Raw genomic sequence first — 996,231 nt, 5'->3', positions numbered from 1 at the left:
CACACCACTTAGCTAGTCTGGACCTCAGGGTTCCTGTGCCCCTCATACCCCAACTTGGAGGGCTGACATCAAAGAGTAAACTGAAGAAATCAAGTACCTCTCTTTTTTCATCTGCACTATGGAAGTGTAACAACTAGACGTGTAACCAGCAAAAGGGTTTGGCCATTTCTTTATAGAAAGGAGTCAAAATAATAATGAGATGTGACAGAAAGAGAGCAAGACTTTACTACTTGTGTTAGCAAGGGGAAGAATGGGTGAAATTTTTAAAAATTTCCACTCTTCCCTTTGTGGAGGGAAGATAGAGATTTTTAAGGAGAGAGGGGTTTGGAATGTAGGAGAGGAAGTGGGTGTGAGGTGGCACGGTTTGTTTTAATGGCTTATTGTGAATTGTTGTTTTATTTGGTGAAGGCCCTGGTGTCATTTTGGGCTTTAATTAGGTTACAAATTAATTGCAGTCAATTTTATGGTCAATTTTTTTTTTTCTTGGAGATGGGGTCTCACTCTGTCTCCCAGGCTGGAGTGCAGTGGTGTGATCTTGGCTCAATGCAGCCTTGATCTCTCAGGCTCAGGTGATCCTCTCCTACCTCAGCCTCCCTAGTAGCTAGGACCACAGGCATGCACCACCCAGCACAGCTAACTTGTTGTTTTTTTTTTTTGGTGGAGATGGGGTTTCACCATGTTGCCCAGACTGGTCTCAAATTCCTGGGCTCAAGCAGTCCTCCCACCTCGGCCTCACAAAGTGCTGGGATTACAGGTGTGAGCCTTTGCATCTGGCCTGTAGTCAGTTTTTAGCTGGGAGTGAGTTTCAGCCTTGACTGGGGAGAGAATTTTGGAGGTGTCTGGTTTGTGTTAGGATTTGGCCTTTGACATTTTAATGGAAATATATGACTAGATATGTGAGTATGGCATGTACTTAACAAGGTTGTAAGTAAATAAATATGCATAAGGCATGGGAGTATAGTATGGGAAAGAAGGGGAGTGGCGGTTTATAGTGTATTTTGAGGCTGTATTTTAAGGCAAAAGGAAGCAGATATATAGTTTGTCTAAAGTTATATTTTGAGATTGGGGGAAGGGAAGAAAGAAAACATTTTGAGGTTGTAAAACACATTTGTAGTTTATTTTCAAGTTATATTTTGAGACTGGGGAGAAAGTTGGAAAGGAAAAAATGTTTTAAAATGCAGTTTGAAGTTAAGCTGTTTGGTTGTAATTTTTATTGTCAAATTTTATTTTATTTGTATGGAAAATGGCTGCCATAATTGTTTTGGCTATTTTTTTGTTGAGAAGGGGCATAGTTTGGGGGTATTAGAATGGAATTGATTTATTTGGATTTGGAAATATTTATGAGTATTTGGGCCTATAGACAATATTTATTGGAGTGTTTAGAAAGTTTTGGGGAAAGTCTGTCTTACAGTTTTACATAGAGGGTATAATAGTAGTAAGTTTTATAACACAGGGATATATCTACCCCTGTAGGCCGGGCCAATGTTATCAGTAGTTTTTGTCACTAAGATGGTCCTGACCTGAATTAGAATGTCCTCTGTTGATTTAGTGACAATGTAGGGTCACACATAGATTTAATTTTTTGGTGTATATTTTGTAGGGTTATTTGAGGCATTTTTGAATTTTTAATTCTGTAGGGTTTTTATTGTTAATTGTAATTGGATGTGATGACAGGTTGGCTAATATATATATTTAATAGGCTGTAAATAGGGATATGAATATGAAGGTGGCTTTAAGTCTTGTTTAGTTTTTGAGGGTGGATTAGTTTAGTTAGTTGTTTTAGTTAGAAGGTAGTATTGTACATGGGCTAGGCCTTTTTATGTGATGAAGGCAGAAAAAAGTTTAGTAAGAGACTTTTTTAGGAAATAGAAAAGCAAAGATTAATGTTGGAAACTATTTGGATGTTAAAGTACTTTGAGTTATAGAGGAGGAAGGCAGTAGCAATTTGACGTTTTCTTTGTGTTATAAGGAATAAGCTTCAGTTTGTAAGGCCTCAGGAAAGAGGTAGTAGTAATTTTACTGAGTTTAAGTTAGAAAAATGAAAGAAAAAAATTGAAAATATTAGTTTGGAAATTTGTACTCTAGAAAGAATTCAGGATTTAGTTAAAATTATAGAAAATAATGAAAACTCAAAAACAGTGGATAGGACTAGAATTTAATTACAGGTGTATTATAGTTAGGTTTTTTTGAAACTTTTTTTAGTTTTTGTTTTTATTAAAGACTATAATAGGACAAATTTATAGGCAAAATAAGTTTTAGTTTTATTATATTTGGCTTGAGTGTTTGTATAAAGTCAGTAAGAATAATTATTTGTCATATAGGCTTTTTTAAAAATTGGCTTTGTTGGAACTTTGTTATTGGGAAATTTAGGTTAGCTCTTTTGAAGTTTTGAGTCCAGTCATGGGTTTATTTGTGTCTTTAAATATTTGTATTAAATGGGCAAATTTTTTATTTTGAGGTCTCAAGAAAACCTGGGGCTGTGGTTCCTGTTAGAAAGTGACACTTTTTATTTGTTATAGGTTAAGAATGTTGTATAGACACTGTATAGACAAGGTATGAAGTTAGTTTTTTAAGGCGCTTTTATTGGCTTTATACGTTAATTTTGATATTTTAAAGTAGTTTGTAAATATGTTTTTTAAATTAAAATTTTGGTAAAATAGTGTTTTTAATTGTGTTATAAAAGAAAATAGATTTTTATTGATTTATGTAAATAATAATATTGTTATAAATTAAGTATATTTATAAATGGTTTGTAAATTTTGGAGAGATTAGATAGAGAAAAATATGTCTTAAATTTTCTTTATAGGAGTGTATTTTATCTGACTGTTGAAAGTTGTCAATAGCTAAAAAGAAAAAGTTTTTTGGACTTTGTAAAACAGAAGAATTGACAGTGTTTTAAATAAAAAGTTATAAAAATATTTTTATTAGTATAGTTTATGTAATTAATTTCTGTTTTGTTTCATATGTATGAACACAGTAGGTTTTATGGGAGTCCTGAAATTTTTTTTATTTTACTGGCATAATTTTTAAAGTTATTAGATATTTGTATTTAAGAGTATTTATTAGAGTTTTATAGTTGATTATAAAATTGTTTTGAAAACAAAGCAATTGTGGATGACAAAACTTTTAAAGTAATCATGGTTAAAGCTTGGTTACTTTTGTGGCACATAATAACTTAATATAATTATTATCGATATATATTGAAACAGAATTATAGGAATTTTATATAGTTTTGGAATATATATTGACAATATATTTATGTAAATATAGCTTAAACAAGAAAGTCAAACACTATTTTATCCTTAACAATTTTTTTGTATAATTTTAATACATTAAATGTCAAATTTATTTTCTTTGACTTTAAGGGACTTAATATTTAAAGAGTTGATTAGATTATAAAAAGGCTTAAAACCAGGTATGACAGCTTGCCCCTGTTGTCTCAGCACTTTGGGAGGCTAAGGTGGGAAGAGTGCTTGAGCCCAGGAATTTAAGACCAGCCTGGGAAACATGGGGAAACCTCGTCTCTATAAAAAATAAAAAAATTAGCCAAGTGTAGTTGTGCACATCTGTAGTCCCAGCTACTGGGGAGGCTGAGGTGGGAGGATCGCTCTTAAGCCTGGTAGATGGAGGTTGTAGTGAGCCATAACTGTGCCACTGTACTCCAGCCTAGGCGACAGAGTGAGACACTGTCTCAAAAAAAAAAAAAAGAAAAGAAAAGAAAAGAAAAAAGGCTTAATTTAGAATTTGACTTTGAAAAGTTTGTCAAGTATTCAAGGCTTAAATACTTGATATTATAAAATAAATAAAATTTTAGGTTATTGTCAGTTATTTAGTTCAAGTGATAAATAAAAAAAAATGTAAGGCAAAAATCTCTACTCATTGATAGAGGGAGACTGTTTTTTAAATGGGATCCAATAAAAACAGCATGAGGCCAGCATGTCTCTTTTTTTTCTTCTTTTTTTGTTGCTTATTTAAAAGGCAAATAAAAATCTTTTATTGTTTTTAATATTATATGAAAGTGTTGTTTAAAAGAGAAAGGTAAATTTTACTTTTGTATTAGTGTATTATTAATGTTAAACTCAATTTTTAATAAAACTTTGTTTATTTAATTATAATGACTATAAGGTAAAATTTTTATAAAATTTTTATAACTATAATTTTTTGTTAAAAAGTAGATTAATTTTTTGAGAAAATCCTGTTATTTAGACACACGGTCCCATATTTTGGCCCTGGATTAGTATATTTTTATTTTAATGTTTAACCTATGGAGAAACTAAATAATTCCCTTTAAATTTTAGTCAACTTGTTTATGCTTATAGAACTTTTAAAATAAGATGAACTCTTTACAAATTTTTTATATTTGTTTAAATTTTAAATTTTGCTTTGTTAAGGTAATTTTTAAAACTCTTTGGATTAGACAAAATTATATTTTTTAACAAAAATCATATATATATATATATATTTTTTTTTTGAGATGAAGTTTTGCTCTTGCTGCCCAGGCTGGAGTGCAATGGCACATTCTTGGCTCTCTGCAGTCTCCGGCTCCCAGGTTCAAGTGATCCTCCTGCCTCAGCATCCCGAGTAGCTGGGATTACAGGCGCCCGCCACCACGCCTGGCTAATTTTGTATTTTTAGTAGAAACGGGGTTTCTCCGTGTTGGTCAGGCTGGTCTCGAACTCCCAACCTCAGGTGATTCACCTGCCTCGGCCTCTCAAAGTGCTGGGATTACAGGCATGAACCACTGCTCCCAGCCAAAAAATCGTATTTTTATACCATTTATAAGTTTTTACTAACAGCAGATTTAATTTTTTAAATATATTTTTTGTATATTTTGTATGTAAAACTGTTTTTTAGTAGTTTTAGCTTTTTTTTTAAACAGTCTTGCTCTGTCGCCCAGGCTGGAGTGCAGTGGCACCATCTCGGCTCACTGCAATCTTCGCCTCCTGGGTTCAAGCGATTCTCCTGCCTCAGCCTCCTGAGTAGCTGGGATTACAGGCATATGCCACCACACCTGGCTAATTTTCGTATTTTTAGTAGAGACGGGGTTTCACCATGTTGGTCAGGCTGGTCTCGAACTCCAGACCTCGTGATCCATCCACCTCGGCCTCCCAAAGTGCTGGCATTATAGGTGAGAGCCACTGCGCCCAGCCAAGTTTTAGCATTTTATAGATGAGAACCATTCTACAATTTTGGAATATGTTTTTCACATAATAATTTTTTTAATTGGAAATGGCACAGGCATTTAATAAGCATCTATAATGATTTTAAGATTTTAAATTATATACAAAGTTTACTTATAAGCATTTATCTCATACATACTCAATTTTTTATTTTAATTGTTTATTTAGATTACTTTTGAAAACAGATATTATATAGGGATGGTCATGATTTAAAGTTGTTTTTTCTTAACTATTTCAAAGTTTATGAACGTAAGGTGTTTAATTAAGAATTTAAACGTTAAACACATGGACATTTTGTTGATCACTTAGAAGATTTAGTTGTTTTTATTAAATATTAAATGTTTTATTTATTAAAAATTATATAAGCAAAAATATTTTGGTTTTGGGTGGGTTTATACTTTTATAATTTTTATGCCAAATTTTGACATCTAATAATATTTGGCAGAGATGAATATGAAACCATTTAATCAATAAACTCAAACAAAAATGTGCGTTAATAGTTTTTTAAACATTTTAAATGTTATTTTATTAATAATTTTTAAGGCCGGCTTATTTATCAAAGGTGCATGTGAACTTGAAAAGCATTTGGGCTTAATTTTATTTTTTTGAGACAGGATCTCACTCTGTCACCCAGGCTGCAGTGCAATGGTGTGATCATGGCTCACTGCAGCCTCAGCCTCCCCAGGCTCAAGCGATCCTCTCACCTCAGCCTCCAGAGTAGCTGGGGCTACAGGCATCATCACTATACTCAGCTAGTTTTTATATTTTTTTAAGAGACAGGGTTTCGCCCTGTTGCCCAGGCTGGTCTCAAACTCCTGGGTTCAAGCAATCCACCTTCCTCAGCCTCCCAAAGTGCTGAGATTACTGGAATGAGCCACTTCACCCAGCCGGGATTAATTTATGAGTATTCATTTACCTACATGTCAGTTTGATAGTATGTTAGACACAAGACAGAATGTAACTATTATGAGTATATTATGTATCCATAGCTAAACATGTATACATACATACACAAAGATTCAATAGCTTTTACCTTGGAGCTCTAGTCATGAGACAGCACCACCAACTCACTGACATATAAAAGATAGCTGACTCTTAAGTTATTTTTTTGATAAAATTGGAACCTGTTCACATGGCTAAACTTGGTTTGCCCTGCTAGGTAATCTAAGCAAGGCTGTGAACCAAAATTTGGGGTAAAGTAGTCTTTATGGCAGTTTGGTTTAACAAAACCTTTTTAAAATATGTACTTTAAATGAGTTTTAATGTTTATATTGTAGTTAGGCCGTAAATAATGAGTCTTCTCTCAGTACTAGTAGTTTAGTAACAGTAGATTTAAAGTAGGCAGGAGAAAGGAAGATAGAGTTTTATAAGACTCTATTTATAGTGTAGGTTAACTCTTTGAGCTTTGAATTTTTTTGTTGTAATTTGTCTATCAGTTTAAAATGCAGAGAAATGGGCCATAATATGTAACCACTTGGAGTTTCAAAGAGAACGACAAAATTAGAGGCCAGGATGTTGGAAACTGTTTTTCCCTTTCAAGGCTAGACCCCTAGATTGAACAGAACAAGGGAAAGAGAAAAGAAAGGAGTGGAGAGGAAAGAGGTCAAGTTTTACAGGAGAGCCTGTGAACCTTTCAGCTACTGTAGGTGTGGGGTCAGTACCCCCAACCCACCCTCATTTATCTCCCATCAGGGAGAGCCTTAGCACCCCAGACCTACATGGTGTGGGACAAATCTCTCCCACCTCCACAAGTCACCAGTCAAGGTGAGCCATTTCCAGCCAGAGGGAGTTGAGGGTGTTTTGGGCCCAGAGGAGTAAGGCTGTGGGTAGCTTCCAAGACAATCAGGAGGATGAAGTTGGAAGAAGGGGAGAGAGAGAGATGAGGGCCCATACACACACAAATATCACAAAACGGCCCCCTAGGTGACAGAGTTGGATGTGAGCAAAGCCCTGAGGATGCCACAAATACAAACAAATACAAATGTATACAAATGGCTTGCTTCCAAACAAATCCCCATACGGGTCTGGTTAGAGTTCCAAATTTCATATCTTAATTTTAACCGGTCCTCCTAGATGATTGAGTCGATGTGAGCAAAGCCCTGAGTGTGTCACAAGTACAAATGCATAAAAATGCCCAAATGGTGATGCCAGCAGCTAAGTCTAAACAGAGCAGAGCCCCAGCAACACCCCAAAAGAGGCAGAGGAAGGTTGGGTGCACACCAACAACTCACTCAGTTCCAGTTTGTCAACTTCTTCAAAATGTCACTTTCTTTTTATCAGCAAAGCATTGGAAGCAGCAGATGCCATGGCAGGAAAAGAAAGGGAGGTTCCCTGAAACAAAGGTGTCTAGGCAGCTGCTGGGAGCTCCCCTAATGTTCTGGCCACAGGGTCAGCTAGCCACGAGCAGCTGGCACTCACAGGAGGCTCCAAGCCCTGTCTGACAGGGGATCAGTCTGTCAGGCCCAGGGCCTCCTGGGAACGCACAGTGCTCTCCATCCTGGCCACCAAAAATTGTATCCGGCAAAAGGGGTCCACGGTTTGTTGTTTGTAAAAAGAAGTCAAAATAATAATGAGGTGTGATAGAAAGAGAGCAAGACTTTATTATCTGTGTTAGCAAGGATAAGAGCAGGTGGGATTCTTTCCAAAAATGTCCACTTTCCCTTGGTGGAGGGAGCACAGGATTTTTTTTTTTTTTTTTTTTTTTTTTTTTTTTTGTAGAGAGGAGTTTGGAATGCAGGAGAAGAAGGGGGCTAGGAGTTGGCAGGTGGTGCGATCTGCTCCATTTGCTTATTTTTAATTATTGTTTTATTTGGTGAAGGGGCCAATGCCATTTTGGGCCCAAATAGGTTATAAATTACTTAGTCAATCTTTTGGTCAATCTCTATCTGGGAGTGAGTTTCTGCCTTTACTGGGGAGAGATTTTTAAAAGTGTCTGGTCCATATCAGGATCTGGCCTCTGAAGCATTTAAGGAAATATATGACCAGATATGTGAGTGTGTCATGCACTTAAGAAGCATTTAAGTAAATAAATATGCAGAAGGCATGGGAGTATAGTATAGGAAAAGAAAGGGAGTGGAGGTTTATAGTACATTTTGAGGCTGTATTTTAAGGTGAAAGGAAGCACATATGTATTTTGTCTCAAAGTTATATCTTGAGATCGGGGAGAACAGAGGAAGGAAAATATTTTGAGGGTATAAAACACATGTGTAGTTTATTTTAGAACTGTATCTTGAGACTGGGGAGAAAAGTGGAAAGGAAAAAAGGGTTTAAAACCCAGTTTGAAGCTAAGCTGTTTCGTTTGTAGAGACAGGAGTTTCACCATGTTGCCCAGGCTGGTCTCGAACTCCTAAACTCAAGTGATTGGCCCGCCTGAGCCTTCTAAAGTGTTAGGATTATAGGCGTGAGCCACTGCATCTGGCCTATTTGTTTCCATTGCCAAGCAATTTATTTGAAGAGCCATTGCACTAGTTTGATGTATAGTGCAGTGGGCTTCTTTGATAAAATGAAATTTACATTTTTCTCTACCATTTCACTGTGTCTCCTGCTTCAGTCCTTGCCAAAAAAAATCTCACATCCAATAAAATAAAACAATTTAAAAAACACAAAAATCCTGAATTAGTGAGCTTTGAAGGAGAAGAAGTAGACTACACATCAGTTAAGAATCTTGCTTCTGTATTACTCAAGTTGTCTTGGATCCAGTCTGGAGTAGGGAGAATTTAATGGTTTAAGTCCTGAACCAAAGAAATGATCTAGCCTGAAAGTTTAGAGAAAAGGGTAGCTTTGGAGTCAATTTTTTGATTTTTAAAAAATTCACTGAAATTTAAATCTCCAATGGACAAATTCAAGATCTCGTTAATGGTTATTTTGGTTATTCTTTTTGTTTGTTTGCTTGTTTTGGTTTGGTTTGGTTTTTTGAGATGGAGTCTCACTCTGTTGCTCAGGCTGGAGGGCAGTGGTGCGATCACAGCTCACTGCAACCTCCACCTCCTGGGATCAAGTGATTCTCCTGAGTAGCTGGGATTACAGCTGCACGCCACCACACCCAGCTAATTTTTTTGTATTTTTAGTAGAGATGGTTTCACTGTGTTGCCCAGGCTGGTCTAGAACTCCTGAGTTCAGGCAATCCACCTGCCTCATCCTCCCAAAGTGCTAGCAGGCCTGAGCCACTGTACCCGGCATTAATGGTTATTCTTAAATGGTTTCTAAAAATAAAATTCCTACTTTACAATTAAATAAATTATTTTCTCAGTTAAAAAAAGCTGATATGTTAATGGGGAGAAAAGGGCAGTTCTGATTTATGTTTCAGTGTAGACAGCTTCACACTCGAACAGACACAAAATGCTTCCTGTTATATATCATTTATCAATACTGAACTCAATTTAGATACAAAAGGAAGTAAATGCTACATAAGACTAATCTCAAGGAGATTTATTTCCAATTCATGGGAAACAACCCAACAGCTAGAGTTGTTCCTATGATCTCCTCTCTTCTAAACAACTGCTAGAAGATCTTGGTTAATTTTTAGTGGCACTCTAAATCAAATGTAATTGTGATTCTGTGAAAGGATTTTTTTTTTAGAGTTAGAAATACATTTGCAGCATATTAGAGAAAATGACAAAGATTATTTATGTCACAGAGGTACTTCCTTTGGAATATCTACTAGTTTTATTTTTACCTTTGACTTTTATGATGGTATTATATTATCCATCATCTGGCATTTAAAGATAATAACATTTTCTGATACAAGTTGATAAGTGCACTGTCCAGGATTTTCAGACAACTAAAAATATAACTTTATAATGTAAAGATGGTTATCAATTTTGACAAAAAGATGCAGAAAAAAGTGCTAGAATTCAGCAAATGCTGCAATTTGCTTCAAATATAGATGTTGTGCTGATGATGACTTACCTATTGCTTTAAAATGTATTCTGCTTACTACCAAGTGCAAGTTTTGATTTTTGAAAAAAAAAAAAAAGATGTTAAAGAGTAGAGAGAAATTATGAACCCAAAGGATTAGGGACTGGAAAAAATTATGATAAAACGAAGCTAAATAAATAGGAATTTTAATGAAAATAAATGTGATGAAATAGTACTGAGATTTTTTAGCAATGGATATTTTATGCAATGATATTACTCCATCGTTACTACTTATACTAGTAAATGAAGTAGTAAACATACTCCATTCTAGAAAAGTGCTGATTATATAAAATGTGTTTTGCTATATTAACATCTTTTTGGAAAATGTAAACTTTTCTATATGACCTAAGAAGAGAAACTGAAGTAAACGCTGTTTGTATTTAATGAAGAAAGCAATAAAAACTTTGCATCAATTCCTAGCAAGTGTCAGGGCTTTGCTATAAAGAATGTGGTTATTAACATTTAAGATATATCACAATCTATAATTGGTTTAGAGGAAAATGTTTATTGATTGTGTAAATGATTACTTTTAACAATTCAACCATGACTTAAAACAAGAGAAAATATTTGGAAAGCATATATTTGACAAAAGACTTGTATTCAGAATATGTAATCAATTCACACAACTCAGTAATAAGAAGACAGAAATCCTGATTTCAAAACATGCAAAAGATTTGACCAGGCATATCACCAAAGAAGCTACAGGATGACAAATAAACACATGAAAAGGTGCTCAAAATCATTAGTATCAGAGAAAGACAAAGCTACAATGAAACACCACTAAATGTTTCTTAGAATCATTAAAATTTAAAAGGCTAATCATACTAAGTGTTGATAAAGATATGGGGCAACTGGAACTCCTATACATGGCTGCTAGAAACAGTTTGGTAGTTTCTTAAAAAGTTAAACATACATCTGCAGCCATTCCATTCCTAGGTATTCACCTAAGAGAAATGAAAGCATATGTCCATACAAAGACAAAGAACAAGAATATGCATACCATCTATTTGCCATAATCCCAAACTGTAACAAACTACATGTCTACCAACAGATGAATGGATAAACGAATTGTGATTACTTCCAAGCAATACAGAAGAGTGAAGCATGTGTACACGGATGCATTTCTTTTTTTCTTTTCTTTTTCTTCTTCTTCTTCTTTTTTTTTTTTTTTTTTTTTTTTTGACAGGGTCTTGCTCTGTCACCCAAGCTGGAGTACAGTGGCACAATCTCGACTCACTGCAGCCTCTGCCTCCAGGGTTCAAGTGAGTCTCCTGCCTTAGCCTCCCAAGTAGCTGAGACCACAGGCACGCACCACCATGCCTGGCTAAGTTTTGTATTTTTTAGTAGAGATGGGGTTTCACCATGTTGCCCAGGCTGGTCTGGAACTCCTGGGCTCAAGTGATCTGCCCACCTCAGCCTCCCAAAGTGCTGCCTCCCAAAGTGGGCCATAGTGTCCACCCAAACATGGATGTATTTCAAAGTCATTCTAAGTGAAAGAAGTCAGGCAAAAAAAGAATAAAAAGTAAAATCTATGAGTCTATTTATAAATAATTCTAGGAACTGCAAACTAATCTGTAGAGACACAAAGCACATCAGTGGTTACCTGGGGATGAGGATGGAGAGAAGGATTCCCAAATAGATTAGAGTTCTTATTAAGGGGCTCATTAAGGGGCTCCCAAATAGATTAGAATGATGGAAATATTTGCTATTTTAATTGTGGTAATGATTTCATTTGTGTGTATATATGTCAAAACTCATCAATATGTGCACTTTAAATGTGTGCTGCTTATTGGATGTCAATTATACCTCAATAAAGCTTTCAAATAATAAAAATAGAAACCATTTTTTAAATGAACCATTTAAATACAAATGAACTTATTTAGAACGCAAGAGTCAAAGTAACTCTAGTTTTTTTTTTTTAGTTTCCTCCCAAAATGAGAGTATTTGGTCTAAGATATAAGAAGAGTGACTCAGTATTGTCATCACTGATGAGCAAGAGATATTTATTACAAAGAAGGAACCAGGGATTGTATAAAATAGGGTATATCTGTCCCATTCAAGAATTTTTAGCAGCTAGTGATAAAATATTTATGACACACAAAACTGTTTGGGCTAATGTTCCATTTAAAATTACTTACTAGATATATTTATAAACTATTAACTACTTAAGCTTATAATTAATCATTTTGCCTGTGCTTTAGACCTATTTCCAACTGCTCTGGCATATTTCTGCTTGGATATTACACAATCACCTTAAACTCAACATGCAGTGGCTGTGGAGAAATTCAGAGTGCCAGCTCTCACTCACGTAGACCTGGGCTCAAATCCTGATTATACCACTTATGCTGTAATCTCTTGGGAAACTTCTCTAAATGGGAATAATATGAACAGTCCCTATTTCATAGGGTTGTATAAGGCTTAAATCAGATCAATATAAAATACTTGGCAGAAGGTAAGTACTTTATAAATATTTCCTGTATTATTAAAAACCAAAATTATTTTTCTCCAGAAAATAAGCCCTCTTTTTTATTGGCACATTTTTTCCATAGGTCTACAAATATTTCAATATCCTAGGCTAGAAAATCTTGAGAAAATATTTGACATTGTATTTTCTTCATTATCTGTATTCACTTAAGCACCAACTCTTCATTAAAATATCATTTATTATTTTTTATTTCTAATAAATTCCCAGTTCAATTGGTCTCTCCAGGCCATTTTCACTTCATTACTCATGTAGTAATTCAGTAAACCTTAGCCAAACTAGATACCAGCCAGAAGTCTTAGACAAGTTACTTAACCTCTCTAAGCCTCAGTTTTCTCCACCACAAATTGGGGATTACAATATCTATCTCACAGAGTTAATGTGAAGATTAAACAATATGACGCACTAAAAATCCTCTTTACTGTGCATGATACAAGAGTAATTGCCTTATAAGAGTAATTACTTACAAATGAAAGTAAGCTTTTACTATTTCCTAATTGGCTTTTTTTTTTTTTTTGAGACAGGGTCTCACTTTGTTGCCCAGGGTGGAGTGCAGTGGCACTCACTGCAACCTCTTCCTCCTGGGCTCAAGCGATCCTCCTGCCTCACCCTCCTGAGTAGCTGAGACTATAGGCGCACACCACCACTCCTGACTAATTTTTGTACTTTTTTGTAGAGATGGGTTTTGCTATGTTGCCCAGACTCATCTCAAATTCCTGAGCTCTAGCGATCCACCTGCCTCGGCCTCCCAAAGTGCCGGGATATTACAGGTGTTGAGCCACCGCACCCCACCTACTATTTCCTAATTTTCTATTTGATATCTACAACTAAGGATAATTTTAGCTTTTTCAGTTGCCACATCTCACAGGATCATTGGTTCATCGATCTTACAGTCCCACAAAATCCTTTAAACATTTCTATACATGCACTGGGCTATAGTTATTCCACTTACCACCCTTTCCTCTACTTCCATAGTTAGTGTATTATAGGTGATTCTCCACACTCACTGAACTTGAAATCCTTTGGAATGTGTTTTTAAAATACTGGTATCAGCTCAGATTGCACCCCAGGCCAATTAAATAAAAGTCTCCCCAGATAATTTTAATATGCAACTGGCACTGAGAACTACAATTGTGCTTTGTTTGACTTTTGTTTTGTTGTTCTTGTTTTGCTTTGTTTTGTTTGAGATCTAATTGTATAGCTTTGTTTCAATTTCTGATGATCATTTTGGATCTTGATTTTACCATGAGATGCTGGCTACTCCTTGCTACTAGCGAGTTTCTGCAAATTTGAGCATCATGCCAGCAATATCCTGAACCAAATCATTTGGTGAAAAGAAGAGAGAGAGCGAGAGAGAGAGTAACTTACATCTGGAGAATTTTCCATAACGTGGCATTAATTCATTAATCAGCACTTTGGGGAATATCATTAATAAAGTACTCTAATTACAAATCAATGTAATTGCACTTGATGATACTTCTTAATCTGCAACATCATTCCTTCTATATCTTCTACAAAGGAAGAGAACCTGTCAAAGGACTTCCTAACATCAAGATATATATATTATAATTCTATCTAAAAATATGAGCTTTTTCTGGCTTGATTAAAAAATAATAAACCTATTCAGTTTCCTCCTCATCACAAGTTTCCATTCTTAGTGCTTAAAGACTCAATAATTCACCCTAGAGACTTACTGGGAGTCATATCAAGTTCTCAATCCCACAGTTTGCAGCATTCTTTTTTTTAAAAAAAAAAAATTGGAGGTTTGATTTTTCTTTTTTTTATTATTATACTTCAAGTTTTAGGGTACATGTGCACAATGTGCACGTTAGTTACATATGTATACATGTGCCATGCTGGTGTGCCATGTGGTGTGGTTTTGAGAAAACCACTTAAAAATGTAAAAACTGTTCTTAGCTGATAGGCCTTATAAAAAACAGATGGCTAGATGGAATTCCCATGTTTGTTATAGTTCACTAACCTTACTGTAGAGGTGTCAAAGTGTACAATACACACTACACTCAATAATAAGGAAAAATTGTTTTTTTCTCTTTCTTAGAAAACCTTGAATTGACTTTAAATGGTGGATACAAATTTTTCAGCCTCCAAAGAGTAACCTTAGCTTTAGAAGTCTCTCTATAGGAAATGTAGAACAAGTTTTCAATAGCTATCCTGGAGCACATTCTGGAAACTCCCTCTGGTGCTATTCTGTTATATATATATATGTATATATTTTTATTATACTTTAAGTTCTAGGGTACATGTGCACAACATGCAGGTTTCTTACATATGCATACATGTGCCATGTTGGTGTGCTGCACTCGTTAACTCATCATTTACATTAGGTATATCTCCTAATGCTATCCCTCCCCCCTACCACCACCCCACAACAAGCCCCAGCGTGTGATGTTCCCCTTCCTGTGTCCAAGTGTTCTCATTGTTCAATTCCCACCTATGAGTGAGAACATGCGGTGTTTGGTTTTTTGTCCTTCCGATAGTTTGCTGAGAATGATGGTTTCCAGCTTCATCCATGTCCCTACAAAGGACATGAACTCATCATTTTGTATGGCTGCATAGTATTCCATGGTGTATATGTGCCACATTTTCTTAATCCAGTCTATCATTGTTGGACATTTGGGTTGGCTCCAAGTCTTTGCTATTGTGAGTAGTGCCTCAATAAACATACGTATGCATGTGTCTTTATAGCAGCATGATTTATATTCCTTTGGGTATATAACCGGTAGTGGGACGGCTGGGTCAAATGGTATTTCTAGTTCTAGATCCCTGAGGAATCACCACACTATCTTCCACAATGGTTGAACTAGTTTACAGTCCCACCAACAGTGTAAAAGTGTTCCTATTTACAAGGAGGAGCTGGTACCATTCCTTCTGTAACTATTCCAATCAATAGAAAAAGAGGGAATCCTCCCTAACTCATTTTATGAGGCCAGCATCATCCTGATACCAAAACCTGGCAGAGACACAACAAAAAAAGAGAATTTTAGACCAATATCCCTGATGAACATCAATGCAAAAATCCTCAATAAAATACTGGCAAACTGAATCCAGCAGCACATCAAAAAGCTTATCCATCATGATCAAGTGGACTTCATCCCTGGGATGCAAGGCTGGTTCAACATACACAAATCAATAAACGTAATCCAGTATATAAACAGAACCAAAGACAAAAACCACATGATTTTCTCAATAGATGCAGAAAAGGCCTTCGACAAGATTCAACAGCCCTTCATGCTAAAAACTCTCAATAAATTAGGTATTGATGGGACGTATCTCAAAATAATAAGAGCTATTTATGACAAACCCACAGTCAATATCATACTGAATGGGCAAAAACTGGAAGCATTCCCTTTGAAAACTGGCACAAGACAGGGATGCCCTCTCTCACCACTCCTAATCAACATAGTGTTGGAAGTTCTGGCCAGGGCAATCAGGCAGGAGAAAGAAATAAAAGGTATTCAGTTAGGAAAAGAGGAAGTCAAATTGTCCCTGTTTGCAGATGACATGATTGTATATCTAGAAAACCTCATCATCTCAGCCCAAAATCTCCTTAAGCTGATAAGCAACTTCAGCAAAGTCTCAGGATACAAAATCAGTGTACAAAAATCACAAGCATTCCTATACACCAATAATAGACAAACAGAGAGCCAAATCATGAGTAAACTCCCATTCACAATTGTTTCAAAGAGAATAAAATACCTAGGAATCCAACTCACAAGGGATGTGAAGGACCTCTTCAAGGAGAACTACAAACCACTGCTCAACGAAATAAAAGAGGACACAAACAAATGGAAGAATATTCCATGCTCATGGATAGGAAGAAACAATATTGTGAAAATGGCCATACCGCCCAAGGTAATTTATAGATTCAATGCCATCCCTGTCAAGCTACCAATGACTTTCTTCACAGAATTGGAAAAAACTACTTTAAAGTTCATATGGAACCAAAAAAGAGCCCGCATTGCCAAGTCAATCCTAAGCCCAAAAGAACAAAGCTGGAGGCATCACGCTACCTGACTTCAAACTATACTACAAGGCTACAGTAACCAAAACAGCATGGTACTGGTACCAAAACAGAGATATAGACCAATGGAACAGAATAGAGGCCTCAGAAATAACACCACACATCTACAACCATCTGATCTTTGACAAACCTGACAAAAACAAGAAATGGGGAAAGGATGCCCTATTCAATAAATGGTGCTGGGAAAACTGGCTTAGCCATATGTAGAAAGCTGAAACTGGATCCGTTCCTTACACCTTATACAAAAATTAATTCAAGGTGGATTAAAGACTTAAACGTTAGACCTAAAACCATAAAAACCCTAGAAGAAAACTTAGGCAATACCATTCAGGACATAGGCATGGGCAGGGACTTCATGACTAAAACATCAAAAACAATGGCAACAAAAGCCAAAATTGACAAACAGGATCTAATTAAACTAAAGAGCTTCTGCACAGCAAAAGAAAGTACCATCAGAGTGAACAGGAAACCTACAGGATGGGAGAGAATTTTTGCAATCTACTCATCTGACAAAGGGCTAATATCCAGAATCTACAAAGAACTCAAACAAATTGACAAGAAAAAAACAAACAACCCCATGAAAAAGGGGGTGAATGATATGAACAGACACTTCTCAAAAGAAGACATTTATGCAGCCAACATACACATGAAAAAATGCTCATCGTCAGTGGCCATCAGAGAAATGCAAATCAAAACCACAATGAGATATCATCTCACACCAGTTAGAATGGTGCTGTTCTTTAAAGGGTTATTTTCTATCCAAGCTGGCCTCTCAATTCCAAACTCATCTTCCACAATGTGACTTTCTCCTGTCTCAGGAGGAATTTCCTGTCTTCCGAGGCATCTTCTAGTATCTTACAATCTCTTCCACCAGCAATCCCCAAAATCTGGACAAATGGATCTTCATAATTTCTCTTGGGAAGCCTCAGTCTAATAGGATTTCTTGTGGCCTATTCGACATCCTAGAATTCTTGAGAAGAGTATGTAAATACTACTGTGCACCAGTGAATTTCCTCTGTGGAATTATTCTATATTTTAATGTGCATCATTAACCATCTACTGTGAATTTGGAAAAGTCAAATAATAACAAAAATTTAAAATATAATATAGATTGTAAAGTGAGCATTTTCTCTCAGGTGATGAATTTATTTTCAGCCCAGCATGGTGGCTCACGCCTGTAATCCCAGCACTTTGGGAGGCCAAGGTGGGCGGATCACATGAGGCCAGGAGTTCAGGACCAGATTGGCCAACATGGTGAAACCTCATCTCTACTAAAAAATACAAAAATTAGCCTGGCATGGTGCTGCACACCTGTAGTCTCAGCTACTTGGGAGGCCGAGGCAGGAGAATCACTGGAACCCGGGAGGCGGAGGTTGCAGTGAGCCGAGATCAAACCACTGCACTCCAGACTGGGCAACATAGTGAAACTGTAAAAAAATTATTTTCTTTTCAGTGGAATTTTCCAACTTAAATAGTATTATATTATCTTGCTTTCTAATATTTTACTTCAGAATAACACATTATTATAGTCCACTGGTTTGCTTTCCATATTCCTTTTCTTAAAAAAACACAAAGCTATGTTTAAAGAACATATGAATTTTAAGGGCCAATAAAATGACCTATTAAATTTATATTAATATACATAATTTGAATATGTATGTTCAAAGTAACTGTTTTTGCTTGATGATGTGTGATGTAGAAAGAAACCCACAAAGTAACTGTTTTGCATTTATCATTTCAAATTAACTAACATTTGTGATTACCCATTTTGTACACAGTGCTGTGCTAGATGTCGTGATACTATTGATACTGTCCCAACCCTTTGCAGATCCCTGTCTGGTTGTTATAACCTACAAAATGCAATATGGAAGAAGGTTATTGACTTTGATATCAGATAGAGTGGAGCTCTTCTTAGCTACCATTTACAAACTATGATCTTGGACAAAGTAGCTGTTATTATTATCAGACTGATAGTGGAAAGTGCCGCAATGTGCAATATGTAAACTACAGATAAATGACTAGGTCTGACTGTGGTGAGGATAGACTTAAAATACTTGATAAGTAAATGGAATTAGAGACGGACTTTTTAGGATGGGTAGGAGAGCAGAAGGAGGAGCCCTGGAGGGGCCAGAAAAAAAAAAAGGATATTTCTTGATTTTAAAATAAAACACCCCCAGCTTTTTTTTTTTTGAGACAGAGTCTCACTCTGTTGCCCAAGCTGGAGTGCAGTGGCACAAACACTGCTCACTGCAGCCTGGACCTCCCAGGCTCAAGTGATCCCCCCACCGCAGCCTCCTGAGTAGCTGGGTCCATAGGCACGTGCCACCATGCCCAGCTACTTTTTTTTTTGTAGAGTTGAGCAACATCTCTTGCCCATGTTGCCCAGGCTGGTAAACCCCTAATTTAAAAGTATCTGTGCCTGATTATTTGACTTAAACATTTAATTAATACAAATGTCATTTTTATTGATACATGTAAATGTGCCTTTTTTGTTTATATTTTATAAAATACTCAAGTGAATATGTTGTGACAATGTTACACAATCTAATATATACCAAAATACATACTTTTAAACTCAGTTGTTCTACGGAGCTAACCAAAAATGATTTTTAAAGTAAATAATCAAGGAATTTTACATATAAGACCCACTTTATCCAATAAAAGTTTAAACTTTATACTAAACTTGTATTAAATTCTTGCAAATCCTTAAGTCTGTTTTGTTGACTCCTCTCAAACTGGGTTTAATTCTGTTTTAAGCATAATACTTCACAATGCAACAAATAGTTTAGATACCAGGGAAATTCTTGTTCACCATTGGACACAATCTCTCTAGAAATGTTATTCCTGAATAAACATAGTGATTTTTTCAAATGTTCCTTTATCATGTTTCTAGAAGTTAAATGCATTAAGATTTTTGCCAGTCAGGGGACTCATGTTTTTAAAAGTAAGGCCAGGCCTACTTGTACCAGTCGAGTCTAGACCAGTGGTGCACTCTGTGTGAGTGTTTATGTTTGTGTGTGTGTGTGTGAGAGAGAGAGAGAGAGAGAGAGAGAGTGAGAGAGAGAAGGGGACATGGAAGTTGTACTCCAGGGGTTGCTGAAGACTATCCACTGAGGTTTAGCAAGAAAATGTAAGAACTTTTGTTTATATTTATTTTTTAATTCTATTGTGTATGTGTACATACTTTGTTAGAATGATAATATATGTATACAATTTACAAATAAATTAAACATCATATCTTGGGGAAGGCACTCAATTATTTTTAACTGTTAAGGGTATGCAAGCAATTAAAATATTTGAAAACATTGGTCTGAAAGCAAAATCAAGAAGTATCCTTTTTCTTCCGGCCCTGCCAGAGCTCCTTTTTCTGTAGTCCTACCCATCTTTAGAGGTCCCTCTCTAATTCCATTTCTTTATCAAGTATTTTGAAGTCTATCCTCACCGCAGTTAAATATTTTCAAAATATATTTGAAAACATCAGCCCCACTTTTTCACACATCCCAGAGTGCCAGTATCAGTTCCAAGAGAACCTGAATTTTCTCATTCTGGGCCTGTGAGTACCACCTAGTACTCTTGTCAAAAGGCTACTACAACCCTACAATATTGCATAGGGAGAATCAGTTCCCTTTGATTTTTGCACTCTGGGCACTATGTCGGGGTTAGTTATAAAGCAGGAGTAATCCAAATCCACAATGTCATTTAGTGTATCTTCCATCAGAGAATAGATGCAATTATAAGTCAGATTTGGATTTTACACTTGCTTCACAATTGAAGATTTAAAAAAAATAAAAAGAGCAAAAGTGTTCCATATCCCTTGGCTCCAGTACTATTTTGATTTATCAGCTTGAGATTGACAATAGCAAATAATTAATAGTGACTTCATAATGAAATTAAATGTCATCTATTGAATTATTTCAGATCTCACAGAAAACATAGTGGATAATGGCATAAAGTGCCCGTTATGGCTCCAGAAGATAAAGAACTTATTCTCCAATGTAGAAACTATTAACTTTCTTCATGTGAAGCTCCAGAACCCCCTTGGCCCCTCCGAAAAAAAGGGCTCAATGAGGGAACCTCTCAGTTAAAGGAATGAAGAGCGCTTTGGTTGATTATTTTTCTGAGTAAATTTTGTTTAATTTAAAAATGCTTTTTGTCCAACTTTTATATTAAAAATAACTTTGGATGCTATTGTGCACTTCATTACAGTAAAGATGATTAAATCTCCTTTTTTTCCTAATAAAGGATTTATATGGACGCAGAGTTGTCATTCTTCACACCAACTTTCAATTTCTAGAAGTGTGCAATGGAAGATTAAACAGTGTGTACTGACCTCAAGTAAACACTGACCTCAAGTAAACACTTGACATTTAGGAATTATTTTCACAAAATACTTAGGTTGGCATCATGTGCTTGCCATCTACCACTTTCTCTGAAAATAGGGCACTGTTAGGCCGTTTTGGTTAAACTGAAGACTCTGGTCAATTGGGGGTTGGGTCATCTATTAGTTTTGGTTTTACTTTAAGCACTCCTTTGGGTGGCCAGTCCCTCAAAAATACATCTCAGGAGAATAAATTATTTAGCCCAATGAAACAGGTTATACTCTTTCTGCTTCTGTTCTCTGACTTTTTCTTTGGAAATTTAGCATTAAAGATTACGAGGCAATTTTCTCATATTCTTTTAACCAGAAAAGATAGGAATTCTTTAATATAAAAAAATAGAGAACACGCCTACAGCCACAAGTGTTTGGAAATTCTAGGGACAAAGGAAACTAATTTTCTTCTTGATTTCAAATTTCTCCCAACACATGCTGTCAACTTTGTTTTACATAATAAGCCCACTGCTTGAGTATACATAATCTCAAAGATGAAAGGGTTTATCATCTACTCTTCACTGAGTGAGACACACAGTAATGGTTTACAGTTGGTTCTCAGTAGTGGTGGGCCATGACACTTGCCTCTCGTCTTTTTAGAAAGAAGCATTTGTTCTTTAAAAGGTAAACTTTAAGGTTGTAATTTCAATATTGGTTATGGCACTGTTCGAGAGTTGGCTGACATTAGTCTTTCCTAAAATTTTCTTGAAGAGTAAACCAAACCTCAGCCTGGATAAATCACCTAATAGTATTTTCTTAGAAGAGTGGCACTAGTATGACAACATGAGAATAGCAGTATAAGAACAGAGGTGTTTAACAGCAATTTTGAGCAATAATATAAAATATTATCCATGCGTGATGGCTCATGCCTGTAATCCCAGCTTGTTGGGAGATGGAGACAGAAGGATCACTTGAAGCCAGAAGTTCAAGATCAGCCTGGGCAACATCAGTGAGACTCCATTTCTACCTGAAAACCCTTGTTTTGTTTTAAATTAAAATATATACATTGCATGTATTTTGTACAGCCTATAAATAACAGCTCTCTGTATAAGATGGCCTTCCACAAAAACATAATTATATGTGAGAATTTCATTATTTGGGGACGTAAATATCTTGCCTTTAAGTTACTTGAAGTTTCTTGTTTTTTGGTAACACAGAGAGCATCTTAGGAGATAGAAGTAAAATGCTGTCAAACTGCAGTGTATGGCAGTGTTAAGGATTTGGAATGGGATAGAAAGTCCTAAGTTAGAAAACAGGCTTTGGAGTTTCGTGAGCCTTGCTTTATTTAAGGATAACAGTCTCTAGTACACAGGTTTGTTGTAAAGACAAAAGGGAAACATGTATAGAAAACTTTGCCCAGCACCTGGCACATCAGTAAGTCCTCTAATGGAAAGGGTTACTAGCAGTGAGGCTGTGCTAAACTGTCAACAGTGTTAAAACAGGATTGTACTCTCTTCCTGAGAGTAAGAGAAAGATGGTGAGGAATTAGCAGTAGTGTTTGTATTTTGAAAAAAGTACAAATCTTTTTTCAATCTCCCTTTCAAATGTTTACTGTCTTCTTAGTACTTGTGTTCACCCCCATAGTTCAGAAAGGGAGCAAACCATTCTCATGAGTTAAAATGTTTCATTATCACCAATGATCCCATGGAACCTCTGAGGAAAATAAGTCATGCTGATCAAGTGTATTTGATTATTTTAGAATCAGTCACAAAATTCGGCTCCTACTACTTTCCAATCTATGTTTGCTGTGTCCAGGATTCAATCAGGCTATTGCATGCTCTTGCATGACTCAACATGCAATTAGAAAGAGACCTAGACTATTTATCTTCGCAAAGAAAATGTCTTTGCTTCTATCTCTACCAAGTCATTTCACAAATCTTCATTCAAAATGTATGTCTATGCTTTTGCAGTTGTAGTAAAATAGTCAATTAACCAAACTTTTATTTGCATATAATCTGTCAGGGTAGACTTACCTCTGAATACTCCAGAGTCTGTTTGCTCTAATAATGATAAAAGTATTTTTTCATATACCCCAAATAATTCAGTATCTAAATAAGGCCATTATGCCAAAAAGATAAATATTCTGAATTGAGGTAGCTTTATAATCTCTTTCATATATGAAATGAAACTAAATCCTGTCCTATTAGAGACAAACATAAACAGAAAACACTAAAACAGGAGGAGTTGCAGTAAATAAGGAGAAATATTCAAACATGAAGCATGTTTTGTCATGAGGCAACTCAGTTGACAACCTCATGCTTTGTCATGAGGCAACTCAGTTGACATTTGTGACTGAAAGTCCATAACCTGATTGGTTCTAAGTCTTTGGTGGCAGCTAGAATGAGTTAGAGGACTAGTCTTCAGGTGCACTGGCACCGATCAGGGACTCAGTCATGCCTCACTTTGTTGCCTTTGGACCAGATTAAAAAACAGTGCAGAATATTAACAGTTGTTTCTTGCTTTAGCTTAATGATGTAACAGAATTTGCTAGTGCCTGCTGGTCAGCTGGCTGCCATTTGTTTCTGGGTCACTATCAAGATTCAGATTAATTAGGTCACATGTGATGATAAACCAGTTAACTATCCCCAAATTTCTCTTTGTTCAATCTTAATTATCACAAAGTGAACACTTGTATAGGCCTTTCATATATTATAGAATATAGAAGACTCTTTGTTCAATCTTAATTATCACAAAAGTGAACACTTGTATAGGCCTTTCATGTATTATAGAATATAGAAGAAAATAGCACCAAATCAGGTTTTTGCAGACACATTTTTACCAGGTCCCACATTAAGAAAAACATTTTATAACACAATTTGGTACATGCAAATTTATAGATACATATACACATACATATGTATGCATGCACACGTAAATGTGTAATGTGAAACAAATATTTCATGAAACAGTATTCACTCTTACTAGGGGCAATGCACTCCAGTGTTTTCTGATCTATTTTATTTTTTTCTAAATTGTTGGGACCTACTAACAGATTGTGACCTGCAGTTTGAAAAACCCCTTCTAATGAGAGTCCCTAGAGCTTGCTCCCCTACCTGAGAATCTGCTGAGTTTGTCACTGTCAGTGCACAAGGTAAAACCTTTCTGTTCTGCTAAACTTTTGTATAATTTCTGTATGTCAGGAACCAGTAAGAAACACATTTTTATTACTATCACAATGTAAACATGTTCAGGGTACTAGGCCTAAAGACTGTTTAATTGTATTGAAATAATTACACCAATACTTCTTGACTATCTTCTGATGAACTAGTTAAACATACTGTAAGCAATGGGAAAAAAGGGGGGAACTTCAAATACTTAAAAAATACAATTTTAATATTATTTCTGTTGCTTCCAGAATAACACCTGCAAATACTGTAGTGAGGGCAAAAGTACAGTGCTTGCCACCTGGAGGAAGGGATGCTAGTTCCCTATCTGATGTCAGTTTAACACAGCAGTAAAAGGTGCACGATTCCCATTTTGTCCAATCGTGGGCAGGCTCTGTAGTGGAGGCTTTTGTTTGTTTGTTTTTTAGCTTTCTAGTTGCCTTTTAGTCTTGCAAGCTATTTGCAGTCCATGGTTGGAAATAGGTTTTCTATTTAGCTGTGTGTGCAGTTAGCGATCAGAATCAGGGGGAGCTTCTGTTTGCCACAGCAGAAACGTGGAGAGGCAGATGTGGCATGCCTGACGGAGCTTGGACTAAGAAAACCTAGGTTTGCAGGTTCCACTCCATGTATAACACGTTCCCTTGTGAAGAAAAGCATTTAACATCTCTGAACCCCTGTTTACTATCAAACATACATGGTTCCTATTGAATACCAGGCATGGTGCCAGGTTTTGGAAGATAACAATTACTAAAAAATAGTTCATACCCCTAAAGTGGAGATGATAATGCTGTAATATATGATTATGAGAAGTGCAGTATTTTTATCAGCATTATAAGAGAGAAGAAACAGGAAATATCCAGCACTATGTGTCACCTTTGTTAGAATTACTTCGCTGTGTTAGAATTGTTTATTTTTTGGATTTGAAGCTGTTTTGTTATGAAATATTACATACCTTTTGAAAAGTGCAAAAACATATATGTTCAGCTAAGTGAATTATTAAAAAGCATTCATGTAACTCTTACCCAGATATAGAAATGGAATATTGCCATCACCCCGGAAATCCCCAGATGCTCCACTGAATCACAACCTCTTCCTCCCTAAGGCATTCCCACATTCTTGACTTGTACAGTTTTCACTTTGTTGCTGTTCATATATATATATATGCATACTTTTGTAGTTTATATATATATAAATAAACTACAAAAGTATGCATCCAAAACATTATTGTTTCATTTAGTCTGGTTTTGAACTTTATGTTATTCTATTCTAGCCTGTTCCTTCTACTCATCATTCCATTATTTCAACTATCCACATTGTAAATATGAGTTGTAGTTAATTACTTTCCATTGCTGTGTACCATTCAGTTAAATAAATATGTCAGATTTTCTTTTTTAAATCCACCCTATTATTAATAGACGTTTGGCTACTACACAAAATGCTGCTTTGGAAATTCTTATGTATATCTTTTGATACAAGTAAGTCCGCATTTCTATAGAGTAGATACGTAGGGAAAGAAAACAACTGGGTATTCAACTGGGTCATACGACTTATGTATCTTCATTCCTTCTAGATCACGCCTGTTTTTCAAAGTGGTTGTGCCAGTGTACACTCTAATTAGCAATGAATGACACTTGTTTTTGCACCACTTTCAGTTATTGTCAGACTATTAATTTTAGCTACTCAAGTGGGTATTTAGTATCTCACGTTAGTTTAAATCACATATTCCCCGATTACTAATACGGTTGAACACTTTTATCAGCCATTTGCTTTTCTTCCTATGTGAAGAAAGATTTTCTTCTTATGTGTTTAAGATTTTGGACCTTTTATTATTTAGTTGTCTGTCTTTTTTATAATGCTCTGGATCTAATCTCTTTGTCAGTATATGTAATATAAATGCTATGCAAATAACTTCTACCACTCCGTATCTTGTCTTTTAGTCTCTTATTAATGTATTTTGGTGTACAGTTCATAATTTTAATATTAGTCCACTGTATTGTTCATTTTCTTTACATTAGTGTTTTTCTTTGTTCCAACATTTACTGAGAAAACCATCTTTTCCCTCATTAAACTCCAATGCTATGTCTGATAAATCAAGTGTTCATATACATGTAGGTGTGTAGTTCTCTTTATGGTTCCAGAGACCTATGTGTCTATCATTGCAACAAACCCACAAATCTATATCCTTACTGATTTTTATTGGCTAATTTAATAAGTTACTGGAAAATGTATGTTACAATATAATTATGGATTTGTCCATTTCACTTTGTAACTTTATCAATTTTTGCATCCGTATATTTTGAGGCTAACTTATTAGATACATACAATTTTTTATTTGTTATACATTCTTTGTGAATTGAACTTATCAAAGTGAAATGTCTACTTTTATTTCTAGTAATAGTATGTCTAAGTATCTACTTTGTTTGATATTAATGAGGTAAGGCCACCATTTATTAGATTCTTATTCAGTTTATCATTTTATATACATTTGTTTTTATATCTTCTATGTCTTTATTTCTTAGATGTACTTTTCTGCAAGTAGCATCTAGTTGTGATTTCATGAAAATCTTTGGCTTTTAAGGGGATCACTTTGTTTATATTTAATTCAATTACTGATTCATTAGTTTACACCAGTTACATCACCTCAGTTCTAGTCCATTTACTGTTGCTGTAAAGGAATACCTAAGTCTAGGTAGCTTATAAAGAAAAGAGGTTTATTTGGCTTATGTTTCTGCTGGCTGGAAGGTTCAATATTGGGCATCTGGTGAGGGCCTCAGGCTATTTCTACTCATGGTGGAAGGCAAAGGGGAGCCCGTATGTGCAGAGATCACACAGCGGGAGAGAAAGCAAGAGGGGTAGGGGAAGTGCCAGGCTCTTCTTAACAATCAGCTCTTACAGGAACTAATAGAGTGAGAACTCATCCCCCACTCCCAGGGAAGTCACTAATCTATTTATGAGGGATCTGCTCCCATGGCCCAAACACCACCCATTAGGCCCTGTCTCTCAACACTACCACACTGGTGATCAAATTTTAACATGAGATTTGGGGGGACAAGTATCCAAAGCATAGCAGCCTCTGTGCCCCAAAGCCACCCTTCACTGCCATGCTTGTGACATTAGAAAATTTTTTCTCTGACAACTGGCAGACAGAGTGCTACACTTTATCAGCAAAGGCCACTGGAAAGACAAAGGAGGATGAAGAGGTCAAAAACATGTAACACCTCCCCGGGAATAGCTTTCTCTAGAACTTAAGGGGAGGCTTCCCAGTAAGACCCGTTACTGAGGCACCTTACCAAACTTGTCTGCCATCCTGTGAGCCATGCCCACAACCTTTCCAATGAGACTGGATTTAAGCCCTAGGGAAAAGGGAGAGTGTCCAGATATTTTTGCATTTTGAATGACCGGCCTCTAGTCCTAGAGGTAAAGGATATTCCCTTCATCTACTCTTCTGACTTTCTTTACAGTTCCTTTTACCCTTCAGTAGGTACTCCCTATTCAGTAGTTAAATATTCTTTATATTAAACCTTCCCTGTTCAAAATACAGTGTCGTTCCTTTCTCCTGATTGGATACAGGATTTAATCTTCTATTTGTTTTCTATTTGCCCATCTTGTTACTCCAAAGTTTTTGATATTCCATTTCAGCAACTTTATTAGTTTGGTACTTATACATATTTTTGTTGCTCTTAATGGTGACCCTAATTATTATAACATGCTTCCTTGACTTATAAAACTTGATACTTTTTTCCTTTTCCTGGAAAATATAAGGTCATTAGAAAAATTTAATTCCATTTAATTTCCTCCAAACTTTCATGTTAATTATTATGTATTTTAACCCTATATAATTTTTAATCATCATAAGATTTCACTATCATGGCCAGGCACGGTGGCTATAATCCCAGCACTTTGGGAGGCCGAGGTGGGTGGATTACCTGAGGTCAGGAGTTTGAGACCAGCCTGGCCAACATGGTGAAACCCCATCTTTACAAAAATTAGCCAGGCATGGTGGCACTTGCCTGTAATCCCAGCTACTTGGGAGGCTGAGGCAGGAAAATCACTTGAACTCAGGAGGCAGAGGTTGCAGTGAGCTGAGATCGTGCCACCACACTCCAGCCTGGGAGACAGAGTGAGACTTCGTCTCAAAAAAAAAATGAAGTCATTATTACTATTTTATACTCTCAATGTTCATTTAGATATACCTAGAAATTTTCCTTTACATTGTTCTTATTTCTTCCTACACTTTAGAGCATCTGTGGTTATTTTACTCTGGCCTGAAGAACATTCTTTGTATTTCTGTGAGTGTGGATCTGTTGGTGACAGATGACTCATCCTTCATTTGTCTTACTGTGATTTGATTTTACTTACATTGCTGAAAGGTATTTTCTTCTGGTAGAGAATTTTAGATTGTTAGTCTTTTTTTTTTTTATCTCTGATGTTACTGTTTCATAGTCTTTTGGTTTTCATTGTTTCTGTTAAGTAGCCAGCTGTAGGGCTTTTGAGTTGACTGTATTTTTTTGCCCTATGACTATTTTAAGATTTTTCTTCTTTGGTTGTGTGGGTTTTCACCTCGATGTGGCAAAATACGAATTAATTTTAATTTATTTGACTTCAGAGTCATTGAACTTCGTAAATATTTGGCTTGATGTTTTTTGTAAGATTTGGAAACATTCACAGCTAATTTCTCTCCAGATATTGCTCTTGTTCTATTTTCTGTCTTTATTTCTTCTAGGACTCCAATTACATGTATGTTAGATACTTTTACTATGTTCCCTGTTTTTCTTACCTTCTCTTTTGCAATTTCCATCCATGCACTTCTTTGTGCTTCATTCTAAATATTTTTCCTGACTGATCATCCAGTTTACTACTTCTTTCTTCAGACTCATCTTGTCTGCAGTTAAACCCATCTAATGAGTCCTTAATTTTAGTTTTTTTTAATTTTCTGTTATAATTTTTCACTTCTCTGACAAAATTCTCAGTTTTGTCTTTTATCTCCTTGAATATGTTAAGGATAGTTATTTTGAAGCTTATGTCAGATAATGCTATTAACTTCTTCCCCTGTGGTTATGTTTCCATTTTTTATTGTTTGTCTTGTTTTTATTTCTGTTGTCTTGTCTCTTTGTGTGTTTGGTTATTTTTGCTTGTGTGCAGAACATTGTATACAAAAAAACTATAAAAAATAATGTGCATCTAGAAAAATATTATCTTCCCCCAGAATGGAGATAAATTTGCTTCTGTAGGCAGCTAAAGACACTAGGAATATGGTATCGCTGTAGTCCAATTTCAAAAATTTGGATAATTTTCACTTGAGCCTTACTTCTGTAAACTATCCCTGTGAGGCTGAACCTGAAGTTTCATAGGGTAAAGAAACTGTGGTACATATACACCATGGAATACTATGCAGCCATAAAAAAGAACAAGTCTTTTGTGGGAACACAGATGGAGCTGGAGGCCATTATCCTTAGCAACTAATCCAGGAACAGAAAACCAAATACGGTATATTCTCACATATAAGTGAGAGCTAAATGATGAGAACTTATGAACACAAAGAAGGAAACAACAGACACTGGGGTCTACTTAAGGGTAAAGCATGAAAGGAGGGAGAGGAGCAGAAAAAATAACTATTGGGTACTAGGCTTAGTACCTGGGTGACAAAATAATCCGTACAACAAACCCCCATTACATGAGTTTACCCATATAACAAACCTGCACATGCACCCTTGAACCTAAAATAAAAGTTAAGAGAAAAAAAAGAAATTGTCTTTAGTTTGCCAGTGAAAGCACTATAAGGCAAGCAAGTTGCCTAGTGTGTAAAATGTAAGAAGGCACGCACTCTCAAGCTTGTGCACTTGCAGGACTGGCTTCTGACAGTGATTTCCTTCTTCAGCTTTGCATGCTGAGAGTCTTGCTTGCCTCACCCTAGTTCTGACCCTGTACTTTGTTTTCATTCTTGAGTTGTTTCCGCTGGGTATGGAATTCTTACTCAGAAGTTTTGTTCTTTCCATTCATTGAAAGAATATTATTTTATTGTCTTCTGGTTTTTCTTACAGCTGTGAAAGGTATTGGAAACAACCCATATAATTGTTTTCATTGAAGGCAGTATTTCTTCTCTGGATGCTGTAAGATTTTTCTCTTTGTCTTTGCCACTATATGCGGCTTCATTATTGTATATTTAAGTGTGGGTTTAAAAAAATTATGCTGCTCATGGTGCTTTAGACTTGTTAAATTTATGAATCTCTGTTTTTCACCACCAATTTTGAAAATTCTGTGCCATTATCTCTTCAAAGTTGCTTATATTCAATTATCTTTTTTTTCTTTTCTTCTGAGAATTTAACTAAGTAGTCATATATGGCTTTACAACCAGAACACATTCTGAGAAATTCCCCATTAGGCTATTTCATCACTCTACAAATATTATAGAGTGTACTTACACAAACCTAGTTTATATAAGCCTACTACCACCTAGGCTATATGGTATAGCTTTCTGTTCCTAAGCTATAAAACTGCAAAACATGCTACTTTACTGAATACTGTAGGCAATTTTAACACAATGATATTTGTGTATATAAGCATATCTAAACATAGAAAAGATATAGTGAAAATACACATTATAATCTTATGAGACCATCATTGGATAGGAGGTCCATCCTTGACCAAAATGTTGTTAGGCATTTCATGATTATACATTAGACAATCTCTCTCCTTTATGTGTCTTGTCATTACTTCCTCTATTTTCCATGATTTTGTTCCCCTGTGCTTAACTTTGATATTTTTCTGTTCTATTTTCTAGTTCACTAATTTTATTTTTTGTTATATCTAATCTGCTTTCTAATGCTTTCAAGTTCTTAATTTTTGTTATTGTATGTTTAAATTCTATATTTTTTATTTAATTCTGTTTTAAATCTTTGATATAACTTCTTATGGTTTCTAGTTTTCTGCTGAAATCATCAAACATGGTCTTTATATTTGAAATAAACATAAAACGAGCATTGTAGACATTATGGTTTTTCAGTCTTTATCTGATAATTCTAGCATTTGGAGTCCTCTTGGTTTTCTTTCTGCTATTTCACTTATCTGACTTGTGTCATTACATGGCTTACTGTCTTTAATGATGTGCTAGTCATTCTATTTGAAAATATGTCTAAAAGAAAATTTTGAAGACTTAGAGAATTCTATGTTCCTTCAGACATTTTTTATTCTTTCTCTCAGGTGTCTGAAGGCACTCACTATCAATAATACCCTTTATCTTTTTTAAGCCTCAGGATTTGGGAGAACACCTAGATGACCTAAAACCAGGCATTTTTCCATGTGAGGGCCGGTTTATTTTTGTTATATTCTTACACAAAGAGGAATCCCAGAATAAGGAAGGAGTGGTAAGAGTCTCCACATCTACTGAGCTCTGGACTCTGAAAAATTGGCATCAAATCACAGGCCCATAGTTCTGAATTTCTTCCACTACCTAGATATCAGCCTAGTAGTTCATCACTATCCGATTAAATCTTCAGTGCTTCTAAGAAGAATTTTTCAAAAGTGTCCTCTGGCTTACTTGAGCTATGTTCAGCAATAACTTCATCTGTCATTACCAGAAGTAGAATTAGACTAGTTGGATGGTTGATTTATTTACTTATTTATTTTTAAGTGACCTAAATAACACATACTTTGTTTCAGGCACTATTACTCTTTGCAAATACTAACTCACTGAATTCTGATAACAACCCTAAAAGATTATTATTATCATTGAAGTTTACAAATGAAGAAACAAGGCTCAGAGAGTTTAAATAATTTCCCCCAAGGTCCACAGCAAACAAGTTGTAACACTAAGATTCTAAGTGAGGCAATCTTTCTCTAGAGCCTACACTCCTAACCACTGTGTTTGGCTTCTCCAGAAATTCGTTATCTGTACAGATCTTATTTCCCAAGAGTTATTTGAGTCTATAGTCAACTTCTCAAAAGGATGTATCTTAAGATACTGCAAGGTATCTTTAAGTACAGAACTCTGTCACTTCTTTTAGATACAACCTCAGCCCTTGAGTATCCCATTCCAGTCTCCAACACTGCTCAGTTTGCTGGTACAACAAGCAGAATTCTTCAGCATACTAGATTTTAATTACTAGAAAGAGGAGCTGTGAAGACAGACTTCACTTGATTTGCAATTGTGCTTGGGTGTATCCTATTTTAGGCTTAGAGAGATAGAAATTTTACAAATGCCATGAATGTCTTAGCTGATAAATCCTCAGGAAGGTTCAATGCCTTCTCTATTTCCCAACACTACAACTTTGTTTTTTTTTCAGTCTAAGTTAGTATCAGTAGGAGACTTAAAATTTCAATGAACGGTCATTTGAGTCCAGTGGCATTTTTAGAGTCAGGATACTTTCAAATGTGTATTTTTGGAGAATTATTTGTATGAAACATAGAGGAATTAAAAACAGTGGAAAAATAATTCCTTGGTTTATATTGAGGAGCTAAATATAACCACAGAGTTGGCAGGACATGCTTTTTGTACATTGTTAGTTCCTAGGACTAATTTCAATTTTTGACACTCAATAGAATATGTACACAGTAATAGCTTTCATTTGGTATCTGAATTTTCCCTTCTGTGTTTTAAATGTTGAAAAATAAATATTAAACGTCCCTGTTTGACAGCTTTGAAGAGAGTAGTGGTTCTCCCAGCACAGAGTTTGAGATCTGAGAACGGACAGACTGCCTCCTCAAGTGGGTCCCTGACCCCTGAGTAGCCTAACTGGGAGGCACCTCCCAGTAGGGAGGCGACTGACACCTCATAAGGCTGGGTGCCCCTCTGAGATGAAGCTTCCAGAGGAAGGATTAGGCAGCAACATTTGCTGTTCTGCAGCCTCCACTGGTAATACCCAGCCAAACAGGGTCTGGAGTGGACCTCCAGCAAACTCCAACAGACCTGCAGCTGAGGGTTCTGACTGTTAGAAGGAAAACTAACAAACAGAATGGACATCCACGCCAAAACCCCACCTGTACGTCACCATCATCAAAGACCAAAGGAAGATAAAACCACAAAGATGGGGAGAAACCAGAGCAGAAAAGCTGAAAATTCTAAAAATCAGAGCACCTCTTCTCCTCCAAAGGAATGCAGCTCCTTGCCAGCAACGGAACAAAGCTGGATGGAGAATGACTTTGACAAGTCAAGAGAGGAAGGCTTCAGATGATCGGTAATAACAAACTTCTCCGAGCTAAAGGAGGATGTTCAAACACATCGCAAAAAGGCTAAAAACCTTGAAAAAGGAGTAGACGAATGGCTAACTAGAATAAACAGTGTAGAGAAGTCCTTAAATGACCTGATGGAGCTGAAAACCAAGGCACGAGAACTATGTGACAAATGCACAAGCTTCAGTAGCCAATTTGATCAAATGGAAGAAAGGGTATCAGTGATTGAAGATAAAATGAGTGAAATGAAGTGAGAAGTTTAGAGAAAAAAGGGTAAAAAGAAACGAACAAAGTCTCCAAGAAACATGGGACTATGTGAAAAGACCAAATCTACGTCTGATTGGTGTACCTGAAAGTGATGGGGAGAATGGAACCAAGTTGGAAGACACTCTTCAGGATATCATCCAGGAGAACTCCCCCAACCTAGTGAGGCAGGCCAACATTCAAATTCAGGAAACACAGAGAATGCCACAAAGATACTCCTTGAGAAGAGCAACTCCAAGACAGATAATTGTCAGATTGACCAAAGTTGAAGTGAAGGAAAAAATATTAAGGGCAGCCAGAGAGAAAGGTCGGGTTACCCACAAAGGGAAGCCCATCAGACTAACAGCTGATCTCTCGGCAGAAACTCTACAAGCCAGAAGAGAGCGGGGGCCAATATTCAACATTCTTAAAGAAAAGAATTTTCAACCCAGAATTTCTTGTCCAGCCAAACTAAGCTTCATAAGTGATGGAGAAATAAAATACTTTACAGACAAATGCTGAGAGATTTTGTCACCACCAGGCCTGCCTTACAAGAGCTCCTGAAGGAAACACTAAACATGGAAAGGAACAACTGGTACCAGCCACTGCAAAAACATGCCAAATTGTAAAGACCATCAATACTAGGAAGAAACCGCATCAACTAATGAGCAAAATAACCAGCTAACATCATAATGACAGGATCAAATTCACACATAACAATATTAACCTTAAATGTAAATGGGCTAAATGCTCCAATTAAAAGACACAGACTGGCAAATTGGATAAAGAGTCAAGACCCATCAGTGTGCTGTATTCAGGAAACCCATCTCATGTGCAGAGACACACATAGACTCAAAATAAAGGGATGGAGGAAGATCTACCAAGCAAATGGAAAACATTTGCAATCCTAGGGGTTGCAATCCTAGTCTCTGATAAAACAGACTTTAAACCAACAAAGATCAAAAGAGACAAAGAAGGCCATTACACAATGGTAAAGGGATCAATTCAACAAGAAGAGCTAACTATCTTAAATATATATGCACCCACTACAGGAGCACCCAGATTCATAAAGCAAATCCTTAGAGACCTACAAAGAGACTTAGACTCCCACAAGATAATAATGGGAGACTTTACCACCCCACTGTCAACACTAGACAGATCAATAAGGCAGAAAGTTAACAAGGATATCCAGGAATTGAACTCAGCTCTGCACCAAGCAGAACTAATAGACATCAACAGAACTCTCCACCCCAAAACAGCAAATATACATTCTTCTCAGCACCACATCACACTTATTGCAAAATTGACCACATAGTTGGAAGTAAAGCACTCCTCAGCAAATGTAAAACAACAGAAATTAGAACAAACTGTCTCTCAGACCACAGGGAATCCAAACTAGAACTCAGGATTAAGAAAATCACTCAAAACTGCTCAACTACATGGAAACTGAACAATGTGCTCCCAATTGACTACTGGCTACATAACAAAATGAAGGCAGAAATAAATATGTTCTTTGAAACCAATGAGAAAAAGACACAACATACCAGAATCTCTGGGACACATTTAAAGCAGTGTGTAGAGGGAAATTTATAGCACTAAATGCCCACAAGAGAAAGCAGGAAAGATCTAAAATTGACACCCTAACATCACAATTAAAAGAACTAGAGAAACAAGAGCAAACACATTCAAAAGCTAACAGAAGGCAAGAAATAACTAAAATCAGAGCAGAACTGAAGGAGAGAGACACACAAAAAACCCTTCAAAAAATCAATGCATCCAAGAGCTGGTTTTCGAAAACATCAACAAAATTGATAGACCACTAGCAAGACTAATAAAGAAGAAAAGAGAGAAGAATCAAATAGACGCAATAAAAAATGATAAAGGGGATATCACCACCAATCCCACAGAAATACAAACTACCATCAGAGAATACTATAAACACCTCTATTCAAATAAACTAGAAAATCTAGAAGAAATGGATAAATTCCTGGACACATACACCCTCCCAAGACTAAACCAGGAAGAATTGGAACCCCTGAATAGACCAATAACAGGTTCTGAAATTGAGGCAATGATTAATAGCCTACCAACCAAAAAAAGTCCAGGACCAGACGGATTCACACCCGAATTCTACCAAAGGTTCAAAGAGGAGCTGGTTTCATTCCTTCTGAAACTATTCTAATCAATAGAAAAAGAGGGAATCCTCCCTAATTCATTTTATGAGGCCAACATCATCCTGATACCAAAACCTGGCAGAGACACAACAAAAAAAGAGAATTTTAGACCAATATCCCTGATGAACATTGATGCAAAAATCCTCAATAAGATACTGGCAAACCAAACCCAGCAGGACATTAAAAAGCTTATCCACCACGATCAAGTTGGCTTCATCCCTGGGATGCAAGGCTGGTTGAACATATGCAAATCAGTAAACGTAATCCATCATATAAACACAACCAAAGACAAAAACCACATGATTATCTCAATAGACGCAGAAAAGGCCTTTGACAAAATTCAACAGTACTTCATGCTAAAAACTCAAGAAACTAGATATTGATGGGACGTATCTCAAAATAATAAGAGCTATTTATGACAAACCCACAGCCAGTATCATACTGACTGGGTAAAAACTGGAAGCATTCCCTTTGAAAACTGGCACAAGACAGGGATGCCTTCTCTCACCACTCCTATTCAACATAGTGTTGGAAGTTCTGGCCAGGGCAATCAGGCAGGAGAAAGAAATAAAGGGTATTCAATTAGGAAAAGAGGAAGTCAAATTGTCCCTGTTTGCAGATGACATGATTGCATATTTAGAAAACCCCATCGTCTCAGCCCAAAACCTCCTTAAGCTAATAAGCAACTTCAGCAAAGTCTCAGGATACAAAATCAATGTACAAAAATCACAAGCATTCCTATACACCAATAATAGACAAACAGAGAGCCAAATCATGAGTAAACTCCCATTCACAATTGCTTCAATGAGAATAAAATACCTAGGAATCCAACTCACAAGGGATGTGAAGGACCTCTTCAAGGAGAGCTACAAACCACTGCTCAACGAAATAAAAGAGGACACAAACAAATGGAAGAACATTCCATGCTCATGGATAGGAAGAAACAATATTGTGAAAATGGCCATACCGCCCAAGGTAATTTATAGATTCAATGCCATCCCCGTCAAGCTACCGATGACTTTCTTCACAGAATTGGAAAAAACTACTTTAAAGTTCATATGGAACCAAAAAAGAACCCACATTGCCAAGTCAATCCTAAGCCCAAAGAACAAAGCTGGAGGCATCACGCTACCTGACTTCAAACTATACTACAAGGCTACAGTAACCAAAACAGCATGGTACTGGTACCAAAACAGAGATATAGACCAATGGAACAGAATAGAGCCCTCGGAAATAATACCACTCATCTACAACCATCTGATCTTTGACAAACCTGACAAAAACAAGAAATGGGGAAAGGATGCCCTATTTAATAAATGGTGCTGGGAAAACTGGCTTAGCCATATGTAGAAAGCTGAAACTGGATCCCTTCCTTACACCTTATACAAAAATCAATTCAAGGTGGATTAAAGACTTAAATGTAAGACCTAAAACCATAAAAACCCTAGAAGAAAATCTAGGCAATACCATTCACAACAGGCATGGGCAAGGACTTCATGACTAAAACACCAAAAGCAATGGCAACAAAAGCCACAATTGACAAATGGGATCTAATTAAACTAAAGAGCTTCTGCACAGCAAAAGAAACTACCATCAGAGTGAACAGGCAACCTACAGAATGGGAGAAAATTTTTACAATCTACCCATCTGACAAAGGGCTAATATCCAGAATCTACAAAGAACTTGAACAGATTTACAAGAAAAAATCAAACAACCCCATCAAAAAGTGGGCAAAGGATATGAACAGACACTTCTCAAAAGAATACATTTATGCAGCCAACAGACACATGAAAAAATGCTCATCATCACTGGCCATCAGAGAAATGCAAATCAAAACCACAATGAGATACCATCTCACATCAGTTAGAATGGTGATCTTTAAAAAGTCAGGAAACAATGGGTGCTGGAGAGGTTGTGGAGGAAAAGGAACACTTTTACACTGTTGGTGGGACTGTAAACTAGTTCAACCATTGTGGAAGACAGTGTGGCGATTCCTCAAGGATCTAGAACTAGAAATACCATTTGACCCAGCCATCCCATTCCTGGGCATATACCCAAAGGATTATAAATCATGTTGCTATAAAGACACATGCACACGTATGTTTATAGTGGCACTATTCACAATAGCAAAGACTTGGGACCAACCCAAATGTCCAACAATGATAGACTGGATTAAGAAAATGTGACACATATACACCATGGAATACTATGCAGCCATAAAAAATGATGAGTTCCTGTCCTTTGTAGGGACATGGATGAAGCTGGAAACCATCATTCTGAGCAAACTATCACAAGGACAGAAAACCAAACACCACATTTTCTCACTCATAGGTGGGAATTGAACAATGAGAGTGCTTGGACACAGGGTGGGGGATGTCACACACCGGGGCCTGCTGGGGGGTGGGGAGACGAGGGAGGGATAGCATTAGGAGATATACCTAATGTCAATGACGAGTTAACGGGTGCAGCACACCAACATGGTGCATGTATATATATGTAACAAACCTGCACATTGTGCACATATATCCTAGAATTTAAAGTAAAATAATAATAAAAAAGAAAAAAGAAAAATAAATATTAATCCCTCCTCATGGTAGCTTACATTAATATTCTTTCTAATTAAAAATTCATTCTTAAACACATCACAATCACTAATTGCTTCCCATTGTCTCTTTTTCGCCTTTAATGTCCACAGACCACTGAACAGAGAGTAGAAGCAGCTAAGATTTATTGTTTACTGTAAGTCTGGCACAATACAGGTTTTGTACTACTGTCCCTAGGCTCTGTCATATTTTAAACACTCCTTTCTCTACGCTATTTCTAGTGTTGAATTTTTCACATTGCATTATTATTTAGCTAGGTATCTTACTGTCTCCACTACTTGGACAAGTTCCTTAAGAGTAGGATCTATTCATTTGTTATCTTGATTCCATAGTGTTGAGTACTAGTATCATGACCAAAATCTAAACGTAGATATGTCTCTTTCTTCTATTCTGTACTCATTACAGAATGGGTCATGCTAAGGGGGGCTATTATTTTGTTGTTCAGAGTAGAATCCTCTTTTGAATTTGATGTCGATAGTATGAAATAAGGAAGAGTCTTATGTCACATGACTATGCACCAACCATTTTGCATATATTGATTATGCTCCTCTTCATAAGATGCAGATTATTATGATCATGTTACAGAGAGAGACATTGAAACCCAGAGAGGTTAAGTACAATTTCTCAGGTCATGCAGATTCTGAGTGGCAGAGACAGAATTCAAACCCAATTAGTCAGGCTCTTGAGTCTATATATTTGACCATTAACATACTGACCGTTTACATTGTTTAAAAAGGTAAGAAAATACTATAACAAATACCTATACACTTACCACTCAAGATAAGAAACAAAACATGACTATGTACTGATCAGATTCTCCTCCATCTGCTTCCTCTCCCCAGAGGTAACCATTCTCCTGCATTTGGTAGTTATCATGCCTAGGCACAACATTAGGAATATCCATATGTTTCTAAACAAAATACAAGATTGTTTTCCATGTTGTTGTGCTTATATAAATGACATTCCTCAGCAAATATTTAAGTTTCTGATAATCTACAATACTATGTGCCAACAACTCTTTTTAAGTGCAGAGAAAACAGCAGTGACAAAACAAAATCTCTGCTCTCATGAAATTTAGTTCTTGAGTGAGGAGACAGACAAAAAAGCATAAACAAAACATATAAGATGATAATAAGTAAAACAAAATAATGTATAGTAGAGGATAAAGGGTGATGGGGTATGGAAGAAAATGAAGGCCTCTTTTACCAGACATCTTTAGGCAGGTATGTGAAAGGAATGAGAGAATGATACCTTACTTTAAAAAAAACAAAACAAAACAAAAAAAAGACTCTTGCTTATGTGAAGAAGAGATGGCACTGGGCCAAGAGTAGAAACAGGGAGCTCTGTTGCAAAAGGTTTAGACAAAAGATAATGATGGCTTGGAATTTAAGGAGGAGGTGAGAAGTAGTCAGATTCTGCTTGTATTTTTGAAGGTAGTATTTATATATAAAAGAAATGATCCGTAGTTTTCTTTTCTTGTACTGGCCTTATGTTTTTGGAATCAAGATTTCACTGGACTTATAAAATGATCTAGGCAGCTTTTGTTCCACCCTTGGGACCATTTGTATTACATAGGTGCTAACCTTCCCTGATGTGTTGGTGGAATTCACTGTAGAGCCATTCAGGCCTAACAGAATTTGATGACGGTTGAGGTGGGGGGAAAAATGGAGGTTTTTTGCTACCATTTCCATTTTTTTTTAATTCTTAGTGTTTTCTTCAAATTCCCAAATTTTAACTTCAGCATCTTATTTCTCTTTGAATTTTTTCAACTCATCTAAGTTTTCAAATTAGTCAGTATATACTTGTTTATAATATTATGCCTGCATTACTATACCTTTTCTCATTCTGCATTTTATTTATTTTCATTTTCTTTTTTGTTTACTAAGTCTTACATGACTATCTTATTAAAGTTTTTGAAGAACAAGTTCTGGGGTTTTAAAAATCTTCACTAATCTTATTGTCATTGTCATTTTTTGTTTATTTCATAGTTTTCTGCATGTGGCATAAGTAGTATTTTCTTACTTTTTGTTTTTCTGGGTGTTCTCTAACACTTCTCCACTTCCCCATAGTGCTATATTGGATACTTAGCTAATATATTCACATGGTTCGAAAGCCCAAAAGCATAAAACCTTTTACAGTGGAAACTTGTCCTCTCATATTAGTTCCCATATGTTCAGTTCCTACCCATAGATGAGTACTGTTTATGGTTTCATATGCATCATTCCAGAATTTTTTATGTATATACTAATGGATTCAAACGTGGTTTAATTTTCCTACTTTTCTTATGAAAGGTTGCATATCATAAATGCTCATCTGTACCTTTCTTGTTCACTTAATAATATATTTTATAGATTTTCCATAACAGAACCTAAAATGTTCTGTAACTTTTCTTTTACAATTGCATATAATTATATGTATTTTATTCACTCATTCTCCTTTTGATAGTCCTTTGGTTTCTTTTTATCTTTTGTCAATATAAATGATGCTTGTAACAGACACCACTTAAATCTTTTCAGCCTCACCAGGCCCTTTTTTGTTGCCCTGCCCCCATTCTATCACTGCCACCTGCAGCTGTGATGACAAGCCCAGCAGGGTAAGGGCTAAGGTTCACTTCAACCAGACAGTTGCCCAAGACATGTGACATTCGCTTCCTGCCTTAGGGTGCCTCTGTTGCTACTGAGGCTTGAGAAGTCCTAGGACATGCTTGCCCACACATTCAACCAGAATTGCAGGAAAGTGCATCTTAGAGAAACAAGAGAGTGAATCTTAGAATGATGGGAGCCGGCAGAAAAATGATTCACCCTTTCTTTCTCCCTCCATCCCATAGACTGTCCTTAAATGCAATAGTTCATAGGCTCTTAGAATCCTGCCAGATCAAGCCATGAATTATGCTTGGTAGCAGGTTGTAGCCGTCTCAGTAATATACCTTGTGTTGGCTCCCCCTATTTTCCCACCTGTTTCCCCTCGTTCCTTCACTCCTGCTTTCTTGGGCTTGAACTCTCAGCTAAAGTAGCAAGACATAAATGTGTTTGCCTTAGGCTCTGTACTCTGGAGAACTCAGGCCAAGACAGCTGGAATTAGGGAAAACCTTTGAAAGCAGATGCCTCAGGATAAGATTTTGGAGTTGTGTTTCTCTCCAGCCTGATGCCAATGGGGACCGTGTTACTAGCGGTAAGTGGGGGTGGCGATAACTCCTGCTTGAAATAGTATCAGAATCACTAAGGATTTCATCAGGGGCTAATTGAGATGAGATGCAGGGGAAACTGAGGCACTGCCATGTACTGTGGCTATAGCACATCTCATGCCTCAGAGGATATGGTGATAATTATAAGCATAGGATGGTGAAGGAGGCTGGACTGTTAATGGCACTGGAAAACCCAAATAAGGTCATATTGAGCCAATTGCCTCTATGATCATCTGAGAGGCACCATGCTGTTTATTCAGCTGTTGTTTCTCTATGCCAACCTTATTTTTCAACACTTTGCTATGTGATGCTCTACAAGCCTGTTTTGGCAGCTGGCTACCTGTTATGTTTTCCCAGAAGGAAACACTAGAGGGAGACTGAAAGCCTGAAGGAGAAACAATTAGCTCTTTCCTGATGTATGTTCTTTAACTGCCAACATAACCCCTTCAGAGATACCAGCTTCCAGTGCTCCTTCTTAGGGGCCTGAGTTCCTGCTACATGGAGGCTCTCCAAGAGTCTAGGTTTCAACAAATTCAACCTCTTCTCTTTGTTTCCCAGCCCTTGGAATGGTAGCTTCTTTCTGTCCTATTCTTTCTATGTTATCTCAGTGTATTCCTTTTGCATTTTTAGTCTTTTAATATCTGTTTAGCTAATTCCTTTAATATACTGTTTCTGTTATCTGACTGGGTTGAGTCTAATATATTGAAATGGACATCCATTCCAGAGATTACAGATGTAATGTGTTACCTTGCACATCTGCAAGTGGTTCCAAGTTTACTTGATTGGTTGACAGAACTTGGGTTCCATCATGGCCCACATTCATTGAGATAGAGATGGATCTTTCCCTGTGTAAGGCAGAGGAAGAAATTTAAAGGTTTAGAATGGGGATGTTGGAATTGATTTATCATAAGTGACTTGTACACTAACCCCATGGCCCATTCTCACTACATCATCCTAGGTACCTCGAAAACGCTTCATTCACTAGGGCATTAAGAAACACATTAATAAGAGGGCACCAGAATCCTTATTGTCCTCTATAGGCCAGGAAGGTTGATGCAAGATGCTGGCACTGCAATTGGTCCCCTGATTTCAATGGAGAAGCTAAGATCCTGGCATACCAGAGCCAAGTGGTAGTACTCACCTGCCAAAGACAATGAGGACACATTTATAGTAAAGAGTGTAAGGAATAAAGGGGTAATCAGAATGTTTGGCCATCAGCTAGGAAAGTGAACTCGATAGACATTATAGTAAAATGTTACTTGATCCTTATAACAGGATTTAAAAAAAATCTAGGTCTCATGGCCAGAAAGTGGACTTGAGTCACCACAATGGAGAATCAAAGCCTCTTGTCTAGCTTGAATATCTAAACCGATTCACAAACTCAAATCCCTTTCATTGAAGAGGAGGGTAGGCCCCTTGAGAAAGGACCCTGCAATTCAGCCACAAGAATATACTATAAATCTTCTTCCAAGTTTTTACTTAAAGAGACTTTGCTTTCACTTACTATAATGACTGTGCTAAATAGAAAGGAAATACTCAGACCTTGGCTGATACAGCTTATTGCTCTACTCCTGCAGCCACATGGCAGACTGTGCTGAAAACCAGGCCCTGGATCTGATTTTAAGGGTGGCAGTGCTTCAAAGGAAAATGACTGTGCAAACTTGACAGATTTCCTATGTAAAGATAGGACCTCGATATAAAACAAAATAGGGCTCTGAGATCTGGAACTAGGGCATTTAGATAGATGAGCCTGAGAATCTTTAATGCCTAAATTCTTCTACACCCTCTGGCAAGCAAAAGCAGACCCTTCCACTTTCCAGGGAGAGAGGCCTTCCTGTACTTGGAGACTATGTAATGATCTCAGCTGTAGCAAGTGTCTCATAAAATGGTGCCTTTTACTAACATACTGATTCTACCCTTCATTAATCCGGGCTCACCTGGAGTATGACCCCCATAACTAGGGTCATATTTTAGCCAAAGTTGAATAAGGAAATACCCTGCTCCAAAAAGAAGTAGCTTACATGTCAAGGAAATTTAATTGTGTGGATGATATGCACAATCATGAACCAGAGGAACATGAGAGGGACCACATCTGGAGAACACTGAACTGGGAAGGAGTGTGAAATATAAGGCTAGATAGGAGAGAATTTACTGATGGAGACACTCATCTATGACTCAGGATTCAGTATTTTGGCAAAGACACCTGGAACCAGTCTTCATAGTCTGCTGGGATGGCCTTTTGAAATTTGGATAGAGCAGTAGCTTATAGTAAATGAAGTGAAGATGCCAGAATTTTTTTTGGCATAAGAGTGGGAAAGAGTTCAGAAGGCTCAAGGATATGGAAATGTTAGAAAGGATTTACTGTATAATACCTGAGGACCCAACTGGTCCCACAGGATATTCCCTTTCTAAAGGCAACAAACAATGTACCCATGAAGGTGTCATCAACATCTTCAAGAAGTTTCATGTTGGCTGTCTTGTAGAGGCTGGAGCTGATGGTGTGTGATGCTGCCATGGAGTTGTGATTTTGGGAATTCATGAGTATGAACGGATTCATGAGTATGAAGTGGCAGAAGCCAGGTGGCAACACTGAATCATCAGAGGCAAGCTGGATCTAATTGCCATAACGAGTAAGGTCAACATATGTTACAGTTTGCACAGGACTGTTTTTGCCTGTTGTCCCAGCATATTATTACTAGTGCCAGCTTTCACTCTCAAAAGTGTCCTGGTTTTCACAATCAATCTTTGGTTATCCTAGTTATAAACAGAAAAAATGGAGTGGCAATTAAGGTGACTTGATCCATAGGGATTTGGGGTGATGGCCATTAGATCATGGTGTTTCTACGGTCAAAACAAAAGAACAATGGAGTAAGGTGTTACCTGATTTGTATAACAGTGACAACAACAATGCTTTTTAAAAATGAAAGCTGGTGAGTACTGGGCTGATGTCAGCCATTATAATAGAAAATTGCAATATCTCATTCGCTTTTCAGATCTAAGCCAGTTTATAGTCTGAGAGCCAACTGATTGAAGCACCCGATGTGTACCCTTGAGGAAGTACCCTGTAATGTCATCATAGGTATATATTTGTCCATTCATTTCCCAAAGGAATCTGTGAATTTTTTTCCAGGATAACTGCCAACTGGAGAAAGGAAAACATACAGGCTTTTGGAGGGCCAGGGAAAAAGTAAAATTTATGCAAGTAGTTGATAAATGGAGTCCCGGCCCAAGCCCATCTTACAGTGGATCCAGTGGGTCCACAGATTCATCTTGTGGTTATTTTCCTGATCCTGAATATACAGCTGAAATAAAAATTCTTGACACAAACAGAACTTTAACATTTGACCTTATAAAGTAAAGTCCAAAATGTTAGGAGTAGCAAGTGTAAGTCCCTGAAACTGCTACCCATTCTTGGCCAAGATAATAAATGAGAAGCAATACCAATGGAGAGGAACTGCAGAGATTAGTGCCAGTGTAAAAGATTTAAAGTATGTAGGGACGGTGGTCTCCTCACATCAAGGTTTAATTCTTGCTCCTGCAAAAACCACATGGATAATGAGGGGTAATATTGGAATACCATAAATATGAACAGGTTGTAGCCCCAATTGCAGCTGCCGTGCCAAATGTGGTATCTTTATTGGAACAGATCAACATAGTCACTCGTATTTAATATCCAACTATTAATTGGGTAAATGTGTTTTGCTCAATCTCAATCAGTAGAAAGAATCAAAAGGAGTTTGCTTTTATACAGTAACAAAGTTATTGTCTTGACCCAGAGCTCTGTTACATTTCTTGCTCTCTGTCATAATGTGTCTGCATACTATTGATTTTCTTGTTATTTCGTGGAACATCACTGGCCTACTATATTGATAACATCATGTTATTCGGATCTTGTGAGCAAGAAGTGGTAAGTACCCTAGATGATTCCCTAGTACTAAATGATAGGAGATAAGCCCCATGAAGATTCAGAGGCCTGCCATATTGTTTTCTGGAGTCACGGGAGTGGGCAATACTGAGATATCCTCCCCTAAGATGAAGAATATGTTGTTGCACTTGACACCTCCTGCCACAAGAAAAGAAGCAGTATGCTTAGTAGACCTCTTTGAGCTTCAGAGGAAATATGTACTGCAATACAGAATACTGCTTTAACTCATCTATTTAGTCACTCAGAAGGCTTCCATTTTCGAAGAGACTCACAGCAACAGAGGGCTGTGTAACAGGTCCAGGCTAAGATGCAAGCTTCTTTGCCACTCAGGTCATATGATTTAGTCATTTACAGTTTTCACTATACAAGTCTTTTACATCTTTTGACAGACTTACCTTAAGTATTTCCATTTTTTATGTTATTTTGAATGGTATTTTATTTTCAATTTCTAGTTGTACACAACAGGTGTATAGAAATACAGTTTAGTTTTGCATGTTATATTATACTCTGCAATCTTGCTAAATTCACTTTTTTAGTTGATTGGAGGCCAAATATTAAAATTTTACCCCCTTGTCAGGTGTATATTTTTGTATTGCTATAAATATTCTAGAGGTTTATTCTGAGATCCAATTAACTTACTTGAAAACAATTTGATTCTTTTATGATTTGTTTCACAGATCCAGAGTAGTGCTTAATTGTATTATTCTCAACTACTGAGGCAAGGCTTTCCTGAAGTTATTGCCCATTGCTCTGTGAATTATGTTTTATTCCAGTCTGCCTGGTGCAAACAAGCACTATTGCCAGCCCTTTGTGAGTGCCAGGAACTGTTCTCTAATGCTTTTACTTGATTTTTACCCTAACCTTGGATAATTCTTCACTTTGATGCACTGATGAGTAGTCTGCTGAATGCTTGAAGGGGATTTTGCAGGTGTCCCGAGTTCTGTCTTTGTGCAACTCTCTCATCTCTAGTACTATGGTCTGCAAACCCTAGAGGTCTGGGTCTACTCAGACAACTTCATCTCTTCAACTCATAGCATCCACCAGGACATGCCTTGGTTTCCCTCCTGGTGTTATGACCTAGAAACTCTCCCAGGGATGGAAGTTGGGGGCAAGCCTAGAGCCACCTCATTTGTGTTCGGTCTCGGAAGCTTTCTATATATACTCTGAATCATTGTACTCATATATCTAGTTTGTCAAATTATCAGAAACCTAAATCAAAGCCTAGGAACAAAACTTGCCAGAGAGAAAATGTTAAGGTAGGGGAAATTTGCTTGTGGTAATTAAGGTCTTGCCATTTGTTGTCTTTTCCTCCCTTTCCCACCATTTCATTTGCTCAGTGCCTTCACATATTTTGTCTCCTTGTTATTAAAAATTGCTTTCAAGAAGGGATCCAAAACTCATTAACTAGGGTAATTTTCATGTTAACAAGGATGAGTGCTTTCATCTAAAGAAATAAAGTTCTAGTAATGGTTTTAAACATTTTTTTTAAATCTGGGTTTTTTTAGGGCTTTGCTAAAATTCTATCTGAATAGGAGCCAACCTGCGCTCAAGTGGGAAAGATAGATTCAACTAATTGAGCAGATTTGTTTTTAGATAGAGAATATACAGATATACGGCTCATCAGCTTGTCTCCATCTTGAATTTAGAACCATGGAGTAATATCTAGAGGAGACCCTAACGTTTACCTGTAATTTTCCTTCAAGCTCTTCTCTAAAACTGTTCTCTCTCTCTCTCTCTCTCTCTCATCTGTTTGGGATGCTGATAATGTTGCAGTGAATACACTTGGTTGACCAGACCTCCATGTCCAATTGATTCATTTACATGTAACCAGTCAAGGTAGAGACACAGGTATTATCTAGCAATTCTCTCACTCACAAGCTCCTCAATTCCTTCATTTATCCAACTTCTCAATGTCACCTCTACATTTCATTTTAAACATAGTTCTCTGAGCATCTGAGCAAAAAAAAAAAAAAAATCTGTGGAGTGTGGATGTTATTTTTATCAATTTTCTTCTTCTCTAGTATTTGCAGCTCTAGCAGAAATTGCTTACTATATGCTAGAGAAAAAGTACAGGGATGATAAAATAATCCCTTCTCCCTCCTTGGGGGATTCATATAAGACGATAATTTTGTGAAGTTGGCAGAGACTCCGTGAAAATTTCTTAGCCCTGAAGATATGTGTAATTCTTAGACCTAGTAAACAAAGTCATTCATAACTCACATGTACACCATTTAATAGGACTGCCAAGGAGTGCTTGCCTGGTTATGAATTTATGTGTACAAATGACAGATACATAACACAATTTCTTAAAGGAGGAAAATGCGCAAAGAATTTTGTATTCTCAGTTGGTAAATGGAGAAAAGCACCTTAAAGGGGAATATCAAGAAAGTTGTAGTGTAGATTGCAATGTAAATCGTCATTAAAATATTGCTAACCAATGTATATTATTCATTTATTCATTTGTAAAACATACATTCATCAAAGTTTTCAAGACCTTTGCACTTACTCTTCTTTCTCCCTAGCATACTCCTCTTCAAGTTTCTTTGTATAGCTGGCTCATTCTCTTTTCCAGCAGTTGTCAGCTTGAAGCCCCCCCTACTTAGAAAAGGCTTTCCTGGCCATCCAATCTAAAGTAGCCTACCCTGGTTACCTTGTATCTCCTCATCTGTTTTATTTCCATTATAGGGTTCATCACAGTCTTTAATGATCTTGTTTATTTATATTTTTACTTAATTTTAACATTTGTCTTCCTGACAACAACTTTGGTTTATGAGGTTAGGACTTGTAAAAAAATCTTGTTCATCTCTGCGACCTAGAGCCTAGAAGAGTCCAGTACCTGGGAGAATCACCATAAAGGCCAGGTGAATAAGTTGTAAGAGTGAAACATACAGTGGGCACCTACCATGTGCTATCACCTAGCAAAGTGCTTCCAATTTACTCAAAGTCTTGTATGTGACACAGGCTTGTTAATAGTAAATATTAGCAATACAATAAGTTTTACAGAGATATGTGCAGGGCATTTTGAGAGCACATAGAAAGAGGTTGCCTAACTCAGGGTTTCTTAACCTATTTATATTTTGGGCCAGATAATTCTTTGTTACGGGAGGCTGTCCTGTATATTGTAGGATGTTTAACAGCATCCACGCCTCCTGTACAATAGAAATAGATGGCATAGCATTTCTTCCCCTCAATTGCAAAAACTAAAAGTTTCTCCAGACACTGCCAATGGGAGCAATATTGCCCCCAATTGATAATTCACTCTCCCTCCTAATCCAATCTGTATACCAAACATTTGAAGAAAATTTAAACTTATTTTCCTGATTATCTGCTCATAATATAAAATTTGAAAGATACATACAGAACCAAAGAAAAAAATGTATAATCCTAATTGGTTACCTCTTGAGATAACCATTATTTAAACATAGTTACATATTTCTTTCAACTCATTTAGCACTGTATTTTTGCCTTTCCATGGATGAGGTCATGTTTTACATATTTACCATTATGTAATATAACTTTGGCCTAACATTGTTCACCTGTAATTTAAAAAATCTTCATGTAAATTATTTTAAGGACTACATGATATTGGATAGTGTGATTATATTATAGCTGATATAACTACCCTTAATATTAGATGTTTAGGTGTTTTCAGTTCATCAGAAACTTTATACCAACTTACTCTACCACCTATGTTATGAAAAATTACAGATTTCACTGTAAAATCACTAATATGATTATTATAACCTTTGAAATATTTGCAAATTTAATGGACAAAAAATGTCTCATTTGTGTTCATGTTTGCATTTTTTGTTAATGAAATCAAATCTTGTTAATACTTTGTATTAATTACTTTGTATTAGTACAATTAATACTTTATATTAATACTCTCTATTCATGCTTTGTATGTTAATATCCTTTGTACGTTTATGCAAAAGAATCTTTATGTTTTTCTTATCTACTGATAAAAACACTTTATATGTAAAATTATTGCTATATTTATATAAACTTATAAAGTCATATATTACAGATTTTTTCAAATTGGTTATTTAACATTTATATGATTTATGATTTGGAGATTTGTTCCCTTCAAACCTCATGTTAATGTGATACCCTATGTTGGAGGTGGGGCCTGGTAGGAGATGTTTGGTTCATGGAGGAGGATCCCCCATGAATAACTTGGTGCCCTCCTCATGATAATGAGTGAGTTCTCAGCTGTTAGTTCATGCAAGAGCTGGTTGTTTAAAGGAGGCTGGCACCTCCTCGTCTCACTTTTGCTCTTTTTTTTGCCATGTGACACACCTGCTCCTCCTTCACCTTCCACTATGGAAGCTTCCTGGGGTCTCACCAGAAGCAGGTGCTGGTGACATCCTTGTACAGCCTACAGAACTGTGAGCCAAATAAACCTCTTTTCTTTATAAATTACCCAGTCTTAGGTATTACTTTATGGCAACGCAAAACAGACCAACAGAATGGTATTTTTAAAATACATTTTTAATTTTAAAATACTTAAATGTTTTGGTCTTCTTGTTTATGATTTCTTCCAATGATTTCAGGCTTAAAAGTCCTCTGCATTCAAAGGAGTCAGTAAATATTTATTTATATTTTCTTCTCTCTTAAAACATTACATTATAAATACACACTTTACTCTGATATTCCTGGAATTTACTTTGGTATGTAGTGGAGTAATATCCAGCTAAACCTTGATTTTCTTCCAAATAGCCAGCTAATTGTTCATGATATTTTTGTTGAATAATCTTTGCCTCCCCTACTAATTTGTGTTGCTTGTTTTATAGTATGTTTGCATGCATACTTGTAACTGCTGTTACAAACTAGTGACAGTATGATGAGAGAATTAATGGAGCTTTGTAATATATCATATATAACTTTGCTGTGGTATAATTTACATACAATAAAATGCATTCATTTAAAATGTACAGATTAAAAAAGTTGACAAATGTATACACCCATGAAACCAATACCACAATCAAAATATACAACATTTCTGTCATCCTAAAAGATTCCCTTGTGCCCCTTCCAGTCAATCCCCAGCCTGCACTCCTAATCCTAGACAATTACTGACTTGCTTTCTATCACTATAGATTAGATTTACTATTTCTAGAATTTCATGTAAATGGAATAATACATTATGTGTATGTTTGCATGCACCTCAATCCAAGAGATTCTTCCATGTTATTGTGAATATCAGTAATGAATTCCTTGTAATTGTTGAGAAGTTCTATATTGTGTTGATACATAACACATTGTATGAATACATGGTGAATGTTTATCATTCACCAATCAAAGAACATTTGGGTTTTTTCCAGCATGAAACTATGATCGATGCACAATCATGAGCACATTTTGTGAACATATATGTTTATTTTGGGAAAATATCTAAGACTGGAATTGCTGGGTCATATGGTTAACTGTATCTTTAACTTTGGAAGAAACTGCAAAGTATTTTTCCCATGGTTGTACCATTTTCTATTCCTACCACTAATATGTGAGAGTTCCAGTTCTTTTTCATCCTTGCGAACACTTGACATAGTCAGTCTTTTTGATTATACTTATTGCATTGCCATTTTAATTTGTAGAAGTATCTCATGGATATTTTAATTTGCAGTCCTTTGAAGACTAATGATGTTGAATAACTTTTCATGTGGTTTAATATCTTTGGTGAAATGTCCAAATTGTTTACCTTGCTTTCACTAAGTTCTTTGTCTTCTCTTTATTATAATATGTGAGTTCTTTATATGCTCTGTTTGCAAGCTCTTTATCAGATTCATGTATTGTGAATATTTTCTCCCAGTGTATAGTTTACCTTTTTGTTTTCTTAATGATGTCTCTTCAACACCAGAAGGTTTTAATTTTGTTGAAGTCCAATTTGTCAGTTTACTTTTTCTAAGAAATATTTTTCTGCCATAATATCACACAAGTTTTCTCTTATTTTCTCTGTGTTTCATTTTGAGTTTACTTTTTACTATGCTGTGATGAAGTACAGGCTATATATAATTTATTTTTTCCATATAGATATCTAACTATTCTAATGCTATTGCTTGGGGAAAAAAAACCCTACCCTTTTCTTATCGAAATATCCGACATATTAGTTGAAAATCAATTGACCACATATGTGGGCCAATTTCTGGATTCTCAATTCATTTCCATAGATATATATATGTTTATTCTTATGTTTATAACACACTGTCCTGATTAATATGCCTTTACAATAAGTCTTGAGAACATGTAAGCCCTTCTTAATTTTTTTTCAAAATTGTTTTGGCTCTTCCAGTTTCTTTGGATTTTCATATAAATTTTAACATGACCTTGTCGATTTCTATGTAAAAGTCTACATGGATTTCGATTGAGATTGCATTGATCAATTAGGGAAAAACTGACAATAACATTGAATCTTCTGATCCAAGTAGATAGAAGAGTAACCCTACCTAAAATGTGTGTGACCAGTAGTGTTTTGGATTTCAGATTTTTTTAGATTTTGGAATATTTGCATACACATAATGAGATATTTAGGGGATGAGATCCAAGTTTAAACAAGAAATTTGTTTATATTTCATATATACCTTATACACATAGCCTGAAAGTAATTTTATGTAATATTTTAAATAACTTTGTTCATGAAACAACATTTGTTTACATTGGACGATAGAAGGCAAAAGTGTCACTATCGCAGCCACCCATGTAAAAAATCCGTGGTTGTTTGACATCACCATCTGTCCTTACTCTGAATGCATATGCTACTGATAAGCAATCATTTCTTACACTTATTTACACATAGGTACTTAACAGTAAAAAATATGCCATACCATCAATACAGTGAAAAAATAATGTGTTCAGGGTTACTAAGCAGCACAGAACATCCCCAGAATACCTGTGTCAGCTGGTAAGCAACAGCAGCAAACAACAGCAGCATTTTCGTTTCCACCTATAATACTGTGTTTTGATTAAAAAGTTACTGTACACTTTATTTTATTTTGGTGAGTGAGGAGAAATAGCAGAAGCTGTTGAGGGACCAGAAAGTGGGTCCTGTAGGTATCAGGAGGCATTTTGCTAAATGGCTTTTTAAGATGTTTCCTCCAGAGTTCCTATGCCTCATTAACAACGGTTTTTAACTTAGAAGTCTCCCTTTGATTTTATAAACTGACATGATTTATTGTTCTGTTACGGATACACACTGCTCTAGTCCTTCAGTAAACCCATCACACATTTTCACCATGCCACCTATAGGCACTTTTTCTGCAGTGTTAAAATGTCATCTTCATTCTCTCTAATGTCACAATCATCACAATCACCTTGACTCAAAACCATTTTGGCTGTTTCACCATCAATCAATGGATGAACAACTGAAGCCTCATTATGGACGTTAAAGACTTCTTCCCTCTCTACTTCTCCCGGCTTACTGCTTAACCCTGCAGGGGTATTTTTTTGGCATAGTGAAGAAGATCAGACATCACTTTTTCTCACTTGACATACAGAATCCTTCAAAGTCACCACCTTTTTCGTCACCGTTGCTTAACACAGTCACAGGCCACAGGTTGTGCCTAGCATGCACAAACTGTGCCTTTAGTCATTGTGTCCCAAGTGTTGGCAACAGCATATACAGCATCCTTCATGCCAAACTCCTTTGCAAACCCTCCATACTTCTGCTTCTCTTCACTGCTGGTAGCATGCTGTCCAGGCAAGCTAAATAAACTGTGCATTGTGTGCCTGCGTTTGGACTATAATCCCATCACATGAGGTCAGGTGTAGAATTTTCCACTTGTGGCATCATCTCAGTGCTCAAAAAGTTTTGGATTTCAGAGCATTTTAGATTTTGAATTTTTGGATTAGGTATGCTCAATCTGTAGTATATCTCTCCAATTGTTTTCTTCTATCTAAGTTTTTTTTGCAGTGTTTTGTAGTTTTTAGTGTACATGTTTCTCACACATATTGTTACATTTATTCCTAACTATTTTGCTTTTTTGAGGATATTATAACTGATATTTTTTCATTTTAATTTGTGTTGCTAGTGTAAAAATACAACTGATTCTTACATACTGACCTTGAATCTATGATTATGCTATACTCACTTATTACTTCTAGTAGCTTTTCTGTCAATTCCATAGAATTTTCAACACTCACAGTCATTTCATCTGTGAATAAAGACAATTATGCTCTTTCCTTTTCAGTCTGTATAACTTGTTTTTTTCTTTTTCTTTTTCTTTCTTTCTTTCTTCTTCTTCTTCTTTTTTTTTTTTTTTTTTTTTTTTTTTTTTTTTTTTTTTTGCTTTGTGGCACTGGCTAAGATCTCCAGTACAATGTTGAATAGAAGAGGTGAAAGTGAACATTGTCGCTTTGTTCCCAAGGGTACTACTGCAGCAATGGCTCATAATAATAAAAACAAGAACAACAATGATTATATTTTCAAAAATTTATCTAGACTTTACACTGTGCCCAGTAGACATTCTTTTATGCACCTCTATATGTATCAGCTCATTAATCCTCACAACAACTCTTTATGTGTCATTATCATTCCCATTTTACAAATAAAGAAATCAGGCTGCAGAGAGGTTAACTAATTTGCTCAAGGTTACAAGCCAATAAGCTGAAGTATCATAATTTGGAAATCAAGGATTCTGAACTGACCCTACACCTGATGTCTACCACTGTATTTCATAGTTGCAGGGTAACAGAGCAGAAGATAGAATGGACGTGGATGAATACTTGGGTTTGAATTCATCTCTGCATTAGTTTGGTTTAGGACCCTCTCCTTTTAAAAAGGTAATACGATTTCTATCACAGGGATATTAGGCGAACAAAGTGAATTTCACATAAGAAAGTATGCTGTACATCACAGATGCTAAGAGTTTTTTTTACTCTATTTTGTCTATTTTTAACTTAATGTTGCTTTTCTCTGGTAGAATTTAAAAATGCACAAGGTTTCTGATCCATGTTTTTGCAAATTTTCCTGACCACCACTGCCTTATTCTGTCTTCTACTTTTGGCCTTTTCCCCTCCCCGAAATAACATTACTTAACACCAACTTGAACAGAAAGCACACACAGCAGAAAGGAACACTGTAAGAAGGGCGCAGTCATCAGTTTTGTTATGTCCGTGAGAGTTGCAAATAGTGTAAGTGTTTTGTGCAAATTTTGTGCAGGGCACTTTCGAGGCACTTTTATTGTTTTGTAAAGGATCACTCCAATGCTTTTCAAGAATATTTTTAGTAATATTAAATATAGTGAATAGAAGAGAGGCCAAATGTCAAGCAATTAAAGTGGTGGGCTGTGGAGGCAGAATGTCTGTGTTCAAGCCTTCCTGTGTCACATTTGCTAACTATGGAAATTTGGACAAGTTGTTCTGTTCAATCTGGCTCTATTTTGGTTTCCTTTTCAATAACTGGAGACATTACTGGCTTTTAACTCTTTGGATTTTTATGACTATTAATTGTCATATGTAAGTGCTCAGTAAGAGTTAGCTTTTGCAATTTAGGTCCATCTTTGAAAAGTTTTCTTATTACTTAATAGCATCATAACAATTCCAAGTAGACAAATAATATTACTCTGTTAATAGAGCGTTTCCTCCTTGTTTTTTTCCCAAGCATGCTTCAGTTTTGCTTGAGTTAATTCTACAGTTTTGTCTAAGACTTTATAATCTTCAGGCTGTGAAACAGTCAGAAAATTTGCCTATATATTAGAAACAAAAGAAATATAAATCTTGTTATTGTTTGCACATGTCTGTGCACTATAAAACAAGGTGACACCAGTTGGGTTGACAAAAATTTAGTTCAGCAATGGAAAGAGAGAATCCTTGTTGACTTCACAAAGTTGCAAATCAAGACAATTTAATTGACTCTTTCTTTCCTTAAAACAAGTCCATTGACTAGTGTAGTAGGATTAGTATAGTGCACACTTTGCATTCCTATCCCAAAAAGTGTTATTATCATCTTAACCTCCCTTTAAAAACATTTATTTCTTCCTGCAACTTTTCCTACCTCAACTCCCTTCTTTCATTTTTCTTCACAATGTAAACATTTGTTGGTCCAGGTAATGTTAAGTTTTTCTTAGTGATTTGACTGTGTCACTACAGGATAAAGAAGCAAACATCTTTCAGTTCTCTGATAGCATGTCAAATTATTTTTAGAAAGCAAATTGAAAATTGGCAAGAGAAAAGAACTGGAATGACAGCAGTATTTTCAAGGCTCAAAACCTCTAGGTACCAGGAAAGCAGAAAGCTGATTTGACTGTATTAGCACCCACCTGGATGTTCTTGATAAATAATTCACAACTAATTTGCCTGTTCAAAAGATTAAAAATGGATTTGAAGGGCCATTTTCACTCAGTCTTCCTGGTGTTGATCTAAGCAGTAAAGACAATAATGAAAAATCTCTCAAGAGATTATGCTCCAAAGGAGGGATCTGGGGAGCCGGCATGAGGCCAGTATTTGTCCGTTACTATAAAAGCATTTCCAAAACTGAGCGATAGAGTGTTGCAACTGTTCCCAATTTCCCCCTTGATGTGCTTGGTATAAAATTGCTCTCTGTACTTTCAGCCAAAAGATGTGTGCATCTGCCTCTCAAAGATTAGACTGTGTCTGTTGACAAGAAATAGGCATTGGGGAAGAATATTGGATGTTAAAGGCATGTTTTCTTTTCATGAGGTGTTAAGGGAATGACATTAAATTAGCATTCTCCTGCTTTGTGTTAAGCCATAGAGTAAATTTTTGCTCTTCAACATCAATTTCAGGAGACAAGATGCCTTGATTAATAGAGGAGGGTGTAAGATCAAAAGAAAAACTGTTCTCCAGGCCCACTTCCAACCTGGAGCCATAATAGTCATAAAGCAATACTTGATCCAAAACCATATACTGACACCAAACAACCATGAACTTCCCACTATAGATATATTCCTCAACAGAGATTTCCATATTTCTTTCCATTCCCAGCTAGCATTCCTATGTAATCTCGATCAAAGAAGACAATTAATGCTGAAGTTTATTAATAAGACATTTCAGTCAATAATTCCTCTTATATTGGATGTGCTTTTAAATTATTCCAATGATGTAAACTTTTTGATTTGTCCTGACTTTTGATTTTTTTCTGCTTTCTAATTATCTATTACCTTGATTTTTTTTCTGTAGTCTAAGTACAGGGGAAAAGAGGAATACCGCATAAACTATTGTGAATATTTTATTCATATTTCTAAACATAAGAATTGAGAAATAATTGTTAATTATATATAAGCATTAATAAAGAAAATTTAATATTTAACAAAATACTTATTAATGGTGACTCTAATGTCCTCCCACTGGAGAAAAGAATGAACAAAATAAATAGCAGGCAGTGTCTGCAAATTTAAATAAAGCTATTTTTGGACAAATTCACTGAAATTTGTTTAATTACCTTCACTTCAGAATTATGCAGGTGAGAAAAACATTCCTACTATGTATTTATAACATACATAACTCACTGGGATAATAGAGTATCAGGAATGTATATTCTGAAGATAATGTGATCAGGTTGAAGTGTTTCTCAGGTAATACATTTTCTGCTTAATTTTATTAAAATGTATAGGCATTGTGTTAAGGAGCAAGTTTATATATTTAATTATTATCATTTAAAAGTTTTATCATTCCTAAAATTCTACTTAAAAGTTGAATACCAATGATCTAACAAATTAAATTGCATAATTAAATTTGAGATCACAGAGTGGATATATGGAAGAATAAATTCTGGAACATATTGTTCTTCTTTTTGTGAATTTTTATTTTGACTAGTATCACATTTTTTGACCCATTAAATGTTGTTCACCAAACTACTCTGTTTTAAAAAATTTATTGACAAATAATATTGATACATATTTATAGAGTACATGTGATATTCTGTAACATATGCAGAATGTATAATGATTAAGTTAGGGTATTTAGAATATCTATCACCTCAATATTTGTGATTTCTACATGTTGGGAACATTTCAAGTCCTTTCTTCTAGCTATTTTGAAATATTCAATACATTTTTGTTAGCTATAGTGACCCTACTCTGCTATCAAACATTAGAATTTATTCCTTCTAACTGTATGTTTGTACCCATTAGCCAGTCTCTCCTAATCCCACATCATACTCACACACGTTCTTCCCAGCCTCAGGTAACTATTATTCTACTCTCTGCCTGCATGAGATCAGCTTTTTAAGCTCCCACATATGAGCAAAACCATGTGATATTTGTCCTTCTATGACTGTGTTACTTCACTTAACATAATGACATCTAGTTCCATCTATGTTTCTGCAAATGACAGGATTTCATTATTTTTATGGCTAAATAATATTCCATTGTATATAGATATATCACATTTCTTTATGCATTCATCTGTTGATGGACACTGAGGTTGATTACATATCTTTGCTATTGTGAGTAGATCTGCAATAAGCACAGGGGTGCAGGTATCTTTTTGATATATTGGTCTCCTATCCTTTGGATAAATACCCAGTAGTGAAATTGCTGGGTAGTATGGTAGTTCTATTTTTAGTTTTTTGAAATGTCTTCATGCTATTTTGCATAATGGATGTACTAATTTACATTCTTACCAACAGTGTATAACAGTTTCCTTTTCTCCACATCCTCACCAGCATCTGTTATTTTTTGTCTTTTTAATGACAAGTTATTCTATTTTTATGATTTGAATATTGCTATATAAGGCTTTTTATGTTTCCATTCATCAAAACATATGTTATTCGTTTTCATTCATTTTATCCATTTCTGGGTAATTTTGGGAACAGCACATAGATGGATTTATTTTTATCAACGCTGAGCAACCCTTTTAGAAAATAACTTTGATGATTTTTATGATTACTGGCGTATTTGTTCTTGTGTTTGCCACATTATTTTGTGTTTTTTATCTGTCATACTTGTTCTTTGCTTATTTTTTCTAGTTTTCTTGTTTTCTCTTCAACTGGTCAAAATTTTGTTCCTTCCTCTGCTCTACTTGTTCAATAGAAATTGTGTATTGTATTTCTACTTTTTTACTCTTTTTCTTTTTTTGGAAGATAGGGTCTCACTCTGTTGCCTAGGCTGCAGTGCAGTGGTACGATCACAGCTCTCTGCAGCCTGCTTAAGCTATTCTCCCACCTCAGCCTCCTGAGTAGCTGGGACCACAGGCGCGAGCCACCACTCCTGGCTGATTTTTGCATTTTTGGTAGAGACTGGGTTTTGCCGTGTTGCCCAGGCTGGTCTTGAACTCCAATGCTCAAGCAACCCTCCCGCGTTGGCCTCCCAAAGTGCTGGGATTACAGGCATGAGCCACTGCACTGGGCATTACTTTTTCACTCTTGACTCTTAAAATTTTAATATTTATCCATATATTTGCATTTTAAAAACAAAATTCTGGGTTAATCAGTCTCTCTCTTTCTGAAGAAGAAAATCGTCTTTGCACAGTTTAATATCTTTCAAGCTTTCCCCCAACTCCCATATAATTTTTGCCTATAATTATAGACACATCATGTACTAAATATAAAAATATTATTTTATTTTTGTTTACAAACAACATCTATTTGCATTTTCCAATACAGTTTCCTGATTCTTTGTTCACTTTGATTCTTGTACATCACTACTTCTTTCTAATTATATAAATCTATTTATTTATTTGACTGAAAAATAGATTTTTAAAATTCTTCCGAGTTTTAATTATGTTCTTTATTTTAGATGTGTATGTATGCCTACAAACATCTTCATAAATTATAACTTGTCTAGGGAGTTATAGTACAGTTATTTATTTTTTAGAAATGTAAAGATATTAATCCATTTCCTAAGGCATTATTTTTGCTGATAAAAATTTACAATTAATCTGATTTCTGTTTTTGTTTTATCTGAATTTTCTCTTTATCCAAATGTTCTGCATTTTTACTACAATATGTCTAGATATGAATTTTTGAAGTATATTTATCCCATGTGACACATAGTAGAATTTATCAATCTGAAAACTCCTTTCCTTAATACTGAGAAATTCCAGGTATTAATTATTGTGCTTTTGCTTTGCACCCATTTTCCCCATTTCTCATTTTGGAGCTCCTATTAGATTATGCCAGGCCCATGGCTTCAGCTGCTTGCAGATAGTTTTTGTCAGGTTTTGCTTTGTTTTGCCATTTTGGGGATGATATCTTGGTTTTTGGACCATATATTCCCCTTCTTGTTTTTGAATATGGCCATGTGATTTTTCAACATAGAACATATATCTTACCTGTGATTTATGTGTGTATTTGAGCAGAAGATGAGAGTTTAACATTGGCTCAATTTACTATCTTGACCTGGAGGTCATCAGAACTTACTGAAACAGGAAAGATAAAAAGAAACAGCCTAAGTAGATACATGAAAATACAATATAGTAAACTCTTGTAAACACTTAACCCCAATCCACATTTCTTTCTCTTTTGCCTTAAAATGAGAAGCCAAATTTGAGTTAAGCTACTCTGTTAGTTACCTTTGTGTTACATGAAGTTGATTTCATAGGCTTCCATTTCCTAGCCTGAATTGGAGGAAAAGAGAAACTTCTTCTAATTCTCCCCAAGCAAAATACAGTCCATGACTCAACCTTCATTTCCCCTGAGTTTGTAACCCTTCTTAGATCTGCCAAAGAAGAAAAAGAAAATTTTCCCATACCATTGGCCGGTGGAACCAAGTGGCTCTGAACAAGACAAACACAGAGTAAAAAAAATGGTCTTTGATGCAGCAGAAAGTGGGAAATAGGAAGAGTATACAGACCAGAGGAAGAAAATATTTACCACTTCATAAGCCATGGCCAGATGAAAGACTTTTGAATTATTTCCTTACTTTTGGATCCTTCCAGGTAGGCTGGTCATAGTAGTAGCTGTTGCCATGACAACCGACAGATTAATATTAGAGTTCTCCAAATCATGAGGCCCTTATATTGTCAATAACAAAGCTTGAAGGAAGCAACTTTTAGTCTTTTAATTACTTTAAAATTTGTAACATTTTTCTGATATTGTTCCATGGGCATCGTGATCCCAAATGATTTTTATTTCTATCTGTCACAGTTCACTGAGTCAAGCTTAAATAATTAACTCTAAGATAGAAATAAAAATATTTAGATACAAAAAAGTTGGGTGACTGGCCTGAATACAAGAAGGGAGTTAGTGGCTGATCCCAGAATGAGGCTGATAGCATTTAGAAATTCTCCATTCCCAACCTCAGCAGTTCTGCATGTAACACTAATGTGTCATTCTAGTTAAATGCATTTTTTAAAATGACCCCTGAAATCAGCAAAATCAAACTTCTAAAATAGGGTCTTTCTTGGCAGAAGAAAAACATATGATTTGTCACCTGATCTTTTATTCAGATTATTTAAGCAATAACTAAATAATGTCCTAGACTGCACTGAATTAGGTGTACATTGAAAATCCTAGCAACATATTCCACAAAAACAATTCTTGTTCAGATGAGGGAAGCCTTAGCATGGAATATAAAATCCAAGACCTTATTCTAGTCTGATGTCTACCTAGATGAGAAATTGAAGACTAGAAATTGTAAATGACTTATTCAAGGTCACACAATTTGTGAGCACAGCCAAGAACAGAAACTCTGTTCTCCTAACTCCCAGCGCAGGGCTCCTTCAACGGTATCACACTCAATATAATCATTTCTCCCCCTAATACGACTGCCAGAGCTTGACAGATTATTAGATAGGTGGGAGTGAGTAATTTACTGTGGTAGTCATCCTCTTCTTGTTATTGTCATATGTGAAACAGAAAGTGAAATTTCTGCTATGCTAAAAGTAGCTTAGTAAAATTGAACTTTCAGTTAACAACATTTTACATGGGCCTGGTTTCTTTGCGGCAAGTGATTTCACTATCCTAAAATTCAGATTGTTGAATAAATAGAGAATCAAATATTGGAGTGAACTTAAACATTGTTTATGATAAGGTGAAGTGAAAATCCACGATCACAGCCAAAATGATCACCTCTGTCTAAATGACTTTGAATAGCAGCAGAACAATCAACCCTACTTGGAAATGGCTTGTTTGGCAGCAGAAGACTAGGCTTGCAGCAGTTCAAGTCTGTGGTCTGACTCTGGTCCTGGTGATCTTCTCATACAGATAATATTTTGTTTCCTAAAGACCACCGAAAGGTGAAAGACATGCAGCCCACCAGCCATTCATCATTTTAGCAGCTATTGTTTTTTCCATTGCTCGCTTTCAGTAAACATTAAAAAACAAAAACAAATAGTTTTTTTCATTCCACTGTGATCACCTGATGAGTCGTGGCACATTGAGAAAGGAAAGATGTCACGAATGTTTAATCAGCAGTGATTTAAACAAGGGACATGTTTGAGGGAATTAACAAAATCAGCATGCTCATTGCTCCAGGGTGATTTTTCTTGCTGGTAGGACTAAATGAAAATCAGAACTCAAAGCAGTGGAAGTCTTTCAGGTCCAATTCATGCTGCCAGAGTTAAAAGGCTGCCAGGATGGAAGGCTGAATCGCTCCCGATTCCAGTTACAGCTGTGTTTTTCATACGTATAATGAATTTCTTGATTCCAATGTTTAAAAAATTCACATCTTCTGGAGCTTTATTCTTATCTCCTATCCTCCATCTCTTTTCTTTCCCCCATCCCTACTTCATTCCTAGGAATTGATTGCAAAGCATTTAAAGGCATTTGGAATCACATCATTTCAGAATGTCCTAATTTAGCCTGATGTAAATGTCCTGAGGTAAAATATTCTGAAGGAGGGTTGAATCAATGAGTGGCCATTCTTCTTAGTGAAGCCATCAAAGACAAGCGGGCCAGAAAAAGTGTTTAAAACTATTAAGACAAAATGTATTTGGGAAAAACTAGAAAGTTAAAGCATAGGTTTAAAAAAATCAATGGTGAAAGTGCAGGCACAGGAGAAATGAATTAACCACCATTCATGGAAGACAGGGTGCAGGATTTTAATGACTGAAAATTTGGTGTGAATTAATGGTGTAGTGTTGCAAACTTAGGCTGCATGATCAGAATGCATGGTGTCCAAGACGAGGGTGGAAAAGGTTTGATTTCTCCCTGCAGTAATTATATAATATCTAGATTATCATAAGTAGTCCTGAGGGTCAAATTCTCATGTAATTAATGTTTCTGACTGGTGTTCTTGGTCCCTTCTATGCTACACTTAATTTTCACAATGTGTGCCTCAACCTATCTCCCAAGAATTAGTGGTACTAAATGCTCATGGAAAAAGTGTTGAATACCATATAAAGGAGAATCTAGTGGCAGAAGAGTAGGCTATGAGAATGCAATTCAAAATTACAGCTGGACAATTGCCTTGCAAGTAAGTGCCTTCTTCAAACAACACTAAGATTTTGGTGAAGTGAAGCTAATCTTTAGTATTTTGCCTAGGCCTTCAGACATGACTTCAGATCACATGGACACAAAATAAGCAATATTCATTTTCTTATTATGATGGAAACCAAATGGACTAACAAAGAGATATGTCACAGCCTATTGACTGGAAAGCTGATTTCTTTTGGTATGTGTGGGCAATCTTGACTGTGTATGTACTGTGTTAAATAAGTTATGCTCAAACATTTGTCAAAACCACTATGCTGTTTGAGTAAAAGACGCTAAGCTCAGTGACATTTCTAGACCTGAATATTTTGGCTTGGGAGAGAGAGGATGGGGTGTCCCCTGGCAGCTGTTGAGAGCTCTTTGCTTCATGTGTACATAGTGCCTGCTTCGTAAAATCCCAGTCCTCTAGGAAGAAAACAGGATAAGTTGAGGTGACTTGACAGCATCCAGAAGGTAATTTAGGTTTGTACCATCTTTTGAGTAGATTTAGAAAGACAGACAAGCTTGTTCACTACCAGTGGTAGTAAAGAAAATCCCCCAACCCCTCAGTTCAGCCTGTTGAAGATTTTCTTCCTAGAGCTAAGGCAATTGTGCTAAGGCAATTTAGTGTAAAGATTAAAGAGCTGAACTTTGGCACCTAATTTGCTTGAGTTGAAGCCTGCCTCTGTTACTAGTTAACTGTATGGACAATGATCCTTGATGTCTCAGTTCCCTTGTCTGTGAAATAGTAATGATAAATGACAACCCTATCTACTTCTTAGGGCTGTTTTGAAGACTAAAGAGTTAATGTAAGATGAGCATGGTGCAGTGCGCCCATAGTCCAAGCTATTAGGTAGGCTGAGGCAGAGGGATTGCTTAAGTCTAGGCATTTGAGGCTGCATTGCACTATGATTGTGCCTGTGAATGGCTACTGCCCTCCAGCCTGAGCAACCATAGTAAGACTCCATCCCTATAAACTACAAAAAAAAAAAAAAAAAAAAAAAGGACTATAGATAAGGTACCTGGTGCATAGTAAATACTATGTAAGTATTTGTCACAGAAATATAAATAGGTGGTATCTACATCCAGAACCAGTGATCTTTAAAAATGCAGTTTGTAGCTTTCTATAGAGTTACATTCTAGCAGTGTTAACATGAACACATCAGAAGGAAACCCAATTTATAGGCTGTTTTCTATTAAAGCTGACCTTTTGCAAGGTGAACTGTTAAACTTTGGAAGGGGAGGAGAAGTTGCTTGCAACTGCATCATTCTTAAATGATACTCTGTGTAACTTAGTTAAGGGTGGGAAGAGGGAAATTTCTTAAGGCAGAGTAAAGGGGTGGTGGGGTGGTCACAGAGGCCAAACAGGCAAGAGAAAATGTGACATTTGGAGACCTTCAAATCATTCAGGATAGGGGTAATGAGAAAGTAAGCGGCAAGCGATGAAGCTGGGCGGAAAAGGGGCAGTCTATGAAGAGCTTGTTGGCCTTGCTAAGAAAAATGGATTTATACATTCTGAGGGCTGTGAAGGCCATTTGTATGTTTTAAACAGGTGGATGACTTAAATCAGGTTTGCCTTTTAGAAGGACAACTTTCACTACAATGTGGAGAATGGGGGCAGTACTAAGCAAGCAAGCATCATAGTAAAGAGACCAGGAGAGAACAGGAAGCTGTTCCAGTAATTCAGCAAAAATTTGGCAGATGTTGACCAAGTAGTAGCAGTGGTGATAAAAAGAAGTGGAGAGAATCAAGAGATATTTAAGAGGTAGTTCTCAGTTTGATTATTGGGTATGGGAGACACTGAATTAAAGATGACTCCCTAGTGTCTGTCTTGGGCAGTGATGCAGGTGGAGATGCATCCAAGAGAAGAGAATATAAGAAGGGAAGGCACATTTGGGGAGGGGGATAAAGATGTGTTGGGTTTTAGAAATGCTGATTTGAGGTGTGGGATATGTAAGTGGAGATGTCTGGTAGACTTTAAAAAATATACACCTGGAGGTCTGAAGGACTGGAACTCCAGATCTGGATATTAATTGGATATATGGATGTTAGTAGGAGCCACTGGAGCAGATGAAGTAGTATAGGGAGCACTTGTAGAATGAAGAGAGAAGAAACAATGGAGTAGATCCCCAAGGAACATCAACTTCTAAGAGGTTATCAGAAGAAAAAAGGAATTTGGGAAGCACATCTTGACACAGGAAAGCTAGCTCTAGCTGAGTACAGAATCACAGAAACCAAGGACACTATTGCAAGAAGTGGGAACCAGTGACAGACAGCCCCAAGAGGTCAAGCAAGATAAAGGCTAAAACGGGCACATTGTATTTAGTGAACGTTAAAAGGCAGCAATGGCTTGGCCCTCAAGTTTCTTACAATTCACATGGAAATATCTGGGAGCCTGGCATAACAAATACATGGGAAGATTTAATAGAAGTATATGAACATGTAAATTTTGCTGTTAGCATGTGTACACACAAGAATTAAAATAATCTGGCCATGCGCGGTGGCTCATGCCTGTAATCCCAGCACTTTGGGAGGCCACGGCAGATGGATCACCTGAGTTCAGGAGTCTGAGACCAGCCTGGCCAACATGGTGAAACCTCGTCTCTACGAACAATAAAAAATTAGCTGGGCATAGTGGCTGGCACTTGTAATTCCAGCTACTCGGGAGGCTGAGGCAGGAGAATCGCTTGAACCCGGGAGGCGGAAGTTGCAGTGAGCCAAGATCGCACCATTGCACTCCAGCTTGGGTGACAGAGCGAGACTCTGTCTCAAAAACAAATAATAAAAAAATTAAAATAATCTGAGTCACTTTCTATATAACTATTATAGAAAGACTTAGAAATAAATTTTTTGCAGGGTTTTTTGTTTGATTGTTTTGAGACAGGATCTCACTATGTTGCACAGGCTGGTCCTGAACTCCTGGGCTCAAGCAATCCTTGGCCTCCCAGCACAGCTAGGATTACAGGTGCCCTCCACCACATCCCACAAAGTTTTTTTTTTTTTTTTTTTTCCAAAGTCCTTTTTTTTTTCTTTTTATTATTATTATTATTATTATTATTATACTTTAGGCTCTATGGTACATGTGCGCAACGTGCAGGTAAGTTACATATGTATACATGTGCCATGCTGGTGCGCTGCACCCACCAACTCGTCATCTAGCATTAGGTATATCTCCCAATGCTATCCCTCTCCCCTCCCCCCACCCCACAACAGTCCCAGAAGTGTGATGTTCCCCTTCCTGTGTCCATGTGTTCTCATTGTTCAGTTCCCACCTATGAGTGAGAATATGCGGTGTTTGGTTTTTTGTTCTTGCGATAGTTTACTGAGAATGATGATTTCCAATTTCATCCATGTCCCTACAAAGGACGTGAACTCATCATTTTTTATGGCTGCATAGTATTCCATGGTGTATATGTGCCACATTTTCTTAATCCAGTCTATCATTCTTGGACATTTGGGTTGGTTCCAAGTCTTTGCTATTGTGAATAATGCCGCAATAAACATACGTGTGCATGTGTCTTTATAGCAGCATGATTTATAGTCCTTTGGGTATATACCCAGTAATGGGATGGCTGGGTCAAATGGAATTTCTAGTTCTAGATTCCCCGAGGAATCGCCACACTGACTTCCACAAGGGTTGAACTAGTTTACAGTCCCACCAACAGTGTAAAAGTGTTCCTATTTCTCCACATCCTCTCCAGCACCTGTTGTTTCCTGACTTTTTAATGATTGCCATTCTAACTGGTGTGAGATGGTATCTCATTGTGGTTTTGATTTGCATTTCTCTGATGGCCAGTGATGGTGAGCATTTTTTCATGTGTTTTTTGGCTGCATAAATGTCTTCTTTTGAGAAGTGTCTGTTCATGTCCTTCGCCCACTTTTTGATGGGGTTGTTTGTTTTTTTCTTGTAAATTTGTTGGAGTTCATTGTAGATTCTGGATATTAGCCCTTTGTCAGATGAGTAGGTTGCGAAAATTTTCTCCCATTTTGTAGGTTGCCTGTTCACTCTGATGGTAGTTTCCTTTGCTGTGCAGAAGCTCTTGAGTTTAATTAGATCCCATTTGTCAATTTTGGCTTTTGTTGCCATTGCTTTTGGTGTTTTAGACATGAAGTCCTTGCCCATGCCTATGTCCTGAATGGTATTGCCTAGGTTTTCTTCTAGGGTTTTTATGGTTTTAGGTCTAACATTTAAGTCTTTAATCCATCTTGAATTGATTTTTGTATAAGGTGTAAGGAAGGGATCCAGTTTCAGCTTTCTACATATGGCTAGCCAGTTTCCCCAGCACCATTTATTAAATAGGGAATCCTTTCCCCATTTCTTGTTTTTGTCAGGTTTGTCAAAGATCAGATAGTTGTAGATATGTGGCATTATTTCTGATGGCTCTGTTCTGTTCCATTGATCTATATCTCTGTTTTGGTACCAGTACCATGCTGTTTTGGTTACTGTAGCCTTGTAGTATAGTTTGAAGTCAGGTAGCGTGATGCCTCCAGCTTTGTTCTTTTGGCTTAGGGTTGACTTGGCGATGCGGGCTCTTTTTTGATTCCATATGAACTTTAAAGTAGTTTTTTCCAATTCTGTGAAGAAAGTCATTGGTAACTTGATGGGGATGGCATTGAATCTGTAAATTACCTTGGGAAGGATGGCCATTTTCATGATATTGATTCTTCCTACCCATGAGCATGGAATGTTCTTCCATTTGTTTGTATCCTCTTTTATTTCCTTGAGCAGTGGTTTGTAGTTCTCCTTGAAGAGGTCCTTCACATCCCTTGTAAGTTGGATTCCTAGGTATTTTATTCTCTTTGAAGCAATTGTGAATGGGAGTTCACTCATGATTTGGCTCTCTGTTTGTCTGTTATTGGTGTATAAGAATGCTTGTGATTTTTGTACATTGATTTTGTATCCTGAGACTTTGCTGAAGTTGCTTATCAGCTTAAGGAGATTTTGGGCTGAGACAATGGGGTTTTCTAGATATACTATCATGTCATCTGCAAACAGGGACAATTTGACTTCTTCTTTTCCTAATTGAATACCCTTGATTTCTTTCTCTTGACTAATTGCCCTGGCCAGAACTTCCAACACTATGTTGAATAGAAGTGGTGAGAGAGGGCATCCCTGTCTTGTGCCAGTTTTCAAAGGGAATGCTTCCAGTTTTTGCCCATTCAGTATGATATTGGCTGTGGGTTTGTCATAAATAGCTCTTATTATTTTGAGATACGACCCATCAATACCTAATTTATTGAGAGTTTTTAGCATGAAGGGCTGTTGAATTTTGTCAAAGGCCTTTTCTGCATCTATTGAGATAATCATGTGGTTTTTGTCTTTGGTTCTGTTTATATGCTGGATTACATTTATTGATTTGCGTATATTGAACCAGGCTTGCATCCCAGGGATGAAGCCCTCTTGATCATGGTGGACAAGCTTTTTGATGTGCTGCTGGATTCTGTTTGCCAGTATTTTATTGAGGATTTTTGCATCAATGTTCATCAAGGATATTGGTCTAAAATTCTCTTTTTTTGTTGTGTCTCTGCCAGGCTTTGGTATCAGGATGATGCTGGCCTCATAAAATGAGTTAGGGAGGATTCCCTCTTTTTCTATTGATTGGAATAGTTTCAGAAGGAATGGTACCAGCTCCTCCTTGTACCTCTGGTAGAATTCGGCTGTGAACCCATCTGGTCCTGGACTTTTTTTGGTTGGTAAGCTATTGATTATTGCCACAATTTCAGCCCCTGTTATTGGTCTATTCAGAGATTCAACTTCTTCCTGGTTTAGTCTTGGGAGGGTGTATGTGTTGAGGAATTTATCCATTTCTTCTAGATTTTCTAGTTTATTTGCGTAGAGGTGTTTGTAATATTCTCTGATGGTAGTTTGTATTTCTGTGGGATCGGTGGTGATATCCCCTTTATCATTTTTTATTGCATCTATTTGATTCTTCTCTCTTTTTTTCTTTACTAATCTTGCTAGCGGTCTATCAATTTTGTTGATCCTTTCAAAAAACCAGCTCCTGGATTCATTTATTTTTTGAAGGGTTTTTTGTGTCTCTATTTCCTTCAGTTCTGCTCCGATTTTAGTTATTTCTTGCCTTCTGCTAGCTTTTAAATGTGTTTGCTCTTGCTTTTCTAGTTCTTTTAATTGTGATGTTAGGGTGTCAATTTTGGATCTTTCCTGCTTTCTCTTGTGGGCATTTAGTGCTATAAATTTCCCTCTACACACTGCTTTGAATGCATCCCAGAGATTCTGGTATGTTGTGTCTTGGTTCTCGTTGGTTTTAAAGAACATCTTTATTTCTGCCTTCATTTCGTTATGTACCCAGTAGTCATTCAGGAGCAGGTTGTTCAGTTTCCATGTAGTTGAGGGTTTTTGAGTGAGATTCTTAATCCTGAGTTCTAGCTTGATTGCACTGTGATCTGAGAGATAGTTTGTTATAATTTCTGTTCTTTTACATTTATTGAGGAGAGCTTTACTTCCAAGTATATGGTCAATTTTGGAATAGGTGTGGTGTGGTGCTGAAAAAAATGTATATTCTGTTGATTTGGGGTGGAGAGTTCTGTAGATGTCTATTAGGTCTGCTTGGTGCAGAGCTGAGTTCAATTCCTGGGTATCCTTGTTGATTTTCTGTCTCGTTGATCTGTCTAATGTTGACAGTGGGGTGTTAAAGTCTCCCATTATTATTGTGTGGGAGTCTAAGTCTCTTTGTAGGTCACTCAGGACTTGCTTTATGAATCTGGGTGCTCCTGTATTGGGTGCATATATATTTAGGATAGTTAGCTCTTCTCGTTGAATTAATCCCTTTACCATTATGCAATGGCCTTCTTTGTCTCGTTTGATCTTTGTTGGTTTAAAGTCTGTTTTATCAGAGACTAGGATTGCAACCCCTGCCTTTTTTTGTTTTCCATTTGCTTGGTAGATCTTCCTCCATCCTTTTATTTTGAGCCTATGTGTGTCTCTGCATGTGAGATGGGTTTCCTGAATACAGCACAGTGATGGGTCTTGAGTCTTTATCCAATTTGCCAGTCTGTGTCTTTTAATTGGAGCATTTAGTCCATTTACATTTAAAGTTAATATTGTTATGTGTGAATCTGATCCTGTCATTATGATGTTAGCTGGTTATTTTGCTCGTTAGTTGATGCAGTCTCTTCCTAGTCTCGATGGTCTTTACATTTCGGTATGATTTTGCAGTGGCTGGTACCGGTTGTGCCTTTCCATGTTTAGCGCTTCCTTCAGGAGCTCTTTTAGGGCAAGCCTGGTGGTGACAAAATCTCTCAGCATTTGCTTGTCTGTAAAGTATTTTATTTCTCCTTCACTTATGAAGCTTAGTTTGGCAGGATATGAAATTCTGGGTTGAAAATTCTTTTCTTTAAGAATGTTGAATATTGGCCCCCACTCTCTTCTGGCTTGTAGGGTTTCTGCGGAGAGATCCGCTGTTAGTCTGATGGGCTTCCCTTTGATGGTAACCCGACCTTTCTCTCTGGCTGCCCTTAACATTTTTTCCTTCATTTCAACTTTGGTGAATCTGACAATTATGTGTCTTGGAGTTGCTCTTCTCGAGGAGTATCTTTATGGCATTCTCTGTATTTCCTGAATCTGAATGTTGGCCTGCCTTGCTAGATTGGGGAAGTTCTCCTGGATAATATCCTGCAGAGTGTTTTCCAACTTGTTTCCATTCTCCCCATCACTTTCAGGTACACCAATCAGACGTAGATTTGGTCTTTTCACATAGTCCCACATTTCTTGGAGGCTTTGCTCGTTTCTTTTTATTCTTTTTTCTCTAAACTTCCCTTCTCCCTTCATTTCATTCATTTCATCTTCCAGGGCTGATACCCTTTCTTCCATTTGATCGCATCGGCTCCTGAGGCTTCTGCATTCTTCACGTAGTTCTCGAGCCTTGGTTTTCAGCTCCATCAGCTCCTTTAAGCACTTCTCTGTATTGGTTATTCTAGTTATACATTCTTCTAAATTTTTTTCAAAGTTTTCAACTTCTTTGCCTTTGGTTTGAATATCCTCCCGTAGCTCGGAGTAATTTGATCGTCTGAAGCCTTCTTCTCTCAGCTCGTCAAAGTCATTCTCCGTCCAGCTTTGTTCCGTTGCTGGTGAGGAACTGCATTCCTTTGAAGGAGGAGAGGTACTCTGCTTTTTAGAGTTTCCAGTTTTTCTGCTCTGTTTTTTCCCCATCTTTGTGGTTTTATCTACTTTTGGTCTTTGATGATGGTGATGTACAGATGGGTTTTTGGTGTGGATGTCCTTTCTGTTAGTTTTCCTTCTAACAGACAGGACCCTCAGCTGCAGGTCTGTTGGAGTACCTGGCCGGCCGTGTGAGGTGTCAGTCTGCCCCTGCTGGGGGGTGCCTCCCAGTTAGGCTGCTCGGGGGTCAGGGGTCAGGGACGCACTTGAGGAGGCAGTCAGCCCGTTCTCAGATCTCCAGTTGCGTGCTGGGAGAACTACTGCTCTCCTCAAAGCTGTCACACAGGGACATTTAAGTCTGCAGAGGTTACTGCTGTCTTTTTGTTTGTCTGTGCCCTGCCCCCAGAGGTGGAGCCTACAGAGGCAGGCAGGCCTCCTTGAGCTGTGGTGGGCTCCACCCAGTTCAAGCTTCCAGGCTGCTTTGTTTACCTAAGCGAGCCTGGGCAATGGCGGGCGCCCCTCCCCCAGCCTCGCTGCCGACTTGCCGTTTGATCTCAGACTGCTGCGCTAGCAATCAGCGAGACTCCGTGGGCGTAGGACCCTCTGAGCCAGGTGAGGGCTATACTCTCCTGGGGCACCGTTTCCTAAGCCCGTCGGAAAAGCACAGTATTCGGGTGGGAGTGGCCCGATTTTCCAGGTGCCGTCTGTCACCCCTGGAAAGGGAACTCCCTGACCCCTTGCGCTTCCCGAGTGAGGCAATGCCTCGCCCCTGCTTCGGCTGGCGCACGGTGCACTCACCCACTGACCTGCGCCCACTGTCTGGCACTCCCTAGTGAGATGAACACGGTACCTCAGATGGAAATGCAGAAATCACCCATCTTCTGTGTCGCTCGCGCTGGGAGCTTTAGACCGGAGCTGTTCCTATTCGGCCATCTTGGCTCCTCTCCAATCCCACAAAGTTTTATCAGAGGAAAAATTTGGCTCAGTAGAAGAAACTCCCACAGGAGAAATGGAAAATCAATCCTGTTTCTATAAAGTTTTGTGGGGTTGCTCTGAATTCTCCTCTCATATTTCATATGTTCAAGGTAAGTTTCAAAACTGTGGATATTTTATAGTAGCAATATATCATATCTGTGACATTTTGTATTCATTGACATATAGTATGCAAGAGTTTTCTCGCTATGGTCACTGTTGGTTTCATTTTGTGTATTGCATTTAGGCTTAAGGTTTTTTGTTTTGTGTTGTTTTTTTCACACGGGAAGAATAGGAAAGTAAAATTTACTGGGCTGGGGTCTTAGTCCCACCATATCTTTGTAGAGTAGGCTTTATTATTCTCATTTTACAAGTGAAGAGGGTGAGGTTTATAGAGATAATTAACTTGCGTAAGATCATAATGAAGCCCAACTCTTCCTAACACAGGTTACTATGTTGCCTCTTCTCTGCCATTCTTCATATTTGGAAAATTGTCACTAAAATACTAGTGATATTCCTATCATTTCTTCCTAATAGGTTTCTGATAATATGTGTTCATTCAAATGGCACCTATATGTGTAGATTCCAAATCTTTGCATACAATACTTCTCTGAAAGAAAATGAACTTCGGAGTCCTTTACCTGATGACACTCTAAGCAATTATAATAACTATTATTATTACCATCACCATCACCACTATCATACTGGCAAGTTGACTCAGATACTCGTAAATCATAAAGAAAAGCCCTTTCTAAGTGGCTTAAAAATGAAAAAGGATGACCTTACAAGAAAAAGTAGTCTTTGTGCTATAATCTCAGTAATCCAAGATGCATATTTATTCCTCAAATACTACCCACACCTTCATGTATATTTACTGATGCTTAAAATTCTATGAACAAGGAGTAAAGTCTTTCATTTCACAAGAAAGACGAGACTTAAAGGACGCATACCATTTGAAAGAAGGAAATTTGACAAATAAAATGAACTCCAAGGTCGAAATCACTGGTCTAGTTAGATCTGGGTGGCAGAGAATAGATAGAGAACAGAAATCCCTTTACGACTTGAGTGTCAGGAGTTAAAGGACACAACAAAAGGGGGAAGAATGAGAGGCCAAGGTGACCATAATTTGCAGCTTCATACCTTTGCTTAAAAGCATCCCCTAGACCCAGCACTTTGGGAGGCCGAGGTGGGAGGATCATGAGGTCAGGAGTTTGAGACCAGCCTGGCCAACACGGTGAAACCCCGTCTATACTAAAAATACAAAAACTAGCCAGTCGTGATGGTGGGTGCCTGTAATCCCAGCTACTCAGGAGGCTGAGGCAGGAGAATTGCTTGAACCTGGGAGGCAGAGGTTGCAGTGAGCCGAGATTGCACCACTGCACTCCAGCCTGGGCAACAGAGCAAGACACTGTCTAAAAAAAAAAAAAAAAAAAGCATCCCACACTTTCTAAAAAGTAAAGATAGTGTTTCTCTTTAATTCTAAAACTCTACATACTGTTTTCTTTAGAAGCTTGTCTCGGCCTTCTACTTCTAGATTTATTACGCAGTTTCTTGCTTGTTGGCATGTGCTTCAGTATGTTTATCTTTATTGATGGTTTTAAATTATAAGTGCTTTGAGGCCAGAATCTAACTACCTTGCTTACCATAGCAGAATACTATTGGTACATGTCTGCTAAACAAAGAATAAATATCATCTGATGTGGGAGGTAAAAATCAGGAGCATTTGTCTTTTAATTACCTCTTAATATGTTTCAAGGGTTGAGAATGTAATGCTACCATTTTAAGCTCCTTCGAGTAAGGGTGCTATCTACATAAATCTAAGGAGAAAAGAAACACAAAAAAGCGAAGAGGCCAAAAAAGAGCTCAGATGGCTGGGACAAGTGTTGCTGCGACCCAAATTCCTTCTAAGTAGGAAACACAGAAATTTTTTTTTTTATTTTAATCTCTTGAACTGACAAGGTATGGGCTTTTTCTATTTAAAGACTTTTCTGTTTCTAGAATCTTTGATGCTCACACTTCATGTATTCCCTTCTGAATATTGAACACTTTTATTTATCCTTTTGACATTCTCTTTCTAGTGATTAATTCAAAAAGTTTCATTTGAAATGCCCCTGAATAAAATCATCTGAATATTGTAAGGGGTGATTTTTGATCAGAACATATCAGAACGTATTTTTACATTTTTAAAGCCTAGAGACACCTTGATAGGACATCCTTAGATTTCTGACAAAGTACTGGAGATATCTCCATTTGTCTTGGTCAGTTGAACTCAGTACTAGGTTTGATCAGCCATGAGAGAGAGAGATTTATTTAAGAGAGTGATGAAAAGAGATGTTATCTTGTTTAGGGATTTTTTTAATGCTATAAATTTGTCCAAGTACTTTTCTTGGGATAATACTCCCAAATAGGGCTGCTAAGGAAATTCACATAGAATATAATGAAGAGTACATAGTGGCCATGTTCTAAGCTTATTGTCAGCCTTCCTGATGTTCTAAGCTTACTGTCAGTCTTCCTCTTCCATTTCCTTCCCCTTCTCCACCCTTTCACTCCTTCTCCCATTTTTCCTGACCAATACCTTCTCTATAATTGGTACAAAAGATCAATATTGAAAGTGGTCAATAGTAGCACTTGATAGAAAATGAGGTGAGGGAACAGTTTAAGATCATGTAAGTGGGATGTGAGAGAAAGTCTTCAAAAATTCAAAGATTTAAGATCAATCCAATGTTGTTTGGTACATCTTGGAGGAGAGAGGTCTCTAACAATTTTTTTTTTGAGACGGAGTTTCCCTCTTGTTGTCCAGGCTGGAGTGCAATGGTGCAATCTTGGCTCACTGCAACCTCTGCCTCCCGGGTTCAAGCAGTTCTCCTGCCTCAGCCCCCCGAGTAGCTGGTATGCGCCACCACACCCGGCTAATTTTGTATTTTTAGTAGAGATGGGGTTTCTCCATGTTAGTCAGGCTGGTCTTGAACTCCCGACCTCAGGTGATCCGCCCACCTTGGCGTTCCAAAGTGCTGGGATTATAGGCATAAGCCACTGCACCCAGCCAACAATTTTTACATTTTTTTAAATTGAATTTTTATTATCAATGTGGCCTGCTTTAAGTTAGTCAGGTATTGAACAAGGGTGGTGAAAGTTGTTCTTGTACATTCAAATTAAATACTTGTTTCCTTCTTTCCCTGTTTTTAGCCATATATTTAATTAGAAATCATCTTGTTGCCTAATTGATGAACCCAGATTTGAACTTAACCTGTAAAATACCTAAGTTAAGAAAATAATGTGAGATCATATACTTTAATAAATTCCAATTAAATTCTCTGAGTTTAAAGGCTCCTACAACAGTTATAATCTTTAGCACAGAGAAGAGAAATGAAATAGTGGATCTTAAACACAGGCATAGAAATAACTGATCTGACATAAGACATATAAATTTTCTAAGGCTGACAAGTATTTTTGATCAAAAATCAGGAAAAGGTTAGGCAAACAGTAGCTCATGCCTGTAATCCCAGCATTTTGGGAGGTCCAAGTGGGAAGATCGCTTGAGGTTGGGAGTTCACAACCAGCCTGGGCAACATACTGAGACCCCATCTCTACACAAATAGAATCAGGAAAAAATAAAAGATGAGAGAAGATAAAATACAGAAGGTCATCTGGACCATGAAAAGAATAAAATTCCTTTGAGAAAAACACTCTATTAAGACAGTGCAAAATAAATTCATGAATTGAACAGCTGCGCTTTACTTCTGAAAGATTCCATTGAGAATTTATTAGCATGCATCCATCTCATCTAAAAGCCTGGAGTTTAATTACACAAAATTATTAAAAAGAGAAAACTTGCGTTTTTTCTCTTCTTTTTAATGAGAGAAAAACAAATGCTTAAGTGGATCTATTCTAAGTCTTCCACAAACTGAACTGGGGACATCATTTATTAAAATAGTTTTGGTCTGTATCTATAGCCTATGCTCAAGAGCCAATCCTTACCTTTGAGGAAAGAAAATACATGGTAGGAAAATAGGTTAAAGTATGAGGGTAATCTATAACCCCCTATCTCTACACCACTCATAGTTAACAAAATATTGCCTTCACAGTGCTGAAGTTTCAGTCAGGCCAGGATCTATGTCACCCACAGTGAATATAAAAGGTAGATGAAAATTATTCTTTATTACCCTCCCAAAATAAAAGAGCATAAAATAGCAAGACTATGACATTGAAACTTCAGAGCTTAATCAGAAGCAAAGCCTATGAATGAGATGGGTCATGCTTCCAAAAGCTGTCAAGAAGAAAAGTCTTGCAGTGGCTCAGGATTAGTAGAGCTGTCCAGGGTCCTGACCCCATTCACCACCATCTCTTGCCCTGTCTCCTTCCCTGTGTTTCTGTTTTAAACACTAATCATCTTGACCTTTAACATTCTTTGATAAATGATGACACCTCTTATCTACTATTTCAGAATGCTTCAAGACCTTCCAATACAACCTTACCTTAGAAAATCTTTGTAGGTGCAGGTTGTTGTCTCTACAAACACCAAGAACAGGGAGCCTGGAACACTCTGGTTTAAGTGCATGCATTGTTAACCCTGGAAAGATTTAATATCATTCATTTTTTTCTAAGGACCAATTAATTTATTTACTTTTTTCTTTTGAGACAGAGTCTCACTCTGTTGCTCACTGCAACCTCTGCCTCCTGGGTTCAAGAGATTATCCTGCCTCAGCCTCCTGAGTGGTGGGGATTACAGGTGCACACCACCGTGTCTGGCTAATTTTTTGTATTTTTCGTAGAGATGGGGGTTCACCATGTTGGTCAGGCTGGTCTCGAACCCTGACCTCAAGTGATCTGCCAGCCTTGGCCTCCCAAAGTACTGGGATTACAGGCATGAGCCACTGCCCCCAGCCCAATTTATTTGCATTTAAATTATACTTCTCAAATTGGACTTCTTGGTTATAAAAATATCCATGATTTGATAGCCGTATGACCCTGTGACTACCAGCACAATTAGCTATTAAAAGATGAGGCAATACAACATACTTACAGAAACAAGATCAAGGTAAAAAGCCAATATAGCCATGACCTGGTCAATATTTATCACAAATGTGTTCACACCCTGGAGCACATACTGCTAAAAGGTAAAACTAGTTGGATATTAGTGTTGCACAGTCTGGTTACCAGGAATTATTACTACAGTGTTTTCTGCTTTAAAGAAAGACCTAAAAATATGCCCTGTGACTCTTTATCAGGTAAGAATATCAATTGTCTGATGTGATTTAATATCTATCATTTACAAATTTATTATGTCTTTCTCTTGAAATCACAAATGCTCAAAAAACTTCCTATTCATGTAATTCGTGTAAAATATGATGGCTTATGATTGGACACTTTGTTTTTACTCTGAGAAGTTAGATTATTATTGAAAATAATATAAATCCATATGGCTAATTTGCCAAAAGCTGTGTTTTAAATCCAGTAAATGTGTTTTTAAATAATGCAGCTTCTGACCTGCTTAGTATTCAAAACCAAAAACCGAAATTCTGCCACCCTCTTTGCAGTCTATTGATTTGAGAACTACAGCTGCTGAAATTAAACTTTATTGTTAGCATAGAGCTTTCAGCTGAGGAAGCAATTTCAAATTGGTTTCTTTTCTTGCCCAGCTTAATATTAAGTAAATATGTGCCTATAAGTGTCCCTGGCTAGATTATTGCCTAAAGTGGTGCATGCAACTTTGCAGGTGCAGCTCTAAGAAATGAAAATCTACTTTGGTGATGAATCTTCCTATCCAATGGTAAACACATGTTTTAAAATTGAATGCATGGTTATCCCCAGAGTACAAGAATGTTTTCAAAGTTAGACCTTTTTTGTTTAACATACTTTTTAATTTAGTGCTCCAAGCTATAGAGATACAGAAATGAAATGGCCACAGTCCCTGTTCTGGAAGAACACCCTATTTAAAAAGAAGATAGAAACCATGAAAATAAATAACAGAGATTTGCACAGTGTACAATGGTAAAGGCCTCTTGTTTATGAGTGGAGGGGGGCAGTAATTTTAGGGACTAGGGAATGAAAATTACCCCCGAGGAAATCAAATAGGGACTGACGAGACAAATGCCTTTGCTTTATTTTTTTAAATAGCAAGTTCAATTTCCTGGTTCAAGAAATAGCTTCTATTCTCTAAAAATAATAAAATAATGTTCCCCTGCTGGCATAAACACTAACGGAAGTAGCGGAAATAATAACCCATCATTTTATAGACATTCTGAAAGACAAGGGAAAATGATGAATAGAAGAATACTATGAAAAGCTATGAATTTTGAATAACAAGATCAGTAACGATATTACCTATTTTGATTTCAAATCTATAGGCAGTGAAATTTTGGAAACTTGAGGAAAGGAACACAATATCTTTTCATGAATGTCTTATCTTTTAAAGAATACTGTGCCTTTCAAAGTTATGCCTTGCAATAGGATGAAAAAAATTAGAAATTTGTCTCAGAAATCAATAAAACTTTACTTAGTTTGATACTGTGCCAATTTAAGCTTACAACTGAATAGAATCAGATTTCACTTCCTAATAAAGAAAGCTATAGCTGCTACTCTACGTACATATATATCTCTACCAAAAAAACCCAACCCTCCACATCACGTCAATTTGCCTACTCTGATGCATTTTTGTGTCATAAAGAGATGAGACTGATAGTTTTGAGTGAAAGTCTTTGTAGAAATCACTTTTATCAATTGACTATGAAGAATAAGGAAAACCAGTCCAAACTATATATCCTGTATCTATATAACACAAACATGAGTGACAATTGGTCACTTTACCTTATGATTAAACAAAGGAAAAAGACTTATTTAGATAATTCAGTTCAAATAGATTTGGGAGGCTATGGTTTGGTTCCAGGAAACCAAATATAACACTCAAGAATACAGGGTAAGAAAGGAAAACCACTGTGCTGCCCACAAGCCAAGGAGACAAAGCTGTAAATGGTGACCAAGCTCAGGGACACGTTCATCTCCTAAAAAGAATCCATCAGCCAAGACTTATACATATTCTTATATACACAGTGCAACCATCACCATCACTACCACCACCACCACAACTAATGCTTACTGGGCATTTACTATGTGCCAGGTATTATTCTAAATGATACATCTTCGTTATTTTAGTACATGCCTGCAACAACCCCATATGAGGAATGTCTTTCCATATTTCACCAAATCTAAGACACCATTGATGATTAGACATGATTTTTTTTGTATATTGCTAAGAAAGTAAAAGCACAAACTATGATTGGCTTTCCATTTTAAGCCACATTTAGATTTTAGAGCTAAACTATGAAATTATGTGCACTTAGGATTCAATGAAATTCAATAACATTGCCCTTATTTTACAAAGGAGCACACTACAGCTCAGAGGGGTTAAGTTAACTTTCCCAAGGTCACTCACATTCAAGCAAGATAAAGAAAGTGGAGGAGACAGGGTATGAATCTGGGTCCAACAGACCCAGGTTCCCTCACCAGTGCCACCCTCTATTTTTATGATCTAGAACAACCAACATTTGCTTTCTCATCTTTTGAAGCAAGAATTTTAGCTTTGAAGTAGATTATTTCTAAGATCCCTTCCAGCTTCCAGTGGTTGAATTCTCAGGTTTTTATCTTCACAAACAGGCAGTGATTTGGAATTTAATGAGAAAAAGACATGATAATTAAGACATGATAATTCACAGCATAGTTTTATGACTGTGGAAATGAGAACAGGCCCTGCAAAAGAAATCAGACTTGGGGCAACATAGTGGAAGTAGCAGTGCTTTTTGAATCTGAAAGCCCTGATTTCCAGTACCAATACCAATGCACATTCTTTTTAAGCTATGTAATACAGGATGAGATGCTTACCCTCTTTGAACTGGAGTTTCTTTATCAAAAAATAAAAATATGCCTATTTCAAAGGGATGTTGTGAAGATGAGCTATTATAGTGAAAGTGAATCCCTTGTTATGAAACAATTGTTCCATAACGGCTAGTTGCCCATGTGCCCAAAATATTACTCTAAATTAAAAGTGTGGTCTGGCCGAGGCAGGCGGATCATGAGGTCAAGAGATCCAGACCATCCTGGCCAACATGGTGAAACCTGTCTCTACTAAAAATACAAAAGTTAGCTGGGCATGGTGGAGTGTGCCTGTAATCCCAGCTACTCAGGAGGCTGAGGCAGGAGAATCGCTTGAACTAGGGAGTCAGGGGGTGCAGTGAGCTGAGATCGCGCCACTGCACTCCATCCTGGTGACAGAGCGAGACTATATCTCAAAAATAAATAAATAAATAAATAAAGTGTAGTCCACTCTTGGGCACTGTATATTTTTGGGCTCTATGTATTCTCTTCTTACAAATGTCATAGGACAATGGTACTGGAAAGTTGAAAAGAGTGGGGAAAATTGTGCAAGGTATTACTAAGAGACAGGCATTTTGTATGTAACAGTTGTAGATATTTGTTATTCCCCACCTCACCCAGTATCCATTCCCCCTTCTTCTGGAGAAGTGCTATGGAAAGTACTGTCTTTTCCATTTTGTCCAAAATTCATGGACAAAATCCATTGTCCATGGATTTTTGAATTGAATTGACTGGACACCTAACTCCACAGAGGGGCATGAGATTCAGGCTTGGAAAATCAAATATTTCATCAGATCTCATGAGATTCAATTTGTGAAGTTTTGCTGCACCTGTTGAGAGGAAGCATGTGCTCTTTCCTGCTGGACTTGAACCTTGAAATTTGAAGTTGTGGATGGCCATCTTGCTATCCTGAGAGTGTAAGAAATAACACAACATGGTTGAGAACAGAGTTGAGAGATGGGAAGAGACAGTGTCCTGATGACATCACCCCATAAGCTAGTAAGTTCCTTTTTTGTGTGTATGAACTAAGTTCTCCCCTTCTTTCTTTCCCTGTTTGTTTGTTTGTTTGTTTGTTTCTTTCTTTCTTTCTCTCTTTCTTTCTTTCTTCTAATACTGTAAATTCCTCTCTTGTTTAAATCTATTTGGGTTAGGTTGTCTGTTACTTGCAACCCTGAAATATTCTAGGTAACCCCAAATAAGATAATGTCATTTGCTTTCTTGAGGGAATTTGACTTGGGAAGAGAAACTACTACTAATTTTATTACCTAATTCTCTTCCTGCAACTGGGCAGAGTCAAGAGCAACACTGCCATTTTGCAAGCTGCCTCATTTGCAAGACTGAGTGACAGAAAGTCAGGTATGACAGAAAAGGGCCACTACATCTCTCTTAGTTCCCAAAGTGCGAACAATCCATACCTACATTGCTCCTAAAGTCACTACTTGTTTGTCTTCCTAGACACAACCTTTAATAATCAAAGATCATATTCATTCTAGAGATTGCTTTTAGATTTTTCTCTCTAAATCTTTTAGTAGAACCAGTAAAATCTAACTCTAAAATAGATTGGTGTAAGTTCCATTTCCTCTCTTCTTTATAATTGCACTGATGAAGGGGTCAATGCAAATGAAAAGCAGGCTGCAGGAGAAGGAAGGGAAGCTATGAGGCCTGAGCCAGCTAAATACAGATCAGAGAAAGAATTCCAGGGTGGAGAAAATTGGGTATGCAGTAACTTGGAGTTACTCTTTTCAAGTCAGGACATTCATTAAGTGCTGCTCTAAATCCTATATGCAATTTGGATAAAGTCCAAAAGTATATCCAATTCACATTCCTTAGATGGTATTTACAGCTTTCCATCATCTCAGGCAAAACCAGTTTTCTGGCCTCCTTCTTCCCTTCTTTCCCGTACTAATCAACTATTTCAGCTAGACTTATCCACTCCAATCTCTTGAACACATTCAATAGATTTCATTGCTGTGGCTTTGATCTTGCCATTTCCTCTCCTAAGGAAACCTTTCATCTGCTTTCAACTTTCCTAAGTCCCACAGGAATCAAATCCATTTCCTCTTGTCTTACAAAGCTTTCTCTAACCTCTTTAGCTGAAAAGCATTTTTCTTTACTCTTAACACTGAGAGCATTTACTGTCTATCCCTCATTTGGCTTGCATTTATATACTGCCTTGCACCATTAGCTGTCCTTTAATGTATATGCATTTCATTTCTCCAATTAGATTGTTTGAGGTTAAGCATGACTATCCTTATGTTTCATAGCAAACCCATTAGTACCTGGTAAGTGATTTGTACAAAGTAAGTGTTCAAAAAATAACTTGTTTGTAGATTGAGAATTGAGTCTAGGCAAAATGCTGCCCTGTGCATGTTTTTGCTTACAATTTCTCTTGAGAACAGTGTTAGTAACCGGGTGACAAATCTGAAAGAGGCAAAAATGTAGTGGTTTGGGAAGAAATGGCAAATGGATAAATGTCAAATGGGAGGAGATAAAGAAAGAGACCAGGTCAGTAGATCTGAAATGAAACACATATGATAGAAGACATGGAGATTGTATAGAAGCTTCATTCCCAAGACTTCTGCAAATAGTACCTACACAAACTTCAATCAGCTTCAGCAAGATCAGCCCCAATACATACATATAGGAAGTTGTTTAGTTCAAGTTCCCTGTCCTTTAAATGATACTGAAGCATCTCTTTGCAGCTAGGCAGTGATAATAAAATTCCAAGAGGAGAATAATAATTCAACATGCACAAAAGAAAGCATGAGATCAACATTACAGAAAGAAAGCCTAGAATTTCAGGCACAAGTACTGCACAGAGTGGTGAATAGAACTGGATTTAAAATATAGCTGTGTGATTTGGGATCATTTACTTAGCACTTTTGAGGATCAGTTCCCTTCGGTGTAAAATGGCAGTAAGCTTACTCTGACAGAGACTGCTAGCAGCCTAGCCAATGTACATTCTCCCCACTGCCCCTCTCCTTTCTTGCTAGCAGAATCTCTGTATTGTTGGAAGCAACAATGCAGTAAAAGGGCATTTCCTATCCTTACAGATAAGGGTGAGATCACAGTTCAGAAGTCACTGTACTGAGCTTTTTGGAAATCTCTTTAAAAGAGAGCTGACTCAGCTAGGAGGTGTGCCCTTCTGCATTTAACCTCCTTCTTCCTCCTTCCACCTGGAACATGGATATGACAGCTGGAGCTATGGTGGCCATCCTGCCACCACAAGGCAATCATGAGGCTAGAAGCCATTCACTAAGTCTAATAAACAGAGAGATGAAAGAAACCTGGGTAACTGATGGCCGTAGAGCTGGCCTGGGATTGACTAACTTTGGATTTTTTCAAATGTGAGAGAAAAATAAATTTCTTTCTTGTTTAGTCTATTGTTCTTCCGTCTCTTTTACCAATAACCAAATGCAATTCCTACTTCCTAGAATTGCTATGTACATTACATGAAACAATATTTATGAAGAGTCCATATATGTGCTATTATCTTTTCTTTATATCATTTATGAAAGACTTAATCATGGAATAAACAAGTAATGTTTGGAATATCAATTCAGATTAAAACACTGCCATTTTAGCTCATTTTTTTCACCTGCATATAACGATGATAAATATCTCAAGATATTATTATTCCATATGTGCATATCATGAATTATTGCAAACTCTCCTCTTGTTCTGCTTGCACTCCCTTTGGATCAGGTGTGTATGGACTTACTGTTTTTCTACTCTGCACCTTTTATCCTGTTACTTTTCACACACAAAAGGTCCTCACTCTATTGTCTGTCTACCCAAAGCCTGTTCATTCTTCAAATTTCATCTGATTTCCTCAGTCCGTATTAACCACTCCCCATAAATGCTGCTTACAGTGATTCTTCCCCACTTGAACTCCCTTGTCAATTATCTATACTAAATTATTTGGCACGGAATAATTTCCTTCTTATCTTCCTTTTAGTTGTCTGATATGCGTAAGTCTTATCCTCTGTACAGAACTGTTACCTCCTTGAGAGAAGTAACATATTATTTAAGGAACATTCAGTAATATCAACAGACATGAGGCAGATAAAGATATCCTTTTTGTTGGTTTAAACTCAGCATAACTCAGGATCCCTCTCCTGTCCTCCAATCTCCAGTAGAATCTAGCACAGAATGGGACACAGAGAAGATGCCTAATTAGTACATGCTTCACATAATTGAAAACTCTTGCCATGTTTAGGTCATGATGCCAGCATAAAAAAACATTCAACTGATATTTAATCAAGAATTTTCATCTGAAAATTTTAAGTGCCTGCCCAATGAACCTAATGTTCTGGGACAAACCAGTACAACGGAAAAGAACACACAGCTAGCCAGAGACAAAATGGAAAAATACCAGGCCGGTCAAGAACCATTTCCAAGTTCTCTGTTTCCTTCCCTGACCAAAGAATTTATTCAATCTAATCAAAGCAGCACTTCAGCTGAATGCCAGTGAGTTTCTTTCCACCTGAGAGAGGCAAAAGCTGAGTTTACCACCTTAGAGGAAGCCTATATTGACATGTTTTAAATTGCCCCTTAGACTATCTCGTACAGAACAATTATCATTTCCACCTATCACTTCTTTGGAAGTGATATTTTCATGTTAAGTCAGAGGTTAAATATAACAGTTAATTTAATTTGTAATTTCCCATTTCTTTTAGAGCCTTGAAACAGAAATTGCTTTTATTAAAGTATGAGTTTTGGGGTGGAGGGAAGGGGGAGGGATAGCATTAGGAGATATACCTAATGCTAAATGACGAGTTAATGGGTGCAGCACACCAGCATGGCACATGTATACATATGTAACTAATCTGCACATTGTGCACATGTACCCTAAAACTTAAAGTATAATAATAATAAAAAAAGAAAAAAAAAGAAAGTCACAACAAAATCAGGTGGCAGAGTTTGAAACTTAAGTGTACAAAAAATAAAAAGAGTCAAAAGGTAAGAAACTCATTTCTACATTTGAGAATTAAAGCAAGTTGCCAGAAAACTAAAATGCAACTGGTAATAATTTGATGAGTATTTTAAGGGAGTACAGCAATTGCCCATTAATAAAGGTGGAGCATCCAGAAAAGCATCTTTTTTTTTTTAAATTATACAACGAATATGTGCTTACTGTAGAAAAACTAGAAAACACAGATGAGGAAAGAGAAAACAGGGAAGAAATATTTTTAAATCACCCAAGAACCCAGCACCCTGGAATACAAAAGCAACTATTGACATCTGGGAGAATAACCATTAAGAATATGTATATTGTCAACAGGATAATGAGTTTCATTCTTCTTTTTCTGCCACAGTTGAGGCAAAGGCCAGTTGAGGACAAAGAGGACTAATTACTTCACACTCTGACTTTCAGTCCCTGGGGCCAGACTTCTTCCTGCAGACTTGCTGGGAAGTACCAGTACAATATCAGGCACTAATGCCACTTCCAACCCACCTATCAGTTTACATAGGATGAAGGGGAAAGGCAGAAGGATGTTGACTATTGTTGGGAATATACTGTTTTGGTTCTTCTTTCTTCCTTCCTTCCTTCCTTCCCTCCCTTCCCTCTCCTCCTCTCCCCTCCCCTCCTCTCTCCTCCCCTCCCCTCTCTTCCATTCCCCTCCCCTCCCCTCCCATCCCCTCTCCTCTCCTCTCCTCTCTCTTCCTCCTCCTCCTTCTCCTCCCTCCTCCTTCCTCCCTCCTCCTCCTCCTCCTTCTTCTTCTTCTTCCTCTTCTTCTTCTGCAGGAGATTTCTTTCTCTTCCCTGAAGCAGAATGAGAGGACTTCAAAAGAATCCCCCTTAAATATTAGGGTGCCTGTAAGGCAGGGTACCAGCATCTTTTTCTCCAGTTGGATGCTGGCTCGGGGCAGATTCTTGTACATGCACCCTATATAGTAGCAGAGCATGGCAAGAGAGTTCTTGGGAAGAGAGTTGTGGCTCTGAGAATCTGGGAATATGGGAGCGTAATTTTAAGCGCTTCTTTATGTCTGTGAGGGTAAGAACGTTTGCTCTTCCATATGTCCCCCACGGCTTGGGCATGTATAGCAGCAGGGCATGGTGAGAGAGCTCTTAGGAAGGGATTTGGGGTGCTGAGAATCTAGGGACATGGTGGAGTGATTTTAAGCACTTCTTTATGTCTATGGAGATAAGAATGTTTGCTCCTTCTATGTGACCCCTGAAATTGGGGAATGTACTTGTTCTGGAGAGTTCTGAAAGTAGGAGACCCTCTTTGGAAGGCCATGTAAGCAATGCTTGAGTGTAAGGTACTTGGGAAGAATAGTGATCCAATTCCTACCCCATTCCTGTTTTCTAGATGCCTTGTAAGGCATAAAAGACCCTCACAATTTTCCTGACTCCACATAAATGAGCATGGGCATTAAAAGATGGGAAACTTGAAGCTGCCCAGATGTGTATATGTGTGTTCTGATAACATGTAGGTTGTTCACACCAACTCTCCTGTTGAAAAAAAACTAGGAATACTGGATGAAACATTTTTTAAAAAACCTCAAGAGCACATAAAAGCCAATAAGATGTAAATAGTTACCAGGTTAAAATTTAAGTACAAGAAGCAACCAACTAGAAAGCCAAAGATAAAATCTTTTGTCTTGAGGACATTTGCTTAAACAGAAGAAAATGAGCTGCAGCTTTCACTGCCTGAATGCCACAGGGAAGTAGATGGGGCACCTAGAACCTATCCATCTCTCTACAAAACTGGAATCCCAAAGTAGTACACACTTAGCATAAAGATAAATTAGAAAAGATTATCAAACAACTATGCCTACTATAGTTAAAGAAATTAAAAACAAACCTGAAAATATCGGCAAGAAACAGATAATTAAAGTGAACTAGTAGATTTGAAAAAAAAAATAGGTATATTTAACAGGAGACCAGACACAGTTGAGGAGAAAATTACTAAACTAGAAGTTGGGTCAAAGAAGTTATTCAAAATGCAAAGCAGAGACAGCAAAAGATGGAGAATATAGAGGAGAGGTAACGAGTCATAGGAAAAAAACAGAGATGGTTAAATATGTATTTAACTGGAGTTCTGAAGGACAGAGAATAAGACAAAGGCATATTTGGATAGATAGCATCTGAAATTTTTCTAGAGATGAAAGATACCAATCAACCCACTCTAGAAGTCCAGTAATTCTTAAATGGACTAAATAAAAAGAAAATTATATCTAAACACACCAGAGTAAAATTGCAGAAACCCAAGCAAGGTAAATCTTAAAACAGACAAATTTTAAAAAGGAAAATTACTGACAGACTTCTCAAGAATAAAAGTGAAAGCCAGAAGACAGAAGAATGACCTATCCAATGTGCTACAAGAAAGTAACTATCAACAGATTTTACACACAGCAAAATGATCTTTCGAGAATGAAGGTAAAATAAAGACATTTTTGGTCCAATGAAAACTGAGAGAGTGTGTGACTAGTAGAACCTGTCAAAAGAAAATTCTAAAGGAGTATTTAAGGCAGAAGGAAAATAATCCCAGAGAAAGAGTCTATAATCCAAGAAGAGATGAAGAGCAAAGAAAGTGTTAAATATGGGATTGATCCAAATGACCATTGAATGTTATAAACGACAGTAATAATGTTATGAAGTATGAATAAAATGATGTCATTAAAATACATGAAAACAATCAAATAAACTTATGGGAGAGCTAAATGGAATTGAAGTATTTTAAGATCAATGACAAAAGTAAAGGTATTTATTAGCCTGATATTTGTATAATTAAAGTACATATGCTACAACAAATCTAGCATAACAACTAAATGAATAGAAACAAAGTAAATAACATTACACATTTGTAGAAGAAAAATCAAGTCCATATAAGGCAATGCAGAGAGAAAAATAGACTAGGTGGGACAAATTGTTTAAAACAATAAAGTAGATACAAAACTAAATGCATCAGTAAACGCTTTAAATAAAGGACAAAGATAGCCAAAAAATTTCAATTATATGCTGTTTACTAGGCATAGAGCTAAAACACAAAAATATAGAAAGGTTAAAAGGATTGAAAAAAAGATGTAGTTAAATACTATAACTCCCCCATCAAAAGCTGGTATTACAAGATAATATTATACAAAATGGATTTCAAGACAAAAAATACTAGAGATTCAGATAATTATATAAAAATATAACTATTCCAAATTTGTATAAAATATATAATATGGTATCAAAAATCATGAATCAAAAATTGATAAACATATAAGAAAAATAGATAAATTTATGACCATAGTGGAAGTTTTCTAACACTCTTAAAAATTTTTTTTTCAACAAAGAGGCAAGAGTTCAGCACAGAAATAGAAAAGTTGAACAATAAAATTTACACCCTTGACCTAACGGTTATATACAGAACACAGCATCAATATCTGCTGAATACGTGTTCCTTTTAAAACACAGGAAAGTTTATGAAATTGATTCCTGAGCCATCAAGTCTCAAAGGATTGAAATCATATAGTATATATTCTCTGGCTATCTTGCAATTCAGCTAGAAGTAAAAACCAAGAAGATAACTATAAAATCCCTGTATGTTTGGAAATTTTAAAAAATATGTGTCTAAAACAACTATATTGGTTAAACAGGAAATCATAATGAAAAGTAGAAAATATTTTGGACTTAGTGATAATAAAAATATTACATATCAAAAATTGTAGAATATAGCCAAAGCAGTACTAAGAGGAAATTTATACTCTTACAAGCAAATATTAGAGAAAAAAAATTGGCGAACACTGAGCTAAATACCCAGCTGAAGACGTTTAGAAAAGATCAAAATAAAACTCAAAGGGAGCAGAAAGCAGAAATAGAATGAAGAGCAGAAATTTATGAGATTGTAAATAAACATACAGTAGAAAGGAACAACGAAGCCAAAGCTGTTTTCTGAGAATAATAATTAGATTATAAAACTGTGAAAATGATCAAGAAATTAGTAGTGAAGGTACTGTTAATCATATCAGGAACAATCTCAGGAATGAAAAGGTGAGTATCACTACAGATGCCTTAGACATCTTTAAAAGATAATAAATTGAATTCAACAGGCAATTCTATGACAAAATTGGTAAGTTCCCACATGAAAATAGAACTAGCCAAAACAGACTCAAGAAGTCGAAATCTTGAATAGTTCTGTAACTATTAAATGAATTGAATCTGTAGTCAAATTTCCTACACAGACCAACAAAAATTTGTCAGGGCCAAATAGTTTCATTGTTGAGTTCTTTCAAATACTCAAAGAATAAATAGTCCATTTTTCTATAAACACTAACAGAGAACAGAAAAAGAAGAAACACTTCCCAACTCATTTTGTCAGCAAAACCTTAATACTAGAATCTAAAAGGATGAGAAAAAATTACAGACCAATTTCACTCATGAACAATACGCAAAACTCCTAAGCAAAAAACAGGTGTTAGCAAACCAAATCTGGCATTATGTAAAACAATATTATACCATCATACCAAGAAACAAGAAAATCATTTAATACTATTTAACATTATTTCATGATGAAAATTCTTAGCAATCTAAAAATAAAAGGGGACTTTGTCAATCTACTGAAGGTTATCTACAAAAATGCCTACTGAATGTATCATACTTAATAGTAACACATGAAAAGCTTTGCTTTGAAATTAGAAATGAGACAGAGATGCACACTATCACTACTTCCATCCTACATTGTAATAAAGGTCTTCAATATCACAGTAAAAATGAAAATTATGTAATAGTGAAAAGACTAGGAGAGATAATAAAAATGGTCATTTTCACAGATGAAATTTCTGTATACATAGAAAATATCAAAGAAACTATACATAAACTCTTAGAATTCCTAATAGAATTTAACGAGGTTGCTGTATGCACAATATGCAAAACTAAATCATTGTAAGTAATAACAATTAAGATTGACATTAAGAACAAAAAGTAAAATTTTCCAAATTTTTGAGTACTCAGAAATAAGCTCAACTAAAAGACATGTAACTCCTCTAAAGTCTTAACCACTTAAGAGATAGGAGAGTATCTTGATGTCTTTGGAAGAGAGAAGAACTTATTTATATATAAATAGCAACAACTATAAAGGAAAATAATTTAAATACAACTATATTAAAAGAATTTATATTACCGATATGCTATAAAAACAATGACAAGATGAGTGCAGTATAGGAAAATATGATTGCAACACAGATCACTGACAAAGGTACAGGTAAAACTGTAGTGTTCATTTAAACAATTGATTCAAAATTTTAATTTCTTTTTAAATAGAGATGGTTATGTTGCCCAGGCTGGTTTTGAAATCCTGGCTTCAAGTGATCCTCTTGTCTCGGCCTCACAAAGTGGGATTACAGGTGGGACTCAATTTTTTGTTTGTTTGTTTTATTTATACGTTTATTTTTAATTATACTTTAAGTTCTAGGGTACATGTGCACAATGTGCAGGTTTATTACATATGTATACATGTGCCATGTTGGTGTGCCGCACCCATTAACTCATCATTTACATTAGGTATATCTCCTAATGCTATCCCTCCCCCTCCCCCACCCCACCACAAGCCCCAGTGTGTGATGTTCCCCACCCTGTGTCCAAGTATTCTCATTGTTCAATTCCCACCTATGAGTAAGAACATGTGGTGTCTGGTTTTCTGTCCTTGCGATAGTTTGCTCAGAATGATGGTTTCCAGCTTCATCTATGTCCCTACAAAGGACATGAACTCATCCTTTTTAATGGCTGCATAGTATTCCATGGTGTATATGTGCCACATTTTCTTAATCCAGTCTATCATTGATGGACATTTGGGTTGGTTCCAAGTCTTTGCTATTGTGAATAGTGCTGCAATAAACATACATGTGCATGTGTCTTTATAGCAGCATGATTTATAGTCCTTTGGGTATATACCCAGTAATAGGATGGCTGGGTCAAATGATATTTCTAGTTCTAGATCCTTAAGGAATCGCCACACTGTCTTCCACAATGATTGAACTAGTTTACAGTCCCACCAACAGTGTAAAAGTGTTCCTATTTCTCCACATCCTCTCCAGCACCTGTTGTTTCCTGACTTTTTAATGATTGCCATTCTAACTGGTGTGAGATGGTATCTCATTGTGGTTTTGATTTGCATTTCTCTGATGGCCAGTGATGATGAGCATTTTTTCATGTGTCTGTTGGCTGCATAAATGTCTTCTTTTGAGAAGTGTCTGTTCATATCCTTTGCCCGCTTTTTGATGGAGTTGTTTGAGTTTTTCTTGTAAATCTGTTTAAGTTCTTTGTAGATTCTGGATATTAGCCCTTTGTCAGATGGGTAGATTGCAAAAATTTTCTCCCATTCTGTAGGTTGCCTGTTTACTCTGATGGTAGTTTCTTTTGCTGTGCAGAAGCTCTTTAGTTTAATGAGATCCCATTTGTGAATTTTGGCTTCTCTTGCCATTGCTTTTGGTGTTTTAGTCATGAAGTCTTTGCCCATGCCTATGGCCTGAATGGTATTGCCTAGATTTTCTTCTAGGGTTTTTATGGTTTTAGGTCTAACATTTTAGTCTTTAATCCATCATGAATTAATTTTTGTATAAGGTGTAAGGTAGGGATCCAGTTTCAGCTTTCTACATATGGCTAGCCAGTTTTCCCAGCACCATTTATTAAATAGGGAATCCTTTCCCCATTTCTTGTTTTTGTCAGGTTTGTCAAAGATCAGATGGTTGTAGATGTGTGGTATCATATCTGAGGGCTCTGTTCTGTTCCATTGGTCTATATATCTGTTTTGGTACCAGTACCATGCTGTTTTGGTTACTGTAGCCTTGTATAGTTTGAAGTCAGGTAGTGTGATGCCTCCAGCTTTGTTCTTTTGGCTTAGGATTGTCTTGGTAATGTGGGTTCTTTTTTGGTTCCATATGAACTTTAAAGTAGTTTTTTCCAATTCTGTGAAGAAAGTCTTTGGTAGGTTGATGGGGATGGCATTGAATCTATAAATTACCTTGGGCAGTATGGCCATTTTCACGATATTGATTCTTCCTATCCATGAGCATGGAATGTTCTTCCATTTGTTTGTGTCCTCTTTTATTTCGTTGAGCAGTGGTTTGTAGTTCTCCTTGAAGAGGTCCTTCAGATCCCTTGTGAGTTGGATTCCTAGGTATTTTATTCTCTTTGAAACAATTGTGAATGGGAATGGGAGTTCACTCATGATTTGGCTCTCTGTTTGTCTGTTATTGGTGTATAAGAATGCTTGTGATTTTTGTACATTGATTTTGTATCCTGAGACTTTGCTGAAGTTGCTTATCAGCTTAAGGAGATTTTGGGTGAGACGATGGGGTTTTCTAAATATACAATCATGTCATCTGCAAACAGGGACAATTTGACTTCCTCTTTCCCTGATTGAATACATTTTATTTCTTTCTCCTGCCTGATTGCCCTGGCCAGAACTTCCAACACTATGTTGAATAGGACTGGTGAGAGAGGGCATCCCTGTCTTGTGCCAGTTTTCAAAGGGAATGCTTCCAGTTTTTGCCCATTCAGTATGATATTGGCTGTGGGTTTGTCATAAATAGCTCTTATTATTTTGAGATATGTCCCATCAATACCTAGTTTATTGAGAGTTTTTAGTATGAAGGGCTGTTGAATTTTATCGAAGGCCTTTTCTGCATCTATTGAGATAATCATGTGGTTTTTGTCTTTGGTTGTGTTTATATGATGGATTATGTTTATTGATTTAAGTATGTTGAACTAGCCTTGCATCCCAGGGATGAAGCCAACTTCATCATGGTGGATAAGCTTTTTGATGTGCTGCTGGATTCAGTTTACCAGTATTTTATTAAGGATTTCTGCATCAGTGTTCATCAGGGATATTGGTCTAAAATTCTCTTTGTGTGTGTGTGTCTCTGCCAGACTTTGGTATCAGGATGATGCTGGCCTCATAAAATGCTGGCCTCCATAAAAGGATTCCCTCTTTTTCTATTGATTGGAATAGTTTCAGAAGGAATGGTACTAGCTCCTCTTTGTACCTCTGGTAGAATTCGGCTGTGAATCTGTCTGGTCCTGGACTTTTTTTAGTTGGTAGGCTATTAATTATTGCTTCAATTTCAGAGTCTGTTATTTGCCTATTCAGGGATTCAACTTCTTCCTGATTTAGTCTTGGGAGGGTGTATGTGTCCAGGAATTTATCCATTTCTTCTAGATTTTCTAGTTTATTTGTGTAAAGGTGTTTATAGTATTCTCTGATGGTAGTTTGTATTTCTGTGGGATCGGTGGTGATATCCCGTTTGTCATTTTTATTGTGTCTACTTGATTCTTCTCTCTTTTCTTCTTTATTAGTCTTGCTAGTGGTCTATCAATTTTGTTGATCTTTTCAAAAAACCAGCTCCTGGATTCATCGATTTTTTGAAGGGTTTTTTGTGTGTCTATTTCCTTCAGTTCTGCTCTGATCTTAGTTATTTCTTGCCTTCTGCTAGCTTTTGAATGTGTTTGTTCTTGCTTCTCTAGTTCTTTTAATTGTGATGTTAGGGTGTCAATTTTAGGTCTTTCCTGCTTTCTCTTGTGGGCATTTAGTACTATAAATTTCCCTCTACACACTGCTTTAAATGTGTCTCAGAGATTCTGGCATGTTGTGTCTTTGTTCTCACTGGTTTCAAAGAACATTTTTATTTCTGCCTTCATTTCGTTATGTACCCAGTAGTCATTCGGGAAGAGGTAGTTCAGTTTCCATGTAGTTGAGCAGTTTCAGTGAGTTTCTTAATCCTGAGTTCTAGTTTGATTGCACTGTGGTCTGAAAGTTTGTTATAATTTCTGTTCTTTTACATTTGCTAAGGAGTGCTTTACTTCCCACTATTTGGTCAGTTTTGGAATAAGTGCGATGTGGTGCTGAGAAGGTATATTCTGTTGATCTGGGGTGGAGAGTTCTGCTGATGTCTATTAGGTCTGCTTGGTGCAGAGCTGAGTTCAATTCCTGGATATCCTTGTTAACTTTCTGTCTTGTTGATCTGTCTAATGTTGACAGTGGGGTGTTAAAGTCTCCCATTATTATTGTGGGAGGGACTCAAATTTTTTAATCAGGCACATACTATGTGCCAAGCACTAGTGTAGGCAATGGGAAAATATTCCAGTAGAGATATGGACAATAAAGTAGATAAATGGCACTAAAATATGTGTAGCATGTTAGACAAGCACCTAGGAGAAAAACAACAAAGACATATCCTGCTTGCCACTGATGAACATGTATGCTGTTTATATCCCTTATAGCCACCCAGTCCATCAACTGCTGTTTGTTACGGCATCCCAAACAGTCTAAGACATGCTACCACCCCACAACAATTTCTTTCCCACCACTCTTTTTCACATCCTCCTTTCAGATCATCTCAGAGTAAACTGGGACACCCTGCTTCAGCGTCAGGCTCAATCCCAGCCCCAGCAAGGACACTACACATTTCCAGAAAGAATACACACATTTATTTGCTGAGTATCTAGAACTTGTAAGAGAAATGCATGAGAATTTTCCTTCCACAACCCCTCGAATTCAGCACCCTCCACTGCTGATGGCAACACCAAAAATCAGTTCTTATCTCTTTCCATATAGTCTCAGGAATGAAGTGTAAGGTGAGGAATTGCATTAACTTTACAATTTATTTTCAGTCAACTGCAGAGGGGCTTTATGCAGCCCACTCATATCTCCTAGATATGCATCATATCTAGGAGAACTCCAGACTTACCTTCTGCCGTGAGCTCACGGATCCCACTGTGAAGACTTGGGCCAAAGAGAGTCATAACCTTGATAATGACGTTGCCATAATCCAGAGCAGGTCCAGCTGGGTTTGGGACTGGTGAGTCTCTGACATGAGACTGGGAATAACACCTTTATTTTCAACCTTTGTTCGATATTTTGATATTTTGAATAAAATATTGCTTTCATAAGTAAAACAGACTTTTGTCTATGTGAATCCCTCCAATTTCTTGGTAAACCAGAACATACAATTTGATAACAAAAAATGGGGTCAGGGTGGCAGGGAGGACCAAAGAATGAGCACAAATACTGCTGAAGCCTGAAAGGAGGGGCCAGACATTATTGAGGCAAGAAAATGTTCAGTAGAGAAAGCCTGGGGGCTTGAACTTAAACTTTGCTTAATACACTTCTCTCCTGGGTCCCGGCAATGTTTTCCATCTTTCTAGCTAGAAGTCACTCTTTCCTCTCCACAATATTTTCCAAACAGCTTCCACTCATGACTTCAAAATGAAGGCAAATGAGTGAGGTGGGTAGCATGGAAAGTTGAAACAATTGGGAACATCTTGTGTTTCCTTTCATTGCTGCCAAATACGGGTCTCATTCTACTTCATTCATGGACAGGATCAAGGTCACTGCAGTAGATGCTGGCAACTTCCAGCCTGAATATTCTGGATTTTGATAATTTCTCATAATAATCCCAGTATTCCCTGAAGCAAGAAAAAGTGAGAATAATTCTGATTCCTATTTATGAAAATCAAAAACTTTGAAAACTTGGTACCCCTCCCTCTTCCATTAATGTAAATACATGCATCAAGGTCATTGAAAACCTAACACAGCATGTCTATATCTATTCTTTCGTACCACTGAGCTGATTTTGATTTGTTTTCCTCTGTCTGCAAGATCATTACTATCCTGCTGTATAATTAAATTGTTGCAGATTAGCATCAGGCTTTCTCACAATGATTCACCTACAGGGAGTGGACATTCAGCAGTAACAATTATTGGTGTGCATTTCTCCTTAACTTCTGTGGAGTGTTTTACTTATTTTGGAAAGTATAGTCTCGTCTTGATAACTTTTATTAAATCCTCCTCTTAAATCTCTTTTTGCCCCTTTATCATAGGTACCAAAAATAAAAACCCAATTTTTGGAATGGATGAGCTAGCTTATGGCAATCTTTCTCTGTATGATTGTCCCAAATCTTTGATCTCTGCAGTCCTTTCATTTGGAGTTTTTATATAAAACTGTCATTGACCTTGGAATTGCCAGCTGTCCTCTTGAAATATGAGGCTGGTAATGATGAAACACAGCATTGATAATAACAAATGGTAGTTCATATTTCAGCTGAGTTGTGTTTTTATGCTCTGCTATTAGACTCAAAGTATTCAGTATGAAGAGAAAATATTAAAATGTGATTCAGCTGGCTGATCTCTTTTTTTGCTACCAAGCAGGATATCTGGAATTGAAACCTATATCTAGTCTGCTCATGAATCAGGACAGTTCTGGCATTGGAAGTAGGCAACACTTTTAAACTGAAGATTTGAAAGTTCTTATTTGGGGAGATTAGATTTCTTTCTAGGATGGAGATAATTTTATCATGACTCTCAGTTCTGTCACAGACTGTAGAGTAAATGCACAAAAACCTGGATTTTTCATAGTTTGGGATGAAAAGTAAGCCAAATCAGGGCCCTACGAATAGCAAACCAGGTATTATACAAAATAATAAAAGAAACTAGGACTTAAATCAAATCATTTCAACTCTAAAAGAGAACAATTCTTCATACAATTTTGAAATTCTGATCTTTGGTCAATTTTTGTCTTTTTAAAGCACATCCTTATGTAAACCTCTCCCCACCTTCCCACCCTCAGTCATTAAGAGATCTTCATACTTCCTTGAAAAGAATTTTTATGGCATGGATATAAAGAGAAATTATAAATGTTTAATTTTTCTTTTTTTAACTTTCAAAAAGAGAATGCTGAGAATCAAAGAAGTCCCTAAAAACAGGACACAGCCTTTAAACCATAACCACTGTGGTGGACGCGAGAGCACCCCCACAGCTCCCTCCAATGCACACTTGTTGCCCCAGCAGACGGGGATGCCATTGGCAGAGACTCCTCAGCTGTCAGCTTCTTCAGAGACAGCCTGGTTGCAGAGAGCTAGCAGCCTCACCCAAGGTTGTGATATTTACAAGATGACCCACATCCAATGGCTGATAAAGGAGGGAGTGTAAAGACTTGGCCCCTTTGGCCCAACTCAGTACCACTACACAGGATCATTTTAGTTCCAGAGCTCCCTGTGCAGTCAGTCAAGCTGTGGTAAGGCTGCATCACAGTTAGACTTCTCTTTCTGTCCAAATCCTACCTCTTTCCCTTCTTGCCACAGTTATGGATCCCAAAGGAACACTCCTAATAAACATTCTGCCCACTAACTCAGTTTCAAACCTTACCTGCAAAAGGGATAAAATTGAGAAGAGCAGATGATGCTGGCCCTGGAAATTTCTGATGAGACTATCTTGGTCAGGAAAAGAGAGGAAAGCCTGGTGTGTGTGTGTATGTGTGTGTGTGTGTGTGTGTGTGTGTATGTGTGTGTTAGCAGGGGGATGAAGGAATGTCATGGTTAATTTTGTGTCAACTTGGCTGAGCCATGGGATATCTGAATATTTGGTAAAACATTCTGGGTGTTTCTGCGAGTGTTTTTGAATGAGAAAACGTTTAAATTGTTACACCAACTTCAGCAGATTACCCTCCCTAATATGGGTGACCTCAAGCAATCAATTAGAGGCCTGAACAGAACAAAATGATTGAGTCTCTTCCAAATAAGAGAGAATTTATTCTATTCGACTGCATTTATACTGACATTGGCTTTTTTCTTGCCTCTGGACTCAAACTGAAACATCAGTTCTTCCTGGGCCTCCAACCTGCAGGTCTTTGGAGAACTACATCATTGGCTGTCTCAGTTCTCAAGCCTTCAGGCTTGGACTAGCACTAAATCACTGGCTCTCCTGGCTCTCCAGCTTGCTGACTCACCCTGCAGAGCTTGAGCCCAAACTTGAGGCTTGCCAGTCTAATAAGTTTTATATTATATACGTATACACAGACACACATCTTATTGGCTCTGTTCCTCTGGAGAACCCTATCTTATATAGGGAAAAATAATCTTAGAGAACCTTGGAGGAGGTGCAATTACAAAGACCCAAAACTAGACAGCCAGATGGAAAAAGAAGTCAACATCCACAGATACTTGAGCACCTATGGGTCACCAGTGGGAAGTCCCATGAAGCAGAGCCATGCCTATAAACCATTCCTTTTTCCTTTGAATGACCTCTATTCTCTTTTGTGTACAGGAGCTTTGTGAGCTATATTTCTCACTGCAGTCAGGAGAGAGACCTTCATTGATACCTCCTTTGGAGCATCCTCTATGTTCACCCACAGGTATCCCCTTTCCAGTAGTCTAAGTCTTCAATACATTCTCCCCATTAGGGAAGAGTTTTCAACAGTAGTAATGTGGGAATGACTTAAAAATGGGGAAACCCACCTCTTGTTAGGCTTCTGTATCTGTCTCTTCCTTAAAAATAAGTGACCTCCTGCTTCAGTCTGCTTTGTGCTGCTGTAGCAGAATGCCACAGATTGGGTAATTTATAAAGAAAAGAACTTCTCACAGTTCTGGAGGTTGGGAAGTCCAATATCAAGATGCTCATATTGATGAGGGCCTTTGTGCTGCACCATCCCATGGCAAAAGGCAGGAAGGCAAGAGAGAGCGACAGTGAGAGAGCAAAAGGGAGCCAAATTTACTTTTATAACAAGCCAATGTTGCAATAACTAGCCCACTTCTGCAATAATGACACTAATTCATTCATGAGGTCAGAACCCTCAATACCTAATCACCTCTTATTAGGCCCCACCTCCCAACACTGCTGCATTGGGGATTAAGTTTCCAACACATGAGCCTCGGGGACACATTTAAGCCACAGTGCCTCCTTACCACAGGATCAAATGACTCGCTTGCTCCAAAGACAAACACTAATGTGTTAGCATTAGACTAACACTAATGTTTAGTGCTTGCTCCAGAGAAAACACTAATGTTTTTCCCAGAGGTACTCTTATCCAGAGAAAAAAGCTACATAGCTTTGGTCTGAAATAGGCAATAAAATTATTATGCTGGTTTCTGATACTCAGAACAAGGAAAACAGAAAGAAAAATATGTATTTCTCTTCCTTGTGTATTCGTATGCCTAGTGACTTTGAGCCAGAATACCTAAATATTAACAAGACAACTGTCTTAGAAATGGCTCAAGAAATAGGAACACTTTACAGAGTAACAGGGAGAAGGGAGGGAATGAACTTTTCTTTTTTTTTTTTCTTTATTATTATTATTATTATTATTATTATTATTATACTTTAGGTTTTATGGTACATGTGTGCAATGTGCAGGTAAGTTACATATGTATACATGTGCCATGCTGGTGCGCTGCACCCACCAACTCGTCATCTAGCATTAGGTATATCTCCCAATGCCATCCCTCCCCCCTCCCCCCACCCCACAACAGTCCCCAAAGTGTGATGTTCCCCTTCCTGTGTCCATGTGTTCTCATTGTTCAATTCCCACCTATGAGTGAGAATATGCGGTGTTTGGTTTTTTGTTCTTGCGATAGTTTACTGAGAATGATGATTTCCAATTTCATCCATGTCCCTACAAAGGACATGAACTCATCATTTTTTATGGCTGCATAGTATTCCATGGTGTATATGTGCCACATTTTCTTAATCCAGTCTATCATTGTTGGACATTTGGGTTGGTTCCAAGTCTTTGCTATTGTGAATAATGCCGCAATAAACATACGTGTGCATGTGTCTTTATAGCAGCATGATTTATAGTCCTTTGGGTATATACCCAGTAATGGGATGGCTGGGTTGAATGGAATTTCTAGTTCTAGATCCCTGAGGTATCGCCACACTGACTTCCACAAGGGTTGAACTAGTTTACAGTCCCACCAACAGTGTAAAAGTGTTCCTATTTCTCCACATCCTCTCCAGCACCTGTTGTTTCCTGACTTTTTAATGATTGCCATTCTAACTGGTGTGAGATGGTATCTCATTGTGGTTTTGATTTGCATTTCTCTGATGGCCAGTGATGGTGAGCATTTTTTCATGTGTTTTTTGGCTGCATAAATGTCTTCTTTCGAGAAGTGTCTGTTCATGTCCTTCGCCCACTTTTTGATGGGGTTGTTTGTTTTTTTCTTGTAAATTTGTTGGAGTTCGGGAATGAACTTTTCTATCAGAAAGTCCTATTAAGCCCTGAAGTTTGCATTGAAGATATATTAGGTTACATTACACAATGTTCCTACAAGAAGAAAATTGCTTCTGAAAGAAAAAAGCAGCAGAAAAGGAAAAATTTAGAGGCAAATCCTTTTTATTTCAGCAAACAAATGAAACAGATGGAGAAAGAATTTGTAAAAAGGATTTCTCATTACAAAAATTTTATTTAGACTTTTTGTTCTTGTTGTGAATCCCAAATCCTAGCTCAACCATACTTGCTGTTGAACAACAAATACTCAACTAATGTATTGATGCTCTCATTATGTTTTTGGTGGTGATGATAACAGTGATAGCAAACATTTTTTATGATAACTAACATTTTTTATGTGTCAGGAATTATTCTAACTGAATAAGAAGCATGACACGCCTTACATTTGTTTATGCAGCAGAAGTAGGATGCAATTTTTTTTCAGCACTTAAGGTACAATGGTAAACAAATGAACCATTTGATTTTGTATTTCATTAAGGTCCCCTTAAATTTTACCAATTTCTCTGTGCTATACCCACTATACCTATCTTTTATGGCACTTACTATAGAATAAAATTTAGTTATTGCTCAGAAAATCTAGTCCATTTATTAAATATGCCCACATTTTTCTTCTGGCAGCTTGCTAGTTGTTTAAATTCAATTCAACAGGCAATTATTTGTACCTGTGATAGAGAGATGCTGTGAACAGAAAAAAGGCATGGGAAAGGCAATCCTTCATCAAGAGATTTGCAGTCTATTTTAGAGAGACAGGACATGATCCTTTGGGTAGTGAGTGATCCAAGAGAGGATATCATTAAATGCCACAGTGCCCTAGGAGTTCTGCTAAGGGGAAAGACCAATAAGGACTGAAGCCAAGAGAAGAGAATAGGGGATGAGACTTGATCAGCACCAAAAATGGGTACATGGAAGAAAGGTGACTGGATAGGCAGTCAGGAGAAACCATTTGCAATGAGCCCTGTGTGGTTGGAGCACAGAATTTGTCCTTTCTGTGAGAATAAAAAAAACCTTTCTTGGGGAATTCTAACTCTTCACATCTCAAGACATCAGATCATTAAAAATAACAATTGATATAACCATTACTTACAATTCAAAACAATGAGAAAAAATATAGTATGGATTATCCCCCAAATTTAAGGGAAAACATATCAACTCAGATTAAACTTTTGTGTTGCAATAACCCACTAATATTTTAAATATTGAAGATGTAGAAATACATTTTTTAAAGTTATTTTAATTTCTGCTGTTGTTTAATCAAGGGTTGAAGAAGCCCGGAATCATAGGCAGTTAATTGCTTCCTCCTTTCCGTTTTCATAGGATTTTGTACTTACATTTTTTTCATACTCATTACATTTTGCAATAAGTTTGTTTTTAACTGGCATCCACTTAACCATGTTGCCAAAATAGATGATGCTCTCCATTCCTTCTATAAAACGTGCTGACTGAGGCTCACAGCGCTTACTGTTTAAGGATTCTACTCTTCAATGTGCCCTCACACTGCTCACACCAGTCGAGCTGTTTGCTGAGCAAGAGTCACTTGGGCTAGTCCCCAAAATCCTTGAATCCAACTGTACTTGTTATCACACTTATGTATTTGAAATATTATATTAATAAAATAAAGATAAAAGGAAGCCATTTCTATGAAAAAAGATTGCATGATTTAGAAACTACTAATGAAACCAAGCCACTAAAAACCCTGTTGAAATAGATATAAGTAATACAGCCGTAAAGAACTGAGCAACGAAATCAGACAGGATTATGCACTTAGATTGATAGCTGTGCCTTATTGCTGTCTGCTTTAAATAATTTGAAACTGAATGTGGTTTAAACACCAATTGATGGGCCCATACTTTTGTGACTCTCCATCAAAATATTGGTGAATATACATTGGTTTATATTAAGTGAGAAAAAATAATTATGATTTTAAGACTCCCTGTTTTAGTCTATTTTGTTTCTATTCACTGAGCAATGAGTTCCAATTACAAATAAGAAGAAATTTATGATATGGTTTGACTGTGTTCTCACCCAAATCTGATTTTGAATTGTAGTTCCCATAATCCCCACGTGTTGTGGGAAGGACCAGATGGAGACAATTGAATCATGGGGGTGGTTTCCCCCATCCTTTTCTCATGACAGTGAGTGAGTTCTCATGAGATCTGATGGTTTTTTAAGGAGTTCCCCCGACTTTGCTGGGCACTCATTCTTCTCTTTGCTGTCTCCATGTGAAGAAGGGTGTATTTGCTTCCCCTTCCAGCATGATTGTAAGTTTCCTGAGGCCTCCCCAGCCCTGCAGAACTGTGAGTCAATTAAACCTCTTTCCTTTATAAATTACTCAGTCTCAGATATGTCCTCTTAGCAGTGGGAGAACAAACTAGTACAATTTATTATCTTGTTATTATTTGTTTACAAGCTTCTGTGTGGCCTACAAGCACCGGAGGTTGCAAGTTCTGAAATGTCAGTGGTTTCAGTGCCAGAAAACTAGTGACAATAAGCTAGAGATTTCAGCGGGCTGCAGAGGACCATGATAATCAGCAGTTTATAGTTCTGGAATGTCATGAAAAATGTTACAATAAAATTTTTGTCAAGTAAAAGCATTAAATAAGCCTACCATGTGTTATCATTGACATTTTATGGCCAATGATAGCTCTCCAAAAAACTAGAATAGTCAGTTAATAGACATTCTTTCAAATGTAGTGTTATTTAGTAGCATCCAAAACTCACTTCATTGTCCTTATTTTGCCCATTTTGTCTTGAGTACATCAAGTCTTCATTAGCAGTCTGTGCTAATTCAAAGACTAGAACTTCTGAGCTCTTGTGAGTGATAACTGTTTCATGCAGTATTTCTACAGCTTGAGTAATGCATATTCTCATTTTTAAGTAAAGGCACTCTCACAGAGATTCCCGCCCCCTGGCCTGTGTAGTCTTACATCATTTTATTATAATATAAAATAAATATTCACATATTTTATTTGAATGTAAAAGAAGTATATGCTTCTATCCAACTAAAAAGCAAATTTACAAATTAAATACTAACAACATTGCAACACCATTAAAATTCAAATTAACAGCATTAATTTAATGTGATACATGATGTTTACTGGAACTACATTACTGATGTCGGGTTTAATACATAAGGATGCAGCCTCAGGTCAAAGTCTATAAATAGTTTTTATAGTTTCATTTTGATAACAGTAATGTAAGAAAGAAATGTGTTCCCCTAAGTATGATTTTGTTTACTGGTTTAGAATAAATGGCTTTCCAATAGAATCGAAAGTCTTCCAGTGAATATCGATTCTAGAGTAATTTTCTTGAAGTGTCAACTTTGTAAATTGTTTAAAAATAATTTACAAAATTGACATTGTGGCCTTTAAAATATGTGTATGGGTATTTAATTTAATTATTAAAATAATGAATACTTCGTAGTATACTTATTGTTAATGAATTATTCCTACTTAGTATCTGAACAGTAGACCCACTTGCAAAATAAGGATGATACTGGATGCAACAGATAGGTTGCCTTCTCCTTTTTTAAGTCTGAATGCCTACACCATCATATTCCATGTGATGACCCAATCCTTCCACTACTTTCCTCTGTTTTTATAACTTTGGAACCTTTGGCCACTCAGCGCTCCACAATGTCATTTGATGCAAACACAATCATAAATATAAACACAAGCTCAGGCATTAAGATTACAATGCATAATCAATTATAAGGTAATAAATCTGATAAGCCAGAATACATTTACATTAATTTTTAAGTTTATCAATGAAATAAAAACATAAAGTTAAAAAGCTTTTTCCAAAAATCAAAATTCTGTAGAACACCCTTGTGCACTTCCAGAGCTCCACACACTAGTTTTTGAAACTCTAGTCCAGGGCCTAGTGAAGGGAAGAAGCATAATGAAATACAAAGGATTTGAGGTATTCATTTATTAAAAAAAATTTTTCACACATTTGTAGCAGGATTTGAGGTGTTTGGAAACTTCCTAGAATAAAACATCAATTGTCCATCACTTTTAATTTCTTTTAAAAATAAGAACAAATTTGTAAGAGGGGTGTGGTGTAAGCATGGAAAATAAATATAGGGAGAAAGAGAGTTTCCTATGGCAAAGACTTTAAATGAAGAGGAAGTCCAGAGTCAAAGATCAAACATATATTTAAAAGAATGCACAAATAATGTATTTTAAAGACCCAACTGATGGGAGAAGTTAACAGGTATGCCCAGCAGGGTCTAGGTGCTTAGCAGTTCAGGCTGAAGGTTGTCAGACAGGGAAGAATTACCATGGCTCACGGCTCTCTGTGAATATTTCTAGGTCAGTGTTTCCACTCCCAGGTATTAAGGTTAGGCATTGATGCCACATCTGTTTTCCTCTTTGGGCCACTTCATCGACGGCTGGAATATGGCCTCATATGGCCTCATTGCCTCATTCTTCTCTGTGACTCTACTACCGTTCACAGTTTCAGGTACACAGGAGGGACCAAGTAAAAGATAGAGAATGAAGTAAGTATTTCTGAGGTGGAAAGATCTTAAGGACCTTCTAGGCCAGGGTTTTGCAACTTCCAAGCTACAGATAAGGAAGGTAAAGTTTTACCTGTCTAGCAAGAGCTTCTACCATATTGTAGAGGGAAGAATATATTAATAACATTTATTGAGCATTTACTCTTAAGGTCTTTCTTAATCATAAAGACCCAGGTCTTTATGATTCTTGAGACTGAATTGTTAACCATTTTGATATAATATCTTCAAACAGGTCTTAAAGTCTAGTCAAGTTACTAACGCTTAAAAGCCTAACTTAAAAAAAAATCTACAAGATGGGCATTATGGCAGAGATGAATAGCTGTCCACCCAAATTCTTACTCCCCTTTGCATAATATAGAGTTGTTGCTGGAAAGTAGCAAAGTGCCTGCCTGGCAACAGACTGCATTTCTCACCCCACCTTGCATCTACGTGAGGCCATGTGAGAGAGGAATTTGCATGCAAGTCTGTGTGATACTTACGGGCCAGGGCTTTAAAGAGCATTGCACCTTCTCCAGGTTCTCTTTCTCCTTTTCTCAACTAAATTCAAATGATGGTAATTTGATCCTAGGGCAGATGTCTCCAAACTTTTTCTGTAAAAGGCCAGGTAGTAAATAGTTCAGGCTTTGCAGCTCATAATATCTCTATTGCAGCTATTCAAATCTACCATTGTAATGCAATAGCAGCATAGACCATACATAAATTAATGGCCATAGCTATGTTCCCATAAGATTTTTTTCACAAAAATAGGCCACAGGCCAGATTTAGCCACAAGCTATAATTTGCCAACCTATGCAGTAAAGGATGATGCAGCCACCATATTGAGGGAAGCCAAATATCTGTATCATTGCATGGAAGAGAGTCTCCTGACAAACAGGAAATCCACTTTGGATAGCTACTTGCATGATAAATACATTTCTATTTAGTTTGAGTTAATATATGTTTCTTAAAAGAAAAGCTATTTGTTGCAGCACCTAGTGTCATCCCATCTAACAAAAACTGGCAAGTTGAAGTGTGATGCCGCCGTTATGCTAAAACTAAAATATATGGTACTGGCGTGGAGGGAGGACTGTAGGCACTAAGGAAATATATCTAATGCTAGAATAACAGATATATGAAATGGCAAAACATTTAGCAAAACCATCATCTGCAATCTCTTGGAAGGAAGATGAAATGCCTACTGGGTCTGTAACTCTTGGTGTGGGGGATCTGGGGAGAAAGAGGTTTGAAAAAAGCCAGAATATTAGTGTGTGTCGGCAATTGCTTGGCTGCTGCATTTAGTAAGATATTGCAAGAAAATGATGAGCTCAGGAAAAGACTGTCGATTAGAGAGCAAGAAATAAAAGGGAATGGAAAGAGTCCAGAAATGTAAAGTTTTCCAGTGTCGAAGAATGCTTCTGGACTTTAAGCAACAGGAAATAACCTGGGCATTGTGGCTCATACCTGTAATCCCAGCACTTTGGGGGGCTGAGGCAGGAGGGTAGCTTGAGTCCAAGAGTTCAAAGCCAGCCTGGGCAACATAATGAGACCCCATGTCTACAAAAAATAAAAAAATTAGTCAGACATGGTGGTGAGTGCTTTTAGTCCCAGCTACTCCAGAGGCTGAGATGGGAGGATTGTTTGAGCCCAGGAGATCAAAGCTGTGGTGAGCCTTGATCAAGCCACTGCACTCCAACCTGAGTGACAGAGTGAGACCTTGTCAAAAAACAAGATAAAAAAAATTCAAGGAGGCCTTGAATGACAAAAGTCCAGCCGTGGGACTCCTCAAATAAAGTGATTCAACCCTAGAGCAAAGGTAAAATTGAGAGTGTTGCCCTCTCACCTTAACCTGTGGCTTTTGAGAGTCTCATTAAATTGGGAGATAAATGCCTATGGGAAAGAGAGCAAAGAAACAAAGTGGAATTAAGAGCTATCTATAGGAAAGAACTCAGGTGTGATTACACATGGAAATAACTGGAAGCAAATAAACTAAGGTCTAAGTTTCTGAGAGACCTGTATTGTCAAAGGTAGATTGTATTATTACCCCCCCACCTTTTAAACCTCTATCCACTGCCTTAAGATTTGCAATGTTTCCTTGAGGAAGAATCTACTTCCCTGCTCCACTGATATCAGACTTTTGCCAATGGACTGCAAGAAGCAGCAATGAATGTCACCCTGTTCTTTCATATATCCTGGAAGCCATTACATGGCTCTGCTAATTCTAACAGGAGCTGATCTTTCAGTACCGATCCTAGAATGAAGAAGTCACCTAGAACAAAATGCTGACAAGCTACAGCTATTTAGTGTGAGCAAGAAATTAAGCCTTTATTTTGTAAGCCACTGATATTTCAGTATTATTTATTAACACAGTAAAACCTAGAAAGAGCTAACTCATATCTAAAGAGATGATACCCCTGACCCGAAACTGATTGTTTGAGCTTAAAAAGAAGTCAGACCCCTAAATTGCATGAACAGGAAGAGGGCCGTGAAAGCTGAACAGCCCCCAAGAATGGCATATTCCCCAGCACTTATTTCAGATGTGGCCCCGGAAGGTAAGAAGCAGAGAAAGAGCCTGGAAGAGATCCAAAGGTGAACATGGGAGTTCCTCCTTGAGAGCAGAACTGGGGTCTAATTAAGGAACTTCCCTCATTTCCAAGGTACACATTCTTGACAATGCCTTCCCAGTAGGATTTCATCCCTGCTGTTGTGCTGCATCGGCTATGTATTTCCCATTCCTTCTTCATCCAAAAGAGATCTGTCCCTGCTCTATCATTCCATATTTTCTTTTTCAGTTAATTTGTGGCCAGACCAAAAGAAGATCTTTTGGCCTGGGTGAAGAGGACAATAATCATCAAGAGATCATAGAGGTTGAGCTGTTGCAGAAAGCAGATGGTACTTATGCTTAATTCCCTTAAGGAGGAGTGAATGTGTCTTTTGGGTGCAAAGAAGGGTGAACACATATGTAGTGCTAGAGGGGCAGGCTGTGCAGAGAGTTCGCTGAAGGCAGAAGTCTGTGCTTCCTTTTCCAGAGCATGGATACATCTCCAGGAAGGCACACTATTTTCTCAGCCCTTCTTACATCAAGGTGTGTTGAGTGCCTAGTTACCACCAAAGAAATGCTTGTGAAAATCATGTGTGTCATTTCTGGGCCAGGCTTGTAGGAAATGGATGTGTCTTGTTTTCTTCTTCTTTTCCTTTCTGTTGCCTAGAAGTAGAGAATAATTATAAGGACTTGGAGGATGATGGGACCGAAGGATAGATGAGCTGTCTGCTGATCAGGAACTCTGCCTTATATTGATACACGAGTGAGAAATAAGCTTCTATTGTATTTAAGCCAATTTTCATTTTAAGTCTATTTTTATAGTACCTGGTGTTACTGTAACTAATACAGAGATTATAGTAGTTCTAAGCTTCTATATTAGCTGAAGGATTAAATGAGCTAAAGCACTTAGTACAGTCAAGGCATATATTAATTATTCAATAAATATACATTCATTTGATCTCTCAGTGCAGTAATTGAATACTGTTTTATATTCTGCTACCATACTTCTGCTTGCTTTTATTTCTAGTATATGTGTCAGAAAATATGTGCTCCATTTTGGCTGCCTTACAGGGATCCTCCCTGCCCAAGTAAGAATGCACTAAAAGCGTATAAAAATTAGCCTTGGCTATTTGCTTTTGTCTCTGGCATTCATCCAGAATATACCCCAGTGTATTCATTTCCACACACAAATCTTTATTGTTATCTTCCTTCACAACCCCCACTGGGTACTCCACAGCTCCATTCTTGATTTTTACTTCCAATTCTGATCTTTCATGCTGGACATGTATTATGACTCTTGGACACAGTGATATTGGCTTTCTGGCACCATGCGCCTCCACTCTGGCTCCGTCCAACACTCTATCCCTGCTTCCCGTATCCATGTTGAATCCCTTGGAAAAAGGAGGTGTTTTTGTTTCAATTGATTTAAAACTGGCTCCCTCCTACCTTCAGGTAAAGACTGATAAATTCAGGGACATCATGTAGCTTCATGGATCATGCCCTTGTTCAGGCAACTTAGGTGCACACTTCACCTAGTGCCACTACTGTACAAATGAATAACCACCCTCTGCTGGGCTTTATATTAGAAAGCCTGTCAAGATATCACGAGACTAATGGAGTTCTTTATTCATTACCTTTATTCATTCTCCTCAGCCTTTTCCACGTAAACATGTTAGCCACTTGAGAGCAGAGACTTTGGCTTGTTTTTTCTTAGCTTCTAGAAAAAAGCCTGTCACATAAATATTTGTAAAATAAGTCACTGAAGAGCCATGTATCCCACATCCTTTCTCCATGAAATTCTGCCACCAGCACTGCTTAGACTTTCTTCAAGTCTCCACTTTACCCCTCTCCTATTCACTAAAGGCTATGTAAATTTGCAACAAAGAGGCAGGGGATCTTCTTCTCTCTAGTGGAATGAAGTAGGCAGCTGAGCTCACCTGATTTAGCACCTGGGTCTTAGCAGCAGACATAGTCACTCTTATTGCTCAGAACCAAGGCCTTCTGCAAGTTCAAAGGGACTACCATGTTGTGGTGGTAGTTCCTCAAGCCCTCTACAACCTCCCACAGCACCTTAGGGTTCTGTGAAAATTACTGTGGTCTAACATGCTTACCGTTCAAAATAACTAGATACTCTTACTAATCCCTATTACGGACCAGTTCCGTAAAATTTGGGCTTGACGAAGTAAGACTTTCAGAAAATCTACAACTTTGGGCAAAGCAAAAAGGGTAATAAGTAACAATGGCTTCAGAGAAACATCTCAACCAGTTCAAGTATTTAATGATAATTTTCAGCTTGTCCAATATCCCTGTCATCTTCTAATCAGTCATAAATGGGATGTTCCATGACTTGATAACTTTCTAGACGGGAACGTTTCTTTTTCTTTTTTTTTTTTTCCTTTTTTTTGAGACAGGGTCTTGCACTGTCACCTAGACTGGAGTGCAGGGGCGCAGCCATGGCTCCCGGCAGTCTTTTGCTCCCAGGCTCAAGCTATCCTTGCACCACAGCCTCCTGCGTAGCAGCTGGGACTACAGGTGCACGCCAGCGCATCTGGTTAATTTCTTAATTTTGGTAGAGACGGCAGGGGGTTGGCTCATGTTGCTCAGGCTGGTCTCAAACCCCTGGGCTTAAGCAATCCTCCTACCTCAGCCTCCCAAAATGCTGAGATTACAGGCATGAGCCACCATGCCAGGCCGGAAAGGTTTCCTTATGCATATGACCTCCAATAAACTCTTGGTTCATGGGCTGCTTATTGTGGTGCCACCTCCTGGCCAAATCTGAGAATGTGGAAGATAATCCAATGATGTCAAAGAAAGTGACATTTTAATATGAAAGTGCCCAATTTTAATATGAAAGTGCCCTACAAAATCAAGAACTCCAAGTTATTCCAAAACTGTCCTAGTTACAGGTGGTTTCTGGGGTTTTCTGGTCATTTATCTTTCATTTCACTAAACCAGTGATTCTCAAAGTGTATTCCACAGACCAGCATCATTATCTAGGAGCCTGTTAGAAAATCACATTTTGGGGCCTCACCACAAACCTACTGAATCAGAAATCCTGGTGGCAGGGGACAGTAATCTGAGCTTTTAAAGCCCTCCATGTGATTCTTTTACATGCTCAAGTTTGAGAGCCAGTGTTATAACCAGACTATTCTTGAGATCTTTATGTGGAAAAAGGGTTTTCCTGGCACGCAGACATCACAGTTATTGAAAATCTCATTTATCTCGGCTCCAAACCCTACCTACTCAGACCCAACCTGGTTCTTCATTAACCTCGATGATACCTTAAACGTCATTGTAGGAAAGCATATTCTTTCAGAAGCAGACCCAAGTTTGGGTAGGTTTTGTTTTTTATGATTTTTCTAGAAGGCAATCACAGCCCAGGCCAATTACTCTATATGAGAACAAGTGGTATTAGGCATCACAGCCACCTTTGAAACATGTGGTGATCTGCTTAAGTGACCCTGCATGGTGCTCCTAGGCAACCATGAATAGCCAAGGGAAATCTACAGACTCAATTCATGGCAGTTGAAATGGACCACTTAAGCTAATTACATGTATTACATGCTGGACAAAGACCTGCATGACCTTCTTCTGAAAACCAGAATGTCAGAGGACAGAAGAAACTTGCAACCCCAGGAAATCCTCTGACACCAGCGTAGCTAGGGAAGATGATATGCCGTGGCAGCAGCAGAAATCCAGTTCTACACAGGGATAGTCATTGGGTCACGAAGTGTTGATGAGCTCTACAGCCAGACCAGATAGGCCTAAGGCATAAAAACCATTTCGGTGGCCACTCATTTGATTTGAAATCCTCCAGCACAGCCCTGTCTGCCATATCCATCATGGGTCAAGGAACCACTGAACTTGCTCACCAGTGCAAATGTGTCTGCAACATCATCACCCTTCATTTTTAGCCTTAGTTTTTTTCCCCCAGCCACAACTGCATCTCATAGGTGAGAACCCCTCTTTCAGCAATGACACATTTATTTTTCTGCCTTACCTCTGCCATTCCTTGTCCAACACAACACCAGCCATTTTTATTTTGTCCACATTCTATCTCTTGGTGCTTAATTACCTGAATCACATCTGTGGACCTTTGTTTATACTCTTAGTACTAATTTATTTTTCAAATATTGATTGAATACCTAGAATGTATCAGGCATTGAGAATACAGCAATAAATGTAATTCTCCCTGCTTACTGCCCCATCCCAGTTTTGAGCCCATTTGTTGAGCATTTACTATGCACCAGGGAGCAAGCTGAGTGCCAGGGAGCAAGCTGATAGATTTCTGTATACTTATATACATTTTCTCACTTAACATAAGAGATATGTAAAAGTAATATTCCATTTTACAGGTAAAGCAATTAAGATTCGAATATGTATTTTTTTCTAAGGTCACACAGCTGGTAATTTGAGGATGTTGGATTTGAACCAAGGTCAATGTTTATGAATGCCATAAAATATTGTATTGGCTGTTCTAACAGAGCCATTCTACTCCTTAGTGATGAGAATGAAGTTCTGTTTCTTTCTCCAGAATAGTTACTTCACCCTATCATGAGGCCTTTAAATGGGCTTAAGTTAGCTGTGTAACCATGCATTAGATGAACAAAAGCCCATTGGCTTATATGGCTGAAATTTCTTCAGCTTAGTCTTATGTCATTCATTCTGATCAGTAACTCAGTTAATTTTGTTCTCTAGCTTCTGTTTAAATATATATCCTCCGACAACCCCTTTGAATAACGTAATTTGTCTAGACCAGTATTTTCTCTGAGATCTTGACATTTGTCCTCAGGCATCACATACCTTGATGGTGGCTAAGTCACGTTGTCAGACCCGCAGTATTGTGGGAATGACTAGCTTGACCAATTCTTTGAACAGCTTCCCCACCAAGGAAGGTGCTGATCAAACAAAAAATTTATATAGTTTACCATTTGGAAAAAAAAGTAGTTGTGTTGAAACGCTCTGAAGGAGTTAAACTTTGCTTAGATTTCTTCTATGACAGTCACATCAGATAGTCCTCTGAGACAGGCTTTCACATGACCAGTGTGGAGATGTCAGCCATTCCCTCTCCGGACCGCTGTTCTTTATACAAATTCTACTAAATCGTGAGTGTGTGTGTGTGTGTTTTAACTCTGTGGTCACACAGAACAAATCTACTCCTTCTCGCATATCACCGTTACTCAAATATTTTTGTCCTTTGGTTCTTGCTGTGCAAAATTATCCCCTTCACCTCCAAGTCTTCTCTGGCTAAACCTCTGGGGAGATTCATTCAACTTTTTCTTTTGTCAGGGTTTCCAGACTCATAAGTATTTGGGTCATTAACTTTTAAATACTCTCTAGTTTGTCTAAATATCTCCTCAGGTAAGTATGATGTCCAGAATAGCACACACTCTTCTTGGACTTCAAAATGCTTCTTTCTTTTAAAAAATGATTATGAAACACTCCAGACAAAATACATAAAGAATATTACAACAAACACCTATGTACCTATTAACTAGGTCAAACAGAATATTATCAAACAAATACAGTCTTCTATATGGCCTCCCTTTAGCCTCCTCTTCCGGTCCTCCAGAGTTAATCACTGTAGAATACTACTGTTATCATGAACAGAATGATAATCACTGTTTACCATTCCAATATATTTTTTATGCCACCAAATACCAGTTTTAATTATCCTTTATGGTACCGTGCTATCTGAAGCTGATAACTATTAATCTTGTTTTATAAACCTTCCAGAAGAAAGTTAGTGTAAGTAGTAGCTCTTAATCTTTGTTTTCCAGCTTTTCACTATCATTTCTCTCAATGATTTCTTAATGTTTAACCTTAATTCTAACTAGGATCAACTAATTCAATTAAATCTAGGGGTAACATTCGTGGAAATAGAGAACATTTTCTCTCCATATCTGACGTGGCCCCTTCAATATAATTTGAAGACTTGTTTAAAATCTGTGAGAATATCTCTTCACCAGTGTGGATAGGTATACAATTACTTTATATTTTCTTTGTGAAAAGTTTGAGCCATAAGAACTGTAATCACTTCCTATATCAAAGGTGATATTTGTTTGGTAGTCTGAGCCTCTCTCGGGAAGATTAGATTTATTTCCTCACATCTCTGTGGTTCTGAAAGTCTGTTAATAGGTTAATCTCCAAGTGGGATCTCACGGATATTTACATCAGCTTTCTTGAGGAAACTTAAGTGATTGCATATATAACGTATTGTTTGTTACAAAGCTAGTAGGAATTGACCAAATTTTCTCCATACTAGAGACTGTCGATTCTACTGAAATGTCAAATTCTTCAAAGAACTTGATCAGTAAAATAGAATACCTAGGGAGGTGGTAAGTATCTCAACATCTGTCTTTAACACTGCAGCTTCAAGGATATTCTGAACACATGTTTTAGAAGCAAATATTCTCCATTTTCTGCCGCTTAAAATGAATCCTTCAATGAAATAATGTTTGATTTCAATACTCTTGCAACTGAAATAAAACTAATTCTAAAAGTGTTTTTTTTCTTCCATTCATTAAAGAAAAATGGTTTTACTCTCTGCTGCCAGGTGAATTCTATCTTCATTAGCCAGAAGGCAACAGATAACTAACATTTGGCAAATTATACAAAGAACAGCGTTAAATATAGATTATACCTTCAAGAAAGATTGTATCTGAACCTTTAATATTAAATATCCTGGAAAACGCACAAATCTCTGTAGTCATCAAAATGGGATGCTACTTAAATGAATTATATAGCTTCAGTATTAATTTAAAAAAAGTTGTGCTCTTGTCTAAAAGAGGAGCCTATGAAACAGAATGAAATAGTTCTGGAAAAATTGGATTAAATTAGCTGGAATCCAAAACTCAAATAATATAGTTGAATAACTATAATTTTTCCCTTTTTTCAGAAAATCGTAAATATTCAGAAAAATAATTAACCAACTTCCATATACCCATCATCAAAAATCAACAAATGCTGTTAACATTTTAACATTTTTGCTTCTGTCTTTTAAATTTAATAAAGGAAATAGAATATTTCTTTCTTTTTTTTTTTTTTTTTTTTTTTTTGAGATGGAGTCTTGCTCTGTCACCCAGGCTGGAGTGCAGTGGTGTGATCTCGGCTCACTGCAAGCTCCACCTCCTGGGTTCACACCATTCTCCGGCTCAGCCTCCTGAGTAGCTGGGACTACAGGTGCCCGCCACTACGCCCGGCTAATTTTTTGCATTTTTAGTAGAGACAGGGTTTCATCATGTTAGCCAGGATGGTCTCAATCTCCTGACCTCTTGATCCATCCACCTCAGCCTCCCAAAGTGCTGGGATTACAGGCAAGAGCCACAGCACCCGGCCATGGAAATAAAATATTTCAAATGAAGTTAGAACTTCCTTTGTCTCCCTCCTCAGTCCTAATCTTCTCTCTTCCTTCCCAGAGGCAACTCCTACATCAATGAGCACGAATGTAATGTGTCATTTACGTGCTCTTTTTATTTGTTTTAATTTAAGTACTCTCATATGGTATCTCTCATTTCTGAATCACTTTTATTCACCATCATGTTATTAAGGACAACCATATTCTACATCATTCACTTTAACTGCTATAAAATATTTCATTTCATAACACAATTTACATATTCACTGATGGGAAGTTAGGTCATTTCTAATAGTATGCTATTTTAAACATTGCTGCAGTTGGCATCTTTTACATATCTTCTTGTGCACATGTGTTGGAGTTTCTCTAGAAATACATACTGTAAGGCGGGAATGTTTTAAGTTGTGCTAGATATTACGAAAATACTTTCCACATTAGCTGTATCAATTACTAAAAGTAAAATCCTAAGCACCCCCCACCAGCCATCAGAATGGACCCTCTGTTTGCCAGGGGGACCCCAGAGAAACCTTAAAAACTGAGTTCCCAGCCACGATGGGACAGGAGGTCCGACATACCTGATTATATCCCCTCCATTTTGCAGTTTAGACGCAACAGCTGACCAGCATTGATATTAAAATAGAGATCATAAGACTGATAGAACAGACTCTATGGCAATAAGATACCAAATTATACAGCCCCTAAAGCCACGTCGGACAACGCAACCCCACACTTAAAGAATACACTGTGTTCTAATTGCTACAAGGTTTTTCTTTTTCTCCAGCAGCTAAACAAGCACTGGCCTTGAGATGAGCAATATTAAAACAATTGCATGGGTGGACATGGTGACTCATGCCTGTAATCCCAGTGCTTTGGAAGGCTTAGGTGGGAGGATCACTCAGGGGGCCAGGAGTTTGAGGCTGTTGTGAGCTATGATTGAGTCCCTGCCTCCAGCCTGGTGACAGAGTTAAGACGTTGTCTCAAAAAAAAAAAAACCCAAAAAACAAACAAATAAACAAAAAACCATTGCAGCTCATCCACTGCTGCCAGGCACTGACTAATTGACTCCCTGTTCCACAATCCATAACTACAGCTTTGATTGGATAAGAGACTGATTTCAGTAACTTTCTCCTGATAGGAAACCACCGACCATGAACTGGTTCTGGCTGGTTTACAGAGTCTGTTCACTTGAGTGCCATTGTGTCCCTGCTTCCCCTTTGGACATATAGGGCCTAATTATAATGCATTTTAATGTTAAGCCTCCACCCCAAAGTGAACATGGGACTCATGTAACATGTATATTGATTCGGTACATGTGTGTCAGGCTCCCCTTTGTGAATGTTCATTGCTCCTCCTATAATCTGTTGAATATGTATGTTTAGCCAACCTGTTTGGCATAAAGCTCCTTCCCCAATCCCTCCTCCTTTGAAGTGCCTTCTAACAATCTCTGTCAGAGGCTACACTTCCCAGCCTGTCAGAATTGCTACCCTGCAGGCTGTAGCCCTTTATCAAAAAATTAAGTCATGGGTTGGGCTCAGTGGCTCATGCCTGTAATCCCAGCACTTTCAAGGAACAAGGCAGGAGGATTGCCTGAGGTCAGGAGTTCAAGACCAGCCTGGGCAACATAGCAAGACCTGTATCCCTAAAAAATTTTTTTCAAGTATCCAGGTGTGGTGGCCTATGCCTGTAGTCCCAGTGACTCAAGAGGCTGAGGTGGAAGGATCACTTGAGCCCAGGAGTTTGAGGCTGCAGTGAGCTAGGATGGCAACGCTGCACTCCAGCATGGGTGACAGAGTGAGATCTTGTCTTTTAAAACGAAAAAGAAAAAAGAAAGTCTCCTTTCTAAATTTATAAATTGTGTAATTCTTCAGTAGACACTTACATAACACAATTTACTTACTCACCAATGGGAAGTTAGGTCGCTTCTAATAGTATGCTATCTTAAACACTGCTGCAGTTGACATCTTTTACGTATCTTCTTATGCACATGTGCTGGAGTTTTTTCTAGAAATACATACCGTGAGGCGGGTACATTTTAAGTTGTACTAGATATTACCAAAATACTCTGTGCATCAGCTGTACCACTTACAACTCTACCACAGGGTTCTTGTCTTTCTGTCTCCTATTCAGCATGTAGCATTGCAATGTAGTAAATATTTGTCATTTGTTTTGGCTACCCAGCACGCTGATCATGCTTTCCATATTTGGAGAATCTCTTATTATGAGTCCCCACCTTCCACTGCAGACATGAGTCCCTTCCCTACACTCTCTAGGCTTCACCAGTCAGATTCACCCAAATCAGATCATGAATGGAAAGCCAGTGACTTATCAGGATGCAGGTGCTCCTTGGAGGCCACTCTTGGCAGTAGCTGCTTCCATTTTTCGGAGGCCTCAGAGACGAGAGATTCCAGAAGCAACATTCTAGTATTGGTGCTGGTACTGGTGACACAAATAGTGGTCGTTAGTCAGGATTTCTGACAGTTGTGGAGTTTCAGTGGTGTTGAATGATGTTATTTGGGGTGTAGTTCCTCGTCTTCCCATAGACTCTGTGAGTTTTCTAATAGACAGTTGAGTGCAGCTCTAAAGAGGGAGAATTCTGGAAATGGGCTGCCTATGTTGAAGCCATTGTTTCTTGACAAATTAGCTCCATAACCTTGGGCAAATTAACCTCTCAGAGACTCTGCTTCCTCCTCTATTACAAGTGGGAAATAATTGTACCTGTCTTATAGGCTTTTGTGAGGAGTAAATGAGCAAATATCTGTAAAGCACTTGAAACTGTGGCTGGCACACAGTCAGCAATCGGTAACTGTTAGCTGGTAGGATTTTATACATTGATTTTCTGTTTAAACTAACTGTGGTTGGTTTCTGTAGTTTGCAATGTCCAGTCCATTCAGATATTTTTATTTTTCCTAATTTGATGGATGAGAAGTGGTATCTTGTGGCTTTTATTCCATTTCTCTCAATACTAGTGAATCTAGTCACTTTTTCATAGGTCTATGGGTCATTTTAATTTTGTGTTCTGTGAATTGCTTGCAAACTGCCTTTGTGCATTTTCTTTTATTATACTTTAGGTTCTGGGATACATGTGCAGAAAGTGCAGGTTTGTTACATAAGTATACACGTGCCTTGGATGTTTGCTGCACCCGTTATCTACATTAGCTATGTCTCCTAATGCTATCTCTCCTCTAGCTCCCCACCCCCGACAGGCCCTGGTGTGTGATGTTCCCCTCCCAATACCATGCAGCCGTAAAAAACGGATTAGTTTATGTCCTTTGCAGGGACATGGATGAAGCTGGAAACCATCATTCTCAGCAGACTAACACAGGAACAGAAAACCAAACACCGCATGTTCTCACTCATAAGTCGGAGTTGAACAATGAGAATGCCTTTGTGCATTTTCTATCGGGTTCTTTTTCTAATTGAATTGTATACTGTCTTTGCATATTCTGTATACTAAACCTTTGTATTATGTGTCACAAATATATTCTCCCAACCTGTCACTTGCCTTTAACTTTGTTTATAGTGTCTTTTATCATGCTGAAGTTTTAAATTTTGATAGGATCTAATTTATTAGGCTTTTCCTTTATCAGTTAGGCTTTTTGTGCCTCATTGAAATTCCTTTCGATCCTGAAGTCATAAATATATTATCCTATTTTTTTCCTAAGAGGTTTAAAGTATTCTCTTACATATTTCAGTGTTTATACTATATAGGCCATGATTAAAAAATAAATTAAGAAAAATATTACAGCAATAGTAGCTTTCCATTATTTCCTGGCTGCTAGCTTACCAACAATGAATGTACCACAGTTTTCTATTTAGAAATTGCAGAGCCAGCCAGGTGTGGTGGCTTACGCCTGTAATCCTAGCACTTTGGGAAGCTGAGGCAGGCAGATCACCTGAGGTCAGGTATTCGAGACCAACATGGTGAAACCCTGTCTTTCCTAAAAATACAAGAATTAGCCGGGCATGGTGGCACATGCCTGTAAGCCCAGCTACTCAGGAGGCTGAGGCAGGAGAATCGCTTGAACCCGGGAGGCGGAGGATGCAGTGAGCCAAGATTGTGCTACTGCACTCCAGCCTGGGTGACAGAGTGAGACTCCGTCTCAAAGAAACAAAAAAAGAAATTGCAGAGCCACGTCACCAAGACACCAGAAGCAAAGAGGCAGATTACCAAAAAAGACCAATAACACAAACTAACTAGCCTAGATTTTTAGAGTCTGAACAAAGTTCCTAGTAGACACATTATCTTGCCCTTATTAAGCCCTTTCCAATCATATGCAAATACTCCCCACATACATGTTGGACATATTTATTAAACTAGAGGTCAGCAATACAGGAGATAGCCCTTATGTCATACTAACATTAGTTTTAATTTCCCTTAAGGGAATTCCAGGCTGATAGCGTTAAACACAGAATGAAGGGGCAGTGTAGAAAACTCTTTGGGAGCTCAAAGCTGAGAAGAGCCTTGCTCCAGACCTACTCATGTTCAGTGTGATGATGCTCTCCAGCCACTCCATCAGTGCTCTCAGCTGAGACTCAAAATGGATGTATCATTTTAAATTAATCACTTCCAAACTTCTTTCTCTGTTTTGGATCAGAATAGAAGTTGGTCTTGCAGATCCTCTCTACCACTCAAATATTAAAGACTATTTTCACTTGCTTCCACATCTGCCCCCTAGGAGTCCATATACAGTTGAATTTTATGCATATATTAGACAAATACTCATTTACTTAAAACTAGATTAGTTTTGCTTGATGTTGAAATTGGTGCTGGCGCCGTAGTGTAGTCAGAGTGGCACAGCTGAAACTCTTAGGGACCTCTGCAATTACATTGTGCCCATCTGACCTGGGCTTGAAGTCCATAGACATTTGAGATTTATGTTTATGAGTTAAAGCTTTGGTTTTCAAACTCTAAGGTCCATAAGAACTAGCTGGGGAGAGCTTGTAAAAGCTTAGATTTGGAGCCTCATTTCAAGAGATTCTGATTCAGTAGATCTGGCATGAAGCCCAGACATGAGCATTTTTACATGCACTCCTTAAGAAAATGGTCCATGAATCTTTCCTTGAGAAAATATAGGTTATGGTATTTCATCTCTAGGAATCTTCTGTTGCATTCTAAACAGCCAGAGCAATATATACATATTAATGTATAATGTATAACACATTATATTAATACATTAAGTGAATCAATTACTAGTTTCACTTGCCACCTAAGATCCTTGGGGGAGAGAGATCTGGGGGAAAAAAGTATCTTGTGTTGAAATGCAAGGCAGATAGGGATAGATTTAAGTTTAAAGCAAGCATCATCCAGAAACAAAAAGCCCTGGTGGATCAGAAAGGTGAACGTACCAGGAAGTGCACAAGAAACATGGACTCTGCACATAGCAGTAGGAATGTGTTGCTGGGCAGGACTCACTGGCTAATTCAGCCTTCCAGGATATGCCTGTGACTGTGGCTTGTTCCTAGACCCTTTTCTCAAACTGCATTCTCCCCCTAGCTGATTTAACTTCAAATGGGTGAATTTTATGGTATGCGAATTATATCTCAATAAAGTTGTTTGTTGTTTTTTATTTTAATATAGAGTGTATAGCAAATGACAAAATTAGTGAACTCACCAAGACAGGTTAATAGAAAATATTCAAAATAGAGCACAAGGAGAATTTCTTTAAATAACAGGATAACAGAAGAGAGTATAAGAATTACATGAAAGTAAGCCAGAAACCCTAACATAAATGTAATTGGAGTCCCATAAGGAGGGAAGAGAGGGACTGTGGCAGTAGTAATATATAGAGAAATAACCATTGCACAATTTCTGGAACTGGTAAAAAGTATTAGTCCATAGATTTAAGAATCTCAGTAATGAATAAAACCTTGTATTTGCTTGCACAACAGGGTGACAATGGTAAAAAGTAATTTAATTGCACATTTAAAAATAACTAAAAGAGTATAATTGGATTGTTTGTAACACAAAGGATAAGTGCTTGAGGTGATGGATACACCACACACCCTGATGTGATTGTTACGCATTGCAAGCCTGTATCAAATATCTAAGGGAATTCATAAATATATATACCTTCTACATACCCACACAGTTTTTTTAAATTAAGAAAAAGATGGAATCTCAGTGAATCCAAACCAGTAAGAATACAAAGAAAACTACATCTTGGCACATCATCATCCAACTGCTTGCCTGGATTTTGCACGTTGGTTTGAGAAGCAATGGAAGGGAGAAGAAAAAGTGTTGAGAGAGGCTAGACCAAGTGTTGGCATTGCTCTCAGGACTAGTGACAGACATGGTATCCACTAAATTTAAATAGGGATTAGAGAAATTGGAGCTGAATTGCAGAGCACTTGCAAAGCCAGATTGGCACCTGTCTAGAGGTCCTCTAGCACAGCCCAGCCTCGAAAACCTTATGGATAGGTGTTCATCCTGATTGCACTTTAACAATGTTAGAATCTGTACTCATTGATTTGAATCAATCACAGAGGCTTCTAGTAATAGAATGATAAGTCAAGGTGGGGAAGAATGACCATCTCAGGAATGTTACCTGATGTAAAACAATGAAATAAAGAGCTTCCTTGGCAGTGGAGGACAATGTGATTTAGAACCACACACAGCAGGGTTTGGCTTCTAGCTCTATCACTGACTGGTCGGTCATGTGACCCTGGGGCTTTCAAGCTTTAGTGTTTATTTATTTATTTATTTATTTATTTTAGCAAATAGAGATAATAATATTTACTATATTGGTAATAATATCATCTTGCAAAATCCTTAAGAAGATTTCAGAACACATATATATAATAAATGAAAATATATATAATCCTGGCATATTGGGGTGGTTTACATTAGTTTGCCTTAAACTAGAAAGTGAGGAGATTCAAATTCCTAGGCCCCATTTTCTGCCACCATATCATGATGCCAGAGCTCTTAGTATACCATCCCAGAGTTAATGAAAATTATCATTATTTTAAAATAGAAATTTATAGTGGCTTATTTGGCATTCATCTAACTCTCCAGAGAGATAACTTTTTTTCCAGTTAATTCAAAATTGTTCGCTCTATCACTATAGTCTTGCTTAACAGTGTTATTTCAAAGGAAAATTTTAGCTTTGGGCACACCCAGCAGATTAGACCAAATGCATGTTGAAAAATTATTTCCAAGGACCTTTTTTCAAAGGAGCAAAAATAAATGCTGAAAACAGGTAATGTAGAATGGATTGACTCCTTGAGTTTTCATAAATACAATAGAACTTGATCATCACTTATTACCCCTTCAGTTTGTGGCATGAATTTGTTTCAGTTTGTTCCCTATGACTTTTGCTTCTAAAATCAGATTTAGGGAGTAATAATTTTCTATATTCAGCAGAAATTCAAATTTACTGCTTGTGATAGTTGAACTTTTTTCATTATAAATAATTTTCAGGTGTTTCTTTCAGAGTTCTGGATATTTTGGCATATATTTTGCACTTCCTTACAAGGGAATTCAAATCTGAATAAATTTCTTTTTAGTCTTATTATAAAGATGACTCAAAGACAGCTTCAGGTGGAATTATTCTTGTGACATTTCCTGTCAGATGCACTCACTCTCCTATGGATATATTGCTATAGTTGAGAATGTGTTTCCCACAATGTAAATTTCCTTCTATACATTTCTGTTAATAAGGTTATCAAAAATTTAAAAGATTGTTAGAGGTAAATATATATGTGTATCTAAATATGTATGTATCTTTAAATATATACATCTAAATATATATCTCTCTAAGAGGAGCTTTTTGGGTAAATACATATATAAATATATGCATATCTTTGTTAAATATATATAGAGAGGAGCTTTCATGTTTTCTAGATTTAGGAAAGCAGCATTGAGTCCTTAAGCTCAATCAAACAATTATTTTCTCAAATCTCCTCGGTATTATTTGATTCAAAAACTCTCACTTCATTGTGTATTACTACAACTGGTCATATTATTTAATCTATGAAAGTATTCTCTCTCTCTCTCTCTCTTTTTTTCTTGATACAGGGACTTAACAGGAACTTAATGTTGCTCTCTTGCCCAGGCTGAAGTACAGTGGTGTGATCACAGCTTACTGCAGCCGTGACCTCCTGGTCTCAAGCGATCCTTTTACCTCAGCCTCCCAAGTAGCTGGGACACAGCCTTCCAAGTAGCTGGGACCAGCTAATTTTTTTATTTTTTGTAGAGTCGGGGTTTCACCCTGTTGCCCAGGCTGGTCTCGAACTCCTGAGCTCAAGTCATCTACACCCACCTCAGCATCCCAAAGTGCTGGGATTACAGGTGTGAGCCACTGCGCCTGGCCAACAGTATTTTCTACAGTGAATAAATATTTAAAAATGCAGTTCTTATCTAGTTGGGTGATTTTTAAGATTCTTAATATTGAAGGAATAAGGATCACCTTTTTTCTTTGTGATCAACATGGAAGATTCCATTATAATGTGTGATTCAGCAAACATATTAACCATAATGATGCTTAATAGTTACTCAGTACCTTCCTTCTAGGGAAGTTTCCAACCACTTTAGAAAGTTAAAAGAAGTGATAAACAAACCTCAGAGATCCCAGTATTCACTCCTCAAGTGCCATTGCCCCTAGGGTGAAATTGCCATTGCTTAATAGTGTAGAGTGATATTTCATGCATTTAGAGGAAGTAAGCAAGAAAGAAGAGGCCAAGTCACATTTCCAGGCAACTGAATAAAAATTCCTTATATTTCAGAAATGTACCCAAAATCTCTGGACCACCTCTTGCTATGACTCAGGTCTCTGTCCTTTGTGTCCAATTAAAATGGCACGGATACTTGAGCTGGCAGAATGTTAAACCTTTATGTAAGCTAGACTTTATCTAGGACGGGAAAGCTGAAACCTGGACTTTGGGCCCATATCCACACTAGCAAAGCAAAATGGAGGGAATTTAATTCAAAACATGGAAGAAAAAATAATTTGAATATTTCAGAACAAATTTCCTAAGTAAACAGTATTTTTGTCTTTGATTAGTTATGAAGAAAGAATGGTCTTTCAGTATAAATTGAAATTACAATGCAATACCACAACATGCTCACTGTGTCAGACAGAATCCAAGATGACCCCCAGTGAACCCTGCCTCCTGGTGTTTATGCCTTTGTGTAATTGCCTCGCCTTGACTTCAGGCGGGACTTGTGATGTGCCTCTAACTGATAGAATATGGCAAAGATGATGGGATGTCACTCCTATTTAATGTAATCTTATATAAGACTCTGTATTAGCATACTGAAGCTAGAGACTCTTGTGAGCTTGATGAAGTGAGCAGCCATTTTAAGGGAGCCCATGTGGGAAGGAGTTGAAGGTGGCATCTAGAAGCTGTGGGCAGCTTCTGGGAACTGAACTCAGCATCCTGCCAATAGCTCACAAAAAAACTAGGGCCATCAGTCATACTGCAGGAAGGAAATAAATTCTATCAGCAACCTGAATAAACCTGGAAGCAGATTCTGGCCCAGTCAAGCCTCCAAATCAGAACTCAGCCCAGCCCACATCTATATAGTAGCCTTGGAAGACTGTGAGCAGAGGACCCAGTTAGATTGTACTTTTAATAAACAGAAACTGTGATATAATAAATGTGTATTGTTTCAAGCCTCTAAGTTTGTGGTAATTTATTATATAGCTATAGAAAAGTAATACACTCACTAAAATGGCAAAAAAGAAACAGACGATACCAAGTGTTAGGAAGGATGTAAAATAATTGGAATTTTCATGCACCGTGAAAGAGGGTAGAAATTGGTTTAGTTACTTCAGAAAACTATTTGGCAACATCTGTCAAAAAATAATACACACACACACACACACACACACACACACACACACGCATAGTAAATGCTCACTTAACATCACTGATAGGTTCTTAGAAACTGTGACTTTAAGTGAAATGACATATAACAAAACCAATTTCACCGTAGGCTAATTGATATAAGCAAAAGTTAAGTTCCTGCCACATATTTCTGGTCACAAAAACATCATTAAATTTCTAAACAAAGACCCAAGACATTTTCAATATTAAACATTGAAATAAGTGGGAGCTATACATACATTTAAGAAAGATTAATAAAAACAAGAGAATTATTTACCTAACTTTTGGTGAATCAGTGACTGTTGGAAGTTTTAGTGGTGGTGGGTCAAATCAAGGACCCACCACCTCTTTGCAAAGTAAAAATAATAATAGCACATCCATGTAGTTCAAAAACAGACAATAACAAACATGGCAGGCTCACTGAGCACTTTTATACCACATCCTTTATTGCCATGCATTTGTATGATTATCATATACTTGACAAATTTTTATTTGACAACAATTTGTATCCATTCAATTCAGTCATTCATTTTCCAATCACTATTCCAGGTCAGGGTCATGGGTGGCCAGAGCTCATCCCTGCAACTCAGGGTGCAGGTGGGAGCCAACCCTGGACAGAACACCATTCCATTGCAGGGCACACACTCTCTCTCTCTTTCTCTCTTTTTCTCTCTCTCTCTCTCTCTCTCACACACACACACACACACACACACACGCTTACCCAGACTGGTACTATGTAGAAACACTGGTTCACCAAATGTACACATCTTTGGGATGTGGGGGGAAATCAGAGTACCTGGAGAATACCCAGACAAATATAAAGAGAACATGCAGACTTCACACAGACAGTGGCCCCAACCAGGAATCTACTTTTTTTCTCATCAACATTATAACAAAACGCCTGTAATCCCAACACTTTGGGATGCTGAGGTGGGTGGAGCACTTGAGTTCAGGAATTCGAGACCAGCCTGGACAACATGGTGAAACCCCATCTCTACTAAAAATACAAAAATTAGCCAGGCATGATGGCATGCACCTGCAATCCCAGCTACTCAGGAGGTTGAGGCAGGAGAATTGCTTGAACCTGGGAGGTAGAGGTTGCAGTGAGCCAAGGTCATACCACTGCACTCCAGCCTGGGTGACACAGAGAGACTCTGTGTCAAAAAAAATTGTAACAAAATGATGTAGAATGAAACAACATTATTCGAGAACCCACTCGTTGTGTGTGTGTGTGTGTGTGTGTGTGTCCATCCTATGACTCAGCAATCTTAGCCTAGGTATATGACTAAAATAAATGCACATGTTTACAAAAAGACATGTTCAAAAATGTCCTTAGTTACACTATTTGCAATAGTCCCAGACTGGAAACAACCCAATATCTATCATCAGTAAAATGAAGAACGAATTGTAGTTTGTGTATAAACACAATGCTATGCAGCAAAGAAATAAATGAGCCACAAGTTCACACAACATGGAACTTACAAACACAACGTGGCAAGAAGGAAGTTAGTAGTTTATATAGTTTATATAAAGTTCATAAACAGGCAATACTAACCTATCCTGTTAGAAGTCAGGGTGGTAGTTATTCTTGTCAGGGCAGCGATTGGATGAGTGTAAGAGTGGCTTCTGGGAAGCTGGTGATGTTACCCACTATTTCTTGATGTGGATGCTGCAACACATGGGTGGTTTACTTTTTGATAATTCGTCAAGTTATACACTTATTGTGCGTGTACTTTTATGTGTGACTATTATACTTTAAAAGTTTACCTAGACAGGGCACTGTGGCTCACGCATGTAACCCCAGCATTTTGGGAGGCCAAGGTGGGTGGATCACCTGAGGTCGGGAGTTCGAGAGCAGCTTGACCAACATGCAGAAACCCCATCTCTACTAAAAATACAAAATTAGCTGGGTGTGGTGGTGCATGCCTGTAGTCCCAGCTACTCCGGAGGCTGAGGCAGGAGAATCACTTCAACCCAGGAAACGGAGGTTGCAGTGAGCCAAGATTGCGCCACTGCACTCCAGCCTGGCAACAGAGCATGACTCCGTCTCAAAAACAAGTTTACCAAAGGAGAATTTTTCCTCTATATAGACCCCCTTTACCTCTTATGCCTCCATTTTTCCTGCCCCTTTGTACTTTGGTTGCAGAAGAAGAAACAGAAAGAGAAAAAATTAAAGCAGTGAATAAGTGGTAAAACCAGGAAACAAACCCATGTCCATGCTTTTCTAATCGAACACTTCAGGCTCTTTCATGCACAAATATATATATATATATATACATGCACATATATATGAACTGATAGAGAGTAGGTTGTATAAACCATGCCTTTTAACCCTCAATGCTTCAGTGTGTTTTTCCTCAGAAAATATATTCTTACGTAACCACAGTACAATTAACAAATTCCAGAAACTTAACATGAATGCAATAATTTAATATGCAGTTCATATTCCAATTTTGTCAATTTTCTCAATAATGGGCTTTACAGCATGTTTTCCTTCTTCCCCATTTATGTATGTATTATCAATATAAACGAATGGTTTTTTAATGACTGATAGCACATTATTTTCTTTAATTATTTTGATGATCAATTTCCCCAAATTTGGCTAGTGGAAGTCCCTTCAAGCTGCCTCTGTGTCCTTTTGACAAGGCTCATAATTACTTCCTTACCTTCTCACATAAGATGTACCAGGCTTACATTTTATTTTCTCTGCCCTAGTCCTGAAATCAGCCATCTCGCCAAAGTATCCTGGTTCCTTTTAGTGGAAAATGATATTAGAAACTAAAATTGGGACACTAGGTATGTTCATTTTTACTGGGGTATCTTGAGTTTAGCCTTTTCAAAGAACAGATATATATATATATATATATATATATATACACACACAGATATATATCTGGCTATATATATCTGGCTATATCTATCTATCTACCTATATCTATATATATATCTGGCTATATCTATCTATCTATCTATACATATGTGGCTATATCTATCTATCTATCTATCTATATATATATCTGGCTATATCTATCTATCTAGCTATATATATCTCTATATATCTCTATATATCGATATACATAGATATATAGATATATATAGATATCTATCTCTATATAGAGATATATCTATGTATATCGATATATAGATATATAGAGATATATATATAGCCAGATATAAATATATATATATATATACACACTATGGTTGGAATGTCCAAATTTCATGTTGAAACTTAATCCCCAGTGCAACAGTATTAAGAGGGAGGGCTTTATGAGATGATTAGGCCATGAGGGCACTGCCCTTATGGATGATATTCGTGCTCTTGTAAAAAGGCTTGAGGGAGCAAGCTTGTACCTGTTGCCCTTTTTGCCCTTCTGCCATGTGTAGATACCGCATTCCTCCCTTCCTTCAGGTGAGGATGCAATAAGAAGGCGCCATCTTGGAAGAGAGAGCAAGCCCTCACCAGACACCAGATCTGCGGGAGACTTAATCTTGGACTTCCTAGCCTCCAGAACTGTAAGAAATAAATTTCTATTATTCATAAATTGCCCAGTTTAAGATATTTCTGTTATAGCAGCCCAAACAGACTAAGACATTATATATATAAAATTCTGAAAGAGCAAAATTAAACAAACACACAGGGCTCCCTGTCAGTTATACCGAAAGCTGTCTGAATTCTTAACCTTGACCCCAGCATACCCAGCCAGGTCTTTCTTTCATACAAAAATACATTTATATATTTTTTTTGTAGTTTATGAAGCACTTTCACGGACGTTAGCCCCTTTGATACTCATAACAACCTTCGGAGAGAGCCAGAGCATTATCATTATCATCAATATACTTAGAAGTTAAATGACTATTTCAGGCTGCCATTGCTAATAAGGATCTAAAATTCCATGCCTGGTGTTGTTGATGTTGCTTCTCACTTTCTTCTCAGAAAAGTTCACTGGTGTCCTTGAATGTAGCTGGACATTTCTCTCAGTACTGACAATATAGAGGGAAGTAAGGGGTTTCCTCCACATCTATATGATGACCAAATTCCCAGCTTACCCCACACCTATACACGTACTGTTTGAGAAAACTAAGCTTTCTATTTCCAAGCTTCTATTGAATAATATAGCCTCTCCCCTTAATTTCTGTCCAAAATACTGTGGTAAGCAAGTAACACTTTGAAATTTATCATTTTGAAGACAGTCATACCACTCTAGAGCTAATGAAAGTATGGCATAAATGTAAATGCAGTCTCCATCTTTACAAAATATTATAAAAAAGATTCCATGTTTAATCATTTATGAACTTAAAAAAGCCCTGCCAAAAATGCAAGTTATGAGAATGTTACTTCTTGAAGGTAGTTTGAGATACTTGAAAACAGTAATTTCAGAGCATAGAGTTCTTACAGAGTACATGTATCTATCTTATCTAATAACATCCTCTCTATACAAGTCATGTTGAATGAATTCAGTCCTATATCCATGTTTAGCTATAATTTTGTAACTCTGACATGCATAGAAAAGACAGAATTTTATGTGACAGTTGTGAAAAGTCATGGCTTTTTTACATTTGCATCACATTTCTCCTAGGAGGAGATCTTCCATGAGCATCGAAAATTGATTTGATTTACCTAAATAAATGGGACAACCACAAAAACCCTCAAAGCTTCTCATACAGGATAGCTTTGCTATAGGAGGCTTATGGCTGTCCTCCTCTGAGGAAAAAATCCCATACCCTTTATAATTGTAATAGCTTTGCTCCATTAGGTTTTCCTGATTTATGATATTATAAGCTGTTGGACATTCTTCCCCCCTTCTATACTAGAGTTAGTGTGTGTCACCATTTCTTGATTCTGTACCTATGGCAGACATTGCTAATCAATTTTTTTTTCTGACTTTCTTCTACCATCTGTCATCCTTTCCATCATTGTTAGTTGGCATGTAGTCTCTTAGTTTATAGAGGGAGTTTAGTTCAACAGAAAAAGCATGGTATTGGAAGTCCAGAAGCCTGGATTATGTCTCAACTTCACCTGAAAATGTCTGTGTCACTTTGAACTAGTGACTTCACTCCTCTGGGTTTCAGTTATCTATCATCATCATTATCATCATTGTCATCATCATCATCAACATCATCATCATCATCATGATTCTTGAAGTTCTTCAAGCTCTGAAATTCTGGCTTCTATTTCAGGTACAAAGATATGTAGTAGTTAAACAGTAGCTAGTTTAGTAAGAGGAGTCCCTTTACTCTTCCTGATTCTTATATGTATGCACATAATATGGGGCTCAAATAAAGCCAACTATTATAACGCCAACTTAAAAAGAACAGACCATCTAAGTAGCAACTTCATTCATTTATTTATTCAACAAATATTTATTGAGCTCTTCCCATGAGCCAGCTACTCTTCTAGGCACCACAGATCCAGCAGTAAACACCATCGAAGGACCTTGTTCTTCTGATATTTTCATTTTAGAATGTGTGGAGGGACAAACAATAAATACATAAATGAATTAAAAGAAAAATACAGTCTCAAATCGTGAAAAATTCTATGAAAAAAGTAAAACAATAATGGAATGGAGAGCTGTCAGGAAGGTGGGCAGGTACTTTAGGATGAATCATCAAGGATGACTTCTTTGGGGAGGTGACAGCTAAGCTGAAACCTCTGGCCGGTCATCCAAAGACTTTGTGGCAGAGCTTTCAGGCGAAGGAACAGCATGTATAGAGAAAGGTTTTCTAAGACGGCTTTGCTGGAGGAAGAGAACGAATGCCAGTGTCTTTGGAGCACAGGGAATGGTGGAAGGCTTATTGCAGGTGAGGTCAGAGAGACCAGACAGGCAGATGAGGATCCATCTGGATAGGAGAATGCCTTTTCTGCAGGAGGAGGGAGTACAGCTCACAGGGCAGGGTTTTTCTTCTCTTGAGAGAGCCAAGTGTGGGATCAAATGACACCAATAGTCTGACAGACTGGGCCAATCATTGATTTAGTTTTCTTTCCCCAGATATCCTCAATCCAGTTGAAAATTCCTGTTTTAGTCCAAGGCAGTGACTATATTTTTCCTCTGAAAAGATCAATTGCATTCAGCAGAGAAAACCTCATCCTTTCCCAGAAGAGTGGATCCTGAAAGACAGTAATCGAGAGAGAGAGAGAGAGAGAACACCAACATGATAGATGATAAAGAATTAAATCATGCAGCTAACTTGCTGGGAGGGTGGGAAAGGCACTTTACCTCTCTTGACATCTGTTTTGACAACTGTAAAATGAAGGCTTTGACGAGATAATCTTGGTAGTTTTTTGCCCACTCTAAAGTGGAATTGTTTATTTGTAGCTCTAAAATATATTTTTTAAATCACTTTTCCTGCTATTTAAATAATCTATGCCATATTAGATCTAACATACATTTTTCCAAACATACTACACTTTACCCTTCTATCCCCAATCCCATACCTAAGCAGTTTATATAATTTAGACGATTTATTTCCATTATTTCCATATGATTTTCATATGACTTATTTTCATGTGAAAATTAAATTTTATTGTGTTTTATTGTGTTCATTGCAAACTATATCATGAACAGGATAAACTGACAGCTGAATCCTGTAGTACTCCACCAGGCACCAATATTGGGGGTCACTTATCTAATCAGATGAGACTCTACGTATCTCTTTTAGTACTAGTATCTTAAATCATGCAAATTCTACTTTTTTTCTTTTATAAAACTCAAGATAATAGTTATCAGTTTCCAAATATTTAGGAACTCTCATATTTTGCAAGATTCCTTAAAGATCTGTCATCTAATCCACAGTACTAGTACTTTGAGAATTAATTCCATGAGTCCCAGTGGGTTAAACTTACTTGAAAGTAAGCTCTCTCTGATAACTCTTAATCTAGGCGGGATTTCAGTTCTTTCCAATTTCCAGTCTGGTTGTCAATATCCATCACAGAGAATATAAAGTAAAATCAATCTATTCTTATTCTTCTCCTTAAGCTAGCTTTAATGAGTGCTCTGTGTTATTTTTTATAAGCTTCCATTATTTATGGCCATTTGCCTTTCTGGTAATGTAATTTGGTCTATGCTGTTCTGTGTTTTTTTTGAGACGGAGTCTCACTCTGTTGCGCAGGCTGGAGTACAGTGGCCCAATCTCGGCTCATTGCAAGCTCTGCCTCCTGGGTTCACGCCATTCTCCTGCCTCAGCCTCCCAAGTAGCTGGGACTACAGGTGCCCGCCACCATATCCGGCTAAATTTTTCTATTTTTAGTAGAGACAGGGTTTCACCGTGTTAGCCAGGATGGTCTCGATCTCCTGACCGCATCATCTGCCCGCCTTGGCCTCCCAAAGTGCTGGGATTACAGGCGTGAGCCACTGCGCCCAGCCCAGATTATTATTTAAAAATAATAATTATTATAATGTGCCAGGGTGTAGTTGTCATTATGGTTCTTGTGTTTGTGGTTTACTTAACTTTTGGATTTATGGGTTTACGGGTTTACAGTTTTCATGAAATTTGGAAAGTTTTCTACCATTTTTTTCAAATATTCTTCTTTCTTCCATCTCCTTATCTTTGGAGATACATATATTAAACTGCTTAAAGTTGTCTTACAATACACTGAAGCTATGTTCCCTTTCTAAACTTTTTTCTTTCTGTGTTTTTCACTTTGAATAGTTTCCATTGCTTTATGTTTTAAAATTCATTAAACTTTTCTTCTGCAGTGTCTGATCTACTATTAATTAATCCTATCCAGGGCATTTTTTATTTCAGACATTGTATTTTTGTCTCTAGAAATTTGGTTTGGGTCTTTTTTATACCTTGCATGTGCCTACTAAATGTCTTGAACACAAGGAATACTGTTGCATTAACTTTTAAGGTCCTTGTCTGCTAATTCTAACATCTGTGTCAGTCCTGGGTCAGTTTCAGTTATTAATTTTCCTCCTCAATGTGGGTTATATTTTCCCACTTTGTCATGACTAGTATTATTTATTTATTTATTTATTTACTTACTTATTTGAGACAGAGTCTCCACTCTGTTGCCAAGGCTAGAGTGCACTGGTGCGATCTCGGCTCACTGCAACCTCCACCTCCCGGGTTCAAGCAATTCTCCTGCCTCCGCCTCCCGAGTAGCTGGGACTACAGGGGCGTGCCACCACACCCGGCTAATTTTTTATATTTTTAGTAGAGATGGGGTTTCACCGTGTTAGCCAGGATGGTCTCGATCTCCTGACCTTGTGATCTGCTCACCTCGGCCTCCCAAAGTGCTGGGATTACAGGTGTGAGCCACCACACCTGGCCCAGGCCTAGTAATTATTTATTGACTGCCAGACATTAAGAATTTTACCTTGTTGGGAGCTGGATATTTTTGTATACTTATAGCTAGTTCTTGAGCCTGATTCTGGGAAGCAGCTAAGTTACTCGTAAAGAGTTTGATCCCTCGGGTCTGGTTTTTAAGATTTGTTAGACAGCGCCAGAATATCTTTTAATCCAGAGCTGATTATTTCTCACTGCAGAAGCAAACCTTCCTGAGTATTCTACTAACATCCTGTGAATTGTAAAGTCTTCCATTCTGGCTGATGGAAATAAGCACTATTCCCAGCCCAATGTTAGCACTGGGCAGTATTACCTCTAATCCTTTTGAATGGTTCTTTCCTCAGCCTCTGGTAATGTCATCACAAATATGTACTGATCAGTACTCTGCTGCATACTAGAGGGGAACCCTCTGCAGACCTCCAGAGTTCAATCTCTGTGCAGATCTCTCTTGTCTGGTATTCTGTCTTATGAACTCCAGGCATCTTCTGTCTCCCAGATCCTGAAATCTGTTTCCTCAGTTCAGAGTTGACCTGATTTCCCCTTCCCTGCGCTGGAGACTGGAAACTTTCTCAAGGAAATAATCTGGAGCAATTATATGGCTTGGTTCATTTTTTACCTATCTCTCTTGAATTACTGTCATTAGCTGCCTGATGTCCAATTTCTTAAAAACAGCTTTTTCATTGATTTTGCCCATTCGTTAGGTTTTTTAAAGGGAGAGAGTAATTCCAGTCCCTGTACTCCATCCTTTCTTTCATATTTTAAAAATGTTCTTTTCACATTTTAGCTAATTAGAGGAGTTTCTCCACAGTCACATTGGTCTTTTTTAGATGCCTCCCACTTATCTTCCTCATTTACAGTAAAACATTTGTGCAAATGCTCATTCTAACATTTACTCTAACTTCGTTGTAAATCTCAGTATTATACCCCTAAACTATCTTCCATTTAGATTCACAGGCATTTTGGCAGTATTTACTGTCCTCTGAATTTTCATTTGCTTGACCACATATCCTTGTACTCAGGCAGGGCCACGTGACTAGCTCTAATGAATAGGCTACGAATGGAAGTGACATTGTTGCTTTTGGGTCAAAGAGTTTCAAAAAAAAGAGTAAGTTCTCCATTCACTCCCTCTGCTGTTAAAGGGAAGGCTAAAACCACAAGGTAAGATAGCAGCATTAAGTGATTTTGGACGTTCCTTCAATCTGGGTCCTAGAGTAGAGCTTCCTACCAACCTGCCATTCAACATGCAGTGTAACTGCGAATAAACATTTGTTGTGTGAAAACCACTGAGATTTGGGTATTAATTTGTTAACCTGCTTCATCTGACTAACACATTCCAAAATAACATACATATTTTCTACAAACAAATACATTTTCTTAATATTTAAGTTGTGGTAATAATATTTCAAAGAAATGTCAACCACTGGGAAATAGCAATAATTTCTTAAAACCTCTCCAAAATAACTTTGGAGGAAAGAAAACAATGTTATTACTAACTATTTAGAAAATAGAGTAGTCTCCCACTCCACCTTATCCATGGTTTTACATGGTTTCAGCTACCCACAGTCAACCTAAGTCTGAAAATATTAAATGAAAAATCTCAGAAATAAACAATGAATGTTTTAAATTGTGCACCATTCTGAGCAGTGTGATGAAATCTTGGGCCATCCCACTAAGTCCTGCCCAGGATGTGAATCATCCTTTGTCTGGGATATCCACACTTAGGCGCTACCTGCCCATTAGTTACTTAGTAGCCCTCTGAGTTATCAGATTGACTGTTTCAGTATTGCAGTGTTGTGTTCAAGTAACCTTTATTTTGCTTAATACTGGCTCCAAAGTAAAGAGTAGTGATGTTAACATATTGCTATAATGGTTCTGTTTTATTATTAGTTATTGTTGTTAGTCTCTTGTCGTGCCTAATTTATAAATTAAACTTTATCCTAGGCATGTATACAAAAAAAAGTAGTATATATATGTTCGGTACATATAAGGTATAGCTATATATGGTTTGTTACTGTCTGCAGTTTTAGGCATCACTAGGGGTTTTGAAACATATCCCCCACAGATAAGGGAATGTGCTGTAATGACAATGAGAACACTTCATATAATAAATATGGGATGCTGCAAGATATGTATGCAAAAGATTAATGGCTGATTGAATTTAATACCAGAAAATGCACCAAGACCAAATAGAACTTATTCCAAGAATGACTTAATGTAAGGAAATCTACTAATATAAAACATTTACACCAAAGGCTTAAAGAAGAAAAATAATCTCCGCAGATGCTAAAAAAAAGATTTGATCTGATTTTCTTTCTAAAAAAAGACTCTTAGCAAGTAAGGACTAGGAAGGTGCTTCTTTAAAATTATAATGAAAGTATACCTCAAACCAACTACCAATATCATGCTTTAATGGCCAAACACAGAGCTTTGTCACTTACAGTAATGAGAAGACAAAGACTTCCTCTATCAGCACTCTTATTTACCATTTTTCCTGTGAATTTTGGCCAATATAAGACAATAAAAAGTAAGAAAGCAGAACTGTCATCATTTGGATCATCTGTTACCTAGAAAACTCAAGAGTCATCTGAAAATGTTTTACAAGCAATAAAAAGTTCAATAATGTGACTATAAATAAATAAAAATTAGATTTTCATATGGCAGAAAAGTCCAACTTTGAGCAACAAAAGCAAATTGTCAGATCACTTACAAACAGGCCTCTGAGACAGCATTTATTGAGGAGACTCATAGCGACTGAAGCGATAGCATGACATCTGAGTTTTATATTGCACTATCACATTCTGAAAAAGCACATAGAGATTTATGTGATTGGCCAGGAGTCAGACACTAGGAGAGATATCATGGCACCAGGGAAAGACCAGTTGCTCACCAAGCATGATCGAGATTATGACAGAAAGACTGTTTTTCATCCCTTTGCTATCACCTCAGCATTCATGGGTTGAGGAGCATCAGTCCTTCCGTTGATATTTTTGGGGACTATGACAGAGTATATTTCCCAGAAATTGTTACGGCAACATTTCTGATTCTATATGTTCTTCTAGAACCTTAACATACCTCATCAAGTGTAGAGTCTTGAACTACGCTGTGCTTGTGGCTTCTCCAACCAACAGAATACAGAGGGAGTGCTGCCATGTGATTTTCAAGGCTAGTTCGTAAATAGAACACAGCTTCCATCTGGCTCTTTCTTTCTGGGAGGCTTGCATTGGGGAAACCAGCCATCATGCCGTGAGGAAACCTAGACTAGCCCATGTGGAGAGACGACATGTAAAGGCCAATGTGGAGAAGAACTCAGGCCCCTTAGCTAACTGCAAACGTGAACTGCCATGCATGAAAGTTAATGAGGTTTCAGATGATTTCAGTTTCCAGCCTTTGGGTCTTCCAGCTTAGCCCCAGGCATCAAGGAGCAGACAGAAGCTATGTCCTACCAAAATTCCTGGTTCATGGGCATAATAAATGGTTGTTTTATGCCACTAAGTGTTGGGTTAATTTGTTATGCAATCATAGAAACTAGAACCGAGATAAGAGTTTAAGTCTTGCATTTGTAGGTTATATTACCAGTGGCCTGATCTGCCGCCTCAATATTATGCCAGGATTGATTTTAATGCTTGGCTTTATCCAAGTTCTGTGGAGTTCTGCAGAAGACCAATCCTCTTACAGCCAGACTGCAGGAGAACAGTCAAATTAACCTTTGCTTCTGAACCAAATAGAAAATATAATGGAAAAGATTACATTCATAAAAACAGCCAATAAAATATCTAGAAATTAACAAGAAATGTGTAGGACCTAAATAAAGAAAATGAATTTTTTTTTCTGAAGAACATAAAAGAAGGCTGATCTAGAAGGAAATGTTCAATATTGAAAATACGTCAATTTTCACATATTAGTATATAGAATTAATGAGATTCTAATGAAAAATCTAAAATTATTTAAAAAAATTATACTTTAAGTCATAGGATACATGTGCAGAACGTGCAGGTTTCTTACATAGGTATACATGTGCCATGGTGGTTTGCTGCATCTATCAACCCGTCATCTAGGTTTGAAGCCCCTCATGCATTAGGTATTTGTCCTAATGCTGTCTCTTCCCTTGCTCCCTATCCCCTGACAGGCCCCGGTGTGTGATATTCCCCTCCCTGTGTCCATGTGTTCTCATTGTTCAATTCTCACTTAGGAGTGAGAACATGCGGTGTTTGGTTTTCTGTTCCTGTGTTAGTTTGCTATGATGTTGGTTTCCATTTACACATTAATTATAAAATTCATCTGGAAAAATAAAAAGAGGATTTTATAAAATTTTTGAAAAAGATTCAGGGTTCAATCAGGACACAGAAACAAAACAATAATTTAAACAATGAAAGTTTAATATTAAGAATTATTAGGCCAGACACAGTGGCTTCTGCCTGTAATCTCAGTACTTTGGGAGGCTGAGGTGGGAGGACTGTTTGAGGCCAGGAGTTCCAGACCAACCTGCGCAACATAGTGAGACCTCATCTCTACAAAAAAATTTTTTTAAAAAATTATCTGGGTGTGGTGGCATGTGCCTGTGGTCCCAGCTACTCAGGAGATTGAGGTGGGAGGATCACGAGCTCAGGAGGTTGAGGCTGCAGTGAACCATGATCATGCCACTGCACTCCAGCCTGGGCGAGAGTGAGACCCTGTCTCACAAAAATTACAACAACAACAACAAAAAGAATTATTAACCATAAAGGGGGATTGGAGTAATAAGGGGTTAGCTAGTAAGAAGTAAAGCAAGCTAGAAAATATAAGAATAGTATATATAGGACGGGCGCTGTGGCTCACACCTGTAATCTCAGCACTTTGGGAGGCTGACATGGGTGGATCACCTGAGGTCAGGAATTTAAGACCAGCCTGGCCAACATGGTGAAACCCTGTCTTTACTAAAAAATACAAAAAATTACCTGGGCATGGTGGTGCACACCGGTAATCCCAGCTACTCAGGAGGCTGAGGCAGGAGAATCGCTTGAACCCGGGAGGGAGCCAGGATCGCGTCGCTGCACTCCAATCTGGGTGACAGAGTGAGACTTCGCCTAAAAAAAAAAAAAAAGGCAAGCACATATAATAGGCAGCCATGGATTCTAAGGCTGCTAGAAGAAAGAGCTCCCTCCACTCCCCACTTTACCCCAGATCCAGACCTTGTGGATGGCACGATTGTGGCTAACTAAATGACAGAGAAATCACTGTGGTACTGCACTAGTGGACTTGCTTGAAATGTGTATTCCATAGTGCTGGGGGAAAGTGCTGGCCGCTGGGTGCTACTGACCACTGTGCCCTGCAAGAGGCAGGCTGGAGAAGCCATGCAGAGAAAGCCATGCTTGCACACCAGAACCAAGAAAGAAGTCACCTTCCTCTTGCAATTACTCTTTATTGTCTTTTATGGACAAAGATTAACATCACACCCAGCTGGCAAAGAAAAATAGTTAAAGGACTCAGCTCAATTTTCCCAGAGCATTCAGTGAAGGGTAAATTTGGAGCCAAGAGACAATAAATTGATTAGTTGCACAGAAGATGATTTGAATCACTAATATCCAATATTAAAATAAACTTTAAAACTATATTAATAAAAACAACATGGGAGTGGCACAAGACTAAAGAAATTGATAAATAGAATGAGGGACTAAAAAGATATGTAAAATCTGCAGAATGTATACACACATATGTATACATATATATATCCATACACATATATAAACTTAATGTATGAAAGAAGTAGCACTTGGAATCCCAGCACTTTGGGAGGTTGAGTTGGGTGGATCATGATGTCAGGAGTTCGAGACCAGCCTGACCAACATGGTGAAACCCCATCTCTACCAAAAATACAGAAATTAGCCAGGCGTGGTGGCATGCGCCTATAATCCCAGCTACTTGGGAGGCTGAGGCAGGAGAATTGTTTGAACCTAGGAGGCAGAGGTTGCAGTAAGCCAAGATCTTGCCAGTGCACTCCAGCCTGGGCAACACAGCAAGACTCCGTCTTGTGGGGGTGAAAAGAAGAAGTAGCACTTGAAATCACTGAGAGAGTAAATTACTTTTTAAGCAAATTAATATAAGGTGAGACTCTCACTTCACATCAAACACCAAAGCAAATTTCAGATTTATTGAAAAATTAAATTTCAGAAAGCATGATCTTCCAATTATTGTTGCATCAGTTTTCCTGGTCTCACCAGTTCAGCACAGACACTGGTACCATCCCACTTGCTGACATCTATGACAACAAGTAAAACTCTGATAGAGAAAAGTGTCCTCTTTCAATTCATTTGAAGGAGCTTACCCTGGAAATCAAGGAGCTTAATCTGGAAATTAACAGCTCTTAATCTGGAAATCAAGTCAGCTCTGGAAACCGGAAGAAAGTTCCAAAAAGACACATCCAGATTGACAGGGAAACAAGAAAGATACAGAGGGGATATAGTAGGATAACCGCAATGCTGGGCTGTAATATCAGCAAACCACTGCAGAGAAGTAGGTGCTTTGTGGTCTATAATAATGCTAAATATATCATATATGAAAATATAGAATGGTAGCTGAAAGAATGAAAAGATCATGCCAATAGAAACACCGTAATGTTTGTGAACAACAGGAATTATTTACTTCCTCCCAAGGCAATCCCAGTAGATAAAGCAAGAGATTTTGCAAGAGAGAATGGTCTGTCACTCACTGAGATAACCACTCTAAACTGCAGATGGTTAGAGCTGCTTTACAGGAAATCCTTTCAGAGATATATCATATTTTTTCTCAGAAACAAATGAAAAATGTTAAAATGATCTGTATCTAAACAATATTACCTTAATTATGTTTCACCATCCACTAATAAAAAGTCAAATATGCAATACGGTCATAACGTATAAAGCAATTCTCATCTACCCCAGAATGCTGAGTACGGTCTGATTTGCAGATCATATACTTAGATATTTGACGTACAAATCAGACCAGGTCACATATTTATGTGAGTTTCTTTAGTGAATTGAATTCGTTTTTTAAGCTATTCACATGGCTTTAAAAATCAATTCAATTTACCAAAGAAACTCATTAAGAACTGCTCAAAAATAGGATTAAATATTTGTGCAAACTCAGAGAACACAAAGCCACAAAGCCTTCCTAAACTTAACAGCAAATAAAAAAAAATTAAAGATTGATATATTACCAAAAAATTTTAAATCCTTCTATGAAAAGACACCATAAATAGAATTTAAGGGCAAATTTTAGAAGAAAAATTTGCAAAATTCATGATAAATTTTGACAACTATGATTATATAAAGAATTCTTGGCTACATGAGGTGGCTCACACCTGCAATCCCAGCACTTTGGGAGGCTAAGACAGGCAGATCACTGGAGCCCAGGAGTTCAAGACCACTCTGAGCAACATGGTGAAACTCTGTCTCTACAAAAAATGCAAAAGTCAGTCAGACATGGTGCCTCATGCCTGTGGTCCCAGCTCCTCAGGAGGATGAGGTGGGAGGATCACCTGAGCCCTTGGAGGTCAAGGCTGCAGTGAGCTGTGATTGCGCCACAGCACTCCAATCTGGGCAACAGAGTGAAATCCTGTCCCCAAAAATAAGAGAAATGAAAAAACAAAATATATTGGATAAAAATATATCAAAGATTTTAAAAATAAATCTGAGTAGGCAATAAATATGCTATTAATAGATCATTAATACAATGATGATTATTTTAACACAGAATAAAAAAGATTCTTTCTATCAAATTGGCTAATATATTTTTAATCAAATTGAATGTCTCAGAATTATGCATACCTTTTCATCTAGCAATTTCACTTCTATAACTTTATCTTAAGGCAGTGACAATGGATATTCACAAAAGTATACAGCCAAAATTGTTGAATTATGTTGTGTTAAGTAGAATTATTAACTACTATTGATATTATATTGTGTTAAGTGTTATAACATTATATTGTGTTATATTGTGTTAAGTAGAATTATGCTGTCATAATTCTAATAACAGAATTATTTATAATAGCCTGTAAATGGAAACACCTTAGAAGTTCAACAATAGGGAACTGGTGAAGTAAATTTTTGCAAATTCCTACAATAAGAGAAATACTATAATGTAATAGTTGAGAACACAGACTCTAGTTTTAAATTATCTGGATTCAAATCTGAATCTTTTAATTCTTACCTTTAGAGCCTTGGCCAAGTTATTTCCCCTAAATCTCCATATAAATGAGGATCCTGACAGTACTTAGCATGGAGATTGTCATGAGCATTAAATGAGATAATCCAACTATGCACTTATTATATAGTATCTAGCACATAGTGCCAATGAAAATTAACTATCAGTATTTTCCTTTAATAGACTATCACATAAACACTAAAATAATGTCTCAGTAGACCATGTAATAAAATGTAAAAATGTTTATGATCTATGGTGAATGGGAGAAAGCAGAGTATAAAATTTTATGTAAAGTATAATACAAATTATTTAATAAGAGAAACACAATACACGTATTTAAAAGCCAGGAAGATATACATCAAAATGTTAACATTGTTGTCTCTGGATTACTATTTTCTCTTTTGTAAGTTTCTCAGTTTTCTACATTTCTCTGCAGTGAACAGCTATTTTGTAATAAAAAACAATTAGTATATAAAAAAGTAATCATGGCAGATTATGTCCAGTTTTCTCCTCCTTGGCTATCACAAAATATTGGACATCATTTTATTCTTCCAAAATTGTAGTGCTTCTACTTTTTCAACACATTTTTTCTTATAGGCTGTGAGTAGATCCAAAGTAGCATTTTCCCTTCTCTTCTTTCCTTGCCTTTGGCAGATAGAATTATCAGGAAGGCTTGTCAAGAATGCATTTTTCTGCTGATAGCTGATTTAATGCCAGTATCTCATTTAAAGTGATGTTTTAATTTTTTTCTTGGAGCACTGATAGGATTAAGGGTGCAGACATATTGACCCTCTGTTGATTTGCCAATATCCAAAAGAAACTTTTTTCCTCTGTTAGAAATGAAAAGTCGACATAGAATTTATTGGTGTGTTATTGGTTAGAGTATTAACTATTGTAAGTTGCTTAAGCAACGAATACATAATAATGTTAATAATAATGACTTATTGTAGAGGAAATTTACAACTAAAAAACCAAAAAAAAATAATACTGATAATGATAAAATGGTAATATTTTAATTGCCAAACACATAATAGACAATCAATAAATATTTGTCCAATAAAATGGAACTGAAAGAGGTATCAGGCACGATGTACAAAATTTTTATATTGAACTTAAGTTGTTTTTAAATATCGAAAATCTTTTATATTTCTTTATTTTGAAAGAAAGGTTTTAATAATGTTTTTGCCTAGGGGATTTGGGAACCCATATTTTAACTGTCACTGGGCTAGTGTTATTCAGGCCATCTTTTACAATAGCTGTTAGTGACAGGGTTTTTTTTGTTTTCTTTTTTTTTTGGAGACGGAATCTTGCTCTGTCACCCAGGCTGGAGTGCAGTGGCGCAATCTCAGCTCACTGCAACCTCCGCCTCCCAGGTTCAAGCGATTCTCCTGCCTCAGCCTCCTGAGTAGCTGGGACTACAGGCATGCGCGACCACACCCAGCTAATTTTTGTATTTTTAGTAGAGATGGGGTTTCACCATGTTGGCCAGGCTGGTGTCGAACTCCTGACTTCAGGTGATCCACCTGCCTTGGCCTCCGAAAGTGCTGGAATTACAGGCGTGAGCCACCGCGCCCACCCTTTTTCTTTTTTTAATAATAAATGTCCCTGAATCTGTTGCTCATCCTACAAGAGTCCCGGTCTCCACCATTCATTCTCATACAGCCTGATTCACACTCCCTTTCACTCATAGAATCCCTGTTTCTATCACCATCCATCTACATCAGTCAGGATTAAGTTTGCTTCAATATATTAAATGGCAAAAACCACAATGACTTTTGCACTGACCTAATACCAGAAAGCAATAACACTGGCCATTTCAGGGAAGTTTAAGTTAAGGAATCTGAAGGTAGACAGTTCATGACCCGTAAAGGAATTCCACAAGGTCTTCAGAAGACTAAGGTCCTTCTAAGTCAAAAGTCTGCCACCCCTAGAAGGTGTTCTTGACTTTGTGATCCAAGATGGCTGATGGAGCTCAACCAGCACAGCCATGTGCATGGTGGCTCTGTTGTCTTCTTCCTGTCTGGAAACTTTTTGGAGGTGCCTCATAGCACTTCCTTTATATCTGTGTTAATTGTCTATTGCTGTGTATCAAATTACTCCAAAACTTAGCAGCTTAAAACAACAAATGCTTATTATCTCACTGTTTCTGTGGGCCAGGAATTCAGGTGCAACTTAATTGGGTGCTCTTGGCTCAGGGTGTCCCGCACGGTTGCAATGAAAGTGTTGACAGGGTCTACAGTCATCTGAAAGCTCACCCGGGAAGGATATGTTTCTAAGATCACTCACAAAGCTGTTGGCAAGCCTCCGGTCCCCACTGGCTCTTGTGTGGATACATCAATTTCTTGCCACGTAGGTTTCTCCATGGAGCAGATCACAACATGGCAGCTGGCTTTCCTCATAATAAGAACAAAAGAAAGTACCCCAAGATGAAGCCAAAGTCTCTTTGTCACCTAATCTTGGAAATGACATCCCTCACTTTAGTCCTATTCTATTCATTAGAAATGAGTCACTAGGTCCAGCCCATATTCAAGAAGAGGATTTGCCCAAGCAGGTGAGTATCAGGAGAGAGAGGTCATTGGGGATCATTTCAGAAGCTGCCTGTAATGAAATCTCATTACACAAAACATAGGCACATATACTGAAGGGAAACTGAGAAATATAGTTTTTTGTTATGTAGTAATCTGCTTAGCTAAAACTCAGAATTCTTTTATAAAAGAGAAAAAAGGAATAACTATTTGGTGGCAATTAGCATTTTATGTCATCCTCACTGATGTTTTACTCTTCACCCCACAATCTCCCATTTTTCTCCTGCCCTTCTTCCTGTTCTTTGTACTAGAGTTTTCATCCTAAACACTTTGTTCAACAGACTCCATATTTTCCATTGTTATATAAGAATATTGGATCAAAACCATCATTTTCTTGACACAGTTAGCAGATGCTCTGGAATTAGGAGTTTCACTCATTTTACTCACTAAGCCTCTCTTCTTCTAAGTCTAACCTAATGTCAAGACAATAAGCTCTTTCTAAACTGGGTATGGTGGCTCACACCTGTAATCCCAGCACTTTGGGAGTCTGAGGCAGGTCTACCAAAAATACAAAAAAATTAGCTGGATGTGGTGGTGTGTGCCTGTGATCTCAGCTACTCAGAAAGCTGAGGTGGGAGGATTGCTTGGGCCTGGCTGGTGGAGGTTGCAGTGAGCTGAGATCACACCACTGCACTCCAACCTGGGTGACATAGCAAGACCCAATCTCAAAAAAAAAAAAAAAAAAAAAAAGGTTGCAGAAAGGCATATCAAGAAGTACTCTTGGGTAGGAATTGGGGAACTTGAACTCTAGTCAGCTTTGCTCCTTACAAACTACCATGGAACCTTACAAAATCACAAAGTCCCCTGAGACTCAATTTCTCAACTGTGATTTTAAGGCCAAGTTATGACATGATCACAGTGAAGTTCCTCAGTGGTGGAAGAGATGGAAGGAGCATGCCTGGCAGCTCTCTTAAGTGACAAGCACTGACAATTCAGTAGCTTGAATTCAGGTGAGATACACTCCTAGCCCAGCAGCTGATAAAGTTAAGGAGTAGCAGACTCCCGAATCTTATTGCCTGGGTGGGATGCATCTCACTGCCATACGATTCTTTTAAACCATAGGCCTCCCCAACTTAGTGGCCATCAATGGCTTCCCATTATTTATTCATTCACTTATTTAACAAGTTTGTATTCAGCACTTGCCATGTACCAGAGTCTTTGCTGGGTGCCTAGGGAGAGGAAGGTGAACAAGACTGACATAGTTCCTGCCTCACAGAATTTGAGTTTAATGGGGAAATCACACAATTGAAGAAGCAATAACAACAATAAACATGACATGTGTTTGATAAAAGATATCACGTGAGCACTTAATAGAAGTATCTAAGCTGCTCTGGGAGGATCAGAGGAAAATTACTAGAGGAAATAAAGTCCAAACTTCTTCTTTGCTTCCAAACCCTTCATGTTTTTATGTCACCTACATTTTTTTAATGTACATTTTCTCCTTCTCCTTAAATACCTTTCTCTCCAACCAAAATGCACTCCATTCTGTGCTGAATACACTCTACACTGTTATAAAAATCACTATCTTCCTTCGGATTAGGAAGACGCATACCCTGGAACCCTTCTCTCCTTCCTATTGCAGGGCCACAGATAAATATTTTCAAATATTTCCACACTGAGAGCTTTTCACTATTCCCTATCAATGAAATTTTGGGGCCAACTGGCTTGTGTCCTTTAAACCCATTTCAAGTTCTTTTGCTCAGCCACCACTGCACAGCAGTCTATAATCTAAAAGTAACTTATTGGACTTGTTCAAAGGTACAATCATTTGCTCCAAGGAAGTTCATCAGTGGCCCCCTCAAGAATTCTGGAGATGTTTAAAATCCACTGAGATAGAAAAGTATGCTGGAGGATTTGAAACATATTCTAATAATAGTATCTAGGTCCCTTGTAATGTCAGGCATTGATGCATAAAATAGATTGAGTCCAACCATGCCCATTATGCACTTGCGCTACACACCATTAATGATGGGAAAGAACTCGAACCAAGCATTTTCAGCACTACCTCAACAAGCCATTCCACCAGGAAATAATCTCTTTCAGTCACTGTGAAGTCATTTCAAGTATTTCCATCACTCCTATTTCAGCCAAATGTTTATGTTCTTCCAACAGTACAATCCTTTCTGACAAGAGCTTGAGATACAAATCGATATTTGGAGGATTAGACAGGACAGTGGTTGAACTCTGTTCCTAGATTGGATTCTGCAAGCTATTTGCTACATGACCTATCACAAGTCACCTGCCCACCCACAGTTGCTTTTCCCATTATGAACTAGAAATTGATGACTCAAGGGATGTGTGTGCCTAAAAGAGTGTCTTTGAAATCCATGCAATGCTTGAAGAGGTTGTTACGTAATTCAAGTTCATTACTAATGATATTAATCAGTCCCTTTTCCTGTTACATTATTCATACCAATTAATTAATATAATTAGTAGTACTCAACAATTTTGTCTTTCACAATGAGCACAGCACCTCTGCCGTCTTTATTCTTTTTTTCTTACTTGCATTCAGCCTTTCACTTAGTGATAATCAGCCATATATACTTTACTCATGGAGAAAGCAACACATTAATCATCACCAGTGGCCGGGTGTGGTGGCTCATGCCTGTAATCCCAGCACTTTGGGAGGCCAAGGCGGGCAGATCACTTGAGGTTAGGAGTTCGAGACCAGCCTGGCCAACATGGTGAAACCCCATCTCTACTAAAAATACAAAAATTAACCTGGTGTGGTGACGCACACCTGTAATCCCAGCTACTCAGCAGGCTAAGGCATGAGAATTGCTTGAACCTGGGAGGCAGAGGTTGCAGTGAGCCCAGATTGCACCACTGCACTCCAGCCTGGGCAACAGAGTGAGACTCCATCTCAAATAAAAAAAAATCATCACCAGTTATTAAATGAATTCATTTTGGAAAAAAAAATCCTCCCCAAACAATCTTTACTCTCTGCCATGGCTTAATGTATTGGCTGTTGATAATTGTTGCCATTTTTGTTTATAAAAGCTGAGCATTTGGAAGCCAACAACATTTGATCATCTTTTTCATGCCTTATGCAACAATTCATTCACCTTGAAATCATTAGGATTAGTGTCAGTGATGGACTGAAAATTCTCTAGTGCAAGACTGAGGCATAGACATAGCCTGAGGCAGTTTCAAAATTTGACATGAAATTTACATCCAACTGTGGCACCATCAGTTAGCTGAGAGTTAGAAAAATATTCAGCCAGCCTAAGACAAAAATCATATCGAAGGTAAAACCTACTTTGAATGCCACCCTTCTTGCTGTTACTGCTGTTTTTTTTTTTTTTTTTTTTAGAGAGAGACAGGGTCTTGCATTGTCACCCAGGCTGGAGTACAGTGGTGTGATCATAACTCACTGCAGCCTTGAACTCCTGGGATCAAGGGATCTTCCTGCCTCAGCTTGCAAGTAGCGGGACTACATGTGTGCGCCACCACACCCAGCTAATTTTTTAAAACATTGTTTTTGTAGAGATAGGGTTTCACCATCTTGCCCAGGCTGGTCTCAAACCACTGGGCTCACGTGATCCTCCTGTCTCAGCCTCCCAAAGTGCTGGGATTACAGGTGTGAGCCACCACACCCAGCCTTTTTTTTAAGGGAGCAATTTGTTTAAAATTTTATTATATTATTTTTAGAGACAGGGTCTTGCTGTGTTACCTATGCTGGAGTGCAATCCTAGCTCACTGGAACTCAAATTCCTGGGCTCAAGCAATTTCAAGGCCTTACCCTCCTCAGTAGCTAGGACTACAGGTCTGCACCACCACACCTGGCTTCTGTCCTCTACTTTTATCATATCCCAGTATTCTCATGCTGCCCAAAGTTCCAAATTTCTCCCCAGCTCTATCCCTGGCTTGCCCTTTTCTCTTTCCCTATGGAGGTTCTTATATTCCAATATTACCTAGAATCCTAGAATCTCAGAGTTTAAAGGGAACTCATCTGGCTCAAACTTTTCTCCAGTACATCAATTCTGCCTGCAACATTTGTCAGAATATTTTCTAGCTGAAATCTTATAAGAAATTCATGACCTCTGGAAGTAGTCCATTTCATTGTAAAATATTTAATCAATTAAAATAATGTTTTCTATTGAATCAATATCTTTTAACTGTCTATTTCCACTTGTGGCATTTTATTCATTTGTGTGTTTATTGAGGAGGGAACAATTTGGAAGAATCTTTCATGGTAACTCTAAGGCTTTCCAGAAGAGAGGGTGGGGTGACCAACCCCATGTGAACAGAGAAAGCAGAAAGAGCAGTGCCTGAAAACACACAGAAATCCTAGTTGCAAGTAGTTTGGGGTAGATAGGTTTACCCCTCTGCTATGGTATATAAATGTTTATGTCCTCCCAAATTCATAAGTCGAAATTTTAACCCCAAGGGTAATGGTGCTGGAAGGCGGGGGCCTTTGGGAGATTATTAGATTCTTAGGGCAGAGACCTCATGAGGGTATTAGTGCCCTTATAAAAGAGGTCCAAGGGAGCTCATTTTCCCCTTCCACCATGTGAGGACACACCAAGAAGGTGCCATCTATGAACCAGAAAATAAGCCTTCACCAGAAACAGAATCTGTCAATACCTTGATCTTGAACTTCCCAGCCTCCAGAACCATAAGAAATGCATTTCTGTTGATTATAAGCCACCCAGTCTATGTTATTTTGTTAAATCAGCCTGAATGGACTAAGACACCCCGATTGTCTGTCTCTTTTCTGCTCTGGGGAATCCTTCCTCCTTTACCAACCACCCCCTTCTCTGGGGTTTTGTGTTACCAGATATCAGCTCTTACGTCTTCTGTCTGTCATCCCTCTCATATCCTTTCAATCATGCTTGAGTCTTCCCCAATATAGATGCCTTCCATCAATCCTGCCTGGCCTCAAATTGCCACCTTCCTTTTCCATCCTTCATAAATAATTCATGAAAGAGTAGTGGCTCCTTAAGGTGTGGCTCATGAACAACTCACACTACTGTCCTTGTTTAAAATGCAGCCTTCTGAACTTCAACTCCAGAACTAATTAATCAAAATCTATGTGGCAATCTGTACTTTCTTTCTTTTAAAACAACATTACTTGAAAGTTTGAGAAACACTGAAGCACCCAATACTCCCAGTCTCCTCAGGTCACTTTAAATAAGCTCCTGCACCCTGTCTTTTCTAAAACTAGTCTCAAAAGTTATGAACTCCATACTGATAAATCCCACAGCCTCTTATCTGCAGCAATTTCCCCTTCTTAAAGTTCCATCCTCTTGTTTCCTGAAATCACCAATGTTTGGAGATTTCCCTCTTTACTTTTGTCTCTTCTTTCTCTGTCCTTTTCTCTGACACTCATTTGTTCATGCTTTAAATTAAGTTGCTTCCCAGGCGTTTATCCATGACCCCTTTCCCAACAGGCATGTGCTTCCTGAGGAGTTCTCCCAAATCGTGACTCCAACTACTATCTATATATCTGTGTTCCCCAAATGCCCAAATTGTGCACCACCTCTATTTCAAGTTTTCTACTTGTCATAACAAATCATCAAAGTCAACATTTTAGAAATAAATTATTTTCTGGATCCCTTTCCCAAACTGATTATCCATTTTTGGGTTAATAACATAGTGAGGATGTTTTCCACCCTAACAGAAAACCCAGACTCAATTGGTTTGAACAATAAAGAAAATGTATTACTTCACATAATCAGCATTCTCGAAATAAGCCACTGCCTTGATTAGTTGATTCAGGAGGATAAATGACATCAGGCAAGATGCAGCTTCTTTTTCTTTTCACTTTCTGCCATTTTCAGCCCATCGGTTTACCCTCAGGCTAGCCTCTCGTGAGATGGCTGCTGCAGTTCCAGGCATCACATCCAGACAAGGCAGTGTCCATTGGAAGAAGAGAGGGGATATTTCTTTTCCTGTGTCTTTTCATATCAGCAAGGAAATCCTTTCCCAGGAACCCTCTAGAAGACTTCTCCTCTCATTCCATTGGCCAGAATTGTGTTAAGTGCACTTTGCAAAACCATCTACTGTAAAATGGAAAGGCTTATCCACTGTGATAAGCCTGCCTCTCTTGCACCATATGGTTGCCTTGAGAAAGGAGAGTGTCTGAGTAGAGTCAGGGTTCTGTTCAAAAAGAGAGAAGGTAGTTGAATTCATTATGATTAGATGTGGCTGATATTAACAAAGACCTAATTCAATCGTGGATTATATATACAAAGAAATTCTGAGGCAGACAATCTAGGACAATTGTCTTAGCTCCATGAATAAAGACAGAATTGTGCTCCTTATCAGTTTTCTGTTCTTCTGTATGAGGCTTCCAAGTCACAGTCCAGCCCATTGCACCTGCTAGGCTGTGACATGAAAGTAGGATTAAGGAAATGAGAGAGAAGGGCTCAATTCTTTATTTTAAGGAGGCTTCCTGGATATCCCAGTCAAGATTTCTGCTTATATTGCAAAGGAGGCTGGTTAATGCCATTTTTCGCTTGATACATTGTTCAGGACCTTGTTCCCAAGGAACAAGGTCTGTTGGGAGATAACCAGCAAATCTGCTATGGGGTGAATGATTGTACAGGTAGCTAATAATGTCTGCTATTCTCAAAATTCCCCCAAGCCATCCAAGCTGGAAGCCAAATGCCTTTAATTGTTTTCTCATATCATTTGACATATTCAGTAGGAGACTGAGCCCCAATGATTTAGTCTGCAAAAGATTTAACAAGCCTTTTCTTTTATCTCAATTCCCACTGCTCCTGCCTTAGATCAGATCTTTTGATATCTGGAATCTTATAACAGCATCTGACCAGTCTTCCGTCTCTAGACATTTATTATTTCACTCTGTTCCTCACACTGCCTTTGGGTTCTTCCTGAGACACAACCCTGATTTACTAAAATAACTACAAAAACACTCTATTGTTCACTGAATAAAGTTAAACTGCTTTGTATGTCAATCAAAACTCTCAATACTCTGACCTCAACCAACCTCCCACTGTTCCCCACACTTTAGTCACACCAGGTGAAATCCTTTTAGACCCACCCATGTAACAATGATTTGTTTAGTGATTTTTGTTTTTATTATATATTACAGTATGCTGTTAATATATCATTTTCCTTTGCTGCAAATGCTGCCAAGTGCTTTCAGTCAATGAGATTTCAATGTGCTTTCCTAAGTTGTGTCTACTTTGCATTGTGTATGGTTTATGCCATCATGGCCTCTCTTGTCATTTATTTTCATGATCTGGCAAAGAGTTTGGACCTATGATGGCTAACTGAAGGTATACACATTAAATTCTTGGACTGAACTCAAAGGAACAAAGGGAAAAATGGCTACCTGGACTTAAAATGAAGATTCCAAGGAGGGTCAAGGCAACTTCAAGGAGATCATGGAAAAATAAAGAGTGGCAATCATCAGATAATTAGGGAGAATTGATGAAAGCCCCTTGACATTTGAAAAGCGTTATAAATGTTACTGAAGATCAAAAGGATTAACCAGCTAGTATTTAAGTTAGAAGATGTTTAGTCTGGACACACATCATAACTCCAGGTATTGAAGACATTTAAGAAGAAATAGCAAGAGCATGATACTGAAAACATAGTTCCCCAAATTTCTAAAATCCCATTTATACTTATTTAGGTAGTACTTTTCTTTTCTTTTTTTTTTTTTTGAGACCGAGTCTTGTTCTGTTGCCCAGGCTGGAGTGCAGTGGCACGATCTCGGCTCACTGCAAGATCCATCTCCCGGGTTCACGCCATTCTCCTGCCTCAGCCTCCCCAGTAGCTGGGACTACAGGCACCCGCCACCATGCCTGGCTAATTTTTTGTATTTTTAGTAGAGACAGGGTTTCACCATGTTAGCCAGGATGGTCTCTATCTCCTGACCTTGTGATCCACCTACCTCGGCATCCCAAAGTGTTGGGATTACAGGCGTGAGCCACAGCGCCCAGCCTTTAGATAGTACTTTCATTTCTAGAAATACATCTCATCTTCATGTACTTACAGGCAGAAACTGATTTATCATGAATCTAATCAAGCTTAAGGATAAGGACCCCTATCAGGACAGGTCCTCTCTGAGGTTCATGGAGGGGCTGTAGCTATACTTTGATGTGGCTGTATAGATAATTTTTTTAGAAAAAATAATTTTAAAGTGACAGAAAATTATAAAAATAGATGCATTATTACTATGTAATCCAGAGAACCAAACAGTTTTGACAATTATCCCAATAATGTGCTTATAGCAAGGTGAGTCCACTTAGGGTCATGTGCTGCATTTACTTTTTGGTCTGTTTACATTCCATCAATCTGGAACAGTGTTTTAGTCTCCCCTTGACTTTTATGACCTCAATGTTTTTGAAAATTACAGGCTGGTTATTTTTAAAATTGTCTCTCAATTTAGGTTCATCTGCTGTTTCCTCAGGATTCGATTCAGCTTATGCATTTTTAGCAGGATCACAGAAGTAATGCTGTGGTCTCATTGCATTTTCTCGGGTGGTACATAATTTTCATTTGTCCTGTTAATGTTATATTAACTTTGATTGTGATTGAGGTGGTGTTTGTTGGGTGTCTGTAGTTTAAAGTTACTCTTTCTCCCTTTGTAATTTAAGTACTTTGTGAGGAGATTCTTTTGTTGTTGTTTAAATATTTTGGGTTTGTTTGTTTGTTTGTTTGTTTTGAGACTGGGTCTCACCCTGTCACCCAGGCTGGAATGCAGTGGCACCATCAGCTCATTGTAACCTTGAACTTCTGAGTAGCTGGGACTACAGGTGCATGTCACCATGCCCAGCTAATTTTTTGCTTTTTAGAGATGAGGGTCTCACTATGTTGCCCAGGCTGGTCTTGAACTGTGAGGAGGTATTTTGAGATTAACTGAATATTCCAATCCTTATCAAACATTTACCCACTAGTTTTAGCATTCACTAATGACTTGAATTATTACTGTAATGGTTGCCAAAAAATGATTTGCTAATTCCCTCATTCCATCTACATTTATTATTTGATATTCTATTGTAAGTAAAAGATTTTCCTTCTCTGAATTTATTTATGAATTTATTCACATATCAGTGTGGATTCATGATTCTTATTTTATTCAATGAGTGATAATGTGTTATTATTATTTTTTATTTTGATCTCAAATTGTCCCAGATTTGGCCAGCATGAACCCTTTCAAGTTAGCTTCTCTGAATTTTGTCATGTCCCTATCTTTGATCACATTTTGCTTTCCAAAATAACACAATGTCCAGGTTTGTTTTCCCTGCTTCAAATCTGAAATGGCATTGAGAAACCAAGAGCTGGGCATGAAGTGTGCTCATTCCTCTGGCCCTCTTGTTCCTATTCTCAGGCCCTCTCAGTGCAGAAACTAGGGAATATATGCATCTATACATATGTACATCTGTATTTGTGTTCATACCTTTCTACATAGGAATTCACACTGATACCTCCAATTGCAAGTCAATACTTCAAGGTTCATTTTAGTTGTCTCCTTAGCATATTATAACTCCATTGTCTGACAGCAAGAAACTTGCCTACCAAAACCTCAATTTATTTACCTGTTAGATCAATTCTCCCTTTATGTTGTCAATCTTCTCCCCCACCTTCACCCCAGCTACCTAGATGCCTACCTCGGCCCATGCCCAGACACCCCCCAACCCATGCACTGGATTTCTTCTCACCTTATTTGGGCTCTGACACACTACTCTGGGCAACAACTACCACCACCCCAGCCCATCCTACCCCAAGCAGACTTCCTCTTTACCACTCTTGACTCCAACACCATGCATTGGGCTTCATGGATAAACTTTTCATCCTTCTTGAGTTCAACATCCCACATTTATCCATTTCCTCTCCCCCTGCCCCCCCAACAGATGCCCTCTTCTTTCTCCCCATTTGGACTTTGTTACCCCATGCTGGGCATCTGCTGCCACCACTACCCCCTAAGAAACACATGCCTTGCTTGGTCCTGACTAATGGTTTTTGGACTAAATTATATAGGAAACAGGAGAGGGAGGGAGAGAATTAGGGAAGGAAGGAAGGGAGGAAGGGAGGGATTTTTATGCTTTTATAAATAAGGGTATTGGTGTTGTCATAAATTTGGAAAAGCAAGATATTTTTAACCATGAGATTATTTAAGGATACTGTTTCTTCCCACTTCTGCCTCCCCTCTGTCACATGAGCCCTTGTGTTGGGCGGCATTGGAGTGACCATAAGCATTTTGGCGATGCAGACAGAAAGTTGGGTTGGAGTTATAGTTTGGATATAGTGGAATACATTTGTATGGAATACATATCATATTCATATTTAACTATTTTGCTGAATGAAAAGCCTTCATGTGTGACTTTAACAACATGAAACAAATCTGTTCAACTGTAACCTGCACAACGCAACATTTTCAATGGAAGGTTGTGACAACACAACTCTTAGAAAGGTGAGGACCAAGATCTTATTAAGATCATTAATAAGTTCGCAGACTGTGAGCCATGTACAGCTCATTCCTTGATCTTGCTGGAGATTAATCCTGCCCCATGGTTCCTGAGGTTGTGGATTACTTTGATATTTTGTGAGAGATGTATGTTTTCTGGCTCATCTCCCAAGTGGATTATTTAAACACATATACCAACCTGGATTTTTTTTTCTAGATGTAATATTCTGATTTGCCCATATATAAAGCTATTCAAGGTTTGCAACAAAGATACAAAGATGATGCAAAAAGTTTATTGAACAGTTAATGAAGCTCAAAAATCATATTTAACCATAATTTCTCAGTCACTTATGAACATTTCAATAGAACAAATGATAATTTATAGATTCCTGATATGGATGTATATGAAAAGTACCTCCTTTTAGCATGTATAAGTCTATTTATTAAAGAAATATTAAAAAGTTCAGATAATGAAATAGGAAATTGATTTAAAAAGAGTGATAAAATCTATAGAAATTATTCTGACACTGAAAAGCAATTCATTCAGAAGAGATAAATTTTGAATAAAACTAATAAAAAGGCTTGTGGATATTGTTTGATAACCCAATTAATGAAGAAGAGTAAAGCATGTGAATATAATGAAAAAATATTAAATTTCTTGCTGATTTGACACAAAATAACTGACATCAAGGTAGATACAATAAAACACATGATATGCCACCATAATGAAAACATTAATGACAACAGGCTAATGATGTCATTAATTCAAAGAGAATTGAAATTAATCACTGCCAAAAAAAAAACCTTGTAATGGCCTGAAATCTTATAGCTTATGTATAAAAGACACTTGATAGATGTTTCCCCAAATTAATAATACTCCTAAAAATTTACATGGCATTGCTAACAAAGAGTTTGAAATTGATATACATTTTTCCAAACAGGTAATAATAAAAATCAATATTTGCCAATCGTAATAGAGAAAGCAATGTTATCTTTCTTTTTAAATACATATTATATGGTAAAACTGTTGCCATATAAAGAGGCTAGCAAAGAGTAAAAGCCCCCCAAAACTGTTGGGAAAAAAGCATTATAGAGTTTTGTTAGGTAGATAATTAATTCAATATTATTTTATTTTTCTGGATTTTGTGAAGTTTCTGATATTTGTCAGCTTTTACATTTGTAAATTGTTGTGTTCTACTTTCTTATTCTAAATAAACCTTCACTTTAATATTTAATGCTTTTTTTTTATTGTTTTTATTAATGAAGTCCCCCCAAAAACAGAATCTCCAGGCCCTATATTGTCTGGATTTGCACCTTATGCTATTTATAGTATTTAAGCAGGCTTCCAAGCCTTAACTTATGCTGTTCCCTGTGTCAAGATCTGCCACTACCCCCTTTTGTTACTTATTATTTAAGATATAATTCACAGATAGCCTCCTCTGTGAAAACTTTCAGTCCCATTCCCACCCATCCTCTAGACAGGGCTTTCAGAGTGTTTATATAACTTCTTGCTTTTTTTTCTTTTTTTTTTGAGATGGAGTCTCGCTCTGTCTCTCAGGCTGGAGTACAGTGGCATGATCTCAGCTCACGGCAACCTCCGCCTCCCAGGTTCAAGAGATTCTCCTACCTCAGCCTCCCCTAGCTGGAATTACAGGCACATGCCACCACGCCCAGCTAATTTTTGTTTTTTCAGTAGAGATGGGGTTTCACCATGTTGGCCAGGCTGGTTTCTAACTCCTGACCTCAAGTGATCTGCCAGCCTCAGCTTCTCAAAGTCCGGAGATTACAGGTGTGAGCCATCATGCCCGGCCTATATACCTTATTTCTAATAAGATATATAATCATATCCCTTTTATCCTCCAATGAATGTGAACTCCTTGAAGGCAGGACAGTGCAACATCATCCCTAGCTCTCGGTTTTATGTCTGTTGGTAAGAATTACTAAATACTGGTGACTGAATGAATTTGTAAATGAGTTGCAATGTTACAAAATAGGGTGAAATTTTATGACTCACAACTGTCAATTACCAGAGATAATATGGTGCTTTCTTTTTATCATGTTACTTAGATTTCTAGGTCTTTTCCTGAGCTCTTTTGTGCCTGTAATCCAACTCTTATGGCGGGTCTTCTGTTGGTGGAGAAACACTTGTGCTTTCTAAAGCTGTTGTTAGAGTGTCTTTTACAAATAAGAAATTTACAGGGTGAGGGGGTGCAGAGAGAAAGCAGGGTCCACAATGCTCAGGAGAGCTTATCCTTTCTTAGTATTGTGGACAGAGGAACAGAAGCTTCTGAAAAGAATTTCTTTTCATTTCCTGATCTGTACAACAATCTATTAACTTTTCTTCCTTCGTATACAATGAGCTTTTTTTTTCCTGCTTACGTTACCCTTCCTCTGGGATATTTCATTTCCTCTCTAATATTTAGCATGTTCCCTTTGCCTGTTTCAGCTCACTTGCACTGTTTAATATCCATGTGCATGTAACTGCAGAAGCCACTTGTCAGGCTGGCCTGCCACTGATATTCCTGTTTGTTCTCATCATAGGCTCATGTCCAAGCAGACTCATGCAAAGACATATCTGTTTTTGGTCAGGTCTTTGATGCATATTGTGTCCTAGATTGGATGTGTCATCACACCCAGGATTCACCTGTCCATCACCTTCTGCCATGCATTGCAAAATTAATCAGAGCCTCCATCATTCATAAACAACATGCTCTCTGCATCTGAACTTTGTTTGTCAAAAGGGGGCAGCCTTATTATCATTGAGTAGTTTCATTAATGCCTTGTGCTTGCACTCAGTATTCATTCATGCATCCATTTATTCATCAATTATAATTGGGCACTTTGTACGTGTTAGCAACTATTAAGATATTGGGGATACAAAAATTCATAAGATTAGGTCTTTCCCCTCAAGAGCTTCATCTGTAATTATAGAGGTATGCAAAGCAGAGGGATTTTGGTGTCAGAAAATCTTGGGTTTGTATCCTGACTCTGCCCTCAACCAGTTATGAGAGAGTTTTACCTGTTTGATCTTAAGTTTTGTCATATGTACAATGGGGAAAATAATATCCACATTCCAATGTTGTCATTTGGATTAAATGATATAATTTTCAAAGCTTGATTAAATGGTAGATTAGAGAATTAAATGGTAGATTAAGCCATGCAGACGTTCCAGGCTATTTCAGTTGGAAACACACATTTTTCCTTTCAAGGAAATGTAAGGACTGGGGCTACCAAGAAGCACCAGAGACAAGAGAAGGTGTCCCAGTGCCAGACCCCAGAGCAGCACCAAGAGAGGCGAGCACAACATAGTGTGTCCGGAATTGGTGGGTTCTTGGTCTCACTGACTTGAAGAATGAAGCCGCGGACCCTCGCGGTGAGTGTTACAGCTCTTAAGGTGGCGCGTCTGCAGTTTGTTCCTTCTGATGTTCGGATGTGTTCGGAGTTTCTTCCTTCTGGTGGGTTCGTAGTCTCGCTGGCTCAGGAGTGAAGCTGCAGACCTTTGCGGTGATTGTTACAGCTCTTAAGACAGCGCGACTGGAGTTGTTCATTCCTCCTGGTGGGCTCGTGGTCTCGCTGGGTTCAGGAGTGAGGCTGCAGATCTTCGCGGTGAGTGTTACAGCTCATAAAAGCAGCGTGGACCCAAAGAGTGAGCGGTAGCAAGATTTATTGCAAAGAGCAAAAGAACAAAGCTTCCACAGTGTGGAAGGGGACCCCAGCGTGTTGCCACTGCTGGCTCAGGCAGCCTGCTTTTATTCTCTTATCTGGCCCCACCCACATCCTGCTGATTGGTAGAGCCGAGTGGCCTGTTTTGACACGGCGCTGATTGGTGCGTTTACAATCCCTGAGCTAGATACAAAGGTCCTCCATGTCCCCATCAGATTAGATACAGTTTCGACACACAGGTTCTCCAAGGCCCCACCAGAGCAGCTAGATACAGAGTGTCCATTGGTGCACTCACAAACCTTGAGCTAAACACAGGGTGCTGATTGGTGTGTTTACAAATCTTGAGCTAGATACAAAGTGCCGATTGGTGTATTTACAATCCCTGAGCTAGACATAAAGGTTCTCCAAGGACCCACCAGAGCAGCTAGATACAGAGTGTCCATTGGTGCACTCACAAACCTTGAGCTAAACACAGGGTGTTGATTGGTGTGTTTACAAACCTTGAGCTAGATATAAAGACTCTCCACGTCCTCACCAGACTCAGGAGCCCAGCTGGCTTCACCTAGTGGATCCCGCACCGAGCTGCAGGTGGAGCTGCCTGCCAGTCCCGCGCCGTGTGCTCGCACTCCTCAGCCCTTGGGTGGTCGACGGGACTGGGCTCCGTGGAGCAGGGGGCGGTGCTCGTTGGGGAGGCTCGGGCTGCACAGGGACCCACGGAGGTGGGGGAAGGCTCAGGCATGGTGGGCTGCAGTCCCGAGGCCTGCCCCATGGGAAGACAGCTAAGGCCCGGCGAGAAATTGAGCGCAGCGCCAGTGGGCTGGCACTACTGGGGGACCCAGTACACGCTCTGCAGCTGCTGGCCGGGGTGCTAAGTCCCTCATTGCCCGGGGCCGGCAGGGCCGGCTGGCTGCTCCTAGTGCGGGGCCCGCCAAGCTCACACCCACCCGGAACTCCAGCTGGCCTGCAAGCACCGCAAGCAACCCCGGTTCCCGCTCGCGCCTCTCCCTCCACACCTCCCTGCAAGCTGAGGGAGTGGGCTCCGGCCTTGGCCAGCCCAGAAAGGGTCTCCCACAGTGCAGCGGTGGGCTGAAGGGCTCCTCAAGTGCCATCAGAATGGTAGCCCAGGCAGAGGAGGCGCCGAGAGCGAGCGAGGGCTGTGAGGACTGCCAGCACGCTGTCACCTGTCAATAGGATGGAAACACCTCCTTCTTTCTTCCTAACCCTGCCTGGCATCAGTCCCCAGGCCCAGACTGGCAGCAGTAGTGGCCAGCACTCAATAGTAACCCTGATTGGGAGAAGCATCAAAGACAGAGAAGCAGTGACAGCAACCCCCAGCCCCAGAGCAGCAGCAGTGTTGACAGCACCCAAGAAGCGACAATTCCGGAAGTAGAGGTTCCTCAGATACCTGGCTTCTAGGCACTTAGTTCAGCAAAACTGACCTTGACATCAGCTCTTGACTGCAATGATCTATCCCTTGATTAAAAACAAAACAAAACAAAACAAAACAAAAAAACACAAAAGAGTCCCGTGTTGGAAAACAGGTGGGAACCTGGATTCCAGAATGATTCTTCTGGGTCCAGCCAGGAACTTTTGGTTTCACTGAATTTTTATGTTTCCTGTAACCACACACCACTGTCTTTCCCAGTTTTGTGGTTAGAGAGACACCCATTTCCATGTGCAGAACTGCAAGCCTAATGTATTGAGTGCTTTCCATATGCCAGATGCCCTTTACATGTATGTGTATATACACTGCATCCTCACAATTCTTTAGGTGAGTGTTATTATCCCCACTTTACAAATGAGGACAGAACCCATGATCAGAGAAAATGTAAGAGGCTTCTTCATGACCACACAGGGGAAGGTTTGGTTTTCAACCTGAATGCCTTACTTACACAGCCAGGTTGCTTCCATTCCCACTTCGTAGGTGCTCAGCTCTTATGGAATGAATTTTGAATGTATCTTGGGTCTGCTTCCCTCTTCACAGTGCCCAGGAGATTCAAATATGGGCACTTAAGGTTTTCGTGGCTATTACTTACTTTGTCGTCTTGCGAGGAGGGCAACAGAACTGTGGATTGTGCCCTGGGGAATTGTTGAAAGTGCTGTTCAACGACCTTGCTTCACTTCAGATAACTTTCTCTTTTATTGTGTGTGTGAACGTCTGTGCACACATCTATAAGTGTATCTGACTTGCTGCCTGAAGTAATGTTTCACAGAGGGGACTGGGATTTCTTCTTCACAAGCGGAAACAGTAAAACATTCCTCTCAATGTTTTCATCAAGAACCTTTCCTGAATGAATCCACTATGTTGTTCATCGTAACACAATGGCTATGTAGAATGCTTTATTTATTTATTTACTTATTGAGACAGGGTCTTGCTCTGTCACCAAGGCTGGAGTGCAGTGGCGCAATCACTGCTCACTGCAGCCTCAACCTTCCAGGCTCAAGCAATCCTTCCACCTCAGCCTCCTGAGTAGCTAGGACTACAGGTACACACCACCACACCCAGCTAATTTTTATAGAGACAAGGTTTTAGACAGGCGAGATGGCTTATGCCTGTAATCTCCGCACTTTGGGAGGCTGAGGTGGGTGGATCGCCTAAGGTCAAGAGTTCGAGACCAGCCTGGCCAACCAACATGGTGAAACCCCATCTCTACTAAAAATACAAAAATTAGCTGGGCGTGGTGGTACATGCCTGTAATCCCAGCTACTCGGGAGGCTGAGGCAAGAGAATTGCCTGAACCTTGGAGGTGGAAGTTGCAGTGAGCCAAGATCTCATCGTTGCACTCCAGCCTGGGCGACAAGAGCGAAATGCCGTCTCCAAAAAAAAAAAAGAAAAAAAGATTTTGCCATGTTGCCCAGGCTGGTCTTGAACTCCTTGGGGTCAAGTGATTCACCTACCTTGGCCTCCCAAAGTGCTGGGTTTACAGGTGTGAGCCATCATGCCTGGTCTAGAATGCTTTATTTTAATATGTATTTAATGTTTCATTCTGCTTTACATTTTTAAACATATGCTGTCTCCCTAACTAGATTAAACAGTTCTATAATAAGAACCATTATTTCAGTGCCGTTGGTACCCATACCGAATCCTGCAGGTGATCATTAAATATTATTGCTTTTGAAGTACCACGTGTGTGTTGAGGAGGGGTGGGGGATGGAGGAGAGGAAGCAGTGAGAGGAGCTGGGCTTTTTAAATAAAAGTCACTTGGAAACCTAACCTGTATTTCCCAGGGCCACATAAGCCTTGGGGAGGCTAGGCAGGCAACAGACCAAGAGATTTTTCACAAGAATGCCCGATCTGGCTCCTCTTAGGAAGCTCCAGCCCCCTACCAGGACTTTTGGAGTCACTGAGGAAATCCTCAGAAGGCTCCCAGAGTTAATCCTCCTGGCTGTGACATGGGAGTCTTTCCCCTCCCTTCCTCCCACCGTACTTGCTCAGATATCAGCTGGTTGTGCAGATATCCAGCAACCAGGTGGCCACGGTCTTACCTCTGTCACACATATCACACTGGCCAAGGGAATCCTACATGGCTGATCTCAACGGCATTTCCAGTGTGTAACTGCTGCAACATGTGCTGACTGCCTTCAAGCTGAACTGAGGAATTTACCCCACCCATCTCTTGGGTTATGTTCCATTACAGGCCACGGAGCCACCCTGCCTTGCCTGTGTCTTATAATACAGACGATCAGCTTCTTATCGAACATATTCCTCCCTGGATAAAACCAGGGCCATAGAGAAATCTGAGCATATAAACCTTGTTAACCTCAGAATTACCCCTCCCCTCTGACAATGACCCATTGTCCTTGGACCAAGCTTACACACTTCAACCTTCTTTGGGTCAATTCCCTCCCATAAAGTTCCATCATTCTTCTTGCAAATAACTCCTTAGCAGGCAGGACGGCCCTGCTGATCCTCTAGACATGTTAGTGGAATATTAGGATTTGCAGTGGCCTACTTGACCCTAGTCTCACTCTAGAGTACTGCTATACATTGCTTTACATCGGCTCCCTTTGGTCATTTCGAACAGTGTTCTAATGAATTTCTCTGTACCCCATCATCCCCACCCTCAACTCCCTTTAGCCACATTAGAGTTATAAGTGGGTTTGGAATCTTGTCAGGTTCTATCAAAGAGTTTAGAAAGCTAGTTCGTTTCTAAGCTTTTATTTTTAAAAGTAGTCCTTAAATTATTTATTTAAATAAAGTAATTTCAAGTAGTCTTTAAATTAAATTATTTAAGCAACTAATCCTTGATGGAAAATCCATTAAACTATTTTATCCTAAGTACAAGTAAAATTAGTTATTAGTAAGGGTTATCCCATTTAAGAAAAAGTTACTGAAGAGTTGGAGACTTGGCAGTCAGCCAGGATGAAGTAGTACTTTTTTTTTTGGAGACAGAGTCTCACTCTGCCGCCCAGGCTAGAGTGCAGGGGTGCGATCTTGGCTCACCACAACCTCCGCCTCCTGGGTTCAAGCAATTCTCCTGACTCAGCCTCCTGTGTAGCTGGGATTACAGGTGCCCGCCATCATGCCCGGCTAATTTTTGTATTTTTAGTAGAGATGGGGTTTCACCATGTTGGCCAGGCTCGTCTCGAACTCCTGACCTCAAGTGATCCACCTGCCTCGGCCTCCCAAATTGCTGGGATTACAGGCATGAGCCACTGCGCCGGGCCCAAGCAGTACATTTTAAAACTCTTATTTTTTTTTTTCTCTTAGAATAGAGTCTACATTACCCATTTCTAAAGTCTACAGATTTCTCAAAGGTCCTTCTAAGGGATTGGGGTTATTCTCATTGAGATCAAAATGAAAATTTGAGGGACGTAATTGCCTTTGAATATTTAAAAAATGTCTACATCAGGAACTCTACTGGGAGACAAACTAAATTTCTGTCACTTTTTCTATACCTTTTATATCCCCACCCACCAAAGAAAGAAAAAAAACATATTTAGAATTGTGTTTAATTGATTCAAGCTTGTTTGTTTGTTAATTTGGGGAATTTGAGAAGTTTGCTTCAATTTTTGACTTTTGAAGTATGAAACTGGAATCTTGAATGTATAATCTTAGTTGTTATAACACAGCTAATCTTGGTTAAGCTGGTAATGTGTTGCTTAGACAAAGACAACTTAATCTTCTTATTCTTTATCCCCAAGGAGATTATGCATATGTAATCAGAAAAATCCTGTCTAAAAACTGAACTAGGAGTCTTCAAGCTTTATGATATTGTGAACTTTCCCTAAACTCTGACACTGTCTGTAGCAGCTCTCTTAATTTGGATCTTGTCTATATGAAGTAACTGTATAGATGTGAATTGTGATATTCTGCATAAGTTTTTTCTTTAACTAATTTGACTTAGTTTTATTTAACCAAATGAAACAAACCAAGAGAAAAATATTCAGGTGACAGTCCTTGTTTCAGCAGCTTAGAAGAGATAACCCTATTGGACAGAAAATAAGAGTGATTGTCACATGGTCCTAAACTTTGGTGACTTTGCAAAGCTCCTAAACCTTGGTGACTGTGCATAGCAGTAGAAAGCAGGCAACTCGGCCAGGCATGATAGCTCATGCCTATAATCCCAGCACTTTGGGAGGCCAAGGCAGGCAGATCATCTGAGGTCAAGAGTTCGAGACCAGCCTGGGCAACATGGTGAAACCCTGTTTCTACTAAAAATACAAAAATTAGCTGAGTGTGGTGGTGCATGCCTGTAATCCCAGCTATTTGGGAGGCTGAGGCACGAAAATCACTAGAACCCGGGAGGCAGAGGTTGCAGTGAGCTGAGATTGCGCTACTGCACTCCAGCCTGGGCGACAAAGTGAGACTCTATCTCAAAAAAGAAAGAAAGAAAGAAAGAAAGAAAGAAAACAGGCAAGTGAAGGTCAGATGGTCACTCAATGAGTCAGACGTAGGGAGATGGAGGCTCACTGACAGCAGCTAATAAACACAAGAACTGAGGCTGCTTGGTAGAGTGTGTCATTGCATTAAATAATTATTTTAAATAATTAATGCAAATTAAACTATGCCTGCTTTTTAGAGAAACCGAGAGATGTTAAAATAGCACTCGCCTGCCATCCCCATCAATGATTATCGTCCCCATCAATGATTATCCTCCCCAGACTGAGACAAGAGACAGGAATCTGCCATGACCCAAGTCTGTCTCAGATCCCTTATGAGCACCTAGCCATATTTAAAAGTTCACTGTGGCCCCTACAGTGCAAATAAATTATTTTATCTGCTGCTCAACCAAAGAAAACCTGGCAGTGTTGAGCTTCGTAAGAGATGGTTGGCTAATCTGCATCAGGTGCCTTCCTGGGGAGTTTTCAAATGCAATTTTGAACACCTCCATTTTGTCTTGAGCTGATTTTAGAATACTATTCCTGAGTAATTTGCTATCCCAATATACAAACATCACTACTATTTACCTCTGTCCCTGCTCCCTTCATCTCTAAGAAAAAAAAATCTGTGATTTCACTTCTCTGTTCCATACATACTTGTTTTAAAATATTGGACTAGAAGATGGCTGCTTAGAAGCATTTCGAGCATGCTTCATTCACCTAGAACCAAAATAGTGTATAGACAAACACATTTTGAATACATTATCCAAAGGGGAACACCAGAGTTCAACAGAAAAGTGAAAGGAAACTCTAAAACTGAGAAAAGGGAAGGAAACTGTCAGCTCGTGTGGCCAAGACTGACCAGGAGCCAGAAGTAAGTCCCCAATATGAAAGAGGGTGAGTGTTTTATGTGGTCCACTTTCCCTCCGGAGAATCATACAATCCAGGCCACAGGTGTGTGCCTTGACCCTTTGAGGACTGGGAAGTAAGTGTGGCATGAGCTCCAGCCACCAACACTAGAACTTGGCACCATGCCAGGATCTGAGCAGGATGAGAGTTGCCATGGAGGCTTGGTCTTGAGCTGGGCAGGGCCATTTTCACCCCAGGGCTGAGATGTGGACTAGGCAGGAACTGCCTGGTCTGACTGAATAGCTGCAACAGCTGCAATAGGGGAGGTATTCCCTCTGGGACTAAGGCATAAAAGGAACATCAGCCGAAGCTGTGGCCACTGAGACCACCCCCACACTCCCTGTGGTAGGACTTCAGTGTGGCAGCAGTCACTTCTCAGCCAAGCACCCTTCAGCCAAACATTTATGCCTGACCTCTGTCCTCCTGGGTGACAGAGGTTAGGCATAAACCCCCTACCACCACCATCTTGGCTGGCTCCTGCCTACCAACACCACCTACTGACCTGGAGGCCAGCCCATACAGCTAATTGCAACCCCTGCCAATACAAGAACACAGCACTTGGAGACTAAAAAATTATCTCACCACCACTGCTACTGCTATCACCCATGCCACCCTGGTTGCCAGGAGTTCAAGAACATGCTCACTCACCCAATATACCACTGGTACAACCAACATCCAAAAAAGCTATGAAGAGGCTCAAGACTTGACCTGTCTAAAACCGCCAGCACAGGTGCCAGCATATGCCAGGTCACAAAGATAGACATGCTTAACCCACCACCATTACCACTGAAACCTAAAGAAGGGCTCACTGGCAGCACCACTTCCAGTCGCCAGCACAACTTCACCACAGCCTCCACCAACAGCTTCACCCTAATACACAGAGGAAACCACAGATACCACTAACATTATTTATAGCCAAATAAATCATACAGAGTCTTCAGCATTGCACACACCCAGAAGCAAAACCAAAGGGCCCTACCCAACCATCATCATAGTCGTATCTTCAGGAAAAAAGTCCTCCCCAACAAACTAAATCCAAAAATAAGAAGAAGCGACTGTTACACCAGATGCTCAGAGGTCAATATAAAGACACAGAAACATGAAAAAGCAAGGTAATATGATGCTTTCAAAGGAACACAATAATTCTTCAACAATAGCTCAAAACCAAAAAGAAATCCTCAAAATCTCAGATAAAGAATTTGAAATACTGGTTTTAAAGACACTCAATGAAATGCAAGAAAAATCTGAAAACCAGTACAAACAACTCAGAAAACCAATACAGGATATGAATGAGAGAATTACCAAAGAGATAGGTATCTTAAACAAACAAACAAACAAGCAATCAAACAGAAATTCTGAATCTGAAAAATTCATTGACGGAAATACAAAATACATCTGAAAGTGTCAATGATACAATAGACCAAGCAGAAGAAAGAATTCAGAACTTGAAGAAATTTCTTTTGAAATAATCCAGTCAGACAAAAATAAAGAAAAAATAATGAACAAAGCCTTTAAGACATTTTGGACTGCATAAAGTAATTGACTTCATGAATTACCAGTATTCCCAAAGGTGAAGAGGGATTTAAAAAACAAACAAACAAACAAAAACTTAGAAAAGCCATTTAACAAAATGGCAGATGAAAATTTCCAAAGTCTAGCACGTTATTTAGACATCCAGGTACAGAGGTTTAGCAATCCATAGGAAAATGCATTGCAAAAAGGACTTAGCCATGAATTACTAAAAACAGACTGTCTAAAGTCAAAGTGAAAGAACAAATTCAGCAAAAGAAATAATCAACAGAGTGAACAGACCACCTATGAGATGACAGAAAATATCTACAAACTGTGCATCTGATAGAGGGCTAATATTTAGAATATACAAATAAGTCAAACAACTCAATAACAACAACAAAACCCCCACAAATGATTCCATTAAAAAGTGGGCAAAGGACATGAATAGACATTTTTCAAAAGAAGACATGCAAATCACCAACAGGTATATGAAAAATGCTCAACATCACTAATCATCAGAGAATTGCAAATTGGAACCACAATGAGATATCATCTTACCCAAGTCTGAATTGCTATTATTAAAAAGTCAAAAAATAACAGATGTTGGCAAGGATGTGGAGAAAAGAGAACTCATATACACTGTTGGTGGGACCTCTATGGCAAACAATATGAGGATTTATCAAATAACTAAAAATAGAACTATCATATCCGCAATGAAACTACCACATATCCACAATAGAACTACCAGATCCAGCAATCCCACTGATAGGTATCTATCCAAAGGAAAATAAATCAGTATATCAAAAATATACCTGCACGTGTATGTTTATTGCAGCACTATTCACAATAGGAAAGATATGGAATTAACCTAAGTGTCCATCAACAGATGATTGGATATATCACTCATCACTACATACACACAAAGGAATACTATTCAGCCATAAAAAGAACAAAATCATGTCCTTTGTATCAACATGGATGGAATTATAGGTTATTATCTTAAGTGAAACAAATGAGACGCAGAAATACAAATATTGCATATTCTCACTCATAGGTAGAAGTTAAAAATTGTGTATACACGGATGCAGAGAGTAGAATGATAGACAATGGAGACTTGGAAGGGTGAGGGGATGTATAATGAGAAATTACTTAACAGGCACAATGTGTATTATTTGGATAATGGATACTCTAAAAGCCTTGAGTTGACCACTAAGCAATCTATGCATGTAACAAAATTGCACTTGTACCCCATAAATTTATACAAATAAAAATAAATAAGTAAAATAAAATATGGGACTAAGTTGGAGGGAGGAAGAAAGTGGGATGTGTTTTTTCTCCAGAACTCTTCTCAGCTGGACTTTGGCTCTATCACCCCATTGGTACCCACACCCCTGTTTACAGTATTCATGCACTATACATTTCATGGTCCTGCTCAATTTTATGTAGTTGAAAACCAAATTCCAGCTTCTCTAGGCTGAGGCTCTGTTGTCACCTTCACAGTGAGGCCTGCCCTGACCATGCTATTTAAAACTGTACTGTCAGCCGGGCATGGTGGCTCATGCCTGTAATCCCAGCAACTTGGGAGGCCAAGGCAGGCAGATTACCTGAGGTCAGGAGTTCAAGACCAGCCTGGCCAGCATTGCGAAACTCTATCTCTACTAAAAATGCAAAAAAAATTAGCCGGGCATGGTGGTGGGTGCCTGTAATTCCAGCTACATGAGAGGCTGAGGCAGGAGAATCAGTTGAACCCGGAGGCAGAGGTTGCGATGAGCTGAGGTTGTGCCTTTGCACTCCAGCCTGGGTGACAGAGCAAGACTCTGTCTCAATACATACATACATACATGCATACATACATACATACATACATACATAACATAAAATAAAATGGTACTGTCACCTGTCAATATTCCCAATGCCTCTAGCCTGGCTCTCCTTTTTTCTTTTTCTCATAGCACTACCACCGTCTCACTTTTTTGGACTGTTTTATTCTGACACATCTGACTTTTTAATTATGTTTATTGTTCATTGCCTGTTACTTCCTATTAGCAGGTAAACTCCACAATGCAGGGATCTTTATCAGTCTGTCTAGAGATGCATCTTAATCACCTAAACAGTGCCTGGACCATGGTAGGTGTTTAATACATAATTGCTGAATGAACATGTGAGGCTTCTGCATCTGAATGCCCTGGGGAGAAATAGTGTGAGGAGCAATTACTGGCTTAAAGCAGATCTTACATTTGTCTAAATTCCCTCACTTTATCATCATTAAAAACAGGCCACGGGTAATTAGTAAAATTTCCAAAAACTGCTCATCATTTACTAGACCTGCGTGAAAAAAAGCACAATGTCCAAAACAGTTGACCATTTGATAACAGATCATAAACCCGTTACTGCAAATACATATGGAACAGAAATTTGTATGACAGAAATGTCTAAATCTAGCCAATGGCCCATTTATTTTAAATTAGTTCCTTATCCACAAAATCCTATTACAGCAAAGTGATTTAAAGAGATTCTTCGTCTTCTCTTTAATGTGACTTAACCTGGGTATTAAGAAGATCTCAATTAAATAGTTTGATGAGGAATCTACATTTTCTAGACCACAAGAGTCATTTAAAACAAATGACACTTTAAAAAAACTCTGCTATTATCAAAATCTCAATAACGTCTGCCATTTCCTAAAGTGTGTTTAGTATTGATGTAGACAAGGCTCAAATTTTTTGCTTCCTTAATTTTTATCTGCAAGGGCCCCCAAAAGGCAAAAATACTCATTTTAAAAGTCTTAAAGAGTTATTTAAAACATCAACCCACATTTTTCTTAACAGCATTTGAAACTTACCACTGCCTACTCACTTCAGGTGTAACCATGATGTACCTGATGGAATTGAACATTAGCAAATCAATGAAGTGCCATTTCAGCACTGTGGGTCACATTTTTCTCTTTTTATTAAAATTCCAGTTTGTCCAGAGTCTCATTTTTTCATGTTCAGCCATTGTAATTTGTACAGCTGATTTGAGCCACAAAGGTACGAAGATGGTATTTTTCTGAGACAAAAAATGCCCCACATGCCATAACAGTTTTGGGAATCAGACATACATTGACTAGAATCCTGGATCCATCCCTCCCCAGCTGAGCTTGACTTTGGGTACGGTCTCTGACTATCCTGAGACTCAGTCTCTTCATCCATAAAATGAACCTGTTAATATCTACTTAGCAGTATCGCCATGGCTAAACTTCCAATACAATGTCTGGCATGTAGAAGCTGTATATCCACTTTCTTTATAGGTCTTGATTCTTGCTTGAGATCCTGGAAGTAATCTTAATATTTTAGGAGACCGAAAAATCACTATTGGGTCTTTGCTTAATCAAAGCAAACAGTTCCAACTGTTACGAGTTGAACTGTGTCCCTCAAAAAGATGTTGAAGTCTTAACTTAGTACCTGTGAACGTGATCTTATTTGGATTTAGGGTCTTTGCAGATGATCAAGTTAAGATGAGGTGATCAGGATGGGCCCTAATCCAATATGGCTATGTCCTAATAAAAAGGAGCAATTGGATACATATACACTCCCAGGGAGAGCACCGTGTGAAGATGAAGGCAGAGATCAGGGTGATGCACCCACTCATCAAGGAATGCCAAAGATTGCCAGAAAACCACCAGAAGCTAAGACAGAGCACGGAACAGATTGTCCCTCACAGCACCTTGATCTTGGACTTCCAGCCTCAAAAACCATGAGACACTAAACTTCTGTTGTTTAAGCTACCCAGTTTGCGCTTTGTTATGGCAACCCTAGCAAACAAATCCAGAGATTCAGGTCATACATTGGATGTTTAGGGAGGAGGGAAGCAGCTTGTATGTAGCTCTTGCATTGTTGCCACATCGATGTGTCCAACTTCTAGGTCTGGGAGGGAAAGCAGAATCTGGAATGTATATTTCATTTGGCAATCTAAACATACCTGGTTGCCTGGCCTCGGGGTGGAGAGAAGGAGAGGCAGAGAGATGCAGAGAGAGGGATGGGGAGAATGAAGAATAAGGAAAGGAACAAGGAGGAGGATAGGGAGGGGGAGAAAGAAAAAGTAAGCTGAAGATCAGCAAACTTGTCAAAATGTTGCCAAGAAGAGGGTGGTGGCAAAGAGGCTTTAAAGTTCTTTCCCCTTCTCAGCTTTAGGCAAATAAATCTTGCCAACATCAGGGCAGGTTTTTTTTTTTCCCTCTTTACCCAAAGAAAGCAAGCTTTAAGCATTCACCCTTCCCACTAGCTGTGTAAACTGAGCTGCACCAGCTGCAGCTGAGCAATTGTTACGGAGCTAGCTCCTCCTGGCCAGCCTTAGCCTGCAAAGCACCAAGGGTGGCTAGAGGGAGATTGATATGGTTTGGCTGTGTCCCCACCCAAGTCTCATCTTGAAGGTAGCTCCTACAATTCCCATGTATTGTGGGAGGGACCAGGTGGGAGATAACTGAATCATGGGGGAGTTTTCCCCAATACTGTTCTCGTTGTAGTGAATAAGTCTCATGAGATCTGACAGTTTTATAAGTGGTTTTCCCGTTCACTTGGCTCTCATTCTTTCTTGCCTGCTGCCATGTAAGATGTGCCTTTCGCCTTCTGCCACGATCGTGAGGCCTCCCCAGCCATGTGAAACTGTGAGTCCATTAAACCTCTTTTTCTTTATAAATTACCCAGTCTCAGGTATGTCTTTATCAGCAGCGTGAAAATGGACTAATACAGAGATTCTCACTTCCCACCTCTCCACCCCACAGCAGGCCCCACTCAAGCCCTTCTGTGTCTAATAGGGCAGTAGAACCATTAGCTGTTAGCGCTTATTCTTGAATCAACTAAAGTAGTGCTGGAATGCTTCCACATGCCATACACACACACACAAACTTGGGTCTCTAAACAATGTAGTTACCAATAGTCATCATTTATTTTCTACCTAGTGTGTGTCAAGCACTGTGGAAAACATTTAGCACATGCATTATTTCACAGGCATTCATTCAACAATAAATAAAAGCCTACTGGCCAGACACAGTGGTTCACGCCTACAGTCCCAGCATTTTGGCGAGGCCGAGACGGGAGGATTACTTGAGCCTAGGAGTTTGAGATCAGTGTAGGCAGTATAGTGAGACCTCGTCTCTACAAAAAATTAAAAAATTAGCTGGGCATGGTGACATGCACCTATAATCCCAACTGCTACTTGAGAAGCTGAGGTGGGAGGATTGTTTGAGCCTAGGAGGTAGAGGCTGCAGTGAGCCATCCGTGCATCACTGCACTCCAGCCTGGGTGACAGAGTGAGACCCTGGTCTCAAAAAAGTAAAGTAAAATAAAAGCCTATTATATAGAAGTCACTAAACTGGATGCTGGAAATGCAATGATGAACAAGACAGATACAATCCCTGCCTATGATAGACACTATTTTTCACTTACCAAATACCCTACCTTTTCCCCCCAATTATACTGTGCAAAATCTCACTCTCCCAGCTCCCCCTGCAGCTTGAAATTCTAAGCAAGACATTTATGTCCACAGATATATGAATGCTTTCCTGCTAAAATTAGAGAGATATGGTTATCTTAATCCCTTTCCCTTTCTTCCAGCTTGGTTTAGATGTGATGGCTGGAGCTGCAGTAGCCATCTTAAACCCATGAAGTAAATAAAGATCAAAAGAGTCAAAGAGATATCCTAATACAGTTGAGCTTCTGAGACATTGCCAGTAACCAAGACCTCTGAACTTTTTGTTTAGAAGGGGAAGGTGAATGTTTGTATGTTTAAACCACTGTTAGCCAGGCTTTCTGTTATTTGTAGCTGAATGTACTTCAAAATTGATACAACTGTCTTAATGAAGTTTATATCTATCTGGGGAGACAAACATGACCAATTTACTTCACAATAGTTATTTAATTAGGATTGTGACAAGTGCTGCAAAGAAGTACAGGACAGTAGGAACATGGACAACAGGTACGTCCAACTCCAAAGTCCATGCTGCCTAGAAACAGACTTGGATATAATCAAGATTCTGCCGCTTACTTGTTATAAGACTTTGGCCAAATAACTTTACTAAGCCTCAGTTACCCCTGTATTCTGTGAAATAGGAACTATGATTATCTCTTATAGATTTGTCATGAGGATTAAATCATAAAATGCAGATAAAATGGTTTGTAGGTTCCTAGGCACATAGTAAGCACTCAGTAATAAGTCATCATTATTGTGTTATTATATTATGTATCACATGTGTTAATATCACATATGTATATTAACATATGATTATGGTATCAGAATTCTAAAATGACCCCAGGAATCCCACTCCCTCATGTACAAGCCTTGTATAATCTTCTCCCCTGAGTGTTTGCAGAACTTGTGAATATGACAGTAGAACTCTCCTGTGATTATATTACCTAATATGGCAAGTGGGAGATTATTCACAGTGGGCCTGATCTAATCAGGTGGGTCTAATAATATCTCCAGATATTTACAGAGAAAAAAAGCCAGAGATGTGCTCCTACTGGCTTGAAAGAAGTAGTACTATGTTGTGAATTACTTACTGTGGCCACTTGACAAAGAACTAAATACAGCCACAGGAACCCAGAGTGGTTGCTGGCCTGCAGCTAGCAAGAAAATAGGTAACTTATCTCAGTCTGTGGCAGCAAGGAAATTATGTGCTAACAACATGAGAGCTTGTCAGAGGACCTGAACCTTAGATGACATAGCAGCTCCAGTCGACACCTTAATTTCAGCCTGGAGAGACCCTGAGCAGAGAACCCACCTGAGCTTGACCTACAGAACACAGGAAATAACCAGTTTGTCTTGTTTTATGGCGCTGTCTGTGGTAATTTGTGATACAGCTATACAAAATGAATATGTGTATATATATAATTATAGTATGTGGACTGATACATAGTGATGTGTCACCTATTGACAGGGATACTTTCTGAGAAGTGCATCATTAGGCTACTTCATCATTGTGTGAACACACGAAACTCGATGGTATAGCCTGCTATACACCTAGTCTATATTGCATAGCCTATTGCTCCCAGGCTATAAACCTGCACAGCATGTTACCATACTGAATACTATAAGCAATTATACAACAATGGTAAGTATTTGTATATCTAAACATATCTCTACTTTAAAAAGGTACAGTAAAAATATGGCATAAGAGATAAAAAATAGTACTGTAGAGGCAAAGGAAAACCTTTCTGCCCTCTGAAGTTTCACTGAAAATCAACGGACAAAAGGAAGATTCATATGAGAAAAGGGCATACAAATGTATTCTAATGTGCATAATACAGGGGAATTGCATGAGAATGATTATCCAATAACCCAATAAGATTCAGGTCTTTATATAACCTTCTCCATAAGAGAAGAAGAGGTGGGGGAAATGTGGTAATTGAGGAATTATAAATGATTTTTAGGGGGAAGTGAATAGACTTGGAGAACATACAATGGTCTTGGACAAAGTCTGTCAGGCTTGGAGAACAGATCATGGTTTGTGAAAAATGTCTCTCCAGATGTGTTGACAGACTTTAGTCTTTTTTCCTGCAATATGAGCTAAGTTAATGACAACTCAGGGAAGGAAACACACGTAATTGTTTTCTTCTTTAGTGGATCTGGACTTTAGGCAGATAAAGAAGTATCAGTGTAAAGCTTTTTCCAGCGCCTGTCGGTCTCCAGTGACTTTTAATTTAAAATAATCAGCATACCAGGGTGCCATATTTTGAGGCAAAAATCTCTGGTCTTCAGTACACCTGAATAGGGCAGTGACTATGAATGAAGCTTGCCAGGCTGGAAGCCCCTCTGGGTGAGTCAGCGAGTCAGTGGTGAGAGTTTATAAACACTGCACATTTAGGCTACATTTAATTTATTTTTAATTTCTTTCTTCAATAATAACCTTAGCCTACTGTAACTTCATAGACTTTAATTTTATAAACTTTGTTAAATTTTTTTTACTTTTTTGTAATAACACTTAGCTGAAAACACAAACATGTATAGCTATACAAAAATATTTTGTCCTTCATATATGTTATTGTATAAACTTTTTCTATTTAACAAAATTTTTAAACTTTCAAATCTTTTTGTTAAAAACAAAGACCACAAACACACATTATCCTAAGCTCACACAGGGTCAGGATCATCAATCTCACTGTCTTCTCTCTCTCCATCTTATACCACTGGAAGGTCTACAGGGGCAGTAATATGCATGGAGCTGTCATCTCCATACATGTTATTATTATCAATGCCTTCTTCTGGAATACCTTCTGAAGGACCTGCCTGAGACTGTTTTACAGTTAACTTTTTAATGTAAGTAGAAAGAGTACACTCTAAAATAACAATAAAAAGTATAGTAAATACATAAGCCAGTAACATTTGTTTATTATTATCAAATATTATGCACTATACATACTTTTATGTTATAACTTTTTTGTTTGTTTGTTTTTGAGATGGAGTCTTGCTCTGTCGCCCAGGCTGGGGTGCAATGGCTCAATCTCGGCTCACTGCAACTCCCGCCTCCTGGGTTCAAGTGATTCTCCTGCCTCAGCCTCCCGAGTAGCTGGGATTACAGATGCCCACCACCATGCCTGGCTAATATTTTGTATTTTTTAGTAGATATGGGGTTTCACCCTGATGGCCAGGCTGGTCTCGAAGTCCTGACCTCGTGATTCACCCTCCTTGGCCTCCCAAAGTGCTGGGATTACAGGTGTGAGCCACCGTGTGCAGACTTTATATGACTGGCAGCACAGTAGGTTTGTTTGCAAAGCATCACCATAAACCCATAAGCAATGTATTGCACTAAAACATTTGATGGTTACAATGTCACTAGGCAATAGGAATTTTTCAGCTCCATTATAATCTTACAGGACTATCATAGTTTATGTGATCCATCACTGAGCGAAAAGTTGTTCTTCAGTGCATGACTGTATTACATAAAAATATATTGCATCAGGGTAAAGTCAAAGATGCTTTCTCAAAGAGATCCAAAAAGAGAGAGAATTGAGAATAATCTAATGCATGAGAAATGTATTTCCCTCCTGAATTACAGTCCTTAAGTGAGCACAGCAGGTTCAGGGGTGGCTTGAATTTACATGGACATTCAAGCACTCTTGTTTCTCTCATTTTGTTACCCTGGCAACCCCCCAGAAGGAGCCCTGTCCTCATCTGTGTGGTCAAAAATGAATCCTGGATATATTAGGGTGTAAGAGAAACCAGATTCAGAGCATCAGTTTCATTTTAAGCAAAGGATCCAGGAGTTGTACTGTATTCACATTCCCTTTTTGAGAATATAGTCCCATGACTGTATCTAGTCTCAGAGGAGTTAGGAAAATGCAATCTTAGAGTGGCATGCAGCATATGCCCAGAAGAAAAGGAGAGAAGATTTTGGTCGACAATTAGCAGTTTCCACCACAAGGATTATGAAATAGTGGTAATCACTATGATATCCTGCCAAATTACTCTCCAACCTTGCTTTCCTACTGAGGACTTTGTTTTCATTACTTCGGAGAGGGCCAAATTTAATTGCAGAGGAGACACCTCACTATTTTGTAATGCTGAGTCACTCATTCATGAGGCAATGTTGACCTCTGCCTGGAATAGAGGTAACATTAACAATGAGTGTAATGCTTGCTGCTAATTATTGCAGTTCATGATCAAAATGTACTTTTCCTAATGCTTTGCAAACAGGTACAAATACGTTCCAATCAACAGATTTTTGTCCACCTACTCATCTTCACCTGTGACATAGTACTGGGGAGTTGAGGGATAATTAGAAAACAGAATAAAGATCTCTTCCTACACACAGCCCAACATTTCCCTATCCATCATCTCTTCCCCTTTAGAGGATTGCAGGAGAAGGCAGTGTAGAAGGATATGGGCCATTTTTGCTGTGATTCAGTCATCAGGCCAAGAGGGATGTATGCTGCTAGACAGTGCCTTTCTTGTGGCAAGAAAGTACATGAGGGCAGCTTCAGATTTTCTCTGAGGATTAAGTTGAGCAAAATGCCCCTCTGCTGAGATTTCCTCAGAGACTGCAAGAGGATGCATGTTTTACAGGGATACAGATAGGAGAGCACATTTATTTTGTTGACTAAGTAGTCACTCAATAAATGTTTACTGAAGTCAACGATAGTATATACACACACAAGGTCATCCATGTTAAGAGAAAAGGAAAACATTCTCAGAACTCTTCAGAATTCCTTCCATAGAATCTTACTCATTGTTGATTTCTTCTCTTAAGCCGGAGCTCGGCTTCAGGAGTACTTTTCAAAATATCATGTATTTTGCTAACTCTATATAACTCCATGTGTCATTTCATCCAGAAAACTTGTTTCTAATGCTTTTTTCTCTGGACTCTAAGCTGGTTGATGCCACCAGGCCTTGGGAAAAAGCCTGCCTTCTGATAGGATTGCTATTGAGTAGCAAAAATTCTTGGATTCTGATAACATCTTTCATGCAGAAACTCAAAGCATCTCCCAAATTATAAGCTCATTCTTTTACACTGTTCTACACTCTCACAGTGAGTAGAATGTTTGGGTTTTTTTTTTTTCCTTCCAAATATATTTCTCAAGTAGCAGAATCCACTTCATTTCAAATTAAACCACCCAAATTAATGGTCCAATTCCCCATATACTAGGTTTAATCTCTGCACAGGCAGAAAGCTGGTCTTTGTAACTCCTGACTAGGACAGTCTAGTTTCTAGTGCTGGTTCTGTCATTTAGATTATGTAAGAACAGGCATCATAAATCTATGGAACGACTTAAAGTATAGCTAATCAACTGGCCAGATAACCTAAGAGGGGTAGGGTCTAAGGTAGAATAAGGAAGAAGTAAGGAATATAACTCTGTTACTCCTGTGTCCTTTCTACATTTCTCAATCGCAAGGGTGAGGAATGGATCTGTGCTTTATTAAAATAATTGACAATGATTCAGGCTAGGGGCATGGCTGCCAGCAGCATTAGGCCTTCATCTCACCAGACACATACAAAGAAGAAATAACTTTTGGAAACACAAGTTGCAGGTACTACCAGGATTATAGAAGGCATACTCTTTTCCAATACAGTTTGAGATTTCATCCAGATCTCTGGTGAGCTACCAAGGTAGGTCTACTGGAAAACTACACCAACTAGCAACACCTTGAATTTGTGTGGCCATTTGTGTTCTTCACAGCATGTTCACATCTTTTATCTCAGGTGTTCTCACAGCAGCTCATGGGAATAGTAACAGGAGCTCTATTATTGAGCATTTACTATGTGCCAAGTGTACACATATTCCCTCATTGACTCTTCACAACAATCCTGAGTGTTAGGTTCTATCACTAGCCCCATTTTACAGATGAGGCTTAGAGAGGTTGAGGTGACACAGTGGTAAATGATAGAACCAGCACTAGAAACCGAGACTGTCCAGAGCCCAGATGCTAAATCATTATATTATATGGGCTCAATGGCTTTTAGAGAATTTGAGTGACTAGGATCCAGTAGCACTGGAGTTAAGACCTATTTGTTCTGCTTTTTCCTTATTCCAGCATTCTACTGTTTGGGAGAGCTCTTAGGCTTTGTGTTTAGATGACCTTCTTTGTCTGAGTCCACTGTGGCTGTGATTTTTTTTCCTGTAGTTGCTCAGGAATCAACATTTTCCAAGGTCAAGCTCAGGATTTGAAACATTTAATTTCCTGCAAGTTGACATTTTACCATTTCATTTTACCATTTCATAGTCCCAAAGCCTCCTGCAGCTTTTAAAGGAGTAATTTCAGATATCCACTCCCACAGCTCTAAGAACAACTCATTTCAATCTTGGGACATTGACCAGAATTCAGGGAAACTAGCATGATCCTTCCACTCTGACGTTTCATTCCATCTATGTCCAAAGCTGTGTCTACAAGGCATCACCTATGAGGTAAGAGGTGGGGAAAATTTTAGTTTTCCAGATGAAACCCTTTACCTGATATTTTGTGTTGGGAAGACAAAATGCTAAGATAACTAATGCTTCTTTCTTTTCTTTTCTTTTTTTTTTTTTTTTGAGATGGAGTTCCGCTCTTGTCGCCCAGTCGGGAGTGCAATGGCATGATCTTGGCTCACCGCAACCTCTGCCTCCCGGGTTCAGGCAATTCTCCCAGCCCAGCCTCCCAAGTACTGGAATTACAGGTGCCCGCCACCACTCCCAGCTAATTTTTGTATTTTTAGTAGAGATGGGGTTTCACCATGTTGGCCAGACTGGTCTTGAACTCCTGACCTCAGGCGATCTGCCCGTCTTGTCTCCCAAAGTGCTGGGATTACAGGCGTGAGCCACCGTGACCGACCAACTAATGTTTCTTTATTCATTGGGCTATTTGGGGATCATGCAATTAGTGGAAAAATATATTCCATAAGGTTTTGTCACTAAGGAATAGTAGTGTAAACCCATCCAATCTAATCATAATAAAAATTATTCAGTAGATCTGAAATAAGTCCCATAAGCCCAGGAAAAAGAGAAGTCTTAATTATTTTTACCAAAGAACGGCTTTGGAAGATTAATGTTAGAGTAGGGCCTAATACGGTTTTTTGATAACACACAAGTATTTATAAAGTAAAAACAACAGACTGGGCGCAGTGGCTCATGCCTGTAATCCTAACACTTTGGGAGGCCAAGGTGGGCAGATCACTTGAGGTCAGGAGTTTGAGACCAGCCTGGCCAACATGCTAAAACCCCACCTCTACTAAAACAAAAAAACAAAACAAAACAAAACAATACAAATAAACAAAAATTAGCCGGGCATGGTGGTGTACACCTGTAATCCCAGTTACTCGGGAGGCTGGGGCAGGAGAATTGCTTTAACCCAGGAAGTGGAGGTTACAGTGAGCCAAGGTCACGCCGCTGCACTCCAGCCTGGATGACAGAGTGAAAACTCTGTCTCCAACAAAAACAAACAAACAAACAAAACAAATATAAGATAAATATTTTTAGCAACTTAACTTGAAAGTCAACAAAATCACAGCAATCTTCTAGAGACTTGTTCTTTAAATTTTTTTAAAAATATTTGTGGGTACACAGTATGTGTATGTATTTATGCGGTACATGAGCTATTTTGGTACAGGCATGTAATGTGTAATAATCACATTATGGAAAATGGGGTATCCATCCCCTCAAGCATTTATCCTTTGTTTACAAACAATTTTATTATACTCTTTTAGTTATTTTTAAATGTACAATTAAATTATTATTGACTGTAATTATCCTGTTGTACTATTCAATACTAGGTCTTATTTATTCTTTTTATTTTTTGGTACCCATTAACCATCCCCACTTCTCCCAACCCCCGCTACCCTTCCCAGCCTCTAATAACCACCCTTGTATTCGCTATCTCCATGTGTTCAATTGTTTTGATTTTTAGATCCCACAAATAAGTGAGAACATGTAATGTTTGTCTTTCTGTGCCTGGCTTATTTTGCTTAACATAATGACCTCCAGTTCTATCTATGTTGTTGCAAATGACAGGACCTCATTCTTGTTTATGGCTGAATAGTACTCCATTGTGTATATGTACCACATTTTCTTCATCCATTCATCTGCTGATGAACACTTAGGTTGTTTCCAAGTTTTGGCTATTGTGAACAATGCTGCAATAAACATGGGAGTGCAGACACTTCTTTGATATGCTGATTTCTTTTCATTTGGGTATATTATATACCAAGTATTGGGATTGCTGGATCATATGGTAGTTCTATTTTCAGTTTTATGAGGAACCTCCAAACTGTTAGAGACTTATTCTTGATGACTGTTGATTAAAGACCATCTTGAAAGGATGTTAAAGGGGTTACTGGGCTGAATATTTATTTTCCCTAGTTTCTTAAATTCTGTATCTTTACCTATTGGTGATTTTGTTTTGAACTGGCCAAAATCTAGAGTTTTCAAGAGGTAATCTTGTACAAGATATTTAAAATTAAATGTAATGATGTTGATCTGTTCTGTTAAACACAAGTTCAGTGATTCCCCTTTAAAAAATGCATAAAACCCATGAGTCAAAGCCAATAATAAGTCTAGAGACTATTCTAGAGAAAAGTAAGGCTATTTTTTTTTTTTTACGGTGGCAAAGTGTTAAGCATTATTGGCACATTTAAATTTCTTTAGCTACTTCATAAAATTATCAGTAGTTAGCTCTCTTCAATATACTTGATATAGAATGGGATGGAAAGAAGAACAAAGTTAAGGTTTAGTGAGCAATGTCTGTATATTGAGAAATCATATTAAAAAGCATAAAGAGCTTTATGATAGATGAGCAAAAGATTTGAAAATCTGTTGCCTTCCTCCATTATCTGCTATTATCTCCACATACTACACATACTACAGCTCACATAGAGCAGAACCATCCCTCAACCTGTACTATTCACTTATGGACTACAGTGTATGAAAGAAATTAAACTCCTCACACATTACCCTATTTCTCTAATTCTCTGTAATTTTTGATCTCTTTGAAAACACATCTTAGACTTTCCCTGATGTAATGCTTCAGCTAATTGATTTAGATTGACATCCTTGCCCCAGCCCAAAGGAATCAACTGTTTTGGTGTGCGTCATTCAGGCAGCTTGCTTCTTGGAAGTCTGATGTCCAATCTATTGATAGTATTGAAAATCATGGAATAGAAAAACAAATAAGTCCTTTGGACAAGAAAGCATCAGCAAGAAACTTCCTTCCAGCTCCCTTACTCCTGTGATGAGGGGATGGGGCTACTGCTGCTAAAACACTGGGCAATGTATAGTAATATTTGACTCATAAGGTTTTCATGAAAACCACTCTTCCTCGGTCAAGTTTAGACAGGTTCAGCATCGGGGAACACCAAATACTATTAAAGTCTCCTAAGATTCTGCTGTCCCCTAGTCCCTTGTTTCCATTTTTCCTAGGACTCCAAGTGGCCAAAACAAGTTTATAAAGGAGGTGGTATTCCTGTTTACTTTAATATTATGTTTCATAGCCCCTTTTACATTAACCTTTCCAACAATACTTCAAAGTAGATAATGCTCTGCTTATTTTACAGATAATAAAACAAACCCTCTGAAAACAGGAAATTTGCCAGAAGCTGGCAAGCTGGGAAGACATAAAACCAGGATTTCAGCCAGGTGAGTTTGCCTCCGGAGTCTAAGACTTTCCCACTGGCTCTTCCCTCTTCTTTCTTCTATGTCATATTGGCTCTCTTCTGCTGCTGCCTAAGCAAAGGATTAGCATTTAACAGGGGTTGGGAGGGATGCCAAGATGAGAACACCACCAAGTGGAGAGAACAGAGCTGCTTGCCCAAGGACTCTCCCATATGCCAAGTCAGCTCAATGAGCTGGGAGGCAGAGTGTGCAATGGAAAAGCAACAGGTCTTCAACACTAAGCAGCATACAAATTCCATCTCCACTATTACTGAGTGGTATCTACTGCCAGGATCGGTGTGGTTGCATGTGACATCAGCCTCCCAGGAGACCACATCATCTGTGGATCACAGCCTTTCCACTAAATCACTACCTTTCTCCAAAGTGTGTGTTCCTGACTCCTGGTCTACACTCCAAGTCTATCTTGGAGCTGAACCCTTTTCTGCAACCAAGGCTGGTTATCAGATGGCCTTGACCCTCTTCTCCTAGTCCTGATGGGCCTGAGAAGTCTTCATGGTAGTATCTGACTACCAATCTACTTCGTTTTCATTTTTGGTCAAGATTAGAGCTGCGCTTTCCGTGTCTTGAACTTCCTGATTTAGACTGCAGATTATTCTTAGTTTCCTCCAACCTTGCTCCTATAGCAGTAGCTTACTCCAGTCTAGCAAGAAACTACCAGCCTGTGACATGGCTGTGGCTCCAAGATCATTTCACAGGTAGCCCTAGGGCACTTGCTAGCTTACTGGGCATTGAAAGGGGCTTGAACTCACCTGGGTGGATCACCACTTTCCTCTCTAGAGTGGTGAGGACAAAGTGGAGATTTTCCAAAACAAATAGATAAACCACTACTCTCCTAGGAAACGCCTTTTTTCCCGTCCTGTGGTCATTCAATGCCTGCATTTTAACAGGAAGTACCAGATTTTCTGAATGTTTGGGAAGAAAAGGAGAAAAGAGGGTAGATTGAGAGTATCACTACAATCCTATAGAATAGATTCCACTTCACGGGCTATGATTTCTGGAATCAGCTTCTCTCTTGACAGTAGAGTTCCTATTACATCTTCAAAGAAATATATTAGTTACTAAATCCTTTAAAACATTTTATTATGAAAAATTTTAAACATTTACAAAAGTGGATAGAATAGTATAATGAAGCATCATGTAGCCATCACCAGCTTCGACAATTGAAAACTCATGGCTAATCTTCTTTTGTCTATACCCCATTTGCTTCTCCCATGTCCTGGATTATTTTTATACAAATTCCAGAGTTTACATCACTTTATCCATGAATATTTTATATATATCTTTTAACTATAAGGATTCTTTCTTCAAAAAAAACCTCACAATGCCGTTATCACACCCCCAAATTAATAATTCGATATTATCAAATATTATCCAATATTCAGCCTTCAGATTTTTCTGTTTCCCAAGAGATCATTGTTTTTTTACAATTGCTTTGTTCTAATCAGAAACCAAAATGCATACATTACACGTTAGTATGTCACTAAAGTTCCCATTGATATATACGCACCTTTTTCTTCTTTGTTTTTCTCATAATTTGTTGAAAAAAGTAGATAATCTGTCCTGTAAAATTTCCAACATTCTGAATTTTTCTGATTGCCTTCCTGTGATATCCTGTCTCCTGTATTTCCTATAAAATTGATAGAGGGCTCAATAAGAATCTTGCTCAATCCTCTTTTTTTTTTTTTTAAAGAGACTGGGTTGCTCCGTGTTTCCTAGGATGGAGTACAGTGGTTATTTACAGGTGTGATCATTCATAGCTCACTGTGGCCTTGAACTCCTCCTGGCCTCAAGCAATCCTGCCTCAGCTTCCTGTGTAGCCAATTTTCTATAAAAATATTTAATAGTTTGTGTTGTATATTTTCTTTCGCATTACATGATGAGGCATAGAGTGTATGATTGTTTCCCTACTTGTAATGTTAAATTTGATCAGTGTGTTCTGGTATTGTCAGCTTGATCCATTCTTTATATAATTTCTCATTAAGTTTTTTATCTAATGGTTTAGAAGCCATTGAGGGTCATTGCCCAAATTCTTTATTTCATTATGGATTGCAAAATGGTGACATGTAAATTCTATTATGCCTTCTGCATTTATTAGCTGCAACTCTTTAAAACAAAAACAAAAACAAACCAAAAAGCCTTCCCTTATCAACTATTTGGTGATGCTGAAATATGGTTCTTATGGGAAAAGTATGATAAATGGTTGATTCTGTCTCCCTTCACCCTCCTTTTTGTTACCAGTTTCCAAAAGGTGAGTAGTGAGCATTTTTAAGTATCATTATAAATACATGTATTTTTAAACATATTTAATTTCTTTTATCATACTGAATGCTAATATTTCTGTATAGATAGCATTCTTTAAATCATAGTATGGATATGTAAATACAAGTAATGGAAGGCCAGCGCAGTGGCTCATGCCTGTAATCCCAGCACCTTGGGAGGCCAAGGTGGGAGGATCACTTGAGCCCAGGAGTTCCAGGCTGCAGTGAGCTAGGATTGTGTCACTATACTCCAGCCTGGGTGACAAAGCAAGACCCTGCTTCTAAAAAAAAATAAATAAAAAGTTAAACATTAAACAGAGCAAAAAGGACTGTTTAGAGCTGCCCAGGAAGAAAGGAGACCCATTCAGGGAGCAGTGGAAGGCTGATGAGTAATGGGCAGACTAAAGAGAATACAGAACCACGGAGCCAGAACTGGGCAACTGCAGTAAGAGTACTTTTAGTTGGAACTAAACAGGTAGTTCTGGGAGCTGGTGAGGAAGGCAGAGTGAACCCAGGATCAAAGGGAGAAATATGAGCCAGCAAACCCAACAGGGAACCTTGAGAGACAGTTTTTGAATGAGAGTAAGGAGTTAAACTAAACAGCAACCTAATTTAAGCAAAAACTGCTGTGCATCTGTACATTGGCAAACTGAATTAGTGTAAATGCAAAGATAGTCTCATCTCTATTGTTATGCAGTCCTGCTGGGCATGTATTACACTTCAGAGATGCTCACAGAAGAGCGAGGTAACACAAAGATGGGGAAGAAGAAGGAGGAAAGGCCTTGGGTTTAAGAATGTAATCTCTGGAGAAGAAGTCTTTCAGTGCTCCTTTTTTCTCAGGCAGCAACTCCAAGACACTAGAAAACTTCTTTGGAGACTGTCTGAGGTCTGTACTATCCTTACAGAAAGCCATAGTTGATGTAAATATTTTTGTATTCTGTCTTAGGCTAATATAACAAAGTATATTACTTACGAATGATTGTAAAGATTTTTATCATTAATTTTAAAGGAAGGTATAATAAAATCTTCAGAGATTATAAAGCAAGAGAGGATCTTAAAGGTCATATAGTTGTAGTCTTAAATGAAAATATTAAGACAAAATCCTCATTCCATTTTTAAAAAGTTGACATTTAGATGAACAAATTCAACAGAATGCCAAGCTCTTTTGCCTCCTGGGCATAAAAGAAATACTAGCTTGGTGAAAGAGTTTTAGCAATAAAAAGTAACAAGAAAAACAAACATAACTCACAACCATTATAAATTTTCCTTGCAATGGGCATTCTCATGTTTTATGAAATTAGAGATTGCTTACACTATTTCCATTTTTAGAATTGGTAGTTTCAAGCCAGGCTTTAAAATATTAGCACTGAGAACAGGATTTAGCATGAATACAGAAGTATTTTTTAACGGCGATAGAAACTCAAATGTAAATTTGGGTAAGATCATATTTCCTTGATATTTTTCTTTATTAAACATAGCTTCACTTATCTATCCTTAAATAGAAGATAGAAATTTTGTGTTTTTAAAAACTGCTACTTTTTGGGCTTCTATTATTCTTTCTTTTATTGTAAAAGTAATATAAACACCTCTAAAAAACAAAGATTACCAGACATAGTATGTTTCCACTTAAAATGCTGTGACCATGTGTGGCCTGCATTATGACAAATGGTCATAGCCTTAATTTCAGCGGGTGTTTTCCACTTTCAGCAACTAAAGAAAGCACCTTTTTCAAAATTGTCCCCCAAAAGTCACATTTAATGGTTAAAACTGTTACTTTCGAAAGTATTTTCACTTTCTTAAGGTAATCTTCATCAGAAAGACTGAGTATTTTAGGGCAAGTTCATGCATGATGTTGGAGCTTACTCCTCACCAGTGTTTCTTTCTAGATATGTGATCCATGTTCTCTAAGGAAAGGCTAGATGAGCATCAATAAATACAAATGTAAATCTGAAAATAAACATCTAAACATAACACATTATTCAAAATAATGTATATGGGACAACTATTTTAAGGAATATCTCTTAGGGAAATATCACCTACTTAAAATTTGTGCATGTGTGTGTTCATCCCTAGATGATACCAGAATAACCATTAAAGTGTCATCTTTTTTGGTTTGTTTTCTTGAGATGGGGTCTTGTTCTGTCGCCCAGGCTGTAGTGCAGTGGCATGATCACTGCAGCTTTGACCTCTTGGGCTTAAGCTATCCTTCCACCTCAGCCTCTCAAGTAGCTGGGACTATATGGGTACAGCACCATGCCCAGCTAATTAAAATTTTTTTTTTTTTTTGCAGAGACAGGGTTTCTCTATGTTGCCCAGGCTGGTGTTGAACTCCTGGCCTCAAGTGATCTTTCCACCTCAGCTTCTCAAAGTGCTGGAATTACAGGCATAAGCCACCATGCCTGGCTGCATGTCATCTTCTGAGGTATTATTTTGAGAACATAAATAAAGAATTCCACAATCAGTTTCTTTTCAAAATTTGGGTTTAAGATCCTCTTCTCCCCTACAATAATTTTAAAATATAATTATAATATGCTGTACAGACACTTATGGGTTTAAATGAACCAGATGCTATGTCCTTGCATTGTATGTTAGAACACTAAACCAATAATATAAAATGTTTATTTAAACCACAGTAAGATACAAATTCTGAATGCATCGTTGTGGTTATTTTAGCAGAAATAATATTTTAACTATTTCATGGGAATGGTGCACCTCAATAGCCAATAATTTTGAAGTCATTATCACATGTAAATAAATGTGACTTATTTACATATGAAATATCTTAAAGATATGACATATCAATAGAAGATCTGACTCCAAAAATAGTTACAGAAATTTCATCAGCTAGGCTTGAAAACATGTCTTATTATGTAGTCATGCTTCTGAAGACCTGAGTTATTCTGTAACCAACACCCATCTCCCTAGACTGTCCTAACCAAAGGAGCCAGCATTCGTTGGAAATTGTTTACTCTTGGGAAAGACTGTAACATTCTTTGTCAAAGTGAAAAGATGTGGAAAAATTGACTGATCTGATTTAGATAAGAATTATTAATTGTTTTAAATTACCCTCCCCTCTTTACTTTTGTGGAGTGAAGCAAAATATGTAGACAAAGATAGAGTAAGGGGTGTGTGTGTGTGTGTTCCTAAAAGGTTACTTTAAACTGTAGATAAGGTTAACCTTCTAAAGAGAGTATCTCTGTGCTTCTCCATGGATCAGTGATATGGTCATTTTTGACCTCTTGCAGCACAGCTCCAGTAATAAAAAAATTCAAGTTAGACTTGCCATTCATTCCAAAGCAAAACTCACTTTCAGATCATTATCAGAACAAAAGCTCAGTAAACAAACTTTTGAACCGTGAAACAAATAACTCCCAGGCGGTCAGGCAATTCCAGCATTCATTTTGGAAAAAGGAAATGTTGCCATAGAAGTAAGCCTGTGTCAACATCCAGTTCTATTAGCTCCTTTCCCTCCTCACCTTAGAAGTAGTATGATAGCCAAGGCAGTTCCTAGATGCCAATAAACATTTGTTGTTGTTGTTTATAATGTAGTCATAATTACTTCCAAATAGATATCGAATATCGTCATATAACTAAGTATGGCTTGAGGGATGTGGAAGGAAGAGAAGCAGAGGAAATGTGTTTCTATTGTCTACCTTGTAGGAGTGGAACATGGGGTTTTGTCTGGTTGCACATTTTAACTCCAATCAGCTAGCAGAATCACCTTCTCCCAGTCTGGCCATGCTTGAGGGTTTCTGTCCAACATTGAGGATTTAGCTGACATAGAAAGCATGGAAATGAGTTCATCCCTTTCAGCCTGGATTCACTGCACCATAGGGACAGCTCTTCAGTTACCCATTACAGAGGTTCAAATGATACTCCATCAGCTGGTGCAATGAAGAGGGAAAGTAAAATCAGGAAATGCAAAATTGAATGGGCTACCACTTTACACAATTTCTGACTTTGTTTTATAGGTTATTTTATTACCATCTATACTTGTTTCGAGGCATTGGAAAACTAAGTACTATGTTACATAACTGTTTACATGTGATTTGACGATAAAGATGGAGCTGTTAAATAAATACTGCAGTGTTTTGTTTTTAATACCACCTGTGTATACTAATGATTATATATTTATAATTTAGTCTTTCAGACAAGGCATGGTGTCTCATGCCTGTATTCCTAGCACTTTGGGAGGCCAAGGTGGACGGATAGCTTGAGCTCAGGAGTTTGAGATCAGCCTGGGCAACATGGTGAAACCCCATCTCTACCAAAAATACAAAAAAATTAGCTGGGCGTGGTGTTGTGTGCCTGTGGTCCCAGCTACTCGGGAGGCTGAAGTGAGAGGATCACTTGAGCCTCGGAGGTGGAGGTTACAGTGAGCTGAGGTCATGCCAGTGCACTCCAGCCTGGGCTACAGAGTGAGACCCCATCTCAAAAAAAAAAAAAAAAGTCTTTTCTCCCTAAAAGCTAGAATTTATAATTCTTTTGTATTCATAAAGCACCTGTTCCAGCACTGGATACCTTATAGACCTATGGTTCCTTGATTACAATGTATTTGTTTAAAATTTTGAACGGTAGCTATCTTTATAATTATATTATTAGAAAACTTGTATATCTCAGAAGTTGATTCTAGTAGAACAATATTTAATTTAAAAAACTATTAACAGTTAATTTATGGCATACTTATTATGTTCCACAAAGTAATTACTATTATTATCCCCATTTTACAGTCAAGAAAACTGAGGCTCAACAAGATTACTTGAATTTGCACAGATTATAAGTGATGAAACTGGGGCTCCAGCAAAGTTCTGTCTGATTCTATGCTGCTAACCACTACACTATGTTGTCTCTCATATTTATACATTTGATGTGAGCCTTCTATACTTAAGTTTCTATTCCCTGACTTTAAGTTTTTCCAATTTAAAAAAGGGGGTGATGTGTTGCAGGAAAGGATTTGTATGAGAAAGAAGTGAGGTTGTCCTTGATCCCTTGAATTCATTTGCTCGCCAATGAGGGGTGGAGTGTTTTCTGTCTTTGTTACTGTCTGCAGTTTCAATGAAAAGAAAGTCTTCTCATCAGTGATATCAGAGTGTACCAAGAAAGATCAGGTTGCTGATTTTCAGAATGATCCAGGTCCCAGTAAATACCATGATTTTTATCAGATTAAGAAGTCAGGCAGTCTACTAATATCCTCGTCAGAATCAAATCCAATTCCAAGGTTGCAAATAGAGCTATAAGAAAGAAAAAAAAAAAAGAGAGATGTAATATTGTGGCTGCTAATTTTTGTCCTTTTCACTGTGGACGTGAATATTTTGTTTAAATATTTAGTTGGGCAACAGTAGCTTCAGAGAATTCTGCGAGATGGGGTTTGTCTCTAGAGGCCCCTTCAGTATTAGCTGGCTCCCTATTTGCTGGTTGGGCTGTGTCTTCCTGCTCCCTGTCCAGGGATCCTCCCATTCCCTTCTTGTAAGTCTGTCTTCTGAAAAACAACTCCATATCTGATTTCCACTATCTTTCTAGTCTCCTGGCAATTTTTACCTGCTGAGCTGGTTATTAGTTTGTTACAATGCAATGACCCCATCTCTGATTATGTCATGACTGATGCTAGTACATTAACATGTTACATACTCCAGGTATGGTTTAATGTGGATTTCATGGACACCATGTCTTGACTCAAAGATTCTCTTTCTACGAGAGAGAAGTGTAATCATAATAGAAAGTGTATTTTATTATAAAATGGAATAAAAAAACAATACCACAGTGGATTAACACCCTGTGGTACTGGGGTATTAAATTTAGAGGCAGGACAAAAATTATTGCTCAGAAAAGAACATGTCAAATAATTGGGATTATTAAAGAGATCACATGCAAAAACCATAATAACACTTAAGTCTCCTGACTCCAATCTGTACTTTAGTTAACAGATTCCCCCTGTGTAAAGAATATATGCGGCTGGGCGCGGTGTCTCACGCCTGTAATCCCAGCACTCTGGGAGGCTGAGGCGGGTGGATCACGAGGTCAGGAGTTTGAGACCAGCCTGACCAACATTGTGAAACCCCATCTCTACTAAAAACACAAAAATTATCCGGGGGTGGTGGCGCATGCCTGTAATCCCAAATACTCAGGAGGCTGAGGCAAGAGAATTGCTTGAACCCAGGAGGTGGCAGTTGCAGTGACCTAAGATCGCTCCACTGCACTCCAGCCGGGGCAACAGAGTGAGACTGAGTCTCAAAAAAAAAAAAAAAATGCTGGCCAGGCGCAGTGGCTCACCTGTAATCCCAGAACTTTGGGAGGCCAAGGAGGATGAATAGCTGGAGCTCAGGAGTTCAGGACCAGTCTGGGCAACATGGCAAAACCTTGTCTCTATCAAAGATACAAAAAATTTGCTGGGATTGGTGGCACATGCCTGTGGTCCTAGCTACTCGGAGGATCTCTTGAGCCTGAGAGACGGAGGTTGCAATGAGCTGAGATTGTGCCACTGCACTGCAGCCTGGGTGACAGAGTGAGACCCCCATCTCAAAAAAAAAAAAAAAAAGAATATATGCTACAGTGTAAAAGGTTATCCTCCCTCGCTTTGTGTCTCAATAAATCTAGAGCTGTAGCATAATCATGAACAAGACGTTTTTATTCTTGGTTTAGTAGATATAGCTTAATAAATTATATTCTTATGAATAACTATTGGAGCAGTGAAAATTGCTAGTCGTCTTCCATTTCAACTGAAAGCCTTCCTCTGAACAAGTTGTTAGAACATGTTCAGAGATGCCTATCATGAGAACATATAATAGGATAAATTGACTGTGGGAGAAGAAGGCAGGGATTAGTCACTCACAGGTTGGCAGCATAAAGACAAGGTAAAGAGCTGCACACCAGGCTGACAACCATAAGATGAACCAGCATCCTGCCTTGGTTTGAGTGGGTGCTTATTTCTTAATGACTTTATGAATTTTCCAGACATTGATAATAATGCTACAAAAGCAAAGAAAGAGGTTAAGTATGTAAGTTATAAAAGAGATTTAAAGAGTTTCTCTATTTGGGGTATATTCCTTTAGGATTTGTTTCCCAATAGAGAAAACAATGGTTAATTGGATAAAATATAAAACTATGGGCAAGTAAATACTGAACATGTCAAGTATCAAATGCTAACTCAATGAGCACACTCTTGTCTTGTTATGTAACTGCTTGAATATCTCAAAAATACCCGCTGTAGGGTAAATTCTTAATATATAACTATCCTGAGTTTTAAAGTATCCAATGATAATCAATAAATCTGTTACCTATAGGATTACATGATTTACTTAGTGCTTCTGAGGCAAATCTCATACTAACAAGTATTTTATCACTAACAATCTCACCAGTCTCCCAGAATATCCCACGCCTGCATGGGCTACTGTGGGTATGACTTTGTAGGAAGTTGAGTGAATTAGAAGTGATGTTAGCTACCCAAGAAAGGAAAGAGTCAGTCTGAGGCTGAACGAGTTTGGAAGCAGCAATGAATATTCGAAAAGGAAAATATCATTTTCTCTCTGGAATAGACATAGTAGAAGTGGATAAATGCAGAAGTGGCTACTCTTAAAATCCCAATCCATCCAGGCTTTGCAAAATCTGAATAAGGTCAAATCCCCCCAAGATTACTGATGTGTATAATCTGAAGAAGGGATGGTCAGAAAGGACATACTCAGAGGACTGAATAAAGATAAATTATATGATGATCTTTTCTGTTACAGTCCTTTCTTTTCCTGTTCTTATCCTTGGTTAACACAACAGAGTGGGCTTCTAAGTCTTGCTGGCAGCACCAGCCAGTATCCAATTCATTGCCCATTATTTGCAGAAGGCATAAAGATTTTTTCCACAATGCATATAAGCCCAATATACAGAACCCTTGAAGTATTTCTCCTTGCTCCTAACATGTTAGCCTAATTACAACTTTCTCGTTAAGGGTTGTTTCAAAATATACATACCTATCTGAATATTTCTGGTATTTTAGTATTTTTTTTTTTTAATAGAGACAGGGTCTTGCTGTATTACCCAGCCCGGTCTTGAACTCCTGGGCTCAAGTGATCTGCTCATCTCAGCCTCCCAAAGTGCTGGGATTACAGGTGTGAGCCACCATGCCCAGACTATTTCTGGTATTTTATATTATGTTCTTAATACTTTTTTTTTTGAAATTAACAGAAAAGTTTCTAAAATGCAGTGGTTAATCTCTCTGACCTCATTATTCTGTCCCCATAATGTGCATCACAATAAAAATGACTGACAAAGGACTTTGAATACAAGTAAATATAGAAGCTGTATGCAAATATGCCTGTGGAATCAAGAGAAAAAGAAGAAGCTCTTAGGAATTGTTTATGCTTTCTTTCATCTGAAGTGCCATTTTCTTTGTACATCAGATAACATATTGATTTTAGTGTACTTCAATTCTCAATTTTCCATAAACCATAAAAACCTTAATGATTTCTCCAAAGCTCAAGTGAGAAACAATCAATTAATTTTCCCAGCAGTTCAACTCTGTCAAAATTAAAGTGCTATTTTAATGAATTTTTCAGACATTTAGGCTCTACACAGCAGCAGTTTAATGCCAAAAAGTCTTTCTTTGACCATTGCAAGAAAAGTTTAAATATATACCAATTAAACAGAAAGTTCAAATGTTTTAACCTTTATAATAGACATGAAAATGCAAGTCACTTTACATGGCATATTCCTAGAGTTTAACCTAATGCTGAGTCTACAGCAGCTCTGAACAGAACTGTTGCAGAATCATCCACAATGTAACACTGAAATGCATCAGCTACTACCCATGTGATGCCATTCCTCCATGTTGTGATTTGAGGGAACACACACACACACACACACACACACACACACACACACGATTGTCCTGCTTCCCTCCATAGGTCTGATACCTAAAAATTCCCACTGCCAATACCACCTCTTTGAAATGAGCCGTTTTTCAAAAGGCCATAGTAAAATAGTAAAAATTCTCAAAGGGAAAAGAGGATAGGAAATTAACATGCTTTCATTTGCACAATAATGACCAATAATACATTATCACACATTAATGTATTGGATTACTTAACTTGCACTTAGAAAGCAGAGATTACAATTGGGACAGGTGCAGTTTGGAATGGTGGAAAGCAGGTGGCAAGGTCTGTATCTTGAAGTGACAACAGGGAAGTCTCCAGGGAGAAAGAACAAATAGCAGTGATGGAAAAGAAGGTTCTGAGAAGGGTAAGGATTTGCAAAGGCTGGAAGTAACTTCAAAGTAAAGTTTATTTCAGGCTGCTCTGAATATGTGAAGAAGAATAAAACACTGGAATATTAATTGAGCTGTGAAATGAATTAAAAATAGAACTAAATTGCAGACAGATAGGAAACTCTAAGTTTCATTTGTAGAATATGGATTGCGCTTTCAATAAAAGTTCAGTGATGTTGCTTGCTTGATACAATCTGCTTCATCTGGAGCATGAGAGAATCCACAGTGATTCTGAGAGGATACCTTCATGGCATTTCATTTAGGGCGTGTTCAGGCTTTTCTGGTCTATTTTTGGTTTGTTTTTTATTTTCCTGGTTTGTTTGTTTGTTTCACTTAGATTATAATGTAAAATTTACTAATGACTTAGTGAATTTAGGGAAGCTGTCTCAAAGCTTCATTATCTTGTTTATAATATTCTCTTTGCACAAGACTGGATCTGTTACAGTTCCTTTATGAGGAGGAGGCACTTTCACACACAACCATTAAACAGTCTAATTTGCCATTTGGCCTGTTTCCTGTTAGATTTCAAGGTGGCTGTAGACAGTCACATTTCTTGGTGCTCATCTAATCTACTCTTTCTTACAATTTTGAGTTAATTCCTTTGTCTACCTGTTAATCATTTATAGGCATTTCCATAGGATAGGTCTTTTTGAATCTTCCACAGGACTGACTGCAAAGTGCAGTGCTAGAGGACCTTCTGAGTCAAGCCCTGGGACTTCTTCACCTACAGAAAGCAGGTTGGCATTCTTTCTTGGAAGCTGACCTGCCTCACGGTTGCTGTAATAGAAAGAGCGGGCTATTATCATTTGAACTGAGTGCAGTTATTCCTCCATCATTTCCACCATTTCCTCCATTCCTCCATCATTTCCACCATTTCCTCCATCATTTCCACCATCATTTCCAGCCACACCTAAAGCTCAGGCAACTGTGCGGGTGGGCAAACAGAAGGAGCTGATTATCGTTCATGACATAAATAAAAACCAAGAGGCAACCTAGTCACCAAGTGCAGGAAAGAAAATCATATCATAAATCTCATAAGTTATTTTCCATTTACATAACCAGTAGCAAATATCACTTGTAGTGCTTAAATAATGTAAATATAAACTAGGAGAGACTCTTTTCATGGATCTTAATGAAACATCATATATAATAAGTATGGAATAAAAAGGATCATTGAACAGATTTTAAAAAGTCAAAGATAATATAAACAAATGCTCATACATGCATAATACATATGTGTTAGGCACTTTATGTTCATTGCCGAGACTGAAGTTTGCAGGTTGTAAAAATAAATAAGCTTACAAATCCCTAAGGGGTATTAAAAAAATCTTTTGGTACATCAGACAAACTGATCTGAGGTTGATGTTCCTGGGGATTTCAATAGATTGGATGGTCTGGCCCCATAACCAGTGCGGAGCTGAATGTTACTTAGTGATAAGTTAAAGGGAAAATAGATCCATCTTTACAAAATGCTTTTGTTCATACTCTTTACTGAGACACCCTGCAATTATGATATAATCTATTTGTTTCATTCCAGATGTTCAGTCACTGTTACTTTGAAATAGGCTGGTGAACATTATTGTATGTTTCTTACACGGGGCAAAGGAAAATTTTAGAAAACCACAGCATTTGTAAATGGTTACATTGACAGAAGCAAGAATGAAACTCAAACTTCTCTACTTCAATTTCTTAGCCTATTTACTACAGAATCAGTGATAGATATACCAATTCTAGAGTAGTCTAGAAAAACCTCAGTCTGCGTTTTTTTCTCTATTGTTTTTAAAAACAATATTTACTAAAATTTTTGTATTAAAATGTAATATTGCTTTTTAAGAAAAATATTAACATGTATAAAAAGAGAAGAATAAAACTCACAAATAATGTTAATAGACAGGATACATTCTGATGCATCTCTTCCCTTCTAAGAAAAGTTTGGTTCATACTATATATATATTGGTTTTTGTTAATCTAGGAGGTCATCTTTATTAACATCCATCAATACTTTATGCACTATTACAAAATAAACAAAAAATTATGCCAGTACTATGACACAATGCTTAACTACTAAGAATTATTATTTTATACTTGTTGAAAGAAATCCTTTAGACATAGGTTTTATCAAATATCTTTACTTACACAATAAAAAATAAGTGAAACTAATTGTCTAGGTATTACTAAAACTTTTTCATGTTCAAACTTTAATTCTTATGATTCACTCTATGATTCAGACTTTTCAATGTTTGTGGTTTTCCACACAATATCTTCTGTTTCAACTAGGGTATTGGCAAGACAGGATTTCTTGAAAGAGTGTTCTGTTATTGTTTCTAAACTTGGCTTCAAGCTGACCTCACCCCACCTGCAAGTCTTAATACACCTGGACATGCCATGGAATGACAAGAAATATTCAGATTTTAGATATGTAAAAATATTAAAACTATGCCTCTTAGAATCTGTGAAGTATGGTATATGTAACCCTTTTTTGTGCTAAATGTTATAACATGAGAATTTACTACTATCTTTTAAATTATGATGTTTAAATGCTCTACAATAGTCAATTTAACTTATTTAAGCAAACCTCTATTATTGAACATTTAGAACCTTTCCAGCTTTCTGCTGTTATAAATAAACGTATGATAAACATCTTCAAGCATAAACCTTTGGTCACATCTTTGATTCTTTCTTTTTTTTTTTTTTTTTGAGATGGAGTCTCGCTCTGTCACCAGGCTGGAGTGCAGTGGTGTGATCTCAGCTCACTGCAACCTCCACCTCCTGGGTTCAAGTGATTCTCCTGCCTCAGACTCCCAAGTGGCTGGGACTACAGGTGTGCACCACCATGCCCAGCTAATTTTTTGTATTTTTAGTAGAGACAGGGCTTCATCACGTTGGCCAGGATGGTCTCGATCTCCTGATGTCGTGATCCACCTGGCTCAGCCTAGGTAAAATGATACGTGGTTTGCAGTTTCTATATATTGCCAGATTGCTTCCTAAAATGATTGAATCAATCAATAACCAGTAGAATATGTATGCACAAAATATTTTCTAACCAGTAGTTTTCACTACTCCTCAGCATATATACAAATTAAGTGTTGATTCTTGACGAGCTTACACTTCCCTTTCATTTCTTCCTTTACTTTTATTTATCACCTCCAGCATGATAAATAATTCCTTTTCCTGTTTGGTATTTACTCCTTTAATGATCCTATGAATTTCCACCAAGAAAACTCTTAGTCATTGCTTCCCCAGTCTATACTAGATATAACCAGCCACCTTAATTTTCCTCTGAAGTCAGTTTTCTGAATCACTTCATTGCTCTAATTTTTTTAGATACTCAAGGGACTAAACCTGAATTTATTATTAGCAGCTTTTTGTCATGAAGGTAGGAACCTTCTATTTAATTTTCCTGATGAAATGCTTATTTATGTCTAGTCTTCTATTCAATTAGTCATTTTTGCTCTTGTTCGGGATAATGAAGTCATTGCTCTCCATTCTGACCTGAAAGGTTTCTTTTAGAAATATTGTCAGGCCATGTAATAAGCAAGATTTCCATCTCTAGTATATTTATGGGCCAAGTCTTTCTGATCACAGGAGGTTTATGTAGGAAATTAAAACTATTTTTAATATTCATCCTTTCAGCAAGCATCCACTGGGCTCACACTATTTATAAGGTGCAATGCTTAATGCCTGTGATAATACCAAGGTACGTAAGGCACATACCTGGCCCTATAATAATATGTCAAATTTATTTATATATGATGCATAAATATGTCTTTACGCATCAGACTTGGGTCTAAATGCTTGCATGCACTAACTCGTCTAATCCACCCAACAATGATATGAGATTGGTCCTATTATTAGCCCCATTTTACAGATAAGGAAACAAAGACAGGAAGAAGCCCAGGATCACCCAGACGGAGAATTTGAGATTTGAACCTAGACTGTCTGACTCCAGAATCAGGTTACTTACTACATACTTTCCTATAGAGCTTAGAGAATAGTAGGATAGACCGGATTTACACATAAGATTCACTCAAATACTTTAAACAAGGACATGGTAGTGCAAGGGGCAGAGGAAATGGGTGAAATCAAGATGCAAAGAAGAGGTAGAATAAGTTTGTTGTGTAGAAATGAAAGTGAGTAGAAGTAAAAGTTTGTTGGGGAGAAATGCAAGTGAGTAGTTCAATGTGGGGTGGAAAGATAATAAACTTAAGAGTCCAACACCCTACACTCAAATTCTGGCTCCAGCACATATTAGTTGTAAGGCAACTTCTCTTAGCCTCAGGCACTCAACTTATTTTAGTCCTAATGAGCAAAGGTATAAAGTGTAGAAACACATGACACGTTTAAGGAATTGAAGTAATATAGGGTAGAGCAGGTGTAAGGGGATATTAGGGACAGTTCAAGGAAGGAAGGAAGAAAGGACGTGTGTGCTCGTGCACAATAATTGTGGCAGAAGACAGAATAGGTATGAGGAATTCTTGGAAGACTTGAAGACAACAGAAAATGGATTGTCATTTTACTTAAAGGAAAACAAGTACAACAACAATAAGGTTGACTGCAGTGCAGTTTGGAGTAAGAATAGACTGAAGAAGTGAACCTGGAAGAGGCTATCGGGATTGTCCAGGTAAAAGATAAGGTCAATAATCAGGGCAATGCCATGGAAAAGAATGAGAGAGATTCCAAAATTATTTCAAAGGTAGATTTGAAAGAATTTGATAGCCAATTGGGGATTTGGGACTGAGTCAAAATGTTCCTCATGTTTTTGCCTCAGGGACCTACAATGATGAAAATGCCTTTGCAGAGAGAAACTGCAGTTAGTTTAGGTGTGAATCAAGAGTTGAAAACTTGGATGTCAGGGGTATAGTTGACTTTCTGAAAAGTTTGAATGCAAAGACAAAGAGAGAGTGGAGAGTTTGAGTGTCAGTAATTCTAAAGCTCAATTAGGAAAGTGAATTTCTTTAGGATTAATCCTTTTCTTTCTTTAGCAGAACCCAAAGTTAATTGTATATTATGGAGTCTTCCTCTCATGCTTATCAGAAACCTTCATTTTTTTTTTCTGGATTAAGTATTTCTTTGAGAACTTGATGAAAGTTATGAACTTCTTTTATCCTCAAGTTTGTGTGTGTGTATTGGGGTGATCATAAACAGACACAGAAAATGTTGCATACAATTTTAGGGAGTTCTGTATTTTTAGAAGCTCATGAATCCCAAGAATCTACTCTGCATAACTTCTCTTTTAAAACAATGTATTAATTTTTTTCTACCTATAATTAGCTGCACATCAGGTGCTGTGCTAAGTGCCCTACTTATATTAGCTCATTTAATCCTCCCCACGGCATTTCCATGTGGGCATTACATTTCAAACATGGGTGACATGGAGTTAGACTTGCCCAGGGTCACAGAGCTAGTGTGTGGTATAACCAAGATTTGAACTTAGGTCTCCATATTATGGTTATCCAAAGAAACAGAACCCATAAGATGCATATAAATATGGAAAGGAATTTATCATAAGGAATTGGCCCACATGATTAGGGAGGCTGACAAGCCTCAAGCTCTGCAGGGTGAGTGGGCAAGCTAAAGACTCAGGAGAGCTGATACTGCGTTTCCAGTCTGAGCCCAAAGGCCTGAGAACCAAGAGTGCCAATGGAGCAGCCCCAGTCCAAAGGCAACAGGTATGAGATCCAGGAAAAGCCGACATGTCAGTTCATGTCTGAATGCATGATAAAGCATATGGCCCTATCAGGCAGGAGGAATTCTCTTTTACTTGGAGGAGGGTCAACCCTTTTGTTCTACTTAGGCCTTCAACTGATTGGATGAGGCCCACTGACTGCCCATCCAACATTGGGTAGGGCCATCTATTTTACTCCCTCTACTGATTTGACTGACATGTTTACCCCAAACACCCACATGGACCCACTAAAAATAAAGTTTGACCAAATATCTGGGTGCCTGCTGGATCAGTGAAATTGACACGTGAAATCAATCATCACAATCTCTCTGGCCCCAATTGCAGTGCCCTATACTGTCATTTTTTAAAACACACTCTAATATTTTTTCCCAGGTGAACTTGCTGTTTGCTTTCAAACACACCTTACTTAAATTATCCATGTTAGAGCTGCTTCTTTTCTTATGCTTCCTCTTTCTCCCATTACGTTCTCCTAACTGAAGATTTTAAAGTAAAAACAACTTGAGTTCATTCTCTTTGTTTTCTCCTCTCTTTATTTCTTCCTCAAGATGATAAACTGTCCAAGGAAGTTTCTTTTATTTTGAATGTTGAAAGAGGATTTGTCAGGTAAAAGTGAATCTACAGATACCCACTAGGAGTGCATATCAGGTGTTAAAATAGTTTTCAAATTCACTGTATGCAATGGAAAATAAGTGCTGTTTTTTGGGAGCACTATTGAAAATTTCAGGTGCCTGCTTAGTATGCAGTGTGTGTGTTCATAAAAAGTCAATGCACGATTTAAAAAAATATATTGTGGATGTTTTTAGGCCCTGGAGCAAATCCAAAATAACAGCTGGGATTTTACTTCTCCTGGGGGACTCCTCAAACTCATGAAATTCAGTCCCAAGAAGTCATAACACTCTGTTAGTATGAAAGCCCTGTGAGCAGGAGATTGGAAGCTCAGCTGTCAGAGTACAAAGGAAATGAAAGGGAAGTTGCTCTTTCTCTCTATCACACACATTTTCAGCTCTTCAATAGACTGAATGTATCCATGCAAGCTTGAAAAAGATGATCAAACAATGAAATTAAAGCTTTTAGTTTACAGGGTTTTTTTCCTTTCTTTCCTACCAGGTGAGGGAGGTACTAGGGTAGGAGATTATGTCTTCTTGCCCCTTTATTTTGAAAATTTTAAATTGAGAAGGAGCTCAAGTGAGGCCACATTTAAGAGTATGTCTCTTGGCCTGTGTAATCAACTATGCACACTGGTTAAGGTAAAACAAATTAAACTAAATTTTGAACTCTATAAACCTGGGCTGCAAAACCTTTCGAGCTACACGAATAACTAGGAAGAATTTGTGTTCAAATAAGGCCCACAAATTCTTAATATAAGTGAGATGATGTCTATAAACAGTGGCTGTAGTTGTAGCTTCAGTCTTTAAAGGACATTGATTTTCAAATTCAGTAAAGGAGAAAAAGAATATACCTTATGTCCTACTGGCTGGTAGATATCTTCCTCATAAAGCTCCAAATAGTGCTATGATTTCCTTGGAATAGATTTTTATAAATGGTGCTTTGAACGTAAGATGATTTTAGACAATAAAACCAAGTATTTCAGACTTAAGTTTTTTTTTCTTTTTTTTCTTATACTTTAAGTTTTGGGGTACATGTGCAGAATGTGTAGTTTTGTCACATAGGTATACACGTGGCATGGTGGTTTGCTGCACCCATCCCGCCGTCACCTACATTAGGTATGTCTCCTAATGTTATCCCTCCCCTAGCCCCCCACCCCCGACAGGCCCCGGTGTGTGGTGTTCCCCTCCTTATGTCCATGTGCTCTCATTGTCCAACTCCCACTTACGAGTGAGAACATGCAGTGCTTGGTTTTCTGTTCTTGTGATAGTTTGCTGAGAATGATGGTTTCCAGCTTCATCCATCTCCCTGCAAAGGACATGAACTCATCCTTTTTTATGGCTGCATAGTATTCCATGGTGTATATATGCCACATTTTCTTTATCCAGTCTATTATTGATGGACATTTGGGTTGGTTCCAAGTCTTCTCTATTGTGAATAGTGCCACAATAAACATACGTGTGCATGTGTCTTTACAGTAGAATGAGTTATAAACCTTTGGGTATATACCCAGTAATGGGATGGCTGGGTCAAATAGTATTTCTAGTTCAATGATTTCATTCTTTTTTTCTGCTCTGATATTATAGAGTGATCTCAACGGTATCATGAAAAGCAGTCATTAAAGGGCTATTTCCCTGTGGTGATGTGCTATGTGTGGCTGAAGTGAGGTTAAATACCATCATCATCAACTAACATTGATTGAATGCTTACTGTCCCTGGCTCTGGGGATGCAGAGAGGTAAGCCATGGTTCCCCTTGAGAGAACTTAGGGCCTCGTTGATAACTTAAGTGTACGTACAATGATGATACAAGACATTGGATATTGGTGAACAAGTGTTTAGACAATAAGTATTTTGTGGTGGGAAGGATACGAATTTATCCTTAAGAGGTTCTTTAACCAATCTCACTTGTATAATACATAAAATAATATCTGATCCTTACACACAGAAGAATGCATTAACTTGATCTTCCCTACTAAACTATAATTTTCTTTTTCTTTTTCTTTTTTTTTTTAGACAGGGTCCAGCTTTGTTGCCCAGGCTGGAATGCAGTAGCACAATCACAGCTCACTGGGCCCAAGTGATCCTCCCACCTCAGCCTCTCGAGTAGCTGGGATCACAGATGTGCATCACCATGCCTGGCTAATTAATTTTTTTTCTTTTTCTTTTTCTTTTGGTAGAGATAGGATCTTGCCATGTTGCTCAGGCAGATCTCAAACTCTCGGGCTCCAGTGATTCTCCTGCCTCGGCCTCCCAAAGTGTTGGGATTACAGGCATGAGCATAATTTTCTTTTTGTGTCCTTAGCTTTTAGCCCAGAGTCTACCACATTGTAGGAATTTTGCCTATGTGACTTAAAATACTATTAACAGGTGTAAGCTGGAACTTCCTCTCCACTATAATCCATCACTCACCTTGGCAGGACAAGTGTACTGCTGATTGCACTATAACTGTATGAGTATGATTCAGTCCACACAAGGCATTTATTGCCTGGCTTTTCCAGAACGATACTTTTTAGACCCACTATGGATATATAAATGTTATATAAGCTGCTGTAAAATGTTGTGGTCATTTCTTTGTTGTCAAAACCTAGGTCTTTGCTTGTATACATACATCAAATGTCTTGGTTATGGCCTGATTGGCCTTGTCCCTTTGGGGAATCAATGGCAAATGCCTTTCTCTACATAAAATTGGCAGGACTAGACCTTGAAACAAGGTTAGGAGCAGACCAAAGTACCCAAGGAGTCTTGTTCATTTTAGGATGAAGGGTGGGCCATTTAAAGGCGACAGGTGTGACGTTCATATTGATTTTCTGGATTTTACTTCTCAAAGAGTCTGGAAAGAAGATTTGAACAGCTCAGACGGGATTTCTACTGACAACCCCCTGGGATGGTTTGACTCTGCCCTTCATTTAGCCCTTCAATTCCTCTATCCTTGAAGCTTCTGGACCTGAGCCTCTCCATTGCTTAGGAGAGATAGCCATTTGCTTTGGCAGCTGGGCAGTTCTGTAATGACAGACAGCCACCCAGGCCAGGGACAGCAGCAGAGGCAAACGTCCTCACCCGATAAGACCACTTATGCAGTGGCAAAGGAAAAGAAGATTCTATCTTTCAGCCTTTTCTAATTAATACATTTCTCTGGCAGTATTACTATGTTTCCAAGAGAAGAGGGAGAGAAGGCCAGTGTGAGCCAATGTCCTCAATTCGGGAGAGCAAACTGCAGTTCCTTCAGAGGCCAAAATAAACTGCAGGACACCGAGTCATTCATAGCAGTGCAGTGGTTGGGCTCCAACAACCACAAACCAGCAGTTACAGCCTCAGGGGCCCTAAATTCTTCGGTCCACATCAGATACTCCGGAGGGAGAGACAGGTATTTTCTAGCCAGCCCCCAGCCTTGAGGCAGAGGCAGATGTCATACTCGGACAGTCACCGAGTGTCACCTGGAACACTGTCAGAAGCCCCTCCTAGCATTACCGTTTTGAAACCACAAGCAAGAGTCCCATGTCTGGGCAGAATCTTCCAGGCTGTATCATAAAGCTGTCTCCCTCCCACCTGACTCATTTTTCCACCGATTTTCTATGAGCCTATGACAAGGGGAAGAAACTAATCATAAAACCTGATCATAAAGCCCTTCCTGTGCTTGAAGACAGCGATTACATATTCACTCAGCCAAGGTCTCCCCGCATCATTTAAAACAAAAGAGAGTCTCCATTCACGCCCTCCCCACCCTGCCAGGAAACGTATTGCTGGGACCAGCGCTGACCATCCCAAAAGTTGCTATTTCCCTCAGTTGAGGGCGAAGTTAGCAAATCCGTAGCTGCAAGTCTCAACTTGGGGGAGGGGGCGGCAGCCAGGGCGTAGGGAGAGCGGCGCGGAGGAGGGACTAGAGGGAAGGACACTGCCCCTTACTCCATCGAGGTCGTCGCCTAAGCCGGAGGAGCAGCCAGTTTGGGCTCGGGGAGGGAGGCGGAGAGAGGGAGTGGTGGCCGCGGTGGAGCGGCGTGGGCTCCGCACCAGCGGCTCGGTGCCAGGCTCGGTACCTGGCAGGCCGGGCGCGCCTCGCAGGCCGCCCGGGGCGCGGAGGGTGTGAGCGCGCGCGCCCCCTCCGTGCCCGCTCAGCCTCGCGCGCGTCTCGGGGGAGGCTCCGCCGAAAGGCGCCCGGGGAGCCCGCAGCCTCAGTCTTGCCGCCGGCGGAGCTTTGTGCGGCGGCGGCTCCGAGTCCCACCTGCTGGCGGCGGAGAGACAAGGAAGGGGAAGAACGAGGAGGAGGAGGAGGAGGGGAAAGAGGCGGCGGCGCCAGCCCACTCCTCTCGCCGGCGCCCACTCCCGGGGGCTCCGCAGCCCCCCGCTCTCGGCCTGCACCAGCTCCCCGCCCCCGGCCCGGCCCGGCCTCCCGGCCACACCGCGGCAGCCGCCGCTGCAGCCCCCAGCCTTGCCCGGCGGGGCCCGGCCCGGCCCGGCCGCCGCCGCCGCCGCCGCCGCCGCCGCCCGGAGCCGCCGGCGAGTTTGAGGGGAGCGCGGGGCGCGCGGCGCCGCCTCGATGTGCCCAGGAGCCGCCTCGGCGCCCCAGCCCCGCTGAACAGCCCCGGCGCGGCTGCTCGAGAGGACGAGCGAGGAGGCGCGGCGAGCCCCGGAGAAAGACAGCCAGCGAGAAAGAGCGAGCCCGAGAGCGAGCGCAGGGAGCGACACCATGCCCGGCTGGAAGAAGAATATCCCCATCTGCTTGCAGGCAGAGGAGCAGGAGAGAGGTGAGCCAGGCAGCGGGGCCGGGGAGGGAGGGCAGGGGTCCGGGCCGGGGCCGCCCGGTGCCTCCCTCTCCCCGGCTCCCTCCCGACCCGTCCACCCGCCGACGGGGGAGGGGCGCCGCGCCCTCAGGGCCCGCGGGCGAATCCAGGTGGCGTCTTGCGAACTCTGATTCATTTTTTTGGGGGGGGGACGGGCTGGGGGGGGGGGGGCAGGGGGAGAGGGGAGGGGTGGTGCTGCAGCAGGGAACTTTTCGCTTGGGGAAAGATTTTTCTGGCGAGGATGTAGGGGAAACTCCAGCTTCTGCGGGGCCCGCTCGCACGTGGAGCTCCGAGCGGCCGTCTGTGGGGTGGGTGCTGGGGGGTGATGGTGGGCAGGGAGGGGGGTTCCTGCAGTGCTTTAAGTGACTTTTCAAACTTTCCTCCACCTCCCGCGGCCACCCTCGCGTTGTCCCCGCCTCTGGCTGGACTGCGTCGGCATTGCCAACCCAAAGTTGCTGGAGATACATAAAGAAGGAGGAGAAGGAAGAGCTTAGGGGAGGCAAGGGGGCGCTGCCGCAGGTCTCTAGAGGGGGAGAGGAGGGGAAAGATTGTCCCCTCGATCAGGGTCTGGGGCTGGGAGTGACTGCTTGGAGATGAGTTATGCCCCAGCGCAGTCCCCGCTGTCAGTTTAATACCGCAGGACTGCGGGCTTTTCTTAATTACTATTTTCTTTGCAAAAGGCGGCTGTCTGTGCCTGGTGCCTTGCAGACCTTTTGTGCTTCAGCTTGACAAGTGTGCTGGACACTTTGCTTTTAAGTGACTTGCGGAGAGGAAAGTTGAAGGCCTTTTGCACCTTAAAGGCTTAGTTCTGTTGAGGTCATGTCATGGTGTTTGGATGGTGCAGAGGTTGGCCAGGGAGTTCAGCTTGGTAACCTGGATATGATGTACAGAGTGCACCAGAATTTCCTATACAGGCCCCATGGGGCTAGAGGGGTGTGCACGGTGGCTCTGCTAGCATCCAGAGGAACGCTGGCTGGCAAGGTCCACCAGGGTTTATCCCTTTGCTTCTTCTATCCTGTCCTGTCCTGGCTTCGAGGAAGGTGCTTTAGAACTGGATAGATTTCAGGATGCAGGGGCTGCATGGGCTACAGCCAGTGCTGAGGTTAAGCGGCGCAGCGTGGGTAGGTGGGCGAGGAAAGCAGGAGGAGGCCAGTCTGGTGTGTGGAGAAGGCAGAGTTGTCAAGGGGGCTTAATCCAGCAGTTTGGTGAGCTGGTATGGACGGTGGCTTGGTTATTGGGTATGTTAAAAGTTTCAAGCTTTTGAATAACACTACTGAAGAACCAATGTACAATTTCCAATTTTTCTCTAGGTGGCACAACCTGTCTTTGGCTTGTATCCTGTTTAATGACTCAGGGAATTCATCCCTTTTTAAGCACTTCCTTATTAGATATGTGCATTCATTTTCCAGCACACTTTCTGGCAGGTGACCTTACCTGTACCCATTCAAAAGGCACCCCTGCTTTCGGAATGCTTCTGCTTCTCCCTTTAGTAAATCATATCTTTAAAGTTGCAAGTAGCAGTACCAATAATTTATAACCAGGTAAAAGCACTACATGAAAGCATTCTGTCAAGCATGGAGTGACTGTCCTATCAACTAAATGTCACAATGTACTTGGCATTAAATGTATCAGTTTGCTTAAAAAAAAAAAAAAATCACCATGCTTCCGACAAGTTTTATCAGAATGCTGAAGTGGGTAGATTTTTGGATTGTGACAAAATGTACTTGTATGTCTTTTGGAAATATACGGTAACATTGAAAGATGATTGTCTAATCTGCTTGGTGGAGATAAGACTGAAATTCCTCCAGAGCATAAAAATCTGAGTAAGAAATTGAGTATTCTGCCTTATCTCCCCCAATAGGAGAAAACGAAAAATGTTTGTTACTTTTTGCCTTTTTTCACTTTAAAGGTTTCTTCTTTCTCGCTTTAATTATGAGATGCTTTTCTAAATAATTAGTATATATTTTTGTTTGTTTGGTTGTAGCATTTCTTTTTGAAGTCCTGCTTCTTTTGGAATGGACAAATATATGGTTTTGTTTCTTTCACAATTTCCTGTCTAACTGGTGTTTGTGTTTCAATTGTGTGTGTGTGTGTGTGTGTGTATATATATATATAAATACGTATATTAAATAGATATTTAAATAAACTGAGCTGCCTATGTGACTTTTAATGCATATATCAGAGGACATTGCTTGAGCTTGGCTTATCCTTTTGGATGAATTTCAGTGTAAAGAGATGAGAGATGTTTCCTATTTGTATTTCAGGTCAGATTGTGTTAAGCTTTTCCCTTGACCCTTGAAATTCTAAGTGAGTCAAATAACGTTGAATTGGATTCTTTTAAATATAAACAAAAAGATTGAACTGTCAGGTTGGTCAGGAAAATAATGAACATGGAACAAATACATTTTAAATTTTGTCTTGGGTTAATATTAACCTAAAGGTCAATTTCTAATATCTTACTATTAAATTCTAAGGTTGGTTGTGCTCATCTAAACCACTGCTCTTTCCACATTCCCCACAACCCCAATATACATGTAAACATTCTAAAACCCATTATGGAGACTACTCTAGCATAACATTTTTTTCATGTAGATTTGATTTAGTAAAATCTCTTCTTGAGATGTAACGCAAATTAATACAAGATGCTAGCTTCTTTGAGGACCGCATATTTGAAGGAGTAGGTATCTTAGCCTTATTCCTAAAAAAGAAGAAAAACATGCCAATCTCAATTCAAAGACTGAGGGAACATGCTTTTGTGTTATTGCCACATACAAAAAGAGGCTTGGTTGTTCTATATAATTTCATGTCGTATCTACACACCATTCATTAGTTGGGTTCATCTCGAAGGCCTGTGTCAAGGTGATTTGAGTAAGCCATTGCTATGGCATGCAATGTTGAGCAGAGAAACTGTAACATATGGGTTGTTGCAGTAAATGCAGTCACTTCCAAAATGACACGTTAAGACTCACCCATGTACGCTGACATACTATTAAAATTCAGAACACATTTCTCCATCCTCCCCACTACCCCTCATTTTCTGCCTGATCTGCTAAACCCAATCCATTTAGAAGCCACTTAATACACTTTGGGGTAAATGTTTTAGGAGAAGAGAAATGTTTCTGAAAACTGTCCTGTTTGATATCTCTTCCAATCAAATTAAATTAAGTAATGTATTCATTGTTTTACATCTGCTTATTAGCTGATCATGTGTAATAGGAATGTAGTTGTTGAGAAAATTCTTAGTATAAAGAGGTAGATGCTTCTGTAATTAATGATGCTTTTCTTTTGCCGGTACCATACCTTCTTACTTGTGTGCCTTTGATTAGTAAATGTTTATTGTGTTTAATAATGTGTAGTTAGGATAGAAAATCAAACATAATGCTTGGATAGATTATCTGTTTCTGCAAACATACTTTTTGGCATTTTTATTATTGAGGAAAAGAGAAAAATATTAATTTGTATTTTCTCATTTCCTTTGCTTTTATATTTAGATTTAACAAATATATCTAATCTAATTATATAGGTGTGTTAAGTGCATTTCACATTAGCATATACATTCACCAGGGGAAAACACATACATTTTTTATAGCACTTCACTCCCTTGCCTTTTTGTTCTTCTTACAAGTTTTGGAGGTCTACAAATGAAACTGAGAACTTCTCTTTAGATTTCTGTTTTAGAAATTATTATTTCTTGACAGGGTCTCACTTTGTCACCCAGGCTGGAGTGCAGTGATGCAATCACTGCACACCGTAGCCTCTACCTCCTGGGCTCAAGAGATCCTCCTGCCTCAGCCTCCCGAGTAGCTGGGACTACAGGCTTGTACAACCATGGCTGGCTAGTTTTTTAAATTTTATTTTTTTTTGGATATTTGGACCCCTTTAGATATAAATAAAGAGCTTTTATAAAATATCTATGAGAAAGCACAGGGAGCTTAAGGAGTAGACCTTTGCTACAACCTTGGCCTGTTTCATTTCCCAAATCACCCATATCGAGGAGATCTGGTGACCCTACCCACAACCTCCTTAACAAAAAGTCCAATTTGGAATTTGACTTTTTCCCAAGGAACAAAGTAGGGAAAAGAGAAGAAAGCAAAGACATCTAGGGCCTGCTTTGTTTCAGGCACCGTGTTAGATGTTTCCCATGCATTATTTGGTACAGCCCTTATAACATGCCTGTAAGGTAAGTGTTATTATTCGTCACCCTGTCAGATGGGGAAACTGAGGTTCAGAGAGCTAATGAATTTGCCAGAACTTATAAAGCCAAGACTTAGGGCATTTATTTCTAAAGAGATATTTGAAAAGAAGTCAAGTTACACTTCCTGAGGTGAAGTTTGTAGAATTTTATTAACATTGTAACATCTTTCCCTTTTAGACAAAATTCTAATAAACTGCCATCAAATCTTTCATTAGGAATTCATTAGAGAGTTTTCTTAGTTATGTATACTGGGTAAACACTTCTACAGTATATTTTGGACTTTTGACAAGGTTTTTGCAAGGTAGATGTGTTAATTGACTCCAACAATAAGGATTGGAACCTCAACATATTTTTAAGTTGAATTATTTGACTACATTTTAAGTAACTCATTTAAGTGAATGGGTTTTTCCACCAAAGACTTGCCATTATTACATATTTTTTCCTTTTTTTCAAAGCGTATTTGCCATGAAGGCAAGCATTAACAAGAATTGAGTGTTCTTCCTTACTGTGAAAAACTGGGAAATGATTGTATTGTTAATAGCCACTGTATATTTGTCCTTTGCCAACATTTTATTTAATTAAAGCCAAAATCTGAACTCTGGCTACCTAACAGACAGCCCAGTGGTCAAACAAAGAGGCTTCAGTTAATACTTTCTTCTGCAGCAACCTGATTGGTTTTGTTCATGAAGAAAAAGAAATTTCAACTGATATTAGTAAAAGAATTTGAGAATTGAACCTTATGGGTTTTAAAACTGTTATATTAAATGCTGCAGATGGCAAACTATTAAAGGCATTTAGGATTTGATTCATTTATTTTCAATTAAATTATAATAGTAGTTAGTAATACAAAATACAAGAGTGATAGTGATACAAAGTAACATGTCTAACAGAGAGAACAATTCAAATGCAAAGCCAAATGCTGGGTTTGAATCTCTTGTTTTATCTTTTATTAAAGTTCATTTCTTCTGAAATTGAAAAGATTCTTAAATATAAATATAAAAAATCTACTCATTCAAATTTTCTTATTCAAGAAGCCTACTTGTTTAGGTATGTCAGTGGCCAAAGGGTGCTATCAGCTTTATGGGAAAATTAGTGTTCTTCAAGTATATCTGCATATTAAAAGCACCTGATTTAATTTCTTACCACCTTTCATTTCAACAGTGACTAAACTTTAAGCACCAAGTGAGGTGATGAATAGAATGTAAAGAATATATGGTTCATATACTAGATAGATTCCTTAAGTGTCAGCACAGTAGTTGATAGGAGATATTTGAGGTCCAGATGACACTGGGTTTAAATTCACTCCAGCAGTTACTAACTCTAGGGGCTTTTTAACTTTTTAAAGCCCTTGTTTTCTCTACTTTAAGATGAGGACAAGAAATATCTATGTCATGTGAGGATTAAATGAAATTAACAAATATGGAGGAATGTATGATAGTACCTTGCAGATGGTTTGGAGTTCAGTAATGGCAACTACCATTTTAATGGTATATTTATATAGGTCTGTTAACACCTTAGGATATCCTGATGATGAAACAATCAATCAATAATTTTTATTCTTTAAAAACCTCATAAAACATTTTTTGAAAGTCTAATGTTTTGTGAAAAACTACACTGAAACATAGAACTTGATGCAGCCAAGGTCTTTGATGTATTCTAGCCCAGCTCTCACGAAAACAAAGAATCTAGTGTAGAGAGAGAAATGTGCCCAAGACCACATTTCATACCCTTAGCAAATGTTTATTGAGTACCAACTGCGAAAGTGCCATGATGGGATGAGAAAATAATGGTTTCCATTTTAAAGGAGATTATTAAGTATGGTTGTAGAGTCATGGGCTATGACAGATAACTCCAGGACAGCTTCTCTACTCTTGTACAGATTAATGCAGAGGGAGCAGAGAAGAGGGGTTGATTGTGCTGGGGGGGTGGGTGGGAAGAAAGAAGTTTCTGAAGACAGCTGTCAGAGGAGGTGGCATAGAGGAAGTGTTAAAAGACTTGAAGGAAGGGGAGGAGATTAGAGAGTTGGGAGGGGATAGAAGGAAAGGAATTTCAGGCAAGGAACATGGTATGTTCCAAAGCATTGTGCAATCAGACATTCCGGGAACCATGACTGGGTTCTTAAAGGGGATGGAATGTAGAGTATAAACATACTTATGAGCATAGAATATAAATATTCATTTCCCCCATGGGATGAGGAATGGAGCTGGATGGGAGCATTAGACTAGAAAGGGCCAGATTGGAAAGGGCTTTGTATGCCAGATTAAAGAGTTTGATTGTATCTGGCAGGTGATAAAGAATTGATAGGCTTCCAACAGAGGAGTGTTAGGATCAGATTTTTGTCTTAGAAAGCTCATCTTGGCAGCATGGAGGAAACATTTGAAAAGGGAAGGACTTGGAAGGGAGCGAAACAGGTGGGAGGCTACTGCTCTGTTTCAGGCCATGCAGCTACTCAGGAGATGGACTTGGTGACCAGGTAAATGTAGGAAGCGTGAAGAGTGTAGATCTCTGGTTCAAGTACTGATTAGAATCAGAATTGTATCTTGAGACCCAGTATCTTGATACAGAGCCTGGTGTTCTATCACATATTGCCTTTTTTATTGCCTCACTCCCCCCCCATCAATGTAGGGGAAAAAGTAAACATAATGTGGTAGAATAATATAAAAATATAGAACCACCAAAGTGATGGACTACCAGACTGTGCCATGATGATAGCTTATTGTACAATAGCTTTTTTTATTTATATACAATTTATATTACCTACTCTTAAAGGTAAAATAATTATTCTGTACATTTATCTCCTAAAACTAATTTAGAATTTTACATGAGTTTTTAAGCTGAAAGAGAGGGAATGGTTGTACCGTATTTATTTTTTAGATTTATCTTCCCTGGTAATGCAATTGGGTAGGGTTTTAAATTTATTATTTTCTGAAAACAACTAAGTACTCTGTGAATAAAGTTTTAATATACTTCTTGTACTATACTCAAAATCAGAAAGCCAGAGTTTAAGTCCTCTGTCTCTTAGCCATTTTCTCTGGCTATGTGGCCTAGGTATAGACTGACCATCTTGACAGTGGCTTTCTCATCTGTAAAGTAAGGATGATTCTTGGCATACTGATCTTCGGGGGTTATACTTAGAGGTAAAAGCTATTAATGTAATGTTATTATATCACAAAGGCCAGAAGTTGGTGAAAGACAGAGGGTCTTCAGGTACATTTGTCTATTAGCAGGCCATCTCTGGATGGAGGCATTATTTGGATAACTTGTGTTTCATAAATTAGAAATTTTTATTAAAAAATTTCAATCCATAGTCTTCCAAAATGAAGTTCAAACATGAGGTTCCCCTTTGGACTCCCATTTGTAACAAAATAACTCAAGTAATGCAACAGAGTTACAATGCATACAATGTTGCAGTTATCCAAGGCAGCCTCATTTCTGGCTGCAGCTGGAGAAGTCCAGCTCAAATACTGAGTGGGCTCTGCCACTCCCTGGTGTTACTTATCTGCTTCTTTCAGTCCAGGCTTCTGACAACCCAATATCCAAAAGATCATTATTCTCAATTAAAATGATGTTTGGAACCTTTTGAAGGGAGAAAAAATTCTTGCAGCTCTCCACTGCCAACATCTTTTTTTTTTTTTTTTGAGACAGAGTTTCCTTCTTGTTGCCTAGGCTGGAGTGCAATGGTGCAGTTCCTGGCTCACTGCAACCTCCACCTCCTGGGTTCAAGAGGTTCTCATGTCTCAGCCTCCTGAGTAGCTGGGATTACAGGTGTGCACCACCACACCTGACTAATTTTTTTGTATTTTTAATGCAGACGGGGTTTCACCATGTTGGCCAGGCTGGTCTCGAACTCCTGACCTCAGGTGATCTGCCTGCCTTGGCTTCCCAAAGTGCTGGGATTACAGATGTGAGCCACTACACCCGGCCAACATCATTTGTTTTTATTATACTACTTAAATATGTACTAACATATAACTACATGTAGACTCCTGTTGCTTATAGCTCTCATACAACCACAAAGCCAAAACAGATTTTACAAAAGAAAAACAAAACTACCCCCAAAATCAGTTATATGCAAATTAACAACATTGATTTCATATGACTTGATATTATTTGCCTGAAACTAAATTCCCTCTTGCAGTGTGAATATGGTAGTTGCTGCTGTGGAAAGTAATAACACCACTTTTTTCTAGTCAAACTCTTAGGGAATCTTGGTTTAACAGTCTTATATCACTTTGTCTTTCCTAGGCATGAACACGTCATTTACATTTGAAGTCCTCTATTCTCATTGGTGTATTATGAACCATTTTGATCTTAAATACAAAACCCAATATTAGCACTGAAAGTGGTGGCAGTATTAGGTTACATGCAGATCTACATTTGTTCTTCTTACACTCTTTGTAATGAAGGGCTGTTGATATGGGGTTCCATAGCACCATGCTCTGGGTGAAAGTCACTACCTAAGTTTGACTGCACCTGTTCTTATCCTCTTGAATGAGATGAACTCACTAGTCACAGACTTGGATGTGGCAATGTGAAATTGCTACAGTATTTCCAAATACCCACCCTCATTTTCAGTACTTGTGTAACCTTGGGCAGGTAATAAACAGTTTCTTGACTGGCATGGTCCATAGAGCACATTTTGAATAGTACTGGTTTAGAGTATATTTATATAGCTGGGGTTGGAGATAATGGTTCAGATGGATGGGCGTGTGTGTATGTGTGCCTACAAATTTACACACTACTTTTAAGATATACAAATGAAACATAATTTGTTTCCCATAACTGCTTTTACCTTGCCTTCAAGTTTCGACTCCTACTGAAAAGGAAAACATTTGATCTTGTCAGTTAAGAACACGTTAGTCTCTAGTTTAAAAAATCATTTTGGGTTCTCTAATTTCTCAAGGGTTTTCCCTTCCTTTGTTCCCAAGATGACATTTGAGTGAAGGGGAAAGGTTAGTATTCTTATTGCCATGGGTGAAGGGCATTTCATTCACTGTGTGACCCTCACTGTGTCTACTGCTCTGGACTTGGCACATTTGGTGGCTGGTCGTTGTGCCCTGGTATCCACTGAAATGAGACTGTTCCTATTTGGTCTTTGAATGTCATCTTGGCAGCTCATTTGGACTTCCTGGACCTCACCATTGTGTCTAGTTGTGAGATCCTTGTGGTTTGTGACCTTCTACCGAGGCCTTTTCTAGGTACTTGTCCTATCAGCATTTCTGTATCTTTCCTGGTAGCCAGAGAGTGCTTAACTGTTTTCTCTGAATCATGATGGAGTTAGTGCGATCTTGGGAGGTGTGCTCAGTTCCACCTGTCTTAGTCACCTTCTGCAGATGTTACCACTCTATGGTCCAATGCCATATTGAATGTGGCATGTGCCACATAGGGGACCTTCATGCTAGGTGATAAGGGTCATTGGCCACAATGTTCTCTAAATCCCTCAAAGATACACAGACGTTAGTTTTTCTTTCCTTTTGTGCTCGTCAAGGAGTTTTGAATCCTTGAGAGTATCAGACGCTTACATCTGATCTTTTGCTCCTCCTTTCCTTTTTTCTCTTTCTCTGCTGTTCCATATCTGAAGTGGTTTAAGTTTCTTGAAAACTTAAAACTGTAAGGGGCAGGGATCAGGAGAGTGACTGTATGATAAAGGGGAAAAGAAGAATCCTATTCCTTTGCCAGGTGGACTCTTCTTATGACTTGAACATCAGCAAAGAAAGAAATAGAAATGGTCAAACAGCTTAGAGATGACATCGCTCGAGGCTGACAAGTAGTTTTGAACAGCACCTTCTACTAGTCTTACTTGCACAAAAACTTTTCTCACTTAATAGTTTTACTAGAAATCTGCCCTTTGTATTTTATTGGAAAACGTATGAACACAAGAACTGACGTATTTCTTCTCATAGTCAGTAGTGTAATTGCAGTGTGAATTTCCTATTAGGTGTTGATGTATTGTTAAGGTATACTTTGTATTTTGAGTAAAGATGTTTAGAATAGATCACTACATATACTCAAGACTTCTTGTGTGAATTTATGTTAGAACTAATAAATCTTTTCCTTTTACTGTTGAAGTGTTTCTCACTTTCATTTATTGTCTGAATATAGACAATTGAAAATCTGATACACAATTTGACATCACAAATTACTAGGATTTTTGTCTTTTTAAGGCACAGTTCATCATTTGAGAAAGGTACTGAATGTAGTTTTCACCTGTTGGTACATTAAAAAAGCAATGATGATAAAACAGTAGAAAATAACATAGTAACGTGATAAGTATTTATTTGTTTATTCTGGTATATAATCTGTGAATGGTTTCCTTCCTTCATATCTTCTGATGTCTGATATTTATATCTACTATTACTGATACTCACAAATTCCATTGCAAACCACTGAGAGGAATATACTAATATCCTCATGAAATCAAACTTTGATAGTTATAAGGATTTTCACATTGTCCTCTTCATGTCAGGATTGTTGATTTAAAAAAGTGGCATTTAGAATTGCATTTTACAGATGAATTCAAGTGTTTCTTTTTACATGTATAATTTTCTAGTATGCGCAGAGCACATTTTCATTAAATGAAAACCTTGAACAAGGCAATATAAGTTTAGTTTCTTTGTTACCATTTCACATTTTCTCCCTATAATTTTAGTTATGAGAATGAAAATTTGCCAGGCTAGAATCAGACACCTGTAGTGCTGCATCTGCTGAGAAGGCGCCTCATCTGGCTTTGTTAGTGAGCCTGAATGCTGATATACATATAAGATACCTGCCACCAAAGGGTAGCCCTGTTTTTTTTGTTGTTGTTGTTACTGCTCACAGTAATATAAAATTATGAGAATAGCATTGGCTCTATACTCAATAACTGCATTTACTCAGACCCCTACCCTCCCAGGCCCTAATGATCACACCGGAAAAAGAAGGAAGGGCGGTGTATTAGTCTTCCCAGGTTTCCACAGTAAAGCACTATATGCTTAAACAACAGAAGTTTATTTTTTTTTTACATTCTTGGAGGGTAGAAATTCATTATCAAGGTGCCAGGGTTCCTGGAGGGCTTTACCTTTGGGTTGCAGATGACTATCTTCTTGTTGTGTGCTCACATGGCCTTTTCTTGGTAGGTGTAGTGCAGAGAGAGCGGGGAGGGAAGTGAAAGCTCTCTGGTGTCTCTTCTTATAAGGACACTAATCCTGTCAGATCAGGGCACACACTTATGACTTCATTTAGCCTTCATTACTTCCTTAGAGACCTTTAATGTCCAAATGCAACCACCCGGGGGGTTAGGGATTCAATGTATGAATTTGGGGGCCACATAAACATTCAGTCCGGCCAGGCATGGTGGCTCACGCCTGTAATTCCAGCACTTTCGGAGGCCAAGGCGGGCATATCACTTGAGGTCAGGAGTTCGAAAGAAACCAGCCTGGCCAAGATGGTGAAACCCTGTCTCTACTAAACATACAAAAATTAGCCAGGCATGGTGTTGGGCACCTGTAGTACCAGCTACTTGGGAGATTGAGGCAGGAGAATTGCTTGAACCCGGGAGGCGGAGGTTGCAGTGAGCCGAGAACATGCCATTGCACTTCAGCCTTGGTGACAGTGTGAGACTCCATCTCAAAACAAACAAAACAAAACAAAACCAAAAAAACCATTCAGTCTATAACAGGAAGATTATTCAGTGGCATATGTAATGCTCTTATAAATTTCATTGTTTAGAAATTGATCCTTTTGAACAGATGATGATGGGCTGGTTTTAAAATATGGCTTTCAAAATTTTGGGGGAGAGTTTTCCCCTTGAGTGTCTATGTCTCCTCCATTTGAACTGGGCAGGCTTGTGGCTGATTAACAGGTAGAAAATGCTGGAGGTGACACTGTATGACTTCTGAGGCTGGTATGCAAAAGTCAAAGCAGCTTCCCCCTTGCTAGCTGGAACACTTGTTCCTGGAATCCTGAGCTACCATGCGGCTCTGATACTTCCAACTACACTGAAGCCACAATGCTGTGAGGAAGCCAGTTTACATGGAGAGGACATGTGTAGGTGCTCTGGTTGACAGTCGTGGTCTTCCAGTTTTCCTAGACCAGGCACCAGACAAGTGGTTAAATGAGCCTTCAGATGATTTTAAGCCCCGGTTTTTGAGCCACCACAAGCTTTGAGTCTTCATAGCTAAGGCTCCAGACATCAGGCAATAGATGCTAGATATGTTCACTGTGTCCTGTCTGAATTCATGACCATGGAATTTATATGCAAAATGAAATCATTCTTAAAAGGAAGCTATGTTTTGGGATAATTCATTACACAGCAAGAGTAACTGGAATAGACATGGTATGGCTCCTTTTTGGATCCCTTATGCCCCCCTTCTACTATACTATCAAGAACTCATTGTCTGTTATCAGCAAAATCCCTTATATCCTCAGCCCCTTCCATTAACTTCCTCCTCACTTTCTTGCTGTAACTGAAACTTAGCTCCCCCTTAGAGAGATCATTCTTGGTGATTTCAATATTCATATGAATTGTCCTTCCAATTTCTTGGTTTCTCAGTTCTATGTTGTCCTGTCATTCAGTTGTTATATCTGGCTATACCTGGGCTCCTCACTTCCGTAGACATACCCCAGACCAGCTGTCCTCAAAGTGTGGCCCAGTGGCTTCTGGGGGTCTGTAGATACTTTCTGAAGGTCTGTGAGACCAAAACTATTCTCATAATCATATAAAAACATTATTTACCTTTTGGACTTTTATTCTGTTATGAGTGCATACTAGTTTTTCAGAGGCCACTAAAGGAATTTGTACTTATATATACTTCCATTTTAAACTTTTCTGTTTTAATTTCTAATATGGTAAATATTGAGAGGCATGACCAAAAACTTTTGGGAGTCCTCAGTAACTTTTAACAATGTAAAGCAGTGCTGAGACCAAAATGTCTGAGAGCTGCTGCCCTCGACTTTACCATTACCAATAACTACAACCCTGTCTTGTGTCATTTGCAAGCATCCTGTTCTTATGTCACTTAGAAAGTAGAAGAAATTAGGAGACAACTTCTGCTTCACCTGTGGCCATATAGTCTGTCTTCACTGCTGTGAAGCCTAACGGTGTACTCTTACCCAAGGTTAACCCTCCACTTGTGCACCACATCCCATTCCCTCTGGCCCACTCCAGGAGCGGCTCCAGCATACTCTCCCCTCTCTCCAGCATGACCGGAGTCTCTGTCTCTACTGGATTATTTCCAGCATAAAAACATGAAGTTATTTCATCCACTTTAAAAGCAGGCTTCTCTTTATCTGCAATTTTCCTAGTTACTGCTCCAGTTTTTTGCTTCCCTTAATAGCAAAATTCCATGAGAGATTTGCCTGTATTAACTCCATAGTAGTTATTATTGTCTCTTGAACCTAGTCCAGTTAGGTTTTTGTGCCCTATTCTATTTCCTATGAAGAGAACCAATAACCTCTACATTGGTAAACCTAGTAGCCATTTTCCAATCACGTATTACTTGACTAGTCGGCAACATTTGAGATAATTAGTCCCCTACTGGAAGTACTTTATTCAGTTGGCCTCTGGTCTATCACGTTATCCTGCTTTTCCTCCTCCTTACTGGCCACTCCCTCTTGGTCTCTGTTGGTGTTTTTTCCCTCATGTCCCTGATTTCTACATATTGGAGTACCATAGGGTTTGACTTTTTTCTTTTTTTTTCAATACTAAGTCTTGCTGTGTCACCCGGTCTGGAGTGCAGTGGTGCAGTCTTGGCTCACTGCAGCCTCTGCCTCCCGGGTTCAAGCAATTCTCCTGTCTCAGCCTTTTGAGTACCTGGGATTACAGGTGCGCACCACCATGGCTGACTAATTTTTGTATTTTTAGTAGAAACGGGTTTTGCCATTTTGGCCAGGCTAGTCTTGAACTGCTGGCCTCAAATGATCTGCCCACTTTGGCCTTCCAAAGTGCTGGGATTACAGGTGTGAGCCACTGCACCTGGCCCCCAGCTGTAGTGTTTTTATTTTTATTTTTTCAGCACATGACAAACTATTTATTTTACTCATTTATTTGTATATTGTATATGCCTGTGTTTATTGTTAATGGAAGCCACTTGAAAGCAGGAATTTCTATCTGTTTCATTACTGCTGTATCCTCAACACACAGAAGAGTGCTTGGCTCGTAGTAGGTGCTTAGTAAATATCTGTTAAATAAATTAAGTCTCTCAGGTTGTGTTACTAAGAGAGTAAGAGAAATGATTTGCAGATGATGATATAGTTGTGTTCACTTTTAGATTTCCATTGCTTTTAGGGTTTACATTTGAGCTTTAAGCATCTTGATTTCAGGGGAAGAAGAATCAGGAACAATTTATATTCCATATTTTGCCTGGTCTTCCCATTGTGGATGAAGAAGAATTGGGGACCTAAATAAACTTTACCTCCTCTCCTGCCACAAATAGGTAGATGGCCGGTAAGCAGTGAATTTCTCTTTCACCACTGGAAATCTATGGAGTGGTCCGTGAAAACTGCCTTTTAATGTCTAAATTTTCAAATTATTTCTGCTAAAATATACCTCTGTTGAGGATACACATGATTTTTAAAAATGTTTTAATTGTTTAATTTTTATTTATATTTATTTATTTTTTTGAGATGGAGTCTCTGTCTGTCTCCCAGGCTGGAGTGCAGTGGTGCGATCTCGGCTCACTGCAACCTCCACTTCCCAGGTTCAAGTGATTCTCCTGCCTCAGCCTCCTGAGTAGCTGGGATTACAGGTGCACACCACCATGCCTGGCTAATTTTTTGTATTTTTTTTTGTTAGTAGAGACGAGGTTTTGCCATGTTGGTCTTGAACTACTGATCTCAGGTGATACACCTGCCTTGACCTCCCAAAGTGTTGGGATTACAGGCATGAGCCACCACACCTGGCCCGAGGATACACGTGATGTTTTAAAGCAGAAAAACAGTAGAGGAATGTTTTGCAGTGAAAATCTTTGTCTCGATATTTATTCTGACATATGATTTTTGTGTTAGCAATCGTGTCATAATCTTATTTGTGTCCACATTGCCTGCAATGTGTACAGGTGCAAGACATGGTGTAGATGTTTAATATTTGTTAAGTGAATGAATAAATGGGATAAAATGAGTTTACATTTTAGAAAATAAGGCAGGAAAGAGATATTCTATACTTCTATATTCCCAAGGCATCTGCTTGGTTTCTCTCCTTATCCCCCAGCTTTGGAATATCAGAATAACAATTTTATGACTTTACTACATTTTTAAAAATGCCTGGCACAGCATTCCTCAGGCGTTCATTAAATACTTGTTGACTGAGTGATCTACCCCTTCCTCCTGCAGACTATTTAACCTAAGGGAGACTCCTGAATGAATCAAAGGCCCCTCATGGATTCCTCATCATGGAACAAGTCAGTTAGATCTGGGATATATGCAGTGGATGAAGAATGAATATTCACTCATATAATTTTTTCCTTCTGTTATGGGAAAACAATCTAGGAAGCTTGATTTTAGGATAGAGATTTGGGCTTTAAGAATCTGAATTGGATTCTTTTTTTTTTTAGGTTTTTAAAAATAAATTTATTGCATATATGTATATTTTAATTATTATTATACTTTAAGTTTTAGGGTACATGCGCAGAATGTGCAGGTTAGTTGCATATGTATACATGTGCCATGCTGGTGTGCTGCACCCATTAACTCGTCATTTAGCATTAGGTATATCTCCTAATGCTATCCCTCCCCCCTCCCCTCACCCCACAACAGTCCCCAGAGTGTGATGTTCCCCTTCCTGTGTCCATGTGTTCTCATTGTTCAATTCCCATCTATGAGTGAGAACATGCAGTGTTTGGCTTTTTGTCCTTGCAATAGTTTACTGAGAATGATGATTTCCAGTTTCATCCATGTCCCTACAAAGGACATGAACTCATCATTTTTTATGGCTGCATAGTATTCCATGGTGTATATGTGCCACATTTTCTTAATCCAGTCTGTCATCGTTGGACATTTGGGTTGGTTCCAAGTCTTTGCTATTGTGAATAGTGAATAAACATATGTGTGCATGTGTCTTTATAGCAGCATGATTTATAGTCCTTTGGGTATATACCCAGTAATGGGATGGCTGGGTCAAATGGTATTTCTAGTTCTAGATCCCTGAGGAATCGCCACACTGACTTCCACAATGGTTGAACTAGTTTACAGTCCCACCAACAGTGTCAAAGTGTTCCTATTTCTCCACATCCTCTCCAGCACCTGTTGTTTCCTGACTTTTTAATGATTGCCATTCTAACTGGTGTGAGATGGTATCTCATTGTGGTTTTGATTTGCATTTCTCTGATGGCCAGTGATGATGAGCATTTTTTCATGTGTCTTTTGGCTGCATAAATGTCTTCTTTGAGAAGTGTCTGCTCATATCCTTTGCCTACTTTTTGATGGGGTTGTTTGTTTTTTTCTTGTAAATTTGTTGGAGTTCATTGTAGATTCTGGATATTAGCCCTTTGTCAGATGAGTAGGTTGCAAAAATTTTCTCCCATTTTGTAGGTTGCCTGTTCACTCTGATGGTAGTTTCTTTTGCTGTGCAGAAGTTCTTTAGTTTAATGAGATCCCATTTGTGAATTTTGGCTTCTGTTGCCATTGCTTTTGGTGTTTTAGACATGGAGTCCTTGCCCATGCCTATGTCCTGAATGGTAATGCCTAGGTTTTCTTCTAGGGTTTTTATGGTTTTAGGTCTAACATTTAAGTCTTTAATCCATCTTGAATTAATTTTTGTATAAGGTGTAAGGAAGGGATCCAGTTTCAGCTTTCTCCATATGGCTAGCCAGTTTTCCCAGCACCATTTATTAAATAGGGAATCCTTTCCCCATTGCTTGTTTTTCTCAGGTTTGTCAAGGATCAGATAGTTGTAGATATGCAGCGTTATTTCTGAGGGCTCTGTTCTGATTCTAGTCTAACTCATACACTAAGTGGTCCTATAGATTTGAACATACTATTTGACTTCTCAAGTTCTTCCTTAATAAAATAACCATAGTAATACCTACTCTTCAGGGTTGTTGTAAAGATTTCCTTCCTTCCTTCCTTCCTTCCTTCCTTCCTTCCTTCCTTCCTTCCTTCCTCCCTTCCTCCCTTCCTCCCTTCCTCCCTTCCTCCCTTCCTCCCTTCCTCCCTCCCTCCCTCCCTCCTTTCCTTCATTTTTGAGACAGAGTCTGCTCTGTTGCCCACGCTGGAGTGCAGTGGCATGATCTTGGCTCACTGCAAGCTCTGCCTCCCAGGTTTGCGCCATTCTCCTGCCTCAGCATCCTGAGTAGCTGGGACTACAGGCACCCACCACCACATCCAGCTAATTTTTTTGTATTTTTAGTAGAAACGGGGTTTCACTGTATTAGCCAGGATGGTCTCCATCTCCTGACCTTGTGATCCGCCTGCCTCGGCCTCCCAAAATGCTGGGATTACAGGCATGAGTCACCGCGCCCCGCCTGTTGTAAAGATTTTAAGACTACCTGTAAAAATACCTGTCAAGAGTGGGCCACCAGTAATGATAGCTATATATAGAATAGTAAAATTTAGACAATAATGTAGTAATTACAAGATCCTATACAAAACATTGTCCAGGTTTTGTTGTTATTATACATGATGCGGTTACCTGAGGGTCATTTTAGAAGGTGAGTTCCAGGATGTTTGGGGATCCCTGTGTCTCATGAAGATGGTTGAGGGAGGGGGACATTTGCCAGTTTCTCATGGTAAAATAAATATTTGGTAACACAATAACTTCTTGTTAAAAATATTTGAAAAAATGATTATGAATATAACCCAGAAATTTATCTAGGCTAATCTGTGTCAGACTTAAGGCCTCCAAACATGTCATAGAATAATACATACCTGGATAAAGGATTGATTTTAAAGAATATGCCTCCATTTGCTTTGTTGCTGATATGTGGTTCAGCCTGACATCAGACTCTTTAAGTCACAATTTTCCAGTTCTCTTCCTGTCAGTGATTTCATTTGATGAATAGCTTTGTGCAATTTGAGGCTTTCAATATATGTTAAATCAAGACAATAAAGATACTAACTAAACTATTTTCTTTCAGTATAGAGAACCTGCGAAGATGTGATGACCTGGATTTTGTTTCAACAGTTCAACTAATAGCTGATGAATAAAAACAAACAAACAAACAAACAAAAAACAAAAAACAGCAAAGCTTCTTTCTGGTCTGAAGTTGTGGCAAACCTAACCTGGGATCTGACGGGATGCGTTTTGCCAGCTCAGGTCTCCTCTGCTACTGGAAACTTGCATTATTTACAGCCATTAGGAGCTCCCTGGCTTCCATTCCACTCATGACTAGCTTTACCTCTTTGACCCCACTGTATTATTGTCTAGCCCAGTTCAGCTGAATCTTTCAACACAAAACATACAGGCAACCTCTTCCTGGGGAACTTCCTTTGTTATTGAGGTCTCTGCTGATGGCTTTTTCCATTTGATACTCAGTCTCAGTCACAGTAGGATTACGGAATCTTTTGCCAGAGTATCAATCTACATGGGTGCTACACATTACTGAAAAAAATTAGGAACGTGGTGCTAGTTAATTCAAGTCTTCGTGTAAAACTCCTTCTATCATAGTGGACATTTAAAAAAATCTCTCTGCAAAGTGCATTGGCCCTACCTCTAGTAGATGAATGTTGAACAAGTAGCCTATCTAGGAAGCAAGTGACTAGCATCCATGGGCATCCCACAGGTTATAGTCCAGCCCCGATCTTGGTGGTTGGGATTGATGTTGCTGCCAAGTCCTTCCGTTTCATGTTCGGGCTCTGCCTATGTTCCTGGTGTCTGGTACATGATTTTTCAGGATGCTGACATTTACTTCTTGCCCACACCACCATATACCCTAAGTCTTGCCAACATCTTTGAATGTCTTCTGCTGGTCTGTCTCTCCTCTGTTGTTCTTTTACTATGTCCCAAGTGCATGCTTTGTTCAGTATCTGTCTAAGTCTCAGGATACTGATTTTAGCTTTTTACTAGGTCCTGACATTCCCCTAGCTTTCTCTTACCTTTCTGGACATGCCAGACAAACTCTGACCTTAGGTTCTGTGAAAACTGGTACCTGCAGAATTCCCCAGTGTTTGTTTATATGAAAGTTCATTGTGCCTTTTGATTGCGGATGAGTTGAGGAAAAGGGGTAAAGCAGTGGGCAGAGGTTGCAACATTTATTTGATTATAGGACACCTTTGCTACTGGAGCATCTTGTAGAGTAATGTAGTTCAGAACACGCGTGGAGAAATGCTGCCAAATAAGAGTAGTAGTGACATTTGGGACTTGAAAAAAATCTTAAGAGCAGGTATAATTCCCTCAACAACAGAAGAACATCAGTGCTTTAGAATGTTTGATTTTGAACTTTCTTGATGTTTTCTCTGCAGTTCTGTAGTGTTACTCTAATTAAAATATTTCCTCTCAACTCTGCTCTTTTTTCTCCAATTGAGCAAATTTGGCATTTATTGAGGCCCTACTACATGTCATATGCTGTTCTAGTTGCTGGAAACACAAATGTGAATATGGTAGGCCTGCCCTTAAACAATGAATTACAGTGTAAAATGAACCTTTTATAAAGCTGGTCCTATATCAAGCCAATTATTTTGTTTTTCTTCATTTCAGGCCTAAGATGGCTTTATTTTCTTTCCACTCCAAATAATAAAGAATCCCCTTAGGGTAAAGAAGGAATTTCTGAGCATGTTATAAAAAAATAGAAAATAGGATAAATTGCGTGAAGATTTAATATTTCTATACATCAAAACCTACCATAAACAAAATTAAAAGGCAAATAGTAAACTTGGAAGAACATTTGTAACATAAAAGACAAAAGTTTAATATCATAATAAAATAAGCACATAGTAGCTGTTAGTAAATCATTGCTGAATGAATGAATACATATATGAATTCAAAGCAATGAAAAAAATCACCCCAGGAAAAGATGTAAACATTTGACATAGGACAAGTCACCAAAAAAAAAAAAAAAAAAAGAAATTCAAATACACAAAAAAGCAAAGAAATGCCAATTAAAACAAAACAACTTTTTTTTTTTTACCAATTATTTGTTAATTTGACAAATACTAAGCATCCATTATCACCATACTGTTAATTGTTTTATAAATTATGCTATTTCACCTAATTTAAGCGACAGTTCATCTCAAATAGGTATTTTTATCCTCATTTTATCAATGAGCAAAGGGCTTAAAGAAGCTAAGTCTTTTTTTTTTTTTTTTAATTGTACTTTAAGTTCTGGGATACATGTGGAGAACATGCAGGTTTGTTACATAGGTATACGTGTGCCATGGTGGTTTGCTGCACCTATCAACCCATCATCTAGGTTTTAAGCCCCATTTGCATAAGGTATTTGTCCTAACGCTCTCCTTCGCCATCCCCCTCAACCCCTGACAGGCCCTGGTGTGTGAAGTTCCCCTCCCTACATCCATATATTCTCATTGTTCAACTCCCACTTGTGAGTGAGAACATGTGGTGTTTGGTTTTCTGTTCCTGTGTTAGTTTGCAGAGAATGATGGCTTCCAGCTTCATCCATGGCCCTGCAAAGGACATGAACTCATTCTTTTTTATGGCTGCATAGTATTCCATGGTGTATATGTGCCAAAATAAGCTAAGTCTTATAGTTAAGATGTTGGAGGCAAGATTTGGGCTTAGACCTGTCCTCAGTCTATGGTTTTACCTCCTATGGTATTCTCTTAGCATGAAAAATATCATGAAGGATATTTGATGACATGGGAAATTGTTTATGAAACAGAATTAAGTAAAAACAATTACAAAACAGTATGCATATATGATCCCACGTATGTTCTAAGAATGGTATATGGTTCTGAGTGCAATGGCTTGTGTCTGTAATCCTAGCACTGTATAAGGCTGAGGTGAGAGGATTGCTTGAGGCTGGGTGTTGAGACCAGCCTGGGCAACATAGTGAGACCCTGTCTCTACAAAAAATAAAAAAAATTAGCCAGGTGTGGGGGTACATGTCTGTATTAGTCCATTTCATGCTGCTGATAAAGACATACCTAAGACTAAGAAGAAAAAAAGGTTTAATGGACTTACAGTTCCACGTGGCTGGGGAGGCCTCAGGATCATGGTGGAAGGCAAGGAGGAGCACGTCACGTCTTACATGGATGGTGGCAGGCAAAGAGAGAACTTGTGTGGGGAAACTTTCATTTTAAAAACTGTTAGGTATCGTGAGACTTATTCACTATCATGAGAACAGCACAGGAAAGACCCACCCCCATGATTCAATTACCTCCCTCTGGGTTTCTCCCATGACACATGGGAATTGTGGGAGTTACAACTCAGGATGAAATTTGAGTGGGGACACAGCTAAACCATATCAGTGCCTTTAGTCCCAGCTATTTGGGAGCTGAAGTGGAAGGATTGCTTAAGTCTGGGAGGCCAAGGATGCAGTGAGCCATGATTGAACAACTGCACTCTAGCCTTCATGACAGAGCAGTATTTCATCTCTAAAAAAAAAAAGTGTGTGTGTGTGTGTGTATGTTTACATATATAAAATTTTAAAAAAGGTATATGCATAGTGCAAAATTTGCAAAGATGTGTACTAAAGTGTGAATGGTGCATATCTGTAACTTTTGAGAGTTTGGCTGACTTTTCTTTCTTCCTAATCTGTACTTCCTAATGTTTCTACAATGTATATGTTGTTATAAGCAACAGTATTTTAAAAATCTTGTCACATTTGTGTGTGTGTGTGTGATCTGAGTGTATGTAAACATGGCAGTATTTTGAAATCTATGTGAAAGAGTTAACAGGAATACCTTTTTATTTTTCCCCAAAATAAGACTAGAGGAAGCGCATGCAGGGAATAGAACAGTGTGTTCTGTGGGCCCAGGGAATACAGAGTGAATAAATAAATTGATAAATGATATGACCAGGTGACTAAGAACCACAAATATAAATGTCCAATACATATTTGGGGAAATAATATTAGCAATTAAAGACTTACAAATAAAACCATATGAAATAACTGTTTTTTACTTATGTGATTAGAAAAGCTTTATAAAAAAGATACTGTCCAGTGCTTTTACAAGGTGTGCTGAAACAGGTAGTGCTTTGGAGAAAGCAATTTGATGATAGGTATAGGATGTCTAAAAATTATTTATACAAACCATGACTCAGTAATTCGACTTCTGGAACTTGATCCCAATTAAATAATCCTAAATACTGAAAAAGCTTTTCCACAAAGATATAATATGGCATTGCCCATAATTGTGAAAAATTGAAAGCAACCTAAATGTGCAGTGCTTCGGTAATGGGGTAATGGCAATCAGTAATCAATTACAGAATTTATTAATTATTCAGCAAATATTAATTCAGTGCCTAAACTGTGCAGGCATTGTTTGGATGCTGAGGAGACAGCAGTGAACAAAATAGACAAAATCTCTTCCCCAAATGATTTTTTAAAAGATTTGCATAACATGGGAAATGCTGACTTTAAATTTTGGGTATAAAAAATAGAATGTTAAATTGTATATATATTGACCTCAATTGTGTGAAATAAAACGGAAAAAAGCTTGAAAGGAGATACGGAAAATATTAAGTTATCTTGCAATTGGATTATGGATAAATTTTAAAAAAACATTATTTTTTGCTGTGTCTCAAATTTTCTATAATAAGAATGTGTTTTTTAAGTTAGTAAAGTGTACATTAAACTTAATTATCATTATTTACTATATGTTTGCAACATTCTCTTTAAATAGGAAAATTGGAACTTATATCCAAGCAACCATGACAATTTAATATAATTAAAACTACCAGAATTTGTGATTTTATTGAGCCTCTAAAACATCTTTGGTTTTACTGATATGTTTAAAACTGTTAAGACGCTGCTTTCATTAAAACACTTCTATAGTAAATGGTAATTGTGTATTGAACAGATAAAAACTTACACTCAACAGATCAAAAAGTCCAACACAATGTCAGTTTGATTAGGTAAATGCAAATTTAATAGCCTAGAAATCCTTTTGACTTCTTATTTTACATACCATAAAGAGTACAGTAATATATAATTCAAGTTCTAAAAATGGCTACGTAGGATAATAGTGCTTTTTTCCCTTTTCCTCTTTTAAAGTAGGAGGAGGGAATTTAAATTTCCACTGAAGCACTATTTTCTAGAGTGAAGGATCCCACTACTGTGATTCTAAGTAAACTTTATGTTCCATACTTACGTGTAAATTTATTTTGTGTAATTGGCTTGTGTTTTGAAATGTTTTAGATAGATTCTCTTAAGTTTAGGGATTGTTTTTTACTTTGTGCTTGAAAATAGGTTTGAATTAAAAATAAAGATATTTTAAATTTAATTTTAAATTAGAAAAGATTTCAGTAACAGCTTAAAATGTTGAACATAGGTCAGAAAGTTTTGTTTTGATTATGCCAGAGGTTGTTATTATGTTCTATGTAAATATACTGTAAGATTTAAAATCCAGGACTCAAAATTATTAAAATTAAGATGAAATTCAGTCATGTCAGTGTTACTAGTAGAGCAAAAAGCCCAGCTAGAGAACTGAAGCAATGTCAGGAATGTTGTATGGAAGGGAATCGCCGTGAATTAGGTACTATCAGAATCCTTTTTTTTCACATGAGATTTGATCATGGAGATCTTTGGATTTTCCTAAGGTCACGTGGCAGGCAGAGGGGAGGGGTCCTCCTGCCTCCAGCAGCTGCTGCCCTTTGCTTCAGATGACACAGGCTTCTGCCCACTCCATAGGGGCAGGAGGTGAAGAATTATTGGCTTTGACTTTGAGGCTGAACTCAGTCGGGAAGTGGGGGTCAACTGAAGAGGGCTCAGGTTGTTTTCTTTCCAGTTTTATCAGAAAATAAAATGGCAGCTGTATTCTCTGTGAGATGCTCTTCTCTTTAAGGTGCTTAGTAAAGCCAGTCTCATCTCACTACTTTGATGATGTGCTTCAGACATCAAAATTTGCACCCCCAAATTGGGAAGGTTTGTTCTATGTGTTTCAGGTGAATTTTCCCCTTCTAAGGAATCCGCCTTCTCAGGCCCAGCCAGTGCAGATGCAGTCAGTCTCTTTAACTGTTGCGGGTCTGATCACCCTCATGACATGTAGTTGAAGTATTGACAGCCCCAGCCCTGTCACCAGCATTTGACTGGTGTTGGAGATCATGGACAAAACACTTAAGTCAGTTTGAGGTTTACCATGTGCTGGCCCAGCTTCCAGGGTGGTCTGGACTGCCCCACTGCCACTCCAAGCATCTTTTTATTCAGTCTTTTTCTTAAGGTAGCTGCAACTGTGAGTTGAAACTTCAGACTAATTCCCTAGTGTGCTCAGAATCCCATTAAGTCTCACACTGGCTTACTCAGGTATTTACTCCCAGTGTACCATTTGCCTTCCTCAGGCCAAGACAGTGTGCAAGTGACTTTGTTTCCCATCCATGAACTAAATGGAAAGACATGTCCTTCATTATAGCCCTTACAGGAAAGTTGCCTCCTGTAACAGACATGCTATTGGGTTGGAGGAGCAACATAGCACAGATGTTCTTGAGTAATAAATACAGGATTTCCAGCTAATTTATTTGAGCTCTAAGTAACAGGGTGATCAGGATTCTCCTGCTTTCTTAAAACTCAGCAAAAGTTCATGTAGAATTTCTCTCTGTCTCTGTGTCTCCCTCCCTCCCTATCCTTATCCCTATTTCTTTACTGATCAACAGGATTTTGCTGACTAATTACTTCATTGAAAAAATCAGAGAATAAAGTTGCCCACTCTTCCCAGTTTAAACACATGTTGATTATCTTTTTCTAAACATGATTTTGAATCCCATCTCCAATGTGCTGTGTTACATTTTCTGCAGCTTAGCTCAAGTAGGGTTGAGCGCATACACTCTGGAGATGACCTACTTCCATTCAAATTTTGGCTCTGCCATTTATTAGCTATGTGAACTTAGGTGCATCTTTTACGGCCTCTGTGCCTCAGTCTGCTAATATGTACAATGGAGATTAGTGATCATACCTTCTTTGGGTTATTGTGAGGATTAAATAAACTGACATACATAAAGCATTCTGTGCATAGTTAAGTACTCGATAAGAATTACTATAGTGCTGGCTATTTCAGTCTCTCCTTCTGGATTAGTACATTGCAAAAGCATTGAAAAACATGTACCCAGAGCATATATTTTGTACAATTCTTTTTTTTTATGTAGAACAGTATATGACAGGACTCTGGATTAGAATGTGTTTAAATTATAAAATGGAAACATTATGACGGTCACTAGAGGAGAATTAGAAGTAGCTGGTGTCAGCTTGAGCGCAGCAGAATGAGATAAAAAGCAATTGTTATACATAATACACCCTGGGAATCAACAGGAATTTTACAGTAATTATGATTATGACAACAGTTGTACTAGATTTTCACAGTAGCTTTTTCTTTCAAAGATTTTTAAGGGAAATGTACAGCCACTTAGAAAAATCTGTAAGAAAAAATTTTTAGCACTTTTATTTTCTATAGAAGGTGAGAGTGAGCAAGAAAATGTTTCAGTAGTTTCCCCAGGGAATAATACCAGATCAATAACTGGTAAATCCAAGCAGCTTAATTTCTGATTTGCTTCTTTAGTATCTACAAATCCTGGTTCTCTCAAGATGGGAGCAATTTGCATATTAAATTTAGGGGGAAAAGTTCTTGGGATTAAATCCCTTAGGTGAATGTAACATGATTTTCTTTTGCAAAGATATTTAACTGGTGGAAGAAATGCCCCTACTCCTCTATATCCCCCCAGGAATGAGCTGGTAGAAATAGCTCTTGGGAGAAACTGGAAGCATTATTAGCTTTTCTCTAAGCATTAGTGTGGTTTTCTAGTTCTTTTAGAACTGAATATTCAGAATTAATAGGCACCTATCTTAAGATTAAAACTCATGGCGCTATTATAAAAGGTTCTCTCAGGGTCAGCTTTACCTATGGGTGGAATGGGCCCTAGATAAGTTATTCCAATTCAGCAGCTGAGAAATGCCTTTGGATTTCCTCTAAATAGCTTCTTTATCTATTCACTGTTTGAAATTCCACATTAGAGATTCTCCTTTTTTTTTTTTTTTAAAAAAACTTCAAGTTTCAAATCTTTTGTACAAATGCAAATATCTCAGCATAACTAAGTAATAAATGTATTGAGTAACATGTTAGTAATGTGCAGTACCTTATAGTAATGTGTTAGTGAGTCTATAAACTTTTTTTGTGGATTATGGGGTTTTTCTCTGGCCTTAAATAGTACTGATGAGGGAGAAAGCAACATGATTCTTGGTTATTGGGAGAAGGGGTGGGAGAATAAGATGATGATGATGCCCCAACTGTGAGAATGGGGGGTGTAGAAGAAAAGCTGGGTGATGGAAGCCAAACGCCACTTAATTATCTCTTTTGCTCTGGGCTAAGCCTTCTTTCTTGATCTTTGAGAAAATGGGGACAAAATCTTTGACTTTATATCTGAAGACTTTTGGTTGTATCTTTAGGAGGGGCTGATTGATACATTTTGCTTTTGGTTAAGAGCTATACATCACTTTTGCGGTCTCAGAAGAAAAATGATATTTGGGGGCTGAACGGTTATAGTTTTAATGAAACTGGGAAGACTTTAAGATCCTTCCCAAGTCCTAATAACAGACTTTAGGACTTTTTCCAGAATTTAGCGATTCCTTCTATCAGCAGGCTCCAGAAGACAATTCTGTGTAATAAAGATGAATACTTAATTCGTGGCTTTCAGGAGGATGAAAACCAAAGGAAGAGTAGGTGCTACATCAGTTTCAATGATGGCAGTAGAACTGCAAGGGCTCCCCAGAGGACCTCACTCTCGCCTGCAGTCCCTCGTACCTGCAGAGCCAGCCTTGGCCTTTGTCAGTGAACAGCACACACCTGCCAGCCCTTATCTACTCACACTCTCCAGGCCATTTAGAGCCAGGGCTGCAGGCAGATGGCACCACCCTGGGATCCTTTGTCATTCCAAATTGTGCTGTCATGTGGACAAGTGCATTTGTCCCATGTGAAGCTCTTCTCTGCTTACTCGGTTGCAACTTGCACGGAAGATGTATTATGCTCCTGTTCCTCTGGACACTCATACTTAGAGTCTAACCCTTGTGCTTAACTCTGTCCCAGCTCCCACTGCTCTGGCTTTGCCCTTATCCTGATGACTCATAGTCATGATACACACCCATCCATCAGAGCTGTCCCTTCAGTCTCTGCTTCTAATCTGGTACTATTCTAATTGTTCTCACCACTAAATTGTCCTCAGTCCTGGCCTCTTGATGATGGGCAACCTGGCCCTCTCAAGGAGCTTTGTTTCTGAAGACTAAAAATGTAAAGATATTTAAATTCAAATACCAGATAAGAGACTGAAAATTTAGGACACATAAGCAATAAGACATGAACAAGTTAAGAAAAAAAATGCCTGGCAGAGAAATAAGGATATTTGTATCCTGTGAGTTGAAATAGAATGAAATTACAGGGATTGTGGATATCCTTTGACCTTCTGCTGAAAAAAATATGAAAAGAGATTGTGGAACATTTCATACTTCAAAGGTATGAAGTTGATTTATTTTATTACCTTATATAGAAAAAGGGGTCTCATTTTATGATGGCTTCATGAGCAACACCCAGCGTTACAAGCATATGCCTACAAAATCAGTAGGCAATTGTCTTAGTTTGTTTTCTGTTGCTATAACAGAATCCCCAACCTGAGTAGTTTATAAAGAAAAGAGATGTATTTGGCTTACAGTTCTGGAGGCTGGGAAGTTCAAGATGGAGAGGCTGCATCTGATGAGAGTCATCCCACGGGAGAAGGCATCACGTGGTGAGCTGCACTAGACGGGAGAGGGAAGGGGGCTGAATGCATCCTTTCTATCAGGAACCCACCCCTGCAATAACTCAGTCCTGCTGTAACAGCATTAATTCATTCATGAAGGTGAGGCCCTCATGGCTTAATCTCCCCTTAAAGATCCCGCCTCTTAGCACTGTTAGAATGGGGATTAAGTCTCTAACACATAAAATTTGGGAGACACATTCTCAAATTCCCAAACCATAGCAGCAGTAAGTGAATAATCATGTGGTTAACATTACTATGGGTTTGTATATGCCATCAAGGAACTTACAGCCTATACAAATGCAGCATTAAAACATATGAAACAATTTCTAATTACTGGTTTTTTGGTGTGTGCTGTGGCTTTTCTTTCATAAAATTTCTTCTAAAACAGAGCTCCGCCCCCCTCCAAAAAAAGTTGTCAAATTTATTTACAATACTTAGGAATGGGTCTAGAGTGATACCAAGACATACTTGTCTGCTAGATGAACGATTTTGAAGCATTTACTGATGTCTGATTTTGCTGAGGATCACCCACTCCTTTTTTGATTGAAGAAATTTAAGGAAATTATGTCTTCCTTTCTGTCTCCTTTGTAGTTGAAATTAGAGGAAACCAAGCGCATTGGATTTAGTAGTGTAGTAATGATGACGATTATAAATAATAATAAAAGTAACTGTAGTAGAGTTCTCCAGAGAAACAGAACCATCTCTCTCTCTTCTCTCTCTCTCCATATATATGTGTATATACACACACACATGTAAATATATATGTGTATACATGTGTGTATATACACACACATACACATGTGTATATATATACATATACACATATAAATATATATGTGTATATGTATATAAATATATATACTTGTATATATATTTATGTGTATATATGTGTATATATACACGTATATATGTATATATGTATATATGTATATATATACACGTATATATGTATATATACACACATGTATATATGTATGTATGTATATATGTATATATGTGTGTACATATACATGTATATATACATGTATATATACACACATATGTATGTGTATATATACACCCGTATATAAGTGTATGTGTACATATATATGTGTATATATATATAGAGAGAGAGAGATTGATTTTAAGGAAGTAGTTTACAGGATTGATTATGGAGATGAGTCCAAAAATCCAATAAGGCAGGCCTGCAGGGTGGATACTTAGGGAAGAGCTGAAGTCTGAGTCCAAAGGCAGTCTGCTGGTGGAATTCCTCCTTGCTTTTGGGGGAGGTCAGTTTTTGTTCCATTAAGACGTTTAACTGATTGGGTGAGGCCCACCCACATCAGGCAGGGTAATCTACTTTACTCAGTCCACCAATTTAAATGCAAATCTTAGCCCCTGCCCAAAACCACCTTCATAAAAACATCCAGGAAAACTGTTTGACTGAGTATCTGGGCACTGTGGTCCAGCCAAATTGACTCAGAGCTAACCATGACAGTAAGCAACCTTTATTGAGCACATTCTGACTGCCAGGCCCTGTGCAACATTCTTTTCAAACATAATTTCATTCGATTTTTTAATTATCTCTGTCAGTTGGGTGTCTCCATTCCCTAGCTGAGGAAACCTTAGGAATGAAGTGGATTTGTTACCCACTCAAGGTCACACAGGAAGGAAGTGTGGGGCTGGGATTCGTGTTTCTTACCTCCCTGTCTAAACATGTAAACGACAAATTAGGTGTCCCTTCATGGGACACCTAAGTGGAGTCTCAAAGAACTCTCTGTGACTACAAGTTGTTTATTTACTGAACTCGTGGCTTATTTCCACTACAGTGATTTTAATAGGGATTTATGTCTTTGTGGGAAGAATTCTAGGACAAGGCTCAGAAAGATCACTTGAAAATGTTATTGTTAGACTAAGAAACAGAACTTAAAACATATGCTCCTTGTGTCTGAGTTTGAGACAGATACTTTCTCTTATTGAGTGGAAGATTACTTCAGAAACTTGCTGGAGTAGGACCTGCCCACAAGCTGCCCGAGCTCACTCATGACACTTTGCTGGGGGGGTGGGGGTGGGTAGTGTGAGGGATCTGCAGGCACTATAATTATCTCTCTACTCTCTGGAACTCAGCTAATAACCAGAAAGTATGTGAAAAAGGCATAGAGGCTTTTGTGCTCTTACCTAAAACACTAGTTTCTAAGATGAGAGCAGTGTAGAGGCTGTCAGTTAGAAAGTGGGGCTGGAGGAAAGATTTTTCAATTAGAAAGGGGGAGGAGAGCGAACAGCTTAAGAGTAGTTAGAAATAATACCTGGTTGACTAGACTAGGTGGAAAAAGAAGCTTAATAAAAAGCAAACACAAACCTAAAATATATGCCACAACGGAGGTCCATTTAGTATAAATTTAAAACATCTTTTCCTACCGAAGACCATTTGACACAATTGGATAATTGTTATTTATAATGAGTCACCAGGAGTACAAATCAGGTTTTGAGCACTCAAGAAGGCCTAGAACTGTGCATGCAAGGATCCCTTGGAAAATCAGTAAGATGTTTTGGTGCTTAAAGGTTTTCATTTATCTAGAAAGAAGTCTCCTCATAATGTTTCAGGCAGCTAGGGTTCTGGGTAGGTGTCTTTATGAAGCAGTCATTATTATTATGAGACTCTTTTGAATTCCACCTGGTGGTACAGAACCAATGTTGCAGTACTCTTTCTGGAAATGGAGCTTTTGGCCTTAATTGACTTTTGACTAGCACCCATACTGGCTATCGTTTAAATAGAGTTAGAGAGCCCAGCTGTGCAGAGTTCTTTCCAGTGTTAGAACCAAAATTCCTACTGACTGTGTGGCTAGTCTGACTGCCTTTTATCCTATCTGAAACAAATTTATTTTCATCTCATATACTTTTAATGGAAGAGTCACTATTTAGAAATTTTTTGTGTGTGCCCATTTCTGATAGTATGTGGAATGTGAAAAAGACTCAGGGCCTGTTTTCTTTTACCTAAACATGTTCCTCAGATGTCTGAGGATAAGCATGGTATTTAAGCAGTAATTGAATTCAAGTGTTATATTTGCCAGTTGTGCTTTGGTGAAATTCCCAAATAGTCAAAAATATAATATTCCACCTGACCACAAATATAAATCTGTCTCACTCCTGGTTTTCAGTAAGTTTGTTTATAACTTAGATTTTCAGGACCTCTGTATTTTTCATTTAAAAATTGTTTTGGGAATAAATGCTAAGTGTGTGTGTGTGTGTATTATTTGTGACTATTTCTTATTGCATATAGGGATTTGGGAATGAGTTTGGTCATATTGCTGTGGTACATATTTAGGCCTTGCCGAGTACTTTAGGGCATGTGTATAGTATTGATCTGTAGTGAGTACAGAGTCATGCTACGCTAAGTTATTGATTGATCATATTTTTTAAAGTCAATTGTAGATCATCTAAGATAAAATGTATATTTGTGGCAATTGAACTAATTATGAGGGGAAAAATTCCTTTTTGATTTGTGTAGAATCTGCCTTTGCTTGGATGGAATGGGCAGATGCCTGAGTGATAAAATTTCTGGAATTTCTTCCTCAAACCTTTTCTTTCACAATCACGTTTTGAGGTTAAATTTGAAATGCTTTAGTTAAGAAAGCACATGTTAAGCTTATACAAATGTAAACATCATTAGTTTTTAAAAGGGGCTCTGAGAGGCACTAACTCAAAGGCAGTTAGTAGACATTAGACAAAAACAAACAAACAAACAAACCCAAACATTTCACTGGTGTACTAAGTTTTAAAACTCCTGTGGAAGTTCTCAGATGATTTTATGTTAATGTACATTGTGAAACTGTGAGGAGGGGGTGTACTGCTTTAGTAGTCAAGTGTTTTTATTGCAAGCCACAAACACCAATTGGAATTCAGTTTAAAAGAGAGAATTTATTATAAGAATTCAGAGATACCTTGTGGAATGTGGCAGTGGGAATGGAGCTGGTTCACAGGAATGGATGGGCTGGAAAACCGTCAGGATCCTGCCCACGTCCTTATTGGGGCTTCTGCCAGTGTTTCTGCTCAATTTCTTCCCTTTCTCCATTGTCTGCCTTCTATGGACTCTCCTTGGAAGTCCCCTGCTTTTAGTAACAACATAGGAAGCTTTAAAAGTCATTGGTTAGTCCTTCACAAGCTGATTCAGTATTGGATAGTCAGACAACAGTTATAGACATCAGATAGCCAGTGTAGATCATATAGATGACTTATGTATGTCATCAGCTTGAATATTTGAAGTTGATAAGTAGTTTTCACCAATTTCAGTATATTTAGGATAATGCATAGTTTGAAGTAGTTTTAGTCCTGTTAATCACACCCCCCCTCCCTGGGATTAAAAGTTTTTTAAAAGAAAATTCTGTGTTAAGTTGAAGCACGGTCTACTTTCAAGTAATCTAGACCAAACACACTGTAGTCTAGGTTAATGTCCCACTGACAGACTAAATGTAATACAGAATAAAGTTTATAACCTTAACATTTTGCTTGAGAACAAATGATTGAATAAACTTTTCTGGTTATAACCCATGACAAATGGAATTATGCTTTTAATGATTTAGGACTTAGATTTAGTCCTTTTTTAATATAAAGAAAGGATAAATACCTAATTTAACTGTTTTTGCTTGAAATACAGCTCATTTTCTTCATGTCTGCTTTTGCTTCAGTATGATGAACATCATAACTCCTCTTCATCAAAATGCTGTAAAGTTCTATTTATTCAAAATCTAAAAGCTTAAATAATTTATTTTTTTATAGCAATGTATGTAGAATTTGAAATGCTTTAGTTGAGAAAGCATTTTCAAAGAATGCCCTCCAGGCACTTCAAGAATTGGCTTCTGATTCTCCAAAGGAAGATTACATTATGTTAGTATAGCCTTAGTATTTAAGTATTATTATCATTATTATTATTATTATTATTATTATTTTTTTTTTTTGAGGCAGAGTCTTGCTCTGTCGCCCAGGCTGGAGTACAGTGGCCCAATCTCGGCTCACTGGAAGGTCCGCCTCCCAGGTTCACGCCATTCTTCTGCCTCAGCCTCCCGATTAGCTGGGACCACAGGTGCCTGCCACCACGCCCGGCTAATTTTTTGTATTTTTAGTAGAGAAGGGGTTTCACCGTGTTAGCCAGGATGGTCTTGATCTGACCTCGTGATCCACCCGCCTTGGCCTCCCAAAGTGCTGGGATTGCAGGCGTGAGCCACTGCGCCCGGCCTGAGTATTATATTTTTATTCAGAGATCACTGGTGCAGTATTTAAGTATATATGCGTATTCCCCAAACCATACTTACACACTTGTCAGAGACTCACACAGGTTTTTCATGCTTCAAGAAATAGATACAATGTTTCTGGTATGTTTATATCTTTGAATTCATATTTTTATAATTTTGAAGAAGTACAGGGGCAGGAGGTGGTTGAGAGGCAACTTGGAGATGTTGTGGAGAAGTCAAGTCTTCAGGACTTGATGTGATAAGTAGAAAGAGTCCTAGAAGCCCTGGATGGGTAGGTTTAGTAATTTGAAGCTGCCAGAGGAGTGGAGGATTTTAGGGGCCAGCAGTGTATTAAAGAGATTTAATTATGAAGCCACAACAAGGAGGGCTAGGAAGGTACAAAAGTGTTGACATCCTTATTCTGGCTGGGTGCGGTGGCTCATGCCTGTAATCCCAGCACTTTGGGAGGCAGAGGCGGGTGGATCACTTGAGGTCAGGGGTTTGAAGCCAGCCTGGCCAACATGATGAAACCCTGTCTCTACTAAAAATACAAAAAAAAAAAAAAATTAGCCAGGCATAGTGGTGGGCATCTGTAATCCCAGCTACTTGGGAGGCTGAGGTAGGAGAATCTCTTGAGCTCGGGAGGCAGAGGTTGCAGTGAGCCAAGATCTCATTGCACTCCAGCCTGGGTGACAGAGCGAGACTCAGTCTAAAAAAAAAAAAAAAAAAGACATCATTATTCTGTATTATTATTTATGATTATACTCATTTAGAAGCAGTTAAGGTAAGTAGGAAAGAACTGTGATCTATTCTCAGAATGGTTACCCTCATAGAGGTAAAAGTTATCGTGAAATGCAAACTCAGCTACTAAGTTTTTTTGTCGATGAGTTCAAGGTAATTTTAAGACTCTGGATATATCACCTACCCAACCCAAGCCTCTGGTTGCAATGGTGAAACAATGGTGATGAACCTGATGTCATCCCACTGTAAATATTAAACAATTTTAATGTAAATTTTAGATGAAGAGAAGTCATATTTACATCAGCCTTCCAGTGCATGTTGCAACTGATTTATTTATTCAGTGATACTTTTTTAGAATGTATTTTGTGGGGGAACTGGGTGCTGCTCTAGTGCTGAGGGTGTAGCATTGTTCCTCATTTTTTAGCACTTACTCTGTTGGGAAGGAGGTACAGCACTAAGAAGTTAAAAATGCACGTGAATAGATAATTTGTCAGGATGAGATAAATGATGTGTAGAATATAAAGACTAGGTTAGGGAATAATAGTGGAGGAGAGGCTATTTTAGATATGGTGGTTAGAGAAGTTAGTTTCCAATTTCCAAGTGGAATCTAATTTATTCTCTCTCTCTTTTGTTTTTATGTATTTTTGATGTCTTCTTGGCAGCCTCATATCATTGCTAACCTCTCCACTCCATGGAATCACATTTTCCTGCAAACGCATCATGAGCACTTATTTAAATACCTAATCATTGGCAGAAATGCAGCTGTGTTCATCATTGCCAATTCTGATTTGTATGATGTTCCCATCCAAACATACCTCAGGGTACATTTGCACATCTAATTACAACATTAAAACTAATAATAGCCTGATAAAATACTACTCAGACAAATGTCTAAGTAAACAGCTGGCTGTTTCATTGTGTCCTGAAGGACAGGCAGATTCAGACTTTGTTCCCTAACTTGAGGGACTGAATTCCAAACTGCGAACCCTCCTCCATGCACACCCTGCTGTGGGGGGCTGAGGCAGGGGGTGTCTAATTCAAAGGGATATCCTCAGATAAAAGAGCTTCTGCGAAGCCCAAGCTTTATGGAACTGCATGGAGGAAACACATTTTTTTTTCTACTTTATCCAGTGGTAGGCTGGTACTAAATTCAAATCAGACAAAAGTACAACAGAATACTTGTATGAGATGTTTTTAAATTCCAACTTTCCACAGCACCCAGAAACTTAATACCTAAACTTTCCAAGGAAATCAGGCTGAGGAATAATTTAATGATGCTTTTCACATATTTGAAGGGGTCATGTTGTTATCACATGGAAAGTAATGGCAAGCTCCATTTGCTGGAGTGAATGGATTTGTGCTTTTTTTTGAGAAAGTTCGAATTTGGAAAAATTGTTTTTTTTGTTATTGGCACGTTAGGCCTTCCTATTACCCAAACCAGCAAAGGCGGAATGCAGTCATGTGCCGCATAATGAGGTTTTGGTCAGTGACAGACCGCATGAACAATGGTGGTCCCACAAGGTCATAATGGAGCTGAAAAATTCCTGTCGCCTAGGGCTGTTGTAGCTGTCAGAGCATCATAGCACAGTGGATTACTCGTGTGTTTGTTGTGATGCTGGTGTAAACAAACCTACTGCTCTGCCAGTTGTGTTAAAAATGTACAGTCATGTTCTAGGCCTTCACATTCACTCATCATTTACTCACTGAGTCACCTGGCTCAAGGCCCAGTCCTGCAAGCGCCATTCATGGCAAGTGCCTTACACAGGTGTTCCTTTTTTTTTTATCTTTTTATTCTATTAATATTGTAACTTTTCTATGTTTAGATACACAAATACTTAGCTTTATGTTACAGTTGCTTACAGTATTCTATACAGTAACAGCTTGTATGGGTTTGTAGCCTAGGTGTGTAGCAGGCCATACCATCTAGGTTTATGTAAATGCACTCTATGATGTTTGCACAACAATGCATTTCTTAGAACATATCCCTGTCGTTAAGCCATGCAAACTATGATTAGGAAATAGAAGTCATTCATTCGTCCCCTGGTGAGTTTCAGTACAGGAAGCAGGCTATGACTCTAACCCAGTTCTAGGTAAAGGGAATTTTTCCTTTAAGATTGACATGTGCCCTCCAGCAGGTTCCTTTTGCCCAGGTGGTTTGAAGCTAATAATTAAGTTCTTTGTTGGTTCTTGAAACATTGACTGAAAAGTTTGCCTTGCCTGAAAACATATAGGAAAAGTTTTGAATTAAGAGTGTTGTCCTTTATTGGAATGTGTTATTGAGAGGGGTCTTACAATCTTTTGTTTACAGCCTTTAAGTAACAATTTAAGTTTTTCGTCAGCCTTTATAGATTAGGCTTAGAACTCCTGAGGGGTAAGCACGGATTAAAATAAATCTCCAAGTTGCTTTCTATCTTTTCCTGGCTCTATTATGTGCTACTCTTTTCAGATTCAACAAACATTTAAGATGGCAGGAACACTGTGCCTGATATTTTTACATATATTAATTCAGTTAAAGTAATTCTCACAACAATGTACGAAGCAGGTATCATTGCTTGTGTTATAGATATGAGACAGCCAATGGTTCAAGAGGTGAAGTTACTCTTTGAAAGTTGCTCAGCTAGGATGGGGTGGGTGAGAGAACTTGGTACCAGGATTTGGACAACTTGGATTCTGTCTTAGAATTCCATTGATGAGCTCTAAATCTCAAGCCAGTTTTCAATCTTGTTTTAGACTCCAGTTTGGTCATTTGTAGAGTGAAGGGGTTAGAATGAGAAGATTGGAATACATTTCTTTGCTACTTCTGTGATGTGTGACCTAGGGGAAACTTGAGAGAGGTCCATACTTAATGAACATTAGTTTTTGTGCACACTGTGAGAACTCCTTGTGTAGGTATATAGATGTATATTATTACTGGGATGAGAATTTTGGGTGTGGACAGAAAATAAAACCTGACATCTCTATATGACCTAATGATAAAATATGCAGAGCAAGTGGAGTAGAATTCTCTTACAGCCATTTCTTAATTTGACTTTTTTTATATATGTACATGTACTCTTTGATCCCAGATCTCCTACCACCCATCATATTGGAAATTTCTGGGTTTATGTCTCCTCCTGAATCTCACTATGTTTGATTATATATAGCTAGGAATAATTAGGCGGCAAGAAAGAGGTTTCTTTATTTTTCTTGAAAAGTGAGTTCTCAGCCTAGGAAAAACTGTCTGGATCTGAGCTGTCCAACCCATACCCATTGCTACTACCTACATATTGCTATTAAGAAATTGAAATGTGACTAGTTTGAACTGACATGTGCTGTACATATGAAATGCACATTGGATTTCAAAGACTAGTAAGAAAAAATAATGTAAATTATTTAAATAATCATTTTTATATTGGTTACCTGTTAAAATGATAATATTTTGGAAATGTTAAATAAAATATTAAAACTAATCTGCTTCTTGTTATCTTTTTTTTCTTTTAAGAAGTAGCAATCCAGTCACTACTTCTTTTTTTTTATTTATTATTATTATACTTTAGGTTCTTGTTATCTTTTTAATGTAGCTCCTGAAATATTTAAAATTACACATGTTGCTTCCATTTGAACCTTTCATTTTATTTCGATGTGACAGTTCTGATTGAGATCTGTGCTTTTAAACCAGAGGCAATTCCCCAACATCTTGCACCCCCAAGGTGTATTTGGTAATGGCTAGAGACATTTTTGGTTGTCACAACTGAGCGTGTGACTGCATTTAGTGGGTAGCAGCCAGAGATGCTATTAAATGTCCTATAGTGCAAAGGAAAGTCCCTTTCCCCATCAACAAAGAATTATCTGGTCCAAAATGTCAGTAGTGCTGAGGTTGAGAATTCCTGGTATAGATATTCAGAAAGAAGTAGGGGAAAAGATTAGGAACGAAAACTCCTTTTAGGTTAATTTGATTTGAAATATTAGAATGAATAAGTATTTAACAACATTAAAGAGGGTCTATTATTGTAGGTAAGAGTAAGGAAATTAGAGACAGTTAGGGAAGAAGCATAAAGGCAATAGATTTTCCTAGGCATTTTAACAAATATTTGTTGAGTGACTACACATCCTTTCTGGAACAAGATGAGGGGAGAATAAATGTATATATACAAACATACACAAATATTGAATTCTGTTCATGTGCAAAGCTTCTACAGGGAAAAGAAAAATAAATAACTATGATTTCCTGTCTTCAAAAAGCCTGCAGGCTAGTAGGAGATGGCATGAGAAATATACTATCTTCTAAGACAACAAAAAGCCTATAGATTTCAAAGGAAAATATACCATGTCTGGTGGGGAAAATTAGGAAAGGCTTTATGGAGAGCATCCTGTCTGAAGTGTATCCCTAAATGTGGACAGGACAGCAGTCCATGGAGATGTTGGAAGGGCATACAAGACAAAGGGAACAGCATGGCCCAAGGCACGGAGGAAGGAAGATACAGAGTATGTTTGGAGTCTTTAATAATCAAGTTGATGAAAGGGTAGAATCTCAATGGGAAGCAGTTGGAAACGGACTAAAAAATGAAAACCCCAAACAAAAGAAGACAAAAAAAAAACAAATAAGATTAAGATTATTTATAATAGATGGGGAGATTAAAAAAAAGGAGAGATGAGAGAGGCAAAGCGCGTAGGAATAGACATTTGATTTGATGTAGGTAAATAAAAAAGAGGAAGGAATAAAAGATAATCCTGAGGTTTTCAACATGGTTGTCTGAAGACATTAATAAGGACAGAGAGAGAGGTCAGGTAAATGGAAAGATGATGGGTTCAGGATTGCCTTGTGGAGTGTGCGGTAAATTATCCAGGTAATAAGGAGGTGGAGAAAGCCCCTGAGATTTGAATCTGGAGGTCAAGAGAGTGATAAGGATTAGAAATATTGGAGTCAACTCAAGAAGAGCAATTTCTGACATTTTGAGAATGGGTAATAGCAGAAGATGGTGTCTAGTGAAGAAGGGCAGGATATGCCCTTAGGTGTGACTGTCTTCTGGTGATAAAAAAGAGGTAGAGAAGTCAGTGAAAGTATGAGGATGTGGCAGAAGATACAGGAACAGGATTTTGTGTAGTTTAGCATCACAGAAGTTAAGAGAAGTTTGCTTTGAGAAGGCTTCTACAGTGTAGAGGATGAATCTGAAAGTATTTAGTCTTTGACTTTCACCATTAGAAGGTTTTTGGTAGCTTCTAGTAACTGGGATGCAGTGCAGATTTTAAGAAATGAGGGAGTGGACAAGCAGCTTCCTGTCAGCCCAGACTGTCTCAGAAGCCTCTGTTGGGAGACTAAGCACTAATTTTGTGACATTCTTTCTCTTGAATCATTTATTCCTCCAAGAGATATTCATTGAGCGTGTATCTATTACTTTACCTGTCGCGAGGTGAGCGGTTATATAGGTACAAAGAAATTGAGATTATAATCCCTATCATCTCCAGCTCTGGGCTTAAGAAAACAGCTAACCTAGCAGTTGCTTGAAAAAAATGACAGGAAGAAATTTTTAGTAATTAGGCTTCTAACTAACTTTGTTGCTGTCCATATTTCTTCTCCTTCAAACCTCTGAGAATCTAAGAGCTGCCACCCTAAGTACTTGCCCTACTTGCCCTTATGCAGCTTGGGCTAAAGAGAATGTTTTTGGTAAAACAAATAAACTAGAAATGATAGGGGGTTAAAATTAAATAAACTCACCCTAGCACTTTTTCACAGTTGGAAGCAAGGTAATTTAATTTATTTTTATCTGCTGTTTTCAGAAGGTTTGGTGAAACCTGAGGCTTAACTGCTTCATTTTAATATGTATTATTGAGGGAGTATGGGAAACAGTGAAACAAATTTTTATGAATCAGGGAGAGAAAATAATACTTTAAAAGTACAATTCCAGATTGGAAACTTTTTTCTATCTGACTATAAAAAGCCGTGTTAAGTGGCTATTTTTGGTCTTTCTTGTACAGACCTCATTGCCTGAGTTATGGTGCCGCAGAGAGATGGGTGCTTCTCAATCTGTGCTGCACGGGGATGTATCTGCGTTTTGCCTTAAAATTTACCTCCCTGTGCATGTCTTTATTGATAATAACGTATATTTCCCTATGGCAATAATTTTCTGATGTCTTAGGGAATGTTTATAGTAAGATTCTAGGTAGATTTTGATTTTTTCAATATTATTATTATTATTACTTTTTGAGACAGAGTCTCACTCTGTTACCCAGGCTGGAGTGCAGTGGGGCGATCTCGGCTCACCACAAGCTCTGCCTCCTGGATTCATGCCATTCTCCTGCCTCAGCCTCCCCAGCAGCTGGAACTACAGGCGCCTGCCACCATGCCCGGCTAATTTTTTTTTTGTATTTTTAGTAGAGATGGGGTTTCACCATGTTAGCCAGGATGATCTCCATCTCCTGACCTCGTGATCCGCCTGCCTCGGTCCTCCCAAAGTGCTGGGATTACAGGCGTGAGCCACCGCGCCCGGCCGATTTTTTTCAATATTATTTTTATTGGAAATCAGTAGATAAAAACATCTAAGCAATTCCTATTTGAAGAACTTGAATGTCTTCAAATACAAAAATACAAAAAAATGCTAAAATAGAAACACCATTGCTAGATATTGCCTGCAGTATCACTAGTTAAGGTTTCCATCAGCATGACTAGCACATGTCCGTTATTGCTTTTGCAGGATTTTTATTCCAAAAATAGTTGGAAAAGTCAAAGCAATGTTATATCGTTGCCAAGATTTTGGTTTAATAATAAAAATGTATCAACTTCTGGATTTACCAAAAGTTCATTATTTGGCTTTTTTTTTTTTTTTGAGTCAGGGTCTTGCTCTGTTGCCTAGGCTAGAGGGCAATAGCACAGTCATAGCGTATTGCAACCTCAAAATCCTGGGCTCAGGTCATCCTCCCACCTCAGCCTCCTAAGTACTTGGGACTACAGGCATGTGCCACTATGCTTGACCAGTTTTAAAAAATTTTTTGGCCAGGCACAATGGCTCACGCCTGTAATCCTGGCACTTTGGGAATCTGAGGCAGATGGATCACTTGAGCCCAGGAGTTCAAGACTAGCCTGGGCAATGAGGCAAAACCTCATCTCTACAAAACAACGATAACAACAACAACATAACTCCAAAAAATTAGCTAGGCATGCTAGCTACTTTGGAGGCTGAGGTGGGAGGATTGCTTGAGCTTGAGAGGTGGAGCTTGCAGTGAGCTGAGATTATGCTGCTGCACTCCAGCCTGGGTGACAGAGCAAGACCCTATCTAAAAATTTTTTTAATTTATTTTTTTTGTAGAGACAGTCTCACTATTTTGCCCAGGCTGGTCTTGAACCCCTGGCCTCAAGTGATTCTCCAACCTCAGCTTCATCTCTATCAAATTTTATGTAAACGTATTAAATATTGAAGCCCAAGACTTCATGTTTATAAAATTATAATACTGATGAATCTTATTGTTGACTTCACAGTGGCTAAGTCTCTAGTGCTTAGATGCTGCAGTAAATAACAATTATAAAAATTTGAGAAATTTTATAACCAATGTTCTCCACAAATGCTCCTGACTAATTAATTTAAAAATTGATTTGTAAAGTGCTGGTATGGTAAAATGTAAAAAGTACTTTCCTAGGACTGTGGTACACAGTTACCACAGGGATTCCCCTGAGTGCTCCTTGCTGTCTGATTTTGAGGTCTATTACTTCTTAAATCATTGCCACTAAAAACGTAAAGAAAAAGGAGGAGGGAATCACAGCATTTAATCTTATTAGTAAAGGATATTGAAGAGGCAGAGGCTATTGAATAAAAAGCATTCTTAAAACTATTCATAAACGTCTATAGGACGTGCTAGCTATATTCTGCATTATACTAAATTATATGGGCACGGATGCTGTTTCCTTTTCCAGCAATCTTTTCACAATTTCTACTTATATGAATGCTGAAAATTGCTAATATAATTACAGGTATCCATTCAATCCAAAATATGCTCATGAAGAAACTACTAAAAATACATCTATTTAAAAGTGGTTCTATTCAAACACTGTTCTTTAATTTTAATGTTCAGTTTTTAAAAAGCAGTATTTGAAACCTCCGGGTTTGGTGGTTGATGTGAGCACAAACCTCAGTTCTCCCAAAATTCCCAGTGGAATTGCTAAAAGGATATAACAGGAGGGGAAATCAGTATTAATAAGAGAAACCAGGGATGGAGACAGTCCCTTTGGCTGAAAGTGAGGGGAATTTTGGATAGGGGTTCCTCAGTGGATCCAGATTGAAGGACATCCAAGAATGCCTCCCTCTGGAAGATATTGTTGGGTCCAGAAAATATCCAGGTGACCAGAGAGACATAGTGTTTGGAGGTGAGGGTGGATTGAGGGTCAGCTAGTGAGTATGTATGTTACCTACACATCTGGAGATTGAGTTGCCTCCTGGGTCCACCCACATCCATCTGCCCTCTTCCAATTCCTTCCCCTCACTAGACTTAAATGATCTTTTCAAGAGGCATATCTGGTCATGTGTTTCCTTTGCTTAAATGCTTCTAAAGGTTTCAACTGTTTTTTTAAGGTCTGGGCAGATGTCCAGAATGTGGACCCCTCCATCTCTCCAGACTCTTGTCATGCCGTGCCTTCTGGGTTGCAGCCAGAGTGACCTTATGTGCACCACTGGCCCTGAACTAGTTCTATTGCCTTGACATTCTTCTTGCCCCCTTTTCTAGTTAATTCCTAATTGTTATGAAAACTTTGACTCCTTCCTTGTTTCCTTAGAGATCATCAAAGATCTATGCTTTCATGCACTCTGTGCTTCTAATCATAGTCAGTTTGATGCTGATTTATTTAGTATTTGTCTTGCCTATTAGGCTATGAACTCTACAGGGACAGGATGGTATCTGGTTTTGCATGTCATTATAGCCTAAGTATTTAACATGGCATTTTGCCCATATTAGACACTCAGTAAGTAACATTTATGGAATGAATGAATGGATGGACGGACTGGTAGGTGGCTGCATTTGGATTTCAACAGCTACATAAGGTACCTCTAACATTTGCTTCCTGCACAGACAACTATCACAAGCCAATGACCACGTGTGGTGATAGGAAAGTGCTGCAGGTTGCTCCCAGTATAGGTGCCACATCAGGCAGAGGTTTTGGAAAACTGAGCACTTCCCAAGGAATAGCATCCACATTGGAAGTTCAGGTGCTCACTGGTTGCTTTACTGTCCCTGCAAGCTGTTGGATGTCCTTACTGATAAGATATCTCCCTCTCCTCCCTGCTGTCCTTTCAATCCAGACAAGAATGTTTGTTTAAGAAAGATCTGTTGCCTTGTGTGGTGGAGTGTGCATGTAGTCCCAGCTACTCAGGTGGCTGGGGTGGGAGGATCACTTGAGCCCTGGAGGTCGAGGCTGTAGTGAGCTGTGATTGCGCCACTGCACTCCAGGCTGAATGACAGAGTGATACCCAGTTTTAAACAACAACAACAAAAAACTACAAACACACAACCAAGCAAAGATTTGGATGGGAATTCACAACAAATTCTGCACAACTCTATTAGGAAATTATTTTGTCATAAAATAAGGCTCTCTGATGGGTTCTTAAAGAGATTATATTATTCAAAAGAAAGGGATCACCATTTTTCTGGGGCTTCTGAGGAGTTGTTTCCTCTGTAATAGATTGACCATGAGATATGAGATCATCTTAGAAAATATGTTTTTCTGCTTTCAACAGCACTTGAGGGCATGTTAACATGTGGGAGACTACAGTCAGCTAAACAGGCCATCAGGATAATGAAGAAGAGGAAGGATTACAGAGAGCCGAAAAGCTGGAAAGCCAGCTTCAATCGAAATAATGACAGGAGCTAACATTTATTGATTACTTACTAGGTAACAGGCATTGTTCTAAGGGCCTACGTGTTTTAACTCAATCCTTAGGACAACCTTATGAGGGAGGAGATACTGTTATTAACCTCATTTAGGAAACCTTTGTAGGGGAGTGAATAGAAAATGGGACACTATGGAAGTCAAAAATAATGAAGTAGAAAATAAGCCTGAGAAAAAATTTTCCCAACAAAAGGATGAAAATGTAGAACATGAGAACTATGGGGAAAATTATAGCAGCTTTTAATGGTGTTATCTATGAATGGTGAGATTAGGCATGACATTTATTTTCTTCTTTATGTTTTTCAATGTTTTAAAATAAGAACTTTTTTTAAAAATGCTTTTTTTTAACAAAGAGCATAGTTGACAGAGAGCATCTAAGGTTTTCAATAAATAATCTTAAGTAATTCAATGAAAATTAAATTGCATTACAGGCAGTATTCAGGGAGTAGACAAGAGTGAAGCAGCCCCGACAGGGAGTTAATCTCCTAGTTGGGAAAATAGAGCAGAGAGATTCATGCTGCTGAAGAAGCACTGTGACTATGCACTTTCACTCCTCCAACTCAAAAAGAAGAAGAAGAAAAAAAGCCCGAGGAGAATGAACACCACTGGCTAGTTAGGAGTATTTTGAGAATTCACTTCAAAGTACTGAGAAAGCACTGTTATACATGATAATTAAAAGTTAGTTAATAATTTATGCTTTTAATTTTAATAAATTATTTATTTGTTTTAAATATATTGTGCCTCGTTGCCTGGATCCTGTTATCTTCCATTTATCCACCCTTGGGGTAAACCTAGCTGAGGACCCTTGCCGTCATGACCCAAGATACCATCTGGTGGCAGATGTAGGAATTGCGAGTTAAACCCTGGGGAGATAGAAACCTGGGGCAATAGTCTACCCTTAGAAATTCAAGTCCATGAGGAGATACTAAAGGTAATGAACATATGAAAGGACTGACTCTGTAATGCACGTTTATTTATTCTATCTCATATTTCTATGGAAACAGAAGGCCAAAGTGTAAGCTTGCCTGGAAGACAAAATAATTTTAAATTCAAATAGAGAATTTAAAGTTTCTTGTTTTCTGTTTTAAATAAGTTTTCTGTTTTCCAAATTGCAGATTTTTTCATAGGCTGTGTGATTGTTCTTTTTGCTTATTCTTTGTGTGTGTGTTTTTGAGACGGAGTCTCGCTCTGTCACCCAGGCTGGAGTGCGGTGGCGCAATCTCAGCTTACTGCAACCTCCACCTCCCAGGTTCAAGCCATTATTCTGCCTCAGCCTCCCAAGTAGCTGGGATTACAGGCACTTGCCGCCACAGCTGGCTAATTTGTTTGTATTTTTAGTAGAGACGAGGTTTCGCCCTGTTGGCCAGGCTGATCTCTAACTCCTGACCTCAAGTGATCCGCCTGCCTTGGCCCCCCAAAGTGCTGGTATTACAGGGCATGAGCCACTGTGCCTGGCCCTTTTTGCTTATTCCTACACAGAGGATTTTATGCTAATAGTTGAGTAGAGATGAGTCCTTTCAAAAATTGGCATAAGTTTTCAGCCAAGTCTTTTGAAGGGATCTCCTGGACTAAATGAAAGAAAAACAAATGGCAGTGAGAAAAATCTCATGATTTCTTTAAATTGAGATAAGTTTTTAAACATTATTAGTGGGGGAATTACTGACTAAGAATAATTATGACAAACATATTATTGTAAAGATCTTTTGACTAAAATATATGTGTATATATCTTTTTTTGTCATTGTACCAGGAATTAAATAAAATTAAATATGGAAGAGTAGCCGTTTGTATTAGTGATCTTTTGTAAGTTTCTAAGAGAGTTTAGAATTCCATATGTGAAATGATCACGGTCGTAATAGTTTTCCTATCTACAATTTATAATTTAGACTTTGCATTTGGAACACAAATAAGATGGTAGGATTTTTTTTTTTTAGTAGTCACTTTATTACATAGGCAGGCCTTGACTTACAAATAGGTCCAGTGAATGGCCAAATGGCCTTTAGGATCAGAAAACCAGTAAGTCCTATTTCAGACATGCTGCCTTTGCCCGGATTTCCCCCCCTTTCTCCTTCATTTTCTTTCATTGCTCTGATTTAAAACACTCTCCCTCTTCATACTCAATTGATTTTGTTGTGTTTCCCCCAGTGTCTATGGCTGCAAGTCTGTCCTCCCTCCTTAGATCCTTGCCCGTGTTCTTCCTAACGTGGACCCCAGCCAGAACTCCTTAGGGTCAGTTTCCTCTTCAGAAATGCACACGAATCTGCAGTCTGTTGGGCATCTTGATTATTTGTTTGTGTTTCATCTTTCTCAAGAGTCATAGAAAGTAAAGAAAAAGAGGGTGATGAGTGATGGAAGGAAAACATTTTTTCTTTTTGATAATTTGTAACTATTTGTTAAAAAAGGATTCAAAGATCCCCAAGTGTGAACAGTCTCAAAAGGGCTTTTTGCTGGCTGCAGGGACCTGAGAATTGAAAAACAGCTGTGAAACTTTGAACCCTGACTGGAAGGTCCTGGTATTAACTGTGGCAAGAAAACAGGGGAGCTAATCTGTAATCTCCTTAGATGGAAGGAAGGAAGGAAAGAAAGAGAAAAGAGAAAAAAAAATCAAAGATAAGCAAAGAAAAAAGAAGAGAAAATATAAAAGAGGGAACTAGCTTTGAGTCCCCACGGAGACATATACTGGCAGGAGACACTGTGCCTCTGGTTTGATCTTGCCCCCTAGCTCCTGGTCCGCTGGAGCCTGGGACATTGGAATCTGCCACTATTAGTGTGAGGGTGACAGGGAGGGAGGAAAGGGTGAGAGTGGAAGTTTTGGATTCCACTGCTTAATCTGTAGATTCAATGTAATGCCAATAAAATCCCAGCAGACATTTTTTAGTAGAAATTGACAAACTGATGATAAATTTCATATGGAAATGCAAAGGACTTAGAATAGCAAAAACAACTGAAAAAAAAAAAGAACAAAGGTAACTGATTTAGCGTATATTATAAAGCTGCAATAATCAAGACAGTATGGTATCAGCATCAAGAAGACAAATAAATCAGGGGAACAGAATGGAGAATCCAGAAATAAACCCACACATTTACGGGTAACTACTTTTTGATAAAAGTGCAAAGGTAATTCAGTGGAGAAAGGATTATCTTTTTAACAAATGGTGTGGAAACAAATTAGAGATCCCTATGGAAAGTATGTGCTTCCATTTATCTTTTATATCTTATTAAAAAGTTAACTCAAAGTGTATCATAGACTTAAATGTAAAACCTGAAACTGTAATAATTCTGTAACAAAACTAGAGAACTCCTTTATGACTTTGGGTTAGGCAAAAATTTCATAGATAATTTATCCCAAAACATAATCTAAACACACACAAATTAATGAATTAGACTTTCTCAACACTAAAAATTACAACTTTTTGAAAGATATGCCACCGCCTGAGAGGAAATAATTGTGAAACATATGTCTGATCCTGTATCTAGATATATAAAGAACTCTCAAAACTCAGTAATAATAAATAAACCAAAATTTTAAAAGTGGGCAAAAGATTTGAACAGGTACTTAAGCAAAGAATATATATGGGTAACAAACACATAAAAAGGTGCTCAACACACATGAGCATAAACATGGGAACAACAGGCACTATAAACTACTAGAGGTGGGAGGGAGGGAGGGGAGTGTGGGTGGAAAACTACCTATTGGGTACTATGCTCACTACCTGGATGACAGGATCCATACCTCAAACCTCAGCACCACGTAGTACACCCATGTAACAAACCTGCACCTGTACCCCTTGTATCTAAAATAAATGTTGAAATAAAAAAAAGATACTCAACATTATTAGTCATTAGGGAAATGCAGGTTAAACTCACAATGAGCTACCTATACAAATCTATTCAAATTGTTAAAATTAAAATGATTGACCTCACTAAGGGTTGGCAAGGACAGGAAGGAACTAGAATTCCCAAACATTGTAGATGGGAATGTAAAATGGTACAAGCACTGTGGAAAACAACGTAGTAGTTTCTGGAATAGTTAAAATTTTACCTACTAAATCATCAAACCATTCCACTCATAGGTATATGAAAGGAAAATAAAAGCATGTGTACATAAAAATACATGTACATAAATGTTAATGTCAACCTTATTTGTAAGAGTTGAAACTGCAAACAACCCAAATGTCTAGCAATAGGTGAATGCATAAATAAACTGCGGTGTAACTGTTGATAGGATGTAAACTTGTACAGCCACTATAAAGAACGGTATGGAGTTTCCTCAGAAAATTGCAAAAAGAACTACCATATGATCCAGCAACCCCACTATTGGATATATATCCAAAGGAGAGGAAATCAGTATATGGAAGAGATAGAGTATATGGAAGAGATCAGCATATGAGAGAACACTCCCACGTTGATTGCAGCATTATTCACAATAGCTAAGATGGGGAATCAACCTAAGTATCTATCAACAGATGAATGGATGAAGAAAATGTGGTACATATACACAATGGAATACTATTGAGCCATAAAACGAATAAAATGCTGTCTTTCACAGCAACATGGATGAGTCTGGAGGATATCATGTTGAGTGAAATAAGCCAGGACCAGAAAAATAAATACAGCATGTTCTCACTCATATGCAGAAACTAAAAAAGTTGATCTCGTAGAAGTAGATACTAGAATAGTGGTTATTAGAGATTGGGAAGGAAAAGGGAATGGGGGGATAAGGAGAGATTGGTTAAAGGATATAAAATTACACCTAGGAGAAAGTATAAATAGGAGGAATAAATTCTAGTGTTCTGTAGCACAGTAGGATGGATATAATTGACAATAGTTTATTATATATCTTTGGATAGCTAGAAGAGAGGATTTGGAATGTTTCTTGCACAAGAAAATGATACGTGTTTGATGGATATTAATTGCTCTGATTTGATCATTATACATTGTATGTATCAAAACATTACTATGTACCCCATAAATATGTACAATTATTATGTGTCAATTAAATAAAAAATAAATTGTAGTATATCCATACAACAAACACTACTCAGTAATTAAAAAATTAACTATTGATATATGATACAACAGAGATGAATCTGAAAATAATTATGCTGAATTAAACAAGGTTGACCTCCTCAAAAAGAATGTTTACTGCATGATCTCATTTGTCTAAAATTTCAAGAAATGCAAACAGATCTTTTTGTTGTTGTTGGGGGACAGGAAGAAGGAGGGATGGAAGGTGGGATGTGGTGGGAGAAAAGAGACCAACAAAAAGTAAATAAGGAAATTTTTGAGAGTGATGAAGCACATATTTTACATATGGATATCCAATTCCATCTTGATTGTGGTGATGGTTTCTTGGGTGTATATATGTCAAAGAGCTTATCAAATTGTATATTTTATTTTATTTCATATTTTTTTGAGACACGGTCTTGCTCTGTCATCCAGACTGGAGTGCAGTGGTGCAATCATAGCTCACTGCAGCCTTGAACTCCTGGGCTGAAGCAATCTTCCTGTCTCAGCTCCCAGAGTATCTGGGACTACAAGTGCACACCATCACGCCTGGCTAAATTTTTATGTTTGTAGAGATGGGGTTTCACCATGCTGCCCAGGCTGGTCTCGAACTCCTGGACTAAAGTGATTCTCCCACCTTGGTTTCCCAAAGTACTGGGATTATAGGTGTGAGCTACTTCACTGGGCCCAGATTATGTATTTTAAGTATGTGGAGTTTATTTTATGTCAACAATACTTTGTATAGTTGAAAAATAAAAGAATTATATTATGTTTAAATCACTAGTATGGGCTTACTCTTATTGGTTTAAAATGTGCTTTTCTTGCCTATAATCCTAGCACTTTGGGAGGCCAAGGTGGGAAGATTGCTTGAGACCAGGAGTTCAAGACCAGCCTGGGCAACTTAGAGAGATCCCATCTCTACAAAACATTTTTAAAAATTTGCCAGACCACCTGTACCTTTAGTCTCAGCTGCTCAGGAGGCTGAGGTGGGAGAATCACTTGAGCCCAGGAGTCCAAGGCTGCAGTGAGCTATGATTGCACCACTGCACTCCAGCCTGGGCAAGAGAGCAAGACCTTGTCTCTGAATGAATGAATGAGTGCTTAACTGTCTGTTTTTCATTTAACACTTTGTGACAGTTTAAGTTGACAATTCCTTTAGTGTTAGTGATATTTAAATGTTTTTAGACATTAGATGTTTGTTATATGCAGACTTAAAAAATGATGCAAATGTCGAAGGACCAAAATTTCATGAGACAGACTGTGAAATAAAGCAAGATCAATGATTCATTAAATCAAAACTTTCTCTGCACAACATAATAAAAAGTGGAGTGTGATGTTCTGCTTTGTAGTAGTATTGAAAACTGTTTTCTACATTTATTCATTTGTTCCTCAAGTATATATTAAGTGCCTCTTTTCACTTAATATTTAAAGTGCAAAAAAAGAAGTTACTAAAAAAGGAAACTTCTAGAGGGGTTCATATTTTGATTACAAAGCTGAGATTTATGTACATAATTAACAACTAAAGGAAGTCTTTAGCTGAGTTCAAGAGTATGGTTGTTAATGTTTGTTTCTTATAAGTCTTAATTTTTGAGGTATTAATTGAGAGATCCAAATTCCTTCTGCAGAAATAATGATTTCTCTTATTTCGGGTTTTTACATTAATCTTTCGTGTGTGTGTGTGCCTGTGTGTATGCGTGCGTGTGTATATATATTATAAATCTACTGTTTATTTTAGTAATTACATATAGGGATTATAGGATAAATTCTACATTTATTCTCTTTTTTAATAGTTTACCTAAGACTTGATTTGAAAATTGCTAATGCTGTTTCTGGCCTAGTCATCCTCATTTGGAATTATGGCAGTAATGTTCAGTAATATTAACAATTTTTCTAGATATTATCTCTCTGGCTGGGAAGATTTTCCATAGATGATTCATGTAAAGCTTAGAAACTGAAGGTACTTTCTGAAGAAGCATTTACCTTTTTTACTACTCTTATTTTAAGTGACTTTACAGTGACTATTTTTCACGATGTACATCTTTAACATACTGCCCTTCCTTCCTTCATATTGCATCCTTTTGTATTACAGTTCTGTGTAGTCAGGGCCAGCCATGGGGCTGAGCCTCTGTGCACTTACAACTCCCAGGCGAGCTGGTTGAGAAGGAAGCGTCCGTATTTATATCTTGGCACCACGCAGGCCTCCTGAGGTCCTAACTATGGCTGTTTGCATTGTGCAGCTGCTAAGCAGATTCTTGGACTGCCTGTTTCTCCTGTAGACGCATATTCGTGCGTGTGTATTGTGCCAGCTGTGGGTAAAATTGTGAAGTAGGAAGTTTGCCTTTTGCACCTGAATGATCATTTTGGCAGTCATTTCTGTCTCCAACTCAAGGCTCGTTTTTACTCCTTTCTCAACCCACAGTTTTTGTGCTCTGTTGTTCTTATTAAAACCTGCTTTGTGAAAAAACCTGTTATCAGCCTCATTTAATAATGTGAATTTAAGTCAACTTCTCCTTGAAGTATATGCATTTTAAACTTTATCCCTGAGAGTGGTGTGAAAAGCTTTTCTTTTCTAGCTGGATTTTAGGCTTTGGGAAACAAGTAGAGAGAAAGAGGGTGGGAGAAGGGAGTACTTACTTGATGCATCTGAAATCATGCTGTGGGTCCGTGGTTTTCCAACTGTTTTTAGTCACGTATCCCGTTATGCTGAAGCTCAGTATCTAAGATTGGTTTTACAAAATGGAGCTGACTGGCTGAGACAGAAATGGAGGGTTCAGAGGCCCATTTATTCACCCTTCCTTTTCCTGGGGCTCCCCACCAGAGACCATCCAAGAGACCTCTGTGGATCACAGTTTAAAAGCCAACTATGGACTTCTGGTTTCTGCCTGGTTTGTAGGAACCTGACGCAAGAAGTAATATCCAACATCTTAACTTTTCTTGAACCCATCAGAGAGCTGATGTTTCAGGGAAACAAACTAGCCTAAAATCCAAGGAAAACCAGGCACCTCCAAAGAAAGACTGAGCACAGGCCTGGGCTATCTGCTGCAGAATTCAAGAGGAAGGCAGAGCTGCCATAGACACAGGTAAACTGAATTCAGATAAAATTGCTAACAGATTGCTAAAGGCGCATGTGTGAGAGGGTGAGTGTGTAGGACCAAGGGGAGTCGCAGACACAAGGGACATCAGTGCCCACTTGGAGGTGCTCCTCCATGAGCTTCCCTGGGAGCTCACAAGAAAGGTTGGAGGCAGAGAGGGAGATCTGGGAAAGCCTGTCTTGCTGGTGTAGGCCTGGAGGAGGGGAGGAAACAGTCTTGGGCCCAGACTTTTGGGGGTCTTCTACCACCACACAGGGGACAGAACCCACTGAGAAAGGCCAGCCCTGAGATAGAGAGAGCCAGGGCTTTCCTAAAGCTGAAGTGAGACCAGGACAACAGAGGACACCAACCAGCCACACCTCGGCCAAACTTAAATCCTCATGTTCAACTCACTCAGTATTTCAGGTATCTGTTGCAGTGCAACAAACCACCTCAGAATTTAGTAGCCTAACACATAAGCAATTATTATCTCTCAGAATTCTGCAACCGGAGCCATCTGGGATGTTCTGTGATTCTACGTGGTATCCGGGATGTTCTGTGATCCTATGTGGTATCTGCTGGTGCCAAAAAAGCCCCAATGGCTTCTCTGTTTATATAACGGGCACCCCAGTGGGGCTGGCTGGAATAGCTGCAGGCTGTTTTGGGGATGCTTTTTCCCTGCCTCTGTCTTTGGCTTTCTTGGTTGCTTCTTCCAAGAGCAAAAGCAGAAGCTTCCTAGCCTCTTAAGGGCTAGACCTGGAGCTGGCCAACACCATGTTACTTCCAGTGCATTCTCTTGGTCAAGACAAATTACAGGGCCAGCCCAGAGACAAGGGAAAGAGAGTCCGCCTTTTGATTGGTAGAACAGCATGCACATATAGGGAAGGGGAAAATCATTTGCAGCCTCCTTTGTAGATTATCTACCATATTTAATTTGCCACACTTTATTTTTCCTGCCTCTGTCTTTGGCTTTCTTGTTCTCCTCTATCTATTAATAGTCTCTTCCTAATTCTCCACCCATTAAAATACACCTAATTCTTCAAGGTCCAACCCAATGCCGCTACCTTCATGAAAAGGCTGGGTATATAATTTATCATTTAAAAGGGATGCTTTAAGAGTAAAAGGGGCCACCGAAAGGTCAACAGGCATAAACTGGGATGGTTCCTGGCAAATGGGGACATATAATAACTATTCATGAGTCTCTCCCTGATTCTTCTATTCAGGAACAATCTTTCCCTTCTGCTGAATTTGTTCTTATCTCTGATGGTACACATTTTATTCTTCCTAGTATTTTGAGTGCAAATAACTGTCAAAGCTCTCCTAAAATGTAAATTCCTAGAAAGCAGATTCACTGTCTTATTTGCCTTTCCCAGAGCCCTTGGCATAGTGCAGTTGAGTAAGCGCTCAATTATGAATTGGACAAGAGGGTGGAAGACAGAAGCACCAGCTCTGATGTTCTTAGGTTATTCAAAATGTCTTATAGAATTGAATAGCTCCACTGGATCTAAGTACTAGTAATTATACATCTTTTACTAACCTTTGATTGAACATCTAGGCAATGCAGTTCCTTCATCTCAAACAGGGGGATATCATACTTGTGTTACATATGTTATAGGGATATTATAAAAGGCAAAGGAAATGTTGTAAGCACAAACATTTTGAAATATTATGTAAAAACACTTCTACAGATACAAGATGATATTATTTCAATTTATTTATTTCTAAAAACGGCTCCAATTGAGCAGTCTGGATAATTTCTTCATCCATCGCTTTTTTAGTGGAAGTTCAGACTTTAATTCTCTTTTTCCAAAATTCTTAACTCTAGTTAAGATAAAGTAGGGGGACAGTAGGTCAGAAGTAACTAGATACAAGTCTCAGCCCAGCCATTTCCGTCGACTGCTGAGCATGTGAGCACTGAGCGTCTTTGAGTCTGTTTTCATATCTTTAAAATGAAATAACACCTACTCAGTCCAAGGGTTTAGTGTGAGACTCAAATTGAATACATATGAAAAATCCTTCTAAAATAAGAATAAAGGGTCTTATTTATTCTTATAAATAAAGGTCATGATATTAGTGATTATTTCAGAATTATCTGTTCTATGGTTTTTTGCCTGGTATTTGGTTGTCTATCTATTGTCGTGTGTTTTTATATGAATTTGGAGCTGGAATTTTTGTGTCTCAGTGCTTCAAATTCTCAAGTGTCTGGAATTTCTATCTTTTTTAGAGAAAGAAACCATTTTATTTCTTACATTTTACACAAGCACAGGCTGTGAAGCAGAGTGTTTTTTCTCTTTCTCTCTCAAAGAACAGTGTCAGTGCATCTTAAGCAAATATATAGACAGCTAAAACTACTGCAGTACAAATGACATGAAGGACTTCAGGCATCCTCATAACCCAGAGTTACATGGTTTCAGATTAAGTAAATGCTATTGTGTCCTTAAATCCTTGCTTCAGCCACCTGAGAGGTCTGCAGAAGCAGATGACAGTGAAGGTGCTGGAGGTGGGGCCAAAGCTAGGACTTGTCATTAACCAGCAGGGCCATTTCTACTTCACACTCTATTCTAATGCTACTTTCTTGTTGTCTGTCATGTGGGGATAATATTTCTGATTTCATGCCAACTGCTCTATTGTCAGCTGCTGGGGATTCTGCTGAGTGATGCATCATGTATCCCTCCTCCTGTAGAAATTCAAGGGAAATTGCTCTCTCACCATCACAACATGGTTGAAGCCCTTAAGCCGGATTGTTTACACTCTGCCTCCATCCTAGGATTATTTGTTTCCTTCCTTGCATCGCTTTGGGTATTTGATGCTCTATTCGAATCATTCATTTTCCCTCCCTCCTCACTCTCTCCATTTCAGATGCTCAACATGGAATTCCTGTCAGAAGTCTTTTTAGAGTGCTTCTCCAAAGCTCTGAGGACTTCTGAATTATAAGAGTTCATGAGGCCCAAGTTGTAGTGAAGATGCCAGTCTGTCTGCTGTAGCAGGATTTATTTTAAGGCATCTCTGAAGCTTTTTGTTTTATTCTACTCAGAGTCAAGAGAACCCCTCTTGGGGACAGTGAAATATACTCAGGCACATTTCTCCTGAGCACATGTTTATATTTTAGCGTGAAAGAGCCCCCTAAGCTTGCTAAGAATTTATATAGCAAAGATTGCAATTTCTCAAGTCCCTTGTAAAGCCATTATGGTTCATATGACCTCTGGGATAATGCACATCTTAATGTGCTGCAGAATATCAGCGTACACATTTCTTGATCAGAGTAGGACTCTACTTAGAATTTCTGATGTGTATATGCACATGTCTTCCTCGCTTTTTTTCTCTCTCAAGTAATAGGACCTATACCCTTCAAAAAGTCATAGTGTCTTAGAAGGTGCTATTTTAGTTGTGTAGTAGAGATTCTTTCTGCTATTCACTAGGAGAAGTGAATATTTGTTTTTCCATTTATTTATTTCTTCACTTATTTTACACTTAAAACATTTAACCATTATGGGAGGAAATCTTTCTAGAATAAATGTTTTTCCACTTTTTAAACACACTAAAAGTGGTTTGATTTTTTTTGATGACTCAGTTCTTAATTTCTGACTGCAACTTTTCTGAAATTGATGTCAGCAGAATAGTTATCTACTGCATATTAATAGGTATCTTTAGAAAAACAGTTTTCTGTGATAAAGTAAATTGGATAAATACTAGGTAAACAAAATTAGGCAGCTTTCTTTTTCTTTCCAGATTATTTTGAGCCTTTACCATGTGAATGTGTATTTTGAGTCTCTGCAGGGGGTTATGGAATGGAATTTTTCTCAAATATAATGGACCACAGAACCCCCTTTGTGTTACATTTATTATAATTCCTAAAGAAAATCTTTAGAACTTTTTGGAAAAAAGTTGCTTTAGTGTGATAGCCTCTCAGAATATCAATATGTATGGGATTATTTGCCTCTGTTTTCAATTACCCCAGACTGCTGCTGAATTTTTGTCTCCTTTTAAAATACATTTTCCACATATTCTTGTTTTCTGCGGTTTTCATTTGTCATGGTGAGTGCTTTGGTTTCTCCTATCTGCCTGATACCATCCCCTTAGCCCACACCAGTTATGATACAGGTGCTCATATAATTTATCATTCAAACCGGAATACTTTTGGAAGTGAAAGAGAACTTTGTTAATAGTTATGCTGGAGTAGTAGCTGTAAACTGTGACCCTCCAGGGCAAACTGGAATTGTCACAGCTAATATAAAATCTAATACAAACTAATATAAATAGTAGAAGCATTTTATTGGCTCACATAAATGAAAAGTTTAGAGGCTGACTGGGTGCTATTGTGGCTTGATCAGGGATCTGGATTCATTTACCTGTCTCCATGTGTACAGATTATCTTTGGGCTGGTCTGCATCATGATACAAAATAATTGCAGTATTTTTAAGTTTTACGTCTTGACAGCCAGTTTGCACAGTTTGTCATCAGAAAAGAGAACATCTTTGTCCCAGAATTCTTAGTAGAAATCTTGAGCTTGTGCTGATTGGACAAACTCCTAAACCAATCGCCAAGGCCTGAAGAATTCAACTACTTATTGGTTTGGATATATTGCAGCAATTAGTGCGGAATGGAGATGGGATTACTCTGCTATTACCATGGTTGACAGAAAATATCCCTGGAGGTGGGACTCTATCCCATCCAGATAAAATGGCTGCTACATGTTGGAGGCTGGGTAGAATGGATATTGGGCAGACAACCGCATTCTCTAATATACATCCCTTCTTTATTTGTTTCCTCAGCTCTGTAGGAGACTTGGCAACCAGCTATCCAAGTTAATTAGAATTCTCTGTAAAATAACAACAAGTGTTCAAAAGGCCCTCCTGTAATGAATGTGCATGAATACTGGATTTGTCACATCTGTTTGGGATATTCAGAGGTTTTCTGCTTTGTTCCTAATTTTCAATTGTGTTCTAGATAGATGAGGCCAAATGACTGAGCAGTAGATAGATGAGGTAATTAAGAAGGATTTGGCCAATAAATTACTGAGAAAATATTAAGAAATACATCCTCTAATCAGGTTGTTTTTGACCATTTTATTACACAAGTAATATATGTTCATTGTTTAAAAAATAGAAAGATAGATAACCTATTTGAAGATAATGAAGAGCATTTGTAATCTCATAGCTCTGACTTAAAACCCAGATTAATTTTTAACCCCCTTCTGAAATAAAAATTGCCTATTTTTATGTAAGTATTTCTGTATGGAAATGGCAAGTCTATTGTGTCTTTGAAAATTAGAAACAGCAATATTTATTTTGTGCTGCACCTGATATTTTCTTTCCTCAACAAATGTTACCCAAATTATGTGATTTGGTAATTTATAATATTGCCTGACTGATATTTCAGCTACCTGTTTTTTCCTTCTGTGAAATGCAGATTGAAAATAATAGGTTTTCTCAAAAAGGTGAAAATGTTTCTTTTAGACATAAATTATTTTCTATTTACAAAGCTGTTATATTTATTCAGCACATCTCAAAGGAAAATTGTTTTCAAAAATGACTGTTTTCAGAGACACATTTCTTCATCATTCCATCAGAACCTTATAATGAATTTGATGCAAATTGCTTTTGAGGGGTTTATCTCTCAGTCCTAAATATATAGGAGCATGTTAGGAATTGCGTGTCTGTAAATTTGGGATTCTAGGTGTGATGCCTGAAAAGAGACTGGTATAGCTGAGGATGGCTATGCAGTCTGTGATAAGAAAACAATTCACAGCCCTAGCTGGCTTCTGCTTCTCATGCTGTCTCTTTACCTTAGCAGTTCTGAGTCTCACCTTGCTTATCTGCAAACTGAGGATAATGCCATTTAAACTTGAAGGTTTGTTTCAAGAATTAAATAAATCATGGCATATGAAGCTCTTGTTACAAGATAGGGAGTTAATAAATATGCTGTTGCTCTTAATGGGCAGGTCCTAAGTGATGGCTTAGAAACCTAAGATTGGAAGGCATGTTGGAGATCTTCTGTCTCAACCTCCTAACAATGCAAAAGTTTGTCCTGGAACACTCCTGGAAGATGGATCTTTAGGCTCTCATTAGATAACCCGGGGATCCCACTGTCTCAGAAGGCAGTCTGTGCATATTTTTGGTCAGTTCTAATTCTTAATGATAATAACACACATTTTATTTGTGGTTTACGAAATGCTTTAACATTCATTATTTTAACTGACCTGTATCATAATTCTGTAGGGTTGGTAGAACTTTTGGAAGCTTTCCTTATGATGAATACAAATCTTCTCTCCTACAGCTTGTACTTATTGATCCGCAGAGATATATGGAACAAATTTCACTGTGATAGTCTTTCAGATTTTATCCATTCAACAACTGTTTATTGTATGACTACTATGTGCCACTCACTTTTCTAGGCAACAGACATAGAGTGGTGAGGGTAAAACAGTCTTGTCCCTGCCTTCCTGCAACTTGCAGTCTAGTACAGAGATCTGTAGACTACAGCCTTCAGTTCAAATCCAGCTCACTGTCTGTTTTTGTAAATAAAGTTTTATTAGAACACAGCAAGGCCTGTTCTTTTGCTTTTGTTCTACAACAGCAGAGTTGAGTAGTTGCAATAGAGAACTTAAAGCCTAAAATATTTACTGTCTGGCCCTTTAAAGAAAAATGTTGCTGACCCCTTGCCTGGTGGATAAGGTAAATATTAAATTCTCAAATATGTGAATAAATATGTGATTTCAAATTTCTGTAGTGCAAGATGCTATGAAAGAATAAGAAGGAGAACCTCATTTAGACTGGGCAGTAAGTGAAACCTTCTTGAGAAAGTAGGATTTAAGTTGGGCCCTGAAGGACAAAAAAAAAAAAATGATCAGAGGATATGGGTGTGAGGATTAAATATGTAGAGGGACGACCTGCATGGAGTTCTGCAGAAGGAAAAGAACATGGCGTATCTGAATAAATACAGGAAGGCCAGTGGAGCTGCAACCGAGGGAGGAGTGAAGGTGAGTGGTTTGAGGTTCAGGTAGAGAGGTAGCAGGGGCCAGGTCAAGCATGGCCTTCTAAAAACAGTGTTCTTTTTCTAGGGTCACTGGGACAATACTGAAGCATTTTAAGTAGATTTACATTTTATATCAATTATGGGGAGATGGGGAGGAGTGGTTGCATTGGCTATTTGGTGGACTGGTTGCTTCCATGTGTTGAGTAAAGAGGGCATGGAATCTGGGATGACTTCCAGTTATCTAGTTTAAGCAGTGGGGTGAATGGAGATGTCGTTTATGAGATGGGAACTCCGGAGGAGAAGCAGAATTCGTAGGTGATGATGATGATTTCAGTTTTGGAGATGTTGAGTTTGAGGTGCCAATGAGATAGCTAAGTACAAATGTCAAGAAGACAGTTGGATGTGGCACTCTGGAGCTTGGAGGAAAGATATGGGTAGTAGGTATAATTTAAAAGTCATCAGTATTTACAGTTCTTTGAAGCCATGTTGGTAAGTGAGATTGCCTAGGGAGACGAGTACAGGGAGGAAGGTACTAGGCCCCAGTCCTGAGAACTCAAGCATTTATAGTTTGGGAGGAGGAGGAGTGGAAGCCTCCAAAGGAGACTGAGAAGGAGCAGCCAGAGGAGTAGGCAGAAACCTAGGAGAGTTGGGTGTTCCTGCACTGGGGGGAGACAGTGTTTCTGGAAGGAGGGCTGGTTTTATATGTCCATGCTGCTGCTCAGGACTTGTGGTATGGGGCTCGGTGTCCCCACTTTCTGCACTCAGATCTTGTTGACAGCTCTTGGGTTAGCTACAAGGAGGAAGTGAACACAACCTCACTGGCCTATTCTTTCAAAGTTTTTTCTTCTGGCTAATCATCTTGATTTCTTTCTGTTCTTTCTCGTATCTGGTTTTGAAACTCTAACATTCTTGTCACTCTCCCTAAGTATATTCTAGCATGTCAATGGCCTTCTTAAAAGTGGCATCTAAAACTGAACTCATTACTTCCTGGTATAGTCATAGTTGTACGTAATAAAAAAGGACTACTGTGTTTTCTTGCCATAGTCATTATTATTTTTTTAAAATGTGAGTTCAGATTGCTTTGGCTTTTGGGAGAAGCTGTATATAATACTGTTAACTCAGATTTAGCTTGAAGGCAAGTAAAACACCTATGTCTTTCTAAACACGAATTGCTATTAGGTCAGATCTTATACTTGTGCAGTCAATTGTTTGAACACAGAAACAGAGAATTCAATTTAATCCACTATGTGTTGGCTCATTCATTTAAATTTTTTTCTTTTATATTACCTATCCTCTTAGCTTTGTATTACTCATCAATTTCATAAATATATATCCTTTTATCTTCATCTGAATCACTGATTAAAACCTATAGAAAATTAGAGCTTGGAGACAGTCCCATGGTATACCTATAGAAACCTTGCCTAAATTGACACCAAATCATTAAGAAACACCCTCTTAGGATAGTGGTTCAGCTGCCTAGAAATACGCCCTTGCATTCATTACACCTCTCTCTTTAGTAAAAGCTTAATGTGGAGATGTTATTTGAAAGTCAAAAGAGAAGTAATTGGGATGAGAACTGTTGAAATGCTGCTGTATATGTTGGGCCCTGATATTTGTTATATTAGCTAGAATTTCTTCAGTATGGACTCCAGGTGCAGCTTATACTATCTTAAAGAGAGTAGCTATTGATTTCCCACACTCATGTATCTGTCCTTTTACTATATTTAAAAATGCACAGACTTTATTGAGTAGCTCTCATTGAGTCCTGTGATTTGTCTTGGATGAGGATTAACAGGTTGTAGTCTATTTCAATAATATGTTCAGGAGCAATGAAGGACTTTCACAATGTTGAGCAGTCTATGGTCAGTCTTTGAATCCACAAACAGAAACCATTTTGGGGCCAACTATAATTCAGCATGGACTGCAGGTGTTAACACTTCTTTAAAGTCTGCATCATGCTAAATCACTCTGAGAATGATAGTGGGTAAAAATGTGCTCTTTGTAGATAAAATTTTATTCCTAAATAATAAAAGATAGTACTGCTTCCTAGCTGTTTTGCTTTTTAACAGCACTAAATAACTCAATACAGCCTTCAGATGAGTTGCATGCGTGGCCTCCTGTCAGTTAATTGAAAGATAAGCATCTTCCTCCATGTTGTTAGCAAAGCAGGTGAAACCAGTGGCTAATTACCCTCAAAAAGAAAGCTAAATAATCCCCTCTTAAAATCTTCAGCAATTACATATACAATATCAAATACATTACTTTTTTTGCTTGATTCCCAGGGGAAACAATTTGTAGCTAATTCAGTTGGGGGACACAAGAGGATGCGGTTTTCTAAAATAAAAATCATGATTAAAATAGCCAGCTGGTCTTGATCCTGCACTTAAAATATTTCATACCAAAGTCATTGCTATCCTATTTTGATATAAAACTCCCATGTCTCAATTGCTTAGGCCCTTGAAACAAATACACGATTAATTCTTGAAACACATTTTATCTCACATTTGCAGGTTTTCTTATAGTGTACTTTTGTGTCAAGGTGAAATGACTTTTTTTCCTGGAGAATGCAAGGGATCAGGTACTTTAATTTTTATAACTATAATGTGCACATATTGTTAGTGAAAGCATATGGATTTAAAAACAATATTACTAAGGGCAATTTACATTTGTAGATTCTTCTAGAATCTTTTGCTGTTATTAGTTACAAAATTAATAGCATCTATAGTTTCTTTAGCACTTACTGTTTGAACACTGTGCTAGCACTTCCTGTATATCACACAGTCCCTTGAAAGGAAGGCATTATCATTTCAGTTTTCCAGGTGAGAAACCTGAGGGGTAGGGATGTTAAGTAACTTGCTGAAGGTCACCTATCTAGTATGTTGCATTGATGGATTTCAGATCCCCTCCTTTCTAATTCCAGAGTCTGGGCTCATAACCACTGTGCCCGACTGCTATTTTATAATCTCTAATTTTATGTGTCTTTTATTGTACATTAAATAACATTCTTTTTTGAGAGTAAGCAGAATGTAAATAATGATATATTGAGTGGCCTTCTGTTAAAGTGAATTCATAGCCTTACTGTTGGAAGTCTTTAAGATAAACCTTTACATGCAATATGGTGGATGGATTTGAGACTTGCTTATCCAAACTCCACATTTTTTTCCCCAAAGAATGAGCTATTTCTGCAGGTTTTCTTTCAGTTTTTAATTTCATTTTTCTGGGTATAAACTGTACTTTGAGCATGAACGAGGCAGTACCCCCTTTTCCTCCCATCTCCTGTGCACATATGAAAGTTGTTAGCATTTAGACTGGCACTAACTTTTCAATGACTAGAGTGGGATTTGATGGTATTCTGTCATTTGTCAAAAAGAAAAGTTTAAATACATGTATATTATCCTATGTCATAGAAGCTTTTATTATGATTGATTCCTTCTGAAGCAGTATACTGTGCAGATGTTTTATTCATGAGTTGTTATTTCTGCAAAAACTCTGTGGGTTCCTATTTCATTTTCCTCAGCTGAATATGCCATGATTTTTTGTTGTTGTTGTTAAATTTATCCTTATACAGGCAATATTATTTCAGAGATGTTGATGCACATTGTAGGCCTAGAACACAGCTGTTTGTAAAATTTAATGATTGTGGACTGCAGTTAAATTCCCACAAGTTGATAGTATAGATATCAAAGGCATTGATTATGCAAGAAAATTATCTTTGATTTGTGTGGCAAGACTGCTGTCACACCATGACCATGATTTTCCTGTGGCGGCAGGGATGTTGGTGGGGATGGCATTGGAAATAAGTGACATATGACTGATAATAGTAACAAGAGGAACAACAGATGTGTAGTGAACTCATCTGTCTAACAAACTCTTAGACATTGTATATTTATTAAAACAACAATTACATGTGAAAGTCTCAACACCAACATCATATTTGCCCATCACTCTTTTTTTTTCTTCCTTTTTCTTTGATTTGCCTCATTCTTTGTTTTTTTGGGGGGGTGATGAGGGGAGTTATTTCTTTGCATTAGCTTTCTGCCCATATTAGAAATGCAATGGATTATTAAAAATTATTGAAGAGAAAGGCAGATTGTATCTATTCATAATACATATTGTGGATATTACTTTTCTGAATAAATGCTGAGTTAGAGTCCTTTATCCCCCCGATATGAATCTTGTTGCCCTGAATTTTGGGAGATACATATTGAACACTGGTACGGAGTGTTCTTTTTTACTTCTTGTGTATTTGAGTGGTTGTGTATGTCTGACAACAGGAAGAAAATCATAATGATGTAATGAGTTATTTAAGGCATTTTTTTATCCCTCTACCCCGTGCCCATCACCACTGTGCTCTCCTCTCTAGTGAAAGTTGTTAGCATTTAGACTGGCACCAACTTTTCAATGAATAGAGTGGGATTTGATGGTATTCTGTCTTTTGTCAAAAAGAAAAGTTTAAATACATGTATATTATCCTATGTTATGGAAGCTTTTATTATGATTGATTTTGTTCTGTAGTTTTATTTCCCATTCTAGACATTCAAGGGAAACTGAAGGTGAGCAGTGATTGGCCAAACTCTACTTAAGCTCTGAATTCATCAGAACTAGAGGAAACATTGCCCATGCACGTATTTGCTGTACAAAGGCAACAGATTGACTTTATGACTTTGTTCATGGGTAAACGGAAAAGCAACGCACACACCATGATCAAACAAAAGCCCTTTTTTGTTGCTTATCTCTGCCTTGGGCCAAATTATTTCCTCCATCCCTCCCTTTGGAGCCTGCTCCCTTCTGTCCTTAGGTTTGTGCCAGCCAGTAGCCTCGTAGGTGCACTAGAAATTACCCTCAGATGAAGGACGTCAATGTGGCTTTTAAAATGTTTATTTTTTATTTTTTTGAGACAAGGTCTTGCTTTGTTGCCTAGGCTGGAGTGCAGTGGCATGATCACAGCTCACTGTAGCCTTGACTTCCCAGACTTCAGTGATGTCTCACTTCAACCCCTCCCCCACACACCTTTATACCACTCTGGTAGCTGGGACTATAGATGTGCACCACCACACCCAGCTAATGATTTTAATTTTTTGTAGAGACAGGGTCTCACTATGTTGCCCTGGCTGGTCTTGAACTCCTAGGCTCAAGTGATCCTCCTGCCTCAGCCTCACAAAGTGCTGGTATTACAGGCTTGAGCTACCATGCCTCGCCTGGCTTTTTTGTTTAATGTTGGTGCCTAGCAGCCTACTTGACTGGACACAGGCAGCTGTTGGGAAAGTGGTTTTTCACTTGCCTTTGGTGCTTGTATTTTTTTCTGACTTGTTTCTGGATGTCTCTTTCTACCCCTTTCCCTATATATTTATTTACCCTTACTGTGTCAGGTCCTTAAGAAAACTGGTGCTGTCTTTCCCGTTAAGATGTATTAAAAGCATTAGGCATGGCACATGTATACGTATGTAACTTACCTGCATGTTGCGCACATGTACCATAGAGCCTAAAGTATAATAATAATAATAATAATAATAATAATAAAAAGAAAAAAAATAAATAAAATAATAAAAAATAAAATAAAAAAACCAAAAAAAAAAAAAAAAAAAGATGTATTAAAAGCATTGATGCTACCTAATCCAGTCCTCACCTTTGAAAAGGCGAGGAGCTGGTATGTGGATATTATGCATGGAAGTCCAGGGCAATGGAGGTTTAAGGTTTAACAGGCAATTAGATGATTGGATTCCTTTTCTGTACTTGGTCAAAGAGTCTTATATAAATGTGATGTAAGTCACTAGTCTTTACCATTGGTGTAGTTGTTAAGTATACTTTCAGGTCTTCCTTGTTCTGTTTTAATGCTGATGTACCATTTACTAACTCTGTGACTCTGGGCAAGATGGATAATCTTTTTGTGTGGCAGTTTTCTTGGCTGGGTTTGATAATGATACCTACCTCCCAGGAAGGTCGTGAGGAATCTCTTCTTCCACATGTGAGAATGCCTAGCGCAGTGCCTGGCACTCAGTGAGCACTCAGCAACGACAAGTGCAATCACACAGCAGTGGCTGTGGTTGGTGTTCCACAGGCTGCCTGTGTTTGAATCCTGGCTCTGATACTTCTAGTCCTGGTAGCTTGACTTCATTTTTCTCTTACTATAAATTTCTATGCAAATAGTACCTTCCTCATAAGATTTTTGTGAGTTGTAAAGAGATCACCCAAGTTAAGTGCTTAGCACAATGCCTGGCCAAGTATAAGCACACAGTGAATGTCAGATGATATTATCATTGTAGTGGATTTCCTTACTGTCTTTATATTTCAGAATTTTGCTAGTGGCATAGTTTTTGACATATCAACAACATATCTGTGATGGCTGGAAGATGTTATCACTATATTCTTCCTTTTCTATGCTCCAAATTTAGATTAGCTGTGGAAGAAGGGATGGAAAATTAGTTTTTAAAATGTTTGAGGTTGTTTTCTAAGGTATTTGAATGTTATGAAGGGGAGAGGGCAGCAAGTTGTAAATTTTCTATGTGGTCTGAAGGCTACTTTCTACCTCCTGCTTATCACTGCTTTGGTCAGATCCTTATAGAAAGGTAGAAGTTCTTTCATATTTCCTGCCCACAGTGACAAAAGTTGATGTTTTATTTTTGTCTTTTTTTTTTAAGTTAATGCAACAAAGTTCATCTTACGACTTTTGAAAAATGCTCTCATGCACTGGAAGATGGATTTCCCCATTGCTTTTATTTCTTTTATAGTGTATTAAATTTTTTGCTTTTTCTGTTATGCATACATTTCAGTATTTGTTCATGATTGTGCCTTATCTTAGATAAGCTTGACCAAATAAGTCATATACTCTATATTTATTCAGTTTTCTCAAAATGAATTTCATTCCCAACTCTATAATACTTTTATTTCCCTTTAAACTTTAAAAAAAGTTATTTGTAATGGGTTTTGCTGTCATATGGTGCTCAACATTTAACTCATGTTTTTTTCTGTGGTGTCCCAATAAGATTATTTTTTTCACTCTTTTCTTTAATTCCCATCCAACCAGGGTCATGGATGGATTGCCTTTCAGCATGTTGTACTTCCTTCCTTTCTATACTCTCCTCCTTTTCATGGCTAGCCTTGTTGATGATTTTGTAACAATGGAACTCTATCTCTTTCCTGGAGTCCTCATCAAACTAGGTCTTCATCAAGCTCTGAGGGGTATGATTTTAATCATTGAATAATTTCTTAATTTAATCCAACTCAATTTGCCATCCAGGCGATTTTCCAGACTTAGAATCTCAAATCCTTCACCTACCAAGTTCTCAGGGTGACTGTTACAACTGGGGCCTGTCCAGTAAAAATGTAGTATCTGCAATGTGCTATATAATTGAAAGCTAGTGAGTAACCGGCTGGTGCTTTTCAGCCAATTAAGAGATTTTAAGTGTCGTACTGTACTCATTTTGTGGTACAAAATGGTCACCCAAAGAGATCAGGTCCTAATTCATGTAAATTGTAAATTTTACCCTATTTAGATAACCAGTCTTTGCAGATTAGTAGTTAAGGATCTTGAGATGAGATTACCCTGGACTACCAGGTAAGCCCCTAAATGCCATCACAAATGTCCTTATGAGAGAGAGTCACAGAGGAGAAGGTGATGTGAAGACGGAGGCATCGGTTAGAATGATGCAGCCAAAAGCCCAGGAATGCCAGGGCAGCTACTAGGAGCTGAAAGAAGTTGAAAGGGCACCTGGAAGAAACGTGGCCCAGTGTGATTCCAGGCTTCTAGTCTCCAAAACTGTGAGAGAATAAACTTGTTTTAAGCTACCACATTTGTGGTAACTTATTATAGTAGCATCAGGAAATTAATGCATGTCTACTTTCTTTTGATAATTTCATTTAAAAATAGATGGGAGAAAGAGGGAAAATGGTAGGAATTTTTTAAATTTATTTTTATTAATTTATTTTTATTTATTTATTCATTTATTTTTGGAGATGGAATCTCGCTCTGTCGCCCAGGCTGCAGTGCAATGGCGCATCTTGGCTCACTGCAACCTCCACCTCCTGGGTTCAAGCAATTCTCCTGCCTCAGCCTCCCAAGTAGCTGGGACTACAGGTGCACACTGCCAAGCCTGGCTAATTTTTTATATTTTCAGTAGAGATGGGATTTCACCATGTTGCTCAGGCTGGTCTCGAACTCCTGAGCTCAGGCAATCTGCCTGCTTCAGCCTCCCAAAGTGCTGGAATTACAGGCATGAGCCACCACGCCTGGCCAGAATGATCATTTTTAAGATGTCAAAATGTATTACAGAATTAACAGTGTAGAATTACGTAATCAGGAAGTTAATTGGAAAAGTATTAATACTATAAATGAAAAAACATAATAGTCTAAGTACAACAATTTATCCATTCCTTTAGCAATAGTTGGACACTTAGAATGTAAAACTGTTCAAACAAATTGGTATATTGGAGTTTGGGTAGAAAGAAGGACGTTGGAAAAGGAGGAAAAGAGGGTGAGATGATATATTAATATAAATTACTGAAAGGTGGTGTTCACATTGAGAATTTTTTCTTTAAGTTGCATGTTTAGGGTTTTAGTGCTCAGGAGGAAAGAAGGCCAGTGTTGCCCTTCCAGACCATCGCTGCCATTTCCCTGTAATACATCATGTGTAGAGGAACCTAATGTCTGCCGTTACTCAGCCAGGGGAAATAGAAGGCATAAAGCAAGGAAAATCCAAGGTGCTGCTGGGAGGCGGAGAGGCATGAGTGGTGGTTGACTCTTCTCCAAATACCCTTCCCTTATGGCAAAAAGCCAACTGTGATTCTGATTTCACCCTGATAAGTACAAAGGACTTCTTTACTTAGAGAAGTCTCTGAAGTTAAATATTAAAAGCAAAGGAAAGAAAGGAAAGAAAAAAATAAAAGTAGATAAAGAAAAGGAAAGAAGAAAACCATGGTGTAATTCTACTGGATATGTCTGGGTTCTCTTAGAAATGATTGCATGATTATCTAAAAATGAGAAAAGAAAATAGATGTCCTGAATCATGAACCCAATTAATCATATGTGGCTGTTATAAGAAAGGGAAATAATGGTTTTTGTTTCTTTAGATGGATTAGAGAATTTTAATGTGCTTTGTTGTATGAATTGCCTTGTGGAAAAGGCCAGTATTATCTCCTGTTTAGCATAACAGAACCTTTGTGAGAAGTTGAGGAAGTTTGCGGAATCAGTGTGAGATAATGCACTACACCAGCATTCTGTGTTCCGTTACCAGTGTGCGGTGTTTACCACCTATTCTACTGGTATAATTTGTGGCAGTGTGTCACTTACATCGTTTAATATTTAGGTCAGTGAATTTCAACATGAAGATTTGCCAATTCAAATATGTTGCTTCAGGTTGTCTTCAGTTTTTGACAGATTGTACAATTCACAAACACTACGTTTTGAGTGGGAAAAAATAGTTGTGCTACAATTCTTTTGAATAAAAATTAGTTGCATCTATCATTGCTCTAATAATAGCGAAAGTACTGCATTTCTTACAATTGAGTTTGAATCTAATATTGTTTATTCAATATACAGTACTTTCAGGACTCTAATCCTCACATTTTTCTCTGGATTTACAACTGGGTGCGTATTTTCATCGGGATTTTTTTTTTCCTTTTTCCATGTGCAAAGCTCTCTATGTTGTGTTGTATTCAGCTTGGTTTTACATCTGAGTGAACATACTCTTCTTCTGGGTGGAACAATGTTTAAATGACTGGTAGGGACAATGGAAGGTTGGGACCTGTCAGGTGTGATATGCTGGACACGCTCATGGAATGTCTGCAGATAGAAAGGAGGAACCGGGCTGGCTGGTTGTGCAGACTTGTGAAAAGCCAAGGGTGTCTATGAGAGAGTCACAGACTCCAAGGCTGCTATATATACAGTGGGATGCAGGTGAGACAAGAGTGAGTGGTGGGGTCTTTGGGGGTCTTGAGAGAACACACGCGTACTCCATCCTGTGACAGCTGCTGTTTAGCTTCAATCTCTAGTTACCATGTAGGGATGCAGGCACAGAGTTGCTGGGTCTTCCTTTTCAAGAGAAAACACAGAGAAAGCCTTTAGGTAGTATCCTGATTATTATGTTTGGATAATTAATTGAAAACATTTAAAAAGACTACAGAGGATCACATGATGTGAGCCAAATAATGCATGTCTGGGTCTGTCAGCTTGTGACCTCTGGTCTACGCTGGTTGAATGTACTGATAAATGTTCTGTAACCCCAGGGTCTCACAGAAAATATTTATTGCCTTGCATCCATTGCCTTCTTGTCAGTGATGTGCATGGATCCTTATGCTTTTTTCCCCTCTTTCTTTTACTCCTGGAGCCTATGAACAGAATTTAGATAGCCCACAAGCTCTCAGTATAATTTATGTGGGGAAGCACGGGTGGAGGGTTGGCCCTTTTAAGGCAAAGAGCTGAGCTAGAGCAAATCTGGAGAGCCAATCAGAACTCTTTCCAAAAATATCTGGTAGGACCAGAGCTAGTATAAACAAGTATAGTAAGACAGGGATAAGTTGAACTGGCCTGGAAGCATTTTACAAAAGCACAGATTCGGACAGTCTGACATAATTGCTAAGTGAAGATGGTTTCAGAAATATAGGTAGTCTGATTTCTACCCACTAGGATAAGTTGCCAGATAAAATACAGGATACTCAGTTAAATTAGAATTTCAGATAAATAACAAATAATGTTTTAGGATAAGGATATCTTATGGAATATGTTACCCAAATATTGCATGGGGCATCCTTATCCTGAAACATTTTTCATTGTTTATCTAAAATTCAAATTGAACCTGACATCTTACTTTTTTTTGTATTTGCTAAATCTGACAGCCCTATATCATGAACTTGGGGAAAATTCAGAGTCAAGCCACAATATCCCAAATCTATATGCCAGAAAACAGAGAAGAATTGTAACAGCTCCTTTCAGCAGTGTTTGCACTGGTTGTCTGCTGTTGAAGTGTCCTCGTGGACTTGCTGATGTTGAAGTATCCTCATGAACTTGCTGAATTTTAAAATCCTCTTTACTAGATCTGCTGCAGGTGAGGAGACAGAACAATCTAAATTAGAGTGCAAAGCTAACATGGATGGAAGTTTATAGAGTACAGTTCAATTGCCTCTCCATAATTAATTGAAAGCTCTCCAAAGGGATGGCATTTGAAAGATGTTTTGGAGGCAGATAGAAATTGTTGGTTAGACACATTAGCAGACACACAATAAGAGTAAGTGATTAGATAGTAGTAGCGGCTAATGACTGGCTTCAAGCTTCTTATTCTTTTCCTCTCTTTATTTTTTCTTTTGGGTGTTTTCTCAAGTTTTTTCTTCATTCTTATTCCATTTTTTGTTGTGTAAAGTCTGTTTTATATTGTCATTGGTGAGAACTTAATTTATTTTAAAGCACTTTTTAATTTTACTACCTACTTTTCTTATTCTCCTGTTATTCTTCTTATTTTTTGAGATAGGGTTTCACTTTGTTTGTTTCCCTGGCTGGTCTTGAACTCCTGGGCTCAAGCGATCCTCTCACCTCAGCCTTCCAAGTAGCCAGAATTACAGACATGTGCTATGGCTCCCAGCTTTCCTGTCCTTATTTAATGGAGACAATGTGTTCTTGAATCTTGGTGGGAGCAGCAAACACATATGCACTATGTATGACATGCCTCATTGTAAAAATACTCAAGAGGATGATTTTGTAATTTTGTATTAAATTCTTAGGGAAATGTCACTCTTATGCTGCAGATTTGGTGAGAGGTTTCATTTTTTAAAATTGTTCAGTAAATGTAGAACTCACCAGGTCCGGTGTTGGAGAATAGCTGAAACTTAAGCATGACCCTTTTCTCTATTAGTCTTTCTGTCCAGTGGTTGCCAAATGCATCTTCTGAGGTCTTCAGCTGGATGCTGTGTGGGGAACTCATGCCCCAGTTCCTGAGAAATGACAAGTCAGTGCTGGTTCTCCCTTCTTTATTTTAAGTGAGCAGCCTCTAGCACATCTTTCTGGAAGTGTAGAAGGTTTTCCTCAGGTTTGGACCGAGATGTGGGGATGGTAAGAACTTCTTTCAGTAGGTAGATTTTCACGTGAATAAGTGAAAGGGTGAGGGGGATCCACATAATTCCTAAATATTCAGGAAAGTGGAAACAATGGGGTATGGTTTTTGGTAAAATTCCAATCTCACATCACTCTGTCTTCCAGGATGGGTCAATCTCTATCTTCCCGGCACCAGTTGCTTCATTTTCTCTACATGCCATTTTTACCCCTGTGGTCTGGGAGAGGGGCTTCAATGGGTTTGGCCTGGGTTTCTCTATTCCCTTGTGTAGCAAAGGAGCGATTGATGAAGTGAAGATAATTGTGGTGTAGAAGAGGTGATTCTCTGGGGCTGCTCTTTAGACTCCAAGGCCCTTAGGCAACGGAGACAGTCAGAGTGTCTCAGTTCTGCTGTGTTGGCTCAGGTGTTGGCTGCCTCTAGAACCTTTTTGTGCAGTCAGGCACTTTGTCTTTTTTTTTTTAATTGTGAAAGAGTTTCAAATTGTTAGTTCGCATTTTTAATAGCTTTATTGAAATATAATCTACATAACACACAATTCAGTCATTTAAAGTGTGCAAGCCAATGACTTCATTATATTCACAGAATTATGCAATCATTATCACATCAATTTTAGAATATTTTCATCATTCTAAAAAGAAAACCTTGTATCCATTAAGTAGTCACTCCTTATTTTCCCCTCCCCACTCTAAAAGTCTCTACCCCTAGACAACTACTGATCTACTTTCTGTCTCGGTAGATATGCCTATTCTGGGCATGTCATATAAATGGATTCATACAATATGTGGTCTTTTGTAACTGGCTTCTTTCACTTAGTGTTATGTTTCATTTTTATTCCCAAAGAATATTCCATTGTATGTATATACCACATTTTATGTTTTATTTATCCATTCATCGGTTGACGGACATTTGGGTTGTTCCTACATTTTTGCTATTATGAATAATGCAGGTATAGATATTCATGTATGAGATTTTATGTGGACATATGTTTTCATTTCTCTTGGGTTATATACCTAGGAGTGAAATTGCAGTATCATGTGGTAGCTGTATTTAACCTCATGAAGAATGGCCAAACTGTTTTCCAAAGCAGCTGTACCACTTTACCTTCTTACCAGCAATGTATAAGTTTCTCCATGTCCAACACTTGTATTAAGTTTTTATTATCCACCATCCTAGTAGATGTGAACTAGTACTTCATTGTTGCTTTGATTTGCGTTTCCTTGATAAATAATGATGTAAAGCATCTTTTCATGTCCCCATTTGCCATTTATGAATTTTCTTTGGAGAAATGTCTGTTGAGATTATTTACTCATTTTTATTATTTGTCTTCTTGTTATTGAGTGTTAATAGTTCTTTGTACATTCTAGATGTAAGTCCAATATCAGATATATGGTTTTCAAAACTTTTCTGCTATTCTTTGGATGTCGTTTTCACCTTATTGATGGTATTCTTTGAAGAATAAGTTTTAAATTTTGATGAAGTTCATTTTATTTGTTGTTTCTTTTGTCACTTGTATTTTTGGTGTCATATCTAATAAGGTTTTGCCTAACCTAGTGTCACAATGATTTATTGTTATAATTTCTTCCATAAGTTTTATAGTTTTAGCTCTTACATGTAGATATGATCCATTTTGAGTCATTTTTTTTTTTTGTAGATGGCATGAAAAAGGGGTAGGTCAAACTTTATTCTTGCATATAAATATCCAGTTGTACTAGAACCATTTGTTGAAATTACTGTTTTTTCCCCATTGAGATGTCTCGGCATCCTTATTGAAAATAAATTTATCATAAACGTAAGGGTTTATTTCTGGACTCATAATTCTACTTCATTAATCTACATGTCTGTCCTTTTGTCAGCACTCCACTGTCTTAATTATTGTAGATTTGCAGTATGTTTTGAAATCAGGAATTCTAAATCCTCCAGCTTTTTTCTTTGTTTTGAAGATTATTTTGGCTATTTTGAGTCCCTTGAAATTCCATATAAATTTTAAAATCAGCTTGTCATTTTCTGCAAAATAGAGATGAAATTTTGATAGTGATTATTTTAAATCTGTAGATTAATTTTGAGACTACTACCATCTTAATATTAAGTCTTCTGTTTCATTAGCAGAAGACTTTCTATTTTTTAGATCTTTGTTCATTTCATTCAACATTTTATAGTATTCAGAATGTAGATTTCACACATTTTGTTAAATTTATTTCTAAGTAATTTATTTCCTTTAGAGGCTGTAGTAAATGGAATTGTTTTCTTCATTCCATTTTCAGATTCCTCATTGCAAGTATATACTCTTTCATCATGTATGGTGTTAGCTATGAGGTTGAGATGTTAGCTATTAGGTTGAGAAATTCTTCTCTATTCCTGGTTTATTGAGTGTTTTTTTTTTTATCATGAAAGGTATTTTGTGTTGTCAGATACTTTTTCTGCATCTATTGACATTATCATGTGATTTATTTTATTGATATAATATATTACCTTAATTGATTTTCAGATATTGAATCAACTTTGCATTTCTATGATAAATTCCCCTTGGTCATGGTACAATAATTTTTACGTGGTCTTAGAGTCTTTTTGCTAGTGTTTTGTTACAGAGTTTTGCATAAGGGATAATTGTCTATAGCTTTTTTTTTCCCACTTGTCTGGTTTTGATATCAGGGCAATACTGGCCTCAGGAAATGTGTTGTGTTGTGTTCCTTCCTTTGCTATTCTTTGTGAAAGTTTGTGAAGAATTAGTATTAATTCCTCTTTAAATGTTTGGTAAAACTCACTGACCTAGCCATTTAAGCCTGGGCTTTTCTTTGGGGGAGGTTTAAAAATTACAATTTAATTGCTTTAGTTGTTATAGATCCATTCAGATTTTCTATTTCTTCTTGGATCAGTTTTGGTAGTATGTATCTTTCTAAGAATTTGTCCATTTAATCTAAATTATCCAATTTGTTGGCATAGTATTTTTATAGCATTCCTTTATAGTCCTTTTTATTCCTGTAAGATTGGTAGAAATGTCTCCTTGTTCAGTCTTGATTTTTTTTTTTTTTGAGACAGACTCATGCTGTCACCCAGGCTGGTGTGCAGTGGCATGATCTCGGCTCACTGCAACCTCTGCCTCCAGGGTTCAAGTGATTCTCCTGGCTCAGCCTCCCGAGTAGCTGGGATTATGGGCGTGCACCACTATGCCCAGCTAATTTTTGTATTTTTAGTAGAGATGGGGTTTCACCATGTTGGCCAGGCTGGTCTCAAACTCCTGACCTCAGGTGATCCACCTACCTCGGCCTCCTAAAGTGCTGGGATTACAGGCGTGAGCCACTGTGCTTGGCCTGATCAGTCCTGATTTTAGCAATTTGAGTCTTTTTTTTTTTTTCTTGGTCAATGTAGCCTAAAGTTCATAAATTTTGTTGGTCTTTTCAAAGCTCAAACTTTTAGCTTTTTGGTTTTTACTCTTTTTAAAATTATTTTCATTTTATTAATGTTCTAATTTTTATAAATTTCTTCCTTCTGATTGTTGTAGGTTTAGTTTCCTTTTCTTTTTCCAGTGTCTTAAAGTAGAAGGTTAGGTTATTGATTTGAAATATTTCTCCTTTGTGATATAGGTGTTTCTAGCTATGAATTTCCCTCTAAGCACTGATTTTGCTATATCTCATAGTTTTTGGTATATTTTAATTTTCATTAATTTCAAGATATTTCCTAATTTCCTTTGTGATTTTTTTTTTTTTTTTTTTTTTGAGACAGGGTCTTGTTCTGTTGTCCAGGCTGGAGTGCAGGAACACCATCTCAGCTCACTGCAATGTCCACCTCCTGGGCTCAAGAGATCCTCCCACCTCAGCCTCCCAAGTAACTGGGACCACAGGCGCGCGCCACCACACCCTGCTAATTTTTTGTATTTTTGGAATACACAGGGTTTCACCATGTTGCCCAGGGTGGTCTCAAACCCCTGAGCTGAAGCAGCCTGCCTGCCTTGGCCTCCCAAAGTGCTGGGATTATAGGTGAGAGCCACCACACCTGGCCTTTTTTTGACCCATTGGTTATTTGGAAGTATGTTTTTAAAATTTCCACATATTTGTGAATTTCCCAAATTTCTTTCTGTTGTTGATTTCTAATTTTGTTCCACTGTGGTCAGAAAATATGCTTTGTATAATTTCAATTCTTTAAAATATATTTTTAGGATTGTTTTATGGCCTACCATATGGTCTAGCCTGGAGAATGCTCTGTGTGCACTTGAGAAGAATGCAACTCTGTAATTGTTGGGCAGAGTGTTCTATAGATACATGTTAGGTCTAGTTAGTTTATAGCACATGTCTTATCTTTTTAAATAGATTTACCAAGCTTTGTAATCAAGACTTGTTGATAATTAAATACCTCTGAAAAAGCCACCTACCTATTTGGCTCTACATTTTCTTCCTGAATTGACATGGTTCCAAACACACTGATATTGGAATTGTATTTAAAAAAAAAAAAAAAATTTTTTTTTAAACCTTCACATTGTTTTTCTAGGGTACAGGTATTTAGCTTCCAGTGGGAAATGTGATTGCCAAATGCAGCCTGCTTCTTCATGTTCTGTTACTGAATTATCTTAAAATCAATACAATTACTGCTTCTCTAAGAATTGTGCTGCACATGGAGGATAAATTCACAGTTTTAAAGGAGATTCACAAATTTTGACGTTCAGAAATTATGCTTTAATTTTTTGCAATTGTTTCTGGATATCTGCATTTGGAGGCTATAGCCCTTCCTCTGAATAGGATTCGAGATTCAACGGAGTGCAATCTATGCCTATTAAGGAAACATACCCAGAACATTCTTGGAAATGTGAAGATTGTAAAAGTATCTCAGCACTACCATGAAATGCCTGTCTATTTAAGTCATATTTTGAGTGGTGTTTCAATGTGTCCTCTTCTGTGAAAGCATTTTCTCTTTTATGAAACTACTAAAATTGAAGCCATTAGTGTTGTAAATCTGGAATCCAAGTTGAGATGGCGTCTGGCTGAATACACTCTAGAGGATAAAAAAATTGTTCAGTTTGACAAATGACAGGGTTTTCACTGATATAGTTTACTATTGATTAAAATATACTTATTGCTAATTATATTTTTGGGTGGACTAAATTTTTTTTACACTGCTTTTATATCACCATTAAATATCCAGCTGTCTCTATTTCAACACTGTTATTAATAAATCATTTGGCTTTCATAATGTAAATGTGTGAATATGTTGCACATTATTGAAAAATTGGCTGTGCCCAAGTTTTCTCTATGTTTTCTTGTATTCTTTTACTCAGAAATAATGGATGTTTGCAGACATGAATAAAGTATTTTGATTATTCTGTATTTTACTTTGACCATTGTCATACTTATGTATAACTACTTGATTTTTCCTTACTCAGCTATAGGGAAGAAATATTTCTTTCCTCTCCTGCCTGCTATGGGAATGCCTTATTCTCCTGAATTTGCAAATGAAGCTGTGTCTCTAATCATTACTAATTTGATTTTTTCCTATTTTAGGTTATTATGTTGAGTTTACATAACTTAAGTTAAAAGCTGATAATTCATTAAATAGTATATCCTTTTTTTTTGAGGCGGAGTCTCCCTGTGTTGCCCATGCTTGAGTGCAGTGGCGTGATCTCAGCTCACTGCAAGTTCTGCCTCCCGGGTTCATGCCATTCTCCTGTCTCAGCCTCCCGAGTAGCTGGCACTACAAGCGCCCACCACCACGCCTGGCTAATTTTTTGGTATTTTTAGTAGAGATGGGATTTCACCATGTTAGCCAGGGTGGTCTTGTCTCCTGACCTCGTGATCCGCCCGCCTCGGCGTCCCAAAGTGCTGGGATAACAGGTAGTTTGTCCTTTTTTTTTTTGAGACGGAATTTCGCTCTTGTTGCACAGGCTGGAGCGTAATGGCGCTATCTCGGCTCACCGCAACCTCCACCTCCCAGGTTCAAGCCTCCCAAGTAGCAGGGATTACAGGCATGCGCCAACACGCCCGGCTAATTTTGTATTTTTAGTAGAGACAGGGTTCCTCCATGCTGGTCAGACTGGTCTCGAATTCCTGACTTCAGGTGATCCACTCACCTCAGCCTCCCAAAGTGCTGGGATTACAGGCCTGAGCCACCGCGCCCTGCCAAGTAGTTTGTCCTTTAAGCAGACCTCCCTCCTAGACTGTTGTATGTTATAGTTAGATACATTTGATTGCTTAGTGAGAAGAACAGATATGTGTGTGTAAAATGGGAATAAACTGCCTTCCTCAGGTTGTTGTGAGCATTACATGAGCCTCATGGCTAGAAAGCGACTAGTAATGTGCTTGGTATACAGAATACTCAACACTTGTTTGCTTCCTTCTTCCCTCTTTTCTCTCTTTTCCATTGGTAGATGAGTGCCTTAATATTAGTAGCTTTATATTAATTACCTATGTATTTTTCAAATCGGAGCCAGAGCTGGAACCTAGTCAGTGTTAAATACATTAAATACATTACTACTTAATTAAATGTCTCTTGAATAACTGGATAAATGAACAAACCATACTATTTATCAGAATTTGAAACAAGAACCAAAATTTCTAAAACATAGAACCAAACTCAAGCAGATACCATTTAAAAATGTAAGTTCTAGAACATCAGAGAAGTAGCAGAAAGCTATGCATATAGTGAGTGCCTAGTAAAAACCTTTCCCTGATACTCAGAACAAATCCCACCTCCCTAGATCTCTAACTTTTTGGAATTTGAGACAGTATTTTCTTCATCCTTCTTATGTACCATCCCTTTTAATGAATTATATTTAATATGTTGCTAGTCAGGAATATCCACCTTATAGGAATCTTAGAACTAGCATTAACGCTTTCATTTATTTTAATTCTGTGAAATCTTAACAAGCAACACTGAATTGTCTATTTGTAGTATTATCATTTTTCCTTGGAATTTATAATTCCTTTTAAATCATTTACAGTTTTCTTCCCTGCCTCCCACTTTGCAGCAGTCAATAGAGCTGATTGTATTTATTTCTGCAGTTGTAACTCAAATTCCATTAAAGGTTTTGGTGCCATCAGCCAGATCATGTTGGAGCCAGGGATTCCATTTCCTATAAACAACTTAATATCTTCCATTATTTTTCTTCCTTGTGTACTGACAGTGTTTATTGTTGTTCCAAAGCCAATTTGAAGCTTAACTTTAGAAACATTATATATTAATCTGACCATATTTGGCTTTAAAAAAGTCTCTATGAGTGAGATAAAGATTTTCTGTTTAATGATGATTAATAACCTATTTGGATGGATTCATCTGAGGAACTGAAGATAATTTTGCCATCAGGCCACTTGTATATGGGCACAAACCAGATGGGTCTTACTCCAATCTCTGAAGGCACAGACCAGACGCCCCCTTAATTGCTTAGGGAAGAATTGTACAGCCATGGCTTCTTCCCAAGGACACAGTGATCTTCACTGTGATAACTCCCAAATTTGATGCTTTTCAACAAGGCAAGAAACCTCACCACATTCATTCAGTAAAAAGTTCCTATGCTGTGCCGCAATTGGCTACCCAGAGTAGCAACAAAGAAGAAGGTGTCCAGTGAATAAGCTTGGATTTTAATTGTGAAGCTGCAGCAAGTTTACACACAAGAGTATCAGATTAACACAGAAATTTGGAAATGTTAGAACTTTGGTTGGAAATTTCCTGTGACCCTTGGGAATGACAGCTTTAGAGCCAGGATTGTGTGATTCACAGTATAGTCTTCCACAATCTCCTGTCTCTTTTGTAAGGTGTCCTATGAGACTAATAATATCTTTCTTAAGGGACTGTTGAGAAGGTGGAATTTTGCACTCGTCTATAGTAAATGCTCAGCAAGTGGTAATTAAGAAGAAACTATGTTTCTGGAAATATTTGTAGATGTAAGTTATGATCAGCATTTAGCTTGCCTATCCATTGTTCTGGTTCAAAGAGTTTTGCATGTTAGCCGATCTCAAAACTAAACATCTTCCATTATAAAGCCATCAAATCATTCTTTCTTTATTGAGAGTTTATCAATAAGCATTTAACTTAATTAACTCCCTCTTGAATAACTGGATAAATGAACAAACCATATTATATATCAGAATTTGAAACAAGAACTGAAAACTCCTAAAACATGGAACCAAACTCAACCAGGTATCATTTAAAAATACAGGTTCTTAGCTGGGTGCGGTGGCTCACACCTGTAATCCCAGCACTTTGGGAGGCTGAGGCGGGGATCACTTGAGTCCAGGAGTTCAAGGCCAGCCTGTGCAACATGGGAAACCCCGTCTCTACAAAAAATTCAAAAATTACCCAGGTGTGGTGGTGGATGCCTGTAGTCCCAGCTACTCTGGAGGCTGAAGTGGGAGAATCACTTGAGCCCAGGAGGCAGAGGTGCAGTGAGCTGAGATTGTGCCACTGCACTCCAGCCTGGATGACAGAGTAAAATTTCCATCTAAAAAAAAAGAAAAAGAAAAAAGAATTTCTGGAATATCAAAGAAGTAGCACAAGGCTACGTGAATGCCTAGTAAATATTTGCATGTTTATCTGTTTATTTATTTATTATTATTATTTTTGAGACAGGGTTTCACTCCCATCACCCAGGCTGTATATTTGCCTATTTATTGATCAAGGAATAAGTGGCACCATTAGATTAAAAGAAAGAATTAACTAGCACTATTATTTTACACTATCAAGAAAGATTATTGTTTGGAGTCCTTTCTTAATTACTTATTGATTTGAAGAATTTGCTACTAGAAGAAACTCTTAAGTTTATTTATTGTTTCTCTTGTCACTTGTTTCTTTTGTCCTCATCTCTAGTTTTATAAATGAGGAAACAGAGACCTTGGGGGCTAAATGACTTGACCTTAGGTAACTACCTATTGACTGAGGCAGACCTGGAAATCAGGCTACATTTACTGAGGGCGCAAAGAAGGGGAAGTGTTCATTCCGTGGCCTTCCCAGGGTTTTGCACGTGTTCTTGTAGTGCTGTTGACCGGGCATTCCTGAAAGCATTGGTTGATAAGAGTGACAGAGAAGAGAGGGGCCGAGAAGGGATGTTTTGTAACTTGCTAATTTTCACTGGACTCAGGGAGAATCGGAAATGAGTGAGTACTACTCTTTGGTGACACACTGTGGCCTTAAGACTCTCTTAATGAAAGGTCAGCTTAGCAAGCTGTTGAAAAAACCAGGCTCAAGTAATGCTCCTTTGGAAAAGATATTGATTGGGGTGGAATACTTGCAGTTGGACTCCAAAGATGACCTGTGGTGTTGATGTGGGTAGATTTTCTCTCTGGCAGACATATCTCTGTTCCTTTACATTTGTAAGGCGAGACACTACTCTGCACTCTTGCTCTCCAGACAGCAGAGAAGCTTAGCATTCTACACTGTCTGAGACTTGTGTGGAAGGAGAGAGAATGAGTAGGTTGATAAGAAGGCAAGGTCTAAAGGACCTCTGCTGTCAGAAAAGTAAAAGCCTGGATTCCCATCTCTCATTGTACTTTATCTCAAGAATTATTACCATCTATCAGTATCATTGGTTCTTTCAACAAGTACTGGCTGAGTATTCATTACCAGTCAGGCACTGTTCTAGGTGTTTGGGGTATCACAGTGAGCAAACCAACAATAACTCTTGTCTTCATAGAACTTACATTCTGGTAGCAGGAGACAATGAATTATGTTTCACCCTCCCAACCTGCTCCGTTGATATCCTGTCTCTAGGTTCTTATTCCTCACCCTTTCCTAGAAAGCTCCAGGAGTTCAGCTCTATTCCCATGTATTTCACCTTCTTCTGACCCCTGATTAGGCTTTATTTTAAGAAAGAAGGCACACATACTCTTGCTGAATCCTGTATTTGCCCAACGGACCCTAAACAGGTAAAGTTCTTATGTACTGTCTCTTTAGATTTATATGATGTCTCTGAGCTTCTTAGAATTTCTATTAGGAATTCCAAGTGTCTCCAAATGGTTTTTAGATAAGAATTTTGCCACACAAGTGTAACACTTGCTTGGATTGTGATGTGCATTCAGAAGGAGCATAGGAATCAAGATTTGTGATTGAATTAAGTAATGTATTAGATTTAGGTCCATTAGGGGCAGGGCATTCTAGGCTGGAGAACAGCATATCTCAAGGGCAAAAATCAGGATGAGAAAAAGTAAGCAGCACATTTTAAAAAAGATGACCCTGAATTTTAGACACAAAACTACTAAGTACTTTTAATCAGAATGAAATCAATAACTGTTACTGCCTGTTGACCAGAGGCACATGAATTACAGTGATGGAGTTGTTTTTCACTGTCCTTAGTGAAGGATCTACAAATGACATGCCATCTTGATAAAACAAACCAAGATTTTGACGTACAGTGCTGTTTTAGGGCAGGATGAGATGTCTCAGAGGTAGTAGGTGTTACTGAAAACATCTTTTGTCTTTGAAAACCTGAGTGGCAGTGCTCATTTTTCCACTTTAACATGATGAGAGAAAAATTTAATCTTTAATGATCAGTCCTTATTTCTCTAACTGTTCCCAATAGAAGGGTGATTTAGCTTCACATTTGAAGCTAAATCCAGGAAGTTGAAATTGGATCAGATACAATCAAGGTGTAAATCAAAATGTCTTAGAGCTCTATGATAGAAGGAAATTTAAACAGTAAAAATTTTGTTTTAAAAATAATTCCTGAGGTGTTTAATTATAGTAGGACATTGCTGATATCACTTATTTAATTTATTTATTTATTGTGTAGGTTCATTATGTTTAGATTTTGAACAGCTTTAATTGCCTTCTTGTGAAATATTTTCCAATGGTGGCTGCCACAATATATCTCATACTACAAGCTCGTCTTACAATATAAATTGACATTCTTTCCATCGATTGGTTGGGCCTATGCCTTTCCTCTTTGAACTTGGGCTGCCTTTGTGACTGCCTTGACCAGTAGTTGGAAGCGATACTATATGACTTCTAAAGCTAAGTCATAAAAATGCCATGTACTTCTTCTACCTTATTCTTTAGGCATGCTGCTTGGAAACCAGCCAGCATGCTGTGAGAAAATGTGTATGTATATGGGCTGATGTCCCAAACCAAGGTCCTACCTAGCAGCAAGCATCAACTCAAAGAGTGAGTAAGCTTTCAGATGATTCTAAGGCATAGAACTACCTCCTCCCCACTGTCTTTTAGCCGCCCCAGCTGACAATATGTGGATTAGAGAGGAGCCCTGCCTGGATTGCAGATTCATGAGTAAAATAAAATGATTGCTGTAGTTTAAAACCAAGTTTGGGATGGTTTATTTCACAGCAGTAGGTAACCAGAATGCATGGCTAGCATATCCAGACATAAATAAGCCTTATTAATAACATCTCTATAAGAGGGGCTACTTACTTTGACTGAGCACACTAGGGAAGAATATCTTGACTCTAATAGCCAAAGTTCATGGGATCTAGTCAACAGATAATATGATCTGGATGGGTTTTTAGTGTGGTCGAGAGTGAGACTATCTACACAGCTCTCTCACCTTCTAGTTCCTGGGCAAGTTACTTAGTTTTTTCATCTATAAAATGGGGATAATCGCAATATAATTACCTCATAGAGTTGTTATGAGGATTAAATGAGTTAGTACCCGTAAAGCTCTTAGAAGAATACCTGGCACACAGTAAACACTCAATAAATGTAAGATACTTCAGCATCATTATGCCTCTGATGTTTTATGAAGACAATCTAAAGATTTGTTGAGAGCAATCAACCCACAACTGATTATGATTACCTTGTAGCTTTCTACATGTTCTTACATATGATAAATTGGACAGGCTGTACAGCATGGCTTTTGAGACTAGTTCCAGATTTATCTTCGTCAGATGCTCTGATGAGAGTCTTTAATCAGTGGGGTCAGGGAAGTAATTCTGGTCCAGACTGGATTTTTTCTGTGCTTTTGCAGTTGCTGGGAGGTCTAGGTTTTGCTGTTTCCTCATTATAACTATGTCTTCCTCTTTGCTTATGCTCTTGAAATACAGTCTTTAAGTATAGACTAGAGGCTTAATTTGTCTGTGGATTTCTAAGTGTGGCTTTGCTTCTCCCGGGTTTGTTCTGCAAATTGCTGGCTGTGGTCACAAAATGCTGTATCTCTAACCTGAACATCCCCATCTTTGTTTTCTTTGCTATGATCGACATCTTCTGTGTGCTGCAAAGATAGGAGTCGGGTTTTAAACCTCCCTTGGTGGGAAGAGGTGCTTCCTGCCTGAAGTCAGATTTGAAAATAGATATGCCATTGTGCAAAAACAGACACCAGGATAATTCCTGGGCAATGCTGTTAAGTATACCCTCAGTCTCAGCAGCCAAGGGCAATACTACTTAATTACTTCATGCACAGTACCCTGTAGGTTACACAGATGATACTGGCTGATGAAGTGTATGCATAAAATTTAACTTATTGGGCTTTTATTTCAGGTGTTTTCTGAATTATTTCGAAAACATAGATACAACTCTATCAAATATATATAAAACACAGGGAAAATATTTAAAACTTTGTTGATTTTATTATTAAGGTACAGTATATAAAAAAGCTTTATCAAGATGCAGTTATTAAAATAATTACCTAAAGTACTTTATTTTAGTGAAGAAAACTTGCTAGTAAATTGGGATTTAAAAAAAAATATTGCTAAGAGTTAAAATTACTTAAACATGTCCATTCATTGTCAGTAAGATTACAACTGGTCTTGTCATTAAATGTTAATAATATTTTGATTTCTTAATAATAACAATACCTTATATTTATATGGCATTTTATAAGAACAGAGCACTTCAACACAGCTGAGTAGGAAAATTATAGTTTTTGTTATTAGTCTATTAATTTATAGAGAAAACTGCTCCAGCCAAAGCTGGAAAAGGAGTAAATTAGAATTCCACTTGGCTATAAATAACAGGACTCAAAGAATGTTTCTTTTTCTTTTGTAACAAAATGTCAAGAGAAAGGCAGTCCAGTGTTGGGGTAGCACTGCCATAATGCCATAAGGGACCCAAGTGCATATAGGTTTTGTGCTCATGGATATAAGATGATGGCTGTAACTTCAGGCATGACATCTACATTTCGGGAAGGAAAAAGGGGGAGGGAAAGGTGCCAGAAGCTAATGAAAGCTGATTTTGTTCCTTTTTATCAAGAAAACTGTAGCTTTTCTAGTAGCCCTATTCATTAAACTTCTGCTTACATCTTATAACTCATATGGCCCCTACTAACTTCAAAGGGATTGTGTTAGGAATTGTTGCATAACCTATTATTCTTCCTTAGCAGCTGAAAACCACCAATATTTATTATTTAAAAGTTCCTGCAGGTCAGAAATCCAGTAACAGCTTAGCTGGGTGCCTGTGTCTCAAGGTCTCTCACAAGACTACAATCAAGGCATCAGTTGGGGCTGTAGTTTCATTTGAAGACTTGACTGGGGGCGAACCCACTTCTAAGCTCACTCATGTTGTTGTTGGAAGAATTCAATTTCTAAAGATTGTTGGACTGAGAGCTGCAGTTTCTCACTTGCTGTTGGGTAAAGTTCCCCGTTTCTTACCATGAGGGCCTCTTCCACAAGGCAGATCATAACATGGTAGATGATTTCCCTCCCAATGAGCAACAGAATGAGAGAGAACAGATTAAATGAAACCCAGTTTATTTCAGCCTAAGCTTGGAGGCAACGTTACAACACTTTTGCCCTGTTCTATTTGTTATAGGTGTCACTAGGTCCAGCCCACGCTGAACCGGAGGGGAATATATAAGGACATGAATATCAGGAGGTGGGGAACGTTAAGAGCCATCCTAGAAGTTGCCTACCACAGGAGTCTAGGAAGGTGAATGATTTTAATTTTTATGTTCCCATCACACACAAAATTAAGAAGGAGACATTGGATATTGGGTATGCTGTTAGCCATTGCTATCTCAGAGAGTGAATACAGAGTACAGAGTTTGGAGACAGAAATAACTGGATATCAGTGCTAGATCTGCTAACTATTAAATGAGTTAATTAACATCTTTGACCTTCTGTTTTCTCAACAAAGTCACAGAGTTACTATCCAAATTAAATGAGATAAGACAGTATAACAGTGTTCTTTGTAAGTTCTCAATGAAAGGTGGCTCTCCCGTTACTATGTAGTGGAGCTGCAACTAGAATTCAGTTTCCTCAAAGGTAACAGCAGTGATTTTTCTCAGTGTAACACAATGTAGCCCAGACATATGAATTCTAAAATTGAGAGTGTAGAAACCTAACATGTAGGCATTTTGCTTTCTCATTTAGAAACTACTTTCTTTTCCAGTAGGCTGTCTCACCATGTAGGCAAATGTGAAGGACTCATGTACAGCAAAGCTGAGTCTTCCTGCAACTGTGCTGTTAGAATACCTACACCAATTGAACAGTGTGACTTCCTTTATTTTTGAAAAATTGTAGTTTTTGTTTATCCTTTTAAGTAGAGGCTTTATCTTTATAAACTGTCTTTGGGTTAGATAAAGGTGTATCAGAACCTTGCTCTAAAGCTACATTTTTTCTTTTCTGCTTTTCAACCTAAAGTCTAAGTTACAGTTTTGGTAATACATAGGAACTTATTCTTTAGAATTCCTTTATGTCACTTTGATTACACTGAATAATCTATCTCTATAATTCAGCATATTATTACAACAGGATCAGTTGCTTAATATTATAGTCATTTATATTTGTCCAGTTATTCTTTCAAAAATATATTTTGAGCACTTGCTTTATGCAAGGAACCAAGGAAGTTGCTATGAGGGAGATAGACGTAAAAATGTAGTTTTGAAATTAAGGAATTTACAATGAGAAAAGAGAAGTAACACGTGAACACAAATAATTATAAGAAGGTAGTTCTTTAAAAAGTTATAATAAGTATTAAGTATTAAGGAGAATTCGAGAGAGGAATGGATCACTTCCAGCTTGTAGATCATAAGGAAGATTGCTCTATTGCATGGCCAACTCCTGATTAGAGATTATGCACATTAAGCTCTTGAAAGAGACTTGCTGACATTGTCACCTTCTCCGCTTAAGTGCTTGGTTGACATAAATAGGAGCTTTGATTACTATAATTCAATTGGAATAGAAGGCCTTTTAAATCAAAATACTTAACCTCTCTGCCCTAGGAAAAGTAGGAAACAGCACATTTGCAGAAGGGATTCAGCTCTGTTATACATGGGTCCTTTAGTTGTCTAGTGGTAATTTGGCCAATGCTCAAAACATGGAAATGGAGAACAAGTCACAAGAGCAGAGGAAGATGAAAGATGCTGAGTAGACACAGTAACATGGATAAACTGAATAATCAAAACTACATCCAGTGTGGATTTGTAATAGAGGCACTATTGCATGCTGGTGAAAAAGCTGGCTCTGGAGTCAGCCTGCCTGGGGTCATCAAACTGTGGTTCTGATGCTTGGCCAAGTTAGTTTCTTCTTCTCTCAGTTTTCTCATTTATATAATAAGGATAATATTTTATTTCACAGAGTTGTTGTAAGAATTAAATGAGGTAATACATATTAATATATTTTTTTTTGAGACGGAGTCTCACTCTGTCGCCAGGCTGAAGTGCAGTGGTGTGATCTTGGCTCACTGCAACCTCTGCCTCCTGGGTTCAAGCGATTCTCCTGCCTCAGCCTCCCAAGTAGCTGGGACTACAGATGTGCACCACCATGCCCAGCTAATTTTTGTATTTTTAGTAGAGACGGGGTTTCACCATGTTGGCCAGGATGGTCTCAATCTCTTGACCTCGTGACTCGCCTGCCTCAGCCTCCCAAAGTGCTGGGATTACAGGTGTGAACCACCACGCCTAGCCACATATGAATTCTTAAAAGAGCATCTGGTGAATGGTGAGCTCTGAATATATGTAAGCAATCATTGCTGTTTGAAGTGTAGTAAATTTCCAGAATGCTAGTCACTCACATTCAAATAGAAGTACAAAATACTTTTTCAGAGGCAAAGAGATGAACTGTTTGTAGCATTTCATGTCCCCATAGATAACTGAGAATTAAACAGACTTAGCGCGTGGTACCAGATTGTGAGTCTTCTGTTCTGGCTGTCTGAAGTCTTATGAAAGGAGTGCTGCAGAAGCCTCACTGGCATTCTCCTAACATAATCATTGTAGTGTGTATTTGCTTCCTAGGGCTATACAAACTGGGTGGCCTAAAACAACAGACATTTATTATCCTTCAGTTCTGGAGGTTAGAAGTTCAAAATCAAGGTGACAGCAGGGCCAGGTTCCCTCTGATACTCTTAGTAGAGTCCTCCCTTGCCTCTTTCTAGCTTCTAAGGTTGGCCATCCACCCCTGGTGGTCCTTGGCTTGCAGCTGAATCACTGCAGTTTCTGCCTCTCATCACATGGCATTCTCCCTGTGTGTCTGTTTTCATATGTCATTTTCCTTTTTTAAGGACACCTGTCATGTTAGATTAGGGCTTACTAATGACTTCGTCTTACTTGATTACATCTGCAAAGACTCTATTTCCAAATAAAGTCACCTTCACATCATAGATACAGGTACGCATCTTTCTGGGGGATACAACTTAACCCATAACATAGTGTCTCTCAAAACTGAGGTTTGTTCAATGTGGGTTCATGGCCATAATATGAATAACAACAACAACAACAAAACCCTGAGGCTTGGAGCCCTCAGAGGGGTTGAGAGGTGTTTTGACAGGTTCATGAAGACAGCAGCTGTAGTGCTCTAACTTTTTAATGGTGGCTCATATGGGCTATTACCGTATAAACTAGGGAAGCCAACTCATTTTCACTCCTGCATTCACTCATTGAGTTTTTTTTTTTTCACCTTGCCAAAATGTGTGAATTCATATAAGAGCAAAAGTAATTTCAGAATTATCTAGTGGTAATGGTACTTGCAGGATGACAGGGGCTTTTTTTTTTTTAAAGGAGAAGTTTTGTGGCTTGGGGATATTATATAAATCCTCAAGTGGGGTCATGGGGATCAAAATGTTTGGGATTTATTGCTATACAGGAAGAAAAGTGTATTTTCTGTTTAATTCTTTGGAAAGGTCACACATGGGATCCCAGCGGGTTTAGTAAATCATATATCCTAGGGGAGGAACCCAGATGGTGTGGAGCTACTGACCTAGCACAGAGACTGGGGCATGCTGCTGGAGGCGTAAAGCTTGGCTGGCCTCTGTGGGCTTGGGCTGTGGCTGTGTCACGGTCTACCACTTTGCCATTTGTCTCTGTGGATCCTGAAAGCTGAAGATAAAAATTTTAAAGGCTTAGCTGCCTGTAATTTAAGAAAGAACTTGGTTAGAAGTCAGATCAAGTGAAAGAAAATGAAATGTCATTGCACAAGAGGAAAATGACCAATTTGGTGGAAATGGGGCATTTTTTAAAATAGTTTTTTTGTTTGTTTGTTTTCCATTAGTTATTTTTATCTACTTTTTGTCTTAGCTTTTGATGCCAATACTTCTTTTTTTGGCTGAAATCTAGTAACTTTTAATGTTTGGGACGAAAAGAAGACAGCTAATCTGAGACCAATGAAAGAAAGGAATGCAGAAGCCTGATGCCTGGGCACCATCATCTATGCATTAGCATTTCCTCCTTGGGAAAAATATTGGCAGTTTGAAGGAGACTTGAGATGTTAACATAGGTACTTAAGACAGAGGCTGAGCAGGGGGAGAGCGTGGTCATTTCAAATTATATGGTCAAAAATAGGTAAATCAAAGTTACATGCTTTCGATTTGATGTATGTGCTTTTCATTTTGGTTTATGATTCAAACCACTTACAGTTGATCTCTGTAGAAGTGCTTTTAAGTCAAACTTTCAAAAATATTAGGGAATAGTGCTTTTTAGTTATTTTTTAGTATAATAAAAAACCATTCCTTGCTTCTATGTGTGACTCTGCACTTTACATATCAAAAAGTAATCTTAAAAATTCCCAGAGTTGAGTCTATTTATTGACTCTTGTTGAGATAGTTTCTGGGTTTGGATTTAAAGTCTAAAATGTGAAACTTTATGAAAAGTAGAGCCCAGGGCCAGGTGTGGTGGTTCAGATCTGTAATCCAAGCACTTTGGAAGGCCAAGGTGGGAGCTTTGCTTGAGCTCAAGAGTTTGAGATCACTCTTGGCAACATAGTGAGACTCCATCTCTACAAAAAATAAAAATTAAAAAATGTAGCCAGTTATGGTAGTGTGCACGTGTAGTCTTAGCCACTCAGGGGGCTGGGGTGGGAGGATCACTTGAGCCTAGGAGTTCAAGGCTGTAGAGAGCTATGATTGTGCCACTGTACTCCAAACTGGGTGGAAGAGCAAGATCCAAAAAAAAAAAAAAAAAAGTGCTCAGCTTTAGAACTGACTATAGTAATAAAAAGAAGACATTCTTTAGTGACATAAAACTTGGGTGTTATATCTTACATTGGCTATTGTTCTTACATGCAACAACATAACAATGAGAAAAACAAGCCAGATACAAAAAAGTATGTATTGTTTGATTCCCATTTATATAAACTTGAGAATGGGCAAAACTAATCTATGGTGTTAAAAGTCAGAATTGTGTACCTCAGGGAGAGGTAAACACTGAGAAGGGGCACCATAGGGTCTGCCAGCTTCTGGTAGTATGCCAGTTCCTAATCTAGGGACTGATAACTTGAGTGTGTTCATCAAACTCTTCACCTAATCATTTGTACACTTTTCTGTGACCTTTATGTTACATTTTAAAAGAAGTTAAAGAGTTATGTTATAGAACTTAATGTGCATTCTTTAGAACAATTTTATCCTAAAGAAATGTAAATTTATAGTCAGTTCTAGAGCTTATGATGTGTCTTTTTGAAAGTTTGACCTAATCTTAATCATGGCAGATTTGGGAATGCTAATGTTTATATATATACTTTCATAATTACACCAAAATTGATGAATCTTTCTCTGGGAGCTATCCATTGATGTTCCTTGTAATTAGCAACCTGCTTCTGTTTCCGAAATTGTATTTTCAATCATATAAGTGTGTTCAAAGGCCTCAGCGGGGACCAGAATTAGCTACAATTTATATTCAGTTCAGAACATAGAATTTGTTTCTCAAATTTCTCATTAGCTTGGCAGTTTATAAACTTGGATGTGTGTATGTAAGTTTTAGGAATCTGAGGACTGGACAAAAAAGAGAGACAAAGAGAATATTAAGGCAGTAAAGAAGAGTTTGGAAGAGTAGAGATAAGTAGAAATAATGACATTAGAAGGCAGAAGTCTTCAGATAGTCATTCAGAAGCAAGATGATGAAATACTCTTTTGGCCAGACACATTATACTTATTCAACCTTTGTATTTAGCTTAAATTGTTGGTTGAATGGACTCAGCTGTTCACACTGTAGAAGTAGTGGTAGTGGTAGTACCATAAGGAGTGTAGATTTTGCTTTAAATATCACTCATTTAAAATACTTTTGTTCTTTGCTAGGTGATGTGATATGATATACATGTCACATTTCTTGTCATGCATGAACCTACCCTTTAGTTGGAGAAACAAGGCATTTGGAGGTGAAATGTTTAAATGAAAATATATGTACAAGATAAACACACACAGTAACAGTAACAATATTTGATACATTTTGCATTTGTTTGTATGCCAGCCAAATAATAAAGACCAGCTTTCTAACAGAAAAATGACAAAGGACTGGATTGGACAGTCTGTGAGGAGAGATATATAAATCACCAATACATACATGAAAATATGTTCAGTATCACCGGTAATCAAAGGATCACAAATTAAAATTTCACCTATCAAATTGGCCAAATTGAGAAAAACTGATAATAGCCAATGTTGATTAAGTTTTAAGGAAATTAGGAGTGGCAATGGGCATAATCTTTCCAATGGGAAATTAAGCAATGCATATCAAAATTTAAAATGTGCATACTCTGTGACCAAAGGCAGATACAGGGTTTGTGGAGCCCAAGCCTGTGCAACTGGGAAAGGGAGAGAGTTCTTTTAAAAAAGGATCCCAAAGTTATAAATACAAAATTAGGTATGATATTAAATATTTAGTTCGAATGAGAAAAACATCACAACAAATTTTTATGAAATTGGTAAATACTATAAACATCACAAAATCCATCTCTATGAGGCAAACTTGAATCAGTCTGGCTCCAGGGCATGGCTCTTAACAGCTGTGCTCTGACTGCCTCAGAATGTATCATTCATCTATGTCCATTGACTACTAAAGACCAAAACACATTTGCAACTTCTTGCCACCTCTGCTGCTAGCGCCCTGGTCCAAACCTCCATCGTGTCTCTCTTGGATCATGGGAATACTCTCCTAACTGGTCTCTGTATTTTGCCCTTGAACAGAATGCATGTATTATGTTTTTAACATTTTTTAGTAATTGACTTTATGACACTCCCCTATTTTATTTATTATATTATTTTGGTTACTCTTTGATTGCCTTTTCATGTGACAATGGTTTTGTACTATTTTCTACAAAGAGACAGGAAAGATAAGTCCTCTAGCGTGGTAGGTGGAAATCTGTTTTTTATTGTTAATAGTTGCATAAAATCTGAAAATTCTCACGCACACAAATTTGCTATTTGTAGCACTGCCACAGGTTTGTTGCATTTGTAATTGCATATACTGCATTATTGAATATGTTTCTGACAGGAGAGAGCTTTCGTTTAGTCTAGCCACTGATGAAAACTGAATCCTTTGTTTACAATTTTGGATACCTGATGATTGGAAGAATTTTCTACAGACTAGCTTGTGGCTCTATACATTTTACATCCTGTTTCTCCTTCACTACTCATATATTTCTGGTGCCAGGCTTGGCAAGAGGTGTTTTCGTTGTGGTGTGACCTCTGACCTTGCAGGGTGAGATGGAATGAGGGGCAGTAGGAATATTCCTGCCTTTTTTTCTAGTCTGGAACAGCTATCAATACCTATCCCTGGAGGTGACCCCAAATCCATATAAAAAAGCCACTAAACCAAAATAAAGTAAAATTCCAAAGTCAGTTTGACCCGCCAGATTCCAAAAATGTCCATGGCTCCTTCAGTGCAGTCAATTTAAGGGGATGTTTGATGAGAGGAAAATTGCAATGGATGGCAACAGCAGTCATAACAGATCCAGTTAAAATATTTTATTTTTACAAATTTTACAAAAGCAGAGCCATTGAACACATTTTGAGGATCCCTTTTATGTCTTGGAAGAAGCTTTAGGAAATGAGGGACCCTGAAAATTACACTTAATTAGGCACTTAATATATGTGCCTCTGTCTATGACCTGGATACTTCTAAGAATTTATCATAAGGAAAATGTGCAGTAAAAATCAATAATAGCAAACATTTGTTGAACGCTTACTGTACACCAGACATCTTGCTAAGAACTTCGTTTTGAATTTTTATGAGCATTTTATTTTTATATTATATTTAAAAATTCCAGAGAACAATATCTGTGTTTAAATGAGAATTTTAGTTTAGACAATGTCAAAATTATGATCATTTTTACTTCATCTTTTCACTTCAACTTTTATATGGATTTATGCAATTTATACAACAACTACATAGTGAATGCTAGGCAGTGTTCTAGATGTTGAAATTCCTGCCTTCATGAAGCTTACATTCTAGTTGGACAAGACACTTAATAAATAAGTTAACAAATAAGATAAATAAGTCTGTTATCATGTTGGATGGTTATAAGTACTAAGGAGAAACAAGATAGCAAGCAAGGAGGTAAGAAATATGTATGTGTATGGAGCGGGGGTTGAGATTTTAGATGGATCATTTCACAGAGAAGGTAATACTTAAGTAAAGACCAGGCCAGGTGCAGTGGCTCATGCCTGTAATCCCAGCGCTTTGGGAGGCTGAGGCGGGAGGATCACCTGAGGTCGGGAGTTCAAGACCAGCCTGGCCAACATGGAGAAACCCCATCTCTACTAAAAATACAAAAATCAGTTGGGCGTGATGGCAGGCACCTGTACCCAGCTACTCAGGAGGCTAAGGCAGGCAGAATGGCTTGAACCGGGGAGGCAGAGGTTGCAGTGAGCTGAGATCATGCCATTACACCACTCCAGTCTGGGCAACAAAGTGAGACTCTGACTCAAAAAAAAAAAAAGGAAAAGAAAAGAAAAGCCTTCTAACTGTGCATTCTAGGAAAACTCTAGAGTTCAATATTCAATATGCTGAAGGGTCTTCTTATATAATTTTAATGCCTGGATTACATTAGGATGATAGTAAAGAGAAGCTACAACCATCACATAGCTGATGCACTTTTACCTGATATGTACTCTTGGTAAAGGCAATATGGTACCTACAAAATTACTTTAGGGTCATGTTATATGTGGTCTTTTACTGGATGGCATTGGAATGAATTACCATTTGAGGTAACAGAATTATCTTTCCTAGAGCTCTTTAAAAATAGGATAAACACTGGCAGAGTTGTGATGCTTTGATTTAGGCCGATAGAGGTCAGATTTTTTGATATACATAGGTATTTTGATTTAGTAAGATGAATTTATTCAGAATTCAAAGATCTTTTCAAAATACACTCCTATATGGAGGCGGTAGGATCTGAACCAGGGGAATTACAAATGGTTTTAACAGGCTGAAAGAGGGGTTTTGAAGTACATTTTCCTTCCAAAAAAAAAAAAAAAGAATGAGAAAGGAAAAAAGGGAAAAAATAACCATTGTCCTGTCAAAGGAGAAAAAAGTTAAAGAAAAAAACCTACCCCAGTCCCCTGAATAACCTACATAATGTGGGGGTTTTTTTGTATTAAGGAATGTTTTTAATATTTAAAAAATACTTTTCAACCATGGTTCTACTGAAAAAATAACAGTTTTACATGACATATAGATTTATAAAAATTACATGTTACTGTGTTTATAGAAAAAAATGGTGGCTGTATTTTAAAAAGACATTGAAGCAACTCTTGTGTGAAAATACACAGGTGGTGTTGAAATAGAAACAAGCCTAGGCACTAGGGTTCCTAAGGTCTGCTTTCATCTCAGCCTCTCATTTGTTATGTTACATTTCAGGGCTATCATTAATACGGCCATTGTATCCCATTTTTCTTTCATCTTCTCTTCTCACCCCAGACCCTGTTTGGGGGCCAGGAATTCCTTTGAGAATCTGAAGGCAGCCCTGAAAGCTCTCCTCTAAATAATGTGCAAATACACAACAGATTTGCATGTACGTTTAGGGGTTTCATGGTTTCTGGAAAGCATCTTTGGACCTTAGCTGAGTGTGCATGAATTAGAATGCATTAGTAAGAACATGGGGCTGCAAAATAGACCATATGAACAATGGTTAGAGCATTTCATTGTGATGAGCTAGAAAAACAAAAGCTTAAGGACAGGTCATTAATGTTAACTGTCACACATATCTGAAGAGCTGTTATGTGGAAGGAAGAAGTTTATTTGGGGTTGTTTTAGAGCTAGGTGGTCCACCACTGTAGCTGCTGGTCACATGTGACTATTTAAATGAAAATTAAATAAAATAAAAAATTCAGCTTTCCACTCATAGTAGCCACATTTCAAGTGCTCAGTGGTCACATGGCTGTGGAATTGGGCTGTTTTATCTTTGTAAGAAGTTCTGTTGGGCAAAACTGCTCTAAAGTTTTGAACTTTCAACAGAGTGAATTATGGCAAGGCAGATTTCAGCTCATTTCTAACAAAAGTGTTCTATTAATTTTAACTGTTCAGTGCCAGTGCTGTTGAACCAGCTGCCTCAAAGAATAATAAGCTTTCTGTCATTTGAAGTACTCAGACAGAGACTAGATTCCTACTTTTTGGAGTGATGTAGAAGAGTTTCCTACCCAGAACCTTAGGGTGTTTTAAGTGGGAAGAAGACTCAGCAATTCAATGTTTCTTTTACTGCAGATGAAGACACAGACTCAGAGTCAGACAGTTTTGCCCAAAGAGCCACAACTGGTTAGTGGCAAATGCTAGGTGTCCTCAGGAATCCTAGCTTAGTACTTTTCCCATTCCACCCATTGACTAATGTTTTAACAACAAGGTCCTCACGGTTCTTGTTGAGCAACACATTTCCACTTCTGGCATTCACCAGATTTTCCACTTATTCTCTCCCACTCTTCTGCAGTGAAAACTATACTGCAGCCAAGCTGAACTGGCTATATTGAAACACGTTATTCTCATTCCTCCCTCTGAGTCTTTGCTGTTGCTGTGCCCTTTATCAAAGTGACATTTCTCTACAAACTTAATTCGACTTATTTTCTAACTTCTCCTCAGGTCCCAGAATATTCAAACCCATACCATCTCTTCTCTTTGCTAAACTACCTTGTTAAAATGTACTCAAACATTTATACTCTCTATGATTATTATATTTTATCTTATCACTTTGATGAGCTTCTTAAAGACTGTGATTACTATTTTCATGCATATATCCTTTTTCTGTCTCCCTCACTAGCATGTAAGTTCCTCAAGGGTAGGGACTATAGCTGTCTTTTTCACCATACCTTACTATCCAGTTGCTATCCAGCAAGTGTCTTAGCACCATAATAGGTACTCAACAATTATTTATTGAATGAGTGAATCAATTGTTGTCTTCCCAAACATGCTATTATGCTAAGTTTGCCATGAATTCTCAATAAATACTTTTCTAAGCAAACATTTCTGTTTCTATAAAATAAGTATTAAAAATAGGAATATGAAAAAAACAAAGTGAGGCACTCCAGCACGTAAAGTGCTTGGGAGTCCTCACTCCCTTCCAAACCTGAGCAAACTAAAACTTGATAAGTTTTCCTGGAACTATCAGCAATCTCAGGGCAAATCGCTTGCCACCCGAAAATCTGAAGAAATAGGTAAATTCAGACAGTCACAGCTAAGATTTGCTTACCTACAGCAGAAGCAACTGGAACCATAGACTAGAAGGGCCATTTAAATAGTAATTTTGATGAATTGCTGGAGGGTAAGTGTTGACTAGCTTGAGAGTGGAACTCCTAGGCACAGTAGTCTTAGAGAAGGTCTCACACGTACATGGATTTTACTTCCCAGAACCCCATCAGGTTTTCACAGCAAAGAGCCAAGATAGACCCTGTCCTGGCTCTGGCAAGGGGAAGGGGAAAGTAATGACTTTGAAGTGCGCTCAGAATGTTCTCTATGATAAAGACTTACTCTCCAAGGAAAAGGGCTTTACCAGAGTCTTATCCCATCTGGGGAGAAGATAGTTCTCTGACTCAAGGCACCTCTAGATTCCTCTGTCAACTAAGGAAAGAGGAAAAAGGTTAAGAAACATTTGTAAAGGTCACAGTACAGCAACATAGGCCCACCAAAAGATTGAGATGTAATCCTAAGAAAATGGAGTGCTTCCCTTCCCCACTCTTTACCACCACAGCAACAGGGCTCCTTATAATAACAGTGGATTACAGCTGAAAGAGCTGCAAGATGCGGACAGACACTGTCTGGCCAAGGAGAGGGGGTCTCAGAAAAGTCCAAAGACAACAGGAGAGATGAAAAAAAAAAAAAAAGACACTAAAGGACTTTGAAACCTCTGACAACCACATCTATAGCAAACATATACAACCCAATCTTAGACAGATAAGCCTCAAGCTGAAGTCCTTTTTGCCTCATTTCCTGTTATCTGATACATCATGTCTAGCTTTCAACAGAAAATTACACAGATGAGGCTGGGCGCATGGCTCATGCCTATAATTCTAGCACTTTGGGAAGCCAAGGTGGACAGATGACTTGAGCCTAGAAGTTCAAGAGCAGCCTGGGCAACATGGTAAAACCCCATCTATACAAAAAATACGAAGATTAGCCTGGCATGGTGGTGCATGGCTGTAGTCCCAGCTACTTAGGAGGCTGAGGTGGGAGCATCACTTGAGCCCAGGAGGTCAAGACTGCAGTGAGCTGTGATCACATCATTGCATTCCAGCTTGGCAACAGAGTAAGTAAGACCCTGTCTCAACAAAGCATGCTAACAGGCAAGGAAAAACAGTCTGTAGATACAAAGCAAGCATCAGAACCAGACTCGGATGTGACGCAGATTTTGGAATTATCACACAGGGAATTTCAGTAGCTATGATTCATGTGTTAAGGGCTCTAATAGAAAAAGTAGATAACATGCAAGAACAGAGGGGTGATGTAAGCGGAGCGATGACAGAGCTAAGAAAAGATCAAAAGGAAAAGCTAGAAATTAGAAACACAGTAACAGAAATGAAGAATGCCTCTGAAGTGTCACTCAGAAGACTTAACACAATTTTTAAAAGTCTCAGTGATCTTGAAGATAGGTCAATAGAAACTTCCCAAACTGAAATGCAAAAATAAAGATGGGAAAAAAAAGAGCCAGGCATGGTGGCTCACGCCTGTGATCCCAGCACTTTGGGAGGCCGAGGCAGGAGGATTGCTTGAGCCCAAGAGTTCCAGACCAGCCTGGGCAACATAGTGAGACCCTGTTTCTACAAAAAATAAAAAAATTAGCCAGGCATGGTGGCATATGCCTGTGGTCCCAGCTACTTGAGATGGTAAAAGGCTAAGGTGGGAGGATTGGGAGGATCACTTGAACCTGGGAGGTGGAGGCTGCAGTTAGCTATTAATGTGCCACTGCACTCTGGCTGCTTGATAGAGTGAGACTGTGTCTCAAAAACCAACCAAACAAAAAACAGAAGATGCAAGAACTCAGAACTTTGGCACAATTTCAAAAGGTGAAACATACATGTACAGGTAATTGAAAGATCAGAAGGAGAAATAACAGAGAATGGAACAAGAGAAATATTTGAAGTAATAATGACTGATAATTTTCCAAAATTAATGACAGACATCTAACCTAAATTCAGATCCAGGAAGCTCAGAGAACACAAAGTGGAATAAATTCCACAAAGTCTATACTTACATATATGATATTCAACTTCGGAATGTGAAAAGGCAATCTTGAAAGAAGCCCTGGGGTTGTGGGGATCACCATACCTATAGAGAAACAAGAATAAGAATTACAGTGGACTTCTCATCATAAACTATGCAAGCGAAGAAAAATACTTAAAGAGTTGAAAGAAAAATAAACCCTCACCAACTTTGACTTCTAAATCCATAAAAATTATCCTTCACATGTGAAGGAGAAATAAAGACTTTCTCACATAAACAAAACTGAGGGGATTTATTACTAGCGCAGCATACCTATTCTTTATAAAATGTTAAAAGAAGTTCTTCAGAGAAAAGAATAATGATAGTTCAGCAACTTAGATCAACATTAAGGAAAGAACATCAGAGAAGGAATAAATTAAGGTAAAGTAAAATCTTTTGCTTTTCTCATTAATTGAGCTAAAATAAAACTTTGTTTAAACTAATAATTGTAACAGTGTATTAGATAATTATAGCATATGGTTAAGTGAAATGAATGACAACAATGTCATAAGAGGTTGGAGGGAGGAATTGGAAATACTCTCTTATAAGTTATCTGAACTACACATGAAATGGTATAGTATTAGTTGAAACTGAACTTAGATTAGTTTAAAATGCATATTGCAAACTCTAGAACCACCACTAAAAAAGTTAAAAGAAATATAATTGAGATGCTCGGAGGGTAGATACCATGTTATATAAAATGCTCAATTAAAACAGGAGAAAGAAGAACAAGAGGGGAGAATTAAAGCAAGAGAAGGCAAAATGAGAAAAAATATATAATACATAGGAAACCTAGAGTCTTAGGCAAATCCTTATTGTCTACAAGAAGCCCACTTTAAATATAAAGCATCAGGTTAAGAGTAAAGGGATGGAGAATTATACAGTATATTAACACCAATCTAAAGAAAGCTGGAGTCACTATCTTAATTTTAGACAAAGCAGACTTCAATACAAGGGAAATTATCAGGAATAAATAGGGACATTAAGACTGATGAAAGTATCAGTTCTCCAGGAAGACATAATCATAAAACCATATGCACCAAACAACAGAGAATCAGAATACATGAGGCAAAAACTGATGAACTTGCAAAGAGGCACAATTTCAAAATAACAAATTGACTATTGTAGCTGGGGACTTCAACACCCCTCTTTCACTAGTTGATAGATCAAGCTAGCAGAAAATCAGTAAGGGCATAGTTGACTTGAATAGCATTATCAGTCAGCTTGATCTAATTGACATGTATAAAACACTCCATCCAACAATAGCAGAATCCACATTTTCAAGCTTGCATGGAAATTTACCAAGATAGATCACATCCTGGGCCATAAAACATACCTTAACAAATTTTAAAGAATAGAAATTATACAAAGTATGTACTCAGACTGCAGTGAAATTAAACTATAAGTCAATAACAGAAAGATATTTGGAAAATGCCAAAATATTTACAGATTAAACAGCACCCTTCACAATAACACATGAATTGAAGAGGTCACAAGATAAATTTAAGAGTATTTTGAATAGCCTGTAGTCTCAACTACTTGGGAGGCTGAGGCAGGAGGATTTCTTGAGCCCAGGAGTTTGAGTCTAGCCTGAACAACATAGTGAGACCCAGTTACTTAAAAATATTTTTGAATAAAATAAAATTTAAAATATAACTTATAAAAATTGTGATTTTAACTCCTGTCTCGCCATATACTAGCAGTAGCAGTGCAACTGTGAATAACTTACTTAAATGGCTGTGCTTATTTTCGTAAAATAATTTTAGTATTTAAAACTTCACCTAAAATAAGTTCTAATATTCTATTGCATGGTATGGTGACTAGAGTTAACAATAACATGTTGCATATATTTTGAAGTAGCTAGAAAAGAGGATTTTGAAAGTTCTCATCACAAAGAAATGACACATATTTGAGGTGATAGATATGCTAATTACCCTGGTTTTGTTGTTACACAATGTATACATGTATCAAAACATCACATTGTACCACATAAATGTGTACAGTTATTATTTGTCAATTAAAAGCAAAATAAAACAAAAACAAACACAAAAAATTGTGGGATGCAAGGAAAGCAATGCTTAGAGAACAGCTGATACCACTAAATGCTTACATTAGAAAAGAAGAAACAATGAAACAACAAAAATATCTTTCAATAGGTAAATGAATAAACAAATTGTGGTATATCTATACAAAAAATAAATAAATGGAGGAGAAGAAGCAGTCTCTTCTACAGAATTCCAAATAATTGATGCAGATACTTCACCCTCAAGAAAGTGGTAATTTTCCACTCCTTAAGTGTAGGTTATACATGGTGACTTTGTTTCAGAGTATAGTGTGGAAAGGGCAAGGAAGTGACTTTATGGTAGTTACTCACAGCCAGATGATCAAGACATCAGCAGTGATAAGTACTATTGCTATTATGTATGATGTGATAAAGATAACACTTCACCTCTGTGGTCTTCCTTCCCAAAATACATAACTCCAGTCTCATAATGAGAAAAACATCAGACAAATTTTAATTGATGGCATTTTACAAAGATAAATACTCCTCAAATCTGTTAAGGTTATTAAAACCAAGGGAAATCTCAGAAATTGTTAGAGCCAAGAGGACCCTAAGGAAACATGACAGCTAATGAAATATGTTTTCTTGGATGGGGTCCTGGAACAGAAAATAATATTAGGTAAAATGAAGACAATTGAATAAAGTATGGACTTTAGTTAATAATGATGTATCAATATCGGTCCTTTAGTTGTAGCAAATGTGCACTTAGAACGTGCAGTAATAGGGGAAACTCTCTGGGGTGATGTAAGCGGAGTGATGAAACAAATAGGTGAAACTGTAATCTTTGTAATTTTTGTAATTTTTCTATAAATCTAAAACTGCTGAAATACATTTTATTTTAGAAAAATCAATGTAAGTATACCTACTCATGTGTTCATTTGTAGAATTATTAGCTGAACCATTTTTTCCAGTTTCAATAATTTCTGCTGAATAAAACTTTTGGTATTTATGCTACTCAGTTTATTTCTGGAATACAGAAATTCTTTGATTTCTCCTTATAAATATATGCAAGAACAAAAGTGTCCTTTAGTTGTTAGAATCTTATATAGTCCATATATTCTTCAGCACCCATGTTATTCATTGTCTTTTTACATCCTGCTATTTAAGGACAAAATACATAGAGTCACAAATGGAAAGTAAAGAAGAACCATCTCTTTCATCTCCTCCTCATTTTGTCGTCACAGTATGAAGTGTCAGTATGGAGAAGGCATTGCTTTGAAAGCAGACTGTCTGGCAGAAACTGCAAAACTGCATTTTGCAATAGTGTCATCCAAACTCTGGGGAATTCTGTTATTCAGAAGCCTCTGTGGTTCATTCATGCATTAAGAGGATGAGCCTTGCTGCTTTCTCATCGACAGAAGAGAATGTTGCCATGACAGCTGTTAGGAGATGAGGAGATGTGTAAAGGGCATCCATAATGAAAAGAGAAAATAGCCTGGCTTCTTAGGTCTCACTGATGATGCATGGAGTGGCATGTGTGGATTCTCAAAATGAACCTTGAAAATCCGTTAGTCCCATTTTAGTAATAATATCACACACACACACACACACACACATACAGTTTCTTTTCCAGTAGCCTAAGAAGCATGTAGTATTAAACCTACCTAAGCATGTAGTATTAAAGCCTAAGAAGCAAGAAGTATTAAACCTCAACTAAAACCCACTCATAGATACCTCCTTTTCCATCTTTGGAGTGTAGACTGAAGATCTACCATATTGAAGTTTTAAAACATTTGTTTTGTTAGTGATTATTATGAGGGAAAATATTTTCCAAAAAGGCAGAATCTTTTTAGAAAATGTCCTAAAACCAGAAAAGATGTTAGAGAGTAATCAGAGAGCTTAAGTAGATTTCATCTCTTTATTCCCAGAGAGAAAAATATATTTTCTTTATCTAAAGATGTTGAAGTAATATTTACTGATTGAAGGATATGATATCTTGCATTTTCTTCAAAATAATATGGGAATGGGGAATTTTTTAGGGCCATAGGCCAAAAAAGATTGGTAAGGAGTCGATTATAGAATATTATTATGGACTGAATTGTGCCCCCTGCCCCTGCTCCCAAAATTCATCTGTTAAACTAACCCCCAGTACCTCAGAATGTGACTGTATTTGAAGACAGGGTCTTTGAAGAGGTGCTTAAGTTAAAAATGAAGCCTTTAGGGTATTCTCTAATTTGGTCTGTTATCCTCATGAGAAGAGGAAATTTGGACACACAAAGAGACACCAGAAACATCCATGTAAAGAGGAAAGACCATATGAGGACATACTGAGAAGGCATTCATCTGCACACCAAGAAAAGAGGCCTCGGAAGAAACCACCCCTGCCTGCCAATCCCTTGATCTTAGGCTTATAGCGTCCAGAACTGTGAGAAAATAAATTTCTGTGGTTTAAGCCACCAGTCTGTGGTAATTTGTTATGGCAACCAGAGCAAACTCATACAAATACCTATCACATAATCGGAGTATGTGTTATCTACTCCCTGGGGAAGGTTTAGTTGTTTTGGGAGCCTCATGATGGAGAGCAAAATAAGAAATGGCGGAATCAGGGAAAACTGGCCGGGAGAGGGTAGGTGTTAGCCTGGTGAAAAGCCAGTGGAAAGAGAACTTTAAGTAGAAGAAGGAGAATGTACAGAGGCCTGGATATAGGGGCATGGCATGTTTGGGAAAGTAAAAGTAGCTCAATAGGGATGAATTCTAGGGTGTGAGTGAATGGGGGACTAGTGAGATTAGGCATTAGGGCAGTAAGCTTTTATTACCATTCATATGCGTACCCACACATCACATATCTATACACACACATGTGTTTATACTCATTTTGTTTACTGTCAGTATCTCTCCTCTAGAACATAAGTTCTTTGATGCCCTTTCTGTCTCTTTTGTTAACTGGTATATTTCTGGCTACTTAGAATAGTACCTGGCACACAGAAGGTATTCAACAAAAAAATTGCTAAATAAATAAATGAGTAAACTGCATGATTTATTCTTTAGAAAAATCACTTTGGCAACACTGTGGGAAACATTTGGAATGTGGCCTCAAGCAAGGCTGTTAGGAGATTGTTGCAATAGTCCTGCTGAAGTTGACAGTGGAGGTGTAGGTGAGAAGACTCAGCTAACGGGTGAGTTACTCAGGAGGTAGAACTAAGAGAACTTGTAATGTGATTGCCTATAGATCTTAAAGGAGAATGGTCACTCCCAGGTTCCTGGTGTAGGCACTGACAGAAAGATAGGGTTATTTTCTGAGGTAAGAAACATACAAAGAAAAGTAGACTTTGGGTGTGGGTTGGAGATACTGAGTTCAGTGTTGGTCATGTTTAGCTTCAGGTAGCAGAATGACATCCAAATCCAGATGTCTACTTGGTGGTGACTGAGAGGGGGCTGTCTAGGCTGTATCTTCAACTTAGAGGTGAACCTAAAGCTGTAGAAATGGATGCTGTTGTTCAAGTAGAAGGTGTAGACGCAGAAGATGAGAACAAGGAGTATTGAGAGAAGAAAATAGAAACAGGAAATCAAAATAAGCAGTGAGAAGTTTACTGCATTTCCAAAAAACTCTTGAATTCCTTGATGTTATGTTTGTCATTACATTATAGAACTTTAAAACAAATACGTAGTTCAGATTCTAGCTCTGAAGCTGTAGTCTTGGTAACTTAACCTCCTTATTCCTTCTTTTTCTTCATCTCTAAGATGGGTCCAATTATAATCCCTACCTTTATTATAGATTTGTTGTGAGGGCTAGATGAAATATATGTAAAGCCTTTAGTATTATAATGTGCATTCAATAATTGTTCACTCATTTTTAATTATTAAGTTTAAACTTTCATTATTTTTATTTTTTTGAGACAGCATCTCACTCTTGCTCAGGCTGGAGTGCAGTGGTGCAGTCATGGCTCACTGCAGCCTTGACTTCCTGGGCTCAGGTGATCCTCCCATCTCAGCCTCCCAGATAGCTGGGACTATAGGTGCATGCCACCACACCTGGCTAATTTTTTTGTTTGTTTGTTTGTAGAGGTGGGGTCCCACCTCTACAAACAAACAGTGTTGCTCACGCTGATCTCAAACTCTGGGCTCAAGCAGCTCACCCACCTTGGCCTCCCAAAGTTCTAGGATTACATGTGTGAGCCACTGTGCCTGGCCTAAACATTTATTATTAAGTTTGATTATAAACTTAGTAAGTTTCCAATTACGAACATTTGTGCTTGCAGCTTTTTAGATCAACCATGGATCTCTAGATGTGGATTGTTAAGTGTAACAGAGAACTTTTTAATGCTATGTTTGTGAATATGTATGTATATAATTATTAAAATACACATTAAACTTTAATTAATATTAAGTTATTAATATACTTACATATTACTGGTTACAAACGTAAGGCAACACTTAAAAACTTCAGAGTAAAGTTAAGTGTGCTATTGACTAAGTCTTACTTGTTTAATCAGGATCCTACTCTTTTTTGTTTTCAGACGGATCTTTATTTAGCACCTTGAATATTTAAAAGTCCTGGACCCCTGCACATTTACTGGCTCATTAAAATGTATGTTTGCAGTTTTTTATCTGTCGTCTTCTTTAATTGATGTCTTAATGCCATGGCTTCATAGGGGGTGCCCAGTTCTTACTGCTTCCTGCCTGTTTTTGTTGCAGAGAGACCACTTTCGCTTTTTAATATTATTTGGTTTAAGTTGCACTGTTTAGCAATAAGACAGGCACGTTGCAAAGGCCTCATGAGTCAGGGCCTGTAAAAGACTCCCCACTTACTATCTTCTCCTAATCAGAAAAGGCCTCTCCACTTGACCCATTTTTCCTGTCTCAATTCCTTTCCCCTTTGAAGTTCAATATGGAAGTTTCTTTGCATAAAATTGTTTACGATAATATATTAATCCTGTTAGTAGGTTTCCATCCATTTCAAAAACTTCCCTCTCCTGAAGATTTCCTCTTATTATTAAAGGAAATAGGCTGTTTTCTTTCTAAACTTTAAAACTGTTAGCTTGGGCTATGCTTGCATCACCACTACCACAGCCATGGTAAAAATAGAAAGATTTTAATATCCCAAAGAGAGGAAGAAATATAGAACTATAAATATATATATGCTATTTGGGTAAGGCTGACTTCAAGGGTAGGCTCTCAGGCAAAACTGGCCTATTTATGGATGACCTTTCTGATTCAAAACATCGTTCTCTACACTACTAGGCTACTTTTTAAAAAGTTTTTATGGCAACGCTGCATAGAAATCCACCCTTTTGAAATACATTAGAGTAAGCAAACAACGTTTTTTAGCAGTGTATTTGTTCGTTTGATCAATATTCGGCTGTTAATCAATGACTATTTTCTGGATGCCAGGCATGAATGGCGGTAGTGCTAGCATTCAGAAATGCACAGAGTAAACCTGCACTTGCCCTCATGGAGCTTAGAATTTAGTGAGGACACAGACGCTAAACAAATGCCTATGTAAGTATTCAATAAATATTTGATGAACAAATGAGCTTTAAAAAAATTGGGGCCAAGGGTATTCCCAAGAGAAAGAGAAAGGCAGCTGATTAAAACCAAAAAAATCCTTCTGAACTTCCCAAACCCATGGCCTTCTATAACTTGGTCTGTAACATCAACAGATACAGGTTAAACTGGTTTTTGTAGTTTTTCCTTAAACTTAACTACTTTTCATAACATTGTTTCTGGAGCAAGCTGCTTATAAAATTCCAAATAACAAACTCTAAATGGTCATTTGGAAACATATTTGTAGGTGGGGCTTGCTTTTTTCCATGTAAAGTCATTCATCCTTTTTTTTCCTACCCAAATTCCCTGCCTCCTACTTCCCTAGCACTGTTTGTTGCTCAGTTTTTTCTTTGAAAACTCTGTTTTCTTGGTATTCCTGACACCCGTCTCCCCTGGTGTTCCTGTTCTGTTTGCTCCTCCTCCGTCTCTGCTCTTCAGGAACATGAGCAACAAACAGTGCCAAGTGCTGGTATTGCAAAAGGGAATATTGTATATGCTGGTTCAGAGTTTAGTTTGTATGGAAAATATTTTTTCTAAATTCTTCTAAAATATTCATAAACCTGTTATTTTTCAACAGGCCACAAAATAGGTATATCTTATGGACACACAGATGGAATGTTGCACCACTTCTCATTAAACTCCAACCTTGATCACTTTTCTAGATTTCTCTATTTCTCAGGCCCCTTTCCTTACAGGGGAGGGAGCTGACTATTGATTAAGAGGGAGTCAGAGTAGCCAGGGAAGGAGGAGGGAGGAAGACTTCAGGTGAAGTTCCTAAAAGCTCGCATTTCATTTGCAGTCTCTACTAGGGTTTCTCAGCCTTGGCACTACTGACATTTTGGTCTGAGTAATCTTGGCTGTGGGGGCTGTTCTGAGTATTATAGGATGTTTAGCAGCTTCCCTGGCCTTTCTTCACTAGATGCCCCCAATCGTGTCAACTAAAAATGTCTGAAGACATTGTCAGATATCCCCTGAGGGGCAAAATAATTCCCCAAGTTGTAGCTGAGGACCCTTGCTTTATACTCCTTCCCTAAGCAATCCCATCCACAATCTTTGAATTAATTATGACCTGTATGTTAACATGCTCATGAACCCAGTTCAGACCTAATTTCTGAGCACCAGTGGTATGTCTTCTTGGATCTTTCAAAGAGATTGCAAAGCTAAAAAAAGTCCAAATGCTGATCTTACCACACTGCTGCTCTCGATGTTTCCTATCTCTTGATAAGGCACCTCCATCTACCTGTCTCCTTCACTCCATGTATCTAGTCAATTGCTAAGTGCTGTTGGTTTTGCGTTCCAACCCTACCCCAGATCCCTTCCCTTCTCTCGGTATGTACAGCTCGCACCACTTCAGGTCAAACCATCATCATCTAATGCCTGGACAATTGGTGAGCCCCACCCTAAACTTCAGGAACTTTTGCTTCCATACAATTCATTCCCCACATGACTCAGAGGGTCTTGTCAAACAGTAAATGTCAACAAGCCACTTGCATGTGCTTCCATCTGTTTTCAGGTTAAGGACCCAAATCCTTAACAAGACTAGATAATCTGTGTGAGGTGGCCGCTTACCTTCCTTCTGTTTCCTAAACATACCATATATTTCTTCCTACGTCCATGTCTCTGCACATGACTAGAATATTCCCAGTTACCTCCTCCCGATCACCATCCGAGCTATTTTCTACACTTAAGGATATATATATATTTTTTTCTCTCCTCATTTGAAATTTTATATTATAATGCTACTATAATGAAGATGGTGACATCAGTTTCATATTTTTGTGTATGCATGCTTATATTAAGCTAATTAAACATGACAGCATGAATATCTATGTACATACTTTTCTAAAAATGATCATGTATTTGTAAAAATATTAAACTAGCCTAAAATATTTAAAAAAATTAAAAATTAAACTTGCCTAAGAAGAAAGTGGAAAGAGATACATATATATTTGAAGCTGCTTTTTAAAATGATATTTTCTATTTATCAATTTTTGGTGCCTGTTTTCTGGGTTTTGTTGTTGTTTTTCTTTACAATGTATCAAGATATTTGAAAAAATACTCTGGCAAGAAATTGTACTGTATCATAAAGATTGAAATGGAGATAATTTGTGGCTACCGAGCCAGAAATGTGTATGAGTCATAAATTAAACCTGACAAACCTGTCATAAAATATAAGTTTTAATAGATGCATAATCTGTGCTTTCGTGACTGTGTCAGAATCAATAATACATCACCCGCTTTTTTTTTTAGATTGGCTCACATAATGCAAAACTGTGAAAGTAAACACATTTTTTAGTTCGTGAGCAAAATTGTAAAATGTAAATGTGGCTTAAGCAAAAAAACCAACAAAACTATAAATTAGTTTAAATTACAGAATATGGAATATGAAAGTTATTGTTTAAAAAGGAAATAATCCATTAAAAAATTAGGAGATAAATGACACATTGGAGAAAGATGGTTAACTATATAACAGGCAAAGAGTTAATTTCTTTGATATACAGGCACTCTTACATATAAATATTTTAAAAAGTATACCAATTAAAAAATGGGGAAAGAACACAGACTAAGATTTTTAAAAGAGGATTCAGATGGCAAAGACCTATTTAAGACGTTGTTCATCCATCTAGGAATAAATTATAACTCGAAAGAAAGTTTTATCTATTACGTAGGAAGTTATTTTAAAAAGTAACAATAACAATAGTTACCTGATGCTGGAGAGTGTTTGGGGTACTGGGCACTCATTCTCTGCAGATGGGACTCTGGAAGCCCCTTTTGTAATATGCATCAAAAGCCCTAAACTGTATTTCCCATTCTAGCAATTTGTCCTAAGGAAATAACCAGTTACAAGTATGATGATTTTGACACCAGAAAGTTTATCTCAGTATTGTTTGTAATACCTAAATACATAGAAGCAATATAAGTATCCATCAATAATAGATGGTAGTACAGTTTATCCACACAGTGGAATATTATGCACTTCGAAAATGATATCTAAAATTTATTCACATGAAGATCTATTTATGCTAGATTGTTAGGTCAAAAATGTAGAATATACCTAGGACCCAAATCTTGGTTCCTAATACCATTCTCCAATAAAAGAAACCAGGGCTCCTTGGAGAAATAGCTGATTCTAGTGCTGGCACAGGAAACATAGAGGATGAGGAGCATTTTTTTTTATTCCCACAAAGTAAGAAAGTCTTCAAAATCGAAAAATGCTGGGTATGGTGGCCCACGCTTCTAATCCCAGCACTTAGGGGGGCCAAGATGGGAGGATCGCTTGGGTCAGGAGTTCAAGACCAGCCTGGGCCACATGGTGGGATTCCATCTCTATAAAAAATGAGCCAGGTGTCGTGGTGTTTGCCTGTACTACTAGCTACTCAGGAGGCTGAGGTGGGAGGATCACTTGAGCCCAGAAGTTCCATGCTATAATGAGCCATGATTGTGCCACTGCACTCTAGTGTGGGTGACAGAGTGAGACCTGTCTAAGTAAATTAATAAATAAGCAAGCAAAATCCATGTATTTCATTCAAAGAGACACAAGAACCAACTGAAGAGCTCCCAATGACCAAAGATGGGGCAATCTGAGCAATGAAACAATTTTATAATCATAATCCAAGATATATAATAAATATTTATGAGTGTGTACTAAAATACATAATTGAATAAACAAATAAATGAGGACTAGAGACAAATCACCCAAGCAGAAAAGTTCCAGATAATTTATGCAGATACTGCACTTTCAAGGTGATGGAATATAAATCTCCACTTCTTAAGTGTGGTTTACACGTAGTGACTTCCTTCCAAAGAGTAGAGTATGGAAAGAGGAGAAAAATAAGTTTACAGTGAAGAAATCTGACATATACTCCCTCAGCCATGTGATCAAGGTCAATATCAACAGTGATAATTAATGTTGATAGTAGATGCTCTTAATGTGATGTGATGAAAATGGCACTTTACCTCTGTGGTCTTACTCTTCAGAACCTATGACCACAGTCTAATCATGAGACAAACATCTAACAAGTCCCAATGGAGGGACATTTGCAAAATGCCTGATCTGTAACCCTCAAAACTTCAAGGTCATCAAGTCATCAAGAACAAGAGAAGTCTAAGACACTGCCATAGCCAAGAGTCGCATAAGGAGACATGGTGACTAAGTACAGAGTGTAAAGCTGGATGAGACGCTGGAACAGAAAAAAAAAAAAATATATATATATATATACACACACATACACATATATATATATACATATATACACATATATACATATATACACATATATACATATACATATATACACATATATACATATATACACATATATACATATACATATATACACATATATACATATATATACATATATATTAGATTAAAGCTAAGAAAATCTGAATAAAGTATGGCCTCTGGTTAACAATAATGTATCAATATTGGTTATTTAATTATAATTGTGACAAGTCTGAGATCAAGGTGTTTGGCAGGTTTGGTTCCTTCTGAGAACCACAAAGGAAGGCTATGTTCCAGGCCTCTCTCCTTGGCTTATAGATGGCCATCTTCTCCTTGTGTCTTCATGTATCTTCTCTCCATATGTATCTGTATTGATATCCTCTTTTTAGGACACCAGTCATATTGGATTGGGAACTTTCCTAGTGACCGTATTTTAATTGAATTACCTCTTTAAAGACCCTATCTCAAATATGGTTATAGTCTGAGGTCCTGCACATTAGGGTTTCAACATATGAATTTTGTGGGGGACACAGTTCAGCCCTTGGCACCAGGTTTCTTACTATCAGAGAAAGAAGTTAAAAATAAGCAACAGAGGAAGGCTAGTCAGAGGTATCAGTGGGGACTCATGTTTAGTTTAATACATATATACAGATAGATAACAGAAATAAATATAGATATGTTATGTCAGCTAATATATATGCACATATTGCACAGCTCTGTATGCCAAGGAGGCCTTGATGCAGTGACATCCCAGTAGTAGTGACAAACATGCCTAGTGCCCAGATCGTTTCTAAATACCATTCTCTAATAAAAGGAGAAATAACTGCTTCTAGCACTGGGACAGGGAAAATAGGACATTATCCTGGGAGAAAATTTAAGGAGAAATGGGATATGTACATAGCCTCAATGTATCTTCTTCTCCTAAACATTTATTAATTGTGTGGTGGCTTTAACATCTTTCTACACTCATTTATATGCCTCTCTCCAAGAGGTGGAGCTCAATTCTCTGTCCCTTAAGTGTGTACTTAGTGATTCACTCTTCTAGAAAGAGAAACGGAGGAACTGTACAGTGGAGAAACCTGGCAGATACCACCTTAACCAGCTGATCAAGTTTAACATCTCCAGTGATAAATCCTGCTGATATCATCTATTCCTGGTATATTGAAATGAGAGGGTGATTTACCTCACCACACTCCGAAGTCTATAACCCCAGCCTATTAATGAAAATAGCAACAGTGAAAACCCCAATTGAGGGACCTCCAATGGAATACCTGATAATTTGCTTCAAAAGTTTCAAGGTCATAACAAAAAAGGAAAGACCAGAAGACACTAAATAGACCTGATGACTAATGCGACATGCTGTCCAGGAGTGGAAAAGGACATTGGTGGGAAAATTGGCAAAATCCAAAAAAAGCCGAGTTTGGTTAATAGTATTATAGCAATGTTAATTTCTTAGCTTTGATACTGTTACTTAAAATGGCAATATTAGAGGAAGCTGCTTGAAGGGCATATGGAAATTCTTTGTACTATCTGCACAACTAACTTGTAAATCCAAACTTATTTTAAAATAAATAGGTTTTAAAATGTAGGATATATAATAGCATTAATTCACTCGAAAGTTCTTCTGTGTGCTAAGAATACTCAATGAATAAAACAGGTAATATGCTTTCACTTGTAGAGTTTTCATTTTATCACCAATCGATCCTTTTTAGTTAGATAATGTAGTATAGGCCGGGTGCAGTGGCTCACGCCTGTAATCCCAGCACTTTGGGAGGCTGAGGCGGGTGGATCACTTGAGGTCAGGAGTTCAAGACCAACCTGGCCAACATGGAGGAACCCCGTCTCTAATAAAAATACAAATTTATCCGGGCATGGTGATGCACGCCTGTAATCCCAGCTACTGGAGAAGCTAAGGCAAGGGAATCTCTTGAACCTAGGAGGTGGAGGTTGCAGTGAGCCGAGATTGCACCACTGCACTCCAGCCTGGGCGACAAGAGTGAGACTCTGACTCAAAAAAAAAAAAAATAAGTAATATATACTATAATATATATTTTGTTTATAAGTTTCAGTTGGATGATAAATGGAAATATTTGGATGAAGGTGCTATTATTTAAAAGAGGAAGTATATAATTTAGATGAGAATATGGAGTTTTAGAGATAGAAAGGTCTTGCAGAGATTATCTCTTTTAAATCAGTGGTTCTCCGTGTGCACTTCAGGGCCTACGAACTGGTTAGAGGTGCAAATTTTCAGGCTGAAACCCAGTTTTAGCAAATTAAAAACTTTGTATATCAGGCTCAGCAATCTGTGTTTTAACAAGCCCTCAAGGTGATTCCACTGCTGCAGTCCCAGTATCCTCATAGGTGAAACAATAATAATACCAGCCTCTGATGGTTTATATATAATGTGTGTAATGCAAACCAATTTAGCAATTTGCATGACACATTTTCATTGTAAGTTGTTCATGAAAAGGTATCAATTAAGACTAGATATCACCACCCCCTTAAATGTCTTCATGGCTAACTCCTTCGTCTCCTTTGGGGCTTTGCTCAAGTGGCACTTTATCAATGAGGCCTTCTGCAGCCACCCTCTTTGCAAATGCAACTTGCCTTTCTTCCTTTAGTCCTTCTTCCTGGAACTTGCAATCTTCTTTTCTCCTCCCCTCCTTCCACCCCCACTGCCTTCCCCATAGCACGTATCTCCTTCTAATAAATTATATATTTTATATACTCATTATGTGCTTTTTAAATGTCTGTCTCCCTCTGCCAGATTGTAACTTATCAAGGGAAGGGAATCTCTGCATTCACTGATGCAAGTCAAGTGCTAAAATCAGTGCCTGGCACATAGTAGGCACTTAACAAATGTTTGTTCCACATCGAATGGTTGATATTACTGTCCGATGAAAGTGGATTACAAATTATTCTTTAGGCACTTTTGGAGTTCTGCATATTTAATTTGACTTAGGACAAGTTTCTTTAATTAGGCTGTGTTTTTGGTACTGACTGATGGTCTCCCCACCCCAGAACCACCAGCTTACTGGTGTGGTTGAGACAGGGATGGGGTCCCAGGACACTTGGCCACAACCAGACATTCATCTTTCTTCTAGGGATCTAGTCCTAAGTGGCTGGATTCTAGGATAAATTTCACACACAAAAGGACTGTGTAGCTAAAAGAGTTAGAAACTCATTTCTCTATACCATTTAGTACAAATGAATTTGTTTTCCCAAATATTGCTGAACTCTGCAGCAGTTTTTTATCGGTGAGAATGGCAGTTAAGATTTACAAAGTTGTTCTTAGAAGATGGAACCTAATAGCGATGTCATGAGGAAAAGAATTAGGAGAAGGGAAGAGATGAGACAGAAGGGATTTAGATGGACCAGGCAGATCCACTGATAGTGGGAAAATAAAAGTATGAGAGGTGATAAAGGCACAGTCCACATGAAGAGACAGCCTTGAAACCCAGTATGAGAAATGCAAACTCTGTGCAGGGGAGTCAGTGGAGAATTCTCAGAGAAATGTTGTAACAGCTGCAAACAAGATGGGTTTTGGCAGTATTTTTTAACAGTTTTGGGGGGTCGGAAAGAACTGTTGAAATCTGCTAAACAAGAGACCAGATTTTGAGTATGAAGTTTTGCTAGAGGAGCTGAGAAAGACCATATCCTTATTATTTAGGTTATCGATGGTGTGTGTGTGTGTCTGACACACTCTTTCTTTGGCTTGTCATTTAGTAGCTGATACAGAGTTACTCAGTGTTATTCAGTTTTGTCTACTTTTTTTTTCACATTTTTCCTAATATTTTATAGTGCTGCCTCTTTAATCTGTCATCCCTGGTGAGAACAGGAGTCTTCATAAGAAACCACTAATACCCGTGAGCATCAGAGCAGTAACAGAATTATATCCATACTTTGGTGATAGCATTTCTAAAAGCCTGCCTTCTCTATTATTTTGCTGAGCAGAATTTAAATTTTCCAGATGTCTCAAGGATAACCGTTGTGAGCATTGTGATTTACACTAAAAACAAACAACAACAACACGCCTCTCTAAGCTTTAGTTTCCTTGTCTTAAAATGGAGATGAGACATTGCCACCCAATTCACAGGTTGCTGCCAGGATCAAGTGAGATAATTCTTATGGGGTGCTGCCTCTGTGCCTGGCTAAGTAGTAAATCCTGAATGAATGATGGCTGCTAGAGTCATCATTACCATCATCATCCTCTGGCCTCTCCAGCTGTTTACCTCTGCCTGCTTTATCCTTTTCCTTCATAGCCTTTGCATAATCATAGTTTTTGTCTCACCTGGGTTGTATTTGTCCTTTTCACGCGTGTGACAAATGGTAGACACTCAATAAATATTGATAAAATGAATCTTTGAATACATTATTATTTTGTTCTTGTTTTAAATGAAAAGACATTCTCCATTTGTTGCTGGCTGAATGATTTCTTTGGATATATATGGTACAATTTCTATGTTTAAAAAATTTACTTCAGTATAACATTTCCCTTCTGATTTGGGTTGCAGCTATACACAACAAACTTTGGAATTTAAATATCTATGTGTGGCGTAGTCAAGCTATATAGCCTATTTTTAAAAGTCCTCATGTAGCTCTAATCGTAAACTTGAATAATTTTGCAAGTGTGCACAATAAAAATGGACTAAAAACAGAATATGTTTACTCATCAGAATCATGTTCCTTTCAGTATTCTAGGCCTGGATCATGTATGCAATTTATGAAATCATTCATCCAGCAGCAAATAGAGAATGTTTTTAATGAGAAGTCAAATCAGATTGAATTGTGGTCATGAAAGACGTTGAATATATTGAGTCATAGAAATTTGAACTCTATTGAGATGAAATATCATGTTTTGTGTTAAAAAAAGTAAATGTTTTCTGCCATTCATATTTTGTTCTTAAGTCCTATTTTACCATAGCTAAGAGCAAGGTAATATGATCAATAAGGAGAAAAATGAACAAATTCTGGTGGTGGTGTTTATACTTTTGTTATAAAAAGAGATTATTGTTTACTCTTTAATTGGGTCTCAAGCCATTTGTAAACAATACTGCATGTGATTTTTATTTATAATCTCAAGTTATAAAACTCTTGACATTTATAATGGAGAAACTTAGTGCTTTAATGACATAATCTATTTATATTTATATTTTACCAGGATCTCTGATAACCTCAAAATATAAGATCCAAAGAATACTTTTCAGTCTTCCTCTTGTTTAGTCTCTCACCAGCATTCTATCTGATGGCCACTCCCTTCTTGAAACTGGCTCTTCTCTTGACTCTGGCACATGGTTTTCCCTCAAATGTTCTGGCTGCTCCTTCTCTGACTGCTCTGCTCAGCTGTTCATCTGGCAGTCCCTCAAGGCTCTATCCCGGTGCTTCTTTCTTTTCCCCTTCCCTCCTCTGACCTTTCTTTCCTTCCCTGCTTCTTCACTGCCCTCTCCTCTTCTCACTTTCCACTCTTTCTAAAGCATCTTGTCTATGCCTCAATCTATCATCAATTTCGTGCAATATGCTATTAATTTCAAAATTAGAATCTTCAGCTTAGGTATCTCCTCTGAACACCAAACTTGACTATCCAAATGTCTTCCCTTTGCCTCTAGGGTGCCTCCATTGCCAATTTAAAACCCTCTTCCTCATCATCACTGTCCATCAGGTCTGTAACCTAGAAACCTAGGAGACAACCTGATAACACCTCTCTTTTACTTACCCTTTCAAGTCTACCCAGTCACCTGTTTATGTTACTCCCTGATGGCTGTCAAACCTGTCCAAGTCTCTTCTTCACTTATGTACCTCTCCAGATACGCAAGGCTAAGCCAGCAGAGTCTTGCAAGTGGACTACAACTAGGATTGCTGTTAGGGACTAGAATAATCTCCCGACTAGTTTTTCACATCCTCACTTAACCATTGTCCACATTGCAGCCAGAGCAATCTTTTTAAACAGTAATTTGATTGTGTACTGTTCCCCTTTTTAAGTAAAAATCCTTAACAAGGCCACACGTTCCTGTATGGTCTGGCTCCCACTGACCCCTCCAACCTCATGTCACAAGATGTTTCTCCCCATGGTCTCTGTTACAGCCACATGTTCATTCTTTCTGTTCTCGGAAATGTGCCCTGTTGCCTCCTGCCACAGGGCTGCTATTTGCTCTGCCTGAAATGTTCTTCTTATTCCCCAGCCCATACTTCACTCCGCTTAGTTAACTACTTCTCATCCTTAAGTTCTCAGTTTAAATCCTCAAAGAAATTAATACCACTTAAATATTGTTAATATCAGTAAAATATTACTATATCACAAGATTTTATATTCTGTTATTAATACAGTTGAGTCTTCATTATGTTTTTATCAGACTTCATAGCATTTAACACAGATAAAATTCAGCCTTATTTATAAGTTTATTTGATTAAGATTTGCGGAACTATAAGCTCTTTGACAGTGAGATCATGATTTTTTGTTCATTGTTTTCCTTCCATTGCCTAAAATGGTGCTTGTATAAAGTAGATCTAGATAAATGAAGGTCACATGACTAAATGAAAGCCAAAAATATTAAAACATTTGCAGATTTGTCTTCCAGATGGCAGATTTGAGCTGGTTGATCTTTCGTTGCAACACATCATAGCACTTTCTTCAGAAGCAGCTTTTATCCTATAGGATGAATGTAATGACCAACCTATACATTGGCCACTGTCTCAAATATATAGAAATGAATGACCATGTACTTTTTAATATTCAATAGTTTTTTCCTAATAAATGTAATAAAATTGAATATTAATGTTTCAAATTTTTGGCTATAACCTGGTTTACCTTGTGATGTAGTATTGACACACACAGACACACGCACACATGCACAAACTTTAGGAATTAATATTTTCCATTGCTACATGCAGTATATTCTACTGGTTTCTATTCTGTTATCTTCTGATCTTTTCTATTTTATGCTATTCTATTTTATTTATTAATATAGGTTAGAACTCATTTAATCTCACAGCTGTGAAAAATTTATTTTAGAAAATATTTTAGGGCTGTGACTTTTAATAGATATAAATGTTAAAACTGAGTAATAAATTGATTAAAAGTAGATATAGGTTTTCTAATTTAAAAATATTATTTTGACTACAAAAACAATGTTTTTGAGGGGCTAGAATACTTATTTAGAATATAGGAAAGTTAATACACTAAACTGTATTACAATTGTAAATTGTACATTAGTATAAATTGTACACTAGCTAGCATTTTGAAATACTAATTTTGAGAACTATTAGCTGTTTTGGAATTCCGTTTATTTTTGTATCTAAAATCATGGAGTGCAACATGGTCATTAAATTTGGCTTTCAGTCTATAAGTCAGGAAGATCACAAAGTTTTTGATAATTATTTGATGGAGTTTTGAATAGAGGAAAACAAATATGAGAGTGGGAACATTGAAAGGAAGTAGTGGCCGGGCGTGGTGGCTCACGCCTATAATCCCAGCACTATGGGAGGCCAAAATGGGCGGATCACGAGGTCAGGAGATTGAGACCATCCTGGCTAACATGGTGAAACCCCATCTCTACTGAAAATACAAAAATACAAAAAATTAGCCGGGCGTGGTGGCGGGTGCCTGTAATCCCAGCTACTCGGTGGGGGGAGGGGGCGCTGAGGCAGGAGAATGGCATGAAACTGGGAGGCGCAGCTTGCAGTGAGCCGAGATCACGCCACTGCACTCCAGCCTGGGCGACTGAGTGACACTCCGTCTCAAAAAAAAAAAAAAAAAAAAGGAAGTAGCGTGCAATGTTATCAGTTCATAATCTTAGATTTATAGCCAACTTTTGAGGGGTGCTTAAAACACCAGATCAGTGATATGCCATGGCCCATCAGAAAGAAGAGGGTGATTACTTTTAATGCACTTTTATGTCTACTTTTTAAAATAAGACAATTTGTCATCAAGACAGTTTAATAAGACAAATCATTCTTTTAGAAAAGATTTTAAAAGAAAGAGAAAATAGATACTTTTTTAATTCATCTGTAATTCATCCTTTATCTATTTCCTGTGACCATTAGTTGTTGGGCCTGCCAAGTCTCATCTTAGCCACAGATTTGTATTCACATCATGCAGGCTATCGGAGCTAATTATACACAGACCTCTCATTTGACTTCTCAGCTTAGTTGTTCAGAGTAAAACTGCAGAATAATGGCTTACTCCCAATCAGAAGAATGACACCTTTATAGAAAACTCTCAAAATTTTTTCTCTAGGAATCAGGTGCAACTAGGTTAACATACATCCCTCTGCCCAACAGCTTCTTTTTTTTAATAGTGAATAATCGAAAATTATTATATAGGATTCCCATAATGTGTTCGAGTTATTTTCTTAAGTATCCGAAGCTTCATGTACAAAACATCTTCAACAAAATTTCAGCAATTGCTTGCTTTTTGATTAGTTTAAATTAGTTTTATTAGGTAATTTGGTAGGAAAAATGGGAAATAATGGCTAATTGGAGGTAAGGTTCTTTTGCTCCTTAATTTCTTCTCTGTTTCAGTTCCACTATATGCTTTTAGTTTAGACTTTTAGCTGTAACACATCTTTAGTAATTTATAACCAAGATTCTCTAACATTGGTTTAAAATGAGAGTGAAAGGAGGTGTAAAATAAAACTCTACAATTTGTTTGACATACAACAAATTTCATAAAATAAAATTCTACAACTTCATTTTTCTGTGGTAGGAAGTTAGGAATTTGTTCCTAATGCAAATCGAAGAAAAGATAGAATCTCTGTAGGGGTCTTTCTTTTCTCTTTCTTTCTCTTCTTCCATTTACCTATGTATCCTTCGGAACCCAGCTCAAAGCCTCCATCCGAAGTTTTCTTCATTTTCCCAGGTAAAGTTAGTCCTTCCTTGCCTCATGTTTCCTGTGTGCCATATTTATTCCTCTGTTCCTGCATCCTGCCTTACAGTAGCTCATCTTGCCACATATCTGTCTCCCGTCCTTGGACTCTGAGCTTCTTCAAGACAGAAGAAGCAGCTCATAATCTTCTATGAGCCAGCCCATGAGCTTCATCACTCATTCATCTTGAGTATCTTTTTGTATAACACAGTCCTTAAGACACAGTATCTTCCCAATAACATCTGATGACTGAATAATAAATTTCCATGTTAAGAATTCTGAAGCATATTCGTGCCTCAGCTCATTTAGCTAAATGAAGTGGAGAAGAATGAACAGAAGAAAGAACAAATGGATATCTAACAAACTCAGTGTCTGAGAAGGTTGCTAAAAAATATTTAAGGAGGGACTCTAAAAGTCCATGCTCCTCCAGAAGGATATATAATGGCAGTTTAAAGTATTAAAATATTTCTAGTAAATTAAAATTAAATCATTCTTTGAATGTAAACTTTCTTTAAACCCTGGCCTTGGAAATAAACACATCATCCGGTTTTAGGTTTTCAGCTTTCTCTGCTACAGTGGGAACAGCTTGTATATCTTGATGTGATCTGACATGCCGAGCAGATGAACCCACTTTATAAAGGAGTCTGATAAGCAGCGAGGTCCTGCATCCTCAAGGATGGCTCTGAAAATAACTAAATATGTGATGGAGGAGGCAGGAAAAAGATAGTGCAGGAGCAACTCCCCTTCATGCACTGGAAGATGGTTCCTTCATTTCAGCTGCAAATGTTGCTTAAAGAGCCTGTCACTATTTGTGGTTTTGTGTCTTGTACTTGGTTATTGATCAGGTTGGTAAATCTAAGGAATCCTGCAGAAATAGCCTGTCGCAGGAGAAGTTTTACTGTTGAAAAGATGCTGAACAGTGGCTAAAATTTTGGTTAGAATTCTTGTTCACAATGCCTCGTTGATGGTATTGCGGAAGCAGCCATCAAATCAGAGCATTAATCTTTTCTATGCCAGAAGTCACCCATCTGCCACCTGCTCAGAAGAGTACAAAAATTATTGTCACATCCACAAGCTAAACACATGAAGCAGCATGTACCGTATCAACTGTTTTCATCTCCTTCAAAGTTCTTACTCTTTTTACATATTCTCTCCCACCAGCATTCGGGATTAATCAGCAACAATCACAGTGATTAAGGAGAAACCAAGGGACTGGAAAATGAGCGTCATCTTCTAAATAGTTTCACATTTATAATGTAAGGGCTGAGCATATCCTTATGGCTACTATGATGAGAGGGGTCTGGGAGGGATGATTAATATGCAGACCACACCAGTCCTCATTCAGTAGATCTTACAGGAAGTAGAAGTAGAATCTCTGGGAACAGGATGATTCATCACCATATGTGGGCTGAAAGGGGACAGGTGAAAGTATTTGCTACCTACACTTTCAGCAGAAAGCGCCAGCCATTGTATGATAAAAGCGAGGAGATGAGCTTCCTGTCTGCCTCTCTCTAAGTGCGGAGATGAGCTTCCTGCCTCCCTCAGGTGATGGGGATATGGGGATGAGAACTTCTGCTTAGCACGTTTTTTTTTTTTTTTTTTTTTTCAGAAGGAGTTTTGCTCTTGTTGCCTAGGCTGGAGTGCAGTGGTGTGATGTTGGCTCACCGCAACCTCTGCCTCCTGGGGTCGAGCAATTCTCCTGCCTCAGCCTCCCAAGTAGCTGGGATTACAGGTGCCAACCACCACATCTGGCTAATTTTTTTTTACTTTTAGTAGAGACAGCGTTTCATCATGTTGGCCAGCTGGTCTTGAACCCCTGGCTTCAGGTGATCCACCCACCTCTGTCTCCCAAAGTGCTGGGATTACAGGCATAAACCACCATGGCCAGCCCAAGCATTGGTTTTTAAAGGGACATATTGACAACACCTGGGATGTGTTTGCAGCACAGCCTTCCAAACCTACTGACAAAGAAGCTCTGGCAAGGGGGCCCTGCAATCTGTGTTTTAGCCAGTCTTCCATTCTGATGCTAGCTAAAATTTGAGAATAACTATATTAAAGTATATGAAGAATAATACACTCCTGGTACCACTGTTTGAAAGTCATTGTAATATATTTAGCTTAACTCTTGTTTAAAATTGATGTTCATCATTTAGGGAATATATTTGAATATATTTGTAATAGAAAAATGTCAATATTTAGAACCACAACTGCTACCTAGGGATTGTTGATCATTTTTAAGGAAAGTCTGCAATCTCAGGACCTCTACTGGGTTTAGGTTATCTAAAGCTGGGCCTGGAATTGATCTGATAAGACAGGCCTGGAGAGAAGTGAATTGCCCTAAATAAAAGAGTAAAATAATTTAGAATTTTCTTGCACATTGTGGGAAGTGGAGGGGGAAAGAAGAGCAAGCAAATAGTGAGGGACCCAGGTGGAATGGCCATGTCAGAATTCTTGAAAAGGAAAGAAATAGAAAGGTCTTTTAAGAAAACGTTTAGTTGTTGACTGGGCAGTAACCTCTCTTGCTCACCAGCAAGCTTAGTGCTAAGTGCAAGAGCTGTAAATAACTGTGTAGCAGGAAGAAGGAAGGGGAGGAATTGAGGAATTGGGCATTTGAGCCTTTGCTGAGGTTCATGAAAAGAACAGCTGCTCAGTGTTGAGCTATGGATGAGAATTTAGCAGAAGTGGGAAATAGAGGCCACAGCAGCTGAGACTCCAACATTTGCTAAAATATTGAGGAGGATATTGGATTTTTTCATAGGATGCGGAATGGAGATTTGAGCCAAACTTCTCCTTTAAAGGATTCCATGGTTGACGAGGACACCTGGGCTCAGATATACTTTAGATATTTGTCTTCCCAAATCTCGTGTTGAAATGTAATCCCCAGTGTGAGAGGTGGGAACTGATGGGAGGTGTGTGGGTCATGGGAGCAGATCCCTCATGGCTTGGCAGTCCTTGCAATAGTAAGTGAGTTCTCACAAGATGTGGTTGTTTCAAAGTATGTGGCACCTCCCACCCCCTCCCACTCTCCTGCTTCCGCTCTTGCCATGTGAGAGGACTTCTCCCCTTGCTATGATTGTAAGCTTCCTGAGGCCTGCCCAGAAGCTGCGCAGATGGCAGCACCATGCTTCCTGCACAGGCTGCCAAATCGTGAGCCAATTAAACACTCTTTTCTTCATAAATTACTCAGCCTCAGATAATTCTTTATAGCAACACAGGAACAGGTTAGTGCAGGCTCTGTGTTTATTACAGCAGTTACATAAATGTTTTTTAGTGAAACTAAAAAACTACCTGTTGGGTACTGTGCTTATTAACTGGGTGACAAAATAATCTGTACACCAAACCGCCATGACACACAATTTACCTATATAACAACCCTGCACATGGACTCCTGAACCTAACATAAAGGTTTTTTTAAAAAGTAAATAAGATATTAAAAAAAGAAAACAAAAGAGAATGGCAATTCCATATTAAAAACCTGCATAATTTAGGCTGGGCATGGTGGCTCACACCTGTAATCCCAGCACTTTGGGAGGCCAAGGTGGGTGGGTCACATGAGGCCGGGAGTTTGAGACCAGCCTGGCCAACAAGACAAAACCCTGTCTCTACTAAAAATACAAAAATTAGCTGGGCGTGGTGGCACATGCCTGTAATCCCAGCTACTCGGGAGGCTGAGGCACAAGAATTGCCTGAACCTGGGTGGCGGAGGTTGCAGTGAGCCAAGATCGTGCCACTGTACTCTAGCCTGGGCAACAAAGTGAGACTCTGTCTCAAAAAACAAAACAAAGCAAACAAACAAAACACCTGCATAATTTACCTTTTAAACTTTTGGTGAGGAAAGGGTGTGAAATGGCCCAGTAGCAGTCCTCTGAGTGACTTCCTGGGCTCTGCATTACATCAGGCTGTTCCCTTTCCCTTTCAGACCTTATGTGTTACCTTCCTGTTTTCACCCCTACCCTCTTTCCATCAGCTCCTCAGGATGCAGGACTTTCTCACACATCTCAGAGTTCCTTAAGTGCCTTCTTTCCCTCAGAATGGCACCCCCACCTCCCCACCCCCACTTTTTCTTCACTGCTGCAGTGAATATACTGGCATTCTGTTCAGCAAAGTGCCCTATCAAAAATGTAAAATGCTCTAACTAAGGTGGATCAGTATTCTATCAACTTGAATTTCAAGCCATATGTCACATTTACTTAAAAGGACATATAACCTTTTACACTGAAAAGATAGACTTTTTGTAGCAGCCTCAGGATCAGGCTATCAGTCACGCTGTAACTCTATAAAGGAGGAAACCAAGTCATGCACAAGTCACAGAATCATAGCGTATGAGAGCTGGGAGGACCTGTGAGATTATAGAGTCCCTTTATTAGCAGATCAAAAGCCTGAAGGGTAAATGAGATACCCCAGCTAAAATGAGTACTGTTTCACAACACAACAACCTCTGAAAGTCCTTCCTGTCAACAACATTAGAGAAAGGCATCAGATCCTGTACCCACTGAAGTTTTATTTGGAAAAATTCGTGCTAATGTAAGTCATTATAGTAACCTTTGCAAACCCTGGCAGTTACAATTATTGATTATTTCAGGACATCGGTGAAAGATTGGAGATGATAGATTTAAAGAATATTGTTTTTTCTTACCTGGGTCAAGTGAATCTTAAGAAAATACTTAACCTATGAGGATGTTATATAGGACTCTGCTGCCTGCTTCTGACTGATACAGAGGGAACTTAGCAACTAAGAATATATTGAGTCAAACATATTGAATCAAATTCTCACACCGTTGTAGTACATTCTTAGTTACATTGCATTTTTAGGGACCACAGGACATCCTTTTAATTAAAAAACAAACACACCTGAAAACTTTCCAACTATTCTATGGTCCAGAGATTTAAAAGATTATTGTGGTACCTATCAAATGAAATTTCACAAGCAGAATGATCTGTAAATGTACTTACTGCAATGCTGCTTTCCTTGAAAAAATTGAATAGAGGCATGCATACTGCCTTTCTTTCCTTTTGTGTTTGTTATCAACTGAAGCAATTTCACAGAAAAGAGAAACATGAAACTGTATTTTTAATGCCGTCTTTTAAATAAGGATGTCTTTAGTGCCTATATCCATTTAAATAGAAAAAAATTAATTTATAAATATCAGTTATGTTGTTACATACACTGTAGTTGCCCACATCACTCAAATATCCTCTCAACAGAAACTTCTTCCTTGACAGTGCTCTCTCTGCTCATCCCAAGTGGGCATTTGTTCCTGGAATTTCTCAAGCTTTCCCATCTCTGGCTCTCTGGAGAGGTGCTAGGACCCCTGCTGTTCAAGACCCTTACTACATATAAGCTGCACCATTCTTTCTTTGGGTTAACCCCTTCAGCTGAGGAGTTAACCAGAAAAATTCAAGATTAGTTCATTAGAAGATGAGGATTAGAAGATGAATAGATTCTAGATAAGATTAGAAGACAAAATTAGCAACACAGGAATCTCCCAAATTTTTACATTTGTGCCTCTTTTAATCCACTGGGGCTATGAGAATACTGCAGACTGGGTGGCTTAAACAACCAATATTTAACTCTCAACAGTTCTGGAGCCTGGAAAGTCCAAGATCAATGTGGCAGCAGATGCAGTGTTTGGTGAGGGCCCGCCTTCTGGTTTGCAGATGGCCGTCTTCTCCTATCCTCACAGAGTAGAGACCGGAGAGAGAAGTAGCAAGCTCTCTGCTGTTTCTTCTTATAAAGGCACAGTCCTATTCACGAGGGTTCTACTCTCATGACCTGATCACCTCCCAAAAGCTCCGCCTCCTAATACCATGCCATTAGGGGTTAGGATTTCAACGTATGAATTTTGAGGGGACACAAACATGCAGTCCATTACACTGCCCCCTCTTTACCAAGTCACAGGCTCACAATGCACCACTTACAATTGAAGTCTTCAGTATCATAGCACATACTGCTTATTCTGAAACGCCCTTCCTCCCAACTAACCAGTGCTGCATGAAGTGAAGGATGTCAGGTGCGATTAGTAACAGATGCTCTGAGATATCACACCCACAGACTATTTAAAATATACCTTATTGTTCAGTTCACGTGTAAAGTCAAAGTTAGGGTGCCCCTTTACTGACCTTGGTCATTTGTATATATGGGAGAGGAAGTGGATCAAAGAAAGTGGGAAGAACAGAAGTAGCAATGTTATGCTTGGCAGTCATCTACACACAAATGTAGTTTTGTGAATGAAGAAAACCTCACATTACTTAGCATAAGTGAAGACACTGGGCAGCCAGGAAAAAAAAATAAGAACAGAAAAATTGAAAAGGGATGGGAAAAGAAAGAAAAACCACTTAATTTGGAATTCATCTCTGATCCTCTAGTGGCTGCCACAACTAGCTTGGAGACCTTGCATAAATTCCTCAACGTTGATGGAATGCATTTATCTTATCAGAAAACAATGAACGCAACAATACCTATCTATAGTCATTGTGAGGATTAAATGAATTAGTGCGTGCAGAGCACCTAGAACTGTGCCTGTAAGTGCTCTATGAAAGCTAGCAGATATGATAACATTCCCTGCTTTCAGAGTAGAAATTCTGTTTTATTGATTCCTCTATGGGTAGTGCCTGCAACAGGGCCTAGGTTAAGATGTGACATGTAGTTAATTTTCAATAAATGTTTGCTGTGCAATTGGATGAATGTCAAAGCTGAAGAGATCTGATAAATTTACAGATATGGATTGTAAACAATCCTCCACTGAATAGTACTAGATATTTCAGAACAATGAATAATTCAGGAGGATCATGATTATGTTACTGGCTGCCATTTAATTGTACATCCTTTTAATTATCAGTATATTTATGATCCTGTTTTGGATATCTCAGGGGTGATATGAAATGAAAATCAAAAGGTGGGAAGATGTAATGGGAAGGAAGAAATGAGCAAGGATTTTCAGGCATCAAATGACATCTGTAGCAGCTCCTCACGGTAAAGCCACATGAGTTGAAGGAATGTATAGCTTTGAAGTAGAGAAAGCTTTAGGGGACCAGCTCTTTTGTGGATTAGATTTATGCTGTGTAGCTCAGGACCAAAGCACAGCATTAACTGGAGACAAGATTTAGATTCATTGTAAAGAAGACATTTCAGAAATGGCAACAGTGACCTTATAAAAGGGGTGAGTCATTGGAACTGTTAAACAGAGACTAAATAACCACATGTCATTCATGCTATTGATAAGATTCCAGTGTGTCCTAGAAGACTGAAATTGTAACCTCCATGGGGTGTTTCAATACTGATTTTTAAGGTGGGGAAATGAATCTACAGATTTGGGTTACAGTCTAGGCTCTGCCACTTAGGAAGTGTAACCCTGGGCAAGTCACTGCTCTCAGGGCCTCTTAAACCACCTGCCCTGAATGGAGTTTTTTTTTTTTTTAATCACATGAATTAATGTACAGTCTCATTGAACATGTTGTTAAGGCCTACTTGCTTTTACTATTTTTCATTTCCTGCACATTCATCAAGTGCTCTATTCGTTGGAGATTGTGTTTAGCATTGTGATTTATTTTAATAAAATGCATATTGTTTTCTTTAGGAGCTTTTTTGATGGAAATTCTTATTCAACTAAAAAAACTGATATCAGAAATGGAAAATTTTACTAAATAAAATATATTAAATTTATAGCTAACTTTTTTCCACAAAGAATTTAAAGCAGGTTATTTTTCTGATGAAAACACACCCTGTAGGGTTATTAGAAGACATTCTCCTGTTGAATTTTAGATTGTTGGAATTTAGTGGGTGAAATTTATGAACCGTTACTCATGCTGATAAGGACAAGATTCTCATCAAAACTTTCTATAATTTGCTTTTTAACTTTGTAGAAAATGAATCAATAGTCTGTGATGACCTGATGATTTTCCTGCTTTCAAGGACCATTCAAATAGCTTGGATTAATTTTGCTAGAAAATCCTCAAGCAGTTAATTTTTAATAGAAACTAATGAGAATTTTATCCTGAAAACCATGTTCTTTCATTTTAATACATAGTATATGGTTGGCTGCCTTTACTGATGCACTGCCACCTTTAGGAGAATAATATCAAGAAGCAGTCTACAAGGTGCTGATTGGTATAATTTTGTCATTCTTTTGGGCATAGGTGGCCGTGACTAGGTTGGGAGTGCAGTGGGGTTTGGAGGAAAGGAAAGGGATCAGATAGTAACACTCACTAAGCGCACCTACTATATGCCAGAATTCTCATTTAATTTCACAGTGCATATTATCCCTATTATCTTGGTGATGAGATTGAAGTTCTAAGAAGTTGATTGACATGCCCAAGATCCCAAATTTAATAAGCAATAGGAGTGTGATGTGTATCTTCATTTCTGTTATTTGAATGACCAGTGCCTCTTGCTGGCATGGGCCTCCTCTCACCATGATGAGCTCCAAACGCACACACATGTACACAGGTTGTTATCATTGTTATCCTCACCTTTGTTGTGGTGCCATTGAAGAGATGATTAAAAAAAAACGTAAAAGGTATACATAGTCTGATTTTTTTCTACTAATGAGATTTTGCTGTTTCATATTATACCTTTCAGAAATTAACTATATAATTTCTAAATACAATATAACTAAATACAATAAATTAACTATATAATTTCTAAATACAATATAAATAAATTATATTGTATTTTTTGAAAGATATCAAGAAAACAAAAGAAATGTTAGTCTCTTGTAACCATATGGCATCTTGTTTCACTTTATTATAGTGAAAAGAGGTAGTGTTATATGCACATTTTGTTTTTTATAAAGGCATCTAAAAATAACATTGGAGAATGTATACTGGTATTTTTGAAGTTTTTGAATGAAGTATAGTTACAGTTTTAATGAGAGAGAGTGGAATACATTTGTGAACTCTAAGTTATTTCCCTTGATACCTAGAGAACTCCATGGTTTCATGGGAAATACTTTTTTTTTTTTTGGCAGACGAAATCTTTAATGTTTTTAAGTAAAAGATGGCATGACTCTTTTGTAGCTAGAATGAAAATTATGCTGAATGGACTCTTTCTACAGCCCATGCCCCAGTTGGAATGATAGCATACAGGATGTAAATTGTGTATGTCTCACTCTTGGCTCTGACCTCAGGGCCTAACTTTTACTTAGTTACTGTGTTTGCCAGGATATGTATTGAATTTATCTAGTTTTATATACTTACCTCTCCTGCTACTTTGATAACAATTTGAGGGCAGGAACGTATTCATTTTTAGATCCCTAGAGCCTAGGATGTACAGAGTCTCTAATAAATGTTTGTTGATTAACTGTTTTTGTTTTTGAGACAGGGTATTGCTCTGTCGCCCAGGCTAGTGTGCTGTGATGTGATCGTAGCTCACTGCAGCCCTGAACTCCTGGTCTCGATCCTCCACCTCAGCCTCCCCAAAGTGCCAGGATTACAGGCATGAGCCACCATGCCCAGCCAATTAACTGTATCACACCTGATGACTTATTCCCATCTTCTCAGATAAAGCTGGTCTTAACTAAGGGAACTGCTCTGAGCTTTGGAACTAGTATAGGGCAGATGAATTTCAAAGTCTCTACCTCTCCTGTGATTTGATCTACCAACTTGCCTCTGATACCTCCACTATACCCCCTTTTTCCTCCAGCTGCTTTACCTGCTCCCTGGTGTTGAAATTCTGCTTTCTCTCTCTCTTTTGTTTTTTTCTTTTGAGACAGAGTCTTGCTCTGTTGCCCAGGTGGGAGTGCAATGGCACCATCTTGGCTCACTGTAGCCTCCACCTCCCAGATTCAAGCAATTCTCCTGCCTCAGCCTCCAGAGTAGCTGGGACTACAGGCGTGCACCACCACGCCTGGCTAATTTTTGTATTTTTAGTGGAGATGGGGTTTCACCATGTTGGCCAGGATGGTCTTGATCTCCTGACCTCGTGATCTGCCCGCCTTAGCCTCCCAAAGTGCTGGGATTACAGGCATGAGCCACCATGCCTGGCCTGAAACTCTGCTTTCTCTGGAAGATACCGCTTCTCTGGCAAACCTTTCTAGTGGAGGCCCTGCCTTCTCTTAGTTCTCTAGGTTCTTGGGGGCTGATATTGAATCTGCAGAATTCCTTACATATCCCTTGAACCCTTCTAGATTAGTGCTGCCAACAGAAATATAATTCTGGCCTCCATATGTCACTTAAAATTTTCTATTGGCGATATTAAAACATAAAAATAAACAGGTGAAATTAATTTTAATTATGTGTTTTGTTTAGCCTAACACATCAAAAATTATTATTATCGTTATTATTGTTGAAACGGAGTCTCGCTCTGTCACCAGGCTGGATTGCAGTGGCATGATCTCGGCTCACTGTGGCCTCACCTCCCGGGTTCAAGCGATTCTCCTGCCTCAGCCTCCCAAGTAGCTGGGACTACAGGCGCGTGTCACCATGCCCAGCTAATTTTTGTATTTTTAGTAGAGATAGTGCTTCACCATGTTGGCCAAGATGGTCTTGATCTCTTGACCTTGTAATCCACCTGCCTTGGCCTCCCAAAGTGCTGGGATTACAGGTGTGAGCCACTGTGCCCGGCCAAAAATTATTTTAACATGAAACGAATATAAAAATTAACAGGTTGTGTTTTATTCTTTTATTTATACTGAATCTTTGAAATCTGGTATTTATTTTATACTTCAATAATATGTTTCAATTCAGACTAGCTTATAAGTTCAAGTGCTCAATTGTCCCTTATGTCTAATTGTTACTATATTGAACACCTGGTTTAAATCATGTTTCCTCTGCAATTTCTCAATATTTCAGAGCCTTTCCCTTATAGCACCTGTTGGTTGTAATCTTTGCTATGACCAATAAGATAATTTTTCACTTTTGTCAATTATTGTAGCATCAACTGCCCCTTTCTCTGCCATCATCTTTGAAAACTCTAATATCTATTGAGAGATTGTGATCTCTCAGTGTCTTATCACATCTCCACTTTACCTATCACCATAATTTCATTTCCACTCTAAAATCTCTTAAGCCCCATAATTCTTTCCTCTGACTGTGATGAATAGCATTCTGTTATTATCTATTCTCACACCCTTTCTCCATTTTTTTTGAATTTGGGGGTAATCATTTTTACAGTTATTTTAGGTATGAGATTGTGTATTACTTAATTAAATTGTTGTGCCTACCAGATCTCAGAAAAACTACCATTGATCCATATGTCAAATATTTATTAAACATCAGCTATTTATTTGTTATGCGCTTTTCTAGGTGCTGAGGATAAAGCAGTGGACACACAACACAGACCCTTGCTCTCATGGAGCTTACGTTCTACTGGCGGAGCAGATGAGAAAAGCCATTGTCACATGTAGTATGTCAATCAATGATAAATGCCATGGAGTAAAATAAAGCCGAGAAAAGTGACCAAGTGTCAAGGGTAGAGTTTAAAATTAGAGAATATGGCCAACAAGGATCAGCAGAGAAATTACATTTATGCACAGCACTGGAGGAAGTTAGGCAGTGAGCCACTCAGGTATCTCGGGGAGGAATGTTTCAGGTAGAGGGAACAGCAAGTGCGAAGACCTCAAATCTACCTTCAAGCTTTTGCTAATATGAGAAGCCAGTAGAGAAAAATCGTCCAGAGAAAAAAGTGATAATTGGTTTTTCCTCCAAATAGATGATTAATGGAAGCAGTAATAAAACAGGAAATGGCAGAAGCCACCAAGCTCAGCTCCACTCACTGATAAGAAAATTGACACTCAGAACAGTTTTGTGGCTTTCCCAAGGTCAAGCTCTAAAATGGGAGGTTTGACCCTGGACCCAGGTATCCTGCCTCTAGGCCTGCCATTTTTTTGTTCATGCTGAATACGCATGCTAATTTTGTGGTTACCCTGGTGGCATGGTGTAACACTTTAATGCAGTTCTAATGCTAAATTCCCCTAAGAGTTAGACAGATTCCCCAGGTTAATTAAGTACAGAGACCCCAGCAAGAACACCCTTACTACAGATGCCAGTCACAAGTTCAGGGGTGCCCAGGCCACCTGCATTTCTGACTAACTACAAATTCGGGGTTTCCTTCAGGTTTGATAATTCACTAGAATGACTGACAGAACTCAGGAAAGCACTGTGCTTAGGGCTACATTTTTATTATAAAGCATACAAATCAGAACCAATAAAATGAAGAGACATATAGGACCAGGTCTGGAAGAGTCTAGAACACAGAACTTTCATGTATTCTCTCCATGCTTTCTTTTTTTGGAGACAGGGTCTTGCTCTGTTACCCAGGCTGGAGTACAGTGGTATGATCACGGCTCACTGAAGCCTCTACCTCCTGGGCTCAAGTGATCCTCCTGCCTCAGCCTCCCGAATAGCTGGGACTACAGGTGAATGCCACCATGCTCAGCTGATTTTTGTTTTTCTGTTTTTTATAGAGACAAGGTCTCACTATGTTGCCCAGGCTGGTCTCAAACTTCTGGGCTCAAGAGATCCTCTTGCCTTGGCCTCCCAAAGTTCTGAGATTACAGGCCTGAGCCTAGGGGCCCAGCTTATTCTCCTTTTAGGATCAGGACACACTGCCCCCTGGGCACATCAGTGTGTTCACCTACCTACCAGAGAGCTCACTGGAGACTTGGTGTTCAGAGTTTTTGTTGTTGTTGTTTGTTTGTTTCATTACATGGTATTAAAGCAGACTAAATATGGCCTGAGAAGGTCTCTGTACTTCTATATTTGAGTCCTTGTGGATGAACTGTAACCTATCTTAATAGTCAGACAAAATTGAAAACCTAACTTAATAGTATGCACCTTTAACAATAACTGAGTGTTGGCCAATCCCAGCAGCCATACTTCAACCACTCATAGACTGCTGAATGTTTAAACTGTGTTCAAATAAGGCAAAGGCAGAGCTGTAACCAATCTCACTGTTTCTGTACCTCACTTGCGATTCTTGTACGTCACTTTATCTTTTTTGTCTATAAATTTGTTCTGACCACGAGGCACCCCTGGAGTCTCTGTGAATCTGCCATGATTCTGAGGGCTGCCCAATTTGCGAGTCATTCATTGCTCAATTAAACTCCTTTAAATTTAATTTGGCTGAAGTTCTTTTATCAATGGCCATGATTGATTGAATCATTAGCCACATGACTGAACTCAATCATTAGACCTTTTCCTCTCCCCAGAAGTAGGGCTAATATCACCTGACTCAAAGCCCCAACCCTTTAATCACATAATTGGTCTTTCTAGCTTGGCAGCCCCCATCCTGAAATTATCTAGGGTCCTACCATGAGTAGCTTCATTAGCTACTCATTTAGCTACTCATATTATGGAACCTACGTGTGGTCTGAGAATCTACCAGAAAAAATGGAGACTTCTATCAATTTAGAAATTCCAAGGGCTTAGAAGCTTTCATCCCAGGAACCTGGGATGAGGACCAGACACATTCTTTATTTATACAACAAACAGAAATTTAAAAACTATTTGGCTTATAAATTTTATTATAGGAAAGCTGACCCAGAGATAGGAATATAGCAACTAATTGAGGCCAAAAAGTCCTATGAAGAAAATCTTCACAGTCAAAGCTCAAGTTCATCTCTTTGTTAGAGAGGTAGCTGCTGAGGATATAAGAGAACAATAAATGAAACATGTTTAACTCATGTTTCTGATTCAAGCCTGTTCTGGAGGACATGGCATTGTAGACACATTTAAATCACTGAGGATAAAGTTGATGTCACCCATTCCTTGGCTTGAGGGCTTTGGCAATTCCCCTTTCATTACCTCATAGAAGAAGGAAGATCTTTGCTAATGAAGTTCTTTCTGGTGTCTCCTGGGCAGAGGGTAAATCTCACAACAGATATTTGTTCAGTTGCTTACTGTGTCTCCTCCTTCATCGTCCACGATCCCTGTAGGATTTTTCAAGTTTAAACAAGCACTTACTTGTGTTTGATATCTAGTTAAAAAGCTAAATAAATAGCTTGGTTGGAAAAGAAGAAAAACATTGCACAGAGAGTTAAATATTCCGTGGTAGACAGAACTTGATTGTTTCACGAGTATTTTTCACTTGCTATTTTTACTGTTAAAAATTTATTGAAATATTTTAAAAATTCTTTCAAGTGTTTATTCAGCAAACCTGTTTTTTGTGTATTTGGCATATGAAGGGCATTGTGTGAAACCATGCTAACAAACAGGACCAGGACTGCATCGCCCCTTTCAGATCTGCAGCTAAATGATTACTGTACAGTGTGGTAAGTTTAAGTGATGTAGTTATTTCTCATGTATTGTGGAAGCACAGAAGAGAACTTAAACGAACCCCAGGGAGTAGAGATACTAGGTCAGGGAAAGTTTCTTGGAGGAGATAATGTCTGAACTAAAGTGTTTAAGGATGAATAGATGTTTTTCTGGGCAAGGGCATAATGAAAGATTTTTCCAGGCAGTCAGTAAGACATGAGCAGAGACCTGGAGGTGAGATGTTGCATGATGTGCTTGAGAAACATAAGCAGTTCTGTGGAATGTCACGTGAGTTGTAAGAAACGACCTGAAAAAAAGAAGTGATCACATCATGTGCCATGTTAGTAGACCTTGGAGGTCTTTTCAAAAAGGAGATCAAGAACAACAAGAAAGTACTATTAAAACAAGGTGCTCTCATGGGAATATGAATTGTGAGAGAACATGTTTTGTACACTTTAGGAGAATGAGTAATACTGCTGTGGGAGGATGGTAGAGTTAGGAATTAAAAAAAGAGATTCTGTTAGAGGTAACAAGGTAAAGGTTATCAAAAAACAACTTATTCTAGGAAAAAAGGGTTCACTGAGTACTATTATGTAAATCTAATACTTAGATCTGGGCTATAGCTTAATATTATGCAGAATAGAGGCTGCTTAGTGACATGTTTAGATCCCTATTCAAATATTTGCAAGTTTAGAAGGAAAGCAAATTCCAGCTTGAGATGAATAAACATTATTGTACTATATATGTAGGTGGTTTATTTATGGGTATGAATGTACATTTATGTATCTATTCACTAAAATATAAGCTCCCTGAGGGCAGAGATGTGGCTTTTTTCATTTCATTTCATTATTGTGTCCTTAGAGCCTAGAAGAATGACTGGTATATAGTAGCCCCTCAATTAAACTTTGTTGGATGAACTAAATATGAATAACATGTATACCCTGGTTAAACTACATAGGGGAAAAAGCTTAATAATAGATATTCTGCATTTAGTATAGTAAATACATTTCAAAATCTACAAAATGTTAAGCTAATATTACCCAAAGACTAGAGTTATGTTTTAGAAAAATGTCAGCAGTGGTTTCCATATAAGACAATTTATTTTTAGCTTAATTGTGCAGAAGTGATCTCATCTTTTATTCTGGATTTCTCTAGAGAATTAATGTGTTGATGATCCTGAACCTCTATGCAGCTCCTCTGGGAAGAGGTAAATACTTAGTCATGCCTTTATATTGGGATAAAACTTGGAAAAGTGGTGCCAGCCTCAGTTTGTGTTGACTGTATTCAAGAAAGAAGTTACATTATATCAGCAAGAGTTAGTTTGCTTTGGAAATTTGTGCTCAGCCAGTAAGTCCAGTATCCAGAAGAAAAATTAGGCTAAAGGCTGAAAGATGTTACACATATGAAAGATTGTTAATAAAATGGAACTCGTTACCTATAGGAATAATATCATTCCTTGCTAGTTTCATTGCCATTAAAATACACTGATATTGGGCCAGGCACGGTGGCTCACGCCTGTAATCCCAGCACTTTGGGAGGTCCAGGCAGGTGGATCACGAGGTCAGGAGTTCAAGACTAGCCTGGCCAAGATGGTGAAACCCCGTCTCTACTAAAAACACAAAAATTAGCTGGGCGTGGTGGCAGGCACCTGCAATCCTAGCTACTTGGGAGGCTGAGGCAGGAGAATTGCTTGAACCCAGACAGCAGAGGTTGCAGTGAGCGGAGATCACGCCACTGCACTCCAGCCTGGGCAATAGAGTGACACTCCATCTCAAAAAAACAAAAAAACAAAAACAAAAAACATTGTTAATCTATGTCTTTCCCTCTATTTTAGCTCCTTGGTTTTTGTTTTTGTTTTTGTTTTTATATATAATCCTATCCTTCTGCTCACTTGACTAAGAGACTCAATTCAGGGTTGATGTCCAATTACGTGACCTATTCGCTTAAGTCTCAGAGCCTGGCACAGAGGAGCCCTCAACAAATACTTCTTTCAGTGAATCCCTTGTGTAATGTTAAAATATTGAAGCAGTTGGTGTATGATCATGATGATTTCTTTGCAGGTTAGGAATTAGTTCATAGAGTGATAGGGTTTCTAGTTTATTAACTTTCTCGAATGACTAATGGAGTAAAATCAGTTAGGTATTAATAAACAGTTCAGCTAATGGGATGAATGTCTGTGGTTGCAACTTTTGTTGCTCCTGGATGGAAGAACTTCATGAGGCTTTCTTTGGGGTGGTAGCTCATAACTGAGATACATGATACACTTAATTTTTGGGTCCTACCACCTTTTTCAAATATGTGGCCAGGAGCCTTTATGTTTATTTAATATTGCTGGGTTGTAGTTAATAAGAATAGATCTTTGATGGAGATATGAAAGGAAATATTTAATGGCTTATTACCTGTAAAAATACATATGTTTTTACGACTATTCAAAAGAATTTTACTTTTATTCTACCATAATCTTAATTTTCAATGTGTGTGATAATGCTTAGCCACAAACCATACAGATTTTTTTTTTTTTCTTTTTTATTATTATTATTATACTTTATACTCTATGGTACCTGTGCACAATGTGCAGGTAAGTTACATATGTATACATGTGCCATGCTGGTTTGGTTGTAAGAAGCCTTCAAAAATTGGCACATAACCCATAGCCAATATTGGGGCCATATAAAAATTTAACAAAATATTAAAAAGAGAAGTCCCGAAATTTCACAGTGATTCAGCAGAGTTAAGAAAGACATTTTTGGATAGTGTTAAAAAAAATCACGGAATCTTGAGTCATAATGTTTCTTCTCTGGTATTTTATCTAATATTCTCAGATTTCTAATTTCTGGGGTTGAATTTATCCCCTCTCATTTCTCTTGTGTCCCTTTATTTAAAAGAGGATTTACATAATGGTTGCTCTCACTATTTTCTACACCTGAGACAGTTTTTCCAAACTCACAAAAGGACAATTATGCCTATTATTTTTGCTTAGAGATTTAAATAGTGCGTGTAGATTTTAACATCTCTCGTATTTATTAGATGACTACAATCTATTTCTCCTTTGTTTTTCTCTATCCATCTTCCTCAACAAGCATGCCCTAGTTTCCCTTTCTTCATTATTCTACTCATTGCTTAATCACCTGCCAGAGTGATATTCTTTGTTATTCTTCTTCTGATAATTCCAAGGATGTCAGGGACCTCCTAATCACGCAATGTTCATTCTTTTTCCTTGATGAGATAGTTGGCATTGATGGTCGTCCCTCTGCAGTATTTCAGTGCTCCCTCTGCCTCAGGGCATCCCTGTGACACGGGCTGGTCAGCATCATGCTCTCTGACTGCGTCTCCTTTCCCTCTCTTCCTCTAGTCCTTAAAGTTAGCAATTTTAAGATTCAGTTCTTAGCCGTTTGCTTTTCCCTTTTATTTTCTTTCTTGTGAAGAGGCTTTAATTCTGTCCTCTTAACAGTCAATATCTAGTTGAAGACAGTAAGTTTGGAAAGCAACAGGGCAGAACAAAGTGTAGAGATAGGTGGGGAGTGCATTGCATTTTAAAAAATATTTTGCTCTTTGATGAGTTAGGAGAGGATCCCACCTAACCATCTAAACTGCTCTAAATTAGACTAGAATCCTGGAGCCAGGATAGATCAGGCACACGTATCTTCCCTTTGCTTTAAGTCTGAGATTCAGTCTGCTCCCTGGTAAACAGAGAGTGAGGCTAAGAGCTCTCTAAATCACGTGTTTGGTCAACACATGAGTCTAGATAGAACTCTTCTCCCTCTAGGATGAAAACAGAGTAAATCCTAAATTTGGGGCTCATAAAATAACAGGGCAGGTTAAGGGAAAGAGTCATCAAGCTTAAGGATTAGAAAAAGATTGTACATCTGAACATACATATTCTTTTGCAGGAAATAACATGCTATTTCAGATAAACTTCAGACATTCTAAATTGACTAGTGAGGGGAGAGTCTCCATGAAAGAGTATAAAGGCCAAAAGAAAGTATGCATTGAGGTAAAAAAAAAAAAAAGAAAGAGAGAGAGAGACAGAGAGAGAACCTGGGTAACTGGGCAACGTGAGCAAAAGATGGCAAGGGAAAAAATAAGCCAACCAAATGAAATGGCGAATTAAAATTTACATTGGAGTGTTTAAGGAACAGAATTGGCATAATGAAAAATATAGTCAATCATAAGTAAGATACTCATAAAACAGGCTTCTGGAACACAGAGAAAAAACGCACTGAGATAAGGAAGGCAGATGAGCAGGTGACAGAAGGGAAGGACTGAGCTCAAAGGTCCACTTATGTCATGATGTAGGAATACAAATGCGAATAAGACAAGTTTCTTGTTTTCAGTATCCTCATAATGTAGTCAGATACATAGATGTAGAGGAGGCTTCTTGGTAGACATAAGATTTCAGTTGTGCTTAGAACAGGTAATACTTGAGCAGGCAAATACGAAGGAGGAAAGGTATTCTAGGAGAGTGACAGGTTGGATTAGGATGGAGAGAGATGAGAGTGTAAGGTATTCATTTATGATTCAAAAATATTTTGCATCATCTTCCATATGTGAACCTCCAATTTTGGTTTGAACAGTGAGTAAGACAGAAATGATCTGTTCCTTTACTGAGCTTGTGTTCAAGAGGGAGGAAGCCAGACAATATACAGGGGAATGATTACATACATAAGGTAATTTTATATCATGATATGTCTTGTGAAGGAACCAAGTCATATATGGTAGAGAGAAACTGGAGTTGGGGGATTCCCCAGTTAGGTAGGGTGGTCAGGGTGGCTTCTCTGAAGTGATGTTTGAGGTGAGACATGAATGATAGGATGAAACCAGCCATGCAGAGTTAGAAGAGCCTTTAGAGAGAAGCAAAGAAAGGCATTGAGGTGCAGGGCATGTTCAGGAAGTGATCTATAGCCTCACATATGTGGTTAGAGCTGTAGCTAAACTTCTAATCTGGGTTCTTATTTTCACACAAAGACTGGAAGAAGCATTTGGAGAGAGTACTAGTCTTGGGAGTTAGAATGAGGCTTGGTTCTGTTCTCAGCTCTACCAGTAACTATCTTGAGAACTTTGGGCAAGTTATTTAACCTTTCATGACTTCAGTTCTCTGGTCCATGACATGAGGGTAATGGTCTGTAGACGTACACTTGCACTTGGGTAAACATACCATCTTTCCCTGGGGATACACAGTGGTGTCCCAGTAGATGTCAACCCAGAGCCACAGTATAGATAGATACTGTGCGGCTTCCTGGACTATTAATTTCACTAAGGGTTTGGGAAAATGTATATGTCAATAATATTCTGCACTAGAATACAAATTCCTCTTGCATTTTTAAGATTAAAAAGTCAAATGCCAAGATATTTCATGCTTTTGACAAGCTACTTCAGACACTATTTCCACACTCATAAAAATGCTTCCTACATGAATTTCAGTGGAAAACTTTCAAAAGCATTAATGTAGACAATCTCTAAGGTATTTTTTAGCCATGGGCTTGTGATCCATGATTCACTTAAAGGCTCTTCATTCTTGAATTATTTATTGTTAACCTTTTTTTTAAATGAATGAATGATCCAAAGTAGATTATTTTATGTTGCTTTTAATTAAAGGAAACTCCTTGTCAATTCAAAGAAAGGGCTTTAAAAGTAAAGTACTTCTAAGTGTTCTGGAGAGTATTAAACACAAAGGTTAGAGAGAGGGAAAAGAATCTTATAAATTAATTGTGATAAATATTGTTTTCCCTTCCCAACAATAATCACAGATGCTTGACTCCCCGACTGGGTCTTAGAGGATATATGCTCTCCTTCTGATCAGAATTTACATTTTAAAATATACCTGTGTTAAAAGCACGTTTTCTTTTCTCCTAATTCGGAGTTCAAGCAATATTTACCAGAGGTTTATATGGGGATACTTTAACTGTAAGTAAGAGAAAACACCACTAAAACTGGCATAAGCAATAAACAGGGATGTGATCAAACACAATTGAAGTCCAGAGCACAGACAGTGCCTTGCTCCATTTCTCTGGGACCTCAGCTCTGCTCTATTCTGTGTCTCCATTTTTCTTAAATTGGCTTCCACTCTGGTCACAAGATAATTGCTACCAGCAGCAGCAATTGTCCCTAATTGCAGTGGGAGAAAGAACATCTTCTCCAATCAGAGACTAAAAATCTTTTCTTTCCTTCAATCTGACTAACATAGGTCATGTACTCACTCCTGAACCATTATCACCAAGGCTAATGAAATGATCATGATAAAAGTAGGCTATCTGGACTTAGCACTGGGTTTGGGAATAGGATTGTTCCCCCTGAGAATGATAGGCTGCACTGGAGAGAGGAAGCCTGAACTAAATCATGTCTCCATTAGAAAAGAGGAAGAGGGAGGGTGGATACGAGGTGGGTAACCCCTCTTACATGTTAAGTCTATAGAAACAACTAGAGATATTTTATTCATGAGTCCTAATTTGTTCCTTGCTGGCTGCACCCAAGTTCTATGGAGTGGCAGTTTCCTTCTTGAGGCTGGAAACAGAGAGGGACTGAAATTTTTCACTTAGAAAATATTGACGGTGTTCCTACTGTTTCAAAAACTGAAACCCATGGGCTGGTCACAGAAATGAATGATAAGGCAGGGATGACGAAGAGCATAGGGACATGTCTTATTGATCTTATTTATCTTCAATCAATATGTGTTCTATTATAAGCTCTAGAAGAGTGGGAACATTTTTTGCTGCTTTGTTGGCTGTGTATGTCTAACATCTGACACATTGCCTGACACGCACTGAGTATACCACACATATTTATTAAAGTAATATTTCTTGGAGCCAAAATCATTAATGATTCTTGAAAGGACAATGCAATAATAAAGGCATGTATAACAGTAGCTCACAGGCTTGAATACTTGGATGGCTCTGTAAGGTAAGAAATCTGAAGAGGTCAATTAATTCCTTCTCACTTGGAGGGTATGGACAAGTAATAAAGGATTTTTGATGTCAGAAAAGCTATGAAACTATGATATAATGTAACAAGTTGGAGTGGTGTCTATGTCGTAGAAGCCATTTCACTCACTAAGAATACTTAGCGTAGCACCTAACACATAGTGCACATCTAATAAATCATTGATGAATGAATGATGAGCTTTCTAATTAGATTTGGGAGAATATTGTGATTAGATTAAGTAGTTCAGATCCTACTGTGCCTGCATGCTTTTATTTTTTTCTTTGCTCTTAGTGGTATGATTTATGATATTATTAGTGCTTTGTTATTTTAACAGAGAGTTATATTTCTAGTGGAAAAATGTGGCCTAGTGAAATGTGCTTTGTCTCACTATTCCATGGTGAATGAGAGTCAGCTTGTGTGTAGCACACAGCATAGACTGGGCACCTCACAAATTGCCTTCTTTAGTGTCTGAAGGAAAATAACTTGAAGGCCTACTAACCAAATATGCAAATTGAAGACTAAAATCACATAGCATAACTTGACAGCACATTTAGAAAGGACTTGAAAGACCATCCAGCCTAACCCTTCTGTTCCATAGCTGGGAAAACCTGAAGCCACACTTGCAGGGCAGTGGTCTGTCATTTCAGTGACGGTAAATGATAGAGGCAGAACTCGAACTCAGGTTTCTCAGCTTCACTGCAGTACTTCCACCAGGCGAGGAATTAAGGATAATTGAGAACAGCAGGCTTATTTTAAAAGTTTCATTTTAGGCGGTAGCTAGCTTCGAGCTATGGGGGTATCATAAGTCCTGAATTGGCCTTTGTTTCGCTAATGGGCTATTTGGAACAGGGAGAAAAAATTTAAAGTAATCTCTCCTTAGGTGGTGGAGAACATTATTACATGTAAAAAACTGAAGTTATTGTCAGAGGAACTGGTAACATTGACTGTAGAACACTGAGAATTTTAAACAAAAGCCTCCTCAGTGACTGCTGAAGTACATTGTGGGGTAATGACTTTGCTAACATTGAGGAAAGAAGCACTCCTCGCAGAATGTTTCAGTCGCCTGTGTTGAGGAAAGTCTATCCATTCACCTCTTAGTATGTCTATTATCATTAGTCTTGGATTAAAATATCTAATAAACATCTTATTTATTAATCAGAATTCATTCTTTCATACTGTTTCTTTTCATTTTTCCAAAATTTTCTTAAACAGGTATTACTTGCCGGGCGCAGTGGCTCATGCCTGTAATCCCAGCACTTTGGAAGGCCAGGGTGGGTGGATCACCTGAGGTCAGGAGTTTGAGACCAGCCTGACCAATGTGGAGAAACCCTGTCTCTACTAAAAATAGAAAATTAGCCGGGTGTGGTGGCGCATACCTGTAATCCCAGCTACTTGGGAGGCTGAGGTAGGAGAATCCCTTGAACCCGGGAGGTGGAGGTTGCAGTGAGCCAAGATCACGCCATTGCACTCCAGCCTGGGAGTGAAACTCCATCTGAAAAAACAAACAAACAAAAAAACAGGTATTACTATAATCTAGTGTATTGTAGTAGATTATAGTATAATCTATATTCGTAGTATATTCTCCAGGTTTGGAAATTCCTGACATTCTGTGTTTGTTTGTTTTCTTTACTGAGTGACAAGATATGGTAAGAAATTCCTGACATTCTGTATCCCTCTACATGACTTCAGACAAATGAGAACTACATTTGTGTTCATTCCCTCCATGTTGTATTGTACTTCTCATAGGCCATACATACTTGAGCATGTGTTTTTATGCCCTTTTGCCTTTTTCAGCATACTTATCAATTGCCCAGCTTAACTCCTGGAATGGTTGGGGAGTGCATGCTGCTTTGCAGTCTGCCTGAACCCCGTTTCACTGGTACTTCCTTATTCGCTTTCACTTCTGGGCATGAGTGTGTATGTATAGATCTTTATCTTCTCTGACGTTGTATATGGGAGGGTGATTTTAAAAATTCTTTTGGCGTTGTTTCTTAAAACTTATCTGCAGAGTCCTGTGGAATTACTTACTTATACTCTCTTCCTATGAATCTTATCTCAAGTGCCCCAATTCTGTTAGAAGAGCCAGAGTCTCATCATTTGTTTTAAAGTGATATGTCACTAATATAATTTACTTATATTTTGAATGAATAAATTCTTATCTTGCTCTCTTAATTTTTTTTCTTTTTTGAGACGGAGTCTTGCTCTGTCGCCCAGGCTGGAGTGCAGTGGCACGATCTTGGCTCACTGCAAGCTCTGCCTCCCGGCTTCACGCCATTCTCCTGCCTCAGCCTCCTGAGTAGCTGGGACTACAGGCGCCCGCCACCAGGCCCGGCTAATTTTTTTGTATTTTTTAATAGAGACGGGGTTTCACTGTGTTAGCCAGGATGGTCTCGATCTCCTGACCTCGTGATCCACCCGCCTCGTGATCCACCCACCTCGGCCTCCCAAAGTGCTGGGATTACAGGCGTAAGCCACCGTGCCCGGCCACTCTATTAATTTTTATCTGGCTTCTCTTATGAGTGAGGCATCGTTTGTTTTGTGGTACCTCTCAATGTTCTCTCAGTTAGCCAGTTCAGAACAAGATAACTCTTAAAATCAGCTAACCAGTGCATTTCCATACCAAGTTTTAAGGAATTATACTATAATATGTTGATATATCCAGAGAAGACAACAGGAATTCAGAGAATGTGATTGCCTCTTTCAGCTAATGATGTGACTCTAAGGAAGTTGCACAGACACATCTCTGTCTCTCTACCTGCAGCATGGGCCCCATCATATGTATCAATAGTTTTTCCTAGCATTTCCCCTAGATTTTAAATGGAATTTGTTTAATGTATAGTGCATTCAACAGATAGTTATTATGTACCCACTGTGTGCCAGGCTCTTTGCATTGTGTTGATATTGACAGATATGATGATATAGACTTAAATATAGTGTAATATGATGTAGACTTAAATACAGTGTGAATTAAAATTGTTTCAGTGCTTTCTGTGTTCCAGGCATTGTGTTAAAATGTGCCAAAAAATTGGCTGGGCACGGTGGCTCATGCCTGTAATCCCAGCACTTTGGGAAGCCGAGGGGGGTGAATCACCTGCTGCCAGGAGTCCGAGACCAGCCTGGCCAACATGGCGAAACCCCATCTCTACTAAAAATATAAAAATTAGCTGGATGTGGTGGCACATACATGTAATCCCAGCTACTCGGGAGGCTGAGGCAGGAGAATCACTTGAACCTGGGAGGCGGAGGCTGCAGTGAGCTGAGATCACGCCATTGCACTCCAGCCTGGGCAACAAGAGCGAAACTGCATCTCAAGAAAGAAAGAAAAAAAAATATGCTGAAAAATTATCTCATTTAATCCTTTTGAAAGCTCAAGGAGTATAAATACAACAATTACTCCCATTTTATAGATGAGGAATTGAAACTTAGGGTAAGGGATCTTCCCAAGATTTCTCGGCAAGCAGATAGCAGAGCTGGGATTTCAACCAGGTCTTTCTGAATCTGGAACTGGGTTCTTACTCTGTACTGACTCAAAAGTACAAGTGGGTTTGAGGATTTGGTGTGGCAACCTTTATCTGATGATTTCTACTTTCTTTTTTCTGAGATCTTCTGCTTAGAGTTGAGTAGGGGTGTATAAAGGGGTTAGAAGTTTGTGAAGAGTTGAGAACTCTTGTTGAGTAGGAGGGTGAGGTGATGGTGGAAAGTGAATGGGTGTGTTAAGCATTCCCAAGGAATCAGTTGATGCTCTGGACTATGACTTAGTGAGATATCTAACTGCCAAATAATGTGCAGTATGGCAAGACAAGTTTTTTGTCTGTTTTTGAGACAGGGTCTCACTCTGTTGCCCAGATGGAGTGCAGTGGTATGATCTCAGCTCACTGCAGCCTCGACTTTCCCAGTTCAAGTGATCCTCCCGCTTTGGCTTCCTCAAATGCTGGGATTACAGGAATGTGCCACTGTGTCAGCCTAAGACAAGTTTTTTAAAAAGGAAGTCATACAACCTGATAACGATTTATATCAATTGGAATTAGGTTCAGCTGCTTGTAAACCCAAGCTACTAGTCATTTAAGATAGAGGTGCATTTTTCTCTCATAGAAAATAAATGTTGAGGTAGGTAGCGAAGGGCTTGTATGATATTCATACAGTCATCAGTGGCTCAGCTTTACCTGCAGCACGGACTCAATCATATATATCAATATTTTTTTCTAGGGGTTTTCCCTAGATCTTAAATGGAATTTGTTTAATGTATAGTGCATTCAGCACATATTTATTATATGCCCACTGTGTGCCAGGCTCAGAGGGAGATCCTGTCTTTTTGATCTACTTTTCTTAGGCCAGGCTTTCTATCCTCAAGACCACCTCATATTCACAAGATAATTGCTGGAGTTCTGGCCGTCATACCCACATTCCAGATAGCCAGAGGGAGAAAAGGAGGAAGGGTAAAAGCTGTCAACTGAGTCAGTTCCCTTTGAAGTATTTTCCCAGAAGCCTATCAATGACTTTTGCTAAAATCTGTTTGGATACTCTTAAGCACAAAGGAATTCAGGAATTATGGGTTTGGTTTTTATTTTCTTAACTCAAGCACATTGCTGCCTATAACTATATAAGGGCCTGCTTTTTAAGAAAAAGAATGGATATTTTGTAAATACTTGCAGTCTGCAACACTTTCCTACTCAGAATCTGTTGTACATCCAACATTTGGAAATGTATGGGTACATTGTGAAACTTTCTTACAAGCTTAGGGTGTAAATAGCTGCCACTGATTTCTCTTTAAGATGACAGAGAACACAGAGTCCTGGTTTTATAGAAGGAGGGTGAAGGGCAATGATGCTTCCTCTCTACCTCCTCACTCCCACCCCAGGGCAAGCCTTGCACCATGTAAATTGCTTTGGGGGTTACTGATGTGTTCTAGAGCCAGGGAAGCTGGATATATTAAAAAAGTGTTTACTGCTGATTGTTTTGTGTACTTATTAATTGGTTTTCCTCATTCTTTCCCAAAGAGAATTTCACAGTTGTTGGCTCTTCTTATAAACCGTTGGTTTCTAAATGAAATATAAACCAGCTACATCCTTTATAAATAGATAAGGTAAAATAAACACTTTTGAAACAAGCATGATTTATTTCATATTAATAATTTTTCATGTCTCTGCTTATGGAAGCACATTACCCTTTTTCTAATCCTCTTTCCTTGCAGATAGAAGGCAGGTGGGAAAATGAGCAGCAGCCTCCGTAGCTACTTTTTAGTGACAATTAGGAGAAGTTAAAGATTAGGAGAAGTTAAAGATGGCCTGAATTCATAAAGTCATGTAAAAGAGGAACATTCAGAGTGGAGGGAAAAATAATGCCTTTAGATCTATAGAACTGATTCTTCAATCATTTACGTGCTTCCTATTGGAGATTCCAGTTTCTCTGGATGGTTTTAAGCAGATTAAGATGGAACCATTCTTCCTGATTTGTGTGTTCAGTCCTAGCTCTTAGCTAGTTCATGTTTAACTTAGTATAGTGTTCTACCCCCAGTGTACAAATGAGTGATTGGGTGCAGTCAGTGATGTCAGGCCACCTGTGGGTGCCCCATCCCTACTACGCTCTGAGTTCAAAAGCAGGAGCCTGCAGTACTAGGAGAAATCCATGCATGGGGCCCAGAAATGGGAAGGTGGATTCACCTGGGAAATATTTTAATAGAAGTAAAGAACAAGGCCAAGAAATTGCTCAGGAGCCTGGCTAGGAGGTAGCTCAGACACCTTTCAATGATCCAGATAAGGCTTTTGTTCTTGTATACTGATCTTATGTATTGACATGTCAGGAGCCAGGAGCAGTCCCTTTCCTGTGTATTTTGTGTGGAATCTTGCATGGGGCTTTAGGCAGTTGACACACGTTGGGTTTATGGAAAATAGTTTTCTTTGCTATTTTGTGTCTGCCAGGACAACATATTAGGTCGGAGGCTATCATAGCATTTTCTTTGCTGTTGTAAACAGTTCTCTGAGCCGAAGGGCTTCTGAAGTCATCTATTATGTCCCTCTAGGTGAGAAGTGCTGTCTCATGACTGGTAACAGTGGTTCACGTATCACCTGCCTCTAATGGTAACATCAGGACCTCTCATTTCCCAGTAGTGACTTTAATTTCCTGTCATCATTTCCTAGATGGTTGTGTTCAGAGGCTGAGTTGTGCCATGGCACATGAAAGAGAATGACAGGATGCATCCTCATTTCATGTTACAATTTGCCAGAAGATCATTAGAGAAGTCCGTTTATGCCTTACTGCAGATGAACGGATCACGTGATTGCGTTCCCATTATTTGGTACTGGGATTGAGGTATTAGGGAGGTGGAGAGTATTAAACTCAAAATAAGTAGAAGTCTTAGTGGGGCAGTAGTGGTCCTCATGGACACGATAAGCCGAGTAGAGATCCCCCCAAGATGATAAAGTTTTAAGGAAAGCCTTTTGGGGTATGGGCCTGATTTATGTCTGAGTTACATAACTTTCTTTCCTAGACACATAAAAATATTAAGAGTAATCAGTGACCTGATAGGGGAGAGGTTATTCTTCACCAGACATCAAAAGGTCCCCTTAGTTCTTGGGTTCCTTCCATAACTTCCTTGATGGTCCTTTTCCCTCCGGTCACTGGACAGTGCTTACTACTCTTTGGGCTTTTGGGACATGAATATGACATGTGTCTTGTCATCGTGTCTCTCACAACATCCAGCTGCTTGAAGGAGATAGAAGGCATGTGTGTGGATATAATCAGGTGGTTGTTTTTTAATCAGGTTGATGGCAAGGACCAGGGGTGACTGCAAAGGAGTGATTATACCAGTGGGCCAGGAGACATTAAGCTGGGTAGGCGGGATAAGTAAAAGCATGAGGAGGTACAGAGAAAGCCACTGGCATACTCTGTTAATTAGGTGGAAGAGAACCTTGCTCAACAATGCTGGACAGCTGAGGTTTTATTATTTAATACACGTTTGTCAAAGTCAGGCATTTTTTGGGTAGTTTTTTTCTTGACTCATCCTAATTCTTGATAATCTCTATGTGTTTTATTATTCAAATTGACTTATTGCCAAAATTAAATTTATTAACAACCTATTCTTTACATACATTTTCTTGATATACCTTTAAATATTCTATTGGGTTTATGTTATTGATAATTATTTTCTTTTTAAATATTTCTGGTTAATCTGCCCTTCTTAGCCCTTCTTATATGAATTGATTATATAATATATTCAATGTACAAATAAGTACATCTAGAAATATTTTAACTTTACCAAGGTAAAAATTTGCTTCAGGCATTTTGTATGTAAGGCATTTAACAAAAATTTATAATATTGCCTTAACATGTCTCCAGCTCTTTATTTGAGTGTCTGCTTTATCCTACTTTAGTGAAGGTGCAAGTGAATATTATACATTGTGACACATTTTTCTGGCTTACCTCACTTCCTTATCCCTCCCATTGGAATAGATAATTGAGGTAATTATCTGGGGGAAAAAAGTCAAGCCCCAAACCAAATTCTTGCTTCATTTCATTGGTGTCATTGAGGTGCCTCCCTTTATGTCATTAGGAAGCAGACAACAGTCTATTTATGTAAGCCAAAAATAAGGGAGAATGATGTAATGATGAATGCAAACCAGTCCCTGTGTAGTCTAGAAAAGGAAATGGAGTTGCAGAGAAAGAATTTGCAATTTTTCCCCAGCACTGCTCAGAGGGAAGATGTTTTGATTATTAATGAATCCACCTTGCTCTTTACATAAAACATCCCCAAAGTAGAGAAGGGCAGTTCCTTGGGGTACCTTGTTCAGATTCCCTAAGGAGTATAATAATCTTAGCTCTGTTCTGTTCTCACCAAGCAAACTGCCAGTTGCTAACTCTGCTTTCAGGTGAACACCCTCCCCCTTTCCCAACCCTAAAGAAGGACAGGTCCCATGCAGATGTGTCCCTAGTTCTTGGGTCAAAAACTGTCTTCCACTTAAAAAATTGATAATTTGGGATTTACATAGATTTCCTTCTTATTAGACTATGGTAAATCCATTCTTTCATACCTGTCACAGCCTGGGGGAACCTAACAAAACTGCTTTTCTGAAACTGCAGAAAGTTATGGTGTTATAAAATGACAGCCCTTTGTGGGACTGAAGCTCAAATGACCTCTGGCCCCACTCATTTCTGAACCATTCATGATGAATGTTCAGTACTTGTGCATTAATTTTTTCTTATTCATTTTAAGGTTATTTCAAGGCATAAAGAAATCTTAAATGAAAATATAATTTTTCTTTTTTCTTTTTTATTTTTTTTATTTTTTATTTTTTTATTCTTTTTATTATTATTATTATTATTATTATTATTATTATACTTTAGGCTCTATGGTACATGTGTGCAACGTGCAGGTAAGTTACATATGTATACATGTGCCATGCTGGTGCGTTGCACCCACCAACTCGTCATCTAGCATTAGGTATATCTCGCAGTGCTATCCCTCCCCCCTCCCCCCACCCCACAACAGTCCCTGAAGTGTGATGTTCCCCTTCCTGTGACCATGTGTTCTCATTGTTCAATTCCCACCTATGAGTGAGAATATGCGGTGTTTGGTTTTTTGTCCTTGCGATAGTTTACTGAGAATGATGATTTCCAATTTCATCCATGTCCCTACAAAGGATATGAACTCATCATTTTTTATGGCTGCATAGTATTCCATGGTGTATATGTGCCACATTTTCTTAATCCAGTCTATCATTGTTGGACATTTGGGTTGGTTCCAAGTCTTTGCTATTGTGAATAATGCTGCAATAAACATACATGTGCATGTGTCTTTATAGCAGCATGATTTACAGTCCTTTGGGTTCATGTACCCTTAGTTTTCATTTTATATTTTCATAAAATGTTTTTAATGTTGTAGAATTAATGATATTCTTGGAGTTTTGGAGAAAGTTGCCAAATGAAGATTGGTATTTGAACTTAGGCTTAATGTTCTCTTTTGGTTTATTTTGATGATATTACTCTTTCATGGGGGCAGCTAACATAAATAACAGGGAGCTCTTGTAAATGTGAGAAAGAAGGATAATTTTTCTTCTGGAGAAGAAAACTTCCTGTTGATATGGTTTTTTTGAATACAGGTTGTTTGAAAATATTTTAATGTCCTAAAACTTTGGGATTTGGGAGACTTAGGAGTAAGTACAGAACAAAAGGGAGTACATTTGGGAATATCATTGGTTGGGGTGATCATTAGTTTTATATGTCAGCCTGCCTGGCCACAGGGTGTTGAGATATCTGGTCACACATTATTCTAGTGTTCTATGAGGGTGTTTTGGATGAAGTTAACATTTGAATTGGCTGACTGAGTAAATAAGATGGCTCTCCCTAATGTGGTGGGCGTCATCCAATCAGTTGAGGGCCTGAGTAGAATAAAAAGGTTGACTCTTCTACAGTAAAAGAGAATACCTCTTGCCTAACTGCCTTCAAACTAGAACATCACCTTTTTTTTTTCTACCTTTGGACTCCATTGGCTCCTCTTGGGTCTTAAGCCTGCAGGCCTTTAAACTTAAACTACACCATTGGTTCTCCTGGATCTCAGGCTTTTGGACTCAAACTGTAATGAATCATTGGCTCCTCTAAGTCTGCAGCTCACCAACTTACCTTGCAGATCTTGGGACTGCATAGCCTGTCCATAACTAATGTGATGGGCTTCATCCACTCAGTTGAGGGCCAATTCTTATGTGTCAGCCAATTTCTTATAAGTCTCTCTCTTTCTCTCTCTCTCCGTGTGTGTGTGTGTGTGTGTGTGTTTATACATCTCTTATTGGTTCTCTTTGGAAAACTCTAACTGATACACTAGGACTCAGTAGTTTTGGTCCAGAGATATAAAGAGATAGATGGTGGAGTGTAATCATTTTGTAAATTATGAACACTAGAGGGAACATTATATAAAATGACTTAATTTGTCCAGTTTAATGTTCTCTAGAATATCTGATTTAAACAGAATGATGCTGAGAAAACAGAGGAAATTAAAATAATGTTTTTAAAGTGTCTCAGAACATTCTTTAAATGTCTAGTGATTGAAATTAATGCAGTAAATTTCCCCTCTGGCATATTTTAGGTGTTGGATAAATAATAATGAAAATGAAGCACTACACTTGGCATATGATAAAAGGAAATTATTTCTTTACCTTCTGTTTATCAATTAACGTCATACACAAATTAAAATATGAAAAATACACAGTTTTAAACTCTAATTTATTCTTTATACACATTGTGGCATAGTTTTCTCATAAACAAGAATAGATGCTCTTTGATAAGGCTTTTTCTCTCTATCTCTGCTAATCAGCAGTTCATTCCTGGATTGAGGGAAGTGCACTCACGCTATGTAAGATGGACTGTATTTGAAATAAATGTATTAGGCAAGTGTAGAGATTATTGGTTACCGAGTTTTGTTGTTTTTGTTATTGATTAGAGTGGCAGCATGTGAACATATTTTAAATTAGGGCTATGCTGATAAAAGTATAGAAAGGTTAAAAACAAGCATAGCTACAATATGCAGTGAAGAACTTAAAATACTCTTTAAATATATGGGATGCAATTTTAAGATTATGGTAGATGGAGAAAACCCTCTTTACATTAAATTTAGTAAATCTGAGAAATGTGTTGGAGATCACCAGAAAATAGATAATAAAATTTGGAACATTTGTAAGGAAACAAATATTTTCTAGCTTAACCAGACAAACAAAAAAGTCTAATCTTATTTATTTTATAAAGATGTATTCCTAGTGCTATGTGATGTTTATCTTATATTGAACACAGTTAATTTTAACAAAGCAATGGAAATACAAGTGATTTTGTTTTAGAATATCAGGCCTCTAGGTAGGGTAAATGCCTTTCAATCCTAGGCAAAAGAGTATAATACAAGAAATTTGTTTTGTATCAAGGTTTTTTTTTTTTTTTTTCCTATTAGAGGCTTCAGTTCCTGGACTTCCTTGGCTGTTTTTTTCTTATTGTGCCTCCTTTAACATTTTTGCAAAAAGTGGAGAAGAAAAAATATTTGAATAATCGTTTTTTTAACCCCTCTAAGAAACCTGTTGGAATGTGAGATTTTGAAGTAATGGTAGATACATTTTGCATTTTAAGAAACAGTACTTCTAATATTTTTTATTTGGAGGTTTTATTTGGGTTTTCTTTTTTTAAACATGAAAGGCACTTTACAGCACACTGGTGGCTTCTGAAGGGGGTTGCTGGAAGGCGAAGTGCTGAGACTGTTGTCTGTACAAACTCAGGACTTCCCAGGAGAGCTGAATTCTACATGCCTAAACCTGATTAGGCATAAACTGTGTGTGGGCGGAAGGGAGCATGAACACCAGGTTCTTCTCTCAAATTCTGCAGATAGGAGCATCCCAGCCCCTTAGGGCTTGGCTTTCCTGCTGTACTCCAGTCTCAGAGAGTTGATGTACAGATACCTCCGTGTTATTTGCAGGGGCCACAACCTAAAATAGCATGTGGGACTTTTTGTCCACTAATTTTGAATTTAAAAAAAAAATACTTACCATTTTCCTTTTTATTAGGCTTTCTGTCACAATCATTTTATATTTAGGGCAGAGGTGGGCATACTTAGGACCCATAGGCTCCACAATATGCACCATTCTGTGTGTGCCCACACATGCGTGCATGCACATGCCGAGTGCCACTAGCCCACCCGCCCTTGCCCCCAACAAAAGCATGCTTCAGCCCCTCTCAAGGACCAGCCAGGTGCCTTCTGGCATGATCAGTTTCTCACAGAGACCTCCTGTGAGAAGAATATTCTGAATGCACTTCCTCTCCCTTTGCTTCCAATTTTGGCTGAGTGTTAATAGGTGCTCAGCAACCTGAGGGGTGAACTATATTTTCTTCCTCGTCTCATCCCCAATGTCTAACTCAGTGTCTGGCTGTCACTCATTAGGTTTGTTTAGGCAGCAGCAGGAAGTAATCCTGAAAGCAATTCTGAAAAGTCAGGCTTGAGGCCTCACAAGTTCATTACCCAGCATACAAGACATAGGCCTCACCCTGTTTAATATCTTTCTTCTCAACAGATAGCCTCACGGGCAGAAGCTACACAGTTGGTAGATCTGTGCCAAATCTGGAATTTGCAGTGGCTGATGACAGACAGCAGTGTCTATTCCATCACTCTGCTTGATTCCCACCCACGTCTGATGGCTGCTGAGAACACACTCTGTGTGATTCCACCCTGTTTCCGTCTCACTCGCCTTTGTCACGATACACTCTTCTTTTCTAAAGCTAGCTGGCTCTTTGTCTAGACAGCTCCCTTCCCCATCTCCAGATGGCTTTGTCTGGGAAGCCTACAGACTTTTCCACTACCACCCCAAGATGCAGAGGCAATTAAGTCAGACTAACTCTCATGGTGTTACTCCAGTTAATAGGCATTTACCAAGCAGGTCGGCATTTTCTAGAAAGAAAATGACAACATTTTCCTCACTTAGTGAATTCTCTGGGACGTTTATTCCTTTTAGACTTAAAACTCTTCACTTGGAACATGTCAGAAGGGGCATCTCAAAAGCAGGATTCCAGTCTCCTAAGTTTTCTTTTGGACTTTCTGTCCAATATGTGGACTTCATTTGCCTGCAGAAGACTGGGATTTTAGGAAATGAATTCCCTCAAGATCAGGTAAATTGGGAGACACAAAACTGGGCCGTCCAGAAACATGATTTATGTCCATAAAATAGAGAAGCTTGTTGCTTTCTGGGGTTTAGTCTTTTTTGCGAGGGGAGGCGGGGTCACTCTGTGTTGCCCATGCTGGACTCAAACTCCTGGACTCAAGTGATCCTCTTGCATCAGCCTTCTGAGGTAGCTGGGACTGTGGGAATGCATTACCATGCCTGGCTTAGTCTGATTTAATTCAGCTCCCTGATTAGACTCATCTACAGTATCTTGATATTTGTTTTTCTCCTGCCAAGGTACATGCAGATTCTTTGATTTTCAGGTTTCGGATTCTTGATCTTTAAAACTTTATGTACTCTGAACCACCAAACCCCTCACCAGAGAAACGCCAAACAGGGAAGGCTAAGAGCCAGTTTTTCCTTTTTTATATAGTTTAAAGTAGACTCAAATGTATCCCTATAATAATGCTTATTTCTTTCTGATATGCTTTCTTAAAACCTGAGAGAATGAGGTAGAATTGAAACTAACACACTAGGAATGGCTAATCCACTGTAGTCATTACTGATGTGCTAGTGTTTTGGCAGTTTTTAATTATGGTAATATCTACATCACAGTTATGATTAGCAAAATGAAGCAGAAAAGATGATGCAAGTAAAATTTGCAATAACACAATTCATATCCATTACATGTTTTTTTCTAGACAACCTGAATGAATAAAAGATGTAAATGCCCAATTGAAGAGTATTTATAAACTCTACCTATATTGTTAACAACAACAAAATAGGTAGAAAACCTGGAATAATTTATCTTAATCCTGGGGCTGGCATTATTGATTATGTGCCTACCCCCCGTTTTGAGTTAGATATCTTAGGTCAAATTAAAAACGATTACCTTCCCAGAGTTTGCTATTTGCACATGAGAAAAGTGGTTAAAATTTACAGATAAAGAAAATGTCTCCTTTTTTCTTATAGTATCCTTCTATAGTCTATAGAGCATTCCTCATTGGTTAAACAGGGATAGTGTAATTCTGATCTCATAGGATTGTTATAAGAATTTAATGACTTTAACAAGAGTATATTATTACACATGGTGCAGTAACTATTGGCAATTATCATTATGAAGTCCAGGCTAGTGGTGATACTTCAAAATCGGTATTTAAATACTTCTTTGATGACAGGAATGAAAAGGAATTCTCTACTAACAGACTATTTTTAACATTAAATGATATAAACAGTATAATATTTTAATGTCCTTCCATTTTCATTTATCTTAAGTTAGAAGCTTCAGATTTATGACTTGATTGACCTCCTGATATAATTAAATAGAAAAACATTCCTCTTTAGACTGAAGACATTTAATTTCTATTTCCAGCTCCAGGAAGCAGCTGATTATGTTGTCACATTATTATTTTAAAGAGCAGTTTAATATAAAGTATGCCAAAGCTGTTGTTATTTTAACAAAATCACAAAATAATTCTCCAACAATGACAAACAATGCCTTCCTGAAGCCTAGTTCATTTAGTTGTGTGTATGGGAGAATGTTTTAAGGTTAATTTCAGTTGGAAGATCTTTGATGCGTTATTGCTGCTGAAAACCAGATGTTTTACTAGAAGATTACTGAGGGTTTTTTGTTGTTGTTTTGTTTTTTTCTGAGGCTGTGATACCTGTTGCTAAGATATTCAGGCTTGTGTCATCTCTGGTGGTATTTTCTAAACTGTGTTCGGTAAGACATTAATCTTGCAAAATGCTCCAATAAACAGGGACATTGTGATTAGATAAGTTTACTGCACATTCTGTGCCTACTTTGGGAAGTCCACATTGCATGTGAGCTAATTAAAAGCTTTGAGAAGTTTTGGAGTAAAGAAATACATGGATAAAGAGTATTACTTGTTATGGTATTTTGGAGTTTCAAGCACTTGTTTCAGGTACGAAAGCAGATCCAAAGCTGCTTTTTGAGGCCAATTTTTGCCCTAGATGCTGTGGCCGCTGACTTGTATGGAAACCTCTTATCCAGGTGAAGACTGTAGGCAGTTTTTCAGCTTCTATAATGGAGTGTTAATTTTGCACGTTCATGTTTGGTATTTGAAGTTCTTTCAGGCATGAACACATGGTACCTGCATTATGAGTTTTTTCATTAGAGTTTAAACTTGAGGTAACTTCCATCTATATCCTGTAACAGCCACAGCTGAGTAGAGAAAGAAAATAATAGTCATGCCTTTTCTATTAATTTAGATTCTGCTCATAAATTAATGATCATGGTTCATGAGAGAGATATATTTCTTGACTTCTTCGGTTGTAGCCCCCACAAAAATACCCTCACTAGATGACATTAATGTTATTTTCTTAAATTTTATTGAAGATATAAGTAATACATAACATTGTTAGGATTTTTTTTTAGTCTTCTATTTCATATTTTTGTTGAAGACATATTACTAAATGTGCCTTATTTAAATTCCCCTTATTAATACTTCTTGATAAAGTCTGTTTGAAATATAGTAATAAAATATTTGTTTTTCCCTTAAAAAGTATTTTATCCTATCAGATATGAATCAAATATAATTGAATATTTTTTCATGTTTTTTCTTTTTGCCTAGGCTTCCAGGAAGATCAAAGTCACATTTAATACACATCATACATCATAGTAATATCTACACGTATTTTTTTAGAAAACAGGCTTCTATATTTCTTCAATTCCTTTGGTACTCAAATTTTGTAGTGAAAGTGAAATACTTAATATTTAAAGCCTGTGTCCAGAAAATTAATCTTGAAACCATTTGAATGGATACATTTATTCATAGATGTAACGTTATATGTGTGTTAGATTTCACACTGGCCTTCAGAGCTTCCTAATCCAGTAATAGCTTTGTAATATATACATAGAAATTATGGTTAAAAAAGAAATACTCCTATGTTTTATAAAATTAAGTATACCAACATTTTGGAATGTTATTTAAGCTGATCATTTTTTAAAAGTTGTAAGCTGATCATTTTTTAAAAGTTGTAATCATTACAAAGTAAAACTAAAATGTAATGAAACGTAGATGCTGGCTATGAAATCCAGAGATGTAGGTAATATTATTTTATTTTAAAAATGTAGATCGATTTAATTACTTTTTCTAGAGTAAGCTAAAGATGCAGGTTTATTCAGTGAAAACCAGAGATATAGTTATTGTAGGCAACGTATCTCAGATGCTGGTGCCAGGAATTGATGGCAGCTGGTTGCACACTGTGTTCACTCCAGTGTTGCTCAGTGCATTGAACTAAGCATTGTTAATGAGGGACAAGACATTGAACATGCCAATAAAGTAACATCAGTAAAACATTTTAATATATATTCTTGTATGTTTTTGGACACCCTCTATATTTTCATTAATTTTGCATGATAAGAAAGGAAGAAAAATGAGCCCTAATGATCTGTGGTTATATTTTATTATATCCAATTCCATCTACATACTATTTTCTTGATTCTAGGAGAGCACCAGGAACTGCTCTTACAATTATCCCAAATAAAGTTCTCACATAGTAGGAGTCATTTCTTCAAACCTTCTCTCTCCCAAAATACACTCCCTTTTTTTCTTAGTTACATGGAGCCATGATACAATAATTATAAACAAAGGGTATGCCTAGAGAGTAGAATGCCAGGGGAAGAGAATGATGACTGAACTCCAATCTTAAAAGGCAATTTTGTGGAAAGGGTTAGTGGACTGACTGTGTATACTTTGCAATAAAACTGGAGCCAATGGATTAAAGCCTTCAGAACATAGATTTCCGCCTTTAAAAAAAATTTCTGAGAGTTATAAGTGTTAAAAGCATAATCAAGCATTTTGTAGAATTTCCCCCCAGTGGATATATTTAAGTAGAGCTTCAAAGCCAGTTTCCAGATGTTAAAGCACCTGTTTATGGGATCTCAAAGCTCCAGTTTCTCCCACTGTTGTAGAACCTGATAAATCACCATGCTCTGAGTTTTGCATAATTTGCTTCTCTACCCATCTCCAGGGAGAACCCCTTGAGGGTAACAACCATATATTACTTATTTTTGTATCCCCATCCATTAGCACAATGCTTGGCACATAGTAGATGCTTAATAAATGTTTACTGAATAGATGAAGGTATGAATGGCTGCAGTTGAAATAATGGTTGAAAAATGTTTTCTTCATGTTGTAGAACCTGTCCTTCAAATTGAAGTCTGACCTGGAGATCCAGTATGTAAAAGTGATAAAGATGGAGCTATTCTGGTTAAGTGGAATTCTAGGGCCTGGGGACCTACCCTCTGAGTCCTTGAAGCACCTTTGAAGAACTTCTAGGGACACAGTTTTAGAATCACTGGTCTACAAAGTCAAGCTTAGAAAACATTTTTGATTTGCTTTTTGATTTCTAATTTTTTGATTCTCAGTCTCTTCATTTCAAGTTTCCTGGGTTTCATTTTTACCTATTTCTTTTCCTTGTCCTCAAAATGTTTTTGAGGTTAAGAGAAGGTGTGCTAAATAGGAAGGGCCTGTGCTTATGTTCACCCTGAGACCCAACTTCATAGGTTCTTAAGCTGGAAAGGTTGTATGACTGACACATTCTGCAGCTCTTGCTTAAAGATTTCTGCTGCAGCCTTTTGGTTTCAATACAGTTTTGGTGGTCATACCATGGCTTCAGTGTCCTGGCTTCGGGCCCTGATTATGGGTGAACCAGGAGTTTTGCAAGCCCATGGTCACTCCCCAAACGTAGAATTACATTTTATAGAATGCAGGAGAAGAAAGTAAAGGGAAGGCCCATCCCTGAAGATAGATATAGGCCCTCAGCCCTGCTTCATCTTTTTTACTTAGGCAGAGAGAGAATGAGAACTGGGGAGAAAGGCTAGTGATGAAGTAGTCATTAAACTGGCCAGAAAGACAGAAGGAAGGACAATAATGAATGCTAGGAAGAGATGTGTCCTGAGCCTAAGTCTTGCTTCCAAACAAGGGAAATTCATATTTCATGTGCTTCTATGTCTGAAATTGTATGTACTACCTGTATAGTCATTAGTGATAGTGCTCTTCAACCTTGAAAGTCCATTAAAAGAAGACTTTGATTAAATGCACTGACCAGAGACAGAAGAGTATTGTGATTCATTATAATCTGCTTAAATGAGATAAAAAACTTAAGTTGTGGGAATGAGATAGTTTGGATGCTATCCAAAATAGCATGAAAGGCCTTTAATCCAGTTTTCAGTAGATTTGACATTATTATGGCAGTAACTTGGAACTATTTTATTGTGTTCAGCCAGTTAACTAAAGATGATAGTTTAGACATATTAGAAGAGAAACAGCTAGGGTAAAGAGAAAGAGAAGGTAGGGGAGGGGCTAAAGAGAAAGAAAAGGAGTCAAAAGATGTTTTAGAAGAAGATCATCTAAACCTTGTTCTCACACACCCTGTCTCCACCTCCATTACAGCGGCTTTCATATAATTACTTATATAACTCAATGAGGACATTCTTTAGGCACTTAGTAAATTCTAATTGGCTGTAAGTAGGAAAGAAGTAAAAGAGTAGAGTGTGAAGGCAGCAAGGTCAGGGAAGAAGCCTTAAACTGACCGCGTGAGCTGATAATGAAAACATCTTTGTTGAAATGTTCTATATACAGGATTTACGTTGAAACTAGTTTTGCATATGGAATGATTTTTCAAAACCCTTTTCAGTCTTGAACGGGTAAATAACCTATTTGTTTGAGCCATCCTGAATTTAGCATTCACCCCAAGCTCTCTGCTCCACCTGCATTACTTGGTCTTTGGCATATGACCTTCTCTCATTATTCATAGAGAATATTGGAAGGGTATGATGACTGGTGTGAAAGAGGCCATTTGAGATAGAGGTGAGGAAAGTACTAGGAGCTCACGTCACTAGGATCTAATGCATCATAATGTACTAACGTGGCAAAATAGCAAAACAAAGACATGAATGGTAACAAGGATAGAGAGAAGGAAGGAGATTTTTCAAAGAGATTAAAAACAGAGTGAATTAGCAAGAAAAAATTTAAAATAAGTAATAAATGGTATTATCAGAAACGTAAAGAGAGCATAATAACAAAAATATTGAGGAATATGCTGAAAAGGAAGAAAGAGGTATTTGGTGCTGGATGCAGTGTGAAGTCTAAGCTCCTCCATTGAGGGATAGAGTTACTATGTCTGAGGCAGTCTTGGTGGCAGTGCAGGCTTCCTTTGTTTGGCTCCTCTTAAATCCAAGGGTTGTTTTCAGATCAGAAGTTCAAGGTAGTCATTCTCCAGGCAGACATCTTGCTTCCACTACTCTTAGATCTGCAATGAAGACATTTTTATGGCTAAAAATTATTGCAGCTACCATCATCAAAAGAGTATCCCTGAAGATATACAGACCTCTTCCAGCAAAAAGTTCCATATCATTTTTTTCCCTCTGGTCTAGGAACATAACATCTTCCATTAAAATATCTCCTATATCCTACATACTATACACTCCAATCTCACTCCTCATAGACAAACTCTGTGCAAAAGGGTGTTTAATATGCAACACTGTTTCTTCAGATCATATTTGTTCCTCAATTTATTTTAATACAGTGTCTACGCCATTACCATTCTGAAACCATTCTAACAAAGGTCACCCATGACAGCTAACCTGTTAAGGGCCAGATTTTACATGAATCATTTTCAGCACTTGTCCTTTTTTACCTCTCTGTAGAAAGGGGTGCCTCTTTCTTGAAATCCTCTCCTTCCCTGATTTCTGTGACAGAGACTTTCCTGGACTTTTTGCTGTTCTCTGGCTAGGCCTGCATCAGATCGTCATTGACTTTCAGCCTGCCACCCACACCCTGCCTGGTCTTCTGCCCTCCTGCCAAAAAAGCTGTGTTCTGCACTCCCTTATTCATCTCATCTTGTTGGTTTTGAGATGGAATGTCATCAGCATCTGTATTTTCAGCCAAGACAAGGATATTTAGAAGCCATAAAAATGGAAATCATATCTTCCATTTGATGTAATTCAAAATAAAAACAATATGGAGCCATTAAAATAAGTTTAAGGAAGTTTAACAAAGTTCTTAAAATTTCCATGATGCTGATACTTCTTTGGAAAAATAATACCTTTATTATTTATTTTTCACTTTGGGTAACCCAATTTTGCTAATGCCCTAATCTCTGTCATCTTGAAGGGTAATCCAACATTGTTCTTGTCACTTTGCATATCTTCTTCTTAGGTTGGCATGACCCTTTCTCCTTGTTCCAGCCACCCTCCCCTCAAATAATTCAGAAAAATGAATGGAACTTGTTGTTGTGCAATTGATGTAGGAATCTCCTTCTGTTTTACTTTTCTACCTGTTTTCTCCCCTTTCTTTGTTGTTATTTGAAGTTTCTCATCATATTTCCAACCTCATCTAGTCTTTCTTCACAGTACCCCCTTCTATCGTCATCTCAGTGGTACAGCATTTGAAATTACTGGAATATGACAAGTGCTGCTGACCCCATGTCTTTGGAATGCTGACCCCCCACTTCCTGGAACACTCTTGCTCCTCCCTTTACCTGACTAACCCCTGGTCACCACACAGATCTCAGCTTGCCTCTGTTTCCTCCTGGGAACCTTTCCTGGCCCTTTAGCTAAGGTGAGGTTCATTTGCTGAATGTAACCCAGTCCTTCTTATCTCTTCCTTGTTATGCTTAATGTACCTGTTGTGGCTTGTATTCATAAAATACATATGAGCAGAGGCCATTTATGTCTTGTTCAATGCTATATTTCCAATGCCTAATGTTCTATTACTATAAGTAATGTTGAGTTGAACAGATGAGATAGAAGTACTAAATTGGCAAAAGCTTACTTTATTTTCCCCGACCCAGTTCAAATGTCATCTTTCTTTAAAGTTCTCCTCCCCACTAGCAAAAATGTACTTCTCTCATAGAACTTACACATTCCATCATGATTGTTTAAAAGCCAACTAGCAAAAAATGACAAGATTTTGAAAGACAAGAAAAGACTGAGTAACTGTCCCAGAATGGAGGCGATTAAAGAGACATGATGACAAAGTGCAATGTGGGATCCTGGAGTGAATCCTGGAACAGAAGGACCATAGTAGAAAAACTGGTGAAACAAAGTTTGTAGTTTAGTTAATAGTACTGTACCAAGGTCAGTTCCTTAGTTGTGGTCATTGGTGTGAAGGTTATGTGAGATATTGACATTAAGGCAAGCTGGGGGAAAGGTCTACAGGAACCTTTTCTACAATTTTCAATTTTTTTCTCAAGGTTTAAAATTACTTTAAAATAGCAAAGACTTGGAACCAACCCAGATGTCCAACAATGATAGACTGGATTAAGAAAATGTGGCACATATACACCATGGAATACTATGCAGCCATAAAAAATGATGAGTTCACGTCCTTTGTAGGGACATGGATGAAACTGGAAATCATCATTCTCAGTAAACTATCGCAAGAACAAAAAACCAAACACCGCATATTCTCACTCATAGGTGGGAATTGAACAATGAGAACACATGGACACAGGAAGGGGAACATCACACTTCGGGGACTGTTGTGGGGTGGGGGGAGGGGGGAGGGATAGCACTGCGAGATATACCTAATGCTAGATGACGAGTTGGTGGGTGCAACGCACCAGCATGGCACATGTATACATATGTAACTTACCTGCACATTGCACACATGTACCATAAAACCTAAAGTATAATAATGATAATAATAATAATAATAATAAAAGAAAAAAAAAATTACTTTAAAATAAAAAGTTAAAAAGAAAAGCCAACTAGGAGCTTTCTATAGACAAAGTATATCTTAAGAATGTAGATTTCTAGCCCCTAACGGTGTCCAGTCTAGTAGGTGCTCAATAAACACCAAAGTAATTTACCCTTGCTTGCTCCCATTTTGGTTATTTGCAGTCTGTGTTTGCGCCTTCCCGTTCTGGTCTTACCTAGCAACAGCTTGGCTCCTTTAGGGATGACCTAGTCCCAGAGTGCGTATGCTTGAGAGGCCAGTATCCTGCCTTTCTGTGGCAATGATGCTGTACTACATACATCGTATGAATTGGTAACTTGCTTTCATCAGTACTGAGGGTAATAAGGAAGATATATAAAATAATGAGAGAAAGTGGGAAATCTGGTCTCTTTTCTACCTTATTTTATTTGTTTTTTTGAGACAGGGTCTCACTTGGTTGCCCAGGCTGAGTTCAGTGGTGCACTCACAACTCACTGCAGCCTCAGCTCCCTGGGCTCAGGTGATTCTCCCACTCAGCCTCCCAAGTAGCTGGGACTACAAGTGTGTGCCACCATGCCCAGCTATTTTTTTTGTTTGTTTTTGTAGAGATGAGGTCTTGCTATGTTGCCCAGGCTGGTCTTGAATTCCTGGTCTCAAGCCTAGCCTCATGTGATCCTCCCACCTCAGTCTCCCAAAGTGCTGGGATTACAGGTATGAGCCATTGCACTGGCCCTACCTTGATTTTAAATGATACAAGTTTTGCCTTTGAAATTAAAATTTTTATTAATATTTGCGTGCCTAGATAGTCCAGTCAGATTTTCAATCAAGCATCCTTTTTTTCTTATGATTTAATACATCCCTTTTTTTGTTTTACACATCGAGAACTGACCACCTTTTTACTAATAGCATCTCTTCTCAAATTTTGTGCAGAAAATGTTCCTTTAAAATGTCTTAAAGATATAGAAGGATATATTTATCCTATTACATTGTGGTAGAAATCGAAAACACTATGGCTTTTATTAAGATAACTTGCAAAAGTTGAAAAAATCATTTTAAAAACCTGAGAAACTCTTGTAAAATCCTCACTGAGCATTGCCAAGAGCATTCTAAACTTAGTCTGTCACTTTAAAATGACTATATAATAACACATGTAATTAATATGAGCTATAATAAGACCTTCTAATCAGCTGAAAATTCAAGAAAGGTTTTTTAAAGGTTGAATCCTTTATATAAATTTTGGGTTGATGTGTAGTTATTTTCCCCTTGCTCATAAAACCTTTGATTTGCAATTATTTCCTATTGAAAACACAGAATATTTCATTTCAATCGTACCTGAATTGTCATTTGCTCTCATAAACCATGTATTCCTAACAACAGAGTTAAGATTATCTTAGCAAAGAAAAGTCCCTCTTGTCTGTTTCTCAGTATCATCCCCTGGGGCTTTCTGCCCTGCCCAACTACTGACCTATGTAATTTCATGGCATCTATCATCTCTGTATCTAGGCACTAGGCACTTACACCTCACAAACACAAACATCCACATATGGAAAGTGAGGAGCTTGGAGCAGAGATTTCCTACAGTGAACATTTTTACAAAACAAGAACCAGGCAACTTGCCACATTCATGTTCCTTCAACTTATAGTAATGGGTAACTGGATGGGGCAATTTGAACTAGAATTTAAAGTAAAAAGGAAACACAAACAGCCTCCATTTGTTTATATATTGCAATTTTGAAAATGTTTACTGAATACCCAAATGCTATCTACTTTGTGAGGTATCACAAATGCTTTTACAGAGTCAACATGCATAGAGACTCAGCAATATTCTTGTATGTAAGGACTTGGGATGGTGAAATCTCCTTTGTTGAGGACACCACAGCACCACAGAAGTAGCCAATCTTTTAAACTCTCTTTTGCTTTACCAATGAAAAGACAAACAGAAACCAAGCTTACTTTTTTTTTTTTGAGATGGAGTCTCGTTCTGTCACCAGGCTGGAGTGCAGTGGCGCAATCTTGGCTCACTGCAACCTCTGCCTCCTGGGTTCAAGCAATTCTTCTGCCTCAGCCCCCCAAGTAGCTGGGACTACAGGCACCTGCCACCATGCCCAGCTAATTTTTGTATTTTTAATAGAAGATGAGGTTTCACTATGCTGGCCAGGATGGTCTTGATCTCTTGACCGCTTGATCCGCCCGCCTTGGCCTCCCAAAGTGCTGGGATTGCAGGCATGAGCCACTGCGCCCGGCCCAATCTTAACATTTTAACAAGCTTTCTATTTAAAGGAATGGGGCTTTCATAAGCAAAGAACTAATATATGATGAACCCTCCAATTAGATATGTCTTTTAGACACAGTCTCAGAATATAAATTCCCAGAATTTCATACACATTTCTAACCTTTATTTTTTTAATTCATAATTGAACACACCATCAGCCAACTTTCTGATCAATTGATTTTCCATCTGTGATCCTTGCTTCTTATCATTTGGACTAATTAATACTTACATTACTTCCATTTTTCCATGCAGTTCTTGGCCAGTGGGCAGGGCAGCACCACCATGCAGGGGTTTGAAATATTTGTTCAATAACTGATGTGCAGAAGTCTGGGTTATAGAAAGGTTGAAAACGTCTCTACTAAGATTATACTACAGTGCCCTCTAGCCTATATAGCAGGGAGAAAAATGTTTCCCCTTCCTGCTGTTCATTTCTAGTGGCACATTACAGTATTTGTTATATAAAGGGTATGAACCTACTATTAAATACCATACTTCCTAAAATGCAGACATAAAGTTGCTTTCTTATAGTAGACATAAAGTTACTCTCTTAAAGAGTCAGTGCCTTCTTGCTGAAGAAATATCCAGTATCCTAAAGTGTCAACAGGTGCAGAAACACTGCACTGCTGTGTCTAGAGACTTTCTGTTGAAAACCTTTGCTTGGCTGAGTAAAAGTAGAGAAGAGTTTAATTTCTACTTCTCTTCCTCATCCTCCATCAGAAGGCAGCAATCCATAAACCCTGTTCTTGAGTGTGGCAAGTGCAGATGCCTTTGGTGATATCTAATTATCCTTGATCTCTAAGTCTTTATTGTCTATTGTTAATATTCTTTCCCTTCATATCATTTTGGGGAAGAACAATATCTATAGATTTAAGCCTTTCTGTGTCTATGTTGTTTTACATTCAACAAATAGACTTTAAAGAGAAAATGTAGTGTTTCCTAAAATCTTTCTTTGATTATTTGATATCTGTGGTTTTCTTTCCTACCTCACCTTCAAACAGAAGCCTTGAAATACTAAAAACTTAACCTCAAGAATTTCATTAGGCAAAGCTCACAATATTTTTTTTTTTTGGAGATTTTCTTTAAAAAATAATTTATCTTTCTTCAGAATCTTCAAATTGTAAAAGTGGGTGAAGAGTAGGACATAATTTATTCTACTGTGTTGGTAAATAACCTTGAAAGTTTACTTAAAAGGCAGTCTCTTTCCTGATTATACAAAACATTTAATGGGAGGAAAAAAGCACTCTTGAAGTATTGCCATACATAGACTTTTAAACTTACAAAAAAAAATACTGCAGCACATTTACACTCTGCCATAAAGTACTATAATGAATAATTAAAACAACTAGAATTGTCAAAATAAATAACTATGGATTGCGGTGCAGTGCTCTAAATTTTTTTAATGCTTTTTTGCATGTTGATTTACATAGCATAGTAATAAGCCAAGGATTTCCCAGTCATTAAATGTGAATTAACAAGGAAGTATTTTAATGGGTATTTTTGTCTTATTTCAGAATTTGACTGGTTGTTTAATTCTATACCCTTCTCTTGCATTTACTCTAAAAAAAACTTTATTTGTATAAATAATGTATTTAAAAGTAAACAAATCAGAACTCCATGGTCTGAAAAACAGAATTTAGCAACTAATTTGTCACGTAGATGTGAAGCTTTCCCTAGTACCTCACTTCCAAGCACTGAAGAAATGAACATTTCATGCAGAACATGTATCTTTACTGTTCAATAATTCAAAAGCGCTAACAACAATATGCATTTAAGGGTCTTTATATTTCATTTTGAAATATAAGCTCTTAAAACAACAACATCAGTATTTCTGTGTCTATATGCAAATATATTAAATGATGTCTAAGTGAATTTTCCCAGAAGATTGTTACTATTTCCCATATTAAGTCATTGGTGTGAAAAATTCCGGTTCACTTTCGTCTCTCCCTGTATCTCTTTTGCAATATTACGAAGTGGCCTTACTTGGTAACCTCAACTTTGAGCTGATGAATGAAACTGGCAGTTTTCACGAGTTGTCTCCTAGTCCTGGAGCAAAGGACTGAGTATAGGAGGAAGACTGCTGAATGATATCTGGGAGACTGCTCAGCTGATCTGAGATTTGAAGCTGGTGGTGTTCACATACTTCTGCACCATCCCAGAATCTTTACCTGAAACCATCCCTCAGGCCAGCTATTTCTTGGAGGTCTATGACTAATGTCACATTGTGAAGGAACAAAAGTTTTTAATCCATGTTTGTGGTATGATTGGCATTCTCATTTAACCTCATAATATATTAATATGATCAAATTTTGCTAAATATGTGAACCTAAATCCAAAACAGTGAATTGTTGAGAGTGGGAAAGAAGGCTGGGGAGGTGGGAGAGACGGAGAGATTCTAACACTTGTTGAATACCTACTAAGTGCCAGGTGCTTGCTGTGTATCATCTCATTGAATCATTGCAACACCATTGTAAAGAACTAGTTCCCCAGTTTTGCATGTGAAAAATATTAATTGCTTTCCCAGTGTTACCCTTGCCCAGTGAATCATGGGTCTTAATTCTCCGCCAAGTATTTCTGACTGCAAAGCTCATGTTTTCTGCCCATATGCACATGATCTGAAGGATCAACTCAGCAAGAAATACTTAAAGTTTTTTGTTGCTGAATGTATTATGATTTTGAGAAGGCTTTATGTATGCCGTTGCTTCCCAAACATTACAATACAGTTGTGGAATGCTCAGTGGAACTTTAGTTCATTATGGCAGTGAGAAGGTAACAAGGAAATAAGAGCAGGTCTTTGCCCTTCCTGTTGCTCCGTGTCTCTTGCCTGATGCCAGGTTTCCCTCAGACCGGATATAAGACTTTGACCTGTGGTTTAGGTGTCATTTGCAGAACAGTAAGTCTCAGGTAGAGTCTTAGTTCCTGATTGTAAAAGTCAATCCAGGTTTATTAAGGCTACTGTACATCCCAGCTTTCCTGACATAGCCTTGAATTGAAGGGCTTTTATTCTTCATCATAGAAACGATCTCTTAATGTGTGCCGTCTTCCCTTGTAAGACTATTTGATACCTTTGCAAAAAAGAAAGCCTCTTGTCAAAACATATAATGTGATTTTTCTATTTGGAGGGTCTCAGGAAGCATAAGCAGAACTGAGTGAAATATGGAGGGCCTCCCTTTCCACCAGATGTGTCCACACGGAGTGATTGAGTGGTATGCCCTGTGGCAGCAAGAGTGACAAGTCTTAGGCCTACTTCTGCTTTCACTTTTTCTTTTGTCTGTTGCTTAAAATAACTGAGCTTTATATTTTGTTCCCCTCATCATGTGAAATTGCAGATGTTTACTGGTTTCCTTCTTTCTTTTGATGAACTAACTCCCCCTCTAATGGATGGTTTTTGTTTTCAAAACAAAGCTCTACATTTCAGTTTGAATAGCTCCCTCTGATATACTAAAGTTGTTCTTTTACCCATGTAATCAAGATTTCCTTTCATTTTAAACTTAAAAATAATTTAGAAGATGTGAGTGATAAATTTCCGTGCAGCTGATTTAAATATTCTGGTTCATTTTCATTCATGTATCTCTACTCCCATGGGAGAAATGTCAAATTAGGGAAATAGCAGTGCATTCCCTTCCTACTTTCAAAAAAGTGCATTCCTTTCCTACTTTCAAAAAACATGCAGGATTTAAGAGCGAAGACCGAAAGTATTTTGTCTTAGCTTTTAGCTTAGAAACTGCTAGTTGCCTACCCAATATCCATTCTCCATTTACTCCTAGAAACCTGATATTTTTCCAGTTGGCAATGTGCCCAGATACACACTGTTATTTCGTAGCTTCCCATGGGTGGTCAATGAGATTAGGTAGAAGTCCTTGAATGTGCTTTCAGGAAGGCGATGTGAAGCAGGCTGACTCAGTTGAGGGGAAATCTTTTTGGCCCTTCCCTTCTTCCTCCTCTTTTTGCCTGAAATGTAATATCTGAAGCACTATAGCCACCTTAGGCCTTGCAGATAGAAACTATGTAGAAAGATAGGCTCCAGAGTTCCTGATGACTTTGGACCTGCTATAGCAGTGTATGTGTCTGTTTTAGTCAGTTCAGGCTAAGACTGGGTGGCTTAAGCAAAAGATACTTACTTTTCACAGTTCCGGAGGCTAGGAAGTCCAAGATCAAGATGCTGGTGGATTTGGTGTCCAGTGAGGGCTGTTTCCTGCTTCATAGATGTGATGGCAGTGTTTGCCCTGTGTCCTAACATAGTAGAAGGAGAGAGTGAGCTCTCTGGGGTCTCTTTTGTAAGGGTGGGGGTTAGGATTTCAACTTTTGCATTTTGGAGGGGTACAGACATTCATAACAAATGCTTACATCTCTACTTCCTTTATCTGAAGAGGAAACAAACCTGTCTTGTTTAAGCCACGTATTGGCTTAAATATAATAGTTTCTATTATATACAGACAAGCCTAATCATACCTGATACTATTTTCTTTACCTTTCCCATGGCTGTAATACAAAAACGTCTACTCCTGCTTCACCAATCTCTTTACTTCTCCCAACTCTAATTTCCTCCTTTTCCACTTATTTCTAACATTCAAGAGGACATTTTCAGGCAGGAAGTGCCTGCCTAAAAATCACATATGCTATCCTGCCCAAGAATGGAGAATGTATTCACAGCTATTTCTGCTAGCATTCAAGAGGACATTTTCAGGCAGGAAGTGCCTGCCTGAAAATCACGTATATAGACTGGTCCTGCCCAAGAATGGAGAATGTATTCACAGCTATTTCTGCTGTTCCTTTCTTTGTTCTCCTATGAATATGGAGATCTTCAAAGAGGCCCAGAGACATTTCACGGCAGCACTCATTGCAGTAGTTGTGGGACAGAGAAGTATAGGACAGAGTAGTTCTTCTGCATGCATGAGCAATTGAAGTCTAGTATCTACCCCATAGCAAAAGATGAGTTGTATGAGGTTAGAATCTCACATGGGTTGGATGCAGTGGCTTATGCTTGTAATCCCAGTGCTTTGGGAGGCCAAGGTGGGAGGATTGCATTAGGCCAGGAGTTTTCAACCAGCCTGGACAATGTAGCAAGACCTCATCTGTATAAAAAATTAAAAAAAAAAATAGCCTGGTATGGTGGCGTGAATTTGTAATCCTAGCTACTCAGGAGGCTGAGGTTGGGGGATCACTTGAGTTCAGGAGCTCGAGGATGTACTGAGCTATGATCGTGCCACTGCATTCCTGCCTGGGTGACAGAGCAGGACCCTGACTCAAAAAAAAAAAATTTTTTTCACATGGGACAGGAACACAGTTTCTTTCCAATGATGTCTACAGGAAGTACGTTCTGTCCTGACAGCAGCATTTCACTGAATGAGTGTTTCATTGACTAGTGAATGAGAGAGCTCCCTTTAAGCCTTTATTGGACCTGGGTACTCTTACTTGCCTTCCTGCAACTTTCTATGGGACTGCTAATGTCAAAGAAGAGTGATCCAAGAAGCAATATGGACATAAATTGAGAAATTACAGTGAGTTACTCAGGCAGAAACACAAAGAGAAGTTCTAGGGATACAACATCAGAAAAACAAGACAACCTGATCCCTTTCTATGCTACATGCCCCTGCTGTAAGAAGACACTGATGCTGTCACGTGAATGCTCTTTCATAATGCTCAGTTTCTCCTTGCTACTGCCAGGATCCTTGGTGTTGAGGCCTTACATAAACTTTCCTGTTCAACAACTCAATCCCTATCAGCACAGGCTGCTATCCCTCTAGGCATCAAAGCACTTGGCATGTTTTTAGAGAATAATTTCAAGGTAGTTATAATTGTTGCTAATAAACACACTACATTGGGCACAAGCTGGACTAGGAAAGAGTGTCATAAAAAGAAATCTGTAATGATAAGGGATTGTAAATTGCTAACAAATATCCTAACAAAATAAAGCTTTTATTAAAATTAAGAATCTCTTTCTCATATGAAAGAACTGGGAAGGATTATTTTAGCTTTACTTGGCATAGGCTCTTCATGATAAGAGGAGTATATATATATATGCATTTTGAGGGCAACATCCAGAGCTTGGAAAAGGTCCAGAGAAGAGCAAATGCAATTATCAATAGGTTGGAAAATTGGCCCTTTAACAAAAGGTTAAAGGAGTTGGATGCATTTATCCTGGAGTAGAAGCAATTGAATAACTGTTAAAGAGCTGTTATTAAGGAGGACACTGACCAGTGTTCTCTCTCCCCATCGAGGACGCAAATAAAAGGAATTGTTTAAACTGGAAGAGAAGAGAGGGATTTAGATTAAATATTAGGAAACATTTCTTAGGAGTGAGCATCATTAAAGAAAAAAATGCCATAAGCTATAACCAGTTCCTGAGGAAGGCTAAGGACTCTGTGTCTCGGGATATTAGTGTAGTGGGCACAACACAGGCTTTGAACTCAGACAGAACTGCTTTTGAATCTCAGTTCTTGCCTCAGCTAACATAAATAAAAGAATCTTAAAAATTCCTCCACTTTGTAGATTTTTTGGGAAATGTGGAACATAGTATTTGGACACGCATTTAGGTGATAAAGGTGATAAATAAACATTATTTTTCCCTTTAACTACTGTACTATTGTTTGAGATTTTAGCAGTACACAGGTTAGGCAATGTATTCTTGTCAGTACTGATTATTTTTCTTTGTTTTGCAAGGATTTGGCTTTTATTTTTTATTGAAAAATGGATCCCAGCAATTTGTGGCGGATTATTATTACTTGGTTTTACAAAGCCATAACTGGTGTGTATGCATGTGTTTGGATTCACACTTACATCTTGAACAAGGAATCATTAGAAAGGTATTTCAAAATCACAGTAAAAAAATACATATTAGAATTCACAAAAAGAAATCACTGGTCTAAACATGGTATGCCTGAGGCATAGCCTTAATTTCCCCTGTTTTGCCATAATTGGATCTGTTACCTGATGTACTGTCATTTCATCAACTGTTTGTGAAAATCTCTATTTAGAGAAAACCCTTGTCTGTTTAGCTCATCCGCCACCATCATGACTGCCTCCCATGCATTTGTAAGTTGGTCTTTGAAGCATATGTTCTGAAGCGGCTGATTGCCTTCCTCAGCTGTAACCTCTGGGTCTTAATTAAGGGAACATTGTATTTTTCTGACCTAAATGGTATTATAGCATGTGCAGTTGTTAAACTAGTGGAGTTTTCTGTATTTTCAGAGGCTAATAAGGAGGCAGAAACTCTGAAAGTTGCTCTGTCTTGATTCTCACCTCCATGGAAGACTCCAAAACTGTGACCTTAAGCTTTCTCCCTAAGTAGGGGAGTGTGATTCTCAGCTCTTGGGGCAGGGCTTTAGGGCACTTTCAGTGAGTGCTTATAGCTCTTTCATGAAAGAGCATTGACACATACCAAGTGCCTCCTGGGTGCTGGGTGCCCATCTAAGTGCTTCCCATGCATTGATTCATGCCATCTTCCCAACAACACTGTGAATTTCTAACTGTTTATTATTGCTCACATTTTATAGATAAGAAAATGGAATCACAGCAAATATAAGCAGCATGCCCAGGAGCATGCAGCTGGCAAACAGCTGAGCTAGCACTTGGACTCAGGCAAACCAGCTCCCTAGCCTGCACGTGTAACCACTGTGTGACACTGCCTCTCAGAGCAGCTTCCTGTTGCCTTTGGAACAGGTCTTCAGAAGAGTGTCTGGAAAATGCCTTGACACATTCTAATTATTTGTTCCTTTATCATGGGAATGTTTTTGAAATCTTGGAACCAGAAAACTGCCAAGCTATCTTCTTAATTCTTGTTTCGTGACACTTAACTTTGAATACAGAATTTATTATGGCTGGTTAACTTAGAACTCTCTTGATTCTAAAAACAGCTTCCTGACTTATTCTTCAGTCTGCCAGAGCTGTTCTTTGCAGCAGTATTTTAACCCCTTCACATCTTTCTTTATGTCACCATGACATTAACTTATACCACAACCACGCCTCTGGAAGGGGTAGCCATTCACATGCAAAAGCATATCACAGATGACACCTTAGAAGCCCTTCTTGACTGGATTCACAAAACACTGACAAAAACCCTCTGTTCTACATCCAATGGGGCATCCAGGCCCACCAAAGATTTTTTTTTTTTTTTTCAAATTCCTCAGAGGTAACATTCTCACAGTCACTCTGACTTTGACTTTCAGTTCCCATTGAAGTGTTGATCTCCCTTGCCATTTGCTTCCCTATGCTCCATAGTGACCCATACCTGGCTTCCTTCTCCCCCTAGACTTCCCTGTGGATTGCACACACACAAGGTATTTTTAGGTATAACAGACTTTATTGAATGTTTGGGGCAACAGGAATCAGTTAGCAGTTACATCACCACAACACAACCTCAAACTGAATTTAGAATTTTCTGTTTCTAAATGTCCTCCAGCCAACCCATCACAGAATTCTCTTAGGTCACCCTTGTAGCAAGCTCCAGTTTCTTGCAGCTTCACCCTGCTCCAGTTCTAGCTATACTTTAAATACAGTTTTTCTTGCATTTTATGCACAGTTGTCTAGCTGACAACTCCTTATTTGACTTCATGCCTGCCTTTGTCTAAAAATTGGTTAATGTCTTGCTAAACAAAATGACCATTGATTCTTTACCAGTATAGCAGAACTGGCAGTGACTTTTTTCTCAATGACAGGAATTTTTACTTTCCCCTCTGATAAAAGAAGTGGCCATAGTCAGTTTGAGTTTTAAACACATTTATTCTTTAGGCTAAACTAGTAACAAAAATGTATTAGTGTTGCTTTTTAAAATATGATAAGAAACACAGTGTACTATGGAGTGTATATAACTTCCTCATCTTCTGGTAAATGAACATTAATATGAAAGTAAACCAGTACCACTGGTTACATTAACTGCAGGAGGTAGTGGTGGGTCTGCGACCAGCTTTACCTTTGGGGAGAAATTCTTGAATAAGGCAATGATTGCTAATCAAATCTCATTTCTGCTTGTTAATGGTGCCCAGTAGAGAACATTACCCATACCTCAGTACAGGGCTCAGGTAGAAACAAAGGGAGAGAATGGATCCAGACTAAGTGAGGCTGTGACAGTTGACTACTATAAGGGTGCATTAGTCTGTTCTCATACTGCTATAAGAGATACCTGAGGCTGGGTAATTTATAAAGAAAAAGAGGTTTAATGGACTGACAGTTTCACATGGCTGGGAGGCCTCACAATCATGGTGGAAGGCAAAGGAGGAGCAAAGGCATATCTTACATGGCGGTAGGCAAGAGAGCGTGTGCAGGGGAACCGCCCTTTATGAAACCATCAGATATTGTGAGACTTATTCACTATCATGAGAACAGCATGGGAAAAACCCACCCCCTTGATTCAGTTACCTCCCACCAGGTCCTTCCCATGACATGTGGGGATTATAGGAGCTACAATTTAAGATGAGATTTGGGTGGGGACACAGCCAAACCATATCAAAGGGCATCTGAACAATCCACAGACCTATCCCAAGAATGGGTATGGTGAAGGCAGTTCATGGTAACAGAGGCTGACAATCTGGCGCATGGTACCTGAGGCTGACAATCTGGCACATTGGGAGTTCCAGGTGGAGCACAGAGTGCAAAGTCAGGCATAGCTAATCCACAGCAGAAGCACCTGCTTCTTCACAGCAGCATGGCAACCACTGACTGGAGAATGGCAGCAAGACCCTGAGAGAGGGGCTTAGATGGGTCTGTGGCTAGGGTTCTAGTCCTACAAGGAGTCAAAGTTATTGGCCACCATGTCCACAAAGATTATGGAAAAAAATGTTTCAACACAGTAACTGGAAAAATTGCCATTGGAAGGCCTGAGGGACCTCTACTGCTTGTCCCTTGCAGGGTCTGATTGACAGCACAATTTAATTCCCAGGTCTGTGTATGGGAGGCAGTTTGTGTCTTCTGATCTAATTCTTGCCATTTTCATGATTAGCTCAGGAGCCTTGGCAGTCCTGGGCATATGAGGACCTTGGAAGGCAAAGTCAGGGAAATGTGGCAGGGCCGGTGATCATAGAACATCATTCAGCACACGCGGGATACAGAAGACCTTGCCTTTCCTCCTGGGGCATAGGCAGCTAGAAAGAGCATTGTTTCTATTCTTATAATGCAAAAATTAAAAAGTGTATTAAACTATAAGTTATGAATTGTCTGGAACTCATAGGGGACCTTGGTTGTAGGATAACCAACTGACTCAGAATCTAAGAAGAGAATGGGGCCTCCAGAAAGAGACAAGACACACATGCTGGCTTGGTAGGGGGTAGACGCTAGTTGGTAAATTGATGGAGGCAGAGAGTGAACCGATAGGAAACTGAAGAACCTGAGGAGAGACAGAACTGTGGGAGTGCATGTACTCTCTAGGGCTTTCCTCCATGAATCCCAATGGATGCTTACAGGAGATATTGGAGAAAGACTTTTAAATGTGTCCTTTCTGGATAAAATAAAACAGGAAAGGGAGGTACTTTAGTTGAAAGGCTGGACCTTATGGATGAGGAATCAAGGCATGTGGACTTTTGAGGGATGAACATGCCAGGCAGAAGGAGCAGCAAGTGCACAGGCCCTGAGTTGGGAGTGGCCTGGCTGGTGAGAGGAGTAGAAAGGAGACCAGTGTGGCTGGAGCTGGATGATCAGGGAGGAGAGGAATAGAGATGAAGCTAGAGCGGGATCAGGGGCTGGGTTGTGTAGGGTCTTTGGGATGACTGAATGACAGATTTTGGCTTTTGATTTGAGTAAGATGCTGAAACCATTGGAGGGTTTTGAATAAGAGGTGATTTAACATGACCTTTCATTTAAAATGATCTTGAAAATATTTGGCAATTTCCAATGAGGTTCAACGTACATTAACCCTTTGACTGTGCAGTCACATTGCTGGGTATTTATCCTAGAGAAATGAGAATGTATGTTTGCACAAAATCTTATGTATTCATGTTCATAAAAGCTTTATTTGTAATAGTCCCAAATCAGAAATAACCCCCAATGTCTTTCAGTGCTCAATGGGTAAATGGAAAAACAAACTTTGGTATATCAGTACGATGGAAAACTACTCAAGAATAAAAACAGCCATGCGCAGTTGCTCACACCTGTATTCCCAGCACTTTGGGAGGCCAAGGCAGGAGGATTGTTTGAGCCTAGGAGTTCTAGATTAGCTTGGGCAACATGGAGAGACCCCACCTCTAGCAGGAAAAAAATTAGTCGGGTGTGGTGGTGTATACCTGTAGTTCACGCTACTTAGGAGGCTGAGGTGGGAGGATCTCTTGAGCCTGGGAGGCTGTGTGAACCATGATAGCACCACTGTACTCAGCCTGGGCAACAGAGCAAGACTCTTTCTCAAAAAATAATAAAAATGAAGAAATATCAAATACATTTGACAGCTTGCATGGATCTCAAGGACATTATGCTACTGAAAAAAAATTTCCAAAAGGTTTTATACTGTATGGTTCCACTTATATAACATGTTCAAAATGGAAAAATCATAGTGATGGAGAACAGATCCTCCTGCCTTGGCCTCCCAAAATGCAGGTATTGCAAGTGTGAGCTACCACATCCATTCCAGTTTTGTATCCTGATTGTAATAATGATTGCACAAATCCATATGTGTGATAACATTTCATAGCAAAAATGTGTATATATATGTGTATATATATATAAGTGAGTACATGAAAAGAGTGGTAGACTCCTAAAAAGGTCTTTCGTTTAGTTAAAGTGTTGTACCAATGCCAGTTTCCTTGTTGTGTGATGTACTATGGTTATGTAACTTGCTCTCATTGGTGAGACCTGGGAGAAGGATACACAGAATTTCTCTGTATTGTTTTTGCAATTTTCTTATGAGTCTAAAATTATTTCTAAATAAAACATTTTTTAAAAAAGGATCTCTCTGGAAGTTATGTTGAATCAACACTGAAGGGACAAAGGGGAAGCAGGGAGACCAATTAGGAGGCTGCTGTAGTCATCTAGGTAAGAAATGATGGTGGCTGGGGCCAAGGTGGAATTGGTGATGGAATTCCTACCTGTCCCTTCCAGGCTATGCAATGGGACCACTTTAAGAAGAGCCAGAGTCTCCAGCTGTCACTGCCCTGTCACCATCTCTACTGTCATCTCTGGACCCCATATTTCACCTGTGCTCACCCTGACACCACTTCTGCCCTTGTGTCTCCTCACAGCAAATGTGGGTGCTACTTCCCCTGAGATGCCATGAGTTTCTTTTTCCTTATTGCCAGGATTGCCCTGAGCCATCACAGGCCCTTGATTTTTACTATCTAAGCTGTATTTCCTCTGCCCATCCATTAGGAAGAAGATTGCTGTCTGGTTTGAACTGGAATTTCTCACTATGTCCCACTGGAGGTATGTCATAGTCTGCTCTTCTCACTCTTCTGTCCCAGGAAACATGGTGGAATTCTCTTAAGAGGCTTTGAATTCCTTTTCCTCCTTATAGGGGAAGAATTTGCCTCAGTCGTATTTTCTAACGGCGTCTCCTCATCTCTCAGCTCTTTCTCAAGGTACTTTCCCATGTGAGAGAAGGAAGGAAATCTCCATGTCAAAGCATTTTTCTTCCTACTGATTTAATTTTATGGTTTTTATCCTTGTTGTCTTTAAGGAGCATGGCTACCTCAGTGCTCTGTGGAGGGAAACACCAAACAGAGGCTCAGTCCTCCCAGTGTTTAGCCCCTGTGATGAGGAGGATGCAGCTACTCCTCTTCTACTTTTGATTCTTTGGTCATCATTCTAAAATCACCACATCAGCCCACATCCTTCTGGTGCAACCTTCAGAAGGGAGAGAAATCCTTTCTTGTTACTTCCTGACTGCAGCCAGGCCATCCACTGTCCCATCCTTCTGAAAGTATGTGCTTTGTGGCCACTCAGATATGAACATTTTCCCAGGGGTAGCTGCTCTGCTAGGTTCTTGATACGCAAAACTTGAGCCCTTGAGAGGTTCTGGACCATTGAGTCCCAACTGCAACCTACTTAATATTTCATAGTAAGGCTATGCAAGGCCTTGTATGAATTTTAATCATTCTTGATATTATCTCCAAAATGGTTGGGACTTTTGCTAGTGCTTTTCTAAATATGGACTAAATCTTCATGGTGGAAAAAAATATAAAAGCTTTACCTTGCTTTGAGATCTTTTCACTTTTACTTCATTAAAACAAATTCCTTATTGAAGTATACATGACTTCTAGTTACTTTATAACAATTATAAAATTGCTGTTTAAATGAACTATGTAATTTTAGAATAACATTAAAATATAGCAACACTTTACTACTTTCCCCATTTCCTTTTCAAATCCGTATGTTCTCTGTGATGTTAAGTCTCGGAGGAAGACCTTATAAAGTCATTGAGCATCCACTGGTGATCCTGCAAGATAAAAGATCCACAGCCTGTGTTTCAGTTCTGGCACGGATGAAGTTCTTTCTAGACACAGCACACCTGTTACCCTGTCACATTCTCTGCCCTCTTGCTAAAATTTTTCTTTAGGCAGATAATTTCTTTTTCAGATCTAAAGATGGTTAACCCATCAATATGTATTATAAACTCATTTGTACTCCAGTTATAATTATTTACATTTATTAAAATTTTATCTATTCTTCTTTCCCCTAATTTTATATTCCCTGATGCTAACTATTTGATACTGAGCAGAGAATAGTATTTAGTTGCAGGTGTAGTACTTCCGAATGTTGTGTCATCTTTCTCCGACACCCAGACTAACAAGTAAGTTCTTTAACAGCATTACTCAGCATTATCCAGTTTTGACTTGTGTTCACCTCTGTTCATGTTAACAGCATCAGTGTTTTCACAGGCAATTTTTTTAACCTAAATTATAGTTAAAATCGGTTTTACCTAAAAGTTTTAATTTGAGTTGGGTTTGCATTCAATAAGATTAAGCTTAGATTTCTAATCATCATAAGGTAAAATATGTTTGTGGATCAAGCATTGCCTTTGGAGCAAAATTGACCTGGATCGAAAATTTACTTCGCCACCAAATGGCAATGTTCATGAGCATTTTAAATTCTCTGAGCTGGCCGGGTGTGGTGGCTCACAAGTGTAATCGCAACATTTTGGGAGGCTGAGGTGGGAACATTGCTTGAGCCCAGGAGTTCAAGACCAGACTGAGTAACATAGTGAGACCCTGTCTCTACTAAAAATGTAAATATTAGCCAGGCATGGTGGCACATACCTGTAGTCCCAGCTATTGGGTGGCTGCTGGGAGGACAGTTTGAGAGCCTGGGAGGTCAAGGCTACATTGAGCCGTGATTACACCACCGCATTCCATCCTGGTTGACAAAGTGAGACCCTGTGAGATTAAAAAAAAAAAAAGAAACAGTAGCTGAGCCTCCGTTTACCTCTCTATGAAATTTAATCTAAAGGCCATATATGTAAAATAGTACAATGCATGGCATATATTAGGCACTCAATAAGTGGCAGTTATTATTACTATTAGAAATGTAGCTCCAAATTCAAATTCAATGATGGGAAATATAGCAGGTTAGTACAGTGTAACACATGATGACATTTGTGTTACACATTTAAGCCTTAAAATTATGCAGATAGAATAAACTATGAGCTTAAGAAAATTGATATTAACTTTGATCAAAATTTGGAAGTCAATTAGCTGTTTATCCTGATCAAGGAATGAATTTTACCTTACGCCACTGATTATTTGGCATATTTACTTTGACTTTTATAAACAAATCTTAAAATATTCAACATATATAACCTTAATAATGTGCAATGTTGGATTATAGTTCTCCAAAAGTCTTTGAAATTATTATTATTTTGTTGTTTTTGAGACAGAGTTTCACTCTTGTTGCCCAGGCTGGAGTGCAATGGCGTGATCTTGGCTCATGGCAACCTCTGCCTCCCAGGTTCAAGTGATTCTCCTGCCTTAGCCTCCCGAGTAGCTGGTATTATAGGCCCCCACCACCACACCTGGCTAATTTTTTGTATTTTTAGTACAGATGGGGTTTCACTATGTTGGCCAGGCTGGTCTCAAACTCCTGACCTCAGGTGAGCCACCTGCCTCGGCCTCCCAAGGTGTTGGGATTACAGGCGTGAGCTGCCGCACCTGGCCTGAAATTATTTTTAAAAAGGAATGTGTGTACCACATCCGTGCACAGACAAACAACTAGACTTACAATAGAGAAAGGTGGCAGATAGGAAAAATAAATTTGAGACTGGACTCTGGCACTGACTTTATTTCTATGGACAAATCATGTAACTTCTTAGAGCTTCAGTTTTTTGTAGTTCAACTCTGTCTTCTAGCATTGCTTCTTTATTAATGTCCCATTATGATTATAAAAGGCCAAAATGTTTATTTAAATGTAGTCTTCAAATATTTTTAGGGCACTCTTACTCAGATTTGAATTTATTTATTTTTATTTATTTATTCAATGATATTTGATTTATTTAAATGTGGCTTTTCACATTTGATGATAGCAACTATGTTCAGTAGAAAAACATAAAGTCACAATATTTTAGCTCCTATTAGCAAAAATAGGAATTTGAAATTCTCTAGATCTGTGGTTCCTAACCCTGACTACACATTCCTGTAACCTAAACAGGCTTTGAAAATGTCAGTTCTGGCAGGGCAAGGTGACTCATGCCTGTAATTCCAGCACTTTTGGAGGCCGAGGCAGGCAGATCATCTGAGGTCAGGAGTTTGAGACCAGCCTGGCCAACATGGCAAACACCGTCTCTACTAAAAATAATATGAAAATTAGCTGTGCGTGGTGGCACGTGCCTGTAGTCCCAGCTACTCGGGAGCCTGAAGCACAAGAATTGCTTGAACCCAGGAGGCGTAGGTTACAGTGAGCTGAGATCGTGCCACTGTACTCCAGCCTGGGCAACAGAGAGAGACTCTATCTTAATAAAAGTCAGTTCTTGGCTAGGCCCTGTGGCTCATGCCTGTAATCCTAGCACTTTGGGAGGCTGAGGTAAGATGATTGCTTGAGTCTAAGAGTTTGAGACCAGCTGGGGCAGCATATTGAGACCCCATCTCTACAAAAAAAATGAAAAAATATTAGCTGGGTGTGATGGTGTGCGCCTGTGTTTCCAGCTACTCAGGAGGCTGAGGTGGGAGGATCACTTGAGCCCCAGATCGAGGTTGCAGTAAGCGGTGATTGCACTACTGCACTCCAGCCTGGGCAACAGAGAAAGACCCTGTCTCAAAAAAAAAAAAAAAGTCATTTCTTAGGTTTGTGCCCCTGACCAGTTGAATCAGAATCACTGGGGGTAGAACTTGATTTCTGTGTTTGTTAAAAGCTTTTTGAAACCTAGATGATTTTGATGCACACCAAGGACAGACAGCTGCTGATCTGGGCCTATTGTTATCTAAATTTAATTTATATTTAACTACAGTAGCATTTTTTTCTCTTTTGGTGGAGGGTGCATCTAGGAATAAATATCTTCTCTGGCTAAGGAAAAGCACTTTTAATATGGGAGCCACCTCTCTGTTTCTTTTTGCCTATTGAACTTCAAAGTTTTTAAAGAAAAGTATAAGCTTATAATCATTTCTTAGAGGTTAGTTTCTTAAGAGATTTTGTATTTTAGAATAGAAATACATGAGACATACTCTAAACACTGTCAAAGCATGTATAGAATGTTCAAATTACTTAAAAGGTCAAATAAATATCTGTTGTAAATATTCTTGACCTCTAGAAAAGAAAACACAAAAGACCTAGATGGAGATATCTATAGTTTATGATTATGTCACTAGAAATGATAACAGTACTAACTAACATTAATAGGCTGCTTATATGCCAGGCAGTATTTTAGGTGCCTTAAGGCAGACACTCATTCAATCCTCATAACAACCTGTAAAGTGGGTACATTATTAATCCCATTTTACCCCTGAGGATGTTGAGGCACAGGGAGAAAATTTGCATTTATAAATATTTTGTAAATATTATAATTAGGCATTATGATTTGAACATTAATCCTTCTTTTTCAAACATTTCTATGCTTCAGCAGTCTTTCTTATTTCCTAGTACTGCTATATTTTGAAAAGCTAACTTTCATTAAAATATGTTTTACTCCTAAGGCAAAGCCAGAAGGCGAAGTCTTCAAACAACTTTATCTGCTACACTGACACAAATAGTAAAGCCAGAAAAACAAAGCATAAGATCAAGTGGTTCATGCACCACAGTTTTAATTGCTTTACTTTCTTGATTCCCCAACTTTCCAGATTTGAAATTCATTTATCTAAAGAGTGATACTGGGAGATGGTGAGATAGAGTAAAAAGGGCACATGGAGACATAGACCTCTAGTGTAGCTCTCACTTAGGTGTGTGATCTTGCAAAAATCCCCATGCCTGTTGAGACTTCATTTATATGCTATAAAATACGGGTAGCAATAGTAATAACAGTAATTAACAACAGTAATATCAGTATCTGCCATCACTTCTTCACGGTATTGTTGTCATGGTCAAATAAGGTATTTGTTAGAGAGTGCTTTTTGTGGTATAATGATATATAGATATTAATCTTTAAAATTAATTTTATCTTGCTCTTATTGTTACTGTTATTATCTTATTTTTGCTTAGTACTGTCACCAACTAAAAGTGGTTCCACGTGTCCAGAGTTGGTAGAGGATGGATGAATGGGTGCTGGAGATGGGAGCCCAGCTCAGGAGTCTCCTCTTATGGGTCGTTAGGAGATTTTACATTTGGGAATATAAGAGCATTTTCAACAGGGAAACCGCTCAGTTAGATTTGCTTTCGAAAAGAAAATTTTAACTGCAGAGAGAGAAGAGATGGGGCAGGTTGTAACTGGGCTTCAGGGATAAGCAGAAATTGAAATCTAGGAACATTCCAAGATACGAGATCATTGTTAATTTATCAATTATAATGCACAGTTTTTCACTTTTAAAATTAGTCATTTTATTCTGTTTCTCATGAGCATTTTTACCTTAAAAGCCTCGATTATACAGGATTTGGGGATAATCTTTTTTTGTTGGTTTGTTTTGTTTTTTGACATGGTCTCACTCTGTCGCCCAGGCTGAAGTACAGTGACATGATCTCTGCTCACTGCAACCTCCGACTCCCGGGTTCAAATGATCCTCCTGCCTCAGCCTCCCAACTAGCTGGGACTACAGGCATGCCCCACCATGCCTGGCTAATTTTTTTGTATTTTTAGTAGAGATGGGGTTTCACCATGTTGGCCAGGCTGGTCTCGAACTCCTGACCTCAAGTGATCCACCCAACTTGGTTTCCCAAAGTGCTGGGATTACAGGCATGAACCACTGCGCCCATAAATTTTTCATAGCTTGGATATACTGTATAATGTATTGGAGGATTTTTAACTTAGAGTCACATATGATAGCTTAATTTTTGTATAACTGAATTCCATGTAGCTCTTGAATCTCCATTTCCCCATTTCCTTGTAATTTGCCCATTCAAGGTAACAAGGTCAGTTCCAGGCTGACTCACTCTTCTTTCACAGAAAGATAGAGGCTTTTAGAGTTCTTCTTCCTCCTGGGTGGCAAGGCGGCTTGGTGATTATGCAGCCTTGAGGCTTTGGAGGAGAGACATTGGCAGGCTCACCAGCTGTATCTGGTTCTTCTTGATGTTGCTGAGCTATTTCATCCCACCTGGTCTTCAGACACGAGCCCCTGCCCTCACCGCGTCTGCTACTTAAGTGTCCGTGATCTATGATCTGATCTTAGCGTAGGCCTGTCTCTGCTGACTTCACCATCACGTTGGCTTTTTCCTGGTGCTGTTTTTTCTCTGAGAGTCAGGTACGCCCTCCATCTACTCCTGGCTTTGTTCTACTCACAGCCTTTGCTACAGATTTTTTTTTTGTCTCAGACCATCCTGAGAGAATAGCACATTGGCTGGCAGCCCTCAGCTCCTTTCTAAGCCTCTCTGAAGGGGCCATGGGACGTTCCAGCTCCCCTCCCTGCTCTGCAGGTGCCAAGGGGAACTGGTGTGAAGCGCACTGGGGGCAGCTTGTCCTCTCTGTTGAGACTCGCCCGCTGGCATTTCTTCTCTGTGGCAGCCTTCTTTCATGGGTGTGAGGCATCATTGAGAGTTTCGGTTGAACAGGAATCATGAGTCTCCTCAGCTTATGGGTGCTGAGTCTCTCTGGAAAGTTTCTGCCTCCCCTTCTGGGGTTTTGATCTCAGCAAGATCCACCAGGCTAATTGGAGAAATGGATAGTCAATTCTTCAGGCTCATTTTGCTATTTAAATAATATCTTTGGAGTTCAGCAGAAAACCTCTAAGTGCCCAGCTCTTACAAGGGAAAATCAAGGTTTTCATGGTCCTTATAGAAACAGTTCTACTTTGAAGTCCAAGGTGGGCAAAAGCTTCTTTTTTCTTTCCTGGCCCTGTCCTCTCCTTTAAGAAATGGTTGCCTCAGCTTCAAAGAGTGGAGAATTTTGAGACAAAATTGCCAGGAATTATATATATTTTAGATGACATTTCAAAATATTATTCTACACCTGTATAAGTCATATTTTTTTTGTTCTTTTCTGTTTTATATATTGTTTCTTTCTGCTTTGCCTTTCTGCCCAAGAAATTGTTTGTGGCTAATCATTGGGTACGTCTTGTATCCAAGACTAAACTTTATGTGAAACTTGCAACTTCTCTTTTTATAATCCATTTACATTTTTTTCTGTTAAAGCTTTCATTCCTTGTAACTTCTACATTTCATTATCGTTCATTTCCAATTGGTGTCAGTTCTGCTGAATAGTAATATCTTAAGCTGCATCCCCCATTCAAGGAAGTTTCTTTCCTTGACATCCTGTTCGTGCGTATTACAATTCTCTTTCCTTTAAGATAAATGTATCATTTATCCTAAGAAGATTCTAGAGAGTAATAGTCTCGTTTTCTAGCCATAGCCTTCTGTACCAATTACAGGTCCTCAATGATACGCTTTACGTAATTATTAGAGGCTGGAGAGAGACAATTACTCAAATAGCTCTCTATTCCCTTATGGCTGGCAAGAGTTCTAACACAGCAGCGGGAAGTGCGGATCTCAGTTCCCTGTTGCTAGCAAAAGCACTAAGTGGTCTCACTGAAATTATTAACAAAATACATAGGTTAAGCATGCAGCCTTGTGCTCTGCATTTCCCCATTTCTGTGCTCTCAAAACTGCTATTGTAATGTTAAACAAAAGGCACTCACATATGGCTTGAGTAAAAACCTGATCAATTTGTTGCCGGAATGCCTTGGAGAGCTAACATTTAGTAAGTGTAATTTTTCTGCTCACACTTGCATGTGCACTGGCATGATCACCCTCTCTAATTCAGTGATAGGAATAGTAGCTAATATTTTTGAACAATGTGCCAGGCATTATGCTAATGACTTTGCATGCATTATCTCATTTGATCTTTATAATGCTGTGAAGTAGATGCCCATTTTGCAGATGTAAAAACAAATTTATAGAAGTTGAACAACTTGACCAAGGTCCCACAGCTGGAAAGCAACAGAACTGAAACCTGATCTGCCCTCTTCTCCACTATGTAGTATGGTGTCCAAACGGGGATGTCTTTGTGAAATGGGACACTGTTGCTATTTACATCGGGATGACAGTTATAAATCAGGGCTTTACTATGCAAACCAGGACGTATGTTCACCCTAACTATAAACCCTCTCAATGGAGAGCTTTTGATCATTGAGACACTAAAGGAGGAACCTGGGGGTCCTTTTTAGGTCCTTTCCCCAGGTTTGGAAAGTCCTTAGTCTCTAATCAGATTCAATTTTTACTCAAAAGCGGCAGCCTTCCATGAATGTGTCTACTGATGTAATACAATGTAAACACCGTCAGGGCTGTACCCCAGTCCCTCTCTGTTTATATTATGGAGTTTTCATTTGTTTGTTCAATGTAGATTTATTGAGCACCATGAGTTGGGTATTTTGATGGGTACTTTGAAAATGAAGATGAAAAAACATGACCCATGCCCTCAAATAATTTATAATCTAGTGTGAAGACTAAGGCCAAAAATTAGGGAATGGGCAGTACTAAAGGGAAAGGGGTGCACAGTTGCAAAGGGATCACAACTGGAGAAGTGTGAAAGGGGAAGATGAGGGAGCCCCAAAGGAGAGTGGCGTTATGGGTTTTCATGTGGGAAGAGACCAGAGAGACATTAACTGGTAGTTGCAGTTGTCCTATGATGAGGGCTGTTGCTGTGAGGATGGAGTGGAGAGAATAGAAATGAACAAAGCAGAGTGGGCAGTAGACTCATAACTTGGTGATGGATGTAATGTGAGGGGTGGGAGGGAAAGACCTTTCCTCCCAGTTTCGTTTCTTACTTTGCTTGTGTGGTTTTTCTTCCCCAATTCTGGAGCCAGAACCCACTAAAAGTGTCTCTTTGGTTATGAACCTTGCAAAGAACGGCAGAGTAGACCAAGTATTTAAAGCAGCCTTGGCTGCCTTGTCTGTGAAGAGGAGATAATAATCCTTCTGGCCCACAGGGCTATTGTGAAGCTAAAAGGAGACCATGGGGAAGGCGCTTTTGGAACTGAAAAGCAAAATGTGAAATAAGCAGAATGCTATTATTGTGATTAATATTAATACTTATAATATTTGGTTTGGACTTGAAATAAAACGATGATGATGTCAGTGGTGGTAGTACTCGCAGATAATACTTTATTTGTATGACTGCGTATCCCTTAATATGTTCCTAACACAGCTTCTGATGTACTGATTCATTTAATTCTCACAATAGTCTCATTTTACAGATAAGGGAACTGAGGCACAGAGAAGTTTTAAGCAATTACTCAAGATCACAGCTATTTAATTGGCTAAAATTGGCTTCGGTTCAGCTCGGCTGGCTCCTCTTACCTCTTTTTTCTCCTATTCCACACTTGTCAGATCTCAAGTACAAAACAGATATTAGTTTGCATCCAGTTTTTCTCTGGTGATCTTGGAGTCTTCTGTCTGTGTACACTGTTCTGTCTACCAGCTTTCTAGGCAAAGTCCCCTTTTAAAATTATCCCTAGCATTGCATTGGCTCAGATCCTGTAACATCGTGTTGATGGAAGAGTGGTCTTTTTTTGTGTGTGTGTGATGGCACACTGTGTGTTTACATGGGGCACGGGCAATAGGGCTCAAGGGTTTAGTCTCTGTTGAATGTTTAATGACAGAGGAACTAAGTGGTTGCCTATTCATGTGATAGAAGCCCTAAGAAGAGAAAGATGGAGGTGGGAGGGAAGAGAAAGAAGCAAGTACACAGTAGAGAGGAACATACAGAACAGGGAATAGGAAAAAGTGAAATAATAGGAACTAGAAATAGGAATTAGATGCCACCTGTCTGAATGAAAGAAAATTTTCAGGTACTTGGTTTGTGCCAGGCATTCTGTTAAACCCTTTCATATTAATTATCTCAGTTATTTTGACAACTACTCCATTCCTTGTGGAAGAAAATGCAGTCTGGCCATTTTGTTACAGCTGAGTTCTTTTTCTTTTTATGTGTCTTTTTATTCCCGACAGCCCACAGCCACATATTGTGATTTCAGGTTTTTCTTCTTGCCTAGTCCAAGGGTCTTGGGTAGATAACTTAGATAACTTTGCTGGGAATTTTCAAGCTGCTCAGCCTTCCACAGCCTTGAGCTTGACCCTTTCCCCCTCCTTTGTAATAATGTCTGTGGGTTTCATTTCTGCAATCCTTGGATTGTTTTAATAAGACCTTCAAAGGCTGTAAAAGCTCAATGGTGCATGTGATGGATGAAGCTGGAGAGGTAATAAAAAAAAAAAGTTACCCATTCCTACCAGGTCTCAGGAAAGAAAGAATGTGAATAATGGGTTAAGTAGAGCTCTTAAGTTATAAAAGTCATAATTATATATGCATGTAATTTTTAGCACAGAGATTTATTAATTTGCATTCAGATCATTAGAGCCAATTAGCAGCATCAGCTTCTCCAGCTATGCTTTAAGCCTTTTACCCTTTACTTCCCTTGTGAACCTCACATCGCGTCTTTAAAGACTGAGGCTTAAAACCGACCTCTGGTATTAGCATCCAGAAAAAAAGGAAGCTCTACACTGCCACGCTCCAATACCATACACAAAACCTTTTTCTCTTTTTTCTCTCTTTTTCTGTAGCGTTTCTGTCCACTGGGCCTTTTTCGTTAAAGGAACTCTGTTTACCATTCATTACCATTTGGAGCAATATGTGCAGAAATTAATAAATGAAAGGAAAAAAGTGAAAACTCCCTTTAGTCCTCCTTTTATTACTTACCTGAGACACCTGGTATTTGAAAGAAAGGGGGAAAAAAAAAACAGAAGAGTAACAGAAATTCTACCTGAAGACCTGACTTCAAGTATTGAGCTGCTGACTGGTGAGAACTAGAGATATTTTCCTCATTCACCTCACCACTTACTTGGAAATTGTGTTTCTAGGGAACACAGATTAAATGAACCTTAGGAAACATTAACAAAAGTATGTTTGATTTTTAAGGGTCTGCCTATATAAATGTACAGGTCGGTTAATCAGTTCAGCAGTCTTTGAGGATTCATTTGACTAATCTTTGGTTAATATTAATTGCTTATACATATCATGTCATGTTCCCACTATTTATTTTCCATGGCTGGTGTTTTCCTCCTGTGCCTTTGCTCTATTCCAATTATATTATAAAATCCAATTATAAGTTGGAAACAATGTAGTCTGTGTTTCTTAGTACTAGCCATTGAATCCTTATAAATAATTTTAGAATAAATAAAGAGTCCATCACTCTGTCTTCATCCTCTGGTTATGCCTGCAATCTCTCTGCTCCCATACCCACATGTTGAGGATGGACAGGGATCTCCCAATCATGATATTGACCAATGTGAGTGTTGACCGATGAACTCAACATCAAGGCGTTTTACCTCTACTACATCCTGCATTTAGCATGGTGTATTTCTTTTGAATCCATTGTTAATTTCCTGTCACTTTAATTAACATGGCTATATCTGACATTATCCTAAAATTTTCACCCATCCCCCCAACTCCCTTTTTTTTTTTAGCAGATCTTACCACCCACAATCCTAGTGAGGTTCTTGGGCTCCATCTGCTCCTTCCTTTGTGCACTCAGTTCTCTTAAACACATCAGTCCTTTGCTCCTTCCCTTCTTTGCATGGCTGGTCATTCTACATCTGGCTGTCATGGGCTGACCTCTGCTGAACCTCAAGCTATCTGGTCTTGTACAAATTACCTACTCTCTGTGCCTCATCATCAGCTACCCTCATTTCTTTCTCACCCCTGCACAATATTAATCACTTGCATTTCTCCCAGTAGGCCTTAGCGTGAACACTGCCTACTGTGTTTAGACACTTCAACCTCTGCTTAATTGGGTTCACTCTTTCTTACACTGCAGTTGACTCTGGCATCTGGACCTTAGACATGCTGGCCATAGGCTCCCATACCCTCCTTGCGTACCTTTATTATAGTGCTAGTTATACTGTATTTCAATTGCCTATAAGCTCTGCCTTATCTACTCTTATACTGTTGTACCTACAGCAGTGACTGGCACATACGGTTTAAGAAATTTAAAAAATATGCACTGCAAGTTGAGCCATGAAAAAATGAGGAGTGAATGAATGAATCTTATAACTAGTTGCCATTCAATTCATTCTGCCTTGACAGTGCCTCTTAACTCTGTTACTATCTTTGTCTTCCCTCCTTTGCTGTTCAGCTTCCTCCAGCTGAAGCTTTTGTTTATTTTTGGAGAGGCGATTCTGAGTGCAGTTTGGAGAGTGGCTTCACATATGGTCTTTGGAGTCTTGCTGCCTTGGTTTGTAGCCTGTGTGGCTTGGTTTGCTCACTATGTGGCCTTGTCCAAATTACATAGTCTCTGTGCCTTATTTATTTATTTAACCTATAAATGAATGATAGAAATAATACCCCCTTCCACAGGGTTGTTGTGTGGATTCATTGAGGGAGTTCCTGTGTAGCACTAAGCACCTAGTATGTAGTAAATTATAATTATATATAAAGTATTTGAACTGTTGCCTCCACTTTTTTTATTTTTCCTTTTTGCAAGCTACTTCAGACTTGCAAATAAAAATAGAGATTAACACAGCAAACACCTATGAGTGTAGCCCCAGTTTAAGAACAAAAATAACAAGATAGCAAAAGCCACCTGAGGACACTTTCCTATATTACCTTTTTCACTTTCCTTCCCTCCTTTCATTGTATTTATCATTCATATACATATTGTATACATTTCTGTGTAGCTGGGAATCATAAACATTATGTAGTATGCAATGCGTTATGCTGCTTCATCTCCCTGCCCCTAGCTACCAATCCCTCAATGCCCCCCTTAAATCAGTGTCCATATTGTCTCTGTTTCTGTAAGTCGTTCACCATCTGTTCCTGAATCCCTGTTACATAGATTCTCACCTCCTACAAGCTGTTGTTCCAACGTTACCTTCTCAGTAAGGCCTTCTCTGGACATTCTAAAATTGCATCACCTCTATTCCTCTTCCCTTCTTCATTTTTCTCCGCGATACTTCTTCCTCTATAACATATTATATATTCTTCCTTGTTTATCTTATTCTGTAGTTTACCAGCTAACAATGTAAGCTCCATGAGGTCAGGGATTTTTATCTGCATTGTTTTCTGCTATTTCCCTGCTGCCTAAAACGGAGTCTGATAAATAGTAGGTGCTTTGTAGCATTGGTTTAATGAATGTTGAATATGTAGAATATGTCCCACCTCCTCAGTGTGGCTTTCACATTGACCTTTATTTTCTCCCCTACCTGTCCCCTGCCTCTGCAGTCTCCCTTCTCCACCCTAACATCATCACTCCAATCTGCCCTCCATTTTCTCCTCTCCCAGGCTTTGGTTCCAGTTATTTCTTCTTCCTGGAGTACCTCCCCTCTCACACTCATTTCTGCTTATAAAAGCTCTTCTTTTTCTTCAAGCTTAGCTCAAATCCTACCTCTTCCAAAAAGCCTTCTCGGTTCCCCTAGTTGAAATAAGTCTTCTTCCCTCTTCCAGGTTCCTTTAGCACTTACTATCTCTCTTATAATTTGTTTCATAGTCATTCTTATTTCAGGTTTCATAGTCATTCTTATTTCAGGTTTATTTGTGTGTGTATGTCCTGCAGGAACATGGAGTGTAGAAATCTGACTTCCATCCCACTCCGTAGCACCCAGCCCAGTCCTCAGCCCATCTATTCAGTGGGTGCTCAGTCTGTCTTTGTTTAATCGGTTGAATTTGAATGTGAGAAGGGACTTCAGAACAGCCATTCATATCCCTTTGTAAAGAGTTCTGAACCCTTGCTTAATCATTGTTGACTGACTCCTCTACATGGCAAAGCAGAGGAAACCTTATGTCTTTCTTGAGTTAAAATTACCATACCTTGTTATAATTCTCCATTTCTGTAATGTTGGCCTACAGTACAGAATGATCAAATTATTTTAATTCCACATCACTTCTTTCATTTTCCATCCATTGTTTCTGTTGTGACTACTTTCACTCATTTTTTAATTTTATTTTTAACTTACAATGAATTTATAAGCATAGTCCCATTCCATTTTCTAATCTGACTTTCTGCCAGATATGTTTTATGTGTGGGTTAAGAGGAAAGAATGAATATGTGGGGTATATGTGGAATGCTATTTTCTACCTCACAGACTTGGAAAGACATTTCCCATTATAAAAAATGTGCAAATTAGAGAATTTCCAGAAATATAAGTGTGTGTTCTGTGAGCAATAATGCTAAGTAAGAGGTAATCTGTAATTAACTTTTGATTTTTGGCTGCAATCACTTTTGTGGAGAAAGATCACTGATTATGGCTGTGTTTAATAAGGTGAAATAGAATCTTAAAATTGTATGAGATGTTAGATATTACCTATTCCAGAATTTCTTTATTGTATGAGAACAATTACACTCTTTTCTGACAAAAATTTAATAACACTGCCTTTTAGTGACTTAAAATGCATTTTACCAACAATATCAACATACATGGATTTTCAAAAATCAATAGTTTAACACCCTGACTGAAATACAAAAGATATATAAAAATATACATATGTCAGTATCAATATATAAATGCTTAAAGCATGACTTCTTTGGAAGACCTAATGAAATAGTTAGATGTGTGCACATGTGTATAGAATTATCATGAATGGGGCAGCCTCAAATGCTGTCAGTTACAGGTGTGTTGTATTGGCAGCTCAGATACTGTAATTGACCTTATATTAATGCTATGATTTTCCCAGATGGTAACCCATCATTGATAAAGTTCCAAATGAAGCAAGCTCACTCATACACACACAGTTACACAGATATGCATATTAAGGCTGCATTCCTGGAAAATCAATATATATTAAAATAGCACAAAACAAAAAAATACTTGGGGTTTACATGTACAAAAGCTGTTAATATGTAGGCTCAGATAATTTTAGAAAGAGTTTATCTAATACGTGAATGAATGGTGGAACATCTGGTAAATGTTCATGCAGAACATGAAAAAGTTTTTCCTTTGACGGAATTGTCCCACTCATTTCCACCTCTGTGACTGAACTTTGCGTACTAAATGCCCACAATAGTGGTCCACAATCATTGTGATCCTGCCTCCCCATAAATGGACACATTGCTCCCTGGTGGTTGCTGCCCCAGTTGTGCATCTCTATCCTAGTCCTACCACCTCCTTAAGGAATTTGAGAACCAGAAAAGTTTGTTACCTGAAACCAGTCACTCAACTAGTTAAGATTCATGCAGCTCATGAGCTGCATGACAGCTTTGCTATGTCTGTAGCTGCTATATTCATCAGATCTATTGTCAAAAAAATCTAGACGGATGATAATTATGAGGAAATGTGGAATAAGACTGCCTGGGGTTTTAACCTATCATTTACTAGGTTTAGGCCAGTAATATGTGCTAGTTAACCTTTCTTAGCCTCAGTTTTTCCACTAAGAGTAGTAGTACCTAACTCATAGGGTTGTCTTGATGATTAAATTAGAAAATGAGTATGAAGTGCTTGGAATAGAATAAGCATTTGTTAAAGGAGAGCTATGAAGATGATTATAACAATAATCATGACAACCATGAATGACAGTAAAGAGTTATACTTGAGATAAAATTCAAGTTCTTTATTTTAAATTTTATTTCTAACTTAACTATAAATTTTTTTTCTTCAAGCCGCCAAATTTTGTAGTTTTCATTCCAGTTTGATCCTCATTATCGCTCTTGCAGATTTTTTTGTTTTAAGTGCTCATACTTTTCCTGTTGTCTAATAGTAAAATTTAAATTGCCTAACAGTTGAAATCTTTTCTTCACTCTGAAGATTTGCATATGTGGCTTTAAATGAAGTTATACCAATAAAATCCTTTTTACATTGGTAGAGGATAAATAACTAAATTTAATTGTACCACTATTTTTGAATAAGATATTTCCCTTACTTTTGCAGAGGCTGTATTCCCAGAATTTAGCTGCTTTAATGATTTCTTTAGTAGCACACAAATTCTATATTAATCTCTCAGCAGTTTTCTGAGTTAAGTGCATTTTTATGCTTGGCAGGATTAGGGTAGTCTAGGAAAACTGGTTTTCTTTTCTTATTACTATTTCTGTTTAATTTGTAACCAGTTAAAGCACCACAATATGTTGGATGATTGATCTTAGTAAAACTGCAAAGTTAAGGGATAATCGGCAGATTTTGGTTAAGCAATGAAGTCTTCTACCACCTTTCAACAGCCTTGAAGACAACTTCATTATTAAAATGTACATATAAGCAAAATTCTGGATATGCATGGAATTTAATTACTGGCTGAGTGGCAGTGATACCAGGCTTTATTTTTATGGTGAATGTTTGTGAAGCAGCCTGTGGAATGATGGAGACCTAGCAACCACAAAGGAACTTGCATGAAGATGGGATTTTGCAGCTATATAACCTCATCCAGGTCATTTCCTGTTCACTTAACAGGGAACATCAGTGCAGACATCCAATTGTTCAATACAATCAAGAATCATTACTGGAAACCTAGCTCAAATTTAGGTATTTTGATGGTGAAAGGGACTTCTTTCTGATGATGGCAGTGCAGGATGTGAACCAATTATTTCCTAAAGAAACTGAGGTCCCATTTTGTAACAATGTGTTTATTACCAACTTTATTTTTAGGATAAGACTGTTAAAGTTCATGAGATAATGAATGAACAAGACAAGGTGACCTAACAATGATATATTATCACTCTTTATTTAATAATTGCATCATTTTACAAATGCTTATTAAATGCCTACATTGTATGAGGCACTATGCTAGGTGAAGAAAATATAAGACATGGTTCCTATCTTTATGCGTCTTACTACCAATTCTGATGGGTTTGACTTTTATAGCACACATACAGAGTATGTATACATGAAATGTAATATATCTTAGAATGTACAAAAGCTGCTAATGTGTAAGCTCAGATAATTTTAGAAAGAGTATAACACCTGAATGAATGGTGGAACATTTGATACATCATGCAGAACATGGAACAGTTTTTCCTACTGGGGAACAGTAATCCCTAGTGTTGGAGGTGGGGCCTGGTGGGAGGTGATTGGATCGTGGGGGAAAAATTCTCATGAATGGTTTAGCACCATCTCAGTGCTAATCTCGTGATAGTGAGTGAGTGAATTATCACAAGATCTGGTTGTTTAAAAGTGTGTAGCACCTGTTGCCTCTCTCTCTCTTCCTTCTGCTCCGGCCATGTGAAGTGCTAGCTCCCCCTTCGCCTTCTTCCATGATTGTAAGTTTCCTGAGGCCTCCCCAGAAGCAGAAGCTGCTATGCTTTCTGTACATCCTGCATAACCATAAGCCAGTTAAACCTCTTTTCTTTATAAATTACTGTCTCAGTTATTTCTTTATAGCAATGCAAGAATGGACTAATACAACATATCATGAAACATAAGTCTTCAGAAGTTAAAAAAAAATCTAAAACCTGCCAGATATAAAAGAATCAGCACTGTGGTACATGAACTATATATTAATGGAAGCGATGCATAATCATAAGATTGTCGTCAACAGACACTTGTTGTGCAACAATTATGTAAATGTACCGGGGCAGAATTGATGGATAAGTCCAAAGCCCTGGCCTGAGAAACAAATACACATTCCATTTTAAAAGATGCTGGATATATTTTCTTCTGGAAAGGATTGGTACTTTGACTAATAGCTCTCAGGTCTTACTTTTGCAATCACACAGTAATAGCACTTAAATTTGCCAAAAGAATAACTGATGAACCTGTATCTTAAAACAGCACGTATCTCCACCAGATCACATGGTGATGAAGACAGATGTCCTTCAAGAATCTTAAGAGACCCTTTGTAGCAGAACTTGTTTTTGCCAGAAGGGAGTTAGGAAAGATTTCAGTATATCTTTTGGCAGTGATGATAAGATGTAGAGAAACGTAATTGAATTTTACAAGGGAAAACTCAGCTGCAACGATCTGCTCAGTGGGAAAGATCAAAATTATGCCATTATCAACACCATCTTTCATCTGTAAAACTATAGGAAATACATGAACATGATAAAAATCCTTTTATCAAAAGGATTTTATGTTTATGACAGTGCTTTGAAAGCGAAGGCAAGATTTTTCAAGAGATCTCTGTTTTGCAGAGGAGTCATAGCACCAGGGACTTGTGGTAAGCTGGAAGAAAATGCAAACAATATAATAACTTTGACTATAACTAAAAGATTTTAGTATTCAGAATATAAATAGTCACCAGGTTTTTCTAGATGAGTATTCCATAGTCAAATTATATACTGATGGGTGAAAAATAGAATGCAAATTGAGAATGTCTGCATACCCTTTCGAGATCTGTAGGAGATGTAGAGTATTATGATAGTATCAAGACTTAAAGTACGCCGGCTGTTCGAACTTCTGCAACTCCTAGACATCTTTAGGATGAACATTTGAATTCTAAATCAATTTTACCAGCATCACTATGGCAGACTTTATTTTCCAAAGATGAATGGAACAGTATCTCTCACCTCACATGCTCTTCGACAGTGTGACTTTGCCACTTCCCCATCAGGAGGTAAAGTCTAATTCCTTTCCTTTTGAGTCCCCTCCTCTTGTGACTGCCTTGACAAATAGAAGTGTGCTGGAATTATCGCTGCATGGCTTCCTAGGTGGGTCATAAATGGTAGTGTGTCTTCCCCCTTCTTTATTGGGATACTTGCCCTAGGGCTTGAGCTACCAAGTAACAAATCTGATTGCCTTGAGGCCACCATATTGTAAGGAAGCCAAGACAGAAGGAGAGGCCACCTGTAGGTACTCTATTGAGTAGGCCAAGTCTTTGAGTCTTATCAGCCCAGGCAACAGACATGATTTAGTGAAAAGGATTGCCAGATAATTCCAACTCAGCCATAAGTCACTCTTCAATTCTTCCCTGATGAAGTCTCAGATTTTGGAACAGGAAGAACACGTGTCCTCTGTGTCCTGTCCAATTTCCTGACCCACTGTGTCTGTGAGCGTAATAATATCATTGTTATTAAGTTTTGGGATAGTTTATTTCACAGCATAGTAAACTGGACAAATTGATAAGGTAAACTTGACATTATAATGACAGAGCATTATTGTCAGCTCCAAAGGCCTCAACAAAGCCTTTCCTTTTCTGTAAAAGCAGTATTTATTGAAAAATTTAGAGAATAAATTTGCACATTTAGAGTAGGCACCATTATAGCAACTGCCACTTTGAAGCACCAGATGTTTTATATATATTTTACTGTTACTGGTTGGTGCCTGGTACCCCCTTTTGTAGTAGATACAAATCCCTGGCTTCCTGGAATATATCCAGATTTTTAGCTGGAAGAAACACAAACCTTGCCTTATCAGCCAGGAAGAGATTTTATTATAGGATAAATAAATAAATTCTGTAGCTCACAGAATTGTCAGGGAGGATTGGAATTTAAATATATAGGAACAGTTGAGTGTAAACTTATAGGAACAATCCTAGAACCATGCATTACAACTGGTCTGATGAGGAAAACTGCAACCTGTGCTGTTGCCTGATGAACATAAAGGAAATCCCTGTACTGACTGTCCCTGATTGTTGGATGCCTCTGCTGCCACCAATGCCAGCAAAATATTTAGGACTCCCCCTAAAGCTTGTCTTCTTAGATTTCTTGCTTCCAAACCAAAGATTCAGGAGCAACTGACTAACTGGCAAAACCTCGTGCAGGTGCCTGTATCCTAGCTGGAAGGGAATCTTGGAACTTGAGTTTTCTAGATTCTGCTGTTATGAAGCCAGATCAAGAAGGCTGCAAATTTCCCAAATATAGCAAGGGTGTGAAAAGGTGCTGGGTACCTTGAAAACTTGAGAGTTATATATGAGCTGGGATATATTAAAAGAAGACAAACAGAAGTCTGGCTGGCCACAACAATGAAGATGGTGCCCAAAAGCAAAACTAGAGTCAGCTGATAGAGTACTCGGGTCTGCCTCCAGGCTGAGATGTTAAACTCTGTACCAGTTTATATAGGTCAAGAAAAACCACTTGCCCCAGCACAACCTTACTCAATCTTATTTTAGTTTCAAGTCTCTCTCAACAAAATCCCTACCTGGCATAATATGGAGATTGGGGAAAATATTATCAGAAGAGATGAAATAAATCAGCTTAACTCTGCAGTCTTTACCCTTTAGGCTGAGCATGGAGTAGGCATCCACTGCCCATCAGTTCCTGTCTCTTGGCCTAGTATGATCTTGAACTGAGAATGATGAAGATGAAGAAGATGATGATACCAACATTTATTGAGTTTTTGTTATATGCCAGGTATTTCATTAAGCACTTCATAGGTATTATTTTATAATCTTACACATCCCTATAAGGTAGGTAATATTATCCTGTTTTACAGATGAGGAAACTGAGGCACAAACTGCCCGTAAAACTAATAAGTTGCAGTACTGGAATATGGATCTAGGTAGTCTGATACTAAATCTTCTTTCTTATGCATTGATAGAGATTTTAGTAGGTTTCTTGGTATTTGTGCTGTTCTATGTCTGAGTGAATGCTAGAAATATATAACTGGGAAAAAATAGTGTTCTAAAACAATTATCACGTATTTTCATCAGGTGATTATGTTTGAAAAGGTAGAAACAGGCAAGAAAATAGCAGCATTGCCTAATCCTTCAACAGTCTGCACTCCAGACCCTAATTCCTAAGCAAAAGCCAGAAGACCCCTCTTCCCAACCTACACCAATTCTAATAGCAGGGTTCCAACCTCTAACTTTGTTTAATCCTCACATCAGTGCTGAGAGATTCATTATTAACACTTTCATTTACTCATGAAAAAAATAAGTCTCAGAAGGGTCATATACTATGGTCAAGGTCACACAGGCTATAAATGGTAAAAATTAGGCTTTGAGTGCAAATCTCACATTCTCAACTACTGCGAGAGCTATAATGTTAGTTTCCAGTGCAATGCAGTAGTTCAGCACAGTGAGATAAGGCCATAAAGCAACGTGGCAGGGAGACCAAATTGGCATGTAGCCTTTGAAATGGAGTGGCCCTTTAGTGAAGTAGTAACATACAAAGGCCATGACTGTAAATCCTAGCATTGACGAACAGTTTACATCCTGTTGTTCATGTACCAGTCTTTCCAGTATGATAGTACTTGTTACCAATAATCCTATCAGAAGCATGAACCCAGTCTCTACCTCCTTTTCATCTTCATGTCCATGCTCAAATTTGGTGAAGTTCACACAAGAAATAATTTCTGTATTTAGATTAGGTGCATTCAGAATGAATAGAAATAACACTTCAAAACTAGAACTAAAGAATACAACTGACTTCAGTCTAACAGTTTAAGCTTTTATACTACATCAAACTATATTGATATTCTCTCTCTTTGCACCAAGGGATGTTCTGTGGAGAAACAGCATTGCTCTCTAAGAGATTACATTACAAAACTGGGGAGTATGTCAACACATAACATTACCAAACATTTCTTAAACCTTTTTTTTTCAACCCTGATTTACATCTTGGGATAAAATTAAGTTCACAAATATTCATTCTGTTTAGTAATAACTTTATCATTTTTCTCTTAAAAATGCCTCCCTTCAGCTATACCCATAGACCTGGAATTTGGCAAGTATATGCATATTTGCACCAACTGTCTCATGGTATGTTTATTTCTGTCATATGCTTATGATTCCTTCTCCAGCTGCAGAGTCTGCTGATCATTTTAAAACGATGGTTCTCAAACCAGGAGATTTTGTCACCCAGAGGACATTTGACAATGTCTGGAGATATTTTTGGTTGTCACAATGGGGAAGGTGTTACTGGCATCTAATGGGTAGAGGTCAGGGATGATGCTGAATGTTCTGCAACACACCAGACAGCCCCAAACATCCAAGAATTATCTGGCCCATAATGCCAGACCATGGAGCTTGAGAACCCTGCCTTTAGATGTGTCTCTCTGCATCTTGTCTTACTCTGTGTGTTGTCATCAGCCACAGTTAAAGAACCTGGATTTAGTGCAAAGGGAAAATTATACATTTTGTTTTTCCAAATGCTGCCTCATGATACTTGGAATTTTTGTCTTGTATCTTTACAAGATACCTGAGCTTAAGTGCCTTCATCACTGCCCCAAATTGCTGCTTATGGCACACAGTCCATCATCCTATATGGTGCTTTTGTATTTTAATCATTGGTTTGTACTCGTCTTCAATGACACATATCTGTCACTTTTCATTTCACTCAACTTTTTGCCATTTTCTTTGCCATTTATGCTCATCACCTTGACACTTACCCACAGTCTGGAATACTTTATGGCTTCCTCAGCCAGATTATTTACATGTTAAACATGTTAATTAAGGTCAGCTGCAACAGAGACCTGTTAACTCCTTTTCATTTAGAAGAATTATACTTTTATCTTTGATTCTTGTTTATAGTTTTGAACTGATTTTCTTCCCTTGACAAAACATTTCACCAATCACCATGCAATTCACTTGGAAAGGTATGTCACAAGTTCCTCTTGGCCATAAACTGATTTTAGCCTCTTGAATTCTAGTAGATGCGTGAAGCAGTATTTCCCCCAACAGAAGCCACAGTTGCCTTTCTACCCAGCAGTGGTGCTTACTTATGTGGTCAGGAGTTGATTCAATTCAAGAAATATTGAGTACCTATTAAGTACAGGTCAGTATGCCAGGCTGTCAGGGAATACTAGATGAATAGAAATAGCCCTTGCTAAGCATCTTAAAACCTAGTTAGGGGGATAAGATATGTACATACATAACTGCAATCCACTGTAGAAAGATGTACGAGAGATGCAGAGTTTCTATGGTGTGTCTAGAGCACTGTACTTGTAGAGTCTACTTGCCAGCCATGCATGAAAGTTCAGGTTACTGACCTAGACCTCTGCAGCCATATTCTGTATTAGAATTATTCTAAACATCCTCCAGACTCCTTGCGAAACATAACTTTGTAAATGACAACTTGTACATTTTGTCCTCATATTTCACTATTTTATCCTAAAGTTCTTTGAGACTCTCAAGTGTATTCCAACCACTCCTGGGGATTTATTGATGTCCAATATGTGAATTAGACCCAGAACATCATGGATTCTTCACATTAATTTGCCTTCTCTGCTTATTTTAGCTTTCAGGTTTCCTTAATAATGGCCACAGTAAGGACTCAAATACAAATTTTAATCTTTGTATTCTTTAGTTTTACCATTTTGAGGGGCAGATGATTGCCTTCTCTTCCCTCCACCCCAACTATATTTTGTAGATTTTTCTATTCTTGGAGTGGCATGGTAGAAAAATTAGAAGCTTTGGAGTAAAAAATCTCTGGATATGAATCCCTGCTGTCATTTTGTGTCTCTGTGAGTAACATTCTTAAGTTCATGGGGCTACAATTTCCTCATCTGTCCAGACAGGATAATAACATCTACATTTTGTAGTTTTGAGAGGATTCGTTGAGATGATGCATAAAATGCCTGCCAAAAAGATGCCTCATTGAGTCTTTCCGCTACCTGTTTATCTTCCTGACTTAGATAATATTTCTAAGGGGACTGTCTTTCTTCTCCTCTATCTCAGTGGTGGCTTCTGTTGCTTCACTGTTTGCCAGTACAAATTTCCCCTGTCACTCTCTGTTTTATCTGGTCAACAGCATACATTTCCCCCTTGGTCTTCTGATAAGGTATGTTTAATGTAAAATTTTAACTAGTGGTTCTGTATTTTACCAGCTTCTTTTGCTTAAATTTGAGTGAACCACATGCTGAATTTTTAAGCAGCTTTCCTTCTATAGCCCATAAGTGAGATTAAGTATGTGATACCTATTGTTATTCCATCTTTTACCATCGTTGCTTCCCAATTGCTATTCCCATATTTACATCAGAATAAAGTGTCATATTTTTCCCTTCATATAGAACTGAAAATTTAGTGTTGTTTAATACCAAACAAATACTCTTCTGCACGTCTTTCTATAGAAGATTTTTGTTCCCTGCTCAACAGTCTGTATTTGGCTGCAAGGACATTCACTGAGTACCTGTCGTACATGACTCGCTCATAACCCTACAGAAAGTTGTGAAGTATCTTTATCAGTAATAAAGTTCTTTCAACTGACATGTAGTTTTCTGGTGCATTTATTTTTAATTAAAAGCACCTTAGAAAAATGGGTGTTTTTTAAATGCCATTTTCCAAACAGATAACATTATCAATCATAATTATTTTCAAAGAATGGGATTTAATAATTTTGTTTTTATTATATATTAGATGTTGACAAGATAATTATATCACATGTAAGGTATAAAGAATAAAATAGCACTGTGTATCTACCAACCAGTTAAGAAACAAACATAACAAGTATATTTGAAATCTTTCGTAGGACCCTCGCCTACACTTTGCCTGTCCTAACCCTGCCTAATGACAACTCCTAGATGCTTAAATTATAGATTTTTAAATTTAAAGTGAAAATGATGCTAATTTTTAAAGTTTCACGCTTTTCTGGTATTAGGTCATTTCAGTCAAGAGTCACCAGTTTCTGTCCAGGAACATTAAATTTTGGTCATGGGCTTTTAATAAAATATGAGATTGGGCACTATGGCTCACACCTGTAATCCCAACACTTTGGGAAGCTGAGGCGGGCAGATCACCTGAGGTCAGGAGTTCGAGACCAGCCTGGCCAACATGGTGAAACACCATCTCTACTAAAAATACAAAAATTAGCCAGGTGTGGTAGCTTGCGCCTGCAATCTCAGCTACTCGAGAAGCTGAAGCAGGAGAATCACTTGAACCTGGGAGGTGGAGGTTGCAGGGAGCCGAGATTGTGCCACTGCACTCCAGCCTGGGTGACAGAGTGAGAGTCTGTCTCGATATAAAAAATAAATAAAATATACAATATGAAATAACTGCCCTATTCTTTCTTTTAAAAAATTGACAGATAAAATTGTGTATACTTACCGTGTACGACATGATATTTTGAAGTATATATACATTGTGGGATGACTAAATCTAGCTAATATGTGCATTACGTCACATTATTGTTTTTGTGGTGAGAACACTTTACATCTTTCTCTTTTACTCATTTTTCAAGAGTACAGTATATATATTTTTAAATTTTTGTGGCTACATAGTAGGTATGTATATATTTGTGTGGTACATGAGATGTTTTGATACAGGCATGCAATGCATAATAATCACATCATGGAAAATGGCATATCCATACCTTCAAGCATTTATCCTTTGAGTTACCAACAACCCAATTACACTCCAAGTTACTTGAAAATGTTCATTTAGGTTATTATTGACTGTAGTCACCCTGTTGTGCTATCAATTAGTAGGTCTTATTCATTCTTTCTGACTATAAGAGTAGAATATATTATTGACTATAGTCACCATGTTCTACAGTTGACCTGACAATTGACCCTGTCACCCACGCTGGAGTGCAGTGGTGCGATCATAGCTCACCGCAGTCTTGAACTTCTGGGCTCAAGTGATTCTCTTGCCTTAGCCTCCCAAGTAAGTGGGACTACAGGCATGCACCACTACACTTGGCTAATTTTTTATTTTTTATTTTTTTTAAGATAGGGTGTCACTGTGCCACCCAGGCTGGTCATGAACACCTGGCCTCAAGCAATTCTCCCATCCTGAAGTGCTGGGATTATAGGCATGAGCCACCGTGCCCAGCCTGCCCTTAAAAAGCAAATCATTTAAGAGTAGGTGGTTCTCTAATTTGTTATAGGCTTTTCTTCATATGATGATAGGTTTTTAAATCTGTGTTTCAAAGCCATCAAATTGGGGACATCAATAAAAGTCGCAGCCGTGGTTTGGGTGGTCCAGAAAGACCAGGAAAAGTAAGGCTTTGGTTGTTTGTCTTCTTGCTTTACACAGACCCCTGGGTGAAAGTTATGAGGTTAATCTCAATTTTCTTCTGTATGTTGACTGAAAGAAATGGAGAGTTACATATAGAAGGAAAAGATTAAATTTAGGAAAAGGAAAAAAGTGAGTTTGGAAAATGAGCAGAAATAGGAAAATTACAGAAGAGAGATAATCTAAAAATATAGGAAGAAAAGCATACAGATTTGTATTTGCATTTGTATGTTTTGCTTTAAAACATTAAATCGTGCGGGGAAAAGATTATTTGTTTCACTCTGAAGATTACAAGAAGATAGAGATAGAAAAAGCTGAGGGGGGAGATAATGAGAATGTGGGTGGATAGATGAATGAATGGGTGGGAGGGTGGATGGATGGATGGATGGATGGATGGATGGATGGATGGAGTAATGAACAGAATGTGTTGTTGACCTTTTAAAACAGTACATGTCAAAATTTTGGAGGTCCCTTTGCAGCTAGAAAAGAACATATTTCTATCCATGCAAAAAAAACTACCACAAAGATCTTCTAGCTCTATTTAGATAGTCTATCTTATTGTCTTCTTACTCTTAAGGAAAGCGTTTACCTCATTGTCTAAAGAAAAAAGTTATAATCTTGAGAAAAAGAATAAGATTCTGTGATTAGGAACTGTTCTTTTTTACATCAGGAATTTCATCATAGTAAATCTTGATTTAGTCCAAAGATACAAATACTTAAGAATATACAGCCAACTCTGTTTCTGCTGGTAAAAATAGAGGTAGAATCAACATCAACTTTTTCATATTGGATTTTAGAGCAATAGTCTTGCCATGCTTCCTTGAGCGAAAATACTGAAAGTCAGATTTTCAACTTGATGCTGGGCTTTCATCTTATAGTTCCCTTATCCAGATGTTTAATCATTCTCTTACTCATTTAACACAGCAGATAGTTACTTCTAATTTAAAAATTAACTATAGGTCTGGGACATATACAAACAATGCTGCTTCTTGGTCACTGACTTTTTAAGGGAACATTTAAATTTTTCAGTTCTGCAGTTCGAACTGCATCCTAACACATTTCATTAGAAGAGCGATCTGTATAGCACTAAGATGGTCAACAGTTCCAGCCAGTGGACTACGTATTTCAAGAAATATGCCAGAGATAAGAGATTTGAACTACAAAAGCCTTTGAGGCAGCAATAATTTTCTGGATTTGATTTGCAGAGTAACAGGGAGTTTGATAAAGGTCGGCATTTTCTAAAATGCTATAAGCAGGTCTTATATTTTATTTTTTAGAGACAGGGTCTCTTTCTGTCACCCAGGCTAGAGTGATCATAGCTCACTGCAACCTTGAGCTACTAAACTCAAGTGATCCTTCTGCCTCAGCCTCTCAAGTGGCTGGGACCACAGACCCGCATCACCATACCCAGCTATTTTTTTTTTTTATTTTTAATAGAAATGAGGTCTCACTGTGTTGCCCAGGCTGGTCTCGAACTTACAGGCTCAAGCAATCCTACCGCCTCAGCCTCCTGAAGTGTTGGGATTACAGGTGTGAGCCACCACACCCAGCCCTAAACAGACCTTTAAAAATTATTTTATGTGGTCAGATCATATTATTGATGACTGATCTTTGTGGACCTAGTGTAGAGCTCAATTCAAGAATATTTATGGAGTGTCAAGTTAGTAAGTATAATGATTTATAAAATAGTTTCTGATATTTGGAGTTTATAGACTGTTTGGATGGATAGGACATGTACTCAAAAATCATGGTGTAGATAGAGGACGTGAAGAGTATTTTAAAGAAGAAAAAGAGAAAAAAAAATTGAGTGTCATTACTTTTGGCAGAGGTGGAAGATAAGCCATGAGATCCACTCGGTATCCACACATGTGAAGTGCTTAGAGGGCTCCTGGTTGAAGATACTCTCTGTCAATGGTGGCGATGCTTCATGTGATTAAGCAAGATCTTGCCAAGTTTTGGAGAGGGAAGGGCATGCCAGTTGAAAGGAACAGCAGTTTCTGCTCAAAACCTTCTAGTGGTGGCACAGCTCTCTCAGAATAAAATTCAGAGGACTTACCCTGGCTTACTGGGCTCTCAGTACAATTCAGTGTGGTCCTTGGATCTCTGCTCCTCTGAGAACTGCTATGGGTGTGTGAGGAGACAGGTTCAGAAGCTTTTTGTGGCAGTAGTTATTGCACTGACATTTTAATTGCATTTTATAAAATTATCGATCTGCAGTAGATCCTGAAAAACAGCCAATTCTTTCACACAGAGCATATGAGGAAGACTGCCCTGTATGATATTCCCACTGCATCTTCTGCTCTCCTTTCCTATCATTTTTACCCTTATTCCCACTGGTGCACCACCTGGCCTCTTAGTTATTCCTTGAACACTCCAAGCATACACTTCTCAGAACATTTACACCGAATTTTTCCTTTTGCTTCTCTGCTAGGAAAGCACTTCCTCCATATAAATGCACCTTTCTCTCCCTCCCTTCCTCCAGATCTCTGTTCAAATGTCATCTTATCAGAAATACTTTCTCTGATGACTAAACACACTTACTCACCACTCGTCTTACCTTGCTTTATCTTGCTTCTTACAAGTTATTAAGTACTAATATATTTATAGATTTATTTATTTATTGCCTGTCTTACCCTATTAGAAATCAACTTCAAAAGAACAGGAACTTATTTATCTTCAATGTTCTATATTCTTAGCACCTAGGACAGTGTGTGACACATAGTTGGCTTTAATAGATATTTGCTTTATGCCTGCATGAATGGATAAATGGCAGGAACAATGAATTCCAGTGGGGCTTAAAAATGTAGGTACACTTTAGGGAATCGTAAGTAATTTGGCATAGAAAAAGAGATAAGGAGTTTCAGTCAGCCTTAGTTTCAGTTAGTTTAAGTGGGCAAAGCCATATTTTGGTCCTAGACTTCAACGCATATGAGCCAAGAACATTCTTCCTTTTTCTGAACCTAATCAGATGCTATGTTACCATCAAACTTTACATGTGCTTGTTTTGTCTCGGTGTTTCAGTCATAGTACAACATTTCATATTTTAAGTTTCATCATTATATCATTTAAGAGTTTGCTAACAATACTGTGGTTCAATTCCCCTGAAACTGCAGCACATTGGAAATTCTTATGGATATGGGAAGAGAAGAGTAATGCTGCCTTAACTACATAGAGAGATGGAATCCAGATTGCATTCTCTCTGCCAGTACAGCAGGGCCCTTAGGCATGGAAATTTATAGATGGGATTCATCCCTTGGAGGGTGATAAAGCTCTGTGGGGGAGGGACTTTGATAGCTGGAAAGGTCGATTTTCCTAGACTACTGAGAGATCCTACAAAATGAGACAAGACAGCCAGAAGAGAAATCTGTGTCCTCCACCCAGCCATGCTCTTCACCCTGTGGGCACTGTGCTGTTTCTTTCCTAGGGGCTTTCAGAGCACCTTGGTGTCACAAAGAAGAAAACAGTCCCATTCATGGGTAGCGAGGAATCTATTTTCTCCTTTTGTTGTGGCCTAGTGTACAGAGAGCTTACATAATTAATGTGCCCCAGAAAGCTGTTTAAATTAATTATGAAACTGGCATCCAAGAAGTATTCCATGGGAGGAAGTACTTTAGGTGTTTTAAGCTAGGGGCTGGGAGTCCCAGGTTCTTTTTTTCCTCACCATTAGGATTTTGTGACCTAAGGCAATTCACTTAATGTTCCTCTAAAGTACCTATAAGATACTTTATTGATCCATATTTTATTCATACTTTCCACTTCAGAATCTTAGGAAAACCTCAGTAGAGCCACTCTAGGAGTCATTGAGTGAACACTAGTAATGCCCTTTGTGATCCTCCATAGAAAATTGCTTAACAGGACCTAGTTACATATATTTGTTCTAACATCCCAAAGTAGATATTTCCTAGCACTAATCATTATTCTTTAATGTGTCCAGTTAAATCCACACATATGGCTAATTTTTTTTAATTGAAGACTGCATGAGACCTGAGACCTAAATGATCAGTTCTTGTGACTAGACTGAGTACTAATTCAGGTAGGAAATTGTTAAATCATTTCCAAGTTACAGCATTACTATGGTAGAACAAATTGCGTTTTGCATGAAAGATATCAATAAGGACTTACATAGGACTTATGTCTTTTCCACTTATTCTTTTCTTACCATTTGTGCTAGAGAATTTTGACCAATTTTAGGATGCAAGAGGAGCCTGTTTTCAGAAGTGAAATAGATTAGAAAATTATAGTTTTTATTTTATTCATATCAATTTGTTGTTTGTGAGAGGTGCTGCAAAATAGTGTGAACTATTATTTTATTGATGAAGACAATACTCATGTAAACTTCAGTGGTAACCAGAAAACTAGATTTTTCTTTAGAAGAAAGAAACAGTTCTTTGTTCTCCATGGCCATGTGGGATTTCTGTATTCAGCTTTTAGCCGCACATCAATATGCATATCTCTATAAAACTGTTCTACTTTTGTAAGCAAAAGAGCATAGGGGCTATAAAATCTTTCTGAACAAGACAGTGCAGAACTGTGCAAGTTGCCTTCGTTTGTGTAAATCTCATTGAAAAGCTGCAGGAAATTTTTTATTATTCCCGGAGAGCATCTTGCATTTTTTTCTGCTGCACACCAGCAGCTGTCCAGCAGATGGCACTGTGTGGTAACCAGATGACAGTTGCCTTTGCAAATGTGGCTGTTCGCATTTCTGGCATGTATATTTATAAATACTCATTCTGTTAACATTACAGCGTAGGGTATGACACTTTTTTGAAATACAAGGTATTAAATGCCAATGATTTATAAATGTGTATCATATGCTAGAATATTATTATGTATCATTACCCTCTAGAAGAGGTATAGTAAAACTGTTAATGTTTCCTTAAGGACCTTTTTATTTTTCTGACGATAAATATTGGAGTTCACTTAATAGCTTATCCTAATAAGGTAGAGATATATCAGCAAATCGTCTCCACACTGATACTATCCTGGGTAGCCCTCCCCTTTTTTGTGTGTTGAGGAAGGGACATGGTTGAGCATAGTGTAATAGCCTTGAATGAAATGTCCACAAACTGCTTTCTGTTGCCACGATGTGGAATATAGTGGCAGTCAGAAAGTAAGGAAAGAAAACTAGCACGTCGTTCACTCAAAGTGTGGTTCTGGAAGCATGGGTCTGTCTGGTGCTTATAAAAAATGGAGTATCTTGAGGCCCACTCTAGACATTATGTATCACAATATGCATTTTAATAAGATTCTCTGGTGATTCATAGTCACATTAAAGTTTGAGATGCATTGACCACAAGGCCTCCACATCTTTAATGTAAAGCAGGTGTTGAGAGCCTAATCTGCACCAAGCAGTGGACTCGGGCTTGTGTTGCAGATGTGGTCAAGTCAGGATACCTACCACCAGGGAACTTACACTCGGGGAATGGGCAGCATGTTACAAAAAGTACACTTCAGCAAAAAAGTACAATCCAGCAAAAAGGATTTCCTTTCAAATTTGAGGAGGATAGAGCTGAGGTGATAGCAACTCTGAAAGAAGCTTATTATAGATTGTATCGGATTATTGTCTCAACACACTTTCAAAAAGGGGCTAAGAGACATATGCTCCAAGTGTCCTTCTGTGTTTGGTACATATTATGCTGAGGTTCATATTTAATCTTTGTAACAACTCTAAGAGATAGATACCACTGTCCTGAAAGGAAACTATGCAAAGCATTCACACAGCAAGCACATGATGACTTAAAGCTTCCACCTAGTTGGGTCAGACTCGAAAGCCCAAGCTTCTTCAGGAAGCTGCCTCCTAGAAGCCCGGGCATTTCCGATAAGTTATCTATCCTTATAGCCCCTGCTATAGATAACAAAGGAAAGAGTTGATTTCCAGACCAAGGATCTGAGGATCTTATATTAAATTGTAAATTTTGGAAAGTTTGTAAGTTAAGCACTCAAGGTGACTTCCTGACTGAAGGTGATGATCACTTATATCTCGCATGCGAGTCATCTGAGTTTCTACATCAGGATGCCTGGAAATATAAATAGAGCCCTGCCATCTTAGGAAAGTGGAAACTGACTGCAGATAGGGGACCTTCAGATGAAGAATTAGTAATAGGACAAGACTATCTATTAATGCTGAGCTGAGGAGGACGAAGAAGCCAAGTATTTTCCCCCAAATGCAACTGGTGCTGCCTGCTAGTCAGCATTCATCAGGATGTTGAATAATACAGCCCTGCAGCACCCACAGAGCACTATTTTTAGGAATTGCCCAGATTGACAGTGATCTCTTCAAAACCATTTTCTGAGGTTAATATAGTTGTGATTACCTACACTTATATGATCCTGCTTGTTTTGTCTAAGTTCATTTGATGAGTCTCCCATAGAGAATGGAATTAGACATCCCAGTAAGATAAGGGATGGCAACTACTTTTTGTTCCTGTAGATTAGGAGGATTGTTGCTCAGTATGAGAAAATTATTTTATTCAGAGTCACTTTTTTTTCTACTTGTATTATTTGTGTAGTGTACTTATCTGAAAGCATAAATTAATATTAGAGTTTGAATAATGGTTTAGAAGCAGAATCATGTGCAGTTGGCAAAAATGAAACTTGCTTCTTGTGAGGAACTTGTGGACCGTACACCAATGCTAAAGGAACTAAATAGCTTCTATTTCTGTGATGGCTAATACTGGGATTTTTTTTCAGAAAATGTGGAGAATATGCTAGTCTTTTAGGCCTCATTTTGCTATTTCCTGGCAATTTGTTGCGTTTAGTATTTTAGAGTCAAAAATGGTTTTGCTTCTAGCTTATTTGGCTGATATCAATGGTGAATTCACATTCCTTCATATGGCTCATATTCCCAAATGTGCAAAGTGTGGTGTAAGGTATGGTAGAAATTGTTAGGAAAAAATACCTGGACAGATTCATAGGGATTATGTAATAGGAAAACTAAGCCAAAATGGTTAGTCATGATGGGTATAGTGATCATTTGTCAATGGGCAAAGTTATCTCATTCTTTAACGGAAGAGCTCTGATACATCAAAATTTTCCCATAACCAACAACCACAAAAAAGTCACCAAATTAATGCTAAAAATACTAGATCTTTTTTTCAAGGATGATATTTTTCTCCACTTCAATTAGTATTTCCCTCATATCCCCCTCTCCCCCCATACCACTAGCTCATCTTTAATTCTTAATATTTCTTAATTTTGCTTCACTTCCGTGTCTCCTTGGAGTAGAGGATTTTCTTTTAAATGCAAAGAGGATAGAGGTGAGGTGATAGCAACTCCGAAAGAAGCCTATTATAAATTCTATTGGATTATTGTCTCAACACACTTTCAAAAGTGGACTCTTGACCACTTAGTTTTACCCTTATCTTTCTTTATAGGAAAATGAAATGTTTCCTAGAGAAACAGTAGACACTATTACCTAGTATTCCATCTGGGGGAGAGTTTTAGTAGCTAGAATCTGCAAAAAAAGTCAAAAAATGCTAAGAAACACAAGTCAATTTGAGTGATTTTGAGTAATTTATATTTTTAAGAGTAGTTCCAGGATATCATACAGTAGATTCACTTTCATCTTAATTTCTTAAGCATACAAACTGAGTTATGAAACTGATGGTGTTGAAAGTAAATTCTTGCAAAGAAGCAGTAAGAGTGCCATATATTATATATATAATTTTCTATACTTTTATAGCTTTGTTTTAGTAAAGAGCATGCAGACCATTTTGAAAATTAGAATAAAAATGATCTCTTGTATATACAGTAATCTCCTAACCATATTATTAAATTATGCAGAATATCTATTCCTTTACCATGCTGAATAATTTCATAGTACTGAAAGTGAAGACATACATTAACACCCCGCCCTCAAAACAAAAAAACACATGGTGAATATTGTTGAGAGACTTGCCCTGGAAAGCATGATCAAAGGAAAGGTAGGCAGTGTTTCCTCTATAAACCTCACACTCCTGAGGAACTGAGCTACCAAAAGCCTCCAAGGTGCTGCACCAGTTCACGCTTCTGTGCTCGACATTAATATTGGCTTTACCTGCAGTTTCAGACACTCCATTGTCTCTGCACACTTGATCAGCTTGTACTTATCCTTCAAGACTCAGCTCAAGTGTCCTCCAGTCTTTGAAGCTCACTGATCATACCTCTTTTCCTCTTTCTATGATAGCTTACTACTCTTATTCTTGTCTCCCTATTTTGAATTTATATGATGATATGCCTTACCTCCCTGCACCTCAAAATGAGCTCCTTGAAGTCAAGAACCACATTTTATTCATTTATATATCCTCAGTGCCTAGAGCATAGATGGAAAATACCCAGCACTTAACTTATGCCTCCACTCTTCAATTCTGTGCTTGAGGCAAACATTGCAAATTGTTCTTTTTTTTTTTCTGAGACTAGCCAGAGCCCCATAGTATTTCTGAACTCCACCCTTGAGATAGCTGCTTACTACAGATTCACTGGGAGTAACACATTAGTTTCAACTCCCTTGCTACCACTGGCCTAACAAAACACCTGGCTCACAATAGTTAATCATTACTATTTTTAATGTGAAAATGATCTTAAAATAATAAAATCCATGCTTTGGTTTCACTTTTTTTTATTATTATACTTTAAGTTTTAGGGTACATATGCACAACGTGCAGGTTTGTTACATATGTATACCATACTCGTCATTTAACATTAGATATATCTCCTAATGCTATCCCTCCCCCTCCCCCACCGCACAACAGGCCCTGGTGTGTGATGTTCCCCTTCCTGTGTCCATGTGTTCTCATTGTTCAATTCCCACCTATGAGTGAGAACATGCGGTGTTTGGTTTTTTGTCCTTGCGACAGTTTGCTGAGAATGATGGTTTCCAGCTTCATCCATGTCCCTGCAAAGGACATGAACTCATCATTTTTTATGGCTGCATGGTATTCCATGGTGTATATGTGCCACATTTTCTTAATCCAGTCTATCATTGTTGGACATTTGGGTTGATTCCAAGTCTTTGCTATTGTGAATAGTGCCGCAATAAACATACGTGTGCATGTGTCTTTATAGCAGCATGTTTTATAATCCTTTGGGTATATACCCAGTAATGGGATGGCTAGGTCAAATGGTATTTCTAGTTCTAGATCCCTGAGGAACTGCCACACTGACTTCCACAATGGTTGAACTAGTTTACAGTCCCACCAACGGTGTCAAAGTGTTCCTATGTCTCCACATCCTCTCCAGCACCTGTTGTTTCCTGACTTTTTAATGATTGCCATTCTAACTGGTGTGAGATGGTATCTCATTGTGGTTTTGATTTGCATTTTTCTGATGGCCAGTGATGATGAGCATTTTTTCATGTGTCTGTTGGCTGCATAAATGTCTTCTTTTGAGAAGTGTCTGTTCATATCCTTTGGCCACTTTTTGATGGGGTTGTTTGTTTTTTTCTTGTAAATTTGTTTGAGTTCATTGTAGATTCTGGATATTAGCCCTTCGTCAGATGAGTAGATTACAAAAATTTTCTCCCATTCTGTAGGTTGGCTGTTCACTCTGATGGTAGTTTCTTTTGCTGTGCAGAAGCTCTTGAGTTTAATTAGATCCCATTTGTCAATTTTGGCTTTTGTTGCCATTGCTTTTCATGTTTTAGACATGAAGTCCTTGCCCATGCCTATGTCCTGAATGGTATTGCCTAGGTTTTCTTCTAGGATTTTTATGGTTTGGGGTCTAACATGTAAGTCTTTAATCCATCTCGAATTAATTTTTGTATAAGGTGTAAGGAAGGGATCCAGTTTCAGCTTTCTACATATGGCTAGCCAGTTTTCCCAGCACCATTTATTAAATAGAGAATCCTTTCCCCATTTCCTGTTTTTGTCAGGTTTGTCAAAGATGGTTTCACTTTTGATTTAAGTATTCTGTTGGAGTTGAATCTAGAAATGCTATAAAATTTTCTGGGCTCACAATCACTGAGATTCAACTATCCCTTTTTTTTTAACTTTTATTATTTAGAAAAACTCTGATTTAAATAAGGTTAAACAGGTCTTTTGCATTGCAAGATGTATCAAAACTTTTCTATGTCAGAGAGGTTAGAAGTCTGCATGAAGAGAATAAAATATTTAGTTTTTCACAAACTTATAGGAAAAATAAAAGAATATCTTATGGGATTAGTGTTCCCCAGAACCCACTTTGGAGAACACTGTTGTAGCAGAATCTAGGTAGTTCTGTTCATGTCTCCAGCACACTGTGTTATTAATATGTTTATATTTAGTTATTAGCATTGGGGATAATGAGAACCACAGGCTTTTATTTTTTGCTATCTGAGAAAGTTAAAAGATCTACAATATCCTTGTAAAAACATGGAAAAAATGGCTTCCTCTCTCTATTTCCTTGTTGATTTGTAAATGCTTTGATCTTTGAAAACACACTCTAAATTATTGTTTTTATCTTTCTAAAGCATAAAGAGAAAGGATTAAGTGATATGAATCAACAGGTTTGGATGCAAGGACCCCAAGTCTGAGATTCACACACTCCGTGAAAGTGTACTTGTACATTCCTCTTCATGACCCTAAGTTTTCTCATCTATAAAGTGAAAATATTGAATCCCTGAAGTGGGGATAGAGACACAAAGCAAACAATGCAAAGATGTATTCTTGCTCTACGTAGTTCCAGCTATAACACTCTGAAGACTATTTTTTTTTCTAACCAACTTGCTTAGAGGGTAGTTTGATTTTGAGAAAATAGAGATGTCCTTCAAAGTGACTAATAGTATTTGATTGGTTATATAATGTGCCTCGTGTGTACAATAGCAGCTGATAAAGCCTAATACTTCCAACTTAGGCTTAATGACCTGGTAATGTAGTTTGAGACATTTGATTACTAGTGTGGTTTCTCTGCTAGACAGCTCCGCACTCCTCACACACACCAATAAATAAATAAATAAATAAATAAATAAATAAATAATAAGCAGATAGAGAAGGAAGAATAGCCTGAAAGCGTCACTTCAAGTAGTAATGATGTTGACAAAGATGGACACTGTAATTTAAGAGTAAGTAGTTTCTCTTTACAAAGAGCCATGGGATATGAACTCAATAGTGAAAGTATTTGGGGTTTCTCTATGTTATTTGCTGTATTGGGTAGTGTGTATAGTAATGTTGGCCCCATTTTACATATTCCTCTTGTGTCAACACTGACTTCTATCTTAATTTATAAAAGCATCCATGTATTAGTCATGAAGCACGGGTTGTTTACGTTTCATTTTGGATTTTGTGCAACATGTTGATATAGTTGGAAAAATTGGGGTTTGCATACCAGGCAGCATTTTAATTCCTGTCTTACTATTATACTTACCAACTGTGTAATCTTGCTAAATCACTTAATTTCTCTTACTCTCTATTCCTCAGCCATGAAATGGAGATAATGAAGTCTAAGATTATTGTGAGGATTTAATGAGATTATAAGAACCTGGCATATAATAGCTGCTTATTAAATTCTAGTTCCTGCAAAGCCCCCCTCCACACCATTCCTAGAGTAACTAACATAAAATATTTATCTAAATTACACTGAAAATCCTTCAGAAGCTCTCATTTTCCTAGGATCAATCCAAAACTCCTTATTGAGGCATACAAGGCTCTCTGTGAGCTGGCTTACTTTAGTCCCTCACCACCATTCTCATCTCTACGCTTTGTAATCAGTCACCCTAAACTTAGCTCTCCTTTGACCTTTATGCCCTTGCTTGCTCCATCCTGCAACTCCTTTCCTCTCAGGGAGGCCTTCCCTGTCTCCTCCTCACCCTCGCCTGTGTGTCCTCTGTCTTGTCGCACTTTTTCATTTTAATACAATCTGTTTATCTGTCTGTCCCCTCCCAAGATTGCACATTAAAGGTGCAAACTGTACCTTATTTATATTCCTAGTGTTTAACAATTGGCATCTAGAAAGTGCTCAATAAATCTCTTGCTCATAAATTCTCCCTTACCTTATTTTTTTCCTTATGCCCATCAACCCAAAGAGAGTGAAAAGATTCATTATTTATTAATCTTAATAGAGTCAGACATATTTCAGTGATCTTGTGAATCAGAAAAATAACCTATTTTTAGTATCTATTCTTTAAAAAGATAATTGTGTATAGGTTTGAAAAATTCATTGATAGGAACCAATCATATTCATGAATTGTCAAATTATATCTTTATAAAATTAAGCATAACTGAACTTCAGATATTTATATCTTTCTGCAGCCTCAATATAGTGTTTACTCGTATTAATTTGCTAAGAGTTCTGTTATTAGAATACATGCCAGTAATTGTTGGTACACACTTGATTTGGGATTTAACTTTGGCTCATGATTTATAAATGTATAAGTGAGAAAAAGACATTTCAAAATCTTATATCTTTATAAACGTGGTGTTCAAACTGCTGGGGAGCAGCTTGGATTCTTCAGAATGGGGTTGACATTTATAAAGACGCAGAACTCCTGTGCGGCAGCAGATTTAATTATTACTTAAGAGCAGAGTTGTTAAAATGGCTCCCTCAGATACTTGAGCTTTTGATTATGTAAGGAGAAAAAAAGATAAATTTTCAAAAATGAAGTTCAGTCAAACAGTTTGCCCTGCTAGTTTCTCTATAATTCATTTTGGGTACGTCTTTTACATTTGTTACAGAAATGAAGCCGTATATCAGATGCATCACTGGCTGCTGACAGATGATAAAGGCTTGGGGAAAAAAAGCTTGCCCCACATGAGAAAGATTTGGGAGTATTTAAGGAATTATTGGAGCATCCTGAAAGTTCACAAGCTCCACGCAACTTAGAGATTTAAAATCTCCATTTCCTGGTGTTCATATAAAGAAACCTCTTCTGCTTGAGAATTACAGTCGAAAGGAAAAGCTCCTCATGTTTGGTTTATGAGACATGCACTCCAAGCTCATAACATCTTGGTTGTCTCTTACTTTTCATGCTTATTGAGGGAAACTTAAACAAGGAGAATAATTGCCTGAGAGGGTTAAGATGGGTTCTGCTAGCTTGGCATGTTTTACTTACTCTTATGCTTGCAATAAATGGAAGCTGGTCTGTGTTAGAATGTGAGCCTATTCTCCAAAGGCATATATGCTGATAGCACTAATGATTTGCAATATTTAACAGTAAAACTGTTTTACTTGCAGTGATTCCAGGCTCTGAATTATAAATGGAATCATTTTATATCCTTTGGCATTAGGAGAAATACATGGGAATTGGCCCAGATTTCCCATTAATAATGTAACAAGTAAATGTTTCAAAATCATTAGAGTTGACGTCTGTATTTAATTGGCATTTGGAAAATACATTTTATTTATCAAAATATATATTTACAAAATATATGTAAATTTATACTGATTTGAAAAAATCCAGATTTATTTTAATTGATGGAATATTATATATGTACATATATACATATATACATATACCTGTATACATATACATATATACATATATACATATACACATATACATATATACAATACATATATACATATACATATATACACATATATATGTGTGTATATATACATACTTTGTTAGTGTGTCTAATCATTTTTTTATTTTTTGGGGTGATTAAAAATCTTTCCTAACTAAACTCAGGTGGTACTAAGAGATTATACTGTACTCGAATCTCATTCTAAATGACATTTTTAAAAAGTTTGACCTCAGATTGAACTTCTTGGGAGGGCTGCTAACAGCACACAGAGTAAATCTTGGCCTCTTTCCTGATTTAAAGCAAATCATGCAATTTTGGAAAGATATCAAATTTATCTGTGAAAAAAATTTCCTGGCACAGTTAATGTAAAATATAATTTTTATGACTAAAGTAGGTACAAAAAGATTTCCAGGAATGGAAGAATGAATTTGTATTTTTATCGACATCTTTCTTAACAGCCTTAACTCAGTCCCCTTCAAAAGCTCTATTTATAGAAGACTGTAAACCCCTAAAGTTCAATTGGATTTTTTAGTTGAAATTTTATCCCATCAATTTATAGATTACCACTGTAATGGATGATGATGTGATGAGGAAAAGGAATATTAGTTGTGCCAAAATCTGAATTGTAAATATTGTGAACTATCGTGACAGGTTGGCTTTTGATAAAGTTTTATGATCTGTAAAAATGACAGAACTTAAAAATTACAAGTGATTTGGGATAAAAGAAAAGGTGCTCAGCCTTTTTAACGCTTTGCTTATTTACTACAAAGAAGAAACACCTTTAAAATTCAGAGAATTAAGAAATGAGGATCCAAGATCCTGCTTAGCCATACACTATCTGGGTAACTTAACCAAGTTAAGTTACCCAGTTTCCATGGCTAAGAAGATGAAATTGTGGGATTTTAGAGCTGACAGGACACTTAAATGAGCCAATTTGTAAAATGGAGAAACTGAGTTCAGAGAGGTAAAGTTGGCATGCCCAGGTCACTGAACTGATTAGTGACTGTGCCTTCTGATTTCCATGGCATCATGTTTACTTCTAGAAAGGTCCAGCTGGTAAAATCTTACAAATTAGCACTGAAACCTGCACGATGAAGATTTGGTTAGCTGTTTGCAGTATAAAAAGGCTATATAAATTTCAAATGTAATTATAATAAAACTCTATATTTTGGCTTTGGGCTGCTGAGCTCTTGGATAGACAGCTGCTCTAGCCATGATAGCATTTTCCTGCCTCTAACTTCCTCTTTTATAGCAGAGCAACATACTTACCAATGTTCATACTTTTACTGTGCAGCCCCCTGTCTCCACTTTCCAGATGTCCTGTGTAGGAGGTAATGGTCTTGTGAAGGATGCCGTCTTTCAGACGGTGAAGCTTTTGAAAAGGAACAGCTAATGCTTACTAATATATTACCTCTATGGCCTCTATTCCCAAATTTCCCTTGCCTTTCAGCTTATCCTTTCTTCTCAAGAAAATTAGGGGTGATTTAAGCAAAGGAAAAAGGGGAAGAAAACTGACATTTATTCAGCACCTACTATTTGCTGAGTATTTACCTCAAATCACTTTTGGAATGAAGTCAGTATAAATCAATCAATCAATAAAAGATCCCAGATATCATACTAGATACCTTAGCTGCATTATTAATTATTGGGATAAGAAAGTCCAGGCTCAGAGATATTAAACGAGGGAGTGAAATTTAAAAGCCAAGAAGCCCAAAAGAGGAGACATTACCAGGAGAGAGGTCACATTCATATTAATAAGAACAAACTAATCTATCAGTTGATAGATATGTTAGCCATGTGTGTATGTGGTTACATGCTGGCTGATACCTATCTGAAAATAGTAAATGAATATATTTACTTTTTTATCAGAAAGATGTACTTTTGAGAAAATGTGCTCTGAATTTCTTTGTTGGTCAACTGTAGTGCCCCTTGTAGGAATGTATCTGATGTGCTACACATCTAAGAGGTACCTCTTGGTGTTCCTAAGAACATCCTCTAGTTTCAATGAAAATGTTCAATTAGTTTCTATTACATGGCTTTCCCATTTAAGGCCAATATTGCATCAAGATCTGTGACTTCAAGATAGAAAATGTGAGGTCCATTCTTATAAAGTGTTAAAACCAAACAACATAAAAACTTTGCAACCTGAAAATATAGTAAGTTGATGGTTTACTAAGTCTTACAATACAGTTTCATTATTCAACAGAGGAACATTCTAATCCAGAAGTATTCCAAGATCTTGAAAATGATGTACCCACCTCAAGAACCCACATCTGGATTCATAAGAAGCACTGTATGAAAGAACTAAGTTTTAATTGCTTCATGATTGCCCAGGGGTGTAGGTAGCTTCCTAGAGGAATAATGTATTCAATGGATAAGCTGTTACCTTACCCTTAAAATCGTTTTCTAAATTCTTTTTTGACTCTTAGATTTGTAATATAACTCATCTCCCCTTTTGTCTCACTTTGCCTTTCTCTTTAACCAATTACCGTTCTGTTTAGCTATATGTGCTCTGGGTTATAAAGTGAAAGTATCTCCATAAGTCAAACATGGAAAAGGGACTTAAGAGTATTTTCTGGACCGATATCCTTCATTTTGTAGGTGAGGAAAGAGGAAAGTGAGGCACAGAAAGACTGAGAAACTGGGTCGGAGCTCTCCAGCTGCAGACCAACAGAGCCAGAAATTGAACTGGGCTCCTAGTCATGTGCTTTCTCCACTAGACTATGTTTACCAGCCAAAAGGTAGCTGGTCCTTGAAAGTGAAGAAGGGGGACAGATTGAAGATGTAGGAAATATTTTGTTTCTTTCAGGTCAGGTCTCTTTACTCTTGGGCTAGCACACGTGCCTTTTAGAAACCAGGTAAACATTTATGTATTTATTTCATTTGATTCAGCAAATAGTATGGGCTTCACATTGCTATTGAGGTGGGGGTGAGCAAGGAGGGTAAATAAAAGGATTTTTTCATTTTTGTTTTTTGAGACAGGGTCGTGCTCTGTCACCTAGGCTGCAGTGTAGTGGCACAAACACAGCTCACTGCAAGTCTTGACCTCCTGGATTCAGGTAATGCTTCTGCCTCAGCCTCTCGAGTAGGTTGGATTACAGGAATGAGCCACTGTACCCAGCCAAAAGGATTTTTAAGATCTAACAGAATTTGCAATATCATTAGGTAATGAAAAATAACATGGATTGCAGTGTTAGATAATAAAAAGGACGTTTCAAAGTAAGTGATGAAGTAGATGTTTAGAGAGAAAGGAATTGATGCTGGCTGAAGTGACCTGTGCAGGCTTCACAGAGGAGGTTTGGATGTGAGATGAGCCTTGTAGAAGATGGAAGAAATGGCTGTGGCCAGATAGAAGAGGCCAAGGTCTCCTTAGCAGGAAGGAGCAAGTGTGAGTGAGTCCAGCACTGAGGTATGAATTGTAGCTGTCCAAGGTAGAAAGCTCATGCCAGGGAGAAGAGGTGCTGCAGAAAGAGTTCAGATTTTTGTCTTGCGGGCTGTTAATAAGCTAGATGCAGAAAAGTGACAGAACTGTGCTTTAGGAGGATGAACCTGGCAGCAATATGCAGGTTGGAGTACAGTTGGGAGAACGTAGGTGGATAAAATGCAAGAAATAGTGAAGACTGGGCCTAGAAAGTTTCAGAGACTTGCAATCAGAATCCCATCCCAGAAAGCAGCCCATCAATTGCCATCCTCTCTTTTATAAATTTGGGACTGTGACCAAGGAAGTTGATGTGAATTCCTCAGTATGACACAGAGGTTGGTGAAGGAACTGGATAGAGTCAGAATACCCATAATTTGACTCTCAATCAGGTTTCTTATTTTTTCATTTAAAGAAATACAAAATTTTGAACCTAGGGGAAAAAGTGCCTTTGAAATGAATTTTTAAAAGTTGAGTAGGGAGTTGTAATTTGAGAATGCAGTGAATTAGGTTTTACTGTTTATTTACAGTTTTGACTAAATAAATAGAAATGTCCATATAGCTCATTGTTTTATGCCATAGTTTAGATGTTATTTCTCCCAGGAAGCCTTCTGTGACCCATGAATTCAGGTTATTTTACCCTCCTATGTATTTTCAGGGCACCCCACAATTTACCTACCATAGATTTTCCGTGCTGGGTTGTAATCGTTGGATGGTCAGTCACTCCTTTGGATTGTCAGCTCCCCACAGATAGGACTATTTTCTGTCTTATTCACTGTTTTATTCGTAGGGCCCTGTATAGTGTCCATCATAGAGGAAATGTGCAGTAACTTCTTGTTGAAGTACTGAATGACTGACTCACTTTAATGCATTAATGTTAGGAGAAAGAGGAGAGAGAAGAGGAGTGGGAAGAGAGAGGGAGACAGGGAAAGAGCCAGGGAGAGAGAGAGAAAAGAAAGGGAAGGAGGGAAGAAGAATGAGGAAAAATGATTAAAGATTTAGAAATGAAAGAACTGAGGATTATTACAAATTTCAACTTGGCTTTGTGTTGTTCTACAAAGCCCACTATTGATTTAATATGATGTTGGCATTATGGTATTTGAAAGTCAGATATGATGTAAATCATAATGCTTATGACTGGTCCTATCCCCTAGTAACATGAATCAAAATGTTCGAGTTAATGAGAGAAATTATGACAAACGCAATAATCAAAATCACTTGCTGCCTCTTAAATAAATGTTTTATCTAAAACAATGATAATGTGCCAACAAAAAGGAAATAAAAACACATACTCATATCCTATATCTGCAATTTAAATGCTGTAGGAAGAATTTCATCTTGAAATGAGTTTTTAACTACCATTTTACCATTTACCCAGCCACCATTGGGTCTTGAGAGTGTTTATGAATCTAATGTGTGTGTCAGGCACATTCTAAAGCAGAATTTGTGGCTATATTCACTCATAAAGTTCCTAGGAACAAGGACTTCTTTGAACAGAAAATTTTTATTATAAGACTCAATCAAATTTTAAGATGTCTACCTGAAACCTACTCTTCATATGAAATCGGCCATTTTACCTTCAAAGTTCACATTAATGACATACATAAGTACTATATGTATAATGGATAGCAACATCTGATTAATACAAGTTAAATAACATTATTTAATTTGCCAAATAAAATTAAAGCATATAGCTGGAATTGATTAAAGATGTTCATCAAGCCCCTTACAACTAATATCTTCTCAGCAGGAAGTACCTTTTTGTGAAGCAAATAACAAATTATATACATATGTAGACAAGACCTAAGGTCTGTGGCTAGAGGAAGCAAGGTGCAGCTGTGCCTGGGAAGGTAGGAAGGGAGCAGATCATTCGGGGGTTCATAGCCCTGTTAAGAAATGTTGTATTTAAGGAAACAGGAAACCCCTAAAGGATTTGAAGCAGGGGTGAAGGAATTGACAGTGGGAGAGAATGACAGCTGGGACACTTTTAGGAGGCTACTGAAGTCAACAGTGCAAGTTGAGATGGCTTGTAATACAGTTTTTAAAATGCTGTTTTGCCTTGGTTTTGAGGCAGTGGCTAGAGGTCGGTGGTTTCCCCTTATGGAGCGGCTGATTAATTCCACGCCTCCATCCTTCTCCCTTATTGGAGTTTCCTACTCTGGACTACTATCCACCTACCCTACTTATGCCAGGGCCAGATGCCAGACAACCAGGGAAGCCACGATGCTCCAGAGTCCACCTGATGTTATTCAAACTAGCCATTCCTAAGCCTCTTTAGCCTGCCTCCCTCATCCTTTCCCATGAAAACCACAGTAAAGGCTCCTGCCTACAGGTCCTCTCTCTTCCTCTGCCCCGTGGCTGACCCTGGTGTTTCCCCACATGGCCTCCTGTGGTGTGACATGTACTGCTTTCTTGGGAATTATAAGTAGAATAAATTGTCTTTTAAAAACTACAATGTTATTGAGGTAGAATTGATACATAAAGTCTGCACGTTTAATGTATACTATTGGATGATTTTGGCCATGTGCGCACACCTGTGATACTATCACTACAATCAAGGTAAGAAACATATTCATAGCCTCCAAAATAAACTATTTTTTTCGCTGTTAGTCACCTCCTGATCTGTTGGCTTTGCCAAACCTAAATAATCATAAAGCTTATTAAAACAATGCTGGACCAGGTTAGTGATGAGACAGCAAGAAACTGGTGGATGCAGAAATATTTAGGAGATAAAATCAACAGAATTCCATGACAGATACTGGGGATAAGAAAAATGTGGGGATGAAGATGACTCACATATTTCTAGCTTGTCTAAAAGGGTCCATTCACTAAGACAGAAAACTGGAAGAAGCCCTGGATTGTGGGATAATTTCAATTCAGAGCATGTTGACATCAGGTGACTTTGAGATGTTCAAGGTAATATGTCAAGGAGACAGTCAAATGTACAGTTTAGAACTGGTGACTAGATCTCGTTGAAGAAGGAGGGCATATAGTAGACTTTTAAAAATCTTAGCAAGTGAAAAGTTAAATGATAGTAATCACCAAAGATGGCAGTCTCCAAAGCCTCTTGATGAGGAATACTTCTTGCAGGGAGGGAGATGTGAGCATTGTTGGATTGAAGCAAGAGAATAGGGGGCGTGAGAAATAGTGTGAATCAAGATTCAGAAGCACAATGTGTGATGCAAATTTGGACAATGATGAATATTCCAGTTTAATGGAAGCAAACAGCTTTTCTGGGAGAGGAGTAGGAGTAGAGGTTTAGACTACCTAGACACCAAATTATTCCACCCTCGAAGGACTGGTAGGTAAGGAGTTTATTACATGCCAGTAGTCGTTTGTGCACTTCATTAAGAGAATTAAATAGAGTCCTCTTGTTCAGGCTTTTCTGTCTTTCAGAATAGATGTTCCTGCAGGATAGAGATTCTCCTTGACCTACTGATTATACTTAGCTAGTATAAAGAGTATTAATGTTTGAGGCTCAAAAGATTAGTCCAACATTATTATGTTAATTTTATTTCAGTTAGCTATCAAAGATACGTTGTAAGTCTGCAGTGTACCCAGATCATAGAACCCAGTCCCTGATCCCACAAAAATTACAGTTTTGTTGGGAAGACAGAACTTTAAAATGATTTAAATAGAAGTGGAATGCAAAAATTAATACCAGAAAGCATATATTATCAAATGTTCCTATATTTATCTTTTGTTTTGTTTTGTTTGAGACAGAGGAGTCTCACTCTGTCACCCAGGCTGTAGTGCAGTGGCCTGATCTCGGCTCACTGCAACCTCTGCCTCCGAGGTTCAAGTGATTCTCCTGCCTTAGCCTCCTGAGTAGTTGGGACTACAGGCATGTGCCACCACGCCTGGCTAATTTTTGTATTTTTAGTAGAGTTGGGGTTTTACCATGTTGGCCAGGCTGGTCTCGAACTCCTGACCTCAAGTGATCCACCCGCCTTGACCTCTCAAAGTGCTGGGATTATAGGTGTGAGTCACCATGCTCAGACCCTATATTGATCTTTAAACATTTTTATTGTGCATTTCTTTATTTTTAATTGTTGTAAAATACATAACATGAAATTTGCTGTCTTAACCATTTATGTGTACAGTTCAATAGTGTTAAGTATGTTCACATTGTTGTACAGCCAACCTCTAGAACACTTTTCACCTTTCAAAACTCAAAGTCGATGCCCATTAAGTGCTAACTCATCATTCCCATTACTTCTTAGCCCCTGGCAACCACCATTCTATTTTCTGTCTCTATGAATTTGACTATTCTAGAAACCTCATATAAATGGAATCATGTGATATTTCTTTTTTTGTGACTGGTTTATTTCACTTAGCATAATGTTCTCATGGTTCACCCATGTTACAGCATCTGTCAGAGTTTCTTCCTTCTTAAGGCTGAATAATATTTCATCATATCTAAGTATCTATGTACACATATTGTTTGGCAGTTCATCCGTTGATGGACACTTGGGTTGCTTCCATCTTTTGGCCATTGTGAATAATGCTACTGTGAACATGGGAACAAATATCTCTTTAAGATCCTGCATTCAATTGTTTTCAGAATATACCCAGAAGTGGAATTGTGGAGCACATAATAACTTTACTTTTAAGTTTTTGAGGAGCAGTCATATTGTTTTCCATAGTGGCTGTACCATTTTACATTCCCACCAGAAATGCATAAAGGTTCCGATTTCTCCACATCGCCAGCAACACTTGTTATTTTCTGTTTCTTTGTTGTTTTTGTTCTTGTTGATAGTAGCCATCCTAATGGGTCCAAGGTGGTATCTCATGGTTTTGATTTGCATATTCCTAATAAGTAGTGATGTTGAGCATATTTTCCTGTGCTAATTGGCTATTTGTATATCCTTGGAGGAATGTCTATTCAAGTCTTTTGCCCATTTAAAATCAGGTTGTTTGATTTTTTTGTTGTTGAGTTGTAGGATTCTTTATATATTCTGGGTAATAAGTAGTGATGTTGAGCATATTTTCGTGTACTAATTGGCCATTTGTATATCTTCGGAAGAATGTCTGTTCAAGTCTTTTGCCCACTTAAAATCAGGTTGATTTTTGTTGTTGTTGAGTTGTAGGATTCTTTATATATTCTGGGTATTAACACCTTATTAGATATATGATTTACAAATATTTTCTCCCGTTCCATAGGCTGACTTTTCAATATGTTGATTGTGTTATTTCATGCATGGAAGCTTTTAATTATGATGTAGTCAATTTTATCTATTTTTACTTTTATTTTATGTTTTTGGTGGCATATCCAAGAAGTCATTTTCAAATTTAATGTCATAAAACTTTTCCTCTAAGTTTTCTTGTAAGAGTTTTATAGTTTTTGCTGTTATGTTTAAATATTCTATCCATTTTGAGTTAATTTTTATATATGGTGTAAGGTAAGAGTCCAACTTCATTCCTTTACATGTGAATATTGTTTTCCCAATGTTATTTGTTAAAAAGTTTTTCCTTTCCCCATGAAATGGTCTTGACACCCTTGTTGAAATCATTTGGTCATATATATGAGGGTTTATTTGGGCATTCCTTATCTATTTTATTGGCCTCTATGTCTTTCTTTATGCTAGCACTGTTTTGATTACTGTAGCTTTGTAATAAGTTTTGAAACTGGAAAGTGTGAGATCTTCAGATTTGGTTAGTCTTTTCGTGATTGTTTGTATTTAATGCAATCCCTATTAAAATATCAACAGTGCTTTCTGCAGAATTTGACCAAAAAATCCATGCTAAAATTCATATGGAATATCAAAGAACCCAAAATAGACAAAACAATCATGAATAAGGAGCCCCTAAATAAACCCTCACATTCAATTTCATTCTCATATTCAATTCATGAATATGAGTTATCTTGCCATTTATTTGTGTCTTCTTTAATTTCTTCTGGCAATGTCTTTTAGTTTTCAGTGTACACATGGTTACATTTATTTCTAAACATTTTATTCTTCTTGATGCTATTATAAATAGAATTGTTTTCTTTATCCTTAAGCATTTGTTGTTAATTGAGAAATGGTAGTGTACTCTTCAGGAACTGGCTTAGGAGGTTTGATCTCCAGTCTTTTTTGCTATTGTTTTCTCTACACTATTACTAGATATTTTCTCAGGTTCTTTTAAGGTGTTTTCTTGACAATTTTAGTTTAAAGCTCTTTTAAACAGATGAATTAATCTCTTTTCAAATACAGATGTATATGATATTTTGACAACTTTAACAGCCTTCATTCTATTATATCAAGGGGTCCTACAGACTATACCTTTTCTTTTCTTTTTTTTTTAATATCATGTCATGCTGCTTTATTTATTTATTTATTTTTTTAGTTTTTATAAATAGGTAATTTGCACTTCCTATGGCATATTTTAGTTTTTTTTGTTTTTTTTATTTTTATTATTATACTTTAGGTTTTATGGTACATGTGCGCAATGTGCAGGTAAGTTACATATGTATACATGTGCCATGCTGGTGCGCTGCACCCACTAACTCGTCATCTAGCATTAGGTATATCTCCCAATGTTATCCCTCCCCTCCCACCAGAATACTGTGCTTTTCCGACGGTCTTAGGAAACGGTGCCCCAGGAGAGTATACCTTTTCTTTGATCCTAAAAACATAAGCAGCTGATGGCTTCCTGTACTTTATTGTTTCAGTTTCCAGAGACACACCTTACACATGGAAATAAATAAAAATGCATCTATGACCCTAAACTCAAAAACATTGGTTTATTGATTCATTAATTCATTCATTCAACAGCATCAACTGAATATCCATTATATGCTCAACACTGGAAACTGATGCAAAATGTTATTCTTACAGTATCAGAGACATCCCTATCAGTCCCATTGGACATTTTTGTTTTATCTATACTTTTGTTATGACTTTTCTAGCTTCTTATCCCCAAAAGATATACAAAATAATGTTTTCATAATAGCAAAAATACTAATAGCAAACACTGAGCATTCATAGTATGTCAGGCACTATATAAGTGTTAATACTTAGTATTAACTCGTTGAAGACTCATAACAACACCCAAAGGAAACTGAGGCAGGGAGTGCTAAAGGCCACAAAACAGTGAGTGGAGATGCTGGGATCCAGCAGACAGTCTGCTCCAGAAACAGATCTTACTAAAATGAACAAGTTTGATTAACCAAATCATGATATATCCTTCCAATATACAATTGTATTGGTAACATTTATTCTATATTGTATATATAAAATTTTATATAGGATATAAAATTATACATACAATAAGATCTTGATTGTGTAAGTTATGTATATAAGAGAACTAATAGGAAATACAAAAATGTTATCAGCAGGTATTATAGATGTTTGTTTTTTTCCTGGGCAATTTTATTCATTTAAAATGTTTTTCTATCATGGGCATATACTTTTAGTTTTTCGAAAAAGAATTTATACTATATGTATGTCCTCAATAAGGGGACTGACATCAGAGTACTTGAAATTAATCTCCATAATGGGAGGGCATAGGGGCAAGGGTAGATAAATCATTGCTGATCTTACTTTGGCAAGTGAAAATAGCCAGGGTTATGAAGCTTATAGAAAACTTTGGTCCTCTAGGTGTTTTATTTTTAAAATCTATATTTTTATTATGTGTGTCTTTAAGTATTTTGCCTACTTTGCCTTTGTAAATGTGATTTACAGAATAGGCAAATACAAGCCTTGTGCTAGGCATTTGTGAAAGGAGGATGTTTACCCCAAGATGCCCCCGTGAAGCGATAAAGTCTTCTTTAGGTTCTAGGTCTGGCTCCTCAATTTCTGGTGTTGTTGCTTTGTTTTGTTAGCTAACTGTGGCCACCTTTATGGCCACACCTTTATATTTCATGAAACCCCACTTGAGACTTGAGAGTTGAGCCCAGCTTACAAAGGCAGGAGACTGAGCTCGTACCTATAGAAAATAACGTAGGGAATTGAAGAGCATGCCTCAAAAATATGTATTGAAGAATGCCTTGAATAATCAAAAAGTGCTGTGTAGTGCCCTGCTTCATCTCACATCTTTGTGTTTTAGAATTACTTTGAAGAATGTTTGCTTATTAGATAGTGATGTATGTTTAATTATACTTAATCTCTCTCTCTTTTTATAGAAGGTTGCTCCTAGCCTCTTCTTCAATACTAGCACATATCATCTTTTATTACATGACTGTATTTGTTTTATTAATGGTATGCTCTCTGAGGACAAGGACATACACTTCTTGGTATCCCTTAAGGACTAACAGAGGCACAAGAAAAGAGAGGAGAAAGGGAAGAGGAAACAAACACATGGGAAGGGTCTACATTATGCCAGTCACTCAGATCTTCAGATTTTCATTCATTTTTGCTTCCCACTTCCACCCTGAGGATTTTCCTTATATCTTTGTGACCTCAGCTATACCAGATTTTGCAGATAAAAATATGGGATGTTTAGTTAAATTTGAATTTCAGAAAACAACAAATAATTTTTTAATGGAAGTATATCCCATTTAGTATTTGAAATAACCTTATACTAAAAAATTATTCCTCTTTACCTGAAATTCACATTTAAATGAGTGTCTTTTATTTTACTTGGCAACTCTTTCAATTTCAAAAGGATTTTAAAAATATGTTAGCCAGTTAGAAAATAGTAGCTGAATGACCTGCCCTTTAAAAACAAAAAGAGGCTCACTCGGCTGTCTGTGCATGTTTGACCTTGTCAGTCAGGCAATAGAGGACCAGAGGCTAACATAACTCCTACTCTCTTCTGCCTCTCAGGCAGCCCAAATGACCAGTTAGAGAGTTTGGGGACTCATATTCTATCAAGCTTGGCACATAGTAGGAGTTCAGTAGGTTTCAGTCTAAATAGATTGCTCAGTAGTGTGAAAATCTTAGGTATTTCAGAGTTAATATTATGCCCTGATGTAAAATGAATTCACTTTATAAGGTGAATAATAACATCACTGGCAAGAAAAATGTCAACCAATCAGCTAGGAAAATTTTTACATATGCCTCATTAACAGTGCAGCCCTTACTGTCATTGTCTAATGATCTTGTTCCTTCCTTGCTCTTGTCTAGGACAAATATTTCTTCTTTAAAAGTTGCCTCTTACGTTGTTTTGTATTCATTCCCCAGCAGATTAACATTAGAAAAATGTTGAGTTTTCACAATTGTATTAGTGATTAAAAGCCACCACCCCAAACTGGTAGCTCATTATTGTTCCTTAATAAGAATAACCTCCACTGCTTTATACTTGAAATAATAACTTTGGAGATGGAAAGCCTCAAGTTTGCTTCAGTTGGCAATCAATATCAGAAGCCTATTATTATTATTATTATTTTAAATCTCCAAGTAGTAGAGATTTTCCTTTAATTACATGTTGATGGGACATTTTATCTTCTGTGCTTGAGGTAGCCGTAGCTGCAGCTTGAGGCATTTATGGGCTTGAATGGGGAGAATTTATAAACCTAAACCATGAAACAGCAGTGCAGGACCAAAGCCTGGGAATACAAATATCCAAGTTAAAATAATTTCCCATTTGGGTCATGGATTAAATTATTGAATTTGCAACCTTATTGATTATAATGGCTACCTATAGTATCTATTGAACACACTTATCAAATACAAATGGTGACAATATGGAGATAAGAGAGATTGGTACAGAGGGGCAATGAATGGTAATCCATCTGGCTCTCTGTTAATCTGAAGCACTTAGCACAGTGCCTTGCACAGAGTAAGTGCCATTAATACTTGTTGAGCTGAACTCTTTGTCCACCCTCCCAAACTGACCGGTAGGATACCTGTTCTCATAAATAAGATGTCACTTAGCAGACTATTAACTATGCTTTTCTGGAATCCACTGTGCTATGAATTCCTATTTTCTTTTTTGGCCTTTGAAGCCCAAGCTTATCCCTTTGGGGATATCTTTCTTCATTGTTTTTCATGCTACACAGCTGCCGAAACTCAGTTGACGGGGTGGAATTTTTCAGGTATTAATACTATTGTGAGTCTTCATATCATACATATTAACGTGTACATAGACTGAGGCATTAGTGTGTGTATGCAAATTATAAAGTAAACTCACAGATGAATACTGCATGCAATTAACTTGCAGAATTAAATCATTTTGAAAATTCTCATAATTCTCATAGAATTATGTCTATTACAGTTTGACCTCATAAGTAGGTGACATAGGAGTCATCTGCATCTATATACTCATTTTCCCCTAATGGTCCCTAATAGGTTCAGTAGGGACTCCAGAATCACTGATTGGGCAATTTTGCTTGCTAAATTATTTCAAATGTCCATTTTTTTATGACACCAAATGGTAGGATTTTTTTCTGTTCAATAAATACAGGGTTTTTTCATTTTTCTCTGTTTCCTTTTGTATTTTTATCTGAAATATGAATCTGTTGGGAATTAAATTCAAATTAGTCTAATTTTTTTCATAGCTATAGTCGCTATGATAATGCTCAGTATTGCAGTGACAAGCCCTTAGTGTCTTGATTTCATTGCTGTTTGCTATAAAACATTCAAGTCTGTGGTAGAGATCTTGTAGTATTTGTGATCAAGGCAGCTCATTGTTTCTGCCCCTACTCTGACTTGCCCTTTAAAATGTCTTTTTTGGTGCTAAGTTTAAAATTGGCTACATAGAAGTCTGCCTTTATCTCCGACCCCAATATTTCACTCTGACGATTCTGTGATCCTTGTGCCTATTCTGTCATCCTTTCTTACTTGGTGGGCTTTTCTTTTTAACCTCTTCCATTTTCTGTCTTGCCCAGTCACCACTGCTACCAAACCAAAAAGAATTACCTGAATCACTCACCTATTTTTATCAGTCCAAATCAAAGTACGTTGTGCCCCCTTATCGGGTGATGCTCTGTCCTTGTACTTTTTCTCTCCTGTTATTTTAACCCAGTCACTGATCCCAAACATTCCTCATCATATTCTTTGGCTTTATTATGTCTAAGGTGATTTGTTCACATGCATGAATGAGCGTGTTGTGCCTCTGCTGCTGGCAAGATTCTTGTCTGATCAGAGTTTTGCGTCTCCTGTGTTCACTCTAGGCAAGAGAGTCCTGTCTTATTAGTGTAATCTTGATGTTCCAGCCTCATCTTACTATTTGGTAACTAGTTTACCAATCACCTGCTGAGCTTTTTCACTTTGAAACACTTGAAATATTTTTAAAGTTATTAGAATTGGTACTCTAAAAAGCATAGAAACATAAATGGTACCCAATGATAGAGTAATGGAGAATATAACTCACCCACAGCCATTCTGGAAAGAATAAACTCATTGCCTTTACCCCCAAAATTGGTTCTCCTGCTGGATTTTTTTTTTTTTCTTTTTAGGTGGAGTCTTTCTCTGTCGCCTGCCCAGGCTGGAGTGCAGTGGCCTGATCTCGGCTCACTACAACCTCTGCCTCCCAGGTTCAAGCGATTCTCCTGCCTCAGCCTCTGGAGTAGCTGGGATTACAGGCATGCACCACCACACCCAGCTAATTTTTTGTATTTTTAGTAGACACAGGGTTTTACCATGTTGGCTACACTGGTCTCGAACTCCTGACCTCAGGTGATCCACCCATCTTGGCCTCCCAAAGTGCTGGGATTGCAGGCGTGGGCCACCACGCCCGTCCTCCTGCTGGATTTTTTAACCACCATTCTGAAATAGCCCAAGCAAAATCTAGAGACTCATCCCTGACACCTTCCTCTTTATTCTGTTACTAAGACTTAAACATTCGACCTTTCTCCTTTACCCTTCCACTACAGTGTTTGCTTGCATCCTCATTCAACTATGCCTGGACCATTGCAATAGGCCTCTACCTCCCTACAGACTTTCTTCAGCCTATTCTCTATACCACCAACAGAGTAATTTTCCTAAAAGTCATATAGATTTGTCTTATTTTTATTTTAGAAACTTTTCAATGGCCTTTCATTGCTTGCAAGGTAAAATATAAATTCCTTAATATGCCTTTTCATTATTTTGCCCTTGCCAACTTCCCCAGCCTCATTTCACTTTTGCTGCACACATACCACACTGAGCTAATTACAGTAGGCCTGTGGGCATTGGTGCATGTTGCTGTGTCTGGAGAAATGCCCTCCTTTTCTTAAAGTATACCAAGTGTACATCAATGATTTGCTGAGACACCTCCCCTCTGAAGTCTTCTTGACTTACCCAAATAGTCAATGAGTTGCTTCATTGTTCTGTCTCTGTAGGTTTTAGATACTTTTGTTAATGCAACTCTTCTCTAAATCTCTCTTTCCTTTACTCTAATGTGAGGGCATCAAAGATTAGAACAGTGTCTTATTTATGTTTGCATCCCACAGGCCTGTTATGGCTCATAGTGGGTACTAAGTAAAGGTGAGTTAAATTAACTTGAATGAGAAATAAAGACTTCTAACTTTTTCTTAGAAAGAGAAAAGCCATGAGCAGTAAGTTTAGGGGAAAAATAGAAATGACAGGTCCTGATGACTCAGTGCATAATGAAAATGATTTCAGACTAGGTTGTTTGACAGAAATTATCATTTGGATTAAAAGCCTGCATTCTCTTCTCTCCAACCTCCAGTTGAAAGACAAGCTTTGAAGAGGGAAAAAAACAACAACATGAATGTACCTTTCCTTTCTTTGAAAGAGAGGTGTGCTTCTTTGATAGTCCAGCTTTCTGTGAGCTCTAAACATCCTCCTCTTCAAATGAACTAATCATCACTTCTGCTTTTGGTGGGACAACCTGCTGCCAGCCTGTAAATGAGGCCTATTAATGATAGTACTCATTTCAAGTTCATAAATGAACACTAGAGAAGGAAGACACCAAGTACTGCTGCTGGCCATTAATCCATGTTATTAATGGAAGCATTTTTTATATCAATACCAGTCTTTCATCCTTCTAGTGAAGGTATTCTCATTATTTTATTGTTTACAAGTTAAAAGATATGTGTAAGCCTGGAGAGTCACAGGCAGAAAAAATATATCACACTTGTGTATTTTCTCTCTAAATTTAGTGAAATCAATTTAAGGGAGGGTGGTTGGGGGAATTCTTTTAATGACCTTTCTACTCCAAGAGCTATGGCCTATTTTAAAAGATGTATAGAAGAGCATGCTAATGTAAATTGCCACTATGTCACTGCTTGAAAGCTCCCATGAACTAAGTAGCTGGCTTATATAAAAGGGCTGTGGATAAAGGCCCAGGAAGTGTGGGAGCCAGTTAAGGCCTGGGGGAAACAGGCATCTTCTTGAGGGAGATGAGGTTGTGAGGCTCCTGGGCTTGAACTCTTCTCCAAGCATTTAGAGATGCTGAGTTTTGAGCAACATTGTCCATAAGGAAGGCTTACTTATTATATGATAGATGGGTTTTGTCTATGATTATATCATAGATCCTGAAACACAGCAGGAGGGTGAAACAATCATGTCATATTTGCTACTTTATTAGAGCCTTACCTCCTTACCAACAGTAGTCGTAGACTGACATAAAAGAGCTATTATTTTAAAAATAGAATTTATTTTTAGACCAGTTTTAGGTTCATAGTAAAATTAAGTGGAAGGTATAGAGAGAGTTTTTATATGTTCCCTCCCCCCATACACACACAGCCTCCCCCATTATAAACATTTCCCACCAGAGTGGCACATTTGTTACAATTGATGAATCTAAATTGATAGTTTACATCATGGTTCACCCTTGGTGTTGTCCATTCTGTAGGTTTGGGTAAATGTATGATGACATGTATGCACCACTGGGGTATCACGCAAAATGATTTCACTGCCTTAAAGGTCGCCTGTGCTCCACCTGTCCATTCCCCAACACCCAACAATCACTGTTCTTTTTACTGTCCCCAGTTTTGCTTTTTCCAAATGTCATGCAGTTTGAATCATATAGTATGCAGCCTTTTGGGACTGGCTTTTTTCACTTAGTAATATGCATTTAAGTTCCCTCCATGGTTTTTCATGGCTTAATACTTCATTTCTTGTTGGTGCTGAATAATATTCTAGTACCTGGATGTATGACAGTTCATTTATCCAGTCACCTACTGAGGGGCATCTTGATTGCTTCCAAGTTTTGGCAATTGGCAATGATATAAACATTTCATTGATATAAACAATGATATAAACATTCCAAGTTCTGGCAATTGGCAATGATATAAACATTTGGCAATGATATAAACATCCATGTGCAGGTTTTTATGTGAACATAAGTTTTCAACATTTTTTCATACTAATGACTGGGATTGCTGTGTCAAATGGTAAGAGTATGTTTAGTTTTGTAAGAAATATCCAGACTTCTTCCAGAGTGGCTGTATTATATTGCATTCTCATCAGCAATGAATGGACAGTTCCTGTTGCTCCGTATCTTCATTGTTGAAGTATCTGTTGTTGTTTTTATTTAGTTGTTTGTTTTCTTCTTGAGTTTTAAAAATTCTTTGTATGTTTTAGATAACAATCCGTTATTAGATATGTCTTTTGCAAATATTTTTTCGCAGTCTGTGGCTTGTCCTTTCATTCTCTTCTCAGTGCCTTTCTCAGAACAGAAATTTTTAATTTTAATAAAGTGTAGCTTATCAATTCTTTTCTCCCCCACTCCTGCCCCCCCCCCCACCATTTTTTTTTTTAAAGAGACGAGTCTTGTCATGCTGTGTCACCTAGGCTGGAGTATAGTTGTGTGAGCATAGCTCATACAGCCTTGAACTCCTGAGCTCAAGCAATCCTCCTGCCTCAGCGTCCCAAGGCAATACTATAGGCAGTTCTTTCTTTTATGGGCTATAGGCAATTCTTTCTTTTATGGATCATGCCTTTGGTATTGTATCTAAAAAAAATCACCATAAAAGGGTTATTTTTAACTATCCATACACTCCAACCAATTGCATGCCTCTACTACAATTATGTAAGTCATTAGCAAACCTCAGGCACTTTAAAGTACGTTTGAAGCAGATGCAATGGAAATACATACAAAAATGGTAACATATTGGCTTTTAACTATACTATTGATTAATTACTATTTAAGTAAAACTTGGATTTTCTTTGATCCTAAGGGCGATCCTTAATTTCATTTTCCCCTAGAGTTTTTAAGCCTTTACGGTGCTTTATCTTGTATCTGTATTAATTGAGTCACTGTTTTCTCATGCACATACTAAGCTATCAGCGAGGAGTGAAAGACCATTGCTTGATTGCTTGATTTTGTCACAGAGGCAGTACAATATAAAGGTTTGAGTCCTGGTTTTGCCAGTCAGTAACTGTGTAACACATGGGAAGGTAATGTCTCAAAGCCTCAGTGTAATCACTTGTTATAATACCTAACTCATTAGACTGTAAGAGGATCAAATGACATAATCCCCCTACCTTTTTTTTTTTTTTTTTTTTTTTGAGATGAAGTCTCGCTCTGTTGCACAGGCTGGAGTGCAGTGGCACGGATCTGGGCTCACTGCAACTTCCATCTCCCGTGTTCAAACGATTCTCCTTCCTCAGACTCCAGAGTAGCTGGGATTACAGGCACACACCACCTTGCCCAGGTAATTTTTTTGTATTTTCAGTAGAGACGGGGTTTCACCATGTTGGTCAGCCTGGTCTCAAACTCCTGACCTCAAGTGAGCCATCCGCCTTGGCCTTCCAAAGTGCTGGGATTACAGGCATGAGCCACGGTGCCCGGCCAACATAATCCTTTTAAATTTTTTTTTAATAGCTAGCACATTGTAAGCCTTTGATATATTTCGCCTTAACTATTAAGGCTTTTCCCTCTACTTTAAATTCTTACACTTTCTTTTTTAATGTAAGAGATAGATAAATAATTTTGTGACCTGTTTTACTTTTCTAGACACAGTACCCAAATTCATGCTGATTTTTAAATTGCAATATTAATGATGATAAGAATCAAAATAATTTAGTTTGAAGTTGGTGATAAGGGTCCAGTGTTGGGTGGGGAAGGGGTACAAGTCTGAAGGTTATGAGTGAACTCAGGATGCTGAGGGGAGAAGGAGAGAGGAAGTGGTAGATACTTGGATCCAGTGGCACAGAAGAGAGTCATATTTCCCCTGGAGAAAGGCAGACCCCATGAGTAGCCATTGGTTTCTTCAGCCCAGGGCTAAATAAGAGAAACGGAGCAGAATGCCTGAGTAATGTGAGGAGACCTGGATCCACATGCCGGGGAACGGTGGGGACTTTCCCACTTGGAGCCCAGGGAAGAGTGGCTAAAAATATGGGAATGCTTCTGAAGAAAAGCAAATTCAACCTCACGCTTATGCCAGAATAAAGAGAGTGGCGGGAGCTGGATATTCCAGAAGGGCCACTGTAGAGTACACACCCTGCTTTAGAACCGTAGCCGGGGGCCCCTGTAAACTAGGCAACCTTTGCACCACTCAAGACTGAATCAAACACCTTCCTTAACACCATGTCTTGTGACAGCAGCCAGGGAGGTGGCGGCATCCTGCAGAGATGGGCTCCAGGTTTACAGGAGAAATTGGCTTCATGAAATTGGTAATTCTAGGATTAGATTCTGCCCTAAGTTGGTAGGTTCCATCACTGAGTCTCTGTAAGCCAGTTGCTCATCCAAAGAGCCACCAGGAGGAACACATCTCAACACAAACTCCATGCTGCCGGGGCTGAAAAGAACTCAGAAAGTTTAGGTGTCTGTGTTCATGTTGTTAAGATCTTGGGTCAGAGACTTTGATAGCATCAAAGATCTTCCACTGGGAGCCGCCACCTGTTACACAGTATTTTACAGTCACTGATGCACTTTACTTACCAGGGTATCACTTGATTGTCGTAATATGCCTGTCCAATTAGCGGGTTAGTTGTTAGTTTTCCATTTTTATAGATTTGCCTAAGGCCAGAAAAACAGAAAATAAAGAAGCATGATGTAGAATCTGTTTCTCCGTATGTATAGTTTGGATATTTTCTTCAACACCTCACTATAACCAGCTTAGTACCCCTCCTCCCAACTTACTGCATTACCAGGGATCACTTTGTAGTAAATCACTAAATCACTTCCTTACTAAGTTGTGCAGTTCTAAAAGCTGAGTATTTTTTTTTCTCATAAACAAATGATCCAGTTTTTAAGTCGAGATTTTCGTTGGTTCCCAGGAAGGATGGAATGAATACAATATTAAGCATTGATTTAGAAGGATGAATGTCAGCTGAAATTTAAGAAACCCCTTTGTAAATAACCCAGGTCTCTATAGGAGGGTCATAGATAGCATTTTATGTCTTTCTGACCTCCAACCTGAAGTGAAACATAAGGCATTGTGCTCATGACTTTTGATCTCTCCAAGTCTGACATTCGAATCAATTACCACAGGAAGCTATAAAATATTTTTCTCTAGAGGTATTTCAAACTAAGGTAAGAATTTCAGAAGGGACCAGTCTACAACTTGAGGATGAACTGAATGACCTCTTGATATTTTCTAAGCGTGAAACTGATTTAGTAGCAAGGTATACAGGTCTTAAGTGTACCCAGTGCAAGCCTCAGAAGTAACGTGTCTCAATTCACAACTTGTCTTGATCTTTTGCAGAACCTAAAATTTTTCCAAATGTGAGTCTGGATAGAACATGAGGTAGTGCAGAATGATTGAGGAAAGTCTAATTTATAAGTCAAATCTATAATAAAAATGGTTAAAAACACGTACTAAAATAAATATCTTACTTTATTCCAGAGACTTTGCCAAGCACTTTACATGTGTAACTCAATTAGTTTTTACTGCAGTCTAGGTGGTAGGTACTATTGTTATCCTGGTTTTATACATACCAAGGCATCAGGAGATTAAGTCACTTAGAAAGTAAGAGGAAAATCTGGGTTTTGTACCATGCTCCTCCTAAAGGGCAACATGACTCCTTGGTGTGAAATCTAGAAGGAGCATACTATACATCTCAGTGATATATGATTCTACCATTTCCATTTTCCAGCTGTGTGACCACAGCAAAGTTATTTAACCTCTCAGAGTTTCAGTTTTTAATTCTGTAAATGGAAGATGAAATACCGGCTTTGAAGTGTTGCTTGTGAGGACACACATAAAGCATATACTCATTAGCTGTTATAATTTTGAAATATGTCCAGGGAACTTGATTGGGCCAACATATGACATTTGGAGAAGAGCTTCATGACTCTTACCTTCAATCTTGGGCTGACAGAAGTCAAATCATTCATTCTCTTGTCATTCTTGAGAGAAGTTGCTAATGTAAGATATCTCTAAGTCCGTAAAAATATCAATAACATTAACATAATGCTAATGTGAATAAATCAGCATGAACTAATCAGCATTCCTGGAAAAATCAAGCCTAGTGTCACCTTGTAGAGTTAAAACAGCAGCTTACTGTGCATTTCTACATAGCCATGTAGCTGGTGGCAATGAAATTCAGATATTACTTTTTCTGAGCAATAGTTTCAGATGGTTCCTGAGGAAGCCGGGTGCAGTAGCTCGCACCTGTAATACCAGCACTTTGGGAGGCCGAGGCGAGAGGATTGCTTTAGCCAAAGAGTTCGAGACCAGCCTGCGTGACATAGAAAACAGTGAGACCGCATCTCTACAACAAATAAAAGAATTACCCAAGTGTAGTGGCACATGCTTGTAGTCCCAGCAACTCAAGAGGCTGAGGTGGGAGGATTACTTGAGCCCAGGAGGCCAAGGCTGCAGTGAGCCATGATCACGCCACTGTACTCCAACTTGGGGTGAGAGAGTGAGACCTTGTCTCACAAAATCAAAACAGGAAAAAAAAAAAAAAAAAAGAAAGAAATTCAGATACCAACACCAGGGTCTGGAGTTGGTTACCTGGATTTGAATCCTGGAGCTGCCATTTAGCAGCTGTGTGACCTTAGAGCAAGTTATTTAACTTCTCTGTGCTTCTGTTTTCTCATTTGTAAGATGGGAATGATAATGATATTGGTTTCCTATTCCCGTTGTAACAAATTGCCACAAACTTAGTGACTTTATAAAAACAACACAAATTTATTATCTCACCATTCTAGAGATCAGAAGTCTGAAAGGGGTTTCGTCATGCCAAAATCAAGGTATCTGCACAGCCTCACTCCCTCTGGAGGTGCCACAAGAGACCTTGCCTTTTTCAGCTTTTCCAGGCTGCCTGCATGCCTCCTCTTTCGGCCCCTCATCTGTCTGCAGGCCAGCGTGTAACATCTTCAAGGCTCACTCTGTCTCTGACCCTCTCCTTCCATGGTCACATCTCTTAACTTTGACCTTCTTACCTCCCTCATGTAAACTTTTGTGATTACCTTGGGCCCATCTAGATAATCCGGGATATTCTCCCCTTCTCAAGATCCTTGATTTAAGGACATCTACAAGTCCCTTTTACCATGTAAGGTAACATATTCACAGGTTCTGGGCATCGCAGGGCAGTGGATGATTCAGCATACAAAATAACTAATAGTCCCCACCTGATAAGTTGTTGCAGGGACTAACATGTTAATGGATATGACACATTTAAAATGGTATCTGACGTGTTATAAGGGCCAAGCACATACTAGCTATGTGATTGTTATTCTAGTGTATTTTCCTTATGGCAATAACCTGGCTGTATTCTAGCCTGCAGCATGGTATGTGGAAAGCTCATGGGCTTGGGAAATAGACCCAGGTACCCCTTTACTTACTGCCTGTTTTACTTTGGACAAGTAAATTGCCCTCTCTGAGGCCCAGTTTCCACATCTGTACAACAGTGAGCTCTACCTCACAATGTCGTGATGAGATTGTGGCTGCCTCAGGAAGTCTTAGTTTCCTTTCCTAACCAGCTCTGTGAACTTAGGGTGACTTATTCTCTCAGCAGCCTTTCCTAATCTGAAACTGAGAGGTAATAGTACTTGCCCTGTTTACCTCACAGTATGGTTGAAGGATCAAATGGTTTGGGAAAGCGCTTGAGCTATAAAATGCCGCACAAATGGGAATCTACTACAAAGATTTTTTTTCTTATTGGACAAAAACATTCATCATGGAGACAAAATTTAACTGGGGGCAAGTGGGGAGTGGAGGGAGAGACACACTGTCTTTTCCTGTTTTTGATTGGAGAAAGGAAGGATCAAGGGTTAGGGGCTTGTATTAGTTTCCTGTGGCTGTGGTGTTATTACCACAAGGTTGGTGGCTTAAAATAACACAAATTTTATTGTTTCTCTTAGAGTTCTGGATGTCAGAAATCCAAACTCAGTTTCATGGAGCTGACCTCAAAGTGTCAGCAGGGTCCCATTCCCTGTGGGGGCTCTAGGGAAGAATCTGTCCCTTGCCCTTCCCAGCTTTTGATGGCTGCTGGCATTCCCTGACTTGTGGCCGTGTCACTCCAGTCTCTACCCTCATATACAGATTTTCTCCTCTTCTTTTGTGGGTCTGTGCTTCAGAACTTCCTCTGCCACTTTCTCACAAGAATATGTGTGATTGCATTTAGGGTCTACCTGGATAGTTCAAGAAAAGCTCCTTTTCTCAAGATCATGTAAGAGGTCATAGTCACTCTTTTGCCATAAAAGATAATATTTATGGGTTCTGGGGATTAAGAAGTGAATTCATCCTGGGGAGGTGGGCATTTTTTCAGTCTGCCTCTAGGGTGTAAAGAGAAGTCTCTCTGAAATGATAAAGATCCTTCAATCGGTGGCTGAATGTCAGACCATTGGTTGTCTTTGTTGAATGCTTCTATGAACAACAGCATTTATGAGGCATTATAGGAGCAATACCAACAAAAATAAACATAAGTTAAATCCCTTCCCTTAATGAGATTCTCATCAAGCAAATGAAAGATAAAACACACTTGAAAACAACTAAGTCTTCAGAGGGATATGGCAGCGAGTATAGTGCGACTCTCAGAAGGCCTCCTCACCTGACCAAGGAGTTGGAGCTGAATTTTGAAGGGAAGGTATTAATATTAATATGTCTATTGCAAAAGAAAGATAAAACTTTCTTTATAAGAAAGACTGAAAAATGATGAGGGTAAATCGTACTTGATTCTATTTTTACTTATCTAAAATGTTTATTGAAAAATGATGGGGGTTAATCATACTTGATTCTATTTTTACTTTTCTAAAATGAGAAAACATTTTAGAAAACTTTTCTAAAATGTGTTTTGAAAATGTAAAAGTGATAGGGAATGTGAGCTGTTGGTTATTAATACTACTAGTAATCTTCAAATCATATTATTTAAGTACTGTATGGCAGTAGGGTAGAAAACAAATGGATGATGTGGCCTTAAATTTTGAAAGGTGAACTCAGTGTCAACAATTCCAAGTATCATGCCTATTTATTAGTTTTAATTTTTTTAGTTTAGCCTTTGGCAGTCTCTTGCTCTCTTTAACCTAATACTGTCACATATGGCATCATCTATAATTATGATTATATCTAAAATTCACAAGGCCTGCAATTCTGTAATTTATTAAAGCCTGTAGAAAAGGTAGTGTGTGAATGTTAAATTAAGATAAAATAATTGCCTCACCACAAAGCTGGTAATTTATGTCATCTTGGGACTAGTATTTGGTCCATTTTGGACCCTGAGGCATGGAAGTCCCCAAATTAGGGCAAGTCCAGGATTTGACAGTGATGTATCTACTTCCTGTGGGAGGCTGCAGTGAAAGAACCATGGAAAGACAGCATCGTACTTTCTTCTCAGCAGCTTCCAACCACCAGTGAAGCACTAAGAAAACTAGAACTTGACACACTTATTTGGTAGTGGCCCTATAAGCAAGATATGTTTTTATGAAAAAGAATTTATTTTTAAGTTTGAATTATAGACACATCTATCTAATTTTTGCAGTAATTTCAAAATGATACCTCAAAAGAGCCAGTGCTTGTTTACTGAGGTAGGGAAAAAAGGCAAATGTGGAAGGGAGAATTTTTTTCAGGTTTTTCAAATCAACATTGTCATTCTTGCACTAAAGTTGAATCTTCTAAGCATTAAAATACATGAGTGTTGCATACAGACTCTTAAGGTGGCCTGCATAGCACCTGTCTCCTGGCATTCATGCCCTTGTGTGATCCCCTCCCCTTGAGTATGGATAGCACCTGTGACTTGCTTCCACCCAATGGAACAGGGCAAAAGTGAGAGGATATATGTGATTACATCTACCTAATTATGTGATTAGTGTATAAGTTTGTAGTATCTGGCCTTTTGGAACTCTCTTGCGCTCTCTCTCTCTCTCTCTCTCACACACACACACACACACACCTGGTTTTGAGTAAGTGAGCAACCTCTACAAACTAAGGGCAAGCCCCAGCTAATAGCCAGTAAGAAACTGAAGCCCTGCAAACATTCTGAGTATGCTTAGAGGTAGACCCTTTCCCTAGTTGAGTTTCAGATGAGAACTCAGCCCAGGTGGCCCCTCGATGGCAGCCTTGAGAGATCCCACAAAGAGAACCTTGCTGAGCCTTGTCAAGACTCTGGACCCACAGAAACTGGGAGAAAATTCATGTGTATAGTCATGTGTATAGTTTTAAGCCACTAAATTTTAGTAATATTTTTATGTGACAGAAGATGCTAATACAATGATTTGAATTTTTCTTTCTACCTCCAAAAGTTGACTTCAAGGAAGAAAGAGAAATCTTAGACATTAAGCAATCTGATAACTGCTTTGGAAAATATTAAATATTCTCGTATTTAGGATGTATATTATTGATTTCCCTCTACCAATACTCTCTTTGATGCATTTTTTTAAAAAACCACACACACAGAATATACCTAGTGAGTATTTCGAAAAGAAGAGGAGTTGATCCTGTGATCTATTTAGGATATGAGAATTCTTCCTGCCTTCACTCCAATTTTAATTCAGTTTAATGGCATTTAGAATTTTGTGCTTTGGAGGAAAAGTTACTCCTTTTTCACTCTTATTTTTTCGTTAACTAGAATTTAATACATTGTTTATTTTCTTTTCCATGAGTTTATTTTCATCTAATTTATGTAGAATAGAGATTTCTCTAGATGATGTTTGAATCTCTAATTCCAGCAGCATTTGAAGTAGAAATAGAACTGAGGACTTATCGATTCAATTACCATAGAATAACATTTTGCTTACTTTTCAGTTCAATCTGCCTAATTCTTTGTAAGTACTTCAGGATCATAGAAACTCTGAATATTAGTTGAAGACTTGGTTTCTTTCTTTCTTTTTTTATTATACTTTAAGTTCTGGGATACATGTGCAGAACATGCAGGTTTGTTACATAGATACACATGCCATGGTGGTTTGCTGCACCCATCAACCCGTCATCTACATTAGGTATTTCTCCTAATGCTATCCTTCCCCTATCCCCGCATCCCCTGACAGGCCCTGGTGTGTGATGTTCCCCTCCCTGTGTCCATGTGTTCTCATTGTTCAACTCCCACTTATGAGTGAGAACATGAGGTGTTTGGTTTTCTGTTCTTGCATTAGTTTGCTGAGAATGATGGTTTCCAGCTTCTTCCGTGTCCTTGCATGAACTCATCCTTTTTTATGGCTGCATAGTATTCCATGGTGTATATGTGCCACATTTTCTTTATCCAGACTATCATTGATGGGCATTTCAGTTGGTTCCAAGTCTTTGCTATTGTGAACAGTGCTGCAATAAACATATGTGTGCCTCTGTCTTTATAGTAGAATGATTTATAATCCTTTGGGTATATATCCAGTAATGAGATTGCTGTGTCAAATGGTATTTCTGGTTCTAGATCCTTGAGGAATCACCACACTGTCTTCCACAATGGTTGAACTAATTTAACTCCCAACAACAGTGTCAAAGTATTCCAGTCCTTAATCAAAAATTTTATTCTATTGATATAGGATGCATTCAGCATTTTAAAATGTAGTTGTATGCCCTGAAAAGGAAGAACTTTGCCATTAGTCATTCAAAGGGCACTCTCATCATTCTATTACAATAAGAGCAGCAGCAGAGGAAAAGCTGACATTTGTTAGGTGCTGATTACTTGCCAGGCACTGTACATTCATTTAATCCTGGAAGCAGCTGGGGATGAAGGTACTATATTATGCCCATTTTACAGATAAGGGAACTGTGGGATAAACAGGTTAAGTGCCTTGCCTGAAGTCTCAGATATAGTCATTGGGCAAAGTAGGATGGCAACCAAAGTGAACCTAAGATTTTATACTTACTAATCCTTAAGGATAAGGATGAAGGCATATCTATATCAAACTACTTTCCCTGGTGAGAAGGCAGCTAATGCCCTTTGTACGAAGTAATGTGATCATGCGTGATATTGGCAGACTTTGTATTTAACCTCTCATGCCTTTTGTGTAAAGTCATATGGAGAAAGGTAATAATGACGATGTGGAAATCTCTATTAAATGAATTACAAAGCAAAAATTTTTACGGCATGAAAAAATTTCCTTATAAACTAACTACTTTAAAATTTGACCCTATGAATTGTTAGGAAAGGCCATAAATACATGCTATTACTGATTACTCTTCTTGGCAATGAAGAATAGTGTAAATTGAAAATCTTGCAGAAAAGTTCAGTTTCATGAGATTGATAAAGAGATGCAGACAGACTGCTTAAATATAAAGACAGAATTGGACTAGTTAAAAATTAAAGATGAAAAGTAGACAATAGTGGTAATATAAGCATGTCAAAAGAGAATGATTTGTTTATCAAGGGATTAAGAGAGGCCTTTGGGGAAAAAAAAAAAACCTCTTGAAAACTTTTACCAAAATGGCCTCTTTTAGACTAAGCTAATGAAAGTCCAATATGAAGTAAAAGACGTTAAATTTTGCTATTATATAATTTTGTGCTATCATATACATTTCCAGTAATTTAAAAAAATTATGTCCTCTCTTAGAAAAAGATAAAAGTCAATATTGTATTCATTTTTGTTCATTTTTCTAGCCTTCTTATTTCTGCTCTGAACTATGAAATTTAGCTTCTAAGTGAATTCACTTTGAGTGGCCTTTTCTTGGTTATAATTATCCTTGAATCATGAGTCTCCCTGTGCTTCCTCTATATAAACCACAGTTATTTAAATGTGTGACCTTCTCATCAATAGACACATTGAAGGAGAAATGGACAACCACTTGTCCAGGTTATGCAAAGGGCATTCGGCTTGGTGGGGAGGGAGGTGGTGTTTGGGCTTCATGATGAGTAGGCCATTTGCATTGCCAAAGCCCTGTAAAATCCTCTGAGCTATGTCAAATCAAAAAGACCCAGTGAATTGCTTCAGGCATGCAGTAATTATCCAGTGCCATGCAAGGAATGACTCATAATATGAGGCAGTCCTAGTGTAGAGGCATGACCTGGGCCTGGAGCTTCAACAGCACAGGCTGTGTCTTTATTCACATATATCTGAAACCATCCACCTTTCAACCAGTAACTACCGCTTCTTTGCACTCCATCTTGACGGGGAGGGTTGTTAGTATGTCTGATTTTTTTGGTTAAATGATTAAAATGCCTTATCCCAAACCATTAGGTGTTTAGGGATTATGCCCCACCCACCTTTTCAAAAATCCTGGCAGACTCAGGCTACCTCTGCCACGGTTACATCACATCATTGCTAATGCTATTAAACTTGAAAACTTGTCAGACTTGTACAAAGAATGAAACATTAGGGCCTTGTGGCAGCTGCAGCCTGTTTCTGTGTACTCTCCTGGAAAGGATAGAGCTATTAATAGAGTTAGAACTGGTTACACTTCAGAATCATCAGGCTCTCTGTTTCAGAGTTTGAGGATGGCATTGGATTTTCTGTTTTACATCTTGTTCAATTGATAAGAATTTTAGCCCAAACATGACAGTAAAAAGCATGTGGTTATCTGTTGGTATTATATTGTGGGAGAGAAAGGCAAAGAGGATGATGCTGTCACCCCAGATCAGAACTCTTTCTTTCCTTGAATTCTATACCCTGTGAGTGGTGTAAGTGCTAGGATTCTCAGGCCTGGGAAATCATTTGTGTAGAGAAATGATTTCCTGGTATTACAGGTGGTGTTTACTGAGTAAATTCTTGATTTCCAATATTGCTTCTATTAAATGTCTCTGATTTTTTTTTATCACAGTACAAAATCTTAATTTTTCTGCTATAGAGAGAGATACATATGGTGTATTAGGTGCCAGAGTATGTACTAAATACTGATGGAGAAAGATGAATCTTAATTTTTCTAATAAACCAAGGAAGCTGTAAATGATCATTGATCATTTTTATCATGAAAATGTTAATGTGCAAAGCACTTTACTAGACATTATTGAGTACTCAACCAAATAGAAATCTAAAGATCTCTATCCTCAAGGAATTTTAATCTCCCAAAACAAATACAAAGGCAGCAACTTGAGAACCATTACCAACATGTACCAAATAACACATAATTATAAAAAACAGTTCTTTACAATGCTATCTTAATTTCCTAGGAAATTTTGATATTCAAGATATTTACATGTCTGAGGATTATATAATCAGATAATTATAGAACTTTAGAGCTTCCAAACACATAAGCTATCATATTGTGCAATCCCCTCATTTTACAGATGAGAAAACAAGTCTAGAGAGGTTAAGTTGCACAAGTTCATGCAATTAGTAGGGTTTGCTGGAACTAATTACTATGTCTGTTTTCAGTTGAAGACCTATTTCTGTTTTAGTAGCTTTGGCTTTATTTTAGTTAATCTATTTTTATAATTTTAACTTTTATTTTAGATTCAGGGAGTGCATGTGCAAGCTTGTTACCTGGGCATATCATGTGATGCTGAGGTTTTAGGTATGATTGATCTCATCAGCCAGGTATGAGGATAGTGCCCAACAGTTTTTTGACCTTTGCTCCTTTCCATTTCTCCTCCCTCATTTCCATCCTTATGTCCATGTGTACCCAATGTTCAGCCTCCACTTATAAGTGAGAACATAACAGTATTTGATGTTCTGATCCTGTGTTATTTTGCTTAAGATAATGGCCTCCAGCTGTATCCATGTTGCTGCAAAGCACATCATTTTGTTTTTTTTATGGCTGCATAGTATTCCATGGTGTAAAGGTACCACATTTTCTTTATCCAGTCCATTGTTAATGGGCACCTAGGTTGTTTCCATGTCTTTGCTATTGTTGATAAGTGCTGTGACAAACATATGAGTACATGTGTCTTTTTGGTGGAATAATTTATTTTCTTTTGGGTATATACCAAGTAATGGGATTGCTGGGTCAAAAGGCAATTTTGTTTTAAGTTCTTCGAGAAATCTCCAAACTGCTTCCAATGGTGGCTGAACTAATTTGCAATCCCACCAGCAGTGAATACGCATTCCCTTTTCTCTGTAGCCTTGCCAGCATGTATTGTTTTTTTGACTTTTTAATAATCTGGTTTTGGCTTTATAAAAGGAGTGGCATGCTGAGTTTTGGAATTTTTCACAAGTATGCTGAGAAAGTATATGGTTCTGTTAGTCATAAAACATAGGTGAAAATAAGAAGACAGATTGGCAAATCCACCTTCTACCAGGGATTCTGCTTCTATGTGTGTTGCAGTATGGCTTCTGGGCTTTTATAAGCCTCTCACGGTCAGCTCTTTCCTTTCTTCCTAGCTCACCTGAATGTTTCAACTGCATGATGCTTTCTGAATACCAGGTAATTGAAAAGAAAGAAAGAAACACACACACACACACACACACACACACACAGACACACACATATACAGAGACACAAGATGGAAGTGGCTCCATCACTTGGGCCCTATTCTATTTCTGGTCCAAGGTATGCTCATCATCTAGCAGCTCTTCCTGAGATAATGTAGTCGGCCAAGGATGTGACACTCAAAACCCCCATTAGATATGACTTGATTGCAGTAGGGCCTCTACTTTTTGTTGTGTGATGAAATGTATACAGAATCACCACCCCTATTCTGATGAAGGTCCAAATCTCTTATTCAGTTCCACTCCTTTTCCTCCTAAGTCACTTCCTTCTACAAGACTACTTAAGAAAGGAGTTGCTGATGATCTCAATGGTTTGTTTCAAAACCCAGAAGTGTGAGTATGTATAAGAGAGATTTATAATTATTATTGGCTCGATTTCTCTAGGGAGACTAATTAATGCCACTAAAAATTAAAATATAAACTTCAACTAAATTGCATTGACAAGGATTTTTTTTATCTTTGCAGCCTGACGTCTGTTTAACCTTTTCTCAACCTAAGCTAGAAATCTAAAGAAGTATTCTTTATTTCTTACGTCACAAAGCAAGATGTTAGGGGAAAACCACAATTATGCATGTCAGGGTGTTTTGGACTTGAGTACTCATGGTAGCATAAAGATATAACAGTTATGAAGATCTTTAATCGTCCATAGCTTTCCACATTTTTGCTGTGATGCAAAATATTTAGCTCCATTTTCATAGCACTCATTAATGGTAAATCTAAAAAACAATGTTAAATAAAATTTTCTAAATTTGCTAACTTGTCTCTACCAAGTTTATAATTTTACTATATATACTAGAAAAGGGCTAGGTTGATTTTTTTTCTTTAAATAGAATTTATATTTTAGAGTAGCTTTGGTTCATAACAAAATTGATCAGAAAGAACAGAGTTCCCATGTATCCCTAACCTCCCTATAGATATACAACCTTCTCCATCATCAACATCCTCCACCAAAGTGGTACAGTTGTTACAATCGAGGAACCTATACTGACATATCATTATCTCCCAAAGTCCATAGTTTATGTTAAGGTTCACTCTTGGTGTTGTATGTTCTATAGATTTTGAGAAATGTATAATGATGTATGCACCATTATGGTATCATACAGAATAATCCCAGTGTCCTAAAAATCCTTTGTGCTTCACCTATTTATCCACCCCTCCTTCTGATTACTAGCAACCACTGTTGTTTTTTTTTTTTTTAATTGTCTCCCTAGTTTTTCCTTCTCCCAAGTGTCATACAGTTAGAATCATATTATGTAGTCTTTTTGGATTGGCTTCTTTCACTTAGCAATAGCATTGAATTTTCCTTCATTTCTTTTCATGGCTTGGTAGCTCATTTCTTTTTGGTGCTAAATAATATTCCAGTGTCTGAATGTACCATAGTTTAGTTATCTAGTCACCTACTGAAAGACATCTTGGTTGCTTCCAAATTTTGGCAATTATGAATAAAGCTGACATAAACATCCATGTGCAGGTTTGAACATGGACATAATTTTTAATAACTTTAGGTAAATACCAAGGAGCATGATTGCTGGATTGAATAGTAAGAGAGAATATTTAGTTGTTTAAGAAACTGCCAAATTGTTTTTCCAAGTAGCTATACCATTTTACATTCCCATCAACAATGAATGAGAGTTTCTGAATGAGAGTTCCTGCTGCTCCACATCCTCACCAGCATTTGGTATTGCCAGTGTTGTGGACACTAGACATTTTAATAGGTGTGTAGTGCTTTCTCATTGCTATTTTAATTTGCATTTCTCTAATCAGATATGATTTGGAGCATCTTTTCTCATGCTTATTTACCACCGTGTTAGTCAGGATGGTCTTGATCACCTGACCTCGTGATATGCCCACCTCGGCCTTCCAAAGTTCTGGGATTACAGGTGTGAGCCACCGCGCCCGGCCTGGCGTATTTCAAGATGGTTATTTTTCCCTCTTCCTGCCAAAAGCAGGAGGAGATATTTCCTCAGTATTCACTGTGAGAACCTCAGCAGGTTTCAGGAGGTAAAGCTCACTAAAGTAAGGTGCCTCCAGATGACTGAGTCTCCCTGGAGTTTTTATCTTTCAGGCTTATCCACACTCCAGAAATTCATCAATTACAGCACAGGCTTTCCTAGCCCAGCACCAGTTCCCACAGAAATTTATGCTTTGGTTTCCATTCCAGTAAGAGTAGTGATTCTCTGATTCACATGTTTGTGTCTTCAATTTTGTGGGCAGTGGTTTGCCCTATGATATCACATCTCTGATGGGTTCAAGAAGAGTTGTTGATTCAGTTTGTTAGCTTTTCACTTGTTATTACGATACAGTAGTGATGCTCATGCTCCTTAAATGCTGAACTGGAAACTGGAACTCTTAGTTTGAATGTTGGCAGTAAATATTCAAAATTATCAGTTTAGTTAGACTTTTGACGTATAAAACTAAAATCCACCTTGTACTGGCATTATAAAAGTGGTTTCAATGTAGCAATTTATATTATTTAAAAATTTTACTCTATGTTTTGCTGTGCCTAGCCCAATTCCTGGTACATAATAGTAGTTCAATAAATATTTATTAACGTTAGGCAGATGGTTTAATTAATGTATTTGTATCATGATTTCCTGTGACACCAGTAACCTAAGAATAATATAGTGTAATTACTTACAGAAAACAACATTTGAAAATTACTGACTTTTTAATGATTGCCATTCTAACTGGTGTGAGATGGTATCTCATTGTGGTTTTGATTTGCATTTCTCTGATGGCCAGTGATGGTGAGCATTTTTTCGTGTGTTTTTTGGCTGCATAAATGTCTTCTTTTGAGAAGTGTCTGTTCATGTCCTTTGCCCGCTTTTTGATGGGATTGTTTGTTTTTTTCTTGTAAATTTGTTTGAGTTCATTGTAGATTCTGGATAGTAGCCCTTTGTCACATGAGTAGGTTGCAAAAATTTTCTCCCATTTTGTAGGTTGCCTGTTCACTCTGATGGTAGTTTCTTTTGCTGTGCAGAAGCTCTTTAGTTTAATTAGATCCCATTTGTCAATTTTGGCTTTTGTTGCCATTGCTTTTGGTGTTTTAGACATGAAGTCCTTGCCCATGCCTATGTCCTGAATGGCATTGCCTAGGTTTTCTTCTAGGGTTTTTATGGTTTTAGGTCTAACATGTAAGTCTTTAATCCATCTTGAATTAATTTTTGTATAAGGTGTAAGGAAGGGATCCAGTTTCAGCTTTCTACATATGGCTAGCCAGTTTTCCCAGCACCATTTATTAAATAGGGAATCCTTTCCCCATTGCTTGTTTTTCTCAGGTTTGTCAAAGATCAGATAGTTGTAGATATGCGGTGTTATTTCTGAGGGCTCTGTTCTGTTCCATTGATCTATATCTCTGTTTTGGTACCAGTACCATGCTGTTTCAGGTGTTGGAGAGGATGTGGAGAAATAGGAACACTTTTACACTGTTGGTGGGACTGTAAACTAGTTCAACCATTGTGGAAGTCAGTGTGGCGATTCCTCAGGGATCTAGAACTAGAAATACCATTTGACCCAGCCATCCCATTACTGGGTATATACCCAAAGGACTATAAATAATGCTGCTATAAAGACACATGCACACATTTGTTTATTGTGGCACTATTCACAATAGCAAAGACTTGGAATCAACCCAAATGTCCAACAATGATAGACTGTATTAAGAAAATGTGGCACATATACACCATGGAATACTATGCAGCCATAAAAAATGATGAGTTCATGTCCTTTGTAGGGACATGGATGAAATTGGAAATCATCATTCTCAGTAAATTATCGCAAGAACAAAAAACCAAACACCACATGTTCTCACTCATAGGTGGGAATTGAACAATGAGAACACATGGACACAGGAAGGGGAACATCACACTCTGGGGACTGTTGTGGGGTGGGGGGAGCAGGGAGGGATAGCTTTAGGACATATACCTAATGCTAAATGGCGAGTTAATGGGTGCAGCACACCAGCATGGCACATGTATACATATGTAACTAACCTGCACATTGTGCACATGTACCCTAAAACTTAAAGTATAATAATAAAAAAAAGAAAATTACTTAACATTTTAAAACATTAATATTTCTTATTACAGTTCAACATAACTACCATCTTATGTGATTATATTGCTCTAGTTCATTTTCAAACTTTGTAAAAATTTCCATCTACTGAGCTTTTTAGCTGAAAGGATTGAATTCATTATTCTAGCTTTAAAATCAACAAAAGTAAAAGGTTTTGAAATATACATCGGTTTGGATATTACCTACCAAAAGTGTAATAGAGGCAGATCAGGTGACTGAAGTGTAATAGAGGCAGATCAGGTGACTGAGGTCACCAGGCAAAGGGCTTCTTTGCCAGTCCATTTGGGAGTACTGGGAAACAAAAATGTTAAAATAAAATTTTATCCTCCCAAATGCACTAAACTAAATACATGTAAAAGACATTTAAGTACGTTGTTAGTATTTGTACTTCTGAAATTATTAAAGCTTTAAATTGCATTAAGATTTTTTGGGACACCTTTTATTAGAATTTGCAGAAAATAACAGTAAACCAAAGCTCTTCTCTGTTTTTACTCATTAGTGATTCTGTGCAGCAGTGGTTCTCAAAGTATAGTCTGTGGACCCCTGGGGGTCCATGTTATTTGAGCTTACCCAATAGTGGGTAACACTCTAGAGCTTTAGGACCCAAACAGTGGCACCAAGGTTTACTAGTAGTAGTCAGTATATTCTTTGCCACCACACACATGCAATTAAAAACAAAAAGCAGATTTCACCTATGAATGCCTTTAAAGAAATAATAAATATCTTTTTAATATTCTGTGTTAACAAAATGGGACATACTTTTAAAGCACTCTGTTGCATACCAAAGTACTATGACTGTATCCAAAAACAACCCTTAATGAAATGTTTGAGTTGTGAAGTGAATTAGCTACTTTTTCCATGGAATAATATTTTTATTGAAAGAATGGACAGGCAAATTGTAGTTATTCAGACTTGGGTATTTGGCAGACATTTTCTCAAAAATGAACAAGATGAATTCATTTGTTACTTCAAGCATGACAGATAACTTTTGTTGCCAATAATAAAATACAAGCTTTTAAGTGAAAATTGGAACTTTGGAAAACTTGTATCTACCATTATGAACTTGATAGCTTCCTAATATACATACTGACTTTTTGGATGAGATTTGTGGTGATAATGAATGTGATGTTTTGATATTGTATAATGAAACATGAAATGTATTAACATTTGGAAGACCTGCATAACTCAATGAACCAGTATTTTCCAACTAACAAATGCATAATGCGTCAAGATATATTCTAGATGTAAGAAAGAACAACTGATATTAATGTGATAGAGTACAAACAGTTCATTGACATAGTTTCAGATTCCACATTATAACTAATATTTAATGTTGAATCCTGGTATAGTATCAAAGAATATCCACAATTATCTGAAAAGGCTGTTAAAATACTCCTTCCTTTTCCAACTACATTTCTGTGTGAGATGGGATTTCCTTTGTATACTCTGTTCAAATAACATATTGCAACAGATTGAATGTACAATCTGACATTAAAATGTAGCTTCTTCCTATTAAGCTACATATTGAACAGATTAGGTAAAAATATAAAACAATGCCTGTCTTAGGCATTTTTTAATTTGAGAAATGTTATTTTTCATAAAATATTTTACTTATGTTAACATGTGATGGATTTGTTGCTTAATAAATTAGTAATAAACATATTTTAAAATTCTCAGGCTGGGCATGGTGGCTCATGCCTGTAATCTCAGTACTTTGGGAGGCCGAGGTGGGTGGATCACCTGAGGTCAGGAGTTCAAGACCAGCCAGCCTGACCAACATGGTGAAACCCCGTCTCTACTAAAAATACAAAATTAGCCAGGCATGGTGGCAGGTGCCTGTAATCCCAGCTACTCGGGAGGCTGAGACAAAAGAATTGCTTGAATCTGGGAGGCTTAGTTTATGGTGAGCTGAGATCATGTCACTGCACTCCAGCCTGGGTGACAAGAGAAAGACTCCATTCCAAAAAGTAAAAAATAAAATAAAATTTTCAGTTTTAATGTCAAATATGGTACATATCAATAGATAAAATTCATATAAACAAAAGCTCTTTGATGTCCTCAGTAATTTTTTAAAGAGCAGATGGGTCTTGAGATCAAATAATTTAAAATTTACACTTTAAAATGAAATAGTCAATGGGAAATATGTGTGTGTGTGTGTGTGTGTGTGTGTATACTGAAAATTATGTATATATATACTGTGATGAAACAAGTTTGCTGCCTGTCAGAGAGTCGGGCTGGCATAGGAGTGTCATAAAAGCACTTAGAAGTCTTACAGTTGAAAAACAGGCTTAATTTTGTTTGACTTGGTATTTCTCAGGCTCTTGGATAAAATCTTATTTGTTTTCTGAGGAAAGGATGTTCATGAGGAATCATCTTTTGAAAATACTGCTTTATTTACATTTTGTTTTGAAGATCTAGTGCCTTGAGTAGGTTAAAATGTTATAAACCGCACAGTTCTCTAGTATAAAATATAAAGGGGGCAACCTTAATCATGAAGCAAATATATGAACATATTTCATGAGCAAATGGGACTGAGGATCTAGTTTTGTTTTTTTCAAAATGACTTTAAGATTCTGTAAGAAGTTCAAAGTCTACTGTTAGAATTCTTGTTTCTTGTCATTCAGAAAATTTTCATTGGTATAGGATAAAAAGGAGGCTGTTAGTCACCTGAAAATTCTAATATTTCTTTAAGGTTTTGAGGCTATATTTTAAAATGGTAGTCTCAAGTTTTTGTGTTTTCTTAAAATGTACCAGTGTGGTTTAGTGAAAGAGTAAGGACTTAAAGGACTTACATAAGGTTGGTTACAAATACTGTGTCCATAATTTATTGAATCTTTAATGGATACGTTTATAAATACCAGCACCTGTAAAATGAGATTGTTATGGTTACCTTACTAGGTTGTTGTGAGAAGAAAATTAAATTTTGATAGAGCCTTTAGTACAACCAATATACAGGAAATGAGTGCCTATCAGAGGCCAAGCTCTATGCTAGGTACTGGGGAAACAAACATGAATAAAATACTGGCTCTTTGCTGAGCAAATTTTGAGATCAGTTTCAGGGAAAGCCAGTATGGTCTTAATAACAACAGAGAATAATAGTGCTGCAATAAAGTAAGTGAGGGGAGACAAATAGTTGTCCTCCAGTGGGTCTATTTACCCATTCTTTGCTAATAGAAACTCTCAAATTTAGAGAAACCACATTTCCCTCCCTTCTTTCAATTCAGTAAGGTGTGACCAAAAGACAATGACATCTACACAGAAGTGACAGGTGCAACTTACTGATCCTGTTCTCAGATGAAAACTTTACTATTTTTTCTCTTCCTTTGTGCTAGAACTTGGCCATGACAGTGTTGAGTCACACTCATGAATATAAGGACAATATTTCTTGTTAACATGTCTCAGACAGAAGGAACCCAGATCCCTGGATGACCTCATGTAACAGTTCAACCTCCTCTCTCCCACCACTCAGACCTTCATATGAGAAAGAAAGAAATCTTTCATCTTGTTTAAGCCACTCCCCATTTTTGTTTGTTTGTTTGTTTGTTTTGTTTTGTTTGAGACAGGGTCTTGTTCTGTTGCCCAGGCTGGAGTGCAGCAGCGTGATCTTGGCTTATTGCAGCCTCTACTTCCTGAGCTGAAGCAATCCTCCCACTTTAGCCTCCCAAGTAGCTAGAACCTCAGGCATGTGCCACAAAGCCTGGCTAATTTTTCTTTTATTTTTTGTAGAGATGGGGTCTCACTGTGTTGCCCAGGCTGGTCTTGAACTCCTGAGCTCAAGTAATCCACCCACCCCAGCCTCCCAAAGTGCTGGGATTACAGGCATGAGCCACTGTGCCCAGCGTAAACCACTCTTACTAATTTGTTAAAGCACCTGAACTAGTATCCAAACTAATAGAGTAATCCTTAGATGCTGTAAGTCTCAGGCCTAGACTCCTTGGAAGGGATAGGGGAGGTGATCATCAGGCAGAGTTTTCTGGAAAATGGAGTTCCTGAGCTAGGTTTTGGAGAATCATTGTGATTTGGAAAAAACTCTTCCCCAGGTGATTCTGACTCTCCCCTCTTATGATACCACCCTCATCCATGAGAATCACTAATTTGCTGCCTTGTCATGAGATTTGACTTGTCCTTTGTTGGTAATATTCCAGTAGAAGATCTAGTTACATAGTAATTGCTTTGTTCCTTAAACAAAACAAATTTGTATGAAACGCTTACTATATGCATATAAAGGATATAAATATCCAATATGGTTCTGCTGATATGGTTTGGCTATCCCCCACCCAAAATCTCATCTTGAATTGTAATCCCCATAATCCCTGTTTGTCAACGGCAGGACCAGGTGGAGGTAATTGGATCATGGGAGTGGTTTCCCCATGCTGTTCTTGTGATAGTGAGGGAGTTTACATGAGATCTGATGGTTTTGTAAGTGTCTGGCATTTCCCGTGGTTACACTCACTCCGTCCTGCTGCCCTGTGAAGAAGGTCCCTGCTTCTCCTTTGCCTTTTGCCATGATTGAAAGTTTCCTGAGGCCTCCTCAGCAATGCAGAACTGAGTCAATTGAACCTCTCTCTCTCTCTCTTTTTAATATAAACTATAGTCTCGGGTATTTCTTCATAGCAGTGTGACAGAACTAATACATATACCTTATTGATTTATTTATTTAATTTTTCTATAAACTCTTTCTCCCCCCAGAATATAAGCTTCATTAAGACATGGTCATTGCTTTTTTTTTTTTTTTTTTATGGTATCACTAGTACTTAGTGCAGCTGGACACATAATAAGTATTCAGTAAATTCTTTGTTGAATTAATAAAGGGACAAATATATGTTAGACTATCGGAATGTAACAATAAAAAGGACAGTTCTACCTTGAACTCACAGTTAAAGAAGCAGATAATTACAAGGTTTCATAAGAAGCAGCTATAATAAAGTGAATGAAAATGAAAAGAAGGCTCCTTTCAGTAAATTAACCTTTATTATCAATAACAGTACATTTAAATTTTTCTTGCTATGTACCAGTCTCTAAGAGCTTCCTGTACTCATTTAAGACTCACAGCAATCCTATGAACATGGTACTATTGTTTATCCTCATTTGTAGATGAGGAAATGGGGTACAGAGAGTTTAAGTAACTTGCTCACAGTTGCACAGCTGAAGGTGGTACATTTACTTCTAAAATAAAATTCTTAGATTTATAACTATATATAAAGTATGTAACTATATATAAAATGTATAACTATATATAAAGTATATACACATAATATAGATAGTAGTTTAAGGCACAGCCCTGAAACCTGTATCTCCATCATTATTCCTATCATAGTAATACTATCACAGTATTATCCTTCCAGTTATTCACACCAAAAGTCAAAGAATCATGCTTGATTTCTTTCTGAGAACCCTATTTCCACTCTTGCCCATTTTCCATAAACAACCAGAATATTCATCTTAAACGTAGATCATGTCACTTCCCTATTTAACACTATGCACTGAGTTCTATGTGCTCCTAATGCATGTGGAATAGAAGCCCACAATTTGTATCTGGGCCTGGGAAGCCTGAGGTGAGCTGGCCCCTGCCTGCCTCTTTAGCTTCCTCTCCTATTATTCTCCACAGTGGTCACCTTCCTGTCCCTGGCACAATGCCAACTCAGTGTTGTCATCCTTCTGTTCATGCTGTATCAAAGGTACTGCCCCCACACCTTTGCTTGGATGGATCTTCTTGTATTTTTTAGTTCTTTGCTCAAGTTGTGTCTCCTCCTGGTAAAATTTTCTGCGCTCTCCCCATTTGAATATAGCTCCCAGAGTCGCTTCCATTGTATCACCTTGTCACTTCTCACTATTGGAAATTACTTTGATGATGTGCTTACTGTATGTTATCTGTTTCCTCTGATATGGTTTGATGTGTCTCCCCTCCAAACCTCATGTTGAAATGTGATCCCCAGTGTTGGAGGTGGGGCCTAGTGGGAGGTCCTTGGATCATCGGCGCAGATCTCTCTTGAATGGCTTAGTGTCATTCTTTGGTGATGAGTGAGTTCTCACTCTATTAGTTCACGTGAGAGCTGGTTATTTACAAGGAGCCTGGCACCTTTTTCTCTCTCTTGCTTCCTCTCTCACTGTGTGATATACTTGCTTCCCCTTCCCCTTCTGCCATAATCATAAGCTCCCTGAGGCCTTCACCAGAAGCAGATGCCTTTACCACATTTCCTGTACAGCCTAGGGAACCGTGAACCAAAATAATCCTCTTTTCTTTATAAATTACCCAGTCTCAGGTATTCCTTTATAGTAACACAAACAGACTAACACACTTCCTCATCTATAATATACCTCCATGAGAGGAGTGTTACCCTCATGTGCACTGTTCTATCTTTAGAGTGTGAATAGTGCCTGGCACTAGAGACACACAGGAAGCATTTGTCGAATAAATGAATCAGATTTAGTGTGAGACAAGCACATATTCTTCATAGTTCATGGAAACATACTGTTTAAATTATTCAAGGGCCTTTAATGTTTTCCTCCTAAAAAGTATGTCAAACACCAAAATCAACCAGCAAGAATGTGAAATAGGACCAGTTCTAAAAGTTGGTCAAAGCCATCATGCATTAAACATCTAGCATGTGACTGGCACTAAATACATTTTATAGGGTGAAAAAATGAATCCTTAGAGCCGTAGACATTCTAAAAGTATAATTTAAGCTAACGGTTTTAAACTCTTTATTTGAACTTGTAACTAAAGCTACTATCAAGGAGAATGATGACTTAGAATTTTCCCTCCATATTCTGTTCTACACCCACTGTATAATAAATATCGAACATGTAATTATGTGTGTGAAGAACAATTGAGTAAATAAATGAACAAACAGATGAATGAACCAGACAAATGCTCAATAATTAAAGAGGAGGCCAGGCACAGTGGCTCACATCTGTAATCCCAGCACTTTGAGAGGCCGAGGCAGGTGGATCACTTGAGGTCAGGAGTTCAAGACCAGCTGGACCAACATGGTGAAACCCCATCTCTACTAAAAATACAAAAAATTAGCCAAGCGTGGTGGTGGGTGCCTGTAATCCCAGCTACTCAGGAGGCTGAGGCTGGAGAATTGCTTGAACCCGGGAAGTGGAAGTTGCAGTGAGCCAAGATTGCACCACTCTACTCCAGCCTGAGTGACAGATTGATACTCCATAGCAAAATGAATACATAAATAAATAAAAATAAAAGTAAAAAGAAGAGGCAGAAATGCTGGATAACTCAAATTGGATAAATGGCCGTTAAAAAATCTAAAACTCACAAGTGCTTTAAAATATTTGCTATTAACCCAAATAAGTTTGCTTGTAAATCATAGCTAGGATTGGGGGCCAAAGAAATGGCTTTAAGAGAAAAAGGCCGAGAAGGCAGGAAAGATGAATCACATGGCAATGCGTTTAGAGACAGAAAAGAAGAGAAATTTAAATTAGATTATTTATGACAACTTAGAAGTGAGACCACAGGAACAAATTTAAATACCAAGAAAATGTTCCTGTAGCCAAAAGAATAAATAAAATTCTCAGCTTTTACAAATTCAGTACTTGGGTAAAACCAACCAACCAAGAGACAAATATAAATAAATAAATGTGTATAACTTAAAATAAATAGACTTTTCTAGATCTCCAAGTAGCTTGAAAAGAACAAGTTGGCAAGGAGAAAGAAGGGAAGGAGGGAGGGAAGGAAGAAGAGAGGAGAGAGTCAGAGAGAGAGAATCAGAGAGAGAGAGGGAAAATGGAATGAATTCCGGGAAATAGAAGGCATTAGATAATATATTCTTCAGAACCGTCAAACATTGAGCTTAAATAGATTCCATGAAGTCTCACAATTACCTTAGAAGACACTATAATCAGCACTATATTTTTCATCACTTCAAAGCATCTAGCTGCATAAAAATAATAACATCTTGTAGCTAGAAGAGACTTTCTAGTTCAAATCTTTCCTCCTAAGACACATACACCTTCAGGAAATAATGAGTTCCAATACAATGAGCATTTTTGAAACCCTTATAATAGTCAGACGGCTCACTTAGCATTTTACATTCAGAAATTATTGTTATGCTTTTGGTCTTTTATGCTCATTCTACACTTATTGAATGAACATATTAATTCTATATGGTAGAAAAAAAGTAGAAAAAAATCTTTGAAAACTCAATAACCTCAGTTATTTGAGTCCTTTGAAGCCTAATATATTTGCAATCTCAGAATGACTGCCTGACATTTCATTTTGCAAGAAGTCTAAACAACCACAATAAATTTACAAATGCAGACATGCCACAGTTAAATTTCATTTCATGCTCAGTAAGCAAACATTATCAAACTGTAAGCACTGTCCTCCACTGTCTTTTTAACTCGAAATCGTGTAGCCAATGGAGGGTCGACCTTGAAATAGTTCACAGATGGATGAATTGGCTTAGTTTATTCACCAATTTGCAGATGAGCAAACTTAGGGTATATTATCACTGGTTAGGCAGGTGGCTCTATGCTTTATTTAATAAGCAACACAAATAAGTAGTAATTGGACAGAATCAAATTAGAGACCCAATTAAGAATTATTTATGGAAAAAGTCTTTTAAACATAATGAGTATTTTTTTCTATATTTTGGGTTATCACAATGCTGGGGATTGGGGATTATTGCTAGCATTTCGTGGATGGTGGCTGAAGGTGCTAGAAATATTAAAATGAGGGAGATGTGGTTACAAATGGAAAATTTATTCTGCATCCTGTACAACCCTCATATAACTATTATCAGTAAAAACTCTTTTTTTTCCTTGACACAGGGTTTTGCTCTCGTTGCCCAGGCTGGAGTGCAGTGGCGTGATCTCGCTCACTGCAACCTCTGCCTCCCAGGTTCAAGTGATTCTCCTGCCTAAGCCTCCCGAGTAGCTGGGATTACAGGCGGGCACCACCACACCTGGCTAGTTTTTGTATTTTTAGTAGAGATGGGGTTTCACCATGTTGGCCAGGCTGGTCTCAAACTCCTGAACTCAGGTGATCCACCCACCTTGGCCTCCCAAAGTGCTGGCATTACAGCCGTGAGCCACCATGCCTGGCCAATAAAAACTCTTATAAATGAAAATCTATTTATAATTATTTGAGCCTAGAAGCTAATACTGTTATATAGACATTATTTTTCAGTTTTAGTGTACAGTGAATATACTGGTTTTTATTCTGATATCTACCTGTCTACCTTTTTATTTTCTGTATGTTATATGGAATGACTTCTGATCCCCTCTCAAATTCAGAATTATTCATTAGAAGTGGTTGCAAGGATTTAACTATATTTTCTGTTGTAGCAATGCCCTCAGATCCGCTTATTTGAAATACGTATTATTAAATATATATCAGCATTAAGACATTTTGTGTTTGGGCCAGACATGGTGGCTCATGCCTGTAATCCCAGCACTTTGGGAGGCCGAGGTGGGCAGATTGCTGGAGCTCCGGAGTTCAAGATCAGCCAGATGGTGAAACCCTGTCTGTCTCAAAACAAAACAAAAATTAGCTGTATGTGGTGGGACATGCCTGTAGTCCGAGCTACTCAGGAGGGTGAGGTGGGAGGATCGCTTGACCCTGAGAGGTGGAGGCTGTAGTGAGCTGTGATTGCACCACTGGACTCCAGCCTGGGCAACACACCAAGATCCTGTCTCAAAAAAAAAAAAAAAGAAGACATTTTGTGTTTAAATTATGTGCTCATGAGTTACATGATCTATGAATTTCAGTAAGAAGGGATATTACAAATCATTTGCTACAATAAAGTAGGAGTGTGTCTGATGAGAATACCATTAGTGCCAGAGAACAGAGTGTTTTTTTCTTTCCCATTCTCATCCTCAATAGGTCAGGGTGTCTCTCCCAAGGCTACATGAAGGCTGCAGCAATTACTGGCATCGCATGCAGATGCTATGAAATCTAAAAGGGCCAGATTAATTTAATGTCTTAAAGACTTCTCTTATAGACTGTATGTTTCATACTGTTACTCAAAAAAAATACTATAACCGTTACTCAATCTAATTATGCATTGAAGGGAACTCCCTAATCACTGATCTAGGAAAGGTTATAAATTGAAGATTTAATCTCAATAGCTGGTCCATTTCTTTTTTCCTAAAAGGGGATGAAGAATCCAGTTCCGAAGAGTATGGAAATCATGTAAATGCTATATAGGCAATTGCCTACTTCCCAAAAAAGAAAATAATTAGCACTTGAAAAATACATATTTGTTAACATGTATTTGCCATTGCTGGTTGAAATGCATTTTGTTGAATAATTGAAACTGCTTTATTTTCTCATGTGAACAAATTTTTCTAATAAATTTAATATTATAGTTCAGTGAACATTTAGCTCAACTGATAACCAATTTATTATAATAGCCTGCTTTCTTTACATCAAAATATAGGGGTGCTGGAATTTCTTTTAAAGTAATTAGTGTTTTGAGACTGGCTAGTCAGGATAGTACTTCAACCATTGTTCACAAGCATTTATGCCTGCAGGGGCCAGGTGGTAACTGAATGATTGAATTGGACCCTGGGGAGGGACTCTAGCTAAATAGAAAGCACATGTTTATTTATGGGTGGCAGGCAGCCACCACTCAGCTCTAATCAATAGTTGCCATATTGGAATCAGGCTCAAGGTTACCAAATCTTTTGCTATTTCAAGACAAAAACAAACGTTCGATTTATTTATGAAATCTCTTGACTTTAGATGTTTGCCCAGTTTAAAAAAACAAAACAAAACAGAAAAACAGTGGCTCATGCTTTTAATCCCAGCACTTTGGGAGGCTGAGGTGGGCAGATCACAAGGTCAGGAGTTTGAGATCAGCCTGGCCAAAACAGTGACAATCCGTCTCAAAAAAACAAACAAACAAAAAAACAAAAATTAGCTGGGCGTGGTGGCAGGTGCCTGTAATCCTAGCTACTCGGGAGGCTGAGGCAGGAGAATCGCTTGAACCTGGAAGAGGTTGCAGTGAGCGGAGATCGTGCTACTGCAGTCCACCCTGGGTGACCGAACTAGAGTCTGTCACCAAAAAAACAAAAAACCAAGAACAAAACCACAAACATTCATGTGAGCCAAACAAAACATATTTGTGGGCGATAAACTGCCATTCTGTGAACTGCCATTTGCAACTTCTCAACTGTCCCATCAGTTTAGACTATAGAGTGCAATAACTGATAAATAGCACCTCTTATTGGAGTTTGTGGTATGGAGTGATAGGGCCATTCTCTCTACACAAAGAGTGGTACACCTAATTGAATGGACTTGAACTACACTACTAATCTGTCAGCTCTTGGTTGTATTATAATAGCTAACTGTTAAGCAATTGTTAAACAACAGTTAGCTATTATAATACAACCAAGAATTGACAAAGATTTTAGGCTGGCCCTTTATTGCTAAACATGGATCATTTTAGTTTAGAAGATGGGAAAAAATTCAGAAGTATATTAGTCCGTTCTCACACATTGCTATAAAGAAATACCTGAGACTGGGTTATGTATAAAAAAAATAGGTTTAATTGGCTCATAGTTCTACAGGCTGTAAAGGAAGCATAGCGGCATCTATTTCTGGGGAGGCCTCAGGAAGCTTCCAGTCATGGTGGAAGGCAAAGGGGGAGTGAGCATCTCACTTGACCAGAGCAGGAGCAAGAGAGAGAGGGGGAAGGTGCCACACTTTTTTACTCCATCACCCAGGCTGGAGTGCAGTGGCGGGATCGCTACTCACTGCAAGCTCCACCTCCCGGGTTCACGCCATTCTCCTGCCTCAGCCTCCCGGGTAGCTGGGACTGCAAGCGCCTGCCACCACACCTGGCTAATTTTTTTGTATTTTCAGTAGAGACGGGGTTCCACAGTGTTAGCCAGGATGGTCTCGATCTCCTGACCTTGTGATCCACCTGCCTCGGCCTCCCAAAGTGCCGAGATTACAGGCGTGAGCCACAGCACCTGGCCAGGTGCCACACATTTTTAATGGGCCACATCTCATGAGAACTTACTCACTGCTGAGAGAATAGTACCAAGGGGATGGTACTAAACCATTCATGGAAAATCCATCTCCATGATCCAGTTACCTCTCACCAGACCCCACCTCCAATGCTGGGGATTACAGTTTGACATGAGATTTGGTGGGGACACAGATACAAACCATATCGAAATATGGACCCAGGAAAATTGAATAAAATGATCTCGTTTACCTCTGCCACCCATCAGGCAGAGCACCCGGTATCTAGCCTTCTGTCTTTTAGATTGTGGCCCATATACTCATGCTTTCCCTCCTTCACATCATCTGTTGCAACATCCTTTCATTCTTTGTGACCCAAGTGGACCTCCCCTAAATAACAGCTTCCTTATCCTGGCTTCCCAAGCATCTCTGATTGTTTTAATGAGCTTTTACACCTTCTGCTGTATGCCTTCAAATATATGGCTAAACTCTAAACTCCTCCTCCCCAGCACCACCAAACCACATCTCATATAAAAATTTTATCATTACAGATACTGAAATGTTAACAAATGTAATCCTTCAGAAGTAAAAAAATAATAGGTGCTTATGTACAGTTTCTGTTTATTTCTGAAAACAGAGTTTGGTATGTAGATAATTTTACTTTGTCTGCATTAGTTCTTGTGCAAAAATAGTTGCTTACCACTGCTTGAGAAAATCAGTCCCTTTACTGTTGTGGGGTGGGGGGAGGGGGGAGGAATAGCATTGGGAAATATACCTAATGCTAGATGACGAGTTAGTGGGTGCAGTGCACCAGCATGGCATATGTATACATATGTAACTAAACCTGCAGATTGTGCACATGTACCCTAAAACTGAAAGTATAATAAATAAATAAATAAATAAATGCCTTATGGTGATGAATTAAAAAAAAAAGAAAGAAAATCAGTCCCTTTAAATACCAAAATTAAAAAATCAGACTCTAGTGAAATGTTTTAAGTTGTTCTATGCAAAAGGGATCTTCTTTGTATTAAAGAGTAAAGCACCATCTCTTCTGTAAGTTAGTCCTTTTAGATTGAACTGGGAGCTTAAAACTACAAAACTTAATGTGGACTCTACTAATTTAAGAGTTAAAATTCAAGTGTAGTTGCGTAAAATTTATTGCCTGTATTATCTCTGGGGGACACATATACTTGAATTAATCACATAAACCAAGATATATGTTTGGTCCATTCAAAATGAAAGTTGACAATTTTTTCAAATTCCATTTCAAGAGAAAATTTACATAGAAAAGAATGAACTTGAATGCATGTAATTCTTAGATAGACAAAATAATCTCTGAACTGGTATGAAAAATACCTGCTACTACCTGCCATGATAATATTAGCTTTGTGATCTCGAGCAAACCACTAAAACACCACTGAACCTTTTTTTGCTCATCCATAGAGGTATAATGACATTCACCTCATTATTAGAGCTGTTAGGTTAAATTAAAAGATTGTGTATTATTATTGTCATATATTTAGTGACTATTCAGGTCTAAAATCCAGATCTTCAAATTTCTCATTCATTATTTGTTAATTGTTCTAGTTTGTTTTGGTTGAGGGAATCAGAATAATAAAGGATTTGAAACCTAAGGACAAGTGATTTTTTTCATTTAAAGATGTTCATAAAACATTTTGTAGCATCTTTTTGTCAGCATCATTAAGTTAGTGTTTCTTTTCACAAACTTACTCCTAAGGCATACAAAATGGGAAACTTCTGGGAATAAAGGAACTTCACAGAACCATTGAAAGTAGCTACACATTTTAGACGTGAAATGTTCTTGGCTGATGAATATTTGCCTTTCTAAGTAAATTTCTCCCTGCTCCATCATTATCAATTTATATCTGAAAAGAGGGAACTGTGTAAATCTGGAAGACAGACAAATTGCTTGTGAATCTAACAGAGAGTGCAAAGTGCAGTCAGTTCCCTCTGGGATGATCCTGCAAACTTGACATTACACAGATATTGAACAATCTTTATTCAGTAAGAAGACTTTTTAAAAATTATATTTCTGGGAACATGGAGCTGCAGAATATCATTAGTTTCATAGGTAATATGCTGACATGCTTGATTAATTATATTGTAAACAAATCAGATTTTTCATGGTGTTAAAAGTTCTCTTTCACTTAAAGACCTGAAGAAGAAACTATAGAGAAAAAAAAATTATTCATGATTAATGCTGACCTCTCTAGACTTTAGAGTACCTCTCTCATCTACTATGAAGTGTTTCTGATTGTTGTACTTAAAAATAATTTTTGAAAGCTTGTGATTTTTAGAGATAAAGAATGAACAACATGTGAGCATATTATGAAATTTCTCTTTCCACTGTCTTCACCAAGAAGAATTGAGTTTTGTTTGCTGTTCAGCCCATTTACTTTCATGTTTTTTTAAAAGTGTAACAATTGAGCTAGGTTTATATTTGAATTCAGTCTAAGTTGAGTTGGATTATTTGTATTTCTTTTCCCTTAAACCAGGCAGTTTCCTTTATTTGCTGATTATGGTATGCTGTTACTAAGCCTATGAGAAGCTTCTCTGTGAAGTGCATTTTAATATTTAGATCAAACAGTGATTGGAATACATTAATGCCCAGTGGGTAAACGTGTCATTTGAAAGCAGCTGCTGAGCCTTCTCCCTGCTGCTCCAATTAACACATACTGCACACTCCTGTCAGCAAGAGGGCTGTGCATATGGATGAAACCACTTTGCTGCTTATTAATATGATATGCAAGAGAGCACAAAGGGTTAATCAGTACGCCCATTGCAAAACAATAGCTTTTCAAGAGGTTTCCCAAGCACATGTTTTGAAATAATGTGGGCTAGGATTAGGGTGTTGGATTAGCAGGTAGGAAAGTCAGTTCAGTCTCTAACTTTGGTTCAGTCCATTGACTAATGTGTTTCCCCGCCCCTCTCTTCCCTATACCCCCGCCCTGATGATGGGATGATGGAGATATTGGATAGTGAAATTCTCGTGCTGGGACTCCTCTTGCCTCAGCTGAATCTCTTGAACTTTGTTTTGAAGCTATTTAAAGTCCAAAGCTTTGCTATTTGTTTTTTCTCTTAGTCTTTTATTGCCATTTCACTTTCTTTCTCTTTTCCTCTTTTTTTTTAAAAAAAATTACAGATTTGACAGTTTATTGATCTAAATGAGAAATATTGTCAAGGTAAACCCATATCGCTATTATTTTCTTTCCCCTCCTATGGCCAAAGGTGCCGTGTTGATGGGAGCCCAGAGGTAGATAGAAGGGTAGCTGTCCTGGTCCAGGTTTGGTATTGGTCATTCATGCTCCACCGGCTCGCAGAGCAGCTGGGCTGTTGCTGTGCTCTTGTGCTAGCTGTGCCGCGCTGCACGGTGAGTAAGAGATGGACCGCTTCCTGGGTTTTGTCAAGGCGATAAGAAGATCTAGGAGAAGAAAGGGGAAAAAGTACCGACCAGAAGAGGATTACCACGAGGGCTATGAGGATGTCTATTATTACGCTTCAGAGCATTTTCGAAGTAAGCGCTTCTCTCCATCCTCCGGTTCCTTCTCCCATGCTGGGGCTAACAATAAACCTTGTGTGGAGCCTTAATCTTAAATGCAAAAGGTTTCTCAGATGGTGTTCTCTGTGAGCAGTCTGTAAGTACTGAAGTGCTATGTTTTGCTTGATTTGTTTCAAGAACAGCCATTAGATAATAGCGTCTAGACAGTATCACCAGCAAAGGTCTGTACACATCGTTAATATTTTAGGTGGAATTAATTATGTTATTTTAATAAGCCATTCAAAAAAGTTGCAAGCCAACGTAGTAGGTGGCCAGAATATGCTCTGTTGTAGTTGTTGCTTTCCTTTTTCTTTCAGAATAGGGAAGGCTAGCTCATTTGGAAGAAATAATTGTTCATGTTCAAGTTGATGTTAATGCTTAATGCTCCTGATACAGACTTCTAGACAGTTATCTGTGATTAATCTGAGGTGTTGTTTGTACAAGGAAGTTCAAGTACCTTTCTCTGATGCATGTTTACAATTTTGTTATTAAATAAGGTTAATTCTTATTTGCTGTCAGCTAGAAGCAGTGATACCTGTAAGTATTCATAATATGTCTATATTGAGACATTTGAAAATTAGCTTATAAATAGAAGAGAACTAGCAGTTTTCTTTTATCTGTCAGTGCTTTAAGTTTCTGGTAAGGTTTAGACTTGTCCCACTAGATTTAAAATGCCCAGAAATGCCTAAGGGTGCAGAGAGAAAGCAGCTGTGCACAGAGATCACTGAGTTTATGATGTGCCCCAAATGGAGGAAGATGACAGTTATGTATGATCTACATTTTTAAAAAGCTAAAAATTATTTATTTGTCTTCTTGAATAAGGATCTTTATAAACTTATATTTCAATTCTAATTCGTTCTGGTCTTTTGATGTCTAATCATGAATGCATCCCACTTATAACCTCTGAGCATTAACTAATAAATAATTTAAATCCCAATTTCTGTGGTATTGAAAGCCATGAGAATTCCTTCTAAATGCTAGAAATTCTGTTGTGATTGATGAAGACTGAGGGTTGAAAATTCATGTGGTGGCAATAATACAAGAATGTAAAATTGTAATTATTTGATATTTGCTTGAATAAGGTGGCTGTATTGCTTTTACCTGAGTAACCTCCGAGTTTTAGAGATGTTTCTCTTTTAAATGTGTGTACATGAATAATGTGTTCTAATAGAGTGACACTCTGTTTCCTAAATTTTGTTTCCATAATATATCCTAGAATTTAACTAAAATTTATGTCACATCAAAAAATATTGTCAGATTGCATGTGTAATTCTGAAAACTCAGAAACTGAATAAAAGGAGCTTATGAACTTTTAATTAGACTGGTAGACATTGTACAAATTTTTTGCAGTCAATATATACTGAGTCAGATTCATACCATCTCAGGTTTGTACCGTGATGTATGTTTGTAGAAATAGAATTGAACAATATTTCTCAAATGTCTACATACTACTAGCTTTGGTAAGAATTTAAAAACAATAGAATTACTCTGTAAGTTTATAAAATGTCTTGACAAGAAGAACTACATATGGAGGTATCTAAGAAATATTCCCAAACTAGAGTTAGGACAATTATATAATGAAGATAGTAAGTAGTCTTTATACATTAAGTGAAATAACTCAAAGAGAATCACGTTTTATCTCATTCGTCAAGGCCATGCTAAGGATAAGATGTTAAATATCAAAAGTCATTTCCTTTAGATATGAAACTGACATGTTTTTCCTGTGATTTATCAGAAGATACCCATTATGTAATATACAACTTGTGGAGTTAGTTGCAAATTGGGTCCCCAACTTGAAACTACTACATAATAAACAGAATGTGTCAGAGTGGACTCAGGCACTTGGGATCTGGCATTTCATCAAATGTCAAATAGCCAGGGCTTTTAAAGAAGATAAGTCATATAATACAATGACTTCTCAGTGCATCTTTTGGCTTCGGTTTCAGGGCTTCTCTGAATTGGGTAGGGGAGACATCCACTTACATCTTAGAGCTGTAGAAAAGCATTAAAGAGTGAGACTGACTTTAAAACCAGTCCTCTCAAATGGGTAATATGGTTGAATTCAATTACATCTACAACATATCTTAGTTAGTTAGTTTTTGGCATAATTTAAAAGTTTATACCCCTTGTGTTTCTCTAGATGGCTTAGAAAAACTATCTACATTAAGGCTGAAAACGTGGTGGAATTTACTGATGATGTTCACATCTTAGTTAATGATGCTATTGATGAACCAGAAGTGTCATTCTTATTTTTCTCCCTAGAGTGTTTGCTTCTTGAAAGAAACTTAACCCTCTGTCTTGTCAATTTTTCCTTTAGAGCAGATTGCCACAAGAACTTTATATGTGTAATAATGAAATAGTCAGCTAAAAAGAACCTCCCAGAAAATTCTCCTCCCTGTAGTACATTTTCCCGTTCTGATATTCAATTTTATCCTAATTAATATCTCTTCTATTGTGGGTTCTGATTTAGAATTTCACCACCCATTCCTTCATCTTAAATACAGCATCGCTTATAATCTCGTTAAATGCCAGAGTCTGAATTAAAATGTCCACAGGGTGAAATGCTATGGAAGGGAAGTTATTTTAATAATAGATGACTTTTCTGAAATTCCATCAAAACTCAGTTTTCGCAGTGACAATGATGATAAAATGATTTTAAATCTCCTCTGACTTTATATTGACTTGATGTATGTCAATGTACATGAGATGGCCATGTTTGATTTTTTTAAAAACTGCTTTCATCACTCATCTATCCTTCATAATTCTAGAGTTAGAGTTTAAATAAACTAGACAGACTCATGCTTTGGGTAAGTCACCAAACACTTTAGTCTTTTAAAAATGTGATACAAGGTGGCTTTGTCTCTAAAGATTTTCCCAGTTATAGAACTATATTGTATATATTTTGAACTTTGCTTGATTTCCAAAACAATTCAGGTAAAGGTATTAACTGGAGAATTTTCATTGGTATTTAAGGCAAAAAGAAATCACCTAAATATCCTGAGGGAATCATTTTTCTGGAAGGAATGCTCAGTAGGGAGAATTTCTGTTACTTTAGGGTCATAATCTATCACTGAATATTAAGTAGTGTTGGAGAATTTTGATAAACCTTTGAAATTCTGAAAATGTTTGTAAATCCAAGACTGCATTTTTTATTTAATCGTATCCACCAAGAAGCACCATTTACTTTTTGAAATTTTCACAAAGATGATTCATTTGGTATTTTTCCTTGAGAAAAACTTGCTTTGATTACAAAACTGTCATAAACTTGAATGTAGTGAAGAGCTAGAAGAGGACCCTAACATTCCATTTTATTATGTTTGGTGTTTTTGTTTTTCACTAAATACTGTGTTATGGTAATGTCTTTTTATAGGCTCTGGCAGGTCATATGTTAATTCATCTGTCATACAAAAATAAAATGTCTGATTCTATTGCATGTGTATTTTTATTTAACACACCAGATAATATTCCAGCTATAAGAGAGATAATGTATATTAAAGAAGCAATCTCTTAACACTGTTCTTATATATAACAATCCTGACCTCTTGCTGTCCATGCAGCTGAATTACTTGAGAAAGAAGAATTTGTTTCTCTCTTATGAGCAGAGGTATGTGAGCCACTCTCATGTACAGCGCTAGCATCTTATACACCTGTGTAATGGTATGGAATTAGGAGTGGGACTCCTTCATGGGAACTGCTGTTCTTGGTCTTCCTGACTCACCTAGATTGAAGAAAAGCTGTGTGGGAAAGCTCTCAGGGCAGTCATTAGTGACCAATTAACTTTTCTTACTGAGGTCATTTCAGGGAAACTGGAGAAAGGGAGGAACATGAATATGGCTTAGACCTTCTGAATAAAAGGGTCATTTGTATGTACAAATTATTTCATTTGTTGTTTTGTTGTTGTTGTTTGCCTATTCTAATAGATATTCAGCAGTAATTGTGATGTGTGTGTATGAAATCATTGTTAGCTAAGTTATTTTATGATGCATTGTATGCATTTACAATTCCTAGTTAGGCAATTCAGGCTTTAAAGTGCCTTAGATGTTCAAATTGTATTTTAAAAGGGTGCTTCACTTTCTTTCATGTCATTGAAAAACACGATGCATTGTTCTTCTTAGAGAAAAAACAATATTGACGGTGGTGTTTGTAGAATGATAATTTTTAGGCTGTGGTGTGGGTGATTAGATAAGTAATTTATTCTTACTGGTTCCTTTAGAGTTTTCTCCCTTTGGTAAATTCATGTAACCACACCCTCTCTGCTTCAGGAAACTGACATCTAATTAGGACTTTCTTTCTTGATAAGTGTGCCACAAGGCTAGAGTGAGAACTCTGACATATACTTTGGAAAGATGCCTGATTTGTGCAGAAATATGTGCAAGAGCTGAACACATAATCAAAGGGAGTCTTGCCTTCCTCAGCCTGTGGGGGATGACAGGGAAGAGGAAGGAACTGGGGAGGGGAAAAGGAAGGAGAGAGGGAAGCACATTTCATAGGCTGTCCTTACTTCTCTAGTGCTTACAAGCATAGAAGCCATTTATTTCTATGTTAAAAATAGTGGGATCATCAAACTGACAGGTCTTGGATGTGAAATCCTGGATGATTCAAGCCTTAGCTGTATTCAGTTTAACTCAAAAAATCCCAGATGAATTAGAAGAAATATCAATTATAAAGAAATAGGGCAAACTTGCTTGTTTTATGACTATACTGCTTATTTTTCTTCCCTAAGAATTGCTTTCCATCTATAGTATATTTGTCTTGTTGAAAATTGATTGGCTAGCATCTTCCATTTGCTGGTTATTTTGTATCACCAACTTTCTTGTCTCAAGCTATATTTTTTTCTATATGGAATAAAGAAATACTAAAGTTGAAAAGGACCTTAGAATCTACTTTGTCAACGTGAGTATTTTTTTAGATAAAATAACTAATATACAAACAGATTGATCAACTTAACGGAGTCCCCACTCATCGTCGTGGAACTAGGAATAGCAGCCAGACTCCCTTATTGGATCTGGTCCTTCACCTCTCATCCCCACTTTTGCTTTAGCTCACTGATGAGACTTCTGGTGATATTTAAGGTCCAGGATCATCTACATATTAATTATGACTACTTAGTTCTCTGATAGGTGGCTTTATTTTTTTGAACAGTAGGCCATCTTATCTTAAACTCCTGAACAAAAACAAACTCCTAATTTAATACTGCAAGTCAAATTAACATGATATTATATTTACAGATGATGTTAATTAAAGTGATTATCGGTGGCTCAAAAACCAGAGGTGATTTTCTGTATCACCTCTCATTTGCTCTGTGGTTTGCAAATATAGCTACCTTCATCAATGAATATTCTTTCAGGGGACTTAAAATGGCATAATTATTTCAAACAGTGTTAGAGTTAGGAGGGACTTCGGAGTCCAGTTAGTATGGCATGCTATCTGAAATAGAAGGTCCTTCTTCAATATCCCAGCTATATGGACATCCAACTTTCATTTAAATCCTTCCAATGTGAACACATTCATTTCCAGACAAGGCAAGTTACTGAATAAACCTATGCCTCCTTTAAATACATTGTAAGTTATATGTTAAGTTGCTGGCTTATTCCAAGAAATACAATATGTGTTCAAAATCTATATCTTGACCCAAATAAACATAGACTCTATTGAATTTAATGTGCAATAAGATTTCATGCCTCCTTTTTATTCACATTACTCTTTCACGGATGTAACATATGGCATGTGGAGGTGAGTAATTCCTTCAATGCTATTTCTGTTTTAACTATACAAACACAGAAGAGCTCTGCATTGGGCCCACATCCATGTGGTAATTTTTATTTCTTGTTTTCTTCTTCTTTTTTGTTGATTTCCACAAGATCACAAAGCCTTCTATTTATTTAATAAAAAGCATATTCTAGTGCTTTGTGTTTGCATGATGTAGTGGTCATCTATTTGTCTGCCTTAAAACTCTTTATTCATTCCCCTTGGAAGAGCAATGTTCAAATTTAAAATATTCCTGTTTCTCCTTCAGTTCTGTCATTATTGATTGATCAAAACTGTGATAATTTGGGTTACAATTATAGACAATTACCACGTTTTAGTCTTTAGTGATTTGTCTGTTCATAAACTGAGCTAGGTCAATCAGAATGCTCCTGTGGGAGTTTGCAAATTCAACTCAGTGCACTGTGCTCATGGAGAAACCATTCTGGAGTGGGAGGGAATCAAGCCCACATCCAAAGGAGACAGACATGAAGGATCAAGAGGCTCCTCTCAGGGTTGTAGTAACTAATTCCAGTCCTTAAGGTCTCTAGGTTAGAGAATTAGAAAGGACCAGAACTCAGATTGGAACTCAGATTAGCTAGTTTCAAGTTTGATAGTGTTGGTAAGCTCTTATTTGGAAAATATGATTCTTTAGTTATTTTCGTTTGATAGAAATAAATGCCACCGATGGAAACTATATTCTTTCCATAAAAGTTCCCATCCTCCCAAAATATAATTCTCTTAATGGGGCTAAAAAACTATGTGACTTTGGATGAATCACCTGGGTCAGTATGCTTCTTCAGTTTCCTATTTGTAAAATGGGGTTCTAAATCCCAGTGGAGAGTGCTGAAGACCGCAGAGAGAGAGGAATCACTGGCAGGTCTAGTCAGTAGAGCTGTGTCTCCCCAGAGCAACATACATCCCAAACAGCTGGAAGAAGGGGATAGCTAGTGGGCAAATTTAAACAGACGACGTTCCACTTAGCAGCATAACTGCAGTGCATTTAACATTCTTTGCCCTTACTTTTCATTTAGAGAGTTAAGTCTTGTTTTAGAGGGGAACACACAACTTCCCCATGTACCTCTCACCATATCATTCACCATGATGCCAGATAGAAACATGCCTAGTGGTGTATTAGAATATAATAGAATTTTTAATCTGCTTTTTAAAATTTGAAGTGTTAGAATTCTACCCCACTATCTCACTATTACATAATCTTACAACCAAAAAGCTTTTCTGAAACATCCAACCACGGGACTGAGTTATTTGGATCTGTAGATTTAAACTAAACATCAGTAACTAGGTTTATAGATATGTAGAAACTGAGCTGAATTTCAGTTAATATCCAAACCTTTGAAGATCTCTGTTTTATAAATTATTTGAACTGGCTCAAAATAGTATGAGATTGTGACTAAATAAGTTGCTCATAATTAATATTGTAAATAGTAAAATACAATGCTTGAATTTTCTTCTTACCATCTTTATTCTTTCAAGAATAGGAAGATTGTATTTGTGGTAAGCACCCTACCATTTTTATTCATTCAGCAATTACTTGATGATGCACGTGTCAAGAGTCATTCTACATGCTGGAGATACCGTGGTACAGAAGACAGAGGAGGTCCTTGCCCTAGTGGAGTCAGCAAGCTAAAAAGAAAACAGAAAAACTAGTGGCAAGTACAATGAAGAAAACCAGATCAAAGTTTTGGGATGGAGTGCTGGAGGTGGTGAGAAGGGTGAGCGTTTGAGATACAGTGTTCCTCCTTGGAGAACAGGATGTTGGGATGACCCTGATTGAAGAGATGGAGTCATTGTATAATCTGGAGGAGGCTGGGTCATAAAGCCTCCAGAGATAAAAGTATATTCATTCTAATACAGTACTTCCCTTGCCATCTTCTGGATGGCTTGTTTCCTTGACATTCATTTGTTAAATCAGTTTTTTTTTAAATTCAGAATCCATTTTTTCCTAGGAATAATGCACTTAGAATAGGAAAAATGTAGATTTAAAACCAGGCCTAATCATAAAGTGTTTTTGCAATATTTCACTAACAGGTAAAAGATGACTGTGGCCAAAGGGGACATAGTTACTGGAGAAAACCTTTATTTTGCAGGACTGCTGTTGCTATTCACATAGAGGAGTCTTCTGTTAGTACACTATTGCAAAGTTAGGGATTGTCTAAAGTGGGGGTGGTGATTTGGGGGTATGAAAAGATGGTTTGCTCTGTCTGTAGAATAGCGTTAGTAAGTGTGTCATAATCTTCTCTGTATTTGGATCCTAAACGTCCATTGAGCATGATTCTTAAGCTGAAAGTACACTTACCATGTCATCAGAGGATACTAAAATGTATGATTGCTTTATAGTTTGTTGTTTGTTTTCTGTAGAACAAAATTATTTTATGCTTCTCCCTAGTCTTTCAAGTGTACTCCATTATAAAGATTCTTAATGGCTTTTGTATGTCCAAGGAAAGATTATATATCAAGAAATTATTTCCAGAAAGTGCACAAAGTTGTACAGGGTCTTTCAGGTTACAGCCCACAGCATCACCATCTTCTGTGCTTTGTGGAGAATTAGACCCTTTATATTACTATTATAGATTATGTTACTATCAATAGATAAACAGGGAATTGTATGTTGCTTGTTGGAATAAGTTATTTTCTACATAACTTACTATTTGTTAAATATGATTCAGAGGATTGGACTTTTATGTTTAAAAATAAATTTAATGTAAGATGAAATACCTGTTTTCTGTTAATTATCTGAACTGCTTTTCAGGATTGAGTCTAGCCAACAAACTTAAAATTTATGTGTAGTTTCAGAACAGTGGCAAACATTTTGTGAAAACAGGTGCTTTTGATTACTGCTAAGCTGGTCTTATGTTTTCATATTGTGCTTCTGCTGGCAGTGGTATGTGGTTCATGAATTTTCAGGTGCAGAAAATAACATTTGATTTCTGAAACCCTATTTTTGAGATAAAACTAGGCACATGTCAAATGTAAGCAATATGGAATGTGAAGCCAACAGTGGCATCCTTGCTGATTCTAAAAATTGGATATAGGTTAACAAATAACTGTAGTGGAAAGTTTTACAAATGATTACAGCTCTGGTTAATACTTGTTTTTGTAAACTGTAATCTGCCTGCAAAAAATTAACTTCTGCAAGTATTTTGAAGACATGAATATGAACTTATACCTTTAAAAACTTTGCTCAGTACATTTCACCCTGCTTATAATCGTGATCACTTTTAGGGGAACAGCTGTTAAAATTTAGGGTGAGATGTACGTGTGCTCAGCAGTTGGTTGTAAATTTCCACTTTATGGATTTACAGTAGTCTTTCATTATTGAAGTAGAATTGGGGAATTCCCAGCACCTTAAAACTGTTATTTATGGCTGGTTTTATCTACCAATGCCAAGTTTTCATGATTTATAGGAACAAACACCTCTCTCTTTTATTCTTAAAAATTCCAAATCTTCTGCATAATGTGTTTTTAGCACTATTTGGAAAATGATCAGGCATAAAAGGAATTTTAAACCTAAGAACTGTTGGGATCTTCCAATCCAGCCCTCTGATTTTACATAAGTTTAATATCTCTAACAACAGAGTAATTTTCTCAGTAATTGTTTAAGGCTTAAAGAGAGAAAACGTCTAACTCAAGATTACACAGCTCAGAATAGAAGTAACGTAAGTATTTAAGTCTGTGAACTTGGTGTATTTTTAATCGTATCCTCCCCCATACACTTCCCATTGCTTCAAACACTGCCTTCATGTGAAGTTTCCCACAACCCTGCTCACTCTCCCAAGGGTTAGCCCTGGAGCCCCTGTGTATGTGAATGGCACCCCCAATTACTCCATTGTTTTGTGATTACTTACATACAGTGTCCTTTTGTGAGTGCCATATCCTCATCTTTGTATTCCAGCATCTAAGACAGTGCCTGGGCCATCTATAGATGTTTCTGTCTTAAAAAGCTGTGAAGAAGACTGATTCCCGTAAGCCACCCACAGAAACCTATCTCATTACTTTGTAGTCACTATTCACGTATTTGAAATGATTAGAAAGTTTAGAAAACCATACTCTGGCTGTAAGAATCTTAGTTTGCCATATCCATGATTCCGATGCTATTCCTCTCCATCTACTACTCTGTGTAGCACAGGAAAACACAGCTCTTGCAACAGATGTTTTGAGAATCCAAATGCAAGGAAAATAGAAGGGGAAAGCAGTGTTTATAAGATTCTTATAGACCTACCTTTTTCTTTTCAACACACGCTACGAAGTTTATTATGCTTGATCTCCTGAGATCAGTGTGTGCTAGGCCCTATGCTTAGTAATTTATGTGGATTAGCTCATTTAATCCACACAACTCCATGAGACTAATACTATTATCTTTATTTTCGAGATAAAACTTGAGCCAAATGAGCTTAATTTTCTCAATGTTACACAATTGTCGGTGTGTTAGCTATTATCAGCGAATATGCATTAAGCACTACTATGTGCTGAGAGCAATGGCAGGAATGTCCCAGCTCCCAACTGCAGTGCTGTGTGCCATCCTTCCCCATGCTGCCAGCCAACTGTGCTTTCATGATGGCAGCCTCAATCCTCGTGATGGGTTGATGAACTCCTGAGTCAGCTTGGATATAATTCCACGGCTCCAAAAGGAGAAAAAGCAGCAAACGCAACATGCTGTTATGACTAACCATTTTTGTAATGAGATGAATGTTCTTCTCAGTATGTTCATTCAATTATTTTGTATTCAGTTATACTTTGAATGAGAGAATTTACCTTACACTGTAGTGTGACTTTGTTGTTATTGTTTTTTTCCCACTGAATCTGAAATTAGGGACTGATGTATGTAATTCACAGCATACTTGGACTGGAAGAAAACTTGTCACCAAGGTGAGCAAACAGATCCAGTTTAGAGTTGGGACTTTGACTCAGCTTTGTGTATAATCCCTCAGCAACATAGTACAAGAGCAGGAGGGCTGTGACATTGTCCTGTGTCATGTCCAGCCATCAGAATATTTGAATATGAATGCATTTTTTGTCTGTAATACCTACAACTCAAATTGTGAAAAGCTAAACAGTAAAAAACCAATGCATCTATATAAAAAAAATGTGAATGTGGGTATAAAACTTTCATACGATCAGAGAGTTTGCTGAGGAATTCCAAATAAATCTAGAATTCATGAGAATTGGAAAACTATATAGGAACTAGTTTTATTTATTTATATTTTCTATTGCTAAGTCACACATGAATCATATTCTCCTCTTCCATGAATAAAGTAAATACCTACATATCAAATTTACTGATAGGAAATATGTCTCAAATAGAGTAAAATTATTTACTATAAAATATATGCATTTTTAGTGAATATTATTTGGATTATTGGCAACAGTGGTCAGGGAACTCTTAGTGTCAGGTTATGTAATTTATGTTATCCAGTTTGAGCTTGGCTTTGTTAAAGTGTTCTACTTGGAGTGTTGTAATTTTCTCAGACAATTAGGTATGTTTTCTTTTCATTTGGAAGGTTTTGTTTTTTACTTTTTAGTTTTTACTTTGTAAAGTTGAGTGTTCCTCAATCAGAAATTGCAATATTTTATTTAAGTGAGACAGAGATCTCTTAGTTTGAGTTGTAATAGCAAACCTCAGAGATAGTCCCATATAGCCTGGGCAACATAAGGAGACTCTGCCTCTATGAAAAATTTACTTTTTAAATTATTTTATTTTGTAGATATGGGGTTTTGCCATATTGACCAGGCTGTTCTTGAACTCCTGAGCTCAAGCTCACCCCTCGGCCTCCCAAAGTGCTGTGATTACAGGTGTGAGCCACCAGGCCCAGCTCCTACAAAAAATTTTAAAATTAGCCAGTCATAGTTGTGCGTTCCTGTAATCCCAGCTACTTGGGAGAAGGGGGTGTGGACACTGAGGCAGAAGGATCACTTGAGCCTAGGAGGTCAAGGCTATAGTGAGCCATGATCATGCTACTGCACTGCAAAAAAGAAAAAAGAAAGAAATGGTCTGATATGATTTGGAGTTGTTTGATGTTATGAACAAAGTGCAAATATTAAGCTTTGTAGAGAAAAGTAGTAGTAAAGTGTATCATTTCTAAAAGCTCCAAATCAGTTCTTTTGCTTTGTTAAAGTATTTGGTAGCTCTTACATTTATCAGGTTCTTTCTCTATTTTTGTATCTATTTTTCTCCTCAGAAGTTTCATAAAATCTCATTTTCCCACCTCTTCCAGAATGTTAAACTTTCCAGGCCCTTCAATTCCCTACCAGTCATCCCCACATGTGAGAACGTTGTTGACTTCTCTAACTCAGGAATGGCAAATCAAATGCTGCATGTTCCCATTTTTGAGTGGGAGCTAAGCAAAGACATACAGAGTGATATAATGGACACTGGAGACTCAGAATCGGGGAGGGTAAGGGGGATGAGGGATAGAAAACTACATATTGGGTACAATGTACACTATTTGGGTGACAGGTGCACTAAAATCTCAGCACCAGTATACAACTCAGCTGTGTAACTAAAAACCACTTGTACCCCAAAAGCTGAAATAATACATATCTAATATTAAGGACATCAAAAAAGAGTATTGTTGAATTATTCTTTGATTAGGTATTCGGTTCCCTGATAAATCACCAGGCCCCTCAAGTATTTGTTTCTCCTCGAGACTTCATCCTTACAACCCTGCCAGTGCTCAACCTTAGTTACATCAAACCATCTGTGGTCTTCACTCCTGCTACTGACATTACTGGAAGAAAAAAACTGTATAACCATGGTGGTTGGCTACATTACAGATTTATGAGTTCCAGCCTCAGCTGGTTTCTTAACACTAGTCATCAATCTTTTGTCTTTATCTCCAGCCACTCTCTTTCCCTTTCCCTAAGCAATTATTCCCAAATCGCACCTCTCTTCTGAAGTCCCAGTCTGCTCCTCCCATCCCGAAACACACTCTGGACTGAAGATAGGGGCTACTTAGTTTACTTGACTTTGCTTCTCCAACCTTCCAAATATCTTTTACAAAAACTTCCACTATGCAGCATGTACTTTCCTGTCCCCAAAACACAAAGCAGATGCCTGGTTCACTCAGAGTGATTGAGCAGTGCCTTGTGGCCCTCTGGATTCTGCACCTGCCACTCTACTGAAAAGGATTCAGCAGAGATCACCAGCGATCTCCTTATTCCAAATTTAGTGGTCTTTAAGACTTTCTTAACTTCATTGAGCTTCCTGTAGCAACTGTTCTAGTCATCATTTTGGTCTTTGAGTCTTTCCTTTCTTGGCTTCTGTAACTCATCTTCTTTCCAGTCCTCCAGCCTCTCTTTGATACCTTCTTCTTCCTCCCGCTCCTTCCCCTTAACTCTGGGGTTCAGCACTGGCCCTTCTCACTCTCTGAATTCTTCCTGGGCTATCTCCGCCTCCCTCGTTTTGTAATTTAGATGTCACAAATGAGCTCTGGATCTATCTTTCCAACTGTCATCTGGGTGGTCCATTACCTCAGATTTCGACTTTTCCTAAACTGAACTCAATACCTTAGCTCCTACCCAAATGTGTTCCCTGTACCTTTCTTCTCTCTTTTAGCTATAAAGGCATTATCCTCTAAAAACTAGGAACCTTGAATTCATTTCTCGTTCCTTACATTATCTAAGTTTTCTATTATATTTTATGTACTTCATCTACTTCATACTTCATCTTCGTATTCCCTCTGTGCCCGGGGTAGTCCATAGTTAGAGCTTAATAAATGTTTAATTTTATTTTATTTCACACCAAACTGTAGACAACTAGAATAGTGGATTTCAAGGGACAGATCTATCTCCAACTTTAAAGTATATATTAATATTTAGGACTACTGGAAAGATACTTGGCAGTTTACGATGCCTCAAGGCTAAAATTTTTTGAGGTAAAGTATTCTGTTCATGTCACAGTACTTAAATTCATGATTCTGACCTTGTTCATTAAAAGCAAAGTGGGCAACTTGAGTCTGAAGGACCTATGTAGCTGGAAATATTAGCTTGGAGTCCAGAATTCAATAACCATTGATTGCGCAGTCCAAAGCAGTTTATTGTTGATATCTTTTCCCTAAAATGAAATCAGTTATTCTTGCCTGTGCATTTTTATTAACGGATCTGCTGTTTGGACTAGAATTATAAATTTAAGTACAGTGGCATATTGAAAATAAAGTGTTTTCAGTGACCTCAAAATGTTGATCTAATGAATCACAAATTATATTAAAGAAAGCTTAGTGGAGAAGGCAATAGAAGTAATGAGAACATTTAATGGATTCTAAATGGTAGCTCTAAACACTTTAAATTTAACACCACATAAAATTGTGTCTCCTTTTTATAAGATAGAAACTTTTCTGCTTATAAAAGTTATTAATTGGTCTAATCAAAATGATTAGAATTTGCATGTTCCTTGTAATTTTCACTCAGTTTTTCTGTAAACAATTACTGTAACTATCTTGTCACAGAGAATAAATTAAGATGAAAGTATGAGAGTTTTATATTCAAGGGAGAAGTAATTTGGATTGCATGGTTTTGAAAAGAGTGATCAAAACAGCTATGTTTAGAATACAAATTTCAAATTTAAGGATATGTTTGAATAGTTAATGGAAAAAAATTTTTACATGACAGTAAACAGCAAATTAATTATCGACCATTCTTATCTATTTCTATAGTAAAGTTTGTATATTATAGTTTCAGTAATAACCATTGCAATAATTATAATTTTATATTATTTTAAAATTTTACAATGCTATAACATACATTGTCCTTTTTGGTCTTTCTAGCCATCTTATAAGTTGATAAATTAGCTGTTGTTACTGTTATTCCTCATTTTATAGATGAGAAAACAAAAACACTGAAAATTTAAATGGCTTATCCAGTGTCACACAACTAGTGAGTGCTGGTACTCCTCCTGATTCACTTATTTCCAAATCTTACGGGATTTTCTCCTCTCCTGAATGGACTTAGATCTCTTTGAAACAAGCTGCCCATCTGACTTAATTCTCCTGTGCCTGGAACATAGCAGGTTCTCAGTGTGTATTTGTAAAACAGATTCATCTAAACTAGAATGGAATTTCAAGTGTGAGCCTTTTTGTAAAGAATTTTAATACTCAAATACCATATTCTGTCAACCTAATAGAATTATGCTGTGACCTTGAATATACTGAAATTGCATTTTAAAGTCCTAAAAATAAAGTAATTGAGAGTTGTCTTGGAAAACATAACAAAAAGGCAAAGGATAAGTATTTTATTGTTAATCTATTGAAGTTTAATTCCTTTCTATCAGTTATCTATTGCTGCATGATAAATTATCCCAAAATTTGGCAGCTTAAAAAAACAAACATTTCTTCTCTCATAGTTTCTGTGGATCAGGAATACTGGTGCAGCTTAGCTGGATCCTCGGGTTCATAGTCTCTCAGAAGGCTGTGACCAAAGTATAGGCTGGGGCTACAATCATCTCTCGGCTGGAATGGGGTGGGATCCCTTCTAAGCTCACCAATGTAGCTGCAGGCAGGATTCAAGTTCTAGATGGCTATTGTATGGAGATACCAGTTTTGTGAGGGGTTTTTCTCCCCCCAAATGCCCCTCTCCATTGAGCAGCTCAAACAAGGCAACTGTCACTTTTAGAGTAGGTGGGCCAGAGAGAGCAAGAAAGGGCATGCAAGACAAAAAACCACAGTTTTTTTTTTAATTTAATTTCAGAAGTGACATCTCATCACTGTAGGCTTCTGTTCATTAGAAGAGAGTCATTAGGTCCAGCCTATACTCAAGAGGAAGGGATTACATTTCCCTAGTATTCAACACTAGGAGGATACTAGGAGGTCTCAATCATTTGGTCTATCCGAATACTGCCTACTTTATTCATGTTAAATATTATTGTTCAACCATAGTAAATTGAAAGAAATAAAATTCCAGCAGACTGACCTCAACCATGTCCAGACTTTTTAAGGAAAAGCTACAGAAGTGCAGCTCAAAGTGGCTTTAGCTTAAAAAAAAAAAAAAAGTATTTTATTTTTGTATTTTTTGTATTTAACAAAAAAGAGTCTCGGTGTTGTCCCAACAGTAGGTGCAGCAGAATTCTGTTCTGTTCTCTGTTGGCACTCAACTTTGCTTTCTAAATAGTTTTGAATGGATTCTATCAATCTGTCTTGTGCCCCGTGACCACCCCTATGGCAGGGGTGTGTGAAATACTCCAGTTGACCAATCCTGGGTCACTTCCCCACCCCTGGAACCCGGAGAAAGTGACAGAAGCCAAAATGTAAATCATATGAACTCAGAGTGGAGGAAAGTAAACCTTGAGGTGCTGTGACCACAATAAGGCCGCTTGGCTGATGGTAGGCAGATCACTAACGCCCACGGCACCCTTCTGTCACTCTTTAAGTCCCTACCTGTTCTAATTAATGCAGTTTACTTTTTGGGGGTATCTTAGTTCATTCAGGCTGCTGTAACAAAATACTATAGACTGGGTACCTTATAGACAACAGAAATGTATTTCTCATAGTTCTGGAGCTTGGGAATTCCTAGATCAAGGCACAGGTAGATTCGGTGTTGGGTGAGGGTCTGTTGCTCATAGATGGTGCCTTCTAGCTGTGTCCTTATATGACAGAAGGAACAAGGCAACACTCTGGGATCACTTTTATAAGGGCACTGATCCCATCCGTGAAGCTCTGCCCTGCCCTGATGATCTAATCACCTCCCCAAGGCTTCACTTCTTAATACCACCATCACCTTAGGGTTTAGGATTTCAGCATATGAATTTGCAGGGGAGGGGGCACAGTGGAAGACACAGACATTCAACTCATAGCACCGGTGGACTTAAAGATGTACAGGATAACATCTTGTTTTGATGGCAGAAATGGGAAGAGAATTCTTCTCCTCAGTAAAAGAATTTGTGCTAAATATTGTTTAAAATCAATAGCAAAAGCTAAGCCACAGTTTTGCAATATGAGTGTGTCTTCTGGAAACAAAATGTCCTAAACTTTCTGTGTGGCCTTTACTTGTTAGTAGAGCACATCCCCAGGACTGAATTCAGTTCATCTGTCTGGAGCTTTAGAATGAAAACAAAGCCTTATTACTGTGTTGACTTACAGAAAACACAGGTGTGTGTGCACAGATAGTAATTGGGCTCAGCTGGGGCCATTTAGGGGTCAAATACTAGGTATCCAAGGTTACTCGTGTGTAAAATTAAACCTCATAAGCTGTAGTCACAGCTTTGTAGCAGCTGGCTTGTTTTGTTTTGGATTTCTTCTCCTTCCTCTCCAGCGCCCACTCTGCACCCCCACTTTCAGGTATCAAAAGGATTAGACCTGAGGGTCAGCTGTGGCTCTTTTTCAGAGAGAAAATAGAATTATTACATGGTTCTTAAGATTATATTGTATTAGGTCAGTGGCAAAAGCAAAGATCATTTGTTGAGCCTTAGTGCTGTTTTCCACCCTGCAGTCCCATATAAACTGGGTGTTGCTCAAGGCTTCTCTCGATAATGACTATTGGCTTCTCCCCTTCCTAGTCCTGTGAGGACCTTTGGGAGTCAGTATGTCTGGAGAGCCAATAGACCAAGGTTCTCATCATTCTCGTTCCAGCTGCAGCACCTCCCAGGCAGAGTATTTGGTGTTCCAGCAACATTCACCCTTGAGTGCTCACCAGTAGATGTTGGGTAAAGCACTGGGTGCTGCTGGGAAAAGCAGACCATAGTGAGTGTATGAGGATGAGACCAGAGATACATGATTTGGGTTGGGGAGGAAGAGAAAGCAACAGCCTAACTAGTCTCAGGTTGAATGGCCATGAAGCTGAAGTTGCCTCCTGAAGCTGTCCCCAGCCCTGCTGCTGTCTTGCAGGTTGCTGTAAGACACGGTGCTGTTCCCTCCAGGTCTGTCCACCAGCAAAGTTCTATGGTATCCATGCATCTCATGTGTGTGGCCACTGTGCCAATCCAAATTCCTCTTTCTTCTATCTGACTATGTGTATTGATTTTTATTTTGCAAAATGTGGTTGTCATATCCATCTAGCAGAATGGATTTTGATTTTCTACCCCCCAACTCCAAATTCCTAGTCATCTTCACCTTCTCCTCAACCCTTATTCCATTCAAAAAGCTATAATTTCAATACAAAAACTTAGTGTCGTTTGCTAAACCAAATTGCTTTATTTTTATTTTTTTGCGTGACAGGGTCTTGCTTTGTCACCCAGGCTAGGGTGCAGTGGTGCAGTCATATCTCACTGTAGCCTCCATCTCCTGGGCTCAAGCAATCCTCCCACGTCAGCCTCCTGAGTAGCTGGGACTATTGGTGCATGCGACCATGCCCAGCTAACTTTTAAATTTTTTTGTAGAGTTGGAGTCTCTCTATTTTGCCCAGGCTGGTCTCAAACTCCTGGCCTCAAGCAATCCTCCCACCTCAGCCTCCCAAAGTGCTGAGATTATAAGTGTGAACCACCATGCCCAGCCCTGCTTTCCTTTTAAAGGTTACTTAAGTGTGTGATTGTCTGATAATCCAAGTTATTATTAATGAAGTTTTTGTTTTGTTTGGCTTTATTTTTATTTGTTTTTGCTTATTAACCCAAATGAATCTCTAAATGATGGAATATCAGGCAGAGTAAGAGAGAATTTTGGATTGGGTCACTTTACTACATTTGGCTAAGTATATTCTACTTAAATAAAAGCACACATTTTGATATGGGGAACTTGCAGCCTCTCCCACCGGAAATATTTCCATCTCCTCAACCTTTTTCTTTTTGAGACAGGGTCTTGCTGTGTTGCCAAGGCTGGAGTGCAATGGCACAATCAGAGCTCACCACAGCCTCCACCCCTCAGGCTGAAGTGATCCTCCTGTGTCAGCCTTGCGAGCAGCTGGGACTATAGGAACGTGCCACCATGCCCAACTAATATATATAATATATATATATATAAAATATTAAAAAATATATAATATATATAATATATATAAAAAATATATAATATATTACATGTAATATATATAATATTATATATTATATATTATATATTATATATTACATGTAATATAAAATATATATTATATATTATATAATATATAAAATATATAATATAATATATATTATATAATATATAAAATATATAATATAATATATATTATATAATATATAAAATATATAATATAATATATATTATATAATATATAAAATATATAATATAATATATATTATATAATATATAAAATATATAATATAATATATATTATATAATATATAAAATATATAATATAATATATATTATATAATATATAAAATATAATATATAAAATATATTATATAATATATATTATATAATATATAAAATATATTATATAATATATATTATATAATATATAAAATATATTATATAATATATATTATATAATATATAAAATATATATTATATAATATATAAAATATATATTATATAATATATAAAATATATATTATATAATATATAAAATATAAAATATATATTATATAAAATATAAAATATATATTATATAATATATAAAATATAAAATATATATTATATAATATATAAAATATAAAATATATATTATATAATATATAAAATATATATTATATATTATATAAAATATATATTATATATTATATAAAATATATATTATATAATATATAAAATATATATTATATAATATATAAAATATAAAATATATAATATATAAAATATATATTATATAATATATAAAATATAAAATATATAATATATAAAATATGTATATTATATAATATATAAAATATGTATATTATATATAATATATAAAATATATATTTATTTTATATATATTTTTTTAATTCTTGGAAGAGTCAGGGTTTCACCATGTTGCCCAGGCCGGTCTTGAACTCCTGAGCTCAAGCGATCTGTCCACCTCAGCCTCCGAAAGTGCTGGGATTACAGGCATGAGCCACCATGCCTGGCCTTCAACCTTTTTTCTTCAAGTAGCTCTTGACTTTTTTCTACTTCCCTCTTCTTATATCCACCTTTTTATTTGGAGTTCAAGGCCTATGGTGACCTAGTAAAATATTATTCAGTACAAGTCAGTGGAGTATGAAACTCATTTAAAAATCAGCTTTCAGATGTGATAAGAAAGAGAGCCATAACACGGAAGGTAGTGGTAGTCCTACTGTACTCTGGGCTAGTCAGACCTCACAGGCAACATGTTATTTGCTTCAGGGAGATGCTGAGAAACTGAAGCACTGCCAGAGAAGAATGACTAGACATATGAAAGGTGCATATGGCCTGACTGAAAGAACAGAAGGTGTCTATTCTGTTCAAGACAAGACTTCATAGAAAAATAACAGAGAGGAGGTTGGAGGTACAATAGTGCTAACATGCGTAACCCCACGAATATGCTTTGTGTGACTCTAAAAAACAAAGCTAAGACCAGGGAGTAGTTTTTAAAAAAGATTTTTTTTTTTCCTGAAAGCAGTGACATCTTTCCTGTGACCATGGTTAGTGATGCTATAGAAGGAATGTAAACATAAAAATTAGGATAGCAAATAGATTATGTGCTAACTGCAGTCAACTGGTGGAAGCTGGCTGTAGAGGGTGGTCATTATGAGCATGGACATTGGATTAAAATGAGTCTGGCTTTCAATGCCAGCTCAGCCCCTGCCAACTGTTAAGCTAACTAACCCCTGATTCTCAGTGTCCACATCTCTAAAAGAGAATATAATATTACCTACCTCATTAGGATATTGTGAGGTTATAAAAATGAAATGATGCATGTGAAGAGGTTAGTACAGTGCTGTGCAAATAATAGATAATCAGTGTTACTGCTGGGAAATTGTGAGGTCAGAGGAATCTATGTTTGTTGGGAAAGCAGGCCCTATCAGTTAGTGATGTCTGCTGTGGGAGTGAAAGTAGGCCACATACTTATCATCCTTGGGGTATAGTTGGGTAAAGTGATCATTTATGCTCAATCCTCCTATTTTACTTTTCATGTAACACAGTTATCTACTTACAACTTAAAAAAAAATAGAGGAAATATTGGCTTAAATTAGAGGGCTTCTCTTGTCCATTTTCCCTGCTGTCCCTCTGTTCTTAATTATATAAGTTTAAAATTATGATGATTATATGGAAAGTAAATACCATTTTTGTTCTTCTGTTAACCTTGATAGTCTTACAACATGAATGAATTGAAAGGAAATGCATTTTGCAATGCATAATGAATGAGCCTGCACTTCTTAAATGTCTCAGTTCTACTACAGGTTAGATATTTAGAAAGAATGTGAGGAAAATCAAATCTTAACGCAAGCTGTCTTTTGCCAAATATAATTTCTTATCTGATTTTTTTTTATATTGAACTCAAACTAGTATATTTTTTTAGCACTTTAAGGTATAAGTGGTTACCTAGACTCTATTTAGAATACCTTATCTTAAATATCCGTGGATACTTAAGAAGAAAACTGTAAAATTAATGTGTTGACCATGAATTTTTAACCCTGCTTATCAAATGTTGTTAAGAACATTGCCAAGGAAATAAAGATGTATCATTAAAGCATGTCATGTTTGCAAGATCATCTCTCTGAGTGTTGATTAACTCCTAGACCTTTAAGCACAGCCACCTCACTTATAAGTTGCTGCCAAGAGGAAAATGTGGGTGCCACTGGTTAGCCATTGTCAAATGGATGCATTTTTCTCAGATATGAATAAATGAGAACTGGGCTGTGACACAGAAACAAACTAAGCCCTTTTTTTTCCCCATGACATTATAATAATCAAGAAACAATGTGGCCAGGCATGGTGGCTCACGCCTGTAATCCAAACACTTTGGTAGGCTGAGGTGGGCCAATCACATGAGGCCAGGAGTTCAAGACCAGCCTGGCCAACATGGCAAAACACATGTCTCTACTAAAACAGTACAAAAAGCCAAGTATGGTAATGCATGCCTGTAATCCTAGCTACTCAGGTAGCTGAGGCATAAGAATTGCTTGAACCCGGGAGGCACAGGTTGCAGTGGGCCAAGATTGTCCCACTGCACTCCAGCCTGGGAGACAGAGTGTCTTAAAAAAAAAAAAAAAGTACCTTTACTCATTTGCCCTTCAGCTGAGAAATATGGCAATGCACTATTAATTCAAAGAAGCAGTATTGCCCCTTGGTTAAAATCTCAGACTCCAGAGTGAGAAATGATCAGAATCCTGGCATCTCTACTTAACTGATTTTTAACTTCGTCAAAGTATATTAACTTCTCTAACAATCTTCAGTTTCCTTCTCTGTAAAATGGAGATAACTGTTATACCTATCTGTCGTCTCTTGTGGAGATGAGAGCAATAGGAAAACTTATGGCAGAGATTGTTACATAGCAAGCAGTAAGAGTAACTACCATTATAAATAGGAAAAATCTTTCATGAGTCAAGAGTACTGGGTTCTGATCCCAGCTTTGTCACTAACTACCTATGCAATTTGGGGCTATCATATCAGTTCTCTGAATCTTAGTTTCCATAACCAGAAGTGAAAGAAATTGATTGCATGATCTTGAAAATTACTTCCAACTCTAAAATACTATTCTGGTTAGCAGAAGCATTTAAAAACTCAAACTAAAACAAAAAGCCTCCTCCGTTTCTAATTGGTAGTTAATTATTTCAGTCTTTACTTAAACATTCCTTTATGTCAGGGAAAGACCTTTTGTTTTTCACCACTTCTATTTCCCCAGGAACTTCATTGCCTCCAGTTCCAGAGAAAGGTGTTAAGAAGAAAATTAACAACCACTTGCTACTGTGTGAACACTAACTGTTCTTAATTGCTTTCTTTAAGATAGCTTTCTGTAAGATAGCTTTCTGTTAATTGGGAGGGCTTGAAAATCCGATCTCAATCCAAATTCCTAATATCTCTTTATGAAACACAAACCTGTTCATTTCTATATAGGATTTTTATTGAAGTGTAACATTCATATAAAAAGTGCACAGATTCTAAGTGTTCAACTTAATGAATTTTTAAGAAGTAAACATAACCATGTACCAGCATCCAGATCAAGAAGTAGAACATTAGCCAGCACCTCAAAATTCCCCTTATGCCTCTCCTTCTAGTCACTAATTCTTATCCAAGGTTAACCACCATCCTGATCTGGAATGTAATGTTATAGATTACTTTTGCATGTTTTTGAAGTTTATATAAATGAAATAATCATATGGTTAGTAGTCATTTCCATTGGTATATTTTGGAGTGGAATTGCTAGGTTATATAGTACATGCATATGTTCAGCTTTAATAGATATTGCCAAATAGTTTTCAAAAATGGCTATACCAATTTATACACCCTTCCCCTATCTAAGAAGGTTTCTGATTATCTGTTTTAAAACCTTCATGCAGCCTCCTATTTTGAATTAAGTTATACAGCTTTCTCTCCAATACCTGTATCTTCTACCTCAGTGGTGCTTCTCTTCAGTTTGCCTTGGACAGACTCTGGATATACCAAATTCATACCTGTTGTTCTTGGATAATTATTATTAGTGCTCCTTTCATTTTTAATTTGTCCTAGGTTAGGGGGAGATGAAAAAATTCTAAAATTAGATTGTGGAGATGTTTGCAGAACTCTATGAGTGTAATAAGAAAACATTGTGTACACTTTGCTTGGGTAATTTTTTTGATATATGATCTATATCTCAATAAAGCTGTTTTGATGATATTTTCTAGTTTGGATGATAAATTATGGGTCATTCTACTTAATCAATTTCTACCATTTGCAAATAAGTTATTTTAAAAAGGATAGAAAGAAAGATACCTAAATAAGCCTGGCTGCTGCATTTGGAAAAACAAAAACAGACTTCCCCTGGCATAGTTTTTGAAGCATTTTCTAGCAAGTGATGCCATTGAAAGCAAAGGAATATTGATTGTGCTACCCCAATCAATTAAGCTACTCTTTTGAAAGGGGAACCCTTCCACTGGCATTGAGTTTGTTTTATAATTTACCAAAAATTAAGACAACTTTTAAAATAAGTATACCTTATAAATGTTACCACGAGACAGAATATTTTAATTAAAACTATGGTATCGCTGTTACCTGCTGGGTAACAAACTCCCCTAGAACTCAGTGGTGAACAATAATCACTTTATCATGCTCTTGGCCTTTATGGGTCAGGGATTCAGATGGAGCACAGCAGACAGTTTGCCTGCTCCACGCTGTCTTGGGCCTCAGCTCGTTAGCTGAAACCTCAGCTCAACTGTAGGTATTCTAGTTGAGCTAGAATTCTAGCTCAACTAGAATACCTACATGTGGCTTCTCTGCATGGGCTAGTTTGAGCTTTCTCACAGTATGACAGCTGGGTTCCAAGATAGAGTATTCCAAGAGGGCAAAGCAGCAGTGCATGGCATTTTTATGATCTGGCCTTGAAAGTCACATAAAGACACTTTTGCCATCCTCTGTTGACCGAGTCCCAAAATTCAGCCCAAATTCAAAGGGAAAGCATATAGACCTCATCACTCAATGGGAAGGGTGTCAAGGTGACACTGTAAACAGTACATGGGAGACATTGTGGGATGCTGCTTTGGAAAGTATGCCTTTCCTTTCATCTGGATCTTCTCTTTCCTCCATTGCTGTTGTTCCTGTCCTGATTAATTTTGATTCCACTCCCAGCAGTTTCTCCTCAATATGGGGTCCTGTCCTGGAAGGGAGCCCACCTGGTCAGATTCAAGAGTTCACAGGGGCAAGACTGCTACAGACATGGCCTCTTGGGCCTTGCCGTGAGCCCATAGCCCTCACTGGCTTTGACTTGGGTATTTTCAACCACTGCTACCAAACTGGCATGTAACACTCTCTAGTGAACACCTGCTGACTATTTGGAGGTTCTCCTGTTCCCACATCCATCAGACGCCTGTTTGCTTCTCTCTGCTTTCTCTTGCACAAACACTGATTCCTGCTCTTCTTGGTAGCTTGTCCTCACTTGCTTATAATTTGGAGTTTGTGAGATACATCATCTCCTGGTTTGATGTATGTGTTGTCCTTAGGGTTTTGACCAACTGGTTGCTCTGTTTTTATGTAGGGACTTGGGAAAACCTCAAATTATGCTGCCACTACCACCACCATCTTACCCAAGTACGCCCAGAATGAAATCCCACTCCATATCTCCCGCTCTTTCCCTGCCTCCTGACACATTCACCACACTAATTTTTGTGTTCTTTAACTTTGCTTTAGGGCCTTTCAATTGGAATGTACTTCCTGAATATAGTCATATGGCTGACCGCTTCTTAATATGCAAATATCATTTTAAATGCCATGTCCTCAGACTTGACCTTCCTGTCTACATAGCTTCCCCATCATTCTCTACCACATTATTGCATTTTATTTTCACTACTGCACGTATTATGTGATATTACTTGTTTGCTGGGTCCCCCCAAAACACTATTATGTATGGAATGTTGTCTGTCTTGTTCAACACTGTATTCCCAGTATCTGTTACATAGATGTTCAATAAATGTTAGTAGGTTGAATGAATGAATGAAAAGTGAATGACTAATCCAGGTTTCCTGATTGTATGATAACTATCATTATGATCTCTAAGCTGCTTTGTCTTGTGAACCGCAGCTTACTAAGAAGTATTTCCATGTTTAATATTCTTTGATACAGTAAACGTGTGACATTCATGAGGAATATGCCCAGAAGGTCTTCTTGTATCCACAAATTCACCAGTATTATAACATAAAATCTTCCCCATAAAATGCAGTGAAGTGTAACTGAAAAATTTAAGTGACTCTTAATGGTTTTTTTTGAATACAGAACTAAAATCATTTCTAAAGCCATTAAAATAAATTCAGCCACTAAAATAAATGCTACACTACATTACACATGATTTTTATTTTCAAGAGGTTCTTATTATTCTCTTTGATGTCCTATGGTTTGGCAGATAGTAAAGTCCAGCTTAATTTGAAAACCTGCCATATTGACCTGGAATAGGAAAGACAAATTGTCCTTGGGCAACTTAAATCTGATTTCACTTTTTCTCCTTGAAATTATATGTTAACAAAGACATTTTCCTGAAGTATAGCACTTCATCTTTATTGAACGGGTTTTCTGGTTTCTCCATCTTTTCTTTGAATTTCTCTTTTTGGGGAAGAGTGCTCCCAAAGCTATGTGGCCAGCTAATGTGTTCTCCTCTTAATCTCGCATTAACGGGATAGAGTTCTTCCTCACATTTTCAAATTGACTTTGGCTAGAGTTGAGGTCAGTTCAGACTTCTCCTTCGTATCTTGATCACCTGTCACATCTGGACAGTGTTGGTACAAGCTCCACAGCTTTCCATTGATTCCCCTTTCCCTTTCCTATGTCTACTAAAGTTTTCACTACTGAGCAATTTTGCACGTAGCGAATATATCAGACTGTTTACATATAGAAATATGATGTCATAGATTGGAGCATCTCCAGCACTACACTGAAAATTAAATTATTCATTTCTTCATTTGACTCCAGTTTGTGTTTTTCTGTGCAAGATTTGTTTCTTTATAGGGTGTCTTTACTTTCTTTTTTTGTCATAGGTAACCCAGGCTGCACAAACATGCAGAAAAACGACACTGTCTTACTGCTTGCTTAGTAGTAGGGCTCATGGTTTTATAGTCACTTTATACACTATTTCCTCTGGAAACAAATCCGGCACTGTACCATTATATGGTATACATTTATGTAGCAAGTATCTTATATGCATTTATCTCCTTTAATTTCCACTATAATCTTGTAGGGGATCATATCCCCATTTACTGGCAAAGGAAACTAAGGCTCAGAGAAGTTAAGTAAAAGCAAAGCTAGTTTTTGGTTCAGGACTGCCTATCTATCTAACTTCAGAGTCTTTTTGCCACTTTTAATAATATGTCTATGTGTGTGTGTGTGTAAAATTTCTTTTTGGAGAGATCGTGTTATTGTTCAATAGAAATATAATACAAATCACAAATTCAAGTTGCATATATGATTGTATATTCTACTGTAGCCACATTTTAAAAAGCCAAAAGAAACAGGTGAAATTAACTTTAATTATGTATTTTATTATACCAGTATATTGCAGATAGTATAATTTTACCATGCAATCAACATAAAAATTATTAGTGAGGTATTTTGCTTTCTTTATATTATTCTTCAAAATTTGGTGTGTATTTTACAGTTCATTTTTGATGTGGACTAGTATGTTTCAAGTGCTCATTAGCTATGAGTGGCTAGTGGCTACTATAATGGATTACACTGAGAGAGGGAGGGAAGGAGGGAGAAAGAAAGTAATAACGTATAATAGGGTAAACATTGGCAAATAAGACCTCCTGTATTTCTGTATGCTTCTGATCTTCCCTTCCTTAGTCTTTCTTCTCAAAGTCAAACACAATTCTTACATACTTTTTGGAGTTATTCTATACTCGGGTAAAGTGTGTGTTCATGTGTGTGTGTATGTATGCATGCATGTGCGTCTGCATGTATGTGTCATATGTGTGGTCCATTCAATTTAACAAATGCTTATTGATAACCTACTATGTGCCACACACTTTTCTTGGGACTTGGTTACATCAGTAAACAGAACTGTTCAACACCCCTGCCTTCAAAGACTATATTTTAGAGGCAAGAGATAGATGATAAACATCTAAGTAAGTAAATTATATAGCAAGTGTGTTAGAAAGTCATAGGTACTGTGAATAAAAAGAAAAAGTAAAATTCTGTGTTGGGGGGCAGTTTCCATCGCAAATAGGGTGCTCAGAGTAGACCTCATTAAGAAGGTGAGGTTTGCTCAATATCTTGAAGGAGGCAAGGGGGTTAGTTACAGGTAAATCTCAGGGGGAAGGGTGTTCCAAGAGGAGGAGGGCAGCGCCAAGGCCAAGTTGGGAGGGTACCTGGCACATTTGAGGAGCAGAAGGCCAGTGTGGCTGGAGTGAGGCAAGAGAGGGGAACACAGCGTGAGTGAGGTCAGGGTGGGGAGTGCAGCAGATCCTGTGTGGCTTTGTCACTTTTGCACTTTTAAGGCTCCTGTCACCACTGAGCCTTTCACTCTGAGTGTAAGGTCTGCTGTGTTCTGATTAGCAGCCACAAAGCATCCTGTGGTACAGAGGATGTATTTACCAGTCTTCTCTTGAGATGGATACTTAGGTTGTTTCTGACCTGTTTTTATCAGAACTACAAGACCGTGTATATATCCTGGAATCAACATATCTTTGCATATGTGTGTAATCTTATGTGCAGGATAAATTCCTAGTAATGACAGCTAGGATGTCTATTTTTAATTTTTCTAGATAATGCCAAGTTGCCTCTGAAAAAGCTGTACAAATATATGTGATCCACAGTGTTTGAGAGTGATTGTTTTCCTGTTATCACTATGGTATTTCATCAACAATTTTACTTCTGCCAATCTAATAAGTAAAAGTATTCTCTTATTGGCATCACTTTGAGCAATCACTCTGCACTCTAAATTATAAATAATGTAGATTCTACCCCGCTCTTCCTCTTCTCTGGGCTGTCAAATGAATTTGCACTTTACAGCGATTATAGCAAATATTGCTCTGTATTTACTTGTGCATGTCCTTGTATTCCACTCTTTATTATAAGCTTCTTGAGAGCAGGGCTAACCTCTTATTTTTTCACACCCTCTCCCTTTGATGAGAACTTTGCTTAATTCTGTTTGAATTATGCTATATAATCCTATGTCATGAATTTACTAATTACAGTTATTGTTATTCAGTGATTATTCAACTGTCAGTGAAAGTCTTTTATTTATTGTATTACCTACTCTTGACTGCTAGCTGAGAACAAGTACGTATTCTATCTTTAGTGTTCAGGATAGAAATAGTCAATTTGTTCTCTTATTTTTAATCCCTAAAGTAAGCATTTCTCTAAATATACAAAAACCTGAGTAGGACTGAATTGGATACCTATGTAGGTGACAGTAAATACAGTTAAACCAGGTTCCTGTCGCTTTATTTGCTTCTATCTGATTTGTCATCTTGAAACTGAGCAGCAATTTCTGGCCTGTAGCCTTGGGCATCTGGCTGCTGAGGCCATTAGGCCATTGACTATACCATCACTTAGTTTTCAGAATCTTCAAAATGTGATTTGAAAATGGATTTGGACAGAGGAGTGTGTGCTGGGTCAGGAGTCTGAGCAGCCTTTCCTAGCCTGTGTTCCCAGAACGTGTGGGTCCCTGGAGATAGTAACAAATGTTCCATTTTGGAAATGCTATACTGTATCTCCCTTCTCCTTGCACATAAGCATATTAAGGGTTTTGAGAAGCCCTGCGGGAAAGAAAACTCTTTATTCCAGTGTTTCTCAAATTGATTTGACCACAGAAAACCATTTTTCCCCCTGGTAACACCTATCAGTATATCACAGAATATCAATTTTCTGCACAGTAGAGTTGGAGAAAGAGCAGTTGTTTTTTCTCTGCTTTTTATTTTATACCAATAGAGGTAAATTATATAACTTTATAAATAATTATTATTAAATATATTTAAAATTTTTATCTTCATCAAATGAAAGGTCGCTGTCCAGTTACAGGCTAGTTTATAGCCGATTGACCACAGAAATAGGTCACAGATGAAGTGAACATTTTTGTTTAGGATCTATTTTGTAATAGATTCCATCCTAGAACCAGTTAGATTAAAGCTAACATGAGAGTTTAGGAACAGGTTTAAGCCTGAAAATTGACAAATGAAGATGATTTAAAAAAACCAGACCCGGCTATTAATTTCCTCTAACTATATTACATTTTCAGATACCTGAAATGTGGCCGGGGGAATGCTTCTACAACTTCTACTGTGTTGTCAAAGATGCCAACTGATGACTCCTCTTACGTGTATTTTAAATTATGGAGATGTATTTAACAGACACTGTCAACTTTAATCTGCACATAGAAATTCTTAATTGTCCCAACTCCCTTTGTTTCAGCTTGTTTTTCAGGCTTTCTAATGCATTCACCTTGCTTCTTCCTATTGTCTCTCTTCCTCTCTGTGCTCCATAAAAACATCCACTAGGCTGGCAATTAGGGGCTGAGCACAGATGCATCCTTTAATTTAATTTCACATTCCATCATTTGAAACATGACCAAGTGTGTCTGCTTATGGCCTTCAGAGTGCTGGGAAATCAATATGTTAATTTACCTCCATCTTTCCAAATCATCTTTGCGAGAGAGCAAGCACCTGTGAAATGAGAGGCTTGCACTGGGGAGGGGGTGAGTCTGTGTAAGAGACATAGCCCCAAGTACCTGTATTCTCCCCCTCCCCCTCTTTGTTAATGAGCTATATTCTAAAGTATATTAGTAAACTGACTGTTCAGAACTTTGAATACTTTGTTTTCCTGATGAAAACTTGTTTATGGTCATTAGGATTCTAAGCCAGACCTTAAAACCCCATGGACTGCCAGTGTATCTAAAGCACTCTCCAAACAGTACATTGAGGCTGCAATAGTACAAGTGTAGCTCCAGTCCCACTCTGTCTTACTGGAATGATATTTCCATTTGTGCAGCCTATGGTTGCATTTCTTTTTATCATCCAGGTCATATTATTGAGTCATAGTTAGTTTGTGGTAAAAAGAAATCTCCATAGTTTTTTCTACATCAAAGGCTCCAAAGAAGTCTACACCTCCCCACTTGCTTAGGCCTGTGCATATTAATAATGTTTTACATATTAAGACAAGTGTGTGCCTGTTACATTCCATTCTTTTGGATTTTGTCTTACTGTTCAAGTTGAGTGCCTTATTAATCTTCATTAAGTCACTTTTTAACACATTAACTTTAATTCAGTCGTGTCACATTCATATTGGGTTGAGTTTATTTCTGTCTTTATGTAAACTGTAGATAGAACTATTGGGCATGGCAACTTTAAGAGCTTTGGTTTTCAGAGCATTTTCATAGGAAAACATGATCTCAGTTGAGCCTCCCTCAGACCTTGGGAGGTGGAGTGAGCCTGTTAATGATCTTAATGAATTCCATTTCTGTGGATGGCAAATTAGAGGCAGGAAGATTGTTCCGTAGTCACACATCGAGTATATGGTGGCCCTGAAAGTCACTTTTCAAGCATTTGGTTTTGTCCTTTTACTACTACAGGTCAATATCTCATTGAATTCATTGTCAAATATACAGTTCTCCATTTTTGAACTTTGATACATTTTTTTTTTACTCCCATCTCCCAGCACCATTCAGGTTTACCATGACTAAGCAGAGATTAATCACAGCAGTTCTTGAATCTTCATCATTTGTATCTTTTGATGTAAACCATTGGGTCTGAAGTCTTGAGTCCACTTAAACTAAAGCACTAAGAGCTGCCTCATTCCTGGGGACCTCTCTGCACTGGGATTGACCAAAAGTAAATTATCTCCAAGTCTCTTTGGACCAAAATGAACCCCAAATTTAATTCAGCCTTAACATATACCCTATGGATCTATAGCAATAAACAACATATGGGCATTACTTTATGATGTACTCAATGGTTTGATTTTAATTTTATCATTGGCGTTATAGGAATTGCTATATCTATGTGTGTGTTGTGTGTGTGCAAGGTCTTGTGTGATTATGGCTCAAGGTATACATTTAAATATAGTTGAGACTTAATGGTGCATTGTATTACTATATTACATTTGAGTATCAGGTTGGAAAAATGTAATAATGAGAATAAGAGTATCATCATTAAAAACGAATTTCTTTTAAGAATTTTCTGAATTTAAGTGGGAGATTAAGCCTCCAAAAGATAAAATGGGCTGTGAGTCTGATTCTGAGTCTTCGGCATGTCTCTGAATGATAAACTACAACATATAGGCCAACTGCTGAGGGGTTTTCTTTCTTTCCTTCTTTCTTTTCTTTTCTTTCTTTTCTTTTCTTTCTTTTCTTTTCTTTCTTTTCCTTTCTTTCTTTCTTTCTTTCTTTCTTTCTTTCTTTCTTTCTTTCTTTCTTTCTTTCTTTCTTTCTTTCTTTCTTTCTTTCTTTCTTCCTTCCTTCCTTTCTTCCTTTCTTCCTTTCTTCCTTTCTTTCCTTTCTTTCCTTTCTTTCCTTTCTTTCTTTCTTTCTTTCGAGACAGAGTCTCCACCTGTTGCCCAGACTGGAAGGCAGTGGCGTGATCTTGGCTCACTGCAACCTCCGCCTCCTGGGTTCAAGTGATTCTCCTGCCTCAGACTCCTGAGTAGCTGGGATTACAGGTGCACCACCACGCCTGGCTAATTTGTTGTATCTTTAGTAGAGATGGAGTTTTACCATGTTGGCCAGGCTCGTCTTGAATTCCTGACCTCATGATCCACCTGCCTCAGCCTCCCAAAGGGCTGGGATTACAGGCGTGAGCCACTGTGCCCCGCCAACTGCTAAGTTTTCACTTTGGGCTTGTCTGGTAAAATAAGTGGAGGTTACTGGTACCATGAAATGGGCCTTATTTTATTTGTAAATAAAAATGGGAGAAAATCTCTATGACACAGTAAAGTTAAACAGATCCCTGACCCATTTGGCTTACCTGTTCAAGCTTCGTTGCCCATGTGGTCCTCAGTCCCCTGCTTGTGTCTGGCCACTTTACGGGCCTCTAACATTGGCTTGCCCCAGCTTCTCCAGGTGCTGACCCAGCGGTGACTGTCAGCTTGCTATTTCCCATAATCTTTTTTGAAAAGATAATAAAAAGTCTGTCCATGATGTGCAAGACCTGAGTCCTTCTTTTCTTTTTATTGACAGAAATAACCCTCACAAAATAATCTTGGTCTTGACCAATCTACAAAAAATAAATTTGGGAGCACTTTTGTTGGTGAACTTCATACTGAATTATACTCTGTCCATGCACTCTTGAATTTTAGGTTCCCTGAACAATAACTTAGTTTGAATTTGAAGTTTGACAGTCCTAAAGGACTGCTTTTGATATTATTCATTTGGTTCATTTTTTATTTATTTCATTCTTTATTCAGCATTTGCTGTGTTCACTATGTAATAATGACAGCGGATCTCTCGGCAGAAACTCTACAAGCCAGAAGAGAGTGGGGGCCAATATTCAACATTCTTAAAGAAAAGAATTTTCAACCCAGAATTTCATATCCAGCCATACTAAGCTTCATAAGTGAAGGAGAAATAAAATACTTTACAGACAAGCAAATGCTGAGAGATTTTGTCACCACCAGGCCTGCCCTACAAGAGCTCCTCAAGGAAGCACTAAACATGGAAAGGAACAACCAGTACCGGCCACTGCAAAATCATGCCAAATTGTAAAGACCATCGAGGCTCGGAAGAAACTGCATCAACTAACGAGCAAAATGACCAGCTAACATCATAATGACAGGATCAAATTCACACATAACAATATTAACTTTAAATGTAAATGGACTAAACGCTCCAATTAAAAGACACAGACTGGCAAATTGGATAAAGAGTCAAGACCCCATCAGTGTGCTGTATTCAGGAAACCCATCTCACGTGCAGAGACACACATAGCCTCAAAATAAAAGGATGGAGGAAGATCTACTAAGCAAATGGAAAACAAAAAAAGGCAGGGGTTGCAATCCTAGTCTCTGATAAAACAGACTTTAAACCAACAAAGATCAAAAGAGACAAAGAAGGCCATTACATAATGGTAAAGGGATCAATTCAACAAGAAGAGCTAACTATCCTAAATATATATGCACCCAATACAGGAGCACCCAGATTCATAAAGCAAGTCCTGAGTGACCTACAAAGAGACTTAGACTCCCACACAATAATAATGGGAGACTTTAACACCCCACTGTCAACATTAGACAGACCAACGAGACAGAAAGTCAACAAGGATACCCAGGAATTGAACTCAGCTCTGCACCAAGCGGACCTAATAGACATCTACAGAACTCTCCACCCCAAATCAACAGAATATACATTTTTTTCAGCACCACACCACACCTATTCCAAAATTGACCACATACTTGGAAGTAAAGCACTCCTCAGCAAATGTAAAAGAACAGAAGTTATAACAAGCTGTCTCTCAGACCACAGTGCAATCAAACTAGAACTCAGGATTAAGAAACTCACTCAAAACCACTCAACTGCACGGAAACTGAACAACCTGCTCCTGAATGACTACTGGGCACATAACAAAATGAAGGCAGAAATAAAGATGTTCTTTGAAACCAGTGAGAAGAAAGACATAACATACCAGAATCTCTGGGACACATTCAAAGCAGTGTGTAGAGGGAAATTTATAGCACTAAATGCCCACAAGAGAAAGCAGGAAAGATCCAAAATTGACACCCTAACATCACAATTAAAATAACTACAGAAACAAGAGCAAACACATTCAAAAGCTAGGAGAAGGCAAGAAATAACTAAAATCAGAGCAGAACTGAAGGAAATAGAGACACAAAAAATCCTTCAAAAATTAATGAATCCAGGAGCTAGTTTTTTGAAAGGACCAACAAAATTGATAGACCGCTAGCAAGACTAATAAAGAAGAAAAGAGAGAAGAATCAAATAGACGCAATAAAAAATGTTAAAGGGGATATCACCACCGATCCCACAGAAATACAAACTACCATCAGAGAATACTACAAACACCTCTACACAAATAAACTAGAAAATCTAGAAGAAATGGATGAATTCCTCGACACATACACCCTCCCAAGACTAAACCAGAAAGAAGTTGAATCTCTGAATAGACCAATAACACGCTCTGAAATTGCGGCAATAATTAATAGCTTACCAACCAAAAAGAGTCCAGGACCAGATGGATTCACAGCCGAATTCTACCAGAGGTACAAGGAGGAACTGGTACCATTCCTTCTGAAACCATTCCAATCAATAGAAAAAGAGGGAATCCTCCCTAACGCATTTTGTGAGGCCAGCATCATCCTGATACCAAAGCCGGGCAGAGACACAACCAAAAAAGAGAATTTTAGACCAATATCCTTGATGAACATTGATGCAAAAATCCTCAATAAAATACTGGCAAACCAAATCCAGCAGCACATCAAAAAGCTTACCCACCATGATCAAGTGGGCTTTATCCCTGGGATGCAAGCCTGGTTCAATATACGCAAATCAATAAATGTAATCCAGCATATAAACAGAACCAAAGACAAAAACCATATGATTATCTCAATAGATGCAGAAAACGCCTTTGACAAAATTCAACAACCCTTCATGCTAAAAACTCTCAATAAATTAGGTATTGATGGGACGTATCTCAAAATAATAAGAGCTATCTATGACAAACCCACAGCCAACATCATACTGAATGGGCAAAAACTGGAAGCATTCCCTTTGTAAACTGGCACAAGACAGGGATGCCCTCTCTCACCACTCCTATTCATCATAGTGTTGGAAGTTCTGGCCAGGGCAATTAGGCAGGAGAAGGAAATAATGGGTATTCAGTTAGGAAAACAGGAAATCTAATAGTCCCTGTTTGCAGATGACATGATTGTATATCTAGAAAACCCCACTGTCTCAGCCCAAAATCTCCTTAAGCTGATAAGCAACTTCAGCAAAGTCTCAGGATACAAAATCAGTGTACAAAAATCACAAGCATTCTTATACACCAATAACGGACAAACAGAGAGCCAAATCATGAGTGAACTCCCATTCACAATTGCTTCAAAGAGAATAAAATACCTAGGAATCCAACTTACAAGGGATGTGAAGGACCTCTTCAAGGACTACAAACCACTGCTCAATGAAATAAAAGAGGATACAAACAAATGGAAGAACATTCCATGCTCATGGGTAGGAAGAATCAATATCGTGAAAATGGCCATACTGCCCAAGGTAATTTATAGAATCTGTGCCATCCCCATCAAGCTACCAATACTTTCTTCACAGAATTGGAAAAAACTACTTTAAAGTTCATATGGAACCAAAAAAGAGCCCGCATCGCCAAGTCAATCCTAAGCCAAAAGAACAAAGCTGGAGGCATCATGCTACCTGACTTCAAACTATACTACAAGGCTACAGTAACCAAAACAGCATGGTTGTGCTACCAAAACAGAAATATAGATCAATGGAACAGAACAGAGCCCTCAGAAATAACGCCGCATATCTACAACTATCTGATCTTTGACAAACCTGAGAAAACAAGCAATGGGGGAAAGGATTCCCTATTTAATAAATGGTGCTGGGAAAACTGGCTAGCCATATGTAGAAAGCTGAAACTGGATCCCTTCCTTACACCTTATACAAAAATTAATTCAAGATGGATTAAAGACTTAAACGTTAGACCTAAAACCATAAAAACCCTAGAAGAAAACCTAGGCATTACCATTCAGGACATAGGCATGGGCAAGGACTTCATGTCTATAACACCAAAAGCAATGGCAACAAAAGTCAAAATTGACAAATGGGATCTAATTAAACTAAAGAGCTTCTGCACAGCAAAAGAAACTACCATCAGAGTGAACAGGCAACCTACAAAATGGGAGAAAATTTTTGCAACCTACTCATCTGACAAAGGGCTAATATCCAGAATCTACAATGAACTCCAGCGAATTTACAAGAAAAAAACAACCCCATCCAAAAGTGGGCAAAGGACATGAACAGACACTTCTCAAGACATTTATGCAGCCAAAAAACACATGAAAAAATGCTCACCATCACTGGCCATCAGAGAAATGCAAATCAAAACCACAATGAGATACCATCTCACACCAGTTAGAATGGCAATCATTAAAAAGTCAGGAAACAACAGGTGCTGGAGAGGATGTGGAGAAATAGGAACACTTTTACACTGTTGGTGGGACTGTAAACTAGTTCAACCCTTGTGGAAGTCAGTGTGGCGATTCCTCAGGGATCTAGAACTAGAAATACCATTTGACCCAGCCATCCCATTACTGGGTATATACCCAAAGGACTATAAATCATGCTGCTATAAAGACACATGCACACGTATGTTTATTGCAGCACTATTCACAATAGCAAAGACTTGGAACCAACCCAAATGTCCAACAATGATAGACTGGATTAAGAAAATATGGCACATATACACCATGGAATACTATGCAGTCATAAAAAATGATGAGTTCATGTCCTTTGTAGGGACATGGATGAAATTGGAAATCATCATTCTCAGTAAACTATCGCAAGGACAAAAAACCAAACACTGCATGTTCTCACTCATAGATGGGAATTGAACAATGAGAACACATGGACACAGGAAGGGGAACATTACACTCTGGGGACTATTGTGGGGTGGGGGGAGGGGGGAGGAATAGCATTAGGAGATATACCTAATGCTTGACGAGTTAATGGGTGCAGCACACCAGCATGGCACACGTATACATATATAACTAACCTGCATATTGTGCACATGTACCCTAAAACTTAAAGTATAAGAATAAAAAAAAAGAACCTCACATTTATTGAACACTTGCTATGAGCTAGGCACTGTGCCAAATGCTTTATATGTTTTAGTTCATTTCAGTAATCCATGAGGTAGGCTTTATTATTACTCCCACTTTATAGATGAGGAAATGGGGGTACAGGTGGTTAAATAATTTCCTCCAAGGCCACAACCTGGTGAGTGGTAGATTTGGGATAAAATGCCATATTTGAATAGCTCCAACACTTGTCCTTCAAAGAAGTTACTAACTTTTAAATTATAAACTCGTAAAATATTGTTTAGTTCCCTTATTATCTAGTTCTTATTTATTAAACCTGAGAGTGTCAGCAAGGTGAGATGGGAAAGGAAACATCCTCCTTTCCTAATACTCTGTTATTTTTTGTGAGTTCAAGAGGTGTAGAGGTAGAAGTAGGTATAGCCAAAAAGACATTAAAAATATTGCAAAAAGACCATTGGTTGTTATAGTGAACTTGCTGGAAAGGGAGATTTTTTTTTTTCCCTCCTATACTCAGAGGATTTGCAGCAATAAGAGAGGTGACGAAGTGTGTGTGCTCAGGATACAGAGACTTTTCTCCATGACTGAGTTAATGTCTCAGACATGTGTTCTGAAAATGGTACCTGTGCCCTTGTCCCCTGGCCCACAGAATAATGCAGTGGAGATGCTTCACCACAGGGAATTCGCTGTTTCTCACTTCTCATGTTGGGGTCTGGTAGCCTTTTCATGCTTGAGTCATTTTGGTTTTTAGGGGAGAACTGTTTCATAAGCATGCAAAAAGAGGAGGTAAAGCAGTGGTTCTCAAACTTCAGGGAGCATAATCACAGGGTGGGGAGGGTGGCACATGAAGTTTAGGAGGCCTCACCTAGAGTGGGCCTCAGTATCTCCATTTCCTCCAGGGGATGCTGATGGCAGTGGTCCAAGAAACACACTTTCAGAAAGGCTAAAGGAAAAAAAAAAAAAAAAAAACATTTCCAGTTGGAGAAAGAGTCATACAGTGAATACCTTTGATGGAGGCAGTGATCCTCAAATATGGTCCCTCCACAGTATCCGCATCACCTGGGAACTTGTTAGAAACACCAATCCAAACCTACTGCGTCAGAAACTCTGGGGGTGGGGCCTGACCAGCTGCTCTTCAACGGAGCTCCAGATGATTCTCATGCAAGCTCATGCACAAGACCTGCTGGATTAGGGAGGCGAAGTGCTGTTGTAGAATCCCATACCATTGGTTCTCAAGAGTGGCTGCATATTGAAATTACCTGGGGAGGTTTAAACACTGGGTCACATGCCCAGAGATTCTGACAGAGTTGATTTGGGGTGTGGGCTGAGTACAAGAATTGTTTTAGAGGTTTCCCAGTTACTCTAATGTGCAGCAGTGTCCTTTGGGTCAGGTTACCTGAGTTTTTTTTCACTCTGTTATGTGAAAAACTGAGCATTGCTTTTGTCCTCTGTCACCACTAATAAAATATCACAGTATCAAGAAAAGGATAGATGTTATTATTGTGTATAACCAGTGTCTAATGACATGTTTATTTTACATAGTATATCCTTACACTATGACCTGTGCATGGAAAAGGTAAATAATTTCCTCCACGCCATTGGGAAAATCAGAAAGGTGGTTGTAGTAAGGACGCATTGTTCCTGCCTTCACTCCTTCAGCCTGCTGGTGAGCTCACTGGGTCACACTCACTCTCACACGTTAACTTCCTCAATTCACTGAGGTGCATCATCTGTATTGGCAATTCTAGTCTGTATTGCCACGGAAGCAATTTGCAAGGTTGCAAGTTCCAAACAAGAAGATCTGTAGCATCTCCAGCTGCATGTGTTTGTATGTGAGCCTGCATTTGTAGGCAGATACTTCAGTGATCCACAATTATATAACTTGGGAAAGTGGTTGCCTGCTACACTGAGATTATATAAAATATTAATTTCAGTGAAGTTCATCAGAAAGTACCAGTAATTCTCAAATGGCATTTGCTGGTGGAAGACATGCCTACTCAGTTTCCCAATGTCCCTCCTGTAAGCAGGAGCAAACAATATTAATCTCCTGACCTTCCTGCACCTTCAATAAAATATAGACCAAATAGAGCATTTAATCAGTGTCGCTGGATGTATAGTTCTGTGACTCTAGCATTTCTCAAAGTGCTTCTTCAAGGACATAGATGTTATTACTCATTGCTGGAGTGAATTGATTCTCCCTTTTATAAGCCTGCAGAATATACACATTTGACAGGAATTGCGTTGATTCTTAACCCTCCCCTCTTCCTATGAGGACTGTGGTTGTTTTAACAAGGCACCTTACAAATGAGTTGTTGTACCTTCACGTTGTTCAAAAGGGGAAGAACTCGAGGCTATTATCCTGTTATAAGATATCGCCTTACTATGGCACCACAACATGTATGTTATGTCGCTGGTGGACAAAGCTAAGGAGAGGCACACCAGCATCATGGCAGGGTCCTACATCTCAATTGAGTCGTGTGTAAATTATTTGCTTGTCTTGTGCTTGAATGATTATGTAATTTTCTCTCATGTTGGTTGCAGTTTTTCAGCCTACGGCAAGAAATCAGCCTGGTAGCCTATTAATACCATTAAAAGTCAGTTATACTGATTAAAGCCTTTTTTTTTTTTTTTTTAACACAGAGACAGCCACTTGCTGGGAAGGCAAAATGATGTGACTAGCCTTCTTCAGCTTTTATTGTTTAGTTACATGTATCAGAGAACACTAGTGCCTTTAATCCTGTCTCAGACCTTTCAGTTGAAATAACTCTTTAAACATCTCACCAAAGAGGGTATTGGTAATAAAAATGGTTTTCTTTGTGGCTTTGTTTTTTCCCAAGCCTCTTGTCCTTAGATGCTTCTTTTGAGAACTCCCTCCTTTCTCCCCTCCTCCCCTCCTCCTCACTCTTCATCCCTCAGAGGAGACATCTTGTTAAAGTACCTTTATTGAAAAACAATCTGATATTTAAAGGTGCTTCTTTGTGGCAAAAAATAGTATTTTAAACTGAGTTTCCAAAGTAAATGAAATAAAAGCATTTACATTCAAAAGCTATCCAATGGCTTTCTGAGATTTAAAGCTGATTAGATTGGTAGCAAAATTAAAGAAATTAATCCAGAAAATGACAAAAATCATTTCAGATTTTATATAAATGCATTAAAACATTGTAGCATAGAGTGTTGAGTCTCCTGTTACTTAAAGACAAACCTAATTTATTTGTAATGGGTAGAAAATTCCAGTGGAAAAGGGGAAGTAGCAGTGAATCCCTTATCCATTTGTTCATTCTCTTATCTATAGGGAATGTTTGCTTAATGATGAATGCTTAATGAGTAGCTTTTACTCAACACTTCACTTGCTGGGAATATGTTTGTGTCAACACTGAACTAGGAAGAGCAAGTTGGAATTCCACTAAATAAAATCCACAAATATGTCACTAACAAATTTATAATTTAATGAAAAAGTTAGCCAGTCTTGGCCCCGACTGTTGATCTTTAAGTCAAGGTCTTGCTCGTAACGAGAGAACCTCCTGTACTGTTACTGAGTCTCCCTATATGGAAGGCCACCCATGCAGAGCTCTTCCGAGTGTGTTTGATTCCTCACAGTGCAGCCATGTGGAAGGAATGGGTGACCATGTAGGCCTGATACAAAGTGCTGAGAACATAAAGATGACCAAGGCCCAGTGTTTGCTCCCCAAGAGCTCACAGTCTGGTGGGGGACATAGTCATGTGACCTCAAAGTACAGTATGACAAATGCTTTAATGAAGGTGTGTGTGCCATGTGCTGGCAAAGAGCAAGGAAGGGAGTGCCAGCTGTCCCTGGAATACCAGCCATCTTCTAGAAGAGTGGCCACTTGCACAGATCTGGAAGACCTGGGTGTGCTTTTATAGCAAGGCCAGGGGAGCCCCTGGAATGGAGGCCAATCCTGGAAAGGACTTCTGACTCCCCAGATATCTCTGCCATTCCTGGTCAATATATGAAATTCAAGACCTGGTGCTTCAGCCCTTTGATTTGATATTTCAATTCTTGTTGAAAATATACTTTTCATGGGGCTAGTGTTTTGAGTTATCATCAGTCACTTATATCACAGTGTGGATGAGCTTTATGTGTTTCCTCTGAGCGTATTTTCATAGTGTGAGGAAAAAAACAAGAGCCACAGTGTAGTGAGTCCTGGAGGAGGATGGATCATGGGTGTAGAAAGTTAGATGGTGGTGCCAGAACAGTTTTGAGTGGTCTGCAAGTTTTGAAGATCAGCTGTGCCCACACACTATTTAACTAAGGACATCCTATGTCTGCAGTCATTTCCTCCTGGTTCATTCTCCTCCCAACTTCTTCCTATCTCCCCACCTTTTCTATTTCTGCCTCTTCCTCCAAATCCAGTGTATATTTCTTTCACTGAAATAGAGCAAGGATGGTGAGTTTTCACACCATTTATAAAAGAAAAATACTCCTTCAGCTTTCCTTCTCAAGAGCTTCCTGCTCAACATCAATTCTACAAATTATTTGTTTCTAGTGGTTTTCCCTAAGGCAATGTGAGAAAAAGTCAGCATGTTCCACAGTGGAGAAGCCATGTGAAGCTACCATAGAGTGTGAAGCAAGGAGAGGGTGACCACCAGGAATGAGGATTAGATATCCCAACCCACAGATGAGAATTAGTCCCCCTTCATTCCCTTATGTGGAAGTCCACAATATCACACTCTTGATTTTAAGTAAGATCTAATTTAAAAAAAACTATGACATTTCCCGTTTCGCTTGCATAGAGTAACACTGCAACTTTCTTCTAAAGAGGAGTCATTTCAAAGATTGTCATGAGTGTGAAGGAAGATGAGAGCTTTGACATCCAGAGCTCTCCATCCACAAGAGAGGCTGGAGGTGTTCAGATGAAGGCTGGAAACCCATTCAAAAAATATGCTTCCTGCAGTGGATGCAACATTGCCCTAAATGACTCCGAGGTCGTCTTCAACTTTAAGAGTTCCAGAATCTAGGAAATATCATCACCAGGCAGATGAACAGGCTATGGCTAAGGGCCTGTCTCATCATTGAGGAAGACCAAATGTGATTTCAATGAAGGATACATATTTAGTGAGATAAGGAAATCTACCTCCTTTCTAGTTCTGCACTCTGTTGAAGCTGCAAGTAAATAAACTTATGAGAAAAAATATATATACCTAAACTTTCTCATCTATCCAATAAGGATAAGAATAGAGCCTACTTCATAAAGTTTTGTAAGGATTTGATAAGCTAATTCACATAAAGCACTTAGAACTGTGTCTGAAACATAGGAAGCACAAAATAAGAATTAGCTGCAATTAGTAATATTGTTGTTATTGTTATATTTTACAGACTACTTAAGCTGCCCTCCTTATCTGTAGGAGAATATAGCAGTAGCTTTGCAAAACAGAGAAGAGATAGGGGGCTTTGCTCAAATGCAAGTGACATTCTTTATGGCTGGTTACACTTTATCCCAACAGGAAAAAATATAAGAAAAAGGGAGAGAAAACAAACTCCCTTTCCACCCCTTGTCCTTACAAATAACTGAATTTTAATAGGTCTTAATAAATATAAAGGCTTCTAGAATGTATCCATGATTTACAAATCATAGATGGGGTTTCAGTAATTGTAACCCATTCATTTGCTGTCAACTATTGGTGAACATCTTACTATGAAGTAAAGCACAATCCTGAAAAGTTGAGTGTAAATTTTGGTCAAAGGTCTTAGTATAAGTAAAATATTAACTTTTCCTCAGTAATGCTTTCTCTTATGGAAAGTATCATAAATGAAAAAGCAGTTTTGTAGCAGTTCAGTTGCCTCGAGGTTGCACTTGGCTGATATGAACATGATTATCCAGTAGCTAAACCACGTTAAGACTATTAATTAATAGATAGCTGTAGCCTAGAGCCAAGGTAAAATAATTCTAGTTCCCTTTGTCTTTGGTATTCAAACTGGAGTTTACATTCCTTATATTGATCAGCTATTGGCCTCAGATTCTTTCTCATTATTTTTCACTCTCTGGGCAGTTTTCTGTGACCAGAAACACAAATGGAACCTATTTTTCCAAATGATTGTTTAGTTTTGATTTGGACAGCTAAATGGCCCCCCCGCATGGTCCACATCACTCTTGCTGCTCTCGTTCACAGCTGCACAGCTTTCTTATTCACAGCTCGCTCTTGGCACTTTGAGTATGGACACAATGTCCCATAGCTGTCCATGGCAGGCTGCATTTGCCTTGTTAGGCAATGTCAGTGCTTGCTGCACCACTTTGTAATTTGTGTCACTTGAATACAAGTGGGAAGACTTGAGGAGAATTTTGAGAGAAAAATGTAAAACAAACTCTTTGAAAATGTGTGAATATAATACATGCTTAGCAGATAGCATTGTCGTTGGTGATTTGTATATAATTATTATCCGGTTTTAGGTGGTACTTAAGGTCTTTGTCCAGGATGAGAAGATTCATTTGTATACATCATCATTATCCCTCCTGACATGTGCTTTGGTGACATTAATCTATGTTTTATTTCCTGCAGCTGTAATGATGGGGTTGTCTTCCGTGGCTTTTTTATGTTGTCATGTTTTTTTCAGTGATCATCCTCACAGTACAAAAGAAATATCTCATGTGGGGATAAACTCCAAAATAGCTGACATTTAACAGTCATACTGGCAAGCATCTAGTTTTCTTTCCCTTCATTCTTTGTCCCTGTCAAGCTGAGTCCTGGGGAATTATCATTGACTGTGGTCAGACCAGTAGTTGTTTGTAATTTTACATGGAAAACATGTCTGAGGTGGAGCTTGTTTCTTAAGACTAGATAACTTGTACAGGGGTAGGCTAGATGGAACGTCAATTCAAATCGGCAAATGACTAGCTGATTTTGAGGGAAGCTTGGAAGAAAGAATGGATTGCAAGGGTGTCTGATTTCTAGTTGTAGTTGCAGCCAGTGGCCTTTGTAGTTTAGAGGGTCAGAATCTAAATCTGATAGTGGAAGTTCAAAGGAAAACAAATGCACCAGGTCCTTGCTTTAAGGACAGCAAGGATTAGCTTAGCAGTAGAGATCTAATAATACAATTTTAAATTATAAATTTAAAAAAAATTATAATTCTTTATAAAAGTGATACAATTTATAATTTATAATTGTATCATTTTTATTTGCATTTTTCAGTAACAGAACAAACTATGTGGGCATGGCTTCTGTAAACAGAATATCAAGACTATGATTATCAATGACTGCTCTGTACTTCAGCTCAACAGCCCCTGCTAACAGCCTCACATACAAAACACATTAAGCACAGGGAATGATGAAATGAAATCAACCAGTATTGTTTATTAATTTGTTAGATGTTTTAATAAAGCCAGTCCCCAGGGCAGAATCAATCTGCGTAACCACTGCGCATTGTATATGCTCCGATTAAGGCATTTAATACATTACCTTGCAGTTGTGTGTGTTCATGTCTGTCTCCTTTAAATAAATATGAGTTTCCAGGAGGGCAGGGACTTTGGCTCATTTCTTTTTGATTTCCCAGCATAAGCACAGTGGCTTGTACAGAATGGTGTTAGTGGTGTTTGTAGAACTGAATTGAACCAACTATTGCATCTATGCACCGAAGGATTTAAGCAGATGTTTAGCCACAAATTTTAAGTTGTACAGCATATATTAAGTCATACAGCATATATGAAGTTATACAACATATATTATTGAAATTAACAATGAGGAGAAAATAGGAAAAGTATTAACAGGTAACAGGAAAATGAGAGAGGCAAAGGAAGACTAACAAGAAGACTAAGACTAAGAAGCTCCATCCCCTTGTTTTTCATTGTAGGCTCCTCTGATCAGGGATTGGGGTCCTCCCAGCCTCCTCTGACCAGGGGCAAATGAAACTGTTGATGCAGTTGTGGAGTAGGAGTCTTCCTTGGGGCCAGGTAAATTGCCTTCAGTCTAGAATCTCCTTGTTGACAGTTATGCCTTGACACTTACTATTGAGGAAAGTTCATACTGAGCAAGTATAGTTCACCAGAAAGTGTCTCCAAGTTCAAAATGCCTGTATCTCAAAATTGAATGTCATAATCATGGGAAGAGCAAAACCATGGAGACCTAGTTTTCCTATTATTTTAATTTATTATGTGCCAGGCTCTGAATTAAGTGCTATACAAATATTAACTGATTTATTTTTCTTAATAACTCTGAGGGATAGGAAATGTAACCATCCTCATTTTACAGGTGAGGAAACCGAGGCAGAGAGAAATAAGTAACCTGCCCAAGTTCACATCATAGCTGGTATGGGGTAGAGCCAGGACTCACCCCAGGCCACATGGCTACAGAATCCATGCTTTTCCTTGCTGCACCACATTTGTTGCTTCTCTCTTGTTTAGTTGCTTAATGAAACACAGAGACTTGAGGAAGCTGGGGTTTGATTCTTCTAGCTCTAGGATTTCTTCAGAACCCAGCTTATTAACACCATAAGTCCTCGAGACTGCTGTCGTGAAGCTTCTACTTCCTTTAAAAGTATATTTAACGAGCGCTGCTGTGGACTAGACTCCAAAGGAAAGGCACAGGTCAATATGAAATACCTGTCCTTGAGAAGCTTTCAGTTGAGTAGGGAGATAATGCATGGCAGGGTTAACTGGGTGCCATAGGAGAGTCACAATTCCAGTGTGATAGGGAACAAGGAAAAGAAGAAATTACATTTAATGGAGGAAGGAAATGAGACTTTGTGGGATCTGGAACATTAGAGAAGGTCTCTGAAGGATTGGTAAGGCTGGGGTTGAGGCAGTATGGGCTTCCTTTTAGGTAAGGAAACAATAAGCAAATATGCAGAAATAAGCTGGAGCAAAAAGCATCATGGAAGTCTTGCACCCAGCTCTGGCTGGAGGACATGGCAGGTGTGTGGGCTTGGATGACAGACAAAGATGCATGTACTTAATTTGGAAGACACAAGGGAGAATCCATGGAAATTTTTGAGTGGAGAAAAGACTTGTACTTAAGAAAGGTTTGTCTGTAGTGATGCTTGGGATAGAAGAAAGGCAAGATTTAGCTAAGGATCTGTTACAGTGGGTTCAAGCAGGAAGAGGTAAGTAGAACTGAAAAGGAAAGAATGGGATAGAAGTAAATGTCTGATTGTGCTCATGATGTACAAAGGTAAGAAGGCAGAGACCATTTTGCGAAGTCAGTTGAGGGGCATGGACTAGTAAATTTGAAGAAACTGTGGTGATATACTATGCTGTCTTACACCATGTGGTAAGTTGGGGGTTCTGTAGAGCTCAAAGCTTTCACTGCATTCCACTACCTATCTGACACACTGGGTCATTTTAACAGACAAAGGTGACCCATGCTACTTTTGGGGAATTAAACAAAAAATAGATACTAACTAACAGAATTTGAAGTTTGATCTGAGAAAAGTTTCAGATCAAATTGAGATGTGTGGAATATTCATATTCCATAATCTTCATTGTGCAGTCATTTTTATCTCCAGTTAAATTCATAATACTCTTCTGTTTTCAGAAGTATTTCTTGTGATAGGGTTTGGCTGTGTCCCTACCCAAATCTCAGCTTGAATTGTATCCCCCAGAATTCCCACACTTTGTGGGAGGAACCCACAGGAAGGTAACTGAATCATGGGGGTTGGTATTTCTTGTGCTAGTCTCATGACAGTGAATAAGTCTGGCGAGATCTGATGGGTTTATCAAGGAATTCTGCTTTTGCTTCTTCTTCATTTTTCTCTTGCCACTGCCACATAAGTGCTTTTTACCTCCCACCATGATTCTGAGGCCTCCCCAGCCATGTGGAACTGTAAGTCCAATTAAACCTCTTTTTATTTTCCCCTGTTTGGGGTATGTTTTTATCAGCAGCATGAAAACAAACTAATACAGTAAATTAGTACCAGGAGTAGGGGGTTGCTGAAAAGGTACCTGAAAATATGGAAGCAACTTTGGAACTGGGTAACAGGCAGAGGTTGGAACAGTTTGGAGGGCTCAGAAGAAGACAGGAAAATGTGGGAAAGTTTGGAACCTCCTAGAGACTTGTTGAATGGCTTTAATAAAAATGCTGATAGTGTGCTGGGTGAGGTGGCTCACACCTGTAATCTCAGCACTTTGGGAGGCTAAGGCACGTGGATCACAAGGTCAGGAGATCAAGACCATCCTGGCTAACACAGTGAAACCCCATCTCTACTAAAAACACAAAAACTTAGCTGGGCATGGTGGTGGGTGCCTTTAGTCCCAGCTACTCTGGAGGCTGAGGCAGGAGAATGGTGTGAACCTGGAAGGCAGAGCTTGCGGTGAGCCGAGATTGCACCACTGCACTCCAGCCTGGGCAACAGAGCAAGACTCCATCTCAAAAAAAAAAAAAAAAATGTTGATAGTGTATGAACAATAAGGTCCAAGCTGAGGTGGTTTCAGGTGGAGATGAGGAAGTTGTTGGGAACTGGAACAAAGGTGATTATTGTTATGTTTTAGCAAAGAGACTAGCAGCATTTTGCCCCTGCCCTAGAGATTTGTGGAAATTTGAACTTGAGAGAGATGATTTAGGGTATCTGGCGGAAGAAACTTCTAAGCAGCAAAGCATTCAAAAGGTGACTTGGGTGCTGTTAAAAGCATTTCATTTTAAAAGGGAAGCAGAGCATAATAGTTCAGAAAATTTGCAGCCTGATGATGCAGTAGAAAAGAGAAACTGATTTTTTTTTAGGAGAAATTCAAGCTGGATGCAGAAATTTCCAAAAGTAGCAAGGAGTCTAATGTTAATCCCCGAGACCATGGGGAAGATGTCTCCAGGCCATGTCGGAGACCTTCATGGCAGCTCCTCCCATCACAGGCCCAGAGGCCCAGGAGGAAAAAGTGGTTTTGAGGGCTGGGCCCAGGGTTGCCATGCTGTGTGCAGCCTAGGGACTTGGTGCCCTGCGGCTCCAGCCATGGCTGAAAGGGGCCAATGTAGAGCTCATGCTGTGGCTTTAGAGGATGGAAGCCCCAAGCCTGGGCAGCTTCCACATGGTGTTGAGCCTGTGGGTGCACAGAAGTCAAAAATTGAGGTTTGGGAACCTCTGCCTAGATTTCAGAAAATGTACAGAAACTCCTGGATGCCCAGGAAAAAGTTTGCTGCAGGGGCGGGGCCTTTATGGAGAACTTCTACTAGGGCAGTGCAGAATGCAAATGTGGGGTGGGAGCACCCATACAGAGTCCCTACTGGGGGCAGAGCTGTGAAAAGAGGGCCACCGTCCTCCAGACCCCAGAATGGTAGGTCCACTGACAGCTTGAACCATGTGTCTGGAAAAGCTGCAGACACTCAATGCCAACCCATGAAAGCAGCCAGGAGGGAGGCTGTACCCGAAAAGCCACAGGAGCAGAGCTGCCCAAGACCATGGGAACCTTCCTCTTGCATTAGCATGACCTGGATGTGAGACCTGGAGTCAAAGGAGATCATTTTGTAGCTTTAAAATTTGACTGCCCTGCTAGATTTCAGACTTGCATGGGCCCTGTATCCCCTTTGTTTGGGCCAATTTCTCCCATTTGGAATGGCTGTGTTTACCCAGTACCTGTACCTCCATTGTGTCTTGGAAATAACTAGCTTGCTTTTGATTTTGCAGGCTCATAGGCAGAAGGGACTTGCCTTGTCTCAGATGAGACTTTGGACTGTGGACTTTTGGGTTAATGCTGAGATAAGTTAAGACTTTGGAGGACTGTTGGGAAAGCATGATTGGTTTTGAAATGTGAGGACATGGGATTTAGAGGGGCTAGGGGCAGAATGATATGATTTGGCTGTGTCCCCACCCAAATCTCAACTTGAATTGTGTCTCCCAGAATTCCCACGTATTGTAGGAGGAATGCGGAGGTGGGGGTAATTGATTCACGGGGGCCAGTCTTTCCCATGCTATTCTTGTGATAGTGAATAAGTCTCACAAGATCTGATGGGTTTATCAGGAGCTTCTGCTTTTGCTTGTTCCTCATTTTTCTCTTGCTGCTGCCATGTAAGAAATGCCTTTTGCCTCCCACCATAATTCTGAGGCCTCCCCAGCCGTATGGAACTGTAAGTCCAATTAAACCTCTTTTTGTTCCCAGTTTCAGGTATGTCTTTATCTCCAGCATGAAAATGAGCTAATACATCTTGCTTTTTAAAAATATTTCTAAACCAGCTACATTGTGTAAATATATGTTGTTTTTCACAGATTTTGTAATTTTTTCTGTTTTATTTTTATAGTAAAATATATGGGAGCTTTATTTTCTTCCTAGATTTATTTGGGTAAAAATAATAAGAATTTTTATGCATCAATGAGGCTTTTCATTTCATAGAATTGTGTTGGGGATTTACCAACAACCAAAAAGATGAATGTAAAGCAATGAGAAAAGTTCCTGAAAGGTACTGAACATCATTGATCATCAGAGAGATGCAAATCAAAACTACAGTGAGATATCATCTTACCCCAGTTAAAATGGCTTTTATCCAAAAGACAGGCAATAACAAGTGTTGATGAGGATGTAGAGAAAAGGGAACCCTCGTACACTGTTGTGGGAATATGAATTAGTACAACCACTATGGAGAACAATTTGGAGGTCCCTTAAAAAACTAAAAATGGAGCTACCATATGGTCCAGCAATCCAACTGCTAGGTATATTCCAAAAAGAAAGGAAATTAGTATATCGAGGAAGTATCTGCAATACTCCTATATGTATTGAAGCACTAGTCACAGTAGCCAAGATTTGGAAGCAACCTTTGTTGCTGATGAACCTTTGTTCATCAGCAGTTGAATGGATAAAGGAAATGTGGTACTTATACAGAATTGACTTATACAGCCAAAAAAAAAATGAGATCTTATTATTTGCAATAACATGGATGGAACTGAAGGTCATTATGTTAAGTGAAATAAGCCAGACACAGAAAGACAAACTTCACATATTCTCACTTATTTGTGGGTGCTAAAAATGAAAACAATTCAACTTACGTGAGGTGGTTACCAGAGGCTGGGAAGGGCAGTGTGGGAGGGAAGAGAGGAGGGATGGCTAATGGGCACAAAAATATAGTTAAACACATGAATAAGATCTAGTATTTGATAGCACAACAGGGTGACAACAGTCAACAATAATTTATTGTACATTTAAAAATAAAAGAATAATTAGATCGTTTGTAACATAAAAAAATGATAAATGCTTGAAGTAATGGATACCTCATTTACCCTCATGTGATAATGATGTCCCTATATGCCTTTATCAAAATATTCCATGTATCCCATAAATATATACACCTACTATGTACTCACAAAAATTAAAAATTAAAGAAGTTTCTGGCACATAGGGTTTAGATGGATTTGACTGAGATGGCGGCAGTTATCTGTAGCATCACATGGTTAATGGCAGTCTCTGAGGGCAGAAGGGCTTAGATTCAAACCCCAGTTTTGCCATTCACTGTCTCAGACAAGTTCTTGATTAACCTTGACATTCTCAGTTGTCATCTGGTAATGATGATATGAATCATATGGCAATAAGGAAATTTACCTCATTGCAGGCAGGATTAAATGAGATGATGCATGGTGCCTGGCTCAAAGAGCTTAATGCTAGTTAACTGCCTCTTCTACCACCCACTGCCATCACCACCTTCATTATCACTCCTACCACCTTAATTCCCACCATTATTGAGGCTCTATGAAATGAGAACCAGGTGTTCATCAGAAAAAGAATTCTTATGAAATGAAACATTATTACATGATACAAGTTTTAGACTAGTTTTAATATCCAAGTCAAGGATCTATCTTCATGAGACAGGTTCACTGCTCCAATGAGTTAATGCTCAGTTATACAGAACATGGTGTCCCAGCCAGAATTTTCTAGAGACTACCCTGAAGCAAGGATCGAAATACCAATGCTTCATTGGGGATATACAAATTCAGGCCAGTGAGATGAAGGAAAAGGGAAGGGAGTCACCAAAAGACAAATATGATATGATTGCACTCATGTGAGGTGTCTAAAGTAGTCAAACTCATAGAGCAGAAAGTAGACTGGTGGCTGGCAGGGTCTGGGGGAGGGGAAACGGGGATTCGGTGCTCAGTGGGCATGGGGTTTCAGTTTTGCAAGATGAAAGAGTTCTAGAGATCTGTTGCCCAACAATGTAAATATACTTAACACTGCTGGTCTGTACACTTAAATAAGGTTAAGATGGTAACATTTATGTGCTTTTTACCATAATTTTTAAAAGGATGGGGGAAGGAGGCAAGGGAGGAAGTAAAGCAACAGGAAGCAATGGTTCCAGGGCTGGTTACTGCTTCTCAAGACCAACAAGGGACACAGCCATTGGTCATGCAGCTGCACCCACTTGCCTCATGGAACTCTACTGGGTAGGCTGGAGAAAAGAACCACGCTTCACAACAGTGAAAAAGAGAGGTGAGGGCATTTATCTGCCCTGCTCTCTCCCCATTCTCATAGGGCAGAGTTCACCCCTTGGGGAGTGAATTCCCTGACATTTCCAGGTTGCATTGGCCTCTCCAGCTGTAGTGTGGACTGCCAGCTCCCACATCTGTGAGTGGCCAGAGAATCCAGAAACTTCAGCTGGGTAACTGAGAGGTCCCACTGCCCAGCCACAGCCGCAAGAGAACATTGAACACTCCCAGAGCAGGTGATGCTGGTGGTGGAAACTTAGCTCCCCAGGTGGTAGGAAGCATAGCCAAGGGAATATGAAGATGTGCATAAGATTTGTGTTTGATACACACTGCTATCCTTTTTTGTGCTAATGAATTCATTGCTACTATACCTTTCTTTTTTTTTTTTTTTTAACAATGTAAAAGGCTTTGATGTTAGAGTGCCTCATATTAGAAACCACTGTGTGGTGACCACCTGGCCGGATGTAGAGCATGAATGTAAAATAGTTCACCACATTCTTTGCCCTCTTTGCCTTTGGAAGGAAAAATAGAGTCCTAGTTAGTTATTTATCACATAATGCAATGAAAGAGAGCAGCTTTAAGAGATTTCACATTTCTAAAAAAATATTAATGGCTTGTTTTTTCATTGCCTTTTAAATGTTTTAAATATTAGCAGGCATCACTGTCAAAATGTGTTCTCAATTCCTACTCTGGAATTTTTTTAATAGGAAAATTTTCTGATAAAGATCACAGGTTTCCTGATGTTTTATTTTGAACCACTTTCTTTTGTTTTACTAGAATAATCATTATGTTTGGGAAGTTATATCCATCAGTATTTCCTAGCAAAAAGATATAATGGCATTTTAGAAAATGTGAAAATCATACTTGTTTGCTTCTTCCTAAAGGGTGGCATAGTTTTGTGTGTAGTGAAATGAATTTTTGATCATTGCCTTCGGATCAATTTCATATGATAGCCAACTAGATGAAAGGGTATCAGAATGAAGCAGGCGGACTCAGGGAAATGAGCTTCCTAAAATGCTGGCATGCAGTTATTTTTAGAGGCATCTGGGCTTTCTACCCTCTTATTACTTTCTATCCTCCAGTTTTCATTTCTCCTACATGAAAATGGGGCCTTCCTTAGGCTGATTTTGGCTTGAGAATCAAGAGAACTCCATGTTAGTCTTACTTCTGGAATAATGGTATCAGCTCTGAGTGTTAAAGGGCAGTGGTTTAGAAAAAATTGTGCTTTTAGATCCTGTGAGACCCTACCTTGAGCAGACAGTGTAGTGATGGCTCTCTGCCCTTGCTAGGAGTTACAATGGCTCATAGAAGCTACAGGAGATAGAATATGTTGTCTCTCTCATTATTTAAACCCGCGAGTTAATCTAATTTTATCCTGTGTGTGCATGTGTGTGGGTGTGCACGTGTGCTTGCTTCATTCCACCTATAATCCCCAAGAAACCCTGCGGTGTGTGATGCAGCTTTTGGAGGGAAGTGGGCACGTAAGACTTACGAACACCTTGGAAATATATGGGTTTTGTTTCAATTTTTGATAATATAGACTATAAACCTTTGCAGCTTTTCAGTTTTAACATTTGTTCAGCAGACCTTTTTTCAGTTACTTGTGGCTAGATTATTATTGAATGAATGCCAGATGTATACATCCGTCGTCTATATTCCTTTGTCAAAAGGAAAAATAAAACTACTCTGAAAAATCACAACAGATCGTAATTATTTACCAGCAGGTTGTCACTTAACCCCTAAGGGGCAACTAAGAGGAGATGCATTTATTGTGGCTGGATTTGATGATTCACACTGCTAAGTGTTTAAAAGGGGAGGGAAAACATGAACCATGTTTATCCAAGGAAATGCTGTTTAAGCATGACATTCAAGTGTGAATTGAATACATTGCTGGATCCAACAGTAACATTTTCTCACCAACCACGAAAAATCTTTTTTTTTCTGTTGTGTTCTAAATCAAACTCATATATAAGCTTTCTATTAGATGAATGCAGCTTTATCAGATACTATCAATCATTTAACCACTTTCAGTAAACATTCATTGAGTGTCTACTATGGGTTAGGTGTTAAGAATTCAAAGTTAAATAAAATAGTATCTGCTTTCAAGGATCTCACAAGCTGATTCAGACAGCAATAAATAATAAATATACATAATAAATGCTCTGGGAACAAAATGAAGAGGGTGATTAATTCTGCCTAAGGCAGAGGGAAAGACTTTGAGTGGAGGAAACCTTGATCTATGACGAAAAGATGAATGAAGATATTGGTTAAGGTAAATAATGCTAGCTGCTGCAACAGAGAAACTCCCAAATCTCAGTGGCATAACATCATAGGTGGTTTATTTTTCACTCAGGTCACAGGTCAACAGCTCAAAGTAGGTCAGCAGTGGTGGAAGGTGACTGCGTGCCACAGAATGATTTGGGGACGTTGGATTCTTCCTACTGTTGCTTTACCATGTCCCAGATCCTTAGAATAAGTGGTCTACAGATGGAAGTCAAAAAGTGGCCCCATTCCTTCCATTTACATTTTATTTTCTGTGATTCATATACGTAGCCACATCTAAGTACAAGAGAGGTTGGAAGATATATTTTAGCCATATGCCCAAATAGAAGAGGAGAACACAGATATTAGTAAATACTAGTAATTTTGCTCTAGTGAGATTATTTTACATTGAGAAATGGGGTCAGATAGCCATATAACTAGGATATAAGAGCATGAAAGAATTTGGGAAGGGAGGAATGTTCTATTTTGGCTAGAATACACAGCATTGGTGGATAGGGGCTGGGGAGTCAAAGAGAAATACCACTACAAAGGTAGTTCAGGGCTGGATTGTAGAAGTTCTTAAATGCCCTACTGAGAAGTTTCCGCTAGTGTTTGAGCTATAGTTCTCCATTGTTGTCTTATTTCCTTGGCTAAAATTTATTTTTCAAATAGATGTTATATTTATTCTATTATTTGAGGCATTATATTTTGGTAATGTAATTTTTAAAAACTCAAGTCTTTTTTTTTTTAGTAAGATTATAATCTTGAAGTCAAGGGTCACATTAACACTTTATATATTTCGCTACAGTTTCCCTAGACAGTGAAGCACAAAGGTATCCAGTGTTTAATTAACCAGGTGATAATTTACTAACAGCTTCACAGAAATGGAGTTTATTTAAATAGGTATAGGTAAGCAATGTCTCTAGCCCATGGTACTGTAGCTAAATAATTCAGTTCATACTGACCAGCAACTAAGGGGCCTCTGTATTATGCCATCAAATCACATATATCAATTGCCTATATGTATAAGGCTCTAAGTTGGCTATAATAGTGAGAACAAGTCCTTGTTCTCTAGGTATTTAAGACTGCAAATAAACAAAATGTATGACTGTCCTTGGAAAATATATTTTGAGGAGTACTCTATTCAGTTCTGTATCAGAATGCACTTGGTTTAATTTACTATAAAACTAAATGTTATTTTATGCTTCAAACTAGAAAACACTTTAAATATACATGTGAATTTAGTATCTTTGAAAACAGAAGGTTAATGAAACTCACAGCTGGAGGACTATGTAGGTATTTGATAAAAATGCTTGACACCCCAACCAGTGCACTTCATTCATTCCAAGCAGTGATCCTAACCAGAGCCTCCACTGTGTCTTAAATGGAAGCTTAGAACAATAATAAACTGTTATGTTATACTTTGTTATGACTGTTGTTATAAATATATCCTCTTATAATATGGACAAATCTTTTCTCTCTACAAGAAGCATTTTCATGAATGATTTGTGGAACAATTGAGGTCCTGCCAGTGAGAATGATAATCTAGTATTGTCTCCATGCCTGTTACATTGGCCCCGTGGGTTTGTGGCATGCTTACCTTATTGACAGTGACTCATTATGGCTCTGTGCTTTGTTTTTATTTGAAATTGCAGCAAGGTGATATAAGTCAGTTTAGATTTCACTTCCCACCACTGGATCATAATGTAGACATTAGCTTGTGACACATGTTGTCAGCACTTTCAGATTATATGTGAAACTTAAAAGCAGACTTGCCAAGTTTATAAGTGAGATAAATTTGACACAAAACCTAAATCTATTTATTTTAGCTAAACAAACGATGAAATGTTTCTCATTGAAGTTAATGAAAGCACCACCCTAAATCTATATTCTTATTTAATTCAATGCCCATTTATGGAGCATCTGCCTAAGAGCCAGTCATGAATATCAAGAAGACCTAACTCCTGCTCTTGAGGCGTTCACACCAGCAGAAAGAGAAGCCTTCATGGAGGAGGTGGCTTTTGAGCCAGTTTAGAAATGAAATAAACTAAGCATTCAGTAGTCATGCCCTGGACTCCACCCTACCCTTTTGGCAGAAACAATCCTTAGTGTTTTTACCTTTAATTTCTGAAGTGTGTGCAAGAGGTTTGGGGTTTGGGTGGGTACAGAATACAGGATATGAGAAGAGAGAATAGCTGGTTACCCCTTTTCTGCCTGTACTTTGAGCATCCGTTAAGAGCCACATCCCTCTTAGCTTCTCTACTCACCGAACTCCTCTGTCTGTCTTAGTTTTCCTAGTATTTTATTCTTCTGTTCTCCTTTTCCTTTTCATTACATTTAGAGTTGATGGAGATACAATTGTTCAATGATGGAATGTAAAGTACTTTGGGGGGCTTTCACTCCAATGTTCTTACCTTAGGGTCTAAAATAAAAACCCTGGAGAGTTCCACAAGCTGCATTTACAATTCTTTCTCAATTTCTCACTTGGACACTACTTTTATTTTAACTTAAAAACATTTTTTAAATGAATGTTATCCTCCCAAAAACAGACTACTATAATAAATATATGAACATGAAAAAGAATAAAGTTATAGCAACCTTAGAATATTTTATTCCTTATTGGTTTAAATCAATCTTCCTATTACTTTAGGAGATGAATTACTGCTCATTGCCTATGCTGTTTTAATGATCACATGTAAATAATTTATTTTAAATTCTCTTTGATATCTCTCATTTGGTGACTTAACCCCTATTTCACAGGTCTTTTGCTTATTTTATGAAACTCTATTGCTGTTAGAATGTATCATTTAAATCTGTATGATGGTATTCTCTTTGTGATCTGTAGAGACTTTGGCACTCTTCTGATGTAACAGGCTTATTTAAAGTTGTTATTCAAAAGCAGCTCTCTGTCCTTAAAGCTGCACAGTGTCAAACCTGGATTGACCCTGTTGCCTCTGGGATTAAATCAGTGGGACAAGGTGGGGGAGAATGGGTTGCCTCCTTCACCCAGTGTGTGAGGTTATACCTATGCTTAGTTTCCTACAGGACCTGTGACCTCCTCCCCTTGGCAGGTAGATTAAAGTAGCCAGGGGCTTGTCTTTCTCTGACAATTCATATAAACAACTGGCACCCTATATTGAGGCTCTCAGGTACCAAGCACTGACAACTTCTTCCCCTGCTTTACCTATAAAAAGGGGACACACAAAAGAGCAGGATTTCTTCATCGAAACTCAGACTCGAACTGCGGTGATAGCAGCACCCTGCCCCAGCATGCTTCTCTGTGGGATGACAAAAGGATCAAGGGACCCTTGGCATGTATAAATTTCCTAATAAAGCCTGTTTTTTAAACTCATGCCATGGATATCATAGAATTCTCCCCAAACCTAAATGCTTGACAGGTGGAATTTTCCTGTTATGACAGTATTGGGCAAAGGAAAGTAAGCTGATATAATCTCTGCTCATTAGAGAGAAGAAAAATGTATGAACACATCCTATGGTGTACACTGTAGACATATACACATTGGAATGCCTTGTCTCCAGTTTGTTGGGGTTGACTTTGGGGAGGTAGCAGAATCAGTATAGATTACTTCAAGTGGTACTTGGTTTTCAGCCTGAGAAATGATAAGACTATGAGATGAAATAATCTGCTTTTATATTAGGCAAGGCATTAATTAAGAGAAATTTATTTCTCTCTCTGTATCCATGTGGACATAAGCAGTCCACCATAACAGAGAGCTAGGCTCCTTCTATGCTGCTGCTCTGACATCTCTGGGGAATTTTCTTCATCCAAGATACCTCACCACCATTATATCTGCATTTTGGCCAGCAGGATGGGTAAAAGGGTTGGTGGTGGTGCGGGGGTGGGGGGTCATCCGGAAGATGCACACATGAATTCTGCTCACATCCAGTTGCTGCAGGGGAGGCTGGGAAATGAAGTCACCCCAACTTATTCCCAAGTGGCAAAACTGCCAAATTACCTCCACAGGAAGTCTAACTACTGCATATTGGTTAGAAAAAAGGATTACAGTTTTACAAAAATCAGCGTTTAAGAAGAGTCAGTAAAACACTGCAGAAAATATACAAATTACTTACAGAAAATTAATTTAGAGAACAGAAATAGCCTCATCAGTTTGCTCATAGCCATTGTTTGCTTATGAGCCATTGCCTGGTACACAGCTGAGAAAAGGCAAGTTAACTGGGGTGAATAAGGTAGGGGCCATTGAGAATTGAGTTGGTCTCTTTCCCAAATTACACTGAGTAAACAATACAGAAAAACAGGTGGATCAATAAGTGGTGTCATCCATTCAACATTTCCTTTATGCCTAGTTGGTGTTAGATGTTGTGCTTGGAATTATGAAAATGAGATTGGATTAGACAATTTTTGTTCTTGAGTAGTTCACATTCTAATGAAGGAGATATAGATGTACTAATTAAAACATTATAATAACAACACCTAGCTAAAATCAGGGGTTCTATAAAAGAAGAGTAGAATGGGAAGAATGGATACTTGTGGGCAACTAGCAGTCTCTGATACAGTTTGCATATTAATGCATGCACTCAACAAATGTTTATTAAGTGTCTGCTGTGCATTATCCCTGCCTAGGTAGTGATCTGTCTGTCTGTCTATTGTTTATATAGAGAAGTCTGGGATTTAAACATGTAAAGTATATAAGAATGGTTACCTCTAGGGATGGATAAACTTAGGCATAGTACAAATATTTTATAGAACGCATGTTTTATCCCTGTTATTTAAACAATTGGTTTAAAAATGGTAGCAGCAAACAAATTAGAACATTGAATCTGAAAAGATAAACTCAATTTTTCAGACTCAATGAAATAGAAAAGAAGACCATATAGAAAGTCCACACAGCCAAGAAATCGTAGACCATGTGTAGAATCAGGGCTATGAAGGAAAGCAGCTTTAATTGTTTGCACCACAAATATAGAATTGGACCTTAAAGTCTCTCTAGATCCTTAAACCACATCATCCTAAGGCTGCTAGACACATACAGTGTTCTCAGTACAGCTTGGGGTTAGTTGGAACTTTACGATAGATACATGCCACTAACACTGGTACTGCAAGTTAAAAGGCAACCTGGCAAGAACAAGTACCATGGGAACCATGTGAGATTAGGGATTACTATTACCCTTATTTTACAATTCAGGAAACTGAGCTAAAGAGAGTTAAATATGACTTCTAAGATTATATAACTATGTATGGTGATGCCAGGATTTGCAGCCAGACTCTAAAATTCATATATAAGTAACTGAGGCCAGGCGTGGTGGCTCACGCATGCAATCCGAGCACTTTGGGAGACCGAGGTGGGCGGATCACTTGAGGTCAGGAGTTTCAGACCAGCCTGGCCAACAAGGTGAAACCCCATCTCTACTAAAAATACAGAAATTAGCCAGACATGGTGGTGTGCCCTGTAGTCCCAGATACTTGGGAGGCTGAGGCAGGAGAATCGCTTAAACCCAGGAGGTGGAGGTTGCAGTGAGCCGAGATTGTGCCACTACACTCCAGCCTGGGCAACAGAGCAAGACTCCATCTCAAAAAAATACATATATACACACACACACACACACACACACACATACACTGCCAATAAACAAATACATATTTATATCCACATTTGTAATCTCATTTACACATATGTAAATTTATATATATGCATAAATGATGTATTCTATCCTTATAATCTGAATTCATATTATGTGAATTATAGTTTATTGTATTCAATGTATTATGTAACTCATCTTTTATTCCCTTTGGAGTTAAAGATCAAATATTTATTTTTATTTTTATTGAGCCAGACACTCTGTACTTTTCACAGAGTTCACAAGACAACCCTGGGGGAAAAAAAATGTTGGTATTGTTAAACCCATTTTGTAGATTAAGCGATTGAGTTTCAGAAAGGTCAAATACTTTAGCTCTTGCTGGGTATATGCCTTTGTTCAAATCTGAATACAGACTTATCCCTCATCCCCAAATAAGCTTTTCTTATTTTGTATGCTATTGTGCTCATTTTCCATTCCCTATTGGCCTGAAATAAAATTCCTTTTTAACCCATTTTATTTTTCTCTTAAGCTTTACCTAAGTTTTTGGTCCCAATCAGAAGGCACAGAAAGAAATGCTTCTTTTACTTCATGTTTAGCAGAGGTAACTTAAATTTTGAGTCTCTGTCAAGAATGTGTAGCTTGCTTGATTTTAGAAGCTTCTGCCGAAAGATATTCATGTACACAATTGCCTCTTGGATTGTGTAGGCAGCAGTGCTATGGTTATTAGTCAAGTTATTTAATATCCTTTTTGTTAGCTTAGTTTTCAATTTTTAAGTAGTTTATACAGCCAAGGAATCTGGATATAACTTTTATTTACTCAGTTTTTTTAATCCCTTATATTCTTTCTAGAGATCTAGTTTTACTTGAGAGTATATAATATGTTCATTTCCTTCTCAGTTCACTTCTTTTCTACATCCAACTAAATAGGCTCTTTCAGTATTTCTAATCCTAAATCCAAAACTGTCCTTATATATTTATGCTCTATTTTTATCATAATATGTAACTTAATCTTAGCTAATCAGTTCAACCTCTCATCACCATTATTGCCATAACTCAGATGAATGTGGCTTAATTTATTATAATGCTATTTTGCCCATAAATGGATTCTAACAAATTATTGTTCTGCTAGCAGTGGCCTGCAGTGGGCAGGGACAATAGATACCTGGAAGCCTTCCCAGCTGAAAAATAACTCTTTCCTGTAAACTGTCAATTAGAAATCCATTTGGATTAGCAAATTCCCTTAAAATGTCAATGCTTGCTGGGAATGTTAATCCAATCAACCTTTCACACCTTAGTGCCTGAGATCTTATTTTAATGAGATAATCATATTATTTTCTTCTTAGTACCTAATTAAGCTCAGTCATAGGGAGGTAGCTACCCTGTGGGTAATGCAGGCATTCTAAGGCATTCCAGGGGGCATCTGGTAGGCCAGCACGAGTTCAATTGAGAGAGCAACAAGAGGGTACCAAAGGTGGAGAAGGACATGTTCCTACTTAGTGCCTTAACAACAGCTTTCTTGCCCTTTTTGTAGCATGCGCAATTTCCCCAAGTCTATAAAAAGGTGCCTCTCAAACGTCAATGTGCATGTGATTCATATAGGGCTCTTAATGAACTGCAGATTCTGAATGAACAGGTCTGAAGTGCCACCTAAGATTCTGCATTTCTAACAAATTTCCAGGAGATGCCAATGCTGCTGGGCTGAGAACCACATTTTCAGGCTTCGGTGCTATGAAATATGCAATGTGTCCATGAATAAGTTATGGAAATAAGGGGCTCTTTGGATGTTCTTTCATTTACAAATTTTCTTTTAGCTCTTCTTATAGAGATTCATTTCTCTTCTAAGTTCTCCCAGTCAGTTCAGCAGCTTTATTTTATTTTTCAAACAACAAGATTTCTGATCTGTTTCCTTCCCTTTTCACTGTTTTTATATTCAATCGATGTGGCAGCCAGCAAATTCTGCCAATGCAGAATTTGTCTTGTCTTCTGCCTGGACTGGTCCTTCCTATGGTGTTCATTTTGTGAAATATCCTAAGCTAATATATTTGAGAACTAACTTCAAGTACATCAACTTATCCTTTTCAAATTTGAAGCTTTCAGTATCCTCCACAGCAGCCAAAGTACCACTCATCTCTGATTGGGTGTTGCTGAACAGAGGGGCCCTGCACTTCAGTGACCTGGCTTTGCCACTTCTGACCTTACAGACTATACTCTGATCATGGAACATCTCTCCTGTCATGGCTTCTGGGACACCTCTGTGCCCTGCTTCTAAAAGGTCTTTTTCAGTACACTGTATTATCTTTACCTCTTTCCTTTGGTGTTTCTGACCTTTTCTTACATTTTGAAATGTCCCTATCCCTCTCCCTCTGCATGTCAAGTCTTATCCTTTTTATGATATTCCTCTAAGTTTACTTCTACTTGCTCTATGAAATTGGTCATTTCTCTCTGCTCTGTGAAGTGCTTTGCATAATTCTCCTACAGCATTTATCTTCTATCGCAGTCTTTTATGCATGTATTTGCTTTATCCACTGGAAGGTAAGCTGCTCAAGAACAAAAACGTTGTCTTGCTTATCTTTGTGTTTAGAACTCCAAGTGCAATATTTGGGACCTAGTGGGCGTGGAATAAATGTTGAATGAATGACTACATTTATTAATCAGCCTGTTTTTCCTTATTATTTACTTTATGTGGGTTCTAATTTATTTACTGTATGTACCTTGTCTTTCTTCAGCTTTTATTCATCTATAGTCTTGACCAAACATAGGAAGTCTTTCTGTTCTTTTTTTTTGTTTTTCACCGTCCTTTCTTTTTTATTTTATTTTATTTATTTTATTTTATTTTATTATACTTTAAGTTTTAGGGTACATGTGCACAATGTGCAGGTTAGTTACATATGTATACATGTGCCATGCTGGTGTGCTGCACCCATTAACTCGTCATTTAGCATTAGGTATAGTCTTTCTGTTCTTTATATGAATAATCTGTAAGTCATTTGTGTATTTTCTTCAGGGTTTTACTGACCATTCCTAAATGCTGATTCTGCAAAATTGCAGTCCTTTTTACTGACTAGTTTATATATGTTGGAGTCTGACATCCTATTGAGGTAATTTGGCAGCTTTACCACCAGGGAGCCATAGAAATCTCCATGTTGCTTGTTATCTATGGACCTTATCTGATGAAGCAATCCTTTCAGTTATGGCCATCAGGTGTTGTGTAGAGTGTTTGTCCCTGAAATTCAAGTGGCCCCTGCAAAGCGATACTCCTAAGTTTCCCTTTTATAGGACCAGAATGATTGTTAAAACCAGAAGCCAAATTCATTAATTTCTTGCTGTGATATATAACATAGCCATACAATACTATGCATTTAGTAAATGTCAGCAGTATTAATAGAACTGTCTGTAATATAATTGAGTAAGATTTCTGTGTATAAAACTAAATTATGATGGATGAGTTACTCAAAGGATGAAGGAAAATAACCTTTAAGTAGTGTCAAAGGTTAGTTGGCACTGAGTCGTATACAGAGAATGACGTACTGAGACTGAAGCACTAGTAGCTGGGCTAATGTGCAAAGACAGGAGATATATGGGCTGATAGGCCAGGCCTCTAGGGGAACCAGGCAATGAAAGGTTAACATGTAGCTGGAGGTCTGCGATGAGTTTAGCAGTCCAGAGCAGATTGCTTCACAATCAGAAACTATTATTCAAACAAATCTTGATGATCAGAATGCACTGTAGGACCCAAACCCAGGAAGACAGACCAGGCAGCAGGAATCTAGCTGAGGATTCATGGAGAAAGAGGAACCAGAAGCTCATCAGAAATATCTGTGTAGGAGATATAGGGCATTATGTTTATTATCTCCCGGGCACCAGTGCCCTAAAAAGAGCAGGCTAATAATTGCAGAAAAAATGTAATGACTAGAGAAAGCGTGAAAGGGAAGAGAAAGCCTATCCTTATAGGAATGAACCTTTTTTTTTCAGGAATAGAAGATAAATGTACTGATGTGGCATGATGGGAAAACAGTGTAATAAATTAAATTAGATTTAGGCAATGTTTTATTACTTTCATTTTCATGTATTTATGTATGTACTCATTTGCTCTTTATTAACTTACTCTGCTACTTGCTTTGGTAACTTTCCACTGGCAGCACCTGGAAGATTGAGAGCTAGGTAGCTCTCTAGAGGGCATGCTAATAGTATGAAGATAATATTTTAATTAAGACACAGGAAGCAATGGAAAAGCACTGAAGGAACCTGAAAAAGAAATTACTATTATCATAGATAAGGACAAGGAATTCTGTACAGCTATAGGGTCTGTATTTTTGAGTGGAAGGTAGAGAAGCTACTGTCAATGAAAATTGCCTCCTTTCACTTCAGTATGTAATGGAGGAAATGTCCTCTACAAAGATTTCAGTCTTTCCATAGCTGTGGCCCTTGTGGCAATCCACTGGTAACTGATGTTTTTGAATAGAAAATTGATTAATTTACTGGCACACCAATTTTAACACTATTAATTTTGTCTGGCTTTATTGGATAATGTTGGCTTTCCTCCTTGTTATCTTATAATCTGGGGATTTGCATGGTATCCTAGACACTCCAGGACCGGATCCTGGTAAAGGTCGAGTGCATGGCCACCAAAAAAAAGCCTATTTACATTATGGACATCATTGATTCAACTTGCCCCTTGGAAACTATGATCACTATTTATTCTGGCTGATATATTGACTTCTTCCAGGTCCCTGGCTCTTGATCCACAGATCTAATTGGATGAATCATACCTTGGCTTTGAAAGGGTTCCTCCTCATGACCCCTATTCTGTTTAGGATTCATAATAAAGTTTCCCCGGTCACTCCATCAGCTTAGATAATAGCAAGACTCCTGCTTCCACCCAGACTTAATCCTTCCACTTTGGGGGAGGTTGCCACTAGCCCAGTGGTTCTCAACATTGTTTCTACCCCAACATATTTGAGAATACAAATATACCTACTAGTAACCTACAGCTATAATCATTCCCCAAAAATATTTTCAACAAATATTCAATGAATACCTGTTGCATGCCATCTAAGCCCTGGGGTAGATGTTAGGTGAGTAAATGCAGTCCTTGCATTCTAGCTGGAGAATGGTTCTCTTCTTTATTTATTTTTCATGTCTATTATTGTTACCATGGGTTTTGGAGGGCTACTTGTTTGTCTTAAGAAGTAGACATCTCTTCCAATCAGGAAAGGCTGCTGTTTCTGTGGTACATTGAAAAGTTTCATTTTCTAAACGCTACCTGTTCTTACGACAGAGAGGTATGTACTGTTCTTTTTTTCAGTATGAATTTAATTCTTACATTGACTATTTTACCTCCTACTTTTGCTAGTCATTAACTGCCTACAATTAACTACTTGTTTTAATTGTCAAAAATAGATAATAAATTTGACTGACATTGTCTATTTTTTATTACCTCATCATGTCTCGTTTGCCCTTTTCTTCTCTCAGCTCGCCATTTCATATGATCATCTAGGGAAGGAGCAGCCACTTCCTCAAATGTTGTTTTCTATTTCCTGTTCTATCTCTCACTTGAAACAACTTCGCAATGCACTTTTTTAAACATTTTTCTGAATAAATGAGTGTATTATGATACACCAGAAATAGCCATAGATCCTTCTTATCCAAATAGTGTAAATCTGTTTATCAGTTCCTTTCCAATTAACCTTTCTTCAAGATGATCCTGGAAGTGCTGTTGTTGTTTTTACTTGACTTGCTAATCACCTTCCTGTAGTAATCCATTCTACTTCTTGAGGTGCTGGTAGTCTTGTCAGGATGCCCTTGTGGGTGGCATAGCTCCATGTGGCAATTTATACTGGTTCCTTGAAGATTACAAGCAAATATTTCTGTCTGGTATCAGTTTCTCTCCGTTTTCCTAAGGAATCTATTTTATTACTAGTTCATTTGTAACAAAATATCCCAACTTCTTTGAAAGAAAAGATGAGTTGAGGTGGCTTCCAGTAAAAATGCAAATATAACAGCACAGTTAATGTCAGAAAGAAACACCAGACCTCTCAGAGAGGAAACTCTTTATGGAGTTTTCAGTACTAAACCTCAGAGAAACTGGCAGCCCTTATAAATCAAAGGCAAGAGGTATGAAAATAAAATAATACCAGAGCAGGGATATAACCTAGTTACTGTATAAAGCAGAGAAGAAAAAGGTACAGTGGTGTATAATTCTACCCTTTAGTATTGTGAGCTGTTGACAGAAAATTGTTTTGTCTAGTATGAGTTGAGTGAAGAATTGGTAGAGAGGTTGGGAAGCAATGAAAAGAAACAGTGCTAGGCAAAGAAAAGCATAAGGAAAGAGCTGGCTGTTTTCTAAAGATGGGAAGTCATTATGTTTAGAAACTTGAAGAATATTCACAGATTAGTGATGGTCTAGTCTGTCCTATCTGATAATACCATAGCCACTAGCTGCATGTGGCTGGCTATAGAGCATTTGAAATGTAACTAGTCCAAATTGAGATGTGCTGTAAGTACAGAATACATACCAGATTCCAAATCTTAGCAACCCTCCAATATGAAACCTTAATAACTTTTAGATTGATTACATGTTGAAATGGGAACTTTTTCCCATTAAATAAATATTATTGAAATTAATTTCACATTTTTTTATATTTGCTTACATGTGACTACAGAAAATTTAAAATTACATATGTGGCACACATAATATTTCTACTGGATAGGGCTGGCCTAGCCCCATACCCTGTTGGTGGGACTATCTTTTATCTCTGTGACAAGTTAACTTTCTGAATGCTGATCTTACTTTACCCCCACATTTTCCCTCTGAGTTGGTTAATTTCTTTTTAGGTAGTTGTTTTACCTGTTTTGGAAAGTTTATTTTTAATGTAGGAGGTGGATATGAGTAAAGAGAATGTATACCATAATTGGAGAATTATTTTTATGGACAAGCCCTAGAGACAATCCCTTTGAAATAAAGGGTTTTCAAGTACTTTTTTAAAAAGTAAGAACTGCTATCAAATGTTGATTATGGATAGATATCCTATACAAAAAGCACCTAGGAGAAGAAATTGCTTCAGAATAATTCTTTTTTATTTGTATTAGTAGGAGTAGATGTTGCATCATCTTCTTTGAAAAAGAGAGCTGGGAACAATTGTTAGAGAAAGGGGAGCTATTTTTCTGAGCATCATGCTTCACAACCAAGCCCCTTTCAAGGAGTCTTGGTCAAATTGGACATTTTTTTTCTTTAATTGAATTTCTAGCTTTGAAAATTAAATGTGCGTACATTGAAAGCATATGTGCCCATATCACATATGCATCTGGCTATGCTGATAGAGAATATGAACTCCTCCACCCAGGGTTGAGAAAGAGGACTTTGGTTGGCTCCTGCTTCCAGCATGTCCTAGCTCTTTAATCTTAGTTTTTTTAATCTCTCCAAGCCTAATTTTTCTCAAATATAACGTTTAAATAATCTCAATATATATTCATGAGTTGTTGTGAGGATTGCATGAGATAATTATCCAAGGCATCTAGCACAGTGTCTGGCGCATTAGTGCTCCGTAACTATTAACTGGTCTTATAGATGTAAGTTTGATTCTAAATACAGTCTTCATTTACCTCCCTATAGTTTGGCTTGTATTCTTCTAATGGGATGAGTCAACAGAAGGCAAGTGGTTTTTCCAACATCTTTAATGAGTTAAAAGCACTTTTGGCATTAGAACTCAGGTTTCAAACCATCTATGCCGTGGGCCAGGAGCCAGAAATTATTTCTGGCCACAGTTCAGATTCTAGGAGAAAAACCGGAGTGACTGCAGTCTTAACATCCTTTGTTGAAGTCAAGAACTGTACACTGATGCTGATGCTGACATTTGTATCACTTATAGGCACAGACAGGGGTGAGGATGGTCCAGTTAAATTCAGATGGCCAGATCCAGCTGAGGGAGGCATAACCTGAAATTAGATCTTTTCCATCTAGGGTAAAAGTGGGGATAGGAAGACCAGACAGAATGAAAAATCGGTGATTTTTGGCAACAAAAAGATATATATTCATCACCAGCGATCTAACAGACATGGCATAGCAACAAGGACATCTGATTGCCAGACCACACCCAGTCACCAGGTTTCTTGGCACAGCTCTATCTGAGGCTCTCCTTAGTTCACATTAAGGGCATCTGTCAGAAGAGCTTGGATAAAAATGGCAGGACTCAGGGTCACAGGGGAGAACTGACAAGGGGAGGATCTCAGTCTTGAGGCTGCTGGGCTGCAGACTTGGGGACAGACTCAGCTTCCTAATCCATTTCCTAGAATTCATGTGTGAGGAAGATGGGTAGAGCCTACTATTGAGGACTGAGCCTCAACAGACTTATAGCAAGTTTGGCATGATGCTGATTTTTCCTTATTCAGTATTATTCCTTATTTTCAGAACATGAAAGGAGACTGGGTTTCAGGTTAGAAAGAGGGGACTGGATGGAGGACTGTTTTTTTTTTTTTTTTTTTTCACTTTTAGGTTCTGGGATACATGTGCAGGATGTGCAGGTTTGTTTCATAGGTAAATGTGTGCCATGGTGGTTTGCTGCACCTATCAACCCATCTCCTAGGTATTATGCCCAGCATGCATTAGCTATTTATCCTGATGCTCTCCCTCTCCCGTCACTTCCCTGCCCTGCACCATGGGGGACTATTAAATGCTCCCCTCACTAAGGGAATCAGAATCTCAATAATCAGTTTAACAAATATGGCTATCACTGAGACTGTGGGATATCTCAGCAATGCCTTTAACTGGTGCATGGGGCTTGGAGCCAAAGATTCCTTCATAGAAGATAAAGCTTCTGCTTGTGAGATGTGTATTACCTTATCAATTAAGTCAGTCAGTTGCAGCGTAAGACTGCTGGCTCTACCATACACTCTTTGTGCAAATTACTTTGGCCTTCTAAGCCTCAGTCTTTTCTTCTGTAAAACTGAGATAAATTATAGGACGTAAGAGTTCTGTGAGGTTTACATTCATCATCAAACTAGAAAACCTGGTATATTCATAAGTACTCAGTAGATGTTAATCATAATGATTATTATCTAATCTCTTAGTTGTCCTGTTGGCATGAGTTACAGTAGACAAGGTACTTCTTTGATGACTTTTTAGCCCAGAATTTTATCGTGATCAGAGCACATTACAGACCCAGTGTTTGTGGTCACTGAAGAATGTACTGACTTATTAATCATGTTAATCTGTGAACAAATATATAAGGCTCTCCAAGTCAAGGATCAAAGTTCCTGGGGAATCTCTGAACAAAGTGAAGGACAGAAGAACCCTGAGTATGTAAAGGAGGAATTGGGTAGGATGGCTTCCAGCATGAGTGGAGAGGCAACGTAGAAAAGTCAGCTTCCATTCTGGAAACAGATATACACCTTCATGTCATTGCACTAGGAGGATATCAAGGGCATTTATGATTTGCCTTTATTCTCCTTACTTAACTCTCTTATGCCCACCCATTTCCATTCCTTCTCATAGCTGGCCTGCTAATGTAAGCCCCCATCAACTCTCCCCTGGACTATCACTGGGGCCTTGAGCTCATCTCCCTGTGTCCCCTTTTGCTCCTTCTGACCCATCTTCTTCACAACACAAGAACAATCTCTCAAAACCAACAATGGGCCTTACCTCTTTTTCCTGCTTGAAATCCTCTGGTGGTTTCATATGTTTGTTGCATTAAAGAAAATGAAATATGTGGCTGGGTGTGGTGATTCACGCCTGTGATCCTAGCACTTTGGGAGGCCGAGGCAGGCAGATCACAAGGTCAGGAGATTGAGACCATCTTGGCTAACATGGTGAAATCCTGTCTCTACTAAAAAAATACAAAAAATTAGTCAGGCGTGGTGGCGGGTACCTGTGGTCCCAGCTACTTGGGAGGCTGAGGCAGGAGAATGGTGTGAACCCAGGAGGCAGAGCTTGCAGTGAGCCTAGGTAGCACCACTGCACTCCAGCCTGGGCGACAGAGCAAGACTCCGTCTCAAAAAAAAGAAAAAAGAAAAAGAGAAACCTATGACATCACTTGCCAGGCTCCCACGTTCTGACTTCTGCCTGCCTTGCCAGCTCTCCTCCTGCTGTGCCTTCTCTCAGCCCATCTCTGCACTTCTTCCCAGTCCTTCAACACCTGTGCTTCTGTCTGCCCTCCTTCCCACGTGAATCCTTCCTTGATTCCTTTCATCTGGTCAGCTCCCAGTAGTATGCTGTCTTTGCAGCCTGCCCTTTCTCTTTTCAGTGAATGATCACAACTGTATTAGGCAATCACCTGTCTAATGTCTGCCTTCTTAATTAGAACTTCAAATTCACGTGGGCATAACATCGGTTTGCCTTATTCCTTGTGGTATCCTGGATGTCGAACATGACACCTGGCACCTGGTGGGTAATGATTAGATATTTGTGGAAAGAATGGGCAAAAGAAAAGAGTAAAAAAAAAAAAAATTAGTGCAAGATACAGTGAAGTGATGTGGCAATACTGTTAACTTTTAAAAATATTATCAAAGAGATACTGAGTTCGAGGAAGAGGAAGATAGAAATTATGCTGGAAATGCTGGAGAGATAAGGAGTAATGAGATGCCTTTCTGAGGTGAGCTCATGCCTGTAATCCCAGCACTTTGGGAGGCCAAGGCAGATGGATCATGAGGTCAGGAGTTCAAGACCAGCCTGACCAACATGGTGAAACTCCTTCTCTACTAAAAATACAAAAATTTTCTAGGTATGATGGCACACGCCTGTAATTCCAGCTACTCAGGAGGCTGAGGCAGCAGAATTTCTTGAACCTGGGATGCGGAGGTTGCAATGAGTTGAGATCGCGCCACTGCACTCCAGCCTGGGTGACAGAGTGAGACTCCATCTCAAATTTAAAAAAAGGAGAAAGAGATAGAAGGTAGCCTAGAAATCACTAGAGGTGAAACAGAGGACAATTTGCAGAACCTAGAAAGAAAAAAAGCAGTCAGTCACAATGAACTGCAACCTAAGCAAACAAGCATCTTGTGCAACTGAGGGGAATGACATAGTAACCCCCGTATCCAAGGGAAGGAAACTGACCCTTGTTTAGCCCCATAATTTATTCAACCCACCCAGATGCACACATGATCGTGGCCAGCTCTTCTAACATTGATATTTTTTGCCACTTCGCAGCTGTACCTGAAAATCCCTGATGAATAGTTGTCAGTCTGCAGAGCCCAGGGAATGTTAGGATGTAAGGGTTTTAACACAATTTCAAAAAAAAAGAAAAAAAAAATGACTTGCAAACTGTATATCAAAGCAAGCACTGATGTATATTCAATTTGCAGACTACTTTTCCAGAAAATGTCATAGTGGATCTTGTCTAGTTCCAATAGATCTTTATGGTATCAATTTATCTACCTAGCGAAATTCTTTCCAAATATCTTTTTAAATTTTTCATATAACTTTTTTTCAGGGACTTTTAGTAGCAGATGAATATCAATTTAAACATTTAAAATATAGTTGACCCTTGAATTGCACGGGTCCACTCGTGTGCAGATTTTCTTCCACCTCTGCCACCCCTGAGATAGCAAGATCAACACTTTCTTTTCCTCCTGCTCCTCAGCCTCCTCAACATAAAGACAAGGAGGATGAAGACCCTTATGATGACCCACTTCTACTCAATGAAAAGTAAATCTATTTTCTCTTCCTTATGATTTTCTTAATAACATTTTATTTCTAGCTTTATTTTAAGAATACAATATATAATACTTATAACATACAAAAATATGTTAATTGAAGAGTTTGAGACCAACCTAGAAAACATAGCAAGACCCTGTATCTTAAAATATATATATATATATTAGCCAGGCACAGTGGTGCACACCTGTAATCCTAACAACTTGGGAGGCTGAGGTAAGAGGATTGCTGGAGCCCAGGAGTTGGAGGTTACAGTGAGCTATGATTGGTGTGCTATGATCATGCCACTGTATTCTAGCCTAGGCAACAGAGCAAGACCCTGTCTCTGAAGAAAAATATAATAATTGACTGTTTATGTTATCAGAAAGCCTTCTGGTCAACAGTAAGCTCTTAGTGAAGTTTGGCGGGAGTCAAAAGCTATACACAGATTTTTGACTGTGCAGGGGTCAGCCCCCCACTAACCCCTCCACATTGTTTAAGGGTGAACTGTTTATGTTCACCTTCTCTGTTCTTCTCCTGGGTGCCACATCTCATATGTGTCGCAAGATCCCTCTTCTTATTCAGCTGCATGATCTCCTAAGGGCCATCTTTGCCCACTATCAGAGGGGAGTGGAGGGAGTGCCTGTAGATACAGTTTAATGCTGAGGCATATTGCCTTTGGGATAGAGTCACGCTGAAAATGATAAGACCCGGGATTATGGAGAGATTTGTCTTCGTAATGGCAGCTTTTGTATCTGGAAGTCCCGCCACTTATGATCGATTGCTCTGCTTATTTGGCCTATTTTCTCAGACTACTTCTTGATGGTCTCCTTCCCTTGACACCTTACTCTCCCCTTCCTGCCACCTTTGTTCTCAGGTTTTCTCCTCTTTTGTCACCTCCATTTCTTTTTTTTTTTTTTCCTTCTGCTGCCACTTAAACTTTTTTCTCTTCCTACCAAGTTTAATCAGATTTTCCCTTTTGTCATAAAGCCGTCTTAGAATGACTCCAGGCAGTAAGAAGTGAGTCAGAAATTTATGTCCAAACTGTGGGCTTGTTATCTTGTTGGATTCCCCTGCCACCCTGTCACTGGGCTAGTGAGCGTGTTTATTATTGACTTCACAGTCTCTTGTAGTAACTTCGTTCCTATAACTTTTCTTTACTCCAGAATTACTCTTTCTCTTGCAGTCTTTTTCCTATGCCTCAGAAAATTCTTATTATTTACTTCAACATTATAAGCATATTTTTACTTTCTCTAGGAGTATCTTAAAACCCACTCATCCTTTCATAGAACCATGGAAGTCTGTTATAATAAAACTTACTATTCCATAGATTTGCACACAATCCAGAACAATCACGCTCCTTTAAATCCTATTGAGAAGAACAACAGGGACTCCACTTTTTGCTTCACATCACTGCTGTGAGGACAAGCATTTGAGCATTTCTTTGTCCCAGTTTCTACTGGAGAAACTGTGAAGGACATCATAGAAGTACCCACCTCACAGGATTGTCATTCATGTTAAATGAGTTCATACATGTAAAAATATTATCAAAAGACCTGTCCACACTTAATGCTCAATAAATTTGAGTTATTATATTACTTAGACTTAATATTATTACCATAATTGAGGCTTGACATAATATGCAGCCTTTAATATAAAATCACTCTTATAAGAGATTCCACTCTTCTTTAAGCCTCAATTAGTCTAGCGATGTTTCTTTTTAAGAATGAATCTCCTAATGCTGCCTTTTTTGCTGCATTTTTATAACATTCTTCCTACCATTCACAAAACAAATGTTTATTCCTGTCCATCTATGGAGGGAAGTTATCTGTTTCTAAAGTTATCTTCTCACACTAATCTCTAATTCTTTCCCTTTTTAAAATATCTTGTTTATTTTGTTCCTCACAAATCATTCCATCATAGATCTGTATACTAAGAAAATGAATACCTCTATATTTTGACTCTTGTTTCCTTCTTTAAAGTACAGTTCAGAGAGGTGATTTTAATTTTTAAGTCCTAATCAATCTGAGCTGTTGTTACCATAGAAACCACATTTCTCATCCTGAAACATGACAGCAGTGACCGCCCCTGACAGTTCACAGACCTGAATTTCAGACAATCAAAGGCAAAGCAATTTGGAGGTCTGATCATTTAGAATTTTCTCTTTCACAGTTTCAAGGAAGCACAGTACAGGTTCTCTTCCAATTTGTCAGAAGCAAGGAAAAGCGCGTAGTTGGAGAACTGAGTGCCAACTTTCAGCCCTAGGTATCAGTGCCAAACACATTTTTATTATTCTCTGGAAAATCAGGTTGTAAAAAAGTAATTGCTGACACAACCTTAATGATAGCACTTTAAGGATGCTGCTGTAATTAAAATAGGAATTTTATTAAACTAGACCTCTGAGAGCCTAACATACATACCATTCCGATCTCAGGATTTACAAAGCAAGCAACTTTGATTCCTGCTGCTTTTGCTGTGTGGGCCCCACATTTCCTTTGTGCCTCTCCTAGTTGCAGCATACGTAGAAAACCACCTCTCTCTTGAAAAAAGCAATAAGCATCCGTGTTTAGAATAATGCCCTGCGGTGATGGTGCCACAGCTTTAGCACACTTACCTCTGAAATGTCATGAAAGGAGCTCCTCTCTCCTTTGATTTCCCTTGAAATAAAACTGTCATGTATTATGCAGTGAGGTTAAAATCCAACAGGATGTTTTGGTTAAAATTTGAAGAAGGCTGTCTTACTTCAGTGGGATGTCATATCCATTTTATTCCTATTTTACTGATGGATGGGTTAGATATTGTACACAGCTGCTAGATATAAAGACCCAAAGATAGTGGCTTTAAAAATTTAGTTGATTATTTTTCATCTGTGATGAGAATTTTAGAGGTTGGTGGCCCATGTGTAGTGATGCTACAGTCACCAGTGGGACCCAGGAGCCTTCCATTTTTCCTGCTTGGACATCCTTAACATGTAGTTGTTGCCTCAGGCCCCAAGATGGCTGTCTGAGCTGTAGCCATCTCATCCAAGTTCCATGGAGGAAGAAGGGCAAGGGAAAGAGTTACATCCCAGCTACATCAGCCCTCTGCTTTAAGGCACTTTCCTCAGAAGTCCCATCCAGAAACATCCACTCTTATCTTATTAGCCATAACTTAGTCATGTAGAAAATGTATGGTTTATTGGCTGAGTATGTTGCCATCACTCTGAAAAATCAGTGTTCCATATTAGAAAAAAAGAAAAGGGATATTAGTTCACCAATTAGCAGTCTTTACCACAACCAACAATGTATAAAAACAAGTATAAGCAGCAGAACCCCCCTCTCCACGTTGTTATTTTCCCACAGTAAATACTTATTTATTCAGCATATAAATAATTAGATTCTGGCATGGTGGCTACAAGGATGTTTCTCAGGAGGCTAAGGTGGGAGGATCACTTGACTCCAGGAGTTTGAGTCCAACCTGGGCAACACAGCAAGAACCCATCTCTTTTTAAAAAACATAGAACGTCATCTTAAAGCTGCAATTATTTTCCTGTTGATAACAAAATTACTCTTTATTATGATAAAATTTGGGCCTAGCACAATCCTTAATGACTTTTCTGAATCGTCAAATCTTCTGTTTTTAAGTATCCTTCTCATGTTACTTTAGTGTTTTACATTGCAAATAATCATTGAACAAAGTGGGGATTGGGGCACTGACCTCTTGCATAGTCAGAAAATCTGCATATAACTTTTGACTCCCTAAAAACTTAACTACTAATAGCCTACTGTTGACCAGAAGCCTTACTGATAACATCAATAGTTGACACATATTTTATGTTATATGTATTATATACTATATTCTTGTAATAAAGTAAGCTAGAGAAAAAATGTTAAGAAAATTATAAGCAAGAGAAAATGTATTTCCTTTTCATTAAGTGGAAGAGTGTCATCAAAAAGGTCTTCATTCTTTTGTTGTTGTTTTTTTTGTTGTTGTTTGTTTGTTTTGAGACAGGGTGTCGCCCAGTTTGGAGTGCAGTAACACAATCACAGCTCACTGCAGCCTCAACTTTCCAGGCTCAAATGATCCTCCCACCTCCGCCTCCCAAGTAGCTGGGTCTACAAGTGTGCACCAACATGCTTAGCCAATTTTGTAATTGTTTTTTAGAAACAGGGTCTCACTATGTTGCTCAGGCTGGTCTTGAACTCCTGGCCTTAAGTGATACTCTGGCTTCAGCCCCCTCAAAGTACTGGGATTACAGGTGTGAGCCACCATACCTAGCCTAGAAAGGTCTTTATGCTTATCATCTTTATGTTGAGTAGGCTGAGTAGGAGAAGGAACAAGAGGGATGGGTCTTGCTGTTTCAGAAGTTGCAGAGACAGAAGAGATAGAGAAGGTGGAAGGGGAGGCAAGAGGAGCAGGTATAACTTTTAGTGAAAAAAAGTCTACATATAAGTGGACCCACACAGTTCAAACCCGTGTTATTCAAGGGTCAATTGTATTTGATATAGAGGCATTTGGATACAAGGCTTTGGGTACCAACTTAGAAGAATGAATTTCATCAACATTACATTTTTCAATTTTTTGAATTAACGCAAGTTTCTTATGAATCTAAAATCCACTACAAATATACTTGAAAATTTAAAAGCCATGTCCTCAACATATTTTATGTATCAATGCAAATAGGTCCTGCCTCTATTGTTTTTTATTTATTTATTTATTTGTTTATTTATTATTATTATACTTTAGGTTTTAGGGCACATGTGCGCAATGTGCAGGTTAGTTACATATGTATACATGTGCCATGCTGGTGCACTGCACCCACTAACTCATCATCTAGCATTAGGTATATCTCCCAGTGCTATCCCTCCCCCCTCCCCCCACCCCACAACAGTCCCCAGAGTGTGATGTTCCCCTTCCTGTGTCCATGTGTTCTCATTGTTCAGTTCCCACCTATGAGTGAGAATATGCGGTGTTTGGATTTTTTGTTCTTGCGATAGTTTACTGAGAATGATGATTTCCAATTTCATCCATGTCCCTACAGAGGACATGAACTCATCATTTTTTATGGCTGCATAGTATTCCATGGTGTATATGTGCCACATTTTCTTAATCCAGTCTATCATTGTTGGACATTTGGGTTGGTTCCAAGTCTTTGCTATTGTGAATAATGCCACAATAAACATATGTGTGCATGTGTCTTTATAGCCTGCCATAGTCCACTTGATTTACTCTGCCATGAAGAATTCTCTCAAGATTTCTTAAAATTGTGATTAAATATACATAACATAAAATTTACCATTTTAACCACTTTTAGTATACAGTTCAGTGGCATTCAGTACCTTCACATTGTTGCACATCTCCCATAGTTTTAAAATTTCTTTATTATGACCTAATTCTTTTCTTGTCTACCATAGTATTTTACACCAAGTAGTGCTCTAGTAATATTTGTGCAGTCAGATAGATTTTCAGGTAACAAGTAGTCATTTTCCCACCATGTTTATTTATAGTTTCAATGATTAAGTAAGGCAGATATTGTATAAAAGGTTATAAACAGGTCTTGTTGGACAACTGGATAACATCTTACTTAACAGTAAATGCTCTTATCCAAAACATTGCACAGTGATCTTATGTGGTTATAGCACCTTCATCCCACAGTCCCTAAAACTAAATAAATGTAAGACATGTAAAAAGTCAAATGTCAAAAATCATTTTATGACATAATTTAATGTCTCTTCTCAGCCCAATGTGTTATAATACCAGCTTAATGATAGTCCAAAAGTGATTTTCATCTTTAATCTCTTTTAATGGTACTTATAACAAAGACTTCTTTTTTATTTCATTCTGTTTGGTTTGAATCCGTGAAACCTATTTCTTTCTTCTTTAGCAATCCAGTAATCCTCCTTAAAATAATGAAATCCACAGGCAGAGAAAATATCTAATGAGATCTCTCTAAGAATAAATATGTGTGTCTAGAAAACTTCATGGGCTGTATGACTCCAAAGCCAGAAGAGTAGGCTTATAGTCTCCCTTTGTTGTTTAACCAACAATGATAAGAACAGCTTTTATTTTAAGGTTAATAATTATGCTTTCCACACTTGCTTAGTGTCTTTTCTTCCCAAGAATACAGAATATTCTATTGATAGAATGCCATTAAAGTTTCAGTGACAGGGCAGCCAAAGGCACATAACAAGAGAGAGAGAAAGGTAATATACATTTTTTTTTCAAATTTGAAATAAGTACTTTCCCTGCATAACAGTTCAGTACTGTGCTCCGACACCTTCTCCCCAGCACACTGGGCATGGGAAATACCGTGTATGAGTCTTTTTTTTTTTTTTTTTTTGTAGATGACCCTTCTGGTATCTTATTTTTGGACTAGTATCCAGTTAGGCTTTGGGCTTGTACTTAAGAGCAAGTATATTTTAGGTTAACAATTTGTATCTTCTGTGGGTAACTTACCTTTAAGAAAAGAATGTATATTTCACATATATTTTTGAAATTTGAGCTTTTTTGACAGATAATTATAATATTTGTAAACTGGGAGATTGCTATGGATCTTTAATTTAGTAACAGAAATTGTAAATATAAACTTAAGCAATAAATGATGCATTTTTCAACCATTGTTCCTGCTCCTAGAATTTTTAAGTAAGCTACATACATACAATTCAAATATTAAGACGTTTGCAATTACAGCTATTTATGAAACAATTTGCAGGATTCTGAAACCACTACTAGCCATTAGTGATGGATACTATTTTATAGTAGAAATTCAGAGTGGTGGAGCTGTTTATGAAGCTAGGAAATGTTTGTGCTTTTTAAATGTTATGGTAAAATAAAAACCATTAGTATGGCATAAATTTATTGGAAAGTAGATTAAAATAGAACTACTAATAGGTGTGATAATTTCATAGTTTATTCAGTCATTTTACAGCTATCAAGTGGCTATTATATATGAGTCAGTCTGCTGTACACTGGTTTTGTGAAGCATTGGAGACAGAGTTTTCTGAATATTCACTTAAATAGAAGATAAGACAAGGAAGAATTATAAAAATAAAGACAAATATGTAATTTTCTAGTTATCGCTATGATGCATACAATTTTCCTTAAGATATATGCTATAGTAAAGCAGTGGTTAAGATTGAGTCTTATAGTCAGAGAGGCTTAAATATGTATCCTGGGGCTGGGCGCAGTGGCTCACGCTTGTAATCCCAGTACTTTGGGAGGCCGAGGCGGGTGGATCACGAGGTCAGGAGATCAAGACTATCCTGGCTAACACGGTGAAACCCCGTCTCTACTAAAAAATACAAAAAATTAGGCGGGTGTGGTGGCGGGAACCTGAGGTCCCAGCTACTCGGGAGGCTGAGGCAGGAGAATGGCGTGAACCCAGGAGGCGGAGCTTGAAGTGAGCCGAGATCGCGCCACTGCACTCCAGCCTGGGCAACAGAGCAAGACTCCGTCTCAAAAAAAAATATGTATCTGGTTTTACCTTCCATCATTGAGTAGCATGCAACCATGAACAAATTACTTACCCATTCAAGTCTCTATTCTGTAAATTGGAAGATATAATAGTCCTTCCTTCTAGATTTACTTTTGAAAAAGGAGTTAAGTGAAATATGTAATGTTAAGTGCATAACATGGTGCCTGGCACATATGTATTTATTATGCTCACTATTTGCCTTTGTATTTTCATTACAAATAAGTCACATATTTTTATTTGGAATAAAACTGCATATATTAGTGTCAGTATGATTTTTCTTAATACTAGCCAAAAACCTAAAATTAAATACCAGAAAGCAACAGATAATATGTGCCTTTTTCATCAAATTTAGGCCTTTAATGCTAGCAGTCAAGACTAGCATGTTTTAGTTAGGCTCAGTGGTGCACGTCTATAGTCCCAGCTACCCTGGAGGCCAAGGTGGGAAGATCACTTGAGTCTAGGAGTTTAAGTCCAGCCTGGGCAACATAGTGAGAACCCATTTCTTTAAAAAAAAAAAAAAAAAAAAAAAAAAAAAAACATATTTTGTCTGAAGAAAGTATCCTTAACCTAGTTAACCCACAACTCCTTTTTTATTTGAGTGACAGGATGTTTGGGATCATTTTAGTGATTACTAGACTTTCTATTTTAACCAATACCAATAAAGAAAGGAAGGGAGGAAGGGGAGTGAGGGATTTATAGACATCACCTTAGTTTTATGTATGCTGCGATTCTGTGGGTTAGTGTTGTTAGTGTTTTGTTTAGATCTCAAAATGAAATGCTATTTTTCTGTTTCTGTAAAGTTCTTGTCTTGGTGTACCACAGTGACTTAGAGCAGGCTGTGAGACTATAACCTATAGGCTTACTGCTTGCCTATAGGTTACACTCTCAGCATAGTAAGAATTGTGGCAGAGGCTACTGGTGCTCTGTATCCATTCATTCCTTCTTTGATAAAATAATTCTCAGTTTCTTTTCTGGGTATAATAGTTTAAAAGTACCTCTGAACCTAAGTTCTGGCCAATAAAGGCATAAACTAAAATATCACATAAGATGTCTGGGAAGTGCCCTTCCAGAGAAAGGACATGTTCTTCTTTATCTTTTCCTCTATTCTGCCTCCTGAATACGGGTGTGATGGCTGGATGTCAGGAGGCCATCTTAGAGTTTGGCAGCAGGGGTGACTATGTGCTGCGAATTGTGGAGCAACAACATGGAAAGATCCTGGGCCTGTGGCATTGTGATGAGCCATTGCAGCCCTGCATTTATTGCCTCTAAATTTTGAGATCTGGACTCATATTTTATAAGAGACAAGAAATCCTACTGTGTTTAAGCCACTATTAATTTGGAAATCTGTCACTTATGGCCAAACCTAATCCTAAAAAGTAACATAAGGAAATTTTTATAGATTGTAGAATATGAGCTACATTAAAATCTGAATTATCTTTCTCCATTTCATTTTTGTAACATGTCAGCCCTCAAGGTGGATCTTTTATCTTTGGCAATGTGTCTGTTGTGGGGTTTTTCTCTTTCTAGCATCTGGTCTTTTTTATAAAATTCTATCAACACTTATAAACTTTAATTAACATTTTTAAATTCAAGGACTTAGGTCAAGATGAACATCATCAAGGATAGCGCTGTAAAAATATTGAAATTATTTCTTGCCCATGTTCTTGGGCAAATTAAAACCTTTCTCAATGTAGAATTTTTCCAACAGATGGCTGGAATAGCAGCAGCTCCTCTGAACTTATATGCATATTTCTATGCCCATTTCATCTGTTTTAGCTCCTACAGTGTATCTTATGTTAATAGATCCTCATAGGTCTACCATCCTTAATTTCCATGGCATTTCTAGTCTTTTTCTACCTTCTTTCAAAAGGCTGTGTGTTTAAAGAATGAAGAATTTTCAGTGGCATTGAAAAAAAGTAAAATATAAAGATTCTAATTCTGCATTTTTCCCTTTTGTGTCAGTTAGGTTTGTTCCATTAATGCAGCATAACAGACAACCCCAAAATCTCAGCACTTACGACAGCCTCCATTTGTTTTTCTCATCCGTGGGTCTGTGGGATGACTGGGGCAGCTTTGCTTCGGATGCAGGTTGGGTTCCACTATGCTCCACGGGTCCCTCTTTCTGAAACCAGCAGCTACGCAGTTCATGTTCCTCCACTGGCTGATGGCACAAGAGCAAGAGGACTGAGCAGAAGCATATGATGCCTTTTAAGACCTCACCTCAGAACTCTCTTTCTGTCACTTATGCCAGAATCCATTGGCCAAAGTCAACAAGGCAGGGATATTTGCCCCCACCTATTCCACTGAGAGGCATGGTGAAGTTAACATGGTATGGGTACAGAGCTGTTATCCTATTACAGGAAACTGAAAAATTTGAAGCAGTACTTAGTTCTACCATACCATTATGAGTAAATATATGCTTTCTTTTTAAAACCATACACACATGTGCACACACATGTGACACACATAGAATCTTCTAATCGTGACTTTAAAGTCCAGATGGAGTATATGTTGTTTGAGAAATTTGAGCTGTGTATTAGAGAAATGTTTATTTTTATCGTATTTAGAAGGAGAGATTTTGTATTTTGTACTACTACAATATAAATGATTTGGTCAGTTAACTGAACTACCTACTGCATGTGTTTAACTAATTCTAAATGCCAAGGCTACCAGCTAATATCCTGAAGGGCACATTGGTCTCTTGAGGAAATTTGCTTTGCCTCTGATAACGGGTGTCACTTCGTTTTAGGATCCAGCCAATCTTACTTAATGGGCAGAATGAAGATAGTGGCTAACTTTACTGCCTCAAATTCTTCCAGCTCAGCGATGCTTTGAGAACTGTGCTAAAAATACCCTGCTCAACAGAGTGTAGTTTCCATATATGATTGCAGTATACTTTGGGGCCTCTGTGGACATAAAATATTACAACTGCATGACAGCCTGCTTCATTGGTTGATAGAGGTCAGATCAATTATAAATAGGTGCTTAAGCTTTTACAAAGGTATTGTTCATGCCCCCAGATCACAATCTGAAAAACAGAAACACTAATTATGCTGATATATTGGATGCTACAGTTTTACTAGAGAAGCTGAGAAATGTGCACTAATACAGTTCATTACAGTTAGTCCATTTCTAACAATTTTGGCACCATTTGCTGTGGGAGAGACATTTATTGCTCATGACATTTCCTGAGGGTCCCCCACATTTTCTGGTTCCTTGAAATTGGGTAGGGCTAGTTACTAGATCTAGACAATGAGCTGTGAGTAGGCATTCTTGTGATGCTGCCTGGCCAAGGCATTTAAGTGCCAACATGCCACCCTCCAGCTCTCTTTCTCTCCTGCTGTGTTGACCTGGAAGCCACGTTAGAGATGGTGGTACCATGGGGTTGAAGCAGCCTGGGACATGGAGTCACCATATGGAGTGCCGCCACCCTGGATTCCCACACAGCCTCTGCTGGAATGGGCGAAACAAGAATTAAAGTTGTTTGTTTTTTGTTGTTGTTTTTGTTGTGTTTGTTTTGTTTTGTTTTGTTGTTGTTATTGGAATTATGCCCTATATTCTTTCAGGCATCTGGGGCAGTCATTTCCATTTTATAGATAAGGAAAGCAATTGAAGGTCATAAATTCAATATATTTATCCAACTCATAGGGTGATAATTTTACATATTCTACAGTTTTATAATACAAAGTTATTCAAACTAGTGACTTGTGTCTTTAATAGTTTGATCTTTATTCATTTGAAGAAATTGCTGGACCTGCTGCCTTACAATATTGTAAAGCAGTATGGTGTGAGAAAATTAACTCATGGATCATAAAACAGCTATTACATTAATTTATTTTTCTCATGGAAAATGTTGAGCATTTTTCTTTATATTTGGGGATGCTATGTATTTTGAGGTGCCATTACCACCACACACACACACACACACACACACACACACACACACACGTGTGCACACCTCTCTACCAATAATTAGTGATTCAGTGAGGCTAGGAGATAGAGATGGCATGGGCTGAAAACAAGTAGATCTGTTTCTGGTTTTGACAATGCTATTTATTCACTTTGTGATCTTGGGAAATCATTTAATGTCTCTGAGCATGTTTTCTTTTTAAAAGAAGGGGTTTATTGAATTTGTTTTTCAAAAACTGTGGATCACAACTCAGTAGTGAGTTATGAATTTGCAGAAGAGCTTTACCAACATTAAAGAAATCGAAGTAAAATGGAAATCATTAAAGTATTTCTTACATGGTAAGAGTAAGTATTGTTATATGAAACTGTGTGTGTTTGAGTATGTATGATTAATATAAATGTGTGTACTGGAGTGCAATGTAAAATTTATTTTTTAGTTTAGGTGTAGTCAAAAGTTTGAGAAACACTGGAATAGATGATCGCTTACATCTTTTCTAGCTCTAATATTTGATTCTGTGAATTTTCACATGTACATACACACACACATGATTTAATGATTTTAAAAGATATTCATAATATACCAAGTGAAAAAAAAATCTCATTTTGTAAAAGCAGTATATATACCTACTTATTTTATGTATATATACACGTATGGTCTAAAATATGTATATTTATATATAAAACAACAAAAAACTGTAAAGTTAATATCAACGTTAGCTCTAGATGATGTACTCTTAAAATTTTGTTAGTGTTTATCATTACATTATGTAATGTTCATGTATTACTTTTATTTTTCTTTGTTTTTGATTTTTGTGTTTTTTTGAGACAGGCTCTTACCTGTTACCCAGACTGGAGTGCAGTGGCGTGATCATGGCTCACTGCAACCTTGACCTCCCTGGGCCCAAGTGATCCTCCTACCTCAGCCCCCTTAGTAGCTAGGACTGCAGGAATGCACCACCATGTCCAGCTGTTTTAGTTTTTGTTTTTAATTTGTTGTAGGGCCGGGGTTTCATCATGTTGCCAAGGCTAGTCTTGAACTCCTGAGCTTAAGTAACCCGCTTGCCTTGGCCTCCAAAAGCTCTGGGATTACAGGCATGAGCCATCATGCCTGGCCTACTTCTATTTTTTTAATGTATTTTTAAAAGACTCTCTTGTTTTAAAAAGAATCTCTAATGGATGGGCTTTTCATTTGGGTGTCCAAGTGGAGAAAGATCCCGTGGGCAGGCTGAGAGAAGTCGCCTGCAGTCAGGATAGACAAGCCTGCTCCTTGAGCTAGCATGTCTGACATCAGGTTAGCCCTCAGGCAGATTGTCCCTTCCACTTCTGCAGGCAAAGGTTCTCCGAACTCCCTGGGTTTTTTCACTGAGCAGCAAATGGTGATGTGGTCAACTGTGAGTGGGAGTTGCTTTATTTATGTGCCCAAGACAAAAGGACACAGAAACATGGAGTAATTTCTAAAGGAGGGGTTGTATGGTACAGAATACTGCATGGTCATCAGATGAAGGCCATAAGATGAACTATTGTTAGCACTGTCTCTGGAGTCTATTTTGGACATCACATAAGCAAAGCCCCCTAACTGAAACAAGAGGAGGTCAGTTTTTAAGGTAAACACAGCTGAAGCTGACTGACTTTTCACTGAAATGTTGTATGCTTCTATGACGTATTTGATGAAATAAGGAGCTGTGATACAGTGAAATTTCCTGTGCCTCAGTTAGCCAAAACATGCAGCATGATGCTCAGTGCAGCTCAGCACCGATGAACCCTTCTGCCCAGGCTTTAACCAAGAAGTCACACTAGTGGTCTGCCCCTGTTGGTATCAGTGGCACCCCATCTGCTCCTCTCTCATGAAAGTATCTCAGAGGTAGTTTGCTGAAAAGCATGCTGATATGTGTAAAGAAATGACTGCCAGCCCTGTTCAGATATGCCAAGAACTTCTCACTCTGGAATACCAGAACAGGCTTTCCAAAAAGCTATTTCCAACTTGGAGGACCTACATACAAACTATCTTCTCTCATTACTCAAGTGTGAATTCCCAGAGTCTCCTAAATGTAATTGGGTACTAATTCAACTCTCAAACTATTATTTTGGACTGGAGTCATGTCAAGATATTATGGCACAAGGGCATGATGCTTTCCTAACCTGTCATTTCTACAAACACCATTTCTTTTTTTTTTTTTATACTTTAATTTTTAGGGTACATGTGCACAATGTGCAGGTTAGTTACATATGTATACATGTGCTATGCTGGTGTGCTGCACCCATTAACTCGCCATTTAGCATTAGGTATATCTCCTAATGCTATCCCTCCCCCCTCCCCCCACCCCACAGCAGTCCTCAGAGTGTGATGTTCCCCTTCCTGTGTCCATGTGTTCTCATTGTTCAATTCCCACCTATGAGTGAGAATATGCGGTGTTTGGTTTTTTGTCCTTGTGATAGTTTACTGAGAATGATGATTTCCAATTTCATCCATGTCCCTGCAAAGGACATGAACTCATCATTTTTTATGGCTGCATAGTATTCCATGGTGTATATGTGCCACATTTTCTTAATCCAGTCTATCATTGTTGGACATTTGGGTTGGTTCCAAGTCTTTGCTATTGTGAATAGTGCCACAATAAACATACGTGTGCATGTGTCTTTATAGCAGCATGATTTATAGTCCTTTGGGTATATGCCCAGTAATGGGATGGCTGGGTCAAATGGTATTTCTAGTTCTAGATCCCTGAGGAATCTCCACACTGACCTCCACAATGGTTGAACTAGTTTACAGTCCCACCAACAGTGTCAAAGTGTTCCTATTTCTCCACATCCTCTCCAGCACCTGTTGTTTCCTGACTTTTTAATGATTGCCATTCTAACTGGTGTGAGATGGTATCTCATTGTGGTTTTGATTTGCATTTCTCTGATGGCCAGTGATGTTGAGCATTTTTTCATGTGTCTTTTGGCTGCATAAATGTCTTCTTTTGAGAAGTGTCTGTTCATATCCTTCGCCCACTTTTTGATGGGGTTGTTTGTTTTTTTCTTGTAAATTTGTTTGAGTTCATTGTAGATTCTGGATATTAGCCCTTTGTCAGATGAGTAGGTTGCGAAAATTTTCTCCCATTTTGTAGGTTGCCTGTTCACTCTGATGGTAGTTTCTTTTGCTGTGCAGAAGCTCTTTAGTTTAATTAGATCCCATTTGTCAATTTTGGCTTTTGTTGCCATTGCTTTTGGTGTTATAGACATGAAGTCCTTGCCCATGCCTATGTCCTGAATGGTAATGCCTAGGTTTTCTTCTAGGGTTTTTATGGTTTTAGATCTAACGTTTAAGTCTTTAATCCATCTTGAATTAATTTTTGTATAAGGTGTAAGGAAGGGATCCAGTTTCAGCTTTCTACATATGGCTAGCCAGTTTTCCCAGCACCATTTATTAAATAGGGAATCCTTTCCCCATTGCTTGTTTTTCTCAGGTTTGTCAAAGATCAGATAGTTGTAGATATGCGGCGTTATTTCTGAGGGCTCTGTTCTGTTCCATTGATGTATATCTCTGTTTTGGTACCAGTACCATGCTGTTTTGGTTACTGTAGACTTGTAGTATAGTTTGAAATCAGGTAACATGATGCCTCCAGCTTTGTTCTTTTGGCTTAGGATTGACTTGGCTATGTGGGCTCTTTTTTGGTTCCATATGAACTTTAAAGTAGTTTTTTCCAATTCTGTGAAGAAAGTCATTGGTAGCTTGATGGGGATGGCATTGAATCTATAAATTACCTTGGGCAGTATGGCCATTTTCACGATATTGATTCTTCCTACCCATGAGCATGGAATGTTCTTCCATTTTTTTGTATCCTCTTTTATTTCATTGAGCAGTGGTTTATAGTTCTCCTTGAAGAGGTCCTTCACATCCCTTGTAATTTGGATTCCTAAGTATTTTATTCTCTTTGAAGCAATTGTGAATGGGAGTTCACTCATGATTTGGCTCTCTGTCTGTTATTGGTGTATAAGAATGCTTGTGATTTTTGTACATTGATTTTGTATCCTGAGACTTTGCTGAAGTTGCTTATCAGCTTAAAGAGATTTTGGGCTGAGACAATGGTGTTTTCTAGATATACTATCATGTCATCTGCAAACAGGGACAATTTGACTTCCTCTTTTCCTAATTGAATACCCTTTATTTCCTTCTCCTGCCTAATTGCCCTGGCCAGAACTTCCAACACTGTTGAATAGGAGTGGTGAGAGAGGGCATCCCTGTCTTGTGCCAGTTTTCAAAGGGAATGCTTCCAGTTTTTGCCCATTCAGTATGATATTGGCTGTGGGTTTGTCATAGATAGCTCTTATTATTTTGAGATACGTCCCATCAATACCTAATTTATTGAGAGTTTTTAGCATGAAGGGTTGTTGAATTTTGTCAAAGGCGTTTTCTGCATCTATTGAGATAATCATGTGGTTTTTGTCTTTGGTTCTGTTTATATGCTGGATTACATTTATTGATTTGTGTATATTGAACCAGCCTTGCATCCCAGGGATGAAGCCCACTTGATCATGGTGGGTAAGCTTTTTGATGTGCTGCTGGATTTGGTTTGCCAGTATTTTATTGAGGATTTTTGCATCAATGTTCATCAAGGATATTGGTCTAAAATTCTCTTTTTTGGTTGTGTCTCTGCCCGGCTTTGGTATCAGGATGATGCTGGCCTCATCAAATGAGTTAGGGAGGATTCCCTCTTATTCTGTTGATTGGAATAGTTTCAGAAGGAATGGTACCAGTTCCTCCTTGTACCTCTGGTAGAATGCGGCTGTGAATCCATCTGGTCCTGGACTCTTTTTGGTTGATAAGCTATTGATTATTGCCACAGTTTCAGCTCCTGTTATTGGTCTATTCAGAGATTCAACTTCTTCCTGGTTTAGTCTTGGGAGGGTGTATGTGTTGAGGAATTTATCCATTTCTTCTAGATTTTCTAGTTTATTTGCGTAGAGGTGTTTATAGTATTCTCTGATGGTAGTTTGTATTTCTGTGGGATCGGTGGTGATATCCCCTTTAACATTTTGTATTGTGTCTATTTGATTCTTCTCTCTTTTTTCTTTATTAGTCTTGCTAGTGGTCTATCAATTTTGTTGATCCTTTCAAAAAACCAGCTCCTGGATTCATTAATTTTTTGAAGGGTTTTTTTGGTCTCTATTTCCTTCAGTTCTGCTCTGAAATGTCCCTGTCTGACAGCTTTGAGGAGAGCAGTGGTTCTCCCAGCACGCAGCTGGAGATCTGAGAACAGGCAGTCTGCCTCCTCAAGTGGGTCCCTGACCCCTGACCCCCGAGCAGCCTAACTGGGAGGCACCCCCCAGCAGGGGCAGACTGACACCTCACACGGCCGGGTACTCCTCTGAGACAAAACTTCCAGAGGAACGATCAGACAGCAGCATTTGCAGATCACAAAAATCTGCGGTTCTGCAGACACTGCTGCTGATACCCAGGCAAACAGGGTCTAGAGTGGACCTCTAGCAAACTCCAACAGACCTGCAGCTGAGGGTCCTGTCTGTTAGAAGGAAAACTAACAAAGAGAAAGGACATCCACACCAAAAACCCATCTGTACAACACCGTCATCAAAGACCAAAAGTAGTTAAAACCACAAAGATGGGGAAAAAACAGAGCAGAAAAACTGGAAACTCTAAAAAGCAGAGTGCCTTTCCTCCTCCAAAGGAACGCAGTTCCTCACCAGCAACGGAACAAAGCTGGACGGAGAATGACTCTGACGGGTTGAGAGAAGAAGGCTTCAGATGATCAAACTACTCTGAGCTACAGGAGGAAATTCAAACCAAAGGCAAAGAAGTTGAAAACTTTGAAAAAACTTTAGATGAATGTATAACTAGAATAACCAATACAGAGAGGTGCTTAAAGGAGCTGATGGAGCTGAAATCCAAGGCTCAAGAACTACGTGAAGAATGCAGAAGCCTCAGGAGCCGATGTGACCAACTGGAAGAAAGGGTATCAGTGATGGAAGATGAAATGAATGAAATGAAGTGAGAAGGGAAGTTTAGAGAAAAAAGAATAAAAAGAAATGAACAAAGGCTCCAAGAAATATGGGACTATGTGAAAAGACCAAATCTGCGTCTGATTGGTGTACCTGAAAATGACAGGGAGAATGGAACCAAGTTGGAAAACACTCTGCAGGATATTATCCAGGAGAACTTCCCCAATCTAGCAAGGCAGGCCAACATTCAGATTCAGGAAATACAGAGAATGCCACAAAGATACTCCTCGAGAAGAGCAACTCCAAGACACATAATTGTCAGATTCACCAAAGTTGAAATGAAGGAAAAATGTTAAGGGCAGCCAGAGAGAAAGGTCGGGTTACCCACAAAGGGAAGCCCATCAGACTAACAGCAGATCTCTCGGCAGAAACTCTACAAGCCAGAAGAGAGTGGGGGCCAATATTCAACATTCTTAAAGAAAAGAATTTTCAACCCAGAATTTCATATCCAGCCAAACTAAGCTTCATAAGTGAAGGAGAAATAAAATACTTTACAGACAAGCAAATGCTGAGAGATTTTGTCACCACCAGGCCTACCCTAAAAGAGCTCCTGAAGGAAGCGCTAAACATGGAAAGGAACAACCGGTACTACCCGCTGCAAAATCATGCCAAAATGTAAAGACCATCGAGACTAGGAGAAGACTGCATCAACTAATGAGCAAAATAACCAGCTAACATCATAATGACAGGATGAAATTCACACATAACAATATTAACTTTAAATGTAAATGGACTAAACGCTCCAATTAAAAGACACAGACTGGCAAATTGGATAGAGTCAAGACCCATCAGTGTGCTGTATTCAGGAAACCCATCTCACGTGCAGAGACACACATAGGCTCAAAATAAAAGGATGGAGGAAGATCTACCAAGCAAATGGAAAACAAAAAAAGGCAGGGGTTGCAATCCTAGTCTCTGATAAAACAGACTTTAAACCAACAAAGATCAAAAGAGACAAAGAAGGCCATTACATAATGGTAAAGGGATTAATTCAACAAGAAGAGCTAACTATCCTAAATATATATGCACCCAATACAGGAGCACCCAGATTCATAAAGCAAGTCCTGAGTGACCTACAAAGAGGCTTAGACTCCCACACAATAATAATGGGAGACTTTAACACCCCACTGTCAACATTAGACAGATCAACGAGACAGAAAGTTAACAAGGATACCCAGGAATTGAACTCAGCTCTGCACCAAGCAGACCTAATAGACATCTACAGAACTCTCCACCCCAAATCAACAGAATATACATTTTTTTCAGCACCACACCACACCTATTCCAAAATTGACCACATAGTTGGAAGTAAAGCTCTCCTCAGCAAATGTAAAAGAACAGAAATTATAACAAACTATCTCTCAGACCACAGTGCAGTCAAACTAGAACTCAGGATTAAGAAACTCACTCAAAACCACTCAACTACCTGGAAACTGAATAACCTGCTCCTGAATGACTACTGGGTACATAACGAAATTAAGGCAGAAATAAAGATGTTCTTTGAAACCAACGAGAACAAAGACACAACGTATCAGAATCTCTGGGACACATTCAAAGCAGTGTGTAGAGGGAAATTTATAGCACTAAATGCCCACAAGAGAAAGCAGGAAAGATCCAAAATTGACACCCTAACATCACAATTAAAAGAACTAGAAAAGCAAGAGCAAACACATTCAAAAGCTAGCAGAAGGCAAGAAATAACAAACACCACTTCTGTGTTTTATTCGGTTATTATTTCCTAACTCATCTTTTCCTCTACCACTGACCTAATCAAAGAAGTACCTGTTTCATTGAAACACCAGCCTCTGTTCATCAGGCGTGTGTTCACAAAATGATGCCAAATCTGGAAGTTATGCTTGAATTCTTTGTATGGAGGCTCCCTCAGACAATTTTTAATTCTGTATTTGTCCTGCTTTTTCTTGGCATGAAGCATCTCATATTGTTTTACATGTAGATACCTTGCTATGATGTTGCTTTACAGTGTCTCAGAAAGCTCCATGGTGAAGCCATGTGTGGGTGCAGAACTCCTTGTTTGCATTCTCAAGTCAAAAAGAAAATGAGGCCAGGTGTGGTGGCTCATGCCTGTGATCCTAGCACTCTGGGAGACCAAGAGTGGTGGATCACCTGAGGTCAGGAGTTTGAGACCAACCTGGCCAACATAGTGAAACCCTATCTCTACTAAAAATACAAAGATAGTTGGGCATGGTGGCGCACGCCTGTAGTCCCAGCTACTCGGAAGGCTGAGGCAGGAGAATTGCTTGAACCCAGGAGGTGGAGGTTGCAATGAGCTGCTATTGCACCACTACACTCCAGCCTGGGCAACAGAGCGAGACTCTGTCTCAAAAAAAAAAAAAGAAAAAAAGAAAAGAAAATGAAAAACCCTAGATGGAAGATTCCCATGTGTATAAATGCAACTGATTTTTTTCTTTCATTTGTTCTTTTTTTTTTTTCCAAAAAATATTTGGTGAATGCTGCCCAAAGGCTGGACATTCAGCCAGTTGCTCTGGTGGATCGGTATAGGGTGAATAAAGGCCTGAGGACAAATGGATCCACTGATGTAGAGTTTTCTGTTTTGTTTTGCTTTATTGATTTGATGAAAGGGCTTCAATATTATGAAATATCAAAAATAACTTTAGCAAAATAAAGTTATAGGAGACAGTCAAGCATAATAGAAATACTACTGTACTTTCAAATAACGTGACTGGGGATAGAATTCTAGTTCTACCATTTTAGTGTATTCATATCATTTACCTTCTCTTCTGTAAAATGGGAAACTCATTAACAAAGAACATTAAAGCTAAAAAGATTAATTAATTCTGTATTATCTGTATTTTGAGTTATCTTTTCCAGGATTAGAGATTTATTCCAGAAACTACATACAGACATCCCTCATTTTATTGGCCTCACTATGTGCTTCACAGATAATTTTTTTTTATAAATTGATGGTTGAGCTAATCTATTAACACCATTTTTCCAACAGCATGTGTTCACTTCGTGTCTCTCTGTCACATTTTGGCAATTCTCACAATATTTTACACTTTATTATTATATCTGTTATGGTGATCTGTGGTTAGTGATCTTTGATCTTACTATTTTAATTGTTTTGGAGCACCATGACCTGCACCCATAGAAGACAGCAAACCTAATCAATGTTGTGTGTGTTCTGATTATGACACTGGCCAACTGTTTGCCTGTCTGTCTCCCTCTCCTGGGGCCTTCCTATTCCCTGAGACACAACAATATTGAAATTAGGTCAATTAATTATCCTACAATGACCTCTAAGTGTTCAACTGAATGCAGGGTTTACATGTCTCTCACTTTAAATCAAAAACTGAAAATGATTAAGCTTATTGAGGAAGGCATGTTGTAAGCCAAGATAGGCTGAAAGCTAGGTCTCTTGCGCCAAATAGCCAAGTTGTGAATGCAAAGGAAAACTCCTTGAAAGAAATTAAAAGTGCTACACCAATGAACACAGTAATTATAAGAAAGCAAAACAACCTTACTGCAATACGGAGAAAGTTTTAATGGTTTGGAGAGAACAAACCAGCCGCAACATTCCCTTAAATCAAAGCCTAATCCGGAGCAATGCCCTAACCCTCTTCAATTCTGTGAAAGCTGAGAGAGTTAAGAAAGCTGCAGAAGGAAAGTTTGAAGCTGGAAGTGGTTGGTTCATGAGATTTAAGGAAACTAGCTGTCTCCATAACGTAAAAGTACAAGGTGAAGCAGCAAGTGCTGATGTGGAAGCTGCAAGTTATCTAGAAGATCTAGCTCAGATAATTGATGAAAGTGGCCATTATGAACAACATACTTTCATTGTAGATTAAGCAGCCTTGTATCAGAAGAAGAAGACATTTGGGACTTTCCTAGCTAGAGAGAAGTCAATGACTGGCTTCAAAGTTTTACAGATTGGGTTGATTCTCTTGTTAGGGGCTAATGCACTTGTGATTTTAAGTTGAAGCCAATGCTTACTTACCATTCCAAAAAATCATAGGGTCCTTAAGAATTATGCTAAATTCCAGCACTTTGGAAGGCTGAGGTGGAAGGATCACCTGAGTTCAGGAGTTCGAGACCAGCCTGGCCAACATGATAAAACACTTTCTCTACTAAAAATACAAAAATTAGCCAGGTGTGGTGGCACATGCCTGTAATCCCAGATACTCAGGAGGCTGAGGCATGAGAATTGCTTGAACCTGGGAGGTGGAGGTTGCAGTGAGCTGAGATCCTGCCACTGCACTCCAGCAGTGACAGAGTGAGACTCTGTCTCAATTAAAAAAAGAAAGAATTATGTTAAATCTACTCTTCCTACTAAATGCTAAATCTACTCTGAATATTTTAAGATCATTGTTGAGATCTGCTCAGAAAAAAAGATTCCTTTCAAAATATCACTGTTCATTGACAATGCACTGTGATGCAAGAGCTCTGATTGGAAATATACAAGGAGATGAATGTTGTTTTCATGCCTGCTAACACAACATCCATTCTGTAGCCCATGGATCAAGGAGTAATTTTGACTTTCAGATCTTATTATTTAAGAAATATATTTCGTAAGGTTATAGCTGCCATCAATAGTGATTCCTCTGATGGATCTGGGCAAAGTAAATTGAAAACCTTTTGGAAAGGATTCACCATTCTAGATGGCAGTCAGAACATTTGTGATTCATATGAGATGGTCAAAATATCAACATTAACAGGAATTTGGAAGAAGTTGATTTTTACCCTCATAAATGACTTTGAGGGGTACAAGACTTCAGTGGAGGAGATAATTGCAGGTATGGTGGAAATAACAAGAGAATTAGAATCAGAAGAGAAGCCTAAAGATGTGACCTAATTGCTGCAATCTCATGATAAAACTTGAACAGATAATGAGTTGCTTCTTATGGATGAACAAAGAAAGTAGTTTCTTGAGATGGAATCTACTCCTACTGAAAATGCTGTGAACATTGTTGAAATGACAATGAAAGATATATAATGTTACTTAAACTTTATAGGCGGTGGCAAGGTTTGAGAGGATTGACTACAATTTTGAAAGAAGTTCTACTGTGGGTAAAATACTATCATTGCATGCTACAGAGAAACCTTTCCTGAAAGGAAGAACCAATTGACGCAGCAAACTTTATTATTGTCTTATTTTAAGAAATTGCCACAACCATCCCAACCTTCAGCAGTCACCACCCTAATTATTAACATCAAGGCAAGACCCTATACCAGCAAAAGGATTATAACTTGCTGAAGGCTCAGATGATGGTTAGCATTTTTTGTTTAGCAATGAAATATTTTTTAATTAGGGTATGTACATTGCTTTTTAGATATAATGTTATTGCACACATAATAAGACTACAGTGTAGTATAAGCATAACTTCTAGATGCACTGGGAAACCCCAAAATTCTTGAGACTTTATTTATTCCAAAATTTGCAGTAAGTAGGGATCTAGAGCCAAATCCGCAATATCTCCAAGGTATGCCTGTATCTACCTATTTTGATAAAATTAGATAAGTCAGCATTTATAATGTCCAAAATTAATCTTAATTTGTTTATAGGTGCTATTTTAGTATGTGAGAATAGGCAAAATAATTTTAACTTTCTCTTCATGTCCTATTCGGATTAATACCTGCTCCAAACTCATTGTGTGATATTGGGCACAATACTTTATATCCGTAGGCCTGTGTCCATTGAGAAAATGAACCAGCTTAATTAGAATGACCCCAAGGTTTCCTCCACTCTTTAACCTTTGTCCATCTATAAATTGTATATAAGCCCGAACATTCCAATTGTTTAATTCTTGCATCACTGCCCCTGTGTATTTTCAGAGCATTAATTTTTACATAAATCTGATGGCCTCTTTAGAGACCAAGGCCTCATGGCCAAAAGTGTTCGGTATTTTTTCACTTGTGTGAAGCTCAGTTACTCAAATTTAATGATGTTTCATTTGTTTGGTAGTGAATTTTTTATACAGTTTTTCATCAAATGGTAAATTGGAAAAAGATGAGTTATAAGATACTTTTGAGTCCTCCCCGGAGCAGTCATGTTTATTTGGATTGAAATGTGATACCATCTCAGGGATTTACAATAAGTTCTTATTAGTCAAGTGATACAATCGTTAAAAATTAGTTGGCTCTTAGAAGTCATTTACTCCTAGCTTATAAACCATCACTCACTGGTTAACATCTATCCCTGAGGAGGGATGGAAGATCTCTCATCTCCTCAACGGAACCCATTCCCTTTTCAGACAAATGTACTTGCTAAAAAGTTCTTTTCACGTTGTGCAAAATTCTTCCTCCATGTGAATTTTTTCCCGTTATTATTATTATTGTTGCCTTCTAGAGCAAAATAGAATAGTACCCCTCACTCTTGTATATTGTAGCCTTCAAGTTGAAGAACAGAATTATGACTGCTCTTCTATTATCTTTAGCTTTCAAAATGTTTTGTTTTGTATTGTTTTTTGCCTCTATATGGTAACCATACACCCCATCCAGGACAGTCCCAGCTTCTGCCTGTTTCCCAGTAATAAGTATTAAGGTATTTCCTTTTATTCTAAAAATTTTTTTAGTTGGGCAATAGGTGATATAGTCACTTTTGTTCTGCAGGTGTCTAGATCTCAAAGGTGCTCTATGAGAAAAGAACAAAAATGTGTAGGAAACATTTATATGTACCACAACTCTTCCTATAAGTTTACAAAGAATATTTATTTATATTTATTTTATTTTATTTTATTTTATTTTTTGAGATGGAGTTTCACTCTTTTTGCCCAGGCTGGAGTGCAATGGTGTAATCTTGGCTCACTGGAACATCCACCTCCTGACTTCAAGCGATTCTCCTGCCTCAGCCTCCAGAGTAGCTGGGATTACAGGTGCCTGCCACCATGCCTGGCTAATTTTTTGTATTTTTAGTAGAGATAGGGTTTCACCATGTTGGTTAGGCTGGTCTCAAACTCCTGACCTCAGATGATCCACCCACCTCAGCCTCCCAAAGTGCTGGGATTACAGGCGTGAGCCACCACGCCCAGCCTACAAAGAACATGTAGAGAACATTTCTGCAAGAAGGAAATCTGCTTACCTTTGGTTATCCAACTGCTTCTCAAACTTAATTGATCATGGAAATACCTGTGTTCTGAGAACTACAGCTTGGATTTCTCTCTTTTATAAAACTAGCTTAGAATAATTTTAATTTTATCTCCAATTATTATTATTTTTGAAATTGTTAGAAACATTACCCTGAATATTAACCAAACTGGCTCTCTCTTTTTCTGCCTGTAAAATGAGGGAGTTAGAGGAGGTTTTTAGGCTCAACAAGTGGAGCAAACCTTGGCAATCACTGTAGCAGAAGCTCCCTCAACTTATGTATCCAGTGGTGACTTAGAGTCAGCAGGACATTAGTGCTGGCAGGAATTCCTGAGCATTAATGAATGACATCATTGCAGCTGGGGAGGAGTGACCAGCCATTGTGTAGATGTAGTGGGAAGAGTCTACAGCTGGAGACTAGTTAGGGGATTTGAAGGAAATTGAAGGGCAATCTCCAAAGTATAATGCCGGAGATAGATCTCCATGGAAACTGTGTTGTGATGACCCTGCACAGCACTGATTTGATCATTGTTCCTATGTCCAGGAACACATCTTTCCTGGCACACCCAGGAAACAAGATGTGCCATCTCCCCATTGTCTCCTACAGAGGAGAGCTACTGATTTGTTATCTTGTAGTCCAAGAATAGCTGCATTAACCAAAACACAGAAATGAGAAAGAGACTTCCTCTAGAACACCAGTAAGATTAAAATCAATTTTTTAAACATCACTAATTTAATTTTGTTTATCAATTGGGTACATTGAATTGAAGTGCAATCTCATTTATAATTAAAGAAAAGACCAACACAATTACTGTTCAATATGCATCACCATTTTAAGGCCTAAGCAGACAGAGAGAGTCAATCTTACAATGATATGCTGAAGATTACATTTTTAATTCTCTTTTCAACGGCACTAATAGAAATCACTTTGGCAATACATTTCTTGGATTTACATAATGACAGAGCATGACAAGATTAGTTATCATTTTTAACTACTGAGTTTTCTGGCACGATGCTTGTCATCGCATCTGTGTATACACCCTTTGCAAAGCTATGGTGACATCAGATGCATACATTTTCTAAACCAAAGAAATAAACACCTTCTTGGGCCATGTGGTGACTTTTTTTTTTTTTTTTTTTTTACAGTGAGCAAAAATTCAAGCCCATTATAAATGACTAAACAATATTTTGAGATTTAAAAGGGCCATTACACAAAGATGTCTTAAAGCAAGCATTTTCTTTAAAATTGGCATATAGGCTTTTTACTTATACAGTTGGCATGTACATACTGCCCTCTGTCTACAAAATTCAAGAAAAATAATTTTCTGCCATAAGTTGTTGTTCTTCTGTGATAAGAACAGGCTGTTATAAATATGTATGTTCTATAACTTATTGGACTTTTCTTTCTAGGGTAACAGAAGAGAGAGTTTTCCATCTAAGAATAAGTTTTGTTTTGTTTCTAAAGATCACTCCTGCCTAGGATTTTGGCACTCGGAACATATTCTGTTATAAAAGCAGAGTTATATAAATAGTAATCAGGTTCTCAGCAATTTTATTGATTTCTTGCCTGGGCTGTGTTTGATTGTGAGAAGGATGAAGAGTGGACACCACTTAAATAGCTGAACTAGAGTACTCAGGACAAGCCTGAGTTTCCTGTCTTAAGAGTTGGGGACCGTGGAGTTGATGAGGGTGTCAAAAAATTAAAGCGTTTCAAAACATGGAATTTAAGCCTCCCACCTGCCACCTCGATTTTCTTCCCTTTTCTGCCACTCCTAAGTGCCTCCCACCTGTGGTGACACACCTGGTTATGCCTGTCACTACAGAGTCATGGTGAGTGGGAGGGGGATGTTAACCGTCTAGATCTTAATTCAGTCTATTGGGACTAAATGTCTGTATTCTTAACCCATGCCTCCACTTTAAGGACATCCTTAAAGGATAAGAAACCTGCACGTGTGCACATGTACCCTACAACTTAAAGTATAATAATAATAAAATTTAAAAAAAATTTTTTTGAACATTTATTAAAATTAAAAAAAAAAAAGAAACCTAAAGTAACAGTTTTCAACTTAGCTAATTATCATGGACCCTTGGGGAACTTTTAACACAGAAATCCCCAGGGCTTCTCTCCTGGAGGTCTTGATTTCCCTGGGCTGCAGCGGGGCCTGGACATTTGTCTGTCCCCAGGAGCCTCTAATAAATGGTCAGGTGAGGAAACCAATCATCAAAACAGTTGGATGTCTTTCCTGCTAATTAAAAATTCTGTTTGCTCAAATCAGTTAAATTTGACTAAGGAAAAAATGCAAATTAAATTTGTTCACATACGTTGGGAATAAAAATAATAAATCTTTTTTTAATGCTTCTCAAAGTAGTTACACTTTATCACGTTTGATCTTCCTTACAGAGGAAAGTCAGGAGGGGGTATTATAATTTTTTAAGGGAAACTGACCTCAGAAAATGAAGGATACTTCATTTTTCATAAGAGAATACCTGTTATCCTAAATATATCACCAACAGCAAATCTTCCTTAGCAGAAATGGGTATAAATAAATCTCCAAAGCATCATCAATGAGAAGAATCATAGATAGGTGAGTGAAATATTCATGCTGAGTGAGCGATGCTTCTTTCAGTCAAAGGGGTACCTAGAGACTAGCTGGCCTGATGAATGTTCCTCTGAGGGAAAACCCTCTTAAATGGTTTCAAATAGTCACCATTTCTTCCCTTCTTAAACTTCTAAATCTAAAATGTCTTTATCAAAGCTCCCACTGTATTTTAATTAAGCTGCTTATCACTCTGCCTATATTCCCAATTACTACATATTTTAATGTTTTTATTGTTTCTGGAACAGGTCTGAGCAAGACCACTCTTAGGTGTAGGTGAAGTGGACAACCACTGATTTATTCAGCTGGTATTTACTGGCTATCTTCCTTATGCCAGGCTCTCCTTTTGGTACAGGGGCAACAAAATGAAAAGAAATGCTCCTGCCCACAGTGTTTAATCTAGAGGGGAGACAGACAGTTCTCTCTCTCTCTCTCTCTCTCTCACACACACACACACACATACACACACATCAAGCTACAATTAATTGCTGTGGCAGAATTATCCTTAAGCTCAGATCTGGTGGCTAAAATAGGAATTTGTTCATCCAGTAAGTGAGGAAATTCTCCTCACAAGGTTCTAGGGACAGGGCAGCATGAGCACTGTCTGGGGAGAGCAGGACCATGTGACAGGCTCCAGAAAGCACAAGTAGTGTAGCAAGTACTGTCCGCGTGGGCAGGGCCAAATATAAAGTTAACCTGGGAGGCAGGTCATGAAAGACCCTGTACACCTTGCTGAAGAGTTTAAATGTTTATGTCCTTGGCAGTAGAAAATAGTTGAAGATTTTTCAGCTGAGAAGTTAGAAGGATCCCTGGCCATCAATGAAGAAGGAAGAGACAAAGCAGACATGAAAGCCTACACTAGAGCAGTGGAAGTGGGCATAGGAAGGAGAAGGGAGTTGTAAGAGATCATTATGGAGTACAATTTATAGAACCTTGATTTGACTGATGGGTTGGATGGATGTATAAATGGATTGGATTGGATTGGATGGATGGATGGATGGATGGATGAATGGATGGATGGGTGGATGGGTGAATTGAATGGATGGATGGGTGACTTGGTAGGGGGGTGGATTGGATGGATGGATTGGATAGATAGTGAGGATTAATCAAGGCTGACTCCCCATTTTCTGGCTTGACTACCTGGAATATTTGAACACAATTCACCAAATGTACAGAATGGGTAATGCTTTTGAAGAGGTCATCATAATAAATACTCATCAAATAAGACAATGACACATAATTTTCTTGTAGCATACTGAAGAAGGTAATGTTCATTGTAAACTGTGCATGAAAATGCCATGATTATTTAATAATTATGGTTTGATATCCAAAAACTATAAAGAGAGTAAACATTTTGTGCTGATCTCCTTAAAGAGGCTATTTAGTATAATTACAAACAAATTGAGATTATGCAATGTATTTATTTTAAATAGATTCTGACACAAACTTTTATAGTAGCAGAATAGAAAGTGAAAGACTTAAAAGGCATATCTGGCAACCACATTGATCATTATGCCAGTTTATATTTTTCACTGATCTTTTCTGCATTTCCGTTAATTCTTATAGTCTTTTGTGCTTAGAGTGTTTCAAAAGTTAAATCATCATTTTCAATGAAATAAAAAATGTAAATAGAAAATTTTTACTTCAAATATATCCTAAATACACCAACTCCTTAAGTTGCGAATTGTAGTTTCATTTTCTAAAAAAAGTCCTCAGTAGGTTTAAATCAGACCAAACTGAAATCATGGGTGGATTTAAAAAGTAAAACAGATAACATTTCACATTGGTTTAGAATACCAAGTTGTGGACTTAGAAATTACAAAGTAAGACATCTGGTAAGAAATTTTAAAATAATAATGAATTGATATGTCTTGTTAAAACAATCCTTCAGTGTGGGGAATTTGACTGTGTTAGGTCACAGAGTGAGCAATAGGGTGAATTTAAATGAATTTTTTTACCCTTGCCTATCTCTAAGGAAATTCCCAACTTTGTCTATCAAGGAGCCTTTAAAACGTTTCCATTTATAATTTAGTAAATGTTTGCTGACCATCCACTGCATACAGGCTATGTGCTAGGTATTAGATACTGAGGTGAAAAGGACCTAGTTTCTGTTGACAGAGCTGCTAGGCCAGTAAGGGAAGCAGATGTATAACAACATGGTAAGTTTCTGATCAACAAGAACAGGTATAAACTAAACAGTCTGAGAAGGAAGGAATTAACTCTATGAGAGAGAAGGAATGGTTGGTAAAGTTTCCTAGAAGAGGTAGCATTGGAGTCAAGTAACGAAGGATGCGTCTGGAGGGTGATGGACAGTGGAGGATATTTCAGATAAGCTGCACAGCATGAGCAGCGGCACCAAGAGTGGGGGTTCAAGAGATAAATATCTTGACTTTTGGTCCCTACTGCTGCAGATTCTGCTTCTACTGTTCTGAGGGGGACCCCAAGAAGCTACATTTTTGACAAGCACCCTGGTGACTCTCAGGCAGAGCTTAGTCTAGCTGAGTGCAGTCATTCTCAAATTTTAAATTCCTTGAGTAAGGATTGTTGTACTTATCCCTATTCTTAATACCTTACACACTACCTGGCACATAATAGGTGATCAATAAACAAATATTGAAGAAGAAAATCACTGGCTAGACGTTTGAATCATACGAGATGCTCTATTTCTTAAATACCTTCTGCTTTGGCTCTGAGTAAACAAGTTTACTGTCTCCCCAGTCTTCTGCTTTGAGAAAGTAGAAGGTTGACTGTCATAAAGACAAAAGTTAAGAAATAACATTTTTGATGGAAGGATACTAGGTTATTTTAGTGGAAGAAAAATAGTCTGCTGGTCTGTTTTCTACCTTTTCTGGCTCAAAAGTTTATAACAAGGATAAGAGAAGTGGTAATGAAAGTTTCAGTTTTTTGAGTATGTAATGTTCACTCATCATGCTTTAGACACCATTTGTTCTAGACTTAATCATCGGCTGATATAGTCCTAGGAATATAGAGATGAAAAAGATATAGCCCCTGCCCTCAATGAGTTCACCACCTGGAAGTGAAGACACACAAGCAAAACTCCTTATTCTACATGGTGATAAGTACTAGGAACTCAAAATAAGTGCTGAGCCTTGGGCCAAGCCCTTTCCAAATGTTATTGTCTCATTTAATCCTAACAGTTTATAAGACAAATATTTTACAGATAAAGAAGCTGTGATTTAGGAAGAAAGTGATTCACCCCAGGTCATGTAGTGGCAAAGGACGAGCGTATAATTTGACCTCAATTCTATAAAGTTCCAGCCACAAACACTATTATTACTCACTGCATTTCATCTGCATATTCTCCATTTGCTTATGTTTTACTTCATTTAATGTTTATGCCAAAAATTATGAAATTTAATATATATATATGTGTGTGTGTGTGTGTGTGTGTGATTCACTAAGATCTATACAAAGATGCACTAACATCTTCAATTCCCCGAAAATGAAGCTCAAAATTGAAAGATATTTCAGAGGAAGCAGAAAACCTGAGCCATGTGAACATACTCTCTGGCTCCACAAGTCATTTAACATTCCTATATATACATCCTAACTTGTTTCATGCTGAAAATCAGGGTTTTTCCATTTTCCCAATTCTTATGAGTCTTGAGAATATTAGTTTCTATGCATAAATTATATCCATTACCTTTGACCAAAAGTACCATACTTTTGTATAATGATTTACTAATATGAAATATTTTCCAGTTGGTAAATACCAAGCTTAACTTAAAATCTGGAAGTATAAATTGTGACCAGAATTCAAACTTCTTGGAAACCATGCATTTCATTGAATGTTAAGAAATGTATATGATTGTATTAAATTTTAAGATTGATAGCACCCATGTTTTTTTAAAATGTCACTTTTCTACAACTTGTAACTACATAAAAAGTAAACTATAGTTCTTGGATAGCTAAATTCAGTTTATTTTTCATGTGTGCTAGTTTTGCATGAATATATATTTTTTAATGATGAGAGTCCTAAATCATTTGAGATTCTTTTCCTACCAACTAAATGATCTAGATTTGATTTACTCATTTAGGATCTGTGACCCATAGTGTTCACGCAGCTTGGCAAGTAATTGTTTGGGTGTTCTTAGTAGTATTATTAATCCTACTTTCTCATGGAGATCTAATTGTGGCAGACCCAGACAGGCCAATTTTGAGTCCCAAAAGAATATTGTTGGTAGGTAGATTTTTAGTTTATCCATTACTTGTGCACTCATGCCCTTGGATTTACAGTTATTTCCTTTATAAGACACATAAATTTACCAAGGATTGGATCTGTGTGCACTCAATTATTCTACCAAGAAAAAATCCCAAAGCTGAGTATAAATATATGTTATACCTGTCATATTTTAGGCTTTTTAATATCTAAGAGCACAGTAAATTTTGCTTTATTGATATATGTCATGGCTTAGGCAAAATTTAACTTTCTTGATGTCAAAACCTTTTGTGATCTATGGTGAGATAAAATTGATCATGTTCAGAAAACTTTCTTGATTTAATTATGCTCATAAATTTTTTAAAAGTATTTAATTTTTGGTATAAATTTACAAAATTATATTTCCCAGAGACATGTATTTACTAATGACAATTGACATGCATCAATTACGAATTCATTTTTAAGAAGTTTGTTTTTCCTTTTTAAATGGATGCTTTGAGGGATACCCTTTATTAAAATCCTACAGTCTCATTATTTTGGTATTAAGTAGATTTTTTAACCAAACATTTTGAAAAGACTTTTCTAATAGCAAGAATCTGAGCAAGCAAGTTCTAAATCAGGTTATGCATCTGAGCTCTAAATCAATACCAAAAGCTATTTCTATATTGCTCTAGTAAATTATATCACCATATATGAAGAATGAAGGAAAAGATATTCTCTATAAAGTCACAACAGATTGCCTGAAGACAAATCTACCATATCTGAGCCAAACATACCATATTATCTAGTGTTTTTAGAAACACTATGCTTTGTACTACTATCATATACTATATGAAGTGATCCAGAAAGGCAGAAGCCTGTGGAAGATTCCTCTATAAGAGCATTTCAGAGATATTCAAACTCATTCATATATTGTCTCTCTTCCCCCTAAGAGGCCTTAGCCTGAATTGCAATATGTGGTGGTATTTATTTAAAGAATTGCATGAATATTTTAAATGCAATTTGGCTTACTATGTTATTGATCTTGCATTATTTATGTTAAGATTCTCTTTAATCATAAAGGTCTTGCAAAGTGCATGATGGGCGGGGGAGTTGAATTTCTTCTTTGCGTTTAAGGTCATTAACTCAGGGGTTATAGCAACAGTAAATTCTCAAGGGAAGTGCATTGGTTTCCTGCATTTTGTTTATGGATGTGAGAAAGTTAATACAAAGAATTGAAGGGAATCAATCGAGTTTGTAAATACCAGATTCAAATATTTTAGCAAATAAATATTAACTTACCTCAAGAATAAGACATTTTCAAGATGTGAAAGAAGCACAATGGCTGACCTGCTTGTTTCCAATAAAAAGGATAACTGTAGACTACTTCTCAGTTGAAAATGGTTTAGACAATGAAGCTCCACTTACTTTTTTTAAGAGACTATTTATTATTGTAAGAGTTACCAAAGGTAGTTCATAATCTCCCAAAGGGCAGAGTGCATTTTGTTTATTTTATTGAACCATTTCTCTTCTTTCAAGATGTAATTCAGCCCTCTTCTACTTTTAAAAACACTCTGGAGAGGTAGAACATAAATCCTCCCTTCTTATGTGTGGGTTACTCATAGTAGCTCATTTCCAATGAATACAGTATGAAAGCGGAAAGAAAGAGGAACTTTACTGCAGAGCAACCTGGCAAACATTGCCTCAGCCAGATGATCACCCACAGTGAAAGGTCAGGTTTATAGTATGCATCCTTGATGTGATGTGATGAGAATGGCGTTTCCTTAGTTTCCTTCCTAATAACATATAATTTCAGTCTAATCATGAGAAAAATATCAGACGAATCCCAGTTAAGGGGTATTCTACAAAATACCTAACTAGCAAAGGTCTGGGTAAATAGTAGGTGTTCAAAAAATAGCAGCGTCCTATAAACTTCCTGTAAACAGATCCCCTTTTATTAAATATTCTGTTCATCTGAGTCTTTTGCTTCTGCACTTGTGCTGCTAAATTGTTAGACTTAGGTGAGTACTGACAATTACTTTTTTTAGTTTCATGTTTTTATATGTTCACAATCTCTTATCAGAAATCCTTGAGGCACATGTGTTGTCTTGGACTATCAGCCTTTGAAAGGTAACACAATGCCCTTTCCCCAATGTTCACTCTATATTACATACATAGGCTACCCCCCTCCCCAACCCTTGGAACAACTGCCTGTCATCAAACTGTTAACATGAATGCAGTGAAACAGAAAAATATTCACACTAAGTAGGACAAATACAGACTTCACAACCTCTTGCCAGCTCAGATCAGGTTTTGCCATGAAAAGGATGAAAAACAGCTTTGAGTTTTTGGTGCTTTTGGTTTAGAACCCATGGATAAGGGATTCTCTTTAGTCAATCCATGTGCCACTCTGTTGAGATCATTTTGAATTCTGAGTCTGTTAACCCAACAGTACATGAGTGTGCCCTTTTCATAAGAGTGCTTTTGAAGTTTTCTTTGAAGTTACTGATAAAAAGACACTGAGCAAAAACATTTTTCTTCTCATAGATCTCGGACCACATCCTAAGATGTTGTTTTTCATTCATTTAAAAAGTTATTTGTCCCTGAATAAGCTGAACGACCACTTGGATAAGCACTGAAATTTGTTTCAAAATGCCTTATTTTGAGTATTTCTTTTTCTATGCTGTATAGTAAATGCTATGGGAGCTTTTATCTTATTTTTCATTTTTTTTTCTAATTCATGATGGTCTACTGTCTTTTCTTTTATACTAATTTCCTCTGGTTATAAAAATCATGTCACATGGTAATATTTATCAGAGAGAATATATCCTATAGCTTACAAATTATGTTTCTTTCGTGTCAGCATCTTGACAAAAATTTTTTTTTTCAAAAAATATCATTTTTTGCCAGGAGAGGGAGTCAACCACAACTAAATTTACTTGAGGGCATTCAAAGAAAAAGTAAATATAAACTTTAGTTTGTGGATTTTAAAATGTAATTGATGGGTTGATGGGTGCAGCAAACCACCATAGCACATGTATACCTATGTAACAAAACTGCACCTTTTGCACATGTACCCCAGAACTTAAAGTGTAATAAAAAAGTATACCCATATAATTTTTAAGTATATACATATAATTTAAACATAAATATAACCTAATTTCATGTATTTTCATCATAGATGACCACAAAATTAGTCTGGTTGCATAAACATATTCATCTATATTCTTCTCTTTTTCTACCTGACATACTGTTTTAATTTTCTACCTAGGCCCAAACTAAGAAAATAAGATACAAATGAAAATATCCTAATAGAACTTAAAAGTGAACTAACAAAATTTAATTCTAATATGGTAAACTTTACCATCACCTTGAATTAACAGCCTTAAAGACACTCTTCATTAGATAGCTCGAGTTTAAACAAATAAAATTTTAGACAGGGGTTAGGATTTTTTTTTCTTTAAGTTTTTATTACCTGTAATTTGCTACATCTGATTCCTTGGGGAGCTGTGTCTAATTCTGTTTATCAATTATTGATGTAAAAAAGCATTGTGAGCAACCTCATTCCATTCTCCCTACTGTGTGCATATGCTGTGAAACCCATGTGTCCCAGGAGACATTCCAGTTATGTTGGAGACCACTGAGATTTTATGGACCACTTCACTGAGAATATTCAAAAGATATTAACAGGGAATTCTGAAAAGATGTCCTTTTAGACTATTAACAGCATTATTAGAATAGACACTATTATGCAAATGCGTATTTCTTCTATTTCTTTTAAACAATTGTTAATAACCTCTCCCAGGCAAGATGGACCCTTGAGTAACATTCAGTACTATGCATAATTAGAATAGGCCTGCCTTTCTTATATTTTTTAACATCCAGATAGTATATCATTTCAAATGTACTTTTAATGACACTAGTAATTTCTTTTTTATTATTCAGGAAAACAGTAATATGTAACATTTTAAAACTGATGGAAGCTTGTTCTAGCAAAAGATGGGTTTTCAGTACACAGCATTACAGGGCATTGAAAATAATTCTAGAAATGGTTGAATTATGAAGACTTTCACCAACATCCAACTTTGTAAAAGAGGAATATGCAGGAAGGATGTGGAGGGAGGGGGTTGCTACCATCTTTTCCCCCACTTGCAAAAAATCTTACCTCTTTTAAAAAGAAGTGTTACTTGAAGTGCTAGGAGAGATCAAGGACATTAAGCGTCTCTAAATAGCCCAGCACAGGTTTTCCACATCGTTTTTTTTTAGTCAGTGATTGGCGCAGACAGTTAAATCACAAGGTCTATCACCGCTACTCAGAGAAGAAGGATTGTGTTTGTAATTTTAAATCGTACATTAGAGACTGAATGTAAGCAACGTTTTATTCATGTTGCTTACTTACATGGTATGTTTTAACCTGTCAAAATAAGTGTGTAAATCAGCAGTAATAATAAATAATTCCTTAGATCTCACTATCTAAGGGCCAATTATGGGAAGCTCTCAGAGAAACAGCTACAGCTTAGAAGACTTGAAGCTTCTAATTTTGGAAGTCTCTAAGTGCATGTGGACTTTGGGGACAGAGTAGAAGGTTACAGAGTAGAAGGGTGAACATAACATGGACAGCTTTATGCATGGGGAGCCAGCTTGCAAGTTGAAAGGTGGCTGAGTTTGTTTTTATTTTTCCCCTACTAAAGAACATTTTTTAAAAATCTTAAACAGATTTTTGTTTGTTTGTTCAAACTTAAGTGGTAGTAATTATTTTCTTTTTATTCCTTTATTTCTTCTTTAAAAAAAAAGGGGATACATGGGCAGAACGTGCAGGTTTGTTACATAGATATCTGTGTGCCATGGTGGTTTGCTGCACCTATTGACCCATCCTCCAAGTTCCCTCCCCTCAGCCCCCACCCACCAATAGGTCCTGGTGTGTGTTCTTCCCCTCTCTGTGTCCATGTGTTCTCAACATTCAACTCCCACTTTTGAGTGAGAGCATGTGGTGTTTGGTTTTCTGTTCTTGTGTTAGTTTGCTGAGGATGATGGCTTCTGGCTTCATCCCTGTCCCTGCAAAGGGCATGATCTCCTTCCTTTTTATGGCTGCATAGTATTCCATGGTGTATATATACCACATTTTCTTTATCCAGTCTATCATTCATTGGCATTTGGGTTGGTTCCATGTCTTTGGTATTGTAAATAGTGCTGCAATAAGCATACGTGTGCATGTGTCTTTATGGTAGAATGATTTATATTCCTTTGGGTATATACCCAGTAATGGGATTGCTGGGTGAAATGGTATTTCTGATTCTAGATCCTTGAGGAATCACCATACTGTCTTCCACAATGGTTGAACTAATTTACATTCCCACCAACAGTGTAAAAGCCTTTCTATTTCTCCACAGCCTCACCAGCATCTATTGTTTCCTGACTTGGTATCTTATTGCAGTTTTGATTTGCCTTTCTCTGATGATCAGTGATGTTGAGCATTTTTTATGTTTCTTGGCCATGTAAATGTCTTCTTTTGAGAAGTGTCTGTTCATATCCTTTGCCCACTTTTTGATGGGGTTGTCTTTTTCTTGTAAATACGTTTAAGTTCCTTGTAAATTCTAGATATTAGACCTTTGTCAGATGGGTAGATTGCAAGAATTTTCTCCCATTCTGTAGGTTGCTTGTTCACTCTGATGCTAGTTTCTTTTGCTGTGCAGAAGCTCTTTGGTTTAATTAGATCCCACTTGCCAATTTTGGCTTTTGTTGCAGTTGGTTTTGGTGTTTTTGTCATGAAGTCTTTGCCTATGCCTGTGTCATGAATGGTATTGCCTAGGTTTTCTTCTAGGGTTTTTATGGTTTTGGTTTTACATTTAAGTCTTTTATCCACCTTGAGTTAATTTTTATATAAGGTGTAGGGAAGGGGTCCAGTTTCAGTTTTCTGCATATGGCTAGCCAGTTTTCCAAACACCATTTGCGGAATAGGAGATCCTTTCCCTTTTGCTTGTTTTTGTCAGATTTGTAAATCAGATGATTGTAGATGTGTGGTGTTATTTCTGAAGTATCTGTTCTGCTCCATTGGTCTATATGTCTGTTTTGGTACCAGTACCATGCTGTTTTGGTTACTGTAGCCTTGTAGTATAGTTTGAAATCAGGTAGCGTGATGCCTCCAGCTTAGGATTGTCTTGGCTATACAGCGTCTTCTTTGATTTCATATGAAATTTAAAATAGTTTTTTCTAATTCTGTGAAGAATGTCAATGGTAGTTTGATGGGAATAGCATTGAATCTATAAATTGCTTTGGGCAGTATGGCCATTTTCATGATATTGATTCTTCCTGTCCTTGAGGATGGAATGTTTTTCCATTTGTTTGTGTCCTCTCTTATTTCCTTGGGCAGTGGTTTGTAGTTCTTTTCGAAGGGGCTTCTCATATCCCTTATTAGATGTATTTCTAGGTATTTTATTCTCTTTGTAGCATTAAATAGATAGTTTTATTAGTTTTACCTACATAGTAATTATTTCACAGTTTAGAGTATTGACTTTTAGTTCAGTGGGTGAACTGTATGAAAGGATGCTGTTTTGAATGGCTTCCATTGCTGTTATTCTTAATAGAAAACTCCCATAAAATTGTCATGGAATCTTAGGGAAAAAAGAAAAGTAAAAATGATTTCAGCCCTACTTCTTACTAATCATTAATGCATCCCTTCATTCAACAAGTACTTTGTAGTAAGGGCTCTGTTAATTGTTGGGTATATTATAATAGAGCAGAAGACCTTCATGGAGCTTACTGCCTAGATAAGACATCTAGACAAGAGAAAGACAAACTATTGTCAGAACAAGCATAATGAGATGCATGAAGGGGACTTCAGGATGCTATGGCAGTGTACAAGAGAGATAGCAGTGCAATCAAGGTTCAGAGACAGGCTGAGACTTGAATGAAATGGAGGAATTATCTAGAGGAATAATGGGAGGAAGGGATCAACAAGTGCTTTTTTTTTAAGCAAGAAGAAAAATGATATGGAAAAATCTTGGCTATATTTCCTTAGGATAAATCATTCCAATGTAATTAATGGGTGAGAGAAAAGAAACATTTTTTAAGGTTCTTAAGCTCTCTGGGAAAGTGGTACTCTGTTGACCTCTTTCCTGCCACCTGTAGGTGTACACATTCTGCAGAGTGCTTGGGAACACTTAATAGATGAAAACCACATCTCAGTGTTCTGTTTCACAATTCTGTGATTACTTGTGATGCTAAAGAGTTTTTCATGTGTTTATTTGTTATTTGTGTTGATTCTTTACCCCACTGTTTCTTCACATCTTTTGTCCATTTTTTCCATTTGCATGTTAGTGATCTTTTTACTGACCCACATGTGTTCTTTATAGAATAACATTAACATTTTTATTATTTATATAAAATTCTTTACAATTCTGATTACATTTTAATTTTTAACATTAGCTTTTTTAATTACAAAAATCTGTTTTTTAATAATTTCTTCCATTGCTTTAATACTTTGAAAATGTTTCCTCATCAAAAGATGATATGTTCACCTAAATGTTTTTCTAGATATTTTATGTCCTTTTGGTTTACATGTTATGCTTATCAAACTAAATTTTATTTTGATGTTTGTGTGATGTATGTAAATTGATATTTTGGAGTAGTTAGTCAATTTCACCATCTATATCTTTGATATAAATATATCCTTTTATTGTCATCTACTACATTCTTTTTATTCTGGGATCTGCTTTAGGTCTATCTACTCTTTTTTATTGACACATGGGTACCTTCTCATACCTTTGTCACTTGTGTTTTTTTCCTTCCCTTTTTCTTATTTTTACCATTTGAACCATTTTTAAGTGTACAATTTAGTGACATCTATTACATTCACAGTGGTGTGCAATCATCAATACTAACTCCTCATTTCCCTCTCCCCACCCCACACACATGGTTTTCATTACTATGGATTTGTAATATATTTTAATGTCTAGTAGGCATAATATCACCCAACCCATGGCTCTTGTTTAATGTTGATACTCTTAATTTTACATATCTGTGGTGTTGTTTTAGCTGCTTCTCCTTGCTTATCTCTTGTTCTGTGAATGAGTGTTCCACCCTTCACCAGTCACCCAAGCATCAAGTTTGGGCATCATCCTGGACTCTTCTTTCTTCCTCTCCTGATACCCATCAGTGTCAGTTGCCCTGTTGATCCTCTGTCATTCATATTCCTTGGATCTCCACTTTCTTTCCACCCATGATGAGCCCTGCCCCTTTTCAGGTCCTCATCACCTACAGCAGGAATGATTGCCTCCACCTCCTAGCGGATCTTCCCTCCTCTCCCTTTGCCCTCTCCCATGCATCCTCCACACTTGCTACCTGATTGTCTTTTTAATATAGATATTATCATGCCTCTTCTCTGGCTTAAAATCTTTCTGAAGTTCGTGACTTTTGGGATGAAGTTCAGATTCTTTGGCAAGGTCTTAGAAATCCACTACTCTTTCACCTTAATTCCACTCTCCCTGCTGCATGTGCACATGTGCGTGCATGCACACAGACATACACACATACACTGCAAGCAAACTTAAGCCTTACTAGATCACATTCATACTCCAGGTGGGCCAGTCCCTGTCAAGGCACCATATCTTTGCTGATGCCTAGAAACCTCATCTGCTCTACTCCTTTTCTCCAGGCTATTAGATCTCCTGTCTGTGCTTCAAACAATGTTACAAACTCTATCCTGGAAGTCACAACGCTGCAGTTACTTACATGTCCATCTTCCAAAGGTCCCATGAAGGTAGGAGCTCAGTCTGTCATCAGTATGGTGTATATGGCACAATATATATGCTTGCTTTAACTTCTTTTATCTCATGGTGTTTCTTTTAAACTATTTAAAATTAACAAGTATTGTCTAAAATAATTTTTCACAAGATTACTGTATTGTTTTCTTTCTTGAATTCTAACTGCTCCTTTCTATTGATTACAGAAAAGACCCTTACCCGTTTCTAGACCTCCTCTTGTTAAGTAGAATGATTCATTAACTTATACCAGAGAGACGTTTCCTTTTTCTGTCACCCACTCTGTGTTTAGGTATTGAGTAAGCTATTAATATGCATTGCATTGTGTCTCTTTTTTGCTTTGTTAGGGAGACTTTTTAATTGAGGTTGTCTTTATTACACTGCTTCTATGGCTACTTTGTTGTAACTCATTTCCTACTAATTGGATATGTACCTTCTCTGAAACGTAATTTTCTTTGGGCTTGTAAAATACACAGAGCAAGCCATATACATGAACTCATAGAACTTTTGCTGTCATTAAAAATAAAGATCAAAAAACTATTACCCTGAAAGCAGAACTCTAGGTATTTAAACTGACTGAAAACTGTCAAGAGAACAAAAGCAGAGAATTTAGCATAAGAGATCCCAAATTTGGGGAGGAAAATATAATTCCAGAACACTATTAAATAGAAATATCATTGCATCACAGTGAAAAGAAGCATTTTGTCCTTCTCTGACAGATTATCTGAGACTCATACCCCTGAAGAGTAAATTAGATGCATCTCATGCTTGCCTTTTAATGGAATATCATGAATATAATAAAGCCAATATTTAAAATTTAGCCCAACAGAGTATATAGCCTAGTGTAAACAGATTAAAATGGTAGAAATAATACTCTTCTTCAGGTAATACCGGAGGGATTTTTACTCCCTTGTTCTCATTGTTTATGACCAGACTTCTCAGAGTGGCATTGGAATTCGTGTTGCATGACCAGCTCTATGATACTTGAATGTGTTAGATTTCTGAATGACTGTATTCACTATAACATCAGCATCCATAAAAAAATCACTCTTTCAACTGCTTGTACAGTTAGAGTTCTAAAAAGAGACTGATGACCAATTAAGTATATAACTACTGCAAAAGTAATCATTGTAAAGCTGTTTGAATGGGTTCAGCTAAAGGTTTGCAAGAAATACACCATTTAAGCAAGTGTAGGGTTAACTCAAGGAGGCTTAATTGATCAGCAGGTATTTATTGAACACTTACTGTGTGTCTAATGCTCAGATTAGTATGCAAGAGCCATTGCTGTTAAGGAGACATGGCTTATATTTATGAAACAACTTGAGGTTGTGTGCTGAATTCTGGGGCACTGCACTATGGATAATAGGAGGAATCCAGAGGAGGAAAAAAGTGGTGAAGGTAGAAGTTGGAGAAGCCTTTCTATGGGCAGCCTAAAGAGCTTGTGGTTATTTATTCTGGTATGTTTCTTGTACATCTTTCCAGATGTATTTCATAAACTGATAACAGTAGTTGCCTCTGGAAAAAGGATCTTGGAGAGGATTTACTTTTTTTTACTATATTTACAGTTACATTATTTATGTCTTGTACCTTGTACATATATTTCCTATTGACAAAATAAATGTATTTTTATGTTATTAAAGTAATTCTACTAAAGTAGTTGAGCTAAAGTACTTGTGCAGCTTGGAGCTACTCAAAGGAAAAGCATCAGAGTAAGCACTGGCTAAAAGGCAGCTATGAAGAGGAGGAAGGGGTAAGGTGAGGCAGAGGAGTCCCAGAAGAACACTTTGGAACTCAAGTGATAGGGGAAAGTAGTAGAGGAGTAGGACCGTAATGGATGTGTGTAGAAAAGGGAGGGTTTATGTTTATTAGTTGCACAGGTTTTGGAGTCAGACTACCTAGATATGAATTCCAACCCAATCTTCTACTCACTAGGTCTTCTTAGATTTCCCTTTTCCAAACCTGTTTCCTCCTCTGCCAGACAAGAGTTATTAATGAGGTTAGCCTACCTCATGAGGTTAGTCTGTGGATGAACATGTAGGTCAAGCACATAGCATAGTGGCTGACCCATAGCAGGACCTTAGGCAGGCCGTGGGGGATTCAGAATGGGTTGGAAAGAGGACATCTTGGAGCCAGAAAGCCTCAGACAGCAATAAAGCATTTCCTAAGTTCTGTCAGTCATACCTCCAAAATATTTCTCAAATCCCTCCTGTCTTGTTGCTCCCTGACACCAGCATCCTGGTTCAGGCCCCTGTCATCTCTTGCTAGCAGTACTAGAATATCCTCCAAGCTAACTTGATATTCTCCCCCCAGCCTATCCTTAGCAGCCACCAGAGCAGTGTGTCTAAAACACAGTCTCTGGGTAAAAGCCTTCACTGAGTTGGGCACAGTGGCATGCACCTGTCGTCCTAGCTACTCAGGAGCCTGAGGCGGGAGGATCACTTAAGCCAAGGAGTTTGAGGCTGCAGTGAGCTATGATGATGCCTGTGACTAGCCACTGCACTCCAGCTTGGGCAATGTGGTGAAAACCCAAGTCTTAATTAAAAAAAAAAAAAAAAAAAAAAAAAAAAAAAAAAAAAAAAAAAGCTGACACTGGCACTGGTTCCCATCACCTGTGATAAAGCCCAGACTCTCTAACATGCCACTCTATGTGCTCTGCAGCCCATCCCTTTCCTGCCTACCTCCCCAGCCTCATGCTTTGCCACTCCCGGGCTGAACTTTTAGTAAAACCCCAGAAATGTCAAAGCATCTGTTGCTCCAGCATACACCACACCATGCCTCAGATCCATTCCTTGACTGATGCTTTTCCCTCTGCCTGGAACATCTTTCCCCTTTTCTCTAACTTTATTTTCCTAACGTTATCCTTTGAGACTCCCCCAGGAGTTCCTTCTCTGGTTTCCCCCAGCCACCACCACAATCTGGGTTGTATACTCACTTCTGCTGCTACTATAATACTCTGAATCTCTAATGGTTGGGCAGAAGAAGAGAAGCTCTCCCTGCCTTGCTGCATGATGCTAAGTCCCTGACTTGCCCCTCCCAGGAGGTAGACTCAGGTATCTAATGTGTTCCTTTGTGATGCTCAGTTCCTCCCTCTCTCCTCTCTTTGGGAGCTGGTACTCCTTGACTCCTTCCCGCCCTGCATTCTACAGGGTGGGCCTCATGCAGGTGGATGTGGTTGTTCAGCACTGCTAGTGACATGAGCAGCTTAAGTCCCTGTGAGTAAGGATGTGCCAGTCAGCCCCTTGAACTCTCATACTAAGCCACTTTCTTCAATATCAGCTTTATCAGTAACAAAGGAGATATTTTGCTTGCCATCTGCCTGATTCCATTATATACCTCTCTGTATTAGTCTCTTCTCACACTGATAATAAAGACATTCCCAAGACTGAAAGAGGCTTAATGAACTCACAGTTCCACACAGCTGAGGAGGCTTCACAATCATGGCGGAAGGTGAATGAGGAGCAAAGTCATGTCTTACATGGTGGCAGTCAAGAGTGAATGGAAGAGTAAAAGGGGAAACCCCTTATAAAACCATCAGATTTCATGAGACTTATTCACTACCATGAGAACACTATGAGGGAAACCGCAACCATAATTCAATTATCTCCCACCAGCTCCCTCCCACAACACATGGGAATTATGGGAGCTACAATTCAAGATGAGATTTGGGTGGGGACACAGCCAAGCCATATCACTCTCTGTTGTGTCTGACCTTTGATAAGAAAAAAGAAATGTTAGTTATTGAACCACAGAAGCCCCACCAGGTACTAATTTACTGCATTTTTGCTTTTAATTATCTGTATATGTCTGTCTGGGACATTAGACTTACCATCCTTAAGAGTAAAGGCTGTTCCTTATCTTTGTGTATCCAGTATCCAGTACTCCAAGGGAAAGATGGTGTTTAGTCATGAGTATCTGCTTGTGGGACACATGTGGTAACCCAGTGTGAAGTGGGTGTGGATGAGAGCTGGATGACGTGAGAAGAGAATAGACAGGAGATGATGGTAATGGTAGCAACAGCTGGCATTTACTGAGCCTGCTGCATGACTGAGAACTTCACTTAAGCCTCCCAACAACGCTGCAAGGGTAGAGGCTGCTGTTTTCCCCACCTATGAAAATCTGAGTTTGCCCACAATCATGCAGTAGGAACAGTTTTTCTTACTCCAGAAACTGTGCTTTAAAAAGTCGAAGAAAGAAATAACCAAGTTTGTTATGGTAACATTGGTAGAGGACTTGAGTGGTGCTTCCACCTACTGGGCTTCCAGAGCAGCTAGATAAGACAGGTAGATTCATATTAGCCTCTGGAGGGGATGGGGTGGGAGGACCACCCTAGAGCCAACAAAGGAGGTGGGGGGCCAGACTATTATTATCTTCACCGAACAAACAAGAAACAGGGAAGGAGGAAGGCAAGAAAAGAGAAAATAACTCTGCCGAGATTTCTAGCCTAGGAGACTTGCGGGTTGGTGGCCAAACTGACAAATAGGAAATAGTTGAAAAAGAGCTGTCCTGGGAAGCATTTGTGAAGTTCTGCCTTGCGTGTGTAGAATGTGGGTTCATGGTGGAACTTTCAAGTGTTTATATCCTGTGTGCAAATGAAAATAAGGCACAGGCACAGGTACAGCTTTTACTCTTCAACAAATATTTTTTAAAAACACAAGGCATCCTGATACTAAAAAGTGGTGTTTTCCCATAGTTGACAAGTAAAAAACACCTCTTTCTAAATTAAGTACAATTAATTGTGATCTTAGTTACTTTGTTCCCTCCTGGTTACATTTTTAACATGTTAGTTCTTTTCAGTGCATGTTCAAGTCTAGATACGTATTGATTGAAGAGAAGAATTTTGAGACAAATCTCATGAACCTGCATATCTGGTGGCACAAGTCTCATTTAGCAATGTGCTCCATTCTTTTTCAAGCTCCTAATCTCTGATTGTTTTAAATATGGTAGAAAGCATTCCTCCGAAATGCCTATGGAAGAATACAAAGAATTCCTCCGTAATTCTTTTTAAAATTTCTTTTTCATGCTGAGTATGTTCCACCTTTCTCTAACTCATTCTCTTTGTAGCCTCTTTATGACTATCAGGAATAAATAATTTGTAGAATGTCTTCTTTGTTACACTGTCCTTAATAATGTTTAGATTGGTATTTTTCTTTAGGCTGGCAACTTACTCATCAGGAATCAAATTCTTCAAATGACAAAGAGCATGCAGAGCTAGAGTTTTCTGTAGATTGAGAGAAATAAATAGGTTGACTTGTGTTTCTGTATGTCTACTGGGTCAAAGGACCATTCTTGAGATGTGAAAGTACCCTAAAGAGTGGCACAGCTGGGAAGTGTTATGAATTGTCCTTTAAAAAAAATGGGGTTTTGAGATAATAGTAATTTTGCTAATCATTAGCTTATTCCATTTTATGCCTATATTGTGATTTGATTCTCTCTTCCCCTCTTCATTTAGTTCTTTCATTTTCTTTCAAGCTTCATTCCCATTTGCCCCACGCTACCAGCTCTTTCTTCTCCTGGAATATTTGCCTGCTCTACCATGGACAGACTCTTAGTTATCCTTCACAATCCACCTCCAGTCCCACCTCCTCTGTGAACCTTTCCCACTGCCTCATTTATCCATTCTTCTCACTAATTTGTTCTCTCCCTTTTGTGTCCACACATCCTACTAATAGTATCAATAAAGCTGATATTCCACTGAATTATTGTTACCTGTTTAAAGATACCCTGCATATGTAAATGACATTGCAGAAAAGATACTCATTAAATGATATTTTTATTCCATTCTATCACCTTCACCAATGCCCTCCCCAAGAAGCTCCTTAAAAACAACGATCATCAAGCTCAATTTTGTAGCTCTAGTTCCCTCCCCAGTGCTTGAAACATTTGCTTTCAGCTAGCAGCAACACTGTAGCAGTTTTGGATAAGATAACCTCCTACATGCCTAGCAAGGGCTTTCAGATTTATGCCCGTGGATCAATCCCATTAGTGGTAGACATGGACTAGAGCCAAGAGGAGGAGTGGAGCCAACCACGGACAAGTCACAGGATCTCCTCCTCGCGTGTGGCCCCTAGCTCGTGCTGTGTATCCCAACCTCGGGCTAATCATTCCACTTCTGGAACAGGTGTTCTCTGTCCAGCATACTGTGGCTGACGGAATAGGGGAAGAATTTGCCACCTGGTCAGAATTTGTGTAAACAGATGCCATAAAAAAAACAGCTTAGATTGCATGCTGGGTCAGCAGTTGAGGAGTGCTTTGAGAAAAGTGTCTTCCCCCTATGAGCAAGGCTCCTCCTCACACATGGTCAACCCCACTTCTCCACCCACAGGAGTTAGAGCCTGTTCTAGGAACTCCTGTTGAACATCTAACACATCGTACTGCACTGGCAGCCTGATGGTCTTTATGACTTGGTTAGAGACAGATGATCTGGAAGTGGGAATAAAAAGCTTTCTTCCTTATTTTAAAAAGATTTGCCTTTGTTTTATGAAATTATAACAACAACAACAGTTATCAGTAAGACTTTAGTGCTTCAGAGAGATGTCAGACCTCAGATAAGACACAAAAGGAGATCTCACTTAGCCATACCCTCAGCCTGGAACTAGCTCTGCCCTTAGGCTCTGGGTATTTCCTGATCTTTGGGATGTCTACTGTGGTAATCCAGGAACTGGTTACCAGCATCTATTCCCTGGGATATGGAAACATCTCAGGAATAGTAATCACTTATGATTTTATACTTAGTAAACCAGGATGTCAGTGTACTAGGTGACTGTGGATTGGGGAAGAATATTAGACCTCAGAAATAATAAGTTAATATCACCACCAATATCAATAATAGTATTACTGTTTATCAAGCACTATGCTAAATACTTTACTAATAATTTAACATAATCCTCACACTAGATATTTTTATTATCTTCATTTATAGTTAAGGAAAGTGATGCTAGCAGATGATAACAACATATAATAATACGTACTGAGCATTTACTATGAGCTGGCACTGTGCCCATCTGCCAAGATCCTGTCAGAATCATGATTCAAACCCTTGTTTTTATTATTATAGAATGAAATCTCCTTGGGGAAGAGGTAAAGGATATGTGGAAACTCTCTGTTTCCACATTTTTTGCAGCTTTTCATTAAGTCTAAAAGTAATTCAAAATAAAAAAGTTTTTTAAAAACTCAAAACTACAAAGCTCGTAATGGCTGCTCTCTGCTGCCTCCTCTGGATAATGGCCTTAAGTAGAAATGCTTAGCCCATGTCAGGAATGCTCATGACTCAAATCATGCTGGAAACTGTTCTGCAGGTGTGCACTCCTCAGGGACCCCTGTCTAGTATGTGGCATTCTCATCTTAGACGTGATGAATCTATGTAGTTAGTATGACACATTTTCCCCAGCAGATGGCAGTAAAATGGCTTGAGGAAGAGATGCTTTTTCTGATGCTCATAATAGTACCGTCTGGGCTGGCAGTGGCCCTGAGAGTGCTAAGAAATCTGGAGAAGAAGTAGCAGAATTGAGAAGTGTTTAGGAGGTGAAATTAGATAGCAAGTTGGTGTGGTGTTTTGTTATAAAGATGCCAAATTTGAGTGCAATCAAATCAACCACTAAATTTATCATTAGTTCAAAGGATTTACTCTTCCTGAGCATAGTCCTTCATTTTATGTATCTGTATAATTTCTATTTTTAAAATCGTGGGATTTGCCTTGTAACAACGTGAGATACAATAGTGATCTAATGAAGAATGAGGATTAGTGGAATTTTCTTGTCCATGAATAAACCCTTAAAACAGGAAGTTTTTTCATGAGTGGGCTTTAGGGAATCCATGGTCTACTTGAAATTGTCATGTGAGCATATAAATGTGTGTGCATTTTACTGGGGAGAGCTCCAGTAAAATCATATTCTCAGATGGGCCCAGAATGTGTTAAAAAAAATTCTGTCTGAGAGCATATCACCCCAGAAGGCCTAAAATAGATTCAAGGGAGAAGGACAGCAAACTCAGGTGTCTACAAGGGCTAGGCAGATAACAGTGAATGAAGGAACCCTAGTGGGGACTGGGGTGACCTGGAGAATGTATGCCCCAAATATCCAAAGAGGCCACCATTGTCCAGCCCCAGCTGAGAGATGCATGCAGGAATGCAGGCCCAATGTGAAATGAGCTCTTGATTTTTAAAGAGAATCCACAAACCCATAACTTTAAATAAGCCATAGACATTTCTGAAGTGTGCAAATAATTTAAAACATTTCTAAACATAGCTCAGGCAAAACGAGCGTACTTACAGGTCATATGTGGCCCTGGAGCTGCCAGTTTGATAACCTGAGTTTAGGCATCACCCTGTCATTCATATAAGCTCATGACCTGGCTCTCTTGGGACATACTATGTTAAGTAACTCTGGTACTACTAATTATTGGTTACTATTATAACAACATTCATAGTAATAATGACTAACACCCTAGCACTTCTTATGTATCAAGCACTATCCTAAACACTTTATTTATAACTCCTGTAACATTCTCAACACCCTATGAAGTTAGGTTACAGTGGTTTCCAGCATTTGTTATATGTTAGGTACTGTTCTAGGTCAGGACTCCTCAGCACAAGTCATGACTTATGAAGTAATTCTGTAACAATCCTATGAGTAACTAAAGAAACTGAGGCACAGGAATATTTAGTAACTTGTCGTAGCTCATTTCCTAGATTCAAACCCAGGCAGTCTGGTCCCAGAGCCCACACTCTTATCACTGTGCTGTCCTGACTGCCTCTGGGATACTCTGGGTACTGGTTGCTTTTCAAATAACTCTCAGCTGTGGTGCTCAGTGGTCCCAGACAAATCCCCTCCTCTCTGGCATGACAGTGTGGCACTTCTGACCAAATGCAGTCAGCCCCAGGTCTTCTGTAAAATCCATCTCATTTTCATGTATCACCAGACATACTTTATTCAATCTTTGTTTTTTTTTAAATCTCCTCCAAAATGGACAGATTGTAAATCCTTTGCTAGATGAAATTTCCAAATAATGGTGATAGATGGCCTTGTCTTTTGTCTCCTGACTAGTTTGGCCCTGCCTGTCATCACAGCAATCAAAGAGTTGTAAGATGCCATGTAGATGCAGTGCCAAAAAAGGAAGGGACAGCTTAATTCTCCACTCAAATTTCTGTTTCATTTGAACTTCCTCACATGAGTGAAACTTCCTACAGGGTTACACAATTGAAACTCCTGAAATAAGTGAGAAATTACAGTTGTAATGTTAGAGAATTGATTTTAATCTCCAGCTGCAACCTAGAATCTGTATCTGAGGAATGAGAATTGAGATTATGACATGGGAGCATGCAGTGATTTGCAGAATGCACTTGTTTCCAATTCTGTCTATCGGTGCCAATGCTGAAATCCAAACCCTGCTGAGAGATTGATAATGGAAAACTGAAGGTGGGAGGAAAAAAGCAGGGTATAAATCTACTCCAAAGCTGTCATATGCCGTGAATTATATCAAATGGTTCTCTAATTTTCTACTTGGAAGATACCTTTTATTTTTTAAAAAAAGATAAATTTGGCTGTTACTTTACAGCTTGGCACTTCCATCAGCTCACCAGTTTTATGATGCTTCCTGTGAGCAGTGGGTCTTAGCGGTTGGTGCATTTCCATTAGCTTATGCTTCTGCAAAATAGTTCATCCTTCTGTGAGTCCCTTTTGGTCAATTAAGCGCCTGCATTTCCCTGCCCAAACAAGTTAAGAGAGAGAATCTATAGAAGGACTCTCTTCCTAGGGACTAATTTTAATGTCATTTCTAAAAATAAAGTATTAGATATAAAGGCAAAAGAAAGGTAGCTTTAGAATAAAAGATGCTTGTAAAGAGGACACTTTCATTCACCACTGAGACTTACAACCAAACTTTCAGAAGAATGAGTGGACAAGGGCATGCTGGGAGCATTGTCGAATTCCAGGCTTGATAACGTAGGCAACCATTAAGAACCATTCAGGGATCTATATAAAAAGAAAGGTAAAAGTTGATGGATCTAACTTTGGAAAAGTATATGTATTTTTTAATTCCTTGTAAAAACTTGAAAGTAAATTTCTCCCTGTTGTACTTTTAATGAAATATTTAGACTTTTCCCCTTGCTTTATGGAAGAAACCTCTTGTGTATTCATTTGATAGTTTTTCTTATTCAGCCTAAGCATAAATCACAGCACTTGAACAAACCCAGTGTTTCTAATAGTTTGTGCTTTTGCCTTCCGCCAGGACCACAGATATAAATGACTGAAGGCACATTCCTTAAAGAAAAACCTTGACTATGAGAAGTGACAAATAAGGTTTGGTTTAGAAGGTCATTGAATTTAGTAGTGGTTTCACTGGAGTTGAGTTGTGGAGGTTAGTTCTAAAGTTAAAGCGTGAAGCAAAAATCTCATAAAATGAAAATTACCCTTGACTAATTCTTGTATTTCTTGGGTTGAGCAAATAGCATAGCTGGCTAGCATGGAGAAAAGGGAACCTATTTACACTGTTGCTGGAAATGTAAATTAGTGCAACCATTATGGAAAACAGTATGGAGTTTTTTTGTTTTGTTTTTGACACTGGGTCTTGCTCTATTGCCCAGGCTGGACTGCAGTGGCAGGATCACAGCTCACTGCAGATTCAGACTCATGGGCTCAAGCAATCCTCCTGCCTTAGCCTCCCGAATACCTGGGACTACAGGCACACACCACAGTGCCTGGTTAATTTTTCAAAAAATTTTTTAAAATTTTTATTAGAGACAAGGTCTCGCTATGTTGCTTAGGCTGGTCATAAACTCCTGAGCTCAACTGGTTCTCCTGACTTGGCGTCCCAGATTCTTGGGGTTATAGACATGAGCCATTGTGCTTGGTCTAAAAAATTAAAAATAGTACTAAACAATCCAGTAATCCCACTTCTGGGTATATATCCAAAAGAAATGAAATTGGTATCTTGAAAAGATACCTGTACCCTCCGTGTTCATTGCACAGTAGCCAATATGTGGAAACAGTCTCAGTGTCCATCAAGAAATGAGTAGATAAAGAAAATATTGTGTATGTGGTGTGTGTGTGTGTGTGTGTGTGTGTGTGTGTGTGTAATATTATTGAGCAATGAAAAGAAGGAAATCCTGCCATTCACTACAATATAGATGAGCCTGGAGGATATTATGTTAAGTGAAATAAGCCAGACACAGAAAGACCATTATTATATGATCTCACTTTTATGTGGAATCTAAAAAAGTCAAATTTGGCTGGATGTGGTGGTTCACGCCTGTAATCCTAGCACTTCAGGAGACCAAGGCAGGAGGATTGCTTGAGCCCAGGAGTTCAAGAGCAGCCTGGGCAATGTAGGGACAGCCCTTCTCTACAGAAAATAGAAGAAATTAGCCATGTGTGATGGCATGTGCCTGTGGTCCCAGCTACTCAGGAGGCTGAGGCAGGAGAATCATCTGAGCCCTGGAGGTTGAAGCTACAGCAAGCCATGATCACATCCCTGCACTCTAGCCTGGGCAAGAAAGCGAGGCCCTGTCTCAAAAATAAATAAATAAATAAATAAATAAATAAAAATAATTTTAAAATTACAATACATTAAAATGTCCAATTCATAAAAGAGTAAAATGGTGCCTGCCAGAGGTCTGGGAGTGGGGGAAATGGGGAGATGTTGATCAAAGGGTGCGAACTTTCAATTACAAAAAGAATAAGTTCTGGAGATCTAATGTACAGCATGGTGACTATAGTTAATAATACCGTATTGTTTACTTGAAATTTGGTAAGAGTAGTTCTTAAGTACCCTCATGACCCCTGCCACACCCACATCAATGCTGAGTGGCGATGAATGTGTTAATTGATTGTGGTCATTTAACAGTGTATATGTATATATTAAATCATCATGTTGTATACCTTGAATATATACAATTTTTATTTTATGCCAAATATGCCTCAGTAAAGCTAGGTAAAAATGTTTCTCCTGCATATGCCTTTTGAAATGTAAATATAGACTTAAGCCATGGCTAGCACACAGAGAAGTAAGTGAGTGCTAGCCATGTTGATGATGATCATGATGACAATGACAATGATTGACTTAACTGGTTCCCAGAATTCTGACCAGAACCCAGGTTCCCCTGACCTTCCTCATGCTTTTCCTGGGCTTCGGCTCCCCGTTGGCTTTCCCATGTGCCCCTCGTTTCTTGACAACTCAGCCTCTGCTCCTGTCACCAGATACTGTGCTAAATTTTTGGATTACTGTCAACACAAGCTTTGTTATACTCATCTGAGAATTTAGAGGGATCCCATGATCCTTCCTGTCTTTTGATGGGAAACTGGACCAAGGTTGTCTTCAAGTATCTGGCCTCAATTTGGCCGTCTGGTCAGTTCCCACCCAGCCTGCGTGAGCCCTGCACTACCATTTCTGATCCTTTGCTGCCCTCTAGTAGCTGCTTGCCTGACTGTGCAGCTGTGCAGACCTGAAAGGGAAGGTGTACTTGCTAGATTGCAGGGGGCTTGTGCACCTGGATGTTAAGAAGGTGCCTGATGAGAGGAAGAGACCCAGTGAAGAATGTCCTTCAACCCTGACTTCTTTTATCTTTTCCCTTGTTTTTCACTGCATCCATTTTTATAGAGCCCCTTTTCCCCTTTAGACATTATTAGAGGGTTGTTTCCTCCTTTGAAGGAAAATAAAATGCCTTTCTTTTTTTTTTTTTTTTTCAGAGTCAGTGATTGGTGATTGAAAGTGTTTGCAAAACATCCCCAAGGAGCACTTTAATGTCATTTTTATGGAAATAAAGTGGAAAATAATAGGCACTATTTTTTTAAGTGAAAGAAAAGAGCCCTTCTGGGTTTTGGTAATGAACGTACGAAGACAAGATATGATGAGCAGAAACCTTTGAGATTTGGTAAAATGTGAATTTCCTAAGAGAGAAGCACAAGAGTGAGACCTTTTTCTTTGTTGTTTTCTGAGTCTGTGCTTCTTATATAACTGTATTACAAATGGAATGGACTCTGGAGCCTCCTAATTTTTCAGTATACACACAAATACACATATATTTGAATATTATTTTCATAACCATTCCTACTCTTTGTAAAGCACTTGAAAATTGACAAAGTGCTTTCTTATTTATTATCTAATTTGATCATCACAGCAACCCAGTAAAATTGGTAAATTCAGTACTGTAATAGAATGGTAGAACTGTAAGGAATTTTAGAGACACAACTGCCTTATTTTACAGATCAAGAATCTAAAGCTTAAAAAAAAGTATTAGACAAGACTCTTTGATCCCAAGTGACAGAAATCCAACTCAAACTAAATTAGCAAAATGGAGACCATACTGACTCAAGTAACTAAGTCCGGTGTATTAGGGATTTAGAAATGGATGAATCCAGATGTTCCAATGGCATCTCCAGAAATATGTCACTCTCCATCCCTTGACTCTATTTTCCTCTGTCTTGATATGATTCAAAGTCAGCTTTTCCCACGTGGTGATAAGATAGCAACTCCAAGTACATAGCCTACCATTCCCAGTGGAATGCAGACTATCTTCTTTGCAGTAGTTCTAACAAAAGTTCTGGGATTACATCTCATTAGCATGGCTTGTGTGACTGCCTATTTCTGGACCAGTCCCTGTGACTAAGGGATTGTGTGTTCCACTTAGTCAGCCTTGATACCCATTCCTGGAGGGGTAGAGGTAGGGGAGTGCCACCTCCATGCACACCACATGGACCGAGAGTGGGTCCACAAGAGAAAATTAAGGTGTTATTATTCCCTGAAGAGGAAGGAGCCCTTGATGCTGCTTAAGCATGAGCAATTCATGTGGATTAACTGACCTTTTGTATAAATGGGTTCTGTAGCTTTTAAGTTAAAATTTAGAACTAAATGTTTAGTATTGTGGGTTAGAACTTTCCCTGTGAATATACTTTTCCAGCAAAGGAATTGTATTTTTTGTCACCTTTTTACATCCAGGGCCCATCATGGTGGCTGGCATAAGGGATGTGCTCAGTCACTTTTACCCAAGATGAAACAGCCAATATGTAACTGCATTAGAATTTTGACCTGAGGCTTCTGACTCCTTAGACATCTTTCAACTCTACCATCCTATTTCCCATGTTTAATTTCCCTTTTCCTTACTTTCCACCATTATTACAATTAGTGATATTTCATTAAAATATTCTAGGTGTTAGTATTTGTCACCTAATTGCGTGTGTTTTGGTGACTCATAGTACACATTGCTTGAAGGGGTGATAGAGTTATTCCACTTCATTGTATCAGAAAAGATAATTATGTCAATATATATTCGATAGGATACCTTAAAATATTGTCAGTACAGTTTTATTTGAAGGAGTAACGTGTCTTAGAATTGAGGAGGCTTTATTGTAGTGGGTTTTTTTTTTTGGTTTTTGTTTGTTTGTTTTGTTTTGTTTTGTCTTTTTGAGATAGGGTCTTGCTGTCTCACCCAAGCTGGAGTGCAGTGGCACAATCATGGTTCACTACAGCTCAACCTCCTGGGCTCAAGCAATCCTCCCACCTCTGCCTCCTGAGTAGCTGGGACCACAGGTGTGTGCCATCACATGAGCCTGCTGAGTTTTAAAATATTTTTGTAGAGACAAGGTCTCACTATATTGCCCATGTTGGTTTCAAACTCCTGGGCTCAACTGATCCTCCTGCCTCAGCCTCCCAAAGTGCTGAGATTACAGGTGTGAGCCACTGTGCCTGGCCTTGTAGTTTGTTTTTAATATATGCATTCTTAATATGGAAAACTTAACTCCTTCCTATACTACAAAAAGAAAGTCATCAAAATAGCAGCTGGAACAGCAAGAAGGTTAATTTGGAGGTTGTTATAGTACAAAGCCCTGTTGAAGATGGAATTACAGAGTTTTTAGCAATGTATTACTAGAGCTTCCAAAAACAGACACATGAATTACTTTAGAGATACATTATGTCCTTGACAGGCTATAATTATGCATGTTAGACCAGAATCTACTATCAGGATGAATGGGTATTTGGTACTTCGTTCCTACACAGAGCCAAGACAAATTTTTAATTTTAGCATCTTTTATTTTGCCTTTTTCTTTGTTGCTCTTGATGCCTCTGACTTCAGTGAATAACTAGCTGGGCTGTATGTTTCTTCATATTTGGTGAACAACAGGGTCCTTATGATCTTGTCAGAAGCACCAGGAATGAATCTGAGGTGTGCTCTGGAAAGGTGGGCACAGAACACATCCCTTTTTCTTTTTCTCCTCTGCAAACAGGTAACATTCAAGAATCATGTTATTTGGAAGAATTTTCTCTTAAAGTGGCATAGCTATTGTTGTTTTTTTAAAGTAATTTATGAGCGTCCTCTTTTCCATAAGAGCTTTACAACAATATTGCATATAAAAGAAATCCACTAGAAGGGAAATCCTTTCACATTTGTTTATTCACAGAAGTTTATTGAACATTGGCACTATGTGCTAGGTACTGTTCTAAACAATGAACAAAATAGACCAAAAAATCCTGCCCTCAGTTTTAAAAAAAAGCCATGGGCAGGCAGCAGCAGACAATAAACAGAAAAATAATTAAAATAGGTAGTGTGTTAGATGGTGATTAGTGATATAGGAATAAAATAAAACAAGAAAGGTTGATAAGCTGGGTATGGAGGGAGTACTGTCAATAAACTACTTCATCCAACCTCTTTTAGAAATCTAATTTCTTCCCTTGATCTAACCTAGCTGCTGTGCACACATCACTACTCCTTGTGGTTGGGGTTGGATTTTTGAAGTAGCTGTGTTTCTTTCCTTCCTAGTAGCACACAAGCCCACCACCACTATATCCTGGGAGTGTAGAAAATGAACATTCTTTTAAGACAGCTTTAGTCTATATATTGAAAATTCATCTTTTTAATTTGGATAAATATAGAATCTCTCCCTATTGGGTTTCCACTTTTCTTTATTATTCAAATAATGTGCTTGTATCTGCAAATTGTTGGTCAAAGTATCTGACATAACTCAGCTGTATGATATCCTAAATCCATGAGATTATTTATATTAAAGTACTTATTAATTTAGCCCTTAAAAAAAAAGAACAAAATTTGACTAGCCCTACAAAATTTGAAAAGTAATACTTCCCCCTGCCCCCAAAGAACTACCCAGACATTCATACAAATAAAAGCAAGTGTTGGTCAATGATTCTGGGATGAGTTAGGAGGAAGAACACACATGTGGGGCCCAGAACCTCAGTGCCTAGAAGAAGGTAATCAGTAAAGGTCTGTAGGAGAAAACGCCTGTGCACAGTAACTGTGAAGGTCTGGACTAGGATGCTAGCAGTCAGGTGGGAGTATATTCAGAGGCATTTTAAAGGTGAGCTTGAGAAAGAGAGTGATGATGCAGTGAGTTCATGGAAGAGGAACGTGCATCCTACTGGGGAGAAAGTGGAGCTTGATTCAGTTCAAATCTAGTTGGAGATGGTCATGAAGGCTTCCCACAGATGTTGGACTCAAGGATGAGATAAGGTAGTTTTGTTTCGTTTCGTTTCGTTTCGTTCCATTTCATTTCATTTCAACAGAGTCTTGCTCTGTCATCCAGGCTAGAGTGCAGTGGTGGGATCTCAGCTCACTGCAACCTCCACCTCTTGGGTTCAAGTGATTCTCTTGCCTTAGCCTCCTGAGTAGCTGAGATTACAGGTGTACACCACCACGCCTGGCTAATTTTTGTGTTTTTAGTAGACACAGGGTTTCACCATGTTGGCCAGACTGGTCTTGAACTCCTGACCTCAAGTGATCTGCCCACCTCGGCCTCCCAAAGTGCTGGCATTACAGGTATGAGCCACCGTCCCCCGCCAGGGGAAGGGAGTTTTAAATGAGGGAGCAAATTTGGGCTGACAGTTGAGATTTGGGGGTCAAAGCAGAGAAGTCATTGCTGGAGCCCTAGGAGAGGATAAAATGCTGAAGAAGGTGACCAACATGCTGTGACAGAGCTTGGGGGAATTCCGACATTTAAGGGCAGAGAAAGAAGAGGCATGAGAGCAGGAAGAGGTTGCAGGAGTCAAAGAAGGGAAACTACTTCGTGCCATTGTAATCACAGAAAATGTTGTGGAAAAGGGTGCATTTTACTTGTTAATCCCAATTCCACCTGCTTATGATTTCTCTGACCAAACCAATCCATACTAATCACATGGAGCTAATTTAAGGAAGAGTCTGGGTTCTGTAAGCAAGTGTCAAATTGTATAATTGTATTTCCTACCAAATACAAAGTGGCTAATAAAAGCTGTTACTGCTCTCTGTCCTAGGCACGTTACACAGGTAAACTCAGTTTACCATTCAAACAAGCCTAGAAATGATTTTTACCATTTTGCAAATGAAGAACAGAAAGGTTAAGAAACTTGCCCAAGATCACACAGCCATTTAGTGGCAAAAGCAAGATTCAAAGTCAGGCAACTTGATTCTAAGCTGTGCTTTTGGCCATTACACCATTCTCTCCTACATAATGCCTCCATAAACAGTTGGACATACCTAGGCTCTTAGGAGGATAATTTCTGGTACATTTTTCCTCTTGTATAAGCATTTCTCTATTTCTACATATTCTGTCTTTAACACTTTCTACCACATGCTTTTAGCTGAGGAATTTCTAAGATTGTTACCTTCACAGGAGCTTTCCTGGCTTCTTCATGTTCAGTGCAGGCAACCTTCTTTCCTTGGCACTGTTATGGGCATCAGAGCCCTGCCTAGATAAGCAAATAATGCATGAAGTGTGCATTATACCCACCCTTTTATATCACAACACACCAGAGGCCCTGAGCTACTAAGTGCTTTTTAATCACCCCAGATTTGCAAGAGTATGTCCTAATGACACTTCCTAAAGGGCATCATTACTTCTACAAAAATGTTTTCTTATAAAATATTTGCTTTAAAAAATGCCTGATAAATTCTGTCTTGGGCAATTATACCAACTTTTCACACCCTTAGAACCTGTGTCAGCAAATTGGGTCTTGCTTTTTTAATAGTCCTTCATGACAGCTCATTACTGGCAAGTTCTGTTCAGTGTACATATCCCTTGTCTGACCCTAATGTTTGGTCTCATGTTGACACACTAGTTGAACTAAGTAACAGACAGTGGTCACAAGAATTATAACATGTTTGAGCTCATGGTTGCTTTTGGCATCTCTGAAAAGGGAAATAAAAATGGCTGATTATAATAAGCTAAGAATGAGTCAGTGACATTATCTGTAAGGAGCTAAAAAAGTGGGTGAGAGTCACATTTTAAGACCTCCGAGAACACTCAGTTTTAAAATACCCGGAAGATTTGGGAAATGCACAACATTTAATAACTGTATATGGGTTGCAGGGTAGGGGGTGTGAGGATCAGTATATTCAATACTAGCCAAGTCAGGATGTTCCATGCTGTTTAAATAGTGAGCTAAGCATGTTAAGCATTTTTAAGCAACAGCATGCAAAGGAAAAGAAATGTAATAGTTAAATGTATAAGCAAATAAATGGGATCTACCAGGTGTATTTTGTAACAGAAAGATTTATGAAGTTGAAGAAAGTGCAAATTATTTTAGTACTTTAATCAAATTGATTCTAATGATATAAAATAGTTGAGTATTTGTGGGATTAACCTCATTGTTTTGGTGTTTTGCAAAATGAATTTCCAGGTTTAGGTATATGGCAGAACATTTTTGGTTTATGATGATTCTTTCTTGTTAAGAATCAGAAGAACCTCCAAACAGTACTATTTATTTTTGGGAGATGTTATATAAAAGAATGAATACAATGGCGGAGAATCAAGGAAATGAGAAAATTAGAATAAGATTATGGGGCTGTGTGCCACCCGCTGATGAAGCTGTGGAATGCTTTGGTTTTGAGAATATATTGGAATCTTTGAGCCAATCTTAAGGTTTTGTTTGTCCATACACCACAACCCACCCCCTTCTTATGATAAAATTAGTACCATATTGTCCATGGAGGTGATATTCCAAATATTTCAAAACCAGCATGACACAGACCAGTCAGGATGGCCGAACCACGCAGCGAGAACGGATTCCTGGTAAACACTTGATACGTAATGGTCTTTCACCAGATGGTACCTGTCTTCACTGTCACCTGTTTCTGGTTCTTTCTGGTCAGGGTGGTCCTAGAACCATGCGCTGTGCTTCAGAGGGGAGAAGGTGATAGGCACTAGTTTTGCCCTCGGTCAAAAGATAACTGCACTTAAAGGTACTTTGTTAATTGAATTTGTCCCCCTGTAAACTAGATCACATTTTGTATTGGTGGCAAGGAAGCAGTGAAAAAGAAGAGGAGAAAGAATGATTAGCCAGGGGTGAGAAATTGTGGTTCTTTCCTGTTCTTTACCACTTACTAGCTGAATGACTTTGATGAAAAACACCTTCTCTGAAACCAGTTTTCCTTTTCTGCATCAAAAACCTATAACAGAGTCGCTCCACGATACATTATGTGTGAAAGTGCTTTCTAATTCATTAAATTCTATGTAAACATGGTACACTTGTATTACACCTTAGCAAAACTAATGTTTTAAAGAAACTCTGAAATAAGAATTATCATCTTAAGGGACTAGTCTGCCCTGAATCCAGCAAACCCATGTTTTCATGTATTGAGGTGTTTGTGCTTTTAAGAGGGGTAAACCTCTTGAACTAGCTCACTCACTCTTCTTCAGATCACATTGGAGCTTAGTCAAATCTATATTTTGTACAATTTTACCTGCCTTCTTTTTCCACAGCCCCTACTTGGTGACCCTCACAGAGCATGTTGTAAAGTTTGAACTGTCTAGACAGCTGAGCCACCATAATTAACATGTTCATGACAGGTCCCAAAGATACAGGCTTACATTGATCTGGTAGCCAAGAAATGTAGGTCACTCTGCCTTGTAGTAGCTCATGTTAGGAGCCTGTGTTCCACATTCCACCAGTTGCCTTGGCCATTTGAGACCATCATCCTACAGGTTGATACATTTTGAGATAGAAAGCTTGCGTTGTTGGAAGGCATTTTACCAGTGCTAGAGTTCAGGATGGGAGGCTAAGCTTGCATTAGGCAAAGGGAGGACAAAGGGTTTAGGGCAAGAAGGTTGACCTGGGAGTGGCTCCCCAGGAAATCTCCAAGCATTAGTGAGGCCAGAAATGGAAGAAGATGGGAATACCTGGTGGATTCCTTCATTTTCTGGAAAAGAGTTACTCCAGGAGGCTCCATTTCTGTAAGATTCCTGGGGCTGCACCTGGGCAGGCTAATAGGATAGATATGGATTGGCAGCCACAGTATTCAAAGAGAGAAAAAAAAATCCCCCAGTTTGGGCTCTCAGAAACCTTTCAAAGAGCTCCATGATGGGTTATTTCCCCTGCCAAAGAAATAGGACATTTTAGTAGTTCTGAAGACCTTTCTTGGGACCAGAAGACAGAGCTTTTAAAACAAAACAAAAAAAAATAAGCATGTTTGGAAAAGGGGAAAATATTTGATCATTTTAGTCATAAGGAGAAAGCAAATTGGATCTGAGTCTGCAAAATAGCAGAGGGCAAGAGATTCCTGTATGGTTTTGAGTTGTATTTGAATAGACTGGGCTGGGGAGGTGGTGTTCCACAGGCAAGATTCTACTAATAGTAATTGACAGCTGCGTATTCTGAGTGCCTGGATTTTAGGAAATACGTTAGATTTGGAGAAGAATCTTGGAAAGAGCTAACTGTAAGTATTTATCTCACTTTAGCTAGTAACTCAGTTCTCTAGTACTAAGGTATATTTCTATTTAAAGCAAAAAAAATCAAGGAGGCTAAACTATTTCTAGGGATAACCTAATAGACATGAACATAATATGGGTTGAAATTCAAAGAAAGATTTATGCTAATCAGAACAATTATAAAAATTTGATTTTTCACTGCAGTCCATTTAATATAGTATTTTCTATTGATTAGTGATTGCTTTAGCTAGACCATCCTTGGTAAAAGAATTCTGTTGTTTTCAAAAACCTTTAAAGTAGATGCTTATGATACTCAGGTGTTTTTCACACACAAATTATTTTTCTATTGGACTCAAAATACAAAGCATATGCATTTCAATAGCAGTGGATTGAAATTGTTTGAGTTCATATTGAATTTATGAATGAAGAAGAGAAAGTTTTACCACTAAATTTGGAATATTGGAAGTTATTTTAGAAACCAGCTTGAAAGGTTTTTCACAGCCTGAAGAGTGGAGAATAAAACTGTATGAATAATTCAGAAAGTCCTAGAAATATTAATCAAGTAGTTTAGACAGTGATATATCTTTTCATTTTGACTAATTGATTTTTTTTTTTTTTACTTAAACTTCCTGGCCAACTGTCTAATTTTTTTGTCCTGAATGTTTATGTTAACTCCTGTGGGAGAATTCTGGATTTTGATTAAAATTCCCTACCAAATGTTAGTATGTATTGACTCTATGGTGAGCAGGTTGCTGCTGGCAGATGAGGAGGTGTGCTCCGCCTTCTTGTCACTTTGTGAATGGATTGTGAAGGGTTTGTTAATTTGCTCTTCACTCCATTGGAGCAGATACTCACAGATATCTGCTATGTTGCAAGACTGTTTTATTTGCATAATGAGAACAATGGTTTGGGGGATGGTTGTTTGGGAAATAGTTTAATAAAGTATATTAAAAATAGAAATAACTTGGCCTTGTTTGCCTTTATTTCTGGTATCTTTAGAAACAGTCTTGACTATGTTGCTTTCCAGCCAAGTCCTTTTTTGGAAGGATGATTAAAGGGGCTGGGACTCCAGCTGCCTGATTGTCTGCCTAGCCGGAACCCTTTCTTGTATTCCCTCTATAAACAGACACTGCCTTAACTCTCATAGGTTCAGGAAGTACCAAAGAGGTCTCTGTCCTAGAGCTGCTTCCCCGCTATAGGCAAAACTATGATTCTTTCCTCAATCCCAAATATAAACGGCCCTCCCTCTTTTTCTTTCCTTTTTTTTTTGGTTGTTGTTTAAAGGACATGGTATATGACCCATGCATTTCTTCCTAAAGTAAGAGTGTAAGCATTTTGCTTGCATTTCCCATTAAATGAGACATATAAAGGACACTGACTTGATGCTGAGAAGGAAAGGGGCTGATGGTGGCTGAACTGACTGGATACATCGCCTTTTGCCTTAAACAGAATGCACCGCTCAGTGCTTAGCGTTAGATTTATGGAATGGCTCCTCACCCAGCATCGTCCCTGCTTTATACAATTTGGTGCTTTGTTGCTATCGAAACGGCATTACTTTCTAAGCCATTGTGATTGTGAAGGGGGAGGAGGCTGTGGCGGGCAGGGGTTGTAGTAGTAGTGAATGACACAGATTTGCCAGATGACATGTAGCGGACCTCTGCATCAGCCAAGAGGGATTAAGCTTTGTCACTCCCCACTGGGACTACCTTTCTCCTGGTATGTGCGCAAGGAATTCATATGCTGCTGCTGCTGCTGCAGCCACCAGAGCAGAGAGCCTTGAGTACACTTTGCCACAGAAAGCAGTGAGCAAGAATGATAGCTGTCTCTTTTAAATGCCGTTGTCAAATTCTGAGGCGACTTACTAAAGGTATCGTGCTTTCCTTGTTATTCCCTCAGCGAGTCTGTTGCAGTGTCCTATAAACACAGTTTAATGGTTTTTACTTTCAAACATGACTGCCTTTACAATTTATTGTCAGGCAACAAAGAACTCAGTGAAATGTGTATAGATACATATGTACAGGTAGACTCGGCTTTGCTTTCTGTCCTTACATCTTGGTTGTGTTCGTGCTGAAATCATGAAAGCAGCTTGTGTGATTTTTTTTTTTTTTTTTAATGACTTCATTCTTTGCTGAAAAGAGAATGTGTTTGGGTCCGGTGCTGAAGTTATTGTGGGAAACCGTCATTTTGCATGCTGATTAACTGGTCAAGAGGAGTCAAGTGTGTGTTACTGTCCTTTCTATGATACGTATACTAAATGCAGCTGGCAGATTCAGGACTCGCACAGCTGGTGGATCCACAGAATAATTGTTTGTTCTATGACTTTCCAACATCTTAAGAGCTTTTTCCCTGGACAGCTTTAATTTCTTTATGTGTTAGAATTGCATGTTCAGCAAAGTATGTAATTCCAAATGTTTTGGTCCTATGTAATATTAGAAGTTTATTTGAAAGTAAAAATCATTGCTCAGAATCTTATCATCAAGAATTACCAGCTTCAGATTGTCATTCTTAGAACTCTAAAATAGTAATTAAATTTCTCTGTAATATTTAAGGTATTATTTTATTTGAAACCATTCTGGATGTGCCATCTCATTTACTTTGTGAGCATTCTATTGCAAAGTTAGTAAATGGACTCCTTAAAAATCCTGCCTTGTGTCCATATAGATGTGTGAGCTCTCTTGTCTTATTTCCTTTAGATAGAACCTTCCTTAGAGAAAATTTATTATTTAAAAACAACTTCATTCTAAGTAAAAGTATTTAGTTGCAAATGCCTTTCTTTTTCAGCCTGTAATATAGAGTACTGTTGAGTAATTAATGGATATAATTATGTTCTAGAAGCTCTGAACCTATAAATATGTTAATGGATGCTATTTCTATCAGTTTAGCTTGACATATCAGAGTTCTTTGATCACCAGCAGTGCAGCTAAAAATGCAATTAATATTTTATTTGGCAGAAGAATGAGCACAAAGCAAATAGTGAGAAATAGATCTTGAGTCAATAACAGGAAAGAGAATAAATACTATAGACCAACTTACCGAATGCATTTGCAAGTTGTTTGGATGGCAGAGTGAGTCCTTTCAAAGGTACTTTGGGGGAAATATAGGGAAGATTATCCATTTTAAATTAGGCTGTTAGCAGGAGGCTGTAAATTCTGTTTTGACTTTATCCTCTACAATTGGTACAAAGGTACAATTTCTGTTTATAAATCATGACTAAGAGACTATCCTTTCTGTTACGGTTTTGGCTAAGACTTTTAAAGGCAGGCCCTTATTCTGAAAAGTTCTTTTCTGACCTGATTTTGGCATTTACTTTTCTTGATGTTGAGAAGTTGATGGTCTTCTTACATCATAAACATGAAACAATTAGTATTTTCTATTCATCTGTATCAGTTCTTTTATAACTCCTACATACAAGGAAGAGAGTGAACCCAAGCAATTTATAGCTCTTACAAATATTTTTAACTTTCTCAGTTTTCTGGATTTTATGGAAGCATTGATCTCCTGCATTGAAAGGAGATTTAAGTGTTTACTAAGATAGTCACTAAAAATCTAGATAATTGAGGAAAGTATTGATAACTGCTTTGGAGTTGCTACCTCACACTTTTTTCCAAAATCTTTTTTTTTTTATTTTTTTTTCTTTTTATTATCATTATTATTATTATTATTATTATTATACTTTAGGCTCTATGGTACATGTGCGCAACGTGCAGGTAAGTTACATATGTATACATGTGCCATGCTGGTGCGCTGCACCCACCAACTCGTCATCTAGCATTAGGTATATCTCCCAAAATCTTTATATCTGCTCTATTTGGTATTTAACTTAAGACTGTCGGTTGATGATTAAAATAAAATCTCTATGCAGAATCAATTTGCCATAACTGGGTTCTTCTTTGTGTTTAACTGGCTGTCCAAATACTTACAAGAATGCACCTGAGTAACACGGTACCTTGCCTTGCCATCTGCTTCAGTCTTGTCCAACAATGTTCAAGTTCCACCATGCTTCTTGTTCCAAAGTGGATTCATTGAATTCTAGCACCCCACCCATACTTGTGCTGTTTTCTTAAGCTGTAATGATAAAACCAGGAAACATATGTAATTACAATATTAAAATGACCTTTCTTTTAGTGTCAGGAGTGTATTTGGGGACAGGGGTGGATATACACTTGAAGTTTCTTTTTTATCCCATTCTCCCTACTCACACAACTCCCACACCCTCACCCTCAACTCTCAAACATACATATTTCTTTATACCCATTGAGGGCTCCACCTAACACTCACTCTTCCAGACATTTAGCACAAGGCCTTACACTTAGTAGGCACTTCAAAACTGTTTGTTAAAATGAATTGGATTTGTCTAGTTGAAAGTAGTAGGGTGTTTTAATCTTCTGTGAGCTCTTAGGAAATGCTTCAAGAGCTTTATTAGGCCTCTTGTGGCTAAAACCTTACCCAGATCTTAGCAGGGGGAAGTTTGCTTCATGACTCCAAAACTGCCTTGCTATTTGTGGTTGATATCACCCACAAGAAAAAGCAATATGGCAATTGCAATTTCTTCTTAATTTTCTTAAGGAGAAAATGATGGAATAAAAGGGAAACAATTTTCTACAAACACCCACATTCTTGATATTTTTACTTGATTCTTACATTCTTCATGTATCTAATACATATTTAACAAATATCAATTAAGTACCTACTATGTGCCAGACACTGACATTTTTGCACTTAGAATTCTGGGCTGGGACAATTTATAGGTGTAAAAAGCATTTTTAAAATGAATATATTATTGAACAATAAATATTTTTTCTTTAGGTCAGATGTAATTTTAAAAGATGTATAAAACATGTATTTCTAGACAAGTCCTTGGATCACGCCACATAGACACTGATCCACAGTATTATAGTAGAATATATTTCAGGTGAACTTAGCACTTCTTCAACTTGGGAATTGAGTCATTTTCTTATTAACGTTTCAAGCCACTGTTTCAATCATTTTGCCTTATCAGGTACCTACCAATGTAGAACAAGAGCAAGAAAATAACCTTTACCCAAAAGGCCCATGCCTGCCATTATGAGAGGAACTTTGGTTCACGAAAACACCAAGCACTCTCAAAAGCATTCCCTTTCCCATCTAATATTGAAATCTAAAGAAGCAATGCCATTCTTTTCTTCCTCCAGAATGAGAGTCTACCAATTACCCAACCTTAGAGCCAAATCCCAAAATAACATTTTCTGAGGTTTCCAGAGACATCTGACAAAAGGGTGTTCTGGAGTGGGTAAATCTAGGCTTCTTGGCACCTACCTTCACAGCTGTTTACCTGGGACAGCCCTGGTTTCTCAGCTAGGGGCTACCATACCTCAGGAGAAGGGAGTATGTTCTCAGAGAAGGGGAGATATTTTCATGGCTCCTGCAGACTTTGTTCTTTTTCCCTTGTCATGATTGTGGGATTACTTTTCCTTGAGACAGGCTGGCCTCATATGCAGAGAATCACTTTCTCTGGTGATACTGGGTGTGACTCTGCTGCTTGCTCATGTGCTGCCATTTCGAGCTCAGAGATCTGAACTTTTGTGCTCCACTGGCAATGGCATTTTTCTTTCACAAGCTTCACTCTGCCTACCAATGCCAACATCACCCAATTAATATTTACTGACATTCCACAGGGAGCACAGCTCTGGGCACCTTTCATTGTTTTGCTGCCACCCACCCTCTCTCTCTGTCTTGTCTCTACTGGCTCAAAGCTCATGTCGGAAATCTCTGCCTTCACTTTAGTATAGACTTCAACATTTTTCATCATAGCTGGCCTAAGTGCCATTTTATTTTCTACTTATCTTCACTTTCTCTCTCTTCCCAAATACACATATGGCCTAAAATAGAATTAACTCTCCCTGTCCCTTTCCCACTAACAAACTATAAGCAGCCCCGTTGACCTTCATCCCAATGGGGTGTCTAAGTGAGACATCTGTGACTGGTAGGGAACTGCTCCCTGCTGTGCATTATACTTTCTTTCTCCCTCCCTCTCTTCTTCCTGATTTCTCCTCCCAACCTCAGTATCTTTTCTCCTTTTCTGCTGCCTGGGCATGTATGGGTATTGCTCTCTCCACTGGCACTGAGCAAGATTAAAAGGCTGGGTTGTGATCACACTCACACTCTCATTTTTTCAGTCATTGTTCCTTACACTTACTCCAAAAATGGAATCATTATGCTTGAAAGAGAAGGTCAGACATTTGTCTAGAACTTGTTTCCAGAGAGAACTGAAACTCAACCATCTCAGTCAACCAGCAATCTTATTCTCAATTCTCTCCGGCAAGAACAGTCTTACAGTTTGTCTAATAAACTTTTAATGGATTATTCAGGTGACGTCTAAATCCCTTTAAACTCTGACACTCATCCTGTGTTTAAAAGTTCTTCTATTTAAGGGGAACATCACACTCTGGGGACTGTTGTGGGGTGGGGGTGGGGGGAGGGATAGCATTAGGAGATATGCCTAATGCTAGATGACGAGTTAGTGGGTGCAGCGCACCAGCATGGCACATGTATACATATGTAACTTACCTGCACATTGCGCACATGTACCATAAAACCTAAAGTATAATAATAATAATAATAATAATAATAATAATAATAAAAGTTCTTCTATTTAGAAACTCATTTCCTAAGTGTAATCTTAATTAAAGACATTTAAATGTTTTGTCTTAATGGAAGAGGAAAAATATTTCCCATCTTTTCTCATCTGCAAAATCTTTTAATCCAAGGAATTCTGAATCCATCATCACAGAGTTCAGTATCAGTGTTCCGAACATGATGGCTCCTTTGCTGATGGCCTTGGATTTTCTGTTCTGGTCGCTTTGCTTTTTCCCATCTGTCTGCGTCTAGCCTTGTGGCTCCTTCAGCAGTCTTCTCTAATGACCCTTCGTCCACTCTGTGATATGATTCAGAGTTGGTAATCATCTGGGTTCGGAATGCTCTCTCTGTCTGTGCTGGACCTCATTTCTTCTGTCTCCCCATCCTCATCCCTTCTGCTAACCCTCGCTGGCCTTCTCTGTCAGATCCTGCCATCTGGAACAACTTAACTGTATGCTCCATCTCATTAACTTTCCACCCCTTTCCAAATCTCACCTGCAACCATGTCCTTTCTCCTTTGCCTCCACCCCTTCATTTCATACCATCAAAGCTAGTGCATTTAACATATTTATCTTTCTAGCCTATCAACTTTTTAAAATAATATGCACTTAATAGATATTTCACAAAGTAAGTCTGTCTTGTTTTATTGGAGTTTCATCTATTGCTAGTGCATGGGGCATATTTCTCTCACAAATAGAGAGACCCCACTTGAACAGGAGAATGGTGCAGCTGGGTCCCAGGCAGGTCTCGTTCTCACACAAGTGCTGCTCGTGGTCCGAATTGTGATAGATTTCTTGCTGTGCTTCTAGTCCATGCTTTGAGGGGGTTTACATTGAACAGTGGCTTGGACCGCTTTACTCTCCACTGGACTGAAGCTTTTTGTTTATATAACTAGTTAGAATTATCATAATGGCGCATTTATTTCTCCCCTGTCTTCCAAATGGGAATTGGATGCTAGAAATACTTTACCTCCTTCCAGGAGGTACCCATCCTCCAGAGGAAATGTTTGGCTATGCCTTTTATGACCCCATATGAACAAGGAGGAGTCTACACCCTTCTTATATGATTGTAGCAGGTTAGGAAGAAATATCTGGTTCATTACTAGAAAAAGGAAGGCCAATGTAGGATAGGCATTCTAATCGATTAATTTATATATTTTGGGGAAATGTTTAGGAGGAAGAATGGAAATAAGGATAGCTAACATTTATTGAGCGCTTACTTTCTGCCAGGTACTATTCTAAACATTTTACATGTACTAACTCATTTAAATCTTGCAATATTATCATCGTTATCCCCACCATACAGATGAAAAAGAAGAGGTTCAGAGAAGTTAAGGATCATTCCTAAGATCACAAAGTTTGGAGGACAGGAGGAACCCCAGTGTTTCATTTTTGCCATTGTTTTTTTCTCTTCCAGAAAGGGATAGAAACCATAGACCTGCCTATCTAGAATAATAAAGAGAAATTGATCAAGGCAACACCTCACTAATCTCTCAGCATTCCTTATGGTAGGGGAAATAGAATAGACTTAGAAATCAGAAGATATGTCAACCTTTCCTAGCTTTCCTATTTTTACTTGTGTGGCAAAAACAAACAAAAAAACTGAATTTCCCCTGCTAAATCTCAGTTTCTTAACCTGTAAATTAAAAATTACTTGTGAAAACTGTTTTATACTCATGTTAGCTATAACAAAATGATTTAATTTTCTACTACAGTTGATTCATTTGAAATTCTTATCTTAATAAATTCACTTTATTCTGGCAGAAAATATAAAATTTGATAACTTCCCACTATTTGAGAGGAGGCAAAATACATAGTTTCTAGGGATAGGCAAGCAGTCAATGTTTGAATCTTGTCTTTTTCTCTCTTTTAGTTTCTTACTACTATTTTGCCCATATACATGAGAATTATGTTAAATTTAAAATTAGTAACTGCTGCTTTATTAAATATACAGAAGAAAATATTATTTGCAGATTTTTAAAATAATTATTTAAGTTTCAGTATCGCATATATCCAAAAGAAAAATGCACCCAGATATTTATTACATGTAGCTCCTTAAAGGATGTTACTGCACCCTTCAAACCAAGGAAACTTTGACCTTGCCATTACAAAAAGCAATAAAAACAGTGGTCTTGGATGTCTCAGTCAATGATGACTACCTAAATTCAGGCAAAGCTTGGGGTATTAGAAAGTCAGAAAGAGCCTCTTACTAATAATTCCAACTTCATTATTAAATAGCTGAATATATGAAGAATACAATAAGTTACATTTGTACTAAGGAAATTTCTATTCATTTTCAAAACAGATGAATTAGGAGAAAAGGTAAAACTAAATATCACTAAAGATATGTTGTCATCATAATAATGGCAACCAATGGAGGGAAACAAATTGATTTACAAATTATTATTATGCTTTTTAATAAGTTGAAATTATACTATATGTATAATACATGTTTTGTCTTACACTTTCTTCCTAATATTCTGCCCATTTGTGCACATTAGCACACACTTGTCATAGGAAACTGTTACTGTCTCTGTAGTAGTAGTATTTCTTTATGTGGATAATATATCTTTAGTTTGTTTCCCAGTTTTCAGTCTAATACATGATACTGTATTGTCTTTAAAGAATTTATTTTGTGCTTTAAATTGTTGCCTTCACGTATCTTCACTTTCAAGTCTTCTGATACATATTTTCTGAGAAATGTGTTTAGGATACACATCCTACACATTTTACCCAAGGCTTTCTTAAGCTAATAGAGGTGGCAGAGAGAAAAACAGTGGGAGAAATAGCATTTGGATACCATAATATCCAAAAACCAAAGCAAAGATGAGAGAAGGAGAGGCGAGAAGCAACCTTTCTGTTTTGTAAGTGGGTCATTGCTGACCTTTGAGAGAACAGTTTTCACAGAGTATTGATGTCCAAACCAGATTATAAGGATTCTGTGCATTAAAGGCAACAAGGGCAGACCACTCTTCTAAGAAGTCTGAAGGTGAAGGTTAGGCTGTAGATGGGCAGCAGCCTATGGGGGTGGAGAGCGGGGTCATGGGAGATAAGGAAGGCTATTATAGGATGGGAGAAATCTGAGCATTTTTTTAAAGGATAGAACCAGTAGGGAGGCAAAATTTCAAGATGCAAACTAAAAGAGGAATGAACTCTAGAACCAGGCAAGACAGGGTGAGTGTGAGACCAGGAGACAGATTGCAGCCAGCTAGAGTGAGCAAGAGGGACACTCTTGTCACAGAGATAGGAAAGTATAGGAAGAAAGACTTTGAGGTGGACATTAAGGAAATTAATCAAACTTGACTTTCTTAGTAAATCGGAAGATGAGTCTAAAATCTCCTATTTCTATGAGCACCCAATCCAGGGGTTTCTAAATTTTTCTCTCCATTGGAATTACCTCGTAACCTTAAGAAAATAATGTTGCCTGGATCCAACCCCAGGGATTGTGATTTAATTGCCTGGAAGTGTGGCCTGTTCTTTGGAATTTTAACACATTCCCCAGGTGACTTTACTGTGTTAGCTGAGTTTGGGAGCCATGGACCTAACATACTGGCAGCTTCATAGAGATGCCACTAGATATGTTTCAGCCAGGGACAAGCCCAGGAATTTTACTCAGCTGCTAGAAGGGAGAAGCTGAGCAGATATAAGGGCTATGTAACTGCTATAGCCTTCCTGTGACTTTGAGGGCAGAGCCTGTCTGAAAACAGCAGTGGATCCAAAAGATAAAGAGACACCATATCTGAGTGTCATCACTTCAGCCCCTGCTCAAGAACTACCTTAAGGGAGCTCTGAGCTCTCCCTTAGACTTCTTCAGTTAAGTTAGCCATTAAATGTCTTAAACACCTAAGCCTATTAGAGCCAGGTCTTTCTGTTATTTGCAATCAAAAGAGGCCTGATACAGGTTATAACGCATTTGTGTGTATACATTTTGGTGAGAGTTTTGAAGACATAGTTTAAAAATGACAGTTGACTCAACCATTTGCTGAGTCCACTCCTGAGTTGCTCGCATTCCACAGAACTGTGTGAACACCCCTGCAAATCTGAGCCTGCAGTCCTGTATGAAGTTATGAGTGCCACTGCTAATGTAGGATTTCCAGTGGATCATTTTGTTAAGTCCTCAAGTCTGCCCTCCTTGGCAGTCCACATCAGCATAGACTGGAAGGAATGTTCCATGGGGATGGAAATGAATATTGTAATTTTCATGTGATTTTTTTGTCCTTACTATTTAGGGACCTAAGGGCTAACTGATTTCTCCCTTCCTTCTCCCCTTATGCGGAAGGTTATTATATGGAGAGAATAGTTGAAAGGCAGGGTTATCAAGTTTTCTGCTTTGGTTGTATGCAGTGCAATGTTCTGAGCATCTCAGCTCTTCTCATTGCTCCCTTTTCTCTTCTGTTACTTTTCTTCTTCCAATGCTAATGGACATAGCTACTCATGCAAAGGAGTTCACCCTCATTTGTATGGTGCAGAAAGTCTGTTGCCCTAGCCCACAATGAAGAGTAGACTTCATTGGTTAAAGTCACCTTCTATGGAGCCAATTGTTAGATGTTAAAGAATTTTTTGAACTAGCTTTTAAACACAATTATTTAAAATTATATAAATTTGCAATTAAATGACATTAAAAACAGAGGTAATGAATACTAACAATTCATCACTTTCTAATCATTACTATATTTTATGTTCTATGCTCTTGAAGTCTACTGTATGTATGTGGGAGAGCTACTCTATAATGGTGTGCCACACATCTCTTAGCAACTCCACATTCAATGACATCAAGTTGGTAGACTGAAATTGGCCATAGTGGGAGTATTTACACCAGAGGAATTGGTGGATGATATAAATCAAGGCATGCCCTTACCCCCGACAAAGCCACTTGTTAAACATTTACCAGCACACCACTGAATAGGTACTCCTGCTCTGTGTATTCATAAACCTGTATAGATGGCTTTCATTATGCTTTCTAAATTTGATGATAATTCTTTGTTTATCTGTATACAACCATCAGACTATGAATTCCTTGAAAATTAGTATCCATGCTTTACATATCATTATGTCACTGGCAAGTACAAAGTATTTGGTACAAAGAAAATGCCCGATAAGTATCTGTCAAACGGATAATGTTAATATTTATTTATTTATTTATTTATTGAGACAGAGTCTCACTCTGTTGCCCAGGCTGGAGTGCAGTGGTGCGATCTCAGCTCACTGCAGCCTCCACCTCCTGGGTTCAAGCAATTCTCTTGCCTCAGCCTCCCGAGTAGCTGGGATTACAGGCACCCATCACCACACTTGGCTAATTTTTTGTATTTTGGCCTGGCTGGTCTTGAACTCCTGACCTCAAGTGATCTGCCCACCTTGGCCTCCCAAAGTGCTGGGATTACAGGTGTGAGCCACCATGCCTGGCCGAATGATGTTAATTTTTAAAGATCTCCTGGCCTAACCAATCCCACACATTTGGGATTTGTTTTGGGCTTGGAGTGTTTCAGATAATGCCTTTTCTTTTCATCAGAGTTCTTGATTTTTCACATCACATGGGGAAAGAATGCTCCAGGAATATTCTGAGGATCTTTTTATTTTTTGCTTATTTGTTTGTTTTGAGACAGGGTCTGTCTGTTGCCCAGCTGGAGTGCAGTAGTGCAATCTTGGCTTACTGCAGCTTCATCCTCCCAGGCCCGAGCAATCCTCAGCAGCCTCCCCGCCAATCCCCCTACCCCCGGGTAGCTAGGACCCCACCATGCTGGTATTATTATTCTTTTTTTTTTTGGTAGTGATGAGGTCTCCCTATGTCCCTATGTTTGCCCAAGCTGATCTTGAACTCGTGGGCTCAGGCTATCCTCCCATCTTGGCCTCCCAAGGTGCTGAGATTACAGGCGTGAGCTACTCCTGCACTCAGCCTTTTCTGAGGATCTTTAGTATCCTCTAACATCTGCTGATTTCCCAATTTCCTTTTTGTCTAGAGGGGTGTTCCATACCTTCCTCCTTCCCCTCCTCCTCCCAAAGCCTGCTCAAGGCTGTCTGGAGGAAAATACTGGCAGGGGACCAGAAACAGCACCAGGCAGCTGGAGGCTGAAGGACAAACTATTGTTAATTCTGCATGACAAAATTCCCAATTGAATTCAATCTGGGGAATATCTAGGACCCCACAGAGTTTCTGATTGAATTGAGTCTTTCCTAATCTATAAAGCTAGGTGACCTCATACAGATCAAAAATGAATTTCATTTATTGCCTTTGTTTTTCTAAATGGTTTATTGATAAATTTGTTTTACAGGCTATGAGGACTCAGAAAGTATCAGAGTAAAGATAGTTTCCAAGAGTGATTAATTCCTTGTGATATTTTATATAGATGCTATTTATTTGTTTATTTTAAATGTGTGCCTTCCAAATGTTAAAATCTATATCAGGATTAGTGACTCAAGGCACACTGACCACAAACTTTTGCCTCAGCTACATCCCAAATATCAGCATAAGTAAAAAGGGCAGTTCTAAAAATAGGAGAAAAGGGTATCAAGAAACAAGAGATTTTCAGAAATTTGTGGAAGATGGAAAGTGGATAAACCAAGCAGACATTACAATCCACAGCAAATACAAGAAAAGTAGAGGGAGGAGCCACACTTCCTGGCCATGGAACCACAGACAGGCTTCAAACTTGTGTTGTTTTTGGAAATTAGGCAGAGGAAGGAGGCAGAGAACAAGATGATTTTTTGAAGGATGGAACAGCTGAGAAAGTTAAACATCTCCTTCACCTTCATCACCTTCCCTGTTGTTCCCTAGTCTAAAATTAGAAAGCCAGTCTCTTAAGAAATTCACGGATCTGTAGTGATGACCCCCCAAGAAAGCCCTCCCCATTTTGGTGTGGAGTTGAGGAATAGGCAAGTGTACTGCCTGCTCACCCTGCTGCCTGTCTCCCACCAGAGGCCTTGGGTGAAGTCTGCCAGTGATCATGCCCTGTTATCCTGGGGAAAAAGTGGTTAAGAAAACATAGTGCTATAACTCACACCAGCTACTTGTATTAGGCAACCTAGTTCTTTATTAATAAATGTAAACTGATAACTAGGGATCATTGACATCTTTTGGACTAACAACTGACCTGAAGAAAGAAAAGGTGATTCAAGAACAAAAGAGAGATTTTTTAAAATTCTAATGAGTAGCCTCAGAAGCATTCAAGTGAATATTGCATTCAAGAAGGTATCACATCCACAAAGCATGACCAGCTATAATGACAAGGGAGCAAAAGAGAAATATACAGAATTCACAGAATATAAAACTATGACTGCTAAAATTAATATTCACTAAAAGAAACAGTTGACAAAGTTAAGGCAAATACTTGAAAAATGTAGATACATAGAAGATCAATTGAATAGGTACAACATCAACCTAAAAAGCATTTGGAGAACAGAGCAGAAAAGGGGAAAGAAATTATAATGGAAATGACTGGTGTAAATTCTCCAAATTCAAATATGTTTTCAGATTGAAAGGGCCCTTTGAGCTCTAAGCAAAATTACTAAATAAAGACATAAACAAATCCTCTTCCAGGACATCGTGGAAAACGAGAAGATCCTAAGAACTTCTCAAGAGAAATAAAAGTAGGTTTCCTATAAAGGAATTAGAATCAACTTCGTGTCAGATTTTTGTCAATACCAAATCAAAAAAAAAAAAGGATTTCAATGTTTGAGAAGAAATGCTTCAAACCTAAAAATGTCTATCAAGGGTGAACATAAAATAAATACATTTTTAGGTATGCAATGATTCAGAAAATTTAAATCCAACACATGCTCTCAGAAAAAAAATGACTGGAGATTATACTTAAGCAAAAATGTATATAGAAGTAATCTAGGAAAGAGGAAAGCATGAAAGTCGAGAAGCTGTGGATCTAATTTAAGAGTGCAGCAGAATGATATCCCAGAATGGCAGTTATATAGTAGAGTACAGTCAATCCAAATGAGAACCAATCATCAGAGTCAAGGTAGAAGGCCTGATGAAGAATATGGATTTCTTAATAATGACAATTATAATATGATAGAATTTTAATAATGTATTAATGATAAAGTAAAGATATAATTTTTCTTTTGTCAACAAGAAAAAGAAAGGCAAATAAAAATCCTAAGGGGGACAAAAGCTGGACAAGAGGTAAAAATCCAAATATGAAGCAATGTAAAATGTGTCATGTTTTTGAAAAACTTTTGGCAAATAAACTTGACCTTTATACTTGGAAGATTCTCCATTGAGTAGCACAGATTTAGGAACATAGAATTCATCTCCTGCTTTAGGGATTCCATCATATTATTTGATTCTCCAATGAAAAATATTTACATAATCATCATTTTATAATTGTTATTCATATTTAAAATTTTATATTCTATCTGTACAGAGAAAGCATAAAACTCAATTATAACTAGGAAGGGAACATAAATGTTATTAATATAAGTTTATACAATATAAAGATAGTTACATACCTGACTAGCTTTATGTTTGTCGGGGAAACACAAGTGCAGGGAAGTATAGGGCTGTTAACTGCATTAACTTATGTAGAATATGTTGTAAAATACCATGTGAAGTTGACATGGTAAGAAAAACTACGATTAAAAGGACTGACAGTATGAAAAGTTGGCCCAGATATAAAGCAATTGGAACTTTCATATACTGCTCATAGAAGTATAATTTGATACTATTACTTTCGGAAAACTGTTCGGTAGTATCTGCAACAGAACGTATGCATATCATATGGCCCAGCAGTCCCACTCCTAGTTTTATACCCAACAAAAATGCATGCTACATGACTCAAAAGACTTGTACAAGAATGGTCCTAGCAGCACCGTTTGTAATAGCACAAAACTGGAAACAACCCAAATATCCCTTAACAGTAGAATGCATAAATACATGTGGTAATTATTGGCATACTATGCACCACTCTGCCATGCAATAAAATGCATGATTCTCACAAACATAATGTTGAGTCAAAGAAACTAAGCAGGAAAAATGTATATGATATCATTTATGACAGAGCTCAAAACCATTCCAAATCTATCTATGAGGGCAGAAGTCAGGATAGTGGTTAACTTCAGGGAGGACACACACACTTATGGGGATACCAGAGCTCTGCTATTTCTTATTCTAAGTTGTGATTATATAGGTATGTTCACTTTCTGAAAACTCACCTAGTTGTTCATTTTTGAATTGCGTACTATTCTTTGTGTATGCTATATTGTAATAAAAAGTTTATTTTGGCCGGTTGTGTTAGCTCACGCCTGTAATCTCAGCATTTAGGAGGCTGCCATGGGAGGATTGCTTGAGAACAGGAGTTCAAGACCAGCCTGGGCAACATGGCAAGACATTGTCTCTACACAAAATTACAAAATTAGCCAGATGTGGTGGTGCATGCCAGCTACCTGGGAGACTGAGGTGAGAGGTTCTCTTCACCCAGGGAGGTCGAGACTACACTGGTGAGCAGTGGTCGCCCCACTGCACTCTAGCCTAGGTGACACAGCAAGACCCTGTCTAAAAAGAAAAAAGGAAAAGAAAACCTAGTAAGCCAAGAAATTGCAACATTTATTTTGGTATTTTCAGAAGTTTGGAAACTGAAGCAGTAAAAAGAAAGAAAATTTCCTATTGAGGAAGGGGAATGAGGGAGAGGAAGAACGGAGGAAGAAAACTTTTACTTTTTATCTTTTACTCTCCTGTACCATTAACATTAAAAAGAGAAAAACAAAACGATTAAAAGTAATATTAACATTACTAATAACAATAGCTACCATTTATATCATGCTTATCATAATTGAGATATTGAACTGTGTATATTATGTAACTATGTCAATTAAATTTTCATACCTTACATTCTTCACCACAATTATTAAAGTGAAATTTATTAACCCAGCTTAATGATAAGGAAGCTAAACATCAAGATACCCAATTATAATATAAAAGACACAAAATATTATTTAGGAAGAAAATTTTTCAGCAACCCAGAATATGTTTCTTGTTGTATTAAGGCACATTTTAGTCCTCTAGCATTTGAGGGTTAGGCAGGGGAAGCTCTTACTGTGTTTATAAATCTCATTGCCCATTAATGAACCTAGAGAGATAATCATACCTGGCAACAAATTCTAGAAGGAATATATACTGTGAATGTTTATCTAATGTATGTTAGAGACTATAATTATGGTATGGCAAAAAGATAAAGTTATTTTTAAAACTCTTTCTCTGTTGACTCACTACAAAAGCCAAGGGCACTATGTGATGTCATAATGCAGGGAAGTAATTTCTTCAGTAAATGCAGGTAGTAGAGTCTGAGCATATTGATTTTTGGAGCTCTAGCTCAGCGTTTCCCAACCTTTGTTCTTCATAAAACTAACCCTGCTAGATGTGAATAGTTACTCCATCAGAAATGGGTTCGAGTTAAATTATCTTGGAAATGCAAAAAAAAAAAAAAAAAGTAATCTCCCTTTTGTAGATTCAAAACCATAGTGGCATATTAAAGACCCTTAGAAGTTTGATAGAAAATAAATCCAATTAATTTTGTTTAACCCAGTATTTTCCCAATTTATTTGGTCATAGGACCTTTCTTCAAGTAGCGCTAACACTGCAGAAACCAGATTTTTGGAAAGCACTCATTTATCCCAACACAGGTTGGAGCATAGATGCACCAGCCATTCTTAGATCCTTAGACAGTGGCTTTCAAACACAAGTTGTTTCAAGTGCACACTTGGCAGGTGCAAATGGAAAACGTCGCAGTGAATTTTGAGAATTGCCTCCTGTGCCAGTATTCTCTGGTATTGTTTACAAAATTAGACACACATGCTTTAGAGTTCAGATGTGTAGAAGGCAAAGTTTTCACTTTGTTACAAAAATTTAGGAGCCTAACAAGTTCTTTCCTAGACAGAGTCTCCCCACTCACTTCTGCACAGAAATAAACTACAGACATGTCTGTAGTTGAATTGGACTCCTTCACCCACCCCACACATACCTGCAAAGTGCAGAGCTGTCTGCATTTTGAATCTATCAAATAATTTCAAGTCAATTCTATCAAACCATTAAGCTCTGTGCCATGAAGCAAAAAGAGATGATTTGAACTCATAACATTTAAAAAGCAGCTGTTACTCATTGGCCCCCCAGATGGTGAAAGAGGTTGATGACCTTCATACACTCTACTTTTGAATACAGCTTCTTCCTGAGAAGCCTGAAGCCTGGCAAGTTAAATTCTCTACACAGTGTACCTTCCCCCCATATAGATGCATAAGTAAACTTTTGGGAAGAGGTTCAGTTTTTCATTTATATATTAGAGAATATTCACAAAATATAAGCATTTTATCGTTAGTGTATCTATGCTAATCTCTTTATGACAATAATTAATACAACTTCATAATAAAACAATGACATAAAGGATGATAGTCATCTTTCAATTTGGTAGAGCTTGGGGGCATAATTCCAACTGATCTCAGAACATTATCAAGTTGCTGTGATAAAGGTTAATGAGAAAGGGGATGCTATACCATTTAGAATTAGAATTTGATCTGTCAAACAAGCATTCTTATCCAAACTGATTCTGACAGCAGTATTATGGCACACCCTTTGAAAAAGCACCGATAGCCTGGGCTTTAATCCAAGATTGTACAGCTTGACTCATAGATGGTTCCTGTTTATGGAATCAAGGCAGAAAAGATCAATGAACACAACAAAATGTCTAACCTCATCTCAATGAGATAAGGAATAGTAGAGCAGTAATCAACAGTGGAAAACTGGCTCCTTAATGCAAGAGATTAGATTGAGTGGTTCAGGCTTACCATTGCTTTGTTTTTATGAAGAGAAACAGGATAGAATATCAAGTATTCTGGTAGGAAGAGGTTATTTTCATGAGATCTTTTTCAACATTTAGGTAAGCAATAGAAATTTTTTAAAGCGGTTCTTACCAAATCCTAGGGAGGGACGGGCTTGTATACCACAAAATATGGAAAATGCATCATGAAATAATTCACCCAATCATCTAAAGAAAGGTGTGCTTCTATGCTTCCCTTTGGAGAAGTTTTATAGTATGCACAAGAATCTTGACTCATCAGCTGCTAGCAGAAATATATTAAAGTTCCCTTTTTTGCCCTCAAGGGAATATGATACTATGAAAAGAAGTGAAGTTAAACAGGTTATGCATGATTTCCACCATACTGTGTTTAACTTGTATAGACTTTTGAGGGCCAGGAGTGTAGAATGGGGAAGTGGAGAGAGAGACTTCAGAGGAAGGAGAGGAAAGAAGCAGAATTTTTGACTACAGCAGGCAATGAACTGGGAAAACAACAAGGGGGCAGTCAGGATTAATAGATATTAGGCACAGTTAGAGGGAAAACCTCTCTAGAAGGGCATTTTGAATGGAGTAAGTCTTGGTCTTTCTCAACCTGGGTTACTCATCTGAACCGCAGAACACTGAAAATGCTTTGATTATTTTCTTAATTCTTCCAAGGTTGGTACACAATTAATATCATTCTACATGCACAGGAGTATGGATACTTTAGAATAATAGGGCTCCATTCTCTCACTGAACCCAGGGTGGGAATGGCTACAGTGTTACGTATGAGAAGGAAAAGACCTTTGTTCTATATAAATCATTTCTGGCCAAAATTTTACTATTCCAAATGGTACACAGTGAAATCTTGAAGTGATTACATTAACTGCCAAAGACTTTTCTGGATGAATTAATCATTTGACTTAAAATGTCTTAAGGATAGAGATGGAAAGAAGAATGGGTTGGTAACTATAGAAATAGAATACTGGCCATTGCACAGGCTTGAGATGATACTACAGTAATGCTAAATGTAAAACTAGACAAAAACTCAGAAAAATATTTGCTTGAGAAAAAGAAAATATATGAATTATCTGAACTTTCCTATAACTCCAGTGAAATTTTAGACAACACCAAGGGTAAAATATGTGTTACATGGTGTTTAATATTCATATGGAAGCCCTCTGAGGTTTTGAAAAAGATTATGCTAAATTCTCTAGACAGGACTTCCCCCAAGTCAAATTGAAAATAATAGTAAGTATGGTTTATTTTTTTTCCCATCTCCTCTTTTTTTTTTTTTTTCTGCCAAAATCTAACAAAGCTTTCATTTTCATACATCCTTACTTTTGGAGCCAGCTTTTTGTTGTTTGATGGAAGTAGTTCCTTTTTTGAGAAATTAACTCCTAGGGATTTTGATTGTTTCAGTCCTCCAAAGACTTGGCCTTTTTCACTGAAAATTTTAGACGGCTTAAATCTCCAACGGAAGAACTGTGCACTCTTCAGCCAGTTGATATTCAGCATAGGAAGCTCTTCCTGGAATTTCTCAAATTGGTGATGGAAGTTGCCTCCTAATCTGAAGGACAGTTCTGCTTTCAGATTACTGTATAGGAGCCATTTTTTTCAAGTATTTCTCAATTTCTAGGTGCATCACAGCTGGAAACTTAAGCATGTTTCTGTCGTTTCCAGGAAAGCCATTATTTATCTGTATATTATGCTTTTATTTTCCTAAAATGGTAACATTCATTCCAACTTCAATATTTATATGTGTTCAGAGTATAACTATTTATATCCTAGAGAGATAAGATGATATATTTGTATAATATATATTTGTATACATGTAATACATATGTATACATATATACATAAATATATACACACATATAAACATATACACACAAATTTATTGGATGCTCTGCAAAAATAGCCACTACTCTAATGGGCATAGCCCATATCTTATTCCTCTCAGTATCCTCAATACCTAGCACATAGCAGGCAATCAATAATATAAATATAAATATCTAAATAAAAGCAAATTGACAAACTAATAATGTAGTCTTCTTTTCAAACATCACTTCATGCAGCAGAAATGTGTTATGTGCTGCCATATGAAACAGTGGGCTGAAACTGGTTTATGAGAAATGTGTATCTGAAATTGCTTTGTAAAATTTTGTACAATTATTAGGTAGTCTTATGGTTTCATGAAATATAAATGTTTAAGATGTTGTAATTATACAATACAAACCTTGTTTAACAGACCTTGATTAATAATAACTAATTGATACTTTGTTATTAGCTGATGGATAAGTTCTTGATTTAAATATCAATTAGAGGATAATTCATTAATTTAATCATTTTTCCTAAGTGCCTCAAACAGCATTGAATGTTTACCCATGACATAAGAACAATCTGATAAATATTCCAATACTAAGATACAGTCATTCATTTGAATATGTAGGTGCATTATTATAACAGGAGGTATGTTATATTATGATATTGATTTTGATATTTAGTATTTAGCTATTCTTTTAGGGTACGAATTTTATAGACCATTTTATAGCCAAATTAATGTTTGAAGATAGTCAAAAATTCTAACGCGAACACAATATTGATTCCTTACTTCAAAGACAGCTAACAGTTCACAAGAGAATAGTTGGGCTGAGGCCGTCGCATTTTATGCGTTTAGGCATCAACATGAGAATCATAGAAAACAATAGATACTTTAGTTTTTCTCTCTAAAGAAGCATGAACATTGATTTATTTTGATGCTATCTTGGTACAGCAAATAGAATCATTTCAATAGAAAAACAACCCTTTGTTTATTTTGTGTGTTGAACCTGTGTGTTAACTCCATGTGTTTTGGGAGTTTATACTATATAAGACCATTTTGGTGGTCTAAAAGCAAGGTAGAACTCCTTTTTCTTTTCCACTAGAGAGAATTTACAAGAGAATTGCATGGCAACAGTTCACCAAGAGTTAATAGTTATTGAGTCATCAGTGAGTATATGCTACAAAACTGGGTCCTTCAAGAAATATATCTTTAAAATGTCCATGTTTAGAGAACATACAAAATACACTGTCAGAATGAAAAGCAATTTTAAATGTAAAAGAATTGTTCTATTAGATTGTGTACATATAGAGTTTATATTAAATTAGAATCAATACAGAGACTGGTGCATATGTTCTTTTTTAGGAGCTTATAAAATGGAAACACCTTAATATTCATATCCTCAAGGATTATGTGACACTGTATTAATGCATGTGGAAATGTAACTTTTAAGTATTTTGTTATGAAAGAATTAGAGCAAAGTTGTTTGCAAAACGGAATGCACAATGACAACTTCATTTATTCATTCACAAATATTTATTGAGCACCTATGTGTGAGATAAAAATCTGGATGGTGAGGTTTTACACAGCAGCAAATAAAATGGGCCTTGTCTCTGCATCCATGGAGCTTCACTTCTAATGGCAGAGTAAAACAGTAAACAAATATTCAAATAAATGCACACTCAATGTTATGCAGAAAGTTAAGAGAGGGTGTGAGGTTACAGAGTGAGGGGTAAAGCGCTATTTGAAATGGAGTAGTCAGGAACAGCCTCTGATTAGATGATACTTGAGCCAAGACATGAAAGCCACATGACTATCTGGGGTAGAGTATTCTACACAGAGAGAAGAGCAAGTACAAAAGCCATGCAGCAGGAATGAACTTGGCATGTAAGGATCATCACGGGGTACAGTATTGCTAGAGCAGGGTAAGCAAGGCAAGGAGTTCAGGAGCCAATTTTTATTTTTATCCTTTTATGTTGTTGTTGTTTGTTTGTTTTTGTTTTGTTTTGTTTTGTTGGCGATAAGATCTCACGGTGTTGCTCAGACTGGAGTGCAATGGCATGATCATGGCTCACTGAAGCCTCAACTTCCCAGGCTCAAACAGTCCTCCCCCCTCAGCCTCCCAGGTATTTGGGACCACAGGTGCATGCCACCACACCTGGCTATTTTATTTTATCTTATTTTATTTTTATTTTTAGAGACAGGATCTCCCTGTGTTGCCCAGGTCTCAAACTCCTGGGCTGAAACAGTGCTCCTGCCTTGGCCTCCCAAAATGCTGGGATTACAGGCATGAGGCACCATGCTTGGCCAGGAGCTGCTTTTTAGATGAAGGATTTTTTTTTCTTTTTTTTTGAGACGGAGTCTCGCTCTGTCACCCAGGCTGGAGTGCAGTGGCACGATCTTGGCTCACTACAAGCTCCACCTCCTGGGTTCACGCCATTCTCCTGCCCCAGCTAGATGAAGGATTTTAAGTTGGTTGCTTATCATATCCACATGCAGTCATGCCCCCAAAAGCATGTTCCCAAAAGGAATGGATTACAGGAATACAAGACTACAATTTTAATTACTACCATACTTTACTTACTAGGCATTTCTTCACATTTACAAGGATCTTTTCTAGCTGTGAAGAGAGTCCTCATCCCGAACCTACGGTTAGCTTAGGTTGCATTAAGTTCTCAAAGTAATTTGCTAATTAATAGTAGCAAGAATCTTGTGTATCATTTGTATCATTCTTATTGATTTCTTTTGTCTTTATTTTTCAGATTTTTTTTGCATTAACAAATCAGTTGTATAAATATTCTTATATATATGTTTATTTATGTTTATTAACTTTTGAAATAATTTTGTACCATTACTTTCACTAATAAGTACACTTTAAATGTAGAGAAATCCCCCTTAAGGGTTTATCAGAAAGGACTTACCTTCTTAGGGTGTGAGAAAACTGTAAACTACTGACTAATAAAGTTTAAAATACCTTTTATGTTTCTGTAAGAACCCAAATTTAAGTTAAATTCTTGAAACATGACTTTTTCAGACATTTAAGAGCAAACTTTAAAATCCCCTAAAATAGAATCCCTCCTGTTGCCTTGGAGACATGGGAGACATTACGGCCATCGTGCTTTGTCTGTTGTTTTTCTCTTATCCATCTAGGAAGAGTCATACATTTTCATGGCCGTTAGGTTCATGCTAGATGTGTGGGAATAGCTTTAAAATGCAGTGGAAAGGAAACCCGTCAGGGCTGGAAATTAAGTGTCTGAATTCATACAAACATGGGATAAGGGATGGTGTGGCTTTTAGAATCTGCTTCTCCAGCAGGCGTTCAGATGTCCCCTACTTTTAAGTCTAATAACATTACTTTCTAACAGAAGACCATGTTTTCTATAAAAATAAACTTCTGTTAATGTAACAGACCTGAAAGATCTATTTCATCTAAGATGATGATTGGAGTAAAGCTTGAATAGAGGCTCATTTTAGGACAGAAGGACACCCTACTTGAGACATAAAGCCAGCCAGTCCCTGCCACCTTTTTTGACACTCTATTCTGTCCAGCTATGAGGATTGGGTGCTAAAGCCACTGCCTTCCCATCCCAAAGTCAGAAGTGGTTCAACCTCACCTGGGCAGTGGCGTGGTGGCAAATGGGGCGGGACCAGGGTGGTGGGGGGTCCTCCTTCAGTACAGGCTGACAGCTACTTGTCATCATCATCTTCCTTTCAGGACCCTTGCTGATGATTATCCTTGATTGAGAAGTTGTCATTTAGAGAGCTGTCTTACATCATTTAAAGGTGAAAATTTGGTGAGGCAAATCTAACCTTTTGATTAATTCCCTATAACTGGCAATCCTACAGTTAGAGTTAAAATGAATTGCTCCCATTTTTTTTTCTTGTTTACATCAAAATCAAACTGATTTCAATTTTTAGAAATACTTGCTGATAGTAAATTACACAAGAATCATGGCTGGTTCTACTAGATCAATCTGGTAGAGAAAATTGAGATTAGCAAGGTTTCCAGGTTATTAGAATTTCTATTGGGATAAAAACCAAGTGAGACTAAATACTAAAAAGCCAAAGAGAAAGTTCATTTTCTTTGAAGTTCATGTAAATACTGCATTCCTTAAAAGTATCTGAGAAGAGGAGGTTGGGTTGCAAACTGAAATACCTACAAGAGCCAGGCATTTAATATTTATTTAATTAATAAATAAGTGCCATCCCCCATGACCTAGATACACTGTTTGCATATTAAACACCTAAGGATACAGCCTTTACTTTTGCAAAGAAATATGTTATTTCCAATTTTGCATGAAGCACTGGGACCTTTCAGTCCATTTTAATTTTTTCCCTCTTTCTTAGAAGCCAGGATACAGTGAAATATGCCCTACCATAAGAAAAACAACAGTGCAAGCAATAATCCGTGGTAAGAGACAATTGGTCTTGGTGTCAGAGAGGCACTGGGAAGTGGTAGTGTCACGCTGGAAACTTACAGTCTGTTTAAGGAGGGCTGCAGCTACTCACCTTGATTATTGCCAGGCTGAAGTACAAGTCAGGTATTGTCAGATGTTTAGATTTTGCAATAAAGCGCAGAATCTGTTTGTTTTTTTAAATGGGAAATCTCCCAATCTTAAAAGGTTTATTCTATTTAAAAAAATACACTGTTGGCTAACAAAATTCACTTATAGTTCAAATTTTGCCTGTGGCTGCCAGTTGCCAAGCTGTGTTGCATATTCTACAGAAGGAGAAAAAGTTGTTCATTTATTCATTTGACAATCATTTATTGAGTATCACACCATGACTGGCACAATGCGGCTTTCAAAGATAATGAGACAGGCTCATTGCTCTCAAAAACCTCAGAGTCTATTGGATGCCTGGAGAACAAATTTATACTCAGAGTTCAATTGTTCCCTATATATTTATAGGCATCAAATCAATACTTACAGTTCCAGTCCTTCACCTGACCTTCAGTATATCTAATTTCCCTCAAATACGATATATCAATACACTAGCTTTCTTTGTATTAACATATATACGTGTTCAAAGCATAAAAGTACAAAAGGCCAGGCGCAGTGGCTCACACCTGTAATCCAAGCACTTTGGGAGGCCGAGGCGGACAGATCACAAGGTCAGGAGATCGAGACCGTGGCGAAACCCCGTCTCTACTAAAAGAATACAAATAATTAGCTGGGCGCAGTGGCGGGCGCCTGTAGTCCCAGCTACTCAGGAGGCTGAGGCAGGATAATGGCATGAACCTGGGAGGCGGAGCTTGCAGTGAGCCAAGATCGCGCCCCTGCACTCCAGCCTGGGTGACGGAGCAAGACTCTGTCTCAAAAAAAAAAAAAAAACTGCAAAAAAATATTAGTGCATGGTGGATATGTGTCATTATACATTTATCCAAACTCATAGAATGAAAAGTAGTTAAGAGTGAACCCTACTGTAAACTGTGGACTTTGGGTGATAATGAGGCATCAGTGTAGATTCAGCTGTAACAAATGTACCACACTGGTGTGGGATGTTGATAGTGGGGGAGGCTGTGCATGTGGCAGGGCAGGAGGCATATGGGAAATCTCGGTACCCTCCTCTCAATTTTGCAGAGAACCTAAAGCCACCATAAAAAGGTCTTTAAAACAAAACAGAAAGATGTGCAGCATGATTTTATATGAATTGTTAAAGCACACAAAGCAATAGTATGTATTATAAGAACATCCAAATGTGGGAAAAGCATAAAAGTGCACAGCAGGAGGATAACAACCCCAATTTGGGGATAGTGGTTGCCTCTTGGGGGAACGGGGAGGGATATGAGTTGGAGAAGTTGATCCAGAGTAGTATCTGGATCATTTTGTTTCCTTAAAAATATCTGATACAATTTTAACAAAAGATATACATTTGTGAAATCTTGATGATGAGTATTTAGGCATCTCATGTCTTCTTCATGTTCCTGCTTACAAAATTTTAAAGAGGTAATGAAAATAAAATAAGAATGTAAAAAACACATGACTAAATTAGATATTGGATTTTTTCTTTATTCCTAGGGGAATGTCTTTTCTAATTTTCACCATTGCTTTAGTGGCACCAGCTTCCCAGACTTAAAATATTTAAATTTTTCCTCTTGTTTATCCCCAGTGGCTAATCCAATCTGTTCCTTATGAATTCTACCTTAAACATCTCTTTCCATCTTTATTGTACATAATGGCGCAGACATCCTCATGTCATATCTTAACCACTCTCATCACCTCCCCAAACGTCTGAGGACCCCACAGTCCTCTTCTCCTCCTTCCAGTAAATGCTACCACCTTGCTTATCACATCTTTGTCCTGCTGCCATTATTTAGACATCAAGTTCAACTTCTCTTCCTGGTATTTACATACCAGCATAGTTTGGCCCCATGTCAGTTTATAAAGCACATTTCTCTCTCCAACTACTCCTAACTCCTCTTTTCTTAATGCTCTGATACTTAACCAGGGACCAAGCAACAGTCCACATTCAACTTCCATGATTTTGCATATGGTGTTTCGTTTTCACAAAATTTTCCTTCCTTTTTTACCTTTCCAAAAATCCTCTCTACAAGCCTCTTCTGTAGGACTTGACCTATATTTGTTTTCCTTATCATATTTTTGGCACAGATTGTATTCACTTGGATACTTTATTTTACCTTATCCTTGCAAGTTCGTCTTGAATAGTTTTAGTTTGGTTTAATTTGGTTTTTTAGTCGTTTTGTGATTTTTTTTCTTTAAGATCACTTATTCTTGTCCAAATTTTTTGTAGTTGTCTCCCTTATCACTGCTAGGGATTCTATTCCTGTGTTGAAAAAGTTTCAATCTATCACCTATGTTTGGTGCCTGGTAGCTTTGTTCTTTCCCTCTACCCCGATCAATCAGTGGTCACAGTGCTGAGTGGTGACCACAGCATTTTCAACCTCTATAGCAAGGATGTCCTGCCTCAGCCACTAGTTCCCGCAGTGATCCTGAGTCCATTGACTTTTGCATGTGAAAAGCTCTGTTATCTGAGGCTGTGAACATCAGGTCATTACAGCCTCTGTCCAGTCCTGACCCAGTAGGACTGGACACCTCTGGTCTCTACTCAATTGTGTATATTTCCGTTCAAAGTTTGGTCCACAGAGGTATAAATCTTGTTTTTGAGTATAGACATGCCCCCTAAATTTTGTTTTAAATTTCATTGCTATGTGTTTAGCATAAGCAGCAGTCTTTATTGGAGGTATCCGCTGAATTGTGTTGATATTTCAGGCAGTTGATTATCTTGGGTGGGGTTTACAGTGCATCTGCCAAATGCTTATAGCAAATAGTTTCTTCCTAGTCTACTGTGCCTCAACAGTTTCTTGGGTTCGATATCCTCCCACAGTGACATAAATGCTAAACTGCCAAATTTAAGCATGTAAGAAACTGAAGATAAGGCAACACTGAGCTAAAGCTTCTATTCTACTACATGAGATTAGGAAGTGGAGGAATGGCTAATACAGAGGTGTGAGATTGTTCGCTGACTCTGTTTACCAAATAGTTCTCACTCTAGGTGATACTTCCAGGGGATAAGTTGGCAAGTACAAAATGCTTGAATATTCTGCAAAAATGTGAGCTGTTCAGTTTACAGGGGCACCTAACGTTTATAAAGGCCCTGATTTTAACAATTTGGTATTTTACCTAAAAAGAGATATTTGGAAAGTTATAATGGGATAATTAGACTGATTAAATATTAATACTTGTAGGAAAGAGGTCTTTTTTTTTCATTTTAAGTTTAAATTCAGTGAAAATTGTATGTAGAAACGGAGAGCCTGAGATCTAGAAATCAATATCAAGAAATCCAAGGATTCAACTCTTACCAAGAGCAACAAAGCCATCACACCTGGAACAACCATGACTTTTCTGACAAAATCTAGTTGTAAGCAAATAGAATTTATCCCAGAACAACCAATTTAAAACTCTTTACTCTTGTACTCTTTTAAGATAGTCTTCTCTACCTCTGGAGTCTTTCAAGTAAAGCAACTGGCATTCTTACTTTACAGATCAAACAAGCTAGGGATGAAAAGCTGTAGTCTGTTTCATAACCCTCATCTGGCTCTCCACTATATGCAAGGCATACACAGGCCCTAATGGAAGCCCAAGAGTGTCTGGAGTGGAAACTTTTTATTGAATTCTAAAAGGCCAGACCAGACTTCTTGTTATTGAAATCAGCTTTGGTCACAGAGGGGGAAAAGCACCTGGAGTGATGGGGACATGGCCACTCAGATCAGCAGGGAGATGCTTTCTAGCACCCGCTGTGCAGAGTGTCTACCTCTACTTGTTGGCCCTAGTCATTAGCAGACTAATATGACCTGCCCAGTGCTGACTGCTAACTTTCAAACACATTTTTCTTGTCTCCCACAGCATTAGAATCTCCATGAAGGCAAAGCACTGTCTCCTATATTTCCTTGTTTTCTCCCTGTATTAGTCCATTTTCACACTACTATAAAGAAATACCCAAGGTAATTTGTAAAGGAAAGAGGTTTAATTGACTCACAGTTCCGTGTGGCTGGGGAGGCCTCAGGAAACTTACAATCATGGCAGGAGAAGCAGGCATGTCTTACATGGCAGCAGGTGAGAGAGAAAAGCCCAGGGGAAACTGCCATGTGTAAAACCATCAGATCTCATGAGAACTCACTCACTATCATGAGAATAGCATGGGGGAAACTACCCCCATGATCCAATCACCTCCTAAGAGGTCCCTCCCTCGACATGTGGGGATTATAGGGGTTACAGTTTGAGATGAGATTTGGGTGGGGACACAGCCAACCCATTTCACTCCCATAGCTTCTACTATAGGACTTTGCCTAGAGATGTAGTGAAATAAGAATTTGTTTAAGTCATTTGATTTTTCATTAAGAAGAATCATCTTTCCCAAAAGGCAGAATACTTCTCTTCCATTGAATTTCAACATACTCCTCAGAACCCCCTTTGCTTCATAGTATTTAAATTTTTCTCAAAAGTATTTCCAGATGCCACAACCTCCACTGAGAAAACTCTCAAAATATGGTGTACATTACGGTAGGAAATGGATCTGGGCAGCCTGTGTGGTCCCTTCTTCGTTCTAGTATTTTTTCCTTAATTAAAAAAACATATTTAGAAGTGATGGATGATATTATTTAGTTTAGAAAAAATGAGTAAATGCTCCTCTCCCTCCTCCTCAAAATTAGGTCCATAGAGATTTTCCCCAAGCAAATGAATTTTTTTTTCCTCATTACCCAGTATTGTAAAATTCTACTTAACATGTTGCCAGTGTGCCGGTAAACAGTTATAGGCCTACAGATATAATCCTAATGTGCTTGTTTGCTCTTTTCCCCAATTAGTCATGGTGTATTAAAGTGAATAAAATCTTTTAAAGTCTTTCAGCAGCTATTTTTGCTTAAGTGCTCATATCCACGTTAAAAGAACAACAATCATGAGTATTCTCTGATTTGGAAATAAAGAGGAATTGAGAATGCTGGGGAAAAAGCTAAATGACATCGGGAGAAAAGCAGTCCCTAGAGCAGAACACAATCTCTCTCAAAGCTTAAGATTTGGGAAATAGTTTAAATTTTGCTGATGCCTCTCCTCCAGCCTCAGGCTTTCCTGAGCTCTACAGATGATTCCAGCGTGTGAAATAAACCAAGTATCGATCCTGCTTTAGGGTAATCCTTTCAACTATGGAATGTAAATTTAAGGAGATAAATGGATACAGGGAATGAAATTCTAGGTTTCTTTTGTTGGTGCTTGATATTCCAGAGTTGCTATACCACCTGTTGACTAGGCAGGCTGGAATCCCCTAAAACCAAAAAGTATATGCATCATGATAGGAAATGAATGTTCTACTAGGAGGAGCTAGCACATCATCTGGGTCATAGCAGGCAATAATAATTACTAACTGTGTACAGTAGTACTATGTACATATTGTCTTAAATGTTTTACTCATATTAACCCTTTTAGTCCTTACAGCAGTGCTATGAGTTGGGTATTTTTACCATGCTCATTTTGGAGATGAAGCAATTTAGGGAGAGGGAAGTTAAATAGTTTGCCCAAGGTTATGCTGCTAGATTTGAAGCTGGTCAGTGTGGTGTCAGAACCAGACTCCTAACCTCTGCTGTGTATTACCTTTCTACATTGACAATAGAGATTTGTTGAATAAACAAGAGGTAGTAGGGTAGTAGTTTGAGGGAAGAGTTGAACCCTCAAGATTATAGGGTTTGCCAGTCCTATGCTCTATGTATTTCAAACACTGGTTTCTTCTGTTCCTCATTTGTGACCATTAAGATCAGCTAATGGTCTAAATGCTGATAGTTAATCATAGTGACCAGCATGTGTAAGTTATCTCTCAAAGAAGGTATTCTTGATCACAGTGTCTGGTGATTGAGATAATATGTGACATATTTCCATTAGGTCTTTTCTACCGGAAAGCTATGCAACTCATCTTACTGACTATATTCTACTAAAATTCAAATTCCATAACATAGCATACTCACAGCTTGATTTTGGAGGGCTTATAATTTCTTGAGTCAGACTGAGAATAGTTAAGATAGTATCTATTTCATAAAACATGCTTTATTTGCTTACCAAGTTCTTTCAAAAAAGCTCACAAGATTAAGAAATAAATCTGTCGTGGTGCTTCTTTTCTTCCCCAAGCAACCTGAGATACAGGTGGCATAGATGGACTTGGGCCCATAAGATCTTTTAAGAATACTTTTAAGAGTATTCTTCTATCAGTGGCTTAAACTGAGGTAGAGATTTCTGAGAACTGCACAGGTGGGGTGGGATGCCCTCCCTTGGATGTGGAGCTACCCGCCGTTGGGCACTTGGAAGGAAATGGCCAGTGGAGACGGTGCTGGCTTCATTCAGCTGCCGTTGGGGACGACAGTCAAAGTGGACACTGTGGTGTAGTGGAAATAATATGAGCTCTATAACTCGCTAGCCACATTCTCCTAGAGCCTTTAAAAACTTTCTGGGGCTCGGTTTGCCCTTTCTGTAAAATAGATAGAATAGCTAGCCCTAAAACACAACACTTTGGTTCATAACATAGAATTTCTAGCCTGTTCTTCCACAGAAGGAAAGGAACCCGAGGAAATCTGATATATTCCTACATCCATATGTGTGTGATTTTACTATTTAATGTCTTCGACTGTGTTTCTTCTTCCTGACATATCGATTTTCCTCATTTCCGTGTATCTGAAACATACGTCTTTTTCATATCCTAGTTTAACTACCCTGTCTAAAATGAAACTTTCCCAATTTCCATCAAACAGAAGTAATTTCCCTCTTCTCTGTGTTTCAGCCACTCTTGGGGATGCTCGATGGCATTTAGCATGCCTTTCCTTGGGTTACATTCATTTATGTGCTGCTTTTATCTTTCCTACTGGGCTACAAGCTCCTTGTGAGGGAAATAATGCCTGGCCCATCATTGTATCCCTATACAGTGCTCAGCATGGTTCCTTGCACATTGTCAGTCAATAATTGTGTGTTTAATCTTATTGAATGAGAGGGAGAAACTGAACTTAGTACAAATTTCTGGACCTTTTTCTCTGCCCAGACTTGAGGGACTCAGCTTATTTGACTGAGTTTGACTTAGCCTAAGGTGATAACAAATACAGAGCTGATGGCTTTCTCTAGTCCCTCTACTTGAAATATTGTATATTCTTCAGGAAGTGGGTTGCCTCCTGGTAGATGCATGCACCCTGAGGATTTTATAGGATGAATACATTTTTAAAAATACTATCAAAGAGAATCGAGCCAGACCAACTTCAAATATGAAATTGCTAGGGAAAATATCTGAACAATCTGCAATTTTATTTGATATACAGTTAAGAAATACATAGATTCTTTATTTAAGCTATTGCATATGGTCCTCTTGCTTTTTAAACTACAAGAATGTTCACTTTCTTCTTTGCTTAACCCCCTGTGAGCCTATATGGTGAAAAACCAAGAGAATGAATTTGCACTTTCCCATGTATATGATAAAGTCACAAAATAAACTTGTTTATAAATGGTGTTCAATTATCAGGATCACTGGCATATCGTACACATTGATTTTCTAGATTGTTTTAGAAATATTTATCAACTTTCCTTTACAATGTTATTCATGCAACTAAGTGGATATAGAAAACGTCTTTAAATCTCCAGTTAAAATTGGACTTTGAGCTATGGAAGCACACTGGACAGTCTGGTGTTAAAGATTTGCTGTAAGTTAACCTCAAAAATATTACTAACATGCATGATAGTGTCACCGACTCTCTCATCAACTTCTTGCTCGCTGTGCATTCAGCCATTCTCTGATTAAATCGGTGACTCGAATACATTACTCTATTTGCCTATTTTGTTGCTTCTCAGCAGCTACCAATAAACCCAGCCGACTCCGTCTTTCAGAACATTTTTACCAACTGCACCAGTCACACTGGAATGCTTTATGGTGAATGGAGTATTTTGGCTGAAGTCCAATTCAGCAAACATTAATTGAGCAACTGCCGTAAGCTGGGAACTACAAATACCCATCAATTCCTTATTTTGTTGGAACTTAGAGAAGGGAGAAGCCATATTCTCAGTGATCATTTGGTAAAATCATCATACATATGCAGAATAGAGAAAGGCAAAGCACTAAAGGCTGAGGAAGGGTGAAACACTAACACTTACTGCATACCACGGCCCTTCCGGGTTGATATTCAAAACATTTAACAATCTATATGGCCAGGCACCAACCAGACAGAATGGACATGAGCCATAGCCAAGAGTGGGATCTGTGAAGCCAGATGGTGCCCCTTAAGTTTCTGGATCATGAGCAGGTCTGAAGGCTTCTAGGTGAAGTGGGCCAGGTCCTCGGTAGCAAGAAGGCACTCATGGAGGGAGGGGGGAAGAGTGGGTGGAGGGAAGCAGCTTTTAGCAATTATTTTCAAAGTATTTCAATGTCTTACCCCTGAAATGGCTATGCTAGTGCAAAGCAGCAGGAAATCAAACAGAGGCAGCTACTCTACAAGGTCTAAAGATTATTAAGCAGAATTTAAAATAAAGGAATCATATGTTAGGGAGGGGATTAAGGCACACAGCTAGTAAAGATAAACCGAATTTAACCCAGGTCTCTTTAGTTCCAAAACCCATCATCTTTGATCTGTAATAGTAATTAATTCATACTGACAAATCCAGAGAAAGAGGAGGAAAAAGACGATCATGATTTACAAAGTACCTTTTGAGCAAGGCCTCTAAAGTCAAAAGATTTCTTACCATTATATCTCTAAGAATATGTGATGTTGGATTTGTTTGTTCCATCCCTAATAAGGGTCTTATTTTTCTTTTCCTGGTTAGCCTTCTTTCTCTTCCTTTCTTTTCACTTCTATCAATTTCTTTAGACAAAAGTTCTTAATCTAGAATTCAGATGCAGGGGGACCATGAACAAGCCTCAGGAATCTCGGAACCCATTGCCTCTGTGTCTGCTAAAGTGCATTTTTGTGGGAAGGTGATTCATAGCTTTCTTCTAATTCTCAAAAGCTTCTGTGTACATTAGAGGAAACTGAAAAATATTCCACAGATGCAAAATTTAGGTATTATGATGTCGTACAATGTAACATTCTGAAAATACAACATGTCCACCTAAATTTCAAAGGACTGAAAAAGTAAGTATTTAATCTTTGGTACTTATGTGTATATTATTGTCACATGAATGGCATTTCACCCCACACATACCAGTGAGTAAGTATGTTGGAAAAATTACAGACCACAGAACCTTGGCACCCAATTTTGGCAGACATTGATGCAGGTAACTTGTGGTGAACGTTTAGAGGATTACAGGTCATCCGGGCAGTTACTGCACTCATAAGGCGGGAGTCTAGCACAATGGTTAAGTTCAGACTCAGAATCCACAGCTGGAGTTCCGCCTGGCTGTTGCTTCCCTTGTCTGCAGCTTTGGGCAAGTTACTTAATCTCTGTGTACCACCATTTTCTCATCTGGAAAATGAGGGTACTAATTGTAGCAAACTTTTATAGTTTTGCAAAGAATAAGTGATTGATGTAAGGTGAGAATAGAGAGGTCTACAGCTGCTGAACTCCTGTACCAAAGCCAGAGTAGCACATGAGAGGACACCCTCTCCCCTGAATTCTACTCCTTTCAGCACTCACCTCTTCTTGCTACCTGGTCTCTATTTGCCATCACTATTATGCCAGGGCCCCCTGTTGCTTTCATCTTGAATTTATATGTGACTTTCCTTATCCCATCAATGGGGTGGGGACAGGTGAATGGAGTGAAAACTAGAATGTGATACTGGAGGATTGCCGTCTTTTAATGTAGCAAATAAAAATATCTCAAGATTCCAGAACACTTGTTTAATCAAGTAAAACTGAAAACAAAGGAAAGCAGTACCTCTCTTATATGGTCACCTAGCAAGACTTATGTTCTGGGTTCAAGCAATTCTCCTGCTTCAGCCTCCCAAGTCACTGGGACTGCAGGTGCGTGCCACCATGCCCAGCTTATTTTTGCATTTTTCATAGAGATGGAGTTTTGTCATGTTGGCCAGGCTGGTCTCGAACTCCAGACCTCAAATGTTCCACCTGCGTTGGCCTCTCCAGTCGCTAGGATTACAGCCATGAGCCACTGCTCTCGCCCTTCCCTCAAATATATTTCTGAAACACTGTTTACACTTGCAGTCATGCCAATGAAACTAATCATCTATCAATCAGTGAACATTGCTTGAAAGTCAAGTATACATAAAACATAAAGGGAGATAAAGAGTAATTTCATTTTTAATAAGTAATTACACATGAAAGATTAGCAAGGATTCCATGAGTATTATTATCCATTCCTACTTAACTGAAAACTTACGTACCTTTTTTTTGTGTTTAGAATTTCTTGAAAGATGAATGGACATTGTGGCCCATTGTGAGAAAGCCATGGCAGAGTCAGTTAAGAAACATCAGTTTAGCACTTCTGAATCTTATCTTCCAGCAACTTTAATACTGAACAGCATATCCTTTAATACTGATGGCTCCATACAATATAAAGAAAAGCTGTATTTCTCTGCCTCCGAAGCCCTAGACGCTTACATTGATGATTTTCACTTAAACTATGAGCCTCCTGATATTAATGATACAAAGGTTAACCTGGATCAGAGTCCTCTTGAATTTCTTGCTAAGTCAAATAGTGGTAAGCTTTCATTATTCTCTGAGTTCAATTTTTAATTATCTATAGAAAGCTGATGCTTTGAGAAGATGCATAGTCTAAAAGATTTTTTTCTTGGAAAATAATTATCTTGAAATTTATGAATCTTTTTATAAGATTCTTATATAATTTTATACTTCCAAAACTTTTCCAGCAATGGATTGCTTTTAATGGGAATTAATTATGGAAAACACATCCCAGCATTGATTTGAGTGGCAAAGCTCTGGCTTTGGAATCTAAAGCATTGGACTTCATGACTGAAAGTGTTACAAAGTCACTTAAATTCTCCAAGCCAAAGTTAATCCCTTTGTAAAATTAGAATAATAATAGTAATACTCCACATGGTTATTATGGGAGCTCAATGAATGAGAGAACATTCTGTAAATTGTTGCATGTATAAGGTCCTCAGACTTTCTGTAGCACAGTGAAGAAAACACTATAATAGAAGTCAGGCGACCTAAGGTCTGTTTTCCAATCTGTTAATGACTGTTGAGATATTAGAAGAGCTGCTTACTTTCTCTGGGCTTTAGTTTCCTCATCAGTAAGATGAGGAGATTGAACTATATGAGCCCCATAATTTAAAAACTCTATACTAGGCAGATGGCAGAAAAATTCAATTAGCCCACTCCAGTATTTCAATATTTCTTATTTAAAAATTGTTATTTGTAGAAGTTGAAAAAAATACCATTATAAAACTAAAACTGGGTGTGAATCTGCATTTGTGGTTGATTGACCATAAAGCCATTGGGGAAATAAATTCCTCCAATAATAACTCATTTGTATTAGTAGAAATACTGTTACTACCAGTAAAAATGCCTGTTCTTCCACTAAACATGGTCTTTTAAAGACTGTATGCTAATTTAAACAGGAGTATTGAAAAATTATACATTGCAAAACTAAGGTGGCTTTTATTGCTACTGATTTTAGACTGTTATGAAAACATTTACCATAGTATTGTATGCTGTACTTGATATGCAAAATTAAAATAGATGAAACAGTTTTTTATTCTTTCATAATTGCAAAAACAGAATTAAATGAGTAAATGAGAATTCTTGCAAGTCAGACAGAGTCCTACATAAGATAAAGCCATGTTTCTTTATGCTAAGTTATCTGATTATACTATTTGACATGGTTTGATAAATGCAGAGATGTGATATGGGGATTGAGTGTGAAAGTGGTGTATAAGTGTCTACATTATCTGTGCAATTGAAGTGCAAAATATGTTGTAATTTATTCAATAATACTGCTGGTTTTCCTGATAAGGATTTTCAATCTTCTTTTGAGGTTTGGTTGTAGAAAGTTTTTCTGTATCAGTTTTTCTTTTGAATCCACAGAGAAGAGGCTGTGGAGCAGGCACTTGTTAATGACTTGAAATGTGATACAGGCAATTGCGCTTTCCCTGGTTTCTCTCGAGTTATTAACTCCACCATCAATGTTATTCTTGGCACTTCTTCACAAAAAGAAAAATGAACACTATATGTTTTTTCTGATCATAAGAGTAATATGTACTCATGGTGATATGGTTTGGCCCTGTGTCCCCACCCAAATCTCATCTTGAATTGTACTCCTATAATTATCACATGTTGTGGGAGGGACCTGGTGGGAGATAATTTGAATCATGGGTGCAGTTTCTCCCACACTGTTCTCCTGGTAGAGAATAAGTCTCACAAGATCTGATAGGTTTATCAGGGGTTTCTGCTTTTACATCTTCCTCATTTTCTCTTGCCGCTGCCATGTAAGAAGTACCTTTCGCCTCCCACCATGATTCTAAGGCTTCCCCAGCCATGTGGGACCGTAAGTCCAATTAAACCTCTTTTTCTTCCCAGTCTCTGGTATGTCTTTATCAGCAGTGTGAAAATGGACTAATACATATGGCAAGAAAATTTCAGAAAATACGTAAGGATAAAGCAGAAACCAGGCCAGGCATAGTGGCTCATGCCTGTAATCCCAGCTCAGGACTGCTTGAGCCCAGGAGTTCAAGACCAGCCTGGGCAACATAGTGAGACCCTATCTTTACAAAACATTTAAAAATTAGCTGGGCATGATGGTGCACACTTGTAATCCCAGCTACTGGGGAGGCTGAGGTGGGAGGATCGCTTCAGCCAGGGAAGTGGAGGCTGCAGTAAGCTAAGAGCCTGGGTGACAAAGCAAAACTGTTCTTCAAAATAATAATAATAATAATAATAATAATACCGAAACCAATCATGATTCTAACACCAGAGAAAACTACTATTGATAATTCTATATAAATTTCCCTTTTTTCTAGGCAAATATGTATTTCAGAATTGTACTATCCCCACTATGCTATAACCTTGTTTAGTCACGTACTGATATTTGTGACTATCATTTCATGTCATTAAAATAGTTTGATATCTTTACATTAAGTGGTTCTATAATATTTCATTGTCTCTATCAAGACATTTTAGTTGTCACTAATATATTTATTATTCAGAATGTTACTATTGCCAGTGTGATACATACATGTTTGGGTGGCTGTCTAGTTATTTCCTTAGGATGCATTTCTAGGAATAGGGTTTCTGGGTGAAACCAAATGCACATTTTAAAAGTTTTGGTTCATTTTGTTAAACTGTCTTCCAGGTAGGACATGCCTCTTTAAACACGCCTACCAATGTAGGGAAGGGTCCTTATTTCCCCATAATCTCAGTGCCCCTGGATATTATGAACTTCTTTAATCCATGCCAATCTGCTAGGTAATAATTGGTATCTGTGTTTATTTTGCATCTGCTTGTCTTCTTTTATGAATTGCCTTTACTTTGTTTTGCATATTTAAATCTTTGTCTAGAATATATTTTGTTATTACATATGGTCAAAGCCTAGTTTATTTTAAAAAACAATTCCACTTGCCTCCCTTATAATAACCTGAGTTCTCATATATACTTAGGCTTCTTGACTTTTTGTTCCATTGATTCATCTGCATTATTTCTGTACTATTATCACTGTATTTTAATTACATTAGTCTTAAGCTGAATATCTTAGATGGGATGGGGCAGAGGGTTAGGAAGGAGGTATGCCTATTCTTACTCATTTATCCTTCCAAATGGATTTTAGAATCATTGTTCACAATTTGCAAATGTTAGTCTTTGGATTACTTAGATCAGATACTTAACTGCCCTTCTGGCCCCTGCCTGATCCCTTTCAACCCATTCTCCACCCAGCATCCATAGGGTTCTTCCTAAAGCAGGAATCTGCTTCTGTCATTTGTATGCTGAAGACACCATGATGGCTCCCCATCATCCTGGGGATAAGGCTCTGACTCTTTAATATAGTCTCATTGGTGACCTGGCTCTTACTTAACAATCTAGCTTCAATTTCTCATCTCTGCCCTACCACACACACACACACACACACACACACACACACACACACACACCCTCTTTCCCCTTCCACTGTACTCCTTTCTAGTAGTCCTGACCTGCTGCTAACCCATGGACTGCACCAGGCACATGGTGCCTCCCTGCCTTTCACGTGCTGTTCCCTCTAGCTGGAGTTCTGTCCCCTTTCTTCTGTAAACTTTTCTTTCCAGCCTTGATTTAGATGCCACTTTCCCAACACCACCCTCCTTCCTGCAAAGTCTGGTTTAGTTGTTCCTGCTGTGTTTTCTCTTGGCACCGGTAACATCCCATAGGATGGCATTTAACACTATATTGTAAGAACCTGTCCACTGACTTCTTTCCCCCACAAGATTGATAAGGTCATCCAAGCTCTGTGTCTTGTTTGGCGTTGTAATTCACATTGTAACTTGGCACTGAGGGCACACAGTCAATTCTGTTGAAGAATAAAGCAGTCTACAACACTATGATCTTTATTTTTTCCATTCAGGATGCCCTTTCTATTGGCAGTATGGCTGTTATGAAAACTATTACTCTGTCCTTCACTTTTAAGGTGATGCTTATTTCTGCTTCGCATATGTTCAGTAGGAACATGATCTGAACAATGCTAGGTGATGGTAGCACTGCGATCCTTATAAGGCATGGCCAAGATAAGAGAGAGAGAGGCGATCCGCAGAATTAATGCCCTTGGAAATCCTTCCAGGTCTTTATAAAATTCTCAGAGTTACTTTGAATTAAGTTATATTAATTCAAAGAAATAACATTTCCTCAGAGTTTGTCTCAGCTTCCATTTTAGTTCTACTAGTGTAACTGTGCTTGCACTAAATTCATCCAGTTGCTCCTATGTGTCATGAAAGAACAGCTTTTGCTCATTTTCATGTGTGATAATTTTTATAGAAAAATGGCAAAGAGGATATGTGAAGCAGGTGTTTTTTACAACTTTTATCTCTGAAATTTTAGACTTTTAGAGTAGAAAATTAAAAAATTTAAAAACTGAATAAGAATGTGATCAGGGATCCAGGCCCACCCCTTCCTCCCCCAATCTGACTTATTTAGGCTCATCCCTTAAAGCTCCCCTCAGATGTCCCACATGGTTTTGTCAAAGCCTCCACTGGCTGGCTTAGGTGCCCTTGCCCCTGGTTAGTGGTAGCACCTGTGCAGATCTTTGTGCTCACCACATTTGACTGCAGCCATCTGTTTCTGTGAGTTCTGTGAGGTATCAACAGTGTCTCGATTACTACCATTTCCTCAGAGCCTGGCATACTTAAGTGAATGGATAAATTGACAAATTATCCTAAAGGATTACTACCTCAGCGTGTCAGATAAAGCCATGTTTGTCTAAAATGAGGAAAAATATGACTATACTATGTATATTTAATACTCAACCTCCTCTAGCATAGAAATTTGCACAGAAATTTAGGGGATCCTCTGGAAAAAAAAAGTTATTGGCACTCTTGCATTGGATTTTGTCATTGTCTAATTCACTGTATTGTTGTTCTGTTCTTGTTGCATAAGGAATTTTCCCCCAATGGGGTTTATGAACTACTTCCAGACATGTATTTTGTCTGTTTTTGCTTTAAAAGTCATTTTCCTTTGTACAGAAAATGTGCTTTGGGAGAACCAGAGAGAAAATTCCCTTGAAAGATTATGACAAAACCCAGAATGGCTTTTGCTTGAAACATTAATTCTTTGAATAATTCTCTTTTAGTTTTTTTATGCTTGTGTCTGGAGAAAATGACCCAGTAATGCTATAATGGCCTATTTTGTGGATGTGAGAGTTGTTCTTCTTTCTCAAGAATGAAAAATCATAACTGTTGATTTGAAGGTAGACTGATCTGGAAACCAAAGGAGTTTTATGGACATAGGAAGGAAAACATTCTCACCACTCTCAAAATCAACTTTGAGAGACATTGTCTGAGTCTTTTCTTCTAGCTTGAGTATCTGTGGGATATTTTGCCATATAATCTATTTGTGGTTTTGAGATGGAGAAATCAGGAATCTGTTTAAAAGACATCTTGTTATTCTAGGGATGACCAGTTTGTTTTTCAGTCTATGCTTGTCTGATGTTGAACCGACAAATTGCATATTTTTATTCAGTGACTAATATGTGCTAAGTAATGTGCTTGGAATTAGAGGGATAGAGTCAGGCCTGGTATCTATTCTGAATAGCTATGATCTCTGTCTTCAAAAACCTCATAGTTTAGTAATAATTCAAATAAGCATAACAGCAACAATTATACTACAGTGCAGAAAGTGCTGAGATGGAAGTATGCACGAGGTGCTTTGGGACCAAGAGAACAAGCACCTGAAGCTGATTGGAAGGTTGGTGGAAGCTTTCAGGAGAAGTGACCCTTCAGCTGAATTTTGAAGACCAAGTAGAAAATATCAGGCCAGAAAGAAAGGAGTGAAGGACATTCTAGAGAGAGGTGTGGGTATGTGGAAAGGCATAGCATATGTTCAAGGGGTTGTTGGTCATTCAGGATGGATAGAGAATGATGTTGTTTAATTCTGTTTCCTCAAAGCTTGTCTCAGCTTCTATTTTAATTCTACTAGTGTAACTGTGTTTGTACTAAATTCATCCAGTTGCTCATATGTGTCATGAAAGAATAGTTTTTGCTGATTTTCATGTGTGGTAATTTTTAATAGAAAAATGGCAATGAGGATATTTGAAGCAGATGTTTTTTACAACTTTTATCTCTGAAATTTTAGACTTTTATACTAGAAAATTCAAAAATTTGAAAACTAAGAATGCGATGATAGTTCAAAGGGACATTTTATGCTGGATTATTTATCATTCTTTTTTGTGGTTCTTTCTAACTCCTGGAATAACTATTTAATCTCTTCACAACCCACCTACCTGAAAGTCATTTTCCACTTGCTATCTAGTCCTTAATGAACCCACCTAAATTTGATCTCTGCTTCTCCCACTGTGCTGTAATTGGTCCCCGATTTTCTCCCTCACCCATCCAGCCTGTACATTGTGCTGGTCTATGCTGTGTGCTTTCACAAATGCCATTCCCTCTTTCCTGGAACGCCCTCCCCCAATACACATATCTTCTTCCTTTAGCTAACTTCTGCTTACCCTTTGTAACATCATAACTCAAGCTCAGCCTCTTCCAGAAGGTCTCCCTAATCCTTTTCTGCCTCAGTGCTCACTTCTCTCCACCCTACATGGCACCTCAGTTCACTAGTAGTAGCATACTCTGTAATTAGTAATACTATTAGTACCCTACTAACAGTGGTATACTAATAGTAATAGGAATACCTAACATTTATTAGGCATATATTACAAAATATATAATATTTACACATATGTATATATGTATATCTGCTACTAATAGTAATGCCAAACATTTATTAGCCTCTTGTTATATGCCAGGATTGACTACATGCTTTAGCTATTAAACTGCAATTAGATTTGCGCCAACCTAATACATTATATTGTTTAATCCTCGTAGCCAAACCAATCCCCATTTCACAAAGAAACTGAAACACAAGGAGGTTATATAAAATGCCCAAAGGCACAGAGCTGTTGAGTATTGTCCCTGGGTTTTTAGCCAGGCACTGTCACCTCACAACTCTGGCTGTAGGCCAGCACTATATCATATGCACTTTGTGTGTGTTACAGATAAAGCTATGGGATGTAAAGCTGAGACCAAGACAAAAAAGAGAGAGAGAGAGAGAGAGAGAGATCCCAACACTCACCTTAGACATGATGATCTGACCTTTAAAGAAGGACCTAAATTGACAAAATTGATTTCGTATTTTATTTCTTGTTTATCTTACTAAAAACTAATTAGTAGGAATATATCCAAAAAGGTAAGAGAAGCGCTTAAACTAGGGAAAGAATCAAGGAACCTGGCTGATTAGCTCTTGACTTGTTAACTATTTTGTCTGTCATTATAAAAAACTATTTTGTGGGGCAGTAAGAAGCAGTACAGTGGCCAAAGTACTGGGGTTTGATTAAGAACTAGGTTTAAATTGTAACACTCACTTGCTCACATCGTAACCCTGGGCAGGTTATTTAACCTCTTTCTCTTTTTTTAATGTACAAAATGGGAGAAGTAATACCTATCAAGGGTATATATTGCAGATTAAATAAAGTGATAAATGTGAGTACACCTAAAACAGTTATATGTAACATCATCAGAACCCTCAAAATAATTTGTGGAATAAAATGCAAAATATGGTATTTGTTAGGGGTTTCAACATTCATAACCTTTTACTCTCACTCTTTCTAACAATTGCCATCACTCTCACCCCAAGCCATAACAAAAATAACTGTTTTCATAAGAACAATTATGTTCTCATTCTGAGAGGGAAAGTTGATCTTGATCATTGTGTATAGAAGCCTGTGACATATATCTAAATGGCCCTCAGACTTTACATACACCATGTGGAGTCTTGGCTGACAGTGTACAAAAGAGTTTTTAGTGTTCACAGTGCATTTGGTAGCCAGCATGGATTTTTGTAGCACTTCTGGTAAAATTGTGATTTATGTAGCTGACTCTTTCAGGCAGTTCAAGTAATTTATTATATCAGGATTTTGTTTGCTTAGTTATCTGTCCCAGTTATGCCCTGAAACTTGAAGTTTTATACTCTGTTTATTTATGACCTTCCATTTCTCTCTCTCCTGCATTATCATATGATAGACAGATATGCTGGAAAATTGTGTAACGGAGCTGAGCAAGACTAGGAGGACTTGGGAGCTCAGTAGAGGATTCCACAGTCTTTATGGAAAATTGGCTCCCAGCAGGCTCAGATTTTGAATGAATAAAATAAGAAGTTGAAATTTTTAAGTTGAGCTTAATTACTTTAACTGTTTATCTTCTGTAAATTAAAAAAAAGCATACAAAAATAACAAGAGGAGAGATATAAAATTATTAACAAAAAATTCTGGACCAAGATTAATAAAATTAAGCTATATGCTTTGGGTTTGCATATTTTTATTCATTTCGTTTAATTGTTACTTTGTATACTAGATGTGTAAAATAAGAGTATGTAGATGAACATACATGTTTTTAAAAAGAAGACAACAGAAGACACTCACATGCCCATCTGCCCATCACTCAGCTTAAAATACAGAATATTGGTAACCATGTTAAGCCCCTCTATACCCCTCAAAGATTTCATCATCCTTTATCTTCTCAAATGTAAGGTTGTCCTGTGTTTTTAAACTTATTTATCTTTATTTATTTATTTATTTATTTATTTATTTATTTATTTATTTTTTACAATTTCTACTCTCCCGTCAGTGTACATTCTGGTCGTTTCCAGATTTTGCCAATATAAATGATGCCCCAGTTAACTTCCCTCTACTTGTCTCATGTTACACACACGCTAGATTCCCTAGAATGCACACCATGTAGCGGCCTGGCTGGGTTATGGGCCTGCACCAGTGCAGCTGTGCTAGACCAGGCCAGACTGTTCTGTGTCCCCTCCCATCAGCAGCATTTGACACCCATTGCTCCACTGTTACTTAGTTTGCTCAGGCTGTCATAACAATAGGTCATAGACTGGGCAGCTTAGACAGCAGAAATTTATTTTCTTACAGTTCTGGAGGCTGGAAAGTCTGAGATCAAGGTTCCAGCAAGATTTGATTTTCTGGTGAAGGCTCTTTTCCTGGCTTGCAGATGGCCACCTTCTCTTCATGTCCTCACATGGCACAGAGAGAGAGAGAGACACACACAGAGAGTGAGAGAGATCTGATGTCTCTCCCTGTTTTATAAAGACACCAGCTCTGTTGGATCAGGACTTCATGCTTATGACCTCATTTTAATCTTAATCAGTTCCTTAAAGGCCCTATTGTCAATACAGTCATATTGTGAAATGGTCAAGGTTGGGGGAGGTTAGGGTTCAACATATGAATTTAGGGTGGACAGGAGACACAATTCAGTCCATAGCAATTAGCAGATGCTTGCTATTGTCGGAAGTTGGATTTTTGTTTTTCTGTTTTCAATCTAGTGGATATAAAAATGATATCTCATTGTGGTTGTTGGTAAACAGTCACAACAAACTTTACAGTTTTAACCATATTTAAGTGCATAGTTCAGAGACATTAAGTACATTCATATGGTTGTGCAACCGTTAACACAATCTATTTCCAGACCTTTTTTCATCATCTCAAGCTGAAACTCTACCTATTAAACAATAACTCCCCATTCCCTCTCCTGTCAGCCCCTGGTAACCACCATTCTCTTTCAGTCTCTAGGAATTTGACTACTCTGGATGCCTCATAGAAATGGAACCATACAGTATTTGGCCCTTTGTGCCTTGCTTATTTCACTTAGCATAATGTCATCAAAGTTTATGTTATAGCATGTGACAAGACTTTCTTCCTTTTTTAAGGCTGACTAATATTCCATTGTAAGTTATTTGTAAACAGAATATTTTGTTTATCCATTCATCCATCTCACGACAGTAGGGTTGCTTCCACCATCGGGCTGTTGTGAAGAATGCTCCTATGAACACGGGTGTACAAATGTTTCTTCGAGTTCCTGCTTTAAATTAGACTGAGTATGTATCACCGTGGTTTTTAGTTTGCATTTCCCTGATTACTAGAGAGGTGAAATAGCTGATCTTACTTTTATTGGTCATTATTGGCCATTAGTGATTGTGTTTTCTCTTCTTTAAAATATATGTTTATGTCTTTTACCATTTTTAATGAGTAACTGGTATTTATTTTCTTTACTGATTTTTAGAAGTTATTTATGTATTCTGGATACTAATCCTTTGTTTCTTTTATGTGTTACAATTTTATTCTCTTGATTTCTGGTATTTACAGTCTCTTTATGATGGCTTTTTGTTGAGTAGAAGCCCTTAATGTAACAGAATTTACCATGTTTTCTTTTGATGATTCCTTATCTTGCTGAATAATTATTCTTCCCTGAAGACATTCAGATATTAATTATTTAAAATTCCAGTCAAAGCAAACATGGACATTTTAGGAAGTAAAACGTAATGTATAAATTGTATTTCTTTTTTCTTTTTTTCTTTTTTTTTAGAGACAGGGTCTCACTCTGTCACCCAGGCTAGAGTGCAGTGGTATGATCACAGTTTGCTGTAACCTTGAACTCCTGGGCTCAAGTGATCCTCTTGCTTCAGCCACTCCCTGAAAGTAGCTAGGACTACAAGCATGCATCACCACACCCAGCTAATTTTTATTTTTTTTTATAAAGATGGGGTCTCGCTATGTTGCCTAGGGTGGTCTTGAACCCCTGGCCTCAACCATCTTCCCACCTCAGCCTCCCAAAGTGCTGGAATTACAGGCATGAGCCACTGCACCTGGCCCAAACTATGTATTTTAAACAAGAATGTTTAAGGTTAAATTTGAAATTCCATTTAACAAGTTATTTATTGACTCCTACTATGTGCCAGACACCATTAGAGGTCACAGATTATTTGTCCTCATGGAGTTTATATCCTTTGAAGGAGAAAAACAATAGCCAAATGAACAAATAATATGATGCCAGGTTGTCTAGATGCTATAAAGAAAGACTAAAATAAATTTCTGTTATTGGGTCCAGAGATCTCTCCCACCCATGTGGGTTATGTAGAAAGCACAAGAAGAGTCCAACATTGGAAGCAGAGTGTGGCTGAAATGGTACAAATGATACCCCATAGGCAGGGGTTCTAGTCCCAGCTCTATCGCTAGTTCTGTAATTTGGGTGAAACTCACATTCAGTTAAATGTGTGGATTGAATTAGATAATCTATATGACTTCTTTTGCCTTGAAACATTTTCTTAAGTGTCTGAAAATCAAAGAGATTTTACTGTGTTAAACCTCTTTGGGATAAACTGTTTAGAAGGGAAGAATATGATCAATTTAAATTTTTTTCTAAAGCTAAAAGAACTTAGTTCATTTCCAATTCTGATTCTTAACTCTGTGTCTCAGGAAGAGTAATTTTTTATCATTTGCAATAAAACCAACTTTAGATTCTAGCTGAAGCACTGTAAATGGAAAGCCATTTGTAAAGGGATTTCCCTATAATTAAGACGACTTTGCAGAGAAAGCTATAAAAGCAAGTCTTCCATGATTGGCTGCAAAAAGTAAAGCACTAAAATTGCCAAGTAATACTATAGATTTCAAAATTTATATGTATCTTTTAGAGCTAGTCTCATAAAAGGAATGATTACTTAGTAGTCTAAATTCCTGAAAATGGTTTTCATAGTGGAAAAAAAATGTAACACATACTGCTATACCTCTTTATCTATGGACATTAACATTTAAATTTCACATTGGAAATGTATGGAAAGTCTTTTCGTGGAATGAATGCTAAGTTAAATGTGACAGGTGATTCTGATAAATCACTACTTATTACCTGGAGGAGAAGAAAAGAAGCCTTTGTTGCCTAATGAAATATAACACAACACACAAAGAAAATGCAAAGATAGATCATTCTTGAAGTCGAACATAAACCATTTTATGTCTCTGAAAAACTGAAGGAAAGGATATGAATCACATGCCTCTCGTCCGCCTGAGGGTTATCCTGGACTCTGACTCTTTTGAACTTGAAGCTTTAGTGTTTTTGCACAATCACACTCTCAAGTGTGCTTAAAGGATGTTATTTGACTGCCTTTGGCAACTTCAGTTAAGACCTTGCCAACAGAGATGAGTGAAGCCAGAAATTGCTTAGGCTGTGGCCAGGGGTCACATAGCAGAGGGAGTAAGAGCACAGCTTATGAAATACAACTTCTTAGTTTCCTACTTCAAATTCTAGTTCTGTCACTTATAGTTAAAGAAATCTGGGCAAGTTATTTAACCTCGGGAAATTTCTACTTTTCTGTAAAATGCAGATAGTGGCAAGTTAATCCATGTCTTTACTGACTAAAAGAAAAAAAATGTGGCCATCTTCAGGTACTCAAAAGTTACAAATGCCATTTCCCTCTCTCTCCACATTCTCTTTCTGGATTTTTTGAATTTGTGATGAAATTTTTATTTTTAAAGAGTGATCTTAAAAGTTACAGACATTTGGCTGGGCGCATTAGCCCATGCCTGTAATCCCAGCACTTTGGGAGGCCGAGGTGGGAGGATTGCTGGAGCTCAAGAGTTCAAGACCAGTCTGGGCAACATGGCAAAACCCCATCTCTACTATACATATATATAGTATAGTATAGTATAGTATAATACATATATAAAATATATTTGTATATATATTATATATAATACTCATATATAATACTCTAATACATATAAAATACTCATATATATATATATATATATATATATATATATATACACACATACACACACAAAAATTAGCCGGGCATAGCGGCACACACATGTAGTTCCAGCTACTTGGGAGGCTGAAGTGGGAGGATCACTTGAGCCCTGGAGGTCAAGGCTTCAGTGAGCCAAGATTGTGTCACTGCACTCTAGCCTGGGCAACAGTGAGAGACCCTGCTCAAAAACAGAAAAAAGTTACAGATATTCTTATATCTGCTATAGACTGACATATTCTGTATTCTGCCCTCACTGGGCCTTAAGCAAGTCACTTATACCCTGAGCTTCAATTTTCTTCTTTATAAAATAGAATCAATCCCAATTCATAAGGATTATGGGTCCCTCATAGACTCTGATACACCTTATCACTACATTAATGGATAAGAGCAGGAATATGCACAGTTATCTTAAGCAATGGTTTTAAAACTTGGATTCCAGTATGAGTTTCTAAGAATCTTGAAATCCCTCAAAATTATATGTATTTGAATTTATGTCTTTGTATTTCAATACATTCTTAAAAGAGTTTATGACCCCAGAGAGATTAAGAACCATTTCCTCAACATGAGACCAAAGAACTTTAAAAAGCAAGACCTGACTGTAACCTGACCAAATGTGTCTATACAAATCGATAAGGAAAGTGTTCATTAGAATGGAATTTGGTTCTCACTGGAAAAAGGGAAGAACCCTTCCTTTTTGGGGAAGGAAGCATGGGAAAAAGGAGGATGGCAGAAGGAAACATTGGCACCATCCAGGGAAGAGAGGGTACCTCAGCTAGTGGTCTTCAAGTGTTCCAAGCCCAATAGCTAGATCATCCCTGATGTAAAGATAGAGAGGGGTTGTTGCTGAGAGCTCCAAGGGCTCCAATTACAATGGCTTTGCCTTCTCTTTAGATAAAGCTTATTTTGTTTCCATTCCCTACTTGCCTTGTGACCTTCTGGTTTTATTTTGTCTCCCATGCAGTTCTGTTTATAGCAAGTGTTCTATACCTGTGACAACAAATGTCTTACTATACTTCCACCAGCCTCATTATACTCCAGTCCCCTCGGTTTGGTGATGCATTTCTTACTTCTGAGAAATGGGGCCACTCTTGACTTGCTGATAATGCAAGTTTCTACACCTACAAGAGAGAGGCCCAAAGATGAGAACCATGGTAAAATAACCAAGGAGCTGAATGTCGCCTTGGAAGCCCTGGTAGGAGACGGCTCCTGAGATCCTCTCAGTATTCTCACTTCCCCTTCACAGTCCCACGTATGTTATTTTCCATTATGAGCTTGTGTAGGAAGAAATACCTACCTCATAGGGTTATATGATACTTAAATAAAATAATGCATATAAACTACGCAGCCAGTCCTTGACACATATTCAGTATTACATGTTCTGCTCTAGTTCTGTCACATTAAAATATTCACCTTGTGACAATCCCTCTGCTTAGATAGAAATTTCTATATCAACTGACTCACATGGTAGGACCACTATGCTGTAATTTGTCATCAGTCTCCCATAATAATAAGCATAGTATCACTTGTCTTTTTCCCTTTGTTACACAGAAAGTCAGATGATGACAGTAGATGGGCATTGTATTAAAAAGAGAGAGAGAGAGAGAGAGAAATCTCGCCTCTTCTTAATGCTTGCTAAATGGAGGAAAATGGCAGCAATGAAAATGGGTACACTCTATATGACTTTAGTAGTGCTATTATACTCAGTGAAACAGTTAGGTATAGATAGTATTGTTTTGTTAGTAGGTTTTCATGTTCTATTTGAATATCACCTTTAAGATCTCTTTTATCAGAGCAGTAAGCAGAGCCAATGAACAAATATTTATCAAGTGCCTATAATGTACAAGATGCTGTGTGGGAAACAAAAATGAATAAGAAATAATGCCAGCTTCTGTGATTTTTTTCAATCAAGCCCATGCCCAAGAAAATATTAGCTTTCCTGATTTGCTTACTGTCATTGGAGTAATAGAAAGTTTTAGCCAGGCGCAATGGATCATGCCTGTAATCCTAGCACTTTGGGAGGCCAAGGCATGCAGATCACTTGAGGTCAGGAGTTCAAGACCAGCCTGGCCAACATGGTGAAACCCCTTCTCTACTAAAAATACAAAAATTAGCCGGGCATGGTGGCAGACACCTGTAATCCCAGCTACTTTCGGTTGGCTGAGGCAGGAGAATCGTTTGAACCTGGGAGGTGGAGGTTGCAGTGAGTGGAGATCGTGCCACTGCACTCCAGCCTGGGGGATAAGAGTGAAACTCCATCTCAAAAAAAAAAAAAAAAAAAAGTTTTATTTTTCTCATCTGTTATTACTAAAATTTTCCCAATATATATATAGCCAACAAACATGGAGATTTGGTTTTGCAGAAATGCTTTCTGGCTATTTCTTCTCTACAGTGTAATCTCAGTAAAATCCTAAGAATAGACAGTTCTTCAATAGAGGCTTTCACCTATTTGAAAACATCTTTTATTGCACTGAAAATGCGATGAGATGCAGAAACAGACTATTGCTTTGATTCATAAGAGAGTAACTGAACCACTCTGAGTCTCTGCTCACTGCCCTCATGTCCATGCCCTCATGGACAGTCTCATATGGTAGCACAGCTAACTTTTGAAATGTATGGCCTTTAAGACACCCAGGAAGATAGGCTCCATTTTAAACTGTTTTCAACTAACTTCTCCAAGCCTTACTTTTCTTACCTGGCAAATGCGATTCATTCTTTCACTCAAAAAAAATTTTTATACAAATCAAGCTCTAAAGTCCATGCTTTTTGCCCCATAAGAACTTAAGCTCCTTGAGGGAAGAGACCAGAGGAAAAAGTCCAAATCCAGAGAGACTGAGAGTTGGGATTTGAGGACAGGGATTCTGATTTTTTTTTTTCCTTGACACAGAGTCTCACTCTGTTGCCCAGGCTGGAGTGTGGTGGCATGATCTTGGTTCAACCTCTGCCTCCTAGGTTCAAGGAGTCTCGTGCCTCAGCCTCCTAAGTACCTGGGATTACAGGCATGCGCCACCATGCCCAGATAATTTTTGTATTTTTAGTAGAGACAGGGTTTCACCATGTTGCCCAGGCTGGCCTTGAACTCCTGGCCTCAAATGATCTGCCTGCCTCAGCCTCCCAAAGTGCAGGGATTACAGGTGTGAGCCACCACACTCAGCTCTGAATTTTTTATATTTTCTTCAATACCTAGTAGAAAGAGCCTTGGCTATTGTAGCTGCAAAATTTATTTTAAAAAAAAAAGAGTCTAAAGGCCCCCAAGCCCTGGCCTACACTTAGTAGAGTAAAAACCAGAGATTCAAAGACTTTCAGGAAAAACAACAAGAACCAAAACTGGCTTGTGGGTCTTTTTAAGGTAAAATTAAGCTATATGAAACTAGAATCTTGACGTATTTTCTTACACAAAATTTCAACATAGGAATTTAATAGATGAATGGGTTAGTATTCTTTCAAATGAAGGCTCTATGTATATTTAAAGAATTCACTCCCTCATGGAGAAAGCAAACGTTTCTGGATGAAAGTAGGTCCAGTGTGGTTTGTAACATGCTTTTAAGTGTTATTTTAGTACATTGTTTCAGATTTGGTTTAATAATTAACCACGTTCTTTTCCCTGTGTTTTTACATTGTATCTCTTCCAGAAATTGACTTCTATGGAAAAATTACATTTGAATGTTCACTTGAGTTAAAGCTTTAAGGCAAATATTATGACTCAAGATTATAATTAGAGGCTTTAGAACTACCAGTCATCAAAGACATGGCTCAGTGGAATCCAAGCTTATTGTTATTAGGGAGCGGAGATAAAGTATAGGAACTTGTATCACCTTTTGCTTCAGGAACATGACAGTGCCACTCTGATAACTCTGTGAAATGCTGGTCATCACATGTGTTAGGCTTCATGCTATTTGTGTCGTTAAGGTTTGTCAGCACTATGTGCTGCAAAGTGTGAGGGACTGCTCCAGCCAGGCTCATTCATTTTAATATGTCTTGTCAACTTCCCAAGAATATCCTAATGTACTAAAACAAATATTTTCTTGTGGAATAGAGCCTCCTCAATTAAATCAAAATCCAGCCATGCAATTCAGAACTTTTGTTTCTAGAATATGATAAATGAAAACAGAGAATTAAATTTTGCATGCTAATATGCATACTTGCAATAAAGAAGGAAAAATTACCTGAATGGTGTATTCTGTTTCAGAGAATAGATTTAACATTCCTTTAATGATAGCGTTTAAAAATGATTGTTGAGTAGCTACTACTTGTGAGTCTTTGGAAATGCAATGGTGCAAAACAGACTTAGTCCCTGCCCTTTTGGAATTCATAGTTTAGTGGGGTAAAAAATAGATGCATAACTCTAAACTGTGATGATTTATATAAGGGGTGCTTAACTTCAGCCCTATTGACATTTTGGGCTGGATCATTCTTTGTTGTGGGAGCTGTTCTGGGCATTGCTGGGTGTTTAGCAGCATCCCTGGCCTCTAACCACTAGATGCCAACAGGAACCTCTTCCCCAGTTGTGACAATCAAAAATATCTCCAGATGTTGTCACATAATCTCAGGAAAGGAGCAAATTCACCCCTGGTTGAGAGGTGCCCTGATTTATATGAAGGAAAATTACAAGGCATTTTGAGAATATACAACAAGGAAAACTAGGCCTAAATTGGCAAAGCTTTCAGATAAGTGGCACGGTGATGTTTGTATTAAACTCTGATGAGGGGTTAACAAGACTAAAAGGGCTGGGGGAAGCAGGAGAGGAGGAGGGAAAATGAGAAAAGGAACAAGTTATTTTAGATTTCCTGCTGAAGGCTGGTTCCTTGTACATGTTAGTTATGGGGAATCCCTTGAAAGCAGGGCAGCGTTAGGGTCCTGTTGAGATCCCTGCTTTCACTGGAGACCTAGGTACACAGGGGAACTCAAGGAATTTTTATTGAAGGCATAATGTATATTCCCTCTAACAGGCACAGTGATGAGCTCTAGGAGATATAATGTTACCAACCCATGTTCTCTGGTATCTGTGAGCTCACGATCTATTTAGAACAAATAAGGGATCTAGAGAAAGCCTGCTCTGAAGAGATGACATTTGAAGAATAGTGAAGGATAGGCAGGTGCCAGGTGGCTATGGCTTTCCCCAGCTGCTCCAAGCAGAGTTGGGGGATTTCTCCTCGATGCTTATTTTGTGATTTGTTAGTGCTTCTGTCATCGTCCTTACAGCTCTGGGCACAACTATATCTAAATGATCAAGTATTGGAATTCACAAACAAATCTTTCTTTTCTCCCTCTCTCCCCTAGCCTCCTCCCCACACTCCTGCTCTCCAGTGCTCTCAGACTCTCCCTCCCTCTCACCCTCATTCCCAGGCAGGCAGGCTTCTCCCCATGGAGTCCTTACACACTCCCAGCTCCAAGACTAGCAGAAGGAGATTTTCTTCCTTTGTAAAATTTCCAACAAAGGGCCTCAAGGTGAGTCCTGCTGTGTCTGAGGGAATGACTCCCCAACTCTGAACCAGTCACTACACCCAGGGGATCCAGTGCCCTGATTGGCTAGAACTAGGTCTCTGCAACCCCTTCTTCAAATCTGCAGGGAAAATCAGCTCCACTCAAATGGCATGGGGCTGACTTGGGGAAAGACATATCCTCAGATAAATCCAGACACTATTAGGAGAAAAGGGAGAAATGGATGCTAATTAGACAAGAATATTACTCGTCCACTACAGAAACTTACTCACCCTCCCCAACTACACTGTGAGAACTGCTACAGTCAGCTTTGACACTTGTCAGACATATACTTGACACATGGAAAATATTCAATACATACTGTGGATATTTGCTGAATTAATGAGTGAATGAGAAAGTGAACTGATATTTTCACTTTGTTTTGCATACTGAGCTCTGATGAAATGAAGAAGAATCAGGGAAATCAATTAGCAGTCTGTTTGATAGCCCTGCCAGAGATTTGGTAGACTTGGTGGTTGTGTTGAATCTCAGGATTGTAGTCTCCTTAGCAGTGCAGAAACATCTTAAGGATAGGCACCGGAATCTACCACAAAGAAATCATCTGATGAAGAGCTAATAGTAATATAGTCTTTGTAAAGTGAGTGTGAGCTACCCTGACTGATGAGAAAGAACATCTAAGTATTCTTCATCAAAGGAATGAGTACAGCTGTCATAATGCTCTGTAGGACAGATGATGGCCCAGCAGCCAGCAGCAGGTTAAGCAAGAGCCTAATCTGTAAGCACCTGTGGTTAGAAAATGGGAAGGCACAGTGTACAATGACATTTGGAGCTTAATGTCCATGCAAATGAATTACTTGGACCATGCAGGGATGGTCAGAGAGCACAAGAGCATGAATCCTGGCAAAATAGCATCAGTGCCAAGTTCTCGTTTGTCCTGGCTCAGTGCCCTTTCTTCTTGACACCTGCAGAGTCATTTCTGCAGAAAGAAGCAGGACTCTTTCTCATCAGGATTCTATGCTCGTGTCCAGAACTGTGAAATGTGGAGTGGTGACGCTGACTATACCTCTTTTTAATTGAGACAGTAAGGCCTTCTCACCTTCCCCAGCTTACTGGGGATGGGAACAGAACATGAGACACTGGCAGAAAGAGAAGCCAAGAGAAAGTAAGGACAGAGCACATTTATCAGGGCAAACTAAGCAAATGCTTTCAGAATATAGGTTATCCAGATACTCCTAGCTATGGGTGGTTTATATTCAAGACATTTAAGAAATGTTTCCTCAGTTTTCTCTAGAGAAATACTATACTATTTGTTGTGCACACATAGTATTTATATTCAGAAGATAATATATACTTTAGTTATAAATATATTGATTTTTAATTGAACTTTTGTTTGACTCTTTTAGCATTTGGTTTTAAAAATAAATATATTGTGCTTTTTTTTTTTTTTTTTTTGGAGATGGGGTCTTACTCTATCTCCCAGGCTGGAGTGCAGTGGTGCAGTCTCAGCTCACTGCAACCTCTGCTTCCCATGCTCAAGCAATTCACCCACCTCAGCCTTCCGAGTAGCTGGGAGCACAGGTGCACACCACCATGGCTAGCCAATTTTGTGTGTGTGTGTGTTTTTGGTGGAGATGGGGGTTTCACCAAGTTGCCTAGACTGGTCCTGAACTCCTGAGCTCAGGTGATCTGCCCACATCGGCCTCCCAAAGTGAAAAATAAATAAACTTTTAATGTGTTTTTGAGACTGATAAGCTTGTTCTTCCCTCTGCCTAGAGAATCTCCCCTCCAGAGGTGGGCTGGTTCCTTCTTCTCATTTAATTGTCAGCCCATGTCACATCCACGGAGAGGCATTCTCTTTCTGATAGTGCTTCCTCCCTCCCACTCTGGAACTCTCAGTACCCAAAATTCTTAGTAGGTATAAAATAAATATTTTATTAAATGCTATATGGGAGATACTTGCAAATGTCTCTATATACTCTTTATTCTATTTATATTTTTATCAAACTTCTCATCTAAGGAATAGCAACCCCTTACATTTGCTAGACTATCTTAAAATTATTCCTTTTTGGAAGCTCCATTTAAAATTTGTTTGCATAATTTTTCCACCTCAGTGACGTTTCTCATTAAACTCTTAACACTTTAAAACTGCTTATTTTGGCTCAAATTTCAAGGTTAATTCCATCATTTTGAATTTCTTCATTTTATACCTACTGTCAGAAAGTAATTACAAGAAAAAATCACTTATACTCACTATAGTTTTTCATATAATAGTATAAATGACTGTATTTCAATATAAATGTGTAAATTTTATTACTTTATTGAGTCCCTTTAAAAATTGGTGTAACTTAAAGCACTATAAATTCTCAGAAAAATGTGTTATAAGATCTACTGGTCATCTATTCATATGGGAAAGTACGTATGTGAAAATATGTCTGTATGCAAGTAGGATGCATAACCCAGATCAAGGAGTCAGTTCAGTTTGGGGAAAACATAATGTATACCATCCATAATGGAAGCAAGACAATGATGTAAATGATAAGATGTGAGTTACATTGGTTAAGAAAAAAATGAAGCTATTATAATATATGCGACTTAAATAACATGGCAGTCCATCTGGTCACTTGAAGACCTGTCTCCAAATCTGTCCCCAGATTCATAAGTATAAGGTCATGATAGATAATAACATATGTCTCTTCCTTCCTGAGACCTTTCTGCCTTGTGTTTTAAAGAAAGAATGACATTACAAGCTTACCACCTACAACCTTTTTTTTTTTTTTTAAAAAAAAAAAGGAACTGAAATACACGATCTAAAAGTAAAATATAGTCTTGCCTTGATTTTCATTTGCATTTGGCGTTTTAAAACATGGGGAAAACCAGTAATGAATTTTTACTTTGAGCCATTTCTAAATGTTTTTCTGGAAATTAGCTGTAAATATTACAGTCTCTGGAACAAGTTATATTGGAAATGTTGCTCGTGCTAACTGAAATAATTAACTATGAATGAAAACCCTGATAGAAAAATGTACTTTTCACACGTCTTTTACAAATGTGCTACACTGCATGGGAAATTTCATATGGAGAAAGCCAAATAACCACTGTCTTTCCTTAGAGATATATTTAAAAGGGGTAAGAGGTATGAAAATGAATGTATATGCTATTATCCATCAGCCTAGTACTTGCTGCAGAGAATAATTTCGATTCTTTGCTGTATGTACTTAGCCTAAATGATTGTTTTACATGCTTTATTTCTGTAATGCATTCAGAGAGAATCAATAAATTATTATTCAGAGGCAAGAGACATTTTGTAATCTATCCAATGATGAATTTCTAGTGTATCTATTTTACTTTAAAATGTTACTTTACTTCTAATTTTTTTCTCTCTTTAGGGATTAATCACAATCATAGCAACCTATTACACATTTTGACTTGAAATTGTAAATCATCTTGTTACATATTTTTGTACTTTCCGAAATAAGACATATTGTTTAATTATTCAAACCAAAATAATGGTGCTGATCTCTGTGCAACATGATCTAGACCTTTGAGAGGACAAACATGCATATGGAAACAGAGGAACCAATTGAAATAATGTATTTTCTTACAAGGTTTTTAAATATTCAGAATCAGAGAAATGTTTAACTTCTATGTTATTGTAGAAATCTGTTTAGGTGGGAAAGACACTGACTCCTAGAGGATAAAATTGTATTTCCATCATCTAGCACAGTGTGTTGCACCCTGAAATTACTGAATAAATATATGAACAAATGAATGAATTAATTATAAAGGAGCTGTGTTTCAAAAAATGCTTCCCTGCAGTAATAATAATAGTGTAGCTGAAGATAGGTTTTATTGAAGGAAACCAAAAGATAATAAATTTAAAAGAAAACATTCATATATTCCTATAAAATGTTATGTGGAGCTGCTACCAGCTAAAATGTCCTATGGTCATTTTAAGTAGTTGTTTGAGTACATTGATCAAATTGAAACCAAAGAGACATCAAAAACCAAATAGGAAATGTTTTTAATCCTGAAAATAAATATGGTCCACTTGCACTTGAAATGCCCAGTGCTTCCAGCAGCTGAGCCTACAGAAGAAATGAGGAAGTGACTCAGGTTCTGAGAAGAAACAGAAAGAGGGAAGGGATGACTGGTATGTGAGCCCCAGTTAGGAAACTTGGGGCTTCCAGGGGGAAAACTAGACCATAAATCTGAGGGTGATGTGAGCCAAGTTTAGAAAAATTATAAATTCCATGAACTTGACCATCCTTGTAAGACTGAAATGTTCAAGTATATATTGTTTCCCATTTAGTTGGAACTCATCATACCAACTCATCATACCAAGAGATGGTACAGACTGATCAACTTTAAGTAGGCCCAATCCCAGCTAGCAGCTATGTGACAGTGGGCAAGCTACTTAACGTCTCTGTGCTTCTGTTTCATTTCCTGAATACTGCAGATAAGAATGCCTCATCAAGCTATTGTGAAGTTTAAATGAATTAATACTTATAAAGTGCTTATGACACTACTTTGATTAAAGATTTATTAAATAAAGTTCATCGAAGATACATTATTAAGAAAAGCAGAGAGATTTAGGCTATATCTCTAAATGTTATGCCTCTCCATGGAAATATTTCTTGTAACTACTTCTAGAAACAGAAAACTTTTGGCAAGGCTATTAGTCTGGTTCATTCATTCATTCATTCGGCAGTTACCTACTGAGCATCTACTGTTCGTCAGGAAGTATTCTAGATACTGAGGATATAGTAATAAAAATAAACTAAAATCATGCTCAGTGTCCTCATGGAATTCATAATATAGAGGGGGAGACAGCTAAGTAAACAGTAATTCTGTATAGTAAATCTTGTAGTAAACAACATATGGGGTGCCGCAGGAGCTCAAACTAGCACATCAACCCTTTCACTGCATGAATAGTAGGTGGAAATAGGAACAGATCATGTGAAACATCACGAAAGAAGGGATGACTGGATTGAGACTTGAAGGATGAGTATGGGTAAGGCAGGTATAGGGAAAATGAAGAGTATTTTAGAGACAGAGAATTCCAGATCATTGAAGTTAGATGACAAGGGGGAAATTAAACTAAAAAAGTAGGCAGGGACCAGGTAACAGAGAAAACCATGTGCCATGTTGTCTGGACCTTAAGATCAATTGGAAACAGTATTCAGTTGCCCGGCATGCTTGCTCTTTAGCCTCTCACATTGTATATATATTTTTTGGTTTTGTTGGGTACATAGTATGTATTCATGGGGTATATGAGATGTTTTAATACAGGTATATCCTGTACAATAATTACATTAGGGTAAATGGGGTATCCATCACCTCAATTATCTTTTTTTGTGTTGCAAACAATCCAAATATATTTCCTTATTTTTAAATGCACAATAAATTATTGTTGACTGTAGTCACCCTGTTGTGCTATCAAATACTAGATCTTATTAGATCTTATGCATTCTATCTATATTTTTGTACCCATTACCCATCCCCACTTCCCCTCCCTCCTCCATCACATTGTATTTGTTTGGAATTTATTTGGGGCAAAAGTGACTTGTAGCATAACTCAAGGGTCGTGCTTAGAAATTAATTGTATTATAGGTTAATCAAAGTGGAATCAGTACAGTGATTTCTTGGATATGACACCAAAAGCACAGCCACCAGAAGAAAAAAAAAGGATAAACTGGACTTCTCCAAATTAAAACCTTTTGTATATCAAAGTACATTATTGACAGAATGAAAAGGCAACCCACAGAATGGGAGAAAATATTTGCAGATCATATATCTGACAAAGAATATCCAAAATATATAAAGAATTTTACAACTCCACAGCAAAAGCAAAAACAAACAACCCAACTCAAAGATGGGCAAAGGACTGGAAAAGACCTTTGTCGAAAGAAGATACACAAACGGGCCATAAGCACAAGAAAAGATACTCAGTAATACTAGACATTAGGGAGATGCAAATCAAAACCATAGTAACATAGCACTTTATATCCATTAGGATGGCTATTAAAAAACAGAAAATAGCAAGTATTAGCAAGAATGTGGAGAAATTGTAACCCTTTTGCATTACTAGAGGGAATATAAAATAGTGTAGCTGCTGTGGAAAACAGTTTGGGGATTCCTCAAAAACTTAAACATAGAATTACCATATGATCCACAATTCCACGCCTACATATATACCCCAAACAATTGAAAGCAGGGACTCAAACAGATACTTGTACCTCACTGTTCAGAGCAGCATTATTCACAATAGCCAAAAGGTGGACACGAGCCAAATGTCCATCAACAGATTGAATAAACAAAATGTGGTATATACATACAAGGGAATATTATTCAGCAATAAAAGGTAATGCAGTTGGATACATCTTGTAATGTGGATACACTTGGAAGACATTATGCTAAGTGAAAAAGCCAGATACAAAAGGACACACATTATGTCACTGCCCTATGTGAGGTGCCTAGAATAGGCAAATTCATAGAGACAGAAAGTAGAATAGAGGTTACCAGGAAGTGTGGGGGGACAATGGGAAGTTATTGTTTAATCAATACAAAGTTTCAGTTTGGGATGATAAAAAAAAGTTCTGAAGATAATAGTGGTGATGGGTGCACAACACTGTGAATGTACTTAATGTTGTTGAACTGTATACTTAAAAATTGTTAAAATGAACAATTTGTGTTATGTCTATTTTACCACAATATAAAAAATGTAAATGAAATCACTCTGCTTTGCAATTTATAAAATGCTTTTCCAAAAACATGTTAAAACTTTTCTAAATACAGTAATTTCTGAAAACTTAATTTATTCATTATCTTTTGCCTCTGGGATTTGGGAGAGTCTAAACCTGAGTGAATTAGAGAAGTTTGGGCAGGAAGAGTGAATCATCATGCTGCAGCCTCCAGACTTCAAAAGAATTTCTACAACCAACACTTAATTTATGATGAGGAAGAAGCAGCTTATGCACCACTCTTTCCCCCGCCTCCCCTGGCCATTAAAAGTCTGGTGGGGAGGGGTTGGGGGGGTGAGGGGTGGGAAGAGTGTCATAAGAAGAGAGAGAGAGAGAGAGTGCGAGAGGGAGAGAAAGGGAAGGAAGGAAGGAGGGAGGGAAGGAAGGAAAGAAGGAAGGAAGGAAGGAGAAATAAAGAAAAAGAAAAAAGAAAAGAAAAAGAGAAAGGAAAGAAAGAAAGAGCGCACTGATCAGCAGCTTTGTAAAGGCACAGTATCCTCAGAGAGCTATTACCTGGAGTGTAAAATCAATCCCACCAGCTTCTTAGCCATGTTTATTGTTCTTTGAACCTCTCTTATTGTTAACATCAGCCTGATAATGAAGTAGAATGTCCAGAAGGTGAGAGTGGAAGCTTTCCCGTGGTTCTAAAGCAGCCTACTAAGGAATGTGAATCGAAGGAAAATCAATTCATTGCTCCACTCATGGCTGAAAATTATATTGTCCTTTTGGGTGCAGGGAATCAAAGGTCCTGGATGGTGGCATTGCATCCATATGTCTTCATAACTAACATTGAACCTAATTTTGAGAGCTCCCTCAGATCATTGGCAGAAATCATCAAAATACCTTTAGGCCCTAGCTAGTCACTCTTGAGAGGAATTGAATGACTCATTTTAATCTAAGACCGCCAGGGTACCGTTACTTGCACATATTCATATTCTTCAGAATGTGTGGAGCACACAATTTGTGAAGTCATGAACTGAGTTTGAATCTCTGCTCCACTACTTTCTATCTATGTAAACTTGAGTAGGTAGCTTAATGCCTCTGAGCTTTGATCTCCATATATTATCTGTATTATATGGATGATAGCAACTCATCAAATGAAGTAATGGATGTAAAGTCTCACTGAAATTACGAAATGTTTTCTAAAGAAGAGTTGTTCTTACTAGAGGTTTTTAAGAGGCAGTAAGTTCAACCCCAAATGATCAATTACTTTTACTTCCCCTTTAACAATGAAAAACAATATAATAGTAACTGATATTTTAAAATCTCACCCTTTTTTACCCTCCGTACATGCAGAATTTCCTTTGGATGTTTGCTCTTTCACCGGAGAATAAAATTAGATGGATAATATCTAGTCATCTGTTTTTTGTAACCACTTTTAGAAGGTCTTTGCTTCATACTTGCCCTCAAATCTTTTCATTTCCTCCTTTTGGTTTTCTTGCACAAGGCAGATAAAAATTAAAAAGTTTAATAAATTGGCCATTGTGTAACCCTCATTGATTTTATTTCCATATTCATGTATGGCCTTCTTTTGTTTTACTTCTGGTACATGACAACGCTGGAAGCTTGCTGCTCTAATTTTTGAAGTGGGCCTTTAGTGTAAATTTTGTGGGCTGCTATTTTCGTCAAAGGTGCCACTAAGAAGAAAGAAAATAGTCCCTAAGTGTGGCTGATTTGTGGAGGGCAAGGAAATCTACCCATAATGGCTCTCTTTCCTTATGTCCATTTTTTCCACTCTAGAATACTCATTAGGCCCTATGGTCTAGTACCTGGCTCTCATGTGTCATTTTAAAATTATGAATTATGAACATAATGTGCCCATCCAAAAGTACCTTTTATAGGCTTTGTACTCTGTTTCAAAAGACAAATAGCACTCATATTTTAGTGCTGCTTGCTGCTCCCCCTGTGGATCCTGAACTATTTCTCTATTCACAGGGTTTACTTTGACTTTAACATATATGTTCTAGTTTATCTTATTTTGTCTTATCTTGATCTTCATTCCTTGGGTTCTTTTTTTCATTTTTAATTGCACAAAGAAGACCTCAAACAACTGTAACAACAACAACAAAGCTTGAAGGAAACGTTGTTTATACTTTTATCTGAGTATTTGCAATGCTTTGGTTCACATCTGCCTGAACATCCTTTTTTGAAACAGAGTAATACGAGTTCAAATTTCTCAGTATTCAAAACCTGCAATAAATAAATAAACATATTATTTATTTATCCTACCAAGATGACGTGATAGCTACTGAACATCTCGTTTTTTGTTTTTACTATAGATGATGATGGTGCTTGCCTTTTTTCAGCAGTCTCCATCCAATAAGCTTCAATTCCTAATTGTTTTACAAGTATGAAGTGAAGGAAAGTTCATTCACAACATGCATTAGTGGATATTAATAAATAAACATTTCATTATGCACATGTATTAATAAAATGTCTTTCAATGTTAATCTTTTTATATTTACTAGACTTTCTTGGCAAAGAAAGTTGCAAAAGATATTTTAAGTATATTCACTAATATATATGCAATATGTTTCAGAAATTATGACATCCTAATCAATCATGCTTTATTTTTACTTTTTTTTAAATAGGTAGATTCAAAGCAGGTAGTTTCTAGTACAGCCTTATGATTCAAAGCTCAAAACATATGAGAAGATATATGGTGAAAAGATTCACTCTCCTCCATATCCCCCACCAGCCAGTTTCTACTTCGTACACAAAATGAAAACCACTTTTATTGGTTTCTTAGAATTCTTCCAGATGTTCTTTATGCAAATAGAAGCAACTATAAATTTATATTCGTAATTTTCTGTTTTTAAAACAAAATATAGCATATGCACACTGCTCTGCACTTCGCTGCTTTCACTGAAAATATATCTTGGAGATCTTTTCATGTTGGCACAACAGGTGCCCATCAGTACATCTACTGATTTTTTGTTGTTGTAATACTCTATTTAGCCAATTCTTTATTTAGAAACATTTGAGTTGTTTCCAGTCTGTTTGAAGTTTTGAGCTATTTCAAATATTGTGTTATTATGAAATTGCTATAATGAATATATTTATTATGTACATGGGAAGACATATCTGTAAGATAAATCACAGTAGTAGAATTCTGGGTCAAATGGTATATGCATGTATAATGTTGATAAATACTGCCAAACTGTCCTCTTTAAAAGTTATATCAGATCATATTCCCGCCTGAAATGTATGAGAGTAAGTTTCCCCACAGCCTGAAAAGCATGTATGTTGATCAACTTGCAAGTTTTTGCTAATCTAAGAAGTGAAAAAGATTATATTTCATGTGGCTTTAATTTGCATTTCTTATGAGTGAAGTTGAACATCTTTTCTTTCATGAGCCAGTAGTATTTCTTTTTCTGTGAATTTCTGTTAATATCACAAGCCCATTTTATAATGTTTTTTGGTTATGATGTGTTAAAATCAAGAATAAGTAAATATCCCATATTTGGAATATCTTAAAAACTGACCTCTAATCAAAGCCAGTCTCTCTGTGGCCAGACTCTTGGAATATGTCCACTGTGGGTAGTAAAGTGGGATATTCAGATCATCCCTGGAACTTCCACTTTCTTTGGAAAGTGGTTCTAATTAATATTGAGAGAAATAAAGAGAGAATGTGATGAAGCATTCATATTGCTAAATTAATTCATGTGGTGATTCAAGTTCGCTGATATCATTAGCTTTGATTAAACATCATTCTTGTAAAAACAGTTAAGAACTAAAGCCTATTAGATGGATAATGTCACTAAAGAAGACTAATAAGACCACCATTGCAGCAACTTACAAGCATCTTTTTTTTTTTTTTCTTGTTGGCTGTGTGGAGGAAACAGGCAGACCTGAGATGGATTCTTTTTGGATAATTAAAGCAAAGTTGTCTCTTGGCCCCAATACAGAGGTTATTTTCTGAAATGGAAAGGGACCTACAGTTATACCTCTCTTCACCTCCCCCAGCTACATACGTGCAGACACACACACACACACACACACACACACACACACACACAACGCCCGTTGCTTGTCAAGTTGCTCCCTAACTCTTGGGGAAAAAAACCTTTGTTTCTTTTCTCCTGTGCCTTCCCTCTCAGGAACAGATAGACCTTTCAGAGCATGCATCTGCACGCCAGAGGCCCTTGTGATTTATTCTAGTAGATGGGTATTTTGATTTGGTTTCCATTCACATCTGGAAGATGCAAGTCAGGATTTGGCTGTGGTCACAGCAGGTGGTCCTTGTTCTGGGCTAAGCCACAGTCACTGTGAATCTCAAACAGCCACTTGGTTTTCCCTGAGGAACAGAGAGGCAGTGCTCAGAGATGAAGGAGGTCCCATCAGTTATCAGTTGGTTTTGCTTAGATTGGTTTTAAAGTTCTGAGACTGAGAAGGTTCTGTCCCTCCCTCACCTTTTGTATACTTAGTTTTTGTTGGCTTTTTGAGGCTAAGATCTCCCCATCCCCCACCATCCTCTCCCCACACTGCTTGCTTGCAGCTGGATGGAGGTAAAAAACAAAAACAAAGAGACACATAAGGCCTGTCATGAGTGCTGAGGGCCACTTGACCAGGTCTCCCCTTCAAAAGCCTCAAACTTAGACTGTTACCATTATTTGCATGCACATGTCACAGAGACTCACAGAAGTATGAGGAGTACAATTGTATAATATATGTTCCTGCAGTAGATCACAGAGGCTCTAGTGCACTAAGACTAAGCATTTTTAAAACAGCCTATAATTATAAAATGCTGTTTTTGGGGTTAACATGTTAATTTGTTAAATACAAATATTTTAGATATTTTGTCATTTTAGTAACACCATTTCAGTATTTTTTTATTTAAAAAGAAGAATACCAAGAATCTCAAAAATGTATTGTGGCCCAGGCCTCTCTTGATTTTCAGGAATGCCCTAGGTACTCAAGGGGGCTGCATTATGTACATCATTATATTCCTTAGTTAAAGCCATTCAGATAATAAGACACAGCTATACAGATTCTCTGGAAGTGGTATTTAGGGATGTTTATGAAGAGAAACTGTAAGCATCAGTTAAAACTTTCCTGAATATATTTTTAAGAGATATGTATCATTTAATTGTCCCCAAAAAGGCCTTCTACGTTTGAATGCAGGCTTCATGGTTAATTCAAAGTTTGCCATTTAAGGCCGGATGCAGTGGCTTATGCCTGTAATCCCAGCACTTTGGGAGGCTGAGGCGGGTGGATCACCTGAGGTCAGGAGTTCGAGACCAGCCTGGCCAACATGGTGAAACCCTGCCTCTACTAAAAATACAAAAATTAGCTGGGCATGATGGTGGATACCTGTAATCCCAGCTACTCAGGAGGCTGAGGCAGGAGAATCGCTTGAACCCAGGAGGCGGAAGTTGCAATGAACTGAGATCATACCACTGCATACTCCATTGTGGGTGACAAGAGTGAAACTCTGTTTCAAAAATTAAAAATAAAAATTTTTTTAAAAGTTTGCCATTTATTAGGAACACTAGTGTATTCATTTAAGATAGATGAAATTTATGATTCAAAATCCTATTTTTACTTGCTATGTAGAGTGGATATACACTTTGGTGCTGAAATGGAGTTACTTTGTACTGTATAATCAGTGAGTTCTAACAGTCACCCAGGTGTAATATACGATAAGGAGCAGCCAGATCTACTTGAAGCTGCAGTGGGGATCTGGTCAGCCTGACTACACCTCTCTCTTGTTTTGTGAACTGCTAGTGGCTCCCCTCCTCTGAGCATCAGAACATTGTAAAAAAGAGGGTTGCGCTATGACTTCTAAGACCCTTCCCAGTCCTTGAACTCTATGACGAAAAACATGATTTTATTATTTTAAATTACTATAAAGGATCTTACTGTCATGTTTGTCTTATTTTATAGGATTTCTGTACATCATTATATGTGTATGCAGGTTAGAAATGCATTCAAAATATTCAGCCAGTACTTGCTGAATATCTACTATGTGCCAAGACACATAGACAGTATACAAGACTCCTGCTCTTGTGGAGTTTATACTCTAGTAAGGGAGACAGATATTAAACAGGTAAATATATAGACATTTCAGATAGTTCTAAGTGTTGAGAAGAAAATAAATTAATGGATAGGAACTTGGGAAAAGAGAAGCAGCTTGGAAAAGGATGATCAAGGTTAAGAGATAACATTTAAGTAAGATTAGAATAATTGAGAAGAGGCTGGTCATGCCAAGGCATAAGGGAATAATATTCCAGGCAGAAGGAGGAGCAAGGTTTAGTCAAAGTTCTAAGGTGAGAATGAGCTCGACACGTTGAAGGAGTGGGAGGAAGGCAGTGAATGAAGACGAGAAAGATACAAGACAAGGTGAAGATGATGGGTTGGGGTCGGATTACAGACGGCCTTGTAGACCATGGTCAGGTATCTGGATATTATTCTGAGTATAGTGGGAAGCCCCTGGGGAACTTTAAGCTGGGAAGTACTGTGATTTTCTTTAATTTTTAAAAGGTAACTTCAGCAGTCATGCATGCATAGCAGATAGATAAGTTTCAGGGGTTGTCTTGAATGGTGCGGGCAAGAGGTGATGGTGGCATCGACCAGGGTGGTAACAGTGTAGGTGGTGAGAAGGAATGGATTTGTGATACATTCTAAGGAAGAGCCTACAGAACTTGCATATGGGCTTAGGGCAGAATGTAAGGGCAAGAGAGGATCCAGATGTTTTTGGTGTGATTATCTGATGAGATGAGGATGCCATGGTGTGGGGGAGGGCTGTTGGGAAATCGATAGTTCTATTTGGGACATGTTAAGATTAAAATGCCTTTTAGATGTTCAAGCAGAGATGCCAGATAGGCGGCTGTATGTCCTGGGTCTGGAGTTCAGTGGGGAGGTCATGGCTGCAGATATAAACATGAGAGCTTTTAGCATTTAAAGGCATGAAAATAGATGTGATAGCAAGGAAAGAAGGGGCATAGATAAAAGAAGGGGGCTGAATCCTAGGGCATATCCTTATTTATAGGTCTGAAAAAGGAAGAGGAGAAAGGGAAGGAGGCACCAACAGAGGTTGAGAAGGTGTGGTCAGTGAGGCAGGTGGGAAGCCAGAACCACGTGGTGTATTCAAAGCCAAGTGGAAGATTCCTGTAATGCTGCTGAAATGTCAGGAATGAAAAGATCAGTGAATGCTTTAAAATAGCATTAATGCTGATGTGTCTTCAAACATGATTTCTAAGTGGACCTTCTGACCAGAAGTGGATGCTACCTAATACTGTTTTTTAAGTGTTTTAAACTCCAGGATGCAAAAGTATTTTATTTCATCTTGCACAGAAGAAACCTAACTCGAATAAAAAGTGACTGCACCCTAATAGTGATTCAGAGAAAGAACAAATCGGTGTGCCCCGGGCAGCTCTACAAGCAGAACTCTCTTCCTAGCTGGGAGATGATTTATAATACCCAAGAGTACTCATGTTTTGCCATATTTCACTTTTTAAATAAAATTTTAAAGACAGAAATTGGAAAGTTCTTTTTTTTATAGTTGTTGCCAAACTGGGTAATGATACTGCCCTGTCCTTTGCCATCATTTATCATGTAAAGCAAGGATACCAGTGCTTACTCATTATGTAAAGATTGTAGATGCCTTGTTTTTCAGTTGTTTCTGATTTTATTTAATTAAAATTCTGAACTGAACTGTGACATACAGGAACCTTTCTATGCCTAGACAGAAAGTACATCTCAGATTTGGGCAGCAGACAAAATGACATCATTGGAGGTACTTAATGGAATAAATACAAGCCAGATTTGTGCAATTAGTGGTGATTATGCATAAAGGATCAGGTGAGAAAATCTTCCCCCTCATTCTAACTTAAACCTTTACAAGGAGCATTAGTTCTAGGGCCACCAGGGCCCTATTAAAGTGGTAATTTAATAAATGATATCCTCGTGCTACGAAAGAATTGGCATGTGCCCACCTGATGTGTCTGGTTTAGGGGACTAAGTTATGCCTCTCAGAGGATTTACCATATTATATTTTAAAGATAAGTTTTATACTTAATAGGTTTCTTGTGTATTTAGGGGATTATTTAACTATGCTTTTAAGGAGCCATTTTTAGCCCTGCAGAACTCAGCTCTAATTAATTCAAATCTTTACATGTGAACAGCAGTGTTCTGATTCTCTGTTGTTTGGATTCTATCTTTCCCCGATAATTAAATAGAAACATATGAAGAAGAAAATTCTTTTAAAAATCTTCATTTGCATGAGTTTTTTCTACCACATTTTATTTGATCAATTAATGTTTATCAAATCCCTAGGGGTCCATGGAATCACACCAGGCCAAAGTGGCATGGAGAAGATCATACAGTAGTATGCTGCATAACGAGGTTTCTGTCAGCAACAAATTGCATATATGATGGTGGCTCCATTAAGATTATGTCATATTTGCACCTTTTCTATATTTAGACATTTAAATTTTTTTTATTTTTGTTTTGTGGTTTGTTTGTTTTGAGACAGGGTCTCACTCTGTCACTGAGGCTGGAGTGCAGTGGCAGTCACGGCTCACTGCAGCCTCAACCTCCCAGGCTCAAGCGATCCTCCCACCACAGCTTCCCAAGTAGCTGAGACTACAGGCACTTGAAAAACTTTTTAAACTCGGGGTACCCCTATGTTACCCAGGCTTGTCTGGAACTCCTGGGCTCAAGCATTCCTCCCACCTAGGCCTCCCAAAGTGCTGGAATTACATACAGAACCACTGAACCCAGCCTAGATATGAGATACACAGATACTATTGTGTTACAGTTGCCTACCATATTCAGCACAGTCACATGCTGTACAGGTTTATAGCCTAGGAGCAATAGGCTATAATATATAGCCTAGGTGTGTAGTAGACTATACCATCTGGGATTGTGTAAGTACACGCTGATGTTTGCACAAGGAAGAAATCACCTAATGATACACTTCTCAGAAAGTATCTTCATCACTAAGCAACACATGGCTGTGGTCATTATATGCATTATGTTAGTTAATTTCCACAAGTTTGAAAAATAAATATTAGTATTCCTATTTGAGGGATGAAAAAATTTAAAGCTTAGAGGATTTATGTAACTTGACCAAAATAAATGGAGGAACCAAGTTTCAAATATTTTATGATATAAAACCTGTCTGCTTCCACTTGCCATGTTCTCTCTCTACGAAAAGAACTCCCATTCTTATGTCCAAACTGTTTGCAGCAAGACTAGCTTGAGATAAGCCTAGAAACATTAGGCATTGTGTGAATGTTGTGTAATACATATATGCACTCTGTTGGTATAAACCGTAGAAGAAAAATAAAGAATTGCCTTCTCTCACATTTCCAACCAGCTTATCTTTGCTGATGGCAGAAAAAATAAATGTGGTAAATGTATGCCTTCTTTATATTTATAAAATTTATAATAGGTTTACATAATTCAGTCTAAATGAGAAGAGATCATTTAGTGGCTATACATCAATCTTTAATTTTTATAGACATTAGTCATAGAACAGCTATTCCTCAAATGTTTCTGAGGGCTTACAGAATGAGAGTTCAGCCTTTGCATTATATTTCATCTTAATTATGCACAAGTATGAAACGCAAAAAGGAATTTCTAGGGTCAAAATAATAAAGGTAAAGGCAATGGGAAAAGATGGTCTAATTATGCAAGTTGCTTAAGGCTTTCTGGTCTTTCTCCACTAAATTTAACATCTTTTTTCAATTAAGTTTGTAGATACTTAACAATAATGGCAAAGCTTTCTACTTAGTCTAACAAAAAGAATTTTTTGACCTAGTAGATTTTTAGCTAATGTCTCTCATACTTGGAAAGAAAAAATGTCATTTGAAATCATCTAGAGGGAAGATACTGACAGGAGTGGCATCAGTGGTACTTACATATTTCAGTTTTATGATCTCTGTTTACATAAATATGATGATATTCAGGTAATGCACAAATGCTTTTACTTATTTTGAGCAATACATCCCTAATTGTTAAAGAAGTAAACATCTGACCCTTATTTTACTCATAATAGCCGTTGTGTGTTATTTATTCTATCACAATAAATGTCAAATGTTTTGTTAAGCTTGTCTCAAGCAAAAGAGAAGCCAATAAAGGCTATAGTTATACAGTGGAGAAATGTGAAGGCAGGCTGTGCTTAAAATCAGTACCCAAATCATTCAGTAGATCTGCACACAAATACATAACCTTTCTAAGCTATTTCTCTATGCAGTGGATATATGAATAGTACACATTATAAATGGTATTCATTTCCACCTCTGCAATGTCTGTTGGGCTGAGCTTGAGTTATCACTTTTGACCACTGAGATAAACTAATTTTTCACATAGCTATTCTTCTGTTCTTTTACAAGCTGTGAACCTGGCATTGCATATGTTTCATATTTGTAGGCTGTCGCTAAGCTGAATTACAATTTCTGTGAAAGCATCTCTGAATGTCATATGGCAATCTCAAATGTAGAAATCCAAAGTCCATGAATTATATAAAGGACAAATTTGGCATACATTTTCTGAAATTTTGAAGTCCCTGGAATAGTACAGAAGCTCTGTACTATCTTGGTTCTTACCATTGGCTCTAAGTTCCTAGTCATTCTACCACACGGCTCCATAAGAAGTCACTGAGACAGAGATGGTGGTTTCCGACTTTTGCCCATTGTATTTTGCCCTGCAGGATGGGAGAGGAAGGATGTCTTAGGACTGAGGAGTCCTTTTGGATCTACTGTTTATATGCATACTTGTTCTTGGCAGTGCTTATAAATAGATACATGTAGATGTCTACATCTGTTAAATATATATGGATATAAGTGTATGTGTGTATCTATGTATCTATATATGTGTGTATGTATTCATATATATATATGCGTGTGTGTATATATATGTATATATTCCTTCCTGATTTTCTCATAAGGCATTGATATTCAACTGATATAGAAACTTTAAACAATGTTTACATAGAAAAATTCTGGCTGATTTGCCTATCAATATTATATTTCATAAAAATTATCTGTTTCAAAATATAATGTGGTTCAGTTAAGGCCTTAGGAGTACACTTCTAAAGCTTTGACTTTGTGATTTTTAAAATACCTTAAGGCAAAATACATGGCTGATGAGACTGAGTCAGAGAAAATTTCGGTTATCATAAATGAACCTCCTCTAAGGTATTATTGCTAATAAAATTCAATATAGTTTTACATGATTACTTTCATGATTGAAGTGTCCCAAAGCAGATTCAACAATAAAATTGACAATGATGGAAGGAATGGTTTTATTCTAGATGTTTGTAAATGTCAGTAACTCGTTTACTGCAAAATTGGAAGAGTCCTGAGTATAATGCTTCAAAATCAGTTCAAAATTAAACAATCACATTTTGTGGAATTGAATTGCATTTTCTTTGTTTATCCAAATTAACTGTAAAAGCTGAATCTTTGTTCAGGCAAGATTTATGGAAGAAAGTAGTGAAGTTGATGAGGTAGACATAACCCAAGGAGAGTTAGACAAGCAAGTAATTTGTGAGGAAATTGTATGTCTGAATAATTTGTCTTAGAAGCAAATGAAGATAATTTGGTCATCTTTGAACTATTAAATCTAAGCATCTGGGGGTTTTAATTTTTATTTTCCATTGACAAATTGAGTCATAATAGACCATTTAATGTCAATGAATTTCTCCATAAAAACTCAGGTATGATAGCCCATAGCTTAAATAAAAAACCAAAAATATGTCAAGTGTCTGCGTCATTATTGTGGTAGAAAGTTAGGTATAGGTTTGGGTTGCATGAAGATTAGTTTATAATGGTCAGGTCCCAGTTTTCTCTCCTTTCCACTAATGCTTGTGTGTTGCGCAAACTCCCTTTATTGAAGCAGTGTGGCGACATTGGGAAAAGGATAGTCTTTTGTGTCAGGCAGACCTGAGTTAGAATCCTGTCTCTGATTCTTATTAGCTTTTGATAGCCTTAGACAGATTTGTAACTGAGATTCAGTTTTACGGAGATTCAGTTTTACTATCTGTGAAAATTGAGGTAATAATACCCATGATTGTAAAAGTAAATCCCCTACTCGAAGGAGTTCACAGCATAGCAATAAGCAGGTTGATGATTTTAAGATAGTATGGTAAGTGATGTAAAAAAAAAAAAAATATATATATATATATATATATTTGTTTCATGTTACTGTGGGATTCCTACTGGTCCTTGTCTATCACTCAGCTTCCTCATCTATTCCAGATAAAGGAATAGAGCCACCACTTCTTGAACTCAGACCACTCTGGGTGCTTTATTTACACTGCGTTGTTCAATCCTCAGAGCAATCCTATGTGGTCGTTACTATTTCCATTTTATAGGTCACGAAACTGAACCTGTCCGAGGTCACACAGCTAGTAAGTGGTAGAGCTATGCAGTACAGTAAAATTCTAGTGAGTTGAAAATGGTGTTGGTGTTGTCCATACAAAAACTATGTCTGGGCTGGGCGTGGTGGCTTATGCCTGAAATCCCAGCACTTTGGGAGGGTGAGGCTGGCTGATCACTGAGGTCAGGAGTTCGAGACCAGCCTGGCCAACATGGTGAAACCCCATCTCTACTAAAAATATAAAAATTAGCCAGTCATGGTGGTATGCACCTGTAGTCCCAGCTACTCAGGAGGCTGAGGCAGCAGAATCTCTTGAACCTGGGAGGTGGAGGTTGCAGTGAGTCAAGATCACACCACTGCACTCCAGCCTGGGCAACAGAGCAAGACTCTGTTGAAAACAAACAAACAAACAAAAAACCTCTCTCTGGTCTAACACTTTTGTGAGGTTTTGTGTCTATAATCACTATCTCACTGTAAAACCAGAGAGTATCCAAAGTACAGCTTTGAATAACAAAAAGCACAGACTCCCTGGATTCTGACAGCCGTGATAAATCCTACTTTAATTGTGCATTAAAAACACATGTCATCTGTTTGATAAGCAGTCATCTGCTATTGCTTGACCCAGCAATGAATTAATAAAGCAAAATATGTGACAATTCAAGGCATGTGTATGAAATGTTATTCCCAAGGCATCCAAATGTGATTTCTGCCCCTGCCTCCCTCCCCACCTGCTGCCCACACAAGACAAGAAGGTGTTGGTTCTAAGATGGTGTATAATGATGCTGGCCTGCTCTTAGGACTTGAGCTTAAATTTGGGAATTTTCAAAACTAAAGTCTATAAAAAAGTGAGTTCTGAGATAGGTCCTGAAATGATCCAAGGCCAGGAGAGATGACAGTCTTGGAAATAATGGTTAGTGGGTTAATCACCTTGGTTTCAAAAGTTCCTCAGAAAATTCTTAAGTCTAGCAAAATATTCATGCCTGTCTACCCAGTGACTCTGCTGCATGAGCCACTCCTGAGTCTGAGAACTGAGGTGGCAGCACCTCTGCCATGGAGCTTGGCTCTTTGTAGAGATGAGCCTGGAGAGCCAGAGGGTAGGGAAAGGCAGACTCAGCCATCTCCTTGCCAGCTACACAAGTCATACCACCATTTTCTTCATTGTGTTGCTAGATGTGGCCTGGTCCAAGATCTATTCCCCACTCTGACTACATGAACACTCATAAAAGGTTTGAAATATTGTAAGCAGCAGGCCACGAACTTGTTGTCTAGAATACTAAAGGAGAAAAGAGAGTGTCCCAGTATTTATTCATTTTAAAATGATAAACCATTTATAGGAACCAGTTCATAAATGCTCTATCTGTAGAGAATGGTTGGCTCAGAGTGGGAGTTAGAGAAATAAATTCAGCCAGATTTCATCTTCTAAAATGCTTGGAGCTTCTTGGCTAAAATGCATTCATTCAAGTTATTTGTTTATGTACTGGAAAGAATCTTGCATCTTATATCATAAATTAAACCAAGAATTCATGATGAAGAAGTGATGTCTAAAAATTGGGTGAGGTGATATATTCTTTTCTAAACTGCAATTTCAGAAGATCTTCAAATGCAACCCCAAGTCCCTATATCAGTGACATTTAGTCACGCAGAATATACACAGTAGTGGCTACTATGTGAAGGAGTGCCTTTCTTTATACACACATGTGTGTGCGCACACACACACACACTCTCTCTATCTCTCTTTCTCTCTCTCTGTCTCCAAGTAAGGATGTGAATCAAATTTTGGTAGACAGTGTATCATGGTGGCTAAGAGCAGACTCTCTAAAGATACGTATGTTAAAGCCTCATTTTTGCACGTTGCTTTCAGGGTAAATTTAGGCACATAATTTCATCTCTATAAGCCTCTGTATCCCCATACTTCAAGTTATGTAATTGTACCTGTTCAGTTACATTGTTCTGAGTACTGATAATGTATGTGAGGTACCAAGCAGAGTGCTAGGCATGTAATATGCCTGCCCTGCCCTAGGCTTTAGTATAATAGCAGTTCCATTTCAGATTTGCCATGCAACCTATTTAGATGAAGACAAATTCTTTCTTAAAACCAGTACTCCTTTTGTAAAATGAAATTATCTGTTTTGTTATTTTACATTTTATTGAGTTATTGTGAGAAGAGATAAGATTATACATATAAAGGACTTAGACTCATGTTGGCATCTCATGAATGCTCTGTAAGTATTAGCTCTAATTATTTATAAAGTTATTAGTATCATTTACATTAAAAGGCTTCTGGTTGACTGAAGTATACTCAAACTGAACTCAGAATGAAATAACAGATCTCTAAGAAATTATTTAGATTATTTATAGAGGAAACCAGTGGCATTGCTGTTTAATGAAAGAGGCACCTAAAAATATATGATTATAATTAAACTCTCATTTTTCTTCTTGTAACTTATACCCCTTACATACAACCAGGGACATCAACCTGAGGTTTACTTTTCCTGCCATCGACTTTGCACTCTGATAAGTTCTGACTTAATCCATTTTCTCCATTACCACAAAGTCCCATCACCTATTTCACTGTTTTGAAAATTAATGAAAATTGATGCCTGGAAAAATCGTGGTTTCCCTTGGCTTATTGGGAACATCCTTTGGACCATTGTTTCTAAGGCCACTACACACTTAAGACATGAGAGAGGGAGTTGAGAGTCACACAGTGATTTTCGCAAATCTAGGCAGTCACACGTAGCCCTTGTTCCTCAGTCAAATCAATGACCCTGGGAAGAATCATCTGTGCTCTTATCTCCAAAATGTTACCCGAGGTTATAAATATATACTATACATTGTCCCCTTATTATTCTAGGATGCTAGATATAGAGGCATTTTCATTTTGTGTATTGGAAACTGAGTCTAAACAGTGGTGATAATACTTTTATTTCCATTTTATTTAGAAATTTCTCAGCAGTGGTGACTGTCTGATCACTTATATAATTTGCCTGCAGTTGACATGTATCAATTTACACTACACTTGATTAACAGAAAAAAAGAAGAAGGAAAGATCATAGTGAGCCACTGAACCAGGTTTTACAGTTACCGAAGTTATAAAATTTTATCCTGTCACTGATTGTCAGAGCAACAGGTGAGAGCATTAAAGGCTAATTTCTCAATAATCAAACATACATGGGAATGCTCCACCCCACAGATATATGTGGATCATTTTCCTAGACATCAGAGTTCATTCACACACTGGCACAAGATTTAGACCTCTTCAAATGAAGTCATCCTGATTGCATTTTGCTGCTGCTTGTTTTCCCATCAGTCTTGACTTCATTCTAGCAGCTATCATACTGAAAATTTCTAAATATGGAAACCTTTGCAGTAATGTCATGTAAAAGGACTCTTGAGAGCCCTAATTTAACAGAAAGCTCCCTCTTTTTCTCTACAGTTTAGATTAGAAATCCAAAAACGTTCCAAACAAGGGGCAAAAAAAGAAGAAATTTAAGTAGTCAAGAGATATAATTGTTTAAATGATTCAGTTTTGAAACTGTAATCATTCTTATTTGTGTGTTTAAAAATCACTTTCAGTCTTTTCCATGAGAACATTTTAAGCATTGTTTCTTGAATTATCTAAGGAAAACCTATGTACTATTTTAAATTTTTTCCCTAAATTTAGTGCAGTCCAAATTGTGAATATATATATATATATGAAAGTGACTTCTGAATTTCATATTCATTAGTTAAAAAAATGGAGAAACCTTAACTACTCCAAATGTATTATTGATTTCTATTAATCCTACCACTCAGTTGCCATTACATGAAATCAAACACTGGTTCTTTAGCCCTCCAGGAATACTTGGATATGTTCTAGCAAGTTTATACCTATTATTGCATACTTTTTCCCTGAAGAATAGTGTGCTTTTAGACATGAAGTCCTTGCCCATGCCTATGTCCTGAATGGTAATGCCTAGGTTTTCTTCTAGGGTTTTTATGGTTTTAGGTCTAACATTTAAGTCTTTAATCCATCTTGAATTGATTTTTGAATAAGGTGTAAGGAAGGGATCCAGTTTCAGCTTTCTACATATGGCTAGCCAGTTTTCCCAGCACCATTTATTAAATAGGGAATCCTTTCCCCATTTCTTGTTTTTGTCAGGTTTGTCAAAGATCAGATACTTGTAGATATGTGGCATTATTTCTGACGGCTCTGTTCTGTTCCATTGATCTATATCTCTGTTTTGGTACCAGTACCATGCTGTTTTGGTTACTGTAGCCTTGTAGTATAGTTTGAAGTCAGGTAGTGTGATGCCTCCAGCTTTGTTCTTTTGGCTTAGGATTGACTTGGCGATGCGGGCTCTTTTTTGGTTCCATATGAACTTTAAAGTAGTTTTTTCCAATTCTGTGAAGAAAGTCATTGGTAGCTTGATGGGGATGGCATTGAATCTGTAAATTACCTTGGGAAGGATGGCCATTTTCATGATATTGATTCTTCCTACCCATGAGCATGGAATGTTCTTCCATTTGTTTGTATCCTCTTTTATTTCCTTGAGCAGTGGTTTGTAGTTCTCCTTGAAGAGGTCTTTCACATCCCTTGTAAGTTGGATTCCTAGGTATTTTATTCTCTTTGAAGCAATTGTGAATGGGAGTTCACTCATGATTTGGCTCTCTGTTTGTCTGTTATTGATGTATAAGAATGCTTGTGATTTTTGCACATTGATTTTGTATCCTGAGACTTTGCTGAAGTTGCTTATCAGCTTAAGGAGATTTTGGGCTGAGACAATGGGGTTTTCTAGATATACTATCATGTCATCTGCAAACAGGGACAATTTGACTTCCTCTTTTCCTAATTGAATACCCTTTATTTCCTTCTCCTGCCTAATTGCCCTGGCCAGAACTTCCAACACTATGTTGAATAGAAGTGGCGAGATGACAGACACTTCTCAAAAGAAGACATTTATGCAGCCAAAAAACACATGAAAAAATGCTCACCATCACTGGCCATCAGAGAAATGCAAATCAAAACCACAATGAGATACCATCTCACACCAGTTAGAATGGCAATCATTAAAAAGTCAGGAAACAACAGGTGCTGGAGAGGATGTGGAGAAATAGGAACACTTTTACACTGTTGGTGGGACTGTAAATTAGTTCAACCCTTGTGGAAGTCAGTGTGGCGATTCCTCAGGGATCTAGAACTAGAAATTCCATTCGACCCAGCCATCCCATTACTGGGTATATACCCAAAGGACTATAAATCATGCTGCTATAAAGACACATGCACACGTATGTTTATTGCCGCATTATTCACAATAGCAAAGACTTGGAACCAACCCAAATGTCCAACAATGATAGACTGGATTAAGAAAATGTGGCACATATACACCATGGAATACTATGCAGCCATAAAAAATGATGAGTTCACGTCCTTTGTAGCGACATGGATGAAACTGGAAATCATCATTCTCAGTAAACTATCGCAAGAACAAAAAAGCAAACACCGCATATTCTCACTCATAGGTGGGAATTGAACAATGAGAACACATGGACACAGGAAGGGGAACATCACACTTCGGGGACTGTTGTGGGGTGGGGGGAGGGGGGAGGGATAGCATTGGGAGATATACCTAATGCTAGATGACAAGTTGGTGGGTGCAGCGCACCAGCATGGCACATGTATACATATGTAACTTACCTGCACATTGGGCACATGTACCATAAAACCTAAAGTATAATAATGATAATAATAATAATAATAATAATAAAAGAAAAAAAAAAAGAATAGTGTGCTTTTTAAACAAGAATTTAAAATGTGATTTTAAATGGCCAATACTCATTACTCTGAGGTAATGCAAATTTTGTACCAAATTGTCATCCTAAAGCTAGTCACTTATTGAACCTATGAGAGACTGAAAATGTCAGCTGAGGCAATCCAAATTTTGCACCAAATTGTCATTCTAAGGCTAAGCACTTATTGAACCTATGAGAGACTGAAAATGTCAGCTGAGGCAATCCAAATTTTGTACCAAATTGTCATTCTAAAGCTAAGCATTTATTGAACCTATGAGAGACTGAAAATGTCAGCTGGCATAATCTAATGGCTAAACCAAAGCTTTAAAGCACATAGCCCTCTCTACAAAGAAAAATGTGAAAGATATACTAAATTTAAGATTTTAATGTTTTTAATTGGGATCTGATATGGTCATGAAAATGAACTTTATGGAATAGATTCCAGCCCTTGACAAATTTTGATTCTTTGGTGATGAGGCAGGTCTGTGACTGCCATTAACAGACTGGTTCAGCTGTCCTTGCTGGAAACAATATTAGGAAGAAGCATTGGAGTTATCATTTGTGATTCAGACACATTAGCAATAGGAATGCCAGAGGCAGAAAATGTGCAATTTCATGCTCATTAATTTCAGAGAGGATTTACAAATTAACCTGACTAAAGATATTACTTTCCCAAAAGGCCTGCAGGCATCACTGAGCAGACCAGCTAGCACAGACCACTTCCACAAGGTTGTCCAGATGTTCCGGGGCCACCGCAGTTCTGTTTGTCCCTGTGTGCAGATCAGAGGCTGGGTTCTGTGCTGGAGCCCTTCCTGGTTGCAGGAGAACTTTACAGATACAAGGAAGCAAATTTGTATCTGAGGAGAAAGAATTTAAGGAGACAGTGCCATGGAAGATTCTTCCCTCATGTCCCTGCCATGAGGCAGAACATAACTTTTTATTTTCATTTGACCTTTACTAGCTAAGGGGTAGTAATTCAATACCATTTCCTCTCTCCAGCTTAAAGTGTAAATTGACTAATAGATTGTTATTACAATCAGTCACTTGCTCCAGTGAATCTGACCTTAGATAGATCTAGTTACTCCTATAATTCAGCCATTTCAGGATTGTTGAGAGGTTTAAAATCGATCAAGGGAAGATTGAATTCACTCAAAACCATGCCATTACAACAGTTTCCTTTCCATTTGAAGAAACCATTCCATGAGCAATTTGATCATTGCAGGCCTGGGGATACTCTTGGAGTTTGCTGATAGGACTGGCATTCTGCCAGCTACTTTGTAGGCTGCCTCTGATGCAACCAAGTGTGACATTGGAACAGGTGTATCCTCACTACCTGTGCAGTTGCTGTTGGTCACATCAATTGGAGCAGGGCTTTCCAAACATGAACGTGCATACAAATCACCTGGAGATTTTGCTGAATTGCAGACTCTGATTCCATGGGTTGGGGTGGAGGCGGAGAGTCTGCATTTTTGACAGTTCCCAGGTATGCTCCTGCTGCTCATCCATGGTCCACATTTTGAGAAGCAAGAGTTAGATAACAGAGCAGTAAGGGAGAGAAATGATCTTATAACACAGGCCTACAACAATGTGAGCTATATTGTTGCCATTCTTTTTGGCTTCAATATTTAATGGCTGAAGTGTTTATCAGATTATGGTTAATTAGGAGACATTCTGTCATTGTGAAGAAAGCACTGTATATTTGTTATTAAAATGAAATTGTGCTCTGTTTGGGTGTTTTTTTTTTTTTCCAAAGTTCAAAAGTAAAAGAAAGCTAGATGTGGCGGTTCATGCCTGTAATCCAGCATTATGGAAGACTGAGGTGGGAGGATCACTTGAGGCCAGGAGTTTGAGACCAGCCTGGGCAACATAGCGAGACCCAGCCTCTATAAAAAATAATTAAAAAAAAAAAGTCAGGCTTGGTGGCATGCACCTGCAATCCCAGCTGCTCAGAGGCTGAGGTGGGAGGAGCACTTGAGCTCAGGAGTTTGAGGCTGCAGTCAGCCATGATCATATCACTGCATTCCAGGCAGGGTGACAGAGTGAGACCCTATCTCAAAAAAGAAGCAAAAGATCTTGTCCCTTTAGGAATATAGAGCACATCTGTGTCTGAATTATGAAACAATAAGGAAACCTGCAGAGTCAAGGATAGACATTAATGCCATGCAGATGCAAAACAAATAACAAAAGGGAGGAGGGAAAGTAGATGGGGGAAATCATCTTTTCATAGGAAAGAGACTATCACAGGGCAGCATACTGCCTCTGCTTCTTGCCATCAAGCTCAGATCATTCCCTAATCTTCTGGTGTAAACTTAGCTGTATGGACCACTCTATCAGATTAGGGAAGGAAATGAAATTAATTCATTCTCAGTAAGTTGTAAGCAGCTCTCCATATTACAGCCTCCACATACCAAAGCTGTAGAGTCAAAGCCTGTGTAGGACTTGGCAGCCTTCTGACTCTAGGAGAGATCATGAGTGCACTTTTTGCTTGGCCCTAGAAAAATAGGGTTATTTGGATCAGGAATTTTGAACAATTTAATTTCTTTAAATTATGTGGGGCCCTGTGATTGTAGTTACACATCGTTTTAGCAAGAAGAGAAAGATATAATTAAGCTCTGTTGTCAAAAAGCCTTAACAGTTATACTTCAGGAAATCTTGCTTAAATTTCAAAGTGTGCTGTCAAACCACCAGGGAAGCAAATGGAACTGGAAGGCTAGTGTCTATGGGAGAGAAGCAACCATGATATGTTCATGCTGACTGGGATAAAATGTTCACAGGACCCAATTACTGAAAAGATTATGGCTCCCCACCACACAAAACTACCATGTTATCTGAAAGCCTAAAATGGCTTCTTTCTTGATTTTTCTGATTAAAAAATTATAGATAAATTCCTAATGGTGGATCTCCCTTTCTCATCCTGTGCTTCACCTCCACCTAACCCTAAGCCCATGCTCACTCTCCCCGTCGGGTAATCCAGTACCATGTTCTAGTCTCAAATGTAGAGAGTAGTGATTCTGCCATCACCACTCCACTGAAAGTGTCATTATCTTTTGTGTATTTTTAGTCTTAGTTTGCACATAGTAGGTACTAAATTGTGTGGCATTTAATTGAATTCAAGGGACAGATTGTTTCATCCACAGTGGATTTTATTTTGTTCATTCATGGAAACCAGACTTTTCTTTCAAGTTTGTAAGGACATGCATGAGCACTGTGGCATGCCCTGCCTGTCTCCTTGCTGCTGGGAAATGGTCATAGTGTTTAACTGCACCAAATGCCTTATTTTTTCCTAATCAAGATGTTAAGGGGGTCTGCTGGCTTAGCAGGTGCCCCAATTGTGCATAATTAGTTGCTAGGAATTGTTTAGCATAGGCTGATTAGTCTCAGCCAAAGGAAATTAAATTTTCTTTCTTCAGCAAAGCTTTGAACACAGCTAGAGATTCCTGAAACCATATTCATATCGGGTTCCTCTGCATAGCCCAGAGTGAGAAATGAGAGTCTTCAGGAAATGGAGAAACAGGAACCAGCCTGATGACACAAGGATGCTGTTTGATACCAAGCAAACGTTGGAGGATTTGAGAGCATGAGGAGACCTGACTCCCTGCCTCACAATGTGATTCTGCCAGCTCCAGCATAGGCAGTTCGTGATGCAGAGTGAAGCATTGCTCCTTAGGTGCCCGCTGGTTGCTTTCCAAGTTTATAAACACCAGCTTCATGTGATCAAAACAAATGATCTGTGTTTGCCCCTCCTGTGTTTGGCACATGAGGAGACTGGCCAAATTGGGGGGAATGAGAGGGACAGATGGTCCCCCTATTGTTCTTCTTCTGGTTTAAGTGTATGCTTGACTAACGCTTTCTGTGCCTTTGTCACCATGTCAATTCTCCCTGTTAATGGAGGGCATTTTTCCCAAGCCTCATGAGATGTCACTCTAAAAGGACCCATGTTCTTCCTTATTGTGACCAACATGTAAGCCCCTGTGGAAGGCCATCATGTGTGACGGTGATTACCTAGCTGTTAAGATGTCGTTAGAAAAGACTGGCAGTGCTGATACCCTGAGATGCCCTTAATGATTGCTTGAAGCATTCATTTCAGCGAGCAGTAGCTCACTAGCTGAATGTCTGCTTTGCCCCATAGTGACTTTTAGTGAGAATCCCTTGTTAATATGATCATCGAAGTCTGGGCTGAGAGTCTGCTATGAAAATCATAATTCTTTTGTTTAAAGACATTATTTTAAAGGTTGATCAATAAATCATTCTATAGTCTGAATGAAAATGAAAGGAAATATATGTAGATACCAGTTTTATAAAGAGTCAGATTTTTTACATTAAGTCAATACTTAATAGCTGTTGGATGATAATGTGACTTTAAAAGGAATAGGCTATCAACCTAGAAAAAGAAAAGCAGAAGTAGGCGGGAATATAGCTTTATAACAAATGTTTGACTTTCTTCAGGTTCTTCGTTTACAACAAATGCTCTAGTTTGAAAAAGTGAATGTAATTAATTCACATATTTTATCAGCAAACATTTAGTGAATGCGTACGATGTGCTAGGTACTGTTCTGATTGATTTCTTTCCTTGTCATTTGACCTATTTTTTTGTTCATTTATATATCTGGATGTAACTTGAAAGCCTATTTAGTATCTCTCCAATGAAACAAAGGAAAACTATTAACATAGATCTTATAATTCAGTGACTCTTTTAAGGCTCATCCTGGGGATCAGTGAGCTATATTGACATTGCTTTTGAATTTTATCTTCAAAGAAATGAACTGAAAAGCATAAATTAGTTCCGTAGTACCATTTGTAAGTGTTGTTTGCTTTAGGCAACAAATATGTGGAGGAGGGAAGAGTGGGATTTATACAGACACGAAAATAATTGGCTATGTGGCTCATTTTCAAAGGCTTCACTGTGGCAATTAACTTACACCATACAAGGTCTCTGCTGGTACAGTGTGCCCACTCACTCACTCCTGTGACACAGCAACATGTGGACCCAATGACCTATGAAATCTTATTGTCTATCTAAAAGGAAATAAGGTAAAGAAGAAAGAACATGGGACTAAGAACATAAGAAATTCCATCTAGACTCAATTTAGATGTGTGCCCTTCTATTAATTTCTCTGGGCCTTAGTTCCATTTATAATGAAAGAGTGGTCTAGATTATCCCTTATAAGCATGAAATTCTAGGGATATATCCATAAAGCTGCATTTAGAGACACAAGAGAAGATAGAAGCCTCCATAGTTCTCCATGACTTTATGCTCAAGGGTTTGAAATGCACCCTGGACACTCTTGTCCTTTAGTATCCTACTGTGGAGCCATCAGCCACGGATTCATTCAGTGTGTTTTCTCCATTTCTATTTTCAAACAAGTTTGAATCAAGAGTTGACTTTCAGTAAATCACGTCAAGAGAGCTGGTGTTCATTCTGTGATGGGTAGCTTTTTATAAAAGGCCATAGTGCCTCTAAGGTATTTAAAATAAAGAGACACTCTTAAGGAAAGTCTCTTAAAAACCAAGTGTTATATTGTGCCATGCTGCTCTGCTGCTATGCCCTCCTTAACTCTGATGATCAATGTTGCCAAGCTTCTGCCTCCCTTCCATTAGGAATTATTGCTTTTACACTGATTGGCTTTGGCAATGAGGGTGAAAGCAATAACACTGCTTGGACAACATTAGATAACACTGAACTTTTTCATTCTGGTCCTTTAACCAATACAAGATTTGGTTTCTAGATAATTATTTACTTTCGCCTGTGCTAAGTAAGGTCGCTCTTGATACTGGGAGCAGGAGTGGAGGTTGGGGGTGGTGATGGAGAGGCTGGCCAGGTGGTCATCTATAATTCAGTTGCAACCTTTTAAGGATGTGCTCAACTAGACTATCTCAGTTCTAAATCAAGGAAGTTGTTTTCAAATATAAATGAGAAAACCATTTTACCAGGGTTCACTACTTCTGAAATGCAAACTGGGTACATTTCTAAAGAAATATCTCCTTAAAATAGAGCATCAAGTGCAGATAACCCCAGAGTCTCCTGGGCAAATCTCTTATTGCCATTTATAAAAATCCAACACTGGATTCAACTCAAGACTTTAATTGGCTGGAATCTTGACAAATAGAAAACTGAGGAAAGCTTTTAGGCTTCCAAGATGCCGTACCTAAGCCTGACTGTTGTGATTATTTCCTGGCTCAGTGCTCTATGCTTATAAATACACTGTTTCAAGGTTTTGGACAATGAAAAGAAATACATTTTTAAAGCAGTCTTATAAAGAATCCCAGGTTTTAATATATAGTACATTTGTTTTAAAAGGTGCTAAATGAAGCATATTAACTTTATTAACATTGTGAGAAAAGCACTCAAATATTCAAGTGACAATGGTGGGGCAAAGGGAGAATTTTATAATGTAATGTTTACATTTTGCATTTTGTTTTGTGGATTTTAATTATACTCAAAATGGTGTTTGCAAAGAGAAGAGTCGAAGACCTAAGATACCACTTCTAAAGCAAAATGATGTTGATTGAATTGGTATCTGAAAGTTGGTAGTTAATCTTTATGGTTGGAAGAATATAAAAAATTGTGTGACAAATTAAATATAAACATGAAACAGCGTGACTTCTATTTTTTAAGTTAATTGCCACTTACAGCAGTGTTAATCTTTTCCTTTTGTCATTGCGTTTAAACACCTTGTTAGTTTTATGAAGAAATCATGAATCATTTCAAACCAGAAGTTCATCCTAGAGAGGAAATGAGTTCCTCAGTTTTGAAACACAAGCCATTTAGTTGGGAGAATTAATGTTCTCAGATTATAAAGCCTTGTTCTGAATAAATCCTTGTTATATGTAATAGTTTGTCATGCACAATATGGTTTCTTTAAATTCTTTAACGATTTCCTGCTATTATAAAATGGTAAGAACAACAATAATACATCTTATAGTGTGGCCAGCAGTGACATTTAGATTATCTAGCTTGACTGAATATGCTAGATAATTATTTTACATTCTATTTACTAAAGCCATGTGCATCTTATTCTTGAAATTTTTAAGGTTGTTATTCACATTTCTTTTACTTTTTATAAATGCCACCTTCCCAATTAGGAAAAATTGTCCTTTCAATTTTAACCTTAATATTTGCCATCCTGGATCACTACTCCTTTATTCCTAGTCAGATAAAATCCTTTTCAAGGTTTAAAAAAAATCACCCTACTTAGAGCTGGATGGACCCATTGTCTCCATGATCTTGTCACCTGCTGTTTTAATCATTCAGCTTCTTACCTAACTCTCACAGATACATTAAGCTTTAGACCTTCTGTCTTCTCAGTTGCTCTTTTAATAATTCTGCAAGTTATTCTCATCTCTTTCTAAAAGAGCACAAACCAGCTCATTGCAATATATGTCTTCTTTTGCCAAACCATCGTTCCTTCCCTATTCTCAACCTAGCTCCTCTGGTCTTCCCTCTGAACACCTCTATCCCTCTGCTTTGCACTGGCTGCCAGTTCACACTCCCAGGAGGAACCTACTAACTCTGAGTGGCTTTATTTCCCTTGCAATACTAACTCTGTGTCGTCTGCTTATCTGAAATATTACCTTTCTTTTTACTTTCTTTGTTCTTCTACCTGATTATTCTTAGTGCCCATTGAACCATTTTTTTTCTTCTTTGTCTTCATTACACCTATTCACTGGTACTTATTTATCAATAAATGTAGGTGACAAACAAATAATTTGTATACTATATTTGCATACTTCTTACCATTTCATAAACATCTTCACGAGCACTATAGCTTTTGATCCTGACAACCCTAAGAAGTAGATGAGAATTTTATCTCTCTTTTATAGGGGAAGAAACATATTCACAACATTTTTAAAGATTTATCCCACAGCTAACCCAAGTATAGGACCCAGGCCTACCAACACTTTCCACTGTACTGTACCACTTCTCTCTCGCAGAAGGATTGCAATCCGTTAAAAATCTTCACTGCATTAGAAACTGGATGGAAATTAACCAAACGCTTCATTGTACCTTTGCAGATGAGAGTCCCTACACTAAATCCGCCAGCCAGACAAAGCCGCCTGATGGAGCGTTGGCTGTGAGGAGACAGAGCATCCCAGGTTAGACCAGACTGTTGGATTTTTCAGCTGTTTTACTTTTGAATCCTGTTATTTGGTGATTCTAAATAATTCCAACTTGGTAAAAAAAAAATATAATAAATCATGTTATTTCACAGAGCATAGACTGAATTCTACACCACTTGTTCAAACAATATTCATAAAAGCTAGACTTTGGAAAACCTTCCCAACTTGTGAGAATTCATCCTGTAATCCATCATTGTAAAATCCTTTGCAAAATGACTTGAATTTGTATCAACTCTACTCATTTACTTACTCTCATCTCGTTTTCAGGGGATGACTTTCACAATAGCATCCATTTCTTTACTGAACCATAGCTGGCAGCAATAAGGGATTCACAATTGCCACAACAGATCATGTATGCTGAATGCAAAATTATTCTTTTCTTCTCATCTCTTTGAACCTGAGTTTGCTTCCACTGGACAGCTCTTATAAAATTTGTGATTTTGTTTCCTTAGGAAAGTGTGAGTCATATTATTGTAATACAATGGGTCATATCTATGTCTTTCCAACAAAACATTTTGAAGAAATATCTTTAAATGTCTTTACCCCAAAACTTCAATATTTTGAAGCTCTGATTTGCGAATGACACAAAAACATGTAAGTTCTGAAATTAAAGAGAAAAGGAAATTCAAGATGCTATTCAAACAATCTGAACTAGATAATTCATGGAAAAATTCCTTATGGAAGCAATTGTACTTAAAAGAGTTAAAAGCATTAATGCATTTAAACGTTTATGTAAAATGATGTATTCCATATTTTATACAAGCAAATTGAGTACGGCTAAACCTCAGCTACAGGATTTCAGAGTACAATAGTTTTAGCAATTCAGGAGAAACAAAGTGGTTTTTCCTACATTAACTGGAATGGTTTGGCAAATGTGTCAGTGAAAGGAAGAATTTTCCATTTGAATAAAGAGCAAGATGAATCCCATTTGTGAGTAACCCTCTTCATGATTATTCTTTATTTTTATAAAAATTTCAGGTGGTTATTTTTACTCTTATTCCAAAGGCTTAGATTCATTTTGAAAGTGCAGGACTTATGAAGACACATATTATGAATATGTTATATATCCTTGTTTTGGTGCTTTGAAGATTCTAAAGCAATTTGAATTCTGCAATTAGATGGCATCACCCAGTGCCAAGATGTCTTCTATTGTATCCTGTAAAACATCATTCTTCATGCTGGTCGCATTTAGAAAAACTATTACAGTCAGCTCTGGACTGTGTTATCTTCTTTCTCCTTGTCAGCATTAAAGAAATATCCCATTTGAAGTTCAAGAATATCAGTTACCCATCAGTTCTTTCTTGGCTGCTCTACATTCACTGATACTGAGTATTCCACTGCTGGGAAGAAGCAGGAGACTTCCCAGTGTCCTTACAACTCTTTGGGATACTAAGCAAATATGCTATTATCAATGTTTTCTTTTCATGGGTTCTCTAGTGCCACATTCTAAACGACAACACGTTTGAAGGCCTTCCTTTTTCTTAAAGTCATTAAGTAGTTTTTTAAGTTACATGTTAAATACACAGAATTGGTTCATCTTAATCCCTAGTTTGTGGCACATATTATTCTTCATCATGAATTTTGTCTTTTCCTTCTCTTCATGTTAGATTTAAAAGTCACTGGAATCATTAACTGTTGGTGAGTTTTACGAGATGTTTTCCTGGAGCTTGACCATTGATAGACCCCTTTTTGTTCATCTCTCTTAAGGTAGGGGCCAGAGGTATTAGGAGTGTTCAGAATCTTCTTAGTTATTTAGAACAGTTCAAGAAAAAAGATTGCACCAGCCAGAGGGCTAAGAAATCAAAGTGGTTAACAGTAAATTATTACTTAATGGTATTTTAGGGAGAGAACAAACTTCTTGGAAATTGCCTCCTGACTGACTAATGACTCATGGAGTTCTGATCCCTTACTGTCTTACTTAAAAGTACCTATGAACTTTTGTTCTGGCAAAAAGAAGAGTATTCTCAGATCTTTGGCCAAGAAGTAACTTAAAGAGAGGTGAAACCCAACATCCAAAAGTCTTGAGCAATCACCTACCGTGTCCACTTTTGCCCCCACTAAGTCCATGAGAGAGAGAAAAATGCACAGAGGAAAAGGCCAAGTAAATGTATCCTTTTTATTATTTACCAGAGTTTCAAATGAAAAATCCTGAAGTGGTCTCCTGACCACTCCTGGACTAAGCTGGACCATACAGAGCTGTAAGCGCCAGAATTCAGGAGAGTCCAATCTTTTGGCTTCCCTGGGCCATATTGGAAGAATTGTCTTGGGCCACACATAAAATACACTAACACTAATGATAGCTGATGAACTAAAAAAAGTAATAATAAAAATAAAAAAGAATCACAAAAAAATCTCATAATGTTTTCAAAACATTTACAAATTTATGTTGGGCCACATTCAAAGCCATCCTGGGCTATATTACAGCCTGTGGGTTGTGGGTTGGACAAGCTTAATCTAGATGACATTTACAGTCTTAGTCTCCTTCTCCTGTGCTCACTCCCAATCCTACTTCCCTCAAGGTATTTTTAACACCCCGGTAGCATGGAAAGATGCCTCTAGAGAAAAGTGCACCAATGAAAAGAAGCCTTAAAGGAGAGTTTGGCTAATGTACTAGTTTCTGACCTTCTCTATGCAGAGGCCCCTCCCAAGTAAGATGCAGCTCCAGGGCCATTGATCTGTCCCAGCTGCTGGGGAGTAAGCAAACACAAGGAGGCTGAAATCTTTTTTTTTTTTTTTGAGACGGAGTCTTGCTCTGTCACCCAGGCTAGAGTACAGTGGCAGGATCTCAGCTCACTGCAAGCTCCACCTCCCAGGTTCACGCCATTCTCCTGCCTCAGCCTCCCCAGCAGCTGGGACTACAGGCATCCGCCACCACGCCCAGTTAATTTTTTGTATTTTTAGTAGAGACGGGGTTTCACCATGTTGACCAGGATGGTCTCGATCTCGTGACCTCGTGATCCGCCCGCCTCAGCCTCCCAAAGTGCAGAGATTACAGGTGTGAGCCACCGTGCCCAGCTGAGGCTGAAATCTTTTTTTTTTTTTTTTTTTTAGGATTTTTTTTTCTTTTTATTATTATTATTATTATTATTATTATTATACTTTAGGCTCTATGGTACATGTGCGCAACGTGCAGGTAAGTTACATATGTATACAATCTTAACAGAGCTATGGCTCTGTTACATCTATGTACATCTCCCCTAAAGCTCCACTCCCAGTGGTCCAAAGATGATGACTGGATTTGACCGTTCATTTTAGCACTTTCTCTGATGAATGGGGTGGAATGCAGTGGAAAAAGAGTGTGAAGTAGCAGAAGGCACCTTAAGCTTCTCTATCTAAGTTTTATGATATTTTAAGCTGTTCTTTGAAACTTATTCTATAAATGTAGATCTGGTGCTTCCTGAAGTTAACATTTATATACATACACAGAAATAAGGTTTCTTAATATGGACTCTACTATTTCCATGACTAATACAGAGTAACTTTAAACATTTCTGTCCTAAAGAGGTAAATCTGAGTGTTAACAGAATCATAATTTGTTTTTATTCATGTCAAAATATATGACTCCTATCTAAACTCAGAATAACTACAGCAGTTATTTTATAATCACAAGCCAAATATGTGTCTTTCATTAAATACCAGTTCTAATCGTAAATCCTTTTATCACCCTCCTTTCCTCTTCCTGAAAAAGGAAATGGATTAAACACTCTTAGGAGCAAAATGCATTTGCTTTGGATAAAGGAGAAATACATTATTCATGTTATTTGAGAACTTGTCATTTTAATCATGTCTCATATGGCATTAAATGTAAGAATAAAAGGATTTTTTAGTTTTCCATAAGGTTTAATGAAATTTTTAATATGGATGATAGTAAAAAATGACACGAGTGTCCCTATGACACCAAAGTTTAAGTTTGTATTAGAGACTTAATATTTGATTAAAAATATTAGGGAGATGTATTTTCAATTACATTTCTCCCTATTAGTTTTCAAAAATAAGATAAATTCTGAGGACAAAGGTATTCAGAACTAACAGATTCTACCATATATCAATGTTTATTCAAAAGAATCTATTGATTCTCCTGTATTTGACAGATTACTGGTGAAATGAAGTTTGACCACTTGAAGGGTTTGTCCAAGTCATTAGAGAAAATCTGTACAGACTTTGAGTTTGGCATATTTTGCAATAATTTGTGGTCTTGCCCACTTAGAGATGAGGCATTTAATCATGTCTGTCTCATTTGTGAAGGGAAGACAGGATACTACACTTGACCTCAAAGCCTAGAGTTAGTATATTACTTATTTGACTTGCCTCCTCTTTCTATATAGGACATCTTTTTTTGCTTATGTCAGTCTTGATTAATTGCCCAAGGAATTCTGGACAATTGACAAATGCAGGAAGATGTCAAATATTCATATCTATTACATTTCTAAACTTCGGTGTACCCAGGAAAATTTTCTTAAATCTGTATCCAGAATAATGCCATGAATGTTTGTGTGGGATTTTTTTTCCCCTCCTAGACTGTAAGAAAATATGCTTATCAATTTGGTCTTAAGGGAGTACAGTTTGCATCAGTCTTTCTTGTTGCTCACATTTAGGTATTTGGAAGTGGGTAGTAAAAATATGAAGCTGAGAATCTGAAATGTCCAGTAGCCCAAGATGTGTACAGTGAAGCTGATTAGAATGCATCCAGGAAATTCAACATCTATTGAACAATCAAAGCCTGGAAAATAATCCCCATAATACCATATAACCTTAAGTTAAGAGGCTACAACAGGAATTTGAACGTTCTGCCCTCTCTGTTCCAAATGTTTCCTGTCTTTGTTATTCATATAATTAGATGCTTCATTTGTGTAATTTTTTATTATTACAGAAGATATATAGTGTGACTTTTACACTAGGACTTTACAGCTATACCACTGTTCAGGTGTGTAAATGCCTGGTTCTGCTTCATCTGGTTAGTTCTACTATTGAGCCCCTCCAAAAAAGTGAGTAACGCCGGAAACAGTGGCTTACTTACACCTATAATCCCAGAACTTTGGGAGGCCAAGGTGGGCAGATCTCTTCAGCCTGGGAGTCACAGCCTGGGCAACATGGTGAAACCCTGTCTCTACAAAAAATGCAAAAATCAGCTGGGGATGGTGGCGTGCACCTGTGGTCCCAGCTACTTAGGACATTGAGGTGGGAGGATTGCCTGAGCCCAGGAAATCGAGGCTGCAGTGAGGCTTGATTGCATCACTGTTCTCCAGCCTGGGTGACAGAGTGAGACCCCCCCTCAAAAAGGAAAAAATAAAAATAAACAAAAAAAATGAGTGCATCTCAGGGATGAGAAACCAAAGTCAGTTGAATCAAGCAAGTATGAAATGTCATACAAAGTACACGGTTGCTGCCCAAAGAAACTAAGGCAAAATCTGCTATTAAGGAGGACATGATCAACATGGGGAAAATACCAAGGGATAAGTACCTTTGCTTCTCAGTTGGGCTGTCCCTGCATCCTCGCAAGCGTCCCAGTGGGCCAAAGTGAGGACAGAGAGAACTAAGGGCCAGGGTGTACTCTGCCAAAGCCATTCAGTGTCAGCCTTAAGAAAGAACCTAAAATTATGTTTACAAGTGTTAAAATTACTGAATATTTAAGAAAGTAGCTAAATTACATTGCTTCTTTACAGATAAGTTTATGATTATAAAGTCAAGACTGATAGCATTGCAAATATACCTGAGATTCTGCCCCTCTCCGATGTCTTGTTTTGTTTTCCATAGTAGTTATCGCTATATGAAATTAACTGATAAATTTATTATTTTTTTATTTCTCAGTCCCTAGCTAAAATGTAAGCTACAGGAGGGCAGGTCCTCTATATCTTGTTCACCTGTTATCTCCAGTGCATAGAACAGTGCTTAGCAAATGTTAGGTATTTGATCAATACTTGTGGAATGAATGAATAAGCAAAAGTCAGCAGGTGGATTTTCTCTGTGAGGAATCTGTGGCCCTAAGACTGGCATACTTTCCTACAAAAAAAAGTGCAACAAGTTCTCTGTTGACCACGTGTTTTCTGTCTCATTGTATGCTGCAGCAAATTCTCACATTTGGCCTTGAAGCTCCACCCAACATGACATTTCCAACAAAATGCCTGCTGCCCAGGACTAATGAATGGAATATAGGTCAGCCAGAAGCTAGAGGCTTTGAAAAGCTAGGAAAAAGTTGAGCACCATTTAATAATAAAATTGACAAGATAAGAGTGATTCATTCACGTGTTCTGCTTATAGAAAAGTGCTAAAAAATATGAGGAAAAAACCTGGTCTATAAATAGAGCAATGCAGAGCCGAACATATTACTTATTATGGCAGGTATGCATTAATTATCTACTCCAGAGAACTAATCCAGTTTGCTATGTGGCTGGGAGTACATACTGAGTGCTCCTTAAATAGCACAAGGCAAAACCAGCACCTTGATTTGTGTGTTCAGAGCCATAGCTTTCATTAGTTATTTGGAGAAATGACAGTCTATTATGTTTGAACTTCTCTCATGCCTTAGTAAACATTGGCTGAAATACAATAAAGTGGTGCATATGCAGCAAGTGATTTTTAAACAATAATTCTTCCAGCATGCAATTTAGGGGAAATTTTTTTGTGGTGACTATGCTTTGATATTTCCCAAATCCCTGTCTGGGAACCCCTTTGTTACAGGAGAGGTGGCACTTGGTCAGTGTTGTGCTCCAGGTACATGTGGTATCGGAGTGACTCTGATGACAGCTAGCAGCAGCCTCCAGTGTCAGAAAAATTTTACAGGCCGACTGAGGATGTGTCCATAAGAGCTATAAGGAAAAAGTCTGTTTCCTCTATTACTTTTGCACTGAAAAAAAAAATTAATTCTGCCATTCCTGGGTTTGGTAGACCTTCAACCTAGGGTTTTAGGTGACTTTAGAAAATTAGATTGGGTAAAAGATGTATGGCTTGATTGGCATTGAGGAAAGTGAAGAAGCATCTTACATAGTTTACTGTTGAATAGAAAGGTTGGGCCTATTAATACTCTTTTCTTATCTATTGACCTTATATGACTCAGAACAGCTTCCCAAATTTCAGTTACTCACATGTCATCTTCTTGATTTTTGTTATATATTTGTGTTCCACCTATACTATAATTAATATTATTTTAAGTAAGTTTAAATTGGTATACTTTTTTACTTAGGTTTATCGTAGGCTTTACTATCTGTAATTTTATATGCTAATCATATTTTTCTAATATAAATGTTTTCTAACTCTGAAAATTAAAAACAAAGTTTTCTATGTCACCTTAAATCATCTTGCATCCATCAGTATTTATACACACCTACTTTGGGAAACACTGACTTGGAATGAGATGCTTCTCAGAAGACATGACTTTGACAACCACAAAACTTCACTTTGTCAGTAGTCAGTAAGTAGTTGTTGATTTGTAGTGCAGAAACATGTCATTTGAATGACAGTGAAAGGCTTTGGGGGCTTCTGTTAACAAATGAAAAGAAACAAGAAAAGAGAAAGAGGAAGTTGAACAATATTATGCCAAAGCTTAGGGAATAACAAGAATGAAATGATCATAGGAGTAACCTAAACCAGAGCGAGAGTATGAGAGAGAGAGAGACAGACAGACAGACAGAGAGAGAGAGAGGGAGAGAGAGAGCGAGACAGACAGACAGACAGAGAGAGAGAGAGAGAGAGAGAGAGAAGGTGGGGGGAGGGGAAAAATTATACAAGTACTAGTTACCATTTATTTCATGCTAAGTGCCAAGTATTGGACTAGCCATTTTTATGAATATCATCTCGTTTCTTCCTCAGAGACATCACCAGGGGGAAAATAAGTTTTATTAATTCCTCTGTTACACATGAGCAAACTGAAGTTCTTTTATTTATTTATTTATTTAATTAATTTTTTTTTTGGCGAAGGGAGACACAGTCTTGCTCTGTCACCCAGGCTGGAGTGCAATGTTGCGATCTCAGCTCACTGCAACCTCCACCTCCCAGGTTCAAACGATTCTCCTGCCTCAGCCTCCCGAGTAGCTGGGATTGCAGACATACGCCACCACGCCCAGCTAATTTTTGTATTTTTAGTACAGATGGGGTTTCATTATGTTGGCCAGGCTGGTCTTGAACTCCTGACCTCATGATCTGCCTGCCTCGGCCTCCCAAAGTTCTGGGATTACAAGCATAAGCCACTGCACCCCACCAGCAAACTGAAGTTCTGAGAGCTAAAGTCACTTGTCTAAAATTACGGGGCTAGAAAACAGCGGACCTTGGATAAATCCCAGTTAAATATAAGTTTTGACCATAATCCTGAGTAGTGAGGGAAGGGAAAAGGTAGTGAAGAGGATCCTTACTTAGAATGAAATGTGAAGACTGACTTCTCGAGGCCAGTTGAGCCTCTGCTCGGAAGTATCAAGAAAGTGTGAAGTGAGCAGAAGCCTCTGAATGTGGGTGATCTCTGTCCATCCAAGCCACAGACTCCATCTCGGTCGTCATTGACTAGAGCCCTCAATTAGAGGGGGGTTAATGAGTAATGGCTTGGGGTCACAGGGCTCATGCCATTATCTCTCTAAGTAACCGAGTACTGGGAGAAATCGAGGAGGCGAACTACCAGGGCTTCAGGTTGTGTTACAGTTTATTCCATACACTTATGCCTTTCAGAGCTTTCCAGTCAAGGAAAAAAATTAAAACTGGCCAAGCAGGCTTTTAACTACTTATTCTGAAACTGGTAACACCATAACTATGCTTTATGTTTCCCCTTTAAAACCACAGAATAATGCAAAGCTGTAAGATAACACTGAGAAAATGAAACGAGTCACTGTGTTCTGTGGCATCATAGTCAGTCTTGACTCACTGACTCTGATAATACCTATATATAAATATATAAAATATATGAGATATACAAATTCTTTTAAAATCAAATATTCTTATGCATTTCTAAAACCTATTAAACAGATGGGCTATGCATTAAACAGATGTTATAAAGATTTCCCCTGCAAAATGTGGGTGGAAATACTTTACAGCACCTGGCAAAGTTCTTTGCTCTCTTTAGCAGTTTGATTGCACCTCTGGAACCCCTCTGCCTTCTGCACGGAATGTAAACCACTGACACACTGATCCCTTGCCCTTCACCCGTGCACACTCGCTGCATTCTCCTTTTTGCTCTGGCCCATCCTTTACGTGCTCACTACATCCATTATAACTAAAATGATCTCTCACTTTTTGATTCTGAGTGTTCCTCTAAACTGACCCTCATACATTCATTCAACATGTAATTATCCAACAGTTACTCATTGAGCAGTCACTGTGTGCCAGGTACTGTTCCAGGTGCTGGGAATATAGATGTGAATCTGGCCTATTAGCCTCTGTCCTCCTGGAGCTGGCAAGCTAGCAGGGGAAACAGGCATTCAGCAAACATTGAATGCCTGGCCTAAGGTCAGGCTATGCTATGTACAATAAAGGGAAATGAACTAGTGTAAACAGTAGAGAGTGGTGGGGGCAGAAAGTTATGGGGTCCATGCTCAGATAGAAAACCTGAGGCCTCCATGGCCTCCAAAGGCCAAGGTTGGCCTCTATGAGCTGGTGACTTTGGAGTAAGCCTGAAATGAGTGGTGAACCACGTAATGATCTGGAGGAAGAGGATTCTAGGCCAAAAGAAGAGCAAATGCAAAGTCCCTGAAGTCAGAACAAGCTTGGCTTTTAAATAAACAGAGAAAGAAACTGAAACTTCTACTAATAAGTGAAAAGAAACAAGAAAAGAGAGAGGAGGTTGAACAATATTACGCCAAATTGAATGGCTGAGCATGGCCAGAAACTGGGAAGCAAGGCTGAGGGTGTAAGGGATGAGTCTGGAGAAGAGACAAGGCTGTGTCCTGTAGAGCTTTTAGGCCATAGTAGGAGTTTGGATATTATTCTGAGCAGTATAGGAAGCCATTGTAGGGGTTAAGGTATTGATGTAATTTCTTTTTTGTTTATTTTAATTTCTCCAGCTGCTATATGGAAAATAGACTTTAAGGAGACAAAAGTGGAAACAAGAAGACCAGTTAGCAGGCTGCCACAGTATTTGAGGCAAGAAATGATGGTGGCTTGGACTAGGAGGTGGAGGTGGAAGTAGTAAAAACTGGTCAAATTTTGAAGAAAGAAGCTAAATAACCTACTGACAAATTGGATGTGGGTTGAGAGAGGAAAAGAGAGGTCTGGGATAATTCCAGGGTTTTTGCTCTTAACAATTGGGTAAATACTGATGTCATTTACTGAAACAGAAAATAACCCAGGAAGAAATGGATCAGTGGAACAGGGGAGTGGGGAACTCAGAGGAGAGCTTAGGTGGAGATAGAAATTTTGAAGCTCTCAGTTTGTCAATGGTATTTACACCCTTGAGGGTGGGTGACAGGTCTTCTAAGTGGCACAGATAGATTGAGATGAGGTCCAAGGTTTGAGACTGGGGCATACCAAGCCTCAGAGGTTGGCAGTGAAGGAAGATTCAGCAGAAGATATGAAGAAACAAAAGCAGTGATGATGAGGATCAGGAGAATGTGGTACCCTGGAATCCAAGTTATGAGCCACATGTCACTAAAGAGAGAGAGGAAAAACTAGGTCAAATATTGATGATGAGATGAATGAGAATTGGCCACAAGATTCTATAAGAAAGGAGGTTTGGTGACCTGACAAAAATAGATTCGGTGAAAAGGTCGGAGTAAAAGCCTGATTTGAATGGGTTGAGGTGAGAATAGGACTTGAGTAACAGGCAGAGAATGTGGACAACTCTAAACAGAGTTTCTCTATCAAAGGGAGCAGAAAAATGGGAGAGTGGCCAGAGGGAGCATGTGGTCTATGGAGGACTTTAAAATATATACATAAGAGAGGATGCAGCATGTTCGTGTGCTGCTGTGGCTGATCTAGTGGAATGAGAGAAAATCGTGCAGGAGGGAAAGGGGATAAAAGCAAAAGCAGTCTTTGAAGAGGCAGGGGTGCCTCCAGTGTGCACCAATGGGTCAGCGGGAGGGAAGGCAGCGTGGAAGGGCACAGAGGCAGGAGGGTGCTACAGTCCCTGCTGAGAAGATGTGTAAGTCATCTCCTGATTGCTCTATTTCCTTAGTGAAATAAGAGGTGAGGACATCCACAGAGAGTATGGAGGGGAAGGAGATGTTCAAGGCGCAGAGAGAGGGGAGGTATCATTTCAAAGACTGGGAGAGTGGATTACCTAGGACACTGTCAGAGGATTACCCTGCAGTGCAGTATAGCCCTAACTAATAGACCCCTCTTCCTTCTTACAAACCCTGCCTCCTCAAATTAAAAAGGGACAAATTAAACTTACCCTTCTAACGTTGATGCCCGTGACATTCCCATATAGCGTATTCCATTCCACTGGGTTCTCTCCTCTAACTTCTCCCTTCCATAATCATTTTTTATAACACCCAGAATATTTTATTTTATTTTATTTGTTTCCCCAGCTGGAGTGCAATGGTGTGACCTCAGCTCATTGCAACCTCCGCCTCCCGGGTTCAAGTGATTCTCCTGCCTCAGCCCCCCGAGTAGCTGGGATTACAGAGATGTGCCACCACGCCTGGCTAATTTTGTATTTTTACAAAATTAAAAACAAAACAAAAAAACAAACAAACAAAAAAACGGAGTTTTGCCATATTGGTCAAGCTGGTCTTGATCTCCTGACCTCAGTTGGTCCACCTGCCTCAGCTTCCCAAAATGCTGGGATTACAGGCCGGAGCCACCGTGCCTGGCCCAGAATATTTTATATTTTTATTGAAGTTTTCAGCAGTTTCACTCATCCTGTGTCAAGTTGCTCTGCAATTGTTTTCCTGGATTGTAGACTTACATTTAATTTAAGGTTATAGTCCCTTAAATTCAAGAAAATGTTTATTTGTTTTGTTGATTGGTTGGTTGGTTTTAAAGCAGGATCTTGCTCTGTCAGCCAGGCTGGAGTGCAGTGGCATGATCATGGCTCACTACAAGCTTGACCTCCTGGGCTCAAGTCATCCTCTCACTTCAGCGTCCGAGTAGCAGAGACCACAGGCACATGCCACTATGCCCAGCTAATTTTTTTTTAACTTTTTTTGTAGGTACACAATCTTGCCATGTTGCCCAGGATGGTTTTGAATTCCTGGGCTCAAGCAATCCTCCCATCTCAGCCTCCCAAAGTACTGGAATTACAGGCATGAGCCACTGCACCCAGCTGAAAATGTATCTTTATTAAAAATTCCCCCCACGAAGTTTTGCCCAGTAGGATTCATAGCAGGGTGCAGCCCATGTTTGTCAAATCAAAGAGTCTCCTTTCATCACCTGCCTTAGGATCTCATCAATATTATAAATCAACCCTTACACAATGATGAAATAGAATGATAGAGTGGAACTCGGAGTGCTCTTACTGATCTTTCTCTAATAAACACCTAAAAAAATATGTGCATGCCTCACATACACATATTTTCCCCTTTGTGTTCTACTTTCACTATTGGAAACTCCACATCTAATTTCTTCTGCTTCAATATTTTTAGACACAGGAAACTTACTATCTTACAAAGTAACCCCTGCTTTTTTACATCTCTGTTGAGCATTCCTTATCCTGATGGACTGAAGTTTCTTATCTTGAACCGCTACCCACTGGCTCTTCTAATCTTTCTGAGCTTCCCCAAAGTCAGTCATTCAGATACTTGAATACATCTATCATCTCTTGCTTGAGTTGCTGTTGTTGTTTAAACCAGATAAAATATGTTCCTTCTTCCGGTTCTGCCTTATAGAACATGTTTTCCATATCCTGCTAGTCTTTCTTTAGTTTGTCAATGGTCTTTAGCATGGAGCAGCCAAAAGTAGACACTTTGCCATGCTGTTGGTCTGAAAAGAACAGAGTTCAAGAAAACCATTAGCTCTGCACCCACCAACTCGTCATCTAGCATGGCACATGTATACATATGTAACTTACCTGCACGTTGCGCACATGTACCATAGAGCCTAAAGTATAATAATAATAATAATAATAATAATAATAATAATAATAATAAAAAGAAAAAAAAAAAAAGAAAACCATTAGCTTACCTGATCTGGATGTAATACTCAATTAATGCAGATTATGATTGTATTTTTAAATGAAATAATGATGTTTGTTTATATTGAACTTGCCATCAACTAAAACATATAGGTCTTATTCTTATGAATCACTCTTAAGAGCTAGGTTTCCTCCCTTGAGGGGTAGCACTCTGTGTAATGCTGCGCAACTCTGTACTCTCCATTCAGTTGTCTGCACATTTATTTCTCTTATATTCTGCCAGTAATGTTTGAGAAGAGGAGAGGAGGAAGAGTACTACTAGTGAGCATCTGTTATGTACCAAAAATCATGTCAGTCTTATTTATTTAAAAAACAGAGGTGTTATCCCTCTTCTGTGGAGGAAGAAATTAAGGCTCACAGAGGCTTAGGTAACTTGTCCAAGTCTACCCAACAACGGAGCTGATACCTGAGTTTAGAATCACCTTAATTCAAAGGCTGTCTTCTTTCAGCTATGTACACAGCTCTCGAGTGAGTCAGCTTCTCTTTCCAACTTGGCGAAATAGTCTCTATTCCTGATCATCACATACATCTACTACTCTTCTTAGCAATGAATTAGCTTCAAATTTGATAAGCATCAAATAGTGTTAAGAATTTTGAGCATAGCAGTGCCAAGGACAGAGGTCTGCAGCATCCCAGGCAGAGATCTTGCCTTTTACCCATGCATGCTGATTTGCAGGCTTTGGGTATCATTTTCACTCAGTTCATGGTAGTCCATCCTCTCTACAGGTTATTATGAGAGATCTTTCTAAAATTCCCACTGAAATACTAAAATATCATACCTAGTGTATATTATCTTTCTATATGGTGGTGGTTTACCTTCCTTATTCTTCAGTGGTATAATAATCCTTTCTAAAATGTTGCCAGGACATATCCCAGAGGTCTAAGATTTCTGGCATCCTTCAATATGGAAATTGAGATGCTTGCTCATTCCAGCCTTTCAGCATATTTTTGATTTTTATCTTCATTTCATAGTCACATTTATACATTATTTTAATTATCTGGCTTAACTTTATCTGACTCTAGAAACTTAAATATATTCTAAACAGCTAGGGCATTCTTTTAATATGATTTTGCCTACCTTTGGCATAAGGTTTCTTTTAACCTTAAAGTCAATCGTTTCTACTTTAAGATTTTTCTCCTTTGAAGCCACTGGAGATACAACATTGGAATTGAGTAGCTCAGTATTTCAGCTAAATGCTAAAAGTAACTTTATACCAGCTTCTACAAGCAGAGACTTCTTGCCTATGTTCTTCTTATTTGAGACTACAGAACTTGGAAAAATTTCCTAGTTGTCCTGAACACCTTTTAGCTACCATTCTTGCAGGATAACATTGCCTATAAGCTAATAAAGCCTATCCAGGATCTATTCTTTCTAGGAGAATTAGTTTCTCACACTGGGGGTATTCAGACCATTACTGGGTGGAGACTGTAGACACGTAGCAAAGAAAACCAAATGGAAATAGGCCTTGAGCCAGATAGCTCCTGAAGGTCACCTGAGATTATCCTGTCACCAGACAAGGCAAACCAACTGCCCCCTCCTCCTTCAGCATTGTCCTGAGTTCATTGCTACTTTCTTTTTGCATGCTGTCTTTTTTCACTTTTGTCTGATTTCACCTGTGTAAAAATGGAAACTAGAACACCCCATATGATTTTCTCTGAGAATTCTGAGAGTTTCCCTGGTCCCTCATAGAATAGCCATGCTTGGGGGTGGGGTGGGAGGAAGGAAACACACTTTACCTTTACTATAATTTACAGGTTTGTTTCTTCCTAAGGAAAAGAGACCCAGGCCCTATTACTTTTTCACTGTCTCTCAAAATTCTAACCAGGTAGGTATGCCTAGACTGTACTCAATAAATACCATCTAACATCTCCTGGAAGAGGGAGAGGTAATCAATTGGACTGCTAGGCTCTTTCTAGATATTGTTGGTGATATACAAGGTTTTTTACCGTTTGATTCACTCCCCAGTTCGTTCATGTGCCTCCGCTGTTTCTGAGGAAGGCCGGGTAAATATAAACTTTCTGTTGAGTACCCCAGCCCTGGAAGAGGACTGATAAGGCAGTTCCATGGGTGGGCAGCACAGAATCCAAAAGTGTGGGGTTTTTAAGCCTGAGAAGTTGATTTAAAACATATGTATCCTTACATATTGATTTCATAAGTGCATACATCAGCCCTACTTCTGCATTCAGCCTCTGAAACATGTGACTGAAGAACCATATGTGCCTCATATGCAAACACTCAAATACACCCTCTGTCATGCCCATACCTAACTCCAAGCCCTGTTGTCCTGGGGAAAGTAAATGGAAATGACTGAGGACAGTCATGCTAGTAACTAAACTTTAGAAATACAATAACCATGAAGCATCTCTGTTATTTCTTTAATTCAGGCAATTTCCCAGTAGAGTATTAAGGTGTTAATTGCTTCTGCACTTTTCTATTTGACAGATATGTCCTTTTTCACCTAGGTAAGGGAAGCAATTATTGTAATGCTCTCTTGGGCTTTGTGAGATATTCTTTAATGACTTTTAAAGGCATCAATAGGGCATTGTGCTTTTAAAGGGAAACTGTCCTCTTTTCTGTTTGTGCTTGATAACAAGAGTGGGTATTATATTCAGACTACATGATGAATCTGTGAAAGGAAAATATGCAATAAAAAAAAAAGGCAGTAGTAATACATTTTCAGGAAGTATGTATCCAGATTTCAGATATGAGAAAAATATGTTCTTATATGTGCATATATCACTGAGCTTAACAAAGATTAAACAAACACAACAAAAAAGATACTCAGCAGGCATATTTTTCTGGAATTTTAACACAAAGTTGTTATTCTCTGAAACTGGTGTGGCCTCCCAAGTGAGGGTTTGGCAGGTCGTTTACTCAATACAAATCAGTAAATATTCTCTTACACATCATGTGAAAGTGACTTTCACAGGCTACTTGAGCTACAATTGGTTTTACAGTTTCATGTTTACATTCAGAATAAAAGAAAAATAGTCTTAGAACTTGTAATTAGAATTCAGAACTCTTTTATGATAAGAGTCACTTTGGCAAGCTGGTCAAGCCAAGACAACCCATGTTAACTAAAGTGATAGTGCAGAAAGAAGACTGAATGTGGAGTGAGAACTGAAGTTAGAGTTTTAAGTCCTCACAAAAGGATTTGCCTGATACCTGTCCTTAGGCAAGTTGTCTAACCTTGAAAAGCTTCAGATTTTTCATCTGTAGGATCCTGGGTTTCTGTGAGAATCAAATGTATGTGACTCTTCTGGCCAACTTAAGTGCTATCTGGATATAGGATTGTGTGGTCAAAGGAAGATCTAGGTTTTGTGCCGCCTCAAGTTTATACAATTTGAGGGGAGGGAGCTCTTTAAGAAAAAAAATACAAAAATATCATTTTTCGAATTTGACAAAACCATATGGTGGTGTGAATGCATTGCTAGGGTGCTTCCCAAGACTTTGGAAGAAGCCTGTGCCAGTTAAGGTCCCAGAAATTCGAGACTCAGTCACTTAGCCTGTGCAGCATTATTACAGACTTACAGAACGCTAAAGCTAGAAATGGCCATGCAAGTGTGACAGGGGTTCACACTTGTTTTTTTAGCAGTAGAAACCTCTTTTCAAAATCTTATGTGGAGGAATAAGAAGAAAAAACTAATTAGCATAACTGAAGATGGGACCTAGGACTTAGAGATATGCCTATTTGGTCTCTATCTTCCCTGGAAGAATTTCAGTTGAGGCCTGGTGTGGTGGCTCATGCCTCTCTAATCCTAGCACTGTCAGAGGCTGGGATCACTTGAGGCCAGGAGTTTGAGACTGGCCTGAGCAAATAACAAGACTCTACCTGTACAAAAATTTAAAAATTAGCCAGGCATGGTGGCATGCACCTGTAATCCCAGCTACTCAGGAGGCTGAGGCTGGAGGATCACTTGAGCCCAGGAATTGAAGGTTGCAGTGAGCTAGATCATACCAGTGCACTCCAGCCTGGGTGACGGAGTAAGACCCTGTCTGTAATACATACATACATACATACATACAATGCCTACAAACTACCCCCCAACATACATATTTTAACAACTGTGAAACTGGGATGCATTTTATAGTTGTTCGTAGACATGTGATAATCATAATATTATCATTATTGCCTGTGCATGCACTTACTTGGTTGCAGTTCCTGGTGATATCATTGGATAAATGTAACTTCTTGAAGTTTCAGGAAATAAACCTGAAACTGAGTAAAACCCGAAATAAACCTGAGGAGGGAATATGTACTGTTGTCTAAAATGTTCTGTTGACACTTTCCCATAAGCTGAAGAAGCACAAGTGTCAAAACTTGCCAAATGAGGATGCAATCAAGTGGAGAAGGAAAAGAGGTGCTCAGAAGCAGCCCCCAGCCCCCTCTCCTGGAGGCACAGAGTGTGGGGGTCTTGCAAATGACTTTCTTGCTGGACACTTGTGGAGTGAGCACACCCTGAGGGTCTGGTAGAGGGCCAACCTCCACCCCTGAGTCCCATGGTCTCTGGCGCCTGCCCAGGGCCAGGCTATGGGCTCAGATGTCACACTTTCCTTGCCTCCTTCCTTGTCACCTCCAGAGATTTGGATTCAGGATTTGTTCTTAGTGTCCAAAACTTTGACAGGAAACTTAACTTCTTTTTTTTTCAGACAAAGTCTCACTCTGTAACCCAGGCTGGAGTGTAGTGGCGCGATCTCGGCTCACGGCAACCTCTGTCCCCCAGGTTCAAGCGATTCTCCTTCCTCAGCCTCCCCAGTAGCTGGGATTACAGGCGCCTGCCACCGCACCCAGCTAATTTTTGTATTTTTAGCAGAGACGGGGTTTCACCATCTTGGCCAGGGTGGTCTTGAACTCCTGACCTCGTGATCCACCCACCTGGGCCTCCCAAAGTGCTGGGATTACAGACGTGAGCCACCACTCCAGAGGCTGATGCCTACCTACAAATCTTGATAGAACAATTAAAGTTTTTTGATCACAAGCTTCAAAACTGCAAAGATAATAAGCAGAGAAAGAAAATTGAAACTCTCAAAGAGAAGCAAATAGCATGGTGGAATCAATTAAACACTGCACTGTGTTGATGCAGACTGCTAAAGACCAGAATAACGCTGAGAAGCACGCAGATAGAATTATAAGTACTATTAATCTTGTAGATGCAATGTATCAACCTAGTCCCTTGGAACCTGTGATCACCACAATGCCTTCCCAGACTGTCTCACCTCCCTCTGGAACCTACCCAACTGCATAAGACAGAGCAGAGTTTATCTTCCTGACCAGTTGGACCTGTACTAGTTACCTTGGGACATCATTAGACTCCAACACCAAATAGTAGAGGCAGTGCCCATTCACCACCTAGTAGCAGTCTAACTTCTCCAAGCCATGTCAATGGCTTCTCTAAATACAATCCCAGAATTCTCTTATTCCAGCAGTGAAGATGAATTCTACAATGCTGATGAATGTCATCAACATGGCTCATCCCCAAAGCACTTAATAGATTCTTCTGAATCTGCGTCAATCTTGACACATGGCAGTGCGGAAAACAGACTAAAATGCCCAGATAGCACAGAATCACTTAATTCTTTCACATCCAATGGAACAAGTGATGCTGACTCTTGATTCACATGATGAGAGAGCTGACGAGGAGGAGGCAGGGTCCATGGAGGAACATAAGAGCGTTACCACGCACCTCTTGTCGTAGGTTAGGCTTAGCATGGATCTTACTAAAGTAGTTCTTCCACCATTTTTTCTTGAAAGAGGATCTCTTTTAGAAGCATATGCAGACGTTTTTTGCATATCCAACATTTTTGCGAACATTGGTGACCAGGAATTGAATGGTTCAGAATGTGAAATGGTACCGCTCAGCCTTTCATGCAAGAAGGAAAGAATCAATTGTTAAAAAGTCATTTTAGCAAGATCTTTCAGTGTCAATGGACATTACCAAATAATACCAAAGAGAACACAGAGCTAATTTTAGAAGGACCAGTCCCTGGGTTTCCAAAAGCAATGTAAAATTTGTGGCTGAACAGATTTCCCATCATCCACCTACTTCAGCCTTTTATGCTGAGTGTTTATCAAAAAATTGAATTCATTGGTGATATCTGGACCTAATCAAAATTCCTTAGGATGTCAATTGGGACACACAACATAGGGTGGGGCCACAAGCCCTGTATCTTGTGTTTTAACTATGAGAAACATTACATCCTCACATTCCCCAGTGTTTACGGATGGTCTAGCCTCACAGTACTCTGAATGGAACTAGGAGGAGAATGCAATATTAATTATTCCAAAACTGGTGATAGTGCAAACATCATCTTCCACACTGAACCTTTCTCTGGGGACAGGAAGCACAGAATTACCACTGTGATTTTTTTCTCCAAAGAATGAGAAGCCTTTTGCTCAACTGAAGGGGAATGGAATGGTGTAATGTATGCAAAATATGCAACAGGGGAAAATGCAGTCTTTGTAGATACCAAGAAGATGTCTATAATCAAAAAGATAGTCAGGAAGTTGAAAGATCAGAAAAAATATGAATCCCACTGCCTTTAGAAGGATGTACTTTCGACTTAAAAATCAGAGACATTCAGTTTCCATGTAGTTGTGTGATTTTGAGTGAGTTTCTTAATTCTGAGTTCTAATTTGATTGCACTGTGGTCTGAGAGACAGTTTGTTATAATTTCTGTTCTTTTACATTTGCTGAGGAGTGCTTTACTTCCAAATATGTGGTCAATTTTGGATGACTACTGGGTAAATAACGAAATGAAGGCAGAAATAAAGATGTTCTTTGAAACCATGAGAACAAAGACACAACATACCAGAATCTGCAGTAGACATTTAAAGCAGTGTGCAGAGGGAAATTTATAGCATTAAATGCCCACAAGAGAAAGCAGGAAGGATCTAAAATCGACACCCTAACATCACAATTAAAAGAACTAGAGAAGCAAGAGCAAACACATTCAAAAGCTAGCTGAAGGCAAGAAATAACTAAGATCAGAGCAGAACTGAAGGAGATAGAGACACAAAAAAACCTTCAAAAAATCAATGAATCCAGGAGCTGTTTTTTTGAAAAGATCAACAAAATTGGTAGACCACTAGCAAGACTAATAAAGAAGAAAAGAGAGAATAGATGCAATAAAAAATGATAAAGGGGATATCACCACTGATCCCACGGAAATACAAACTACCATCAGAGAATACTATAAACACCTCTACAAAAATAAACTAGAAAATCTAGAAGAGATGGGTAAATTCCTAGACACATACACCCTCCCAAGACTAAAGTAGGAAGATGTTGAATCCCTGAATAGACCAATAACAGGCTCTGAAATTGAAGCAACGATTAATAGCTTACCAACCAAAAAAAGTCATGAATTTTTTTTGGAAGACGGATTCACAGCCGAATTCTACCAGGGATACAAAGAACAGCTGGTACCATTCCTTCTGAAATTATTTCAATCAATAGAAAAAGAGGGAATCCTCCCTAACTCATTTTATGAGGCCAGCATTATCCTGATACCAAAGCTGGGCAGAGAAACACACAAAAAAAGAGAATTTTAGACCAATATCCCTGATGAACATCGATGCAAAAATCCTCAGTAAAATACTGGCAAACCGAATCAAGCAGCACATCAAAAAGCTTATCCACCACGAACAAGTGGGCTTCATCCCTGGGATGCAAGGCTGGTTCAACATACGCAAAAAAATAAACATTGTCCATCATATAAACAGAACCAAAGACGAAAACCACATGATTATCTCAATAGATGCAGAAAAAGCCTTTGACAAAATTCAACAGCCCTTCATGCTAAAAACTCTCAATAAATTAGGTATTGATGGGACGTATCTCAAAATATAAGAGCTATTTATGATAAACCCACAGCCAATATCATACTGAATGGGCGAAAACTGGAAGCATTCCCTTTGAAAACTGGCACAAGACAGGGATGCCCTCTCTCACCACTCCTATTCAACATAGTGTTGGAAGTTCTGGCCAGGGCAATCAGGCAGGAGAAAGAAATAAAAGGTATTCAATTAGGAAAAGAGGAAGTCAAATTGTCCCTGTTTGCAGATGACATGATTGTATATTTAGAAAACCCCATCAACTCATCCCAAAATCTCCTTAAGCTGACAAGCAACTTCAGCAAAGTCTCAGGATACAAAATCAATGTGCAAAAATCACAAGCATTCCTATACACCAATAACAGACAAACAGTGAAATCATGAGTGAACTCCCATTCACAATTGCTTCAAAGAGAATAAAATACCTAGGAATCCAGCTTACAAGGGATATGAAGGACCTCTTCAAGGAGAAGTACAAACCACTGCTCAACGAAATAAAAGAGGACACAAACAAATGGAAGAACATTCCATGCTCATGTATAGAAAGAATCAATATCATGAAAATGGCCATACTGCCCAAGGTAATTTATAGATTCAATGCCATCCCCATCAAGCTACCAATGACTTTCTTCACAGAATTGGAAAAAAACTACTTTAAAGTTCATATGGAACCAAAAAAGAGCCTGCATTGCCAAGACAATCCTAAGCCAAAAGAACAAAGCTGAAGGCATCACACTACCTGGCTTCAAACTATATTACAAGGCTACAGTAACCAAAACAGCATAGTACTGGTACCAAAACAGAGATATAGACCAATGTAACAGAACAGAGCCCTCAGAAGTAGTACCACACATCTACAATCATCTAATCTTTGACAAACCTGAGAAAAACAAGAAATGGGGAAAGGATTCCCTATTTAATAAATGGTGCTGGGAGAACTGGCTAGCCATATGTAGAAAGCTGAAACTGGATCCCTTCCTTACACCTTATATAAAAATTAATTCAAGATGGATTAAAGACTTAAATGTTCGACCTAAAACCTTAAAAACCCTAGAAGAAAACCTAGGTAATACCATTCAAGCCATAGGCATGGGCAAGGACTTCATGACTAAAACACCAAAAGCAATGGCAACAAAAGCCAAAATTGACAAATGGGATCTATTTAAAGAGCTTCTGCACAGCAAAAGAAACTACCATCAGAGTGAACACGCAACCTACAAAATGGGAGAAAATTTTGGTAATCTACCCATCTGACAAAGGGCTAATATCCAGAATCTACAAAGAACCTAAACAAATTTACAAGAAAAAATCAACCCCATCAAAAAGTGGGTGAAGGGTATGAACAGACCCTTCTCAAAAGAAGACATTTCTGTAGCCAACAGGCACATGAAAAAATGCTCATCATCACTGGCCATCAGAGAAATGCAAATCAAAACCATAATGAGATACCATCTCACACCAGTTAGAATGGCAATCATTAAAAAGTCAGGAAACAACAGGTGCTGGAGAAGATGTGAAGAAATAGGAACACTTTTACACTGTTGGTGGGACTGTAAACTAGTTCAACCATTGTGGAAGACAGTGGCGATTCCTCAAGGATCTGGAACTAGAAATACCATTTGACCCAGCCATCCCATTACTGAGTATATACCCAAAGGATTATAAATCATGCTGCTATAAAGACACATGCACACATATGTTTATTGTGGCACTATTCGCAATAGCAAAGACTTGGAACCAACCCAAATGTCCATCAATAACAGACTGGATTAAGAAAATGTGGCACAATTAAACAACCCTTCATGCTAAAAACTCTCAATAAATTAGGTATTGATGGGACGTATCTCAAAATAATAAGAGCTATCTGTGACAAACCCACAGCCAATATCATACTGAATGGGCAAAAACTGGAAGCATTCCCTTTGAAAACTGGCACAAGACAGGGATGCCCTCTCTCACCACTTCTATTCAACATAGTGTTGGAAGTTCTGGCCAGGGCAATTAGGCGGGAGAAGGAAATCAAGGGTATTCAATTAGGAAAAGAGGAAGTCAAATTGTCACTGTTTGCAGACGACATTATTGTATATCTAGAAAACCCCATTGTCTCAGCCCAAAATCTCCTTAAGCTGATAAGCAACTTCAGCAAAGTCTCAGGATACAAAATCAATGTACAAAAATCACATGCATTCTTATACAGCAATAACAGACAAACGGAGAGCCAAATCATGAGTGAACTCCCATTCACAATTGCTTCAAAGAGAATAAAATACCTAGGAATCCAACTTACAAGGGATGTGAAGGACCTCTTCAAGGAGAACTACAAACCACTGCTCAAGGAAATAAAAGAGGATACAAACAAATGGAAGAACACTCCATGCTCATGGGTAAGAAGAATCAATATCGTGAAAATGGCCATACTGCCCAAGGTAATTTACAGATTCAATGCCATCCCCATCAAGCTACCAATGACTTTCTTCACAGAATTGGAAAAAACTACTTTAAAGTTCATATGGAACCAAAAAAGAGCCCGCATCGCCAAGTCAATCCTAAGCCAAAAGAACAAAGCTGGAGGCATCACACTACCTGACTTCAAACTATACTACAAGGCTACAGTAACCAAAACAGCATGGTACTGGTACCAAAACAGAGATATAGATCAATGGAACAGAACAGAGCCGTCAGAAATAACGCCCCATATCTACAACTATCTGATCTTTGACAAACCTGAGAAAAACAAGCAATGGGGAAAGGATTCCCTATTTAATAAATGGTGCTGGGAAAACTGGCTAGCCATATGGAGAAAGCTGAAACTGGATCCCTTCCTTACACCTTATACAAAAATCAATTCAAGATGGATTAAAGATTTAAACATTAGACCTAAAACCATAAAAACCCTAGAAGAAAACCTAGGCATTACCATTCAGGACATAGGCATGGGCAAGGACTTCATGTCTAAAACACCAAAAGCAATGGCAACAAAAGCCAAAATTGACAAATGGGATCTAATTAAACTAAAGAGCTTCTGCACAGCAAAAGAAACTACCATCAGAGTGAACAGGCAACCTACAAAATGGGAGAAAATTTTCACAACCTACTCATCTGACAAAGGGCTAATATCCAGAATCTACAATGAACTCCAACAAATTTACAAGAAAAAAACAAACAACCCCATCAAAAAGTGGGCGAAGGACATGAACAGACACTTCTCAAAAGAAGACATTTATGCAGCCAAAAAACACATGAAAAAATGCTCACCATCACTGGCCATCAGAGAAATGCAAATCAAAACCACAATGAGATACCATCTCACACCAGTTAGAATGGCAATCATTAAAAAGTCAGGAAACAACAGATGCTGGAGAGGATGTGGAGAAATAGGAACACTTTTACACTGTTGGTGGGACTGTAAACTAGTTCAACCCTTGTGGAAGTCAGTGTGGCGATTCCTCAGGGATCTAGAACTAGAAATACCATTTGACCCAGCCATCCCATTACTGGGTATATACCCAAAGGACTATAAATCATGCTGCTATAAAGACACATGCACACGTATGTTTATTGCGGCACTATTCACAATAGCAAAGACTTGGAACCAACCCAAATGTCCAACAATGATAGACTGGATTAAGAAAATGTGGCACATATACACCATGAATACTATGCAGCCATAAAAAATGATGAGTTCATGTCCTTTGTAGGGACATGGATGAAATTGGAAATCATCATTCTCAGTAAACTATTGCAAGAACAAAAAACCAAACACCGCATATTCTCACTCATAGGTGGGAATTGAACAATGAGAACACATGGACACAGGAATGGGAACATCACACTTCGGGGACTGTTGTGGGGTGGGGGGAGGGGGGAGGGATAGCATTGGGAGATATACCTAATGCTAGATGACGAGTTAGTGGGTGCAGTGCACCAGCATGGCACATGTATACATATGTAACTAACCTGCACATTGCACACATGTACCATAAAACGTAAAGTATAATAATAATAATAATAAAATAAAATAATTTACAAAAAAAAAAGAAGAAAATGTGGCACATATATACCATGGAATACTATGCAGCCATAAAAAAGGATGAGTTCATGTCCTTTGTAGGGACATAGATGAAGCTGGAAACCATCATTCTGAGCAAACTATCGCAAGGACAGAAGACCAAACACCACATCTTCTCCCTCATAGGTGGGAACTGAACAATGAGAACACTTGGACACAGGGTAGGGAACATCACACACCGGAGCCTGTTGTGGGGTGAGGGGGGTGGAGGGATAGCATTAGGAGAAATACCTAATGTAAATGATGAGTTAATGGGTGCAGCACACCAGCATGGCACATGTATACATATGTAACAAACTTGCACGTTGTGCACATGTACCTTAGAACTTAAAATACTAAAAAAAAAAAAATCAGAGACATTGATGCGGCAACTGAAGCAAAACACAAACTTGAAAAAAACAAAGAGAAGAAACCCAAGAAAGGAAGGAGAAGGAAATTCAATGGGAGACAAGCTTATTTCATGAAGATGGAAGATGTTGGGTTTATGATGAACCATTACTGAATTATCTTGGTGCTGCCAAGCATTGGGCTAGGAAATGTAAAGTTTATACCTGATGGCCAGGGCAGTAAGCATAATTAAGCAACAAACATTCTCCCTTTGGGAGAACCTGTTCATTCCCTTCTTATTGCAATGGTTTCTCAGGGATATGAGACTTTCTTGTTTTTTTTCTTTTTACAATTAAAAATCAATTGTATTTAATTATATACAATGAATAATTGGAAATTCAAAAAGCAGTACCATTTGCAATAACATAAAAAATCAAGCAAACAGAAATTCCTAGCCCAATGCTTGGCAGCACCAAGATAATTCAGTAATGATTCATCATAAACCCAACATCTTCTATCTTCATGAAATAAGCTTGTCTCCCATTGGATTTCCTTCTTCCTTTCTTGGGTTTCTTCTGTTTGTCTTTTTCAAGTTTGTGTTTTGCTTCAGTTGCAGCATCAATGTCTCTCTTTGCCATAAATCTAGCAAAATATTTATAAGATCTACACAGGATATGGGACTTTCTGACACAGATGAACAATCACAGTGGGAAAAGCTTCCCTTTTTTCCTCTGTGGCAGTTATGGTCATAAGTCCTGAGAAAAACTTCAGGTTTTGAAAACAAGACGTTTGCTCCTTTTCCAAACCCTACATATTGAAAAGCATTTCTAAATCCAAGCCTCAAACTCTACACTCTAATACTGATGTTAAGGAATACAACTTCTGTTTTCTAGTTCTTATGATATTGGATTATGTGTGTGTTTGTGTATATACAGTTCATATGTTGGATTATATGTGTATATATACACACACACATACACACAGTATATATAGTGTATATACTGTATATATAGTATAACTGTATACGTACACACATATATATGCAGTTGGCCCGTGAACAACACAGGTTTGAACTACACAGGTCTACATAAACGCAGATTTTCTACCACCTCTGCCACCCCTGAGATAGCAAGTCCAACCCTCCTCTTCCTCCTCCTCAGCCTACCTAACGTGAAGAAGACAAGGATGAAGACCTTTATGATGATCCTTTTCCACTTAATAAATAGTAAATATATTTTCTTCCTTATGATCTTCTTGACAACATTCTCTTTTCTTTATTATAAGAATATAGTATATCATACATATAACATACACAATATGTGTTTATGTTGTCAGTAAAGCTTCCAGTCAACAGTAGGCTATTAATAGTTAAGTTTTGGGGTAGTCAAAATTTACATGTGGATTTTCAACTGTGCAGCAGGGGGTCGGGAGTGATGGTGCATCTATCATTGTATTATACGTACATACATATATAATCATGCAACAAAGATACATAATGCCAGATTTTTCATAAAAACTCCTTCTACTGTAAATATGGGTTCCTCAGAGTTGTTTTGAGAAATCAGCAGTGTCTTAAAATCATGTTGGGAAATGTTACGGTCTCACCTGCAATAACTTTTCTTTTGGAACTGAACTATTATTAAGTTGTATCTAACCCTAGATTATAGTTTAATTATACTCAATATTTCTTCAAGCTTCATAAAGTAATTTTTCAAAAAAATTGAAACTTGCCAAATGAGCCTCAGCAGCTTGAAAGAAAATCCAAGGGGCAATAACAGAGCATTGTAAAAAATGCAGCATCACAGTGCTCTTGGTGCCCAAAGGACTGGTGATGAGGACAATATCATATAGAAAATATGGACATCAGTGACACTGGTTCAGAGCGTGAATGTGGAAAAGTTGTAGGAGCACCTTTACTGATTTATTTCACTGACATTTTTCTTTTCATGCATGCACTTTGAGTTATTTAATAAGTATAATACTTAAACAACCTTAGTGATAAGCATTATGTTGTAATTTGATTGACAGCATATTCTTTTGTTTTATTTTGTTTTGTTTGAGACAAGATCTTGCTCTGACCCAGGCTGGAGTGTTGTAGTGCAATCATGGCTCACTGCAGCCTCAACCTCCCAGGCTGGAGCAATCCTCTCACCTCACCGCCCCCCTCCCATCCCCCACCAGGTAGCTGGGATTACAGGAGCACACTACCATGCCTGGGTAATTTTTAAATTTTTTTGTAGAGACAGAGTTTCGCCAAGTTGTCCAGGGTGGTCTCAAACTCCTTAGCTCAAGCAATCCTCCCACCTCAGCCTCCCAAAGTATTAGGATTACAGGCATGAGCCACCAAACCCAGCCATATTCTTTCTTAGCAGCAAATAAAATAACAGTGTGCCTTACAATCGCTGGCACCTTAAAGTCAATAAAATATGGTATTTTTTTAAGCCATATACTTCAGTTCTCTCATTTTACAGTTCAGAGATTAGGGCACACAAAGATTTAGTGACTTGCCAGAGGTGAGGCAATAGGGTTGGTTTGTTAGGGCATAATGAACCATTTGCAAATATTTTTCAAGTGACTGTCCCAACTTAGCCCCAGATTAACCCTTTGTTTTTCTAAATAATCATAACTAACCATATTGTTATAATTTTCTATTTCTTTAAGTCAGTATTTCTTTTTTTTAGTTTTTAATTTTTGTGGGTATATAGTAGGTATATATATTTATGGGGTACATGAGATGTTTTGATACAGCCATGCAATGCATAATAATCACATCAGGGTAAATGGGGTATCCATCACCTCAAGCACTTATCCTTTGTGCTACAAAACAATCCAATTATACTCTTTTAGTTATTTTAAGATGTACAATTATTATCGACTATAGTCACCTGCTGTGTTATCAAATACTGCATCTTATTCATTCTTTCTAATGTTTTTGTACCCATTAGCCATCCCCACTTTCCTTCCACTCCCCTGCTACCTTCCCAGCTTCTGGTAACCATTATTCTATTCTCTAGCTCCATGAGTTCAATTGTTTTAATTTTCAGCTCCCACAATTAAGTGACAACATGTGTTGTCTTTCTGTGCTTGGCTTATTTGACTTAACATAATGACCTTTATTTCCATCCATGTTGCTGCAAATGACAGGATCTCATTCTTTTTTAGGGCTGAATAGTACTCCATTGTGTATATGTACCACATTTTCTTTATCCATTTATCTGTTGATGAACACAGGTTGCTTCCAAATCCTGGTTGTTGTACACAGTGCTGCAATGAACACAGGAGTGCAGATATTTCTTTGATATATCAATTTCCTTTCTTTAGGGCATATACCTAGCAGTATATGGGTATATGCTGCTAGGGATTGCTGGATCATATGGTAGCTCTATTTTTAGTTTTGTGAGGAACCACCAAACTGCTCTGCATTGTGATTGTACTAATTTATATTCCCACCAACAGTGTACAAGACTTCCCTTTTCTCCATGTCCTCACCAGCATTTGTTATTCCGTTTCTTTTAACTGGGGTGAGATGTTATTATATTTAATTGTAGTTTTGATTTGGATTTCTCTGCTGATCAATGATGTTGAGCACCATTTCATATACCTGTTTGCCATTTGTGTCTCTTTTTTTTTGAGAAATGTCTAATCAAATATTTTGCCCATTTTTCAATTGGATTATTATATTAAAACTTTTATAGAGTTGTTTGAGCTCCTTATATATTCTGGTTACTAATCCCTTGTCAGACGTATAGTTTACAAATATTTTCTCCCATTCTGTGGGTTGTCTCTTCATTTTGTTGATTGTTTCCTTTGCTGTGCAGAAGCTTTTTAACTTGATGTGATCCCATTTATCCATTTTCACTTTGGTTGCCTGTGCTTGTGGAGTATTACTCAAGAAATTTTTGCCCAAATCAATGTCCTGGAGAGTGCCCTTGATGTTTCCTTGTAGTAGTTTCATAATTTGAGGTCTGGGATTTAATTCTTTAATCCACTTTGATTTGATTTTTGTGTATGTAAAGAGATGGGGGTCTAGTTTCATTCTTCTGCATATGGATATCTAGTTTTCCCAGCATGATTTATTGAAGAAACTATCTTTTCCCCAGTGTATGTTCTTGGCACCTTTGTTGAAAATGAGTTCTCTGTAGGTGTATGGATTTGTTTCTGTGTTCTCTGTTCTGTTCCATTGGTCTGTGTATCTGTTTTTATGCCAGTAACATGCAGTTTTGGCTACTACAGAACTGTAGTATATTTTGAAGTCAGGTAATGTGATCCCTCCAGTTTTACTTTTCCTCAGGATACTTTTGGCTATTCTGGGTCTTTTGTGGATCCATATAAATTTTAGGATTGTTTTTTCTATTTCTGTGAAGAATGTCATTGATATTTCAATAGAGATTGCATTGAATTGGTAGATTGATTTCAGTAGTATGACATCGTAACAATATTGATTCTTCCAATCCATGAACATGGAGTATCTTTCCATTTTTTGTGTGTCCTGTTCAGTTTCTATCATCAAGGTTTTAAAGTTTTCATTTTAAAGACCTTTCACTTCTTTTAATTCCTAGCTATTTAATTTTATTTGTAGCTGTTGTAAATGGGATTACTTTTTAAATTTCTTTTTCAGATTGTTCACTGTTGGCATATAGATATGCCACTGATTTTTTATGTTGATTTTATATTCTGCAACTTCACTGAATTTGTCAGTTCTAATAGGTTTTTGGTGGAGTCTTAAGGGTTTTCCAAATATAAGATCATGTCATTTGTAAGCAAGGATAATTTGACTTCTTCCTGCGATTTGGATGCCCTTTGCTTCTTTCTCTTATCTGATTGCTCTAGCCAGGACTTCCAGTACTATGTTGAATAACAGTAGTGACACTGAGCATCTTTGTCATGTTCCAGATCTTAGAGAAAACGCTTTCAGTTTTTCCCCATTCAGCATGATGTTAGCTGTGGGTCTGCCATATATGGCTTTTATTATGTTGAGGTGTGTTCCTGCTATACCCTGTTTTTTGAGGGGTTGTTTTTTATCATGAAGGGATATTGAATTTTATCAAATGCTTTTTCAGCATCAATTGAGATGATCGTGTGGTTTTTGTCCTTCATTCTGTTATGGGTATATCACATTGATTGATTTGTGTAGGTTAAACCATCGTTGCACCCCTGGGATAAATTTCACTTGGTCATGATGAATGATGTTTTTAATGTGGTCTTGAATTTGGTTTGCTGCTATTTCGTTGAGGATTTTTGCAACAGGGTTTATTGGGAATATTGGCTTGTAGTTTTCTTTTTTCATGGGTCTTTGTCTGGTATATTATCAGGGTAATACTGGCCTTGTAGAGTGAGTTCTGAAGTATTCTCTCCTTCTTTATTTTTTGGAATAGTTTGAGCAGGATTGGCATTAGTTCTTCTTCAAATGTTTGGTAAAAATCAGCAGTGAAGCCATCGGGTCCTGGACTTTTCTTTGCTGGGAGACTTTTTATCACAGCTTTAATCTCATTACTTGTTATGAGTTATGGTCAGTTCAGGTTTTGGATTTCCGCATGGCTCAATCTTGGTACATTTTATTTATATAGGAATTTATACATTTCTTCTAGTTTTCCAATTTATTGGCATATACTTGCCCATAGTAGTCTCTAATGATCCTCATATGGTTTGGCTGTTTTCCCACCCAAATCTCATCTTGAATTGTAGCTCCCATAATTCACCCATGTTGTGTGAGGGACCCGGTGGGAGATAATTGAATTACATGGGTAGTTTCCCCATACTGTTTTTGTGGTAGTGAGTAAGTCTTACAGGATCTGATGATTTTATAAGAGGTTTTCCTTTTTGCTTGGCTCTCTCATTCGCCCTTGCCTGCCACCATGTAAGAGATGCCTTTTGCCTTCTGCCATGATTGTGAGTCTCTCCAGCCATGTGTAACTGTGAGTCCATTAAACCTCTTTTCCTTTATAAATTACCCAGTCTTGTTATGTCTTTATCAGCAGCATGAAAACGGACTAATACAGGTCCTTTGAGTTTCTGTAATGTCTTCGTTTTCATCTTTGATTTTATTTATTTAGGTCTTCTCTCTTTTTTCATAGTCTGGCTAAAGGTTTATCAATTTTGTTTATTCAAAAAACTAACTTTAAAGAAAAGAAACAACTTTTAATTGATCATTTGTATTGTTTTCTTCATTTCAGTTTCATTTATTTCTGCTGTTTTATGCTACTAATTTTGGGTTTGGTTTGCTCTTGCTTTTCTAGTTCTTTAAGATGCATTCTTAGGTTGTTTATTTGAAGGTTTTCTGTTTTTTGATGTAGTATTAATAGCTATAACTTCTCTCTTAGTGCTGCTTTTGCTGTATCCCATAGGTTTTGGTATGTTGTGTTTGTGATGTTATTTGTGTCAAGAGATTTTTAAATTTTCTTCTTAATTTCCTCATTAACACATTGGTCATTCAGGAGCATACTGTTTCATTTCCATGTGTTTGTTGAATTTCCAGAATTCCTCTTGTTACTGATTTCTAGTTTTATTCCACTGTGGTCAGAGACTATACTTGTTGCCATTTCAAATTTTTTGGAATTTTTAAAGATTTGTTTTGTGCTAACATATGATCTATTCTGGAGGATGATCCACATGCTGAGGAGAATGTGTATGCTGCAAATGTTGAATAAAATGTTCTGTAGATATCAATTAGGTCCATTTGGTCTATAGTCCAGATTAAGTCCATTGTTTCTTTGTTGATTTTATGTCTGGATGATTTGTCCAATCCTGAAAGTAGGGTCACCAGCTATTATTGTATTGAGTTCTATCTCTCTCTTAAACTCTAATAATATTTGCTTTGTATATCTGCATGCTCCAGTGTTGGGTGTACATATATTTACAATGGTTATATCCTCTTGCAGAATTTACCCTTTTATCATTATATAATGAGCCCTCTTTGTCTCTTCTCACAGTTTTTGTCTCAAAATCTATTTTGTCTGATAGAAATATAGCTACTTCTGCCCTTTCGTGGTTTCCGTTGGCATAGAATGTCTTTTTCCATCCCTTGTTTTCGGTCTATATGAGTCATTATAGGTGAAGTGTGTTTCTTGTAGACAACAGATAGTTGAGTCTTATTTTTTATCCATTCAGCCACTCTGTCTCTTGATTGGAGAATTTAGTCCATTTACATTCAATGTTATTATTGATAAATAAGGATTTACTCCTGCCATTTTTTTATTAGTTTTGTGGTCTTATTTTTTTTCTGTCATTCCTTCCTGTCTTCCTTTTAATGGTAATTTTTCTCTGGTGGTATGTTTTAATCTCTTCCTTTTTGTACTTTATGTATCTGTTGTATGTTTTCAATTTGAGGTTACCATAAGGCTTGCAAATACTGTCTTATAACCCATTATTTTAAACTGATGACAACTTAACACTGATTTCATAAACAAATACGCAAAAAGAAAACTAACAAAAACTCTACACTTCAACTTGTCCCCCTGCTTTTTAACTTTTTGTTGTTTTTTTTTTTTTAATGTTTTATCATACTGGCTATTTCTTGAAAAGTTGCCATAGTTATTATTTTTGACTGGTTCATCATTTAGTCTTTCTTCTTAAGTTTGCATACCACCATTACAGTGTTATACTGTGTTTTTCTTGGTGCTTACTATTACCAGTGAATTTTGTAACTTCAGATGATTTCTTATTGCTCACTAACATCCTTTTCTTTCAGATTGAAGAATTCCCCTTAGCATTTCTTGTAGGACAGGTCTGGTGCTCATGGAATCCCTCAGCTTTTGTTTGTCTGGGAAGGTCTTTATTTCTCCTTCATGCTTAAAGCAATTTTTGCCAGATATACTATTTGAGGATAAAAGTTTTTTTCTTTCAGTACTTTAAATATGTAATGCCATGCTCTCCTGGCCTGTAAGATTTCCACTGAAAAGTCTGCTGCTAGAGTTACTGGAGCTCCATTCTATGTTATTTGTTTATTTTCTCTTGCTGCCTTTAGGATTCTTTCTTTTTCCTTTACCTTTGAGAGTTTGATTATTAAATGTCTTGAGGCAGTATTCTTTGGGTTCAATCTGTTTGGTGTTCTGTAACCTTTTTGTACTTAAATATTAATATATTTCTCTAGGTTTGGGAAGTTCTCTGTTATTATCACTTTGAATAATATCTGTTTCTACATCCCTATCTGTCTCTACATCCTCATTAAGGCTAATAACTTTTAGGTTTGCCCTTTTGAGGCTATTTTCTGGGTCTAATAGGCATGCCTTATTGCTTTTCAATTCTTTTTTCTTTTGTCTCCTCTATTTTCAAATAGACTGTCTTCAAGTTCATTAATTCTTCCTTCTGCTTGATCACTTCTCCTATTAAGAGACTGTGGTGCATTCTTTAGTATGTCAATTGCATGTTTTCAACTCCAGGATTTCTGCTCAATTCTTTTTAATTATTTGAATCTCTTTGTTAAATTTATCTGGTAGGATTCTGAATTTCTTCACTGTATTATCTTGAATTTCATTGAGTTTCCTCCAGTCACCTATTTTGCATTCTCTCTCTGAAAGGTTACATAACTCTGTTTCTCTGGGTTTGGTCCCTGGTGCCTTATGTTATTCATTTGATGAGGTCATGTTTTTAGATGGTCTTGATGTTTATAGATGTTCATCAGTGTCTGAGCATTGATGAGGTAAGTATTTATTGTAGTCGTCGCAGTCTGGGCTTGTTTGTACCCATCCTTCTTGGGAGAGCTCTGCAGGTATTTGAAGGGATGTGGGTGTTGGGATCTAATTTTTTGGTCACTGCAGCCATATCTGCATTAGGGGGCACCCCAAGCCCAGTAATGCTATGGCTCTTACAGACTCATAGAGGCATCATCTTGGTGGTTTTGGATAAGATCCAGAAAAATTATCTGGATTACTAGGTAGAAACTCTTACTCTCTTGCCATACTTTCTCCCAAACAGACAGAGTCTCTCTCTGTGCTGAGCCACCTGGAGATGAGGAAGGAGTGACATATGCACCCCTGTGGCCACCATCACTGGGACTGCACTGGGTCAGACCTAAAGCCAGCACAGCAGTAGGTCTCACCCAAGGCCTGCTGTAACCACTACTTGGCTACCACCTATGTTTTCTCAAGGCCCTAGAACTCTATAATCAGCAAGTGGCAGAACCAGCCACCCTTCAGGGTGAAGAGTTCCCTTCAGGGTAGAGAGTTCCTCTGGATCCTGGATGGGTTCAGCGATGGCATTCAGGAGCCAGGTCCTGGAGTCAGGAACCTTAGAAAGCTACCTGGTGCTCTATTCTACTGCAGCTGAGCTGGTACCCAAAGCACAATAAAAAGTCCTTCCCACTCTACCCTCTGCTTTCCACAGGCAGAGTAGCCTCTCCCCATGGCCACCACCTCCAATGTGCCATGGGGAATACTGCCAAAGTACTACCGATGTTCACTTAAGGTCCAAGGACTCTTCAGTCAGCTTGTAATGAATGCTTCTAGCCCGAGGATTCTCCCTTCAGGGCAGTGGGCCCCCCTCTAGCCCAAAGCAGGTCTATAAATGCCATTCATGAGCCAAGGCCTGGAATGGGAACCCCAAGGGCCCACTTGGTGCTCTACTCCCCTGTGGTCAAACTGGTACCTAAGTTGCAAGACAAAGTCCCCTTTACTCTTCCTCTGTTTTTCTCAAGCAGAAAGAGTCTTTCCTCATGGCCACCACAGTTGGGAATATGCTAGGTCACACTTGAAGCCAGCATGTCTCAGATTCTCACCCAAGGCCCATGGCATGTACTACCCGGCTACCGCTGCTGCTTATTCAGGGCCAAGAGCTCTTAAGTCAGCAGCTGATGAAACCTGCCAGAATTGGATTCTTCCCTTCAAGGCAGTGAGTTTTGGCCCAGGTTTTGTCTAGAAATCTTGTTCAGAAGCTACCCCTCCCAACTTTGTGTGGTGCCCTATCTGACTGTAGCTGAGTTGATATCCAAGTTGCAAGACAAAGTCCTCTTTACTGTTCCCTCTTCTCTCCTCAAGCAGATGGAAGGGGTCACTTTTGGAACTGCAAACTGTGCTGCCTGGGCTTGGGGGAGGAGTGGTGCAAGCACTCCCTTAGCCACCCCAGCTGGTATCTTACTAGGTCACATGCCTACCAAGTCAATGGGCTCTTAACCCAGCACAGCACTAGGACTTGCCTAGGAGTTGCAGTTCTTGTGGCTTAGACTGCCTTTCAAGTTGATTTAGGGCCCCAAACCACTTTAGTCCACCGTGGTGGGGCTTGTCGGAGCTCACATGGCAACTGCTGGGATGGAGGACTCCCCTTTAGCTAGGGCTGGTCCAAATGCTTCCTCCATGGGTGTTGGCTGACTTCTGCCTGGTATTGCTTTCCATTGTGATAGGGAAGCACCAAGTTCCAATGCAAAGTCCCAAAATCACAGCACTTTTCCTCCCCCAAGCTCACAAATTCTTCATGCCATGAGACATGCGGGATGGGGAAGGGGTGGCATCGGCAATTCAAGACTGTTTTTCCTACTCTTGTCAGTGGCTCTTTCAGTGATACGAAGTTAAAACCAGGTAATGTGACTGCTCGCCTGATTTTTGGTTCCTACGAAGGTGCTTTTCCTGGGTAGATAGTTGTTAAATTTGGTGTTCCTGCAGGGAGGATGATCAGTGGAGGCTTCTATTCAGCCATCTTGCTCTGCCTCCCAAGGTCTGTATTTTTTAATAGAATATAAATTCCTTGAGGTCAGGGACTAAGTTTACATCATTTACTGCTAGATAGCAAAGTGCCTAGAATTTAGGAAATTATCAATAGATATTCAATGGAAGGTAGGGAGGGAAACAAGGGAGGGAGAGGGAAGGAGGGAGAAAATGAGGAAGAGAGGGAGGGACTAAAGCATTTCAAACTCAGAGTGAGGCTAGAAGATAGTTATACTTGGGTAAGATAGTGTTACATAAGGTGATTGAGGTACTAATACAAAGGATGGATGGCATCAAAGAGGAAACAGTAGTGACTGCTTTATCTGCTCATTCTCTTTCTGCTGACTCCAACAGGGAACATTTCTTTGTGACAAGAAAATGGTTTCCCATGTAGAGCAGAAGAAACGAAAGGGACCAGGAGAGGGGCCAGGAGAGAATGGTCCCTGTTAGGATAGAGAAATCCAAATACAGGGTGTGGGAGTTGTCCTTGATATAGGCAGCACAGCCTTCTCCAGTTCTGAATTCCAGTGGGTCTGAGTAGAGCTCTCATGAAGTTCTGACTAACTGCAGCAGGCCCATGGCTTCTCCATGGAAAGTCCACAGGGCTCCCCAGATGCTTTGCCTCTTGGTGATCTGCAGTGACTACACTATTAGTTTTCCATCTGTTCCTCTATTTGAAGTGGATCAAGTTTCATGAAACAAGGGAGAGTCAAATAAATGCCCCTGATGCACAGGCATCTGTAATAAAATGAGGACTGATTTACTAGTGCCCTTGTGGCTTGGCGTCTGCTTGAGGCTAGCTTTACTTTTCTTCCCTTTTCTCAAAAATATTTCATCTATACATTCTTTTGGTCCATTGTTTGACAATTACTGTATGATGAGTCTGAAACTTTGTAGTATTTAGTTACATGAGGGGGAAACTTCATGTACATAAAACAGACGTGAAGTTCGGCCTAATGAAAGGACCCTAATTTTCAAGTCTCAGTGTCCCTAATCTATAAAATTGTAGTATGCCCTTCTTTACAGAGTTTTTCTGAAGGCTAAGTTAGTGAATGGATGTAAGAATACTTGGAAAAGTATAAACTGCTTTAAAAGAATGGATAGTCTTTAAAAGTATCACAAATTTCTTCATTTTAATCTCTCTATTCAGTCAGGTTCCTAGCTCATGTTAGATTCGTGGGTACTTAGATATTCATGGAAGAAAGAGGCCAAGTGAGTGTAGCGTTAAGTTCTACTTTGCCCTGATTATTTAAGAAGTCTGATTTCTTTTTGAAGTTTATCCTTTCTCCATTTCCCTTTCAGGCACAATGGAACCTCAAGCCTTGTCCTCTTAGTTGTCTTTGAAGATGCAACATTTGGCCCCTTATGTTAAACACTAAGCGACCTAACTCAGCAATGACTAGCTCTCACTAGCTGTAGTGCAGCCTTACCTGATATCTTTCTCAGGATCTTCTTTCACTTCCAGAGTGTTCTTTCTTTTTACCCACCCAGCTCCTCCCATCCCTTGTTGTTCAGCTGGACTCTGATCATTCTAATCCTTGCACAGTAGTTCTGGATTTTCATATTTAAATAGTTATTCAACATAAGATACTGCCCTGCCTGGCACCATGGCTCATGCCTGTAGTCCCAGCACTTTGGGAGGCTGAGGCAGGACCATCGCTTGAGCCCAGGAGTTCAAAACCAGCTGAGGCAACATAGTGAGACCCCATCTCCACAACAACAACAACAACAACAACAACAAAACTGTTTTAAAAAATTAGCTGGGCATAGTGACACACACTACTCAGGGGGCTGAGGAAGGAGGATCCCTTGAGCCCAAGAAGTTAAGACTGTAGTAAGCAAAAATCGCACCACTACAGTGCAGCCTGGGCAATAGAGTGAGACCTTGTCTCAAAAAAAAAAAAAAAAAAAGAATTCTAGCCAAAAGGACACCCAAAAATATATGCAAAAATAAATGATTTCCTCCCAAAAATAGCTCATTAATTTGCTAAGCAATAATTGGTATCTTCACTTCTCTATTAAGTGGAAACAACAGTAATACTGCAAGTAAATATTCTACTTTCATCTAAAGAAGAACTTAAATTTCTAAATAGCCATCTATAGCCTATAGAGGACTTTCTCAGCAGCATAAGTTGAGCTGTTATTCCCTTTCAGGCTCCCAGGCCATGCTATGGACTGACAACATTTCATTGAAATTATTAGATGTTTGTCTCTTAGACATTTAGAATGTGAATTGCAGAAAGGTAGAGGCAGTGATTATTGGTCTTCAAAATTCTAGCCTCTACCACAGAGTCTGGCAATTATAAATGCTTAAAAATATTTTTAGGACAAAACAGTCCATAAGTAGTTGTAAGAATGTAGTTAACTTATCTAAGGGAACATTGAAAATCAGAGTAATTAAATTCAAAGATAGCCATGCCAATTGCTTCAGTTTTACTTGTAAACCCCAATTTTCAATCATGTCAACAATGTGATTATAACAGCTTACAAGTGAAAATTACAGCTGGAAAGTTTTCCCAAAGGAAAACTGCCTGAGGCTCTTGAAGCAAGTGCAATTCCGAGATATCCTGCCCAGTGCTTTTTCCTGGCCCTTATCAACTCTTACATTTAATTGTCCATCACTCAGGCCATCATGCTTAGGAAGAGAGGCGGTTTCACTGAGGTGAGCCATTTCCTGTTTCTGATACCTTGCATCATGGTTTTATTTAGACTATCAGATGATTGCGTAGGAATACATGACTGATAGATGTGGGTGCTGTTTGCTATTCTACAACCCCCTACCCGACATACACACAAATTATAAAATGTCACTCCAGCGTAAATTGTTCTTTGATTGTCACATTGCTCAAACCTGACCTTCTAGGTCAGAGTTTCTAAAGTAGGGTACATGGATAAACCCCAGGGGGAATTCATGAATTCCCCTGAAATCATGCACACAATTTTTCCGGGACAAGGGTTCACTGCTTTCATTAAATTCTCAAAGTAGTCTGTGACTTCACCAACAGTTAAATACCACTGTTAATTCTTTTGTCTTATATTCATAACAATCAAAATATAGTAGAAAATTGGCAGTTTGCATATCTGGAAATTTCCAATATCCAAATAACAATAATAATGACAACAAGACAACAATAATACCTTGGCTAACATATATTGAACACTTACTGTGTGAGTTATTACCATAAGTTCCTTATGAGAATTGTATTACTTAATTTCACCACATTCTGTAAGTAGATACCATTATTATCCCTAAATTAGATGTGAGGAAACTAAGACCCATGAAAACTAAATAACTTGTTAATAAGTTTGACATTGGAAAGCTTAATAGCAAATTTTGACAATTAAATAACTGATTTTGGGAGCAGTAAAAATTGGAACAATTCTAGTATTGCCATATTTTAAAAGCAGGGATTTTTTTTTTAACTTAATGCTTTAGAAGGCATTTGATACCTGAATTGATTGTGCCAGAAAAACAGTCAACATCTCTGTTCAATCTATTTTTAAAAGAATCCTGACCTATATAACACATATCTTCAGGGGTCACATATTTTTGTATTTGACACTGCATATTTGTATATCCCCTTTCTTTGGAGGTGCTCCAGGAAACATACAGATATTAATCCAGCCCTCCCATCACTGCATGAGATAAATCCCAATCATAATTTTGTTTCACATGAATATTTGTGCCAGGTAATATTTATGTGCTGTACATCCCTGCCACTGATCAAATTTATGTTCAGACTCCCAAGGGATGAGAAAAATTCTAGTATATCCCTCATGTCACTACACAGAGGTGGAAAATGCCCAAATACCTTTCTCTGCTAGTCTGGGTGGCAAAAACTGAGACTGAAAATGCAGCAGTTCATCACAGAAACCCAGCTTTGATCCCCACAGCTTTGCTGAACCAGGGGATGTTAGGAAGAGCTTGAAATGAGTATTGGAAAAAGCATCTGTTTATTTCCTGAGGGGAATAAACTTCCTAGTGGCACTACCAAAAGTAATATACAGATAAAACTGTAGTATGAGCAATAATATTTTTTTCAATAGTAGTACGCAGATATAGCTATAGTGTTCTGGTGTGTGCCCCAATTCCCCTTACTAAGGCATTGGTACAATTAATCAACCAAGTAAGCTTAGGGAAATAACTCTGTCTGCTCCTGTTCAGATTCTGCTCCTTCATCATTTTGCTTCTGCACCGTCCAGCAATAATTCTGTTTGCCACAAGCTGATGCTCGCCACCCCATTATAATTCCCTGTTTTGGGACCGATGTGCTCGTTCATCCAGCAGTTACCAGGGAGGACCTGTGAATGTTCCAGGCACTATTCTAGATGCTGGAGATACAGCAGGGAAAAAACACTCTTGTTGACACCAGCATTTCAAAATCTGTGACTTACTTTACAGAGTTTTCACCAATAGTATTTCTATTTAACTGTTTATGGTATTTTTAAAAATCTCTGCAGTTAATAGAACTTCAAGAAGTAAAGAGCTTCACCTGTTTTGCTGAATATGCCTCTAGTGGTTGCTTTGAAATTGTACTTTGTCTTTTTACGCTACAGCCATGGGATGAGGATCTTATAGATCATTTTGAGGTGTGACGAAAAGTATTTTAAGACCAAGTTTTTCTGTGGTATTTCAATGTTAAATTTATCTTATATGGCATTATATAGTGTGCCTGCCCCACTCCAATCACCCGCAGCAACACAAACTTCCTGTTTTCTAGGTTCCCTTTCTCAGCGACAGATGTCAACATCCACCAATCAAACAAGTTGGAAACCTCGGGGCCTTTTTGATCCTCACTCACTTCCATGCTTCCGTGCTTCCCACATCCTAATTGGTCTCTAACTCCAGAAAATTCCTCCTTATTAATATGTCTGGTGTCCATGTCATCCACCTCGCCACTGATGTATTTTAGTCTATCATGTGTTGCCTCTGGGTGGCATAGTCAGTACCTGTCCCTCAATATCCACCCTACCCCCATTGCATGGGTCTCTATTTAGACTCTAGTTCTCAGCCTCCTTTGAATTTATGTGTGTACATGGATGGAATAAGTTCTTGCCCTTGGGATGTGAACATAAGCAGGCCAGTAATGGCTTTTAAGAGAGCTGTCTTTCCCCTTCCACCAGCTGAATGAAAACAAGATAAAGTCCTAGGGCAGAAGTTTCTAAACTTTCTCAGTCCACAGAGTCTTTAGTGTCTCAGAATTTTTTATAGCACCTCCAGGTCAAATGAAATACCACTAGTTCAATTTACTAAGTAGTTAGGTCCAAACAACACAGTTCATATTTTATCCTAACAACTTACTAGCCATTTGAAAAAAGATATATATAAACTAAAAGAACAACACATGTTCTTTTCACTCTTAAGTAACCACAAGTAGTTCCTCAATTCTAGCTGCATGTTACAATCCCCTGGAGGAGCTTTTCAAATTACTGATGCCTGGGCGTACCCCAGACCAATTGAATCATATACCCACTGATGGGACATTTTTTAAAAAATTAAACTCCTAATTTTGAGATAATTGTAGATTGATATGCAGTTGTAGAAAATAATATAGAGATTCCTTATATCTTTTACCTTGTTTTCCCCAATAGAAATATCTACAGAACTATAATGTAATATCACAACCAGGATATTGACATGGATGGAGTCAAGATACAGAACATATCCGTCACCACAAGGATCAATCATTTACTCTTTTATACCTGCATCCACTTCCCTCCTGCCCTTACCACTGGCAACTTCTAACCCATCCTCTAGTGCTATAATTTTGTCATTTCAAGAATGTTAAATAAATGGAATCACACAATGTGAAATCTTTGGGGTTGACTTTTTGCCCTTAGCATAATTCTCTGGTAATTGATCTGGGTCGTTACTTGTAGCACTAGTTTGACCCTTTTGATTGCTGAGAAGTATTCCATGGTATAGACAAACCACATTTGTTTAGCCATTTACCTGTTGCAGGACATCTTGGTTGTTTCTGTTTCCTGCTATTATGAATAAGGCTGTGATAATTATTCATTTACAGGTTTTGGTGTGAATGAAAGCATTCATTTCTCTAGGATTAATGCCCAGGGGTATAATTTCTGGCTCATAGGGTGGTTGCATATTTAGTTTTCTAATAAACTGCTAAACTGTTTTCCAGAGTAGTTGTCCTATTTTACATTCCCATCAGTAGCATCAGAGTGATCTAATTTCTCTGCATCCTCACCAGCATTTGGTGTTGTCACTAATTTTTATTTTAGCCTTTCTGATAAGTGTGTAATGATATCAATTGTAGTTTTAATTTTTAAGTAATTTGAGCCATTTCCCTAATGGAAAATGTTGAGCATTTTTTCGTGTGTACTTACCTGCCATCTGTATATCCTCTTTAATAAAATATTTCATGTCTTTTTCCCATTTTCTAATTAGATTGTTTGCTTTTTTACTGTTGAGTTTTGAAAGTTGCTTGTATACTTGAAATACTAGTCTTTTGTCTTTTGTTGGATATGTAGTTTGCAGATATTTTTTCCTGGTCTGTAGATGTTCTTTCCGTCTTAAGCAGGTCTTGCAGAGAGCATTCATTTTTAATTTTGATGAAGTCCAATTTGCTGCTTTTTTTTTCCTTTTATGGATCATGCTTATGTCAAGTCTAGAAACCCTTCGCTAAACCTAGATCTTAAAATTTTTATCCTGTTTTCCTACAGTTTCTAAATATTTCATACAGTTTCTATAATATTATGGTTTACATTTTTGACTGTGATTTATTTTGAGTTAAATTTTATAAAAGGTGTGAAACTCTGGGCAAGTTGTGGGATTTATTTATTTATTTTGCCTGTGGATGTCAAATTACTCCAGCATCATTTGTTGAATAGGCTACCTTTCCTCTATTGAATTGCATTTGCATCTTGTCAAAAACCAGTATGTCATATTTGTGTGAATCTATTCCTGGGTCCTGTGTTTTGTTCCAGTGATCTATATGTCTATCCCTCCATCAATACCACAGTGGTTTTGCTTATGATTTTTGATACAGGGTATCACTCTATCGCCCAGACTGGAGTGCAATGGCATGATCATGGCTTACTGCAGCCTTGACCTCTCAGGCTCAAGTGATCCTACCGCCTCAGCCTGCTGAGTAGCTGGGACTGCAGGTGCACACTACCATGCCCAGCTATTTTTTTAAAAAAAAATTTATGCAGAGATGAGATCTCACTGTGTTGCTGCTCTTGAACACCTGGTCTCAAATGATTCTCCCCTCTCAGCCTCTCAAAGTACTGGGATTATAGGCATGAGCCACTGCACCTGGCCTACCACACAGTCTTTATTACTCTTAACTATGTAAGTTTTGAAATTGAGTAGACTAAATACTCCCACTTTCTTCTTTTTAAAAATTGTTCCTTTCCCTTTCATATAAATTTTAGAATAATTTTGTCTATAGTTACAAAATATTTTGCTGGGATTTTGATAAGATTTGCATTAAACCTATATATCAATTTGGAAAGAATTAATGTCTTTGTTATGCTGAGTCTCCCAGTCCATGCACATGTTTGTCTCTCCAATTATTTAGGCCTTCTTTAATTTCTTTCATTGGCATTTTTTAGTTTTCACAATGTAAGTACTGTACGTTTTGTTACTTGTACACCTAAGAATTTCATTTTTTGAACAATTATATATGATATTTCATTATTAATTTTAATGCACATATGTTCATTGCTACTATATAGATATACAATTGATTAAAGAAAATCAATGCTTTTTTATGTTGACTTATGCTATCCACTGGAATATTAGTTCTTAGATGGCAGGAATAGTATCCATTTTGTTCAGTGTCGTATCTCCAATGACTCAAACACTGTCTGGCACATAGTAAGTGCTCAGTTCTTATTGAATGAATGAATGGGATGCCTTTTCATTTATTCTGATCTTATATCCTTCAGAAGCACTTTAAAGTTGTCTTCATCTAGATCTTGCACAGTTTTGTTAAGTTTTTTCCAGGGATTTTACCTTTTGGCTATTGTAAATGGGGCCTTCTCTTCTATAATAACCTTTTACTGGCTGTTGTTTGTCTATATAAAGGATACAGATTTCTGCATATTAATTGTATAACCATCTATGTTTTTAAATATCCTTATTTGTTTGTAAGAACTTTTCATAATTCTCTTGAGTTTGCCAACCATCACTGTTACTTTTCTTAAAAATTTCTGGAGTTCAGTAATGAAAAAGATTGAATTACAAACACAAAGAAAAACAGCAAACAACTAAACTTCATTTCATCAGTGGGATTCTGTTCAGTTATGTTGAGTAAGTAATGGTATAGATGTAAACCTATACCATTTATTTTCTAAGATAGATAAATATGCTGATTAAGGAAAAAGTCAAATTCAGAACCATTTCCCTCCTCACTAGTTAGACATCATCTGTTGCCTGTGCTGCTTGCTAATTGAAAGAGATTACAGTGCTCGCTACAAAGTCCTCTTAATTGAGGGAGTGATATTTGCAATTTAAATCACAAAAGAAAGAAATCATCAGTACATATTGACTTGCCCAAGTTCCACTGTTTTACCACAGTGTTTGTTCAGTAAGCCTTGATATATAAGTGAACTCATGCAAATGAATGCATCTGTCTTCATTTCTTCTGTCTTCATTAGATCACTATGCAGACATTAAACACCAAAAAGGGCATTAAATGATTAATTAGCCAAGTGGAGACTTCAGGTGAGCCAAAAGCAAACTCCAAAAGCGGGTTCCTTTCTCCCCAGGCCACTTCTTCTCTCCCACCCCCTACAGAAACATCCATAAAAGATTTAGTCAATTCTTCTGGGACCAGAGATACTTATTGGCAGTTACCATTCTTGCGATTCAGCAAATTTTCTTGCAAGAATGTTCTGTCTTTACTCCTGAGTTTTGCCTAATTTGTATTCCTTCTTTGGTCTGCTCTGCTCAGCTAACCCTGGTCGATAAGTACAGCAGATTGGATAGAAGACAAAATTGTAAAATAGATGGTGCATTTGGAATCTCAGGCCTTCGCTCTACATTGTTGCCTGGACCATCTTCTCTGTGGCTGCTTCCCTACAACTCATGCTGTACGGCACAGTGGTCTGTGACGTTGCCTCTTTGACTAGGCTGTGGTCAATCTTGAGGATAATGGCCTTTGCTTTTTCCATCTTTGAGTTTTATTGTCTGGCTCAGAGTAGATATTCAATACATGCTTAAATCAATGAATGCACAAATTACTCAATTAACTGGTGCAGGAATATTTTCTCAATTTCACATTATTAAAATTAGCTCTTAGGAAAACATTTGAAATGTTTTTAAATGATAGGGTAATTGACTAGTATCAGTTGAAAAAGTAGCCAGATCGATGAATTTATATTTTAATAATGATGAAATTAAACTAAAATAATTGAGCTTTTCTAGATTTTCAGGACTCAGCCAGAAGCCCAGGAAGCACCTGGGTTCCTTCTGGAGAAAATGACATTGTCTACCTCCCATAAGGCTGTACCCATGCATCCTATTTTATGCAGGAAGCATGTCCTTGAAAACTTGGAGTAGAAAGAAAATTTTTATGAATAGAAACTTACTTCTCACATGCCTGGTGTTAGTATTTTAGAGTTGCTTCTTCATGAAAATTGGATAGACCTTTAAGATAAGCACTTAAAAAAAACTATGCTTCCAACTCTACATGTAAAGTTCTATAATCAAATGTCTAAATATATAGGATCACTCTGCACATTTAAAGAAGATGCAAAGAATCTTTTTGTTGGCAAAATTGTTGGGCACATTATATCTCTTTAATATGAACGGTCATCATCTATGTCATTTTGGTTACTTTAATTATTAACTTTATTTAAAAAAAATTTATACCTGGCCTTCTGCCAACAAGGGTTTAGAGGGATTGTTTATTAAGGTGATGTCTTCAATATCAGTTGAACCTATGTATGTTTTCATGAGATTTCTGGGTGTTGCTTTGTTTTAAGTAGCACAAGGGAAGTGCACACAGGGATAGAATTTTGTTACAGATGTTTCTGGTAAATGATGTAAAAGGTCCTGTACTTTCATGCACTTGACAAGAATTTGCATTCTTGAATTTCAATTTTTATTTGGTCTGTCATACAAAATGTAGTAGATGAAGCTGACATCATACATGCTCAGACTCCTCCTTGGCTTCTACTTTAAAAGACAATAATGACTTATGTATACAGTATCATGAGACTGCCATGAAAAGGCAGGATTCCAGTGATGGTATGCTGGGATGTTAAAGTCACAGGAGCTGGCAAACTCAAAAGCCCTGCCTTGAAGGACATTCTCTAGGCTGCTGAGGAAATAAGTAGCCTGCCGTCCCCAGTCTTCTTCTCCCAGGTACTCTGTTCTCCTCACTAGATCAGATGAGATACTGTTTCCTTACCTAATGTAATTTCATTTTTTCATTGGCTAGTAGGATAATGTACTAGCAGCAGCAATTTAAAAACCTTTATGATACACATTTTTAGATATTTTCAACATTATGAATAACTGTGTAATTAGGGAAAGGGTTAAGGTGTGCAAATAATCTTTTTTTTAATTTCACTTTGAAAGAACGAGTTTGTTTTTGCATTTTAATTTGCGTCTTTGATGTTCTAGAAGTTCATTACCCCTGAAATGTGTAACTTAATTTAGGAGAAGTTGGAAAATTGGACAATTTCCCCATCCCTACCAAGAAAATATATTTGCAGATAGGGGAATAACATCACAGAGAATTTTAAAATAGCGTTTATCCTAATTAGCCTCTGGAAGGTAAATATTGACTCTACTCATTTTTATTTTTGAAGGGAAGGATATTCTTACAGTTTTCTTACCTTCTGCTCTGACTAAAATCAAAAGAGTTGAGTTCTATCTTGCTATATAGATATTATCCCCACAAGATCTGTGAAATTTTAAAATTTCGTAAGTAGAGAATGAAAGATTTATGGCAGTTACCTGGAAATTCTGAGGATCAATCCTGCCTTGCCATACTGTGACATATTCTGCAAGAATGATATGAGTTGTTATATAAGCCATCATACTTTGTTTTTGAAAGACAAAGAAAGTAAAGTCAATAATATTTTTCTAGAACCTGTAGAAAGCACTCTTCTCCTTTCAGTTGGCTTCCTAACCTGAAACATACCATGAACTTGGAGTCTGCCACTGTGCTATATATGTTCGTATTATCATCTAAAATTCTGTTCTAATTCCTTACTTTACAACTTTTAATTGTTCCCATTGGAGTTACAAGGAGAGAAACCAGAGAATGTCACCTGAGAATGGCAGAAAACAAAGGGTGAATATTATTTGTACATAAGACAATTTGGGCTATTTATTGTCAACCTGGAGTGAATACCCCACCAGTGCCCATTTTCATAACCTCTAATAGAATATCTGCCTCAGCATTATCTGCATGCGCATCTTTACGGAATATTCTGTAAATTACAATGGAAAGAGGCCATAAATATCTTTTCTCATAAAAGAAAAAGTGGAAAGAACTTCTGGGGAGGAGTCACTTAACCATACACAAAATGACATTGATGATTCTACTCTCATTTTAATAAGGCAAATGCTTTTCTTTTAACAGAGGAATTCAAGGGCTCCACGGTCGTCGAGTTGATGAAGAAGGAAGGCACTACCCTGGGTCTGACGGTATCGGGAGGAATTGATAAGGATGGCAAGCCAAGAGTATCTAATCTGCGGCAAGGAGGAATTGCTGCTAGGTAACTGCCTCTTGGGGAAATCTACTGAAAGGAACACGGGGTGTAATTAATTCAAAAATTAAAGCTCCATCAAAAGTGGCCACTAATAAATAAATGACAGCTGCCATCTGCCAGGCAACACAGGCCAGCAGAAGCACAGTGGGGCACGTTTCAGAAGCTGCTCCCCAGGTCTGCCTGTGTGGCTGTTCTAGCCTAGGCTGCAGTCACCAGGGAGGTTCTTGTGTCATCTCAGGAGCTGCCAGGCCCTCATAAGATTTTAATTTCAAAAAGCCTATGTGGATCTAGTCTGCAAATGTGCCACTGAAAAGCAGACAAGCTGCAGTGGGAAGAAGACACTCCAATCATCTAAATGTGAAACAGATGACCCATATAATGTGAATGGGGGAAAGTGCCAGAGAGGGACATGGCTACCCTAGAAAGAGTGGGAGACCCAACTCTGAGTTTTCAGTGAAAATTTTGTTTATCCCACATCCTCTCTCCTTTTCTACCTGTGAGATTTTCAAGAGTTGGTTTCTGAAAGGACAGAAGGCTTAGAGGAGGAGGTCTCACCTGTCTTTCTTTCCATGAACTGCAAATTCCACTCGTTATTGCCAAAGGCAGAATGTCCTGGATACTGGGCAGGGGTGGGCTTCCTTGAGATACATTCTAAATCTGCCTCAGAAAAAGGTGACAGAAGATCAGGTTTCATTAAAAATGAGGCCAGGCCAGGCAGTGGCTCATGCCTGTAATCTCAGCACTTTGGGAGGCCAAGGCAGGTGGATCACCTGAGGTCAGGAGTTCGAGACCAGCTTGACCAACATGGCGAAACCCATCTCTACGAAAAAAAAAAAAAAAAAAAAAGCCAGGTGTGGTGGCACATGCCTGTAATCCCAGCTACTTGGGAGGCTGAGGCAGGAGAATCACTTGAACCCAGGAGGCGGAGGTTGCAGTGAACTAAGACTGTGCCATTGCACTCCAGCCTGGACAACAGCAGCGGAACTCCGTCTCAAATAAATAAATAAATAAGTAAAAATAAAAAATAAAAGTGAGGCCAAAGTACCTTAAATTCTGGCCACCAATATTCATATCCACATAATTCCAGGTTAAATCGTAGAGTTCTTGCCCCATAAAATGTCATCTGAAGTGGTGATTTCTGTGATTACTTTTAATGATCAACCTGTTTGTACAATTTATAAACTTAATCCAGTGGATTGCTCCATGATCAGAAGTTATTGTTTGTAAGGGAGGCTGGTGTGGACACAAGCACCTCAATCTGCTTTCTTTAGGCTTTTAAGAAGCATCTTTCCACACCCACAACCTCCTTATTTTATAACAATCATGGCCAGTTCATGATGCTAGGGGTTCATAAGTCTCCAGAGCCCTTAAGGCAAGTGTGAATGGAGGAGAGGGGTAGCATTTTCAGTTGTATTAATTCTGTAATTAAAAGTATTACTGTGCCAGTTATATTGAGAATTAAAAATCACCAAATAGTCACTGTTTAAGGCACTACCATTTTGAAGGTAGTAAATCAGAATAATTAAAGATGAGATCCTTGCCCTAAAGGGGCTCACAATCTATTAGTGGAGATACGGCATAAAAAGCATGAAACATTTGGGAGCAAAATGGCATTGCATGATAGCAAAAAGAACAGCACAGAAGTTATTACAGAGCATTAGGCGGTTAAGTTGACATAAGTGTCAGGAAAGTGAGGTAAGGGCCATGCATATACTGCAGACTGGAGCAGATTAGGAGGCTCTTTGAAGGAGGAATGATTGGAGCTGGATTTATATATAAAATAAATGCATTAGCTATTTCTATTTTGGGAGAAAATATTATTGAAGGTCCTTATCAATGACATGAATTTTAACTCTTATTATTGGTTTTGCTACCTGCTCTTGGTTTAGAAACGGAGTTTGACTAAAGTCCAAGAGCAGCCAATATTCTGTTATGGTGGTATAGAGAGACAAGAATGTTACTGAAACCCAGTATTTGCATTGTGATTTCTCCTTCACCAATACTCTTCTTATCAATCCTGCTGTAAGCAATAAATAGCAAAATAAGCTGACCCTTTCCTTAGTCCTGGACAAACTCCCAGTGAAGTTATTGAAAGAGGTGAAATGTACAAAAGGCAGGCAGCAAAAACGAGAGGGATTGAGAATAAAAAGACATGTGTTGTGTCTAGGATCTGGATCCCATCCCAGAGAACCAACTGGTTTAGGGCAAAGAACTAAAAAAAAAAAAAAAAAAAAAAAAGCTTCTCTTGATTTTGTTTTATGGTGCTTTTAAAAATAAAACAGGCAAAAAGGAAAAAAATCAGAGATAGTGGCAGAATGAGAGCAGGGCTTCCAAGGTATCACAGGCTGCATGAGTAAAAGGGATCCCTGGCTCTCATCTGACTTCAGCTGTACTCTTACCCTTAAGAGCCCACCGTCTCCTAGGAGGCAGGGACTTCTGCTGTCAGCCTTCTAGGCTTGCTTCTAACTTGCATGCTTACCATGAAGGGAAAGTGGAAATATAGTCAGACTGGCCTATGGAGAGGGTGGGTCTGCTGAAACAACATGGTCTATTTTGCAGAAGTGACCAGCTGGATGTGGGTGACTACATCAAAGCAGTGAATGGAATCAACCTGGCCAAATTCCGCCATGACGAGATCATCAGCTTGCTGAAGAATGTGGGAGAAAGAGTGGTTCTTGAAGTAGAGTATGAGCTTCCGCCGGTCTGTAAGTACAGTAGCCCCCCTTATCCATCGGGGATACATTCCAAGACCCCCAGTGGATGCCTAAAACTGCTCATAATACCAAACCCTATATATATCAGGTTTTTTTCTATACATACATACTTATGATAAAGTTTAATTGATAAATTAGGCACAGTAAGACACTAACAACAATAACTGGCTGGGTGCAGTGGCTCATGTCTATAATCCTAGCACTTTGGAAGGCTGAGGCAGGAGGATTGCTTGAGCCCAAAGGTTCGAGACCAGCCTGGGCAACATGGCAAAGCCCCACCTCTACAAAAAATAGAAAAATTAGCCAGGCATGATGGTGCACACCTGTAGTCCCAGTTACTCAGGAGGTTAAAGTGGGAGGATTGCTTGAGCCCAAGACATTGAGGCTGCAGTGAGACATGATCATGCCACTGCCATCCAGCCTGGGGGACATAGCAAGCCCCTGTCTCAAAAAAACAAACACACACAACATTAATAAAATGGAATAATTATATCAATATGCCAATCTCACTACTCTTGTGCTTTCAGCCATTATTAAGTAAAATAAGGGTTCCTTGAACACAGGTACTGCAAGGGCTAGGCGTGGTGGCATATGCCTGTAATCCCAGCACTTTGGAAGGCTGAGGCAGGAGGATCACTTGAAGTCAGGAGTTGAAGACCAGCCTGGGCAACAAAATGAGACCATGTTTCTACCAAAAAAAGATTAGTCGGGCATGGTGGCATATGCCTGTAGTCCCAGCTACTTGGGAGGCTGAGGCAGAAGAATTCCTTGAGCCCAGAAGGTCGAGGCTGCAGTGAGCTATGATTTTGTCGTTGCACTCCAGCCTAGGTGACAGAGCAAAACCCTGTTTAAAAAAAAAAAAAAAAAGTACAGCAAGAACACAACAGCCAATCTGATACCAAAGACAGCTGCAAAGTGACTAAGGCAGGTAGTGTAAACAGTGTCAATGTGCCAAACATCCAGATGGATAGAGCAGACAATGTGAGATTATCATCACACTACTCCTAACAGCACACAATTTAAAACTTAGGAATGGTTTATTTCTGGAATTGTCTACTTAATATTTTCAGACTACAGTTAATTGGAGGTAACTGAAACCACAGAAAATAAAACTGCAGATAAGGAGGAATTGCTGTAATCATAACCCAGAGGAAGAACAGTGGCACCACAGTTTTTCCAAAGCAAAATCAGCTTCTTAATTTTTTCCCTTTGCCATCAATATCTCTTTACAGGAATGGCAAAGCCAACTTTCTTAGTATTTAAAAATTATTTGAATTGGAAAACTTACAGCCTACTCAGGAAGAATTTAAAAAGGCATCACTAACAATGAAATTATGAAGGGCCCATGTTCTGTTTGCCACCTAAGCCGTTTTAATTCAACATGTTTGTAAGTTCTGTGCAATAAGTACCATCCAGGTTTTGTACTTAGTGACTAGGTTTAGGAAAAGCATATTTAGTATGTTTTATATTGGTTCTTTATGGATACATTCATTTCTTTTTTAATTTTTAATTTTTAATTTCTGTGAGTACATAGTAGGTATACATATATATATATATGTGATATATCCATTTCTGAAGCATGAAAATAGCTTCAGAACACATATTGTCAAGTAGTAATAATAGTAATTATAACAGCAGTAGCCAACAGATTTTGATTGTACCAAATGTCTGGCATTACAAATAATTTGACTTGCATTGAATTATTTAATCGTTTCCACAAGGAGTGTCAGCATAGCAGAGATGAACTTTAGTATCAAATAGACAGGTTCAAATCCCAGCTCCACATTTTACTAGCTACATGCCTTTGAGAAAGTTACTTACACTTTCTATGTCTTAGTTTCCACATCTGTAAAACAGGAATATTATTAGTTCCTACTCATAGATTTGTTATGAGGATTAACTAAGTTAGTATTTGGAAAATATTTAGAATAGTGCCTGGCACTATCAAAGTTTTCAATAAAAAGTCAATCAACACTACAAGATAGGCATTTTTTTTCTCATTTTACAAAGCCTGGATTCAATATCTGAATCCGGGCTGCCTGACTCCAAAGTCCATATGCATATTCATTGTGAGGTATACTGATATATGACTGCCGCCCTGCGTTTATGCTGTTCTAGCACCACCTCTCCTATTATTAGCAATGAACATGGATGCTACCCTGAGATAGCTTTTTGCTCTTCCATACTAATGAGAATTCAGGTTGATTATGAAGAGTTGGGAGAATTCATTTGTTCAGCAATGACTTATTGAGCATTTACTATGTTCCAGCCACCACTATGTACTAGGAGCTTGGGGGACATGAGTAGAGTTTATATTGTAGCAAAAGACAGATAATAAAATAAAACCATAATAAATAAGTAAATTATATAGTATGAATACTACGAATGCTATGCGAAAAAGCAGTGCAAGGAGAGGGATTGAGAGTGCTGGGATCAGGGTGGGAATGCAATTGCAAATAGGGGGGTTAGGACAGCATCACTGAGAATGTGAGATTAGTCAATGACTTGTGAAGGAGGTGAGGGAGCTGGTTGTATGGATTTCTGGGGGAAGAGAGTTCCAGGAAGAATGAACAGTCATTGCTAAGACCAAAAGGCAGGACTATACTTACAATTGTCATAGAAACATTAAGGAGGACAGTGTGGCTATAGCAGAATGAGCAGTAAGAGAATTAGGAAATGGGGTCAGAAATGTAAGGGGGTGGGGTATCCCTGTAGACCATTGGGAGGACCTTAAGTTTTTCTCTGAATGATACAGGAAGTCACTATATGGTTTGGGGCAGAGGAGTGACATGATGTGATTTGTTTTCAGAGGCTCTCTGGCTGCTGTGTTGACAATAGACTGTAAGAGACCAGGGTAGAAGCCGGGAGATGAGCTGGAGGGTAGTTACAGTGATCCATGTGAGAGATGGCGGTGGAGACAGTGAAAAGCAGTCAGATTCCAGATCTGTTCTGAAGGCAGAGCCTACAGGATTGCCTAATGGATTTGATGTGAGTTGTGCAGAAAAAGAGGAGTCAAAGTTAACCCCAAGGTTTTGAGCATGCAGCTGGAAGGACAGAGTATCCATTAACAGGAATGGATAAGAATGTGGGTAGAGCTGATTTGTGAGGGAAAGATCAGCAGTTCATGGCTTGAAATACTACATTTGAGGTGCCTGTTTGACATGCAAGAGGAAATGTCAAGACCTGAAGATATGATTTGGAGTTTGAGAGAAAGATCCGTACTGTAAATATACATTTGAGAGTAATGGGAATATAGATGGTGTTTGAAGCTTGGGGACCAGATTAGAGTACTCAGGAAGCATGTGCATAATCAGTCACAAGTTCGTATTCTTCACATAAAACCTAACACCAAAGATTTAGTAGTCATTTTGTAACAAAATCAATTTAAGACTATGTTCACAAACCTTGCTACAACATTTTTTCATTTTCAGCAAGACTAGGCAATAAAATAGAGTGTAAAGGCTTAGGCTGTGTCAGTAGTTAAATGGCAGCTTTGCTCATTTCTGTCTTTGTGACCTTGGGCATGTTATTTAAATTCTCTGAGCCTTCAGTTTCTAATCTATAAAATAGCTATAGTAGTTGCAGGATTTTTATAATGATTAAATGTTATAATCACATAATCATTATTGAGACCATTATCAAACACTTTGTAAGTAACTAATAATATTAGCCATTATTACCGTTATCACATTATTATACTGAAAGTACTGTGTTTTTTTTTAACTTTAAATGAGTCAGTTTGCTTTGAAATTACTCTCTCAAACCATTGCCAAAGACATAAGAGAAACCAGTTATCTAGAGCTAATGCTCTTTGATTATACATCTGTATTCCTCTGGGGATATGAATATCAATAAAACACAACCCCTTCCTAAAAGAAACTCTAAGTATAGCTTTTAGGCAAAGGCCAATAGTGAAGATTTGTCCAGTGTTTTGGGTGATTCAGAGCTGGGAGTTTCTAGGAAGACTTAAAGGAAGTCATGCTAGCCAGGTGGGAAGAGGAATATTTCAGACAAAGGGTGCAGCGCGAAGGGAAGATGACAGCCCAGCCCACAGTTAAACTATAAACAGATAGGGAAAGACAGAGAGGGGGCTGGGTGTGGCAGCTGACGCCTGTAATCCCAGCACTTTGGGAGGCCAAGGCAGATGGATCACTTGAGTTCAGGAGCTTGAGACCAGCCTGGCCAACATGGTGAAACCCTGTATCTACTAAAAACACAAAAATTAGCCAGGCATGGTGGTGGGCGCCAGTAATCCCAGATATTTGGGAGGCTGAGGCAGGAGAATCACTTGAACCTGGGAGGCAGAGGTTGTGGTGAGCTGAGATTGTGCCACTGCACTCCAGCCTGGGCAACAGAGCAAGACTCCATCTCAAAAAGAGAGAAAGAGAGAGAAGGAAGAATGGACAGAAGGAAGGGAGGGAGGGAGGGAAGGAAGGAAGAGAGAAAGAGGGAGAAAGATGGAGAAAGAGGGACAAAGAAAGAGGGGGCTTGGAGATAGATGAGGCCAATGAGGCACACGAGGACCAAATGAGGGCCTTATAAGCCATATTGTTGGAGCTTGGCATCCAGTGGGCCGTGAGGAGCCCTCAAAGGGGAACAGCATCATAAGATCTGAGTGTTTAGATTTATCACTGTAGGAGGCCAAATAGAGAAAAGACCAGAGGCTACAAGCCTGTAACAAGACTGTTACGATTTTCCAAAAGAGAAGTGATATCCTAAATAAAAATAGCATTAGTAGAGTTAAAGGAGATAGGTATCAGAAATGTTTAGGAGTTAAAACCTATCGTGACTTGGTGATTACGCAGTACCATCTTTTTCTCTGTCATACAATAAAGCTGATGGAAAAGGGGGAAAATATTTTTAAACACAAAAGTGTGAATTGTTGTGATGGAAATCAAAAGGGGTCTATTCCCCAAGAATAATTTCTGTCTCTTTCTACTATGTTTGAAGAAAGTAATAGGATACTTGAGTTCAGAGTGGTTGAAGGAATTAATCAGTTCCCCTTTCACTTAGCTCGGACAGCTAGAACAGAAACAGGCCATCCACACCTGAAGGTCCGTAAGGAGAACTGACTGCTAAAAGAGAAGCGACCCAAGGCCAAGACTGGTAGCTCTCTCAGGATCACAGCACTTTGAGTCTCAGCTAACCACAGAGTTCAGAAAGAACCGGAAAAGAGAGAGAGAGAGTGTGTGTGTGTGTGTGTGTGTGTGTGTGTGTGTGTGTAATCTGACAGAAGAAAACTGGCTTGACCTTGGCCCTTTCTAAGATTCAGTTTCTTTATGAAAATAAAATGATTGGTCTATATAAGCTCTAAGTTCTTTCTGACTTTAAAATTATGTGATGTTTTGAGACTGTGTTTAGAGAGAACATTACCAACCTGTATCTTAGATATTTATGTATTTTGTTTGTTTGTTTTGAGATGGAGTTTTGCTCTTGTCACGCAGGCTGGAGTGCAATGGCACAATCTTGGCTCACTGCAACCTCCAACTCTCAGGTTCAAGCAATTCTCCTGCCTCAGCCTCCTGAGTAGCTGGGATTACAGGTGCCTGCCATTATGTCCGGCTAATTTTTATATTTTTAGTAGAGACGGGGTTTCACCACATTGACTAGGCTGGTCTCGAACTCCTGACCTCAAGTGATCCGCCTGCCTCGGCTTCTCAAAGTGCTGGGATTACAGGCATGAGCCACCATGCCCAGCCCGATATTTATGTATTCAAAGCTGGTCTAGGCCAGCTGTGGTGGCTTACACCTGTAATCCTAGCACTTTGGGAGGCTGAGGCAGGAGGATCCCTTGAGCCCAGGAGTTTAAGACCACCCTGGGCAACATAGAAAGACCCTGTCTCAATTAAAAATAAATAAATAATAAAAATAAAAATTTGGTCTAGAGCAGTGCCTTCAAATTTTTTGGTCACTTAACTCTTAAAGAATTTTGAAATGTTACATAATTCTCATCCATTTTTAGTTAACACCTAAAATTATCATAAGCATAAATAGTTAGAAAGGATGCAATTCCTAGCATATTGTTTGTTTTATGTGTCTTCAGATTCTGTTTTCATGAAAACCTTGGAGCTACAGATTTACTTCATTTAATGAAAAACAGCCTGCCCTATAATCTGATTAGCAAAGGCAATCTTCACTGTTACTCCATTAGCTAACTCAGATGAGCTTTCTATCCTAAGGAGTCATTTTTAACTCAAATAAATGTGTTAAAGCATGTCCCTGTGACAGCCTTCTGACTTCTCAGTTCTAAAATAGACAGATGATGATGGTGGTGGTGGTGGTGGTGGTGAGGTGGAGGAGGAGAGAGGGAGAAAAGAGTCTCAGGTCTCCTCCATGTGATTTACTCTGGGATTCAGTCTGAGGGAGCAGCAGCTACCTGGAGGAAGCTCTTCTTGTGGCAATGGCAGAGGGAAAACAGGCAAGCACAACCATGTAAGTGCAATTCCAGCCTCTGCTTGTGTCTGTTAACATCCTAGTGGCAAAAGTAAGTCACATGGGCGAGTGCAGCATAATGAGGTAGGAAAGTTCACAACTCCTATTGAGACAGGGAATAGGGAGGCAGGGAAGGAGTTTGTAATTTCAAAAACCTCATCTACCATAGGAAAATAACTGTATAGAAGTACATGCATATCCACATGTAGAAAGAAGGGACAACAGCACAATTGAAAGACCAAGGAGAATTTTTGCATTGTGAATTTGGTTTCTACCTACCTTTTGATCTTTTGGGTAAGCCCCTTAATTGGAACTTTGTGTACACATACATATGTATGAGTCATTAGTAAAATTTACATGGCAATGCAGGATGTCTGGTACTGCACGTGAAAACCCAATCATGAAGAGCCAGCCATGCAAATAAAAACAATGAAGACCAAATCTATTTCATTAATTGTATTAAAATGCAGTCAACATTCAAATTTATCTTTGTAAATGATGGAGAACAATAGCGTAGAAAATACAGAGCTGTATTTTCTAAAGCTGTAGAAAATACAGAGCCTTTATATTGACTTTAAATTTGATTGTAAGATTTTGTAGTCAGCAAGATTTAGCTAAAGCAAAATCAAAATTGCAATACTTTGCATTCCCATAACAGATACCCAGCCAACAAGGACAGGTGGCCCAGAATTAGAATTCAGTTATATATCATTGAAAGCTGATTTATTGAGTAAATGAAATAATATGTGTAAACCATTTTTGCAGAGTTCTGAGTACACAGTAAATTCTTATTAATTACTTCTTTCCATATCCTTTCCTTTCCTCGCTTACCAAGAGAACAAAAAAAAATCATGTTCTTAACCAATTTCTTCAGGTGGCTTCTTGGGCCATGGAAATAAGAAAACATTTGGAATGAGCTCAGTTTTTTTTGTTTAATTAAAACTGTACCTCAACACTTTCATCTGTTTGTGAGTACTGTTCCTAGTTGATTAGTCTAAGCTGAAATTCCCCTGATAGCAAGAATATGACATTTAATTAAATCAGCAGTGTATCAAAACATTTTTCAACTGTAGGTTTATGTTGTTTTTCAGCCAATCCAAATTTTTATTGTACTTTATGTCCCAGCTAGATAGTAGACAGTTTTATGAATTTAAATGTGTACTTTTCTTAATCATGTTTATTCCCTTGAGGGTTCAGAATTTCTGATAATTAAAAATAATTGTAATTAAAGCCTAAAACTACTTGCTATTTCTGTAAGAAAAGTTTTTTTAAACAATGCCTTTGGATTCTGCCTGTGTGTGTGTATATATATGTATATGTATGTGTGTGTGTATATATATATATATATATTTTTTTTTTTTGAGACAGAGTCTCACTCTGTCACCCAGGCTGGAGTGCAGTGGTGCGATCTCAGCTCACTGCAACCTCCGCCCCCACGGGTTCAAGTGATTCTCCTGCCTCAGCCTCCAAAGTAGCTGGGATTACAGGTGTCTGCCACCACGCCCAGCTGATTTTTGTATTTTTAGTAGAGATGCGGTTTCACCATCTTAGCCAAGCTGGCCTTGAATTCCTGACCTTGTGATCCACCCGCCTTGGCATCTCAAAGTGCTGGGATTACAGGCATGAGCCACCGCGCCTGACCTGCCTGCATATTTTTTGCTGATAGTTTTATCTAATAAACTCTTAAGGATCTAGTAGCAATGTAAAAAAATGTGTTACTTGACAATGAACATGGTATTAACTAGGTACAAATTCAAAATAAAGATCTAAAATTCTCCTACACATTACAAGTCTCTATGAATAAAAACATTCCTCTGTGCATAATGATAAAATACCAATTTGTGGAAGTTTTATGGGTTTTTTTCATGCAGAAATAGTGTATATAGTACAACCAGAATGACTCAACAGATTCTTGAAAGGAATCTTACAGAATATTTTAGTAAATATACCTTCATATACCTTATACCATCATACATGTATGTTATGTGACTAGAGATTGCAGCTTGACAATACAATTCCATTTTGTTAAATGAAAGTGATAATCATGCAAACACAACATAAGCATAATGTATCAAGTAAAATTAAGTCAACCTGTAGTTTCTTAGATAGTAGTAGTATTTTGAATGTACTTAGAATTTCTTTTGCCCTCCAGGTTTCGTCTGGGTTGCTGTGTCTTAGTTTAATAGCTATTTATATGTCAGAACATCTATTAGCATCAGCCTAATTGTTGATAGCAATCTGAGAATGGTAATTTTTCTTCCTGTGCCAGCTGCAAAATAAAAATAAATACAGAAGTTATTTTACAAGTGTTACAAAAATATTGGTTTTGCATTTTACAAAAGGACAACAATTCTACTTATATAAATATTGTCTCTCTTGTTAGGTAGAGTTTAAACAATGTAAATATCCCCCTTTTATCTAGAAACGAACTGTATAGAAGGAAATGAACTAGCTATGATTTTGGTTCCACTTGTATCTATATGAGTCACTTATACAGATGACTGTTTTATGGTATTTTTATGTCATTACAGTTTTTTAAACATTTTCTTTGAAAAGGAATTGTTGCTTATTACTCAAAACTTATTTGCAACAGGGATCTGTAATATTTTATGCCACACTGAATGATTGAGAAATGTTATGATGACTTACAAGTTATATTTCCTTCTCTCTTTCCTTTATTCAGCTGTGCAAGGATCAAGTGTTATTTTCCGAACAGTGGAGGTCACATTACATAAAGAAGGCAATACCTTTGGTTTTGTAATTCGAGGTAGGTGTTGGTTAGAAAAATCTACTTTAAAAAAATTATTTCCATAGGTTTTTGGAGAACAGGTGGTATTTGGGTATTTGGTTACATGAATAAGTTATTTAGTGGTGATTTGTGAGATTTTGGTACACCCACCACCCGAGCAGTATAGACTGAACCCAATTTGTAGCCTTTTATTCTTCACCCCCCTCCCCCTTTCCCCGAGTCCTGAAAGTCCCTTGTATCATTCTTATGCCTTTGCATTCTCATAGCTTAGCTCCTACTTACAAGTGAGAACATACGATGTTTGATTTTCCATTCCTGAGTTACTTCACTTAAAATAATGGTCTCCAATTCCATCCTGGTCTGCAAATTCCATTAATTCATTCCTTTTTATGGCTGAGTAGTATTCTATTGTATATGTATACCACAGTTTCTATATCCACTAGTTGATTGATGGGTATTTGGGCTGGTTCCATATTTTTACAATTGCAAATCGTGCTGCTGTAAATATGCATGTGCAAGTATCTTTTTTGTATAATGACTTCTTTTCCTCTGGGTAGATATCCAGTCGTGGAATTGCTGGATCAAATGATAGTTCTACTTTTTGTTCTTTAAGGATCCCCACACTGTTTTCCATAGTGGTTGTACTAGTTTACATTCCCTCCAGCAGTGTAGAAGTGTTCCCTTTTCACTGCATCCACGTCAACATTTTTTTTTTAATTTTTTGTTTATGGCCACTCTTGCAGGAATAAGGTGGTACCACATTGTGGTTTTGATTTGCATTTCCCTGATCATTAGTGATGTTGAGCATTTTTTCATATGTTTCTTGGCCATTTTTATATCTTCTTTTGAGAATTGTCTATTCATATACTTAGCCCACTTTTTGATGGGATTGTTTGGTTTTTTCTTGCTAATTTCTTTGAGTTCCCTATAGATTCTGGATATTAGTCCTTTGTTGGATGTATAGGTTGTAAAGATTTTCTCTCACTCTCTGGGTTAGAAAAATCTTCTCTTCTTTAAATAAACACAACACTGAATGATAATAAAAGTGGAAACCATATGTAGCTCTATTTTTGGTTCATTAATACAGAGCAAAAAGCCACTGTTTATAAACCTTGTCAATTCAGTCATCCTATACTTTTCAACATGTCTTTTGTCTTTCCTTTTATATTTTTCTATATCACTGAATCAAAAATGTTGATTAGTATGCTTGATTTGATTTAATACACTAGGATTAAGGGACTTTATTTAAATAAATTTCTCCAGAAACACATTTGGTTATTGTAGCTTTCTAAAAATGGATGGAAGATTCTAATCTCTTGGGTATCTATGTGCTTCAGTTCAAGTCATCATATTATAGTATGGCATTGATAATAACAATTTCAGGTGACTCCAACTTATTATAAAACTACTAATTCTAGGCCAGGCACAGTGGCTCACGCCTGTAATCCCAGCACTTTGGGAGGCCGAGGCAGGCGGATCATGAGGTCAGGAGATTGAGACCATCCTGGCTAACACGGTGAAACCCCATCTCTACCAAAAAAATACAAAAACATTAGCCAGGCGTGGTGGTGGGCACCTGTAGTCCCAGCTACTCGGGAGGCTGAGGCAGGAGAATGGCATGAACCCGGGAGGCGGAGCTTGCAGTGGGCCCAGATCGTGCCACTGCACTCCAGCCTGGGTGACAGAGCCAGACTCCATCTCAAAACAAAACAAAACAAAACAAAACAAAACAAAAACCTACTAATTCTAAAGTATAATTCTATCTTGCATTATGTTTTCTCATTAGTAATTTTATTCCTTAAAGACTATGCCTACATTAACAACTCTCAATTCATAGTATGACAATGAGGTTCAATAGGGAGCTATATAAACATAAGGGATTTTTTTTCTTTCCAACTTTTATCTTAGGTTCAAGGGGTACATGTTCAGGTTTGTTACATGGGGGAATTGTATGTCATGGGGGCTTGGGATACAGATAATTTTGTCATCCAAGTAATCATTATCATACTTAATCAGTTTTCCAATCCTCATCCTCCTCCTCCTCCCACCCTCCACCCTCCACCCTCAAATAGGCCCCAGTGTCTGTTGTTCCCTTCTTTGTGTCCATGTGTACTCAGTGCTTAGCACCCACTTATAAGTGAGAACATGCAGTATTTGGTTTTCCACTATCAGGAATGTTTTAACAGTTCACATTTCTTGATTGTTTTTGTCTTCACCTATAATATTTTATACTTCACCAGAGTAAAAATTCTATCAAAATTATTAAAACATTAATTAAAATTAAACATCTCAATAAATATGTATGCATCAAAGAATAAAAGAGATGTGGATATGCTTGTACAGATTTGGATTTGTCTTAAGTGATTAAGTTTTAAATAGTAGCTTTCATTTTGTGCCAGTCACTTAGCAAATCAATCAATCAAATGTTTATTAAGCACATGTCAACATGTCAGCATGGAAAGAAGTACTATGGAGTCATAAGACAAGACCTCGATCTACAGGGAATTACAGTACAGTGAATTTAAGACAAAAGTTGATAGAGTGCTCAAGTGAGTAGTAGAGAGGATGTGGAACTAGGAACTCATTGAGAGGTTTAGACTTGTAGTTATTACATTTTTCTGACCAAGGCCTATTTTTAGGTGGAGCAACAGAGCCCAAGATCATTTACCCTAACCATTCCTAAATTTCTGTTTAAAATAACTAGATGAATATAGTGAAAAGTCACTGTACAAGTAATTTTTGGCTGAAGGGTGATATATACATATCTGTTTTGCGATACAGATCTGAATGAGAAGGTTCTTGAATCACATGCATACAAGCCTAATTATTGAAACACTATACCAAAAAATGCTGCTGTTGCAGATATTCATTGATAGTGACTGTATGGTTAGTCAATAACGAATCAAATTACTAGTGAAAGAGCTAAACCAAGAGTAATTTATTATTAAGAAATAAACAGAATAGAAGCAACTGAAATGAGCAACCATCTCAAGATAACTGATGATGTAATGTTAGTAAAACACCCTTCCCAGAGTTTGCAGGAGTTTCAAATATCTGTGTGTATGCCCAGGAGTTTTATAATGTGAGCTTAGAACACTGCCTGGTATGTGGAGGCACTTAATAAGTGAATGATTGAATGTTGCCTAGATTTGTGTGGACATCAGACTTTGTAGTTATTATACTGATTTTAAAAAACTTAGTTACAATAAGCCAGTATTAGTTTATGAGGACTGCATTTTTATAGGCCTTAATAACTCCTTTAATATGTTGGTTGAACATAAAAGTTTTTGGAGTTTTGAATAATTTCTCAATGAGAATCAAATAAAAGATTTCTATTTTTAGATTAGTTAGAGGTCCATCTGGAGGATTTTCCCTGTTCAAAAGGTGGTCACTACCCATCACTTAAGAATCACTGGTTAATCAGAATGAGAAAGTGCTGTGAGTAAATATTAGTATGGCAGATAAGATATTTTGGCATAGATGGGAGTTGAGCTAAACTTAGATCAATAGAAAATACCAGGACAGTCAGGAAAGAGGAGAAGATATTGCAGATGGAGCATATCTGTTTAGTATGGGAGAAGTTCTTCTTAACCTAATAGAATGGAACTTGCAACATTAAGCTTTTAGCTGATGAATGGAATTATATTTCTCATGCTATAAGTCACAGGTTCTAAAACCTTTATTCCCTAAACAATAGAACCTTGCATCCATAGAATAAAAATGATGTTCTGGCCTGAACCTTGGAGCGTTAAATTTCAGTTAATGCAAGCAAGCCAGAAGAGATGAGTTGGACTGATAGGAAAGGCACTCTGACATGAAGTTGCTTTACATTTTAGACAAGGAAACCTTCTCTAGTCATTCTCAAATGTAAAATTGTAGGTGGGCCTAGTCATTTAACATATGGTGCTTGGTATTCAGATTTGGTCTGCACTGTGGCCCTGGCATTGATATTTTCAAAAAGCATCCCAGTTGATACTAATGTACACCAGGATTCAGACTATCACTGGTCTCTGAGTGGTTCCTGTTTGGCCTTGCTGCTGCAAACTTCTAGAACCTAAGTAAGTCACACAGGAAACTTGGTTCATTACAAATAACAGTAAAATGCCACATATCAAGAAATATAGAACTACCTCACACTTTAACAAGCATTCGATATTACATATTGAAATTTGTAAATACAAACCAAAATTATGGAATGATTTCTTGCTATCTTTGGCCCCCATCTTTTTCTCAATCGGTTTTCCTTTAGGGAAAAACAAACCTATCCTTTATGATCACCTTGCAAAAGAGAAATTATGTAACAGTATTTACATAAATATGGGCAAGCATTTGTGGTAACATTTAAAATTTTCATTTTAAAATTTTTTTCTGAGAAAGTGGTGAATTTCTTATTTTAAAGAGGAATTTCTAAAGAAGCTAAACACAATGCAAGAATAAAATACTGAATGAGAGCTTTTACCAATCAATCACACTAAACAAATCACTTGTCACAGAAGTGAGCACAAAAGAAGCATTTGCCTTCCTGAGGAAATATGAATGCCTTTTAATTTTTCTCTTAGGCTATTTTCTATAAGTTGACCTTTCGGCCTGTGCCAGGTTTGGGAAATATCCGTCTGTTCTAGCAGGCAAACATTAAGGGAGCAATAATTGACAATAGCTTTATACTTATCAGATATTGGCAAACTAGAAAACTCCCAGATGGACAGTCAGGATGGTGATGTGCAAAGAAATCAGGTCACATAAAGAATAGATAAGGAAACTGGCATTGTTCAACATTAAGAAGGTGAGATTTAGCCGGTGTATAATCTCTGTTTTCAACTTTTGGAAAAGCATTTTTGTAAAAGAGAGCATACATTTTATTTTACTGCTCTGGATCATAGAACAAAGACCAGTGGATGAAAGTTGAAGGAAGAGAGATATCAGTTAAATATTAGGAAGAACTTTCTAACACTCCTTGGTGTCCAAGGAGTGAGCAGCCTCACATCCAGTAAGTAGGCCAGCACCTGTGCATTTCATGCAGACGCTGGGGGAGCACAGATTAAGGAAATTGTACAAAAGGGTCATGGATTAAAAAGAGAATTTACAGTAAATTACCTTCCATCTTGAAACATCTATGTTTCTATGAATTCTTGTGGAGAAGTTTTTCTAACAGAAAATTAAAATTCTCATTCAAGGATTGCAGCTGGCTTGACACAGTCTGAAAAATTTGCCCCAAATTTTTGAACACCTCACTTTTAATGAAAGCTACTTGGTCACTTGAATTTTTTTTTTTTTTTTGGCATTCTTTTTTAGTACTAGGATTTTTCTTTTACTTTGGTTTTTGTTTACTTTATGTTAGGTTGTAGACCTACTGACCAGTATTTTAGATCAGTTTGATTGGCACAGATATACACATCTGTACTGTATAACTGACAGCTGTTCAAATCGGGCCAGTACTTGATATAATCAGTTGATCCTCTTGCCATACCAGTTGTTAAATACTTTATATATCACCTGGTTACAGCCATATATTTATTGAAAGATGGAGAAATGGTGACTTCAAAAATATATTCTATATAAAATGAGCAAGACCTTTTAAGGCTTTTGTATGCCTCAAGGAAAATTTTACATATTTTCTTCCTCCGTACATCAAGTAGGACATTTCTCAGCTGATATCTTGTAGGTGATTTTTTTACATGTCAACAATGAAAGCATTTTTAAGCTCTATTCCTTTTCTTTGCTAGGGGGAGCACATGATGATAGAAATAAATCTCGTCCAGTTGTGATAACATGTGTTCGCCCGGGAGGGCCTGCTGACAGGTAAACTTTATCTTTCTGTGTCATTATCCAAAATAGAATAAATAAAGCTGGGGACTTTAACATAGAAGTTGATAAATTAGAAATTTTACAGTAAAATGTAGACATTAAGCAAACATGTTACAATGTGAAGACCGAGAGTCTGAACTATGGAATCAGAAAAAAAAAGGTTTGCCTCTAGATTCTATACTTACTACACTATATCTCTGTCAAGTGACTTAATACTGAGCTCAATTTCCACCGCCATTGGAAATGTAGGTAATAATACTACCTTTCAGAGCTGTTCAGTTTTATCAAAGATTGGAGATATATAATGCCTTGCAGGGGGCCTGGCACAGGGGAGGTACTTACAGAACTCAGCTGGCTCTTTTAGGCAGATGCTGGAAATGCATCTTCTCCTGTTGCTAATCTCCCAACCTGGACAGATAGGGGGTGGTGGTGAGATTCTTACCATTCTCAACATTCTTATTATTAGTGTTATTTTTTGATAGTGACTATGTAGGTCAGAATGGAAGTGACTTTCAGTAAAATGGAAGACATTTCATTAGTCTCTAGAGTTTTCTTTGCATTTCTCTTCCTTACTAATTTGAATATGTGAAGGGCAAATGCCTTCAACTTTCCTATTGTAATTAGGGCCCCAAGTAAACTCACAACTTAGGTGTCTCTGGAGATACTCATCTCTGTATTAGTTTCCCACAGCAAAAGTTGACTCTATAATGATGGGGGAACACAACTGCTGCCATTAGAAATTGTTGAAGAGGAGGAGGAAAATGCACTGATTCCTCCTGTCTCTCTGTTGTAAGTTTATCTCAGGATAAACTTAAAAACCTTTGTTAAGACATAGAGATAATAATAATAACCATTATTTATTAAGCATTTACTATGTGCTAGGGACTGTTCTGAGGGCTTGGTGGACATTATCTTATTTTATCCTTACAACCACCCTCTAAATGAGGTTTTTGTATCCACATTTACAGATGACAAAACTGCCAGTATGGCAGTGAGTAAGTGAAAGAACTGCGGGAGGAATTCAGGCTTCTTTTCCTTCGAAACTCATATGATTAGCTCACTTTTAAGAAAGTGATATTTCATATAAAATTAGAAAATAGGAAAACACTGTTTTCTTACTTGTGCTGACGTATATTTGCTTTTGCAGCGGGTAACAAAATGTCCAAGAGTTTCCCCTTTTCCCTTCTCATGTGTCTAGTGAATCACTCTTCCTGAAGCAAATTAGAATGTTTTCATTTCTTATTAAAATTTAGAGTTGGAGTTGACAGAAATGTCGAAACATAGGCTACGAGCTTGTGAGTGGCATACTTGTATTACCAAATTAATTTAGAACTCAAAGAAATCTGAGAATTTAAGAAAAAAATTGGAGCCAGAAAACTTAGAGAGTGAACTAGGTGAAAGATTTTTATTTCAAAGGTCATTATCATTCTTTCCAAATCCTAAACATATAATCCCACCACTTGATTTTCTCATTTTTATGCCCCTCCCTGAGGCAGGGAGTGTTATCTGGGGGCCACTCTGGCTGTACTTTTGTGGTGTCACTGAAGTCCTGAGTCATCTCTCAATGCCTTGAGTGTCTGTGGTCACAGCAGGGAGAATAGCATTTGCCTTCCTCTTCCAGGGAATGTGAGATCGAATCAATTTAATTATTGCCAAATGGCCTTATAAATCAGTAGGGAAATTTATAGACAAGGGAATTTCTCACCAGCAGTTCCTATCCTGCTTGGATTCACTAGTAATAATTTGAGTGAAATTCGCAGGCTTTTCTGCTTACCTGACTTTGGGAAAATAGGTGAATAGTATTTTCTGGCCTCCAATAAATCCATTTTAGACATTCAGGCAAAAACCTAGAAAAAGGGAAAATGTGCCCTTCTTACTTTTGTACTCCAAAAATTACCTGTGGGTAACTAGGTTTTTTTTTGCTAATGTGTAGTTATTTTCTCATTATTGATTTTCATATTACAGCAATTTTCTGTTCAGGGTTACTTCTTTATACTCTTACTGTCACATTTGATGCTTAAAAAGAATGCAAATGGGATGGATGGCAGAATATGTATGACAAAACGAATTTGGCTAAAGTGACTATTGTTACTAAGCCCCATTATGCTAAATTAATCAAGACTATTCCTTTATTCTCCCCTCAGAGAGGGCACGATCAAACCTGGTGACAGGTTGCTCAGTGTGGATGGAATTCGGCTTCTTGGAACTACGCATGCTGAAGCCATGAGTATTCTTAAACAATGTGGACAAGAAGCAACGCTGCTGATAGAATATGATGTCTCAGTAATGGGTATGTTGGAGTCCTGAGGGTGTGATCTCTAAGCACCAGCACATCACTGTCTGTCCCTGATAAACCACGTTGGATTAAGTATGTATTGTCATGCCCTCCTGGAGCAGACAGAATTCATAAATACTATATCATTTTACTCTGTTTGAGTTCAGGAAGATGTGAGTGGCTGTACTTCACAGTGATGTAGAGTTCTCATGTCAATAGGTTCCATAATAAAGTCTCATTCTGTCAGTGTTTCACCTAGCAATCAGCTCTTCTATGTGGATTACCGTTTGGCAGCAAAGTGTTTTTTCCCCTCCAAATCACAAAAATAGTATTATAAACTTAAGGACTGGTACTTTTTTTTATTATTATATAGAGACTGACAGCAGTAGGTGATTCCTTTCCTTCTTGTAACTTCACAGTACAAAGCCAGCTAATCAAAATAATAGAAACGACCATTTATTTCACAATCAGATTTAGGGATAAGAAAAATAAAGGATATGTAGTATCATTGATTAAAATAAAAACTTGCATGCAGTTTTGTTTTTTTTTCTTTTTTTTTCTTTTTTATTATTATTATTCTACTTTAAGTTTTAGGGTACATGTGCACCACATGCAGGTTAGTTACATATGTATACGTGTGCCTTGCTGGTGTGCTGCACCCATTAACTCATCATTTAGCATTAGGTATATCTCCTAATGCTACCCTCCCCCCTCCCCCCACCCCACAACAGTCCCCATAGTGTGATGTTCCCCTCCCTGTGTCCATGTGTTCTCATTGTTCAATTCCCACCTATGAGTGAGAACATGCGGTGTTTGGTTTTTTGTCCTTGCAATAGTTTACTGAGAATGATTATTTCCAGTTTCATCCATGTCCCTACAAAGGACATGAACTCATCATTTTTTATGGCTGCATAGTATTCCATGGTGTATATGTGCCACATTTTCTTAATCCAGTCTATCATTGTTGGACATTTGGGTTGGTTCCAAGTCTTTGCTATTGTGAATAGTGCCGCAATAAACATATGTGTGCATGTGTCTTTATAGCAGCATGATTTATAGTCCTTTGGGTATATACCCAGTAATGGGATGGCTGGGTCAAATGGTATTTCTAGTTCTAGATCCCTGAGGAATCACCACACTGACCTCCACAATGGTTGAACTAGTTTACAGTCCCACCAACAGTGTAAAAGTGTTCCTATTTCTCCACATCCTCTCCAGCACCTGTTGTTTCCTGACTTTTTTTTAAATTATGATTCTACTGGAAAGAAACTATTTCTACACTCATACCTATAGTAAAACTGGCAAGATATTCTCATGTGGATCTTAAATGTTAAGAGAGCCAACATCTTGTGTAATGTTGACTAAAGCAGAAAAATTATGAGAGAATGAATTGGAACTTGAAATTGAAACTTAAATCATGCTGTGAGTAAACCTTACAATTATCAGACTCGATTAGGTGACCTGATTTTAGCAGCTAGTTTTATGTTGTGAAATGTAGCTGAGAAAAAGAGACTTACTCTATAACTGCATACTCCTTTATTTCTCACACTGTATGACTCATATATAACAATGTCATACAAGGATATTCTTAATCTGTTTGCTGGCCTGAAATGTCTGGAGAGTATGAGGTTTCCCAGTGGGAAAGTATGAAACTTAAGGAGTTTTTAGAAGGATAAATGATGTGGTATGCCCTTGACATGGACAGTTCACAAATGAATATTCCTCCCTTACTTTCCACCTTCCTTTTTTCCTCTCTCCTTTCTTCTCTTAGTCCTTCCTTCCCTCCTTTCTTTCTCTCTTCTTTTTGTTATATGTTTTTTTTAATTAGATGTTGAGTTAGATGATTTGGGTTCTGTTTTCAACTCTACTAATTTCTAGATATTAATTTGGAGCACACGATTTTATTTCCCTGTGCCTTATTTGTCAAATGGGGACTAGCATCCCTATTTTAAAGACAATTATGAAGGTAAAATCAGATTACATAAGTAGGGTATATTTTAAATGATGAGACAAGTGGATTGTTAACATTAAAAATTGAAGCAGATATTTGAATATTTGACATCTAACTCATTTATTCAGTCTACAAACATTTATCGAACTAAATGGCAGGGACCAGGAAAAAGATGAACGAAATAGACCTGGTCCCTGCCCTTATGAAGCTTGCAATGGATAGGAAGAACAGACAGTAAACAAGAATATTACCAAACAAATAAACTCATAAAGTATGATCATTGCCATAAAGGACAAGAACAGTATTCTGTAATAGAGAATAAGGGCAGGCACAGGTGAGGGTTGGCAGGTGATTTAAATAGGGCAGTCAGTGAAGAGGTAACAGGTTAAAACCCAAAGCTTAGAAGGAACCAGCTCCCAGACTGAAGACAATAGTCTCTGTAAGGCTGCAACATTCCACATCAGAGACAAGGTCTCCTCCACTGGGATAGATACCATTTAAGGGAAGAGCCCTCCAAGTTTCACCATTGCCAGGGTCAGGAGGGAATGGGGTGACCCTACCTGTTTGCCTTCTTTCCAACTCACTCTCACATTCTGAATGAAACCTGACAGTTTTCACACCCTAGAGTTCCAAGTCAGCTCCTTATAGGAGAAAGTGGGCCATCAGGAAGGAAACTCATTTTAAGAGTTCCTTAAGGTTGCTGAATATAAGATCATTACACAAAAATCAGTTGCCTTTCTGTATATCAGCCAAAACAGAAAGTTAAAATTTTAAGGTATCCTTTATAATAGCAATAAAATTATAAGGTTCCAAAAGGAATAAACCTTATAAAAGTTATATGAACCCATTATAGATATAGATATGCATATGCATATACAGATGCATAAAAGAATACTTAAATACATAAAGACCTACATTATGATCTTGGAGGGGAAGCTTTAATAGCTAAAATATGTCATTTCTCCCAAATGTATCAACAAATTTAATTCTATTTAAAATCTCAAAAAAAGCATCTTTGAGGTTACCCGAATAAGCTGTTTCTAAAATATACATGAAGTTTTGTACCATAAAACCTAAAGTATAATAATGATAATAATAATAATAATAAAAGAAAAAAAAACAGAAAAGGAAGCAGGGAAAAATAGTAAAAATATTTTTGAAACAATCTGAAGACAGAGAAGATTGTTCTACCCAATATGAAGACTCATTCCAAAATCGTGGCCTTAAGTCTATCTAATATTAACATGGGATGATAAAGAGACCAGTAGAAGAGGATAAAATGCCTGAAACAGAACACTGTCCATATGGAACCAGAGGTATAGTCAAACATCAGTGAAGAAATGTTCAGCTAATCAGTAAATGATGCTGGGACAATTAGCCACTTGGGGAAAATTAAATTCCTACTTCATATTACACCCAAAAATAAATTCTATATTTACTTAACCATTTCCCAGTAGATTGCTATTATAAATAACTAGAATATCTTTCTACCTAAATGTTTGTCTGTATTTCTCATTTCATTGAGACAATGTGTTAAATATATTTGATACATAATTCCAATTGTCTTCCAGAAAAGTTGCACTATTTTCTATTACTACCAGCAATGCTTTAAGTGTACATCTCATCAGAGTTCGTCAATATTGAATATTATCATTTTTAATATATCTGATTTGTTAGGTAAATATTGCATTATAATTTAATTTAACTCAAAAAATTTATACTGCAGGTAAGTATTTTTTCATATGGTCATTTTCATTTTCTATTGTCATTTATATCCTTTATTCATTTTTCTATTGGAGGTGCTTTTAGTTTTTTGTTTATTGGCTTGTATTAACTATTTATATATTAAAGGCATTAGTCATCTGTTTTTCATAAAAACTTTTCTCAGTAGCTTATTTCCCTTCAAAGTTATTTATGGACTTCCATTGTAATAGCTTTCTATCACTCTTAGATAAAGCTAAATAGATACAGCAATTTCAGTTAAAAACTTAAGATCTTAAATTAGATAAGGAACAATAGTTCAGTGGTATATGTACATGTCACTATCAGCATTTTGGTCAAAACCATTCAACAAGTCTCTAGGAATTTCCAAATTTTCCCACATCTTCTATCTTCTTCTGAGCCCTCCAAACTGTTCCAACCTCTGCCTGTTATCCAGTTCCAAAGTCACTTCCACATTTTCAAGTATCTTTATAGCAGTGCCCTATTTCTCTCAATACCAATTTTCTGTATTAGTCAGTTTTCACACTGCTCTAAAGAACTACCTGAGACTGGGTAATTTATAAAGGAAAGAGGTTTAATTGACCCACAGTTCTGCATGGCTGGGGAGGCCTCAGGAAACTTAACAATCATGGAGAAGCAAGGCACATCTTACATTGTGACGAGAGAGAGAGAGGAACCACCACGCGCTTTTAAACCATCAGATCTTGTGAGAACTCACTCACTACCATGAGAACAGCATGGGAGAAAACTGCCCCCATGATCCAATCACCTCCCACCAGGTCCCTCCATCAACAAGTGGGATTACAATTCAAGATGAGATTTGGGTGGGAACACGAAGCCAAACTGTATCAACTAGCCTAAGGAGGGAATTTATTAGCCTACAAAAGTAAAAAGCTCCAGATATATCCTGGCTTTAGAAACAAGTTTAATAATGTCATAGGAGTTTTGTCTCTCAGTTCTCCTTGCCTGAGAAAGGCTCCCCTATGTCATGGCAAGGTGGTCCTACCACCCAAAAGTCTACATTATTTTGAGAGTTTGTGATGCCAGAAAAAGAAACAAGACTGATCTCCTCTAAAAGATTCTTAATGACTTAGCTTGGGGCAAATGCTGATCACTACACTAAGCACTGTGTCCAGGGATATAGTGCACTCTACAACTGGTATGGAAGGCAAGAACATATGTTGAATGGCCCAAACAGAATGAGCCAGAGAAATGGCAATTTCCCAAAGTAGATGATGTGGGATTGACAAAGAAAATAATAGGTGCCATTTTAAGACACAGTTAAATGTTAAATATTATATTCCCACTAATAGTATATGAGAGTTTCCTTTGCTTCACATCCTCACTAGTGCTTGGTATTTGTATTAGTCCATTTTCATGCTGCTGATAAAGACATACTCAAGACTAGGTAATTTACAAAAGAAAGAGGTTTAACAGACTCACAGTTCCATATGGCTGGGGAGGCCTCACAATCATGGCAGAAGGTGAAAGGAACGTTTCCCATGGCGGCAGACAGGAGAAGAGAACTTGTGCAGGGAAACTCCCCTTTAGAAAACCATCAGATCTCATGAGACTTATTCACTATCACGAGAATAGCATGGGAAAGACCCACCCCATGATTCAATTACGTCCCACCATGCCCCTCCCACAACACGTGGGAGTTGTGAGAGCTACAATTCAAGATGAGATTTGGATGGGGACACAGCCAAACCATATCAGAATTTTCTGCCTGTTTCATTCTAACCATACTGATCAGTGTGTGGTGGTATCTCATTTTAAGTTTGATATACATTTCCTGGGTGAATAACAATGTGGAGCACCTTTTCATTGCCAGTGAGACATGCTTATGGCTTTGGTTTTACTTTCATTAATAATACTTTGATTTATTTACATACTATTACAAGTACACAAATTATTTCTTAGAAAGTGTGTGTGTGTGGTGTATGTGTGTACAATATAGATATCGATACCTCAACCCTGGAATCAGATATATTTATTCAGTAAATCTCAAATGATAAATTTTAGCAAATTCAGTGGTCTGTTTAGGAAAGCTATTGAAACTATCAATTTCATTAAATAAGGTTTAATTTAGTCTGTGTTGACATTTTAAGGACAATTTTTTGAAATAAGGAAGACTGAGAAAAATAAGTTTGAAGAAAAATTAAGAGTTCAATTTTGGATATGCTAAGTCTGAGATGTCTGTCCATCATGTAAGAGGAGGTATAAGTTGAAAGTTGAGTATTTTGGGTGGAGTTCAGTATACAGGTCAGAGCAGAAGATATAAATTTTTAAGTCATCATCACTTATATTGCAAGGCTAGATGAGACACGTAGGGGAGAGAGCTTAGACAGAGAAGAGAGAGGCCCAAGGACTGAGCTCTGAGACCATCCAGTAGTTACATCAGGAATGCGTAGAGGACCCTATAGAATAAATTGAGGAGGCCAATGCACTGATGGAGACAGTGAACCAAGGCCAAGCGTGGAGTCATGGAGGCCAGATTTTTCCCGTGTAAAATGGTGGTAATTACACTACCACACTCACAAGTTGCTATGAGGAGCAGAAGGGTTAATGCACATGTGGTGCTTGGCACATCATATGTGCTCAATAAATTGTGAACAAATTATTTAAAATGCATATGGGTAAAACCTCCACTTCAATATTGTTGAACTATATTACCAAATGATTGGGTCTGAGAGCCCTGTGGTTGGAAAAGTAACATAAAAGTATAAGGGAAGCAAGAGCATCTTTTTTTTTTCTTCTTCAACTTTTAAGTTCAGGGGTACATGTGCAGGATGTGCAGGTTTGTTACATAGGTAAACTTGTGCCATGGTGGTTTGCTGCATGGATCAACCCATCACCTAGGTATTAAGCCCAGCATCCATTAGCTATTCTTCCTGATGCTCTCCCTTCCCCTGCCCCCCTGACAGGCCCCAGTGTGTGTTGTTCCCCTCCATGTGTCCATGTGTTCTCATCACTCAGCTCTCACTTATAAGTGAGAACATGCAGTGTTTGATTTTCTGTTCCTGCATTAGTTTGCTGAGGATAATGGCTTCCAGCTCCATCCATGTTCCTGCAAAGGACATGATCTCATTCCTTTTTATGGCTGCATAGTATTCCGTAGTGTATATGTATCACATTTTCTTTATCCAGTCTGTCATTAATGGGCATTTGGGTCCGTGTCTTTGGAAAGCATGAACATCTAAGGAAAAAAGTTCTGAAAGCAATGACTGTAGTAAAATACAGTGCCTTTTAAAGTCAGACAAATTTGGTTTTGGATTTTGGCTCTCTGTTGACCTTAGACAATATTTAACCTCTCTAAGCTTCAACTTTTCCATCTCTAAAATAGGGATGATGGTAGTACTTCTTCATAGGACTGATGAAAGGATGAAGTGAGTGAATACATGTAAAGTGCTCGCCTTAACCAAACTGTTAGTGAATACCAAGAAATTTAATTGGCTCTTTCATGCTCCACTTCTCTAAAATGAACCTCAAGTCTCCCATTATGCTGAATTAAGATGTAGCTGATGGTTCACTCTGTGACAACATTGAATTGTTGCTAGGAAGCATATTTGGAAATGACATGTTCTGGATCATTTTATTTTCTAAAAGTTCATCAGAATACTTATTTTGCTTAGACGTTTGCTAAAATATTTATAAAACATGTCTCTGAGAATATATATTAAGTTAGGTACTTGAGTCTTTGGTGGAGAAGCACACAATTATCTCAAGAACATCGTTCTGAACACCAATCCCTGGGCAGGTGTTACAGAGACAAGAGATGTAGAAGATTGTGCCAAATCTGTACTGACTTGTAACTTGCTCTGGATTTTTAAAAGTACATGATTCTCTAATAGTTGTCTATTTTATAACTTCCTTCCCTGGGGAGAACCACAGACGGCAGTCAGTAAACATGAAATTCTTGCTGTCTGAATAAAACAAGGCTCACTGTAGAGTAATTATAACGAGAGACAGTTAATGTCTACAGTGATCTTAGTAGCTTTCAAATGTAACCAACAAACTATTGTAGTTGATAATAAAGATGGAACAATAACTAAAATATTTTTCCCAAATGCCCTGAACTTTCCCACTGTTGTGCCCAATATCTAGTATTCCTATGCACAAACTTTGCAAAACTATAGTACCAGCCCAGGTCACATCCATCTCCCTCATTCATCCTGTTCTTATTTGGATTATTCAATCTCTCATTTTTCCTTTTGAGAGAGGAAGGAGCACTCTCTGTAATACTTTCCTGGTGACTCTTGAAAGTATTTACATTTTACTTTACCTTAATAATCTGTGTATTTTTCTATTGTGCCACTAGTTCTACAGACTCTGTGGGGACACTAACCAATCATCTTTATCTGTGTATTTCCATAATACCTAATGTGGAGCCCTCACACATACATAGAAGGCACTTAAAGACAACTGTGAATTGAACAATGTGTTCACCCATGGATTAGCTGTTCTTACGAATCATCATCATTAAGCGGTATGTGTAGAATGTAGCAGAACATCAGTGTTTATGCTGTAGGTTTAAAATGAAGTTACTACATGATTTTATCTTACATTGCACAATGACATCGTAGATCTTTCAATCACAACACCTCTTAATCTACCTGTGATATTTTTCTGAATTCCTGTAAATCTCTGTCTTTCCCTTTAGCTGTTACTTTCTTTGCTCAGCTTCAAACCTTTCTTTTTGATCACCTAGATTATGCTAGCATGCAAAACCAAGGATACTGAGAAAAGTTTTATCATTTCCTTAGAAATGCCCTACAGTGTTAGCTAGGCATGGTAACACCCACCTGTAGTCTTAGATACTGAGGATGCGGAGGCTGGAGGATTGCTTCAGCTCAGGAGTTTGAAGCTGCCATGAATTATGATCACACCACTGCACTCCAGAATGGGCTAGAGAGCAAGATCCCTCTGTTAAAAAAAAAAAAAAAAATTGTTAGAAAGAAAGGAATGCCCTATGGTATTATATCTTTGCCCAGCAGCTACATGAGTAGTCCTTACTTATATGCATTTAATCTTGAGCAAACATAAAATAGCAATTTTTAAATAATTCCTTTTTATCAAGACTGCTATGAGTCTTCAGAAGAGATTATTAACTCCCTTGCAGTCAGAAACTATAGGTTTATTGGCATTATCACAACTGCATCTTGGCTATATTTTGTATTTTATTTTGGGGAGATATCAAGATATAAAACTTCTACCAGTCACAAGAGTAAATTAACCACTATTCATACTTTATTGATTTATTTATTTTTTCTTTTTTTGAGACAGAGTCTCACTCTGTCACCCAGGCTGGAGTGCAGTGGCGCGATCTCAGCTCACTGCAAGCTCCACCTCCTGGGTTCACGCCATTCTCCTGCCTCAGCCTCCCGAGTAGCTGGGACTACAGGTGCCCGCCACCACGCCCGGCTAATTTTTTGTATTTTTAGTAGAGACGGTTTCACCGTGTTAGCCAGGATGGTCTCGATCTCCTGACCTTGTGATCCACCCGCCTCGGCCTCCCAAAGTGCTGGGATTACAGGCATGAGCCACCGCGCCTGGCCCATACTTTATCAGTTTCCTACAGGTGATCTCAATGAACTGGAAACAGTTTTCCAAGGGCTGCTAAAGTATTTATAACATGACACACAAGCTTCCTTGTGGGTTACTGACTTCACTTTCTTTTCAAGGAAAATGTCATTAAAGGGAAGTTCAGAGGGTTTCCTACATAAAAGAAGTCTAAAGTTTTAAATGACAATGGTATTTTACTTACAATGTTATTTTTCTAAGATAAAAATTGGATTTTCTTATACGTTCTCTGTTTTTTAGAGGGAAAAAAAAGGTTTATTTTTGCAGAATACTCTGGCTCCCACCTTCCTCATTCCCTTTTACATATTCAAACTCAGAGCCACTTACTATGTTTCTGGAGATAAAATTAGTGGGTGAGAAAAGAGTTACCCTAGTTTAGGAAAGGGTATGAATTTTTAGTTACTTTTATATTACTAAATTAGAATAGAGTATGCTTTAAAATTTACTTTTGTATTATAGTACAACACTCAAAGAGAAAAGCACTGAAATCTTAGTTGTACAACTTATTAAATTTTCATTTATGTGTTCTCCATTGAGGTCAAGAAATGAAACATAATTATCATCACCAAAAGCCCCATTGTGTTTTCTCCCATCCCTTCCCCATATGTAACCCCTGTCTTGATTTCCTAAACCAGAGATTCATTTTGCTGGACTTTAAACTTTATATAAATGAAATCATACAGTGTATTTCTTTGGTAGCCGGGTTCTTTTGCCCAAATTATGTTAGTGAGATTGTATCATATTGTTGCCTATAGCAATAGTTCATTCTTTTTCATTGTTGTATAGTAGTCCATTGTGTGAATAGATCACAATTTGAATACTTCCTTATTGATTATTATTTGGGTATTTTTCAGCTTCCTATAAATAATACTATTGTGAACATTCTAATATTTGTCTTTTGGGAAACATATGTGTGCATTTCCATCAGATTATACCTAAGAGTGGAATTGCTAGGCCTTAGGTTACATGTCAGTTACATGCTTTAGTAGATACTGCCAATGAGTGTTTCCTAAGTGGTTGCACCAATTTACACTCCCACTAACAGTTTCACATCCTTCACATCCTCACCAGTACTTGGTATTGTCAGTCTTTTTCATTTTAACCATTCTGAAAAGAATATAATAATATATCATTGTGGTTTTAATGTCTATTTCCCAGATAAATAAGAATGTTGAGTACCTTTGAATATTGGCCATATAGATATTTTTGTGAAAAGTCTGCTCAAGTGTTTTGATCCATTTTCTTTCTATTGGATAATTCTATTCTTCTTATTGGTTTATATGATTTCCTTATATATTGTGTACACAAGCCTTTTTTCAGTTATGTGTTACAAACTAATCCTGGCTACTGAATGCAAAATAAGTGCCAAAATTGGTACATATAAGCTATACATTCCAACAAACTTTTGGGTTACTTTTTGTAATTTTTTTAAAGAATTAGACACAGAAGCTTGGAAGAAGATATAAAATTATTCTCTAATATTTAGATAGATGCTGCTCTTGGGTTCCCCACACCAACCCCTCCTGCCATTACTGTATTATTTTTCTATTACATTGTAGCAAAATGCCACAAAGGTGGTGATTTACCATTTTATAAGTTAGAAATCCAGGCAGGCATGGATGAGTTTTTTGCTTAGGATCTCACAAGGCCTAGGTCAAGATGTCAGCAGGCTAAGCTCTTATCTGTAAGGTCTGGGAAATAATCCCTTCCAAGCTAGCGCAGGTTGTTGGCAGAATCAATTCCTTGGAGTCAGTCCAAGGTCCTCATTTCCTTGCTGTCTGCTCTCTGGAGCCATTTGCTGTTCCTAGAAACCACCCACATTTCTTCTCACATGGCCCTCCATCTTCAAGACAGCAATGGTGCATTGAGTCCTCATATTTCATATATCTCTAACTTTCTCCTCTGCCTTCTTCTCATACTACTAGTTGGAGAAAGTACTCTACTTTTAAGGACTCATTTGATGACCTTGGGACCACCCAGATAATCTCCCTTTTTAAGGTCCACTATGTCAAATGACATAACATAGTCATTGGAGTTATATATTGTATCATCCTATTAACAGAATCTGGGGCTTAGGGCATGGAATCTTTGGGGGATAAATTCAGAAATTCTGCCTATCATGGGACTGTCCACCAAAATCAAGATGAAGAGATAGGAACCGACTAAGAAAGAAATGCCAGTAGTTGGAAGTCTAACGAATTGTTTAGAGGTTATCAGCTAGAGCAACTCCAATGCCTAGCAATGTGCCTGGCATAAAGGACACTCAATAATATTTTTCAAACAAATGAATAAGTAGCTTTTGAGATTTTTTCTAATCTCCATATTTGACTACAGCATGTTTTATCATCTTTCTCTGGATATTCTTGGACAAATAAATGATAAAGTATCACAAAACTATATACATTATAGATGAGGCTCATCTAGGCCAGGGGGAGTCAATAATTTTCTATATTTTATGTCATCTCTGATTAACTGGTGGTGGCCATCTGAAACACTGCATTGAGAAGGATTTTGCAGTTTGAAGATTGTTGAGGCTTGAAGGATTTTGAAGTTTAAAGGAGAAGAGCACTGTGATTACCTACACCATCTACCTGAGCACTACAGGTACATATGATTACAAATGCATCTTGTTACTATCCCACACCCACTTAGAGACCCAAGTGAAATTCAAGCCACTAGACCAAAGAACCAGTGCATATCTAATTCAGTTTCAGGGGCTTTCTATATGATAAATCTGAATAATAGAATAGTTTGTTGTCATCTTTTCACTGTAACTAATCCCCATTTTTTACACCCTCTACAAGAGGCAACAAACTGGAGGGCATGGCTGTGGAACATGTATTTTTCAGCCTTCACAATGTTTTTGAGAAGTTAGAATTTGTTTTCAACACCTAAAAAGAGAGACTTTGTATTTAGAATAAATCTAAATATTGGGTTACTCTTAGTAATTTGACATCACCGGGCCAACATTCCTGCATGTAACCCTTAGCTTTAGTTGACTTTCAGACTGCCCCTCTTGATGGAGGTGTTCTCACCAGTTTGTCCAAATCATTTCCCTGACAGTACAGCCTTATAGCAAGTCACCGTCATGCCTGTCCCTCAGGCATTTGGATTTGTGATTCCCACTCTACACAATGACCTTTTTGTTTCAGCCAGCCTAGCTCCAAGACAGCCTAACTTGTATAGACTCTCAAAAAGAAGATCCCTATGAGAAGTTCCTGTCCCAAGTGATCAACAGTCTTCTCTTTCTAACCTCACATTTCCCAGAACAGATATTTGGGAGGGATGGGAAGTTTCTAGCAGAGTTCCAGTCTCTCTCTTCATAGCCACTATAGGCTCTCCCAAGCTTTTCTCTCCTGGGCCTGCAGCCTCCTGTTCACCACACTCTGATTGTTTCTTTCAGCTCAGGGGGCACATGTGTATCCTGACAACTCATTCTGTTAGGGATAGAAGGTATCCGAGTTACCAGTGGCGAATCCATACAGGTCTGCAGCAACCTCGATTCTTGCCTCCTCAGAAGAAAGAATTCAACTGAGGGGCATAAGGCAGAAAAAGAGACCAAGGCAAGCTTTCAGAGCAGGAGTGGAAGTTTATTTTAAAAAGCTTTAGAATGGGAAAGAAAGGAAAGTACACTTGGAAGAGACCCAAGTGGGCATTTAACCTTGACCCTGGGGCTTTATATGCTGGCCCACCTCCAGCATCTTGCACCCCTTTCCCACGATTTCTCTCTTAGGGTGGGCTGCCTGCATGTGCCCTCCTTATACTTGGGAAGTGAGCATGTGCAGTGTGTTTAGGAAGTTGTATGCATGCCCATCTGAAGGTTTCTTCCCTTTTCTGGTGGAATGCCCCCAAAAGTCACACTCCACCATTTTGTCTCTTAATGCACATGCCTGGTTCACTCGCCCAATTCCTGAGGCCCTGTTGAAAGCCAATTACCAATTTTAAGTGTTTTTATCTGTTTGGGAAGTTGCCTCTCCCTGGTGTCTGCATTCAATTAACACTTCATTGAGACAGCTGTGGACCGTCAGGAGCCTGTCTCTCCCTGGTGCACTGGCTGCTGAATTATCATTTTCAGAGCAGCAATGTGATAACTGCCAAACCATCACCTGATAATCACCTGACATTCCTGGTGGGTGGGGAGCAGAGCCCTCTCCTGCCCCACTCATGCCTAACTTCATGTAACAATTTTTAATATGCTAATTGTTCATTTCTGGGTCTCTGAAGTAATTTGGATAGTCTGATTTTAGTGTAGATTATGTTAGGCCATTCTTGCATCGCTATAAATACCTGAGACTGGGTAATTTATAAAGAAGAGTACAAGCATGGTGTCAGCATATACTTGGCATCTTGGAGGGCCTCAGTGAGCTTTTACTCATGGCAGAAGGTGAAGTGGAAGCAGGCACATCACAGGACAAGAGCATAAGCAAGAGTGAGAGAAGGAGAGGGTACCACACAATTTTTAACAGCCAAATCTTATGAGAACACACTATAGTGAGGACAGCACCAAGCCATGAGGAATCTGCCCCCATGACCCAAACACCTCCCACCAGGCCCCACCTCCAGCACTGGGAATTACATTTCAACATGAGATCTGGAAATGACATCCAAGCTATATTAGAGGTATTCATAACCACTTTCAAATTCCTGAGTAACACAAATGTAAGAATACAAAATACTGTAGAATATAATTTAGGAGCTCCTTCTAGAAGCTTAGTATTATATTAGGTACCATGGTGATGAGTAGTTGATTCAGAGTAGGAGTAACATGGACAAATAATTTATAAATTTTCTCTAAGGGCCAAATTGATTATATTTTAGGTAATATCCGTTATGATAGAATCAGAAGGGCTTTTTAAAAATCTTTGGGCCACTACTCCTAACTCGTAACATGAGGAGACCAGACTATATCATCTCAGAGGTCCTTCCAGCTCCACTATTCTATCCCTGGACCTGGTAAATTCTTTTAAAAGATTTCAGAATTTATCATCACTGCTTTTTTCATCAGTGTAACCATAAATACAAAACAAAAATGCTATAAATAAAAATAGTTTAACCAATTTAAAGTGGTTATAGCTAAAATCACTATCTAAAAAGGAAAGTTGATCATTTCTCTTGTTAATCACATCAAACCCAGTAGTCCCATTGACAATTACAAATTTTTCAAAGATTACTTCCCAGCATTCTCATAGTAGGTGTAAAGCCAACATGCTGCTGTGAAGCCATCATCTGTGAAGATTTTGATCTTAGCATTCTGAGATATTTACTAAATTAATGGGAAGTTGGTTAAAATTTCCTCCTTTTCAGATTGTATATGGTACTTCTAAAATGAAACATGTCCTTTAGGGAGAAAATTATCCCTTTAATTTTAGCATATTTTAAAAATAGGAAAAACTGACTGAACTCTGTCAGGGGAGGCAATCTCTCTTTGTGTGATGAGTTTCTCTGAGGTCATGTATATGTATTAGTTAGACAAGAATGGCTTTTCCTTTTGAGAAGAGTAGCAGGCAAGCACTTCTGTTGATCACAAGGTCAGTCTGAGGCCATCTTTTATAGAGTGCTATTAAGTACTAATTAAGATTACTTTTCTCTGTGATTGTATACTAATTTTACATTCCTCTTAATAAAATGAGCTCCAGTCATTCGCTGGGGAAAAAATTATTCTCCTTTTTTACCTTCCATTAGCCATTATATAATAGTATATAGCTTCGAAAGAAACAAGACTACAATATTCCCCACCAGGCGTGACGTAATTTTCTCCATATTTTAGCTATCTTTGTCCAACAGCATTAACTTCAGTGCTTTGTATGTAATAAAATTACCTTTTTAAGAATTATTTCTGGTATACCAGTGGGTGTTAAAATACCAGGTTAACTCTAACAGTCATGCTATCAAGGAGATAAACTATTTTACTACTTGTTTCTATGACTTTGACACTGAAAATGACTCCTAGATACCTCTGTGAGATCACCCAGGAGGGTACAGTTGCTCAATACAGTAACACCCACTGAGTCCCCTGCCTCCTGGCTCTTCTGTGTGACACAGGCTTCACAAGTGTGATAGAAACTGCCCCGAAACTGTCTTGAGGTCAGGAGGTCTGAACATTTTGATAAGGACCCTCTGGTTTACTTTTAAGATTAAAGAAGAGTTTCTCTACTGCAAATTCTCAGAAGCAGGTTGAGATCATACTTTTAATGTGAATTTCTTTTGAGAGCACACCAATATACAATGTCTTCTTTCTGTAACACCTAGTTCTTACCACCTGAAGACATTCTATTGGTAGCAGTAAAATAGGAAATGGAAAAGCCAGCAAGCTTTCATGTGATCTCTATGGGGGCATCACAGGTCAGACTTGTCCTCCCTGAAAATCACTGTAGCATCTAATGGAGTCATTCACATGGAACAGTGAATGATTGACTATTACACAGATCACCTCTCCTACTGAATTATTTTACTTAAGAACAAGTAAAATGCAAGAGACTCACTGTGAAATTTTTCCCTGAACCTCTTTACCTTTCCTGTCTCTAAAGACTCTCTCTCATAACGTTGACATCTGTTCTCACAATTCCCATCGTCTCTATTCAGACATCTCCCTGTTAGTTATAAAATAAAGACCACAATTTTTAGTCTAACGCTAAGACTCTACCCAGCCTTTCCCAGACCTACCTCTGCTAGATTTGTTTTTTGTTGTGCTTCAGCCACACTGAACACCTAATGATTTGTCACCAAGGTTTTACTATGTTTTTTCTGTTTCTTCATGACTTTCATCCTATCTGGAGACAATACAGTATTGTGATTAAAAGGACCCAGATTTGTTGCCTGGCTCTGCAACTTACTGGATGTGTGACCTTTCTAAGTCTGTACAATGGGGATTGGTCATAGCAGCTCCTTCCTGTGGTTATTGTGATGATCAAAGTTGTTAATACATTTAAAGCACTTGACACATTTTTGGCACATATAGAAAATTTTGAAATCTGCTTTTATTGTTGTTTTATTATTATTGTTGTTATGAGATTAATTTTCTTACTCTGCTATTACAGCCTTTCAAAATCATTCCTATTTCTTGGGGTTGTTTGCTTGCTTGTTTGTTTATTTTTTGAGATAAGATCTTGGCTCTGTCGCCCAGGCTGTAGTGAAGTGGCAGGATCACAGCAGCCCTGACCCCCTGGGCTCAAGCCATCCTCCTACCTCAGCCTCCTGAGTAGCTGGGACTACAGGCATGCACAACCATGCCTGGATAATTTTGTATTTTTATTTTTTTGTAGAGACAGGGTCTCCCTGTGTTGCCCAGACTGATCTTGAACTCCTGGGCTCAAGCGATCTTCTCGCCTTGACCTCCCAAAAGTGCTGGTATTACAGGCATGAGCCATTGTACCCGGCCTGTTCTTAGAGTTATCCTGGTAAACCCAGCTAAAGGAAATACCTCTATTCTAATAACTCCCATACCATCTTATCTTTTTTTAGATGCTTCCTATAGTCTCTGCCCCATTCAGTGTAGTACTATAGTTATCTGTGTGTGTGACTGTCTCTCCTCCTTAACATTATAAACTCCTTGACAACAGGAGCTATTTCTACCCATATTGTATCCTCTCTTGTGCCCTGTACATAAAAGATATTATTTGTCTGTTGGTTGATGAAACAAATACATGAACAAATAAATGAAGATTATTTGATTTTGAGCCTTTCTCCCAAATGTAATAATATCCAAAATAATTTATTATATTTAGAGTACTTTTGGTTTAATATGCACTTTTACAATCTTCATCATATTTTATCCTCATAATCTATTTAAGGAAAGCAGGCTACCTCTTATTTTTTGAGAAAAAGACTGAAAGGGCTGTGTTGACATGGGAGTCTGTCACTTTTTGATGAATGAAAGAATCCACATGACTTCTACAGTGATAGGTCAGTTCACACAAGGCTAGTGAATTCATTTGCAACTTAAGTGGACAATAAACCCCATTTTCTAAACAAAAGATACAGAGCATAATAGGCTTCATGGTCACCATACACTTAATGTTGAAGGCTACATTTCCAAAATATTACATAAGAACTTTGTAGTTAACATTTGGATGTCCTAGGGATCTTTTTGCTCCTTCTCAGTGATCATGAGACTGACCTTAAATAATACCTTTCCCCCAATGCACTATTCTTTTTACAGTACTGTTTTTCACAGAGCTCCTGTGGTCACAGGCTATAAATATTCATAATCTTCTCTTCCTTGTAGTACAAAGACTATTTCACTCCAAGGCCTCTTATCACTTATCAATGGTATAGGTTCAAGACTAAATAAAAAATGTTAGAGTTGTAATTATCATTTTTATATTCTTCATGATGTAGGAAAAGAGGGTAATTTGGCTGATTTTAAACATAAGAAATCTCAAATACATTTTTTTTTTTTGCCTGTATGACACAGTTTATAAATGTCAAAGTCAAAACTGAGTCTTTTCTCTAACATAATACATTGCCATTAGCAGATTATAGTAATAGTAATTTTTATTTACTAAGTTCCTATGATGTTCAAGGTATTTTATAAACATTATCACATTGCATTTTTACCTTAAGAGATAGACTTAAGAATCCCTATTTGAGAAATCAGAGGAAATAAAATAACTTGCCTAGGTAGAAAATAAGAGAGCCAGAATTCAAACTGTTATGCCTGATTTCAGAACCCTTGCTTAACAGCAATTTAACCAGAGAAGCTTTTTTTTTTCTTTTATTATTATTATTATTATTATTATTATACTTTAGGTTTTATGGTACATGTGCGCAATGTGCAGGTAAGTTACATATGTATACATGTGCCATGCTGGTGCGCTGCACCCACCAACTCGTCATCTAGCATTAGGTATATCTCCCAATGCTATCCCTCCCCCCTCCCCCCACCCCACAACAGTCCCAGAAGTGTGATGTTCCCCTTCCTGTGTCCATGTGTTTTCATTGTTCAATTCCCACCTATGAGTGAGAATATGCGGTGTTTGCTTTTTTGTTCTTGCGATAGTTTACTGAGAATGATGATTTCCAATTTCATCCATGTCCCTACAAAGGACATGAACTCATCATTTTTTATGGCTGCATAGTATTCCATGGTGTATATGTGCCACATTTTCTTAATCCAGTCTATCATTGTTGGACATTTGGGTTGGTTCCAAGTCTTTGCTATTGTGAATAATGCCGCAATAAACATACGTGTGCATGTGTCTTTATAGCAGCATGATTTATAGTCCTTTGGGTATATACCCAGTAATGGGATGGCTGGGTCGAATGGAATTTCTAGTTCTAGATCCCTGAGGAATCGCCACATTGACTTCCACAAGGGTTGAACTAGTTTACAGTCCCACCAACAGTGTAAAAGTGTTCCTATTTCTCCACATCCTCTCCAGCACCTGTTGTTTCCTGACTTTTTAATGCTTGCCATTCTAACTGGTGTGAGATGGTATCTCATTGTGGTTTTGATTTGCATTTCTCTGATGGCCAGTGATGGTGAGCATTTTTTCATGTGTTTTTTGGCTGCATAAATGTCTTCTTCTGAGAAGTGTCTGTTCATGTCCTTCGCCCACTTTTTGATGGGGTTGTTTGTTTTTTTCTTGAAATTTGTTGGAGTTCATTGTAGATTCTGGATATTAGCCCTTTGTCAGATGAGTAGGTTGTGAAAATTTTCTCCCATTTTGTAGGTTGCCTGTTCACTCTGATGGTAGTTTCTTTAGCTGTGCAGAAGCTCTTGAGTTTAATTAGATCCCATTTGTCAATTTTGGCTTTTGTTGCCATTGCTTTTGGTGTTTTAGACATGAAGTCCTTGCCCATGCCTATGTCCTGAATGGTAATGCCTAGGTTTTCTTCTAGAGTTTTTATGGTTTTAGGTCTAACATTTAAGTCTTTAATCCATCTTGAATTGATTTTTGTATAAGGTGAAAGGAAGGGATCCAGTTTCAGCTTTCTACATATGGCTAGCCAGTTTTCCCAGCACCATTTATTAAATAGGGAATCCTTTCCCCATTTCTTGTTTTTGTCAGGTTTGTCAAAGATCAGATACTTGTAGATATGTGGCATTATTTCTGACGGCTCTGTTCTGTTCCATTGATCTATATCTCTGTTTTGGTACCAGTACCATGCTGTTTTGGTTACTGTAGCCTTGTAGTATAGTTTGAAGTCAGGTAGTGTGATGCCTCCAGCTTTGTTCTTTTGGCTTAGGATTGACTTGGCGATGCGGGCTCTTTTTTGGTTCCATATGAACTTTAAAGTAGTTTTTTCCAATTCTGTGAAGAAAGTCATTGGTAGCTTGATGGGGATGGCATTGAATCTGTAAATTACCTTGGGAAGGATGGCCATTTTCATGATATTGATTCTTCCTACCCATGAGCATGGAATGTTCTTCCATTTGTTTGTATCCTCTTTTATTTCCTTGAGCAGTGGTTTGTAGTTCTCCTTGAAGAGGTCTTTCACATCCCTTGTAAGTTGGATTCCTAGGTATTTTATTCTCTTTGAAGCAATTGTGAATGGGAGTTCACTCATGATTTGGCTCTCTGTTTGTCTGTTATTGATGTACAAGAATGCTTGTGATTTTTGTACATTGATTTTGTATCCTGAGACTTTGCTGAAGTTGCTTACCAGCTTAAGGAGATTTTGGGCTGAGACAATGGGGTTTTCTAGATATACTATCATGTCATCTGCAAACAGGGACAATTTGACTTCCTCTTTTCCTAATTGAATACCCTTGATTTCCTTCTCCTGCCTAATTGCCCTGGCCAGAACTTCCAACACTATGTTGAATAGAAGTGGTGAGAGAGGGCATCCCTGTCTTGTTCCAGTTTTCAAAGGGAATGCTTCCAGTTTTTGCCCATTCAGTATGATATTGGCTGTGGGTTTGTCATAAATAGCTCTTATTATTTTGAGATACGTCCCATCAATACCTAATTTATTGAGAGTTTTTAGCATGAAGGGTTGTTGAATTTTGTCAAAGGCCTTTTCTGCATCTATTGAGATAATCATGTGGTTTTTGTCTTTGGTTCTGTTTATATGCTGGATTACATTTATTGATTTGCGTATATTGAACCAGCCTTGCATCCCAGGGATGAAGCCCACTTGATCATGGTGGATAAGCTTTTTGATGTGCTGCTGGATTCTGTTTGCCAGTATTTTATTGAGGATTTTTGCATCAATGTTCATCAAGGATATTGGTCTAAAATTCTCTTTTTTTGTTGTGTCTCTGCCAGGCTTTGGTATCAGGATGATGCTGGCCAGAAGCTTTAACACAACGTTTATATGATAATTCTTAAAATTAACTGTTTAGAACTTCTCCCCCTTAGCCTGTTCCTCTCCCATCTTCCCCATCTCAGGCATGAGTGCCTCCATTTGAGCAATTCTCAAGCCAAAAGCGTGGACCGTTTCTTATTTGTCCCGCCCCACTGACACCCAAGCCTTACACAGTTCCCTGACTCTCTCCAGTCAGCCTGCTCCTCTCCATTTTTGCTGTCCACACACTTGTCCATGCCTCTCACTCACAGATGCTGCCATCTCTCTCCCAAGGAACTGTAGTCACCTCCCAGCTCGTGTCCACCTCTGCTCTTCACATCACTTCCATTCAATGCCATTCCACTAAATTTGTGCCATGCCTCCGAATCCTACGTGCCCGTTACCCAGAACTGCCACCCCATCTCAGTGTTCAACTTTCCCAGTTGCTCTCTTCCCTTTGATTCCCAATGCTCTTGTTTTAAGCTCCTCCCCAATGCCAGGTTCATGTCCTCAGGGACTTTCCAAGTTCTGTTCCCTCTGCCTAAGAAGTGATTCTCCAATCCCTCCACACATTCTTTACCAGCTATTTTGCAATGTTCTTTAAAGACTCAGCCTAAATGTCTGTTACTCAGATAAAACAAACTTCCATAACATCCTATCTAGATTAGGTCTCCCTGTTTTACTCCCCCCAGGGAGCCCTTACTTTTCCTTCATAGTAATTATCACAATTATAATGGTAATTTGTTGGTAAGCTAAGCTGTTGGTCTCTTTCATTAAACAATAAGTACCAGAAAGGCAGGGACGGGAGAACAGGGACATTAGATATGCATTTTTACCACGATATGCATAGTATGTACCTGACACACCAAAAAAGTGTTAAATACTTGTTATCTGAATGAAATGCAGACAGCTTAAAAGCAGTGTTTCATCTAAATTGAGAGTGCACATTTAGTCTTCCCTGAAGAACTCCAAAGGTAGTAGTAAAAGATGCAGTAGCGGCTTAAGTAAGCAATTTGTATTCTTATTCATCCTCTCTTTCCTTCCTTTTTTCTTTTGTTCCTTCTCCTTTCCTCTCTTCCTCTCCTATCCTCTCTCTTTCTTTTCTTTTCCCTTCTCTTCCCTCCCCTTATTGCCCTTCTTTCCCTTTTCTTCCCTTTCCTTACAGAAGCATTTCCTCCAGCTGCAGATAAAAGCATCAGGATGCCTGAATCTCAGCACCACATGGAAGGGTTTCAGGCCATTCGTTGACCCATACCAAGAGATGACTTCCTACCCAAATTTTCATTAGCAATTTCCAGTGATTCAGGAGCACTATAGCTCCAGAGTCTAACAGTAAATCTTAGTCTGGAGATTCAGACTCTGAAGGGCTGTAAGAGACATCCCCCAGAGAAGGTACAGTAGTACACAGTGATAAATCATTTCTCTCCAGTTCTTTGAATATTGGGAAGCACTGGGGTCAGTCTACAAAGTGGCCTGTATCACCTTGTGTTCAGCCCTCCTATTTTAGATAACGCTTGTTGGAGCAAAATAGCAAATATGAGTCTACATGGTAGAAGTCCCTAGTTATATAGCTTTTGAAAGGTGCCCCGCTGTGGTAACTTGGCTGATCAAAAGCTGGGTGTTCTGTAGGTCTCTTAAGGAATGTAAATCTTGGTATCCATATTCGTGGTCCAGCCCCTGCCATATTCCCTATCTTCCACAGAGCCTGAGCCTTGTAGGTACTGGTAAAAGGAGATGCTCTTAGACACGTTCAGGTGTGGCTTCAGATAAACATCATATATTTGAACAAGCTAAGTATCGAGACTGCATTTCCAGCTCACTGGAGACTTTCCTTCTGGCACATTTAAGTTTGTGGCTCTCAAGAGGTTAGAAAAAGAAACGTACTGAGCCACACACACTCTTTCAGAGAGTGGAAAGGAGTGGTTATCATTAACTCACAAGAATTGGTTCAAGTACTGAAGTCATATTTCAGCTGCACTCATGTGAAATCCCGCCAGCCTTCTCCTGGCGCGCTTCGGTTCATCACCATTGCTCGCCTGCCGCCGAGGACTCCTTTGGTTTCACTGCACCACATCTGAGATGTTTCACGCTGCCAGGAACGGCTTTGTGTAGTAACTCTCGGACCTCTGACTTCTCAGAGGGGATTTCCTTAACTTCAGTGCGTCTGTTGAGTTCCTTAAAAGTCGATTTCGTGCTGAGTGGTACATTCGCCTTGTGGAATCTGCTTCCCTTACATTTAACTCTCCAAACAAAATTAGAGCAGGAGCTTGGCAGCCTTTCCCGCAGAATTCTCACACTTGGGAGGGCATGGGGGTGGGGGACTCACGTAAATTTTAGTTTGGTCAGTCACGCTGAAGGTACTATTTGGCAGGAATATTAACTATGCCACCTGTGGAAAAAAATAAAAGTTTCATTTTTGTGATTTGTACGGTCTACCTGCTCCACATGTAGATTTTTTTAATATCTTGCCCGAGATATGAATTCATTAGTTATAGATTATAAAACTCAATCCATAACAGTGTAGATAATCTAAAATTGCAGATAGGGTAATATTGAAATAATTCACAACACTCAAAGCTAAGTAAGTGGAACGGCACATGCAAATCTAACTGATGATACACTAGAAAGCTGTCTGGCTCCCTCCTGCTCTCCCTTCTCTTTCTCTCATAACTTTCTTTTAGGAACAACTTCACTGCATCGTAATAGAAGCAACATTAACTTAAAAGTTCTGGGGACATATAAATAGGTAATTTAATTTTTTGGCTTAAGAGCCTTTTCTCTAGCTTTCTCTGGCCAAGTAAAGAAAGTGATTTTTCACATCAGCTAGAAAACTAATTAAGCATCATAGATGGCATCCTTATTTATTCCGTAGGATTAACACAGGAAGAAGTAGAGAAGAAAACTAACATTAATTTATGCAGTTTTTATCGACAAGCATCGTACAAGATACCTTACACATTGTATTAACTCTAATAGTTATAGCAACCCTAGGACACATACATTATAATTCTTTTTATTTCTTCTTTTTTGAGATGCTCTGTCTTAAAAGAGCTTCTCTCTTTTTTGCTTTCTTTCTTTCTGAGATGCTTCTTTCTTTCTTGCTCTGTCACCCTGGCTGGAGTGCAGTGGTGCAATCATAGCTCATTGCAGCCTCAAACTGTTGGGCTCAAGCAATCCTCCTACTTCAGCCTCCCAAGTAACTGGGAATACAGGCGTGTGCCACCATACCCCACTACCTTTTTTGTTTTAATTTGTTTTTTTAGAGACAGACTCTCACTTTGTTACCCAGGCTGGTCTCAAACTCCTGGCTTCAAGCAACCCTCCCACCTCAGCCTCCCAAAGTGCTGGGATTATAGGCATGCGCCACTGTGCCTGGCCTAATATCCTTATTTTTAACACAGTAACTGTGTCTTAAAGAAATTAATTTATTCAAATTCACACAGACCATGTAGTGTTAAACCTAGGATTAAGCCCAGATGAACCTCACAAATCTGACATTATACTCACAGAAGATTGAAAGAAACTATAGCAGATGTATGAAACAATGTTTTAAGTATAGGTAAAAGTTTTGAAGGCAGAACAAATATTGGAATGTGACCTTATATATTCTAAATTTAAGATTTTCAATTCAAAGTGTAAGACTCAGATAGTTAATATTCTTACAAAAATAAAAGTCTTAACAGAGTGTTTAAAAATAAAAGTAGAATCTTATTATTTAAAATATAATAGTTTTAGGTTTAAGTACATTTAAGTACATTATTGAGACTTACCCAAAGGAAAATCCTAGAACATCAAATATTTAACATTAAGCACCTAAGAGACTTCTGAGTAAGAAGGAAGAAAGTGAGACAATGAATTAATTATTCACTCTTGTTTAATCATTCAGGTATTTTTATTGATTCAAGTTATGGTAAAGCTACTCAGCCTAAGGGAGTGAGGCATACTTTTCCTGGAATCCTCCCACCTCTTTTTTTACATATACCCAGAGGCATCTTTACAGATTCCCGGGCACTACACCTGCAGCCCAGATTTTCATAATGAAGTGTTAGAATCCAGCTTTCCTCAGAAGAGAGGAGAGGAATAAGCAGCCCAGGAAAAGGAACACAGGCTTACTCCCAGTTTAGAGTCTGTGTTCACTTCTTAACGTAATAAAGGTATCATGAGTGATCCTGCAGTGCCATCATTAAAATCAAGTTTCCATAATGAAAGTTTTAAAATGAAACAATCTGTTAACTCTTGCCCTTTAGCTAAGTCTCTCACCTTCCTTAATTCTATGGACATGAGCAAAATGTGCTCTGCATGGAACTGGATTTCATAGATCAAGTTATCCAGAGAACTACTTGGCTCTTCCTTCTGTGTACCACTTTAGGAAAGTTTTCTACCTTGGTCTTTTAAAGTATTTCGGGAGTTCCCTCAATTTCTGTTAGTGGTAGTATATCTTCCAGTGGCATAAAGTGCTATTTATCACTTTCAAATACCCTTGCTGTCTAAAACCTGGTCAAAAAAACAGATGTCTGTAGAAGACCTATCTCACTGCACAGTTGATATGAGGTTCAAAACATGCTTCTGAAGACATATACAGTTCCACGGACATGGTGATCTGCAAAGTTGTTAACACACCACAATAATTGAATATTAGCATCATTTACTTGGACCACTCTACAATGCTAGGAGGCCTTCAGGATCTCCTTACCAAACTCGATTTGAACCCCCTAATAACAGATAACTCACTGCCAAGCAATCCTACAGCCTAAAGCAATAGTTCTGAACTCTTACTGAACGTCAGAATCACCTACAGAACATTTGAAATGCCCAGGCCCATCCCAGAGGGGTTTTGTGAGCAAGAGAATGGCATGATGTATGTGTTAGCACTTTGTAAACTCACTATAAAAACATAAGGCATATTAAATAGTAATTTGAAAGTATTTACCCATCATTCTGGCCCATCTAATTTTTTTTTTTTTTTTGAGACAGAGTCTCTGTCACCCAGGCTGGAGTGCAGTGGCACGGTCTTGGCTCACTGCAATCTCCGCCGTCCGAGTTCAAGCGATTCTCCTGCCTCACCCTTCTGAGTAGCTAGGATTACAGGTGCCTGCCACCATACCCGGCTAATTTTTGTATTTTTAGTAGAGATTGGATTTCACCATGTTGGCCAGACTGGTCTTGAACTCCTGACCTCAAGTGATCCACTCGCGTTGGCCTCCCAAAGTGCTGGGATTACAGGTGTGAGCCACCATGCCTGGCCTAGCCAGTCTAAATTCTTTGATTCTGACATCCAACTTATTTGCTATTCCTTCTAGCTAGGTCAAATTCTAGCTATGTCAAATTCTTCTAATTGGAAATTGGAAATTTTATTTATTTTATGATTAATAAATGCACTTTTATTGAGGACTCACTGAATTCAAGATCCTCAACTGTGTGCTTATTACTTCTACACAGCGGTCACGCTGCTCCCAGCTGGTGCCTCTCAGTGCCTTGGCTGTCTTGATTCCCTGGTCAGGCTTCCTGGTTGACAGGGTATTGGTTATTTTCATACGTAATCATCAAATTGTTGTTCTTTTTTAAAAAAAAAATCTAGTCCTGTCTTTAGACTGGTACTTTTGTCTAGCAGTATTTGGTTTTTAATTTTATGTTTACCTCCTATAAAAACCAAAGAGGTAGGTCAGAAATATAGATGCCTTAAATATTTCAAAGTATGTTTTTGGCAACTTCCAAGTAAATTGGCTTTTAGGAAATCTGAGTGGTTGGTATTCATTTGTCCCGTTTCACATCTGGTTCTGAAAGAACTAGGATACTTTTTTTTTTTTTTTTTAACTGAAACATAAAGCCAACTGTAGCACAAGATGCCAGAGCATTTGCATGTTGCTGTTGAGCCATTAACTCTTTCTGACTGACTGTTCCTTCCCAGTCTTGGGAAGTTAAGAATATGAGTAGTAGGAATTCTTTTTCAGACTGGCACACACTTGCTGCTACTTAAACAGTTTCTCTGCCTCAGCAGAGCCTGATGGAGATTCATTCCATTTTTCCTGTGAATCACTTATCCAGCCCAGACTATTTTTAGATTGAGGAGGAATCCGACTTTCTGTAGAATGATGATAGGGAATGTGATGATTGTGCAGCCACCATGTGTAATATACTAAATCATTTTAACAGGTAGGGCAAAGATTTTTTGCTTTGGTGGCAAGTATTTTCATCTTTCCATTGGTAATTGTCACTTTAAATGCTGGATCTGCTTTACTATTTACACTTTTTAAAGTAAATGAGGAACATAAACTTTGAGTTTCCTGAAAGATTGGTCCTCAAAGAATTATGCCCCCTTTTTTCTTTGTTTTTGCTTTTATTTTATTCTTCAACTCTTAAGTTCAAGGGTGCATGTGCAGGATGTGCAGGTTTGTTACATAGGCAAATGTGTGCCATGGTGGTTTGCTACACAGATCAACCCATCACCTAGGTATTAAGCCCAGCATCTATAAGCTATTCTTTCTGATGCTCTCCCTTTCCCCCAAGCCCCGCCACTCTGACAGGCCCCAGTGTGTGTTGTTCCTCCTCATGTGTCCATGTGTAATCATCATTCAGTTCCCACTTTTAAATGAGGGCATGCAGTATTTGGTTTTCTGTTCCTGTGTTGTTGTGCTGAGGATAATGGCTTCCAACTCCAACCATGTCCCTGCAAAGAACATGATCTTGTTTTTTATATGGCTGCATAGTATTCTATGGTATATGTGTACCACATTTTCTTTGTCCAGTCTATCATTGATGAGCATTTGAGTTGATTCCATATCTCTGCTATTGTGAATAGTGCTGCAATGAGCATACACATGCATGTATTTTAAAATAGAATAATTCATATTCCTTTGGGTATATACACAGTAATGGGATTGCTGGGTCAAATGGTAATTCTGCCTCTAGGTCTTTGAGGAATTGCCACACTGTCTTCCACAATGGTTGAACTAATTTACACTCCCACCGACAGCGTAAAAGCATTCCTTTTTCTTCGCAACCTTGCCAACATCTGTTGTTTCTTGACTTTTTAATAATCGCCATTCTGACTGGTGTGAGATGGTATCTCATTGTTGTTTTGATTTGCATTTCTCTAATGATCAGTGATGTGGAGCTTTTTTTCATATGTTTGTTGGCTGCATGAATGTCTTCTTTTAGAAATGTCTGTTCATGTCCTTTGCCCACTTTTTAATGGGATTGTCTGTTTTTTTCTTATAAATTTGTTTTAGTTCCTTGTAGATTTTGGATATTAGACCTTTGTCAGATGTATAAATTGCAAAAATTCTCTCCCATTTTGTAGGTTGTCTGTTCACTCTGATGATAGCTTCTTTTGCTGTGCAGAAGCTCTTTAGTTTAATTAGATCTCATTTGTCAATTTTTGCTTTTGGTATTTTCATCATGAAATCTTTGCCCATGCCTATGTCCTGAATGGTATTGCCTAGATGTTCTCCTAGGGTTTTTATAGTTTTGGGTTTTACATTTAAGTCTTTAATCCATCTTAAGTTAATTTTTGTATAAGGTGTAAGGAAGGAGTCCAGTTTCAATTTTCTGCCTATGGCTAGCCAGTTCTCCAAGCACCATTTATTAAATAAGGAATCATTTCCCCATTGCTTGTTTTTGTAAGGTTTGTTGAAAATCAGATGGTTGTAGGTGTGTGGTCTTATCTCTAAGTTCTCTACTATGTTTCATTGGTCTATGTGTCTGTTTTTATACCAGTACCATGCTGTTTTGGTTACTGTAGCCTTGTAGTATAGTTTGAACTTGAGTGGTATGATGCCTCCAGCTTTGTTCTTTTAGCTTAGGATTGTTTTGGCAATACAGGCTCTTTTTTGGTTCCATACAGATTAAAAAAATTTTTTTCTAATTCTGTGAAGAATGTCAATGGTAGTTTAATGGGAATAACATTGAATCTATACCATACTGTGGGCAGTATGGCCATTTTCACAATATTGATTCTTCCTATCCATGGACATGGAAAGTTTTTTCATTTGTTTATGTCCTCTCTGATTTCCTTGTACGGTGGTTTGTAATGCTCCTTAAAGAGATCCTTCACTTCCCTTATTAGCTGTATTCCCAGGTATTTTATTTTCTTTGTAGCAATTATGAATGGGAGTTCATTTATGATTTGGCTGTCTACTTGCCAAATCAGAGAGATTTGTTGTTGGTGTTAGGAATGTTAGTAATTTTTGCCCATTGGTTTTGTATCCTGAGACTTTGCTGAAGTTGCTTGTCAGGCTTAAGAAGCTTTTGGGCTGAGACGATGGAGTATTCTTAATGCAGCATCATATCATCTGCAAACAAAGATAATTTGACTTCTCCCTTCCTATTTGAATACCCTTTATTTCTTTCTGTTGCCTGATTGCCCTGGCCAGAACTTCCAATACTGTGTTGAATAAGAGTGGTAAGAGAGGGTGTCCTTGTCTTGTGCCAGTTTTTAAGGTGAATGCTTCCAGCTTTTGCCCATTCAGTATGATATTGGCCATGGGTTTGTCATATATGGCTCTTATTATTTTGATGTATGTTCTTTCAATACCTAGTTTATTGAGAATTTTTAGCATGAAGAGATGTTGAAGGCCTTTTCTGTATCTGTTGAAATAATTATGTGGTTTTTGTCTTTAGTGCTGTTTGTGTGATGAATCACATTTATTGATTTTCATATGTTAAACCAACCTTGCATCCCAGGGACGAAGCCACCTTGATCATGGTGGATAAGCCTTTTGATGTGCTGCTGGATTTGGTTTGCCAGTACTTATTTTATTGAGGATTTTTGCATTGATGTTCATCAAGGATATTGGCCTGAAATTTTCTTTTCTTGTTGTATCCCTGCCAGGTTTTGGCACCAGAATGATGCTGGTCTCATAGAATGAGTTAGGAAGGAGCCCCTCCTTTTCAATTTTTTTGAATACTTTCAGTAAAAATGGTACCGGCTCTTCTTTGTACCTCTGATGGAATTCAGCTGTGAATCTGTCTGTTCCTGGATATTTTTTGGTTGGTAGGCTATTTATTATGGCTTGAATTTCAGAACTTGTTATTGGTCTATTCAGGGAATTAATTTCTTCCTGGTTCAGTCTTAGTAGGGTGTATGCATCCAGGAATTTATACATTCCTTCTAGATTTTCTAGTTTGTGTGCATAGAGGTGTTTATAGTATTGTCTGATAGTTATTTGCATTTCTGTGGGTGTCAGTGGTGATATCACCCTTATCATTTCTGATTGTGTTTACTTGATTCTACTCTCTTCTTTATTAATCTAGCTAGTGGTCTATCTATTTTATTAATTTTTTCAAAAAAACAGCTCCTGGATTCGTTGATTTTTTGAAGGGATTTTCACGTCTCTATCTCCTTCAGTTCAGCTCTGATCTGGTTATTTCTTGTCCTCTGCTAGCTTTGGAGTTTGTTTGTTCTTGGTTCTCTAGTTCTTTAGCTGTGATGTTAGGTGTTAACTTGAGATCTTGCTAGGTTTTAGATGTGGGTATTTAGTACTATAAACTTTCTTCTTGACATTACTTTAGCTGCATCCCAAAAATTCTGGTACATTGTCTCTGTTCTCACCAGTTTCAAACAACTTTTTTATTTCTGCCTCAATTTCATTATATGTCCAAGGGTCACTCAGGAGCAGGTTGTTAAATTTTCAAGTAGTTATGTGATTTTGAGTTAATATCTTACTATTGAGTTCTAATTTGATTGTGCTGTGGTCTGAGAGACTGTTATGATTTCAGTTATTTTCCATTTGCTGAGCACTGTTTTACTTTCAATTATGTGATCAATTTTAGAGTAAGTATTGTGTGGCAATGAGAAGAATGTATATTCTGTTGTTTTTGTGTGAAGAGTTCTGTAGATATCTATCAGGTCCACTTGATCCAGAGCTGAGTTCAAGTCCTGAATATCTTCACTAATTTTCTGTCTCAGTGATCTGTCTAATATTGCTTGTCAGGTGTTAAAATCTCCCACTACACTGTGTGGGAGTCTAAGTCTCTCTGTAGATCTCTAAGAACTTGCTTTATGAATCTGGGTGCTCTTGTATTAGGTGCGTATATATTTAAGATAGTTAGCTCTTCTTGTTGAATTGAACCCTTTACCATTATGTAATCCCATTGTCTTTTTTATCTTTGTTGGTTTAAAGTCTGTTTTGTCAAAAGCTAGGATTGCAAACCCTGCTTTTTTCTGTTTTCTATTTGCTTGGTAAATTTTCCTCCATCCCTTTATTTTGAGTCTACGTGTGTCTTTGCACATGAGATGGGTCTCTTGAACAGAGCATACCAATGGGTTTTGACTCTTTATTCAGCTTGCCATTCTGTGTCTTTTAATTGGGGCATTATCCTGTTTACATTTAAAGTTTGTATTCTTATGTGTTAATTTGATCCTGTTATCATCATGCTAGCTGGTTATTTTGCAGACTTGTTTATGTGGTTGCTTCATAGTATCACTGGTCTGTGTATTTCAGTGTGTTTTTGTAGTGGCTGGTAATAGTTTCTCCTTTCCATATTTAGTGCTTCCATATTTAGGAGCTCTTGCAAGGCAGGCTTGAGGTGGTGATGAATTCCCTCAGCATTTGCTTGTCTGAAAAAGACCTTATTTCTCCTTTGCTTATGAAGCCTAGTTTGGCCAGATATGAAATGCTGGGTTGGAAATTATTTTCTTTAAGAATGTTAAATATTGGCCCCCAATCTCTTCTGGCTTGTAGGGTTTCTGCTGAGAGTTTCACTGTTAGTCTGATGGGCGTTTCTTTGTAGATGACCTGTATGTCCCTTTTTAAAAAATCTTCACATTAGTACTGACAATGGAAGTAGAGGCTTCCAGAGCTTGTGCAATGAGGGCCATGATGGTATGTACAAAGTGTGCCCCCAGTTACTATGTCGGAGCTCAGAAAGACCTTTAAGAAATTTTGTGCCAGGCACAGTGACTCACACCTGTAATCCCAGCACTTTGGGAGGCTGAGGTGGGAGGATCACTTGAGGTCTGGAGTTTGAGACCAGCCTGGGCAACATGGTGAAACCCTATTTCTATTAAAAAATTAAAAATTAGTTGGGTGCAGTGGCACACACCTGTGGTGCCAGCTACTCGGTAGGCTGAGGTGGGAAGATCACTTGAGTCCAGGAGTTCGAGGCTGCAGTGAGCTGTGATCACACCACTGCACTATAGCCTGGGTGACAGAGTGAGACCTTCACTCAAAAAAAAGAAAAAATTGAGACCTGCTTTTTCTTATTGTCTGCTGAATTAGTTTGTTTTCACACTGCTGATGAAGACACACCCAGGACTGGGCAATTTACAAAAGAAAGAGGTTTAACTGGACTTACAGTTCCATGTGGCTGGGGAAGCCTCACAATCATGGTGGAAGGCAAGAAGGAGCAAGTCCCATTTACGTGGATGGCAACAGGCAAAGAGAGAATGAGGAAGACACAAAAGCAGAAACCCCTGATAAAACCCTCAGATCTCATGAGACTTATTCACTACCATGAGAATAGTATGGGAGAAACTGCCCCCATGATTCAATTATCTCCCACCAAGTTCCTCCCACAACATGTGGGAATTATGGAAGCACAATTCAAGATGAGATTTGGGTGGGGACACAGAGCCAAACCATATCACCTGCTTTAAAAATTTAAAAATTCTTTGGTTACATGGGACACCATTGAGACCCTAGAAATTTAATTTGGAAGACTTTTATTAGTATTCTACAGAGTATATTTAAATATATATATAAACCATGTCAGTCTATCAAATTTAATACTGAAACCTGTCACATAAATTCTAACATGATTATTTCATATATTATTATTCCCTTGGCAAGGGCCTAAACTCTCTCACTTATTTAGTTACTGAGTTTTACTTTTCACTGAATTAAATACATGGTAAAACCACACTACAAGGGGTCAAGAAAGTCATGGCAGTCTTAAAGAACAACAAAAAACTGGAGAGAACCCATACTGCTGGATATTAAGATCTATTAAAAAGCTGAAGTAATTAAGACAATATGGTACTGACACACAAAGAAAAGACAAACAGAACAGAGTGTCCAGAAAACACACACACATATATACATATGTATATATTCATAAATACATGAGTGATACCTATGAATATATATGTTAATCTGTCTGTGTATATATATTCACCTGATTTGTGACACAGGTGACATTGTAATGCAATGAGAAAAAAAGTAGTCCTTTCAAAAAATGATAATGGATCAGTTATATCCATGTGGGGAAAATATATCTTGACTCTACCGGACACAACACATAGGAATCAATTTCAGAGGATTACTGATATAAATATAAAATTAAACAATGAAACCTGTAGAAAAAGCATAGGAGAGCATCACGATGACTTTATAGTAAGCAAAGATTTCTTAAACATAACATATAAAGTATAACCATAATATAAATAGTGTAGAACTTCTCTTTATGAAAAAACACCTTTAAGCATTGAAATGGTAAGTCATAGAGGGAGGAAAGTATATTTGCAAATCACATATCCAACAATGACTCATACCAGAATATATATTTTTAAATTATTTTTTAGTTTTTAAAACTATTTTAATTATTTTTTAAATTATTTATATATTTTTTAGTTTTCACAAAGCAATAAGCCAGACAACTAATAAAAAATCAGGGAAAATACCTGAACAGACACGTCACAAAAGAGAATATTCAAATAGCCAATAACTGTATGAAAAATTGCTCTACTACATTAGTCATCAAGGAAATGCAAATTGAAAACACAGTGTGATACCACTACACACTCAACTGAATGGCTACAGTGGAAAAGACTGACCACAACAAGAGGTGGTAAACATACAGAGCAACTGGAATTCTCATTCCCTTCTGGTGGGACAGCAAATTCGTAAAACTCTTTAGAAAACCTCTTTGACAGTATCTGCTGAAGCTGAGCATACACATACCCCATGACCCAACAATTCCAAACCTAGTTATGGTTCCCACAGAAATGCATACCTATGCTCACCAAAGACAACTAGAATGTTCATAGCAGCAATATTTTTTACTGATAATAATAGTACATAGTTGTAGGGTACATGTGATATTTTGATACATACATAGAGTGTATAATGATCAATTTAGAGTAATAGGGATATATATCCATCACCTCAAACATTTATAATTTCTTTGTGTTGAGAACATTCCAAATCTTCTCTTCAGGCTATTTTGAAATAGACAATAAAGTGTTGATAACTATAGTCACCCTATTGTGCTATCAAACACTAGAACTTATTCCCTCCATCTAAATGTATTTTATACCCACTAAGGAACCTCTTTTCACACCCCCTCCCCTTCTCCTTTCCAACCTCTGGTAACCACCATTCTACTCTCTACCTCCACGAGATCAACTTTTTTAGCTCCCACATATAAATGAGAACATCCAATATTTGTCTTTCTGTGCATGGCTTACTTCACTTAACATAGTGTCATCCAGACTTATCCATGTTGCCACAAATGACAGGATTTCATTCTTTTTCATGGTTGAATAATATTCCGTTGTGTACATTTTCTTTATCCATTCACCCATCATCAATAGACACTTAGGTTGATTTCACATCTTGGCCGTTGTGCATAGCATAGCAGAAATACTTGTAATAGCCAAAACCCAGAAAAACTTAGGTAGAATGGATGAATTATAGCATGGGTCACCTCATGAAATACAATGTAGCAATTATAATAAATTACCCCTAACAATATGCATGACTCTTACAATCCTAATATTGTATAAAAGAAGCCAAAGAAGAGTATAAATAGTATTTCTAAAAAGGAAAAGAGTAAGCAAAGCTAACTTATCCTGTTAGAAGTTAGGATAATGGTTACCTTTTAGATGGTGAGCAATGTAAAGAAGTAGGGGGATTATTTGATGCTGGTAATGTTCTATTTCTGGGTCTTGGTGTGGTTACACAGATATATTCAGTTTATGAAAGTGTACCAAGTTGTAAACTTGTGATTTATGCATTCTCTGCATGTTGATATACTTCCATAAAAAGTTTTTAAAATGCTATTACCTAATAAGCAGGGTACCAAAAAAATCTGTCATGTAAAATAAGGGGTCAATTTATTCCAAAATTAATACAATTACCAGGGTGAGCCTGCTGCAGAGAGTGGGAGTCAATAATTAAACATGCTTTATCCAAACTCAAGTTAGCATGGGGCGTATTATTGAGTTTCACTTGCTTTGTACTCTTCTTGCAATACAATAAATATTCATGCTATGTCTCCTTTAACTCCCTGGGGAAAAGTTAGGATTTAAGATGAAGCTTATTTGAACATTGGAAGGTGCACTCTTAGGTGAGTCTTTCCCAAGCACTTTATTTCAATAGAAAAAAAATAAATCAGCAATTTAAAAAATACTTTAAAAAATGTATTGGGGTTTAGTTTATCTGAAAAGGGTTGAAGTTATTAATAGCATTATATGAATAGGTACCATTAATAAAAATACTGTTAACTAACGAGTAAGTTGAAAGGCTCCCAAAAGGTACTTTCTTATCTAAAGGAATGTAAGGCAGGCAAAGCTGATATTACCATGCACAGCCTTTCCACTACCCCCAGGAGGTTCTAATCAAGCCTTGCACTGTGATTGAAATGCAGGACTCAGAAGTGGGAAAACTGATTAACAAAATAAAAATCCAGAGTGTTTCCCATGCAAACAGTCATCAGTGTATCTTCTGTAATTATGTAGCCCATAAATCAACCCAGCATGCATGGGCTTCACTCATGGTGTAAATATCTTAATGACTGAGATGTCTTTAACCATGAATAATTTATATCTGTATCATCCATTTTTCTCAACCATGCTTCATTTCAGCAGGATAAACTAATCTTCTGTCTAGGGATGGACTCTTGATTATTTCTTCCTGATTTTTCCTCTATTTTTCTCATTTTGACACACTCCAATTTTTCTCTTGCACTTTCTTAAATAAGAGTGCCCCACTTATCCAGCCTGTCTGCCGCCTTTACTTTTCCTATGCATGTTATTACACATCTTGGAATAAAGCCAGGACTTTTGGAATCCTACTTTTCATAAATCCCTCTGTGAATGGAATTGGGTGGCAGCTAGGGAAACAGGCTTAATACCACAAGGCAGTATGAGCTGCTTTGATGTTGTTGTGGGGAAACATTTATTGTGGAAAGCAATTGCCAGAAAAGGCTAATGATCAATTAAACGTTAACATTTGTAGATTCCCTTCTGTGATGCAGAAGGTAACTGCCACATGGGTAATGCTGGAAAACAGTACTTGCTAAAATAGTTTTGTTGTTCTCCTAGAGCTCATTAAAATAAAGTCAAATGAGAAACATTCCAATCAAATTCTATCTCATCTAATAAGCTCATTCCAGCCATGTCAGCTCATCAGGCTCAGCATCCTCAGATGCCCAGAAGTCTCACTGACACTGCCATTCCCTTGACAGTTATTGCTGTAGTTATTTGGTAATAATAATTGCTTTCTATAGCCCTTATTGACAGGGAGCATCAGTCACTTTCTGTGGATCTTTTGACATGCTTGAGTAATTTTTCTGGAAACCTGGAAATCATATCATATTAGATAACTCAATATTTATTATTAATATTATACTTTAAGTTCTGGGATACATGTGCAGAACATACAGGTTTGTTACATAGGTATACACATGCCATGGTGGTTTGCTGCACCCATCAACCTGTTGTCTACATTAGGTACTTCTCCTAATGCTATCCCTCCCCTAGCCTCCCACCCCCCAACAGGCCCAGGTGTGTGATGTTCCCCTCCCTGTGTGCATGTGTTCTCATTGTTCAATTCCACTTATGAGTGAGAACGTGTGGTGTTTGGTTTTCTGTTCCTGTCTTAGTTTGATGAGAATGAAGGTTTCCAGCTTCATCCATGTCCCTGCAAAGGACATGAACTCATCCTTTTTTATGGCTGCATAGTATTCCATGGTATGTATGCACCACATTTTCTTTATCCAGTCTATCACTGATGGGCATTTGGGTTGATTCCAAGTCTTTGCTATTGTGAACGGTGCTGCAAGAAACATACGTGTAGATATGTCTCTATAGTAGAATGATTTATAATCCTTTGGGTATATACCCAGTAATGGGATTGCTGGGTCAAATGGTATTTCTGGTTCAAGATCCTTGAGGAATTGCCACACTGTCTTCCACAATGGTTGAACTAATTTATACTCCCACCAACAGTGTAAAAGCATCTCTGTTTCTCCACATCCTCTCCAGCATCTGTTGTTTCCTAACTTTTTAATGATCGCCATTCTAACTGGCATGAGATGGTATCTCATTGTGGATTTGATTTGCATTTCTCTAATGACCAGTGATGATGAGCTTTTTTTCAGATGTTTGTTGGCCACATAAATGTCTTCTTTTGAGAAGTGTCTGTTCATATCCTTAGCCCACTTTTTGAGGGGGTTGCTTTTTTTTTCTTGTGAATTCATTTAAGTTCTTCGTAGATTCTGGATAGTAGCCCTTTGTCAGATGGATAGATTGCAAAAATTTTCTCCCATTCTGTAGGTTGCCTCTTCACTCTGATGATAGTTTCTTTTGCTGCACAGAAGCTCTTTCGTTTAATTAGATCCCATTTGTTAATTTTGGCTTTTGTTGCCATTGCATCCCGTTTGTTAATTTTGGCTTTTGTTGCCATTGCTTTTGGTGTTTCAGTCATGAAGTCTTTGCCTATGCCTGTGTCCTGAATAATATTGCCTAGGTTTTCTTCTAGAGTTTTAATAATTTTAGGTCTTACATTTAAGTCTTTAATCCATCTTGAGTTAATTTTTGTATAAGAAAGGGTTATAAGAAAGTATAAGAAAGGGGTCCAGTTTCAGTTTTCTGTGTATGGCTAGCCAGTTTTCCCAATACTGTTTATTAAATAGGTAATCCTTTCCCCATTGCTTGTTTTTGTCAGGTTTGTCAAAGATCAGATGGTTGTAGATGTGTAGTATTATTTCTGAGGCCTCTGTTCTGTTCCGTTGGTCTATATCTCTGTTTTGGTACCAGTACCATGCTGTTTTGGTTACTGTAGCCTTGTAGTATAGTTTGAAGTCAGATAGCATGATGCCTCCAGCTTTGTTCTTTTTGCTTAGGATTGTCTTGGCTATATGGGCTCTTTTTTGGTTCCATATGAAATTTAAACTAGTTTTTTCTAATTCTGTGAAGAAAGTCAGTGGTAGCTTGATGAGGATAGCATTGAACCTATAAATAACTTTAGGTAGTATGGCCATTTTCACGATATTGATTCTTCCTATCCGTGAGAATGGAATGTTTTTCCATTTGTTTCTGTACTCTCTTATTTTCTTGAGCAGTGGTTTGTAGTTCTCCTTGAAGAGGTCGTTCCCATCCCTTGTAAGTTGTATTCCTACGTATTTTATTCACTTTGTAGCAATTGTGAATGAGAATTCACTCATGATTTGGCTCTCTATTATTGGTATATAGGAATGCTTGTTATTTTTGCACATTGATTTTGTATCCTAAGACTTTGCTGAAGTTGCTTATCAGCTTAAAAAGATTTGGGGTTGACATGATGGGGTTTTCTAAATATACAATGATGTCATCTGCAAACAGACACAATTTGACGTCTTCTCTTCCTATTTGAATACCCGTTATTTCTTTCTCTTGCCTGATTGCCCTGGCCAGATCTTCCAATACTATGTTGAATAGGAGTGGTGAGAGAGGGCATCCTTGTCTTGTGCTGGTTTTCAAAGGGAATGCTTCCAGTTTTTGCCTATTCAGTATGATATTGGCTGTGGATTTGTCATAAATAGCTCTTATTATTTTGAGATATGTTCCATCAATACCTAGTTTATTGAGAGTTTTTAGCATGAAGGGGTGTTGAATTTTATTGAAGGCCTTTCTACATCTATTGAGATAATCATGTGGTTTTTGTCATTGGTTCTGTTTGTGTGATGGATTACATTTATTGATTTCCATATGTTGAACCAGCCTTGCATTCCAGGGATGAAGCCGACTTGATGATTGTGGATAAGCTTTTTGATGTGCTGCTGTATTCAGTTTGTCAGAGTTTTATTGAGGATTTTCACATTGATGTTCATCAGGGATACTGGCCTGAAATTTTCTTTTTTTGTTGTGTCTCTTCCAGGCTCTGGTATCAGGATGATGCTGGCCTCATAAAATGAGTTAGGGAGGAGTCCCTCTTTTTCTACTGTTTGGAATAGTTTCAGAAGGAATGGTACCAGCTCCTCTTTGTACCTCTAATAGAATTCGGCTGTGAATCTGTCCAGTCCTGGGCTTTTTTTTGGTTGGTAGACTATTAATTACTGCCTCAATTTCAGAACTTGTTATTGGTCTATTCAGAGATTCAACTTCTTCCTGGTTTAGTCTTGGGAGGGTATATATGTCCAGGAATTTATCCATTTCTTCTAGATTTTCTAGTTTATTTGTGTAGAGGTATTTATAGTATTCTCTGACGGTATTTTGTATTTTTGTGGGATCAGTGGTGATATTCCCTTTATCATTTTTTATTGTGTCTATTTGATTCTTCTCTCTTTTCTTCTTTATTAGTCTGGCTAGTGGTCTGTCTATTTTGTTAATCTTTACAAAAAACCAACTCCTGGATTCATTGATTTTTTTTCTTTTTTATCTCTCACATTTGAGGGCTACAGTTTCTTTGTATTTTTTTATTTTTCTTTTTTTAATATATATTTTTATTATACTTTGAGTTCTAGGGTACATGTGCACAATGTGCAGGTTTGTTACATATGTATACTTGTGCCATGTTGGTGTGCTGCACCCATTAACTCATCATTTACATTAGGTATATTTCCTAATGCTATCCCTCCCCTATCCCCCCATCCCATAACAGGCACCAGTGTGTGATGTTCCTCTTCCTGTGTCCAAGTGTTCTCATTGTTCAATTCCCACCTATGAGTGAGAACATGCGGTGTTTGGTTTTTTGTCCTTCCGATAGTTTGCTGAGAATGATGGTTTCCAGCTTCATCCATGTCCCTACAAAGGACATGAACTCATCATTTTTTATGGCTGCATAGTATTCCATGGTGTATATGTGCCACATTTTTTTAATCCAGTCTATCATTGTTGGACATTTGGGTTGGTTCCAAGTCTTTGCTATTGTGAATAGTGCCGCAATAAACATATGTGTGCATGTGTCTTTATAGCAGCATGATTTATAATCCTTTGGGTATATACCCAGTAATGGGATGGCTGGGTCAAATGGTATTTCTAGTTCTAGATCCCTGAGGAATCGCCACACTGTCTTCCACAATGGTTGAACTAGTTTACAATCCCACCAACAGTGTAAAAGTGTTCCTGTTTCTCCACATCCTCTCCAGCACCTGTTGTTTCCTGACATTTTAATGATCGCCATTCTAACTGGTGTGAGATGATATCTCATTGTGGTTTTGATTTGCATTTCTCTGATGGCCAGTGATGATGAGCATTTTTTCATGTGTCTGTTGGCTGCATAAATGTCTTCTTTTGAGAAGTGTCTGTTCATATCCTCCACCCACTTTTTGATGGGGTTGTTTGTCTTTTTCTTGTAAATTTGTTTGAGTTCTTTGTAGATTCTGGATATTAGCCCTTTGTCAGATGAGTAGATTGCAAAAATTTTCTCCCATTCTGTAGGTTGGCTGTTCACTCTGACGGTAGTTTCTTTTGCTGTGCAGAAGCTCTTTAGTTTAATTAGATCCCATTTGTCAATTTTGGCTTTTGTTGCCATTGCTTTTGGTGTTTTAGACATGAAGTCCTTGCCCATGCCTGTGTCCTGAATGGTATTGCCTAGGTTTTCTTCTAGGGTTTTTATGGTTTTAGGTCTAATATTTAAGTCTTTAATCCATCTTGAATTAATTTTTGAATAAGGTGTAAGGAAGGGATCCAGTTGCAGCTTTCTACATATGGCTAGCCAGTTTTCCCAGCACCATTTGTTAAATAGGGAATCCTTTCCCCATTTCTTGTTTTTTGTCAGGTTTGTCAAAGATCAGATGGTTGTAGATGTGTGGTATTATTTCTGAGGGCTCTGTTCTGTTCCATTGGTCTATATCTCTGTTTTGGTACCAGTACCATGCTGTTTTGGTTACTGTAGCCTTGTAGTATAGTTTGAAGTCAGATAGCGTGATGCCTCCAGCTTTGTTCTTTTGGCTTAGGATTGACTTGACAGTGCAGGCTCTTTTTTGGTTCCATATGAACTTTAAAGTAGTTTTTTCCAATTCTGTGAAGAAAGTCATTGGTAGCTTGATGGGGATGGCATTGAATCCATAAATTACCTTGGGCAGTATGGCCATTTTCATGATATTGATATTTCCTTTCCATGAGCATGGAATGTTCTTCCATTTGTTTGTGTCCTCTTTTATTTCGTTGAGCAGTGGTTTGTAGTTCTCCTTGAGGAGATCCTTCATATTCCTTATAAGTTGGATTCCTAGGTATTTTATTCTCTTTGAAGCAATTGTGAATGGGAGTTCACTCATGATTTCACTGTTTGTCTGTTATTGGTGTATAGGAATGCTTGTGATTTTTGCACATTGATTTTGTATCCTGAGACTTTGCTGTAGTTGCTTATCAGCTTAAGGAGATTTTGGGCTGAGACGATGGGGTTTTCTAGATATACAATCATGTCATCTGCAAACAGGGACAATTTGACTTCCTCTTTTCCTAACTGAATACTCTTTATTTCTTTCTCCTGCCTGATTGCCCTGGCTAGAACTTCCAACACTATGTTGAATAGGAGTGGTGAGAGAGGGCTTCCCTGTCTTGTGCCAGTTTTCAAAGGGAATGCTTCCAGTTTTTGCCCATTCAGTATGATATTGGCTGTGGGTTTATCATAAATAGTTCTTATTATTTTTAGATACGTCCCATCAATACCTAATTTATTGAGAGTTTTTAGCATGAAGGGCTGTTGAATATTGTCAAAGGCCTTTTCTGCATCTATTGAGATAATCATGTGGTTTTTGTCTTTAGTTCTGTTTATATGCTGGATTACATTTATTGATTTGCGTATGTTGAACCAGCCTTGCATCCCAGGGATGAAGCCAACTTGTTCATGGTGGATAAGCTTTTTGATGTGCTGCTGGCTTCAGTTTGCCAGTATTTTATTGAGGACTTTTGCATCGATGTTCATCAAGGATATTGGTCTAAAATTCTCTTTTTTTGTTGTGTCTCTGCCAGGCTTTGGTATCAGAATGATGCTAGCCTCATAAAATGTGTTAGGGAGGATTTCCTCTTTTTCTATTGATTGGAATAGTTTCAGAAGGAATGGTATCAGCTCCTCCTTGTACCTCTGGTAGAATTCGGCTGTGAATCCCTCTGGTCCTGGACTCTTTTTGGTTGGTAAGCTATTAATTATTGCCTCAATTTCAGAGCCTGTTCTTGGTCTATTCAGAGATTCAACTTCTTCCTGGTTTAGTCTTGGGAAGGTGTATGTGTCCAGGAATTTATGCATTTCTTCTAGATTTTCTAGTTTATTTGCATAGAGGTGTTTATAGTATTCTCTGATGATAGTTTGTATTTCTGTGGGATCAGTGGTGATATCCCCTTTATCATTTTTTATTGTGTCTATTTGGTTCTTCTCTCTTTTCTTCTTTATTAGTCTTGCTAGCGGTCTATCAATTTTGTTGATCTTTTCAAAACACCAGGTCCTGGATTCATTGATTTTTTGAAGGGTTTTTTGTGTCTCTATTTCCTTCAGTTCTGCTCTGATCTTAGTTATTTCTTGCCTTCAGCTAGCTTTTGAATGTGTTTGCTCTTGCTTTTCTAGTTCTTTTAATTGTGATGTTAGGGTGTCAGTTTTGGATCTTTCCTGCTTTCTCTTGTGAGCATTTAGTGCTATAAATTTCCCTCTACACACTGCTTTAAATGTGTCCCAGAGATTCTGGTATGTTGTGTCTTTGTTCTCATTGGTTTCAAAGAACATCTTTATTTTTGCCTTCATTTCATTATGTACCCAGTAGTCATTCAGGAGCAGGTTGTTCAGTTTCCATGTAGCTGAGGGGTTTTGAGTGAGTTTCTTAATCCTGAGTTCTAGTTTGATTGCATTGTGGTCTGAGAGACAGTTTGTTATAATTTCTGTTCTTTTACATTTGCTGAGGAGAGCTTTACTTCCAACTATGTGGTGAATTTTGGAGTAGGTGCAGTGTGGTGCTGAGAAGAATGTATATTCTGTTGATTTGAGGTGGAGAGTTCTGTAGATGTCTGTTAGGTCTGCTTGGTGCAGAGCTGAATTCAGTTTCTGGATATCCTTGTTAACTTTCGGTCTCACTGATCTGTCTAATGTTGACAGTGTGGTGTTAAAGTCTCCCACTATTATTGTGTGGGAGTCTAAGTCTCTTTGTAGGTCTCTAATGACTTGCTTTATGAATCTGGGTGCTCCTGTATTGGGTGCATATATATTTAGGATAGTTAGCTCTTCTTGTTGAATTGATCCCTTTACCATTATGTAATGGCCTTCTTTGTCTCTTTTGATCTTTGTTAGTTTAAAGTCTGTTTTATCAGAGACTAGGATTGCAACCTCTGCCTTTTTTGTTTTCCGTTTGCTTGGTAGATCTTCCTCCATCCCTTTATTTTGAGCCTATGTGTGTCTCTGCACATGAGATGGGTTTCCTGAATACAGCACACTGATGGGTCTTGACTCTTTATCCAATTTGCCATCTGTGTCTTTTAATTGGAGCATTTAGCCCATTTACATTTAAGGTTAATATTGTCATGTGTGAATTTGATCCTGTCATTATGATGTTAGCTGGTCATTTTGCTTGTTAGTTGACGCAGTTTCTTCCTAGCATCAGTGGTCTTTACAATTTGACTGTTTTTGAAGTGGCTGGTACCGGTTGTTCCTTTCCATGTTTAGTGCTTCCTTCAGGAGCTCTTGTAGGGCAGGCCTGGTGGTGACAAAATCTCTCAGCATTTGCTTTTCTGTAAAGGATTTTATTTCTCCTTCACTTATGAAGCTTAGTTTGGCTGGATATGAAATTCTGGATTGAAAATTCTTTTCTTTAAGAATGTTGAATATTGGCCCCCACTCTCTTCTGGCTTGTAGAGTTTCTGTCGAGGAATCAGCTGTTAATCTGATGGGCTTCCCTGTGTGGGTAACCTGATCTTTCTCTCTGGCTGCCCTTAACATTTTTTCCTTCATTTCCACTTTGGTGAATCTGACAATTATGTGTCTTGGAGTTGCTCTTCTCGAGGAGTATCTTTGTGGCATTCTCTGTGTTTCCTGAATTTGAATGTTGGCCTGCCTTGCTAGGTTGGGGAAGTTCTACTGGATAATATCCTGAAGAGTGTTTTCCAGCTTGGTTCCATTCTCTCTGTCACTTTTAGGTACACCAATCAGATGTAGGTTTGGTCTTTTCACATAGTCCCATATTTCTTGGAGGCTTTGTTTGTTCCTTATTATTTTTCCTCTAATCTTGTCTTCACACTTTATTTCATTAAGTTGATCTTCAATCTCTGATATCCTTTCTTCTGCTTGATCAGTTTGGCTATTGATGCTTCCGTATGCTTCACAAAGTTCTCAGACTGTTTTTCAGCTGCAACAGGTCATTTATGTTCGTCTCTAAACTGGTTATTCTAGTTAGTAATTCATCTAACCTTTTTTCAAGGTTCTTAGCTTCCTTGCATTGGGTTAGAACATGCTCCTTTAGCTCGGAGGAGTTTGCTATTACCCATCTTCTGAAGCCTACTTCTGTCAATTCATCGAACTCATTCTCTGTCCAGTTTTGTTCCCTTGCTGGTGAGGAGTTGTGATCCTCTGGAGGAGAAGAGACATTCTGGTTTTTGAATTTTTATCCTTTTTGCGCTGGTTTTTCTTCATCTTCATGGATTTATCTACCTTTGGTCTTTGATGTTGGTGACCTTCGGTTGGAGTTCTTTGTGGACGTCCTTTTGTTGATGTTGATGCTATTCCTGTCAGTTTGTTAGTTTTCCTTCTAATAGCCAGGCCCCTCTGCTGCAGGTCTGCTAGAGTTTGCTGGAGGTCCACTCCAGACCCTCTTTGCCTGGATATCACCAGTGGAAGCTGCGGGACAGCAAAGATTGCTGCCTGTTCCTTCCTCTGGAAGCTTCATCCCAGAGGGGCACCCACCAGATGCCAGCTGGAGCTCTCCTGTAAGAGGTGTCTGTCAACCCCTGCTGGGAGTTGTCTCCCAGTCAGGAGGCACTGTCCCCTCAAGGGACCCATTTGAGGAGGCAGTATGTCCCTTAGCAGAGCTCAAGCACTGTGCTGGGAGATCTGCTGCTCTCTTCAGAGCCAGCAGGCAGGAACGTTTAAGTCTGCTGAAACTGCACCCATAGCTGCCCCTTCCCCCAGGTGCTCTGTCCTAGGGAGATGGGAGTTTTGTCTCTAAGCTCCTGACTGGGGCTGGTGCCTTTCTTTCAGAGATGCCCTGCCCAGAGAGGAGGAATCTAGAGAGGCAGTCTGGCCACAGCAGATTTGCTGAGCTGCAGTGGCCTCCGCCCAGTTCAAACCTCCCAGTGGCTTTGTTTACACTGTGAGGGGAAAACCGCCTACTCAAGCCCCAGTATTGGGGGACGCCCCTCCCCCCACCAAGCTTGAGCATCCCAAGTTGACTCCAGACTGCTATGCTGGCAGCGAGAATTTTAAGCCAGTGGATCTTAGCTTGCTGAGCTCCATGGGGGTGGGGTCTGCTGAGCTACACCACTTGGCTCCCTGGCTTCAGCCCCCTTTCCAGGGGAGTGAATGGTTCTCTCTCGCTGGCATTCCGGGCACCACTGGGGTATGAAAAAAAAAACTCCTGTAGCTAGCTCAGTGTCTGCCCAAGTGGCCGCCCAGTTTTGTCTTGAAACCGAGGGCCACGGTGGCCTGGGCATCGGAGAGCATCTCCTTGTCTGCAGGTTGTGAAGACCATGGGAAAAGCGTAGTATCTGGGCTAGTATGCACCATTCCTCACAGCACAGTCACTCATGGCTTCCCTTGGCAAGGGGAGGGAGTTCCCCAACCCCTTGTGCTTCCCGGGTGAGGCAACGCCCCACCCTGCTTTGGCTTGCCCTTCATGGGCTGTACCCACTGTCTAACCAGTCCCAGTTAGATGAGCCATGTAACTCAGATGGAAATGCAGAAATCACCTGCCTTCTGCGTTGATCTTGCTGGGAGCTGCAGATTGGAGCTGTTCCTATTTGACCATCTTGCCAGCCACCAGATAACTCAATGTTTTCGTAACCATTTTGACCATACTATATCAAAGATTTCATTGGGCAGGAAGAGAGGAATTGCAAACAGTATGTTAAAAAGAAAAAAGTAACTAGAAACTTCATGAGATTCAATAGAATATATCTCTGTAGTGGAATCCAGGAGTTCAACACTACTCCCCACCTTCTTGGCATGGGATCCCAAGGGGTTACTAGAAGAAAAGAAGGAATAGTAAATGTTCATCTTTGAATCCCCACTACCTTTCAACGTGCATGGAATATAGTTGGCAGTTAGTAAATATAATTTTTAAGTTCATGTTGTTGGATGGATGACGACTTAGAAAGTCCACTTCCATGGGGCTATGAGGTGGACAGCCTTCTGTCCTAGGAAGAATATAATTGGGCTTCCCCAGCCTCCTGATAGTACATTAATGCTGCTGCTGATTCATCTGACACCCAAAGCATATGGATCTGTCCTAGTCACCTATGTAAAATGCCAGCATAAGAGTGCCTCATCACAGGGGACTTCCTTGAATTGTCTAATATCGAGCTTCTTTTCAAAACCTAAGTGAGAGAAAAGATTGACATCTAACAAAGATCCCAAGAGATATTCAGTCTGTTGACCCTGGGATCCACCTTTAGATCATGTTGACCAATATATTATCTTGTCCCATTCTAGAGACACCATCATTGATTTGCTTTTTAATCTTCTATCTCAACCTTGATCAAGGAACAGATGTTGGAAACTACCTCTGCATCCTATCACAAAATGTGTTGAGGGCATTATCCATTATATCATTTACCACCATCTACATATAAAAGCCCCTGAGAGAGATATCTTTTAGAGTTCTCTGCTAGAATCATCTTTATTTCCACCATAAGGACTAGTAGACTTCCTCCTTTCCAATAGTGAGAACTGCATAATTGATTATGTTTCCTTTATTATTCAGGTTGCTGGGAAATTGAGTCATTCTTTTTATTGGAGCAAAATTCACATAACATACAATTAATCATTTTAAAGATACAATTCAGTGGCACTTAGTACATTCACAGAGTTGTGCAAATATTCCCTCTGTCTAACTCCAGCACATTTTTGTCATCCCAAAAGGAAACCTTGTATCCATTAAGCAGTCATTTTTCCCTCCCCAGCAACCCTGGCAACTACTAATTGTACTACTTTCTGTACCTATGGATTTACTTATAGTTCAGGGTCATGCTTGCAGTGCAGTCAAACTGCACCTCTATTAAACCTTGTGGTATGGCATTTGTAGACTCTTCTTGGTTGTTTCCTTGTATTACTTACTTTGCTTCAAGCAAACAGCCTCAAGATTTTTGTGTAAAGATGAGTAGAGATATACACAAATAAGAATATCCTCCTTTTTACCTCCAGAGCCACTTGCCACCCTTCTTGCTGCTCTGCCATGACCCATATGGTCTACACTATGGGCTCTCAAGCCTTCTGGCTTCCAACTGAGTTTGGCTAATAGGGAATCATGGCAGTCGATCAGAGGAAGGGAGGACAATGATGAAAAGTATTACTCTCCCGACTTCTTCCTTGTGGGTTCACTGAAACTGGTCCCTTGACTGAAGGTCCCAGCTCATGTCAAGGAGCCCTCATCACTTAGGCCTTTCTGAATCCTGGTTCTACTAGCAATTCTATTCTTTGCCTTTTGAGGCTTAGTAGGGTATGGTCCCTATTATTTCTGGCCCCAGAGTATGGTATCATCCCTTGTAGTTTCCCTATAAGCTTCTCACACCTTTCTAAACTGTTCCTTTTTTAAACTCTTCTCAAGTTATCCTAATTTGAATGTATCATGTGTTTCTTGCTGGGACCCTGACTTAAACAGCATACTCTACCCCATGGTTCTATGCTGTCGGTCAACATAATTTGCTCAGAGTCTTCTGCAGATGAGCAGGTCTGGTAGATTCTCCTAGAGCCAAAGAATGTCCTCTTCCTCATGTCCACTGCATTCACATAGGGTTCTATTAAAGTGTATAACGGGCAGGTTGACATGGTTTGCAGGTCAGGGCAGTAATCCCTGAGGATGTGACATTAGAGCAGAACAGTTGTTAAAGAAAAAAAAAAAGTAGGTGAAGGAAGGGACAGGAAGAGGTGGGGCATTCTGTGTAGAGAGAACCACATAAATGAAGGCACTGTAGCAGCGGCTGACAGCATTTTGAATGACTAAAATAGGAGTTCAGGACTGGAACAGAGAGAAGCAGGGCAGAATGGTGGAAGACAAAACTGGTGAAGGAAGCAGAAGCCAGATCATGCAGGTCCTTGTAGACCATGTTAAGAACCTGTACTCCATTACCAGAACAGCTGTGGAAAGGTTTTAAGCTTGGGATTAACGTGATGAGATATTCAATTTAAAGGATCACTCTGGATTGGGGAAGGTGAAGGGCGTGAGAGGATGTGGGGAAATCAGATGATGGTAAGTTGGGCTAAAATGGTGATCATGGAGATGGAAAGAAAGGATGAAATTGAGAGCTATTTAGGGGGTAAAATCAAGAGGAATTTATAAGGATCTGGGAGAAGATGGAGCCAGGGATGGCTCCTAGGTTTCTGGTTTGTGTGATGGAGTGCAGCGTGAACCTATCACTGGAGAAGGAAACCTGCAGAAGCAGTGGAGTAGGGTTGTCTCACTCTTCAGTTTGCGACATGTGTCAGTGTTCCTAGGAGATATACAAAAATTGTTCTAAGTGACAGAGAGGAGCTTGGGGGAATGATGTGTGCTGGATTTAAGAGTGACTGAGGTGAGTGAAACTGTGGGCTACTGAGGTGAGAGAATACAAGACTGAGCTCATGTTCTGTAGACTGTTGTCAATAAGCCCTGATTGTCTTTCATGAGATAAACATCCTCTTTTCTTCATCATTTTTCTCTAGTTAGTTAGATTAGGACCTTACTATGATAGAATCTTGCTAGAAAGTTGTAGTTGTGCCCTGGAAACTTCTTAATGTGGAAGCTTCATATTATGTGATGTCTCTTTGAAGGTGGAAGCCATGCCTCCAGACTCAGTATTTAAAGGATATTATTATTGTCATCCAAATATTTAAAGGTCTGAGGATTTTTATCCCACCTTCATAAACATAGTTATCAAGAATCACTTTTCTATCTAGCTGCTCATCTCTTCTATTGATTTGTAGGATACTGGGATTTAGATTCTAGCTACTGTATATTTTCATAAAGTTGGTTAACCTGCCTTAACTTTCTCTGGCTAGCTACTTAACTGGCATCATTATTTCTCTGTAGATTCACAGATTGTCATGACTAGGGAAATTTTATTCAAATCTCTTCATTTTACAAGTGAAGAAAATGAGGTCTAAGGGAGATGATGGCTCGGGCCACATGCTGAGTTGATGATATAGCAAGAACCAACCTCTAGCTGGTCCTCAGCTTCAGCTTTGAGCCCTGTGTAGCACCACATTTGCCTCTTCCCTTAACCATGACTTTAAATTAATCTTACCTCAGAACTGTAAAGCTTTCTACTTTAAGTTTTAAAAAAAAATTCTTTAATTGCGTATTTGCATCCCCCAAATGGAAATATTACACTTGTTTTTTCAAGCCTTAATGGGGCAAGTTGTACTTAAAGAGAGACTTATTCTAGTTTCCAGTCACAGAAGTCTACTGTAGAAGCTGTGGATGCTCTCTGTCTCACCCTCTAAATTAATGACGGCAGAGGATCTGGCATCCTTTTCCTAAGCTTCTTAATACTCCTACTCCTATCATTTCTTTCTACCAGAACAATTTCATGTTAATTCTTCATGATCATTGGAACATTAAAACCACAAAAATATAAGTTTTAATACTTTGGCAAATATACAGGCCAGCAAAAAACAAACAAAAAAAACTAACTTAAGGGTTTATATTTAAACACCTTTTGAATATCATGATGACCTCTTTAAAAACTCTCATGTTTAATCATGATTTAGTACTTTTTAGAAAAATGAATACTTTGTGTGAGTATTGGGTAATGGTTGGTTGTGTTTTATAAAATTTACATCTGCAAATACCTACTTTAAATAGCCACTTCTTATAAAAACAGTTCAAGACAGATACATTGGCGCCTATTGGAATACCAATTCAGTCATTGTATCAAAGACCCAAACTCACAATGCTTACATAAATATGATAGATGTTTCTTTCTCAATCTCTTGAGAAATCCCTGAAGATTTTAGGAACCTAGGCTTCATCTATCTCATGGCTTGATGCCCTGGTCTGCATGGTTGAAGATGGCTTACCAGTTCTGAGCCCACATTCCACCAGCAAGGGGGAAATGAGGGAGAGGGGGGCACAGCCATTCTTTTTAAGAGCATATCCTGGAACATGTCACATCTCACTTCCCATTGGCTGGAACCTGGTCCTATGGCTACACCTTGCTGCAAGGGAGGCTGGGAAATGTGGTTCTTAACTGGGCAGCCATTTGTTCAGCTAAAACTTGGAAACCCTATTACTGACAAAAGAAGAGAAGATGAGATATCTGGGAACACCTAGCAGTTTCTGTCATTTCTAAAAGAGATTAAGTATAAGTAATCTAGAAACTTTATCACTTTCACCTGTTAAGTAAAATAAATTTATCTTTAGACATGACAAAACCATGAGGAAAAACATAAGTGATTGTCACCCCACAAACATACCTATTAAAATCCAACAAAACCATGGAAAGTGGGTTTGATAAATCAAAATTAGTCATTCTAAAGTTCTAGAAAGATAATGTGAGAAAAGGCCCTGGTAGGCCAGAGCTCATGTGGGGTATGGCTGAGCAGAAAAAGGTTGCTATGCAGCGTGCTTAAGGAACAGAAGGATGATGGCTGACTGCTGGAGGTGGAGCCAGAGGCATCACATTGTGTGCACTGGGCTCAGCCACAGATCTTTGTTAAAATTGAGAGGTGGGCAAAATTAACCACCTTAGTGATAGAAGGACAACTAAAACAGAGGCTGCGGAGACTAATAAGGATTCTTTACTAGGGTCTCCTGACTGAGGCTCATGATGTGCAAACTACCATTGCACATAGCCACGGGGCCCACTCACTGAAAACTCCAAGGCGAGAGTAAGGCAGGATGCACAATGACCAGGTGAGACTCTGGAGAGAAACAAAGCAGCAAATGAGGGAGAAGGAGAGAGAGAAGCCAAGACATTGTCATTGGCCCTAGTCTGATGTCAGGAGATCAGGAGAATTAATACAGCAAGGTGAGCGAGAGCAGAGAGTAGCATCCACCATAGTTAGGCTTATGGGCAAATCAACCGTAGGATCTGGAGTAGTTGTAATACCCCAGAACCAAAACTCTTCTTAATAATTAAGACCTTTGGCTCCTTGCAGATATTATTAATGAAACTCTGCTCTGGAATTGACAGGAAGAGATATAGGCCCTGATGGTCTCTTAACCTTTTTAAGGACTAACATTTCAATCTTACCAGTCAGTTAGGAAACATGGTGTTAATACATACAAGAATCCTGAGCATTGGATATGCATGTTGTTGGCCTGGATATTGTTATCTTTACTTTAATAAGTATTTTATCTCAAACTGAAGATGGCTGTCTCCCATGGACCTTTCAGCTTCATGAGTCAGTGCATATTACCTGAGTTTCAGCAATGCGAATACAGATTTCCTATTTCACTATATCTGAGTGGGGCCTTGATGACAAAGATGTTCTTGCAGAAAGGCAAAATTGTATTAATGGAGTGTCAAGCATCAGAACAGTCAAAAATTAGAAAAAGATTACAAACCAATATGCAGTCTTGAAAAATGACATGACTCAAAGGCTTGAGGTCATAATATAGCAATAATGAAAATATCCTGTATGTGTAACAAAGTGCTTTGTTCATTGGTTTGATTTTAATAAACACTGTGGAAAAGATACCATTTTATAGGTAAGCAAGCAGGCTTAGAAAGTTTTATTATTGTTAGTTGTCAATTTTGTCAAAATACAAAAAAAGGAAAGTTTTAGTAACTAGTCTTGTCTTAGATACCATGACACAAATATTGTGAAAATGAGAATTGAATCCAGATGTTTTAATTCTATGTCCCAGACTCTTTCCCTTGTGTCATGTGGCTCTAATGAGCTTTAAGCAACATCATGAGCTTTCTCATTTGTTCATGCATTCATTCCACAACTATTAGTGGCATACCTCCAATGTGCTAATCATTATTCTAGGCACTGAGAATGCTGTGATTGACAAGACATACTCTCTGCCTTCAAGCATGTTTACAATCTGGCAAGGAACACAGGCATGTCTTCCATACTGGTCACTATGAACCAGTGAAATGTATGCTACAACAGCAGGAGTAGAGCAGGCTGTAGAAGCACATGTGAAAGGCATCTTACCAAATTACAACTTAGGCTTCCTGAGGAATTGATGTTGGCATTGAGTACACAAATGTTAGAAGGAGTTGAAGGAACAAAGAGTGTTCCAAGCCAAAAATAAAGCATATATGAAGTTATGCTTGAGAGGGAGGTGATCCTAAGTGAGGTCCAGAGGAGGGAAAGACCCAAAAGCTTTACAAATTCAACTTAGTGTACCATTCCTACTACTTGGCTAGAGACATCATCCATCCATCCATTCTTCTGATTATCTATCTACCCATCCATTCATCCTTCCATCCCTCTTGTCATTCTTTTATTTATCCACCTACCCTTCCTTCTTTTCTTTCTCCCTTCCTTCCTCCCTCCCTTTCTTTCTTCTTTCCTTCCTTTCTTTTTTATATCCATCCTTTCATCCATTCATTCATCCATCCGTCTATTTATTGCTGGCATTATTTAGTGCTAAGATATTTATTGAATTAAGTAATTAATTTAAAAAACCTTTACTGAGAGACCTAGTATATGCTAGGCATTGTGCCAAGCACTGTGGAGGGGATAAAGATACATAAGATATTATCCCAAGTGACATGAAGCTTAAAATCTCATTGAAGAGATGAACATTACACATACGTTAATACAATACAAGCTGAATGGAACAGGTGTGTTAAGAGGTGCCCTATGAATTTATTATTGACTGTGGGGATATTATATGGAGGGAAATCTAAGTTTCAGTGATAAAATTAACAGGCTAACACCAAACTGAATATTCTTCATCTCTTTCTTTTATCTCTTTGCTTATTTGTTTTATTTTGTTTTGTTTTCTGAAATTTGTTCTTTGACAGATTCTGTGGCAACAGCATCCGGGCCACTACTAGTCGAAGTTGCCAAAACTCCTGGTGCCAGCCTTGGGGTTGCCCTAACTACCTCGATGTGCTGTAACAAACAAGTCATTGTCATAGACAAAATCAAATCTGCAAGTATTGCAGACAGGTAAGTATTGTAGAAAGTGCCTACTTTTCCGCCAGGCACAGTGGCTCACGCCTGTAATCCCAACACTTTGGGAGGCCGAGGCAGGTGAATCACCTGAGTTCAGGAGTTCGAGACCAGCTTGGCCAACATGGTGAAACCCCATCTCTACTAAAAATACAAGAAATTAGCCAGTTGTGGTGGCAGGTGCCTGTAATCCCAGCTACTCGGGAGGCTGAGGCACGAGAGTCACTTAAACTTGTGAGGCAGAGGTTGCAGTGAGCTGAACCATTGCACTTCAGCCTGGGCAACAAGAGCGAAACTCCATCTCAAAAAAAAAAAAAAAAAAAAAGAAAGAAAGAAAGAAAGTGTCCCTTTTTAAAATTGCATGTGTGCAATTTTAAATATATATACACACATATGTACACACACTTGTAATACACATATACACATGCATATACACATACACACACACACACACACACAGAGTTCTCTTACCAGTTTATACAGGTTTCACACACACAAGCAAGTTACTGTTGTAGGACTTAAAAATTCACCTATGTGTCAGCTACCCCATGATGTCACTTCACCTCGTCCAGATGTTTGGTGTGGCCTTTAGCAATAGAAAAAAAAATCAAGCAACTAAGCAAGTTTTCTTACTGTGTCCTAGGGCACTAGCCTGTTCTTAACGTAGGGTAACTGAGTAGATCTTTATTAAACCCCATGCAGAGCAATGATGGGTTTTCCTGAATTGTTGACAATTGAATCCTGCTACCATAAAATCTGATTTCTTTGTTTCTCAAATAAATAAAACAATACTTTTAAAAATATTTTTTACAATACTTTAAAAAAGTCCTATACTCTCATAGCATGTTAATCTTAGGATTTTACAACCTTCGAGGGTGTCTTAAAACATCATTCGCTTCAATGACACAATAAAAATGAAATTTCATGTTTCCAATTAATATTTTATACTCATAAGGTAAAAGGGGAAGAAAAAAAAAAAGACTACCTTTCCATCTAATTAATTATTTTACAGCTCCTGGTAAGAAAAACCTCATCTCCCATAGCTAAAGCACTCCAAGTACAAAAAATGTGGAATTATGTTTTTAGTTGGAAGAGATGACTTGAAATGCTTTTGTCTTGAGAAATAGACTATTCACACTGGGAATTTATAGATATACTGTACCTGAATGACCAGTCTCCCCTGTATGTTTCCAGCCCTCTTCTCCATGTGCCCCTCAACCTGCCTGGAAAACCTCCAGCCATGGTGCAGTGAACTGCAGCAACCCCCGTAGTGGTCAGTCTACATCTCCACTGTGGTCTTACCCGACATTCAGTCCTTATCAGTGACAGCCATTGATCCAGAGGTGTTCTCCAGTTCAACGGCACAGGATGCTTTAATTTTCTCCCTCTGTTTTTTCCCATTCCACAGGGGGTAAGCAGTTTAAGGAGCTGTTCACTTGACTGGTATGTGGGGATGCTGACGACTGTGCTAGCTTTTCTTAACTCATCCAGTAGCCAGCTCTTGAGTTCAGCAAGATGTAGCAGCTAGCCCCTTCTCTGCCCCCATCTTTCCCCTTGACTCACCATGCAGGCCTGGTTTTATTACTCACTTGACTCCTGCATAATTTCTACCATTATCAAGAGCTTTTATACTAATACATGTTCAACTCCAGAATAACATAATAATAAAGAACTGGTGATCTTGGAGCTTGTGTGAGGATTCCAAGGAAGTATTACTGAAATGTCCCCAAGTTATTCTTCTTTACACGTGAAATAGACCCTATTCCAATTCTGAGAGTCATGTTTGAGATTCTGAAGATTTACCCACTCATGTTTATAGATAGAAAAGCCTAGAACAAAAAAACACAGACAAAAGTCCAGGGGAAACATTTTCCTGTTTTTCCCTTTCCTGTTGCTCGCTTTCCCTCAACTTTCCACACAAGCACTCCAAAATAAGATTTTTCTTTAAAGAAGGACAAGAGAAAACATTTCCTTGAATTTTTCTGTATTTTCCACAAGGTTTTACTTCCTTATTCATATTCAAGGTACTTAAAATTTGACAGATGGTGTTTCCTATAACACTCAAACTTTTCTTTTTTTTTTTTAAGTAAATGAAAACTGTGTGAAATTTTAACTATGAAGGACGTGAAAGTCAGATTCCAAAGAGGAAGGCACCGCCTCTTACCGAGCATTTCTCCTTTCCATAGATGTGGCGCATTGCACGTGGGAGATCACATCCTCTCCATCGACGGAACCAGCATGGAGTACTGTACACTTGCAGAAGCAACCCAGTTCCTGGCCAACACCACTGACCAGGTCAAGCTTGAGATCCTTCCCCATCATCAGACCCGGCTGGCCCTAAAGGGGCCCGACCATGGTGAGATGATCCACCTGGATCAAGCTCTTTCTCTGGCCCTCACAGTGTTGCTCCCTCTAGCAGAGTTAGACAGCAGAAAGACACTGGGTCTCATTCTGCCTTTTTTGTTTGTTTGTTTTTTGTTGTTTTTTTTTTTTTTTTTTTTTTTTTTTTTGAGACAGAGTCTCACTGTGTCCCCTGGGCTGGAATGCAGTAGCATGATCTCGGCTGACTCCAGCCTCCGCCTCCTGGGTTCAAGACATTCTCCTACCTCAGCCTCCTGAGTAGCTGGGATTACAGGCGCCCGCCACCATGCCCAGCTAATTTTTGTATGTTTAGTAGAAACAGGGTTTCACCATGTTGGTCAGACTCATCATTTCTTTTCAAAATAAGGTTATGTTTGTTTACTGTAATTCATCTTCCAAAGTCTTTTTTCCAAGCCACACATAATTTGCTTGACGCCCTAACATCGAGGAAAAAAATTTTCAGGCTAGTGCTATTTGATATTTTTTCTTAAAAAAGTCTTTGGTGCAAATTGAATGTGCAGACAAGGCAAATAATTTGGCTTCCTGGTATTCATTTTGAATTTCCAGTCTAGATGAAGTCCAATGAAGGCAAATAGTAAAGCTCTTACTTAAAAATAAATAAGTAAAGTGGATTTTAATAGCAGAACCTTCAAATGTTTGGCAGGAATCAGAGGGAACCAGTTATATGAAGCATTGGTTTTCAATATATTTTGTCTTTTGCCAGTGTAGTTTTTTTCTTAGGGTAGAGAACAACCTGTCTGACCAAACATCTTGTCTGGGAGAATCAGAATATTCAACTCCATTTATTCAATAAAAAGTGTCAGCTGAAGGTATCTGCATTTTGACTCTCTTGAAATTCACAGATACATTTTCCGGGTGTTCATACCATCTACCTAGGCACCGTTAGGCAAAACCTGGTATGATAAAGGGGTCTTTGAGCCCCAAATCAAATGAAGTCAAGTTCTCCAGTAGGATATTTGTTCCGACTCCTTCTCCTACCCTCTTCCTTAAACCAAACACCATTCCTTTGTACTCCTTGAAATTAGAGGCCTAACTAGTATTGTCTGGGTGGCCTGAAGGAGGATAATGCATTTCTGTACATTTAGACACAGTGCAGTTTTCTCTGAAATTGAAATTTTGCTTATGAGGGGGTCATTTGTATTGTGTCTCCCACCTTCTAAAATGCACCACACTTCTCCACAGTCTGGGGCGGGGGGAAAGAAGGACCAGATAATTTTCATACTAAATCAGTCAGCTGGATGCAACCTTTTAATTAAATGGAGCTTAGACAGCCCTGAAGCTAATGAAAATCTCTAGTACAACATTACCCTTATCAGATTTTAATTTTACACATTGGAGTAGAGAAATAATGCAGCATAGGCAGGTTATGAAAAGAAAATCAGGATCACAGTATTGGAATAGCAATGCAAACAGCTGTAGGAAGGTGCCGTTCACAAGGATGCACACCATTCCTATCAGGAGGCCCCGTGGGACCTTCCTGCACTTGGCAGAGAGGAGAGATTTCTGAAGCTGTTTAAGTTTCTTTAAATTAATCGGCAGTCATCATTGGATTTGGAGCACGGTAGCCATAAGGATGCACACTGTGTAGTGCTCTCTCAGCATGGAGTTTTGCTTGCTAAATTCTGATATCAGCGAATCGGAAATGCATACCAGACCCTTTTATTAAAATGTTAGTGTCTTTAGTAATCTCTTTTATTTTTCTTTAATTGGCCCTATATATACAATTCATAAATAATTCAAATGTTTTCAACTCATGGAATATTAAATTTTTAACCTGCCAAGGCAATTTGAGTTTAACTTATATACTAAAATATATGGACTAAGCACAAATTTTTTGCCTTTATTGTGGAAAACCTGATGTTGTTTGTGTTGCGCGGATAGGAAACTGATAGGAAGTTTAAGTAATTCTAGCTTCCACTTCTGACTCGATCATCTACGTTTACTGAAAGTTGTTCACTGTCTTTCTTATCAAGCAGGCATTTCCCCTATACTGCACATTAAAATCAGACTTGCATTTCCAAGAGGAAATAAATTTTGGCTCCTAAACCTAATTAAATCATAGTAAAGAGGAAAAACAAACAAAAAATTATTATTGTGTTTACAATTCTCAAATTTTTGACTAGTGGAGTTTTACATAGTTTTACCATTTCTCCACAAGAAAGTTCTGATTGTTTTTTCAAGATCTCTGATGCCTGAACAGTGTGTCTCTCAACACACTTCCCAAATTTCTAGATTTTGTTAGCAGTAAAGCATGCACCACGGAGTTTTCAGGCCAATGTAGGAATGAATATCTCAACTTGGAATAAGAGATTAACTATGCCTTTCACTGATAAATAGCAGCATTAAAGAAGCTGACAAAAATGAGTTTTCAGTGAGGTTAGAAATTTTTCCCACTGAGGGTTTTCAGGAGACATAATTGGATTGAAGGAAACTGACGTTTTGGAAAGGAAAATGTGACCAGAGTCACTAGACTCGACACATTCAGTACCAGGAGGACCTTCCATTTGAGAGCTCCAGGGCAACCACTGGAACTGCTGTGGTCTGCTCTCTTGAACATCCTGAACAGAGCAAGAGGCTGCAATTAGAGAAGAAAGAAAAGTAACTTCTGTGACCATATATCTCTTGAGACTGCAGTAGTGATGTCACCATGGAATGATACAAAAACCATAATATTTTAAACATGTTGTTTTCTTGTCCATAACAAGGGACTTAGACATACCCATAGGAAGAGGCAGTATGTCTGGTGGCTGCAATGGGGACTTTAGGATCACATGTCCAGAGCTTCACCTCTGACTCCACCATGTGGGGTCTTAAGCAAGTTACCCAACTTTTCTATACCTCAGTTGCTTCATCTGTAAAATGGGGTCATAATAATACTTGCCTCAAAGGAATATTGTGAACATTGTCTGAGCTAATCCATGAAAAAGCACCTAGCACAATGCCTAGTATATAATAAGTACTCAGTGAAAGCAGGCTACGATTATTGGCTTTATTAAATGAGAGAATGTCTATAAGTGCTCTTTGCAAAATGACAGGACATGCCAAAAATGTAACATCTTATTATTAAACTCTGGAAATACTTGCCTATCAAGTACACCACTGTAAAACAGAAAACATTTGGAGTGTACATTCAAAATAGGCAGCAGCTCTCTTCTCTGGCCTACATTATTTGTTCAACACCTTTTGCATTCATCATCCATGGCATACAGTTTTGTGCATTATCTTATATCATTTTTGTCTCTTAATTATTTTATATGTATGAAGATTTAATCCCCAGTAATAATTCAAAGTCAAGGTAAACGGTATGACCTTTAACCTGCCTGTAGCAATTGGCACAGTCTGGGAAAGCAATAGGTGGTAAATAATATCTTCCTTATTGACTTATTAATTGTGCTCGACAGTCCTAACAAATGCCCAGTAATTTTCAAAGCTCTCAATGAAGAAGTGGGTCAAAAGGTAGGTGTAGAATCCCGAAGTGCTTTCACCATACCCTGGCTTCATTTGAAACACAGATGGTACTTTGTGAAAAGTACGCTAAAGTGTCTGTGGTTATAAATTGGCCAGACACAGTAATAACTGCATCTTGCTAAAATGTCTTCTCGTACACCCAAAGTAGAATGAGGATGATGAGAGAGAATCCATTAGGGACACCTCCTGCAATAAATACTCTTTTATCTCAAGGAAAATGCTGCTGCAGTGTTCACATGGACGCTCTGGCTGATATTCCCATTCATTCATGCATTTGTTTATTCATTCATTCATGTATTAATCATTATATACCAGGCACTGTTCTAGTTGCTAGGATATATTTAGTGAGCAAGACAGGCAAAGTATATCCCTACTCTTATAGAATTCACATTCTAGTATAGACAGACAAACATTAAAAATATATTAAATAAATAAAGCTGTTTCAGACAGCAATAAGTGCCATGAAGAATGTAAAACAGTAATGAGATAGCACGGGGAGGGCAGCTCCCTCAGCCAGGGAGATCAGCAACAACTTCTCTGAGGAGGTGGCACCTCAGGTGAGACCTGAATGATGAGAAGGAGGCAGTCATACAAACAACTGGGGAAAGAATAGCAAGTGCAAAGGCCTTGAGGCAGGAAGGAACCTGACTTGTTCTAAGAGTAGACATAAGATCAGTGTGGCTAAAATATACAAATGATGGGGAGAGTGATATGGATGAAACTAGAGACATAGGCAGGGGCTGCATTTCATTCTCTTTGTAATAGTTAGCTATTCAGGCCGGGCGCAGTGGCTCATGCCTATAATCCTAGCACTTTGGGAGGCTGAGGCGGGCGGATCACCTGAGGTCGGGAGTTCCAGACCAGCCTGGCTAACATGGCAAAACCCCATCTCTACCAAAAATACAAAAATTAGCTGGGCGTGGTGGTGGGCACCTATAATCCCAGCTACTGGGAAGGGCGAGGTGAGCGAATCGCTTGAACCTGAGAGGCAGAGTTTGCAGTGAGCTGAGATTGCACCATTGCACTCCATCCTGAGTGACAAGAGTGAAACTCTGTCCCCCAAAAAAAAGGTAACCTGTTCAAACAGGAGTGGCATGATCTAACTTATGTATTTAGAAGGCCACCCTAGCTGTGTTGTGGAAGGTGGGTATGCAGGAGATGTGTTGGGAAGCCATGTCTGAAGGTGTTACAGTGGTCTAGAGAAGGAGGTGGCAGCTTGAAGTAGGAAAGTGGAGAGAGAGGGGGAATCCAAACCACAAACAGGGCAGTTGAGTAGAAGGAGCAGGCCAGATGGTTTAGGGTAACAAAATTATAGTGGCTATGAAAGTTTCTGCTGCAGATTTCTGAGAAATTCTCTAAACTTAAGTGTCCAGTGAGTGAAATTTGTTGAGTGAAAGATAAATTTATTTCCTTTAAAAGATACTTTATTGTTGGCATGTAAATGGAAAAGTAGACAAATCAATATACTCTGAACTCATTTGTTTTTATTCTGTGTGCCAGCACCATGCTAAGCACCGTATTTGCCTAATTCTCAATATCCCTGTGAGGTAGATGATTTCATGATCTCCATTTGAAGTATGAGGAAATTCAGGTTTAGAGTGGCTGAGTAGCTGGCCAAGGTCATATAGAGAGGAAGTGCTGGAGGCAGAGCTTAAACCCAGGTCTGCTTCACCCCGCAGTGATCTGTCCATGCTAGTGCTTTTTTTTTCATGTCCTGTTTCATTCTAGAAAGGATGCGAATTGACCAATTCAGCTGGCATCACAGTTGATGTAACTTAAGTTCTTTTCTAAATGACTCTCCTTTCAATGCATAGAGTATTTCACCTCTCTACATATTCACTTGTAAGACACCAAAATCATGAAAGTAGAAGGAGATATAAATTCATATGTTAAGTCAGGCATGGTGGCTTATGCCTTAATCCCAACAACTCAGGGCTGAGGTGGGAGGATCACTTGAGACCAGCTTGGGCAACATAGGCAGAACCTCATTTCTACACAAATAAAATAATAAAAAATTAGCTGGGCGTGGTGGCGTGGGCCTGTAGTGCCAGCTACTCAGGAGGCTGAGGCGGGAGGATTGACTGAACCCAGGAGTTCAAGATTACAGTGAGCTATGATCACACCACTACACTCCAGCCTGGGTGACACAGCAAGACCCCATCTCTAGAAAAATAAAATAAGTTCATATGTTATTTTGAGTTCTTTAAGATTATTAAATGAAAAACTTCATATCAGACATAATAACAAACATTATCTTGCTCATATTTCAGAACACTGGGTGGAATATCAAATCTTAATATTGAAACTAGAATGGAAACATGATAAAGATTTTCTAAAACATAAAAGGGATGGCAATTTGAAATTTTAGTAAAGTTTGATATAAACTTTATTCAAATTTTATGGCATCAAGGAAATATCAAAACATGAAATATTTTAATAATTATTTCTAATGTAAATATGCTTTTTCAAAAAATCATAAAATACAGAGACTTTTATCTTCTCCTTATTAGTCGAGATACAGATAAGATTCTGATACTGATAGATGATTAGAGTGGTTTATTGTTGAGGAAAATCAAGTCCAAGTGATGGATTGTAGTGCGATTAAAATGTCAGAGCAGTAAATTCTGATGTGTGACTAGTAAACCACTTGAGTCATGCACCAACGTGACTTATTGCTCCTTTTTTTCTTTTTCTCAAAACAAGTGCTACTAACTGGCCAAGATTTGCAAATCTTTAATTGCTAATTGTGTGCCGTAGATCTTTGAGGGGCTGACTTTTAACTTAAAAAAAAAAAATGTTCTTAATCTCTGCTGCAAAGCACCGAGGGAGATTAGAAATTGATTCAATAGTCATCTTAAAAGAAGAAAAAATGAGCTGAGGAAAGATATGCATTATTCTTGGGAAGATAAAAAGTTTACATCCTTTATGTTAATCATCTATTTTGCTGACCACTGAGAAAAGGGCAAAGCCAAGTAGATTTGTTTTTATTTGCAAGCAGCTTTCTTTTTTGTTATACTTTTAATTTGGGCAATTCAGTTATTTTTCCTCTTTTTTGGTTCTTTGTTTGTTCGTTTGTTTTTCTTATTTCTCATCATCACTTCATATGGGCAGTGAAAATTCAGAGGAGCGACAGGCAACTTACCTGGGATTCCTGGGCCAGCAACCACAGCAGCCTTCACACCAACCATCACTATAACACGTACCACCCTGACCATTGCAGAGTACCAGCCCTGACATTCCCGAAAGCACCTCCTCCAAACAGCCCTCGTAATGTTCCGCGCTTTCTCCTCCTGGTCTTTTATTTCAATTATATTTTTCTCACACTTTCCTTTTCTCATCTTTGGCTTCATGGGTGTTGTTTTTTCTGTTTCTTATAGTAGCAATTTATCATTTCTGACATCTCCCAGGTTTTTTTCTTTTCCATCAGAAAGCATTTGTTGTTAGGAAAGGATGTAAATGTTCAGAATGCTTTATATGTGGCTCAGGAAGTAACAGTTCAGAATATCATACAGAGACAATGTTCTCAGGTCTTCTTTGTATATGTGGAATCACTTACAAAATTCATGTCAGAAAATATCTATGAAAATGAGATTATGTTTCTGATGCATTGAGTTGTTCATGGACAAAGTTGTTCTTTTGTTTGTTTAAAGCAATTCTCATAGAGTCTCTTTGTGTTCCTATGAGTTTATAAAGAGCCTGCTGCCCCTCAGCATTTGTAGGCTCTTGTAAAGCATTGTCTCATGCTCCTGAGAGCTGGCCTCTGTCTGGCTGGGGTCCTTCCTAGCCATTGCTATCCATCATGTGTGTCTTTCTGGACTGTTACTGGTTGGCAAGTGTGGCGGGCTCACAGCTCACCTGAGAGTGCTCTGTGCAACGTCTTCACTCTCTTGCAGCAGCTTTGGTGTCTTCATCCTTCTCTCCTACCTCCATGAGTGCATACAGCCTGAGTTCCCTGAACATGGGGACTCTACCTCGAAGCCTCTACTCCACCAGCCCACGTGGAACCATGATGAGGAGGAGACTGAAAAAGAAAGACTTCAAAAGCTCATGTAAGTGAAATGACAGCCAATGGCATTTGGCCTGGAAAAAACCTGTGGGCATTGGAGCCTTGGAAATACTGAAATTGTGGGAAGAGTGTTTCACAGTTGCCTAAGTGATCAGGTAGATGCTGAGCAGCTAACAGCTTTGTGCCAAAGACCATTGACATGATACCAGTATCTGGCAATGACTGCACCCCAATATAACTTCAGACTGAATTCATTCATACTACCTTTGCCTACAACTTTTTATTTGAGATTTGAGATTTTTCTTGATCTTTTGATGTCATAACATACCCAAAGATATGATTTGTCCTTTAAGACTCCTTTTATTATATTCTGGGTGGCTTTGGACATGAAACCTTTTTTCTTAGTTTCTTACTCACTCTAAAGAAATTTTGTGAAAACGATGCTCCGCTTTTGATAAATGTAAGATTCTCATGCATTCGTTTAATGTTGTCATAAATTTCTTACTAAATTATATTTTGTTGCCCTCCTCCCCAAAACAATGAAAAATATGAACATTCCTTTTTAAACTATATCTCATTCCCCAAGACTCCAATACTTTTTCCAGAAGCCTACCCCACTGGTAATCAGTGATCTAACATATATTTCTTATTGTCCACTCCAGCCTAAGGAAGATTGGAAGGACACTCAGCTTTACAATAAGCATCCTAAAGTCTAGGAAATTCAACCATGATTCTCGTAAAAATGATCTGGGCAGCCAAACACGATATAGACTAAGCAAGACTAGGAAGATGTAGTTGGCTACTTGCTTTGGGATAGCTGGTTGTCTGAATAGAGGGGTAAAAAGGGTGATTGAATGCCTTAAAAAGAAAGAAATAGAAATCACTCCTACATTTATCGTTTCTGTTGGGGAAGATTGTTCTCTCTTATCATGATCACATAACTTGTGGAAGAAGAGAACACTGAGCTTTCTAACTAGACCTATTCATAGTCTAGAGAGTCTGTTTCTTGTTCTGTATCCCTTTTGATGGCCATGATTATGATTCCTACAGAGAAATTTAAAGAAGATGGGATCTCTTCTTGTGCTCACCATGGGAATAAAAATAAGGAACATCCCTAAGTTACCTAAATAAAACCAAAACCAGATACTTCACAGCTGGTACGGACTTATTGGCTTTTCAGCTTGTTTGCAAGAGATTCATCCCCAGGAGGATCTCTCTCCAGTCTCACCAGGGCCACCCTAAGTGCCCAAGACCAGCCATCACCCACACTGGGAACTAGTTTCTTCATGATACAGGAAACTGAAGCTTTCCTTACAGTGGACTCCATTGCATAAGACAGGGTCACCACTGTGGTTTGTACATGATTTAGACTTGCATATACTTTTACATATAAGGAGATTTGTCATCTTTGGTATATGAAAATGATAGTAAAATTGAAATTAGGGAAGTGGAAGATTAAGTTTAGTCAAAATGAGAACAAAGTGCTCCTAGAGTCCCATATGTTTTTTAGCTGACACTAGAATAAATTATTTACTCTTGGAAGAAACTAGTTGAATGCAATACAGTGTACTGGTTATAAGCCTAGACTCTGGAACCAGGCTACCTGTGTTCCATCCCAGCATCATTACCTTCTAGCTGTAGGACCCTGAGCAACTTCCATAACCTCTCTATGCCTCAACTGAAAATAGGGAAGATCACTTCATTGGGTAATTGTGAAGATTGCATGAGGTATGCCTTGACTGAAAATAGGAAGAATTACTTCATTGGGTAATTGAGATTACATGAGATTGCATGTGTATTTGTGTTTAGAACAACACCTGGTAAATAGTAAGCACAATTTAATTGTTAGCTATTTTGAATAGTTTGTGTTAACTGTCATCTACCTAAATATGAATTGTCAAGTGAGAAAATCTTTTGACATTGCTCTCAAACTTCCGTCTTTTTCACGAGGGGTACATTTTAGCATAATACATAGATCTTGAGTCTTCCATATAATGCCTTCAGGGTTTGTGGTGGGTATTTGTATATGAATTCTTTTAAACAGATAATGGCTTTGTGTGTAGTACTCCTCAGTGACAAAAACAGGCTAACAGCACTCAGCAGGGAAGAGCAATTAAAATGAATTCATTAGTGTTCGTACTTCTGCTTCAAAGGCTAGTATTTGTGTTAGGTAAGACTTGCTATGTTGATTAGGGACATTAGTGAATACAAACGAATGATGTTTGGCTATCTCAGGTTGATATTTACAGATCTTAAATTTTGTAGTAGGAAACAAAGCTGAGGCAGTGCTGTCACTGATATGCATAACCAACTCATAAATTCTCTCTTGAATCAGGACATTGTTCTTCAACATGGTAGAAATATAAACAGAAACCTGTTTCAATACATTTCTAGTTGTTTGTGTTTGCTGTAGACATTAGCCACTAGAGCACCACTCACAATATACATACCAGAATGTTCATAAATGTGTCTCAGGAGATCATACATTTTATATTTTATTCAAACAATAAATTCCAAAATGCTATGAACTTTTACTCACACTTCAAAAAGACCTGAAAAAATGATAGCATTGCAAAGGTTTGTTTTGTTTTTTTTGTTTTTTTCTTTTAATGAGGACTTTTTTCTTTTCTTTTATTGCATAGGTTTGGTATGGTCACATTAGATGTAAAGGTCTTCCCAAATAACTGATAATAAAAGTTTTATTGCCACTCTTAGTATACCATGGTTTATTTCCACCCCTTTATTTATGTCTTTATCCTGTGCCACCATTTGCTGCCCGCTTTGTAATACGTATGTTTCTATAGCAACCAGGCCATTTGTATAGATGGTGAATCATGGCAAAAGTCACAAATACAATAAAAAGCCTCTTTGCTGTATTGGTAATGACTTGAGGCCAGAGTTTGCAAAACAGAAAATGCTCATATGTATTTCCAATGCCAAGGAAGGAGATGCCCAGAAAAAAAATGAAATCTTCTCACATGAAAATTAAAACATTCTGTATCACTGATCAAAGAGGAAATACAAGAAGTCTGTATATAGTGATGTGTTACAAGTATTAAAACAGGAAGGTGTCATGTTTGTTTCATGGGAAAATAACGAATACAGCACACATTAGGCTTTGACGAGTGTCACAAAGCCCTGGAGACATTGCTAAGCCATATCATAGAGGGAGCCCTCTCATCTCCTCTGCTGGAATCTTACTGCCCTTTCCCTGGCTGCCTGTGCTGCCTCTTTTTCTGCCAGAGGCCAAGTCTCCTTCCAGAACTTCATCATCTCCCTGTAACAACAGCATGGCTGAGCAACAGATCTAGCTAGTTTGCCCTGCTTTCTGTTCCCTGCCACTGTACCCTGGGCCAGTGTAGAGACTCTGTCTCTTCCCAGTCTGCCTGAATTGCAGCAAAGAGTAGAAGTTAGAGCACATTTCCAGAATGGTCTTTGCTGCTTTTGTCATCAGTAGTAACTACTACTAGAGAGAGTGCCATTGAAAAGAGCTGAAGGAAAGAAAATGAAAAAACATAACAACTTTTCTGGTCCCTTCCATTGACCTGGGAACAAAGAATGAAAGATAAAGGCAGCTACTGGTAAGCTTATATAAGTGACCATTCAGGGAGCCCTGGAAGGGGATACCCTAAGAACTGTCCTGACACCCTCATTTGGACAAAGGAGCTGTTGGCCACCTCTACTGCGTTCCTGAACCAGATCACATGATACACATGTGTTAGGTCTATGGCAGGTTGACTATAGTGTGGAACACTTTAGTGAGACAGAAGTCTTAGATTACAGGATCAACAATAAAAACACATTATTCCTTGGGAGGCTGAGGCGGGTGGATCACTTGAGCCCAGGAGTTTGAGACCAGTTTGGGCAACATGGTGAAACCCTGTCTCTACAAAAAAGAGAAAAAAAAAATCAACCAGATGTGGTGGCACACACCTATAGTCCCAGCTACCTGGGGGGCTGAGGCAGAAGGATCGCTTGAGCCCAGAAGATGGAGGTTGCAGTGAGCCAAGATTCTGCCATTACGCTCCAGCCTGGGCAACAGAGTGAGAGCCTATCTGAAAAAAAAAAAAAAAAAACAGATTATAGTAATAAATCTTTGGAGTCCTTAGTTCTCTATATTTTTTAAATGCTTCTCATAGCTGATAGGAAATCTTGCAGCCTTCTAAATTAAATAAGCATTTGGTAAATTTTTAAAGTTTTGGAGGTGTTTTTGGCTCCCTCTGCCCTTTCTTACACTAGTAAGAACAAGAATTGACAAAAATACAGTCATTCCCTACAAATCTGAAGAGTTGTGAACAGAACCGTCCATGTGAGAATGGGAACAGGCCAGAGCAGGCACAAATCCCGAACACAACCTCGGCATACACCAGTTAGCAGGATTCAAACATAGGGTGTCAGCAATTTAGTCATTTCCATCTTCACCTTGAGGAGTAGGCAAGCCTCAGCCAAAGCCGGTAGCTTGTAGCAATGACGACTGAATACCTTGCGAAAGCATCTGCTACTGGAGAAAGAATTCACCATCTACATTTTCAACTGACAGGAATATTCACCTTCATTTTCTTTTGCTGGCTGACCACATTAGTGAAGCAGGATAATCAAGCTGATTTTTTTCTCCTCCAAGTTAATATTGCTTTTTTTCTTTTAGTTCCTTATCTTTAAATCTACAATATATCTTTTTCATATCTGGTAATAGTTTTCAAAACTTTTATATTATATATATAATTATATAAATTATATAATTTATAATTTATATAATTATAATAATTTATATAATAATTATATAATATATTATATAATATATAATAAAAATTATATATATATAATATATAATCAATATATATAATTTCAAATTAAATTTTGCTCTTTGTCAAATAAAAGTTTCCAATATGTCAGAGGACTTTCAGAGTTAATTATAAAATCATAAATTATTTATTATAATGCTATATGTATAATATAAATTATAACTATATAATTATAAAACCAATACATAATACATACATTTATTTTAAATCCTAAATTCAATTTTCTAAGAATTTTTATCATCTCAACTTGCATCCAAATAGAGCTTATAAATTTAATAATATTCACATTAAATTAGTACTTATTTTCAAAACCTTCTAGAGAATAAAATTATTCAACTATCTTCTCTGTTTCAAAAAATATAGCAAGTCTTTCCTTTGAGAAGGCTTCACTATATCTAATATAATCTCACCTGTTACTATTAAAGTGACCTCTTTTTTCTTGGCTCTTTCTTTTTTTTTTTTTTTTTTTTTTTGAGACGGAGTCTCACTCTGTCACCCAGGCTGGAGTGCAGTGGCACGATCTCTGCTCACTGCAAGCTCCGCCTCCCGGGTTCACGCCATTCTCCCGCCTCAGCCTCCCGAGTAGCTGGGACTACAGGCGCCTGCCACCAGGCCCGGCTAATTTTGTTGTATTTTTAGTAGAGACGGGGTTTCACCATGTTAGCCAGGATGGTCTCGATCTCCTGACCTCGTGATCTGCCCGCCTCGGTCTCCCAAAGTGCTGGGATTACAGGCCTGAGCCACCGCGCCTGGCTCTTGGCTCTTTCTTAGTGAAAATGGTAAACAGCTGCCTTAAAGTTTCTGAAACAGCTTTTAACTCCAATTAAGTAGTCCGATAATCTATATCAAATTGTGATCTCAAATGGAAAAAAATTAATATGAACCTATAAGAGTCACAGAAAGTAAAGGATTCCTGATTAAGTCCAAAAAGCTTCACCTAGAAGATAAGTGGAAGTTACCTGCCAAATAGGTGATGCTGTAACATGATACTCTCATCTTCTGCGAGTAATAACTGAAATGCAACATACTCTCCAGATCCTTATTGACAGGAAATGGTGTCTCCCAGTGGTTTGGTACCACTGATAGCAAAAATTATGATCTGGAGAGTAATCACGGTACACTCTACATGAGCGAAACCACACTAGAACATGTGATCTAAATTAATACATGACAGTCCATGTGTCAGACCTGACAATTGCAAACTTCCACCTATAAGAAGCGTAGAGTTGGAGGCTATCTTCACCCCCCACTGCAGTCTATGTTAACCTTAATCCAGCTGAGACAGAATGAGGATGGTGCTTCTTAAGAAAAGTCGATTTTTTTTTCTTACTCCTCCTAGACAAATGATCTACTTCACCCTCCCTTGCCCCATCAGCTGCAATTATCTGGGTCCTGAAGAATGACTTCTAGTTCCTTATGGTAACTCAGCAGCATCTATGAGAAGTGTTGTTTCCTAAAAGGAATATGTAGATGACATCCCAAAACTTGATTCATTCCTCATTTATTCAGCATTTATTGAATGTTTCAGGCATTAAGATTTCAGAGATTTAAAGAGCTGGTTCCAACCTTTCAAAAACTCAGGGTCAGGTGGAGAGAAACAGGCAAATAGAGACCTGATAAATGCTGAAACGGGACCATGTATTAGAAATGTGGAAATGCAGAAAAGCAAGTACCTAATTCTGCCTGGATAAAACAAAGAAAAGGATCCAGAGCAAGAGTTGAGTGGCAGAGGGCACAGTATATATGAAGACACAAAGGTGTGTCAAGAGGATTGGGGCACATGGCACATGAAGGGATCACAGAGAAACGGGAGAGTGGATGGGCAAGAGAAAGGAACTGATGAAGGGTCCTATGTGCTCTGCTAGAATTGAAAAGTTTGTTCTACAGGAAACAGGAAGCTATTGAAAATGCAAAACGGGGCAGGGGTTACCCTTGCATGTTAGAAAGGCTACTCTAGCAGCAATTGGAGGCTGTTAGCATAAAACAAGAGGCAGGGTCATTAGTTAGAAGTCTATCCAGTATTGTACACTGGTGATGATGAGGCCTCGCTCTGTAGTAGTGGCAATAAGAAAGGGAAGAAGATTCACTCAATTTTGAAAACATTGAGTTTGAGGGGCCAATGAGACAGTTTGTGGATAGGATATCCATTGAGTAGGGAAATCCATTACTGGAGTTTGACAGAAACTAAAGAGAAAGAGTTGAGAAGATACATGCAGAGTAAATAAGTTGGGGCCTCATCATATCAGGAAAGTTTGACAGGAGGTTCATCTGGAAATAATATGTAGGTAATATTTTGCATGTAAGGACCCAGAAATAAGTACATTAGAATAATTCAAATAAAAAATAATGAAAGCCCAAATTGAGGTACTGAAATTAATAAGGGAAAAGAGGATTTTTGTAAGATATATTTCAGTGGTCATCCAGAAAGGATTTAGCAATGGATAGAATTTGAGACAATGGGGAGTTGTGAATTAAAGCTACTTTGAGATTTTAAGCCCAGAGGGCAATAAACATGATGGTCCTGTTCACAGAAATAATAGTGGCAATGGGAGAGGGAAGAGGATTCGCTCAGTTTTGAAAACATTGAGTTTGAGGAGCCAGTGAGAGAGTGTGTGGATGGGATACCCATCAAGGAGGGAGATCCATTACTGGAGGTTGACAAAAACAAGAGAAAGAGTTGAGAAGATACATGCAGAAGACATGTAGGCATGAATGAGGGAAAGAGTGAGAGTAGAAAAGACTTGGAGGATGGAACTGTGCACTGGAATGCGGAGGGAGGCAAAGCAACTGGCTGGGGCTGAAAAAGTAAGACACTCGAAACAAACCTTCATCAAAACCAAGCAAACAATTTTAGAAAGCAAGGGACGGTCCTAAAGCTGGTTGCCAGCTAGAACAGATGAGGCCATTGATTTTAGAAGTCAGAAGTCATAGGTGAGAGCAGTTTCAGTAAATGGTGAAGGCAGAAGCCAAGTTTTTAGCAGCTTCAGAATCAGTACACATCTATAGACAGAAGTCAGAAAGCTGGGGGAGTGAGCAGAAAAGTTTGAAAAAGCAGCAAGAGGCAAATTTTTTCATGGCACAAAATCATGGGGGGTGGAAAGGGATAGTATTAAAAACACTGAAAGGGGGAATTAGTCTTGAAATGGAAGGAAGGATACAACCTCCTGTAGTGGAGGAAAAAAGGAAGAGGGAACTAATGATAAAGAGAAATTGAGGCTAAACAGAATGTTGTTTAAGGAACTCTCGTCAAAGGGTTGCATCTTTTCAGTCTTATAGGAAATGAGGAGTAACATTTGACTATGATTTAGGGTAGAAACATTTGAGACAAATCCTTTGTGGAATGAAATAAGGTGTCAAAATATCACACAACAAATAATTTAAGGACCTAATAGCATTGTGAATTTGTAGTGACTTTTCCTAGCACCCTTCAGCAACTTAGTAACAACAGTGGAGTTGACTGGGCATTACCATAGAGGATAAGGTACTAGGGTATAGAAAAATCCCATGAGGTTTAAGAATCTTCGAGCCTGGGAGATGCATTATTAAAATACTCACCAGGGGTCCAGGCAGAGTGTGGGGAAAATGATGCCAGCAAAACCAGTGGGCGAAGACAATGGCTTTCCACCTGCACTTGCCGGATCTCCACATGAGGCCAGGGAAATCCTCAGGGGTCTCCCATTCCCAAATCAACTACAGTAGCTGTTTTTATCTGGAATACAAAGGTGTCCCTTATATGTTTTCATTTTAAGGGGGAAAAATCTATTGCTAAAATATTGTTGGAAAACCAATAGACTCAGGAGACAAATGAGAGGGAATGGGACTGAAAATCATAAAGAGGAGACAGATTGCAGGAAGTGGGAGAGATGGCTAATAAAGGGTATGTGATCAACAAGGGGCATTCAGATATTGAGATCTTGAAGATCTATTCATTTTGAAGGAAGATGGAGACCACCGTAGGGCTCTGCTGGCAGAGAGTGGAAGTAGGGTGGTATTGCTAGGAACTGACACAAAGAGAGTTGAAGAAGCACAAAGCCAGCTTGCTAGAAGGTTATCATCATAATGTCAAAGAGGCAGAGGACAAGGAAAAGCTATAGGTTAGAGGAGGCAGACTAAGAGGCAAGTCCTGAAGTCGTGAAGAAAAGGGGGAGAATTTTGAAAAAGTAGATTATGGGCTTGAAAATGAGACAGAGCAGAAATAAGTACAGAATATGGAATTTTAAATAGGAGTAATTGAATCAATGTACTGTATGTGGAGAGCAAGGGGTATTATGAACCTGTCTTCCTGCCACTTGTAGAGGGAGTAAAAGAAAATGGCTTTTGGAGAGGGTTATGAAGTATATGGTGTTATCAGGTTTTAGTTAAAGGGGGCCAGACTCTTTCTGGAGGAAGACTCAGTGCAGCATAGGACCTGCAGGCAGAGGCTGTGCTCACAGAGAGCACAGGTGGCCCAGCTCCAATGGGCAGGGCTGAGAGAAAGACATGGAGGAGTGGAGCAGCCCTTTCATGAGTTCAGAATGGAAATAAGATGGAGATATCTGCTGGAAGGTGTAGATGAATATCAGAGAGATAAATGAAATAGGAGAAATAATAGGAAATAAATGAAATACAACAACATAGACTAGAAACCCAGTGGGAAAGAGCAAGGGCTGAAGAGACCAAACTCTGGGGTGGTGGTGGCAGGGGCAGCAGGAGGAATGTACAGAATTTAAACAACGTCATCGTGCCAACCCAACACTAGATTAAGGTTGAGGACCAGCACAGCCTCACCACTCCAGGGGCCAGATTTAGATTATTTCTTCAAAGCTGAAGGTAGGATTATTTAAAAGTCACAAAGCCCAGATGCAAATGGCTAAAGTGGAAAAAACATGAGACCAGCTAGCTCAACTCCCTTTTTCTTAGATAGGATATAGACACACAAAGAGACAAAATGGCCTACCCCAAGGTTCCCCAGCTGGTGCTCAGTGATAGAGCCAGGACTAAAACCCATGTAACCTGACCCTAAGGCCATCCTCTTAAAGTCCCCACAATGATCCCTGGTTTGAGGAGTAGGGAGCCAGGGTGCAGGGATACACTGATGTTATTATAGAAATGTGATGAATATTGAGAGATTCATTTATCTTTTTCAACTCTTGCTAAACCAGAGGCCATAATTTAACCTCCCACCATTGCCATTCAGTTTTCATGCAGAGACACGATCTATTTTGGAAATGCTGGTATTCCTGGTGCTTGCTCCAACCTAAAGTCAGTATTTGCTGTTTGTTCCTCTAGTGTCCTTAGCCTCCAGCACAGTAGGATTGGCTGGGCAGGTTGTTCACACAGAAACCACAGAGGTTGTGCTGACGGCAGATCCTGTCACAGGATTTGGGATCCAACTGCAGGGCAGTGTGTTTGCCACAGAAACTCTCTCTTCTCCACCTCTGATTTCCTATATTGAAGCTGACAGCCCAGCAGAGAGGTGAGACACTTTCTTTCACAGCATCATTTTCTGCTCTGCGTTTCTGGTACCTGCTGTCTTTGAATGGCTAGTAAATTATGAAACATTGCTCAATGCAGGAAATGCAAGATGTGATGAACTCTTCTGACAATAAAATTTTATGTTTTTGATCAGGTTTGAAAAGAGTAATGAGCATGGATGCCTTTAACTAGCAGATTTTGTCCATCAAGGGACTAGAAGCTATATTAATTAAAAAGGAGAAAAATCCATAAATAAACATATCCTGAAGTTCAACTTCAATAGTTTCTGCCATGGGGGAATATACATTCATCATTACTAAATATTGGTTTGGATCAGATTCTAACAATACCATGATTATGAATTATTAATTACTTCTCTGGGATACTTCAGGATTCCCCTGCTCACAATTATAACCATGAACTGCAACAACACACGACGTTGAATTTGATCTGTATGATGCCCACAGCATTGAATAAGCAAGACCAAATTATGATGCTATTTTGCAAGGATCAAGCAAGGTAGATTTGGCAAGCTCAGCTTGGTAATTATTTACTCCATCTACAACCTCTCACATGTGGTTCTAAATTAGATGTGGGGTGCTACAGATTGGAGACAGAGTGATGGCCATCAATGGAATTCCAACAGAAGACAGCACCTTTGAAGAAGCCAATCAGCTCCTCCGAGACTCTTCAATCACTAGCAAGGTCACACTGGAAATCGAGTTTGATGTTGCAGGTATGATCATATCATCTCAAGTCAGTGACAGAGTCAGGAGTGGACTGCATGTGAGTTATATTGGTTATGTGACAGAGAGGAAACTATTTTATATGCTGAACATGCTTTTGTTTAGGAGGTTTGGGGTGTCATTTTGAATTGAGCATTGTTTTGGATTATTCCTTAAAATGTCACCACAAGAACAACTGAAAATAAATGTGACAAATTGAATAATAGCCACAACTATAGAGGCGATAAAAATAAATCATGTGGCCTTCATTCTTCCTTTCTTCTGTATATTAGAGAAACCATATTCTTCAGTCACAGAGACAAGTAAAGCCTCTCTTTGACCCTTCACACTGCAAAGAACACATGAAACTTCTTTTGAGAGCAATGAAAATTCCCTAAGTGTATTTAAAGAAGCCCAGTTGGCAAATATTTAGTTTTTAATGTTAAAGAGAAATGACAGCAGATACTTGTTAAAAATGACAAGGAAGACTTTTATTGGAAACTACTGCAGTAAGGGGTCAAGAATATTGCAGTAAGCCAGGCATGGTACCTCATGCCTTTAATCCCAGCACTTTGGGAGGCCAAGGCAGGTGGATCACCTGAGGTCAGGAGTTCAAGACCAGCCTGGCCAACTTGATGGAATCCTGTCTCTACTAAAAATACAAAAAATTAGCCAGGCATGGTGGCAGGCACCTGTAGTCCCAGCTACTTGGGAGGCTGAGGCCGGAGAATCGCCTCAACCCGGGAGGCGGAGGTTGCAGAGAGCTGAGATCACACCACTGCACTCCAGTCTGGGCAATCTGGGCAACAAGAGCAAAACTCCACCTCAAAAAAAAAAAAGAAAAAAAAAATATTGCAGTAGGGGAGAGAGATTGAACCCAGCTCCAAATATAGCCAGAGCAGTTGGGAATTTATAGCAAGACGACAAAGTGAAGAGGAGGGAGTCATTTAATGGAAAATTACTAAAAGGAACTTGATTAAATATCAAAGGTGGGGGGCAAAGGGGATTCTCCCTAAACTGACTCAGCACAGTTCTTGCTAAAATTGGGCTCCCAGCCCAAAAACAAGGCATAATCAAGAAGAGGGCTCCAGGGAGCCAAACTGAAGTTTGGTTATAGGCAGAGTCCTGATCAGTAGCTAACAGGTGTGTGAATTTTAGAGACTGGTGCTAGTTCCCATTTAAGAAAATTGTCTTCACACAGTGAAAGACTACCTCACAGACCCAATAACCCTTACCAATTAGTAAAGATATAGCTTGTGGACTCAAGGATCACCTTATTCCAACAAATATTTACTATTTACCATGGGCCAGTTATGCCCCTACACAATGTAGATGTAATAGTAGACAAGAAAGTAAAAAAAACTTATATTTTTTAAAAGGCTTATATTGTATGAAGCTTATATTATAGCAGCATATAGAAAGTTAATTTAAAAATTAACAAATATTGCCCAGTGTGGTAGCTTACACCTATAACCCCAGCACTTTGGAGGCCAAGGCGGGAGGATCACTTGAGCCCAGAAGTTCAAAACCAGCCTGGGAAACAGGGAGACCTCATCTCTTAAAAAAAAAAAAGTTTTTAAAATTAGCCTGGCATGGTGGTGCATGCCTGTAGTCCCAGCTACTCAAGAGGGTAAGCTGAAAGGATCACTTGAGCCCTGGAGATCAAGGCTGCAGTGAGCAGTGATTGTACCACTGAACCCCAGCCTGGGTGACAGAGTGAGACCCTGTCTCAAAAAAATTAATTAATTAAAATTAACAAATATAAATTTAGAGAATAAGTGCTCTGAGGAAAATACAGCAGAATAGAGGGTTAGAGAATGACTTTAGGGGAGCTAGTTTTGTAGGCCGATGCTCTAAGGAGTGACATTTGGGCAGGGATATGAAAGCTGAGAGGGGTAAGCCTTGTAAGGCTCTCGGAAGAGGCATTCTAGGGAGAGGGAGTAGGCAGTGTAAAGACCCTAAGCCAGAACAATTAGCTTGCTGGAGAAACAACAAAAAGGGCTGTTCCTGGAACAATATAAGGGAGTTGGGTTTGGATTCGGTTTGGATGTGGTGATGGAGTTAGAGGGGTTAGAGAGACCGAGTAATGCAGTGCCTGGTAAGGAATTTAGATCACATTCCAAGTGTAATGAAGCCATGGAGCATTTTACATGGAGGAGCTAATCTGAGGAATGTTTTAGAAAGAGCCTTCTGACATAGGAGGGGAAAATAGCAGAAGCAGAAAAACCAGTTAGGAGATTGTGGCAGTTGGACAGGTAAGGCATGATAGTGGCTTGACACAGTGGTAATGCTGGAAGTGGTGACAAATAGTGGAATTTAAGACATGGCTTGAAGCAGAGCTAATAGCACTTGTTTATGGGTTGGATATGGAAGATGAGGGAGAAGGAAGAGCATGAATGGCCCCTGAGGTGTGAGGGTGAGCAGTCAGGTAGACAGTGATGTCTTTAGCTGAGAAGACTGGAAGAGGGGAAATTTGGAGATAGGAAAAATAATTCTATTTTAGAGATGGGTTGGCAAATCCACTGCTAATACTAGAGAAGAAAGAGAAGCATGTCTCTTCCTTAATTCAAATGACAGTTATTGAGCACCTGTTACTAGGTGCTAAGCACTGTACTATTTTCAGATCATTGAAAGAGAAAATAGAAAGGATCCATATCCTCAAAGAGCTCAAAGCTAAATAGGAGAGAAAGAGCTGCTGAATGGTAAGAATAGACTTGCCAAATTTGTGTTGCCACTGGAATGCAGAAAGAAGGGCCCAGGAGAGAGTAGTGCAGGCATTACCCTGGAGCCTAGGATTCAGGATCTGGGCTGGATAGCAAAACCAAGGAATAACCAACATGGCAGTGATTGTTAAAGTCACTGGAAAAAAGGAGACCCCTAAGGAAAGAGTGGCAGTCAGAAAGGGACCAAGGAGGGGACTCTGCCTGAGGAATACTGAGACTTAAAGGGAAAAAAATGTGAGCAAAGGCGATGAAGGTATACCTTGAGAAATGAAAGGAGAACCAAAAGCAGGTGGCATTTTTGGAAGCCAAAGAAAGAATTTCAAGATGAAAGTCACTATTGATAGCTTAAATGTACTATGGAGAATTCAAGTAACATAAGGTAGGAAATGTCCCTTGGATTTGGCCATTAAGAAGAAAGACATTGCCATAGTATGAATAGATCTGAGAAGTAGGGGCAGAAGTCAGATTGCAGTGAGCTGAGGAATGAGTGGAGAGTGACAAGTACAGAGATGCTCTGCTTGCTGTCTGCTTTAGGAACTGGATTTTGGAGGAGAGTTTGGCCGGAAAAATGCACGAAGAGACTGGAGACCATTGTGGGCTCCTCTTTTGAGAACTTCTGCATTTACTTATATGCTTGTTGCTCTATTTTATATTGTATTATATCCTTTATTCAGTAGTTCTCAACTGGGGTCAATTTTGCCCCAGGGGACATTTGGTGAGGTCAAGAAATTTAGCTGTAGAGAAAGAAGAAGACAACAGATAGTGGGAGACTCAAAGTTCAGAGGGGTGTTATTTTGTTTTGTGGCTTTATTTTGTTAAGATTGGAGAGATTGAGCATGTTTGGGGCCTGACATGAATGAGGGAGAGAAGAGATAATAATGGAATCAGATCCATAAAGGAATGAGAAAGAGAAGTCCAGGACAGAAGGTAGAAGACCTCTTATGAATTTGTAGAAAAGGTTGTGAAACACAGAAAGACAAACATCACATGTTCTCACTTAACTGTGGGAGCTAAAAATTAAAACAATTGAACTCCTGGAGACAGAGAGTAGAAGGATGGTTACCAGAGGCTGGGAAGAGTAGTGATGATAGTGGGGAGTGGGGATGGTTAATGGCCCCAAAAAAATTTGGAAAGAATGAATAAGACCTGGTGTTTGCTAGTGCAACAGGGTGACTGTAGTAAAAAATAATTTAATCATACATTTTAAAATAGCCAGAAGAGTGTAATAGGATTGTTTGAAACCCAAAGTATGGGTACTGGAGGGGATGGACACCCCATTTGCCCTGATGTGGTTATTGTGCATTGCATGCTTGTATCAAAGTATCCCATGTAACCCGTAAATATACATGCCTACTATGTACCCACAAAAATTAAAATAATTTTAAAAAAGAAAAGAAAAGGATGTGAGAATATAAATACATTTTTAGCTGGCTTTTAGATGGTTCATGTAAGAACTGTCAAGCAAGGGTGAAAAGATCAGCAGCTTGGAGGGTTGAAAAGAATGATGATTTAGAGTAGCAAATCAGAGGAGTGCATGAGGAAATCAACCAGAAGCCTATAAAAGGATATTCAAGCAGTGTCTGGAAGCTTCAAGTTTAGAGCAGCATCAACCTACACAGTGGAGTAAGTTGTTGTTGTTTTTTATTTTCAGGAGACCTCAGCTGCCAAGTAATAAGAGCAGAGAAAATGAATGATTAGATTGAGCCAGAGATTGAGGTTTCCAGAGAAGGCTCAACAGAAGAACTAGTCAGGGAGGTTCAAAATGCTTCTGGGAGAGCAGATGAAAAATTATGATAGTAACATCATAATTATTATGGTAATATTTATCAAATGCTTGCTCTGTGGCCTGTCACTTTCTAAACGTGGTGTGTGCATCAAATTGTTTAATTCTTATAACAGCAATGGAAGAGATTACTATGATTATGTCCTCAGAAAATTGAGGCACACATAGTTGATGGTAGGCTGGAATTTTAACCCAGGCAGTCTGGCTTCAAAGGCCACACCTGCAGCACTACACTACACTACACTACACTACTGTGTTTGAAAGAATCTAAGTAGGAGAGATGGGAATCAATAATAGATCAGCCTGATAGACTGAGAGAAAAGGGAAGACTTAAGGAACTAGAGATCTTCAGGAAGAAAAAAGGATAGTGAGAGAAAGGAATGAGGGAGCTGATGTCTAGGAGATTAAGGCCCAAGTGCTGTATTAGAGTTTAGGATTTCAGAGAAGGTCCAGCAAGACTTAGGGTGGTGATTTGCAAAAGTAGAGTGGAGGTAAAGATCCTCAACCAGGAGAGATCTGAGAATTGGGAACACAGTGTAATGGAAGGACCAGCCATGCAGTGAAATCTCACAGAAGGATGGCTGGACTTAAAATTAGGAGGGGAGTATGAACTAGCTGAATTGCACATCCCAAGCACAATTCCACAGAAGAAGCTTTGCAGTAGCTGCTTTCTGTCATGTTTGGGTGGTTTGGCTCACTTCATTCAGGTCTTTGCTCAAATGTCATGTGCTCAGAGAAGCCTTCCCTGGCCATCTATCACTCTGTATTCTCTTGCCCAGATTTATGGTTCTGCTTAGCCCTTCTCACACTCTGACCTTATATTGTATATTTGTTTGTTTATTTTCACTCTCCTCCAGTGCAAAAACCTATGAAATCAGGGACTTTGTGGGTTTTGTTTATGAATGTACACCTAGCACCCAATGTATTGCTTGGAATACAAGAAGCTCTCATTTGGTCAGTACTCAGTGAATGAGGCCAGGCATGGTGACTCACGCCTGTAATCCCAGAACTTTGGGATGCCAAGGCGGGTGGATTACTCGAGGTCAGGAATTCCGGACCAGCCTGCCCAACATGGTGAAACCCTGTCTCTACTAAAAATACAAAAATTAGCCTAGCATGGTGGTGTGTGCCTGTGATCCTAGCTACCAGGGAGGCTGAGGCAGGAGAATCACTTGAACCCAGGAGGCAGAGGTTGTAGTGAGCCAAGATCATGCCACTGCACTCCGACCTGGGCAACAGAGCAAAAAAAAAAAAAAAAAATACTCCGTCTCAAAAAAATAATACTCAGTGAATGAATGGATGGAGAGCAGTTGGCTCTACTGAGGAACTGGGATCAGGAACTTCAGACTGCCTCAGGAGCTGAGAACATCCCCACTGTTTCTCTGGGGTTCCTGGTCTCTCAGTGCTGCTTGTTTCTGCATATCTGCTCCATTTGTCCCTATAGACAAGTTTTCTCTGACTTTTTATTGTATGTAATTGTCCCATCTTTGCTAAAGTACCCAGCCAGTTCTAATTTCTCATTCCCAGGAGAAAGAATCTAATTGGCCCAGCTTAGGTTTGGTATCCTACCCTTCTAGTCAGCTGTGACCAAGGAAGAATCAGGTAGGACTTTTTAAGGATGGGTCAGATGGTGGTGAAGATATGGTTTTCAAAGAAGGCTGTCCAGCAACCCCAGAATGTACAATAACTACAATATCACAATATTAATTGTTAATTATTGTTAACTACAATAACAGAACATTAGTGGTGAAATGTCTCTTGTAATCCAATGCCTTTATTCATTATAAATGGGGAAACTGATGCTCAATTGGGGAAACCCAAGGTCATACAGCAGGGTGATGGTAGACCTAGGTCGGTTGACGTGGAGTCTCTCTTCCCCATATCACATTGCACTGACTCTTCAAAGAGATGTTACCAGGATGAAGCAATTAGAGCAGGAGTTCTAAACCTCTGCCCTACTGACATTCTTTGTTGCAGGGAGATGATTTGTTGAACATTGTGTGCACTGTAGAACATTCAGCAGCACCCACTCACTACCTTCCAGTTGTCAAATTACCAGCACAATTTAGTCTTCTTCATAAGCAGTATCTAAGTATTTACTTGTGAATATATATATGTGTGTTTTAATATTTGTTGATGGGATACTTTAATATCTTAAATTTAAGCTCCTAAAAAATAGGAACTGTGTCTGTTAAACCCACTTTGTTTAGTACCCAGCTTACTTGATAAGGGACAGGAAAAGGAAATGTAAGTCCATCTCCCACTGCCCTTGATTGTTCTGGAAAGTAACCCACTTCAAATAGATGGAAATAATACAGACCAGGGCAAGAAAAGCTATGTTCCCATCTTGTTGTTCCTTCCTCATGACAGACATCACTAGTTGACAGCAGTATTCTCCCGCTGAGCCCAGCTACAGCATCATAGTCCTCAATAAAACACTCTAGTTAGTCATTACCAACCTACTAGTATCAACTGGAAACTATTGGATTCAGAAAAATCCTTTCTAGCCAGTCAAGAACTTGGGACACTGGTGGGGAATCATTGGATGTGAGTTGTTTCAAGACTGTTCAGTACTTCTGAATTCACTCCTAATTTTCTGGATGTAAGCCATCCATTTCCAAAATTCTGCCTCAGAAATATTTTACAACCAGATATTAATTCCTAAACCTTTGGACCTCAGAGACAAATTCCTCTATTTTATGAATATTTTAAGTGACATGGAGTGGTTAAAAAAGCTTGACTCATTTTTGCCCAAATCTCTCTCCCTTTTCTCTTTATTTTAATTTTTTTTATTTTTTTACTTTTTGGAGACAGAGTCTTGCTCTGTTACCCAGGCTAGAGTGCAGTGGTGCTATCAACCTCCGTCTCCTGGGTTCAAGCAACTCTTGTGCCTCAGCCTCCCAAGTAGCTGGGATTATAGGCATGTGCCACCAAGCCTGGCTAAGTATTTTTGTATCTTTAGTAGGGACAAGGTTTCACCATGTTGGCCAGGCTGGTCTCAAACTCCTGAGCTCAGGCAATCTGCCTGCCTCAGCCTCCCAAAGTGCTAGGGTTACAGGTGTGAGCCCCTGCGCCTAGCCCCAAATCTGTCTCTTTAAATATAGGTCCTATACTGCACAAACAACATAGTAACTTTAATGAAATTGTGTTAAGTTAAAGGTGCTTATAACCCCATCATGCTAATAAATATGGTTAAATGTTTTATATTTCTTACCAAAATCTTTACCATACATATAATTTTATAAAGCTGTAACCATAATATATGTACAATTTATATTTTGCCTTGTTACTGTCTTTTAAACACCCATCTCCAACTTTTAAACACCAATATCATGAATAATACCTGAAGTTTCTACTTTAAGTCTGAAGTTATTTTGTTGGAAAAAAATATATATCCTTGTTCTGGAAAGAAGTCTCAGTGAGAATCCTATCAAATAATGTTTGCCATCATTATGGAGCCCCCAGTGCCTTTCTCTGCATTGGTGGGAGTTAAACGTTCACGTTCCTCACAAAGGTTGTCCACATTGATGAATTACGATGTGGTTGTTATCTTACTGTGCTAACAACGAATGCTTCAGGCAGAAAAGCAGACCACTTGGAAAGAAGGAGACCTTTGTTTACCCAAATGTGTTTTTAATTATAGTATTAACAAAGATAATGCAAAATCAGGGAAGTAGAAAATAATTACATGTGAGTCTAACAAAATAAACATCATTTGTTCTTAGATTCTATGTACTTCCTCTAAACCTGCTGTTTTTCCAAATATTGGACCTTTTCCTCTTTACTAGTGTTTCTTTAAGAAACCCCAAATTAAATATGCCTTTGCTTTAGCAGCCAAATAATTATATAAAGAAAAAATAACAAATATAAAATAAATCATGTTGGCATTTAAAGATTAAAATGAAGCCGCAGCTTGATCAAAGAGATTTATTAGTTGATATTTGTTCATCATTATGAATATTTCAAATCTCATGTAGTCAGAAGTGATTCATTACTGTTTTCCAGGAAGTGATAATATCTCCTGCAGTGTCATTAACAATGTTAATCTTGGTCAAGTTTCCCTGGATTAAAAATTTATAAAAGCAAAATGTTGCTGTAGTAACTATTCTAGAACAGCATTTTCTGGCCCTTGTGTTTCAAAGACCTCACTTATACAAGCTTAGCATCATGGGCAAGATGCTATATACATATACAGATATACAGATACACATGTACAAATATGTGTATGCTCCCCTCGCCTTTCACAGAGAACTGTTTCTTAAAACAAGAAAATATTAAATGGGTAGGACAGGTGCAGTGGCTCCGCCTGTAATCACAGCCTTTTAGGAGGCTGAGGTGGATGGATCACTTGGGCCCGGGAGTTTGAGAACAGCCTAGGCAACATGGCAGAAACCCCGTCTCTACAGAAAATACAAAAATTAGCCGGGCCTGGTGGCAGGTGCTTGTAGTTCTAGCTACTGGGGAGGCTGAGGCAGGAGGATCACCTGAGCCTGCAGAGGTCAAGGCTGCGTGAACTGTGATTGTGCCACTGTACTCCAGCCTGGGTGACAGAGTGAGAACCAGTCTCCAAAAAAAATGGTCACACATTTGTGAAATGAGTTCTACAAAGAGTGATGCTTCATGCACATTTATTTGTGGACCGTTTGTGTGCTTTATCCAAGTAATCAAATCATGTATTTCTGCTATGCTCGTAAACACTTGTGTGGAGGCTTTCTGCATGCCCTCATCCCATTTCCTCTACCAAATCAATATGTTCATCAGGGATCTTTCAGTTGCCAGCAAGAAACATGCACTCCACCTAGTTTAATCAGAGAAGAGGCATTCACTGGAAGCGCAATCTGTGTTTCACAGCCAGGAAGGGCTAGAACCTGACTTCAGTGGCTGTCAAGGCCAGGCACAGGCTCACTCCTCATATACACTTGCTTCTTTCTTCCTTCTCTCTGCTGACTGGCTGCTGGTGCATATGGGCAAAACCTGGCCACTTCCAAAGGCCCTCTCTGCCCCCAGTGTGCATGCTAATTCCAAATTCTTAAACTGTCACTTTGAAGGTGGAAGGAAGGTGGCAATTAGCCTTTTGTTGTTAAAGCGTGGTATGAGAAGGACTCAGGAAAGGCATAGATTGGAAAAATATTTTGTAAGGAAATATTTATGACATTTGCAGCTCCTGGAGTCAGGAAGTAAAGCACACCTAAGTGGTTTTTTACCTACTTCATTTTTCTTTTTCAGATTAGCCAGTCTTTTTCAAATCTCCTGTGGGAAATAATTTTCTCTATCTCAAGTCCTATTGAGAAATTGAAAGGGTACAAATTCTTAGTGAATCAATAAACAAATAAATACATGTGGATTCACTTCCTGGCCCATGAGAGTGTTAGCTGAAGACAACCCCGAAGTCAAAGGTGTTAACTCAGTCTGTGACACTCACTTGGTCGCGGGAGGAAGTGGGAAAGGCAGCTGATTGTCTCGCTTCCCTCTGAAGTAAATAAAAACCAGAGCAAAGGAGGGAGGCCAGAGAAGGAAGACCCCATAGCACCACTGATGCTGAGAGGGCCAGTTTGGGGATCCTTTTTCATACGTGGCTTTCTAAAAGCCAGGCAGGCCCAGGGAAATCAAATTTCTATTGTGTGCTCCAGTTTAATACTGCATGGCGAACCTTCTGAGTTGAAAAATCAGATTCTGGTCTTGTGAGACATTTAATACCTGAATTTCTCCTCGGAAAGGATGAGAGGTCAAGAAGAGCAATTCAAGGCCAAACAAAGAAGGGAGTCCTCTCTCTGTTTCCATGAATCCAATCCTAACCATCACCTCCACTTTGCACAGACTCAAATGTGTTAACTATGTGATTAGTAAATTAAGCTAAGGGCCTGACTGCCTAATAGTTCTGCTGTGGTTAATTGTCTGTATGCCAGATGGGCACCTGCCTTGAGTCAAGCTGATCAAGCTGGCCAAGTGTATAGCTCACCCATCCCACAATCCTCTCCCTATGCTGAAGTTTCCACTGTTTTTGAAGCCTCTCCCCACTTCTTTCCAAAACCGTCGGAAAGGATTATAGTCATTAGCAACTTAGCATGAATAGATGCTATTTCTTCAATGGATATTTCCATTTTAACCTTATCATTAATTAAAGGTCTTTCTGACTATTAAAGAAATTTTAAGAAGAGTATATTTAAGAGTCTGTAGCAATTTCTTCCTTTCTCAGACATTAATTGGGTCTGGATAAAATCAGCTTAGCTCTGTCCTGGGTTGAGATTCAGCCAGTGCACACTGGTTCTCTCTCTGTTGCTTTGATACTAGCTTACTTCTATACTGACTGGCCAGTATCTGAGCCCACTTTCACTCCCTTCCAGTGCCCTGTGATCCTCTCTGGAATATCTAAAAGCTCCTCATTATACAGAAACTAAAGGATCATTTAATGTAGTTGGAATCTCCTGGGTCCCTGTGTTCCAACTCTGTGGTCAGCATCTAGTTTGATTGGTTGTTTTAGTCTTTTTGATTGATAACCAGTACTATTTTGGTTGTGAAATATTTTGAATATCACTCCTGATTCTACCTCTTTAATTGTACTTTTCACTTTTTCCATTATAAATTAAGGCACCTCTCCACCCACTCTCACTGCCCAATCAGCAACCATCACACCAAACTGACCTCTCTCCTGAAATCTGTTTTCCCAGGTACCTTCAAACAATAAATAGGGGTGGAGGTGGGAGGAAGAATTACTGAATAGCACACTCTTGGAAATTATGGTTGGGGGTAGAAAGAATATAATAGGACCTAAGGTTCTTAAACTTTACTATGCCTGATAATCACCTAGAGATCTCTAGGCCTCATCTTTAGAGATTCTGATTCATAGATTGGAATTATTCAGGAATCATTATTTGTAACTCCCATTCCAGGTAAATTTGATGTAGATGGTGCATACATCACACTTGAGAAATACTGAACTCAACTGTTGGTGTGAATTATGCACAGTTGCCTGTGGATAGGAAGTGTATTCATCACCAGGAGCTTAATTTGCCAGGATTTTAAAGGCATTCATCTTACTTCAGTTCCTACAGTTTAAGCTACATATGATTATGATGCAAGTATTCCTAATGCATTTTTATTGATGGGTGCTCCGGTCCTCAGTGTTCTATTAACACATTCTTTTTTGTTTTGATACTAGAGTCTGTCATCCCAAGTAGTGGAACATTTCATGTAAAGCTGCCTAAGAAGCACAATGTGGAACTTGGAATAACCATAAGTTGTAAGTAGAAGTTATTTCTTTTAACTAATTTTTAAAGGCATTAGAAAACTGTGTTGTCAAATGATTTGCAGGTGTAACAAATGTTATATATGTCTTTGCCAAGTTTTTATGTCATGATACGAAAATCTGGAGTCAGTCACACCTCCAGCACTTACTGGCTGTATGAATGCGGCAAGTTACTCAAACTCTCTCCAATCTGGTATTTCTTCATCTGTAAAATGAAAATAAGGATAGCTAGAAAATATAGGATTGTTTTAATTATTGAATAAAATCCATATTTATATACCTAGTACAGTGCTAGGCAAGTGATGAATCCTGGTGAGATAAACATGTATCTCACACAACTAGATAAATAATTAGATGAGAGATAGATGCATATAGATTCTACATTTTATATTGTGAATTATTATATATTGTGAATAATAATATATATATAAAATATACATTAGTATATTGTATATTAATTCACATAGTGTATTGTGAATTAAGTTTTTATCATCCATTTAACAAAAATTACATTTATTAACTTTTAAGACTATCTTCCCATCTGTCCACTGTGCATCTATAATCCTTCTCACAAGACTAAAACAATGTCTCTTACTTTAAGTAAATCCTTGAATTCCTCCATGGCGCACAGTGTCTGGAAAACTGAACCAGAAAGAAAAGTGGAGCATATAAATGTACTCAATTCCCTCCTTTCCTCGGGCTTTAGTTTTATAACTGCTTTGGTAAAAACAACTTTGAAAATGTTAGCTCCAATGGACTTTTATAGAACGGAAATTGAGGGTTTTGGGGGGCTTTTAATATCCATAGACCAAATGCATCCATAACTGTCCCAAGAAAATGAAGCAAATGTTAAATGCCTAAAGACCAAAGGAGACGTAGAGGTAATGACTGTGACCAAGAGCTAGTTTCTTCAAGAAAGAGTGATGAGGCCACGTAAAACTGCCTCACTGCACTGTGTCAGATAGCATTTCTGTCAGTGGTTCAGGCAAAAAATAAATAAAAGTTCTCAATTGGGCAGTATGAAACGGTGCTGTCTGATTCAACATGGACGATATAAATTTAATACTGAAAAATGAAATTTTATTTATAACCAATAACCCACACATATCTACTGCAACACTAAAAGGAACGGTACTGCAATTCAGAATAAATATTAAGAGCAAGAAGCCACATGTATGGGAGAGAGCCTAGATCCCCCCAAACCCTAATGTGACCTAGTGGGAGAAAAGCAGAAAGATGGAATGGGATTTTAGAGACTCCAGCACTATCCTAAGTGCTCCTAAAGTGGTTTATTCCTTTAATTGGGTCACTTAGCCTCTCAGTTTGTTCACTGTGCAGCAAAGATGGTATGTCACTATAGTGTCAACAACTAGGGCTACTAAAATTAAGAAAGCATATCAGAATTTACTGTTCCAAACATATTAGGGCTCAAGGTGGCTTCTGCATGCAAACCCTCATCCAACTTTAAGGTTATTCTCTTTTGTTTATTCCAATCCATTCATTTATTCTGTCAGAACTAGCTGTGGGAGTAGTGCGTCCTGGAGTTGTGCAGTATATAACCTGCCTCTGTACACAGAAACCCTGCCCCTACTTCCATTCTTTCATTCTTCTGCCTTCTCTCAACAAATGCATTCTGAAGTGTCCACCATGCTCTAAGCCCTATGCTAAGTTTTAAGAATATACACCCTGTCCTTCTAGATGCTTCCTGCTGGTTGGTATTGTGAAGTCATCTATTCCTCAGAAGCTTCTATCACCACTGCCACACGGTTATTTTACTCTCAAATTTTAAGTAGGAATATTGTCTTTAATTTTGTTTTATACAGTAGATGTATTCTTAGTTACAAATTGATATAAATAAAAAATATAATTTAGTCAGAAAGTATCCATCTAAAAATAGCCTATGGTGTATTTCTTATTAAAAAGTAGACATTTATATGCTAATTTGTTTGAGATGTAGTCTTGTACACAAACTACAAAATATTTGTTTTATTCACATGAAGAATCATTTAATATTATGCTTTATGATGCTGTTTTGTTTTGCATGAGTGTTTTACTTCTAAAATGGGTTTTAGTAGCAATAATGGCAACAATCTAAAAACCCCCATAAAGATGGCTTGCATTTTAGCCAGCCACAAGCAAATGCATTCATGGAAGCTGAAAGTGTTATGCTATTCCTGGACAGAGAAATGATACATGAGCTTGTCAAACATGCTTGTCAGTTCTTCTAGAGCTACAGCTCCATTTACACAACTAATCATCACCACCATGCTGACTTTTGTGTCTCCTTGTGGAAAATACTCATATTTTGCCAGATGACAAAGCAGACTTTGCTCTTTAAAAAAAGAAAAAAAAGGCCAGAATCCATTTTCATTCTTATGAGTTAGTAAAATCCTGAGGCCTAGCACAGTTCCTGACATACAATGTGCTTATATAATACCTCCATTTGCTGAGTGAATGAATAAGAAGCTTTACCTGCAAATGTTTTACTAAGCACTATGTACTCCAAGAAATGAGCTTCCAAGGGAGATGATGAATGAATATAAATGTTTGTGCAAAGGCTGATGCATAGACAGAAGAAAGACTGACTTGGAAAATGATTAAGAGCAAGGACTCAGAGCCTAGACTGTCTCATGCCCTGATTCCCTCAACCTCTCTGTGCCAAGTTTCTTCATCTAGAAAATGGTGTACATATTACTTTCTTCATAGCATTGTTGACAAGATTAAATGAATTACTATATGTAAAATGCCTTAAACACATTGTGAACCCTAACAAATGTTAATGATGATGATCTTCATCATTATTTACTTTATACACAGAGCCTTTTGAAATATTATATTATTTATTTATGTTTTATTTTTTTGAGACAGGATCTCACTCTGTCACCCAGGCTGGAGTGCAGCGGCACTATTAGGGCTCACTGCAGCCTCAGCCTCCTAGGCTCAAGCGATCCTCCCACTTTAACCTCCCAAGTATCTGGGACTACAGGCATGAGCCACCATGCCTGGCTAATTTTTAAATTTTTGTAGAGATGAAGTCTCACTGTGTTGCCCAGGCTGGTCTTGAACTTCTAAACTCAAGCGATTTTCCTGCCTCAGCCTCTGAAAGTGTTGGGATTACAGGTGTGAGCCACCATGCCTGCTAAAATATTTTAAGCACAGCTCCAGCCCACAAAATCTAGTGCCAACATGAGAAGGAAATCTGGGAACCCTCTTCTCAGACACACACGGATACTGTTAGTGAAACCGAGGTGCTGCAAGGACTTGATTCTTCTCACTATCTCTATACCAAGTCCTCTTTCTGTCGTCTTCACCTTGTGCAAGCTCTAAGTATTAAGAAACAGCTCCTCATCTCTGGAAGCATACCAGCAGAGCCTTTACGGCTCACTCTTCATACCTAATTGACTGAGAAATGAGTCTGTCTGATTTTAGACACAGTGAGCAGTTTCAGACTAATTTTCTTAAGTTCCGATGACACATTTGCAGCATATTAGCACGAGGCATTGCTTTTATTGATGTTATTGCTATAGTCTAGAGTGATTTATTGTAGCAAATAAAGTGGAACAGTCTAGCAGAAGGATGCATTTTGGGACTGGAAGTCACATCCTGATGCTTCCACATCTTAGCCAGTCAGAAATCTCAGAGCTCACACCTTCCTGCACAGCCCACCTCTCTTTCGAGTCAGCGAATCCTGATTGTCTCTGTCATGTCCCATTATCAGAAAAGTCCTTTTTACATGGGTGTTTTCCCTTGAGGTTTTATTACAGGAATTTGTGTCTACTTTGTACCAGGCATGGCACTATGCAATTTTATGTGTTTTCTTACTTAATCCTCAAAGTAGCTCTGTGACATCTATCTCCATTTTACAAAGAGGAAAGAACAACTCACCTGGGTAACCTGCCCAAAGACCAGGGGCTAATAAAAAAGTGAAGCAGGGACCCAAACCCATTGTCGCTGTCTTAGCACTGGCTTTATTTTCACCACACCACTCATCCCTGTCACCATCTGATTGATGAAACTCCCTATATCCTATATCAGAAAGGCAAAAGGCAGTATTTTGTGAGTACAGTGAATTCATTGGCTTTCCTTTTTAGTTCTGACTGAATTGTTTGCAGGAACAAAGGCTTGCTTTATTTTCTTATAAAATCATGAAGCAGCCTTTGTGATGACAAGCACAACAAATCTGTCATTTTTCCCCTAAGTCTTAAAGTGTATTTAGAAGAGATTGGTTCCTGTTATTTTGCCAACTTTGCAGTAAAAACTCTACTCACTGCTCCATTTCAAATCGATTAACTTGTTTTACTTACCATGTATGATGTATACGGTTACAATTAAAGTAAAGCTGAATGATTAAGAGTTTGTATGTGTGTGTGTGATGATGAGTGGTTTTTAAATTTCTGAGGTCAAAATGTTACCAAACCAAACTTGGGTACACTTGCCCAGCATACAGAAAATGCCAAACGCTGACACTAGGATTTTCAGCGAGAGAAAGTGAAGCATTTGTTGCAGGGTGCCAAGCAAGGAGAATTGGGCAACTAATGCTTAAGACTTGAACTCCCTGATGGCCTAGATGGTTTTTAAAGGTAGAAGACAGAGGTTATAGGCAAAGTCATAAATCAATACATGGAAACTTTATATTGGTTTGGCCCCAAAAGGCAGGTATCTTAAAGTGGGGGCTTACAGGTCATAGGTGGATTCAGAGAATTTTTTTGATTTGCAGTTGGTTAAAGAAGCAGGGCTTTGTCTAAAAACTTAAGATCAGCAGAAAAGGAATGTTAAGGTGTGGCCTTCAGGCATGACTCTCTCCAGGCCTCTCAGGAAGAAATTTAGAACAAAAAAAGGTAGAGTTCAGTTCTCACTTCTCCCTTATCTCCATGAGATCTCTGAGGTCTATGTAACGGTGGTCAGCATTTTCCATCTGGTGTGGGTCCAGGTTTCTGAAAAACAACTTAAGAACATATGTTAATATATTAACTTTTAGTTTCTATGGGGAACCAAAATGCTTTGTGATTCTGACTTGCTTGGGAAACTATTGTTTAAGTTCTCAGTATTGTATCTTCTTGCTTATAGGGTTGTTCATTTACTTTTCAAGCCTACCTAGGTGCCTGGAATTTCCCTTGAAAATACTATTTTTTTTATATTTCTATGTTTGGGAGGGGGGTGCTCAGCAGGCCCCTAAGAGGGGTCCCTGCTCTGTTTCAAAAAGACAGTAGCTTTTACACAAGCCTTTACTTTTTCTCCCACCCTACACTCCACTTTAAATGACAATATAAGATTTTTCAAAGGGCAAAAACTCATAAGGACAAAAAGAAAAGGAAAATAGACAACAGCAACCAAATTTGGCAGAGAAGATAAAGAAAGATGAATTTAACTAAAGAAGCAGAGGGGAAGCTGATAATGAGCCTGATTTCTATCCTGTACTCCAAAGAGATTCAGGGACCAGAAACTTCGGGAAGTACATTTGATGGAAAATCCTAAGGCAAGAGGATTGGTTAAAAGACTGCTAAGAATGACCTTAGTCTTTAGATGCCTTCTCCAACTCCCAAGTACCCTTCCCCTACCCTGGCAGAAGCCTAGAGTTTTATTCTCTGGAAAGCATGCAATAGAGAGTTCTTTGGACTGAGAGCACACAGCTGAATGCAGCAGTACTGCTTTAAAAATGGAAATTAGGTGAAGGTTTGCATACTAAATGTTGAGACTGAGAGCCTTCTTCCCCCAGGAAGCTTAAAGAAGCCAGATAGCCAAATTTAATAGCCTTCAAGTGGTAGGAAAAATCAGGACCATCTGACCCAAATAAACAGCCTGGCCTCAACTTACACTTAAGACCCACAGTCCACAAGCCCTACTTGGGTACACCAAGCTTTTGAACAGCTCTTTAGGACCACACTCTTTAATATAAACAGACAGCTAAGAGAAAAATGGACACTTGAGGAAGAATCTAATATGCAAGGCTGTCACCAGAAACAGAGGGAAATCAGAGAATTGGCACATGCAGGAAGAAGAAAACAAACCAAACAAAGAGGTAAACCTATCATTGACATCATTAGCAACAAATATATTACATTCATGAGGTAAGCAGGGAGTGGATGCTATTACAAAATGACATTCAGAGGGGAAAAAAATGGGCCTTGAAAATTAAGAGTATGGCAGAAATGAAAAAATTAAACTTCTGTACAAATATTGGAAAATAAAGTTAAGGAAAATGTCCAGAAATTAGAGCAACAAATAAATGAAGAATCTAGAATAGATGAGAAAATTATACAGGTTGAGTCCAAATGACACAACATCCAAGTAATAGGTGTTACAGAAAGAAAGAGGAAAGAAACACATTAAAGAAATAATTGTATAAATGTCTTAGAAATAAGGGATTTATTTCCAAAATGATGGGTCCATACCTATGGATGGAAATACCCACAGAAAAGCTTGTCATCAAGAGATCTGAGAACACTGGACAAAGCAGTAATCTTACAGGGTTGTGGTGCTGGGGCAGCAGGGCATGGTGGGGTGTCATATAATGTGTTAGAATAATACAAACAATAATCAAATAATCAGAATAGCATCAGGCTTTTCTTTTTTTATTTTATTATTATTATACTTTAAGTTTTAGGGTACATGTGCACAACGTGCAGGTTTGTTACATATGTATACTTGTGCCATGCTGGTGTGCTGCACCCATTCACTCGTCATTTACATTAGGTATATCTCCTAATGCTATCCCTCCCCCCCTCCCCCAACCCGACAACAGTCCCCAGAGTGTGATGTTCCCCTTCCTGTGTCCATGTGTTCTCATTGTTCAGTTCCCACCTATGACTGAGAACATGCGGTGTTTGGTTTTTTGTCTTTGCAATAGTTTGCTGAGAATGATGGTTTCCAGCTTCATCCATGTCTCTACAAAGGACATGAACTCATTATTTTTTATGGCTGCATAGTATTCCATGGTGTATATGTGCCACATTTTCTTAATCCAGTCTATCATTGTTGGACATTTGGGTTGGTTCCAAGTCTTTGCTATTGTGAATAGTGCCGCAATAAACATACGTGTGCATGTGTCTTTGTAGCAGTATGATTTATAATCCTTTGGGTATATACCCAGTAATGGGATGGCTGGGTCAAATGGTATTTCTAGTTCTAGATCCCTGAGGAATCGCCACACTATCTTCTACAATGGTTGAACTAGTTTACAGTCCCACCAACAGTGTAAAAGTGTTCCTGTTTCTCCACATCCTCTCTAGCACCTGTTGTTTCCTGACTTTTTAATGATCGCCATTCTAACTGGTGTGAAATGGTATCTCATTGTGGTTTTGATTTGCATTTCTCAGCATCCGGCTTTTCAACAACAACTCTGGAAGCTAGAAAGCAATGGAAAAGTGCCTTCAAATTTCTAAAAGAAGGATTGCCAGCCTAGGATTCTTTACTCAGCAAAGTAGTCAATCAAATATGAAGGTAGAAAATGACATTTTCAGCTCTACAAGGTCTCAATAAACTCTTCTCCCTTGCACTCTTCCTCAGAAGCTACTGGAGAATGTGCACCACCAAGAGTGAGAGAAAGTAAAGCCAGAAACAGGGAGAGTTGGGTTCAGGATACAAGGGGTCTAAGGATGCAAGAGAGAAGAGAAGAGAACCTCTGGGTTCCCAGGGTTTGTGGGAAGGAAATCCCCAAGATCTGTGTAGCAAACCTAGAAAGCAACCAGTCCAGACAGATCAGCAAACTCTGATAGAATTCCTGATAAGATTTGACACATTGAGAGAAGATTTATATATCCTGGGAAATATGAGGAGTTGAATTAATAATAAACACAAGAAAACAAAGCAAACAAAAACATCAAGACATCAGATAACAAAAGGAAATACATATTCTGCAGAAAAGGAAAGAAATCATGGAATGCTATATGACTTACTTCTGGATGCTGTTGACATAGTCATGCTAAAATAAATACCAATATTGATTAATAAATACCAAAAATTATGACAAAATGGTATTGGGAAAATGGAGGGACAAGAAGGGTATATGAGTATGTTAGTGGTCTAGAGGTGGGAGAAACTAACTCTTCATCCTTCATAATAGAAAGTAAATAGAAAATGACTAACACCAAAAAATAATTTGGTAGTAATAGTCATATGTTATTTAGCAATACGGAAACAGCCAAAAGAATTGAAAGCATCTGGGGAAGCAAGAAATTGAGCACGGCTCTTTCAGAATTCTTGACTCTTTAAATTGTATGCATGTATATTTTTGGTACAAAGAAAATACATTTTAAAAAGTAATATAGTAAGTTGTTTACTTGTGAGTACCAAGAATGTATATCTATAGGCAGCATGAAAAATCTTAATATTGCAGTGTTATTAAAATGGATTCTTGTGATCCGGGATAAAATTTCCAATGACATTGCCTTGCTGGATTGCAGAAGAGCTGTAGACACACATGACGATGATGAATTCTCAACAAGCTTGTAAATGACTCAAATAATGCAAATCTAGTAACAACAAAAACACTTGCATTGGAGATACAAGTGACGAGTTTGAATTAAAATCATTTCATAAAATATGCATGGGAAAGAGGCAGTACTAATATATATCATATAACACAGGATTTACCATCATTGCTCTTTTTTGTCAGGCTTTCAGTTGTGTGTTCCACTAGTTCAGTTGAAATTTCAAGGAGTTTGAAATTTCAAAGAGTTGTATTGTTTTTTCTTTCTGTTTCAGAACTTAATAAGCTTTTATTGCCCTTTTCTTTTTAACCACACTCTTGGAAGTGTTCAATATCCTTCCCCATCCCCATATGTGTTTGTATGGATTTCCCACTTGGAATCACTTAACAGAAGAGAGAAAATTATTTCATGCCTAATAACCTCAGGAGATTTAACCAGCCCTGCCTCTCCTTTTTATTCAACTTCCCTGGGGTTTCATAGCCAGTGCCCAGAGCAGAGGTGCTTGTCTCATAGTTGGTGTTCAATAAATATGTACTAAATAAATGAATGGTTCTGTGGAGAACTACAATCAAATTCCAAGCACTGAGTGAATGCTAGTGTATTCTCATTCAAAGGGTCACAAACTGAGAAGCCTTCATGGGTGAGGCAACTCAGTGAGTGAGATCAGCCCAATGAGGATAGAGGCAAATGGGAAATCAAAGGCTTCATCTAAAGGAGGTAGTGGGAAACTTAGTCCACTGTTGTTAAACAATAATAGCAACAATAAGCATTTATCTAATTCATTATGTGTGCACTCATCCAATCTCTTTACATGTAATAGCTCACATAATCCTCCCAACTAAAACTATATGGTAAGCACTGTTATTCGTCAACACCATTTTGCAGATGAGGAAACTAAGGCACCTAAGGACTTTGTGCTCAAGCACATATAGCTAATAAGTGGTAGAGCCAGGATTTTGGACCCAACCATTCTGGCTGCCAAGTCCTGTCTCTCAATCATGACACCATATTGCCCATCTATTTTTTAAAAGAAGCCATGTATCTACATAAAATCTACTAATTTGTAAGTGTTGGCAACTAAATATTTTTAAAGCACTACCAGTCAAGCAAAGCATGCTTGGTTTGTGACTTCTTCTTAAGTAGTAGAAAATTAAAACATGGGGCTAGGATACGCAAACCATGAGTGGGCCCCCGGACCATGCATAGCCCATTTAACATGCATGGTGGTGATGGGCAGGATCTCATACAAATCTGGATGACACACTTCTGGGTTCAACCCCATCATCCCAATGGGCATCCACCCTATTGAGTCCATTAAAGGAGAAAGAGAAGAATCTAGTAAATGTGAAAATGGCCACCATACATGTCTGTAGACCATGAGTAATTTCAAACTCCTCTGCAAAGCTGTGTAGGTTTGACCAAGACCTTATAGTGCTATATTCCTCTCTTTCAAGGATGACAGAGATAGGTCTGATGTATTTTGTTGCCTCTACTATTGTTTGGTTTTACAGACCATTTCAGTGGAACATGGATTTTTTTTTTAAAGCCAAAGGAAACATTGAGTGCTATGTGATGGTTACTACAGCTTGGCAAAAATATTGTGTCAATTCATTGGCAGATGCTAGAAAAGCTGTACTTGCTGGTAATAACAAAGTTTTTATTTTTGTGCCCTATGCCCAGAACAATTTGCAGTTTTGAAATATGACATAACTAGAAATCCTGGATGCTCATATGCCTCTAGAGGCATTCTATCAAATCATTGAATGAAGTTTTAAATTATGAATTAATTATAGTGAAGAGAATGCTTTGCATTCTTTGCTGGAAGCTAAGAATAATTATTAAATGAAGTCCCATTAGCATTTACTATGGACTAATTTAGACAGTGGGTAAGGTATCGGTATATGTGTTTTCTTTTTCTTTAAATGTTGTGTTAAGATATTAAGCCATCTGTTCTTGTGCATAAACATTTTCCTGGGATTCAGATGGGATTATGGGATATGATATGGCTCTATGATTATTATGGGGTGATCAGACTGTTTGTAATAAAATCTTACTTTAGGGGTCTGTTAATGATCTCTAAAAGGAAACCACTCCAGCCTTCAGGTTGGCAAAATATCTCCTCTTGGAGGCAAATTGTTTTTCACAAATGTTGGTATGGCTAATTTTAAGGATCCGATTCCTAAATTAAGTGCAAACCTCTAATTCAAGATTTTTTTTTGTATTTATATGGACTATAATTAGTTTCTAGGGTTAATTCTAAGTAGGCTCATTTATAATTGTTTTTTATTCTCATAAATGGAGATATTCCTGAGAAAATTGATAAAAACCCAAAACTGACCACTGTGCAGTATAATAGTTTTACCTAAAAATTCAATAAAAGTTACATGTACATGTTTAGAATATGAGCATATATAAAAATTTAGTTAACTAGCAACAAAATATTTACTAAAAAAAAATGAGTCCCATTCCAAGAGCTTTCTAAGTATGAATTTGTGAGCAGAATGTAAAGATTTAGAGTCCATCTAGCAAAAGATTTCCTTGTGAGGAAAAAAAAAAAAAAAAAAAGAACTTTACTGATTGATTGATTGATCAAGACGGAGTTTTGCTCTGTTGCCCAGGCTAGAGTGCAGTGGTGTGATCTCAGGTCACTGCAACCTCTGCCTCCTGCGTAAAAGCGATTCTCCTGCCTCAGTCTCCCAAATAGCTGGAACTACAGGCATGCGCCACCATGCCTTTCTAATTTTTGTGTTTTTAGTAGAGATGGGGTTTCACCATGTTGTTCAAGCTGATGTCGAACTTCTGACCCCAGGTGATTCTCCCACCTCAGCCTCTCAAAGTGCTAGGATTACAGGCGTGAGCCACTGTGCCTGGCCAAAAAACAGAACTTTAAATCAGTGATTCTTATCAACTTTCCCACTCTACACTGAAGTAATATATGGCATATTCCCATCAACAGTGGTGTCTCCTCACTGGAAAGGAATAGAAGAAAGGGTAACTAAGGGGAGCCCCCAATTGATTTTAATACTCCCCAACTGAGATACCCATCCTTCAGGTCCTCTCTTGAGAATTGCTTATTAAAATAGATTTAAATTAAATGGGTACTTATCCAATTGCTTTCTCTAATTACAAATTTAAAGTGGCATTGCTTTAGTTTTTATGTTTGTAAATATTTTAGCACAAACATTTGTAAAGACATAATGTGCATATTTCCTAATTCATTTGCTGACCATCTTTGTTTTGCATACAAACGTTACTTGCATTAAGTTATTATAAAACAGGGGAAATGTACAGTAAGGGGTGAATAATGGATATAAAGATGTGATTATTCTATCTCCATTATTACAGCACCATCCAGTAGAAAACCAGGAGACCCCCTTGTCATTTCAGATATCAAGAAAGGGAGTGTGGCACACAGGTAAGGAAAATGGATTTTCTGATTCATTTTAAGGCATCTCTTAATTTAAGTATACATGACACCTTCCACACCCAAAGCAAACCTTTCTAATGGGTCACTGTATTTTCAGAAACTTCCAAGCAGTCACTATTAATTGATCACATTTGACATCCCTAGTTCCAGTGGCTCCATAGATCTCTTCCTGCTTATCAATTTATTTCTGCACGGCTGAAAATATTTCTTAGGGTCTTTCATGAATCTAGCATAGGCTCTCCTTCACTGGTCAACTTCCATTCATTTTCTGACCAAAAAAAAACCCCCTGAAAGTAGCAGCACTTATTAGAGGTACCCAAACAGAGGTGATAACTTGTGCAAGAGTTTTGCTGTTACCAGAATATCCCCTCTGGGCAAGCAAGATTCTTGAGTTTTAAAATGTTCATGTCACCTATTTGGCCCATATACCATCAAAATCAGGAGGTCTCAAATTTTTAATTTCATAAATAAAAATATTTTTAAATGATTGAGGATACTGATATAAGACCATTAACTTTCTTTTTATTTTCCAATTCAGGATTTAAAAAAAAATTCAACCTATTATCACAATTATTTTATTAAATAAATACTTTGTTTTATTTTTGAGACAGAGTGTCACCTGTATCACCCACACTGGAGTGCAGTGGCACAATCTCGGCTCACTGAAACCTCTGTCTCCTGGGTTCAAGCGATTCTCCTGCCCCAGCCTCCCAAGTAGCTGGGATTACAGGTGCACACCGCCATGCCCGGCTAATTTTTGTATTTTTTACTAGAGACAGGGTTTTGCCATGTTGACTAGGCTGGTCTCAAACTCCTGATCTCAGGTGATCCACCCACCTCAGCCTCCCAGAGTGCTGGGATTATAGGTGTGAACCGCCACACCCAGCCCAAGAAATACTTTAACATTCAAAAAGTAGGAAGGACATTGTATGAGTTTAGGTATGTATATGCAGGCTCCACTGCTATGACAAAGAGACATCTAAAGACAGTGGATCAAGCAAGACAGAAGTTTCCCTCTCATAACAGTTGGGAGATAGGTAGGCAATCTAGGGCTATGGGAGCCATCCCAGCAGCTTGTCAGTTATTACCATTTTTTTATTTTTAAGTTTTGTGGGTATATAGTTGGTATATATATTTATGGGATACAAGAGATATTTTGATAAGGCATGCAATGCATAGTAATTACATCATGGAAAATAGGGTACCCGTCCCCTCAAGCTTTTATCCTTTGTGTTACAAACAATCCAATTATACTCTTTTAGTTATTTTTCAGTGTACAATTAAATTACTACTGACCATAGTCACCCTGTTGTGCCATCAAATACTAGGTCTTATTCATTCTATTTTTTTGTACCCATTAACCATCCCTGTTTTCCCCACCCTGACCCCCCCCCCCCACTACCCTTCCTAGCCTCTGGTAACCATCCTTCTACTCTCTCTCTGCATGAGTTCAGTTATTTTGATTTTTAAATACCACAAATAAGTGAGAACATGTGATGTTTGTATTTCTATGCCTGGTTTATTTCATTGAACATAATGACCTCCAGTTCCATCTAACGCATTGCAAATGACAGGATCTCGTTCTTTTTTATGGCTGAATGGAACCCTGTTGTATATATCTACCACATTTCTTTTATCCATTTATCTCTCAATGGACACTTATGTTGCTTCCAAATCTTGGCTATTGTGAACAGTGCTGCAGCAAACATAGGAGTGCAGATATCTCTTCAATATACTGATTTCCTTCCTTTTGGGTATATACCCAGCAGTGGGATTGCTGGATCATATGGTAGCTCTATTTTTAGTTTTTTGAGAAGCCTCCAGCTGTTTTTATGGTGGTTGTACTAATTTACATTCCCATCAACAGTGTACCAGGGTTCCCTTTCCTCCACATTCTCTCCAGCATTTGTTATTGCCTGTCTTTTGGATAAAAACCATTTTAACTGGGGTCAGATGATATCTCATTGTAGTTTTGATTTGCATTTCTCTGATGACCACTGATGTTGAGCATCTTTTCGTATGCCTGTTAGACATTTGTATGTCTTCTTTTGAGAAATGACTATTCAAATATTTTGGCCATTTTTTAATAGGATTACTAGATTGTTTTTTCCTATAGACTTGTTTGAGCTCCATGTATATTCTGGTGATTAATCCCTTGTCAGATGGATAGTTTGCAAATATTTTATCCTATTATGTGAGTTGTCTCTTTGTTGATTTTTTTTCTTTGCTATGAAAAAGATTTTTCGCTTGTTGTGATCCCATTTGTCCATTTTGCTTAGGTTACCTGTGCTTGTGGGGTATTACTCAAGAGATATTTGCCCAGAGCAATGTCCTGGAGAGTTTCCCCAATGTTTTCTTGTGGTAGTGTCATAGTTTGAAGTCTTAGATTTAAGTTGTTAATCCATTTTGATTTGACTTTTGTATCTGGCAAGAAATAGCTGTCTAGTTTTTTTCTTCTGCATGTTGATATTCAGTTTTCCCAGCACCATTTATTGAAGAGACTGTCTTTTCCCCAGTGTATGTTTCTAGGCACCTTTGTCAAAAATGAGTTCACTGTAGGCATGTGGATTTGTTTCTGGGTTCTCTATTCTGTTCCATTGGTCTGTATGTGTGTTTTTTGCCAGTGCCATGGTGTTTGGGTTACTGTAGCTCTGTAGTATAATTTGAAGTCAGATAATGGGATTCTTCCAGTTTTCTTCTTTTTGCTCAGGATAGAATTGGGTATTCTAGGTCTTTTGTGGTTCAGTATAAATTTTAGGATACTTTTGTCTATTTCTGTGAAGAGTGTCATTGGTATTTTGATACAGATAGCATTGAATATGTAGATTGCTCTGGGTAGTATGGATATTTTAACAATATTGATCCTTCTAGTTTATAAACATGTAGTTTTTTTTCTATTTGTTTGTGTCCTCTTCAATTTCTTTCATCAGTGTTTTACAGTTTTCATTGTAGAGATCTTTACTTCTTTCATTAATTTCTAAGTATTTGATTTTATCTGTGGCTCTTGTAAAAGGGATTACTTCTTTAATTTCTCTTTCAGATTGTTCACTGTTGGCATATAGAAATGCTACTGATTTTGTATTATTTATTTTGAAGCCTGCAACTTTACTGAATTTTTTAAATCAGCTCTAATTGTTTTTTCTGGAGTCTTCAGGTTTTTCCACATATAAGATCATGTCTTCTGCAAGCAAGGATAATTTGACTTCTTCCTTTCCAATTTGGATACGCTTTTATCTTTCCCTTGTGGGATTGCTCTAGCTAGGACTTCCAGTACTGTGTTGCATAACAGTGGTGACAGTGAGCATCCTTGTTGTGTACCAGATCTTAGAGGAATGCCTTTTAGTTTTTCCTCATTCAGTGTGATACTAGCAGCAGCTCTGTTGTATATGGCTTTTATTATGTTGAGGTATATTTCTTCTATGCCCTAGTTTTTTGAGGATTTTTATCATGAAGGGATGTTAAATTTTTTCAAATGCTCTTTCAGCATCAATAGAAATGATCATATGGTTTTTGTCCTTTATTCTACTGACATGATGTGTTTCACTCACAGATTTGCATAGCTTGCACCATCTTTTAATCCCTGGGTTGTGATCCAACTTGGTTGTGATGAATCATCTTTTTAATATATTTTTGACTTCACTTTGCTAGTATTTTGTTAAGGATTTTTTCATCAATGTTCGTTAGAGGTTTTGGGCCCGTAGTTTTCTTTTTCTTTTTCTTTTTCTTTCCTTTTTTTTTTTTTTTTTTTTTTTTGTGTGTGTGTGTGTGTGTGTGTGTGTCTTTGTCTGGTTTTGTTATCATGGTAATACTGGCCTCATAGAATGAGTTTGGAATCATTCCCTCCTCCTCTATTTTTCAGAATAGTTTTAGCAGGATTGATGTTAGTTCTTTAAATGTTTGGTAGAATTCAGCAGTGAAGCCATTGGGTCCCAGGTTTTGCCTTACTTGGAGACTTTTTATTATGACTTCAATTATGTTACTTGTTATTGGTCTGTTCAGGTTTTGAATTTCATCATAGTTCAATGTTGGTACATTGTATGAGTCTAGGAATTTACCCATTTCCTCTAGCTTTTCTAATTTATTGGCATATAGTTGCTCATAGGAGCCACTAATGATCCTTTGAATTTCTGTGGTATCAGTTGTAATGTCTCCTTTTTCATCTCTGACTTTATTTAGTTGGGTCTTCTCCTTTTTTTAATTTTTGTTATTAGTCTGGCTAAAGCTTTGTCCATTTTGTTCACCTTTTTAAAAACATTTTGTTTCATTGATCTTTGCATTGTTTTCTTCATTTCAAATTCATTATTTTTGCTCTGATCTTTATTATTTATTTTCTACCACTAATTTTGGGTTCAGTTTGCTCTTGCTTTTCTGATTCTTTAAGATGCATTGTTAGATTATTTATTTGAAGTCTTTGTTCTTTTTTGATGTAGGCACTTATAACTAAAAATTTCCTGCTTAGTGCTGCTTTTGCTGTATCTCGTTGGCTTTAGTATGTTGTGTTTCCATTATCATTTGTTTCATGAAATTTTTTAATTTTCTTATTAATTTCTTCATTGGCCCACAGGTCACTCAGAAGCATGTTGTTTCATTTCCATGTGTCTGCATAGTTTACAAAATTCCTCGTGTTTTTTTTCTTCAAATTTTATTTTAAGTTCCAGGGTACATGTGCAGGATGTGCAGGTTTGTTACATAGGTAAATGTGTGCCATGTTTTGCTGCACAGATCAACCTATCATCTAGGTATTAAGCCCAGTCTCCATTAGCTATTCTTCCTGATGGTCTCCCTCCCACCACTTCACCCATGACTGGCCCCACTGTGTGTTGTTGTTTCCAATGTGTCCATGTGTCCTCATCGCTCAGCTCCCACTTATAAGTGACAACATGCAGTGTTTGGTTTTCTGTTTCTGTGTTAGTTTGCTGAGGATAAAGGCCTCCAGCTCTATCCATGTACCTGCAAAGGACATGATCTCATTCCTTTTTATGGCTGCATAGTATTCCATGGTGTATATATATCACATTTTCTTTATCCAGTCTATCATAAATGGGCATTTGGGTTGATTCCATGTATTTGCTATTGTGAATAGTGCTGCAGTGGACATATGCATGCATGTATCTTTATAATATAATAATTTACATTCCTTTGGGTATATATCCAGTAATGGGATTGCCGGGTCAAATGGTATTTCTGCTTCTAGATCTTTGAGGAATTGCCACATTGTCTTTCATAATGATTGAACTAATTTACATTCCCACCAAACATGTAAAATCATTCCTTTTTCTTTGCAACCTCACTGGCATCTGTTGTTGCTTGACTTTTTCATAATTGCCATCCTGACTGGCATCAGATGATATCTCATTATGATTTCAATTTGTATTTCTCTAATGATCAGTGATGACGAGCTTTTTCTCATATGTTTGCTGGTTGCATGAATATCTTTTTTTGAGAAGTGAAGTTCTTTGTAGACTTTGGATATCAGACCTTTATTCGATAGATAGATTTTGAAAATTTCCTGCCATTCTGTAGGTTGTCTGTTCACTCTGATGATAGTTTCTTTTGCTGTGCATAAGCTCTTTAGTTTAATTAGATCCCATTTATCAAAGATTGCTTTTGTTGCCATCGCCTTTGGCATTTTCGTCATGAAATCTTTGCCTGTGCCTATGTCCTGAATGGTATTGTCTAGATTTTCTTCTAGGGTTTTTATAGTTTTGGGATTTACATTTAAGTCTTTAATCCATTTTATTTTGTTTTATTTTATTTTATTTTATTTTATATAAGGTGTAAGGAAGGGGTCCAGTTTCAATTTTCTGCATATGATTAGCCAATTCTCCCAGTGCCATTTATTAAATGGGGAATCCTTTTCCCATTGCTTGTTTTTGTCAGGTTTGTTGATGATCAGATGGTTATGGGTGTGCGGTCTTACTTCTGAGTTCTCTATTCTGTTCCTTTGGTCTATATGTCTGTTTTTGTACCACTACCATGCTGTTTTGGTTACTGTAGCCTTGTAGTATAGTTTGAAGTTGGGTAGCATGATACCTCCAGCTTTGTTCTTTTAGCTTAGGATTGGTTTGGCTATACAGGCTCTTTTTTGATTCCATATGAATTTTAAAATAGTTTTTTTCTAATTCTGCAAAGAATGTCAATGGTAGTTTAACGGGCATGGTATTGAATCTATAAATTACTTTGGGCAGTATGGTCATTTTCACGATATTGATTTTTTCTATCCATGAGCATGGAATGTGTTTCCATTTGTTTGTGTCCTCTCTGATTTCTTTGAGCAGTGGTTTGTAGCTCTCCATGAAGAGGTCCTTCATTTCCCTTATTAGCTATATTCCTAGGTATTTTATTCTCTTTGTAGCAATTGTGAATGGGAGTTCTTTGATTATTTGGCTCTCTGCTTGCCTATTGTTGGTGTATAAGAACGTTAATGATTTTTGCACAGTGATTTTGTATGTTGAGACTTTTCTGAAGTTGCTTATCAGCTTAAGAAGCTTTTGGGCTGAGATGATGTGGTTTTTCTAGATATAGGATCATGTCATCTGCAAAGACAATTTGACTTTTTCTCTTCTGATTTGAATACCCTTTATTTTTTTCTCTTGCCTGATTGCCCTGGTCAGAACTTCCAATATACTATGTTGAATAGGAGTGGTAAGAGGGCATCCTTGTCTTGTGCTAGTTTTCAAGATGAATGCTTCCAGCTTTTGCCCATTCGGTATGATATTGGCTATGGGTTTGTTCTATGTGGCTTTTACTATTTTGAGGTATGTTCCTTCAATACCTAGATTATTGAGAGTTTTTAAATGAAGGGATGTTGAATATTATTGAAGGCCATTTCTGCATCTATTGAGGTAATTATGTGGTTTTTGTCTTTAGTTCTGTTTATATAATGAACCACATTTATTGTTTTGTGTATGTTGAACCAACCTTGCATCCCAGGGATGAAGCCAACTTGATCGTGGTGGATAAACTTTTTAATGTGCTGCTGGATTCAGTTTGTCAGTATTTTATTGAGGATTTTTGCATCCATGTTTATCAAGAATATTAGCCCGAAGTTTTTTCTTGTTGTTGTATAACTCTCCCGGGTTTTGGTATCAGAATGATACTGGCCTCATAAAATGAGTTAGGGAGAAATCCTCCTTTTCAATTGTTTGGAACAGTTTCAGAAGAAATAGTACCAGCTCATCTTTGTACCTCTGTTAGAATTCAGCTGTAAATCCATGTGGTCCTGGGATTTTTTTTGGTTGGTAGCCTATTTATTACAGTCTCAATTTCAGAACTCGTTGTTGGTCTCTTTGTTCTCATTAGTTTCAAAGAACATCTTGATTTCTGCCGTAATTTTATTATTCACCCAAGGTTCACTCAGGGGCAGGCTGTTCAATTTCCAAGTAGTAGTGCGGTTTAGAGTGAATTTCTTAAACTTGAGTTTAATTTGATTGTGCTGTGGACTGAGAGACTGTTATGATTTCAGTTATTTTGCATTTGCTGAGGAATGTTTTGGTTCCAATTATGTGATCAATTTTAGAGTAAGTGTAATGCGGCAATGAGAAGAATGTATATTCTGTCGTTTTGGGGTGGAGAGTTCTGTAGATATCTATCAGGTCCACTTGATCCAGAGCTGAGTTCAAGTCCTGAATATCTGTGTTTATTTTCTGTCTCAATGATCTGTCTAATATTGTCAGTGGGGTGTTACAATCTCCCACTGTCACTGTGTGGGAGTATAAGTTTCTTCATAGGTCTCTAAGAACTTGCTTTGTGAATCTGGGTACTCCTGTATTAGGCGCATATATATTTAGAATACTTAGCTCTTCTTGTTGAATTTAACATTTTTTTCTATCTTTGTTGGTTTAAAGTATCTTTTGTCAGAAATTAGGAGTGCAGGCTCTGCTTTTGTCAGTTTTTCATTGCTTGGTAAATTTTATTCCATCACTTTATTTTGAGCCTGTGTGTGTCACTGCATGTGAGATATGTCTCTTGAAGACAGCACACCAATAGGTCTTGGCTCTCTCTTTATCCAGTTTGCCATTCTATGTCTTTTAACTGGGGCATTTATCCTGTTTACATTTAAGTTTAGTGTTGATATGTGTTAATTTGATCATATCATCATGATGCTAGTTGGTTATTTTGCAAACTTGTTTATGTGGTTGCTTCATAGTGTCACTGGTCTGTGCATTTCAGTGTGTTTTTGTAGCGGCTGGTAATGGTTTTTCCTTTCCATATTTAACACTTCCTTTAAGAGCTCTTGCAAGGTAGGTCTGATAGTGATGAATTCCCTCAGCATTTACGTGTCTGAAAAGGATCTTATTTCTCCTTTGCTTATGAAGTTTAGTTTGGCCAGATATGAAATTCTGGGTTGGAAATTATTTTCTTTAAGAATGTTGAATATTGGCCCCCAAACTCTTCTGGCTTGTAGGGTTTCTGCTGAGAGGTCTGCTGTTGGTCTGATGGGCTTACCTTTGTAGGCATCCTGGCCTTTCTTTCTGGCTATGCTTAACATTTCTTTCTTTCATTTCGACCTTGGAGCATCCGATGATTATGTGTCTTGGGGTTGATCTTCTCCTGTAGTATCTTATTGAGGTTCTCTGGATTTCCTAAATTTGAATGTTGGCCTATCTTGCTAGGCTAGGGAAGTTCTCCTGGATTATATCCTGAAGTACGTTTTCCAACTTAGTTCTGTTCTCCCCATCTCCTTCAGGTACCCCAATCAGTCATAGATTTGGTCTTTTTACATAATCCCATATTTTTGGAGGTTTTGTTTATTCCTTTTTATTCTTTTTTCTCTATTCTTGTCTGCCTGTCTTATTTCAGAAAGATAGTCTTCAACTCTGAGATTCTTTGTTCCACTTAGTCTATTTGGCTATGGACACTTGTGATTGCATTGTGAAGTTATCATGTTATGTTTTTCAGCTCCATAAGGTCATTTATGTTTGTCACTAAACTGGCTATTCTGGTCATCAGCTCCTGTAATGTTTTATTACGATTCATAGCTTATTTGAATTGGGTTAGAACATGCTCCTTTGGTTCAGTGAAGTTCATTATTACCCACCTTTTGAAGCCTACTTCTGCCAATTCAGTCGTCTCAGCTTCAGCCCAGTTCTGTGCCCTTGCTGAAGAAGTGTCACAGTTATTTGGAAGAGAAGAAGCACTCTGGCTTTTTGAGTTTTCAGCAGTTTTAAGTTGATTCTTTCTCATCTTTGTGAACTTATCTACCCTCAATCTTTGAGGTTGCTGATCTGTGAATGGAGTTTTTCTGGGATCTTTTTGTTGATGATGTTACTGTTGTTGCTTTCTGCTTATTTGTTTTTCTTTTAACAGTCAGGCCCCCTTCTGTAGTGCTGTTGTGGTTTGCTGGGGGTCTACTCCAGACCCCAAGCCTGGATCCCTGCTGCACCAGCAAAGGCTACAAAACAGCAAAGATGGGAGCCTTCTCCTTCCTCTGGGAGCTCTGTCCCAGAGGGACACTGACCTGATGCCAATCTGGAGACCTGGAGACCCCTTTTGGGAGGTCACACCCAGTCAGGAGGAACGGTATCAGGGACTGGCTTAAAGAAGCAGTCTGGCTCCCGCTTGACAGAGCAGGTGCACTGTGATTTGGGGAACCACCCTCATCCAGACCACCCAGACTCTGCAGAGCCAGCAGGCAGGAAAGGCTAAGTCAACTGAACCAGAGAGACCATGGCTTCCCCTCCTGCAAGGGGCTCCATCCCAAGAAGATCAGAGTTCTATTCATAAAACCCTGGCTTAGAGTGAATTTCTTAATCTTGAGTTTAATTTGATTGTGCTGTGGTCTTGAGAGACTGTTATGATTTCAGTTATTTTGCATTTGTAGTTGCTGAAATTCCTGCGGGTGGTCTATAAGGTTCTTGTACTTGAATATTGGTGTCTTTCTCTATGTTTGGGAAGTTCTCTGTTATTATCCCTTTGAATAAAGTTTCTACCCCTATCCCTCTCTCTACCTTGTCTTTAAGGCCTATAACTCTTAGATTTGGCCTTTTGAGGCTATTTTTTAGATCTTGTAGGTGTGCTTCATTGTTTGTTTGTTTGTTTGTTTTGAGACAGAGTCTCACTCTGATGCCCAGGCTGAGTGCTGTGGTGCAATCTCGGCCCACTGTAACCTCTGCCTCCTGGGTTCAAGCGATTCTCCTGCCTCAGCCTCCTACGTAGCTGGGATTACAGCTGCATGCCACCATGCCCAGCTATTTTTTTTTTTTTTGTATTTTTAGTAGAGACAGGCTTTCACCATGTTGGCCAGGCTTGTCTCGAACTCCTGACCTCAGGTGATCTGCCCACCTCAGCCTCCCAAAGTGCTGGGATTATAGGCATGAGCCACCATGCCTGGCCCAGTTTTTTGGGTTTTTTTTCTTTTGTCTTCTCTGGCTGTGTATTTTCAAATATCCTGTCTCCAAGCTTACTAATTCTTCTGCTTGATCAATTCGGTTGTTAAGAGACTCTGATGCATTTTTCTAGTGTGTCAATTGCATTTTTCAACTCCAGAATTTCTGCTGGATTTTTTTCAATTATTTTAATCTCTTTGTTGAATTTGTCTGATAGGATTCTGAATTTATGATCTGTATTATCACAGACTCAAAACTTTATTTTTTACTCAAAACAGTAATTTAGAATTCTCTGTATGAAAGGCCACATATCTCTATTTCTCTGTGATTGGTCTTTCGTGCCTTATTTAGTTCACTTGGTGAGGTCATGTTTTCCCAGATTGTCTTGATGCTCATGGATGTTCATTGGTGTCTGAGAATTGAAGAGTTAAGTATTTATTATAGTCTTTGCAGTCTGGGCTTGTTTTTACCTGTCCTTGTTGGAAAGGCTTTCCAAGTATTCGAAGGGACTTGGGTGTTGTGATCTAAGTTTTTGGTCACTTCACCTGTATCTCCATTAGGGGACACCCCAAGTCCAGTAACACTATGGCTCTTGCAGACTCAAAAATACTGCCTTGGTGGTCTTGGGTAAGATCCAGAAGAATCATCTGGATTACTAGGCAGAGACTCTTGTTCTCTTCCTTTTCTTCCAAACAGATATAGTCTCTCTCTCAGTGCTGAGCTGCCTGAAGCTGAGGGGTGATGGGGTGACACAAGCACCCCTGTGGTCACCACCACTGAGACTATGCTGGTTCAGACCTGAAGCCAACATGGTACTAAGGTCTCAACTAAGGCTGCCAGTAAACCCTTATCTGGCTACCACTAGGCCATGTTCACTCAAGGACCAAAGGCTCTACAATCAGCAGGTGGCAAAGCCAGCCAGGATAGTATCCTTCTTTTCAGGGCAGTGAGCTCCCCCTGGCCCCTTGCAGGTCTAAAGATGCCATCCGGGAGCCTGGTCCTAGAGTCAAAAACCTTAGGAATCTACCTGGTGCTCTATTCTACTATAGCTGAGCTGTCACCCAAGACACAAGACGAAGTCCTTCCCATCCTTTCCTCAAGGAGAGAAGTCTCTCCCCGTGGCCACCACTGCTCCAGGCCCATGGCAAGTACTGCCTGGCTATTGCCGATGTTCACTCAAGACCCAAAGGCTCTTCAGTCAGCTTGTGGCGAATGCTGCCAGGGCCGGGACTCTTCTTTCAAGGCGGTGGGCTCCCCTCTGTCCCAGAGCAGGTCCACAAACGTCCAAGAGCTAAAGCCTAGAATCAGGGACCCCAAGAGCCCACTAGGTACTCTACCACTGTTGCAGAGCTGGTACCTAAGCTGCAAGATAAAGTCCTTTTTACTATTTCCTCTGCTTTTCTCAAGCAGAAACAGCCTCTCCCCATAGCCACCACAGCTGGGAATGTGTTGGGTCACACCTGAAGCCAGCACAACTCAGAGTCTCACCTAAGGCCCACAGCAAGTACTACCTGACTACTACTGCTGATTTTATTTTTTTATTACATTTAATTTTATTTATTTTTTGAGACAGAGTCTCATTCTGTTGCGCAGGCTGGAGTACAGTGGTGCGATCGGCTCACTGCAAGCTGCACCTCCCAGGTTCAAGTGATTCTCCTGCCTCAGCTCCCAAATAGCTGGGATTACAGGCGTGCACCACCATGCCTGGCTAATTTTTGTATTTTTATTACAGACTGAGTTTCACCATGTTGGCCAGGCTGGTCTTGAACTCCTGGTTTCAAGTGATCCACCCACCTCGGCCTCCCAAAGTGCTGGGATTACAGGCATGAGCCACCGTGCCCAGCCGTGCTGCTGATTATTCAGGGCCCAAGGGATATTTAGTCAGCAGGTGATAAATGCTGCCAGGACTGGGTCCTTCCCTTCAAGGCAGCAGGTTCCCTTCTAGCCCTGGGTGTATCTAGAAATGTTGTCTGGGAGCAAAGGCCTAGAAAAGGGGCCTTAGGACTCTGTCTGGTGCCCTGTCATACTATGGCTGAGCTGATATCCAAGTTGCAAGACAAAGTCTTCTTTACTCTCCCCTCTTCTCTACTCAGGTAGAGTGAAGGAATCTCTCTGGGAGTTGTGAGCTGTGCTGTGTAGGGCTAGGAGAGGGGTGTTGCAAGCACTCACTTAGCCACCCCAGCTGGTTTCTCACTAGGTCACATGCCTCCCAAGTCTACTGGCTCTGAGCTCAGCACAGCATCAGGACTTGTCCAGGAATTGCAGTCTTTGTGGCTTTAAACTGTCTTTTGAGTTTATTTAGTACCCAAGAACACTTTAGCATGCAGCAGTGAGGCGTGCTGGAACTCAAGTTCTGACCACTGGAATGGGTGATTCCCCTCTGCCTAGGGCTGATCTAAATGTTCCCTCTGTGGATATCAGTTGACTTCTGCCCAGTGTTGCTTTCTGCTGTGACAGGGTAGCACTGAGTTTCAATGCAGTCTCTCCATCACTGTGTTCTGCCACCCACAAGTGCAGTTTTTCTCTCCATGCCATGTGGCTGCTGCGGAAGGAATGGGGGAGGGGCTGGCATCATCAATTCAAGACTTTCTTTCCTACCCTTTTCAGTGCCTCTTTCAATGATATGAAGTTAAAACCAGGTACTGTGATTGCTCACCTGATTTTTGGTTCTTATAAAAGTGCTTTTCTGTATGGATAGTTGTTAAATTTGGTGTTCCTGCAAGGAGGACGATCAGTGGAGGCTTCTATTCAGCCACCTTGCTCCACCTCCCTCCTGTTACCATTTTCTAGCTACAGGCAGGAGGTGGGGAGGGTCCCCAGAGAGTCTAGGGCATGCATTTTTAGAGGGTAACTTAAAAGAAGGGAAGGGAGAATGGATGCTGGGAGACAATTAGCAGTCTCTGGCACAGATATAATGCATAAAAGGCTGTTCTTACAACTCTGTGTATATATACATATATGCACATAGAAACATATACATACTACATTCACATTATTCTTTTTTTTGTTTCATTAAGGACCTTAAAATTTTTTTCAACAGACCTACCCTGGTCCACAGCCAGTTTTAGGGTCTCAGTGGCCACCTTCCAAATAAGAAGCTATAGATTCATCTATAAATTTTCATGCTGCTCTGGCCATAGTGAGTTTCCAGATGCAAGTGGAAGTAGCAGAGGTTCAAGCCTTAGGCTTCCACTAACTCTATTACACCTTGCCTTCTCTCATTCTCTTAGTGCTCTCCTAATATCTGGACTACCAAGGATCAAAAGTGATAAAACAATATGGAGAAACACAAGGATACCCGGGTCTATGCAGACCCTCGCCCATTACCTCCCTTCCTAGGAATTGTATGCTTTCTGAGTGACACATATGTTCTTGTTTAATTGAAAAAAGTATAAGAAAAAATATTTTTAACACTCTGCAATTTAATGTCATGGCAGGCAACCCAAATAAGACTAGAAGAAGGGAGGCAGTTGTCAATAAAGTACAATTTAAAAACAGTTGAACCTCTTTTCCTCTAAAGACTACTATAATGCTACATTATGCTTAATGCCTCTTTAAATGGCCTAGTTAAGTGCTCATCATTAGTCATGTGTTACTATGCATTCACTAACAGAACTGGGACCCTGGAACTTGGGGATAAATTGCTCGCGATAGATAATATCCGGCTGGACAACTGTTCCATGGAAGATGCAGTTCAGATCCTCCAGCAATGTGAAGACCTGGTGAAGCTCAAAATCCGCAAAGATGAAGATAATTCAGGTATTGAGAGCATCCTTAGTTAAAACTGATTTTTCGAACTGCCCATCTGTCACCAAACATATTAGATCTTGATGTTTTACGTGCAACAGCTGGCTAGTGATGTAGCAGCAGTGTTTCACAGCTAAAAGAGTCTTTAAATTTTGTGTTGAGAGTGTAGTACGAATTTTAAATAATGGTGCTTGTAAATGATATCATTAAGATATTTTCATTATAGAAAACATTATAATTGCATGAAAATAATTTTTAAAGATGAAATCTAAATCATCATCTAATACAATGAAACTGGTAGTTTTCTAGTTTTTGTTGATATTCATATGGCATAACTATAACCAAGTGGATGTTGCATTTTTTTACTTAATTTTACATTATAAACATTTGATCGTTTTATAAACTCTTCATATCTATCATTTTTATTAACTGCCTGTGATTTACCTTTCTTCTCTTCTTAAATCACTATATTGCTTCCAATTGTTTCATTATTGTAAATAGAACTCTTATAGACATCTTTATGCATAGATGTCTTTATCCAGCTTTTTTTTCTTTTGAAATAAGAAAATATTCCTAGAAGCAGGATGGCTGAGTAAGAATACAAAGGAAATGTCTATGATTCCTGATGAGTCAGTCATGCCCCACATTGCTTTTCAAAAGGGCTATACACACTTTTTAGGCTCTCCAATCAAACTTAGGAGGGCATAGAATCATCTGAAGAGCTTGTTAAAACACAGATCCTGGCACCACCCCAGGTGGGACCTGAGATTCTGGATTCCTAATAAACATCCAGATGCTGCCACAGCTGTGGTGCAAGGAGCACACTTTGGGTAGCCCTGAAATAAGAGACATCTTATCTGATCATGATAAGAATATAGAGCCAATTGAACAGTGTCCATTCACCAAAGGAGTCAGCTAATGTGGGGAATTACAGAATGTGATGTGGATCCATAAAGTAAACATTTAATTTACAATTTTGCCAATCTTGTGGGTAAAGTCAAGGCCTTTCCTATTAATATGGTTCTGCTGATTATACTTACAAGTCTTTTTGTTTGTTTGCCTAAATCATATCCACAATATATATTTTATGATTTCCAGTTTTATTTTGGTTTGGTTTGGTTTTTAATGCAGTGAGACTTTAAAGAATTTATAGCAATCTGAATTCCTCCTCCTCCTAGATTTTGGTTTTCCCCAATGTTGTAGAGTTTTTCCACTAGGTAATTAACAGTAGATTTTTTGTTTGTTTGTTTGTTTTGTGTGGCACACCCAGGCTGGAGTGTGCCATGGAGTGCAGTGGCGCCAACTCTGTTCACTGCAACCTCCACCTCCCAGGTTCAAGCAATTCTTGTGCCTCAGCCTCCTGAGTAGCTGGAATTACTGGTGTGCGTCACCTTTCCTGGCTAATTGTATTTTTAGTAGAGATGGAGTTTTGCCATGTTGGCCAGGCTGGTCTCAAACTCCTGACCTCAAGTGATCTGCCCACCTCGGCCTCCCAAAGTGCTGCGATTACAGGTGTGAGCCACTGCACCTGGCCATAGATTTTTGCCTAACGAACCCTTATTGAATCTTTCCAAACCATTGGATTTTGTTTTCATAGAACAACTACATTCATATTTCGTAGGTTATATAAGATTAATTAAATTACATAGTTAAAAGTACAGCTTGCATAAACAGGTTTAGGAATAAACATAATTGCCTCTAAATTTTGAAGTTTACAACTCAAGCAGGAGTAGGAGCAGAAGCTCAGAGGGGCTACATAAAGAAACCTATTGCTCTGGAGCATGCCATGGCATTGGTCTGTACATTTTATGATGGAAGACGAACAGCCACAATTAATTCAGTAAATTGGTTAAGTGGAGATTGGTTATGAGAGCGTCTACTGTGTATAATTTCATTGCAACCAATAATGAAGTTGTGGCAATGTTCTGGGATTTTGTTAATCAGGTCATCTAGATCTAGAGTTCATGGTTATGTCAGGCTATGTGTTTATGATTCCTATTCCAAGTAAAAAAAAAAATCTATAGTTGCATCCATCAGTACAGTTGATAATAATGATTATATCCAAATATATTTTATAACCAATGTTTAAAAATATGCACAGGTTTGCACTCATTATTTCTTAAGCAACTGATTTTCTGTGCCAAGATTTGCATTTCTCTCCTTACAAGCCTGCTTCAGTTGCACTTTCTTTGGGGGATTTATTTCAAAATAGGGAGGAAGCCTTTAGTATCAGCCTGGGTTCTGTCCTAGTGAGGAGGCAAAGCCCTGTGGAGAAACCTGTTTTGCATGATTTGCCCTGCTCAGCAGATGTCAGCTACCTTCCTTGCAAAGTGAAAAAGCCAAGCCAGAGATGAATATGTATAGTGTGCACAGCTGGCAATGCATCCAGTTTCAAAGCCAGGCTGTGTCTACCAGTTGGCAGGAGTTTCTGAAACAACTGAGCACTTGGAGAGCTAGATCTTATTTTCAGTTACTGATTTCCTTTGCCTCATTTTCCTCCTTTATACCCTTCCCCTACAATCCCTATGTATACTATTATGATAGTTATTGTGCTTATTAAATATGTTTTAATCTTAAGAGGCTCTGTTTTTAAAATCCTAAACCTTCCACTGAAAAACATACAACCACCCAAAATAAGACTATAAATATTGGCATGAGAGACATGCTTACCCAAACCAGATTTTCTCATATTGATATACAGAAATATATACTCATTCAGACATGGTTTTATAAAAGATCACTCTTTGAAAATTATTCAGTTATTGATTTGGAAGAATTTATATGATCCTAGTATCCTCTTCCCTCATAACATTATAAATATAATTTGAGTACCTGAATTCATTTTTATTCAGAGCAAGGTAAGGGAGGAAAAAAAAAACTTTATTCAAAATGTAAAGCCTGACCACAGATTCTTTAAAGGCAAACTAAATCTTCACAAAGAGCAAATGTTTTAAAATCAGACATGATGTAAGAACTCAGAAGAAGAGAGGGTAGGTGGGGGATGAGGGACAACAACAACTACATATTGGGTACAGTGTACACCACTTGGGTGATGGGTGCACCAAAATCTCAGGCTTCACCAAAATCTCAGGCTTCACCACTATACAATTCATCCAGGTAACGAAAAATCACTTGTACCCTTAAAGCTACTGAAATAAATTCTTTTAAAAAAAAATCAGACCTCAGTTTAAAGTTCAGCTCTACCACATTTGAGCTGTGAGAGTTTGGGCAACTTGCTAAACTTGTCTGAGATTTGGTCCCATTTTCAGTAATGTCTACATAATAATACCCATCTCAGGGAGCTGTTGTAGCTTACTGAAGGAAATACTGGCACAGTCCATACTCTACTCAATAAGTGGGGACTATTTGTATTCTAATTACCTCCTGAAATCCCTTTCTCTGCATTCGTTCTGATCCTTGATCAAGATATGACTGAGTGGAAAATAAGCATTGACCCTTTGGACAGTCACTGATTTTGAAAGTTTGATGTAATGCTTAATCTGAAATTATGCTGGTAATTAGAACTATCACATTAAATAGTTGTCATGCTTCATCTCAATATTTTTGAATGGTAATATTCAGTGTATATTCTCCACCCCCAGAAATATTGCTCATACTAATGTGGGCCCTCTGCACTGCAGGAGTTTTCTGGTCCTTTAACTGCTGGCTGCTCTCCATCCTTCAGTGATGATTCTCTCTCTCCGGTTACAGGAAGTTTATAACTATACTTGATGTAACTTGGTTTCCTAAGCTAGCTTGTACTACATTTGGGGTTTAACAGATACTGCTTCAAGATGTAAGCATTTCTTCCAGCTTCCCACGTCTCGCTACCCTGCTGTGTACCTTACCCAAGGAGATGGTAGAACTATTCCCAAATGCTGCTAAAGCCCTCGATTTTCAGTCATGCCATCAGCATTCATTTATTTTCTATGAAGTATCGGGCAATGTGCTATGGACTACCAGTTCTTAGACAATCCTGCCCTTAAATCAGTTACCACCAAATAGGAGAAACAAGAGAATCAATAATTAACAATATGATGAATGTCATAAGGATATGCACAAAATATTCCACAATGGTAAGAGAATGTGAAGGCATCCATTTGCGCCTGAGGACCTCAAGGAAAAGATTCTAACAACCTTAGTCTCGAAGGGATTTGTGAAGTGGTGCAGAAAGTTAGGGAGAGCATGGCACACTCTAGTAGGCAGGTATGGCTCAAGCATAACATGTGTGCAAGGACTTGGTAGTAGGTAAGCTAGAAAGGTATACTGGAGCCAAGTCATTACGGGCCTTGTAAATCATGTTAAGAAATTTGAATTTTATCCCAGAAACCAATGGGGAGTCATTAAAGGACTTAAAACAGGAATGAGGCCCACTAGACTTGGTTAATGACCATTGGTTTTAATCACTTTATGAAAGCACTGAATGAGCCATTCAAGAGAGTCTGAATTAACTCCGTTTCTAGCCCAAGCTGGGGCAAACAGTAGAATGAAAGACTAAGAATGCCAGACTGGCTTCACAACTGACAATCTGGGAAATTTAGGCAAATTAACTTCTCTGAGCATCAGTTTCGTCATCTGTAAATGTCCATTTAATGTTTACATGGCTGTTTTAAGGATTAAAGGAGGAGATATATGTGTGTGTGTGTGTATATATATATATATATTTTTTTTTTTTTGAGATGGAATTTTGCTCTTGTCGCCCAGGCTGGAGTGCAATGGCACAATCTCGGCTCACTGCAACCTCCGCCTTCCAGGTTCAACCAATTCTCCTGCCTCAGCCTCCCAAGTAGCTGGGATTATAGGTGCCCACCACCATGCCCGGCTAATTTTTTGTATTTTTAGTAGAGATGGGGTTTTGCCATGTTGGGCAGGCTAGTCTCGAACTCCTGACCTCAGGTGAGCTGCCCGCCTCGGCCTCCCAAAGTGCTGGGCTTTACAGGTGTGAGCCAACGCACCTGGCCTAAAGGAGGTAATATATTTAAGAACTCACCAATAAGTTTGCACCTAGTGAGGCCCAATGAATGCTGACTATCAGCAGTCATTACTGTATTTGGATATTTTAAAAGTGAATTTCAGCTTTATTTAACAATGGCCAAATCTTTTGGAACACTTGGGGTTGTAGGCGTTTTCCTCCCTCACTCTGGATTCAGCCACCATCCTGCCTTCAGGAGCTTCTGCATTTGTCGTCTTCCATTACTGAAGGAATGTAACTCAGGTAGTGTCCAGTGGTTCTTGTGTGGGTCCAAGGCTCTGGGATTCCTGAGGCTGCTACCCAATCCCCAGGTCCTCAGCAGTGCAAATAATCCTCTTGAAAAAATCTATTGTTTTGCCTTGATGGCTTCTGAGTCCAAAGTAAATGAAGAGAGTTGGAAGACCTGGCTAGGGCCTGAGAGGAAACCCTGAAGCAAAGCAGTAGAGACTTTTCGGGATTTGTAGGAAGAGATAGAGGTTTGCATATCTGTCACATATAGTTTTCAAAAGTCGGCTTTGTATTACCACCTTTTTGTCAATCTAATATACAGCTATTAATGATTTCTCGCTTGGTTTGGGGAATATTACTCTAATATATAGCATATTTTTGGAGACCATAAATCAATACTTTACCTTCATGGGCTGCAATCTGTGTTAAAAAAAAAAATATTTTCAGGCTGAAGCTTGTCCTATTCAAAGCAAATAACCTTTATACAGCCTTATTACTGATTAAATTAGTCCTTTGAAGACAGATTCATATTTTGGGCTTCAAATATATATAGTTTACCAGTGTTAAGCCAAGCTAAGTAATTTGCAGTAGCTTTTTCCCCTAAACCCAGATTGGAGTATTGGTGTAGCAGAGATGCCCCATTCCAAGCTCCCAAGAATGATCTTGGCTGTCCTAGGAGCAGTGAAAGGAGGTGTGTTGGCAGGAAGCTGGCTGCAAGAAGGACCTATGATAAAAAGTACTTTTCTCTTTTCTTCATGCTTGATCTCATAAAGGGATGGCTCTCAAGCTTGAGTGTGCATCGGAATCACCCAGAAGATGTTAAAACACAGATGACTAGGCCCCTCTCCCAGAGTTCCCATTCCTGTTGGTCTGTGGGGTAGGGATTCTCAGTCAAATGCAAACTTGAGAATTTGCATTTTTAACAAGTTCTCAGATGATGCCAAAACTGCTAGTCCTAGAACTACACTTTGAGAAATGCTGTCACAAACAAACCTAGTTTTGAGACTTAAAATTATCACTTACACAAAGAAATTTGAATTCTACCCTGAAACACTCAACAATTGCTTGGACATCTCTTGGTATATCATTGTGACATGCCTATGTAAAATGACTGTGCAGCAATAAGGGAGCTGTAGAGAGTGTTGTTCAAATGGTTTACTTTCTCAGGCCTGTCCGACTCCAAGAAATTTAGCTGAACTCTAAAATTAATTCCATCACTTTTAGTTGAAGTGAACTTTGACTGACCTGCACATGTATGCCTTCCAAAGGCTCTCTCCCAAATCCAAGCCTCCTATTTGGCCACAGAAGCAGCTACCATTATGGATTCAAGCCAGATAGCATTCATTTTGTTAAATAGGCGGCACTCAAGAAGCCTGAAAATAACATTGCAGATAAGTAATGCAACAATTTTGCATCTGTTCCGTGCTTGCATTAATTTTCTCAACGAGAGCTGAGCAGAACAAACAAGTAGGCTTGCCCCCTTTCCTGTCTTTCCCTAATCATTGTAAACCTTCTGTTGTGATATAAAAGCTGTTTATAATATCATTAACATCTGCTTAGGCTCACTTTGAAACTTACTAGTGATTCTACATTTTTCTTTCTCAGAAGTTTCTCTTCTAGTTAAACACCCTAGTTGCTCCTTTCTAAGACTTCTACACTGGAGCAGCCTCAAGGAGAGTATCTAGGAAAGCTTCAATCTCCAAAATAGTCTGAGTATTCCTTCTTAAATGGCAGTTACTACCCTCCTCCTAAGCTGCAGGGCCTCACAGATGCCAGTTGAGTTAAAGCCCGAGAAGGCAGGTGGAATTGGCAGTTGAACCTGAAGCTGACTCAACACTCCTGGCACGGTGGAGGGAGGAAGTTCTAGGTTTGCTTGTCCCCACAATGGCAATTGAGGTTGTATTCTCAAACTTTGAATGAGATTGGGTTTGCATCACATGTCTTGGAAAAGGAAACTAGACCTTGGCATAGCAGGGAAGCTGACTCTCAAAACTCTTCTGGAGATCTCAGCCTGGGAACCAATGACTACGTGCTAATATTCATTCATCCTTCTGCTCACTTGTTCAAGCATTTACTGAGTTTGCTTTGGTACCAGACATAGTTCTAGGCTATGGGGATATGAAGTTAAAAATCTCTGTTTTCAAGGTAATCTTATTCTAATGAAGAACCAAGTAGTGAGATCCTTAAAACATAGAGTGAAAGGCATATGCTAGAACATGCATTCTCAAGGGGTGCAAAAATTGGTTCTTAAAAATTGGTTCTTGTGATAGCTTGGATATTACATTATAATAGTTTGTGGCCCTCCAAATCTCAATCATACCTGATGGAATTCTAGTCCTTAATATTTAACTTCTCTCATTAAGGAGAATTTAAAAATAATTTCACTCTTCTCCTTGTTTGAGAGCAAGAATGAAAATAAAATTTTAGAAACATCAGAAGAATGCACAGAAGCTGCGGGTCTCATAGGAAGGCCTCTAGCCCCTCCAGCTAAGCCACCAGGAAGCCTTTCTGAAGGATGAGACTCTGAGCCAAGCTTTAAAGTAAAAGTAGAAATTCTACAGGATAACAAATGGGAGAAAGGTGTTTGTGCATAGGGAGTAACAGGTGCAAGGGCTAAAGATGTTAGAAAAGTGCTATTTAAGGAATTGCACTGGTTCTATGAAGAGAGAATTTAGCAGATTGGATTGGGATGGGGGAGAATGGTGTGACCCTCTGAGGGCCAGCTCAGCTCTTGCAAAAGGGTTGTATTTTATTCTTAAAGAACTGAGGAACCAATGAAAAGCTTTAAGTAAGAGAGTAACATATTCAGATTTATGTTTTAAAAATATTCTGGGAAGGAAAGAGGAGAAATTGTATGTTGGCAGCATTGGTGAAAATAGAAGTGGGGAGGAGGGGCAAAGGCTGGATCCCAAGCAGGAAAACTGTTTGGGAGGAAGCCATTGCTGTGAAAAACTGGGCAGAGCCACAATGGGGCCCTTCTCAAGAGCAAGTGGCAGTGGGATGCCCTGGAGAGCTTGTCTTGTGGGCAGACGGGCCATATGGTCTGGAAAAGACTGTGTGCGGGCAGCCATCACCACCGTCTATGAAAGGAAAGCCAGACTAATTAAATATCTGTTTACACAAGGCATCCACATAGGGCTTTCTAAGGGAATTGATATTATTTTCTTTTTCAAAGGCTTGTTATTAAATTCAAAATATATACAAAAATAAAAATAGCCTAATGAATCACCATGCATCATCCAGTGTTAACAGTGATTTGCTTACAACCAACCTTGCTTCATCTCCAATCTCAGTCTGGTTTCTCCACCTCACCGGTGGAGTTATGAAGAAATTCCAGGCATCATCCCATCTTTTTACTAATGTATGCCTAAAAAATACTCTTTTAAAACACATAACTAAATAACATCATCGTTAGCAGTATTTTTAATATTATAAAATATTCACTCAATGTTCACATTTCCCTGATATATTTAAAATCCTAATTAAAACCAACTGTTTTTTTAAAGCAATCTATCCAATAGAAAAATACATAGCTTTTTTTTTTTTTTTTTGAAGGGTGTCTTGCTGTGTCACTCAGCCTGGAGTGCAGTGGCACAATCTCGGCTCACTGCAACCTCCACCTCCCAGGTTTAAGCGATTCTCCTGCCTCAACCTCCTGAGTAGGTGGGACTACAGGCACGTGCCACCACACTTGGCTAATTTTTGTATTTTTAGTAGAGACAGGGTTTTGACATGTTGGCCAGTCTGGTCTCAAACTCCTGACCTAAGGTGATCTGCCTACTTTGGCCTCCCAAAGTGCTGGAATTACAGCCATGAGCCACTGCACCAATAGATACCTTTTTATAACAGTTGGTTTTAATTAGAATCCCAAATGATCTACTCATTGCTTTTGATTGTAATGTCTCTTAAATCTCCCTTTTCTTTTTTTTTTTTTTTTGAGACAGAGTCTCGATCCATCACCCAGGCTGGATAGCAGTGATGTGATCTCAGCTCACTGCAACTTCCACTTCCTGGGTTCAAGTGATTCTCCTGCTTCAGCCTCCCAAGTAGCTGGGACTACAAGCAGGAGGCACCACACCTGGCTAATTTTTGTATTTTTAGTAAAGACGGGGATTCATCATGTTGGCCAGGCTGGTCTTGAACTCCTGACCTCAGGTGGTCTGCCGGCCTCCCAAAGAGCTGGGATTACAGGTGTGAGCCACCACGCCTGGCCAAATCTCCTTTCTCTTTTGTGTTTCTGGCAATTTATTTGTTAAAGAAAACAGAAATCAGCTTCCATTTCTGTCATAATTTAAATAGAATATCATGTCATCCTGTTTCCACCCCAATGTAATCACAGGAATGTGTCCTTCTTAGTTAAGAGGTACCATTTCCCAGATTTGCATCTCCATCACTATCTAAACTCATTGGGTGACCTAACAATTGCCTTCTAGTCAGTGAGGACTCAGATGCCAATAAAAAAATGTCTCCAAATAAGGCAGCCTGAAACAGACTATCCTAAAGCCATTTACTTCATCTCTGGTATTATTTTGTCATCTTTGCGTTGCAAGTTACATTGTCGAAAAATAACATGGAATACTCACTCCGCAGAATGAGCTGAGTAGAACCAGGTGCCCCCTTTCTCCCAGTGAATGGGACTACCCCCAACTCCCCTTCCATAGACCAATGTTTGTTTTCAGCTGGACTGCAGTTTCAATGGACACTTCCCACTGGTTCTTGGGTCTCCAGGTCCTGGGCAACTGTCCTTCTCCCCAAAACCCATAAAGAGCAGATGCTCCAACCCAAAATGCTTGGCACCCATTGACAAGTTTGTGCTCATGCTTGCCTTATGCAGAGAGCAATAAGGGGTCAAGGTCTTTCCTATGGCATACACACCTCCACTGAAAGGCCCACACAGAGTGTCCAGCAGTAACTAATGTTTAACTGTGCCAGGGACTACTAATCAAATGACTCATTCAGAATTTCATCCAGAATATTGTTGATGATGAGGGCTGCAAAGTACATGTAATCTATCCAATAGTACTCTGTTCATTTAGGTCAAAGCCAGCTCTGAAAGGTGACAAAATATCGTACTGTAGGAAAATTTAGACTTTTGACCTCTGGCCATTATTCAGTTACCCTCTATCTTGATGTTTCTCTCCGGAGCCCTTAGCAGATCATCACCAGCCTATTGGCCACAACTTCAGCATCAGCCCAGAAGAAACTTGTGAACCAGCAAACAGAGCTGTTTTAGGCTTGATGTGGGAGCTTCTCAGCTGCTAGTAAATTTGAGCCCAATGTTGAAGATTTTGTGCCCTAAAATGTTGACTTGAGCATTGCAGTGTGTGGTGGATGGTCTTTAGTTCTGAATGTGTGGAGCAAATACATTGAGTAGAGCACTCAGAAAGTGGAGGTGATGGCTGCATTCAAAACTCCCAATCTATGGCCAGAAGTGAAGTAAGTGCTGGCGAGAGAGGACACATTGCTTCCCAAATGACTCGATAGACCTCTCATTTTATATTCATCCTAATTCTTCACTGCAAACACAGATAATTGAATTGTTAACTCAAGCTTTGCTTTTCCTCCTTATTTTAGGGTTTCATATCATAAATGAACAGCTGCTCACTGCAAAAATGTGGCGGTGTTAACGCTTCACTAGGATGTAGTCTGACTGTAAAAGCTGACTATTTTGTTAAAGTAGCCACTGAACCATTTCATTGTATCCTTAGGTGCAGAAATGAAACAGTTCCTTAACCATTCACAGCTCCCAGGCCCAAGGAATAAAACAAGAAGTGCCCAAGAACTTTAAGCATGTCAGAAGCAAATAAAACCTTTGAATTCTGAGACTTCTTATTTGCAACCCTGACACTATCACAATACCCATCATGTTGAAGGCGGCCCATGATATCTTTCTGGCCAGTGCTTTAGGCAGAGCACATTCACAAGTGTCTTCCACTATAATAATGTTGAATAGCCAAAATTAGTTTATGACAGTGTGGCAGCCTGGTCTATGCTGTTGAAACATAGTTACAACAGCTGTTACTCCATTGAAAGAGGAGAGATGATCATTCAAACCTCCACTTTAATATCCGTAATTCACTGATAGGACTCACATTAGAAGACAGTCAGTGGAATGATATGTAAGAGATTCTAGATTTCTTGCTGTTATCTTCAAGTTTACTTATCTAAGTTCCACTTAACCATATATATGTTATTTGTTCCAACCCTTAGCAAAATCCACTTTTCTATATCAAAAGTTAGCTTGCATGTAAAGCTTAAAACGGAAACAGCGTGACCCGATGTCTTCTTTGTTACTGAGTGACTCTCTCCTCTCATATTATAATGACTCCTCAGCCATATGTTTATTTCACAGATATTTACTGCACACTTACTAAATGCTAGGTAAGCACTGTCCTAGACATGGACACAGTTGAAAGGTCCTGCAGCCCCAGCTGGGCGGATCTCACACATTTAAAACATAAGTCATTAGGCAGTGTTCCTCTCCCCTGGCACTGACAATGACTATATCCCTGTATTTGAATGTAAGATCCTACTAAGGAAATGCTACTTCCCAAAATAATTATTTTCTGCGACATGATACTTTGACGAGGATGTTTTGAATTCTTTATGTATGAATCTATGCATCTTACTCTTTTGCTTTTTCCAAAGAAATCAATGATTCCTTGGCATTTATTACAGATGAGCAAGAAAGTTCCGGAGCAATTATTTACACCGTGGAGCTTAAACGCTACGGGGGGCCCCTTGGCATCACAATTTCAGGAACTGAAGAGCCGTTTGATCCTATAATCATTTCAAGCCTCACTAAAGGGGGATTAGCTGAAAGGTAAAATTTGAAGTAACTGTTATAATTACCTGTGTCTGAGATGGGCTTCCTTCCTCACAACCACATAAAAACATGCTCCTCTTTCTGTGGTTATCTGTTGGCTTTTAAAAATCTGCACAAAGGATTGATCTTAGAACTTGAGAACTCTCAGGCAGAGCTCCGACTTGACTCTGAGGGGCATCTTACAGGCAGTAAAAGATGTCATGGGCTTAGCATTGATACTACTCTCTGAAATGTATAAGCTGACCACAATTGACTAAAGGCAGATTTGTATTGTGTCCATTTTGTGAGGAGGAAACTAAAGTTCAGGGAGGTTGAACAGCTTGTCCAATTTCATTCAGCAAACACTTGCTGAGCCTCTGTTACCTGACAGGTGCCACACTTAGCTGCTGTGTTTTCAGAAAAGGATAATACAGACACCATCTTCAAGGATTATGAGAAACAAAGTGTAGTAACCCATTTTAATAATGTCTTAAAAGCTGGAATATCCTCCTTTGGCAATGATGTACACACACACCCACTCCCCACCCTCCGCTAAACTGCATTTCTTTCTGAGATGTGTTGTTGGACATATAACAAACCCTATAAGCAAATCTGCCCTCCAATGACCTAGCTCAGGAATACACAAATGCATTGTTCCTGCTAACAGTTGAAAACAGTGGCTAGCAAAATAGAGACACAGCATTGCAAAATGTTGGAGCTGCAATGTACCTTAGAAATTGACTCATACAGGCCAGGTGCGGTGGCTCACAACTGTAATCCCAGAAATTTGGGAGGCCAAGGCAGATGGATCACGAGGTCAGTTCAAGACCAGCCTGGCCAAGATGGTGAAACCTCATCTCTACTAAAAATACAAAAATTAGCTGGGCATGGTGGTGCTTGCCTGTAATCCCAGCTACTTGGGAGGCTGAGGCTGGAGAATTGTTTGAACCCGGGAGTCGGAGGTTGCAGTGAGCCGAGATCGTGCCACTGGACTCCAGCCTGGGTGACACAGCAAGGCTCCGTCTCAAAAAAAAAAAAAAATCTGTAGAAAGAAAGGATGCTCCATGCTATCCACTACATTTGTCGTTCAACATTGTTCATTTTCTTGGGATTTTTAGGGGGCTTAACCAATGACTCAGCTTTCTTGGAATTAAAAAACAGTTCATTTTAATAACTAATTAAAACAGTTTTTAAAATTTTATTGGAAACTAAAAAGTAATCCACAACAGATGCAGTTATCTTATAACATTGCCCAGGAGAAAGCAAGAAGGGACTTCTGGAGATCCTTGCCAAGTCTTTATTATGATGAATGTATAAGGTATGTCAGGGAATTTATATTCAGTACCATACAGGGATTATTTCTACCTCTCCTATTACTATTTGGTTTTTCAGAACTGGCGCAATCCACATAGGAGACCGAATCCTAGCCATCAATAGCAGCAGCTTGAAAGGGAAGCCTCTGAGTGAAGCCATCCATTTGTTACAGATGGCAGGAGAGACTGTCACCTTGAAAATTAAGAAACAGACAGATGGTGAGTAGTGAATTGAAAGCCACAATTAAGGATTTCCAGTGCATTTTCTTCCTTGAAAGAATGTGCTAGTGTCTGTGCGTAATTCTAGGGAAACGAATCTCTAGCCACGGAGTATTTTGGTATATTTTTATTTAAATTTACTCTGATACTTAAACTCCCTTCCTGTCTATAAAGCCCAGTCAGCATCGAGCCCCAAGAAGTTCCCTATTTCTAGCCATTTGAGTGACCTGGGGGATGTGGAGGAGGACTCCTCACCAGCACAGAAGCCAGGCAAGCTCTCCGACATGTACTCCTCCACGGTGCCCAGTGTGGACAGTGCTGTGGATTCATGGGATGGGTCTGCAATAGACACCAGCTATGGAACTCAAGGTACGTCTTTACTTCGTCCCCCAGAGGACTTGTCATTGTTGAAGCCCATGCTTCGCCAAGATTCATCCTCTGCTCCATGAGAATATCTTTCTTTAACTTGTATCTGCTTTGGTGCAGCCATATTCATATTGAACATATTGAATACTTACACTCAGCTGGCCATGCATTTTCTTCTAGTGCTTATAAGGCATGAACCTTTACCAAACACTAACAGGCCTCCATTAGGTCTACTGATGGCCAAGTATCCCATCCAGGGCTTGTCCTTCAAGCTTAGATTAATGTGAGGCAAACCATACAATAAGTGGTTCATTCAATACAGGCCCCATTGTCTTATTTTTCAGCAAGCTTTCCACAAAGATGGATTGGGGAGTCTGGAAGAGGCGCATAAGAGATTAGCCAATGATTTGTGACTCTATTTATTCCTGCCCACTCCTGACTTTTTTTTTCTTTTAGAGACTGGGTCTCACTCTGTCACCCCAGCTAGAATACCCTGGTACCATCATGGTTCATTACAGTCTCAAACTCCTGAACTCAAGGGATCTTGCTGCCTCAGTCTCCTCAGTAGCTGAGACTATATGCACACACCACCACACCCAGCTAATTTTTAAATTTTTGTAGATACGGGGTCTCGTCATGTTGTCCAGGCTGGTATCAAACTTCTGGCCTCCAGCAATCCTCCCATCTTGGCCTCCCAAAGTGCTGGGATTATAGGCATCAGCCACCATGCCCTTTCCCTGAATGTTTATAATTAGAGCACTATAATCACAATATAGGAAAGTATAGAGTAGATTTTTCTTCATAGGTGTCATCATCATATGAAGAAATACTATCTACATTAAAAAGCCTCACTCACGGAATATAAATACATAAAAGGTGTCAGACTGAATACAGAGCATAAACTAATAGCTTGTTTTAAAAAAATATTTTCTTTTCAGTGATCCGTAGCATCAAAAAGAGAAGTATGTCAAAACTTCTTGGTATGTCTCCTCATCTGAGCCTTACCTTCTCCCATGTTCTATGTAAATTCCAGCCTCTGAGTCCCTTGTTTGCTCTGGGTTTCAGTCAGTCAAATAATAAAACACATAAACAGTTTAGAGAACACATTGGTGTGAGGGCTGCTTTGTCACTGAGTTAACTGTACTTTTAGGAGTGTCTGTATCCAGTTTGCTCTCTCCTGGTTTTCCTAGTTTCCTTCTCTCAGCCTGCCTATGTTGTGTCACTCTCTGTTAAGTCCTCTGGTGAACAAAAAACAATGGAAGGGAGAAAAAACTGGAAAAAAAATGAAAGGAGATGATATTTCAAAGTTGTCAAGTTGTTACTTTCATTAGAGATGATACTGGAGTTAGGTGGGGAAAATACTTTGAACACCTAAATAGAATTGGGGCTTTATCTGGCAATTAATTTTTCCAAGTCATAATATCTTGTGACAAGTTTGCCTATGCCACGAAATAACAGACCTTCTGATTGCCTGAGAATTGATGGGCCACCAGAAGACACTGAGTAAAGGACAGAAGTCACATTCTATCAGAGTAGACTCAGGTTTATTTATCAATTTATTGTGTATTGATTATTTATTTGTGTATTTTTGTGTATTGCTCATTAATGCAGAGATATTTTTGTTACCAGAGATTTTTGTGAGGGTGCTATTGATATTAATTAGTTCTTCCCTGTAAGGTGATCTGTAAGGACTTAGCTACTCCATTCCTTGAAACCACAGACACAGGACCATGAGAAGCAAACTGAATATAGGACCTGCCCCTCACTAGTAAAAGATGAAAAACTATTTGTTATTTGTGAAGCACTTTGAAATTTTGAATCATAGTCATAATATTACATTTTGCATTTACAATTTAGACATTTTTATGAGGTTGAAGGGAACTAAGGGATAAGTAGAGACAATAGCAATCAGGATAGAATCGAAGTACTCCAAGGTAATGAAAAAATAGTAATAACCCTTTATATATGTAGAACACTCTAGAGTTTACAAAGCGCTTTCGCATAACTAATCCCCATTAATTCTTGTAACGAACATGGAAGCTGAAGGCAGGATTTCAGGTTTGGAAAGGGTTTAGGAGTCAGCTAGTCTGATGTCCAGTGCAGCCCTTGGTGCCAGGTCCTGCCTCACTGCACGCCAAGACACACTACATGGACTTGAATGCCCAAGGTGACAGGTTGTTCCTTGTGCTGAGGCAAACCCCCATCTCCACGTAGCTCTGATGACTCTAAAGCTCTCACTTGTATTGAGCTGCAGTATGCCTATTAGTCCTGGCTATACCCTCAAGGTCATTCTGCACGAGACTAAATCCTCTTCTCCTGACAGCCCCTTAGATACTCGGAGACAGCTATTGGGTCTCTGCTGAGGCTTTCCTTCTCCAAGCAAAAAAGCCCCAGTTCCTTTAACTGTGTCTTCTATAATTTACTGACGAGTATCTGTATCGTCCTGTGGGCCTCCCTTACGAATGTGCTTCAGTTTACCTGTGTACCTGTTAAAGTGTAGCATTCAGAAAGGAAAATCACACAACAGCCTGACAGCCCAGAGTAAAGCAAGCTTGTCACTGGCATCATTGAAGACAGGAGAACTGATCAGTGACACCTACCTCAACATAAGAATTTTAGTGGTCATGGCACATCTGACATTCATTTTGCGCTTACAGTTTACCAAGATCTCAAAGCCTTGTGAATGTTTTTTTTTTCTTTACCTGTGATATTCAGTTAAACTGCATCTCTTCAGATTGTGCTTGTGAGGTTGACTTTTTAAAAGCAAGGCACAGCTGGGTGCAGTGGCTCAGGCCTGTATTCCCAGCACTTTGGGAGGCTGAGGTGGGCAAATCACCTGAGGTCAGGAGTTCAAGACCAGCCTGAGCAACATGGTGAAACCCCGTCTCTACTAAAAATACAAAAATTATCCAGGTGTGGTGGCACACACCTGTAATCCCAGCTACTCGGGAGGCTGAGGCAGGAGAATTGCTTGAACCAGGAGGCAGAGATTGCAGTGAGCCGAGATCATGCCACTGCACTCCAGCCTGGGTAATAGAACAAGACTACGTCTCAAAAAAAATTAAAACAGAAATAAAAGCAAGGCATAGAACAACACTTTTATTTTTCCTATTCAATATTATGTTGTGAGATACAGCTTACCTCTCCAACCTGTCCCTCCAGCCTCTCAGCAGGCTCTCTGCCTTGTTCCAGGAAGCCCCTGCACATTCTCTCTGTTCCCTTTAAGGCTGTAATAGTTGCCTCGTTCCCAGGAGACTTCATAATGCACATCTTCCTCCTGGGGCTGGAAATCGATGTCTTTGCAGCAACATTCCTTACATTCTCTCCTTCTTCTCTAAAATGTCAAGCTTGCTCCATTCATTCCTTCAATCAGTATGTAATGACTGGCTCAATATCAGGCCCATAGACCATGTGGATACACTGTTGGACAAAGGAGACATGGTCTCTGCTCCCATGGAAGAGGTTACCCAGCTGAAGGGACAGTCAGTTAACAAATAAACAAACAGTGGCCCTATCACTTCGTTAGTGAAAAGGGAAATAGAATGGAATGACGAAACCTTGTGGGGAAAGAAGGGATGTGTTTAAGGAAGTCCCACAAAGGGCTGATTCTCAGTTCCACTGTGTGGCTGACTTCTTCCAGTCGGCCTCCAGGTCAGCTTCTTTCACTCCCCATTGTCTTGTCCATTAGATGCCTCATGCCCTTCTGCCTTATCAAAATCTTAGGCATTTGGTCTCCTTGCATCTCATTAATTCTTCCTTCTAACTCTGAGAAAACCCTATGACTGCTTTACTTGGATTTAGCAAAGGTCAATACAAGAGGAGACTGGCAAATTGGTGGTGTTACATAGACTGCCATTCTCATGGGCTGAATAGCCCTTGTGCTCTCTGTAACTTTGGACTCTCAACTCAGATAGTTACATTTCTATCTTATTTTTCTCCCTTTTGAGGTCATTTTGATCATTTGTATTCTCTCAGAAAATGAAATTATTTCATCCAGATGTCAAATGTATTTTATATAATTAATCTCTTTTTTAATTTTTTATTTTCTTGGTTTCTATAATTATATCCATAATATTGTTCCTTAATTGGTATATTTGTGGTTTTATTATTTTCCCCATGATTTGATTAGTAACAGTTTGATTTCTTTGTTTGGTTTTTATTTTTTCCCAGAGAACTGACTCTTGCATGTATTTATTAGTTTTACTCTAGTTTTTTTTTTACATAAAATTTTACTTTTAATTTGACTCATTCAGTTCCTTTTAAATTTTATTCGTTTTATGACTTAATTAAGTTGAATGCACGATTAATTTATTTTCATTGTTTTATAAGGATATATTCCTTCTTTGTGTTTTCATAAGGATGATAACTGATAAAGGACACCAACATGTGTAGTCAGAGTCCAACTTTATTTAATGTAATTAAAGAATACAAATCATACAGAGGATAGCACAGAGGAGAAACCCAATGGTATCCTCCTCTACTCATTAGCAGGATTTTATTTTTCTCTTTCGTTTCTTTTCTGATCTCTACAAGCTCATGTTTCATCATCATCTTGCCTTGCCCAATTTCTCTTGAGTTCTTATATTTCTCCTTTGGTCTCTTGTTTTATAGAGGTGATGGCTTTGCTTGTATTTTTTAAATTTTGAGATTGTTTCTGATTGGTCATGTTTATCATTTGCTCTGAACCAGGCTTTTTCTCATGAGTATTCTTCATCTGCTATCACTTTGTTTTTCTATGCCTTTGCTCTCATTTGTCTGATATTTACTTGGTATACATGTTATGCCAATTCCTTTTCAATTACTGCTCACCACTGAATGAGATGAGTTCTTCCTGAACTGGAAGCTGCTAGAGGTTCTGTTTCCAAGCTACCAAACATACCCCAGTTCCAGCAAGGTATGTGTGAGTAAATTCTTCCCCAGCTACCAGAGAGCAGCAACAGCAGGCTGCTCACAAAACAGAATTCCTCTCTGCTACCCTGCCTCATTGAGGAATTGCTCCCTTCAGTCTGTGACATGTGTTCTCTTTCCCTGACTTTACCTTGGTGCCAGATGGGATCACAGGTACTTTCTGCCACCAGCCATGCAGTGCATACTGGTGTTCCAAACAAAGCATTGGAGTTTTGCCTCATGCCACCGCCCCTGCTTTGGTAGACTGAGTTGTCTACCAAAGAGTAGTTTGGTAGTCCTGGCCATAGGTGTCTTCTCTCCACTTGTTACCACCACCACCCCCTTCCCATTTGACTTCCACTGAATTTATGTATTATGTATTTTCTTATGTATTATGGTTTGAGATTACATGAACACTCTAGTTGTGATTAAGATGGAGGTTGCATTCTGTTATTTATCATTACTTTTTGTCTTGAGGTGATTTCTGAGAGAAGAGAGAACTGTCTTTGCATTGACATTCAGACCACAGCCTCATCTGAATACTTTGAATATTTCTTGGCAAGATCAATTACAAATAGTTACACAAACATGTGATTTGATGTTCTCATCCTTCACAAAACTGGGTCTTTAGAAAACAAATTTGGCAGGGAATTAACTGGCTCACTTTCCTGTACTAAAATTGGTTTCCAAGAATGAAAGTAATGGCAAGAGCTACAGTCCCAAAATTGTTGAGATGAAAATTGAATTCTACTTTTTTTTCTTTTTTTGTTTTTTGAGACAGAGGCTCGCTCTGTCGCCCAGGCCGAAGTGCAGTGGTGCGATCTCAGCTCACTGCAAGCTCCGCCTCCCGGGTTCATGCCATTCTCCTGCCTCAGCCTCCCAAGTAGCTGGGACTACAGGCGCCCACCACCACGACCAGCTAATTTTTTGTATTTTTAGTAGAGACGGGGTTTCACCGTGTTAGCCAGGATAGTCTCGATCTCCTGACCTCTGATCCACCTGCCTCGGCCTCCCAAAGTGCTGGGATTACAGGCGTGAGCCACAGCGCCCGGCCCAAAAATTGAATTCTAAACTTTATGAATATGAACCAACACTGATTAGTTCACTTTTCTAAATTAATGCTGGGTATGAATTAAAAGCTACAGATATTAATCTGCATTAGTACAGAAAACCAAATATTACAAGGTTGGAATGTTAGAATTTTACAAATATCAAAGGCATAGTTACCCTAAAAATAAAAATCATCCTATCAAGATTCCATGAACTTTCAGAAATACCTACTTTCCTATTTTCTACTTGTGCAAATAAAGACCTATTTTTTGTAAAGACCTGTTTTCCATTATGCAAATAAATAAAACTAAACATTAATATCAGTGAAAGGAATCTGGACTAAATTTTATACCTCACATTAGGATACAAAGTGTAAGATCAGATATGGAAACCCAGATGTAAAATAAAGAAGGAAAGAAGAAAAAGTTGCCAATTCTAAATCAAAGGAGGCGAGGCACACAGGCCCACATCTGTAATCCCAGCACTTTGGGAGGTCAAGGCAGGCAATCACTTGAAGTCAGGAGTTCGAAATCAGCCTGGCCCACATGGTGAAACCCTGTCTCTACTAAAAATTCAAAAATTAGCTGGGTGTGGTGGTGCATGCCTATAATCCCAGCTACTCAGGAAGCTGAGGCAGGAGAATTGCTTGAACCTGGGAGGTGGAGGTTACAGTGAGCCAAGGTCATGCTGCTGCACTCTAGCCTGGGCGATAGAGTGAGATTCTGTGTCTAAATAAATAAATAAATAAATAATCCAAAGGAGAAATGACTTAGGACCATACATTTTATTTATTTTTTATTATTTTATTTTTTGAGACTGAGTTTTGCTTTGATCGCCCAGGCTGGAGTACAATGGTGCGATCTCGGCTCACTGCAACCTCTGCCTCCCAGGTTCAAGTGACTCTCCTGTCTCAGCCTCCCAAGTAGCTGGGACTACAGGTGCCCGCCACCATGCCCAGCTAATTTTTGTGTTTTTAGTAGAGACAGTGTTTCGCCATGTTGTCCAGGCTGGTCTTGAACTCCTAACCTCAGGTGATCTTGCCCTCCTCAGCCTCCCAAAGTGCTGGGATTGCAGGCGTGAGCTACCGTGCCCTGCCTGAGCTACCGTGCCTGGCCAGCACATTTAAAAAATATTATTTCTTTTTTCAACTTATTTATTTTATCAATTTTTAATTTAAAATGTAGTTTCCAATATTATATGTGTATTTCATGTGCTTACACCATCATTCAACAACAAAAAATGTTTCATTATCTATCTGGCAGTTGATTTTTTCTTACACCTGGGCTGCCTCATTTATTCCCTGGCTTTTAAGCTTGACTCCTGGTGTAAAGGAATATTCCTCAGGGCCCGTTAACTTTTTATCAGTAAAGGCAACAGGTTTGCCTTTTACCTAAACATAATTTTCCTCAGATATTCCCTCTTTTAAATCATGGTATCACCAGCCAGCTGTATCAGTTAAAGGTCAAGTTTAGCTGATTTAAAGATTTTCTTCTACATACAAAACAAAATTTAAATGATGGCATTTAAGCAACATCAGGGTTTATTTTTCCCATGGTGTCATCAGGACCCAGGTATCTCACTCCCTCTACTCACTTAGCATCTCTGATGTCCCTCCATTGCCACTGCCTGTGTTTCAGGCCTGATGAAATATGGTAACTCCTTCCTCACTTATCTTCTTACTTTGAGCATCTTTTCCCACATTTCTATCAATAATCTTTAGAAAAACCAAATCTAGTCATGCCACTCCCTTAAACCAAAAAAACCCTCTTTTGATGGATGGTTATCTATTGTTATAGGATAAAGTCAAAAGTCTTCAGTTTAAAACACAGGGTTCTTTGTAATCTAGTCCCGGAATACTTTGTCAGTCCGTCTGCTGACACTTCCTTGCAGTACCTTTTAGTACACATACCCAGAATATCTCACTGTTCTCTAAGCAAGCTTTTCATTTTGGTACCTTGATAACACTAGGTATTTTGGTACGTTAATTAACCTCTTAATCGATTTCAAATCCATTGAGAAATAGAAATGAGAGTCGGCTATGGATTAAAATATCAGCATTTCATTTTATTTTTTTGCTAGAAAAAGCTGGATTGGTCCTGCAGCCAGAATCAGGATAATTATTTTCCTACCCTCAACCCAAGTCTAGACATTGAAATTTAAATAAGACACAAGTCAGATCTACACAGCAAACCATAACTGAACTGATTACCAATCAATGATATTAGGTTCAGCTGAAGAGAACTGAAAACTCTAACAATACATTGACTTACATTATAAAGAAGCAGGCACTTCGAGCTGGTATGTAACTCCACAGTGTCATCAGAGGCCCATGCTTCTAAATATTTCGGCTCTGTTATGCTTAGCACTTGACTTTCATCCTTGGGGTCACCTCGTAGTCCAAGACAGTTACTGGGGCTCCAGCAATTTCATTTGCATTCCAGACAGCAGTAGCAAAGATGTAAGGAGCCTTCTCAGAAGTCCCCTTAGCTATGTCATTGACCAGAACATTTCACTAAGTTGCACTTAGCTTTGAGAGAAGCTAAGATGTATAGTTTTAGTCTGAGCAATAATTTGCTCACCCCAAAATGGTATTCTGGTACTAAGGACAAAGAAGAAAATGAATGTTCTGATGAGCAACAGGTAGTCTGCCATGGTTATCCAACTGCCTAGTCATGCCTTTTCTTGCCTCCATCAAGCTCAGAGAGCCCCAAGATTGTGACCCAGGCTTGCTTACCACACAGCACAGCAGCAGTGGGAGAGAAAGGGTCCAGAGAAAGCTAGGAACGGGCTGAGTGACATGCCCAATGTTCTTTTCCAAAAATCACCAGTTGGGTAAATCACATTCCTCCTACAGGGAGGAATAAGTACACATGGTAAGAGGGCCCACAACATTCCTGGAATACTTTTCTCTTCTTAGAACAGAGACCCACTGATAGAATCGATGCCCTGTTTACCCTGACTGCACCTTTACCAGGCTCTCTTCTACTTGGCCAACACTGTCTTTTGTTGTTGTTGTTGTTGTTGTTGCTGTTGTTTTTGAGACAGAGTCTCGCTCTGTCGCCCAGGCTGGAGTGCAATGGCATGCCCTTGGCTTGCTGCAACCTCCGCCTCTCGGGTTCAAGAGATACTCCTGCCTCAGCCTCCAGAGTAGATGGAACAACAGGCATGCATCACAATACCCAGCTAATTTTTGTATTTTTAGTAGAGACGGGCTTTCGCTATGTTGGCCAGGCTGGTCTCAAATTCCTGGCCTCAGGTGGTCCACCTGCCTCAGGCTCCCAAAGTGCTGGGATTACAGGCATGAGCCACTGTGCCCACCATGCACTGTCTTACCCAACAGTTCCAACTAGTAAATGCTGACCTGCTATCTAACTCCAAGCTTATATGTCATTTTTCCTTTGGCACCCTTCATGACCCACCTTCCAATCCCCAAACCTGTCTGTGTCCTTCCATATTAGTGTATTAAGACTAAAAGGATGACACTTTCCTATTCGGCCATCTTGGCTCCTCCCTAAATAAGGATGACACTTTCACATGCTACTAGAACTCACTTTCTATGCCTCTTTCTTCTCCTTCTCCTATACATATACCAAACAGTGCAGTTTTTGAGAACAGGAATCAGTTTTATTTCCCTTTGCATTTTTGTTCTTGATATATAGTACCTGATACTTAAGAGACACCCAAATGTTTACTGCATTAATAATGCTGAGACTTACCTCTTTTCCTTGTCTCCCTACTTTAAAGATAAGGAAACTGAGATTTTGAGAGGTTGAAGGGTTTAGTATATAGTAACAATGGGCATCTGTGTTCATTAAAACCTTTGTGTTCTAGGCACTTTCGTAAGGTGTGCATTCATTCTTCTTCATTCTCTTATCAACCTGGTAAAGTACCTATTGTTATCCCCATTTTACACTGACGTTAATTGGCCAGGCTATGAAGTGAGGAAGTGGCTGAGCTAGGATTTGAACTTTGGTCTTTTCTTACTTTTATTAAGTTTTATTTATTTGTTTATTTATTTTTGAGACAGGGTCTTTTTGTGTTGCTCAGACTGGTCTCAAACTCCTAGGCTCAAGGGATCCTCTTATCTCAGCCTCTCAAGTAGCTGGTATTACAGGTACGCATAACCATGCCCAGTTACTTTTCTTTTTTGGATATAGGGTCTCACTTTGTCACCCAGACTGGAGTGCAGTGGTGCAAACTTGGCTCACTGCAGCCTCAACGACCAGACTTAAGCAATCTTCTTGCCTCAGCCCCCCAAGTAGCTGGCATGCGCCACCATGCCCAGCTAATTTTGGGGGGTTTGGGATTTGTCTTTTTTTTCTTTGTAGAGACGGATGATTGCCCAGGCTGGTCTCGAACTCCTAAGCTCAAGCAATCTGCCTGTCTTGGCCTCCCAAAGTGCTAGGCGTGAGCCACCGCACCTAGTCAACTTTTCTTACTTTAATCTCTGGGTCAGCATAGCACAGACTAGAGAAGAGCTGGGATCAGGTTTTCTGACTTTACATTTCACCCAGAGATTTGAATCTTATCCCCTTTTCTTTCTCTGCTTTGTTGTAATGCAATAATCATTCAATAGTCCTTATTGAGACAAGGCATCCTTATTAGAGATACACATGCCTTTCAAGGTTAGCAGTTTCCTACTGATGGTGGTGCACATCTGCTCAAGACCATTCTTGCACTCTTGCCTAAGTCTCCAAGAACTGCTTATTATACATACAACAGTTGGAAAGAAAATCAGTCTAAAATGTTGAAATTTCACCAGGGAACTCAGTGGTCATCGGGGTTAATGCTTATCAGAAAAGGATACTCCAGGAAGACACCACCAATTAGCATTGGCTCTTTGAAAGGTTGAGGGTTGAAACCAGTTAAAGAAAGTGAGGTACAGGCTTCCCCAAACTCTTAGTATTATAAAAGCTGAGACTTCATGTATTTGAGGTTGGTTTGATTGGTTCAGAAGGAGAAAATGGTTAGTCCATCAGAGGGAGCCATGATGAAATTCACAGCTACTTAGTTCCCCTTCAAGAGAGGACACATCTGTGTTTCCTTAAGTCAACACTTTTGACAGAAAATTGCATTCATAAGACTTCTTCCCAGATGGCTAACCACACTTCTGCAGTTACCTAGGAAAAAGAGAATGAGATATTGAACTGTAAATATTTCCTCTGCTCCAAGGTCTTCTAATCCTTGGTGTCCTAAAATAGAAGGTTCTTAGAGTATTTCCATCATGTGGTGGTAGGCATTGCCCTGGGTTCTTGAGATCAAATCCTTTTGATCAGAGAGTATTATCCCTTAGATATCCTGCTCTCCTTGGGCTTTAAGCTAGTAGCAAAAATGGCATTAGAGGCTTCAACAACAGGTGGAGAGAAAGTGAATGGGGAAGAGGAAGCAGGGATATCATGGAGACAGAATCATCTTACGCGATCAGGCCATTTAACTGTAACTGAAAATGTGGGTACAGGTCTGTTTGCTGTATTAAATGATTTAAGTACAGTTAAGAAACACATATCATATTCCAAGCCAGTGCATCCATGTAAATACACATGCACACACACAAGTCACAACCTGAGGTAGTGGATGAAGGCGTATGTGATGATTACAGCACAAGTTATGGAGTCACACCTACAATCGAGCCCCACTTGAGCCCCCAAAATAATTTTGAAGAACTATATACCCCATCACCTACTAAAAGTTGTTGTCTAAATGTTTTTCTCACAAAATGTAAATACTTGCAAAGACTATAATTTCCAGTTTGTTGTAAAAATGCTTTAAAAATATTTCTATCAAAATCTTGGAACTACAGCTTGGAAATACTTTTGTGGAAAGTGTCCATTATGTAACATAATTGCCAAAGCCATTCCTCACTGTCTCACCCATCAGGCTAATCAGATGTAACTCCCTGGTGGAAAAAAGTCAGCAAATAAACAATAAACGCAGCAGGCTCTTCATCCCTGACATCCGTTGCCCTTCTGAATTCTCTGAGGCAGCATGAGAGATGGACGAGAGAGAGGGGTGAAAGCCTTGCTGTGAGTTTGTGCCTGGTTGAAATAAGGCCTTGCTCCCAACAGACCTCATCACAGGAACAAGTCTTTCCCAAATTATCCCTTGATTTGGCAACTAGGAGTTTATATCCCAGGGCCCAAGCACTTTCAAATACTTGAAATGGGGCCGGCACAATGGCTCACACCTGTAATCACAGCACTCTGGGAGGCCGAGGTGGGTGGATCACCTGAGGTCAGAAGTTCAAGACCATCCTGGCCAACATGGTAAAACCCTGTCTCTACTAAAAATAAAAATAAAAAAAATAGCTGGGTGTGGTGGTGCACTCCTGTAATCCTAGCTACTTGGGAGGCTGAGGTAGGAGAATTGTTTGAACCCGGGAGGAGGAGGTTGTGGTGAGGCGAGATCATACCACTGTACTCCATCCTGAATGACAGAGCAAGACTCCATCTCAAGAAAAAAGATTTGAAATGGATGAGAAATATGTCTTTTGTTTGTAAAGTGGCAGGAGTACAGTTGTGAAGAGGAAATGAGAAGGGAGCACTAACTGGCAGATCTCAGCTAAGCCAGTTTGGGGAAGAAGTGCATCTAGAACTTGAGGATCTGAAAACCGATTCTCCAAAAATTATGACTTGAACTCCCAAGAAAGTTTGCAAATAGCCTTAGGTACTTGAAACCACTGTTCTAAGCCATCCATGTCCTCATCTGTAAAATGCAAATAATAGGAGTATCTACCTCCAAAGATGGCTCTAAAGAAGAAAGATGGCTCAAAATGAAGTACTTGGTGAAGTCCTTGGTGCACAATAAGTACACACTATGTGTTCACTATTGTTATTGTCATTGCCGTTATAATTTGACTCCTCTACTGGTTAACAATGTCATTTCTCAATGGATTAAGTAATCCTTGGGCCCAATGCTAACACCTTGTTTATATTTTAGGCACTAGTTTTCAGGCCTCAGGATACAATTTCAACACCTATGACTGGAGGAGTCCAAAACAGAGAGGCAGCTTGTCCCCAGTCACTAAGCCTCGAAGCCAGACTTACCCAGATGTGGGGCTGAGTAATGAAGACTGGGACCGGTCCACAGCCAGTGGGTAAGGTTTTCAACCAATGCTGCCCCATCCAAGACGACTGCATGGTCATGTGGGCAAGATTTGAACTTCTGTACTTCCAGTGGCACATATTGTTAGTATGAGCTTCTTAAAGCCACCATAATCATCCATGCTGGCCACATGGCAGGATCCTAAAAGCTGCCTGACCAGTGGCAACCTGGGCACCACACAACAGGGCAAGAGCTGGGTTTCCCCTAACGAAAACAGTAGTAGCACCTGGGGAGAAGCTGCTTCTATAAACGTTGCACTCCCTTCCTTATGACAAGTAGGTCCCCCTCCTTTATTTTATTTATTTATTTATTTATTTTTGAGACAGAGTCTCACTCTGCTGCCCAGGCTGGAATGCAATGGCAAGATCTCGGCTCACTGCAACCTCCACCTCCCAGGTTCTAGCGATTCTCATGCCTCAGCCTCCTGAGTAGCTGGGATTATAGGCGTGGGCCACCACATGTGCCTAATTTTTGTTTTTTAATTTTATCTTATATTATTTTTATTTTTTATTTTATTTTATTTTTTGAGATGGAGTATCGCTCTATTGCCTAGGCTGGAGTCCAGTGGTGCCATCTCAGCTCACTGCAACCTCTGCCTCCTGGGTTCGAGTGATTCTTGTCTCAGCCTCCCAAGTAGCAGGGATTACAGGCATGCACCACCACGCCTGGCTAATTTTTGTATTTTTACTAGAGACGGGGGTTTCATCATGTGGACCAGGCTGGTCTCGAACTCCTGACCCTCATGATCCGCCTGCCTCAGCCTCCCAAAGTGCTGGGATTACAGGTGTGAGCCACCGTGCCCAGCCTATTTTTTATTTTTGAAACAAGGTCTCACTCTCTCACCCAGGCTGGAGGGCAGTGGTATGATCTCAGCGCACTGCAACCTCCACCTCCCAGGTTCAAGCAATTCTCCTGCCTTAGGCCCCCAATTAGCTGGGACTGCAGGCGCCTGCCACCACGCCCAGCTAATTTTTGTGTTTTTAGTTATTTTTAGTAAAGACGGGGTTTCACCATGTTGGCCAGGCTGGTCTCAAACTCCTGACCTCAAGTGATCTGCCCACCTAGGCCTCCCAAAATGCTGGGATTACAGGCCTGAGCCACTGCACTGGGCCCCTCTCCTTTCTTTTAAAAGTTAGTTTCACATTAAGTTACTTTTTTTTTAAAAAAAGGTACCTCATGGATCCATCTTTTCAGCAAAGTATATTTTACCATTTTGTTACTTACCAAAACATTTTAAGGAAATTTATAAAAACTGATAGCATTTGGTTTACTTATAATGATCTTTAAATAAGTGGGAAAAACACATGTTTCTCTCTTAGAGAAAAATTTGATTTCTCTCTCCTTGTAGATACAGCAGCTGAAATACATTTCCGATGTTCCATCCCATTCCAATAGGGCCATGTGGCTGCAGCCCATTTAGCAGCAGCCACGAATAGTCTGAAATCTGGTAGTAAGACCATGGACCATCCTTTCCATCTTCACAACACTGCATTTCCTAAAGCGTCCCTCTGCTGAAGCTCATATACTTGGAGGGCACAGGTGGAAGAAAGCCAGATCCAAAATGACTCTCTTTCTATATTTTGTGTGAGATGAAGGAGAGATATTCTGAATCCAAAAAAAAAAAAGGCCGGGTGCAGTGGCTCACGCCTGCAATCCTAGCACTTTGGGAGGCCGAGGCAGGCGGATCACAAGGTCAGGAGATCGAGACCATCCTGGCTAAAACGGTGAAACCCCGTCTCGACTAAAAATACAAAAAAAAAAAAAAAAAAAAAAAAAATTAGCCAGGCATGGTGGCGGGCGCCTGTAGTCCCAGTTACTCAGGAGGCTGAGGCAGGAGAATGGTGTGAACCCGGGAGGCGGAGCTTGCAGTGAGCCGAGATTGCACCACTGCACTCCAGCCTGGGCGACAGAGAGAGACTCCGTCTCAAAAAAAAAAAAAAAAACAGTCTGGCAAGTTCCTAACCCAGCCTGTGTTTCTTGACAACAGTTTTGCAGTGGCTGCCGATAGTGCAGAGACAGAACAAGAGGAGAACTTCTGGTCTCAAGCGCTGGAGGATTTGGAAACCTGCGGACAGTCAGGAATTCTGAGAGAACTGGAGGTAGCCTCAGTCCTGCTACTTACTTTTATTGTTTCTACATTCATTTTTTTTGGTCCTTTTAAGTTTGCATTTCTCACACCAGTTCATTTAAAAGCTTTAACCCTTTCCACAGGAGAAAGCTGACAGGCGTGTGTCTTTGAGAAACATGACTCTCTTGGTAGCTACCCTTTATGTTTATATTTTTGCTTGTGAAGCTGCCTTCCCTACCCCCTTGCCTTCTGGACAGCAATTTGATTTTATACAATGCAGTCAAAAGTATTTATTTCCCCATCTCCATCCCTCAAGCTTACTGACTTGTGGCTTCTGCCATTGCTCCCTGCTAACCCTGACTGTATCTGTTTCCCACCAAATCGCTAAAAAGCGAGCTAAGTCTCCCAGCAGCGGCGCATCCCATTCTCTTAGTTGCTTTAGAAAGGTTTCTTTGGCATGTTTTCATTTGTACCTGGTATAGAAATTAATTTGATGGTTAAGAGGAACATAAGAGGAAATTTTATTTTACTTTGTTTTGTCCTTAAAGTAGATGACAATGCAGCTGGTGAAAAAGGCCAGTCTATTTGATAAGCAGCAAAAATATTACAGAGTACATTGCTGTTAATTATAAATCCTGACTCCATCTGTATTAACTTAGTGTGAATTCAAGGAAGAACGAGATGGAATATAATAGCTGAACTCCTGGTGAGTTCTTTAATCAAAGCCATGAATTTGCTGATGGTATTCACACTTTAGTCTGGGAAGTCCTGGACTGTTTCCTTTTATGTTCTTTTAAATTTTCTGAGCTGTAAAAAATAAAGTGGCAAAAGTCTCATTTTTGTTTTGATGTCTTATGAGGTCCCCAAGTCACCATAAGGAATGTGAATGGCATAATGGGGTGAAACTCTTGCAATTCTAAAATGATTACTCATCTTTATATTATTTTGCTTCTCAATTGCATGTGTGGATATTTTATGTGATTCTAATGTTTGTGAATCTGCAAAGAGAATTATAAAGAAAACTATTAGTTTGAACTTGTAAACATCATAGTATTATCTGGCATGAACTGCAGCTTCAGAGCACAGTTAAAGGTCCTGGACATGGATAATCCTATAAAATCTAAACGAAGTAAGATGTTAGCAATGATTCCTTTTCATACAACTTTTAAAAAGAGCAGAATGCTTAAGTATCAGCTGGCTTATTTAAACCTGTACCACCTTCTGCATGTAGAATGATGAAGAAAAGTAGCCCAAACTGAATAACGAGCACAATTCACAATTCTTGAACATAGCCCTGCTTTTGAAAGCACGTTTTGGCTCATCCTGCTTTTTCATTGTGCATTTTGATATTTCCCTTTTGAAGAAAAAAAGTTGTTTTTCTAACAGCTTATTTTACATTAGGCAAAAAGAAAATGATGTAAACAGTGATACAATGAGGTTCTGTTTTTACCCAGAAATTGAGTTATCTGATGAAAACAACATCCATCAGCAAGAGTAGATGTTATGTTGCCACAGCCTATGAATTTGCTGTAACATAGCTCCAGACAGATGTGGCCCTTGACATTATTAATGCAGAAAGCAAATGAGTTGAATTTATAAGCCAAAGAGAAATTAAATCCTCAACTAGGATGAATGATTGGCAGATTCATAAATTAGTTATATTTACCCTTTTATCACAAAGAATATTTATTGGTTTAAATGAACCCCATTCCCTTGATTGGAAATGCTATTATACAAAAAATATTAGAGCTAGATTCTTGCATATTAAATTTACATCCAGCGTTAAAAGTTAAAGCACACTATAATACTAATAAATGTAGAAGGTTAGCTAAGATGAAAGATGATTACAATTGAAATGGAAATGAAAATTAATTTACTAATCATTTCCCCTTTGCTAGCAATAATTTAGGTTCAACTTTAGCACTGAAAAATGTATAGCTTTAACAAAGGCGAGAAATTTGAATGAGTCTTTGAACAAGTTTTTAACCTCTCTTATCAGATATTTCTTCTATAAAAATGGGAATTATAATGAGCTAATAATTATGTGGCACTTAAGTATTCAATAAAGTATTCAATAAAATTAACTATTAGTATTTTTGCCCTTTCTTGATTAATGAACACTGCTTTAACTATCTTTTGTTAGCATAATATAAGAAGAAGGTTTAACTAAATGTCAGATCGAGTACTCTAGGCTGCCTTAGGAATAATATATAATTATGAATTATGGCAAATGAAAACAGGTAATACATACTCTTGAGACCAAAGCAAATCCTAGGTAATTAAAAATAATTATTTTTTACCTTTTTTAGTTTTTATATTTGTTTTACCTTTTATGTTCCTTCTCAAATGCTACCTAAAGTTCATTTTAAACAAAGCAATCAAACTTTGATTACTGTACAGACTCACATACTTACTTGAAAATGCATACCAAAGAATTAGTGATAGTATCTTATTTCTTCCATCAGAACCTTTTCTAAATCAATTTGTAATTTCTTCTATGGCAGCTAAGACTCATCAAAGCAAAACTGTGGTCTCTCAGATGTAGTGATTGTTTTACTTCCAACATGTGTCCTGTCATTCTCGTGAAAAATGAATATTAAAAAATGGATGTTAACAAAGCAAACAACTAGTCTAAATAGGTAAAAATAATAAACGGATGGTCAACATGGCAAGAAAACAACCACTGAGTGCTGTCAGATACACTAGATTAAACATAGACATGGGGCAGGCGCAGTGCCTCAGGCCTGTAATCCCAGCACTTTGGGAGGCTGAGGCAGGCAGATCACCTGAGGTCAGGAGTTTGAGACCAGCCTGGCCAATGTGGAGAAACCTCATATCTACTAAAAATACAAAAATTAGCCAGGCGTGTTGATGGGTACCTGTCATCCCAGCTACTTGGGAGGTTGAGGCAAGAGAATCGCTTGAACCCGGGAGGTGGAGGTTGCAGTGAGCCAAGATCACATCACTGCACTTCAGCCTGGCGACAGAGTGAAACTCCGTTTCAAAAAAATAAAATAAAATAAACATAGAAATTATATACATGAGTAAGTGCCATAAAATGAAGAATATCCCATGACACCAACGAAGCCAGTAAAGAAAGGTTTCAATCAACTTAAAAAGGGTATTTATCTGAAATAAACTGTTATATAAATAGCCCACACTTGTTTTTAAATGCTAGGCATCTTTCTACCTACTAAAAAGGAAGTTTCATATGGTTCAACCTAACATTTGATTGAGAAGCACCAAGCAGTCAAGAAAAAGAGTTCTGGAGTCAGAGTACTAGAGCTCCATGCCCAGGCTCTTGGGCAAGTTGCTTAACTTGTCCACGCATCTCTTTCCTTTACTGAAATGAGGATGTATGGTAATTTTAATATCTATTGTATAGGATTACTTATGTATTAAATGATATTCTACGTACAATCTGTATGGGACTTAGCACATGTTAATGTTCAGTGATCAGCAAGTCTTTTTACAGTTATAATTTTCTTTTTCAAAATTATCAATGAGATAACTGATCTAGTCAAGATATAGTCTACTTGTTTCATTTCTTTTTCAACAAAGTTGTTAGATATATGCACATGTGTGCCAACACTTGGCTGTTGTTCAAAGATCTTGTTAGTAGTGTGTGTATAGCTGAACACCAGGTGAATTTGGAAATTATGAAATCTTAGAGACATGACAGATGAAAACTCTACTCACTTTGCAGTATTCCCTCATGATCGATAGTTTTATAAAGTGCCCTCGGCTCATTTACTACCATGTGACCTTGGGTGAGTCAGCCTCTTTGTGCCTCAGTTCCTCACCTATAAGTTGGGAGGAATGGCCAGGCGTGGTGACTTATACCTGTAATCCCAGCACTTTGGGAGGCTAAGTGGGGTGGGTCACTTGAGGTCAGGAGTTCCAGACCAGCCTGGCCAACATGGTGAAATCCATCTCTACTAAAAATACAAAAATTAGCCGAGCATGGTGGCGCATGCCTGTAGTCCCAGCTACTTGGGAGGCTGTGGCACAAGAATTGCTTGAACAAAGAAGGCAGAGGTTGCAGTGAGCCAGGATCACACCACTGCACCCCAGCCTGGGTGACAGAGTGAGAGTCTATCTCAATAAATAAATAAATAAATAAATAAATAAATAAAAGTAACAGTGCCTACCCCATAGAGTTGTTGTGAGGCTTAAATGAGTGACTACATTCAAAAGACTCAACAAGTTAAGCTGCAGTTACTTTTAGCATCAGTATTAACAACTAAATCACATGGCAAATGGAACTTGTTTTCTGTCCCCATGGTATCAGGCAGATTTACCAATGCTAGTTTACCTTTATACTATTATACCCAGGAGTACAGAGCTGGCTACAGGCATATTTTCAGAATTTTAGCATTCTCCAACCATGAGAAATGAATATCCACTACTTGATATTGGTTTCAAATCCTTTTTTTTTTTTTTTTCCAGTTCTGAGCCTTATTCATCTTTGGTATCTAATCTTGTCATTGCTTGTGAAGTATTCAGGGAAGAACATATTTGAAACAGAACAAACTTCCCAATTCACTGGTAACATCCAATTCAAGTCCTACTGCTTGTGAGCAAAAAGTTGAATATAATAACATAATAAATGATTATTTTTACTTTCTCTGAGGATCTTATACAAAGAGTATTTCTAAGAAACACTTAATCTACACCAAATAATATGGAGACTTAGCTGGTCTACAAACTTTGAGGACAGGCCACTTGGCCAAAGGAAAGACAATATACAGTCTAGACGGAAGCTTGGGAAGAATCCCTTGCCTTTATATCAGTCATCCCATTCCAGCCCATTGTTAGCTGCAGTTGGAGATAGAGGCAGCATTGCAAGTACAGGCAGCCTGGTGTCCATTGAGAAGTTCTTAGTTCGTTTCTGTAAGATATATTCAAGGTGGCCTCGTGAATCCCATCTGTTAGAGCCCACTCAGTGGAAAGTGAATACTTAAAATGTAGTTTACAGTAAGCAAATGTTAGAGCATTTCAATTTGCCTCAAAACTGCCAGGGGTGGTATTTGATTAAATAAACTCAATGGCTTAAGTACTTAAATTGGATTTGAGATGTGCATTATAAATGTCACTTGCAAAGCATTTTCCAGACTTTCATAGTTCAATTAGTACATCCATTTTCCAGCCTTTGGTTTTGCCCTGAAGAGACTGTATTTTTACCTCGCAGAAGGAGAAATGTGCTTACTGTTGAGCACCAAACCCTTTCCTTAGTCCATGGCTTAATTGTTTCTAAAAATTGTCAATGCCACAGGCAACAATCATGTCGGGGAGCACGATGAGTTTGAATCATGAGGCTCCAACACCTCGCAGTCAGCTGGGGCGACAGGCCAGCTTCCAGGAGCGCAGCAGCTCACGGCCGCACTACAGCCAAACAACTCGGAGCAACACCCTGCCTTCAGATGTGGGTAGGAAGTCAGTAACCCTGAGAAAAATGAAACAAGAAATAAAGGAGATCATGTCTCCAACTCCTGTGGAGCTGCACAAGGTCAGTAAGCTTTCTCTTCTTTCTCTAGGGTCAAATTTGGAAGCCGTTCTGCATAACATGTATGCCCAGATGTAAGCATGGCACTGGTATCCTCCTATGGGCTCAGCCAAGCAAAGAAGCTTAAAAACAGATCTTCAGAGACTTTGTTCTCAAAATACAATCTCTGGGAGGTTATCCTGAAAAGCAAGGAAAACTGGCTTTCAAGCAATGTATTTATCAAAAATGTATTTATGGTGGCTGGGTGTGGTGGCACATACCTATAATCCCAGCACTTTGGGAGGCCGAGGCGGGCGGATCACTTGAGGTCAGGAGTTCAACACCAGCCTGGCCAACATGGTGAAACCCTGTCTCTACTAAAAATACAAAAATTAGCCAGGCGTGATGGCAGGCACCTGTAATCCCAGCTACTTGGGAGGCTGAGGCAGGAGAATCACTTGAACCCGGGAGGCAGAGGTTGTAGTGAACCAAGATTGTGCCACTGCACTGCAGCCTCGGTGACAGAGCAACACTGTGTCCCAAAACAAAAAAAAAATTATTTATGGCCATAATCTTCTTACAAAAATTTGAGGCTCCAATGTCACATGGAGCTTGCATAATTAGTCTATTATTCCAATCTCATTGGAAGGGGAAAGGATTTTCTAAATGTCATACACTCATAGCTTCACAGAAAAAGGGGTTCAGGTTCAATGCAGGGAGGCTTAATCTTTCATTACAGACTTACAGTAGACGATTATGTTGTTCAGGAGACATGGAGTTCTCTCCAAGATGTGTTAGATGGTCTTGGGCCAGGATAAGGCAAGCCCTGGCTCTGTTCTGTCTCTGATTGTCATAGTTGCCTCACTTTGCTACATGGAACAAAACCCACTCTTGCACACAAAGCTGAATTCAAGATTTGCTGGCAGGGTTAGCCAAGGCCTATGTAAGTAACAGTGTTTGTGGAACCCTGGGCCAAGGAGAGCAATGGAGGTCTAGTTTCCTTTTCTAGGGTGAGTGCTTTATTTTTTGTTAATATATAAGGATGTATAAAATGGTAACAATCTCATGCCATCTTTCTTGAGAACCAAGACATTTTTTGTGGTTAATAATCTATTAGCTAGACATTCGTTACCTTACCCAGAAGAGCAAATAAATGTCAGATTCAGAAGAGGCAATAGGCTAGCTACTCGCTTTTTTCCTCTAAAGACCTCAATTTCCCTAGCCACCTTATTAAACCTAGCTATTTGTTTTGCAACTGACAAGGATATTGTGAGAGAAAGGATAGTATGGGAAGTTGGGTTCTGAACTTTGTGTTCCAATCCTGGGTTCATTCTTTCGTCACTCACTCCTCCATTCATTTAATACCCATACTGTGCATTAATTCACTCAAAGAATGTATTACAACTCCCCAGGGAGTACAGAGTCTAATGAGGAGACTGCCTGGGAAACAGTGGGAAGATAATGGCATTGGTCCAATGACAGAGGCAAGCCTGGGCAGCCTTGAGGGTGGGCCCTAACCCACTATCAAGGGACAGAAAAGACTTCCTAGAAGTAGATGTTGACTATGCAGAGGAAGGTAGAGGATGGGTGGGCATTCCAAGCACAGAAAAAAGCAGGTGCAAAGGGTGTCAAAGATTGTGGTGCACTGAGGGAGGGGATGCAAATATTCTAACATGACCAGAGTCTAGAATTGGAAGCTTGTGTGTCAGGAGGAATTACAGACTAAGAGAAAAAGCAAAGACATTTCTGACATGTCAGGATGATGACCCAGGTTTAGGCCCCAGCCACAAGTTAGCTTGTTTATCCAGTTACCCTAAATTGATGTGTCTGATGGGTAAGTGACATATCCTAATATACTAATTGACATACACCATTAGGCTGTAAGAAGTCCAATGGTGATTAAATTGTGGAAACCACATATTCAGTCCTAATTCTGCTATACCAAGAAGATGGCTGGCACCTGCGGGTTCCCTCGGGTACCTGTGAACACTGCCTTCCCCTCTTCTGTACAGTTCTGTTCCCCAGAGAAACAGGAGCCTGCTTGATAACCCACCTTCCTTCACCCCAAAGAGAATCCATATCAACACATACTGAGTGCCTAGCAAGTGCTATCTACTTTACATTCTCAGCCCTCACTTATACAGGATAGACAAATAGCAAGTATAAAACATAGTCACTTTTTTCCTCTGGAGTGAAACAGTTACCTCCAAGGAAGAAGATTATTGATAGCCCAGGAATATAAAAGACCTGTTTTCTCATCCCTCCTTCACTGAAAGCATTTAGCAAAGATAATGACAATGAATTGGATGTGCAAGTGTTGTTATAGCCAAGGTTTAAAATGGCTCTGCTAAAAAAAAAAAAATCTTGTTAAAAAGAAAAAAACGTATCATCCACTTACTGGCATAATGAATGGCTGTGGGTGGACTGGTTGGAACATTTGTGTGGCAGTGTGTGAACTGTAAGACCCTGAGATCACAGACACGCATGAGCCAAATTGACCTTATAAGTAGGATGCTTCTTTTTTCCTTCACTTCTGTCATTTTCTCTAAATGGTGACAATACATACATGTCCCATGAAGCTTCACTTTTTTTTCTGAATTGATCCCCAACAAAATAAGACTCGAAAAAATAAGTGGTGTCCTAGACATTGTAAGCCTCCTAAAATGACCTAGTTAAGCGAAGATGTAGCTGAGATGCCTGTGGCCAGATACTATGGAATTATTGGAGTGATTTATGCTCATATCTTGGGTATCTGTTCCTTTTTAAGGAATTCACTTACTCTGATAGACCATCCAGGATGTTTGTTAGTAGGCACACCCTCCAATTTTGAAGTGCTAGAGAGGAGATATGGTCATTACAAAAGCTGCTTAGAGCAAGGAGTGGTAATTGCGTGTGTGTTGAATGTGGGTGTCTTTTGAACACTGAAAGACTACCTGATGTCATGAAAAGACACAGTGACTTGTTAAAGGAATGGAGCTCTCTTCCCCTGGGGTACTACTAGCCTGTATTAAACCTTTGTGAACATTAGGGAAAGGTACTCTTTTGCGGTGGTGGCATGGATAAGGGAGCTAGGGAATGAGAAAAACACCTTCCTTAAGTTGAAGATAACCCAAGCCACAGTGCACAGCTGGTTTTCAGTCCCCTGGGCCTCCTTGGTACTCTTTTCCAAATGGACCTAGTGGAGGAATTCCCAAGGGGCTGAAAAGACCAGAGTGGGGAAGCTGGGAGAGATGAATAGCACACCAGGCTAAACATGCTTGGCGTTATTTTCCTGGTGCTATCTTTCTGGTGGCTGTTTCTTACTTGGTTAGGCTGTTTGCAGGAGAACAAGTGGTGGGCCTGTTCATATCTAGACCAGCACCTGTGAAACGTTATTATTTTCACTATAAGTTGGATCAAGATAATATGAGTGAATGGACAAGGATCTGCGCCATTGCTGGGAGGAAAAATAGCTAAAAACACTCCAGCTCCTGCAGGTGGGTTACTAACATCATACAGAAAGAATAATGCATTGGCTTACCTTCCAGCTTCTGAGGTCTCAACCTACTCTCCAGAGTTTGCTCCTCATTTTCTGCCCATTCCTTCCTGCCACTTCTCTTCCTCCAGGCCTTTGGAAGGTCCCCAGGTCAGAATCTAAAGGGTTTTCACTTACTTCTCATCATCTGCTGCATCTGAGGCTCCACTGGGATCTTGGCAAGCCTTCCTTTAAGTTGTCCATATTCATTCCTGAAGCTGAAAAGCCAGTTGTCATGCCTGACACTGGAGAACAAAGAAACACAGTCTTATATCCTCTTTGTAGACATGGGAGGGAAGTGGAGCTGGAGTGATTTGGAACTCAGTGTGGGGATGGAGAAAATGATAAATGGGTCACAGGGAAGTGATCTTCATGTCCTTTTAGGCCACTGTTTCTCCAACTTTCTCAGCTGGGATGCATAGTCTGAAATATATTGTACCTCACAATTCACTACACATGTATACCCACACTCATATATGTGAATGAAACTAAAAATTGACTGCACAGTATACACTGACATTTTTCTGTTTTTTCTTCTGTTTCTTTTCAAATGCTAATCTCACTAAGCTGACTTCAATACTTATTAGTAGGTCTCAACCAATAGTCTGAGGATTAAAGCCTTAGACAGTAGTTTGGAGTGTGAACTCCTGATGACCTTTTCCATGGAGTGCTTGTTAAAATAAGGGTTCCTAAGCCCAGCCCAGACTTACTGCATCAGCACTTTCAGGGAGCGTGGGCCAAGAATCTACATTTTAGCAACCTTTTCAGTGGATTCTTTTGCAGAATAGAAATTGAGAATCACTCCCTTAGGTTTTGCTAACTGGAGGTGATAACTGTTTCAGTGAAATCATAGGCAACAGCTGGGTGGCAGGGTACAAAGGAAATGAGGCTGCATCTAAGTAAGGCCCTGGAGCTTCTGCATTTTATCTTTCAAATGAATTCTGGTTTGTACTACAGCTTATCACAGATTCTCTCTCTTCGCAGATAAGGGGCCTGTGATCTCAGCTACTGTTCATTGACAACCCTTATTTCCCTTCTGAAGCTTAAATATCCTTTGGTGTCCACTTAATCGGTTTCTGAAATGAGTTCTAGCCTCACTTCGTTGCACACCTTAAGGCAGAATGATTTTTTGTAGATGGAAAGTTCTCCATGTGCAGAGCATTTGGACTTTTATAAAATTCATATTGAGGCTGGGCACAGTGGCTCACACCTATAATCCCAGTACTTTGGGAGGCCAGTACAAGAGGATCACTTGAGCCCACAAGTTAGAGGCCAGCCTGGGCAATGTAGCAAGACTCTATCTCTACAAAAAATGAAAAAATTAGCCGGGCATGGTGGCTTGTACCTGTAGTCTAAACTACTGAAGAGGCTGAGGCGAGAGGATCACTTGAGCCTGGAAGGTCAAGGCTTCAGTGAGCTGTGATTGAGCCAGTGCACTCAAGCCTGGGTGACAGAGCAAGACTCCCTCTCTTTAAAAAACAAAAACAAAAACAAAAACCTTATTGACATTTCCTTTTGCTTTGTCATTCATGCTTTTCAATAAAATTATACTTCTTAATTGTATGCAGCCATTTTTATCTTCTTACAGAAATGCTTTTAAAAACTGTTGCAGCATCTGCTTTTATTTGTGGCTGCTGGTGGCATGACACTTGGACATTTCAGTCATTCACAGGTAACCTCTTTATTTTTCACAGCTGCTTTTGCTACCATCACCTTTTCCCCCTGCCAAGTTCAGTTTGCATTTTGAACATTTTTGAGTTTTCTGAGACGGGAGCTTTGCTCTGCTTGATATGATAAAGTTGTTTTGCTCCTTAGAAGGAGTGTCATTTTCAATGTGTATAATACCAGCTTCTTTTGCAATATCTCTCTGAGTCAGGAACAGGCTCAGCCCTCGGAGGAAGTATGAAATGGAAATATGTATCTTATTCTTGCACATGCTTCTTTCTTCACAAATATTTGGAGTCATCTCTCAAGATCAAATGAATCCTCAGGCCAGGCTTCAACTTTCTCCAAATACCTAGTGTAGAATTGTGTACTGTGGAAATCACTGGAAGCTAAAAACAGCACATTGAATATATGAACTGTTTGTTTTTGTCTACCACCCTTTTCTAGATCTGCTTCTCTTTCTTCAGGCAAGGAATGATAAACTAGAGAGAACATAGGCTTCCTAGTCAGGCAGACCTCGCTTGCCATGCATTAGCCATGCCACTTCCATGAGCCACAGTTTCCTCACTTACCAAAGAGGGAGCAGGGTCACTTGTTATCAGAAGAGGGAGACTTCACAAGATAGCATTTTTTTCTGGTAAAGTCACCATCATTCCATCTTGCCTCAACCTTATAGGGTCAGAAACTCACACAGTGAGACTTCTTCAGCATCCCAGACTTCAACAAGATCCAGATGGCTGCCATAAAGCCACCCTAGACATAAGGCTGTATACCACAATGAGAATCCATTCACAAAGAGAAGTGGATGTGTGTCTAGTGACCAGTCACTTATCAGTTTGACCAGCAAATTCTCTCCCTGTAGAACCAGGGACAGCAAACAGAACATTATCAGGGGAACATAGAACTGTGGAACAAGGGTTGGAGTTTGGCTTGCATGCTTTAAATAAATAATGGCATCCAGCCCTGACCATCCTCAAAATGTATCATTTCCATTAGCTTCCCTTCTCTACGATTCTGTTAAGACACACATTTTAAATGTAAAAACATAATCTTTTTTGGGAGGGAGGTGAGGGATGAAGTCTGGCTTTGTTGCCCAGGCTGGAATGCAGTGGCATGATCTTGGCTCACTGCAACCTCCGCCTCCCAGGTTCAAGCGATTCTCCTGCCTCAGCCTCCTGAGTAGCTGGGATTACAGGTATACACCACCATGCCCGGGTAATTTTTTGTATTTTTAGTAGAGAGAGGGTTTCACCATGTTGTCCAGGCTGGCCTCGAACTCCCAACCTCAGATGATCTGCCTTCCTTGGCCTCCCAAAGTGCTGGGATTACAGGCATGAGCCACCATGCCCACCCCAAAACCATAATCATTAAAGTTTTATTTTATTTTAAATAGTGACATAATAATTATATACATCTATGGAGTACAAAGGGATATTTTGACACATGTATACATTGTAGAATCTATACATGAGTAATTAGCATATTCATGACCTCTGTAAGTCAGAGAAAATGACTGAGACAAGTCTCAGTCATTTTTACTTTGCCAAGGTTAAGGACACGCCCTGGGGAAAAAGGGACACATACATACCACAGGAAAAATCTGCGATCTGTGCTTTTTCCAGAGAGGGTCTGTGGGCTTCAATATTTAAAGGAAAAAAAGTAAAGAAAAAAAGAGAGGGACAGGGTGAATAAAAGACAGAAGCTGTTGCATTCTTTTGAGCCTTTTGATTAGCTTCACTGAATAAATAATGGCATCCAGCCCTGACCATCCTCATTTCATTTTTCATGTGAAAGGAGTGGTCCATTATGCATTTATCTGGAGCTCAGCGAATCTGCATTTTTACATAAGATAAAATAATCATAGAGTATAGGTAGGGAGGAGTCAGATATGCATTTTTCTCAGGTGAGCAGAAGGATGACTTTGAGTTCTGTCCTTTGTCCCATATTTGTGAAGATAAACTGTTCATTTACTTTGTTGGGGTGAAATTCAACTGAACTGCTTTAAAGATCTCAGGGCCCTCCAGGAATTTCCTTGTGGGCAAAATATGAGAAAGGTATGCAGCTATCTATGTAGGAACAAAATGGGAAAGAGGTTTGCGGGACCCAGTGCCCATCTTCACTGTTTCCTTTGGCTTACTGAGTTTGAGGCCCTGAGATTTTAATTTTATTTTCCTTTCACACCTCAACTACTTATCATTTCTTTCTTTCTTTTTTGGAGATGGAGTCTTGCTGTGTCACCCAGGCTGGAGTGCAGTGGTGCAATCTTGGCTCACAGCAACCTCCACCTCCTGGGTTCAAGTGATTCTCCTGCCTTAGCCTCCCAAGCAGCTGGGATTACAGGTGCATGCCACCATGCCTGGCTAATTTTTGTATTTTTAGTGGGGATGAGGTTTCACCATGTTGGCCAAGCTGGTCTCAGACTGGCTGGTCTTGAATTCCTGACCTCATGATCCACCTTCCTTGGCCTCCCAAAGTGCTGGGATTATAGGCATGAGCCACCATGCCCACCACATTTAAAATTTTCTCTTTTAGCGATTTTGAAATATACATTATTAACTGTAGTCAACTTGCGGTTTAGTGGATCACCGGAACTTATTCCTGCCAGCTAACCAACTTTGTACCCATTGACCAATGTCTCCTCTTTACCCCAGCCTCTAGTAACCACCATTCTACTTTTTGCTTCTACGAGTTCAACTTTTTCAGATTCCATACATAAGCAAGATCATACAGTATTTGTCTTTCTGTGCCTGGCTTATTTCATTTAACATAATGTCCTCTAGGTTCATCCACATTGTCACAAATGACAGAATTTCCTGAAAAACACAATTCTTATGTAAATGACTGGCTCATGTCAAAAAATGTTTATTTAACTCATTAGCAAGGAATGATAACAGGATGGCAAAACTGGTTTAAAGAGGCATAAGGAGGGCCAGGTGCAGTGGCTCACACCTGTAATCTCAATACTTTAGGAGGCCAAGGCAGGAGGATCACTTGAGCCCACAAGTTAAACACCAGCATGGGCAACATAGTGAGACCGAGTGTCTACGAAAAATAATTGGAAAAAAAAAAAAAATGCCAGGTGTGGTGGCACGCACCTGTGTTCCCAGCTAAGGAGGCTGAGGTGGGAGGATCACTTGAGCCTGAAAGGTCAAGCCTGCAGTGAGCCACGACCTCACCACTGCACCCCAGCCTGGGTGACAGAGCAAGACCCTGTCTCAAAAAAAAAAAAAAAAAGAGATACAGAAACTTTATATATATATATATACACACACACACACACACACACACACGCATATATATACATATATATGTGTGTATATATGTATATATGTGTGTGTATATGTGTGTGTGTGTATATATATATAAAGTTAGTAGGATATATATATATGATATGCGATATATCAGCCAGTGGGGAAAAGAAATGTTGGAATAAGTTTTCTAATTTGGAATCAAAGCTGCCCAATAACTTGTCGGGAAATAAAATGAAAGCCTTTGAGGTTATCTTTTCTGAGGGGAGAAATGATTTGCATCTCTACCAGACAGAACTCAATTTGCATCTTATCACTTTTCTGCAAGTTGCCATCCACCTTTGCAGAGTCTGAGCTCTGAGCGAGAGAAGCAGTGAGAATTGCCATCCCCTAGACTCAGACACCCCTGCGGCAGGCTCGCTAGTGTCTAGTGTGCCTTATTTCTCAGGGCTTGATCATACATCTTATCGCTTCTGTCCTGGACCCACCACCACCTCTCTTCAGAAATGTTAATAGCTTCCCTTAAGTCTGATTTTGGCCTGGGACCATTCATCCCTCCCTGATATCCTTATGCATCTCTGTTGTGATCAAATGTTCTTATTTCTAGCTTGTAAGTTTGTGTATTATCTGTAGGATGTTCACTTACAAATGGTGTACTTTCTGAAGGTCACTCCATTTCCCTCATGTCCAGATTCTTGGAGAACAGTCCTGTCGTCCTCCTGCTCCACTGTTGTTCTGCCATATGACTTGTCAGGCAAGGCTATAGTAAAGATTAAGTTGAAGGCTGGGCGCGGTGACTCACACCTGTAATCCCAGCATTTTGGGAGGCCAACACGGGTGGATCATTTGAGGTTAGGAGTTGGAGACCAGCCTGACCAACATGGAGAAACCCCATCTCTACCAAAAATACAAAATTAGCCAGGCATGGTGGTGCAGGCCTGTAATCCCAGCTACTCAGGAAGCAGAGGCAGGAGAATCACTTGAACCCAGGAGGCGGACATTGTGGTGAGCCGAGATCACACCACTGCACTCCAGTTTGGGCAACAAGAGTGAAACCCCATCTCATTAAAAAAAAAAAAAAGATTAAATTGGTAACACTCTAGCCCGGGGCATGTCTCTTCCTCTCTCTCAGATGTCTTTCCTCTCTTTCCTTGTCCCAGGCTCTTCGTAATATCAGGCATCAGCAATCTCTACAGTGGGGAAATAAAATCAAGACAGTTAGCACTGAGTGCAGTGGGAGTTTGGTTAGTTGCAACTTGTCATCCTTCCTGAATGACAGTGTGCCTGGCCCTCAGTCCCACAGGCCCCGAGGGTGGGTGGAGGGTGTGCCACCCACCCAGAGCTGCAGGAGTTTCCTGAGTCAAGGAGGCCCACATGGGCCTGAGAGGAACGGAGGTCAATCTGTTGCAGAGGGAATTGGAAAAAGGGTAAAAGCTGGAGAAGGGCCAGGCCAGAGACAAGCTGGGAGCTAGAAAGCAGAGGCTGAGTCAGGAGGGGTGCTGTGAGCAGGCAGCAGGCAGGCCTGAGCAAAGACACCCACAACAGGGACTCCGCCACAGCCAGCCAGCTTGGTGGTGGCTGGGGCAAGTGCAAAGGACCAGCAATGGAGCTGGCAATAACTAGGGGACCAGCTGCTTGCTTGCAGCTTGGTTTGATCTCTTGGAGAATTTGGAGAATGATCTAGCTCTTTCGTTTTTGTTACTATGTGAACCAGTAGATGTGTGAAGGTGCTCTGGGATGAATGAGAAAGGCAGCACCTAAATCTGCGACAGATCTTAAAAACTGTGCAACTTTTTTGGTTAGGACTCAGCTCCCCAAGGGCCAGGGTAGCCCTTGGCTTGCTTATACTTACAGCCAAAATCCCAGGTACTGATTCTCTCATTGTTGAGCCCTCATTTTTTCCAGCTCTTGGTGCCACACTGTTGCCAGAATGCAGCACGAGGTGGCATTTGGAGCAGCTGTTCCTTTCTCTCCTCGGCCAAGAGGACTCCCCAGACAGGAGGGCAGCAGCTGCCTTCTGACCCAATTCCTCTCAAAACCCCTGAGTTTCTAGTAGTATAAACTGAGATTGCTGCATCTTGGGCTGCAAGCTTCCAGTTTAGAAGACTGTATTCTATTTTGTTTTCTTCCAGCACCGTAGGTAGTATAGGATTGTCCTCAAAACTGGCATTACTTAAATTGTCAGAGTTAAAGGAATGGGGCTACCCCAATGGTATCTGTCATGAGTAAACCAAAATGCCTGGTGATTTATGGGAAAACTATCTCTGAGAAGTAGGTGTCAGTTTGGTCCTCAAGGCCATTGGGACAAGGGAGTGAGCCATAGGGAGCTGTCAGAGCTTGAGGACTGCTTCTGGGATGGCTGTCACTTGCCATGACTTGCTCAAGACAGCAGATGCAATTGCCCTTAAAATCCAAGTGGGAGAGTTGGCTCTGCAGCTAAATCATTTCACATGTGTCAAAATTGAAAACATAAGCATCGGGTTTCTGATCTTGGCCTTGAGGATGTTGTTCAAACGTGTCAGTAGACTTGCTTAGAAGTATAAAACAAGGCTGAATGTGAATCATGGTGAACCCACCCTGCCTCCTGTGAAAGCTTCTGTTCTCAGGAGGGTTAGAAGCAATTGCAGCACATGCTGACGAATAGTTAAAATTGAACTGAGTTTTGTAGAACTGTATCCTAGCCCTGAGTGTTATGTTCCGAGAAGCTCATTGGCTGTTTTAGAACAGAAAAACCTTGCAACTGTGTTCATGGTCCAGGTCCCCTGGAGGCATCTTCTAGTCAGCACAAAAGACAGACCTTACAAGAAAAATTTTGCTTCACATACGCTAGGGTAGAATGCAAAGCCAACTGACAGGATGGTAAGCCATAGGAGCATGGAGCAGGACTTTATGCAGATGTTCTTGGAAAGCCACAAAGGGCTCTGATGAGAAGAAACCCAGTGGACATGATTAATTATTCATCTTTAGTTGGTTGGGCATTTGGAAATGAATAAAGGCTGCCTGACCAGCTAGGAGATTACATGTCAAAAAAAAAAAAATCATGATTTGGTGGAAAGAACACAGCAAATGAGGTCAGATATTCTAGTCTTGAATCCTGGTGCTTCTGCATTCTAACTGGACAAGTCAGTCCATCAACTTTTTCAAGGTTCACTATCCTCATTCTTAGAAAGGCAATGATTTTGCTGCCCAGAGGTGTTGGAAGATCAAAAGCAATCATGTGTAAGACAGTAACTGGATAAGAGATTCATTTCCAGGGGTAGGGGGAAGTATGAATTTAAACCTCAGAATCTTTAGAATTATTTTTGCACAGGAAGTAAATCCAAGGTAACCACTACCAATCTCCAGGTAAACAGGGCTATATGGCACAATTCATTGTTACTGGTTTGAGAACAGCCCCCTGTGCTCCCCATTTTTGTTAATTATTGATTTCTAGACTCTTTTATGTAGTTTTAAAATAATTTTATTTTTGTTAATTTGCCATTACTAGGCTATTTCCAGGAGAACCATATAGCTGGCTATTAAAATTCAGTATCCTTTAACCTTGGGAGATGTCTCTGGAGAAACAGATTACTTTTAGATTTAAACTATTTATTAGCTTCTCATCCTGAAGAGTTTTCCATCAACTCTTCGACTCTGAGGCTCAGAAAAACCAAGACTCTTTGCCAATAACTGTGACCTTGAAGTTAATGAGCTACTCTGCTAACCCACTGTGGTTTGCACTCATCTCTAATGATTTGGTTGGTGTACTACCATTGGATGGTGTTGTTAGTTTTAGGTGCCACTCTTCCTTGTGCCCCTCCTGGGTTCTGGCCTGTGGTGCAGACACCCAAGAATCACAGGCCCATAGAGTCATGAAGAACTTCACTATTATTCCAGGCCCACACCAAATGTTTCCTCAAATGTAAGGATTCTGGTTTACTATATTGGAAAACATGCCTCAGATCTAAGACCAAAGTGAATTTCCTAGCTTCCTTTGAAAGCTTAAGATTTAGCACCCTCACATGTGGGTGCACCTCAAGGATATGGCTAGGCCTGCAGAGCAGAAGCTGATGCACTTTCCCAACCAGCTGCAGGCACAGAGTCTGCAGGACTGCACCTCTGTACCTAGTTGCAAGTGGAATGGAGATAGCAAGGAGGATGCCCCACCCTCTAGGAATGGTGGTGACAGTCCCTGCCCCAGGTGTGTTGCTTGCCATGTGGAGAAAACATGGCTAAGAACAAAGACAGAAAAGGGGCAAAAGGGCAAGAGATCCCACAGATAAAGCCAGAGTGGGACATAAGCAGGAACCTCGGGCAGAGAGATTTCACCCACTAGTAAACAGGGTCTGAAGAATGTCAATCTATTACCGATCCTAATAACTACTAGCCTCCTTCTCATTTTTTCCCTTCTCTCACTATTTCTCCTCTTCATCCCTTTGAGAAAGCAGCATGGAGATAGAAGGAAAAGGACTAGAATAGGCCAGGTGTGGTGGCTCATGCCTGTAATCCCAGCAATTTAGGAGGCCATGGCAGGAGGTCAGGAGCTCATTTTAGGTCAGGAGTTCAAGACAATCCTGGCCAACATGGCGAAACCCTGTCTCTGCTAAAATTACAAAAATTAGCCAGGCAAGAGTGGCATGCGCCTGTAATCCCAGCTACTCAGGAGGCTGAGACAGGAGAAATCGCTTGAGCCTGGGAGGTGGAGGTTGCAGTGAGCCGAGATCACGCCACTGCATTCTGGGTGACAGAGTGAGACCCTGTCTCAAAAAAGAAAAAAAAAAAAAAGACTAGAATAGAATATAAATCAACAATATTTCCTCCAGTGAAGGCTCCTTGGAGGAATAGCCGATTCCAGATCGGGGATAAGAACTATTCATGGTGAATACTTTCTTTGGAAAGTAAAGAAGCGACCAAAACCAATGGATCCTATCAAAAGGACACAGGAGTCAACATGAAAGACTTCCTGTGGCCAAAGATAAGAACATTTGAGCATCCAAAAGAATAATAATGCAACTGATAGAAATGTATTGAATAGGCTGGGGGCGGTGGCTTACACCTGTAATCCCAGCACTTTTGGAAGGCCAAGGTGTGCAGATCACTCGAGATCAGGAGTTCAAGACCAGCCTGGCCAACATGGCGAAACCCCATCTCTACTAAAAATATAAACATTAGCCGGGCGTGGGGGCAGGCGCCTGTAATCCCAGCTACTCAGGAGGCCAAGGCACGAGAATTGCTTGAACCCAGGAGATGGAGGTTTCAATAAGCCAAGATAGTGCCACTGCACTCCAGCCTGGCCGACAGAGTGAGACTCAGTCTCAAAACACAAACAAACAAAAAATGCATTGAATATATCAAAATTTATAGGTTCATATTGATCCCATCCCCCACCTTCCCCACACACAAATTCTCATTGGGCCACCATTCGAAGTATTTAGTGAACAAATTCCCTGTTCTGAAATTGAAAGGAAAGAATTAGCATTCATTCATTCTGCCCTTCTTGTAAAAGCTGTATTTCAGAGTAACAAAGCAGCACTAATTGATAAAAGAGAATTCTCCTTTACAAAATCATTTAAGCTAATAAATACAGAAGATATTAATAGGATTAGAAAAAGATTATCGCTTTGCAACCCCTAATGAAATTTTGATTCAGTGATCGATAAATAAAAACTTTAGATTAAAGATTGATGAGAACCCTTATAATAGAGGAATGAGGCTGTCATAACCTGAACCCACCCAAAGTAGGACAGCTAGACATGATGTGATAGGAAGCACTGTGCCACCTGTGAACTGTCCTGCCCCCAGTCCCCACCTCAAAGCTAACCTCGACTGAAATCAAGCATCTAGAGTTAACTTCCATTTACAGAAATGTGGGAGACAGAGGAATATGCTACAGAGCAAATAACAGTTTCAGCAATAGATCAGCAGCACAGGGGGAAGGACGAGAACCCACCACAGGTAAGAGGAGATTTAACAGACTTAACACAGAGGTAGTGTGTGGACTTTGTTGGGATTCTGACTTAAGCAAGCCAACTTAAAAAATTTTTTTTGAGGCCGGGGCACAGTGGCTCACACCTGTAATCCCAGCACTTTGGGAGGCCAAGGCGGGCAGATCACTTGAGCTCGGTAGTTCAAGACCAGCCTGGTCAACATGGCAAAACCCTGTCTCTACTAAAAATAGAAAAATTAGCTAGATGTGGTGGCACATGCCTGTAATCCCAGATACTCAGGAGGCTGAGATAGGAGATTGCTTGAACCTGGGAGGCAGTGAGCCAAGTTGCAGTGAGCCGAGGTCATGCCACTGCACTCCTGCCTGGGTGACAGAGCAAGACCCTGTCTCAAAAAATTAAAAATAAAATAAAAATAAAAATCATTTTTGAGACAATTGGGGAAATTATGGACTAGGAAGTAGTGGCTATCATGTAAGAAGAGTTGCTGTTGCCAGTGAATGCTGTGGAGATTATGAAAGAAAGTGATCATATTTTTTGGAGGTGTATACTGAAGTATGTAGGAGTGAAATGACATGCGGACTGGTGTTTGCTTGAAAACACTCCCCCGAAGAAGAGAAGGATAGCTGAAGGAAAAATGGCAAGCTCTTGGTGGTTGTTGGATCTGAGTGGTGAATAGATGGGTGTTCCAACCTCTCTACTCTAGAATATGTATGAAATTTTCACTAAGAATATTTTCTTCTAGTGACTTACTCTTCCTTTCCTTAGGAAAGAGGAGCAGAAATCTCCTATCTGGCCTAAGGCAAAAACATAGTTGTGGAACAGCCTAAATATTCCTCTCTGCAATGAGTATTTATTAAGCAACTAAGTGCTAGGCAAGGAGAGAGTGTGCTATGGCAAGATCTAAGTTTTGCAGTCAGAAGCCTCGATTTGAGCCGATTCTCTGTTGCCATCAGTTTGATCCTGGGCAAGTTGCTATTTCTCTTTGAGCTTTCATTTCCCTGTCTGTATATGATCTGCTCCACAAACTGGTAGAGACAGTAATATCTCTTTGCTTTCTAAACTGCTCACTCAACTCCCACAGGCCTTACTAGCAAGAAGTCTAGCATCCCCCGTTGGAGGACCCTCCCCCTACCTTCCTCACTGTCGGGGAATCTGGGTCTCCTCAGCCCACAGGTAGGCAGGCCTGGCCCTGGTACCGGAAGTGCCCTCCCTCTCATGTCCATACAGTGTCGACCTTGGAGCTTCATCTTGCCTGGCTACTCTGTCATGGGACAGCCTTCCTGATTCCCAGCATTGCCTTGGGTGAGGGGTGAGGGGGATGGCTGGAACTCCAGAATTAAATCTCTCTTAGTTCACACTCTCTTTCTCTGCAATGATTCATAAAGGCACAGGACATCATGGCTGATCCTCAGCCTCATAAGGTGCGGGACAAGCCCTTTCTGTCCAACAAAATACTAACCCCACTATGTGACAGGTGCTGCCTTAGGGGCTTGAGATATATCCATGAGCAAAAAGGACCCCTACTCCCCTCAAGGATCTGGGGAGTGGGGATCTGCCACAAATGTGAGCCCAGGCCACCAGCAAAGTCTTCCCCTCTCTCCCTGGTGAGTATTGCTTTGGAAGGTAGGGGTGCTCTCAACCACACAGTGTGAACCTAACTACTTCTCCCTAAGCATCACCAGTGAGCATGTTAGATGGGCGGTAGGTGGTGGGGCCGGTGCGGGGGTGCTGGGTGTCACTAGGCTACACACACACATTACCCCACACCCTTTATGTAGTAAAGTGGGGCTTACTACTCTATCCTTGTATAAGTGAGGGCAGACTGAGAAAACTTTATATCTGTCACCTCTTAAAATGAAGACTCTTATCCATCTTACGGAATCGTTATAAGGATTAAATCAGATTTCTTCACTGGGCTGTCCTCATAAAGGTTGTGTTTTGCTCACTTCTCTACTTTTTTTTTCACTCTATCCTGTGAAATATATTCTCAGTCCCTAAAACGGTCCCTGATGCATAGTAGTGTCCAGTGTGTGTGCACACACACACACTCACATGCACACACACACACTCACATGCACACACAATGATGGAATGAGCATGTGAAGAGGGTCATCTCAGAGAACATTAGCTCTGCAGATTCTCAGTCGGTCTGTGGTGGGTCTGAGACTGCATTTTCACTGGCTCCTGAGGGTAGCTCCTGTCCAGGAGGACACTGAAAGTGGTGAGGCCAAGAGGTGCATGTTTAGTGGCAAGAGAATGGAACCATTAGGCACTTGGTGTCTGGAGTCTGACAGATACGTCCCCACCATTCTTACCTTTGTGGCCTTGGGTGGGTTACATAACCCCAGTGAAATTGAATTTCCTCACCTCTAATATGGCAATAACCACTGGGACTGGCTGATGAATAGTATTGACCCAGTCAGCTTGATATTTTAGCTGTCTGTCTAATAAAATAAAAACCCACACACTGACCACTTTTGTATTGCCTTCAGAATGCCATAGCCCTCTGAAGTAAAATCACTGGATATTAACAAAGATACTTGCTATAAGAGTTTTAAGCTTCACATTTTGCCCTGTATAGCTATGATTTTGTTTTTGTTTTTGTTTTTGTTTTGACTATTTTACAAGAATGTATTCATGCATTAGTTGTGTAAAAACAAATATATATATATAATTACAGTAGAAAATTAAGCCTGACCATTGCTTGAAGTCTTTGTGGAGGGCATCTGGCACAACTTGATAAAACCCGTGGCCCCCTCAAAGCGTTAACTGAGCATCAAGCGCTGAGTGTGCTGCTGGGCGCAGTGCCCAGTACGGTGAGAGCATGGGGACTGCTACATATTCATGTGTGTGCCTCTGGAAGGCAGGCTTTTCTTCCTTTTGTTCACTGCTGTTTCTAGCACCCCATGCTGTGCTTACAATATGGTAGGAACTCAATAAATATTTGATGAATATACAAATGATTATTTTAGCCTCAGATGAACACTCGCAGGTGGTCAGGTGAAGGAGTGAGGGCTGGTGGAGGATTGAGGCTTTAGCCAGCTGTAGTTGGCCTTAGATGCAGAGAGACCCTGGGTCGGGGGGCAGGCCACAGCACTCAGGGTAGATGCCTTCAGTTACCAAATCAAACCCTAGACAAATGCTGAGGGAGCGAGTTAAGCTGAGGTGCAGAGCAAGGTGTTGTCATAGAAACACATTCAGGTCTTTTACATAGTGTTCCGTGATGGTGCTCACTGGGAGTTCCAGAGCAAATAAAAGGATGAACTTCATGGTACTTGCCCAAAGAGAGGATACGCTGAGCACTGTGCTTAGCAGAGCACCAGGCAGGAGTGGGGAGGAAGCAAAGTCCTTTGGCTTATTCCCTGACATCTCAGCAGTTGTAAAGGGCTGCTGCGGGCAGCTCCTCTGACCAGGGGTTGCCCCAGGAAAATAGTAGAAGTCAACTTGCCCTGGAGAAGTTCTCTCCTATATCCCCCTGATGATGACTACAAAGGAGGGAGGGAGGACCCAGACGTTCCAGTTCTCCTCCTTTTTCAGCTCTGGTTGGGAATTCATAAAGTCCAAGGATATTCTTGGAGTGGGAAAAAAAAGCTGCAGGATTGGTGCAGGTAGCTGACTGATGCTGATATTACAAATCATGATGTGACTAAAAGTCATGTGAAAAGATTGTTCATCAAGAAGTTGCAGAAGGAAAAGTCTCCACCCCAGCTAAATATTCACATCCCATTTTCTCTTTCTTCAGGTGACCTTGTACAAGGACTCTGACATGGAGGACTTTGGGTTCAGTGTAGCAGATGGCTTGCTGGAGAAAGGAGTGTATGTCAAAAATATTCGCCCAGCTGGGCCAGGAGATCTTGGTGGCTTAAAGCCCTATGACAGGCTCTTACAGGTAAGACCTCAGGTGGAATTTTAATTCCTTGCAAGTAATTTCTCACTGGGAGCTTCCTCCACATCCTCCTGCATATTTGGGGCCCTTTGCTCTTTTCCCTTTCAGCCTTTGTCATCAAGATTATGGAATCAGTAGAAGCAAACAGCTGAATAAAGAATTTTCAGCTCTAGTAAATTCTAACCCAGACCCCAAAGTTCTGTGGTTTCTTACCAGTTTTTTTCGGCACTGAGCTCAGAGCCATCTTTCCCAATCTCACAGACTCCACCCAACCACAGTCATCTCCCACCATCGCACAGTAGTCCCATAAATATGATGTAGTTATCCGACTCCAGGCGCCACCAGTCTAGTCCTTCCTACCACTCGTCTTCTACATGACCTACAAGGCCCCAGGGATTTGGCCTCTCCTTACCTTGCCAGCATCTTGTCTTGCCTCTTCATTCATTCATTCATTCATTTTTGAGACAGAGTCTCGCTCTGTCACTGGAGTAGAGTGGCGTGATCTCGGTTCACTGCAACCGCCACCTCGCAGGTTCAAGAAATTCTCCTGCCTCGGCCTCCCAAGTAGCTGGGATTACAGGTGCCTTTCACCACACCCAGCCAGAATGCAATTTGCTAACTAATTGGAGGGTTGATGATGGACCTTTTGAAGTTGATGGAAAGTTAGAATCTTTTTTCCTTTTTTTTTTGAGACAGAGTCTCACTCTGTCTCTCAGGCTGGAGTGCAGTGGCATGATCTTAGCTCACTGCAACCTCTGCCTCCTGCATCCAAGTGATTCTCCTGCCTCAGCCTCCCGAGTAGCTGGGATTAAAGGTGCATGCCACCATGCATGGCTAATTTTTGTATTTTTAGTAGAGACCATGTTTCACCAGGTTGGCCAGGCTGGTCTCATACTCCTGACCTCAAGTGATCCACCCCCTTCGGCCTCCCAAAGTGCTGGGATTATAGGTGTGAGCCACTGCGCCCAACCTCTTCATATACTCTCTAGCTTCAGCTGGATTTGTTTCAGGAATGGTGTATGCTGCCACCTCCTGGCCTTTGCACCTGCTGTGCCCTGAGCTTGTGGCGCTTCTCTGCTAGACATGCACAGGCTTCTTCCCTGCTCCTTTCTCTACTTCAGGTCCCTGCTCACATGCTGCTACTTAAACCACTCTGTCTAAAAGGGCCCTTCCTGCCTCTCCATTCTTCACCCTTCTTTCTTGGTTCGCAGTACAACCACAGATGATGCTAGTTATTTGCTTATTCTATGTTGCCCACTAGAATGTAACTCCATGAGGGCAGCGATTTTACTCTCCACTCTATTCTCAGTTCCAAGAACAACGCTGTCACATAAAAGTGCTCAGTACTGTGCAGCAGAATAGAAGCGCATTGGCTCTGAGCCTTATATACTCTTTCCTTTCTCTGAATGCTTTTCTAATCCCTAGGCCTTACCTGCCTCATTCCGACTCAACTTTTTGGTCTCACATAGATCAGCGATTCTTAACCTTGATTGAAAAAATGGAATCACCTAGAGAATGTATCCCAATGTTCAGATCAAATGCCAGACCAACTAAACCAGCGACTCTAGGAGACAGATATGGCATCGGTGTGTTTTTACACCTCCCCCAGTGATTGCAATGAGCAGCCAAATTGAAAACTTTGGAGGACTCCCCTTCAAAGCCTAACTTCACCAGACACCACCCAACTTCCTTTACCTCAAGTCTGGACTAGGGGCCCCTCCTATATAGAACAGCAACTTTTTCTTTTGGTAGAATTTACATTATTAAAACTGCCTGTTCGGAGGTTGCAGTGAGCCGAGATCATGCCACTGCACTCCAGCCTGGGTGCAGAGTGAGTTTAAAAAAAAAAACAAAAACAAAAAAACACCTTCCTGTTTCCCTGCATATACTCCCCAGCAGATTGTAAACTTTTTGAAAGCAGGGATAGTACCTTATTCTCTCATTTCCCATTATATGGTATTTGATGTCTCAGTATCTCTCACAATATCTGAAACCAAAAAGCTGAACCTTGCTTACTTTCAATATAGTAACATTGTGGTCAGGTGTAGTTTTATTTAGGAAAGCAGATTTCTGATCTTCTGTACAGTTTTTAGGAAGAGCATTTTGCAGGAAAATGGAGTGGGTTGAAGTCAGTCTTAGCAGTATACTCACCTGGAAACAGTTTGTCACCAAACAGCTGACTTTCAAAGCAGGAGGCTGCCACTGATTGGTTGGCTTTCAGGGATGTGTTCACTGAAGCAAGTTGTCACTGATCAATTTGATAGTTTTGGAATCAGTTCTGGTGATGATTTTTACTATAGCAATAGAACAATTAGTCTTATCCTAGGAGTCTGGGGACACTTTGTTTTCCACAGACACGCTAATATTTGCCGAATGAATAACTATGGACAAGTTACTTACCCTCTATGAGTGTCTTCCTAATCCATAAATTAGAGCTAGGCCTACTCTCTTCGAAGTTGAGGCTGTAAAAGTAGACTGCATTCAGATTATAAAGGGCCTTGAATGTGATGCTGAAGCTCTTGAACTTTATGCTGGAGGCATATTAGTTTCTTAAGCAGGATAATGATATAATTGGTAACACAGAAAGGCAATACAATATTATTGTGGGTGTATCGAAGGTGGGTTGAGGAGGAGAGGATCACAGGCAAAGAGTCCAGGTAGGGGTACGTAAGGTAAGACACCTGTTTCAGAACTAATGAGTCTTTAATATTTTCAGCACATTGTGATAGAGCAGTCTAGGAAGCATTTGGTGGTTTGGATCTGTTGGTGAGGAGAGATGTTAGAGCCAGAGTTAAAGATTTAGGATACTGAAGGGTGGGGTTTAGGACAAGTTGCCCTTGGTGGCCTTATAACAAAGAAGAGAACAGAACCAAGGATGGATTCTAACAGTAACAAAATGTATGTATGTATTTATTTATTTATTTGAGACAGAGTTTCTCTCTTGTCACCCAGGCTGGAGTGCAATGGCACGATCTTGGCTCACTGCAACCTATGCCTCCCAGGTTCAAGCGATTCTCCTGCTTCAGCCAGCTCCCCAGTAACTGGGATTACAGGCGCCCACCACCATGCCCGGCTAATTTTGTATTTTTAGTAGAGATGGAGTTTCACCATTTTGGGCAGGCTGGTCTCGAACTCCTGACCTCAGGGGATCCGCCCACCTCAGCCTCCCAAAGTACTGGGATTACAGGCATGAGCCACTGCACCTGGCCACGATAACCAAATGTAAAAGACAGGAAGAAATAAAGGCAGGAAAGGACTGAAAGCGAGCAGTTAAAATGGTAAAAGGATCAAAACGAAGTGGGGTTGTAGAACTAAGGAAGGAGAGTTTTAAGGGTGAGGAGGTGTCAGGAGCGGCAAATGCTAAACGCCAAGGAGGATGCAAACTCCAGAACATTCCTGGATTTGATGAGTAGGGCCATTTTCCAGCAGTGCAATGTGTCAGGGGGGACCTGAAAAAACTGAGGAGAGAATGGGAGGTCAAGGAGTAGAACCAGCATGTGGGTGATTTTAAAAACTTGTGTTGGTGAAGAAGGAGAAATGGAAGAAGATGGGTGCATGTATAAGCTGAAGAGGGATAAGCTCATTTTTTAAAAAAAACTTTCTTATTCTTAGTAGAGACAGGGTCTCACTATGTTGCCCAGGCTGGTCTCAAACACCTGGCATCAAGCGATCCTCCCATGTTGGTCTCAAGTGCTGCGATGACAGGTGTGAGCCACTGCACCTGGTGGAGCTCACCTGTACGAGAGGTAGTTCAGCATCGTGATTCAGAGCACAGGTTTTGAGATCAGCCAGTTGGCCTGGGATTACATCCTATGACCCTTACCAACTACTGATCTAAGGCAAAGCTCTTAACCTCTTTGTGCCTTGCTTTTCTCATCTGTAAATTAGGGATAATATTCAGCACTTGGAGCACCCCCACTGTGGGTGGGGCCACCTCCTTGGCATGAGGATAGGTAGGATGTGTATGTCTTCCTTGCCCTCGAGAGTCTTACAATTTACTAGTAGACAATGGCAATTGAGCCAGTAGCCATGTCATAGCATAGTCACAAGGATAGACCTCATGGTGCTCATTTTAGCTCCTTCATGACTTCAAACAACTGGTTGCACCTGAAATGTTACTCTGGGTTTTGGGAATTATGGTTACAACAATAATTCAAAATAGCCGGTCTTGACCTTTCAGGTGAATCATGTCCGAACCAGAGACTTTGACTGCTGCCTTGTTGTGCCCCTCATAGCAGAATCCGGGAATAAGCTGGACCTGGTTATTAGTAGAAACCCACTGGCTTCACAGAAGTCTATAGAACAACAGAGTCTACCAGGAGATTGGAGTGAACAGAACAGTGCTTTTTTCCAGCAGCCTAGCCACGGTGGTAATTTGGAGACACGAGAACCCACTAATACATTATAGCAACGCTTTTTATAAAGCAGGACAAAAGACAATATCTACATGGTGCTAACAATCCCTTTAAGATTTCTGTGACATTTGAAGCACAGATAATCACGTGGCATTAACTGCAAGCACAGGGGTCTTGTAACTGTCTCTCATGGCTCATGTTCACTTCCCTTTTCAAGTTCAAGAGGTTTCTTTTTTGGTGACCACTATGGTATATGGTGGGCAATGCCCTGCCAGTCCCAACGGTAGAGAAAAATAGGCCGTCCCCCCAACTCTACAATTAACATCAGAGGAAATTTTTTACAAGTTCATCTTACTATCACTTTTTAAAAAGAGAAACATCTGTTTGAAAATATTCTCTATGATGACTTCCTTAATTCACTTTGAAATCAGTTTCTTACTATGAAGTCATTAATGTAAGAACTTGACCAACAAGGCTTTTCTTCTCATAGGCTGGCTCTACTAGGGGAACTAGTGTTTGGTAAACTGCTGGGACTACCACAATGGGAGGGGTACAGGTATAAAATTAATTAAGTAAGTTATCTTAAAATGTTTCAGCAATGATGCACGTAGGAGACCATAATAGGTGGTGGTAAATGTTTTGCCCACGTATAGGAATGATTTTAACTAAGATGTATGCTATTCCCTATGCAACAAATTATCAAACAGGATATGTCTTGTGACCTGTTTTTTTTTTAAGGACACATTTTTAATAGCTGAAAATCTCTGATAATGAATTAGAGTGTGTAGTAAACACGAGAATTGTTATATTATTTTTAAAATTCAAGACTAAGAACTTGAGAGAATGAAGAGTCTATTAAAATGAGGTTCATCTTAATGATAGGCAAACCAAACTCATACCGCTTGACATGTTTTGAAAACTGGTAATATTGAGGGTGTACAGCACATGTACTTAAAAATGAGACTGGACTATCTTTTGTTCTGAGCCATGCCACTTACCGAAATTGTAAATACATTTTTCACAAATGCATTGCCAATTATTACCATCCCTCAAAGCAATAAATTGTGACAGTTGCTTTCAATGTTTGTCAGCAACTGTTTTCATTTGTTCAGATATTTTGAATAGCTACACTAATAACTGTTATTTGGTGAATATAAAAAAATAGATCTGTATATTGATGGTAGACTCTCCATATTGAAATGATTATTTTCCAAACATTTTCATTTTGGTCAATAATTCAAACTACCACTTAGGCAAAGCATTCGAACACTGTGTCCTTTGTTTAAGGAAATAAAAATCACCTTTCTTTTTGTGCAAAAAAAATATTATTTCAATCACATTTCAGAACCGCCAGGGCAAGAAAGTATAAAGCAGAATCATGTTAAGAAAAAAGAAAAAAAGATCATGAGTCACATAAATATGTATTTTTATTTGTAACAAACAAGTATTAAACTGTAAAGTATTTTTGTACAAATTTAATACTTTAATAGCATGGTATTTATCGTCTATGTATGGTTTTGGGGAATTCAAAATTGTTCAAATATTTGTATGGAAAAAAATAAAACCCTCTACCAAATGGAATAAACAGTGATTTTAAAAAGCCAAATAAGGAGGATATGCATTATTGGTGTTTTGAATATATTTCAATGTTCTAGCCTGAGTCCTACACAATTTTTTTTGTTTTGTTTTGTTTGTTTTGAGACGATGGAGTTTCACTCTGTTGCCCAGGCTGGAGTGCAGTGGCACAATCTCAGCTCACTGCAACCCCTGCCTCCCGGGCTCAAGTGATTCTCCTACCTCAGCTTCCCAAGTAGCTGGGATTACAGGCGCCCGCCACCACACCTGGCTAGTTTTTGTATTTTTAGTAGACATGAGGTTTCACCATGTTGGCCAGGCTGGTCTCAAACTCCTGACCTCAAGTGATCCACCCGCCTTGGCCTCCCAAAGTGCTGGGATTACAGGCGTGAGCCACCGCATCCAGCCACAATGTTTATTTTTGTATAATTTTCTAAAGGTGAGAGGTTTTCCTATCAATCAACCTGAGAAGCACCACCGAAGAGTAGGAACCTGGGTATTGAAATTGAGTCCAGGTTTGATTTCAGGCTCCAGTACTTATTCGTAGTATGACATTTACTCACCACGAGTCAGCTTCTCTACCTGAAACTGAAGGTCATGTCTGTACCACAGGATCATTCGGAAGACGAGGAGTGAAATATATGAGAATGGGCTAAAAACACACACAGAAATACCTCCAAGACCAATGGTACATTTACTGTAGGTGACAGATATTGATCAAGTATCACAACATCCACCTCAGAGAAAATTACATGTATTCTCTGAGATAGATTTACATAAACTGTTAAAATGTACAAACTTTAATTATGCTACCTTTAAAAATTCACGTTCATTTTTATACAGTTGCATTCAGTGTGCCCAGGGTTACATTCTGAAAAGCAGAGTATTTTCTAGCACATGAGAGTCATATGACCCCAACTGACAATCTATTATTGCAAAAATCCAAGCAACTGTTCAAATTTTTATTGCACTCTCCTCACTTCAGCATCAAGTGTGAGGCTGAAGCTAGTGAAATGTGTAGTTAGAACAGACTTTGTGAAGAAAGGCAAATGAGAAGCTGTATTTCATGTGAAAGACAGATTTCAGTTGTAACCAAAACTAAAATGAATCAACAATAGAAAATGGCTGTTAAAAACAAAACAAAAGGATGGGGAGGAGCCAAGATGGCCGAATAGGAACAGCTCCAGTCTACAGCTCCCAGTGAGTGACGCAGAAGACGGGTGATTTCTGCATTTCCATCTGAGGTACCGTGTTCTTCTCGCTAGGGAGTGCCAGACAGTGGGCGCAGGTCAGTGGGTGAGTGCACCGTGAGCCAGCCGAAGCAGGGGCAAGGCATTGCCTCACTTGGGAAGCACAAGGGGTCAGGGAGTTCCCTTTCTAGGGGTGACAGGCAGCACCTGGAAATTCGGGCCACTCCCACCCAAATACTGTGCTTTTCCGACGGGCTTAGGAAACGGTGCCCCAGGAGATTATAGCCCGCACCTGGCTCAGAGGGTCCTACGCCCATGGAGTCTCGCTGATTGCTAGCACAGCAGTCTGAGATCAAACAGCAAGTCAGCAGCGAGGCTGGGGGAGGGGCGCCCACCATTGCCCAGGCTCACTTAGGTAAACAAAGCAGCCTGGAAGCTCCAACTGGGTGGAGCCCACCACAGCTCAAGGAGGCCTGCCTGCCTCTGTAGGCTCCACCTCTGGGGGCAGGGCACAGACAAACAAAAAGACAGCAGTAACCTCTGCAGACTTAAATGTCCCTGTCTGACAGCTTTGAGGAGAGCAGTGGTTCTCCCAGCACGCAGCTGGAGATCTGAGAACGGGCAGACTGCATCCTCAAGTGGGTCCCTGACCCCTGACCCCCGAGCAGCCTAACTGGGAGGCACCCCCCAGCAGGGGCAGACTGACACCTCACACGGCCGGCCAGGTACTCCAACAGACCTGCAGCTGAGGATCCTGTCTGTTAGAAGGAAAACTAACAGAAAGGACATCCACACCAAAAACCCATCTGTACATCACCATCATCAAAGACCAAAAGTAGATAAAACCACAAAGATGGGGAAAAAACAGAGCAGAAAAACTGGAAACTCTAAAAAGCAGAGCACCTCTCCTCCTCCAAAGGAATGCAGTTCCTCACCAGCAACGGAACAAAGCTGGATGGAGAATGACTTTGACGAGCTGAGAGAAGAAGGCTTCAGATGATCAAATTACTCCGAGCTACAGGAGGATATTCAAACCAAAGGCAAAGAAGTTGAAAACTTTGAAAAAAATTTAGAAGAATGTATAACTAGAATAACCAATACAGAGAAGTGCTTAAAGGAGCTGATGGAGCTGAAAACCAAGGCTCGAGAACTACGTGAAGAATGCAGAAGCCTCAGGAGCCGATGCGATCAAATGGAAGAAAGGGTATCAGCCCTGGAAGATGAAATGAATGAAATGAAGCGAGAAGGGAAGTTTAGAGAAAAAAGAATAAAAAGAAACGAGCAAAGCCTCCAAGAAATGTGGGACTATGTGAAAAGACCAAATCTACGTCTGATTGGTGTACCTGAAAGTGACGGGGAGAATGGAAACAAGTTGGAAAACACTCTGCAGGATATTATCCAGGAGAACTTCCCCAATCTAGCAAGGCAGGCCAACATTCAGATTCAGGAAATACAGAGAACGCCACAAAGATACTCCTCGAGAAGAGCAACTCCAAGACACATAATTGTCAGATTCACCAAAGTTGAAATGAAGGAAAAAATGTTAAGGGCAGCCAAAGAGAAAGGTCGGGTTACCATCAAAGGGAAGCCCATCAGACTAACAGCAGATCTCTCGGCAGAAACCCTACAAGCCAGAAGAGAGTGGGGGTCAATATTCAACATTCTTAAAGAAAAGAATTTTCAACCCAGAATTTCATATCCAGCCAAACTAAACTTCGTAAGTGAAGGAGAAATAAAATCCTTTACAGACAAGCAAATGCTGAGAGATTTTGTCACCACCAGGCCTGCCCCAAAAAAACCTCCTGAAGGAAGTGCTAAACATAGAAAGGCACAACCGGTACCAGCCACTGCAAAATCATGCCAAAATGTAAAGACCATCGAGACTAGGAAGAGACTGCATCAACTAACAAGCAAAATAACCAGCTAACATCATAATGACAGGATCAAATTCACACATAACAATATTAACTTTAAATGTAAATGGACTAAATGCTCCAATTAAAAGACACAGACTGGCAAATTGGATAAAGAGTCAAGACCCATCAGTGTGCTGTATTCAGGAAACCCATCTCACGTGCAGAGACACACATAGGCTCAAAATAAAAGGATGGAGGAAGATCTACCAAGCAAGTGGAAAACAAAAAAAGGCAGGGGTTGCAATCCTAGTCTCTGATAAAACAGACTTTAAACCAACAAAGATCAAAAGAGACAAAGAAGGCCATTACATAATGGTAAAGGGATTAATTCAACAAGAAGAGCTAACTATCCTAAATATATATGCACCCAATACAGGAGCACCCAGATTCATAAAGCAAGTCCTGAGTGACCTACGAAGAGACTTAGACTCCCACACATTAATAATGGGAGACTTTAACACCCCACTGTCAACATTAGACAGATCAACGAGACACAAAGTCAACAAGGATACCCAGGAATTGAACTCAGCTCTGCACCAAGCAGACCTAATAGACATCTACAGAACTCTCCACCCCAAATCAACAGAATATACATTTTTTTCAGCACCACACCACACCTATTCCAAAATTGACCACATACTTGGAAGTAAAGCTCTCCTCAATAAATGTAAAAGAACAGAAATTATAACAAACTATCTCTCAGATCACAGTGCAATCAAGCTAGAACTCAGGATTAAGAATCTCACTCAAAACCGCTCAACTACATGGAAACTGAACAACCTGCTCCTGAATGACTACTGGGTACATAACGAAATGAAGGCAGAAATAAAGATGTTCTTTGAAACCAACGAGAACCAAGACACAACATACCAGAATCTCTGGGACACATTCAAAGCAGTGTGTAGAAGGAAATTTACAGCACTAAATGCCCATAAGAGAAAGCAGGAAAGATCCAAAATTGACACCCTAACATCACAATTAAAAGAACTAGAAAAGCAAGAGCAAACACATTCAAAAGCTAGCAGAAGGCAAGAAATAACTAAAATCAGAGCAGAACTGAAGGAAATAGAGACACAAAAAACCCTTCAAAAAATTAATGAATCCAGGAGCTGGTTTTTTGAAAGGATCAACAAAATTGATAGACCGCTAGCAAGATTAATAAAGAAAAAAAGAGAGAAGAATCAAATAGATGCAATAAAAAATGATAAAGGGGATATCACCACCGATCCCACAGAAATACAAACTATCATCAGAGAATACTAAAAACACCTCTACGCAAATAAACTAGAAAATCTAGAAGAAATGGATAAATTCCTCAACACATACACCCTCCCAAGACTAAACCAGGAAGAAGTTGAATCTCTGAATAGACCAATAACAGGAGCTGAAATTGTGGCAATAATCAATAGCTTACCAACCAAAAAAAGTCCAGGACCAGATGGATTCACAGCCGAATTCTACCAGAGGTACAAGGAGGAACTGGTACCATTCCTTCTGAAACTATTCCAATCAACAGAAAAAGAGGGAATCCTCCCTAACTCATTTTATGAGGCCAGCATCATCCTGATACCAAAGCCGGGCAGAGACACAACCAAAAAAGAGAATTTTAGACCAATATCCTTGATGAACATTGATGCAAAAATCCTCAATAAAATACTGGCAAACAGAATCCAGCAGCACATCAAAAAGCTTATCCACCATGATCAAGTGGGCTTCATCCCTGGGATGCAAGGCTGGTTCAATATACGCAAATCAATAAATGTAATCCAGCATATAAACAGAACCAAAGACAAAAACCACATGATTATCTCAATAGATGCAGAAAAGGCCTTTGACAAAATTCAACAACCCTTCATGCTAAAAACTCTCAATAAATTAGGTATTGATGGGACGTATCTCAAAATAATAAGAGCTATCTATGACAAACCCACAGCCAATATCATACTGAATGGGCAAAAACTGGAAGCATTCCCTTTGAAAACTGGCACAAGACAGGGATGCCCTCTCTCACCACTTCTATTCAACATAGTGTTGGAAGTTCTGGCCAGGGCAATTAGGCAGGAGAAGGAAATAAAGGGTATTCAATTAGGAAAAGAGGAACTCAAATTGTCCCTGTTTGCAGACGACATGATTGTATATCTAGAAAACCCCATTGTCTCAGCCCAAAATCTCCTTAAGCTGATAAGCAACTTCAGCAAAGTCTCAGGATACAAAATCAATGTACAAAAATCACAAGCATTCTTATACATCAATAACAGACAAACAGAGAGCCAAATCATGAGTGAACTCCCATTCACAATTGCTTCAAAGAGAATAAAATACCTAGGAATCCAACTTACAAGGGATGTGAAGGACCTCTTCAAGGAGAACTACAAACCACTGCTCAAGGAAATAAAAGAGGATACAAACAAATGGAAGAACATTCCATGCTCATGGGTAGGAAGAATCAATATCGTGAAAATGGCCATCCTTCCCAAGGTAATTTACAGATTCAATGCCATCCCCATCAAGCTACCAATGACTTTCTTCACAGAATTGGAAAAAACTACTTTAAAGTTCATATGGAACCAAAAAAGAGCCTGCATCGCCAAGTCAATCCTAAGCCAAAAGAACAAAGCTGGAGGCATCACACTACCTGACTTCAAACTATACTACAAGGCTACAGTAACCAAAACAGCATGGTACTGGTACCAAAACAGAGATATAGATCAATGGAACAGAACAGAGCCATCAGAAATAATGCCACATATCTACAACTATCTGATCTTTGACAAACCTGAGAAAAACAAGAAATGGGGAAAGGATTCCCTATTTAATAAATGGTGCTGGGAAAACTGGCTAGCCATATGGAGAAAGCTGAAACTGGATCCCTTCCTTACACCTTATACAAAAATCAATTCAAGATGGATTAAAGACTTAAACGTTAGACTTAAACCATAAAAACCCTAGAAGAAAACCTAGGCAACACCATTCAGGACATAGGCATGGGCAAGGACTTCATGTCTAAAACACCAAAAGCAATGGCAACAAAAGCCAAAATTGACAAATGGGATCTAATTAAACTCAAGAGCTTCTGCACAGCAAAAGAAACTACCATCAGAGTGAACAGGCAACCTACAAAATGGGAGAAAATTTTCGCAACCTACTCATCTGACAAAGGGCTAATATCCAGAATCTACAATGAACTCCAACAAATTTACAAGAAAAAAACAAACAACCCCATCAAAAAGTGGGTGAAGGACATGAACAGACACTTCTCAAAAGAAGACATTTATGCAGCCAAAAAACACATGAAAAAATGCTCACCATCACTGGCCATCAGAGAAATGCAAATCAAAACCACAATGAGATACCATCTCACACCAGTTAGAATGGCAATCATTAAAAAGTCAGGAAACAACAGGTGCTGGAGAGGATGTGGAGAAATAGGAACACTTTTACACTGTTGGTAGGACTGTAAACTAGTTCAACCCTTGTGGAAGTCAGTGCGGTGATTCCTCAGGGATCTAGAACTAGAAATTCCATTCGACCCAGCCATCCCATTACTGGGTATATATCCAAAGGACTATAAATCATGCTGCTATAAAGACACATGCACACGTATGTTTATTGCGGCATTATTCACAATAGCAAAGACTTGGAACCAACCCAAATGTCCAACAATGATAGACTGGATTAAGAAAATGTGGCACATATACACCATGGAATACTATGCAGCCATAAAAAATGATGAGTTCATGTCCTTTGTAGGGACATGGATGAAATTGGAAATCATCATTCTCAGTAAACTATCGCAAGAACAAAAAACCAAACACCGCATATTCTCACTCACAGGTGGGAATTGAACAATGAGAACACATGGACACAGGAAGGGGAACATCACACTTCGGGGACTGTTGAGGGGTGGGGGGAGGGGGGAGGGATAGCACTGGGAGATATACCTAATGCTAGATGACGAGTTGGTGGGTGCAGCGCACCAGCATGGCACATGTATACATATGTAACTTACCTGCACATTGCGCACATGTACCATAAAACCTAAAGTATAATAATAATAATTTAAAAAAAAAAAAGAATAAAAAAAAAAAACCAGATGATGGGTTAATAAAGTTCATTAAATTAGTCTCTATTTTTGCATATGTTTAAACTTTTATAATAAAACATTTAAACATAAAAAAAAACAAAAAAAAACAAAAAGGCTCTTATGATTTCAGGTAGCACTTTTCAAATATAGTGACCAGGCCAAAGGAAGAGCTAGGGTCAGCCAATAAGTTCTGAGCACCCCAGTCCTCTTAAAAAGGGCTGTGACAAACTATGAAATGAAAGGGCGTGGGGCTATGCCACCAGAAGACTGGCAGAAGAAACTGGAGATAAGTAGCCAGATGGGGCAGAAGAGACAAGGTCTGAACTACATGAGACTCAGGACTTATGAGCAGAGGTTCCAATGAGGTAGATTTCAGCTTAATATAAGGAAGTAATTTCCAACACCAGTGTTGCAAAGTGGTTTTCACCAAGCAGTCAAGACCTTTAGCATTGGAAATGTGTGTTCCACTGGTGACTGATGGGTGTTTAGCAAATGGTAAGCTGGGGTAGATGACCCTTGCAATTTTAACATGCTGGGATGAAATACTATTTGCTTCCAATTTAAATTTTAAAAAGGATACTAGAAGTATCCTCTTACTGAAATATTTTTTTTTTCATGATAGACCGGTAATGGGCTGGCACCATAACAAGGTTTGAGGGAGGCACATCTCACACATGCGCATGAACACCCATGCATCAGGCTTATGAACTACAAAAGGATCTTAATGAAATCTTAGAGAATTTTGAATTGGGTCAGTTATTTGTATTTTGGCCAATAGTACATTTATAATATAAGAACTAGTGCTTTGGAATATTCCGTTACATAGTATTAGTTTCATTGTGTTTTTATGGAAAAAAGGTATTTTCAAGTTCTTCTTGACAGTGTGAAGCTTTACCTGAGTACTATACCCTGAAATATAGGCAGAGTTAAAGAAATTTTATTTCTATAAGGTTGTAGTAACCCCCCTGCCCATCGCCTGCGTGTTCCAGGAAATGGCTTATTATAAAGAACCATCCTTCCCCAGGTGACTTAGATAAGACTCACAGATGTTCATCTCCCTTCCCCCATTTACTTATAACAAAATCAGACACAGACTGCCCTGAAAATTACTATTCTTTGCTTCATAAATGATTAGCTGAATTGCTTGTACTCACTGATCTAGAGAAAATATTAAGCTTCCTTCCCCCAGGCTTTTGAACTTTGACCAACCCTCAATTTAAGCCAGCATACAACCCCTCCTTAAGAGGCCCTCCTAAAAGTAATAGGACAAGAGTTAAAATTAATGAAATAGAGAATAGGAAGACAGTAAAGAAAATCAATGAAACCAAAAGTTGGTCCTTTAAAAAGATTAAAATTCATAAACTTTTAGCTAAACCAAGAAAAAAAGAGACTCAAATTACTAAAATCAGGAATGAAACAGAGGCTTTACTACCAGCCTTACAGAAATTTAAAAAACCATAAAAGAATACTATGATCAACTGTATGTCAGAAAATTAAAAAACATAGATTAAATGAGCAAATTTCTAGAGAAAAACTGTCAAAACTGACTCAAGAAGAAATAGAAAAGCTAAATACACCTATAACAAGTAAATAAATTTAATCAGTAGCTTTAAAACTTCCCATGCCGGGTGCAGTGGCTCATGCTTGTAATCCCAGCACTTTGGGAGGCCGAGGCAGGTGGATCACCTGAGTTTGGGAGTTCGAGACCAGCCTGACCAACATGGAGAAACCCTGTCTCTATTAAAAATACAAAATTAGCTGGGCATGGTAGCACATGCATGTAATCCCAGCTACTTGGGAGGCTGAGGCAGGAGAATTGCTTGAACCTGGGAGGTGGAGTTTGCAGTGAGCCGAGATCGTGCCATTGCACTCCAGCCTGGACAACAAGAGTGAAACTCCATCTTAAAAAACAAAAACAAAACAAAACAAAAACTTCCCACAAAGAAAAGCCCAGGGCCAGATTAATTTAAAGAAGAGTTAATACCAATTCTCACAAACTCTTCCAAAATAGAAGACAAGGGGACACTTCACAACTCATTCTATGTGGTCACTATTACTCTGATACCAAAACCAAACAAAGGCATCGCAAGAAAAAGAAACTACAGACCAATATCTTTCATGAATTTAGATGCAAAAGTCCCCAACAAAAAACCAGCAAGCCAAATCCAGCAGCACATACAAAGGATTGTATACTATGACCAAGTGAGATTTACTCCACGGATGTGAGATTGATTTAACATCCAAAAATTACCACACTGCATCAATAAAGGACAAAACTACACAATGATCTCAATACATAGAGAAAGGATTTGACGAAATTCAATGTCCCTTCATATACAACAACCTAGGAACAAAAGAGAATTTCTTCATCTCAGTAAAGGACTTAAAGATCCACAGCAAACACTGTTAATGGTGGAAGACTTAATGCTTTCTCCCTAATATGATGAACAAGACAAGGATATTCACTCTTGCCACTTCTATTCAACAATATACCAGGGGCTCTAACCAGGGCAATTAGCAAGAAAATGAAATTAAAAGCCTACAGATTAAAAAGGAAGCACTAAAAGCATCTCTATTTGCAGATGATATGATCTCTTATACAGAAAATCCTAAGGAATTCACTAAAAACCTACTGTAACTAATAAACAAGTTCAGCAAGGTTGGAAGATACAAGATCAATATATAAAAATCAACTTCATTTCTATATAGTAGCAGTAATGAACCAAAATAAATTAAGAAAATAATTCCATTTACAACAGGATAAAAAATTAAATATTTTGAAATAAATTTAACAAAAAGCATTGTAAATTTAATAAAAGAAATACAAAACTTATACTCTGAAAACTACAAAGAATTAAAGAACCAAGCATGATGGCTCACACCTGTAATCCCAGCACTTTGGGAGGTCAAGGTGGGCAGATTGCCTGAGTCCAGGAGTTCGAGACCAGCCTGGGCAGCATGGTGAACCCCTATCTCTGCAAAAAATACAAAAATTAGCCAGATGAGGTGGTGCAGGCCTGTAGTCCCAGCTACAAGAGTGGTTGAGGTGGGATGGTTGAGGAGGTTGGACTGCTTGAGCCTGAGAGGTAGAGGCTGCAGTGAGCTGTGATTGCACCACTGCACTCCAGCCTGTCTTTCCTAAGCAAATGGAAAGACATCTGTGTTCATGAGTCACAAGATTTAATACTGTTAAAATGGCAATAGTTCCCAAATCTGTAGGTTTAACACACTCCTCAACAAAATTCCAGTTTGCTTCTTTGCAAAAACTGACAAGTAGATCCTAAAATTCACATGGAAATGTAGGGACCCCTAATAGCCAAAACAAACTTGAAAAAGAAGAATAAAGTTGAAGGACTCACACTTCTTAATTTCAAAACTTTCTACAAAGCTACAGTAATAAAGACAATATGGTGCTGGCATTAGAATAGACACATGGGCTGGGCGCAGTAGCTCACGCCTATAATCCCAGCACTTTGGGAGGCCAAGGTAAGCGGATCATCTGAGGTCAGGAGTTTGAGACCAGCCTGGCCAACATGGTGAAACCCCATCTGTACTAAAAATACAAAAAATTAGCCAGGCGTGGTGGCAGGCACCTGTAATGCCTGCTACTTGGGAGGCTGAGGCATGAGAATTGCTTGAAACAAGGAGGTGGAGGTTGCAGTGAGCTGAGATGGCACCATTGCACTCCAGCCTGGGTGACAGAGTGAGACTCCATCTCAAAAAAAAAAAAAAAAAGAAAAGAAAAAGAAAAAAGATGCATGAATCGGGCTGGGCACAGTGGCTCACACCTGTAATCCCAGCACTTTGGGAGGCCAAGGTGGGCAGATCATGAGGTCAGGAGATCGAGACCATTCTGGCTAACATGGTGAAATCCCATTTCTACTAAAAATACAAAAAAAATTAGCCAGGCATGGTGGTGGGTGCCTGTAGTCCCAGCTACTTGGGAGGCTGAGGCAAGAGAATGGCGTGAACCTGGGAGACAGAACTTGCAGTGAGCTGAGATCGAGCCACCACACTCCAGCCTGGGCAACAGGGCAAGACTCTGTCTCAAAACAAACAAAAAAAAGAAGATGCATGAATCAATTGAATAGAATTTAAAATCCATAAATACACCCTCACATTTACAGTCAACTAATTTTTGACAAGGGTACCAAGACAATTCAATGGGGAAAGAATAATCTCTTCAATAAATGGAGCTGAACAATTGAATTGTCACATGCAAAAGAATAAGTGGGATCCCTACCTCACACCATATACAAAAATTAACTAAAAGTGAATCAAAGATCTAAGTGTAAGAGCCAAAACTTGTAAATTATTAGAAGAAAAAATTGTAGTAAATCATCATGACTTTTGATAGGCAATAGTTTCTTGGATATAACACCAAAAGCACAAGCAGCAGCAACAACAAAAATAGATACAGTGGTCATCATCAGAATTTAAAACTTGGGCCTCAAAGGACACTTATTAGTCCATTTTCACACCTGAGACTGAGTAATTTATAAAGAAAAGAGGTTTAATTGACTCACAGTTCCACATGGCTGGGGATGCCTCAGAAAACCACAATCATGGCAAAAGGTAAAGGAGAAGCAAGCACCTTCTTTACAAGGTGGCAGAAGGGGGTTGGGGCGGGAGTGCCATACTTTAAAACCATCAGCTATCATGAGAACTCACTCACCATCACCAGAACAGCATGGGGGAAACCACCCCCATGATCCAATCACCTCCCACCAGGACCCTTCCTGGACACATGGGGATTACAATGTGAGATGAGATTTGGGTGGGGACAGACAGCCAAACCATATCAGATACCATCAAGTTAATTAAAATAAAATTCACAGAATTGGAGGAAAATTTTGCAAATTATGTTTCTGATAATGGACTTAAATGTTGAAAATATAAAGAATTCTTACATTTTGTGATGGTTAATATTAGGTGTCAACTAGATTGAGAGACACCTGGATGGCTGATTAAGCATTGTTCCCCTGTGTGTCTGTGAGGGTGTTGCTGGTGGAGACTGACATTGGAGTTAGTGGAGTGGGACAGGAAGACCCACCCTCAGTGTGGGTGGGCACCATCGAGTTGGCTGCCAGTGAGGCTGGAACACAGCAGGTGGATGAACGGAGATAAGCAGTGTGCTTGCTGAGTCTGCTCCCTCTCTTTCTTCCTGTGCTGTGCAGAATGCTTGACTTCCTCTCCTTCTGCCCTTGGACAGCAGACTCCGGGTTTTTCCACCTTTGGACTCAGGGACTTGCACCAATTGCTTCCCAGAGGCTCCTGGGCCTTTGGCCTCAGACTGAGGGCTGCACTGTCAGCGTCCCTGGTTTTGAGGCTTTCAGACTTGGACTGAGCCATACTATCAGCTTCTCTCCTTCCCCAGCTTGCAGATGGCCTATCGTGGGACTTTGCTTTATAATCGTGTGAGCCAATTCTCTCTTACTCTGATGGTTAATACTGAGTGTCAACTTGATTGGATTGAAGGATGCAAAGTGTTGATCCTGGGTGTGTCTTTGAGGGTGTTACCAAAGGAGATTAACATTTGAGTCAGTGGGCTGGGGAGGGCAGACCCACCCTTAATCTGGTGAGCACAATCTAACCAGCTGCCAGCAAATATAAAGCAGGCAGAAAAACGTGAAAAGGCGAGACTGGCCTAGCCTCCAGCCTACATCTTTCTCCTGTGCTGGATGCTTCCTGCCCTTAAACATCAGACTCCAAGTTCTTCAGTTCTGAGACTCCAACTGGCTCTTCTCACTCCTCAGGCTTGCAGACAACCTATTGTGGGAACTTGTGATCATGTAAGTTAATACTTAATAAACTCCCCCGCCCATACACACACATATATATATCCTATTAGTTGTGTCCCTCTAGGGTACCCTAACTTATACACTAATAAAGTCCCTTTTATATCCACATATATCCTATTGGTTCCATCCCTCTGGAGAACCCTCACTAATACAGATTTCAGTGATAGAAAGAAAAACTATCCAATTTAAAAGTGTGCAAAAGATCTGAATATACATTTCTCTAGGGGACATACAAATGGCCAATAGTCACATGAAAGCTGTTCAACATCACTAGCCATAAGAAAAATGCAAATCAAAACCACAATGAAATACTACTTCATACCCACTAGGATGGCTATAATCAAGAAGTCAGATGATAATAAACGTTGGAGAGAATAGGGAGAAACTGGAACTCTCATACACTGCTGGTGAGAATATAAACTGGTGCGGCTGGTTTGGAAAAAGTCTGGCAGTGCCTCAAAATGTTAAACATAGAGTTACCATATGACCCATCAATTCTACTCCTAGTTATACACCCAAAAGAAGTGAAAGCATATGTCCACATAAAAACTTACACACAGATGTTCATAGCAGCATTTCATAATAGCCAAAAAGTAGGAAATAACCCAAATAAATGTCCATCAACTGATGAATGGACAAATTCAATGTCCTTTATCCATATACTGGGATATTATTTGGCAATAAAAGAGACGAAGCACTGACACATTACTGGTACAACATGGATGGAGTCTGAAAACATTATGCTAGTCAAATAAGTCAGGAACAAAGAACCACATGTCCTCAATAGGCAAGTCTATTGGGACTAGGTAAATCAGGTTACCTAGGGTTGGGGGAAGTCAGGGGATTACTGCTAAGGAGTGTGAGGTTTCTCTTTTTTTTGAGACGGAGTTTTGCTCTTATTGTCCAGGCTGGAGTGCAATGGCGTGACTCGGCTCACCGCAACCTCAACCTCCCTCCTGGGTTCAAGTGATTCTCATGCCTCAGCCTCCCAAGTAGCTGGGATTACAGGCATGCACCACCATTCCCGGCTAATTTTGTATTTTTAGTAGAGACGGGGTTTCTTCATGTTGGTCAGGCTGGTCTCGAACTCCCGACCTCAGGTGATCTGCTCACCTCGGCCTCCCAAAGTGCTGGGATTACAGGCATGAGCCACCATGCCTGGCCAGAGTGTGAGGTTTCTTTGTGGGGTATGAAAATGTTCCAAGTTGGGCATGCTGGCTCACACTTGTAATCCTAACACTTTGGGAGGCCAATGTGGGAGGATCACTTGAGCTCAGGAGTTCGAGACCAACCTGGGAAACATAGTGAGACCTTGTCTCTATCACTAAAAAAAAAACAAGTTCTAAAATTGATTATAATGGTAGTTGTCCAATTTGATGAATATACTAAAAGCCACTGAATTGTATACTTAAAATGGGTGAAATGAATGTGAATTATATCTCAATAAAGCTATTAACCATTTATGCCTGAGGTTGCAACTTTCTGAATTTTTGCAATCAGACGTTGGTGATGACTTTGAGCAGTGGGATATAAATAACTCTCACATGTTTAGTGTCCCAATGATGGACCACTAGGCATAAATGGGTTAACAGATACATTTTTCCTCTTGACTTTTTCTTTTACCATTTAACATAAATAAAAATTTAAAAATCAAATCATTCTGAGGGAGAAAAAAACTTCCTAAGTGGAACATATTCAAAACAATGTGCTCCCAACTCAGAAAGCATTTCCAAGGAAAAGTCCCAGGTAGGCTGGGCCCCAGGCAGCAGTGATGGAGTGAGCAGCAGTCTTGTAAAATGACCACATTCCAACATCCTAGGAGGCGTGTCAATAATATCAACAGATGTAATTACAGCTTTTCTTTGCCACTGCTTCAACCCATTGGCAAAGATAACACACAACGATCATCAAAGTTACGAAGGCATTATCCTAAAAATACAACATGTTTTAATGTACATAATTTTTTTTTTGGAGACGGAGTCTTGCTCTGCCACCCAGGATGGAGTGCAGTGGTGCGATCTCAGCTCACTGCAACCTCCACCTCCCAGGTTCAATCGATTCTCCTGCCTCAGCCTCCTGAGTAGCTGAGATTACAGGCACGTGCTACCACACCCAGATAATTTTTGCATTTTTAGTAGAGATGGGGTTTCATCATGTTGGTCAGGCTGGTCTCAAACTCCTGGCCTCTGGTGATCCACCTGCCTCAGCCTCCCAAAGTGCTGGGATTACACGCATGAGCCACTGTGCCTGGCTTAATGTACATAATTGTATAAAAATATATATGTATATAAAATATCTAATCTCTTCACTTATGTCCATTGCTACCAGTTCTCATGATGACATGCGTTGAAATCATTAATATTTTCTTCGATTAAATGGATTTAAAACATTTGCTAACACAAATACCTTAAAACTCCAGTTATAGGCAACTTTTTTTATCTTGGTACTTTGACGTTACGATGTTCGTTTTGTCTCCAATAGAAAAAAATAGTTACTCTGAACAATTTGAAATAAAACTAACTTTCTTGATTATCTGTGGGCTTGAAAAGTTGCCTGGGAATTAAATTATTCAGTCTCAAATTCTGAAGTCTGGAAGACACTTGTGGAGATTCTCCCACCTGTTAGAACAATTAAAATAACAAAGTTAATTTTTTAAAAATGTAGTCAGTCTACCCTATGTACTTGTATTCCCTCTGCTTCAGAAAAAGAAATCATGTACCTTCCCCAACCCTTGAAAGGCTTGAGCAACCAAAGCAATTGGCTATCAGCTCCTTGTAGGATCACATCTGCTTTGCTCACTGTGGTATCTCCAGCACCCAGCTCTGGGTCTGGCATTTAGAAGTAACTATGTACTGAATTAGTACATGTGTCTAACTTCTAAAGGTGTAGACAGGGCCCACTACATAATTTGGCAGCCCAGTACAAAATTAAAATGATGGCCCCTTGTTCAAAATTAAGAATTTCAAGATGGTGATTACAGAACTTTTTTTTTTTTTTAAGTGTGGGCCTGAGTCCTGGAGGACTGCCCATGTTGCCTGCCCATGAAGTCAGTTCTGGATGTGTAAGATAAAACACTGCAATGTCGCAGTCATATTCTTTGTGCTATTGATGATTCCGAAGTAAGCCAGTATCGTCATGATGAAGTTTCACCACCATAAAGAAATGAAAAGAGTAAGCACAATTCAATTTTAGGAAAAGGGTGTTCCTTTGGAATTGCCTCTCTTTTCTGCTCATGTCAAAAGCCTTATTCCAGGACCTCTGTAAGAGATGACAAGTTTAATTTCAGAAAAAGATGTTTTCCTGAGATGGAAATTCTATCAAAGAGTTGACCTGGGGTACAGAATGGAACTTAGAATCAGCAGGGATTCTACTGTCCAAGAGGGGAAAAAGAAGAAACTTCCCCCTCCACCCTCAACTATGTCCATTTTAATCACTTTTCCCACAAAACCTGACCCTCAGCCTCTTTTCCCAATCTGGTTAATGGTGCTGGATCCACCTGTATGCCTTAGCCAGCAGTCTTGGAGTTATCCTCAGGCCCAACCCCACCTGAATCCAATTGATTATTAAGTCCCATCAGCTCTATCCTTAGCATGTCTTCTCCATCCCCATTGCTACTACCTAATGTTAGAACCTCCTCATTTTATGCAGGTTACTGAAATAATCTTTTGGCTGAGAACTTATTCCCTACTCTCTCTCTAACCATCATCATCCACTAAACCTCAGTCAATGTCACCTTCATAAATTTCAATTCACAGAGCACTTAAAATGCTTCTACTGTTCTCAATTGCAATCAGAAGAATGTACGACCTCTTCAGAAGACCCTGTGTCCAACCTCCCTGCCAGTTCCTGCGTCTGCGGCCCATCCTCTCACTGTGCCCTGCGCTGTAGCCATGCTGTTCTACACCAGTAGTCTCCTAATGTGCCAGGACTCCACACGCTGTGCCCTGTGTCAGACCGACTCTTAGAGAACCTTTTCCCTGTGCCATATCAATATGGGGACAGAGGATATAAGTATTCCCCGTTTACAACTCAGCCTGGTTCTGGCAGGTTACACCAGCACTTTCTCCCCTGGGTTCTCCCTGTGGCCCCTTCTTACCTTTATTACAGCCTTGGAAGCTTAAAGACTCAACTGAACAAGTCTGATGCCAGCACTTAAAGCAATTCTTAACGCTTCAATTAGAACCACATTAGGAAATTACTTATAATCCCACCTTTTTTTTTTTTAACACAAAATCCATTACCCAAATTGGATCCTCTAACTCATAAAACCAGAAAGCAAATGCCTTTGGGTTATTTCCTAAACTCAGAATAGGTCTCAATAGAAGTTTGCTTCCCTTACAAACATTCAAAAGGATCTTTTACTGCCTCGAAAGCAATTCCAAAAGGAATTGTCAAACTAAAAGGGGCACTACAAGAATAAAAGTATGACTTTCAGTACAACCTGAAAGAACGATATTCTGAATGTCTGATTTTTAAAAAAAAAGTTTCATCGCCATATATTCATGACTCATATTTTGATCACTAAGTATTTTTGAGGTATTACCATGTGAACAGCAATTGTACCAAATGTTCTAGCAGATCAAAAATGATACACTGTCCTCAAGAAGCTTTATTTACAGAGTCAAACAAGGTTACTGCAAGTGCAGTACAGAAGGGGTGTGTGCCCTCCTACAGGAGTTCAGAGAAAAAGAAGCCTGCGGGAACAACACAGAAACTGAGCTGGATTATAATAAGAGAGAGAGGATGGCGTGAGGTGATCAGCTTGGAACTACTTTATCTTCCCTTTGCTATATATACCCAACGTACTACACCCATTCCTTCTGGTTGTCATGGAAAAAGGGTTCTCTGTCCCTAATCCTGTCTCAGGGCAACCCCTCTATTATTCTCTTGATTTTTCCCATCTTACCCACGTCAGGACTCCAATTCTGCAATTATCCTCTCTCCCTGAATCATGAATTTCTGGTTCTCCATTGGACCATTCTAGCAACACACTAAGATGCCTTAATGTATCCATCCAAAGTAAACAAACCAATAAAGTTTTCCTTGACCACAAGTCCTCTATTCAGATACAACCATCTTTGCTTCTTTTTTCAGCAGCCCTCTTCAAAACCTGCCTCCACTGCTTCCTCCACCCTTTCGGCTCCCATTCTCTCACCAGCCCCCTCAGTCCAGTCTTTTGTTCCCTCCCCACAGCCCTGGTTTTTCTTCTATCTCACTCACACTCCTTTTTAGTTCCTCCTCCTCTGCCAGATCTCTAAAAGCTGGGAATACCCCAGAATTCTGTCATCAGGCCCCCTCCTCTATCTGCAGTCTCTCCTGAAATTAACTCACCTAGTCCTTTCCATATCACTACATGCCAATGATTCCCAAGTGGACCTTTCCTACCCTACTCCCTGCTGAGGCTCTAAACTCCTCTACCAACCACTGACTTACTCAACAAGTCCAGGTACATTTCCAATTAGCACCTTAAACAACAGCACGCCACAAGAGAACGCCTTATTTCCCCAAATGAGTTCTCCTCACATCTCTCCCATCTCAGAAAATGGCACTTCTATTCCCCAAATTGCTTTAGCCAGAAATCCAGGAATCATCCTGGATTACTTTCTCTTTTACCTTATCACATCTAATCAGAAAGTCATACAGACTCCATCTCCAAAATGCATCCACACTCCAACCACAGATTACCAGCCCCGCTCTTTCATTAGGCTCTCCCCACGATGACCTCCTACTGGTCTCCTCACTTCCCCTTCACTTTCCACAGTTCCCTCTTCACGGAAGCCAGAGGGATTGTTTATTTTGTATGTATGTATGTATGTATTTATTTATTTATTTTTGAGATAGGGTCTCATTCTGTCGCCCAGGCTGGAATGCAGTGGCACCATCACAGCTCACTGCAGCCTCAACCTCCTGGGGTCAGGTGATCCGCCCACCTCAGTCTCCTAAGCAGCTAAGACAACAGGCACCCAGCACCACCCCCAGCTAATTTTTGTTTGCATTTTTGGTAGAGATGGGGTTTCGCCACATTGCCCAGGCTGGTCTTGAACTTCTGGGCTCAAGTGATCCGCCCACCTTGGCCTCCCAAAGAGCTAGGATTACAGGTGTGAGCCACCGTGCCTAGCCTTGCTTTTTTTTTTTGAGACAGGGTCTTGGTCTGTCACCCAGGCTGGAATGGGATGTCACAATCAATCACAGCTCACCACAGCCTGGAACTCCTGAGATGAAGCAATCCTCCTACCTTAGCTGCCTGGGTAGCTGGGACTACAGATATGCAGTACCACGTTCAGCTAATTTTTTACTATTTTTGTAAAGATGGAATCTCACTATGTTGCCCAGGTTGGTCTCAAACTCCTGGGCTCAAGTGATCCTCCCACCTGGCGCCTGAAGGTGTTGGAATTGCAAGTGTGAGCCACCACACCCAGCAGGGATTGTGGTTTTGTTTTTGAGACAGGCTCTTGCTCTGTCACCCAGGCTGGAGTACCGTGATGCAATCACAGCTCACTGCAGCCTCGACCTCTCAGTCTCAAGTGATCCTCCTGCCTCAGCCTCCTGAGTAGCTGGGACTATAGGTGTATGCCACCATGCCCAGTTAATTTTTGTATTTTTAGCAGAGATGGGCGTTCACCATATTACCCAGGCTTGTCTCAAACTCCTGGACTCAGGCGATTCTCTCACCTCCGCCTCCCAAAGTGCTGGGATTACAGGTATGAGCCACCATGCTGGGACTAAGTTTAAGCAGGCATCAGATGATATCACACCACTGCTTCCAGCCCTCCAACGAATTCCCACTGCAAGCAGAATAAAATCCCAACTCATTCCCGTGGCCCTGCCCATCTCTCCAACACCAGCACCTGCACCCTCTTCCTCGCTCACTAGCCACCTTAGCCCACCTTCCTCTTTGTTTTCTGTTTTGTTTTGTTTTCTTTTTGAGATGGAGTTTTGCTCTTGTTGCCCAGGCTGGAGTGCAGTGGTGCAATCTCGGCTCACTGCAACCTCTACCTCCCGGGTTCAAGCGAATCTCCTCCCTCAGCCTCTCAAGTAGCTGGGATTACAGGTGCCTGCCACCATGCCTGGCTAATTTTTTGTATTTTTAGTAGAGAAGAGGTTTCACCATGTTGGCCAGGCTGGTCTCAAACTCCTGATTTCAGGTGATCCACCTGCCTCGGCCTCCCAAAGTGCTGGGATTACAGGCATGAGCCACTGCACTAGGCCAACCTGCCTTCCTCTTTGAATAAAATCATTCCCTTTCCAGGCTTTGCATTATCTACATCTGCAGAGGCCCCCATGCTGGCTCCTTGGTAACATTCAGTGCTCAGCTCACATGTCACCTTTTTAAGGAGGCATGACCTGGTCAAAATAGCACCTCCTACGCACCACACCCCCTGCCATTCCCTATGTCCTTGCCTTGTTTTTCATCTTCATAGACTCTTAATCTGAAATTTGATTTTCTCTTGTATTTATTGCCTATGCTGGAATGTAATGTCCACGAAGCCGGCACTGGTGTGCTTTCCTCCCTTAACATTTAGATCAGTGACTGGCAGGTTTTTATTTTTATTTTTTCAATTTTTTGCTAAATGTTTTTTTCAAATGCTGAATGAGAGGAGACAGAAAAAGGCATTCAAGATGAGGGACACAGCAAGAGTCAAAAGGAGGATGAAAAAGTTTAATTCATTTTAGTGAGTTGAAGACACTAGCTTGACAAAAGCAGAAAAAGCATAATGGGAAATGAAATGATGTTGAGAAAACTGGAATCAAACCAAGAAAGGTCTCAAATGCCAAGCTAAATAGTCTAGAATTTATGTTGTAGGCACCTGGGAGACACTGAAGCTTTTGAACAAAGAAGTGAATCTTAATGGACACCTGAACCCTTGAATACTACCAGACCCAAATATATTGGTTTTTCCTGTACATACATACCTATAAAAAAGGTTAATGTATAAATAGGAACAGTAAAAAATTAGCAACAATAACATAAAAAATAAAGCAATTCAGTAAAATAAGGATCACTTGACACAAGCACTGCAATACTGAGACTTACTCCAATAACTAAGATGGTGGCAAGTGACTAACGGGCGGGGAGTATCCACAGTGTGGACACACTGGACAAAGGGAGGATTCATGGAATGAGATGGTGTGAGATTTCATCACACTGCCTAGAATGGCATGCAATTTAAAATTGATGAATTGTTTATTTCTGGAATTTTCCATTTAATATTTTTGGACCACGGTTGACCATGGGTAACTGAAACCTTGGAAAGCAAAACCATGGAAAAGGGGGAATGCTACATTATGAGAATGGGAACAAGAAAGGAGAGGGCAGCCAGGTCACCAATCATCCAAGAAGATGGTAGAGAGTGAAAGGAAGGCGAGTCCACGGTGATTCTAAGATTTTAAGCCATGTAACTAGGAAGATGGTGATTGAAACAGAGAAATTGGAAGAGAGAGTAAGATTCTGGGCTGTGGTTCCAGAAAATCAATTTCTGGGAACAAAGATGCAGATTAGGCAGCTGGCTCATTAACTCCTCTTCAGTGCCAGAGCACTCAGCAAATCACCACATTACTGATAGCCGACTGTCTCCACCATGACAATCAGTGTGAGAGTGAGAACTGTCACTTAATTATCTCTAATTCCTGGTGCCTGAAATGTTACTATAGTCAAAACTTTGTTAGCCAAATCACTGGTGCCAAGGAGATGGCTGAAACTGTGAGAATGAGTCAGTTCTCAAAGGAAAAAAGAACTGAGCTTTGGGGAGTTGTCTTCAGTTAGAGGCTGGGAAGGAGAAAAGGAGTGAGGAAATGAAGGGGAGATCAGACAGTGAGGTAAGGGAAATTTGACAGAAATTAGAAAAACAATTGTTTTTAAGTCCAACAGCACAATGCAACACTAATAAAAGCACACAGTCATTTATAAGCACACTGAAGTTAGCGATATTTAAATAAAACTTGGGAACATGCAAACATCACTCCTACCATAAGAATTTTGCTTGGACTTTCATCATCATTCACACCACAGGTTCTTTTGGATGCTCGCGATTTTGGTAAATCATCATCTGCATCTACTCCATCAGGTGAAGATAATTGCCATCTTTCAGGAAAGGTGAGTGTCCTCTCATCAGGCAAACAGGCCTCGCTCCAGGTGACATCATTTATCATGGTGTGGTCTGTGACTACAGGGAGTGGAGATGCTGACGGTGTGCTGGGTCCTCCACTGTCTCCAGAGCTCTTCTGTGGGGACTGAAAATCTGCTGGAGGTGCACCGCTGGAGAAGAGCTTACTTTGCAAGAAATGTTTCAAACGAGTTTTTCTAGGAAAACTGTTTTTCATAATGGCATTCCGGAGCTGAGACTCCTCTGCAATCACATACACTCGGCAGCGGCCCCTGGTCACGGCGGTGTAGACATGCTGCCAGTGCTGGCGGCCCGCCTTCCCCACCACATAGACAACTGTTTGCTCCTCGGACCCCTGGGAGGAAAAATATGGTGTGAAGACTAAATGCTATAAAATAGGTTCAGACAGTTTACAGACAAGGAAAGGAGACAAGTGTTCAAAGTGCTCTCAAGCACTTCTACCTGGCCAGACTATTATTATGTGTCCATTTTATGGGTTCCATTTTTATTCATCCTCCAAGAACTCTAAACACACTGCTAAACATGCTGCTAAGTTCAGGTTTCACAGGTCCACAACTGGCTTGTAGAAACCCAGCAGCAAATTTTAAAGACTGCATGCAGTATTAAACCTTTCCTAATAAAAGACTGAAATGATGGTACAGGCTTCATGTGTAAATGTGTTAACCCATTATTACATATAATGGCAAAATATGAAAACTTTAAGTAGCCAGTAATAGGTAAATATATAGATATATTATATATAAATATATGTATATAAAATATTACATGTAATGATAAAATATAGAAATTTTAAGTAGCAACTAATAGGTGAATATATATTATATACTTATATATATAATATATACACAGTTGACATACTATTTTGTGAACATCAAAGATACTTTAAAGCAACATTTTAAAAACCATATATACATCTATATATATATATATAGACAGATAGATAGATAGATACACACACACATAGAGAATGGTCACAAGTGTATAGCAATGTAATTACTCTGATCCAAAACAAGTATATAAAAAAAGAACATAGCTATGTACAATGAAACAAAACAAATCACAAAAAAGGAGAGAAATTCTACCAAATTTTTTATTAATGTCTCCAAATGGAGGGCCTATGGATGATTTTTTTTTCTCCTACTTGTCTGTATTTTTCCATTGTTGGGCAATTTATTTCTTTTATCAAGATAAACAAAAAAGAAAACAATGAACCTTTGTCTTTTAACAAAAAATTGGATAGGCAAGAAAAATACTCAATGTCACCGTGTAACTGTAAGAAAACAATTTCAAGTTTGAGGGCTATTCTTAGTCCTATATTCTGAGCCAGTGCCAACACAGACAAAGAAGTGGTTTGTACCATTATCTCCCCCATTGCTCTGACATTGCTCCTGCCAAAGGAAAAATTGTGGGTAGACAACTGACAAGATGGGGCAAGTAAAAAATACACATCCAGTGCAAATAAACTCTTGCTCAGCAAGCTCTTCTATCTCCATAGACAGAGAGTTTGAAGCAGCTCCTCAGATTGTAAAAGTTTGATAAATACATCTTTCCGATGTTGCTGGGTCTCAGAAATTGACATAAATGGTATTTGATTACATACATTTCCACAGATATATGGCACCACTCTTTACCTTGGACTTTATATTGTACATTCTCAAATATGAAAATGTCTACCTAAACTCAGCTAACCTAGTTCTTAATTATCAAGCAACACTGAGAAAAATATAGTAATAATAGTAGATATACTATTATTAATACTTAATGCTCTCATTATCAGTCTCCCTGTACCTTCTCTTGCCCAATCCATCATCCTCATGGCAGCCACAGTGATATTTGTAAAATGCAAATCCAATCATATTAGATGCTGCTTAAAACCTCTAACGGCTCGCAGGGACTCCAAATAAAGTCCTAACCCCTTAATGTGTTTGTAAAGCCCTTCAAGAGCCAGCTTGGCCCTACTCCTCTCCCTACTTTTTTCCCTTTCTTTTCCATGAACCATGCTCCACCCAGCACAAGGGACTTCCAGGTCCTGTCAGCATTCCTCAGTCCATGGCCTCAATTTGGCCCATGTCTGGAGTAGCCGCTCCATCTATTACTCTCCAGCACCCTGTACTTCCTCTATCACAGGCTGTACTGACCCTAAGCTCCATGAAGGCAGAGCTTCACCTTTATCCTACTCACTGTTCTTTCTCCAGTGCCTCACTGAGTGAATGATGATTAAAAATTAAAATGTCATGCTACAGGAGCCAAAGGTCTGCTGTCCCTGGAATTCTGCACCCCAAGATGGTAGTTAAGTCTACCTCAGAAAGTAAGACATAGACACCTAACTTCACCTTGATAACCTGCTATAAATAATTTCCCTATTGCTTTAAATCTCCCTTGAAAATCAGAACTGTCAAACTTCTTAAGGAGGTAAGTTTCCTATATTTACTTTTAATTATGTATATGTCTATTCCATAAATTGGTTCTACAACTTAACCACTTGTATGAAGAGCCACAAAACCTTCAACAGCTCCCCATTTCACTCAGGTAAAGGCCAAAGTCCTTAAAATAGTCTAGAACAGCACTGTCCAATACAAATATAAAACAAGTCATATATGTAGCTTAAAATTTTCTAGTAGTCTCATTAAAAAAGAAATGGATAGAATTAATGTTAATAATATACCTGTATTTTACTTAAGCTAACATATCCAAAATATCATCATTTTAACATATAATCAATATTAAATTATTAATAAAAGACTACATCTTTGAAATTCTATATTTTATATACCCAGAAAAGTTCAATTTGGATACTAAATTTTCATCAGAAATACTTAATCTATTTCTAGAGTTCATAATTTGTAGGTGAAAAAGAAGATTCACATACCCAAGTTATTCCAAACATAGTTTCCAACATACAGAAGTTTTCTAATGACTGCATCTAGTAACTTTTGTTTTGTTTATTTGTTTTTGTTTTTGAGGCCGGGTCTCACTCTGTCACCCAGGCTGGAGTGCAGTGGCACAATCTCAGCTCACTGCAGCCTCCAGCTCCCAGGCTCTGGAGATCCTCCCACCTCAGACCCCCAAGTAGCTGGGACCATGGGTGCATACCACCATGTCTGGCTAATGTTTTGTATTTTTTGTAGAGATGGGGTTTCACTATGTTGCCCAGGCTGGTCTTGAACTCCTGGGCTCAAGTGACCCACCCACCTCAGCCTCCCAAAGTACTGGGATTACAGGTGTGAGCCACTGTGCCCAGCCTAGAATCCATTTTTTAAATTAAAATTCAGTTTTTCAGTCACTCTAGCCACATTTCCAGTGCTCAATACCTTACACGTGGCTAGTGGCTAACATACTGGATAGTGCAGGCCTTCAAATGCCCTAGGAGGTGACCTGGCCCCATCATCCTCCTGCGCTCTTTACCTCATATTAATTTTCCTGTCTCATTTCCTGTCAGTCTCCCACAGTGGCCACCTTGCTATTCCTGCTCCTCAACTATACCACACAGACTCTCACCTTAGAACCCTACCCTTGGCTATTCCTCAACCTAGAATGCTCCTGTCCCAGATACTCACATGGCTAACTTCTTTTCCTTCTTCAAGTCTTTGGATAAAATGTTATCTTCTCAATGAGGCTTACACCGACATTCTATTTAAAATCGCAATTGCACCCACTCCTACCTCTTTTCCACAGGATTTGCCACCTTCTAACATAACACAGAGTTGTTGTTCTTGTTTTTATTTTATTTTTATGATTGTGTCTGTCTCTATCCCCTTCCCCACCAAATTTAAGCTTCACAATGGCAAGAATCTTTGTCTGTTTTATAGACTGACCTATACCAAACACCAAGAACAGAGTCTGACTCAGTAAGTATTTGTTGAACTGAATTGAACTTGGAAGAAACAGTGGGTTGATATAAGATAACAATCATGAATGTTCTTAGAGCTAAGAGATGCTACTTCAACCACGAAATAAGAACCAGAAAGATATCTACTCCGACCTCAACCCAGTAATAATAAAGACACCTTTACTCTTCATTCGTTCTTACAAAAAAAGCTGGATTATAAATTTAAGGAAATCTCTCAGAAAATAGAGCAAAGTGATGAGAAGGAAAATAGGACAGTTTGATAAGAAATTTAGGTAACCAGCTCTGGAAGTCTAATATGCACATATTAGGAATTCTAGAGAGACAGAACAGAGGAAACAGAACAAGAAAATTTCCTAAAGGTGAAGGATGGCATCAGAGTTCATGGAAGAAATTTCTTCAGGACCAAGAGCCAGGAATATTACACTTTTACTCTCTCTTTACCTGAGGAACTTTGGTCTTAGGGGAACTTAAAGCCAAATCTGCAATCGACATTAGCAAACAGGGAAGCAGGCATGGCTGCATTCCAACCACCCCTGGCAAGGACCATTTTATCATCCTTACCTTTATTTTTCACTTGACATCCTTTCTTCATATATATACGTATATATATATATACGTATATATATGTACATACATGTATATATGTGTGTATATATACACGTGTATATATATACACGTGTATATATATACACGTGTATATATATATATATTTTTTTTTTTTAAATGGAGTCTCCCTCTATTGCCCAGGCTGGAGTTCAGTGGCACAATCTCAGCTTGCTGCAACCTCTGCTTCCCAGGTTCAAGTGATTCTCATGCCTCACCTCTCGAGTAGCTGGGTTTAGAGGTGCCCACCACCATGCCCAGTTACTTTTTTTGAATTTTTTAGTAGAGATGGGGTTTTGCCATGTTGGCCAGGGTTGGTCTTGAACTCCTGACCATAGGTGATCCACTCACCTTGGCCTCCCAAAGTGCTGGGATTAGAAGCGTGACCCACCACACCCCACCCTTTTTTACCTTTTTAAAAAAAAAAAAAAAAATCAGCTGAATTGTGGGCATTTTTAATAAGCCATTTCAAATTCTTTTTAGAACCGAGATGGGGTAAGTTAATAAATAAAGCCCCACCCACTTAAAAAAAAAAAACTCTATGCTAATTAATGTTTGTTTACTAGTACAAAATTTGGGCTGACCTAAATTTTTCTGCATAAAAATGAGGGTTGGGCCAGGCGCAGTGGCTCATGCCTGTAATCCCTGCACTTTGGGAGGCCGAGACAGGTGAATCACAAGGTCAGGAGTTCGAGACCAGCCTGACCAACATGGTGAAACCCTGTCTCTACTAAGAATACAGAAATTAGCCAGGCATGGTGGCATGTGCCTGTAATCCCAGCTACTCAGGAAGCTGAGGCTGGAGAATCACTTGAACCTGGGAGGCAGAACTTACAGTGAGCCAAGATCGCACCACTGCACTCCAGCCTGGGCGACACAGCGAGACTGTCTCAAAAAAAAAAAAAAAAATGAGGATTGATGCAACCTCTCCATTAAAGCAACATATCAACAGCAGAGAAGGAAGCTCAAAACAAAGAGATAAATAACAGAGTCACTAACAACAGATGAGAATTAAGGGTATTAAAATAAAGCATAAAGGCAAGTTGCACTAAACTCAATATGCTGTCCTAGAACAGAAAAAGAACATTAATGGAAAAACTGGTGCAATTCGAATATGCATAGTTTAGTTAGCAGTCTTACAGCAATAGTAATGTCTTAGTTTTGACGAATATGCCATAGTTATAAAATGTTAAATACCAGGGAAAGCTGGGTGAAGGGTATATGAAAACTCTCTGTAGTATCATTCCAACTCTTCTGTAAACCTAACAATATTCCCACATAAGTTAGGGAGGGAAAAAAAAAAGAAAGGTTGCCTCACAAAGATGGAGGGAGAGGATACATTTGTCAAAACTCATACAACTTTATAACGAAACTGTACGCAAATTATACCCCACAAAGTCGATAAGGCCAAAAATAAAAAATAAAAGCTAGTTGCAAAAGTATAGAAACATGATGATACCATTTACATAAACCTCAGTAACACGGAAAACAATCATATATATTGCTTCTACATGAATAGGAGTGATATATACCAAATTCAGGGCAGAAGTCACTTCAGAGGAAGGCGGGAGGCAGGCCCAGGACTAGGGCAAGGCAAGTGAGAAACTCACCTCCAGTACAAAATGTAAGGGGTTGCCAAGAAACTTGGCAATCAAGATAAATCAAGATATTTTAATGTAACAGTTTTATAAATCAAAATTAAGGCACAAAAGGATCCATGATGAACAAAATATCAGAATTTAACCAAAGATAAGATGAGTACAGTGCCATGCCAAGCCATACTGGGGAGTCAGACAGGGAGGGGAAGACATGAAGGAGGAGACTTTACCTATAGTGCCTGTTTCTAAAAATAAAGAGAGCTCTGGAGCAAAAAAGAGCAAAAGGGTGGCATCTTCTATATTATGTTCTGTACTTTTGTGTATTTTGTTTCCTAATTTTTGTTTGCTAATAAGTGCAACAAAAAATTATGAAAACAATGCAAGGTGCTCTAAGGTTGGTAAATTATATAAAGGGTTTTATAAAAGTCTCGTCTTACCTGAAAAGTGTGAATAGTTCTTGCCCATGCATGTTTTATGCGACAATATTTCATTAGTTTCTTAAAATCCACAGTTACTTCCAGGCCAGCCATATTATTAATGGTCAAAGATCTTCTCTTTCCAAAAGTTACATCAGTTACATCCTGTCACCAAAACAAAGAACTATTTTGCATACCTTCAAATACGTTCTCCATTCAAATATGTTCCAAGATATTCTATCTTTGGGTCGAACATGAAATATAAGAATTACAATTACCATTAATAATTTCAAAAGGCTTAAAATTTGCATTTCAGCACAAACTGAATATATCTATACCTAAATATTTTAATAAACACAAATAAAAGTTTTCAGTCTTTGAAACTTATCTTCAATTTGACTCTGTGAAGAACAGTCTGTTATTTCCTATTTTGAAGTCTACACATTTCATTTCTTGTACTGACTACATAAGTCTGAGTAGATTCTTTGCAAAGTTTACTTTTCCTCACAGCTTTTAATGAGGGTATCTACACTTTGAGAACAAATACAAGGCAACCACTTCTATAGTTCCTACATTTAAGCAGCAACAAAGGAAATGATGCTTTTTAAAATATATGTCTCATTTATGCCTTGTTTTTTGTTAGTCAAGTATTTCAATTTTATTAAAAATGTTTCTTCATAAAATCTTCTAGAAAATATAAGAAGAAGCACTTCCCAACTCATTTTATGAGGCCAGTATTATTCTGATATTAAAGCCAAACAGGACACTACCAGATAACTACCCATATCCTTCATAAACATGGATGCCAAAAATCCTTAACAAAAAATCATGAAACAAGAATGTCAACTGATATCATTAGATTCTGAATCAATCCTAGGACAATAAAATAACCAAACATATCTCTAATTAGTTAAAAGGTATTATCTTCTGTTTTCACTTACATTTGTTATGAAAAATATTTCTCCATTGCACAGTCGAACATTACTTTCAAAGTCATGCTTATTTTTAGCAAAATCATGAAGAGTACCAGAAAAGTCTTCACCACTGGCATCTAGATCATTATGTTGCTGACTTCCAGAGATATTTTCAGGTAGTAAGTCTGAGAGGTATGCATTCCTGGTACAACAAATTTTATCGCCAATTCCAAATACAAGTCTATTCTGATGGTCTCTGGGACAGAAAATGATAATATATAATCAAAGTTTGGAACATCTCCGTTTCATTTGTTCAAACATTAACTCCTACTCAGACTCGTTTCAATTCTCAGAATAATTTCCATATTTTATTTACAACACTTTCATTCTCCAATGGGCAACAAGAAATCAGGCTCCCATAGCTGCCATCTGATTATTTATACATACTCCCTGCAACGCCTCAAACTCAATGACATTTCCCAGTCAAATTTTTTCAAGTTAGAAATTTTGGCTTAAATGCTGATGTCTCTCTTTCCCCTTATATTCTAAAGGTTAACACAAATCTTGATTTTTTTTTCTTTAAAATTAATCCTCTGCTCTCCAATCTCTCTTATCATTACCTTATTTGAGGTCTTACAGCACTTATACACATTTCTATTATAATAATTATGACACTATATCAGTACAACAGCAGCAAACTGAAGAAGTGGTGGTGATAGGCCAGCTACTGTGCTAACTGCTTAGGTACATTATTTCATTTCATTCTTACTACAACTCGGTAAGGGAAATTCTGTGTCCACACCCGCTTTTATAGACGTGAGAGAGGGAAACGACCTGGCCCATCATCACAGTTACTGGGACCCAGGGTATATGGCCTCAAGCCCATGCTTTCTGGCCTCTTGTTGGGCTACCTGACAGATTTTTGTGTAACTTCCCTCAGCAGACAGGCACTCCACCTATACCTTATACATATCTAGGATGTCTATACTTAGTGCAAAGCAGGTATTGGTCAATTCAAGGGAAATTAATTAATTTTTCCTATGTATGACCGCAGTGGCTTGTCTACACTCATATTTCTCTGATAGACAAACATTCACTAAGTTGCTCTCTGCAGGCACCCTGTTGCTAAGATTCTCAGAAACACTACACACATAATTTTTAAAATTTCCCTAAGCTCCCCATGCTCATCTTAGAGAAGCTGAAGGCTGCCAAGGTTGAAACCAAAAAAATTTCATTCCTAATTTTTCTTCTTATTCCACTCATTATTAAAATGTCAATTCCCAAGGATGTATTCCTATATTGTATTTAATTGAAGAGATCATTATATTTCACAAATGGGAAAAAAAACTATTTTGGGACTACATGTAAATAGGTGACAAACATCAAAGCAAAGAAAAAAACAGCAAATCGAAGAAGGACTGTCCTTAAAAGCTTCAGTTCTCAAAGACACTCACTTGGTGAGGTGGCCTGTGTAGTGTTTGCAGCAGCAGTCGTTAATTAGATCACAGTCTTGCCTGAAACACACGAAAATGCAGGGGTCACCTTAATGGGATCTGCTGCAGGTTTACTTTTGTTATCAGCAATTATGACATACTAGATTCTACAAAACGTTTCCAAGACTTTCTCCAGGAAATAGTATTTTTCTAGTTTTTATTTTTTATTTTTTTTGAGATGGCATCTCGCTCTGTCGACCAGGCTGGAGTGCAATGGCGTGATCTCGGCTCACTGCAACCTCCACCTCCTGGGTTCAAGTGATTCTCCTGCCTCAGCCTCCCAAGTAGCTGGGATTACAGGTGTGTGCCATGATGCCTGGCTAATTTTTGTATTTTTAGTAGGCAGGGGGATTTCACCATGTTGGCCAGGCTGGTCTCAAACTCCTGACCTCAAGTGATCTGCCCGCCTCAGCCTCCCAAAGTGCTGGGATTACAGGTGTGAGCCACCAAGCCCAGCCTGTAGTTTTTATCTTAGCATAAGCTTTTGTTCCATTCAGAGTCCCTATGAGCTTCTAAATATAATACTTGGTAGAAAGAGCTCTGTTTAGAAAGCGCCCTCTGCCATGTCTAACAAAGACATACCCCAAAATAAGAAAGAGAATTAACAGTGATGAAATATTGGAATCTCCCATCCAAATAGGATTTATATTAATAAGTTATGAGATTTAAAAGGTAGATTAAAAACATTAAAATATTATAAACGCTTTACCTTCTAAATGCAATAAATTGTGATGTTTTTGCATTTTGTAAGTCATTTTCTTGCAGTAAAGTTTTAACTGCAGAATATAAACCTAATAATTCAAGAGAAAAAAGTTAACACAGAAAATCACCAAATTATAACACAATTTCTATGAAGAAACTAATTTGGAATTCTTGCTAAGGGCCCTGGGAAAATATCTCACCAAATGGAATACAAGTTCACCATGGGAATGTCAACCTCATTTCCCACATCAGCCAGGGCAACAGGAAAGAGAATGGAAAGAAGGGTTCCAAGACAACCCACCCTCAACAGAGAGGTCAACCCCTGGCCAGGATAGTTCCCCATTTGTAACAGACTCACTGTGTATTTGCTGATGGTTTATGAACACTGAATTTAAGAAATAAACAAGAGTACAAAGTGTGTAACAGCATGACTAACGTAAAACTTCCTGTTTTAAGTCCTTGTGATCATGTTAGTAATCAGTTAGAACTTGACAATATACAGGCTTTATATGTTATATCACTTAATATGCAGGACACCCACATGTGGTAGGTGCTGTTATATTCAGAGCTGATATTCAACTGGCACACACTTGTATAAAACATAGCAATACTTCCATATTAGCTGGAAAACAGCCACTCCCCTAACAACACAATGCTCTACTCCCCACCCCAACCATCTCTTTCCTTCTCCACAGACCTCCCCATGATCTAGCAACTAAAAGGTTAACGCTGGCATAGTGGGGGCATCCATTCCAATGGTGCTCATGCCCTACAGCCATTGGGTAGTCTGACTTCTGATGACATCCATATTATGAATGTGAAAACTAAGGCTCATGGAAGTACAAGCATTTTCCCATGTATGTTTCCCTAGTAGTAGATGAATCACAAGGGAATGAAAAAGCCCATGCGTTGTGACGCCCTGCTCTGGGAAGACAAACTTAGCTGCCTGCTGAGCCCTTCATTTTTCAGATGAAGGGAGGATTACCGCTAGAAAACAGCCAAGACTCAGCTCACCCTCAACCAACCCCTGGCTTCCGGAGCAGGAATTTCCAAAGGTCTCCCAGCATACTGTTCTTTCTAACATGTACAGGATGGCACTGTTCCATACCTTTTTTCACTTTCTCCACATCTTGCAGATCAATATGTACAATGTATTTTATTGATTCTAAGATATACATTTTTCTCACATTTTTAGCATCTCTGAAATTCTAGCCCAAATATGAATCCTGTCTTAGGTCTTAGTACTTTGTAATAATGGGCATAATTTACTTAATAACTTAATTATTAGTGAAAAAGTACTATATGCTTCTCTAAGGAATATTTACTCAATTTCCTTGAAGAAGAGACTAATTTTCCAGCAGAAGTTTTTAATTTAGAAAAGCAGTATCAGGTAAGCTCTGCTACCAGTCTAAAATGGACAACTTTTTTTAAAAGTACATTCTCATTAATGCAAAGAATGGGTACCAGAAATAAAACCAACAATATTTTAGGTAGAATTAAGTGAAGTGGCAAAGAAAGAGATCTATTTAACTCTCATTTCCCTCACCTGTAAATAGGACCTATTATTAACTAACCTGTGAGAATAAACATTAGCTATTAATTATTTAACATACATTTCTAAGTCACAAAACAATATGCAACTTATAAACCAATTTATGTAAAACTGAAATAAATATGTTTGTATATGGATATCATAAGGTTAAAAGGATAAACACCAAGCTTTCACTATGTGTGTGACCTTAATGGGATTGTCCTGGGGGAGGAAGAGAAAGGAAAATTACCAGGGAACATTAATTCTTACTTCAAACATTCCTGTATCATTGACTTTTTTTTTTAAAGAGTATAAATTGTTTCTCAAACCATTGGCCCCCCACAATCTAAAGCAATCTTGCAACAGATTTAATCAGTCACTAGTAAGTATTTAGTTAGGTCTACTTGATTCTTTGTACTCTGATGTTTGAAAATATATTTGTTCACTTTTTAATTATCTGTTTCCCACACTAGAATGAAAGCACAATAACCTCAGGGACAATTTTTTTTTTAATCTTTTCCTCTGCTTTATCTATTGTATCTAGTATATAATAGGAGTTCAATAAGTATTTGTTGAATGAAGAATAGAAAGAAAAAAATAGTTTCTACAATAAACAAAAAAAGCACATTATAGAACACTATGTGTGATCGCCATTTATTTAAATACATTGTTGTAACATGTGAATGATCACTAACCCAAGGGAAGTGAGACTGGGGACACACACTAAGGGGAAAAGGCTGACAGATAAAGTTGTATGTCATTACTTTCACATACACAGTGAAAGTGGTTAAGTGGGAAGGATATACCTTTGAGAACAGTGGCAACTACAAAAAGTCCTCAATAATAATCATTTCAACCTTTACTAATTCAATTTTGAGAAAACCATTACACCATTTTTAAAAGGTTTGCTAGGTGAGTTTATAATGAAAATAAAGATCAATAGATAGGTTCAATCTATTTAAATAAATTCACTTGCAATAGCTAATTTAATAACATCTATTAGTCACAACAAACTGACATTTATAGAGTGTCTCATACTGATGAATGCCGTCAACCCTCATAATAGCTCCACAGGGAGTTCCACTGTGGTTCCCATTTTATAAATGGTTAAGCGACATGACACAGGTCATATACATAAAGGAGAAGACTTCCTGTCCCACACTTTTTCTCAACCCTGTCCTATTGTCATCCTAACATCCATAATTAGAAGCCATGCTTTTACCCATTTTATAAAACAGAACTATTAGGAATTAAACTTAGCAACAGTTTGACAGTCACAATTTTTGTTTCAGAAACAAAATAAAACTATTTGCTTGTATTAGCATTGAGTATTTGTATTCAAAATAAATGTATTTGCTTTTCAAATAGCAAGGAAGGAAAAACTTCATTAATTAAGACTTGCTTTCTCCTAAATGAAGCTGAATTATTGGGGCTTTGCTTTATTTTAAACAAAATCATCTACATCCATTTATTCACTCAACAAAATTTACTGAGCATTTATGTGTCAAGAGCTTACTTCTTTACAAAATTCTAGAGTGTTCTGCTTTTGATGATTACTAAGTTAGTTCATTTATTTTCAATGTCTCATTTTTTTTGCTAGCAATATTTCTCTTTACCATCAAAGAAAATTATAACTAGTCATTTAATAACTATGTTACAAAACTTAAATACTTATACTTAACCCTAAATCTCATAGAACTTTATACTTACAAGAGTAATGATTAGTTTTAGATGACTGAGAACTGGCATCCTCTTCTGGGAGCCTGACAAAAATAAATGTCTTATCTTGAATTGAGATGGGTAATGTTGGATTATCAGAGATATTTAGTTCTGCATCAAATTTTGGAAATTGGCGTCTTGAGATTCTTGAATAAAGATAACACACACACACAAAGAACATTATCATCCAAAAATGTCTTCATATATGATCAGAGCTAAGGTCCTTATAATAATTAGTATCTATTAATAGATAACAGAGAGAAAAGGTCATCCAGGTATGCATTATAAATAGTAAATGAGTTTTATAATAGAAGACAATAAACTTATGGTACTACACTTTAGCAGTTAGTCCTTAGCAAACTAAAAGGATCAGGAAAAAAAAGATTATCAGAGGATTTACTAGGCACCATTCTGAAAACCTGGTCTATTTATCTCTAGACCACAAAAGAACCATGCAAGGAAGGTATTATCCTTATTTCACAGGTAAACAATGTGAGGTTTAGTCAAGTATAGTGGGCTGCCCAAGGCCACAAAAATAGAAAACAGGAGAATTGGGAGGCAAATAGGCCCATTTGACTCCATATCCCTTTCTATATAAATTAATTTGAACTGGTTCAGGCCTTTTCCATATGTTTACATTATATTCTTCTCCTTTCTTCTCTGTATATTCTGCATATAACCCCACTTTCCCAACTGAACCAAGTATCCACATCTAGTTGCTTCTATTCCTTCCTCATCCTTCTTTCATTCTTATATTTTCCGAGACTAGCACATCATATAAGAAAACCGAGTGAGGTATGGTTATTTGGAAGAAGATTGACTCCTCGAACAGAACTAACAGCAGCCTGGTTATCAGAGGTGGTGGTACTCTACTGTGTCTTCTTCACCCTTTCCCAAACAAAAGTGGAAAGGAACAGAGAGGGAATGAGGCTGTTCTTGCTGGCGATAGCCCAGATTTAATTGGGACCTTAAGAATCATCATAGATTTCCTGTTTTGCTTCTGACCCAAGGCATGTAGCACCTTCTATCTCCAGGAGTGTTTCCCTGGTATATAGCAGGGATCCTTCATAGTCAGTAAATATTTGAGGATTATGGATTAAGATGAAATGATGAAAGGAGCACAGCTAGAACCAAATGATATTGAAAAAGTTACTAAAAGGAACTCCTGAGTTTCAGATACAATTGAGTTCTGAGAAATCTAATATGCTTTAGATTCCTCCAAGTTTCTCGGACTTTAAAACGATCTACCAAAAATGGGGTGGCCTTTAGGTAGAAGCAGAAAGATTACAGGAAAAGAATATTCTACATCCAACTCCATTAGTTTTCTTGATGTCTTAATATGAACCCATACTGTCTACCCTATTCCTGTCAATTCCTCCTCTACTCCCACAATTTTGTCCAATGTAGACAGAGGCTTAGAGAAAGTAGGTTTTGAATATCCTAGTTCAAGCTTGTCTGGCCCACGAGCCACATGAGGCCAAGTATGGGTTTAAATGCAGCCCAACACAAATTCATAAACTTTCTTAAAATATTATGAGATTTTTTATGATTTTTTTTTTTTTTTTTTTTTTTTTTTTGAGACGGAGTCGCGCTCTATCACCCAGGTTGGAGTGCAATGGTGCAATCTCGGCTCACTGCAACTTCTGCCTCCAGAGTTCAAGTGACTCTCCCGCCTCAGCCTCCCGAGTAGCTGGGATTACAGATGCCCACCACCACGCCCAGCTAATTTTTGTATTTTTAATAGAGATGGGGTTTCACCAGGTTGGCCAGGCTGGTCTCAAACTCCTGACCTCAGGTGATCTGCCTGCCTCATCCTCCCAAACTGCTGGGATTACAGGCATGAGCCACTATGCCCAGCTCATTATTATTATTATTATTATTATTATTTCAGCTTATTAGCTATCATTAGTGTTAGTGTATTTTACGTAGGGCCTAAGACAATTCTTCTTCCAGTTTGGCCCAGGGAAGCCAAAAGAATGGACACCCTTCTAGTTTCTGCTACATCCTACTTAGGAGATGTTCAAGCAACAAAACATTTTGTAAAAAAGTAAAAACCAGATATACATTTTGGTACAATGACTAACATAGACTCAGTATTCAAAGGTCCCAGTATAACTAGAGATTTTAATACGGTCACATCAATTAATGATAGGAATATGTTTTGAGAAAAGCATCATTTGGCAATGTTCATCGTTGTGTGAATAGCATAGAGCGTACTCACACACACCTAGATGGTATAGCCTACTATACATCTAGGCTATATGGTACAGCCTATTGCTCCTAGGCTACAAACCTGCACAGCATGCTACTGTACCGAGTGCTGTACCCAACTGTAACACGATGGTAAGTATTTGTGTGTATGTAAACATATTTAAACATAGAAAAGGTACAGTAAAATTATAGTTTTATAATCTTATGGCACCACTGTCATAGATGTGGTCTGTTGTTGACCAAACATTATGTGGCGCATGACTGTATTAAAATAAATGTCATGAAATAATAATGATTGTGATTTTCATATGTATGGATTATGGAGAAACCAAATATCTGAGCTGACAGAGGATAACTCCAAAGGCTTATGCAAAGATGAAGGGAAGAGAAGGGTTCTTTTCTATTTAAGGGAAGTAAGATGCCATGGGTGCCTCTAGGATTCATCTAGGAGTGAAATACCACATTCAATTATTTTGCCTTCAGCTTTCTCCCACAAAAATTAGGGGATATTTCTTCCCCAATTCTCCCTTGCACGTGAATGAACCTATTTCCAAATCTCCATTCCCCTTGGGCTTATTCTAGTCCTTAATTCATATACATACTTTTAAAATCAGGAAACCTCATCCATTTTTAAATTTCAATAATAACTTACGCTGGACCAGTAATGAAAAACATTAACTTTGCTTTTCTAACTGTAGGGCAAAAGGTTTATAGTTGAAGGATGGAAGAGTTTTGCTAAAAGGTACAGTAAATGTATTGTACTAAATCATTCTAATTCAAAAGCCATTTTTTTTTATTTCTAATACAATGACAGAAAATGCAAACTCTTAGTAATATTATACCTTGTAGCATTGTCCACAATTAGCTGAGATTCTGCTCTATGGTTTGTCTTTAGCTCAATAGCACAATTTCTTGACTTAAGAGTCTCAAAAAGATCTTTCAGCAAGTTACCAGGTTCAATACTGGGTAACTGTCTAATGTCACCTAAAAGAAAAAAAAAGAAAAAAAGATACAGTAGCAAGACTTACTTTGAGAAAAAATACCCCCAAGATTGTTTAAAATTATTTAAGAGTTTAAAGTTAAATATTTTACAAAAAACAACATTTAAACAGTATAAGATATAAAAATAGTAATAACACGATAAGATGACAAAATCTAAATTGAACATCTTTCATACCTATAACCACAGGGAAACTGGGTAGAGGCATATGTTTTAGTCAACATATTAGGGGAAAAAAAAAAAAAACAGGCATTAGACATTTGTAGTTAGTCCCTTTTTCAATCATGTTCAATGTCTTACTGAAAGTGGAAGAATCTATAGCCTCAAATAGATAAAATAAGTGTACAAAATATAAAACAAACAAATAAATGCATTTGATAACAGATACATTCCAGTAATCTAATAGTGATGTTCTGCTCTATTAAAAATATTTTTTGCATGCAACAAATAAGCCCTAAATATAAGAAAAACATGTACTGAGAGAAGTAGAGAGAAGGCTTAAGCCATTAATAGAATGAACTGCTTAAAAGACAACCTCAAATACCTAAAAAAGGTAATAATTTTTATATACAACTTGATTCTCCAATTGTGATTTTATTTTTTTCTCCATTAAATCATATGGCCTACAGAGCATGACTACCCAAGAGAATCTAACTGAATCTTATCAGAACTGGAAGAACTTAAGAGGCTGGTGAGTTCTAATTTATTAGCTTAGAATCATAAAATTACTTTTAAGTGGCCTATAATTCAAACTTTTTATTATTTCCAAATGATCCACATCCTGATTTACTCTGAATCTGTGGCACTTTTACTATTTTAATAGCCATCATTTAGGTGATTAGCAGTAGCCCTTAACAACTCTATTTCATTCACATCCCAGCCTGCTAATATCCTGGCCAAAACAAAACAACTCAAGCTGATTAGGAGAGTGGTCAGATTTAACTTCATGTAGCTTTGGTATCTTCATGTAGCTTTGGTATCAGTTCTGGTGTAAACAACCAACTAAATGGTGTAAACAACCAACTAACCACAATACTTTGAAATAAACATCAGAATTCCAACAATATTTTAACTTACCAAGGATAATAAGCTTAGAAAGTTTGGAGTGCTCACACAATAAATTTAAGACCGATTTGAAGATTCCTACAGATACCAAACTCCCTTCATCCACAACCAGAACTCTAACCGAAGAAAATTTCCATGGTTTGTTTGTGGTCATCATTGTTTGAGTCCATGAATAGAAGCTATAATTGACCTACAAGCAAAGTATGGCATTCCTAAAGTCAGGTTATAAAATCTACAAAACCAAAAATTAATAACAAGTTATTTTGAGGCAAAACTCTTAAACTGGCAGGGGTGGGTGGGAAGTAGAGAAACACAAAAGTTATAGGGTTGAATATGCAGAACAGACACACCAAATAAATCTAAAAACAAACAAACAAAAAAATCAGATTGTTCCAAAATCTCAACACTTCCCTCATCGTTCTTAAACACAGAAAGCTCCCTATTCTTTTCCATTCCCAAATAAACCTTCTTGTGGCCATCTGAGATATGCCACTGAAGCTTTTCCCTTCTCCCCCAACCATAGTACTCCATTCTGGAATAAAAGCAGCGCTTTTTCAACCTAATTATGAAAATACTACTTTTTCTTTCAAGTACTCCAAACTTCCTCACCTCAACTTTTTAAAAACTACCACCGCACCACCCCCAACAACAAATAAACAACAAAATTCTTTATTACAAATGTAATACTATTTATTATTTTTTAAATATAGTTGAGAAAAAATTGGTTGTAAAATTACAACCAGAGAACATTCAATATTTTAGTGTATATCATCCCAAAAATGTCTCTACGTCATCAGTATGAACATTTATAGGTTAAGTATCCCTAATCTGCAAATTCAAAATCCAAAATCCTTAACTTTTTGAGCACTGACATAACACTCCAAGGAAACACTCACTGGAGCATTTCAGATTTTCAATGTGTATTATGCACAGATTTTCTAAATGGTATCACACCACATCTTCATCTAATTTTTCTACTAAAACTAGATTCAACTGTCTATTAAGTAAAGCCTTCATATGTCCTACCCAAATGCATCAATTCCCTTCAACAAAACCCCCTATGCTCGCAGTAGCCATGTCTCACAACATTCGGAGTTAGCCATTTCTTTTCTCTTATTTGATATCTTAGAAATGCTGACACTTTCCACTGTATTTCTACTGCTACCAGCTCGATACAGGCTCCATCTATCAGCACCTTGATGACTCCAATAGCTTTGCAGCCAGGTTCCCCCACACACAATCCCAGGATGGGATTGCCCCATAAAATACAGGACATCCAGTTAAATTTGAACTTCAAATACACAATAAATGACTTTAGTATAAGCAAGTCAATGAATTATTTGATACATACTTATACTAAAAAATTACTCATATTTTTATCCACTAAATCTGGCAACCCTAGTCCAAGGATGATAAATGGCAGTCCAGTGCTCTTTCTGTGCTCTTGCACTCTCTCCTGAGCCTAAACATAGCTTCAGAAATATTCTCTCACTCAGCATCCCAAGCAGATATTAAGATACTACCAACTAATCAGAGTTGACATATCGGATCAAACTTGGTAGTGATCCCTTTCGGGTGTCCCCTTCTAATTCAATCCTTCAGACTAATCAGACATGAAGGCATAGTACAAAACAAAAAAATCATAAACTGACCAGAAAACTCTTCCACCGACAAGCTACACTGAACATCTCTAGGTCTCCATTTGTTCCTGTGATAAATAAAGGTAATAGGCAAGATACGATAAGTGGCTCATGGCTCTATGGCTCTATATGATCTTCCTTAAAACTTCTTTCACTCTCTTGCTTAGGAACCTAAATGGCTCCCTAGGAGATCAAGTTCGAGTTTCATTGTTAGTGTGCAGCATCTGTAATAAACGAGGAAATAATGACACCATGGAAAGAACAACAAGCTGGAAGGCCAGAAATCTCCATTTCAAGTCCCAGTTCTACACCTGAGATCTTGGGCAAAATGTTTAACATCCCCACACTTCAACTGGCTTTTCTGTAAATGTGGAGATAACATCACTTTATCAAGGATATAATGAGATAAGTCAAAATACTTTACTAACTTTAAAGTTCGAATTCACCGTCTAACCCAAGTTTAATTTCCACTATTCTGTCAGACACAGGCTTCATTCCAGTCAATGAAGTCACCTCAAAACCCTCCAGGCACACTATGATCATATTCCTCGATGCCTTTGCAAAGGCCTTTCCCCTAAGTCCAATGTCCTTCCCCTCACCTGAGTCTCCATGTTCCTTGGAGTCCAATTCAATGATTACCTTCTTCAGAAATCTTCCAACTACCAAGTTTCTTTATCTAAAAAATGGCAGGTCAGGGCTAGGGCTAGAGGAACCTCTCCAACTCTTTACAAGCTTAAATTCCATGATTCTTAATTATAGCCAATACTATTTTTTTCAAGAATGTTAATTTATTTGAAATTTTTATTATGTGACTACTATTTGTCAGGCACTGTTCTAGGTGGAAGAAATAAAGACTTATTCCAGATGAGCAAAGTCCTCACTTTCATCCTACAAAATATAAGCCTTTTACTTCCATTTCCAATGTTACTCAAAATGTGGTCTATGGACTGTGACATGTTTGTAACCAGCCCCCATGAGAAACACATGTTGTACCAGGATCTAAACTAACTATATCATTATGCCTACACTCTAGTGGGACTGATTTTTTGTTGTTGTTTTTAGACAGGGTCTTACTTTGTCACCCAGGCTGGAGTGCAGTGGTCTAAACACGGCTCACTGCAGCTTCGACCTCACAGCCTCAAACAATCCTCTCACCTCAGCCTCCTGAGTAGCTGGAACTACAGATGCATGCCACCATGCCCACCTAACTTTTTAATTTTTTGTAGAGTTGGGGGTCTCACTATGTTGCCCAGGCAAGTCTCAAACTCCTGAGCTCAAGTGATCCTCCCACTTCAGCCTCCCAAAGTGCTGGGATTACAGACAGGAACCATAGCACTGGGCCCGATAGGTTTTTTTTTTTTTTTTCCATAAGACTTTCTTAATGAAGGAAGCAGTGTACTGATTTACTTCCACCATTAGCTCCTTTCTCATGCAAACTGGTAACAATTTACAGACTGCTGCTTTGAAAAGCATTGATCTAAATGATTAGTTACTGCAAGACAGGGACCCAGGAAACATTCAATAAATTCCTACTGATTGCTTTAAGAAATAAGTTTGTCTTTAAGGTAAATTTTTTTTGTTTGTTTTTTGAGGTGGAGTCTCGCTCTGTTGCCCAGGCTGGAGCACAGTGGTGCAACCTCAGTTCACTGCAACCTCTGCCTCCTGGGTTCAAACGATTCTCCTGACTCAGCCTCCCGAGTAGCTGGGACTACAGGTGCGTGCCACAATGCCTGGCTAATTTTTTGTATTTTTAGTAGAGACAGGGTTCCACCATGTTAGCCAGGATGGTCTCCATCTCCTGACCTGTGATCCGCCCGCCTCAGCCTCCCAAAAGTTCTGGGATTACAGGCGTGAGCCACTGCGCCCAGCCAACAAATGTTTTATCTACAGATGAAATGTCAAAGGTTTTACCTGACACAGTGTGTAGGCATGAAGACCAGTTTTCTGTCTTAGTAAGCCAGCTGCTTTCCCTGTAGGTGCTGTAAGCAAAACTTCTATAGCCTTGCCTGCCTCTAGTTGACTTTGCTCAGTAAAGGTAATCCATTCTTCTGAAGCATTCTGGTCTTGTTCAAAATCTTCACAGGCTTTTTTTACTTCTCTTTCTTCCAACTGCTCCATATGCTTAAAAAGACGGCTAACGATTGTGGTCTTCCCACATCCACCTTTCCCACTTATGACTGTCACAGGATTGGTGCAAATCATTTCCAAAGCAGCCACCTGATCCCGATCCAGTGGAACTTCAACCTGATCCTGATCCAGCTGAACTTCACTTATTTCTGCATTAATTTCATTTTCACCATTAGTCCAAATATGGTCACCACTGTCCTGTGTGTCCACAACATCCACAGGATTTTCTAATCTTACTTCATCAGGTTTGCTCTCATTCCATGCATCATCACTTGAATTCTCAGGTTTTGCGGTGTGAATAGAGGCAAGCACCTTTTCGACATTGACACATAAATGCCAAGGAGGTTTCTTCATCAGGTCACAAATTGAAAAGGCAATGGCTCTTTCAGCATGGTAAAGGTCATAAGGGAAGACACAGGACTTCTCATATGTCACCACACCAATATCCTTCAAAAACTTCAGAGACTCTGAAGCAGCATGAAATGACATATGATCTGACAATGTCAAAGTTAAGTCATTCACTTCAACATATGTGTGCCCATGTTCTCTACATATCTGCTTCAGTCTGGAATACATTATTAATGCATTCTTCTCCAAATCAGTCATCAGCTGGAGAAGAGACTCGCACTGACAAAATGCTATCCAACTTGCCTCACATCGCAAGAGTTTCCACTCTCTGTAGGTTATCTTTAAGAAATAAAGTTCAGGTTGGTTTATAAACATCATAAGTGTTTATGAATATGTTCTTTATTAATAATTTTTTAAATCCCAGAAGACATGAACTTCAACAAAATTTACAGAAAATACCATAGAACATCACTAATTTTCTAACTGGCTGCACCATAATTAGAGATCTATATAATTTTTAAATAAAAATTATATTTTATCACACTAACACACACAGTTTTAAAAGTGAAATAATACTATAAGGCTTATCACAAAAAATATGAATCCTTTCCTTATCCCTTCTCATGCCTTCTAAAGGCAACATCTCCGACACTTTAGTTATTTCTTCCAGAATTTACTTCCATATTTCTAAGTACTATAGATATTTTTCCTTGATTTTTAAAAGATTTTAGATATTTATTATTAACTCCTTACTATGGGAAAGTCTATCTGTATGGAAGGTCACTCTATTTTATATCATTACCTCCACAGGTGTTTCTTTGGTTTCTATATTTGAAAAATGTTGTAGTATACATTTTGTTCAATTTTCGTTAAATAGGTATTTATTATGCTTATGCAAACAGGATTCACAGCTGAGTGACAGGATGTACTCTGTTACATTAAGTTTTCTGTTGAACTCGGTGTGTATCATGAAGTTAACATCTGCCTCATTTTCTTGGCTTGTTTAGTTTTCTATGTGTCTATCAACAATTCTGCCCAAACTCTACAGAAGAGATACAGAACTCCCTTCACTATAATCTACTGAGCACATCCTCTATCGGCTCCATTTTTTCTTAATGGAGACATCACTCCTGAGCCCTCCATACCTTTTATGGGCTGAACTGTGTCCCCCCAAAATTCATATGTTGATGTCCTAACCCCCAATATCCTCAGAATGTGACTATATTTGGAGACAGGGTTTTAAAGAGGTAATTAAGGTTAAATGGGAGCATTCACCTCATTGATGAGGTCCTCGAGATGGGCCCTACTCTAATATGACTGGTATTCTCATAAGAAGAAGAGATTAGGACATAGACTGGCAAAGAAGGAAGGCCATGTGAAGAAACAATGAGAGATAATGACCATCTACAAGCCAAGGAGAGAAGCCTTGGAAGAAATCAACACTGTCCATACCTTGATCTCAGACTTGTAGCCTCCAGAACTGTAAGACAAAAAATTTCTGTTGTTTAAGCCATCCAGTCAGCAGTACTTGTTCTGGCAGCCCCAGCAAACTAATACAATACTTGGATAGTGGTTTACATGCTGAATGGTGAGACCTCAGGCCTCCTTTCGTCATGAGTCCCAGAATGCTGCAACCAGGCTTAAAATCTCCACGTATGATTCTTCTCTGAGAAGAGTAACTGGACAGAAGAAAACACTTCCAGATCCTGACATGGCAGGAAGGAGGGGACTATTCCCTAATGAAAAACCTGACTCACCACCAGATAATCGCTGCCTTATCCTCACCTGGTATCCCCAAGCCTGGATGCTCTCAGTTGAATGGCATCAGGCAAGAGAAACCTCTATCCTCTTGCTAGGGTGGGAAGCAGTAATCACTTAATGCCCACAATGGGGAGAGAATCTGGGACTTCAACAGCTCCTTAAACAGGGGTTCACTTAATCCAGAAGGCAGAAAATACAGTCGCTGATATGTAATGCTTTAATTTTTTTTTTTTTTTTTTTTTTTTTTTAGCAGAGGTAGAAGACCAGGTACGGTAGCTCATGCCTGTAATCCCAGCACTCTGGGAGGCCAAGGCGGGCAGATCACTTGAGGACAGGAGTTCAAGACCAGCCTGGCCAACATGGTAAAACCCTGTCCCTACTAAAAATACAAAAATTATCTGGGTGTGGTGGCACACACCTATAATCCCAGCTATTCAGGAGCTGAGGCAGGAGAATCGCTTGAACCCAGGAGGTGGAGACTGCAGTGAGCAGAGATCACACCATTGCACTCCAGCCTGGGTGGAAAAAGAAAAAGAAAAGAAAAGGGGAGGTAGAGAGAAAGGGATAGTGGCAGGGAAGGAAGAAGGCTGGCCCTAGGATCTTGATAGACATAGCCTCAAACTCACTCGACCACAAAGAAAAACGCAAGGTCTGTGCTTCACCAGGAAGATGGTGAGCCTAGCAAGAGTGAGAGTAAGGGCCTGATCGCATCTCCATTCTACACTGGTAAGGTCTCAATAAATGTTTACTCAATTATATTAGCCTAACACAATGTGTATTGTTAATAATAAAATGTTATATAATTTATTCTTGAAATGTGAACAGGCTCTAAAGACCTCTAAAAGAGCTAAAAAATGATCTTCCCTTCTTAATATCTCTATAAAGAACATTGGATTTTACAGGGCCTTTTTAAACAAAAAGGTAAACTATTATTATCTGCCTTTTACATATCATTGCTCTTCCACTCTTCTCCACTGAATAAATATATATAATAATCTCATGTTCCAGAATCTCATCTTTAAAAGCATACTGAATTTATAGACATTTTATGTATGGGAAAAATTCCTTATTCCGGTATTTCTCAAACTCAGCATCTGCAAACATTCTTGAGGTTCCAAGAATTTTCTCAGAGTTTCTCAATTGTATTTTTCTTGGCAAAACCACCTCATAAGCAAGAACTACCAAGATTAAGTACCACATTTGGTTTCCAATACCACTGGAGCTTCAGTGTGCCCCTTTACTACTCATAGTCTCTAATAATAAGAACAGAAGCGGATTCATTTGTAAATGATGTTAGTGTACAAAATAAAAATCAAATGACATCATGATATACCACATGAATAATGAAAATTGTCAATAGTTCAAACTGGAAGTGGGAAATTGAGTTGCACAGCAGAATGGACCTGCCAAATTTGTAAGAGCTGTTGACCTCAATGAGATCTATATTCAAGTTGCAAATGATAATTTAGTTACAGGACATTTGTCACATTAAATTACATAACTAAATTAATACCGATAATTCGAATGTCATCAATTTTTTTCATTTACAAATTTATGCAACTTTATAAGTTGCATAACAACTTATAAAATGTTCTTATGCTATAGCTTCTTATGCTATAGCCATAAGAAGTTTATGTACAGTTGCAACATTTGAATAAAAATAAATCAATACTGGGGTCCACACAAATTTTTTTCCTTTGAAAGAGAAAGGAAAATTGCCAAATCTGAAACCATGCCTTACACAAGATTACTATATGCTGAGCAAATGTTTTACTTACTTTACTAAATCCAAGTTTCCATGGATGTGTACCTAAAATCTCTTCTATCTCTTTCAACATCTCTTTAGAACCTGACCCTATGATCCATTTAAAGTGTCGAGGCAGAAGAACCGGAAGGAATTCCATTATTTTCGGAAACTGCAAAGCTGTCATTACATTTCTAAATGGAACTACAAGATATCAGAAAGGAACAAAGTAAAACATAAATGAACCCAAAGAATGACTGATTTGAAGTAGTTTCTCATTTTGCACAACTGATTCAAGAAATCCAAGTCAAAAAGAGATTAGTACATTTGCCTTAACCAGTAAGAAAATTTTGATCATGACAATTGCTTTTGTACTGAGATGATTTTCATTGTGTTTAACACCAAAATTTATGTTCTTTAAATGCTTAAATAATGATTTCTTAGCCTTTTGTTTCCTACTGTCTGCACTATAACAGAACAAAAATTCTGACTCAATTATATAAAGATAAATTTAAAGCTAAGGATATAAAATAAATAATTTACATAGTAACCTTTATAATCATTTTCTATAATCATAATCTTTTGTGATTGAAGTCATTCATTGATGTACCATCAAATTTATTTGATACAATTAGGAAATGAAATATTCCATATATATGAATGCCCAAATAACAAACCATATTAAAAATTACTTGAAACCATTTTGGACTGAAGTATTTCCTAAATGTATTATTCACATCCTTGTCGTTCTTCTCTACCTCCTTAAACAGAATCATTTACAACTGATTTTTTTTTTTTTTTTTAACTGAGACAGTGTCTCACTCTGTCACCTAGGCTGGAGTACGGTGGTGCAATCATGGCTCACTGCAGCCTTCATTTCCTGGGCTCAAGTGATCCTCCTGCCTCAGCCTCCCAAGTAGCTGGGACTACAGGTATGTGTCACCACACCTGGCTAATTTTTAAAAAATTTTTTGTAGAGACAAGGTCTCACTACATTGCTCAGGCTAGTCTCGATCTCCTGCGCTCAAGTGATCCTCCTGCCTCAGTCTCCCAAAGTGGGATTACAGACGTGAGCAGCTACCACACCTGGCCAGCAACTGAATTTTTTTTTATTAATGATTCAAGGTAATCTCTGTGAGTACAAAAATTAGAAAGAGAAATAAAAATCACAATTTTAGAGGTGGAAAGGAACCGGAAGATTTTAAAGATCAGCTCATATAATCCCTTCATGTTACAGATGAGAAACCCGAAATGTCAATGGCATACTCCAAAAGCAATATAAACACATTTTTCACCAAATGTTTTTTTAAAAAGAATACTATGCTAGTGGTAACATTTTAAACACTATAGTTATTAAGTATGTCAATTACACTGAAACTTGATGATAAAAATCACACTTACTTGTATTTTCCAGAGGAAGACTCATCTCATTGTCTGGGAACAACTCTTCCTGACCATTCTGTGCAGGCTGCTTGTGATCTTTCTTGCCAGTTTCCTTGTGGAAAGTTCTTAGTGTTTCCCTAAGATTTTCAAAGTTTAAGTTTTCATAGTTTGATACCTCCTTTACCCATGTTAAAAATTTATTAACAACATCACTGGAGACCTCACACTCTTTAAGAAAGAGAGCACAGATATGTTTTTGATTTGGTGGTGACATATCAGACTGCAAAAAGTAAGATGGAAATCCTTGAACTTGATATTGATAGCTCCTTGATCCCACCACAGGCTTTACTTGTACCTTCACTCTCCACCAAGCACCTGTTATCGGAAAACGTCCAAACACTTTACATGTCTCTTGTGTGTTTTCATCACAAATTGAAACTAAAAACAAACAAACAAACAAAAACCCACAAAAGTTAACTCTGGAGATTATTTAGAAACCGTTTCCTCAAAGTTTTATCAAACTTACCACTATCTTTAATCTCCCTACAGCACTCTCTAAAGATGTCTGTTAGGGTGCCTGTAACACTGCATTCTGCCTACCTCTTTTTCTGTCTCCCTCTACTACACTGTAAATACTAAAACAGGACACTGTTTCGTTTGTCTTTGTATTCCAAAACGCAAGCACAGTACACAGCAGGTATCTGCTGTTCCTCTTCTAAAATCAGTCCCCTCTCTGCTACTCTGACTTCAGCCAATACTGGCCTTCATGCAGTTTCTTTAATGCCATGGCCCTTCACTCAAGTTATTCCATCTGCCTTAACTGATCTCCCCTTTACTGTTTACTACATTTACTACAGACCTCAGCTTAACTATCAACTTACTTAGAAAAGTCTTCCCTGAATCTCATGCATAAAACCTTTCAAAGCACTATTTAGCATTCCTTCTAAGCATTTAGTAACATTATAGTTACTTCTGTGATTAAAGAATGTTTGTTTAATACACTAGAGGGTAAGCTTCATTAAGACTGCAACCTTGTTATTTTATTTCTCTAGGTTTTCCCAGCACCAAACACGCTAGCCAGTTGATGATACTTTAGAATGATGACTAAGCCCTCCACAAATACTTGAAACTCTTCTGCCTAAATCTGCACTGTCCACCCACGTGGCTATTTAAATTAAAATGTAATAAAACTTAAAATTTCTCTCCTCAGTTACACTAGCTGGATTTCAAGTTCTAAACAGCTACATATGGCTAGTGGCTATTATGCCAGACAGTGCAGATATAAAACACTGCCATCATCATGGAAAGTTCTACTGAACAGCACCGGTTGGCACATTAAAATATTTTAAGTCTCAGTCACAAAGTACACATAACAGGTATAACTTATAGCACAGGAAACTACCTTATAGCATAGGAAACTACTTATACAAGGTTTACCCGAACCACAAGGTTACTAATACCAGTTAACAATCATCGGTGCACTGAGGTGTTCCTTGTGTTTTGTTTTTCTTTTTCTTTTCTTTCCTTTTTTTTTTTTTTTTTTTTTTGAGATGGAGTTTCGTTCTTGTTGCCCAGGCCAGAGTGCAATGGTGTGCTCTCAGCTCACTGGAACCCCCACCTCCTGGGTTCAAGCAATTCTCCCGCCTCAGCCTCCCAAGTAGCTAGGATTACAGGTGTGCGACATCACGCCGGGCTAATTTTGTAGTTTTGTTGTTGTTGTTGTTGTTTTACTAGAGACAGGTTTCACCATGTTGGTCAGGCTGCTCTCGAACTCCTGACCTCAAGTGATCCACCTGCCTCGGCCTCCCAAAGTGCGTGAGCCACCGCGCCCGGACTGTTTTGTTTTTCCAAGAAGCTGAGGAAGAACCACGTATTTGACTCCAGGCAATATAGGATAATGTATTACAAGTTCTCATTCTATAGAACTTGAGGATAAGTGGTCAGAAAGAAAAATAAAAGTTCCGATTCTGGGTGAAAATAGAGACTCAACATCCACTGTTTCCTCAAGCGTAAAACTACCTCGAAGGACGAACATTAAAATGAGAATAATTAAAAAAAAAAAAAAAAAGGGCAACCCGCTCGGGTCCCCTTCCACACTGTGGAAGCTTTGTTCTTTCGCTCTTTGCAATAAATCTTGCTGCTGCTCAAAAAAAAAACCACATAGTATGTGTCCAATTAAAGTCACTGCTATTATTATAGCTATAATTTTACCCTTAGTAGGATGAAGCAGCTAGACCACTGAGAAGCTAAATCTGTTAGCACGACTGGGTGCCTTGCTCAGGGCAAAGCCAGAATGGGAAGCGCTACGTTGGACCTTCCAACCCCATCCCCCGGGCAGGCGGCTTCCTCACCGCGGAGGCAACCGGGGAGGCTGCCAGCCTTTACGCCCCCACTGCAGAGCTCCTCGGCGTCGATGAACACGGACTCTTCATCCTCCTCCACGTCGTCGTTTAGGTAGTCGTCGTCCTCCTCCACCAGATCCCTGGGTGGGAGCAGAGGTCCCTGAAGTTGGCGCAGGTACCGACTCGACCTGGCCATGCTTCTCCTGAACTCAACCCAAACAACTCGGGAAAACCCTGGCTAACTGCATGGTCATGATCAGCCAATCAGTTCCACGACTGTAAGGCCATCAACTTCCGGGAACGGCCTGGCGGCCGCCAGCGTACGTAAAGCCTAGGCGACAGCGAAACTCCGCCCCAAGTTTCCAGGAATTGCCGAGGGGAGGGCATGTGGAAGCGGCGGGGCCATGCGGGTTAGGGGCGGGGAAGGGAGAGCGAGGGGCGGGGAGATGGGCGGGGCTTCCGCTCCTTTCGGAGCCTGGTGCCGGGCGGTGATTATCAGGAAGGTGCTGGGACGAAATCAGCGCTGGGGAGTGACAGGCGTTACACCTGCAGAACCGCCAGTGCACGGCATCTCCTGCGGAGAGAGAACGCGGAGAAAGTTCACTTCTGCTGAGCTTGAAGAACCTGGAAAAGCAACCCCCACCCCAGCCTCCCCAAAACGAAAGTATAGCAGATGCCCTTCTGGAATCGGATCTAGGGCAGGGACCTAGAATTCTGTCTTTTTAATGTACATTCCGGGCTGTCCATTTTGATGCTCAGCTAGGTTTGGACACCACTGGATTAGATGACATTCAAAGTTATTTTTATCCTTTCCTCTGGGAGTACACACTGGTCTCCCAAACTTATTTAAGCTGGGCTGCTGCCTGCTGACAGTGGGGCAAAAGTGTCTCTTTGCAGCCCAGAGTATAGACAGGAATAGGGGAAGGGAAATAGAAGAGAAAGGAACGTGGTTTTAAAAACTATTATGGGGCTATGATTCTCTTACTTGATGAGGATGGTACTTGAAAGTCTTGGTACTATTTAAGAAATACCATAAATATATTACTATATTACTGTATTGATACTGTTTATTTTGGGATTATTCTCTTAATAATAATCCTGAAATAACTAAACATACACTATTTACTAAATCCAAAAGCACCTGATGCTATATTTAAATATATATAAACGACAACCAGCACCAAATATTTAAGAAAAATGTATAGGAGAAAATATAAAAATTGATTTTTTTTCCTTTGGGTACCAATTGAAAAATGCCCACTTTTATTGCTTTTAAAAGAAATACTGTTGCAGCTGACAAAACACCAGTGTTTCCAAGGATTGGCTATATAAGGTTGAATTCCTTTGACATTCACGTGGCTTCTGTTTCCACCACAACATTGAATCTCCTCTGACAAATGTCACACTTACTGTCCTCTTCGTTTCAAAAACCAGTGGATACTTTTCAGCCTTTGTTTTATGTGACCTCTCAGCAGTATTTGATACTGATAAGTATTTTCTTCCTGTAGCATTCTGCTGCCGGGGCTTTTGCAGCTTGCCTTCTCAGATTTTTCTCCTTTCTGGCTATTTACAGTCTTGGACCCCTCTGCTTGCCTGTAAGTACTGTTATTCCCCAAGCCTCCATCCTAAGCATCTTCTTGCTCTATAATCCTTTCCTCAATCATCCTTCACCTACATGCTAATGACTCAGCCTAATCTGATCTCCAAACCATACAAACAACTGCCTAAACACTGTCAGTCACTACTGGATGCCCCTTGGCTACTTAAGACTCAGCATATCTAAACTGCAACTTATCATTGGCTTCCCAAATCTGGGTCACTTATGTGTATATACATGGGATATTCTTGTTACCAACATGATGACTTGGGCACAAGAATCAACTCTAGATCTCTAGATGTTAAACTTCTTTTTTTCTTTCTCTCTCTCTTTTTTTGGGGGGGAGGGGGACAAGGTCTCACTGTGTTGCTCAAGCTGGTCTTGAACTCCTAAAGTCAAGTGATTCTCCTGCCTCAGCCTAGCAAAGTGCTAGGATTACAGATGTGAGCCACTACACACAGCACAGGTGTTCAACTCCCCCTCCCTTTTTTTTTTTTTTTTTTTTTTTTTTTTGAGACAGGTCTATAGTGGCACTGTCTCAGCTCACTGAGGCCTTGACCTCCCAGCAGGCTCAAGTGATCTTCCCATATCAGCCTCTCAAGTAGCTGGGACCACAGGCTCATACCACTAAGCCCAGCTAATTTTTTGCAATTTTTTATAGAAACAGGGTTTCGCCATGGTGTCCAGGCTGGTCTCGAACTCCTGAACTCAAGTGATCTGCCGGCTTTGGCCTCCCAAAGTGCTGGGATTACAGGCGTGAGCCATTGCACCTGGCCACTATATGTTCAGCTTCTATTCATATAGTTCAATTGCATTTTATTGGATAGTGTAGATAGGAATTTAGGATGATAAGAATCTTACTTCTTTACCTATTGTTTTCTCATTCTTTAAAAAAAAAAGTTAACAATTCTGGCTTTCTGGATACCATCTTTACCATACATAGTAAGCGGTGGTACTCAAATCTGGCTGTGCATCAAAATCACTTGGGATGTGTTCTAAAATTGAGATACCTGGATCTACCCTGAAGCTACACTTCCCAAAACACAAAACAACATAGACATAGGTTATCTACTGTGTGATTTTTGTAATAGCAAATTATTGGAAATAGCAGAGATGTTGAACAGCAAGAGACTAATGAAATAAACTGTAGTACATCCACACAATGGAGTATTCTTCAGCTATTTTTTAATAAAAAGAAAGAAAGATTGCTACAAATTGGTAGGGAGTAGTTTCCAAGATACTGTTTTAAATAAGAGAAAGCAAGATGTAAAACAATGCATATCACTTTCTTTGTATGTGTCAGTGTTGCCAAAAAAAAAAAAAATCACATGAAAGATAAACCACAAGTTAATGAAAATAGCCAGGAATGGTGGCTCGTGCCTCTAATTCCAGCACTTTCAGAGGCCAGGGTAGGAGGATTGCTTGAGCCCAGGAGTTTCAGACCAGGTTGGGCAACATAGCAAGACCTTGTCTCAAAAAAAAATAAATAAATTAGCCAGACACAGTGGCGTGTGCCTGTAGTCCAGCTACCCTGGAGGCTGATGTGAGAGGATTGCATGAGCCCGGGGGGTTGAGGCTGCAGTGAGCCAGAAGAAGGTGAAGGAGGAGAAGGAGGAGGAGGAGGGGGAGGGGGAGGGGGAAGAAATTGATGAAAATGGTTACCCACAGAGGGGATGGAAACATAATAGGACAGAAAGGGGACAGGGACAAGAGCTCTGAGATTAATTTATTATGTAGTTTGACTTCTGAATCATGTAAATGTTTTACACATTCAAAAAATAAAAGAAACAAAAGCAAAACAGAAAATTGAACACAAATAGAAACAAACAAATCTATCAAGTGAATTGCATAACCACTAAGAGAAAATAATTATTTCAAGTTATGTTTCAATACTTTGGATAAATATTTTAAGTTACTCTAACTGTACACCCCAGTCGGTTATACTCTGCAGACAAAAGATCTACAAAATGATCTTAAACTTCACTCATTATGGTTAATGTTTGCTGTAATATTGTTAGTGTAATTTTGAAATTATATATTGTAGGATAAAGAAAATAAGTAAATGTATTCATATTTTATTAAAAGTTTTAAATGTACATGGAAAGAAATACAAATGTAAAATAAAATAAGTTGAAAAAAAGCTCCTACAACATTAAACTGGAATTGAAAATATCAATATGGGCTTGTGATTTCTTAAAATGTATTATCTAGTTCTGTGTACCAAAAGGACCTGAAAGCAATGTAACCCCAGTAACTCTGATCACACTCACCATCTCAATTTTCTTTGTTTGTTTGTTTGTTAGACAGGGTTGTGCTAGAATTCAGTCTCACAATCATAGCTCACTGTGACCTTGAACTCCTGGCCTCAAGTGATCTTTCTGCCTCCCCCTGCCCAAAGTGTTGGGATTACAGGCCACTGCACCCAGCCTAATCTTGGTTTTTTAATCTGGGTGACTTTTTGTTTTCGAGAGCAAGGACCAGCCAGGTGTGGTGGCTCACGCCTGTAATCCCAGCACTTTGGGAGGTCGAGGTGGGCAGATGATTTGAGATCAGGAGTTCGAAACCAGTCTGGCTAACATGGCAAAACCCCATCTCTACTAAAAATATAAAAATTAGCCAGGCATGGTGGTGCGTGCCTGTAATCCCAGCTACTTGGGAGGCTAAGGCAGGAGAATTGCTTGAACTGGGGATGTGGAGGTTGCAGTGAGGCAAGATGGTGCCACTGCAGTGAAAAAAAAAAAAAAAAAAAGGAAAATTATAGTATCAAAAGGAATAGTGACTGCACTTGATTATAACATGCTAAGTAAATTAAAATTCACATGTTAATTGTGATAGTTAAAAAAAGAGAGAGAGAATTGCCAGTTAATAAGAATTTTTAAGAAGAAATTATAAAAATAGAAACCAGCATTTTGCAACCCCCCAAAGTAATGACTGATTCAAGCAAGTATCACCAAAGGATATGAACATCACTGGGGAACTGATAGTCTCCTGGCAGTAATAGATTACGAATTGCAAAGGGAAAAGTGTACCTATACAGTGAAGATACTTGTCACTCACTCTTTAATCAAGTTATCAAACACAGTGTCAATAATGGGACACAACTGATGTGTATTTCATGCTATGATGCAATAAGATATACATAAAATTATCTATTAAGTATTCTTACCAAAAGTATTTAACCTGATTTTAATCAAGGCTCTAGACCAGTACTGTTCAATAGAGATATCATATGACCACATGTGTAATTTAAAAGTTTCTAGTGGCCACATTGAAAAAAGAAACAGGTGACATTTTAATGATACATTTTATTTAATCCAACATATCCAAAATAGTATTTCAACATGGTAATCAATATAAAAATTATTAACAAAATATTTTACATTCTTTTTTTTTATCCTGAGTCTTTAAAATCTGGTCTGTATTTTACCCTTACTGCACACTTCGATTTGAACTAGTCACATTTCAAGGGCTCGAAATCCATGTGTCTAGTGACTACCATATTAGACAGCACAGTTGTAGACCAAATTTCCAATTTGCCCCAAATTCAAGGAAGTGAGGTACCAACTGAATGATACCATAAGGAAATAGAAAGATCTAGAACAGAGGTGACAAAACTTCATTTTGCAAAGGGACAGATAGTAAATATTTCAGGCTTTGCACACTATATATGGTCTCCATCACATAATACTCCTCCACCTCCTCCTTCCTTCTCTTCTCCCTCTTCTTTTTTTATAACCCTTTAAATATGTAAAGACTATTCTTAGCTCTACGGCTGTACAAAAACAGGCTGTAGTTTTCCCACACTGGATCTAGAATATGGGACATTCTACAAGACAACTGACCTGGATATTCCAAAACATCAATGTCATAGAGAAAAAATTTGGGATTCCAGGATTGCTGGTGGCCAGTCAGTGAAGTTGAAGTTGAAGGTATAAGGAATGGGTGTGAGATGAGGCTGGTAGGAAGTGGGTGGCAGCCAGAACTTGCAGTGTTTCAGGAGGCCACGGCAAGGTCAGCAAGATGCCACTAGAGGTTTTAAACAGAAGCTTAACCATTCTTTTCTGAAAACATGGCTATTCATCTCCCATAAACTAAACTTTCATTGCAATGTCCCCTTGAAAGTTATCCTGGGAAATGGTTATTAAATAAATCAATTAATCTGAATCATGAAGCAATACCTTTCAGTATCTCATACATAATGCTTCTCACTTGGAAGATTTTTTTCCTGTGTTACATAATGTGTTTTCTAGTCATGTCAGAAATATATTTGTTTTAATGTGCCTGGCTGGCATCAAGGCAATTAACACACTGTGAAGTGATCATTAGTAAAACCTAAACATTGTATTGGGGGAATGGAGAGGGAATAAGATTTAGTAATCTGTTTAATTACTGTGATGAGGCAAAGGATGCAATTAAGGTGCAGTCATGATAATGACAGTTTCACAGTTATATTGAAAGCGCTACATATTAATTTATCCTGGTAAATGTTTAAACTAGTATTTTGTCTGTTTTGTTTGTAAAAGTGGGATCCAAAGTGGTATGATAAAGACAACAAATGAGTCAATAATACAGTACCATAGAGACACAATTACATACAGAGTAGAAATTATAATAAAGACATGTTAGATTACATTCAGTCAACAGACATACATACAAACAGCATGTAGCACTAGTATCCACTGATAGTGAATTCCCCTCTTTCTAGACACACAGTAGCATTGTACTTCCCCATCTATTTGAAATTCATCATGACCATCTGACTTACTTTGGCCAATGAAATGAGAGCAACATGTCACTTCAGGGTAGAAGCATTTAATTGGGGGTGACCAATTCTCAACCTCTTATTATTTCTTGCTTTGTGAGGTTCAACAGTGAGTCATTATATAATGAACAACTGCCCTGGAGAGTTATGTGAACCACAGTAGATTTCAAACTAATGAGAATAAATCTTTGTTGTATGAATGCACTTAATGCCCTGGGGTTGTGGAATTGTTTCTTAAGTCATCAGAACCTAGCCTATCCTTCCTCACACAATAGTGATCATGTAATAGTTGCGTTTGGTGGATACAGTTGAAAGACATAAGGAAACAGTAATGGCCCTTGCCAAAAAGTTTCTATAATTTAATTGAGAAGATATGTATATTGAAAGTTAATGAAACCAGGGACTTGATAACTGCATTGATTCAGAGGAACTTTGAATGCTAAAACACTGTGATAGCATTGTGCAGTACTAAAAGGGATATAAGGAGGCAGAAAGCCCTAGCCACAAAAAGCTGATACTACAGTCATGTGTGGCTGGGTGTGGTGGCTCAAGTCTATAATCCCAGCACTTCGGGAGGCTGAAGAGGGAGGATTGCTTGAGCCCAGGAGTTTGATACCAGCCTGGGCAACATAGCAAAACCTGTCTCTACAGAAATTAGCCAGGCATGGTGGTGCACACCTGTGGTCCCAGTTACTGGGAGGTGAGAGGTGGGAAGTCAAAGGATTGCTTGAGCCCAGGAGGCAGAGATTGCAGTAAGCCAAGATCACACAACTGCACTCCAGCCTGGGTGACAGAATGAGAACCTGTCTCAACAAAACGAAACAATACAGTCATATGTCACCTAACGATAGGGGTACATTCTCAGAAATGTATCCTTAGGTGATTTCATCATTGCACAAACACCATAGAGTGTACAAATCTAGCTCTATAACCTACTACATACCTAGGTCATATGGTATAGCCTATCGTTCCTGGGCTATAAACCTGTACTGCATGTTACTGTACTGAATCCTGTAGGCAACTCTAGGTCAATGGTATTTGTGTATCCAGATATGAGAAAGCTATGTAAAAATATGTTATTATAATCTTATGAGACCACCACTATTAATGCAGTCCATCATTAACCAAAACATTGTTATATGTGGTGAATAACTCTTCCATAATTCTCTTACTGGGAATACAGATTCTTAGGAGTAAGTGGTAATATACCAGAAGGAACAAAAGACTCAAGATAAATGCATTCTGGTGTCCAATTGACTCGTATTATATTACTGAATACATTGTTGGGTTTTTTTTTGAGACAGAGTTTCGCTCTTGTCACCCAGGCTGGAGTGCAATGGTATGATCTCGGCTCACTACAATCTCTGTCTCCCAGATTCAAGTAATTCTCCTGCCTCAGCCTCCTGAGTAGCTGGGATTGCAGGTGCCCGCCACCACACCTGGCTAATTTTTTTATTTTTTATTTTAGTAGGGACGGGGTTTCCCCATGTTGGCCAGGCTGGTCTTGAACTCTTGACCTCAGGTGATCCACCCACCTCGGCCTCCCAGTGTGCTGGAATTACAAGTGTGAGCCACAGCACCTAGCCAATACATTGTTTTTATATTAAAACAAATAAGGATATATTATGTAAAATGAAAAATTGACATGAATAAGGTAAAGAATAAAACTTAAAAGTAAGTCTACCTTTGAGGGGACAGGTTGGTTGGGCAATACTTCAAGATTCCATAGGGCATTCATGCCTTCTTCCTGGACGTATGTGTGTTTCAGTGGAAATGTTGATATAATTAATTAACACTGTGTTAAGCCTTTGCCTTTAAATGTTACAAAGTAATGACCCCAATCACCTTAATTACAATTCAATTTACTTTACATTATTATGCATGTTTTTACCCATACTAAAACATTTGTAGGGCTAAATTCATGCCTTTATATTTCTGTTTCAGTATATGAGTTTGTAAGTTGTAGGAGAGTATGTTCATTAAAAATTACTACCTTGGCCAGGTGCAGTGGTTCACGCCTGTAATCCCAGCTACTAGGGAGGCTGTGGCAGGAGAATCACTTGGAGGTGGAGGTTGCAGTGAGCTGAGATCGTGCCACTGCACTCCTATCTGGGTGACAGAGTGACACTCCGTCTCAAAAAATAAAAATAAAAACAAAAGTACTGCCTCCCAGTGAGCACGGTGGCTCACACTAGTAATTCCAGAGTTGTGGGAGGCCGAGGTGGGAGGAGTGCTTGAGGCCAGGAGTTTGAGACCAGCCTGAGCAACAAAGAGAGACCCCATCACCACACACACACACACACACACAAATTAATAAGCTGGGCATGGCGGTGCAAACCTATAGTCCCAGCTACTTTGGAGGCTGAGGCAGCAGGATCATTTGAGGCCAGAAGTTCAAGACTTCAGTGAGCTATGATTGTGCCATTGCACTCCAGCCCAGGTGACATAGTGAGACCCTAACCCAAAAAAATAGATGAAAGAAAAGAAAAGGAGAAAAAGAAAAAGAAAAAGAACTGCCTTCCTAAATACATTTTCTGGAAGCTCCTTTCCTAACAAACATGCCATGGTTGCAGTGAGCACTAAAACAAAAATGCATCAACTCTGCTACCACAGAGAGATGGAGCTGGGGATCAATTTCTAGCTGATCATGTTGGTCTTTGTTAGGCATTTTATGAAAACTATTTATCTCATCCTATATGATAAGTATAACTTTTTAAAAAGCAAACATTTGCAGAGTATTACTAAGAAGTAGATGACTACAACTCATTTATTCAGTCAGTACATCTTTTAGGATAGTTACTGTTCTGGGTACTGGAGAATAACAGTAAACAAAGCAGACCAAGTCCTTGTACATCCTAAGAAGGAGCAACGATCCATCCTAAGAAGGAGCAAGGATCCATCCTAAGAAGGAGCCGGGGAGCAAGTAAAAGTAATATCAAGTGATGATGAGAACTAGAAGCAAAGATAAAAGAGAGAAAGGGGATAGAGAGTGCTATGGTTTGAATATTTGTCTCTTACAAAATTCATGTTGAGGGCCAGGCGGCGTGGCTCATGCTTGTAATCCCAGCACTTTGAGAGGCTGAGATGGGCAGATCACTTGAGGTCAGGAGTTCCAGATCAGCCTGGCCAACATGGTGAAACCCCATCTCTACTAAAAATACAAAAAGTTAGCCAGGCATGGTTACACACACCTATAATCCCAGCTATGGAGAGGCCGAAGCTCGAGAATTGCTTGAACCCAGGAGGCGGAAGTTGCAGTGAGGCGAGATGGCGCCACTGCACTCTAGCGTGGGTGACAGAGCGAGACTCTATCTCAAGAAAAAAAAAACTCATGTTGAAACTTAATCCCCATTGTGGCAGCATTGAGAGGTGAGGAGAGTCATGAGGTATATTCATTTCATATCATTTAAGAGGTGATTGGGTCATGAGGTATCTTCCCTCGTAAATAGATTAATCCATTCATGGATTAATGGGTCAATGGATTAATGGGTTAGCCTGGGATTGGGACTGGTGGACCTTGAGAGCTTGTTTGGAGGTTCTAGCAGGGGAGTGCAGCTACCTGTATACCCTTGACCGAAGACCAGTCCTCCTCTGTCGGGGATGGTAATCCTCTTCCACCGAGCACAGCTTTGGGAGGGACACACATGGAGTGGTGAGAGAGGAAGGGGACACCCGCCTAGCCGGCCAGATCAGCCGAATCAGCTCGGGTTGTCAATGGGGTGGCAGATGTCACAGACAGATCACCCTCACATCCAGGACTGGTAGCTTTATAAGAAGAGGAGGAGAGACCTGAACTAACATGTTCAGTCCCCTCACCATGTGATGCCCCCTGTTGCTCCACCAGGAAGAAGGCTTTCACCAGATATGGTCTCTCCACCTCAGACTTTCCAGCCTCCATAACTCTAAGTTATAAACAAATTCCTTTTCTTTATAAATTATCCAGTTTTAAGTATTCTGTTACAAGCAGCAGAAAATGAACTAACACAGAGCATGACTGTAGTGAGGTTTTGCTATTTCAGATAGAATGATGGATTGAAACCAAGGCAGAGATATTAAAAATTGACAATGAGATACTGTGTTGTATTGGCTATGGAATGAATTATTGAAAAGAAGGAATGCAAATCAGGGAACATGTGAAAAGCGCTATGCTTATGCAATCTATAATCATCAATAGATGAAGACTGACTTTCTGGAATAGAAATATATTTGAGCATTCCACAGAGTCACTCTTGTTGCAAAAGATAAACTACATTCAGATCAGCAGGTCTGTTTTCCTGGATTTATTTTAAATGGCTGGAAATTTCCTCCATTTGTGACAAGATTTCATATACAACATCCACTTCTGGCCAAGAAGGGAGAAAATCATCCAGCATTGGAGAAAAGTGAGATATGAAGAACTAGGTTGGAATAATGATGAGCAAAAAGGGAAAGAATGACTGAAAGAGAGACAGGAAGGAGAATGTGGAAAGATAATGTGATGAAGATATGGCCAGCAGATGCAGGGGAGTTTCAAAAGAGTTGGAAAATTCTCCTTTAAAAAACAAAGCCATAATGCAGTAATAACTCATGTTACACAATGCAGAATTCATTAAAGAATACAAAATCTCTGAAATTTTATTTTTGATGAAAGAAAACATAGGCCGTGAGTGGTGGCTCATGCCTGTAATCCCAGCACTTTGGGAGGCCAAGGCGGGTGGATCACCTGAGGTTAGGAGTCTGAGACCAGCCTGACCAACATGGTGAAACCCATTCTGTACTAAAAATACAAAAAATTAGCCGGGCGTGGTGGCAGGCACCTATAATCCCAGCTGCTCGGGAGGCTGAGGCAGGAAAATCATTTGAACCTGGGAGGCTGAGGTTGCAGTTAGTAGAGATGGTGCCACTGTACTCCAGCCTAGGTGACAGAGCGAGACTCTGTTTTTGTTTTTGTTTTTCTGAAAAAAAAAAAAAAAAAAAAAACACACACACACACAGAATTTGGAGAGTACAAAGACAATGCTTTCACACTCAGAAAACAGAATAATTTTATGTGTTTAACTTCCTCCCTTAATTATAAACAATGACAATTATAATGGCTAATACTGAGTGTTTACATTGTGCTTTCCACACATCACAAAGTCCTCTCCTTCAATTAACTCATTTACTCTTCACAAAAGCCTCATGAAGTAGTTAACATTAAAGCATCTATCTTACTTATGAGGAAACTTCTACTGAGAGGTTAGATAACTTGCTTAAAGTTGGGAGTGGCTGAACCATGACTTGAACCTAAGAAGTCAGGCTCCAGTGACCGTGCTCTTTGCTGCTACATGTTCAGGCACAGCTCTGTGTTCTAAATATCTCTGCATGCACCCAGGAACCAACCTGGGGCTGTGAGGAGGCATATACTGCAGCATAGTATCAATCTCCTTGATTTGTTCCCTCTCTTTTGTTTGAGATTTGTAAAACAGATAAACCCTTCTCTGGGACCTTAGGGTAAAACCACAACAGTTGCAAAGATGCCACAACTTCTTGTCATCTCTAAGTGACAAATAACTTGAATTGCAAGAAGGTTACTTGTTTTTTACACTGCTGCTGGATGAACCTGTAAGAACTCTGTACACAGGGGTCTAAGATAAATAGTACATTGATATGGTTTGGTGGTGTCCCCACCCAAATCTTGAATTGTAGCACCTGTAATTCCCACATGTCTTGGGAGGAACCCGGTGGGAGGCAACTGAATCATGGGAGTGGGTCTTTTCCGTGCTGTTCTCGTGATAGTGAATAAGTCTCGTGAGATCTGATGGTTTTAAAAAGGGGACTTCCCCTACACAAGCTCTCTTGCCTGCCGCCATGTAAGACATCCTTTGCTCTTCCTTTGTCTTCTGCCATGATTGCGAGGCCTCCCTAGCAATGTGGAACTGTGAGTCCATTAAACCTCTTTCCTTTTAAATTACCTGGTCTCAGGTATGTCTTTATTCACGGCGTGAGAACAGACTAATATATGCTACATACAGGATAAATAAATGTTCTTTACCTCTTTCCTGGGTGGCTCTGTTTTGGAGAGATTATTGTTGGCTGACATCTTTCCCATAATATTTGGCCATAAGTTTTTATTTTGAGAGAAACTACTTTTGTCCAACTCTTCAAAAACTCCACCTATGATCTCTTTGCTAAATGATATCATTGTTGAAGTATGGCAGTAAGCACAGGATTTAAGCATTTCTGATTTAAGCACTACTCCCCGAATTGTGTTTATTTTTCCTGTTTTTCTGAAATATCTCTTTGAGGGCTGGGCACTCTGGCTCACGCCTGTAATCCCAGCACTTTGGGAGGCAGAGGTGGGTGGATCACTTGAGGTCAAGAGTTCAAGACTAGACTTGCCAACATGGTAAAACCCCATCTCTACTAAAAATACAGAACATACAAACATCAGGCAGGCATGGATGGTGGCAGGTGCCTGTAATCCCAGCTACTCAGGAAGCTGAGGCAGGAGAATTGCTTAAACCCAAGAGGCGGAGGTTGTAGTGAGCTGAGATCACACCACAGCACTCCACCCCGGGCGACCCCCATGTCACACTCAGGGCCATCCCTGGGGATATTTTGCAGGTGTTCTGTCATATAAACAGCTTAAGCCATTCCAAATCTATCTGTTGATACCATTTCAGTAGCTCAATTGCACAGAAACCTTAAAATAAATAAATACATATATACATACTGTATTACCCAGCGGGAGTGACTGGCTTGCCAGGTCACCCTCCCAAAACTGGGCCTGGCCAGAGAATACCAGAATGACTGTATAGGCAGACTTCATGGAACTCCTCAGGGTATCTGGTTGACCTCACCCATGGGACAGAGTTAGAGAGCACCCCAAATGGAATAACAGAGATGGGGGCCCACATGGGGTTCCAACCCAAGTTTGCAAAACCCCACCCAGATGGTGCTGCCAATATCAGCTTGTCCCAAGTACCAGAGGAAGTCTTGGAAGATTTGAGGAAAGCACTTCAAAGAATGGAGTCCCCTGAGGCCAGGTTAAGAACCCTGCTTACTCCAGTGTAAGAGTCATACCAACACCCGACTCTATACCTTTCTCCCCTAACTTATTATGACTTCCTCCTGATTGGCTGCACAACTTCTACATTCTTTCTTTTTGTATCAATCAACCTCATAGTGTAAATGTATTATTAATATATTACTATCTTACATTGCACCATGTTCCTTCTTATTGATTTTATCAAACATAACCTCCTCTGTTGTAGTCCTCAATTAGATATGGTCTAGACCCAATCCCCTCTCATCTACTCAGGGACATCACTTCAGCAATTCTCCCTTCTTTCTTATATCATTTACTTTTCTCTTTTTTGAATTATTTCCATCAGCACACAAAAATACAGTTGCCTTCGCCATCTCAAAAGATCCTTTCTTTGGGAGGCCGAGACAGGCGGATCACTTGAAGTCAGGAGTTCAAGACCAGCCTGGTCAACGTGGAGAAACCCCATCTCTACTAAAAACACAAAAATTAGACCAGGTACAATGACTCACGCCTGTAATTCCAGCACTTTGAAAGACCGAGGCAGGGGGATCACCTGAGGTCAGGAGTTTGAGACCAGCCTGGCCAACATGGTGAAACCCCATCTCCACTAAAAATACAAAAAATTAGCCAGGCATGGTGGCGTCGGCCTGTAGTCCCAGCTACTCTGGAGGCTGAGGCAGGAGAATAGCTTGAATCCAGGAAGGAGAAGTTGCAGTGAGCTGAGATTGCACCACTGCACTCCAGCCTGGGCAACAGGGTGAGACTCCATCTCAAAAAAAATCAATCAATATAAATAAATGAATAAATACATAAATACACAAAAATTAGCCAGGCATGGTGGTGCACATCTGTAGTCCCAGCTACATGGGAGGCTAAGGCTGAAGAATCACTTGAACTCGGGAGCGGAGGTTGCAGTGAGCTGAGATCGTGCCACTGCACTCCAGCCTGAGTGACAAAGTGAGACTCTGTTTCAAAAAAAAAAGAAAAAAAATTTTCTCTGTCCTCCCCTCCCCACCAGCTACCTTCTCATTTCCTTGCTCCTGCAGCAAAACCACTTGAAAGGGCTATCTGTACATATTATCTGCTCCTCCTCTTCTTCAGCACTGACTCAGCTTGAGTTCCGGTTGTACTCTGCACAAAGGCATTTGGTAGAAAAGGAGGGCACAGATGGAGACTAATATCAACTCCATTCCCTGCTTGCCAGGCAGAAAGCTTGACATAGGACTTTGCCATGGTTGGAGAAGAAACATCTGGAAATTGGTTTATCCAGAAGCACCACCTTTTTCAATTGGCCAGCCTGAAGCAGGCCCCTCTTCTAATTCTAGAAAAGGTCCTGCATGTGTTTAGGATAGACTTGTTCTCCTGGTCTTTGTTAGCGCACTTCAATGAGGTTTCCAACCCAACACATCCCTGAAATTCCTCTGGTGCAAGGTCACCAGTGACTTCCACATGGCTAAATGCAATGGTTAGTACATTTGTTTTCTATTGCTGCTATAACAAATTACCCCAAACCCAGTGGTTGAAAACAACACAAATTTATTATCACACAGTTCTTAGGGTCAGAAGTTTAAAATGGGGAAGCAGGGCTGCTTTCCTTCTGGATGCTCCAAGGTACAATCATTCCTTGCGACATCCCTCAGACCTCTGTGTCCACGGTCACACTGCCTTCTCTGACTTTGACTCTGAATCGTTTGCTTTCCTCTTATAAGGACCCTTGGGATTACATCGGGCCCACATGGACAATCCAGGGTAATCTCCCCACCTCCAGATCCTTAACATTAACCACATCTCCAAAGTTCTTCTTGCCATGTAAGACAATATAGTCACAGGTTCTGGAGATTAGGATATGGACATCTTTGTGGGGCTGGGAGGACATTAATTAGCCTACTACAGTTAGTTCTCAGTTGTTCTCTTATTGACCTGTCAGCAGTATTTGATGTCCCTGATCTGTCCTTCTGTCTGAACACATTTTCATCTCTTGGTTTCTGGCATGCCACGATCTTTCAGTTGTCTCCCTCCTTCATGGCTGCTCTGTCTGAGTAGCCTCCTTGGCCTTCCTTACTTTCCATGACCGCTTTGTCCTTAGTCTTCTCTTCTCTGTCCAGACTCCATTCATTCTTATGGCCTTGAGTATCACCTACCTATATGTTGTGGTTCTTAAATTTATATCACTGTCTATACATCACTGTTTTCTTTCTTCTTTTTTTTTTTTAGACGGAGTCTCGCTTTGTCGCCCAGGATGGAGTGCAGTGGCACAATCTCGGCTCACCGCAACCTCCGCCTCCTGGGTTCAAGCAATTCTCCTGCCTCAGCCTCCCGAGTAGCTGGGATTATAGGCACGTGCCACAGTGCCCAGCTAATTTTTGTATTTTTAGTAGAGACAGGGTTCCACTGTGTTGTCCAGGCTGGTTTTGAACTCCTGACCTCAAGTGATCCACCTGCCTCGGCCTCCCAAAGTGTTGGGATTACAGGCGTGAACCACTGCGCCTGGCCTTATACATCACTTTTAAACTACAAACTTGTACTTCCAACTGCCTGCTTAACATTGCCAGTTAAATCTGTTTTAAAACTTGGCAGGATCAAACAGGAATTCCTGACCATTCTTCCTCCCCAGATCTGCTCTACCCACAGTCTTCCCCATCTCAGTTAATGGTAACTTCATCCTTTGGTTGCTCCAGCCAAACTCTTTGGAGTTAATCCTAACTCTTCTCTGTTTCCTGCATCCCATGCACAATCCATCACCAAATCTCATTGGCTCTACCTTCGAAACATACCCAGAATCCAATCACTTCTCACCACCTCCGCTGCTTCCACCCTGGTCTCAGCTGCCTCCCTCTCTGTGCTGGCTTATTCCAATAATCTCCTAACTGATCTCCTGCTTCCAATTTTGCTTCCTACAGCATTTTTTTTTCCAGTGGAGCTGCTATAATGATTCTTTTGAAACAGGTCAGATTATATTAACTCCTTTGCTCAAAACCGTGCAAGAGCTCCACATCACACTCGCAGTGAAAGCAAAGCCTATTAGGCGTTACATGCTCTGCCCTTCCATCAGTCTCTCTGGCCTTCTCACTTCCTGCTCTCCCTTTGCTCATTTTGCTTTGGCTACACTGGCCCAGCCCCCTTGTTGTTCCTTGAACACATCAGATGTGCTTCTCCCAGAGAGTTCTTGAACTGTCTGCTCTCTTTGTCTAGAATAGTTTTCCCAGGGAACTGTGTGGCTAACTCCCTCACTATCTTTGTGTCTTTGCTTAAGATAAAAGATTATCATCTTCTCAATGGGGCTTACTCTGTCCAGTAGACCAAAGGCCCTTTGTGGCAACGTGAACTGCTAGAAACTTTTGAAATTCATTGTATAATGTCTTTTTTTTTTTTTTGAGACAGAGTCTTGCTGTTGGCCAGGCAGGAGTGCAGTGACGTGATGTTGGCACACTGCAACCTCTGCCTCTTGGGTTCAAGCGATTTTCCTGCCTCAGCCTCCCAGGTGGCTAGGACTACAGGCAAGTGCCACCACGCCCAGCTAATTTTTTGTATTTTTTTTTTTAGTAGAGACAGGGTTTCACCATGTTAGCCAGGATGGTCTCGATCTCCTGACCTCGTGATCTGCCTGCCTTGGCCTCCCAAAGTGCTGGGATTACAGGCATGAGCCACCACACCCAGACAATTGTATAATGTCTTTTAAAATCTATCAACACATTCTTTAATATAGCACTTCTATGTTGGAGAATCTCTCCTATAGAAATGCGAGCACCACTGTGCAAGAATATTTATTGTACTACTTCTCATAGGCCAAAAGCAACTAGAAACAATCGGATTGCTCATCAATAGAAAAATTATTGAATTTATTATGGCAAATCATATTAAAAAACATTATGTAGTGATTAAAAAGAATTAAGTTAGAAGCTTAAGGATGTCAATGCTGTCTAATTAAGTAAAATGGCACATTGCAGAGTAATGTGTAAAGTATTATTAGCTTTATGAAAAACAACAGCAGAACAAAAGTCTGCATAACTGTCTTAAGACCATGGTAGAAGTGTAACTGGGTACACACTAAGCTGTCAACATCAGTCACCAAGATGATATGAGAATAGAATAGAATAAAGTAGGAAATAATTGACTTTTTCATAAAATACTTCTGTATTGTTTTATTCATTAATGTGCACATAATTCAGTAATTTAAATTAATTAATTTTTTAGTTTAAATAATGATTTTAATATATTTTGATAATATATCCAACCTTTTTTTTTATCCTCTCACAAGTGGTTGCTGAGAAGAACCCTACCTGATCAATGAGAGTCAGGCTACTATTCTATTTGCCTTTATTATACACTAAAATCTGGTTGTATCTACCAGTTTTTGTACCTTGGTGCTCACCTACTATAGAAATCAGGTACTATAGGAATCTACTAATTTTTATATCTTGATGCTCACCTACTATAGGAATCAGCTCTCTTGGAAATTCAAGGAAACATTCCTCTTCAGTTTATATTGAAGATAATCATCTAATCTTCCTTATGCCTGCTGGCTCCATCCTTTACTCCTCACCCCCATTCCTCAGCTCTAGCCAGAACTGTTTCTGTTGTAAAGGTAATATTTTATAGGCTTGTACACACTCAGTGTGCAAAAATATGATTTTCTTTACTTTGCTAAGGCTGAACGTGAGTTTTGTATCAGGCTCCTATTCTTCCTGATTAAAAGAACAAATATCGTCAATTCAAGTAACTCAGTAAGTTTAAAGTGGTTTTTTTTTTTCCCATGTCAGGTTTAATATCTATCAGGATTTTCTTATTCCTGCTCATTCATTCTGGGGTAGCATCCATGTTCTACGGATTCATGGCCCTGTAGGAAATATCTGCAATTGTCCTTTTCTCTGTGCCAGCATTTGCTGAGGTGTACAAGTCTTATTCAACCCTGAGCATGGTTGTCTCTCCTCTGGTACCCACTGAAGGCTCCATGGCCCTATCTGGTCCAGGGCTGCAGGGTCCATACATTTTTCACTATGGTGCTTCCATGTCACAACTGCATGCCAATCTCAGGGCCCACATCCTTGTCTCAAACAAACACTGTGTCTTTTCTTGGGAACTCAGGGAAATTTGCCCATTCTCAAGGCTGCCGGAAAAGTGATAGGGCTACCTCAAGGCATCTTGCCATTAGCACGTCATCCAGCCATCCACAGCCTGAGTTCTCTTGCACCACAGTGCTACAGGGAACTCTCCTGAGGCTGTTGCCTTCCAGCATCCCAGACAGAAAGCAGGCTACAAGTCCTCCCTTCTCAAATCCTCAGACTTTTCTGAGGGCCACCCTCCCACCCTGTCTTGGAGTTAAGATCATGGAGGTGAGCTCTGCCTTCCTTCTAGGAAGTCCCGCCAATGACTAACTCACTTGCTTCCTTTCCTTCTCTTCTTCCACCCCTCTCTGGCACTAAAAAGACTATTTTCTAGTGTTGGAACATTGTGTAAGGGGCACTGCAGAGTGGTGGGGGAGCTTGGTCAGCAGGCTTTCTCATATCTTTCTGCACTGATTTTTTTCAAACAAAAGCTAAGAATTTGATATTTAACATCAGCTGCCTGGTCTGTGCAAGGGGAGTAGTTCTCAGGGCACTGAATGAGTGAAGAAAGTCAATGAATTGGAAAGCGCAGAAAGCTCACTGGTTAAAACTTCCCATATTATCACGCCCAATGTCTATATTCATTTAGCCCTTCTGACCTTGGCATCTAGCTTGCTTCCTATGACCTCATCAGTCCACTTTAATTCATTCGAGTATTTGCTGATCACCTGCTATGTCTCAGGCACTGTGCTAGATGTAGAGTTACAGATGGACAAAGCATGGTCCTTGCCCTCAAGAAGGAGCTCGTAGTCTAATGGAGGAGCAGCCTTGTAAACAACAAGTGCAAGGAAGTGTTAGAGGCAATAGGTTAGGTTACAGATAGACAATGCTTTCTATTAGCTGAATCTGTAGAAGCTGAGTCAGCTGACAAGGTAGAGGAAAGAGCTTTCCAAATAGAGGGAATAGCAGATACAGAGAAAGAAGAAGCGAGCATGATTTTAGCAGCTACAAGGAGCTGGGGAGAGGAAGGTGGAAAGTCAGGCAGCACCTGGATTATGGAGGCTCTCAAATGCCATACTAAGGGGCATTAACTTTGTATTATAGACCAGTGAATTTTAGACTCAGGATCCATGGACCTTTGAGACCATGGAAGAGCTTCATTTGGGTCTATGATTTCCCCCAGATACTGCATATAAAATTTATAAGAATTAGGTATGGATTTTTCTGAGGTCTGCAGTATTTATTAGGGGATGGAGGCTCTACAAAAGATAAAAACCACTGGATTAGAAAATGGGAGGCCATGGGAAAGGAACAGAGTAGAAAACAGTCATTAAAAGCATAAGCTTCAGAGTTGGAATATCAGAGGTGCTTAACCAATTTCCTACTCTGCAAAAGGGTGACCATGATAGTACCTCATGGGGCTCTTTGAAGGATTAAATGGGATAAATATGTCATGGTAACTGACACATAGTGAGTTCTCAAACCGTGATTATAATGATCAACATCATCATGTCATTACATGTGTAGGATGATTACTCTGGCAACAGTGTGGAGTGAGGAAGACTACTTAGGAAACACTTGCAATAGTCCATGCAAGAGAAAATGAGAGCCTACACAGAAATTGCAAACTGGCAGCCCAAGGACACAATCTAGCCCACAGGCATTATGTATGTGTGTTGGAGGTAGGGACAGTGTATGTTTATTTCCTATTCAATATAGAAGTTATTTAAAAAATTGAACTACTTGCCCCACTTAAAAAGATTTCACTTTTAAAATGTAGGTTTCTTTTAAATTTAAAATATCTGGGAATACTGGGCCTTTGTTCTCGCAGGAGAGAGTCTGTTTAAACTAAGTACTCTGTGCTCCCTTTAAATAAGGCCTATTGTCTCTAATTGGTCCTAGTCATAACTGTTCCCTATTAATGACACATGTCCTGTCTTACTTGTTTTCTGTGAATCTATGACTACAGGCCTAAACTAAAGCAGAGGTTTTAGGATGGTGAGGATGTGATGGGTTCAAGGAACGTTAAACGACAGAGTTGAGAGGGTTTGATGGCCAACTGGATAATGGGGGATAGGGACAAGGTAATTTGAATGGATCATGATGTCACTATCTAAGACATAAAATACAGGAAGGGAAACTAGTTTGGAGGAAAGATGGGCAAGATCATAGCTCAGAGGTAGACAGCTTAAGGTGTCTGTGGAACATCTGGAAAGAGATATCTAGATAACAGTTGAATATATAGATCTTAGGGAAATAATCAGAACTAAAGACAAAGATTTTGGAGTCAAAGATGGATGGGGAGGAGCCAAGATGGCCGAATAGGAACAGCTCCTGTCTACAGCTCCCAGCGCGAGCGACACAGAAGACGGGTGATTTCTGCATTTCCATCTGAGGTACCGTGTTCATCTCACTAGGGAGTGCCAGACAGTGGGCGCAGGTCAGTGGGTGAGTGCACCGTGCACCAGCCGAAGCAGGGGCGAGGCATTGCCTCACTCGGGAAGCGCAAGGGGTCAGGGAGTTCCCTTTCCAGGGGTGACAGACGGCACCTGGAAAATCGGGCCACTCCCATCCGAATACTGTGCTTTTCCGACGGGCTTAGGAAACGGTGCCCCAGGAGAGTATAGCCCGCACCTGGCTCAGAGGGTCCTACGCCCACGGAGTCTCGCTGATTGCTAGCACAGCAGTCTGAGATCAAACAGCAAGTCAGCAGCGAGGCTGGGGGAGGGGCACCCACCATTGCCCAGGCTCACTTAGGTAAACAAAGCAGCCTGGAAGCTTGAACTGGGTGGAGCCCACCACAGCTCAAGGAGGCCTGCCTGCCTATGTAGGCTCCACCTCTGGGGGCAGGGCACAGACAAACAAAAAGACAGCAGTAACCTCTGCAGACTTAAATGTCCCTGTCTGACAGCTTTGAGGAGAGCAGTGGTTCTCCCAGCACGCAGCTGGAGATCTGAGAACGGGCTGACTGCCTCCTCAAGTGGGTCCCTGACCCCTGACCCCCGAGCAGCCTAACTGGGAGGCACCCCCCAGCAGGGGCAGACACACTTCACACGGCCGGCCAGGTACTCCAACAGACCTGCAGCTGAGGGTCCTGTCTGTTAGAAGGAAAACTAACAGAAAGAACATCCACACCAAAAACCCATCTGTACAACACCATCATCAAAGACCAAAAGTAGATAAAACCACAAAGATGGGGAAAAAACAGAGCAGAAAAACTGGAAACTCTAAAAAGCAGAGTACCTCTCCTCCTCCAAAGGAAGGCAGTTCCTCACCAGCAACGGAACAAAGCTGGATGGAGAATGACTTTGACGAGCTGAGAGAAGAAGGCTTCAGACGATCAAATTACTCCGAGCTACGGGAGGATATTCAAACCGAAGGCAAAGAAGTTGAAAACTTTGAAAAATTTGGAGTCAAAGATGTAGTTTTTACAGTAACGAAAACAATAATAATTGATGAGATTGTGCAGGGAGAGTGAGAAAGGGTGTGAACTCTAAGGAACATTCCTTTTTAAGGGTAGAATAGGGGAAGACACTAGCAAAGAAGACAGAAGGAACATTCAGGAGGAGCAGGGTACAGCCTGGAGGGGAAAAGGTCATAGAAGTCGACCTAAAGAGTTTCCAGGAGAAAATGGTCACTAGCTGATATAGTTTGGCTGTGTCCCCACCCAAATCTCATCTTGAATTGTAGCTCCCATAATCCCCATGTGTCATGGGAGGAACCCCGTGGGAGGTAACTGAATAATGGGGGTGGGTTTTTCCCATGCTGTTCTCATGATAGTGAATAAGTCTCACGAGATCTGATGGTTTTATAAAGGGCAGTTCTCCTGCACATGCTCTCTTGCCTGCTGCCATGTAAGACATGCCTTTGCTCCTTCTTCATCTTCCACCATGATTGTGAGGCTTTCCCAGCCATTTGGAACTGTGAGTCCATTTAACCTCTTTTTCTTTATAAACTATCCAGTCTCAGATATTTCTTCATAGCAGTATGAAAATGGACTAATACACTAGCCAAATGTCACAGAGGGTCATATTTAGTCCTTCAGAACC

At 38.5% G+C, this 996,231-nt stretch overlaps 2 protein-coding genes, 4 long non-coding RNA genes, 1 other non-coding gene and 1 pseudogene across 35 annotated transcripts; 6 read left to right on the top strand and 2 right to left on the bottom strand.

Moving 5' to 3' along the window:
• The first annotated feature begins 71,281 nt into the window (after positions 1 to 71,281).
• GRIP1 (glutamate receptor interacting protein 1) lies at positions 71,282 to 924,131 on the top strand. Of its 23 annotated transcripts, XM_054527375.2 has the most exons (30): positions 71,762 to 71,900; positions 89,912 to 89,994; positions 97,689 to 97,776; positions 127,280 to 127,383; positions 176,939 to 177,065; positions 180,182 to 180,263; positions 184,848 to 184,979; positions 685,464 to 685,544; positions 733,046 to 733,181; positions 735,735 to 735,880; positions 745,005 to 745,088; positions 750,794 to 750,869; positions 753,020 to 753,165; positions 805,872 to 806,019; positions 808,209 to 808,378; positions 814,984 to 815,139; positions 815,766 to 815,921; positions 825,949 to 826,135; positions 826,725 to 826,870; positions 838,525 to 838,605; positions 850,386 to 850,455; positions 864,409 to 864,554; positions 876,421 to 876,565; positions 877,940 to 878,079; positions 878,254 to 878,448; positions 891,319 to 891,475; positions 893,471 to 893,582; positions 898,827 to 899,060; positions 917,133 to 917,279; positions 921,439 to 924,131. In XM_054527375.2, exons 9-30 carry the CDS (start codon positions 733,078 to 733,080, stop codon positions 921,682 to 921,684), a joined length of 3,192 nt encoding a protein of 1,063 aa, XP_054383350.1. In that variant the 5' UTR covers positions 71,762 to 71,900; positions 89,912 to 89,994; positions 97,689 to 97,776; positions 127,280 to 127,383; positions 176,939 to 177,065; positions 180,182 to 180,263; positions 184,848 to 184,979; positions 685,464 to 685,544; positions 733,046 to 733,077; the 3' UTR covers positions 921,685 to 924,131. The 23 variants fall into 23 exon arrangements, with proteins under 23 accessions (XP_063568256.1, XP_054383357.1, XP_054383358.1 ...); XM_063712186.1 differs by lacking the exons at positions 89,912 to 89,994; positions 97,689 to 97,776 and adding an exon at positions 71,282 to 71,427 and having other exon boundaries at positions 71,649 to 71,900; XM_054527378.2 differs by lacking the exon at positions 97,689 to 97,776.
• LOC129049150 (uncharacterized) lies at positions 203,224 to 223,049 on the top strand. Its single transcript, XR_008511982.2, has 2 exons — positions 203,224 to 209,546; positions 221,122 to 223,049. It is a non-coding gene; the product is annotated as an uncharacterized LOC129049150 (long non-coding RNA).
• On the top strand, positions 284,303 to 339,348 carry LOC129049148 (uncharacterized). Of its 4 annotated transcripts, XR_010135791.1 has the most exons (4): positions 284,303 to 287,254; positions 287,436 to 307,103; positions 307,907 to 308,014; positions 332,386 to 339,348. It is a non-coding gene; the product is annotated as an uncharacterized LOC129049148 (long non-coding RNA). The 4 variants fall into 4 exon arrangements; XR_008511978.1 differs by having other exon boundaries at positions 284,303 to 307,103; XR_008511979.1 differs by lacking the exon at positions 307,907 to 308,014 and having other exon boundaries at positions 284,303 to 307,103.
• On the top strand, positions 377,670 to 405,873 carry LOC134759513 (uncharacterized). Its single transcript, XR_010135790.1, has 2 exons — positions 377,670 to 377,994; positions 378,117 to 405,873. It is a non-coding gene; the product is annotated as an uncharacterized LOC134759513 (long non-coding RNA).
• On the top strand, positions 703,648 to 721,597 carry LOC112135764 (oxysterol-binding protein-related protein 9-like; annotated as a pseudogene).
• On the bottom strand, positions 923,041 to 974,087 carry HELB (DNA helicase B). Of its 4 annotated transcripts, none has more exons than XM_009247998.4 (13): positions 973,779 to 974,087; positions 971,446 to 971,865; positions 970,079 to 970,248; positions 965,976 to 966,878; positions 962,437 to 962,614; positions 961,202 to 961,343; positions 958,140 to 958,294; positions 954,906 to 954,987; positions 954,158 to 954,217; positions 952,731 to 952,959; positions 951,811 to 951,954; positions 945,165 to 945,656; positions 923,041 to 938,815 (listed from the first exon to the last, which is right to left on the bottom strand). In XM_009247998.4, exons 1-13 carry the CDS (start codon positions 973,963 to 973,965, stop codon positions 938,714 to 938,716), a joined length of 3,264 nt encoding a protein of 1,087 aa, XP_009246273.3. In that variant the 5' UTR covers positions 973,966 to 974,087; the 3' UTR covers positions 923,041 to 938,713. The 4 variants fall into 4 exon arrangements, with proteins under 4 accessions (XP_009246273.3, XP_054383364.1, XP_054383365.1 ...); XM_054527389.2 differs by having other exon boundaries at positions 972,830 to 974,086; XM_054527390.2 differs by having other exon boundaries at positions 972,865 to 974,086.
• On the bottom strand, positions 931,013 to 931,116 carry LOC112136005 (small nucleolar RNA U13). Its single transcript, XR_002917217.2, has one exon. It is a non-coding gene; the product is annotated as a small nucleolar RNA U13 (small nucleolar RNA).
• Positions 961,611 to 964,702, top strand: LOC134759514 (uncharacterized). The gene is made up of 2 exons (XR_010135793.1): positions 961,611 to 962,050; positions 964,232 to 964,702. It is a non-coding gene; the product is annotated as an uncharacterized LOC134759514 (long non-coding RNA).
• Positions 974,088 to 996,231: the final 22,144 nt, after the last annotated feature.

Source organism: Pongo abelii, chromosome 10, assembly GCF_028885655.2.
Source record: "Pongo abelii isolate AG06213 chromosome 10, NHGRI_mPonAbe1-v2.0_pri, whole genome shotgun sequence".
Classification (NCBI taxonomy): Eukaryota; Metazoa; Chordata; class Mammalia; order Primates; family Hominidae; genus Pongo; species Pongo abelii.
The sequence above is the reverse complement of the archived record's forward strand: the minus strand, read 5'-3'. Positions and strand labels throughout refer to the sequence as shown.

Coding starts and splice junctions, on each gene's coding strand:
- GRIP1 (XM_054527386.2), top strand. CDS start 467,792: ATGGACCGCTTCCTGGGTTTTGTCAAGGCGATAAGAAGATCTAGGAGA. Junction 685,545..733,045: donor GAGGAGACAGAGCATCCCAG/GTTAGACCAGAC, acceptor TTCTTTTAACAG/AGGAATTCAAGGGCTCCACG. Junction 815,140..815,765: donor ACCTCCTCCAAACAGCCCTC/GTAATGTTCCGC, acceptor ACTCTCTTGCAG/CAGCTTTGGTGTCTTCATCC.
- HELB (XM_009247998.4), bottom strand. CDS start 973,965: ATGGCCAGGTCGAGTCGGTACCTGCGCCAACTTCAGGGACCTCTGCTC. Junction 952,960..954,157: donor TACACAGGCCACCTCACCAA/GTGAGTGTCTTT, acceptor TTTCTGTCCCAG/AGACCATCAGAATAGACTTG. Junction 945,657..951,810: donor GAACTATTCACACTTTTCAG/GTAAGACGAGAC, acceptor TTTTCCTCCCAG/GGGTCCGAGGAGCAAACAGT.